Below are 975,175 nucleotides of genomic sequence, written 5' to 3' on the forward strand. Positions count from 1 at the left end.
GTCGCCGTCACTCAGCCAGCATAGCGCTATGTCATCTAGGAAGTTCCCGAAGTCCACATCACCCTCCTGCTGTGTGGAATACAATCGTTTGTAGTGCTGCAGGAAGGTGTCCTGGATTCTCTTAGTATCCTGATAGGACCTGCCTTCGCCATCAGTGATTTCTAATATGTGGGTGGCATGACGCTGGTGTCTCGTTAGCGCCGCGAGTACCTTTCCCGGCCGGTCACCCTCACAATAGCGCCTAGCCGTCCAGTACTTGCCTCGGAACTTCACCTCTCTGGCAGCTTCCTCTTCAAAGGACGAGAGTTTGGCCCTGAATTCCTCCGCCAGGTCAGGGCGAGGATTCCTGACCATCTCTGCCTCCAGCGCTTTGAGCTCTAATTCAAGTTTAGACAACGTGCGTACTATGTCCCTAAGTATACCACAGCTCTTAGAAATCATGACGCCCCTTACAGTCACTTTAAAGGCTTCCCAAATCGTTTCCACCTTATCGACCGACCCCTTATTTCTAGGGAAGAATGCTTCTATCTCCTCACCAAGTTCATGTTTAAAGATAGGGTCAAGCAGGGCAGAGGGGAAGAGCCGCCACGGCGGACGCACTCCGGCATATCCAGGCATCTCCAATACAGCCAGTACAGGGCAGTGGTCTGAATAAGTACGAGGTAGATATTTCACCTGAACGACACCCCCAGCCAGACCTCGCGGGATAAAGCAGTAGTCAATCCTCGCCCATGAGCGTGCGTGTGTCGTGAAATGCGTGCCTTCCCTAGACGCTGGGTGTGTGTGCCTCCAGCTATCTAATAGGCCTGCCTCCGTCAGTATACCTTGAAGAGTGTCCCTAGCTTTCGTGTTGTACTGGCCACTACCATCTGACCTATCTGCCCCAGGATTCAGTGATAGGTTGAAGTCCCCCCCCCAGATTATGTGTGTAGCTTCGATCTCCAACACATGACCTCACAACGTTAGGAAGAAACCGGGTGTGTCAACATTGGGTGCGTAACAATTAACAAGCATGATCACATCAGCGCCCAACCTGCCCCAAAGGATCACATACCTCCCCTCAGTGTCCACCCTCGCACCCAACTTCTGGAAAGGCAACGCTTTATTGACCAGAATTACCGTACCCCTCGAGTAAGTGGAATACGAGGAAAATTCCCTCACAGTTGCCCATCGGCTTGCAAACTTAGGGGCACTACGTGGGTTTAGGTGGGATTCCTGAAGCATCGCTATCTGCACATGATGCCTATCCAAATATGCAAGTACATTTCTGCATTTCCTGGGGTCATTAAGGCCTCGAACATTCCAGGACATTATTGAGACGTTACTCAAGGCGACAGCACCCATGCTCACCACAGTAGTCCTGAAAAAAGCCCTTGGCCGGTGCTCCAGCCCTCATTCGGAACGTACCAATTACAAGTCTCTCTGCTGTTCAGAACATTCGCAACACCCATCCACCGACGCTTACGCACACATTGACATTGATCTCTGCATACATGCCATGAACATCTCCCGCAAAACTGCCTCTAGGCTCAACAACACATACCCCAACAGTCAGACACCCCCCCACCCCCCACGTGCAGCATCCCAACCCCCACGCACCAAGTCCTCCCCCTCCCACTGAAGCAACCCAAACTTGCCAGTACCGTAATCCCCCCCCCAACCCGAACCCCGCACTCAAGAACAATAGAAGAACTGTGTGGGGAATCCCCTTCTGGGGGCAGCAGAGGTACGCACCAATACACCCCTACAATCCCCTCCCGCCCCGCAAAGGTCATACGGGAACAGTCAGAGAAGGGGGGGTGGTGCCTGGTATACATTACCCCTGCAGGTCAGAGCCTGTCCATCATATCAACGTCTCTCGCGGCAACCTCCCCAGTTGGAGAAGATGCCAGTCAAGTCAAGTGAGCCGTCCATGCAACTGCCGCTGCTCACACCTCCTCCAAAAGTGCCATTATCCTGGACATTCCAACACCAATCTCAATCCTGGCGTACAGTGTTCGACCTGTCCGCCATTTCACAGCCAGTCCACACAGTTATGATACTGCAATCCAGTTCCTCAACCCAGATCAGGAACAACCAAGGCTAAGGCAGGCCACAGGATTCAAACCGAATGCCAGTACAACAACGGAAGGTCATCCAACTAGCCACAAAGAGGCACTCTCAGTCTTCAGCTTGCTCCTCTGGGTCTCCGTCCGCATCTCCATTTTCCGCGTTTCGTCTGTCTATTCTAGCAGCTCGGAGTTTCTTGATGTAGTCCTCCACCTGCTGCGGATTGGTGAAAAAATGTTGTTTGCCCTGATGGGTTACCCTAAGTCGCGTCGGGTATAGGAGTGCGTAGTCCACCTGCATGTCTCTTAACTTTTTCTTTACATCCAAAAACTTCCTCCGCTGCTCCTGCACCAGAGGTGTAAAGTCCGGGTACACTGAAAAGGGCACACCATCGCAAGACAAGTTCCGATTCATCCAAGCTGCTCGTAGTGCCGCGTCACGGTCGCGGTTGTTAAGCAACCGGGCAATGATAGGCCGCGGATGCGCCCCTGGCTTGGGCACTGGACCCAGAGATCGGTGCGCTCTCTCGACGATAAATTGACCAGAGAAGGCCTCCCTGCCCACTGCAGCGATTAGGATTTTCTCTACATATTCCTCCATGCGACCAGTGTTGGTGGACTCCGGCACACCCGTGATGCGAATGTTATTGCGCCTACTCCTCGCCTCCAACTCCTCATTCTTTGCCGCTATCACACGCAGTATGTTGTCCATTCTGGAGAGGCGCGCGTCGTGGGATGCCGATGAATCTTCCGAGGCAGAAATACGCCTCTCTGCTTCCGTCAGGCGTTCTTCATGGACCTCCAGCTTCTGTACGACCCCATCCATCCTGGAGGACAGGCGGTCCACCTTGTCCACTATCGTGGCGAATCCCTGCCTCATCTCTTCCAGCATCACTCGCATCTCAGGGGCCATGGACGTGGAGGGGGGCTCAGCGCCCGATGGTTCATGGGCACCGCCAGCGCCAATCGTGCCACGCAGCTGTTTCTTGGGGGGGGCAGGCTCAAAAGAGAGCTTAGGTTGCTTATTGTCGTTCTTCCCCATTGTGCTCCGCCTGTAGGGGCCTGAGGCGCCCAGCGAGAGGCGATCAGTGTGGCGTTCACTGCCCCTCGCCAATCCTTTGTGCATTCGCACCCCCCTGTGAAGTGTTTGCGCCAATGGCAGCGCCTTCTGCGTGAGGAGCAGGTCAGCAGCGACAGAGCGACTCCCTCACCACGATGTGGCCCAGCTCCAGTGACCAGGGCCAGTCGATATTACTCACGAGGGGGACCGAGGCCCCAACTGGCCACGTTGTGTGGGTGGCGGGCAGCGACGTGCCGGAGAGGAGTGAGCAAGGTCTGCACTCGAGAAGCCCCGGGGGGCGGTGGGGGGGTTAGGGGGAGGGGAGGCCCAGCGCGCCACCACCAGGCAGCAACTCCCGTAGTTCGACCACAGCCTGTGGCCCTCAGTGGTCTTCTGATGCTCCCCGACCCCCAGTCCTTGGAAGCAGCGAGCCCACAGAAGGATCAGGGGGGCACCGCCGGCAGGCCGCAGTAAGAGGCCGGGGTCCTGGGCAAGCACCTCCACGGCCCAGGCGGCAGTGCTCGGCACCACCCGCACTCCCAGCAGGGCTCAGGTCCGCCGTCCAGCACCACCACACGTTGTTGCGGCCAGAGGAGGGGGAAGACTCACCGCCACCGCCGTCCTCCGATCTCCGGCAGGTCCCGCACTCCCCGGGCAGGTCACTCCGTCCCCGAGGCCTACCTGCCTCGTGGCAAGCCCCGACCTCGCGTGGCACGGCGCGCAGGCTCTCGCACCGCCCCTCCGCAGCAGTGCGTCCCGGTCAGAGTGCTTGGTCGGCTAAGTTCAGCACCGAGCGTCGGATCGTCCCCAAATTTGGACTGGAGCTGCAGGATAGGGAGGCTCACACTCGCTGGGATTTTCAGGCGGAAATCTGCAGGCAATCAGGATAAAATCAGGATAGAGCTGACCAGGCAGCCAGAGCCTCACTAAAGTGCGGCCATTAGCTTGTGCGCCCTCTAGCGCCCCCCCTAAACTCCTTTACAAATTGCCTCTAAGTTAAACCTGACTGCTTTTGTGCCAAGCTACCTGAGGGTTTAGTTTGGTTTATTCAGTGACTTTAGTGGTTTACCCTGACAAGGACTGAGTTCATTACTTAAGTGGGGCTCTCAGCTCTCTCAATTAATAACCCACACTTTTAGAAAAATGTATTTGCACCTTTCTGTTCTTTATTTTCACATGCATACTTCATAATTTAACACTCTGTATTTGTTAAATGAAGATGTAAGATTCTAAGGAAAACATTAAAAGCACAATAAACTTTTACCCTGATATTCCCCCTGTCCCTAACCAGATCTCTTGCTGGTGAGCAAAGGCTTTGTAACTGAAAAGTGTGGCAGTGGGTGATACTACCACTGGGTGGCACAGGGGAGACAATGAATGGGTAGCACCTAAGCAGTCTTGGAAACACTTTCGCCATAACAAATAATCTGTTTTACAAATTAAATACTGATTGACACAATACAACAATTACAATCTATAGAACAGGACATAATACATTTGATGTGGCCTTCAAAATAAGTTGTGGCCTTTTGCTGTAGACATAGACACTTTTCCAGATAAGCCCTTCATACCAAGACACAATGCTACAGAAAAAGATCTTTCCTCTCATGTATTCAAAGTGTAGTCCAACACAACCTGCCCATTTCTGCAGGTTTGCATGTCTCTTTCTCTCTGCATCTGAACATTCTTTACCCCCACTAAACACTAAAAATAAGCAGCTGTAAAATGTGGTATTACAGGTGGTGGATTCACTAAGTGGGAGCCTTTGGGAGGATCATGACACTATTTATCCTATTGTGAACATCTGGGGCACATAAAGGCATCAGCTGGCTTAAGGATGGATGCCCGAATCAGATTATGGTATTTTCTGCAATTAGGGAGGTGCCTGTGATCCATCTTGACATTCAGTTTCCTTGAACCGTTAAGATGAGGCACGTCAAGAAACTAATTGACCTATGGGGTGTTGTAGGAAATTGGATTTTTGATTGAGGGGGGTGAAGACCCTTCTCAAGCAACAACAACAATCCCTGTCAGGGTGAACCACAAAAGTCACTAAATTAGTGCGTTCTCCACCCTCTGGTAACCTGGCACAACAGCAGACAGGTTTACCTTTAAGGGAACGTGTGACGTATTTATGCAGCATTCAAACAATTTCAAAGTTTTAGGTAGGTATAGCGCCTTAAAGCACAAAAGTGCCACTCACGTTACTCTGGCTATACTAGACCGGGAGAAAGACATACGTTCAGGCTGACTGAGATACTGGGACCAGGTTAGTCCTTCTGTAAAAGTTACTGTATCAAAGGCTGGCGCGAAGAGTCCCGTTTATCTTGAAGGAGACCACGAGGAGCAGGAAGAGGGTCACAGTTTGTCATTGCTGTAGTTCAAAGAGCAGGCCTGGCTTAATAGACTATCATCAATGTAGCACCAAAATCAGAGATTGTCATTGTCAGAGCTTCTCAATGGCAACCCCTGTCGGCTTGTAGCACGAAGTGCAAATCTCTCTTTGTAGCGCAGAGTTGGGTTCAATGGAGCTTCCCGCTGACATTCTTTGCAGGCTGCAGAGCTCCAGCATCAGCAAGCATGTTTATGGCTGTGAAGAGCCAAAACTTCTAGATTCCTCCATTACTCCCAGAGGAGTGCGGTCTAATGGCAGCCATAGGACCATGACCTGAGGAAACACCTCTTGGGGATCAGAGACTCACTCTAGCAGAGGCCAGCTGGGCTTAGGCAGGTCCAGTTGTAGGTCCAGGGAGGTCTAGTTGCAGCAGGTCAGCTGGGCAGTTGCAGTAGGCCTTTGGACCTTGTTGTGTCCTTGTAGCTCATAACAGGAGGTCAGCCAACTGACCCTTGGAGTCACTCAGGTGAGCCTGGGATGAAAGGAGCAGGTCCAGTCTTCTTTCACTGAGGGTAGGGCAGTCATCAAGCAGCAGGGACATCTTCAGTAGAACAAGGCATGCCTCAATGAGCAGTACAGTTCTCTGGTAGCAACAGGGCAGTCCTCTGAGAAACAAGGCAAGCCTCAAGCAGCAGGGCAGTTGCCTGCAGAACAGGACAGTGTTTCTATAGCTCACTGTTCAAGGAGTGTAGATAAAAGTAGGTCTGAGGGTCCTATCATTATACAAGGGGCCATATTACAGAAGGGTGCCCTGGGGGTGCAACCGGCATTTGCGCCCACTTTGAGCACCGCCAGGGCACTTTGCATTACTGAAGGGGCTGTAGATGCTTGTGCGGCCCCTTCTGTAATACTGGAAATGCTGGCACATGTACAGTGGCAGCACTTTCTATAGAGGGCATTCCCTCGCGCCCCAATGCAAATAAGGGAATACCTTTGCTTCTGCACTGGCGCAGTATTATAGACTTGGGCGCAGAGGCAAAGAAGCTCTCAGGAGGTGCACTGACAGTGCACCACCTTAAAGGTGGCGCACTGTCAGTGCGCAGACATCCCCTTGCAGGTGGGTGTAGTCCCCTATGAAAGTGCAGGCGGGTTGCCGCCTGCACAGTGAAAGACGGAGCCGCTGCTTTAAAGCTGCTCTGTATTTAATTTGAATGCTCTTCCCCAGGGCAGGACAAGTTCACGGCTACCCTGCTCTGTTTGCGCCCGGCGCACTTGTATTAAGGTGCCCAGGGCACAAACAGGGAAAGTGCACGTTATACATCACAGATCCCTGGTGTCATACTTTAGAGTGAATGAAACCTCTCTGCTATTCCCAATCTGGTTCTGGAAAGTTTCCTCCTTCCCCTGCCAAGCCTCCAGTTAGTCTAAAGTGACACAGGGCGTGTGTCAAGTCCCTTCGTGTTTGTGCTGGAGGCAGCCCTTTGAAATGTAAGTGGGGTAGGGAACAGATCCGACCCACTTATCCTGGCAGCATGCTACATTCTGCCCATGCCTACTACTCCTTCTTCTCACTATCTAGAAGGAATACACAAATGCCAACTGCCAACTTTTCACAGTGAGGCAACTCAGGACACAGGCTGCAGGCACCAAATGGCTAGGGTGAAAAAATGGAAATCCTGATGTTTGGACATCAACTGGCTTGTTCATGCCAAAGTTCTGCTGCCCGAAACAAACGCCAAGGACCATTTACAGTGACACCTGCTCTTCATGCTGACAATAAAGTGCCTGGCAATGTGAAGATCTGAACTTCAAGCTACAGTGCAACTGTCCGTGGCACTAATTGCTGACTCCTCCACCACGAATGGGCTCTTCACACGGAATGCTTAAGGTAAATTTTAGAAGACTAGCCTGGTTCTTGTATCCGACCAGCTCTCCATCGAGGACGGCAAGAAAGTGTGACTTCCCTGGCCAAGTGCAACCAGATGACTGTGGGTGGCGCTTTTAGAGCTATTTTTGCACACAAAAAAACTAAAATGGCATATCTCTGGTTCCAGAATTCTTCTTGTATTGTGTTTTCACTTTACTGCTTCTTGTGTGCCCCCTTGTGTTTCTATTCTACTCTATTTTTGCAGCCCCTAACACAGAGCCATCACTGACCTGTACCCACTCCATTGATGTTTAAGGGATTCATTTCTTAATACCAAACAGGATGAATACGGAGTTGCCGGGTATCAGATACCACAAAATCTCCCTAACCTGGGCGAGAATCTCGATCCAAAATGGTCGGATGGTCACAATCCCATCAAATATGTTTAAAGTCACCTAACAGTCCACAATCTCTGCAACATAGACCTGACATTTGGAGAAAGATTTTCTCAAGTTTGGTTTGATACACATACCAGTCATATAAAAGTTTATAATGAGCTTTTCTCAGACCCATCAAGTGGTAAACCTTGGGATATCTTGCCATAGTTTTGACCAGTTGGATTCCAAGATGGGCTCTTCTAGGATCCACTTTCATCGTGTCATATGGTGTGGTCTAGATGTAAAAAGAGTGTCAAGTAAAAGTCAATATAGAAAAGAGATACACCCTTTTGTGCCACAACCCCTTTTTGCAAATTGCCCAATTGGACAAAGCTTTCTAGTGGACGCTTCTCTCATGTCTACAGTAAGTACCCATTGTTTTAATTGATCATAAGAAAAAGTGTTCCGTATCAGGGAGGTTGAAATCCTGCTTGCATTGTTCAAAAGTTCTAATATCCCAATTGTGGAACAAGTCAGACACCACCACAAAGCCTCCCAACCGCCACACTTCAAAGGGTCCTAGTTGTAGCGTTAGAGTGAATGCTGGATTAAGATGTATAAGAGTAAAAGGGGAGGGGAAAATAGTCACCTCAGCCTGCCTGTTCACTTCATCCCACACCTTCAGGGTGGTCCATGTGGGGGTCCTCAAATAAGCATTAGCTAGGCGATCACTCTTCGGTTTCTATAACAGATCTCAAATATATTTCCCAAGCACCGCTCTATCTATATGCAGCCAGTGCTTGTCTGACTATCTTGCAGACAATTCAGGGATCACCCTCAGCTGGGCTGGCTTTTAGTACTGATTAAAGTCTGGTAGCGCTACTCTGCCAGAATATTTAGGCAAAGATATCAGTTTAAATGAGAGACGTGACCTGTGCTTCTGCCAAATAAAGCGGATCACCAGGGAACACAAAGCGTGGAAAAACCCATGCTCCAGCTTGATCGGGAGGCCTTTAAAAAGATAAACGAGCTTGGTCAACACATTCATCGTAATGGCATGGATAAGCTCAATCCAAGAGAGGCACATGGGTGCCCATCTTTTGAAGTCCAATCTCAACTGTTGCCATAGTGGGGAATAGTTGGCATGATATAATTCGGAAAGGTTGGGAGTGACTTTCATATTTTTATTACCAGATATATAATGTCCTTCCTTGCCCATTGAAAGGGTGTGGATCTCCCCAGAGATTCCATATCTAATGGTGGTAGAGTCAGATTGAGCAGAAAGGATTTCATCAGGTGATTTTGAAACGCCGCCACATGTTCAAATTGGCCCAAATCATCCATTAGGGCTCCCAGAGAAGTTTACGGTGAGGGCAAGGACAACAAAATATCATCTGCAAAGAGTGAAATGTTATGCTCCAGGGAGCTGAAGTGGATACCCTGGATGTGCGGTGTTGAGCGGATTTTGGCTGCCAATGGGTCAATACTTAAGGCAAATAACAAGGGTGATAACGGACATCCTTGTCTCGTCGAGTGGCTCAACTAAAAGATATCAGAGCTTACTCCATTTACTAATTCTCAAGCTCTAGGTGTCGCATTGTTAGCTTTAATCATGGTAATAAATTGGTCACAGAAACCAAATCTCCGCATGGTATGAAATAAAAAGGGCCACACCACCCAGTTGGAAGCTTTCTCAGCATCAAGTGCTAATAAGACAGCTATAATGGACTTCTTTGATAATTTGTCGACCAGGTGTATGACCCTTCGTATATTATCGTGTGTCTGGCAAACTTTATTAAAACTGGATTGAACTGGGTGGATCAAATCCGGAAGCAAAGCATCTAGTCTGATAGCCAATGTTTTTTAGTATAATTTAACTCAAGGGTCAAAAGAGCTGTGAGATGGTATGAGCCACAGACTCTGGGATCTTTGCCCTACTTTGGTATACCTGAAATGATTGCTTCACTCATGGATGTAGTGATCGTTCCAGAGGTAGCAATATGATTAAAAAGGAACACCAAGTGTGGGGTCAGCACAGAGTTAAACGTCTTATAAAACGGGGCTGCCAACCACCTGGCCCAGGGGCTTTATGAAGCTTTAGATCCCCTATTGTCCTCTGAACCTCTCCCTCCGTAATGGGGCTCCCAGTATTTTGTTCTGAGTCTCCATAACCTAAGGAAGATTGTCTCTGTCTAGGTATTCAAGTTGGGCCTATTCATCTATCCCCTCTGTCATATATAGTATCTCTTAAAAGCATCCAAATGTTTGCACTTTCTCAATATGTGACATTGTGATGCCTCCCGTATTTCAATTAAGTACCCCTATATATTCCTTCTCCATCTTAACCCTTAATTCTCATGCCAGATGGGACAGAACTTGTTACCCTGATCATATGTCATTGGTTGGACCTTTAAGAGGTTAAGTTCAGCCCAGTTGGTGTGGATGGTATTGAGTTTCCCCCCAAAGGCAGTTACCTTCCTTTGTTGGCTCAGAGTGGGGTTTTCCTTCTGAGATTATTCTGCAGATATAAGCTTTGCCTCTCCGTGGCCCTTTGCTTATTCAGGGAGAAGTTTAACACTATACATTGTACCCTTATCACTGCCTTAATGACATCCCAAGTATTAGATGGAGAGGTGTCCCAGGGGTTATTTATCTGAAAGTTCCCTGATGATTTTTCATAGGTCAACTTGTAAGACCCGATCTCTAACCATTGACCTGGGAAAGAACCACCAGCAGTACTTAAGTGGGGTACCTCCCATTCTATGCTCATATCCACTGGAGCGTGGTCTGACAGTGCTATAGGGTCGAAGGATAATGATTGCAAAGCCGTTGACCTTAAAAGTTGGTTAAATATAATAATGTATATTTTTTTAAAATTAACTCTCTCATCCTGTCCTTTACATAGTTTTAGCTGTATGTCGTACCTTGAGTACATACTTGCACTCTTATGTCAGTTTGATGGGTATTGGGGTCCCTTGGTAAGTGGTATTTGTAATGTGACCTTTGTACATGTTGTTTAGTTCCTCTAAATCGTATGACAGGTTCACGGTATCGGCTAGTGTCCTGTAGACTGAATGATTGTGCACTAGCAGTGTGTGTTTTTGCGTGAGGTATATATATATTTTTTCTGTGGTCAGCAGGAACTTTCTTGCTCTGCTCTGATTGAGATATGTTGATCATGTTTTGTTATTTGGAGTACTCAATGTATGCCTCCAGACATGAAGTACATCAGCATTGCTTTAACTTGTGTGGGTCTGTGTTAGACCTGTCTGCCTCTGGGAGTTCCCTACCAATTAATCATTTATTTTGTCCCCTTTGGCCTCCTAGTGTTACCATTTTTTTTATTTTATGTTCGCCAGAATTTTTCTAGTGTTGTCAGGGGGCTAGGTGTTCCTTGACGTTGTCACCTTTTCTTACTTTTGAGGCCTAGTCACCCTCATGAGAGCTGAGGGAAACATAGATACCTAAAATGGTGGCCAGCAACTGTCATAACGGTTAACTTAGAGTGTGGCTGACCCATTAGATTACATGGAGAAGGTTCTTGAACCTTCTGGCAGGTTCCAGTAGTCCGAGGCCATCCTATATAAGGCCAAGTCCAGGGCGGCCATTGGAAGTAGAGAGTGACCAGAGGAAGTGTGAGGAAGTCCAGGACAGGAGGGAGGCGATTTAGAGAGGAGGACAGCGCAGACTCAGGGATAGATCGACCTGTGGGCTGGCTAATTACCTGTGCTGATGCAACCCCTCTTGGGTTGACCAAACCCTGACCTGTTAGATCCATAACTAATTTTCAAGCAGGTCCTCTTATCGGCCTCACAAAAGCTCTGGAGCGGTAAACTGACTTAAAGACTGACCGGGAGCGAGAGATTAGCTCTAGAGAGCGGTCGTCACCACAGAGGATCTAGATGTCCACACCGTTCTGCTGGTGGGGAGCGAACATCAGCTACGGTAGAGACGTTGTGTGTGGGGAGCAGCACTCACCGTGTGGGTGACTCATGGCATCAGCTGTCAGCCTGTCAACGAGTGGGTTGCCTCCACCATCGGGTCAGTTCCCGACCGCTGCGTTGGTGAAGGCGCGGCTCAGAGGAGGCCGTCTGAGAAGAGGAGGAATCCCGTGGTGACGTCGAGAGAGAGGCGGGGAGACGCGGATCGAGGCCAAGTAGAGGCGTGGACCTGACCCAGGGAGTCTCCGGTGTCATCGGAAGGGGAGGAGCCTGCCTCAGAGGGATCCCGGTATGAGGAGCCATCTCCGGCGCTGGAACGAGTGATCGGAGCACATCGGAAACTCGAGCCGAGTCAGACCACAAGTGCGAAGTAAGCTGGGAAACTTGTGGGGAAGCGGGAGGCGACACTGTGAACTCTGTATCGCCGGACTAAAACGTACTGCAATTAGACATTCCGGCTTTGGAGCAACATCCTTTAGAGATCTAATTCAATAAATTAAGAAACTATTGAGGCACTGAGGGTGTGAGAAGGGAGAAGGTGCCCTGAGAAAATGGGCCCTGGCACAAGTGTTGAGAACCGGTTTATAGGGCTAAATTAGAGGCCAGAGGTCAATGTTATAATAACTCCACAGTGCATTAAATGTCCTTTAAGAGCCGAATCATTCCCAATTGAAGTAGAGCAAAAGCATAGCCATAAGAATGTATGAGTAATTTGCCTGTCTTCTTTTAGTTGAATTGCATGCAGTGACACTTGCCAGGAACGCTGCTGGGGTAGAAGCTGTGCAGCTGTAAGCTCAAGCTAATTCGGACCCTGAATTCTCATGGGTAATGTACATGTCAGATTACAAATTGAAGAGCATTAATCTGTTAATGTGACCTATCCAATCTGCACTATCTATGCTGGCAAGTGACCCTATTGATAATGTTGCTGGTTGATCTCAAATGAAAATGAAACAAGAATTAATCTTCACTGAAATGAGAAAGTTAATGAATATTGCTTATTGAATGTGAAAATTCCTATTGAACTGAATGTATACATTAATTTGATTTAAAGGAAAAGGTACAAAGAGAACTTTTATAAAAGGTACTGGTATTTTTCTAAATTGGTGTGGCGTCCTTTATTTTTAGTGGTAGGACATTGGGTTACTGTGAGTGAGCTTGTACGCACTACACGAAAACCTCGGAGGTTAGCTGTGACCACTCTGCGCCGGGCTACCCTATGTAGTCTAGGATTCCTAGGTCTAACATAATTGGTGTTTCAGCGGTGGGATACGAGTTTGTGCTTACAGCCATTTAGTAGTAACGCAGTGTGTACCACAGGCCTACACCTGGAGTTTTCTCCAAGCGGACCCCCTGATTATATTTTTGTTTTTTCCAAATTTACTCCTGGTGGTGGGTGGAGGTAGCTTCTAAATACCCTCTTAATTAATTCCTTCCAAGTGGCTGTCCCCGACTCTCATTGGCAAAATGGAATTTGCCCTGGAAGAAATGGAGACCTATACTGTGGCCCAACTTAGAGACTTTTGCCAAAATATGGGAGTGTTCTTTAAGCGTGGTGCTAAAAAGGGGGAACTCCAGACCAGTTTGAGGGCGTGGGTGGCAGCACACCAAGAGGGGAAGGAGGAGGAAGAGGAGGAGCGGGACACGGTCATCGGGATAGATGAGTTGTACCAGCCTGAGAGGGAGAACCTACTGACAGGTCACAGAACACTCTCAAGGGAGGGCAGCGGACAGGAGGGAGAAAAGACAGTTGAAGTGGGAGTTAGCCCGGTTGGAAAAGGAGAAGGAGGAGCAGAGGATGGCTCACGAGTTGAAACTCAGAGAGTTAGATCTCAAGGCCCTACAGGCAGGGACTCCCAGTTCTCCAAATGGTGGCAGCGAATCTAAGGACTTGACCAGGGAACCCAGACCCTATTTACCCAAGGACGTAGTCGCCAGCTACAGCGCGGGGGATGACATCGCCAAGTTGCTGGCTGCCTATGAGGTCTCTTTGAGAGCCCATGGGATACTGGAGAAACACTGGGAGGGTGGCTTGTATAAATATATGCCTCCTGCTGGATGGGATACACTATTGGCCCTGGAGCAGGGAGAGCCGACCCACTACCCCACCATGAAAGTGGCGCTAATAAGAAAGTTTGGACTGACTCCAGAAAAATACCGACAGAAGTTTAGGGGTAGTCACAAACTAGGCACACAGAATTGGGTGGATTTCTTGGACTACGCGAAGAAGGCATTAGAGGGTTGGGTGCAGGCAGCAAGGTGGGGGACTATGAGGGGTTGTATGACCTTATTCTCAAGGAGCACCTACTCGAGAAATGATTTCCCGAGCTGCGTCAACACCTGGTGGATAGCAAGCTGACCAACCCCCGGAAGCCTGCTGAGGAGGCGGACATCTGGGCAAGTACCCGGGTGTCCTCAAAGGGGACTGGAGGGGATTCCCAAAGGACCGGACAGGGCGCCCCCCAGAAGAAAGAGGGGGGAGATAAAAAGAAGGAGTTCTCAAAAGGCCCCCAAAACAGTTTCCAGGGAAAGGGAACAGGATTCACCCCTAAGGCTAACCCGCCCAGAAACCCTCATCCTGGCCAAAGTCAGCAGCCAAGGGATGTCCACTGGTTTGAGTGTGGTGGTGTTGGACATTATAAGGGAGATGTCAAGTGGCCAAAGAGACCACCCCTCCCACTGGAGGAAAAGCCCCGAGCGTAGCTAGTGTAGTGCTCGGGGAGGAGTTACCCTTGGATAAGGGGGGAGTGGGCGGGTGTCACCTTAGTGTCCCTGGGAGATTGGGAGATGGTTCCTAAGATCCAGGTGCCCTCCAATACTACAAAGTATGGGCAGTGGGTCACTATCAATGGCCAAAGAGGGGAGGCTCTGAGAGACACAGGAGCCAGTATGACTATGGTAAGGAGTCAGCTGGTGTCTCCAGAGCAGGTGATTCCACATGTACTCCACCCGCCGCGATGGCTGACGGCAGATTGGGCCACTACCCTGTGGCCGAGGTTCCCTTTGAGTGGGAAGGGGTTGCAGGTTCACTTCGAGTTGCCGTAAGCCCTGCCGTGCCAGCCGATTGTCTGTTGGGAAATGACATGGAGCACAATGCTTTGAAGGAGGTGGAATACCGGACTCATTCGGAGATGCTGGGTACACCTGACTGGGCCTGTGCTAGCACAAGGTCCGCGACTACCCGGAGGGGGAGTTTGCTTGGGCTGGAGCCTGGAACAAGGGCCCAGCCAGCTGCCAAAAAGGGAAAGAACCGAAGACAGGAGAAGCCTGCCTTGGCTTCCATGCCCCATGAGACAGATAGGCCACCTGTGATGGTGGACCAGGAGTCCGTGGAGGGGGAAGTTGTCTCCCTGGAGAACCTACCTATCCCTGCTGAGTGGCATGTGGAAGGAGGGCCTACCAGGGAGGAGTTTTGTAAGTGCCAGAAGGAGTGCCCTACCCTTGAGGGACTGAGGCGACAGGCCGAAGCCCAGGCAGCAGGGAACGTTACTGGAAGTTACCATATTTACTGGGAGGATGGACTCCTCTACAGTGAACCTAAGGCACCCGTGCACGGTTCATCACGGGCCTTGGTTGTCCCTCAACGTTGCCGAGCCTTTCTTTTAGAACTGGCTCATGAAATTCCCTTGGCAGGACACTTAAGACAGGACAAGACCTTTGCCCGGCTTGTCCCCCACTTTTACTGGCCTCAGATGAAAGTGGCATACGACACATACTGTCGGACATGTGTATCCTGTCAAGCCAGTGGGAAAACAGGGGTGAAGCTGAAAGCTCCCCTGGAACCACTTCCTGTCATTAGCACCCCCTTTGAAAGGGTGGGCATCGACATTGTGGGGCCATTGGATTCGCCAACTACAGCTGGTCACAGGTTTATCCTGGTTCTGGTGGATCACGCCACACGGTACCCAGAGGCAATACCTCTGAGGACCATTACTGCACCTGCAGTGGCTAGGGCCCTGATGGGGATCTTTACCCGAGTGGGTTTCCCCAAGGAGGTTGTGTCCGACAGGGAGACCAACTTCATGTCAGCATATATGCGGGCTATGTGGAAGGAGTGTGGAGTTACCTACCGGTTTACCACTCCTTATCACGCACAGACCAATGGTCTAGTGGAAAGGTTCAACAAGACCTTGAAAGGCATGATAAGGAGTCTGCCTGAGAGCCTGCGGAGGAAATGGAACGTCCTCCTACCCTGTTTGTTGTTTTCCTACAGGGAAGTGCCACAGAAGGGAGTAGGATTCAGCCCCTTCGAGCTTCTGTATGGGCACCCTGTGCGTGGACCTCTCAGCCTGGTGAAGGACGGATGGGAAAAGCCTTCCAGGAGGCTTCCCCAGGATGTGGTGAGCTACATGCTGGCTTTCCGGAGCCAAATGGCTAAGTTGTGGAAGCAAGCTTCAGACAACTTGGAAGCCAGCCAAGCAGTGATGAAAGAGTGGTATGACCACAACGCTCATCCCGTGGAGTTGGAGCCTGGCCAGAAAGTGTGGGTGATGGAACCTGGAGCGCTAAGTGCCCTCCAGGATCGCTGGACAGGCCCCTTTGAGGTGATGGAGAAGAAGGGTAAGGCCACCTACCTGGTGGATCTTAAGACCCCTCGACAGCCCCTACGGGTGCTGCACGCCAATCGCCTCAAACCCCACCATGAGAGGCCCGAGGTCATCTTGATGATGGTGACTGATGGAGCAGAGGAGGCGGAAAGCGAGCCTCCCCCTGATCTCTTTTCGTCTCAGGAAAAGGATGGGTCGGTGGAGGGAGTGATTCTCTCCCCATCCCTAACTCCTGAGCAGCGAGAGGACTGCCGCCAGGTCTTGGAGCAGTACTCATCGTTGTTCTCCCTTGTCCCGGGAATGACCCACCTGTGTACCCATGATGTGGACACAGGAGACAGCCCACCAGTGAAGTCTAGAACCTACCGGCTGTCAGACAAGGTGAAGGCCAGCATCCACAGTGAAGTTACCAAGATGTTGGAGCTAGGAGTCATTGAACCTTCTAATAGCCCCTGGTCCAGTCCGGTGGTTCTGGTACCAAAAGCTGCCCCACCGGGCACCACCCCAGAACTGAGGTTCTGTGTGGATTACCGGGGACTGAATTCAGTGACCAAAACTGATGCACATCCGATCCCTAGGGCGGATGAACTTATTGACCGGAGCCTGCCTCAAAGGGATCCCGGTACGAGGAGCAACGCGAGTTGAGGAAAAGCGGCCCCCGTGAATCTCAGCGGAGTCTTCCCATCTCCGGCGCTGGAACGAGTGATCGGAGCACATCGAAAACTCGAGCCGAGTCAGACCACAAGTGCGAAGTAAGCTGGGAAACTTGTGGGGAAGCGGGAGGCGACACAGCGAGAGAACTGTGACCTCTGTATCGCCGGACTAAAAAGTACTGCAATTAGACATTCCGGCTTTGGAGCAACATTCTTTAGAGATCGAATTCAATAAATTAAGAAACTATTGAGGCACTGAGGGTGTGAGAAGGGAGAAGGTGCCCTGAGAAAATGGGCCACTGGCACAAGTGTTGAGAACCGGATTATAGGGCTAAATTAGAGGCCAGAGGTCAATGTTATAATAACTCCACAGTGCATTAAATGTCCTTTAAGATCCGAATCGTTCCCAATTTAAGTAGAGCAAAAGCATAGCCATAAGAATGTATGAGTAATTTGCCTGTCTTCTTTTAGTTGAATTGCTGGCTGTGACACTTGCCAGGAACGGTGCTGGGGGCAGAAGCTGTGCAGCTGTAAGCTCAAGCTAATTCGGACCCTGAATTCTCATGGGTAATGTACATGTCAGATTACAAATTGAAGAGCATTAATCTGTTAAAGTGACCTATCCAATCTGCACTATCTATGCTGGCAAGTGACCCTGTTGATAATGTTGCTGGTTGATCTCAAATGAAAATAAAACAAGAATTAATCTTCACTGAAATGAGAAAGTTAATGAATATTGCTTATTGAATGTGAAAATTCCTATTGAACTGAATGTATACATTAATTTGATTTAAAGAAAAAGAAAAAGGTACAAAGAGAACTTTTATAAAAGGTACTGGTATTTTTCTAAATTGGTGTGGCGTCCTTTATTTTTAGTGGTAGGACATTGGGTTACTGTGAGTGAGCTTATAAGCACTACACGAAAACCTCGTAGGTTAGCAGTGACCACTCTGCGCCGGGCTACCCTATGTAGTCTAGGATTCCTAGGTCTAACAGTCTGCATGTACATGTGCAAAATGGGCAGTGTGTGTTTTTAGGCTACTTACAATTGATGTCTGACAGATGCTGTGTTTTCTATTTGTTTGGCTGCTTTTCCCTTTTCATAATCCTACATGTGTTCAGCTTATTTCTGAATAAACTTTCTAAAAAACACATCTGTGATTTCTTAGGGCCAGTGCTTCTGTGATTGTCAATGCATGTGGTAGTTGTTTTGTTGTGCCACTGGCTTGGCTTGTTTTGTTAACCCTGATGGTGTCATTAGTATCCTGTGGTTTAAGTATAGATAGCGCGTTTAGGATATGTTTCCCACTACATGATGGCTATGGCATTGTATAACTTAGCTTTTGGTGTGAGCTATGTGTGTGAGTTTACTTGAATATTGTGACAGGGATTTTTTTTTTACTTTGATGAGTCATTACCTCTGATGTACAAATAAACTTACAAATGGAGCTTTGTGTGTGCATTTTAATGGGGTAATTTTAAGTGACGTCTCCTATGTAGAGTTAGATTAACAAGGCCTCATGGCAGTGGTAGCAATTTCCCAAAGACACATTAGATTCTTTGGGTTCTGTTACAGTGGGCGACTGGAGCAGAATGGTGGTATTGTGTCTGTGAAGATAGTTAGTTTCCCCATTGTGTATAATATAGTTTGGTGTATATTTTCAAAGGTGGGAGTATTGCGTATAACAGAAAAAGCCGACATTACTGTTTCTTTTTTGGTAATGACATCTGATCGTGTGTAGGCTGTGTGCGTGTGTACATATGATTGTGGCGTTGAGTGTACGTTACCGAATGTACTACACAATTTTGAATGTGTGCTATGTGAAATATGGACCTGTGACCTTGTTAAACACAGTTAAAAGAAAACTTTATTGTTTGTTTGCAGACAACGCATTTCTTTAGCATGGATCACAATGGATACATGAAGTGACGGCATTCAACGGTGACGTTGTCTTATATGGGCTCTTCTTTAGAGGTGATTGATGAGGTAGAGCAACGGAGTGACAGGTAGGATAGCCTGCATGTTAGCACAGGATGTGTGAAAGTTTGTAGAGGTTAGTTTCAGCCTCCTATCCCTCCCTTTCCGCCGCGTCTTGCCTAGAGGTGGGACCTCAGTACTTCCCCCAGCTCTGATGCAACGCGTAATGGGGTGGGAGGTTGGAGTGGCAGTCGGAGCCTCATAGGCTCTCACTGCTAGCTGTGCGGTCTTAGATAGCCGACGGTTTCAGCCAAGCGATGCCAGTCTGTAGCAAGCCTTTGGTTGTGGCTCGTAATAGGCAGTCAGGACTGCCGGCTAAACAGCTGTCGCCATGCCACTGTCGAATGGCCGTCCATAGACCGCCAATCACGTAATAGACCCCTAAGAGTTCCCAGAACTGGTTAAGACATAGCTCACTACTTTAGGTAAATGTTTTACTTTTATACGTTTCACTTGACCTACACGCACACATCTAGTTCTTCACTTGTTAGGGATTCAGCTAAAATGTCTGCACAGAATGAACAACATTACTCTTTTGAAGTGTTTACTTACTCGTTTGTAAAGGTTTGGATCTGCAGGAAGCCGGAGAGCAGTATATTGACCATAGTTGCCATCAGCAACAATGTTAAAAAACACAGCAACCACTGCTCGTGAGCCCTTTCTAAATCATGTCTTATGCAAACAGACACTATCACCTATGATGAGATGATAACTGCAAAATTGCAATCCAGTATTATTGTGCGGGTTACTTTTTGCTAGACTTTCAGCTCCCAAACTCTATGGCCCTAGCATGGGGGCATAATGGAACATTCTGCACTAATGGGGCAGAAAGGAGGTTCTGAACATGAGGTGGGGGCTTTGAAGCAGGAAAGGCGGAGATGCTTTGTTGAGGGAGACAGTTTAATAAAGCTATCTGGTGAATTTGTACACTTGGAAGCAGAATTATTAAAAGGTTGCTCAGCACAGCCACTACCAAAGTTTCTGCACTGCATTGAGCGAGGGGAAAATACAGTGCAGGGCCATATATCTAAAGATAAGCTGCTTCTGGTGTAATCCCTAGTACTGCCACTCAATCAGGCTGCCTAGTGCCATGCACACACCCTTTGCACCTTAATGCAATAGTGTATGCATGATTTCTAGCATAAGTTTTGTACTGGAAGAGTACTATTTGCTCTGACTAGCATCACGTTGTGTGAATTTGCACCAGGTCAAAGTGTTGGTAAATTGACCCCTTTATCCCTTTCCTCACATCTTCTGCTCTTCAGAAATGATAGCCACACACACAAGCCTCCACGCGGAATCTAGGGGCATAATTATGGTAAATGTGGCTCAGGGCAGCGCAGTAAGTTACCTTGTTGCACTGTCCTGCGCTACAGGGAAAGGACAGCAATGTACCGTATTTATCCAAAACGGTACATTCCTGTCCTTTCTTCATGTGTTGGTGCTGTTTCAGCAGCCTAGCGCCAACGCAGACACTTTACATTATGGTGCATGGGTGCCAGTCTAAGAGCAACTAGAGGGGGGGGGGGGGGGGGGAATCATGAGAACTCTGTGATTGTTTTTAATGGATCATAATGTTTTACTTAATTTACTGGGACCTTGTTGTTGCACTTACATCAGATTACATGTTAATTTGACTGTTTGTTTTTAAAAGAAATGTACTCAATGTATATTGAATGTTTATACTTTTATGGTGATTTTTAATCATCGAATAAAGAACCCAAATGAAAATGAAATGGGTAAAAGAAGGAATGGTTTTTAGGTGTCAATCTAACAGTGGGCGCACTGCCTGTATGGAAGCACTAATGAACAGTAGTTCGTGGTGCAACTGGGTGAGTGGAAAACCATGTAACCACCCAATGGTAATGTCAGCAAGCCGACAGGACCTCACAATTACTACATAGACGTACCCTATGCACACACTCAATATTTTAGTGACCGTAGGTTAATGTAAACACCATTTATGATATTAATAACAAGCAGAGAAACAATTGGTATGAGACAAATAGGAAATGAATAGTATGACAAGGGAAGATCCTTATGTCCTTTTTAATTTTCAAGGCTTAACAACAGCCAGCCGACACGTGTTTCATCGCATCTCGCGAATCTTCAGGGCTCTAGGTAGCTGTGTTTCAGCCAAAAGGTCGCTCTGCCGGTGATACTTCCGACCCGGTGGGGCCCAAGACCATCTTGTGTTCTATTGCCGATAAGAGAACGTGGACTTAAAGCGAAATGTGCTTATATTTGAGACCCGGGACTGAAATTCGTGTTTTGAAGTAAGCCAAAGGTGTTCCCGGGTCACCGTGTTCCTGGTAGTGTCCGCTACCAGGAACACGGTGACCCGGGAACAGCGTTTCGCCAATCTACACACTACAGACGTGTTGAGACCACATAGGCGCAGAGCCACCTCTATCGCCTTGAAGCTACATTACCACATCGGATCTACACACCTTTGGCTTACTTCAATACACGAATTTCAGTCCCGGGTCTCAAATATAAGCACATTTGCTTGTTATTAATATCATAAATGGTGTTTACATTAACCTACGGTCACTAAAATATTGAGTGTGTGCATAGGGTACGTCTATGTAGAAAATGAAATGGGTGCCTGTGTTGTAGGCAGGATTGCTTTTTCTGAATACAGCACACAGAAAAGTGAAAACACGAGGAGAAATAAAGATATTTGTCCCTGTTATGCATCTCCGGGGGAGACATATTTTTTGGCGCATTCCCAGGTTTACCAAGTTAGGTAAATCTGGGCGGTTTGGTAAATCTGAGCATACATCATAAACCATGGGATTTTGTGGGAATACCCATCGCAACACACATGGAAAGCCTCTCTGGTGCATATTTTGAAGCCATTCAAACCCAAGCAAAGTGTATTTACGTGGCTTCTTAAATATGGCTTGGAGCTTTGTGTCATGCATGTACCACATTGCGTGGTGCAAGCATGATGGAAAGTTCTCGTAAATTTGGTCTCTGATGTTTAGAGCAGGGCAGCGCTAAGGACATGCTTGCCGGACTACAGGGCCATTCTAGGCTCCAGCTATAACATTGCACATAGTAAAAGTCTGTTATTTACAGTACGGCAGAATTATGGTATGAAGGGCTACTTTAATGATTGTATTATGTAGCAACAAGAGTGGTTACATCAAGGCTGTTTTTGTGACTTGTTGTTATGGGTGTCAATCGTTTGTTGCATTCTTTGGTACCCCTGGTTCCACCCATAACCTTTGTGTCATGACTCATTGAGACAATTCAGTCAATGAAAGAATCAAGAGTTAAGCAACCGGATATACTTTCCTTTTTCGAATACCAGGGAGTTGCAAATTGCACACTGGCTGTTTTGAGAAGAGGGTTGTAATTTGCAACGCGAGCTTTAGGGAGCTGCACTGGCAATTGCCAATTCGCAGGGTTTGCAAATCAAGCAGGTTAATACATTTTAAATAGTCTGGTCACATGTTGTGACCATCTTAAAATGGGTGAGAATGAACAGATGGTTTCAGGGAACAGCAGATCACCGTCCCTGCATTTGCTTTCCCAAATATAAGATATTTATGTTTTATAAAGATGCAGATGCTTCTTCAAAAAACACTCTCCCATTTGTTAGTCGGCAGTATTCCCTGGAATTCTGCCACAAACGCAGGTTGATGTCTCTGAGAGTGACGTGAAGATCCACTGAGTGACCCAGTGTCACGTTCACTTACTGACCTGAAGCTACTTGCGGTCTCTGACTGCAAGCTGGGAGCAACTCTGCACTTGAAACATTTACTACTCATCTGTTCCAATACATTTGTCTCGGGTTTTGTCAGAAAGAAATGGCTTAAGGGAACAGAGATTAATTGATTGTCTGGCACTTCATGGTCGCGGTGATTAAGCAGCTGAGCCATTTTGTTCACATAACAATTATCTAGTGGATCATGGGTGTGTTTTGAACAAATCACGCAGTTAGCTTTCTATTGCAGTTATACGTTTTCATTGGCATTCATCTAGTGATATGAAATACGCAGGAAGTTTCTGAATTATGTAAGGTTGGCACTTCACTTAAATGTTTCATATTTGTATGAGTCTTATTTTTGTGGTGAATACTAAGGGGAAGTTTTAAAGAACTAACTCTTACTGCCACTTTTTGTGGTTTGTAGATGATTATAAAACAAACCTAAGTTGTATTTTTATATAGGGCATTTAGCAAGTGTTATTTTTTGCCTAGTTTTTGGCAACGTCCAGAGTTGCTGTTATTGCTAAGCTCAATGGAGCGCAATTGATCTCATTTCGTTTACGCCATCGAAATTGCTTCCACTACAGTAGAGATGCAAAGGTTAAATTGTTATTAGGCCTCATACTCGGTTAATTAAAGAGATAGTATTTTGCCTGCATTACTCGCATAGTGTCTGTATATCCAGCTCAGACGGTTCTAAACATTTTTTTCTATATGGCTGTTTCTGTACTAAATTGTCAGAAAGATGACACAGGTGGACCTGTGATTCCAGGGTTAGTTGAACGTTCTCTTATTCATTGTCTTCTTTATTCAAGCAGGATCACATCTTCTTCCTTTTACACATCTCACTCCTCACTCTATGAGGAAGAAAGTCTATCTCCCCAGGCTAGGCACCCCTAGCAAAGCTCCTAAAATGCTAACAAGAAAATATCCATGATATGTTATGTTATATCCACATAGTAAAGCGCAACGAATCACACCCGGAGTAGTTCTGCGCTTGGTCTACATATTTCGCCTCTAACAACTAAAATAACCAGGGGGCATATTATCAAGGGGGTTTATCTCCGCTTTTTTGGCTTTAAAAGCCAAGAAAGCGGAGATAAAATTATCTCCCTATTACCTAGCTGTCGCTAACACCAGTTAGCGACAGCTAGTAGGAGATAGCGACCTTCTTGGGCCCCACTTTGCATGTCAGTGATATTTATCACTAATGACATGCAAAGTGGGCTTGCCAAGATGTTAGCGACTGGAAACAGTTGCTAACATCGCTATCTCCAATTACCAACTTTTAGAGATATTCGCACTAAGCGCGAATATCTCCAAAAGCTAACACCTGCCCTGAGCAGTTCTTAGCCATGTTATCCAATGGGAGGTGGATAACATGGCTAAGAGCATTAGCTCGGTAATGCATGAATATCGCTGACTTTTCAGCGATATTCATGCATTGCGGCCGATTTTTATCGCATTTGCGATAAACCTTGGTAATACCAAGGTTTATCTGCGATAAAAATTGCCGCAGCCAAGCGGTAAATTTTTGTCTCTAACCAAGCAATAGCAATAATTATCGCTATTGCTTGGTAATATGCCCCCAGGTTTGTCTGAATATCCTGACACAAGGCAAACATCCATACGTGACTCTCTAAAGAGGGTCCGTCCGACTATGTTCCCTAACAAGCATCATACATGAGTGTAGGTAAATCACTTCCAAGTAGCAGGAAGACAACCTAAGCTTTAGGACGAGGAAAAGAGAATAGGATTAATGAAAATTGCTGATAAGTAGTCCAGTCATTACTGCCTACGGGAAGATGGCTCTTCACGGATTTAAGAATATTTAAGCATTTGCCATATTTGGGTAAATCAGGCAGAAATCATCAATACTCTTGACCCCACTATCTTTATACGTAATTTGCAAACTAGAGACCTGAAATGCTATGCCTTTTTGCCATCGGAATCCGATCATTTGGCACATTACTGGCTTTGTGAGGGCCCAAATGCAAATCACAATGAACAAAGGTCTCAATAGAGTAGGAAATTACTTTTCAATTTGCTAAATACCATTTGTCACTGATTGTGATGTGGTAGGAGGGTGTTAAGTATGCCCTCTCACCCCCAATAGAATCTCAGTTGCATGCTTTATCAACAATTGCTGTTCTAAACCGTTCACAAGTTACTGAAAAGCAGATAGTATCCAATTCACATCTTTTGTATGTCGTTTTTTCCTGTGACTGCTTAGCATACCAGTCACAGTGGAAAAAGCACTGTAAGCAGCAAAGCAGCCTTTCTGCAAAAAAGCACCAATTGCTTTGAAACCTCACCTACATACGCCAGGCCCTAGATTTATTTATGATCACCTCATATAGCTTATTTTATTTTGGAAAGGCGCTCTTTATCGAGCTTCCAAAGCAGGGTTAGTTCTGGGAGTGGATTGGTGTTTATCAATGCATGACTGAGAGCTTTAGAGTTGAGGCTGAGCGCAGTGTGAGTTTCTGACAGTGTTAGTTACTGTTCATAAAGGTGCTCTTACTATATGCTCATCCAGTTCTTAGCCTCTTTGCAGTTTTCACAGAGCGATGGATGGATTGAAATTACTTTTTTATGGAAAAGTGTGCGAAGAAATTTCTCAGCTTATGAAATACTAGCAGCCTGTCCCAACCTTGTCCGGGAGCAACAGGCTTCCCCGACCCCCGCCCACCCCGACATTGTCCAGCAGCCCGGACCCCCTGCTTGCCCTGACATGGGTCCCCTTACCTCAGCCACCGCTCCTCCCGCCTGTTCGCTGCTCGCACCGCCGCTGGCCTGTCCGCTGCTCCTCACGCCACCGCTCCTCCCCCGCGCCATGTCCGCCGCTCCCTTACCTCAGCCACCGCTCCTGCAGCCTGTGCGCTGCTCGCACCGCCGCTGGCCTGTCCGCTGCTCCTCACGTCACCGCTCCTCCCCCGCGCCATGTCCGCCGCTCCTCGTGGCGCTCCTGACGTGAGCACGCACGTCGCGGCCGGCGCTACTTCGGAGGGACTACTTTTTTTTTACTGTCAATTTTTTTAATAATGTTTTTATTTTTTATTCATATAGCCTATAACCATCTACACACCCCGGAGATTTCAACAGTGTATCGGGTGTGTGGATTGGCACTGTGGTTCCCGAGTTTACCCGCCTCAAAGCCTGAAAGTTCTTCCTTTATTATAGTAGTATAGATTGAAAGGACTAATGGAAAAGTTCCTAATGGGGAGAACTGCCCCCGCCCCAAACCACAACATTTAAGAAACTGTTAATCCCTCGTTACTTTTTCACTGCAGTGTAGCTATAACATTCTCTATGTAGCAGTGAGCAATAGCTTTTATGGAAATGGGTAATGCTACTGGGAAAGGTGGGCAGCAGCCTACTAAACAAAATGCGGTCACCTGCACTTATTTGTTTTTCTTTTACAAATTATGCACTTGTCAAGAACAATCCATCAGCACCATCTTAGATGTCACCATCAGTGGAATTGTCACCAGAAATGTCACTCCTTCTATCACATCAGCATCTTCTGCCTACACCATCTCCACTGCAGCTGTGGCACCTGTGGGTCCATTGGTAGCAGCAGGCCGCAGCACCTCTGTTGTTGTACCTGAGGATATACCTTCTGGGAAGACCACAGAGCATGAAGGAGATTGCCTTGTGGAAGAAGGGGATGAGAAGGGGACGAGGAAGATGATGAGATTATTCCCAATGCAAGATGATGAAACTGAAATAGACATAGAGGCTTGGAGTCATCTTTATATACTCTAGGCAGAAGCTTCTATTACAACTCCTACAAGAGTTGGAGTACAGAGGGAAGAGTACAGTGTCATCCTTGGTGAATATAGGCAATGGCTTGAATGTATAACGTTACAACGCATACATTTACAATGCATACCTTTACAACGCAGTTTTTACTTCACAACATCCTTTACAACGCACTCCATTACATCGCTTGACAGTACATCGCATTTTTAGAAACTACGTTTTCAACGCATTCCATTACATCGCATTATACCTAGGGTAAGTGTTGGATAGTGTAGGGGTAAAAATTACTATTCTAACACCAGGGGGTGCAACAGTAGGGTATGTTTTTGATAGTGTAGGGGTACTATGCGTTGTAATGGTATGCGTTGTAATGGTACGCGTTGTAATGGTATGCGTTGTAATGCCTGCGATGAAATGTCATGCGATGTAGTGTCATGCTTTGTAATGCCTGCATTGTAATGACATGCGTTGTAAAGGATGTTGTGATGTAATGACTGCGTTGTAAGAGTAGTGAGAAGTAATGGTTACGTTGTAAAGGATGTTTCCCCAATGAATTGTCACTATGGAGATAGGTCATGGCACCTACTTATAAAACGTACAGGAGTCCACAGCAGCAATGGTGGTGGTTGGACAGCGCATGATAGTGGTTTCAGAGATACTTGCTGAGATGATGTGAGTCCAGAAACAGGAGGTCCAGTCTGCTTATGACTCTGGATGTAGAAATACTGCGCATTGGGGAGGCTTAATACCACTTAACACTGCACTGAGAGGACGAGTGGCCCACTGTGCAATCTACACTTCTAGAAGGCATGTATGTGGCAGAGAAACAAGTGTCCATGGGCATAGGATGACTGGCCACCACACACCTGTCAACTATGGACCGTTGGAGAGCAGTGCCATTCCCTAATGTTGTAATGTACTTTGTATTCAATGCACTCTCCCAACAGAACTTCTCTGCCTTGCTGCTCAGTCTATGATGAGGTCAGATAGAATGTTGAGTGTGTTTGGATTGGAAGGGAGAATCAGTTGGTGTGGATGGGCTGAGCAGCGAGGAGGCTGCTCCTGGTAGGGCACTTTAAAGGATCTACCTAACATCTTGCACCATTGCCATCCCGGAAGGCTATAAGATCATTCGCAAGGACCGTACCGGCCACACAGGAGGAGGCATCGCTATCGTCCATAAGAATTCCATCCGCATCTCAACCAGCTCAGACGTCAATCTCGCCAACTCTGAACACCTTCACTTCCAGATCCACACCGACCCCAAGACCACACTCAGAGGCACCCTCCTTTACAGGCCACCAGGACCCCGCGCACAATTTAGTGAAGACATCACGGACTTCATCACTCCACACTCGCTCCCCTCCCAGGATTACATCCTTCTGGGAGACCTCAACTTTCACCTTGAAAAGAACAACGACCGCAACACCACCACCCTTTTGGACAACCTCACCAACCTCGGACTTAAACAACTTGTCACTACCCCCACCCACATCGCAGGTCACACACTCGACCCTATCTTCACCTCCAGCAAACATGTCTCCTTCAGCCACACCACAGCTCTCCTCTGGACTGACCACAGCTGCGTTCACTTTACCTACAACAAACCCACATCCAACAACCACCCCCAACCCACTCTGCAAAGAAACTGGAACAAAATCACCATCGACCAGATCTCCTCATCGCTTCTTCAAAACCCCCCAGCCCACTCCTCTAATCCAGACCAAGCAGCCACTAACCTCACCCAATGGTTATCCAACAGCGCCGACATCCTAGCACCATTGAAAAAACAACAAATCAAACTAGGCAGCAAGAAGGCCTCCTGGTTCAACGATGATCTTAAGAAATCCAAGAAACTCTGTCGCTCCCTTGAGAAGGCCTGGAAAAAAGACCCAACCACCATCACCAAGGACGCCTTCAAAAACGCCACCTGCATACACCACCAACTTATCCGGAATGCCAAGAAAGCCGCTTTCAAGGACCGACTAGATAACAACGCCCACAACAGCAAGGAATTATTCAACATCGTCAAGGAATTTTCCAACCCCTCAGCCAACTCCAATGACATCACCCCCTCTCAAGCCCTCTGCGACTCCCTAGCCTCTTTCTTCCACAACAAAATTGCAGACATCCACAACAGCTTCGACAACCGTCCCATAGACCAACCCACCCAACCCCCTGTAGGACCCCCTCCCCCCCCTGAACATCCTCAATGACTGGAAGCCAATCTCCACGGAAGACACCATCCGTCTGATGAACTCTATCCACTCAGGATCCCCCACAGACCCATGCCCTCACCACATCTTTAACAAAGCAGACTCCATTATAGCACCGCACCTCCGAGACGTCATCAACTGCTCCCTCAACTCCGCAACCTTCCCAGAAAGCTGGAAACATGCCGAACTCAGCGCCCTCCTGAAGAAACCCACAGCTGACCCCACCGAACTCAAAAACTACCGCCCTATCTCACTCCTTCCATTCCCGGCCAAAGTCATCGAGAAAGCGGTCAACAACCAGCTCGCCGCATTCCTCGAAACCAACAAATCCCTCGACTCCTCACAATCCGGCTTCCGAGCCAAGCACAGCACTGAAACCGCCCTCATCGCAGCAACAGACGACATTCGAACTCTACTGGACAATGGAGACACAGTCGCCCTCATCCTCCTCGACCTCTCCGCAGCCTTCGACACGGTCTGTCATAGCACCCTTTTACAACGCCTCAGAAACGTCGGAATCCATGGAAAAGCACTGGAATGGATCACCTCGTTCCTCACCGGAAGAACCCAGAGAGTCCGCCTTCCACCATTCAAGTCAGAGGCCACTGAAGTCATCTGCGGCGTACCACAAGGATCCTCTCTCAGCCCCACCCTCTTCAACGTATACATGAGCCCCCTCGCGGTCATCGCACGCCGACACAACCTCAACATCATCTCCTACGCCGACGACACTCAACTGATCCTATCACTCACCAGAGACCCTAACACTGCCAAAACCAACTTACACGAAGGAATGAAAGAAGTAGCCGAATGGATGAAGCACAGCCGTCTGAAACTGAACTCAGACAAAACAGAAGTCCTCATCCTAGGCACCTCCCCCTCCGCCTGGGATGACTCTTGGTGGCCAGAGGCCCTTGGAAAAGCACCCATCCCGACGGACCACGCACGGAACCTGGGCGTCATCCTGGATTCATCACTCTCGATGAACAGACAAGTCAACGCCGTTTCTTCATCTTGCTTCAACATTCTTCGCATGCTCAAAAAAACATTTCGCTGGATCCCCACCAAAACTAGAAAAACAGTCACCCACGCTCTGGTCACGAGCCGACTGGACTACGGAAACACCCTCTACGCCGGTACCACCGCCAAACTCCAGAAAAAACTCCAACGCATCCAGAACGCCTCAGCCAGGCTCATATTGGACATCCCGCGTAAAGAACACATCTCTGGTCACCTGAAAAACCTCCACTGGCTCCCCGTCAATAAGAGGATTACTTTCCGCCTCCTAACCCACGCACACAAAACACTCTACGAAATTGGACCCGAATGCCTCAACACACGACTGTCCTTCTACACCCCCTCCCGCCAGCTACGATCATCCAACCAAGCCCTTGCCACTGTACCTCGCATCAACAAAACCACCATGGGAGGTAGATCCTTCTCCTACCTGGCAGCTAAAACCTGGAACTCACTTCCCACTCACCTTCGCCTTACTCAGAACCACCTAGCATTCAGAAAGCAACTTAAAACGTGGATATTTGACAAGTAATTCCCCAACCTTATTCAAGCGCCTTGAGACCCTCTGGGTATGTAGCGCGCTATATAAATTTATTGACTTGACTTGACTTGACCCTTCCACATTCCAACTCTTACATTCATCCTAGAAGGTCTCCCGTTTCATGTTTTGCTGGAGTTCTGCTGAACTGTCCAGCACCAAGGCCATTCGAAAGCTCTGCAAAAAAGAGTGCACCACGTGAGAAAGTGTATTATTAATTGGAGTGGTTGGTAGTCTACCATTAGCAATAGTGTCACTATTCATGTTAGGTCCAATAAAAGTTTCAATAATTTAAAGCTGAGCTCAAACTCTAAGACAGAGCTGATAGACTTAATTTAAGAAAATGTGTAAAGCATTTAGAAGTATCAAAACAGCAAAAAAGTTGCAAATAAAACACAATAATAATCCCACTCCAATTTATATTGAACAAAATGACATCAGAACAACAAAAATGTAATAAGGGAAACCAGAGATATGAATTTGTGAAGTTTAAGTAAAAATAGCATAAAAAGCATTTATTGTCAAGCATGGTCATCTGGTTATGCTTGATTGGTACCTATGCATGATTTAAAGCCTACCCCGATGGAGCATGTCTCATATACAGAAATGAGGTTTGTCTCGTAAGAAGTTTTGCCTTCTGACTTAGTCTCTGAAATGGAAGTCAAAAATCCTCAGTGGGGCAAGAAGGGCTAAGCTGCGGCTAAGAAGGGCTTCACAAGGCCAAATAGCAATTGAAAGAGGTCCCTCCAAAGCCACTGACTATGGGTAGGAAAGCTCAGAGCAGGAGAAATTCAAAATGTGTGCCCCCAATTCGATGGCTGGATACTTTTGCTACCTTTGCCTGATGAAGATTTCTAGGTTCGGACTTAGTCACTTTTTTGGAGCTGGGCAACACTGCAAAGTGCAGGCAAACAAGTCTCTACAGGGCTGGAAACCTTTTCCGCGATATTCCTTGGAAACATTTTGCTGTTGTGGAAGAGCTCTGAATGGGAGTGTTGTATTAGACCCTATTCTGCAGGGTTACCCCAGATATTGGCCTTCCTTTTCTGAACCCCTTTTAATTGCTTTTAGGACTCTGCACACTTTACTCCTGATAACCAGTGGTAAAGTGATTGTGCTCTCCTTTCTAATCATGGTAAAATTGGTATGCGCCTGATTTGACTGTTTAATTTACTTATTAGTCCCTTGTATATAGTATAGCAATTACCCAGGGCCTGAAAATTACTCAGGCTGAAGCTCTCATTATGGCACCCAATATTGTGGCACCGTAAAGCATGTCTCCAGAGATGCAAATGCAGGCCTGTAGTGCAGTTTTAAACCCCCATTCCAATGTGGCAAAATAAACATTTTTCCATGCCTAGGCCTTGCTGTTTAATGTTTATCTGTCAACCACCCATAGGTAGTCCATAAAGGCTCTTAGAGCAGGGTGCACGGTATTTAAAATGTAGAGCATGGGTACTTATACATGCCTGACATTGACAAACTCTTAAAATTGTTTTTCAAGGCTACCTCTCGCATAGGCAAATGCTGGGTTACCTTATTACACTTATTAAGTGATGACTTTAGTTTGGGAGCAGACACACTTCTCCCACTTTTAAAAAGTTGGGATTTCCCTGCCTAAACAAAATGTGCCTTTCTGCCAGTGTCCAGGGACACATGACTGTAATGGCTGTCCTGTGGTGTGACGTGTCTTCATTCCAGAAAGAAACACCTTGGGTGTGGGAAGGGTGTTCCTCTCCTGAGCAAGAAGGCCTGGGGGGTTGTACTCAGTCCTTCCTGAGCTTCAAAGGGTAGCCAGAGGGTTGTGCCCACCCCTTCCTTGACTTTTGAATTTGCCTGCTGTGTCACTAGCAAATGCAGCTGACACCTTGGTCTGCCTTTCCTTTGTTACTCTACATAGTTTGAAGGTAAACCCAGGAAAAAAAATAGAACTAACCAGAACCAGTTTAGGGGTGAACAAGAAGAGGGACCTTCTCATATAGAGCAGCAATGGTCATAAAAGCAGCACATTCAGAACACCTAATCAAAATACTCCTGGACCTGTGGAGAATCAAAATAAGGACTGCTATGCTGTCTGGAAAAACTAAGACTGAATCTGCTGGCCTTGAACCCAGGTCCACACAAGTAACTCTAAACCTCCTGGTGAGCTACAGGGATACAACAAGATTCCAGAGGCCTTCCCTGTAGCTGCCCAGCTGACCAACACGTACTGGATCATCCTGAGTCATGCTGCTAAACTCTGCTGGACTGAATCTTGACCCCCAAGAGAAGCTCCGATGGTGCATCCAACCAACTGTTCATTGCGGTTGGGCAGAACTTGTGATTTTGATGAGGTCCAGCACAACAAGATAACCCCAGGTGGGGCTTTGTGCTTGTTGATGCTCTTTTCACCTGGAAAATTACAAATTCATAACTCCTGGTCTACTTATTGGATTATTGTCATTTTGTTTAAAAAAAACACTATTTTTCTAAATTGGTTAGGAATTTTTCTAATTTTATGCTGCATAAGTGTTGTGTAAATACTTTACACATTGTCTTTATGTTAAGCCTTATTTCTTTTGTGCCAAGCAACCAACAGGTTAAGGATAGGTCTCTTTAGTGACTTTGTGGTTCACCCTCATAAGGACTGTGTTTATTATTTGAGTGGGGTGTTCACCTTTCTCAACAGTCCAATTTCATACAGGGATCAACCTGCGTACTTGGCCAAATGGCAACGCAACTTCATCGGACGGACTTGGCAGGTTTGTCCCTATCCGCCAGAGGTCTTTGGAGACAAAAAATGCCCAAATCTCAGATTTTATAGGATGTTGGGAGGAGTACACTTTGACACAAACAAGAGTTCCAGGACCTTAAGAACAGCACTTGGGGGACAAGACTCACTCCAGAAGAAGAGCGCAGCAGAGCTCATGGCAGGACCCGTTTGAACTGGCCAGCTGGGTCATTCAGGAAAAGGGTGGTTTACAGCTTGTTGTATACCTGTAGCTTGATAGGAGGACAGCCAACAGACCCTGTAGTCCACTTCTCTGTTTTATGTACAAGCAGGGGGTATGTCCAGCATTTCAGGGCCCCTCACAGGTCTTAACACCAGGTGCAGTCCTTCTTTGTCTTCCACAGGTACATTAGTGTCCTCGAGCGGGTACCCAGGGGTGCCAAATTTATGCCTGCCACTAGCCTTTGGGTGTGGGGTACCCCTTCATAACAAGAGAGAAAATTTTCCCAGGGAAATCCCTACCAACTTTTGCAGCAGTACCTGTGTGCCCTATGGCAAAAATACATCTCACAGTGCCACTCTCTATCTAAACCCAAGGAGGTGCAGCCTTTCTCCTCAGGTACAGAGGGCATGTGCCCACCCCACAGCCCAGGCAGTCATCCTGACAGAGGGACAGAACACCTCCTGACACCTAAGGCCTTTGTCTCAGCTCTGAAAGAAAGCAAGTTCACACCTCATATATGGGGCTGTTCAGCAGCCAGGTGACAGTTGATGCTTATGCAATGGGTTTTTCAATAAGGTAATGATTTGTAGAGGGCTGCTTATCACCCGGGAGGGTGCCCAGGCGCTGAGGGGGGGGGGGGGTGCTGCTGAAGCAAATTGGCCATGTTAGATGGGCATTGCGGTTGGCTTTGATGACAAGGTTTTTGACCAGCAGGACTCTGGTGTGCTATACATGAATCGCGGGGGTAATGCCCAATTGGAGGTCTGCAGGACCTCCAAGGTTGATGCAGAGGCAAACACAGGTCTTGGAAAACCTAGAATAAGATGATGCTCCTACTGACCTGCACTGCAGCCACCTTCCCTGAACAATGCACATATAAACCACTGCCCATTTTGAAAGCATCACCGATCTACACACATCTATATGTATTTCCCTTTCCCCCATTGGTAAATATGATAACTTTACAACACTTGTTTTTCAATCAGCCCCTTTGGCTTGATGTTATGTGTAAACCAAAGTATGCACAAGTCTACAGGTAGGAGCATGACACAACTGGACTGGAATGCATGCAACAATCTTAGGTATGTTTGCAATACTATCTGGACATGAAATACATACAACTGATCCTTTCTCTCACCAAGGACCCCAGCACCGCCAAAACCAACTTACACGAAGGAATGAAAGAAGTCGCCGAATGGATGAAACAAAGCCGTCTGAAACTGAACTCAGACAAAACAGAAGTCCTCATCTTAGGTACATCCCCCTCTGCATGGGACGACTCCTGGTGGCCGGAAGCCCTCGGAAAAGCACCCATCCCGACAGACCACGCACGGAACCTTGGCGTCATCCTGGATTCTTCACTCTCAATGAACAGACAAGTCAGCGCCGTATCCTCTTCCTGCTTTAACATTCTTCGCATGCTCAGAAAAACATTTCGCTGGATCCCCTCCGAAACAAGGAAAACAGTCACCCACGCTCTAGTCACGAGCCGACTGGACTACGGAAACACCCTCTACGCAGGTACCACCGCTAAACTCCAGAAGAAACTACAACGAATCCAAAACGCCTCAGCCAGGCTTATATTAGACATCCCACGCAACGAACACATCTCTGGTCACCTCAAAGACCTCCACTGGCTACCCGTCAATAAGAGGATCACTTTCCGACTGCTCACCCACGCACACAAATCACTCTACGACATCGGACCAGATTGCCTCAACTCCCGACTGTCCTTCTACACCCCCTCCCGCCAACTTCGCTCTTCCAGCCAAGCCTTCGCCACTGTACCTCGCATCAACAAGACCACCATGGGAGGCAGATCCTTCTCATTCCTGGCTGCTAAAACATGGAACTCACTTCCCGCTTACCTTCGCCTCACCCAGAATCACCTAGCATTCAGAAAGCAGCTTAAAACGTGGATATTTGACAAATAATCCTCCTCCCCTTCCTAAGCGCCTTGAAACCCTCTGGGTATGTAGTGCGCTATACAAATCTCTTGACTTGACTTGACTTGACTACACGTATGCCGAGAATTAAAACATGTGCAAAGAGGATTATATAAGTGAAAGAATCTAAGGACAGGAAAATGGTTAAGAGAGTCCAGGAGAATGAGATCCAGAGATATATGTAGTATGTATACCTAACATAATTCCTGATTCCATGAAGGGTGACTACAATTGGATTGGGGTTAGAAAAGCAATAGAAATTTTTCAATGTCTGGGGAAAGTCTATTTAAAATGTTCAAAAGAGAAGAGATAATAAAACAAGGTAAAAGTCCAAATGCAATGTCTAAAACAACGTCCAAATATCCCAAATAAAAGTCCAAAGCAAACAAAACAATAATGAATCCAACACAAATGAGCAGTCAACCCATAAGCTCAGACATTGTCTCCTCCTGGCTGTCTAATAGAGGGGACAAGCTCCAGAGCTTCTTCCAGATTGGAGTTGAGTGTAACCTCAACTACTTACTGGGCCACAGGCAGGTTGGTTTGTTCTTCAGGACCTGACGCCACCTGAGTAACTGGACCCAGTGAGCGACATGAAGAGGCAGTGGTTTTGGAGGAAAATGGTTTGACTAAAACAGCAGGTATGAAGTAATGGATTGAATGGTAAAGACAGGGCTGAGTCAAGGAGACAATATCAGGTAAGATCCCAGTGCTGGGCAGCCTTTGCAGTTCCTTGAGCACATGTTCTATATTATAATCTATGGGGCCGATTACGATGCCTCTGAGACAGACACAGAGGTGCCGTTGGTGTCAGTCCCACCGACATCTATAACCGCAGTCAGACCTCTGCATTACAATGCAGTTGATCGAACCGCATTGCCCTAGGGACCGACCAACAGCTTCTGATGGGCTCAAAGATCCTGTTGGGCCGTTGGAATCGCTAAGCTAGAAGGAGATGAACCGTTCGGTCTGCGTCAATATCTTTAATAGGAATGCAAATATGATTAAAAAATGGATTAACAGGAACTGAAATATCATTTCAGGGCTATCACAGTTTCAGGAACCTCTGCCCCTCGCTTTCAAAGAGAACAAACATAATAGGATAATATGGTTCGGTCCAACACAATAAAAAAGACAAAGATTATGGATCTCAGAAAATCTTTAAATCTTCCACTTGTGCATGGGCATTATAGATGCGAAAAATGTTCCACATGTACTAGCACGATTGAGGGTATGGAATTCTGCTTTAACAATGAAGGATCAGACACACTGAGCTTACAAATTGTAATACAAAAAATTTGATATATTGTATAATTTGCCATTAAGGCAAATTATACGTGGGAAAGACCAATCAGGAAATCACTAAACACAAAATACAACATAAATACTGGATCCAATGTAAACAAGCATTGAAAATGCAATAGTTCTCGCCTTTGATTAAGTTGAAGCCATTTGCTTTGCTAATGGTATTGTATAGCAAAGCAAGTGGCTTTAACTTAATGAAAGGCGAGACCTATTGCATTTTTAATGCTTGTTTAGTTATGCTTTACATTATCATGGTTGAAAGCTAACATATTTATTAGGCATATTATAGATCCGCATTGACACCCTTGGTGTCACTCATACATACACACCTAAAACCACCAACACACAGAGTCACTGACAGAGAAGGCGGAGAGATACACAACACTAAAAGTGCCACCGACAAAGACATATGCCACTGATACAGAACACCGGTATACTCGCCACATGAGAAGCAGTAGGTTGGCCTAAGTATGTGTTGGGATTGTACAAAACAGGCCTTTCAACAAGATCCAGCTGAAGCGGTCTGCAGGCGGGACCTCAAACAAGAATGACAACAGTGAATGCCATGTAAAAGGGACTCGATGCTGCAGCCTACAGTGTTATCTTCTCAGAGTAAGGCATGAAGTGGATTTTCCATATGCTAAAGAAATCTCCCACTAGTCTGCCAACACCCAAGCCCTGGGGGTACAACGGGTGTTTGTGCCTGCTTTGTGCATCCAGGGCACTTTGGTATTGCTTGTGCATCCTCTTCTGTAATACTGATAGCACTGGCACACATAAAACACCACCTTCAGAGGGCATTTTCTCATTTGCATGGACCCCCCAGACAACCCCTTGCAGGCGGGTGCAGTCACTCACTGCATCTGGCTGCATAGGGATATCTAATGCCCCTTCAAAGAGCAGGCCGTCGCCATCTGCAATGTAAAACTTAGAGCTGCTTCAAAGCATCCACTCCGTTTTTCACATGAATGCACTGCCCAAATGGCAATTGGGTGCACTTTCCCTCTTTGCACCCAGGGCACCTGTTTTAAGGTGCACCAGGAGCAGACAGGGATGGTGCATCCTTTACGTAATAGTGCCCCAGGAGTTGCCTATACGTTTTCTGGTGAGTTTAAGGCTGATCATTGCTTTATCTACCTAGGAGATTGGTAAACCATGAAATCCATTTCGTTTTTTTTAAATGTATGCCATACAAACCCACTTTTAAGCTGTGTTAACTTTTTCTTGCTTTGCTGGAAAAGTCCACAATGGTATGAATATCAAGACTGATAAGGGATAACACCGCACAAAGGGCTGGTGTCTCTATCTCTTTCACTTTCCATTTTCCACTTGCATCCCTGCTAAGTGCTTAGGGGAATATTTATGAGCAAGTTAGGGGATTATTTATGAGCACCTTGCGCCACCGTTGCATCACTTTTTGGGACGCTCCGGAGGGGCAAACCACCAAATCATATTTATGAGGACACGCAAAGCCACTTTGAATGGTTTAATAGATATGGAGCAAGGTATTGGTATTGGTATTGGTATTGGTATTGGTATTGGTATTGGTATTGGTATTGGTATTGGTATTGGTATTTGTAGAGCGCGACTGTCGCTCCGGAAGGAGCATCCTGGTGCTAACTGGAAAGTATGCATGAGGTTGAAGGTAGGCGGGATTAGATGGCGTCCAGCACATACTCGTCTGATAGACTGAAGATCCAGGTTTTTAGTTGTTTCCTAAAATGGATTTCCTTGGTCAGGGACCTCAGGTGCTTGGGCATGGAATTCCAAGCTCTAGAAGATAGGTGGGTGAGGGTTTTACCTCCTTTGGTTTTTAGGTTGAAGTTGGATGGTTTTAGTAGGTTGTTATTGGAGGATCTCAGAGTCCTCTGGGGATTGTAGTGGGGGTAGCGTCTAATTAGATATTTTGGGGCCAATGTGGTTAAATGCCAGGAATGCAACGATTAGGATTTTGAAAAGAATCCTTTTGTGCAAAGGCAGCCAGTGGAGGGTTCTCAGAGCAGTGGATGCTGAAGACCTCCTGGGGAGTTTGAGCACCAGTCTGGCAGCAGAATGCTGGACGCTCTGCAGTTTTTTGAGTATGACTTTTTTCACACCTGCCATTAGACCATTGCAGTAATCCAGGCGCGAGAGGATTAGCGCCACGGCTACCGCTTTTCTAGCATCCGTTGGTAGGAAGTAAAACAGGTCAGTATCGAAGGTGACTCCAAGGTTTCTTGCTGTTGTGACGGTCTGGGGAGGGGCTGTGGAATCCTCTGGCCACCAGAGATGAGGACAGAAGTTGACATTTTTCCCCATGGGGAGGATTTCTGTCTTACTAGTGTTGCACTTGAGGTGATTTGTTTCCATCCACAGAAAGACGTCTTTCAGGCAGTTTTTTAGATTTTGTTCGGCTGTTGTAGAATTCTCCTCTAGCGGGACTATGAGTTGGGTATCGTCGGCGTATGATGTAACAGTTATGCCAAATGATTCGATCAGGGAGATGAGGGGAATAAGGTAGACGATAAAAAGCAGGGGGCTTAAGATGGAGCCTTGTGGGACTCCCGATCGAATCTTTTTCTCTGCAGAACTGAAAGGTCCTAGTGTGATGGATTGGGATCTTTCTGTTAGGAAAGATGTTATCCAGTCCAATGCCCGGTCAGAGATACCAATGTCCCTGAGTCTGTCCAGGAGTATGGGGTGGGAGATGGTGTCGAACGCTGCTGTGAGGTCCAACAAGATCAATACTGCGTTCTTTCTTTGTTCCTGTAATATTTTTATTGAGTCAGTCAATTCGATCAAGGCAGTTTCCGTCGAGTGCTGGGGGCGAAAGCCTGATTGTTGAGGGTGGAGGATATTGTTCATTTCTAGATGTTTTTTGAGTTCCCTGTAGACTAATTGTTCCGTGATTTTTCCCAGAACTGGGAGAAGTGAGATTGGACGGAGATTGGTCAGGTCAGAAGGGGATTTGTTCAGTTTTTTCATTAAGGGCTTAACAATGCCTTGTTTCCATGCCCTGGGGACGATGCCAGTGCTGAGGGAGGTATTTCCTATTTTGTTTATGATGGGATTAACAGTGTCAATCAGTTGGTGGAGGATTCTAGGAGTGCAGGAATCAGAGGGGGCTCCTGACTTGCATGCTAGTGTGACTTCCCTGGTTTGGGCTAGGGTGACCTGTGAGAACGTTTTTAGGTTTCCAGTTAGTTTACCTGCTTGTTCCAGAGGGATGGGGGACTGGGGGCTTTGGTAAGGGGGAAAGTCCTTCTGAATGAGATTGATTTTCTCTTCAAAGAAGTCTGCTATTTGATCGCAGAGGTCTTGAGAGGGAGGTATTTCGGGCTGTAGGGCTTTTGGATGGGTGAAAGATTCAACTATTGCAAACAGGGTTTTTTGTTTTTGCTTGGCCTCATTAATGGCTTTGATGTAGAACTCTTTTTTGGCGCTTTTTATAATGGAATGGTAACTTTTCCTTAGTTGGACATAGGAGTTTCTGTCCGAACTATCGTATGTTTTTTCTCCATTTGCGTTCGCCTTTTTTGCAGAGCATATGAGCCTTGGCTACTTCTGGCGTGAACCAGGGGGCGTTGGTTTTGCCTTTAATATCAGTTTTCCTAGTGCGTTTGGGTGGAGCACGTTCTCTAATTTCGTGTAGTATCCAATTGTGGAAGGATTGGGAGTCTTGTTCCACGTTGCCAGTCAGGCTGGGGTTTTGAGTCTCAAAGGTAGGCTTGAGTTTAAAGGTGTCTTCTACCTTTTTCCAGTTGACGTGGTTCTCTGGGGGTGAACAAGGTTTTGTTGAGTTTTTAGGCTGCGGGGTTCTAATGAGGAATGGGATCAGTTTATGGTCTGTCCAGATTTGTGGAACCGGGGTATGGGTTTCTAGAGGGGGAAAGTTGGTGCAGACCCCGTCTAGAGTGTGTCCAGCTAGGTGAGTGGGTTGCTTAACCCTTTGCTGAAGGTTGAAGATTTCCAGAGTTTGGTGAAAGTTTAGTGTCTGAGCGTCCTCTGTGGAGTCGAGGTGCAGATTGAAGTCGCCCATAAAGGTGACGTGTGGGTACCTGGTTAGGAGCTGCCCAAGGGTATCACTGAGAGTGTCTAGGAATTTGGTAGCAGTACCTGGGGGACGGTAGACAAGTCCTCCTGAAAAGGAGGCGGACTCATTGAGTTTAATGGAGAATCCGAGGGATTCGGCTCCTTTTAATGAGTCAAGGGTGAAGGTATGGCATTTGAAGGAGTTGCGCAGCAGCAGGGCTACTCCTCCACCTCTCCCCTTCAGTCTGTCTTGCCTGGAAATGGAGTAGCCTTGTGGAAGAGCAGTGGCTAGGTCAGGATTACTGTTGTCCGTGAGCCAGGTCTCCGTTATGAGAAGACAGTCAAGGTTTAATTCCTGGATGAGGTCTTTGATATCTTGGTTGTGGCAGCCCATGGAGCGTGCATTAATCAACCCTCCTTTAAAAAGTGGATTGTTGTCCCTAGAGTTTATTCGAGGGGCTGTAGTGTTGACAGGGGAGGAGGTCCATCTGCATAGCCTGCAGCTGAAAGGCCCCTTGATGGTATTAATGTCAACTTTGCAGGCACACTTTTTGCCGCTGTGTAGGTTTGATAGACAGTTGGACTGGTAACTCATAATGGGGAGGCCGGGTCCAGAGTTTCCTGCGCCTGTCGCGGTCTTGGCGCGGACGGGCACAGACGGGCTTGCCCCAGGCCCGCCCATATTGCTGCCCTGCCTTACTCTGCAGTAGGGAGGCGTTCCATGGGCATTGCGGTGGGTGTTCCCATGCGACATCCATGGATTTTGATGCTTCCCTAGATTTACAAGACCATGTAAACCTGGGGATGTGGCAAAACCTTACGCCACCCCAAGGGAGGTGCAGCGAGAAGTAATTGTGTTTTTTAACCCTACCAGGATTATTTTTATGAAGGAAGGCTCAACTTCTTGCATGAAAAACAATCCTGGATCCAAAAAGCCCCCTTACACCACAGTGCAAGGGCGCCTGTGTTTCCGCTATGCTGAAAAAATGGTGCCAGCTCGGGGGAATGACAGGAAAAGCACTGTATTTCATAGATACAGCGCATCCCAGGCCTTTTACTTTGATGCAGGATGCCCAGCAAGATGACTTGCTGCACTGCACTTCTCCAAACCCCCAAAATGTTTTTTCTTTCGGAACGTTTCATCAGATAGTGGGTGGAAGGACTGAGACTCTCAATTGGTCCATGAACAGAAACTGTCAGTGTAATCTGTATGTTGAATGGATAATATATTGTACATTGCATTGTTCCTAGTTGGGGATTTCCGATAGGTAGTGAGATTGTATGGATCAAAGAGGGTCGATTTCTTAATGTGGGTCAAGCAAAGGCGAGTGAATGCTCATGTTCAGACCTGTTCACTCCGAGAGCCTGTCAAGCCTTCTTTAAGAACTGGAAAAACAGAAGAAGAATAAATATGCTTGATTTGAATAATAAATGAGCATCATTGTTTATAAAGGAAAACTAGCGATTAAGTGTTTCCTTGACTAACTCCTGATGAGTTTAGGTGCTCTCACATGGGAGTTGTTTTGCCTTTTTGTTGTATTGTTGCATATGCTCCTTACATGGTTGAGCCCAGACCAAATACTGGTAAATTCATATAATCATATGAAGGAAAATTTTCTGTGAATAACCCTAGATGAGAAATATCTTTTTGAGTGGTCTGAGATTAGCAGGAGGACACCCTGTACTATCTGGATGAATACAGAGCAAGTCTCATCCCTTTTTTCCCTAATTGAGTCTTTTGATCTGTACCTTTCACTTCTGTTTTACTACTCTCAGTACTCTCAGAGGCCTTTTGTCTGAAGTTGTATCTCCTGAGATTCTTTCTTGCTCTGATTTGCAGTTAGGTCACTGCTCTTTTACTCGTAACACCAGTCTAAGTATCTGTTATCCCTAATGTTATTTGAAGAGCACAAACTAATGATATTAGTATATTATTCTAGCTGTTTAAAACTTTTATGATCCCTCAATGGATAGTCATACGAAACATTTGTAGATGTGATGAACCAGTATGGGGTTTCTGTTTGTCCTTATGCTTTTTTCTTAGCATCTTCCCCTTTATCCCTACTTCTGCCTTTTTGTTTAAGTTGGCATTTTTTCAGTATAATGTATAATGGTATCCAAGGTATCTTGGACCATGGAGGTATGTAATGAAGAAATTACTTTAGGCGCTTCTAACACTCTGTTTCTGTGACACTGGAGTATCTCAAAAATGTGCATCCATTTCTTTCTCACTTTGTGCCCCATGCCCGCACTAAAATTGTTTTAAAACATTTCAATGCAGTATCTCTATGATTGATAGTGTATATATTACCGAGCATACTTCCCCTTATTGTACATTGTTAGATGGTGTACTATTTCCATGGACAGTCACATGGACATTTCCTCGGTCTTAGTTTCAGGGTATACAAATTCTATTTATTTGTTTTGTATTATTTGTTAAGCTTTCTATATAGAAATGCCCCTATGACATAATATTGCAGACAAATCTATTACAGTAATAAATACCACCTAGAAACATCAAGGACACACTTTCTATGTAATATAAAAAATGTTGATTACAAAGATACAGTAGACAAAATATCATACTAACATTGGAAAGTATAATACATGTTTAATATTTAACATTATATTAGATTTAAAAATGATATTAACGATAAAAAATACTATATTCAAAAAATGTTTATATATAACAAAACAAGTATATAATTATATGTCATAAATGTATAATATATAATAAAAAAGATATACTTTAAAAGTAGTTTAAAGAATAATAAACATAATATGACTAGATATTAAATAAATGTGAATAAAATACATATTTGAATATTAATTAGGAACGTTTAAAAAAAACTATCCATTAGAAGTTATGATAAAATGAACACATACAATAACTTTATTAAAATTAGAAATATATATATATATATATATATATATATATATATATATATATATATTACAAAATATGACTCCAAAACTATTTAAAATATACACTGAAAGCTACAGTTATAACAAAAATAACTTGGAAACTTAAATCACAAAACATGTATATTAAACGAAATTAAAAATGAAAAAACAATAAAAATGTATTAAGAGGGTTCAAAGTCACCAAAACATACAACAAGAAGAGGACTGGACTTAGGAGGGGTTAGTTTTACTATTCCCACTGTTGCATTATCTGGATTTGTTTCCAAAACATGGCCTTGAAAAAGGTTTTCTAGACACCCTATAACCGAGGACTTTGTCAATGTGTCAACCCAAGACAGAAAAGGGAATTGATTGCATGCTAGATAGGCCTTCTGATAGACTTCAGCAAAGCAAGGTAATTAGAACTTTGTATGTCTCTGTTTTGAGTCTCTGGCCTGATGTTCCTCTCTGTTTCTTACATTTTATTTGTAGTTTATATATTGAATTTGAACATGGATTAACATGTTTCAGTACACAAATTGCAGCCTTTCAATTGCTTTCATTCTTTGTAACGTTGCCTGTGGATTAATAACAATAAAAAAAGAAGCAAAGTTTATCAGCTTCTATGAAACCTTATTCATTAATTAAAAATAATTACCAGAAAAGAAAACATGCCAAACAGAAGCCATTGATATATTGAAGCCTGCTTAATTATGACATTGTAATGATGAGGACCTGAGTAAATGTGCTTTTAATTTTAAAACATGTATTTAAACTAAACAGCATATATAATTTGAGAAGGTGGTTAACTAGGAGAGCAAATATATGATGAGTATGACAACAATAACTTTTCAAATGAAATCACAAAGAATGTATGTTAAAAAACAAAAAATATTTTTTTTTATTCTAACTCAAAATAAGCAACATTAGGGAAAATATTGGAATTTGGAGGGGTCAGATTTACTATTCCCACTCCAACATGACAAACAGAAGGCAAAGTATTGGACTTCAGAGGGTCAGATTTACTCTTTCCACTGCAATCTGAGCAACAGTAGGGAAATAATGGACTTTGGAAGGGACATGTTTGCTATTCCCATTCCAACCTGTGAAAGAGTAGGAATGTGATAGACATTGGAAGGGTCAGAATTAATATTTGCACTTCAACAAAGCTAAACGCAGGGAAAGTGTTGGAAAGGGTTGGACTTTGGAGGGGTCAGAATAAAAAGAGTTGTACTTTGTATGTGTTAGATCTGGGGGTCTATAGTTGGCAGAGGTAGGTACCAAGGTCAAAATAAGGACCCTTGCTTCTAGTCACGGTAAGGGGGATACACTCTTAAGATACCCCCTGCTCACCCCCTTGGTAGCTTGGCACGAGAAGACAGGCTTATCAAAGGCAATGTGTAAAGTATTTGTACCAACACTCACAGTAACAAGGTGAAAACACCACAAATGGTTTAGAAGAATAAAGTATCTTTATCTAAACTACACAAGACCAAAACAACAAAAATCCAACATACGCAGTTCAAGAATATGATTTTAAAAGAGTTCTAGGGTTTGCGTCAAAATAATCCACAGTTGAGTCACGTTTAGCCCAAAGTACCTGTAGATGCAACAAAAGTTCCAAATGGAAGCTGCAGCTTTGAAAAACAAGCAATGGGTCACTCTTGAGACCCTGGGGAGGTGATGCGACAGCCCCGCTGGACACAGCGGGCATGTTGCGATGAATCTGGTCTGTATGGGAAGGGATGCGATACCTTGTATGGATTCCGGTGCGCCGGTTCGGTAGGAAGCGTCTTGCACAGGCACGATGCGATGATCTTCGGGTTGGCGACGATCTCAGGTGCGGTGGCGATGCGCAGCGCAGCGTCGATCTCGTCTCGCGGCCCCTCGATTCAATGGCTTTGCGATGATGTTCGCAGCGAAGTGATGCGGTCCGCAAGCATGTGGTGCAGCGATCTCACCCGGCGACGACAGGCTCTGCAACGATACTCGCAGCAACAGGAATCTTACCGCACCGATGTGTTCCGCAAGCGATCGATGCGTTGGTTCTTGCAGCGGCAAGAGGCGCTGTGACGATCTCAATCTTCGCAGCGGTGGAAATTTCTCCGCACTGTCGGGGAAGCGCTCCACAAGCAAGCAATGTGTGAACATTGCAGATTTTCTTCTTTTCCCCTTGTCCAGCTCCCCAAACAGCAGGCACTACTTCCAGAGGCCCCACAATTGGATCAAGCACTCTAGGAAGGGCAGAACTCCTACAGCAGAGTTCAGGGGGAAGGTGGGGGGTTGAAGTCCTTTTGTTCCTGGGGCTTCTTAACAGGAGGCCAGCTCTCCTCAGGCCCTTGGAGATCTCTTCAAGCAAGGGGACAAAGCAACAGCAAAGTCCTTCCCCTCTCCTTGGCATCAAAGCAACTGCAGGTCAGCCCACAAACACACAGCAGGACAGTCCTTCCTCTTCAGTCTTCCAGCTTTCTCCTTGGCAGAGGTTCCTTCTTGATTCCAAGATGATCTTATTGTCTGTAGTCTGGGTAGCCCTTTTTATACCCGTCTTTCCCTTGTTCTCTGGAAGCAGACAGGCCTTGGCTTAGTCAGTACCATTTCTGGTCAGCCCTGGGGCACTTTGCTTTCCTGACTTCTTCTTTCCTTTCAGAGAGAGGGGCAGGGTTGTCAGCCGCCCAGTAGGAGGTGGAACCAGCATTGCGGAAGGCAGGCCCAGCCCTATTCAAGCCCAGGTGCTATGCCCTCCGACCACTCAAGATGCAGATGCAGCTTTTTAGCCTACGACTGACTCATCCAGCCTCCTGGGGGCTCCCCAGCCCCTGTCACTCACAAACCAGACAGTCAATTCACAAACAAGCAAAGGCACACAGAAAGGTCAGACAAGAGAACAGCAACTTTCTAAAAGTCCTGTTCTCAAACACAGGATTTAAAAAATGTCCTTCCTAAAAGATAGGGTATTGAATTCTGAGTTCAGGGATAACAGATTTTAATTTTCTATCTTGCTTCTATGGGAAGATATGCAGGTAAACATTATACACAGCATTCCCATTATAGCCTATGGGCATGATAGCCCTCTCAATAGTGAAAAACGAAAATGGCTGTAATTCACTACCAGAGCATGTCACACACACACTAGTACATGCTCTACTTTTATATACACTGCACCCCACCCAGGGGGGTACCTAGGGCCTTTTATAGGGGTGTCCAATGTGTACCGAAGGGGAAGGGTTAGGCCTGGACATTATGGACACTGGCCAGGGCAGCTTGGCAGTTAGCAACTGCGCCCAGGCACTGTAGTGGCAGGCCTGAGACACCATTTTAGAGCTACTCATGTGGGTGGCACAATCAGTGCTGCAGGCCCACTAGTAGCATTTGAATCACCAGCCCTGGCACACTCAGTGAAGTTTACTAGGGAATTCTTGGTGGTGCACAGACATTATATCGAGTCCAAAATATCGATTGGACATAATAACGAGTTTTTAATATAGACTGGACAAAATATCGACAGGACAGAATATAGATAACAAAAATATCGTTTTTAAGGTAAGTGAAGTAATATCGACTGTTAAAAATATAGATAGTTAAAATATCGAGGTATATAATATAGATAGTTAAAAATATCAATTGTTTAATAATATATAATATTTTATAGTGTATTTTTATGTTATAATATGTGTGAAAAGTGTGTATTTATGTTATAAATAATTTTATTTAATGAGTAAGTAAAATTTGCTTTATTCGATTTTTTGTTTAAAACCATAAAAGCATACAATTTAAAAATACAATCATAGTTTAACATACAACATACATTTTAAAAAGCAACAAATTCTCAGTAGGTTAAACCGAATTAGCTAACCCTGTGATTATAATTTATCTAAATAGATTACACGAAATGCACCAGCCTAATATTGACAGTTCTTATGTAACGTGAAAGGGTTAAATTGAGGAAAGTTGCTATACTTAAAACTGCTTTGCGGTCGATTAAAGGGAGGGATACTACGATCATTTGGTGAGCAAAATCTGTAACCCAGCTTAGTGTTGTTATCGACGGTTTGTTTCCGGAAGGGGGTATATGATTCACTTGGGTAAAAATCATGTAGGTCCCAAGTTGTTATAGGACCATCACCTTCTTGGGGCTGCCATGACTGGAGATAGGGAACAACTTGTCTGCTCCTAAATCTAATTAGAACCAGGTCGCCACAGATATCTTTTCGAAGGGGACCCAACCAACCCACTCTCCTCACGCTGACTATCCTGCCATCAAGGTTATGGGGTAAGGGTCTATTTTTCGATAGCCAAAACTTAACTTTGTTTAGCAGGTCGGTGGTTCTCTCAGGTTTTCCATGTTTCAGTGGAGGAACCCCGGAGAGGATGGACACAAATGGAGCGGCCTCTGGGGGAAGATTAATACGAGGAGTCTTAATACATTTTAATCTGGGCTCGACATTGCGATCTATGGTAGGTATGGGTGGTGCCTTAGGGACAAGTGGGCACACAGTAGTAGGGAATGTTACTTGTGTTGGAGGAACTGTGTTTTGCTTAGTTTGTTTGGGCGAATTGAGAAGACCAGCCTGAGGCGAACACTTCGATGTTACAGTGTGGGAAGATTGTGCTAGATTGAGTTTAACAATTTTCTCAATCCCCGTCAGTCTATCCCCCAGGGTGTTAATTTTTTCGATCAGGGGATGGATAATAGTTTTAAGCAGTTGTTCGATCATGGCCAGTAAAGCCAATTGGGACGAGGATGCTGAATCATCTAGTTTATTGCCCACCTCTGGAGTTAACGGAGCAGTGATAACAGGTGGGTTTATACCTGGGGACACATTCAGCAATTTTGATGTTTTAGTTTGGGACCCACTTTCTCCTACCCCGTCATGTTTCCTTTTAACAGATGTGACCTTAACGGGAGTTATACTTTGGGCATTTGCTTTTATGGGTGTAGGTGGAGGCCCCTGTATACTAACGCTGCGGGCTAGCGGGCTAGTGTTTGTTACCGGATGGGGTGATGTAACAAAGGTGTACCTGATATTGCACATACTATTTAATTCGTCTAGCCAGGGGAGATTGGGCGCTGTATTAGTTGTTTTAGAAGGGGGTTCCATGCTAGTAGGGGTATATTTAAGCTAAGCTGTAAAAATAAATAAATAAAAAATAAATAATTATCAATAGCCTGCCCGTCTTAAATCTTAAGGCATAGGTGCAACCAAGGGGATATATTATGTAACTACTCCCTTAGGGGTCTAGATAACTGTTTCTAGCCAGATGTAATAATCAGTGGGATAGTCAATCAGAGGCTTTACCTCCTCCTTGAAGGCCAAGCGGGGTGACCCGCCCCGACCTCCTCTGGCCTCTGGGGCCACAGAGGGCCCGCCCTTTGCCCGGGCTTAGCCCCGGGCGCTCCTGCGCGCTCCCGCGCAGATAGTAACTGTCGCACTTATAGTATCGTCTAAAGGCAAGCAGTGGGCGGGGCTGACAGGGTGCGCGCAGACCAGCTGTCAAAGGTCAGGCAGGGACTCCTGGGAGAGCGAGTCCCTGCGGCGCTACACACCTGTGCTGGATGACAAGCCTCTCCGCCCACAAGCTCAGCAGGTCCCACGGCAGTGGCTCCAGGCACCAACCCTGTCCTCGCAGCAGCACCCGCGAAGCGGGTGCGGCGAGTTGTGGCGGAATTCTGGCAAACAAATACGTCCCACGAAGGTCTCCTCCCAAGGGCTCCCACTTGCTGTAGGGTAAGAAGCCGATTTTAAGCAGTGTGCCGGGCAGTGGGCGGGGCTGACAGGGTGCGCGCAGACCAGCTGTCAAAGGTCAGGCAGGGACTCCTGGGAGAGCGAGTCCCTGCGGCGCTACACACCTGTGCTGGATGACAAGCCTCTCTGCCCACACGCTCAGCAGGTCCCACGGCAGTGGCTCCAGGCACCAACCCTGTCCTCGCAGCGGCACCCGCGAAGCGGGTGCGGCAAGTTGTGGCGGAATTCTGGCAAACAAATACGTCCCACGAAGGTCTCCTCCCAAGGGTTATAAATAATTTTATTTAATGAATTTTGTTTTTATAATTATTGCGTAATTTAATTCTGTAGCAGGTTGTGGGTTTATAGGGGAATAGGGTGGGAAGTAATTTAATTATAATTAATTAAATATGTAAATGTATTTATTGATAGCAATTTGTAATTAATTGTTAATTAATTTATTTGTGTTAATTAATTTAATTGTAATTGGAAAATTATTATTATTAATTGGTAATTATGTAAATTTTACTAATTTAATTCTGTAGCGGGTTGTGGGTTTTTAGGGGAATAGGGTGGGAAGTAATTTAATTATAATTAATTAAATATGTGAATTTATTTATTGATAGTAAGTAGTAATTAAATATGTGAATTTATTTATTGATAGTAATTAGTATTTAATTGTTAATTAATTTATATGTGTTAATTAATTTTATTATAATTGGTAATTAATTGTTATTAATTGGTAAATATGTAAATGCTACCAATTTAATTTCTGTAGCGGTTTGTGGGTTTATAGGGGAATAGGGTGGGAAGTAATTTATTAATAATTAATTAAATAATAAAATTAATTAAAATGTATTTATTTGGAAATAATTTTAAAATAATTTTAAATTATTAAAAAATGTATTGTTAATGTTTAATTAATTTGTATTAATAGGTGATAAATTGAAATAATTATTGTTAATTAGTAATTTTAAAATATTAATTAATATATTAGATAACATTTTTATTTATATTTAATTAATTATTAATAGATAATCATTTTTCGATTTTTGAATAATATATGAAATATTTACTTTCCCTAATGTTGTATTCTCTGGAGTGGGAATAGTAATTTTAACCCCTACACTATCCAACGCTTTCCCTACTGTTGCATCCACTGGAGAGGGAATAGTAATTTTTACCCCTACGCTATCCAACGCTGTCCCTACTGTTGCACTCTTTGGAGTGGGAATAGTAATTCCAACCCCTACGCTATCCAACGTTTTCCCAATTGTTGCACCCACTGGAGTGGGAATAGTAATTTAAAGCCCTACACTAGCCAACGCTTTCCCTACTGTTGCACTCTTTGGAGTGGGAATAGTAATTTTTACCTCTACGCTATCCAACGCTTTCTCTACTGTTGCACCCACTGGAGTGGGAATAGTAATTTTAACCCTACGCTATCCAATGCTTACCCTATGTTTGCACTCTTTGGAGTGGGGATAGTAATTTTTTAACTTTTGTTATTGTACGTTAATAATATTGGCTATTATTTAATTATATTTTGTTACTATATATATATGTTTTAAGAAATATGAATTTAAATTTTTTGTTTTACATTCATTAATTATTTAATTACTATAAGTTAATTTAATTATTTTTAAGTATATTTTAGTAATTAATTTTTAATATTAATTTAATTTAACATTGTTTTTAGTAAAGTCGATATTTTTTAAAACTATATTTTTGTAAACGATATTTTTAACTCCATATTTTTGTACTTACATGTTTGTACATAGAAACTCGATATTTTGTCAGTTGATATTTTGTCAACGATATTCTTGATGGTCGATATTCTGTCTCTCGATATTATTTCAGTGATCCATTCTTGGTAATACAAATATGCCAATCATGGATAAACAATCACAATTACAATTTTCTCAGGGAGCACTTGCACTTTGACACTGATCAGCAGTGGCAAAGTGCCCAAAGCATCTAAACCAGCAAAAACTAAATCCAGCACAGCGTCAAAACTACAGGAGGTAGAGTGCCAGGAGCCGCTCATCACACTCTTTGCGGGAGCTGCATCATTTTGTGAAATGCCACTGTTATTGCACCTGATTGTAATCTATGAGAAGTGTGGGCACACATTTCGATATTTGTGCTGGTTCTATTGGCAAGTGTTCAGATCTGTAACTAATGAGTTGATAAATCACCACTTTCCTAGGAGAGCTGGCTCATAAACTCATTGAGGAGCAGGATTTACTAGAAGCAAGGTGGTAGCTTGAATCACTTTAAAATATGGGCACCCCATATGTTTTGTGTAGGAAGTAACATGTTTTTTGTTTCTATTGTGTAGATAGCTGGATACATCTTTTCCAATCTGGTGTTAGCTAAGATCTACTGATTTCACAAAAAAATGTATGTATAACATATTTACTTATTACTTATAGAGGCTTACAGCCAGCCCTCTAGATGTATTGGTTTGTTACTATGCATTCATATTTTCCTTTCAACCTCTACAGCATAAAACAAGGAGCAATCCACGTTAGCCAAAGGCTAGCTTCACAGTGACGGCATTCTTCCCTTTCACCTGAAACACAATCCACACTTAAAGATGTTTTGTTAAAGATCTGGGCCTGTGTGGCAGGATTTGTGATTTTTAACCTGGAAAAAAAATATTTTTGCTTATAGCCAATTTTTTTTAATAGATTGATGAAGGCCCGGCATATTTCCAAATAATAAAGTTTTGAAGAATCCATAACAAGCACTAAAAGTCAGAAGACTGGAAATGACCTATCAGCTATTCCATTGCTTGTTTTTGTTTAGGGGCTAAAACTGTTAAGGTTCCACTGCCTGCCACACCAAGTTAGAAAAATATAGAAAAATAATAAAGAAAAATAAAGAATCTTTACCTGTGGAGAAGTGTGGCTCAATGGTTAGAGCGGCAGACCCTGATGCAGAGGTCTGGCCCAGACCAGGGTTCAATTCCCGCCTTAGGCGGGTCTTGGGCTAAATTTCCACGGACCTGACAATTCTCGCCTCGGTGCTTATTCTAATCATGGGTCCCACGCTGCAACTCTGGGCAATAGCTTGCTTAATCTCCACTATGGCCCCAACAGCACCAGGATGCCTGGCCTCACCTTGGGGGGCCCAGGAGTGGGCACTTCACATGGAAAGGCCAGGAGGGGTTCTAGAGTGGTATGTGTACAGCGCCGTGATACCCCTTGGGGCGATTGTGCGCTATATAAGCACTACAACATTTACATTTACAGGATAAAACTAAGATGACAGAAATCTAATCAGGGTATCATGAGTTATGTTTCTGTAATGGTAAGAGTCACAAGTAGGTACTTGGCACCAATGAGCCTCTCTTAGAGCCGTTACAGTAATTCTTTAAACGTGCATACAATAGAACAAATGTGCTTCGGTGCTCAACGTGTCCCTTTGTTTCAGTGCATTTGGAGAGGCCAGAAAGGTGGGAAGGCATGCTCAGGATGGTACAGGGAAGAGACGGGCACCAACCTCACTTCTATGACTTGCCTGTGGCACAAGGCAAGCTTAAAATGTTGCAGAGAGAAGATGCCGATTAGAACCCGGAAATAACTCTGTGAACGCTGCGCTCCACTTGCAGAATCACATAGAAAGATTCAGAGCGCGTTCAAAATAGAGATTCCCTGCCTGTCTTACTCCGACTCGATACTTGAACACTGCCCTGCCGCGTCCAGCCCGAACTCAGTCGGGCGCCGAACTGGAGATGCTGATTGGGGAGATTTCCCCGAAGGCTGCGATTTGAGCCACACACCAGCTTTCCAGCCCAAAGACCACTACCTACTGTTGAGCTAAGAAGTCTCATGCCACCTAAAGACAAGAATTGGTACTACAAGTCTTCCTCGCTAAATACCAACCCTGATGAAGACCTCTGGTACAAGAAGCGCCATACAGAAGATTGAAACGCTTTGGTTATATTCTTCTGAGAGGAGAGCCTGAAAAAAATCCAGGATAAATCTACTCCCAGAACTTTTGGACAGCTTAGAACCCATTTAGTTTGGCTCCAATCTGGGTTCTAACCTTGAGGCAGCCCCCCTCTGGCTTATAAAAAAGTAATGTATTGTGAAGACTTTAATGAGAGGAGTCCCCGTACCACGCTTTAAGAAAGGAGTAGGACTATTACCTGCCTGTAAAATTGCACAGTTCCATGTTCATAAATTGTACAGTCATCTGTTTTGTGTAAATTGTATAGTTACTGAGAAGTGTATAGATACAAGTTTAATGTAATTTTAGTTTATATTTTCTGAGTATTGATTTTCTCTTGTACATATTTTATATGCCATTTAGAGTAACAGGCTAGTTTTCTAGTACGTCCTGCACAGGGATAACATGTCTTGGTGAAAACAAAAAATACGTTTGATGTGCATTTAATTGCAAACCAGGGATACATTAAAAATCCAACTGGTGTAAAAGAAGATTGGTATCTATGGTGTCAGAGGTATTATGTTTTGAATATTGCAGAGAGAAGATGAAGCACTCAATGGCGGCTACTACCAGGAAGCAGCAGTGGGGTGGGGTGTGGTGGGGGGAGGAGGGGTAAAAAAAAAAAAATCGCCAGAAACTCAAGATTTGGACAGTGGACCACAGAGCAACATATGCAGCACCTGTTCAGTTAAATACCAATATCATTTAAATACTGTGTGCAGTGATCCAAATATGTCACATGTCCAGAAGCACCACCCCTCACAAGGGGATTTAGAACAGAGAAACTAGGTTGGAACTGCACCACTGCTAATCAGAAGAGTCCCGAAGTAAATTGTCTGTGGACATTGCGGAATCCAAGTTTAATGAAGTAAATGGCTGCAACTACACAATATATAATGTTTTCTTCTTTATTCAATTCACAAAACAAACCATCAGCCAACGCGTTTCATCCTTTTAAACATAGGACTTCTTCAGGGCTGGAAGTAAAAAATATGTATATAAAAAGACATTTACACAAAACACACCTTACTTAACAAACAAAGCTTATATATATATATATACAAGGTGTAGCCATGGGGGCTAGTTTCTCCCCGAGCTACTCATGCCTACATATGGGCAAATGGGAGGAACTAGTCCTGGGAGGAGTACATGCTGACACTGTAAGAACAAAAGTCAAAATGTGGCTAAGATTTATAGATGATTTATTTGTAATCTGGCATGGAACAAAGGGAGAGGCGGAAATCTTCTTGGATGAAATAAATAACAATCAATTAAATTTAAAATTCACGGCTGAGATCAGTGAAACAAGTGTGAGTTTCTTGGATACTGAGGTGTTTGTAATACATAACACCTTACAAACTAAACTCCATAGGAAGAAAACAGCAGGGAACTCCCTACTGCATGCCTCAAGTTCACATCCCCATCATTTAGTGAACAGCATTCCCTATGGCGAAATGCTAAGGATTAAGAGGATATGCAGTACCCAGGAAGAATTAGAGCTAGCCCAACAACAAAGTAAGGAGAGATTCCTAGTCAGGGGTTACTCTAACAAGATTATAAATCAAGCCATAGCAAAAACTAACCTAGCTGAGAGAGAGGTATTATTGGCTGGTAAAACAAAAAAGTCTGATCAATCAAATATAGACTCACAGGCGAGCCAAAAGGATCTAGAAGCTAATAATTTTCGTTTAGTTGTTGGATATAGTAAACAACATAAAACTATACAAAAAATTATTCAAGATGCATGGCCCACAGTCTTAAGCGACCCAGTATTAGGACCCCTGCTACCGCAGAGGGTCTCCATTACATACAGTAGAGGTCCCTCAATGAGAGATGCACTTGTGGTCTCAGATCCAGAAATAATAGGCAAACCGAATTGGTATCAAAACCTAAAGGGTTTCAAACGATGTCCTACTTGCAAAGCCTGCACACATGGTGTAAATACCAAAACTTACCTCAGCCCCTTTAGAACAAAACCCTATTTGATTAATAAGATGCTGAATTGTAAAACTGAATATACAGTATATGTTTTAACCTGCCCATGTGGGTTGAATTACGTAGGATCGAGCAAACTTCAGGCTCACGTACATATACTACAGCATCTACGAGCCATAACAAATATGGACAATACGTATCCGGTGGCTCGCCATTTTAAGAAACACCATGCATCAAATAATAAAGGGTTAAAATTCTATCTCATTGATGCAATATCACCTAATAGGAGAGGTGGGGACCGAGAAAACAAGTTGCGAAAACTAGAAACGCAGTACATTCTTTTGTTGGATTCAAAACATCCTAATGGATTGAATCTTACGGAGGATATGTATACGTGTCTATCTTAGTTAAACCATGTACATAAAAAATATGTGTATGTAACAAACGGGGAAGAAAAATGATGTGTTCACCTGCTCCAACAGAATAAATAATATGTATATTATCGCCGATACGACACCCCTGACCAATACTAATTTTAGTATGTAACATATTATAATGTGTTTTAAGGTGTAAATATTGTATATATATGAATTACAAAGGATGTTGTAAATATTTTATGAATTGTGTTTTAACAGAATGCACAAAAGTTAGAGGGTGACTATAAAAAATTATCTAGGTTGGACAAGGTGTACAAATAATAATATAAAAAACCAACACATATGACAGAAAAGCAGGTAAAGATGACATATGATGATGAATGTGTAGACTGATGACACAAAATGATTGATAGAGGATACATTTTCGATGGAACGTATAAACTGTGCAAATGGATGTAAACATATATGAAATGGTACAAAAATGATAACAGAAAAGTGAATGAAGATGTTGAAAGCAAAAACAAAGAATAAGATATAAAAACTTTTTTTAATTGGGTGAAAACACCATCACTTAAGAGCACTTTAGAATTTACTGTCAATGTTCATGGAATGAAAAAATATAGCTGATATGAAAACAGTAATGATGCAACAGGTTAATGGATTACTGTATTTTACAAAAATTTAACAAAATCCAACAAATTGTATTTAACATACTGATGAATCTTAACTTGTGATAATTTATCAAATATAAATGTATTTTACATATATCAAGTTTTTAAGGTTCTAACCTGCAGCACATGAAATGTATTTTAGGAGGATCACAGTAGAAATATATGTATTTCTTCCATGTCTATGACTATAGAAAATCACGTGGTCATTGATTCACAGTACTGTCACTTTAAAAAGCCTTTGCGCGCAAATGTAATTGTCGAGTGAACAAGCGGCGTTCGCGCTGCGAAACGCGTCTCAGACATCTGGCTACAATAAATATTTGAAGCACCAAGAAAACTGGGTCCGTGTCCTGTTCGGTTTCGGCGTGAGTAAAACGCGGTATCTAATCCAGGATTTGAAATATATATATACTCCTGTGTTTACGCGATCGTAAACAGGCGCTGACACCGTGGGGGCTCTTTCAGAAACAAGTTTTATTTATATCAAGTGCAAAGTTTGACGCTTTTCGAAGGATGGAACCGTCTTGCTCACATTGCTATATATATATACACATATGACAAATATATTACATAAACATAACATCAAAACAATAAAACTGTGTTAGTATTACACCACATATGTAAAAAGATAAGCAAAGAAAAGAAGAAGGAAAAATTGAAAAGATCAAAGTCTAAGACTAAAAACCAGCTGAAACTTTATAATAGGAGTTGAGTTGACAGAAAAGACGATGTATGATGAAGCGCCCGCAGGCCTCACGTACCCGTGATACTGCCCCTGTGTTGGACCTGCGATGGGCAAGCCCAGCACAAAGGGGGTAGCTTGGCTCAAGTGTCAAGGGAAGTGAAGGCTATCGTGTTAAGCAGGCTTTAACCCAATAATATCTCCTTGTACAACCACCAAAAAAAAGTACACCACACCACTGTTGTAGAAAAATACGATTCCTTTATATAAAAATTCTCTGTTGTGAATAGGGATCAATTAGGAAAGCACATATACATTTCTTTTGGCCACAAGTTGCTGGGTTTCGATTTTCGAATAAATACAATAAATAAGCTCAGGAATACATATCATCAATAAATAGAATAAATATCAGGAATAAATATCATCAATAAATAGAATAAATATCACTTTCTGATTAGCAGAATAAATACTGGTTCATTTAAATAAACAACCACATGTTCATTCTGGTATCGCTGCCACCAATTAAATACTTCAGGAACATTACATTGGCAAATACGTTTCAGGTTGGAAAGATAACTCTTACAGTTTATGACGATTTCACCAATAATGTACACAGGCTTCTCTGGGCACAAAAGGAGTGTTGGGACTCTTTAAGAACCACACGGGGGTCATGCGCGTGTATCTAAAAGGCAAGGGAAGACAGTGAACACTTCATTTACACTCGGCTGCCACCGGGTTGAGATCTCTGTTTGCCGGTGGGGTCTAAGCGCGCCTAGGGCTTTACCACTGCTAGCACTCAGGCGGCACCAGTTCAAAAAGTCTTTAGACTGACGAACGGGGCTGCCGAAGAGGTCACACAATCTTCGCGCTCAGTCAAATAAATGCCGGTTCACAGTTCCTTTATATCACTGCTTCCCACCTGAAGAAACGGGCCCACCTCACATCGGCTGCAATCGAAAAGCGATACAGTCGGGCTCAGCACTTCTCACGCCAGCGACGGGTTCTCAGGGGCTCCACGGACCTCCCTCCGACTTCCTCATACAGGGATGGTTCCCACCCACAGCTACAGCCGCCGATTCACTGGGGAGGGACAGAGACAGTAGTCCCGCCCAACAAAGGCCCGCCTTTCCCCGTCCCGGCGCACCACCTCACCTCAGTCTGCGCTGTAAGCACTCTATGCCGGTGGGGCTCGGAGACTTCCGAGCTCCTCGCTGAAGGCGCCTGTCACAAAGGGGCACAGAAGACGCTCGCGGTCGCGGCGAACTTGCTCTCGCCTCACGACCCGAGTCTGTCGTGATTCACCACCGTGGTGGGCGGGGAGGTACACGAAAACGGCCACAGTCTCTTGGGGATAACGAGGCACTCGCTGGGCAGGCGCTGTAGGCGCGAGGTCACCGCACACACAGCTGACTGGAACGCCAGTCAGGATCCACGCCAGTGACCCTTGCTGCTCTACTGCCGCGCTACCAGCCGCCTCAGGGGTCAACAGGGCAGGTGTCACTCTGGTGTCAAGTCTGGAATCTCCTTCTTCACCTAGATCTGGAACATCATTATCCTATCTAGTCTTCTGGTCATCTAAAATGGCCGCCAGGGACTGGACCTTATATAGCCAGTGCCCTGAGGTACTGGCTCATGCCAGTAAGTTCTAGAACCTTCTTTGGGCTAGGCCAATGACATGGCACTTCTGAGAGGTATTTGGGACCCTAACAGCCACCATACTGTGGTTCTAGAGCAGCCATTTTGTGTACCTGAGGGAAATAAAGAAATTCCTGTCAGGAATGCGCGCCAAGTAAAAGGGCGCCAAAACCTTGAAAGGTCAAGGTTCATGGAGGCTCCAAGGCGAGTCACTCACATGAGGAAAAAGGATGGCCACCATTTTGAGGCCATTCATACAAGTTGCCAATCCCAGTCTATAATGCCACAGGTTTCGCCAGGTGCCTTGTAAATAGGTGCCAAAAACCTTGTGAGCAACTGGGCGTCAAGGAACATCTAGCCCCATGAAACAGCACATAAAAAGTCCTGGCAGACAAAGAAAAGCGACAAATTTTGGGAGGTACAGGGGAACAAAAGAAATCATAGTGGTGAGGGGACTCTCAGAAGCAGACGGGTCTAACACCCTGCAATTGGGATTATTGAATTAACCCCAAAAAAACGTGAGAATGAATAGAATCTGTTGACCCAAAAACAACACATGTCAGTGATACTGCCCCTGCAATTGGGATTATTGAATTAACCCTAAAAACAGGAAAATGAATAACGTCTGTTGAACCAACGGTGGTCACAAAACTAAGTGCACCCCAACTTGAAACCATAAGTGAACCCGAGCGGCGTTGTGAAACAACCCATGTGAAAAAATGAAAGGACCTACGACTGTCAATAGAAGGCAACAACCAATTCAATATGTTGTAAACTGGTTGAGAGAATTATCTTGAACCAAAACTATAGCCAGGCATCTGTAAAAATCAAGCCAAGAGATCGGTTGCTAATACTCCTATTTTATATAGTATGGGAAACATGTGTGCTATGTAGTTAAAATGCCTACCTGTTCCTTTCTGCAAATTAATGTTCCAAGTCAAGCTGTAAAAATAAGTTGCCATAATTCAATGCCCAAATATAAGCGGATGGAAGGAGCACGTGTTATAATAACCATAGACAGATTATTGAGCGTGCACGTTCTATTGGGACTAGCACATAGTGATGGAGACTATCCACCCTAACTATTGCACCAATAGAAATTAAGCATTCCTTTAGCCAAAATGTAGGTCATTATACTCCTGAAGAAACAATCCAATTATACATTCATATTATGTTTAGAGAAGAAGCAATCAATCAGAATTTACTTATTGATTATGAATGCATCCTGGGCCTTGTTCTACTTATAGTGCACTGGTCATACAGGTTATTTCTGCATGTGACCCTGTAATTAAGACCTCCTTTTTTGTAATATGGTGCTTGCATTGCACATGTTATGCAGGTCATTCATCTTTGTGACCATGTGCCTATGACTTACTTACTTAGGTTTCTTTAAATTGATTGCTTCTTATGTAAACATAATATGAACGTATAAATGGATTGATTCTTCAGGAGTATAACGACCTACATACACCCAAAGTATGCATGGGAATCGAATCTCCCTGTAGAGGCTACCAAGAAAAGCCAACACCAACAATCAGTATGTACCTCATGGACTATGTGGAACAAGGGATAGAAGTCTACTTGGTTGGAGTTAAAAAAAATTGATATGATGGATTCCTGGTTACTAGATTACTTTTAGAATGAGTCCACCACTTTGTGGTATTTCCTAAAACTGATTCATGGCCTTGTAATTTACCTAGATGTCCTTGCAATGGAAAAGCAATACAATCAACTTTGTATTTTATAATTTTTTGTAAAAATAATTGTGATATTAGAAATCATTTACTCCACCCACCCCCTTTTTCTATCTCAGGCATAATTTATCATAAGGTGGCACCTACCTTCCTTAAACAACTGTCTAACATTCATATGTGTTGTACTATTGTTGCATTTAATAAAAGGGCCCTAAGTGGAAGAAAATCATTAACTTTTTTAGATAATTTATGATATGAGAAAAATTGAAAAGATATAGTGCCATGTTTTTGTAATTATGGTTCCCTTTGTACATCCATTCAAAACAGTACTTTTTTAGATTTTATGTATTTTATTTTCATTATGTGTGTTTTTATTTATTGTGAATATGTTATGAAATATACATTGCAAGGCCCTCTTAATTAGTGAATTTTTCGTTGAGTATTTTGTTATATATTTTAAAAATAACTGTTTATATTGTATGAATTTGTAAATAAATTTGAATAAAGATTTGTCTGACTCTCCCTGAATTTTTCTAAACTCTATCCATCTCGAATTCTAACCAGAGAAGAGGACCACTATAATCTCCTTTTTGAGAAAATTCTTTTCAGCCTACTGTATCTACACAATTTGATTCAGAGAGTCTTGTGATTAGTTCCCTTAGAGATATTTAAGTAAAACAAGTCATTTCACAAGGTCACTCTTTGAGAAAACCATCTTTGGACCACAGATTTTACAACTTTAGTCTACAAATACTGGTTTTGGTAGATATAAACTGTTAGACCTGGCATCTTTAGCGTGGATTCCTCTGTCTTTTTGCCTCTACCTCCTGTATTTTTGACGCTGTGCTGGATTTCGTTTTGCAGGTATTGATGTTTTGAGCACTTTGCCACTGCTGATCAGAGTCAAAGTGCTAGTGCTCCCTGTGTAAATTGTGATTGTAATTGGTTGCCCATGATTGGCATATTTGTCTCACCAAGAAGTCCCTAGTAAAGTGCACTAAATGTGCTAGGGCTGGTGATACAAATGCTACTAGTGGGCCTGCAGCACTGATTGTGCCACCCACATGAGTAGCCCTAAAATGGTGTCTCAGGCCTGCCACTGCAGTGCCTGTGTGCAGTCTGTGAAATGCCATGTCCTCCTGGTCCGTGTCCCCACTGACCGGGCCTAACCCTTCCCTTTCTGTACACATCGGTCACCCGTAAGGAAGTCCCAAGGTACCCCCTTGGGCAGGGTGCAGTGTTTGTGAAAGGTAGAGAATGTACTAGTGCAGGTGACATGCTCTGGTAGTGAATTACAGCCATTTTTGTTTTTCATTATTGTAAGGCTACCTTGCCCATAGGCTATCATGGGGAATGCTGGCTACAGTGGCTACCAGCATATCTTCCCAGAGGAGCAAGGTAGGACATAAACGTCTGGTATCCCTGAACTCAGAATTTAATAACACATCTTTTAGGAAAGGTTGTTTTTAAATCCTGTGTTTGAGAACAGCACTTTTCGAAAGTTGCTGTTCTCTTGTCTGACCTTTCTGTGTGCCTTGGCTTGTTTGTGAATTGACTGTCTGGTTTGAGAGTGACAGGGGCTGGGAAGCCCCCAGGAGACTGGCTGAGTCAGCCCTAGGCTGAATGACTGCATCTGCATCTTGAGTGGTGGGAGGGGATAGCACCTGGGCCTGAATAGGGCTGTGCCTGCCTTCCACAAAGCTGGCTCCACCTCCTGCTGGGCGGCTCATGGCCCTGCCCCTCACTCTGAAAGGAAAGAAGAAGCCAGGAAAACAAAGTGCTCAGGGAACACCCGGAACTGGTTCAGACCGGGCTCAGAGCCCTCCTGCACAAAGGGAACAAAGACTTTTAGGGGTATAAGTATAGGACTCCAGACTACAGGAAATTAGATCATCCTGGAATCAAGAAGGAACCTCTGCCAAGGAGAAAGCTGGAAGACTGAAGAAGGAAGACTGTCCTGCTGTTGCTTTGCTGGACTGACCTGCAGTTGCTTTGTTGCCAAGGAGAGGTGAAGGACTTTGCTTTGTGCTCTGTCCTCTTGCTTGAAGGAATCTCCAAGGGCCTGAAGAAGAGCTGGCTCCCTGTTAAGAAGTCCCAGGAACAAAAGGACTTCACCCCCAGCTTACCTGAACTCTGCTGAGAGGGTTCTGTCCTTCCTAAAGTGATTGGGCCAGTTGTGGTGCCTCTGGAAGTTGTACCTGTGTTGAGAAGTTGGAAACCAAGATTTTAAAGACTTTCTGCAAGTTTTCACGCATCACTCACTTGTGGAGCGCATCCCCATCAGTGCAAGGAAATTCCCGCCGCTACGAAGGCCGAGATCGTCACAGGGCCTGTTGCCGCTGCCAGAGTCATCGCATCCTTCGTTTGCGGGACGCACCAGTCCAGTGCGGGAAGATTACCATTGCTGTGAATATTGTTGCAGAGCCTGTCGTCACTGGGTAAGATCGTCGCACCGCTTGCTTGCGGACCGCATCACGTCGCTGCGAGAGTTGTCGCAGGGCCATCGCATCGAGGGGCCGCGAGAGTAGAAGATTGCCGCTGAGCCGCGCATCGGCACCGCACCGGAGATCGTCGCTTCCCCAAAGATAGTCGCATTGTCTTTTTTGTGAGTAGCTTCCACGAAAACCTATGCACCGGAATCCACGCAAGGTATTGCATCCCTCCCTGTACAGACCGGAGTCACCACAACACACCCGCTACATCGAGCGGGGTTGTCGCATCGCCTCCCCTGAGTCTGAGGAGTGACGCTTCGCTTGCTTTTCATCGCTACAGCTTTTCACTTGGAACTTTATCGCATTTAAAGGTACTGTTGGCTAAAACGTGGCGCAACTGTGGATTACTTTAATGCAACCTTAAGAACTCTTTTGAAACTATATTCTTGAACTGTGTATGTTGGATTTTTGCCGTTTTGGTCTTGTGTAGTTTTGAATAAAATACCTTTATTTTTCTAAACTGTTGTGAAGTCAGTTTGTGGTGTTTTCACTGTGTTACTGTAAGTGTTGGTAAAAATACTTTACACATTGCCTTTGATAAGCCTGACTGCTCGTGCCCAGCTACCTAGGAGGTGAGCAGGGAGTATCTAAAGAGTGTTTCCTCCTTACCCTGACTTGAAGCAAGGGTACCTATTTGGACAGTGGTACCTACCTCTGCCAACAAGAGACCCCCAGTTCTAACATAAACAGAACATTAAAATCATTTTCAGGGCTATGAAGAGCTTCTGACGAGTGTGAGTGTGCTCTCTAGAATGAATGACCAGGAACAGTATGATGTGACATTGTTGACGTCATGAAAATAGTATACCTTAAGCCTGAATATATTTCCTCTTCATTTGACATGGTACACCAGCAGGTGTCATTAAATAGGGCAGTGGAAGAATAATTCAAAGAGATAATGTTGAACTGGTTTAGATATTTCTTATATGAGTGTTTTCAATCTCTTACATTTGCAATCTTTAAATCTCCTAATGTCCCAAACATGAGTAGTGTTCCAGAGTGCTCCTCAATCTCTCCTATGTTATTTACTCTTTATGTGCATCCATTAATGAGCATAATCTGTTAATTTGGCTATTCTTATGCTGACAACACTCAGATTGTGGTACACTGAAGTCCATCAGCACTATTTCAGCACTTAATAATTCAAGACTGCTTAGGAGCAATTCAACCATAGACGGGCACATTTGTTTAAAGAACAATGTCAGTAAAACAGAGCTTCTGATTTCAGGGGAAAGGTAAATGCCAGTGGCCTGTATCAATAGGGAAGCCTCCTGTCTTATGACCAAGGTCAATTTCTTGGGAGTGAAGAATGGTAACAATATGATCTTTAACTACCAAATCTCTGCTATGGTGCACACTTGTTTTTTCTCTTCACGTCACCGATGAAATTCCTTCCCTTTTACCAACAACATTTTCATGCTGCTGTTGTTTTTGCTTGCATTTTGTCTGTACTGGACTACTCCAATTGTTTGGATTTAGGTTGAACAAGTACAAGATATCATTCTCCAGTGTATCCTGAGCTTGCAGTAAGATGAGTCTGCAAACATAAGAGTAATCAAGCTTCAGAAGCAAACAAGAAACTAAACGGACACTTTGCACACAGTTTCAAGTTAAGCATGACTTATAAAATGGTAATCAGGGATGGGCTATTAGTTTTTGACAGGGTAAAGCTGCAACTTTATTAACTCCACTTTGCTTAGACCAAATGTAGTTCTGATTGAAGATCTGCTCAACCACTAGAAGCGGTGGCACAAGCAGGAGTCAATCAACAGGGAAATGTGTGTTAAGTTTTAGCAGTAACAATAATTTGAAAGTAAAAAACACAAAACAATAACATTCCCAAGCTATAGAGAAAAATTAATGAGCAAGATAACACCAAGATTAATATTATAGATTAAGAGAAACCCTAGATATGAACTATAAAAGATTCATGGCACAAATTCCCCAGAAGAAGTGAAGTATCAATTAAAAGTCACTGTTTGCATTCAACTGGGACCGAGGGGCAATTTCAGGATGATTGCAATGAAAGGGAGGTCAGATATATCAGGCAGGCCATCACGATCAAAGAATTTACCTGTGGACTTAGGGGCAGGTTTACCAAAATGTCATGTAATGCAGCAAGATAACGCTGCATTGCACTGAACTGTGTGACAGGGAGAGAGTAGAAATGCTCTATATCTAATACAATGCATTTCTGATCTTTCCACGGGATTGCGCACTGAGTGCTGTCAAGTGCCAACACAGGTACCCTTGTGCCATAGTGCAAGGGTGCCTGCATTAACAATCCTTAGAGGCATCTTCTTCCTTCGGCATGTGCTGCATAATCCAGCACATGTAGAAAGAGGAAATAACAGGGATAAATTAACATTTTCCACTTGTTATTCTTCTGTTGGGAAGGTGTATCCTTTTGATGCAATCCCAGGTTTACTACCCGTTGCAAATTTTGAAGTGTGTCAAAATCCATGGGTGGATGTATGGGAATGCCAATGCTCCACCCGTAAAACACCTTCCAAACAAAGATTAATACAAGGCAGGAATTTGCTCCACTTTGCGTTACTGTGGATTTACAAATCCATGCACAGCCATACAAGGCGGGTTTTTGTGACTTAGTAAATCACACTTAACCCCTTGCTTTTCCTTGCGCCACCTTGCGTGACAGAAAGTCAATGCAATTGCTTAGTTAATTTGGTCCTCAGTTTCAGAAGTGGAAGTTAAAATCTTCCAACAGGACAAGGTCCTACGCTGTTGCTGGGCCTGGTGAAGGTCCCTTAAAGTTGGACACAACTTCAGCAAGCTGTTGCTTTTGGAGGAAAGTAATCAGAGTGGGACAACTCTGGATTTCGCAGCCCAAGGATCCCATCATGAGACAGACTAATTTGCAACTCAGCTCTGGTGCAAGGTTTTCTCACAGCAGAGTGGAACCTGCAAAAGAAAAGGAAGTGTGTTGAACTTGGTGCAGAACAATAATCACATGAGCAGACAGATAAATTCATTAAATAAGAACCCTGAAGAAGAAAGGCATCTAAAAAGTGCACCATGCTTAGGCTGAATCTAACTAACAGAAATATGTGATACTGACTGCACACCAAAGATAGATATGATTCTCTTCCATTATTTGTGCAGCTACTCATGTAAGCCTGGCCAGTTGGCTTGTCTGCTTCCCACCACACTTGTTTTTCAGACAGCTTAAAGAGCTCACTATTAGGCCATCGGAGGAGCTAAAAATGGAACCTGACTGGGACTTTATTACTAAAACTTGGTCTAAAAAATCCTCTGGCCTTGACTTGATAGATGCAATCCAGTCTGGTTTTTCATTCCTTAGGCAGGATAGGTGGGGAAGAGTGGGAGACGGACTGGCTATTATTTTTAAATCCTCCTACATCCGTCTTATTGAGCCATTGTATTGTTCTGCTTTTTATGAAACTTTACATTTCTTTATTAAGATCAATTCATCTGTTCATTTACTGGGATTCTGGTGTACAGGCCCCTGGAGCTAGGTCTTCCTTTACATCAGAGTTTTTACATCTGGTGGAACCTTATTTAGGTAAGCATAGCAGTACCCTTATGGGGGATTTCAATTTCCACCTGCCGGACGAGAAGTGTAAAGACTCATGGGAATTCAGGGAGGGTATGTCAAGTTATGGCTTTTTGTAATTGGCTAATGATCTCCTACGGATAAAGCGGGCCACACATTAGATGGTGTTTTTTCCAATGACACTTGTCTTAAGGTGTTGTCATTATTGCAATTAATCAAGTCTGACCAATATGCTATCCCTTTTTTGTTGATTGGACACCACTTTCAAGCAAATTCCAATCAGCATAGTGCTAAACTTTTAAATAGAATTGGAAGGGTCTTTTGGAAGAAACTCTTTCTCAAGCTTTGACTGAGTGTAACTGGGTAAGCCATGATGACACAAATTTAGCGCTGCTGTACCTCTCAATGGTTCTTGGAAAAGGTCAGAGTTTGAAGACAGGATTGTAGGTGCAAAGAAAGGGATTGGCATCAAAGCTATGGTCTACAGGTGAAACATCTTTACAGGACCCTTAATAAATATTACACAGCAGCTATCAAATATGAGGAAACACTCTTCTGCACTAGCAAATTGGAGTCTGCCAAATCCTCAAGAGAGGTCTGTAATCTGATCAATTTGCTCTCTATCCCCCTAGCCTCTGCCACCATTCCTTTGCATCCATGTCCTCCTAAAGTAATTGTAATTGTAATTGTGGTATACTTATAGAGCGCAACCTGTCACCACCAAGGGCATCCTGGCGCTTTGAACCCTGATCTAACAGCAGCTTCAGCAACTAGCCTATCCTCGGGAAGAGGTGGGTTTTCAACGCCTTTCTAAAGGCTGGGAGAGCCTCAAGGCTCCTAAGGGATAGTGGTAGAGAGTTCCAGAGTTTGGCCGCCGCTACTCTGAACGATCGGCCACCCATCCTCACTCTCTGGAAGCGCGGGACCACTAACAGCTTGGATGACGAGGAGCGTAGTGCTCGAGCTGGAAGATACCAAGCAAACATTCTCTGCAGTGGGATAGGTCCCAAGCCATGAATAGCTCTGAACACTATGCATGCAGCTTTGTAGCGAACACGAAGGTGGATCGGCAGCCAATGGAGTTCCTGTAGTGCTGCTGTAGCCGAGCTGTAATAGGGGCGGGACAGAGCGAGTTTAGCCGCCAGATTCTGTACCCTTTGGAGCTTGCCCAGTAGTGTTACAGGGGCATCCAATAGTAGTGCGTTGCAGTAGTCGAGTCGACTTAAAATTGTGCTCCGCACTACTTCGGACCTGGCTTGCTCAGGAAGGAGAGGTAGAACCTTGCGCAACATCCGGATAAGCATCATGCAGGTAGACGTGATCTTGTTTACGTGCAGATCCAGCTGTAAATTGGGCCCAAAAGTGACCCCCAGATTACGCGCCGAATGTGTGGCAGACACCGTCTCCGAGAAGGACGGGGGCCAGAAGTCGTCTGGAAGGTTCCTGGGAATTCGATCACCGGAACAATGCAAAACCTCAGTTTTGGTACCGTTGAACTGTAACGAGTTCAAACGGAGCCAATCCGCTGTGGCTTGCATACATCGGTGAAAAGTCTCCAGTGGGACCGCATCCTGTCCCTCCAGCGAGAAGACCAGCTGGGTATCATCTGCATAATTAAATGCAGAGATCCCAAAGGATTTAATAAGCTGGACTAGTGGGCGGAGGTAAATGTTAAAGAGTATAGGGCTGATGGCTGAGCCCTGCGGTACTCCTTGTCCTACTCTCCGCTCCTCTGAGCTGAAGGGAGGGAGCGACACACGTTGTTGACGGTTATCCAAGTAGGAAATTAGCCAGTCCCTAGCCTTGTCTTTAACTCCACACTCCTCCAGCCTCGCTATCAAGGTTGGATGGCTGACCGTGTCGAACGCGGCCGACATGTCGAGCAGCACAAGAAAGGCTGCCCGACCACAAAGTCCTGCAGTTAGTTGCCAAGATGGTTGTTTCTCGGTTGGCAATTACTATCAACAAATCTATCTGCTCTGGAATCAAGCCTGCATTGTGGAAAAAAAGCAGTTGCTAAGCCAAACCAAATTGGATCCTACTGTTCTAAAAAAATGTAGGCCCATCTCTCTTCTGCCTACACCACCTAAAATCTTGAAGATTATATAGAAAAGGAAAAAATGGCAAAAGGAGGAACAAATATGGACACAATTTCACAATAGATGACCGTAAATTCTCCTATTGGTCCTGTGACTAACGTCCACTGCAAAATTATTCAAATGTTTTCTAATATCATCACACCCACAGGAGGATAAGATTACACATTTTATTTCTTGTAATCTGTTCAAATTATACTTTTTTCATTTCTTTTATATATATCACAAAACACAAGCAAAAAATGTATACATATATACAACAAATAAGCCTACCTATTTACATACCTATATACAACGACTATACACAGTAGAACAACATGTACACTTTATACAGCAAAAACATATAACAAAAACAATATATGTCAAAATAAGGGGGGATATAAGGGGGGGAAGGGGTATAATTTATATATATATCTCTGTAAAGTACTTCCTATCTTTCACCCTATGGAACAGTACTACAGAAGTGTCCTCCTATTGAATCTAGGTGGTACACTGGGAGGTAGTCAGACACACCAGTTCCAAACAAAAAACTTTGTGGAACCCCACTCTTCACATGTGTCCAGTGAAGTATCTTTCACAAATAAATTGAAAACAACAGGACTCCTCCAATTGGAAAGTGTCGACGCGGTCGCGTTTCGGCCTTCCAAAGAATTAGGCCTCCTCAGGACAGGGCGACAAAAGTAGGGGGAAACAAACCTAGAAGACATACAATACGATACATTAACTTGCAGGTAGATGATCAACACTCCACTTGCCACCGCACCCTGATCCACAACCGTCACCATCCTACTTCAACTACGGTCACATGTCTCTACCATTCAGGATTACATCCAAACAACAAGCTCAAAAGAGGGAGAGGAGCAGAGAATAGCACCCAGGCCAACCTGTGATACCGTAACAACCCCTAACAGAATAATAAAGAGAGTAAGGGTCGGGGAAGTCTATGCTCCAGGTCCACATAGTGCAAAAAACCATCAAGGTGGTATGCCAGTGCTCAAAGTGAGAAAAAGGTGCGCACAATCAGTGATCACCACATGTAAATGTAAATGTAAATGTAAATGTAGGTGTATTTATATAGCGCAACCTGTCACCCAAAGGGCATCCTGGCGCTTGCCTAGGGAACCCGTCCTGGTATTCCCCTGTGAGAGGCCCCGGCGGGGTGTCCACAGGGTGAAAGCCAGGCATCCTGCCGCGAGGGGCCGTCGTGGAGATTAAGCAAGCTATTGCCCAGAGTTGCAGAGTGAGACCCCGTGAGTCGAGTAGGCACCGGAGCGAGAATTGTTGAGGCCGTGGAATTTTGAGCCCGAGACCCGCTAAGGCGGGGAATCGAACCCTGGTCCACGGTCGATCCCAGCTTCCGGGTCTGCCGCCTCTAACCACTGAGCCACACTTCTCCACACATGTCTACAACTATTACCAAAGGCTCCTGAAACCGCAAAACTGCACCAGACTACTTACTTGAACTTCACGGTGGCAAGCCACCCGCTATTTCGACAAACGCCAACTATTTCTAAAAGAGGGTCAAAAATGAGGCACACGTAAGTGGGGAACAACCCCAGGGATCTAAAACAGGCTGAGATGGCAAAACCACTTACAAGTACAAAGACACCCCATACCCCGGTGTCCTACCTTGCATTGTCCTATCTTTTGTTCAAGGGGTCAATCGCAGGGTTCTAGCATCATCTTGAGAGAACTGGAATGGACGAAGGGGAAAAGGAATCGCGTTACTGTGGAGACCAACCAGATCAAAAACCACACCCACGTTGTGTTTGAGGCCGAAATCCCTTGTTAAACGCGCTCCAAGACTCACCAAAAAATCCAGTGTCGGCAGTCCAAAGTACTGCAGCAACAAGTCGCCATGAAGGTCGGATCATGCACTGACTCAGCTTACACGGCATAAATCCACAGTCCTCGCCAGGGCCCCCCACATGACCGGGACGTACCAAGTGCACGCAATAAGCATAAAAAGGAGACTACACTCTGTCCCTACTCTGCTCCCTTCTCTCTCCTTACTCGAGAAAGCAACTGCATAGAAAGGGGACTACACTCTGTCCCTACTCTGCTCCCTTCTCTCTCCTTACTCGAGAAAGCAACTGCCCAAATCAACGTGCAGGGTACATGTAGCTAAATATAACACAATATATGAACTGCCCAATCAAACGTTCAAAGCTATACTACGGGCAGAACTAACGTGGGGTTCTAAGGAAGTGGGGTAAGCCTCCTGATGAAAAGTACAAAAAGCATCTACATTGTACACTACTTCCCCCTCAAGATTTGACCACAATAAATGCCAACTAATGGTGGTGACCCGCGGTGAAACGGGAGGGACAGGGCGCCGGGTGGTCATGGAGTGAATGGTCATCTCCAAGCAATTACATTGAAGTATATACATAGTGACAATATCGCACAGCATTTCAAGCGTTCAGACAATGGAAAAAATGACATTATCATTAACAGAACCAATACTAACATAATGATATTTTATATACAATATATACACAATAGCTTATACATACATTCGGAACAGCGGGGGTGCTCGAGTTTCCAAAGACAACTCATCAAGAGCCTAAGATCTTATCAGTGCCCAAATTTCATCACGGTCATTGAGCCCTCCTCTGGCAGTTTCATACTTCTCAATCATCCTCGCCTCCAATTTATTGAGGGTCATTTGTACCATTATTTTACTCTGCGCCTTCACTCCCATTAGTGCAGACCAATTGATATCGTTCTCATCGTGCCCAGCCTCAACATAGTGTTGTACAAGTTGTGCTCCAATGGTTCGACACCTAATTCTCGACTGATGTTGCACCACCCTCATCTTTACACTCTGAGTCGTTTGCCCTATATATGTTTTTCCACACGGGCACGTGATGCAATACACCACGTTTTTTGTGTTGCAGTTTGAGAAACCTAGTTGTACATGCCTCTTGTTGTTAATTGTAACTTGCTTGGTATTGGCAGTGTATGGGCATACTACACATCCGTTGCACTTGTAGTGTCCCACTACTGGGGGGAGACTCAACATACTCCTCAGATTACCTTTCTCAGGTGGAATTCTTGTTGCCTTGACTAGATGTTGCCTGATGTTTTCGGCCTTACGGAATGCAAAAAGTGGTTTGGGGATATCAAAATGTTCTATTAATCGCCAATTCCTCAGAATAATTTGCTTGATTTTATTAGCCTTCGGGTTGTAAGTGAGAACGCAGGTCATCTTATCAGTGTTTTGTTTTTCCTTAGGTGTAAGTAGAGACTCACGCAGCGTAAACCACGCCCGCTTCAACGCTGTCCTAACCAGTTTTTTGGGGTACCCTCTATTGACAAGCTTAGTTTGTAGCTGTTCGGCATTAGCAAAATAGTCACTCTTATTACTGCAATTACGCCGGATCCTTGGAAATTGCCCATAGGGCAAATTTTCTTTCAGGGTCCTGGGGTGTCTGCTGTTAAAATGGAGTAATGTATTACGATCTGTGGTTTACAGTAGAGGCTAACCTCTAGTTTCCCCTCGTTGTGTATCACATTCAGATCCAAGAAATTAATTTTGGAATTACTGTAAGTAATGGTAAATTTCAGGTCCGCTGATAAATTATTCAACCACTCATGAAAAGCCATTAGTTGTTCTGAGCTTCCTCCCCAGACCATATCAAATCTTGAAGAAGCATCTCAGGTCTCAACTGGTGGCATATCTGGAGAAGTACGAACTGCTTGGTTCCTCTCAATTTCATTTCAGAACCAATCACGGCGGGAAACATCTCTAGTCTCGGCTATTGATAACATCTGTGTGTTGATTGATGCAGGGCATGCTGCTACATTGATCTTGTTGGAACTCTTCATAGTTTTGATACTATTTCTCCTGCTTTGTTGGCATACCAGCTGTGGCACCTGGGGGTTTCCGGGTAGGCACACAGGGCCCGATGTAGGTAAATCCCATTTACCGATTTTGAAATACCGAATTTTACCGATTCGGTATTTCAAAATCGGTAAATGGGATGTAGGTCCTAACATCTGGATTCGTTACCGAATCCTTAACAATTCTTTAATTACCGATTCAGTAAATACTGAATCGGTAATGCCCATTCATTCCTATGGGCTTTCAAGCCCATAGGAATGATTAGGCATTACCGATTCGGTATTTACCGAATCGGTAATTAAAGAATTCACAAGGGTGCAGGGGGTGTCACTTTGACACCCTCTAGCACCCCCAAAACGGGCATGTGTGCAAAGTGGCACACAGACATGCCCTAAGGGCACGTCTGTCTGTCACACGGCACATGTGTACATGCACAGATGTGCATGTACACAGGAATCGGTATTTTACCATGGATTTGTAGTCCATGGTAAAATACCGATTCTGTAAGCAATGTGCGGATGGAACATTGGCTACCTACTTTGCATTTTCGGTAATTTTACCGAATCGGTATCATTACCGAATCGGTAAATATTACCGATTCGGTAAATTTACCGATTCTGTAATGATAACGATTCGGTAAAATTACCGAAAATGTGCCCCTACATCTCGATAGCCCTTTACCGATCGGAAACGGCTGAAAATCGGTATTTTCGGCCGATTCCGATCGGTAAAGGGCTACCTACATCGGGCCCACAATCTGTTAGCCTCTCTTTTGAAGGATAGCTTACAGACGGTTGTTATGAGCAAGTTCAGTTCTAATCCCATTGTTATGCCATGCGGGTACCTCAGAGTTCTTCCCTGAGCCTGACTTTGTTTAATCCTACATATCCCTACAGGCTTAGCTGATACACTGTTTTGGATTCAGGTCCATTTCCTATGCTTATGACACACAATATATTGTATCAATCACCAAGGACATGGAGGCCATGGAGGCCACAGAAGCCAACTTTAAGAATTGCATGCAAGCAGGATTGACTTGGATGGGGTCCAATTTACTCAGATTGAATGGCAACAAGACAGAGGTCTTGATTTGGCAACCAGCCCTCCATCTAAATTCTAAAACAATTCCTGGTGGTCAGAAAGACTGGAGGCAGCAGACTCAACCAAACATCTTAGACTACTAGTGGAAACCAAATTATCATTTCACCTCCAGGTTAACAATAGAGTATCCACTTGTTTCTGGACTATCAGGACCCTTTTTTCTCTTTGGCAGCCCGCAAGCAGGTAGATTTGGCCTTCATTTATTCTAGTCTAGACTACTGCAATGCACTTTAGTTTAGGATTAACAAATCGATATCTGCTAAACTTCATATAGTTCGAAATGCGGCCGTGAAACTGATACTTGTATTCCCAAATAGCAATCAGACTCAGCAGGGATATCCAAATTGCATTGGCTACCTGTTAACAAATGCAATACCTTTATGGCCTTATCGATGAACAAATGAATTCTTTATTGCTTGATTAACAAAAATCATTGCAATTAAAACATCTTAAAAATAAGACAGTATAAAAAAAATTATCAAATTCTTATAGATAGGAGGCACCAGTATAAAAAGACAAATGTGCAGTTACAAGCAATACTATAACTATAAAACCCTTTGTTAGCTTGTATTAAAAACAGCCACACAAGTATCCTTAACAATTTGTACTTACATTTATAGTTATACATTATTATCCAATTAACCTTACAAATCAATGTTTAAACATCTATAAAATCCATTAAGGCATGGGCTGGATCATAACATATGAAAGTGCAAACGTGTGGTAAACAATAATTCTATTGTGGATCAGTATCTTCCATTGTGCAGGCAGGCTGTGAAGGTGTATCAGCTTCTTTGTTTTTAATTTTCTAATAAATTACCATAGCAGCATAGACATTAAAGCTTTCAGAGGCCATACTGTGCAAATAAGCATTAAAACGCATCCATGTATTCAAAGTTTCTCTTAGAACAATTTGATTTTATTATAGTATACCTTAGGCAATCAACATCAAACATATTTCAACAGCAGCTAAAAACTTTATCAATTGACACAGCAGCGGAATTGACTCGCCAAATAGACATAGGATTAGAGCCTGATGCACCGATCTTACACCAAACTTCAGAAATAAATGTTTTAGAAACATGTGATGTAATTTAAGCAAATTGGGACACACACATTCTATATGCAATAGAGATTCGAATGGCTGCCACAAAGTCCACTGCTGATTCCAAGACTGCGTGCCCTCCTTGGTTGGGTTTATTTCCAATCTAATTTTTAAAAACGTTTTTTTAATTGAAGCCAAAAAGTGGGCATTGAGGTCTGGAGGATAAGCAAACCAGTCTTATCCGCATTACAAGAATTATTTTGATTTGTTTTTTAGGATTCATTTATAATTGGGCAAAATCAGTCTGTTAAACCTAATATGCAAGCCAATTTCATGAAAACAAGTTAAAATATAGGATCTCCAGGTAGCAATATAAACAGATTTATTTATTTCAAGCCAGCAGTTGTTCGCTAAAAAGACATGAAAACATCGAGTACATGCATTTCGAAAATGCCCCTTGCAACACCCACCATCCACTGTCTTTTGAGACCAAACTCCAATGTTATTGCAACTTGATTCACTGACCTGGGGATCCCAACATTTGCTTTATAAGCCTTGATTGCTAATAGATCCAATAGCTTTGCATCTTTCCCCCTGGTGATAGGTGAGCCATACGTAATAGTTGGCTGGAGCTTTGCTCTCATGACTTTGAAGAGATGTTCATATGATTGGCAATTCAGTGATTTATGTAGACATTTAAAAGCATGAATTAAGGTTACCGTTTTTGACCTCAGATATTTATAATGAGTCTTCAATGAAATTCTGTTATCAAATAAAATCCCTAAGTATTTACAGGTTTTTACAACTTCAATTGGCCCACCTCTGGTCCTCCATGAATTAGTCTTTCAATTTGCTGGACCAATTTTCATGATTTTGTCTTTTTACTATTCAGTTACTATTCAGTTCCAGGTCATTCATAGTATATAATCATCAAAAGCATGTATCAATCTTTGTAGACCTATAGGAGTTTGACTCAACATAATAGTACCATCTGCATATTGAAGATAACTAATTTGCACCTCACCTAATCTTGGATAATGAGCGTTTAAAGAATCCAAATGCTGCAGAAGAACTGATAAAAAGAAATTTAAAAAGCAAGGAGCGAGGACAAAACCTTGCTTTAAGACATTACAGGTTTTAATTTGTTGTGTTAAAGTGCCACATTCACCCAGCCTGACCTGAACCCTAGTATTGATTTACAGAAGAATTATGACCTCTATCAAGTTCTGTGGAATGTCCCAGCCAACCAGTTTTTTCCATAATAAATCTCGTGGAACAGAAACAAAGGCTGCATTTAAATCCATACAGGTGATATACATATATTTAGTTTTTTTTTAAACTGCCCACTCTGCTAATAGAGTGAGGGCCAACACGTCATGGTAGATTGACCCTTACGAAAACCTGTTTGATTGAGTGAAATTATACCTTGCTGTGTTGCCCTTTTTACCAGGTCTACCAATAGACGTGAAGCAAAAACCTTAACGTCAACATCACTTAAAGAAATTAACCTGTAATTACAGGGTTGTCAACCGGGTTACTTTTATAGATCGGCTGCAGGATATTACCTTGCCATGATACAGGCACAATTTCCGATACCAAGGCCTCGTTGAACAATGGGGTTAATTTTTTGCCCCATCATTATCGGTAAGGAACAAGGCGTAGGACCGGGGGCACTATTTGAACAAAGGCCATGTAGGAGAGTGACTATTTCATTATAACTTATACGATCCAGTTCATTCTTCAAGTCAGGTCTACTGTCATTAATTTAATTATTATGATATCCCGTAAGATATACAACTAGGTAATTTTATTTTTCCTTGCACCTAAGTATCCATTAAGTATTATCAAACTTAGAACGTTATACTGCCATACAGGGCATTGTAACCATTCAAATTAATAGTCAACTTCTTCTACTGTTAAATTTAGTTCAGCAGCTATATAACATGAGAGCCCGCACTTTGCACGGCCTCATTTATTAGTGCTTTGTGGCAGGAGATTGAACTCATTAAACCCAAGCAAAGGTTTTGCTTGTTCTCTCCACATTTCTTGGAATAGTAAAATTGCAAAGTAATTTAAAAATAGAATAGTATCTCGATCGGACAACAGATGTACCAGTCCATGCACATTCCATGAATATATCCTCAATTGCAAAACTGTAACTTTTGCAACAGGCAGAATTCAATTCTCATCTCCTCGATACACATCTGCAAGGGTGGCTGGAAGCCAAGACCAATCCTTCAGTTGCATGTTATTTTTAGGTAGCAATTCGCAGATACACACTCCTGTTAGAGTATTAGTAATCAGCAAGCCTGAATTGCAAGGTGATTTATCTGATGAGTCATTCACACCTCAAAGTAATGGATTTAACTTTTTACTTTCCACCTTTATTTTTGTTTCCACATTTGGGGCTAATGCCTCTAGAATCGAGGGGTATTTTAAAGGAATGCAATTCTCTACCTAAATGCCACATTCCATAAAATATGCAATGAAGTCTAGTATTTTGTTCACTATTTCATTAGTAGTCCAAGTTCTTATAGTGGACACATGGGATAAGTTAGGCTGTATTTGTTTGAACTACACAGAGAGGAGATAAGTGTTTTTAATAAAAGTTAAATCAGGAATAGTTGAAATTATTTTCAGGATTAGACTCTGATTGAGAATGTTGTGAATCCCCCTGGATTCATATAAAGGATGAAAAATTAATTTCACCCTGTTAGAAGTATTATTTTCCAATATACCTCTTGGAGATCCTATTGAGCCCGGTTTGCTTTCATTAGCTAAATAGTTAATTTTATGTTCTTTAAAAGGTGTTAGACTCTGAGTGGCACAGGGCTTTAACATATCTGCTTGGCTGATTCCACCCATGCTGTAAGTTACATCATCTTTGGGTAGAATTGTGTACTAATAATTTTGTCTTTGATTGCTGATGACAGACTGTTTCTCTACCTGTGTTCCAGACACCTGCTAACTCTAACTCCAGTCTGAGACTTACTGTCATACTTAGACACATCTCCACTATTAAGTCCAACTATATCAGAGGTCGCCATATTGGCAGCAGTCAGAAATTCTTCTTTACTACACTCCTCAAATCGAGTTTTTTATATTTTGGACTCATTAAGTCAGAGTGTGGGCAGTCCTGACCTTGAGATTTCTGATTAGCTGTTTTAAAAATAAGGTAACAGTCCTTAGTTTGACCACTAAGGACACTGAGACGGTGGACTTCTTAGTTTTATTCCGAGCCTTACGCAACCTTTTCCTGGCCCTTTTTTGATAATAGGGGAACACCACTGAAACTATCCCCTGAACCTGAACACTTGGAATTAGCAACCTGGTTTATCTCAGCTTTAACTTTTCCATGCATAACGTGACATTCATTTATTGAAGTGGCTAAACCCAAAAATACTTCCGACTTCTCAATAACCCCCACAAATGCAACAGTTTTGTAGGGAGTTAGGAAGAACAAGGGAACCCAAAGAAGGTTGGTCAGGGACCTTTGGTTAATTAATTATTTCTAAAGACAGTGGTCTCTAGACAAGGAATAATGAGAGCAACCAATCAACATGGACCCAATCAGAACAACATTTTAGAGCTCTCCAATAAAGTGGGACGAAAGCCTGTATCCAATTATTAGTGGGAAGGACGTACCACATAAAACAAAAATGCTCATGCAGAGTAACTTGTTTGTATGAGACACATTTTGGTAGGACAAACAAATTATAGTAGAGACACTATTACACATAATAAGTATTTAATAAAGAGGTGTATATGGCGTACAACAAGTCAACGGCGTTTCGTTCCATACAAAAATATAGGATCATCATCAGGACATTAACAATGGTATGCCTGCATTCAATTTGCCTGTAATAAATAAAACAGTAGGAGGGAAAAAAGGATGAAAAAAGAAAAAGAGACAAGAAGAAGTGAACGTATAAAATTGCTAAGCAAGAGTAAAGAAAGTACGCGATAATGAGCAATATTTGCTAAATGCCATAGTCATATGTGTGTGGTGATTAAACGCGCAATATGGTACAGAGCTTGGTGAGTGGTGAAAACCCCACAAAACTTGCAGAGTGCCAGTAAAGCTCCGATGTTGAAAGCAAAATGGGCGTAAGAGAAACAAGGAATAATTTTAAAAGTGGCAAACGCATGCACTGGTTAAGCACGTATAAAACACTGCCAGTGGGTAGAGTGCTTGAGGGCAGCGAGCAAAAGATAGTTGAAGTAATACCTAGATCCAGGTCAGAGTGACTTGGAGGAGGTTTGTTTCAGCAAAGACCGAGTAGAAGTCCAGGCCAAGTACAAGGTGAGTAAAGGATGCAGACAGTCGCAATCTGTGCAGTTGGATGCTGGGTCAGAGTCGACCTACATGAAAAATGACAAGTGATGTGGATCTTAGTGAAGAAGATCGTAGAGATTGGCAGGGCGCCGAAGGAGGAAAGGAGCTTACCTAATAAAGGCTGTAACAGCTGGAAGGAGGCATTTGTAATGTTCGCGCCGCGGAGCGGTCTCGAAATCAGAGTTGCCTAAATGGAGGAAAGTGGCCAATTAAGAATGGTGAGATCAAGGTAGGCTGTACAGTACCAATTGCAGGCGCAACAAGGCTTACCTAATGCAGTGGCTGCTGTATATCAGGGACGGCAAGCCAGTATCCTGTGAGTATCCTGTGAGCTGGTCCATAGTCTCTAGTGACAAGGAATGGGGTCGGGTCGGGTCAATCTAAACAAACGTTTGTGGAGATTTAGTATTTAGGTAGTAAGGAGGTGAGGCAAGGGGAATTTGGTGCAGGGCACGCTTACCTGTGAACAACCTCTCTTACAGCATGTCTTGCCTGTCGGGATCAAGGATATGAAGGAACAAGTTGCTGATGAGGAGGCAGTTTAAATGGGAAGGGAGATAATTGGATAATGAGGTCATGTGACAGAATCAAGAAAATATAGAAAATAAATATATAAATAAAGGACAAACAAGGTTACATAAAGGAGGCAGCCATTTTGTAGTGGTTAATGAGAGAAGGAACTACTATAACGTGAATGTTAAGGAAGTCATAATTAGATGTATGCGAGACACTACATAGAAGAGTCAGAAAGAGATGTAAGAAAGATAGAGGAAAAATAATTAACCAACAGGGGGTTTACAGAGCATTTACTGATATTGTACAGAGAGGTTAGAGTTATCAGAGAGAGGTGACAGAACAGTACAGTAAAACAGATTAAATTAACGTAGTCCATTCCTCAAGACGATTGAGGCCAGTGTGTATGTTGGCAGTTCGTAAAATCCTCCTTGTTGAGGAGCTATGAGAGATCTGAGCCTCTTGGTGGTGGCTTGATCACACTAATGATGATCCAACTGAAGTCGTCCTCTGTATGACTTCATGCCAGAAAATGTTCCACAAGGGAGGTATTTGGTGTTCTGCACGTAATCGGCTGCAATGTTGGCATTGACTGAAAGTTGCACTGGAGTTGAGCCATGGGGGAGCTATGGTTGTAGCTATGGGCTTTGTCTGGAAATGCTGGTGTTGACATGAGAATTACCGCCGCTTACCCACCCTGGCTGCAGGCTCCAGCCCATCTAGATGGGCACTGAAGAGCTGAGGAGCTGATGTATTTGCCCCTATTAAGTCAGAGCACCGAAACCAGCAAACGGATTCCTTCTCGTTGTAGCCTCTTGATTGCCTGGCAGGTTTCGGGACAAGGCAACGGCCATGATCCTCGAACGCCAGATGCCGAACCCGGCGGACGACGAGCCCGCACCACAACTTCCTATCCCCCACGACCTCTCTATGAACGCGCCCTCACAGCATCAGGGCATCAGAGTTCCAACGCAGAATCCTGGCCTGGTGCATTGTTCACAGGGTGTTGCAAACGATCAGTTCCAGAGGACTGAATAAGATGTTCCAGAGATGCACTTCTACCACACATCTTTGCTCGGCTAGTTACAATCTTTTAGTTGTGCCTAAATTTAGGAAGACCAGATGGGATGATAGGGCTTTATCCATGGCCGCAGCAAAAACCTTGGAATTTGCTCCCTCGTGACATCAATGATCTGCAGGAACATAGCAGTTATTGGAAAGTGTTAAATACATGGCTCTTCACTCTTTAACTCCTGGACAGTACTTTTTATAGGGATCTGTCCTTTTTGTTTTATCTCTCTTGAGCTCTTCCTGCTTTAGTGCCTTGCCGCCTCTTTTGGTATTTGTGTGCTTGATAAGTTTCCGTAATTTCATTTAATTTCATTTCAGATCCATAAATGGCAGGTATTACTTGCCCTTTTTGGCCACATTGTATTTAGTTTCTATACCTAAACAAAACAGAGTTCTGATAGAACATTGTGTTCCCTCGCCCAGGAATGCAAACATTCCAGCAAAAAACGACCTATGAGTTTGGCCTTTGAATTAATTAACGATAACGGTTATAGCATTAACAATGCTGAAAATTATGTTATGAGACCGGGTCTTTGGGGGTCTACAACAAAGACAATATTGAAAACATTAGTCAGAAGTGGAGCCCATATTGAGATATTGGACTTAAATAGGTCCGAAGGGATCCCATCTGTGCCAGGGACTTTTCCCACCAGGCAGCTGGTTACTGACCACAAGACCTCATTCAGTTCAATCTCTGGAGCAAAAGGAGCTGAAACAAGATGCCCAGAGGGCAAGAGAGAGCCTTACCAATGGGGGAAGGTATCCTCGGCATCAGGGACAGCAAAGAGATTTGAGAAATGGGAAATCAAAATCTCAGGAAGGATCCTTGGGGTTCTCAAAGTAGTTATGATTGACTGTAATCCAGAAGGCTCTCCTGTCTCTTAGCTCGCTGGCCTGTAGTAAAGAAGAGTAAGCTTCCTCTCCAATGGTATTTGTCCTGAATCTGAGAGTAGTCTTAAATGTATCTCTGCATGCTAGCACAAATTCCTGGTCTCTGGGATTTGCTTAAGGGCCTCCAATAGTTAGTTGTGGGCCTTGGTACAATCAGCATCAAAACACTTGACAAACTTTCAATCACCTGATTTAATTGGAACCAGAAACAGATCATAAGCCAAGCTACATATCCTAATAAAGCTATTAAGAAGCTCATATCCCCACCCCTATTTAAAGAAATCTACGAAGTGCCTCAAGTAATTGGGGAATGAGGAGGCCGACAGGTTGCTTAAGAAGGAATCTGCATCTAACTTGGACCAGCTCCTGATCGCTCCTCTATTCTTAGAAAATGATTGAGGGCAGGATTTGCTCACAATGGACATATTAGAGAAAAGAGAGGCATCAATTGAAAGAGCCAGCAGCCCGTGATCACTAAGGGATGAATCAACAAACTCATAATCCAGCACCCAATCCCCCAGTGTTAGTAAAAAGAGAATAAAATTAATATGACTAGGGGTACCCCTCCTGTCAAAAGTAGGCCTGCTGACTGGCACAGAGGTTAGGGAGTCATGTGCAAAAAGATTAGGTTGTATTTTGCCAGCAGAATGTTAAATTCATTCCGAAGTGGGCAGTGGGCAAAGTGAGAAATGGGGTCCCAGCGTCATCTATTAGCCCACATATATTAGCTGAAGAATGCTGGCAGAGTTGGGAGTTTAAGTCACCCAGGAGTACCACCACAAAATTCCCTTGAATTTTACTGACACATTTATCAATATTCCTGAGAGGCAAGGTGGCCAAGTCTACCTTGGAAGTGTCAAATACATTAATATAAACATTAATGAGTAACTTTAGGGTTTCTGCGTACTATAAAAGGATAAGCTAATAGTATGTGGAGGCACAGCTTTACCGTAAAACTTGGACAGGGAATGATAATGAAATAAAGGTGATAAGGCTGCCCTTGACCCTGCCCATTGAGCTTGGATTGGCTGGTGCGAAAGAGGTAGCATAACTGTACATAAAAGCAGAGTCAGTATGCATTCTCTTGCAAACAGATAACAGCATAGTATTTGACAAGCGTATGCCAGTCAAGGCTCCCCCATTTGCTTGCCAAGCCCGCCACGTTCCATGAGACTATTAATAATGACTGGACGCTGCAACTTTCCGGGTCAAGGCTGGGAGTAGGGCAGTCACTGGCAACTACTGTAGTCAATAAATTCAAATCAGAATTAAAAGGCCCTTCCCACCTTGCGGGGTGCCTATGAGAGTAGCGTTCATGATCTCAGGTAGTCAGTTCATTTGATCCAGCAGAGAAATGGGGGCGAATCTATTAGAGGTAGTAACAGAAAACCTGGGAGACAGTGGTTCAAATAGATGGGCCAGAAGTTGTTAAAAGTAACCAATTGGGAATGCCTCGATGGATGTTGAGAAAGGCCCGCAGATATCAACTTAGTCAAAGTAACCTTGGCCACACCCCTGTCTTTAGAGTTGATAACAATGCAATCAGTGTCAGCAGGCTTGGGGGTATGACCTACCCACGGGCCTGCTGGTCCAAGTCATCACATGAGTTACAGTCTAACAGGGGATGTTTTTCAAGATGACATCAAAGGGGGTTGCCTGAGGTGGGAGGTGTAACGAAGGGGCTTTGGAGGGTGGAAGGGGCTGCTATGTTGAGTATATGCCTTATCCCCATCAGTGTAAGAAGCCTGTAGGCTCATCCACGAAGTAGAGCATGAAACACCCTGGTCTGGGCTGGGTTCATTACTCAGGGGGATAGTTAACGGAAGCGCTAAGGCATTGCTGCAGGAGTGGAGCGGTGCTAGAGATTCCATCAGTGGTGCTAGTGAGTTACGACCTTCCGGGGCATAGTACTAGAGAGGCGTCCCTAAGTTCAATCAATGCATTTCTACCTTCCAAAGTCGACCCGGGATTGGTTCCAGTGTGCATATGAGTGAGGAAACGACTTCTTTGCATAGCACCCCGGACAAGTCAGGAGAGATTTGCCCTTCATTGCTGGCTAATTGGTGGCTGATGACATGGTTGGGAGCATGGGCTGGACTAGGGAGGGCTACTGAGGGGTCAGGGCATGGCCTTTTTGTTTTGGCCCCTCTTTCCAATCTTTTCCTTTTACCCCTTAAGCTTTTTGTCTTCCCTGTGTTGACTGGGCTAATGGGAAGGAGTCCTCACTGGATGGTCGTCAGGCGCAGAAGTCACAGCAGGATCCACAGTAATGGCACTAGTGGAAGTGTCAGGGACAGCATAACACCCAGGGGGAGCGGCATGTGGGACATGCAATTCAGGCACATGGGGGACGCAAGATGACTCAAGGTCAAAGTCCGCAAGGACTACAGTGACAGCCATCACTCAACAAGTTCAATTTCCCTGTTAATAACTATCACAGCTTCTTGTAGGAACCCACCAAGAGTTCTGCCCAATGTGGTCTTCAAGTGAGTAACCTGCCGCTTCCCCTTGATGGAAATTCACACAGGCACTGGGAACAAGAGATTTGAGCAATTGAAGAGAATATTGAAGAAAATTCCAGGCACAGTACCTTGTATGGCAGATAAAAATGGGTGGCTCAACCCAGGCTCCTCCAGGCAATGATTGGACCAAGATATCGCCTGGGTGTGATAAGCATGAAGCGCTTTTAAAGTGCAAAGTGCTGCCCTACTCCTCCTGGAAGGAACAGAGCCTGTTGGGGGACATATTCCCACGTCAGCAGGTTAGAGCATGGCCAGGGCAGGGCAAAACAGTCTCCAGAGGTGCGTAATTTCTTGCAATGGTCAATAACTAACTTTTGCACCATTGACTGCTTGAAACATTATCCTCAGAGGTCCTTTAGATCCTCTGGCCAACTTCTTCTCCAGTCTCTGAAAAATAAAGAAAACACTGTGCACACTCAGGGTATTACCGGACCATGTCTTCAATTAGGGAGCGTGTTGCAGCCTCTCTAGGTCATTGTCAGTCATTACTAGAGTGCTTTTTTCAAGCACCAATAGGCCACTAAGTGGCCTACATGTGTGGTATAAATAATTAAATCAAACAAAAAATTAAGTGCCCTCACTTTTCTAGTGAAAAGGTGTAAAGACTTGTCAGGACAGGTCAAGATTCCAGAATAGGCTTATGCAGTTTACCTCAAGAGACTGCACTATGCATACTAAGAGAGGACGCAGGTGGGCTCATTTCTATTTCTATTTCTATTTCTATGCGGAATTTGTTAAGCGCACGGACACCCAGGGGTTTCATGGCGCTAGAGAAAACATAAGAGAGATGGAAAATGCGGGGTCAGAAGATGTAGAGATCAGCCGTACGCTTGTTTGAATAGCCAGGTCTTCAGTGCACGTCTGAACTCCTTCAGCTTGGAGCAGCTCCGGATGGACAAGGGCAGAGAGTTCCAGGTCTTTGGGGCGAGGTATGCGAAACTGGATCCGCCAAGTCGTTTCTTTTTAAAAGTCGGCGCCTTGAGAAGGGAAAGGTGGGCAGACCGGAGCTCGCGAGGCGGGATATGTTTGATAATGAGTTGGTTGATGAACCTGGGACTTTTTCCGTGAAGAGCCTTGAAAATTATGCAGCCTGTCTTAAAGGTGATCCGATGGATGATAGGGAGCCAGTGGAGGGAGGCTAGCAGAGGTTTGGCTGACTTCCTACGATTGCTCTTGAAGATTAATCTGGCTGCTTGATTTTGCACAATCTGCAGGCGTTTCAAGATGGTGAGGGGAAGGCCGAGGTAGGTTGAGTTAGAGAAATCTAATCGCGAGAGGACTAGTGCGAGTACTGCCTGGATGAGAGCAGAGTGAGACAGCAGATGAGCGATTTTTTTTATTTTTCTTAGTTGAAAGAAACAGGAGGAGATCACTGTTCCGACCTGTGTTTTCAGAGAGAGATCGGCGCTAAGAGTGACCCCAAGGCTTTTAGCTGTCTGAGAAGGGGATGGGGGTGTGCCCATGGAAGGTGGCCAGAAGTGGGGCCCCCAGCTGAGTGCGCTGTCACAGGGGAGTACTAACTCAGTCTTTCCTGGGTTTAGCTTAAGGTGGTTTCGATCCATCCAGCTCTGGATGTGCAGCATGGTCTTTTGGAATTCCTCGACGGAATCCGGGGAGTTGAGGGGGAATATCAGCTGCAAATCGTCAGCATAGTTAAAAATGATTACTTTTCTGTTTTTCAAGGAGTGCAGGAGGGGTTTAAGATAGAGATTAAAAAGTAGGGGAGACAGTGAGGAGCCCTGTGGGACACCGCAAGTGGTTGGGAGAGTGGAGCCTGTGAAGTTCTCCAGCTTTACCGCCTGGGATCTATCCGTCAGGAAGGATTTAACCCAAGAGAGGGCCGTGCCACTGAGGCCGGCTTGTTCGACACGGTGTAATAGAATAGTGTGGTCTCATCTGCAGTGGCAGTATTATAAGAAATAGAACTAGAGCTTATCATTTTGGAAATTACACAAAGTACTTTTCATCAGCATTTGTAGTACTGATAGAGCAGGGCAGGTTAGCCTAACATTTGTCCTAATTTGAGCACTATATTAACATGAGAATGTTTAATGATTGAAAATGTAGCAAAACGTACCTTTTCTTAAACGCGCAAATGAAGGTGTTGCATGAATCTTTTTTTGTACTAAGCACTCATTTCTATCCTAATTACATTGTCAGGTCAGACCAGGCCTCATTTATTTCCTCTACCCTTTCTTTCCCTTTCCTTTAAATGTTTCTTCTTAAATAAATAAATGCTTTTAGCAGATGCTACACTCTGCTGTATTAAATATATATTTCACATTTGACTTCATTAGACCTCATGTTTGTAGAACGTGCTGCCTTTAAAAATATTTCCTTCCTTCCTAAGCTAAATGTTCTCAACATATTTAGTTAGATTTTAGCCACTACATATTCACAATAATGAATGTTAAGCAGTATATTAAAACAATGGTGATTACAGGAAAATGTGAATTTCATAACTTAATTCAATGATGTTACAACTAGAATGTTTTTGCATTAGAATAGTTCATTGTCGAGCAGTGGAGTTCTGAATGGCTAGTACCTTAGACTACAGGGTTTCTCATGGGTGCTCAGAGTGAATCTAACACACATGAACGTTAGCAACTAGGTAGACGACATGTGAAGATCACCTTGCCGAGTTTGTATGTTTACCATGGTAATTGAGAAAGAAGCAGCAGATCATCGAATGATCCTTTTGCTTTGGCTTCTGATGACCTAATACCAGTGTAGATTAATACATGTGTTTATTGTGTTTATAATAAATATGTTCCTAGTTAGACACACACTTCACACTTCACTCTTCACTCTTGAATTTTAAGAGAACTCACTGAGAGCTTTATGTTGTCCAGACTGGTCCAGGCTATTTGTATTGTGACCATTCTTTTCCTTAGCCCTTTTGCCCCATTCGATGTGAGCTGCCACTGACAGTGATTTCCTGTCACCTACTCCTTTGTGGGAGTCTGAATTCTCTTTAATAGTTATGGCTACTGCTGTGACCATCTTTCTAGAGACTCGGACAAGTTTCCAGAACCACTCTTGGTGAGAAGTTCAACTACAATCTGATTCTATTTCAATGCTCCTTTAAACCTTACTCTTTTCTGAAAGGACTCTTTATGAGTTCTGGTAGGTTAGGGTCTGCAAGAGTAGAAGGGTAACTTAGTCAATATTTTCCTTATAGAACATGCTGTCATTTTCTTGAATGACTCTAACCATGATTTTCTTGATATTTCTAATTTGAATAAAGAGATCAAAAATAAAATACTAAACTCTTAACAACGAATAACAGTTTTCGACCTAAATTGAAACTCTCATTATTGACTCATCCTAATTATTAGTGTTTATTGAGATGTTGTTGACTTCTGCTCCATTCTAAAACGGTGGCAAAGATCCAGGAGACCTGAAGTAGAATAAGGTGTGGAGTTGGAGACCACCTATGCAAGTCACAGGTTGAACTTATTTAATAAAAGGGATTTCCATGCCAGCAGTACCTTACTGGGAAGGTAATGCTACTTACATGCAGGAAATGTGGTTGTCTCAAAAAGGTTCGAGTTAGAGAGAAGGTTTTGCACTATTCATACTTGTGTGATGATTTAGTGGTGCTGCATATTTTGTGCAATATAGTGACTTCCCTTGAGCTGGCTGAAATTGGAAGCAATGGAAACACAGAAAAGTATGGAATATGGACCGTGAACAGAAGACATTGCATAGCTTCTGAAAGGTGATGTGTGCTTTGAAAATGTAAAAAGATTAGGAATAATCCTCTTTATATTATTGGAGTTAAGTTAAAGGAATTCATAATTTGAGGCAGGCTGTCCCAATCACATAGGTAGTTACCGCAATCATTATATTCCTTTTTAAATGTATATGTAAGCTTCCAAGGCAGTATATCAAGGGACCACGAGGATGAAGAAACTTTCCTATTGGTTGTCAAGGCTCCTGATAGGAATGTTTATTCTATTTTGTTCATATAACTGCGATGATAATGCCGATTAATTTCGTCAAAGGCCTGAGTCCACGGTGAACTTAAAACCTTTAAAAAATGAGTGTTGTCATGACAACTACTGAGGAGGCGGTAAAGGGCAGTTGACAGGCAGATGTCTGGTATTGTGTTGAACATTGAACAGGAACAGAGACCAGAGGCAGAGAGATCTTCGGTGACCATCAGGTCATTCTAAGCAGCCGAACTAAAAGCAGTTTATTTTACTTCAGTTGAATCAATCGGCAGGCAATTACATAGCAGTATGGAGTGAAAAATTATTCACTATTTCCAACGCAGAAAAAATAAATTAATGGTTTTCTGTGTGATATCCCTTGGATTTCAGCGGCATTCATTAAATCCAAATGATGTCTCTCTAATTGCTTTGAAATGCCAGCCTCTTTTATTCCTCACGCTGTGATGCAGAGTGCTGTTTGTTCAGCCCATTGGAATTGTTTCTTTGGGTAAAATCATCAGAACGAATGTAAATTGATGAATGGTGAACAGCCTTTTTAAATGGTCCTGTCAGAATATTGTCTCATTCCCGATGCATTCGTGACAGCGGAGAGAATGTTTTGAGTGGTACATACGGCAGAATGTCGAGAAAATGTGTTAATAGTCAAAACACATCCATTCTACGGCTGGTGTCTCGGCCGCACGGGCGGGCCAATATTGCGGCACAGTTGTTCGCGTGTAAATTAATTTTGGCTGAAAGCGGATTTATTCAATGTGGTTAATCAATGCCCGCTGTGCAGTCTTATTGGTTATTAGTGACAATGCTGCGTTTATTGGGAACTGTGGGATCAATAAAAGCAGAAAACATGTTAAGCCGAGGCTTTTTTATAATTATAGGCTAATATATGTAACTTACACAATGCCACATAAAGTGGTTAAAAAATGTTACAGTAATATTGGACTCAAATGGATAGGAGAGGTGGATAGATCTGCAAATGCAAAGTGAAGCCGCAGTCTGCCCTGAGAATCTGCCCATGCTTGTTTCCATGGGAGCAGGGCTTCTCAAAGCTCAATCAAATTGCCTGCTTTTTAGAAATACCGTCGGTCCATTTAAAGAAATATTGCATCTGTAGTGGAGAATCATGTTACAACCTAGATCGGTCATTCATCCTTTGTGAGATAATGTAAGATATCGCCACTACCATTTGTAAAAAAAGAAAATGCTCCCACCCCACTTTAAAGCCGATACAGAACAGTACTGAGTGAGTGAGTGATGCCCCGATTACTTACCGGTAATCTTCATTACTCCAAGTTAGTCTTCCTCACCACATGATTTACAAAGTGACTTTCAGCTCTACACCAGAACCCTCCAAAGCAAAAATTGAGTCAGCCTCCCATGCCTCCCATCCCTTCCCAATATGGCCGACCCACCACACCCATGACCTCTATAAGAGGCGGGCCGGCCCAACCCATCAGCCTGAAACTACCAAGCACAACATGAAGCCGATAGCCAGACAGGGAGGGAGGGATGGGGACTCATGTGGCGAGGAAGACTAACTTGGAGTAATGAAGATTACCGGTAAGTAATCGGGGCATTACCTCCTCGTTAGTCTTCCTCGCCACATGATTTACAAAGTGAGCATATACCAAAGCCAAGCGGCTTCATGGAACCTCACAAAAGACCAACGGGCCAGAAGGGGACGCCCAGAAACAAAGGGCAACCCCACAGAACAGACGAGTGGCAGGGCCACCCAAGAGAGAGGGAACCACGAGCAGTAAAACCAGCCCGGGACAGAAAAACACCGGGAAGCCCGATACAAAACGGACCCCCGAGAGACGAAGTGCCGGCCGAAAAAAGAGAACGCCCCGGCCAAAAGGCCGAAGGAGGACAGAGAAGGCACGGAACCAGACTGCACGGAGCCAACAGCAACAGCTAACAGGCCCCAGAGAGACAGTCGAAGGCCGGCCAAGGAAAACACACCAAGACAGCCCACAGACAGCCAAAAGCGAGAGGGGAGCAGTACAACACCGCCAGGGTGACCCACACGGAAGGACGCGACACCTACCACAAGAAACCAGGCAGGCACAGGGCAAAAAACAGCCCAGGGACGCCTACCCACCGAAGGGCGGAAGGGACCAGGCCCAAGGCCAAGACACCAGACGGAAGGAAAAAACGCACTGAAGGAAACCCCAAACAGGAGCAACCGAGAAGCGCAGGGACCCGAGACCGCCCACAGACCCAGGCCTGGGCGGCCAGCATCCCCGGGCACCCACAAGGGGAAGCAAGGGCTGAAAACAAAACCTGCACCCATAGAGGCAGAACAAGAGCCGATATGGCCGGAGCCAGGAGAAAGCAACTAAGGGAGCAAAAAAAAAAATTCTACCCCACAAAAGTGAAAAAAAAGGCACCACATCGGGACACCCTCGAAAGTTCAGTAAGGTGGCCGGCGGAGACTGGTATGTGTGAGGACACTGTTGAGAGCGTGAAAGCGATTCAGAATGAGGCCACTGAAACTGAAAAGACTCAGTGGAAAGAAAGCATGGGAAAGTTAGATGCGCATGGATGTTGGGTTGATTTGTCAGAATGTCAGAGGTGATTATCTTCATGATCTGACTGCTAAACTGAGGTTAATTCATTAACAGGTCTTTGAAGCTCTACCGGCACAGACAGAGGGTCCTGGACATCGGCTCCAACCGGGTGACTGGGTGGTCACCCGCAACTTTGGGAGAAAACGTAACCTGGAGTCGAGATTTGTGGGTCCCTTCCAAGTCCTGCTGGCGACAAGGACTGCAGTTCGGTTGGAAGGCAGAAAGAATTGGGTGCACGCCACCCACACCAATTAAGTCCCGATCCCTTTGCCAGCAGATTCTTGGGTTCGAACTGGAATTGCCGCAACGGAAACAGAGACCCCAATACGTTTTGTGCTGTTTAGTGATGCTCAACCTGTAGGAGACACTTCATTGCAGCCAGATACATTTGTTGAATCGTCAGCGTTGGAGAATTCGAGGCCTGAACTGTCATCTGATCGGTCGAACATTGTTTTGCAACCTGACCAATTATTTGAAGAGCAGACTCGTCCTGGAAGAAGTAGATATTTCCTTCGTTCTCGTGACAAAGACTAATAAAAGAAATCCCTTTTTGTTTTTCCTTTTTGAATTCACATTACCCCCTTACTGTTGCCACAAACATTATGAACAATTGCATCCTCTATTAATTTTTGAGTTTCTTTTCACGTGTGTTCCTCTTTTTCCACGGCTAGGAGATTTGCATTAAAATTGAATGTTTGATTAAAGAAAACCTTACATCCGGGTTGACCGTAGGGCCGTGCGGGTACTTCCTTCTGTTTAGCAGGTTTCTGACACTAGGTCGGTTACTTTTGTCGATTCCTGGGAACTCCTGGGAATTGATAACCGCTACTCAGAACGAAGTGCGTCAAGAACGTTACGGACGTTTTTTAGAGGATGGATTTCTCTAAGTTGTCGGAAGTAGAGAGGATGTCGGCTCAAAGATCGAAATTGCATAGGGTTGTACGAACAAAATGCTTTCTGTTTCAGGTATTCCTGCTGTTTCTGACTGTTTCTATGCTATTGGTGGGTGGAGTGTATTTTGGAATACAGTCGTTATTGCCTTCCGCTTCACCTACTTTTTCTTCTTCTGAACTAAATTCTATTCCCACTGTTTCTCCACATTCCTTTCATCCTCTGCCCCAACATGAACAGGTTAGACGTGCGGAATTCATGAACAACTCCTTTGTCCAGCTCCTACATCAGCATCAGTTAGTGATGAATACTACTAACTATTGGGTGTGTGGGTTAATGCCACATACCATGGATAGGGGTATTCCATATTTGGTTCTTCCTTATAGCTCCCAGGGGTCAGCTCGAGCATTCCAAACTATGTTCCGTAGTGCACTAGATTCCTACCCCCATCGAGAGCCACGCTCTGCAGATCCTGGTCCCGGCCCGTACCACAAGCCTTTGGCAAGAGCGATTGTTGACTTAGATAGAGATATTTTTGATGCATCGCTTATTCCAGAGGAAGAGATGCGAGCATACAAGGATCTGAGTGAGGCTGAGTATAGCATATCAGTGGGTGATAGACAGCTTAAAAGCTCGTCTCCGATCTGGATCGTACCCCATCTCGGTAATTTCTGCTTGCAAGGCCTTGGCCGAAATCCGCGAGCCCAGCTTGGGAAGAGTGCTTGCACTGAAACGTATGTTTTACCAATGCTCTCTTCCCCTGTTTTTCTGACTGCCAAGGGTACCTACTTCGTATGTTATGATCGCGCATATACGTGGTTGCCCCGTGACTTCTCGGGCACCTGTTATATTGCGAATATTTTGCCACCGACTTTTACAATTGCCTCGGACTATCACAAGACTAGAGTTGTGAGAGGCGTTATTAGCAAAGAGGACACTGCCGGTCAAGAAGCAGGAGACTTCTTTAAGGGTTTCCTGCCGTTTTGGGGACCTATGGTTAATAGTAGGAACCTGAGACAGTTGACTCGTGTGGTAGAATCGACTGCTAACATAACTGCAAGTGCTCTTGGTAATCTGACAGCAGAGCTTCAGGCGGATAGGCTTATGACGTTGCAGAACTGTATGGTTTTAGACGTTGTCCTTGCAGATAGAGGTGGTGTGTGCAAGGTGATCCATTCGAGTTGCTGCATTTTCATTCCTGATAACGCTCCAACTGTATATCAAGCCATCTCGAAGTTGCATAAGATCTCCGAGTCCATACACGTGGGCGTAGGTGATTGGACGCTACTAGGATGGTTTTGGGGCTTAATGTCGACGTGGGGTTGGAAGATTCTGATGATCATCGGGGTTGTTGTGATGTTTCTGTTCACGTGTTGTCTTTGTGTGCAGTGTGGTCCTGCCTTATGTGGCCTCTTTGCTACAACGTGTATAAGACGGCCATCTGTTACCAAAGAAGCATTGATGGATAGAATAATGCTGCAGCAACATCTGAACGATCTGATGAATATCGAGATTGATTCTGATATCGACTAGTGCTTGCCTACATGAGGGCAAAAGGAGCATCTGAGGTTCCGTGACAATCATAATGGTGTTTTTGACTCGGTCGAATATAGACGAGTTTGGTATCTATGAACCGCAAATGACGAGTTTAGTGGGTGTACGCGTTTTCGCTACGCTGCCTTGAACCGTTCGTCCTATTCGTGGGTTTCTCCATCTGAACCCACGGGTTCCATTTTAGATACGGCATCCATTTTGTCTCTTGCCCTCAGGTAGCCAGCGAACGGACACTGTCCGCTTCGTGACCCTGGGATTCCCAAGCTCTTGCGGAAGACACGTGTTCCTTTGAGGATGTCTTTATGGCGAGGGGGATGACACTGCAAAGGCAGATGGCTCCGCTCGAGGCTCATCTTGCCGTGCCGGTCTATTGTTTCAGCCGTGCATGCATTAGGCACGAATCCTTTGATCCTGCAATCGTGTTTCCGATATTGCCCCCTACACTCTTTTTCAATCTGTTGTCTATCTTTGTCTTCCTTGCACCTGTTTCAGTCTCTTTTCTTAACTCGTTTACAGTCAGAATAGAATGTACTTAATGATGGGATAACGTACTTTTACAGTTGGGAACCGGCGATGCTACTGTAATTATGTTCCGGGCTCCTGGATACATGAAAGCAAACCTTTTGAAGTTTACTATGGGAACTGAGTTGTAACCTTTTGTTCGCCATGTTGTGTTATGACTAAAATATGTATAAAAGGAGCGATCCACTGTTGCAATTCGAAGCAGTCTCCCAGAACCTACACGCCGTGTACTTCTTGCTATTTCTGTATTCCCTGCAGTAAATAAACCTTGATCTTTGACGCCGAAGGAAGTGTCCCGTGTCTCTGTGATTTGTACGCCGGAACAGGTAACCCACGAAGGTTTCAGGTGTTGTCCCCTGGCACCGCTGGGCCTTAGAATAGCCCAGTCCTTCACACCTCAGACTTACCAAGACACATAGACGGTAAAGCACGCACATAGCCGCGCCTCCAACCCGTATTGCAGGATTCCCTGAAGCGGGCGTGCGGACAAACATAAGCCCTGCTTAGAGTGCGGCACCTGCACATTAAAAGACATGTGAAACGTATGGCAGGCACTGGGGAGAAAAAGTAATATTACCCAGAAACTCAGGATGAGCCGTTATCAAAGACGGCAGCTCCGACCGCAAGGTCATTCTGTCTCCTACAGTATTCCAGCCATGCCAACAATGTAGGGACACAGGGATCCAAACCCGCAAACACGAGGCAAACATCCCCGCAGCGGATGAAAACAATCTACAGCATGACAGTGCAAGGCAAGGGGAGAAGGGCACAAGCAGAGCCCCAAACCCTCCCCGCATTGACCCCTGGCCCGCTAAAGCAGAGTCTAACCGGGCCCAAAAAGAGACCGGGGGAAGGAAGGGGTGGAAGTCCAAAAGCACCAGAGTGCGCTAGCGCAGAACCACCAGCCAAGGACCTATGCTCCCGCTACAGCAGGAACCACTTACCTGAAGAGGTATCTGGAGAGAACTAAAAAAACAGGCTGATGGGTTGGGCCGGCCCGCCTCTTATAGAGTTCATGGGTGTGGTGGGTCGGCCATATTGGGAAGGGATGGGAGGCATGGGAGGCTGACTCTTTTTTTGCTTTGGAGGGTTCTGGTGTGGAGCTGAAGCTCACTTTGTAAATCATGTGGCGCGGAAGACTAACGAGGAGGTAATGAGCCCTGCACTCTTTTATTGGCGGGAGGGATTTAACCTTTCTGTTTCCAGGCCGTCCATCTTTTGTTAATTTTTTCTGTTTCTTCTATCTGTCCATCCATCCATCCTTGTATCTGTATCCTTCCTCCTCTGGTTTTGTGTCTTTCTCTATGCATATGTCCATCACTCAATAGACCCTTTTTTTTCTATCCATTTGCCACCCTTCCTTCATTCCCTTCATCCATTCAACCAGCATCCATCTCTCTACCCGCCCTTCCCTCCATCCACCATACTTTCCATCTTTCTCCATAAACATTATTCTAATCAGCATCCATCTATCATTCTCTCTATCCTTTTTCCATGTATCCATCTATCTATACTTCTCTACTTCATCCATCATCGTCTTATCTTTGCATCCATTAACAAACCCTTCACTTCTTCCATCCATCCGTTCATCTTCCATCCTCCAATTGCCTGCCTGTCATCCATCTCTCCACCCATCTTTCTCTTCTGCAACTATCTCCCATACTTCTCTCCACTCAACCTTTCCTCATTTCGTCTTTTGATCATGTCATGCTTGCTAAATCTCTGAGGGCCTCATTTATGGTATTTTTGCCGTAGGGCAGTGCAATAGCACTTGCTTGTGGGCTGCCCTATGGCAAAAGAAAAGGGCAGGAATGCATTGTATCTATTAGATACGGAAAATTCCTGTCTGTTTCACCTGCACCGGCGCACAATGGGCTGCTTTTTGCCAATGCAGGCACCTTTACACCATGATGCAACGGTGCCTGCGTTGCAGGGATGGTTATTTTTGTGCAGGAAGGAAAACCTTCCTACACAAAAACAATCAGAAGAGTTTTTTTCATCTTTCTATGTATGCAGATCGCAGCACAAAGAGGGCCTCATTTATGATGTCCTACCGGCACGTTTGCCCCGCTGGAACGTCACTTTTTAAAAAATATCCCGGTGGCGCAATGTGCCACCGGTATATTTATAAGGCCACGTAAAGCCATGTTACATGTGCCTATTTCATGCAGAAAACGGCATGACAGGGGTATGCTGCTGGGGCAACACCTACGGACACCTCTTTCATGCAGTTTTCTGAGTGAAAGGGGCACATATTTAAAAGGCCATGAACAGCCACGTAATTTGGCTTTACGTGGCCTTATAAATATGCCAGTGGCATTGCACCACCGTAACTCAGTAAAAGTGACGTTTCAGCGGTGCAATAGTGCCTGTTGGGCCTCATAAATGATGCCCTGTGTTTCTACTCATACAGTGTCCCTGAAAACAACTTTGATTGCTCTTCCTCATTATCTTGAGGGTCAAGTGATAAAGTGATGTACTTAGTGCACAACTTGGGTCAAATAGTATGGTGGCCCAGATGTTCTGGTGATATTCTTCATTAGTGGCATTTCAATGAGTTTCAGTTGTGTTAGCTCACCAATGATGTATTCCCATTGCTCATAAAAGACAAACATATTGCAAGACCATGTTTCATCTGCAGTAGGAAGGGATTATACATGACGTCAGTCTTAAATACATTAGGTTGGGGTTTTCTATTGAGTGCTCTATGACAAATACAATAAAGTGAGAGTTTGTATTGTGGCACTCTGACAGATGCAACAGGAAGGGTTTTTATATTGGGGCCAACTAAAAAAAATAGGAAGGGGTGTTGCATTGTGAACTCTGTCACAATTATACACAATAAGAACAAGCCTTGGCGAGACCAATGGGTCATGACTATGCAAGCGCTACTGGCTATGGCAATGTGTTTTGCCATGCTGTACACCAGTGTGGCTGCTGATCAGCATGTGTAAAAGTTAGTGGCGGGAGTGTTCCAGGGTGGAGTGGGGAAGTAGAGTCTCTCTGTTGGGAGTATGCACCTATCACCAGTAACAAGGCCACCAACACGGTACTAGGTCCTAAAAAGGGTCTCTATAAATGAGTCCCTTGCTCAACCCTTGGTCGATGACATGGAGCTATAAGGCTTAACTTAGGAGACAGGCATGTAAAGCATTTACAAACACCAATACTGTAAAAAAGTAAGACACAACACACAATAAAAATCCCAAACCAATTTATGGAAATAGGAAATAATTTTATCTCTGAAATTATGCCAAAATGACCAAAATGCAATATAGAAAACCAGTGATATGAAATGTTAAAGAATAAACACTTTCTAGTGCTTACAAGTCAATAGCACCACTCTGGGACATCTGTTCCTGCTTAACTGGGACAAAGTCAAAGTTTCAAGTGACCGCCATTGTAGCCCTGCTTAAATACACTAAGCAGGAGGCCCGACAAAATTTTACTTTCACACTTGGGAACTTTTTAGAAGCTTTTTCTTCCTAGCACCCTCACTGCTCTTCATCAGGCCAGATTCAGTGAGAGTTCACCAGCTTGACTTTCAGAGAGCTCCTGATCAAATCCTTGAAGTCGGACCTCCGGAACTGTTCAGTAGGACAAATCTGGAATCTGCGCCAAGTCCGGGTTTAAGGTGGCCGGCTTGGACCTTGTGGTGGGGTTGGTTAACTTATGGAGGTTTTTCCGACAGTTCCCAAAACTTCCCAGACTTCTGGAGGTCCTTCCAGAAGGTCTCCTTGTAGGTGCCAAGGGTCCAAAACAGAAATCCAAGGTTTTGGAAACTTTTAGATGGGCCTCGTACGGACTGGACTACACTTCCCACAATGCACTTTGTCAACCCCTTAAAAGTTCCCTGGACGCACTCCAGGAGGACTCTGACTGGAGAAGGGTCAGTTGTAGTCTGTTAACCTGTTGCTGCAGGTAGTCTACTCCTTCTTGAAATAAGGCAAAGTTCTCAGAGATGTAGTATTAGATATTGCAGCAGAGCATTCTTCACCAGGCAGGCCCTTGAGTGCAGATCAGGATTCCAGCAGGACTGCCCTCCATCTTCTTGGAGTTTCAGGCAGCAGAACTGAGAGGATATGCACCTCTCACTTATGTATGTTTAGCTTCTAGGCATCAAGAGGTAAACACCACCGATCAATGAGTTTCAGTGTGCTACCCAGACACATGACCACTTCCTCCAAAGTGTGGCATCTTCTTGTCCCAGAAAGCACTATTCTTCCAAAATCCATAATGGGTGAAATTTCAGCAGAGCAGTAAGAGCTAACTGAACCAACTCTCAGTGTGGCTCATTTTCATACCTCTCCTCCCCCTATCATCTGCAAATTCCTTCCTTAAGACTACTATCTGGCTGGGTCACCGGGGAATTGGGATAGGTAGGCTTGGAATTACCTGCCTGTACTCCTTTGAAGCCTCATGCTTCACAATCCCTTTCCCCTGCCCTGGCATTCCTGTGTAGCTGCAGAGCTCTCTCTCTCCCCTGGATAGCCACTTATCACTTAAGCAAGACAGCCTTGCTAAGTCTGTTGCCACTTACCAATCAGGTAAAGCTTCAGGAAGGCTGAATTTTGGCTTACAGACAAGAAAGTGTTGACCTATTTTCTGTACAAGTTATGATAAATTCAACAAGAGCAATCTGCTGGATGTATCACAGCCATTTTGCTAAGCCTTTGAATGATCTATTCATACTTTCTGAGTAATAGTTATGAATCCATTACATATTGCCATGCTAGCCAATGAGGTCAAGGATCTAAAATGAGGAAAATGGAATGTGCAATTTCTCCTCACCAGGTTTACAAAACATCTTTTATAAGGACCCCACTCATAATTACTTAAGCCCCCATCCCTGTGACACCTAGGGGAGACCTAGGAGTGGCCTAATATGTAAACATGATGTAGATTAATACCTCACAGTAGCCACAGAACCAAAGTCAACTTTGCAGGGGATTTCTCGCACTGGGGAAAAATAAAGTGTGCAGTTTTTCCTCACCAGGGTTTATAAAACAACTTTTATGAGGGCTCTGCTTATAGTTACTTGCCCCCCACCCCTGAAAAACCTAGGAGAGACCTTGGAGGTAACCTGACATGTACAGTAATGTAGATTATCACTGTTATAGTGCCCCTACCACCTAAGTTGAGTTTTCAATAAATTTACTTTTTAAAAGCAGTGCTGCAACTCGGGGCTGCTTTTAAAAGGACCTCAGGATCTCAGCAGTGGACACAAGCAAGTGGAAAAAAAAGGTGCTGGCCTGGAAACTGTCAGGCCCTATTATATACTAGGGAAGTTTAGGAAGCTGTTATCCCTTTGTCCTATTGTTAAGTGTAAATGAAAGATATAAGTTTCTATAAAAATAAGATTTATTCCAAAATGAAGAAGCACTTCAGGTACAGGTCTGCAAGCCAAAAGGAACTTCAAGCAACTGTCTTCTTGCCTGCTCTCAACCAACGGCCCGATCCAAGGTAGAGTGTAGAACCCATGGATCGTGCCATGACTCAGAGCATTAAAAAAACAACACACATAGGGCCCGATGTAGGTCGGTCGGTAACGGCCGAAAATCATTATTTTCGGCCGTTACCGATCGGTTAACAGGTAAATGGCATGTAGGGGGCATTATTTTACCGAATCGGTAAAATTACCGATTCGGTAATTTTACCGATTCGGTAAAATAAAAAATCGGTAAATTTACCGATTCGGAGCCACCCTTATGTAGGTGGGACTCTTCAGAGTCCCAGGAGCCTTAAGGAATCGGTATTTTACCATCAAATCCAATTTGATGGTAAAATACAGATTCCGGTGTGCATGCACATGTGTGCATGCACACCTATGCCATGTGACAGGCAGACCTGCCCTTAGGGCAGGTCTGCCTGCCACATGGCACCCGTGCCTGTTTTGGGGGTGCCAGAGGGTGTCAAAGTGACACCCCCTGCACCCTTCTGAAATTCGGTATTTACCGATTCGGTAAATACCGAATCGGTAATGCCCATTCATTCCTATGGGCTTCAAAGCCCATAGGAATGAATGGGGATTACCGATTTGGTATTTACCAAATCGGTAAATACCGAATTCATCTGATTCGGTATTCCAGCACATCTGGAATACCTACATGTCGGACCCATTGATTTACCGATTTTAAATTACTGAATCGGTAAAATTCGGTAATTTAAAATCGGTAAATCGTTCCTACCTACATCTAGCCCATAACTACTAATGCAAAACACTCGTGCATGCAAGCACGTGAATAACATGATAGAAAAACAGCACGTGTAAACAGCATGCAAAAAGCACGTAAGATATAACACCTATTATCTACTAGGGACTTATAGGGTAGGTCATTCCAATTATAAGGGTACCTTAACCCCTTAAGTGCTGCTGACGGCCAATGGTTGTCAGCAGCGCTACCTCCACAGTGCTGCGCACGACCATTGGACGTCCATTCAGCACTGGTTCCAATGGACAGCGCAGCACTGGGGAGGAAAGTTTACACGCAGCTAAGGTGTTAATGCATGTGTGTTTGTATATCATGGGACTGGACATGGGCCTTACTAGCAGGGCTCAGAGCACAGTCAGAATCAGCTAGCATTAGTACCAGTCAGCCCACCAAAATGGAGAGTGAACAGGTCGAAAGTGTGACTTTCAAACAGTCGTAGACTGAATTTGTTGGAGTAGAGTGTAAAGTGGAGTAGGGAGAGTAGAGTGTCATAGAGTTGAGTAGAGCGAAGTAGAATTTAAGTGGTTCAGAGACAGAGAGTGTAGTAGAGTGCAGTGGGTGGATTGGAGAGCGGTGGATTAGATCGGTTTGGGGTGGGGTGGGTTGGAATGGATTAGATTGGATTGGGGTGGCTTGAATTTAGATGAATTAGAGTGGGGTGGTTTGGACAGGACTGGAGGAGGTGAATTGAACTGGAGTGGTGTGGATTGGACTGAGTAGGGTGGGCTGAAATGAAGTGGGGTGGATTGGAGTGTGGGGCCTGAATGGATTGGATGGTGTGGATTGGATTAAAGAAGGCTGGTTTGGAGTTGGGTGAATTAGGGTGGAGTGGAGGGGTGGATTGGACTTCACTGGAGGGGAGTGGATTGACCTGTAGTGAGGTGGATTGAAATGGAGTGGGGTGGATTGGACTGGAGTGGGATAGACTGGAATGTGGTGTGCTGGATGGAATGGGTTGAGTGGAGTAGATTGAACTTGGGTGGGGAGGATTGTATTGGATTGGGGTAGAGTGGGGTGGACTGGAGTGGAGTGGGGTGGATTGAAGTGTGGTGGGGTGGATAAGATTGGAGTGGGGTGCATTGAAATGGGATGGGGTGGGGTGGATTGGCGTGGGGTTGACTGGAGAGAGTGGGGTGGAATGGAGTAGGGTGAATTGGATTTGCATGAGTTGGGGTGGGGTATATTGGAGTGGAGTAGATTGGATGGCAGTGGGTGGACTGAATTGTAGTGAGGTGGATTAGATTGAGCGGAGTGGACTGGATAGGATTGGAGTGGGGGGAACTGAATTGGGGTGGGGTAGATTCGATTGAGGTGGCATGGACTGGGTGGGTAGATTGCAGTGAGGTGGGGTGGATTGGATTGAAGTGGGTGGATTGGATTTAAGTGAGGCGGATTGGATTGGAGTGGAGAAATTTGAGTGGGCGTATTGTTTTGGATTAGAATGGGGCAGACAGGAGTGGTGCAGCATGTTTTGGATTGGAGCTGATTAGAGTGGGGCAAAATATTATGGTTTGTAGTAGGGCTGATTGGAGTGGGATAGATTGTTTTGGTTTAAAGTGGGCCAGATTTGAGTGGTACAGATGGTTTTGGATTGCAGTGGGACAGATTGTTTTGCATTGGAGTGGGGCAGATTGTTTTGGATTGGAATGGGGCAGATTGTTTTGGATTGGAGTGGGGTGAATTGGTGTGGGCAGATTGGAGTGTGGCAGACTGGAGTGGGATGGGTTAAAAGGATTGGATTATGATGGCCTGGAGTGGTTTGGAACGGAATGGGGTGAGTGGTTTGGATAGGAGTGGGGTGGATTGGATAGGTCTGGGATGGATTGGAGTTGATTGGAGTGGGGTGGATTTCGGTGGATTGCACAGTTATGTGTTAAAGCATAATTACAGAAATTGCACATAAGAAAGACACAATTTCGCTTTGCAATAAGATAATTCTCATCTTTTGAGAACAGCCCCCCCCCCCCCCAGGCAGGAACAAAAGATAACATGAGTGCAAAGTGAGAACATTAAACTTAGCAAAATAAAAGAGACCTACCTATAGAAATTTAAATCTTTGAAATTTTAATTGTGCTGCTGGACACAATTTTGCCAGTCACACGTTTTCTATTTGCAGGGCACGAAAAGTTAAACAAAACAAAATGGTACCTCAATCATATCAGGAGCAGCGGAAGGGCACTGATTAAGTTGAATCAATCAGTGCTTCATCTCTGCTCCACAGATAGGAACAGAAATGATGTTACGCCGGTCTTGACGAATTACAAGGCTGTAAACAAGAGTGCCATGCAAACCATCATATGGCAAGCAACAGGCGGGCTCCAAGCCCTTTTATGCATACAACAGTGTCTTGCAGACACATGCGCTAGTTCATGCTCCTGCAGGCTCGACCCTAAAAAAGTACTATATGGACCCTTGTTCTTAGCAATTGTGGCTACACTTTGTTGTTACTACATCCAAAACTAGCTCACTTCATCTTGACAAATTGGCATTTCTCCAGTGAATGCAATTTTACATGACCCTCTTTCTGCTGCAAGCATCACAGCTGTTTATTATTAAAAACGAAGGTCTATTAAATTGTTTTCCTAATTCAATTATACATTTTTCAGTATTTGGAATATTTCTCCTATGTTGCATTAACTTTTGCTTTGCAGAGAATCATTGTTGTCTTGCTTCTCAAAGAATGTTTTATTTGTCTCATGCTAATTCTTTTAAGATCATTCTTGCGTCGTGCTCATTCTTAAACATCTACACGATGCAATATTAGTAGTCCATGTATAGCTGTAACAAAATCCAACACCTTCAGTGGATTGTCCACTCTACTCTGATCAGTGTTCAATGACAAAATGATGGCCTGACAGCACCACAGATCTGGGGGCTCACAAGGATTCTTCATCTCATGTCCATGACTCTACCTCATTGTGGAGAAAACCTACAATGGAAAGCATTAATTTAATGGCTCCAGGTTTGTCCATTTTGGAAAATTTCCAAAATGTCGAAAACACTTTTTCTTCAATGGTAGAAGACATGTTTAATAATTAAACATTAGAAAGAGCAGAGACAGTACAGTAGTATAGCAAGGATAGGTGTAATAGGTTATTAACCTTGGTAGAGATAATAGGCTAAAGACAGGCATAGTGGTACTATGCTTATCATTGAGTGTGCTCAATGGGCTAAGCAAAAATAAAGAACTGAGTATCGGAATGGGTAGAAGTATTAGGATATCTATTTATCAATATGTATGTATATAGTATTTCAATAGCACACCCCTATGCAAAAGACTGTGGAGCACTGTACTGGGTCAAAGACAAGTCAACATTCAATATGAGAGGTAGCTGGGCTGTGGACAGTTAATGTATTGTAATTTATTGTACTTTATAGAGGTAAGCCTTCAAGATATTTCTTAATTGCAGGAGCGGTTGGGTGGCCCTGATGGACATGGCGATGCTATTCCACATCCTGGTTGCAGGCCCGTCCAGTGCAGGGCGTTATACCGGGGCGGTGACGTCAGGCGGGGGAGGGGCTGGGTGGGGGGGGGGGGTTAAAATGCGGGATATGGACCATTACAGGTAAGTAACGAAAAAAAACGAATTTAGTTGCTCGCGCTGCATCGCCAAATGTGATGCAGCGTAGGCAACGAAATTCGTTTTATTTATTTTTTTCGTTACTTACCTGTAATGGTCCATATCCCGCATTTTAAAACCCCCCACCCTGCCTCTCCCCCGCCTGATGTCACCGCTCCGGTATAACGCCTTGCACAGGCCGGGCCTGCCTGGTTGCATACATTTAAAAGGCCTGCTACCTTCTTTTTTTCTTTTTGTACACATTTTAGTCTGAAGCCAGATCATTTCCTGGCTGCAGATGTGGTGAGAACCACTAGAGATGGTGAGCTTGTCTGCAAGATAGGCAAGGATTCTCGTTGGGTGGCTTTGTAAAAAATACCGCTGGTTTTGAAGATGGTGCAGACTGGCAAGGAAAAGAGGATCAAATGCAGTTCCATCAGGATGGGGGTGATTTGACGCTATAGGCGGGGTTAGAGTTATTATTGTGCAGGTAGGGGTTAATAAACAAGGTTATAACCTGGGATAGATGTACTAAGCTATAGGTGCCTGTGTGGATGCCATTAGCTAATCCAATTCGTAAAGACTTGGCTGTAAAAATGACAAAAGGCTTTGTCACTTTCTAGCTCAGTGTTTATGGCACTGTGCTAATCCTATGCCTTAACATTCTGCTAGAAAAACAGACATTCAAGGTGAGCAGATTCAGAGTATTGTTGGTGGTTTAAGGTGCTCTCCATCTAAACTTGAGAACTACCCTGAGTTCCCTGTTTAAAATGTTTGCATAATTTAAATGTGGCTCTCTGTACCTGAAAGGGTATTGTCTTGACTTATACTAGGTGCTTCCTTGTGTCTGGACAATGCTATGCCTCTCTGATGAGCTCTAATGAGCAAAACACATGCCTGGGGTTGCTTTTATTCATTCTAGGTTGGCTTGGATGGTATTTTACCAAACCATAGCTATAAAACTGTGCCTCTAGTCGTAAAAGGCTTTTGTTATTTTTCAGCTCGGTGTGGATAGCAGTAGCTAATCCCATGCTTAAACACTACTGTAAAAATGGCAAAAGCTTTGTCACTTTCAGCTCAACTTGAATGGTACTGTGCTGATCATATCTATATATATATATATATATATATATATATATATATATATATATATATATATATATATATATTCACTTAAAAAAACATAGCTTTCAGGCCTTATCTAGTTAGGAATTAGCATCTAAAAAACCATTGAAATTGCTCCTATATAGTTAGTTGTACTAACTATATTTCGCGCACCCGCAAATCCACTGCTGATGATGTCACATATTACATCATTCATGACATGGTCAGTGACATCACTGGTGACATCACTGATGACATCTCAAATGACATCACTGATGACATCACTGATGACATCTCATTTGACATCACTGATGATATCATTCATGTGATAATACGATGCACCTCCTTACACTCTAATATAACCTTTGATACACCCAGTGTTAAATACAGACTACCATTCTTGAAACCATTGACACACCGATACCAGTTACTACATACGCACTCACTGATTCCTATGGTTTTTTAAGTGAATTTGCAAGGTTTTTAAAATGCTAATTCTTAACTATATAAGGCCTGAAACCTATGGTTTTTTAAATGAATTTGCAAGGTTTTTTAAATGCTAATTCCTAACTATATGAGGCCTGAAACCTATGGTTTTATTATTGAATTTGCAAGGTTTTTTAAATGCTAATTTCTAACTATATAAGGCTTGAAACCTATGGTTTTTTCAGTGAATTTGCAAGGTTTTTTAAATGCTAATTCCTAACTATATCAGGCGTGAAACCTATATTTTTTTTCAATAAATTTCAAAGGATTTATAAATACTAATTCTATTAGCGGATAACGTTTATATATGTTATTATCCTTCTGGGACCACCTGAGCAGCCATCTTGTTTCTCAGGAGAAGTGAGGCACAAGAGAGCACAAAACAAGAGTGGAAAACGCGAAAAGGGGGCAGGGTTGAGACCCCCTGACCCCCTAGCCTTTAAATCACGGGGTACGCGCACGGTACGCGTACCGTAGGCGTACGGTGCGGGTACCCCGCAATTTTTTTGAATTTTTTTTATTATTTGCCCTTGGGGGTCCTTTTGGAACCCCCTGAGAAGGGCTAGAGGATTGGGGGGTCTCTACCCTGCCCCTTGTTTGTGTTTTACACTCTTGTTTTGGGCTCTCTTGTGCCTCAGTTCTCCTGAAAAACAAGATGGTGGCCAACACTTAGTGGTTTGGACAGTTTGGAATGTTGAGAGTCGACTGCCAGCCAATCAGAAACTCGCTCGCGCACGTAAGGGTATGGTAAGGTGCGCCTACGATGAGCGCATATAGATGTATAATTTGTTCAAATTCAGTTTTCTCAACAACTACTGGAGGGATTTTCACCTAATATAGAAAAGGCACTACTGCATACCTGTCCCTACCATTTTGCCAAGTTTGGTGTAATTCCGTTCAGCCGTTCGGGCTGTAGCCGTGTAAAGGCCCCATAGAAAATGCCTTTTGAAAAATTTCAAATTCAATTTTCTCAAGAACTACTGGAGGGATTTTCACCAAACATAGCAAAGGCACATCTACATACTAGGCCCTACCATTTTACCAAGTTCGGTGTAATTCCATTCAGCCATTCGGGCATTAGCCGTGTCTAAAGGTCCCTATGGAAATTAACATGGGGAAAACACGTTTTGGGACCCCCTTTTTTCTCGGCCCCCGCTTGACGAATCCCCCTGAAACTTTCAGGGAAGGAGCGGAGCGGAGCGAATCAATTTTAAGGAAATTACACGCAGATTCCTCAATTGGCGCCAAAGTTATTCCCAATAGAATGTTGGGGATTTCCTATGGTAACTAGGTCCTAACTATATATACCTACTGGCGACTGCCAGTAGGTAATATATATATGTATATATATATATATATATATATATATATATATATATATATATAGGACAATCCCTGCTTACTCTCGCCTGGAGCCCAATCCTGGATACCGCAGCGCAGAAGAAGAGAGGAGACCCAGGTGCAGGTGAGCAGTGTATTTTATTCCGTCGGGGAGACGGCACACCTCAGCATGACGTTTCGGCCTTCAAAGAGGCCTTGATCATATATATATGGAAGCGTGAGGAGTATATCAAGGAGGCAGAACTCCAATTGGGCGATATTGACTGCTACAAAAAGAGCAACTTGTCCATTGTAAAAGCTGCGTGGGCCGACCAGAACTCAAAGCTAATGGCATGGCGTAGCAGTGGTCTCATTTCATTTGATGAATTCAAATATTTGAAGAAGGATTATCCAGTCATCCCCAGCTTCTACCTCCTACCCAAGGTGCACAAGAATGCCCTTGTGCCCCCTGGCAGGCCAATAATATCGGCCATAGACAGCTCCACGGAATGTATTTCTCGCTATATAGACTACTTCCTACAGGAGTGGGTAAAGAACTTGGGTTCTTATGTTAAGGATACAACTGACTTTTTGTGTAAACTGGCCTCAATTACCTGGGATGATGAACTATTGCTTATTACCATGGATGTAACTTCTCTGTATACATCAATTCGACATCGTGATGGTATTAAGGCTGTTGAATACTACCTTGGTAAACGCCCCATTGAATGCATACAACATAACAAAATGATTGTTGGTATGTTAAAGATCTGTGTAGAACAAAATTTCTTTGTTTTTAATAACCAAATATACCAACAAATGAGGGGCGTGGCCATGGGGGCTTGCTTCTCCCCAAGCTTTGCTTGCCTCCATATGGGGCTATGGGAGGAGCAGGTCCTGATGGGTGAGCACACAGAAACAATGCGAAACAAGGTTATGCTCTACCTGAGGTATATTGATGACCTGTTTTTTATTTGGAGGGGAACACAGGATGAGGCTACTGAGTTTGTAAACCAACTGAATGTAAATAATTTGAATTTAGAATTCACATCACACATTGACAAGGAAAAGGTTACTTTCCTAGATGTGGAGGTATATGTCAGGGAAGGAACTCTGCAAACTAGGTTGCATAGAAAAATAACTGCTGGCAACACAGTCTTACACGCCAGCAGTCAGCATCCCCAACACCTGATCCGCAGCATCCCCTATGGGGAGATGTTAAGACTGCGGAGGATCTGCAGCTCCAATTTGGAGTGTGATCTGGCACAACAAGCCAGCAAAGCGAGATTCCTGCAAAGAGGGTACAGCAGTACTCTGATAGAAGGAGCTATTAGGCGTACCAGGAATATCTCGAGGGAGGATGCACTTATGCCCAAAACAAAATCCAGTGCGGAAGAAAACAGCAATGAGCGCATTACATCCAGAGCCATTGTGACCTATAGTAACCAACATTCCCAGATTAGAAAGATTCTAAACAGAAATTGGAATCTGGTCAAAGGTGACCCTATCATAGGTGACCTGGTACCAGACAAACCAAGTATAACGTTTCGCAAATCTCCTAGCCTTGCCAGTGCCCTGGTTAGTAACATGTTAGAACCCACCAAGTCCTGGATGGATCACATCACTGGTTTCAAAAAGTGTCTTACCTGTAAGGCCTGTCGCCACGGGATTAACAAAACTCAGGTCCAGCGTCCCTTCTCAGATAAACCCTTCATTATCAACAAAAGATTAACATGCAAGACAGAATACGTTGTCTATATCTTGCAATGCCCTTGTGGATTGCAATATGTCGGGAGCACGCGCCCACCTGCACACAAGCGCATCTTACAACATTTAAGGGCAATCTCTGGGAAGGATCAGGCCTACCCAGTGGCCAGACACTTTGAAACCATGCATGGAAGTGACCCCAGTAGCTTACAGTACTTCCTGGTCGACACAGTGCTGCCTCTGAAGAGAGGGGGTAACCGGGACGCAAAACTGCGCCTCCTGGAAACCAGATTCATTCTTGAATTCAACACTAAGAGCCCGGGAGGTCTCAACAATAGCGAGGACCTTTACACTTGCCTCTAGATGAACAACATATTTCCCCAAGAATTATTCTGGATGTAAATAGCAAATCCCCCCTATACTGATTCTCAATGTGTTTTTATCTGACTTTGCTACCTGCAGTTAACTGTAGTATGTTTTTAATCACTAGTATGAGTACTAAATTCACTTTACAAACACTTTTTTGCTCTGCAGTAACTATAAGAGGATGTTCTAAAAAGTGCATGTCTTTATTTTGATTATTTTGTGCAATTGCTTTATATATGCCCACTGGGGCACAATATCTTTTTATAAGTGAAGGCATGTGCCATCATTAATGATAAATGAGGGTTCCTAAGACTATATGTGTTATATATACTGAATGAACTTTGTGTATATATATGAAGTATAATCATTGCATTTATTAATTATGGTTTAACATTTTTTAACCATGTGTATATATATGAAATGCGACTTATTTATAGTTTAATCAAGATATATATTTTTGTAACCAGGTGTATATATATATAGAATGAGATCTATTTATATATTTATATAAAATGTTATAATAATAGTGATTATGCTCGACCATTGCGGCTTTGCACATTGGAACCCTTTGGGCACTATGCCCTTTATCCACACTTAAATGAATGAAGTATGTCTTCACTATCTATGGCTTTTGAAAAAACGCAATTTGCACAGGTGTAACTAATTATGTACTTGCACTTTAAAACCCTCGTTTGTTTTCATGACACTTTATGTGAGCAAGCCTCTCTCGAGGTGAAACGCGTCATGGCGGTGTTGCAGGCTTTAATTTTTGGCACGGAATAAATCACTCTAAGAAACTGCACCTTACCTTGTGGTCTCGCTTCCTTCGTTGTTCTGCAGAAGGCAGAGTATACTACGACCTTTGGACATATATATATATATATATATATATTCACTGAAAAAAACATAGGTTTCACACCAGTTATAGTTAGCTGGAAATTTTACTGACATAAAACCATTGAAATTCCCACGTTATAGTTAGTTGGACTCACTATAACTTGCGCGCCTGCAATGCACTGCTGATGACGTCACATATTACATCACTCATGACATGGTCAGTGACATCACTCATGACATCACTGATGACACCATCCAGTGAATGTGTGTCTTTCTGAAAAACATATATATGTTTTATATATGTATTTGTAAAGTACGATGGAAGAATAAATGGTTAAATAAGTGTGTAAATGGATGTTTGTTTTTAAAAGAATTGATTGGTTAACTGCCTTATTAAGTGTATCTTAGTGAATACATATATTAGCAAGTAACTTTTACATATTGAAATGTATGTATCAGTGTTTCACTTTGTGTATAAGTGGCTGCATGGGTTGGTGACTGACTCACTGTTTGTATGTGTTTTGAAGACAGCATATGTACAGGACTGTATGGATGGATGAGTGTGTATATGTGTATGTTAGTGAGTAAACGACTGTCTCACTATTGTCTTTTTCAGTAACGACATATGTTTTAATCTAGTATATGTGAGTATTGATTTATAAAAGTGAGTATATGTGAGAGTGAGAGATTATAAGAGTTCCTGTTTAAATAAGTATGTGTTTCTATAAGTGATTGTTTAAGAGAGTAAGTATGTGTAAGTATTTTTAGAAGTAAAGTGGTAGTGTGTGTATTGCTGAATATGCAAATAAATGGATGTTCAATAGTTTTTTTGCATGTGTGAATATGTGTGTGAGTAACTTTTGGATGACTGTCGAAGTGTAACAGGATGTATAGGTGTATCACTACATATAATGAGTGAGTATATGTATGAGTGACTATATAGAACTGTTGGTGAATGAGTGGATGTGTATATAGATGGTGGAATTACTGAATTGTTTGTTGTAACTGGTATGGGTATCTCCATTTTTTTGAAAATGTTAAATACTATTTTTGAATATGTATTTCAAGGCTTACATTACACTGAAAGGAGGTCTCTCACTCTGTCACAAGGATGGTGTCATCAGTGATGTCATGAGTGATGTCACTGACCATATCATGAGTGATGTAATATGTGACGTCATCAGCAGTGCATTGCAGGCGCGCAAGTTATAGTGAGTCCAACTAACTATAACGTGGGAATTTCAATGGTTTTATGTCAGTAAAATTTCCAGCTAACTATAACTGGTGTGAAACCTATGGTTTTTTCAGTGAATTTAATAGGTTTTTTAAATGCTAATTCCTAACTATAACTGGTGTGAAACCTATGGTTTTTTCAGTGAATTTCATAGGTTTTTTAAATGCTAATTCCTTTTTATATCGAGTTTCTAACCTATGGTTTTTTTTACAATTTGCTGTTTTGTGTAAGTATTAATTTTTAAGTCTTTTTTTTTAATCATTTTTTCTTGGGGCGCTCTGGGTGCGCGCTCCGGTAAGCTCTCCGGAAAGCTCTCCGGTAAGCTCTCAGGAAAGCGCACCCAGAGCGCTACTTTCGTTCGTGAAAAAAATATGAATGAAAAGTTAATAATAACGCAAAACATTTCGTACCATACAAATAAAAGCAGTTTTTTTTATAAGGAAATGAAAATGATTTTGCATTTCCGTAAAACTATGATGACGTCACTTCGGCGCGCAACGTAAGCGCCCCCGGAAGCGCCTACGTTCGTGCCGCGTATGCGCCCCGGAAGCGCCTATGTTCGCGCCGCGTATGCGCCCCCGGAAGCGCCTACGTTCGTGCCGCGTATGCGCCGCGGAAGCACCTACGTTTGCGCCGCGTATGTGCCCCCAGAAGCGCCTACATTCGCGCCGCGTATGCGCCCCGGAAGTGCTCCGGTGCGCGCAGCGTCAGCCGGTCAAGTCAGGTGACCTTAAAATAACACTTTTCATTGGTTGCTTACATTTTTTTTAACAAAGAATGAAATCCCCACCCATTTCCTTCACTTCTTCTTTCACTTTTGTGACTGAAAGACCTGTTTTTGGCTCCTGGATCTTTCTTGGTTTACCATGGCTGCCAGAGAATCCAGCAGTGATGAAGAACCTGAATTCATCAATGAAGAGCCTCCTCACTCCTCAACGAAAGGTGAAGGAACATTTTATTTGGAAATTTTTTAAAATACCACCTAACCAAAAAAAGGTGAATGCTCCAAAAGTGGAGTGCAGGATCTGCAAAGAAGTCCTGTCACGGGGTAACCCCTTAAAAAAATACTCATTTGGAAACTTCACGATGATCCGGCATGTGGAGAGGAAGCACCCCCAGAATTTTGACCGGGAAAGTGTCAGGGCTCTGGCACAAGAGGTTCCCAGTGATGGGGCCTCTACATCCACCGGAGGAGCAACTACTTCTGGGAGAGGGCAATCGCAGGAGCTCGTGCCAAATATTCAACCTGCTTTTAACCATGGTGTCCTCAGATGCAGATACTGCAATCAACTGCTTACCTTTGGGGAACAAAGTGGACAGCTCATGGTTCGAGCATTGGAAAACCATCGCTGCCCTTTCCACCCCTAATTTGTTTTGTTCTTTTTGTTCCTGTTGAGCAGTTTCCATTCCCTGTTTTTGTTCCTGTTTTGAAAAAAGAAGAAAACAAAAAGTTATTTTCAGAACTACCTCCAATTCTCATCAAAGAGCTGTATTCTTTAAAAAATGAAAAAGAGTAAGTGAAACGGAGTGCATTGATAATGGAAAGGAAAATGAGTAAGAAAGAACAGAAAGGTATGAGAGGAGAAAGGAAGTGAAGTAGGGGGACTGAAAGAAGGTGAATGTTGGGAAGAAAAGTAAGGAGAAGAAGAGTGAATATAGGGAATGTTGATATTCAAAGAAAATGTTGAAAAGGAACGGGGGTGTGGAAGGGTAAGAAAAGATACATTGCTGGAGTTGAAGGCTGACGGCCTCATTTATGAAGCCATGCGTCACCTTAACACCACCAGAGCGTCACTTTTTGTGACGCATCAGTCCAGTAAAAAATGCACCTTATTCAGTCATATTTACAAAGTGACACATCTAGGTAGTTGCATCACTTTGTAAGCCCCTGCGCCACATTATTCCTACGTCAGGTGTAATGTATGCAAAAGGGACGTATTGACGCAAGAAAGGGTTGTAGAGGTGACACAGTGAATAAACTGGAGGCCTCATTTCTGAAAAGTGACACATCGCTGCATGAAAACAGCAATGCGTCACTTTTCTGTGCGCACTCCTTACGACATTCCAGATGTGTCATATTTAATGTATGACAAATCATGTCGCAAGGAGTTACAGATACGTCAGTATTTCTGACGTATCTGTAAACACAAAAGTGACGCATTGCTGGAGTGCGTCACAAAAGTGACGCAATTCCAGTAATGCGTCCTTTCACATGGGGAAAGCCCCATGTGAAAGGTCTTGTGTCAGTCTTACGCCTGCTGTGAGGCAGGCGCAAGATTTTGACGCAACAGCATCCTAAAAGTGACGCAGTGAAATCTCATAGATTTCACTGCGTCACTATTACGAAGCTTTTTGCGGGGGAACGCCCCCTCTGCATACATTATACCTTACGCAGGTATAATGTGGCGCAGGGTTTTAAAAAGTGACCCATCTACCTAGATGTATCTCTTTTTAAATATAGCGCAGCGAGGCTTCATAAATAAGGCCCTGGATTTTCCCCGTGCTTCACTCCCCGGTGCGCTTCCCGGTGCGCTTCCCGGTGCGCGTACCGGGCGCCCTCCGCGCAAATCAAAAAAATATATATTTTTAAATGCCCCGTGGGACCCTATCTTAGCCCCCACATCAAACCTAGGGGGTCAGGAGGGGGTCTACCTTCCCCCTTATAGTCATTTCTCCCTTTTTTTATGTCACCTCTTGTGTCTCGATCCTACCGAGACACAAGATGGCGGCCGCTCCGGACTTTTTCGAATGTTTACAGACACCCGTGAGCCAATCAGCTTACACATACATACATACAAATATATATATATATATATTTATAACATATACTTACAATATGTGGTAAATGCATGAAAGGTAAAAGTACAACAACCAACCTGCTTGCTAAAGGCATGCATGGTGAAGGGTTTCTTTGGAAAGGCAATGTTATAAAGGAGTTTTCCCTTCTAAATGTGTAATGACTGGGCATGCCATGGATGTGTGATGCCAAACATATGGAGAGTGCGTTTGACAGAGAGATTACATGCAAAAAAGTTTATAATCACAAACAGGGGCTGACCTTGACAGCCGGACATACCTTGGCTTTTGTTAAGAATGTCTTCCTTTTGGGCTAATGTATGATTTGTGCATTTGAACTTAATATCACACCAGCAATTGCATGGTTTGTGTCTTGCAGAATGAGCAGGAGGAGGCTGTAGGTGTCAACATACCAAGGACAGTATCAATCTATGTCTTCATCGAAGGACTCTACTTGTTTGTAAGATGACCCATCAGCTTCTGTATGTCTTGAACTTTCACACTCTTTTAAAACAATTTTCCCTTGACACTGCAACCAAACCAAATTGTATTCTTCCTTCCATCTGTTTCTTCAAAGAAAATTTTCACTCCCGCTTACTCTAACTGCAGAGCATAGGTTGAGGACAATATAGCTCCTATGTAATGGTCACTATTTCTGTACAACACGTCCAGACTTCCCCATTGTCTTTTCCTTGTCCCTCACTGCTTTTCTGATCAAATGCAAGGGCAAATCAAATAATGTTGCTTCAATAATGTCTAGTTCGTAACACTTGATATAACAGTCACAGACTAAAAGGTAATCAGTGGTATCCGCCATAGCCTTTCCCTTTAAAAGACGAGTAACTTGCTATTTTATGTCTTCATGTAGTTTTTTTTTCCTTAAGCTGTCAGTATTTCTCAGATAGCTCCATTTTTGCAGGGAGCATGCTTTTTTTGCCAGTTATCCTAAATACTTTGGGCCTCATTTACAATATTTTGACACACCGTAGTGCAGCAAGCCTTCCTGCTGCAATGTCATGCATCAAAAGAAAAGGGCAGGATATGGAGCATTTTTCACCTTTTCGACTGCTTTGGCGCACAATGAGGTGCAATGCGCCAATGCAGGTACCCTTGCACCATAGAAGTCTGTTTTTGTGTAGAAAGGGACTCCTCCTGGCACAAAAACAAACATGAGAGGTGCTTTCCTCTTTCTATAGAAAAAAAAAACCGAGGAGAAATAAAGGTATGTCTGTTGGTTGCGCCTCCCTTACTCCTCCCCGGGGGAAGCACAGGGATCTGATGCAGTCCCAGGTTTACAAAACCTTGTAAATCTGTGAATGCGTCAGGTTCCATGGATGTTTCGTGGGAACACCCACAACAAGGGAATGCCCCCTTCATGCAGAGTAATGCATGAAAGGGGGCATATTTACAAGGCTGGAAAAGCCACGCAGGGTGGCTCTACGTGCCCTTGTAAATATGTGCTGGGGCAATGGGCTTGTAAATAAGCCCCTTTTTTCCTTGTGACCTTTAAACTGAAAACAATGGGGATCTTTTTTGCGAAATAACTTAAAAGGGGCATGCAAATCGTATATTAAGTAGAAAAACCCTTGTGTGAACCACAGTTGGTAACTGTAGTATTCCAGAGAATAATGGGAAGAGTGTGGGAAAATAAATATTCAAGTTTGTAAAGCCCTAATACTAATTCACCACATTAATGGTAACCTTGTGCCTGACATAGTAGAATGTTGAAAGACAGAGACAAAAAAGTTGCTTCCTTGAGAACATCAGCAAGATGTGACGTTTCAGGAATGAAAGAATAAGAAAAACTCGTTAATTTTACATGAATTTCATTAGGGTTCATTTCTTGTAGCACCACTGATATGCCGACATATGTGACTTAGATCAATATTTTCAGTAATGATCAAACTGACCTCCAGAGAGAGTAAGGAACTTGTGCATTTTTTAAAGCAGCCAATCGAAAATGTAATCTCTAGTTGGAGCCACGTCTGTCTGTAGTTTCCGAAAAGTGTGGGTAATTTGTCTCAATAATTTATCTCCTATGGTTGGAACAATGCTTCCCAGGTGATTAAACAACATTTGCAACTTGTCAGACACAGGGGAACTGTAGTCGGGTAACAGGAGCAGTATGAATCATCCAGACCCATAAGGACTTTCCATTCTTCCTTATTTGCAAATACAATTACCGAATCAGGGTGACAAAGTAGGGCTGCTGATGTGAACGACAGGTGTTGCAATACAAAACAATATCTGCCCAGTGCCACATTTTCATTAATTCTAAATCCGAAGCACAGCCTTATTCTGCCCGGTATTTATTCAAGCCCCATCATAATAAATCCTCCTGTCTTTAGCTCTTTAGTATTGTTCATTGCCACACCAGTGTAATAAGAACAGAGCAATTAGACCCATGATGACCAAATACAGATCCTAGTGTGCTTCAAATATTTAGAGTTCACATATTTTACACCACATGGCATCGCGTATTTAATTGAAAGGTTAGAGGTTTCATATTATATCATTTCTTTGGTGGTTCAATGAAGAGCAAACATGGCATAAATAAATATTCAGTTTGGGTCATTATTTGCAGACATCATGGCGAGAGGACATCATATTGCCCCCCTGTTCTGATCTACTTATGAAGTAAATATAGTTTGAATGTAGGTTTAAGATAAGTCACATAGAAACTGATCGCTACCACTGCCAATGAGTGTGGTGTCAATATTCTCACATTCCATTTAATATTTTGGTCTCAATCACGAGTACCCGGTGTTATACAACCCCTGTGAACATTGGTGTTGAATTTTCCGTAGTCTGCAATGATCAGGTTCATCCACATCCCTATGATACATTTCAGCAGGTCAAATCTAGCATTACTTACTGGGGAAGACAGCCAGGAAAGACAGAGGAGAATTTTGGTATGCAAAACACCAACATATACATGTAATTCCCCATTTTTTAGGGCTACAACTGTACTAGGAAACAATAACCACAATTGTTAAACAACAGACCTCTGGTTACCATATTTTAACAGGTGAGATAAATATCCGTCTTGGTCTAGAACCTGAAATACAAAACACAATATGAAACACACCTATTTCACAATGCGAAGAGACAATTAACGCAAAACAACACACCACATTCTTCTTGATCAATTGTATGTTTTCAAAATCATGTTTTTTTATTGGTAGGTATAGTTAACTTGATGTATGACTGTCACAAGTAAAAAACATGACATAAGTTTAGTGAAAAAAGCTGACATAAAGTGCAACATTGTTTTGTACACAGTACAATACAACAGATAGACAACATACAAATAACTGTCCATTTCCTCAAATGGTTCAACATCCGACCCCTAGCAACATTAATTCAATTTTAGGATGGTTTGACCTAGAGCATATCAAGATATCATTACTGGGAGTGAAAAATTTAGATATTGTTTTTTAAAATTACCAGTGGGACCCTGGAATAAATTGATCTTTGGGCACCTCCGTGGTATTTTTAACTCACTACCTCTCCTGCTCAACACACCTGCATTTACCATCACGGAGATCCGCATAAAAAGGAACAGCTACGCCCTTGTGTTCTATAGTTAATTATAGGCATCACTCTGATATAATAGCAGGGAACTTGGACAGGGAACTGGTTAGTACACAAACCACTGTTAATGTCTTGAGGAACTTACATAATGGTAGGATTTCATTATACAAATGTTTATTACATCACTCTGTCACCATACCAGTAGTCCTTATAAAATGCTTTTTGCAAGAGCTGAGCTTGTTACTGGGGGAGTTGCTTTGGGACCATAACCGACATAGGGTAGCCTTATCCAAACTATGGGGCCGATTATGATGGCGGGCGGACCTGAGTCCGTCCGCCACCATAGAGTAGGAGGGAACCTCCACATGGGCTGCGGAGTTCCCTCCTGTGCAATTAGGATGTGACCGCCACCCTGGCGGTCACATCCTCTATTTTTAACATTGCGGCGGGTGCAGCAATGTTAAAAATGCACGCATTGCATTTGTATGTAGAAAGTGGCAGGCACCGCGCGGTGCCTGCCGCTTTCTGCATACAAATGCAGGGGGGTACCATAGGTACCCCCCATGTGCACCCCCACCTCCCCTTCACCTAGGGGGCCCGCAACGGGCCCCTGCAGTGAAGTTACACATGCTTTTCCACGGCGGAAAAGCCGCTGCGGAAATGCATGTTTCACAGCCCATCCTAATCTGGCTGACTGCGTCTGAGAGACACCGTCACCATATTAGAGCTTTTCCGCCGCGGTTGTAAGCCAACCGCGGCGGAAAAGCTGTGGACGGAAACAAGGACCCACCAGCCATCCTAATGTGGCGGTGGGTCTTTGGTGGGTCCGCAGAGGATTTTCCGCATCCTCCGGGCCAGCGGTGGCTTCCGCCGGCCGGGAGGATGCGGAAAATCCTCCATCGTAATAGGCCCCTATATTTGCCCACTGAGGCAGGGGCCTCGGTGCCCCGGATTTCGAGGCCTATTACAGAGCTGTCCAGCTCTGAAGAGTGATCTCATGGTTGAATCCACCCTTTTCACATGAGTTGCAATTTCTTTCCACTCCACTGAAACCACCTCAGTGGCTCAACTACTATTTAATAAAATGTCAACTACCCAATGGTGCATATTGACTGCTAGCGGTAGCACAACACTCCTTACATCTCCAAAAATCTATACTACATCAACCTGATGCACTGAACCACCCCATATGGGTATTGCATGGAGGGCCCTCCACTCCTGGGAAATCAATCTTGTTGCATGGACCGAGGCAGACGTTACACAGATAGGTCAACTTGTTGAATCTGCCCATTTGATGCCCTTCGGAGAGCTGCAACTAGAGCCATTGATTCACCTTTGTCAATTTCTAACTCAGGTAGTTTTAGCCCCGGTTATTAGATGTACTTGATGACCCTCTGATGATGAGCCAGACCTAGTCCACACCCTGTAGATTCTTCTGACCTGGGGCATTGCACAACATCTGTCATTCCACCTTAATCGATTATTCTGTTCCTTTCACTTGGTGTCGCTCTCAAACCTGACTTTGAAATAACATTTACTGGTGGAGTATGGGCAAATGCACTTAAATATGTAGGGAATGTATCTAGAAATGCTCCCTTGAAATTGTTACAATGTATTTATTTTCACAAGACATATTTATTCCCAGCCAGACTGCATAAGATGTTTCCAGTGTTAGAAATAGGGGGTCTCTAATAGGCAGTGATATGCACCCTGTCCAAGTAGGGTCCCTTCCTTCTAGTCAGGAAAAGAAGATTATACATCCAAAATAGCCCCTGCTAAATCTTTGGTAGCTTGGCAAGAGCAGTCAATCCTATCTTAGAGTAAGGTGTAAAGTATTTGAACATAACATACACAGTAGCACAGTGAAAACACTTCAAGTGGAAACTACACCAGTTTAGGAAAATAAAGCATCTTTATCTAAACTACACAAGACCAAAACGACAAAAATCCAACATACAGCAATTCTGTCCATAGAACTCTATGGGTACAGTGACTTTACACAAAGTACGTCAAATGTGTGAAAATCCACAAGGCAAATCAGCCCGAGAGGAGGGAAGCATTAGAAAACACAGCAATGCCTTGGTTCCATAGTCCATGGGGAAGCAATGCGCCAGTTCTGCTGAACACAGAAGAGCTACGTCGAATTCAGACCATAGGGGCAAGCAGTGCGTCTACATCCCAAGATGGTCCTGGTCTGCTAGTGATGCATCAGGAAAAGTATTGCACAGGAGCTATGCATGGAAATTGAATGCAGCGGCAAACAGTTGATGTATCAATTTCTTCAGCCGCGTTCCCACAATGAGTCGATTCTTTCAGTGGCACAGCAGTGTCTGCATCAGAGTCAGTCTAGGCATTGCAGACTTTAGAGACACATTGCGCTGAACTCCGGCTGCTGCAGTTTCTTCGCCCACTGACAGGAACTGCATCGATTTCTTGGGCTGCATGTCAGCCATGCATGGAAAGTTCTCCTTCTCGGTGGTGCTGCATCAGAAAAGCAGATGTTGGAAGGGCAATGCATTGATTTTGATGCTTCTTGATGCCTTTTTCAGCAGGAACAACCTCCAAGGGCCCAGAACTAGATTTGGTGCCACAAGGCAGGTCAGAACTTCCAGCAGTAGAGTTCAAGTACGCTGCAAGTGAATCTTTGTGTCCCTGAGACTTCTGAACAGGAGGCAAGCTCTACTTCTAACCCTTAGAGTATCTTCTCAATCAAGTCCAGTCCTTTCCACTTCCCAGAGACGAAATCAGAAACTGCAGGCCAACCATGAAAAGTGAGACACAGCAAAGGGTCAGTACTCTTCTTCACAGTTCTTTAGCTCTTCTTCTTGGCAGGGTCCTCTTGAGCTAGAAGTGTTCTAGACGTCTGGGGTTTTAGGTCCAATAATTGCACCCCTTTTGGACTTTGGAGTAGGCCTTTTTCAAAGGATTATCTTTGTAGTACTCACGCATAAGTTGGCACAGAGGTGACTGTTCATTTCAAGTGGAATTTATTGAAAATGTTTCAAGATAAAACTTTGTCTATATACTAGTGGTGGGATGGCTGTATATAAAGTTTGGGATCTGTTGTATTAGGGTCAGCCAATGAATGGTGAGAAAATTGTGCAGGAGGGTGGTCTTCACACACAGGGGAGTGGGTGCTTATCTGCCTGTCCAGATGTGCAATGCTGGGCCCACATTAGTTTGAGGTTTTGTTTTTTGAGAGGAGCATATGAGTTTGGGAGGTTACAGGTGGGTTATTGGTAGGATTTGGAGAGTGCCTTGCAGGTTGGTGTTGTTCACCAGTTGACTGAGGCACTTAACTTGTTGAAGCTAGACGTAGGCATCTGTTTCATTTGGCTTGGATCACCTGTCTGACCTAAACATGGTGTCGCTAAGATTGTACTCTTATTCTAATGGGTGGGCACTAACCTTGTTCTCCAAGTGGAGTGATGCACTCTTCCACACCTCACTGCATAGTAATAATATATTGGATAATAGGGAAAATTGCAAAAGTTTAATAGGTGTAGACAAAACAGAGACACTGGATATCACCACTCTTGTTCTTGAAGTGTAACTAATATTTCTGAAATTGAAGCATAAAATGAATCAAGCATATTCTATATATAATCAACTCTATGTCTTTGGAATATTTATGATATTTGTAAAACGGAAAAATAACAAGACTCAATTAATCAACCAGGGTTCTTATAGAGTGTGGTTAATCACCATTAGGGTCTCAAGGTGCGGGGGGGGGGGATTTCTGCAGTTCAGTTGAAGAGCCAGGTCTCCAGGTCCTTCCTAAATTGAGGCAGTGAAGGTGATTTCCTGAGATGTAGAGGTAGAGAGTTCCATGTCTTTGCAGCGAAGTAGGAGAAGGATCTTCCTCTGGCCGAGGTCTTGCGGATCCGTGGGATAGTGGCCAGGGCCAGTTGGGCAGAGCAGAGATGTCTGTTGGGTGTGTAGACGAATTAGTACTTCATTAATGTTAAACAACCTGCTGCCTCTGTTGGCAAACTAACTAACGTCTATTTTATGAATGTGCACTCTCCAGAAATCATAACGATAATTTGTAACTGGCATGATTGTGCAGCCGTATAACATCCATCAGTGTTGTGTGATTCCTAGGTGTATTCCTTTGTCATAGGAATACACCTAAGATATCAAGAATATACAGAAGTTCTTTGTACTATTACACTATTACACCTCCAGTTCCTTCACAAGAGGTAACCCAAAGTAGCTGTAAAACAGTTTCTATTATTTCCATACTTGAATCAAATGATTACAAATAGTTCGAATTTCTTTTTCTTCCAACACAAATTGATTTCAGAAAGGCTTCACTAAATTCTAAACTGTACCACTATTTGATTACAAAAGCTGATACCTTCAAACGGCATTAGCAACATTATCACACAAGTGTCTGGCAAACACCCTGTAAAACATAAGTAAAGGCAAGCCCAATAGCCTCCATCATCCCCAAATACCATTTTCATTGATATTATGTATAAGGTCGACACAAGGGTCATTGCTTCACTGAAGCTGTTGAGAGAAGCAAATGCATAGTAAGGAAGTATCTCTACACAAGTAATACCAGCATTTAGTAAGGTATAACTAAATACCCCTACTCTCCTGGATTACAGCTACTGACATAAAGCTGTTATACGTACCCATGCACAGACATTAGAGAGTTTTATGTGCTCTAGCATAATCACTTTTCTCACTGATTGTGTAGTAGCGGGACCTGACTGGGTAGAGCAAGCGGCAAGAGACATATACATATACCTACCAATGGAGTGACACAATGGATTGATGTATTTATTGACATAAGGACAGAGACATTAGGCATATAAGTTCACACATTAAGAATTGTATTTTACACATGCCGATAATGCGAGCATCTGTATTATGTTATGAAATAAACGTTTAATATCTTCACACTGGAATATGTTTAAGGAGATAGTAATTGAGCTGATGGAAGAATTAACAGGTTCTACCATCCTTCTGTTGTCCGTGGGTGTGTCTGTACACTGGTTGGAGCCCTAGAAGAGGCGGTGGCAGGTAGCAGATGGCAGATAATGAAGAACCTTCAAAGTAAAAGATGACATTATAAGCATGAGCACAATTGAGGCCTATTGATTTACAATATAGGTATTATTTGAGTACATTTTGTTTAGACATGGATAATAAAAATACATTTATTGCGGTGTTAAGGTAAAATAAACAAAGACATACAATTTGTTTAATGTGGAAGTGACATTGATGGAACTGTGGCCTCCTGTGTATTTGATAGAGGTGCATTTTAACAAGGGGCTGTGTTATTGTCCTGCCACATTAGAGGCTACTCCTGCTTCATTTGTTGCAAGCAATGAATTTAAAATGGGTGCTGTATAAAAGATAGCTAGAGTGTGGAAGATTTGCATAATTAATTTACACTGTAAAGGGAGGGCAAAGCTGAGTGTGAGTGGTGTGTAAGATGTATGCCCTCTCTGTGATGGGGAGGGCAGTGTAACGTGAGTGGGAAGTTGTAATGTTGTGGAAAAATAGAGGCATTCTTGTTCCTACCTGACCTAACGGTGGTATTTCTGAATTCATCAGGCCATATAGAAGCTCAGTAGGCATGTTGACAATTTAGGGGCTGAGACATGATCAAGATCCACATCCAGAATAACGTTTGCCACCTGTACCATGAACAGTACACCCTTCACCTACCTCTTATATTCTTTCTATTGCTTTTAAAGGTCCCTCCAAGCCTCACCCCCAATGCATTAGAAGAGTCTGTCAGTTCCTGCAACATTGGTGGTGAGAGTGTATGGAAGCAGTCCATCTGGTGAGCTACAATATAGGAGGCTGCAAAGTCTGTTCCCTCAGTGGGATTGCTCTTCCTCTTTACTGGTGTGACCTACATCTCGGAGGCTCTGTAGGCCACTGAGTCTCTTGTATTCAATCAATCAATCAATCAATCAGGGGATTTTAAGCATGCTACTCACCCGTGAGGTTCTCAAGGTGTTAGTGGGGTGAGCAGTTTCAGTCAGTTGAGGAGCTAGGTCTTGAGGGTCTTCCTGAAGATGTGCAGGGTGAATGCGCGTCTGATGTCGATTGGGAGCTCGTTTCAGGTCTTGGCCGCCATGAAGGAAAAAGGTCTTCCCCCTGATCTTGCTCTGCGGATGTGTGTAGGTTCGGCAAGGGCGAGGTCGGCGAGTCAGAGGTTCCTTTTGGGTACGTGGAAAGAGATTCTATTGTTGAGATATTGGGGTCCGACGTTGTGGAGTCATTTGTAGGTGTGGGTTAGTATCTTGAAATTTACTCTCCTCTCTTCTCAATGGGGAGCCAGTGGAGATTACGCAGGTGTTAGGTAATGTGTTTGTGTCAAGGGATGCTGAGGACGAGTCTGGCTGTGGTGTCCTGTATCGCCTGGAGTTTGCGGAGCAGAGATTTGTTAGAGGGCATACAGGGTGCTTCCGTAGTTCATTCTGCTGGTTATGAGTGTGTGGGTGACGGTCTTCCTAGATTCGGAGAGATCCATTTGAAGGTCTTTCAAAGGATGCGGAGGGTGTTGAAGCAAGGGGAGGCGACGGTGTTGACCTGTAAGGCCTTGGAGAGGGAGGAGTTGAGTACGATGCCAATGTTTTGTGCAAGCTCTGCAGGTGCGGGGTGCCTAGGGTGGTGGGCCACCAGCTGCTGCCCCATGCAGAGGGGGAGGGTACAAGGACAAGGACCTCTGTATTCTCTGAGTTGAACTTCAGGCAACTGCTGCTCATCCACAATGCAACGTACTTCATTCCTTCCTGTAGGTTGAGTATGGTGGTGATAGGGTCCTCGATGAGGGAGAGGATGAGTTGGGTGTTGTTGGCGTAGGATACTATGCTGAGTCCATGCTGTCTGATGATGGCCACAAGGGGGGCAATATAGATAATGAAGAGCGTGGGCTGAGCGACGATCCTTGGGATACTACGCAGTTGATTTCCGTGGGTTCAGAGAGGAAGGGTGGTAGTCTGATTCTTTGGGTTCTACCGGTGAGGAAGGAGCGAAGCCAGTCAAATGCAGTACCATGTATGCCGGCGTCGTGGAGTCTGGTGGTGAGTGTGCGGTGGTATACAATGCCGAAGGCTGCACAGAGGTTGAATAGGGTCAGGGCTGCGGTGTGTCCTTGGTCGAGGAGGGTGCGGATGTCGTCTGTGGTGGCGAGGAGGGTGGTCTCGGTCTGTGGTTGCTGCCGAATCCTGATTGGGAGCGGTCGAGGTCGAAGTTTTCTTCGATGAATTTCATTAGTTGCACTTTGATGATCTTCTCGTTGACTTTGGCCATGAAGGGGAGGTGGGAGATAGGTCAGTAGTTCTTGAGGTCCATGAGATCTGCTGACGGCTTCTTGAGTAGGGGTCTGAATTCTGCGTGTTTCCAGTCTTTGACAAAGATGCCAGTTTCGAATGTGGCATTGATGGTGTGTCCTAGTTTCGGAGAGATGGTGGAGGTGGTGGCTCTGTTGAAGGTGTGCGGGGGGCAAGGGTCCATGGGGGCTCCTGAGTTGATGCCTTTCATGCTCAATGCGGTGTCTTTAGTGGTGAATGTAGTACAGGAGGAGATGGTGGCCTGGCTGGCGTTGCTGGAGGAGGGAGTGGTTTCGGAGTCAGGTGTCTGGTCATTGATGTTGTCATTGAAGCCCTTGATTTTCACATGGAAGTAGGAGCCGAGCTTGTTCCAGAGGTTCTGGGAGGGGGTGATATCCCTGGTTTCGCTGGAGGGTTTGGTAAATTCCTGGATGATGCTGAAGTGTTCCTTGGAGTTTGTGGAGTTAGCGGCGATCTTGTTCTGGTTTAAGGTCCTTTGGGTGGATTTGATGCGTTGATGGTGTTCTGTCATGGCGTTTTTGTAGATGGTGCGGCCTTCTGAGGATTTGCTGTTTCTCCAGTTCTTCTCGAGATGTCTGCAGGTGCTCCTGGATTATTGAAGGTCCGTGGTAAACCAGGTGGCCTTTATGGGGCACTGTCTGTCGGAATTCCCTAGGGGTGCAAGCTTGTCTGCTCAGTTGGTGATCCATTAGTAGAGTGGTGGGGGCATTGCGGTTGAGGGTGGTGTGGAGCAGCTTCTCAGTGACCTTGCTCCAGTTTCTTCATGGAGGTCGGGGTGCAGGTTTGTGTGCCATGGGTTTGTTGATGTGGAAGTGTATGCAGTGGTTGTTTGTCCAATGTATTGAGCAATGTAATGCAATTCAAGTGAAAGATGACTGCACCTAGGATGAGAGCTGTTTATTTTTTACTTCCAGAGGTGTATGCTTGTTGGGTGTGTGCAGCTTAGTTCAGGTAAAAGAGGGTTCCCTATGCGGAGTTTTCCATAGGAGAGGCAGAGATCTCCACTGTGAAGATCTCTTTTTCTAGTAGTAGCAACTTTACAGCTGTCATTTTGGTAGTATAAGCTCCTTGCTTAAAGAAGGTGAGACTCCACCATCCTACTACTGGCAGTCATTTCCACTGGACACGGAAATGTGAATACAATCTGGGTGTAGATTTCTGCTCAGGCGGAGTCTACATTAGATAGATCTCTGCACAAAGAGATGCGAATGGCCCCTACAGCGTACACTGCTCTTGTACGCATGCTTTCTCCACTGATCAGGTCCAGGCTAGGAGGTAGGTTGTACCCTTAATAGGTAAGTTCTCTTTCCCAGCACTATGTCACAGTACCCCGGGGCATATGCATAAGAAAATGTCGGACTGCTGAGCTGCACCAATTTTGTCAGCACTGGCCCAGACATTTTGAAAATGCAGCGATGTGCTGTATTCACAAGAATACTGTACCCCCTATGTTTCCCCTAGTCCTGGTGCAAAAAAGTTTGCCTACCGCCAGTGCAGGCACACTGCCCCCATGTTGTAAGGGTGCTTGCGGTGCATGTGTGATTGTTTATCCTGCACATAAACAACTACAATTGGTGATTTTCACCTTTTTATGTGTGCTGCAGAATGCATCACACATGGAATGAGCAAAAAACGAGGAGAATGTCGATTCTCCAATTAACATGAAGAGAGAATCTTGATTTCATTAAAGACATACGGAGGCTAACATTATGCAAATACTTTTATTTGCTGCCCAACATGCAGCCCTTTAAAGAATATTACTACATCACAATAAAATAGAACGTTAACACATGACAACCAGGATGAACAGGCTCCTATCTTCCTCGTGGGCTGCGATGACACAGGAGTACAATGAAGATTTCATCGAAACAATTATTCCTTAAGATTGTTATCTGAGAAGGAACAAAAAAATATCATATAGTGAAAGAGGTAAAAAATCATGTTTTCAGATATAACAAGAAAAACATTTGACATTAATCAACCCAAACCTCTCAGGGAGAGGAGGGTGGGATAATGTTAGCCTCCGTATGTCTTTAATGAAATCAAGATTCTCTCTTCATGTTAATTGGAGAATCGACATTTCATTACAAGACCGGAGGCTACCATTATGCATGTTTAAAGCCATGCAAAGCTGCACCGCTAACATGTTCAATTGGTCTCAAGTAGAACTTCGAGAAGGTACAACAATCTGCAGCTTTAAGTATTTCGGGCAGAGAACCTCCAGCCCAAAAGACTTTGCTAGCCATTGCACCTCTAGAAGAGTGAGCACCAAACCTAGATAGATCTACACCTGCTTCATGCATAATCAGGCGTATCCACCTTGCTAAGGTTGCTGATGACACTGGCCTAAAAGGTCTAACAAAAGATAAAAGAAGTTGATTACATCCAGGAGGTCTAGAAACTGAAATCTTATTTTCATAACACCTCATGCAATTAACAACACATAATTTTTCACATTCATGAAAAAAGGGATAGAAGATAGATTCTGACATCGTTTTGGTTCTTTTCCAAATATCGAAATGAACACCTTCAGAAGAATAAAATCTGTAGGAAAGATCAAGAGCTTTAATATCAGACACCCTCCTGAAGGATATTAACCACAATAGGGTTGCTAATTTCATTGAAATTCTCTTAAGAGAAAGTAACTGATTAACAGGCCAGGACATGAAAAGGTTAAAAATCAGATTAACATCCCAAAGAGATTCATAGCGAGCTCTAGGAGGTCTCCTAAGTCTAATGCCCTTCATGACCCTTTTGATTAGTGGATTACTACCGATAGCAAGGTTATTAATCAAACAATGACCTGAAGAGATAGCTGACCTGTAACAATTGATGGTTCTAAAAGAAAGACCTGACTCAAAAAGATGAGCGAGGTAATTAGCTACATATTGTAAAGGACATTGAACGGGATCCAGATCCCTTTCAAGGCACCAACCAGACCATTTGTTCCATATTCCTCTGTATCTCTTTCTGGTCCCAGGGGCCCATGATTCTTCCAGTAAGCTTTTAGCTTCTCCCGAAAGTTCAGAATATCTCCCTGAATCCCTGATATCCTCCAAACAAGAAGGTTCATTTTCCCCTCCAAGACTAAAGGATGTTCTTCTCCGTCTGGGCCTTGTAGAAGACCCGGACAACAAGGGATTAACCATGGGAAGTCTATCGCCAGTTCCATTACACTGGGGAACCATACTTGGGATTTCCAAAAAGGAGTCACCAGAATTATATTGCATGATTCGAGTCTCACTTTCCACAACAATCTCTGAATCATTGAGAAGGGAGGGAAGGCGTAACAGCCCTTCGTCCCTTCCCAAGGTTGGAGAAAGGCATCTACTCCTGACGCGTTCGGGTCTGGCCTCCAGCTGAAGTATTTCTGAACTTGGTTCGTCAACCGGCTGGCAAATAAATCTAACAGGATTGGGCCCCAAACTTCTTGAATTAGATGAAAGAATCTGGGATTCAGCATCCAATCGCTGGAATCGTGAAGGAAACGTGAATTCCAGTCTGCTCTCAGATTCAAGGAACCGGGAATGAAATCTGCTCTGAGGGTGATTTTGTGCTCCCAACAGAAATACCAAATTTTCTTTGCGATATCCGAGAGATTTTTGGATTTCGCGCCACCCAAACGATTTATGTAAGAGACGGCTGAGAAATTGTCTAGACGGATTAAAGTATTGGAGTTCTTCAGAAGTTCTTTGAAACTCATAAGGGCATTTAAAGCTGCCAACATTTCTAAAGAGTTTATGTGGAGGGATTGTTCTGAAAAAGACCATCTCCCACCGGTTTCTAAGTTGTTCAGACGAGCACCCCAACCACGGTTGCTCGCGTCTGATTCTAGGGTAAAATCTGGTACATTTCCAAATATAGCTTTCCCATTCCAAGCTTGGAGGTTGTTTAACCACCAACGCAGGTCTTCCCGAGCATCCTCCGAAAGGGGAAGGGAATCTTCGTACCAGAGACCCTTCCTCAAGCCCTGAGCTTTCAATCTCTGCAAGCCCCTGTAATGAAGTGGGCCCGGAGAAATTGCTTGTATAGAGGACGAAAGGAGACCCAAAACCCTCGCTAGGTCTTTCAGGCGGATAATATCTTTTGAAAGAACATAGGAGACGTGTTTCCTGATCTTGGTAACTTTCTGATGGGGAAGGATCAGGTTGGATAGAATAGTATTGACTTTGAAACCCAAGAATTCTATTTCTTGAGTTGGGGTTAAAATAGATTTGTCCAGATTTATGATAAAACCCAAGTCTCGAAGGAGGGTCATAGTGATATCTAAATGTTTTAAAATTTCTGTCTTGTCCTGAGACATGATGAGGATATCGTCTAAATAGATTATAAGACGAATCCCCCTTTCTCTTAGGTAACTGACCACCGGACGAAGAACCTTGGTGAAGCACCAAGGGGCAGAAGATAGACCGAAGGGGAGGCATTGGAACTGATAGAGAGTTCCTTTCCAAGTAAATCGGAGATATTTGCGACACTCCTCGTGCATGGGAATGGTGAAATAGGCATCTTTTAGATCCAATTTCACTAGCCAGTCTTTGGTCTGAAGAATGTCCCTCAAAAGATGGATACCTTCCATCTTGAAATGTCTGTAGATTAGAAAATTGTTTAAATTTTTTAAATTTATAACAGGTCGCCAACCCTTGTCTTTCTTTTTGACTAGAAAGATAGAACTTAGAAAGCTTTTCGTTAACTCTGAAAGTGGAATTTTTATAATAGCCCCTTTCTCTAACATTTGGGAGATCTCTGTCTCTATTAACTTCGAATTTTCCTCGTCTAAAACGAGTTCTCTGGGAGCTCTTTCCTGAAAGGGTCTTTCCCAAAATTCTATTTTGAATCCCACAACAGTTTCTAAAACCCATGAATCTTGAGTGACTCGAAGCCAATTCTTTTCGAAGTGTCTCAATCTTCCTGCCACCTTTAAGGGGATAGAAGGGGTTGTGCTTACCGTAGTTTCCTTGATTGGATGATCGAGGTCTGCCACCACGGGATCTTGAGCCCCTTCCTCTTTGCGGATAGAAATTTGAGTTTCCACGGGAGCTTCTATAGGGGCGATAGTCTCTGTTGTCTTGATAAAATTGGGACCGAAATGAGGACCGGCTGGCAGATTGTCCCCTTCTGTCAGCCCTTCCAAAAAGTGATCGAGTGCCGAAGACTCTGCGCATATTTGACTGTGCCCTACTAAAGGCATTGAAAGTGGAGACGTACTTCCCAAGTGTCTTAACGAAGTTATCTCCGAATAGGAGGCCTTTGGTGTTGGACATATCCTCACTAGCCGAGAGGTCAGCCAGTTTTGGATTCATTCTAAGGAGGACAGCCTTTCTACGTTCGGAGATTAGGTTTGCGTTAGCATTGCCAATGAGGCAAATAGCACGTTGTGACCATCCTCGAAGTACTTCAAGGTCTACAGGTGAGTCATTAGCTTTGGCTTCCTCAGTGATATTCAGAATTTTAGAGAGTGGACCCATTACATCAAGAAGCTTATCTTGTGCTTGTTTGAGACACCTTTCGATTCCTTTTCTGGGATCCCTTCCTGATTTAAACAGAAAGGTGATTAGGTCAGGATCAAGGTTAGGGGTATTACAAATCTTGTCCTCGGAAGAGGGGCGAGGGCATTCATTTCTCAAAAGATTCCGAGTATTGATATCAAGGGGTTTTCTAACCCACTGTGATAGATATTTGCCAACATGGTCCATGGGCCACCATTCAGTGCTACGGGGGTGACGGATTGTAGTGGGATTAAACATTTCCCTACCAAATGGGTCTTTGACTGAGGTGGAAGTAGAAGGTGTTTGTAGATCTTCGTCAATATCTTCAAATGAATCTTGAGGGTCAAATATAAATTCGTCAGAACCACCATAGTCTGCTTCAAAGTAATCATCAAAATCATTTGTCCCGTAGAGGGTACCGTCTTCTATTGTGCCGCTAGGGACACCTCTTCTCCCTGCCTCAAGTAATCGAGGTCTGTCTATTGTGCCGCAGGGGGCACCAATCAGTTTTGTGGCGCAAGGGCCACCAGTCTCGTGTGTATTGTTGGTTTCAATACAGTAATTTGTCTTTAGGAGTTTTTTTTCCCTTTTTCTGCCCTGCAGAAGTCGAAGGAGATTCCCCATCTGAGAGTGAGAAGTAATTCTCCTCCGTGGGCGAAACTCTCTTCCTTTTGGCAAGGGCAGCGTCAACAGCTTCCTTGATGGAAGCTCTAAATTCCTCTCTAAAGAGGTCTTTAATATTGTCAGATAAAGGAGCATTCGTACCATTGATGTTATTATCCATAATAATATTAGTAGAGGGAATTCACTTATCTCAAATAAGGTTTTTTGCCGATTTTGTTGGAGGCCAGTAGGTGGCGATCTTTGCTTGGTTTTGGCCTTCTAGCGATGTTAATATCAGCGTATTTTTTCTAAATCAATTGCCTTTGTGAGGTTCGTCTCTCCGTCTCCGTTACACTGTTAGCAGGGTAACTATGGAGTTTGGGAGAGTCACTAACGAGTTTCGTTCGCGCACAGAGGCGCGAGGCTGTGTGTATTAAAGGCGTCACCCGCGTCCCCGGCTATGTTGCTAGGGGACGCGTGAAGTCGGAGCGGAGCGTAGGAGTGTTCTCGTCATTCGTCATTGCGTCTCCGCGTCTCCCAGGTAGTTGCTAGGGGACGCGTGAGGCTCTGAAGAAAACGAGTGATATGCGTAGGCTTTCCTCGCGTCTCTATGTTGCTAAGAGACGCGGGAGGTCAAAAGAATATACATCGACATTAGTGTTTGTTTACTCAAATTCTCTACTTCCCCCTTTTTTTTTTTTTTTTTTAAAACAAAGAAGACGTATTAAAGGATCAGGGTGTTAAAATTAAAACAAACATATTATTGGCAGAAAAAATAACCCGATACTTACCAGAAACAAAGAAATAGTTACCAGATTAAACATTTAAACCGATCGAATAAGAAGAGGAAAGTAGAGGTGGAGAAGGCTAATCCCGACCATAAATTGGACTGGGAAATATAGCAAGAAGGAAAATGTTTAAAACAATATTAATACAGATTCCTTATACAATTGAAGAAATAAATAAGGTAGTTAATCAGTAGTAGTAGGTACCATATAATTCTTCATGTAAAATACATAAAAATACATTAAAGCATTTATAATCAAGTGAAAATGGTAAGCTAGAAGAAGTTGTACTTATCTGTGTCAGAGCAGCGAACAAAAGAGGAAGATAGGAGCCTGTTCATCCTGGTTGTCATGTGTTAACGTTCTATTTTATTGTGATGTAGTAATATTCTTTAAAGGGCTGCATGTTGGGCAGCAAATAAAAGTATTTGCATAATGGTAGCCTCCGGTCTTGTAATGAAATTAAAAATGTCACTTTGTTGCGCTATTCTAATGCCTGGTATTCCATGACGTTAGCTTTTGGAGCTGCCTCAGACTTGTACATCTGGGGCAGCATCAAAAGCAATAGGTTTTGTGGTGGAACGCTCACAGCAACACCCAATGCAGATCCCTTTGCCGCAGAGGACTGCAGCGCAAAGAAGCATATTAGCAAGGCGGCATTAAGCCATGGAAAGTGCCTTGTAAATATGTTAAATGGCGATGTGCCACTGAAGCGTTAAAAAAGTGCTGCTCCGGTCATGTTGAGGGCTTGTAAATATGCTGCCCTGTCTTTAGTGAGCAATGGAATGCAGTGATGAGTTTTTTTTTATTTTGTAGCATGGTGGTTGCATATATAATCCTTCATTTAGTTTTTCGCTTAAAACGTTTAGCTTTCCTATTTTATCATTAACATTCAAATCAATGCAGTAAAATGGAGAATACAATAAAATAATTCTGTAGAGTCCTCCAATAGTCATGTGTTTCTTTGGTCAGACTGTATGCGAACTACTGCACATGAGATATTTGATTAATGTGGCTTATTGTGTTTCGGGTAACGGAGTAACAATGCATGACTGAAAAATCCTTGTAAAACAATACATGTACAGAAACATTGCTCTGCTCTTCAGAGAGGTCATTGTGGCTCTGACCCCAAAAGCAATATTACATGCCAGTGAAGTACAATAGAGATATTGTATTGTTTCCTGTATTGACCCATTGGGAGGACACTAAACGATAATTTTAAATTAAAAAGTTAAATTATTGTCTATATTTCACCAGCTGAACCTTTTGGAAATGCCCGTTATAAACACATGCCCTTTAGCAATACTGCATGAAAGAAACCTATTTTTAGAGTAAGTGGCTATGTTCTCCCATTATATTGAGACATGTCATAGACAATATGCGAGGGTAGCAGCTGATGATGCATTTCTGCATTGGGATGCTGACTACAATATGACCTCTGTGCCTATATATTTCTAGAGTGCACTTAACCGTCTGTTGGATTTCTCCGTGAGCTTCTTGTGTTCTGCTGAAATCTGTAACAGATCTGCAGGCTAATAGGTCGCAGATACTCGGAGAAATTAAATTGATTTTTCATCAGTGAATGACTTAATAGCTGAGTAAAATGTTGTTGAGTAATAGTAACAGCATTTCAAGTGAACTATAAGGCAAAATGGGCCAAACAACATGTTTATTGTACTTTAATGTCAATCTATGTGTGACTTATAAAGAAAATAAGGTTATATTTGTACTTCGTATTGATTCGCTAAGGAAGTATTAGAACTCATTGAGAAATGGTAACGGTACCAATCCATATTACAGTTTCAGTAACCCTTTACCATGGTATATATTTGCTGGTAACAAACGGATTTAATAAACAGCATTATAATAAAGTTACCACTGACATCTTCAAGGGTTTAGAACTCCATTTAAGTCTGCGCTATTTCCATCAATGTTCTTTTATTGAAGAGTGGTAAAATGTTTTATTATCCAGTCACAACTAACACGATAGTTTAATCTCTCATCTAAGTGCTAAATCACTATGGCCAAATGTACAACAGTTTTTTGCTGTCGTAAAAAATGTGTGGCCCATGTTCCAACCCTATTTTGCGAGTCGCTAATCAATTAGCGACTCGCAAAATAGGGTTAGCGACTCGCTATTAGGAAGGGGCAGTCCAAGCGCTCGCAAAACACTTGCAGTTTACCACTCTTCTCATAAGGGTGGTAAGGCACTCGCAAACGGTAAGGGGTCCCCAGGGGACCCCTTCCCCTTTGGGAATGCATGCACGATTATTTTTTAGGGGCAGGCAGTTGCCCCATGGACCACTGCCTGCCCTAAAATATTCAAAGTGAATAGTTTCATTTTATATTTTAAATGCATCCCGTTTTCCTTTAAGGCCAACGGGCTGCATTAAAAAAAAAACTGCTTAATTTAAAAGCAGTCCCAGACATGGTGGTCTGCTGACTCCAGCAGGCCACCATCCCTGGAAGTGCTAGTCATTCCCAATGGGGTTGCAAATTACGACTGTCTCATTATTATTCATGAGGCATGCATTTTGTGTTCCCATTGGGAATCGCAAACAGTGTCTGAGACAAAGTTGTACATTTGATTCTGCGACTCGCAATCCAATGCAAAATCCAATAGTCATACATGTGGCCCTATTTGCATTAATTTTCATACTTTTCTTTGTGTTTATACATACACTACAGCTGTCATTTATCCATTTACAAAAGTATTTATAGAACACAGACCCGGCCAATATGTAGCTCGGCACTCTACATATAGCAGATACAGACAGCTTATTGCAAAGCATAACAAAACAAGCCAATAGGTATCACTTTCCCCGCTGTGGCAAAGCAAATGGGTATTATGTTTTATGGGGACAGGTTTGGTAAGTCGATCGCATGTTTTTCCCAGCTTTCCAAGAAAGAAAATAGCTCAATCAAGCAATCTATTGGGCTAAAACAATATGGGTGCAAGGAGCAAGCCCTTTTGCTGAACAGACTTAATTAGCAGAGTTAAGTCTCTACCTTTATGTAGCAGTGTTATTAAAAGGATCCACAAAATTAAGAGGGCATTTTAAATTATGTCACACTGCCTTAACAGCAACATGAATCATAATAGCTATGGGCAGGTATTTTTGGGGCAGCTGTAAAAACGCTTGTGTGCATGCATATCTTTATTTTGTGAGCAAACACTCTGTACAGCCAACAATATGTTATCAAGATAGCAAAGTAAAACAAATGAATTTGCAAGGTTGATTAATGAGTATATTTAGCCTTCCATAAAGACTTACAGAACATACTTTATGAATAAAAACCCAAGAACCAGCGACTAAAATGTCATATCAGTAAAGTAAATCAATTTAAGAAGACCAGCTGACTCTGAATTACAAGCTACAAGTCATGTTGCTTCTGAAATCAAACAAATAAACAACTAGAGCACCATCACCAATTGATCACAAATTGGACAATGTAACAATGCATTAGGGCTATGGGGTCAGCTTTTCAAACAATGCCTAACAATGAAAAATCCAAGAAAGCCAATGACTGAAATGGTCCGACTTAAATCCCACTCTCACTGTTCTACTTCTTACATGAGCATTTTAAAATATTGGTAAAATAAAGCTGACCAGACAATTAAAGCACTCTGTACTGAGAAAACTTAAAAGAGAGCCAATGAAGACTTTAGCAGGGCATTCAACATACACATTGATATTTTCTAGCAAAGTTTCTGTAACTGTAGGAAAATGCCCCTTATTGCTCAGTCCTCCCATTTTTTGCTAGATTGTGTTGCTGGGTATTTGACTATGCACACTAGGACACTACTGCCTAGTGCCTAGTGCATTAGCCCCTACAAACCTGTCAATCTGGTGTACTCCTGACTGGCATTTTTAACTTACATGTAAGTTCCGAGAAAATGGAATAAAATTGTACTCAGGGCCTGTAAGATAAATGTTGCGAGTGGACTGCAGCACATATGTTGCCGCCACTAATCTCACAATGCAATGGGGTGGGGAGTGTTTTAAAATATAGAAATTATTTTCTTTTATTTTAATTAAAAAAAAATGTAATAAAAAAAATTCAATAAAGGTATAAGAAAATGTATGAGCGGGATGTGGGTATTTAGGGGAATAGGGGGGGGGGGGATTGTTTGTAAAAATTGAAAATTGAATTTTTTTAAAATAAATGAATAAATAAATAATGTATAAAGAAATTTAGAAGTGGTATGTGTGTTTTTAGGGAAATGTGTGGGGAGTGCATTGCAAAGGTTTTTTTTTAATTTATTTAAAAAAAATAATTAGAAAAATATTTTTACATTTATAATAAAATTTAGGAGTGAGCTATGCGTTTTTAAGAGGAATAGGGTGGGGATTGTTATAAAATTTGAAATTTGTAATATTTATTTTAAAATGTTAAAAAAATTGAAAAATGTATACTTAAATTTTGGAATGTGATGTGGATTTTTAGGGGAATAGGGTGGGGATTGTTTTCAAATTATAAATTTGAAAAAAAAAATCTAAATTTATAATTTACAAAACATAAATTACAATTTAAAAAATTTATACTAAAATTTAGGAATGGGATGTGGGTTTTTAGGGGAATCGGGTTGGGATTGTTGTCAAATTATAAATTTGATTTTTTTTTCTAAATTTAATTTACAAAAAATAAATTAAAATTTAAAAAAATTATACTTACATTTAGGAATGGAATGTGGCTTTTTAGGGGAATAGGGTGGGGAGTTTGTTTAAAAACTTGAATTTGTAAATTTGATTTAAATTTTTTTTAAATTAAATTAAAAAAAGTTAAATAAATAGAAAATAATATTGCATTTGGGTATAGTACATTCCCTGACTTTGTACTTGGGGGAGTCGGATAAGTTATTGTTTAATTGTCTAGCAGCTTCCCTGAGTTAGTACTTGGTTGAGTGGGAATAGTAAATAATATGGGTTTTGTGTCCAGCACCTTCCCTGAATTTGTACTTGGTGGAGTGGGAATAGTAAATTATATGGGTTTTGTGTCCAGCACCTATCCTGAGTTAGTACTTGGTGGAGTGGGAATAGTAAAATATATGGGTTTAGTGCCAAGCACCTTCCATGAGTTTGTACTTGGTGGAGTTGGAATAGTAAATTATATGGGTTTTGTGTCCAGCACCTTCCCTGAATTTGTACTTGGTGGAGTGAGAATAGTAAATTAGATGGGTTTTGTGTCCTGCAACTTTCCTGAGTTAGTACTTGGTGAATTGGGAATAGTAAATTATATGGGTTGTGTGTCCAGCAACTTCCCTGACTTTTTACTTGGTGGAGTAGGAATAGTAAATTTTATGGGTTTATTGTCCAAAACCTTCCCTGAGTTAGTACTTTGTGGAGTTGGAATAGTAAATTATATGGGTTTAGTGTCAAGCACCTTCCCTGAGTTTGTACTTGGTGGAATAGGAATAGTAAATTATATTGGTTTTGTGTCCAGCACCTTCCATGAATTTGTACTTGGTGGAGTGGGAATAGTAAATTATATGGGTTTAATATCCAGCACCTTCACTGACTTTCTACTTGATGGAGTGAAAATAGTAAATTATATGGGTTTTGTGTCCAGCACCTTCTCTGAGTTAGTACTTGGTGGAGTGGGAATAGTAAATTATATTGTTTGAGTGTCCAGCACCTTCCATGAGTTTATACTTGGTGGAGTTGGAATAGTAAACTATATGGGATTTGTGTCCAGCACCTACCATGACTTTCTACTTGGTGGAGTGGGAATAGTAAATTATATGGGTTTAGTGTCCAGCACCTTCCCTGAGTTTGTACTTGGTGGAGTTGGAATAGTAAACTATATGGGTTTAGTGTCCAGCACCTTCCCTGAGTTTGTACTTGGTGGAGTAGGAATAGTAAACTATATGGGTTTAGTGTCCAGCAACTTCCCTGAGTTTGTACTTGGTGGAGTTGCAATAGTAAATTATATGGGTTTAGTGTCCAGCACCTTCCCTGAGTTTGTACTTGGTGGAGTAGGAATAGTACATTATATGGGTTTTGTGTCCAGCACCTTACCTGAATTTGTACTTGGTGGAGTTGTAATAGTAAATTATATGGGTTGAGTGTCCAGCACCTTCCCTGAGTTTGTACTTGGTGGAGTAGGAATAGTAAATTATATGGGTTTTGTGTCCAGCACCTTCCCTGAATTTGTACTTGGTGGAGTGGGAATAGTAAAGTATATGGGTTTTGTGTCCAGCACCTTCCCTGAGTTAGTACTTAGTGGAGTGGGAATAGTAAATTATTTTTTGTGTAAGTGTCCAGCACCTTCCATGACTTTCTACTTGGTGGAGTGGGAATAGTAAATTATATGGGTTTAGTGTCCAGCACCTTCCCTGAGTTTGTACTTGGTGGAGTTGGAATAGTAAATTATATGGGTTTAGTGTCCAGGACCTTCCCTGAGTTTGTACTTGGTGGAGTAGGAATAGTAAATTATATGGGTTTTGTGTCCAGCACCTTCCCTGAATTTGTAATTGGTGGAGTGGGAATAGTAAATTATATGGGTTTAGTGTCCAGCACCTTCCCTGAGTTTGTACTTGGTGGAGTTGGAATAGTAAATTATATTGGTTTAGTGTCTAGCACCTTCCCTGAGTTTGTACTTGGTGGAGTGGGAATAGTACTTTATTTGCGTTAAGGGTTTAGCACCTTCTCTGACTTTATACTTTGTGGAGTGGGAATGATAAATTATTTGAGTTGACTGTTAAGCATTTTGGTAGAATATATAGTTGATGGAGTGGGAATAGTAAATATATATATATGAATGTTTAGTTTTTTGTGAGAGTATATGTAATGATATTGAGTATGTTTAACTCATGTTGTATGGTGAAATTAATATCATAATATTAATTAATTACTGTAATTGTTAGTAATTAAAAATTAATTAATCAGAGTCACAGCATGTTTTAAATATTTTATTATTTTCAAAAAGTAGGTAAAGAAATAAGAAATCAGAAAATAATTTTATTGACATTTTTAAATGTTATCTGTACATTTTTATTTGCATGAAATATATTAAAAATATTGACATTTTCATCACAGTTGTACATTTGTTTCCAAAAATTATTATTGCAAACATAATTTAGTACAATTATTTTTAAGTAAAATAATATGCATTAAGTTTACATTTTTGTTGTTTATTTCATAGTTTTTTATATAAAAATAAAGATTAATTAGACAAGTCATATACAACAATTATTTTTATAATTTTTTTACACTGTGGAAGTATTTTTAAACATTTTTTGTAGTAAACATATTTATAAACATTAACACAAAAAGGTAGGTTTTGCTAACATTAATATAATATTTACATTTTTGATTTTTGAAATAAGTTATTATTAATATATAAAATATTAATAATAATAATTTTAACAGATACATTGGTAATGTTTTTAGGTAAAATATAGGTTTATACAAACAGTAAATAATAGTACTTTTAATAACAGTATTGTATATTCATACAGTTAGGTAAGTAATTTTTAATAAGGTAAATGTTTGTTTATTTAATGTACAGTCATTGAAAATAACATATAGTACATTGGAATAATTTTTATAACAATGTAACATTTTTGTACCATTAAAAAAATACAATAGTTACATATTGTATATTGTAACATGTGTAAAAAAAATTTAGAATGTTATTCAATGTTAATATCAATGGAACTATTTGTTTGTTTGGATCTATTTTGTAACCGCGCCTTGATATTTTGGGTCATTTCGACTTGGAAGAGCTCGCGGTTGGACGCTGCTTCGCGTGTGGAAGGGTAAGTTTAATTTTAAGTACTTTATTTAAGTTATATGTTTAGTTTGAGTGTTTGTGGAGTGTGTGTAGGTTATTTATTGTTTGGTAGTTGTATGATGCGTGTGATTTAGGCGGTAGTTACGGTTATTGTTTTGGGTCCGGTTTACTAGTTTTGGGTTAGTTTGTTGAAGATGTAGGAATAGGATTAGAAATGTAACTTAGGGGTCCATTAGGATGACGGACGGACTTTGCCCGTCTGTCATCCCATCATAAATCGGGACCGCCCGCCATAAGGGCGGGGGTCCCGGGGGTGCCACTAGGATGTGCCCGCCACAGTGGCAGGCACATCCTGTATTTTCAGCATTGTGGCGGGCGGCGCTCTCTGCACCGCCCGCCACGATGCTGAAAATGCACTTTAACATTGTCATTTGCAGAGCGGCAGGCACCGCGGTGCCTGCTGCTTTGCAAATGACAATGAAGGGGGGTACCACAGGTACCCCCCACGTGCACCCCCCACCTGTACTTCACTCTGGGGGCCCGCAGGGGGCCCCCAGAGGGAAGACCGCATGCGATGCCGCCACAGAAAGGCACTGCACACCACACATCCTAATATGTCTGGCGTGTCTATTAGACACCGCCACCATATTATTCCTTTTCCGCCCCGGCCGGGGCTGAAAAGTGGCAGGCGGTGTTTCCCTCCGTTGCGGTCCCCCCGCCATTATAATGTGGCGGGTGGGAAAAGGGTGGCGGGCGGGCATTTCTGTCGGGCGGATCGCCACCGCCACCATGGCGGTGGCAATCCGCCCGACATCGTAATGGAGCCCAATGTTTTGTATTATGTTTAAAAATGTTTTATATTGTATGTTGGGGTGCATTGTGTGCGGATGGGTATGTTTTTTTCTATTTTACAGGTACTTCATGTGGATGTCGTTTTTGGGAGAAGATAGCGTTTTTTTAAGAAGGGTCTCTATTATTTTTTAATATATTAGAGACACACTTTCCAACAATGTTTTTAATATGATAATGTTGTTTTCGATATTTTTTATTTGCGATATTGTTTAGTCGATATTTGTGTATTTTTATGTTTAAGTATTGGGAGTCGATATTTTTGTATTCGATATAATTACGTCGATAATTTTTGCACTCGATATTGTTTCAGTGATCCGGTTGCAAACTGCAGCAAGCATAGAAAGAGGAAGCAACGGGGATAAATAAAGTTTTCCCCCTTGATGTGCCTCCTCTGGGGAGTCATGAGGTTTTGGCACAGCCCCACGTTTACATGGTATTGTAAATCTTGAAATACGTCAAAATTCATGAGCGTTGGGTGGGAACACTAACTACAACGTCCATGGAACGCCTCCCTAGCGTAGAGTAAGGCAATGCAGCAATTTGTGCTGCCTTGCCTTACTCCTTATCTATGAGGCCATTAAAAGCCACACAAAGTGAAGATGAGTGGCCTCATAAATATAATTTGATAGTGTGAGCCACTGTTGTATTACAAAAGTGATGCAACGGCGGCGCAAGGGACTCATATATATATATGCCCCTAGGAGGGAAGTTTTAAAACTACTAATTCAACCTAGCAAAATAAACATTTTGTCAGGCTTGAACATTCCAGCTTAATACTAATTAGTTACTCCACAAGTAAGCCCTACAGGTCCGTAGGGCATGGTGCATGTTGTTTAAAAAGTAGGGCGTATGTGCTCAGTGAAAAAAAAAACTCTCCAAAGTCATTTTTTAAAGTGGTATGCATGACTTTCTCATAGGAAAACTCTGGGTTACATTATAACAGCTTACACTGCTTAACTTCAGCTTGGGAAAAACTAGAAACAAGATTCAAGGATTCATTGTAATCTTAACTTAAAAGCCAACTTAATGGTCAATTTAGATTTGTGAGTACTATTTTGAAAATGACACTTTTAGAAAGTTGTTATTTTCTTGCCTACGCACAATGTGACTTTCTACCAGTATTCAGTGTCACCTCACTGTTGATGGCTCCTCCATTGAAATGTGTTTTACTCCTACAGTGGGCTATGGGTTTGGGAGTGGGGAGATGTTTTTTTCTCCCTGACAGGATGGACCTCTGGGCTGTGATTAGACTCTTAATTAACTTCGAAAGGTGCATACCCTGTCACAGACAGATGTAGCACACTATTGGGCATGTCCTTTCTATTGCCCTGCTAGAAAGCCAGGTACCAGTCTAAGAGGAAGAGGGGCTGCCCCCAGAACCAATTTTGAATGACCGTAAAGGTAGGCTTGCCCATTTTCATAGCCACACCTCTGAGTGGGCACAGGGAGCTCTGCACAAGGTTCTGCTATTTTAGTTTTAGGTAGAGAAGCACACTGTGATAGTTCACAGTAAAAGACACAGGAAATGCTGCAGACATGGGTAGAGCCACCCCTGGGAACTTTTACCTCATTAGTTAGGGAGCAGCCTGGAGTATCTCTCACTCACTGAGTAGCACTAATCATACATGCGGCATCCCCAGTACTCTATTCACAACATCTCTGGACTTGTGGAAGACAGAAGAAGTACTGAACCTGCTGTTATAAGGCTGGGCCTGCTCCCAAATGCACCCAGAGCTGAGTAGTGGACTTTAAGGGTCAGTTAGTGGCCCTCCTGTTAAGCTACTGGGGCAGAAAAGCTCAAGAAACCCACTTTCCTGAAGAGCCCAGCTGACCAGTTTCAACTAATCTAGCTCTGGATCCTGGTAGTGAGATCTGATAGAGTACATTCTGGCTCCTAAGTGGTTTCTTTAAAGTATTGGGCCCCTACATAAGTGCCAGAGTGAACTCTTACTGCCCAATTGTAAAAGCTGGGACGTAAAAACTTTTTCAAGACTTTTTGTCTGGAGAACCTGCCATGTTAATCCGATGAAGGTGTATTCGCACTGAGCAAAATATTCAGATTGCTCTAGCTCAGAGCATTTCTGTAGTAGCAAATTCATTTCAATTTGACTACGGCTTGCAGCTTTACCCTACTGGAGGAATCCAAGCTCCAAAACAGTGACCAAGCCCAAAGGTAGAAATCTTCACCGGGCTAAAGTACCAAAAGTATTTGGCCAGCATGACCTTCCTTGGATGTGAATTCTGAATTTCTCCCACTCTGAGCTTCCTTTCCAAAAGACATTGGCTTCACCAAGACTTCTTCTGACAAGGTCTGCAATTGGTAACCCATCTCATTCACAGTTTGCTGCCATGCCCCACTGAGTATTTTTAACTTCTATTTCAGAGACTAATTCAGATGGTAAACCTTCCGACTGGAAGGAACCTGGTCTCTGTATATGGCTTGTGCTCCATCGCTGTCTGCCTTAAACCTTATTATATATCAAAAAAGAGATAGTGGAATAAAGGGCTAGTACTGATCCCCCAGAGGTAATATGTTTAATCAAAAGGAACTAGTCGATCTAGACATGATGGCAGTCATAAGGGTGTATGATTGATGATGTATATCTAAGGAAAAGTGTATTTCCTTTTTATAAACCACCTTACCCACCAACCTAGCTGGTGACATGCTTCATCATCGGGCCCACCCGATGACACCGAGTGTGTCCCGTGTGTGCTCCTACGCCTGTGTTACAGCGGAGCAGGTGTGTTACTGAGTGTGCAGTGTTGGTGATGTGAGAAGTGAAAGGTTTAAAAACTGTCCAGTAGTCCCATATACCCAAAGGATTTATTTTAATGTTTGGGCCTCTGGCAGTAGTAAAAGCAAGGCGTTGGAGGTAGGTAAAGTAGTATTTAGGGTACTCCTGCATCCAGTGAGTGGTCCACATGTTTCAGCCAGGCCTTATGTTGTAAACTGGCTTTCCTCAGGACCGATGTGGATTTAGAATAAGTGAACTATGATACAGATTATGTCATAGAAACTAACAATGTGTTGCACGCTCTAAGGTGCATTAAGCGCATTCCAGCAGTTCTGGACCTTAATATAACAGCCGAGGCAGGCATGCTCAAAACCAAAACGTTTTACAAACCTCAGCCAGGAACTCCCTTCTCCATTTTCAGAGCTTCCACCCTAGGCCACGGAGAGAAAAACTCCCATTCAGACAATTCCTGCGTATCTGCAGGAATTGCAGTGAGACCAAGGATTAAAACGAACAATCAACTACCCTGGCATCAAAACTACAGGATCGTGGTTACTTCAAGAAAATCATACAGAAAAAAAGAAAACTAGCACAAAACCAAAACCGTGAAGCACTCCAGGAGGACACCACACGGGAAATATCAAGCCCTTCAATGACCTGCGTTACAACCTACAACATAGCATTGAACAGAGTATCCAACATCATCCGGAAACACTGGTGTATCATCAACTCAGGAACCAGAAGTGGGGAACTTCCACTATTCGCCTACAAAAGAAACAGGAGCCTGAATGACCGCCTTGTGACCACACGACCAAGGACACAATCTAGACCCATGCCCAGCACAGCCCTTACTACATGGAACCTTCCTCCAATAAATGGAGACTACCCATATAACGATTGCATTGTTTGCCACCTAGCACGCACATTCAAGACCTATTCGTTGGAGCTAGAAAAAACCTGGAAACCACTCCATCATACAAACTGCAACTCCACCAACGTAGTGTACCTCATCGAATGCCCATGCCGCTTACAATATGTGTATTTACAACAAGGGGTGGTGAGGGACAGAGTCTCTGAATTAAACAGAAAGCTGTGGCAGGGTATACTCAGACATGAGTCCCTTTCTCACTGCTCCATCAGGATTCAAGCAAGCCGGGCCGAAGAAGGCTGAAATGCCTGAAACCGGTCCCCGGTAGCTTGTCTCCTTTCTGGTGAAGAATTGGCTTGGTAGTTTAGTCTGCCCTGTTCCCATGATGCACTGGGCCAGGGACAGACTGATTTGCATATAGCCAGGTTCTGAGCTGGGATGGGGCAGTGAGATAAATAACGGTGATGGATCAAGCCCTGATCTTTGGACTGGGTAAGAGTGGTCTGTTTAACTCAGACACTCTGTTCATCACCACCCCCTTTTTGTAAATCGCTTACAATATGTGGGCAAGACCACCCGCAAGGTGCGCCCCAGAATTTTCGAACACCGGAGCACAATACGATGGAAGAAAAACATCAGCCACCTGACTGACCATTACCTACAATTGGGACACACCCCAAACGATATGTACTGGACAGTGATCGAACATTTACACCAGACACCACAGAGCAATAAAAATTTCATGTTGACCAAAGAACGATGGATTTACCGTTTGCCTACCCATGTCCGTGGGCTCAATGACTCTCTCCCTTGGTATAGCTTAAATTGCTGAATCACAAGACTTGAGGTGCCCCTGACTCAACACACTGGGCAAACCACCCCCCATTTTCCATGTCCTCCGGCATGACCTCACGTCAGGGGAGCAGGTGGAGCCACTAGATTAGGCCCGTTGTCTATGTTTCCTCTTTTTCCCTGCAGACGCTACTCACTCAGGGCGCCAATTGACAACAACAGGCCAGCCTTTGGAAAGTACTTAAATGCAAACGTGAACCTGGCCACAGTACCGCGACTGACCGGCAAGACCTTTCCTTTTCAGATCATAACCATTGGCCAATGGCCAATTCCGTTTTTTCTCTTTCCTTTTCCTCAACAGCCAGTACCCCTGCCGGATACTCATTGGGTTCTAACAGCAAAAGGCTTGTGTGAGAATAAAGTCTTTCTTTCTCACTACTTTTGTCCTCGATAATATTGCCACTCACTTTACCGCATATATCGGGTTTTCACAGTAAATACCTTCACCTAGTTCCACAGCCACACGAACGTGACGGCTCAAATTTCTTGACGTGATTATGCATATCATGCTAACACGCATCTCTGTATGTTTGTTATGTCTTGTATGTTTGTTTGTACAGTATTGTCCTGAGAGGGAAACCCTCTTACAGATAATGCACCTTAGCGCGTGCAAAATATTGTTTGTTTCTATGACATAATCTGTAGCATAGTTTACTATTTCACAATCCACATAGGTCTTTAGAAAAGCCAGTTTACAAAATAAGGCCTAGCTGAAACATGTAGACCACTCACTGGATGCAGGAGTACCCTAAATACTACTCCACCTACATCCAACACCTTGCTTTTACTACTGCCAGAGGCCCAAACATTAAAATAAAACCTTTGGGTATATGGGACCACTGGACAGTTTTTAAACCTTTCACTTCTCACATCACCAACACTGCACACTTAGTAACACACCTGCTCAGCAGTAACACAGGCGTAGAAGCACACCCGGGACACACTTGGTGCCATCGGGTGGGCTCGATGATGAAGCATGCCACCAACTAGGTTGGTGGGTGAAGGCTTTATAAAAAGGAAATACACTTTTCCTTAGACATACATCATCAATCATACACCCTTATGACTCCCATCACGTCTAGATAGACTAGTGCCTTAAACGTTACTCTTGTCTATGTCTAGTGCAACCAGTTTCCTGAGGTGGACACTTCATGCTTTTGGTGCTGTTTTTAGCTAATCTTTTAAAAATTATTATATCTGGTTTTCCATATTGGATTTTAGTTATTTTGGTGTCATTTTGTTCGTTAAAATATTCACTACTTTTATAAGTTAGATTGAGATTGTTATTGTGCTTTGTTTTGGACCTTTTAACTGTTTTGGTACTTCTGAATACTTTTCCTTAAGATAAGCGTTTCTTCTCTGTGCTATAGCTGCTTTGGGATGGACTCAGGTTACTACCGAACCCTTTGCTGGACTTGACAATAATAGTAACACTATTACTTGTGGTGGACTACCGTTCACCCTACAATAGTCCACTTTCTCACAGTAACTGTACCCATTTTTGCAGCATTTTCTGTGCACTCTACAGGAATCTTGCAGTACCCCTTTCTACCTAAAACCAAGATAGCAAGAACTTTCCTCCCATACGCAAAGCTCTTGTGCCCTCACAAGAGACGTGGCCATGGAAATGAGCAGCCCCCCTTCTGTGGTCACTCATTACTGGATCTGGGGCATCTCCTCTCCCACCGGATTTAGTGCATGGCTGGCTTAAGGGCAGGTTAAGATTTTAGGTACATCTGACTGTGACAGGGTAGGCCTCTTTGAAGTCAATTAACATCCTGTGCTCACCCAAAATGGTCTTCCTGTGAGAGGAAGAAAAATCCTCCCCACACTCAAGGCCTTTGGCTCAGCTCTCGGAGCCAGTTCACACCTTTTCCAAAGGTCTTTTCTGCTCCAGTGTGGCAATTGTAGCTCATGCAAATGGACTTCTAGAGGCTTTAAGCAGGATAAAGTTTATTTTCCAAAAGTACCTTTACCAAAATATTTGGTCATCAATGAATTGGACTTGGAATATATATTTCAAAAAGTTTAAACATAAACTTTGTAGCTGAAAATAGTTTCTAGGGCTTTTTCACAGTAAGAACATGTTTAACACTAAACTTCTATATGTCCTACTTTTAAATGCTCTGCACCCTGCCTTATTGCAGTAAATGCTACCTAGGAGTATATTATTATTATTTTTTAAAGGGAAGGTTTAGGTTGGTCAAAAGGTATGATTTTTTTACAGGTTGAACTTGCAGTTTAAACCTAGACTGCCAGGCTACGGGTGGCAGGCCTCCATTAATGGTTAGATTACCACTGTAATCTAGACGGACGGAGGTCCTCATTCTTGGCTCCACCCCCTCTGCCTGGGACAACTCCTGGTGGCCAGCTTTGGTGGGAACGGCGCCAACACCCACCGACCACGCACACAACCTGGGGTTCATCCTGGGCTCCTCTTTGTCAATAACCCAACAAATCAACGCTTTCTGTTCCTCCTGCTTTAACACCCTCAGCATGCTTCGCAAGATCTACAGATGGAGCCCCACCAGAACCAGAACAACGGTCACTCAGGCCCTCCTCATCAGCAACGGCCACTATGCCGGAACAACGGCCAAACTCCAGAAGAGACTCCAACGCATACAGAATGCATCCGCGCGCTTCATCCTCGACATCCCCCGCCACAGCCACATCCCCGCCCACATGAGGAACCTGCACTGGCTACCCGTCAACAAGAGGATCACCTTTAAGCTCCTCACCCATGCTCACAAAGTACTCCACGATCCCGGACCAGCATACCTCAACAAGTGACTCACCTTCTACACCCCCAACTGCTGGCTCCCCTCTGCTGACCTGACCCTTGCCACCGTCCCGCACATCCACCGAACAACCACCGGTGGCTGATCCTTCGCCCACCTCGCTGCCAAGAAATGGCACACCTTAGCCATCCAGCTACGACAGACCCAAGACCTGCTGGCTTTCAAGAGACTCCTCAAGAGCTGGCTGTTCGATCAGTAGCTGCTTCCCTACCCCCTCAGCGCCTTGAAACCCTCACAGGTGAGTAGCGTACTTTAGAAATGTTTGATTGATTGATTGACTGTAGTGGATGGTACAATGGGTGTTGCAATTCACTTATGGTATTTAATTTATGGGCCCTGGTTACACATGTATACCATATATTAGGCACTTATAGGTACATTAAATAAGTCAGGGTTATACCAATTTCATCATGTTGAAAAGGGGAGCACGTACACTTTACCATGGGTTAGTAGGGATAAAATGCACAGAATTTTAAAGCCAGCAAACACAGTTCAGGCAAAATACTAGGGTGGCACCACACAACAAATTCTAATTTCCAACACACTACCTCCTAGGTGTAGTGAAAAAAGTAGTAACTCTATGTAAGAAATAGGGTTCCTTGTTGAGAAGTCTGAGAGCCCCACTCAAATACAAAATACAATCTTTGTTATGGTAAACCACTTAAGTCACAAAATAAATCTGTGCTTAACTCAGTAATAACTTGGAACAAAAGCAGTCAGAACTAACCTTGAGGCAATGTGCAAAGCAGTTATGCATGTATGCAGCAATCAAACAGTAATGAAGTGAAAATGCAACACAGGAAAAATTCCAAAACAATTTAGATAGTATTTTTGACAAATAAAGTGTGACCTAAGCAACAAAAATTCAATTGGTAGAGCTGGAGTAATGATTTTTAAAGTTTTAGGTAAAAATGGCGCCAAGAAGCACAAAGCACCAATCACAGTAATCTGGTCATGCTGGATTGGGTCAAAGCCAAGAGTTCAGGCCAGCTGCAATGGAGATCAGGTCGTACACAGGGACCAGGTTCATCCTGGTGGCACATTTGCCTTCTCGCGCTGTCCAGAGGCTTGCATTGGTGGGGGCTGCAGGCAGACCATTGCTGGTACAAAGAACTTGTTGCCGGTCAGAATTTGTCCACAAGAAGATTTTTTGGGGCAGAAACAGCAGGTCACTGGTAGGAGATTCTCATTTGCAGGAGGCTTGGGTGGTTATTTCTGAGGATAAGAGCAGGTCGTTGTTCGGAGCTTTTCTTTGGCGCGAGGGGCAGGCAATGTTTGTGGACACGAAGAGCCCAAAAACTCTGGATTTTCACCTGGAGTCCAGTTCTGGCAGTTCGCAGGCCAGACGACTACACTCTGACACCAGCCATTGGTCCAGGACTTGGGGAGGCACATCTTGGGGGTCAGGACTCATTCCAGCAGAAAACCTGCAGCAGGGTCCAGGCAGGTCAAGTTAGTGCTGGTCAGCTGGGCAGTTGCAGGGAAGGCATCTGGGTGCTTGCTGTGTCCCTTTAGCTTACACAGAAGGTCAGCAACTGACTCATGGAATCATTTCTGAGATCCTGGGTTTAAGGCAAGCAGGAGCAGTTTTCCGTCTTCAGACAGCAGGGCAGTCTTCTTCTGAATCTTCCGAGGACCAGGAGTGCTTTTATGAGAGGGTCTGAGGGTGCCACTTTTATACTCAGTGCCAGCCTGTTTGTGGTCTCTTCCTCTTTTACTAACTCTAAACTGGTTCTGGTCAGATTTTACCTTTCCGCAGGGTTTGGCTACAATCTGTCTAGTGTAAAAGAGGTCAAGTATAACTCAAGAACACAACCTGCTTTTTAAATACCATGTACCCTGCCCTATGAGTTTTAATGCTTACTTTAGGGGTGTCTTATTTGTATTAAAAAGGAAGGTTTAGGCCTTGCAAAAGATTTATATTGAAGGGTCGAAATGGCAATACAAAACTGTACTACAGGGTGCAGTGACAGGCCTCAGATAATGTTTATAGTCCTACGTTAGTGGGTGACAGAGTGAGTGCTGTAGCCCTCTTAAAGAATTTAATTTACAGGCCCTAGGATCAGGTAGTTTCATTTACTAGGGATTTATAGGTAATTTAAATTCCCAATTAGTCAAGTCAAGTCAAGTCAAAGGATTTATATAGCGCACTACATACCCGGAGGGTTTCAAGGCGCTTAGGAAGGGGAGGAGAATTATTTGTCAAATATCCACGTTTTAAGTTGCTTTCTGAATGCTAGGTGGTTCTGGGTAAGGCGAAGGTAAGCGGGGAGAGAGTTCCATGTTTTAGCAGCCAGGTATGAAAAGGATCTGCCTCCCATGGTGGTCTTGTTGATGCGAGGTACAGTGGCGAGGGCTTGGCTGGAAGAACGTAGTTGGCGGGAGGGGGTGTAGAAGGACAGTCGTGAGTTGAGGCATTCTGGACCGATGTCGTAAAGTGATTTGTGTGCGTGGGTAAGCAGTCGGAAAGTGATCCTCTTATTGACGGGTAGCCAGTGGAGGTCTTTAAGGTGACCAGAGATGTGATCGTTGCGTGGGATGTCTAATATGAGTCTGGATGAGGCGTTTTGGATTCGTTGGGAGTTTCTTCTGGAGTTTTGCGGTAGTACCTGCGTAGAGGGTGTTTCCGTAGTCCAGTCGGCTCGTGACCAGAGCGTGGGTGACTATTTTCCTTGTTTCGGAGGGGATCCAGCGAAATGTTTTTCTGAGCATGCGAAGAATGTTGAAGCAGGAGGAGGATACGGCGCTGACTTGTCTGTTCATTGAGAGTGAAGAATCCAGGATGACGCCTAGGTTCCGTGCGTGGTCAGTCGGGATGGGTGCTTTTCCGAGGGCTTCCGGCCACCAGGAGTCGTCCCATGCAGAGGGGGATGTACCTAAGATGAGGACTTCTGTTTTGTCTGAGTTCAGTTTCAGACGGCTTTGTTTCATCCATTCGGCAACTTCTTTCATTCCTTCGTGTAGGTTGGTTTTGGCGGTGCTGGGGTCATTGGTGAGGGAAAGGATCAGTTGGGTGTCATCCATCTTCCAATTTTACCATGTTTTGGAGGTAAAGCACAGCACGTTAACGCTGGCTCGCAGGTAAAAACCAATTGCCAACAAAAATGAGTTCAGCAAAGAAATAGTGTGGCGAAGGCAAAATTCTGGGGAAATACCAAGCAAAAGTTGGTCATTTCCAACATGATGGTATAGTGATCTGAGGGGTTTCATAACATACAATTATGCATAGCAATATTTAGCTAACAAAGAAACTTTAGGGTAAAGAAAGGGGTATTTTCATGTTGATTACTTCTATGCTTTACAGTAGTGAAAAGACTGCAGTTCTAACTCCAGAGCTAGGATATGTTCAGTTGTCCATTAGGAGCTAAATTGGATCTGTTTGCAAGTCTGAATAGGTTTCCAATTCCTAATTTCCCAGGGAAGATATATCTTAAATCTCCTGTCACCCTGGTCAAGTGAGTAAACACCTCCTATTTCCCCAGGATGAAATCTTCATTGGGGCTGGAGATTCCCAGATTCAAGAAATGAATAATCTTTCTGTATAACTCGACATGACTCCACATCCTGGAATTATCTCTCATGTGATCCTAAGGAATATGCTATTTTCTCTGCTGCTTGTGTGTTCTGATCCACTTGATTCTCTAGTCATTTATTTATTTATTTATTTTGGGTTGGTATAACGTGCCTATTTAATAGTCATTGCTCTGTCAGGGTTGGAAATATTAATTTGAAGTGTCAAATAAGAACATACGAATTATGCAAATTAAGTTGTACAGTGGGCAGGTGGTAAGAATTGCAAGCAGGAAGGTGGTATAGGTAGACAAATAAATCCTGGAAGACGTGTGCTCCCTGTCAGCAAGTTCATATCTTGGGCATTGCACAGTTGCTAGTTCAGCTGCAGTTGCCAGTTGCAACCACCTATAAATGTCAGTCCTAATTTCAGCATAGACCTTGTTGAGCCATCCAGTTTCCTCACAATTCCTCTTACTGTCTCTTCAGCTCTTTCAGTGTTACACTCAAAATAAACATTGGAGTGCCTAAAGTTTAGTGTCTAGCTTCACGCCAGGAGCTCCTTGTCATTTTGTTTAATTTCCCAGTTTATTCTCTATAGTACTATGTTAGAAACTGGACTTCTTTGCAGATGGCCCCCACTTTTTGTCCCATTTTACAATGCTAAATGCTTGGTTTTGACTTGGATAGTGCACCTTGACCTGCTAACCAGGCCCCAGTGCCCGTGCTTTATCCCCTAAAACTGATGTGAATTGGGACACCAATTAACAAGATACTTTGCCTTCTTATAAGTAAGTCCCTAGTAGATGGTACTAGAGGTACCCAGGGCAAGGCAATTAAAGGGGTCACCAGGGCATCAGCACTGTGTTGTTCTACCTTGTGTGACCGTAGTAAAAATGTGTCTGCAGGTCTGCCATAGTAGCCCTGCACTAGCCGTCTCTCTGCTCAAGAGTGACTCTGCATACACCATGTGCTGCAGAGCATCACGATTGCCTTAATATAAGCCAGTCACCATTAAGGTTGTCCTTCTAAGCCCAGGAGGTACAGTCCATTATATTAAAGGTGTGGATATATAGATTTACACATCTATATCCCTACAGTAACCATGTAAATCAAGGATTTACTGTAAGCGGCCAGTGGTCCATAGAGTAACATGGGCTGGCTACTGAGGAAACTCGAGATAGCCAGCTCCATTATGGAACAACCAAATTGTGTTGTGCTTGGTCAAACATTGTGCTGTTTCACCCTAGCACAATTCTTGTGTCGCGGGTGAGCTAGCATGCACGTAGGTGCCACCTTAAGTGGGTGCCCACCTAAGGTTTAGTGCTCTAGTGCCAGTGTGAGCTTCCTAGAGCAATTTGCTGTCAAGACAAGAACCTTCTCTCTTGGTGGGATGTGCTAGCACTTCCACAGGACAGTGCCAAAGGCCTAGGCAGGAAGCAGCTCACATCTCTGCCCTCGCAGGAAAGCTAGTGGTTACAGCTATCAAGGTGATAATCCTCATAGGCTTCACCAAGCTTGGTATACCTCCAAAATTCTAGCCACAACTTTAGGGTTGGCTAGTAGTTCTGTACAGCCAAGGAAGGGTGGCAGACCCTGAAATAAAGGACTATGGGTAGAAAGGTAACAGACAACCACAGGATCTTGTCACGTCAGGAGTGGGTTAGCTGCAGGGACAAGTAGTCCATTGGCCCTTACCCTCACGTCCTTTACACCCCCTAAACTAGGATTTAAGGGTCTCCCTTGGCACCAGAACCTCGGTTCTGACTTAAAATTCGAGATGAGGCACAAAGAAGATGCCGTCACTGATAAAAGGACTGTGGACTCTGCTGGCGTGTGAAAATGGGACATGGAAGGGCCCTGAAGAAACCATGTACATGTTCGGCGTGTGTCTGTGGAAAAAGCGTATTGCTCATAGCAAGACAGACTCCAGTGGATGCCAGAAACTGAAGCAGACTTCCTTGGATTAGAGAGACTGGCCCTCTCCAAGCTGTACAAAATCAATGTACTGTTGCGTGGTTTCTGTAAATACACAAAACTATGCCCAGGAAACCAGGACCTCGGTGTATAGGGGTTGTACCTTCCTACCACCTTAGTACCCCAAATCCCTTAACTGACTAACTATAGTGTCTCATTCATTTTCCTACATAATCACAAAGCTACAAATGATAAGACAACCCAGAACACAACACACACGACCCTTTCGCTCACTCACTCATACTTGTCCACAATAAGAATAGTCAAAGTCACGGTTGTAGTTCAAAATGTTTATTTTAACTATTGTGCTCTATAATTCAATATAGGAGCCACTACCAGCAGCAGACTGCATAAACCTAAAACAGTTAGCATTGGTACAACTCCAGAGAATATAAAGGGGGATGCCATCATATACAGACTGTGGAAAAAGGACTATTAGGCCTAGCCACCCTCCCCGTGGTAAGTTGAAGTTTATTATAAAAAGGAAGATCTCTGGGATTTATCAGAAGACCCCATACCTTAGTGCTTACATGGACGTTTCACATCATAGGAACAGCATTGCTCTTCTCCATGGAAATATCCCTCTCTATGTGTGTGTGTTTGAACAACATGCGTTCCCATATTATCAGAGCATAGGTTTCCAGCAGTGCAACTGTGTTAGCATGTTGTGTGTAGGTGCTAGGGACTGACCAGAACACAATAACAAGGGGCATTGTTTATCGACCTTGCACATCGTGTTCAGACTAAACTCCAGGAACAGGCAGAGAACGCAGAAAGCAGACAGTTCTCATATGAAAGGCACAAACAAAGTCTTGCAAAATAAAGTCATGTGGTAACATGCGCAAAAGCAGCATCATGGCAGCAGAGCTCATGCTAACTTAGCAATGGCGACAATGACCCTTTGATGGAGCAAGGACTCATAGAAGAGAGACTTGCTCGAGGGCAATCCACTGATTTAACTTCTAATATTATATTAAACGCATATTGTCTAAATTAATATGCACATGATATAGTAAAGAAAAAGAAGCTTGCCTATGTGTTTTACTAATAAGTAACTCAAGTGAAATTCTAAAATGGCCGCTTAACGGAGGAAACTGTATTGCGCATGAGTCAACTGCATCTACGCAGGTTGGCGAGCTATCGCTTGGAAGGAATTTCTTGCGCTGGCGCAAATACTATTAATATGGCTTCTTGACTGCACACATGCTCAGTATCTGCTTTGCCGAAACTAAAACAAGCTATTAACTAATACTAATGCGGGGAAAGCATTAATAAGTAAATGGGGTTAGGGTAGAGATAGGTGGTATACAGTGAAACCATGTATCCTTGAATATAACATCTGTCTTTCTGACTTTATTATTAGTGCAGATTAGGGTCTCTTGAGTATGACAGTAGGAAGCAGGATCATATTACAGAAATGTTCATCTGCGCATGCCTATTGAGAGTGAATCCGGAACGATGACTACAAACTTGAAAACAAGCCAAGGCCACTGATTGTCCTGGCCTGGGAACCAAGTGGTGAAGAGCTCACCAGGATGGCAGAAACTGTAGTAGCTATAATAATTGTTGCAAAAATAATGTGAATGCAGGTGGGAAATAAAGTTTGAGTAAAGAATTAAGGGGAAGGGTTTAATAACAAAGGGCTAACTGAAAAGAGTGATATGTAAGCATGGTGTGATGATCACCTCCCCTTGCCTGTCCAATCAGAGTAAGGAGTTTCATGATATTGAAATATTATTGGGAGGTACATGAATAGTGTAGGGTATAATTGAGGTAGTTCTTAGTTAGTTGGTTAGTCAGAGAATGGCTGAGAGAAGAGCTCAGGATGCTGTCGGAGTGACGAGAGAAGCGGAAGAAGAATTGAATGCAGAGCTACTTTATTTTAAAATATTTACTTAGAAGAAGATCGCGAAAGAATCTCGAGGAGGAAGCGAGTGTCAGAGAGGGGTGCTACGCAAGCGTCGGTGGTAGAGAGGTCATCTATCCTGTCCTGATTCCTGTCCTGAAGCCTTTGTCACCTGATCTTTCCCTGGGGACCCCTCCCAGCTCCTTGGCCAGGAGCTGGTTTTCAAACTATCCTAGGTAATATAATTTCTGCATATGTGCTAATGTTCTTTTCTCTCTATCCTCTCCTTTCTGAGTAAAGTCATTGCTTGATAAAGTATATGCATAGATAATTTAATAATTGAATCTTCCTTCCTGTGAGTAACGACGGCTGTACTGTACTTTTTTAAATGGTTCGCAAGAAATTAACCTAGATAAAGATTGAAAATATTTCCTGAGTCTGTGGTCATTTCATTAAATGCAAGTAATTTATATTTATTTCATTTCACCATCAACTAGTACTACTAATTTGGTCCATTGACCAGAAGAAAGAACTTTTTGATCAGTGAAGGATTGGTTGAGAATGATAGGAGACTAATCTAGAAGGATAAAAAGTACAAACAATTGACCCCAGCGGTTTATTACCAGGTAGAGTGAATGTGTGTTTTTGGGCCCAGGTGAGTATATGGTGTTAGAGCACCTGTTGCTCGTAGCCCACTGGATCCGTTTTCTGGTAGCAGAGCTATGGTTATTATTGACTAGTTTGGTGATGAGTATTGATTATTGATTTATGATTAACAAGATGTTTGTGTTGCGTTTTGTGTTGTCTTGAAACACAGGTACAGTGCTACCTGGAAATCCCGGGAAGGAATAGCGGGTGGTAAATAGAAGCCACACTGCAGTCAGGTTACTCGTCTGTTGGAAAAGCACTGAGAAGCTATGCAGGGCCGGCAGTGTTAAATTAGGGTCTATTTTCATGTAAAAGTGAGAGTGATTGACAGTAGAGAGTTCGCTGGTGAAACTTTGGTCTTATATCTCCTAGAAAGGGTAACAACAAAGAGTAGCGGGTTCTTCTGAGCTTAAATGAAGAGGAAGCAGAAAGTTTTACTCGCAGTATATGAAAAGTAAAACAGAAGGTCTTCCTCAAAGAAGAGTGAGCGGATGGTTTTACTTGCAGTAGAAAGAACTAATCTATCCTTTGGTTTAGTGGAACAGACAGAGTAGCAAATTTTTCTATGTTGTTACTAAAGACATTTTTTCATTGAAAAGTATTGAGTAATAAAGTTTCGGCATTACTTTTTGAAGGGAGGGCCAGTTGCTCGAGTTGCACTGATGTCACAGTGGGCTGCGCAGGGAATGGTGGAAGCAACGGGTGTGTGTTACAAGCGCAGATTGTAAAGGAGGGGTCAGTAGTGAGGCGTAATTCTGTGTCACAGTGTGCTGCACTGGGATTGTTGGAAACAGCTGGTGAGTGTGATGAATGCAGATTGTAAAGGATGGGTCAGTAGAGAGGCGTAATACTGACATCACAGAAGCCGCACTGGTATTGGTCACACGACGAGTGTGAGCCTGATTCTAATTGGTTAATAAAATTGAAGCCGAGTTACGATTGGACGGAGAAAGATTTGTACGTGGAATTCTGATTTGGCTATTGTAGTAGATCGCCCAGATAAAGGATTTCAAGTGTTTGCAGAATACAATTGTATACATTGACCCTTACCTTAGATGTAGGGGGAGAGCAGAAAAATTTCATTTATAAAGAAAATTGATTTTTTTTAAGAAAGATAAATCTGTTTTGACTAGAGAGGGAATTCCTATTCTGCCACCTAAAATGCCTGCTTCATTTATGATGATGGAGAGAGGCCATCATATATGTGTATGAATGGAGAATTAGATAGAATATACAAAGGATGATGGTGTCTTAGCTTTACCAGCGCATGGTACCTTTAATGGGAGAATTTTACAGAAATTGAGGATGCGGATGTATGAATTAGAACCAAGACCTAGATTAACTCAGTATAAAGCATTAGAAGAATGAGAAACTGTCGTTCGAGAGAGAGAAGGGTAGAAGAGGAAAACTTACAGGATTTTATACAAGATGTATGAATGGGTCACATGAACAGCAGATGAAACATTGGAGAAGAGCAACGATATCAGAAGGTTTATACCTAGTATTAGTGGCTGACGCACAGTCAGGGAGTAAGTGTCAAGTAAAATTGAAACACTTGAACCCACTAGGATATGGTGAATCAGAAGATGACTTATTAGAAGATATTTTAACTAAAAATCCTCCACCATACCAAGAAGGACCAAGTAGACACTCCCAAGCACCAGTATTAGGAACGCCCCTAATTCCACAAGTTGTACATGATTCAACAGTTAATAGGGTACTTGAAGACAGACAAAACGAAGCATTGAATAAAAATAGAGAGGAATTAATACAGAAAATAACACAACTAAATGAAAAATCCAGAAGCATTGACAATACCTGTAACTATGGGTCGAGTTGTTCCTGAAAAGGGTAACCGAAATTCAGCAGCAAGTACGTCAAAACTTTTAATATGATTGTCCTGTTCACTCTCTCTTAGTTTATGTACATTGTTTGTTTTATCACCACTGAAGAACTAACATCGTAGTGTTTATGTACATTGTGTTTATGTACATTGTTGGTAATATTGCCACTGAAGAACTAACATTGAGGGAAGCAACGCTTGTTGCAGAGTTTGTGGTAAAACTTGTGACATTTGGCAGTTTGTTGATTTCACCTGACAACTAATTATCACTTAACACATGGACAGGCACCGCACAGGTCACAAGCCTTCACGCGTCTGCTGAGCATCAGGAAAATCCATGTGAAAAGCATAATTAGCCAGCACGCGCACAGAGAACGTGAACCTACCTGGGTTACACGCTCGCCTATAAAAACTCCACCCATTTGCCTCCTGATGCTTCGCTTCAAAGTGTCACCGGTTACTCACCTGCATTCCGGACCCACTCCCAGAGGATAAATTCTTCCTTGACTTCGGCCAATTCAGCTCTCTTCCGGGAATTCTTCAACGTCCTTTTCCTATTCCGGCGGCACGTCCAGCAAATCCGAACTCCGGCTCCAATTGTCTTCCGGGCGACTCAGTCTTCCACTTCCTGCAAAATAACAAAGACTACATTACTGGGCAACAAGAAGAAGACTGGTAACAGTATCTTTTAACCACTTGTAGTAAAGATGACTTCTGTAAGACTTTCCGATCTTGAAACCCATCTCAGTGCCTGATGGACGCTTTTCATTCCACGCTAAAAAGAACATTTAAGATTTAGCATTTTTTGAGAAAAAGAATTAAGAACTGAACTTGAACTTGTTTAGACAATTTGAGATTGCATTTAACCAAATATTAGTGACTGGAAAACCTTTAGAGACAGACTGTTATCTGTCTAATATGAGTGTGCGGATGTACAAATACGAACAATTGCCTCATGTATTCTTTCTTTTCTTGTTTTATTTTCAGAATTATTTTGAGACAGCATTCTCAGTAATCAAAGATATGAAGACAGTATAAAATCCTACAAAACTAACAAAACTACCACAGTTTCAAGAGAATGGAATTTATGAATGATAATTTATATCTTTTGTGTTTACTAAGGTGATCAATGCCGTAATCGAGACAACTGAGATATTGTATTACACAAAGTGATTGCATGGGCTTTTCAGGATTGGGGTAGGTTTATTAAAAAAAAGAGTCAATGATTCTTAGTTTAGGAACTAATGAATGAGTCAGAAGGTTATCATTTTGTATTATTATCATTCTTTAGATGACTCAGTAAAACACCAAGTATAAGAAAATGGAAGGCCTAGAAACACTTCATACACTGAGAGACAACATCACGACTCCCATCAGACAAGACAGAGTTCTCTGTTTCTTTGATACTCATTCCAGCTCCACTTTCCCCCGGGGATAAACCAGGTTGGCAGGTGTTACCTTTTCTTGCGAATCTGGTGGGCCCTAGAGGGAACTGGGAAGAAGCAGCATTAAGGAGGAAACAACCGGAATACCGGTGAGTGACTTCGTAACAGTTCCCTTGTATGGAGACAAGGTAAAATGTCCAAAACCACAAGCTGCAACGATTCCTTTAAACAATCCAAGAAAAGAAATTATAATAACTGATGGCCAAGCCCGTGAATGTGAGTCAGTAATTTCATTAATCGATCTACCGATAAGAGACTCAGTGAGTGAAACCCCGAAGAGAATTGTGCCTAGTAGTTCAAGAGAAGGAAGTTCAGTGACATCCTCTGGAGTCAAAAGTGCTACAGCAATGACTCCAGAGGACTTTAGAAGATGGGCTCAAGGGATTGAAAAACAGAGTTCACCTCCTTAGATATTAGATATTTACAAAATGAAAGTGGAGTTAGAAGAAATGATAGCCGCAAATGTGGGAATAGACAGACTACACGTACGATGAGGAAGAATTTTTATTTGGATACAGGAGTATAACTAGAAATGCCAGATTGTTTCACGAGAAATAGACAGAACTTTCCTCTGGAATGGGAATAGACATAGGGAGATCGAAAAACTTCCAGAAGCCCTATCGAGTGGATTTTACTGACAAAGATTTAGAAAATATAAAGGTGTCCGAAAGCACGTTGCGAGTGAAGGAGTTGCTGAATACTTTACAAACATGGGGAGACATTGACAAATGGAGAGCAAGATGGATAAACAAAGAGGAGGAAGCACAGGCAAAGGAAGCATCTACTGCATATATGTTAAGAGAGCCAGGAAAAGTAGAAAGGTTGTGTTCTATGAGAGAGGTATCTGGTGGTGGATACGTTCATGTCCCATGGAGTTGACAAGATATTTTATAATTTACAAATGATTTTCCAAAGTGGGGAGAAAAGCCAGTTGAATGGTACAAATATGTTAAAAGATTTGTGAAAGTTTCAAAGGCTCTCTTGGAAGATTTAGATGGTCTGTTTGACATAGTGGTGCCTGCAGATTTACGGACAAAATGTAAAATGCCTGTTGATTGGCCTAGTGACGAATATCCAAGAGACTCGAAAACAGGAGCACCCTCAGATGATGTAATGAAGAAATATAACCAAGTAATTACTTTCTTGAAAGGGAAAATTCCTCCATAAGAAACAGACTGGGTAAAAATAGACAGTCAATCCAAGAATCAAATGAGTCTGTTCATGCATATTATGAACGACGGCTACAAGTGTTTAAACAGTACAGTGGGTTTGAGAACATTGGAGATAATGATAAGGGTCATTTTGTGTATCTATTTGTGTATGGTTTGAAACCAGAAATTAGTCAGATGACTCAACAGCTCATGTTCTGATGGCAGAACAATGCGATAGATGAAATTTTGAAGTATGCAAAGTATTGTGAGGATGATATTGAGGCAAGGCATAAAAGGTTAAAAGAGAAAATAATGTGGGCACAAGTGAAACTAGCAGAACAACTTAAATTAAATAGTCAGACTTATGATCAGATGAAAGAGCAAAATCAGAGTGATAAAGTGGTGAGTGGTTGCAAATCAAAAGGATGAATGAGTAGAGAGGAGGCAAAGAAGACATTTCCTTGTCATGGGTGCGGAAAGCTTGGACATTGGAGAAACAAGTGTGAACATTTTCAGACTAATAATGGCCCAAAACAAAATTTTAATACACAGAACAAAGTGCTTAGGAACGCTGAGTTTCAAGGAGTCAGCCGCAGCAGGTAGTTAATCAGCAGTGTCAGGTGCCACCTGCCCCTATGCCAAATTTTGTGAAACACCCAAAGTACAGTAGGAACGCTGAGTTTCAAGGAGGAAGTGGTAAGCAAAACTCTGTGATTTCACAATATTTCATTTTGAATAACAATAATAGCAAAAATTAGCAATGACACTGCCTGAGGGGTGAGGAAGAGGAATGAGCACTTGGTGCATCCTTGCTGGTAGATCAGTCGGGTTCATTTATTGATGGGAAAGTGGAAGGCAATGATGTCACATTTCTGTTGGATACTGGTGCTACCCATTCTACTGTGAGAACAGCAGACATCCCAAACCTACCCCTCTCGGGAGAAGATATCTAAGTAGTTGGAGTGTCCAATCAGCACATTAGAACCCCAATTACAGAAGCCATGGAGGTTCACATTGGAAACTTTAAAGATATGCACAGATTTGTAGTCTGTGATTCTAGTCCAGTGTATTTACTAGGAAGAGATCTATTGTGCAAAATAACCTGCACAATATATTTCACAATGCATGGTGTTGATCTCCAGACCCCTGATGAAGATATGATATAGAAAATAATGTTAGCAAAACAAGGCACAGGTGTAGATGAAATGTATTCTTTGGTGACAAAAGATGATTTCCCAGAAGAACTCAAAACAACTATGAATCCAGAAGTATGGGATTTCACAGGAAAAGAGATATGGCTAATAGCAAACATAGACCCAGTAAAAGTAACAGTGAAAGAAGGTGCAATTCACCCCAAAACCAGACAATTCAAAATGAGTACAGAAGAAAAAGCAGGAGTGGCTTCAGAAATTGATCGTATGATTTAACAAGGCATTTTGAAAGAAATGAGTAGTCCTTGTAATTCGCCTATCATAGGACTTAACCCCTTTAGTGCTAAGGAATTATTGCTGTTTTACTATCATTTCCATTGAAATGAATGGGCAGTGCATGACGAGTTACCCTTGTCATTAGCATCCAAGTGGTTAAAAAGCCTAGTGGAAAGTATAGAATAGTACAGGATTTACGGAAAATGCCTTGTTGTCCTGTGGTGCAAAATCCAGCAGTGATTCTTTATCAGATCCCTCAATTGTTAATCAAATATTAAAAAAGTGTTTAGAAAAATTAGTCATGCTCAGAGTTTTGGTTTTAGTGCAATATATCAATGATTTACTTGTAGCATCTAAACTCAGAGAAGACTGTGTTACCGATTCTATTGCATTACTAAATTAGCTGGCTGAGGGAGGACACAAGGAGTCCCCAGAAAAATTGCAATTTTGCTGAACAGGAGTTAAATATTTGGGTCACCAAATAGAAAAAGGAGTGAGAAAAGTGACCACTGAAAGAAAGAAAATAATCAAACAAATGCAATTACCACATGCACAAAGAGAGATTAGAATGTTTCTTGGAGTGGTGGGGTATTGTCGTAAATGGATTATAGGTTTTTCCTTACCAGCTAAACCATGAATTCAGATGACACGAAAAAGAGTAAAAGATCCAATAATTTGGAATTATGAAAGTGTGGAAGCATTTTTAAAGTTGCGAAATTGTCTATGTGAGGCCTCAGCATTAGGTATGCCTGATTATTCAAAACAATTTGCACTGTTCTGTTGTGAAAGAGGAGTTGTGCACTTTCAGTCCTGACCCAAAGACACAAATTAAGTAGACGTCCAGGTGCATATTTTTCTGCTACTTCAGATCCTGTGGCTTCAGCATTACCTGGCTGCTTAAAAGCAGTAGCTGCTACTTGTATGAGCTGAGAACAAAGTGAGTCAATAGTGCTGGGACATCCAGTGAAAGTTTATGTTACAAACTCATTCGAGATTCTATTAACAAGAACTCGAACACAGTATCTTACTCCTAGTCGGATGACTAAAAACGAAATAATAATTTTGGGAGCAGAAAATGTGACAGTGATCAGATGCACCATGGTAAATTCAGCTACTCTATTGCCATATTCACCTTGAGAGGAAGTGAAAGATGAGGTTGAACATGATTGTTTATACGTAACTGAGTTATGCACCAAGCCTCGTCCCGACATACAGGAAGAGCCTTTAAAAGAGCCAGACCATGAACTATTTATTGATGGTTCTTGCTTAAGACTTGAAAATGGAAGATTAAATGCTGCTTATGCAGTTTGAAAATTTTCTGGAATCATTGAAGCATCCTGTTTACCGGGAGCCAAGTCTGCACAAGTAGCCGAATTGATAGCTTTAATTAAAGCATGCAAAATTGGGAAAAATTGGAAAGTGACCATATTTACAGCGAGTCAATAAGGTTTTGGGGTTCTGCATGACTTTGGCCGGCTATGGATGCAGAGGGGATTTCTGACTTCCTCATGGTCCTCTATTAGAAATGGGAAATGTGTAAAAGAATTACTGGAAGTGATACAATTGCCAAAAGAAATACCCGTGGTCAAGTGTGCAGCTCACCAGTCAGGAGATGACTATGTGGTGGCTGGTAATCGATACGCTGATCAGGTGGCTCGATACTGTGCCAGAAATAACATGCCATTGAATAAGAAAATTAAAACATGTGGAATCAGCTGCCAACTTATGCTATTCTCAGTTTACGAAACATGTGATGAGGTGAGACAGTTTACAGGATGAGGTAGAGGAAAATGAAAGGGAAAAATGGATAAAGTCAGGTTGTGGCAGGAGGATAGAAGACGATGTGTGATTGTACCTTGATGGAAGACCAGTCATGGCAGATTGTTTGCAAGAATTTATCATGGAGACACACATGTAGGCAGAGACGCCTTGATCAGACTATGTAGACAAAATTGGTACAATCCAAGGTTTAGGGTAGTCGCAGAGAGTCTTTGCCAGATATGTTTAACATGTCAACAAATAAACCCAGCCAGGAAGACAGTGGTCAGTTGGGGAAAGATTGGAAAGGCAGAAGGACCATTTATCAGATTACAACTCCCTTTCATCGAGTTACCACCATGCATGGGAATGAAGTACAGCCTTGTCATAGAGTGTTTGTTTTCAACATGGGTGGAAGCATACCCCACTAAGAGAAATGATAGCATAAGAGTTGCCAAATTGTTGTTGAGAGAGTTAATTCCACGGTTTGGTTTTCCAGTAACTTTGGAATCAGATAGAGGACCTCATTTTAATAATGAAATAATTCAATTATTCTGTGAAGCATTTAAAAGTGATCAAAGATTTCACTGTGCATACCGCCCAGATGGTTCTGGAGTGGTAGAACAATTAAATGGCACAATCAAGTCAAGATTAGCGAAAGTGTGTGCATCCACCTCCATGGAATGGCCAGATTCATTGCCTCTTGTCTTGATGGGACTCAGAAGTATTCCTGACAAAAACACAGGACTGAGTCCCCATGAACTTATCATGGGAAGGGCAATGAGACAAGCATTTATACCAGGACATAAATTGCTGAATATATGTGATTATCTGATTTTGGATTATTGCATAGGTTTGGCTGACCTAGTGCGTTCTGTCTCTCACCACGTTGGAGAAGATGCATTTGCCAGGCAGCCAGATAAGGCACATGATTTAAATCCTGGAGACTGGTTGGTAGTGAAGAAGTGCACCAGAAAGTCATGCCTAGTACCTAAGTGGGATGATCCACGGAAAGTCATACTGGTCACTCTTACAGCAGTGAAGTGTGCAGGTTTTCCCAATTGTATCCATGCCAGCCACACCAAAAGGGTGCCGACTCCTACCGAAGAGAGAGGACAACTTACTAGAACAGTTGAGGATGCTGAAGGTTGTACAGTCGAATAATCTAGAGGAATAGATTCTGAAGTAACTAACAAAGAACAACCGAGCACAAGTCAGGAGGACTGGATACCAGTGGTTGATATACCTGAGGTAGTCATTAAAACAAGAAGTAGAACAAGATCAGAAAGACAAGAAACTAGTCAGGACCAGATAGGTGTAGAAGAACACGTCCAGGAAATAGAGAACAAAGTTACAGGAGATCGCTGAGCAGGATCAGATAGGGACAGACGAACATACTCAGGTAAATCAAGCAACAGAAAACACTAAGCAGGGACAAACAGGTGAAGAAGAACACGTTCAGCGACAGAAGAACCAAGTGTAGTAAGACCTGAACAGGACCAGTTAGGAGAAGAAGAACAAGTTTGGGCAGAAGAACAGTCTGAAAAGGGGCCCAAAGAGGAACAGTTAGAAGAAGGAGAACACATTCAGGTAGAAGAAACCACAATAACAAGGCCTGAACTAGGACAGATAGAGAGCAATACTAAGAAAAGAGAAAACCAGGTTGTACCACAACATAACGAGAATGAAAGAGCTCTTGAGAGAGACCAAGAAAGTGAAAGTTCAGAGCAAGTTAAAAGGGTCAGAAAAGGTGATAATTGCCCAAGAGGAGTCAAAAGGCTAAAATATTGATTGAGAAATGTGAATGAAATCCCAGAACAAGTGAATGAAGTCACTAGTCAATCTCAGTCAGAACAGTCGGCTACTAAAAATATTCGAAGAAGTCCGAGATTAAAGGTCTTGAACAATAAATTAAAGGAACCAGAATGAACTTACCTGATTCTTGAGGTATTCGAGAATCTAGATTTAAATGAAGAATCTGATGGAGAAATAAATGCTGAACAGTTTGATGAAGTGGAAGTGAGGCCTCCTTGAAGTACTAAAGATTTTGATTCATAACAGAGAGAAGAAGAGAAATCTTGTTAAATCAAAATGGCTGCAGGCAGGGTTGCCGAAAGATCGAAGCGAAACCGTATAAAGAAATGTTGTGGGGTTTGCATATGCAGTATTCTATTAGTGATCTTAGTATGGCTATTTCTAACAATAGCAGTACCTTATCCTATAATAACAGAAAAGAAGAATGACACAGACACTAAGGAAAAGACAGCTAATATGAAAGGAGATAGAGTAGAAATAGAAGCAACAGATGGGGTAGATTTGCATCATACAGTAACAGATAATGACACGTCATTGAATGTATTTACAACATTATTATTTCAGTATATAGATACAATGGAAATTAGTGATTGTTATGTTTGTATAATAATTACCAGCATCAGTAGCAGAGGGAGTCACATACCATCATTTGCCTTTAACATATGGTAGTTCATGTAGCATATTGTCAAGCTCATTTTATAAAACAGGGAAACTTCAATATTATTACACAAACATAGTTGCAGTATTTACTGGATTACCTTTATCAGGAATATAAATCCAGTGCTTAGTAGTCTGGATACACAGTTTATGAGCAAATTTTTCTTAACAATGAAGCCATTAGATATAGCAAAGGCACATAAGAATAACCCTACACTCTCATTACGTGAAGAAGAGAAAGTGTTTTTGAATTTAGTTGAAGTAGACAGAATTTCCAAAGAAAAGCTGCTGAACAGAAAACCCATATACCACCCTGGGCTGAGAAAGAGGGAACTTATACAACTGGCAAAGCTCATGCTGCAATGTCCTTATACTTTGTAAAGACAGGGAAAATCTGCCTCCATAGATTAAAGACAAACTATAAAAATGTATTGATTGGTTCGAATGTGAACATAACTTCCTAATTTTAGGAGGTTGGGAACTAAAAAGGGAAACAGATCCAGTATTTCCTGGAGTTTACTATGTGTGTGGGAATAAAGCTTACTATAAGCTGGCTGCGGTACGGGAGTTCCTACTTTGGAATAGTTATTTCTCAAGATATACCATGTAAAAAGAATCTCTGGAAGCAATGAAAACACCAATGAACTAATACGAAGAAAGAGAGCTATATTTTTTTAAATAATAGGTGACATATTTAGTGCATTGATACCTTCAGTGGGGGTCGCTCTAAATTCACATAGAGTCTGTCAATTATCAACAGTAGGTGATCGTCTTTTGACTGATACTGCTGGAGGTTTCTTGATGATTAATACAGAAATGGTTGCAATCGGATCTATGGTTTTGCAAAATTGTCTTGCGCTTGATATATTATTGGCAAAAGACTAAAGAGTCTGTAAAATTTAGAAAGTGCAACATTGTTGCACTTACATACCAGATAAAAGCAAAGAAATTAGAGGATATATTAAGAATATTAAGAAACTTCATGAAAAATTGAAACCACTGAAGGATAATGTATGGGAAAGACTATCAAAGAGTATTTTCTCAATAGGGACTTGGTTTACTAATTTCTGGAAGAGTTTCTTAGGCCAAGTAGTTCTTCCATTAGTTGGTATACTATAATAGTCTTAACAATAGTGATATTGTTTAAGGGTTTCACTAATAAACTGAGAAGAAGAAGATATGAAATAAATGGAAAAGGGACAAAGAGAAAGTATGAAGATATTCAGTTAGAAGAAGTGAAGAGAAACTATATGAAAAAAATTAAAGATTTAAAAGACATAGTTCAGAACAAGAACGAAAAAGGGAAAGTAAGTAAGATGTGCTAACGTTGGCATCTGGTTGGGATGGGTGTTTTTGTGATGGTTCAAAAATGCCTTCAGAGAGGGGATTGATGGAGCAAGAACTCGTAGAAGAGAGACTTGCTCGGAGATAATCCTCTCATTTAATTTCTAATATTATTTTAACCGTATATTGTGTAAATTAATATGCACAACGTGATATATTCAAGAAAGAGAAGCTTGCCTATATGTTTTACTAATTAGTAGCTCGAGCGAAATTCTAAAATGGACGCTTAATGGGGGGAAACTGTATTGCTTATGCGTCAACTGCATCTAGTGATTAACACGAAATAATCTAGATAATGATTGAAAATATTTCCTGAGTCGGTGGTCATTTCATTAAATGCAAATAATTTATATTTATGTAATCTCGCCATTAGCTAGTTCAACTAATTTGGTCCATTGACCAGAAGAAAGAGCTTTTTGATCAGTGACAGATTAGTTGAGAATGAGAAGAGACTAATCTAGAATGATAAAAAGTACAAACAATTGACCCCAGCGGTTTATTACCAGGTAGAGTGAATGTGTGTTTATGGTCCCAGGTGAGCATATGGTGTTAGAGTACATGTTGCTAGTAACCCGTTGGATCACCTTCACGGGCATAAGACAGTACTACATGACAAGAATTGTGACCCGCTGGTCCTGTCAAGAGTGAGCCCAAAGAGAAGTGGTGTCCTGCTAGTCCAGATTGGTAGCTAAGCGTTCCCCAAATTTCAAGCCACTGCTCCACTCCTTTTCACCTCCAGATGCCAAAATAACCATAGACTACATATGTCAAAGGTAAGGCTTGGTAATTGCCAGTCGGGTACTTGACCCCTTGAATGTTATCAACAAACACGCTGCTCTGTTCCTGTATCCTAAAGTTGGAGTCCTCTAGTTTGTGGCAAAGCATCTTTGGTGCAACCTGCCCCCGGTGATTGACAGCTGCCAGTGACCTCTGCATTTATAGCCTTCGAGGAAGGTAGAAGGAATCCAGCTGTTGGAAGCAGGTCTGAGGACCCCTAAGGCCTCTTCTCTCCGAGGATAGAGTGGAGCTCCATCCCTAAGTGTGGCTTTTTAAAGTGCAGCAAGTTTGACAGCTACCTCAGATCCAGTAAGCACCAAGGACAGCCAAATAACCTCTGCAACCGGACTCTTTGGGCAAGGTAACAAAGCAGTGATTGTCAAGTCTTGGTCTAGGTTCCCGCATGACCTTATATACAAGAGGGTTCATTTGAACTCACCCTGCAAGTGACCTGGTGTCACCTATGATGTTCCCACATTGATTCTAATGGATCTGTTTGAAAGATATACTGCATTTATTTTTGAACACTTAAAAAATCCACAACTCCGGATGTATGTATGATACAAAGGTTTTTTTGGTGCCTATATTTACATAAAAATATTGTCTATTTTTTTAAAAATTGGTGTCAAGGTTTCTTTTGAGTCTTGTCACTTATTTATGGTCAATGCAGTGATGGTGAATTGCTTTACACATGTTCCTCTAAGTGCGCCTGACTGCTCTGTGCCACACTACCAGGACCAAATCAAGGCTGCTAAGGGTAAATCCAAGGTCCATCTTTGTGTATTGTGTTAGTATTACATGATAAGGTCCACCAGCCATATCATATAATACTTCCACCTTGCAACATTATGTAAATAGGATATGTGCTATATTCAATAAAATTAGGCTTCTTTTTAGATAACAGTATAATAAAGTAGATTTATTGAAGATGCTATCTCTTAGTTACAGGTTTCAGGTAAAAAAAAAGCAAACGCTCCAGCAAGAGCAGCATCCTTGCTGCTCCGCCCACTCTATCTAATTGACATACATACCAACCAGGCAATCATCAACGTTCCATTCCATCACTCTCGCACGGGCTGAGTAGCAGGAACTGGGAACTATGGAGAGGATGCATAGAAACAACCACAGGTTACAACAATATGGCCAAGTTTGGATTAGGGATATGCCAAGCAAACAGGGCGGTTTCTAGGTTTTTTGCCGCCCTCTGCAAGAATTGAAAAATGCTGCCCCCTCCCTTTTACTACCATCATTCTCTCCCCCTGTCATCCAGGCTAGTCGAATTAGATATAAAAAGCCTTAGATATAAAATAACTTGTATTAGGAGCTAGTAGCACGAAGACTGGATAGCTGCATGTTGTACACTCCTAACTGACAGCTAAAGTATTCACAACTCCGTATCATGACCATTAACAATGAAGAACAACAGGGAGTTTAACCAGAATGCAGAGTTTTCTCACCACTAATTAGGAGGTCCACTCTACACTGGGGGTCGACAAAATTGTGATTTTTGTTCCAAAAATAGACGCCACTTTTACAAATATTTACCAAAAAATTACGCACATTTCATAAAATGCTCTTGGCCAGTATCTCAAATGAAATTTACACACAAGGGCTTACTCCAGGTAATAAAAATAGTCACAAAAGATACCAGCAGGAGATTGATTTGAGAACAAATGCATCTCAACCACAGTTCTAACGTTCTTGTGAGGACTTTTCTCCTTGAACTAGTGCCCTCTGGTTGAAAAGTAAGCAAAATTTCCCAATAGCAAAATGGCAAAAATTAATTTATAAAATTCATAAAATGCCAATATTCTCATTTCTTGCGATTTTGCAGCCGTAATGAAACTTTCACTCAGGCTTACTTATATCCTAGAATGGCAAATTGTCTCTCAAACAATAGCAGGGGTGTTTTTTCGAATTACAGATAACCCTTAATGTGCCCATTATGCTTCTATAACCTTAATTCTTTCACATACACACTTTCAGATGGGCCGACTCATGCATGAAGGCTTGGAAGGACATGGAGAAACAAGCGCCAGACTTTGACTGACGCTTGATCTGTTCTCTGCTCCGTCCTCTCCTTTCTTTCTCCCTCATCCACTTAAGCAATTCTCTCTTCACCCCTCCCCTCGTCCCTCCTCACACAGCCCCCTTTATCTTTCTCTGTCTCTGTACCCCCTCCCTCCCAATGCCCTCGACCTTATGCAGTTCCCCCCTCCAGTGGTGTCCTTGGAACTGCCAGGTCTCCTCACCTGCCTGTAGGTGCTTAAAGCTCAGATGGAAATTGCAGCACACAGGCCTGTCGTGTCATCTCTCCTTTCTCATCTCTCCTCACCCCCCACCCTGTGCTCAACCCTCCTCTCTCACTCAGCTGCCATTTGCACCTTGCCACTACACCCCCCACCAACCGCCTCAATGTGCATCTGCTCTCGTTCTTATCTCTATGTGTCCTCCTGTACCTCCGTGACTCTGCCAGGCCCTCCGTGTCCGTCCGCTCCACGGAATGTTGCAACTTTTTGTTCTTAACTTTTCTATCTCTCTGTTTGTCTTTGCCTTCCCTCATTTCATGTTCTGTCTTCACGAGGCCATGTGCCTTAATGCTTTACTCTCCTCAGCGCTGTCATGAGTAGATAGGTATTGTGTAGTCCTGTGTAGTCCTGCTCCTGCGTATATATTTATCGGGAGGAGGGAGGTCCCTGCAGTCCTCGTGGTCAAAGTTCTGAGAACAGTAACACCCACCCCCTGAGAGGGGGAGAGGAGGGGCAGAGCGAGGCCTGTCCAGAGACGAAGGCACCGAATCACGCACTCGCTTTTTACTGACGGAAAAGTTATTAATTGCCAGCTCTGCGTTGTTGCCCCACTTGTCACACCCGGCGCACCCCTGCCTTGGTGCATACCTACAGTACCTGACTGTTTCCCTGCCTCTCTGTCTGTTCTGTCTGTACTGTGACCCTGATTGTACCGCACAGATCGCGGCGCACACGCCAGTGGCGCCAGTGGCACCAAATGTGACATCACGTGACTTCGAATTGTAGAAGGCCTACACATTTTTCCCCCTTTTGCCGCCCGAGCCCGTTTGCTGCCCTAGGCGGCCGCCTAGTCCTGCCTAATGGTAGAAACGGCCCTGCAAGCAAACGAACAATTTCACACTACATATCACTCAGCAGGTGGAGCTACTTGTGTTTCAGGTATGGCGTTCAATTAAGTGCTGTTACTAATGTAGTGCGGGCTACGTAATGGAGCTTAAAGCGTGGTTTCCTAGTAACGAAAGTCTAAATATGGTAAAGCAGAAATGTCAATTAACTCATGCTTTGCTTTGTTGGTTGCGGACTTATTAGCATGTACCCTTCCTGATTTCCTACCTTCCCTCTCCTCATTACCCACACTAGGGAAGTTGTGCAACCTAGTGCACGATGATCTAAAATAAATTATGGAACATTTTCAAGAGCCCCAGCCTGTGGTTGGAGGCGGGGCCGGTAACCCGGACTAATATTTCACACACGCTGGAATGGTGGAGTAGCGTGCGACCTATGAACTTTGTACTTAATTTTTCACCAACATACAGACACATAATAAGAAAGAGGAAGTCCGAAAAGGGCGAAAGAAGGAGAAAGAGATACATGGGAAACTGACAAAGGGAGAAAGAAAGCTGTGTTAAAAAAGAATCTGCCGGAGTGAGAAAAGGAGGCAGGGAGTGCACAGGGGCCCTGGCAGTTTTTATTTTACAAATGAACCACTGAAAAAATGTGTGCCACGCCCAGCAAAGAGGAAAGAATGTCCAGTCGTTTAAAAAGGTGGCAAGGTATTAAAGTACCTAACATCAGGGCTTTAAGTGGGAAAAAAAAACTGGGGGTGCTCTAAAAGGGGCGTGGTTAATCTTGTAAAGGGGTGTGGCCTATCCGAATAGGGGCGTGGTCTTAATCAAGATAACTAGAATTGTGTGCTTAAGAAAATCATGAAGTCACATCCAGCAAAAGATAATAAATATACCTTTTAGCTTATTTTATAAAGTATAAGCCATAAACATACCAAAAACTTTCGTGTTCCAATGTAGACAAAACACAGGCATTAGTAACTGCATCTGTACAAGTACAAGCACGATCTTGGAAAGGTAATGTGCACCACAGCTCGCCACCTGACATGGCTCAGGGAGGACATCAAATTCGAAAAACTACAGGGCAATCCGACTGCCAGTGTAAACACAAATTTTCATTTACTTTCAACTTGTCAATATTTTGATATCAGTGTACATCCTTCACGCACAGTTGCAACTGTAATATGTGATCACTGCTCTATGCACTATCAGAGAGGCCAAGGATTGGATGACCATGTATTCTGAACATCTTTCTGACACACTGACAGGCTTTGTCAGAAATTGAGACAAACAGGCCTTCAGCCTCCACTTTAGGGCTCTCAATCAGTGACATCTAGGTAATTTTCGTAGCATGGGCAGCAAAGGAAGGCCTTGAAGTGCGCCTCAATATTGATTGTTTTTTTCTTATTTGTATATTTGATTTATGTTGTCAAAAAAATCTCAACAGAAAAAGAACATTACTAAAATGGTAGACAAATGGATAACTAATTTCCCCATCTCTCCAATTCAAAACAGGCGTCAATTCATTAAGTGAAGGTCGTGCTGGAGCAGGCTGCCTGGGGTCCTCTGCCTCTTCAGTTATTCATCATCCCAGGCTGGCCCCACGACGACGTTGCTCCTGCGCTGGAAAGAGAGAAGGGAAATCCTGAGAGAAAATGTCTCTCTTAAAGGATTTCCCTTCCTCCAACAAAGCTCACCTGGCATGACGTCATGACGTCGTGGTCATGCCGTGACCTCCACTACTCAGTGAGGAAACAACTCTCACTGCAGTAGCATAATTCCTTATCCTTAACGGAGAAAACATCGCAGCAGCAACCGCCAGGGCTGTGGGCCAGTTCTGAGCACCGGCAGTTTTATTTTGGGACCCTCGAAACGGGTCTAAAAAAAAAAAATGAAGAAAGGTCTACCTTTGCCAGCCGCGAAAACAGAGCCCGATAGAGACCCGTTTCGAGGGCCCCAAAAAAAAACTGCCGGTGCTCAGACCCGGACAGACCCGGCCCACTTAAAGCCCTGCCTAACATGTTGCCATGAATTGGCTTCCAAAGCTATCTACCAAGTCCCCAGAGGCAGATGTTGGGGTGATGTGAGGTGAACACCTAGCTATTCCCTGTCCTGCTATATTTTCTAAGTTCTTGAGGAGCAAATGTCCCTAAATTTCAGACGCACGATGCCGACGTATAAAACCTGACCACTTCATGTGTTTGATAGTTCTTTCTTTTTCAAAGGCGAAAAGAAAAAGTCAGCGGCAAAGTTAAATTACAGCAGATAGCAAAAGTGTAACGCTGTTGCCATCTAGTGTTGTAACAAAAAAGCACTATTATTCTACAAAACAAAGCGACACAGAAAGCCTCAAAAATATATTGAACGTGAAACATCGTACTCGGGATTAACAAATGACTATGTACATTTTTCTGAAGTGGATCAGTGCGATTTTTAGGCATCCTAAAAACCAAGCCGAAAATCATCGTTCACAAACAACCCAGTATAGAGGATTGGAATTTACTATAATACCACATAAATTATTTTCACAGGTGTAGCTTCTTTTAAAGTGGGCCAAATGATGGATACCCCATTTTAGGACAAGCACCGAATTAGAAAGTACGCGTTCAGTGCACATCCATTTTGCACTTGCTCAAATAATTACAAATATGATATGGTACTCACAGATGCTAAAAATACGTAAGAGCCACTTCCAAGCTTTATTACTCATTTTTAGGTCTTGTCTACAAACAGCTTCAGCTGAATTATTTAAATAATTAATTAATTAATTAATATTTCTAAAGTTCGCATCTACCATTACGGCCTCCCGGCTCTACAGCTTCTGCTTGAACACGAGAAAACAGACGAGAGAACTGCAAAGCTACAGATTCAGTTGTAAAGTCACGTTTGAATCTTTTCACTAAATAAGTTGTTAGAACGAAGTAATCCACTGAAGGGACGGGCATTCCAAAGTTTGTCAGCCAGATAAGAAAGACTCTGCCCTCAGATCTCAGCAGCAACATTGTAGGATATTTAGGAGTTAAAGAGACGATGAGCGAAGTTTGGTTGTAGGGTTCTAGAAAGAGAATTTCTGTCTCATGTAGTCAGGTCCCAATCAAGGTCCCAATCAAGGTCTTATATGTGAAACGCAGGGATTTTAACATGTTTATGCACAGGGAGCCAATTTACGTAGGCAAGAAAAGGGGTAACCGAGGTCTGCTTGGGAAAGTCTAGAAGTTTGGAAGCAGCATTCTGGACAACCTGAAGACGTTTCAGGATGCAAAGTGGAATACCTAAATGAAGGCATAAAGGGAGTTGGCATAGTGCATCCTCTATGACACAGCTTTTCAAACTTTTCATGTTGGTGACACACCCTTTTGTGAAAAAAAATTCAGGGACACAGTAACGCGAGGAAGTGCAGCGAGCGAGCCCGAACCACCTATGGTGGTTTCGAGCCACACACCCCACACAAACACCCCACCCCACACACACCACACCACAGACACACCACCCCACACACACCCTACACACAACCCCCCACACACAACCCCACACACCCAACACACACCCCACTGACATCCCCACACACCCCCCAAACACACACCCCACACACACACCCCCCCCACACACACACCCCACACACAGAGACTTGAGGGGCACTGTTAAAGGGTACTAGTGAGGGAATCAGTGGCAGAGGTGGCCTTTCTCTCCATCTGTTTCCCTCCATCTGTCTCCCTTCGACTGTCTCCCGCCCTCCCTCCCTCTCTATCTCAATCCCTCTCTGTCTCACTCCTTTTCTGTCTCCTTCCCTCTCTGTCTTCCTCCCTCTGTCTCACTCACTCTCCCTCTGACTGTCTCCCTCCCTCTGTCTCCCTTCCTCCCTCTCTGTCTCACTCCCTCTCTGTCTCACTCCCTCTCTGTCTCCCTCCCTCTGTCTCACTCCCTCTCCCTCCGACTGTCTCCCGCCCTCTGTCTCGCTCCCTCTCTGTCTCACTCCCTCTGTCTCACTCCCTCTCCTTCTGACTGTCTCCCTCTGTCTCCCTCCGTCTCACTCTCTCTCTCTCCCTCCGTCTCCCTCTGTCTCACTCTCTCTGTTTCACTCTCTGTCTCCCTCCCTGCCTGTCTCCCTCTGTCTCACTCACTCTCTCTCTCTGTCTTCCTCCCTCTCTGTCTCACTCCCTCCCTCTCTGTCTCACTCCCTCCCTCTCCCCCGACCAACATATTCTGTGGGGTCCATAAGGATCTGTGACAAAGAGGAAAACATGTTGCTTTCATTCTTAAATCGTTTTAATATTTTCCTGTATTGGTGGTGCCCAAGTGCGCAGCGCCCCTCCCCATTCCCTCACCCGCACTCCTCCATGACCATGGCTCACATGGGCATTCTCCATTGAACTGAATTGTTTATGTTTTTGTTTGCGTAAGGTTAGAAGCCGCAGCGTGCAGAATGATGTAAATGTGAAAGCTTCTATAGTGCTTCTTGGCAGCTTTTCTTTCCAATGCACCGCGATCCCGGGGCTGCCCCAAACCCCAGGCAAACCCCCTGGACCCAATAACCCACTGTATTCACCCATTGAAGGGCCCTTTGCCAAATGGACTATCCACAAGTAAATCCCTCAACGCACCCCGCCCCCCCACCACCACCCCCTCTGTCATGTGTGTCGGCCCGGGCTGATTTGGTTTACTTGTCAGACCCTAGTATAGTGCACTGAGTGTGCCATGGGCTTGTAAATCCAGATGCTGCTGGTGAGCTTGCAGCACTGATTGTGCCACCAACAGAAGCAGCCGGTAAAAGTGTGTCTAAGGTCTCCCATTGCAGAGCCTTTGAGCAGTCTGGTACTGCCATGTTGACTGAGCAAATGCACACACTTACTAGTCCCTAAACCTTTCCTTTTCTTCATGTCAGACACCCCTATGGTAGGCCCAAGGGCAGGGTGCATATAAGGTAGGATATGCACTAGTGTGTGTGTGGCATGTCCTAATAGTGAATTACAGCCATTTTCGTTTTTTACTATTGCAAGGCTACCTGTTCTCCATAGGCCAGAATGGGCAGTTAGATTATTACATTTTATAATCCTAACTGACTCAGGTAACACGTTAGAAATTCGAGTTTAGAATACCTGAACTCAGAATGATAACATACATATTTTAGTGAAGTTGATTTTAACATTCTGTGTTTGAAAATACCACTTTTAGAAAGTATGGTATTTTCTTGTCTAACTATCCAGGTCTGCCTCTGCTAGGTTCTGTATTCCTTGTCTGGCGTTTGAGTGACAGGGCTGGGGAATTCCAGGAGACAGGGTGAGTCTGCCCAGTGGTGAATAGAGAGATCTGCATCTAGATGGGAGGGAGGATTTGCGCCTGGAACCTAAAAAGGACTGTGCCTGCCCAACTCAGTGCTGGCTCCACCCCCGTGGTGCGTCTGATGTCTCTGCCCTGCACTGTGAAAGGAGAGAAGGAATCATGTCAACAGAGTGCACCAGGGCTGTGCCTTTCCTCCACAATGCTGGCTCCACCTCCTGTGGGGCGTCTGATGTTTCTGCTCTGCACTGTGAAAGGAAAGGAGTCATGTAAACAGAGAGCTCCAGAACTGGTTTGTACTGGGCAAAGGCCTCTCTGCCCTCAGAGGACAAAGGATTTTGGGGTATAAATATTGGGACCCTGATCCCAAGAAATTACATCACTTTTTGGACTACAAGAAGAAACCTTTGCTCAGGAGAGGAACCTGAAGAAACTGAGGACAGACTATCCCTAAGCTGAAGTGCTACTTGGGGGATTGGCCTGCAGTGGTTGCCTGACTGCCAAAGAAAGGAGAAAGGAATTGTGTGTACTTTATTTTCAACTTGTGAAGGATCTCCAGGGCTTGGAAAAGAGTTTGCCTCCTGTTTAAGTCTCAGGGACAACAGACTTCAAACCCCAGCTCCCCAAAATTCGAAGTGCCTGCTGCTGTTTTGGCCTTCTGAGGGACTGCGTGTCTCAAGGAGCTGGAAGTATGACTCAACGAGGAAGAAGCATGTCGCTGCTGCTGCCATCGCATCGTGAATGTCGGCGCTGTAGCTGTCGCTGTCGTATTGCACCGCATCGAGAGAAGCGTCTCGCAACGAAGAGGAAGCATGTCGCCGTCGCTGCTGCTGCAGTCGCAACTCCAAGGGAGGGTGTTGCCGCTGTAGCTGTCGTATTCCACCGCATCATGAGAAGTGTCTCGCAATGAGGAAGAATTGTGTCGCCGTCGCTGCTGCTGCCGCCGCATCATGAATGTCGGTGCTGTAGCTGTCGTATTGCACCGCATCAAGAAAAGTGCCTCGCATCCACAGAGAAGCGTGCCACCGTCTGAGCTGCTACCATCGCATCTTGGATGTCGCTGCTGTAGTTGACGCATCGTGCGAAAGCTTCTTGCAAAAGTCGGAGAAGATTGTCACAACCGAGGCTGTTGCCGTCGCATCGCTGAAACAGGGTGTCGCTGCTGCAGTTGACGCATCGAACAAAAAATTCTCGCATCATCAGAGAAGCCTGCCGTATCTGGAAGATCTTTACGTCTTTATTTCTTTGCACCATCGCTGCAACATTACTTGTTGTGGAAGTGCAACGCATCGTAAGGTACATTGACGCAAAATGTTGCATCTTAGGAACTGAACTGAACTGAGCTAAAACTACCTTTTTTAAGTATAGTAGTATGGATTTCTGTCATTTTATGGTCTTGTGTTAACTCTCTTTAAAGAATACTTATTTTTTATATAAACCTTGTGTCGTGTCCATTTGTATTGTTGTCACTGGATTACTGTATGTAGTCACAAATGCTTTACACACTGGCTCTGAGATAAGCCTGTCTGCTCATGCCAAGCTACTTAGGGGATGAGCAGGGGTTATTTTAGGAGTGTACCCCCTTACCCTGACTAAAGGCAAGGGTCCCTATTTGTCACAAGTACCTATCTGTGCCAACTAGAGACCCCCAAATCTAACACCCATGTTCTGGTGTGAACATGAGCTTCTATTGGAATTCTCCAGGGCATATTTTCAAGCCCATTATCGCCGCTTTAGCTGCAGTTTTCTGTCGCTAAACCGGCGATAATTTTAACGTCGTTCTTGATAATATGCCCCCTAGTTCCTTTCAAATGTTGATGTCTAATCTGTGTGAAACAGAGTGAGTGCTCTGAGCACTTCGCCCAACACCGATTACCAGCATGCACGAGACAAAAATGGCATTTAAAATAAGCACTAGTACCAGCACAATAAACAATAAATGCTGACAGACAATCTCCTTTGGTAGCAAATAAAACACAAGAGAAGACATCAATTAGCATCACATTAAAAATTCACTCCCAAAATTCCAGGAAACTTCTTGTTCACAGCATATAATCAATGCTGTTGAAAATAAACAGGAAGTTCCTCATGAAAAGAACTCCCCGTGAGAAATGAGCCGGGGAGAGCTGCAGTCACTGAATTGCAACTGACCAAAGTGCTAAAACAAATTACTAAGCAACTACTCTAAAGCTCAGAGCGGCAAAATGTAGAGACTTCAGGTCAGATGTACGACCATTGGCTTTTGCAACTCGCAAATTGCGAAAAATTGTGAGTCACAATTTGTGTGTCGCAAACCAATGTACAACAGTGTCAGAGACACTGTTAGCAATTCCCAATGGGGTCGCAAAAAGCGTGGCTCATGAATATTAATGAGCCACTCGCAATTTGCAACCCCATTGGGAATGTCTAGGACTGCTTTTCATTAAAGCAGTTTTTTTTAATACAGCCCATTTTCATTAAAGGAAAACTGGATGTATTTTTTTTTTAAATGAAACGTTTTTGTTTCATTTTTTAAGGGCAGGTAATGGTCCCTGGGACAGCTACCTGGCCTTAAAAAATATTTTTAGAGCCACTCACAAAGGGGAAGGGGTCCCTGAGGACGCCTTCTCATGTGCAACTCCATACCACCCTCTTGAAGAGAGCGGCAAATTGGGAGTGTATTGCAACCACAATTGCGGTCGCAAAACATTCATGCATGGCATGTGAATCGTTATTAGGTAGGGAACTCCCCTTCCTAATAGCGAGTCGCAAAACACTATTTTGCGAGTCGCAATTTTTTGCGAGTCACAAAATAGTGTTAGCACATTGGCCATGTAGGTTTTTGCATGCTTTTCAATGAAGCACGTTTTTAAAAAATGCAGCCCATTTTTTTTAACCCATTTGCTGCGGGGGTAATTCCCCCACGGTGCAGGGGGGGCTGTGGGGCCACCGTGCTCGTGATGTGCCCAGCTCATCATGAGGCACAGTGGAGCTGTGCTCGTGACCCACTGATTGATTCTCCCGCACAGGCAGGGAATCAATTAAGCTTGGGAGTGCTGTGGCCGTTATGACGAGCCCAGCTCATCATGATCACAGCTCCACTGTGCCTCATGACGAGCTGAGATCGTCATAAGCATGAAAGGGTTAAAGGAGAACAAGATGCATACAAAAAAAAATGAAAAGTTTTCTTTCCATTCTTTAAGGGCAGGTTATGGTCCCTGGAACCACTGCCTGGCCTTAAAAAATATTTTCAGAGCCAGTCACAAAGGTGAAGGGGTCCCCTGAGGACCCCTTTCCATTTGCAACTCCATTACCACTCTCTTGAAGAGAGCGGTAAATTGTGAGTGTTTTTTGCGGTCGCAAAACATTCATACATGGCTTGTGAGCCGTTATTAGGAAGGGAACTCCCCTTCCTAATAGCGAGTCACAGAACACTATCTTGCGAGTCGCAATTTTTGCGAGTCACAAAATAGTGTTAGTACATTGGCCATGTAGGTTTTTGCATGTGTAACTGGGTCGCAAACCTGTTTACGCATGCAAAAACTGGTCGCACATTCGGCCCTACATCCTGATACACCAAAGGTGAAGGGGTTACATGACGAGTCATGTGCAAGAAAACAAGAAAACCCCAGTGCGGCCAGATCCAATAAAACCGCACCGGATGTTTAGTATCCACCAACTCATAGTACTGCTGTTAGTGGTGATGGAGCAAGATGGTATCAAAAATGTTTGTATACCCCTTGTGAAGTTACTTCTCTATAACAGTAATATGTAATAATTGTTTGGTTTTGAAATTAACCAACATAGAATAGATTGCACCAACACAAATACACGTGGGCTACTAAATTGCATGTAATTGCATATTATAATCTACTAATTTGTAATGTATTGTTTCCTAAACAGTACGCATTTGTCATAATCTAATTGAAAATTGCATGAATGTCTTTTCTGTCTGTTTATTTGTGGCATAAATCATGAAGATTGGTAAGTAAACCACGCATATATGTTGCTTAAAGCTAGGTAACTACTAACTGGGATACTATTAGAAGGGGGGAGGTAAACAGAAGGGCTTTATTTCTCAAATTTACATTTATTTGTGTTTGTTTTTATAATAGTTCCTAAAATGTGGCCTATGTGGCCAATAGAAAATGGAGGCTGACTACGACTCCGAGTTTGCGAGAAAGTACGCATGTGCAAATTTGGAAAGGGAGAAGAGCGAGCAGCCTGTGCCTGTATAGAATGGGTCAAGGACAGTGCGGCCTGCATCTTGGAATGGATGCCAACTTTTTCGAATGTTAGCATCTTGAACATGGGAATAGGGCATCGAATAACAAATTAAAGGACACAAGCAGAAGAAGCATGACATGAACAATGGGCTTACTATTTTTTTCAATTATAACGATGACTCTGTGGAAATTGGACAATAATGTGATGAAATGATGCTCATCCACCCCTCTAGTAACCAATCACGGACAGTCTAAGACCCCAAAGTTACAAATTCTAGATAGAAAAGTTAGTGAAAAAGAGTATAAATAGGACATTTGGGACGATGAACGGAGCTTGATTTTCCAATTTTAATTTTATGTGCAGTTGGTCTGCGCCATTTTCCCATGGCGCAGGGACTTTGACATTTTCCTGGACTTTAACTTTTGAATGCGTGCGGAGTCCTATGAAAGGGAACATCGAGAGAGATAGAGAGGTGTTCTTTGGGAACTATTCTGTCCCTATGCTGATGTCTGCGTTTCCACATTTTGGTAATATGAAACTTTTCTTATTTTTCCAACTGTCATGCTAATAAATGAATGTTTTAAATCTTAAAACTTTTCTTTCCAGGCTATTGATGTTTAAAATAAATTTTCTTTGAAAATAAAAGATAGAGATCATGCTAGGAGATCTAGTCTCTAAATAAAAATTATATAAATGGCGAATTAAGCTGGTCTTGTTGTCCTTTAGTTAAGTTTGATTAGCTGATCCATTGACAAATAATGGTGGGGTGTTTTAAATGTTTTCCTTAAATCAAAACCATAGTACTAGAAGTTAAACTGCAGATGTAAATAATGTATAAAATGTAGTTTTAGCTACTCCGCTATAATCCAGCAGCTCTCCTTTGGTCTTCACCGAATCCTTGGAGCAGGGTACATGTGTGATTGAATGATTAGCAGTGTTATGGGCCCACTGATGTGTAATTTGTGATTAGCTCCTTGGGTTAAGGTGATGGTTTTACAGAGAATTTCTGGAGCTGCGCTGCATCAATTAATTACGTGGCAGCAGAGCATAGGTTGCTATAGGTTAACTTGGATATATGATGTGTAGAGTAGAGTATATAGAATTTTGATGTACAGAATTTATGACTAATATCTGTTGAGTCTGTATTGAGTTATATGTAGTCTGGAAAAGTCTTCTGGAAAGTGTGGGAAGCTGGTCACTCTGTCTGCAGGCAGAGGAAGTGTGGCAAGTGAAGTTGCACATCACATAGTCTGTTTCAAAGTGGTGACATCGTCGTATGTTACAAGTTTAGTGACCTTTACGTGTAAAAGTGGTGAATGTAAGCGAGGGTAGCCTGTGAAATCTTGGGTCTGAGTATAGGGATCATTGCGTATTCTGTCTTAAAACTCTACCCAGAGAGAGTAATACATTTTAACCTAAGCTTGAGAGAAGGGTAAGGTAGAGGGAAGTGGTACTTTATCGGCGAAAGTACAATTATGTGGTAGAGAAGAGGTAAGCGCTGTCTACTGGAAATACAGAATACTTGTGTAATTGAGAAAACTATCACTTTGGTTTTAGCAAACCAGATGAATGGAGTTGTATTATGTAGTTACTAACTGGTTTTGCTGTATAAAAGTGTAAATACAGAGTACCGAAATATTTTGTAAAGGAGGGGAAGTTGAAGCTTCAGAAGCAGGAACAGGGCTGACGTCAAAAGTGTTGCACCGTGATTAGGCCACGTGACCAAAACTGAGTAAGAGCTGATTGGTGCATCAGTGAAAGCAGCAAAATAATTGGTTGAGCACTAATGAAACGTATCTTGTTCTAATTGGTGCGTTAATGTGAACCGCGCTGTGATAGGCTGGTGTTACAAAACAATTTACGGAAGAGTGCGCAATCTTTTGAAAGACAGGAAATTAACAGAAAAATTTAATTTTACTATGGAGCGGAGAGAGAAAAATCTTCATGGTTTCAAAAATTGAAAAATGTATTTAAAAAGGATAAAGTAATTGAGACAAGAGAAGGAAAATTGCTTTCTCCGCCTAAAACGCCTGCATCATACATGATGACAAAATATGGCTACCATAAATGTATATGGTTAGAGAATTGGGAAAGATATACCAAAAATTTTGGTGCAGTAGCCTTTCAAGATGTAGGATCTTTCAGTCTTGCAGTAGTAAGAAATTTGAGAGAAAAGATGATGAAGTTTGAACCAAGACCTAGACCAACTCAGTTTGAAGCTTTAGCTGAATGGGATGGTGAAATTCATGATTTAGAGTGGGAAAGGTTTGAGGACTACATAGGACCAAAGAATAGATTTCGTGGATTTTGGAGAGAAACTCATTACAATAGAATGCGGAGATGGAGAAATGCAAACATGTGTGACAGGATGTATCCGGTTAGAATAGTTGATGAAGGAGTAGGACGAAAATGTACTGAAAAGAGAAATAATGTAGAGTCAGGAAGAAAATGTTATGAGGATTGTGAATCAGAGGATACAGTGCTGGAGGAGATCTTAAATAGGAGACTACCACTATACCAACCAAGTTCTATAGGTACAAACCCAGATGCTCCACCAATGGAGGACAGGTTTGCAGAGACTCCAAGGCAATTTTCAATTTTGGAGATCTTCCGGAAAGAGTAGAAATGAGATATGATTCTGATGTTCCATTAATGGAAACTAAACTTACTGGTACACCTAAACGAAGTGATGAAACAAGGAAAAATTAGAACAGAATGGAGAGGCAAATTGAAGAACAACAAGTACTTCTGAATATATACGTTCAACAAATGAGTTAACTGAAAGGATACAAGAACTTACTAAAAATATACAAGCTGTAACTGTTCCAGTAACAATAGGTCCTGTAATTCCCGTGTTCGAGAATCCGAAAATAAAAGAACCATCTTTAACTATTTCTTTGAATCAGTCTACAAAAAAGGGAAGGAAAAGGTTTACCCAAACTTGTCAGAAATTAAACGTACTAATCAAATGACACTGCCTGATTTAATTTTTAATCAAAGTCTTCCGTATAAATTCCCAACAGGTGCGGAGTCTGGTTCTATGACTCCTGAGAAAAGTGTAGAGAAAATCGATTTGACACAAACCCCAGTAGGACCATCAGAGCAGGAACTAAGTGATTGGATTAAAACTTTGAAATTGAAAGTAAATGAACCAAAACGTTAGGTGTGGCTAGACTAAAGATTGATATGGAGGAACTAATAATTGGAACGATTGGGACAGATAGATTGAAAAGTTTTCAAGATGATGAATTGATGTTTATGTGTAAAAGTATGACATGGAAAACCAAAAATATGCATGATCGATTTGAAGGGTTAGCGAGTGAAGTGAATGTAGATTTTACAAAATATAAAGCGCTGCAGAAACCTTATAGAGTGGATTTTACAGAAAAGGATATAGAAAATATGAATACGGCAGAAAGAATAATTCAAATAAAAGAATTGATTGTGTTGTTGAGAAAAGGGGGAGACATTGATCAGTGGAAAATAATATGGGCAAAGAAAAGAGAGGAAAACAGTGACAAATCAACATTAGCTTTCCCAGTAAGAGAAAAAGAAGAAGTGGTAAATAAATTTCCTATGAGAGAAATACCAGGAGGAGGATATGTACATGTACCCTGGAGTAGACAGGACATATTATCGTTTACAAATGACTTTCCTAGATTAAGAGATAAACCAGTAGAATGGTATAGACAAGTAGATCAATTTGTAAAAGTTTCAAAGGTTTTATGGGAAGATTTAGATGTACTGTTTGACATAGTGGTACCAGCAGATCTATGGTCAGAGTGTAGGATCACCGTAGATAGGCCTAAAACTGAATATCCACAAGATAAGGTAACAGGTGCTCCTGGACCCGAAGTAATGTGAAAATATGAGCAAGTAATAGCGTTTCTGAAAAATAAAATGCCACCAAAAGGGACAGATTGGGTAAAGATTGAAAGAACAATAGAAGAAGCAAAAGAATCAGTTCGTGCATTTTATGAGAGACTATTATTAGTGTTTAAACAATATAGTGCATATGAGGAGTTGAATGAAAAAGATATGAGTCATTTTGTATCTCTTTTGTGTTTGCATTAAAACCAGAAATAGGGGACATGATTAAGCATGATTTGATGGGGTGGCAGTCATGCTCACTTGATGAGGTTTTGAGACATGCAAAATACTGTAGTGATGACATCGAAGTAAAACAAAAAAAACTTAAAGAGAAAGCAATGTGGGCACAAGTTGCAGAACATCATGTAGCTCAATTAGAGAATAAAAATCCAGAAGGAAATCAGAATAGAATAAAGGGAAATTTCCATAAACCAAAATTAACAGGAAATATAGAAGAACTAATGAAGAAATATCCATGTCATAATTGTGGCAGGATAGGGCATTGGAGAAAAGAGTGTAAGTATCCACCGAAAGTTAACCCAGAAAATACATCATTGAATCCACAGGTGCAGAATGAGGTAATTCAACAGCCATCGCTACAGCAACAGGTAGTTTATCTGGTGCCACAACCTCCACTTCCTCACAGTGTTAACCACCGAGATACAGTGCAGAGACAGGATTCAGCGCAGGAGATCAGGTAATAAGAAACCCAAGAGTGAATGTGAGTACGCAGTATTGGCTGAAGGAAGACAGGAGTGAGTCGGATGACAGTTTCTGACGGTGCCTGAGAGAGGAAAAAGAGTGCGTACTTGGCGCTACACTAGAGGTAGATCAATTTGGTCCTTATGTGAATGGAAAGGTGAATGATGTAGTTGTGACTTTCCTAGTGGGCACAAGTGTACCCGTTCTACTGTTAGATCAGTAGAAGTTCAAAACCTTCCTCTCTCGGGAGAACATATACAAGTTGTAGGTGTAGCTAATAAACAGATTAAAACGTCTTTAACAAAACCAGTTGAAATAGAAATTGAAAACTTCAAAGACATGCATCGATTTGTGGTGTGTGACAGTAGTCCTGTTAACCTTCTTGGCAGGGACATACTGTGTAAAATGAACTGTGCCATTTACTGTTCACCAGATGGCATTGAGCTTCAAACCTAGGATGAGGATAGCTTGTATAAAATGACTATGTCACTGATAGAATCAGAGAAGAATAGTATGTTTCCTGTGTTTGATAGAGAGAAAATACCTGATGAATTGAAGAAGGTAGTTAAAGAACAAGTGTGGGACTTCACAGGAGAAGATATTGGCATGATGAAAAATGTAGATCCTGTGAAAGTTTCTGTGAAGGAAGGAATAAGTTACCCAAACATCCTTCAATACAAAATGAAGGCTGAAATAATTGAAGGAATATCCCCAGTGATAAATATAATGATTGAACAAGGAATCTTGGGAGAAATAGAAAGTAGTCCTTGTAATTCACCTATAATGGGATTGAAAAAGCCTAATGGAACATTTAGAATAGTACAGGATTTGAGAACGGTTAATAAAATTGTTGTTCCATGCCGTCCAATTGTGCCAAACCCAGCAGTAGTTCTATACCAAAGTCCACATGATGCAGAATGGTATACAGTCATTGATTTATGTAATGCGTTCTTCACTGTTCCATTACATCCTGAAAGCCAGCCAATATTTGCGTTCCGGTTCGGAGACCGTATTTTGGCATGGTGCCGAATTCCTCAGGGGTATACTGAAAGTCCATCCATGTTTAATCAATTGCTAAAGAAATCATTAGAAAGTTTAAGTAGGCCTGGAGAATCAGTTCACGTGCAATACATTGATGATTTGCTAGTGGCATCAAAAACAAGAGATGAATGTGTTTCAGGCACAGTTGCACTGCTAAATCATTTAGCAGAAGAGGGACATAAAGTGTCTCCATCAAAACTACAGTTTTGTCAGAAAGAAGCACAATATTTAGGCCATAAGATTGCTAAAGGAATAAGGCAGGTTACCATAGAGGATCAAAATGATACAAGGAATGAAACCTCCAAAAACACAGAGACAGGTGAGAATGTTTCTTGGAATGGTTGGATATTGTCGACAATGGATTAGTGGATTCTCACTAATAGCTAAACCTTTATAAAGATTGACAAAAGCATATGTAAAAGATCCAATAACGCTGAACAAAGCAGAAATAGAAGCTTTTTAGCAGCTAAAAACAAGTCTATGTGAAGCACCCACATTAGGAATGCCAGATTATGAAAAAGAATTTCAGGTGTATTTCAGTGAGAGAGAAGGATGTGTATTGTCAGTTTTAATACAAAGACATGGAAAACTGAGAAAGCCAATTGCATATTTTTCTGCTGTTTTGGATCCCGTTGTAAGGGCATTGCCAGGATGTTTAAAAGCAGTAACTGCTATATGGCTGAGATACCCGCCACCCCCTCTCAACACAATCCCCAAGAATGGGAATACGGAAACATTTCTGAACTTTTGGAAGGCGGGAGGGAGTTACCCTCCCGGCCGTATTTATTAAAATATGAAACAAAATTAAAACATTAAAATAACAGTTTCATATCATGTACAATTTCATTTCCATATTACGATGTTTGGCTGACCTTAACATATTTCTAATACAAAGGTTCTCCTAGCCGATACTAACATCCTACAAATACATTCTTAAATTGAAATTGTACATCCTAACGTTAAGGGCCAACGGCAAGGTCGTAACCGGTGTCAGATCCCTAAACCAGAACTACCCCCTCACTTGTGAGGGGCGGCCGCACAGAGGACTGTACCTCATGTGCACATACCAATTTCCCTTGTCTTGACGGGGGCCCCAATTAACTCGACGCCATTTTATGGTCGTCCGAGGACTCGTGTGAGGTGTCTAGAAGGTAGCGTAGACCCCCCTACCCACCCCACACAACTTACCACATCTGCCGTCGCAGATGTCCTGGCCCCGGGAAATTCCCAGGAGGGGCCCGTAGCCCCTCCTATCCAGGGAGGGGCCTTGACCGCCTTCCCTTTCCTTTCGGCGTCCCATCCTTAGAAGGGACCGCCTCCCCGTTGAGGGGCCAATGGCCACCTCCCCCCGGGCGCTCCCATCCGTAATGGGTGACGCCCCCCCCATAGGGATCTTCCAATTACTGCTCACCGATCATGACCTTACCGCCCGACCGAAAATAAATACGACATTAAACTAAAAAAGGACTAATCACTAGAAGACAAAAGATGCTTAATATATGAACTGTCGAAACATCACCGATCAACACTGGTGCAAATTCTTTATTTGATAAAACATACTGTAAGAAATTATCCACTTTATTGCATAATGAATCACAACTTTTAATCCAAGCGACCTGTAAGAAAATTGCGTTACCACTTTATTGCATAATGAATCACAATTTTTAATCCAAGCAACCTGTAAGAAAACTGAGTTACCACATCAAACTCTACTTCAGACCACTTGCTGTCCTCAGGGGCTGGTGGGTGGGTCAAAATTGGCTCTTCGTTCCGTCTCGAGCTCACGTGCAGCGGGGAGGTGCAGCTTCAGAGCACAGGAACAAGAGGATGCTACCTTGGCTTGTCGCTCCTTTTATCCCTCTTCGGGCGGGCGTAAACCCGCCTCCGCCCGCCTCCGGGGGCGTGGCTGGCGGCTTCGGTGTCTAGGACAACCCACTCTAGGGCGGGAAAAAGCGCGCCCCGGCTACGCCGCTTCGGGCATACCAGCCGGGACTCGCCTCCCGCCCAAGATGGCTTCCCGGGGAGATCGGGGTACTCCACCATACGTTCGGGGGGACCGATTGGTCGCCCCTTTCCATATGGCTGAGATACCCGCCACCCCCTCTCAACACAATCCCCAAGAATGGGAATACGGAAACATTTCTGAACTTTTGGAAGGCGGGAGGGAGTTACCCTCCCGGCCGTATTTATTAAAATATGAAACAAAATTAAAACATTAAAATAACAGTTTCATATCATGTACAATTTCATTTCCATATTACGATGTTTGGCTGACCTTAACATATTTCTAATACAAAGGTTCTCCTAGCCGATACTAACATCCTACAAATACATTCTTAAATTGAAATTGTACATCCTAACGTTAAGGGCCAACGGCAAGGTCGTAACCGGTGTCAGATCCCTAAACCAGAACTACCCCCTCACTTGTGAGGGGCGGCCGCACAGAGGACTGTACCTCATGTGCACATACCAATTTCCCTTGTCTTGACGGGGGCCCCAATTAACTCGACGCCATTTTATGGTCGTCCGAGGACTCGTTGGAGGTGTCTAGAAGGTAGCGTAGACCCCCCTCCCCACCCCACACAACTTACCACATCTGCCGTCGCAGATGTCCTGGCCCCGGGAAATTCCCAGGAGGGGCCCGTAGCCCCTCCTATCCAGGGAGGGGCCTTGACCGCCTTCCCTTTCCTTTCGGCGTCCCATCCTTAGAAGGGACCGCCTCCCCGTTGAGGGGCCAATGGCCACCTCCCCCCGGGCGCTCCCATCCGTAATGGGTGACGCCCCCCCATAGGGATCTTCCAATTACTGCTCACCGATCATGACCTTACCGCCACAGGCCGGATAGTTGACCGGCTATCCGGACCCCCCACAACACTCCTACCTAAAGGTCATGCTGTAAACTCTTTAGCCAGGCTACTGGGTCTCCTATGAATAAAGAATTCCCCACCCGGGACAAATGGACCCCATCCTCCAGATACATACTGTCCCCCCTGATACAACCATGAGGAATCGAATGCAATGCACTTGTACGAAACAGTCTAGCCAACTTGTTATTTACCTTCTTCACCGAATGATTTATAGCAGACACAGAATTCGCCCCCCGCCACACTTTTCGTGGAATCATATGGGACCATGCAATTGTGCACCCTGGAACCCTTCTCGCCAACCAACTTACTGTGGACAGTATCGCCTCGAGAAGTAGTCGTCTACCAGTGGTCACCAAATCATTGCCCCCAAGATGCACTATGATTATAGATGGCGGTGACCTTGTCCGCCCTAACAAACCCTCGACAAAAGGTTGAAACTGGTCAATACAGAGCCCGCCCCTTCCGTAGAAGGTCACCCTGTACCCGTATTCCCCAGCCATGTGAATCATGTCACCTGCTTTGAATACGTCCGCGGCACGCCTCACGTATGAGTGGCCCACGACCCACACCAATTTTTCCGCAGCCGGTGATCTTTGACCGCTGGTTCCCAGGTGTCGGGTCGACTGCACAGTCCGCCCCGCCTCGTAAGCTTGCGAAACTGTAAACCAAACAAAAACAAGAAGCGTGAGTACATGATTACAGCTTCACAACATGTGCAACCGCACATACCTTTTGTAACAATTCGAGGACCAACGCCCCAATTGTTTCACTTTTTCCACACTCAGACCCCTGGCTGTAGCCTCTGTAGCAGCCCCTATCCGGAAGGAATGGGTCCCAAAATCACCCGGGTTCAAGCCCGCGGCCGAAATTGCCATTGCTAGCACCCGCTGGAACTGAAACCTCGTCAGTGGGGTGGCATCAGTGTGTCTCAACAGGGTCCCCCCCCACGATGCCGCCCTCTGCGCCAAATATTCCTCAACGCATACGACGGGGCACATGGGAGATCCGGGACTCCGATGGACTACTATACTGTCCCCGATCGCACCCTGATCGGTCTTGGACCTGGGAAACGAGACAATCATCGTATCCCCCTTAACTAGAACGTGCTCTCGGCACAGTCCCCCCCCCGTATCCTGCTTGTTCCTTGCCACCAGTTCGCTTACCCGCATAGCCCCATGGAATGCTAATGCAAAAGCGGCCCGGAATAACACTGTTTCAGACTGGGATGAACAAGTCGCAGGGAGAACGGAAAATAACAGGGCCAACCTTTCCAGACCTATCGGGTGCCTTTCATCTACTCTGCGACCCTCAAGGCGTTGCCACCCACGCAGCGCTTTCTGTACTACGAAAGATGCAGTAGGGTCCTGGATCCCATGAGCCCGCGCCATGAAGGAAATGGCGGCCCGATGCCTCTGGGCCGTGGCTACCGATTTGCCTGCCTGATGTAACGACAGCAAAAACTTTACGACATACTCTTCCTGGCCCCAAAGCTCCCCCCTAGCCGAACCCAAAAAGGACCAATAGGAACGGAACGCCCCTTCATATGCCTTCCTTGTCCTGGGTGCTAAACTCTCTCCCACGAGGTTTTGTAGTTCGGGGCACCGAGAGACCAGAGAGCTTCGGGGAATGGTGCCGACACCGGGTCCGCTGTGGGCAGAAAACCCCAGAAGGCCTGCATACGGAAACGAGAAAGCGCATCAGCCGCCTGATTCCGTACTCCTGGCACATGTCTCGCCCTAAAGAGCACGTTCAATTGCATACATAGTAACACAATTTCCTCAGAATCCATTTGCATCGTGCTGCCTGACTATTGATACACTCAACCACGGTCATGTTATCCGACCAGAACACCACAGAGTGATCCCGAAACCCCTCAGGCCATGTTTGTAGGGCCACCAGAATAGGGAACAGTTCGAGAAAAGCAATGTTACTCGTCAGCCCACACTCGTGCCACCATGACGGCCACTTTTGAGCCGACCAGTGATTACCGAATATGGCGCCAAAGCCTATACTCCCCGCCGAATCTGTCCACAGCCCCAACTCCTCGGAGGACACCGCCGGCTTGCTCCAGACAACCCGACCATTGAAATCCGCCAGAAATGCCAACCAAATGCGCATGTCCTGGCGAATCTCTGCCGAGAGCCTCGTGCGGTGGTGCCCTTCTTTAAGACCGACCATGGCTTGAGCAATCGAGCGGGAGAAAGGGCGGGCCATTGGCATTACTCTAAGGGCAAAATTCAACTGACCCACAGTTTGCTGCAATTGATGCAAGTTCACCTTGGTTTCCCGAATACATGCTTCAAGGGAGGCCCTGAATTTCCCCACCTTTTCTATGGGCAACCGGAAGCAACCTTCCAGTGAATCGAGCTCTATTCCGAGAAACTCGAGCGAAGTTGATGGCCCCACCGTCTTACCTGGTGCCAATGGCACACCAAACTGATTCATCAGACCACAAAATTCTTTTAAATTCTTTTAAAGCTTGTGCACATTCTGGATCCCTAGCTGCCCCCAGGAACAGAAAATCGTCAAGATAATGCATAACATGTTGAAAACCCGTCATTCTTGTGAATACCCATTGCAGAAAACAACTGAATTTCTCAAAATAAGCACAAGATATGGAGCATCCCATTGGCATACATTTATCCATGTAATAGCGACCCTGAAACATAAAACCGAGTAGACGCTGATCGTCTGGGTGTACCGGGAGCAACCGGAACGCTGACTCGATGTCTGATTTGGCCATCAGCGCTCCGGGCCCCAGGCGATTCAACATGGCGACGGCCTCATCGAAAGATGCGTACCGCACCGAACACACCTCCGGGTCTATCGCATCATTCACCGAAAGACCTCTCGGGGCGGACAAGTTATGTATTAATCGAAACTCACCCGGGTCCTTCTTGGGGACCACTCCCAAGGGGGAACAAACAAAATTAGCAACTGGTGGCATGTCGAATGGTCCGGCAACCCGACCCCGGGTCAACTCTTTCACAATCTTCGCCTGTACCACCGCCGTATTCTGCAGGACCGACAGTTGGTTCCTACACTGTGCCTTACCCTGAAAATTCCCCACTGGGATGCGGAAACCATACGAAAACCCATCTCGCAACACCCCAGCGGAGACATGATCCGGGTATTCATTGAGCCAAGGAATCATTGCCATGGTATCAACCGGGGTAGGTAAAGGCGCCCCCCGGACTATTTCAGACCTGTTTGGCGCTTCCCCTACCTCCGTTATCACCCGTTTTGGCTCTGCACATGGTCTCAGGATGCGAGGATTGCCCACACCCCCCACAGTCGTGCCTAAACTTGCATGACCCCTGGGGCCTTGTACACTTTCCCCTGTTAAAATTCCAGCAGATGCCTTTCTTGCCTGTATTGCCACTCGATCTTGAGTGATGCTCATTACTTGAACCTGCCCGAAAGGGCGCCCCAGATGAATGGCGGGAAAACTCTCCCCCGTTTCCCCCCACCAATGGTGCCTTTAACATGCCTGATTTCTCCATCCTTTGCCATGAAATGGAGTCGTAACAATCCCACGTCAGAGATGTGTCGAACTCCTTGGCCTTCCGAAAAACATTATCATAACAAAACCACTGATTGCCCTCATATGACTGAGAAAACTCCATAATACGTGTCTGGTACACGGGTAACTCGGCCAACAGTTCAGGCCTTCGTTCCCCCATAATTGAAGTGAATATGCCAAACGCTCTGCCCCAATTACCTATGTTCTCATCAACCTTAAAAGCGGCCATCTTGGCGCGCCAAACACTCGGGTGCAAAAACTCTTTTTGACCCTTCACATGCTCGATCTCATAATGATCAGTTAGCAAAGAAAACATGTTTACATACTTCTCAGCCCATACCCTCTCCTTGATTTCAATCGGAATATGCTGAGCCACTTTCTCCCTTCTCGAGGGTACGGACCCCTCCCCCGCAATCGGCAGTCGCTGCTTACCTGAACTAGAAGCTGTAACCGTATTCGCTGCCGAACTCGTGCCTGCCGCGGTTTCACCAACTGGAGCCTGCGGGGGAACAAAAGGACATGGTGCCTTTGCAGCCTCTCTTGATTGCCGCAACTGCCTCATTACTGCCCTGGCGTCATCCGCCGTGGTGCCCTCGCTATCTTTCCCCAACCACGCTGCCAGCTGTGCAGCCAACTCGGGAGGCATATCCTCCCCGTTCACAGGGGTGACTACAACGGGAATTGGTTGCCCCTCCTTCGGGACCGGGATCGGGGCCTCAGTCGGTGTATCGGGGAGCGCCGGCGGCGCCTCGGGAACCGGGGTCTCTCCCCCAGTTGCCCCCCTCTTGGACCTTCTACCTCTCCCGCACAGGCAGGGAATCAATTAAGCTTGGGAGTGCTGTGGCCGTTATGACGAGCCCAGCTCATCATGATCACAGCTCCACTGTGCCTCATGACGAGCTGAGATCGTCATAAGCATGAAAGGGTTAAAGGAGAACAAGATGCATACAAAAAAAAATGAAAAGTTTTCTTTCCATTCTTTAAGGGCAGGTTATGGTCCCTGGAACCACTGCCTGGCCTTAAAAAATATTTTCAGAGCCAGTCACAAAGGTGAAGGGGTCCCCTGAGGACCCCTTTCCATTTGCAACTCCATTACCACTCTCTTGAAGAGAGCGGTAAATTGTGAGTGTTTTTTGCGGTCGCAAAACATTCATACATGGCTTGTGAGCCGTTATTAGGAAGGGAACTCCCCTTCCTAATAGCGAGTCACAGAACACTATCTTGCGAGTCGCAATTTTTGCGAGTCACAAAATAGTGTTAGTACATTGGCCATGTAGGTTTTTGCATGTGTAACTGGGTCGCAAACCTGTTTACGCATGCAAAAACTGGTCGCACATTCGGCCCTACATCCTGATACACCAAAGGTGAAGGGGTTACATGACGAGTCATGTGCAAGAAAACAAGAAAACCCCAGTGCGGCCAGATCCAATAAAACCGCACCGGATGTTTAGTATCCACCAACTCATAGTACTGCTGTTAGTGGTGATGGAGCAAGATGGTATCAAAAATGTTTGTATACCCCTTGTGAAGTTACTTCTCTATAACAGTAATATGTAATAATTGTTTGGTTTTGAAATTAACCAACATAGAATAGATTGCACCAACACAAATACACGTGGGCTACTAAATTGCATGTAATTGCATATTATAATCTACTAATTTGTAATGTATTGTTTCCTAAACAGTACGCATTTGTCATAATCTAATTGAAAATTGCATGAATGTCTTTTCTGTCTGTTTATTTGTGGCATAAATCATGAAGATTGGTAAGTAAACCACGCATATATGTTGCTTAAAGCTAGGTAACTACTAACTGGGATACTATTAGAAGGGGGGAGGTAAACAGAAGGGCTTTATTTCTCAAATTTACATTTATTTGTGTTTGTTTTTATAATAGTTCCTAAAATGTGGCCTATGTGGCCAATAGAAAATGGAGGCTGACTACGACTCCGAGTTTGCGAGAAAGTACGCATGTGCAAATTTGGAAAGGGAGAAGAGCGAGCAGCCTGTGCCTGTATAGAATGGGTCAAGGACAGTGCGGCCTGCATCTTGGAATGGATGCCAACTTTTTCGAATGTTAGCATCTTGAACATGGGAATAGGGCATCGAATAACAAATTAAAGGACACAAGCAGAAGAAGCATGACATGAACAATGGGCTTACTATTTTTTTCAATTATAACGATGACTCTGTGGAAATTGGACAATAATGTGATGAAATGATGCTCATCCACCCCTCTAGTAACCAATCACGGACAGTCTAAGACCCCAAAGTTACAAATTCTAGATAGAAAAGTTAGTGAAAAAGAGTATAAATAGGACATTTGGGACGATGAACGGAGCTTGATTTTCCAATTTTAATTTTATGTGCAGTTGGTCTGCGCCATTTTCCCATGGCGCAGGGACTTTGACATTTTCCTGGACTTTAACTTTTGAATGCGTGCGGAGTCCTATGAAAGGGAACATCGAGAGAGATAGAGAGGTGTTCTTTGGGAACTATTCTGTCCCTATGCTGATGTCTGCGTTTCCACATTTTGGTAATATGAAACTTTTCTTATTTTTCCAACTGTCATGCTAATAAATGAATGTTTTAAATCTTAAAACTTTTCTTTCCAGGCTATTGATGTTTAAAATAAATTTTCTTTGAAAATAAAAGATAGAGATCATGCTAGGAGATCTAGTCTCTAAATAAAAATTATATAAATGGCGAATTAAGCTGGTCTTGTTGTCCTTTAGTTAAGTTTGATTAGCTGATCCATTGACAAATAATGGTGGGGTGTTTTAAATGTTTTCCTTAAATCAAAACCATAGTACTAGAAGTTAAACTGCAGATGTAAATAATGTATAAAATGTAGTTTTAGCTACTCCGCTATAATCCAGCAGCTCTCCTTTGGTCTTCACCGAATCCTTGGAGCAGGGTACATGTGTGATTGAATGATTAGCAGTGTTATGGGCCCACTGATGTGTAATTTGTGATTAGCTCCTTGGGTTAAGGTGATGGTTTTACAGAGAATTTCTGGAGCTGCGCTGCATCAATTAATTACGTGGCAGCAGAGCATAGGTTGCTATAGGTTAACTTGGATATATGATGTGTAGAGTAGAGTATATAGAATTTTGATGTACAGAATTTATGACTAATATCTGTTGAGTCTGTATTGAGTTATATGTAGTCTGGAAAAGTCTTCTGGAAAGTGTGGGAAGCTGGTCACTCTGTCTGCAGGCAGAGGAAGTGTGGCAAGTGAAGTTGCACATCACATAGTCTGTTTCAAAGTGGTGACATCGTCGTATGTTACAAGTTTAGTGACCTTTACGTGTAAAAGTGGTGAATGTAAGCGAGGGTAGCCTGTGAAATCTTGGGTCTGAGTATAGGGATCATTGCGTATTCTGTCTTAAAACTCTACCCAGAGAGAGTAATACATTTTAACCTAAGCTTGAGAGAAGGGTAAGGTAGAGGGAAGTGGTACTTTATCGGCGAAAGTACAATTATGTGGTAGAGAAGAGGTAAGCGCTGTCTACTGGAAATACAGAATACTTGTGTAATTGAGAAAACTATCACTTTGGTTTTAGCAAACCAGATGAATGGAGTTGTATTATGTAGTTACTAACTGGTTTTGCTGTATAAAAGTGTAAATACAGAGTACCGAAATATTTTGTAAAGGAGGGGAAGTTGAAGCTTCAGAAGCAGGAACAGGGCTGACGTCAAAAGTGTTGCACCGTGATTAGGCCACGTGACCAAAACTGAGTAAGAGCTGATTGGTGCATCAGTGAAAGCAGCAAAATAATTGGTTGAGCACTAATGAAACGTATCTTGTTCTAATTGGTGCGTTAATGTGAACCGCGCTGTGATAGGCTGGTGTTACAAAACAATTTACGGAAGAGTGCGCAATCTTTTGAAAGACAGGAAATTAACAGAAAAATTTAATTTTACTATGGAGCGGAGAGAGAAAAATCTTCATGGTTTCAAAAATTGAAAAATGTATTTAAAAAGGATAAAGTAATTGAGACAAGAGAAGGAAAATTGCTTTCTCCGCCTAAAACGCCTGCATCATACATGATGACAAAATATGGCTACCATAAATGTATATGGTTAGAGAATTGGGAAAGATATACCAAAAATTTTGGTGCAGTAGCCTTTCAAGATGTAGGATCTTTCAGTCTTGCAGTAGTAAGAAATTTGAGAGAAAAGATGATGAAGTTTGAACCAAGACCTAGACCAACTCAGTTTGAAGCTTTAGCTGAATGGGATGGTGAAATTCATGATTTAGAGTGGGAAAGGTTTGAGGACTACATAGGACCAAAGAATAGATTTCGTGGATTTTGGAGAGAAACTCATTACAATAGAATGCGGAGATGGAGAAATGCAAACATGTGTGACAGGATGTATCCGGTTAGAATAGTTGATGAAGGAGTAGGACGAAAATGTACTGAAAAGAGAAATAATGTAGAGTCAGGAAGAAAATGTTATGAGGATTGTGAATCAGAGGATACAGTGCTGGAGGAGATCTTAAATAGGAGACTACCACTATACCAACCAAGTTCTATAGGTACAAACCCAGATGCTCCACCAATGGAGGACAGGTTTGCAGAGACTCCAAGGCAATTTTCAATTTTGGAGATCTTCCGGAAAGAGTAGAAATGAGATATGATTCTGATGTTCCATTAATGGAAACTAAACTTACTGGTACACCTAAACGAAGTGATGAAACAAGGAAAAATTAGAACAGAATGGAGAGGCAAATTGAAGAACAACAAGTACTTCTGAATATATACGTTCAACAAATGAGTTAACTGAAAGGATACAAGAACTTACTAAAAATATACAAGCTGTAACTGTTCCAGTAACAATAGGTCCTGTAATTCCCGTGTTCGAGAATCCGAAAATAAAAGAACCATCTTTAACTATTTCTTTGAATCAGTCTACAAAAAAGGGAAGGAAAAGGTTTACCCAAACTTGTCAGAAATTAAACGTACTAATCAAATGACACTGCCTGATTTAATTTTTAATCAAAGTCTTCCGTATAAATTCCCAACAGGTGCGGAGTCTGGTTCTATGACTCCTGAGAAAAGTGTAGAGAAAATCGATTTGACACAAACCCCAGTAGGACCATCAGAGCAGGAACTAAGTGATTGGATTAAAACTTTGAAATTGAAAGTAAATGAACCAAAACGTTAGGTGTGGCTAGACTAAAGATTGATATGGAGGAACTAATAATTGGAACGATTGGGACAGATAGATTGAAAAGTTTTCAAGATGATGAATTGATGTTTATGTGTAAAAGTATGACATGGAAAACCAAAAATATGCATGATCGATTTGAAGGGTTAGCGAGTGAAGTGAATGTAGATTTTACAAAATATAAAGCGCTGCAGAAACCTTATAGAGTGGATTTTACAGAAAAGGATATAGAAAATATGAATACGGCAGAAAGAATAATTCAAATAAAAGAATTGATTGTGTTGTTGAGAAAAGGGGGAGACATTGATCAGTGGAAAATAATATGGGCAAAGAAAAGAGAGGAAAACAGTGACAAATCAACATTAGCTTTCCCAGTAAGAGAAAAAGAAGAAGTGGTAAATAAATTTCCTATGAGAGAAATACCAGGAGGAGGATATGTACATGTACCCTGGAGTAGACAGGACATATTATCGTTTACAAATGACTTTCCTAGATTAAGAGATAAACCAGTAGAATGGTATAGACAAGTAGATCAATTTGTAAAAGTTTCAAAGGTTTTATGGGAAGATTTAGATGTACTGTTTGACATAGTGGTACCAGCAGATCTATGGTCAGAGTGTAGGATCACCGTAGATAGGCCTAAAACTGAATATCCACAAGATAAGGTAACAGGTGCTCCTGGACCCGAAGTAATGTGAAAATATGAGCAAGTAATAGCGTTTCTGAAAAATAAAATGCCACCAAAAGGGACAGATTGGGTAAAGATTGAAAGAACAATAGAAGAAGCAAAAGAATCAGTTCGTGCATTTTATGAGAGACTATTATTAGTGTTTAAACAATATAGTGCATATGAGGAGTTGAATGAAAAAGATATGAGTCATTTTGTATCTCTTTTGTGTTTGCATTAAAACCAGAAATAGGGGACATGATTAAGCATGATTTGATGGGGTGGCAGTCATGCTCACTTGATGAGGTTTTGAGACATGCAAAATACTGTAGTGATGACATCGAAGTAAAACAAAAAAAACTTAAAGAGAAAGCAATGTGGGCACAAGTTGCAGAACATCATGTAGCTCAATTAGAGAATAAAAATCCAGAAGGAAATCAGAATAGAATAAAGGGAAATTTCCATAAACCAAAATTAACAGGAAATATAGAAGAACTAATGAAGAAATATCCATGTCATAATTGTGGCAGGATAGGGCATTGGAGAAAAGAGTGTAAGTATCCACCGAAAGTTAACCCAGAAAATACATCATTGAATCCACAGGTGCAGAATGAGGTAATTCAACAGCCATCGCTACAGCAACAGGTAGTTTATCTGGTGCCACAACCTCCACTTCCTCACAGTGTTAACCACCGAGATACAGTGCAGAGACAGGATTCAGCGCAGGAGATCAGGTAATAAGAAACCCAAGAGTGAATGTGAGTACGCAGTATTGGCTGAAGGAAGACAGGAGTGAGTCGGATGACAGTTTCTGACGGTGCCTGAGAGAGGAAAAAGAGTGCGTACTTGGCGCTACACTAGAGGTAGATCAATTTGGTCCTTATGTGAATGGAAAGGTGAATGATGTAGTTGTGACTTTCCTAGTGGGCACAAGTGTACCCGTTCTACTGTTAGATCAGTAGAAGTTCAAAACCTTCCTCTCTCGGGAGAACATATACAAGTTGTAGGTGTAGCTAATAAACAGATTAAAACGTCTTTAACAAAACCAGTTGAAATAGAAATTGAAAACTTCAAAGACATGCATCGATTTGTGGTGTGTGACAGTAGTCCTGTTAACCTTCTTGGCAGGGACATACTGTGTAAAATGAACTGTGCCATTTACTGTTCACCAGATGGCATTGAGCTTCAAACCTAGGATGAGGATAGCTTGTATAAAATGACTATGTCACTGATAGAATCAGAGAAGAATAGTATGTTTCCTGTGTTTGATAGAGAGAAAATACCTGATGAATTGAAGAAGGTAGTTAAAGAACAAGTGTGGGACTTCACAGGAGAAGATATTGGCATGATGAAAAATGTAGATCCTGTGAAAGTTTCTGTGAAGGAAGGAATAAGTTACCCAAACATCCTTCAATACAAAATGAAGGCTGAAATAATTGAAGGAATATCCCCAGTGATAAATATAATGATTGAACAAGGAATCTTGGGAGAAATAGAAAGTAGTCCTTGTAATTCACCTATAATGGGATTGAAAAAGCCTAATGGAACATTTAGAATAGTACAGGATTTGAGAACGGTTAATAAAATTGTTGTTCCATGCCGTCCAATTGTGCCAAACCCAGCAGTAGTTCTATACCAAAGTCCACATGATGCAGAATGGTATACAGTCATTGATTTATGTAATGCGTTCTTCACTGTTCCATTACATCCTGAAAGCCAGCCAATATTTGCGTTCCGGTTCGGAGACCGTATTTTGGCATGGTGCCGAATTCCTCAGGGGTATACTGAAAGTCCATCCATGTTTAATCAATTGCTAAAGAAATCATTAGAAAGTTTAAGTAGGCCTGGAGAATCAGTTCACGTGCAATACATTGATGATTTGCTAGTGGCATCAAAAACAAGAGATGAATGTGTTTCAGGCACAGTTGCACTGCTAAATCATTTAGCAGAAGAGGGACATAAAGTGTCTCCATCAAAACTACAGTTTTGTCAGAAAGAAGCACAATATTTAGGCCATAAGATTGCTAAAGGAATAAGGCAGGTTACCATAGAGGATCAAAATGATACAAGGAATGAAACCTCCAAAAACACAGAGACAGGTGAGAATGTTTCTTGGAATGGTTGGATATTGTCGACAATGGATTAGTGGATTCTCACTAATAGCTAAACCTTTATAAAGATTGACAAAAGCATATGTAAAAGATCCAATAACGCTGAACAAAGCAGAAATAGAAGCTTTTTAGCAGCTAAAAACAAGTCTATGTGAAGCACCCACATTAGGAATGCCAGATTATGAAAAAGAATTTCAGGTGTATTTCAGTGAGAGAGAAGGATGTGTATTGTCAGTTTTAATACAAAGACATGGAAAACTGAGAAAGCCAATTGCATATTTTTCTGCTGTTTTGGATCCCGTTGTAAGGGCATTGCCAGGATGTTTAAAAGCAGTAACTGCTATATGGCTGAGATACCCGCCACCCCCTCTCAACACAATCCCCAAGAATGGGAATACGGAAACATTTCTGAACTTTTGGAAGGCGGGAGGGAGTTACCCTCCCGGCCGTATTTATTAAAATATGAAACAAAATTAAAACATTAAAATAACAGTTTCATATCATGTACAATTTCATTTCCATATTACGATGTTTGGCTGACCTTAACATATTTCTAATACAAAGGTTCTCCTAGCCGATACTAACATCCTACAAATACATTCTTAAATTGAAATTGTACATCCTAACGTTAAGGGCCAACGGCAAGGTCGTAACCGGTGTCAGATCCCTAAACCAGAACTACCCCCTCACTTGTGAGGGGCGGCCGCACAGAGGACTGTACCTCATGTGCACATACCAATTTCCCTTGTCTTGACGGGGGCCCCAATTAACTCGACGCCATTTTATGGTCGTCCGAGGACTCGTGTGAGGTGTCTAGAAGGTAGCGTAGACCCCCCTACCCACCCCACACAACTTACCACATCTGCCGTCGCAGATGTCCTGGCCCCGGGAAATTCCCAGGAGGGGCCCGTAGCCCCTCCTATCCAGGGAGGGGCCTTGACCGCCTTCCCTTTCCTTTCGGCGTCCCATCCTTAGAAGGGACCGCCTCCCCGTTGAGGGGCCAATGGCCACCTCCCCCCGGGCGCTCCCATCCGTAATGGGTGACGCCCCCCCCATAGGGATCTTCCAATTACTGCTCACCGATCATGACCTTACCGCCCGACCGAAAATAAATACGACATTAAACTAAAAAAGGACTAATCACTAGAAGACAAAAGATGCTTAATATATGAACTGTCGAAACATCACCGATCAACACTGGTGCAAATTCTTTATTTGATAAAACATACTGTAAGAAATTATCCACTTTATTGCATAATGAATCACAACTTTTAATCCAAGCGACCTGTAAGAAAATTGCGTTACCACTTTATTGCATAATGAATCACAATTTTTAATCCAAGCAACCTGTAAGAAAACTGAGTTACCACATCAAACTCTACTTCAGACCACTTGCTGTCCTCAGGGGCTGGTGGGTGGGTCAAAATTGGCTCTTCGTTCCGTCTCGAGCTCACGTGCAGCGGGGAGGTGCAGCTTCAGAGCACAGGAACAAGAGGATGCTACCTTGGCTTGTCGCTCCTTTTATCCCTCTTCGGGCGGGCGTAAACCCGCCTCCGCCCGCCTCCGGGGGCGTGGCTGGCGGCTTCGGTGTCTAGGACAACCCACTCTAGGGCGGGAAAAAGCGCGCCCCGGCTACGCCGCTTCGGGCATACCAGCCGGGACTCGCCTCCCGCCCAAGATGGCTTCCCGGGGAGATCGGGGTACTCCACCATACGTTCGGGGGGACCGATTGGTCGCCCCTTTCCATATGGCTGAGATACCCGCCACCCCCTCTCAACACAATCCCCAAGAATGGGAATACGGAAACATTTCTGAACTTTTGGAAGGCGGGAGGGAGTTACCCTCCCGGCCGTATTTATTAAAATATGAAACAAAATTAAAACATTAAAATAACAGTTTCATATCATGTACAATTTCATTTCCATATTACGATGTTTGGCTGACCTTAACATATTTCTAATACAAAGGTTCTCCTAGCCGATACTAACATCCTACAAATACATTCTTAAATTGAAATTGTACATCCTAACGTTAAGGGCCAACGGCAAGGTCGTAACCGGTGTCAGATCCCTAAACCAGAACTACCCCCTCACTTGTGAGGGGCGGCCGCACAGAGGACTGTACCTCATGTGCACATACCAATTTCCCTTGTCTTGACGGGGGCCCCAATTAACTCGACGCCATTTTATGGTCGTCCGAGGACTCGTTGGAGGTGTCTAGAAGGTAGCGTAGACCCCCCTCCCCACCCCACACAACTTACCACATCTGCCGTCGCAGATGTCCTGGCCCCGGGAAATTCCCAGGAGGGGCCCGTAGCCCCTCCTATCCAGGGAGGGGCCTTGACCGCCTTCCCTTTCCTTTCGGCGTCCCATCCTTAGAAGGGACCGCCTCCCCGTTGAGGGGCCAATGGCCACCTCCCCCCGGGCGCTCCCATCCGTAATGGGTGACGCCCCCCCATAGGGATCTTCCAATTACTGCTCACCGATCATGACCTTACCGCCACAGGCCGGATAGTTGACCGGCTATCCGGACCCCCCACAACACTCCTACCTAAAGGTCATGCTGTAAACTCTTTAGCCAGGCTACTGGGTCTCCTATGAATAAAGAATTCCCCACCCGGGACAAATGGACCCCATCCTCCAGATACATACTGTCCCCCCTGATACAACCATGAGGAATCGAATGCAATGCACTTGTACGAAACAGTCTAGCCAACTTGTTATTTACCTTCTTCACCGAATGATTTATAGCAGACACAGAATTCGCCCCCCGCCACACTTTTCGTGGAATCATATGGGACCATGCAATTGTGCACCCTGGAACCCTTCTCGCCAACCAACTTACTGTGGACAGTATCGCCTCGAGAAGTAGTCGTCTACCAGTGGTCACCAAATCATTGCCCCCAAGATGCACTATGATTATAGATGGCGGTGACCTTGTCCGCCCTAACAAACCCTCGACAAAAGGTTGAAACTGGTCAATACAGAGCCCGCCCCTTCCGTAGAAGGTCACCCTGTACCCGTATTCCCCAGCCATGTGAATCATGTCACCTGCTTTGAATACGTCCGCGGCACGCCTCACGTATGAGTGGCCCACGACCCACACCAATTTTTCCGCAGCCGGTGATCTTTGACCGCTGGTTCCCAGGTGTCGGGTCGACTGCACAGTCCGCCCCGCCTCGTAAGCTTGCGAAACTGTAAACCAAACAAAAACAAGAAGCGTGAGTACATGATTACAGCTTCACAACATGTGCAACCGCACATACCTTTTGTAACAATTCGAGGACCAACGCCCCAATTGTTTCACTTTTTCCACACTCAGACCCCTGGCTGTAGCCTCTGTAGCAGCCCCTATCCGGAAGGAATGGGTCCCAAAATCACCCGGGTTCAAGCCCGCGGCCGAAATTGCCATTGCTAGCACCCGCTGGAACTGAAACCTCGTCAGTGGGGTGGCATCAGTGTGTCTCAACAGGGTCCCCCCCCACGATGCCGCCCTCTGCGCCAAATATTCCTCAACGCATACGACGGGGCACATGGGAGATCCGGGACTCCGATGGACTACTATACTGTCCCCGATCGCACCCTGATCGGTCTTGGACCTGGGAAACGAGACAATCATCGTATCCCCCTTAACTAGAACGTGCTCTCGGCACAGTCCCCCCCCGTATCCTGCTTGTTCCTTGCCACCAGTTCGCTTACCCGCATAGCCCCATGGAATGCTAATGCAAAAGCGGCCCGGAATAACACTGTTTCAGACTGGGATGAACAAGTCGCAGGGAGAACGGAAAATAACAGGGCCAACCTTTCCAGACCTATCGGGTGCCTTTCATCTACTCTGCGACCCTCAAGGCGTTGCCACCCACGCAGCGCTTTCTGTACTACGAAAGATGCAGTAGGGTCCTGGATCCCATGAGCCCGCGCCATGAAGGAAATGGCGGCCCGATGCCTCTGGGCCGTGGCTACCGATTTGCCTGCCTGATGTAACGACAGCAAAAACTTTACGACATACTCTTCCTGGCCCCAAAGCTCCCCCCTAGCCGAACCCAAAAAGGACCAATAGGAACGGAACGCCCCTTCATATGCCTTCCTTGTCCTGGGTGCTAAACTCTCTCCCACGAGGTTTTGTAGTTCGGGGCACCGAGAGACCAGAGAGCTTCGGGGAATGGTGCCGACACCGGGTCCGCTGTGGGCAGAAAACCCCAGAAGGCCTGCATACGGAAACGAGAAAGCGCATCAGCCGCCTGATTCCGTACTCCTGGCACATGTCTCGCCCTAAAGAGCACGTTCAATTGCATACATAGTAACACAATTTCCTCAGAATCCATTTGCATCGTGCTGCCTGACTATTGATACACTCAACCACGGTCATGTTATCCGACCAGAACACCACAGAGTGATCCCGAAACCCCTCAGGCCATGTTTGTAGGGCCACCAGAATAGGGAACAGTTCGAGAAAAGCAATGTTACTCGTCAGCCCACACTCGTGCCACCATGACGGCCACTTTTGAGCCGACCAGTGATTACCGAATATGGCGCCAAAGCCTATACTCCCCGCCGAATCTGTCCACAGCCCCAACTCCTCGGAGGACACCGCCGGCTTGCTCCAGACAACCCGACCATTGAAATCCGCCAGAAATGCCAACCAAATGCGCATGTCCTGGCGAATCTCTGCCGAGAGCCTCGTGCGGTGGTGCCCTTCTTTAAGACCGACCATGGCTTGAGCAATCGAGCGGGAGAAAGGGCGGGCCATTGGCATTACTCTAAGGGCAAAATTCAACTGACCCACAGTTTGCTGCAATTGATGCAAGTTCACCTTGGTTTCCCGAATACATGCTTCAAGGGAGGCCCTGAATTTCCCCACCTTTTCTATGGGCAACCGGAAGCAACCTTCCAGTGAATCGAGCTCTATTCCGAGAAACTCGAGCGAAGTTGATGGCCCCACCGTCTTACCTGGTGCCAATGGCACACCAAACTGATTCATCAGACCACAAAATTCTTTTAAAGCTTGTGCACATTCTGGATCCCTAGCTGCCCCCAGGAACAGAAAATCGTCAAGATAATGCATAACATGTTGAAAACCCGTCATTCTTGTGAATACCCATTGCAGAAAACAACTGAATTTCTCAAAATAAGCACAAGATATGGAGCATCCCATTGGCATACATTTATCCATGTAATAGCGACCCTGAAACATAAAACCGAGTAGACGCTGATCGTCTGGGTGTACCGGGAGCAACCGGAACGCTGACTCGATGTCTGATTTGGCCATCAGCGCTCCGGGCCCCAGGCGATTCAACATGGCGACGGCCTCATCGAAAGATGCGTACCGCACCGAACACACCTCCGGGTCTATCGCATCATTCACCGAAAGACCTCTCGGGGCGGACAAGTTATGTATTAATCGAAACTCACCCGGGTCCTTCTTGGGGACCACTCCCAAGGGGGAACAAACAAAATTAGCAACTGGTGGCATGTCGAATGGTCCGGCAACCCGACCCCGGGTCAACTCTTTCACAATCTTCGCCTGTACCACCGCCGTATTCTGCAGGACCGACAGTTGGTTCCTACACTGTGCCTTACCCTGAAAATTCCCCACTGGGATGCGGAAACCATACGAAAACCCATCTCGCAACACCCCAGCGGAGACATGATCCGGGTATTCATTGAGCCAAGGAATCATTGCCATGGTATCAACCGGGGTAGGTAAAGGCGCCCCCCGGACTATTTCAGACCTGTTTGGCGCTTCCCCTACCTCCGTTATCACCCGTTTTGGCTCTGCACATGGTCTCAGGATGCGAGGATTGCCCACACCCCCCACAGTCGTGCCTAAACTTGCATGACCCCTGGGGCCTTGTACACTTTCCCCTGTTAAAATTCCAGCAGATGCCTTTCTTGCCTGTATTGCCACTCGATCTTGAGTGATGCTCATTACTTGAACCTGCCCGAAAGGGCGCCCCAGATGAATGGCGGGAAAACTCTCCCCCGTTTCCCCCCACCAATGGTGCCTTTAACATGCCTGATTTCTCCATCCTTTGCCATGAAATGGAGTCGTAACAATCCCACGTCAGAGATGTGTCGAACTCCTTGGCCTTCCGAAAAACATTATCATAACAAAACCACTGATTGCCCTCATATGACTGAGAAAACTCCATAATACGTGTCTGGTACACGGGTAACTCGGCCAACAGTTCAGGCCTTCGTTCCCCCATAATTGAAGTGAATATGCCAAACGCTCTGCCCCAATTACCTATGTTCTCATCAACCTTAAAAGCGGCCATCTTGGCGCGCCAAACACTCGGGTGCAAAAACTCTTTTTGACCCTTCACATGCTCGATCTCATAATGATCAGTTAGCAAAGAAAACATGTTTACATACTTCTCAGCCCATACCCTCTCCTTGATTTCAATCGGAATATGCTGAGCCACTTTCTCCCTTCTCGAGGGTACGGACCCCTCCCCCGCAATCGGCAGTCGCTGCTTACCTGAACTAGAAGCTGTAACCGTATTCGCTGCCGAACTCGTGCCTGCCGCGGTTTCACCAACTGGAGCCTGCGGGGGAACAAAAGGACATGGTGCCTTTGCAGCCTCTCTTGATTGCCGCAACTGCCTCATTACTGCCCTGGCGTCATCCGCCGTGGTGCCCTCGCTATCTTTCCCCAACCACGCTGCCAGCTGTGCAGCCAACTCGGGAGGCATATCCTCCCCGTTCACAGGGGTGACTACAACGGGAATTGGTTGCCCCTCCTTCGGGACCGGGATCGGGGCCTCAGTCGGTGTATCGGGGAGCGCCGGCGGCGCCTCGGGAACCGGGGTCTCTCCCCCAGTTGCCCCCCTCTTGGACCTTCTACCTCTCCCGCTAGGGACTACTCCCGGCAATGCTGGTCCGACGACTCGCTTTGGGCCTCCTACACCGTTCATTGCCGCCATCTGTTTCTTCATCTCGGCCATGTCTTTCACGAGCATGCGGAGCATCTGATCGGTACCGACCCGCTTTCCGACCTTCTTGCCCGGCATTCTCGAACGATGATTCTCTGAAAGAACAAAGACAAAATTACAACGCTCAAAATTGGCTCTTCGTTCCGTCTCGAGCTCACGTGCAGCGGGGAGGTGCAGCTTCAGAGCACAGGAACAAGAGGATGCTACCTTGGCTTGTCGCTCCTTTTATCCCTCTTCGGGCGGGCGTAAACCCGCCTCCGCCCGCCTCCGGGGGCGTGGCTGGCGGCTTCGGTGTCTAGGACAACCCACTCTAGGGCGGGAAAAAGCGTGCCCCGGCTACGCCGCTTCGGGCATACCAGCCGGGACTCGCCTCCCGCCCAAGATGGCTTCCCGGGGAGATCGGGGTACTCCACCATACGTTCGGGGGGACCGATTGGTCGCCCCTTTCCACAAGTATGAGTCTGGAACAAAGTGAAGGCATAGTGATGGGATTTCCTTTGAGAGTACATGTACCTCATTCAGTGGAGAATCTCCTCACTAGAACCAGACCGCAGTACCTTACCAATAACAGAATGACAAAAAATGAGTAAACAATTCTAGGTGCAGATAATGTGACAATTTCAAGATGTTTAAATGTAAATCCATCTACTCTGTTACCTGATGTGTGGATGTGGAAGTAAGAAATGAAGTTGATCATAAATGTTTGGATGTTCTTGAATACTGTCCAAACCAAGATCTGACATCAAAGATGAACCATTGCCTGAATCTGATTATGTGATGTTTGTTGATGGTTCATGCTTAAGAACAGATGAAAAGGCTCTGAGTGCTGCATATGCTGTATGTACAGTGGCAGATGTCCTAGAAGCATCTTGTCTGAAAGGAATTTGTTCTGCTCAAATTGCAGAATTGATTGCTTTGATTCAAGCATGTGAACTGGGAAAAGAGATAAGGGTCACCATAGTGACTGACAGTCAGTATGGTTTTGGGGTTGTCCATGATTATGGTCATCTGTGGTCCCAAAGAGGTTATATGACTTCGGCAGGATTCCCCATTAGAAATGCTGAATTTGTGAGAATGTTGATCGATGCCATTCAATTACCTGACGAGATTGCTGTCGTGAATTGTGCAGCTCACAAGAAAGGAGATTATTACATTACCAGAGGTAATAGATATGTTGATTTAATTGCAAAATACTGTGCTAAAAATCTTGCATCTATAAATCGGGGTATACAAACTGAACATGTTTCAAGTCCGTTGATGCTAACCACAGTAGTTGAGACATGGCAGGAAGTGAGACAAATGCAGGAAGAAGCCAGTGAAGAGGAAAAAGATAACTGGTTAAAAACAGGATGTAGACAGAGAGAAGAGGATGAAATTTGGGTTTAAAAAGATGAAAGACCAGTAATGCCTGATAACATGATTTTTAAATATGGCCCGAATGTATCATGGTCAAGCCCATATTAGGAGAGATGCTATGATCAGAATGTTTAGGCAGACATGGTACAACCCTAAGTTTAGGATGATTGCCGAATGCCTGTGCAAGAGATGTCTTGTATGTCAACAATTAAATCCAAGAAGAAAAACAGTTGTGAGTTTGGGCACCATAGGACGGGAGGGAGGTCCATTTACAAGAATACAATTGAATTTCATTGAGCTTCCACCCTGTAACAGACTTTGGTATGTACTTGTGATCATTTGTCTGTTTTTGCTGTGGGTTGAAGCCTTTCCAACCCGGAGAAACGATGGAGTGACTGTTGAAAAACTCCTGTTGCGTGAGATAATACCACGCTACGGTTTCCCAGTAACCATTGAAACAAACCGTGGAACACATTTTCATAATGAATTAATGCTAATGATTTGTGAAGCTCTGGACATTTGTCAGAAGTTACACTGTGCTTATAGACCAGAAGCTTCTGGGGTAGTTGAACAAGTAAATGGAACAATAAAAACAGAATTGCAAAAATGTGTTTGGCCACAGGACTAAAATGGCCCGATACACTGCAACTTGTTCTAATGACCTTGAGGAGCATACCTGATAAAAGGACACGATTAAGTCCTCATGAGATTTTGATGGGAAGAGTAATGAGACAAGCATTTGTGCCAGTTGATAAACTGTTGACTATAAATGATGATGTCATACTGGATTACTGCAAAAATCTGTCTGACATGGTAACCTCTGTGTTCCATCAGGTGGGAGCTGAGGCACAAACGAAAGAAAAACATCCAGCTCATGATCTAGTCCCTGGAGACTGGGTTCAGATAACGGTTCACAGGAGAAGAAACTGTCTAATACCTCGCTGGCAAAATCCCAGACAAGTCATTCTGGTTAGCACCACTGCAGTTAAATGTGCTGGAGTCAAGAGATGGGTGCACGCTAGTCATACCATCCGTGTGCTTGAGCCCGAACATCCACAGGAAGAGGGTGAAAGCACCACTGACTCGGACTCTGAGGGTGAACCAGAACGAGATCCAGATACTGAAGCTCGACCTGTTCATCGACATCTGGAGATATCAGATACTAGCTCTGCATCTGAAGGAGAAAGTGAAATTGTTGCAATACCAAATTTTGAAGATCGACCTGTAAGCCGAGATTTGGTAGAGACTGATACCAGTAAGGCCACTGAGCTAAGTGAAAATAAGACTGGTAATCAAGAAAATACTGAAGGACAGTAAGAAAGCTCTGTAAGCAGGAACCAAAATCTCGAAACTGGTGAAATGAAATAACACACGATGAGCTTCCAAGTACCAGCTATGGAGAAGTTCCTGACAGAGTGAAAAAACTGACCAAAGAGAAAATAAGCTCAGAAAAAGAATCAGATCCTATAAAGGTCATTATAAATAAAATTGTAGAAAGATCTGAAACAGAGACTGATGACAGTGATGATGACACTCAATTAAGGAGAAGTTCACGAAAAAGAGCTTGGAGAGTGGAACGAAACACTGTTGAACATGAAATAAAAAGAGTTTGAAAAGGTAATAATTGGCCTAAAGGATCTGATGGACTGAAATTTAAATTGGTTAATAAAGCAAAAGTACCAGAAGATCAAGTAAATGAAATAACAAGGCAAAAGGAGTTGTTGGGAAAGAAAATAGAGATTGTGCAAAGGCCAAACAGAGTAAGGAGACCAAATCAAAAATATAAATCACATGAGTGGACCTACATGTTGCTGCCTCCAATAAGTGAAGTAAATAGCAGCCAAGAGAATTTGCATTGTCAAGGTGATGAAAAGAAAGTGAGTAAACTGTGATTCAAAGAAAGAAAAAGAGATTTTAAAAAGTTTCTGGAAAATTGTATATATAAAACAAAAATCTGTAATCTTGACAGAAAATAACATTGTAAGTGAAAAACAAAGGTAAAGAGAGGCAATTTAAAGGTGAAAAGATTGTGAAAATTGCTGTGTAAAAAAAATAATAATAATGGCTACTAATGAAGTAAGCCAATCTAAGTGTTCTATTTTTAGAAAATGGTTTAGAATATGGTTAATATGTACTGGGTTATTAATGTTAATATGGTTGATACTTGCTATTATTTTTCCTTTTAGACCAGATTTTGAAAAATTGAGAGCAAATGAGAGTATGAAAGAAAAGAATAATAATTTGAAAAATGAAAAATTACATGTGTATAGGCCTGAAATTCATCAAGATAACTCTATTAGTGATTTCTCGCATAATACCTTTTCAAGATTATTATCTGAGTATGTGAGGACGATGGATGCCAGCGATTGCAATGTCGGTGTGAAATTGCCAGCATCTGTGTCCGAGGGTGTGACTTACCACCATTTACCGTTAACATATGGAGTTACATGTAGTGTATTAGCAAGTTTATTTTATAGGACAGGAAAATTGGAATATTATTATTCAGATTCTGATGATGTATTTGCCAAATTGAAAATTGTTGCTGAACTAAATCAAATTAAGCCTGCTAAAGTTTTTGGTGAATATTTATTAGATACATAAGAATTGACACATGATTATGCCTTCAAACATAATTTGACTTGTAAAATAAGAAATGAAGAAACAGTCTTTTTAAATAGGGTTGAGGAAAGAAGTCAACAATATAAAAGGAAAGAAAAGGTGAAACAAACTAAATCTACAATGAAGGCGTTTGCAGATGACAATATGGAGTGACATAATGTAAATCTGGCTACAAGCATAGATACACCATTATTGGGAACCATATGTGTTCGAAGAGATAACACTGTGTATGACAATTATTTTGTGGGAGCAAGTCAATGTGAAAATACCTATATCATAAAAGGGGGTTGAGGATTTAAAGGTGGTAATGACCCCGTTTTTCCAGGTATTTATTTTTTATGCTGGAACAAAGCTTATTACAAACTACCAGACCATTGGTACGGTTCATGTTATATTGACTTGGTCTTTCCTAAAATCTTTCATGTAGATGGAGGTACTAATGGAATTCATAAAATAGGTAAACCTTTAAGTCGTAGAAGAAGAGAAACTGTGATTGAAAAAATAGGTGATGTTTTTGGAGCATTGATACTAGCAGTGGGTATATCCTTTAATGCAAACAGAATTAGAAAATTGTCAACAATAGTATACCATTTGTCAACAGACACAGCTGGAGGATTTTTAATAGTAAACACTGAAATGTTTGCTATGAGAAGTATGGTGATGCAAAATCGACTTGCTTTAGATATCATTTTGGCAAAAGAAGGAGGAGTCTGTGGAATTTTGAAGGTGCAACACTGTTGTACCTGCATTCCTGATGAAAGTCAAAACATTAAGAGATATATTACAAATCTTAGAGAATTGCATAAGGAAGTTGAACCACTGGAGTGTTCTTGAGAAACTTGGTAGAAGTTTTTCAGCAGTCAAAAATTGGTTTTATGAAATAGGCAGATCTATTATAGGGAAAATACTAATTCCAGTTACTGTAATAATAATAGTGATCTTAGTTTTGAGATTAAGTTGCCAATGTAGAAAGAGAAGAAATGTCAAAAGATCTTTAAAGAAAGTAATTGAAGAAGAACAAGACAGGGAACGAGAAAAAGGTGATATTGAGATGGAAGAGTTTAAAGAGAAGCTTTATCAAGACAGAAAGAAAATGGAATAAACTAAAGTGTAACTCATACTAATTAAAATAATGTGAAACATGTTGAGATAAAAATGTACACATTTTTGGGAGATATTTGGTGATAAATTACCAAAGGAGAGAGTTGATGGAGCAAGGTGGAAACAAAAATGTGTGTATAACCCTTGTGAAGTTACTTCTCCATAACAGTAATATGTATTAATTGTGTGGTTATGAAATTAACCAACATAGAATAGAATGCACCTACACAAATACACATGGGATACTAAATTGCATGTAATTGCAAATTATAATCTACTAATTTGTAATGTAGTGTGTCCTAAAAAGTACCTATTTGTCATAATCTAATTGAATATTGCATGAATAGGCTTTCTGTCTGTTTATTTGTGGCATAAATCGTGAAGATTGGTAAGTAAACCACACATATATGTTGCTTAAAGCTAGGTAACTACTAACTGGGATACTATTAGTAGGGGGGTGGTAAACAGAAGGGCTTTATTTCACAAATGTACGTTTATTTGTGTTTGTTTCTATAATAGTTCCTAAAAGGTGGCCTATGTGGCCAATACAAAATGGAGGCTGACAGCGACTCTGAGTTTGCGAGAAAGTACGCATGCGCAAGTTTGGAAAGGGAGAAGAGCGAGTAGCCTGTGCCTGTACAGAATGGGTCAAGGACAGTGTGGCCTGCATCTTGGAATGGATGCCAACTTTTTCGAATGTCAGCATCTTGAACGTGGAAATAGGGCATTGAATAACAAATTCAAGGGCACAAGCGGAAGAAGCATGACCTAAACAATGGGCTTACTATTTTTTTCAATTATAACGATGACTCTGTGGAAATTGAATAATAATGTGACTAATCACAGACAGTCTAAGACCCCAAACTTACGAATTTTAGATAGATAAGTTAGTGAAAAGGGGTATAAAAGAGGACATTTGGGCCGATGAAAGGAGCTTGCTTTTCCGATTTTATCTTTGCACCCCGACATGCTGTCGGTCTGCACAATTTTCCTATGGTGCAGGGACTTTGAAATTTTCCTGGACTATAACTTTTGAATGGGTGCTGAGTCCTATGAAAGGGGAACATCGAGAGAGATAGAGAGGCGTTCTGTGGGAACTATTCTGTCCTTATGCTGATGTCTGAGTTTCCAAATTTTGGTAATATGAAACTTTTCTTATTTTTCCAACTGTCATGCTAATAAATAAATGTTTTGAATCTTAAAACATTTCATTCCAGGTTATTGATGTTTAAAATGGTTGTATGTTCTTACAACGCAGTCCGTTGCAACACATGCCTTTACCACGCATGCGTTACAACGGAATGGTTTTTCTACGCAAAACCTTTTCCTCGATTTCTTCCGTGATGACGTTGGACGTCGTTAAGAGGAAGCGGAAGTTCCTTTCCGTTTCCTCTTAAGCGATGCCGTTTTCCTGCACATCTCGACATTTCTTCTGGTAAGTTTTTTTTGGGGGGAGACCCCCCCAAGCCCCCCTTTTTTTTTACCCTTTACTACGTACCTCGTAGTAAAGGTATGCGTGGTAAAGGATTTTGTGGTATCCATGCATGCATTGTAATGCATGCGTGGTTAAGGTATTCGTGGAAACGGCCGTATTGTAGTGGCCGTTTCCCGTTTAATATACATTTTCTTTGAAAATAAAAGATAGAGGTCATGCTAGGAGATCTAGTCTCTAAATAAAAATTAAATAAATGGAGAATTAAGCTGGTCTTGTTGTCCTTTAGTTAACTTTTACAAGCTGATCCATTGACAAATAATGATGGGGTGTTTTAAATATTTTCCTTAAATCAAGACCATGGTACTAGAAGTTAAAATGCAGATGTAAATAATGTATAAAATTTAGTTTTAGACACTCCGCTATAATCCAGCAGCTCTCTTTTCGTCTTTACCGAATCCTCGGAGCAGGGTAAATGTGTGTATGAATGATATGCAGTGTTATGGGCCCACTGATGTGTAATTTATGATTAGCTCCTTGGGTAAGGTGATGGTTTTAGAGAGAATTTCTGGAGCCGCGCTGCATCAGTGGTGACCAAAGTTAACCTGTGCTTGGAGATTTTTTGAATGTGAACACACAGAGCACTCCATTTTCAAAAAACGCCAAGCACTGGTAAAGGCTACCACTTCCGGCAACTTGTCTTTTTTAAGTTGCCATGCAGTATAAAGTTCTCTTCGCGAAGTTGAAAGCAAAATTGCACGCTAACTTCAATTTAATGCACAAATGCTCTCTTCAGCAAGCACAACCTTTTAAAATCTTGTAAATACAGCAGTGCTAAAAACAGTGCTCGAGCTCAAGAGGTATGGGACTCAAATGAGAAGAAGGGCAAAACGGTGTGCTTGGGGACACAGTCAGTAGTAACTTCATTAACTCGAGATTCAGCTTGTGAGCACTGCAGACACTAGCTCACTCCTCTATGACCACCTCAACTCCATGGGCAGAGATGAATGAATGAAATGAAATGTAATGTAATGTAAGAGACATTTCTATCGCACTTCTATCACTCCAAGGAGTATCTTGGCGCTCACCCAACCCAGATGGAGGGGTTGGAGGGAAAAAGGATGACTTACATTCTACACCACAAATTACACCAAAGCCCTACATGTCGCATCGGGCAAGGAGAAGATCCAGGTTTTTAATGCCTTCCTGAAAGAAATTTCTTGGGAAAATGAACGTAAGAAGGGGGGAAGCTTATTCCAGGCCTTGGTGCCTAGTACAAAGAGGGATTTACCACCTTTTGTAGCCAGCTTGAATCGGGGGGGTGTAAGTAGATTCTGACTGGCAGACCTCAGGCAGCACGTCGGGTGATATCTTTTGAACCCATTGCATATGTATTTTGGGCCTTGCTGGTGAAATGCCCTAAAGGTAATTAACCCCTTCGATGCTGATGACGAGTTCAGCTCGTCATCAGCCACGGGTGGCATGTGCTGATGACGAGCTGAGCTCGTCATGTAACGTGGTATTTTTAAAAATGCCGCACAGCGGAAGATAACCGCAGCAGCGATGCGGTTAAAAGAATTTGAAACAAAATTCTTTTACCTATTGGCAGCCAATGAAGGATGTTAAGTGCTGCTGAGGCTGAAGATCTGCGAGGCCAACGCAGTACAAGGCGGGCCGCCGCATTTTGGACCATTTGTAACCTGTGGAGAACGGTTTTATTGGCTCCAGCATATAAACCGTTACAATAATCCAGCCTAGAACTTATTAAGGCCACTGCGACTGTTTTCCTCGCCGATAGCGGAAGTAGATCAAAAAACTTCCTCAGTGCTTTTATGATCTAAAAGCACGTCCCAGCTACTGCCACAGCTTGGGGTTTGAAAGATAGTTGATCATCAAATTTGATGCCCAAATTGCGGGCAGATGTAATAGTGTTGGGAGGGGCTTCTGCCAGCACATTTTTGGGGAAAACAAATTATGACTCCCGAAAGGCAGAATTTCTGTTTTTCCGGCGTTACATTTTAAATGATTGTTGGTCATCCATTTAAAAGTTGCTGCTAGACATTCCTTGAGCTCTTCCTCAGCACCTGGCCGTTCCCTGTCCAGCTCCAGAATGAGTTGGGTGTCGTCAGCGTATGAAATAGAACTGATCTGGAATGACGCGATCAGTTTCACTAGGGGTACCATGTACAGGTTAAAAAGTACAGGACTTAAACTTGAGCCCTGAGGGACCCCTGAGCTGACGTCTTTAGCCTCAGACTGATATTGGCCCAGCACTGTAACTTGGCGCCTATTGCTAAGGAAATTCCAAAGCCATGCCAAGACCTGTCCTCCTACCCCTGCGGCAGCCAACCGGTCCAGTAAGATGTTATGTGAGACTGTATCGAAGGCTGCAGACAGGTCAAGTAGGATAAGGACAGCCTTCTTTCCTTGATCCATAGCCGCCCGTAAGGTCTCTGCTGTAAAAAGCAGGGCCGTCTCGGTAGAATGTTCTGACCGGAATCCTGACTGATTAGGATGGAGAATGTTGTTCTTCTCCAAAAAGTTTGTCAGTTGACTGTTGACGAACTTTTCAGTCAGTTTGAACAGGAGAGGTAGCAAGGAAATAGGGCGCAGGTTGGAGAGGGTGGTGGGATCAGCAAGTGCCTTTTTTTGGAGAGGCTTGACAGCTGCAAGCTTCCAGTCATTGGGAATGTCTGCCGTAGTTAGAGAGGAATTAATAATCCTGTTGATTATAGGATTAACCATCTCTACTAAGGTATGTAACACAGGAGGAGGACAGGGGTCAAAGGGGGATCCCGATTTGCTAGCCAAAATAGCCTTGGAGGTTTCTTCAAGAGATACTGGGCAAATTCCTCGAGACGGGGAGAGGTCTTCATCTCCACTATCTGTTCAGCATGAAATGAAAGTGGATTTATAGAGCGCATGGCTGCCCGAGAGCGTCCCAGCGCTATAGAACAAGGAATGCCAGGGACAGTACCAGCGTCTCGGGGTCCTGGAGAAATAGAAAGGTTTTAAGGAGCTTTTGGAACTTTGAATGGCTCCGCTCCATCCAAATCCTGGGTGGGAGTGCATTCCACAAGGTCGCTGAGTTCACTGAGAAACGGCGACCCCCAGTCCGCGTCCGCCTCACTCTCTGAATAAATGCCTGATTGGCATGATCGGAACGGAGCGATCTAGTGGCCTTGTAGGGGCGAACAAGATGCCCTAAAATGGGTGGGTCCGTTCCCCTGCAGGGACTAGTGAACAATACATAGGGACTTAAATTTAACCCTTTCATGAACTGGTAGCCAATGGAGGGCTTTGAGTGCAGGTCTGGCTGATGATCTGCGCGGAGTACCAGTAAGGAGTCTCGCTGCCGAGTTCTGGACTCGTTGAAGAGTATTAATTGTAGTTTGAGGGGCTGCCAGGAGAAGGGCGTTACTATAATCTAGTCTTGATAGAATCAGACCCTGAATAAGTAGCCTCCTCGAGAGCTCTGGCAATAGGGGGAGAATTTTACGAGCAGAGCGAAGTAGCCCTATACAAATGCCCGTTGTCTTTTTTGCTTGGCTCTTAAATGTCAGATCCTGCTCCAACCATACTCCCAGACTTTTTAATTCATTCTTTGGGGTGGGTGCAGGTCCCAGACAGGCAGGCCAGATGGAGTTAGGTAAAGATGTTATATGGAGGCCTAGCAACATAAGCTCTGATTTAGCCCCATTCAGTTTAAGACGTGAGCCATTCATCCAGGAGTGGATTTCTGAGAGACAGGTGTGGAGATTTTCCGCGCAGTGTTTTTCTTGGGAGAGCGAGATGACAAGTTGGGTGTCGTCTGCGTAAGTGACTATTTTAATCCCAAATGGATTCACCACATCCTCGAGGGAGGCCATATAGACATTGAATAAAGTAGGGCTCAATGATGATCCCTGTGGGACCCCACACTCGAGGGGGGTTATCTTGGAGCATGCTGCACCCTCTCAGACCTGGAAGGTACGATTCTCCAAGAAAGATGTGAGCCATTGCCGCGCTGTGCCTGATACTCCCAAGTTGCTCAAACGGTGGATTAAGATCTTATGGTCTACCGTGTCGAAAGCTGCGCTTAGATCCAGGAGGATCACCATCGTTGATCCCCCTGAATCCAAGATGCACCTTGCCTCCTCCACGACTGCTAATAGGGCAGACTCTGTTCCCTGCCCTGGGCGAAAATCAGTCTGGGAGTTGCGAAGCAGCTTATTACTTTCTAGAAAAGATGAAAGCTGCTGATTGGCTATTTTTTCTGCCATCTTACTAATGCCCGGCAGCAGCGAGATTGGTCGGAAATTAGCCAACTCTGCGGGATCGACCTCTGGTTTTTTAAAAAGCGCTTTAACCATGGCCTGCTTCCAGCTGGGCGGGACAATTCCCTGAGTGAAGGAGGCATTGGGAAGGCCTGTGATTATTGGGGCGGTGGTGACGGCTACGTGATTCATAATGTGCATGGGGGCAGGGTCATTGGAAGAACCACTCTTTACGGTATGCAGAATTTTTAGGAGGTCATCCCTTAAAATCAGGGCAAACGAGTCAAAGCGAGGGCCGGAGGAGGGGCCAAAGAATGAGCCCAGTCAGAGGCTTGGTCGCTCTGTGGCAGAGTAACAAAGGGATCCCAAGTTGCAGGCTGCAAAGCCATAGAGAATGTAGAAACAACGTGCAGAATGTGCATTTTCATAATTGAGTAGACTGTGGGCTGTCCATCTGCTGTTTTGCTTGTTAGTAGCTGGATCTAATAGATTAAAAGAAGGTTGAACGCCCCAAACTTCAGGCTGTCAGCTGTTGTAGACATCGGTGGGGCCTTGAGAGTGTTTTAAAACCATCCGTAGAATTTTACCTGATCTTTTTATACTCTTACTCCTCTTGACTTTTCTATTAAATCTATCTCCCAGCGGGACCTTTTCCTACCCATGTCCTGATTCTAGACATCAAAGTTCCTGTCTTGCCCTCCTTATGCAATGTAAAGAACAAAAAAAGCTGTGGATGTTTAGCAGGCTCAAAGCTTCTCTGCATCTTTGGACATATCTCTTTGTTGCACCTTTCTCAAAAACCCTTGAAAAAGAAGTCAACCACTAAATCGTCTTCATTTATTGTAATTTACTGCATTTAGCTGCATCAAAGGTTTTGTGCCTGATTCTTGATTAAGGGGGTAGAGAAGTTTTACTATTACTATATTTAGTGCCACAATTGATGATGTTTCCCAGTTTCCCAGCTGGTGTCTATAAATAAACTGGTAGAACCTGGAGTGGAAGGTTTTCCCCTGGTGTGGCTTACCACTTTCCCATTTGCGAAATCTGAAACAGTCCATCCAACACCTTTTTCTGTTATGTGTTATATTCTTGCTGATATCTGATGCATATTGATACTCAGATCATCATCTCCCTCTGTGAAAATCTAGTCGCTGCCCAAAAAAATGGTTGGACTTGCACAGTAGCAGTTGATTTCTGAATGAAGTCAAATTGATTCAAACCTTGTAGAGATAAGTCAGGGCTTCTCAGCTCTAAGGAATCTGATACCATATGTTGTTTTCTTTGGTGGCCAGTGTAGCTGGGTCAATCTCCCACTGTGGCAATAGGCAAAAACAAATCTTGGATTTCCAGCATCTTCTCTCCTTTTCAGAAAAGATTCATCCACTTGTTTTTACTATATCCAAAAGTAACACAAAATCGCCCCTTCCCCCCCCCTCTCACTACCTTAAGACTGTTGTACAGTCAATTAACTTCTATTAACTGGATTATGCAAATGCTCCATATCTTGGGCTTCCTGCCTTCTTGCGTTTGTTACCCTTCAAATAATCCAGAAAAGTGCTAGGCTCCTCATCTGAGCCTGCTGCAGTGCTATGCCGTTTCTTCTCCCCTTTCTGCTGTTTCCAGTTACCAAACCCTCCAGCTGTAAAGCATTATCAGTTTGTCATTGTGCACTGCAGAAAATGGTTCTCTCTTTCTTCAGCACTCCTTGCATTCATTCTAGAATCTTATACACTGTGAGAACCAAGCTCCTGTGCCTTCCTAAAATTAAGAGGGAACACACTGGAGTCAGATTCTTCTCCTTTCTTGCTAAGCATGACTGGAATTCTTTCCCTCTTGAGCTATGGTGTAACTCCAGTCTACTGGAGAAACCCTTAAAACTGGCTTTTCTCCACATTAGTAAAGACTACACCTCTCTTTTGGAAATCCCTCAGCCCCAGCATGCTCAGTTAGCGAATACATTTCATTAACCCAATTCAATAAAAAATAACTAAAGATATGTGCTGCAATTTTACATAAAGTACTAGGGGTACTGCAAAGTAAGGACACCTAAATATCTTGTAAACTTATTTTTAAGGCCTAGTAAGTTGAGGCCAATGCATCTGCCCCTGTGTGCTTAACAGTGTTTAACAGTACAAAAGGGGGTGGTGATGGACGAAGCATTTGAACCAATCAAACACTCACACCCAGTCAACAGATCTGGGTTTAATCCATCACCATTCTTTAGCCCACTCTGCCACCCCAGTTCAGACATGACCATATGCAAATCAGTCTGACCCTGTGCCTCATGGAAACAGTCCAGCCCGAACTGTCAAGCCATGCCTTCCCTGGACCAGGCTTGCTTGAATCCAGTGGCAAAGTGAGCAAGGGACTCACGTCTGAGCATACCCTGCTAACTCATGGCGAACAAAGCGGTACAAAAGGGGGTGGTGATGGACGGAGCATCTGAACCAATCAAACACTCACACCCAGTCAAGAGATCTGGTTTTAATCCATCACCGTTCTTTAGCCCACTCGGCCACCCCAGTTCAGACATGGCCATATGCAACTCAGTCTTACCCTGTGCCTCAGTGTTTAACAGTGCATCATTTGTCAGTAACTGTCCCAGAACTAGAATCATACATGTTACTAGCTATGCTTACGAAACCATGCACTAATTTGGAAACAATTACTGAACACTGGAGTTATTATGCCAGTTTTGGGGAGGCATATGCCTGAATAGTCCACCTAGTTAATTCATGTAATGTATTTCCACTTAATGGAGATTTAAAATATATGTACTTATTTTATTAGGATCATTCCTTATATTTTTAACCGTTTTGCCAGACGATTAATGGCTAATTGATTTTGATACCTGTGATGTCACTTCTTGTGAGGTTACAACTTAAGGTAAATTATAGGGCCCGCATATTCTTATTCTTTTCAGGACCCCACAAATCCTAGAACCGGCCCAGTCTTAAGTGGTCTCTATTACGGGAGCTCCCCTTCGGTAGATAGCCCAAGTTTAAATCTACAAATATCTGAAAAGCTCACCAGGTGGCAGAGTAAACCTAATGTTAGCTTTTGAGATTGTATCCAGTCTAACATCGCTATTTGGTTATTACCCATGATTTACCAGTTTACGAAATTATTTTGGGTTCTCTTCAGATGAGGAGTCCGAAATTGTTCTTGTCAGGGCATGTTGGTGTCAAATATAGTTATTCCTGTAATGCCAACGACGCATTCGTTGCTGTTAATAGAACATTGATAATTGTGTGTTCTATTTATCAAGAGAATAGCCTTTTGATGTTCTGAAATGCCACCCGTTTCATGGATTCCACTGGCGTCAATAGTACAACTGCAGGCGCGGTTTTCACTAATAGCCGCGCATGCGTAGGCCTGACACTCCCTCGGTCAGTCCGTCTGCCTTAGGCAGATCATTATCCTCCAGGCCCGTGGGGTATTGAACATACTCGTGCTAGCCACAAGGAACAAACTTAATCTTACCGTTTCCAGGAAGAAATCCAAACCCTTTGTCTGTAAGCACCGCGTGAAAGCAAACCACTGACATCTGGATGGCGATCACTGATGTCAAATAACAAGAGCAGCCAGAGCGCTTTGATGCAACAGGATTCGTGAAAGATCGAGCACAGGAAAAAGTTGAAAGTACAATTGGGCTGTTTGAATTCGGTGCATACTACGTAAGCAGCGCCTGATTTAAGAGAGCCTCTCATGGCTGGATCCAACGGGAGGTGGCCTGATGTGAAAAGGAACGATGGGCCGGGATGCGGACTCTGGTAATTGCCAGTGGCACAGGTAACTGTGTTTGCAGAGCAGGAGAACCAGGGTTTGTGAACATACGCACCGGACTCGGGGTGCCAGTCGTGCATCCCGACAGGGCTAGTTTCGAGCCCCCCCTGACAGCTGTCCTGTCAGAGACTATGGTGCGATACTCCGTTCCTCCTGGTAGCGGGCGAGGGCAGATCGATGCCACAGGCAGAAGTCTGCATGGAGAGCCCACACCGAGGGCGGCTGGAGTCAGGCCACAGCCCCGGTTATGGAGTCTGACGGGAGTGTTATATATAGGAATTTGAAATGTATTTGGTGGAGTCATCCGCTAGGGCAGTGGTTCCCAAACTTTTTTGACCCGTGGCTCCCTTGACCTAATTGGCAGTTGGCCGTGGCTCTCCACCATTTTTTTAACCCGCGCACGGGGGTGCCGCGGCGCACCCTTTGGGAACCACTGGTCTACATGAAGAATCAAGCCTAAACGTGATGAAGGATTCAGAGAGTAGCCATCACTGTCATAAATCTTTATTTGCAATCACAAAGATCTTATAAAGTAAATCTCAATGCATACAACACCATCATAGAGTAGTATAAAGCACTCCCACTAAAAGTAACCAGGCTAGAGAAAGGCTCAAGGAGCTCTGTGGCATAACAAGAAGTTTACATGAGGTGGGCTCTGATTATGGGTATCCACATAAATGTTTTCGGTGGGGGGGTGGCAAATTTTTAACTTCATCACCATCCCCCTTGCACCCTTTCCCCCTCTGCCTTACACCCTTCTCCCCTTTGCCTTGCACCCTTCTCCCCTCACGCTCTCCAACAAGCAGCAGTCACAAGACCCCTCAACGAGGAGTGAGGCAAAGACAAAAGCTGGCAGAGTGCAGCTGCATCAGGGCATAAGGCACCCACCCAAACGCTCTCCACCAGGCCTCTCACCCTGCACGCACCCAATGCTCTCCACCAGGCCCCTGAACCTGCACCCACCCTACGCTCTCCACCAGGCCCCCCACCCTGCACCCACCCACCCAACGCTCTCCACCAGGCCCCTGACCCCGCACCCACCCACCCAACGCTCTCCACCAGGCCCCTGAGCCTGCACCCACCCAATGCTCTCCACCAGGCCCCCCACCCTGCACCCACCCACCCAACGCTCTCCACCAGGCCCCCCACCCTGTACCCACCCACCCAACGCTCTCCACCAGGCCCCTGACCCCGCACCCACCCAATGCTCTCCACCAGACCCCTGACCCTGCACCCACCCTACACTCTCCACCAGGCCCCTAACCCTGAACCCACCCACCCAACACTCTCCACCAGGACCCTGACCCTGCACCCACCCACCCAACGCTCCCCACCAGGCCCCTGACCCACCCACCCAATGCTCTCCACAAGGACCTGACCCTGCACCCACCCACCCAACGCTCTCCACCAGGGACCTGACCCTGCACCCACCCACCCAATGCTCTCCACCAGGACCCTGACCCTGCACCCACCCACCCAACGCTCCCCACTAGGCCTCTCACCCTGCACCCAACCACCCAACGCTCCCCACCAGGCCTCTCACCCTGCACCCACCCACCCAACGCTCCCCACCAGGCCCCTGACCCACCCACCCAATGCTCTCCACAAGGACCTGACCCTGCACCCACCCACCCAACGCTCTCCACCAGGGACCTGACCCTGCACCCACCCACCCAATGCTCTCCATCAGGACCCTGACCCTGCACCCACCCACCCAACGCTCCCCACCAGGCCTCTCACCCTGCACCCAACCACCCAACGCTCCCCACCAGGCCTCTCACCCTGCACCCACCCACCCAACGCTCCCCACCAGGCCCCTGACCCACCCACCCAATTCTCTCCACAAGGACCTGACCCTGCACCCACCCACCCAACACTCTCCACCAGGGACCTGACCCTGTACCCACCCACCCAATGCTCTCCACCAGGACCCTGACCCTGCACCCACCCACCCAACGCTCCCCACCAGGCCTCTCACCCTGCACCCAACCACCCAACGCTCCCCACCAGGCCTCTCACCCTGCACCCACCCACCCAACGCTCCCCACCAGGCCTCTCACCCTGCACCCAACCACCCAACTCTCCCCACCAGGCCTCTCACCCTGCACCCACCCACCCAACGCTCTCCACCAGGCCCCTGACCCTGCACCCATCCACCCAATGGAGGTTAAAGACAGTCATTTTATGCGTATCTGTGCTCCCAGAGAGAACACTGGGATACCTCCACAGGATTATTAAGCAGCACACAAACACCCTCTCTCTCTCCCAATCATTAAATTATTCCACCATTTAAAGAATCCAAAATATATGTCATCAATAATGTGATTTTTCTGCTTGATAATGGACTTGGTACAACGTTGCACATGAATTTGAAAAAGCTGTCATAATAGGAACGTTCGTGAATGTCATTTGACAGTTGAAAGGTTTTACCCTTTTTCTGTGGTTTGGTCGACTGGATTTTTTTTCTGCAGCTTGTCTCCGGACTCAGCGGTTGCTCCCACTCGCCTCCTGCAGCTTCTGGTATCGTAGCGCTGCTCTCCTCCTCAAGCGCCTCGCATTGCTGCTGTTTGATTGACTGATTGTGCCGAGGAATCGTAGCGCTGCTCTTCTCCTCAAGCACCTCGCACTGCTGCTGTTTGATTGACTGATTGTGCCGAGTAATCGTAGCGCTGCTCTCCTCCTCAAGCGCCTCGCGCTGCTGCAATTTTATTGACTGATTGTGCTGAGTGTCTAACTTTGCTAATTTAAACCCGGATTTGGTGCCTGTGTGATCAGCAGTGCCCACGGGAGTATTTAATTGAAACTTAACATCTCCAATACTATTATTGTCTTCCTTGTGCCCAATATCGGCGTGTTAGCCTGTGTGTTGTGTATTTTAACCGATCGCCATTTGGTTGTGCCTTCAGCCCGTCCCTCCCCCCACGCTCCCGCCTCCCAGCCGCCCCGCCCACGCTCCGCCCCCCTCCATCCTCCATTTATGACAGCTGGACAATCGCACAGCGTTCCTGCGCAGCGGTCGCGCCCCATTTGCGCCGAAGGTGCGCCAAAGGTAAGCCCGTCTACGCCCGTCTGCGCCAAGCCCGCGCCCAGCACCAGACCCCATGGCCTCCGTACCTCCCACCCCTCCCGCATTACATACGATGCCACCACCCTCTTAGCCCTTAACCCCGGCCGACTCCCCAACTGCGCCCAAGCCGCTCCTGGTCACACCCATGGACCCTTCACATGCTACTCCTGCAAATTCGACGGCACCAAGAAAACCTCCACGAACACAAAACAGATATCTGACTCCAACCACCTAAAATGCATCCTGCTCAACACCCGCTCAGTCCACAGACACGCCATCGACCTCTGGAACTTACTAGACACCATTTCTCCCGACGTCGCCTTCCTAACTGAAACATGGATGAACGCCTCCTCAGCCCCAGACATCACCATTGCCATCCCGGAAGGATACAAGATCATTCGTAAGGACCGCACTGACCAAACAGGAGGAGGCATCGCCATCGTCCATAAGAACTCCATCCGCATCTCTACCAGCTCAGACGTCAACCTTGCCAACGCCGAACACCTTCACTTCCAGATCCTCACCGACTCCAAGACCACTCTCAGAGGCACCCTCCTCTACAGGCCACCAGGACCCCGTGCACAATTCAGCGACGATATCACTGACTTTATCACCCCACACGCCCTCCCCTCCGAGGAATACATTCTACTGGGAGACCTCAACTTTCACCTGGAAAAGAGCAACGACAGCAACGCCACCTCCCTTCTTGACAATCTCACCAACCTCGGACTCAAACAACTTGTCACTACGCCCACCCACATCGCAGGTCACACACTCGACCCTATCTTCACCTCCAGCAAACATGTCTCCTTCAGTCACACCACAGCTCTCCATTGGACGGACCACAGCTGCGTACACTTTATCTACAATAAGACCACAACCCACAACCATCCTCAACCTAGTCTGCGAAGAAACTGGAACAAAATCACCACCGACCAGATCTCCTCATCGCTTCTTCAAAACCCCCCTGCCCACTCCTCAAACCCCGACCAAGCAGCCACTAACCTCACCCAATGGCTATCCAACAGCGCCGACATCCTAGCACCGCTGAAAAAACGTCAAATCAAACTAGGCAGCAAAAACGCCTCCTGGTTCAACGATGATCTTAAGAAATCGAAGAAACTCTGTCGCACCCTCGAGAAGGCCTGGAAAAAAGACCCAAACACCAGCACCAGAGACGCCTTCAAAAACGCCACCCGCATACACCACCAACTAATCCGGTCTGCCAAGAAAGCCGCATTCAAAGACCGACTAGATAACAACGCCCACAACAGCAAGGAATTATTCAACATCGTCAAAGAATTTACCAACCCCCTCAGCCAACTCCAACGACATCACCCCCTCTCAAGCCCTCTGCGACTCCCTAGCTTCGTTCTTCCACAACAAAATCGCAGACATCCACAACAGCTTCGACAACCGACCCGGAGACCAACCCACCCAATCTTCTGCAGGACCCTCACCCCCATTGAACATCCTTAATAGCTGGAACCCAATCTCCACTGAGGACACCATCCGCCTGATGAACTCCATCCACTCAGGATCCCCCACAGACCCTTGCCCTCACCACATCTTCAACAAAGCTGACTCCATCATAGCACCGCACCTCCAAGACGTCATCAACTGCTCCCTCAACTCCGCCACCTTCCCGGAAAGCTGGAAACACGCAGAACTTAGCGCCCTTCTGAAAAAACCCACAGCGGACCCCACCGAACTCAAAAACTACCGCCCCATCTCGCTCCTTCCATTCCCGGCCAAAGTCATCGAGAAAGCTGTCAACAGCCAGCTCGCCGCCTTCCTCGAAACCAACAAATCCCTCGACTCCTCACAGTCCGGCTTCCGAGCCAAACACAGCACGGAGACCGCCCTCATCGCAGCAACAGACGACATTCGAACTCTACTGGACAACGGAGACACTGTCGCCCTCATCCTCCTTGACCTCTCCGCAGCCTTCGACACAGTCTGCCATAGCACCCTTCTACAGCGCCTCAGAAACATCGGAATCCAAGGAAAAGCACTGGAATGGATCACCTCGTTCCTCACCGGAAGAACCCAGAGAGTCCGCCTCCCACCATTCAAGTCAGAGGCCACTGAAGTCATCTGCGGCGTGCCACAAGGATCTTCACTCAGCCCCACCCTCTTCAACGTATACATGAGCCCCCTCGCGGCCATCGCACGCCAACACAACCTCAACATCATCTCCTACGCCGACGACACTCAACTGATCCTCTCACTCACCAAAGACCCTAACACCGCCAAAACCAACCTACATGAAGGAATGAAAGAAGTGGCCGAGTGGATGAAGCACAGCCGTCTGAAACTAAACTCAGACAAAACAGAAGTCCTAATCTTAGGCACCTCCCCCTCCTCCTGGGATGACTCGTGGTGGCCAGAGGCCCTTGGAAAACCACCCATCCCGACGGACCACGCACGGAACCTGGGCGTCATCCTCGACTCCTCACTCTCTATGAACAGACAAGTCAACGCCGTTTCATCATCTTGCTTCAACATTCTTCGCATGCTCAAAAAAACATTTCGCTGGATCCCCACCGAAACCAGAAAAACGGTCACCCATGCACTGGTTACAAGCCGCCTGGACTACGGAAACACCCTCTACGCCGGTATCACCGCTAAACTCCAGAAAAAACTCCAACGCATCCAGAACGCATCAGCCAGACTCATACTAGACATCCCGCGTAAAGTCCACATCTCTAGTCACCTGAAAGACCTTCACTGGCTTCCCGTCAATAAGAGGATCACTTTCCGCCTCCTAGCCTACGCACACAAAGCACTTTACGAACTTGGACCTGAATGCCTCAACACACGACTTTCCTTCTGAACCCCCTCCCGCCAGCTACGATCCTCCAACCCAGCCCTTGATACCGTACCTCGCATCAACAAAACCACCATGGGAGGTAGATCCTTCTCCTACCTCGCAGCTAAAACCTGGAACTCACTCCCCACTCACCTTCGTCTCACTCAGAACCACCTAGCATTCAGAAAGCAACTTAAAACTTGGATATTCGACAAGTAATTCCTCACCCTCTTCAAGCGCCTTGAGACCCTCCGGGTATGTAGTGCGCTTTATAAATTTTTTGACTTGACTTGACTTGACATATAGCGCAAACTCAACCCGAAGAGCACCAGTCACGTTACACAAGGATACATTCATGTATTCTGTTTTTGTAGGTGCTGGGAGATTAAGTGATTTGCCCAGAATGACACAGGATTCTGAGCTGACGTCGAGGGTCGAACCCGGTTCCCCAGCTCCAAAATTGGCAGCTCGCAGTTTCACTACATTTTGAGGATAATTATATATTTTTTTCAGACCCACATCCTGCACAGCGGCGCAGCGCCCCTGGCTTTCCTTCACGGCACACCAGGGTGCCGCAGCGCACACTTTGGGAACCACATATGTATGACAGATATTAAGAGTGTACTCCCTGGACAGGTCCTGAGCATGGGTAGAGGAGGGGAGAAGATGGAGCTTGAGGTCAGAGCTACCACTTTGGAACTGAGGAATCAGGTTTGATTCTGGTTTTGGCTCAACATCCTGTGATCCTGGGCAAATAACTTAATCTCTCTGTATCTAAAAAGGGAACATGTCCTTATGAAATGTCATTGGTGCTCATATAAAGCACTCCAATATGTTTGGGTTGGGTTTGCTCTATATCAAAATTGAGGGGGAAAAATGAAAAAATTAGTTTAATTTACTCTTTCAATGCTATTTGCATCTAAATAACCGAAGGTGCTTGTGACTCCACAAGGAGCATGACCCCCTCCTGTGCTGCAACACCTTCCTTTCTGCCACTGACCAGCATTACTTTCACAGCTCATCAGCAGCTGAAAGAGTTGATTGCCTTTTTTAATGGTTAGAACTGCCAGGCGCCAAAATGCGGGATTATGGACATCATCTTTTGCCTTTGAGTAAGAAGTGCCTGGATCTGCAGCTGAGTCCTGTGTGCGCTGTTTGTGCACCCCCCGCTGCTGTGATGCTCTGCTTCAGAAAGGCAGAGACTAGGGGCAGAGCAACCTATTCATCACGGAGGCGGGGGGGGGGGGGCGAAAGTGACACATTCTTAGTGCGACTTAAACACTTCCTTTCCCACATCGTGCGCTGCGCCCCTGGCTTCCCTTCACGGCGCACCAGGGCGCCGCAGCGCACAGTTTGGGAACCACAGCGCTAGGGAGTAGTGCTACTATTTCGCTACAGCAGTATGTCCAGTCCAGGGGCGTAGCTGGTTACATTTGAAAGTGGTGCACGTAAATTGATTGTCATACTGGGCCCCCGAGAACATTTTCAAAAAAAGTGGACAAATGGTGCATTTTCAAGCAAATTTGATAAAGCAGGAAGGTTAATAAAGCAATTGTGAAAGTGCAGTTATTACATTAATAAAGAGGTGTCAAATAACATTGGTAGCTGCTTATACCGTATAACTACAGAGCTTCATAACAGACTTCGAGATACAGTTGCATGCATGCAAAAAATTGATATGTATATGCCAGCTTCATTTTTCGAAATGCTGTTACTGATAGTAATAACATTCCTACACATTATTTAGTTGTATTTTCTATACTGAAACATCATTAAAAAAATAGCAACGTCATTTATATCCTTTAATAAAGTACATGCACTTTTCTCAAATCAAACATCATATCAAATTCATTATTTTGCAACGGGGACGCTGTGGCTTGCACTTGACTCCCAGCATAGACTAGTAGGATAATACCATGGCACAGGCAATAGTCTGATTTATTACAAAGTGTGATTCAAAAAATTATTATATGGCAGTGTGGTGCATTTATTTTCACACAGTAGGAATACACTATCCCATGTAGCCTTTAGGTCCCCATTCCAGCAATTGCCCATAAAGACCTACACCTCGGATCACCCTCCTTTCTGCCCCAGCAGCCCCATACATGTTCCTTCTATCAACTGTCACACTCTCTAAGTCCAGCAACCCGATTCTGTCTACAGTACTCACACTTCTTCTCAAGCTCAAGACTTTCAAGCATCCCTAATCAAAATCCATGACTCTCCCGATACCCACTCCGAGAGGCCTTTTGGTTGCACTCCGCGCCCACATGTACAGCATGACAGCACCCATTGTGCATTCCTCATCATCTGTACAGTGTGACGGACTGACTTGACACCCGATGTGCACGTTATGACGACATTGCAGAAACACCGTATCCCTAGTTTGTAATTTGTTTGAGCAGTGGATTGCACACAGTCAGGCCCCTGAGCAAAACGAAAAGGTAATAGAATGTTCCACTGCAAACTCTCTATTAACTGAGTAAGTGTGGAAAAAGTGCATTTAAGTTAACAGTGACACTGTAATATCCAGTAACTGATGGCAGTCCAAGATGCAGTGCCCAAGGTGTGCAGAACAATCTTTGGCAAAAGGGACAGTGCTTGTGTCAGGTCGTAAATGTGACCTGTCCGACATGTATCAAACGTATTCGAAGCGAACAGTAAAGCCGTGGTTTGCATTGTTCGTGAAATTGGAAAATGGTACGCCTGTCATCTTTCCTATGAGGTGCATGCAAGCAGACATCTCAGAAAAGATGGGGGCTCCTTCACACGCGCCAGGCGCCCGGAGTACCCCCATTGTGTCTGTCTTTTGATGGGAAACCAAAATGCCGAGACGGCTTCACAGTGTCACTACTGCTCTAAAAGAAATACAACGTTTTGGAGTAACAGTGAACAGTATTGAATGTGCCAGCGATTCCAATTGGAAAAAAAGATAGGCTGCAGCGATCGACAATGGATTTTTGTGTTCACTCGAGTGATGTGAATTTCGGATGAACAACAATACCTTGACATCTTAGGACTTATATTATGCATCGATATTTTCCACCATATTTTCGAAGTGTTCCATTTTTTTTTTGCAAGTTGACATATCGAAAACTCGACCCGAAGCGAAGGTATTGGAGCACTTTACATGGGCACAGGTCATGTTACAGGACACCTTCATATTTTGTTCTGGTTTTTTTGGTAGGCATGCGGACCCAGCCTATGTGTGTGCCAGGTTGCGTCTCACTCGCCTTGCCCGGCAGCATACAGTCACCCAGTCATCACAGCGCTGCGAGAAGCAATCATTCATCGCGGTAGCTGTTACTAGGCCGCTCTGAAACAGTGGAGGGGGTCAAGGCTTACACAGGTTTCTAAGTGTGCGCGCCTGCCTTTGAAAAACCCAGGAGTTAACGTTAAGGAAGGAATGAATCATCAATAATTGAACACGCCAAGAAGTGATGAGCAGTTTAGGGACAGGCCCACGCCCACCCCAGACATCATTAAAACTTTGTGCCATGTCCAGACTCCAGGGAGACAGATACGCGCCTGCAGTCTTAGAGGCCAAATAATCGCTGTGCAATAACCTGCCTTTGTTTTTATCTTTGGCCCCGCGCAATATCATGCACGCTTCAATGGCCTATGATTTAAGATCATGGCTGGCTGATGTGATGGGCAGGGAAGAGTTAAGTAAACAGACAGTACACCGTCTGTCACCAAGGCAGAAGCCCGCCAGCGAGATGGCAGATCCCGACCACCAGGCCAGCCATGTGCGAAGGCCAGGGGCAAGGGCATGGACTTTTGGTGACACAGTCGACCAGTCGACTATCCAAAGCTATGAACTTTCTCTGCCTCTCCGCCGGTAATTACTCACTTTTTGTAAGGGGGCTCTCAGGGTCCCACGTGTAACCCCCTTGTAACTTCATGCGGCACGAGGTGTACAGTACCGTCTGTGAGGCACGATGACTCGTGAGTCGTTACTCTGACTCTTGTGGCACTAGCAGCACTTGTGCGGTGACGTGCTCACAGCGAAGGAAATGGCCAATCACTACTGCATGGCTTCACAAAAGCCAGAGTGTGATTGGCCACACAACTGGGCAGTTGCCACCACCCACGTTGGCACTATACTGCAGGCTCAGGCTGTGGTGTCTCAGCCAATCCCGGCGCTGCATTGGCAGCGCCATTGCGCCAGGATTGGCTAAGAGCAGGGTTGCTCCCTGCCCATCATGAGTCCCGGGGGCTGCGGTATGAAGAAGGACCCTCGGGTCCCTCGCCACAGGACTCGGGAAGGTAACTACAGTGAGTGCGTGTGCACATGTTCGGGCCAGTCATAAAAATGATTAGCCCAAAAATTGACATGCGCACACTGCTGCTGCCTGCAGTGCTATTTTGGGGCTCTGTCACTCACTGCCACAGCCCCACCCCCAACACCCTTCTGCACCTTCCAGATTGAGTCGGGCTTGTCCCGGTAGAGTGCGTTCAACAGAGCGCGAGTGCGCTCAGTGCGCTGCTGCGAGATTTGTTTTCCTAAAGTAATTAAGAATAATGTTAGCGTGACGGTGACGGTCGTCCATGTGCTTAGTGGGGCAACCCCCGGCTTTGGGAGTGCCGCTGAGCACTTTGCCAGGGCCGGTTGTCGGCCGATTTTGTTCCAGGGCCGATTTTGCAGCTACGCTGCAAAAACAGCCCTGGAACAAAAACGGCCCCCAGGTGCCCAAAACTGGCCCCCACCCGTGCGGCCTACCGGGGGATTGCCCTGATTGCCGCCCATGGCAGGTATGGGGGTGCAGGGGAAAAGGAAAAAAAAACAAAAAAAAAAACAGGGCTCGAGTCGGGGTACCACACGGGTGGACGGTGTCTCCCAACTTATTTTACCGGGTAGACGCCGTCCCCCCTGTCAAACAGCTGGACTTCACTCTTTGGCCTCTCTGGGACGAGATTGGAGCTCACAGCACGCAGCTCACGCGCTGGCTTCTTAGATGCAATTGCATCTAAGGGGTGAGCGAGGGGAGGCAATGAGCCTGATGGTGCAAGCCACCTTTCGTGACGTCACTTTCTGTCAAGACGTCACTTCCGGTGACAGCGTCCCCCCACTTCTTTTTTTTGGACTTGTGCCCTGACGGCAACACAATAAAAATATACATTGAAAAATGGAACGACGAATCGGTCAGTGCACACACACCCACACCCCTCTGTGCCATGAATCGTAACCTAGACAAGTTCCTACTGTATAGGTATCCTGGAGGGAGAGGTAAAAATGAAATGTCACTTACTTAGATTAGGGCAGGATACAGTCAGTAAACCGAACCATCCTGGTCCACTCGTGGCATCGTCCTGAAGTTGAAGGCGGCAGCTACTAACTCAAGGGCAGTCACAGGATTGGAGGCTGGGGCCAGGGCTTGTGGCAGCAGACTGTGCAGTAAGTGCACACAGAGTGGCACAGGCCAGCCAGCCCAGTGCACGTGTGCGTGAGATTAACCAACCAGTGCCAGATAGCAGCAGAGGCGCAACTAGAGCCAAATTTCAGGGGGGGGGTAAAGAAAAAATTCTAATTCTTCAAGCAATAGGCAGAGTGGAGATGCAGGGGGTCTAAGAAGGGGTAAAAAACCAACAAAGCCTCATTAACAAGCAATGGCTTTTAAAGACCTGTGAAGTACTCGGGAACAGCTGTGTGTGTGCCCGGGAAGCATCTCATCCCGGGCTGCGACACACGACGGGGGCTGAAGCACTTTGAGCCCAATGGAACTTGTGCGTCTGGGACAGTCAGCAGTAGACAGACACTCAGACTGCCTACCAGTAAAGCACAACAGACAACACTGCACACTAGTCACTCTCAAGTGTGAAGGGGTCTACTAGTCACCACTCTCCGACCCTGATAATGACCCTCACATCACCGTATGTGAGACTGGGGAGCACTCAGAGGGAGGGGCTGTGGCCTGGCTCAGGCCACGGGAAACACACTCACCAACTAAGCTCTAGTCTTTGGGCAGGCAGCAGCAAGCAGCGCTGACTGCTGAGCACGTGGTGCAACTCAAGAAGCCTTATGCACAGGAGGCAGCCAGGTTGCAGGCAAGGGCCAGGCCTGGCGTCGAGGACGAGGCGTGCAGTCTTGTCATGTACAGGTATGACGAAGGCTCTTTCAGACTAAAGAGAAGTTATTTCTTGAACTTGTGTCTGTCGCTTTAATACATTATTTTGCATCATGGGATTGGCATCGGTTCAAAGTGACAGAATTTAAATACTAAGCCCCCCACCCCACCACCCACCCAATGGCCAGGCTTGAATGTCATGAAAGACCCGGCTCAGACAGTTTGTAAAGTGAACTCTATAGATGTCCCCTATGAAGCATGTGCACCGCCATAATTGTCTGGTAAACCACAGTAAGAAGGGATGTTGAATAGCACACACCCAGAACTGAAGCCCTTCAAAGTGGTCTCAGATTTGATACTCACAAATGAGCGATAGCGTAGTAAAGTGATTTGTGTAGGATCAGTTTGGTCCAGTGGTAAAGCTGTGATTTGAATTGCACATTGTGCATTTAAGCCACTTGACAAATATCTACAACTCCCTCCCTTTTCCGCCAAAGGACAATGATTTGTTTTCAAATATATTAGGACCTAAATAAGTTGTAATAAATTTATAAGCCTATGATAAACTCTCCAGTCTAGTCACATCACTGTGTGAATGAGAGTGACTGGAGTGTGAGACTGGGCGGGCGGGGGCACTCAAAGGGAGCAGACTGCACCTGGAGTGACACTCACCGACAACACCAAGCTCTTCTACTCCACGGTGTCATTGGTCAGGGAGGCAGCTGCAAGCAACTTAGCAAGCCTTATTCCGCCTGATAGCACAGGGCCCCTGGACAGGCAGGGGCCAGGCCCGGAGCCAATGAACCGCAAATGACAGGATGTCCTACGGCCTAATTGTTACTTTAGCAGCTAGAGCTGCCTGTGAGCAGTTTCGCCCAACCCCCAAGCCTGCCGATACCAGCGTGCCTCTACTCTCCAGGAGACTCCAGGCCAGCCTGGAAACGTGTGTGCTGCAGCATTCACAAGCATTTGTGCTTGCACTTCAAACACATTTGCGGAGCTGCCGCCGAGCCGCCCCAAAATATTGCCGCCTAGGGCCAACCGCCTCCCCCCCTAGCTACGCCACTGGTCCAGTCCTTGTCCATTATAGTGTCATTGAGGTCTTCAACCCACTACGAGTACGCCCTCGAATTGGGAGTGGACACTACTGATTCCCTCTGCATCTCAGTGTAGAGTCTTGTTACATGACGCCTATGTGAATGAGCAGTGATAAGTGTAGTCAAGGTGTTGCAGACTGGTGGACTACAGGAAAGGTTGCATAATTGGTCTTGCATAATGCTCTCAACCGGATATATATCAAGGCGGTATTCAATTTAATTCAAATGTACTTCTATAACTCATGGCAACCCTTCTGGGCCTCTATGCGCTGTAAAGCACCAGGGCGTTGTTAGTTCTAAATCTACAAACAGCCACGTGTTTAATAGTTTCCTGAACAAATCCAGGGCCGGCTTTAGCACTGGTGGCGCCCAGTGCTACAATGTTTTTTGGCCCCCCCAATGACCACCTCCGCCATGGATTCCCTCCCTACCACCCTACCACCCTTTAACAATCTCCATAGCATCTCTCTCAGATGCATTTAATTAATTTTATAGCGTCACTCATAAAAGTGATGAGTTTTAAAGCACCTTACATAACACACACATTACATAGAGAAAATCAATCATAGGTCTGTAAATCGGTGTATAGGAAATGTTACATAAGATAGAGGACAACAAGGGGTGGATTCACGTCATCCATACAGGTAGGCAGTATAGTTGAAGAGTACTTGGTCTGGAGATGTGCAAACTCTGAATTTAACATGTAACAAAATGGATTTGGGCTCTCTTTCATAACAAGAACTGATTTGTACCCAAATGAACCCTTTTTGCAACATTAGAATAACGGAAGGCTGCGGAAAAAATCCATACACTCTAATGTACACCTTGAAGTCTGCAAGCAGTTCTTTAATGACAGTTAATAGCTCACTGTAAACTGCAACTAACAAAAGGAAGTCTCTGACAAAAGCAGTAACCCACTGACATGTTTACATTATATTCAATTTGTGATCTGCATGTACTTGGTTTTTGCAGCAGACATATTAACCCTCTACGCTACCTTACCATGAATCAAAACTTCCATGAGACAAAACACCAATCTTGCCTGGAAGAACATTAATCACCAGATTTTCTTGAAATTTTTATTGTTTCCTGAAAGTTGCCGGAGGCCAGGAACGCCGCAGCAGGTGCTTTTAAGCACAATATAAACAAGCAAACAGGCGCCCCCATGTGAATTCAGCACCCTGTGCAGTGGCACCGGTTGCACAGCCCTAGAGCCGGCCCTGAACAAATCTTCCTCCTCCGTCCTCCTCAACCTAGTAGATAAATCACTCCATAGTTTTGCCACGAGGAAGGACAAAGATCGACCTCTACCCCTAACTTGGGCAGCGCATGCTCTGCTCTACGAGCCATTCTGTATTGGAGTATGTACTTGAAGCCCCGCCCACTCTCCACCTATATTTGTCATTGGCTTGTCTCATTGTCCTTCATAAATGCTGGCTTTTCATTCGTGATCAGGCTTGTTAGTCCCTCCTTCATACCGTCTTCTCTTCATTTGTAACCTCCCATGAGGACTGGCACTTTTACTTTGGTTGTTACACTGAACATCTTCTTTAGTCTGTAAGCACTATTTTCTTTAATGAGTTTCTCTTACTGCAGGAGGGCTGGAGGGTCTCTCATGCACAGTTGTGACCACCGGCTTGTTTATTTAACTTGCTGCAAATGTGGCGCTCTTCAGGGGCCATGGGACACAGAAAGGGGCAACTCAGCAATGCCTTCAAGCATTTGGAATGCAATAGGTCTTGCATTTGCGAGAGTTTAAGCTATTGGCATTGTAAATTGTGACACCTTTATTTATGTTTTAACAACCACAACATAAATAAAAGGCATTGCCATTTATAATGAGAATAGCTCGAATTCGGGTAAATGCGAGACCTATTCATTGCAGAATAGATGCTTGTTATGATAAGCTCTATGGGCAATACATAATGATTTCAATTTAATTCTATGTTAAACTGCAAGTCGGTGCATGCCAGCAAGGGAGCCGTACACAAATTGATAACTCAGTGTCTTTAGTAACATCCGTGCCACTGTGTTCTGAATTACCTGAAGTCTTTTCAACACAAGAACCAAGCTTCCAAGGTAGAGGGGTTTTCCACATTCGAACTGGGAAATAATCATAGCCTGTACCATAGTCTTCCAAAATGGGTGGTGGGAGGGTATCTAAAAATTTCTAAGCATCCTTATGATACCAAAATGCATGGAGCCCAGTTTGTAACTTGGGTTTTAAAAGAGAGACTTTTAATTGTTGGTTTGGGCTGGGGTCAACTTCCTAGGGATCCTGGCCAACAAACTGATGCCCAGTGGTTCATGTTGTTAGCGACCACCACCACCTCCATTTTGTCACTGGTGAGTTTTAAACAGAAACGGCCCAGCCAGTCAGCAACCTCCTTTAAACAAGGCTGTAATTGATCCATGTTGCAATGATTATCCTGTGTAAGAGAGATGTTAGTCTGTGTGTCATCGGCATTCAAAATGATGGAGAGACTAAAGGATAAACTGATCACTGATTCGCTATTAAGGAATAGCAAAATGCAATGCATGAAGAAATCACTAAAAAAATATCGATTTCCTAAAATTCCTTAATTGCGACTCGCAAATTGCGAGTCTCAATTAAGGAATGCCTCCCCATTCATTCCTATGGGCCTAGAGGCCCATAGGAATGAATGGGAAGACATTCTCAATTTGTGAATTGCAATTAGCGAATCGCAAATTGAGAATGCAATTTCAAGGGTGCAGGGGTGTCCAAAGGACACCCTGTTTCACCCCTGAAATTGATCTGTGCACATATCTTGCACACACACATGCCCTTAAGGCATGTGTGTGCGTAACATGAAACTTTGAAAAATTCACTTTAGTGCATTTTTCAAAGTTTTTGCAAATTACCATGAAGTTCAACTTCATGGTAATTTGCGAGCCCTATTAGCGAAATTGCTATTTTTTAAACTTTAATGCATTGCATTTAAGGAATCTCAATTTGAGATTTCCTAAATGCAAGTAATCGCAATTTTGCGATTTCTTAATTTGCTATTCTTGCATTTGGGATGATGCATCCCAAATGCAAAAATACTGGTCGCAAAGGGGCAGATTCTGAGAATCTGCCCCTTTGCGAGCGGATTTTACCTTGATGCATCTATGCCTGAGCGAGGAACACTGCGGAACTTCACACTTAAGGGGTAAGGTATCAGAATAAAATAGCTTCTGGTACACCTGAAAGGTTCTTTAGTTAAGAAGTGAGGAAAGCCAGTAAAAAGCTGATTCTGATATTTCTACCAATGTTTTTCTGGGTCATAACTTATTATGGGAAACAGTGTCAAATGTGGCACTTAGATCCAGAAGGATTACTACAGCGGAGCCTACCTGGCCCAGATTCACTTTCAGTTTTTCTACCACAGTTAACACCGCCATTTCAGTACTATGCCCTGATCAAAAGCTTGCTTGCATATGATAGAGCAATCCATTATGTTGCAGAAAAGTAGAAAAATGCGATTTGACAGGTTTTCCCAGAACCTTTCCCATTATGGGAAGCAGGGATATTGGTCTATATATTTTTGACTTTTTTTAAAATGGGCTTTACTACATCGTGTTTCCTGGCGGGTGGCATTCTACCCAATTGTAGGGAGAGACAGAGTACCCTCAGTAAAGTTGGGAGGATTATGTTCTCCCCCTGCTTCAAGATATATGGTGGTGCAGGGTCCATTGGGGTTCCCGATTTTACCTTGTTCATGAGGTCAAGAACATCTTTTTTTCTCTATCTCTTGAAAGAAAAGGTTCTTTATGTTCTTCGTAATTGGTTTCATACACTCTGATATGTCCCCTTTAACTTCTGTGTCACTAAAGCATGCGCATGTTTCATAGATGTTATTGACAAAGACATTGGCTAGTTCATTAGTGTGGGCCACCGAAGGTATCAAGGCGGACCCGTCACTTTAAATGTTGGTTAAAGATTTGACTACTGCATATACAGCTCTGAAAGAATTTGCTGCAGATTCTTTTTTTAGCATGATATTCTACTGTGTCCTTCAGTATCATGATGGTATTTATAGGCAGTGATCTACAGTTAATTAAAAATCGCTTCCAATTGAGTGGGTCCGTATTATTTATATTATCAATATCAGGCTTCAAATCTTTTCAAGGGAGAAATCGCAATGCACGCATGCACTCCTTTCATCCCCTTCACCAAAAGAGTGGGTGCCAATATACTTCCAAATTACTTGTAGTGCGTGTAGCTGGTCAGGGGAATAAGACCATCTCTCTGGCCTTGGAGATCCAGGCTTCGTGGGCCCTTGTACTGGCCAAACGCCGACCGGTGTCAGCGGGCCTGCATTTGGCGTGCCAGCTTTGTGTCCATGCAGCGGCGTCTATTAAATACGTGGACCAGAAAACTGCTAAAGTGCTAACCAGGATTGCGACTTATACTGGCCCAATAATGGCTGACACTCACCAAAATGTAAATGGTGTCAGCACAGTAGAACGGCAAAAGTGCAATGTGTCCAAAAGAAGAAAAGTCCTCCTTTCAGTTTCCCCCTCAAATAACCTCCAATCGAGTCACCCCAGCAATAAGAATGATTCTCCTTCAAACAAACAAAAAATGCAGCAAAGACATTTAAAACCAATGGCACTGACTGTGGGGCATTCACGCACCGACTTCCAATAAATAAGGTGGACCAGAAAACAGGTAGAGCTCCAACCAAGATAGTAACTCGCACTGGTCCAATAATAGCTGACATCCAATAAATGTAACAGGTGTCAGCACAATACAATGGCAAAAGTACAATGTGCACAAAAGAAGAAAAGTTCTTCTTGGCTTTCCACCTCAAACATCCACCCATTGAGTTACCCCAACAATAAGAATGATTCTACTTCAAACAAAATTAAAAACGATTAAAAACGCAGCAAAGGCATTTAAAACCATTAGCACTGACTGTAGGACACCCTCACACCGGTATCCATTAAATAGGGTAAAGCAGAAAACAGCAAGAGCACCAGCCAAGATGGCAACTCCCGCTGGCCCAATAATGACTTACAACCACCAACATCTAACTGATGTCAACACAGTACAATGGTAAAAGGGCAATGTGCCCAAAAGAAGAAAAGCCCATCTTTCAGCTTCCCCCTCAATTATTCTCCCATCGAGTCCCACAAACAATCAGTCGCAAACGGGAGATTCACATGGATCATCATTCTGCTTAATACTTGTAACCAGGGCCAGAGAATGTTATCCATAGAAACAACACACATTGTTGCACCAAAGGCACACATGCAATGCACTAAATGTGCACTTCTGTAGTTATATGTGCACACGAGGGCCTGTTAAAAGCAGGTAGACTCATATTTGCGTTCCGAAGTCACACACTACTCGCTGTACAGCGTTTTACCTCCTCGTCAGGGGTAGTAAGCGCTATCTAAATCCAATTACAATTACAATATCTTTTTAGCAAGGGTGAGAGGGATATGAGGAGGTGCTTAGGAACTAATGTGTCTGTTGCTGTGTACTCCGGCATTGCTTCGTCTGTGCACAACATTTCTCCCAGGTATGTGTACGGTAAAGAGTGGGGTCTGAGGTTCTTTTACAGAGCATTTAAAGTGTTTTTTCCTCTTATTTTTCATTGCACTTCAAACCAAAACATTTGGTAAAAGAGCTTGTCATTTACAATGCCAATAGCTCTAACTATCCCAAATACAAGACCGATTGTATTGCAAATGCTTGTTTTAATGGGAATCTAGTGGAGTTTAGCCAAGACCTGAGATGCCAATTTGGTATTTGGGGAAACCAGTAGAAGATGTGCTGAAGCATTCTGCAGTATCTGCAGTTTGTGGACAAATGTTTGTTTAATATTCAAAAAAAGAGTATTGCAATAGTTCAATTTGGAAAAGGCAAGGTGGTTACTATGGTTTTCTGAAGGTCTAAATGAATAAAGGGGCATACCTTCGTGAAAATGTTCAAGGTAAAGAAAACTGAGGAGGCTAAAGCTTTGACCTGATCTCTGAAGTTCAATATTTGTTCAAATACGATCCCCAGATCCCTAACTTTCTTCCTGGTATTGGGCAGTACACTTAGTTCTTGAGGTCACCAACTAGCTGTCCATTAGGCGGTATTGTTAGAATTGGGGGTCTAAGGATGGCACAGGTATGCACTTGTGACAAACAGGGACCCTCTCCTCTAGTCAGGGCAAGGGAACTACCCCTTAAGAATAACCCCTGCTCACCCTTTAGGTTGCGTTGCGCGAGCAGTCAAGGCTAATCCTCAGGGCGCTAAGTTAGTTAAGCATTTATGACCACATACAGTAAACACAATGACCCACCACAAATGGACACCAGGCGTAAGGTTTGTATAAAAAATACGTAGACTTTATGTAAAAATACTTAGTTATGGAGATTTATCACAAGACCAATATAACATTATGCAATTTAGGCCACAAGATGTAATTAGGCAATAGTGTTCTTGTAAGGGAAAATAAATCTTTCAAGTTTTTGATTTAGTACTGATTTACCCAAGTTCGATGGTTGGAACTTGATCTCCCACCTACCCAAAGCGGGTCCTGACCTTGTGGCACAGTTCGTAGAAGGCGGGGCACTGCGAAGCGTGCTGGCGTACTCTGTGCAGGCCGAGGCAGGAAGGCCTATCGAAGCTCACGCGTCTTGCAGTGCGGAGGGTACAGCGCGATAGGCTTTAGGGCAGAGTACGAGTCGCAGGGCGGCCGTACGACTCGTCGAATTGCAAACAATGATGCGGGGAAAAGAGAAAGTTGCGGACCCCGAGTCCGCGGCAAACTCCTGCAGAAACTGGAGTTCAATAGTGCTGCACCTGTGGGTTCGCGGCTTCTGGGACACGACGTTCACTCCCACACGGCCCTCCTCGCGGTGGATGAGTCGTGCTCCTCCGTGACACGCCTTGGGGGCAGGCGACGATCTGGAGGCTGGTCCGGGGCGGAAAAGGCAGGTGTAGAGGAGGCACCTAGCTGTGGGTACGGGACGTACCGGCGGCTCAACGGGTGCGGCGTAGCCTCAGCAGGGGTGTACGGTGCGAAGCAGCGCACATCAGGGGTATGAGCCGTACCTTCTGGCTTACGTGGTGGAGGACAATGCAGGTGATCTCCCCCAAGGTCGGAGCAGGCGGGAGGCGGCCAGTGCGCTTTTCAGCGTGTGGGCGTTTCGCGCCTTCCAGAGACACCGGGCTAGGTTCTTGCGGCTGGGTGACCAAAGTGTGCGGCTCCAAAGGAGGAGGAGGGAGCAGGGTGCGGGAGGCCCGGCGGAGCGGGGCACGGCTCAGTGGTGAGCGGTGCGTCTCGAGGCAGGAGGGCGGCTAGGCACAGCTGCAAGGGGGGTGAGCAAGGCACACTTCAGCAGGGCTCCAGCGGCTCGGGACGATCAGACAAGTCCCCACGACTTGGCAGGGAAGACACAATAGAGTCCACTGGTTCTGGGACTCTGTTCAGGGGGCAAGCTCGAGATCAAGCCCTTGGAGATAGTTTTAAGTACAAATGAAGCAAAGTCCTTTCTGGTCTTTTCCTCTCCTTCCTCAGCAAGGTACCACTGCAGGCCAGTCCCCCAGGTCAGGGACAGTCTTTCCTCCTTCAGCTTCTTCTTGGTCCTTCTAGTCGGGCAGAGGTTCTTCATGGTAAAACAGGATCTAATTTCTTAGGAGCAGGGCTCCTAGATTTATACTGAGTTTCTTTTGTCTTTGCAGGCCAGGGGGCCTGAGCCCGGTTCAGCCCAGTTTTGGAGCACTCTGTTTACAGAAAGCTGCCTTCTTCTTTCAGGGTGCAGAGCCGGTACATCAGACGCTCCGTAGGAGGTGGAGCCAGCATTCTGGTGGAAGAGCACAGCCCTATTCAGAGTCAAGGGGCACTCCTCCCACCTAGCCTGGGAATAATCCCTCCATTCACCACCTGGCAGCCAAGACTGTCCCCTGGAATTCCCTAGCCCTGTCACTCACACAAACCAGACAGCAGATAGACATCCTGGCAGAGGCGGGCTGAAATAGTCAGGCAAGCAAATGCTAACTTTCTAAAAGTAGCATTTGCAAACACAGGATATTAAAATAAACTTTACTAAAAGAAGTACTTTATTATTCTGAGTTCAGGCATACTAAACTTGACTTTATACTGTGTTCCCTGAGCCTGCCGGGATTATAGAGTGTAATAATTCCAGCAGCCCATTCTGGCCTATGAGAACAGGTAGCCTTACAATAGTGAAAAACGAAAAATGGCTGTACTTCACTATTAGGACATGCCACACACATCAGGGCTTGTCCTACCTTATGCTTACAATGCACCCTGCTCTAAGGCCTACCATAGGGGTGACTCACATGATGTAAAGGGAAGGTTTAGAGGCTGGCCAATGTGTGCACTTGACCAGCCAGCATGACAGTACCAGACTGCACGCAGGTTCTGCAATGGCAGACCTTAGACATATTTTAAAAGGCTGCTTCTGTGGGTGGCGCAACCAGTGCTGCAGGCCCACTAGCAGTATTTGTATCTACAAGCCCTGGCACTCCTGGTGCACTTTACTGGGGACTGACAGTAAATCAAATGAGCCAATCATGGAAATCAATTACAGGTACACTTTACATTGGGAGCACTTGCACTGCGGCACGGATTGGCCATGGCGCAGTGCCCTGAGCAGCTAACACCAGCACAACATCTGAGGCACATCAGCAAAAAGTGGAAGAGAGACTCACGCCAAGATGCCAGGTCTAACAGGTATCATTGCTGTTAGAAATAGGGGTCTCTAGTTGACAATGGTTTACACCTTTGTCCAAGTAGGGACCCTTCTTCCTAGTCAGGGTAAGGGGGATACACTTCTAAAATAACCCCTGCTCACCCCCTTGGTAGCTTGGCATGAGCAGACAGGCTTATCTCAGAGGCAGTGTGTAAAGCATGTGTGCATGCATACAGTAACACAGTGAAAACACTACAAATGGACACAACACCAGTTTATAAAAATAAGTCAAAGTCAAAGAAAGCTTTATTTTGGCCGTAGGGCCATAAAAGCGCATATAATATTACAAATACATTTGATACAAAAGTTATGCTAAAATATCATCATAAGACCAAGAGTGCAGATACAGATTGTGCAAGGTGTTCTGGTTCAGCATTAACTGCACTTCCTCTTGACAATTCTCAAAAATAATGCAGGCGATATTCAACAATGGATATGTATTTCACATCATAATAAAGGCAACTGCAATATCCCTTGTTATTAGTGATTGCCATTGTATTAATACAATTAATATATTAATACAGTTGGTACATAATAACATTTCTTAACTTTGACTGGAGGCCCAAAGGCGTGGTTTTAAAAAAAAAGGTTACAAACAATTGAAATATAAAACATTTAAACAAGGAATGGATAAACAAAGCAACCCAAAAAAGGGACTTTACAAAAGAGTATTCAAAGTATGAGGATGTGCAAGCATAGCATAACAACATAATTAATGGGTAATCGAGATTAAGGTTTTTCTAAATTCTTTTTCTTTAAAATGCCCCTACAAATACACCACATTGCGAAAGAAATAGCGAACACGAGTAATGAATCCGTTTCATGTTTGAGGAGTCTATAGGCCTCGGTGTAGTGTCTGATCCCCAGATTTCTACAGAGCCGAAGGACCCACTTAGATTTTGGCCTTCTATAGGCTGGGCAAAAGAGAAGAACACAAAGTTCTGTTTCTTCAACTATGTCACACCCTGGACAATCTAGTTTGAGTGCTTCCTGCCATTTGTTGGTAAATGCTTGGAGCGGGAGCACCACATGTCTAGATTGAAGGAACAGTTTATTTTGCCAATAGTGGTTGTATACTATTGAGTACCAGCTCTAGCGTGTAATGCTGTTTGACATCCGGAAACCTGGAGGTCAAGCTACTGGAATTGGTCCTTTGACATAGCTGGGCTAATTTGTGTTCTCTATAGGAGACGAGTAAGGCCTTTTGGGGGATTTTGAGGCAGATCTCTTCAGGTGTTGACCACATGTTTGCCCTCGCCAATGCCTGGCAGAAATTCCTAATATGGACTAGCCATGGTAAGTTCCCTGCACCCAGAAGGGTCATTGCATCCTTGAATTTCTCTCTGTAGTTGACTAACTCTGGTGTTCTCCAGAGACGGTGCCAGGATAGAAGTGGTTGAGAGGCTATGGGGCCAAACCCCAGGTCCACCCAAAGTGGTATTAGTAGAGTACTCTTGGGGAGGCCCAACAATTGCCTGAGAAATAGATAGCTGAACTCACTGAACCATATCAAATGCGGATTTAAGATCTACAAATATGAAATAGAGGCTGCCACCCTCTAAAGCCACAGTTTTCCAATGGATCAGTTGCAAGCTAACGATCTGGTCAATTGTTGAGGTCTTAGCCCTGAATCCGGCTTGTAAATATCTTAGTATATTATTTTCTTCTATCCAGGATTGCAGACGGCCCAGAAGTACATGGGTAAACATTTTTTGGGTAACATCTATGAGGCTGATTGGGCAATAGTTTGCTGAGTTAAGTGGTGTTCCTTTTTTATAAGTAGGGATGATTTCTGCCCCTGCCGAGATCGGGGGCAGTGCCATGTCTTGTAGGATGCAATACCAAAGGGGATGATGGACGGAGTGTTTGAGCAAATCAAACACTCACCCCCAGTCGACTGATCTGGGTTTAATCCATCATCATTCTTTAGCCCACTCCACCACCCCAGTTAAGACATGGCCATATGCAAATCAGTCTGACCCTGTGCCTCATGGAAACAGTCCAGCCCGAACTGCCAAGCCATGTCTTCCCTGGACCGGGAACAAGCATCCTGGGACTGGTTTCGGATTCATAATCCTCATCAGCCAGGCTATCTTGAATCCAGTGGTAGAGTGAACAAGGGACCCACGTCTGGGCATACCCTACCCAACTCAGGGCGAACAAAGCAATACCAAAGGGGATGATGGACGGAGATGGATTGAATTCAAGACAGCCTGGCTGATGAGGATTATTAATCCAAAACCGGTCCCAGGATGCTTGTTTTCGGTCCAGGGAAGACATGGCTTGGCAGTTCGGGCTGGACTGTTCCCATGAGGCACAGGGTCAGACTGATTTGCATATGGCCATGTCTGTACTGGGGTGGCTGAGTGAGCTAAAGAATGGTGATAGATTAAACCCAGATCAGTTGACTGGGGGTGAGTGTTTGATTTGCTCAAATGCTCCGTCCATCACCCCTTTTTGTTTCGCTTTGTTGGCCCTAAGTTGGCAGGGTATGCTCAGACTTGAGTCCCTTGCTCACTTGGCCACTGGATTAAAGATAGCCTGGCTGATGAGGATTATGAATCCGAAACCGGTCCCAGGGTGCTTTTTTCCGGTCCAGGGAAGACATGACTTGGCAGTTCGGGCTGGCCTGTTCCCATGAGGCACAGGGTCAGACTGATTTGCATATGGTCATGTCTGAACTGGGGTGGTGGAGTGAGCCAAAATAATGGTGATGGATTAAACCCAGATCGGTTGACTGGGGGTGAGTGTTTGATTTGCTTAAACTCTCCGTCCATCATCCCCATTGGTATTGCTATGTCTTGTAGGATGGCATTGAATAGTGACCATAAATAAGGTACCCAAACTGCTTGTTCCTATTGAAATAGATCACCAGGGATCCTATCTAGCCCAGGTGCCTTGGCTGGAAGTAAGTTACCCAAAGCCACTGTGATCTCCTTCATTGTGCAGGGGAGAACGTTCAAGTTTGGGGGGTTTACTTCTGGGGGAGCTAATACTTCCCTGGCATCTTCAGCTCCTTCTACATACCTCGAATTTAAGGATTTAAAGTAGGATCTCCAAACTTTTTCCACAAAATTTTGTCCAATGGCTAATTGGCCTTCAGATGTCCCTTTCTTTACTAGGTTCCAAAAACCTCACATATCATGGTTATCTAGGGCTATTTTAGTTGCTTCCCATTTGTCTATTTACCAATTCGGTTTTGCTCCAGCTGTGATTTTTTTGTTTTGGGCCCTGGTTCTTATATTCGTGGTTTATCGTTCGTTTCAATATGAGTTAGTAGGGCCAGCTTGGCTTCCCTGCATGATTTGTTGTACCATGGGTGCTCGGATTTGAAGTCCGACCTGGTCTTATCACTATTGTAAAAGAAATGTGCCAATGTGGAAAACAAAGCCTTGTGTTTTTTTTTTCATCACCAACTGCGATTCCGAGCCACAACTATTTGCAGACAATCGAAAAGCAGCTTCTAAAAAGGGGGCAATCTGTTGGTACAAAGTAGCCACTTTTTTCATTGACTGTACAAAGACCCCCCTGCCTCCTTCGATCGATACTAGGTTTGGAGTAGGGTGTGGGGTTGTGCTTTGATGGTCCTTGGGCACGGGAAGGGCTATTTCTAGGGCCAGAGGATTGTGGTCACTTTCATGTCAGGAATTAACCTTAAAATCTCTAGTCTTGTGCCATAGTTTGACATCTACCAGGATATAATCTATTATGGATGCCTGTCCCGACTTGTTAAAAAGTAAAATACCCCGGGCTATCAGAGGGGAATCGGCTCTTGCAGGGCCTTAGTGAGTGACTAAGTGTAACTGAATTAATCTGTAAAACTAAAGGGGTCCATGCCCTTGTTTGCTGGATGTTAGTTTCTGGGATTGACCAAACTGAGTCTTCCTCACTTGCGATAGTTGTTGTGATGCCATTTAGGGGTTTGAATTGGCAGTTGAAATCTCCACCTATGATTACGTGAGAATTCTTTGATATAGTGTGGAGAAATATGGCGAGGCAATTGAGAGTCTGGGAGGTGTGCCCCTGACTCTCGAGAATAAACATTATTGAATTTGTGATATTCAGGAAATTATAGAATAATAGAAGAATGCACAGGATGTCAGGGGAAAAGGTCTCTAGCATTTTAACATTGCATCCCAAATGTACGTTGACCAGGTGCATAAACCCCCCGTGGGTCTCCCCCTAGCTCCCAGGATGGCTTGGATAGAATATGTAGCCCACTCTATGTAATTCTGTCATTGGCCATGTTTCCTGGAACAGGCATAACTCATATTTATCTATAAATTCTCCCCAATCTGGGAAGTCCAGTTTTCAGCTAAGGACTGCTATGTTCCAGCATAGAATCTGTGTATTCTATGGTTCATCTGTGGTAACTGGCAACATTTGGGGGGTACCACTTTCCTGCAGTGGAACTTGCTGAATCTCCTTATCATTATTCCCTAGCCCCGCCACTAGGCTACATTCATCAGCCCAATGTGTGTTACTCGGTGGACTGGGATTACGGGTTGTGGCAATAGCCTCACAGTTCTTCTCAGAGGCTTTATTTACCTCCTTCATCTCTCCATTCATTTGGGACTCAGCTTCCTGTATATTTCCCTGTTTATCCTCATTATTAATAATATAAACAGGCCTTTTGCTGTTGGGGTTTAGTCAGTCTACCAGGTCCAGAGAACGAAATCTCATCAGAGTTCTCCACTTATCATCATCAGTAGCCTCCACACCATATAAATTATATACCTGAAAAATTGTGCACAACTTAATTGAAAAGAATTTTGTGAAAAAACCTGACCCCCTCATGTATGAACTAAAATTTCTTTCCATCGCTCTTACATGAGGGGGGTCAGGTTTTTTCACAAAATTGTTTTCAATTTCGTTGTGCACAATTTTTTACATATATAATTTATATGGTGTGGAGGCTACCGATAATGGAAAAAAAGTGGAGCACTCTGATGAGAATCTATCAGAAGCTCCCTGGTGAGTGTTTCCGTTAGATGCCTCCTCACCGTCCACACATTTTTTCAGTGGCGGATTAGAGAAATTGTATGAAGTCAGAAGCACACATAGCAGAGTGGTTATGGAAGCTGGGTTAACAAAGAATCTTTAAAGAAGGATAAGAGCACCCCAAATATACAGCATTTGCTAGCTAGTATCTGAAGTATAAACACTAACAAAAGGTGTGGAGAATGCCCATGATTTCTATCCTGAGATATATAGCAACTTCTGTGATATGGCACTCACTGAATTCTTAAGGCTCCACCAGCTTTAGAGTTTGCTGATTTGGGACCATCCGACTTGTTATCTCATAGGCAGTTGTCTAGATAGAAACGGGTAAGCAAGTAAAATATATCAAAAGGGAAACCAAGAGGGGTGGCCCAGCCCAGCCTTGGTCGGTCTCGGACGGGTTCAGACAGGCCCACCCTTGGCCCGGGCTTCACCCGGCATAACCCGTGCAGTGGGGTGCGATGCAGTGCTTTGTAGCGCAATGTAAACGCCTCCGCCCTCAGCAGCTGTGGGTAGTTTCCGGAGTTGCACTCTGGGACACTGAGTCCCACCAGAGTGTCGCTGTCACAATACCGGCGGCAGCAGAGGGAGACCCTCTGAGGCTCAGGGGCTTTTGAGGTGAAAGCAGAGTGTTCCACGGCTCCCCGATGGTCCCACGAGCAGCAGACCCACAAGCAGGCACAAATGGGCAGACTCTGCACTGCGGGGTGCTAAGCAGTGCTTTGTAGCATTATGGAAATGCCTCCGCCCTCAGCAGCTCCGGGTAGTTACCGGCGTTGCACTCTGAGACACTGAGTTCCACCAGAGTGTGGCTGTCACAATACTGGCACCAGCGGCAGCAGTGGGAGACCCAGTGAGGCAAAGGGGCTTCTGAGGCGAAAGCAGAGTGTTCACCGGCTCCTGTATGGTCCCACGAGCAGCGGACCCACAAGCAGGCACAAATTAGCAGAAAAATAAGTAATCTTTATATAAACCAAACAAGAAAAAACAACAAAAAAACAACATATAATATGGAAAAAATAGTTACTTTGCAAGATGACTTCAATTAGCAAGAATAGCTGAAAAAACACAATTCTTCCGAGTCTGTAGCTTCATACGGGATTACCGCGATGCTGAAAACAACAGTCTAACAGTTTCAACCGACCGCGTCAGTGCGGGCCAGCTAAAGGGTCAACAGATTCATAGAGAGTACCTTTCTTGCTGCAGCCAATCCTGTTGGTACAAGTCGGTCGGGGCAACCGTCGCTGTTGCGATGTAAAGTGGGAGTGGAGCAGCGTGTGGTGCCCTCATGGGCTGGTGCAGGCTGTGGCTCGGTGACAGTCATCCAATGGCATTGGTGAGACCCAAGGTTTATGATGCTGAATGAGGCGGTGCTCGATGCAGTGCTGGCAGGTCATAGTGTGGAGACAAAGCAGGTTGATGTTCAGGTCGGGCAGCGACTGTGTCGGTGACATCCGGGGAGAGTAAAGCAAGGCGGTGGGGAGTGCTGTGCCCACAGGACGTGGTGCCAGCACTGGCTCAATGATGATGCCTTCTGCAGTGCATTCAGTACACGGAACCAGTTACGGACTCAGTGACAGAGTTGGCTGCTATTTTCCTCTGCGGTGACTGAAACCAGCAATTCCAGAGATGGTGCCCAGAAGGATGGTGAAGTCTTTGCTGTTCCTGATACTTCTTGAACAGGGGGCAAGCTCTACCTCAAGTCCTTGGAGATACATTGCCAAGCAGGATACACACACATTTCCTCTCCTTGGCAGAAACAGCTACTGCAGGCCAACCTCAGCCAGCACACCAAGTAGGGGTCAGTACTTCTCCTCCAGCTTCTCCCAGATCTTCTCCTTGGCACAGGTTCCTCTTGAATTCCAAAAGTGATCTAATGTTCAGGGGTCTGTGCCCAACATTTTATAGTAAACAATCCTTTGTTCTCTGGAGGCAGATAGTGTCTTTGCTCAGAAACACCAGTTTTATCCTCTTTGGCCCAGCTTCCTAGCAGGAGGTGGAGACAGTGTTGTCCATGGCAGACCAGGCCCGTTCAGGTGTGAAAGAAATCTCCTCCCTCTACTCTGAATGCAGCCCAGGTCTTATCAGCCCAGCCCTGACTCACCCTGGAAAGGCAGGACACACCTCACCCCCAAGTGGCTGTCTGAACAGAATGCATATCCTCATCCCCTGTCACTCCAAAACCAGACAGTCAATATACAAACCTAGCAGAGGCACACAGGGGGGCTAAGCAAGAAAATAGCTACTTTCTAAAAGTGATATTTTCAAACAGAATGTAAAACTCACCCTTACTAAAAATGCTTCTTTATATTCCGAGTACAGTCATACAAAGCTTTACTTTTCTATCTTGTCCCCATGGAAAAGTATATTTATAAGATGGTATAAATAAACTCACATTTTATCCTATGGGACAGACAGCCTTTCAACCGTGAAACACGAAATTGGCAGTATTTCACTATAAGGACATGCAGCACACATTAGAGCCTGTCCTACATTTCACATACACTGCACTCTCCCCCATGGGGTACCTTGGGTCTACCTTAGAAGTGGCTCACATATAAGAAAAGGAAAGGTGAGGGCCTGGCAAGTGGGTGCATTTTCCAGGTTGACATGGCCGTACAAACTGCACACAGGGACTGCAAAGGCAGGCCTATGACCCTTTTACAAGGCTGCTTGGGTGGGTGACACAATTTGTGCTGCAAGCCCCCTAGCAGCATTTGATTTACAGGCACTGGATACACATGTTGTACTGTGCTAGAGACTTAGCAGTAAATCAAATAAACCAATTATGGGCACACTATTCCATAACAACAATTTACAGTAGGAGCACTTGCACTTTGGCACTGAATAGGAGTGGCAAAGTGCCCAAAGCATCTAGACCAGCAAACACGAAGTCCAACACACAGTAAAACACAAGAGGCAAAGGCAAACAATGCAGGGCAAACCCATGGAAAGGATGCCAGGTCTAACAATTGCCTAAAAGAAGAACCTGTTTTCCCATAGTCCAGGTTAAGACAATTGATTTTCATCCAGTTTTCTATCTGACTAAATCAGTTATTAAATCTAGTCACTGTCTCCTCTTGATTACTGGAAACTGACACCACTATCTGAGCATCGTCATCAACAGAAAATCTAAAGGATTTGATGAGCTCCCCAGTGGGTTGACCAAAAGATTGAAAAGAGTGGGGCTCAGGGAGGAGCTCTGAGCACCCCATATCAGAAGTAAATTCACTCATGGCTACAAACTGTTCCCTCTCTGAGGAGGTGAAAGCAGTTCCTCTAATGCAAAGATTAAAAAAAGGTCAAGCACAAGAGTAGTCATGTGTGATCTGAGTGGTTAAAAGAAACGTCTGGTGAGTGGAATAGAAATGTTTTTAAAAAGATACAATTGCTTGGGCAGTATTGTCATTTTCATGAGTTTAATTCTACCATGTATTGAAAAGGGGAACCTTGATCCATAAGTGCCCTTGCTCTTCAATTTTGACCATGGCTGTACCATAGTGTTCAGTGATGACTGCATTCGTGGCTTCACTAACCTAGTTTCCGAGGTATTTTACATTAGATGGGTTCCAGGGGAGTGGATAAACTAGAGGTCAAACTTATATCACCGGCAAACCATTGATTTGTTCCAATTTATTTATATGCCGTGTAGGGCATTGGAAAGTGTACATTTTCACACTACGGACCCTAGATTAGTTTTAAGGGTCTCAAATATAGTGTAATGTCATCCGCATACTACGAAACAGTGATATTGCAGGAAGAAGGCTAGTCCTCGATATTTGTGCAATTGCGTTGCACAAGCCAGGGGTTGTGAGGACACAGTATAGGAAATAGGTGACAATAGGCATCCATGAACCTAAATGGGTCAGGGAACAATCCATTGAGGTGTACTCTAGCAGTAGGGCCAGTATACAGTAGCTTTCTCAGTTGAAGGAAGGTAGAGGGAAACTCGGTCCAGGCAAATATAACAAATATATATGCCCATTCTTAAGAGTTGAAGGTTTTGGTAGCGTCCAGGAACAAAGCCAATGTCTGATGTTCCTGTTCTTGCTGGTGAAATAAGGTGAATAATGTCTCAAGTTATGTGCTGTGGACCTGCCATATATGAAGCCAGGCCAGTCAGGAAGTACCAAAGTAGGGAGGAGCAGCATTAGTTGGTTAATATATTGGCATTAGGGTTTATGAGGGATATTGCTCTGTTGGAGACTGCAAGAGTGAGTGGTTTTCTCATTTTTAGGAAGGTAACTAGAGTGACTTACTTCAAGGAGGGGGGTAAGGTTGCCTGCTTTGCTGCTGCCTCAAAAACATTTTGGAGTTGAGAGATTACCAAGGGAGCATATGTCTTAATAATAATAATTCTGCAGGGAATCCATTTGTTCCAAGGAGTTTTAAAGGTTGGAAGACTGCAATTGTGGCTACGATTCCATCTGTGGAGAGGGGGTTTGCCAAGAACTGTTTTCATGGTCCTTCTAGCCATGCCAAGGATTTGTTTTCTAAGCAGTGTATGCAATCGTCCTATGTTCTGACAATGCGAGTTTTGCCTAGTTGAGAGTAGTGAGTGACATATTCTACCAGAATATCATCTGAACTGTGGAGCATGCCTCCATTCTCATTTTCTTTTTGTGTGACGGGAGATGCACATATCTGGGTGATGCATTAGCAGGGCCAGGATCCTGCCTTACCTATCCGACTTCCATATCACCTTGTCTTGATGAATTTATATTAATGCTTGACCTCTCACTCAGCCTTTTCATGGAATTCTGTTACCTTGGCCATCATTTCTGCCAGGGACTTGGAGGCAGGGTTAGTTTTATAGGTGCACTGCAATGTGCTTAGTTTATTATCCTATGTATCTATCTGGTTGTGAAGAGCCTTTCGAATACCATGTTGTTTAGCAATACAGACTCGTCAAATGTATGACATAAATGCATTTCCCAATATACTGAGAGACATAAAGTTCTTGTTAGCCCTGAAGAACTCTAATATTTCTATTTCCATGTTTGGGGGCTCGTCTATGAGCACCATGGGGGAGAGACGCCATGTGAATGCCCATTCTTTGGAGTCCATCAGTTCAATAGTCAGTTTAACTGGGGAGTGGTCTGAGTACGTGTGCGGAAGGTGCTTGGTGCACTTTGCCCAACCGCACATGTCTTTTGAACCTTTCCAGTAATCTAATTTTACCCACAACTCATAGGCTGTGGATGTGTGTGCACCTTTCTTCACATATGGGAATCTGTGCCTCCAGATGTTGGTGAAGTCATGCATGTCCACTATGTCACAAAGAGCCATTGCTGCCACATGGTGAGTGTGCCTACTGTGAGCAGTCCATATGTTTGTCCAATACTAGATTGAAATCCCTCCCCCCCCACCCAATAATATTGCTGGTTGATAGCATCATGCATTTCAGCAAAAAAAATCAATGAACTCGGAATCTTCAGTATTAGATACTTTGAAATGTAATGTTCCGGTCTGCCAGTTGTGCTTGTATCAGGTTGTACTTCTTTTGTGCGTCATTTTCTTCATGTGTAAGAATGAAGGGGAGGCCATGAAGAGCAAGTATAGCTGTGCCCCAGGCATATATTGAGTAGTTTGCTAGAGAACTGTGACAACAGCGTCTCATTGCCAAGGAAGTGGGCTGGAGGGTGCTGAGTTGTGTTTCCTGTATAAAGCGACATCAATCTTATGTCTATCAAGGTAGGTTAATATGTGCTGTGTTTTGCAGGGTTGTTTAAGCCTCGTACATTCCATGCCAGTAAGCTAATTTGTGAGGAAGTCTGTGAACAAGAGGAGATGTTGAATCAAGCCTTGGAAGCCACTGTCTGTATGTGTCTGTGAATCATAGCAAGTATGAAATTTGTGGACCTCAGTGGTGTTTGAACAACACTTTCCCTCCCATTTTGTAAACAAATAACCCTTAAACCCATCCCCAACCCACTCCAGCATCCCAACTAGATTGAGGAAACAATATCTACCCTCCCACCCATAGATGAAACAAAACTCCAATGATTACACAAAACTATCGCCAGCAGCTTACATTTGGGGAAATTAACAGGAGGTATCCCTGAGAAGGCGAGAGAGGCAGGTGAACAACCAATCTCAGGTGGCAGACAGGTGGCCAAGCTAGGTTGAGGTGAAAAGCTCTTTTTGTAGTTTACGCTATTCTTGCCCGGTGCAATGGAATTACAATCCGTAATAGATGTCCAGTACCCTGGGTGATGACAGTTTACCTGGGGCTGTGAAAGGCCTCTACAAGGTTGCAATATTAAGTATTATCTATTCCGGCCTCTGCCACTTTCTCCTGTAACCATTTGCAGTCAATCATAGTCACTTAGGCAATTCCTTTCCTCCCTTTCCTCATCCATGTAATCCACTGGGGATACGCAGGCATGTTTGCGATAGCCTTACAACTGGAGCGGTCGACATAAATCCTGGGGAACGGTGTCCGAGTCTTGGCAGGGACACTCAACAAACTGTGATTCCAGGCGAATCACTTAAACACCTAACAAACAGAGAATTTGTCCGTCTGTAAAGCAACTGGTGCACATGTAAAGCACTCTGATACCTTCGGGTCTAGTTTGCGCTATATAAAACTCCCCCCAAAAAATGTTGACCACCTCATGGGATCTCTGAAGATTTGAGGCCTACTCTGATGAAGAACTCTCAGCTTTGCGTGGTACACTAAAACATGTTTGATTCCTGCCTTGAGGAGCATATGTTTAGCAGGCAGAAATTCATTCTGTCCACAGCTCTGAAGTCCGGGTAGAATGAAAGCTGCTTTACTGAATAGTGCAGTACCCCACACTCAAGGGTCATTGCCAGTATAGTGTCCTGGTCCTTAACATTTTCAGGCAAGCAATTATTGGGCAGGCTGATGCTCCCCAGGGGGTAGTGGTGCCTAATGAGTGGTAGGCTCATTTCAAGGTGAACACTATCCTGAGAGACCCCCCATACAGTGTGGTTAGCAGTGTGTTTTGACATACTCTTCAAACCTGTTTATCTCTGTATTTTCTGGAATGCTTACAATCCTTATGTAATTCCATCTAGATCATGCTTTTAGGTCCTTGTTCCTTGCTTTGATCGCCTTAAGCATGTTGTCCATTTGTTTAAGCTGTTCTGTGCGAGCAGGGGTGCAGCCTCCAGTTTGAGTTTTTCAATTTTCTAAGTCTATTTGGTGGTTGTGCTTGTCAATCTTTTCTTCCATTTGGTCCAGCCTGGTAGTGTGTGTGCCTATTTTGGAGTCAATGGTATGGAGACTACATTTCATATCAGTGAAGATGGCACTTATATCCCCAGCTGGTGATCCACCACTGCATCAGTAGGCGGTGGGCCTCCCACATGCTGTGCAGTTTTGTTGGACCGCTTTGTGATAAATTGTAGTTTTGATTGGTATCGTTCCTGCTGTCCAATGTTTTGCGTCTACAGGTGGGTGCCTCCAGCCCAGACCACAATGAAATTACACTACACTTGAATCACAAGATGGCCCCTGCTGTCAACAGTTAACTGTCAGGGACACGAGCAGACCTGCAGTGTGCTGTGTCCATAGACACTTGAAGTGTTTCGAGCTGGTCATTGTAGGGGCCCTTGCGTCTACCCAACACAGCCCTCCCGCAGGTAGGGCATTGGGCAGCCTGCCCAGGGGTGTCTACACATAAATAGAGGGCCTCCTCCTCTCTCCCCTAACTTCTCTGAGCAGCAGTCTTCTAACAACATTTCACTGCTTCATGTACACCAGATCGACTGGCAGCTCTCACATCTAAGTTCAGCCCATGGTAGTCACTGTCCTTCTTCTCTCCAGGACTGTACAGGAAGATCCAATATCACATCCCCACCCACTCGTGTTCAGTTTCCAATCTCCAGGCACCAGGTCTGAGCTCTGGCCTGGTGTTGCTCAGTAGTAGTCCTCAACAGCCAGGGGAGATGGGGGTAGGATATGCAGAGATCTAGGCAGGTGCTGGAGGCCCTGAGAAGGCCATAAAACTGGGTACACTGAGGAGGCCCCTGGCTCAGCAGCAGGCCCAAATCTGCCAGTGCGAGCCACCACAAGACCTGCCCCAGCCACTGCTCTGGCTGCGGGAGGACCACATACACCTGGTTGTCTTTCCCAGAGCCCCAAAGGTAATCTGCCCACTTCGAGAACAGCGGCACAACGGATGAGAGAGGGTAAGGATGCCTCCCAATTACCAAAGGCTTTTCACAGCAGGACGGGCCAGTATTGGTATTGTTAATATCACTGATAGGCTGAAGGCAACTCTCAGAGCCCATACCTCATTGGCCAGTCAGAAATGTGGTTGTGATATTTCCTGGTCATTCTCTAGCCACGCTAAGTTACATCCTTTATCCTTTTGTGGTGCACTAGGCAGTGTCTGGCATGATTAATGCTGCATGCTGTACTCAGCTGGTGGAGCCTCAATATTGTGCCCCCACCTAGCTGCCCTAGTCTCTGGTGCCTCCTGGCCGAGATTAAATCAAGTTTCCCATCCACCATTTTTTTGTTTATTTTAGTGGATCTTCTTAAGTGGGAGAATATGCCGAGACGTGGGTCCTATGCATACTGTGTCACTAGAAGCAGCCTATACCTGGCTGACGAGCCTTAAATAGGGTAAAACCAGTCCTGCTTTGCTTGTGTTCTAGTTCAATGGGGATCTGGATTGGCAGTTTTTAGCTTGATTGTTCCCATTGGAGTATGACCTATACTGATTTGCAAATGCTTTAGATAGACTGGGGTGACATGGTGTGAAAAATAACAATGAACTGGGATGCGGTCTCAAGTAGTTAATAGTGGCTGAGAATTATGTAGGCATTCACCTGATCACTTTTTTGTAATTTTCTAAAAGTTGGTGGTTTCCTGCTCTAAACCTCTGAGGCCTTCTGGAGTTTCCAGTTGTCTGGGTCTCTTAATTGTTCCCTCATCAGGAATGCATGTTGGGTCCAGACAGTGAACGATAGGACCTAGGAATGGGAGGGCAAAGCTGTTCTCTACCTTACTTGAATTTCAAAGGGCTGTTTCCAGCACCCCCACAAAGGAATTTGACACCAGACGTTTGACAAACCTACACCACTTGGAGGCTGGGCAGGGGAAGAAAGGAAAAAGAAGTAACTTTCCAGAACCAGATGTGGGGGAGGACTAGAAGATTCCCCTATGTCAATGGGTGACAATAAGAGATCCATAAGGATGGCGGTCGGAAAACTACCCCGACCGCCATGGTAGCGGAAAACAACCACCCGTAGGGACCGTGGAAAACCCGGTGTTCAAATTAGGATGATCCGCCAAAAAACACCGACCGCCCCGATACCGGGCCAAGAAAAACAACCCGTAGGGGGCGGTGATGTCCAAAATATGTCTGCGGCGGTCGGATATGCTGTGGAAAAACACCAACCCGCCGCAAGCATAGCGGGGACACCGCACGGGAAATTAGGGAGAGCCGGCGGAAGAGCTGCAGCATACACTGTTGCGGACGAAGCAAAAAACCCACAATAAGGCCAAACAGTGCACAAAGCAAACAAGCCATGTCCCCCAAAGACACAAAACACATCCCAATAACACAAACACATGGCAAAAAGAAAAATACAATTCCCAGAACAACACACACACAACACAACTGACAGGAATACCCCATTTGGAGACACTCACCTAGCTGAGTATAAAACCAGCCCCTTCCCTGACCACAATACTTTGCAATTTTCCAAGACTGAAGGCAATCAACCCTCACACCAAAGGATAGGCAAACCAACATACCAGCAATACCCACTCCACACACAGCACCACCACAACGTCCACACCTACTCGACAAACCCCCGGCAAATCACACACCATACACATCACTACCACACCCACCACTCACACCCCTTCACCCCTAAACACTTTGTATACCACACACCATGTCAACACATACAATGCCCAAATTCAGAGAGAGTGAGTTGACAGTCATGGTAAATGAGAAAGTCAGAGTGGAACCACAACTGTTTGGTAGCCTGGTCCAACAGACACCATTAGCCACATGGACACAAATGTGGGTAAGGATAGTCCAAAGGCTCAATGCAGTAGGGACCACCCTGCGATCCAAAAAGGAGATCATGAAGCGGTGGCCTGATCTGAAGAGAGTTGTCAAAGAGAGGAGAAGCAAGAACCAGGAGCTGGCTGACAGGACTGGCGGTGGCCCTCCCATACCACCAAAACCATTCACTCCATGGGAGGAGAAGGTGCTTGCCATACTGCATTCAGAGAGTCTCTCTTAGGAGTAGCAGGGGAGTGGAGACTGGTAAGTACACACCATTGACTACCACCTCACTGCTATGTACGGTCTTACACAACTACAAAGCTACACCTCCTAGTACAAATTCCATTCATCTGCACCACACACTCCCAAAAACATGTCTCACAGATCCAACATTCACTCCCTCCCATTCACCCCAAGCGTAGCTAGCAACATTGCCATGGGGGCAAGTGTAGAGGCAGCCAGCACTACAACTCCCTCCAGGCCCCATTGTTTCACAGCATAGCAAGATGGAACCCTTCCCCCACCCCACCCAGAAGCATGTGTCAGCTATTACATTACCCTCCTGAAACTAACAGGTAGGAAGCCATCTTGCCATGAAGGGCTGTTTGGGGGTGGGAGGCCTGCACTACTACTCCAACCATACACCCTTGTCCCATACCCTCGCAAGATGGAGCCCTCCCCCACCCCACCCAGAAGAAAGTGTCAGCCATTACATTACCCACATCAAGCTCACAGGTAGGTAGCCATCTTGCCATGGAGGGCTGTGTGGGGGTGGAAGGCCTGTACTACTACTCCCGCCATGCCCCCAGTTCCACACCCCAGCAGGATGGAGCACGCCCCCACCCCACCCACCAGCATGTGTCATCCATTACATCACCCTCATCAAACTAACAGGGGGCAGGCATCTTCCCTGGGAGTGTGTGTGTGTGAGGCCTGCACTACTACTCTCACCATGCCCCCTGTTCCACACCCCAGCAGGATGGAGCATTCTTTCCACCTAGAAGCACTTGGAAGCCATTGTTCATCTTCATCTAACAGGTAGGTAGTCATCTTCCATGGCAGGGCTGTTTGGGGGTGAGAGGCCTGTACCACTACTCCCACCATGCCCCTTGTTCCACACCCTAGCAGGATAAAGCCCTCCCCCCCCAGAAGCACTTGGAAGCCGATGCATTGTTTACCTTCACCTAATAGGTAGGTAGCCATCTTCCCTGGGAGTGTGTGTGTGTGTGTGTGTGTGATGCCTGTACTACTACTCCCACCATGCCCCCTGTCTCACACCCCAGCAGGATGGAGCCCTCCACCCACCCCACTCAGTAATTGATGGAAGCCATTGCAAGACACCAAACAAACTAACAGGTAGGTAGACATAACATTCTGTCTCATTACACCGCTGAGCAGGATGTAAGCCTACACCACGCACACACAGATGTGTCACTTTACAAAGTCAAATGTTAGCACATAACAGGTAAGTAGCCAGTACGTGCACCCACACATTTGTCACAACCAATATGACAACACAAGCCCTCTCATTGCACCAATATGCACACCGACCCCATTGCCATGCACAGTGTGCCCACAGGTAAGTTAAGTAAATGGTCACAGCTACCAAAGTGCGACACACCAATGCACATGTAGTTTAAAGTCTGGTCGCAATCATGCACAGCAGTGATTGACATGTGCATCACCATGGGGCCAGAGCAACAAGGACCATCCCAAATTTAAGAAAGCATGAGTGGTGTTATGAATCAAGAAATGCACATGACAGGACACATGTATGCTGGAGATGACAACGGCCAGTCTATGGCCAGGTGTAAAGTCTGCGAGGTCAGAAAATTCTATAAACAGTCCTCAAGGAAAAACATGTTGTGCCAGACCCTAGATGGCAACAGGTTCTGCAATCATATATTATGCACGGTCGCATGGTATGCATTGACACCTCACACCATAGACAAGTAATGCATGTACTGATGCATCATGTCAGGAGGCACAGTAGTGCACATAGCAAACAATGTGATGATCAGTCAATTGTGTAGTGTACAAACAGTGGATGACACACAGCTAACATAAAGCTTGCGGAGTGCACTACAATGACCAGTTCCCATCTAATCCACAGGTGACCAAGAACTCACTGCAGAGGACAACACCAGAAATCTGCAGAGCCAGCCTCCCCCGGTACATGGACTCTCATATGTTGACTCCCGGGATTCTCTGGAAGATGAGCTCGAGGCTGGCTGATCTGGTGTGCCAGGGATGTACAGGTCCCATCCTCCCCCACCACAACAACAACAACTTCACTGCAGATCCCTTCTGTTACAGCCTGTGTGTCCACCACCACCACCAGTGCCGCCTGCAACACCCTCCCTGTCCCAGAGGATGACCACCCCACACTATTGAGTGAGGATGGCAGGGAGAGGATGTGGGTGCCCACAGTGGTGAGGCAAAAGGTCCCTGGCAGCAGGGTTGTTGGGAGAGCCAGGGTCACCCACAGACAGGCTGGGACCCAATCCCTGGAACACATCGCCAGAGTCCTTGGTGCATATGAATAGGCCCAGTGACAAAGTGGCCGGTCGGACAACCTGTTGCGTGAGCTCATCCTGCTGATGAGGTCCATCGACACCCGCTTTGGACAAATGGTGGGCCTCATGGGCCAGCAAGTGGCGAAACTGAGGGACAGGCCTTAGCCACAACCCACATCCCACCCCCTTTTGGTGGGCCTGCAGGATGACAGTGCACCATCCTCTCCTACGGCCACAGAGGGGGGTGAGTCCTCAGATGCCACTGGCTATACAGCAGGGTCTCCCCCTTCCAAGCTACCAAGGGGCCGTCCTAAGAAGAGCCTGGGAGTATCGGGAGGCAAAGCACCTGCAAAACACCAGTCATGGAGCCAGCCCTGATGGCAATCCTCTTCAGAGCACGACTATCAACAGAGAAATATTGTGGGACATTAATATCGCTGCAAAAATATTGTTTGGAAAAAATATCAACAACAAAAATATAGTTGACAAGAATATCGACTGACAGGTAAGTAATATCCATTACAAAAATATAGTTGTAATAAATTTCGTTTACAAAAATATAGTTGACCAAAATATCGATGTATTAATAATTTTATGCATTTTAGTGTTTTAATAAGAATTGTTTGTTATTTTATTATGTTTTTGAATTTTTCTAGTTATTAATTTATTTTAAGTTTAATTTTGCGTTATTAGTTCCGTAGCGGGTTGTGGGTTTATAGGGAAATAGGGTGGGAAGTAATTTAATTATATAAAATTCATTGATTAATTAATGTGTTAATTTATTAATTAATAATAGTTTAATAATTTTTTGTTAAATATTTTCAATTAGTCGAATAATAATTAATTATGTTAATTGTTTAATTAATTTTAGGTGTGTGTTGTGGTGTTTATATGTGTAAATGATGTGAAGGGTGGTAAGTAATTACTTTTTTATTGATTAATTATTAAATATTTTAAAATTAATTACTGTTAATTATTTAGTAATTATTAATTGTAATTGTGTAATTAATTTTAGGTGTGTGTTGTGGTGTTTATATGTGTAAATGGTGTGAAAGCTGATTAGTAATTCTTGCTTTATTGATTAATTAATAATAAATAATACATTAATTTTCATTAATTAATTAGTAAATATTAAATGTAATTGCGTAATTAATTTTAGGTGTGGGTGTTGGATATTATAGTGCTAAATAATGTGTAATTCATTATTTTTTATTATCTTTGTTAATAATAGTATATTTACATTTATATATTAGTTATGTTAAATTTTGAAATAAAAACATTTGTTTTTTATTGTTTTGGGATCCCGCCATTTCCCTTCTGTTGCACTCACTGGAGTGGGAATAGTAAGTTTTTACCCCTCCGCTATCCAGCGCTTTCCCTACTGTTCGCACTCACTGGAGTGGGAATTGTAATTTTTAACCCTCCGCTAACCAGAGCTCTCCCTACTGTTGCACTCATTGGAGTGTGAATAGTAATTTTTACCCCTACGCTATCCAACGCTTTCCCTACTGTTGTACTCTCTGGAGTGGGAATAGTAATTTTTACCCCTCCGCTATCCATCGCTTTCGCTACTGTTGCACTTACTGTAGTGGGAATAGTTATTTTTACCCCTACACTATCCAGTGCTTTACCTACTGTTTTACTCACTGGAGTGGTAATAGTAATTTTTACCGTCTTACTATCCAATGTTTTACCTACTAATGTTTTTATTTTGTTATTAAATGTATGTATTTGTTTATAGTTTAACGTGTTAATTAAATATAGAATATTTTATTTTATTTTAAATTATTTATATATGTGTTTATTTTATTTTTATATAATTAATAAAGTTTACAAATTAAATAAAGATAATAGTTAATAAAATATATTTAAGTAAATATATGTATATGTACAATTTGTTTGTGTTTCTATTTATGAAATTATGTTAATTTGTTATAATTAGTTAAAATATATATTTTATTTAATTTAATTTGTTGATAATAATATTATTATTTAATTAATTTAATTAAAGTTATGTTATTTTTTTAAGTCAATATTTTTTACATCTATATTTTTTACATCGATACTTTTGAGTCGATATTATTGTACTTACATGTTTAAGTATAGGGAGTCGATATATTTGTAATCGATATTTTTACATCAATATTTTTGCTGACTATATTTTTGTTTTCGATATTTAAACATGGAACCTTCTTCACCAATGCATTGACCATTTGGACAGTCCTTCCCGTTACTACCTTGTGAATGGCATCTGTCTGTTGGACTGGGTGACCACATCATTATGTCATTTAGCATGACTGTCAACTCACTGCTCCACCACCACCTCAATGGAAATGTACACCCCCACATGTCAACATTATAAATAAAAAACATTACACACATGTTGTCATGTCAGCTCCGTCTCTATTGCAGGATGTAGTCTTCAACATGTTCATAAGGTATCAGGAGTATGTACTATATGTTGGCAAGGATGAGTTTAAGGTACAAAGGGAAACACAACAGAACAACACTCACTGGTATGGGAGTGGCATCACAGACATCACACAACTCCTACCAACTACATAAGGCAACATGCAGACGTCATAATGGGCAACAAGTGTCAACATACACGTCCAGTATACGTTCCAAAATGACATGTCCCAGAAACATTGCCACCACTGCTGAATCTACAACTGGCAGTTGTTATAATTCTCACATACCCCTTCACGACATAAGCAATATGATCAGACAATGGGTATGTTGTACATTGTCACCCACCTTCAAGTAAAATGACGGGTGATGAGTGTTGACGCATGTCACCACCTTCCTCCTTTCCACTGTCCTGATCACTGGACTCAGGTTTGTGTGCAGGCGGGGGCCTTGGGTCCTCATCATCATCCAGAAGGAGGGGAATCTCCTTGTGAATGGCTAGGTTGTGGAGCTTGCAGCATGCCACTACGATCTGACACAGCTTCCTGAGCAAGTATGCCAGTGCACCTCCGGGCTTGTCCAAGCAGCAGAAACTTGAGTTAAGCAGATCAAAAGTACACTTCCATGGGCCTCATTGTAGCGGAGTTCAGCCGGGGTCCTGGTATTCCGCAGTGGGCTCAGCAACCAGGGACAGTTGGGATATGCAGAGTCACCTAGGTATGACAAATCAACATTGCAATGTCACAGAGGCAGAGGCCAGCAGCTCACAACCCCAGCAAGCCATATGACTAGGCATTCTCACCCACAATCCATGCATGCTCTAGAAGCAGATTAGCCATCAGCTGGGGCACAATGCTGCTCCGCAGGATGTAGGAGTCATGGGCTGCACCTGGGAATCTGGCACACACGTGGGAGGTGATCATATCTGCCAGGCACACCACTTGCACATTTATGTGCTCACTTGCCTGTGGTGGCACAAGACCGAACTGTGTGCAATCAATGGGACCAACAACATGGGGGATGTGCCCAAGGAGATAGAAGTCTCCCTTCCCAGCTGGCAATTCAGCACCCCTGGGGAAATGGATATATCTGTCCTTGTAGATCATCATGGTGGACAGTACATCACGCAGCACCATGCTGAACATCGGTTTTGGCATCCCACCAGCGCTGGCCACTGTCTTCTGGAACGATCCAGTTGCAAAAAAATGCAGGGCTACCATCACCTTATATGTTGGGGTGAAAGCTGTTGGATATGTCTGGCGAGGCTGTAGGTGGGGCTCCAACATATCACAAAGGGTTTTTAGGGTGGCTCTATCCAGATTAAATTTCCGGATGATCGCCACATCCTCCATGTTCTCCAGCACTGTCAAGTGACGAAATAGATTTGTCCTCCTAGTTGAGATGAAAGTGGACACATGTCAATGCAATCCATCATGAGATGGGCACAGCATATCACGTTCTGGATGACACCGCGACAACAATGACTTACTCAATAATTGAGGGAAACACCAGATTACATATAGGGACGCGTTAAGCTATACAAAGGGCACACCTTTCAAATTACAATACACAAGTACCTCAGACACCACATAGGTCAATGTGATTGCACATAGTAATATGGCCACATTTCACATGTGCACACCTGTGAGCATGTCATTCAGCAAATGGGTAACAAATCAACCCCACTGTCTCATACTTAGCTGCTGTACCTGTCACACCTTAATGCATCATTTCAACCTGGCACACATCCACAAGACAATGACCACAGTTGGCGCAGGAATGACAATTGTGTGTATGAGCAGACATAAGAGGCCATGCAAGAAACTACATCATACAGTGAGACAAGCCTTGATGTGATCATCACTGCACCTCAACACACTGACATGTGTACACATTGTGGAGTCCACTACAACACTGTCCTGCCTCATCGACCATCAAATTAATAAGTGACATGTGAGGGAGCACAGGCCAATCAACGACATACATACACAAACATGACATGTGTAGTCACCAGTAGAGTCAGTGGAACATTGGCATCCTGTGCACAATGATGTGACATTGACCATGTGACTAGTGTGCACTGTTGATGTGTGCCAGATGGCCATTGCCATGGTATGGCACTCAAATAGCGTTAGCTACCACCTGGCCCTAGTGGTGTGTCACCAGCACCCCCCCATTCACACAGGTGCAGTAGTCATTGGCATGGAGACATGCCCAAATGGAGGTTTGCATGCTCCGCCACCCGAATTGCGTTGCCTCATGCGATTGTATGGCACCCAAATCGCAGTAGCTACTGCCTGGCCTCAGCAGTGTGTCACCCGCATCCCCATTCACACAGGTGCGGTAGTCATTGGCATGAAGACTTGCCCAAATGGCAGTTGGTATGCTCCACCAACCAAATCGCGGTGTCTCATCTGATTGTATATTTACAACAAGGGGTGGTGAGGGACAGAGTCTCTGAATTAAACAGAATACTCTCACCCAGTCAAGAGATCAGGGCTAGATCCAACACCGTTTTTTAGCTCACTGCACCATCCCAGTTTCAGAACCTGGCTGTATGCAAATTAGTCTGTTCCTGTCCCAGTGCATGATGGGAACAGGGCAAACCAAACTACAAAAGCCAATTCTTACACTGGGAAGGAAACAAGCTACCGGGGACCGGTTTCTGGCATTTCAGCCGTCTTCGGCCCGGCTTGCTTGAATCCTGATGGTGCAATGAGCAAGGGACTCACATCTGAGTATACCCTTCCACGCTTAGGGTGGACAAAAATATTTACAACAAGGGGTGGTGAGGGACAGAGTCTCTGAATTAAACAGAATACTCTCACCCAGTCAAGAGATCAGGGCTAGATCCAACACCGTTTTTTAGCTCACTGCACCATCCCAGTTTCAGAACCTGGCTGTATGCAAATTAGTCTGTTTCTGTCCCAGTGCATGATGGGAACAGGGCAAACCAAACTACAAAAGCCAATTCTTACACTGGGAAGGAAACAAGCTACCGGGGACCGGTTTCTGGCATTTCAGCCGTCTTCGGCCCGGCTTGCTTGAATCCTGATGGTGCAATGAGCAAGGGACTCACATCTGAGTATACCCTTCCACGCTTAGGGTGGACAAAAATATTTACAACAAGGGGTGGTGAGGGACAGAGTCTCTGAATTAAACAGAATACTCTCACCCAGTCAAGAGATCAGGGCTAGATCCAACACCGTTTTTTAGCTCACTGCACCATCCCAGTTTCAGAACCTGGCTGTATGCAAATTAGTCTGTTTCTGTCCCAGTGCATGATGGGAACAGGGCAAACCAAACTACAAAAGCCAATTCTTACACTGGGAAGGAAACAAGCTACCGGGGACCGGTTTCTGGCATTTCAGCCGTCTTCGGCCCGGCTTGCTTGAATCCTGATGGTGCAATGAGCAAGGGACTCACATCTGAGTATACCCTTCCACGCTTAGGGTGGACAAAAATATTTACAACAAGGGGTGGTGAGGGACAGAGTCTCTGAATTAAACAGAATACTCTCACCCAGTCAAGAGATCAGGGCTAGATCCAACACCGTTTTTTAGCTCACTGCACCATCCCAGTTTCAGAACCTGGCTGTATGCAAATTAGTCTGTTCCTGTCCCAGTGCATGATGGGAACAGGGCAAACCAAACTACAAAAGCCAATTCTTACACTGGGAAGGAAACAAGCTACCGGGGACCGGTTTCTGGCATTTCAGCCGTCTTTGGCCCGGCTTGCTTGAATCCTGATGGTGCAATGAGCAAGGGACTCACATCTGAGTATACCCTTCCACGCTTAGGGTGGACAAAAATATTTACAACAAGGGGTGGTGAGGGACAGAGTCTCTGAATTAAACAGAATACTCTCACCCAGTCAAGAGATCAGGGCTAGATCCAATACCGTTTTTTAGCTCACTGCACCATCCCAGTTTCAGAACCTGGCTGTATGCAAATTAGTCTGTTCCTGTCCCAGTGCATGATGGGAACAGGGCAAACCAAACTACAAAAGCCAATTCTTACACTGGGAAGGAAACAAGCTACCGGGGACCGTTTTCTGGCATTTCAGCCGTCTTCGGCCCGGCTTGCTTGAATCCTGATGGTGCAATGAGCAAGGGACTCACATCTGAGTATACCCTTCCACGCTTAGGGTGGACAAAAATATTTACAACAAGGGGTGGTGAGGGACAGAGTGCATATAGCCAGGTTCTGAGCTGGGATGGGGCAGTGAGATAAATAACGGTGATGGATCAAGCCCTGATCTTTGGAGTGGGTAAGAGTGGTCTGTTTAACTCAGACACTCTGTTCATCACCACCCCCTTTTTGTAAATCGTTTTTGGCCACTATAGGTGTGGCAGGGTATACTCAGACATGAGTCCCTTTCTCACTGCTCCATCAGGATTCAAGCAAGCCGGGCCGAAGAAGGCTGAAATGCCAGAAACCGGTCCCCGGTAGCTTGTCTCCTTTCTGGTGAAGAATTGGCTTGGTAGTTTAGTCTGCCCTGTTCCCATGATGCACTGGGCCAGGGACAGACTGATTTGCATATAGCCAGGTTCTGAGCTGGGATGGGGCAGTGAGATAAATAACGGTGATGGATCAAGCCCTGATCTTTGGACTGGGTAAGAGTGGTCTGTTTAACTCAGACACTCTGTTCATCACCACCCCCTTTTTGTAAATCGTTTTTGGCCACTATAGGTGTGGCAGGGTATACTCAGACATGAGTCCCTTTCTCACTGCTCCATCAGAATTCAAGCAAGCCGGGCCGAAGAAGGCTGAAATGCCAGAAACCGGTCCCCGGTAGCTTGTCTCCTTTCTGGTGAAGAATTGGCTTGGTAGTTTAGTCTGCCCTGTTCCCATGATGCACTGGGCCAGGGACAGACTGATTTGCATATAGCCAGGTTCTGAGCTGGGATGGGGCAGTGAGATAAATAACGGTGATGGATCAAGCCCTGATCTTTGGACTGGGTAAGAGTGGTCTGTTTAACTCAGACACTCTGTTCATCACCACCCCCTTTTTGTAAATCGTTTTTGGCCACTATAGGTGTGGCAGGGTATACTCAGACATGAGTCCCTTTCTCACTGCTCCATCAGGATTCAAGCAAGCCGGGCCGAAGAAGGCTGAAATGCCAGAAACCGGTCCCCGGTAGCTTGTCTCCTTTCTGGTGAAGAATTGGCTTGGTAGTTTAGTCTGCCCTGTTCCCATGATGCACTGGGCCAGGGACAGACTGATTTGCATATAGCCAGGTTCTGAGCTGGGATGGGGCAGTGAGATAAATAACGGTGATGGATCAAGCCCTGATCTTTGGACTGGGTAAGAGTGGTCTGTTTAACTCAGACACTCTGTTCATCACCACCCCCTTTTTGTAAATCGTTTTTGGCCACTATAGGTGTGGCAGGGTATACTCAGACATGAGTCCCTTTCTCACTGCTCCATCAGGATTCAAGCAAGCCGGGCCGAAGAAGGCTGAAATGCCAGAAACCGGTCCCCGGTAGCTTGTCTCCTTTCTGGTAAAGAATTGGCTTGGTAGTTTAGTCTGCCCTGTTCCCATGATGCACTGGGCCAGGGACAGACTGATTTGCATATAGCCAGGTTCTGAGCTGGGATGGGGCAGTGAGATAAATAACGGTGATGGATCAAGCCCTGATCTTTGGACTGGGTAAGAGTGGTCTGTTTAACTCAGACACTCTGTTCATCACCACCCCCTTTTTGTAAATCGTTTTTGGCCACTATAGGTGTGGCAGGGTATACTCAGACATGAGTCCCTTTCTCACTGCTCCATCAGGATTCAAGCAAGCCGGGCCGAAGAAGGCTGAAATGCCAGAAACCGGTCCCCGGTAGCTTGTCTCCTTTCTGGTGAAGAATTGGCTTGGTAGTTTAGTCTGCCCTGTTCCCATGATGCACTGGGCCAGGGACAGACTGATTTGCATATAGCCAGGTTCTGAGCTGGGATGGGGCAGTGAGATAAATAACGGTGATGGATCAAGCCCTGATCTTTGGACTGGGTAAGAGTGGTCTGTTTAACTCAGACACTCTGTTCATCACCACCCCCTTTTTGTAAATCGTTTTTGGCCACTATAGGTGTGGCAGGGTATACTCAGACATGAGTCCCTTTCTCACTGCTCCATCAGGATTCAAGCAAGCCGGGCCGAAGAAGGCTGAAATGCCAGAAACCGGTCCCCGGTAGCTTGTCTCCTTTCTGGTGAAGAATTGGCTTGGTAGTTTAGTCTGCCCTGTTCCCATGATGCACTGGGCCAGGGACAGACTGATTTGCATATAGCCAGGTTCTGAGCTGGGATGGGGCAGTGAGATAAATAACGGTGATGGATCAAGCCCTGATCTTTGGACTGGGTAAGAGTGGTCTGTTTAACTCAGACACTCTGTTCATCACCACCCCCTTTTTGTAAATCGTTTTTGGCCACTATAGGTGTGGCAGGGTATACTCAGACATGAGTCCCTTTCTCACTGCTCCATCAGGATTCAAGCAAGCCGGGCCGAAGAAGGCTGAAATGCCAGAAACCGGTCCCCGGTAGCTTGTCTCCTTTCTGGTGAAGAATTGGCTTGGTAGTTTAGTCTGCCCTGTTCCCATGATGCACTGGGCCAGGGACAGACTGATTTGCATATAGCCAGGTTCTGAGCTGGGATGGGGCAGTGAGATAAATAACGGTGATGGATCAAGCCCTGATCTTTGGACTGGGTAAGAGTGGTCTGTTTAACTCAGACACTCTGTTCATCACCACCCCCTTTTTGTAAATCGTTTTTGGCCACTATAGGTGTGGCAGGGTATACTCAGACATGAGTCCCTTTCTCACTGCTCCATCAGGATTCAAGCAAGCCGGGCTGAAGAAGGCTGAAATGCCAGAAACCGGTCCCCGGTAGCTTGTCTCCTTTCTGGTGAAGAATTGGCTTGGTAGTTTAGTCTGCCCTGTTCCCATGATGCACTGGGCCAGGGACAGACTGATTTGCATATAGCCAGGTTCTGAGCTGGGATGGGGCAGTGAGATAAATAACGGTGATGGATCAAGCCCTGATCTTTGGACTGGGTAAGAGTGGTCTGTTTAACTCAGACACTCTGTTCATCACCACCCCCTTTTTGTAAATCGTTTTTGGCCACTATAGGTGTGGCAGGGTATACTCAGACATGAGTCCCTTTCTCACTGCTCCATCAGGATTCAAGCAAGCCGGGCCGAAGAAGGCTGAAATGCCAGAAACCGGTCCCCGGTAGCTTGTCTCCTTTCTGGTGAAGAATTGGCTTGGTAGTTTAGTCTGCCCTGTTCCCATGATGCACTGGGCCAGGGACAGACTGATTTGCATATAGCCAGGTTCTGAGCTGGGATGGGGCAGTGAGATAAATAACGGTGATGGATCAAGCCCTGATCTTTGGACTGGGTAAGAGTGGTCTGTTTAACTCAGACACTCTGTTCATCACCACCCCCTTTTTGTAAATCGTTTTTGGCCACTATAGGTGTGGCAGGGTATACTCAGACATGAGTCCCTTTCTCACTGCTCCATCAGGATTCAAGCAAGCCGGGCCGAAGAAGGCTGAAATGCCAGAAACCGGTCCCCGGTAGCTTGTCTCCTTTCTGGTGAAGAATTGGCTTGGTTGTTTAGTCTGCCCTGTTCCCATGATGCACTGGGCCAGGGACAGACTGATTTGCATATAGCCAGGTTCTGAGCTGGGATGGGGCAGTGAGATAAATAACGGTGATGGATCAAGCCCTGATCTTTGGACTGGGTAAGAGTGGTCTGTTTAACTCAGACACTCTGTTCATCACCACCCCCTTTTTGTAAATCGTTTTTGGCCACTATAGGTGTGGCAGGGTATACTCAGACATGAGTCCCATTCTCACTGCTCCATCAGGATTCAAGCAAGCCGGGCCGAAGAAGGCTGAAATGCCAGAAACCGGTCCCCGGTAGCTTGTCTCCTTTCTGGTGAAGAATTGGCTTGGTAGTTTAGTCTGCCCTGTTCCCATGATGCACTGGGCCAGGGACAGACTGATTTGCATATAGCCAGGTTCTGAGCTGGGATGGGGCAGTGAGATAAATAACGGTGATGGATCAAGCCCGGATCTTTGGACTGGGTAAGAGTGGTCTGTTTAACTCAGACACTCTGTTCATCACCACCCCCTTTTTGTAAATCGTTTTTGGCCACTATAGGTGTGGCAGGGTATACTCAGACATGAGTCCCTTTCTCACTGCTCCATCAGGATTCAAGCAAGCCGGGCCGAAGAAGGCTGAAATGTCAGAAACCGGTCCCCGGTAGCTTGTCTCCTTTCTGGTGAAGAATTGGCTTGGTAGTTTAGTCTGCCCTGTTCCCATGATGCACTGGGCCAGGGACAGACTTATTTGCATATAGCCAGGTTCTGAGCTGGGATGGGGCAGTGAGATAAATAACGGTGATGGATCAAGCCCTGATCTTTGGACTGGGTAAGAGTGGTCTGTTTAACTCAGACACTCTGTTCATCACCACCCCCTTTTTGTAAATCGTTTTTGGCCACTATAGGTGTGGCAGGGTATACTCAGACATGAGTCCCTTTCTCACTGCTCCATCAGGATTCAAGCAAGCCGGGCCGAAGAAGGCTGAAATGCCAGAAACCGGTCCCCGGTAGCTTGTCTCCTTTCTGGTGAAGAATTGGCTTGGTAGTTTAGTCTGCCCTGTTCCCATGATGCACTGGGCCAGGGACAGACTGATTTGCATATAGCCAGGTTCTGAGCTGGGATGGGGCAGTGAGATAAATAACGGTGATGGATCAAGCCCTGATCTTTGGACTGGGTAAGAGTGGTCTGTTTAACTCAGACACTCTGTTCATCACCACCCCCTTTTTGTAAATCATCTGATTGTATGGCAACCAAATCGGGGTAGCTACCGCCGGGCCCCAGTAGAGTGTCACCGCCATGGAGCATGCCCTAGAGCAAATGGGAAAGATGATTGCGGTGGCATGATTCAATTTTGAACATCACGGTAGGCGTGTACCACCACAGCAGAGGCAGTCATTGGATGCTTTTGAAAGATGCACCATTGCAGTAGAGCACACCGGACCCCTGCGGTGTGTCACCACCATGGAGCATGCCCTAGAGCCAATGGGAACGATGATTGCGGTGGCATGATGCAAGTTTGAAAATCGCGGTAGGGGTGCGTCACCACTGCAGAGGCGGCCATTGGATGCTTTTGAAAGAGGCATACCTGGAACACCAATTGCTGCAGCTTGACACCTTTCCCAGGGGGTTATATAATTGTGGGAGGGAGCCTCACATTTCCACTGCCCCAGAGCCTGCTGCCAGAGACCCTGACCTGCGGCTGCTGCCTCCAGGGACTGCTGCCTGAGAGCCCGCATCTGCTGCTGGCTACCGGGACTGCTGCCTGAGAGCCCTCACCAACCAATTCCACAGCAGTTGTTCAAAGTCCACAGTGATGGCAAGGACAGAGAAGATCTGTGCCAGTCCATTCACATGCGAGGAGCTTGAGGTCCTGGGGGACGAGCTACTCACACAGTACCCAAGGCTGTATGGTTCCCCAAATGTTGGGGTAAGTCCTCAAAAATGGAGGTGTAGGGCAGGGGGGGCACACATGTAGTTGGACTGATGCAGTGTGTGCCTGAGGGTGTGGGGTTTTGTCATGCACTGACAAATATGCTGCCTTCAGGGGGAAGGTGTGTGTCCCAATGTCACAGGTTACCCTGCCTGCGGTATGAGTGAACTGTGTTGCATTGTCAGCCATTCAGTGATGCAGTAGGTTGTTAATGCAGGAGTCAGGACAGTGACTGCTTGGCTGAATGGCTGTGTGTGCCCCTGTTGTTCATCTCAATGTGAGCACCAATGGTCAGCACAGTGCCCGACCACAAAGACAAGGATAAATCACTCCACTTACTAAGTATTTACTAAGTTTTTTCTTATTGCACTTCAGCTCTGTAGATTGCACACAATCAGCCTTGTGTTAATGAATTGCTGTTTGTGAGTCCATGTCTCTCAATGCGACAACTATAACATAGTCATCTATTCACAGGGCAGAGACATTGAGTGCTGTACAGTCTTGGACAGAGTGAGTCCACCCTAGACACAGGTTGATATGTAATGTATGTGCTGCTCTACCAAACAATGGACCGGGGAGGTGTGCAGGCCACATAGGGGTTTCAGTGCTGGCATCCTGCATGTGTATGAGATGTGCAGGGACTGTGTTCCCCTCACAAATTCATGCAATCACATCAGCTTATCCCATGCAGATGTCCCATGTGAGATGTACCCTAGTCTCTGATGGACATATCATTGAATTTGTAATGCGTTTGTATCTTGCTGCAATACTGATGAATGTTGGTAAATAACACTGTGTCACTGATCATTTCCCCCTCTTGTCTACCATGCCTGCAGCTCAAGGTACACCAGCGTAAGGCCGTGTGGAGGGCCATTGCAGCTAAGGTGCGAGCTCTGGGGGTCTCTAACCGATCGCGCACCCACTGCCACAAGAAGTGGGACGACATCAGCTGGCTTGCAAAGAACGTGGCAGAGATGACCTTGGGGCAGCTTCCTCGCACTGGGTGGTTGGCACGGCACAGCATGACACCACTAATGGGCCGCATCTTGGCGGTGACTCAGCTGGAGCTGGCTGCATGTTTAAGGGAGCATCAGCAGCAAGGCAGGGCTGAGTATTTGGGGATGGTGAGTTTGGCTGGTAGTGGCTGCATGTGTACAGAGGGAACAGCAGTATTCCCAATCTGAGTGTGACTATCAATGCGTCCACTGCATGCTTCCAGATTGTTGAGGAATAGGCATCTGACAACAATGTGCCCCAGTCTTTACGCCCCAAAGTACAACATGGTGATTGGCATGGGCTCTTCGCCATTGTGGACTGTCATGTTGTAGTCTGCGTCTGTGTTGTCCCCTCCTGTTCCATCAAGATCTATCTATTGCAACAAGTGTCCCTATGTGTGCGCATAGCTAGTTGTGTGTCTGGTTAACTAGAGCCACAAGCAGGGTGTTGTACTGTGTGGCCATCACATGGCGCAATCATGACTGAAAATCTGGTTTCCACGCACTGTTTGGGTCTATGTAGTGAGTTGCCGCAATGTGATTGCAGAAGGTAGTGTGCAACAAGTAGATTTGGTCATATTTTGTAATGCTTCTCTTGCATTGGTTGGTCTGTTGCTGCCACTGACCTGACCCTGCATCTCTCTCTCATGCAGGATCACCTGTGGTCACGGAGGGACAGGAGCCGGACACCAGTGGGGGTGAAACTAGCACAACAGCTGCACAGGAGCCCAGTGACACAGATGTCTTCAGCGACTCAGAGGGGGACCGGAGTCTGCAAGAGAAATCTCAGCCTGAGACGCAAAGTACCACATCATCTGATGCCAGCGGGGATGCATCCATGTTGGCGGGCACAGGGAATGGGGACTCTGCATCATCTTCAACAACACAGCGGGCAGTGCCCACCCTCCAAGCCACTTCCTCTGGTGCTGCCCGTGTCCAGGTCAGTAAAAGGGGACGAGTTTTCTTCACACCTGGCACCGCTGCCCCTGCCCCTGTCCCCCCTGCTGCCATCAGTGCTGAGTCTGTGGAGCTTTTGCACCAGCTGTGTGTATGCCTTTAATGACCATGACAAAAAATTGGCCCAGGTGGTTACTTTCATGGAGGGCATACATTCAGACATGGGTGGGCTGCACCGTACTGTCCAGGCTTTGTCTTCCACAGTGACGTCTGCCCTTCAACGGGCACATACTCCCAGTCCAGCACCGGGGCCTTTGTCCACGTCTGACGATGGTGACAATGGTCCACATACTTCAAAGTCCCGATACAGCACACGCAGCACACAGCAGCAACAACCCAAGCGGTCCCTCCCGCAGACACCATCCCCACAGAAGAGCAAGGCCACCCCAGAGCACAAGGACGAAAGCCAGTCAGGCAACAGCAAGGCCCAAAAAGCAAAGAAGCAGACCTCAGGCTCACATGCCTCAGAGGCATCCCCAGCTAAGGACCCTCCTGTCCCTAAAGCATCTCGCAAAGAGAGGCTTGCAGTCCCTGTGTCCACTGAGGGGTGGTGCATGGCAAAGGTACACATAAGAAGTGCTCCAAGGCAGATTCACCCACCACCTCGACTCCCATTTCATGCCCAGTGAAGCAGGGAAAGGAGGGCACTGTAGGGGTTACATCTGGCAAACAGGGGATGGAGGGTCAAAGGCAAAGCCAGTTGAAGTGTTCTGCTGGATCTAGCACATCCCCAGAGAGAGTGCCAGTGTCTGCACCTGATGCAGCTTTGTTTGTGAGTGTGTCTGTTGTGTCCACACCACTTTCCATTAATCTCAAAACAGGGGAGCCATTTGGAATCCCCAGAAGTGAAAGGCACTCCTCCACAATCTCCCAGCCACACTGTGTCTCACGGCAGCATGTCTACACCTCCATGTGCCACTACACCACCTGGTCCAAGCAGCCCTCTGGCTTGTCAAGCCACTGATAGCTCTACCTCAGCTGGGCCACTCTCTCCCCGGTCAAGTGCTCCTACTGTCCCCGACACACAGCCAGCTCCCAGTTCGCAAGACAGCCAAGTCTGAGTGGTAAACCCCCTCACACACCTGTCTCCCACACAGGTGAGACTGTACTGCACATTGTTACTCCCTGACTGTGTTGCTGATCATGTAAAAGTACAGTCGCACACATTCCCTGTGCATCCTCTCATGTACTCGGTTTGCACTTTTCCCTGGAAACTGGCCTTGTTGCTCTTTGCTGTGTTGGGCTCTACCCTTCGCATACTCTCATGTACTCGCTCTGCACTTTGCCCTGGACACTGGTCCTTTGCTCTTTGCTGTGTTGGACTATTCCCTGTGCATCCTCTCATGTACTCGCTCTGCACTTTGCCCTGGCCACTGGCCTTGTTGCTCTTTGCTGTTTTGGACTCGTCCCTGTGCAGCCTCCCATGTACTCACTCTGCACTTTGCCCCGGCCACAGACCTTGTTGCTCTTTGCTGCGTTGGACTGGTCACTGTGCAGCCTCTCATGTACTCGCTCTGCACTTTGCCCTGGACACTGGCCTTGCTGTTTTGCCCTTGCCCTTGCCTGTGCAGATTCCCATGGACATGCTCTGTACTTTGCCCTGGAGACTGGCCTTCCTGCTTTTCCCTTGCAGCTTCTCATGTACTCACTCTGCACTTTGCCCTGGACACTGGCTTTGTTGCTCTTTGCTGTGTTGGACTGGTCCCTGTGCAGCCTCTTATGTACTCGCTCTGCACTTTGCCCTGGGCACTGGCCTTCCTGGTTAGCCCTTGCCTGTGCAGCTTCTCTTGTACTCACTCTGCAGCCTGGACTGGCCACCGGCCTTGCTGCTTTGCCCTTGCCTGTGCAAATTCCCATGGATATGCTGTGCTCCCTCAAATGAACACTGGCCTTCCTGTTTTGACCTTGCCTGTGCAGCTTCTCATGTACTCACTCTGTACTCTGGACTGGCCACTGGCCTTGCTGTTTTGCCCTTGCCTGTGCAGATTCTCATGGACATGCTCTGCACTTTGCTCTGGACACTGGCCTTCTTGTTTTGCCCTTGCAGCTTCTCTTGTACTTGCTCTGCAGTTTGCCCTGGACACTGACCTTCCTGATTTGCCCTTGGCTCTGCTGCTTCTCATGTACTCGCTCTGCACTTTGCCCTGGACACTGGCATTCCTGTTTTGCCCTTGCCTGTGCAGCCTCTCGTGTACTCGCTCTGCACTTTGCCCTGGACACTGGCCTTTCTGTTTTGCTCTTGCCTGTGCAGATTCCCATGGACATGCTCTGTACTTTGCCCTGGAGACTGGCCTTCCTGCTTTTCCCTTGCAGCTTCCCATGTACTCACTCTGCACTTTGCCCTGGACACTGGCTTTGTTGCTCTTTGCTGTGTTGGACTGGTCCCTGTGCAGCCTCTTATGTACTCGCTCTGCACTTTGCCCTGGACACTGGCCTTCCTGGTTTGCCCTTGCCTGTGCAGCTTCTCATGTACTCACTCTGTAGCCTGGACTGGCCTTTGGCCTTGCTGCTTTGCCCTTGCCTGTGCAAATTCTCATGGATATGCTGTGCTCCCTCAAATGGCCACTGGCCTTCCTGTTTTGACCTTGCCTGTGCAGCTTCTCATGTACTTACTCTGTACTCTGGACTGGCCACTGGACTTGCTGTTTTGCCCTTGCCTGTGCAGATTCTCATGGACATGCTCTGCACTTTGCTCTGGACACTGGCCTTCCTGGTTTGCCCTTGCAGCTTCTCATGCACTTGCTCTGCAGTTTGCCCTGGACACTGGCCTTCCTGTTTTGCCCTTGGCTCTGCAGCTTCTCATGTACTCGCTCTGCACTTTGTCCTGGACACTGGCATTCCTGTTTTGCCCTTGCCTGTGCAGCCTCTCATGTACTCGCTCTGCACTTTGCCCTGCACACTGGCCTTGTTGCTCTTTGCTGTGTTGGACTGGTCCTTGTGCAGTCTCTCATGTACTTGCTCTGCACTTTGCCCTGGACACTGGCCTTTCTGTTTTGCCTTTGCCTGTGCAGCTTCTCATGTACTCACTCTGCACCCTGGACTGGCCATTTGCCTTGCTGTTTTGCCCTTGCTTGTGCAGATTCTCATGGATATGCTGTGCTCCCTCAACTAGCCACTGTCCTTCATGTTTTGACCTTGCCTGTGCAGCTTCTCATTGACATGCTCTGCATTTTGTGTCTTGCTCTTCCCTACTGTTGGTGCCTATCTGTGCAATATGTGATTAAAGACAGTTACTCCCATTGTCTGTTTTGTCAGTGCCCTTACTGAATAAAGTTATTTTGTTGTGTGTATATGGTTGACAGTGCCCCATGGTCTGTGTGCCACTTCAACATTGCCAATGTCTTTGCTCGCCTTCTGTTTTTTTACAGGGGTGACAGGGACCTACGTTCTTCATAACACTGATACTTCTGGTGTCTATATTATCAATTTTACATATAATGCAGTGGTCATTTTCATGGTTTGTAAATGTTGGCTGGATTCTTCATGTGACAGGTTGGGGGGCACTGTCAGCACAGAGTGTGATTCTGTCCACAGGTTTGCAGGCGGGCTGGCCAGTGTCATCATGTATGTGTGTTCTTCTTTTATGTGTGCCCAGCAGTGTATGTGTGCGGTCATCTTGTGATGGCCAGTCATCCTGGTCCCATGGCCTACCTTAGATATGTGCTCTTGAGTAGTCAAGAAGTGTGCAGAGTGAAGGGTGTGACTTTGTAGGGAGTGTTGATGTGTGTGTGCCCCTGCATTGTCAACTACACACATGTTTCACCCAAGAGTAGAGTGCCAGTTGTTTGGATTGTTCAGCCCTGTGGATGTGGTTGTATGCACATGTGTGAGTTGAATTTTGTGCACTATGTAGTGTGTTGGTGTGTCCATGCAGTACTGTCGGACTCCTACTTGTTGTGTTTTTCGCTGGTGAGTATGCACAGTGTGTGACAAGCACGTCAGTGTTGTGTTTTGTTGATCCTCCATGTGTCTTGATACTGTTTGTGTAGACTATGCAGACCTGCTGCTCCACACTGCCATTGTGGTTGTGCTTACTCATGCATTGCTGTCACATGGTGCATTTTGCCTCCAGTAGGGCATGTTGTGTGTGGTGTCATTCCATCCCCTATCTGTGCTTCATATGCCTACCCATTGTGGGTCTGTACTCTCTCTATTTGTGTATGGTGCGCTCCTGCGATGTCCACTACTGAAGTGCAGTACACTTCACTCAGATGTCAGCTGTCACCTTGGTTTCTATGTGTGTGTGCCTCCTCATCACTTCATTTTTGTTACTGTGCTTTGTGATGCAGTTCTTTGTCCAGGAGCAATGTGCCACTCAGTATATTTCCCCAATTGTTTATTTGTGATGTTCTTGTGCTGTTTGGCAGTCATGGTTGCTCACCTGCTGTTCAGCTGTGTGTGCTGCCCAGTACTCTGGTCAAGTTGATTCCACCTTTTGTATACCAGATTTGTGCATCTGTTGTTGTTGTGTTGGATGTATGTGTGTTGGCTGTGGTATTGCTTCACTTCCTGGGTGTGCCGTTGTCTTTGCGCTGTGCTGATTTGTGTTGTGTGGGTTGATGTTGTGTCGCTCATGTCTGTGTGTGACTGGTCTGCTTGGTGTGCACACACTGCTTGTAGTGAGTGCAGTGCTGTGTGTATGTTGCCTTGTCAGTGCCTGGTGTGCACCCCCTGATGTCCTGCAGTATTTGTTTAGATTTTTTTGCATGTGCATCTGTTGTTTGCTTGCTGTGGCTGTGTTATTCAGTGATGGTGCACTTCTTGTGTGTGTTCTGGTATGTTGTCTGTGCATTGTTCCTGAGTGTTTAGGTTGTGCATTCCTGTTGTGTCTGTGCTCCCATTGCCTTTCGACAGTTTGGCTGCACAGGGCATGTCTGTTTTTGTTGTGGTTCTGTGCCTGTTTCTGTTTGGTTATGTGTTTGCCTGTTGTTTTATGCAGACATTTTTTCTGGCATCCCTGTGTGTGTGTGATGTTTGTGGCTACACCCAGGGTGTGTGTTTGTTTGTGTGTGTATAGACTGGCAAGTATTGCCAGCCTTCAGTGTGTTTGGCATTGGTGTTGTGTGCTGCTGGTGTGAGGGTGGTTTGTGTGTACATTCCCCCTGGTGTTTGGCAGTCATGGTGTGGGTTAATGGGCCCTGTGTGTTGTGATGCTGGTGTACTCCTGTGAAGTGGTTGTATCCATGTGTGGCTGTTCACAGTTTGACTGCAGGGCCTTCCTTTCATCCTTGTGCCTATACATGGTTTGCCTTGCTGTCTCCCTGTGTTTTTTGCAGTGTGGTGTCTGAGGTTTGACTTCACTGGCTGTATCAGCCATGTGCGGTTTGATGGTCTGAGGGAGGGGGGTGTTCTGTGCTCCTTGTCTTGCATGTGATGTGCACATGCTTGTTGTGTGTCTCCACGGCCTTCCATTTGTGTGCATCCCACTTTGGCTTTCCTATTTGTTGTGATCCATGGGTGTTGGCATTTGGGGGGTGTATGTGTGTTTGTCTGTGGTATGTATGTGTGACTATGCAGGCTGTGTGTCCAATTGTATGTGTTTTCCTTGTATGTGTTCATTTGTTACTTGTACTCATTTTTGTTTCCCTGAGTGTGGTTGTGTTGTGGTGTGTGTGTTTCCCTGGTCATGTGCTACTGTGCTGTGTGTTCCTGTGCAGCCACTCCTGCAGTGGCTGTCTCCCTGGTTGTTCGTTGTGTGGTGCAGGGTGTGCCTTGACCGGGCTTGCTATTTTGCATGGGGGTGCACAGGATGGGCACATGGCATGTGCCTTCATGAGGTGTGCTAATGTGTGGTGGGAGGATGTGTGGCCCTGTGGCATTTGTAACTTGCCCAAGCCTTTGGCTGGCCCTGCCTTCTGCATTTTACGCATGTATTCCCTTGTGTTCCCTGCTGAGGTGACATGACTGGGACATTGCTGCAAGATCACGGTGTATGTGTATCCAGGATGCAGAGGGGTGACTTGGTGGCAGGTGGGTCATGTGTGGGTGCCCTTGTGGATGTGTTCCTGTCCCCAGCAGGGTGTCTGGTGTGGATTTGGACCCTGTGTCAGCCCATGTATTGTGTGTTGTGTTTGTGTAGTTGAGTACCTGCGGCGACGTCCGTGGCAGTCCATGAGTTGCTGGTGATGTAGCAGTTACAGCACCGGAAAAACATGTAGAGCTGGGTCCATGGCGGTCGTGACCGGGTGGTGTGGACCAGGACTCTGGTTTCGAGCTCTGCTGTTAAGCTTCCGCCGTCTCTGATTGTGCTGTGTCTCTGCTGCGGTGCGTCTGCTTGTTTGGGGCATCCTAATTTGTGGAGTAGGTCGGACGTCATTCCGCATGGCAGTGAGTCTCCATTGCTGGCAGTACTCGTCGCACCACAGAAGACGGGAAATGGCCTATGTTCGGCCATACTAATATGGCGGGTGTGAGTACCGCTACTTGCGGGTGAAAAAATGCATCTTTCTGCACTGCCGGAACCGACATCCTAATGGACCCCTAAGTATCCATTGTGAACCTGCTGAACTACTCATCAATACACTTCTTGACCGGTGAATAATATAGTAGAAGGACTGCCTTGCTTCCAAAGGGGGTCCCAAAATGCACTTGAAATCCAGTTCATTTTCATGGACATTTGTATTTCACTCAGCTGCAAAATGGCTAAACAGATTTTAATGACATTTCACATATACATTAGACTCTCTAGATGATTCCTTTAGCTATTGCACATAGCATGTACATTAGACTTTGTAGATGATTCTTTCAGCTATTGCAAATTATCTTATGAAGTGGTTATGAAGTTATAAGAGCCAACTTCTTAGTGATATCTTGTAATCAATACTACTAAAAGTAGCAAGGAAGACCAAAAAATAAACCAGATTGCATATGTAAAGTTTTAGATTTACTACATGAACAAATGAATGACTCATCTTAATCGACATAAATTTTCTTTGCATGCTCCCTGGCTCACAAAATAAAACTTGCCCAACAAGCCGTACGAAAACCATCTTTCTCATGCACCCCTGTACAACAAAATTAAAAATTACCGTAGCAATTAGCCACAAAACCTACTATTTGGAGGACATGAAAATTAACCACTAGGAACAAAATAAAAATCTAAATTTTTATAATAATAACAATGATTACCTTTCATTCACTTTGGCCTTCATATGTAGCACAATCCTTCTAAAAGTAACAACAAAGCTCGAAGAATAAATTAGCCTGCCTATGTAAAGTTTCATATTTACTACATGAACTACTGAAAGACCCATTAATGGTACTTTTCTAATAGAAGCCTATGAACAAATACATGGCAAACAGAAAACAACATCTCAGCGTTGATTGCCAGGAAAGAGGGTGGGAGAGGAAGCTACTGATCAATGAAAAAGCCAGGTCTTTACCCCCCTTCTAAAGGATAGAAGGTTGAGGGTGCTTCTGATGGAAAGATGTAGAGAATACCAGTGGTCGGTGCAAGCCCCCTATTACATTAAACGATAAACACTACACCACTCCACTGTACACCACTCCAGACTATGCAACTCCACTCTATGCTGTTTCACTTTATGCCACTCCACTGTGCGCTACTCCACTCAATGCCACTCCAGTGTACTCTTCTCCTCTCTACAAAATTTTACTACACTCTATGCCACTCTACTAGACTGTACTCCACACTATCCCCATACACTCCACTGTCCAAATTTGGACTCAACTCTATGCCCCTACACTCTATTGTAGAACACCCTACTCCACTCCAATTTGTAACAGTGTCCTTGACTCTATGCTACCCCAGTTCAATATATGCCCCACGCTCTAGGCTACTACACTGTACCTTACTCCACTCTTCTGCGCTCCACAGTACAGTATTCTACTGTACGTTATTCTAATGTATGCTACTCCAGTTTACGGTAATCCACTCTACACCACCTCAGTGTACGCTACTCCATTGTAAATGTAATTTGATACTTGTATAGCGCACTACTCACCCGCAAGGGTCTCAAGGCGCTTGTACGAATACCACTGTGGAACCCGTCCTGGCTTTCCCTGTGAGGCGTCCACTCCTGGGCACCCCCAAGGTGGAGGCCAGGCATCCTTAGCGTTGTGGGGGCCATTGTGGAGATTAAGTAAGCTATTGCCCAGAGTTGCAGTGTGGGACTCCATGATTGGAATAGGCACTGAGGCGAGAATTATCAGGTATGTGGAATTTTGATCCCAAGACCCGCCGAGGCGGGGAATTAAACCCTGGTCCCGGGCTAGACCTCTGCATCAGGGTCTGCTGCTCAAATCATTGAGCCACACTTCTTCACTCATTGAGCCACACTTCTCTAATGTACACCACTCCATTGTAGGATACTCTCCTCTCATCTGTATAACTTCACTGTATAAAAGTCTATCACACCTCATGGCACTCTACGTCATTCCGTTCCACTCTATCCCTGTACACTGTCTGCCCAACTCTATATTCCACTCTATTCCTAGACACTCCAGTGCACAACACTCCATTCGACTATACAGCACTTTTTAGGTCTCGCCTGTCGATGCGCATGCGCATCGAGCAAGCGAGACTATGGGGGCTTATCCACTCTTTATCCAACTTGCAAGGAATCGTGGCGATTCTTTGCAGTGCCCGTGACTTTTAAGTTCAATGCGCATGCGCATTGAGCTTAAAAGCGCGTGCACATCAGTTCCCTCATCCGCACGTCGCATTTCTCCTCCCCCCTCGCCCCCTCCCCTGCCCGCCGTGTCGCATTTCTCCTCCCCCCTCCCCTTATCTGTCTTCCCTTCGTCTGTTCCCTCTCCCCGCTCCGCCCCCTCCCCTGCCCGCCGTGTCGCATTTCTCCTCCCCCTCCCCTTATCTGGCCTTCCCTCCGTCTGTTCCCTCTCCCCGCTCCGCCCCCTCCCCTGCCCGCCGTGTCGCATTTTTTTTTAAATCACCACTTACCCCCTACCCCCCAGCAATGCCAACACTGACGCCGTGCTCGGTGTTTCTCTTGTTATTGCATTGGTTTGAGTTCGCTTATTGTTTTGTAAAGCTCTCTGGCGCCCTGTTCGCGCAATGGAAAATCAAAAAGATAAATGCATACCCTGCTCCCCCCTACCCCCCCTCCACCCTAGCAGGTTCTCTTCGTGCACTTACTCCTATTTATAGCCCTGAGACAGAATGATGATGTTGGAGCACTTCTGTGCAAAGCAGCCTGATGAGTGCACAGCTTTTATCTATATTTCCTTTGCACTTTAGTTTGAATGATTCAATGAGACATAGTTTTGGCAAACTTGTCTTCCCTTCGTCTGTTCCCTCTCCCCGCTCCGCCCCCTCCCCTGCCCGCCGTGTCGCATTTCTCCTCCCCCCTCCCCTTATCTGGCCTTCCCTCCGTCTGTTCCCTCTCCCCGCTCCGCCTCCTCCCCTGCCCGCCGTGTCGCATTTTTTTTTAAATCACCACTTACCCCCTACCCCCCAGCAATGCCAACACTAACGCCGTGCTCGGTGTTTCTCTTGTTATTGCATTGGTTTGAGTTCGCTGATTGTTTTGTAAAGCCCTCTGGCGCCCTGTTCGCGCAATGGAAAATCACAAAGATAAATGCATACCCTGCTCCCCCTACCCCCCCTCCACCTTAGCAGGTTCTCTTCGTGCACTTACTCCTATTTATAGCCCTGAGACAGAATGATGATGTTGGAGCACTTCTGTGCAAAGCAGCCTGATGAGTGCACAGCTTTTATCTATATTTCCTTTGCACTTTAGTTTGAATGATTCAATGAGACATAGTTTTGGCAAACTGAATTGGTAATATCTGCCAGTGCCAGGATGGCGAGTGCAGCTTGCACCTTTCTGACTGCACTTTCGCTTGAGCGCATCTTGGCTGCCCCCAGAAGCGTAGCCGAATATGGGGGACATGGTGGCTACTATGGTTTGCCGATTTGACCCAGTGATGTTTTGCAATGTGAATGACTGGGCTTGCTGTAATATTGCCCATGTGCACCGAACATTCTTGAAATGTGACTCTATATGATTTGCCGCAGAAATCTTCAATAAAGTTCGTTATAAAAAAAGCATGTTTTTCGTGGCACTGAGACTAATAGCGAGGTGACGCCCGGTCCACCACAACGCTGTTAATACCGTCATCATTGCGCACACAGCTTTATCTTTTTAATGCATCTCACACTGTATGGTCCTAATGCTTTAAATAATGATGACTTACGTTGGTGGCGCTAGGCAAGACGCTGCTGCTAAAAGCCGTTCTTTGGCACTTTAGCTTGAATGATTTTAGCGACTCGTAATGTAGCTAAACTGCACCTGTAAAACTTGCTAGCACCAGGACTGCAGATACAGCTCTGACTCCCATGAATGAACTGCAGCTCGAGCGCATCTTCTTATGGCCCCTCGACTAATACTGACATTAGTTCATGGACCATGAAGCTAAGATCTTTCACAGTATGGGGCAGATCAGAAGACGAGGGTTTGGAAAGTTTCTGTCCCCATTGTGCACAAACTATTTTTTTTTTTTTGTTTAAAGAGGATTTTATTGAAATCACAAAATGTATTACACATAGATTAAATTCAAAAGTGAGTAAGCAATACAATGCATGTAAATGTGTTGGGAAAAGAGAACAAGGAAAGGGTAGGAAAAAAGGGAAGAAGGGGGGGAGGAGAGAAAAATATTTCCCTCACTCACCCTCAACCCCTCACCCTCACTCACCCTCACCCTCACTCACCCTCACCCTCACTCACCCTCAACCCCTCACCCTCAATCCCTCACCCTCACTCACCCTCACCCTCACTCACCCTCAACCCCTCACCCTCACTCACCCTCAACCCCTCACCCTCACTCACCCTCACCCACCCTCACCCTCACTCACCCTCAACCCCTCACCCTCACTCACCCTCACTCACCCTCACTCACCCTCACTCACCCTCACTCACCCTTACTCCCCCTCACTCACACTCGCCTCGGTGCCTACTCGAATCATGGGTTCACACTCTGCAACTCTGGGCAATAGCTTGTTTGGTTTAGGACTAGACCCAGGAGAAATTTTAATAATGTCAGTTATCGGAGTAAATTCCCGTTATTTTTTTGGGACAGAATAACTAAAAAGTATTTGTTTATGGGTGTTTGCATAATTATAAGTAATTTGGCACAAACATCCTACCACAGGGGTACAGGCACAACGACTTATCAAGTGCAAGAGGCTGCTTGCCTTCTGTTGCATTTAGCGCTATTTTATGAGTGCACACAGTCCTCGAGGACCCCCTAAGCCCGATTTCTGGTACAGAATCACACTGGGGATAGTTTTACACTTAGGGGGCCCTAATGAAATGTATTGACGCGGGGGCTTAAAAAGTTTGAAGACTAGGGCTCTAGGGCCTATTGGCTTAGCCTGTGGCCAATGTTAAGCTCCAAACTCCTACGAAAGGTGATGTCACCCATCAAATACAGGTAGCCCCGCCCACACTCCACAAACACCCTCTGCCTAACAGCTGAACAAAGCCACACTTGCGTCGAAGTGGAAAGTCCCCGACGATCTCTGTTCGATCTTTAGTCTGCTTTGCTTTCACTTTCTTTTAAGACAGTAAAGTTAGCATTTCCAGGAAAGGAAGGACACCCACGCGCAGTACATGTGAATGCCCTCACCCTCACTCACCCTCATCCCCTCACCCTCACTCACCCTCAAACCCTCACCCTCACCCTCACTCACCCTCAACCCCTCACCCTCAAACCCTCACTCACCCTCACTCTCACTCATCCTCACTCACCCTCAACCCCTCACCCTCACTCACCCTCACCCTCACTCACCCTCAACCCCTCACCCTCACTCACCCCCGACCCCTCACCCTCACTCACCCTCACTCACCCTCACTCACCCTCAACCCCTCACCCTCACTCACCCTCACTCACCCTCACTCACCCTCACCCTCACTCACCCTCACCCTCATTCACCCTCACTCACCCTCAACCCCTCACCCTCACTCACCCTCACCCTCACTCACCCTCACCCTCACTCACCCTCAACCCCTCACCCTCACTCACCCTCAACCCCTCACCCTCACCCTCACTCACCCTCAACCCCTCACCCTCAACCCCTCACTCTCACTCATCCTCACTCACCCTCAACCCCTCACCCTCACTCACCCTCACCCACCCTCAACCCCTCACCCTCACTCACCCTCAACCCCTCACCCTCACTCACCCTCACCCTCACTCACCCTCAACCCCTCACCCTCACTCACCCTCAACACCTCACCCTCACTCACCCTCACTCACCCTCACTCACACTCACCCTCACTCACCCTCACCCTCACTCACCCTCACCCTCACTCACCCTCACCCACCCTCAACACCTCATCCTCACTCACCCTCACCCTCACTCACCCTCAACCCCTCACCCTCACTCACCCTCACCCTCACTCACCCTCACCCTCACTCACCCTCAACCCCTCACCCTCAATCCCTCACCCTCACTCACCCTCACCCTCACTCACCCTCAACCCCTCACCCTCACTCACCCTCACTCACCCTCACTCACCCTCACTCACCCTTACTCACCCTCACTCACCCTCACCCACCCTCACTCACCCTCAACCCCTCACCCACCCTCACTCACCCTCAACCCCTCACCCTCACTCACCCTCAACCCCTCACTCACCCTCACCCTTACTCACCCTCACCCTCACTCACCCTCACTCAGCGCAACCACAGCATCTTCACTAAATATATTTAATAAACTTTAAGCTATTGGCAATATAAAATAAAATCCATTTTATTTACGTATTAATTATTAATTGTTTTTTAAAGCCATTGATTTTTTTTATATCAATACATATAAGTCACATATAAGTCCCGTTAATACAAAACATGTTGCTTTACAAATGCTAGAGGTGTCACATTTACAAAAATTATAACTATTGGCTTTGTAAAGAAGAAAGCTATTAATTTAGCTATTTAGAAAAAACAACACATAAATAAAAAACAAAAAAATAAATAACACCTATAGCTCAAACTTTACTACTGCGAGACCTATTGCATTTCCAATGCTTGTTTTATATGACACAGCACTCCACTCTACTGTACGGGACCCCACTCCAATTTATAACAGTTTGCTACCTACGCTAAACCAGTACACCTTCATCTATCCACTCTACTCTATGGCACACCAATACACTCTATTGTACTTTACTCCAGACTATATTACACCGCACCACTCGACTCTACTCCACTGTATGACACTCTATGCAGCTCTACTGTCTCACACACTGTTGCGCACAATACTGTACTCTATGAACCTCCACTCTATAACACTCTACAACCCTGTATGCCATTCTCCTACATTTTACTCCTATCTATACATCTTCACTCCATTGTACAACACTGCTATACTTTATGTCAATGTACAACACTGTACTCCACTTTACTCTATGATACTATAGTATAATATTTAACACTGCATGCAACCTTTTGTATGCCACTGTATCCCACTATACTTCACTCTACTCTGACCCAGTACTCCACTCTATTCCACTACTACACTGTACGTCATCCAACTCTATACCGCTCAGTTCCATTCTGTTACATAACACTGTTTGGCAATCCCCTCTACCACACTCTACAACACTGTACCGTACTGAACACAACTCCAATACAAAAATCAACTAGACTGTATGCCACTTTACTCTACTGTAGTCTACATCACTTTCCAATACTGTACGACACCCCACTACATTTTACTCCATAACACAGTACTCCAATTTCTGACACTTCACTTGATTGTAAGTTATGTCACTCCATCCATTCTACTGCATTCCAGGCTGCTATAGTCTGCTACATGCCACTCCACTCTATGACACTTTACTCCACTCTACACTACCCCACTCCAGTGTACTCCACTCCACTATACTATACTCTACTACACTTTGGGCCCGATGTAGGTAAACTCCAATTTACCACTTCTTAAATACCGAATCATACCGATTCAGTATTTAAGAAGTGGTAAATTGGAGGGGGGGAGATGTGGGTATTTCAGAATCGGTAAATACCGAATCTGTAAGATTCTGTATTTACCGATTCTGTAAATACCAAATCGGTATCCCCCATTGATTCCTATGGGCCTTGAAGCCCATAGGAATCAATGTGCATTACCGAATCGGTATTTACCGATTGAGTAATTACCGATTTCTGCAAGGGTGCAGGGGGTGTCACTTTGACACCCTCTAGCACCCCCAATACTGGCTTGTGTGCCATGTGGCACACAGACATGCCCTGAGGGCATGTCTGTCTGTCACATGGCATAGGTGTGCATGCACACATGTGCATGCACACCTGGATTCGGTATTTTAACACCCAATTGGATTGGGTGTTAAAATACCGAATCTCAAGGGCCTGTGGGACTGAAAGTAGTCCCACCTACATCCCGAATTTTAAAATTCGGTAAACTTACCGATTCGGTATTTTTCAAATTCGGTAATTTTACCGAATTGGTAAAATACCGAATCGGACAAAAAAAGGTCCCCTACATCTCAAAAGGCCAAATACCGGTCGGAAACGGCCGAATTCGGCCGTTTCCGACCGGTATTGGCCACCTACATCGGCCCCTAATTAGGCCTAGGTGGAGCTCTCAGAATTTTACTCTGCAGAGTTACCAAAAAACTCAGCAAGATGCGGTTGTGTTCTGTGAGCAGGAGGAGTAAGTGAAAAGACTGCTGGCTTCCTTGTAAACTGCCTCAAATGGGTCAGTGTACACAAGAGTGCCAGGCTGCAGAGTGAGGAAGGCCGCCCTGGTTATTTAGCCAGAACAGTGCACACATTTGATGCCTCCTGCTCTCTGTTAGTGAAGAGTGTCTGAAGTTTGAACTGCAATGTTACAGAGACAAGGAAATTATTAATATTCCATTGATTTATTTTCAAGCTCTGCAGTGCTTCATGCTGCCCTTGATGCTGAGCCAAACAAGCAAGAAAAACACCAGTTGCTGGGTGAAAACTGTCTTCAAGCCTTCAACAAGAGCCCTGACACAAGTATACACAACATAAGAAACAGAAGCAAAAGCAGTCAACTTGATATCCTTTCAGATCTGGCTGCTTTTTCTTCTTGCTTTTTTTGTTGCAAACAGGGCAAATAAATATGCATACACATACAGGAAACATGATGGAAAGCCGCAGCCCTGCTTGACGTTGCCCCACAACTCAACAATACTGGTGACATGAATAAACACAGAAACACTTACAAATTCCCATACATCGCTCTGCTTAGCTTATTAGTTAGCTTCATTTCATCTGTAAATAACACGCTGCCGGCAGCCATTAACTCCCTTACTTGGCAGTCCCACAAACTGGAACTACAGGAGTCCTACAATCCCTGACAACTTGAGTGGTTGAGCTCAAAACAAAATTATACTCAAATGACTGCAAACTACATATATTACTAGACCCGCAATTAGATCAGCCGCACACAGCTGAAAGAGACTCAGCTCAGAAGTTAAGCTCCCCAATTTCAAATCATTCAGGAAACATGCATGAGGCCCAGAAAACAACAGATCCAAGTCTCGATTGCAGCTGCTCTCCTCTAGTGGACAAATTATGCTCTCACCATGACTTACTACAGCTCCTAATAAAGAATTTGAAAGCATTAAGGAGCCGTACCTAGTATCCTCCCTACCTAGGAGTACTTAACTCCACTATATAAAACACCATGCCACTACATTATATAACACTTTACTAAACTGTACAATGTGCTACTACACTCTACGCCACTAGATTTAAAACTCCAGTCTATGACAGTGGCCTTACAACACTCGCCTCCAATGTACTGTACAACACTCCACAAAACAACTCTCAACTTGCGACACTGGAATCTATGATTTTAAACATATGTTTATTAAAAATGTAAACAAAAATATTGAAATTCAATTTAAAAAACAATGGTTAAAGCTTAGTTATAGCTATGAAAACTTTATGTTCTCGGTACAAACCAAGTTTAAACAACACAAACTTGAAAAATTATAAAGTTTTAGTTAGAACTTTCATTTACAGTTTATCCACAATCTTCAAATTATTATAAGTGAGCCTTGTTACACACTCTTTTCAGCTCTTAACCAGACAAACCATAACTCACAGCTGTTGTCTGGAAAGCTATGGGTTGATTCATCAAGTGGGGGCCAAGAAAAAGATGGGGTCCCAAAACAAGTTTCCCCCATGCAATTTCCCATAGGGTTTTAGACACAACAACAGCCCGAACCGCTGAACAGAATTACACCAAATTTGGCAGAAAGTTAGATCTTGGTCCAGAAAGATCTCATTTTGTAATTTGCTGTAAATCTGTTCAGTAGTTTTTAAGTAATTAAAAAAAGATTTATGTACATCTAGGGATACAGGGCCGGATGTAGGTCGGTCGGTAACGGCCGAAAGTTACCGACCGAGATTCACAAAATGGTATGTAGGGCCACATATTTTACAGATTCGGTAAATTTACCGATCGGTAAATTTACCGAATCTGTAAAATACCGAATTGGTATTATTACCGATTCGGTAACAATGAGATGTAGGTGGGACTCTTCTGAGTCCCACAAGCCTTACAGAATCGGTATTTTACCATGAAATCCAACTTCATGGTAAAATACCGATTCCGGTGTGCATGCACATGTGTGCATGCACACCTGTGCCATATGACAGGCAGACCTGCCCTTAGGGCAGGTATGCCTGCCACATGGCCCCCGAATCTTTTTTGGGGGTGCTAGAGGGTGTCAAAGTGACACCCCCTGCACCCTTGTCAAAATCTGTATTTACCGATTCGGTAAATACCGACCGGTAATGCCCCATTCATTCCTATGGGCTTCAAAGCCCATGGGAATGAATGGGGCATTACCGGTCAGTATTTACCGAATCGGTAAATACAGATATTTACCGATTCGGTAAAAGGAACATCTGGATGTTCCTACATATCCACCCCTAAGATTTACCGATTTTTAATTACCGAATCGGTAGAATTCGGTAATTAAAATTCGGTAAATCTATTTTACCTACATCTGGGCCACAGATCCTACAGATCTCATACTGAGATTTGATTGGCTGCCACCACTTTAATAAGGAAGTTGTGTCAGCCATCTTGAGAATGGTCAAGTACAAAGAAGAATGCAAAAAAAACACAAGGGTGCAGGGAAGGACTCCCTAGGCCCCTATTTTTTTTTAATGTTGCCATGAATCTGCAGAGGACCTGTGGCATCTTTTCCTTTTTTTAAAGCATGGTTGTTTATTTTTATGTCCCCCGGTTGGGCCAGTTCCCAAGAGGGATATATATCTGTGAGGGGAGGATTATGTGCATGGCCCCCTTCCCCAGGCCGATGTTGGAGTCCCATAGGACAAAATCAGCTGGGGGAGGGAGGCTATGTGCCCTCTCTACATTAAATATAGTGCTGGGCCCTCGGGGATGGGGTCCCTGGGGCCAAAATCAGCCTGTGGCAGGGGCCGTGTACACCCTCCTGTGAAATATGTTGCCGGGAGATGTGTCAGTACCTGTGAGAGTAATGTATGGGTTTGTTAGTGGGTATATAAATGTCTGTGTGGGTATGTAAGTGGGTGTGTGAGTGGCTGCTTGGGTCTGTGAGCGGGTGTGATAGTGGCTCTTTGGGTGTTTGAGTGGATGACTGAGTGGCTATGTGAGTGTGTCAGTAGCTGTGGGAGTATTAATAAGGGTGTGTTAGTGGATGTGTGGGTGTGTAAGTGGATGTGTGAGTAGTGGTTTGGGTCTATGACTGGGTATGGGAGTGACTGTATGGGTGTGTGAGTGGGTGTCTGAATGTCTGGGTGGTTGTATGAGTTGGTTTGTGAGTGCCTGGATAGGTGTGTTAGAGGGTGTATGAGTGTGTGGGTGTATCACTAGCTGTGAGAGTGTCTGTATCAGTACACAAGTGGGTCTCTGAGTAAATGTTGGGTATGTGAGAAGTGAGTGTCTGTATAGGTATGTGGGTGGGTGCATGAGTGACTCAATGTAGGACTGTAAGTGGGTGCCTGACTGCGTAAGTGGGTGTTTTTTAATAGTAGTCCACAACACCTAACAAAGTAAGTCAATGCATCAACACTGGAAGAACTAATTTGTAAACCACATTACTCCAATAGATGGTGCTGATCAACTGTATAAAAAAATAGGACTTATTATTACAATTTATAAAATTGTTATTTAAATTAAACTTTTTTTAGCAATGAATACCTTTATATTAGCAATACAACAGTATGCATTCCCCATGCTCTAATGCTATGTTATAAGAAAAATTCACATTTCGTTTTCCTTTTATTGCTGTTCTCAGATTTTATACTTTTTTTTTTAAATTTGTTTTTATTGCAGAATTAGAAACCACAGAATACAAAGGCTCAACCAGTCCACTCGTAATGACCCCCCATTCAAGCATTAAAACGTATACCATACACAGCCATTCAGCCCGCATCCCGGAGGCCGGGCGGCGTAGTACCTTAAATAGTAGGAAGGCATCACGGTGAGTGTCCCTGTGGGACAAAGGTCGAAAGATCATTTTACGTATCTGCATTTTACCCCCCCACCCACAACAAATAACATCGTCAGCCATCCCACGTATACAGGTCAGTGCTACCAGCCGCTTCCCGACCCGCCCCGCGCACTGTAGGGCCCACCATACCTGGCCTGCGCCCCTGTTCCACCTCCCGCTCATCACCCACGCCCCATAGGCCCCTCTCAGCTCAGTGTCGCCTTCGCGGTCACCCAACCTCCTGGTTTCCGGCCCTCCCCTAACTCCCACTAAACAACCCCCCAGTGTCCCCTCCCCGGCAACTGCTGATGGTGTGTGTCCCGTCCTTAAGTGTAGTATGTATCCCGCTACAGTGTCAATGACAACTCTGAGTTAGTACGCCTCGCAGTGTCCACAGGTCCCATTCATTCAGTCCTCATCCTCTACTAAAGAGTCACGCAAGGCTTGCACCACCAATTCCCACGCACGCGCTGCATCCAAGGCTTTCTCATTACCAAGCTTGACAGCCTGTTTCATTCGGAGCACACTCTCACATTCAGACCACCGCAACAATTCATTCTTCCACCTCCTCACTGACGGCCCGCTCCTGGACTTCCAGTGCCATGAGATCTCTCTTTGTGCCAGTATCAGACCCAAGTCAATAAATTTACTCGTCACCTTAGTGTGTTTGGTGTGCGGGAACCAGAGCAACAGGCACGCCGCCATGTCGAAGTCCACCTCCCTGTCGGTCACCTCGTTTAGGAGATCCCCCACCTCTGCCCAGTAGGCCTCCAAATGCTGACAACCCCAAAACAAATGATCCATGTCCGCTTCCGGAGACGAACACCTCGGGCACCGTGCATCCTGCACCTGAAAGTACCGCCGTATTTTTTCCGGAGTCAGATAGGCCCTATGTAGCACAAAGAAATGTACTTGTTGGAAACGCGCATTCCTCGTGCCTTTCCATGTACGCCGTAGAATGTGGCTCCACACCGTGTCTGGAATGGGCCTGCCCACACTCTCCTCCCATTTAGCTTTGAGCCCCTGGAGCGGTTCCAGTCACTCGTGTAGCATCCTGTTATGGAGGCAGGTCACAGCCTTAAAGGTGCCCGCTGCCATCACCACATATTGACACGCCATAGTTGTGCCCGGTTCCATGAGCCCTACCTTCCAGTGCTTCTGTATAGCCGCTACCACCGCCGCATGCAAGAGGAACCCCCCGTCAGACAGCCCGAACTGCTCCTGAAGCACTCCGAAGGGCACCAAGGTCCCATCGACATACAGATCTCCCACCACCTGAAGTCCCGCTCCTCCCATTCCAGTAAAGGGGACCAATCGCTCCGTGTGGTAGGGCCGTCAGCATACCAATCGGGATTTCCGGCGCATAAGGCAGAGTCTCCCTCGCTCTCCTAAGACTCCTCTGCTAGCACAGCCTGAGCGTCCGTTCCTCCATAGTGAGGCCCCTCAGCTCCAGCTTCTGCTGCATCACGATATAAGACAGTACATGGCGTTATACCCCCAGCTCTCGGTCACCTTCCGGTCCCCTAAACACCCGGGCCACATGTTGCGTGAGAACCTGGAGCTGCGCCGCCAAGTAATACAGTTCAAAATCAGGAACAGCCATCCCCCCCTCAATCTTGGGGCGTAGCAACGTGTTCAGAGCCACTCTTCGGCGGCCATGTCCCCACAGGAAACCAATAATCATCGTCCTCAGATCCCTAAAGATCCTCTGAGGAATCCAAATGGGCAACGTCCTGAAGTAGTATAGGAGGCGGGGGAGCGCCACCATTTTCAAAAGAGCAATCCTACCCAGTACCGTCAGCGGAAGGGTCGACCAAAAGGACATGCTGCCCCTCAGCGCCCTTACGCATCGACCAATGTTGCCTTCCAATAGGTCCGCGGTCACATGGTAGATACGGACTCCCAGATAAGTGAAGCAAGATGGCTCCCAGACTACCCCTAGGTCACGAGCAGGGCCGGGCGTCTCCGCTCTCAGCGGAAACACACAGGTCTTCGCCCAGTTGACCTTAAGGCCCGACAACCGGCCAAATTCCAATAACAGGTCCATCGCTCCTTCCAGGGCCCGCTCCGTGTCTTCTAAGTACAGCAACAGTTCGTCCGCATACAGCGAGATGTGATGTAGCCGCCCGCCGCTATGTATCCCCGCGTATCTGTCACCCGACCTAGCGTGGACCGCCAAGGGTTCCATCGCCAGAGCGAACAAGAGGGGGGAAAGGGAGCACCCCTGTCTCGTGCCCCTACCCACCGGGTACGCCGCAGACACCAAACCACCCAAGCGTACCCGCGCCGTCGCTGAGGAGTACAAGACCTTCGTCCACCGGCGGAACCCATCACCTATGCCAAACCTCTCCAGCACTCCATCCAGAAAGACCCATTCCAAACTATCGAATGCCTTCTCTATGTCCACGGATAAGACCGCTTGGGTCCCATCCTCGTCCAAAATGGCGTCCATTATCCCCACCAGGCGACGGATATTTATCGCCGTGCTCCTCGTGGGGATAAACCCGGCCTGATCCCTGTGTACCAGGCCCGTCATGTGCGGGGCCAGCCTGGCGGCCAGAATCCGGCTCAGGATTTTGTAGTCCACCGTCAGCATGGACAACGGGCGATAGGACCTCACATCTGTTGCATCCCTGCCTGGCTTTAGGAGCGGCACAATCAAAGCCTCCCTCATGGACCCAGGCAAACCCCCTAACTCATAAGCCTCCGTGTACACCACCAGCAGTCTGGGCGCCAAACCGTCTACAAACTGTTGGTAGAATTCTACAGGCAACCCATCCACCCCGGGTGTTTTATTCCGAGCCATATTTTTAATGGCCAACCGTATTTCAGTAAGCGTGATCGGGCCGCCCAACTCGTTCGCGACCTCCTCATCAAGGGCCGGAAGCTGCCTCGCCTCTAGGTACTCCGCAATTTCCTGAGCCTCCACTCCCAACTGACTCTGGTATAATTCCTCATAATACACACGAAAGCACTCCAACACCGCTGCTTGAGAATATACCGTCTCCCCCAGAGCGTTGTTAATGCTATGGACCGGGCAGCCCCTAAGTTCAGGGTTAGCGAGTCTGGCCAAGAGCGTGCCCACCTTGTCCCGTTCAGCATGCGCTCTGATGGCGTATTGCCTGTAGTCGTAACACCTCAACCGTTCCGTTTCGGTGGCGACCACCTCCTTCGCCTCCAACAACCGGGCCTGTAAGTCTGGCCTGGCCGGCCTGCGCCGCTCCAAGTCTCTCAGATTCTCCTCCGCTTTCGCAAATGCATTCAACACAGCCGTACGAGCATTCGAAAACCTACCCAGACATACCCCTCTCACCACCACTTTCATCGCATCCCATTCAGTGGACCTACACGTGGCCGTACCCTCGTTCTCATCAAAGTAATTATCGACACCCTGTTGGACAGCGTCACTGAACACTGAGTCCTCCAGCGTGTCTGGCCGGAGCCGCCATGTTGGAATCGCTGAGAGCTCCCGCTGCCACTGGATATGTACCAATAGGGGATTATGATCCGAAATGGTTCTAGCCAAGTGTTCTGTGTGTGATATCAATGGGGCCAGGGATCCGCCACAGAGCATTGAATCTATCCTCACATGTAGTGCATGGAGAGATGAGTAAAAAGAATAGTCTCTGGTGTCCCTGTGCCGTTCCCGCCACACATCCAGCAACCCCCATCTGTCCTGCCAGTCCTTCCTGTGCATGGCCAACTTACGCACCGGGGAATCAACAAGGGGGGGGTGAGACCTATCCAACACCACATCCGTAATCGAGTTAAAATCCCCCCCTAGTACCACCGGGCCCGCTAGGAAAGAGGCCAAGGATCCGGAGAGGCCATCAAAGAATCGGGCCTGATCAGTATTTGGCGCATACACACAACAGAGCACCACATCTCTACCAAACAACCTCCCCTCCACCGCCACAAACCTGCCATCCGGGTCCACTACTTGGTTCAGCACCTGGAACGGTATCCCTGCTCTCACCCAAATCAATACCCCCCTGGCATATGCTGAGTAAGTGGTGCCGAACACCTGGCCCCTCCACCGTTTCTGCAACGCAGCACACTCCTTTTTTGTCAGATGGGTCTCTTGTAGTATTGCAATCTGGACCCCCCTTCGCACCAAATATGCGTGCACCTTGTGGCGCTTGACCATGGTTCGTAGCCCCCGGACATTCCACGTTAGGCATTTTAAGCTAGGTAACGTCCCCATACCAGCAGCAATCAGTCCAAGTCAAACAACGCCAGTTCACATCACCCCCAAAGCAGTTGCCCCCCCCATAACAAGCTCTGAAAAGAAAAACACCCCAAACCCCACTCCCCAGGACAGAGCCTACAAACCCAGTGTCAGCCCCGATCCAAACCTCAAACCAACCACACATTCTCCTAACCTGTGGTCTCCACCACAGAAGGCCTTAAGGGCCCTAGGGGGGTGAGTTATCGCCGATCCCAGCTAGCGGAGCCCATGCCCCGCGCTCCCATCCCGTCCTGCCTACGTGGCACCCATCCGGCAACCCACCCATCGCCAACAGGATACCGCCCTACCAGCAGTTCTTGTCCAAGTCCCAACACAGCCTCAACCGTGAAATATCCCATCAGAAGTCTGGGGGGTCACCACCGGCCCCTTCGAGCTTTCCGCTTCCGAAAGTTCCTCTCCTGTCCTGCTGCCTTCTCCGCCAGAGTCCGTCTCCACCAGTTCACTTTCCTGCTGCGACCCCGTGATGGCCGCCGTCGCTGCGAGCGCATCTCTCTTTTCCGCAGCCATTTGAGCCTCCCGTTTCTCCCACTGGCGCCTATTGCGGGACCGGATGCGTTGCGATTGTCTGATCTGAGGCTGTTTAGGCCGATCTCGCCTGCTTTTGTGCGACCGATCTGTCCCCGCTCTGTACGACTCCAGCCACTGCCATGCCTCGTCCGGAGTGTGAAAGAAGTGCGTGGTCTCATCCAGGATGACCCGCAGCTTGGCCGGGAAGAGCAAGGAGTATTGAATGCCCTCTTCTCGCAGCTCCTTCTTCACCGCCAGGAACGACGCTCTGTTTTTTTGGACCGTCTGGGTGTAGTCCGGGAAAATTGTAACCCTGCTGTTCTCCACCTCAAACGGGCCCGACATCCGAGCCCTCTGGATGAGGAGGTCCCGGTCCTTATAATGGAGGAGCCGCACCACCATCGGTCTGGGGGGGCGGCCAAGTCCTGGCGGGCGAGCAGGCACCCTGTGGGCTCGTTCCAGGGTAAAGAAAGGAGTAAGCCCCTCCGGCGCCACCACAGTTCGTAACCAATCCTCCATGTAGGCCACCGCATCCTCCCCCTCAATTCGTTCCGGCAGGCCTACGACCCGCACATTGTTCCTCCTATTGCGGCCTTCGGCATCCTCCGCACGTCGTTCCAGCGAGTCCAACTGGGCCAGGATGTCCGTGATCTTATGCTCTGCGGTCACTACCGAAGGCTTCAGGTCCAATAGCAGCTGATCATGGTCCTTGACCTTATCCGCCAGCTTCGCATGGTCCGCTCGCAATAGCCCCAGCTCCGTGGCTACTTGCGCTATGTCCTGCTGCAATGCCTCCTTGGTCGAGGTAATTGCATCCAGTATGGTCCAGGCGTCGATTCAGTCGCTGCTCCTGGTCCAACTCCCTTGGGGGGTCTCGCCCATCTGGGACGGCGCCGCCAGGTCCCCTTGTCCGCGCTCCATGGCCACCGGCCCTCCCATGGCCGCCATCTTAGGATACTGCGTCACAGGCCAGGGAACCCGTCCAGTCCCGGCACTCGTGGGTCGGTGCAAACCTCCCGATATTGAGCAGGATCAAGTGCCACCGTCAATGCCCGCAGTGCCAAGGGCCAAGTGGGCGAGCACTGCCCGAACTGCCCCCTCGTGAGCCCGGAGGAGGAAGGGAAAAGGGGGGATAGCGGCCAGCAAGTGTCCTCAAAGTCCGAGCGGGGTCGGGTCCCCTGTCCCCCGATCTTCAGGACTGTCGCCTCAGTCCCTACCGCTTCAGTCTCTCGGCTGCAGAGCCTTCCACCAGTCGGCGCCTAGTCAGCTCAATGTCGATGTCCGGAGCTGCCCGACCGCTCCGCCGCCATTTTCTGCTCACTCTCGGCGACACCTCAGCCGTCGCCCAACTGGGTCTCCTCGGGGCCAGCAGTCCCCCGACAACTTTCTATCAACGCCCAGTGGTCCCTCTACACTTCGTAGGTCAGGAGCGTCGACCACGGGTCTCCCAGGGTGCAGAAAACAGGAGAATTAGCGGGATTCCGCGCGGAGCTGCGAGCTCACGCCGCCATCCCGATCGGCGTCCAAGCCACGCCCCCCCTTCTCAGATTTTATACTTAAACAACATAAATAATGTACTATATAAAGAATCATCCTTAAACATTGGGGAAAAAATAATCCTATAGAGTGTATAAAAAAACATAGTTCAAGTTCAAGTTCAGAAATTTGTATAGCGTACCACTCACCCAGAGTGTCTCAAGGCGCTTGAGTGAGGGGGGGTGCATTACTTATCGAATATCCAAGTTTTTAGTTGCTTTCTGAAGGAGAGGTGGTTCTGTGTAAGGCAGAGGTGGGTGGGGAGAGAATTTCAGGTTTTTGCCGCTAAGTAGGAGAAGGATCTACCCCCCATGGTGGATTTATGGATGCGCGGAATATCAGCGAGGGCTTGATTGTACGATCGTAGATGGCGATGGGGGTGTAGAAGGACAGTCGTGTGTTGAGGCATTCGGATCCTAGGTTGTAAAGGGCTTTGTGTGCGTGGGTGAGGAGACAAAACGTTATTCTCTTGTTGACGGGAAGCAGTTGGAGGTCTTTCAGGTGATCGGAAATGTGAGCTTGGCGGGGGATGTCTAGGATGAGTCTGGCTGAGGCGTTTTGGACGCATTGGAGTTTTTTCTGTAGTTTGGCTGTGGTTCCGGCGTAAAGGGTATTTGCGTAATCCAGGCGGCTTGTGACCAGTGCGTGGGTGACCGTCTTTCTTGTTTCGGTGGGGATCCAGCAGAAGATTTTTTTGAGCATGGGTAGGATGTTGAAGCATGATGATGAGACGGCGTTGACTTGTCTGGTCATCGAGAGGGAGGAGTCCAGGATGAAGCCCAGGTTACGTGCGTGATCCGTGGGTATGGATGCGGTTCCCAGGCCGGTGACCACCATGAGTCGTCCCAGGCAGAGGGGGATGAACCAAGGATGAGGACTTCCGTCTTGTGTGAGGTTAGTTTTAAACGGATGTTCTTCATCCACTCGGCTACTTCTTTCATTCCGTCGTGTAAGTTGGTTTTGGCGGTGTTTGGGTCTTTGGTGAAAGGATCAGCTGAGTGTCGTCTGCGTAGGAGATGATGTTGAGGTTGTGTTGGCGCGCGAAGGATGCGAGGGGACTCATGTATACGTTGAAGAGGGTGGGACTGAGTGATGAACCTTGTAGTACGCCGCAGATGACTTCGGTGGCCTCTGATTTGAAAGGGGGGAGGTGGACTCTTTGTGTTCTTCCGGCGAGGAACGAGATGATCCAGTCTAATGCTTTTCCTTGTATTCCGACGTTGTTGAGGCGTTGTATGAGGGTGTTATGACAGACTGTGTCAAAGGCTGCGGAGAGGTCAAGTAGGATAAGGGCGGCTGTTTCTCCGTTGTCCAGTAGAAATCGAATGTCGTCGGTTGCTGCGATGAGGGCGGTCTCAGTGCTGTGTTTGGCTCGGAAGCCGGACTGAGATGGGTCGAGGGATTTGTTGGATTCAAGGAAGGCGGCGAGCTGATTATTGACGGCCTTCTCAATGACTTTGGCAGGAAAAGGGAGGAGCGAGATGGGGCGGTAGTTCTTAAGTTCAGTGGGGTCTGCTGTGGGTTTCTTCAGAAGGGCGCTGAGTTCGGCATGTTTCAAGCTTTCCAGGAAGGTGGCGGAGTTGAAGGAGCAGTTGATGACGTCGCGGAGATGGGGTGCGATAATGGAGTCTGCTTTGGTGAAAATGTGGTGGGGACATGGGTCGGTTGGCGATCCTGAATGGATGGAGTTCATCAGGCGGATGGAGTCTTCAGTGGTAATTGGGTTCCAGGCGCTAAGGTTGTTAGAGTGCGGTTTTGGTTCGGAGGTGGGTGGAGTGGATAGGTCTTCGGACTGGTTTTCGAAGCTGTTATGTATGTCGACGATTTTGTTGTGGAAGAATGATGATAGAGAGTCGCAAAGGTGTTGGGAGGGAGTGATGTCGTTGGTGCCGGCGGTGGGGTTGGTAAATTCTTTGACGATGTTGAATCGTTCCTTGCTGTTTTGGGCGTTGTTATCAAGTCTATCCTTGAATGCTGATTTCTTGGTGGATCGGATCAGCTGGTGGTGTTTGCGGGTGGCGTTCTTGAAGGTGGCCAGTTTGTCCGTGGTTGGGTTTTTCTCCAGGCTTTCTCGAGGGTACGACAGAACTTCTTGGATTTCTTAAGGTCATCGTTGAACCAGCGGGCTTTTTTGCTACTGTGTTTGATTTGATGGTTTTTCAAGGGTGCCTGTTCGTCGACGCTGTGGGTGATCGATTGTGTGAGGTTGGTGGCTGCTTGGTTTGGGTCCGATGATATAGCAGGAGGGTTTTGTTAAAGCAAAGTGAAGAGGTGGTCGGTGGTAATTTTGTTCCAGTTTCTTCGGGGAATAGGTAGTGGGGGGTTGAGGGTCGTGGTTTTTTTGTAGTTGAAGTGAACGCAGCTGTGGTCCGTCCAATGGAGAGCTGTGGTGTGATCAAAGGAGATGTGCTTGCTGGAGGTGAAGATTGGGTCGAGCGTGTGTCCGGCATAGTGGGTGGGGATATTGACAAGTTGTTCGAGTCCGAGGTTGGCCAGGTTGGCCAGGAGGGTGGTGGTGTTGCTGTCGTTTTTCTTTTCCAGGTGAAAGTTGAGGTCTCCCAGTAGAATGTAGTTCTCGGAGGGGAGGGCATGTGGGGTGATGAAGTCAACGATGTCTTCGCTTAATTGTGTGCGGGGTCCTGGTGGCCTGTAGAGGAGGGTGCCTCTGAGTGTGGTCTTGGGGTCGGTGTGGATCTGGAAGTGAAGGTGTTCGGCAGATGTGAGGTTATCGTTGGTACTGGTCGTGATGGGGATGGTGTTCTTATGGACAATGGCAATTCCTCCTCCTGTTTGGTTGGTGCGGTCCTTTCGGATGATTTTGTAGCCGTCCGGGATGGCTATGGCGATGTCGGGTGCTGATGAGGCGTTCATCCAGGTTTCTGTAAGGAAGGCGACGTCCGGCGATGTAGTGTCGAGTAGGTTCCAGAGTTTGATGGAGTGTCTGTGGACCTAGCGGGTGTTGAGCAGGATGCACTTTAGGTAGTTAGTGTCGGAGCTCTGTTTGGAGATTGTGGATTTGGTGTGGGTCTTGGTGCAGTCGAACTTGCAGAAGTGTCAGGCGAAGGGTCCATGGGTGTGTCCTGGGGCAGCTTGGTAGCAGTCTTTGAGACGGCCGGGGTTGAGTGCTGAGAGGGTTGCGGCGTCATATGTTATGCGGGTGGAGTGGGTTTTGCGAGGACCAAGGGGTCTGGCGCTGGGCGCGGTCCAGGCGCGGACGGGCGTAGACGGGCTTACCTTTGGCGCACCTTCGGCGCGCATGAGGCGCGACCGCTGCGCGTTTATGCTGCGCGCAAAGGCATCTGTCATATGTGTCATATATCGAGAAGACCGTCAACCGACAGCTTGCAGCCTGCCTCGAGACGAACGGATCCCTCGACCCCTCGCAGTCCGGCTTCCGAGCCAACCACAGCACCGAGACTGCCCTCATCGCAGCCACCGACGACATCAGAACCCTACTCGACAACGGAGAAACAGCGGCCCTCATCCTCCTGGACCTCTCTGCAGTGTTCGACACTGTCTGCCACCGCACTCTAGTTCAACGCCTCAGTAACATCGGCATCCAAGAGAAGGCTCTAGAGTGGATCACCTCGTTCTTCACCGGAAGAACACAGAGAGTCCGCCTCCCCCCCGTTTCGATCCGAGGCAACCGAAGTCATCTGCGGCGTTCCGCAAGGATCATCACTCAGCCACACCCTCTTCAACGTCTCCATGAGACCTCTTGCAGCCATCGCACGCCAGCACAACCTCAACATCATCTCCTACGCCGACGACACCCAACTGATCCTCTCCCTCACCAGAGACCCCGCCACCGCCAGAACGAGTCTACACGAAGGGATGAAAGACGTCGCTGAGTGGATGAAGAAGAGCCGCCTGAAACTGAACTCAGACAAGACGGAAGTCCTCGTCCTGGGACCATCGCCCTCCGCCTGGGACGACTCCTTGTGGCGCCCCACCCTGGGTGCCACTCCCAAGCCAACGGACCCCGAACGCAACCTGGGCTTCATCCTGGACTCCTCCCTCTCAATGACCAGACAAGTCAACGCCGTCTCCTCGTCATGCTTCAACACCCTACGCATGCTCCGCAAGATCTTCCGATGGATCCCGACCGAAACCAGGAAGACGGTCACCCAGGCACTCGTCACCAGCCGACTGGACTACGGAAACACCCTCTACGCCGGAATCACAGCCAAGCTACAGAAAAGACTCCAACGCATCCAGAACGCCTCCGCCCGACTCATCCTGGACATCCCCCGACGCAGCCACATCTCCGGCCACCTGAAGGACCTGCACTGGCTCCCCGTCAGCAAGAGGATCACGTTCAGGCTCCTCACCCACGCACACAAGTCTCTCCACAACCTGGGCCCCAAGTACCTCAACGACCACCTGACCTTCTACATGCCCAGCCACCAGCTACGTTCCACAAGCCTCGTCCTCGCCGCCGAACCACGCATCCGAAGAGCCACCGCCGGTGGTAGATCCTTCTCCTACCTGGCGGCCAAGACTTGGAACTCCCTCTTATTCATCTTCGGCTGACCCAGGACCATCTCGCCTTCAGGAGACAACTCAAGACCTGGCTATTCGAGCAATAGCGGACCCCTTCCCCCAAGCGCCTTGAGACCCTGCCGGGTGAGTAGTGCGCTATACAAATGTTATGATTGATTGATTGATTCAACGTGCATCAGCATAGACAAAACCTTACAAAGAACATCACCCTTGGAAGTCCCCATGATGTCATATACCCTCATAATACTTCTACAATAACTAGACTATTCCACTTTTACAACTATGACCGACATTAGAACTTTGGTTCAGAAAACAAACAATAAGAATTTGTTAAATTTTAAGGCAAACTTCGCCTAAATTTAAGTTTCCTGTCATTGCATTATGTCCACCCACTTCTACTTTTTAGATAGACAGTGTAATGAACAGATCTATTACTAACTCCTTCATGGAAAATGATAGTGATACTAGTGTATGGTTTAGAAGAAATAGATATTTGTCCCACTTAAAAGTTTGTAATCTCATTATTAAAAATACTGGTATCGTCGCTGCGTCATTGGAGCATTAAATTTATATCGTTGCCAGTTCTTGATATATGTAAAGTCGACAGAACATTATTTTGTGTGGATTTTCTCATTTATCTCTCAAAAGGCACAGGTTTGGATTCTGGTGACGTTCAATAAATAAAACCCTTCAATTCTTTTTGTGCAGTTGATGTGCATGAGCAATCTTCACATTCATAGTGCCACTAGTAACTAAATCCAAAAACTCATTAACAGGTATCTCCTCTTCTTCTAAAACACCAAGGGGTCCATTAGAATGGCGGGCAGACTTTGCGCGCCCGCCATCCCCTTGCAAAATGGGACCGCCAACCATTGGAGCCGCGGTCCCGCCTTGGCCATTAGGATGCATCCCGCCACACTGGCGGGTGCATCCTGTATTTTTACCATTGTGGCGGACGGTGCTGAAAGCGCCGCCTGCCGCAATTGTAAAAATGCACGTTGTGCATTTCAAAGCACAACATGACAGGCACCACGCGGTGCCTGCCATGTTGCACTTTGAAATGCGGGGGGGTACCATATCCCCCATGTGCACCCCCACCCCCCCGGAGTCCCAGGGGGCCCACAACGGGCCCCCGCAGGGAGTCTCTGCATGCCTTTCCATGGCGGCATTGCCGCCATGATATGGCATTCCCCAAAGCCCATCATATGGCTGGCGGTGTCTAATAGACACCGCCACCATATTAAACAAATTCCGCTCCGGCCGCAAGGCGACCAGGGCGGAAAAGAAGCGAACGGTCTTTCCGTCCGCCGCGGTCCCCCGCCATACTAATATGGTGGGGGGAAATGGGTGGCGGGGGGCAAAAGAGGTCAGGCGGATCGCCACCGCCCGCATGGCGGCGGCGTTCCGCCCGACATCCTAATGGGCCCCCAAGAATCAACATTAGAAACTCCTCTGCATCCTCTTGATTATTTTGAGTAAACTGTACAGATCCTCTACATATATCTACAATGTGTTGAATGCCTGACGCATAATGTGTTTTAGGTCTGTCATTACTGTCTCTTAAATTGCATCCACTTGAGTATTTTGAGTAAACTGTACAGATCTGCTACATATATCTATAATGTGTTGTATGCCTGATGCACAATGTGTTTTAGGTCAGTCACTACTGTCTCTTAAATAGCATCTACAACACAAGGTAATGTAAATAATATGTTTACCACAACATGAGCATAGCAGTTCACACCAGAGGGGTTTGATAATTGGCAATCAACAATATATCCTTCATTTTCAATGTTTTATTTCTTAACAACTTCCTTTTTCTCTTTCATTTCTTTCTTTGAAGCAGCATCACCATACCGCTTTGAAATTTTCCACTTTGGACAGATGAAACATTTCTCATAAACCCTATACTGTCCTAAATGCGGAGCATACAGACTTAATCATTTGTTTTCTGTAACACAACTTGAGTCGGTGTTTACTCTGTTGTCCAACTTTAATTTTATTATCTAGTTTTCCACTGCCAATCTCAGGTCAGAAATCTCTCAATTCTCTTCTGCTCTCAACACAAAAATACCAATAACGGCTCCGCTTCACACTGTGCTCTCACTCATACTCCCTAACTTAGCAAATCACCGAGTTCCTTTAATCTTTAATTTTTGTTATACACTCTTAAACGGTCACTGTTCTGTAACCCTTTCCATGTTTCCTGTAAGTAAGCACAGCAAGACTCAGTGTGGTCCTCATATGAATCCAAGGGGTTTCAACAGATCTACACAAAAGCCTTGGAAAGCATTCAACAAATCTGCTGTTAATGATTTTCATTAATATTTATTTTGAAAAATAATGTAAATTACAAGACACTCTCCACTAAGCAATGTATTTACACCAGGCTACTTTTCAATTTCACACTACATTCTCTTGTGTTACTTCCATCACACTCTTTTGTGTCTGTTTCCATAGTAGCCATATGTTTAATAGTCTCTGCTGTCCAGTAGGATAAAAGCTCACAAGAATTTCTCTCAACAACATACTAGCTTCACATTAACTGTAGCAGGTGTGGTTGACTGTTTGCAATTGCAAGCATATCCCAAGCATCATAACTTTTTTTATTTTCCAATTCCAATCACAAAGTTAGTTACTTTTTAGGCTGCGCCTAGCTTTGAAGCGCGTGTGCTGCTTGCTTTGCGAGGCATGCAGTATTCAGTATAGGGTGGAAGCTTGGTGGAAGTTCCGCTCAGTCTCAGCCCCTCTTTTTAATTGGTTTAGGTCCTTAATGCTGCCTCCCGATTGGTTTTTGGCCTGTTAGTCCCTCCTCATGACGGCCATGTCGTCATCCGTATCCTTCCATGGCTACTAGCCCCTTTACTTCAAATACTATTTTCTTCTCGTGACACCCCTCCCACAGTCCATGACTTCTCGCTCCCCCACCACACTCCTTTTCATGCCTTCTTACACTCTGCACTCCTGTTTCCAATGTATTAGGTCTCGAATAAATGCAAGTCCTATTGCAGTGCAAATGCTTGTTTTTTTTTTTGCATGGGTTTCAGACATTTCCAACAACTTCAGCTGTTTGATTTAGGATGTCTCGCCACAAGCAAGCTAAACCAAGATCACTGAAATGTAAGAATAACAACAGACTTTTTCAAAGCACCATTGTAAACCCTCTCCTTTTATGTCCCCGTACAGTTTGCCTAAAACCGCTTAGCAAGAATCAACGGTTGTTAGAATGCAATGACTAGTGTTCAAGGGGAAGATGCGAGTGGTGGAGGCTGTACCGGGGAAACTTTCTGGCTGGTGGAAAGCAGGCAAAGAAATATTGAGCCTAGCTCCCCCCTTCCGTGCTTGTCAGTTTTGGCAGGGTTGGTGGGAGCACTGTTGATAACTTCAGCGGTTCATGTTTTGTGTAGTAAAATGCACATGAGGTGCATTGGAGAGTGGAGTGAGGGAGTGTGTGTTAAAGCCAAGAAGTTGTTGGAAGGCTAAACTCGAATTGTGCTGTGTGAGACAGTCCCAAGCTGTCCAGATCAGGGTTTGCTGTGCTACATTCCCGTTGTAGGTACTTGACGGCCACCCAGACAGAATGCGGGTGAGCGCAGTATATGGTGCCACAAAGCACAATACTGCTGAGAGGTGCGAATGTTGTGGTGAAGTTAGTTGTGTGATCAGGTGCTGAATTGCACTTACTTTTCTTCATTTTGTTTTCACTGCTTTACGGTGGAATAACCTGCAACTTTACTTTTACTTTACTTACTTTGAGGTAAAGGTTTTGAGGAATGTTTTTATCTTTCACTTAACTTGTATTTCACAATATGACAGCAACGCATGTTTATGAAAGGAAGGCTAATAAAACTCACAATTTGAAGGCAAGGTGGGAGATAAGGAGGTAGCCGTGGTTTTGAGAGGTCATTGTGAGTGGGAGTCATTATTGGTGAGAGTTATTGTGTGTAGAGGCACATGGTCCAACCTAACACCTTCATACACAGGATTGCCTACTGTCTGATGGTGTTATGGTACTTCTCGGGGCTCATGAAAGAGGGGCTTGTGAGGGAACAGGGGTGTGGAGAGGGGCAAATTTCTCAGCTGCTGTCAGACGCTTTCCTTTGTTTAACAGTGGAGATTTCTAGTCAGGGTAGTAGCTGAACCCAGTTGTGTGGAAATGTGTGTATCATGAGGGACCGGCCCCCTGTCTGGAGCAAACTCTGGAAGGACTCACTGCCACCCATGCCTGCCACTGCACGGACGATGCACAGTGCCACCCACTTCCAGTGATGGCCGTAAATATTTACTTGGTCTCGTACATGTCATTTAGGTCACGAAGGCTTGGTGGAAGCATGCGGTCTGTTTTTCCTTTCTTGACCTGGAGTGCTCCTTTCGAAGCCGCAACAATATGCTCAGTTTGCATTTTGGAATATTTACACCTCTGAACTTTGTTTTGTTGTTAGTATGACAATAAAGCCTGCACTGTGACTTTAGGACTTTCTTGATGCTTTCTACCACTGCCAGGAGGTGTAAGGTTTGCTTGCATGTACCCTTGTATTCATCTTTTGCTTTTTTAAAACATAAATAAAAGGCTTTGTCATTTACAATGCCAATAGCTTAAACTTGGTAAATGTGAGACCTATTGCATTGCAAATGCTTGTTTCTTAAAGTCACTACTTAATTTTAGTGCCCTGCACACCTCCAACATCCCATCACATATGTTATTTTATGTTTTACTTCTTGTCCTCCATTGTAACTGCCTTTCATCTTCAAAACTGCCTCATTTTGCTGCAGTCTTTTCCTGCCTACTACTCCTGCTTGCCTCCAAAATGGTCACAGTCTGGATTATGGGTTATAGTTTTTTGTTTTGGGCCATAGAGAGTGCTAGAAAGAGTGACATTGCAAGGGAAATAGGTTTGACTAATGCAGACATGACTTGGGCTGGCGAGAGAGCGTTAAAATGGCATCACTTGCCGCCTTTGGTTGAAATCATTGCAGATTGCCAACATCCAGACCTCATGATGGTGCCCTATGGTGGTAATGACTTAGGCACAATTACCGGGGTAAGACCGAAAACCCTAATGAAGGATATATTTGGTAAAATAGTGTCACCACAACGTGGGCTCTATATACCATAACAACTTACGTTTTGACGTGGATAGAATATATTTAAAGATTGGAGCTTTATTCACATACACAGACAACAAGGAGTCCCGCAACAACATAAAAGACTGCATCATGTTCCTTATGTAGGTATCATTTACACACCATAAATACAAAGGTTATTTTCAGAGCCAGCCCTTTTTCCAAACACTGGTTCTTTTTGTTTTCAAATACCTTTTTCTAATTTCTCACTTGGATCCTTGGTTCTACAATGGACTATCAAACAAATAATGGGTCTACTGTCTATGCTGTAGGTGGATTTGCAGTAGATCAATTACCAACCAAAAGCACAAATTCAATAAAACAGCAACACATTTCCTATTTTGATTTATATAACTGTATCAATGCCTGTCTGTTAGCATGTGAGTAGCTGTGTAAGTAAATCTTTGTTTGCATGAGTGGGTGTCTAAATGGTTGTCTGGATGTATAACTGGGTGTGTGAGTATGTGGTGGAGGTGTGAGTAGGGGTGTTATTGCTTATGTTGGCCTGTGAATGTGTATGTGTGAGGGGTTCTCTTAGTCTATAAGTTGGTGTGTGAGTGGCTGTATTGGCATGTGAGTGTGTGTGTGTGTGTGTGTGTGTGTGTGTGTGTGTGTGTGTGTGTGTGTGTGTGTGTGTGTGTGTGTGTGTGTGAGTGTACAAGCATGTGGGTGATGGGTACGTGAGAGGGTGTATAAGTGACTGTGTGAGTCTGTGAGTAGGTATGTGACAGGCTGTATAATTGTGTATGTGAGTGACTGTATAGGTGTAGGAATGGTTATGTGAGTGCTTTTCTAGGTCTCTGAAAAGGTGTGTGGCAGTCTATATGTGTGTGTCAGTGGGTGTGTGCGTAAGTATGTGATGGGTGTGTCAGTGGGTATGTAAGTGGCTGTGTGGGTCTTTTCATAGGTGTGTCACTAGCTGTTTGAGTTTGTGTATCTCTGAGTAGGTGTGTGAGTGCCTGTGTAGGTCTGTGACTAGATGTATGAGTGGCACTCTATGTCTATAAGTGGGTGTGTGAGAGGCTGTATGAGTGCGTAAATGGGTATATGAGTGGTGTCTGGCTCTCTGCATGGGTATGGGAGGGGCTTTGGGGGTATCTGAGTGGGTGTGTGAGTAGTTGTCTGGGTCTCTGAGTAGGTGTGTGAGTTTCTCTATGGGTGTGTGAGTGGGTGTGTGATTGGTTCAGTGGGTATTTGAGTGGGTGAGTGAGTACCTGTGTGGGCCTGTGATTAGGTATCTGAGTGGTCCTCTTGGTTTCTGAGTGGATGTATTGGTGACTGTATGGTGTGTGAGTGGATGCAAGAGTGGCTGTATGGACTTGTGTCTGGGTGTGTGAGTGGCTGAATGCATGATTAAATGAGTGTGTAAATAGTTTCCTGGGTCTCTGAGTGGGTGTGTGGGTGCTTGTATGGATATGTGAGTGGTTCTCTGAGTATTTGAATAGATGCATCAGTGACTGTATGGGTGTGAATGGGTATGAGTGGCTGTATGGATGTGTGACTGGGTGTATGAGTGTCTGTATGAGTGTGTGAGTAGTTTTCTGGGTCTGTAAGTGATATATGAGTGGATGCATTGGTGTGTGAATGGGTGTACAACAGGATTGTCAGGTCTCTGAATGGGTGTGTGACTGGCTGTATATGTGTGAGAGTGGGTGTGAGATTGGGTCTATGAGCGTGTAAGTTTAAATGTGAGTGTGTGGGAGATACGTGAGTGGGTGTTTTAGTGGCTCTGTGGATCTGTGAGTATGTATGTGGCTGACTGTATAACTGTATATGTGGGTGTGTGAGTAATTGTTTGCATCTGTGAGTGGATGTGTGACTGGTTCTCTGGGCCTGTAAGTGGCTGTATAGGTTTGTAAATAGATGTGCAAATGGTTTTATGGGTCTCTGAATGGGTGTGTGACTAGCTGAATTGGTGTGTTAGTGGTTGTGTGAGTGTGTAAGTGTGTGTTTGAGTGTGTGGTGAGTGTGTGAGTGGTTGTATAAGCAGCTATCAGAGTCTGTGAGTGGGTATGTTGGTGTGTGAGTCTCTGAGTAGGTGCGTAAGTTCCTTTGTGGGTCTGTGAGTGTATTTTTTTATTGTGGTCTGGATCTGCAGATCTGTCATGGGTTCACAAAGGGGGCCACATTGAGTGCTGTGGTAGATCGGTGGATTTTCGTGCATGAAAATATTGTCTTACCCACAAGCGGTCCATCACAAATCCCTCCATTGTTCCCACAGTGTCATGTTACCTCTATTCCGACCCTTTATGTCTTATTTCTACTTTACTCCCCCCCAGAAACTTTGTCCCAATTCACAAAATGCCAGCCACATTTTTCCTCAGATTGCATCCAGTCATGGCATTGGTCGTGGTGCATGGATTTACTGGTCCACCTACACTAGGTCCTCTAGATATATATGAATTTTTTCTACTTTAATAGCTTCAAAACAACTGAACAGATGTATACCAAATAAAAAAAGGGATCTTTTTGGACCAATATCTAGCTTTCTGCCAAATATGGTGTAATCCCTACGGTTCAGGATGTAGTCATGTCTAAATTTCCTATGGAAAGTTGCATTGGGACCCCTCCTTTTTCTTGCCCCTGCTTGAATAATCACCGGACACTTTACAGACAACAGCTGGAGTGAGTGACAAACTAGTTAAAAAATGTGTGAAGATTTTTAAAATGGTGTCAAACAACGGTCAAGATGGGCTACAGCAAAAACTGCTGTACAAAATTACACCAAATTCAGCAAAAAACTAGGTTACATCTGTTGGAAATCCGTTCAGTAATTTTTGAGGTATTAAGGGTCAAAACAAAATAGCAATTTGGATAGTTGGGCTCGCAAGAGTCTCACGTGCGTCCCGCAAGAGCACAAATTAAAAAGCCCTGTGTTTTGGCGAGAGGCCCATTATTCCCATAAATCTCTCAGGGGAGCTTGATGGCTCCCACGAGTCTTAGGAGTACTCTGATTGGCTGATTGTCAGAGTTTTAGAAATTAAATGGCCGGCATTACTATTTACTCTGAAAAATTGCAGGTGTTGTGGAATTAAAGTAAAAATGTTGTATAAGGAGGTTGCAGAAAGACATCCTGTCCCCTTGGAAAGGGGGATCAAAGGCATACCTGCTCTGATGAAAATGAATGTATATTATTTTTTTAATAATTATGACCTTGTGGGACTCCCTCAGGATTAGGTATGTTCTTAATACATTCTACTAGTAGAAATGCATATTGTGGCCCTTGTTATTGAGGAAGAGGTGTGTAAGACATGAATATTGTGATGAGTAGAAGGTTAATTCTTTTTTTTCAAATGTTACGATCTCACAAGACTTGTGAGATTGTGAAAAATAGGAAGAGGTAGGTTTTATATTAATTCACTCTGGTATGCACAATTATTACTGCAGCAAGGAGTCTTAGTAGAGATGGTGTTTATCAGAGTCTACTATTTATACTCATTAGCTTGGGAGAGTTGTGAATAGAGTTAAGCCTCTTTCCACACCCTGCTATACACACCCATTATCCAAGAGGGGGTCTCAATGGAGAGGCCAGTCCCTCCACATACCTTATTATGCACACCTGTCATCCAAAAGAGAAATTGCAGCAGAGAGGTTAGTCCCTCCCCACACACTGCAATGCACCCCGGTCATCTGTGAGAGGAGTTGGAAAGGAGATGCCAGAACTTCGCTGCACCCTACTACATACACCAGCCATCCAAAATAGACATCTCCCACACACTACTATGCACAACCATCATCTGGGAGAGGGGTCTGAAAGGAGATCCGATTCTCATCCAACACCCTACTATGGACACCCACCATCTGACAGAGGGGTCTGAAAGGATAGGCGAGTGCCTGCCCACTCCATACTATGCACACCTGTAATCTGAGAAAGAGGTCTGAAAGGAGAGGCCTGTCCCTCCCCACACTCTACTGTGAGCACTTGTCATTTGAGAGAGAGGTTTCAAAGGAGAGGACAGTCCATGTACACACAGTACTATGCAGATCCATCATCCAAAAGAAAGATCTAAGCAGAGAGGTCAATCCCTCCCCACAACATACTATGCACTTCTGTCATGCAGAGATAGGTCTTTTAGCGGAGGGGTCAGTCCCTGCTCACACCCTACTATGTACTTCAAACATCCTAGAGAGAGGTGTCAGTATGTAGGGAGTTGCCTGCAGGGCCTGGCCACTGGCCAGGCCCTGCAACCAACCACCAGCTGTGCACGGCCAAAGGTCGTGTGTACGGGGTGATTCATTTATGTTTGGAAATGAAATATTACTTTACTTAAAAAAACCTACAAATTCACTGAAAAAGCCAAAGGTTAAGGTAACGTTATAGTTAGATGTAATAGAAAGATTTGTTTTTGTTTTAAAGAACCTTTTGAAATTCACTGAAAAAAACAAAAGTTAAAGTAAAGCTATAGTGGCTTTCTCCGTGACAACATTAATGTTTAGAACTAAAAAAAAAACACAGAAATTCAGTAGGCAGTTATAGTTAACAGAGTGCACCCTTCCCCTAAAAATGTTGCCGGACCCTTGGAGAATGGGGTCCCGGGTTCGAAATCAGCCTGGAGACGGGGCTGTGTGCCACTTTCCCCTAGGTATGTTGCCGGGCCCAGGTGAATGGGGTCCTTGGCCCAGGGAGGGCGTCTATCTGCCCCCTCCTCCTTCAAAATGTCACAAGACCACATGGGCTTGACCCCTCTGCCTAAAAATTATATTGAGCCCTGGGGCATGGGGTCCTTGGTGCTGAAATCAGCCCGGACGGGAAGTTACATGCACTGGGGATGGGGTCTCTGGTGCCAACAATGGCTCCGGAAGAGTGGCCTTGTGGCCCCTTCCCCATAAACAAATCTACAGCCCTGGTAGATGGTGTCACCAGGGCTTAAAGAGGCTTGGAGAGGGGGACTCTATTTTTTGAAATGGACATAGCTGATGCGGTCCCTAGGGGCCAAAGAAGGCTTGATGGCAGGGCTGCATGGCCCTCATCCTCTTTAATCAAAAAAAGAATGGTCCTGGGCTATGAGGTCCTCAGGGTCAGGCCCTCAATTATGTTATTTGAGATTTCATCAGTGATGTTATAAATGATTTCATCAGGAATGATGTCATATGTGAGGTCATAAGCAGTGCATGGCGGGGGGTGCAAGTTATAGTTTGTGCTGCTAACTATAACTAGGGAATACCTGTATTTTTTGTGGCAAATGTTAATGTTGTCATTGACAAATTCGTTGAACTATAATATTACTTTAACCTTTGTTTTTTTCAGTGAATATTTATATGAGCCTATCTAGTAACACAGGTTTTTAGATTAGTAATCCAGAGTTCCAATCGTGGAAGACTGCTCTATTGCTCCCAATATTTAAAAAAGGGGACAGGTTGTGGAAAAAGGTAGGGCTAGGACCTTTCTCAAGATTTGCCTGGCGCTAACCGCCCTTGTACCATTCAAGTTTACCAAGCAATGAGGCAGGCGCCGGAGACCAGAAGGCAGGAAACAGAAGTTTATTCCGACGGAGCAGAACACATCAGATCAGACAACAAGGTATCGTCTCGAGGTGCTCTAACAGCCTCTCGGAGGCCTGGCCTCTTATACACTGGTTTATGGCATGTGACCTTTCTTTATTACAATCAGAACATTGACATAAAGGAAAAGACATCCCCGTAATCCTCGTGTCCATCCCACCCCCATGTATCCCCACAATAGAGGTCCTCAACCTGCTGATAAGAGGAGGGGGTCATCACGCAGCTAAGTGTTCCGTCGAGTCTTAGGATGTGTGCGCCTGATCAAATCACAGGGGGTGGGGAGGCCTGGATCAATAGAGGGTCCTTTGAAGGAGAGCGCCCTCGTGCAATAAGGGGCAGAGAATGATATCTGCCGGCTTAGGCGATGGCCTCAGACCTGTGTGGACAGCTGGACACGGGGAAAGGGGTCATCAAAGGAGTGGTATTCATGCTGCGTGGACAATCGGGCTGAGGGAAGGTTTATCAACAGAGGGGCATTCATAGGAGGAGAGGAGGTGCTGGTCAGGCGCTGGTGTGACTCCCAAGGACGGGGTCATGCAGAAGGGTCACGCTCATGAGGGGGAGGGAGGGGGAGCCAGGGTGCGCGGAGGCTGCTTGCTGGGTCAGAGAGGCGTGCTGGTGATCGATCGTGGACAGGGAGACCATGATATCTAAAATGGCTGCCGTGCACGTAGTACATAGGTGACAAGCTGGCGCAGATGATGTTCAGATCGCAAACTAAAATTCCACAGTCCTCCCTTTTAACATGTCTCGCCAACTTGTCAGTTCAGATTTATCCCCATAAGGCCACGTATTTCTACTTCATAGAGGGGGCTCATGTGCTCATTTCGGAAGTCCAAAGTCTTTGGGCACATACAGTTAGAAACAAGGCCGCACAAAGGTGGCAGACACTGGATACCTAAGCAACACCCACATAATATCACAACAGGTATCAGCACGAAGGAAAACAACCTCCAACCCCAATTCTTCAAAGTGTCCCAAAACCAGCTCCCAAGCGACCATCCTTCCTGTTCTTGGTGAACCTCTGAGGACAGTCTGTGGAGGTGTTCAATGGCTTCGTAGACTGAAGGTGAGTTGTCTGGCACGTAGGTGCAGCAGCTGGATCCGATGATGCGGCATGCTCCTCCTCGGTCGGCTAGGACCACGTCTAGGACAAGACGATTTTGAAGGGTCACGAGGCGGACCGCCTGAAGCTCCGCAGTGTTGTTGGCGAGGATGCCAGCCGTGATGTTGATCGTTGTTTCTACTGCCTGGGTCAGGTGTCGGATAGCACGGCTGTTTGCCATTGGGCCCCACAGAGGAACAAGACCCTTTGCCGCATCCAGGAACTGTGCTCCGGTGGAGTCGGTTTGTCCAAGGTCGTCTGCACGCCTCTGCCGGTGATGGTTGGCAGGGGCTACATATGTGGGTGGAAGAACGAAGGCAATGTAACAGATACCTTTCCAGCCTCTCGGGAGCCAGGTGTAAGCTTTGGTGCCACACACAAAGTACATGTTTGGAGAAGCAACAAAGGAAGGGGGTCAGCTGAGTCCAATGTTCTGGTGATTCGGCAGGCGCTGTGACCCACCAGCTGCGTTCCATGGCCTTCGAGACACACGAGACCTGTGACATTGATAACAGACAGGGCCACAGTTAGAGTGGCAGTAGTTTGTTTTTGCAGATGAGTGAAGGTGGTTCTGGCTGGATTGTGGAGCACCTGTACTTCGACTCGTTCTTTGGCTGGAATGTCTTTGATGAAGGTGGCGCCTGCGAGCGCAGGACACAGGGCAGCAGGGGTCTTTCCTGTTTTGTTCAGCCAGAACCCAGAGTAGAAGTGTGACACTATCCGGCTGGAGGTGGCGTTGTCCTTGTGGCTCTCTTGCATGAGGATCAACCAGGCGAGGCAAGAGCCGTGAACTGAGAAGGGTGAAGGGATGAAGGGGATGGAGTGTCCAGTGGCATGCGGGAGCAACCCGCAGATCCAACAGTTCGTAGCATTCGCAGCAAGGTTGTGTTGGTGCAACAGTTGCACGAAGGAATTGTTCCAGAATTCCCTGCGCCTTTCTCGGAGCTGAGGCGACAGAGAGATTAGGTGATGCTCTTTCAGGGGTGTTGGCTGTGCAGTAGGTAGCAATGTCTCATGAGCCGGTGTGCTTTCCTCCAGAATCCAGAAGGAGGTCATGAGGAGGAGGCAGAAGAGGAAGACAATGAAGAGTGCGATTGTCTTTGATTTGTGCAAGTTGTCAGTCTTTGGATTTCTATACTGAGTATTTCCTGTTGCTTCCATCATCTTCTTATCTGGCGCTTCCGTCACCTTCAAGGGGCTCGGTAGTGGGCAGAACCACAGACTTCGTTTAGCTTCTCTTCCGGTAACCCTTGATTGTGTTTAGGTCACCGTTCTGAGATTTAACTTAGTCCGTGGCCTACTTAGCCGAAACTCCCTCCTTTCGACGCAGGAAATACCCTTCTCTGGATGGCACAGTGGGATCAGAGAATTTTGCAAGTTCGAGTGCCTCAGTATCGGGATAACAGTCCAATATCGGTCGGTCTTTGCTCAGGAGCTCTTCTTGGGTGTTGATGTTTTCTGTCGTGGCCAGGTTCGCAGAGACCTTCCGGCAATGATGGGCGTGCAGCCAGTGCTTCTTCCCCTCCACTCGGAGTGCCGTTCGGGTGGTGATCAGCACTTGCCAGGGGCCCGTCCACCGAGGTTCCAGACTCTTGGTTCGCTGGAAATTTCGTATCAATACGAAATCTCCCGGTTGGATGTCATGGCCGGGGCCCCTGGAAGCATCGGGGATGGCCTGCTGCACCTGTTGATGAATGGCAGACAACGTTTTAGTTAACTTGCACAAATAATCAGACAGTAGGACGTCTGGGACGTCATGAATGGAGGTCGGTTTGGGAGCAGTCCAGAGATTCATCGGTCGCCCAAACACGACCTCGTAGGGGGTCAAATGGTGCTTGGTGGGAGTGGAGCGCATCGATAACAATGCCAGTGGGAGGGCATCCGACCAGTTAAGTCCAGTGGTGGCCACTATTTTTGCCAGTTTCAGCTTCAGTGTGGCATTATGGCGTTCCACTAGACCGGCGGATTGGGGGTGGAAGACCGCATGAAATCGTTGCTTCACCCCCAACCCCTTTAGGATTAATTGGATAACCTCAGCTATGAAGTGGGGGCCATTGTCGCTCCATAAAATTCGGCAAAGGCCATAGCGAGGGAAGAATTCCTTCAGTAGTACTTTGGCAGTAGTCATGGCAGTGTTGTCACGGGTTGGATAGGCTTCTACCCATTTGCTGAAGGCACACACGATGACTAGTACATACTTCAGGCTTTGGCATCTCTCTAGTTGGATGTAGTCCATCTGAAGGACCTCGAAGGGGTGATTGGGGGTCCCAAACCCTCCCCGGGGTACTACAGTTCCTTTCCCGGGGTTGTGTTGCAGACAGATAAGGCACTGCTGAACTAGGCGTCTGGCTGAGTCAGGGATTTTGTCGTTATGCCAGACTTTGGAAATGAGTTCGATCATGGGTGCAGATCCTATGTGTGCGGGGGAGTGAGCCATTGTCAGTATGGGAATCAGATATGAGTCGGGCAGCAACCATTTGCTTGCATCCTTCGTTCGCCAGCAGCCCTCCTCATCCTTCAAACCCACCCTTGCCCACTTAGTCAGCTCGTGAGGGGTGCTGGCCGACTGTATGTCTCTGATCATTATCCTCGTGTCACTCCATGTTTCTGCTTGTGACCTGGTCATGTACATGCGTGTCACCGTCCTATTCTCAGCTGTGGTTCGTGCAGTGATGTCGGCCAATGCATTCCCTTGTCCGACCAAGTCTGTCACCCTTTTGTGTGCCTGACATTTTATCACCGCTAATCGTTTGGGGAGGAGAACTGCTTCAATCAGAGCGGAGACTAGATCTCCGTGGAGGATCGGGGTGCCGTGGGACGTCAGGAATCCCCTCTCCCTCCACAGGAGCCCAAAATGGTGGACCACTCCGAAGGCATACTGGCTGTCCGTATATACGTTCGTGGTGGTCCCTGCGGCTATGATGCATGCTCGGGTGAGGGCTATCAGCTCTGCTGCCTGGGCAGATCGTTGTGTGATGCAGGCTGTCTCAACTACTGTTCGGGCTGTCATTACTGCATAGGCAGCTGAAGTGGTGCCATCTGGGAGTTTGATGCATGAGCCGTCTACCCATAGCTCTCCATCGGGGTCAGGAAAAGCAGTGTCTCGGAGGTCAACCCTACTCCTAGTTTGTTCGTCCGTGAGGGTCACACAGTCGTGGATGGGAGGAATGTCGGGGTCATTTTCAGGCAGGGGTAACAATGTGGCAGGGTTCAAAGTCGTGCATCTCTTTAGTGTGATGTGGGGTGCAAGTAGAGTCAACTCGTACCCTGTCAGTCGTGCGCTAGTCAGGTGTTGGGTCTTGGTCTGGTTCAAGAGGGTGTCGACTGCATGGGGTACTAGCACTGTGAGGGAGTTGGAAAGTACAATTCCCTCGCTCTGACGGATAGAGACAGCAGCGGCGGCTACTGCTCGAAGGCAGGCAGGCAAAGCTCTGGCTACAGGATCAAGAGTGGCGGAGAAGTAGGCACAAGGGCGCTGCTTAGGACCAATTGATTGAGTTAGGACAGACAATGCGCATCCCTCCCTTTCGTGGGTGAAGAGGGAGAAGGGTTTGGAGTAATCTGGGGTTCCTAGGACAGGCGCTGAGCAGAGTGCATCCCGTAATTCCTTAAAGGAGGCTTGACACTCAGCGGTCCAAGGGAGCGGGGAGGGGACATCTTTGGTCAGCAGAGCAAGTAATGGTTTCACAATGAGGCTGTAATTAGGCAACCACTGTCTGCAAAAAGAGGTTAGGCCAACCAAAGAGCGGACCTGCTTTTGTGTTTTTGGGATGGGGGTGTCTAGGATGGTTTGGATTCGGTCGGGTGTAAGTTTCCTCCCTTCTTTGGACAGAAGATGGCCTAGGTAAGTCACCTGTGGCTGACAGAACTGTAACTTCTTTTTGGAGACTTTATGGCCATTTTCTGCAAGAAAGTGTAGGAGTTGGACGGTGGCTGTCGTTGCAAGCGGGGCGGTGTCGGCTGCCAAAAGGATATCGTCAACATATTGGATCAACACCACTCCATCTGGTAGCTGGAAGGCATCTAGCTGCCTTTTGAGGGCCTGGCTGTAAATGCTGGGACTTTCAGTGTACCCCTGGGGAGCTCTACAAAATCGGTACGAGCGGGATTTTAAAGTGAAGCCGAAGAGATAACGGCTGTCTGGATGAATGGGGATAGAGAAAAACGCGTTCTTAAGGTCGATAACGGTGAAAGTGGTGGCAGTGGACGGGATGAGGGTCAGAATGGTGGTGATATCGGAGACTACAGGATATTGGGGTACAACCACTTTGTTAATCTCTCGCAAGTCGATGATGAAGCGGTACGCTTTCTCATCTCCTTCACCTTGCTTCTTAACAATAGGTAGGATTGGGCTGTTGCAGACGTTGCTAACCACCTCTTCAACCACTCCTGCATCTACCAGAGACTGAATGATCGCTACCAGTGCCTTCTCACCCTCTGGCGATATCCGATATTGCGGGAGTTTCGGGAGCATAGCGTCCTGTCGTACAGTTATGTGAATAGGATCAATCATCATTCGCCCCACATCAGAGTCATTTTTGGCCCACAGGTACGGAGGTAGGGTGTCAAGCAGGGACAGGTCAGCGTCAGTTATGGAGCACATGTGCCGTGGGGGACGGGATCTGGGCATGTCTGGGTTGTCGTACAGGATGACTCGTATTCCATCTGGGGAACACCTAATGGTAGCTCGAAAATGTTTCAGTAAGTCAATGCCCATAATGGCGTCAGGGGAGTTGGAGGAGAGTAGAAATGTCGCGTCAGTGGTGTTGTTTTCTAGGTCAAAGGTAATAGGTACGGACAGGGGGTTAGTGGAGGGCGTTCCATCGAAACCTATCGACGTTATGTGTGAGCCAGACAAGGGTGCCCTTGGAATCAGTCGTTTTGATAACACACTACGTGTCGCCCCAGTGTCTACCAAGAATGGAGACTCTGTACCCAGGACCTTAGCGGTGACATAAGGACCTTGCTGGTCAACACAGAGCTCGACTGGATCCCTCCCTTGCCCCTGGCAGTCCTATGCAAAGTCGGGGGCATTTTCACCTTCGGACAGCTGATATTGGTTCTGTCGGGGACGGTCAAATGTGTTCAGTCTCCCTGATCTGTCATTGCTGGTGTCGTTGGTGCTCCCTCGTCCTTGTACTCTATTTCTCGGACCACCTGCCACATCCCTGGAGTCTCTATTTCTATTCACTTCTAGCAAAACCGGACACTGGGATTTCCAATGGCCGAACCCTTTGCAGAAGGCGCATTGGTCATTGCTAATGTCTCTACGTCCAGTGTGGGATGTTGGGGTGTGATCTTTAGGAGGTAGATCTCTGGGGGTGGTTGATTGGTAGTTCCCCCTTTGGTGTTCCCGTCCTACCGCTATACCCTGTATCTGGGCTATCATTACCCTTTCCTTTAAATCTTTCTTCTTTTTCTCGGACGCCCTATCATTCTCATTCTTTTGGTGCTCGTAATACTGAGCCATCTGAAGGATAGCTGCGGGTTTGGAGGCCCCCCAACTACTTTCACTCGTCTGCAGTTTTTGGGAGACTTCTTGTGTTAGTCCCTTTACATAATTTTGCACAAACAGGTGCTGTCCGGTTGCGGTGGTCATGTCTTGGCCACTGTAGTCGGAGAACACTGTCTCGAATCGGGAGAAGTATTCTGACACATCCTCCTGGGGTTTCTGTCGACAGGCCGTGACTATCGACCAGTCTACTTTTCTTTCCGGGACCAGTGTTTTTAACTTCTGGACTAGTTTGTCTGGGAGTTCCAGTATGTCCTTCACTGGTTTACTCCCCGGCTCTCGCTGTCTATCTAGTTTACCGAGTTGGTCCCAGGTATGTCCAAACAGATCCGTGTGGTCAGCCTTCCGGATTTGCTTCCACACATCAGCTGGCAGACATAACCCAAAGAACAAGTCAATGTCCGCTAAAGTCATTATTGTCGAACCCAAGGCTGTGCCTAATTCGGTATAAAATGCCGTCGGGTTCTTTCTTAAATCGGGCAGGGTTTGTTTGAAGGTTAGGATATCCTGTCGGTCCCATGGTTGGTAAACCCAATTGTACACAACCCTCCCCTTTGCATTTTCATTATTAATATCATCGTTCGTTCCCTGGCCCCGTGGCGGGATCCAGTAAGGAGCCGCTTCTCTGATAGGCATCATAGTATTGGCTACTTCTGCCGAAGTTGTTTCAGGGACCGTAACCTTGGCTTCTGGTTTCTGTTCCGCGAGGTGGCGGAAGACCTCAAGCATTTGCATGAAGAGTTCCGTCGCCTCACGTTCAGTCCCATCTCCAACATCAATCTTCCTATACAGTGTTGTTAGTTTAGCGGGACCCTTACTCTGATACCTATCTTCATACGCGTTCAGGGTGTGGTAGCTGAATCGCAAGATGAAATGCCGTCTGTGGCTGTCGGCATGTGAATTATATATGCTCATTGTGTATTCTTCGCTCTCCCTTCGTTCTACCAATGTCTTTGCTATTTTGTCGATCCCATCCCGCTCATCTTTGCTTAACCTACTTAGCCTGGCTGATGATTGTTTGCTAGCCTCGGGGTCGTCTGACGAAGTTGTTAATGTGGCTGGTGCGGAGGCCGTGAGGGCCGGTGCACTAGCACTAGGGTCACTTTCACTCACACTCGGGGCTTGCAGGTTTCGTTGGCTGGGAGCATATGGAGGGGGCATGTAGATGATTGGGGGACCTAGCAGTAACTCATCGTTTGCCCGTTGTTTGGAGGGCAATTCAGGGTAGAGTGCAGAGGGGGTCCTAACAGGGCATTGGCCTGTTGACCCTGATTCTTGGTTTTGTGTAGCTTCTTTTCTTTCTTTTATTTCCTCTTCTAGTTGCTTTGCGGCTAGATGGGCTGCCTTTCGTAATTCTTTCCCTATTTTGGCTTCTTCTCTTTTCTTTCGTTGTTCCGTTTCCTTGCGCCACATGCCGATACTGTCGAGCATGGTGGGCGTGGTCTTATTTTTCTGGAGCGCTATTTCTAATGTTCTTATTTTATTTTCATTAAAGGAACCTATCAGTGGCCACTGACTTTCAGGGTTCTTTTTCGTATATTTATGCCATAGTTTAGTGTAAGCTATAGCGACTAGTCCATACTTAGTGAACATGTCCTTATTAGGGGTGCCCTCCAGTGGAGCTGGATGGTTCATCTCTAATAAGCGGTCCGGGCTAAACAGGCTACCAACCAGTGGGGAGAAGATAGGCATGACGGATTACAACGGGGACAAAAGTCTGCACTACCTATCTTATCACGGCGGGCAAAGACTAGGCAGAATATTTCTATTCTCCGTTGTTTGCCGGCGGTGAATACCTCAAACGAACCAATACCGAATAATCGGTCAATCAAAACAATTCAGTGGGGAGAATAAGTGGGCACGAAAAGTTATCGTTACCTACTCTTTCTCTCCCTGCAAAGAGAGACCTTGTTCTTCCCTGTTTGCAGAAAAAGAATCTCCAGACAATAATCCACGAACGACAGTTCGGGAAACAGTGGGGGAGGAAGATAGGCACGACGGATTACAACGGGGACAAAAGTCTGCGTTACCTATCCTTCACTGTTTGCAAAGAGAGAGCCTGTTGTTTTTCTCCGTTTGCAGACAGCGAATCTCCAGAGGTTTCAACAAAGCGTAATACTAGTATTATCCAAACAAAACAATCTTTTCTCAATTCGTCGTATTTACACGACCTTACCCGGACCGCATGGACGGTTTCCTGTCCTCTGGATCCAGCGCCCGATCGTCCTCTCTCCTTCGTGATGCCCGTGGCACTCCTGATGGTTCCCAGTCAGGACCGTAGATCACTCGAGAGAGGTCTGTTCAGAACTAGTGAAGGTCGGGTGATCGGCTGTCAGACGAGGGTCTATCGGACACGAGCTCTTCCCGATCGTTGCAGTCGTTCACTCTGTCATCGGGACCTCTCCCACTGGATCCACGTGTCGCTGATGGGCCCCACGCTTTGGGACGCCAATTGTGGAAAAAGGTAGGGCTAGGACCTTTCTCAAGATTTGCCCGGCGCTAACCGCCCTTGTACCATTCAAGTTTACCAAGCAATGAGGCAGGCGCCGGAGACCAGAAGGCAGGAAACAGAAGTTTATTCCGACGGAGCAGAACACATCAGATCAGACAACAAGGTATCGTCTCGAGGTGCTCTAACAGCCTCTCGGAGGCCTGGCCTCTTATACACTGGTTTATGGCATGTGACCTTTCTTTATTACAATCAGAACATTGACATAAAGGAAAAGACATCCCCGTAATCCTCGTGTCCATCCCACCCCCATGTATCCCCACAATAGAGGTCCTCAACCTGCTGATAAGAGGAGGGGGTCATCACGCAGCTAAGTGTTCCGTCGAGTCTTAGGATGTGTGCGCCTGATCAAATCACAGGGGGTGGGGAGGCCTGGATCAATAGAGGGTCCTTTGAAGGAGAGCGCCCTCGTGCAATAAGGGGCAGAGAATGATATCTGCCGGCTTAGGCGATGGCCTCAGACCTGTGTGGACAGCTGGACACGGGGAAAGGGGTCATCAAAGGAGTGGTATTCATGCTGCGTGGACAATCGGGCTGAGGGAAGGTTTATCAACAGAGGGGCATTCATAGGAGGAGAGGAGGTGCTGGTCAGGCGCTGGTGTGACTCCCAAGGACGGGGTCATGCAGAAGGGTCACGCTCATGAGGGGGAGGGAGGGGGAGCCAGGGTGCGCGGAGGCTGCTTGCTGGGTCAGAGAGGCGTGCTGGTGATCGATCGTGGACAGGGAGACCATGATATCTAAAATGGCTGCCGTGCACGTAGTACATAGGTGACAAGCTGGCGCAGATGATGTTCAGATCGCAAACTAAAATTCCACAAGGTCTCTATGGTCATGCTATTGTCCAAACTCCCTTATCAATTCTAGTGGAAAAATCACAGGCCAAGTTTCACTGTCCCGTTTAGATGAATGGGCCTCTACAAATACACCCAATTTGAATTTTAGCCTGGTCCAGGGACAATTGACCAATGCCTAAACCTCTATTTATTCTTGGGGAAGTAAACAAAGTCAAACACTGAATCAGTCTGTCTGGTCTTCATTGGTGTAAGGAGGGCTTTTGACCTCATGAATCATGAAAAGCTGATGGGCCTTCAACCAGGAAGTGTTGGCAGTCATCTTGGGACTTGGCTTCATAGACCCCCCAAAAAAGTAAAAATAAAGTAAAGGGGCCAGGGTAGTAATACCTTGACTCTCAAGCCATGGTCTTGAGGTCCCCCTGTGACCCTGCCATGGCATAAAAGTATTTTCGTAAAAAAAACAATTGCCACAATTGTTTTTTAACAAGAGGAAGGGTGGGCTCACGCATTTGGTTTTAAATAACCCCCGGGTGGGTCAGGTCCCGGGGACATATTGTAAATATATGAGAGGCGCACGGGCCCTTACCTAGGACCTATCAAACCCTGGGAACAACCACCTCCCCAGGGCTCTTTGTATTTTGTATGTGGGCAGGTCCACTTGGTCCACCTGCAACTGCGGGGGACTGCCACCTCCCTGGGGCTAATTATGATGATATAGGGGGCCTCCTGGACCCCCTTCCCCGGGGACTGCACCCTTCCCGGGGCTAACTACAATCATATGGGAGGTCTTGCAGACCCCCTGTCCCGGGGATCACCACGTCTCCGGCAGATTTTAGGTCTACCTACGCAGCACGCTTGCGCTGCATAGGAGAGAGACCTTTAGCCATCGGCACAGCTTTGGGGGCAAAAACGTGCATGTGTTGCATTGCTTGCAATGGGAGCGCGTGCATGTCTGGAGATTCCCTTGCGGGAGCACGCAGCCCTATATGTTGGCACCATTTGGTCGCAATCATTGTGCCTTGCTGCAAGCTCCCGCAAGGGAATCGCGCAGGCCCCCTCCTCCTGCTGCCGCGTGAGGCGCTCACTTGTGCTGGATCTCTTTGCCCTGAATTCTGAGGTATGTCAGCGTTGGAGCCCTCACCTTACCCCATTAACAAATGAATATGAGACTCAAAACATCCTCCAGAACCAATTCCCCTCCGGGAATTCGATGAAACCTGAAATTACATCCTCCGCTTCCTCGATTCATTCATTATCATTTTGTTTTTTTTTGTTTTTTTGCTGACGCTGCATCTCATTGGCAAAAAACACTGACAATGAAAGCCGCTCAAGAAGGCGAGGTCTGTTGGCTTTGCTAATGCTTGTCCTTAGATCTCCTACGAGTTCAAAAGTCCCCCACCTCCCACCACTGTGCTGAAAATCCACCTCTCCCCAGCCCCACTGGAGGCTCGCATTCCTCAAAGGAGACCAGCCCGCTTAGGGCAGCCCAAAGTTAGCAGCACAAGTGGGCGCTCAGAGAGCGAGCAGCATGCATGAGAGAGGAAAATACAGTGAGTGTATGTGATTGTCACACTATGCTCCTTTTCGGGGCTAACATGTCTCTTGCTGTCGTTAATATGAAATGCACCCCACTCGCATGTTACGTGCAGCCAACACAAATCATATAAACAAACAACATTCATGGAGACACTCAAACACACACATCCTCATGAATGTACAAGAAACACACTCACAAACACACAAAAAAGCACAATCCACTTAGTGCATGAACACCAACGGCGCAAGCAAGATCCAATACACATACCATAGCACAGCGCATCCACACCACTTCAATGGCACACACAAACACCCTGAACTGATCAACACCCAGTGCTCATCACGTGATTAACCGCATTCCACACTCACACTTGCACACACTCAGAAGCTCAATGTACAAACACGGCATTCTTAAATGAAATTCACAAAAAGCACGCTTATTACAATAGGCACCTCGCATATACACACATAAAGCCCATACAATGCACAAACAAGACATTCACACAGTAGATGCACACAAATGCCAAAAACAGAACACTCCCAGATTGATTAATAGATCTTGCCTGTCACACAAGAGCCTCAGCACAGCATTTAGAAAATTCACACGATGCGCACACAAGATACAGCACACCAGATGCACACACACGTGTATCATGTACATCTGATAGTGCACACTTATTCAAAACATATGCACACACCCTCGTAAGTCGGGTGACCCGGTGCTATCGAAAACGGGTGTTGCCCAGGCTCTCTCTTTCAGTAAATGTTTCGCACGGAATTCCCCACCCCCTCCTGGAGATGAGCTGTTCTCATTTAGACGGGTGGCAGATGTGCTCTGCCCTGGAGATCTCCCTTTGATCAATGGGCTGGGGAGTGCAGGAGGGAGCCTGGGCGCCACAAATAGTCTGCCCACCAGCAGCCGGGCCTGGCACATCTTATCCCCTGAAGGCATCTGCGGCTCCTCTGTCATCTGTTCAAGTGCCGATAGGCAGTGGGGTAGCATGGGTGCCTTACCACCCTCATGAGAAAAAGGACTCCCTGCCCCCCCCCCCCCCCCCCACACACACACACACTCATACCACCACCTGGTGTGGTAGTGAAAAAGCCACAATTGCTTTGAGAATTGCCCATCACACCCCTGGGCCTTTGAGCCACTACACTATTGACAGCTACGCCCCTACCAACTCCCTAGTTCACCCCAAAAGCCATCCGGAGCAAGTGATACATGGTGTAGTGCTTGGGGACACTAGTTGCCTCACCTACAACAGCACTACAGCGACCACCTTGCGCTGAGGAAGGCTAGCACAAGGGGGCATGAGAGCTGCCAATACCTTTTTACCCGGCGGCAACTAGAACAGGCGGTGATAATTCTTTAATGTTTATATTTAAAAGTAAAAATAGTAAATTGAAGGGAAGTTTGTCCTCTTCTTATTCATGTAGCATTTTTAGTGTTGGTATTTTACGGGTTTTGAGTTGGTCCTAGCCTTAAGTTCATGTTTGCCATTTAAAAATATTTTTACTTCTGAGTAACTGCTTTTACAGACATTTGCGGGTATGAAATGTAGATATAGAATCTGCAAAATTAGACCGGCTGGCAGACAGACACAACCTCGTTGAAGCTGTAGTAGAACAAAAAGGGAATTGTCAAACTTATCAAACAAGTGTACTTGATAAGGATGAACGTTTGAAGGGCTTCGTATTGATAAGAATTGTCAGTACTGGTAAAGGAGTCACATGGAGTAAACATTAACTTCCGAATGATGCATAAACTGGCATTTTTACCCAAAATAGTATTATGGGCAATATGGTGTTTTAGCCCGAAGTTCGTAGGTGCACTTTTTGTATACATTTCAGCATAAAACTTGCTAAGCACCTGTGGACATGAGTGAACAAACACCAATTTGAAGTGAAATCTTTAAATCTAGAGCGAAAAACTTTGAATGCTGGGTACTTATTTTACATTGACAAGTCACTTTGCAATGTATTACTTAAAGAGTCCTCATATTCAGCAAAAATAATAACACCTCCCAAAGGCATGACCTATTGGCTATGCTAATGCTTGTTATATTTGGCTTGTGGTGGCCTCACAGACCCCTCCTAGCCCCGGGGACCAACACCTCCCCGGGGCTAAACTCTAAAAGGAGAGGGGCCATGTGGCCCCTCCTCCTGGGCCGTTCTCAGCCCAGGGGACTGCCACCTCAACAGGGCAGGCCCTATTAGAAGACAGTGGCCGCCCTCCTGGAGGCCTAAATATCCCTGTGGACCGCCACCCCCCAGGGCCGGCTCAAGTAATGGCCCAGGGTTTCCATCCCCAGGATATTGCAGTATGCTATGGCTCAGCAGGAGCACTTCTCCTCTCAAGCCATAGCAAATGGTGCTCCTCTTGCTTGCTGAAAGCGGAGCATGTGTCTGTTTCCCTACCCACTGTCAAGTGAGCAGGGAAACAGACATATTGCTTTGAGCCCCCGGGAGCTGCATGCTAGCAGCTACATGAGTTTCAAAGCAATGCCGGCTCCTGTAGGGGGTGGGCTCAGGGCTCCCAGTACTGTGGCCAGGACCTGGGAACGAGGTCCCTGGGGCCAAATCAGCCTCAGGAGGAGGGCTGTGCGCCCCCCTACCATGTAAAAAATAAAATAAAATAAAAGGAAGGCCCCAGGGGATGGGTACTGGGGGCCAAAATTGGCTCAGAGAAGGGGAGCCACTTGGTCCCCCATCCATTTTTAAAGAAAAAAAGAAAGGCTCGGCCCCGGGGGATAGGGTACCCGGGGGCCGAAATAGACCATGGGAAGAGGGGCTACGCATCCTTACTTTTCTTAGAAAAACAAGCCTAGCAACTCACCGGAGGCCTGCCCCCTTTCTACACCACTCTGCAAATGCACCTCCTGCCATGATGCAGGTTGAGGGATGAAGTCCCCTTGGCTGCTGACTGTCCTTAGGGTCCAGTAAGACCTCCTGTTACTTCCAGTAAGCCCCACACATTGGGATTGTTAAGAGGTCGTAAGAGGCCATTCCCCCTTTTTCCATCACTCTGGAAATGCACTGCTGGTGGGGGATGACATCCCCTTGTCTCCTGAAGGCCTCAGGACTAAAGCGGACTTCCTACCTCAAGCAGCAGTGCTTCAAGAGGCACATTTGCAGAGTGCTGGAGAAAGGGGTTCTGGCTTCTGACATCTCAGCAATCTAGCTGTGTGGGACTTACTGGAGGTAACAGGAGGTTACAGGGACATTATAGTTAGGCTCAGGTTTCACTCACACAAAAGCAGTGAAATTCAGCAGTTATAGTTAACTGAGCGAACTATAACTCACACACCTGCAATGCACTGCTCATGACCTCATATATTACATCACTCATAACATGGTCACTAACATCACTTATGACAACATCCAGTGACAGTGTTTTTATACAGTTTATGAGTGTTTAATATATATACCAATGTTTATTGATGAATCACTGGATGTAGGAGTGTATGTATGGATGATTTAGAAAGTGTGTGATTGTCTGTGATTAGGTGTCTCAGTGAATATTTGGGTGATAGACTGGTTGTGTGAATGTCTGTATCAGTTTGTCAATTGATGTCTAAGGGGTTGTATAGGTGTGTGAGTGTGTATGTGAGTGGATGCATGGGTGATTGATTGGTTGCCTGAGTACCTGTTTGGGTGTCTGAGTGTCTGTGTGTGTGGGTGAGGGGTATATGACTGACTGTATGGATGAATGAGTGGGTGAGTCTGTAGCTGTATGGGTTCATGAATGCATGTGTGAAGGGTTGCATGGATAAGTAAGTGTGTGTTTGGCTGTGTGGGTGAGTGAGTGAATGCATCAGTGGTATGTGGGTGAGTAACTGGGTATGTGAATGGCAGAATAGGTGAGTCATGGGGTATAAGAGTGACTGTATGGGTGAGTTAGTGAAAATTTTAAAATTACTTTTAATCAAGCCCACGGGTGGGCCAGGCACCCAGGCATGTGGAGTTTTTTTTTTTTCAAATAGGAGAGGGTGCATTGGTCCCCACTCCAAAGCTTTCATTATTCCCAAGAGAGCACCACCACCCTGGGTCAAATAATATTGTTGATTGGGAGGCCATGTGGACCTCCCTGGGTCACGGGGACCACCACCTCCCTGAAGCTAAAATGAATACATAATATAGGGAAGCCGCGCAAATCCCCATGCCCAGGAGAGCACCACCTCCCCATGGCAACAAAACATATCAGGCACCTTGGGGACCCACTTGGGCCCTAGGGACCACAACTTCCCTAGGCTGTATTGGAAAAAGGAGGGGCCCGCACTAACCCTCGCCTCAGGGACCACCACCTTCCTGAGGCCAATTGCTTTGCAAAAAAAAGAGAGGGGGCCATGCGGCCCCCCCTGGGACATATACGGCATCAGGGATTACCATCCCACAGCCAGCCCATGCAGAACAAAGGACGGGGGTCATGCGGCCCCCCTCCTGGAGCCTTATATGGCCCTGGAACCACCACCCCATCTCCTGCTATGTCCTGCAGGTGACCTGCAGAACATACCTGTTTGCTTTTGCTTTGAGGGGGCTGACAGCTCCCACCAAGCAAAGGCAAACAGTCCGCTTACAGCAACTGGGAGCTGTCAAAGTGCTCCTGCTTCCTGGAAGCAGGGTTTTTATCCTTTTCCTGCCCTCAGATATACGGGCAGGGAAAGAGATGAAAAAATTGCTCTTGCAAGCAGGGAGATGCATTTCTTACAGCTCCTTGCATGCAAGATCAATGCTGGCTCCCGCAAGCTGGGACCTTGGAGGCCTTAAGGCTCCCCCTGCGGTCCCTCAGCACAATGGTTGCCCTAGGTGGGCTCCAGGGCTCCCAGTGACACATGGCCGGGCCCCCAAGGATGAGGTTTCCGGGGCCTAAATCAGGCCGGTAAGGGGAGCCAAGTGGCCATCTTCCTCATTTGTTTGTGGCCATGTCCTGGAGAATTGGTTCCCAGAGGCTGAAACCAGCCTGGGGAAGGGGTCCATATGACCCCCGGGGATGGAGTACCAAGGGCCAAAAGCTTCCTGGGGAGGGGGTCTGTGCACTCTCCCTCTTCCATTAGGTTGATGCAGGGCTGTTTTGCCCCTAAAGCTCCTTTGACAGTAATTAAACCTCAAATATAAACATGGCAGATGCCCCGGTTGAAGCTCCACTTCTGTAAAGGGGAAATTATCCTAACTCCTGGGTTTGGCGAAGCAATTCCATATTGAAAAATGATCTAAGATCCTTCAAGGAGGTGACTGCATTGTTGATCTACTGGCGCACAATCTGTCTGTGATGGTGACAAGTTGGGGTTTTGTTGTCCTGTCCTGGTAAGAACAGAGTCCGTGGTTCTCCCTTTAAATTACTAGTATGCAAATGTGCTAATCACTTGGAAGCTGCACCCATTTGGCCCCACTCACCATAGTAATATGCAAAGGTCTTCCTGCCTTTTGCTATGATGATGCACAGCTTGACAAATGCCCATCTTGTTTGTTTCCCGCCAATTTTGTTAAGGAGTTCTTAAAATAGGTAGGAATATGAGGACATCTCCACCAAACAAAGAAGCACTTACTTCATATAGTTACGAGGAAAGACTCTTGCTTGGTGGAGAGTTACCTCTTTGTATCCACATTGTCTTCTCTCTAGGAGGATTCATGTTATTATATATTTCTGGATAAAGATGCACCAGAAACAATCATATTCCCTAAACATACACAAGGCCACTGGGGACATTTCCTCCTACTCCATTACGCAGCTGTAGTGTAGAATATGTACTGGACATATACCCAAGGAGGTAGCACTTAGTAATGAACAAGCAGAAAGTATTCCACTTGTGTAGACATTTTATGCAAACTGTGGACTCTTGCTGGATAAAAGGGAAGGTGTGGTTCCTTTGTAGGCGAGTCACTCACACTGTCAGTACCACAAACCTGTAACTCGGCTTCCACAAGAGCAGAAGATCATTTCCCCAAATCCCCAACTCCAGTGCAAGGTAATTAATACAAATCCACTCACTGTAAAGAGGGGAAAAGGGGATTGGGATGAAAAGAGAGAACGCCACTGATTTGTGCCTCTTCCTCACAGGTTCCTAACAGCTGTCTTCTAGGGCACCTGTAAACATAAAACACAATTTTACAACTCATTTCATGGATTCACTCTTATCAACTCTCTATAACTCACTCTCTATAATTTCCTTATTGCCTATCATTCACAGTTGACTAGATGCTCTCTTTTTGATATAGTGGAACTGGAATATTTACCGTTGACATTATTTTGAGAATAATATTCTTCTGTATTGCACTAACACTTTTCTTTTCTTCTCTTTTCTAGCTTTGCAGTACAAGCGATTCTTGGTGGTAAGTATAAATATATTAGCATTAGCTTCCTCCGCACTAACTTTGAACTGATGAGTGCATTTAGGGATATGGAGTCCTGGAGGTAAAAACCACAGCTGCAGAACATCAAGGCGGAGTTTGCAAATGCCGAAATGCATTATGCCCTAATGCGACAAATTAAAGGTTACCTGGAATCCCCGTTGTTGTCCTCTGGTTCTTTCTTTTGGAGGGCCTTTACTTGGATATATATATATATATATATATATATATATATATATATATATATATATATATATATATATATATATATATATATATATATATATATATATATACTACTTGGACCTGAGAGTACAAGTTGTTGGGGGCAAGATCGAGACCTCGCTATATCGGAAAGCCACTGCTGGTAATTCGATATTATTTACGACAAGCAGTCACCCCCCCAAACTAGTGCAAAGTATCCCCTATGAGCAATTACTTAGACTGAGGAGAAATTGCACACGCGATTGTGACTTTGACACGGCAGCTTCTGAGAGTGTAGCCAGATTAATTGTAAGAGGTTACAATCCTATTTCCCTGAACAAAATACTTTGCAAAGTAAGAGCCATGACCAGAGATAATTTATTGGAACAGAGTAGGGATAAGAAAACTGAAGGAGGTAAATTCCGACTAATCACCCCATACTCAGCGGAGGCTAATTATCTAAAACAAATGCTAAGAAAAAACTGGCATATCCTGAAAACGGATAATGTTATAGGTGAGGATCTCCCTAATTATCCATTGGTCACATTTAAAAAAGCTAGGTCCATCCGAGACCAATTCGTACGGAGCCACTTAAAAAAAGCACATCCTAAAACTAACAGCTTGAAGAGCATGAAAGGTTTTTTCCCCTGTCATAAATGTAATGCGTGTTGTAACAGCAAAAGAGCGCTTACATATACTATTCAAGACACTGGTATGGTCAAGAAAATCAGCAAGTTCATTACTTGCAGTACACCGTATGTGGTGTACTGTCTTGTCTGCCCATGCGGGCTGCGTTATATAGGCAGTACGGTGCATCCATTTAAAATCCGGATATTAGAGCACATGAGGGCAATAGACAAGGTGGACCAAGCATATCCGGTCGCAAGACACTTTGCGGAAAAAACATCAAAGTGATCGGAACCAGTTACTGTGTTATGGACTAGATTCAGTCCCTGACAATATCAGAGGAGGGGATAGACTTAAGAAACTTTGAAGGCTGGAATTGAGGTATATTATTGACCTCCATACCAAAACAACTTGGGGTATGAATAGTGGCGAAGACCTGATGGTTCACTTTGGTACATAAAGGATTGGTAACAACGTACGATGGAATTGCAAAGGATGTGTTTATGATACCTTTATTTGTATATATGTATATTTATGTATATATGTATATAAGGACAAGTGTTTCAGGGTCAATTTGGATGAATTAACGCTTTCTTTTGGGTTTATTATTAATTTGTGACTTTGAAATCTGATTAGAAGTTATGAGATATGCCTTGGTGAGCCCCGTGACCGCAAAACATGAATTTGATAAGATGAACTAAGAAACTAAAAATGAAGTATGAAATTTGATAAAAGATAAAATAGTAAAAAAATGTATATAGAAAAAGGAAATGTCAATGGTTGATTTGTTTTGAACAACAGACCTGAATAACATCTAAGGGAGGATAATGGCCGATACACGGCTCAATTTTGTTTGCAAACCAAGTAATTTAATTAGATTCAAATACCGAAAATTGTATGTGTGGAATGATGGTAAATTATGTACATTTCACAGTTCGAATTTACTTGGACAAATGAGTGGTTAAAATGTATGTTTAAATTATAACGTGCATAGAGTTGATTACATCCTTGGAATAACATACCACTCTAAGATGGCTCTGGTGAATGTCAGCAAGCCAGCAGTCCTTCCTTTATTGTGAAGATATTGTTTAAAAACATGCCGATGTCTAGTGGCTACTGACATCGAGAAAGGCTGTGTGCCGAAACGCGAGGGCGTCTGTCTTGTCTGTAAATAAAGCAACCTTGGGAAAATCAACCCAGTGAGTGTGGATTATTCTTTGGTAACTGAAGAATTGGAGCATATATATATATATTTTATATATATATATATATATATATATATATATATATATATATATACTCATATATATTTATATAGTTTCAATATCTCTTTCCCTTTACACCTTTTTCAGGAAGGATCCTTTGTCTCTTTCTTAGACACAGTTCTGAACCTTCCTCATGAATTATGAGAAAACTAAACTTTGGATTGATAGTCTTTATTTTGCAAGCAATTTCATTTATTGTACAGTTGAAAGTTTCCACTCTTTTTTTCTCAAAAAACAGAATTGTAGGAAGGAGTACTAGAATGCTCCATAAATGTGTCTTTCTGAATATATTATGAGTCTTTATTACCTGAAAACTCTTCACACTTCTACCTAAGAGGAAGGAGCATAAGCTGTTCTACTCACGAAAAATGTCTCTGCCATCTGTGTTCCACAATACCTCTTTCAGGTAAAAACTCAAGAATTTCTTGAGGACTGATAAGTCATAATATTGCTAGAATTGTCAGGCAGAGTATCACTGGAGAAAACATTACTCCCCTGAAAAGTTTCAGTCATGAACCATGCACACCAAGAAAACACTGCTTCTCCTCAAAAAGAACAGTTGAAGTGCGCTTAGCCCGTAGTACGCGATTGCAGCAACACTTCTCAAGATGGTAAAGCACTAGACAGGCAACTGTCTAGACAATATTTGTAGCTGCCATTTTGGAATTCTGGTGCTGCGAATAGTGGATCAGCTTGAACATTACTAACAAGAGTTTCTGCAAAATGGAGCGGTGGCACTTACCCAACAGGCAATTAGGCAATCTTTCAAATCTAAGCCTTGCAGGGAGATGACCTTGCGAAGATTGTGCCAATATTTGACCAGTCCTGACACACACAGCTATTGACACACCCACACATACACTTACACATCCACTCACTTACTCACACACTCACTCATAGACCCACTCAGATACTCTCTCAGACACACATGCATCTACTCACAGCCCCATATAGCCACTCACACAGCCCCTCACAGACCCATTCCGAAACTCATACACCCAATCACAGACCCAATCAGATATGTACAACAGCTCACAGACCCACTCATGCACCCACTCACAGACCCATATACCCACTCACAGACCGACTCAGAGACTCATGTACTTACTCAGAGGCCCACTGAGACAATCACTCAGACACTCATGTACCCTGTCAGACACCCATTCAGACACTCACATACCCACTCACACACCCAGTCAAACACTCATGCACTCACTCACACAACTAGTGAGACACTTATGTAGTCACTCCTAGACTCACACACCCAAATACACACCCATTGAGATACTCATACACTCACTCACATGCCCACTGAGATACTCATGCACTCACTCACACACTCACTCTCAATGGTTACAGAATACGGTTAGGAAATAAAATTCCAACTCGTATTGAGTTAATTGGTTGTTGGTAATAAATCAATCCAAGCACTGTAGCCAACACGTGTTTGTCCCCCCAGGACTTTTTCGTAGCTGCAAAAGCATATTACATTGGCATTACACATGTTGTTCAAAATTGAGAGGATACCCTGGTGGGTATCTAACAATAGCCCTCACCATGTGATAAAGCCAACGGTACGAGAATAATTTTGTGAAGGGTAGAAGAAGTTATTAGGTTCAAGGTTTAAAAAATATAAACTTAGCAGGTAAGAACTCCAATGCAGACCAATAGAAGGTTAAGTGTGCAAAGGAAGGAAGATACACACGTGGGAATGATGGCACCATATTTAGTATTTGTGAAAAGATTAGATCATCTGTATTACACCATGAATCACTAACCACCACCAGAAAGAGACAAAGGACGAGCGAGAGATTACAGGCGATCATATCTCAAGGGCAATGATAAACCCTATGAGAAGCAGGTTTGTCTCACAGATTCTGTAATGCAACATCAAGGTACGTGCAAGACTTTTCCAATATGTTCCTGTTGCAAACAGTGTAGACAACAATCTAAAACATAAGAACGGCCAGTGTCAACAATTATGTCAAGCACACAGTCCATCATCCAATAAAATACAATCACATACGTTGGGATGAGCGATCGAAAAAGTACTCCAGAAAGAGAGTGCTTACCCTCTACTCCTGTCTATTTCCCTTAATGACAGAAAACATGATGTCCAGATGGGACCTTGATAAGTCCACTATGAACAAAAAATGAAACAAAGGCATCATTAGAAAACCAGTTGCACAGTCAAAGGCAAAAGAGCGATATATCAACAACAGACAACAGAAATCACCTATCGCAAAAGCCTCAATCCATAATGGCGTATACAAACGACTACAATGTTACCCGCACTGGTTACTGCCTGTTTATTGCACATCCAGATTTGTTTTCACAAAAAAAATGTGCAGACCAGTAAGAATAGTATAAAAGAGGATATAGCATCCATAATTATTTGAAATGTTGCAGCGTCAATCCAAATGTATAGACTGTACTGAACCATGTGTAATGGCAACCTGTCATCCTGTCACACAGCCTTTCTTTTAAAAAGAAGCTCAGTTAGCAAAAGACGGGTACATTCAAAAGTAACTCACCCAAGGACTCTTGTGCATGCCGCTAAACTTCACAGTTATCAAATTCCTATCTCTACACCTAACATATCACATACCTTATAACTGGTCTCCTGGCACCTTCCTGACGTCGTGTAACCAGACATGGCAAAACGCTGGACTTTAAATAGACGGAAGAATGCCTAAAGGAAACACAAACAGCGGTTCGCATAAAAGCCACACTGTAGCCTCTGATTGAGCGCCATATTGAAATGGTAACTTTAAAGTAGAATATTAACTTTAAAGTAGAAAGAAGTTAAGGATAACTGAGTGGTCATTGTTAATGTGAAAATTACCAATTGTACCAAAAACGTGAAACCCATCTTGTTCAAACATACCGACGTGAACCCGAGCGTCGTATGGACATATACAACAGAACAGTGATTCAGCTTAATCAAGAAACTCCAAACAACTAATAATTGTTGACAGAGACAATAGTGTTTATCACCCACTTTCAAATCATTCAAAACGGGCGCCATGTTGACCTGGTTTTAGTGAAGTTATTATTATTAATAAAACAGCCTATGAGTATAATATACACACAGAGGCTCAAAGCCAGACGCTCATTGTGCCTCAGACAGGCGATATAACGTCTGCGCAATGCATAGTTAACGTGCTATATGCAAACAATAGTAAAAATGTGTGGGTTATCTACAGCTACCTCTGTGAAGCAAAGAGTAGCCCATGCAGTGGCAGAGAGAATGTATCCGATCATGGCCACAGATTATAAATGTCCACATGTCAAGCCTGGTAAAAGACGCACGCCGCTGATCTTGGAAAATAGAAAGTGTGACATCATCAGTGTTGAAAATAAGGTGATATTAGTTATTCCAGAGAAAGGTAGGTCACAAAGGATAAAGATTGGGGATCCTCATGTTTCTCACAAGCATTTGAATACATTAAACATATACCGACCTCGATACACAAATTGGTCAATCTTACTGTCACATATTATGAATGTTCCTATACAGGAGCTTAAAGAAATACTTGCAGTTCTTTATCCACATTTAACCCCTGTTCCACTACATGCAGTTTAACAATCCAATGGCTTTCACGCTGCCTTAATCTGAGTATTCTGTCCCCACCTCTAGGAAGAGGTTTAACTTGTTCAATGCCATAAAAGCTGATATTTAACATTTTATTACCCTGATGTTCTTCATGAAAATGCAAAGCAATAGGATAGTTCAGAGTATTTTTACGTATTGCTCTGACATGTTATTGGATTCTTTCTTTCAAGTGCCTGACTGTGTTTCCCACATATCTTCAATCACAGATATATTTCATCTAGTAAAAGACACATTTGGTATTGCAATTGATGAGAGAACAGATCTTAAATTCTTGACATGTATTGTACTTAGAAGTGGTGATCTTGCCAATTGTCAACAGCATACACAACATGATCCACATTTGTGAAAACCCATTGGAGGTGCAGGTAACCAAGATCCCCCTGGAGGCTGGTAAAAAGCTGGGACACAGATGCTGTCTTAATGTTCTTCCTCTGCCATATGTCAACATTGGCTTACTACCAATTACCTCTTTTAGTATGTCATCCTGATTAAGTAGATGCCAATGTCGCCTGAGAATCTTGTATACTGCTGTGCTCAAAACAGAGTAGGGGATGATTAGGGCAATCTTCCTCCTCTTTTTGGTCTTGTTCTTAATCTTTAATAGGGACACTCATTTGATTTTTTTGACTCTGTGCCATGCTGTGTCAGTAACGCCCTATTGCATCCTCTATCCTACAATCTGTTCTCAACCCTATCATGTTCCTGGTCCAAGGCCTCCCCTTCACTACAGTTTCTTTTGACGCTGAGCATTTCCACACATGGGATTGCCTTAATCTGCGACGGAGGATGGGCACTAGTAGTGTGCAGGAGTGAGTTGCAGGCTCTGGTCTTCCTGTAGGGCAATGTCACCAGCTTATTCTTATGACCCTCTATACTTATATCTAAGTAATCAATTTTGGGTGCATTCTGTTCCTTGGTGAAAGTAATGTTGTGTGTGTTGTTATTGGGGTGCTGGAAAAAGTTTCCAATGCCTCTGTAGTGTCAGACCAAAGCAAAATGACATTGTCAATATATCAACCCCAGAATAGGATATTTTCTAACCACTCTGAGGCATTCTCTTGCCAGATGTGCTGCAGTGCGAACCAACCCATGTAGAGATTGGGATATGAGGGCGAAAATGTCACCCCCATAGCCACACCCTGAGTTTGACGGAACCAGTTATCATTGTGTGTAAAAAGATTGTTCTGAAGAACTAGTAAGATCATCTCCAAAACCATGTTGATATGTTCAAACAGTTCCACAGGACATGAATCTAAGAAGTTTTGTACTGCCTTCATGCCCAAAGTAGTAAGGGTGCATGTGAAGAGAGAACACACATCTAGCGTCACAAGCAGATGGCCCGGTACCCATTCTACATCTGCTAGTTTGCTTAACAAGTCACAAGTGTCCTGTAAGTATGATGGTAGGTTCTTCACAGCGGTTGGAGAAAGAAATCAATGTACTCAGATATTCTCTCAGTGGGAAAACCAATTCCCGAAATAATTGGTCTTCCTGGAGGAAAATGCTCTTTTTATGGATTTTGGGCAAGATGTAAATGCATGGGCAAACCGGGGCATAATTAAACAGGTCTTTGAATTCATCATAAGACCCAGACCCCTCCAGTGTTTGAGTCTGTTCTCTACTTTCAGATTAATGCACGGCAAAGGACCTGATAGCTTGGTGTACCCATTTGAGTCTGATAGTTGTCGGACAATTTCACCAAGATAGGCAATGTGGTTCATAAGAGTCACATTGCCACCCTCGTCTGCTTCTTTGATTACCAGAGTTCTGTCGTTTTTTAACATATTCAAAGCTTTTTTTCTTGAGTTGATATGTTGTGTATCATGTGTTTGGTGTTCCTAGTGTAGCGATCTTCTAGCTTATACAAGTCATAGGTAACCAATGTGGAAAATTGATCTATGCAATTGTTTGCCGGAAGGTATGGAGTAAATTTCTGATTTGTTCCTGATGCCACTCTTACCTTCAGGAAAATTAGCAATGCCTAAATCCCCAAACAATTCTTGAGGAGAAACAGGTCCTCCTGATCATCGAGAGATAGCAAAAGTTGCACATTTCTGATGTCACCTACTGTGGTACTAGTAGCCCTACTCATATCAAATTGTGGAGCCTGTTCTTGTGCCTGTTGGTTCTTAAAAAGCTTATGCAATTCAGATTTTTTGGTGAACTTAAAACAGTTAACATGGAGTGTGGTGAAATCTGGAAAAGAAGTAGGATATAAACTCAGGCCTTTGCTCAGTATTTTTAATTATGGTATCCTTAACACCCAGACATGTGGAGTCAGACCTGGTGGAGACCCCCTCCCTGTTGCCTGATCTTGTGTCTATGTCTTCTTTTCCCCTCCTTGTATTTTTGGGTTGTTTTCTTTCCTGTACTGTTGTTTGTTGGCTTTGCGGAATCTTTGTAGCTCTAAAAAAAATCATCAGTAGATGTGGAAGTGGTGGGTCTTTCTGAGGACATTAAATTAATTGCTGAATGTGGTAATGGTGGTGAAGGTGAGGAGAGCCGAGGAACATCAGCTACAAGTCCAATCATAGTGGAAGGTGATGATGAGGAAGAAGAGGATTACAGACATACTAGTGCAAAGCAGTCCTGTCCCCTGAAGTATGCCAGCAGAATCACTCTTCTCAGTAACTTCACAATGTCCTAGGACTTAGAGTCAGATGCAGACACCACGGCATAGGGTGACTGATCCACAATGACGCGCACTGAGTCTACCACCACCTACTTCTCAAAAGGCGCCTGTTTTAAAAGAAGAAAAAAATACAGGCTACTATTACTGGCATGTTTAGGCAGGAGGAGCCCTATGACCGTTACCACCCAACAGCACATTTGGATAAAGGAAATCTGAAAAAAATAGCACTGGACGCCTCCCTTTTTCTTTTGTAGATCTGGCAGCAGACCTTCCTGAGGCGGAAGCCGGGAAGGCTGCGGCGCTGTATTTTAAAACTGTGACTCTGTTTTTAAACTGTGATTGCACATTGTGATTTTAGACATTGTGATTCTACATTGTGTACTGTACTGTGTTGTGGACTCTAGCACACCACTTTTGAGGTGCACCTACTTGCTGCTCTTGACAGGGCGTACCCCTTCCCTACAGACCGCGCAGCCGACTAATCCCTGCCGCGGAGGTTTCCTCGCATCCAGCCGCCATCTTGGGGGAACTGGAGGGTTGGCGGTACAGTTGCCTGCCCCCCCCCGCCCTCACCGGTATTTAGTCAGCGCTGTTCTCCCTCGCGCACTAGATCTGGCAGCAGACCTTCCTGAGGCGGATGCCGGGAAGCTTGCGGCGCTGTATTTTAAAACTGTGACTCTGTTTTTAAACTGTGATTGCACATTGTGATTTTAGACATTGTGATTCTACATTGTGTACTGTACAGTGTTGTGGACTCTAGCACACCACTTTTGAGGTGCACCTACTTGCTACCCCTTCCCTACAGACCGCGCAGCCGACTAATCGCTGCCGCAGAGGTTTCCTCGCATCCAGCGGCCATCTTGGGGGAACTGGAGGGTTGGCGGTACAGTTGCCTGGCCCCTCCCGCCCTCACCGGTATTTAGTCAGCGCTGTTCTCCCTCGCGCACTAGATCTGGCAGCAGACCTTCCTGAGGCGGAAGCCGGAAAGGCTGCGGCGCTGTATTTTAAAACTGTGACTCTGTTTTTAAACTGTGATTGCACATTGTGATTTTAGACATTGTGATTCTACATCGTGTATCCTCCCCTCCTAGATATAACCGCCTTTTCTCGGCCGCGCAGAGGCGCGCCAGCGGCGCGCCGAAAGCTCGCCAACGGCGAGCCCGTCTGCGCCCATCCGCGACCATGACGCGCCGGGGCCGGTCTCCCTCCAAGATTCACCAGCTATACCACCGCGATGTATACTCGTTCTGAGCTGATGGCCCTGAGACCTCCTCTATGTTCGTCCTGCCCTTGGCCTATTCCGGACGATTGGAGCCAGGAATATGTTTGTGGAGTCTGCCATTTCTGTCTCCCATCTCTCGACCTAACAAATAGTCCGGCCCACGCCCAGAGCCCCGCCTTTACTTATGGAGTCTGTCCTTCTATGACCCTTAGAGCAGCGCTGGTCAATTGCAGATCATTAGGCAAACATGCCATTGACATCTGGCAGTCCCTCCGGGACAACAACTGGGATCTGTTTTTCCTAACAGAAACGTGGTTGAATGATACCACGAATCCCATTATCACTCTTGCCCTTCCGGAGGGTTACAGTATCATTTGTGCCAATAGACCTAATGGTAAACAGGGGGGTGGCGTTGCCCTAATTTATAGATCTAAATGGACGGCTACCTTCCCTCTTTATGATCAAATTGACTGCATAGAAGGACTGCCTTTTAGTGTTCAAATGTCCCCGTCCACCTCTTGTTCGGGAATACTGATCTACCGCCCCCCCACTCCAACACCTCACACCTGCCGGTTTTGGCGGATTATATTATTCAGCTCAGCACACTTTATGCCAACTTCACTGCTCTAGGGGACTTTAATCTCCACGTAAATGAGGAATCTTGCCCCCACCGCAAAAACTTTGTTTCTACGCTGGCGGCCTGCTATCTAGCCCAAAAAATAGTACTACCTACGCACAAAGCGGGACACATACTAGATCTGATCTGCTCCAATTTGCCAAATAATCTGACAGCTTCCCCCATTCAGGTTATTTGGTCAGATCATTTCCTCATCCCTTTTGAGATTGATATTCCTTGTCCCAACAGGCCCACTCTCACTCCCAAGGCATCAGGGAGAAACTGGAGCCGCATTACCCTAGAGACGCTCCAGGAATACTTAAAAAATTCACAACCTATCCCGTCGACTGACCCCGATAGGGGCATTGACCATCTGGACGCCTGGATTGGTCAGGCCCTAGAGGCTTTGGCCCCTCTGAAACCCATTAACATCTACAGGGCAGCACCATCAGCACCTTGGTATTCCGATGAGCTCCGTCAGAAAAAAGCCTCATGTAAATCTCTCGAACGATCTTGGAGGCAGAACTACTCCCTGGATAGCAAAACTACCTATAAGACAGCCCTCAAGGAATACCGCAGTCTGATTGTGGAGCACAAAAGGGATTTTTTGGCCTCTAGAATTAAACAAGCTAGCAATAGTGCCAGGGAGATCTTTAGTATAGTCAGATCCTTTACAGACCCTAACGCGCTGATTCGGACTCAGCCTGCCTCCCAGTCCCTTTGTGACAAACTCTCGCAATTCTTTGAGGAAAAAATTGAGAATATTTACACCTCCTTCCCTATCTCCAATAGTGAAGGATTGGAGGAGGAACCCATTACTCATAATTTACAGACTTCTGCCCTGCTAGAATTTGCAGACATATCTGAAGCCGACTCTATGGTGGAACTACTCAAATGTAAATCTGGTTCACCAAATGACCCGTGGCCAGCTAAACAATATAAGAAACTGGCAGCCTTTCTCAATCCCTACCTAAACCATATTTGGAATGAATCCTTGAGAACGGGTAGATTCCCCGCCAAATGGAAGCATGCTTCCCTTGTCCCCATCCTGAAAAAGCCCAATTTAGACCCAGACAATCCCAGTAATTACAGGCCAATTTCTCTTCTGCCCGCTCCAGCTAAGATCCTGGAAAAATTGGCACACTCCCAGCTTGCGCACTACATTGAATCCAATGGTCTCCTGTATGACTCTCAGCATGGCTTTCAGTCGGGCCACAGCACGGAGTCAGCCCTTATCGAAATGGCTGACTCGGTGAGATGGACGCTGGACCAGGGGTCGAGGGCGGTGTTAGTGCTGCTGGATCTTTCAGCAGCATTTGACACCGTCTCTCATAAGATCTTGCTGAGAAGGCTGGGGGACCTGGGTGTAGGCGGTGCGGTGCTGAAATGGCTTTCTTCTTATCTATGCGACCGCACACAGCAGGTATATACTTTTCCTTATACCTCCTCCGCTAGACCACTCAAATGGGGAGTTCCTCAGGGCTCATCCTTGAGCCCGCTCCTCTTTAATGTTTACTTCACCTCCCTGGCTAAATTGATTGTGCAAACTGGGATTAAAACCACATCCTATGCTGACGACATTCAGCTACTTTTCACCTTTGATGAACCTTCTGCCTCTGCCTTTGATCCGTTGAAATCCTGTCTTAGGGATATCTCCAGATGGATGGGCTCCAACTCTCTCCGACCCAACGCAGGAAAGACGGAGATCCTGTTTTTTAATTCACCGTCCCCTCTGGATTCCAGTCTGTGGTGGCCTGAGGATTTGAGTCAAGCCCCCATGCCCAAAGACTCTGTGAGAAATTTGGGAGTTCGCTGGGATAACCATCTTAGTTTTAATGCCCAGGTCCAAACAGTAGCAGCATCCTGCTTTGCGAAGATCAAGACTATTAACAGGCTTATTAACTATCTGCCGGTGGACTGCCGTAAGACTGTGGTCCAAGCATTAATAACATCCCACCTTGACTACGCCAACGCGCTATACCTTGGTATCACAGCAGGTCTATGTCATCAACTCCAGACTGTCCAAAATGCTGCCGCTCGGCTGGTGGAGAGAATTCCTGCTAGACATCACATTTCCCCACATCTCCGGAAACTGCATTGGTTACCCATTGCTAAAATATACGTATTCAAGGCCATGACTATGGCTTTCAGAGCTTCTAAGGGTAATGGTTCGGCCCATTTGAAAAGCACTCTGCGGCCGTATGCCAATGCCAGGACATTGCGTTCTAACTCCCTACTTCTTCTCGCCACTCCCAGATTCAAACAAACTTGTTCTGGAGGGAAAACATTTGAGGTTTGCGCCACTCAGTGTTGGAACAATCTCCCGATTGCCATCCGTGCCTGCCAGACAGAATCGGCATTTCGAAAGTCTCTTAAGACCCACCTTTTCTCTATATAATGTTCCTTTCTTTCCTTTCTCTTTTTTTCTTTTTTTCTACGCCCCCTGTTCCCAGATCTATCAGCGCCGGGACGCCCCGTTGGGGCAGCTGTGCGCTTTATAAAATACACAAAATAAAATAAATAAATAAGGAGTGGGATTCTTAGAATTTGTGGCAGCTATCTGTCCAAAATGGCAGGTTCCAAGTCATATCTATTTTGCCAGAGTTGCTGATCCAGTACTGCATCAGGATGTGTGGCAATTGATTAGACACGCTCTGCAGCAAAGTCTTGTTCACACTGTCCAACTGACAACAGACATGTGGACCAGGCGACTGATTAGATGTGCATCACTGCACAATTGGTTCTCTTTTGTGGAGGTAAAGCAAAACATATCTACATGTATTATCCCTGAGAAATGTTTTAAGAGTGTGTGGTGGCATGCAACAGTGGCCATGTTCAGCATGGAGAAATCACATACAGCTGCAAACATCTTGGACAAATTTAACAGCAAGGTGTCTTAATGGCTGTGATCCAGGGGTTTCAGAAGTGGATTTGTTGCTAAGGTAATGGCAGACAGTGGCTATTTCAGGGTCCCATGTTTGGCCCATTCCATCATCTTGGTAGTGCAAGACTTTCTGAAAAAAAGAAGACATAGCCATCAACATACTGATCACCTATAGAAGAATCTGCACTCATTTCATCCATTCTTTTAAATCCCTAAGCATTTGTGGAATATTCAGCATGCTAAGAGAATTCCAGTTAAAGCCCTGATACAGGAGTTGCTAGCATGTTGGAACTCAACCTATTGCATGTCACAACCTCTCTTTGAGCAGTACAAACAGATCAATGGATATGTAATTCAAAGAGGAGGGGATACAATTAAGAAAGTTATAACCATAGATGTGGATAATTGGGGCCTAGTCAAATGTCTCACACAGATGCTATTCCCTTTTGAGGTTTTCACACAAGAAGTTGGTAAGGAAAGCAGTACAATGGGCAAGCTATCACTTAGTTGCATCTGCTACAGGACAAGCTACAGAAGGTGTCTTAAAAGTTCGCACTCGCAGGTGTGAACGAAAACACAGAAGCGGATGCCTTGGTTGAGAGCTTACTCTTTCACTTGGTTTGTAATGGAAGACTACAAAATGGCATAATCTCAGCCAAAGAGTCCAACTGTGCCACAGTAGTTGATCCATGGTAAACAAAACACAATTCTGCCCATTTACATTCCTTTTCCTGAAAAAAATGTTTCAAAATAAAAGAGGTGTATTGTTGAGCAAGCTAAGGACCCGGAAGAAGAAGGGCTGGAAGTTAAAGGGCCGCTCCACAGTTCTGGGCTGCCGCCATTAACTTCCAGAGAGGGCAGTCTTGTCTCACAGCAGCCAACACCATCAACCTTAACACCAGCAACAACAGCAACAGAAGGTTTGGACCCAGCCTCCGCATTGTTTTGGTATCAAATGACAGGGCTTAAGTCAGATGCAGAGGAGATGGCAAAAGAGGGCGAGCAACTGGCAGCACCAATGACCATCAGAGGATGTTCCAGAAGTATCTGGATGAGCCATGTGGATCAAAACCCATTGATGTATTGGTAAGGGAAGATGCACCAATGGCCAGAGCTCAGCAGGGTGGCAATAAAGTACCTGGTTTGTCCTGTAGACAGTGAGTCAGTTGAGCATGTGTTCTGTGCAGCTGGCGCAGTTGTTACAGTGAGAAGGAGCAGTCTCTTGCCTCAAAATGTGGAGAGATTGGCCATGATCGAATTGAACCAACATTTCATACCACACAACTAGACCATTCCTGAAACAGCACAGGAAGAGGAGACGGATTGGTCAGAATCAAGTGTATTAGCTGACTAATGTCTGGGTGAACCACCTGAGTTTAAGGCCAAACTCTACTTCCTGGACTGAGTATGCTTGTGCCACCATACAACTTTTTAATTATTTCTCGTTAAACTTCTTTGTTTGCAAAATAAGTATCTAGTAGAACATTATGTTTGTGTCAGATTAATGCTGTCCCACCATTTTTAAGTCACATATTGACCAGAATGCGGTTGGACTGGCGTGCAGTGAAGAAGCCTCCACAATTCCTTCATGATATTGGAGTCAATGCCTGCCTCCCTCTCATGCCTATCCTTTTTTGCATCACTGATTAGAGCTGGCCAGATGATCATTGATTTACAAGAGTGGAAATACTAAATTCCAATGTGTTGACTGTGTCAAAGATACAATTATGTGCCTACTACCTAAACTACCTGTGTTTGGATTGGAAGTGGTAACTACAAATATTGCAACAATGACTGAGGCATTGTGAATGATGATTGATGATTCATGTGGTAGCAGGCAGTGAAGGGGTGTGTTCAACTAATTTGTAAACTTGATTTAGATGATTTGCAATGTTTGGGACCTGAATGATGGGTCATCATTTTTCCTGAAGGTGATTGACATTTACAAACTTACTTAGGGAAAATTAGCCTATACAATCCACTCCTTTCCTTCCTTTTTTCATTACCTAGGAGGACTGCCCAAGAAGATCATTCAATTTACAAGACTGCCAAATTCAAATCTGTTCCTTGCTTCAAAGAAGAGATACAATTGTGTACCTACCACCGTTCTTGGATTGGAACAGGTAACTATTGCACCAATGAGTGATATATTATTGAGATTGTCAGTGATGATTCATGTGGTGGCAGACAGTGAGTGAATGTTTGGGACCTGAATGATGGGTAATCATTTTTTGGGAAGGTGATTAACCTTTTAAAACGTATTCAGCAAAAATAAACATGTACCGTGCTCTCGTATCCTTTTTATTATCACCTAGAAGGGTTTCCCCAGAAGATCATCTGACTTACAATACTGCTAAATTTCAATCTATTGATTGCATCAAAGAGGAAACACAAGTGTGTACCTACCACCGTGCTTTTATTGGAAAAGGTAACTATTGCACTGTTGTGTTCTATCTAGGACCCCGATCAATATTGTGACCTTATGCCCCTATACGCTATAATCAATAGATTTCCCTATAATGGCATAAACGATCAGAGCCATATTTCAGTAACTCGTCTCTGCAGCTCAATACAGTACATGACACAGCAGAAGCCACTTCCTTAGATTCCTAGATAACACACCGAGTTCTTTCGACAGCTCAAACCCCCCAGCAATCTGGGAAAGCCCTGCTTGCTTTGTTTTGATTAGTAATAGAACTCTTGCAAGCACTGTACGAACGACCAGTTCTTAGTGACATCTTTATTGGCGTCTTATGTCCAAAAACTTACGTCAAACTCGGCACCTTTCAGGTATAAATAATACCAACGTTGCCTTAAGCAAACACGGTGGTGGTGAATACTGGAGCAGAACAGCTGTCCCCTTGCAGAGAGCCCAGCAGATGCGAGAAGCCCAAGGACGCTGCCCCTCCTCCTTGATGCGCTGAGAAAGATGCTGTCTTTTCTCCTGCTGAGAAAATCCAGCTCCGGCGTTACCAGCCTACCCTTGCGGTTTACTGGAATATCGAGTCCTGAGAGGAGATACCAGACCTCCAACATTCTATTCCAGATGTATGTTGCAGACTAAGCTCTTAGAGAGAATTCTTGAAGCAAACCCTTGGCAAAACCAACTTAACTTAAATTGCTACTTACTTACTCTCTCCCACGTATTAGGCTTAGGTCAGGTACATTGGGGTAATTGTAGTTAGAAGCACCAGTTGAGTACGTTAGCCAAATGTATATATGAATGTATATATTTTATTCATTTTAACCATCTTATGGCTAAGAAACCATATCAATGCTTTTACAGTATTATTTCGTAATACTCCTTTTACTGTACGCACTTTTTATAATAACAAGTCTTGCAATTGTGGCAATTCATTTCTCTTGCATGAGAAGGAAGACTGCTCAATAACTAATATCTTTTATTGAAAACGCCTGTCTCCCTATTCTCTGCATACTGGTGAAAGTAATTCTGCACAAACTGACTGAGTGAAATAGCTGTCTATTGTTTCACACGACTCTAGAGATTGACTCTTATTCTGAGGAGCAAAGTTGTCATGTTAATGCGGTTGTTGGAAAACTGAATCCCTTCTTGTCTGAGCCAGGGAAGCTGATCACTTCCTATTCAGTCAAGAAAGTTTCCAGTGACCTCTGAGCTAGCTGGTACAAAACCAATTAAGTCTAACATAGTCAGTAGAGACCTAGAAGACCGCACTCCTACATCTACACTGCTGTTTATGTTATTCCAATGCGCAGGGCCTATAGGGAAAATAGGAACTACACTACATGGCGCCCAACGTTTGGTAAGGCGATAAAACTAAAGCAAGACATTAGAGTAACTCAGTTGTGCTTTTTCACACAGACCCTTTCTCCCGTAAATACTCCAATAGACGTCTGGAGTGGGTGAAAGGTTAAAATCCGCCCGAACTTAGTAGGAAGAGATTCCTATGTAAAGCTTCTGGTTTATTCAACGTTGAAGGATACAGTGTTCCAAAATATTGTGCACCTAATCTTTGTCTCCTTGGAGACCTACTCTGCAAAACTTTCATTTATACAATGTCAGTAGAAAACAACGGGACCGCTGATGCCACAGTAAATGCGACTCAGCGGGAATCCGATGAAACAGGAATTTATCCACCGGATGCAAATATCATCCCGGCAAACATAAGAAAAACTATAACGTTAAAACTTATAGAAAATGGACTGACCTCACGAGGTGGTACCGTCATTTTCGTGATAGAGGCACACGAATATCGGCAGACAGAGGTATTCTATTCATGGATAAACTTTCCAGCGGCCAACGCTACAACACACGAATTCCACTATTACAAAATAGAGGAACCATCGGATGAGTACGCTCCTTTCGAGGAGATTGAAATCCCATTAAAATACCAAGAGCACCTGCTCTGGTTTAAAGGCGCCCAAAAACACAATAATCACATTACCAGGCTCGGTTCACTAGGTAGACCAGGAGCAACGTGGCCGGTTCTAGCCAGCTACACACCACATCCGGACATTGAAAAAATGTCAAAAGATGAACTTTTAGCACAGCTAAAATTACTGATTAAAATACATAGACAGTTAGTCCAATATGTAATGCGGACTGCAACAGTCCAAACAGCTGCTAATATTCCACAGCTGACCCCTCATCAGGGGAACACAAATAAAATTACACCACAGAACATACAATCATGTCTTGGTAAAACACCCATAAAACAGGAACAAATCCCTTTCTGGTTAGCACAGAAAATTGCTCAAATAGAGGCAGTATTCCCAAATACTACCCCTGTTGAGAAACACAGAATTCTGACTATCTGCCTCCCAATGGGGGTCGCACCACATGTGGAGGACTGTGACACTTGGGGTACAGTCTTTGCTTCCATTTACACAAAAACACATGGTGTTCCGTCAATGGCAGTAATACCAGATGTGCTAAAACAAATTCAGAATGAATACAGTCCAGAACCTGCTTTAACTCTTGGTATGAAATTACTGAAAGACTTCAAGCAGGTCTCGGCTATATTACTAGCCAACATAAAAGGAGAAGCAGCATCTGTGGCGATCCGCCAGAAATTGAAAGAAACAGATATAACAGATCAACCAATTGAGCTTGCCAGAATCATAGAAAAATGCTATGAGGAACTAGGTAGAGATAGTTTACTGGAAAACCAGTAAAACCCCAACTACTCAAAAATCCTGAAAAATTATTTATTAAAAATAATCAAAATACTACAAAGAAAAATTGGGATGGAAATAAACAGTCCACTCCCAAGGAAAAAGGTTTCCAGCCCAGAGGAAGGTCGCCTCGACGGAGGGAAAGAACTCTGACTCGAGAACACCAGTCTCCCCAGAGGGAACACTCTGAAAAAAGATACAACCTTAGAAATAGGGATAACTTGAAAAAGCCTGATAAATATCAAAGTATTGATGCACGTCCCTCTCGATCTTTTTCGCAGAAATCGGAAAGAAGAGGACGGTCAGACCCAGGAGAGCACACCAAGTCCAAAGACAAGGAACCTGCTCAAAGTAAAAAATTACAATTTCCAAGAAAGAAGGTAGCCAGTATTAGAGTAATCGAACATGCAGAGAATACTGAGGACACAGCTGAAAAACGGAGAGTGGGCACAGACAATGCTAGATAGTGCAGCAGAAATCACCATAGCTCGCAAGATCCTGATGAGTCATCTGGAGACAGTGGACCCGAATGAATACATTCAGGTAGAAACTACAGACACCAGAGTTAGCGAACCTCATAAGATATACGAAATAACACAGCGTATAGAGGGAGATAAGACTAGAAAAATAAGGGGTCTATTTTGGGATAATCTCTCAAAAGGCTATGACATCCTGTTAGCGGAGAAAGATTGGCCCCCGGAGTTTGTCAGGGAGTGCCCTCATGGCGAAGAAATGATTATGCCTGCCTTCTCGAATCACATTCCGATTCACACCAAATATATATATGCAAGGAAATGGGCAGTAGCCCAGGCACCAGCATTATATAAAAATCATGTAGGATGGGATGAGGACTCTCCTCCTCACATAATCCAGTTAAAAAGTCAACCTACTGCACAAAGGCAGTACCCTATTAAGCAAGAAGCTAAAAAACAGGTCAGGGAGATTTTAGATCAACTTGAATACCAGGGGGTGATTTAAACATGCACCTCTCAAATGAACAATCCTCTCATTCCTGTCTCCAAACCAGACGATTCATATCGTCTAGTCCTGGATTACAGACACCTTAACTCGTGTTGCAAAACCTTTGCGGTACAGAACTCGCACAGTGCAGCACTGATGAATAACATAATTCGTAAAAAATACAAAACAACATTAGAAATATCTAATGGGTTCTTTTGTCAAAATATTGCACCAGAAAGCAGGTACTTAACCGCTTTCTCAATAATGGAACTCACAAAAAAATTCTGTAGGCTCCCACAGGGGTTCAAGAATAGCCCGGGATTGTTTTCAGTCAGAGTAACAGAGTTGCTACAAATATATGATGATGAGGCATTATCCTATGTCGATGACATCTATCTCACAGACGACAACTTGGATACTCACTTGAAAAGGGTGAACACCATAATACTTGGTTTCGCAGCAGAGGGTTACAAATTCAACTTTAAAAGGTCTCGAATTGCCCATCTAACAGTACTATTTTTAGGTTACGAATTATCAAGTGAAGGAAAAAGCCTAGCGGACAACTTCTTAGAGAAGTGCGCTGTACTCTAAGCACCAAAAACGCTGAAGAACTTACAATCGATTCTAGGCTTCCTGAATTTCGGAAGAACTTACATTCTAAACTACGCAGAAAGGATTAAACCTCTCTACGAATTAATAAAACCTGATTTTAAACCAATCAACTGGACTCAAAAACACACAGATATTTTGAGATCACTGCAAACAGACATGTTAGCAAAAACAAAATTAGAATTACGTGACAATACACGCAACCTTGTAATCCGGGTCATCCCAGGAAGATGCGGATTCACGTACCTGACCTCTAATGAGGGAGAAACGGTACCAATAGCTTACAAATCTCACTTGTACACACAAGCAGAAAAAACATTCAGTCTCACTGAAAATACTGTGAAGGCAGTGCAAACTGCTATAGCGAAAGAACGAGAATTAGCACAAGGCAAAAGGATCACTGTTCTCACAGTGGAATCCGCCTTCGAGGCACTATTCAGCCCAGTAAACCTGCCTACAGTATCACTAGATCAGAAATGGATACAGTGGGAAAATTATCTTGCTGCAGAAGACGTGAAATACTATTTCGCCCCGCACATGAAAAACTGAATGATTTAAATTATGAAAATGAATATCCTCTGCCAATCGAAATTCTCCCTCTAGAACAGTACTCCTGTATAATCTATACAGACAGATTTGTACAGCATTACAATGTAGAAAATAAATCCTACGATGCAGCCTGTGCGATTGTTAAAGGTCGCTGGCTCTACGGTAAATTCAGACCGAAAATAACAAAAACTGAATCACTGGGAAAATGTTCGGCTCAGTGAGCTGAAATCAGATCTTTAAAGATGGCTCTTGAAAATGCCGAACGTGAATTCCCGACACTAATCGTGTGCGATTCGCCTTTTTGTGTCAATTCTTACAATAATGATTTGCAGAACTGGGTTCAAAATGATTACAAAGATGACACAGGTGCCACAATAAAGCATAAGATGCTTTGGAAACAAGTAGTTCTTTTGCAGAAAGAACTACAAAAGACTCACGTGATACACACTCTGAGTCATCAACGTGATGGCGTTCATGTTGTAGGGAATTCATTGGCTAATACAGCCACAGCGGAAGCAAGTAAACCAGCTTTCGTAGCCACAAAAAAGCGGTCAGAAAAATACATAAACAGGGAAACCATGCTGGCAGTAAAAACGTCCTTAAAAGGCGACTGTGCAGCACTACCCGTGAACTATCCACTCAATTATACATACGTAATTTATGCAAACTCCGTTCCTTTTGCTCGAATCCCTAGAGTGGGGGATAGGGTAATTCCAAACACGAATCAGAGAATCTTTTTATTAGCAGACGCACACATGGGTGAAGGTCCTCGGCACAAACAGATGAAAGAATCTCTGACTGAATTACAAGCAGTATACTGGTGGCCGGGGATGAGTGTGCAACATCAAATATTTGCAAAAAACTGTCAAGACTGCAGCAGAGATCGCAGTAGTGAACCGGTCCAGCCTGTTGCCCAGATACCCTTTATAGACAGGGTAATGCTGTCTATATGCAATCCAGCGTGCTATTAATTGTTTAAGACTACATTCACTTTAAAATGTGGCCCCAGCGCTCGGCTGACGCCAAAACTGTTATAAAAGATCTGCGAGCTTATAAGGAGGCCATGACCAGCATGGGCATTGGATTGCGATTCTCTTGTCCATTTCACCCTGAGGGAAACAGTGTAGTGGAAAGAAAAAACCGAGACATAAGCAATCTATAACAGCAAAGGTATTAGGTTCGGGTGATGGGTGGGTCAAACATTTAACACGTGTCCAACGTAGTCTTAATAATTTGCCAAGAAATTCTCTAAAAGGTTTCAGCCCGTACGAACTATTGTTCAGAACTAGAATGTATATTCAGGATCTTGATAGTTAGGCTTCAGTGGTAAAAGATAAAAATAAAGACTTTGACATCAAAGATCGTTTGGCTGTTTTACAGGACTTGAATGAAACAAGAAAATCCTTAAGCAACATAAAGCTAAAGCAACCTTCCATGCCAGGAGCTTACCCGCACCTTCCCCGTATTCAAAATGGGCCAGTTTGCTAGCCTCCCATCTCTCCAGGACCCGTGCATTCAAGACTGAGGAAAGGTCTCCTTTTAAAACCGTTAGCTTATCCTGCGAATCCTCTAATGAGGCCCCTGATGCTGCTGGGTACCTATCAATTTCTGCTTGAGCTCCCACAATCTCCAGTTCAAGAGAGGCTACTGATTCCCTGTATATCTTATTTTTATATGCAATTTTGTTGGTTAAATAACCCCTTAATGTAGCTTTAAACGCATCCCAAGTAATGCCAGGTGGGGCAGAACCCTGATTAATGTCTCAAAAAAACTTAACTTCATGATTTAATGCCTCTATAATATCAGATGAGACGAGGATTGATCTGTCGAAGGACGAGTTTCTTAGAGAGGCCCTTGACATGACCTCGAGCTCAAGAAGGATGGCTGTATGGTCAGAAAGATGGAACGGTAGATGACACACTGATTTAACCTGTTTAACCAAGATATGACTAATCAAAATAAAATCAATACGAGACTGGTGATGAAATTTATAATTCCTGAATGTGACTCCCCTTTGAGACCCATGAAGTGTCCTCCATATGTCATTATAGTTTAGTGCTTTCATGTTATCCAACAAAAAAATCCTAGTCTTAGATAGAGTTATGGGCCTATTGGAAGGGGATTTATCCAACACAGGATCCAGTACTACATTATAGTCACCTGCCAAGATGACCGGCTCTGGGAATAGGTATAGTTGTGAGAAGAGAGTGGCTAGGACTGATGGATCGTCCTGATTCGGGCCATAGTATCCTACTATAGTGAATGGCGAACCTGAAATAATAACTGAGGCTATGGCCCATCGGCCATATGGGTCCACCTGCTTAGAAACCAACCTTGCCCTAATAGATTTTTTAAAAAGGATGGCCGCCCCCCTAATATGTGATGATTGTGATGTGACAACACTGAAATCTTACCACCTATTCTTACCCAACAGATTTAGTATTTCGGCTTCTGCCAAATGTGTCTCCTGGAGCACTATTATTTGCGCTGCCGAGTCTCGTAAATATTGCATTATATTATTTCTTCTTGGACAAGTTCGAAGACCATTAGTGTTCCAGGACAAAATGGGGAGTTTATTCATTGTAATGGAATTTCCACCCGAGCAATAGAATCACAAGGACCAAAAACCAATCTTGCCATATTCCCGTACATAAGTTATGTAGTAGCTTACACCTGTCTTTCACCTCTCGAGAATGTTTTAAAGGACGTTTTAGAGGACAATTTTTTAATTTTTCATCCCCCCCTAATCCCCCTCCCCCTCCAAACTTCCCTCCCTCGGGAAACCCCCACTCTATCTATCTGGAAGCACCCTGCTATGGACCCCCACTACAACCAACCAAGCACAAAGTTCGGGGACAATAAGCAAAGAAGGAGTCAACAAGACAAAAACTTAGAACCCTAAATCACATTACTCTATACTAAGTGAATTTACCCCCCTTAAATGAGACCCTTGAGTGCAAGTGGTGACTAAGCCTGTCACTGGGGAAATCAAAAAAAATGTGTTAACCAGTGGAAGGGCATAGCCCCCCCTTTTTTTTTTTTTTCTTTTTCTTTTATAACACATTTCTTTTTTCTTCTTTACCCACCACCATTTTATTTTGTTCTAACAATCTCCCAGTTTTTGTTTTCTGTTTCATTATATAAGCATCAATAGAGGGTCTATACTTTTTAACAGATCTTAGATTAAGTATTAGTATACCTGTCAAAGGAAAAGGAAAAGGAAGCAAAAGTTACTAGAGACCAGCAAAGTAGAATATGAAAAAGCCCAGACTACTTAGCTGGCCCCGACCCCCTACCCATGGTCAGCAGTAACTCATCTGCAGCCTGCAATGATCTTATGTTATACATGGTATTCTTGTACATAACTCTTAATGCTGCCGGAAATACCAGCTGAGCAACAGCCCCCTGGCTTCTAAAGGCCTCCAACCTCTTACCTAGCTCCCATTGTTTATCAAGTGTGGTTCTGGATAAGTCCGATCTGATCTGAAAGTTGAACCCCTTAGCGTTTACCACCTTCTGTTTCAGCGCGATATTCAAAATAGTTTCTTTAACAGAATAGGTGAGAAAATTAACCAAAACCTTTCTAGGTTTTACCCTCTGGGGATTCCTTCGGAAAGGCTCTCTATGAATGCGCTGGATGTCTAAGGCTATTTCCTGTTCAGTCAGGTCTAATGGCAGTGCTTCCTTTAGCAGAGAGACCACAAATAGCTTGATATCTGATCCCTCTTTCTCCTCTGGTATATTCAAAATACGCAAGTTGTTCCTCTGGGCGTTATTTTCTAAGATCTCCATCCTGTCAGACAGGCTCTGATTCTCTTGTCTAAGGTTCACTAGTTCCGCCTTTGTAGCACCCATGTTGATGTTCACTTCTGTAACAGTATCTTCCAGAACTTCTGTCCTAGTGGTGAAGGCGCCAAGCTTACTGTCCAGAGATTGACAAAAGCATCGGATATCGGCTTGGTTTGATGCAGAGGTCTCAAAGCCCTTTTTAATGTCTGCGGCCAAAGTTGAAAACATTGCCTGAAAGGAAGCCTGCAGTGTGGTGACCAAATCCGTATTCGAAACATGGGATGCGTCATACGCAATACCAGTATCTCCCTCGGACCTTAAATATGCCGTTGAACCTGCTTCTTGAATGACCGACTGCAAACTCAATCCAGATGCAACACTAGGAGGGGCAAGAGGTAGAGGGGGAGGGGGAGCCAGTGGAGAAGCCAGAACCAAGGAAGAAGGCACAGGCAAGACCAACTCACTCGTCTTATGACAATCCACTAGATCCACATGGCCCGTCTCTCCTGACATTGGGGTGATCCCTTGATCATTTTCGTTGTTATCGTTATTGCCCTTGTCATTTTTGTCATTATTTGCATTGTTGCTGACGTTATTACTCTTGACAGTGGTGCAGATGCTATTGTCATTGGGCCCACCCGCACCTTCTAGTGTAAGGTCAAATATGGGATCATCCAGGCTCACCGTGTCCTCCATGGGTAGCCTTTCAGCTTCGTTAGTGGCCATCCGTACTTCCGACATAAGATCACCAACCACCTGACCATGCGAAACGGGGGAAGTGTTATTGCCCAACAGTACCAATTGAGGCACCACCTTAAAATAAGAACGCAGTGAGGGAGTTATTTTTGATACAGGAGCAGAGTTCTTCCCTTTAGCTTTTTTTGCTAGCTTAGGGGTATACGCCCGCTTCGCTTTAACTTGACCTGTTAAATACATTGGCCTGGAAGGCGAAGACAGATAGGGTCCGAAATAATATTAGCTCCATTAGTAATGATGGAGAAATACACTCTACAGATGAGGGAATTAGTGGAGCTTTTAGGAGCTTTTTTAGCGAAATATATCGTGAGGATAAGAGTGTACAACCTAATCAAGCTATGGAATGGTTGTCTGGGATTTTCCTTCCTGCCTTATCACCAGAACAAAGAAATGCCCTGGAGGGCCCTTTCACATTGGAGGAAGTACGTTCCGCTATTTCTAATAGCAAAAAGGGCAGGGCTTCAGGACCCGACGGGTTACCATCCGAAATATATAAAGTAATCTGTTCAACAATTCTTCCCCACCTAACGGACCTGTTTAATATTATCCTACAGAAGGTGCTTTGCCCCCCACTTCTTGGGATAGGGCCTCCATAACTTTGATTTTCAAACCGGGCAAACCAGCAACGAACTGTGGGTCATATAGGCCGATTTCAATTCTCAACATAGATTATAAAATTTTTGCTTTGGTGCTAGCAAATAGATTGGGAGGGGTGGCAAATAACATCCTGCACTTGGACCAGAAGGGATTTGTAAAGGACCGGCAGCTTTATGAGCTGACCCATGACCTCATCGGCGCAATAGACATGGCCACGTTTGCATCCCTTCCTTTAGCAGTTCTCACACTCGATGCCACAAAGGCCTTCGATAGGGTAAATTGGGTATACCTATCGGAGGTCCTGAAAAAGTTTAATTTAGGTGACAATTTTAGCCGGGCTGTAAAACTATTATACAAAGACCCTTCCGCCTCATTATTGGTTAATAGGGAACTGACAGAGCCATTTAGTATTACGCGCGGAACCCACCAAGGGTGTCCCCTCTCCCCTCTTTTGTTTGATTTATATATAGAACCTTTTGCCCAACTAATTTGTGACAACCCTAATATTAAACCTTTTATTTTTGAAGGGTGGGAGCGGAAAGTCGCATTATACACGGAGGACGTTCTTATTTTTTCATCCGAGTTGAGCTCGGCGTTTCCTACAGTAATAGCCATTGCAGAAGAGTTTAGAGCAGTATCCGGCTATGAAGTTAATGCTTCTAAGACCGATATCATGGTTTGGAATCATCCTGTGCTGGTGGCAGGGGCACAGCCTAGCTCTATTCTGAGGTATTTGGGTTTGAATATCTATACGGATATTAATAAGATTGTCCCTTTAAATTTTGCTCTCGTGGCTAAGGAGTCTCGTAGCTTGATGAGAACATGGTCAGCTCTCCCTATTTCCCTGACAGGCAGGTCTAACCTGGTTAAAATGACTATTCTACCTAAGATTATGTTTTTGTTTAGCACTATCCCTCTCTTCTTCGATTCACCCATGATTGCAAAACTCCAAGCCGAAATAAACACATTTATATGGAATGGTCATACACCCAGATTGGCTTGGAAGAAGATAAGACGACGCAGAGAAAAAGGGGGCCTTGCAGCACCAGATTTGCAGTATTATGGTTGGGCCTTTCTATTCTCTCACGTCAGGATGCTTGTATAGACCCCTAATAGCACTGGGTGTGGGAAATTATTTTCGGCACTTCTTAAATGGGAAAAAGTTAGGCCCGCGAATTTCTTGTTAAAGTTTGGTGACCCTAAATATTTTAAGAAGGTCAAGCTAAAGGTATTGAGGGATTTAGCTAGAACATGGGGTAATTTTAGACGTGCACTCAAACTTGACTATTATCATAGTAGGGCTCCACTTTGGGACTCTCCGGGCTCTCCGTCTTGGCTCTTGGATAGTCTAGCTCTATCTGTTTGAGAGGCCGGACTTATATCATGGGGGGACCTGTTTGTTGAAGGTACTTTACTTTCATGGGAGGCTTTGAGTTCAATAATAGGAACGCGTTTCTCAAGATTTAACTACCTTCAAATTCAGAGCTGGTCTCAGGCTCAAAGCGGGGGTAGGGGCAGATTCAAAATAGGGGCTGAGAGTAATCTGGTATCCCATCTGATAGATAAATTACCTTTTAAGAAAGAGATCACATTTTGGTATAACCTTATGATAGACGAGACTGATGGTGAATTCTTGCTCCCCCATTCGCTCTGGGAAACATATATTACTAAGACTGATATGGAGAGTCTGTTGCTAGAATTGTTAAAAATTTGGGGGGACACTGTGAAACCTTCATGGTTCCGTCGCAACCATCTGTACACATTGCACAGGGCGTACTATTCCACATTACATTTATCAAAATTTCCTAATAAAGCCCTGGTTGCTTGTCCTAGATGTGGTTTGGTAGCCACATCAGATGTTCATATGTTTTTGAGTGTCCATCCTTAACATCATTTTGGAATGAGATCTGCGTGTCCCTTTCTTTGGCGGTAGGGTCTCAAGTCAGTCCTTGCCCCGTGTTAGTCTTTTTTGGCATCTTACCAGAGCTTTGTGGTATGGGTAAAAAATTGGTCTTCTATGGCTGTTTGCTGGCTAGAAGAGAAATATGTAAACGATGGAAAGATAAGGCATCTCCACTTTTTACTGATTGGCGTGCGTCTATGCTACAGACGTCAAAATTAGATATGATTAGAGCTTGGAATCAAAATAAGAGAAGATTTTGGCTGCTTTTGAACTGGTATTCATGGAATATAATATCATGGTGTTTCCCCCCCCATGTCCTATGATTACGCTGCTTGGAAGGGTCTTCTTAATTGGCCCCCTTTGGCTATACATACCTTACAAGGGTGATTTCGGCTACGAAGAGGGTATTATACAGCAGCATGCTAGCCTAGATGGTACCATGTGATGATTAAGTGGTTGATGCCTTGCACTGCGGGGTACTCCGGTTGGAATCATTAATATCCCCCCCCCCAGTATATCTGGGTCAGTGTTTCTGTCAACTCCTCTATCTTTTTGTTACTAAATGGTCACCAAGGGCGACTATGAGGACAAAAAATAAATAAATAAATAAAAAAAGCTAAAGCAACAGCCATCTACCACTGAAGACACACCACCTGTCCCAGCAAGATATGTCTGGATTCCAAAGATTGGGGATCTGGTCAGGGAAAAAATAGCGGTGAAGAAGGAATTTGAGCCTTCTTACAGAAAAGCAGTACCTGTCTTAAGTATCAACGGAACAAGATCAGTAGTACTACCGCCCCTTGCTGGTAAAAAGGAGAACCGAGTTGTATCAATCGACCTGGTAAAACCGCAATCATGTGGCCTATAATAAATAGCAGGCCCAGTGGACTCCCAAGAAGTAACAGAATACCCAAATTTGCAACAATCCTAGAGGTTCAAACTGAAAGACTAATCACATTTGATAAACCTGCAGTACACAAAGAAGGACTATGCAACAATCCATGGAACTAGTGCCTCTTGGAGCTCAAAATTGAATCAGTTCATCGTGAAACACCAGTCTACAATGATGTGGCATCAGAATGTGCTAATGAAAGCCAATTGGGAAAAACAATTCCAACAATCGACAGAACTGCATCTGGCTACTTCATCAATTTCGACAATTTTTCTGAAGATCAAAGCGACCCTGAAGTAACGCCAGAAACAAAGACTTTTAAAGAAAAAGTAACAGAACTCTTTCATCAACTCAAGGAAACTTATCTTATTTCTCCATGATTAGAGTTTTGATTTGGGCTAGGTGTATTTTTTCTCCTGCTTTGGCTCATCATGGTACTTTGTTTGGGAAAATTCATTGAGGGAAAATACAGTTCAATGGACACAGCAAGTCAGAACATCAACTTAGTTCTGAAACCACACAGATCATCCCACGTCAAGAAAAGAGAACTATCATAAGTGAATGTCACAGCCATTCCAATACCGGGCGGGGTAGTTTGGGACAAGACTGACTATGAAATATATGGCCCGGTCATGATCTTGAAATATCCTCACCAGTTCAAGGTTTCATTAAGTGACTTTGTAAAACCAAGTACATTCTCTGATGATTGGGATTTTAAAAGTATAAATAATATGATGTCGGATTTAGTGTTGTCAGCAAAATTCACAGAACATGATTATTTACAAGGTTCATCTAATTATGAACAGATGTACTGTTTTTCACATTACGCAGACCACTTTTTACATAAATCTGCTCAACCTAGAAATGTTTTTAAATATAACCAATGGGAACATTGTGCTACACCACCCAAAAGCAGTTCAAAAACGTTTTATGAGAAACTCCAATACTTCTCAGGGTTTAATACAAGTAATGCTGAAACATTTTATTATAAACTGTTGGTAAGACAGGGACAAAAACCATGCTGACAAATACTAAATTGATATATTCAAAAGCATTTTATGAAAAAATGATTACATTTGGTTTTGATTTCTGGAAAAACAACATTGAAACAAAAACAATCTGGGGTACAAAAGATTGGCAGGTACAAGGCCTAGAAGCATTATTTCGAACCTGTATGATCCCAGAACAAATAATGTTCTTAAATGACACAATTCATCAAACAACCTGACTTGGCCTAGCTAAGATTAAGGACCTGAACAAACCGTCTATTCCAAAACCAATACCTGATAATGCTACCACAGATATTGAAATAGACGTATCCCAAATTTTACATCAAAACAGAACACATCCTGATTGGAAAAAGTGGTTAATCTGGCAAGAAGACGCTAATAACTGTCAAGATAGATTCCTCAACAAACACAGGGGTTAGCAATGACCAGACCAGACCCTAGATACTCCCAGAGACAACATCCAGGGATTGTAACAACATACAGTGTAGGGAAACTGTGCCTTGAATGGCTAGAAACATCCACACTGGCAGAAATTAAGCAACACTTATCTTTACTTAAAGATGGTGCTGACTTGCGTGATTTCATTATGGGCCCACGCAAACAGCGTCAAAAACGTTTCATAGCGGCCAGCATATATGCGTCATACAACAAGGCTTGGAAAGAAACTCAAATTGAAACAGCCGAGAAAATGCGAGAAATTGATTGTATTAATTTGGAAAAATCACTTTCTGTTGTGGACAATGGGTTAATGACTCTGTCCTCCAGAATATATTCACTGGACAGTATTGTATCATCTGCCATCGATATAATAGATAAAGACTTGCTAATGTTACAACATGGCCAGTCCCAATTACGTTCTATTGTACAACTAGGCTGGACGTTGCAAAATCTTCGTTCGGGCTATGTGCCATGGCGTCTAATCAACACAACGTCATTGTTTTCCATCTTTAACCTTACTGATAAACAAATCAGTTTGGCACAGAAAGGAGCAGACTATACAAACCTGAGCATCGAAAAACTTGAGAGATTACCATTGACAATGTCAGAAAGGCCTGTCATTGAATGGATAATACACGGGATTATCACAATTCCGATAACAACTTTCCAATTTAAAAATTGCCTTGAGTATATACCGACAGGCCAGTATGAAAAGTTGGGTAAAGGGTACATTAAGTCATCATGGAAATTACCATATACACACACATGCTACAGTGACAACAACAAAAATGTATTTCTTAGTGGTGAAAATTGCAAACATTCACTAAGTGGTATACTTTTGTGCCAGGGTATTAATTTACATGGGGCCTGTGAAGGGACTTCAAACAACCTTTCATGCCACCAGCACGTCACACCTGCAACGCAGATAGAGCCTTTCTTTAAGCAACTTTCTAATGGGAGTTACATTCTAATAACGGATCACAGCTCTTGTGTCTTGGTGCCAGGGAAAGCATATCTCGTAAGCGTAACTTCCATGGTCACTTGCTGTATGCAAGCATTGTATCCAAACGGCCCTGGAGATTCCGAGACGCCGATTTGGCCTCCTTTGAAAATCTCTTCTATACGAATTGATACTTTAAGCAGAATGAAGTCTGTGCTTTTGCAGACAACATTGCCCATCACGTCATCAAAAGAGACGTATGATCTCCAAGTTGCAAGGACAACATCGGAGATACATGAACTTTTATCAACAAATTGCCTCGTGCATTTCACAGAAATGCTCAGCCAAATCCTAAATATGTCAGATGCCATAGGTATCTCGAATGTATTTAAGATGATTTTTTCGGGACTGCTAACACCATTCAAAGCAGTTCTAGGCATTATTCCAAACTTTGTCCATTATTCCAAACTTTGTCACATACCACTACTTTTGGGACTCGTAGCAGGCATTATATTTTTGACCCTTCTGCTCCGATATGGCAAGCCAAAACACAGACATGACTCCGGCAAGGATGGAAGAAACAATCTTAGCAATCCGCTACCGGGACCGCATAACTAAAGTCCTTGGATTGGCCCGGCTGAAAGATCTGAACATGACCTGGTTTCTTTCATTCAGACCTATATGGCAGACCTGCATCTTACCTGTGCTTCGATGAATGCTATGTGGAGAAGAATGCATGTTAGACACCTGTCTTGCACTACCATCAGCAGTACCAATGGATATTGATACTTTGCTAAGTCCTGTAACGGCTCACGCATCGTGTTGTCCCCAGCGGCTACCAATCCTGATGACGGCATTCGTTGAGACTCCTGTGCTACGACTAGGTGGCGGCAGTGAAGCGAGAAATGAAAGCAGCATCACCCAGGTACGACCTTCTGTGAGCATTGCTGATCCAGACATCGATGATAGCAATCATTCTCACAACTGCAAGGTTACTGCACTATCGAACCTGGTAGAACTGTCACCTGAATATGTAGACCTATTATTTGCGAGCCTGTCTGATATGATGTTCTCCCCTGAACAAAAACAATAACCTTTGGGAAAAGAATCCGGCTCACAGCGTTCCCATGAACTCTGAATTCGGCCTTCAGTTTTGATCAACAAAAACTACTGAAAAGCGTTTGGAACTCTATTTTCCCACTCCCCATGAAAAATTTTTTGGGGGGGGATCAGACAATTTTTCAAAATATTTACCTTTTTTCTGGCACAAAAACTTTTTGCTTAAAGTAGAACTATTCATAAAGAACAGAGCTTCTATTTTTAGTAAATCTAGGGACAATATATTACCACGGCCTTTATATGTGATGAAATAGTCTCGCCCTTCTTTTCTGTATTAAGAGACATTTCATGTGTAATTTTCGCAAAATCGTTCAAACTGATTACATATGCAATCATTTTTGAATGATTACTATGCTTGAAAACGTACAGTACTTATATTCTCATGTATTTCATATACACCATTTCAAATGCAATATGTATTTTGGGGTGGGTAGGAATACACGTGCATCCTATTGCTTTAGTTTTTAGTAATTTGATGGACATAAATTCGTGGAGTGGGTGTTGTGTTCTATCTAGGACCCCGATCAATATTGTGACCTTATGCCCCTATACGGCTATAATCAATAGATATCCCTATAATGGCATAAACGATCAGAGCCATATTTCAGTAACTCGTCTCTGCAGCTCATTACAGTACATGACACAGCAGAAGCCACTTCCTTAGATTCCTAGATAACACACCGAGTTTTTTCGACAGCTCAAACCCCCCAGCAACCTGGGAAAGCCCCGCTTGCTTTGTTTTGATTAGTAATAGAACTCTTTCAAGCACTGTAAGAACGACCAGTTCTTAGTGACATCTTTATTGATGTCTTATGTCCAAAAACGTACGTCAAACTCGGCACCTATCAGGTATAAATAATACCAACGTTGCCTTAAGCAAACACGGTGGTGGTGAATACTGGAGCAGAACAGCTGTCCCCTTGCAGAGAGCCCAGCAGATGCGAGAAGCCCAAGGACGCTGCCCCTCCTCCTTGACGGCCTGAGAAAGACGCTGTCTTTTCTCCTGCCGAGAAAATCCAGCTCCGGCGTTTCCAGCCTAAACTTGCGGGTAACTGGAATATCGAGTCCTGAGAGGAGATACCAGACCTCCAACATTCTATTCCAGAGGTACGGTGCTGACTAAACCCTTAGAGAGAATTCTTGAAGCAAACCCTTGGCAAAACCAACTTAACATAAATTGCTACCTACTTACTCCCTCCCACGTATTAGGCTTTGGTCAGGTACATTGGGGTAGGCGTAGTTAGAAGCACCAGTTGAGTACGTTAGCCAAATGTATATATGAATGTATATATTTTATTCATTTTAACCATCTTATGGCTAAGAAACCATATCAATGCTTTTACAGTATTATTTCGTATTACTCCTTTTACTGTACGCACTTTTTATAATAACAAGTCTTGCAATTGTGGCAATTCATTTCTCTTGCATGAGAAGGAAGACTGCTCAATAAATAATATCTTTTATTGAAAACGCCCGTCTCTCTATTCTCTGCATACTGGTGAAAGTAATTCTGCACAAACTGACTGAGTGAAATAGCTGTCTATTGTTTCACACGACTCTAGAGATGGACTCTTATTCTGAGGAGCAAAGTTGTCATGTTAATGCGGTTGTTGAAAAACTGAATCCCTTCTTGTCTGAGCCAGGGAAGCTGATCACTTCCTATTTAGTCAAGAAAGTTTCCAGTGACCTCTGAGCTAGTTGGTACAAAACCAATTAAGTCTAACATAGTCAGAAGAGACCTAGAAGATCGCACTCCTACGTCTACACTGCTGTTTATGTTATTCCAATGCGCAGGGCCTATAGGGAAAATAGGAGCTACACTACAGCACCAATGAGTGGTATATTATTGAGTGACTGTCAGTGATGATTGATGTTAGCAGGGTATGCTCGGACGTGAGTGCCTTGCTCACTTTGCCACTGGATTCAAGCTAGCCTGGCTGATGAGGGCTGTTAGCCCAAAACCGGTCCCAGAATGCTTGTTTCCAGTCCAGGGAAGACATGGCTAGGAAGTCCAGGCTGGACTCTCCCCTCGTGGCACAGAGTAAAGACTGATTTGCATATAGCTGTGTCTGAACTGAGGTGGCAAAGTGAGCTAATGAACGATTATGAATTCAATCCAGATCTGTGACTGGGGTGAATGTTTGAAATGTTTCAGTGCTACGTCCATCATCTACTTGTGTTTGCTTTGTTTGCCCTAGGTTGGAAGGGTATGCACAAACGTGGATCTCTTGCTCACTTTGCCACTGGATTCAAGCTAGCCTGGCTAATGAGGGCTATTAGCCCAAAACCAGTCACAGGATTCTTGTTTCCGGTCCAGGGTATAGATGGCTTGGCAGTTTAGGCTGGACTCTTCCCATGAGGCACAGCGTCGAGACTGGTTTGTAAATAGCTGTGTCTGAACTTGGGTGGCAAAGTGAGTGAGCTAAAGAACGATGATGGATTCAACCCAGGACTATGACTGGGGGTGAGTGTCTAAAAAGTTTCAGCGCTCCGTCCATCATCTCCTTCTGTTTTCTTTGTTCACCGAAAGTTGGCAGGGTATGCCCAGACATGGGCCTCTTGCTCACTTTGCCACTGGATTCAAGCTAGCCTGGCTGATTAGGGCTGTTAGCCTGAAACCGGTCCCAGGATGCTTGTTTCCGGTCCAGGGAAGACATGGCTTGGAAGTTAAGGCTGGACTCTTCCCATGAGGCACAGGGTCAAGACTGATTTGCATATATCTGTGTCTGAACTGGGGTGGGGAAGTGAGCTAAAGAAGGATGATGGATTCAACCCAGATATGTGACTGCGGATGAGTGTCTGAAAAGTTTCCGTGCTCTGTCCATCATCTCCTTTGTTTGCTTTGTGCACCGTAAGTTTTCAGGGTATGCCCAGACTTGGGTCCCTTACTCACTTTGCCTCTGGATTCAAGCTAGCCTGGCAGGTGAGGGCTGTTAACCCGAACCGGTCCCAGGATGCTTGTTTCCAGTCCAGGGAAGACATGGCTTGGCAGTTTGGGCTGGACTGTTCCCATGAGGCACAGGGTCAATACTGATTTGCATATAGCTGTTTCTGAACTGGGGTGGCGAAGTGAGCTAAATGATGATGATGGATTCAACCCAGATCTGTGAATGGGGGTGTGTGTTTGAAAAGTTTCAGCACTCGATCCATCATGTCCTTGGGTTTGCTTTGTTCGCCCTAGTTACTATAAAAGCCTTTAAAAGAAAAAGTACTCACCTCACTGTTTTTTTCAATCTTTTGGTATTCTGTCTTAATACTTTTCTGCCAGGCAGGCAGTGCTTTTTTTGTGAGGCACTTGTGAATAAAATATAAAATTGGCCTTGCAACTCTCCCTATCATAATCACATCAAATTCCAATGTCCCTGGGGGACCAGCAATGTACTGCTACCTTATCTTTTTTATTTTTGTTTTTCTTGATATAGCTACTCCTGCTGGTCTGATCATATCTCTTACCAGGCAGTAGATAGTGCACCAGATGTGCCAGCAGAGGTTGGATACTATCTAACAGAAATGACTGAGTACTGTTTTAGGCCCAGAGCATGGTGACACCAGCAGAGACATGGTGTCACAGAACAGAAATGTTACAGTGCAGTCCTAATACCAGCAAAGAAACAAGCATTTGCAATGCAATGCAATAGGTCTCACATTTATGGGAGTTTAAGCTATTGGTACTGTAAATGACAATGCCTTTTATTTATATGTTGTTTTTAAAACAAACAAATAAAAGGCATTGTCATTTACAATGCCAACAGCTTAAACTCTCGCAAATTTGAGCCCTATTGAATTGCAAATGTGTGCTATAAAAAAGTTTAAACGCTTTAGGAGACAGTGAGACAACCCAGTGAAAAATGTGAGAGGATAGTGGGCGTAGCTTCATGTCCCTCCAAAGTGGATGCCACCATGAAAGTTCTTGGAGTGCAGGACACTGAGGCTGGGGACAGTCAGTGTCACAGTTAGGAGCTCCAAAACAGACCAGGCAAGGAGGGGCACCACTATCACTTTATTTGCCTTAGATGGGAACAATAACTGTCCAGTCACATGAGTGCAACATTAGATGCTAATAAGCCCATAACCTGCAGGCTTCTTGTTCATACACAGGGTTACAACACCATTCACCATATTCCAGTTTTTTTCAGAATTGGGGTGGCAACAATGGCATTCAAGGAGAGCGTTCCAACGACAGAATCAAACGCATTGGCCACTGGGCGCCTGATAAGTTAAAGCTGTAACAGATCCTAAGACCAGAGTGGGAGTTCACAATCACACCCAACCACCACAAACAAGGTGAAACTAGGATGCAAGTGGGAGAAAGATAGCATACAACAGAATATCAAGGTCTCTGGAGCAGGAGAGTTTTCATTTGTAAATAGTTCGCTGGAGCATGGTTGTGCCATTGCATCCCTGAGCTGAAGCTGCTAGGGTGAGAGATACCTAAGGTCTCTTGAAAAACTTCAATTTTTAATAAGGAATGTGGCAGGTTTCAGTGCACAATCTGTGCATGAGAATGCGGCACAGTATGAGAGTGTCACATATGTGGGGCCAAAAATTATAGGAGTTCAGTATATAAATATCCCTTCCTCCTTGCTCGTAGGTATGAGAATCCAGGATATCTGTCATTATTTCTTTGCCAGGGCATCAAGATTGGCAAAGTTAATCAATTGAAACCACAGAGTGAGTGCACAAATTATATAGAATAGCGGGGCAATGCTGAAACCCAAATTGAGAAATGATTCAAGTGCAGACAAGAATGTGTATACTGGGGATAAACCTAGGGGAATGAACTTACTCAACTCGGCAGAGGCCCCGTGCTGTGGAGCTTGTAGTATGTGATACATTTTGGTCAGAGATAATTCCCAGGGTTAAATGGTGGTGTGCTCGGTCACACTCATGTTTGAAGTTTCCAGGAGATGAGTGTATGCAATGATGCAGAAGTTCACAAAGAACACTGGAATCGGCTCATAAGGCATGGTCGTTTGCAGCTTAACCTTACCTGTGTATTGCATAAAGAATTAATGGAGAAGTTCGCAAAAGATTTTTCCAGCAATTAGTATGTGTTCGGTTTTGTGGGATGTAAACTGCGTCTGTCGTAAGAGCAAGAACAACAAAGGACAAAGGGGCTAGGATTGGAAATACTAGGTGGATGGCCACGTTACCCACAAGGGCACATTACATGTTACAACTCCTTAGTGTTTCCACACTGCCTGGGGAATAGTATTCCTACAATGGCCACTTGGCTAAGCAAACTAGCTGTGGGCAGGTGTGATCAAAGCTCCTGAAGCTTGGGCAAATATCGTCACGTCTGGCCCAGTTTGGGGGTGTTTTTGTATGCTTGCACTCCTTCTCCTCCACTTTTTGTTGGCAGCAGTAGATGAAAATTACACCCTTGCAGCATGTACTGGAGGAAGGCCGGCATTATTGCTGGTGGTGCCAAGTGCAACAATCTTTTTTTGGCCACCCCCCTACATGATCTCTTCCTCATATTATCCCACTACCACCGGGGGAAGTGCCCCTTATTTCTCCATAGTCCCTCTCTTGCATAAATTTCATTTGTTTTAAAGTGCTGGTAAAGGCTGGTGTTATTAATCCATTCAGCTATCAACATAATATACAGATCTGTTCTATGCACCAGGCTTATTTACCCTCTGTGCTACTTTATGGTGAGTCAGAACTGCCTCTAGAAAAAACTCCAATCTCTCTCTCTAGCAGAAACATTAATCACAAGAGTTATCAGGACAATTTTATTGGTGGCTGAAAACTGTACAAACAAGGAATTCTGCTGCAGGTGTTTTCACATCGAATGGTATTGCTAAACACAGCTCACCCTGAGAGGACACTGCCTTAAAGCCAGCCCTGCACTGGAGTGTGAAATGCAAACCTGTTGATTTACGCATTAGAAGTTAAGTTAATGGGAGATCCTAATGCAAGACGCAGAAAGTGCTCCAGAAGATGTAGATGGGGTCACAAACTTCAATATTCTCAGGTCTGAGAGACAATCGGAAGGATGTGATGGCGACTCCGCTGGCCTGTAAGGGACAGATTTGGCATCCTCACAACTGGGGGTTGGCCTTAGTATTCTCCATGTTGACAGGGTTGCAACAGCTCAAGAATTGCATAGGCCACAGCCCTAATACGAAATGACATAGCAATGGATGAAAAAAACCTAATCACTGTTTTTCCCGGCGGCTCTATATTGTTTTCACGATGGATGCCATCAGATAGTCATAAACAGCGCTGAACAACTGGATCGTCCGTTAGATAAACCTACCGATATATTTCATAAAGAAATTCTGAATAAGCTTGCAACTGTCTTTCCCAATGAATAGAGTATTGTCAGTTTTGACAGATGTAAACTGTGAGTCTGCTGCGGCAGCAAGAACAACATATGACAAAGGGGTTGGAGTTGAAACTGTAGGATTTTTTTTATTTATTCAATTTTACATAGTGCGGATATGGTCTAAAGGCTTTTGAGTGAGTCATAGGCATCCCCAAGACACAGAATGTTCTCGTTACCTTACACTCAAAGCACTCCGCTCTGTGTTACCTGTGGGGTTATGTGCACCATCACCATTTCCCGTGAACCGTGTCGTATTGTGCACGCAGACACTATTTCAGTGAATTGTGTGGTGTTGTGCGTGCTGTCACGTTTACCGGTGAACCGCGCTGCGCTGTGTGCGCTATCACTGCATTACTGTAATTTTAAAATATATAAACACTTTTTTGTCACATGAAGCTGCTCTCAAAAAGCATACAAATAAGTGAAATGAGCATAAAGTATATCTGCCTTAATGACAGACTAAACAGAATGGAGTGATGTAGGAAACTTAACGTGCCATGCATTTCCGCTTCTGTTGGCAATATAATATCACAACTTACAAACAACTACATAAAATATATTTGCAATGCAATAGGTCTTGCATTTAAATGTGAGACCTATGGCATTGGAAACAAACGGTCGCCATTGTCCCAGCTGCTTTGCCTGATATAGGAACTCAATAAAGAGAATAGAACATGTACAGTGTAACAGCCAAGTAAAGGGGCCAGTATCCATGGGAGGTTACAAATGACGGCATGGCTGTACTAAGGAGGGACTAACAAGCCTATTAAGGAATCAGACAAATGCAGTTACCAAGGACAAAGACACAAGCCAATAACAAATATGGGCGGGTAGTGGGTGCGGCTTCTCCTCCATACTCTACTTACAGCAGATCATTGCCAGAGCAGCGCTTGCATGCTGGCTCAGGTTCAACCTGAAAAGGTTCCAGAAAAAGGTGGAAGAAAAACATGGCGACCATGCGGATTAGTGGTGGTTCTTAGTAAAATGTCTGAAATAGATTTTAACTGAGAGGAGGCATTGTTTGCAAGTATATTCTTAGAGAACCATATACATAAGAGATAACATATCAGAGAACATATTTTTAGCTGGATCAGGTGAACTTATTCTGATGCGAGTAATTTGAAACATTTTCTGAATTTATCAAATATTTCAATGGCAGAAAATCAGGTAGGTTGTTGTACAAGTTAAAGTAATAAGGAAGAACCAGAATATCAGCCATCGGGAGCACAACTTTACCAGTATTCCTCTATAAGCTCTTCATGCAATATTTAAGGAGTGAGATCTCGTTTTCTTTTCTCTCTTTCTTGATAGAAATCAAAGTGGAGGAACTGTATCATAAGCAGGGGTCACTTTTTAATATGGGAATGCATGTAGTGTGCTGCAGAACATTTCCCAGGAGTTCTTTTTCGTGTCAGAATTTCTGACTTAATCACGTTGCTGATGCTCACAGTTGTGAGAAAGTGAGACACTCTCTGTTCTCTACCATCACAGTACCATCCACCTTTGTAACAGGGCACCGATAAGTCAGATCAAAGTAGACAGCAGAGCTTTAGAGGTGACAAAAAATGAAGGCGCTGCTGGGATCAATCACATTTTTAAAGTGATTTGAAATTGCCTTGGGTAATATCATGCTGACTGCAATGACCTGTGTTAGGCGCTGATGTAAAGCAGCGGAATGTAAGTCCCTGCCGGCCTGCTGCCAATGAGACGATACAATGTGACGGTGTATTGTGCATTCTAGGGGCAAATAAATAATACATTTCAAATTAGTGGTGAGATTGCAGAAAAATGAACATTTTCATGCTGTGTTAGGGAAGTAGGTAGCTCATGGGAGGCAGGGGCAGGTGCAGGGTGTCACAGGCCCTAATTCATGAATTTTAAGTCTTACCCAGTTCTTACCCCGTTCCTCCAAATTGGGTTGAGGCAGTGCTTGTGTACATGAAGTCGCAGCCCTCACTTCAGAGATGCCTGCCCCTGGACAATGGAATAGTTCCCGCAAGCAACTAGCCAGTAAAAACAAATAGTCTGATTAATTGACACTGCTACCTGACGACTCTGTAAACAGCCAATACCTAGTAAGATTTTACATTTTAAACTATGCTTTTAAACTGCACTTTGCAAAATTATTTTCGCTTGTTTATTTTTTGTTTAGCTACTTGAATCTAGGCTTGTGTGCGTACAGGACCCAGTTCATAAACGTATTTTCTGCCATAAACACACATTTGGGTCATAAAATACCTCCGTTTATACATGCCAGGGCGTCATCAAAGGACTCTTAGCAGGCGTACATAGTTTTACAACTGCGAATTTCTCCCAATTCAAGTTTGGAGAACTCCACAATAGTAAATACTGGACAAAGGATGGGAAGCGGGCATTCCTATGTATGGTTAGTCTTATACGTTTGGGAACTCCCATAAACTTTTAACTTTTCATTTGTGGGCATTACCAAACTCATCTAACCATTTCCAGCACTTGAACGGGTCAGAAATGTACTGCTTTCAAGAATTGGAGTGACCCTGCTCCAAGGAGGAAAAGAGAAAGTATTACTCATGGATTTGGTGGGGAGGTATTTAAAGGGCTTTCTCGATGGGGCAAACTATATGTTTTCAAACTGTGCATTTGCACAGCGATAGCCATTCCCCCTGGGCGTAATTCTATGGTACATGCAATTCTGCACATGTAGAATAGGAGCCATGGAGAAATGCCACATGGTATACCCAGTAATTATACCTTCACCTGATGCAGCTTTTCAGGTATACTATTGGAAATGTATGTTTGTCGCAAAGAGAAGTAAACCTACACCAATAGGTAGGATTACTTTTATAGGGCAGATCTTACACGTTCTTTGTGCCGGAGCCAAACATGTCTACTATACTTTAGGCTATGGGAAGAGGTGAATTTACATTAACAGCACTGTTTATTTTTTAAATACTCTTTTCTCTGGGAACTTTGAACATAATTTGAAAAGAATGAGGAAGTGTGAAGGAAAATGCTTGTCAAGGCCTAATTTACTTTCCACAGGAATACACCCAGAATGGAAACATGCACCAGGCACTTAGGGCTAGACGTATGCAATTTGCAGCCAGTAGTTTGTGACCAGTGTGGTAACTGGTGTGGGGCCACTGCCTACTCTAAAAAAAAGGTTTTTCAACATTCACAAAGGGGAAGGGGTCCCTTTGTAACCCATTCCCGTTTGTGAATGGCTACCACCTCTTAGAAGGAGGTGGTAAAAGAATAAAGTTTTGCAATTAGAATTGGGTCACAAAATATTCAAATGTCAATCGGCATTTTGAAGGGGCGCCCTAAACATATCCCTTTCAAATACTCATGTGGACTTTGGTCGCAAACTTAAATTCCAATTTGGTTACATGTTACCCAATCGTAAATTATGATTTGTACATATAGAAAAGTCTTTTTGCATTATCAACCAGCCCGATTCTGTGAATCTGATCTTTTGAGAATGAAAAAAAAGTAAAGTGCATCTGCCCATGGTCCTTTGCAGTAGTCTAGTGTTGAAAATCAGGACCTGTTTACTGTGTCCTTCCACTTTTTGCTCCATTTGAGACCCCTAGATGCTGGCTTTCTCTTTCTGAAAGTGCCCTCGGCTCTGCTGGGAATGCCCAGGACAAGTGATATGTTGAACACACAGTGAAAACACTTATATGAGGATTGTTGGAATGTGGATTATTAGTGGTGATAAACATATATCTTCCCAGGGCAATAAGGCCACTGACACAGTCTAGGGCTCAGAATTGGTCTCAAAAAATTATTCCCATGCTTAACTCTTCGTAGCATAGTTGCAAGCAGGCGGGCTTACCTTCAGAGACAGGCATGTAAAGCATTTAAAAATAGCAATTCAGTAAATAATTAAGACACAACACACAATACAAACCCAACACTAATTTATAACAATTGGAGATATTTTTATCTTTAAAATTACACCAAAATGAAAAATATCCAATAACCGGTGATATGTGTTTTGAAAAATTTAGCACTATATAGCACACAGAAACCAATAGCGCCCAATAGCCCTATATGGGCATGCTAGACTGTGACAAATTCAAAGTTTCAGGCTGACCGCGATGGAGCCCTGTGCGACTACCCCTCGCGGTAGGTCTCAGCCAATGTTTTTACCTTCTGGTTTAGAAACTTTTCTGGAGCTTTTCTTCCCGGGGTCCCTCGAAGCTCTTAGCCAGTCTGGATTCGATGAGGGTTCGCCAGCATGCCGTGCGACAAGCTCCCGGTCGAACCTATGAATCCTGGCTGGCTCATGGTTGAAGGTGGGCAGTTTGATTCTCACAGTTGCTCCCTGTCACCTTTTCTACGTTCGGACTTAGAAACTTTTACAGAGCTTTTTCTCCTGGGGGCCCCCGATGCTCTTCATCAGGCTGGATTCGGATTGAACTAGCTTACAGTCAAACTCTCAAAGTCAAACCTTCAGTTGTAGTATTCCAGGCTGAGGATTCTTATTGGGGATGGTCCAGGTGAACTCTGTTAACTTATAACTATAACACGCCTTAGTCCTTTTGAAGCAGGTTTGATCCACTGTGCTGTAGTTCCAGATTGAACAGAAGGATTAGTCAGTCGGAAAGCAGGGCTGGTGGGTGCAAATCAAAATTACAACATGGACCCTTCTTCTTCATTTAGTTTCAAGCAGTAGATCTGAGAGTCACTGCCCCTCTCAGATACTTATTCAGTGTTCTCTGGGGTCACATAGGAGGGACCTCCTGTCGGACGAAGTGCAGGGCAACACCCCAGAGCATGACCATTTCCTCCAAAGTGTGGCACAATGGTCTCACAGAAAGCACTATTTCTCCAAAATTCAATATGACTGAAGTGTCAGTAGAGAGAGAAGAGCAGGCTAAACCAACCTCTTGGATTGCTCATCTTCATATTCTCCCTCCCCTGGTATCTGCACATTCCTTCCTTAAGCCTGCCATCGTGCTGGGTTCAAAGAGTAGGAGTGGAATGAAACTGGCTTATTCTGCCCATCCCCTCTTTCTTTTGATGATCATGGTTCACGTCCCCCCCCCTTTAGCATTCTTATGCAGCAGAACCCTCTCCTCCCAGAATGGCTCTTCACCCAAGGAGCTACTTATCCTCTCATCAGACCATCCTGGCTAAACCACTGAAGACAGACCAATCAGGACAGATCATTAGAAGGCTGAATTTTGCCTTACATACGTTACTACTATGTGGGAAATGACATTTGCAATTTACTGAACCCAAGGCATATAAAACCTATTTTATGTGGGTCCTCTTTATACGTACCTGTCGCACACAATAGGGCAAAGGGATTAGAACTACCTGTAAGTCCCTGGTATATAATAGGGCATGGCAGTTTAATGGCCAGACGCCCTTTATGAACTTACATGTGTGCACTACTGAGTCCTGAGGTCAGTTTAAAAGCAGCCCTATTTGCAGGACTACTTTCAAATGTAAATTGTGCCTAAAATCGACTTTGGTGGTAGGGGCATTTAACAAATGACAAACTACAATGTATTGGCATATTAGGTACCCCCAGGGACTCCTCTAGGTGTCCGGGGTGGGGGTCATGTACTTAAAAAGAGGGCCATTATAAAAGATGTTATATATGCCCTAGGGAAAGAGAAATTGAACATTTCACTTCCCCATTGTAGTAAGGTGCTTCCCAAAATCAACGTTTGTACTAGGTGCCCTGTGGAGTGAGGATCTACAATATTTTTGCATATTCAGGACCCCTTACGTCTCCCCTAGGTGTCCCAGGGGTAGGGGTCAGGGTCCTTATAAAATATGTTTTATAAGCCCAGGTGTAGAGGAAATTTCATATTTCATTTTTCGATCCTCAGCCACATAGGATAACATTGCAATAGTTTATAAATGCATAACCATTGGTAGGAATCAAAGCAAATATCATTCAAAGACTTGAGAATGGTATTGCTAAATCTAGCAATACACACAACAGTGATGGATATCCAGACTGCCAAAACATAAACCCCATAGGATATAATGGGATTTATATTTTTGCACACCGGATAGCCGTCACCGTTGTGATGGAGTAACCCGTCCGGCAAGATGTAAATCAGGCCCCATGTTCTTCTCAAAAGAGTACGGCCACCTTGTCTCCCCTTTCTCTGTCCTGGTGCAGCTGAGAACCTTGAAAGCAAGGGACATTGCTATGTTGATGGCAAGTTGGATGAATGATTTAGCCAAGTTTCAGTAACACAAAGAATATTTACATTTCTATCAAAGAATACTTGAAATATACCTCCACTGGGTATCCAGCAGAAGTTGGTCAGTCCCAGCTTGAGCCCATCACAGATGTGGTATGCTGGAAACTGTGTTCACCTGAGACTGGTGGGTAGACGTCTGTGGCATCACCGATACAAAGTGCCATGATGCAGTTTCCGATTTAGATGGGGCTTGCCTGGCACAATTGGCAAGAACAGCAAGGTCCTCCAGGAAGTAACTAACTGCCTGGGAAGGCCTTTTCTCCTACCATGACTACATTTGCAACTTTTTCTATGCCTGTAAATGGTCAGAGAGAAATTTAATAATACCCAGATATCCTATATCTTGTGGGTATTCAGAAACTTTCCAGCGAAACCCCACTTTCGAACACTCTCTATTCCACCCAGCAATGGGGATTAACTCATAAACGGTTCCGAAATATTGAGCAAGAGAAAAGGGATTTGCAACTGGAGCATCAGCTTTTCTGGCTGTCTTACAACGATAATTCCAGCCAATTGTACATGTGTGTCAGGCAAATTTTTTGTTTTACTTGATCCCTTTACTTTATTCTAGGCTCATTGGAATTTGTATATCTGCTGGTCTTTGTGTTTAGGCGACTCCTTGTCATTTGGTCTGTCTATATCGATACATTATTGGTTGTTGTCTGTGTGTAATGGTGCTTGTAGTGTTGTGTGTGCCCAGGGCCTGTAAAACAAATGCTACTAGTGGGCCTGCAGTACTGATTGTGCCACCCACATGAGTAGCTCTGCAAATATGTCTCAGAGCTGCCAGTGCAGTGTCTTTGAGGTCTGTTTTAAGCTAACATGTCGACCTGACAAGTGTACTCACTTGCCAGGCCCAAACCTTCACTTTTATTTCAAGTAAAGCGCCACTAAGGTACACCCAAGGTAGCCCCATGGGCAGGGTGTAGTATCTATTAAGTAGGACAAGTACTAGTGTATTTTACTTGTTCTGCTAGTGGAATACTACATATTTCATTTTTCACTTCTGCAAGGACTGTCTCTCCCATAGGTTAGTATCAGAGCTGCCTTATAACATCTTACAAGTGTAGCTTCAATTGGGAAGAGACCGAGATTTGGAGTTTGGGCTCCCTTAGCTCTGGATTAAAAAATATATCTTTTAGTGAAGATGGTTTTTAAATTGTGTGTTTGAAAATGCCACTTTTAGACTGTGAGTTAAGGAGGATAGGCCCAAATATAGGCAGCTAGAAAGGGCCTAATTAAAGTAGCACAAAAAAGTACCTGTCTGCAGCTGTCTCTGCTGCTATCTACTTAAACAGACTAGAATCAATACCTGATTTCCTTGGTCATGGTTATTTATTCAACCAGTATTCCTTATTTTTTCATTTTTTTCTATTATCATATATGTCAGAGAAAAAGAAAACACTTTTTGTTTCAAATGGTACACAGAACAAATTATACATATAAAGCGTGACAAAAACAAATCAGTGAACAATCCATCAAAATGGTACACCAGTCAATCATTTGATGAATGAGGCATTCCCACTATTAATATATATGAACAATTTAAATAGTCCATTTTAATGGGATGCTGCCCATTGGAAACAAGCTTGGAAGTAACTAAGGTTTAGAAATTACAATCTATTCCCTTAGCACTGCTCATACTCCTATATAAATGTTCCTCAATGGTTGAAGATGCTGACGCATTTCAAGTCCCAATAAATTTTATGGGGCTCTCTTCAGGTTTTTGACTTGGTGCGATCTATAAAGTGAACAAATAATAATCTTTTGTAAGCAATTTCTAACCCCTTCTCGATGTCACCTAAGTAAATTCTCATAAATGCTGCACGATACCTGTTTTTTCTTGCTTCTATTCTTTTACTTACAGATCACGCGCTCTTCTTCGTGATCATTTTGAGATAAAATTGTGTCCATTGATCATCCGGTCAGAAGTCTGAAAGCCAAGGAATACCTTTAATTATCTCATTACAAAGCTTTATGTTAGAAATTATTTACCAAAGATTATTATTTGTTCACTTTCTAGGAACTTCTACACAAAACAAAAGTCCAAAATGGAACGGCTTGTTTGTGTGACTACATTTTGTCTTCAGACTAATCAATTTAAAAAAGTGATCAATCAAAATTGGCATTTGATTCAGTATTGGTAACCAGGTGATTCAAACAGCACTACCTAAAACATCAATCAAAAACAAATTATGTGAACAACTGCGTTTATCCCCTATTGTTGATCATCATAGGTACGGTACATGTGTATGTTGTAACCTAACCATTGAAGGATCTTTGTTTACACACAACAACACCAATTGGAAATTCTTTTACCAATTGTAAAACAAAAAAGGTAGTCTATGGAATAATGTGTCCTTGCCCAAAACATTATATTGCAAAAACAAACCAAGAAGTGAGACATCGGATAACACAACATAAATCTAGAATTCGCAAGAATATTCTCACTGCCCCATTAGTCAACCACTGGATTGGCCACAATCATACTTAGAATGAGCTCAAGTGGACTGTCATATCAAAAGTGGAAACAGCCCCCTGCGGTGGGGTTTTGGACAGAAGACTAACTCAGAGAGAGGCTATGTTAATCGTTAAATTTAATACAGCAGTCAACGGACTAAATGAAATGTCGGAAATATACAATTTGTTGATATTCTGCATGCCCAACTACCATTTAAAAAAATATATTTTCAACATTTCTAATGTCGTGACTCCATCTCCCAAAAGTCTTTTTTAAGGGAGTCATCTAAACCGTGTTGGAATAATTTCCACACACAGTCACTTCAACAAATTGGTGCTACATCCATTCTCATTGCAAACATGAGAGAGGCTTGTTGATAACATTCAAACATAATTCAACATATTTTGCCAACCCTGCACTCTCTTATTTGACGATCCTTGCAAAAAAAACTACAGCTCCCAGAAGCCTCGAAAGATTGAGTCATTTGATACGTATGACATTAAGACTTCGGAAATCCATACAAACAAGTCAATTGGTGGGTTCCAGCTTTCCACAGAGATAAGGAGCTACTGTCTCAGGCGCTGCGCATGATGTGGATTAAAATACAAGGTATATTTAGGAGATTGCACAACGGAGTGCTTCATTGTTGAAAAGCAGATGGCATTTAAGGTCCACTGACTAGGCAGCTCTGTGTCTCCCCCACTAGACAGAAGACTGTTCATTAGATGAAAGCTTGCACTCACGTACTGGCATTGAGAATCCAGGTACACTGAGATTGATTCCCTGCTCTGCCCTTGGCCCTGCAAAAGCATTTTTTTCTCTTTTGTTTGAATAATCCACATTTCCCCTCTTTTTCAGAATATAAAGAAAACAGTGGACCCTAACACACGCCCACAATATCAAGGACTGTACCGGGAAGCGTTACGTTTTCAAATGCAAAATGGATGTTTCTCTCCAATGCTGGTCTCTTTGGTTTTCACACTCGGCTGATCTAGCTGTCTGATTTGGTACATGTACGCATATGCGTTTTCTTAAACAAAGTGAGTGTCTCTCTCCCATACTTGTCCCGCGATTGAAGCTTGAACTCTTTGGTTTCGCTCTTGGGCTGCTCTAGTTGTCCGATTTGGTATATACTGAAAACTTGGTTTGCTTCTTCTCTCTATCTTTCTTGTAGTGTTGGAATACCTTCATTATCATAGCTGAACTAGGCTGAGGAGAAATTTAACGGAGGATGACTGTTGATCTCTAAAAGAGTTAATTTTAAGGTTTGGATGGAGCAGAATGAATGTGACAGTGTAAATGTATAGACATGAGTAGAAATATGAGTGTGTTTTCCATTATTTTTACAGCTCTCATGGAGATCTGAGTCCTGAGGAGAACCCTGTTTACTCACATCATTAAGTTAGAAACACTTCAACTATTAATTATCCACACAAGTGTTCTTTAAAATAGACTACGTTGGCTCTTTTTGTATAACTTTGTCAAAAAATGATCCAAAGCAAAATTAAATATTAGTCTGAGCCTGAAGAGTTCACTGTCTGGTTTTTGCCCTGATTAAGGTTACTCTTGTGTTTGTTAAAAAAGTATCACATTTCAACCTACAGAGCTGTGCTTATTTTTCTCTTGTTTTTACCAAAGAGAAACTTGCGTACGAAACACAGAACTCAAGCTCATTTAATCTGTTTTTTGTAATGTTAAATTTGTTGTCTATTTTGTGTCTATGTCATGTCAAACAATTTAGTTTGTGGCATTGAATATTTTGTAATTTGCTTCACTCCAATGTTGTGCTCTTCTTTACATTTTTTAATGTTCATTTTTTGAATTGGAAGACCGATGGGTATTTGAAAAAACCTATGAAAACATATTTTCACAAACAAATGAAAAATAAAAAAATTGATAGAAAAAATTAATAAAATTATGACCTATGGTCACACCAAGTGTCATGTGTGATCATGTGAAGTGAAGAATAACTGATATCAATATTGGAATGTGTGTTGTTGTGTGCTTGTTAAATTGGCCTAGCCTTACTGATTAAGGGCCAAACCCTCTGTAGTTAAATAGTTTATAGCGGGTGTCCACTCGCAAGGTTTTTCCTTTGAAAAATACGTTAAGGTTGTACTTGGTTGATTTAGTTCTGTGTAATATACTTAACCAATAAACAAGAAAAGAGTGTCCAATGGTAGTATTCAACCACCGTCAGGAGCAGGTAAACGGCTTCACTTAAGGCGTTAAGGAAAGCCCTCATTCACCACCTAGTGATGACATGCTTCATCATCGGGCCCCACAAAAGAGACCGAGTGTCTCTTTTGTGTGCTATAACGCCAGATTTTACTGCAGAGCGGGTTGGTGAGTTCAGGCAGTGTTGTGTAAAGAAAATTAGTGATTGGTGGATGGTTAAAAATAGTCCGTAGTGTATCAAAATTAACTTTATTCTAGTGATCACTAAGGACAGGTTAATTAAAAATTATGTGTTGGAAATTCGTCCACAATTAGTTAAGTGGTAGTTTCCTAGTTATCAGTCGACATGTTTCAGCCACGAAACTGTATGAATTTACCTGGCATTCATCAGGACTCAACGTGTACTAAACCCTGGTGGAATGGACTCTCTAAGGTCCACCCTTACCTAGGGACGTGAAAGTGAAAATTAACAAAAAAGTGTAAAGTGCAAAAAAATTAGGAGGAAATATTGTGTTCCTAATTACTCCTGGTTTAGAGGATTCCGGCTTTTCGGTTTCTGCACCTGTAGATAAAAAGACAAGGACAGACATGTAGGACAAAACATACATAGAATCATGATGCTGATCACTTATGTCAATCCACAGTGCTCCATGGTTTACGAGACATTTTGTGGTAAAATAACAATATAGTTATCACCACCATGGTCCCCAAACTTTGACTGCTAAAAGTGGGTAGTGCTGTGTATAATACGTGGTATGAAAAGGTAGTTAAAAAGGAAGGGTATTTCCTTGATCGCTATCAAAGTAAAATGCAGGCGCGATCGCGCTAACAGATTAAAATTTCTCACTTTTGTGGTGTTCAGGATTCACACCATAGGTCACAGGAGGGGGGTGGGAACGTAATTGGCACACCCTGCGATTTGTCGAAACAGAGGGAGTAAACGCACAATCAGTCATATAACATTGGATGGGTACTTAGCTCAGTGGAGTAATCAGTAGACAGTTTCTGCTTCTACTCACGCCCTCGACGCTCGGCACCCGCTGTGTACCTGCATCTACCCTCGACCGGACCTCGAAGATATGGACGCGAGGCCACGAGAGCAGTAAATGAGTGGTTTGCGATGATCGGCTTCCGGGTGGGCGCGGTAGGACTACGTTGAACACACGTGTAGGCCAATCAGGGAGTTTTGCCGTCATCTGACGATTATTGTCACGTGATCACGTAGTTAGGCAGGCCAATCAAGATCGTAGTTGACTGTTGTCAAGGAGACAGCAGACTCAAAGATCAAAGCGTTCATTCTTTCTTAGTGAAATAGAGGCTTGGTCAAGTCCTCCAATCGAGAGCACGTTGTTATGGGGCCCGGGAGTTTGTTGACATTAACGATCAATTGGAGATGTCAGAATATCTGCATGGTGCGCTGAAGAATACTGGACTATCCCGCAGTTAGGAGGACGCCTGAATCACAGAGGGCTCCTAGTATTCCTTTGATCACAGAGTTCCATGGGATATCGTCATTTAATCCAAGGATGTGGGTTCCAAGCCTGTAGACCCACCGCTGTTCTTTTTCGAAGAGGCAGTGGTTGATGTTGTTACCACTACTGATATGTTCAATGACTGTCCATTGCATATCGTTTGTTGTATGGTTGAGTTCTAGAAAGTGTCTGCTCATTTTGGTTGTTGATTTCTTACATCTGATATTTGATCGATGTTCACAGATTCTCTGTTTGACCCTCCTGCTGGTCATGCCTACGTAGCGCAGTTCACATTAACACGTAATGAGATATATTACGTTCTGCGTGTTGCAATTGGTGGTGGCAAACGCTGCAGTTAGAGCATGGGAAGTGGCCGACCACTTTTGGAAGGCCCCAGGTGTCAGTCACCGATCTTACTGTCTCTGTAGTTTTTGGTTTCGGTCGGTGTGGACCAGTGCATCCTTTAGGCTGCGACCTTTCTTAAAGGAGAAGAGAGGTTTCTCCTAAGTTTTGTGAGTACTGGACAATATTCTCCAGTTCTTGTTGATTGATTTCTTCATCAAGTTTGACAATGTGCTATGTGTCGTTACACATGTCAAAGGGATGTCTTTTGTGTTGTTGTTAACCCTGTCCTCAAGGAGCGCCTCCCTTGGCTGGTTACGCGCTCTTTTGTAGCCCTTGTTCAAGATTGTTTTAGGGTAGCCTCTGGCCTTGACCTTCGTTGAGAGATCCGCAGACTGAGTTTTAAAATCCTGTAATTCAGAACAGTTCCTCCTTAGCCGTAGGTTCTGGCCGTAGGGCAGATTTTCTTTTAATGGTCGAGGATGAAAACTAGTGTACTCTAGGAGGTTGTTTTTAGCAGTTGGCTTGTGATACGTCTTGGTGGTGAACCTTGTTCCGGAGACTTGGATTGTTACATCCAAGAAGGTAGCCTCAGTTTTGCTGGTGGCATATGTAAATTTCAGATTGGGATCGAGAGTATTGACCCAAGTAAAGAAAGCCTGTAGTTGTTCATTGTCACCAGTCCATACGACCAGGACATCGTCTATGTAGCGCCGCCAGATTTTGATGGACACAGAGAAAGGGCTATCTGGTTGCAAGATGTATTTTGCCTCAAAATCAGCTACATAAAGGCCTGCCACACTGGGGCAAATGTGCTGCCCATAGAAGTTCCAGTACATTGGAGGAAGAGGTTGGCTTCATAGGAAAAGAAGTTCTCTTTAAGTGCCAAAGTAGCACACTCCAAGATAAAGTACTTAGAAGCTTGGTAGTTCCAAGTGACAGAATCTAGAGCCGCCCCCAGGACCCTGATGGTATCGTCCTGGGGGATGCTCGTGTATAGGCTCTCAATGTCAAGCGTGACTAGTGTCACAGTGTATTCATTGAAACTCAAATCCTGGAGTAACTGGAGGAGGCTCTTAGTATCCTTGAGATAAGTTGGAGTACTCTGGACTATCGGCTTCAGGTAATGAACGCAGAAGCGCGATAATGGCTCCAGCATGGAGCCAATCCCTGACATGATCGGACATCCGGGTGGCGGCATCCGGTTTTTGTTCGTTTATGGAAGCATGTAGAAATAAGGGGTTATATTCTCATTAGTACTGAGAAAATCCGCCTCATTCTTTGAGATTTGTCCGTCTTCTTCTGCTCTTCTCACTAGTGCCAAGATAAGTGTTCTCAAATCCTCTGTGGGATCTGTCATCAAAGGTTTGTAGTTTTTCTTTTCATCAAGAAGTAGTCGACATGCCTTGTCATAGTCAACAGTGTTCTGTATGACAAGGCCTCCGCCCTTATCTGCTGGCTTAATTGTGATGCTCTGGTCGTTTTGCAAATCTTGTTGTGCACGGTATTCTGCAGTGGTGAAATTATTGAAAGTAGTTGGGTCTTGGCAAGTTTCAAGGTCTAGAAAAACTGCCTGTTCAAATGCAGTTATAGCTGCCGGCACTGTGTTTGGCGGGGGTTTGAAAGTAGAACTCAATCTGAGTCCAGTGTCACCATTCCAAAGGGCTTCATTAGGGTCTTCCTTACCCTCGAAGAAAGCCTTGAGTTTCAGCTTCCTAAAGAAAGCAGCAAGCTCGCAGTGGAGTCTGAACTTGTCCGGTCGGGAGGTGGGATGAAGCCTAGTCCTCTTTCTAAAACCTTGGTTTCAGCTGGTGATAGGATTTTATCAGAGAGGTTGGTTATCAGGCTCAGATGCCGCTCGTTCCCGGCTGTTGGTCCTTGTTGCGGGTGTGGTTGCTCACCGTGTCCTTGTCTTCCCAGGACACTTGATTCGTCCCTCTTCTCTTCCCTCTTCCTCTCCTGCCCAAGTCTAAAAAAGGCTGGCGATACTAGGGAGCGAAATTGGTTGGTGGCATGAAGCCCGGGTTCCATCTCATCATTGGATAGGGTGGTTGGTTCAAGGGGAATTGTTGTCCCATACCCACAATTTGTGGAGGTACAGGCCATCTCTGTGATTGGTTGTGATATGCAGGCCGCCCTCTGTTGTTGTGGTTTCCTCTGTTACCTCTCCTTTTCCCTTGTTTACAGGAACCGGTACTGGAACCACTGCTATTTGATGAATCATCATCCGATTGGTCAGTATTGCTTGGGTTCCTAGTGGGCGGTGTAAAAGAAGCTGCTGAATAAGGGTAGACCTTCTCAAATTCGAATTTTGCTAAGTCTTTTTGAAACTTGGTGACTTTGGCTTGCATTAAGTTCTCTTTGTACTCATTTAGATCTTTATTAATTTTGTCCAGCTTTTTTTCTACACCTGTTATTGTAGTTTTGAAACGGGCCTCAGTCTCAGAGCTGTTTTAATTATAAGGACGAGCCAGTCGCGGGTACAGTGCCACACGATCATAGCCCATTCTTTCCTAATGGTGGCATCATTAAGGAAAATCCTAGGGGCGTTGGTGACTAGTAGCCCTCTGGGAGCCGTGTTCTTAAGGAGGTACTGTTTCAATATGGTACCATGGAGAATGGTACGTATTTTGTTGCGTTTGACTTCAGTGAGCTTTTCCCATTCAGAGTTATGGGCTATTGCCTGCGAGATTGCAGGGTCAGCAAATAGGTTCGAGTCAGACAGGATGTCAGCTATCTCTGACTCAGAGTACATTAGTCCCAGGTTCGACATGGTGACCACACGGTAGTGAGAAAATAGGTAAGAAAGTCAACCAAGGAAGGCTTAGGTAAGAACAGCTCTCCCAGCTCTGCGTACGTCCAAACAAAAAGAGAGGCAGGGAGAGTAGTGTGACACTCTTATTCCCCGGTACTAGTCAATAAAAAAGAAAAGAGTGTCCAATGGTAGTATTCAACCACCGTCAGGAGCAGGTAAACGTCTTCACTTAAGGCGTGAAGGAAAGCCCTCACTCACCACCTAGTGATGACATGCATCATCATCGGGCCCCACAAAAGAGACCGAGTGTCTCTTTTGTGTGCTACAACGCCAGATCCCGGTAGGCCGCTAGGGTGGGGGCCGGTTTTGGGCCGTTTTTGTTACCGGAGGTCGGCAATATCGGCCCCCTGTAACAAAATCGGCCAAAAAATGCCCTCGCAAACTGCTCAGCTGCACTCCCCCCAGTCCCCCCCTCACCCGGGTTCTGGCTGAGCAGTTTGCCAGGGCCGGTTTCTGTTCCCAGTCCAGCCCTGGCTTGCACCCACGTACTAGCGTCGAAAATCCAGTTACCCCGAGACCGATTCCTTGCTCTGCACTTGGCCCTGCAAAAGCATTTTTTCTCTTTTGTGTAAATATTCCTCGTTTCCTTTCTTTTTCAGAATATAAGAACAGTGTGGCCCCTTACACAAGCCCACAATATAAGGAACTGTACAGGGATGCATGTGCGTTTTCAAATACAAAGTTAGTGTTTCTCTCCAAAGGTTGTCTCTCGACTGAAACAAAACCTTTTTTCTGACCCGCCAAGTGGTGCCAATTCCAGTCTGGGTCACTTGGAGGTGGCTTCTGGTACAAGAAGAGCTGAAAGTACACGCATTGCCCTTTAGTGCTGTTTTTCCCACCACAAGCTTGCCGTGCATTTGAAAAAACAAGGCATCACCGATGTGTGGCAGAAAATGTTGACGCAAGACCTCTTCACAGCCAGAAGAACCACTGCATTCCGAGTCTAGAGCACCTTGTCTCCAACATCTGAGTCCCGTGCTCCGACTCCAACACAGGCCCTTCTCTGTGGCTGAAAGAAGTGACGCATCACCTGTTCTCAGCTGGAAGAATCTAAGCAGTGCTTGTTTCCCCACCGACTCATTGACTCCAATGCATCTGGATTTTCCACTCATTGCACCTGGGTGACAAGTCTACATCGACGCTAGGCTTCAGTAAGGAACTGAGGCTGTGTATGTGGAGGAACAAGCCATCTCCTCCCCCACATAGTGAGAAACCGGCGCATCACACCTCCTTTCACAGTAAGGATCCAATGCATCACCTTCTCTGCGTAGCAGTAAGGAACCGATGAATCACCTCCCCTGGAAATAAGGAACTGATGCATCACCTTCTCTGATTGGAAGGAACCAATGTATCGTTTTGCCTTCTGGCGCTCACCTGCCCTGCGCCTGTTTTCATCTTGTGCGTTTGGCACATCCCAGGTACTTTGTACAGAAAGTGACACATCCATAGTTTTATATGGACTGAACTGTTTTAAACCTTTTTAAAGTCATATCTTGATCTATGTCTGTTGGATTTTGTGTCGATTTGATCTTGTTTGGTTTAAGATAAAGATTGGTTATTTTTCTAAACTGGTGTGGTGTCCATTTGTAGAGTTTTCACTATGTTTACAATGTACCTTGGTGTGCAAATGCTTTACACATTGCCTCTGAGATTGTCCTGACTGCTCATGCCAAGCTACCAAGGGGTGAGCAGGGGTAAGTTTGGCTGTGTAATACCCTTACCCAGACAAGAAGAACGGGTCCATACTTGCACAGGGCACAAACCACTGCCAACTAGAGACCCCCATTTCTAACATATTTCATGAGCAGACACGATCCTAACTATAATACCCAGTAGCAACCACCACTAGGTAATAAAATTGGTGTTTGAACTAGTTGAAGGATGCGCTGGAGTGCATTTGCCACTGTTTTTTTACACCTTTGGGGTTATAACAAGTTTATAAGTATATTTCGTGAATTGCCATTGTCTTACTCTTTGTGAGTTTGTGTTCTGTATTAGCTCTTCCCTGTCAAACTCCTAGATTCCCCCAAACACAACCCCCATTTAGTAGCAAGTTGATTTTAAATTATATGTATATCTTTTATGATCTAAGTAGATCCAAATAAAGATTGAAAATGAAGTAGTAATTATTTTCCTGCCACTCTAAATACAAAGTTAGTGTTTCTCTCCAAAGGTTGTCTCTCGACTGAAACAAAACCTTTTTGGTTTTCATACTTGGGCTGATCTAGCTGTCCTATTTGGTACAGGTACAGGTATGTGTTTTCTAAAAACAAACTGAGTGTTTCTCTCCCATGCTTGTCTCACGATTGAAGCTTGAACTCTTTGGTCTCATGCTTGGGCTGCTCTAGTTGCCCGATTTGGTATATACTCAGAACTTGGTTTGCTTCTTCTTTCTTGTAGTGTTGGAAAACCTTTATTATTATGGCTGAACTAAGCCAAGGAGAAATTTAACTGAGGAGATCTGTTGCTCTCAAAAAGAGTTTATTTTAATGTGTGGATGGGGCAGAAGGAATGTGACTGTCTAAAAGTATATTAATGAGTGGTAATATGAATTTGTTTTTCTCTTATTTTTTCAGCTCTCAGTTATAAGTCCTGTAGTTTCGAAACACATCACCTATTATTTAAGCACACAAGTGTGCTTTTAAATAGACTATGTTGGCATATTTTGCATAACTTTGTCAAAAAGTATCCAAAGCTAAATGAACTATTAGTTGCCCTGATTAAGGTTGCTCTTGTGTTTGTTAAAAAGTATCACATTTCAGCCTACAGGGCTATGCTTATTTTTCTCTTGTTTTTACAAAAGAGAAACTTGCTTTAGAAACACAGAACTCGAGCTCATTTCATCTGTTTTCTGTAATGTTGAATTTGTTGTCTATGTTGTGTCTATGTTATATCCAACAATTTAGTTGCTGGTGTTAAGTATTTTATAATTTGATTCACTCCAATGTTGTGTTCTTCTGGGAATTTTTGCATGTTCATTTTTTGAATTGGAAAACCGATGGGTATTTGGAAAAACCTATGAAAACATATTTCACAAACAAATACAAATTTAAAAAGTTAAAGAAATAACAAATAAAATGATGCCTTATGGTCACATGAAGTGTAATGTGTGATTATGTAAAGTGAAGAATAACTGACATCAGTGTTGTCAGTATTGGCCTGTGTGTTGTTGTGTACTTTTAGAAGGTGGGCATCTTCTAACTATACCATCCTGTGCCTGTTCCTGCCTGCGGAATCAAGGTCTGGTTTAGACAGGCATTTGGGCTGTTTGTACATTGACTCTAGACTATGGGTTCTCACAAACTTTCTGTCGGGGGACAAAATTACAGTGTAGTTTGTGGCCGAGTGCAGCACCGGTAGGGTTGGGGTCAGTAGGGGGTGGGGTCAGTGGGGGGGAGGGGGCGAGACTAGAGTAAAAAAAATCAAACCTTTTTCAAAAATAAGACAATGCCACAATGCTGTATTTCAAAAGCAGATGGAACTACAAAGAGCACATTTTGATAATACATTTCTATTAGCACACAATAGCAATCTTAACAGCTTCATACACACTTTGACCCCAATTCCATCACAGGGTTACTTTTGGCCCACACTTAACCCCGCAATAGCCTGCAATGTCTTGCAAACGCAATGGCGGAAAGGCAAGGACCAAAAACTGAAGAAAGTCAAGAGGACTCCCAATGGTTTAATTTTTATTCCTGGAGCTAACTCCGTGACTGCAGAGGCCAGTCTCTCTCTCTGTCTCTCTCAGTCAGTCAGTATCTGTCTCTCCCAGTCAGTCAGTCTCTCTCTCGCAGCCAGTCAGTCGGTCTCTCTCTCTTAGTCAGTCAGTCAGTCAGTCGCTCTCAGTCAGTCAGTAAGTCTCTCTCTCTGTCAGTCAGCCTCTCTCTGTCAGTCAGTCGCACTCTCTGTCAGTCAGTCACTCTCAGTCAGTCTTTCTAAGTCAGTCATTCAGTCTCTCTCAGTCAGTTAGTCTTTCTTAGTCTCTCAGTCAGTCTCTCTGTCAATCTCAGTCAGTCAGTCTCTCGGTCAGTCAGCCTCTCTCTGTCAGTCTCTCTCTGTCAGTCAGTCACTCCCTCTGTCAGTCAGTCACTCTCAATCAGACTCTCTCCAAGTCAGCCTCTCTCAGTCAGTCTCTCTGAGTGAGTCATTCTGTCTCTCTCAGTCAGACAGTCTCTTAGTCTCTCATTCAGTGAGTCTCTAAGTAAGTCAGTCTCTCTCAGTCGGTCAGACAGTCTCTAAATCAGTCAGTCAGTCTCTTAGTCAGTTTCTCTCTGTCAGTCAGTCAGTCTCTGTGAGTCAGCCAGTCTCTCTCTTAGTCAGTCAGTCTCTCAGTCAGTCACTCACTCTCTCTCCTAGTCAGTTTGTCACTCTTTCTCTCAGTCAGTCAGTCTCTCTCTCTCAGTCAGTCAGTCTCTCTCACTAAGTCAGTCAGTCTCTCTCAGTCAGTCAGTCTCTCTCTCTATCAGTCAGTCTCTCTCTCTCTATCAGTCAGTCTCTCTCTCTTAGTCAGTCACTCTCAGTCAGTCAGTCTCTCTCTCTTAGTCAGTCAGTCTCTCTCTCAGTCAGTCAGTCTCTCTTAGTCAGTCAGCCTATCTGTCAGTCAGTCACTCTCTCTGTCAGTCAGTCTCTCTCTCTCTTAGTCAGTCATTCTCTCTCTCTCAGTCAGTCAGTCTCCACTCTCTCTCCACTCTCTCTCACCAATCTCTCACTCACTCTGTCTACACTCTCTCTCTACTCCCTCTCTCTCTCCTTTCTCTCTGCATGTGAAAACGATGCTGTCAAACTCGTAATTTGGCTCAATTTTTTTTTTTTTTAAAAGATACTTTGCACGTACGATTAGCATATCACACAAATTGAAACGTTGTGTACTAATTGAAAATACTTAGTAGGGCTGTGTGTGATCTTACCAAGTGTTCAGCAAAATTAATTTCTAGGTTGAGACCCTTCCGTGACGGAGCAGTAACACAAAGCAGCCTCAAGTGAAGTTGCACGAGATTCCTGATTTAGCCACGCAGATATGCACGAGCGTGCCTGTCTTCTTCTCATGATGAATTGTATTGCGACCACCTAAAATGTGTTGTGCTTTGAGTTTGGTACGCCTCATTATTCAAACCATAAAAATTTACAACTTTGAATGTGAATCTACACATGCTTGCTCTGTGTGGTGAGCTATTTTAATGACATGTTCGTGGCATGCTAATTTACTCAGCCGGGGTCATGATTTGAGGAATCATTTTTGGCATTCCTGCACTTGCAAGTGTCCAGTTTACACCCATGCCAGCCAACACCCTGGCGCGTAACGTCCATTGGGCTAAAAGGGTGTCAGCAACCCCCCTGCGTGTGCGGCAGCCTGGGCTGAGACAGCTTCCCAGGCACACACACAGCCGCACCCGAGTACTTCACAGGTCTTTAAAAGACCATTTAATTGTAAATGAGGCTTTGTTGTTTTTCGCCTTTTCTTAGCGCCCCTGCATCTCCACTCTGACTATCGCTGGAACATCAGGTACGATGTCTGCAAGGTCCGCGGGCCGCCAAGGAAGGCTTGCCGGGCCGTACTATGAGCACCCTTGCTCTAGACAGTTACACATAGGGAGCTGAGGTGTGACCTGCATAGCCTGATTGCCCATCACCAGGCTGATGGGTCTTCCTAAGCTAGAATGGGGGGAGTAGGTGTCACTGACACCTGAAAAGGGCTGTGCCAGGCAACTCACAATGCTGTCGCCACCCTATGTAGTGTGTCTGGAGCCAAGACAGGGTAAGACAGGATCTGTGCACCACAAAGACTATGCCTACTTCAAAGGCCAAAAAGGTTATAAGTATTGGACCTAGAACCCCAGACTATTAGAACACTTCTGGATCAAGAGGAAACGCCAAGAGGAAGAGCTGGAGAGTTGTTAGGAGGAGTACTACTCCTTTGCTATGTTTGCTTTGCTGGGTTGGCCTGCAGTTGCTCCTTCAGTCTTGGAGAGACTAAGGACTGGACTTTTGCATTGTTGTACTGCTTGATAAGATTCTCCAAGGGATTGTGTGTGCTTGCCTTTTGTTAAGAAGTCTCAGGGCCATCACAGATTTCACCTGCAGCCCTGTAGCTCCTCGGCTGGGAGTTCTGACCCGCCAAGTGGTGCCAATTCCAGTCTGGGTCACTTGGAGGTGGCTTCTGGTACAAGAAGAGCTGAAAGTACACGCATTGCCCTTTAGTGCTGTTTTTCCCACCACAAGCTTGCCGTGCATTTGAAAAAACAAGGCATCACCGATGTGTGGCAGAAAATGTTGACGCAAGACCTCTTCACAGCCAGAAGAACCACTGCATTCCGAGTCTAGAGCACCTTGTCTCCAACATCTGAGTCCCGTGCTCCGACTCCAACACAGGCCCTTCTCTGTGGCTGAAAGAAGTGACGCATCACCTGTTCTCAGCTGGAAGAATCTAAGCAGTGCTTGTTTCCCCACCGACTCATTGACTCCAATGCATCTGGATTTTCCACTCATTGCACCTGGGTGACAAGTCTACATCGACGCTAGGCTTCAGTAAGGAACTGAGGCTGTGTATGTGGAGGAACAAGCCATCTCCTCCCCCACATAGTGAGAAACCGGCGCATCACACCTCCTTTCACAGTAAGGATCCAATGCATCACCTTCTCTGCGTAGCAGTAAGGAACCGATGAATCACCTCCCCTCGAAATAAGGAACTGATGCATCACCTTCTCTGATTGGAAGGAACCAATGTATCGTTTTGCTTTCTGGCGCTCACCTGCCCTGCGCCTGTTTTCATCTTGTGCGTTTGGCACATCCCAGGTACTTTGTACAGAAAGTGACACATCCATAGTTTTATATGGACTGAACTGTTTTAAACCTTTTTAAAGTCATATCTTGATCTATGTCTGTTGGATTTTGTCGATTTGATCTTGTTTGGTTTAAGATAAAGATTGGTTATTTTTCTAAACTGGTGTGGTGTCCATTTGTAGAGTTTTCACTATGTTTACAATGTACCTTGGTGTGCAAATGCTTTACACATTGCCTCTGAGATTGTCCTGACTGCTCATGCCAAGCTACCAAGGGGTGAGCAGGGGTAAGTTTGGCTGTGTAATACCCTTACCCAGACAAGAAGAACGGGTCCATACTTGCACAGGGTACAAACCACTGCCAACTAGAGACCCCCATTTCTAACATATTTCATGAGCAGACACGATCCTAACTATAATACCCAGTAGCAACCACCACTAGGTAATAAAATTGGTGTTTGAACTAGTTGAAGGATGCGCTGGAGTGCATTTGCCACTGTTTTTTTACACCTTTGGGGTTATAACAAGTTTATAAGTATATTTCGTGAATTGCCATTTTCTTACTCTTTGTGAGTTTGTGTTCTGTATTAGCTCTTCCCTGTCAAACTCCTAGATTTCCCCAAACACAACCCCCATTTAGTAGCAAGTTGATTTTAAATTATATGTATATCTTTTATGATCTGAGTAGATCCAAATAAAGATTGAAAATGAAGTAGTAATTATTTTCCTGCCACTCTATCTTGTCCCTCACACATTTTTACAAAAACATGGGTGTATGTGTGCGGGAATCGCAGCCACTGTGCCAGAGAACTCCATACACAAAATTGCTTTTACTACAGTAGTACTACTTACATACTACAACGTGCAGTTAATGAATAAGACTAGTGTGTTTTTAGTTTTATTTCCAAACTTGTATTTGCTATGAAAGTTGTATGCCTTTCAGTACTCAGTACGGATTTAAGACACGTCGCAGGATACTTCATTTGGGTTTGGACCATTGATACATTAATTCTTGGGAAGCCCTGTGGAGATAGAAAAATGGGTGACTAGGATGTGCTTTCTGAATGTGCATACTTTGTATCAGGCAGAAGAAGAGCAAGAAGTAAGTATCGTGCGTCCACAATGGAACTTACGTGCTGCACCGCGCTAACGTGGTGCTGCAGGTTACAGTATATGCACTTGCCTTCCCCGCGTGTTGTACTCTGCTTTTTGTGCGAAATGCATAATTGACTGACTCAAAGTCGTGTGTTTCTGTATTTTCTGTTCCCGATGTAAATGTTTCCACATCAGGGCCGTGTTTTGTGTCACAAAGAAGCCATTAATCTTACACTGGATGTTATTTGGTTATGTGTCACATGGCAATCATTTGTTGCACTTTTTCAGCGATTCATTCTCAGAAGAAACCTCCTTCTTGCTGTTAAGAACACATTGTTATTCAGAATGTGGCAAACCTAAAAAGCAGAGACTGCTTTATTTGCAAAACTGTAGCTATATGTCAGCTTTGAAAACTTTCGAAATCTCATAGAAGCAGAAAACTTAAATAAATCAGACACAAATTCAGAAAACAACACTTTTTTGCTTTATACGTTTACAGTTTTGCCGTTGGCCAAAACCTCAGGCTTTGTCATACATGACATGAAACTACTTAGTTGCCTGTGCATGCTTGCATGCCTGTAAGGTGTATGCGTGCGACCTGCATGCGTGGGTACCTCTGTGCATTGGTAGACTATATGTGTGTCAACAGAGCACGTATGTGTCTGTGTGCCTTTTGGCCGTTGTGTGCATGGCAACCTCTAGTTGTGTTGCTCTTTTTGCACACTTGTGTTACACAAGTACCGTTTGTGTAATGTGTCCCCGCATATTGTGGAGTTATGTGTGCATGTACCTACAAAACAAAAAGCTGTTGCTTGGTCATTGGTTGATGGCAGAGTGCTGTAGTTTTCTGAAATGTTTTCTAGAGCTCATTTGACGAATTCAGCTGAATCTGTGTGTCAGTGATTAATTTAGGGCGATCCTGGGTTCAGGCATCGCCTCGCTGCATGGTATTTATTACAAGTAATCTTACAGTCTTTTTAATCAACGTCTCAAACCCAAAGTGTTAAGAAAATTCTGGGACCTTAGCACCAACCTAGAAATTCTTCCAATCTGTGACCCACAGATGTCTCTGTCATCGTGCTTAGACCATTCTCAAACTGCGACTGTATTTCGAATCAGAAACTTGAGGACTGAGAATATTGTCAACGCAATAAGAAAATATAGTTCCCATACCAACTTTTTTAACTGGATGAATATATACCCCATTAAAATACAGAGCATTTGGTTAAGTTAAGGTAAGCACAATGTAATAAATGGGGCAATACATCGATGTGTAACTGAGAAAAACAACTTTGTGCCCATTTGTGCAAAGGGTGCAGGGCCTCAGTTAGTGTTTTGAGGGAAATTAAAAGCCTCCAATTGCTGAATCCACAGACTGATATATGAGGATAAGAGTGTTGAGGAAATTCAGTAGGTACTCCATGTGTAGACTTTCCTCCAGAAAAATGGACGATTTCTAGTTGACACATACTCCGGGTATGTATTGGCATAGCATAATGACCGTAGAGGGAATAATCAAAGAAAGAGACAACCCAAATCTTAGATCCTGTTAGATCATTAATAGAAGCTAACAGGTAGTGGTGGTGCAATCTATGTCCAGAGAAAGTTAACAAGTGTAAAAATGTAAAAATAATTAATTATATAACTTTCACAAAATAAGCTGCATTGTGCCACGTAATTTGGCTCTTTTTTACCGCATAATTTAGGTAATCCGGCCGCATAATTTGCCATAATTATATTAACAAGTGGGTTATTAATTGCTTTCTAAAGATGAGAGGGTTATCCTCGGCCCTAACATTGTTGGTCACTACATCATTAACATCTACATTGCTAAAGGTACTTTTCTAATTTATAATGGTGTCTCAATTCATAATAAAACGTCATCAATTTAAATGTGATAAATCATTGTATGGAGTGACGAGCATTAATAAACAATTATTTAAATTAATTTTCATATACTAGGTTAAAGTAAAAATAAAGGATGAGAGTTATTTTGGGGGTAAGAGGTTAGGCTTTCCCTGAGGTGTATTATTTATAATATTTCACATAGTATTTAAAAATAATGTACGATTTAAATTTGATTAAATCATTTTAGCAGTAGACGTATTATTCAAAATAAAATGAAATTGAGGTACCTTTAGTTAACTTTTTGAAGAAGTAAAAAAAAAGGGTAACTCGTCAGGAGGTATATTATTAGTAAACATCTATTGTTTTTTTAAAATATTTTGAGACATATTTGTAGGATAGTATAATTTTAACATGTATTAATTAATTAATCAATCACCTGATTGCAAGTAACATAAATAGATTACAAGGTCCGTGATATAGTATGGACATAAAATTATAGAAATGTATGAAAAAAATCTGAAAGGTGAGGTATAGAGTATTAAAGGAAATATTAACAAAGAAAAAAAAATAGGAAATATTTAGGTCAATACAAAATATTTTTCAATTAAATAAACAAACACACTAAAAGGATTGTGTACGGATTATAATTGAATTTAATTATAACCTTATAACATAAAAAGTGTGGTTTAGGTAATTAAATTACACAATTTGAAAATTAATTACAAATGTTTAAATGTTTGGAGGTTACTTAAATAAGTACCATGGACTTAGTGGATTTAGTTAGGTATTACCCATCTGCTTCTATTGTGGGTACAATGCTTAATAAGGGGTAATAACATCTCGGATTCTGGATGGGCCCCCTAGGCCCCTTACTACTCTGGGCTTTGGTGTTTCAAATGGAAGATTCATCTCTACTTCTTGAAGGACGCTAGAAGCTCCTTTTTAGAGTTACACCTCTGCTCCAAGATGAACCCCATAGACTGTTTCACTTTTGTCCCTACATGATCTCAATAGTCTGATCACTCCATAGACTGCCGGTTAGGCGGTAGCACCAGCAATGTTGAGTGGATCCCACAAATCCCTACTAATGTGGGGTAAGTGGATTCTGAAGGACATTGACTCCTCTGTTCATGGTGGACCCTTTGGCCCCCTAAAAATTGCAGCCTCATGAGATCTCAGGCCTAGTTACACCTTCACTCCTATATCTTCTCTATACATTTACCACTGCTATGTGCTCAGTTTGTTCTCTAAGGCAGAGTCAGTGGTTTCCATATAATGGGGAAACTGTTGCAGTCTAAAAAGTACTATGTGATTCAGTCAAACAAGAATGCTCCCAACTACAATACCTTAGCAGTGCCAGGAATAGATTCTTTATGAGACATCCTTCACCTATTACTTCTTTTTGCTTCTCTACCTATTTCTTCCTCGTCTATGCAGCACAAATCTTCTGTCCTCACAGCCTTTCCTTATACCCATTGACACCTCCACATTACACTCTCCTCCACCCCACACTTTAAGAAAACATTATTTTCAGCTGTGGGCGATAACCCATTTTGCCCTATCCTGCTCCTTTCATTCCTTCAGCTCTCAACACATCCCTTTTTATATGTACCTCTCCTCTGACCTAGCTTTTATTTCCCATCAAAATTGCCAAATGTATTTTGCTGCTGTTTAGCTTCCACTCTCTTTTGCTCATGTCCCTAATTTAAATAACAATCATAAAATACACAGAGCTGATCAACCAACAGTTTTGTTTATGCAGCCACAGCTTACCCTTAGAAGGACGCCCAATTCCACACTTATCTTCATAACTTCCTTTCACCAACCACCCTGCATACTCTTTGAACATCTGCATGTCTATATTTTACTCCTTTTCCTAATCATCCACCTAACAGCCCCTTCTCAGCACTCCTAATGCACATGCCTCCTACTTCCAAGCATATCCAATAAAGTCAATGTTCTTACTTTTAGACCAACTGGACACACCTGACAATAGAACCTGCTCTCCACCTCTGCTGCCACATCGACCAGAGCTGCAACATAATCACTATCCAGTTAACACTGAGATCCGCCTCTTAAGGTAAAAAACATTAAACATCTCCTCCCTCACCTATGACTTACCTACCCTCTACCTTGCCTAACCAACAACAATATTAATAGGAGAATTCCTCAGTTTTCACTTGAACTAACCTGAATATAAGTGATACCCTTCAACCTGACAGGAAGGATCCAATAATTACTGCCCTCCCATCACATCAGCTAGAAATGCGGTATAAAGCCACCTGTTGACCAAAGAGTAACAAAGACTACAATATCCTGTCTGTAACCCCTACCCTGAATACACACCTGTCTGCAAGACCAATTTTTAGCAGAATACAACAACCCTAATACTTTACATATTTCCAGAGATTACATCAACCGTGCTTCATAATAAATTATTGCTCAGTAAGCAACGACAGAGAGATCTCAGACCTTACAACCTCTTCATCACCTACACTTGGTATGGTGACGAAGCATCTCCTGTATTACTTGAAGCAATACTCGAAAGATACTTTATCCTCTTCAGAAATTCACCAAATAAGAATGACAGGAGAATAGCAGAGGTCCACAAATGCACTATCCTTGCCCTACATCAAATAATCCACTATTTTCGGATCAGACTCATTCTTTCCAACCACACCCTCTCAACCTCCAGCCTCCTCATCTATCACCCACCACACACACCTTTTCTGTAGCAGAAGCCTTACTGGTGTCAATAGAGGGCATTTCATAAGGCCCTCTATGTATCATGGAATTGCAACACCTGATTTGAAACACCAGCACATCATCAGCACTTATGCTTATAAAGGCATATTTAATGTTCAAAACACAAATAGGTTGCATTTAAGAATTACAATTAGGAGCAATTAAATAAGTATTAAAAAGGTGATCTAAAAAAGTAAGTTAATATTGGGTTACTGGAGCAGCATTGAATGTAAAGATTAAAAAAACATGTAAAACATCCCTGGATAATTTAGTGGAGAATATAGTCAAAGGTGGACTTAATGGTGGGGAGTGCAACACACAACCAATTTATGTGAGTGTAAACAACGACACTATATAATACAAACAAGTTTCTTTTGAGGTGAGTGATTCTGTGCTGTCTGTAACATGATGTCTGTGACTTCATAAAATGAGGTATGTTGGGTGTCAAAAGCACAGCGATCTCGGTGCATGCCCATATTATTCGCCAAGTTAAATAAATCACACCGTACTTGGTTCACTAGGTTGCTTTTACTTCTGAAGTACATGTTCACTCTGGAAGCTAAAGTAGACAGCTCTTGTAACCATGAAAAAGACATAAATGTTGTTCTTGCTGTTCCAAATCGAGTAATAACACTTTTTTTTCCACCATTACTGTTCTTATAATAAAACTTCCTTCATCTGACGTGCAAACCGTCTTGGGTTAACTCATTAAATATAATAAAACACTCCAGGTGTGATGAAGAATAGATTGGGAAGAGCTGCAGGATCACTCCCCACTGGTAGCAACGATACTGATACCAAACGTGGACAGGGAAGCAGTATCCCACATATATCGAATGATAGTCAACAACCTGCCAGATGCCCTTGTAGTCCTTCGAGGGAGATATGAGAAGGATGTGGGTGATTTTGATGAGATTGACTGGGACAAACCCCTGGTGTGTGCAAGAGAGGTAGTGATTCATTCCTCTTTCTGATTGATTCACCTTAAAATCCAACATTGGATTTACGTAGCAGAGGCTTGGTGATCGACACCACATGAGTGAAATATCAGGTGGTGCCATCGACCTTCTTGCGCACCATTTGGGAGTGCACAGGTATATGGCACTTATGGGCAAATTTAGATACAGAACTACAGAGGGTTCTGAGAGAGAAGTGTTCATCTATTTTTGAAAATGTTCCTCGTGGGTGTGAAGGGGTAATGACAAAGAAGATCACCCTTCTTGCCTCTCACTACTATCACCCATGAGAGAAACGCACCTGTGCAAAGCCTCAACACAAGTTTGAGGGAAGAGCTCAGAAGCAAGTGATGCAAGGTGCATCTGTGGAGGAACCTGCTGCACTTTTACTCCAGTGAAAATAGCCCCCCTTTGTCTCCATGACCTCAAGGACCGTGGGCCTTCCTGCACTTTGCCACTGCTTCCTGCTAAACTAATTTGAAAATGCTTCATTGCGCAATCCCCATGTGAGGACTGAACGCTACATTTGTTGCCGCCTGTTGGAATGGCCTCCATTTTATAGATTTTGCTCCCTGTTCCCTCAGGGCTAATATACCCTTCCACTCTCAAAGCGCTCTCCCAATTGCACTGGTCAGCTCCAACACCCTGCCCTGTTTCTTTCGTTGGCCTTTTCTTTCGTCCACACAGGTACACCGAGATTTAAAATGACATAAAGTGGACTATCTTCCTGGATCGCAGGATAAAAATATATGTAGAATTAGTTCCAGTATCTGCCATGCTAGCTACCCACAGATATCATGCAGCACTCGAGAATTTGCTATGAACCCACCCAAAACAGGAGCATTTTGCCATCTCATAAAGCCAACAGTGTCTCTGCAGTCCCCGTGATGATGACAGCTATCCTGTAACGCTACTAGAAAATGTTTAGCATCTCAAATTAAACCTTCGGCAGCCAGGTGATGGTTTATGCGTGTCTACAAAGTCGAGAATGGGTATCTACCACATCCCGTTGTTCAGATGAAATTGAGAACATTGACTTTGCCCTTGGCCATCTCCTTTGAGGAGGTGGTGCATTTTTAGACTGAAGGACGACATATGTAAACTGTCTGGGTGCAGTGGGGATGCATATCCCGCCCTTCTCCATTGTGCGGGGCTCTGAGACAGATACACAATAAACATTGATTTATCGGCCTGCAGGAAGGGAGGCGGATTGAACATAACATAGACATGGAGGGGACAAAGGGGAAGACAGCGTCCAGCAAGGTGGTGAATGTTAAGTTGGTGAACAACAAGTATCTGCTCTTGCACAGACATCACATTATGTCTTAGACACTGGAACACTAGTCACCCGTGCTAAAAGGGGTCGGATTCCTGCCTTCAGCGGAATGGAGTATTTTGCCATGGAGAAACTTGACCAAAATCATAAATGACACCCACCGGTAAGAGGGTGCCAAGCTGGTTCGTTCACAACTGGTGAAATAATGTGCCAGGTCACAGGATTGCTGCTTCAGAGATTATCAGCTCTACACTTCGGTGTCTTTTTAAAATTTTATTATTTGTATACATGATGTGATATTTTTATATCTACATCCTAAATATTACTTCTCTTGATTTCAAAACATCACAGGTTTTCTTTATGTTATTGTTTCTTCCTTTTTCTTTAGTCTGTGTTAGGACCTGTGCCGTGCCAGGGTTCACAGTGTCGTTCTCAAATATTTGGCTTTGTTGTTAGTATACAGCACTCCTCTGGCTACGCACCAGGACGTTGTGCTCTTCGTGTAATTAATAAGTAAACACAGAGCAGTGCCATCGGAGCCAATGATAGTGTGATGTCACTTCCTACGAAGTGATTGGTGGTAAATGATAACGCACGCTTTGTGATGTCATGACATGGGTGAAAGGGAAAGGGTGCGTCATACTACTTACAATGTGATTCTGGCGAAATTACATTTCCCTCCCGAGTCAAGAAGACGGGTGTCGGATTTGTGATTGGCATTCCCTGCTGCACGTTTATCATATCCTGTAACGTTCCAGAGTGACGTCTCTTTGCTTTAGTGCTCGGCGGGCGGGATCGCGAAGTAGTTTCGCCTCCTCGTCCTCCTGGTAGTTACTAAAGCCGAATCGCTGCCAGTCTTCGGCCATCGTAGGCAGCCAGGTGTTTGTTTTCCACGCTGCGGACAGCTCTGCCGCCTCCCTCTCGCAGGTGATCATTATTTACACAACAGGACCTCTGTTTGCCAGGTGCCCGTTCACTGCTGTACCCGCTGCCGTTTCCTGGTCTCCCCAGCCTCTGCCCGCCTCTTATTCCGGCCCCTCCCTCTGCGCCCAGTGCGTGCACACCCAGGCTCTGAGCGCTGGGTAAAGTTCAGGGCATATAAAGTCACCGGGACGACACTGTTGCTGACATCTTGTCTCTGGGTGGATTTGTTATTTCTTTCATAAATCTGGATTCACTCAGCCATGGCTTTTGGGAAGACTTCAAAGGATCCTTTCAGCACGCACGTAGGACACCTGATAGGTAAGATTAACAGATCTCTGCAAAGTTAGGCACTGGCGCGCCCGACCAGAGTTGTACGGGAAACTCCATCGTTAATGTGCAACGTACATACATTCTTGTTATTTAAAGCGAAGCAAAGCAAGGAGTTAATGAAATAGTAAAGTGATGGGATGTGATAATATCTGATGCGAGCACGTTCTAGGACACAGGTGGGAAGAGGGAGGAGCCACGCCTGGAAAGAACGCGTTTTCGTTCGCCTGTCTCTTTACGATAAAGTGCTGCTTGGCGAATCCCTGTTACTGTAGTCATCATGGCATTACAGATCATACTTATTTCCGTAACAGTGACTTTTCGCATACGCCATCATAATATCACCATGCGGCTGCTTTTCTGGGTTATTTATGATTCTGGTTTGATTTAAGAGCTAATTGAGATTTATTTCAAAATGTTACGTAATCAGACTTTAATAGCTTCTATTCAGTAGACAGGTTTAACAAAAATAACGTTTAACATAGCCAACGCCTCTGGTTTTTATTAAGGGAGAGTGAAGAAAATAATATTTTTTTCCAGTTATAAAGAACACTTGTATCCAAGTTATTCCAGGGATGTTGCTCAATCAAAATTCTAAGGGTAGGAGAAGGGATTATTGCTAATTGACATCTTTGCATCCTTCTTCCTTTTCCTCTTTCCAGTCCCCACATTTGATTGGTTCACAGATTCAGAGCAGTATCTGTCAGACTCTCAAGGGCCACCCACCAAATTCCGGATACTTACAGCAGCCATTGCCCCACAATACTGTTGGTTTATCATCTCTCCCCATTGAGGCCAAATGGTTGGTAGCAACTTCGATGGGACAAAATCTGCAAAGTTCTCCCTTGTACTTTTCTGCAGAATTGCATGCCAGGGTTGATTCAAGTAGAAAGGAGTATTGTGCAAGATAATATCCCTAGGACAACTTGGGGAGGGGATCTCAGGTTGAGTGTAGACAAGGGTGAAAAAGAGGGATTGATGGGACGGTTTAAAAACACCTGACATGGGGGCGTGGCGTGGTGGGCCAGCATGGCGGACGTGAGTTGAGCGTGCTCCGGCCAGCCTCACATTAATCTTATGCTTATCCTACCTCCCCGGCCTTCTATTTGGTGCCTGGGATGTCCCACCACTATCGCTTGCTGAGGACTAACCCCAGAACCGGTTTCGGAGCCGCGGACGACTCGGGGGCGGAGTTGCGGTGATCAACGGCAGCTGCAGCCTACCTGCGACGTGGCCCCATCCTGAGCGGCAGTGTCACCTAGGTTTCCTGCCGCATTGCCTGGGTGCCGCTGCAGCAACTGAGGAGGGAGCGTGCCCTGCGCGGATGGTCGTGTGGGCCTCGGTGGAGACATCTTGAGCAGGGCTTGTCCCGATATATTGGAGGCGCCCCGGTCCCCTGCGGGGTGGCAGCTATTGTCGGCGGCCTGATCGGGTCGCAGGTGGAGTGGTGGAGGTAGCTGGAGTGCGGGGCGCGGCCAGTGGCCATCTTGGCCCAGTAGCGGCCGTGTGGTTCCTGGCAGAGAGGAGGACCGGGACTGCCGGATGGGGGTGGACATTTCCTTTTGCGCTGCTGCCCGATGACTGTGTAGAGAGGCCCTGGTTCGAGCGGAAGCTACTATTCTCGAGTTGGAGGCGCGCCACGGGGAAGAGGGAGGGCGGCTGAATCAACATCAGTTACTGCTAGCACAGCAGGAATATTCTTATACCCTCTTAGATGAGCTTGACTGGCTACTCATAGTAGGATCTACCAGTGGGGCGACAAATCTGACAAAATGTTGCATCAAATGTGTCAGGGTTCGCTTCACCCCCAGGCCCTCCCAGGTGTATCTGGGGTCGGACGGGCTAATTTTGTCTGGCGCGTTGTCTATTGCACATAGTTTTGCAGAGTATTATGCTCAGCTATATGCCCCCATGGAATGCCTCCCAGCGGAAGTCATTGATCGTTTCTTGGATGATCTCCCGCCGAAGGCTCTTTCAGGTGAAGTTAGGGAAGAACTGGAAGGCTCACTTACTGATGAAGAACTGGGGGTGGCCCTGGCAAATCTAAACTCAGGCAGGGCTCCAGTCCCTAGTAGCTTTCCATGCTAATTTTTAAAGAAATATTTTCTGCAGCTGGGGCCCCACTATTGCAGGGTGGTGGAGGACGACATGGACCAAGGGTGTCTGCCCAGTGACTGGAGGCATGCAGAGATAGTGGTATTCCACAAGCCCTGTAGACTGCGGAACACCACGCCTCGTATCACCCTATTTCCCTCCTGAACATGGAGGCTAAGATATTAGCGAAGGCATTAGCAAACCACCTCCGCCTCATATTGCCCTACTTGTACATCCAGACCAGGCTGGGTTCATGCCCCAGCGTGCAACCCACCATAATATTAGGCGGGCATATGTGACAGTCACGTCCGTCCAGGAACTGAGAGAAATGGGCAGCGCTTCTGCTGGCAGATATGGACAGGGTGTTCGATTACTTGAGTTGGGTCTATCTGTTTGCGCTCCTGCGGCAGCTGAACTTTGGACCACGTTTCCTGTCCCACCTAACCCTGTTGTACACTGACTTTACGGCATCGGTGCGATTTGCCGGGTCTATTTCTTCTGCATTTTCTATTGGGCGGGGCACCGGGTAGGGGTGCCTACTTTCCCCATATCTTTTTGCCCTAGCAATGGAACCCCTGGTTGCTTGGGTGCGGATGGATGCTCAGGTGTCCGGTTTTGAATGGGCGCACGGACTCTCCGATCGCATTGCCCTTTATGCAGACTGTTGGACAGGCCACATGAAGGGCTCGCTCCCTCCCCGCATGACAGAGCACGGACACCGGCTCTCCAGGTGCTACCCACAGAAGCAACCCACACTCCGTCCCCTACGGGACTCCTACCCCCGGACATCTCTATATCACGGGCCCGGGCCACCGTCAGCACCATTGCCCAGCCCGGCCGCCATCTTGGACACTGCACCACGAGGCCGCATGGCCTCAGCTCGACCCCAACCCTGGGCCTGGCCAGGCCCGACATCCCGGCACCACCATCCACCCAGGAGGTGAACGGACCACTTGGCAGGTCAATGGGAGAAAGAAGTGTCGATGGCTCTCCCCCGCCAGGTGCCGATCGCCCTGTAGTGTAGTTCCTAGTTTCCCACTAGGCCCTGCGCATTGGAATAACATAAACAGTAGTATCGACGTGGAACTGCGGATATTCCAGGCCTCCACTGACTATGCTAAACTTAATTGGGTGTGTTACCAACTAGCTCAGAGGTCACTGGAAACTTTCTTCTCTGTATGGGAAGTGATCAGCTTCCCTGGCACAGACAAGAAGGGATTCAGTGACCTCTGAGCTAGTTGATAACACACCCAATTAAGTTTAGCATAGTCAGTGGAGGCCTGGAATATCCGCAGTTCCACGTCGATACTACTGTTTATGTTATTCCAATGCGCAGGGCCTAGTGGGAAACTAGGAACTACACTACATGGCGCCCCACGTTGGGCGCCATGTAGTGTAGTTCCTAGTTTCCCACTAGGCCCTGCGCATTGGAATAACATAAACAGTAGTATCGACGTGGAACTGCGGATATTCCAGGCCTCCACTGACTATGCCAAACTTAATTGGGTGTGTTACCAACTAGCTCAGAGGTCACTGGAAACTTTCTTCTCTGTATGGGAAGTGATCAGCTTCCCTGGCACAGACAAGAAGGGATTCAGTTTTCCAACAACCGTGCAACATGACAACTTTGCTCCTCAGATCAAGAGTCGATCTCTAGGGTTGTGTGAAACAATAGACAGGTATTTCACTCAGTTAGTTTAGTGCAGTTTACTTTCACGATATGTAGAGAATAGAGAGACGGGCGTTTGTCAATAAAGGGTTAACATTTATTGAACAGTCTTTCTTCTCGTACAAGAGAAATGTATTGCCACAATTGCAAGACTTGTTATGATAAAAAGTACGTACAGTAAGATAAGTATTGCGAAATAGAACTGTAAAAGCATTGATATGGTTTCTTAGCCATACAATGGTTTAAAAGTAATAAAACATATATACAGTAATATATACATTAGGCTAACATACTCAACTGGTGCTTCTAACTAAGCCTACCCCAGTGTGCCTGACCTAAGCCTAACACGTGGAAGGGGAGTAAGTAAGTAGCTTTAAGTTAAGTTGGTTTTGCCAAGGTTTGCTTCAAGAATTCTCATCTAAGGGTTTAGTCAACACCATACCTCTGAATAGAATGATGGAGGTTTGGTATCTCCTTCAGGGGAAGCTCGATATCCCTGTCACCCGCAAGGGTAGACCGGAAACGCCGGAGCTGGATTTCTCTGCACGAGAAAGGCAGCGGCTCTTCTTCAGCGCGTCGAGAGGAGGAGGCGGGGGACAGCGTCCGTGGGCAGCTGGAATCTGCTGGCCTCTCCGGAGAGGGACGGCTGTTCAGCTCCTAAGCATACCACACCATCGTTCGCGCTTTAGCAGCGATAATGGTATCAGTAGCTTCACCACCACAGGGACAGCAGGCTGCAGCAACAGAGTGCTACAGTGCTCAGCAACAGCAATGGGATGCACAACAGGGTGCACGACAGCAATTGCTTAAGGCAACGTTGGTAGTATTTATACCTGACAGGTGCCGGGTTTGACGCAAGTTTGCTGGACATAAGACGTCAATTAAAGATGTCACTAGGAAGTGATAGCTATCAGTTGCTCATTAGAGTTCTATTACTAATCAAAACAAAGCAAGGGGGATTTCCTAGTTTGCTGAGTTTTTATCTTGTTGAAGAACTCGGAGTGTTAATCTAGGAATATCAGATAGTGACTTCTGCTCTGTCATTGCACTAATTGGTTGCAAAGGAAGTGGCAGAGAGATATATCCTTGAACATGGCTCTGTTCGTGTGAGGTCAGAGATGACTTTCTGAATATCGCACTTGAACGGTTATGCCAATATAGGGAATAAATGGATTTATAGCCGAATAGGGGCATAAGGTCACAGTATCGATCAGGAACCTAGATAAACACGCAACAGCCCCCAGCCTCCCCGGGCGCTGGCTCCACCCCCCTGCTGGGTGTCTGGACTCCCTCATCCCGGACCTCCCGACCTCCAAGTGCGAGGGTCCGGACATCAAAGGCCGCCAGACCTATAACTGGGGCAGCTCCAGAGCAGGAAGGCAGTTGTATCCTGGAGTCGAGAGGCACCGAGAAGAACTCATCCTTGACGGACTGCTGGCGCTGCCGCAGCCCTGCCTTGTGAACTGTCGTCCTGCCGCTGGCGCTGCCGCGGCCCTCTGCAACCTTCATCCTCGTCGGGACCTGCTGGCGCTGCCGCGGCCCGTTGTAACTACCATCTTCGTCGGGACCTGCTGGCGCTGCCGCGGACCGTTGCCACCTTCGATCTCCCCGGGACCTGCTGGCGCTGCCGCGGCCCGTCCTTCAAGAACGCCGAGCTCGAGGATTGTGAGCTACCCATCATCTCATCGCAACTACCAGATTGGTAATAAGACTGTCCCGCTACCCCCTTTCCCATCCAAAAGACTAGAATCGAGGGGACCCCTGAGTCCAGACCTCCTTGTACCATTCTACCGTACCTCAAGATTGCTTATAAAGAACGTTAAATCTTATCTTTGTGTGGTGTCCATCTGTGGGGGGGAAGTTACTTGTCTGTACGATCGCTGGAGACGGCTCTCCCCGGAGACCTCTCCCCTTGTCCTCGGCCGACCCTCCAGGTCCCGTCTAACATTGGTGGCAGTGGTGGGATCCGAACCAACGCGTAATCGTACAGAAAGCAACTCACCCCACGACTAAACCACAATGCCGGCCCAAGAGAGCGGGTCTACGGAGAAATTCCAAATGGACAAGCTGGAGGAGTACAACCATCGAGAATTAAAACAATTTTGTATGGAACTGGGCATTGCTACCACCGGTCTGAGCACAAAAGATGACTTTAAACACGCCCAAGAATCATGGGCAGAGGCAAACACCACTGGTCCCCGGGACCAACGCATCGAAGCACCAGAGACTAGCCCCGCTCCTTCCGAAGAAAGGAGAACGGGTCTCTCCCGGGAAGAGATCCAAGAGCGAGAAAAAAACAGACTGCATGAATTAGAGTTGGCACGGCTCAAAATGGATGGAGAACTAAAACTAGCGGAACAAAAATTGAACCTAGAACACTTACGGCTCCGAGAAGAGCGGGAGGAAAAACAAAGACAAAGAGAGCTTGAAGAAAAAAGACTGGCATATGAACACAAGCGCAAACTAGCAGAAATAGAACTACATAAGCAAGGCAAGGACCTGGGGGTGCCCGAGCAACCACGCACCCCAGGAACTTCAGAACCAAAGGTCCACATTCCCAAAGATGTCGTCCGAGAGTACTACCGAAACGACGACATACAGCAGTGGTTCAAGGCCTATGAGATCGCCATGTCCTCTCACCGGATCGATCGAAGTGACTGGGAAGCCGGTCTATGGGGGAGGTTCGTCAATTAAGGCCGTGATGCCCTGTTACAGCTCCCGGATCATCAAATGACGTCCTATGATCACATGAAGGCCGCCCTCCTCACTCGATATGGGCTGACACCCGAAATGTACCGCCAGAGGTTCCGCGACTGCACCCGAATCCCGGGTACAACTTGGGTGGAATATGTGAACTATTTCAGCCGAGCCCTTGAGGGATGGATCAAGGGGAGCAACGTAACGACCTACGAGCAGCTTTTTAACCTCGTTGTGTGGGAGCACCTCTCCAACAACTGCTTTGTCGAGCTCAGGCAGCACCTCCTCGACAGTAAATTGACTGATCCACGGCAGCTCGCCGCCGAGGCTGACCGATGGGAAAGCACCCGAGTGGGCCGGGGTGGCCCGAACGAGCAGAACAGGAACAACCAAGGCCATCACCGTCCCCGAGGAGGAGGCCAGGGCCGGGGGAAAGACACCGTCCCGGCTGCTCCCGCTACCAGCACCCCACCCCCGGTAGGCCGGGGCAACCCCCCGATGCGCCCGGGGTTCAGAGCCAATGTCACGTGTCATCGGTGCCAGCGAGTCGGTCACTACGCCAATGACCCGAACTGCCCACAGAACCAGACTCCGAGGCCCCGCCAGGTAGCTGCCGCCGCCCTAGGAGAAGAGCAAGTCTCCGAAGAGCAGGAAGAATACGAACAAGAGCAACAAGAGTGGGAACCGGCCGCCATGGTCCTGGCGTGCCTGGGGGGAAGAGACATGATCCAGCGGGCTCTCCTACCCGCCAACACCAGAAAATACAGTCAGTGGGTGAACATAAATGGGCGCAAGGCCGAAGCCCTACGTGACACGGGGGCCAGTGTGACGGCCGTCCGCTGTCACCTGGTGACCCCAGAACAAATATTACCGAACGTTCTCTGCCCCGTCCGTTCAGCCGACAATTCGGAGAGCATGTGTCGGATGGCCTGCGTCCCCTTCGAGTGGGGAGGAGTATCCGGCATGCTAAAGGTGACGGTCCGCTATGATGCCCCCGTGGACTGTCTCCTGGGGAACGATCTCGAGAGTTCCCCGTGGGCCGCCGTAGAAAGAAGAGAGCACCTGGGGATGTTGGGCCTCCCGGACTGGGCGTGCGTAACCACCCGGTCCATGGCGGCCCGCGCCATCCCCCGACCAGAAGAACCCGAATGGCCAGCACCTCCTCCCCCGATCGCTCCAGTGGGGGATGCCGACCCCGCCGACCCCCCGGAACAAACCCAAGAAGAACTCGCTCAGCCCCAGGATCTCCCAGACCTGGCTCAGTGGCGTCAAGAAGGGGGACCCACCCAGGAACAATTCCGTCAAGAGCAAAAGACATGTCCCTCCCTCGAGGGACTACGACAACAAGCACTTGCCCAGAGTGCGGGAGATACCGCCGGGGCCCACTGGATCTATTGGGACAATGATCTATTGTACAGCGAACAAAGAATCGCCGAGTTGGGGGCCAGTCGAGTGTTGGTGGTGCCCCTCCGTTTTAGAGACTTCCTGTTGAACTTAGCCCACGACGTCCCCCTGGCCGGACACTTGGGTCAGGACAAAACCTACAACCGCCTGGTGACCCACTTTTACTGGCCCAAAATGAGAAATGACGTGCTCCACCACTGCCGGTCCTGTCCCAATTGTCAGGCCAGCGGGAAGAGCGGCCGCAAACTCAAGGCACCCCTGCAGCCCTTCCCGGTGGTTACCACCCCGTTCGAAAAGGTGGGAATAGACATTGTGGGGCCCCTGGACCCCCGAACAGCACAAGGGCATCGATTCATCCTGGTACTGGTGGACCACGCCACCCGCTATCCCGAGGCCATCCCCCTTCGAACTGTAACAGCACCGGTGGTCGGCCGAGCCTTAATGGGGATCTTCTCCCGGGTGGGCTTCCCCCGAGAAGTCGTCAGCGACAGAGGCACAAACTTTATTTCAAAATACATGAAATCCCTCTGGCAGCAGTGCGGGGTCACCTACCGATTCACAACCCCCTATCACCCGCAAGGAAACGGACTGGTTGAGCGGTTCAACCGCACACTCAAGGGAATGATTATGGGGTTGGAAGAGCCCCTCCGCTGCCAGTGGGATGTGCTCCTCCCGTGCCTCCTCTTCGCCTACCGAGAAGTCCCTCAGAAGTCCCTCGGCTTCAGCCCCTTCGAACTCCTGCACGGACACCCTGTTCGAGGGCCCCTCAGCCTAGTCAAGGAAGGTTGGGAGATGGCCCCCCTGAAAACCCCTCCAGACGTCTACAAGTACCTCCTGACCCTCCGCAATCAGACCAGGCGGTTCCGAGAAATCGCCAAAGCCAATCTGGAAGCCAGTCAGGAGGACATGAAGAAATGGTACGATCAGAACGCCTCCTCCATAGAGTTCGTACCTGGCCAGCAAGTATGGGTGATGTCCCCCACCGAACCTTGTGCCCTACAGGATAAGTGGACGGGGCCCTTCAAAGTGATCGAGCGCAAGAGCCCCGTCACCTATCTCATCGACATGGAATCTCCCCGGAACCCCCTCCGGGTCCTCCACGCCAACAGACTCAAACCCCACTTTGTGCGCTCGGAGCTCAGCCTACTGATGGCTACAGACAGTGGAGCGGAAGAAGACTCCGAGCCCCTCCCTGACCTACTGAGGACCCGTGAGAAAGATGGTTCAGTAGACGGGGTCCGACTGTCAGATGCCCTGACCTCGGAGCAGCGCCAAGACTGTCGGGCTCTCCTGCTGCAGTTCGCAGCCCTATTTTCCCTCACCCCAGGGGTCACCCCCTGGTGCTTGCACGACGTGGACACTGGGGACAGTCCCCCCATCAGACATCGGGCGTACCGCGTGCCAGATCGGGTACGTGCCTGCATCCAAGAAGAAGTGTCAAAAATGCTCACACTCGGAGTCATCGAACCCTCGGACAGCCCCTGGGCCAGCCCAGTCGTGCTGGTCCCCAAAGCTGCTGCCCCCGGCACCACCCCTGAGCTCCGATTCTGCATTGACTATCGGGGTCTGAACGCTGTCACCCGGACCGACGCTCACCCCATTCCCCGAGCCGATGAACTGATCGACCGCATGGGGGCTGCCCGCTACCTCAGCATCTTCGACCTGACAGCGGGCTACTGGCAGATCGGCCTCACCCCCAGGGCGCAAGAACGGTCCGCTTTCTCCACCCCGGATGGTCACTACCATTTCAAAGTGATGCCATTCGGCATGAAAAACGCTCCAGCAACCTTTCAACGCCTGGTGAACCAGGTATTGGCGGGCCTCGAAGAGTTCAGCGCCGCCTACCTGGACGATATCGCGGTTTACAGCCGCCACTGGTCAGACCACCTCCGCCACCTCCGAGAGGTCCTGCAGGCCCTCCAACAGGCCGGCCTCACAATCAAGGCCAGCAAATGCCAGATTGGCCAGGGGTCCGTGACCTACCTCGGACACCAAGTGGGGAGCGGTCTGGTGGCCCCCCTCCAACTCAAGATCGCTGCCATCCAGTCCTGGCAGCCACCCGTAACGCAAACCGAGGTCCGGGCCTTCTTGGGGCTCACCGGATACTACCGGCGGTTTGTGAAGGACTATGGCAGCATTGTGGGGCCCCTCACGGCACTTACATCTAAGAACCAGCCAAAAAGAGTCGACTGGACTCCCGACTGTCAAGCGGCCTTCGAGAAGTTGAAGGTCGCCATGTGCACCGCCCCGGTACTCCAGGCTCCCGACTACAGCCGGGAGTTCATCGTCCAGACTGATGCCTCCGACCATGGCATTGGGGCCGTCCTCTCCCAGCTGAACACCGAGGGAGTCGACCAGCCAGTGGCCTTCATCAGCAGACGTCTGTTGGCCCGAAAACAGCGCTGGAGCACCATCGAGAGGGAGGCCTTTGCAGTGGTATGGGCCCTCAAGAAGCTCCGGCCCTACCTCTTCGGTACCCACTTTCGGGTGCAAACAGATCATCGCCCCCTGCAATGGCTAATGCAGATGCGGGGGGAAAATCCCAAACTCTTGCGATGGTCCATCTCCCTGCAGGGGATGGACTTCACTGTGGAGCACCGCCCTGGCCAGGATCACGCCAACGCGGATGGCCTGTCCCGCTTTTTCCGCCTCGACGAGGAGAGTCCCCAAGAAGATGGGTGACTCTCCCCGCCTTCAGCTGGGGGGGACGCATGTTGGACAGGCCACATGAAGGGCTCGCTCCCTCCCCGCATGACAGAGCCCGGACACCGGCTCTCCAGGTGCTACCCACAGAAGCAACCCACACTCCGTCCCCTACTCCTACCCCCGGACATCTCTATATCACGGGCCCGGGCCACCGTCAGCACCATTGCCCAGCCCGGCCGCCATCTTGGACACTGCACCACAAGGCTGCATGGCCTCAGCTCGACCCCAACCCTGGGCATGGCCAGGCCCCGACATCCCGGCACCACCATCCACCCAGGAGGTGAACGGACCACTTGGCAGGTCAAAGGGAGAAAGAAGTGTCGATGGATCTCCCCCGCCAGGTGCCGATCGCCCCCAGCCTCCCCGGGCGCTGGCTCCACCCCCCTGCTGGGTGTCTGGACTCCCTCATCCCGGACCTCCCGACCTCCAAGTGCGAGGGTCCGGACATCAAAGGCCGCCAGACCTATAACTGGGGCAGCTCCAGAGCAGGAAGGCAGTTGTATCGTGGAGTCGAGAGACACCGAGAAGAACTCATCCTTGACGGACTGCTGGCGCTGCCGCAGCCCTGCCTTGTGAACTGTCGTCCTGCCGCTGGCGCTGCCGCGGCCCTCTGCAACCTTCATCCTCGTCGGGACCTGCTGGCGCTGCCGCGGCCCATTGTAACTACCATCTTCGTCGGGACCTGCTGGCGCTGCCGCGGACCGTTGCCACCTTCGATCTCCCCGGGACCTGCTGGCGCTGCCGCGGCCCGTCCTTCAAGAATGCCGAGCTCGAGGATTGTGAGCTACCCATCATCTCATCGCAACTACCAGATTGGTAATAAGACTGTCCCGCTACCCCCTTTCCCATCCAAGAGACTAGAATCGAGGGGACCCCTGAGTCCAGACCTCCTTGTACCATTCTACCGTACCTCAAGATTGCTTATAAAGAACGTTAAATCTTATCTTTGTGTGGTGTCCATCTGTGGGGGGGGAGTTACTTGTCTGTACGATCGCTGGAGACGGCTCTCCCCGGAGACCTCTCCCCTTGTCCTCGGCCGACCCTCCAGGTCCCGTCTAACACAGACGATGTATTGTTTTTTCTTACCAACCTGGAACACACGGGCCCCAGGCTGATGCGTAACATGCAGACCTTTGGGGAAACATCTGGTCTATATATGAACCCTCGGAAGTCTACCTTGTGGGGATTGGGAGGTCGGGGTGAGCTCGGTGCTTGGGCATCACCGGTACAGGCTGTGTATGGGGGCATGAAGTTTTTGTCCGATTCTCCCACCACGCCCTGGGAGCAAAATCTTGCACCTGTTTGGGAATGTGTGTGTGAGGATATTAAGACCTGGTCCCACAAGCCCCTTTCCATCTATGGCCGGTCAGCCATTTTTAAGATGGTATCGCTCCCGCGACTATATTATCAATTACAAAATCATCCCTACCCGATTCCCCCACAGTGGTTCTGGCATGTGAACTCTGTCCTGAGTCAGTTCCTTTGGGATGGTAAAGCGGTGAGGATGGCAGTCCGGACGTGCTTTCTATCTACGTTTTGCGGGGGGGCTGGCAACCTCTGACATCTGGTCTTATTATGTTGCGTCTCGGTCCTGGAGGTGTAGAAAACACTAAGAGAAGAAAGCCTCCAGTACTCTCTTATGTTACCTGCCCGGCTTCGAATTGCTCTAGACAGCAAGAGCTGCTTCTGTGATGACCCCAAGGAAGCCTAGGAATGGATAGAGTCATATCGTACTGAACCCCCCCCCCCCCTTCCCGGGTGACGGAGAAGACCCAGTCAACAACAGAAGTCTGTAGGCTCAGGAAGTGACCTAAACAAAGACCCGGGCACACGGTGACAAAGAAACCGAGCACCTCACAGACAGAGTGGGAAGAGTGGCGGCGCTGCCGGCAGTGGCCGAAATTGTCCAGGAGAGTGGCTCTCCCTCGGGGGCAGAGTCGTGCTCTATGAAGGGGATGGAGGGATCGGACACAGTCTTGAACTACCAGCGGTGACCCTGAGGTCAGCAGATGACATTATATGATAGACCGTTCCCATCACGAATGACATAGCATTCGAAACCCCTGAGGGGACCAGCCCCCATTTTGAAGCTATAATAGGCCCTTCATGGCTGGATAAACACTGTGGCTGGTGCACGAGGCACCGCTTCGCACCAAGACATTCCTTATAGCGACGCACTGCATATCACAGTGCCTCAATTGGAACTGCCATGAACCCCCTGTTATGTAAGAAAAGGGTTAACCCAATAAAGTCGCTGGGACCTGGGTAGCTATCGTTAAGAGTAAGGGGGTCCCAGTGAAGGAAAGAACATGTTATTTAAGAATCATTAGAATAATTCTAGTCAACAAAAAGGTACCTCTATAATGTTTTAATCACATTATAGGAAAAGAGCAGTATTAAGCATTCACAAAGCATACACAATTGTAATGGTACAGGTGCCCCTGGGGATGGAAGGGACGTGATATAGTGAAGGTAAGGTGGGGGGGTTTTGTGACAGTAAAAACACGATATTGATCAAATAATAATATGATTCCAATGTTCAATAGTAAGCAAAATAAACGGTTAATCAATGCCAAAGTTTTAAAAAACATGCCCCAATGTCCATCTTATACAAGAATGGTGGGTTGGACGGGGCTGTTGAAGGGCAGGGACGTATGTCGACGTTTCGACCCTAAGAAAGCAGGATTGGTAGGATTCCTTGCACGTGGGTCTTCTTCAGGACGGGCGGAATAATAGGGGCAGCCAACCTGAGTACATCAGTTTGGGGAGGAAATTATTCCAGAGAAGGGTCCATGACATTTGTTCGAAACTAATAAAGTAAAGTCCGGATTTCCCGGGGTGGATCCAACTGCTGGATGGGGAGAGCCACTCGAACAATCAAGTGGGTTGAAAGTCCGCTGGTATACTCTGTGATTGAAGAGGAACCCGAGTTAGACGCCGAGCTGTTTGCCGACCGAAACCGCGCCTGATTTAATCAGCCATTCTCTTCAATCACAGAGTATACCAGCGGACTTTCAACCCACTTGATTGTTCGAGTGGCTCTCCCCGTCCAGCAGTTGGATCTACCCCGGGAAATCCGGACTTTACTTTATTAGTTTCGAACAAATGTCATGGACCCTTCTCTGGAATAATTTCCTCCCCAAACTGATGTACTCAGGTTGGCTGCCCCTATTATTCCGCCCGTCCTGAAGAAGACCCACGTGCAAGGAATCCTACCAATCCTGCTTTCTTAGGGTCCAAACGTCGACATACGTCCCTGCCCTTCAACAGCCCCGTCCAACCCACCATTCTTGTATAAGATGGACATTGGGGCATGTTTTTTGAAACTTTGGCATTGATTAACCGTTTATTTTGCTTACTATTGAACATTGGAATCATATTATTATTTGATCAATATCGTGTTTTTACTGTCACAAAACCCCCCCACCTTACCTTCACTATATCACGTCCCTTCCATCCCCAGGGGCACCTGTACCATTACAATTGTGTATGCTTTGTGAATGCTTAATATTGCTCTTTTCCTATAATGTGATTAAAACATTATAGAGGTACCTTTTTGTTGACTAGAATTATTCTAATGATTCTTAAATAACATGTTCTTTCCTTCACTGGGACCCCCTTACTCTTAATGAACCCCCTGTAAGCACTTACTGTGGCAGCTTTAGGCATCTATCTGTTTCATGAAGATACATTTCGAGTTTGGGCAGATGGCCATTGAGTTTGTGCTCTGGGATGGGGAGTTGTTGACTGTTGTGACCTGTTGTTTTTGACTTATTTGTTCAATACGCAGATGGGGGTATTTCCTTTTCTTTTATTAATGACTTAGGCTGGGTGGGGGATGCTGGGGGGGGGGGGGGGGCGGGGGAATTCATGAGATGCCGATCATCACCAAGACCTGAAGTTTCTCACTTGGAAATATTAGGGGGATGGGGTCAATTTCTAAACGTCACAACATAGACAATTATTTGAAGCACAGTGGTATACAGATAGCGTTCTTACAGTATACCCACCTCATTCAGGGGGAGGTGGAGAGGTTGCACTAGAGATGAAGAGGGTAAATTTTCACTACAACATTCTCGGCTTATGCCCAGGGTGCACTGATATGGATCCACCCAGAAGTCCCTTTCGAGGCAACACACACTTTAATTGATAGAGAATGTAGGTATTTTCTCCTTACAGGGAGACTACTGGGCCAGGAGATCACTATTGGCTGCCTTTATGCACCTAATCAGGACCAAATTACATAACTGACCTCTCTCTTTGAGCATTTAACTGACATCACATTGGGAAATGTGGTTCTAGGGGAAGACCTCAACTTCTTTGTATGCACCCCCTTTCTGGGGGCGCATGCACATAAGACAGCGGCGGGGTTGCAGGAGTGGATGGCTCACAGGGACTTACAAAACATTTGGAGACTCCAGCACACAGGGGACAGGGAGTTCTCTTTTTATTTCAACTTTCACTAGCTTCACACAAGGTTGGATGCGTTTTGGTGCTGCACAGGAGTCAGTGGTTCCATCAGAATCCGACACACTGAGCATTTAGGTCGGACATTTTCAGATCATAGTCTTATACTACTTTTGTACCTACTGTATGGGCAAAGACTTCCTATCCGAATGTGGAGACTCAGACCCCTGTCATTAGAAGACGCGCCGTTTATGGAAGCATTGCAATCCATAGTGGATACGTATTTTGTTGACAGTACATGCTCGGCACCCTCGGTACTAGTGGAGTGGGAAGCGTTCAACGTGGTGGTGAGGGAACACTGTATGGGATAAACAACTGGGATACAGAGGGAACTACATCGGGAGCTGCTGGCCGTGGAGGATGACCTGCATGCGTTAGACAATATACAGGACACAGGATCACAGGCACTTATAAGACTACTCGCCACACGTAAAAGCTATGACAAGGCCCTTGAGAGACTCCAATCGCACAACAACAGGGCATACATGGACAGAGTACAGAGCAAAGAGGGGAAGGCCGGTCGCCTTCTGGCTTGGCTAATTAGGCCAGAGACCCATGGTTCCCCAATTACTCATGTCCAATCCACAACAGCCATGTCTGAATTTGACCCAGGCAGGATTAATGGCCTTTTTCAAAGATACCGAGAGCAGTTATATACCGCCCTGGGTGGCCACACTGGAAGAGCTTTGTGCTTTCCTGGCCCCGCTTTGCCTTCACACAGTGGATGACCAAACAGACGAGGACCTGGGTGGCCGCGTTACGACACAAGAAGTCAGAGCTGCCATTTTTCAGATGTCTGGTGGTAAAACACCAGGTCCTAATGGCCTCCCGTTAGAATTTTATACGAAGAATGTAGATGCACTAGCCCCCCACCTGGTGAATATGTACACTGAGGTTCTACAGCTGGGACACCTGCCAGCTTCCACACAGAGCGTTTTAATGATCCTGCTTCCCAAAAGTCTGGTCATGAAGTTGGGGTACTGACTTCAGACTAACCCTGGGCCTTGTAGAGTTTTTGGCACTCCGCGCTCTACTTGGAACGCGAAGTTTGGCAAAACTCCACCAATCGCCGGCGGAGCAGGGTTTACCAGTGCGCTTGAGTAAGCCATGCTGCATATTCCTAATTATTTATGTACCAGTGGGGCTAGTTTGTAGATTAGTTCCATTTTAAACCATGAGATGGCAGCGCTACAAAAAGAAAACTAAAATGAAGCTTGCAAATATGTAACAAATCAGGGGAACATGTGCATCATTTTTTTTTTAATATTTGCCTATCTTCCCAGCTCTTTTCTGTGCTGTTGAGTGCCCTGGGTAATATCATGCCGCAGACCGCCATGCTTGCATCCCAGTGCTCACAGAGATAACAGAGCTTTGGGACTTCTTTCTACCCAGTCTGGTAGCACTAACTTTGCGGCACAAACGTCATGCTATCTCACAGAGAGTAGTGACTCCTCGAACTGGGTGTAAAATGTTTTTGTGGTAGTTCCATTTCGCTTTACTACAGTCAATCATCTGCCTTCCGACTAGTGACTACATCGTTCATTTCCATCACAGGAATTTCACTTTTAGGTTGGAACAATGTTTTTCTTTAATAATATACCTCACCAGAGTAGGATGCAATCTTTCTCCACTGCAGGTATTATAAAAAAATGTTGGATTTTGACAAGAGAATTTCACGCACTGTTACCAAGATGGCATAATTCTTCAGTCTTAAAAAAGATAAAATGGTGGGCAATCTCATCATGTAACGACGAGCGCAGGCCAGAGATGTATGCTCAAATCTCACTCGGAGGAGTAGTGCCTGGAGGAGGGGAAGTCGGGTTAATGTTAATGTCTGAATTACTGGAAATAATTATGGATCTGGACAATGTTTATCATAAACATATGCATGCAACCTCTGTTCAATAGTATCAAAAATATTTTTTATTATTGTTATTTTTATAAATAAGTTAGACTAGATACACAAACAAGGAATACAACATACAGTCCTCTATATGTATGTTCACACTGGGTTCAAACAGTCAAATTACAGAGAAAAAGTTCTTGTCTTGACTAAATACCAGATACAATATACACAGTATCAATCATTGATATATGAAGAACTGTTTAACATGATACAGTTGATAACAAGAACATACAGACAAAATAATCAAATCAAAGTATACAGAGGACAATCATTTCTGGCATGGCTCTTGGAAATCTGTGTCCCATGCGGGTTTCGGCTGTGTGCCTTCATCAGGAAACCTTGTACAAAATAACTGAAACCTCGTACAAACCCATAGAGTATGTAGCTGAGCCTTGGACTGGATAGATGATTCTATCATAAATGGAAGTCCAGCACTTAGATGGAGCCTAAATAGTCCTCTAGTCCAGGTAGAGTGACCAGAATATAGGTGATACTATTCTCACATCGAATATGGCTGTGATCCACAATAGATAAATAGGATATCAGCTGCGCAGTATTTATGGCAACTTGGATAGGGCCCTCTGCTCACTCTGCTCTAGTGTGGACATCTGGAGCTCCCTGTTGCCTCCACTGATGGCCAGAGTCTCCTTGACCAAAATGCTCATGCTGCCTCGCCATTTGTATTTTTTTGCCAACTTGCCAGTGTTGATGCCTGCGGGTTGGTTTCGCCCGCTGGGAGCGCTGGTGCGAGATCTGGTCTGGGGAGATGGGAGGCGAAGAGTGTCATTGCAAATCCTCCGGCGCACCATGAGGGAGGGGGACTAGGAGTGCTGGAATTTGAATTTTATCAGCTAGCTGCACAGTTGCAATGTGTATGCCAATAGTTGGATGAAGTAAACCAAAAGGGGACGTACTTGATGGAGCCAGGACAGTGTCCATGCCTTTTGATGGCAAAGTTACTGAATCAGTCTATTAGGGTCCCATACACCTCAACACTGTAGACTTCAGCCCTGCAGTGCTGGAAACGCTGCATGGCACAATTACTGGACACCCTAAGATACTCCCCAGTACTACAGTTGGTGGGACTCCCTTACAGTGAACCACATTCGATTTTTGGGATGGAGCAGTTGTCACCTTGGACAGAGGTTGGGATTGAGAAGGTGGAGGACTGTTATCAGGATAAACTCTTACTCCCTTTTGCAGAACTGGTGGATGGGTGTGGACTATCGCTGGGTCAGTTTCTAACATACGAGGAGCTAGTATGGATGTTTGGGCGACTGCGGGGTGCGAACAAGGACGAACCAGAAACACATGCATTGAACCACTCTTTGGTCACACAGGGTACAGCGGGGTCATCAAATTAAATGGTTTTATGCCTCTCTTATTGAGGTGTAATTGACCCCACTGCTGAAACTACAGGGTAAATGAGAGAGACTCCACTGCTGAAACTAAAGGGTAAATGGGAGAGACTCCTAGATAGAGAGCTCAATGGTGCAGAATGGATACAGAGTGTTGGAATCTTCTAAAAAAATATCAAGCAACGTCCAACTAAAATACATTCAATTTAATGATATCCACATGTCCTATATGACACCTTATTGTCTTTCTGTTGCCTTTGGGGGAGAACTAAGGAGCTGCCCACAGTGCAATCATTTAGACCCAGATTTTGGATACATAACTTGGGGCTGTGGAACGCTACAGGCGCGCACTTACCCTAACTGTAGAAGTTTGTCTGCTTGGCCTATTCCCCAGACCCCCTAAGCGCAAAGTGGGGAATAGATTTATAGAATTGGCCCTGGCATTGGCCAAGAGATGCATTGCGGTGATATGGAAGTCACATGTTGGGCTGCAGATTCACACCTGGACACAAGAGGTGGGCCTGAGCTGAGGGAAGAGCTCTCAGCAGGGAAGAATTAAAGGGCTTATGCCAACATCCAATTGCTGACCTCTGGAGGGAGGATTCGTTTGCCTGGGAACACCTGAGCCAACCCAAAAGCTCAGGAGAGGACAGTGAGTCTTCCACGGATGGAGAAATTGGGAACACTAGAGTTGGGATAGGTTAGATTATGGCAGATGTGCAAGACAAGTATGATTGTCCCCTCACCCCCTCTCTCTTCTTCTTCTTTTTTCTTTCCCCCACTTATTTCTTCACCCCTCCCCCAGGTGGTGTAGGGAAGATCGCGTACATGCACCGGACAAGGCAGCAAGCCAGACAAACTCCAACCGGGTACCGGCCCACAAGTCCTCCTGCCCCCTTATAATTGATTACTGCACAGACTCCATGCCTCCTAACCTGCGCTGGTTGTGTTAAATGTGTTTATAACTTTATAACTATTTAGGGGTATTTATGTTGTGTTCATGTAAACAAGAATATTAGATGGCAATACAACAACACTTCAACCCTGACTGGATGAAATCTCAGAGTTAACGTGACACCTCATAGTTAGCAGACATTAAGCATTAGGATCACACAGACAGCTAAAATCAGATGATCTGTTGAACGATGTGGAGAATACACATTGGTCACTAAGAGGCCCACATATATCAGTACATCGATAAACACTCATGACTGCTAATTCTGCCATATAGCACTGCCATATATCATGTTTTATGTGTCTACTGGATATGGAACAAGAAATGTCATCTGTTTTGTACATAATGTAATACGATAACATAAATGCCAATAAAGATATATTTTAAAACAAAATGAAGAAAGAACTGGCTTCACTCTTTAAGCAACTTTTTTTTAAAACCTGGCACTGACTTTACAGAGAACGAAGATCATATAGGCACTCAAGCCCACCTATGTGCCTTCTCTGTACCTCCTACTGAAACGCTGATAAAAATCTGCAAAAGTATCAAATCTGGTTCGCCACGCGATCCCGCACCTCCTAAAATTCTAACTGCTAGCCTCCCGGTCCTGGAGCCGCACTTTAGACACATGTTGCAAATATCATTCTCCACAGCTACTCTCCCCGCGGACTGGAAAAAAGCCATAGTGTTCCCCATCAAGAAAAAACCCAACCTGAGCCAGGATATATTGGAGAATTTACGTCCAATTTCTCTACTCCCTTACCTCGCTAAATTAGCTGAGAAAGTGGCTAATGCCCAACTCATGATCCATCTTGAAACCCAAAAAACCTTTCACTCCTCACAATCGGGCTTCAGATCGGGCTTCTCCACGGAGACAGCACTCCTCAGAGCAACTGAAACTCTGCGAGAGGGAGCCGACAAGGTCAAAACCATGGCCTTGATCATGCTGGACCTCAGTGCCGCGTTTGACACTGTAGCTCACTCCATACTGCTACAGTGTCTAAACAGAGCGGGAGTCACAAAAGAGGCTCTAGGTTGGTTGAAAGCTTTTCTTACCAACAGAAGTTTTCAGGTCCAAAGAGGGACCTATCTCTCGGACAGCTTGACCTTAGAACAGGGGGTACCCCAGGGCTCTGCCCTGAGCCCCACCCTGTTCAACCTATATATGACACCTTTGGCAGAGGTGGTCCAATCGTTCGGCGTAGAGCTTGTCTCCTACGCTGATGATACCCAACTCCTGATCTCCCTGTCTCAAGCCCCCTCCTCTGAGGCCGATAATTTTAAATCCTGCATGTGCAAGCTGGCTGTATGGATGAATGAGCACTGTCTCAAACTAAATGGAACAAAAACAGAGGTGCTCATAATAGGGGGGAACAACACCAAATGGACCCAAGATTGGTGGCCCACATGTCTGGGACCAGTACCTACCCCTAGTCAGGAGGCCAAGAATTTGGGTGTCTGGATAGACAACAAACTCTCCTATGACAGTCATGTCAAAAAAACAGTTGGAAAGTGCTTCGGAGTTATGAAGACGCGTAGCCGCACCATGGATCTGCTTCCATTGAGTTCCAGGCGTACCCTAACGCTGGCTCTTATCACTTCCCGTATAGACTATGGGAATGTGCTGCTGCTGGGCACTTCCGTAAAAAATATTAGAAAACTGCAAGTCCTGCAAAATTCAGCGGCACGTCTCGTGCTAAGACTCCCGCGCAGAGCTCCCTCGAAACCTTCTTTGGATACTCTGCATTGGCTGCCCATCAGCAAGAGGATAGTATTCAAGGCACTCTTATGGTGCCACAGGATCATTCATCAAAGAGCCCCCTCCTACTTGTCTGACTTAGCCTCACTCTATGAACCCCACAGATCCCTACGTTCTAAGGGAACAGGTCTGCTTGAAACAACGCGCTCAAAAAAGGCCAGACTTGGAGGCAGGTCCTTTCGTACTCTCGCAGCCAAAAACTGGAACACCCTCCCCATGAATATCAGACAGGAAAAAAACGAAACATCCTTTAGGAAACAACTAAAAACCTATCTTTTCACTATCTAGTCACTACCCGCTGCCCCTCCACCCAAGCAACACTCTCTCCTTAGCGCGGGGACACGCCGGGAGGCGTCACCAGGCGCTTTATAAACTCCTATAATAATAATAATAAATAATAATAATAATAATTTACCAGTCTTTGTGCCAAATACATTTTTGGGACTTGTCTCGATATCATTTCTCACTGTCAGGGTGTTTCCACCACTTTGTTTGGATAAAGGAGAAGGCTGAGAAGCATATTTTGAAAGGGATTTAAGAACCTCTTGAGCACTTCAATGCCTCGTCAGGGGTAGTGAGCGCTATATAAATACAATTAAAATTACAAACGGAGTGTTCAGATGTGAGGGCTATCTGGCTGGTTTGGGATGGGGTGGGAGTGATGGAGGAGAGGCTACAGGAGGGAGTGCGAGTAAAGAGCTATATATTTTTAACATTGGCAACAGCATACACTGAGGTTTTACAGACCTATGAATCAGTTTAACATAACGACCAGGGAAGCATTAACGGCATTGAGCACAAGGAAAACAAGCTCAATATGCAGTCCAAACATACAAACTATATTTGTTAAACTTAATGAACACAAAAAAAGGCGTTGAAATTGAAATCTCAAAACAAATGCATGACTCCCCAGTGTTTGCAGATTTCTACTTATAGCTGTGATTGATTAAAAATCTGGAGCACGTGCCAAAGGTGCAACCAGCTAGATGATTTAGGACAGCAATACACCTTAAGTGTAAGTTGTGAACATCAGGCCCAGGGGCTTTTTTGCTCTGAAAGACAAGAATACTACTTGTGCACAGCCCTCTCTCTCCATTCCCCTGGCTCCACTGTTCTGCTGTGAGGCAGGCTAGGATGGAGCCCTGTGACTGATTGAAAGTGAGTGGTGGGGGACATCAGAGAGAGTGGGCTGGAGGAGCAGAGGCAGAGACAGGAGAATAAAAGCAAAACCAGTGTGGGCCTGTGAAACAAGAACAGCGCTGAGAAAGTATGTCCACAATTATTTAAAAAAATAGCAATAGAGCTGGAGACGGCAGTAACACAACTGTTGCATTAAGAGGAGGTGGGAGGGAGGAATGCTATATTTAAATATAAGCAGCAAGGGCACTGAATCTCAACACAGGCAAACAGTAACATAGCAGGAAACCAAGAAATAAATAGTCTCCCAAAGAACAGATAAATAACAATATCAGAATGAGACAGTACTAAGTCCCTGCTCTGTGGGAGTAACATAAGAGAGAAAGAAGGGACAAAGAGGCAAGACTGATCACTAGCAAGCAGGGATTTTTAAAGAACACTGACATAGACACATGTAAAGCAATGCCAAGAAAGGGGATGTTCTTGAGGCCCACAGACTGATTACAGCAGGTCACGAGGAGACAGCCCATGCACTGTCTAGTTCGGCCTAAAAAGAAATTACCTTTGTAGCTTCATTAGAAGTAATGGGTGGTTTGTTCCATGACCCATTAATCGAACAACCAGCTGTACCCCAGAATTGTAATAGAGGGTCAGCACTACCATTTTTCAGTCATCCCACTCAAGTTCAATTTCTCTTCAGAGGCCTTAACGAGCAGTATGCGGCTTTTGTTGCTGTCCATCCCTAGGCAGATATCTTGATACCCTTATACGATAATTACTTTATTTAACAAACACTGTCATTTCAGGACATTGAGCAACAGATACAGGTAATATATGACAGAATGAGTTTGCAAGGTGTTCATATCAACTGATCAAAATCCTACTGTCTCAGGATATAGTTTATTTTATTTTATTTGAAATAATTGCTAAGATACTTAAACCCATTGCAATAAAAGTTAAACATGATATAAATACAAAAATATATGACATGCATAAAATTTGTAATTCAATACTTTATTTCGGTCTACTTTGGACCATAAAAGTGCATAAGATAAAAATACAACACATTAGGTTTAAAAATCATCATTACAGCAATTTACAAAAATTTGAGCAATCCTAGTAATTATACCAAATGACAGGGATGAGGGAATTATTTCCACATTTCAAAAATAATTTACATATAAAATCAGTTATGTTTAAAAAATACAATAATTATTTATATAAGTCTAAAAATAAACAGGGGTATTAAAGTTAAAAACTTACATTCCATTAAACATTTAAATATTAATATACAGTCAATCAATCACTGCTGAGATACTCCGGTGTAATGTTATAAAAAAAATGGACAAGCAACATTTTAAGATAAAAATTAAGTGGACTTTTTCCTCCTTGTAACAGTTTAGATAAAGTGCTGCTGCAATTACAATTTTAAATCACTTTTGGGTCTAAGGAGCACTAGGTTCATAAGGAACCTAGACACACAAAATACTATCAATTGAGTTGTATCAGATCGTAAAATCTGCTCTGCCTGTCTACAGTGTCTTAAATTAAGGATGTTGCATAAAGGTTTAATCCATCTTTCTCTCGAATATTTATAAACCGGGCAAAAAAATAAGATTTGCATATTATTTTTTATGACAGATGTGACATTTTTGCAAAAACCACATTTGTCGGAATCTTTATCTTTGTTTATTGTTGCCCCATTTGGATTTCTTATCATTGGTCTGCAGGACCCCGTATCTAAATTTAAGATATAAAGATTTTGGTACCAGGGGGGTTAAACTCATCCAAGAGAATTTCAAATTTAGGAATGTCTTTGAATTGGAGAAACCTTATAGTCAACAAACCTAAATTGGTATCCTGTAGCAGTTTGTTACTAAAGTATTTCCAAAATGAACGTTTTGCTATTTTGTTGCAGGATTTTGTTAACTCTTGAGGGTTTTCCCAGTAGTTTAATAGTCCTATTCTTTTAAACCAAGAGGCATAGGCCCACATGCATCATTGTTACATTTTGCACTTCCTAATTTGAGAAAAATAAGGAATCGCAAATTAAGAAGTGCAAAATGCTATGCATCATTGTTTTCGGTATTCATTTGGGATTCGGTAAAAATCGCAATTTTTACCGAATCCCAAATGAATACCGAATTCTTAAGTGCATTTTCGCAATTCCTATTGATTCCTATGGGCCAAAAGGCCCATAGGAGTCAATGGGAACGCATCAGCAAATTGCGAGTGGCACTTTGAAAATTTCATGGGTGCAGGGGGGGGTCCAAAGGACCCCCCATGCATCCCTGAAATGTATTTTTCGCATCATGTTTCACACACACATGTCCTAAGGACATGTGTGTGTGAAACATGAATGTAGAAAAAAAAACATTTGCAGCATTTTAAACACTTTTTCCAAATTTACCGAGTGGTTCAACCACTCGGTAAATTTGGCACCCTAATTGCGACTTTGCACTTGTGAAAGTAATGATGCATTGCTTTTAAGAAATCGCACATCTGCGACTTCTTAAAAGCACCCGCAATTTTAGAACTCGCAACAATGTTACGAATTCTAAAATTGCTTCATGCATCCCAAAAAGCACTTTTGCATTCGCAAACGGCCGATTTTAAGTAATCGCACCGTTTGCGACTACAAAAATGCTTGATGCATGTGGGCCAATATGTTTAAACCATAAAATATCTTTTAGAATACCAAAGGGCATTATCTCTTGTGGTCCTGTTCTGTAATGGATAAGCTTGTCTGTTGTCCAAATTCTTATCCAATACATAAGGGGGCGTAATTCTATAATTAAATCTTTGCATTAGAATAAAAAAATGTTGAATGGTAAAAAGAAGGTGGAAATCAGTGTTTTAGTAGACAGGACGAGCTATTTTAGCAGATTAGATGTTATCACGTAGGTCAATGTCACATAAAAGGGAGAACTGTTTATACATTTTTATAGTTTAGTTTCAAGCATATTTACTGCTCTTGTAATTTCATGAGGAGATTTGGTTCAAGAATGAAACAGGTCAGAATGAGCGTTGCCTTGGTGGAGGGACATAATGTTTCTTAAAAGTGACGTAACTATTTAGGCAGCAGCTTATATCGGCAGCACTGAACAAATTACATTTTGCTGTGAACTTTGCTCCACCTTTAACAAAAATGTAACAAAGCAGCGTTTATCTGGGTGTACCTTGGATCAAAACAGGCTCGAATTGATGCCTTCTTGTTCGAAATCCCCTTTGATTAAATGCCCGGGTTAATAGTTGTTTCCTTTCTATCTGAACAATGTTGCAGGAATACGCTTAGTCGGCAGGTAACAGGTAAATTTCCACACAGGCATGGTACCATATGATCTTTAACTGGTAATAACCCTAGCCGGTATTTTAAAAAACTGCATCTTGATAAAAGCTGGGTAACCAGTGGCAAAGTATTCTTGAAGGGCAATAGATTTATAGTGATTTATTGTCATCCACCCGTGTGCTCTTTTTGCTAGTATGGCTTTTTCCTCTATAACAGATTGAGTTTTAATTGACTTCTTGATCAAACGCTTGAAAGTCTGTAAATTGGCTGGTGTTTCCCAAAGTTGTGTGAGGCCTGCAAGGACGAGAGACTCTTGCAGGCATACACTTGCCAGTGACATATTGCAGTGCTGTAGCTCATCCCATAACGTGATTCAATGTGTTGGGTTTGGCATTCCAAATCTTGTTACAGCATATTATGTATGCATCGTGTCTGGCTGGTGACTTTTAGCAAACCCGAATTCTAAACTTATCTGCGCTGGTGTGGTATAACTTGGTAAGGAGAATATACGCCTGTAAGCACGAGTGAATGCAGAGTCTAGGGTGTTGGCGTCCTGCCATCTTAATGCTTCAATTCCATAGGAGATTGTTGGGAGAAGCTTTGCTCTTACGACTTCCAGGAGTAACTTCGGAGAGGGACCAGCACGTTTTTAAATGCTTGGCCAGAACCAGTATTCCAGCTGTCTGTGGTAAAAAGCTAGTAACCAACAGGAGGAAAAAGTTCCTATCCTAGGGTGCAATAAGTCACCCATGTATCAGGGTCCAAAAAGTCACCCGTGCGATAAAACATAAAAATGTAAATAAAATAAAAAAGTAGGAGAAAAAGTAATCCTAGGTATAAAGAACCCAAATATGAGAGGGAAAGTCATTCTACATCCTCTGCTTCCCTCACACACCCCAAGAGGTGTCATGCTTCATCATCGGGCGTATTGCTCCTCGTAGGGCCGGCGCTGCAATTCCCAACGGGTCCCCCAAAAAGCTGCTTCTGTTATCAATAGTTACCCCAAGATAATTGTAGTCGTCCATGATTTCCAGCCGTGTTTTGCCCAAAATCCAGGCATGCGTTTGGGCGCTCTTGATGTTATAACTCATGGTTTTAATTTTGGCCAAGTTGATCGACAGGCCATTGGCTAGTGACTACACCATCATTGTGTCGAGCAGTTGTTGAAGCCCCATTGAGTGCGGCTAGCCACTACCACATCATTGCGTGTAAAACACTTTATATTGTTTTTTCGCCTAGTTTAGGAATATGAGGCTTACATGATTGTAGCGGTCCCATCAAATCTGCCAGAAAGAGTTTGAATAAGGTTGGTGCTAGAACGCATCCTTGTTTTAGGCTTCAAGTTGTTTGAATTTTTCGAGGCAGAAGTGAGCCTGGTCCTGTTTTGACTTGAATCCACGTATCGCTGTGCAACATTATCAACATATTTAAAAAGTTTTGCAGTATATTCCAGTTTGCTAACTTCCACCATAACTTCACAGTCTAATTCTGCTTTAAAATCAATCAATATAACTGAAGTATAATGGTGTTTTGGAGGCAGAGATAGTATCCAAAGGTAAAGAGATTGCTAAGATGTTCATAATCGTACCAGGTGACTTTAAAAATCCTGTCTGATTATATGGTATGAAAGTGTTGCTAGAGGCCCCTGATGTTAGCTCATCAAACACAATTCTGGTAAAGTATTTAGCGTCAACATCCATCAGAGTTATAAAACGATGGTTTGCTGGAAGAGATCTGCCCCCAACTTTAAAAATGGGAGATATATTCGAACCATTCCAAGATGTGGGGACAGTTTTTGTGCTTATGACCTCAGAAAATACTGGAGCTAAGATTCTTACTCAGAAATCTGGGTCATATTTAAATACCACTGGAGGTATGCTGTTTGGGCCCCGGGATCCTTCTTTTCACCCTTTTGGTATAAAAACAGGACAGTTAGGTGGGCAATTCGGGACTTTTTAAAGTTGAATTTGTAACCCTCTGCTGCGAACCCAAGTATTATGGTGTTCACTCTTTTCAAGTGAGTATCCAGGTCATCATCTGTGAGATAGATGTCATCGACATAAGATAATGCCTCATCATCAAATATTTGTAGTAACTCTGTTACCCTTGCTGAGAATAATCCTGGGCTACTCTTGAATCCCTGTGGGAGTCGACAGAAATTTTTCTGTGACCCCATTATTGAGAAAGCGGTTAAATACCTGCTTTCAGGTGCAATGTTTTGACAAAAGAATCCATTAGAGATGTCTAATGTTGTTTTGTATTTTTTGCGAACGATGTTATTCATTAGTGCTGCACTGTGTGAGTTTTGTACTGCAAATGTCTTGCAACATGAGGGTCTGACAGCCTTGGAACCTCATATTAGACACGTCCTTCAAACCTCCTTTTCCACTCAACAAGTCCCCAGAGAGTGGAAGAAGGCTATAGTACTCCCAATAAGGAAAAAACCCAATGTCAGCATGGAGGTACTAGAAAACCTCAGACCGATCTCCTTATTGCCGTACGTGGCGAAGGTAGCCGAGAAGGTGGTTAATGCTCAGCTTACGGAGCACTTGGAAAAATGTAATCTACTCCACCCCTCGCAATCAGGATTTAGGGCAGGCTACTCTACGGAGACGGCCCTCCTAAGAGCCACTGAGACTCTAAGAGCAGGGGCAGATGCTGGTCATACAATGGCCCTGATCATGCTGGACCTAAGCGCGGCTTTTGACACCGTAGCGCATTCCATCTTGCTACGGTGTCTGAACGAAGCTGGGGTCGCTGGTCCTGCGCTGGGCTGGCTACAATCTTTCCTTACAGAGAGATGTTTCCAGGTTCAGCAGGGGACATGCCGCTCAGGGGAGATGTCACTAGACCAGGGAGTACCTCAGGGCTCGGCCCTGAGCCCCACTCTTTTTAATTTATACATGGCCTCCCTGGCGAAAGTTGTACACTCTTTTGGGGTGGAACTAGTGTCGTATGCTGACGACACTCAGCTGCTGATCTCCCTATCTCAGAGCACCTCCAACACCCCAAAAAATTTTAAATCTTGTATGCAGGCACTAGCAGAGTGGATGGATGCCCATTGTCTAAAACTCAATGGCTCCAAAACAGAGGTGTTGGTGGTAGGGGGAAAAAGCGAAAAATGGTCGGATGAGTGGTGGCCGTCATGCCTGGGCCCTACCCCCATACCATGTCAGGAGGCTAAGAATCTGGGAATCTGGATGAACCCTTCGCTCTCATATGAAGGCCACATAAGGCGCCTGGTGGGCAAATGTTTTGGAGTCCTAAAGACCCTAAATAAAACCTTAGACCTCCTGCCTCTATCAGCCAGAAGAACTCTAACGCAGGCACTGGTGACCTCGCGGTTGGATTATGGCAATATTCTGTTCCTTGGGGCAACCGAGGGCAGCATAGGTCGCCTACAAGTCATCCAGAACTTCTCCGCCAGACTGGTGTTAAGAAGACCCAGGAGAGCTAGCTCGAAATTGGCGCTGGATGCGCTTCATTGGCTGCCGGTAAAGAAGCGTGTGCTATTTAAGTGCCTCCTTTTTTGCCACCGTATTGTCTGGGACAAGTCACCAACATATCTGAAGGAGCTAGTCAGCCGTTATGAGCCTACCAGGACCCTCCGTTCAGAGGGTACCGGTCTGCTGACAGTCCCCAGGATTAGGAAGGCGAGATTAGGTGGACGTTCCTTTGCGTTACTAGCAGCTCAAAATTGGAATAAATTACCTCCTGTGCTGCGACTGGAGGACAATGAACTACGTTTCAGGGCTCTGCTCAAAACTCACCTATATATTGCATAGAGGCTGGGTGTTCTAGGCAGGTTCACTGGTAGCTTAGCGCGGGGACACGCCATGATGGCGTTACTGAGCGCTCTATAAGCTCTTTTATTATTATTATTATTAAGGTGTCTGTAGTCCAAGACTAGACGCTATGAATCGTCTGGCTTGGATACAGGAAACAAAGGATTGTTCATTTGAGAGGTGCATGTTTCGATCACCCCTTGGTATTCAAGTTGATCTAAGATCTCCCTGACTTGTTTTTTAGCTTCTTGCTTAATTGGGTACTGCCTTTGTGCCTTTGTGCAGTGGGTTGACATTTTAACTGGATTTTGTGAGGAGGGGAGTCCTCATCCCATCCTACATGATATTTATATAATGCAGGAGCTTGAGCTACTGCCCATTTTCTTGCATATGTGTATTTTCTATGAATTGGAATATGATTTGAGAAGGCAGGCATAATCATTTCTTCGCCATGAGGGCACTCCCTGACAAACTCTGGTGGCCAGTCTTTCTCAGCTAATAGGATGTTATAGCCTTTTTATCCCAAAACAGACACCTTACTTTCCTAGTCTTATCTCCCTCTATACGCAATGTTATTTAGTATATTTTATGAGGTTTGCTAACTCTGGTATCTGCAGTTTCCACCTGAATGTATTCATTCGTGTCCACTGTCTTCAGATGATTCATCAGGATCTTGCGAGCTATTGTCACTTCTGCTGCGCTGTCTAGCATTGTCTGGGCCCACTCTCCATTTTTCAGCTGTGTCCTCAGTATCCTCGGCATGTTTGATTAATTTAATACTGGCTACCTTCTTTCTTGGAAATTGTAATTTTTTACTTTGAGCAGGTTCCTTGGCTTTGGACTTGACGTGCTCTTCCCTGTGTTCTGACCGTCCTTTTCTTTCCGATTTCTGCGAGGAAGTCTGCAAAGATCGAGAGGGACGTGTATCAATATCTTGATATTTATCAGGCTTTTTCAAATTATCCCTATTTCTAAGGTTGTATCTTCTCTCAGAGGGCTCCCTCTGGGGAGACTTATGTCCTTGGTCCGGAGATCTTTCTCTCCGCCGAGGAGACCTTCCTCTGGACTGGAATCTTTTTTCTTCGGGAGTGGATTGTTTATTTCCATCCCAGCTCTTTTTTGGAGTGTTTAGATTATTTTTAATAAATATCTTTTCAGGATTTTCAGTTAGTTGGGGTTTTACCGGTTTCCCACCGAAACTATCTCTACCTAGTTCTTCATAGGATTTTTCTATGATTCTGGCAAGTTCAATTGGTTGGTCTGCTATATCTGTTTCTTTCAATTTCTGGCGGATCGCCACAGATGCTGCTTCTCCTTTTATGTTGGCTAATAATATAGCCGAGACCTGCTTGAAGTCTTTCAGTAATTTCATACCCGGAGTTAAAGCAGGTTCTGGACCGTATTCATTTTGAATCTGTCTTAGTACATCTGGTATTACCGCCATGGACAGAACACCATGTGTTTTTGTGTAAATGGAAGCAAAGACTGTGCCCCAAGTGTCACAATCCTCTACATGTGGTGCGATCCCCATTGGAAGGCAGATAGTCAGAATTCTGTGTTTCTCACTAGGGGTAGTATCCGGAAATACTGCCTCTATTTGAGTTATCTTTTGTGCTAGCAAGAATGGAATTTGTTCCCATTTTGCGGGTGTTTTACCAAGACATGATTGTATGTTCTGTGGTGTAATTTTGTTTGTGTTTCCCTGATGAGGGGTCAGCTGTGGAATGTGAATAGCTGGTTAGACTGTTGAAGTCCGCATTACATATTGGACTAATTGTCTATGTATTTTAATTAGTACTTTTAGCTGGGCTAAAAGTTCCCGGTCTGACATTTTTTTGATGTCTGGATGTGGTGTGTAACTGGCTAGAACCGGCCATGTTGCTCCTGGTCTACCTAGTGGACTGAGCCTGGTGATGTGATTATTATGTTTTAGGGCGCCTTTAAACCAGAGCAGGTGCTCTTGGTATTTTAATGGGATTTCAACTTCCTCGAAACAAGTGTATTCATCCGGAGATTCCTCTATTTTGTAATAGTGGAATTTGTGTGTTACAGCGTTTGCTGCTGGAAAGTTTATCCATGAATAGAATACCTCTGTCTGCCGATATTCATGGGCCTCTACCACAAATATGACTGTACCACCTCGTGATGTCAGTCGGTTTTCTATGAGTTTAAGAGTTATAGTTTTTCTTATGTTGACCGGAATGAGTATAGCATTCGGGTCATTCTGTAGGAGACTTGTGTCCTCCTCTAGGAGTCGAGCTGCTATTCTAGCTGCCTCCCTCTCGTCTTCACTTTCCCCCATTTTACTGGCAGAAAGGTTTTTGTTGCTGATCAAGTTTCAAGGAAACAAAGATTAGGTGCACAATATTTTGGAACACTGTATCCTTCAACGTTGACTAAACCAAAAACTATACATAGGAATCTCTTCCTACTAAGTTCCGGCGGATTTTAACCTCTTACCCACTCCAGACGACTTTTGGAGTATTTACGGGAAAAAGGGTCAGTGTGAAAAAGCACGACTGAGTCACTCTAACGTCTTGCGTTAGATTTATCGCCTTACCAAACGTTGGGCGCCATGTAGTGTAGTTCCTATATTCCCAATAGGCTCTGCGCATTGGAATAATATATTCAGCAGTGTAGACGTAGGACTGAGGTCGACTAGGTCTCTACTGACTATATTAGACTTAAGGTTTGCCAGCTAGCTCAGAGGTCACTAGAAACTTTCTCGAATAAATGAGGAGGAATTTAACCTCCCTGGATAGACAAGAAGGGATTAGCTTCTGACAACCATATAACATGACAACTTTGCTCCCTCAGAATAAGAGTGTATCTCTAGAGTCGTGTGAAAACAATAGACAGCTATTTCACTCAGTCAATCGTGCGTACTTAGTTTCACCAGAGTGCAGAGAAAAGAGAGACAGGCGTTTTCAATAAAAGGTGTAATTTATTGAGCAATCTTCTTTCTCATGCAAGAAAAATGAATTGCCATAATTGCAATACTTAATGTAAAGTAAAGTGTGTACAGTAAAAGGAGTATTATGAAATAATACTGTAAAAGCATTGATATGGTTTCTTAGCCATAAGATACTTTAAAATGGATAAAATATATACATACATATATACATTGACTAACGTACTCAACTGGTGCTTCCAAATACGCCTACCCCAGTGTACCTGACCTAAGCCTAATACGTGGGAAGGAGTAAGTAAGTAGCAGTTTAAGTTAAGTTGGTTTTGCCAAGAATCTGACTCAAGAATTCTCTTTAAGGGTTTAGTCAGATCCGTACCTAGGTATTAGAATGCAGGAGGTCTGGTATCTCTCTTTCAGGACTAGATATCCCAGCAGCCCGCGAAGGCGGCTGAGAACACCGGAGCTGGATTTCTCGGCAGGAGAAAAGACAGCGTCTCTCTCAGTGCGTCAAAGGGGAGGGGCAGCGTCCGTGGGCTCTCGCATCAGCTGGGCTCTCGGGCAAGTAGATAGCTGCTCGGCTCCAAAACCACCACTGTGTGTTTGCTTAAGGCAACGTTGGTATATTTATACCTAAAAGGTGCCGGGTTTGACGTAAGGTTGGACATAAGACGTCAATAAAGATGTCACTAAGAACTGGCCCTTCTTACAGTGCTTCACAGGAGTTCTAGGACGAAATCAAAACAAAAGCAAATGGGGATTTCCCAGGTTGCTGGAGGTTTGGTTTGTTTAGAGAACTCGTTGTGCTTTCTAGGAGTCCAGGGAAGTAGCCTTGCTTAATGTGACTGCATGGGCTACAACTAAATATGGATATGATTCCTGTGCCATTATAGGGATATTATTGATTATAACCGTACAAGGGCATAAAATAGAAATATCGATTTAGGTTCCTAGATAAAAACACAATACTTCCTGTATGTCGGCGGGAGGTTTAGTACTGAATTCAGTTAAGTCGATACAATCATGTTCGACTTCCTCTCTCACTTCCTCAAAGTGAGAATCTGGCAATAAGGTCGCTGGTTTTAAAATAGTGCATCTCACTATTGTCATGTTTTCTGAACCAAGGATAAGTCTTTCGTATTTAGTCATCTGACTAGGTGTTAGGTGCTGAGTACGTGTTCTAGTTAACAGAAACTAAGCATGGGCGAATTTTGCGAATTCGCGATCTACGAATTTGCGGATTTGCAAATTCGCGATCCGCAAAATTTGCGAATTTGTGCGAATTTGCGGATTTTTGTTTTTTTGCGTGTTCGCGGGGTTTTTTGCGTGTTCACGGGGTTTGTTGCGTGTTCGCGGGGCTTTTTGCGTCTTCGCGAGCCGCTTGCAGAGCGAAGTTACCCATGCAGTCGTTTATGGGAGAGGGAGAGAGAGATAGATAGATAGATAGATAGATAGATAGATAGATAGATAGATAGATAGATAGATAGATAGATAGATAGATAGATAGATAGAAAGAGAGGGAAAGAGAGAGACAACGAGAGAAAGAAATAGAGGCCGGATCTCTGAAGGGCCAGATTCCTGAGTTGCCCCTACAGAACATACAGCTTTTTATTTTTAGCAAAATGCATATGAAAATTGTGCTGTAAAGGTCTCTTTTAGTTTAAAACCTCCTGACAACTCAAAATGGGTGTATTTGCCATCCTCTCCCTTCTTCCTGTTTTTTATATCTGTAAGTGCTTCCTGATGAGGTTTAATTCCTTGGACAGGTGCCTCGTTGCCTACTTGTAACTATTCTCTGACCCTGCTTCAAGGGTCAGAGCAGGGTCAGAGAATAGTTGCAAGTAGGCAACGAGGCGCCAGGAAGCAATTAGCAGCAGGTGTCCAAGTTGAAGATAATTTGTTTATAACCCTTTTGTAAAAGGTTACAAAGAAATTAGGTTCAACTTTTGCACCTGCTGCTGTAACCCTTGCTTGGCTATAAATTCGTCCCCGCTTATTCGAGGATTTAACCACAATTTTGCGAGATTCGCAGATCGCGAAATCACGGAAAATCCGCAAATTCGCCCGCAAAACGGATTTTACGTCCACCCTTAAAAGAAACACAACTGAATTTGGAACATACACTGTTACAGGATGTCCCATGACAATGGATTCACTTTGCTCAGGACTCATGCATGTTGCAGCTACTGCTTTCAGACAACTTGGCAGTGCAGATGCCACTGGGTCCAACGTTGCAGAAAAATCTGCCACAGGTCGTCGCATTAATCCATGGGTCTGGATTAGAACTGAAAGAGCGCAATTGTCTCTTGTGTCACAGAATAGGGCGAACTCTTTTGAATAATCTTGCATCCCCAAGGCTGGAGCTTCACATAGACTGTTACGCAGTTCAAAGAAAGCAGTCATGCTTTCATCGTACCACTCGCCTGGGTCCTTTGCTCGTTTCTTTGTCGTTTCAATCAATGGCTTTGCAAGTACTGCAAAGCCCACAATCCACTGCCTGCAGTAACCTACAACTCCGAGAAAATTCTGATTTCTTTCTGAGTTTGGGCATGTTTTGAATTATTCTGATTCTTTCAGATGTCACTCCCCCAACCCCTCTTTCTATCTGATGTCCCAGATACTTTACTGAGATTGTACAGTATTGCAATTTCTCAGGGGATACTTTATGCCCACCTTTTGCTAAATGATTCAGCATCGCAGTGGAATTGATCACACAGTCATTTCTTGTTCTTGATGCTAACAAAGGGTCATCGATATACTGCACCTGGACAGATTTCCCGGGCAGCACCAGGGATTTAAGGCATTTTTTCAATATCTGATTAAAGATGGATGGACTTTCCATGTACCCCCTGAGGAACATGATTCCAAACGTAAACATGCTTGTCAAATTTGAACGAAAACAAAAACTTGCTATCTGGATGCAGCAGGATGGAAAAAAAGGCATGGCATAAATCAATTAGAGTGAACCATCCTGCTCCCCATGGTATTCGATACAGAATCACGGCTGGATTTGATACTACTGGGCAACATGGGATGACAATTTTATTAGTTTTACGGAGGTCTTGGACCACCCTATACTTTCTATTTGGTTTCTGTATGCCAATTATAGGTGAAATACCAGGACTGCTCAATACCTCTTCTAGAATACCTTGTTCAACCAAACGCCCTATTTCTTGTGCAACACCTGCCTGCCTTTATTTCGGGGCTCATTTTGTACTGTTGAATATTTGGGTAGACTGCACCTTCTTTTACTGTCACTTTAATGGGATCGACATCTGCCATTAGGCCTACTTCCTTACCTGTACAATCCCATACATCAGGATTCACAAAAGTTTTTAGTTCTCCGGGTAAATGTTCTAGGCACATCTTTTTAACTTCTGTTTCTTGTCTGGCTAGCATAATTTCGTACCCTCCGTCCTCATCTGGAGTCTGAATTTCAACACCATACAGAAAATTGTGCAGTTCATTTTGCACATTATATCCCATCCTAGCAGGTTTGCAAGGCTAGAATCACACACTATGAATTTGTGCATTTCTCGGAAGTTGCCAATACAAACTTCCATTGGTTTTGTGACAGGGGTCCTAATTTGTTTATTAGAAATGCCTTCTACTTGGATCGCTTCTCCCGAGAGGGGTAGGTTTGGGATGTCTGCTGTTCTCACAATAGAACGGGTAGCACCAGTGTCTAACAAAAAGGTAACATCATTTCCCTCCACTTTCCCTTCAGTGTAAGGGCCTGAAGTACTCTTCTGATTCAAAAAATGTGTCCTGCAAAAGAAATTGTGGTGTTACCGTATTTTTCTTACCACTTCCCTCCTAAAATCCGGTGGCCACACTTTATTTGGGTTTACTCACAAAATCTGGCATAGGGGCTTGAGGTAACTGATTTTGTATTACCTGTTGCAGCTGTCTCATTGACACCTCATTCTGCGTCTGTGGATTTAAATTTTAATTTTGGGCATTATTATTCTGTATTAATTTACACTTATTTCTCAAATGTCCCAATTTTCCGCACCCATGACAAGGAAACTTTTTCTTTGCCTCTTCTTTACTCATTTTTCCTCTGGGTTTGCCCCCACTTCCTTCACCTTGGCCTTCACCTCTTTTCTGATTATTTGCTTGCTGATTTAATTGAAATTTCTGTTGTTCTGCCATTTTAACTTAAGCTCACATTACCCTTTTTTTCTAATTTCTTTAGTTTATTATCAATTTCATCCTCACAGTACTTTGCATACTTGAGAATTTCGTCGACAGGTGATGCTTGCCAACACAGTTTATGCTCTTTAATTGTTTGAGAAATTTCAGGTTTTAATCCAAGCACAAAACTATCAATAAAATGTGTCATTTCTTTATTATCAATGCTTTCTAAACCATTGTACTGTTTAAATATCTGCAAGAGGCGTTCATTATAGGCATGTACAGATTCATCTTTATTTTGGGTGGTTCTGTCTATTTTAGTCCAATCGGTTTCTTTTGGAGGAATCTTTCCCTTTAAGTTATCACCTAATTGTACTTCTTCATCACATCGTCTGATGGTGCTCCTGTCTTAGGTTCTGTAATTTTACACTCGGTCCATAAATCAGCTGAAACAACAATGTCAAATAAACCATCTAAATCTTTTAACAGCACTTTCGACACCTTCATAAACCTTTCAACTTGTTGGTACCATTCTATAGATTTTTCTTTGAGCTTTGGGAAATCATTAGTAAATGATAGAATATCCTGTCGGGACCAAGGAACATGTACATAACCTCCTCCTGGAACTTCTCTCATCGGACACAACCTTTCAACTTTTTCTGCCTCTTTTAGTAAATACTCAGAAGACGTTTTATTTGCCTTTGCCTCTTCCTTTTTCTTTGTCCATCTAACTTTCAATTTGTCTAAATCTCCCCATTTCTGCAATAATGACAACAATTCCTTTATCTGCAATTTACGACCTGACCCATTCATGTTTTCTAAATCTTTGCTATATGGTTTCTGTAATACCTTTGATTTGCCAAATTCATTAACTTTTCATGATGTATTTTTGTATTTCGAGTAATACTTCTGCATATAAACAATAATTCAACTTCATCAAATGAGTTTAGTCTATCCAATCCCACATTTCCAGTTACCATATTTTCTAATTCCACCCTCAATTTGAATATGTCCTATACCTTAGACTATGATTTAGGCTTTTCTATGTTTCGAGTCCATCTATCTAATTCTTCTCAACTTACTACAGTTGCATGCCTCGTTCCTTAGGATGTCTCAATCTGTACCTCTTTTGACCATCGGGGAGTAATTTTTCTGATCGAGTCATTTACTGTCTCTCGTATGTGTAAATCCATTAGGGAAATTACCAACTCAAATTCACTTGCTTAATCATCAACTATTAGGATTTCTTTTCTTGGCTGTACTATAGGTGTAGTCAGCATAGGAGCTTTAGGATTAACTTGCTTATCTCCATATAAAGGAACTACAGGACCTATTGTTACAGGTATTGTCAAAGCTTCAGAACTTGTATTTAATTGGGACATTTTCTGAATTCGTTCGCAACGCTGTTTATTTAAATCTTCCTTTTCTCTTTCTTGTAGTACCTTTTCTAATGAGGTTTCATGTATAACCTGCAGAACTAAAGGTGGTTGTTAAAATGGAGCACTAGGAGTAACTCTCTGGGTTTCTTCTTGGTAAGGTGGAGGATTTTTCATTAATAAGTCATCTAGATAATCATCATCCGAATCACCATTAGTCATTAAATGTCTCATTTTCTCTGTACTTTTACTTCCTGACGGTTCTTCTGTGGTAAAAACCGGATATAATCCTTCTACTAGCATAGATTGTCTCCATCTTTTCATCTGCTTACCTCTTGTTTCTGTTGGAAATCTAGGATAAAATGTACTCCAATTTCTGTCACTTCTGGACCTATCTTGCTCAAATGCCTCTGTCTCTCACTCTTCCGAAGCTTCATATTGTGTTAATCTTGGTCTGGGATCTATATTCATACGATTTCTTAAGTTATATAAAATTCTACCATTAAAGGTGCCATGTTCTGGAAATGCCAAGATACCATCTTCTTTAGTGTACTATATACAGTTTTCCAACCACACACATGTGTGATAACGCCTTTCTACCATCATGTATGATGCGGGCATATTGGGTGGTGGAATATTAATCCCTCTCTGGTTTTAATAACTTTGTCTTTTTTGAAATAATTCTTTATTATTCTTAAAAGTGTCATCTTTCTTTTTTCTCCGTACATGATTTAAGGTCTTCCTCTAAGTTGTTGGTCTCTCGCAAATCCTAACTATTTTCTATCAGAACGATGCCCTATAAATGCTGGATCTAAATGCCACATATACCGCTATTTAAAAAGTCAATTATTTCAATTGATTCGGTTTGTTTACTTTGCAGAAATATTTCTCCAATACCAGCGCGTTTCTCAATTTAAATAACCAATACGGTTTAAACTTACAAGCAGCGTTAACTAATGATTGCTAAGCATGGGCGGAAAATCCGTTCCGCTCGCTGATTTTGCGGATTTTCGGTAAATTTGCAATCCTCGAGATTCGCGAATTTCCCTCAAAATCCGCGAACGGAACGGATTGGGTCAAAAGTTCAAGCTGACTTTTGTAACTCTTTTAGAATGGTGCCTGCAAGCTGCCAGAGCCATTCTAAAATAGTTACAAAATTCAGCTTCAACAGGAAGCTCTAATAGATAAAGTAAAGCAGGTGCTGCTCAAATTCAGTTACACAATCATTAATCACCCCAAACCTGGGGTGATTAATGATTGTGTCACTTAATTTGACCTTCAACTCGAGCACCTGCTTTACTTTATCTATTAGAGCTTCCTGTTGAAGCTCTTTGTAGCTATTTTAGAATGGCGCTGGCAGCTTGCCGGCGCCATTCTAAGTGGGGCTGAGGGCAGAAGGGCACAAAAGTGGGACAGAGGGCAGAAGGGGATAAAAAATGAGTGGGGCAGAAATCAGAAGGACACAGAAACGAGTGGTACAGAGGGCAGAAGGGCATAAAAAACGAGAGGGTTACAGTGATTAACCAGGCAAAAAAACAACCCCCAAACACGCAAAGCACCCTGGGAACACACAAAGTGCCCCGTGAACACCCGCGAACACGCAAAAATAAAAAAATTCACAAAATTCGCCCATGCTTAATGATTGCGCTGCTTTTCTGTGACGTGAATCTCACTCTCTGCACTCAACCCTCCTTTACAATTTTCTCACGGCTACACGCCCGCTGTTTCTATCAATCCCAGCGCGACCCTCTGTGACGTCAGTGCAGCACCAGTGACTGACCCCCTCCTTTGCAAGGTAATACAATAATTCAAAAAAAAAAATCCAAATTTTAATTACTAATTTCATTAATTTAAGAAAAGACAATTTCTCTCACAACGAGTAAACTCAATTCCGTCTACTCTTCGAACACTGCGAGTAAAGCAACCTTCCGTTTACTCTTCATTTAAGTAAAAAAGAACCTGCTTCTCCTTCAGAATTACCCTTCTAGGTGATATAAGACCAAAGTTTCACCAGCGAACTTCTTTGCTACCAATCACTCTCACATTTATACTAGAAAAAAAAACCCTAACTAGTGCTTCAAGTTTTACTTAACTTTACGCACCTATTCCTCAAGGCAAGTAACCTCACAGCAGTGTGGCTTTTTTTGTACCAACCGCTTTCTTTATCCCGGAATATTCCAGACAACATTTAACAACACAAGCGGATATTGGTTAGTACAAAAAATTCATTAAAGCCAATCAATAATCAATATTCAATACACAACTAACTACTTAATTTTAACTAATCCCTAACCATCCTCTGCTATGAGAAAAGTATAATGATAGAGCGCGCAGGGGCCACTAGGAAAGCCAATTAGTACCATGTTTGGGTAATCGATTCTTCTGACAGAGTGCTCCACAAGCACCTCTGCTCTCGATCGCCTATTGAGTGCGTTGGGTCGGTGACAGGTCAGCTATTCGGACAAGTCGGACAATCTAACTAGCTAAGCCTACCTTAGTTATACCATTTTCCAGGGCAATGTACCACCCCTAAATGTTGCAAATCTATGTGTTCCCCTTCAGTGATTGGTCAGTAAGACGAGGAGAGGTCATCACACCATACCAAGATGAGATCATCTCAATCGACTGTTATTGATTAAGTCTCCACCCACAATTTAATTTCCCATGACTTTATTCCGCCCAACATTATTGGCATACAAATTATATACATTGTATTTATTTGAGTCTTCTTGCTTCCTCTTTTGAGATCAGTAGAGCAGGTTCCCAGGAACATCGTGGGTAGGAAGGGTGTGGGCATCCATTCAATGCCAATGCTTCAGCAATTTCGGAGTCTGAGTGCGCATGTGCGGTTTTGTCCAAAATGGAGAATAAGGCAGTATTCAGGCCCAAGTACGAGCTAACAGTAGAATCAAAAAAGAAACATATTAGAATACAAAAATAAATGGTTGCACTGTATACCACTTATCTCTACTCTAACCCGATTACTTTATTTTAACTTTTGCATTATTGGTTAAGCAAGACAAACAAGTTTAGTACAAGCTGCAGCATAAGCATGAGCATGTGAGGTTTGAAGGGGCCATTTCTGGCACTAGTCCCAGAAGCGAGAAAATCCCTCCAAAGCAGTAATACGTCGCACCACATAGATGTGGCGGACGCATGCACAGTACACCGTGTTTTCGGTGGCCCTTTTAGGACATTCAAGTTAATGTTGGTAAAAGCACATAGGTGAGCTTCCCCTAGATACTAGAAATATTGTGAAATGCGAATATTAATAAACAAAGCATGTTGGTTAGTATGTTATAAGTTATTTCGAGAGGGTTGAGTACAAGCAAATTTCCATATGTATGAAATCTTGCTCCATCAGTAGAATGAAACTGTACTGGCACTCATGAAAAATAGTCAACAGGGTTTTGATATTTCCCAGGTTGGTGCACAATAGTGTAGAAATATTCATGTAGTCACAAATGCCAAAGTACATGTGAGTTGGTATCTTTACTATTGCCAAATATGGTTAGCAATGCTTGATGATCTCTTACAAGAGTGAAATGCTTTCCATATAAAGATACTTGGAAATGCTCACAAGCCCACACCACTGCTAAACGTTCTTTTTCAGGCACGTTCAGTTTGTGACAAACTTCTGCTAGCATATGTCACACTATGCCTTTGAGCATTTGGATGTCCATTGCGTTGGGCAAGGATCGTGCCCCACAGACAAGGATTGCGTTAACAACAACCTGTGTATGAAGCTTTGTTCACATTCATTTGACCAGTGAAATCAAGCAGTTAATTTCATTACGTTTTTTTAGGCAGAAATTACTGTGGCAAAGTCATGTATGTGCCTACAACAGTAACTGGCCATGCCAAGAAAAGAATATAACATGGTAACATCTTGTGGGGGACAGCTGGCTGACAATGCCGGTACTTCAGCTGGATCTGAAGTCATTTCCTCATCAGTGAAAATATGGCAACAAATGTTAGTTTTGCTTTGCAGCACTCTTACTTCTCTGCATTGAAGGTTAGACCTGCATCAGCAAGCAATCAATAAACTTGTGTAAGAGCTTTATTGTCTTCTTGTTTGTGTGGCCCCAAAGACAAATATGTCATCACTGTAATTTAAAGCATTCATGACAGGCTGCATTATACGTTCAATGATGTCTTGAAAAAGTTCTGCCGCTCATAACAGACAAAAACGTGATCTTTTATATTTAAATAAACCAATATCGCTAGCAACTAGATGTTGTTCTCTTCATTTGCCGCATTAGCTTGACACTTATCAACACAGATTCGTACAGCTCCTTCTCTGTCCTTTTTGGGCACTACCACTGTAGGTGAAGCCAATGGTGCTCAATTATATAATTCTTTAGTAATGTCTCAAGTACCTATTCAACAGCTTCTTGTAAATGAAATGCTATTTGACAATGTCTTTGAGCAACAGACAAAGCCTTCATGTTGTAGTTTATAGAATGGGTGCTTGTACTTTTGTCTTTTTTTGTTTCATGGTTGCTACAAATGAACCTTGACTTTTTAATGCCATTGATACCACCCACGTATACACTTTAATCTTTGATGGGGCCCTGGAGACAGTTTATTAAACTTCTCCTCAGGCATAATGTTTATTGACACACCACTGTTCATAATAAAATGTAGAATCAACCGTTCACTACAATACTGAGTCTAAGCTTAGTTACAAGGCAACCATAAAGGATACAGTCATAACATGACAAATGTATTCAAAGCTAAAGTTGGCAAAGCAAACACTTTTTTTGCTAAGAGTTCTCAGAGTACAAATATTCAATCCCCATGGTTTGGCAGAGGGGTGACCAAGACAATAAACCTAGATCCTACAATGGTAATGGTAGAGATGCCATAGAACAAAATACCTCTACAGGCTTAATACGGAGTAATAACAATCCACCCCTAAATGCCTATTGAATTTGAAATATGCTTTTCAAAAGAAACAGATCAGTCCTACTGCTTTTACTTTTCATAATAAATAGGCCTTTCCTACCGTCCTGATCCTTGGCTTGTCACCATAAGCAAGACAGTCCTGCAATACTGAGCATACGTTTTATCATAAGTCAAAAACTGCAGTGCAAGCACTCTCCTTCTGTAAAAGCATACAACCTCTGCCCTGTTGAATGCTGTAATCGAGGTAACCTACTTGTGGCCGAGCCAAAGCCCTTCTCTCAGTAGCACATCTAAAAGCTCCTTTTCCGATAACATGAGGTCAGTTGATAGATGTGATGTCAAGCCAGTCCTAAAAAGCAGCTGGAGTCACACAAATTGGTGAAATGCATAAGCCAATGCTGATACCTAAGTTTGTTGTTTCAAAATAGTTTAATTAGCAGTTAGATCACAAATGAAGCCGACTCATGGGCTTCAACAGTCAAAGAAGTATGAATGTCTGTTTTTTTAAGTTTTAAAAATAATTTTATTTGATAACAAAGGAAGCTGTAATACAATGATGAATACATATTTCATAAAGATAAATAATGAATGTCTGACATAATATCGACAGACAAAATATCTACATACAAAAATATCGGGACAAAAATATCGAAATCAAAAATATCGAAGTCATATCTTCATAAAGGTAAGTACAAAAATATCGTAAAATTAATATCGTAGTAGAAAAATATCGAAATTAAAAATATTGTTTTTTAAATGTATTATTAATAATGTAAAAATAATTTTAAAATACATATAAGTTTACAAATATTAAATTAAAATATTAAAACATAATAAAAAAATTAAAACTAATACATATACATTTAAAATAAATTAAAAACTTAATAATTTAATGTAATTTTTTTTTTCAATTTCATTTGATTTAATTTAAATTTATTTTATTTTTACCCTCTACGCCTGTACCCCAAAAACCCCAAACTGACCCTGAACCCTAAAAATATCCCTGTACCCCAAAAACCCAAAACTGACCCTGAACCCAAAAAATACCCCTTTACCCAAAAACCCAAAACTGACCCTGAACCCTAAAAATACCCCTTTACCCAAAAACTGAAAACTGACCCTGAACCCAAAAAATACCCCTTTACCCAAGAACTGAAAACTGACCCTGAACCCAAAAAATACCCCTTTACCCAAGAACTGAAAACTGACCCTGAACCCTAAAAATACCCCTTTACCCAAAAACTGAAAACTGACCCTGAACACTAAAAATACTCCTTTACCCAAAAGTAATTATTATTATTTAATTACCAATTAATTATTAATTAACAATAACAATAAAGTAAATATATTAGCACATTAGCTGTAATTAATTAAATTTAATAATTAATAATATTTTTTCCCAATTAATTAATTAAGAATAACAAAAATTTGTATATATAAAAAAAGTACTCTCATTAATGTAATTAACTAATTAATATTAATTACCAACTAATTAATAATTACAAATATGTACAAAATTATATGAATTAATTAACTAATTAATATTAATTAATTACCAATTAATTATTAATTAAACATATTTACAAACATATATTAATTAATTAATTATTATTAAATTACTTCCCACCCTATTCCCCTATAAACCCATAACCCGCTAAAGAACATATTTATCAATTAATCAATTAATTAAAATTAATTAAAAATTAATTCTCAATTAATTAATTAATAATTCCTACTAATTAATAATTAATTTAACATAATTAAATTACTTCCCACCCTATTCCCCTATAAACCCACAACCCGCTCCAGTACTAAAATACAATATTTAATTAAATTGCATTAAAAATAAATAATAAAACATAATAAATACAATATAATATACACAAAATTTATTTAAAAATTGATATTAGTAACATCGAAATTATTTATTTCGATATTATTGACATCGATATTTAAAACTTCGATATTACTAATATCATACTAATATCGATATTAAGACTGTCGATATTACTTACCTTCTATATTATGTCCCATCGATATTTAAACTTCGATATAATTGTATATCGAAATTTAAAACTCGATATTTTGTCTGTGAACCATAAATAATATCACTTAAGTTTATGGGGGGAAGGAAAAGAGAAAACATAGGGGGGAGAAGGTAGGGTATGGTCCAATTAGGATATCGTAAGCAAAAGACAATATATATGCATAAAATATCCTACTACATTAGAAAATCTATAACTTTAGGATAAAAAGATTTAGAGCAACAATAGATATAAATTCATGGGGGTTTGGATACCTCCTCAGAGTAGGGATCATGCACAGATGCTAACATAGCTGATGCATCTAAGAACTCAGTAAAGGGTAACCAAAGCACATCTCGTTTAATAGCAGCATGGTTGGGTACACATAAGCTCTATCTAATCTATGGTTGTAGCAAACTTCATACCACCATGCGTGAAAAGATACAGCAGAAGCGTCTTTTCATGACTTAGTGATTCGCTGAAACGCAACAGCTAAATGTAAATCAATATTATGATTGTCAGTGCTATGGGAGGACCACACTTCAGAGATGCTACCTAGAAAATATGGGAGAGTGAGAAAGGAATTTGAGTGTGAAAAATAGAATTAATTTGATGCCAGACTCTGGTCCAAAAAGTCTGAATGGTTGGGCATTCCAAATAACATATGTTTTAGGTCTGCAAAGAGGGCAATATAGGACCAACACTTAGAGGGGATGTCTGGGTCAATAGTATGCAATTTAGCTGGAGTGATGAGAAGTCTATTATACATAAAAAATAAACAAAGTTTGAGTAGTATTGGCTGATCTAGAGGACTTCGTTTTTTTAGACCAAATCATATTCCATTCTGAAATTGGAAAATATTCCCCCAAATCAGATTCCCAATTACATTTCACCTGTGATTTATCACGGGTAATAGGGATGTCCATTAAATTCTTATAAATTAAATATGCGGAGGGATAGTTACATAGAAACGATTTTGTGATAGGAGGTGGAGAGGTGAGTACGTGATCAGATAATAAGGTGTTATAAGAGGTTTGAGCAACTGCAGAGACATATATTTGGATTTGTATGAAGCGGGAAACAAAAAGCGGGATTGCATTGTTGAAAAAGGAAGACAAGCACCTTCCTGAAAAAGTTGATGAATCCATTTAAGGCCATGAGATAACCAATCTTTTCAGAAATTAAATGTGTTATTAATTTTGATATTTTTATTATATCAAATCAGTGAATTTAAGCATTGTGTTTGAGCATCTTGGACAGAAGAAAAGAGTGGATGAAAGATAGGGCGAGCATTTTTGATAATAAGAAAGGATAGTGAGATAGGAGTATTGGAAAAGGAAACATATTCTTCAAAAGAAAAAGGGTGATAAGAGCCTTTTTTAATTTCTACCCACAGAGGGTAAAGCTTAGAGTCAGTAGCGTTATCAGGTAGTAGAAAAGACGACTGTTTAAGAAAAAATGCAGTATGATCGGAGTGAAAATCAGGAAAGTTAACTCCATCCATGTGTTTAGGTTTTTTAAGTTTACAAAGAGACATTCTAGCTGTTTTGTTTTGCCATACAACTTTCAAAAGAATACTATATATGTTCTTATAGAATACTTTAGGAAAAATAATTGGAAAATTGGATAAATAAAACAGTATTAACGGCACAAGCATAATTTTTATAGAGTCAAGTCTACCCCACCAGGATAAAAATAATGGGTGCCAGCGTGACGTGGAAGAAGTTAAAAGTGATAGTAATTCTTTAAAGTTTGAAACAACTGTATCTTTAATAGAATGATTAAATCATAGTCCAATATATTTAATTTAAACTGGATTCTAGTAAAAGGAAGAAGATGAAAAGTCAGCATGAAAGCAGAATTTGTTTAGCGGGAGAATTTCACACTTGTCAGCACTGAGTTTGTAACCTGAGACAAGAGTGAAATTGTTTACCTCGGAGAGAAATGCTGGCAAGGACGTTTGTAGATTGAAAATAAATAATAGGATGTCTTCTGCATTGACTGAGAGTTTCAACTGATTGATATAGGGGAAACCTGTAATGTTTGTATTTAATCGGATTTTTGTTAAAAAAGTTTCCAGGGCAAGAATAAATAAAAGTGGAGAAAGTGGGCATCCTTGTTGAACTCTTCTATGAAGAGGAAAATAAGGAGACAGAAGTCCATTAGTAGCTAGAATGAAAGTCTTAGGAGAGGAATAAAGCAGAGAAACATAATTGATGAATTTTGGGCCAAAACCGAACCAAGCCGAGAAACATAATCGATGAATTTTGGGCCAAAACCGAACCAAGCAATTGTTGAAAAGATAAAGGACCAACTGACTCTATCAAAGGCTTTCTCAGCGTCTAATGAAATTGCTGCTAACAATTTTTTATATGATTTGGATTTACTCAAAATGTTAAAAAATAATCAGGTATTTACGGATAAATGCCTTCCCTTAATGAAAGCACATTGTTCTATTCCAATCAAGTGGGGCAATAAATAGTCTCATCAAAGGGCAAGAATTTTAGCAAATATTTTATAATATAAATTTATTAAACAAATGGGTCTATATTTTTTACATACTGTGCAATTTTTGTTGCCTTTTGGGAGAAGACAAATTAAAGCCTCCTGAAAGGATCCTCCCGATTGCTGAGTGGAGGTAAAGGATCAAAATAATTGGTGTAGTTTGGGAATAAGAAGTTGGGAAAGTGCGTGTCAAATTCAACAGTGAAACCATCCAGTCCTGGGGCTTTTCCATTTTTAATAGACTGAATAGCGGTAAGAATGTCAGAAGGGTGAATATCAGCTTCCAAAGAAGAGAAATCTACATCAGGAGAAGAAGGTGGGGAAATATAGGATAAATATTGTGTAATGTCAGATTGTAGAGAAGGAGATAAAGGAGTATAAATGTTTTGGTAGAAATGAGTAAATTCTAAAAGAATGTCCTCATTCGAACCGTGGCATTGGTTGAAGTTAAAATTGATTCAATTTTAGTGTGTTATTTTTTGATCTTAAGATAGTTGGCAAAAAGATTGCCAGCCTTGTTTTGAGCACTATAATACTTAGCACTAGACTAAAGTAAATATAGATTAGCAGATTCAGTTTATTAAAAGCAAGTTTAGCCTTAATAAGTTCAGTCAAATCAAAAGGAGCCCGTGACCCAAGCGATGAGCTCTCTAAATATTGAATTTTGGAGTGTCAGGAAAACCCAGAAGACGTGGGAGGAAGGATTAAAAAAAGGAGAGAGGCTCTGAGCCTTCAAGACCTTCCAAAAGACCATAAATGCATAAATCATTACGTCGGTTACGATTTTCCAAATTTTCCACTTGCTACTTGAGGTGAGTAATCTCTAGCTGCATAGACGGCATTTGATTGGTAATAGCCTGAACACAGGTGACTCGTCTCTCTAACTGATGAATATTTTGTTCAATATGAGACCATTTGTCTTCGAGACCTTGGAGATGGATGTTAGTCTTCTCCATTTAAGGCTTAAGAGCCAGTAATTCTTCCAGAATTAGTTCCATAGAGGTTAGTGTTTGAAGACGTGGAAAGAGAAGGTGGCAGTTTTTTGACATGCTTGTCTGACACAGTTGATGAGGTAGGCGCCTTTTTTGTAGATGATTTAGAGGTATTATAAAGCATAGTAGATGACGCGCCACCAGAGGCAGAATAACCAGAGTCCATATTTTCCTGTAGAATATTAAAAGGATTATAGTCCTCCAAAGCGGAACAGTCAAGAGGAGTACTAGTACTTTGTGTAGAGCGAGCAGTTGCCATGATGAATGGAGCAACAGGAAAGCCCTTATAAAGTAAAAGATGCGGTCAGTGATTACTGCTTAGTAGAATCAAAAGATACCTCAAGAAACAACTACTGTGAAAGACGATGGGGTTTCAACATAAGTCATCATCAGAGAGCATAAATGGTGAAAAATAGGCAAAACATGGCCAAAATGGAGAATGCAACAAAAGGAAAAGAGGCAGGTGGCGAAAAAATAGGAAACAAAATGGCGGCCACAGTTAATGAGGCACAGCTGAACCGAGAAAAAGAATATATTAAAAATGCTCACCACCGACATAAGTAATCATTTCAATGAGCACAGCAGCAGTCCACAGCAGTCACCAGTGATTATAAATGGTAGTAATAAGGCAAAAAAATATCTAATTATAAATTGTAGCATGAGGGAAGTGTCCGGGAGGTGAAAGCATGAAGAAACAAAATGGTGGCCTCAGCTAAAGAGGCACGGCCAAGCGGAACGAAAGAAGCAAAAAACGCTCACCCCGGACACATGTAGGCACATCAAAGGGTGCAGCAGCGGTTCCCCAGTGCCAGCATATGGATTATGGGGCCAGGTAACAAGGAAAACTTCCAGGAGGAGATCCATCCCCCGGCGCCGTCACGGAGCTCTACGCCCCCCAAGTATGAATGTTTTTAAATAAAGGCATAGACCTATACACAAAACTGTGAACCTGCAATTCTTTTTTAGTATTGAGTGTCTCAGTTAATACTCAAGTTGTTGTGATATGACATTTTCAAAGATTAGGAAATGTTTACTCTCTAACAGGGTTGGACTGGCCTTATGGGCTTAGGCATTTCCTAGGAAGACTGGTGGGTGGGGGGCGGTTTTGGAGCGGTGTGGGCCAGTTTTGAAATGGTGCTGACATTTTTGGACTCCAGTAACAAAAGCAGCAGTGCTGAACACTTACACCTGTCCGACAGAATTGCCAGGGCAGTTTTGAATTCGCAGTCCAGCCCTGCTTTCAAACCATCTATTTTTGTTTTCTACTGCATTCTCAGAAATGCAAGTATTGCACATCTATGTAATTTCCTGTATTTTTCAAGAGTGACAATCTGGAAAAGAAAGTTGAAACATCACTAAATTGCATTTTTGTTAACTTTTTAAGTTATTGAGATGTATTCTAAAGCGCTGAATGTCAGCTTACAATAACTTTGTAGCACTAGCAGTTCTGAAGATCGAGTAAAACATATGCACCATAAAGGGGTACATTCTCGATCATGGCATGTGCTACAACCTTAAGCAAGGCCTTTTCTTTTAAACTTCAGTTTTGAGAAATTAAACTGAATTTCTATATTTTTAAACACATTTCCAAATGCATACAAACATCACCAAAATAAACGACACATTCTCCTTTGTAATAACTACTTTTGTGCATGTTGGTGTATTAAAAGTTGTTACATTAAACTACCCTGGATTGGTTGTATCTTTATCGTATGTTGATGGGTTGTTTTTTAATCGTGTTAAATCCCTATATGTAGTTCTTATTAATCAAACAAACCCAGGGCGCTGCAGGCCTCCAAATAAAAATGCCATATCTCGTAACAGCCAGCATGATACAAGGCGTTTCGCTCAACACAAGAGTGAAGCATGCCGGTCACCATGAACATCTTTTAGGGGTTGCATGGGATTGCACTAATGACCCCTTTTTTGCCCCTTTTGACCCCTAGCACTGCCTCTGCAAACACCCTGCTTCAGAAGTGTCAATAATCCAGTAAGCGGCTGGCATGGCTCCAGGTGGCGGGGGTCCTGCGTCTCTGCTCCTGCTCTCCTGCCTCCGACTCCAGGAACAGAAAGGAGGCACCCAGGCTCCTCCCCTAAGCAAGGAGGGCATGTTCTCCATGCAGGCTGTAATGCAGCCTGCATAGAGAGTGGGGAAAGTGTGCATAACTGGTTTGGGCTGCCTGAGAGGACCGACAAACAGTCATTGCGCATTTAGGAGTGGTCAAACTACTCCTCCCCTGCTCCAAGAGCAGAGCAGCACTGTACCTACGAGCAAAGCAGAAGGACACAAATTATAATATGATAATATCACTAAATTATTATAATTTTACGTTTCTACTTGGCACTGCTTAAAAGCTGTTGGGCGATGCTCCTCCACCGTAGCGGAGGAGCCACCACTGCAAAAAATCAGATATAGGAACATAGAGGCAGCTCCAGTAATTAAGGAAACTGTATGTCTTGTAAAATGTATTTGAAATATACCAATGTCCTGCAGAAAGGAAATTGTGTTATTGTTGAACAAATGTGATTCTCAAAAATAGTTTGGAGAACTAAACTAGTATAGACACTTAAAACAATTACACAAAGGAAACTGTGCAAAACGTTTTCAGTTGTAGCAACAAGGAGCCTCTACACTTAGGGTGAACTTGGCTTCCAGTCTCAATGAAACAATAGGCTTGGATAGCAAAGTATTTGGACCAAAATCTTGAGATCCAGTTCACAGGGCCAGCTGGCCAAAGTGGCTCGTGCCACAGTCAAAGGCTGCAGATCAATGTGGGTCCACTTGCAGTCCAAACTGGTATCTTCAATTATAGTTTATACTGCAGGGGATTTATGGTACTGGATTTGGGCAAGCATCTGAAGTAAATTCTCTAGGAGGCCTTCATGAGTAAATATGTCAGTCATAATGGCTTGAAACAAGGATATTCATTGTCTGGATGCTTTCTCTCACCTAATACAATAACAAAAAAATGCTTTCAAATGTATGTTGTGTGCATGCCTCCCGATGAAAGAGTGTTTATCTGAAAGACAGTGTGTGTATGTTTGAATATGTATAAGCATGTGCGTGTAAGTGGAAATGAGTGATAGTCAGTGACTAATAGTGAATGATAATGTGTTAGATTGAGTGTCAGTAAGTGAGTGTGCATGAGTCGGAGTGAGTGAGACTGAGTGTGAGTGAGGTAATGTAAGTCAGCATGAGTGAGAATGTGGTATTATGCTTGTGAGTCTGTTGTTTGCTCAAACATAGTGATTGTAATTCTTGTGTGATGGAAAATACTGCTACCAACAATCCTTATCATGACAGGGACCTGTGACAAAATACTGGCAGACTGCAGCTAACCTATATGGTATAATTGTAATTGTAATTGTAATTGCATTTAAATAGCGCTTACTACCCCTGACAAGTGCTCTTTGGTGAGAAGCACACTACTCCAGAACCCAAAAAGCATTAGTGGGGAGTTTTTTTAGGAAAATATGACTTTTATTCGAGAGGTGGACATGTAAGAGTTATTTGGGTGAAAAGGATAGTGGGAAGAGAAGAGGGAGGTGTTTGTAATTATAAAGTGCTTAGTGCCCCTGATGAGGCATCAAAGCGCCTTGAGCAGTGGCACGCTACTCCAAAATCCAAACAGGATTAGTGGTGGAATTAGTATAGGGAAATAGGAAATCGATTTGAGCGTTGGACATGTGAGTTTGTTAGATGGATTGAAAAAGGATAGTGGAGGGATAGAAGAGGAAAAGGTCTAGAAAGTGTTTGAAGATCATAGCAGCAGGAGCAGATTTGGGATGAGTAGTGAGGAGTGTCAGAGGAAAGGGTTTAGAAAGGCTTGCTTGGGAGAACTGAAAATTGAAATAGGTTTGTGATGATGTAAGGGAGGGGTAGAGGAGGGAAGATTCTAGAAAGCATTATTTTGGGATCATAGAAAGGGCAGAGTAGGGACGAGTCTTAAAGAAGGTTATTTTCAGAGATCATAGTAGTCGGAGAGTGGAGGTAGAAGAAATGAGAGAGGTATGGGGGAAATAGGATAGTGCATTGGTGAGATTAGTAGATTGATGTTTGGGATGAGTTAGAGAGTTGAGGTAGAGGATACATTGAGAGAGGTGTGAGGTGAGATATAGGATAATACATAGTGTATGCATTGGAGATGCAGATAGTAAAATACCGGTACTGGCTTCCTGGAGGTATTAGGTACTAGAGGTAGTTCTTGGCAAAATGGTAAAATACTGGTTCTGGTGCTCTTGAGGTAATTCTTGGCATATAGGGCACACATGGAAAGTGCTTAAGTTGGCATACTTGAGGAAATTGTTGCCATGGGGGCACTCTTGGCAGTATGCCAGCACTAGCACATTGGAATTAATTATTGTCTTGAGAGAGGACAACCGTCGCATATGAAGGGGGCAACATGACAAAATGCTGGCCCTGAAATAGTGAGGTAATATTTGAAATAGGGGTCAATAATGGTGTATGGATAGCATTAATGATAACATTCTGGCTCTGGCATATTATGAAAGGCACCCATGACAAAATGCTTACTCTGGTACAATAGGACATATAGAGGCACCTGTAGCACATCTTTTAAAAAAGGGATCAACTTCTGGACAATGTCAGGTTTCAATTGCTTGGCACACCATGAAATGGCTTGAATATGTACGGCTTGTCCCTTTGGAGCTTGTGACTTTTTCATAAATGTATGTGAACATTGTGTTTCAGAATACAGTATTTGGCTCCAATATTTTGAAATTGTCTCTTGTACATGAACCCCTTCCCCCACTTAGATGAGCTCTGGTTCACTTGCTCCACTCACTTGCTTCAAATCAGTGCTAGTATTACACCCTAGAACCTTCAAAGATCATGTCAGCAGGCTAATATAGGCGGTATCTAAAATAGACATGTGTTGTGTTGTGATAAAAGAAACACAATAAATTAGGGCACAGGGAGATGTAAAGAACAGCATGTGTTGACTCCCCAAGTTACCCTTTACCAAACAAATAAACACCTGTACCTACCGCACCTCTGAAAACATCAGTTTAACTCCTCTTTCTCAGTGAAAGAGTTGTGGCCTGCACAGTGACAAGCTCTCACGGTGTGAGGAGGGTCCCGATGATGAATCATGACACCTATGGTGGGTAAGAGAAATCTTACTTAAAAAAGAATATCCCATCCCAGTTAAATTACCCTTGTTTCCTGTATTTGTTTCTTTTCTTCTTACTTAGACATAGGTGTTTGTTTGTGTGGTATAGTGTTGTTATATTAGTCATGCAGTTATTGTGGAACTTTAGTGACGTTGCTTATTGTGATGACATCAGGACTAAGGTCATGTGACATGACCTCCTTGTAAAACGTCACTGCCTGTGATGTCATTAAGATTAAAAGGTGTGTGTTGTTACTCCTGCTGCACCTGGCATTTTGATAAATCGATGTCCATGCCCTTGGCCCCTGTAGAAAACAAATTACCAAGGTCAGTAATTGCTTACTATTTACAGCTAAACACATGGTTCACTTGCTGACACTTGTTAATCAGTATCATAATCTCATTTATACTGTGCGTCATACCAGCAGGTCAATAGGCATGGTTGTGTTGCTTAGATATGTAATAAGATAAAAATGATTTTTAGTCTTTTCCTGAAAGACAATAAATCATCATGGAGACAAAGGTCAATCTGCAATGTATTAGCTGTTGAGTTAAGAGCATTCTATTCATGGATCGCACATCTCTTTCTTATTGGTAGATGTGTAATATGCTCTTCAGTTAGTCCAGTCCAAATCCATATATTGATTTGTGTGCCAGTGTGAGAGATGTAAACTTAGTTCTTTCACTGACAGGAAGCTAATGCAGTTATCTCCTTATGGTGAAAATGTGATGTAGTAGGATGTCCTTTGCTGATCTAACTGCAGTGCTCTGTAAGACATGTATCCTTTGGACATATACCGTAGATGTACCTAAATATAGGGTATTACATTAAGCTATCTTCGAGCCCACTGGTATTTGTGGCTTTATGGTTCGCGTGAAGCAGTTTGCAGAATCTGAGCAGTTGATGTGGTTGATGTTAGAGTTGAGTACTGGAATAATTTGAAAATCTGTCAGACTTAAATCACTAATAACCTGTAGATCAGAATGTTATTGTTGGAATAATGTGAAACACATCCAAGTCTGTGCTCAGCACTGAAGATATAGAGGGGGGATTTGGATAAGGATATAAGAGTAGGCACAAAAGAAACATCAATCGTGTGTAATCAGCAAAGTAGTCTTGTCAGATGGAGCTTTTCTCAGATTTTCTGTAGCCTCTAGTAAGTGATGGCTTTTTTTATACAAAATAAAACACAAGACTATTGTTACTCTCTGTTCCTATACATGGATTATGCATACATGTTAACATTCTATAGGAAATGAGACGTACACAAGATATTCTGTAATAACTGATGCACTATGATAAACATTCAACATATTAACAGCAAAGTAGCTGTATTATGTTAGAGCCAAAAAAATGTAATGAGACTAGCCTTTTTCAGATGTTCTTTAGCAGGTTTTATAGCTCCAAAACTTGAGACTCCAATCAGAAGCAAAGGCTCACACATGATCTTCATATAACACTGTGGTGGTCCTGGAGGCAGTTGTTAAACTGCAAGTTTGACACCATAACAAAATCTCAGTATAGAGTAAATGCAGAAGCCAGTGCAGGGGCCCAACAGGAGTTCCACAATTCAATCTAATAATATCTAATGCTCTCTAGCTATCACTAATCTCTAAAGGCCTTCCAAAGCCTCTGAAGACAGCTCTGGAGGAGGATTAAGAATTTTAAAAATGGAAAGTTTCTGAGGTTACACTGCAGAAGGAACTTCAAGAAGCATCACTAAAAGAAAACTTCTGGGAACACGTTCCAGATGTCTGCTGACTGGAGTGTCAGGAACACAGGTGAAGCTGAGCCCAAGCACATGTACACATTTGAAGGGTATAGCCCAACAGAGGAACAGGTAACAGGGAAGATGTCTACCACCTGGTCATGCCCTGGGTGTGGTTTTTATAGCTTGCAGGAGCCACAAATTCTGCAGTAGATCCATCCTCAAATCCCAGGATTCTTGAATCCCATGGTAAATCCTCAAATCCTAGGACCCTTCAATTCTGCAGCAGATTCTTGAATCCCACTATATCCTGATACTCAAATGTGGCATACATTCAGGCTAGGATTTACTTGGATTTTGGGTTGGAGTTGCATCACTTATTTGATGCAGCCCGAATGCAAAATATATTTTGGGATTTATAAAGCCACACAAGTCCAGATGCATGTCATTGTTTAAAAAAGTACCCTACTAAAGCAACAGCTAATAGCCCTGTTAAGGTGAGCCACAAAAAGTCACTAAACTATCTGGTGCTTAACCCTCTGGTAGCTTGCCACAAAAGAAGTCAGGCGTAACTTAGAGGCAATGTTTAAAGTATTTATGCAGCACTTAAACAAATAAAGTGAAAACACAACACAAGGAAAATCCCACACCAATTTAGAAATATAGAGTAACATGTAATAAAATATTTGATAACAAAACAGCACATATCCAATCAGTAGAACCGAAGATATGCAATTTTAAAGATATAACATAAGAATAGTGCCTAAAAGCACTATGCCCCACTTCGGTTTACTAGACATGCAAGACCGTATAAAAGTCACAAGTTTAGGCCGACCACGATGGAGCACATGCTGGAAACAGGTGTTAGGTTAGTACTGCTAAGAAATGTACCTTCTAAAGTCCAGGGCAAAGAATCCAGTTCTAACTGGAGGAAGCTGCAAGGAGCAGGGAAAGCAACGCAGATGGTTGTAGCTGTACCGAAAAGAGCAGGCCAGGCATTCCGGATGGTCATAACTGTGTACCAAAGATCCTGTTGGGCATTGTGAGTGGTAATTTGCGAAGTGCAGATCTCATTTTGCGGAACATCACTGGCGGTCACTGTAGCGTGAACAGTCAGGTTCACTGGAGCTTTACATTGACGGTCTGTGCGAACGGTAAGATATTGACATGAAAAGGGCCTGTTTGTGATCGCAGTGAGCCAAGAACTTTAAGAATTCTCCTTTTCTTCTAGAAGGAGCTCAAGATAAAGACAATAAAAGAAGTTAGAGTAAAAAGAAAGATGAAAGTAATATTACAAACATAGGTCTATTTGAATAACGGAATAGTCATCTATTGTATCACAATATTGGGCACATTCAGCACAAAAAAGTACAGTTTTTTCTGCTGAATCTGCCCAACATTATGATACAGTTGATGACTATTCCTTTGAAACATCATGCATCTTCTTCAATGAGTATAGCCGACTAGTGTTATTTAAATAGACATATGTTTGCTGCCTTACTTTCTTCTGCCTTTTTACTCTCAGTTGTACTTATTTTCTTTATCTAATTTTTTTTTGCACCATATTGTCATAGTGTGGGGGTGGGTTCATGCACTATTACTTGAAGCCTTGTAACATCAAGTGTTTTACAATTTTTTATACACTATGATTAGGCATTTGTTTGCATACACTATATGTGAATTACGTGTGAATTGGTACTGTGTCTGTGAACACAGCATTAAAGCTTTGTGCATTTCTTACACTTATGTGGTACTAATGTTGATTCTATGAATTGAGGCATTATATATGCTGATTGATGTTTGATCCAATACTTGTGGCCGAGATCTTGCAGTGTGGTGAACTGGCTTCCTAAGTGAAGACTATATTTTACTGTCTAATGTGGATCTCCTTTCCCTTGGATTGTGGGGTTCCTCTCTCTTGCCTTGTTTGCAAAATTGTGACTCAAAATCCAACGTTTCTATTACAGAGGGTTTAATTTACAATTCCTTAGACACCAAACATGATGCTCCCATCTGCTCCCAAATAAAAGTTATCACTTATTAAACATAATAAGGTATCCCAATGTTAACCAATAGTAGGAGTGGACCTCACAGTAATAAAGAATTATTTCAAGAAAAACTTAAAAATACATGTCCAACTATTTAATTCACCCTGTCCAATGGGCTATTATGTCCTACCCTAGGAGTGCTTTAGATGTATTAAAATCTTTTTTTTGCCAGTTCCAAGTGGCAGTTTAAAACTGCTTACAAAGGCTGCACACAAAGGTAGAAATTAGGCATTTAAAAATGGACACTTAAGTGGTTAGCACAATAAGTTCTGCAGGGCCACTCACAGTATTTAATTTATGGGCTCTGGGTATATGTTATAGTACTTTACTAGGGACTTACAAGTAAATAAAATGTGCCAATTTAGTGTAATCCAATCTTAACATATTTATAGGAGTGAGCACAAGTAATTTAGCACTGGTTAGCAGTACTAAAGTGTGCAGAGTCCTTAAGTCAACAAAAACTAATTTAGCAGGAGGAGTGGAGACAGAAGGTTTGGGGGAAAGTGTCAGTTCTAAAAATCTATATCAGGTAATTGCTGTTTGGAAATTAAAATTGTTATCTTAAATAAAGAAATGTTGAATTATTCAGTTAGCTGTGCCGAATTAGCAAACCATTGTTTTTTGTAAGGCTTCATGCAATGCAATGTATTATTTTTGCAACTACTATGCAACTTGTTACCAATTCACAAATTCATGAGGGCATATTTATCAAATATTCACTCCGTGCAACATAGCAAGCCACCTTACTGCTCTATGTGAAAGGGCAGGAATATGCTGTATTCAACATTAAATGGAGCATTCCTACTTTCTGCCTGCTCTGGTGCACAAACTGCTGTCTATTGCCAATGTAGGCACCCTTGTTTGTTTTATGCAACAAGGAACCCTTTCACACACAAAAACAATCCTCCAAGGCTTTTTTTTCTCTTTCTACATGCACTGCACATTGCAGCACACATACAAACAAGGAAAAAACAAAGAGAAATAATCAACATGTTTCTCCTCATTATGCCTCTTCGGGTAGTGTTTAACATTTTAAAGCACTACCACTAATGCTAAATTTTGGGAGGTTCCACAATCCATGGGTAGATGTGTGGGAACAAACATCCATGCTCCACCCATGGAACACCTCCATGGGGCAGAGTAAGACAAAGCAGCAACTTGTGCTGCCTTGCTTTGCTCCACAAGCAGGGCCATGCAAGGTTCTAGGTTTTTTGTCACCCTTGCACCCCCTTGCTTGTCGCAAGAGTGATGGAAAACCATGATATATATGTGGCCCTTAGTACATTGGGCCCTACCTGTACTGATCAAATGTTTTGAACTGTTGCCATTGAGTAGTTTGGATATGTAAATAAAGTATTTTCACTGTAAACTGTCTCCTTTTTTTCCAGAAATTAGTACAGTTGGGACAGTACATACTGAAGATTGGGGTCAGTTTATGAACATCTGTGATTTCATCAACACAACAGAGGAAGGGTGAATAAAATATTCAGTTATTTATTTTGTTTTGCATTGAGGCTGGAGATGTCTGCAGAAAAGTTGAAATGTTAATTATTATCATATGGAAAGTTTTTTGATGTGCTAAGGCTGACATAATGGGGTATATTTACCTATCTTTCACACAGGGAAAACAACAAGTCACTTTGCTGTACTGTGCTGCATGAAAGGGAAATGGCAGGAATGTGTCATATTCCACATTATACAGTGCATTCCTGTCCTTTCCTAGTGCTCACACACTTTTGGCTGCCATCACATACACCCTTGTGTCATGTTGCAAGGAACATTTTCATACACAAAATCAATCCTAATAGGCTTTTCATATTTCTACGTATGCTGCAGAATACAGCAAACATAGAAATAGGAATAAAACAAGGGGAAATAAAGCTATGTTTTCTCATTACGCCTCACCTGGGGAGGCGTAGGATTTTGATGCCTTCCCTGGTCTACCACGAATGGTAAATCTGGGAATGCACTAAAATCTATGGGCCCAATTCACAGAATGAACTTAAGACTCAATCCTAAACTTACTACTGTTTTGGTATTCACAGATTGCACTTACTACTTTTGGTATTCACAGAATGAACTTACTACTGTTGGCATTCACAGAATGCACTTACTACTTTTGGTATTCACAGAATGAACTTACTCATTTCGGTATTCACAGAAGTTAGGACTCCTAACTTTAGGACTCCTAAATGCCTTCTGTGAATACCAAAAGTCTTAAAATTAGTATTTTTCACAATTTAGTAGTAGTAAAGTTAGGAGTCCTAACTTTACTACTACTAAATTGAGAAAATTCCTAATTTTAAGACTATCGGTATTCACAGAAGGCATTTAGGAGTCCTAAAGTTAGTAGTCCTAACTTTACTACTACTAAATTGAGAAAAATCGTAATTTTAGGACTTTCGGTATTCACAGAAGGCATTTAGGAGTCCTAAAGTTAGGAGTCCTAACTTTACTACTACTAAATTGAGAAAAATCCTAATTTTAAGACTTTCGGTATTCACAGAAGGCATTTAGGAGTTCTAAAGTTAGGAGTCCTAACTTCTGTGAATACTGAAATGAGTAAGTTCATTCTGTGAATACCAAAAGTAGTAAGTGCATTCTGTGAATGCCAAAAGTAGTAAGTTCATTCTGTGAATACCAAAAGTAGTAAGTGCAATCTGTGAATACCAAAACAGTAGTAAGTTTAGGATTGAGTTTTAAGTTCATTCTGTGAATCAGGCCCTATGAGTGGATGCACGGGAACAGCCACGCTCTACCCATGGAACTCCTCCCTGGGGCAGAGTAATGCAAGGCAGTGATTTGCACTACCTTGCGTTACTCCACATTTATCAAGCCTTGCAGGGCCTCGCAAGGTGGCCTTGAATAGCTTGATGAATCTCAAACCTTGCGGGGCACCTTGATAAAACTGGCCCAAACTTTTCATGTGTGTATAATATATTGTATAATCAGTACCCTTGTTGTGCTAATTTTCCTTTACAATATTTCCATCGATACGTCTCTACTGGTTATAACAGTTTTTTTGCTAACATAGCTGAGGCTCAAAAAGAATATTGGAATCCCCTAACTCACCTGTTCTTAACCTGTAGTCTTGGCCGCCTGGGTGTCTGTAACACGTAGTCAGAGTGTCCACCACTACTTAGTAAATAAAATAATTAACAGATTAATAAAGTGTGCATAAATACAGATTCAAGATATAAAACTGAAAATTTGAAAACATTCCAGAAATGGGGGGGGGCTAACAATTAAGCTAGTGTACTCAGAATGATTTGTGGGGGTAGAACAAATGTATCAAACTGAATATAGAATGGATGATGGGTGGCCTCACTTGAATTTAGAAACGCTCCAACCTTGCCATTAAGATAAAAAATATAATTTTTTATATTTGGGAATTAAATATGATACTTAATCATTTTTGGGTTTGTTTGATGTATACTCGTTTCTTCATTTTTGTTTATTGTGTTGAGGTGCAAATATTAGAAATTGCTTAAGCCAGCTTCCAGTAATGGCTGAATGGGGATCCCCAGATATGAGTAATGATTAAGTGGGTGTTGACAGAAATCAAAAAGTTGAGAACCCTTTCTGTAACTTGGTTTCTCAGGGTGGAGGGCATATGCTTTCTTTTGTTGTATTTATTCATGGTACACTAGTATTGGGTACAAAACATCAACCCAGTGCAAGCTGCAAATTCCCCAGTGCTCTAATGCAAGAGCACACATATTACTTAGTCGCATCTGTTGTTGGGGGGCATTGTACTTCTCTAACTACACTTCCCCGGTGCCACTGCATCTACATGGTGTACTGGCACTTGTGAAACCTACACCACTGAGACGCCTAAAGCTCCTGCCTATAGTGAATGCTCTCTTGAGAACCATAATTGTTCCAAAGAACAATAGCCCCGTTTTCTTTACAGAAAAAATAACATTATTGCTAATGCCTATGAGAATTTAATATGCAAATAGAAGCCAACATTTTGTTAAATATTACCAAGCTCACAGTGGGACACGTTGTAAAACATAAACTGGACCAGCATTGGATACACAACATAAATTATCCAGCTGCACAAAAAAATTGAGAAATCACTCATGTATTCCAAAATCTATCCGCAGTAAAGTCGCAAATATGAATGGAAAAACTAAAATCACAGTGATTATAAATATATGTGGAGAAGTGTGGCTCACTGGTTAGAGCAGGCAGACCCTGAAGCAGAGGTCAGACCCGGGACCAGGGTTCGATTCCCGACGCGGCAGGGTGTTGAGCTCAAATGTCCACGGCAGCGACGGCCCGTGGAGGGAGTTACGGTGGGGCAGGAGGGCGGGGAGGGGGAAGGGCAGGGTGGAGGTTGCTAAAAACCGGCATATGGATAATTGCAGGTAAGTAAACAATTTAATTAATAAAACGAATTTCGTAGCTCGCACTGCATTGCATTTTGCGATGCAAGGCGCGCTACGAAATTCGTTTTATTAATTAAATTGTTTACTTACCTGCAATTATCCATATGCCGGTTTTTAGCAACCTCCACCCTGCCCCTCCCCCTCCCCGCCCTCCTGCCCCACCGTAACTCCCTCCACGGGCCGTCGCTGGTCCACGGACTTGATAATTCTCGCTTTGGTGCCTGACCTAATCATGGGTTCACACTCTGCAACTCTGAGCATTAAGCTTGCTTAATCTCCACAACGGCCCCCCTGTGGCGGGATGCCTGGCTTTCACCTTGGGGATGCCCTGTAGGGGCTATCTCACAGGGAAAAACCAGGACGGGTTCCCAAGGCAAGCGCGGAGATACCCCTTCGGGGGTCGATTCTGGCGCTATATAAGAAATACAATAATAATAATAATAATAATAATATAATAAAATATATATATATATATATATATATATATATACCTCTGTTTCTTCTTTTGACACTTCTCTTGCCTCGTTCTGCACCTCTGAGCTAGAGGTAGTTTTAATCCCCCTGCCCTATTATGTACTAGGGCTTTACAGTGGAGGTCATGCCAATGACAGGAGAACCCCAACCCGTAGTGTGCCCTAGTGTATATAGGTGTTTTCACTGTATTATAAGTGTCTTTCAGCATAGCACTGTCTCCTGGCCTGGCTAGTCAGAGTCAATTACTACCAGTACCAGTCAGCAAAAAGCTGGGGGCACAGGATAACTTTGCAACAAGGCCTCTTTCTGCACCTCTGTTGTTTCTTTCTGCATATCTCTTGCTTTTTTCTGAACTTTTCTTCATATTTCTGGGCTTCTGTTGCCTCTTTCTACATTTCTCTTGCTTCTTTCTGAGCCTCTCTTCCTGCACATGTCCTACCTCTGTAGGAATAGTTAGAAATTAGCATTTAAAAAACCTTTGAAATTCACTGAAAAGCCATAGGTTTTAGGGGCGATATAGTTAGAAATGATCATTTAAAAAACCTTCGAAATTCACGTGAAAAACCACAGGTTTCAGCGATGTTTTAGTTAGAAATTAGCATTTAAAATACTTTACAAACATACTGAAAAAAACATGTTTCAGGTACGTTATAGTTAGAACTTAGCATTTAAAAACCTCAGAAATTCACTAAAAAAACTACAGGTTTATAGTTAGTTGGACATTTCACTCGTACAAAACCATAGAAATGCTGCTGTTATAGTTAGTTCAGCTAAATATAACTCGCTCCCCCGCAATGCACTGCTGATGACGTCACATATTACATCATTCATGACATGGTCAGTGACATCACCGATGACATCACTGATGACATCTCAAAGGACATCACTGATGACATACATATATATATATATATATGACCTACTGGCGTTCACCAGTAGGTAGTTATAGTTAGGACCTATTTGCCATAGGAACTTCACAACATTCTAGTTCCAATAACTTTGGCGCCGTTGATGAATCTTCATGGAATTTTCGAAACTCATGGGGCGCACCGGTCTGCTCCTATCCTAATAGTTTCAGGATGATTCAGCAAGCGGGGGCTGAGAAAAAAGGGGGGTCCCAAAACATGTTTTCCCCATGCAATTTTTCATTCGGAAACTTTAGACCCGGCTACAGCCCGAACTGCTGATCGAAATTACACCAAATTTGGCAAAGAGGTAGTTCTTGGTTCAGAAAGAACCTTATTGGTTAAATGGGGTAAATCCCTTCAGTATTTGCTGAGAAAATCAAAAGTAAAATCATATATATATCTATGGCCTGAGCTTTGTTAATAATTAGTCCCTTGGTGGGCCAGGTCCCGGGGGCATGCTCAAAAGAAAGTGTGGGGGGGTCCAATTCCCCCCCCCCACTGCCCTGGGGACCGCCACCCCAGGCTTCTTAGTTGAATGTTGGGGGCCTCTAAGGCCCCCATGCCCTGGGGACTGCCACCCCTGGGGCTCTACTTAATTGTGATTCCAGGGGGTAGACTCTACCCCCGCAGCCCTGGGTACTGCCAGCCCCGGTGCTTCTTAGTTTAATGTTGGGGGCCTCTAAGGCCCCTCCAAGCCCTGGGGACCACCACCCCCGGGGCTTTTAAAAAAAATAAAATAACCTGGAGGGGTGCTCAAGCTCCCCCACATGCCATGGGGACCACCACCTCCCAGGGGCTCTAAATATTAAAATTGGGGGTCCATGATGGCCCCCCAGCCCCGGGGACCACCACCGCCCAGGGCTTTGTAAATTGTAGTAGGGGGCAGCCTGGCCCCCCTCCTGGAGCCTTGTCATGGCCCTGGAGACTAGCGGGGCCAGCTCCTGCAGTGTCCGGGGGTTCCCACCCCGGGACACTGTATTTTGATATGGCAGGGAGGGAGCCATGCGGCTCCCGCCTTGCCATAATAAACTTGGTTTGCATTTTGAAAGAGAGAGCAGGGAAACCTGCTCGCTCTTTCAAAATGCAAACCAAATTGCTTTTCCACACGGGGAGCTGCATCTTAGCACCTCCCCATGTGGAAAAGCAATGCCGGCTCCTGAGGGAGGCGGGGAGGCAGCGGGACCTTGGGGGGATTGAGGACCCCCACGGTCCCCTTCGGATGGGGTCCCCAGGGCTACAAGTGGCCCAGGAGGGGGGCCTCACGGCCGCTCTCCCCAAAATTATATCACAAAAAAAAATAATAAAAAAAGAAAATGTCGGCCCGACATGGTCACATGGGTCATAAGTGGCATGAGGAGGCCGATTAAGGCCTCGGGAGGGGGGCCACGTGGCCCCCTTCCAATTTTTATATTTAAAACAAAAACAATTAGGGGGCAGGCCCTGGTGGATTGGGCCCCAGGGCCAATAAATTAGAAAAAGAAGGGGGGCCACACAGCCCCCCTTCTTAAAAAAAAAATTGTGCCGGAGGCCAAGCCACTTTCTTGCAGCACTCTGCAAACGCACCCCCTGGCGTGTTTGCAGATGGGGAGCGAATTCCACCTTGATTACTGGGGGTCCCTGGGGGCCAACTAGCCCACCCGGAACCTCCAGTATGCACCAAGGGGCAGCATTGAAAAGAGAGGTATTCTAAGGCCGCGTCGCTTTTTACACCTCTCTGCAATGCAGCTCTGTAGTCCTTAATGGAGGTATCTTTGGGCTAGTTGCACCCCAGGGACCCTCAGGATTCAAGGGGAGTTAATCCCCTAACTTAAAACACGCCACAGGGCGCGTTTGCAGAGTGGTGAAGGGAGGGGGTGGGCCTGAGGTGACATGTGTGCAAACACACCCTGTGGCTCGCTTTAAGTTGAGGAATTAATTCCTCTTCAATCCTGGATCGCCAGATCAACTCCATCGCATCCTCCTGCTTCCAACCCCTCAACTCCTACGCAAGACCTTCAAATGGATCCCCCTAGAGCACAGAAATACCGTCACTCACACCCTCATCCCCATGCCAGAAAGCCCAGATCAGGAGGCCGCTTCTTCTCCTTTCTCATGGCCAGAGCCTGGAACACCCTACCACTCCATCTCAGACAGGCAACATCTCTCCCCATCTTCACGAGAAACCTCAAAACTTGGCTCTTCGACAGACCCCTTCCTTGATGCACTGGAACCTGCACCTCCCCTCTTCCCTAGCACCTTGAGACCCTTACGGGTGAGTAGTCGAGCTTAACAAACATGCGATTGATTGATTGATTGATTGATTGATTGATTGATTGATTGATTGATTGATTCGATGAGTATGTGTTTGTATCAGTGATTGTATAAGAGAGTATGTGTTAGTATCTGTATAGGTCAGGTGGTGTGTGCATAACTGTATAGGTGAGAAAATCAGAGTGTGATTGATTCTTTGCATGACTGACTAGGTGTGTGAGTAACTCTATGGATGATTGGCGGTGTGTCTGTATAGGTGTATGAGTGCAAATGATAGTGCTGTATTGGTGAGTGACTGCATGTATGAGTGACTTCATGGGTGAATGAGTGGATGTGTGTGTTGACCTAGGAATCAGTGAGTGGGTATGTAGTAACTGGTATTGGTGTGTCTACGGTTTCAGAAACGGTAGTCTGTATTTTAGAGTGGGTGTATCAAATGTTATATTAGGGTGTGAGGAGGTGCATCATATTATCACGTGGATGATGTCATCAGTGATGTCATCAGTGATGTCACTGACCATGTCATGAATGATGTAATATGTGAAGTCATCAGCATTGCAATAAAGGGACGTGAGTTATAGTTAGTTTAACTAACTGTAACGTCAGAATTTCTCTGGTTTTGTATGAGTGAAATGTCCAACTAACTATGCTAATTTCTAACTATAACGTCCCTGAAACCTGTGTTTTTTTAGGAAATTTCTAAGGTTTTTCAAATGCTAATTTCTAACTATAACGTCCCTCAAACCTGTGGATTTTTAAATGTGAATTTCGAAGGTTTTTTAAATGATAATTTCTAACTATAACGTCCCTGAAGCCTATGTTTTTTTCAGTGAATTTCAAAGCTTTTTAACTGCTAATTTCTAACTACAACTTCCTTGAAGCCTATGATCTTATCAGTGAATTTCAAAGGCTTTTTAAATGCTAATTTCTAACTATGCCTACAGAGGTAGGACATGTGCAGAAAGAGGAAGAAAGGCGCAGAAAGAAGGAAGAGAAATGAAGAAAGAGGCAACAGAAGTCCAGAAAGACGAAGAAAAGTACAGAAAGGAGCAAGAGATATGCCAAAAGAACCAACAGAGGTGCAGAAAGAGGCCTTGTTGCAAAGTCATCCTGTGCCCCCAAATGTTTGCTGACTGGTACTGGTGGTAACTGACTCTGACTAACCAGGCTCAGAGCCAGTGCTATGCTGAAAGAAACTTATAATACATTGAAAACACCTACATACACTAGGGTACACTGTGGGTTGAGGTACCCCTGTGATTGGCATGACCTCCGCTGTAAGGCCCTTCTACATAATAGGGCAGGGGGATTAAAACTATCTCTAGCTCAGAGGTACAGAAAGAGGCAATAGAAGTACAGAAACAAGCAACGGAGGTGTCGAAATAGAGGTGCAGAAAGAAGCAAGTGCAGTGCAGAAAGAGGCAAGAGAGGTACAGAAAGAGGCAGGAGAGGTATGGAAAGAGGCAACAGAGGTGCCTAAAGATGCAGGAGAAGTGCAGGAACGAGCACGAGAAGTACAGAGAGAGGCAAGAGATTTGCCAAAAGAAGCAACAGAGGTGTAGAAAGCAGCAAGAGAAGAGCAGAAAGAGGCAAGTGAGGTGTAAAAAGAAGCAAGAGCAGTGCAGAAAGAACCAACAGAGGTGCAAAAAGAGGCAAGAGGGGTGCAGAAAGAGGTAGGAGAGGTGCACAAAGAGGTAAAGAGGTACAGAAAGAGGCAGGAGGGATGCATAAAGAACGAAGAGAAGTGCAGAAAGAGGCAAGAGAATTGCTGAAAGAAGCAACAGAGTTTCTAACTATAACTTCCTTGAAACCTATGGTTTTTATCAGTGAATTTCAAAGGTTTTTAAATGCTAGTTTCTAACTATGCCTACAGAGGTAGGACATGTGCAGAAAGAGGAAGAAAGGCGCAGAAATAAGGAAGAGAAATGAAGAAAGAGGCAAGAGATATGCAGAAAGAACCAACAAAGTTGCAGAAAGTGGCCTTGTTGCAAAGTCATCCTGTGCCCCCAAATTATTGCTGACTGATACTGGTGGTAACTGACTCTGACTTACCAGGCCCGGAGTAAGTGCTATGCTGAAAGAAACTTAGAATACAGTGAGAACACCTAAATACACTAGGGTACACTATTGGTTGGGTTACCCCTGTGGTTGGCATGACCTCCCCTGTAAGGCCCTAGTACATAATGGGACAGGGGGATCAAAACTATCTCTAGCTCAGAGGTGCAGAAAGAGGCAAGAGGAGTGCAGAAAGAAGCAACAGAGGTGCCGAAAGAGGCAAGATAGGTGCAGAAAGAAGCAAGTAAAGTTCAAAAAGTGCCAACAGAGGTGCATACAAATGCAAGAGAAGTGCAGAAACGAACAAGAGAAGTACAAAAAGAGGCAAGAGAATTGCTGAAAGAAGCAACAGAGGTGTAGAGAGAAGCAAGAGAGGTGCAGAAAGAGGCAAGTGAGGTGCAAAAAGAAGCAAGAGCAGTGCAGAAAGATCCAACGGAGGTGCAAAAAGAGGCAAGAGGGGTACAGAAAGAGGTAGGAGAGGTGCACAAAGAGGCAAAGAGGTACAGAAAGAGGCAGGGGGGGTGCATAAAAAAGGAAGAGAAGTACAGAAAGAGGCAACAGAATTGCTGAAAGAAGCAACAGAGGTGTAGAAGAAGCAAGAAAAGTACAGAAAGAAGCAAGTATGGTGCAGAAAAAAGCAAGAGCAATGCGGAAAGGACCAACAGAGGTGCAAAAAGAGGCAAGAGGGGTGCAGAAAAAGGTAGGAGAGGTGCACAAAGAGGAAAGAGAGGTACAGAAAGAGGCAGGAGCAGTAGTGAAAGAACGAAGAGAAGTGCAGAAAGAAGTAACATAGGTGCTGAAAGAGGTGCAAAGGGTGCAGAAAGAGCAATATAAGTGCAGAAAGAGGTGCCAGAGGTACAGAAAGAGGCAAGAGAGGTACAGAAACAGGCAGGAAAGGTACAGAAAGAGGGAACAGGCATGCAGATAGAGGCAAGACAAGTGCAGAATGAGAAAAGAGGGGTGCAGAAAGAGGAAAGAGATCTGCAGAAAGAAGCAACAGAGGTGCTGAAAGAGGCAATTGAGGTGCAGAAAGAAGCAAGAGAGGTGCAGAAAGAGGCAATAGAAATGCAGAAAGAAGCATCAGAAGTGCAGACAGAGGCATGGAAAGTGCAGAAAGAAGCAATAGAGGTACAGAAAGAGGCAAGAGAGGTGCAGAAACAGATAGGAAAGGTTCAGAAAGAGGGATCAGGGGTGCAGAAAGAGGCATGAGAGGTACAAAAAGAGAAATGATTGGTGCAGAAAGAGGCAGGAGATCTGCAGAAAAAAGCAAAATAGGTGCTGAACGAGGCAAATGAGGTGCAGAAAGAGGCAAGAGATCTTTTAAAAACCAACAGAGGTGCTGAAAGGGGCAAGTGAGGTGCAGAAAGTAGCAAGCGAGGTGCAGAAAAAGGAAAAGAAGTTCAGAAAGAAGTAACAGAGGTGCTGAAAAAGTCAAGAGAGGTGAGGAAAAAGGAAAGAGGTACACAGAAAGAGGCAAGAGATCTGCAGAAAAAAGCAACAGAGGTGCTGAAACAGGCAAGTTAGGTGCAGAAAGAGGCATGAGATCTGCAGAAAAAAAGGCAACAGAGATGCTGAAAGAGGGAGGTCAGCTGCACAAGGAAACAAGAGAGGTGCAGAAAGAGATAATAGAAGGCCAGAAAGAAACATCAGAGGTGCACAAAGAGGTAGGAGGGGTGCAGAAAGAAGAGAGGGAAGTGCAGAAAGAAACAAAAGAGGCAAGAGGGATGCAGATAGAGGTATGAACAGTGCAGAAAGAAGCAAGAGAAGTGCAGAAAAAAGTAACAGAGGTACAGAAAGAGGCACGAGGAGTGAAGAAAGAAGGAAGAGAAATGCAGAAAGAGGCAGCAGAGGTGCTGAACGAGGCACGAAGGGTGCACAAAGAGTCAAGAGAAGCACAGAAAGAAGCAACAGAGGTACAAAAAGAGGCAAGAGTGATGTAAAAAGAGGTAAGAGAGGTATAGAAAGAGGTTAGAGAGTTGCACAAAGAGGGATGACGGGTACATAAAGAGGCAAGAGGGATGCAGAAACAGGCAAGAGAACTGCAATAGAATGGCTGGAAGAAGCAACTGAGGGGGGAATGAAGCAAGAAAAGTGCGTAAAGAGGTAATTGATAAGGAGAAACAGGCAAGAAAGGTACAGAAAGAGGGAAGATGGGTGCAAAAAGAGACAACAGGGTGGAAGAAAGAAGCAAGACAGATGCAGAAAGAAGCATGGAAAGTACAGAATGAAGCGACAGGGGTGCAGAAAGAGGCAAGAGAAGTGCAGAAAGAAGAAACGGTGGTGCAGAAAGAGGCAAGAGAACTGCAGAAAAAGGCAGTAAAAGTACAGAAAGAGGCAAACGAGGTACATAAATAGACATCAGTGGTGCAGAAAGAACCAAGACAGGTGTAGAAAGAAGCATGGAAAGTACAGAATTAAGCAACAGGGGTACAGAAAGAGGCAAGAGAAGTGCATAAAGAAGCAAGTGAGGTACAGAAAGAGCCAAGAGAGGTGCAGAAACAGGCAAGAGAACTGCAGAAAGTGGCAAGAGAATGGCTGAAAGAAGCAACAGAGGTGTAGAAAGAAGCAAGAAAAGTGCAGAAAGAGGCAAGTGTGATGCAGAAACAGAGAAGAGGCAATAGAAGTGTGTAAAGAAGCAAGTGAGGTGCAGAAAGAGCCAAGAGAGGTGCAGTAAGAGGCAAGATAGGTCAGAAACAGGCAAGAGAAGTGCAGAACGAGGTAAGAGAATTCCTGAAAGAAGCAACAGAGGTGTAGAAACAAATAAGAAAGGTGCAGAAGGAGACTAGTGAGATGCCGAAACAGGCAAGAAAGGTACAGAAAGAGGGAAGACAAGTGCAGAACGAGACAACAGGGGTGCAGAGAGAAGCAGGACAGGTGCAGAAAGAAGCATGGAAAGTGCAGAATGAAGCGACAGGGGTGCAGAAAGATGCAGGATAAGTCCAGAAAGAGCAACAGAGGTGCAGAAAGAGGCAAGAGAACTGCAGAAAAAGGCAGTAAAAGTACAGAAAGAGGCAAAAGAGGTACATAAATAGACATCAGGGGTGCAGAAAGAATCAAGACATGTGTAGAAAGAAGCATGGAAAGTGCAGAATGAAGCGACAGGGGTGCAGAAAGATGCAGGAGAAGTGCAGAAAGAAGCAACAGAGGTGCAGAAAGAGGCAGGAGAACTGCAGAAAAGGGCAGTAAAAGTGCAGAAAGAGGCAAAAGAGGTATATAAAAAGACATCAGGGGTGCAGAAAGAATCAATACAGGTATAGAAAGAAGCATGGAAAGTACAGAATTAAGCAACAGGGGTGCAGAAAGAGGCAAGGGAAGTGCATAAAGAAGCAAGTGAGGTGCAGAAAGAGCCAAGAGAGGTCCAAGAGAGGTGCAGAAACAGGCAAGAGAACTGCAGAAAGTGGCAAGAGAATGGCTGAAAGAAGCAACAGAGGTGTAGAAAGAAGCAAGAAAAGTGCAGAAAGAGGCAAGTGTGATGCAGAAACAGGTAAGAAAGGTACAGAAAGGGGGAAGACAAGTGTAGAAAGACACAACGGGTGTAGAAAGAAGGAAGGCAGATGCATAAAGAAGCATGAAAAGTACAGAATGAAGCGACAGGGGTGCAGAAAGATACAGGAGAAGTGCAGAAAGAAGCAACAGAGGTGCAGAAAGAGGCAAGAGAATGCAGAAAAAGGCAAGCAAAGTGCAGAAAGAGACAACATGGGTACATAAATAGACAACAGGGATGCAAAAAGAAGCAAGGCAGATGTAGAAAAAAGCATGGAAAGTGCAGAATGAAGCAATATGGATGCAGAAAGAGGCAAGAGGAGTGCAGAAAGAAGCAAGTGAGGTGCAGAAAGAGCCAAGAGAGGTACAGAAAGAGGCAAGAGAGGTGCAGAGACAGGCAAGAGAAGTGCAGAAAGAAGTAGGAGAATTGCTGAAAGAAGCAACAGAGGTGTAGAAAGAAGCAAGAAATGTGCAGAAAGAGGCAAGTGATATGCAGAAACAGGCAAGAAATGTACAGAAAGAGGGAAGACGAGTACAGAAAGAGACAACAGGGTTGCAGAAAGAAGCAAGACAGTAGCAGAACGAAGCATGGAAAGTGCAGACTGAAGCAACAGGGGTGCTGAAAGAGGTAAGAGAGTTGTAGAAACAAGCAAAAGAGGTACAGAAAGAGGGAGCAGAGGTGAAGACAGAGGCAAGAGAGGTACAAAAACAGGTAAAAGGGGTGCAGAAAGAGGTAAGAGGGGTGCAGACATTTGCAAGAGAGGTGCAGAAAGAAGCAAGAACAGTTCAAAAGAACCAACAGTGGTACAAAAAGAGGCAAGTGGGGGTACAGAAGGAGGCAAGAGAACAGCAGAAAGAGGCAAGAGGTTTGCAGAAACAGGCAAAAGAGGTAGAGACAGAGGGAACAGGTGGGTAGACTGTGGCAAGAGAGGTGCAGAAAGAGGGAAGAGGGTGCAGAAAAAGGCAAGAGAGTTGCAGAAATTTGGAACAGAGGTGCAGGAATAAGCCAGAGCAGTGCAGGGAGAACCTTCAGAGGTGCAGAAAGGCAAGAGGGGTACAGAAAGAGGCAAGTGAAATGTAGAACGAAGCAAATGAGGTGCAGAAAGAACCATCAGAGGTGGAAAAAGAAGCAAGAGGGTTGCAAGAAGGGGTAGAAGAGGTGCACAAATAGGCAAGAGGGGTACAGAAAGAGGCAGAAGGGGTGCACAAGGAGGGAGAGAAGTGCTGAAGGAAGCAACAGAGGTGCTGAAAGAGGCACAAAGGGTGCAGAAAGAGACAAGACAGGTGAAGAAAAAAGGAACAGAGGTACAAAAAGAGGCAAGAGTGGTGCACAAAGAAGGAAGAGGGGTGCAGAAACACGCAAAAGGAAGAAGCAAGTGAAGTGCAGACGGAGGCAAGAGAACTGCAGAAAGAGGCAATAGCGGTATAGAAAGAAGCAAGATAAGTGCAGAAAGAAGCAACAGAAGTACAGAAAGAGGGAATAGGGTTGGAGAGAGGGGCAAGAGGGGTACAGAAAGAAGCAAGACAGGTGCAGAAAGAAACAAAAGAAGTGCAGAAAGAAGGAACAGAGTTGCAGAAAGAGGCAAAAAGGGTGCAGAAAGACGTACAAGGGGTGCAGAAAGAAACAAATAAGGTGCAGAAAGAGATAACAGACGTGCAGAAAGAGGGAGGAGAGGTGCAGAAAGTACTAGAAATTTGCAGAAAGAGGCAAGAGAAGTGCAGAAAAAGAAATAAACATGCAGAAAGAAGCAACAGAAATGAAGAAAGAGCCAAGCAAGAGTGACTTGCACACCATTAGTACCAATTTAACACCCACATTTAGCAATAAGTTACAGGTGACCATTCTAGGTTTGCAAAGAGCCTTCTACCACGCTATAACACTTGTCGCTGCATTTTTCGTAACGTTTGAGCCATTTGAGCTAGAAACAAGGATTTTTTGGTACAAATCTGCAGATTAGGGAGCAGATGATGAATTATGTGGCTAATGCAGAAAATGTATAATTGTGCAAAAGTCGGTGCAGCCAAATAGTCACATAATTCCAGGGGCCCTGCTCATAACTCTGACTAGGTCCACAAGTGCTCCTCAGTGATTCCTTCTTTTTTTCTCTCACTGAGTCCATAGTTGAGCTTCTATGGAAACGAGGAAGACTAAACCTGAAGTTACCACTCCACAACACACACTACCACACCACATAATTACTCTCCAGAACACATAATCCCACTCTACATAATTCCTATACACTAAATATCACATACTTTCTATCCACATAATTTCACTGCACAACATACCACATAATTCCACTACACACAACATATATCCACTCCACTCCAAAAAACATTAGTAAAAACCTTTGCATTTACAGCGCCAATAGCTCTAATTCTCGCAAATGTGACACCTATTATATTGCAAACACTTATTTAACTAGTAGTCACGTTTGCAGAGTGGTAGAGAAAAGGGGCTGGGCCTCCGACCAGCGCTCAGGAATTCCGCTGCGTAGGACTTACAGGAGGTACCAGAAGGTATTCTTGGCCCCCAAAGTCCCTCAGGAGTAAATTGGACTTCATCCCCCATACCGTAGTCTGCCAGGAGGTGCGTTTGTAGAGTGGTAGAGAAAGGGAGGCACGGCCTCCGAAGTCTTCTTAGCAATCCCACTGTGTGGGACTTACTGGAGGTAACAAGAGTGGTAGTTGGCCCCAAGGACATCCTTGGGGGCCAACTACCCCTTCTATTACCTCCAGTAAGTCTCACGCAGCAGGATTGCTAAGTTCTCATACCAGACCACGCCCCCTTTGCCCACCAGTCCGCAAACGCGCTCCCTGGCGGGCTCTTGGATGAGGATTGAAGTCCCCTTTGCTTCTGGGGGTCCTTTAGGGGCAAACTAGCCTACCTCTTACCTCTGTTAAGCCCCGCACAGTGGGATTGCTGAGAGGTGGACAAAGGCCATGCCCCCTTTCCTCACCACTCTGCAAAGCACCTCCTGGTGTGTTCTAAGTTGGGGTATGAATTCCCTTTCATTCTTGAGGGTCCCTGGGGGCCAACTAACCCACCAGGTTCCTACAGTAAGCGCCACACACCTAGATTGCTGAGAGTGGTCCGAGGCCACGCCCCTATTTACACCAAAAAACATTAGTAAAAACTTTTGCATTTACAGCGCCAATAGCTCTAATTCTCGCAAATGTGACACCTATTATATTGCAAACACTTATTTAACTAGTAGTCACGTTTGCAGAGTGGTAGAGAAAAGGTGCTGGGCCTCCGACCAGCGCTCAGGAATTCCGCTGCGTAGGACTTACAGGAGGTACCAGAAGGTATTCTTGGCCCCCAAAGTCCCTCAGGAGTAAATTGGACTTCATCCCCCATACCGTAGTCTGCCAGGAGGTGCGTTTGTAGAGTGGTAGAGAAAGGGAGGCATGGCCTCCGAAGTCTTCTTAGCAATCCCACTGTGTGGGACTTACTGGAGGTAACAAGAGTGGTAGTTGGCCCCAAGGACATCCTTGGGGGCAAACTACCCCTTCTATTACCTCCAGTAAGTCTCACACAGCAGGTTTGCTAAGTTCTCATAGCAGGCCACGCCCCCTTTGCCCACCAGTCTGCAAATGCGCTCCCTGGCACGCTCTTGGATGAGGATTGAAGTCCCCTTTGCTTCTGGGGGTCCTTTAGGGGCAAACTAGCCTACCTCTTACCTCTGTTAAGCCCCACACAGTGGGATTGCTGAGAGGTGGACAAAAGCCATGCCCCCTTTCCTCACCACTCTGCAAAGCACCTCCTGGTGTGTTCTAAGTTGGGGTATGAATTCCCTTTCATTCTTGAGGGTCCCTGGGGGCCAACTAACCCACCTGGTTCCTACAGTAAGCGCCACACACCTAGATTGCTGAGAGTGGTCCGAGGCCACGCCCCTATTTACACCACTCTGCAAATGCAGCTCTTGGCGCACTGCTGCTTAAGGGAAGAAGTCAACTTCTGTCCGGAGGTACTCCAGCAGTGCTCCAAGAGATAATGAAGCTGGACGTTTATGCGCCTAATGTGGACCAGCTTGCCTTCCTCTCCAGGTTATCGGGTTCGTTGGCCCACTTCCTCTCTGGAACCCTCCTCCTCGGTGGCGATTTCAACTCGGTAGTGGGCGTGGAGGCCGACCGCTCGCACCCCCCCTCCCGGACTCCCCGGTCTGCCGGGTGGCGAAGGGGCGGAAGGACTGGCAGTCGCACTGGGGGCTCACGGATGTTTGGAGGGCACAGCACCCGGACGCCAGGGACTACTCCTTTTTCTCTAGCTTGCATGAGTTACACGTGCGGCTGGATGGGTTTCTGGGCTCGGCGGAGGTGGTTTCTGCTGCCGTCCTTTCTGAATATTTAGCCAGGACCATATCAGACCACAACCCCCTCCTGGTGGACCTTCGTTGGTTTCCCGGGGTCCCGGCTGTGCCCACCTGGAAAATGCGCCCGGAGATCCTAGAGGACATAGTTTTTAAGGCGGAGTTGGGGGACAGGATCTTGGAGTACTTCGCGTCCAACGGGGGTACTGCGGGATCGAGAGCGTTGGAGTGGGACGCCTTTAAGGTCGTGGTCAGAGGCTACTGCATTGCTAAAAAAGTGGGCATGCGGCGAGTCATCCTTGACGAACTAGCTACGGCCGATAGGAAGCTCCGCGAGATGGAACTCCGCCGCCCCGGTCATCCGGAGCTCCAGGAGCGCACGGCGGCAGCGAGGGAGTCGGTGGCGGCGGCGGTCGAGCGGCTGCGCTGCTTTGACTACAAGGCCTACACTACCAGATCGCTCGCGGAGGGGGATAGGTCGAGCGCATTGTTAGCCTGGCTGGCCAACCCTACGCGCCAGACATCTGTGACGACGTCCATGCGCACGGCGGAGGGTGCAGAAGTACACACTCAACCGGAGATTCTGGGCTGTTACCTACGCTACTACGAACAATTGTACCGCAGTGGCTCTGCCCGGGACCCCGACCTGACTGAGGAATACCTGCGGCCCCTAGAGCTGCCAGCGCTGGAGCTGGAAATGGCGAAGGCTCTGGGCTCCGATATTGAACTGGGTGAAATTCGCAGAGCCATTAAAGGGATGGCGAGGAACAAGACCCAGGGCCTAGACGGCCTCCCGATTGAATTTTACTCCGCTTATGTTGACCTCCTGGCGCCTCGGCTACTAGTAGTATACCGAGAGGCGAAGCGGTTGGGTCGCCTCCCCAGCTCGATGTGTGAGGCTTTAGTGGTTCCCCTCCTTAAGCCTGGGAAGGAACCGGCTGACCCGGCGTCCTACCGTCCTCTATCGATGTTGACGGTCGATTATAAGATCCTGAGCAGCATATTGGCTACGAGGCTGTTGGGGCACATGCGCTCCTTGATACACGAGGACCAGTCTGGCTTCATTCCCAGACGGAACACAACCATGAACATTCGTAGGCTGTTTCGTCTATTAGGGGATTTGCATGCAGATGCCCCGTGCCCGGTGGTTCTTTCAGTAGACCTGGAAAAGGCCTTTGACAGCCTGGAATGGGACTACCTGCGCAGTGTCTTGCTGCGATTCGGCTTGGGTGAAGACTTTGTCAGGTGGACCACCGTATTGTATGCCTCGGCGTCGGCCAGGGTGAGGGCGGGTCCACTGATCTCCGCGCAATATCCAGTGGAGAGAGGCACGAGACAGGGGTGCTCACTGTCCCCGCTGCTCTTCGCACTCGCGGTGGAGCCTCTGGCGGTGCTGCTCCGGTCCGGGGTTTACTACAACGGCCTGCGGGCGCCTTCTGGCTCGCACCATGTCTCGCTATATGCCGATGACCTGTTGCTCTTCCTGGAGGACCCGGTTGATGCCTTGAGGGGGGCCGCGTCAGCGCTGACAGCTTTCAGAGGAGTCTCGGGCCTTCGGGTCAACTGGGCCAAAACTTGTCTGTTCCCGGTTCGCAGGGGGACGCCCTGTCCGGATATCAGTGGGGGATTAGATGGGAACCTGACTGTTTTAAGTACCTAGGGGTTTATATATACCACGACCCGATTGACCTCCTAGATGGGAACATAGCCCGTTGCACTCGCGCGTTGCGCGGCAGCATGGACTTCTGGGCCACCTTGCCGCTCTCGGTGGCAGGGCGGATCGCACTGTTGAAAATGGTGGCACTCCCCCGGCTGCTCTATTACTTTCGGGCATTACCGATTTGGATCCCGCCGGCCACCTTTCGCTTCTTACGATCCATGGTAGTGGGGTTTCTCTGGGGCTCGGGCCGCCGGAGAGTGGCCCTTAAGACCCTGATGAGGCCCAAGACCGAGGGTGGCCCGGCGGTGCCGGATTTTGAGAAATACTATTTGGCGGCGCAACTCCAGACCTTCACCCAGGAGGTCGCGCGAGAATTTCGCGGCCCGGAGACTGGGAGAGGTACGGGGATGCCTAGGCACGTTATCTCCTTCATCACACTCCGGCAACGTCTGCCCTTGCAGGACCTGACGCTCGAGGAAAAGACCATTCGTTTGTGTTGGAACCGAGCTCACGCCCGGGGTCAGCTGAGGCTGCCCTACGCACCTGAGATTCCACTGGGTATGTTGACGGCCCTCCCCCACGGGGGAGACTGGTCGCGCCTGGGGCTCTGGGAGGACGCGGGACTGCAGCTGGTAGGGGACCTTTATGAGGACGGGGCGTTATTGCCCTTCCAAGAGATCATAGACCGCTTTGACGTTCCTCGAGGTGATTTCCTCTTGCACGCGGCCCTGGTCCGTGCGATACAAACACACTGGAAAAGCGGGCTGGAGGAACCCCCTACATGCCCGGTGTGCCAATACGTCATGATGTCCGCGGGGACGGTCAAGACAGTCACATGCCTATATAGCAGATTGATTGGAGAGGGGTTACCCCCCCTCACCACTTTACGGACCCGATGGGAGGCTGACATAGGAAAGGAGATACCGGAAACGACCTGGTCACAACTCATGAGGCGGGCCTGGAAGGGCACGCGCCATGCCCGCTTCCAACTGGTCCACTTCTATGTGCTCCATAGGGCCTACCTGACCCCGGCGAAGATCCAACAGTACTTTGCCGCGGATTCAGCAGAGTGCCCCAGATGCCGGGCATCTGAGGCGGATGTCCTCCATATGCTGTAGTCTTGCCCGGCACTGCCCTCCTATTGGCTTGGAGTTGGAGACACCCTGAATAGGGTGACAGGGAGGTCCTTGTCGGTCGACGCGGCGGTGGGGCTCCTACACTGGTTCCCGCATACCCCCAAGAACAGAATCTCAAGCAAATTTATTGATCTGGGGCTTCTCCTTGCTAAACGTGAGGTAACCAGGAATTGGAAGGCACGGTCTGGTCCAACAGAGGTTAGGTGGCGCGGCGAACTGTTGAAATGGGCGGCGGGTGAGAGTACGCTGCGATACCAATTGGCTAGGCGACAGCAAAATGAGAAAGCGCTAGAATCGGCTTTGGAATGGGAGACGATAGTGCAGGCCCTCAGAGATGATTGTGCTTCCAGCGATTCCGAGAGTGAGGATGCGACACGTCCCGAGTCCCGATAGTTAAGTTCACTTCATTTCAGATGCCCATTGACGATTCCGGGGTACTTCACATAGGCTTCACTACATACACTACCACACACACTGATGGCAGGGGTTGGGGGGGCACCAGTAGTATCACTAGTTTGTTGGGGTGGGTTTCTTTTCATTTTGTAGGATGATTTAGAAAAGCAGATGAAGATCTTTATATCATCCGGACCGGCTTCGACCTTATACCAGATCCCCCTTGGAGTTCGCCGCCCGGCCCTTGGGTTGTGGGCTGAATGGCTGTGTATTTCGGTTGTTAACCAGGGGTTTATGGACAATTCCCATGTGTTTCTGATTGCGATTATCTAGCTGGTCTGATTTGTAATTTTCACTAATTCCTGCAATAAAAATATTTAAAAAAAAAATAAAAAAAAATGAAGCTGGACGTTTAAAAAATAAATAAATGCTTTTTTGGGCCTGGGGGTCCTTGAGCAGGCCTCGGTGGTCAGAGTGTTTCTACCCTGCCCCCTTTTCTTGTTTTTCATCTTTTTTTCACCCTTTTTCTTGTGACTCGGTTACTGAGTCACAAGATGGCTGCCATCACTTCCTGGTTTGGAGTGTTGACAGCTAATCAGAGTGAAGCTTGTACCCGGACGGTTCGCATATCCTCCTCGGTGCTCAGATATTGCTATTTAAATTTTTGTAATTTCTCGGCAACTACTGAACAAATTTACACCATTTAAAAAAGCATGCTTTCTGGACCTACCTTTTTGCCAAATTTGATGTATTTCCGTTCAGCAGTTCGGGCTGTAGCCTGTTTCAAAATCCCTATGGAAATTAACATGGGGAAAATGCATTTTGGGCCACCCCTTTTTTTTCTCAGCCCCGCTTGACGAACCACCCCAAAACTTTCAAGACAGGAGCTGACCTGAGCGAACAATTAGTTTAGAAAAATTCACAAAGATTTGTCAACGGCGGCAAAAAATATATATATATATATAATATATATATATATATATATATATATATATATATATATATATATATATATATATATATATATATATATATATATATATATATATATATATATATATATATATATATATATTCAATGAAAAAACCATTGGTTTTAGGCCATATATAGTTAGGGATTTGCATTTACAAAACCTTTTTTTACTCGCATAAAACCATTGAAATTCCATATATAGTTATAAGCGCTAACTATATATCGCGCACCCGCAATCCACTGCTGATGATGTCACATATGACATCATTCATGACATGGTTAGTGACATCACTGATGACATCACTGATGACATCTCAAATGACATCACTGATGACATCACTGATGACAACATCCAGTGACTGTATGTTTCTGTAAAGTAAAAATATGTCTTACATATTGAAAAATGAGTGGATGTATAAGTGTCTGGATGAAGGATTTAGTAGGTGCATGTCTGACTGTATGAGTGAGTGATTAAATGTGTCTCACTGAGTGCATGGGTTAGTGACTAAACTGTCTTAATTTGTGCATCATTATGTCTGTTGTTCTGTAAACTGCTGCATGTGTTGATCAGTAGCTATATGAGTAACTATATGGGTTATTGATTGGTTGCCCAAGTATTTGTATGGGAGACTGAGTGTGTGTGTGGGTGGCTGGGAGGTGTATGACTCTGTGCATAGATGTGTGAGCAGTTGATTCACTAGATGTATGGGTTCAAAAGTGCATGTGGAAACAGCTGTATGGGCGGTTGACTGTGTGCATGAGTGTATTGGTGAATGAATGGATATCTCAGTGCTACATGTCAAAGTAAGTACATATGTAAAACACAGTACATGTGAGAGTTGACATATATAAATAACTGTGCATAAGAGCCAGTGAATGTGTGAGTGGCTGTATGGATCATTGTGAACTTGTATCAGGGATTGTATAAGAGAGTAAAGTAAATATGTGTTAGTATATGTTTGAATAAGTAAGGTGTGTATAACTGTATAGTTGAGAAAATGGAGGTGTGATTGATTTTTGGCATAACTGACTAGGTGTGTGAGTAACTCCATGGATGAGTGACAGTCTGTGACTGTCTGTTTACACTGATTGTATCTAAGGTTATATTAGAGTCTGAAGAGGTTCATGGTATTATCACATGAATGATATCATCAGTGATGTTATCAGTCATGTCAAATGAGATGTTTTCAGTGATGTCATCAGTGATGTCATTTGAGATGTCATCAGTGATGTCATCAGTGATGTCACTAACCATGTCATGAATGATGAAATTTGTGACATCATCAGCAGTGGATTGCGGGTGCGCGATATATAGTTAGCGCTTATAACTATATATGGAATTTCAATGGTTTTATGCGAGTAAAAAAAGGTTTTGTAAATGCGAATCCCTAACTATATATGGCCTAAAACCAATGGTTTTTTCATTGAATTTTCAAGGTTTTGTAAATGCAAATTCCTAACTATATATCCACTATAACCTATGGTTTTTTCTGTGAATTTCATTGGTTTTTTAATAGCAAATATGAAAAGCTTTAAAATGTCAAGTACGTGATAGATAAAAACATTTTCGTATTTATGCACGCTGATGTGCTTTGAACGCTGCCCCCCCCCTCCCCTCTTTTCTCTTAGTAGTACTCTCTCTTTGCAGATAGTGAACGGTAGTTAACGCAGGCCTTTGCCCCCGTTGTAATCCGTCGTGCCTGCTTGTCTCTCCATTTGATTGATTGTTATCCAAGCATTTACTGTTTTAGAATTGGTTCTCTTTGGATCATTCTCTATTTACAAACAAGCACAAAGTCGCAATACTCTGTTTAGTCTTTGCAGATAGTGAAAAATCGTGTAAAAAAATAAAAGTAATCGAGCAAAATCAGTAGGCCACTAATTGGATCTCTTTTTGACCTCGCTAAAATAGAAATATTAGGAACAACCCTTCATGAGAAATACGAAAATAGTGAGATGAACTGAGCTCCACACCATGAGGGCTGCAAGACAGCTCGACTCCGTCACCCACCCCGCCCAAAATAACGACAAACCCTATGCAAATATTAAAAATATAGACAACACACCAGCAAAGAAACAGGGTAAAACATTTTATTAAATAACTATTTACATAACTATTTTATACTTTTTATTGCCCGATCCGGCTAGCTCAATCGATCGAGCATGAAACTCATGCACTCTGATAGCAAGCGTTGCTACTGATGCTATGCAGACCAAAACTGGTTTTCAGTTTGTACATTTTTCTAGATTTTTCAATCCAAGGTTGGTTGACTTTGTAGAACGATGGCTTCAGATTTTCAACATACGGTGTGGTGGCGCGGACTGGGAGGGGGCGCTTCGCTCCTGCCCCCTCCCCAAGTAAGTTTTTCATACGTGAAAGTACGTTAATGGTTTTGGTCCCTGAGTTGCTTCAATGTCACTGCCATTCTCAAATGGCATAAGTTCTGGATGTTGGGTGCCATAGTTAAGAGTTCTGAGCAGGGCTTGTAACACTGTCTGAAGCTTATTTCCACCTACTGCAGCTTCACTATTCTCAAAGTAAGTGAGTGTCGTTTGTGGACCTGACTGCATTAGAAAACAATGTGATATGTTACCTTCCTAAACAGCTTGACGGAGGCCCCTGAGGGGCGGTGTGATGGCCATGGACTCGGAGAAGACGCTTGGCTCCGACACCCTCCCCAAGTCTTATAGCACTGGTGTAGCCTGAGATCGCCCCCGACATAAGCGGCCGGCTCCCGGGGTCCGGCGGAACTTTTTGCCTTTTGATGACTCTTCAATTCTGGACCTTGTCCCACAATCCGTTTGACCTGAAGACACGCTGTAGTGGGGCGCCCCTTTACCGTTTCAGTTGCCATTCCGCCCGCTTTTGCTACACTGTGCCTCTTCCGCCATTCTGCTGTTTACCACCCGCTCTTGCGACTACAGCGTCTCGCTCATCATGTAGTTGAGTTGCTCCCGCTCTTGCGGTGCAGCGATAGGCGGCTGCCACAGGACTCTCAAAATGGCGGCCGGCTCTTCGGTTTTGGACCTGGTCCACTAAAATGGCCCTGGGACACCTTTGAACTCGGACGCTTCCCTGATAGGGCTTGGGTCCCATTCTCGAAAGCGTCCCCTCAGCCGTGAAGATTCTACAAAAGTCTTGGGGGCCTCCGACTCCAGCAGGCTTCTGGTGGGGAGCGGCTGCCATGATTGCTCGTGGAATGGCCACGACGGAGCTACGAGATGGTAGTGCTCTCATGCTGACGCCAGCTTTAGTCTGAAACATCCAGAAACACTTTAGACTACCAATTCGATCAGTTCCGGTAGCGCCCCAACATGACCCGGAAGAGAAGAACTTGCCCTCCCCTCTTTGACTGATGGTTCTTCTTGCCTGTCCCCTCTGTTGTCATTTAACAGAACTTTTTGGACTGCTGAAAGGGGTTGTGTTCCGAACGCTGGTTGGTGGAGACATTTTGACTATATTCTTGACCTACGTTGTCGCGTAATGCGTTATATGACACGCCGCGTTAGCGCACCCGGAAGTGATCCGAGGCGCGGCGCGCAGCGCGTAATGTAAGCATAACAGGTCATGTGACTTGTTAATAAAACTTTTCATTGGTTAATTTTGCTTTTGTTATTTTAATGATGAAAAGCTTGGTCATATGACCTAAAAATTACGCTTTTTATTGTTTTCGAACATTATTTCTTTTAAAACATATATGTTATAATATTCCAGGCTAATGTACTTTCCCGGAAAATTTACAACTGTCCTGCAAGTAAAATATATTCCTTTTTCGAGAAAAAGGGCGTTTCTTCGTTCCATGACGGAGCCGTTGAGTAAAAGAGACTCGGCCTGCTGTCTTAGTCGCCGATACGCCTGATTATCAGATTCTTATCGATCACTTTATGTTGCAGAAATGAAAAACACAACTGCCCTTGACCATTTATCTTTACTGCGTTCCTACATATTATACCTTTTATCCGTCATGTAATTGGACTGCTTTATTTCACTTGCCTTTTACTGATTCGAAAACAGTGACTAAAAGTAAAAACTTTACCAATGTAAATACTACTACCGTGTTTTGTTTTAAAAACCTTTATTGTGAAAATATCAGTATACAAATACGGGCCTATAACCACGTGGGCCGGCCACGGAGCAAACTGAAATCGTATATGATGAGGAGACATTTACACTGTAGAGGAACGTAACGAGCGGGCCATTAAGTTGCAAGAACAAAGGTGTCTAACAGTTGCAGAATCGGTGGACGTACATTTTGTAATTAAAATACGACAGGGCCACTTACAATAACATTTTCTAGATATACATTTGCGAGCAAGGAGTTACGAGTCCCATTTATACCGGCGCCATTTTGTGCGAGGCCGGGCAGGTCCAAGATATAGTCAAAATGTCTCCACCAACCATCGGCCAGACCAGAACCCCTTTCGGCCCTTTATGCTACAAGATGGTGTCTTCCATTCAGAAAATATTGTTGGCAGCATTTTGAAAGGAAACAGAAACAGCCGTTCTCCTAGTGAGTTTCACATTGTTACATTTAGGAAGAATGTTGAAGAGTAGTATGTGGAAAATCTGAAGCCATTTTTCTACAAACTGTCAATCAGACTTGGATAGAAAAAAAAATCCTGAAGAATGTACAAACTGAAAACCAATTTTTGTCTGTATAGCATCAACAGCAACGCTTGAGTCAGCTTTGTGTCAAGCCGCCATTTTCATTCAATCAATAGCGTCCCCCTGCACACATTCAGGGACCTGGTTGTGTCTTCAGATGAAACGGATTGTAGGAAAAGAAGCAGAAAGGAAAAGGAAAAAAGTTCCGCCGGACCTCGGGAGCCGGCCGCCTATGTCATGTGCGACCTTTGGCCACACCAGGGCAATAGTGAAGCTGCAGCAGGTGCACATAAGCTTCAGACAGTCTTACAAACACTGCTCAGAAATCTCAACTGAGGCACTCAACATCCAGGACTTGCCATTCGGATCTTGGCGCCTTGTGCTGGTTCCGACCTATTCACACATCGGTCCACTACTGACATCACCTCATAAGCCAACGGGGCACCCCACGCCGACTTTCGGCGCAGCATTGTAGGATGGCCACACCAGTGCGGCAACTTGCTGGACACCACCTCGGTGCCATCCGGATCTCGGCGCGTTCGAGTCACTGTGCCGGAAGAGTGACCGGAACTCAGCTGAACACGCCGTCTTTCGGCGCAGCATTGTAGGATGGCCACACCAGTGCGGCAATTTGCTGGACACCACCTCGGTGCCATCCGGATCTCGGCACGTTCGACTCACTGTACCGCAAGAGTGACCGGAACTCAGCTGGACACGCCGTCTTTCGGCGCAGCATTGTAGGATGGCCACACCAGTGCGGCAATTTGCTTGACACCACCTCGGTGCCATCCGGATCTCAGCGCGTTGTGCTGCCTTCGGCCTATTCGCACATCGGTCCGCTACTGACGCCGCCTCACGTGCCAACGGATTTTCTACGCTTTTTGTAGCCCTATGCCGCATAACAGGTCATGTGACTTGTTTATAAAACTTTTCATTGGATCATTTTACTTTTGGTTTCCTAAAGATGGAAGGCTTGGTCATATGACCTAAAAATAACACTTTTCATTGGTTTAGAACATTTTTTTTCCCAAACGATGAAAGTCCCACCTTGTTTCTGGATCATTCAGACTGAAGCTGGCGTCAGCATGAGAGCACCACCATCTCGTGGCTCCGTCGTGGTCATTCCGCGAGCAATCATGGCAGCCGCTCCCCACCGGAAGCCTGCGGGAGTCGGGGGCCCCCAAGACTTTTGTAGAATCTTCACGGCTGAGGGGACGCTTTTCAAGAATGGAGCCCAAGCCCTAGCAGGCAAGCGTCCGAGTTCCAAGGTGTCCCAGGGCCATTTCAGTGGACCAGGCCCAAAACCGAAGAGCCGTCCGCCATTTTAAGAGTCATGTGGCAGGCGCCTATCGCTGCACTGCAAGAGTGGGAGCAACTCAACAACATGGTGAGCGAGACGCTGTAGCCGCAAGAGCGGGCGCAACTCAGCTGGATGGCCGCCACCTGGGGAGGCCCGTTCACGCCGCCTCCCCCACGCGCCCCCCCCCACCCCCCGGGCCGCCGCACGCAAATTTTCGGAGCAGCATTGTAGGATACCAAAACCAGTGCGGCAGTTTACTGGACATCACCTGGGTGCCATCAACATCTCAGCGCGTTCTGCTGCCTTGGGACTATTCGCACAACAGACCGCTACTGACGAGGCCTCCCCCCGCACCACCCGGGACGCCCCACGCCAATTTTCGGAGCAGCATTGTAGGATACCAAAACCAGTGCGGCACCCAGGCGACATCACCTGGGTGCCGTCCAGAACTCTGCACGTTGTGCTGCCTTGGGACTATTCGCACAAAAGACAGCTTCTGACCATTGTTGCTTTTTTGGGTGAAAAATGTTTAAATGTTTTTACAGTTTTTGTTCCGTTCATTATAGTTAAATGTTAATAAAGTTTTAAAATCTAACTTTGTTGGAGTGCTATATATGTTTAAAAAATCGGGTGAATGGGGCCTTGAATCGGATTATTGTCATGTGTGGGCTTTGCAAGTGTACTGCTACAAGATCGGACATTTCAAACTCAAATGCACGTTCTTTTTCTTACCTTTCCGAAGCATGGAGCGCAATAGCAGGCAGAGAAAGGGTGATGCACGTGTTGAACACTGCCTGGCCTGGCAAGTTGCTGGCAGTGCCTCCCCCGCCCGCTCCTGAAAGAGGGCACACACACACCGCCGCCCCGAGTACTTCATAAATCTTTAAAAGACCATGCGCTTGTTCATGAGGCTTAAATGGTTTATCACCCCTTCTAGAACCCCTGCATCAACCCTTTGACGTTTCCTGGAAGAATTAGCACGTAACACAATACCAAGCCCTGTCAGCTGAAACCCCCGAGAAATCATGGGGCATATTATCAAGGGGGGTTATTTCCGCTTTTTTGGCTTTAAAAGCCAAAAAAAAATGAGATAAAATGATCTCCCTATTACCAAGCTGTCGCTAACACCAGTTAGTGACAGCTAAAAGGAGATAGCGACCATCTTGGGCCCCGCTTTGCATATCAGTGATATTTATCACTAATGACATGCAAAGTGGGCGTGCCAAGATTTTAGCGACTGGAAACAGTCCCTAACCATCGCTATCTCCTATTACCAACTTTTGGAGATATTCGCGCTAAGCGCGAATATCTCCAAAACCTAACACCTGCCCTGAGCAGTTTTAGCCATGTTATCCAATGGGAAGTGGATAACATGGCTAAGAGCATTTGCTGGATAATGCATGAATATCGCTGACTTTTCAACGATATTCATGCATTGCGGCCGTTTTTTATCGCATTTGCGATAAACCTTGCTAATAGCGAGGTTTATGTGCGATAAAATTCGCCGATGTGCGGCGATAATTTTTGTCTCTAAACAAGTTAGAGACAAAAATTATCGCTAGTTGTTGGTAATATGCCCCCGGGTTTTTGCTTGCAGGAATCGGGAGGCGGGAGACTAGCACTGAAATCAGTAGTCTCACGCCTGAATCGGGAAGGTTGGCATGTCTGGATACTCTACAGCTGGGGCCATAAACTACATCCGCAGGGCTAGGTGATAGCCTAGGTCCGGCCTGGACAATCGGACACAGAGGAAGAGGAGTGTCAGAGGGTGCGGTAGTGAATAGGGTGAAAGGGAGGTGTCGGGCGGGCACAGGGTGTGATTCTCAGAGAAGAGCAGCGCAGATGGGGGGAAGTATATGGCCCATGCATGAGAGAAAGAGCGGGGGTGACCAGTGCGTGGGGGAGATGCTTGCGAGAGTGGGGAGCCATGCTGAGGATCGGTGGCGTGCAGAGAGTGGCCCTGGTCTAGGCATCTAAAATGGCTGCCGTGCACGACAAAATTGTGGCATTGGACAAAAACGCAAGATGGCGCAGACAATGTTTATCAATAAGGATTCATTTATAACAAAATATTTACTCGCAGTGACAAAATGGGGGTCAACACTTCCTGATTTCCATCGAATCGAACGTTATCAAACGTCACGCAGCAAAAAAAAAAAAAAAAAGCTCACGCACAGAGCAGTTTTTAGCCATGTTATCCAATGGAAGGTGGATAACATGGCTAAGAGCATTTGCTGGATAATGCATGAATATCCCTGACTTTTCAGCGATATTCATGCATTGTGGCCGATGTGCAGCGATAATTTTTGTCTCTAAACAATTAAAACGAAGCACAAAATGGCGAATTCCCGTTTCGCCACCAGTTTGCGGCCCAGTTCGCGGCCCGTGAAGCGCTTCTACTGTGAAAAATCATTTTTTTTTTATTTTCCCCACGGGACCCTTTAATAACCCCAACAACATTCCTAGGGGGTCAAGAGGGGTATACCTTGCCCCCTTTCAATAAATTCCCCCTTCGTTTTTCACCTCTTCTTCTCTCTCGATCCTACCGAGAGATAAGATGGCGGCCGCTCCGGACTGTTTAGAATGTTGACAGACACCGGAGAGCCAATCAGCTTTCTGTTATCCAATGGAAGGTGGATAACATGGCTAAGAGCATTTGCTGGATAATGCATGAATATCGCTGACTTTTCAGCGATATTCATGCATTGTGGCCAATGTGCGGCGATAATTTTTGTCTCTAAACAATTAAAACGAAGCACAAAATGGCGAATTCCCGTTTCGCTATCATTAAATTCCCCCTTCGTTTTTCACCTCTTCTTCTCTCTCGATCCTACCGAGAGATAAGATGGCGGCCGCTCCAGACTGTTTAGAATGTTGACAGACACCGGAGAGCCAATCAGCTTTCTGCGCACAAAGTTCCGTTTCGCGAAAAGTAAGCGGACCGGATCGCTGCCCGGAGCGCTGTTACAGATATATATCTTGTTTTGAACGTTAATTTCTCAAAAACTACTGGAGCACATATATTGAGACCTAGCAAAGGCACATCAGGCTAACAGTCCCTACAATTTTGCCAAGTTTCGTGAAAATCCATTCAGCCGTTCGGGCTAAAAGTGAGTCCAACCGCCCTATGGAAATTAACATGGGAAAAACGTGTTTTGGGACCCCCCTTTTTTCTCGGCCCCCCCTTGACGACCCCCCCCCAAATTTCCAGGAGCTGCTCAGAAACAAAATGTGCCATTTTCCTGAAAATTTCAGCCGATTCCGTCCACAAACGCCAAAGTTATTAGACATAGAATTTTCAAAAATGCCATAGGGAAAAAATCCTAACTATATATACCTACTGGCGACCGCCAGTAGGTAATATATATATATATATATATATATATATATATATATATATATATATATATATATATATATATATATATATATATATATATATATATATATATATATATATATATATTCACAGAAAAAACCATAGGTTATAGTGGATATATAGTTAGGAATTTGCATTTACAAAACCTTGAAAATTCAATGAAAAAACCATAGGTTATAGGCCATATATAGTTAGGAATTAGCATTTACAAAACCTTATTTTACTCGCATAAAACCATTGAAATTCCATATATAGTTAGCTAACTATAAGCGCTAACTATATATCGCGCACCCGCAATCCACTGCTGATGATGTCACATATTACATCATTCATGACATGGTCAGTGACATCACTGATGACATCACTGATCAAAACAACCAGTGATTGTATGTGTCTGTAAAGTTTAAATATGTTTCACATATTGAAGAATGAGTGGATGTATAAGTGTCTGGATGAAGAATTTAGTAGGTGCATGACTGACTGTATGAGTGAGTGAATAAATGTGTCTCACTGAGTACATGGGTTAGTGACTAAACTGTCTTAATTCGTGCATCAGTATGTTTGTTGTTGTGTAAGCTGCTGCATGTGTTGATCAGTAGCTATAAGAGTGGCCATATAGGTTATTGATTGGTTGCCCAAATATTTGAATGGGAGGCTGAGTGTGTGTGTGGGTGGCTGGGAGGTGCGTGACTCTGTGCATAGATGTGTAAGCAGTTGATTCACTAGGAGTATGAGTTCAAGAGTGCATGTGGAAACAGCTATATGGGCGGTTGACTGTGCATGGGTGTGTTGGTGAGTGAATGGATTTCTCATTGCTACATGTGCAAGTAAGTACGTATGTAAAACACAATACATGTGAGAGTTGAGATATATAAATAACTGAACATAAGAGCCAGTGAATGTGTGAGTGGCTGTATCGATCACTGTGAGCTTGTATCAGGGATTATATAAGAGAGTAAATATGTGTTATTATATGTTTGAATAAGTAAGATGTGTATAACTGTATAGTTGAGGAAATGGAGGTGTGATTGATTCTTTGCATGACTGACTAGGTGTGTGAGTAACTCCATGGATGAGTGACAGTCTGTGAGTGTCTGTTTATACTGAGTGTATGTAAGGTTATATTAGAGTCTGAAGAGGTTCATTGTATTATCACATGAGTGATGTGATCAGTGATGACAAATGAGATGTCATCAGTGATGTCATTTGAATTGTCATCAGTGATGTCATCAGTGATGTCATTTGAGATGTCATCATTGATATCATTTGAGTTGTCATCAGTGATGTCATTTGAGATGTCATCAGTGATGTCATCAGTGATGTCACTGACCATGTCATGAATGATGTAATATGTGACATCATCAGCAGTGGATTGCGGGTGCGCGATATATAGTTAGCGCTTATAGTTAGCTAACTATATATGGAATTTCAATGGTTTTATGCGAGTAAAATAAGGTTTTGTAAATGCTAATTCCTAACTATATATGGCCTATAACCTATGGTTTTTTCATTGAATTTTCAAGGTTTTGTAAATGCAAATTCCTAACTATATATCCACTATAACCTATGGTTTTTTCTGTGAATTTCATTGGTTTTTTAATAGCAAATATGAAAAGCTTTAAAATGTCAAGTACGTGATAGATAAAAACATTTTCGTATTTATGCACGCTGATGTGCTTTGAACGCTGCCCCCCCCCTCCCCTCTTTTGCCTTAGTAGTACTCTCTCTTTGCAGATACAGAAGGGTAGTTAACGCAGGCCTTTACCCCCGTTGTAATCCGTCGTACCTCCTTGTCTCTCCATTTGATTGATTGTTGTCCAAGCATTTACTGTTTTAGAATTGGTTCTCTTTGGATCATTCTCTATTTACAAACAAGCACAAAGTCGCAATACTCTGTTTAGTCTTTGCAGATAGTGAAAAATCGTGTAAAAAAATAAAAGTAATCGAGCAAAATCAGTAGGCCACTAATTGGATCTCTTTTTGACCTCGCTAAAATAGAAATATTAGGAACAACCCTTCTTGAGAAATACGAAAATAGTGAGATGAACTGAGCTCCATACCATGAGGGCTGCAAGACAGCTCGGCTCCATCACCCATCCCGCACAAAATAATGACAAACCCTATGCAAATATTAAAAATATAGACAACACACCAGCAAAGAAACAGGGTAAAACATTTTATTAAAAAACTATTTACATAACGTTGGTTTATAAGATGATGTCAGTAGTGGACCGATGTGTGAATAGATCGAAAACAGCACAAGGCTCCAAGATCCGGATAGCAAGCTCCTGGATGTTGGGTGCCATAGTTTAGAGTTCTGAATTTCAGCCTTTTTCAATGCCTGTGCTTTGTTGAATCAAAATGGCGGCTTGACACAAAGCTGACTCAAGCGTTGTTACTGATGCTATGCAGACCAAAACTGGTTTTCAGTTTGTACATTTTTCTAGATTTTTCAATCCAAGTTTGGTTGACTTTGTAGAACGATGGCTTCAGATTTTCAACATACGGTGTGGTGGCGCTGACTGGGAGGGGGCGCTTCGCTCCTGCCCCCTCCCCAAGTAAGATTTTCATACGTGAAAGTACGTTAATGGTTTTGGTCCCTGAGATGCTTCGATGTCACTACCATTCTCAAATAGCATAAGTTCTGGATGTTGGGTGCCATAGTTAAGAGTTCTGAGCAGCGCTTGTAACACTGTCTGAAGCTTATTTCCACCTACTGCAGCTTCACTATTCTCAAAGTAAGTGAGTGTCGTTTGTGGACCTGACTGCATTAGAAAACAATGTGATATGTTACCTTCCTAAACAGCTTGACGGAGGCCCCTGAGGGGCGCTGTGATGGCCATGGACTCGGAGAAGACGCTTGGCTCCGACACCCTCCCCAAGTCTTATAGCACTGGTGTAGCCTGAGATCGCCCCCCAACATAGGCGGCCGGCTCCCGGGGTCCGGCGGTACTTTTTGCCTTTTGATGACTCTTCAATTCTGGACCTTGTCCCACAATCCGTTTGACCTGAAGACAAGCTGTAGTGAGGCGCCCCTTTATCGTTTTAGTTGCCATTCCGCCCGCTTTTGCTACACTGTGCCTCTTCCGCCATTCAGCTGTTTTCCGCCCGCTCTTGCGACTACAGCGTCTCGCTCACCATGTAGTTGAGATGCGCCCGCTCTTGCGGTGCAGCGATAGGCGGCTGCCACAGGACTCTCAAAATGGCGGCCGGCTCTTCGGTTTTGGGCCTGGTCCACTAAAATGGCCCTGGGACACCTTGGAACTCGGACGCTTGTCTGCTAGGGCTTGGGTCCCATTCTCGAAAAGCGTCCCCTCAGCCGTGAAGATTCTACAAAAGTCTTGGGGGCCTCCGACTCCCGCAGGCTTCTGGTGGGGAGCGGCTGCCATGATTGCTCGTGGAATGGCCACGACGGAGCTACGAGATGGTAGTGGTCTCATGCTGACGCCAGCTTTAGTCTGAAACATCCAGAAACACTGTAGACTACCAATTCGATCAGTTCCGGTAGCGCCCCAACATGACCCGGAAGAGAAGAACTTGCCCTCCCCTCTTTGACTGATGGTTCTTGTTGCCTGTCCCCTCTGTTGTCATTTAACAGAACTTTTTGGACTGCTGAAAGGGGTTGTGTTCTGAACGCTGGTTGGTGGAGACATTTAGACTATATTCTTGACCTACGTTGTCGCGTAATGCGTTTTATGACACGCCGCGTTAGCGCACCCGGAAGTGATCCGAGGCGCGGCGCGCAGCGCGTAACGTAAGCATAACAGGTCATGTGACTTGTTAATAAAACTTTTCATTGGTTCATTTTACTTTTGTTAATTTAATGATGAAAAGCTTGGTCATATGACCTAAAAATTACGCTTTTTATTATTTTCGAACAATATTTTTTTTTCAAACATATGTTATAATATTCCAGGCTAATGTACTTTCCCGGAAAATTTACAACTGTCTTGCAAGTAAAATATATTCCTTTTTCGAGAAAAAGGGCGTTTCTTCCTTCCATGACGGAGCCGTTGAGTAAAAGAGATTCGGCCTGCTGTCTTAGTCGCCGATACGCCTGATTATCAGATTCTTATCGATCACTTTATGTTGCAGACATGAAAAACACAACTGCCCTTGACCATTTATCTTTACTGCGTTCCTACATATTATACCTTTTATCCGTCATGTAATTGGACTGCTTTATTTCACTTGCCTTTTACTGATTCGAAAACAGTCACTAAAAGTAAAAACTTTACAAATGAAAATACTACTACCGTGTTTTGTTTTAAAAACCTTTATTGTGAAAATGTCAGTATACAAATACGGGCCTATAACCACGTGGGCCGGCCACGGAGCAAACTCAAATCGTATATGATGAGGAGACATTTACACTGTAGAAGAACGTAACGAGCGGGCCATTAGGTGACAAGAACAAAGGTGTCTAACAGTTGCGGAATCGGTGGACGTACATTTTGTAATTAAAATACGACAGGGCCACTTACAATAACATTTTCTAGATATACATTTGCGGGCAAAGAGTTACGAGTCCCATTTATACCGGCGCCATTTTGGGCGAGGCCGGGCTGGTCCAAGATATAGTCAAAATGTCTCCACCAACCATCGGCCAGACCAGAACCCCTTTCGGCCCTTTATGTTACAAGATGGTGTCTTCCATTCAGAAAATATTGGTGGCAGCATTTTGAAAGGAAACAGAAACAGCCGTTCTCCTAGTGAGTTTCACATTGTTACATTTAGGAAGAATGTTGAAGAGTAGTATGTGGAAAATCTGAAGCCATTTTTCTACAAACTCTCAATCAGACTTGGATGGAAAAAAAAACCTGAAGAATGTACAAACTGAAAACCAATTTTTGTCTGTATAGCACCAACAGTAACGCTTGAGTCAGCTTTGTGTCAAACCGCCATTTTCATTCAATCAATAGCGTCCCCCTGCACACATTCAGGGACCTGGTCGTGTCTTCAAATGAAACGCATTGTAGGAAAAGAAGCAGAAAGGAAAAGGAAAAAAGTTCCGCCGGACCTAGTGAAGCTGCAGCAGGTGCAAATAAGCTTCAGACAGTCTTACAAGCACTGCTCAGAACTCTCAACTGAGGCACTCAACATCCAGGACTTGCCATTCGGATCTTGGCGCCTTGTATTTTTGTTTTGTTTTTGATGGAGGGGAAAGAACAAAAAACAGACATTGAAAAAGGCTCAACAGTGCAGGGCGCCTTGTGCTGGTTCCGACCTATTCACACATCGGTCCGCTACTGACATCACCTCATAAACCAACGGGGCACCCCACGCCGACTTTCGGCGCAGCATTGTAGGATGGCCACACCAGTGCGGCAATTTGCTGGACACCACCTCGGTGCCATCCAGATCTCGGCGCGTTCATTCATTCAATAGCGTCCCCCTGCACACATTCAGGGACCTGGTCGTGTCTTCAGAAGAAACGCATTGTAGGAAAAGAAGCAGAAAGGAAAAGGCAACAAGTTCCGCCGGACCTAGTGAAGCTGCAGCAGGTGCAAATAAGCTTCAGACAGTTCTACAAGCACTGCTCAGAAATCTCAACTGAGGCACTCAACATCCAGGACTTGCCATTCGGATCTTGGCGCCTTGTGCTGGTTCCGACCTATTCACACATCAGTCCACTACTGACATCACCTCATAAGCCAACGGGGCACCCCACGCCGACTTCCGGCGCAGCATTGTAGGATGGCCACACCAGTGCAGCCACTTGCTGGACACCACCTCGGTGCCATCCGGATCTCAGCGCGTTCGAGTCACTGTGCCGGAAGAGTGACCGGAACTCAGCTGAACACGCCGTCTTTCGGCGCAGCATTGTAGGATGGCCACACCAGTACGGCAATTTGCTGGACACCACCTCGGCGCCATCCGGATCTCGGCGCGTTCGAGTCACTGTACCGCAACAGTGACCGCAATTCAGCTGGACACGCCGTCTTTCGGCGCAGCATTGTAGGATGGCCACACCAGTGCGGCAATTTGCTGGACACCACCTCGGTGCCATCCGGATCTCGGCGCGTTGTGCTGCCTTCGGCCTATTCGCACATCGGTCCGCTACTGACGCCGCCTCACGTGCCAACGGATTTTCTACGCTTTTTGTAGCCCTATGTCGCATAACAGGTCATGTGACTTGTTTATAAAACTTTTCATTGGTTCATTTTACTTTTGGTTTCCTAAAGATGGAAGGCTTGGTCATATGACCTAAAAATAACACTTTTCATTGGTTTAGAACATTTTTTTTTCCTAAACGATGAAAGCCCCACCTTGTTTCTGGATCATTCAGACTGAAGCTGGCGTCAGCATGAGAGCACCACCATCTCGTGGCTCCGTCGTGGTCATTCCGCGAGCAATCATGGCAGCCGCTCCCCACCGGAAGCCTGCGGGAGTCGGGGGCCCCCAAGACTTTTATACAATCTTCACGGCTGAGGGGACGCTTTTCGAGAATGGAGCCCAAGCCCTAGCAGGCAAGCGTCCGACTTCCAAGGTGTCCCAGGGCCATTTCAGTGGACCAGGCCCAAAACCGAAGAGCCGTCCGCCATTTTGACAGCCATGTGGCAGCCGCCTATCGCTGCACTGCAAGAGTGGGAGCAACTCCACAACATGGTGAGCGAGACGCTGTGGCCGCAAGAGCGAGCGCAACTCAGCTAGATGGCCGCCACCTGGGGAGGCCCGTTCACGCCGCCTCCCCCCCCCCCCCCCCCGGGCCGCCGCACGCCAATTTTCGGAGCAGCATTGTAGGATACCAAAACCAGTGCGGCAGTTTACTGGACATCACCTGGGTGCCTGTCGTACATGTTGTGTCAGCCATGTGACACTGGACACAGACCGCTACTGACGAGGCCTCCCCCCGCACCACCCGGGACGCCCCACGCTGTTTTTCTGTGCTGCATTGTAGGATCCCTAAACCAGTGCGGCACCCAGGCGACATCACCTGGGTGCCGTCCAGAACTCTGCACGTTGTGCTGCCTTGAGACTATTCGCACAACAGACCGCTACTGACGAGGCCTCCCCCCGCCCCACCCGGGACGCCCCACGCCAATTTTCGGAGCAGCATTGTAGGATCCCTAAACCAGTGCGGCACCCAGGCGACATCACCTGGGTGCCGTCCAGAACTCTGCACGTTGTGCTGCCTTGGGACTATTCGCACAAAAGACAGCTTCTAACCATTGTTGCTTTTTGTGTTAATAAATGTTTAAATGTTTTTAGTTTTTGTTCTGTTCATTATCGTTAAAAGTTAATAAAGTTTTATAACCTTAATTTGTTGGAGTGTTATCTATTTTTTGAAAAACGGGTGAATGGGGCCTTGAATCGGGTTATTGTCATGTGTGGGCTTTGGAAGTATGCTGCTGCAGGATCGGACATTTCAAACTCAAATGCACGTTCTTTTTCTTACCTTTCCGAAGCATGGAGCGCAATAGCAGGCAGAGAAAGGGTGATGCACGTGTTGAACACTACCTGACCTGGCAAGTTGCTGGCAGTTCCCCCCCGCCCGCTCCTGAAAGAGGGCACACACACACCGCCGCCCCGAGTACTTCACAAATCTTTAAAAGACCATGCGCTTGTTCATGAGGCTTAAATGGTTTATCACCTCTTCTAGAACCCCTACATCGACCCTCTGACGTTTCATGGAAAAATTACCATGTAACACAATACCAAGCCATGTCAGCTGAAACCCCCAAGGAATCGTGGGGCATATTATCAAGGGGGTTTATCTCCGCTTTTTTGGCTTTAAAAACCATGAAAGCGGAGATAAAATTATTTCCCTATTATCAAGCTGTCGCTAACACCAGTTAGTGACACCTAAAAGGAGATAGCGACCATCTTGGGCCCGGCTTTGCATGTCAGTGATACTTATCACTAATGACATGCAAAGTGGCGTGCCAAGATGTTAGCGACTGGAAACAGTCCCTAACATCGCTACCTTCTATTACCAACTTTTGGAGATATTCGCGCTAAGCGCGAATATCTCCAAAATCTAACACCTGCCCTGAGCAGTTCTTAGCCATGTTATCCAATGGGAGGTGGATAACATGGCTAAGAGCATTAGGTCGATAATACATGAATATCGCTGACTTTTCTGCGATAATAGCAAGGTTTATCTGCGATAAAAATCGCCGATGTGCGGCGATAATTTTTGTCTCTAAACAAGTTATAGACAAAAATTATCGCTAGTTGTTCGTAATATGCCCCCGGGTTTTTGCTTGCAGAAATCGGGAGGCGGGAGACTAGCACTGAAATCAGTACTCACACGCCTGAATCAGGAGGATTGGCATGTCTGAATTCTCTACAGCTGGGGCCATAAACTACATCCGCAGGGGTAGGTGATAGCCTGGGACCAGCCTGGCATCTAAAATGGCTGCCGTGCACGACAAAATTGTGGCATTCGAAAAAAGGCAAGATGGCGCAGCCGCTGGAAGAGATATATCAACATATATCAGCCTCCTCAGCCACCCTCAGGAAACATAGGGGATTAGGATATGTCTCCCGCACCCCCTTATACCTAGTACTTTAATTAACGAAGCACAAAATGGCGAATTCCCGTTTCGCTACCAGTTTGCGGCCCAGTTCGCGGCCCGTGAAGCGCTTCTACCGTGAAAAATCATTTTTTTTTATTTTCCCCACGGGACCCTTTAATAACCCCAACAACATTCCTAGGGGGTCAAGAGGGGGATACCTTGCCCCCTTTCATTAAATTCCCCCTTAGTTTTTCACCTTTTCTTCTCTCTCGATCCTACCGAGAGACAAGATGGCGGCCGCTCCGGACTGTCACGCAGCAAAAAAAAAAAAAAAGCTCACGCACAGCCGCTGGAAGAGATGTATCAACATATATCAGCCTCCTCACCCACCCTCAGGAAACATAGGGGATTAGGATACGTCTCCCGCACCCACTTATAACTAGTAATTTAATTTACGAAGCACAAAATGGCGAATTCCCGTTTCGCTACCAGTTCGCGGCCGCGCTTCTACCGTGAAAAATCATTTTTTTTTTATTTTCCCCACGGGACCCTTTAATAACCCCAACAACATTCCTAGGGGGTCAAGAGGGGGATACCTTGCCCCCTTTCATTAAATTCCCCCTTCGTTTTCCACCTCTTCTTCTCTCTCGATCCTACCGAGAGACAAGATGGCGTCCGCTCCGGACTGTTTAGAATGTTGACAGACACCGGAGAGCCAATCAGCTTTCTGCGCGCAAAGTTCCGATAAGCGAAAAGTAAGCGGACCGGATCGCTGCCCAGAGCGCTGTTACAGATATATATCTTGGTTTGAACGTTAATTTCTCAAAAACTACTGGAGCACATATATTGAGACCTAGCAAAGGCACATCGGGCTAACAGTCCCTACAATTTTGCCAAGTTTCGTGCAAATCCATTCAGCCGTTCGAGCTAAAAGTGAGTCCAACCGCCCTATGGAAAACTCAATGCAAAAAACGCGTTTTGGGACCCCCCTTTTTTCTCAGCCCCCCCTTGACGAAACCCCACCAAATTTTCAGGGGCTGCTCAGAAACAAAATGTGCCATTTTCCTGAAAATTTCAGCCGATTCCGTCCACAAACGCCAAAGTTATTAGACATAGAATTTTCAAAAGTCCCATAGGGAAAAAATTCTAACTATATATACCTACTGGCGATAGCCAGTAGGTAATATATATATATATATATATATATATATATATCCGCCAGTTCAATAGAACTATTACTTCTTTATAAATCTAACTAGACGAGAGAAAAGATAGGAGACAATGTGCTATTCTATGATTGCCAAATACTGGTTACTATAGTTAGGATTTATTTATTATGATGCAAAATTGAATTTCTAGTTCAGCACATATTACTTTAACATTTGTGTCACTTAGGGTCAGATGTATGAATCGTAGTGTTTCTGATTCCCAAATGGAGTATTTTTTTTGATTCGCTATTTAGCAATCGCAAACACTAATGTACGGAAATGTCTTCCATTCTCAGTGGGTCACAAATTGACCTACCTCATGAATAATAATGAGTTAGGTCTCAGTTTGTGACCCATTGTTCAATTACAAAAATGTTGCCTGCAGGGGTTAGCACACCACAATGTCTGTTATTGTTTTTAAATAAAGCAATGTATATTTTTTAAATGCAGCCCGCTTGCCTTAAAGAAAAACGGGATGCATTTAAAAAAAGAAAAGTTCTGCAGGACCACTGCCACCTGCTCTTAAATTGTTTTTTTCATTCTCAAACTGGAAGGGAAACCCTCAGTTTTTCACCTCTTCTTCTCTCTCGATCCTACCGAGAGATAAGATGGCGGCCGCTCCAGACTGTTTAGAATGTTGACAGACACCGGAGAGCCAATCAGCTTTCTGCGCACAAAGTTCCGTTTCGCGAAAAGTAAGCGGACCGGATCGCTGCCCGGAGCGCTGTTACAGATATATATCTTGTTTTGAACGTTAATTTCTCAAAAACTACTGGAGCACATATATTGAGACCTAGCAAAGGCACATCGGGCTAACAGTCCCTACAATTTTGCCAAGTTTCGTGAAAATCCATTCAGCCGTTCGGGCTAAAAGTGAGTCCAACCGCCCTATGGAAATTAACATGGGAAAAACGTGTTTTGGGACCCCCCTTTTTTCTCGGCCCCCCCTTGACGACCCCCCCCAAATTTCCAGGAGCTGCTCAGAAACAAAATGTGCCATTTTCCTGAAAATTTCAGCCGATTCCGTCCACAAACGCCAAAGTTATTAGACATAGAATTTTCAAAAATGCCATAGGGAAAAAATCCTAACTATATATACCTACTGGCGACCGCCAGTAGGTAATATATATATATATATATATATATATATATATATATATATATATATATATATATATATATATATATATATATATATATATATATATATATATATATATCCGCCAGTTCAATAGAACTATTACTTCTTTATAAATCTAACTAGACGAGAGAAAAGATAGGAGACAATGTGCTATTCTATGATTGCCAAATACTGGTTACTATAGTTAGGATTTATTTATTACGATGCAAAATTGAATTTCTAGTTCAGCACATATTACTTTAACATTTGTGTCACTTAGGGTCAGATGTATGAATCGTAGTGTTTCTGATTCCCAAATGGAGTATTTTTTTTGATTCGCTATTTAGCAATCGCAAACACTAATGTACGGAAATGTCTTCCATTCTCAGTGGGTCACAAATTGACCTACCTCATGAATAATAATGAGTTAGGTCTCAGTTTGTGACCCATTGTTCAATTACAAAAATGTTGCCTGCAGGGGTTAGCACACCACAATGTCTGTTATTGTTTTTAAATAAAGCAATGTATATTTTTTAAATGCAGCCCGCTTGCCTTAAAGAAAAACGGGATGCATTTAAAAAAAGAAAAGTTCTGCAGGACCACTGCCACCTGCTCTTAAATTGTTTTTTCATTCTCAAACTGGAAGGGAAACCCTCAGTGACCCCTTCCCTGTTCCCTGTTACGAATGGCTTATCACCAACTTTTTTGTTGGTGATAAAATACAAATGTTTTGTGACCACATTTCTGTAACAAAACATTTGTATATACTAATGTGAATTGGCATTGGGGAAAAAAGCTTTGCAAATATGGCCCATAGTTCTTTATACATTCTAGTAATATTTAGCGTTAACTTAACGAACCGTTGAACTTGCATTGTATCTCAGAATTGTGTTATTTCCCTTATTCATGCATTTTAATGGATTTTTCTGCTCACTATTATTTTTATTTGAACCACTATAATAGTTCAAATGTATTTACCATCTATATCACGATGAGGTTGGATAAAAAAAAAAATGAGAACATAAAGGGATTGGTTGAAGATGTCAAGCAAAACTTTTCTCCTAACAACCAGAAGAAATCTGAGAGAATCTGCATGTGGAAAAGAATGGTCCATTCCTAAAAGAAAATTAGCGATAAGTGGAGAGCTTCTTTATATTAAACGTTTTGCATTGTTCAAAACTACTACATATACATGAGATTACTTAATACAAAAGCTTGCAGTGGCATTAAGGTGCAAGGAAGGGTTTTCTCTGGGAAAAATATGAATGACAGCAAGGATTGGCAATTTAGGGCATGCCTTGATGACATACATAATATTAATTAACTGGCACAGTTGTGTTTCTAAATATTAAGTGTCTCGTTGCACGCCTAGCATGCAAGACTGGCTTCAGGTAAGGTTCTCCATTTTCTTCGGAGATTAATATAGGGTGGCCCCCTAAGTCCGTGTCATCGTAGATATAGTTTTTAGTTCTGCGCTTCAATGTGACTCTCAAACACATTATGGATGTTGCAGTCTAAGTATTCTATATTTAAGTTAATTAGTCTAACACACCTGATAAGACTAACCAACTCATTGCAGGTTTAAAACCGATGACTGGAGGCAATGTCAGCTATGAAATGGTCTGAGATGGTCATGGGTGAGATGTGCTCAGGCCTTCTTGTTCCCACAGCCAGCCTGGCTGTAGCATGTAGGTTTACTTTGAGAGAAGGTAGGTGTACTTTAGCAATACCTGTGAGTACAGAGTTAAATGGGTAACTAACAAATTTAGGTTAAAGTATAATTAGTTTAATCCCATATAGCAGTTTGGTTGGGACTCCTTTTGCCTTTGCATTAATGTGTGCTTGTATGTTAACATTCTTGTCCAGATTGAGGCCAAGCGATTTAGCAGACTCTACAATTGAAGAGTTGCATTTAACATCAAGATTGAGTTTCAGGTGTGTTCACATACTCAAGCTTTAGAGGCCTGGCAAAATATTCTTTGGAGGAGGAGACTTTCAAATAGATCTGACTGTTATCAGTATAGAAATGGTGAAAAATATTGTGTAGCGGAGAGTAGAAGCAGTGATTCAATGTTAAGAATGAGGAGGGTGGGGAAGAGGTTAGGCCATTGAGGCAATCCTTGTTACTCTGTAATAGGGTCAGAGAGGTTCCACCCTCTGTGGAACCCTCATCTACCGACCCCCTGGACCCCGCAGACTTTTCATCAACTCCATCACAGACATCATCCACCAGCATACTATTGCGTCCACCAACTACACCCTACTGGGAGACATCAACTTCCACCTCGACAGCCAACTGAACCCCAGCACCACATCCCTCCAGGACACTCTCCACAACATTGAACTCTGCCAGATCGTGACCGAACCCACGCGCTCAGCAGGACACACCCTCGACTCCCTCTTCACAACAGGAAACTCCATCACCTTCAGCCACACCACCGAACTCCCATGGACTGACCATCGATGCGTCCACTTCACCATCTGAAAACACCCACCATCCACAGACACCAGCACCTGCTCCCAAAAAGAAACTGGACCAGAATCACCGACGACCAACTAACCTCATCACTCAGTAACTCCACCCCAACCATTGCGGAAAACGCCAACGCCAACACTGCAGCCCGAACCCTGCACAGATGGATTTCCAAAAGTGCCAACACCATAGCCCCCCTCAAGAAAAACAACAACACCCACGCCAAGAAAGCTAGATGGTTCACCACCAAACTTCCAGAGTCCAGACGCACTCGTCGCCACCTCAAAAAGGCCTGGAGGAACACCAAATCCACAGAAGCCCACAACAACTTCAGAGCCGCCTCCAGAGCCCACCACCAACTCATCAGAAAAACAAGGAAAAAAGCGATAGAAGACAGAAGGTCCACTCATGCACAAAACAGCAAAGAACTCTTCAACATCACCAAGGAGTTCGTCCAACCCACCAGCGAGTCCACCAACATCCCTCCCTCACAAGACCTTTGCGACAAACTCAGCACCTTTTTCACCACAAAATCAAGAGCATCTACGACAACTTCGACAAAGACAACCAACACGCTGAACCCTCACCAACCACCCTGACACCCTGAAGCCAGCCATCGACAACTGGACAGCCACCACCACTGAAGACACACTGAAGAAGATGAAGTAAATCCACTACGGGCCCCCACGGACCCCTGCCCTCACCACATTTTCAGCAGAGCCGCCAACACCATCGCACCCATGCTCTGCCACACTATCAACCGTTCCCTGGCAACTGCCTCGTTCCCTGACGACTGGAAACACGCTGTGATCAACCTCCTCCTGAAGAAACCCTCAGCGGACCCCACCAACCTCAAAAACTACAGACCAATCTCCCTGCTCCCGTTCCCAGCAAAAGTAATCGAGAAAGCCATCAACAGCCAACTCACCACATTCATCAAAGAGCACAACATCCTCGACTCCTCCCACTCCGGCTTCAGAAAAAAACACAGTATGGAAACCGCCCTCCTTGCCACAACAGACAACATCTGTACCTTACTGGACAAAGGAGAAACAGCAGCCCTCATCCTCCTCTACCTCTCAATGGCATTCGACACAGTCTCTCACTTCACCCTAATACACAGACTCCCCCCTTTCCTCTCAGACCATACACCCACCTCCTGCAAAGTCCCCTCAGGGGTCCTCCCTCAGCCCTACGTTCTTCAACATCTATAAGGCTCCGCTCGCCCCCATCGTCAGAACCTACGGACTCAACATTGTGTCATACATTGTAAATGCGGCGCACCATGGGTGGCGGAGCTGTGGCACACTGTGGCGCACATTAACTTGCGCATCCCTGGGGATGCGCCAGTTAACATAAATCTGCCCCATGGTGTTCCATCTATGACGTCCTGAAACAGATTCAAAATGAATACGGGGCAGAACCTGCTTTAAATCTAGGTATGAAATTTCTGAAGGATTTCAAACCGGTCTTAACAATAATATTAGCTAATAGTAAAGGTGAAGCAACATCTTAGGCGATCCGCCAAAAGTTAAGAGAATTTGATGTAACTGAGCAAGCTCAGGAACTAGCCAGAATAATAGAGAAATCCTATGAAGAACTAGATAGAGACAGTGTAGTTGGTAAACCAGTGAAACCCCAACTGACTGAAAGTCCTGAAAAGGTCTTTATTAAAAACACTCTCACTCTTCCTAAATAGAAGTGGGAGAACACTAAACACACTTCTAAAGAGAAGCGTTCTCAATCCCGAGGTAGGTCTCCTCAAAAGGAGCCCTCTGAAAGGAGTTATAACCTCAGGAACAGGGCTAATTTGAGAAAACCTGATAGATATCAAGATACTGATACACGTTCCTCTTGTACCTTTCAGACTTCATCACAGAAATCCGAAAGAATCGGATGATAGGAACACAAGGAAGAACGCGTGAAGTCCAAAGATGATCAGCACGTTCAAAAAAATGAGAAAACTCAGTTCATCAAAAAGAAGGTAGCAGGTCTAAAAATCAGACATGCTGAGGATCTTGAGGACACACCTCAAGAACGGGGAGTGGGCTCAGACGATGTTGGACAGCGCAGCAGAAGTAACCGTAGCTCGCAAGATCTTGAAGGATCATCTGGAGACAGCGGACCTGAATGAGTACATCCAGGTTAAAACTGCTGATACCAGTGTTAGTATCCCACACAAGTTATATGAAGTAACTCTCCGGATGGAGGGGATATAACTAGAAAAATAAGACCACTCTTGTGGGAGAAGCTCTCTAAGGGTTAGGACATTCTTCTATCTGAACAAGACTGGCCACCTGAATTTGTCAGGGAGTGCTCACATGGCAAAGACATCATTATGCCAGCCTTCTCCAATCATATTCCAATTCATAAAAAATATACTTATGCCAGGAAATGGGCAGTATCCCAGGCTCCTGCATTATATAAAAATCATGTAGAATGGGATGAGGATTCTTCGCAACATAAAATCCAGTTAAAAACTCAACCAACTGCACTGAGGCAGTACCCAGTTAAGTAAGAAGCTAAAAAACAGGTCAGGGAGATCTTAGATCAACTTGAATACTAAGGGGTGATTGAAACATGCCCCTCGTCCATGAACAATACTTTGTTTCCTGTCTCCAAACCAGACAATACATATCGTCTTGTTTTGGATTACAGACATTTAAACTCCTGTTACAAAACTTTTGCAGTACAAAATGCACACAGTGCAGCATTAATGAATAACATTGTGCGTAAAAAATATAAAACTACATTAGATATTTCTAACGGTTCCTTCTATCAAAACATTACACCGGTAGGAAGGTATTTGACTGCTTTCTCAATTATGGGGACACAGAGTCAATTCTGTCGTCTCCCCCAGGGATTCAAGAATAGTCCAGGGTTATTTTCAGCCAGAGTAACAGAATTACTACAAACCTATGATGATGAGGCATTATCATATGTCGATGACATCTATCTAACAGACAATGACTTGGATAGGCACTTGAACAGGTTGAACACCATAATACTTGGCTTCGCCTCTGAGGGGTGTAAATTCAATTTCAAGAAATCAAGAATTGCCCATTTAAACGTCCTTTTTCTAGGATATGAGTTATCAAGTGAAGGCAAATGCCTCGCAGGCCAACTTTCTTGAGAAATGTGCGCTGCTCCAACCTCCAAAAACGATAAAAAACTTACAGTCAATTCTAGGTTTCCTAAATTTTGGAAGAACTTATATTCTAAATTACGCAGAAAGGGTTAAACCTCTCTACGAATTAATCAAACCTGATTTTAAAACAGTTAATTGGACTCAAAAACACACAGAAATGTTACATTTGGTACAAACAGACATGTTAGCAACAACACATTTACAGATACACGTAATCGTAAGCAACTTAGTAATCCGAATCATTCCAGGAAATGCGGTTTCACGTACTTAACCTTTAATGAAGGAGAAAAAGTACCTATTGCTTATAAATCACACTTGTACACACAAGCAGAAATGAAATTCACTTCTACAGAAAAAATTCTGACAGCGGTTCAAACTGCCGTAGCAAAAGAGAGAGCCCTTGCACAGGGTAAGCGCATAATGGTTGTTACTCCTGTACCTGCCTTAGAGGCAGTGACAAAAGCGAGCATTCCAAATGCAAAGGCTTTACATCTGAGATGGATACAATGGATTAATTCTCTTGCTGCAACAGACGTTGAATACGTTTTTGACCCCTATTTAAAAACACAAGAATTTCTACAACACGAAAAAGAATTTCCTCTGCATAATGAGATTCTGCCTCTAGAACAGTACGGATGTATAATTTATATAGATGGACCAGCACAACCCGCAATTGGGAGTAAACAAGCTTATAGTGCTGCGTGCGCGATTGTTAAAGGTTGCAGGAGTGAAGGCAAATTCTGACCTATGGCCAACAAAAAGGCAATCTCTAGAAGATTGTACAGCTCAGCGAGCTCAACTACAAGCATTCAAGATGGCTCTTGAAAATACTGATCGCGAATTCCCTACACTAATAGTGTGCGATTCGTATAATTGCGTTCAATCTTACAATGAATACTTGCAGAACTGGATTGAAAACGGTTACAAAGATGCAAAAGGCGGCACAATCAAGCAAAAGTTGCTTTGGGAACAAGTAGTTCAGTTACAAAAAGAACTACGAAAAGCTCACGTGATCCATGCACTGAGTCATCAACGTGATGGCGTTCACGTTGCAGGGAATTCATTGGCTGATGAAGCCGCAACGGCAGCTGTGCAAATGGAAAGGGGCGACCATTCGGTCCCCCCGAACGTATGGCGGAGTACCACGATCCCCCTGGGAAGCCATCTTGGGCGGGAGGCGAGTCTCGGCTGGTATGCCCGAAGCGGCGTAGCCGGGGCGCGCTTTTTCCCGCCCTGGAGTGGGCTGGCCTAGACACTGACGCGGCCGGCCACGCCCTTTGAGGCAGGCAGGGGCGGGTTGACGCCCGCCCTGAAGACGGATAAAAGGAGCAACAAGCCAAGAAAGCATCCTCTTGTTCCTGTGCTCTGAAGCTGCACCTCCTCGCTACACGTGAGCTCGAGACGGAACGAAGAGCCAATTTTGAGCGTGGTAATCTTTCTTTTTTGTCTTACAGATACTCTGTCTAAGAATGCCTAAGAAAGTCGGAAAGCGAGTTACTACCGACCAGATGCTCCGTATGCTCATGAAAGAGGTAACCGATCTAAAGAAGCAGATGGTGGCTAGAGACGGGGAAGGGGGACCGAAACGACCTTTGGCAGGAGCCGCTCCAGGAGGGAAGGGCAAGAGGCCCAGACGGGGGGCAGCTGGGGGAGACATCCCGGTTCCCGATACCCCACTCGAAGGGCCAACTCCGGTGCCGACAGAGGGGAATCCGATTCCCGTGGTGGTCACCCCCGTGTCCGGGGAGGATATGCCGCCCGAGTTGGCAGCACAATTGGCAGCGTGGTTGGGAAAAAATGGCGAGGGCGCCACGGCTGACGAAGCACGGGTGTTGATGAAGCAACTGCGTGAAAATAGGGAGGTGGCGAAGGCACCATCGCCAGTTATCACGCCGTCTCCGGCGGGTGAAAAATCGACAGGAGCAGGTCCAGCGGCAGACGCAGCTTCCGGTTCAGGTAAGCGGCCATTGCCGATTGCGAGGGATGAGTCTGCACCCTCACGAAGGGAAAAGTTGGGTCAGCATGTCCCTCTGGCTATTAAGGAAAAGATGTGGGCTGATGAGTATGTAAACATTTTCTCGTTGCTTACAGATCATTATGAGATGGAGCATGTTAAGAGCCAAAAGGAGCTCATGCATCCGAGTGTTTGGCGCGCAAAGATGGCCGCCTTTAAGGTTGACGAAAACATTGGCACTTGGGGCAGGGCATGGGGAATTTTTACCTCCATCATGGGTGAACGTAGGCCCGAGTTGCTGTCCGAATTGCCTATTTACCAGTCACGGATCATGGAATATTCTGTATCATATGGGGGCAATCAGTGGTTCTGTTACGATAATATTTTTAGAAAAGCGAAAGAACACAACAAGAACTTGACTTGGGATTGTTACGATTCTGTTTCGTGGTCGAAAATGGAGAGTACTGGTATGTTGAAGTTACCATTGGTAGGGAGTAGCGGGGGTGAGTCCTCACGCCAATATGTTGGGACACCCTTTCGATCAGGTACAGGTAACGACCACCACTCGAGGCCGAACGGCAACACAGGTAAAAAGGGGATTTGTTGGAACTTTAACAGGGGTAAATGTACGAGGCCCCAGGGGTCGTGCAAATTTAGACACGAATGTGGAGGGTGTGGGCAGTCATCCCATCCTGAGTCCATGTGCAGAGCCAAAACGGGTGATAACGGTGGTAGAGGAGGCACCAAACAGGTCTGAAATAGTCCGAGGGGTGCCTTTACCTACTCCGATTGATACCATGGCAATGATTCCTTGGCTCAGCGAATACCCGGATCATGCTTCCGCTGGGGTGTTGCGGAACGGGTTTTCATATGGTTTCCGCATCCCAGTGGGGGAGTTTCAGGGTTTAGCAAAATGTAAAAACCAAATGTCGGTCCTGCAACATACGACCGTGGTACAGGAAAAGATTGGGAAGGAGGTTACTCGAGGTCGAGTCGCCGGTCCATTTGATGAGCCACCGTGTGCTAACTTTGTTTGTTCTCCTTTGGGGGTGGTCCCGAAGAAGGACCTGGGTGAGTTCCGACTGATACATAATTTATCAGCCCCACGTGGTCTTTCCGTGAATGATGCGATAGACCCGGAAGTGTGTTCGGTGCGGTACGCATCTTTCGATGAGGCCGTCGCCATGTTGAATCGCCTAGGGCCCGGGGCGCTGATGGCGAAGTCAGATATTGAGTCAGCGTTCCGGTTGCTCCCGGTACACCCAGATGATCAGCGTCTCCTTGGTTTCATGTTTCAGGGTCACTATTACATGGATAGATGTATGCCGATGGGATGCTCTATATCTTGTGCCTATTTTGAAAAGTTCAGTTGTTTTCTGCAATGGGTCTTCACAAAGAGGACGGGTTTTCAACATGTCATGCATTATCTCGATGACTTTTTGTTTCTGGGGGCGGCCGGGGATCCGGAATGTGGACAGGCTTTGAATGAATTTTGTGTCTTAATGAAGCATTTTGGTGTGCCACTGGCACCAGGTAAGACTGTGGGTCCCTCGACCTGCCTCGAGTTCCTGGGGATCGAGCTCGATTCAGGGGAAGGTTGTTTTCGATTACCAAGGGAAAAGGTGTTAAGATTCAGGGCTTCCCTGAAAATGTGTATTAGTGAGTCTAAAGTCAGACTGCATCAATTACAACAATTGGTGGGCCAGCTGAATTTTGCCCTGAGAGTAATGCCGATGGCCCGCCCCTTTTCCCGCTCGATCGCTCAAGCCATGGTCGGACTGAAGGAGGGTCATCATCGCACGAGGCTATCGGCAGAGGTTCGCCAGGACATGCGCATTTGGTTGGCATTTCTGGCGGAGTTCAATGGTCGAATTGTCTGGAATAAACCGGCGGTGTCCTCCGAAGAGCTGGGGCTGTGGACAGATTCGGCTGGGAGCATTGGTTTTGGTGCCATATTCGGCACACAATGGTCGGCTCAAAAATGGCCGTTATGGTGGCATGAGTGTGGGCTGACAAGTAACATTGCCTTTCTTGAACTTTTTCCCATTCTGGTGGCCCTAAAAACTTGGCCTGAGGGATTCAGAGATCACTCTGTGGTGTTTTGGTCTGATAACATGACCGTGGTTGAGTGTATCAATAGCCAGGCAGCACGATGCAGATGGATTCTGAGATTGCTCAAAGAAATTGTGTTATTGTGTATGCAATTGAACGTGCTATTTAGGGCAAGACATGTGCCGGGGGTAATGAATCAAGCGGCTGATGCGCTTTCTCGTTTTCGTATGCAGGCCTTCTGGGGTTTTCTGCCCACAGCGGACCCGGTGGCGGCACCCTTTCCCGAAGCTCTCTGGTCTCTCGGTGCCCCGAACTACAGAACCTCGTGGGAGAGAGTTTAGCACCCAGGACAAGGAAGGCATATGAAGGGGCGTTCCGAGCCTATTGGGCCTTTTTGGGGACTGCTAGGGGAGAGCTTTGGGGCCAGGAAGAGCTAGTAGTAAAATTTCTGCTGTCTTTACATCAGGCAGGCAAATCAGTGGCTACGGCCCAGAGGCATCGGGCCGCCACTTCCTTCATGGCATGGGCTCATGGGATCCAGGACCCGACTGCGTCTTTTGTTGTGCAAAAAGCGCTACGTGGGTGGCAACGCCTTGAGGGTCGCAGAGTAGATGAGAGGCGCCCGATAGGTTTAGATAGGTTGGCTCTTTTGTTATCTGTACTTCCCGCAACATGTTCATCCCAGTACGAAACGGGGTTATTCCGAGCCGCTTTTGTGCTAGCATTCCATGGGGCTATGCGGGTAAGCGAACTAGTGGCAAAGAACAAGCAGGATACCATGGGGGGACTGTGCCGAGAGCACGTTCAGGTCAGGGGGGAGACAATGATTGTCTCGTTTGTCAGGTCCAAGACCGATCAGGGTGCGATTGGGGACTGCATAATCATACGAAGGATTCCCGGGTCTCCCATGTGCCCTGTGGTGTGCGTGGAGGAATATTTAGCACAAAGGGTGGCATCATGGGGGGGGACCTTGTTGAGACACGCTGACGCCACCCCACTGACGAGGTTTCAGTTTCAGCGGGTGCTTGCGATGTCAATTTCGGCCGCGGGCTTGAACCCCAGCGAGTTTGGGACCCATTCCTTTCGGATAGGGGCTGCTACAGAGGCTACAGCCAGGGGTCTGAATGTTGAACAAGTAAAACGTGTGGGGCGTTGGTCCTCGAACTGTTATAAGAGGTATGTGCGGTTGCACATGTTGTGAAGCTGTAATGATGTACTCACGCTTCTTGTTTTTTGTTTGGTTTTCAGTTGCGCAAGCCTACGAGGCGGGGCGGACTGTGCAGTCGACCCGACACCGGGGGGCCAGCGGTCAGACATCACCGGCTGTGAAAAAGGAGGTGTGGGTCGTGGGCCACTCATACGTGAGGCGTGCCGCGGACGTATTCAAAGCAGGTGACATGATTCACGTGGCTGGGGAATACGGGTACAGTGTGTCCTTCTACGGAAAGGGCGGGCTCTGTATTGACCAGTTTCGATCATTTTTTGAGGGTTTGTTAGGGCGGACGAGGTCACCGCCGTCTGTAGTCATAGTACATCTTGGGGGCAATGATTTGGTGACCACTGGTAGACGACTTCTTCTTGAGGCAATGCTTTCCACGGTAAGTTGGTTGGCAAGAAGAGTTCCAGGGTGCACAATTGCATGGTCCCATATGATCCCACGGAAAGTGTGGCGGGGGGCTATTTCGGTTTCTGCTCTGAATCATTCAGTAAGGAAAATTAATAATAAAATGAGTAGATTGTTCCGTTCAAGTACACTGCATTCTATTTCGCATGGTTGTATTACAGGGGACAGTATGTATTTGGGGGATGGTGTTCATTTGTCCCGGATGGGGAACGAATTACTCATAGGAGACCTGATAGCTTGGCTAAAGACTTTATGACATGACCTTTAGGCAGGAGTGTTGTGGGGGGTCCGGATAGCCGGTCAACTATCCGGCCTGTGGCGGTAAGGTCATGATCGGTGAGCAGTAATTGGAAGATCCCTATGGGTGGGCGTCACCCATTACGGATGGGAGCGCTCGAGGGAGGTGGCCATTGGCCCCTCAACGGGGAGGCGGTCCCTTCTAAGGATGGGCCGCCGAAAGGAAAGGAAAGGCGGTCAAGGCCCCTTCCTGGGTAGGAGGGGCTACAGCCCCCTCCTGGGGAGTTTCCCGGGGCCTGGACATCTGCGACGGCAGATGTGGTAAGTTGTGTGGGGTTTGGGAGGGGGTCTACGCTACCTTCTAGATACCTCACACGAGTCCTCGGACGACCTTTAAATGGCGTCGAGTTTATTGGGGCCCCCGTCAAGTCAAGGGAAATTGGTAAATGCACTTGAGGTACACCTCTGTGCGGTCGCCCCTCACAAGTGAGGGGGATATGTCTGGTTTAGGGATCTTGACACCGGTTACGACCTTGCCGTTGGCCCTTAAACGTTAGGATGTACAATTTCAAGTTAAACGTTTTGTAGGATGTTAGTTCGGCTAGGAGAACCTTTGTATTAGAGAATATGTTAAGGTTAGCCAAACATCGCAATGTGGAAATGAAATTGTACATTAATATGAAACTGTTATTTTAATGTTTTAATTTTGTTTCATATTTTAATAAATACGGCCGGGAGGGTCACTCCCTCCCGTCTTCCAAAAGTTCAGAACGGTTTCCCATTCTTGGGGATTGTGTTGAGAGGGGGTGGCGGGTATCTCAGCCATATGGAAAGGGGCGACCATTCGGTCCCCCCGAACGTATGGCGGAGTACCACGATCCCCCCGGGAAGCCATCTTGGGCGGGAGGCGAGTCTCGGCTGGTATGCCCGAAGCGGCGTAGCCGGGGCGCGCTTTTTCCCGCCCTGGAGTGGGCTGGCCTAGACACTGACGCGGCCGGCCACGCCCTTTGAGGCAGGCAGGGGCGGGTTGACGCCCGCCCTGAAGACGGATAAAAGGAGCAACAAGCCAAGAAAGCATCCTCTTGTTCCTGTGCTCTGAAGCTGCACCTCCTCGCTACCCGTGAGCTCGAGACGGAACGAAGAGCCAATTTTGACCCACCCACCAGCCCCTGAGGACAGCAAGTGGTTTTGAATAAAGTTTGATGTGGTAACACTAATTTTTTGCAGGTTGTGATGACTATCGTGATAACTTTGAATCTGCAAAAAAGAATGGTCGAATTATAATATGTTTTGCAAATAAAGTAATTATGCACTAGTGTTGATCAGTAATCATGCCTTTTAATAAAGTTGTAAATTGTTACTGTCTTTTAGTAATTTAGTCATTTAGTAATTTAGTTAGAATTGTCGTATTTATTTTGGTCGGGCGGTAAGGTCATGATCGGTGAGCAGTAATTGGAAGATCCCTATGGGTGGGCGTCACCCATTACGGATGGGAGCGCTCGAGGGAGGTGGCCATTGGCCCCTCAACGGGGAGGCGGTCCCTTCTAAGGATGGGCCGCCGAAAGGAAAGGAAAGGCGGTCAAGGCCCCTTCCTGGGTAGGAGGGGCTACAGCCCCCTCCTGGGGAATTTCCCGGGGCCTGGACATCTGCGACGGCAGATGTGGTAAGTTGTGTGGGGTTTGGGAGGGGGTCTACGCTACCTTCTAGATACCTCACACGAGTCCTCGGACGACCTTTAAATGGCGTCGAGTTTATTGGGGCCCCCGTCAAGTCAAGGGAAATTGGTAAATGCACTTGAGTTACACCTCTGTGCGGTCGCCCCTCACAAGTGAGGGGGATATGTCTGGTTTAGGGATCTTGACACCGGTTACGACCTTGCCGTTGGCCCTTAAACGTTAGGATGTACAATTTCAAGTTAAACGTTTTGTAGGATGTTAGTTCGGCTAGGAGAACCTTTGTATTAGAGAATATGTTAAGGTTAGCCAAACATCGCAATGTGGAAATGAAATTGTACATTAATATGAAACTGTTATTTTAATGTTTTAATTTTGTTTCATATTTTAATAAATACGGCCGGGAGGGTCACTCCCTCCCGTCTTCCAAAAGTTCAGAACCGTTTCCGGTTTCCCATTCTTGGGGATTGTGTTGAGAGGGGGTGGCGGGTATCTCAGCCATATGGCTTCCGTAGCTGCAATCACTTGTTCAAAAATGAAAATAGACGGCGAAATAATGCAGCCTATCAATGTTTCAAGCAAAGACAGTGGTAAAACATTACCAAAAGGCTTTCCACTCAAATACCCATATATAACTGATGCAAATAATGTTCAGTTTGCTCGAATTCCTGGAGTGGGGGATAGAGTAATTCCAAACATGGAACATAGATTAGGACTAATTTTAGCAGCACATGAAGGGCTTGCTTCTGCACACGCAGGTGTTTCTGCTAAAGAATCATTATTAAAGCAGCAATACTGGTGGCCGCGCATGAGGAAACAAACCAGAAACTATGTTTTGGAATGTGAAATCTGCCAAAAAATGAAAGTCTCTACAGTGAAACGTCCTGCGCAGACGCCCCTGTTAATTTCTGCTAAACCATTAGCATGTGTTTATCTGGACCACTGCGGTCCCTTGCAGAGGGATGGTAACTATAAATATATAATGGTCGCAGTGAACTCCTGTTCAAGATTCATTTGGATGTGGCCTCAGCGCTCGGCTGACTCCCGAACTATTGTAAAAGACTTGTGAGTCTTTATCGGCACATAAGCAGTCGGCACGCTAAATTCTGACCAGGGTCCTGCATTTAGCTCAAAAGCTTACAAGAAGGCCATGGCCAATCTGGCCATTGCATTGCGGTATTCTAGTCTATTCCATCCTGAGGGGAATTCAGTTGTGGAGAGAAAAAAACGGGACATAAAGCAATCTATAACAGCTAGGGTACTGGACTCGGGTGACGGGAGGATCAAACATCTAATAAGTGTCTAACGTAGTCTTAACAACCTGCCAAGAAGTTCTCTAGGGGGAACCACTCCATATGAAATCCTTTTTGGAACTAGAATGATTGTCCAGGACCTTGATTGTCACACTTCAGTGGTAGAACAAAAACCTTTTGATATCAAAGACCGTTTGGCTGTTTTGCAGGGCTTGAATGAAACAAGAAAAATTCAAAGCAACACGTTGCAGAAGCCAACGACCAATGAAGAAAAGCCACCAATCCCAGCAAGGCCTGCCTCGATTCCAAAGATTGGGGGATCTAGTCAGAGAAAAGATCACGGACAAGAAGGAATTTGGGCCATCTTAATGACAACCAGTACCTGTGTTAGCAATCCACGGATCGAGAACAGTGTTACTGCAGCCCCTTGCTAGAAGAAAGGAGAACAGGTTTGTATCCATCGACCTGGTCAAACCACATCATGTGGCCGATCATAATTAGTAGGCCAAGTGGACTCCAAAGATGTAGCAGATGCCCGAATCTGGCTACAGTTCAAGAGGTTCAAACTGAGAGACTCATCACCTTCGAAGACTCTGCAGTACAGAATAAAGGACTATGCAACAAAGCCATGGAACTTGTGCCTCTTGAGACCCATATAACAGTTCGCCAAGAAACACCTGTCTACAATGAAATAGCTAGCATCTGACTATACTAATATGACAAGTGATCAAGTGGTTCCAGCTATTTCAACGAATCCTGAAGCAATACCTACAACTGACAGAACTGCCTCTGGCTATTTCATTAACTTTGATATTTTTTCCGAGGATCCCAGAGAACCTGAAATGACGCCAGCTAAAAAAACTTTTAAAGAGCTAGCAGCAGAACCCTTTCATTAACTAGAAAAGACTTATCTGGTTTCACTATGGATTGAAGTATGGATTGTGTTGGGTATACTTTTTCTTCTACTTTGGTTGACTCTGGTAGTTACATTGGGAATGCTGATCAATGGGAGATATAGTACCAAGGACACAGCAAGTATGAAACTTACTACTCAAGCCACACAAATCATCTCATTGTGAACAAAGAGACGTGTCATCAGTGAACATCACAGCCGTTCCTATACCAGGTGGTATAGCTTGGGACAGAACTGAGTATGACATTCTTGGTCCTGCAGAGCTGTTAAAGATTCCACACCAATTCAAGGTTTCCTTGAGTGACTTTGTTTCACCTAGCACCTTTTCTGATGATTGGGACGTTGAGACTGTTAATAATATGATGTCAGACTTAGAAATGTCTGCAAAATTTACAAATCATGAATACTTAGAAGGTTCATCAGATTATCAACAAATGTATTGATATAATCACTATGGTCATCATTTCTTGCATAAATCTGCAAATCCTAGAAATATATTAACTTATAACCAATGGGAACATTGTCCGACGCCACCAAATGGTAGCTCTAAAACATTTTATGACAAATTTCCATACTTTTCAGGTTTTAATGTTTCAAATCCAGAAACATTCTACTTGAAAAATGTTAATAGAACAGGAATGAAAAGTATGTTAACAAATACAAAACAGATTTATTTTGCGTTTTTTTATGCTCAGCTGTCTACTTTAGGCTTTGACTTTTGGAAAGACAATATTGAGACAAAAACTGTCTGGGGCACAAAAGAATTGCAGGTGCAGTGCTTAGAAGCTTTATTTAGAGCCTGCATTATACAAGAACAAATAATGTTTTTCAATGACACTGTTCAACAGACATCTTGTCTTGGATTAGCTAAGTTAAAAGATTTAAACAAAACGCCAATACCTACTCCTACACCTGAAAGAAGTACCACTTCAGAGGGGGTGGTTGACGTAAAAACTATTTTACTTAACAACAGAACAGATCCTGATTGGAAAGAATGGTTAATCTGGACCACAAACACAAACAACTGTCAAGATAGATTCCTGAATGAGACACAAGGTTTACATTCACTAGGTCAGATCCAAGATATGTCCAGAGACAACATCCAGGAATAGTAACATCATATAGTGTGGGAAAACCGTGCCTTGAGTGGCTACAAAAATCTACACTAAAGGAAGTAAAACAACACTTATCTTTACTTAAAGATGGCGTTGATTTAAGGGACTTCTTTCAAGGACCTGCAAAACCGCGTCTTAAACGTTTTATATACATCGGTATCTATGCTCTTTTTAATGAAGCGTGGAAAACAATGCAAGCAGTGACTGCAGAACAAATACGAGAAATTGATTGTATTAATTTAGAGAAATCTCTCTCTGTAGTTAACAATGGGTTAACGACTCTGTCATCCAGAATATATTCTTTGGGCAGCATAGTATCCTCTGCCGTTGACATAATAGAACAGTCACAATTACGTTCTATAATGCTTTGGGGCTGGACGTTGCAAAACCTTCATTCTTGGTATTTACCATGGCGTCTAATCAACACCACGTCATTGTTTTCTGAATTTAACCTCACAGATAAACAAATGACTTTGGCACAAAGGGGAGCAGACAATACAGTGCTGAGCACTGAAAAACTGGAAAGATTACCATAAACTGTTTCTGAGAAACCAGCAACCAAATGGATAATACCCAGCACAATCACTCTGCCTGATACGATTTTCCATTTTCAGTATTGTTTGAAACATATAATAGCAGGTGTATATGAAAGGTTGGGTAAAGAATACATCAAGACATACTGGGATTTACCTTATACACACAAATGTTGACGTGAGGGAAAAGAAGTGTTTCTTGGTGGTACACATTGCGAAAATACACTAAGCGTTTCACTCTTATATCAAGGTATCAATTTACACGGGGCCTGCGATGGTTCTTCGAACAACTTATCCTGCTACCTGCAAGGTTCTCCGGCTGCAGTGATAGATCCAATTTTTAGGCAGCTTTCTAATGGAAGTTACATTATGTTGAATGACCACAGCTGTTGTGGCATGTTGCCAGGAACCCCCTATCTCGTAACTGTGTCAGCCAGGATCACTTGCTGTATGCAAGTATTGTTTCCTAAAACCAAAACAGACGGGGAGTCGCCATTATGGCCTTCACTGAAAATCTCTTCTATACAAATTGATACTTTAATCAGAATGAAAGCCATTCTTTTACAAAAAACTGTGCCACCTCGGCCAAAGAGACGTATGATCTGCAGGTTGCAAGGACTTCTACAGAGATACATGCCCTTTTATCGGCAAACTGCCCTATACATTTCTCAGAAATGTTAGTTTGTATCTTAAACATGTCTGATACGAGTGGTATTGTACATGTATTTAAGATGATTTTTTCGGGACTGTTAGTACCCTTTGAAGCAGTTCTAGGCATATTTCCAAACTTTGTGCACTCTGTGTTTGTCGGCCTGCCTCTCATTTTGGAACTCATAGAAGGTATACTATTTTTGCTCCTTCTGCTCCGATATGGCAAGCTAAGTCACCATCGACACCCAGATCACCTTGGAGAACATCCTTCTGGCAATGAAGTGTCGAGAGCGCATGATACAAATACTGGCCTTGACTCATTTAAGAGATTTGGATACCACATGGTTTCTATCATTCCGACCAATCTGGCAAGATTGCATCTTACCTGTTCTACGAAGCCAGCTATGTGGAGAAGAGTGCGTGCTAGACATATGTCTGACACTCCCATCAGTCCTGTCAATGGAAGTTGATGCTTTGCCTGAACCGGTAACGGCTCATGCACTGTGTTGTCCCCAGCGGCTACCAATCCTGATGACGGCATTCGTTGAGATCTCACAGATGCAAACTGCAGACGGTGAGATACGTGGAGCAACAGGCACACAGGTTCCATCTACTTCGAACATTGCTAATGCGGCTGACGCTGATGGCGATGCTAACTTTTCTTTTTGGCACAAAGTAATCTGCTTAAAGTAGAACTATTCCTAGAGAACAAGAAACACTTCCTTTCCCTCACTCCAACATTTGTGTGTATAAGGTAAATCCCAGGATGTCTTGATGTATTCTTTACCCAACCTTTCATATACGCCTGCTGGTATATGTTTCAAACAATACTGAAAATGGAAAATCTTGTGAATTTGAGAAAGTTTCTAGTGACCTCTGAGCTACCTGGCACTCAGTATTAAGTTTAATATATTCAATAGAGAAATAGTCGACCCCAGTCCTACGTCTAATATATAGGATATATTATTCCAATGCACAGAGCCTATTGGGAATATAGGAACTACACTACACAACAAACCCAACACCGCCAGACACAACTTTTGAGAAAGCATGGAAGCTGTCGCCAAATGGATGAAAAACAGCTGCCCTCAACTAAACACAAACAAAACGGAAGTACTCATCATGGGCCCAAACCCAGATGCCTGGAATGACACCTGGTCGCCCCCCGCCCTCGGAAGCCCGCCCACCCCCATGGACCACGCACGCAACCTGGGAATCATCCTGGACTCAGAGCTCCAAATGGACCACCAGATCAACTTTGGCTCGTCATCCTGCTTCCACACCCCCTGCCTCCTACGTAAGACTATCAAATGGATCCCCCTCAAACACAGAAAGACCGTCACTCACACCCTGGTCACCAGCAGGTTCAACTACGGCAACGCACTTTATGCCGGAATAAACAAAAACCTCACCCGCAAGCTACAGAACATCCAAAACAAGACTGGTCCTCAACCTGCCAAGCCACTGCCACATCTCCCAGCACCTGCGCACACTCCACTGGCTTACCATCGAAGCTAGAGTCACCTTCAAGATGCTAAGCCACGCTAACAAGGCCCTCCACGACACCGGACCAGCATACCTGAACAGCCGACGCACCCCAAAGGATCCTACAATCAGCCCAGTGCTGCTGCACCAGAAAGACCAGATCGGGAGGCCACTCCTTCTCCTTCTGCATGGCCAGTGCCTGGAACGACCTTCCGCTCCACCTTAGACAGATAACATTGCTCCCCATCTTCGCAAGAAAGCTCAAAAACTGGCTCTTCGACAGACCCCCTTCTTGATGGACCAGAATCTGTGAACCTCCCCCTACACCTTCAGTGTCTTGAGACCTTACGGGTGAGTAGTCACGCTTAACAAACACCTAAGAGAGGCAGTTGATTATTTCTGGAATTGTCCCTGGTTGTCAGTATGAGGTGAACTGATTTTTAGAAACACTGTGAATGAACTGCTAGCCCTTGAAAAGAATATTTCCTTGCCTTAGTTAAGACATATTAGAAAATGGTCCCTAAATTGGGTCTTGGTTGCTTCTACACTAATCCAGAAACGTTAACAGCTTCCTCAAAAATCCATCTACTGGGATTACACCCAAACCAGTCTTTCCTTTAACTGTGTTTTGGGGTACTATCAAAGGCGTTTTTGGCATGTAATGACTAACCTTTTCTGGATGTGCTGCAACCTCAATTGGCAAAATCTCTGTATCTTAATGTTTGCTATGATACTCTGGAAGAGGATTATTGGAAGGCCAAAAGACCACTCTGAGTAATATTCTGTGTGCTGCCTACCCCTTAAAGGGAAGCACTACTAGTATTTTAACACTTGGAATCCTGTTTCCAGAGTTGTGGTGAACTTAAACCCTAGAGATGCTATCCCCTCACTATGGAAAATGTGTTATTGATTACATAGGTTGTGAGGTAAAGGTAGATATTAAGCAGTTGATTATGTATTCAATTGTTTAAAAAACTGGTCTCTGTGAGTACAGGTTGTACATGTCGCCCACAATGGATTTTTTGAAGGGTAGCACATGTACTTTTATTCTGAACCCTATTGCTTATGAAACTGTATGTTCTTTGGCCCCCTGAATTACCTCTTGCCCTCATTGAGTTCAAACCTCATATTATTACTAATTCCCGTTTTCAATATTTCCTTTCTCTTAATTGTATTCATCCATTTATGTTAGCTAGTACATTACTGCTTTTAATGTTGCTATATGCATACAATTTTCTAGAGCCTTACTTCCACATCAGGCGTTGGGTGATCTGTATTGGAACCGTAAGAACTATGGTATGGTCTACATATCTACTATTGGTCCTACGAGACCGGCTGTACACATTTACTTGTTTTGCGCAAAAAAAAATATTGTATTGCATTGTTGTTTTATAGAATTACATTTTCAAGATAAACACTTTAAATGACACACGATTTAGCTATTGAGGCAATCCTGGTTACTCTGTAATAGGGTCAAAGAGGTAGTTAGCTAGTTCCTGAATTGTCCCTGGCTTTCTTGGTATGAGGTGAACTGATTTAGTGATATGTACCTAATACCCATTCTCTCTTTAAGGATTTCTAGGAATGTTACATGGCTATCTGTGTCAATAGCAGCTGATAAATCAAGGAGTAGAGAGAAACGTGATTCACCCATATCTAGCATACGGAGTGCATACATCATGTATATTCTTTAAGATTGTTGTGTTCAATGCTCCAGTTTGACCAGACACCTGATTTCAGATCATATAGTAGATTTCTTTCCTAGATAAAGTTTTAATTGGGTTTCCACACATCTCTCTAATATTTTTAACAGGAAAAGTAGATTTGAGACATAGTGATTTTAATTAACGTCGGTTCAATATGCACCACCAATCTTTAGTGAACGTCCTATTTTTAAACAATGTGGCAAACTTCCCTGGGAAAATGAGGTGCCAATCAGGTACCTTCCATGTGGAATGGTAGCTAATATCCCTGATAATAGTAGAGGGACTGGTTTCATTAAAATAAGACAATTGTTTACTTTTGGCTATTAGTTTGTGCAATTCCAGCAGAGTGATTTACTCGAAGGTAGGATCAGGTGACCTTTGTCATCTGTGCTTTGTCTTTGCAGAGTTGCGGTTTTACAGGGCGAGGTAATCAGAATTCTGTCTTTCTTAGCTAGTAATCAAGAAGGTGGAGAACCTTTCACATTCTGGTTTTAATATATTAGAGGTCACAACTTGATTTGGGAGGGAGTGTAATTTATCACTAGGCTGAAGTGTTTTTCTGGTGGTATTTAGGACGATCGTCTCCAGCTATGTGTGTGGTTTTTGTTCTGAAGATATTTTTTATATGCATTTTTTTTCTGTGAAATTGTGCTAAGTTCTCTGCACTAGGTTTTTTGCTGCGTATTCATTCTGGTGTTCTAAGAGTTTTCCTGAGTGATTTGATGAAAACACTTCTATTACTCTTGCTATGGTTTTTGATGTACCGAGCTGTTAGCTCATTGACTTTCTGCTCTAGGACAATCGATTGTGATGCATGTGTAGGTTCCATAGATAGCCCGGCAATTTTTATTTTTCTATCAGTTTGAACCCATTGCTTGAGTCTCCTCAGGTGGCCATTGGCTATAACTGTTGGTTTATAATTCTTGAGAAGTGGAGGGGATGGGTATGAGGAAATGTTTGCCACAGACTGTTGGAACTGGCACCAGTCTCACAATTTCCTCTTGTTTTGTTATGAGGAGCTCCAGGCTGAAGCCTTTTCTGTGTATGTACCAGAAGTTGAGAATTGTTGTCAGGGTAGGAGTGAGGCTAGCATTGATGCTGAATAATCCCAATAGTCATCCCTTTGAGGTGATCATCTCCAAGGAAAATTGTACTTGAGTTACATGGAGTCAGTCATGAGTCCTAAAATTTATTTAACAAAACTTTTCTCTTTCTTCCAGAAAAACATTTTACCTCCCAACTGCTGTCTTTAATCTCAAACAGCCTTATTTCCACCTGTCAATTGATTTCTCACAACTATCTGCTGCTACACTCTTATGAAATGTTCTACATTTTTCATCAACGTCATCTAGCAACTTTGTGTGGCCCCCTTATCTTTACATCCCAAAGCCCTTCTTTCTGGGTGGGTATTATGTATTGGTAAATCCTTCCCAGTGTTATTGGTTACTACGGAGGGACTCCATTTTGAATGGTTCCTGCTTTATTTTAACTTCATATGAGTGTGAAAAAACGTCCTACTAAAAGAGAAGAACAATTTACATAATATGTCATTCAAATCCAAATGGGTTGTACGTGTTGAAAAGCAAATGATAGGTACTAATAATTTTCCGAGAAATTTAAGAGCTATGCAACATAGAACAGCTTTTTAAAGTGCATACATTTGTAAGATGTATACTATAATCTACATTCAGTAAGCTATATTATTCACGATGCAATGCAAAAATCAACAACTTCTGAACGTGGAATGCCTACCTACCCTAGAAAGGAATTAAACATTAAAATATGGCACCTTGCCTAATACATTTTAAGGTGGTATCATGTAATTTATTGGGTTTATTAGTAAGTTATGAGTTTTTGACTGCAAGTGTTCATGTTTTGTATATTTTCATGTTTTATTGTTGTAATGTCCCCCTTTTGTACTTGTGCTGCAGGCCAAAGGAAGCGGTAAAAGCGATAAAGAGGAGGATTTCCAAAAATTATAACCATAAAGAAGTTAGACTTTCTCTATCAGTGAGTACTGAGATTTTATATTGTCAATTTAAAAAGCAAAAACATGTGTAGCATAAACCCAGGGATTATAATCAAATTTAAACACAATAGACTCAATTCACAAATCTGTTTTCTGGGGTTCACAAAGTGCTGCCTAGAAATGCAAAGTAAAACTGCATAATTGTATGTCATACCTGCAAATGACTACAGAGTAGTAAACTTCATGGTAGTCGCAAATAGTGGGCAAATCAAAATCTTGGAAGGCTAGAGTAAATCCCTTCAAGGTAAGGGTGGGCGTAGTTCATGAAGTAGCGCTACGCTTAGCTACGCAAAGTGCCCTTCGCACTATGCGAGCTACATGTAGCACTATGCAAACTGTGTAGTAGCATGTTCGCACTGTGCAAGATGTGATTTTCAATGATTGCACAGTGCGGACAAGCATCCGGCACTGTGCAATCATTGAAAACGGCATCTTGCACAGTGCGAGCTGTACTTTTCTGCCGCTCGAGTAGATTTTTACTCAAGCTGCAGATTTCTCAACGGGGACTGGTAGTTTCTAATCGCGAGCGGTCGTGAGCATGCGCGACCACTCACAATGAGAAACCTGACCTCCCCGCATTGAGAATCTCGCTGGGAGGTTTATTTTCCATGCTCGCAATCGGCAACTTGATGTTGCTGATCGTGAACAATGAAAAAGTCTCGCGAGGATGTCATTTTGTTTGCTCACGGTCGCCAACTTGACGCTGAGGACCGCGAGCAAGCTAAAAATCACCGCTGCACTACGCTACACATGTTTCACTGTGCTATGTGCAGTTCGCGTAGTGCGAAGTTGCGCAAACTACGCAAGCGTAGCGTAGTGCTTTGCCCAGGTTAACTTCAAAGATGGGAAGGTTAACAGGGCACAGAGAAACTTAGTTGGGGTTCAGGCGAATGGTTTTCTCCGTAGGAAAAAATATCCCATATGGAAAAAAAAAGAAGAGAGAAAAAATTTTACTCTTGTGCAGCAGAACTGCCTTTACCCAATGTGAAATTGTACTGCATCTACGATTCTGTATTGTTAGTTATAGAATCCAAACGCACTGGTTTGGTTTCTAATTAGTTATATTTACTGTTTTCAACTAAACTGGCATATGTGAAGATATTTTACTTCTAGATGCACACACTCCATCCAAAGCTCACTGGTTGTTCTTTAAAAGGAAACAAGATTGATTTGGTGGTCTATTCTCGGTCTCGGGTTAATATTATGGCAGCTGTTCATGAAGCTGAACTGGTACATTTGGAAAATGTTTATTGCAATATAATACATGGGATTCTGCAATACTTGCATAAACAGCACTCTCTAATTTCTTTATAGTCAACGACTTGTGGGGCACCAAGTTGGCCATTATAAGGGAAAGACGTTAGAACTCGACTATTATAAGGTTATTACAGTCAAGGTCTAATATAACAATGCCTGCTGACAGTAGACGAGGTGAGAGGCAGGTCAGGTGACAGAGCATAGTTAAAGCAGCTGTTTAAAGCAACAAACGGAACATTGCTTTCCTGTCTTCTGCTCTATTTTAACAGCTTACAATGACAAGCAATCTGGTTGCTCTGGCCACTTCTACCACTACACAAAAATATATTGTGCTTCTTCAACTGGGGACATTGTTATAACAGACCATATTTGCACAGGTGTAAACCATCCCCTTTGAAAATAATATTGCTCTAAATGCTGAGAACAATTTTACCTATGTTATTAAATAAATGTATATGGATTTCAGATTTATAATACCTGGACATTCTACAGATCATTTTCCAGCATATGAGTATATGTTCATTGCAGTCTCACAGTGCTACTGTTGAGTGGTAAAAAGAAGATGAAAATGCTGTCACGCAATCATCCACAGGATAGAAGTGAAATAAGGAGCTGGTTGTTGGAAAATGGCTCTCTCTGAAGGGTCATCCCAAAGTTTTGCCTTCCTCCTCCTCTTTTTCTGAGCTTTTTGTTGGCTTTAGGACTCTGGGCCCTTTACCACTGCTGACAAGTGTGAAAGTGCATGTGCTCCCTCCTCTAAACATGGTATAATTGGTTTGCACCTGTTTGGCATATTTGATTTGCTTGTAAGTCCCTTGTAAAGTGATACACCATGTACCCAGGTACCGTAAATTACATGCTACTAGTGGCCCTGCAGCACTGATTGTCCCACTCACAGAAGTAGCCTTTCAAATTTGTCTCAGGCCTTCCATTGCAGCACATGTGTGTGCCTTTTGCTGCCACTTAGACTCAGCATTTAAAATTACTTGCCAAGCTTTAAACTCCCCTTTTATTACACATAGGTCAGTCCTAGGGTAGGCCCTAGGTAGCCCTAAGGGTAGGGTGCTGTGTAAATGAAAGGTAAGACATGCACTGGTATGCTTTGCATGTCCTGGAAGTGCAAACAGCCTATTCCAATTTTTACTACTGTGAGGCCTACTTCTTTCATTGGTTAACATTGGGAATTCCTTAACACACTTTTACGTCCAATTCCTGATTAGAGAAGAGTTTCTTTTTTATGATTCATATGTTTGGAAAGGTAATGACAAATCCTGCTTACTGGCGAAGTTGGATTTAATATTAATGTTTCATAAATGCCACTTTCAGCAAGTGTATATTTTTCTGTACTTATAACTCTGTCTGCTCTGTTGCCTGTCTCCAATGAATATCTGGACTGTGCATTCCCTATACACAGCCACAACACAGGAAGGATAGGGATGTCTGAGTACCTATCTACATGCATCTGCATTATGATGGCCTTGCCTGGGCAAGATGGAATGGAGGGTCTAACACTTCACTTGAATTAGCTGTGTTCTGTCCCCACACACAGGATTAATTATCCCCCACAGATAGCCTGGCAGACAGGGCTATGTTTAAAGGATTGCGTGTGCACTTCAGAGAGCAGCTTTAAATTCACCCCCACATTAAAGACACTTTTGGATATAAGTGCTGGGTCTCTGGCCCTTTAACATCAGACATTACTGGACTTGTAACTGAAGCTCTGCCAGAACTGCTGTGCTGCTTAAGGACTAATTTTTGGACTGCAGACTTGGAAGGTCTGTTTTTTGTGTTGCCTTCCTGCCTTCTGCTATCTAACTTTGCTGAAGCAGAGCCGGACTCTGCCTTGCCTTCAAGTGATCTGCAAGAGCTTTTGGCTTTCCTCCTGTTGCTTGAGACTAAGGGAAATCAAAGTCTCCACCCCTGCTCCTGTGCCTGGCTCACTGGATGTGGCGCAGATACTTGCAATACAGACTTCGATGCATCTCCTGTTGCTGTATAGAAGAACCAGCGCAGCAACACGGTTTCCAAAGTAAAATCAGCATATTGCATCAGAACAAACACTTCGCCTCCAGAGATTGACACATTAGACCATGTATTACCACCGCTGCAGCTTGGTGGGATCAACACATCTCCTAGACTGTGAGGCAGAAAGCAGCACATCGCTTGATACCTCTCAACTCCGGCACCCATCTTCGGAACTGAATCATAGTCTTCACTGCATGGAGAAGATTGCTGCATCCTGCACACCTCAACAACAAGCATCTTGCTGCTTGTGACCAGGAAAGGTATTTTTTTCACTAGGACCTGCATGGGTCCTGTAGCCAGCCAGCGCTCCATCACGGTCGGCCCAAACTTTGACTGCGCCTTGGTCCAGTGTGACCTAAAGCAACCATTTTAGTGCTACTTGCTTTTAAGTGCTTAACTGCATTTATTTTTTTAGAATTCAATATCTCAACCTTTATACATTCGATGTGTTGTTTTGGTCTTGTTTTGTTCAGAATAATAGTCTACTTTTCTAACACAGTGTGGAGTCTTTTTCAGTGAATTCATTGTGTTACTGTGTGAATGTGTCCGTTGGGCACATACTTTATACATTGCCTCTTTAGATAAGCCAGACTGCTCTGTGCCAAACTACCAGAGGTAGAGCACAGGTTATCTTTTAGTGAGTATCTAGCTTACCCTAACTAGTATTGTGGCTTCTGTTTGGTCAGGGTGCATACCTCTGCCACCCAGACACCCAATTTCTAACACTGGTAATGAACGGGAGCTCTTCCTTTGGCTGAAACCTCAACATGTCTTCAATAGTGGAAAAGACTTAGAGGTGAACATCTACACATTCTTGTAGGATATAGAAGAAATATTTGTGATAAAACCTCGTGTATGACTTTTTGAAATCCTACTTTTGAGATCAATGTGTAAATGGTGATTGGTGTAAAAATCTTAACCAAATTTCTCTTAATGAATAGAATTTAAGAAATTGTCAGAATATTTTTAAACGAAAGAGAGTGATTTCTTCGCTGAAATATTTTTTGCTTAAGCCCCCACATTATATATACCTTCTTGAGTATTGATACAAGAAAAAGGCTACCTACATCACCAACATGCATTTTTCTTCATTTCAGAAGTGGAAACAACACGCTTGCTTACATAATAAGCCCAATATACAAATACAATAGGTTCCATAGGTAATACCCACCATATAGCAAAATTAGAACAGGCACAATATCTGAACTCTATACTAACACTTTCATTTTTTTCTTTTACTTTAGTTACTTGACATGTGCATGCAGAACTGCTGTGTAACCTTCAAAGCTCTTGTTGTGAAGAAGGACTTCTGCAAAGTGCTAGTTAAACAGTTGAAGCCAAAATACAACCTACCAATTGTTATGCAAAATAAAGTTTTACATTTCATCATGGTAAGTAGTGTACTTAAATATGTGAAATATTGTAACTTGAGAATAAAAAGGACAGAGAGACAGGAACACGTATGGGACCATTTAAAGATGAAAAGATTTGGATCTATACTGTAAATTAGTGGATGTCCTTTTCTTCCCACCTTGCTTTTTTCTCTATTATTTGCAATCAGGTAATTGCTGAGTTTCTGATGGTAGAGACTCACCCTGACTACAACTCTGGCACCCCTTAGTCAATGGTCTTTCTGCTACAAAGCTGCTGGCTAAAACACATTTGGTACACTGACCTTTTCAGAGCATATCTTTGAATATTGTTTTTTTCTGTTCATATGCACTGAAAAAGCCACATTGTTGTTAACGAAAAGCATCAAAATGTTCCCACATACCCAGAACTATGGTACTTGTAATATGGCGGGTGGGATATCAGCCACATTTGTGATTATCCTGTTTGCCAAACTCTATATAAGGCCCTAAATTGATAGAAAAATTAGTTAGATAATGATCTAATATGCTATAAAAGTAGCTCCTTTATCATTAACATCCACAAGGGGCAACAAGTCGTCAGATTGTTTGTCGAAGACAAAATAGTCCACCAACCAGATCTTCAGACAGAGGGGCTGGCTGGTGCAGTGTTGGTTATCCTGATTCGATGCATACTTCTGCTAAGATGGGGATGCTTTAGAAAAGCGCCAAAGAGTTTTAACATTTTCAGCAGCCATGTAAGTGTGTGTGGGCTAGTATCTTGATACAAAGACGGATGCAGAGACATAGTTACAACACTATATTTGAAGCACTCAATCCATCATCGTCCTTTAGCTCACTTCACAACATCCAGTTCAGACACAGTTATATGCAAATCAGTCTTGACCCTCATCAACCAGGCTAGCTTGAATCCAGTGTCAAAGTGAGCAAGGGACCCAAGTCTGGGCAGACCTGGGTCCCTGGCTCACTGTTCCACTGGATTCCAGCTATCCTGGCTGATGAGGGGCGAAACCCCGAAACCGGTCCTAGGATGCTTGTTTCCGGTCCAGGGAGGACCTGGATTGGCAGTTTGGGCTGAACTGTTCCCATGAGGTACAGGGTCAAGACTGATTTGCATGTGGCCAGGTCTAAACTGGGGTGGCATGGTGAGCAAAAGAATGATAGATTTAACTTAGATCTCATGACTGGTGGTGAATGTTTTGATTGGTGTAAATAGAGATAAACGCAGTGTTCCACGTTCGAATCCAAATGCCATTCTGTTTATCCGTGTAAACACAAATAAATGGAATAGCATTTGGATTCGAACGTGTAACACAGCAGATCTGATAAGAAGACATTAATGCTTTTAATATATGAAAACTTGGACACTATGGGGAATCCTAGCGCATAAGAGTTTTGCAGGAGAGGAAGAACACGCCAGTTCCCTTGAAAGATTTCCCAACCCTAAAGAAGTCCATGTTGGACAAAATGCACTATTAAATATAATGGGGTGGCCCAGTGACCCTCAGAACCTGGGTTCCAAGTTTATATAAAGACAATGGTTCTGTTGGGAAGACAATCTCTTTCATAGACCTCATATGTAGGTGAATCTCTTAACTTTTTCTACACTATTATTAGACAAGGTATTTCATCTAATAATAACAATACATTAGAACAGGGGAACACCCTGTAGGAAGGGACCACACACACCTCTTTAAGAGGATTATATTAAATTTTATCTTATTTTTGGGAATTTTAACATCAATATATCATAAATACACATTTTAAATGGCTGTCCTAAACATAATTGACATAAAAATATATCCGTGACAGGTTTGTGTTCAAGTGAAAAGTGACAAGTGCTTTAGTTTGTGAATTGGGAAATATATACAAAAAGGTAACAATGTGACAGTCCCAAACTCAAAACAATAGTTTCAACAGATAAACTTTTCTTCTTTGTATTGAAACTTAGATAAGGACTGATCCGTATTTTAACGTCGACGTTTCGACCCTAAACAATGGTGCTGATTCTATCGCAACCGGGGCGGGTCTTCATCAGGACTATAGTGCAGTTGGACAACCTGTTGCTTTTGAAGATGTCCTGCGTATATCTCATTAAAGGCAGGGCAGAAAAGATATGTCAGCCGAATCAATCCTGATATCTTAATAGGTAACCGTTCTTAATTTCTCCACCAGCCGGCGGAGAAATATGGATGTATTAAGGGTAAGTGCCGCAAATGCGATCACTTTTTATCTCACCACGAAGCGTGTATTTCTTTAGCTTTCCGGCGGTCAATGCACTGGCTGGACTCATGTACGCATGTCATTTATGACTACAAATAAGGAGAAATTGGGAAAAAACACTACAAGACTCCCTGCTTAATATTTTGGGATCTTATGGATTTGAGTTACTGATTGTAATTCACAAAAGAATTGTATATAATTGTATGCTCCTTTTCACTGCTTAGTTTTGGAATCATGTAGAGTTTATTTAGTGGAGTAGTGTATGGTACAGTGTTGTACAGTGGAATAGGGTTAATTGTAGAAGCATACAGTGTAGGGCTGGATAATGGAGTGGTGTTTAGTGGATTGGCATAGAAATTATGGTGGTAAATTAAAGTGTAATCGTATACAATGGATTAGAGTACAGTGGAGTGTGGTATACTGCATTTTAGTACAACGGAGGGCCGTAGAGTGGACTGGCATACAGTGGAATAGTACACACTGCAGTAGTGAACCATGAAGTGTGGCAGAGTGGAATAAAATAAAGTAGAATAGCGTTGAGTGGAGTTGCGTACAGTAGAATAGCATACAGTTGCAAGCCATACAATGTAGGGGCAGTAATAAAGGGGAATACACTGGAGTGTAATAGAATAGAATGGTAAATAGTGTTAAATCATAGAGTACAGTGGTGTAGACTGGAGTGTTGTACAGTGAAGTGGATTATAGTGGAGTGACATATAGTGGATTAGCTTGCAGTTTAGTGTTGTATACTGGGGTGTCATAAACTTGAGTGGTGTAGACAGTACAGAGTAGTGTGGAGTGGCGTAAGGTAACTAATATGAGTGGAGTGGCAGTTGTAGTAGTTCAGACTTTATTCAATTTTATATGCAATATCACACAAGTGTACAAGCAAAAGACATTTCATCACAAGAAAAAAAGTACGACAACAAAATAAAATAAAACAGAATAGTAAAAGATTTCCATTTAAAATAGCATTGATACAGACAGAAATCCAACATTTGAATAATCTATGGGTACAGCTCTAAGCAGAAGTCAGGGCCTGATATTTTGAGCTAGAAACCCCAGACAAGAACCAAGAGGCATTAAAGCAGATTGTAGGCATGGCCAGGAGCTGTAAATATAAAAAGGCAGGTCTGACCTGTCTTATATCCGTGGTTAAAAAAAAGTGGTCTTAAAAACTTATGATGAATGGTGTTGTATTCAGGGCAGATAAGTACAATGTTGAACCTTGGTCACGGTGTAAGATGGTAAATCTGTGATTCTATACCAGGTACCGTTTGTGAAAAGCAGCTGATGTAATATTCCCAGCCTAAAATAGGTCAATAAATGCTGTTGATAGTTGAGCATTTCTAGGGAAAGATATGGTTCTACCCCATGAACTGTTTTTATCATAGTATAATTATAAAATTTCTGTTTGGATAAAGCATAAGATTCCCAATCAACAGCCACTCTGAGACAAAAGACCTGCTTTAGCAACGCAAAGGGTTTTGATCCAGTAAGGCCTGATCTGCGAGGATAGATCAATATAAACACAAGCATTCTCATAGTCAAGTCAAGTCAAAAAGTTTTATTTGTACTGGTACTCAACAGAGGACCACAAAATATATTATACAAGTTACATATATAAAAGAGGTTCAATTTTATCAATACAGGGATAAAAACGATTTCAGAAATTTATACAGATTATAACAAACGAATTCGTTCGGAGGTTGTTTGCAAAGAGCTATAAGTTCTCTCACCATCGTGATTCTACATGAGCAATATATTGGTTCTAGGAATCTAGTGCGGGCTGAAATTACGATCTGGTTCGGACATACAAATAAGACATGCTCCAGAGTCTGATCGCCCCCTGCGCACAATGTACATAAAGGAGATCCTCCCGGGGACCATCTTGAGGTAAATGAGAGTACGGGAAGGATGCCCAAACGAAGCATAGCAATTGTTCTCCTTGCGCCATGTGTTAAGGTTAGCCCGATATAAGACCGGCTTTGTTTAAATTCTAATGAATCAACAAAGGGTTTGTAGGTAGGTAATTTAGTGCAGTGTCGAGAGTCCACTTCGTAGCTTAGTTTTGGGGTGAAGCATTTTAAAAACAGTTTTAGTTGTGCTGGTGACCAAATTAGCAACATTTCAATGTTAATATTTGCTACGCGAAATGCTTCAGTCATGTTCTCTCTGAAGACTTGCTTTTTAGCGTCAGGCCCAAAGGTTTCTTTTTTCAGCAGTGACCTTAATGTGTTCTCTTTTGCATGCAATAAATTGTAGGCCCACCTTATTACATTTGCAATTGCTACAGCATAGGAACTTGTGACTAATAGTTCCAGTCTCAGTGCTTGAACAGGTACTGCATCTGACAGTTTCATAATTTTTCTTAAAATCTTTCCCTCTTTGCGATCCATGAAAACCCATTGTTTTATGGGAATGTGCTCCGTCGCGTAAGAAAGTACAGGAGGTATTTTTACTCTATAGATGTTTATCAAAGAGGAGAAATGTCTATTCCCTGTTGCGCTATAGAGTCTCTGGAGGGCCGCGGCATGTATATCTGATTTCCTTAGCAGATTGTTCAATTGAGTGGTGTTAGTTAAGTTTTTTGAAAGGATCCTGCCGAGGTAGGGATAGTCCTTAACTTCTTCTATCGTTTCTCCTCCTAATCTCCAGGTATATTTGGCGCTTTGTTTCCTCCCCGAGAAGGCTAGCACTTTTGTTTTCTTAATGTTTGGGACTAAATAGTTTTCTTTGGAGTAGTTGTGCAGAATATCAAGTGACATTTGTAGTCCGAAAGGGGTAAGATCCAACAACACTATGTCGTCAGCATAAAGCAGAGCAATTATTTTGTGATCAGCAATTTTTGGAGGTAGGTTGGAGCCCGATTGCAGGTAGTGACACAAGTCGCTTAAGTAGAGGGAGAATAGGATTGGGGCTAGAAGGCACCCTTGCTTTAGTCCGTTTTCAGTTTTGATTCTTTTCGTGTAACCTTTTTCTCCCCCCATTTGGACTTGACACCAGGTGTTGGTGTTGGTGTGTAAGCTTATTATAGACTGTAGTAATTGTTCATGTATACCAAGCTTCCTCAATTTTTTCCACAATGTTGGTCGGTCTACCCGGTCGAATGCTGTAGAATAATCTATGAAAGCAGCGTAAACAACCTGGTTTTTTTGTGTTACGTATTTGTCGAGGATGACTTGGATAACTGCGATATTGTCAGTTACCGAATGTTTAGGTCTGAAGCCTGCTTGAAATGTCGGTATCTGACCTGTCGTGAAGGCCCATTCTTTTAGACGATGTAAAATTTCTGCTGCAAATACTTTGCCCACGGCATCTACAAGTGCTATTTGGCGGTAATTGCTTGCCTGGGTTTTGCTTCCCTTTTTGTGAATCGGGATGATTATACTTCCCTGCCAAGATTTTGGAACTTGACCAGTATCTAAAATATAATTGAAAAGGTGATATAGCAACTGACTCCATTCCTTTGGGGCAATTTGTAATGCTTTGATCGGAATCTGATCAGGGCCAGAAGCACCTGTTGATCTTGCATTACGTATGTTTAGTTCGACAGATGTTGCAGTAATTTTATTTAATGGATGTTTGACTTTTCCTTTGTTGTAAACCCCACTGCTTTCCGATGGGACTCTTGAGTTTGATCTGTAAAGGTCTGTCAGAAAAGTTTCCCAGGCGTTCGGAGGGACCGGTATTGATTGTAATTTCTTTTTGGATCCAGTAAGTTTTCCTATTAGATACCAATATTTGCGCTGGTCATTCTTATTTGCCGCTATCTGGATGTCGACCCAATTACGATCTTGTAAAGTTTTTTTATGTCTTTGATTCTCGCGTCTTAGTTGATTTTTTGTTTTATTTATTTCCTTTTTTATTTCTGGAGTGGGATTCCTATATTGGGCGCGTATGTATTTGTTTAATTTTTTCTTTACTTCAGAGTTCTTAAAGGTGCGCTTATTTTTGTCTTTATTCTTACTGGTGCCTGCTGCGTCCTTTGCTGTCATATTAAGGATGAGAAATCTGAACTCTTTTATAATGGATTCAAAATTTTCAATAGCATTCTCATAGAAACCCCACGCGGCCATCAATCAACATTAATTAAAGGAACACTACATACACATCAATCTCATGTGTATGAGTATTTATCTCATTTCTCAGATATATCTTTTTTCTTCATCTTTGTCATTTTTCGTTCATCATATCCATTTGGTACAATCAAAACAATATTGAAGACAAACAACATCAAACACTACTCAAATCAAATCACAACATAATATTTAAGTTCAAGAAAGTTTTATTGATAAATGCAAGGGTGTCAATAAAGAATACATAGTAATAGCCTCATATCAAAACATCCAGAATAAACATACAGAATAAACATATTTACAAATAAATGAATCAGACTTATAATTGATATTGTGTAAAATAAAAAATAATACACACGTAATCAGTATCAGTAAATTATAAAAGAAAGTAGGAACAATTAGGAGATCAGTGGGGGTTAGGAACTTCTTGTTGTAATGGTTGTGGTTGGGAGACCATAAATTCAAACGCTTTGTTGCCAGATTAATAGGGTAAACAAAAGCAGTATCTAACACATGGTTGTGACAAATGGCATACCACCAGGCTTTGAAAGAAATTTTCGTAAAATCTTTCCATTTGTAGTAATTTGTTGAAATGCAACAGCTAATAACAGGTCAAGAATTTTAACATTAAACATAATGTTTTCCCAAACAGGTGAAAGACTCCCCAAAAAGACATTGGTGAAAGAAAAGGGAAAATTAGTGTCAAAGATTAAGTTGGTTTGAGTCCATACTTGTTTCCAAAATTTACATACAAAATAACAAGAGCATATGGTATATATCGGCGTTTGAAGATGAGCATGTCCAACAAGCATCCGAGATAGTTGAAAAACTTCTGTTTAAAACGTGTGGTGATAATAAAAGACAGTTATAGACAAAAAACAGTGTTTGTGTTGTATTTGCTGCTCTCGAAGATTTGCGCAGTTTGATCCACAATTTCTTCCATAAAGAAACTGGCCAGATGATCTGGAAATCATGTTCCCATGCAGTTTCAACTTTAGATTTCTGTCTAGCGGCATCAGTACCTCGTAGAAAATTATAGATGGTAGAAGCTCTAGGTGGATCTTTTTAAGAGGCACTTATTTGCCTTATCCCCAAGGAGTGCAAAGACTCTAGATTCTGCAAGAATTATAGACCCGTATCTATGGTTAACATTGACTATAAAATCTACTCGAATGCATTAGCTATTAGATTGGATTCCTATATACCAAAATTATTGGGAAAGGAACAATCTGGCTTTGGTAAAGGATGTTTTATCATAGAAAACACTCAACTTTTTTTTAACATCCTGTCCAAATCGTCCCGTTTGAAATATTCCCTGGCAGCAATTGCATTAGATGTGGAAAAACCATTTGATAGAGTTGAATGGGATTATTTGTTTTATACTCTTAAATGGTTTGGTTTCGGCCCTCAATTTATTTCTCTGGTATCTCTTCTTTATTCTAATCCTCGTGCTGCAGTTTGCGCTAATGGTTTGGTTTCTCCATTCTTTGATTTAGGCAGAGGTGTGGGTCAAGGCTGCCCCTTATCTCCCTTCTTGTTTAATTTAGCTTTGGAACCTTTCCTTTCCAAATTACGCCAAAATCCAAGCATACATGGTTTCCATTTGACCGATTATCATATTAAACTTGCAGCTTTTGCTGATGACATTTTGCTCTTTATCTCTAACCCAAGCGAATCAATCCCTGCTTTTCTAGCTGAAGTCCAAACATTATCCCTAATTTCAGGATATAAGCTAAACAACAACAAGTGCGAAATTTTGCCCTTAACCAAATATACTTTCAAACAGGACTTTATGGCTTTCAATTTTACATGGAGTCCTCAACATATTAAATATCTAGGACTATATATCACACCTAGCATCTCAGACACAGTAACATTATGCATGAACAAGTGTACCCAAAAACTCTCTGACTTAAACGCCAGATGGCATCCTCTTTCTTTATCCTGGTGGGGACGTCTAGACACCATTGAAATGATGCTATCACCCATAGTCTTATATACTATATCTAACATACCACTTTCAATTCCTATCAAATCATTCAATAAGGTTAATTCAATTTTTTCTTCCTTTTTATGGAACAACAAAAAATCCAGAATGTCTTTGCAGAGATTAATTTGCTCTAAGGATGAAGGAGGAGTTAACTTTCCAGATTTTCGGACGTACCAGAAAGCATTCCTTTTGCGTCAGGTGTTCTTTTGTTTGCCAGAGCCCACGGATGAACCCCTTTTGTGGACCTTAATTGAACGTCTGTTTATATCCCCCTTTTCTTTTCAGGAGTATCTTTCTTTTTCACGCAAACCAGAGGCACTTTCCACCCCATAATTAAACTGACCTCTAAGCTCCTCCACCCACTAATTCCTCTTGATTTGCACTCTGTAGACTCCTTCCTCAACTCCACCATTTGGCACAATAAAAGCTTGCTAATTCATAATAAACCCTTTTACTGGAAATCCTGGAGACGGAAAGGATTCATTTGGGTTCATCAGTTGTTCTCCCAGTCACTCTTCCTATCCTTTTCCTCACTCAGCCAACTGTTCAGTCTACCCACTTCCTTCACTGCCAAATACAATTTATTAAAGGAAGCAGTTCTAATTACTTACTCCCATATATCCAGGATATCTATCACTTCTACCAACTCTGACTCCACCGTACCTTTGCACACTATAGTAAAAACTATCATGCATAATATAATCACAAAAAAATTTTAAAGTTCAAAAATACATTATCTGCTGAACAAATTGGGAGTTGTTGCCAATAAGTCAGCAATGTAGTTCATGCTAACCTCTTCTAGTATAACCTCAGAGGAAGTGCATTTACCTATGCCCAAAAGACTCCTCGAAAAAGTATTTTCTGCCCCTAAAAGCGGGGCTATAATGGCATAGCCCCATATCTCAGAACCAAAGGTGGATATTAGGATACACTTAGCTTTATAAATATATAAGTGGAGTGGTGTAAAGTAGAGTGTGTAAATTTAAGCAGCGGTACCATGAAATTGTGTGAAAATATGTCAATATTTTGTTGCCAAAACATATATTATAATGTGTAAATGTGAATTTGTATATGTATAAAACATAGTTATATATTGTGTTTTGTGCCGTTTGGTCAAGGGGGGATTAAGAGAGCATACAAACAATGAACTGATACAAACAATGAGCAAAAAAACGATAACGCACAGACAACCAGGTGTTACAAACTGACAATAAAAGATATATAAACATATACAGGCAAGCAAACTGTGACCAACATTAATATAACACATTTTGGTTACTTATTATTAAAAGCAAAACACTAATGCACCCAAAACAAAAATACTACAAAGCATATTGTACCGGGTCAGAGTGTATGTTGACGATGTTTCGATCCCTTAAATATATGGGATCATCATCAGGACTGAGGATCAGTTGTCTGGCATAGTATAAATTGATATATTACATGAAGCACCTAATTTTTCAACAATCTGTAATTAAAGAAACAGCAGGCTTTTTCAACACAATTGGTGCCTGTTCATGAGTATCATACGAAGATGATGCACCTTCACGGTAGTTCACTGTTGTATCCAAAAATTGCAGTGGATTTGGGTGGAATTCAAATATATGCCCATAGAACAATTCAATCAGTTTTAGTGCTGCTTCTATCGACACGCGTTTTCAATATGATGCGAGAGTAAATCACAAGTCGCAATAAATTCCTTAATAGAGAAGTGGTTCCAATTGAAAAAGTATTTGTGTCATGCTGACCTGATAGCAATGTGCAAAACAGTGTTTTGCTTTTAATATGAAGTGACCAGAAGGTGTTTGCTTGCCTGTATATGTTTATATGTATTTTATTGTCAGTTTGTAACACCTGGTTTTCTGTGCCTATTGTTTTTTTGCTCATTGCTTGTTTGTTTGCTTTCTTGATCTTTGGTTTTTCTAATTGTGGTAATAAAATTGAAAACGCTGATCATTGAATCTGTTTATGGAACAGATTTTTGTATCCAGAACAACCGTATTTAATCTTTTGGTGAGGGGCCGTTGTCTCTAGATATTAGTTAAGTACCCTTGGTCCCTTACAATCTTTGGGTTTCCCTTGTAAACATATACTAGTTTGGTCAAAGGAGTGCAAAGAAAAAAGTGGGAACCCAAAACAGGCTTGAAATCCAATGCATTTTAGATAGGCTTGTGTATTTCGGATTTGGATGAAATTTGTCCAGATTACACATTATGGTGCACAGATTAATTTTGTGGGTAGTGTAGGTGAGTAGGGTACGTATTTTATATGTTTTAAGGTAGTGTAAGTTAGGGATATTTATTGCAGCAGTATTTTAGCAAATGTTTTCTGTATTTTATGGCAGTATCGCGGCACATGGCAATTGATTAGGTGATTGGCTAATGACTGTTTTTACACAAGTTCAAGGCAGCCATGTTGTTTTTAGAGACAGCTGGCTTGTGTTATCACTGACCATTCTATGAGGAATTTAATATGTGAGGTCAGAAGCAGTGCATTGTGTGGGCGTATAGTTAGCTCAGCTAACTATAACTTCTGGATTCCACTGGTTTTGTACAAGTCAAATCTGAGCCTAACTATAACGTCCTTGTAACCCTTGGTTTTTTTCCAGTGCATTTCTATGTTTTTTTAAATTCTATTTCATATCTATAATATCACTGTAACCTTTGATTTTTTTCAGTGAATATATAAATATATATATACATATACACAAACACAAGTGCGCACACACGCTCTATTGACATTGGCATTTCCAAGGGCCTCACCCACTCTTCCTGCAGCCCAGTGCATTTTCCCCAAAAATACACTTCTAGAGAAGGACAATGCATGTTATTGCACTTGGAGCGGGTTGTAACGGTCTAATAACCATCCTGTAGTGGTCTTAGAGTGCCATTGGGAGAATTGCTCGAACATTTTGCCTTGCTAGCAGTCTTTGTTTCTTGTACCCAGGAACATATAAATAAATTTTAGACGTGGGCTAGGAGCTATTAGCAAGCTATGAGACTCAACAGCAGCTGTGTTAGCATCTGCACATTAGTAGCTTGAGTTCAACCCTCGCCACTTCTGATTGCTGGTCTATGGTGAACACCATGTCTGGTGCTGTTCTTGTTTCATGTGGGGGTATCATGTGGGCGTGATGCTGATTGAGTCAAATGCATTGTGCATTTAACAAAGAGACTATAGGGACAATGCTGTTGATTGGAGCTTTGCCAGGGCTCTATGGGAGCATTCCCTGTTAGATGGAGCATGTGATTGGATGCTGTTAATCCTCTACCAAGGAACAGACCAAAGCTGCTGGTACAGAGCTCAAGTGGTACCGAACTTGGACAGGGCTGCCCGTGCATTGTGTGGACCTGCGGTGTAAGGGAGGTTCTCCGTGCAGATTGACACATGCGGCTAATTTGCATCAACTCCCGCCACACCTCTCCTGTGCCTTGGATAGACCCACAGGAAGTTAGAAGTGTTTGCTGTAGGACCTGCCATAAGGGATTAGTGGGAACATTTTTACCCGGACTGATTTTGGTTCCCCCTCCAGCCACGAGGACTTCTTGCTGCTTTGGAAGAAGTGGAACCCAAGTGTGTGCATGAAGGGCATCCGGAAGCTCCTACCAGTAGCAGATACCTGCAGATGAAGCTTTTTTCCATGTGCGAGGGGTGTGTGGTTGCTGGAGGGAGGGACATCATGTGTGGCAAAGCAGCACTGACTGCTGTGTACTGGTGACACTGATTAATGCGTGACAGCTTTTGACAGCGCCTGCCTGCCTGCCGCGCAGTCACCAGTGCCTCTGACCCCAGCACTGGTGAGGGAACCCCATCAGTAGCCTAGCCTGGTGCTCACCAGTCTGCTGTGAGGGTGTGCCACAAGTGACATGGAGAATAACAAAACCTGCTGCTACTGTGCTGCTCATCTTGTCACTGGAAATGCAGCTCCCCGCATGCGAGAGTAATAGTTTCATCTCTTTCCCTGTCCACATGACAGCAGGCAGGTGAAGAGATGACATTTCCACTTCCAGCAAGCGGGCATACTCTGACAGCTCCCGCTTGCTGGAAGCAGAGTGTTTGTTTCTGCTTGGCGGGAGCTGACAGTGCTCACGGCAATCAAACAGCTATGTCCCGTGGGTGGGCACACTGGGACATAGCAGTAGCCAGCCCTAGGTGGTGGCTCCCCTCCTTTCTTGTGCTCGGGCCGGCCCTGGGGAGATTCTTTTAGGTATTTGTACTCGGGGAGGTGGTTGTCCCTGAGAGGTTCCAAGTGCCTCCTTATCTATTTTAAAATTAAAGCCCATGGGAGGTGGTGGTCCCCCGGGGGTCTGCACGCTCCCCCTATCTATTTTTAAATTTAATGCCTGGGGAGGTGGTGCTCCTGAGAGGTCCGCGCAGCCCCCTCACTATACTGTAAACAAAAGTCCTAGGTAGGTGGTGGTCCCCGGGACATAAATAAACCCTTGGAGTGGGGCCCGTGCGCCACCCTCCTTATTAATTAAAGTACACATGGCCCTGGGATCAGTCCTAACTATGGGCAATACTCAAAGCAAGCATGGGAGAACACACGTGTATTTTTTGTTTTGTAAAATTCACAGAAATATTTGTGGCAATTCATGAATCACGCCATGATTTTTTTTTTAATGCTTTTTTGCCCTGGTGTAGATGTAATTTGCGAAAGTCGGTGTTTGTGGGTGTTGGCTGTGTGTGTGCAAGTGGGTGAGAGAGGGGGTGATTGTGTGTATCCGAGTGTGTTGTGTTCATGTGACTTTTTTGTGTGTGGAGGGCTATGGGTGTGTACAGGTCTGTGTATATAGTTATGCTTCTAAGTCTGTTCGGAGTGCCTGAGGGAACTCATGCGGCCATGCAGAGTGTTGCAGCTCTACCGCATCACTGCAAATTAAAAGTATTTTTTAAAGGAACCCCAGGGGTCAAGGTACCCCACCTGTGTCCCTGTGTGCATTATTTGTATTGTTTTTTGGTGGCTGCAACATTTGTCTTCATGTTGCGGTCAGCCAATCAGGCCTTAAGATGTATTTGGACCTTACAGTGAAGCTGTAGTACAGAGACGGTACTGCAGCCTAAAATATGTAGAAATGTTTAACGTTAACTTTGTAAAAACGACTGAATCACAAATCACATAAAAACATGCTTTCTGGGTAAAGATATAGCCTCTCTAAAATGTGGTGTTATTCTGTTCAGTCGTACGTGGTCAAAACTCCTATGAGATATTGCATGGGAAAATGTGTTTTTGAACCCATCCTTTTTCTCAACATTTGCTTGACAGATCACACCAAAAAACTTGCCAGAAAGGAACTTAAATAGATTTTTTTTTGGGGGGGGAGTTTCACTAAGTTTTGTCAAACAGCGCCAAAGTTATTAGAAAACAAATGTGGCGACCGGGCTTTTGTAGGAAATGGAAAATGTTAAAATTAAGTTATCCCTAGCTTTAGTTATAGTGCCTTAACATGTGTTTAAAAAACCTTTAGAAATTCACCTAAAAAACACAGTTAAGGTGGAGTTAGGTTTGCGAATCAGAAATGAAACCCCACCGAAATTCTCAAGTTATGGTTATGACAACAATCCACAAATCATACCACAGAAAAGCAAACAATAACTTATACTTGACCTTACCCTTGATATAAGAGATCACATTACAAATGCCGTACATCTTTTTAGAGACAAGATTGCATATCAATGTACAATCAAAACTATGAAAGAGACAACTATGATTTTAGTATTATTTTTGGTTTGAGTATATCGTTATGTAATAACATTGTAATTGTAGGTGTTGTTACTTATTGCGATAAATAATGGAAGGTCTTAATAATTCTTTTCACAACTTCGTCCAGGATTCATGCCTCCTGTGACCAATATGCTAATCCTGAAGCTCATGAGGTCCCCAGTGTCGCGTCGTAGTGGCAATAACGACCGGCACTTCTTTATGGGTTAAGAGAGCTTTATTTTCTACATCCTTTCCTGACCTTGTCCCTACCCTAACTACTCGGTTCCTGTCCCCTGGCTCCTCCCGTTCCTGCTCCTCCCTCCTAGCTCCACCCCAACCACTAGACTGCCCCATACAATCCTACATCTCCCCCTTCTTAACAAAATGAACTTAGTTTCCACATTGTTTGCAAGTCTTCAATCCACCACACGGGTTGACGAACAGCTTGTTCTTCAAGCATCAGTAGTGTCGAATCCTTGGTGGTCCTGGCTTTGATCAGTCTTTCCGGTGTCTTAGCCACGATGTCCTTAACCGCAGAAATGCGCTTTTGAGAATGCAACCCATTGCATGTGGGCTGCTTATTATTCGGTCCCGCAATTATTGTGGTTCTTTCCTGTTGTGTAACTGCTACTGGCTCAGCTCGGCAGTGACAGTCTGCCTTCCTTGGTGACTTTTGGTCTATTGCCGATTGATCTCCTTCGGGAGCGGACGATGGGCTGATCTTCTTCTGAGCTCCCGCCTGTGAGGTTGTTTCTCTTTGTCTTGTCAGGTTGGGAACCGCACTGTTCTTCTGTTCACCGTCAGGCATGCCAGACATCAGTGTATTATCTGACATGGGTGTCCTGTCTTGATTCCTGGACTCATTTGTTGCCTCTGTTTGTTTCTTCCCTTCCCGCTCGTGTTTGAGGCTGGCGAGACCCTTGACCACCTGGTCATGTGTCTGTTTGTCTCTCATTCGGTGGCAGTTCGTCTCTGTCACCACGTTCGGTCCTCCCCGCGGGGTGACGGGATAATCCTTTACCACTTGGTAGATATTGTCCCATTTCTTTGTTCTCCTTCCGTCCGTTCTTTGAGTCAACCTCTCTGACCCCATCAGGGGTGACGGTATATTGTTCATGTCTTGATGTGGCGATGACTGACGTGACTTGTTGTCCTTTGGTTCTGTTGTGCATCCGGGTGATTGATGCCATGGCCGTGGTCGGGACCATGATTTTGTTGACCCGGATGATCGGACAGACATGTCTTCCGACTCGGAGGAGTCGGTTGCCGATTCCCTTTGAGAACGTTCTTTTGAGGGCGTCGTGACTGATACGTTTATTGAGTTGGTATTCTGGGATGACATGCTCCTGGAGTCGGAGCTGTTTACGGAGCATTTCTGTGGGTATGTTTCTTTTTGTGTCTTCTGCGTTGTTGCTGTGGGGGGATCATTTACTTCATTAGTTTGGTCTCGGAGCATTTGGTCTTCACCCTTTCCACGAGACATCAATTGTCCCTTCTCCGCTTTCTCGTTGACACAACTGTCTGTAGTGCACATGCCTCTCCCTTTCCGGTGTCTGAGTGGCTTGCCACTCCTCATGTGATTGGTTTCTTCTTCTCGCTTGTTGTTTGTGTTAACGTCCGTGCCATTGGGGTGATTTGTCTCACTGCTTGATGCTTCCTCGGACTCATCTGTAGACTTTGGTGCATAGCGGGAGGATGGCCGGGTTTGTCCGCGTGCTGGTTTCTGGCATTGACGGGATAGGTCCCTTCTTCCGTAGTTCATCCTTCTTGCCTTCTTGTTAAGCAATCTGCCATCTTGTCCATGGGTGTGATTTGTCCCGCTTGACACTTCATCTGTTTCATAATCGTTCTCATCATCGGTTGACTGGCTCCTTGAGGTTGAATAACTTTGTGAGGTTGTATCAGTGTCATCATCTGTTGACTGACTCCTTGAGGTTGAATAGCTCCATGAGGTTGCATCCGTACCGCTTTCGCGATCCTGATTCATCCTGGTCTTTTGTGATGGTGACTTGGAGTGTTCCATGACGCTCTGTCTCTGGTTTCTTGACTCTGATTCACCCTCCCTCTTCTCAGCTTTGTTTGTTTGTGATGGTGACTTGGAGTGTTCCATGACGCTCTGTCTCTGGTTTCTTGACTCTGATTCACCCTCCCTCTTCTCAGCTTTGTTTGTTTCCTGGGCCTCTCCCTTAGGCATGAGGGGCGCCTCTTTCCAGACATCCATGTGTCTTGCATTTGAGTGCACGTCTTTCGAGAAGTCTTTTGCTTTTATTCGCACTCCAACCTCGGCCCCTCTGATGATTCTCTTTAGCGACCATTGCTCCTGAAGAATCTTGCGCTTCGTGTCTGCGCTTGAACAGCCTTCGATTATTCGGAGCCGAACTGCTTCTTCATTAGTAAATGTGTTGAAGTGACAGCAGGGTACCAGACTTAGTAACCGGGTGATGAATCTCGGCAGTGGTTCTCCTGGTTCCTGCTGCGCTGTATTGAAAGCGATGCGAGCATGATCCACTTCCACCAGTGCATGGAAATGGGCACGTAGCTTCACTTGGAGTCTTCCATAGCTCTCTGTGTCCCTTTTGGGAAATGATCTGATTAGGCGACGGCCCTCGTGACCGACTAGCTGGAGGAGTAGTGTCAGACACTTTCCATCCCTTTGTTCATCGATTGCATCAAGAAAATCGTCTAGTGAATCCAGCCACCGGTTTCATTCGGGACCCAATTTCTGACCGTCAGTCTGTGACACTGGGGGTGGTACTTCAATGCAAGGACTGGGCCGGTGGGTTGCTTTTACCGCCGCCATGAGGGAGATGTGTTTTGTCGGCTATCGTCGTAGAATTGTTCGCTTTGTTTCCCGTCTTGTCTGCTGACTTTCTTCGGCCAGGATCCCGTGTCTAGCCGTCTCCTTTGATTTCGGGCAGGTTCGCCACTCCTGGGTGACTACGGTATTCTGTCCGCCTTTAGCACGACTGTTTCAGGAGGCTTCACTGAGTTAGGCTTGGATTTCCCGATTTCGGAAATGGCCACCACTCAGCTGGTCCACACGTGACACTTGGCTCAGCACCTTCCCACTTGTATTGGGGTGGCCTGCTACCTGCAGGTGATTTGGGGTTCTCTTTGCTGTTGATCATTTGTCTTTGCATGACGCGGGAAGGTTGCTTCGGTGCTTGCTTTTGTTTATTACGTTCCAGGCCTGTAGTTGCTTGGTGCATTTAGGATGTGCACTCGCCTGTGCTCGCTGACTTCGGGACTTGTATTTATCCGTGCTTGGTATGTCCAGGTCTGTATTGGCTCGTGCTCGTGGCGTTCTGGGTTTGCATTTGCTTGTTTTAGTGCCATTCAATGCTTGTGCCAGCTTATGCTTGTTTGCAGCAAGGCTTGCTTTTGCTCATGTCTGTTTATACTTGGAGCATGTGCTTGCTTGTGCTTGCTCTCAGTGTGTCTCTTGCACTTGCCAGTGCTTGTTGTGTTTACGGTTGTCTTTATTTGTATCTTGCGTTAATTGATACTCGTTTTTTTTTGTTATTGGTCTCGCATTCACCGTTGCGTGTCCTGATGCAACTCTTGCATTTACTTGTGCTTGTTTGTCTTTGTTATGGCTTTTGCCAATGCTTGCTTACTTGTATCTGTCAATGCGCGTTCATTGATATAGTCCGTCGCTGTTATTGGTCTCGCATTCACCTTTGCGTGTCCTGATGCAGCTCTTGCATTTACTTGTGTTTGTTTGTCTTGCGGTGGCTTTCCTGTCGCCTCTGTCGGTCTCTGGCATTTGCGAATGCTTGTTGCAGCTTTTGTACTGGTCATATGCTTGTGCTTGTTGAGCGCGCCAATGCTTGTTTCCTTTTGGTTTGCCAGTTTACTTCCAACCTGGCCTGCCTGACTTGAATTACAAACTGTTGGTTGTTTGTGTAACAAAACCTTTCTTTCAGACGGGGACCCCCCTTTATATGTACTGGCCTGCCTGACTCAGCAATGGCCGCTCGCAGTCCTCACATAGGGGATGTCTGTGGCTGCCTGACCCAAAGATGGCCACCCATCTACTTCATGGGGATGTCCTTTTCAATCGCCTGACGTTAAGATGGCCGCCACCAGTCATTCATGAGGTTCGAGCCCCTCTTCAGTCTCAGTCACACTCGGTCTCTTCCTGCACTCACCGGGGATCCTTCCTTCCAGCAACCAGGACTTGGCAGTTCTCCTTTCACCTTCTGGCCACTTTCCACCCTTCAGGTAGGCCAATGCAGATTTCCGCGTCTTGTTTACTGCGGCATGCCGTTTCTCACGCATCGGGGGTGAGACCCGATGACGGCGGCATCAGCGCTCTTGTTCTGGCGCCTCCGCGAGTTTCGCTCGCTTCTCGCTGCACTCCTCACTCGTGCAGGACACTTCGGGGAGGCTGGGGTGGGCTCCCAGTCCCTTCCTTCTTGATTCCAGGCTTCAGGGCACACTCCCGAATTTGGCGCGAACGGAGCGCCGGACACCAGAGGGGGTAGCGTCTTACTTTTCACTGCTCTCACGTGGCCGCACACGATCTCCTGGTCGTGGGTAACTTCTCCACAGCTGACCTTAGGCTGTAGGCGGCGGCAGCCACGGGGCACAGGTGTCGCGAACAGCGATCGCGTCTGGCTGGTGTCCTGGACAGGTCAGCTTCTTTTTCTTGCTCTTCGGGATTGCTGGTGGGTCACCTCATCCCACCCTCGTCGCCAGCTGTCGCGTCGTAGTGGCAATAACGACCGACACTTCTTTATGGGTTAAGAGAGCTTTATTTTCTACATCCTTTCCTGACCTTGTCCCTACCCTAACTATTCGGTTCCTGTCCCCTGGCTCCTCCCGTTCCTGCTCCTCCCTCCTAGCTCCACCCCAACCACTAGACTGCCCCATACAATCCTACACCCAGGACCAGGGAGGTTTCTGTTTATTTTATTGCTGGGAGTCCATTTGGCAGCCACACATTTTCCTGGTGTCAGGGTAGGTTCAACCCTTCACCTTTTTCCATTTCTTTTTTCTCTTTCTCAACATGGTGCTCCATGCAGTGTTGGGTAACAACAGAAAGATTTCCATTACAACCAGCCAATCAGAATGGATTTGTGAATTATGGTCAGATTTGCAAATCCTCATGTGTGACGGAAAAACAATGATCTCTTACCCAATGAAGTGCCTCTGTTTTTTATTTGTATTTGCAAATCCACTGTGGATTCACAAATCTGACGAGGGCCTGCATATTAACAGTCCATTATGCTAAAATGTAACCTCTTCATTCCAACAGCGGATCATGTCCTGATTTCTTGAAAACTACTACACAAATTTATACCAAACCAAGCACCTCTTTGAGTAACGAATGTTACATGCCAAGTCTAGTGCAATTCCATTCAGCTGTTTTTCTGTATTGAGGAGCAAAGAAACTTCTGTGACTTAAAATTGGTGTTCTACCCTCTTTTTCGGTCCCCTGCGTGATAGAGCAGTCTTGACATGAAGAACCCGAAGTGTATGAACTTTGTTTTGGAAAGTTTTGTGGAGAGTCATAGAACTGCACCAAAGTTAATAAAAACAAAAAAATGTTTAGCGGAAACTCTGGCCTATCCAGTACTACGGAGGAGCTATAGCTATCGATCTATCTATCTATCTATCTATCTATCTATCTATCTATCTATCTATCTATCTATCTATCTATCTATCTATCTATCTATCTATCTATCTATCTATCTATCTATCTTTCTATCTATCTTTCTATCTATCTATAAAAATGTAATCCTCCTCAGCTCCTTCCTATATATTTTCACTCTGATCCATCGAACGCAGGCCAAGAAAAAGGGAAGTGGGGTCCTAAAACAGTCTCAATGGAATGACACCACATTTGACAAAAATATAGATCTTTATTCAGTAAGTGTACTTTTTGTAATTGGTATAAATCCATTTAGCTATTTTTGAGAAATGTGTGTTTAAAGAGGTTCGGGTTGGGACTGAAGGGATTAAAAAGTCAGGTATAGCTCTACATTCTGAGAATTATTCAAAAAGAAGGTAAGGGGGCAAGATAAACACACCCTGACCCCCAGGGTCATGGGTGAGTTTTTTTTTCATGGGAACCTACCTTGTTTGGCTGGCAACACAATATCGAAATCACACTGTGTCAGTCATTACAAGACTTGGGATAATAGTGCAGTTTTGAAATGCATTGTAGTGGAGGAATGTTTTAGAATGGTGATAACAGATAGCAATATAAATAATTCTAATGAGTTCTTGGGTGATTTAACGCTGTGAAAATGACTGGTTCTCAACTAGGATTTGATGTCCCACGTATAGGAGCAAACGGTTTTATCTAATGCTTTACTCAAAGAGGTTATGGAATGTGCACCAAAAGCTAAACACTGAACACATTTCTTCTAAGGGCACACTATGTTCCTCATCCATGTGAGAACAAAGTCTGGTATTCTGAGTAAAGCGTACTTCCATTAGCAACAGCAGCCTGTTAGTTAATACTCCATTGTTCTTTTGCAGCTTCCCATAGTGTTCTAATGAACAACTGGAATGCTAACAGTCTGGATGTATGACAAAATTGGTAACACTTGAACACCACCTTGATGGCATGAAAGGTGTAAAACTTAAAGCATTTCCTTTATAAATGAACAAAATGAAGGGGGATAATTTTTTTCATAGAGATTATGGTTAGTGCTCTATAAAGCTAATTGAGGAGTATCAATTCTCAAATATCTTCCTCATCCATGTTAGCAATCATTCTGAAATGCTGAGGGAAACATTTACTTCCAACACCAGCAGCAGACTGTGAGCTAACGCCCTAATAATCATTTGAAGAATCACTACAATGAACAACCATGGCACTAACATTTTGAGTTCAAAAATAAAACAAAAATTGAGGCACTCCTGAACACCATTTTTTTGGAATAGGAGCTGTTGAATTTAAAGCCTTTCCTGAGGAGCAGGCTGAAGTAAATGAGTGAGTGAGTGAGTGAGTGAGTGAGTGAGTGAGTGAGTGAGTGAGTGAGTGAGTGAGTGAGTGAGTGAGTGAGTGAGTAAGTTGGGATTTATAAAGCGCGTAGCTACCCTCGGGCATCCCAGCGCTAACAAGACCTTGTATTCCAGAGAGGGAGAGGGACAGTAAGAAAGAAGGAATTAAGGGAAGAGCCAGGTTTTTAATTGTTTCCGAAAGGTGAGGAGGTTGTGTTCTCTCCTCATGGCCAGTGGGAGGGTGTTCCATAGTTTTGGTGCGTTGTAGGAAAACAGGCGGCCGCCGGATCTAGACTTTCTTATTCTTGGGATGCTGGCAAGGGCGAGAAAGTCCGATCTTAGATTTTTGATGGACTGATGGGGTTTCATCAGGGATCTGAGAATTGGGGGGGCTTTGTCGAGCATTATCTTGTGGGAGATGCACAGGGTTTTGAAGGTAATTCGCTCCTTCACTGGGAGCCAGTGAAGGCTTTTGAGAGCTGGTTTCGCCGAGCATCTTGCTTTGGTTCCCGTTAGGATTCTGGCTGCCGCGTTCTGAGCCACCTGTAGTCTCTGAACGACTGATGCTGGGGCTCCCAGATACAAGACGTTACCATAGTCCAATCTGGAGTTCACCAGCCCCTGCATCAGTAGCTTCCTAGACTGGAAGGGGATCAGGTGGAGAATCCTTCGGGACATACGGATGAGGCCAAAACAGGTACCTGAGGTTTTTCTGGCCTGGGTTTTAAAATTAAGGTCCTGGTCCAGCCATATGCCGAGACTTTTGACCTCGGTTTTGGTGGTTGGGTGAGTTCCCATGCAAGGTGGCCAGGAAAGGTTTGTGGGGAGCTTGTTCGGATTACCCAGAAGAAGAAACTCCGATTTATCTCCATTTAGTTTTAGTCGAGATTCACACATCCATTGGGAGACCCTTTCTAGACACATGGCCAGGTTGTCTAGGCTAGTACTTGATTGGTTGATGGAGACCACCAGCTGTGTGTCGTCGGCGTACATTACTGTTTTGATGCCGAAGGGAGTGACAATGTCCTCAAGAGGGGACATATAGACGTTAAAAAGTGTGGGGCTCAGGGAGGAGCCCTGAGGGACCCCACACTGCAGGGGCAGGGCCTTGGACGTGGTGGTGCCATCTGACACTTGGAAGGATCTTTCCTCCAGGAAGGATTTAATCCAGGCAAGGGCAGAGTCGGCGATTCCAACCAGACTTAGCCGGTGGACAAGGATAGCGTGGTCCACCGTGTCGAAGGCGGTGCTCAGATCGAGGAGGATCACTGCCACTGATCCTCCTGCGTCTATGATGCTTCTCGCCCCTTCGACCACGGCCAGCAGGGCGGTATCGGTACCTTGCCCCGGTCTGAAACCGGTCTGAGAGTGACGTAGTAGATGATTCGCCTCCAAAAAATTGAAAAGTTGCTGGTTTGCGATACGTTCGGCCACTTTGCTGATCCCAGGGAGAAGCGAGATGGGTCTGAAGTTGGAAGGATCCGTGGGATCTAGGTGGGGGTTTTTCAGGAGAGCTTTGACAGTAGCTTTCTTCCAGTTGGCCGGAACAGTGCCCTTTTTAAAGGAGGCATTAATGAGGTTAGTGATGGGTGGGGCTACCGTGGGGGCTACCAGTTTTAACTTACTGATGGGAGCTGGGTCTGACGGGGAACCACTTTTTACAGATTGTAAGGTAGCTAAAAAAGTCTCCGTGGTAATGTGAGTAAAGGCTCGTAAGCATGGAGCCTCTGGAAGGGGGGGTGGAGAAGTAGCAGATTGTGGGGAAGTGGGGACCGGGAGTGAGGTCAGAATTTTCTCAATTTTTGAGGAGAAAAGTTCGGCCATCTGATTGCATCTGGCGCCCTCTGGGTCCGGAGGGGGTAGGGGGTCTTGAATTTTTGTGAGGAGACGTACAATGCGGTAAGTTTCCTTCGCAGAGTTTGCTGCTGCTGCTATCTTTCCTTCAAAGAAGGTAGCCTGTGTATTTTTTATAGAATTTTTGTAGAGCTTGATGGCGGCTCTGTACTCTTTTTTGCATTCCAGTTTTTTCTCCATATGCGCTCAAGTTTTTTGCATCTCTTTTTTTTGGTTTCGTAGTTCCTGGGTGAACCATGGTGATTTAGCCGTTTTCTTGATGCTGGGGAGGTGTTTGAGTGGCAGGGTGGTGTCTAGGGATTGGTTTATCCACTCCTGTAGTTGGACATCAGCTCTAGAGGGATCTGGGTCAAGTATAGGTATAGTGGAGGATAAGGCTTGGGCCCAGGAGTTTATGTCCAGATTTTTCCATGGGCGAGAGGGGGGTTGGGGCGGATGTCTATCGGGAGCCTTAATCGAGAGATGTAATTTGAAAGGGACTAAGAAGTGGTCTGACCAGGGAAGAGGGATGGGGGATTGAGTTGTAAGTCACGAGAGGTTGGAGAATACGGGGTCCAACAGATGTCCTTTGAGCATTTAGATTAGGCCTGGGAGTCATTTTAATTATGCCGGAGTTATTGGAGGCATTTTGGGTAATTCCTCAATACTCTTTGATGCAGAATTGCCACAAAATATGTGATTACGCGCTTGCGTGATTCAAAGTATTTTGGGAGAAAGTAATTTCCTTTTATGAGGATGGGCGTGTGTACTACTTCTTCAAACCATGTCATACCCTTTGGGACCACATCCACCCGGGTCAATGCCTTTTGTTAACTGGGGGGAGGCCTCCCCTTCCAGAGTCATCCAATGCCCTGGGTAACCCATCCAGCTGGGCCGAAGCAATTTTTTATTAGGGAGGCACGTGGGGCCCGTCTCTCCAAGCCTCCTATAGCCCCCGGGTACCACATGCCCTAGGGTCCAATGACATGGAGTGTCTATGGGACACTTTCCCAGGGGACACTGTGCTGTCCTCTACCCGTGAGAGTGCAAGAAAGTAATATAAATCTAATTCCCTGCCCACCCTTTCCTAGGCAGGGAACACAGCTTTGCTCCCTACCGGCTGGAGCAGAGAAAAAAGCTTATCCTGTTTGGCGGGAGCAAAGCAGCATAGCCAGCTCATGCTGCACCCAGGATGAGTGCTAGCTGGGGCAGCAGGGTTTCATCAGGCTCCCACCGGTAGCCTCCAACATTAAAAAATGTGCGGGTGCCCCAAGTGGGGCAAGTAACTATTGCACCATTGGTCTTGTTTTTTTCAATGTTTTTTTTTTAATGTTTATGTCAAAGAAAAGGTTGTAGTTTAGTGTGAAAGGAAGAATGTATGTTTTGCTGCTAGAGTGGATGAGGTATGGGTGTAAAATTGAGTCCTAATGTAATGTTGAAGGTATAATTGTGAGCTTTGTATGAGTCTGTCAAATGTTAGTATGCAGGATTTATTTGTGATGTTAAATATGGTAAAAATTGTTGATTAATCCATTTAAATGATATTTTGGATCAATAAATTTTGAAAAGTAAAAAACTGAAAAACAAATAGGCCTAGCGGTCACTTTTGTTTGGGTCAATGTGACGCGTTCAAAATAAGGTAAAAGATTTTGTCAGTATTGGCTTTCTATTGTTTATGGAACTAGTAAAGTAAGGCTTGATTTTCCAGATTCTATTGGTGGGGAAAGCACTCATTCTGTTGAATTTGAAGTGTATGCAGGACCCTGATATTTCATTGTGGTTGCAATATAGTTAACTGAATTAGATAAAATGTATATTTCAGATGCATTAAAGCCTTAAAGGTGTTCATGAATTATGATTTATATTTTCTTTTCGTATGCCATGTAGTTAATTTAACATTGGTTTATGTATTCTCTTGTGGAACATTGAAATTTGATCACTACTCCTGCTTCCATGTCTGTGTTATTGAGCCTTTATCACTTTCAATTTGTTCCTAAACTTGATGGTTGCTTTTAGTGATCAATATATTATTCCTAATATTATAAACTAATCAATGTAATTCACCATGGGCATATTCACAAGGACTTATCTCCGATTCATCTCCACCTTAATGCATCAAAAGTGGAGATAGATTTAACACCCCATTCACAAGCTGGTGCAAACTGCAGACATCACCAGTATTCCCACGATAACTGCCCCAAAATGTATCTCCTTGGTGGACACCACCAACTAACCCTAATGAGATGCAGAGTAGGCGTTCCCATGCAAAAACACACAAAAAAACACAACGCCACTTTCTCAACGAACTGCCAGATCCCGAGTCAAAACCACGCGATAAGCCGCAGTAGCAGCAGGTATTTAACACCTGCCTCCTGCAGGTGTAAAGCCGGACGACTACCTGCAGTAGGCAATGGAGCCCGCACACAGCCACACCCGAAGTACAAGCAATGCTTGTTATTGCCATTCACATCAGTCCAGAGCCTCTTGTGCTCTTCCATTGTCCTCCTCTGCCATGTGACGGCATTCACATGGTCTGAGGTGGTGTGCCATCTTTGCCTCTTTGTTGCCAATGACACGTTGGAGGTGATGTACAGTTGGTGGTGGTGTTCTGGCTCGTCCGTGGCGATAATCTGGTTTTCCTGGCAACTGTATTCCTGGGTGCTCCTCCGTGGGGATTGTGGGTTCATGTTGTCCTCTGCATTCGGTCAGGGAGCATCCCTGGTACTCCGCAGCTGATGTTGTTTTTTTGTGGCATTTTCCGTATGCTGTTCTTGTGCTTTTTCCTGCATTACGTGTGAGTATTTGCTGGCCTCTCACTGCTTATCGCTGATTTCCTCATCGTGCTTTGTCCCATCGTATGTTTTTTCCTGTTGAGGTTTGTGTTATTATCTCCGTTGAGGTAATTGTATCGCAGACATTGGCCACTGTTTCGGCAGACTATCGCATGGTACCGCCTTGTTGTGAATTCCACGTTGACACAGTGTTCTTGTCTCGCAATAGGCTGTGATGTGTAAAGTTGTGTTAGCATTTATTGGTGATGTTTAGCACACATTCTTGTTAATATACCACTTAGAGTCCCTGTCCAAGTACACACTAGGTACTCAACTCAAGCAAGCACTCAGTGAGACATTTGAGGTTACATTAGAAAAGGAGGAACAAGGAAACTGTAGGTGCCTGTGTGTCAGCACATATGCCATCTGCATAGAAATGAAAGTGTAACTTTAAACACAGTCACTGAATACATTTTCATATTTTACCTAAACGAGATCAGGGTGCAAAGAACAGATCCTGCAATAACTTCATAGAGAAGAAACATTGGAGCAGAAGCATCAACTCGGTAAGAGACAGATAAAGAATGTGAACAAAGATAGATGAGAGCAATTTCATAACAGTCCCAAAAATATCTAAAGAAGAAAGTGAATGACAAAGACCACTGTACTTGAGCAACCTGACAAGGGTTGATTAGAATGAGCAAGCACAGCAGATCCCTAGGGAGTCCTGGTGGAAGTTATTGAGGCTGCAGATACAATTATGAGAGTGAAGAAAAGATGGCAAGTGACAGGAGGTCCACACCCTTATACTCGACGAAAACCCTGACATCCTGTTTATATGCGAAACCTGGCTTCATGACGACCAGACTAGCATTTTAAACCTCACGTTGCCCAACGGGTTTTCCATTAAACTGGTTAACAGAGACTCTAGGGGCGGGGGTATAGCCGTTATATATCGAACTATATATAACTGCTCCTTCACGAAGGAAGACATATGGGGCTGTGAATGTGCTCGATTTAAGATCTCCATTTGCCCCCAATTCTCCCTCTCTGGTCTGTACATCTACCGACCACCTGGCCCATCTGCCAGATTCATTGACGAACTTCTTGAAACATCCCACACGTTGGCAGTCTCCTCCCCCAATTTCACCATATTGGGAGATCTCAATCTCCACTTTGACTCCGTGACTGAAACGACCATTAAAAATCTGTTGGCCGACCTCACGGCCCTGCAACTAAACTCCCTGGTCCATTCCCCCACTCACACTGCTGGGCACATACTAGATCCCATTTTTTCCAACATTTTGGAAGCTAGTGCTGAGTCCCCTGAACCCATGGGTTGGACCGACCACTTTCTCGTCAAACTTATCATTATGGCAAAAAAAACGCCCACCAAAGTTGCAGCTAATCCCTGCCACAAACAACCATGGCACAAACTTTCTTCTGTAGACCTCATTAAAAAGCTAGGAGATTTCCATCCCCCCGACGACAACAGAGACATTAATACAGCTTACGCTGCTTTTCAGGACTGGATTGTTACAGGGCTTGATGCCTTAATCCCGGCCAAGTGGACTAAAACTCGCAGCTCCCCCACCAATCCGTGGTACAATGAAACGCTCAAAACCTTACGGAAGGACTGCAAGAAAGCTGAGCGCGAATGGAGAAAAAACTACCTAGACAGTGACAAAGCCCTTTACTTGTCTAAACTTCGCACATATCACAGGGCAATACGTACCACCCGTGCCTCCTTTTACGCAAAGGAAATTAAACTAAGCACCAACCCCACCAAAACTATCTTTAAATTAGTTCAAAACCTACAAAAGGCCTCCAACCCGGACTCCTGTATTACCTCCTCGAAACAGTGCGAAGACCTTGCCACCTTTTTCACTGAGAAAGTGAGGAATATCTATACGTCCTTCCCCCAAGATGAGCCTGTGCCCATCAACACTTCCAACTCTGTTACGTACACGTCGAAACTGTCAAAAATACCTGACATACCCCTCGACGACCTTGCTAAACTTTGCAGGCAGGTTAAGTCTGGTTCCCCCATTGACCCCATGAGACCAGCTAAATTCTTGGATGCACTGGACTTTTTCCTTCCCTCGCTTTCTAACCTACTCAATCTCTCTTTTTCCACAGCTGTGGTCCCCACCTGCTGGAAATCAGCTTGGGTTTCCCCCATTATTAAAAAACCCACACTAGATCCCACTAAACCAGAAAATTACAGATCCATCTCGCTGCTCCCCTGGACGTCCAAATTGGCTGAAGCCCACGTTAACAAAGTGCTATCCCACCACATGCTGCTAAATCACGTCCTGGACCCCTCTCAAAATGGCTTCAGGCCAGGACACAGCACTGAGTCAGCCCTATTGACCACCACGGAACACCTTCGAGGCATCCTGGACGCTGGTCAAAGTGCCGCGCTGATCCTGCTGGATCTCAGCGCGGCCTTTGACACGGTCTCACACAACATCTTGCTGAATCGACTTGAGGCCATAGGGATTAACGAACTCGCCCTTGACTGGTTCCGGTCCTTTCTTAAGGACAGATCCTTTCAAGTTTCAGCCCCTCCCTACATCTCCCAACCCCATCCCATCGACCAAGAAGTTCCTCAGGGATCGGCGCTTAGCCCATCTCTTTTTAATCTGTACGTCCAGCCTCTTGCTGCAGTGGCTAGAGAGTGGGACCTTACGCTTGTGTCGTACGCCGACGACACACAGCTAGTCATCTCACTCTCTGAAGGCCCTTCTACCTCGGCCACCAAATTCAGGAATGGGCTAGCGGCAGTTGCACAGTGGATGGCACGCAACTGCCTGCAGCTGAACGCCGGGAAAACGGAGGTGCTTTTCCTCGGCAAGAATCCCAGCTACTGGAGCGATCACTGGTGGCCCTCCTCGCTTGGCCCTACCCCTGTGCCAAAAGAGGTCGTGAAGAACCTAGGTGTCTGGCTTGACTCTTCTCTCAACTATCAGTCCCACACAAAGAAATTGGCAGCAACATGTGTGGGTCTAATGAGGAGTCTTAACCCGATACTCGGGTTCTTCGACCCCAGTACCCGCCAACTCATTATCCAAGCCATGATACTTGCCCGGCTGGACTATGCCAATGTGCTATTCCTGGGGGCAAATAAAGCAGAATTAGCGCGGCTGCAACGCATTCAGAACTCGGCCGCCAGAGCGGTGGTTGGCCTCCCACGCAGGTGCTCTGCCAGAGCTACCATCCGTAACCTGCATTGGCTGCCAATTGAATCTCGTATTCACTTCAAAACTCTTACCACCGCATTTAAAATTCTGAATTCTGACTGCCCTGAACTCCTACGCCCGCTCCTTGTACCCTACACCCCTCAGCGTAACTTACGCTCACTGGGACAACACCTTGTGTCGATCCCACGATTCAGGCTCTGCAGAATGGGTGGACGCTCCTTTAAAGTCTTGGGGGCTAGACTCTGGAACTCATTACCCCTACATATCCGCACTTTAACCAACTTGACTGCCTTTCGGAAATCACTAAAAACTCATCTCTTTTCCCTCATCTAGTTCTCTGTGGCCATCCCCCTCTCCCCTCAGGTACTGGTTAGGTCAGCGCCGGGACGCTCCGTTGCTGGGGCAGCTGTTTGCGCTTTAACAATCATATAACATAACATAACATATAACATAACAGGGAGCAGTCCTTTAGATTACTTTGGACAGGTAACAAAGAAATGAATTAGGATAGTAGTCCAAAGGAAGCTACAAGTCAGCTGAAGAATTGGCCTAATAAGAATGCCTTGGTGTGGGTTTGAAAGAACTGGGTAGACTGGAGAATGAAAATATTGGTTGCAATGAGACAAAGATTTTAAAGTGATAGTAGCAGGATTATCTTGATTATATAGTTTTGGTGCACTTCGAAACAGGGTGAAAGTTTGTCAACATCTTAACTGTGCTAGGGAGAGACTGATGGGCTGGTTTTGAGAAAAAAACAGGATTGAGAAAGAAAGACAATCACCACTTCAAATTTTGACATGAGACTTGAGAATGATTTTTTTGTAAGCCAGAGCTAATGATAGAGGTGGATCCGGCAGAGGATTAACATGAACCAGAAACAAATCCAAACATTTCAGTGCCTGTCTTTTCATGATGAGAATTTGAATAAGTTTATTTCACTGTCTGTGTTGTGAAGAGACTCATAGTTGTCCGTTTAGATCCTCGTTACCATATGTAAAACTGACTTCTTTGTCAAAACAGGTCTGGTCGAAAGGGCTTGAAGGTGGATCCGTTGATGTGAGTGATGTGAAGGAGGTTTACCTGGATTTACTGAAAAAAGGAATAGTATTTCCAAGTCAAGAGACAAACGGAGACATGTCATGTGAAGAGCATGTGGTAAGTAGTTACGTTATAGGTACTTTTGCAAATACAAACTAGCCATTGTTGATTGACAATCTATATATGAGAGACTGTGAAAGATGGTGTGATATTATATTACTGGAAATAAAGGGGTTCATTTCAACTGTTAAGTGTATGTTCGAGAAAATGCACACAGTGAGTGATTTGTAACATTAATATACACATTTACGATTTATTCAAAATATTCCAGATTTTTTTTTACAGGATAACTAATAAAAGATGCACTTTGTCCTGTAAAGTTCTCCAAAAACATTATACTAATTGAGAGAGGACCACAAATTAATTTTCAATATTAATTTCTTGATACCTTGAACCCACGCCTAGGCTGGGAGCCATTAGTAGCTCTGTAGTTTATGTTCATACTATCCCCTCACTGCACCGAGAGGGCAAGCATGTCCAATGGTTCCATTCGAAGTTCTGGATCTCCCAATAAAATATTGTAACAAATGAGGGCCACATGGCTCGTGCTACAGCTGTTTTATTAAACAAATCACTCAAGAAACTAGATATGCCAAAGTATAAACGAATGGATCATTAACATTTCAAGATTGTGTCATAGTATACGGAGGCACTGATTCTCTACAGCAGAAGGAGTTGGATGAACACATGTCATACCAGAAAGACCCTATTCATTTTAAAAATATATAAAACTTTAAATATAAACATTAGTTTCTTGACTTAATAAATAATATGTATTTAAATATTACTACAATAACACAATTTATGTAATTGATAAACAGTACATAATAAATTAACTATTGATAGTTAATTGTTAATTAAGTATTACTTACTGAACTTCCCACCCTATAACCCCCAGCAGCCCTCACCTAAATAATAACAAGAATATATAATTATTACACAATTTACATAATTATTAATCAATCAGAAATGTAAATATGCAATAATCATTATTATATTTTATGTATTATTTATCTAACTTCCCACTATATACTCCTACAAACCTAGCTACTCAAAACTAAAATCTAACTAAAATAAATCAATATTACATAATGTGAATAAATAATAATCAATTCATAAATAATAATACATTCATTAATTGTTAATTATTACTCAATTAACCTCCCACCCTACACCCCTACAAGCCCATCAGTCTACACCTAAAATATATCTAAAATATATTATTATTATACAATTTACAATATTAATAATCAAATTAAATAATTCATAATACATTATAAAATAATTGTTAATTAATGATTACCTTCCCACCCTATAGCCTTACAAAGACAGAAACCAGCATGTAAAATCTAAGTATAATAAATAAATATTTCATAATATACATAATGAATAACAATCACATACTTGTTTCAAAATTAATTATTTAATAATTAATTAGTACTTAGCTTCCTACCCTATCCCCTACAAACCCAACAACCAACTATGACACTATAAATTACTATTTGCAATTACATTTAAAATTCTAAAAGACTTACAATTACATACTATATTTAAAAAAATGAATAATTTGACAAACAATACTCCCTGAGCCCTGATTCGGCACACTGTCATCATCCATGCTTGCCCTTGACTGTTACTATCTTTTCTGTATATATGTCAGCTTGGACCTTGGGATAGCAGCTCCTCACATCTTGGGAGCTGCTACATTCTATCCCGTTTTCGAATATGTGTTGTTTGCTTTATCATTTTGCATGACCATTTGTAAAGCACTCTGATACCCCATGGGTCATGTTCGTGCTAAATAAAGCTTTGTACATTTTTTTTTAATGCAACATATAAAATAGAGAAATAAACTAAAATACATTAATTCAATTAAAAAATTATATTATTTACATCTGTATTATTGAATACGATATTTACAACAATATTCTTAACGATGTTACCTGAAAAAACTATATTTTTGACAACAATATTTCTGAATCACAATATTTTTCCATCACAATATTGAGTTTTTGATAATTCTATCTCCCAATATTTACAACTCAATATTTTGTCCAAATATCACTTCTATAAGGCGTGTGGGAAAATTAGAATGTTTTTGCTGATTCTGTTTCCCCTGTTCCCCCTTCTCTATTTGCATGGGATCTGAGGTCTGAGCAAGCTATTTGTATGAGGGTTTGCCCAAGGCTTTGTCTAGGAATTTGATGGAAACAAGTAATTTTCCCATCTCTTCTCCCCTTTGCAGTCTGCCAACCAATAAGGAAACTCACGCTCTAGGTCTGTCAAATCACAGTTATGTGAATGGTGTGATACCTGAGCCAAAACGTACTTCATTTCTTTACTAAGAGTCCTATTTTCTCCAATTCACCTCTAACACTTGGTTTAGGTGTGTAATCAAATAGCTTTACCAATTCAGTATCTAACAAATGAGTTTTTGAACCCTGTCAAACAAATATATGACATATCTCTTACCTAAAAGTCAACATTATGCAGGAAAAGGGCTATTCTGTGCAACCAAGATCAATGACCATGCCACAGCATCACCTGGCAAAAATATGAATGCTAAAATGGATTCAGCTGTGGGAAAGGGTATTGGTCTACATACAAAAATGCAAATCCCACTAGGTCAAATAGATTTTAAACATTTATAATACTCTAGTTTAACATTATATGACTGGTACTGGGATGTCCAAATAAAGGTCCTACTTGTGTGGTGGTAGCAGAAGCTGGCATCTGAACCATAGGTCTCCATATAGCAGGTAAAATCTGATTTGTGGTTGTCAGCAAGAGTGCTTGTGATGCTGGGAGTCTATGCAATATGTATGAGATTCCTGAAACTTCCTGCTTCAACCATCTGTTCTCCTTTCCAGCTTCAATCACCTCTGCCAATTGTGGTCACAGCATTCTTCACAAATTGAGAAGAGTAACCCATGACAAGACTCATGGCACCCCAGCAAAGAGACTCAGTGGGCACCTCAAACTGTTAACGTTATATCTGCAATTTAGTTTAGGGGTGCCATGGATAAGTGTTCCACTGGAATTGAAGACTTTATATGAAGAGCAAAGGGAATGAGAAGAGCTATCTGACTTCTTTCTGCTCACTAACTAATTAGGTTGTGTTCTTGATTCTGTTCAGCTGTGGTGTGTCTGGGTTTGTTTGGGCAATGTCCATTGTCTCATTCATCTAAAATGGAGATATAAAGAGCACTTTATACACAAGAATTTTGTGTTAAGATATAACATCTAATTTCTGTTATTCCTGTGTATCTACCTGCTTCAGGTCTGTGCCTAGCTCAGTCTACTCCTTCTCTGTTGATGGACCTATAAAAAAACTTCCAACCTGCCAAGCAAACATAATAGGTTGGCTAATACTTATGACTAATCTCCCTGGTTTGCACCCACCCCTTCAATCTATGCCAACATTGGTCTTAAGAGTAGCTGGAAGTCACATTTAGTAGTGTTGTCTCAAACAAACATTAGCACCTTGATTTCTCCAAAGTCATCAGTCCTTTGTAAAAATAGGTGCCACTCCAGACATGCCTTAGTATGAGTCTGTGTGGTCCCTAACATTATCAAGGACTGCTGTAACATAGTCTTTTGAGCCAGAGCCTCCATCGCTGTCTTCTGATTGGCCCAATTTGCTTTTACTGCCATAGGAGACGTTTGCCTGACAGTCTTAGCAATGATGTCTGATATGTGCTAGGCTGGATGCTCTTGTGACTCCTGGGAGGAGCTATAGTCAAGGCTGTGACTGCAGTGATAAAAGTAGCATCCACAAACCGCAGTCTTCTGGGATAATTCCCTGGGTGACAAAACTGGTCAATCCAAGGAGTTTGCTAAATTTAGGTAATTTCCTTTTGCGTAATTGTTTGAAATTTCCGAAAAATTATGTTCAATAACGCAAAATGCAAATCTGGCACTTGATAGTAGTGTAAGTAAGAAGCACAAGTGCAGAGAACAGATTGTTTGTTCGCCTTGTTTGGCTGCTCTGCAATAGGATTTTTACCATTGCCTCCTCAATTGTGCCATTTGGTGTAGTAGAAGAATTTAATGGTATTTCATGCAAAAAGTGAAACATGAAGTCATGGAAATTATGCAAAATATGCTGGTGTTATTGAATTCTCTCCTAGGCCTATTCAATAAAACAATGATAGGATAAGGGAGAAACCTAATATGTATTAGATTAATTAATGTATTGTGTGATAGGTGAAACGTGCATAAAGCCCTATAAGTGGGCTGCAGAATGAAAACCCTCCGTAGATTTTATAGAATTTTATTTAAAAGTGATCCAGGATAACAAAAGAGTCTGCACCTCTTTAAATTTGTTTCTAGTGGGCATCTAGAGTTAAATAAAGCACACACAAGTTGATGAGAGAAAAGCTTGTACATAGTCCAAACTGGTGGCTATTGCTCTCCGTAGCATTATAACCCGCTGTTGTTCACGCACTGTGCCACTTTAGTCAGAGGCCTGACTTATGTGAATCAGTAGAGATCCTGCTCCTTATGGGAACAATCCATTCTCAATGGCCAGGCTCGGTACCCTCCAGAAGGGAATACAAGCAACCATAGATTGTTTCTGCCTTTTTGGGCCTCATTAGTAAGGTGTCCTTGGATATGGCATAGCAAGCAAGGGATCCCACTTTGAGCATATATTTGGCCATTTAGGTGTTCAGCAAATATAAAAAATGTAATGGGTGGATTTCACGCAAATAGTCATTTGACAATCACTTGCAGTAGCATTGCCTACTGGGGCTTGCCTTATAGGCATCATTATTGACTTGGTTTCAAGTTGCAAAGGAATACAGTATTACGTGAGAAGGATCTATGGAGATACATGCCTTGCACTCCTGATTTAGTAAATGCTTTCAGTTTTTTATGTCAATGTTGCTTTTGGTACGAGAGTAAAAGCAGCAATATAGTTCTTTTTTCTGCAGTTAAGGTGCCTGGCAGTATTCCTAAATGTTTCAGCTCCCTTCTACCAGTTAGTTCTTCATGAACTTTAGTCCTGCACTTTTGTTGCGTTTTCCAATTTTGTTTCAGTTAGAAATTGGGTTTCTGGTTGGTAGAGGTATGCACCCTGTCCAAGCAGGAACCACAATCCTAGTCATGGTAATCTAGATACACACTAAAAGATAACCTGGTAGCTTGGTACAGAGCAGTGAGGCTTATCTAAAGAGTCAATGGTAAAGTATTTCTGCAACACAGACACACACAGTAAAACAACAAATGCACCATAAATTGAAAAACATCCAATAAGTAGAAACAGAGTTATGAATTTCTAAAGATTAAATCAAATTATAGTACTTCAAGTCATAAAGCACCAACCGAGGACTTCTGGGTGCTCTAGACCAGGGTAAATCCTAAGATCAGGCCAACCATGATGGAGAGCAGGAGTCCCACAGGTCCCCTTGAAAAAGTACCTTGGATGGAGGAAGCGTAGATGTCAATGACTTGATGTGAGGAGCAGAGAAGGCAATGCATTGCCGTCGATCCTGTGGGAGGACCCATTACGTCACTTCTGATCCGCACAGTCGGCAAAGGCTTTGTCGATGAACCCCTTAAAAATGCAGGTGATGCATCATAATCCAGCTGCGCAGTCCGCTTTCATCGAGCCGTGTAGTCCGTTAAAGCAATGTTTTCGAGCAGCAGCTGCATCTGCACCAAAAGAAATGTGACAGTTCTGATCGGGGCAAAGTCGTCGTAGAGTGGGTCATGTTGGGTCAGCACAGAAAAGGGACTTCCAAGGGCCCAACACTGGATAGGCAGCACTTGGCAAGGCAGGACTCACAGTTGGCAGAATCCAATGTGTTGTTGCAGGGTTGGAAGTAGCCTTTGATGGCCCTGAGACTTCAGAACAGGGATCAAACCAGCAAGCCGTTGGAGTCACTCTGAGTTCAAGGGAGATGGGCCCTGTCCTCTTCCTCAGCAGGGCAGAAGGCAGCACAGCAGAGCAGAAAAGCAGTTCCTCCTGAGCAGCAGTCTAGCAGAGCAGCATGACTGAAATACATATTTTTTAGTATGATGCATCTGGGAAAAGGTCATTGGTAAATGTGCGCATACCTGTAAAGTCACATTGTTTACCACATATGCACTGGCACCCCATAACACCTCATGGGGTGTAGTACAAATGTTTTCTGATTTCTTTCATAAAGGGGGAGAAGGAAAAGTCTGTGACCCTTTCAACTTCCTTAGTTTCAATATCAAAAAATCAATCGGGGAAGGGATCACTTGTCCTGAGTAACCAGGGTTTTGTAATGTAATTGTTTCCGGTTCCGATAAAAAAACCCTCATTCACGTACCAAGGCTCGAATGGCGATGTCTCTTGATTCTCTGCCTTTATGTTAGCCACGTGACAGCATCATCATTGGGTTTATTTGTATACATGTCGACCTTTTTATGGACATCAGTAAGTGCCAAATCCCCCTAACTCCAGCTTCCTACGCACGCCTAATTTTTTAACCAGGCTTTTCTCCAGCATTAATTAAAATTCACTTTAACTGGTCACAGAAGCCTTTTTATTGAACACCCCAATTGTTCTAATCACTAATCACTACTGCACTAACCAGTGGTCTACCTCCGGGTGGAGGAAGCATACAATTAAACCTGATAATGATGCTGTCACGTGGCTAACATAAAGGCGGAGAATCAAGATACACCGCCATTCGAGCCTTAGTAGGTGAATGAGGTTTTTTTTTATCGGAACCGTAAATGATTACATTACAAAACACTGGTTACTCAGGACAAGTGATCCCTTCCCCCATTGATTTTTTGGTACAAATGTTTTCTTCATTTCAGAAAATATTTTTTATGTGGGACGAAAATGAGGAACATTTGAATATGCACATCCACTCTAAATCATGTCCCAATACATGATCTACAGTTTTAGGGATGAGAGGTATACACACACGAAAAAGTATGAAAATCATAGTTTTCTCTGAGTCGACCCGGTACTCGGTGAATTGTGATGCATGCAGAAATCCACTGAAATCTGAAGCACATGTATTATTCTGCCTACATGTCTTCATTTCTTGAGAACAGGCCTCTTGGGGTGTGAATATTACTGAGGAGGAAGGACTTTTGTTATTTCTAAAATATTCATTGGTTTAAACATTACAAAATTGTCAATGAAAGTTAACTCTAAAAGTTTATTATAAAGTTAACTAACTTTAACATTATGTCCATAGAGTTCACCGCAGAACGCCAAGCAACCTCTGTCCTGTACTCAGTCGAAAACATGTCCAGTAGACCGTCCTCCTGCATCATCAACAGTATTGCTGGCTCCCGAACAGGTACATAAAAAACATTGTCTAAATGTATATTAATATCTTCATAACATTTATTTCTCTCAGTAGGAGCAAATATTGAGTGCAAAATAACTTAACCTCTCTTCAGCATCATTTGGGAAACAAGTAGGATACATGCAAAGAACTCTGATATTTCGAAGGCTAAACCTACTTTTAGGGGCCTATTTAGGAGCCGGTTTGTATCGCTCTTGCACCACGCAACGTGGTGCAAGAACGACGCACACCTTATGTGTGATTTATGTAGCGATGCAAGGTCACTCTTCGAAGTAAGGCAACCCAGCACCAATCTGTGCCCTGGGAAGGCCTGCACCGAAAAGATACGCCTTCTAAGGAGAGGCGTAACAAGGAGAAATGTCTATACATAAACATTATGCATATAGAAAGATGAATATGCCTCTCAGGATTGTTTTTGTGCAAGAAGATGTCCCTATACGCACAAAAACAATCCTGCATACAACATAGGTGCACTTGCTTCATAGTTCAAGAGTGCATGCGTTGGCGCTAGGCTGCCTAAAGGGCAGCTGCACAAGGGAAAAGGCAGGAATGCGTTGCAGTCCCTGGAATACAGTGACTTGCTGTGCTTCACTGTGTGACAAGTCTGTAAATAGACCCCTTGATGTTTCAAATGCTGGCAGATAAGGTATACAAATAGGGCATAAAGACATAAACTAGATTGCTCAATATCATGAAAGTTTGATTAGGTGAGAAAACTGGGATTTGAAGCTTTACCTCCTTGCTTTATTTTTTATACATTTGTCTACAAAGTTAATCTTCTCGTTAGAAGTATGTAGATTCATTGGAAGAAATACAAAACACAAAATCAAAGCAATTGATATGTCTACCGTGGGAAACAATACTATATTTATGAAACACAGCTGTCATTACTATCTACGTTTATTGCTTGTTGATTTAATTGCAACAATGTTTTCATCGAATTCATTAGTAGCACTTTTTGGGACACAACATTGCAGCAAATGTAAAAAGCATTGGCAAAGCCAATATTACTTGCCTATGAGAGCTATTAGCTTTGGCAATGTTTTCTACAGAATCATGGATGCTTTGCAGTGTTTCTAGAACTCAATTAAAAAAATCATTATGACCCAGCCAGTGCTAATGCACTTTTTTTTAAGGTGCAGTAGCACTAGATGCATCATGGTACCTTTTTATTATTATGTTTAGCTGTGCTGCACAGTATCCATGCTGCTATCCTCTTGGCTACAAATTATTGGCAAAGTCCACAATGCTCATATTGCACCGCATGAGCAAAAGGCAATGGAAGATCCAATCATTGACTGTCATGTTTACACTGTATTATTAGGCAGAAAATGTGTGATTCCTCAGAAGGAGTGCTTGTTTATGCCAGGTGGAGGTTTTAAACAGCAGGCGAAACAGAGGAATGCAGCAGGATCAGAGGAGATGGTTGGACTGTATTTAGATCTGAAAGCGGGAGGCTTGAAATGCAGAGTCCAGACCCATAACTTTGTCGGGTCTGGATGTCGCAAGAACTGGGCGGTATGAAAGATAAAGGCATATAGAGGACCTCTGATTGTCATCCACAACAAGCGGAGGTAGTCTTGGGCCGGCGCCCAGCATTGAATGCTTGCTGTGAGGCAAAAGTTCCAATATTAACTGTACCCAACACAAGAACTAGGTGGTGTTCCGCAGTGGAGGGAATAGTAGTAGTGGTAGGCGGTGAACTCCACTCAGCTGGGCAGAGCTTGAAAAGTCTATTTTTATTACGTGCTCCGCTTGGAACGTGGAAAAAAACTCTGCCTCCCATGTAGTGTAGTGGAGTTTACTGGTGCTGGCCCACTGATTGGTAACTGAAACTTGGTGGGGTCATGTCCTGAAGAGATTATTAATGATTGGAGCTGTATTTTGTTTTACAATGACATATACATGACTGAACACGGAGGCTCTACTAGGAAGGCCGTCCTTCATGCAGTCTCCCTCAGCAGTAAGTCTGACATAGCCTTTGTCCTGTAAACTCCCATCATGCACCGCCATCTGAGAAGGGATGCAGGAGACGTATAGACGTGCACTTCACCACCTTTCGTGAAAGAATGCATAACAGCGTAGGATGCAAACAGGACTCCTCCCCGCCCCCTCAATATTCTTCCACACCTGCTTACCACACAACTTATTTATTCCTAGTTGATAATAGGACCCCCAGTATTTTTTCAGCAACATATATATATTAGGGCACCACGTCCCGATCTCTCTGCAGTCTGGACGTGACCCACACCCCCAGCCGCTGCTGTAAAGTATGTGGGTACAGCTGGTACTTCTTACTCCTCCTTGCCCCCTCCCCTGCTTGATTTATTTAACCACAGCCCCCTTGTTCTCCTGCACTGCCTCTGAGGGTCCTTGTAGTGCTTTGTAGTGATGCCACGCTCTAGCACCTATTCAAGCAGAAACAATATTCACAAGGAACTCATTTAATCTAACTGATAGATTTTCATTCAAGGGGTTAGAGTTCTTGCATGATTTAAACAGAAACAGCATATAATAAAAGGTCAAACCATATAACACTTAGGTAGTATCACTTTGAAGCACCTAAACACAAAGAAAGGCTGGAACCTGAGACCACGGCGAGTGAGTCGAAAACAACCATTTAGACAAGGCTGGACTGTAGATTCAGCAGAGCGTGGCCATCTTAGTCCGCATTTAACCATGCCTCCACTGAATTTTTCAATGCTCAATGGCAAAAGCACTTCATATTATATTTGTTTGTACATATTCCCATTAGGTACATTTATTCAGTCATGTGGCAGTCTCTTTATTAGACTGGTAACTGTTCTATTTGCCTTCATTGTGACGCATCAGAAATTGATTTTATGTCCTGTATATGATAGGCGCAAGAAAACATAGCTGTGACAATGGCTGAATTTTAGTGAGAGAAATCATGCAAACATGCACAGAATGTATACATACGATAGTCTTGGGCCTAAGTTAGTCTGTCTTCTATAGGCATAAATGGTCTGCAGATCAGTGTCCAGTGTAGGTGTCTGTGCGTGTGTGGTTGCTGCTCCCCCTTGAGGTGCTCCGTGGAAGCCAGCCTTGTCTGCGGGTGGGACCATGGGAGCTCACTATGGGACAAGACGGCACTTTTTGTTTCTACCAAGTTTTCGGGGCTATGACCCCTAACCAGGAGGCTGTGTACCTGGCATGCATGCAACCACTGGTGCAGTCTTTCTTACAGGGCTACACAGCGCTACCATGATCGCTTGCAAGCGAACGGGTTCCGACAAGACCTACACATATGGTCTGGGACTACTGACTACCCCCTCCCTGTTCTGTGCACCACCACATCAACCCTTAAAGCAATTAGCCATGCGAGGAGTTTTCTTTGGAAGGCAGGGGGTCTCGCGACCCCCCAGACGTATTTATTAAAATATGAAAACAAATTGAAAATTGTTGAAATAAAACATTAATTACACAAGCATTAATATGCAAAATTCTGACATTAGATTTACAGCAATGTAGACAGGTATGAAAGGGCTAACCTTAACAAATGTCTAATACAGCATGTTTCCTAACCAAATCTAACATCCTACATCTCCATTTTGCATCCTATCATTTATGGGCCTACGGGAAGGTCGCTAACTGGTGTCAGATCCTTATTATCCAGCTACGCTCTCACGTATGAGTGCGCATGCGCTACAGGGCCCGATTACCGGGAGAGTACGTCCCTCTCCTGGTTACCCCATACGCTCTGTGAACTCCATTAAACCGAAAGGAGGGCCCTTTCACTCTGCGCCGTTAGATGACATCATAGTGTACATGGGGGGTGGCTAACAGCCCAAAAAAAGCGTGACTCCCTCCCCTGCATCCTTCCGACCAATCGGATATCTTGCCCCTGAAGTTCTAGGAGAGACCATTGGCCCCTCCCCCTGGGCGACCCCATTCGAGAATGGTGACACCCCCTAATGACCTTAAATTGCTGCTCACCGATCATGACCTTACCGCCTGACCAAGTATTACAATAAGTACGACAAATATGGCACCTGTGAAGGGGAAAAAGGCCTAAAAAGAAAAACAAGCACACGCACTTTAATGCACACAAAATTGTTTGAATTCCAATACTACCGCCTGTAAATGGGAAAAAAGGCCTAAGGAACCAATGCAAACCAAACAATTTACAATGAAATAGTATCATTAAAGGTAAGACCGACCTATGTACAAATTAAAATTATGATTCAAGGGCTGGTGGGTGGGAAAATTATTCAGCCCCTAGCTGGGAGCACGGAGTGGGCCTGGAGAGTGTGGGGGCAAGAGGGCGCCTCCCGCGCTCTCCCAGCCTTTTATCTGATTATTAGGTTGGGGGCTGACCAGCTCTCACTGGCCTGCCTCCCCCTGGCCCCTCCCCTTGACCCGGAAGCAATCCTATTGCTTCCGGGTCAACGGTGAGGCGGCAACAATCGGTGGTGGGGCGCCCCCCGCCGCGTCATAAAGACGCAGTGAAAAAAAGGGGGTCACGCCCCACCACCGAAGATACGGGGGAAGGGGAAGCCGGTGCCTCGCAATACGTGCGTGGGGGCCGAGCGGTGCCCCCTTTCCTTATGGTCTGGGACTACCGACTACCCCCTCCCTGTTTTGTGAACCACCACATCAACCCTTAAATCAATTAGCCATGCATGGAGTTTTCTTTGGAAGGCAGGGGGTCTCGAGACCCCCCGGCCGTATTTATTAAAATATGAAAACAAATTAAAAATTGTTGAAATAAAACATTATTTACACAAGCATTAATATGCAAAATTCTTACATTAGATTTACAGCAATGTAGACAGGTATGAAAGGGCTAAACTTAAAAAATGGCTAATACAGCGTGTTTCCTAACCAAATATAACATCCTACATCTGAATTTTGCATCCTATCATTTATGGGCCTACGGCAAGGTCGCTAACCGGTGTCAGATCCTTATTATCCAGCTACGTCCTCACGTATGAGTGCGCATGCGCTACAGGGCCCATTTACTGGGAGAGTACGTCCCTCTCCTGGTTACCCCGTACGCTCCGTGAACTCCACTAAACCGAAAGGAGGGCGCATTCACGCTGTGCCATTTGATGACGTCATAGTGTACGTGCGGGGTGGCTAACAGCCCAAAGAAAGGGTGACTCCCTCCCCCGCATCCTTCCGACCAAGCGGATATCCGGCCCCTGAAGTTCTAGGAGAGACCATTGGCCCCTCCCCCTGGGCGACCCCATTCAAGAATGGTGACGCCCCCTAAGGACCTTAAATTGCTGCTCACCGATCATGACCTTACCGCCACAGGGCCAGCATAGTTGACCGACAATCTGGCCCCCCCAAACCTCCTACTCTGAAAGATCATACCTACCTCGCAAAACACTCCAACCATGCCAAAATATTCTTTGTCATTAACCCATTACCTGTCTCAGTCAAGTGGACCCCATCCTGCAAGTAGAAATTGTGCCCCCCCCCAGCTGCACCCCTGTGGAATATTCTGCAAGTGAGGTGTTCAAAATATTTTCGCTATCTTATTGTTGATCCTCTTTACCGAGTGATTCAACGCCCTAACAGAGCCCCCCCCCCCCCACCACTGCAGCATAGGTATCAACTGGGACCACACTATGGTGCAGCCTGGGCGTATTTTCGCTAACCAGTTTACTGCTGAGACTATCTCTTCCATCAGAACCCTCCTGCCCAGTTTAACCACATCGTCGCCACCCACGTGTCAGATAACGACTGAGGGCGGTGAGGTGTGCCTATCAAGTAATTCTCACTCCCTACTCTGGACGGACATACACCCTCCTTGGAATCCCAGTAGTCACTGTGACAGGGCGTATCTTGGCCCTAGACGTGTAAACCCAACCTACTTCCGTATCCTGCTCCAGTTGCAGGGTCTAAAGCTGGGGCTGGCCTACTCATAGGCACCTGACACCCCTTCTTGGAGCCACTACCTGGCCTCCGTCATCAGCATCATGGTGCACCGGATATTTACACCTCCCACGTCCATGCTAATCGCTGCTGGTGAAACCCTACCATTGTAGGGCCAAGCCCTGTGCCAGCCTCCCTTCCTACTATGGAGCCTCCTAACACCATGCAGTGTTATTTAAGAAAAGGCGCCCGCGAGCACAGTGCCGCCATAGCAGTAACCGTTTCACAACAAGGGTGTTGTTGTGACACCTCCTCCGTAATACTTGTGCTCCTGGTCAAACTGTGACGGTATACACCTGAAATGCAGTGTCCTGCCCTTTTTCCCCAACTGGCAACACAAATGGGTGACAATTACACGCTTCAACTATAATGCATGGGTAGCACCTTCTCCTGCTAGCCCCGCATGAGCCGTTGAATTGGCCGCCCATCACACTTGATGACTTTGCTTGACACTCCTGATCCAGGTGTACCGGTCCCCTTGGCTGTCCACTTCTTGCTGTTGTTGTGGTGTGGAGCACTTCCCAGGTATCAACCATGGGTCCAGTCAAACATAAATAAAAAAACAAACACAAACGATTAGTGTTTCTGGCTTCCTGGCAAAAGATCCAGTACACATGCCCGTATTACGTTGCTGTCACATGCTAAGCCATAGCTAAGATTAGCACCAGATGCATTTCCATCAAACCTGTAACTGCAAGTGTCTAGCATAGCATCAGTTTGTGTCACTTGCGGAGCTTTTGCATTAGCGTTCAATGAGGGTGCCTGGTAGCATGACCTCCATTAAAGAATACGCCTGGAGTCTACTGTGAATGCAATAGCACCTTCCTGATTACTCAAGACAGTACAAAGTGTGATGTGAAGTGAAAAGTACATTCATGGTTCCTAAAAGGTATGCTGCTGCCATGCACCTTTTTGCCGGCCCAATGCTATTGGCCCTCCCGAAGTCCGTCCACACCTACGTGTATGAGCCCCCCCAAGAGCGTACGTGTACCCGCACATGGTGCCTAGGGCTTTAGACACAAGCCCCAAATTCCTATATATCGCCACAACTGCACGCAGGGATACCCTTGAAGGTATGACGACAGGGCCTGAGGTGTACTGTCTTGACATAACCAGTAGGCCTGACCTCCCCACCATGTACAGAAAAGCGCTGTAATATGCAACACAAACCTCCCTCACGGGCCCTTGTTGAAACCTGGAGCCCGGCCCAGAGGTAACCTATATGTAAAGCAAGGAAGACTTGGGCCCTTTTTTGGTACTTCACTAACTTCGTGAGCTGACCCTCCATTGATAAGTCTGAAAACGCATTTTTCAGGAATACCCCGGCAGGGGCCCTACCTGTGGTGCAAGCGCCCTACCAGCATTTGGCTTAAAGGCCATGGCACCCCCCCTTATAGCTCCCAGAAAACCTTAAACCTTGTGATTGTTACAATTTACACGAAGGCATATGCCGTCTCTTACAACGACCAATAGCGCCTTCTTGGTTTCATAAGGAGGGTACAGAGAATAATTGGAGCTCTTCCTGTGCCCTTGTTAAAGACTCCCCCCGCTAAGCCCTGTACCATTGTTCTTACATGAGTAAAGTCGACGTCGTACTTTCAAACGAGAGCACTTGCAATGGTGTAATCGGGCCTCTGCTCTCTTCGGGGCTGGTTGACCTGAAGCTAAGTGACTCTTAGCGGTGTGAATCCAGCATAGCTGAAATAAGACATGGGGCCATATGTATCATACTTCCGTTTTGCGAATTTTAAATAGCGAATCTTAAGGAATCGCTATTTAGAATTCGCAAAACGGTATGTATGTAGGTAATCTAGGAATTTTAGCGATTCCTTACTATTCCTTATTTGCGAATTCGCAAATTGCGAATTCGCAAATAAGGAATACTTCCCATTCATTTCTATGGGCCAGGATCCAGGGTCGAGGGATCCGTTCGTCTCGAGGAAGGCGGCCAGCTGCTTGTTGACGGTCTTCTCAATGACTTTGGCCGGAAACGGGAGGAGCGAGATGGGGCGGTAGTTTTTGAGTTCGGTGGGGTCCGCTGATGGTTTCTTCAGTAGAGCGCTGAGTTCGGCGTGCTTCCAGCTCTCCGGGAAGGTAGCGGTGTCGAAGGAGGCGTTGATGATGTCCCGTAGGTGGGGTGCTATGACAGCGTCGGCCTTGTTGAAGACGTGGTGGGGGCAGGGGTCGGTTGGAGATCCGGAGTGGATGGAGTTCATCGTGCGTCGGGTTTCTTCGGTGTTGATCGGGTTCAGGCACAGAGGGTGATGGGGGGTGCAGGTGCGGTCGTGGGGTGCGTTGGCTGTGTGATGAAGCTGTTGTGTATGTTTGCGATCTTGTTGTGGAAGTAGGAGGCGAGGGAGTTGCAGAGGTCTTGTGATGGGGTGATGTCGTTGTTTCCGGCGTTGGGGTTGGAGAGCTCTTTGACGATGTCGAAGAGTTCCTTGCTGTTGTGTGCGTTGTTGTCCAGTCGTTCCTTGAATGCGGTTTTCTTGGTGGTGTGGATCAGTTGGTGGTGTTTTCGGGTGGCGCGCTTGAGGGTGGTCATGTTGTCTGGTGTTGGGTCTCTGCGCCAGGCTCTCTCGAGGCCTCGGCAGTTCTTCTTGGAGCTCTTTAGTTCGTCGGTGAACCATGGTGCTTTCTTACTGCCGGGTCTGCTAGGCGGGTTCCTCAGAGGGGCGAGGTTGTCTGCGCAGTTGCTGATCCACTTCGTGAGGTTGTTGGCGGCCTGGCTGGGGTTCGCTGAGCTGGCGGGGGGGTCCTGGCTCAGGGATGCGGCAAGCTGGTCGGCTGTGATCATGTTCCAGCTTCTGCGTGCAACCTGTTGCTGGTGGTGGTGGATCGTGTTCTTTCTGAAGCTGAAGTGGACGCAGCTGTGGTCCGTCCAGTGGAGACCGGTGGCGTGGCTGAAGGCGATGTCCTTGCTGGATGAGAAGACGGGGTTGAGTGTATGTCCGGCGTAGTGGGTGGGGGTGGTCACCAGCTGCTTGAGACCGAGGTTGGCGAGGTTGTCCAGCAGGGTGGTGGTGTTGTGGTCGTTGAAGTTCTCCAGGTGGAAGTTGAGGTCCCCGAGGAGGATGTAGTCAGCGGAGGGGAGGGCGTGCGGGCTGATGAAGTCGGCGATGTCTTCACTGAATTGTGTGCGTGGTCCCGGGGGTCTGTAGATGAGGGTGCTTCTGAGGGTGGTCTTGGGGTTGGTGTGGATCTGGAAGTGCAGGTGTTCGGCGGATGTGAGGGTGTCGTCGGTGTTGGTCGTGATGCGGATGGTGTTCCTGTGGATGATGGCGATGCCTCCTCCGTTCTGATTGCCGCGGTCCCTCCAGGTGATCTTGTATCCGTCCGGGATGGCGATGGCGATGTCGGGTGCTGAGGAGGCGTTCATCCAGTTTCCGTGAGGAAGGCGACGTCTGGAGATGTGGTGTCGAGCAGGTTCCAGAGCTCTACGGCGTGTCTGTGGACGGAACGGGTGTTGAGCAGGATGCACTTCAGGTGGTTGCTGCTGGGGGTCGGCACGGTGGGTGCGGGCGCATTGCAGGTCTGGATGCAGGTGAACTTGCAGGAGTGGCAGCTGAAGGGTCCGTGGGTGCTTCTCGGGGTGGCTCGGTAGCATCCAGGGATCCGGCCTGTGTTGAGTGCGTTGATTTCGGTGGCGTTGTAGGTCCGGCGGGTGGGCTGGTGTCTGCGGGGGCCAGTGGTCCGGGCGCTGGGCGCGGGCCAGGCCCAGACGGGCGCAGACGGGCTTACCTTTGCGCGTTTGCCACTCTGCCATATGTGGAGAGTGGGGGGGGCGGAGCGAGGGAGGAGCAGCTGGGAGGCGGGAGCGGGGTGGCGAATGGGAAGTGCGGCCGAGGGAAGGGGGCGGGGCCGCAGGGGGGCAGCGGCGGGGAGCGGGAAGGTGGCGGGAAACGCGGCAGGGGCTGAGCACAACAAGGGGCAACAGGGGACAAAGGCAACGAACTAAGTAGAACTAAATACCACAGGGAGGGAATACAATCACAGAAATACAGAGCAGAAACAGCACACTAAAGCGAAACGAGAAAACAGGAAAAATTACAATACAATACAAGGCAATGCAATACAAGGCAGCGCAAGCAGCAGCGGTCGGGGGCCAGGAGCACAGCTGCAGGCAGCGGCGGTACTCGGGGACAGCCTGGGCTCACACACGGAGGAGTGAGCGCGGTGCGTGGGGTGACCGGCCCAGAGGACAATCATATCATTTGTAAAACACGCAAAGTGATTAAAACAGAGGCGCCATCTTAGGGACAGGCTCAGCGCCCATGAGAAAAAGTGGTGCTAGCGAGAATTGGCCCAACAACAGTTCAATCCCTAATAATCAAGAGGCACAGCATTAGAAACACTTTTTCAGACTACAAGACTCCATTGTGCAGCCCAATGGGGGAAGGTGCTCCTCGTACCTCACAAATGGTCGCCATCTTAGGGTCAGGCCACCCAAACAATGCTCGCTGGCAACAACAAGACCACCATTGCATAGCTGCGGTGGAACATCAACCGCTCACCTCCGTTCCCAGCTGTAAGCATTCCTGAGCTCCGGACCAGGACCGGCAGCTCTGCCGCGGCCGCGTCTTTTGTTTTGCATACAGCGACCGGGCTTGCGTTAGCGGCAGCAATAGTGCTCTCGCCCAGTGCTTCCATTAGTCAAGCACCGACAGCTCCCAGTACCGGCAGAGGGGGTCGCGGTCCGACCTTGCCTCCGAACAGGGACAGGTCCTTGCCCTGACAGGTCCTTAGTAGCAAAAAAACAAATTTGAAAAGGGTCAAGGGGATATATTTAATGACCTGTCATTTCATTTCCCCATACCTAGACATTTTACACAAAAAGAGAAATGACCGGTCTCGTATATGTTGCTGTACTAGAACCTGAGAAACAGAGGAGTCATGCAAAATAGTGGAGAGTTACAGCTGGCTGAGATATTCCCATCAGACCACCAATTGGTGGAGTCTCATCCTATGGGATGTTTGTATTGTATCCAATCAGCCGCCCAAACCATCAGATGACGGTGCGGAGATGGATATAGAATAGAACCTGTAGCCAAACTGTTACTCAAAGGGTAGTGCTCAAGGTGTGCAGTGCTGTGCTGTGGTGAAAACTTAAAATTAACGACTCAGACATGAAAATAATTTTTAATAGGATTTGTCTGAGTGTCAAGGTTAAAATCACGCCAGGCAGTCTGAATATATAACTACACTGTGGCGCTGTGCAGGACGGTCAACATGTTTCAGCAATATTAGAGATATTTATCCGGCTTTCGTCAGGACCTGGTAACTAAGCTACTGCAGCAAGATAGTAGTGAAGGTGCTTAAGTGAAAAGAAATTAAGTGCCAAAATATATCAGGGAATACTTATATCTACCCGGAACTTGGAGCCCCAATGTTCACAAGGAAAAAGTGCATTCTACTTTAATCCGCGCTCTGCGTGGGAAAAGACCTCACCTCACCCGGCATCCGCTCGGGAATATGAGTCCCCGCTCTGTCCGTCGGTACCTCTCTCTGCATGACAGAGAGAGGTACCGACGGACAGAGCGGGGCCTCATGTTCCCGAGCGGATGCTGGGTGAGGTGAGGTCTTTTCCCACGCAGAGCATGACAGAGAGAGGTACCGGACAGAGCGGGGCCTCATGTTCCCGAGCGGATGCCGGGTGAGGTGAGGTCTTTTCCCACGCAGAGCGCGGATTAAAGTAGAATGCACTTCTTCCTTGTGAACATTGGGGCTCCAAGTTCCGGGTAGATAGAAGTATTCCCTGATATATTTTGGCACTTAATTTCTTTTCACATAAGCACCTTCACTACTATCTTGCTGCAGTAGCTTAGTTACCAGGTCCTGACGAAAGCCAGGTAAATATCTCCAATATGGCTGAAACATGTTGACCGTCCTGCACAGCGCCACAGTGTAGTTATATATTCAGACTGCCTGGCGGGATTTTAACCTTGACACTCAGACAAATCCTTTTAAAAATTATTTTCATGTCTGAGTCGTTAATTTTAAGTTTTCACCACAGCACAGCATTGCACACCTTGAGCACTACCCTTTGAGTAACAGTTTGGCTACAGTTTCTATTCTATATCCATATCCGCACCGTCATCTGATGGTTTGGGCGGCTGATTGGATAAAATACAAGCATCCCATATGATGAGACTCCGCCAATTGGTGGTCTGATGGGAATAACTCAGCCAGCTGTAACTCTCCACTATTTTGCATGACTCCTCTGTTTCTCAGGTTCTAGTACAGCAACATATACGAGACCGGTCGTTTCTCTTTTTGTGTAAAAGGTCCTTAGTAGCTCCAGCCCCACACCTTGAGTACACCAGCCACCATCTTGCAGTCGCGATGCTCTTTCCAGCGTCCCACGTGGTTTACTGGCTCAGCAGGGCTGCCTGAACTCCGCTCCTGGGCCCAGGATGAAAACAGTAGTCTTCTAGGACCCCATGTAGCAGCCTCAATTCTACTAGAGGTGTCACCCATCTAAGACTTAGTTGACAACCAGATCCTAAATGAGCACATCTGTGAATGCGCTGGAATTAATGGGCAACGCTGGAACCAGTACAATCCTTTCCAATAAGCCAAAGAACCCACTCCGATTCTAACACCTTAGGCTGAGCTAGTAATACGCTCAATTCAGTTATCCTTCCTGTCCTTAGTGCTTTTTTACATGTATCCACGTACCCATTAGCTAGACTACATGGGCCTATTTCAGAAAGATATGTGCACATGTAAGTTCAAGTGCAAGTGCAAACCTATCTTTGTAGTTCACAAAATCACATTATGCCCTCCTGAAAGGACTTGCTCACATTGACGTTTATGTCTTAGTAAACCTTTTCCTGTAGTTTAGGAGTCGACCTTCTGGGATGGATATCCCTTGATACTTTGTGTATGCCACAAACTTACTTGGTTGTGGGTTGTCAGAAAGCTTTTCCTGACCCTTTCTTGCTTTGGAAATGTTCATACTTCACTGCTTTCAAGGGCAAAATTAATTCCCTTTCGAGAGCGGGTCTGGAAGGGAACTCTCCAGAAATTCCGGGGTTGTTAGGGAAGAGATTTCTCCAAGAGGCAAAATACTTACTTAGGGGAGGAAAAAATTACTTGCTTGTTTTTTATATGTCAAAATATCTGCATGTATATTCTCACATAAAAAATAATTTTACAAACGTTTTCCAGAGGCATGCCTGAAAACCAGTGGCAGTTGAATCTATGTGAATGCCTACCAGCTGTAAAACTACACACATGCTTGCTAGGTGAGCTGTGGTGTAGATTTATAAGTTTGTTTAAAAGAAGCAGGACCTTTGAGCCCCACCATACACAGTTCCAAAATATGCAGGAGATAACTATATCCACCTTTAATTGGGAGATGGAACAGAAACTCAAAGGAGCTGCTCGAAATGACTGAAACACATCCATTACTCAGTCCCTGAAAGCAGAATATGTTTGAGCAATTCAATTCTGGAGCTGTTCGACATGCTTAAAGCAAGAGTCAAAGCACTGTGCTTCACTTGGGTCATTGATTCTCACCAAAGCCACTCTTCAAGTGACCAAGGTCAGCTCCTTGGATATCCTGTTTGGTTCAGAACTTAACTTCACACCACCGGGCACCAATGTAGATAAGAGTCTGATGCACCAACGTTGACTCTCTCGAGATAGTTTTCCCACTGAATTCCTACCACTAAATAGAATTCATGCAGTCTCAATGGTAAACCCAGAAACCACCTTTTTACAAAACAAACCATAAAGTGCTGTCTGAACATCAAAAGGCATCAACTCAAGACACTAGTCTAAAAAACACACTACATAGGCTTCCAGGGACTCAATAATAAGTTTCAAGACCTGCTCACAGTTCGCAAGGCTGTGCACTGCAGGCACCAAACTACATGCAAACTGTTGCAAAATACAATCTCACTCCCCATCCCCAAGGAAGGTAAGTTTGTATCCTTGGGCCCAATTTAACAGTGGGAGCACAAAGGAAATAACTATTTTCTAAAGTCTCATGAGCACAAAAGTTAAGAAAATATGTTAGAATCAACTTTTGTAAGCAAACATTTAACTACTTTAAGTTAGATAACAGAAAGCCAGAACCAAACCCTGCTGTATTATTATATGAAAGTTCTGAACACTTTAATAAACAGTACTCTCGGACAGTACATGACACCTCGGAAAGCTTCACTAAGGGAACTACAGCTCCTGTTTTCCAAATCGGTACAAAAGGGGGTGGTGATGGACGGAGCATCTGAACCAATCAAACACTCACACCCGTCAACAGATCTGGGTTTAATCCATCACCGTTCTTTAGCCCACTCTGCCACCCCAGTTCAGACATGGCCATATGCAAATCAGTCTGACTTTGTGCCTCATGGGAACAGTCCAGCCCGAACTGCCAAGCCATGCCTTCCCTGGACCGGATTCAAGCTTCCTAGGACCGGTTTCTGGCAATACAGCCGTCTTCAGCTAGGCGTGCTTGAATCCAGTTGAAAAGTGAGCAAGGGAATCACGTCTGAGCATACCCTGACAACTTATGGCGAACAAAGCACTACAAAAGGGGGTGGTGATGGACGGAGCATCTGAACCAATCAAACACTCACACCCAGTCAACAGATCTGGGTTTAATCCATCACCGTTCTTTAGCCCACTCTGCCACCCCAGTTCAGACATGGCCATATGCAAGTCAGTCTGACCCTGTGCCTCATGGGAACAGTCCAGCCCGAAGTACCAAGCCATGCCTTCCCTGGACCAGATTCAAGCTTCCTTGGACCAGTTTTCCAAATAACTGGTGCAGTGAATGGACTGAAACAAGTGTGTCATTCATGCTGCATTACAAAGAAGTACATTCATGTCACGATTACTGTAACCTTGCCTTTTCTGCATTTGAAGGGCTTGGACATATAACTTTCTGAGACATTCATTTTCAGGAACATTAATACATAGATATATCAAACACATTTTTCATTGCTATGGCCTAACTGATACATGTGTGGACAGATGAAACTACAGAATATGTACATACTTTCATACTAGATCTGTAGTAATATTTGTCCTTGCGCTTGGTTAGCATATACCCATCACTCGTACAAATGAAAGTCAGTTTCAAAAGTCTGCCGCTATCTTCTCAAACACATTATTGAAGCTGCTCAAACACATTAAATGAGTGCATAAAGATAGATTAAAGGAAGAATGTAAGATGCCTACACTTGCAGGAGTGGTGACCATTGGCAACACCAGCAACAAGCAAAATCTTAATGATTGTCCTGTATTGGCTAAACCTTGGGTTTCATATATCCTACACTACTTTTGTTGTGGCTCAAGGAAAAATATGGGGAACAGTGAAGTTACGAATGTGTATGAGAAGTTATTAAAAATGATGACTTGGTGTAATAGGTTGCTAATCACATGCAATCGGACTTGAGGGTTCCAAGTGATGAATGTCTGCCTCACTAATGGTTAGACCTGCCCACCTTCTGAAGAATTGCCACATTTAATTTACATATAGGTTCCTAGTAAAATTGTACCACAAGTACGGAGGGCCTGTAAATTAAATTAAATGCTACTAGGGGGCCTGCAGCACTTAATGTGGCACCAACTTGAGTAGCACTTTAAACATCTTAGGCCTGCTATTGCAGCCTGTGTGTGCAGTTTTAAACTGCCAATTCAAACTAGCCAAATAAATCTTTTGCCAGAAAAAAACTTCCTTTTTAATACATACATGTCACCCCTATGATAGGCCCTAAACAGTAAATATGGCAGGCTGCATTGTATTTAAAGGAAGGCCGTGTTTTTTAGGGGTTTACATGTCCTGATACTGAAAAACGTCCAAATTAGTTTTTTACTATTGTGATGCCAACCTCTCATAGGATAACATTGGGTTGCCTTATTACATTTAATAAGTGCTAACTTTTGTTTGGAAACAGGATAAAATGTTGTGTTTGTTCTCAAAAGAATTGTCATTTAAATTCCTCTTTAATGGTAAAGTCGGACTTTAAATCACAATTCTGGAAATGCTACTTTTTGAAAGATGTAATTTTCTTGTCCTAACCATTTGGTGCCCGCAGCTTGTATCCTGGGTCACATGACTTTGAATATCTTGCCTTTGTTTATTCCTCCCAGATAGTGAGACAAAGGGGGACTGTCCCATAGGTTAGGCCATTTTGGCTGAGGATGGGTGGGGCAGAGCTAATTCCTGCTCCACTCAGATTTCAAATACCTTCCTCTAGCACACCCACAAAATAAGTTCGCACCAGCCTTTTAGCACCCTTGATCACTTGGAGCCTGGCCATGGGTAGGAATTATTTTCTGGAACCATATTAGGGATAGCTTAGAAGTTTTTTCCACTTGAAGGGATGGCATAGGTATAAATATTGGACCTCCAGACTAACACTTCAGTACATTCCCAGACCTGCGTAGGACCCCTAGATGAACTGCTTTGTGGTTCACAGGACTGTCATGCTGCTTGAGGCCTAGTTTGTACCTCAGTGGACTTCCATGCTGCTCAAGGCCTGCCTTGTTGCTTGATCCCAGGGCTAGTAACACAGTGACTCCAAGGGCTAGGTGGCTGGCTTCTTGTGTGAGCTACGGCACATAACAAGCCCAAGAATCCTTGAATCCTGCACCTGGCCTCTGCCTGGAGTGAGTCCTAACCCTGCTCCTTGTGCCCAACCAGGCCCAGAACCATGGAAGTTATGCTAAAGATGTTCCTCCTTCAAAAATTTGAAACTTAGGACATTGAAAAAATTTCAACCAAAAAGTGGGTTGAGAACTGTGAGGAAACTGGGACCTACCTGCTCACCGACCCTCCCGAGGTGTGAAGGACTGGGTTCTTTGGACCCAGCGGTGCCAGGGCACAACACCTGAAACCTTCGTGGGTAACCTGCTCCGGCGTACAAGTCACAGAGACACGGGACACTTCCTTCGGCGTCAAAGAGTCAAGGTTTATTTACTGCAGGGAACACAGAAGTCACAGGAAGTACATCGAGTGTAGTTCGGGGAGACTGCTTCAAATTGTATTTGTGGATCGCTCCTTTTATACAGTTTTTACCCATAGGATAACATGATACACAATAGTTTACAACCTGGTTCCCACAAGTCGCTCTCAGAGGGGTCGCTTAGATCACTTTGAAACACACAAGATCCGGAACATAAGTGCGGAAACATTTGGCGGTTCCCAACTGTAAAAACCCATCTTCCCACCATTAGCAAATTCCAATCAGCAGTAAAGTAGATCGAAATAGGAACGAAGACAGGTGCAGAGGAAGACGGAGACAGTAGGGAGATCGGAAAGGGTGTAAAAGGGGAGTGTCGAGAAGCACGAGATACAGGCATCAAAGGGACGTGCCTAATGAGATGCACGACTGAGACAATAAGCCCGTGCGGCAAGATGAGCCTCGAGCGGCGCCATCTGCCTTACAGTAGCATCCCCCTCGTCATAAAGACACTTACAAAGAACATGCGTCTTCCGCCATATCTTGGGAGTCCCAGGGTCGCGAAGCGGACAGCGTCCGTTCGCTGGCTACTTGAGGGCAAGAGACAAAATGGATGCCGTATCTAAGATGGAACCCGTGGGTACAGATGACAAACCCACATAACAAACGAACGGTTTAAGTTAGCACAGCGAAACTGCGCACACTTACAAAACTCGTCATTTGCGGTTCATAGATACTAGACTCGACCATATTCGTGCGAGTTAAAAACACCACTTACAATTGTCACGGAACCTCAGACGCTCCTTTTGCCCTCATGTAGGCAAGCACTAGTCGGAATCATACTCGATATTCATCAGACCATCAAGATGTCGTTGTAGCATAGCTCTGTCCAACCGAGTCCCCTTGGTAACAGATGGTTGTCTCATACACGTTGTAGCACAGAGGCCACATAAGGCAGGACCACACTGCACACAAAGGCAACACGTGAACAGGAACACTACCACAACCCCGATGATCGTCAGAATCTTCCAACCCCAAGTCGACACCAGGCCCCAAAACCAACCAAGTAGCGTCCAATCCCCTACATCCACGTGTATGGATTCGGAGATCTTGTGCAACTTCGAGATGGCTTGATAGACAGTAGGAGCATTATCTGGAATGAAAATGCAACAGCTCGAATGGATCACTTTACATACCCCACCGCGATCTGCTAAGACAACATCTAAAACCATACGGTTTTGTAATGTCATAAGTCTCTCCGCCTGAAGTTCTGTGGTGATATTACCAAGGGCACTGGCAGTAATGTTAGCTGTCGATTCTACCACTCGAGTCAAATGTCTCAGGTTCCTACTATTAACCATAGGTCCCCAAAACGGGAGGAAACCCTTGAAAAAGTCTCCTGCCTCTTGACCGGCAGTATCCTCTTCGCTAATTACGCCTCGTACAACTCTAGTCTTATGATAATCGGCATCTACAGTAAACGTCGGAGGCAACAGATTTGCAACAAAACATGAGCCCATGAAGTCTGCGGGCAACCATGTGTATGCACGATCATGACAGATAAAGTATGTACCCTTGGCAGCCAGAAACACAGGGGACGGGGACATTGGCAAAACGTAACTTTCAGTGCAAGCACTTACTCCAAGTGAGGCTTGCGAGCCACGACCCACAAGACAAAGATTACCAGTGTGGGGTACGACCCATATTGGAGACGAGCTTTTAAGCTGCTTTTCATTAATGAACATACTATATTCCCCTCTACTTAGGACCCTATAGGCTTGTACCTCTTCTTTAGGGATAAGAAAAGGATCATGGATCTCATCTTCCATCTCCTCTATTGCCATCGATAGCACCCACTGATACGAGGTAGGACCAGCGTTGGGGGAACGTTGTTCTGGAGTGGGGTGGAAACCCAGTGCGCTTCGAAGCATTGTTTGGAATGCTCGAGCTGACCCTTGGGAACTATACGGTAACACCAGATATGGAATTCCCTTACCCGTAGTATGTGGCATCAACCCACACACCCAACAATTAGTAGTGTTAACCACTAACTGATGCTGATGGAGGAGCTGGATAAAGGAATTGTTGCGGAATTCTACACGTCTAGCCTGTTCGTGTTCTGGTAACATATGAAAGGAATGAGGAGAAGCAGTAGAAGTAATGTTAGGGTAAGGAGTAGGAGTAGGGGTAGGAAGTAAGAAGTAAGACATAGTGTAATACACCCCACCCGCCAAAAATGCAGAAGCAGTTAAAAACAAAACAAACAACTGGGATACAAAACATTTCGTACGACTAAGTTTCTGCAGCTTGACTCTATATGCCTGAGCTCCTTCCAAATCATTCAGCTTCGAAAATGCCATTTCCCTACGACCGTCCGCAACGTTTCTTGACGCACTTCGTTCTGTGCAGCAATAGTCAATCCCCAGGAGTTCCTAGGAACCGACGGTCTTTAACCTAGTGTCAAGACCTACTGTCCAGAAGGAAGTACGCGCGCGGCCCTACGGCCCTCAATACACAATATGTATATATTAGCACAATATTTCTCAGCTGTGGAAGAAAAAGATACAAGGAAGAAGCTTGATATATATATATATACAAAACAATTTTCAATGATACGAATGTTCAAAGTTGATCATGGGAAACGAAGATATTGCAGTTATCAATTTCAGCAAAGCAAGCAAATTTTTATTTGTCCTTAGTGTGAGATCGCAAAGAATATCGATGTTTCCCGGGACGTGTCTGCACGTCGAACAAAGGATCTGTCGAAGAGACAGCGTCCTGCTGATCAGTTCGTTGGTCTGGTCTTGAGTCTCTTGCTGACAAATGTTCAACAGTGGCTTTCTGCTGCGCTGAGGGTTCTCCAACAAGCTGTGCGTCGCTAAAAGGTACAAACGCCGGCAATGTTTCTGTTTCTGTTGACGCAATGCCTTTCCTTACCCACGGGTCTGCCGACAAAGGAATAGGGACTCGCTTACAATGGGTAGCATGTACCCAATTTTTCCGCCCCTCAAGACGAACGGCAGTCCTCGTGGCCAGGAGCACCTGGTAAGGTCCGGTGAAGCGAGGGTCCAGATTGTTTTTTCGTGAAAAATTTCGGGTAACCACCCAATCTCCGGGCTGGAGCTGGTGGCCTGGACCCTCCGTCTGCGTCGGCAAGGCGTCGTAAACCTGTTGATGAATTAACCTCAGTTTAGCAGTCAAGTCATGTAAGTAATCAATCAACATCGGAAACTCAAGATCAGAGAATATTCCTGGCCTAGGAACCCCCCACACATTCGCAGGACGGCCGAACACTATTTCATAGGGACTGAGCCCTATTCGGGAGTGTACAGTCGCCCTAGTTGACAGTAATGCTAGAGGCAAAGCATCAGGCCACGAAAGTCCAGTCGTAGCTTGAATCTTCGCTAATTTTAGTTTAAGGGTGCCATTGTACCCTTCAACCAATCCAGCTGACTGGGGATGATTGGCGCTATGGAATTTCTGATTTATTCCAAGGCCCTTACACACACTCTTCATCACACTTCCAACAAACTCACTTCCGTTATCTGACCACACGACTCTAGGCATTCCATACCGAGGAAAGTATTCCTTCAGTAGGATTTTCGCAGTAGACAAAGCAGTATTGTCTTTGAGGGGATAGGCCTCGATCCATCGGGAGAATGCGCAAACCACAACCAAAACGTATTTCAGGTTATTGCATCGCTCCATATGGATGAAGTCCAATTGGATCACCTCAAAGGGATACAAAGGAGGAGCAAAACTGCCAGGGGGAGTTGGGGTTCCTTTGCCAGGATTGTACATTATACACACCATACAATTCTTCACCAAACGTTCAGCACACTTAGTAATTCCATCATTCTTCCACACATCAGCCAACAACTTGCAAATACCTTTCGCGCTAATATGTGCTAACCCATGTGCCATTTGCACAACGGCCAGTACATACGCATCAGGCAACATCCATCTTTTCTGATCTGACAAATCAATCCAGCAACCATTCACATCCAACCTTCCCGTACTTTCTTTCCACTTCATCTTTTCAGTGTCGGTGGCCTCATTCTGAATTGCTTTCACACTCTCTATAGTATTCTCACACATACTTGATTCTGTAGGCCACCTAACCGAATTCGTCACATACATTCGAGTGCTAAGGTTCCGGGCAGTCTCCTTAGCAATCTCATCTGCAAACGCATTACCACGACCAACATCATCCGTCACTTTACGATGCGCACTACATTTAACAATTGCAACTTGAGCAGGCAAAGTCAATGCATCCAAAAGATCGTTCACAAGCTGGCCATGCTGTATTTTCGTGCCATGTGACGTCAAGAAACCACGTTCTCGCCACAATCGTCCGAAACTATGCGCTACACCGAAAGCATACTGACTATCGGTGTACACATTCACACGTTTACCTTTTGCTAATACACATGCTCTAGTAAGAGCGATCAGCTCTGCAGCTTGGGCAGAATTCTGATTCAATCTCGCAGTCTCAACAACAGTATTCAATGTCACCACAGCATAAGCAGTAGTCACATCACCATTCGGCAATTTAAAACATGACCCATCCACATACAGGATGCCATCCGGGTCTTCCAATGGGGTGTTTTTAAGGTCCACACGACCTTTTGTTTCCTCCTCTGTCCGCAAGTAACAGTCATGTTCTGTTACTGCATCTGACTCTGCACTAATTGGTAACAAAGTTGCCGGATTTAGGACATTACAACGTTTTATCTGAATGTGGCTTGCCAAGAGCGTCAATTCGTACCCAGATAACCTCGCACTCGTCAAGTGCTGAGTTTTCGTACGGTTCAAAAGAGTATCGACTGCATGCGGAACCATCACCGTAAGCATATTATCCATGACCAATCCTGCTGATTGTCGGATGGAGACCGCAGCTGCCGCAGTTGCTCTCAAACAACTCGGCAATGCTCTAGCTACTGGGTCTAAGGTCGAGGAAAAATATGCACATGGACGTTGCTTACCACCAAAAGGTTGCGTTAAGACGCTTAAAGCACAACCTTCCCTCTCGTGAACATATAACGTGAACGGTTTACTGTAATCAGGGGTACCTAACACAGGAGCCGAACACAATGAATCACGTAATTCAGAAAAACTTTTCTGACATTCTTCCGTCCATGGTAAAGGAGTCGAAACATCCTTGCACGTAAGAGCCACCAATGGTTTCGCTAGCAATGAAAAATTAGGAATCCACTGCCTGCAGTACGATGTGATACCTAGAAAGGCACGCACATCTCTTTGGGTTTGTGGCACAGCCATGCGCGCAATCGCTGCAATTCTCTCTGGGGTCAATCTCCTTCCCTCCTTTGACAATAAGTGACCTAGGTAGGTTACTTCTTGACAACAATATTGGAGTTTAGAAGGTGACACCTTGTGATTTAACTCACAGAGATGTTGCAGCAACGACACTGTAGCAATTTTGCAAATGTCCTGAGTATCAGCAGCCACCAATAAGTCGTCGACGTATTGGATTAAAGCCGCACCAACCGGCAACCTAAACGCATCTAGTTGACCCTTCAAAGCTTGACTGTAAATCGATGGACTTTCACAGTAGCCCTGAGGAGCGCGTTTGAACCGGAAGCTACGTCCACCAAGAGAGAAACCGAAAAGGTCCCTGCTCTCTTCGGCAATCGGGATGCTGAAAAACGCATTTTTCAAATCAATCACCGAAAACCATGAAGCTGTAGCTGGAATCAGAGTCAGTAGCGCCGTAATGTCAGGCACAACAGGGAATTGAGGAACCACAATTTTATTCACCTCCCGTAAATCGATAACAAAACGATAAACAGGCGGTTTGGTAGGATCAGTACGTTTAAGAATGGGCAGTACAGGACTATTGCACACGTTTCCCCGAGTTTCTTCAATGACATCTTTCTCGATCAAATCATAGATGATCGCTAACAAAGCTCGTTCACCATCAAGGGAGATACGATATTGGGGAATACGTGGCAATCGCACATTCGATTTCAACTGAACAACATAAGGGGAGATATCAAGTAGGCCCACGTCATTTGGACCCGTCGCCCACAAAGATGCAGGAAGAGAACTCAATTCCGGTGGAAGCTTATCGAGGGACAAGTACATGGGAGAGACTACCCTCTCTCCGAACGTAAGCTTTACACCCGCAGGAGAACAATACAAAGTCGCATACAAGCGTTTAAGCAAATCCAGACCCAAAAGATTTTCGCCACAACCAGTAGACAAAATCAATGGAGCTTCGAGCTCACGTGGCCCAATTTTAAGGGGCAAAGGGCGCGAAACTGGATTGCTAACGGGGGCGCCAGAGAATCCAACGGAAACATTTGTTAAGCCAGACAAAGGTGCGCCAGGGAGTTTCGAATGCATGATAGAACTTTTCGCTGCACCAGTGTCCAACAGAAAAGGCTCAACGACGCCCGATGTAGCAACTGCGACGTAAGGCCCTCTCTGATCAACCGGAACTGATACCACTCCCTCTCCTTGTCTTTGGCTGTCCTAGTAATTACTATCGTCAGGTCCCTGATCGACGTAATAATCGTCTACATTGTACTGCGCAGATCGTCCTTGCGATGATCCACGTTGATCGAAACAGTTATTAGAATTTGATGAATGGTCAGAGCGATCATTCTGAGCACCACGACCTCTACCACGTGATGCGTGCTGTGCACCACCACGACCTCCTCTAGACGAATTACCACCACTACGGTCATTTAAAGCAGGACAATTGAATTTAATGTGTCCCTCCTGTCTACAATAAGCACATTGATTGTACCCTAATGAAGATCTCTGAAAAGATGAATCATTACGCGGCTGCGATCGATTCGATTGCGACTGCGATCTATTCTGCTGAGGCGCATTCTGATTAGAACGCGGCGGATATGCTTGTTGTAACAACACTTTAGTTTTCAGCTCTTTCGTCTTTTTATCGGCACGGTCATTTTCCTCTTTTTCTCTATTTTCGTAATATTGTGCCGTAGCCAATATCTGAGCTGAGGTAGAAACGGCCCATGAACTTTCTGAATTTTTCAATTTATGGCTCAAGTCGGGCAATAAGTTCGATACGAATTTATCCACAAACAACCTCTGTCCACCCTCAGTACCCATATCCTGCCCACTATGATCGACGAATGTTTCCTCGAACCTCGTAAAGAAGTCTGAAACACTCTCATCTTTCTTCTGCTTACAGGCTGACAACTTGTCCCAATTTACCCTCATAGCTGGCATAAGCGTTTTCATTAATGTAATGATTCGCTGGGGAAGAAGTTCAATCAACTGATCGGGTTTAGTAGCAGCCACTTGTCCAGCGTCTGCCGCTGTAATGGCAGCCCAATCACCACCTAATTCATTCGCGTGATCTTGGTGACGAATCTTGGCCCATACCGGTTGCGGTACGACATTGCCAAACAACATGTCGATATCGGCCAGATTCATTATCGTAGCGTCTACGAGCTGCGATAATTCTTTGTAATACCCCGCAGGATTTTTGCGAGGATCAGGCAAAGTTTGTTTCACCTGAAGCACTTCCGATCGTTTCCAAGGGAGGTGTATCCACACTCTCTGGAAATGTGCTGGTATTGGAGCATTAGCATTAGTATTATCAGCGGGTACCCAAACTGGCGGAACTTCACGCATAGGATATTGGCCAGACCCATCTCGTTGTTCAATGTCCTCAACGAACAATGCATGAGGAATAGGAGCGGGACGAAGAGATAGCAACCGCTCAATAGCACGTCGGACATTAGTGTCGACTATCAGTCCAGTTGCGAACTGAAGCCGGAGTTCAGACAGGGCGGTCAGCACCTCGTCAGGCGCATTGGCCGCTATCTGATCATGTAAGAACTTGCACATTTCATCAAACACATATCTCTGAGTAGGTATGTTGAATTGATCAAACGTTTCGAGGACAACACGAGGTGGATTTCTAACAGGGTTTATCATCCAACCCATCGCCATATTGTATAGCGCAACACGTTCTCTATTACCAGGAAGCTGGCTACGTCTCTGTGGACCATCAGAACCTGCAGACCCAAAAACAGGTCCGAGCGACTGAAAGAAGTTTGTCGCAAGGGGAGAATCACGATTACGAGTAGAGGGAGAAGAGTAAGACACAGGACTAACAAGAGAAGGAGTAGAGACGTTAGCAGCAACAGGGGTTAACAACACAGGAGCAGTAGCGTGAGCAGTAGCGGGAACAGGAGTATGTGGAAGCGGAGGAGCAGTAGGAATAGAAATAGGCAAAGGAGCAGGAACAGTCGGAAGAGCAGGTGCAGGTTGAGGAACTGGTGGAGGAATAACAGGTGGAAGAACAGGTACGGCAGGGACCACAGGAGCTGCGGTACCCTGTACGTACGGAGGTGGCGACTTCATAAGATAGGACATTAAAGAATCCTCAACTGCCTCTTCCTTCTTATCCGACTCCGTAGGCAAAACAGGATAGCATTTGTCTATGGACATACGCTGTAATCTCTCAAACACTTCCTTATCCTTATCCTCCTTATCACGCTGAAACTGCTCAGCTTTCTTCACTATAGTAGCAACAGTATCTCGCTGACTACGTTTATTTTGTCTGATCTCTTTCTGTCGGGCTTCTTTGCGCCAGAACCGAAAGGCATCAAACATGGCCGGCCTTGATTTACGTTCGAACAACTTTATTTCCAAATTATCTAAGATCGACGCTTCGAAGCTACCGTGAGGTGGCCAACGAAGATCGCCGTCTTTCTTTGTATATTTGATCCAATAATCGTTAAAAGCAATCGGGCCTAGCCCATGTTTGCTATATAAGTCATATGTAGGAGTTCCAACCGGAGGTATCGGACACGAGTCCTCCAGCAGGGAATCCGCACCACAAGGTCTAAAGCAACTGAACAAAGTACTGCGACCAGGCATCTTGCACACTAGCCGAGTTTCACAAACTTCAAGGGTTACGGGATTTCGGGATTTACCAAGTCCCAGCAAAGAACTAAACCCTCGGTCTTTGGCGGCTGCAGTCGTCAAACAAATACAACAACAACAAAGTACGCTAGCAAAGTGTCACCGACAAAAACACTCACACAGCGTGTACAACAAAGACACCCGCTAAAGTGTCTACAACAAAAACACTCGCTAAAGTGTTTACAACAAAGACACTCGCTAAAGTGTCTACAACCAAGAACTCTGGGAGCGACCCACAAATACTTAACTCAAAGATCAATGGCGTCCTCAGGAAGGCCCGTCAATCGTCTCGCTATACCAAGGTCTACGCCAGGCGCCAAAACAGGTCTACAGTCAGGGCAGCAGTCCGTCGCAGCCGTTAGGAGGCGGGAATCTTCGCGGGAAAAGTCTTCGGGCCACTTATTTCGACAACAGGATCGATGAAGCGGGGTGCACCTTCCCTCGGAGATTTCACACGAAGTTCCTCACGATCGTCGGGCTTGGACCGGTACCACTGATGCAGCCCCACGTTGGGCGCCAACTGAAGGACTGGGTTCTTTGGACCCAGCGGTGCCAGGGCACAACACCTGAAACCTTCGTGGGTAACCTGCTCCGGCGTACAAGTCACAGAGACACGGGACACTTCCTTCGGCGTCAAAGAGTCAAGGTTTATTTACTGCAGGGAACACAGAAGTCACAGGAAGTACATCGAGTGTAGTTCGGGGAGACTGCTTCAAATTGTATTTGTGGATCGCTCCTTTTATACAGTTTTTACCCATAGGATAACATGATACACAATAGTTTACAACCTGGTTCCCACAAGTCGCTCTCAGAGGGGTCGCTTAGATCACTTTGAAACACACAAGATCCGGAACATAAGTGCGGAAACATTTGGCGGTTCCCAACTGTAAAAACCCATCTTCCCACCATTAGCAAATTCCAATCAGCAGTAAAGTAGATCGAAATAGGAACGAAGACAGGTGCAGAGGAAGACGGAGACAGTAGGGAGATCGGAAAGGGTGTAAAAGGGGAGTGTCGAGAAGCACGAGATACAGGCATCAAAGGGACGTGCCTAATGAGATGCACGACTGAGACAATAAGCCCGTGCGGCAAGATGAGCCTCGAGCGGCGCCATCTGCCTTACAGTAGCATCCCCCTCGTCATAAAGACACTTACAAAGAACATGCGTCTTCCGCCATATCTTGGGAGTCCCAGGGTCGCGAAGCGGACAGCGTCCGTTCGCTGGCTACTTGAGGGCAAGAGACAAAATGGATGCCGTATCTAAGATGGAACCCGTGGGTACAGATGACAAACCCACATAACAAACGAACGGTTTAAGTTAGCACAGCGAAACTGCGCACACTTACAAAACTCGTCATTTGCGGTTCATAGATACTAGACTCGACCATATTCGTGCGAGTTAAAAACACCACTTACAATTGTCACGGAACCTCAGGTGCATCGCCGACTGCCTAGATTCGTGCAGCTTCCACTACATTCTTTTCTGCAGCAACAAATCTTGAACCCCACAGAAAGTGTATCCGGCCTTGTGGAGCACTCATCAGCTACAGCCTGCAGCTGGAGATTTCCTATTCAATTCCGAATGTAGAATTCTACACAGTGACTTTGTCCAGCAACTCCCCGGTGATGATGCCTCATCCTTGGATTCCCGTCAGCTACCTTGTCTCGCTGAACTCTACCTTCTCAGGAACTTTTCTTCCAAAAAATATCTAAGTCTGAAAGTAAGCCGAGACCAGGTGCAATCCACCTCGTGGTCAGCCTTAACTTTTGTCCTGGTCTTGCGTGACTAGATACCGGTGGTTGGCGTTTTAATCTTTTAGATGCTGTTTTTAACTTAAATCTATGAAAATTCATAACTATGATTCTATTGATTGAATTTAATTAGTTTTGGGGTCATTTGATTTATTCAAATGTTCTTTATTTCCCTAAATTGGTGTAGGAGTTTTTCCTGTTTTATGTTTTCACTTTAGTACTGTTTGGGTGGTGCTTAAATACTTAACACAGTTCTTCTAAGTTAAGCTGACTGATTTTGTGCCAAACTACCAGAGGGTTAAGCCCCGGTTAGTTTAATGACTTTTGTGGTTCACCCTGACAGGGATTGTGGCTGTTGCTTGAAAAGCGTGGTCCCCCCTACAAAAACCCAATATTCTATACTAACATTATATAAATCTGTTCTTTAAGTGGGTATTTATCTATAAGAGTTGATAGTGAACTATAGCCATGGTTTCTAATGTAAGTAGCAGTAGCCACATGTTTAAAATACATTTCTTCAATATGAGAAAACATAAAGTAAACTCATAAACTACTTTAAAGTGGATGATTCAAATTTTTGTAAATGCTTCCTCGAATGGGAATTCTCTGACAGTGTTTCTTTTTTCCAATACATAGATTGGCAAACTCTACAGTGAACTGGATATGGTGAAAACAAATGTGACTGCTATGTCAGCAATTCTACTAGAAAATGCTCCAGACACGACGAATCTTCAAGACATAGATCTTTTACAGGTACAAAGCAACACTTTCCTGGGCCATTTCCCACTATTTAATCTAACCTGTAGTTTATGGTATGCACTTATAAAGCACACTTTCACAAAGATATTATGACACTTAAAACCAGAAGTCGCTGTTCGATGAAGAGTACATTAAAAATACATACATTTTCAAGACTGCCTTGAATTTAGGTAAATTATTTTGAGAACAAATGACTTGAGGGAGAGAGATCCATGGCTTGGCCGAACAATCAAAAAGGATATGCCTCTGAACTTACAAGTGCAAGGTCTTGGAACAACAAGCTGAAAAGTTTGGGCAGAACATAATTCTCTCATGTGGACACAAATGCAGAATTTCTTAGCTAAACAATGTGAAGAATGTTGATATATTGCCCTATGACCAATTTTCATGACTAATGAAGATCCTGTTCTTCACCGGTTGCCAGTGAAGCTGATGTGGAATGGGAGAATTGTGAGATTTTCTAGAAGCATTAATAACCAGCAAAAAACTGCATTTTGTACTAACTGAGGTTGGTGAAGAAGGGCATCTTGGACATCTAAATGGATGTCAGTGCCATATTCTAGCTTTGGCTGATTCCATGCATTTATATTAGTTATGTGGTAAGCAGGATCAGTAACTGGCAACAAAAGATCTTAACGTTTTAAGTTGCCTCAAACAAGTTTTAAAAACAATATTCACCTGGGTTTTTATCATTTCATCAGACAGCAAAATGTACCGCGTGCTCACTCCTATCCCCAGATTCTATCCCATAAGTAGAAATGTGACTCCTTATATGTGATATATTCGCTTCTTGGTTTAGACTTTAATTGACATGATTGGGGGTGGGCAACAGATTATTTCAAGTTACATTTTCTCTTACTCTGTCTTCCCCACAAGTCATTACAAGCAACGGGTGAGTCTACAGATCACTAGAAACGTGCCCATAAAATCTGATTGCACAATTATAAAGGCATTTCAGCTCTCTCACTCATAGGAATTTTGGAAAAAGTAGAAGTTTTCTTCTGTTTTACAGAATAATGAAATAGCATGGCCCACATTTTGATCCATGCACGTTATGGTCCGTGTAACGTAAGAGAAGCTGTTTTAGACCTTAGCCAATTAAACCTGATGGTTACCACTTTCACAGGTAACTGTGTTTTCCGTATTCACATACATGGAAAAGAATGAATGGTGCGTTCTCAAGAGACAAGGGCTATGCATTTTTCCTGGACAAAGACTTGCTCTTTTGTATGCAATGAAATCCTCCATGTTAGACACAGGGATGCTTATTCTATGAAAGTGATGGCTGTCAAAAGGTTCGTTGTTAGGATTTGAAGTATGACCTGTCTAATGTAATGCTGCAGTGGACATGTTACTTAATATAAATGTCACCATTTCTATCCTGAAAAAGGCAGTCCGTAGTTCTGCGCGTGCTGAAACATGAGCACTGACTCTCAAGCGATTCTATGAATGATCCATGACATCTCGATCCTGTTACCCATCTCTTTTGTTGCTGATTTGTATTAATCTGCTCTCAACATGATTGAATTATTGTGGTTGGAGATATGTCGTGTGTATATTTGAAAGTAAATATTTAATGTTTTTTTGTATTTATGATATACATATAATGATTATATTTTGAATAAGACATGCATGTCAACATCCCTCACAATATGACTTGCAGACTGCACTACATGGTGATTACCACTATTACTACACTTACATTTATTATAGGGGAATAGGACCACTTGAATGTAGCCCCTAAAAAGATTTAAACAAGTTCTGCTGAAGGCCATCTACTGCAGTGGCATAGAGATAACCAATAACAATTATATGGATGTGCTTATCAATGACTGCAGCTGAACTCTTGAAAACAAAATTATGGGGATGTATTGCTTGAGTGAAAGCTCAACTCTCTTGTGGTCATTATGTTCACATTATAAAATAAATGGTGCATTACTTCCAGAAACCTCCCTCTGTCTCACTCTCACTCCTTTTTTCCCTTTTTCCCACTCTTTTTCCCTGTAATATGTGAAGGTGTAGTATGATGTATTTCATGCATCACCGTTTTGATGTTCTTTACATTTGCAAGATTTGGCGACATCACCTTTGGATTTTTAGCAATTCATAACAGTGGAGGCTGTAGTTACAACGACCACCCCACTCCAGGTCGTTAAGGACACAGCCTTCAGTCCTGAGCTGTGCACCTACAAATCATAGTTTTCGGGTGTTAGTTTATTTAGTTTAGTGGAAGTAAAACAGGCTTACAACAACCAGGATGCATTAGGCTATCACACAAAAGTCCAGAACAAGAAACCATGTCCATAATGACTTGGGCTATGGTAGTCCCCCATCTGTAATTGCTCAATGTCCAACCCTGCTCATACTGGAAGGAACCTCTAAATAGTGAAGGGATGCCCCAGGCGGAAGTGAATGCAACTACCCTTGCCTTGTGACAGAAATTCGAGAAAGTAAGTGCTTATTAAGGTACAGGCCAATATATGATTATTAGTCAGGTGGTAAATAAATACCTGCACACCAGAGACATCTTAAGGATTTGTGGGGCCCAGGGCAATATGTCATGGAGCCCCTGTTTGAGACAACTTTACATCTTTTACCCCTTTTCAACTCATTCACGCCCCCATGATACCAAACAATATGGAATTATAGGCTAAACCTTCAGAAACAGATGCACTAGAATAGACTAATACTCAAGCTGCCTAGTGTCAACCATCCAAATAGCACCCAAAGAAAGCTTGAACAAGCATTGATAAAGTCATTTATTTTTTAATTTGGATCTACATTTATTTTACTTGCAACATCAATATTTAACATGGAATTTAGTGTATAAGCAGGTTGTTACTCCCATTCAGCAGTGACTCCTCCACTAAGGCGGAGGAGTGCCGTCCCCCTGCTCTTTGAGAAGTGAAAAAAGGAAAAATAAAATGAAAATAACGCAACATTATTATCAATTTATTTTTCTATACTAAGGGAGATTTAAGGGGCGGGATCGGCTGTCATCACAGCCAGGAAGGGAGGAGTGGTTGGGGCACTTAAGTGCGCATGACGGTTTTGCAAGCTGTCTTCGGACGACCAAAGCATGATGTTCACTTTGCAAGTCCTCCAGGGGCTGTACTGTACAGCCTTGGTGGAGTACATGAACAGGCTCATGGTCCACATCTGAGTGCCGCACCACAGTGCTCAGACCAATCACAACGCCGCTGTCATGGTGGCAGCAGCATTGTGATTTGCTTAGGGGAGTCTGTGTGTGCTTCTTGTTTCCAGCAGCAGGAAGAGAAGAGGAGGGAGGCGAGTCGACGGCCAGCTGCCAGTTAAGTCATTTTATTGATTTTCCTACCCCTCCTTGGCCCCCGCCACACCAGTACCTTTCGGTGGCAGCCACTACTGCTCTCATTGTAAGAAAAACAAGCCTAAAGTTGACTTGTGGGATATTTAGTGGACTACTGCATAATATTAAATTAGGATCAATGCACATAGCACTTAAAATTGTAGATTTAGTTGCCAAATACATGTAATCACCCCCTTCATTACTGGCATTATTGCTGTAACATTGAAAAGGAAAATGCTGCTCTGAGGATTTCTAACATTCCACTGGTTAAAGCTTAATAGCAGTCTCCTAATTTTTCCGCCCCTGTCTTGTCCATCTTCTCCTTTTATAGATGTACCCATCTCTGGCTAGACATGCACCAGTGACCTTGCTAAGTAAGAGAAAGGGGATGGGGCATTTTATAAGGGATGGACAGAGACATTAAACAAACCATATAGCAACATGCACTATGTAAAGAGAGAAGGAGGTAGAGAAACAGATCAATAAATCAAACAGGATTTGTAAAGTGCTGCTGTTCAGCCGCAAGTGTATCCAGGCTCTGAGGGCAATTTGCTTGGGTGGAATCAGTTGAAGAACCACGTCTTGAGACCCTTTCTGAGTTCCTGAAGAGAGGGTGGTGTCCAGAGGTGGAAGAAGAGGCTGCTCCAGGACTTCACGGCAAGATCGGAAAAGGAACATCCTCCATAGTTGCTTTTACAGATGTGGGGTGTGTGAGCGAGGCAGAGAGAAGCCGAGTGCAGGTGTCTAGAGGGTTTGTGGTAGATCAAACGGTGGTTGAAGAATGCCAGTCCTTGCTTGTGCAGGGCTTTGTTGGCAGGGGTCATCATCTTGAAGTGACATTTGTGGATAATAATATTAATAATAATAATAATAATAATAATAATAATAATAATAATAATAATAATAAAGCACCTTTATAAAGCGCACAGCTACATCTGCTGAGGTGTCCCGGCGCTAGGGGGGAAGCCAACAGAGCTGACCAAACGTGGTGCTAATCCCTATGCTTGAAATGCTAGGTCTTCAATGCCTTCCGAACTCCAGCTCCGAATTCAGCAGGAGTAGGTGAAAAGGCAAATCAATCCACCGTTTGGTGGTTCCCACCTCAAAAGATCTACCCCTAGCCTGGCTTTGGCAACCCAAGGGACAGTGAGGTAACGTTTTTGGTTGGATCTCAAAAATCTCTCCTGCTGGTAAGGGAGAAGTCTCTTCCTCAGGTAACTAGGGCCCCTGCCTTGGTACGCCACAAACACAAATGTAAGGGTCTTGAATTTAATTCTCTTGGTGACTGGGATCCAATGGAGTTGTCTGAGATGAGGTGAGATATGGTAGCGGAGAGGAACCTTACGTACCATCATCATTCTGCACTATCTTCCGCCTTCTGATCAGACAGCTGAGTAGGCCCAGATACAGGCCTTTGACATAGTCAAGGTGCGAGGTCACCAAGGTATGCACAACGTTTCTTCAGCATTCCTCCGGCAGAAAGTCAATACATTTTCTGATAGCTCTCATCTTTCCATACAGGCTGCCGAAACTTGCTGGACATGGGTCGAAAGGGGCAGGTCTTTGTCTCATCGGACACCAAGGTTTTTAACCAAATCCTTAGGCACTGGTGGAGCACCGAGTTCTACTGGCCACCAGAGGATTGCGAGGGGGAGAAGCTTGGTTAAAAAATAGAACCTCCGTTTTATCGGTGTTGAGCTTTAAAAAGTTACTGTTCATCCAGATGGCAATGTTTTTAAGACAGTCTCTGAAAGAGCCAAAGTCTGACGATGAAACATCTCTGAAAGAAAACATCAGCTGGGTGTCATACGCGTAGGCTATCACCTTGACCCCATTCTTAGCGATGAGATCTGCCAATGGCGACAGATAGATGTTGAAGAGTTGTGGGTCTAAAGCTGAGGCACTGCACATCTGAGTTGTTACGCCATAGACGTATAGGGGTGGAGAAAGACTTGGTGGTCTCGGGTGTGGATGTAGGAGGCAATCCATTCTAATGCTGCCCCTCGGATGCCTATTTACTTAAGTCTGTCATGCTGAATAGGGTGAGACACCATGTCAAACTCTGCCGACAGATCGAGGAGTACCAGCATGGCCGCAGAGCCTCAGTCAACCGCCCATCGGATGGAATCTGCAAATTCAATCAGGGCTGATTCTATACTGGAACCAGTGCGGAAGCCAGATTGAGAATCATGCAGTAGCTCATTGGTTTCTACACGGAGGCCAGTTGCTGATGGGTCAGTTTCTCCAATATTTTTGCAGGAGCTGATAGTAAGGACATAGGCCTAAAGTTACTGCCTTCTTCAGGATAGGTAATAGGAAAGGATGGGGAGCCAGTGGAGCCTCTTGTGGTGTGGGGTGATGCGGGTCTATTTGGGAAGGTGGAGGATGAGTGTGGCCTCTGAGTTCTGTTTGGTTTGAAGTCTCTTTAGGAGGTTGGTGGTGATTCCTGCGTAGAGTGCATTACTGTAGTCCAGGCAGCTAGTGACGAGAGCTTGAGTGATGGTATGTCCGGTGCTGATTGGGATCCATCTGAAGATCTTTCAGAGCATTTGAACGTATATGATGCAGGCAGAGGAGACTCCATTTATCTGATTTACATGGTGAATTTGCTGTCCAGGATGATGTTGAGGTTCCAGGCATGGTCTCTAGGAGTGGGTGAAGGTCCAAGTTCAGAAGGCCACTAGGGTTGTTCCATGGGGAGGTGTTGTTCCCAAAGATAAGTACTTCTGTTTTGTCTATTGAGTTTTATGCAGTTGTTTTGCATTCAGTCGGCTATGCTGTTCATGCACACATGGAAGTTGAACCTCGTGATGAATGGTTCTTCTGATAGAGAGAGAGGATGATCTGGGTGTTATCTGTGTAGGATATTATTTTCAGTCCATATGTTCTGAGGACGTTGACCAGGGCGGTCATGTAGGGCTGAGGGATGAGCCTTGGGGGACGTTGCAAATGAAGTCTTTGGGTTCCCATGTGAACGGTGGTAGGTGGATTCTCTGTGTTCTTCCGGTGAGGAAGGTTGTGACCCATTTGATAGAGTCTTCTTGGATACCGATCTGATGAAGCCTCTCGATCAAGGTGTGGTGGGACACAGTGTCGAGGGCTATGAGAGGTCATGGAGGATCAGGGTGGCCGTTCCTCCTTGGTCTAGGAAGGTTCTAAAGTTGTTGGTTGGTATGATCAGGGCAGTTTCGCTACTGTTGGTCATGTGGAATCCGTATAGTGATGGGTCCAAAAGATCATTGATTTCCAGGTATTCAGTCAGTTGGCGGGAAAGGTGGGTCAGAGAGATGAGCCAGTAGTTCTTGAGCTCGCTGGGGTCAGTAGGCGGTTAATGTGGAGGGGCTTGACTGTGGTGTGTTCGTTCTTCCAGGACGGTGACCGATTTGATGGATGTGTTCACGATTGCAGTGAGCAATTTTTTCTGATGATCCTGTTTTTGAGGTTGAATACATTGTAGGACAGTGCATGATAGCTCTGTTGCTCTGTGTTGTGAGCTGCTCCCAGGCGGTGATCTAGTGGTTGAGTTTGTATCTGTGGGAGAGAGGAGACTGAGGATGTTGGGGTTCGAAGTGTTTGTAGATGGTGAGGATTTTGTCGAAGAAGAAGTCAGTCAGGGTGTTGCAGAGTTCCCGGGAAGGAGTGTTGATGTTTTCCGGTGCTGATGGGCTGGAGAACTCCTTGATGAAACTGAAAAGTCCTTTGCTGTGGTTGGGATTTGCTTCGATGCAGTAGGCTAGGGCACTCTGAATCATCTCTTTCAGGAGTTGGTGAGAGATGTCTTGAAGGTGGCGCAGTCTGTGGGGTTCTTGCTGGTGCGCCATTTCCTTCCTGGTTATTTGCAGCTGCATTTTGAGGTTCTCAGTTCTGGGGTGTATCAGCTGGTAGTATGGGTCGATCTCTTGCGTTTGGTGGGTTTGATTGGGTCGACTTTATTGGTGCAGTAGGTAACCCAGGTAGTGAAGTTCTTGACATCCTGTTCAAGGTTGGCTTAGGGGTCTGGGTGGGAGATGCTGCTGTAGAAAGATTTGTGAGGTAGGAAGAGAAGTAAAGCAAATAGAGAAAGCTGAGAAGTCAGATGGAAAGATAAAGAGAGTTTGAAAGAGGACAGTTTTAAGAGTGTGGTAGAAACATAGAGATAGAGAAATATACAGAGTTGGAAATGCAGACAGAGGAGTACAGTACTCCAAGGAGTGAGATAGAGAGAGGTAAGGCAGAAAAAGGGGTGAATTAGAGAGGGGTTAGGGCAGCGACAGGCGTAGGTAGATAATGACACTTGAGGAAAAAACGAAATATTCAATATTCTATTATATTTTTGGATGTAAGGTAGAGAGTGAAAAATGGTATTAAAAAATGGGCCAGGTAAGAATAGTGTGGCAAAGAAAGGAAGGTAGACAGTGCAGTCAAGGGTAGAAAGAGAAACGTGGCATAGAGTGAAAAGAGGAAGTTGATGGACACACATGAACTAAAGAAACAGAGGTTGGGTTTACACAGAGGTAGAGAGTTGTGAGAGGAAAATATGATGATGAAGAGAAATGTATTAAAAAAAATCCAGTTAGACAGTTGATCTAGAGGGGTGGTTTTAAATGGAGTAGGAAGCCAACAGATATTTATGTGTCTGTGTGAGAGAAGAATGTAGAGAGAGAAGTTGATGCTGGAGTAAAAGGGGTAGAGTTAGAGAAATAGAGGTAGCCAGAAAGGAGTAAGGTATTTAGAGAGGCAAAGGAAAGGGAACAGAGGTAGAACGAGAGAAAAGGTAAATTGAGAGGTTCAGTGGCGGCTCCTTCGCTAAGACAGAGGCACGTCACCCCTCCGCTTTTTTTGCAGTGAAACAAAGGGAAAATAAAATCATAAGAGAGGGTGAGGGCAGTAGGGGAGTGGTAGCACTCTCCTAAGGGTGCAATGACTGCTTGGCCGGCCCTCTTGGGCTGCCCAAAACAGTCTGGTGCATTTCACATGTTCTCCATGACGGCTGCATTACAGTCTGCATGGAGAACATGCCCAGGCTCCCAATCAGCGTCTGAGTGCCAAAACACAGCGCTCAGACCAATCACAACACTGCTAACGCAGCATTGTGTTTTGCTGACTGGGAGCCGGGATGTGCTTCTTGTTGAGGCATAGTCAGAGAGGACTTCGGAGGAGACACGCAGCGAGGAAGCAGCGAGAAGGTACGTTTCTGTTTTTGTATTATTTTGTTATATCCGCTTCCACCCTACAGCACCCGTCCCCTACCTCTGATCTGTTCCGGTCGCCACTGGAGAGGTTAGGTAGTGACAGAGAGAGAGTGGTAGAGAAAAAAGATGTGAGGTAATGAGCGAGGTGTGAAGTAAAGAGAAAAATGGGATAGAGAGGGTAGAGGGGAGAGTAAGTAGTGAGTTTCAAGAGAGTGAGGTAAAGAGAGGTAAGGTGGTAGAGTCATGGAGAGAGAGGCTCAGTAAAGATAGAGGTTATGGGCCCGATGTAGGTAAACGCGATTTTCCGAATTCAAAATACCGAGGCGGGCCGAATCGGTATTCTGAAATCGGAAAACGAGATGTAGGGAAAAAAAAGCGAATGAATACCGAATCGGTCGGCATCGGTAATGAGAATCGGTACGTTCCGAATCGGCTCGGTCCGAATCGGAAAGTACCGAATCGGCTAACAACGATTCGGAAATTACCGAATCGGCTACCACCGAATCGGATAGTCCCGAATCGGCGAATACCGATTCGGTAAAAGCCGATTCGGTAAAATCCGATTCGGCAATCATAGATTCGTAGCCATGAAAACACACCCATGGCGAAAAAGCCCATAGGAATGCATTGAAGGAACCGATTCGGCTTTTACCGAATCGGATAATACCGAATCGGATTTTACCGAATCGGATATTACCGATTCGGTAAAAGCCGATTCGGCAAAAGCCAATTCAGCCAATGAGGTGGCTCCCCCTCCCCCACCCAAACAGGGAGTGGCAACACTGGCAGGTGCAGCTAATTAAGAAGTTTCTGGAGAGCCAGCCTGAGCTCAACACTCACAGTTAGCAGCAGTGGGAGTAGGAGGTTGCCAACTGAACTGGAGAACATGGCAGAGCAGTCAGAAAGCCAGAAGTCCTCCCAGAAGAGGAAGCCGAAGTTCACCACCACCGAACTTCAGGTGCTGGTCGAGGAGGTGGTGAGGGTGCACCGCCAGCTGTTTGGCAAGCTGTCCCTCAACGTGCCAGACAGCACCAAGAGGAGAATCTGGGCCGACATCGCCCAGAAGGTGAATGCTGCGGGTGTCACCCCCAGGTCTGTAGAAGAACTGAAAAAGAGATTCTATGACATCCGCAGCCTCACTAAGAGGAAGATGGCTGAGATACAGAGGCAGGCCGGACTCACTGGAGGAGGCACGCACCCGGCGCCACCCCTCTCCGAGCTGGAGGACCTGGTCTCCAGCACCATTGAGAGGGAGAGTGTCAGTGGAATCGGGACCCTGGACAGCTCTGCGAGAGCTAAAGCTACAGGTAAGAAGCATGCGCATCATGACACACCCTACCAGACACCTCCCCATTAGACACAATGCATAGGCAAACCCCAGCACAGTACTGTCACCAACATACAAGAGACAAGCATCATGGTACATGTAGTCAGCAGAAGTTAGCTAAATATGGCAGTGCAGAATCACAAGACAGGAAACAGTGTGACACAGTGTAAGGAGATGCAAGGACATGTGGAATGCTATAATTGTACTGACTGTAATACATCGGCACTCAGTTTACAAATGCTTCTTTGTACCTAGGGGCCCCATCAGGCGGAACAACAGTGGCATCAGAGGGAGCAGCACCGTCCGACACTGCAGTCGCAGGGCCGAGCACCAGCCAGGCTGGCCAGGAGGAGGAGGAAGGAGACACCCCAGGGCTAGGTATGGAGGGAGTCCTGGTCATTGACTTCGATGCACTGCACTCCCCAGTAATGGCCAGCACACCCCCCTTGCAGTTCTCCCCAGAGAACTCCCCTACAAGGGACACCATTCCGCCTACACCAGCTCCTGCCACAACCGTGGCCTTGCCACCTGTTCAACCTGTCCTGGGAGCAGGGGCTCAGGGACCGGCCAGCTTCACACCCCCACCAGTGGCAACCCAGCCCACTCAGCAGGCCGGAAGCAGCAGTGCCCGGCGCGGTACCATCACCACCACTGCTGCACCAGCACGGGAGGGCAGTGTATTCCTGGGCCTGGAGGGACAGATGGTGAAAATTCAGAGGCAACAGGCAAGATCCACTATGGCCTGCCAACGCCAGCTCCTGCAGCACAACATGCAGATGGGAGAGTTGGTCAAGGGATTCCAGGCCGTCGTGGAATCGAACAAGGAGGTGGCAGCAGGGTTAGGCAGGCTAACCACTGCCATCACCCACTCATCTAGCAGACAGGAGGAGCATGAGCTGGTGCGCAGGCGGGATGCCCGGGTGCTGAACCGCGCCATGGGCCGCCTTGCAGCGGCGACGGCACAACTGTGCCATCGCAGCGCCAACCAGGAATCTGTCCTTAGTCAGCATACGGCTGAGCTTACTAGGGGGATGGCCCGGATCACCACGGCTATGGAGGCCATGATTATTTCAAACACCGCCTCCAATCCTGCCCTGGACCTGGGTGATGCTGGGGACAGCAGCAGCCGCAGCAGCCCGGCCAGCGCTGCGTCTGAGCCACGGAGGAGCACCAGGCGCTCCGCTGATGCTGCTGGGCATTCAGAGGGGGCTGAGGGACACCCCAGTGGGTCTGGCAAGCGGGCAAAAAAATAGCCTTGCAAGGGCGGGTGAGGCAACCAGAACCTTGGACTTTATTTTATTTACCATACACCATTTTTTGTTGCACATCAGTGCTGTAACTGTGTTGCAACACTATTAAAATTTGTTTTTTCCAATCAACATTTAGCTGTCTTTGCATCTGTACTCAGTCAGAAATAGTTCTCAGTGATCTCCTCACGTCTGTATCTGCCATCACTTGGCGTACACACCCCAGCTGGCTGTGTCAGTGGCACAGCTTCGTCGTCGTCATGGTCCTCGTAGTCAGACAACTCCACCTCAGTGCCCTTCTTCACCGCAAGGTTGTGTAACATTGCACATACAGCTATGATCTTGCAGCAGGTGATGGGGGTATACTGCCTTGCACCTCCACTCTTGTGCAGGCATCTGAATCTACTTTTCCAGATGCCAAAGGTCCGTTCGACAACATTCCTTGTGCGTATGTGGGCCCGGTTATACCTCCTTTGGCTGGGTGTGGAGGGGTTGAGGTAGGGGGTGAGTATGAATGAGCGGAGGGCATATGCACTGTCGCCTGGAAGAGAAAGGGGTCACATTAGACACATGCATACATGTATTCCACCTACCTACTATGTGTTATGGGGGTCTGATGATGTGTCTCACCTAGGAGGTATCCTTCTCCAAATTCGCCAGCCATCAGCCGTGCATATATGCCGCTCTGTTGGAAAATATAGGAGTCATGGGTACTCCCTGGAAATTTTGCTACCAGGTCTGTGATGGTGCACTTTGCATTGCAGATCACCTGCACGTTGATGGTGTGTGTAGACTTGCGATTGCGGTATATGTATTCGGTGTCCGCTGGTGGGCAAATCGGAATGTGCGTGCCATCTATGCAACCGATGATTTGGGGAAATTGTGCCATCTGGTAGAAGTCAGCTTTGGTTTGTAGCAGTTCTGCGTGGGTTGCAGGGAAAGAGATGTATTGGTCCATCCTGTGTATCATGGCGTCAAGGAATGTGTGGAAGAACCTTGACAGGCTGCTCTGGCTCACCCCTCCTGCTGCTGCTACACCACTTTGATAGCTGCCAGACGCTAGCAGGTGTAGGCTGCATAGCACCTGGATGTGCGCAGGGATGGCGTGTGCCCTTGGGGTGTGGTGGTCCAAGAATGGCTTGAGATCCCTGATGAGCTCAAGTATGGTGTCAGAGTCCAGCCTGTATCTCTGTAGTATCTCTGCCTCTGTGAGCATGAACAGGGTTATCCTCTGTCTGTAGACCTGTTCATTTCTTAGCCATTCCCTCTGTCCTTCCTGCTGTAGCCGTAGCCGCCTCGCAATGACATAGAAAGCTGCCATCCTGCAAGTTGCAATGCATTTTGGGACTGTTTATATGGGTTGGAGTTGGTTACCACCTGATTGCAATCCATGGTAAATACCGAGTGAATTCTACCGATTTTGAGCCGATTTCGGTGTTTCTGTGCCTCCCTACATCTCCCCAACTGTCGGAATCGGGGAATTTCCCGATCGGCGATTCATACGAATCGGCATGTTTTCCGATTCGGCTCATGTCCGAATCGGTCTTTCTACCGATTCGGTACATGGACCGAATCGGTGATTTTCCGATTCGGTGTCACTAACGATTCGGTACATGGACCGAATCGGTGATTTTCCGATTCGGTGTCACTAACGATTCGGTACATGGACCGAATCGGTGATTTTCCGATTCGGTGTCACTAACGATTCGGTACATGGACCGAATCGGTGATTTTCCGATTCGGTGTCACTAACGAATCGGTACATGGACCGAATCGGTCTTTGCATCCGAATCGGTGTTTTTCCGATTCGTTACATATCCGATTTTCGGTATGTACGTATCGGATTCTTTCCCATTCGGTACTCATTCCGATTCGGTTTTCACTCCGATTCTTTATGTTTTTCGTTCCCTACATCTCGATGGCTGTTTACCGATCGGTAAGGGCCAAAAATCGGTATTTTCGGCCGTTACCGATCGGTAACGCCCTACCTACATCGGGCCCTATGTGAGCAGTGAAGGGAAGAGGGGTGAGATATAGAAGGTTGAGATATAGAGATGGGATCGGGAGTGAGAAATATATATGTAGGAACAGAAAGTGACAGCGAGAAGGCATGGTCAAATGAAGTTGAGTGAGATATATTGGGGATATTGAGAAAGAGGTGTGGTAGAAATAGCTGAGATAACGAGACAGTGTGAAGGTAATTAGAAAAGTAAAGAGTGAGTGTTAAGGTAGAAGAGGCAAGGTAAAGCAGGGAGAGAGAAATAACAAATCAAAATTATGTTTCAATTTAATTGCCACCAACTTCCTGAGAATGCGTTGGTTAAGACTGGGCAGGCCAGGTACGCACATTAAGGGGCAGGGTTGATGTGCACAACCTTTGCACCATGGTGTAGATGTGTGTACTTGCTGTCTAGCACAGGATTTGCACCATAACCATACTCCTTACGGTACTAAATTCTGTGACTACACAGCATTCCACACTTTCATGTGTGCTGAGTAGCTCATATGTATTATGTGGAAAATTTGTAGAAATGTAAACATTTCTTCTTGTTGTCACAAGCTTTAAGGAGGTGTTCTTTTTTATGCCAATCTGGCTATCTTAGTAGATCGAGCTTTGTGTCAAAAACTATGGGTGCTTGCACTAATCTGCCCAAGTTACAACAAAGTATCCACCCTTGTGACAAAGTGGCGCAAAGAAGTGCAATATTTTGTGCTGTAAAGTAAATGCCATTGTAAGAGATTGTGCAGCTTTGAGCCATTTTGCATGACTTTGCCCTGACACAAACCCTTAGTAAATCTGGCCCTAAATTTCTGATAAGATGCTCAGTGGTCAAATTTAAAAAGAAGGTGACTTTTAGGTGGGGGAAGATGGGGCATTGACGGAATCCATTCATATTAATAAAGGGGTAAGGCAGGGGTGTGTACTGGTGCCAACGTTGTTCACTCTATATATTAATGGTGTCATTGAGTATTTGAACAAAGATGGGTGCGACGCTCCGAAAATAACAGAGTGGAGGGCCCCTGCACTCCTTTTCACAGATGGCACGTTGCTGATTTTAAAGTCGCCCCAGGGGCTGCAGCTGCTATTGGACAATTTCCAGGTATTCCGTCTAGAGCAGGGCTTGGAGCTTAAGAGCTCCAAGACCAAATGGATAATCTTGTCCTCCAGATCAACGACAGTGCAGGAGACAGATGTTTGTGGATCACACCCTTTAGAAGTATTGGCTGAGTTCGACTATTTGGGTATAAAGTTCACAAGAAACATATGTTGGTCTCCACATGTGGAAAGGGCACAGTTGTCCCGGTGCAACAGACAGCAAATTCACAGAAAACCATATCCAGAAGGGTGCCCACGCATTAGAGATTTATAATGTTAAGGGTGCATGTGCAGTCTTATATGGTTTGGAGCTATGGGGCTGCACCACATTTATTAGTTTGATAGTGACAGAATAAAAATGTTTTTGATCTTAATTAAACCTTTCAATGAGTACCACACTGACTCCCTTTAGTTTGACTTCGCGCAAAAAACAAATACCCATAAGATTAAATATAGGCTGCTTATGTTTTAGTACCGATTATGGTCCACAACAGACCTAATATCACCAAAATGTGTAATTAAGATGTTATGGCTCCTCACTATAAAGGCTCATTTACAGGGGCTAACCCTTGACAGATGTTGGGACTTCCCAGAGACGTTAGGTCTAATCCTAAAGCCCAGTCTCAAAGCTGCTTACTAGGGTAGTGTTGCAGTGGACAATATTGAAAATTGCAAAGGTTCACTGTCTGCTGCTTTTATTGATTTTAAACCGGCCTCATTGTACGAGGGCAACATTGACAAAATTGCCAAATTGTCCCCCCAGGAGCAAGGAAACTATTCCTCCAGTTTAGTTATTGATGTCTACCTGTAAATACCTTTAAAAGGAAGTGGCATAAAGAAATGGATATTGTGGATGAGGATTGTATCTGTTGCCAAGAAGGAGTCACTCAATTCAATTCATGAAGCTTTATTTGGTGCATATAGATGACCATAAAAGCACAAACAAAATATAACAGTACATATTAAAATGTTCAATCTAAGGTTTACAATTAGTGATGATAATCATAATTCGTAAGAGAACGCATATAAAAGTTACATATGGTATAAAACATCTAGTGTTAATAGTCAAAGTTCATTAAAGCACATACTTTTCCTAGAATTGATGCACTGATTTAAAAATGTTGCAATATAAAAACAGATATCTTCCGATTGCAAGTTAAAAATTAGAATCATAGCTTGTTTAACTGTACGTATGCCATATTTAACAAACATGGGTTTCAAAAAGGCAATACGAAAATTAGTGTACAGTTTGCAAAACATTAGAAAGTGCACAGTTCTCTGGGTGGATACCTCATGACACCTACATGGCCCAGTCGGATGTTTCTTAATATTTGGGCGGGCTACTAAATAATGTGCCATCCCTAATCTAAGTCTGGTTAGCACAAATTTATGTGAGTGCCTAGTCACCATAGTTAAGTAAGAAGGAAAACCTTCCGTTATGTTATACTTATTATAAAAAATGACAGTGGACATTGATACAGTTGCAATTGCCCGCTTCCTCCCCGCATATGTCAGGAATATACTTTTCATTTCCGACTTAGGAATCATTGCTGCTGCGCTGGGGTCATTTAAAATGTTCAAGTTAAAAATGTCTGAAAAACAAGTAACAACATATTTAACCCAGGGTATCTCTCGATATTTATCCAACCGTAAAAAGTCCTCAATAATAGATCTATTAAAGGACTTCTCATCCTTAAGCCAAATAGACCGCCAGATCATCATTGGCCTAAGGCATAACAGGTCAGTTAAATAATCAATGGCTAGTTCACGGTGACTTAATTCGGTTGAAGCTGAGGTAGGCAAAAACAGGAGTTTCTTTACAAATAAGTTTTCCTCCAACTGTAACTTATGAACACAGCTGTGGCCCCATACTCCAGCTCCATACAGTGCTATAGTAACACATTTAGCCTGGTAAATCTTGAGTATATCCCTGGTGCGACTGTCCCCTACCTTTGCAGCAAACCTGTAAATACCATGGGCATTCTTTGCCATTATATTCCGGATATTGTTAAATTCATTGGTCCATTTCCTGTCATTAGAGAAGGTAATACCTAGATAACAAAATTTGTCCACCTGTTGCACCTTTTCTCTATCTATAAAAAAGTGTTTAAAATTTTAGCTTTAGCCCCACAGGTCATGTGGTCACAGGTATGTGTTTTCCCTTTATTAATCACTAATTTTCTATCTTTAATAAAGGAAGAAAAACTATCCATTAACCGCTATAGACCCACAGGGGTTCTAGAGAGTAAAACAGCGTCATCGGCGTATAATAGCACCGGTACCAGAACACCTTTGATCTGGGGGCATCTGCATTAACTTTTTTTAGAATGGCATCAACTCCATCAATAAATAAAATAAATAGGAGGGGGGGCCAAAACACAGCCCTGCCTAATGCCTCTTTTAACACTAAATTTTAGAGTACATTCTCCTCCAGTCCCAAAGCGCACACTAGTTTTCAATTTCTCGAACAACCTTGCGAGGAAAAAGATTACGCCTTCTGGTGTTCCTAACTTCAACAAGGTTGGCCACAAAAGAGAATGATCTACCGTATCGAATGCACTGCTCAGGTCTGCAAAACAGAGGTACAAGGAGCCAGGTTTCGCTTCAGTGTATTTCCCGATCAGTAGATCAAGATTGATGCACTGATCGAGCGTACAACGACCCTTCCTAAATCCAAACTGGCTATCAGCCAGTATGCCATCCTGCTCCACCCATTCCTCTAATCTCACAAGCATAACCCTACTCATGACCTTGACTGATGAGACAAGGAGAGAAATCGGGCGATAATTTTTTGCATCAGACCTGCTTCCCTTTTTATAAATTGGTACTATAATCGATTCGCCCCAAGTTGAAGGGGTCTCAGTACACACAGCTGCATTAAAAACGGTAGTCAAAAGAGGTCCCCAGACCTCTGGTGCAGCTTTGTAAACATCTATAGGGACCCCATCCGTGCCCTGGGCTTTCCCTCCTTTACTAGCGTGTATGCCGCACTCAACATCACTAACAGAAATATCCAGCGGCAGAACAGGCCACCTCTTAGAGCAGGCATCTATAATTTTATTAGAGTCAAAAATATTAGAAAAATGGGCTATCCAACCCTCACTCGGGACATTTGAGGTTAGCTCGGGTATTTTTTCATCCTTAAGAAAGCGAGAGTTAACCATGGCCCAAAATGAGGTACAATTTGATAACTCCGCTGCTTGGTTAAGGGAATCCCAAGCCTGTTGCTGCAGTTCGCGCTTCCTCAGTTTGAGCACACATTTGTATTCCGTTCTCAAATTAATTATTAGATTTTTGTCCCGAGGCTTTAATGCTAATGCCTGCTTAAGGTCAGTTAATGCAGCAGTACAATAATGGTCGAACCTGCCCGGTCCATTACTACGTTGCCCGCTGTTACGTCCGGTGAACTTTGCATCAATAGCAATATTAATTTCTTTAAAAAGTAATAAAACATTTACAAGGTCAAATCTATTTTCTAAAATAAAAACAATGTCCAACAGACTCTCCTTAATTATAGAACGAATTAATTTGTGGGCCTTTTCTCCTGCCCATCTTAGCCTTGCACCGTTGGTCCTATGTGGTTCCACATTGGAGATTGTGATTCCTACATCACTTGAACTTCCGGCCCAAAAAATAGTCTCCAGAATAATACAATTATGGTCGCTTAATGTAGTTACCTCAATTCCAGGGGGAGCACAGCAAGAAATAATATTTGAGGTCACAATCACATGATCAATTGTAGAACTAGTGTGCCAGTTTTTAAAAGTGGGAATCGTTAAATCATTAGCATCTTTACAACACTCCACTATTTTCAAATCATGGCAACCCATGAGCATATGCAATGCTTCCCCATAGCTGTTGTGCCTGAAATGCAAAACATCCCACCCAGCATTATTAGTGACCCCAAAAACCCTCTGTGATTGCAAATCGCACAGAGTGGTATTAAAATCCCCTACCCATATAAAATCAAATACAACATTCACTTCCAAACATACATTTTCAATGGCACCAGCCAAATCTGTTACTACTTTAGCCCTGGTGCCATCAAAAAAATTGTTGTAATAGTTAATCAATAGGATATTACGGTCTTTGTCCTCAATAAGCCACAGGATCTGCACAAGGTCGCCCACAGGTATATACTTTTTAACCACAATTGGGCGAAAGATGTTGAGGGTGTTTAAAATGTACAATAACACAATCTCCCCTAGAACTTTTCCTAGAGCTCCCTATCCAATTAACCCTTCTGGTGGTCAAAACTCCGGAATGCAATTGGAAAACCACAGTGTCTATGCAACCACGACACCGTTTTATTTTTTGAAGAATCGTGTGTTTCCTGGTAATTCTCGTTCTCGTACGGGGGAACATTAGTTAAGACTACCACGTATGGTGCGCAATCGGGAGGGAGGTTAGTGGTGCGTCTTCGTCTCACCTCAGTCCAGCCCTCCTTCACTTCGTCTGTTATTACAGCCTGGCTATCGTTGCAGGCTGGGGGTTGGGTGGGCGAGGGGTTCCGTACAACATTCTCACTGCCACCTACCCCTCTCCCAGGGAGAACATCCTGGGTATCACAGTTACTTGTTCTAGGGCTGATAAGCTGCCCACTTCCTCCACTGACTTATTAAGGAGTCCTCCTAGTCTATTAACCTCTGTGGTAAGCTGATCAATTTTAACCACAAGAGGTTTAATAATGCCCTTAATCTTCAAGTCAATCATACTTACTAAGTTTTTAATTTGTTCGGCCTCCTATTTAACAGTATCACCTTTCACCGTGATGTCATCATCCTTATCTGGGTTTTTGAGTGGGGAAACTACTCTTTTTCTAACAGAACGGGACCCCCCACGTTTGGTCTGAACTTTCCTACACGCTCTGACCGCTCTAGGCACAGGTGTCGGTGGGTGCTGTACCGTAGTGTCTAAGGACTCTTCTAGGTCAACTATGAGTAGAATGTTTTTCTCAGGCATATCACTAACAGAGATGTCAAAATTATTTATACCACTACTATCATCCTGCGCCAGTAGAACTGCTAAAGGTTGCGCAGTAGGTGGTGTAGAGGAACAACTTATCCCTAGCGAATGCCGCCTCTCACTGTTAATTTTACTCACAACCTTCACTAGATAGTTATCCAAAGTGTTAGGCACCAGGGGAGTCTTTTGTTTAGACATACTTAACAATAATATTTAAAAGAACCGAACTAAAGCCTTTCAGAATTGCAGAGAATAAAACGAACCGCCTATAATTGGCACTAGGTTTTTAAAATAAACACAATATGTGTATACAAGATTAAATTATTTCTGGTCTCACTGTATAAGGGTCACAGAAGCACAACAGCATATGTAAATCAGGGTCCCTGGCCCAGCCCAGTCACGTCCTGTCCCAGACTGTCACAGACTGTCCGCCCTTTGTCCGGGCTTCGTCCCGCGCTGCGTCCCGCGCTGTGTGGCCCGGTTGCAATTATAAAAGCCGGTGTGTTTGGGGTGGAGCTCTGCGCAGGTGAACAGCCTCACGGACTCCTGGTCCTCCGAGTCCCGTGCGATACTGCCAAAGTGCCCCCGCAGGTGTTGGCAGCCTCTTGCTGCCCTCAGCGTCACTCCCCACAAGAAAAAAAGGCTGCTCTGCTGGCGTTGGCTTCTAACAGCGAAGCGGGACCCGCGCCAGTGTGTCCGGCGAGGGGTTATGAGGGCCGGTGTGTTTGGGGCGGAGCTCTGCGCAGGTGAACAGCCGCACGGACTCCTGGTCCTCGGAGTCCTGTGCGATACTGCCAAAGTGCCCCTGCAGGTGTTGGCGGCCTCTTGCTGCCCTCAGCGTCACTCCCCACAAGAAAAAAGGCTGCTCTGCTGGCGTTGGCTCCTAACAGCGAAGCGGGACCCGCGCCAGTGTGTCCGTCGAGGGGTTATGAGGGCCGGTGTGTTTGGGGCGGAGCTCTGCGCAGGTGAACAGCCGCACGGACTCCTGGTCCTCGGAGTCCTGTGCGATACTGCCAAAGTGCCCCTGCAGGTGTTGGCGGCCTCTTGCTGCCCTCAGCGTCACTCCCCACAAGAAAAAAGGCTGCTCTGCTGGCGTTGGCTCCTAACAGTGAAGCGGGACCCCACTCAAGTATGTTGTATATTTGTGTCCCCTTTATAGACAGTCCTGAGGTAGATGGATAGCCCCTCTGTGCAGGACCTGGGACTTAGGAAGCACCAGGAGTCGTTCAGAATACTTCAAACACATTCAAACCGTATTGTGGTATTCTGTATGGCCAAATTCCTAGTGGCAATGTGGATTAGACGTGCCGAGTGTCTACCTGGTAGTTTTTAAAAGCTACCCCTCCCAGGGTACCTTTTTACTGTATCTTGCTACTTGGATACCTTGCAGTTGACTAATGTCTTTTAGTATTTATAGAAGATTTTTATCTTACCTTTTTACTTTGCTATTATAACAAAATTGTTTTAATGGTGAACTTTTATGGTCATTTTAAATGAAAACCTCTCTATTCTGCTGCTATTGAAATGGACCGATAAAAGAGTTTTTGAAGTTTTATGTGTACTATTTTGTGTTTATAAATGTACTGTTTCGTGTAGTACTCTTTTTTATCTAAAGTGATCAACATAAAGCTTTCCTGAACTGATAAGTGCATTAGGCATTATGTATGTGTGTAACTTATCATATAAAGCGAATTTCATTGTGTTTTGGTATCGGATCATACCTATAATACCCCTTCATCTGAAGCCTTTCCAGGAAGTTTTTTTATAACATTAATTAATATTTGATCTTAGAAGGCAACCATTATTGAGATTTGTTTTAGGAAATCTATAATGTATACTCTCTAACTTTTTATATGTAATCAATAGTCTGACAATAGAAAAGAGTAATGTGGGGCATCGGTGGTTGCTGCACAATCGTGATTGCGAATCCACTCATGAAGAAAGCAGCTTTCACTCAGTGATTAGCTGCTGCTGCTCACGTACAGAGTTGAAGATTATAGCAGCAGGTCAGACATTCCTTGCAGGATACAAAATAGTACTTGGGTGTTAAGAACAAATACACTTCTGCCTCCTCACAGCAACACAGTTAGACTGAAGAGCCGGTAAGAGCCATAAATGAGGCACCAGTTCCAAGTGGTGTTTTAGGGTTCGCCCTCTGTTGTACACTTATGAGGGCTAAATCGAGGTGCTAAAGCTGGAGTCAGAATTATCCAGACAAAATAGGTAGCGGTCTAGAGACACAGGGAGTAGGGGAAAGAAAGGAAAGACTGATCACCTCAGCCCCTTTGAAGTGGGGCCTGTGGGGGTATTCAGACTCATATCCTCACATGGTTTGTGCACCAGGACTTGAGGGAAAACTTGAAGACATAGAGGCAGATAAATAACTGTGGAATAAAAGGATAATTCCCCACTGGGATGGTTATGCCAATAGCCCTAATTGATATGATCTGGGTGGCTGCCTAGTTGGAATACAAAATCTGCTCATCAACCCCCTGGTATATGTGACACTTAGTTCGCAAACCTATGAGATTATCTGCTCTTCTTATTTATAAAGTGTATTTCGCTGCTGGATGTATTAAAGTTGTAAAGTAACTGCCTGAGATAAGGAGCTGCATAACTCATTACATATGTTGGTTATTGAATTGCAAACCAAAGGAATGTGATGCTTTAATGTTGAATTAATCATACATGGAAATGCTTGTGATGTACATTTTGCACTGCTAAGAACTGAAGTTAAACTATTAACAAGAGATAAAGCTTTTCCATATTTTAAGTGGGGAATACGTTGGGTTACTGTTTGAGTGTGAAGCAAACACAACATATTGCTTTGGAGTTAGGCTTTACCACCTTGAGCCAGGCTACCCTAAGTGGACCGGTAACCCTGGGTCCAACAACCACAAAACCACCATCTGTGACAAAGCCGTGGAGTGGATCCGCTCCTTCCTCACTGGCCAAACACAGAGAGTCATACTGCCACCGCTCCATTTTGAACCTGAAGGGGTCAGCTGTGGAGTGCCTCACTCTCTTGAACATCCACATGGTCCCGCTGGCAACCATCATCAGGAACCATGGACTCAACATCGTCTTGTACACCGACGACAGCCAGTTGATCCTCTCCCTCACCAACAAACCCTCAGTTGTCAAGAACAAATTCACAATAGGATTAAGGCTGTCATCACCAGGATGAAGGAAAGCTACCTCAAGCTAAACTCAGAGAAGACTAAAGTCCTCATCCTGGGCTCCACCCCCTTCACATGGGACAACTCCTGGTGGCCCACAGATCTTGGACCCCCCCACCACACCCACAGACCATGCACATAACCTTGGCATCATCCTGGACTTCTGACTCACCATGAACTGCCAGATCAATGCTATCTCATCATCCTGCTTCCAAACACTATGCCTTCTCTGAAAGATCTTCAAGTGGATCCCAACCGAGTCCAGAAAGGTGGTCACTCATGCACTCATCAGCAGCAAATTCGACTACGGCAATGCACTCCATGCTGGCATCACCCAGAAAGTCCTCATGAAACTGCAAAACGTTTAGAATGCCTTTGCTAGGCTCATCCTCAATATGCCCCACCGCAGCCACCTGAGAGACCTCCACTGGCTCCTCAACAAAAGAATCTACTTCAAGCTCCTCACACACGCCTCTAAATCCCTACACGACGCATGACCTGTGTACCTCAACCACTGCCTTGTATTCCACGCACCCACCAAAGACCTCTGCTCTGCCCAACTGGCCCTGGCTACCGTCCCATGTATCTGCTACACCACGACCGGAGATAGATCCTTCTAGCTTGAAGCAGAGACCTGGAACACCTTGCCTCTTCACCTCAGGCAATCACTGTCACTGCCTCAATTCAGGAAGGACCTCGGGTCCTGACTTTTCAACTGAACCACTGTGCCTTTGACGAATCAGCAGTCCCCCCATGATTGATTCTAAATGAGCTCTTGGGGGTCAAACCATTGTATAGGGGAAAGGAAGGGAACCCAAAACGAGTGAGAGGGAACAGACCACGATGGGTGCAGTAATTACAACTCCTCTCCCTGCAATCAAAAAGAGAGGGGAAAAATAGGGAACTCTAAAAGCAGATAAAGGACAAAATATAAACAAGACTACAATGTAAGCATTAAGGATAAAGTATAAGAGCTCAATACATATCAAGTCTTCAAGCCAACTTTGCTTCTAGTTGGTGCGAGAGTTTCAGTTCGCTCTGTTAGTTTTATTCATTGTGTTTGTTCTGTCTAGAGAGATGTTGTTTACAGTAGGTATGGTGGGCCAGTTTACCAACCTCTCCACACTCCATGTATGACCATCCTCTAGAAAGGCTACATTTCTTTCAATTTCATTAATTTTTAGTGGTTTGGAAACCACAGAACATTTTCCCTTTAGGACTTCAGGCTTTTTGATTACCATTAAGTCACCAACCTGCCATTCTTGCTCTTTTACACCATGCTTTACAACATATCTGTAAAACTATTTACTTTGGTGTTCGCAGGATGCACACTGGATCATCACCATTCAACCACTTTGAAGTCAATATAGTACCAGATTCTCTTCCTCTTAAGTAAACAAATGGCAAGACATCTGTCACTAAAATAGGTGTGATATGGTAAGACCATAACATGTCACATAAATATTTTTCTACAGGACTGTGATATACAGTAGCTAGCTTCATTCCTTCATCGTCATATTTAATATTTCCACCAACCCATTAGCCCTAGGGCAATACAAAGCATTTCTCTCATGACAATTGACATGTTTGCAAGAAATTCTTTGATGGAGTCAGACGTGAATTGTACACCAGTGTCAGACAAGAACCTTGGATATAATGCTGTTCACCATTTTGTACGTGGCCCAATGTGAGTGATAATCCACCATGACAAATATAAAATTTCTTAGCACATTACATCAGTTAATAGGTCCTATTTATCCCATGGCTTAGATGGTACAATCACCAGGGATAAAGGAGGCTTAAAAAAGGATTTGGTTTTGTTACACAATTCAAAAGTATAACAGTCTCTCACCTTATGCTCAATCATAACATCCATGTTGGTGAACAACTGTTAGACCTGTCATTCTTGGGGTGGTCTTCCCCAAATTGTTTGCCTGCTTACCTCTACTTTTTGATATATGTTTTTTGGTGGCCTTATGACTCTGAGCAATTTACCACTGCTGACCAGTGCTCAAGTGTGTGTGCTCCTCCCCTAAAACATGGTGACATTGGTAAATAACTGATTGGCATATTTAGTTACCTGTAAGTCCCTTGTGAATTGGTATAGCCTATACCTGGGCCTATAATCTAAATGCTACCAGTGAGCCTGCAGCACTGGTTGTGCAACCCACAAAAGTAGCCTTTCAAACCTGTCTCAGGTCTGCCGTTGGAAGGCCTGTGTGTGCACGTTACTGCCACTTCGACTTGGCATTCAAAACTACTTGCCAAGCCTTAAACTTCGGGGCGTGGCCAAGATGGCAACGGGAGCGGATGCAGCTTAGTGGAGCTTCGCGCCCGCCCGCATCAAAATCCTTCAAAATCCTGTGCATCTGGCCCCCACGACTGGCATGAATATCACCTTGCTGCAGGGGAAGTACCGGTCACCTGCAGTGTGCTTTTTGAGGGACCGGGACCAGTCCAGGAAGCAAATCGGCTGGTGGCCTGTGCGACGCAGCACAAGGAGCGGCAGGGTCGCTGTGAACTGCCGCGCCAAGAAGGCTGACCCGGACGGTGTTCGCCTACTGTGGTCTAGATGGATGAGACAATCCTTGGAAGCGACAGCGAAGTCCCCCCATCCTCCTCCGCACTCGATTTAATCCCAGGCACTCGGTCGGCGGGTCCGTCGCAAGCTCAGACATTGGCGGTGAGGTGGAGGTGAGGGGTGCGGCTGTGGGCTGATTGCAGCACCAGGAGTCTCCTGCGGACTGGACGGCCTGGGCTTGCATTGCGGTTGTGGACCTGCCAGCCTGGTGATGCTCGGGCGGCTGCCTTTTTCTGGCCCAGTGGAGGCCTTCACATGTAACAGAAGCAGGCTGTCCAAAGTGCCGGTGGCTGAGGAGGCCAGGCAGACTTTCTGCTGGGGGAGCAGCATTGATGGCTACAACGGACGGACGACACCACGGGCGGAGCTGCCTGCTATTATTAGAGTTGTGCTCTGGAGGTTGGGCAGATCGGTGCGGATCCCTTGAGATGCCAATACGGGAAACACAGGGTTGCCTGGCTTTGAGCTCCCTGCCCCCCCCCCCCTCTTCCCCTTGGGATTGATGAGAGTTGCGCAGTGGCATGTGTTGGGTGAACCAAAACCGGATTTATGCTCCTGTGCTGAGGTGAGGAGTCTTCTTTGAGAGGGCGACAGCGGCGCCTCATGTATTGGTCATATCTGTACTGGAGCACAATAAGCGACCCCCATGCTGGACCTTTCCTAGGGGGTTATGAACAGTTGAGGGAGCACGGCAGGAGCCCAGGGAATACCCCTTCCTGGCAGATTGGCAGAAGGTGCCTGATTACCGACACTCAGGGGGGTTGCAAGTAATATCTGGCAGGCCTGGGAGAGGTCTCACAGAAGTCTCACACAAAACGTTGACCCTGGAATGTCGTGAGGAGGATGCGGAGGGAAGGTCCAGCAGATGTAACCTGCTTTTTTCGGTTTCCCAGAGAAAATAGAAGGGAAAGATCCAGAATTCTTCCATGAAAAATGGATAAGGGAGGCGCTACCAACTGTGGAACTTTCTTATGTCTTTATATTAGAGCGGGTGCCTCGGGCGCTTGCCGCTCCACCACCATCGGGGCCCCACCCAGGAATCTCATCGCTGGGATTCTTAATTATAGGGACCAGGACAGTATCCTCAGGAACGCAAGGTGAGGTCCAACAACAGAGGGCACCCTTCCTTGGAGTCAAGCAAAAAATGCAAGTCATGAGATTGAAATACATGCTTCCCTATACAGCTAAGCTGACAGTCCTTCATGCGGACCGTGCAAATTTTTTCACAACGCCAGAGGAGGCGTGGGACTGGTTGGAGGTACATGGGAAGGTAAAGTGTTGCGGGGGTGAGCGAATGGTGGCATGGTCCGGGCCACATGTGCCGAGTGCACCTGGCGATGGCCACTCAAGACGATGCAGAAAGAGCTCCAAGTCAACCCAGAGAGTGGTGGTGCTCCAAGATGGTTCCTTGGAACTGGAGAGTGCCGATGAAGGGAACAGTCGGACCCAGCGTGACCAGCCCACTCGAGGATGCAGTGATTTGTAGACAAAACCAGTTGAGAGGACCACTGGGACATACATATCTGCCTTATCCTTAAGGGGGTGTGTGAGTGGGAATTTTTGTGAGGATGTCTGTTTTCCTTTTACTCCACCCTTCCTCCCCCCTCCTCGCTTAACGATCGTATCCTGATCAAGTGGGGTAACTGGATGACTTTAGCACACTATGCGGGTGGGTACCGTCTTTGGACCTTCCCCCCTCACCTCCTCCTTTATATACTTTCTTTTGCTTTTCCATTTATCTTTTTCCTACTTGTCTTCTCTATCGTCCTCTGGACATCTTATACCCCCTTTCTCTCTCTCCCCCCCCTCTGAGGTAGTTTTTGTTTGTCTGAGGGAATGATTGTTCAGATGTGAGGCTATGTATGGTGGTGGTATATGTGGGAGTGATTGTCGATTGGGCTGGGGTCGGTTTTAGCTGACAGCCACATTGGCGGGGCATAACCTTGGCCCAGCGCGTGGAAAAATTGGTATGTTCGTGGGCAGTGAGTGTGTTTTTGTGCGTGGTGAGGAGTTTGAGTGGGAGGGGCAAAAGGTTTTGTTATTGTTGATATTGAGTCTTATACAGAATATGATTATGTCAGGGCTACAATGATGCACAGTTGGGGGGACGGTGTTTGGATGGGGTTATGTGGGGATGCACGCCAGTTTAATGCAGTGTCTACCCGGGGGTTTGAGTTTCAGTTGTTTTAAGGGGGAGGATGTTTTGTATGGACAGCAGGCAGGCTAGATGCATAGGACGAAGAGACTTTGGGGATAGCTGTTGTCATGGGACACTATAGGACTATAACATGGAAAGTGAGAGAGCTAAACTCAATTACAAAATGCTACAGGGTGCAGACATATCTGAGACGCATGGGTGTGCATGTGGCTATGCTCCAAGAGACTAACCTACTGGATGTGGAAATACAGAAACAGCATAAAAAAGGGAAAGGGTAACTGTTTGCATGTACTTTCTTCTCTTATGGAAGGGGGGTGACCATCTGGAAAGTGCCACAGGTTTCTGTTTAAGCTGCTTAGCTACGAAGCAGACTTAGTGGGTAGATATGTAATAGTACATGGAGACATGGATAATATGGAGGTGTGTTTAGTGAACGTTTATGCTCCAAACCTGGATAGTACAAAAGAATTTGGGGAACTGGAGCACAGGTTGCTGCCATTCATAGGAATTCCTGTGATATGGACTTCAACTGTGTCTTATATGGGGCACTGGATAGGCATCCCCCCAGGCACCACACAAAACCTCATATGACGGAAGCTCTGAGTAAGGCGATGGATAGGCTGCAGTGTGTAGATGTATAGCGTGATACACACCCTGGAGCTTGTCAGTTTACATGTCACACCCCGGCCTGCGTGGTATATAGCAGATTAGATAGGTTTCTGATATTACGCGTGCTGTGTGATGGTATGGATGACATTAAATTATTGAGCCGTTTCCTATCGGATCACGACCCAATATTGCTGGAGTGGGGACCCAAGAGGGTTAGACCAAGAGTCCTGATATGTACGTTGCAAGCACAGACACTGAAAGATCTCATTTCTAGAATGAGGAACTCTGGAGAACTGTGACTGATTACTTTAGTGAGAATTGGTCTACTACCAATTCCAGGAGTACTGAATGAGACACCTTTAAAGTGGTCACTAGGGGGGACTGCCTGGCTACAGTGAGAGGCAAAAGGAAACGGTTAGAGGTGGAACTAGGTAAGGCGGAAGACACGCTGGCCCGGTTACAACGTAGAGCACATGCGACAGACCACTCCTCTGATGCTCTCTCACAGGCACAGCGCATGGTGGGGGAGACTTGGGACAGGCTTAACTGTATGACCGCAGACAGTTATTGCAAAGGGAAGGTGATAGATCAGGTAGACTACTTGCGCAGTTGTTAAAACGTGAACTCCGCCCGCTGATTCTTACGATGCGTCACCCTGAGGGAGGTTCAGCGAACACACAGGCCAGGGTTAACACAAATCTATTCGATCACTTAGTGACCACGTACAGTGAAAATGCAGGAGACGATGACTCAGACGGATGTGCCTTTCTACAGGAGGTCCCGCTCCCAAGGCTCTCAGATGACCAGCAGAAGCCTTTAGAAGCAGGGTTATGGTTGGATGACCTTCAGGAGAACCTGAGAGTGATGGCCAGGTGCAAAGCATGAGGCCCGGATGGGCTCCCTGTTGAATTTGATCAGGCATATGCTGATATTATCCTTCCACGACTTCTGGACACCCTGCAGGAAGCTAAACAGGAGTGAATTCTTCCCCAATCCTTGCTTGAGGCACAAATCGTCATGCTCCCCAAGCCCGACAGGGACCCTGAGGACCCTGCTGCATATAGACCCTTGTTCATGTTGGGTGTGGGCGCAAAGTTATCAGCTAAAGTCTTGGCCCTTTGGCTACGGAAGGTGGTGAACTCCCTGGTCCATGAAGACCAATGTGGGTTTAGGCCCGGGAGGGGTACGCACATGAATCTACGAAGACTGTCACATATCCTCCATTCGGTTGCAGACATAGACCTCAGGGCGGCCTTTGATACTCTTAGATGGGCCTACCTCTGTGAAGTATTGTGGAGAATCGAGTTTGGAGATGAGTATCTAGCCTGGGTTAAGCTCTTGTACCAGGTACCGATGGCCAGCGTGCGATCTGGGAGACATGTGTCGGAGGCCATTAAGATCAAGAGGGGCACACGGCAGGGATGTCCATTGTCTCCATTGCTGGTTGCCCTGGTGATGGGGCCTTTGGGGATACGCTTGCACAGAGACATGGAGCCATGGGGTGTGAACGTGGATTGGTGCACCATGTGGGTCCTCTATATGCAGACGATGCTCTCCTCTATATATGTGAGCCAGAAAGAGCAATTTCCACAGTTCAGGAAATATTACACCTATTTGGAACTTCCTTGAGCCTCTGTATCAATAGTCAGAAAACCATCCTGTTCCCGCTCGCGGCTCTGGCACGGGGGGAAGCTCAGGATCTCCCAGCAATTGGTATGGCTTGGAAGTGCGATCGCTTCCAGTACCTTGGACTGCAGATTGTACATAGTCCAGAGGCCCAATATGACCTGAATATGGGATGGGTCTTGGATGGCCTAAAGGCATCAATAGCGTTCTGGAATAGGTTACCTCTGTCGGTTATGGGGAGAGTAGCGTTAGCAAAAGTGGTGTTACCACCCCGTTGTCTCTATGTGCTCCAGAAATCCTTTGGTAAAATTCCAAATTTGACATTTGATACGCTGAACAGCCTCCTGATATCCTTGGTCTGGGCTGGAAAGCAGAGCAAAGCCAAATTGGATATACTAATACTTGACATGGATGGGGGTGACCTAGGGTTGCCGGACCTATGACTATACTATATGACGGGCTTGCTGCAATTTGCTACTCAGTGGTGTGTGGGAGATTGGCACAGTTGCGACAGAATTACTGGAGAGCTGGAATGAGGGGATGCAACTCCAGAAATACCTAATGATGGGCTTGAGGATTCCAAGAACATGCCCGCATATAGTCTGCCAGGTTACTGAGGTCTGGGAGCAGGCAGTGACTTGGGTCGTTAGAAAGGCCTGCATGCTAGCTTACTACCGCTGCAATGGTTACAGTGTTTTCGGAGGGTACAAGTTGTCATGGATCTCTCAAAATGGTACGAGGGAGGTTGTGCAACGGCCGTAGATTTATACCAGAATGGTATAAATCAGGCAGACCTGGTTTCAGGTGCCACCAGGACATTTTTTTCAGTACGGTAAGATATTGCGTACTGTCCGGGAGATGTGGACAACATTTCCTGACGAACTGGAAGAGACCAGTACACTGGTGACTCTGCTGGACCCAGGATCCACTCGAGGGCTTATCTCTCGCATATATAAGGCGTTGAAGGTCGAACTAAGACGGGCTAGGGCACGTTTGGAAGCGGACCTCCCAACCCCTTTGACAGATAGCGAGAGGAGGAGAGCGTTAGCACAGATAGCCGAAGCTACCAGTAATGCTCAATTTAAGCTAGTTACATTTTAGTACCTTCATCGCACATACTTGACCCCACAGCGCCGGACTCGATTCACACCTGGGGTATCTTCTGCATGTCCGTGATGATACACAAATCCAGCTACATTTCTACATATGGTCTGAAGCTGCCCCTGTCTGCAGCAGTGCTGGCACCAAGTGGTGCAGTCTCTTGTCATAGTGACTGCGGTGCACATAGATGTCTCCATAAAGCACTGCCTACTGGGGTTACTTACGATATCTGAGAAAGGGAAGAAGATGCACTATAGGTTTGCTCTCTTGGGACTGGTCCTGGCAAAACGACGAGTAGCTATTCACTGGTTACAACCAGGTCCACATGAATGGAAAAAATGGAAGGCAGACTTACGGGAATGGGGGTAGCCGAGGAGTGTCGTCTTAAGATAGTGCTGATAGGTGACAATGCAGAGAGTGATCTCCTAGAATGGGGCAAATGTTAACCGCAATGTCCACAACAACAAATGAGAGTGAGACGGACAGCTCACATGGCACACAGAGCACCATACCCTGAAGAGTCACTGTTCCCTACACCGTCTCACAACATGAACACATGATTCACATGCTAGTTATGAGTGCACCACCAGCTTCCTACTAAGGATAACCAGATAGGGCCACCTGTCTGCCATTGTGCCAAAGGTGGGAGGGGTAGGAGTTGGATTGGCGAGGGAACTTAATTCCCTAGTTGGGATGATCATTAGTGTTGTTTATTTGTTATGTAGAGTATAGGTCCTATGAACATAAAAATATAAACTGCATTTGCACTGTTATAATAGACAAATAGTACGCTCACATATAGTGAGACTGTCTCTGAACAGGATAAGATATGTGGACACCACAGACTGTATAATGCTTATAATATCCTAAATTGTATATGCATGTCCTTTGTACCTGATACAGTGGAAGCGGTTTTTAATAAAAACAAGTTTAAAAAAGTGTCATTTGGATCAAAGAAAATGTAGAAAGAGATGACTAAAGTGGCTGATTGATGGATCTCCTTCTACGCACGTTTCAGCATACACTACGCCTTCATCATAAACTTCCAAGCGCTTATTCAGAACGAGATCTTCAGGGAAAATATGGTTTAGACCCAGCTGAAGAAACAAAAATGGAGAATTTGTGAGCAAGGGTACAGATGGCCTGGGCCCGGTACTATTCACTATGATGATATAATATGACTGGAGACCTGATGACTGTCTGAATATTAGTATATGAAGAGAGAGGGGTATGAATATATAGGAATAAGGGCTCTGACACGGTCAAGGAGAACTCAACTGTCGGGAGGAGGCCTTCAGCCCGACATGGTACTTGGCCCCTATGTGCCTTGTTTTTTCTGGGCAACGGATGTCTGTCTACCCATATGCTCACATTGAAGTCTCTCAAATCAACACACAAGTGAATGCTTTTACCATCTCCTTGTTATCTATAACAATGGGAGCTAACCTCTCAGAACATTATTTTTTTTTAATTATACCTTGTTCAACTACTTTTTCTGATTCATTAGAAAGAGATTCTAGCATTAGAAGAGGTATGATGTGAGCCTTGTTTGCTACTGGCCTGGCCCCTTGTTTAAGTTTCATTTCATGAAGGAAATACTTTAGTAGTCCTATGCTATCTGAATGAACTTCTGGAAAGTTCTCTCATACTTTCGTACCTTTAGTCGATCTATCCACCTAGCATGATTTTTTCAACATTGTTGGGATCTAGTTCTATTCCCAAATCCTTTTGATGTTTCCATCCCAAAATTCTAGAACGATGTTTCATTAAATATATTTTACATGTGGGCGATCTGCCTTTGAATGATATGTGCATCTTTATCGTTCCCTCTAACGGGATGAGATCTTTGTTATACCCTTCTGGTCTTCTTTCTGATGGTTTAACGTCATAGGGCCTCATTTATGAGAAATGACGCATCGCTGCGTGAAAGTAGCGATGCGTCACTTCTCAGTGCGCACTCCTTGCGACATTCCTGATGCGTCATATTAAATGTATGACGCATCATGTCGCAAGGAGTTACAGATATGTCAGTATTTCTGACGTATCTGTAAGCGCAAAAGTGACGCATTGCTGGAGTGTGTCACAAAAGTGACGCAACTCCAGCAATGCGTCCTTTCACATGGTGCAATCCCTATGTGAAAGGGCCTGCGTCAGTCTTACGCCTGCTGTGAGGCAGGCGAAAGATTTTCACGCAACGGTGTCCTAAAAGTGACGCAGTGAAATCTCATAGATTTCACTGCGTCACTTTTACGACTCTTACTTGCATCAATACGCCCCCCTTGCATACAGGGGTTTACAAAGTGACGCATCTACCTAGATGCGTCACTTTGTAAATATGGCGCAACAAGGCGCATTTTTTACGCCACTGGTGCCTCACAAAAAGTGACGCACCGGCGGCGTAAAAGTGACGCACAGCCTCATAAATGAGGCCCAAAGTTTATACTTCCCATTTTTTTAAAGGTATTAATCTCAATAAGGGTGTATAGAGAGAATGAATCAGCATATACTTCAAGAGTGATAGTGCAAATAGGATATGCCACATTTTTACAGTTAGACTTGGTGGTAGTTTTTACTTCAAATTTGATTTCATTGTTATCTCCACCTTCATTGTGTACTTTCTTTGTTGTCACACTCTCCATAGACCATGGCACAATGCCCTATTGTGTACATTACTTGCAGGGAATCCCCCTCATACGAATTCGGGTTATTTGCCAAGTGTTTTCTGTTACCATAGAGAAAACATTGGAGTTTCTGGGTATGTACTTTTATTTCTGAGAGTCAGAATTATTCTTTATAATATGGGTATTCTTTATTTTGCACACTTGATCCACTTCATTATTCTTTCATTTCTATATATGATTCTCGATGTATTCCCTTACTACTTTTATTTCTTGTATGCATAATGCTGTGTGTTCAATACTTTTGGCCACTTTTATGGCTTCTTTGATGCCAGGATTGAGCAATAAAACATTTTCTTGTACTTTAGGGTAATTAGTGCATCTAACTAGTTGTTCCTTTATTAATGAACCTGTCATAGGACCAAAATCAGAGGTAAATGATAATCCTCTCAGGATTACTATGTAACTGGTAACTCTTTAATTTTTACCAGGACTTCAGTTAAGGAGCCTATGGCTTTCTAGGACTATATTAATGCTTTCTCCAAAGTGTTCTTCTAATTTCCTGAATGTAGTTGGATATACATCTAAATCATTCTCCTTTTCATCATCATGCTCGTTCATGTCCACGCCCACCAGATTTTCAAATACCTTCCCCCCTTGTATGCCTAAATCGTGCGGCAATATGTGCTGTTTACATAAAGAGGAACATTTCTCTCCCCTCTGGCTATTAGGTAGGATTCAAAGAGTTTTACCCAATCCTTCCATGGAAGAATAAGTTCACCTCAGTCAATAAAATATAGTAATAGCTTGAAATATTCACAAATTGTAGTCCTTTTAAGCAAAATAGAAATACGTTTACCATTACCACAGTGGAAATACAATAATCCACAGAGAGTTCTGTTTCTATGTTGATTAACTTGCACATGTCATGTGCCTAATCATGTGTAAGTGGTGGTCCTTTGACTCCAGCACAGAGGCAGCAGTAACCAAGGAAAATCTAGAAGATTCAGACAGAGAGAGGGAGCATACAACTTAACAACAGGCAATGCTATAATTATTATGATACAAATTACGATATGTGTAAATGGAGGTGAGAAGTCGAATTGTAAATCTGCATCTCAAAGAAAGAAAATAAAATGCTTTTGGAGTTGCTCTGTCAAGAAACTGACGCTCACTTAACTGTGTACACATTTAAAATGAGAAAACGACAGAGAAAACCACACCAGCACTCAATTTAGCGCCTGAGAATTTTAGAAAGATAGAATTATTTCACACTTTAAATATAAAGCTGAAACTGTTCCTTTAGGCGATGTTCAATGGCTATATATGCAGGGGAGTGTGCCAGGAGTGTGTACTAGCATCTACTTTATTCTCTCCATTCATTAACAGGGTCACTGACAATTTTGATGTCGAGAGCGCAAATCCCCGAAGTTGAGCGGAATTAAGATTCCGGTTCTCCTCTTCGCAGAAGATACCCGTCTCCTCTCTCAAACTCCGTCTGGTCTCCAACTTCTTTTAACAAAGTTTGTGGACTTTTTGCGAGACAAGAGGTCTGCAGATTAACACGCCGAAGACCAAACTCATGGCTTTTATACCCTTAGTAACTGTAGGTAACAGCTCAAACTCGGCTTGACCCCCTTGCAGTCGGTTTCAGCCTTTGACTATCTTGGGGTAAGGATCTCTAGCTCCCTCTCTTGGTCACCTAGATTCTCAAAAGCAGCCTGATTATTCCCCAAACTTCTGCTGGAATCATAAAAATGCGGGGAACATCACTTACAACGCATTTTTTACAACGCACTACCATTACATCGCAACCATTACAACGCAAACCATTACAATGCATTGCGCTGGGGGGCGCTCTAGGATAGGGAATATATTTAATTTACTATCCAACACCTTCCCTGCTATCCACGGGGACTGGAGTTGGAATAGTAAATTAAATATTTCACTATCCAGCGCCTAAAAGCATTATGCGTTGTAATGGACTGCGTGGTAAAAAACGCGTTGTAAAGGCATGCGATGTAAAAGCATGCGTTGTAGTGACACCAATCCTAAAAATGCACACATTTTCCTAACTCCAGGCGACCTCCCCTGCACTGAAGGTCTACAGAGCCAAAATACAAGCGCTAGCACTTTACAGCGCCAAGCTATCGGGACACTCAAATTCTAACTTGCTAAAATCAAAAGAGCTTAGGTTCCTCAGGGCGCTGCTTAAACTCCCTCATTCTGCTCCTAACTTTCCGATTGACAATATTGACACCACACATAAAAGTATAGACCATCTTGCAGCCTTAAGACCCTTTCTTCATTGGATCTGACTTTGGTCCAACCAGGAACTTGATCTTAATATAAGGAATGTCCTTGAAATCAGGAACCTAGATGTAGGCAATAAGATCAAGTGGTTCGCTCATCTCAAGAACTGGTTTGCAAAAGTGGGTTTGCCGTACTTTTATAGCACTACTGAATGCATCACTGCTAATTCAAAGACCATTTTATAGACTGCATATTGGAACGTTTTAGTGGCCAAGTGGCACCACTCAATCAACGTATGTCTTTTATCATTCTAATTCTTGACTTGCAAACCTACACCCAAATGTCAAGAGTTATCTTGACTTAATCACCCCACCCATGGCGAAAAGTTTGTACATTAAATTTAGTTTTGACATACTGCCTCTGGGGGCCTTTGCCAGCAATAGAACACAAGACCTTGCTTTGATGAGCGATTGTAAACTATAAGGGCATAAACGTGAGGATATTAATCAATTCCTGTTTTTCTGCCCATTTTCCTGCATGCCTGAAGCAAATGGACCCCCTCCCCCACCTTCACCCCCTTTGTGGCTCACTTTGGTTATCAATATATCCCTGGAGGCTCGTAGGATCTTTACAACTGATCCTGCAATAATTATTACATTCGCCACCAGCAGATATCTCCATGCAGCTTGGTTCATACGATCCAGCTGTCTCTCTAGATATCCTAAGCACTCATCCTAAATTCCTAGGTAACATTTGCCTTCTGTATCTCCAACTGTACACAAGATATGACAGATAATAAGATGATTCTGTACATTACACCTACGAACTTCATTGACCCAAAAAGAATACGTCAGTGTATGTAAGTCCTTATCTTTTCTTTCCCCTCACCATGACTTGTTCGCACCAACCCCTTAACACTCTGTAGACACCCTAGACCCACAGCTTATAGCGGCTTTGTTGTGTGTTTGGTCCTTTCCCAAGCCTTGTTCAAGTATTTAGACCCAACAGCACATTGTAGGAGCACATAGTGGGCCCTAAATGGAGGTTTTTGTCTCCTCTTTCGCTTTTTCTACTTGAGCACATAATCTATCTAGCTACTATACATTGGTTTCTGGATTTATTTATTTATTTATTGTTATTTGTAAAGTGCATCGTGTACCCGTAGGCGTCTTGGCGCTAGGTGTTTGCAATGTTCTAGATGGGAATCAGTTCTCTACGATTAATCCTTATTAGATTATTGAGTAAACAGCCATGTTTTGAGTCTCCTACGAAATTGAAGCAGCGTTGGACAGGTTCTGATGTCCAGCGGAAGGGTGTTCCACAATTTTGGTGCGGCAACTGTAAAGCGACGGTCGCCCCAGGAGACTGTTTTTACGCGAGGAATCACCAATAGATTGCTATTAGAGGACCTCAGTTGACGAGAAGGCTGGTATGGTCTCAGTTGCTCTATCAATGAATGTGGGCATTGACCATTAAGTGTCTTATAGACAATGCATAATGATTTAAATTTGATCCGATTCTGGATCGTCAGCCAGTGAAGTCGCGTGATAGCATCTGAAGTGGAAACATATTTGGGAATTCCAAAAACCAGGCGGGCTGCGGCATTTTGCAGTGATTGTAATTTTCTTAGGACTCTGACTTGTGTGTTCAGAAATAGACCGTTGCAGTAATCCAGTGACGATAAGACCAGGGAGCTAACTAAGGTCTTAATAGCCGCCACTGGAAGGTAAGGACTGATTTTTTTAATCATGCGGAGTTTATAGTGGGCTGTAGACGCCACTTTATTTGCATGGTCCATGAAATTGAGGCCATCGTCAAAGATGACACCCAAATTTCTCACCTTGGAGACAGGTTTGGGAATGGCTCCAAAACTGGCTGGCCACCATTCGGCTGACCAGCTCGGGGAAAGAGGGCCAAATATTACTACTTCAGTCTTTTCTGAATTAAGTTTTAAACAATTGGTATTCATCCAATCTCCTATCTCCGTCATTCCTCTCTGTAGACGTTTGGCCGCTTCTGGTCCATCTCCCCTTATGGCCATGACCAATTGCGTGTCATCCGTATATGAGGTGAGGCCCATCCCATGTGCCTTGATGATATTGGCAAGGTCCGACACATAGATGTTAAATAGTGTCGGACTGAGGGATGAGCCTTGAGGTACCCCACATGGCAGCGACAGCTTGGCAGATTGGTAAGGCCCTAGAGTGACTGCTTGAGTTCTCTCAGAGAGGAAAGTGGCCAGAAGTTCCTTGGCTGTTTGGCAAATGCCCATCTTCTCGACACGGTCGACCAGAATCTTATGGTCGACCGTGTCGAACGCTGCTGAGAGATCGAGCAGTATCAAAACTGCAGTTCCGCCCAGATCTCTGATGCGGCGCACATCATCAGCAGCTTTGATTAGGGCCGTTTCAGTCCCATGATATTTACGAAACCCGAATTGGGTGTCGTCCAGTAGACTGTGCCTCTCAATGTAATCTGACAGTTGAGAATTCATGGCCTTCTCTACCACTTTGGCCAGAAAAGGCAAACTGGCAATTGGCCGATAGTTTTTTAATTCGGTCTTGTCTGCTCCTGGTTTCTTTAAGAGAGGTTTGAGTAACGTAGTTTTTAAGAACTGGGGATATTTTCCTGAACACAGTATGGAATTACATACCTGTGTCAAGACAGGTATTATTGAATCCATCACTGGGGGGAGAACCGAAAATGGGCAGGGATCCAGTGTGGATCCTGACTTAATAGTTGAGACAATGCTCAATGTTTGATCATCAGTTATAGGTTTGAAATTGGGGAAGATTGGAGTTTGGTGTTCTGTCAGGATAGAAGGGTTTGTTTGGATAAGTGAAGTTTCCGTTGATTTGCAGGAAAATGCCTGGTAGATATCATCTACTTTGGTAAAGAAGAAGTTTGCCAGCGCATCACACATGTTTTGGGATGGAGGTGGTGTTAAATCTTGGATATGGCCTGAGAGGGATTTAGTTATTTCATAAAGCTTTCGGCTAGAATTTTTAGCTTGTTCTATTTGATCTGAATAGAAATTTTTTTTTGCTGCTATAATCATACTTTTGTAGACGGCAAGAGATTCTTTGTAGCGTGTCTTACAAGTCTGATCATAATTTTTCCTCCATTGCCTTTCCAGTTGTCTATTCCGTAGTTTTTGTGTTTTTAATTCTTCTGTATACCATGGGGCCGTAAGAGCCGATCTATTCTTGGAGACGGTCTTGGTGGGAACAAGAAGATTTATAGCCTGGCTAAGCCAGTCATAAAACCGCTGTGTTGCCACGGCCGAGTTAGATGGTATACTCGGTCTAGTGGTATCGAGCTGCCTTAATAAATCAGGCTGTTTGATGTTATGCCAGGCTTTAATGGGGCCCTGATGAATCATTGCAGTTGTCTTATTTACAGGATTGGTTATAGTCAAGGTAGAGAATACTACGTAATGATCTGTCCACGTCATAGGTAGGATATTCGAGATCTGTAGGCCTTGTGCGTTGGTAAAGATCCCATCTAAAGTATGTCCAGCCTGGTGCGTAGATGCTGTAATTAATTGTGTGAGTCCCATGGTCTGCATATCTGAGATAAGAGTAATGGTATCTCTGTCATTTTCTGCATCCAAGTGAAAGTTCAGATCACCCAGCACTGTTATTGGATTTTCTAATGCTAGGGTCTCTAATATCGAGCTTAAGTTGGTCAGAAAGGTAGTCCTGGCTCCTGGGGGTCTATACAGAAGTAACCCTTTAAAATTATACAGGGGAGTAAGTTTTATTGAATATCGTAGCATTTCACACGAGGTGTCTGGGATGTTTGAGGTCATGACTTCATATTTGTCTCTGGCTATAATGGCGAGTCCGCCTCCTCTCTTTATGGGTCTATCCTGTCTGTAGGATTTATTTATTTATTTAATGATATTTATAGAGCGCGTGCAAATACCCGTAGGCGTCTCGGCGCTGGTATGCAATGCTGTGTATCCCTGATCAGCAGATTGGTATCTGGGTTTACTGGTTGAATAACCACGTCTTCAGTTTCTTTCTGAACTGGAGGAGCGTGGAACTTATTTTAATGTGGTTCGGTAAGGAGTTCCAGATTTTAGGGGCTGCGATAGAAAAGTGGCGATCACCCCATGAGACTGTTCTACTTCGTTGAACCACAAGTTGGTTCAGTGAGGAGGACCGAAGTGTTCTAGACGGGTTATAAGGAATTAGTAGTTTTTTGAGGAAGCGCGGTCCTTGATCTTGCAGGGTCTTATAAACTATGCATAATGCTTTGAATTTAGCCCTATTTTGAATGGTTAGCCAGTGGTAATCTTTCAGGGTGTCCGAGATGGGAGTAAACTTGGGTTTTTTGGATAGCACGCGTGCCGCTGCGTTCTGCACAGTCTGAAGCTTTTTCGTGACTCTGCTTTGTGCATTAAGCAGAAGACCGTTGCAGTAGTCCAACGATGTCAGGACCAAGGAGGTGACTAACGTCTTGGCTGCTGAATCTGGTAAGTAAGGAATGATCTTTTTTATTACTTTGAGCTTAAAATGGGCGTTAGCTGCCACCTTGTTTGCATGGGCCATGAAACATAGCTTGTCATCAAATGTCACTCCTAGGTTTCTAACCTTAGCGGTGGGGGTAGGAGGGACACCAAGAACCGATGGCCACCAAGCTGCCGACCAGGCTGGCTGAAGGTTACCAAAGATGACCACTTCCGTTTTATCGGAATTGAGCTTCAGGCAATTTCTTGCCATCCACTCACCGATAGCAATCATCCCCCTTTGGAATCTTTCTGCTACCTCCTGTCCATCGCCCTTTATGGCCAAGACCAGCTGGGTGTCGTCAGCGTATGAGGTGAGGCTCATCCCGTGTGCTTTGATGACACTAGCAAGGTCCGACACATAGATATTAAATAGTGTCGGACTGAGGGATGAGCCTTGAGGGACCCCACACGGCAACGACAGTTCCGCTGATTGGAAAAGGCCCATGGTGACTGCCTGGGTTCTGTTGGCCAGAAAAGAGGCAAGAAGATCCTTGGCAGTTAGCTGAATACCCATCCTTTCGACACGGTCGACCAAGATCTTATGGTCGACCGTGTCGAAGGCAGCTGAAAGATCCAGAAGGACAAGCAATGCTGTACCTCCCTGATCACGGATGGTTCTTATGTCGTCAGCTGCCTTGATGAGAGCGGTTTCCGTTCCGTGGTGTTTGCGGAAACCGAACTGTGTATCATCCAGCAGATTGTGACTCTCAATGAATTCCGAGAGTTGCTGGTTCATGGCCTTTTCGGTGACTTTTGCTAGAAAAGGGAGGCTTGCGATAGGGCGATAGTTTTTTAATTCACCTTTATCTAGACCAGGCTTTTTTAGCAGTGGTTTTATCAGTGTGTTTTTTAATGAAGCAGGATAGATTCCAGATGTCAGTATAGTATTACAGACATGTGTGATAATGGGAATGACTGTGTCTGGTACGGTTGCAATTACCGAGGTTGGGCAGGGATCCAGAGCTGACCCAGCTTTGATCGATTTTACTATACCCTTAATTTGGTCGGTGGTGAGGGGTTTAAAATTGGTCATGGTGTTTTTCGGTGTGATCATTGAGGACGTGGCAGGACTGCTGGCGGGGTCTGAATTAAAAGCTTGGTAAATGTCATTGACCTTCGTGAAAAAGAACTTAGATAAGGCATCACATAGTACTTGTGATGGGGGGGGGTTGAGATCTGGGGTATTTCCAGAAAGGGTTTTAGCAATATTATATAGCTGTCTGCTGGAATTTTTCGCAGTCTCTATATTGGTGGTGAAATAGTGTTTTTTTGCAGCTACTATCATAGCTTTATAGGAAGCAAGAGCTTGTTTATATTTTTCCTTATTTTCGCTATCATAAGTTCTTCGCCAATGCCGTTCTCTATTCCTAGTTAATTGTTTTTGAATTTTCAGTTCTTTAGTATACCACTGAGCTTTAGGCAAATTTCTGTTTTTTGACAGAGATTTGGTAGGTGCCAGCTGAGTGGTGGCTTCAGCCAACCATGTCTGAAATTGGTTGGTGGCAGTATTGGGATCAGTGGATAGATCCGGGATGGTGTTGTTTAACAGCATCGTAAGGTCATTGGAGTTGATGTCCTTCCATGCTTTAAAAGTGCCACTATTCATGTGAGCAGCCTTTTTTCTCGACGAGGCTTTAATAGTAAGGTGGCTAAGAATGACTGAGTGATCAGTCCATGTCATGGGGAGAACTGAGGCTATGCACAAACCTTCCACGTTAGAAAAAATTCCATCTAGCGTATGGCCTGCTTGATGGGTGGGGGTCGTGACCAATTGGCTGAGGCCCATTATTTCTAGGTCGGATATAAGGGAGATAGTGTCCTTATCGCTGCTTTGCTCCAGATAGAAGTTGAAGTCCCCTAAGATTGTGGTAGACTCTTCTGTCACTATAGACTCAGTGAAATTACTAAGATTATCAAGGAACGCAGTTCTGTTCCCAGGGGGCCTATAGAGGAGCACTCCCTTCAAGTTGTAAGTCGGGGACAGCTTTATATTAAAATGCATGGCTTCGCATGAGGTAGTGGGTATAGGCGCGAAGCGAACTTCCAAATGGTCTCGCGCAATGATGGCTAGCCCACCACCTTTCCCTTTGGGCCTGTCCTGGCGATAGGCACTAAAGCCTGAGGGAACCGCCGTAACATAGTCTGGGGCAGATGCCTCATCTGACCAGGTCTCTGTGATGTAAAGAACATCTAAATTGAGATCATTGATGAGATCGGCTATTTCCTGGCAGTGCTTGCTCAGGGAACGCGCATTAATAAGCGCCATGGTCACTTGAGTGTCTTTATCAGATCCTAGGTTTTGAACTGGGCTGGTTGGATTCGTAAACGCGAGTGTAGTATTACAATGTTGGCATTGTATTTGCATCTCTGGTGACATTATGGAGAGATCGTATTTAGTACAGAGAGGAGCGTAGGAGGGACCAATCTCCAGCAGAGTGCTCCGGTTGTATGAAAGAGGAGGGCCAGGGGTTGTGGCCCTAGGCCAGGCGCGGACGGGCGCAGACGGGCTTGCCTCTGGCGCGCCTCCGGCGCGCCGCCGGCGCGCCCGCTGCGCCCGCCCGCTGCGCGGACGGGCAGTACTGTTGTTTTTATACATACTTTGGGCGGGGCGGGAGGAGGGTGGAAGGGGCGCCGAGCTCTCCGGCGAGCCTGCCCAATCAGAGATGGCTGCCAAAGTGGTGTTCGAAGCTTTCCTGCACCTCACTAGAGTGATGCTGTGGAAAGGGGGTGCCTCAGCGAAGTGGGCTCGCTGTAGGGGGTATCAGGGGTATTAAAACGCTCCCAATAAAATATAGAACAATTTTTAAAAAATTTTGTGAACAATTAGCAAGTCGATCGTTTTTTTTAAAACGGGGGTGCAAGAGAGCACAATAGACCTCCGGCTTCCGCCTCAGAGGGAATCAACAGTCATTAAACACAGAAAACCGATTTAGATCCAGTTAAATACCCAGGGAGGGTGGGAGGGGCGCCGAGCTCTCCGGCGAGCCTGCCCAATCAAAGATGGCTGCCAAAGTGGTGTTCGAAGCTTTCCTGCACCTCACTAGAGTGATGCTGTGGAAAGGGGGTGCCTCAGCGAAGTGGGCTCGCTGTAGGGGGTATCAGGGGTATTAAAAACGCTCCCAATAAAATATAGAACAATTTAAAAAAAAATTGTGAACAATTAGCAAGTCGATCGTTTTTTTTAAAACGGGGGTGCAAGAGAGCACAATAGACCTCCGGCTTCCGCCTCAGAGGGAATCAACAGTCATTAAACACAGAAAACCGATTTAGATCCAGTTAAATACCCAGGGAGGGTGGGAGGGGCGCCGAGCTCTCTGGCGAGCCTGCCCAATCAAAGATGGCTGCCAAAGTGGTGTTCGAAGCTTTCCTGCACCTCACTAGAGTGATGCTGTGGAAAGGGGGTGCCTCAGCGAAGTGGGCTCGCTGTAAGGGGTATCAGGGGTATTAAAAACGCTCCCAATAGAATATAGAACAATTTTTAAAAAATTTGTGAACAATTAGCAAGTCGATCGTTTTTTTTTTTTTGGATTTGTAACCAACCGGAGTTGCTATGACCAGATCCGGTTCAGAAGAATCATCAGTCCAAGTCTCTGTTATGAAGAGAATATCCAATTTAAAATCATTTATAAGATCCGCTATTTCGTGGCTATGTTTGACTAGAGACCTTGAGTTAATAAGTGCCATGTTTACCCTTGTATGAGTATTAGGTTCATGACAAGGTCTTTCCCAATTTTTCAATGTAGTGAACTGACAGTGCGAGCAGCTACGACCAGATCTCTTCATATTATTGATGAGGTCCAATCATATGCAAGCTGGATCTGTTGGTGGTCTAAGGCTCATCAAGGAGGCTTTTGTGTAGGTTAGCTGGACATTTGTGGGGATTGGACCAGGGGTCTGGGCCCTCAGCCCGGATCCGGCGCGGACGGGCGCAGACGGGCTTGCCTTTGGCGCGCCTTCGGCGCGCCGCCGGCGCGCCCGCTGCGCCCGCCCGCTGCGCGGACGGGGTGTGCCAGTTCCTATATTCATGGTTGGGCGGGAAAAAGGGGAGGGTTCGACCAGCTCGACCGCTAACCCTACCTCCGCAATATGGCAGCCAAGGAGAGTCGGGTGAGGTCCCAGCGTCTGTGTACAGTCGCAGTGCGATCGGTCAGCTAATTGGGGCAGCCTCGGTGCGAATCAACACTCGCGCCGAGTATAGTGAATTTAAAAGCTTCCAAATTAAAATATATACAACTTTTAAAATACGTGACAAATTGTCTATCACGCGTGGTATTTAAACTTGGCAGTTACACAGCAAAGCAGAGTAAAGTAGAGATGCCCCCGGCTTCCGCCTCAGGGGTGAAACATTCAAACAGTGGGTTATGCTAGCGGTGAACCTTTAAGTACTATGAGAAGGGGGAGGGCTCGACCAGCTCGACCGCTAACCCTACCTCCGCAATATGGCAGCCAAGGAGAGTCGGGTGAGGTCCCAGCGTCTGTGTACAGTCGCAGTGCGATCGGTCAGCTAATTGGGGCAGCCTCGGTGCGAAGCAACACTCGCGCCGAGTATAGTGAATTTAAAAGCTTCCAAATTAAAATATATACAACTTTTAAAATACGTGACAAATTGTCTATCACGCGTGGTATTTAAACTTGGCAGTTACACAGCAAAGCAGAGTAAAGTAGAGATGCCCCCGGCTTCCGCCTCAGGGGTGAAACATTCAAACAGTGGGTTATGCTAGCGGTGAACCTTTAAGTACTATGAGAAGGGGGAGGGCTCGACCAGCTCGACCGCTAACCCTACCTCCGCAATATGGCAGCCAAGGAGAGTCGGGTGAGGTCCCAGCGTCTGTGTACAGTCGCAGTGCGATCGGTCAGCTAATTGGGGCAGCCTCGGTGCGAAGCAACACTCGCGCCGAGTATAGTGAATTTAAAAGCTTCCAAATTAAAATATATACAACTTTTAAAATACGTGACAAATTGTCTATCACGCGTGGTATTTAAACTTGGCAGTTACACAGCAAAGCAGAGTAAAGTAGAGATGCCCCCGGCTTCCGCCTCAGGGGTGAAACATTCATGGGATGGGTAAATTTTTTTTTAATCGTCTTTTGTTTTAAAAAAAAACTTTGAATGATGCTGTCATCCGTTTTACCTTGCTCATGCAATGTATTGTATAACGAGGAACTTCAAATGCACATTTTTTTTTAACCCTTGCTCATCATCGTCGGAGTGTTCTACCTAACTGTGCACGTACCGATCTATGTTGATATGCCACTGTGCACTTTATTCGAATGGCTTTCCTCATCCGTACGGCAACTTTTTGTAACATGGGATTTCCAATGACAGTGGCACTTATTGATCTGTGATATGTTCCAGAAGCGGTACAAAAGGGGGTGGTAATGGACGGAGCATCTGAACCAATCAAACACTCACACCCAGTCAAAAGATCTGGGTTTAATCCATCACCGTTCTTTAGCCCACTCTGCCACCCGAGTTCAGACATGGCTATATGCAAATCAGTCTGACCCTGTGCCTCATGGGAACAGTCCAGCCCGAACTGCCAAGACATGCCTTCCCTGGACCAGAAACAAGCTTCCGAGGACCGGTTTCTGGCATTCCAGCCGTCTTCAGCCAGGCTTGCTTGAATCCAGTGGCAAAGTGAGCAAGGGACTCACGTCTGAGCATACCCTGCCACACTTATGGAGGCTTGCAGGGCCTCTCACCCGTTGCACACATACCTTTAAACTCTACGATTAGTTGGGTTTATTTTGAATGACTTTGCTTATAACTGTTTCTTGAGTGCATTAAGGCTGCTATACTTTGACTACTTATTGATCTGCGGCAGCTGCCAACTTGTGCCTAGTTTTTATTCTGTACTTTTATGGTCCTGCGGCTGAAATTAAGATTTTACTACTACTACTACTACTAGTAACATCTACCATTTAACGCACTTAAAAAAGGCAGATGTGTTGTATGAAGCACTACATAAAAACAAGTAATTATTTTAATCTTCACAATGATTAATTGTTCCATGGTCCTGCGATTATTCGAATATCAGAGCAGATGCCTGCAGCCGATGCAATATCCCACTGAGATACCACGCCCAAGAATCCTCTAGAAGGAGGGGGGATGCTGTCTGCTGCAACCTGTCGGATGAACGCTAAGGCCTTGCCTAGATGCTTCTCGTTTATTGCAAGCTGATATTGCGTGACAGCTCATGTTGCTATGAAGACGTTGTTGCTCTTGATACATCGCCATGCTATTTGAACTAGAGGGCGCTTTCTCACAGTTATTGTGGATATTTCTTGAATCATGTGAAGCTATTTGACGGGGTAGTCTGCGAGCTGCATAGAACCTTAATGTCAGTATGTGAGACTGATGTCTGCATGCTGAGGAGGCAAGATCGTGTGAGCTACGGGGTGTCTCTTCTGTCTGAACCTGCAGTATTCATGTTGCCTTAGGAACAGCTCTGCTATCTGCGGATTTCAACAATGTCTAACTTAAGGGATAGCTCCCTTGTCTAATGCCTGAGACTACAACGTTTGCACAGAGTTTCATTTCCGCCTCTGTTCCCTTTCAAACAGGTTCAGAATTCTATTGTTTTGAATTTTAACCACAACATTTAGGGGATTGAGAATTTGTCTTAATTTCCTTGATGCTATTTATTCACAGGAATCATGCACAAGCCCCTGGCCCTGGGACGGACAGGGCTTGTTTGTTTTTCCTGTTCATTTCTGAGGTGGGTGTTCATGCCCTTCCCGCTCGCCTATGTTATCGTCAGCACTTATTTTTCACGTCTTGAGTCACTACAAAGAGTAGTACTTATTCAAAGTATTAACCGAACGAAGACGCTGTCTTCGATGTGTTCGTTTTGGTAACATCAATCATGTGGTAAAAGATTTTCCCACACTTTGTTGGGGTTCTGGCTTCATTTTAAGCAGCCACAATGAGCTGTTTGAGGCTTGCGAAGGATCTCATGCTTACCACTCCTAAGACTTTACTGCAGTGAAAACAATATTTAACTTAGATCAGACGTCACTATCGGAAGCCTCGTGTGTACATAATGGCACAGGGAAGGGCTGAGCAGGAACAATAGCTCAGTGCATAGTTCAGTGAAGTAATGGCTGACTCATGGGCCTGTGCGTAATCTAAAGTCACTCGTTCAAACCTAGCAGGGCTGACTCAACCACCTGATTGGCGAAGCAAATACCACCTAGTTGGGTAATGCGCAAACAATGCGCTGCTACTGACAGACTTTGTGCTAATCTTTCTAACCATAGAGCTGGGCTGTCAACATCATTACGTTTCTCAGCTTTTCAACACATAGTTGTAAGAAAAGACCTCTTTTTGCACGATTACCACCATGTTATGTGGACTGATGCTGTTGGTTTTTCTACTCTAAACTCTGGGATCCTGCTAACAAGGCTAAAAAGCATGTGCTCTGACCCTTAAAATGTGAGGAAATTGTTAAAAATCTTAATTGGCACAATGAACTTACAGGTAAGTTCCTAGTATATGGTGCCCGGTGTAGTTTAATGTCACTGGTAGACTGCAGCAGTTATTGTGCCGCCACTAGAGACAAATCATGCCCCCAGGTTCTCCCTTGAAACCTTAGTGTGCAGTTTTTAAACTGCAAATTTGACTACGTAAAATAAATCATTTGCCAGACTTTCATATTAATACTTATAAGTCGCCCGTAGGTGTGACCCACATACCAATAGGGCAGGGTGAATAGTACCCCCTTTTACCTGCGCCTGTCGCAGGGCAGCAAACACAAGGACCACCACAGCCGGCAAAAGATCTAGCCACACCACTGATAAAGCAGGAGCTCTACCCTGAAGCTCCCGAGTCAGGGATTTCCAAATCGGTAAATATCTCTCTGTTTACCCAGCCATCCCCTAGACACAAACATTCTCACCTATCTAGCAACGGACCTCTATTACATTGTGTGTCCTACTGGCAAAGACGAACTCTGGGGACCCGACACTCCTTCACCTCGCCGGCCTCACCACTCCTCTACAGAGTTGGGCCCACCAGGCCAGGAGGGAAGCGACTCCTCCACCCCCGAATGCACTGCGGCAAGGCTGCACCGCCAACGGATGCACTTCGCCTCGGCTGGACAGATTTCCCTTGGGGTGGACTTGCCTCTTCTCGTCACCGTTCTCGCATCATCGTGGTCGCTGAGGGGCCGCATTGTCGTGACCTACTGGGCTGCCAGTGCAGGCATTTACGCTGGTTCACCACGTTGCACTGCACTCCAGTCACGAGTTCGCTTCATTGTGTGGGTCCATGCAGGAGCTCTAGGTGTCGATCTGGTCCCTGCCACCCCACAGCCACCGGCAACACTGTGGGACTGCAGTGCCAACGTTGGTCTTCGTGCCACCATTGAGGAGCTCTTCAATCATGTGTCGCCTCAATTGGGGTTGCTATTGCCGAAATCGCTTTGCTTCCGCTGTCGGAAGTCTCCCGGTCCTGAGCTGCCAACGCTGTAGGAAGCCTCCCGGTTCCTGAGCAGCCTCCGGAGCTCTGAATACAGAGCCATGCCCATCCCCGCATACTCTGGCTGACTTGTGGATGTGCCTCCCTAGTCTCTGCGACGTGTCAGCCGCTGGAGCACTGGGAATTGTTCTGGGCCCTGCCTCATCACTAATCCCGAGTCCCTCCACCTTTTTGACCTCTGTCCCGTCCTCTCTGGAGATTTGGCCGCCGCTTCTTTGCTTTTATAGCGAGCTGCCTCCTAATCCTGCTGTGCTGACGCCCGATCACCGTGCCCTAAGGATGTCTCTCGATCCGACAACTTCCCACCAGTAGTCGGATCCCTAAAATGGCGACGATCGGCCAGTCTTCTATCTTCAAGATGGCGTATGATGCGATCCCACATCGAGACCTGGGTGAGTGGCTTAATCTCTCTGCGGCCTTCTGACCTTTCCGTGTATGTTCCCCATTCCTCCCGCGAAACACCACAATTAGCTAGTGAGGAATTTGAACCCCCAGGATGGCCTCATATTACGTTTTCTAGTGCCCGTAACTTTTTGGTCCCTTCAGAGTTCCCCTATTGATGAAGAGAAAGGCCATTTATTCTTGCCCATTGCATCTATACCAGCAGATCTAGGGGTGGTTTAACCCCTCTGGAAGCCGACTTTCATTGCAGAAAAGGCTGTATGGAGCACCCTAGCCTGCCTGACCATAAGATGGCTCCTGGCGCAGTATTAACTCACGCCCAACAAATTGATGAGGCTGTACCCCAAAAGGTGAGTCTCCATTTGCAGGTTAGCAGGTGGGATGAGAAGTGGTGGGAGGACCATGCCATACAGTGGATATGAATACAATACCACCTGGAGTGGACATTTACCAGACACTGCGCATTTCCCCCACCCTCCACCCCTATCCGGCTCACCCATCATGACACTGAATCTGTGACTCCACCTACAGTGGAGAACTAGCATTCTGACCGATATCCAGTGGAGGTACATTGTTGCTATTGAGGAGATCGGCTGTGGCTTTCCCCCTCGGCGCTCACCTACCCAGCCGGACATTGGAAAGACTTTTCTTTGCCTCTACGCCATATCTCCCCCTTCGTTACCCTTTTTCATTGCCCCCTTCCATTCTACATGCCATTAACCAACAGATGTAACTTGTAACGGATGTAACGTTTGTAACAATGTGTAACTTGTAACCGATGTAACTTTTTTAAAATGTGTAACGTCATCTGAAGCACTCTGATACCTCCGGGTCTAGCCAGCGCTATATAAAACTCAATAAATAAATAAATTTGGAAGATGTGAACACACACACCCTGTCCCACAAAAATAGTGGCATAATGGGTCTGTGCCTGTCGAATGCAAAGCTTACCTTGTTGTTCCCAATCTAGAGACAAGGACCATAGCTTCCCTTAGCCTTGTGAGCTAACTCCTTCTTGGTCCATTCAAAGTTTCCCTCCCTATTGTTAAGTTTAACAGTTAAACCTCTAATGTATATCCTCTACTTGATCTGCAAATTAAAGTATATCAATGCGCATAAGCAGTGCCTAGTGTTACTGTGGGTACAAAATACTTTCTCATTCTCTCTTCCTGCTTGTTCAGGTGTTTATAGACTGGTATCTTTGAGAGTACTAAATCATAATTTGTGAAATAGTACTCGTAATGACCCTCTCCATAGAACATACTAAAGAGCAAACTACATGTAATGCCATCTGTCAGAGGTAGGTGATGATACCGGATCCCCTCCTCAACTGAAGCAGGCAAATGCATACACACATATCAATCTCTCACATCCATATTATTCTCTTATCCATACAACAGTTTAGCATTCAGTGTTCAATCATCTTTAGACAAATCTACATGCAGAAAGCGACTATTTTCCTCTATTAAGCCCTTATCAGATCCTAATGGACTCTCCTTTGAGGCAGCAGTGGTAGGGGCAAATTTTTCATGTACCACCACTCCCTGTTCCTCAACGTTGTGTGCACTTAAAATGGACTCAGTAATGACTTCAGTTATTACTATGATTACCCCTACAATAAGTGTACCTAAAATACATTTGTGCCTCCGATTTGAAATTCCAGACTCCATTTTTAAAGTGGCTTGGAATTTAGCTGTAAGAGGATAAACACACAGATTCTCTTTTCTCCGTCTCTTATTTTTTTGCAGCAACAGTCTTTGAGCAGCTTTCTTTTGGGTCTTAAAAAATTCTGTAGCAGTCTTTGGCACAGCATTTACACAACTTGGAAGACTTTGCCCTCTTTATTCTTCTAATGGAAAGTCCCTATTTTGCTTCTTCTTTCACTCGGTCTGGGTTATCTTCTTTAAAGCAATTTTTATTACCAGTTAAATAGTTCAATGTACATCTCTTATGAGATCATAGCCAATCTCCGCAATGACTCGCTGTAACAGTTCTGCTCTGAATACTACAATCTCCTGAGGAGACAGTTAAGTTCTGAAGCTCAGAAATTTGATGTCTTCCTGAATCAGAGTCCATAAACCACTCAACCTTGGTGGTTAAGGCACAGTCAATGCCAGGATTGAATTAGCCTATATTCCAGGAACTCTCAGCAAGATCTCGACGATCAGTATTGAGAACTTGAATCTCGCTCTCCCCGGCTTTGGTAACCAGATAAGTCCACTAGGGAGAGGAATATCTCTGACACAGTACTCCTGCTCTCCTTGATCTCCTTACACTTCCTGGGGCTTGCTCAGACTCACTCAGATCAGATTCAGATGATTAACTTATTGGTACAAATTCTCTTTCAGATAGCAAGTTTCAAATTCCTTCTTTTCTGTCTCACAGGCCACATTTCATCTGCAGCATCTTTCTTCCTTAACAACACACACCTGATGTCCATGCCAGTCTCTTCAACCGAGTCAAGTCAAAAAAGGCTTTATTCGATTGATTGGACAAACAATCATAAAAGCACAAGATTACAATATACATACAAACAATTCTTACATTAAAAAAAGAAATTCACATGAGTGATACCATAAAAATTTCATTGATTATGTTAAAAAGGATACTAAACTTACGAAAAGCCCTCATCTTATTAAAAACAATTAAATGCACATGTGTTTCCTTAGGCTCTGAGCTTTTTGCAAGAGAATTGATATTCTAAAAACACTATGCTCATTATCTAAATATTGTAAAGCCAAAAGGGCAGGACGACATTGGCGTAGACTAAACTGTTTCAAGATAGGTACTAAGAGCAAGCGTGAAATCTACAAAAAAGAATTACATGAATCGTGGATTCATGTGTATTATCACAGGGGCATCGCTGGAGGTCTTGAGACCAGTCATTCATTATGGGCAAAGTAACTAATCTATGGAAGACCCCAGCCTAAAAATGAGTAATAAAAATCTATCATAGGCTCCAGGTACAAAAGTTAAATAGGGTTGAATATTAAAAGTAATAAAGATCAACTGATTGTGCAGGACTGTGGGTTTTAAAATCTCAGATGACATTCTAATGGTACCTGGAGCAGGATACCCTCTTGTCTTAATTATTTCCTTGTTATTGACCTAATAGTAGTAGGATTGGTAAAATACTCTAAATGGCCAAGACCTTTTAACAAATATGAACATATCTTAGCCATGTACCCTCATAACACCTTCCAGTTTCAATTGCTGTTTCCCATCATGACAAAGTCATCTCCCTTCCCCTGGAAAGCACATTTAACAACCTCGACTTCGTTTGGAAACTGCAATGGCTCCCAACAATCGTCTCACATGTTACCCTTCCCTAATAGGCGAGCCTGATGACGTTAGGAACCATCTCTGTGACTATAGCTGTCCGAATTCTTGGACTACACCAAAACTGTATCGGTAACAGTATCGGTATAGATGCTGGCTTGGATCTACTCAGAGTCAAGACATATACGGGTCAAAGCAATGATTTCGGCTACTTGCGCGGAGTGTCCTCCCTGTAAACAATCAGCTTCCACAACGATAGAACATACACCAAACGCTGCTCTCAAAATACCCTCATTGTCTCTAAGACATGAACCATCAACAAAAAGGACTTGATCAGGATCAGACAATGGTTAATCGACAATGCCAGGTCTCGGCTTGGTGCTAAGCTCAATAACATCCAAATAGTCATGGTCTTCACAATCTTCCCCATCAGTATTTGGAACATGAAAAAAGGTATCAGGATTTAACATAGAACAGCGCTTCAGAGTGACATTCTCTATGGCAAGCAACAACTGCTCATATCTTTTCAGCCTGTTATTAGTCAAATGAGGTGTTTAGGTTCTCGTTAACAGGAGTTCAACTGATTGCTGTACATATACAGTAAGTGGATGAACAATCACATTGTTTTCACATCGTTCGGTACTGACACCTGTTGCAGCAACGGACTTGAGACATCCGGGCAATGCTGATGGTACAGGATCTATTGTAGCTGAGAAATAGGCCACAGGTCTATGGACACCTCCATGTGTCTGGGTGAGTACAGAAAAAGCACAACCCTCCTTTTTGTGGCAGAACAGCTAAAACGCATTTTTGTAACCCGGCACTACCAAAGCAGGAGCGCAACAAAGGCGCTCTCTCAGCTCCAAGAAGGCAAGGTACAGGGTCACTCACATCCTTGTGAGTCAGCAACTGCATCTGCAAAGGTTTTGCCATCAAGGAGAGATTCGAAATCCATTATTGGCAGTAGCCAACCTTTCTAATGGATAGTTTTCATGATCGCCTCCACTCGTTCTAGTGGCACCTTCCTCTTACCTCTCTCAATTCGATGACCCAAATACTGAACTTCAGTCAGACAGTACTGATGTTTGCTCAGAGACACCTTATGCCCATTGTCTGCCATATGGTTCAGTAAAGCAATAGTATCATCCCTACAAGCCTCCCGTGTTTCAGATGCAATGAGGAGGTCATCGATGTACTGAACAAGCACTGAGTTTCAGGGAGGAATAAAGCTCTCAGGTCCTTCTTCAAGAACTGATATTAAAGATGGATGTACTTTTAGTATACCCTTGAGGGATATGAAACCATGTTAGGACACGATTCTCCAGACTTAAGGCAAATAAAAACTGGCTTTCCTCGTGCAATGGAAGAGAGAGAAATGCCTTACAGAGTTCAATCACTGTGAGCAAGACAGGTACGCAAGCAATCTGGAATAGAATCACAGATGGATTCGCTACCACAGGACAACATGGAATCACAATTTATTCACCTTTCTAAGGTCCCATAGTAGGCGAATTACACGGACTTCCTATGATCTCCTTCCGTATGCCCTGCGCAATCATGGACTAAATCACAGGTGGAATTCCTGCCACCGTTTCGGGGGTCAGCTTGTACTGAGGTGATCTCTGAAATTCTGCTTGATCTGTATGCGGACTGACTCAACTCCTCAAATTAGTCCGATTTCCTCTCCTGTGAAGTCCCATACCAGGGAGAGATGGTGTCTCTCAAATTCAGTGGCATGTCTTCCACTATCAATAAAGGAAACATAGCTCTTCAATGATTCTGATTTGCCAATTTGAAGGCAATGTCCTAATCATTAGTCTGCAATTCAATTCCCTTTGGCATGTAATAGATGGTACAATTCAATATAGACAAGAGATCACACCCTAATAAACAGACTGGGCTCAAGTCACATACTACAAAGTGGTGATGATCCTGAAAGATTCTGATTTTCACCGGCAACTTTACTGTCAGAGGGTTGGTCATTATTTTGTTAGCTACTCCTACATCTTGGAACGATTTTCCCAAGAGGGGAAGGTTTGGGACTACTACAGATCTCACAGTAGAAAGGGTAGCACCAGTATCAATCAGGAATGTAATGCAATAACCACCTATGTCAGCTTCTACATAGGGTCCACTCTGGTCTACCTCCAAGACTGTGACAAGTGTACAGTTTTCCTCCCCCCTCAGGCACCGTCATCAGGACGAGTCCTGATCAAATCCATCCAGTGCTTCCATTAAGGGCATCTGATTGTATGTTTGATTCTCTGAGGTCTTTGCCTCGCCACTGTTGATAACTGATTTACCACATCTGTCTCTTATTCCCAGATTGAAGATGTACACGACCTTTTGACAAACATGACAGGCAGTGGTCTTTTTCAGCATAGCAACATCTATACCTGTTTTAGGATCTAAGGGACACCTCTTCTTCTTCCCTGTCACTCCGGACCGGCAACTGATATAATCTGAACAACTCCTGGGACATCCCGGATTGTGAACTACCATTCCTATGGTTAACTGTACCTGCTCTCCCTTCTGTGTATTTCACATTGAAACAACATTTACTTTCTCTTTTTTATTCCTATGTTTAGAATCCACCTCAACAATGCAATACCTGGCATACCATAGAATTTCGTCCACTGACTTATTTTGCCAGCAGATCTAATGTTGCTGGATCATGAGGCTGATTTCCGGTCTCAGTCCTGTCACAAATTTTGAGACGAATTTGCCCACGTCTTTAGGGTCGAGTGTGTCCAACCCACTGTACTGCTTAAAGGCTTGCAAGAGTCTTTCATAGTAGCATGTACTGGCTCTTTAGGCTCCTGGGTCATTCAATCTATCTTAGCCCAATCAATGTCTTGAGGGGCTATTTTGGAATGCAACCATGTGATCACCTGATCGTGCTTTTCTTAACCAGCAGCAGAGAACCATGAGTCACTGAATCCCTCTCTGGCTCCGCAGCAGGCCCTCAATTGCTATTGTACATGCAGACCACAGATCACTAGGAACCACAATTTCAAACAAGGTGTTCAAATCAATTCACAACACTTTTGAGATTTTAACCAAGGGATCGGTTTGCTTGTACCATTCAGCAGGTTTTTCCCTCAACCTGGGGGAGACATTCATAAATGCAGCAAAGTCAGTGAAGTACTTATGCATTGAAGCATACTAAATACTGTTAGGAAAGTACCCTAGAAGTGGACATATTTTGACTGTATTGTTTATGTGCTAAAGAAATCAACCACCAACAGGCCTTATTTGAATACGTTACTAAAAAAGGATCACAAGGGCCACCCAGGGTGTATCAGGGCATACTGTTCTGTTATTCTCTAGGTGCAGCATCTCTGATTAACTCATAGAATGAAGAGAGCCCTTAAAACTTGATCGGGAACTCCGTCCATTAGTATCCTATGACCCTGCACTTTGGACTTTTTGTAGAAAGAAAATATATAAGCTTGAAATAAGAATATATAACTGTTGGTGTAGTCAATGGGTGTCCAACACCGAACCAGAAGGACCAATTCCATTCTAGATTTTTAGGATATCCATGGGAGTTAAGCATACATATAGTGGTTTTAAATTGAAAACATTTACACAGTGGTTACTCTGAACTGATAGTATGGATCTGACCATCCTGAATCTAGGTTTGGCATGCCTTTTTTAGTCTTCCAGGAGCTTACAATGGAGCCAAAATTCTTAGTCTGTGGCCTCAAAAAGAGGTTATCAAGAATAACATACCTAAATTCTTAAATGTTTATGCTAGAGTCGCAGTTACACCAAAGAAGAAAGAAACAGAGTTAAGACATTCATTTTGGAAAGAGAGTCTGTGGTTCTACGCACAATTGACGCTTTTTTCAGAATACAATTACTTGCAGTTCTCTTTCATCTGACTCTCAATTTCTCATGAACACTTGTAGAGATCATAAAACAACCAAGATTACAAAGAATTTGCTAACATAAATAGGTTTGCCTACGAATCTGATGACTTGTACTACAAAACCGTTCCACTGGTTCCAAGAGTTGGCTATTTAATGGTGTCTGAAATATACAGAGGTCCTGGTAAGAGCACAGTGAGAACATATTACAATTGTTTTATTTAAGTGCATTTGTTCATACCTATCACAGTATCTGCCTCTTATTTATTTCTTTAATTTGATTTCTCTAAGTTTATTTATCAGTTTGATGAAAACCATTTAAATGTACATACCAAAACATAACCAACAACCTTTTAACTATCTTTATCCTCCATCTGAATATCAGATGTATCAGATTTAAAGTTAAACATTCTAATCATTTTATTAAAGAAAATAATATTTTTGAATAACATCATATAGTATAAATTAACCCTTAATAAATGTAATCACCTAAAGCATGAGACTTAGCTCTGTTTACAAATGTTCCTATCAATGCAGTGGCTCAATTGGAGCTTATACCTATTTGCCCTCATCCTTTCTAATGTCATCTTCTTCCGCAATAGCCCTCTAATAAATATATTGGTTTACCCATCCAAGGAAGCCACAATGGGGCATCATAGGTCAAAGGAGAGCATACTTTAGAGTACTATGCAACCAATAGTGGATGTAAAGAATAGCCACTATATATGATGTTAAAACATAAACATGCAAATATATTTGCATCTGCAATGGCCCCATCCCAGGATACTATTGGAGGAAATGCTCAAATAATCATAATGATTTACTTGCTCCAAAGTACTTTCTTTAGCAAGTCAATTCCCACAATAGGTTCTCCTACTTAATCTGACATTGAGCATTGTTTTTGCATACTGAGATAGCATATTTAATGTTAATTGCAACCCAAGTGCAGTCTGGTCATAAAGTAACTGATCCTTGTCGCAACATAATGCTATGACTTTAAGTCTGCACCATCAGGTGGATAGTTCCACATATGCATGAAAGACACACTGGTGCTGGGGAGCAATACTAATTGCATCAAACACACACACTTACAGTTCAAGAATGGTACAGCTACCTCAACAAAGGAGCAATGGTGCCAGTAACACACAAGGCTTTACTGTGCCCTGCCACACCACCAAAGCAGATGAATGCTTGCTTGCCTGTCAAAGTTTATTAGAATGAGAACAGTGGCAGCTCCACCACTAAGGTGGAGGAGGATCACCCCACTGATTTTTACATAAGGGAAATTAAAATGATAATAACTCGAGGTGATTATTATTTTAGTTTTCCCTGTTGCAGCATCTTTGTGGGGCGGGCTGCTCCCAGAGCAGGGTAAGGAGCGGTTTGCAATACCTATCCGGCCGCCCAAAACATTCATGCGCACATAACGTGTTCTCCTTGCCGGCTGCATTAAAACCTGCATGGAGAACATGCCCATCCCTCCAACCCCTGGCTGAGCGCCGTGTCACAGTGCTCAGACCAATCACAACGCTGCATTGCGGCATTGTGATTGGCTGCAGAGAGCTTGGAAGCCCTGGTGCTTCCTGCTTTCTGTCTCCCCCAGAAGTCAGGAAGAGGACGTAGGAGAGGTGGTGGCCAACCTGAAGGTAAGTGATTTTATTTACCCATCCCCCAAAACCATACACCTGCCCTTTCCCCCACCCCGCCCCACCCCACTGCTGCTTCCAGGTATCAGCTGCCACAAATCCATACTGTTCTTTCAGTGCATCTCCCACTGAACCACTGACTCATTCAGCTAAGTAAAACTGGTTGTTAGGAAAATAACCTTGCCAGTCATTGTTTTTATCATTGCATTCTAGATCTTATAGTTTGGTTTTCATTACAAATGCAAAAGAAAAACCAAGTTGAATAAACTATTCACATAAGACATGCAACAACTAAGAATAAATCCATCAATCCATAATTGCTGAACGTTGCTTACATGAGGTAAATAGCAACGCCAGTGTACACATTGAAATTATATCACTGTGCACATCTATTTGGTGATCCTTGGAGCACTGTGCATGGCAATAGGGATGAAATAGGACAGAAGGACAGAATGATAGCTGCAGCACCCGTGCAGTGGTATGCAGCCCCAATAATGGGTAAATGACTGGAGTAACCTCCCAAGAAACTCTTTGACTGTTGAACTTGAAGTACTGCACTCTCTAAATTGATTATGATTTAAAAATCATGTAACTCTTTTTGTATCTTTTTATATCTCTTAGAAATTGAACACAGCATGTCGCAGTATGCAGGAGAGGATTATGGAGCTGCTGTTGGCTGTACAGAACGATGAAGTGACAGCTGAGCTCATACAAGTCAATGATGATCTAAACAATGTTTTCCTGAGATACGAAAGGTAGCTAAATCAAAAAATTGCTTTAATGGCTACACTTGGTAATCATGGCTAAGTTTGATCTGCAGAAATTCAACGTTATGAAATGCAGACAACTTATTTAGGTTGTATCTAACAAAAATAGGAGAGACTAATGCGAAAGAAACATATTGGAAAGTTATGGACTATAAAAAGGTAATAACAGTGACATGATGCTTAAAATTATATTTTAAATCCTTCAAAATACAGACAATTCCTCAAGACAATTGCGCCTCATATCAATGTGTTGCAAGAAACAAATGGTGCCCTCTAAGGCTTGGTTAGTTGAGCCATTTTAAATATCCCCTATGCCAATAAAATGCCTGTATAATAATTTTAGACTTCATCACCCTTTACAGTTGAAACATTGTATCGATATTTTATTACTTGACTAACCACACACATAACTATGGGGGATATGTATCAAGCTAAATTGTGATTGCAGAATTTCAGCGTTTGCAATCGCAAATTTAGCTGTGTGGAATGAGTGAAAGAAAAAAACACTCGCAAAATAAGGAAGGGCAAAATGTGCGATTCCCTATTTTGTGAATGCATTTAAGGAATTGCAAATTGCGATTCGGCCTTAAGGAATTGCATATTACCACCAACTTCAAGTTGGTGGTACTTTACGATTTCTTTGAAAAATGCACTTTTGTGCATTTTTCAAAGTGCCATGTGGCGCACATACATGCCCTTAGGCATATATGTGCTCCACATGTGCACACATTCATATTCCAGGGGTGCAACAGGCTGTCCTTTTGGCACCCTTGCAACCTTGAAATTGCATTATCAATTTGCGATTCTCTAATAGCTAATCGCAAATTGAAAATGTCATCCCATTTATTCCTATGGGCCTCCTAGCCTATAGGAATGAATGGAAAGGTATTCCTTATCTGCGAATCTCAATTTGCGATTCGCAAATAAGGAATATGTAGGATTTGCAAACATTTTTGCAAATCCTACATACATTGCATTTTGCGAGTCTCTAATTGTGATTCTCGAAAAATCTAAACATTGAGAATCGCAAAACTCTTTTTTGATACAATTGCCCCTCTGTTCTCTACAGCCTCGTGCTAGTGGGCTTTTTGATCTTTCGGCAAGACAAATGGGAAGCAAAAAGAATAGTAATCGATTTGATCTGTATATCTTACGTTTCCGGCTTCCCCAAATGAGATCCAGTTTCAGATTTGTAAACAATGATATTCACATTGGTATTGTCTAAAATATTAAAGTGATATGATACTGACAGATTGTCCACCAAGAAACAGCCGAGATATGAGCCTTTCATGATTCCACAGCTCCAGAGCACAAACAATTAGGGCCCGATTCCCAGAACTAACTTAAGACAAAATCCTAAACTTACTACCATTTTGGTATTCACAGAAGGCACTTACTCATTTTGGTATTCACAGAAGGCACTTACTCATTTCGGTATTCACACAGTAGTCATTTAGGAGTCCTAAAGTTAGGAGTCCTAACTTTACTACTCCTAAACTGAAAAAAATCCTAACTTTAAGACTTTCAGTAATCACAAAAAGGCATTTAGAAGTTTTGATAAAACATTCCTTATCCATAACTGTCAAATAAGAATCAATGTGTACTCCATGCAAGATCCCACATAGATATTCCATTCCTCCATAAACATTCCATTCCTGCATACTTCACCACCTTAAGCCGTCTTCTAATAACAGAATATTAGTCTACAACACATCCAGAAGATTGAAGAGACTATTGCATCTGCTTACTTTATATAGAATGTCATCCAACTGTGGCTAGGAGGAACCCATCAGCTCTATACTAAAGAAGTAAAATAATTGTATGTTTGTCCCTCATCCAAAATGTATTTTCGTGCCCATGTTCCTGTCACTAGCAAGGGTCAGCAGATCATTTCACAGCTGGTGGAAAGAGAGTAAATTACATTTAAAGTTAGAATTTGCTATTTTTTTAAAGTTTTTTTCTTACACCCATTATTAACATTCAATCATCATTAAATTCCCTATCTTTAGTTTCTTTCCTGGGAGCCTCACTGGCATTTAAATGTTTACACTCTTTCAGTGGCTGTGGTGAACATCATATAGCATTATTGTAGCTTAAAACAATGTTACTACCGTTAAAGATGCCCTTGAACGCCATCTTGAGGGGTGACTCTCTAGACACCAAGGCATACCATTATAATGTGTTTTCATTGATGCTTGCAAACTTTGTAGTACAGTTGAAATGCCTAGGCTGTGGGCTTCTACCACTGCCAATGGGCAATGTTCACCAGCATCAATCTATGCTTGTTAAGAGGACATAACTTCACTTATGAGATGTACCAGTATATGGTGAGTGTTCTAGTGAGACACACCAAGGTACAGGTCTTGCCCACACAGACCTTGTTGATTTGTTATGTTTCATTTTTGTCAAGCTTACTGTTTCCTTTTTTGAGTCAACATAACTTTGGGCCTGCATGTGTCTATGATAGGTGTGGCACTTGGGCACTCTAGAGAATGGACCTCACACACGCCGTCACTCAGACTCTGTTGGTTACTGTGCTTTGTTCGTGAATATTAGCTTATGCTACACCTTGTTAACAACATAACCTGTAGCTTACATGTAAATGCAGTATTACCCATGTTAACCTTTTTTCATAGTTGTATTTATGTTTTTGACTTGCGATGTATGTTAATGTTAGACCTGGCATCCTTGGTTTGCTTTTCCCTGACATTTTGCCTTCTGATCACCTGGTCTTGACTTCGTTTTTGCTGCCCTTAGGAATCTGAACACTTTACTGCTGCTAACTAGTGTTAAAGTGCATGTGCTCTTTACTTTAAATATGGTAACATTGTTTTTATTCACAATTGCCACATTTTATTTAATTATTAGCCCCTTGTAAAGTGCACAATTTGTGCCCAATGCCTGTAAATCAAAATACTTCTAGTGGACCTACAGCACTTATTGTGCCAACCACTTACGTAGCCCTTTAAACATGCCTCAGGCACGCCATGGCAGAGCCTGCATGTGCAGTTTTAAACTGCCATTTCGACCTGGAACGTTAACCTACTTGCCAGGTCTAGACCTTCCTTTTTTTTGCATATAGGGCACCCTTAAGGTAGGCCCTGGACATCCCATGGGCAAGGTGCAGTATATTTAAAAAGTAGGACGTGTACTTTTAAGTTTGACATGTCCTGATAGTGAAATACACTAAAATTCATTTTTCACTACCGCAGAACCTATATCTCACATAGATTATCATTGGGATTGCCTTATTACATTTTAGAAGTGTCATTTCTCACTGGGAAGAGATGGGAAAGCCAAGTTTGGTATCCTTGGACTCCAAATCTAAGAACACTTCTGGAAATGAGGACATTCTAGCTGGAAAAAGGACTACTGTGCTGCCAAGAGGGAATCCCACTTTGTTGAACTGCTTTGCTGTGTTGGCCTGCTGCCTGCTGCTTCCTGCTTGGGAGTGAGAAGGAAGGGAGCTGCATCTGTACATCCCAGAACCTAAGTACTCTTCAAGGGCTTATTGGCTTACCTCCTGTTTCGGAAGTCTCCGGAATATCAAAGACTTCACTGCAGTAGTGGCTGGTGGTGGTAGTGCTGCGGGGCAGTGGGGCAGGGCGGGAAGGAGCAGGGTGAGGGGTAGTAAACTACAGAATACGGCCCAACGGAGGTAAGTAAACAAATAAATAGATAAAACAAATGTTGTTGCGCACTCTGCATCGCATTTGTCAAGGCAGCATGCAAGGAATTTTGTTTTATTTATTTATGTTTTTACGTACCTCTGTTCGGCCATATGCCATAGTTTACTACCCCCTACCCTGCTCCTCCCCTGCCCGGCCCCACCACCCTGCATCACTCCCTACGCCAGCCACTACTGCTTCACTGTCATCTTCAACTCAGCACCTGAACATCACTTGCTATAAGTCTTGCTCTGCCAAGTGGTGCCAATCCAGTCCAGGACCCTTGGAAGTGACTTTAAAGTGCTGCATCAGCAAGAACTTGTGCATCTTAGCCAATGTGCCAATCAGAACCAACGCATCTTCTGCTGCAAGATCAACGCATCATCATTGTTGCTGGGACCGTACCAGCGCATTGCTCTTAGAACCACTGCATTGCCTTCAGAGCCATCGCTTTGGAACCAATGCATCACCACCGCTGCATGGAGAAAATGGACACATCGGCCTTTCAGTGTGGATAAACCTGGCATGCCACGGTCGGAAATGCTGCACTCAGAACCAGCGCTTTGCACAATGTAACTGAAGCATCAGTGCAGTTATGGAGAAATCTGGCGCAACCCCCCAAATAATTGGGGATCATCGACGCATCTCATGCTGCGACAAGGATAAGGGTGTTTTTTCAACGCCCCTGCATGGGTCCTCTAGACAGCCTTAGCTCCATCACAGACGGCTTGAACTCATGACTTTGTCCTGGTGCAGTGCAACCTGTTTACTCTTTGTGTCCTATTTCCTTCTAAGGGCTATATTTGCATTACATCTTGACCGATTGCATTTTACTCATTTTGGTCTTGTTTTTAATTATGATCTAATTTACTAAATTAGTGTGGACTCCTTTGTGGTGTTTTCACTGTGTTACTGTGTGTGGTGTGCACAAATACTTACACATTGCCTCATAGTTAAAGCTGACTGCTCCATGCCAAGCTACCAGAGGGTGAGCACAGGTTCACTGAGTGTGTTACTGACTTACCCTGACTAAAATTGTTACTCCTGTTTGAATAGGGTGCATACCTCTTCCAACCAGAAACCCAATTTCAAATATTTAACACTGATGGTAAATGTAAATGTGCGCATTCTCAAAGTCACAATGCACAACATCCTGAACGTCCATTGGTCTTCGAGGAATATATGGCATTCACTTGCATTTACAGTCATGTGCAGCATTACCTCATGCACACTAGACACCTTTTGCTTTATAGCTAAAAAAAGCTGAACTAAAATTCACCCATCCAAAATGTAGTGTTTGTTCGTTCGCCAGATTTTCCAGTTATCTGCGCAGGAAGATGCCTTTAGTGGTTTCCATGTTATTTATGAAAGCGACTGGATTTGAGACCCCCCACCACACAATTTATGACCTCTTTGACTGAACAGCATTAATTTGAAAGTTCAGAAGGCTATGTTTTTAGAAATGGTTAATATTAGGTGGACTTAATGCTTTCAAGGGTGCAGAAATGGGATATCTTATTGAGTGATGCCTCAAACTTAAGTAGAAAGGTATGTCTGTGTCCCTGTTCGACATTTATGTGTGTTTGTATACTAAGAATTAGCTAAATGTGATGTAGTGCTGTACATGGAGGAAGAGCAGATGTTGGCTGGATGGGTTAAGCTTAGTTGGGTAGTGCGGATAGATCACAATGAGGAAGAAAAAGTTAAGGTACCTATAGTGGGGATGGGAGTGGAAAAAGAGGGGAGTATAGATTTGTGAAAGCATGGGGACATGGAGTACGCAAGTTTGCAATGAAACACTGACATGGTGTTGCTTGGAGGACAGATTCTTCATCTCCTTTCTAAAGTGAAGGATGGATAGACACGGGTGGATTTCTAGTGGGATCTCATTTCATACTTGGTGGATAACTTTGCATCATGTTTACATCTTGCATCTCCCAATACCTAGTCTGCTAATACTACTGCTGCATACTTCTTGGAGACATCCTGATATATTTTGGATGCCAGGTACTGCTGGGTAGCACTGTAGACTGCATTATAAATGATGTGGCTTGTTTTCAAGAGTATGAGTACTGGCAGGTGGGTCATGTATAGATTCAGTAAAATGTTTGAAGTCCATTGATAAAATAGACCACCACATGAAATGCTTTTCAGAGTGGAAAGGCGAACTTCCTGACACATAAAGAAATAAGGTCTTCCAAGTTTATCTTGTCCACCTATCTTAGGACCTGGAGTTTGCTATTACCGACTGTGAGAATAAATTCATTCTTGGTTGTATTCAGTTTTGTTAGAGCTTGGACAACCAGACTTGAATATTTTCAAAACAGATGTTGAGTGGGATGTTAGTTGGGTTCTTTGGGTTGCGGCAAGAGGTGTGCTGGTGCAAGGTTTGTCATGCAATCATGTGAAAGTGATTGTAGTGATGTGGTTTCCTCCCACTTTCCATATGCACATGATCAAGGGAAGTGATGACTGGTGTTATGAACCCCAAAGCACCCTACCCCAATATAGGCCTAGTTAGTTGCACGACTTTTTACCTACATTTGTCCTACGATCCTACCATAATGGTTCTGGCTCTGACATTTTACACAATTAGGTGCTGAATAAATGTTGTGTGGTTTTCTCCGAAATCTAGCCTTATTTATTATGCATGGGGATTCTTAGTAGCACAGCAGGATTACCATCTTCTGCATATTAACTCTGTACAAGGGTCACCCATATTGTCTTCCTTGGCTGACATGCCCACAGTACCATGACACATCTAAGTAGAATCCCTGAGGGTACCTTTCGGGTATATAAGTACCACATGTTTTCTGGGCAAACCAGAGGAGAAACCTGCGTGCTGACCCAAAACACTGAAGTCTTTGCATGCAGACACTCCAGCAAATAGTAGTCAGGGTTGTCATGTTCGATAGTTGTCAGAAACTATTCGCTCCTTGGTAAGAATGTGGAGCTTATAGTGGCACTGTGAGCTAGCAGGTGTAAAGGCTAACATCCTGTGTGGGTGTCTGGTATCAATCAATCAATCAGTGACACTTATAAAGCGCGCTACATACCCATAGGGTCTCAAGGCGCTGGGGGGGGGGGGGGGGGGGGTGCCGCTACTGCTCGAACAGCCAGGTCTTCAGCTTCTTCCTGAAGGAGAGGTGGTCTTGGGTCAGGCGCAGGTCGGACGGGAGGCAGTTCCAGGTCTTGGCGGCCAGGTAGGAGAAGGACCTTCCTCCTGTAGTCGCTCTTCGGATGCGGGGGACGGCGGCGAGGGCGTGGTTGGCTGATCGGAGGTGGCGTTTGGGAGCGTAGAAGTTGACTCGGCTGTTGAGGTAGCTCGGGCCTTGGTCGTGTAGGGCTTTGTGTGCGTGGGTGAGGAGGCGGAAGGTGATTCTCTTGTTGATGGGGAGCCAGTGAAGGTCTCTCAGATGTCCGGAGATGTGGCTGGATCGTGGGATGTCGAGGATGAGTCTGGCTGAGGCGTTTTGGATCCGCTGGAGTCTCTTCTGGAGCTTGGCGGTGGTCCCGGCGTAGAGGGCGTTGCCGTAGTCCAGTCGGCTGGTGACGAGGGCCTGGGTGACGGTCTTCCTGGTCTCTGTGGGGATCCACCAGAAGATCTTCCGTAGCATGCGTAGGATGTTGAAGCACGCCGAGGAGACGCTGCTGACTTGCCTGGTCATGGAGAGGGAGGAGTCCAGGATGAAGCCCAGGTTTCGTGCATGGTCTGTCGGTTTGGGTGCGGTGCCCAGGGCGGGAGGCCACCAGGAGTCGTCCCAGGCGGAGGGAGAGGAGCCCAGGATGAGGACCTCCGTCTTGTCCGAGTTCAGTTTCAGGCGGCTGGTCGTCATCCACTCGGCTACCTCTTTCATCCCTTCGTGTAGGTTGGCTCTGGCGGCGGCGGGGTTGTTGGTCAGGGAGAGGATCAGCTGGGTGTCGTCGGCGTAGGAGATGATGCTGAGGTGGTGTTTGCGTACGATGGCCGCGAGGGGGCTCATGTAGACGTTGAAGAGGGTGGGGCTCAGGGATGATCCTTGGGGGACGCCGCAGATGACTTCGGAGGCCTCTGACTTGTACGGTGGTAGGCGGACTCGCTGTGTTCTTCCGTCGAGGAAGGAGATGATCCATTCCAGCGCCTTGTCCTGGATTCCGATGTTGCTGAGGCGCCGTACCAGGGTGCGGTGGCAGACCGTGTCGAATGCCGCGGAGAGGTCTAGGAGGATGAGGGCCGCTGTTTCTCCATTGTCCATCAGGGCTCGGATGTCATCGGTGGCGGCGATGAGGGCGGTCTCGGTGCTGTGTTTGGCTCGGAAGCTGGACTGTGAGGGGTCGAGGGATCCGTTCGTCTCGAGGAAGGCGGCCATCTGCTTGTTGACGGTCTTCTCGATGACTTTGGCTGGAAACGGGAGAAGCGAGATGGGGCGGTAATTCTTGAGGTCGGTGGGGTCCGCTGTTGGTTTCTTGAGTAGAGCGCTGAGTTCGGCGTGTTTCCAGCTCTCGGGGAAGATGGCGGTGTCGAAGGAAGTGTTGATGATGTCTCGCAGGTGGGGTGCGATGACAGCGTCGGCCTTGTTGAAGATGTGGTGAGGGCAGGGGTCGGTTGGTGATCCGGAGTGGATTGAGTTCATCGTGCGGATGGTGTCTTCGGTGCTGATCGGGGTCCAGGCGTGGAGGGTGGTGGTGGGGGGGGGTGGCTGGTCGGTCGTGGTGTGCGTTGGTTGGTTGTTGAAGCTGCTGTGTATGTCTGTGATCTTGTTGTGGAAGTAGGAGGCGAGGGAGTTGCAGAGGTCTTGCGATGGGGTGATGTCGTTGTTTCCTGCGTTGGGGTTGGAAAGCTCTTTCACGATGTTGAAGAGTTCCTTGCTGTTGTGTGCGTTGTTGTCCAACCGGTCCTTGAATGCTGTTCTCTTGGCGGCGCGGATCAGCTGGTGGTGTTTCCGGGTGGCAAGTTTGTAGGAGGTCCTGTTGTCCGGTGTCGGATTCCTTTTCCAGACTTTCTCGAGGGCTCGGCAGTTCTTCTTGGAGCTCTTGAGTTCGTCGGTGAACCATGGGGCCTTCTTGCTGCCGGGTCTGCTAGGCGGGGTCCTCAGCGGGGCGAGTTCGTCCGCGCAGTTGCTGATCCACTTCGTGATGTTATCGGCGGCCTGGCTGGGGTTCGCTGAGCTGGCAGGAGGGTGTTGGCTCAGGGAGGTGGCGAGCTGGTCTGCTGTGATCTTGTTCCAGCTTCTGCGGGCGGTGTGTTGCTGGTGTTGGTGGGTCGTCGTTCTCTTGAAGGTGAAGTGGACGCAGCTGTGGTCCGTCCATTGAAGCTCTGTGGCGTGGCTGAAGTCGATGTCTGTGCTGGATGAGAAGACGGCGTCGAGTGTGTGTCCGGCGAGGTGGGTGGGGGTGGACACCAGTTGCTTGAGTCCCAGGTTGGCGAGGTTGTCGAGCAGGGTGCTGGTGTTGTGGTCGTTGTTGGTATCAGTCTCGACATCAATCCCTTAGTTTATGTTGTCTAAACATGCAGATCCTACATAGTTTTGTAGAAACTACACCACACTAGGATGCAGGGTTTCTAGCTCTGAAGTTGCTAATTCGTCTTGAGAGCCAACATCTCAGTCTACATTTGCACTTTACATTGGTCACCTGGCGTGGTTACGTTTATATTTAGAACAACGAAGGAAAGACAGATAACAAGAGGTCAGTAGGTCATGGGAGTCAATGTTCTGCTTTCATTAATTGTGGCATGGAACTAATACTATTGTTATCACCTTTGAAAGAGGCATCAGTTGATGATTGGCATCGCCATTTAGCCACTTGGTATTGTTTCTGGACGGCTTGGAAAAAAGAAAAGTATGAGATAGCAAAAGAAACAGATGTGGGTGGCCAGAGGGTGGTATGTGATTGTCTTGGTTACTTGAATATGGGTCATTAGATCATGGGACATTTGTGTTCTACTGCTGATAGTGGCTTGTTAGTCTTTTAGTTTGGTCCTCCTTCAAACAGGCATCTGTTATTAGTGGTTGCTGCAGCCAGCAGTCTGTGCATCAGATGGTGTCTACTTCAATGTGTAATGCTTTAAGTGGCAGAAAGGGAAAGGGCAGTCAAACTGGACAAGGAAAGTGAATGAAAGGATCAGAATGAATAAAGTAGCATGAAGAACATGGAAGGGAAGGCACGGGGTAGTTTGCACTGGCTGCAGACAAGCAAGTCAGGGTCAAGACACCAATTGAAATCATGGTTCCAGTATAATGGATAGTGTTATGCAATATTGTACTGGTGTCAGAATATTCAGATGCTTAATAAATAGGTAAAGTGGTGTTTGACTTGCTAAATACTCTCCAAATCTGTATCAAATATGTCAGCCATATTGATCATTTGACACAGGTTATATGTCAATTTTCAACTTTCGTGGATCAGTATGAATAGGTCAATACATGTTTTAATTGGATGAACAAGTTCAGTTTCTCATTTTCACTCCAATAGAATCTTTTTTTCTCTCTTAGACAAAAAACTGTAGAACAGATGTACACTAATCTTGGTATAAAGATTGAACTTAGTTTGGGTCACAAATGATCTTGAACTGTAATTCTAAACTACCTAAGTTTGATTGGCCAAGAATTATATTTTTTGCCACCATGCATTGTAGAGTTGTAAGAAATTAGGCCATTGGTTTTAGGTAAGCTGTGACCTCTTTTATGCAACAACCACAATCCTTGCCAGGGTGAATCACAAAAGTAATGAAAATAAACTATTCTTAACCCTCTGGTAGCTTGGCTTGCAGATGAGATTGCCATTTTGGAGAAGGATCTTGGATTTGTTCTAACCACCTATCTTGATAAATTCCAACTACGATGCAATTTGGGTGAATTCTTCGGAAAGATTAGGCTGAAGACATGTTTTCCAACAAAGAAAGACCCCCCAAATATTAACAGCTACACTGACTTGAGACTTAAGTCAACCTTCTTTCCTCCATCATCCATGATGCCCCCAGAGGTACTCACTTTTGAGGAAGCAGTAGTCAAAGAAGTTGAATAACTCCAACCAAAGAGGAACACATTTAACAACTTGAGTAACAAGGCGCGAACCGCTCTAGAGAAATTGAGAAACAGGACAGAGATAATTATAAAACCTGCTGACAAAGGTGGAGCAACAGTGGTCCAAAGTACAAATGCTAATAGGACTGCATGTCGCACCCTCTTGGCTGACAACAAATTTTACAGAATGATCAACCAAGACCCAACACAATTACTCAGGAAAACTATCTCCAAACTAACAGCAGATGCCCTTGAGAAGGAATGGATCACCAAAAAAGAACATGGTTTCTCAACCAAGAGGATCCACAGATACCTCTGTTTTATACAATCCCCAAAATTCATCAAGGGAAAATACCACCTCCGGGTAGACCCATTGTCGTGGGTATAGGGTTGATTCTGGAACCCCTGTCTAAATATACAGACTGTTTTTACGCCCTCTGGTCACACGTATAACATCATACGAACAGGACACGAAACACCTGCTTAACCTCTTGACCAACACTGAATATGACCCACAGGAAAACATCTTGGTGTGTCTAGATGTTGAGGCATTGTATACCAGTATACCCCAAACTGAAAGCATTAAAGTTATAGAAGATCTGCACAAAAAGAAAACTGGCAATGGACAGCACCAGTTGAATGGATAATTACCTTGATACGTCTGGCACTCACAGAGAACTTCTTCAAGTTCAAAAACCAGCTGTACCTACAAGTCCATGGTACGTCGAAGGGCAGTACATTTGCTCCTAACATCGCTTGTCTATACATGAGTTACTTTGAGGACCGATATATATGGACAACGAACCCATACACCAGTAACATCTGCAAATGGTACCGATATATCGATGATGTCCTGTTAGTTTGGAATGGTGATGATCAAAGTTTAAAACAATTCACAGACTGGATCAATGGGTTAAACCCACATTTACGCTTCACCATGAACATGAACAGAGAAAAAATCTTCTTTTTAGACATCAATGTAACTGCCAGTGAAGGTACACTGACTATTTCTCTGTACACCAAACCCACTGACAGAAACAGCTTGTTAAGATTCAACAGTGCACACCCACGTGCCCTCAGGGAGAATCTTCCAGTGGGACCATTTTTACGAATTCTGAGAAATTGTTCAGACCTCCAAGATTACAAAAAAGAAGCACAGATCCTAACAGAGAAAGTGAAACAGAAAGAGTACCCTGCAAAAATTATCGAAAAAGCTAAGAAGAGAGCAGGAAATACCCTGAGAGAGGCCTTACTTGAAACTCATGAGAGGACGCAACCAGAACAAATGATTTGTGTCACAACATTCAATTAATCTTCTAATGATGTGAAAAAAATAATTAACAAGAAGCGTCCTATACTGACATCCAACAAACTCACGTATGAGAAGCCAATGTTCTCATTCAGAAGAAACAAAAGCCTAAAGGACACACTTGTCCACAAAGGCACATATAAACCAAAAGGCGACAATCAATTGACATTGTGGAACAATCCCTCAGCCACAGGTCATGTGGGTCATGTGTGGTATGCCAGTTCACTGAGCACACCAAAAGCCTTGATCTAAGCCTACATTTACCTTGGAAACGAAGATCACACATGAATTGCAACTCAGATTCGGTGGTTTACCTCATGAAATGCCGCTGCAACTTGACCTATCTGGGCATGACAAGTCGTAAGGTTAGGATTCGTATTAGCGAACATAGGAGCACAATCAGGCATGGCATCACAGCAACAAAGCTAACAGCACATTATAAGGAGCAACAACATAAAGACACAGACATAAGGTGGACAGTGATAGAAAAAGTAAAGGGCATTGGCAACCTGCAAAAAATACTCCTGGACAGAGAACAACGATGGGTGTACCGGTTGAAAACCCATGAGAGCGGCCTAAATGACTGCATTCCTTGGATTCAACTCAACAAAAAAGCGACATTGAAAACATTAACGGCATACCTCAAATCTCCTTATAAACCCACTTCATTCCAAATTGACCCTTTGAGGCCTGTTTCCAGACAACACTTATACAATCTTGAAGGTTGCCCCAAATTTTAATCTAGACGACCGCCCTATCTGTTTGAGGTACTACAAATACCCTGTACTTGGACTACATGTCCCTAACAACTTTACAACCCCAAATGTTAATCATGTGATTACGCCACCGTGATAGGCCCCTGATATACTAATATTATCTCCTGTATGTCCTTTTCCTCTAATTGTGCGCTAGACTCAGACGCACGTCGTTTACTCCGAATTGCCATAAATAAGGGCCTTAGTATACATAGAGATATCCAAATTAAAAAATGGTGTGCACCAAACTACTGTAATCAATAATATTGGCAATTATAATTATATATTTAATTATAATTAACAATATTATTATTTAAAATAATAATAACATTAATAAAAAAAAAACATTTTATAACAAACCAAGTATACAAATATATCACATATAAATATTAGTTTATTAACTTTAGAAATATTTTATTAAAATATGTCTAGTTTTAAACAAGTATCAATGATCAAAAGAGATGTTAATATTGAATTATAACTTATAATAAATATATGATACTAATAAAAATAATTCCTACATACAAATATATAACATTAGTGAATATAACACAGAATATGAATAGAATTATTATCAATTTGTAAACAATATAAGAGCATATTTCAAAATTATTATAGAATAGTAAATTGTATCTGGAAATACAACATTTAAAATACAAAAATGAAACAAATAATCAATATTTAAAAAAATTGAAAACATTTGAAATTATTTACTGTTCTAAGCCCAGTGTAACAAGCATTGGATAAAGTGCATGCTATATTCTATTGTCTCACTCTTATGTTCTGTCCCGCTCTCGGTTTCACCATTGGAATTCCATTCCATTAAGTAATTCCATGACGCTTGGAGCAAGGACAGTTACAGAGCAGAGCCTCTCCCAGCCAGATAGTTGATTCCTGCATCTTGAATAAATTAACATAGCTACTCAACTGAGTGTGAAGGTGACTTTATTTCAGTGTACACATTGGGAGTACACATATTTCCTTCATCAATGCATTATTGGTGCTTGTAGGACTTCGCACTTTTTTGGCTAAAGTTCCCTAAACGTTTTGCTTTCCCCTAGACATTTTTTCTGACATGGTGTTGCCAACTCAGATGCTTTGGCTACGTTTCCACTGCTGATCAGTGTGGTTCTGTAATTCTCAAACCTGACTCCATTTTAGTCTTGCCCTCACGTAGGCCTGTGAAGTAGGCCCAACGAGCAAGTGGCCTGGCCTTCTGAGTTCGTGCATATATTAACTTGGGTTTTTCTGACTCTGAATGAACTGCAGAGAGAGTGACCCTTTTCACCTGAAACTGACCTTTTGCAAAACCAGTTTCACTAGCTGATCGTTGTCTGAGTTCTTCAATCACTGTTCAGGACCTTGTTAACCTTTAGTTTCCTTGCACATATCTTATCCTAAATAATATCTAAATTGTTTCTTTCCTTACGACTTTCTTTTCTAAACATGGGTTTTTGCCATGCGTCGTGACTGCCATCTGGTGTTGCCTTTTACGTAGGCCTCAGAAGTTAGTCTGCGAGCAAAGCAGTCTGACCTTTTGTGGGTCATGTATTCATTAACTAAGGTTTTCTTCGTGCGCTGGAGTTAATTTCAGAAGCTGGCCTTTCACCTGGAATTGCCCCTGCCAATTTCCCTGCAAGATCGTTATCCACTTTCCCAATCACCATTCAAGACATTTGTTAACTTTTAAGTTTCTTTACGTTTCTGTTATCTTGCACATTATCTGAAACTACTTTTCTTTACTGTTTCTTCATTTCATGGGTTACGCTTTCAATTAAGGGTTTGTCCGGGCCTTCCAGATTATTATTTAGATATGCCTAAATATTAACTTGGGGTTGGGACACTGTAAAATGATCTTTACTGTATGATGCTGTGTGATGTCATGTATTTTCTATTGGTTGAATTTTGGTGCAGGGGCGTGCATTTTAAATGTACCTTTTTGTGTATAAATAGGGATTTCTCGCCTTAGTAAAATTGAGCAGTTTCTTGAGTTGTACACCGTGTTGTATTGCTGGGATTTCTGCTACTAGCTGCAGCTAATAAATTTGATCTCTGACGCCACCTAGAAGTATTCCATGTCTCTGTATACCAAGGCAAGGGAACCCAGAGGACTTTGGGCGTGTCCCTGGCGCCGCTGAGTATTTGAGAACCCAGTTCTTCAGTTGGCGCGGCCAACGTGGGGCAACTTCAGTGGTACCGGTCCAAGCACGAAGATTGCGAGGAGCCACGTGAGGAAATTCTGGAGGAGGGCCCCCACTTCATCGACCCCTGCATGTCGACGTGGACCAAAGGTCTTTTCTGCGGGGCTTCCCGCTTTCCAACGGCTACGAAGGACTGCTGCCCTGACTGTCGCCTTGTCTTGGACCCTCCGATTGATGTTTGTAAAGCGAGACAATAGACGGTCTTCTGGTGGCGTGACAGATATTTGGTTAAGTATAAGTGGGTCGCTCCCACGACTTTGTTTGGTTCCTTGGTTTTGATTTGGTTGCTGCAGTACCCAAAGCCGAAGGGCTTGTATATTTTTGAGTGTATCATTTTTTGATTCCCTTTGAAGTTTGAAACCAGACTAGTGAGCAAGATGCCTGGTCTTGGTAAATTTGGTAATTGGTTTGTTTGTGGTAGTAACAGGGATTCCCGATTGGAGGATTCATGTCCGATACCTCCGGTTGGAACTCCGACTTATGAGATCTATTCTAAACACGGAGTGGGCCCCATTACTTACAATGAAGTATGGGTTCGCTACACGAAAAAAGATGGTGTTTTGCAATGGCCCCCACATGGTAGTTTTGAAACAGAGATTTTAGACAATCTAGAAGTTAGGCTATTTAAGAAGAAAGCCCGGCCGGCAATGCTTGACTCTTTCCGCCTTTGGCGTAAGGAAGCCAAACAGCGAGAAATTAAGCCAGCAAAGAGAGATAGGAAAGATAAGAATATGTCAGTACTACAAGCTGCTAGACAGTTTAAGGAAGATGGAGAAGTGCGTGCGAGTGAAGTCTTAGATAGACAGCGTTGCATAGCCATAGATAAATGTTATCCGGCCTTGCCATCTTCTCCTCCGAAAGTGATGGAAGACCTTGAAAAAGATCCTTTGATCTCTCATTTACTGAGATTGCCTCCTCCCTATGTGCAGGGTGCTACTGCGCCTCTATTACCCCCGGTTGTCCCACCCTTTGTTGTTCAACCTCCTGCTGTTGTTCAGCCACCCATTGCTCCACAGATGGTTTTGCCTCCTCCTGCGCAACCCATTCTAGGGTCGCCAGCCTTGCTACCAGCTTTGCCTTCTGCTTCTGCATCTTCGACTTCTACTATTCTTGTCCCTACACCTTCTTTGCCTCAAAATACTTATTCTCCTGTTCTTATGGCTACTTCTTCCCCTTCTGCTCGAAAACGAATGACTGAGACTGTTGTTAATCTGTTGTCACCATTGTTTGGGTCACTGAATATGACCCCTGTTTCGGAACGCAAACAGAGTCGTAGTCAGCTTCCTAGTTCTGAAGAACGGACAGTGTTGGATTTGTTGGCTCGTAGGTGGATTTTAAATGCTCCGAGGTATGATTTGCCAGCAGTTATGGATTTTTTCTTTCAGTGGGAACCGCCTAAGCAAAGGTATGTTTTTAATGTCGGACTTCATCAGCCCACACGCCCTCCTCTCCGCCGACTACATCCTCCTAGGGGACCTCTACTTCCACCTGGAGAACAACAAGGACCGCAACACCGTCACCCTGCTGGACAACCTCGCAAACCTCGGACTCACGCAACTGGTCAACACCCCCACCCACTACGCCAGCCACACGCTTGACCCCGTCTTGTCATCCAGCAAGCACATCGCCTTCAGCCACTCCACCGGACTTCACTGGACCGACCACAGCTTCGTCCACTTCAGCTTCAGAAAAACCACTACCCACCACCACCCGCAACAGGTTCCTCACAGAAGCTGGAGCAAGATCTCCGCCGACCAGCTCACTGCCTCCCTCAGCCAGAACCCACCTGCCAGCACACCGGACCCCAATGAAGCAGCCCGCAACTTCACGCAGTGGCTGACCGCCTGCGCCGACGACCTCGCACCACTGAAGAACCCTCCCAGCAAACCCAGAAGCAAGAAGGCCCCCTGGTTCACCGACAAACTCAAGGACTCCAGGAAGACCTGCCGCACCCTCGAGAAAGCCTGGCTCCTCGATCGGACAACTGACAACATGACCGCCCTCAAACACGCGACCCGCAAGCACCACCAACTCATCGGCACCACCAAGAAGAAGTCTCTGAAGGATCGACTGGACAACAACGCCCACAACAGCAAGGAACTCTTCAGCATCGTCAAGGAGTTCTCCAACCCCAGCACCGGCAACAACGACATCACCCCTTCACAAGATCTCTGCGACTCCCTCGCCTTGTTCTTCCACCGCAAGATTGCCGACATCCACAACAGCTTCGGCACACCATCCTCGCACCCAACCGTCGGATCAACGCACCCCACCGCCACCCTCCGCACCTGGACCGCAGTGACCACCGAAGACACAGCCCGCACGATGAACACCATCCACTCCTGATCTCCGACTGACCCCTGCCCCCACTACGTCTTCAACAAGGCCGACTCCACCATCGCACCCCAACTCCGAGACGTCATCAACACCTCCTTCGACACCGCCACCTTCCCGGAGAGCTGGAAGCACGCTGAGCTCAGCGCCCTACTGACGAAACCAACAGCGGACCCCACCGACCTCAAAAACTTCCGCCCCATCTCGCTCCTCCCTTTTCCTGCCAAAGTCATCGAGCAGATCGCCAACAGACAGCTTGCCGCCTTCCTCGAGACAAATGGATCCCTCGACCCCTCGCAGTCAGGTTTCAGAGCCAACCACAGCACCGAGACCGCCCTCATTGCAGCCACCGATGACATCCGAGCCCTTCTCGACAATGGGGAAACAGCGGCACTCATCCTCCTGGACCTCTCCGCCGTGTTCGACACTGTCTACCACCGCACCCTAGTCCAACGCCTCAGCAACACCGGCATCCTAGAGAAGGCATTGAAGTGGAGCATCTCGTTCCTCGCTGGAAGAACACAGAGAGTCCGCCTCCCCCCGTTTCGCTCCGAGGCCACCGAAGTCATCTGCGGCGTCTCGCAAGGATCATCACTCAGCCCCACCCTCTTCAACGTCTACATGAGACCTCTCGCAGCCATCGCTCGCCAACACAACCTTAACATCATCTCCTACGCCGACGACACCCAGCTGATCCTCTCCCTCACCAGAGACCCCGGCACCGCCAGAACCAGCCTTCACGAAGGGATGAAAGACGTCGCCGAGTGGATGAAGAACAGCGATTGAAACTGAACTCAGACAAGACGGAAGTCCTCATCCTTGGACCATCACCCTCCGCCTGGGACGACTCCTGGTGGCCCCCAGCCCTGGGCACCGCCCCCAAGCCGACAGACCACGCACGCAACCTGGGCTTCATCCTGGACTCCTCCCACTCGATGACCAGACAAGTCAACGCCGTCTCCTCTTCATGCTTTCACACCGTCCGCATGCTCTGCAAGATCTTCCGATGGATCCCGATCGAGACCAGGAAGACGGTCACCCAGGCCCTCGTCACAAGCCGACTGGACTACGGAAACACCCTCTACGCCGGAACCACAGCCAAGCTACAGAAAAGACTACAACGCATCCAGAACGCCTCCGCCCGACTCATCCTGGACATCCCTCGACGCAGTCACATCTCCGGCCACCTGAGGAACCTGCACTGGCTCCCCGTCAACAAGAGGATCACGTTCAGGCTCCTCACCCAAGGACACAAGTCTCTCCACAACCTGGGCCCCAAGTACCTCAACGACCGCCTGACCTTCCACACGCCCACACGCCAGCTACGATCCGCTAGCCTCGCCCTCGCCGCCGTACCACGCATCCGAAGAGCCACCGCCGGAGGCAGATCCTTCTCCTACCTGGCGGCCAAGACATGGAACTCCCTCCCCATCCACCTTCGGCTGACCCAGGACCACCTCGCCTTCAGGAGACAACTCAAGACCTGGCTGTTCGAGCAGTAGCGACCACTTCCCCCAAGCGCCTTGAGACCCTTCCGGGTGAGTAGCGCGCTATACAAGTGTTATGATTGATTGACTGATTGAATGTAATGTGTACTTTTCTGTGTCAGGAATGGGAAGATAATGAGTTGGGTCTGATTCCGCAGGATGTGCTCAATGTTCAGTCAGATTTTGCTAAAGGAATGATAGTGGAATCTGATGTTACAGATGCCTTAGAGACAATACTTGCTTTCAGATCTAGACTTTCGCCTCAGACATTGTATGAACCTGATTCCTCTGTTAGGAGGAAAGTAAAACAGTACCCTATGAGAGAAGTTCCTCCTGTATGGAAAGAAGCAGCTCATGCTAATGTAAATTTGGGTATTTAGGCCGCTCCAGCTCATTTTCAGAGAGTATGGGTACATGTCCCTTGGAAGAGAGCAGAGGTCTTGGCTCTTCAGCAGACCTTACCTGACCCTCGTAAGAATCCTGCTGGTTATTACAAGGAGTTGTCCCAGACCGTTGAAGAGTGTATTATGAATTTAGCTGACATCAATATGTTGATGGGTAATGTAGTCCCTCAACCTTTGTGGGCGAAGATTCGTCATGAGAATCATGCTGCTGAATTAGGTGATACCTGGGCAAATATTGTTGCTGCAGATGGTAGACAGGAAGGAGGTGCTAAACCTGAACCTCTAGTTTCAGAATTACCAGGTAGAATTATTAATCTGATGAAAACAATGATGCCCGCTTTACGAGTGAATTGGGATAAGTTAGCAGCATGTAAGCAAAAGAAAGACGAGAGTGTGTCTGATTTCTTCACGAGGTTTGAAGAAACGTTTATTGATCATAGTGGTCAGGATATGAGTACGGAAGGTGGTCAAAGGTTGTTTGTGGATACATTTGTTTTTAATTTGCTTCCCGAACTTTCTAATAAGTTAAAGGACTCTGAGAGTTCATGGGCTGTCTCTTCGTCGGCCCAGATATTGGCTACTGCACAATATTATGATAATAGGGATAAAGATGAGAAGGATAAAGTGGAGAAGAAAACTAAAGAGTTAAAGACGAAAGTTCTTTTGCAGCAAGCTTATCCGCCTAGTCAGAATCAGCCTCAGTTTCAGCAACCTCCACAATTTCGGGGATTGTTACAGAAGCCTGAGCCTTATGTTCAGCGATTCTTTCCTGGCCCTAATCAGTGTGCTTATTGCAGAGAGGAAGGTCATTACAAGAATAGTTGCCCGGCTTTGTTACAGCGTGCGAATGGTGTATCTGGTCAGAGAGGTCGTGGTAGTTTTCAGCAAGCTCCTAGGGTTAGGGGACGTGGTGTGATCTCTCAGAATGAGCGTTCCTCTTCCCTACAGAATTCTGCGAATTATTTTGACAGACAGAATGTTCCGAGTGGTCAGTCTGCCCAGTACTATGTTGAGGATTACTATGTCGAAGGTGAGAGTTCTGGTTATAATGATAACTAGGACAGCCAAGGACAAAGTGAGGGAGTTGTGTCAGTTCCAGTACATCAGAGTGGACCTTATGTTGAAGTGATTACATCAGGTGTGGCAGAACCTTTTCTTTTGGATACTGGTGCGATGAAGAGTTCTATTATGCACTCTAAACTTCCTGGCACACCTTTGTCTGGCTTGACCAATGTTTCAGTAGGATTTTCAGGCGCCCCAGTTCGTAATCCGGTTTCTAGTCCTTTGTCCCTTTCCATTGGCCCTTGTGAATTGGAAGCTCCACTTATTCTAACGACTGGTTGTGGTGAGAATCTGCTGAGTTTGGACCTGCTGAAAAGATTGTATGCAACATTACATTGTTCTCCTTCAGGAGTACAACTTACCCTCGGTAAGAAAGGGATTTCCCCAATATATGTGTCTAAGGATTGTTTGCCACTGGAATTGCGTTCGCTTCCTGATACACTTTGGGCTACAGGTCCAAATGACGTTGGTCTTTTGCAGATTCCACCTTATGTTGTCACCCTTAAGTCAAATGCTAGGCTACCTCGTATTCCCCAATACAAGATCTTGAGTGATGGTGAGAGACCTCTTTTAGCGATTGTCTATGATCTGGTTGAGAAGGGTGTAGTTGAGGAAACGAGAGGTAATGTTTGTAACAGTCCTGTTTTGCCTGTCCTTAAACGTACTGATGCTTCTCAGCCACCTGTGTACCGGTTTGTGATCGACCTTCGAGAGGTAAACAAGATTGTCGTGCCACAGTTTCCTGTGGTACCGATATTACTGCTTTGTTGACTTTGATTCCTGCTTCAGCAGCTTGGTATTCTGTCATCGATTTGAAGAATGCTTTCTTCAGTATTCCTATTGCTGAGGAGAGCAGGGATATTTTTGGATTCTCATTAGGAGGCTGAAGCTTCCGGTTTAAGAGAGCCCCCCAAGGTTATTGTGAAAGTCCCTCCATCTATAGTCAGGCGTTGAAAACTCAGCTTGATGGTTTAGTGTTACCTGTTGGTGCTACTCTTATTCAGTACGTCGATGATTTGTTGATTACTGCTGATGATGAAAAGATTTGTAAAGAGGCTACTCTTTCTTTGTTGCGGTATTTGTCTGACCTTCATCATAAAGTGTCACCTTCAAAGTTGCAATATTGTCGCCAGGAAGTGACCTACTTAGGTCATCTCTTGTCGAAGGAGGGAAGGAGATTGACCCCAGAACGAATTCAAGCAATTGCGCAAATGAATGTACCATCCACACAGAGAGAAGTGCGTGCCTTTTTAGGTATTACATCGTATTGTAGACAGTGGATCCCCAATTTTTCACTGTTGGCGAAACCTCTGTTAGCATTGACTCTGAAAGATACTCCGCATCCTCTTCCTTGGTCTGACAAATGTCAGAAAAAAAATTCTGAACTACGCGATGCATTGTGTTCGGTTCCTGTGTTTGGTACTCCAGACTATAGTAAGCCTTTCACGTTGTACGTGCACGAGAGAGAAGGTTGTGCGTTGTCAGTGTTGACACAACCATTTGGGGACAAGCAGCGTCCATGTGCGTATTTTTCAGCAAAGTTAGACCCAGTTGCTAAGGCGTTGCCAAGTTGTCTGAGAGCTACAGCTGCAGCTGCTGTTTCTATCCGACAGTCTGCTGGTTTGGTATTGGATAATACCTACGTTGATTGTGATGGTCCCACATGCAGTGGATACCTTATTAAACAGGACTAAGATACAGCACCTTACTAGTGCACGTCTGTCAGGTTACGGTTTGACATTGTTGGCTAGTCATGTGCACATTAAAAGATGTAATTTGTTGAATCCAGATATGTTGTTACCGATCTCTACAGAGACGGATCCTCAGGAACAGCATGATTGTTTTATTCGTACAGAGGAAGAAACGAAGGCTAGAGTTGACCTAAGGGATACTCCCCTTATGGATGTTGATGGTACCCTATGGGTAGATGGTTCGTGTTTTAAGCTTCCGAATGGTGAAACGACTGCAGCGTATGCTATTACAACTTTACATACATTTGTTGAGACAGCACGCATACCACATCAGTGTCAAAGTGCAAGTGCTCCCTGTATGAAGTATAATGGTAATTATACATGTCAATGAATGGTATGTTTTCCTTACTAGTAAAGTCCCTGGTAAAGTGCACTTTGTGTGCCAGGAATGGTAATGCAAATGCTACTAGTCCTGTAGCACTACTTGTGCGACCACACCAGTAGCCTTAAAGAGGAAACTCAGGCCTGCCATTGCAAGGCCTGCGCACAGTTTGTTAAACTGTGATGTTGTTCTGACAAGCGCACCTACTTGAAAGACCTTACCCTTCCCTTGCTATGCATATCAGACAGCCCTATGGTAGGCCCAAGGTACCCCCTGGGCAGGGTGCAGTGCATGTGAAAGGTAGGACATGTACTAAGGTGTGTACCATGTCCTGACAGTGAAATAATCTCCATTTAATTTTTCACTGTGGAAAGGCCATCTTGCCCATAGGACAGAATGGGGAGGCTGTGTAATATGTTTTCCAGCATATCCTCCCAAAGGCTTGAGATGGAGAGGTGAAGTTTAGTATGCCTGAACTCACAATGTAATAACACATCTTTTTATGAAGGTGGTTTTTGCATTATGAGTTTATAAGCCACTCTTTTAGAAGTGGCTGATTTTTTGTGCTCTAACTTTTTTGTGTGTCTCTGCCTGGTTGTGGATTGACTGTCTGGGGGGCATTTGCAGAGCCTGACGCTGCCGTGAGGAAAACGGCACCAGGCGAACTCACCGCATTTCTACCGACAAGCACCAGCGGACTACCAGCGGACTACCGCTCCCAGCAGCCCCGGAGAGGGCGTGACACATCATCCCGCGCCCGGAGGCACCATAAGAGCACCGAGAGCCGACCGCTCTTGGGGGGCATTTGCAGAGCATGACGCCAACGTGAGGGAAACGGCACCAGGCGAACTCACCGCATTTCTACCAACAAGCGCCAGCGGACTACCAGCGGACTACCGCTCCCAGCAGCCCCATAGAGGGCGTGACACATCATCCCGCACCCAGAGGCGCCATAAGAGCACCGAGAGCCTCCCGCCCTGGGACGCGCGCAGGCTGAGCCGGGGCAGAGGGCGGGCCATCTGTGGCCGTCTGGGGATGACCAGGGACGGGGCGGGCTGCCCCCCTTGATTGCTGAATTACTTGCCTCCGGGTAAGCCATTCTGAACACATACGATTTTAAACGCTTAAGTCACCTAGGGTGATGTATGCCTTGTGCTGAGACTAAGCAATAAGCCTGAGTTAGTTGTTTGTACATTCGCCCACTGTTACCACCTGGAGAACTTGGACAATGTCCAAAAAGAAATCCATTATGGACAATTACCTCGTCAAAGTTGTAAGTAAAATCAACAATGATCGAAGGAAGTCACTGGGCTTGGATAGCCCTCCTCTACCACTACCTGCGCAGCTTGTTGACTGTCCAGTAACGTCTCTGGACTCCCCCTGCGTAACTGATGTTCTAGTGGAGGATTTAACGGTTGTATTGGCCCCACCCCAGGATGTACTAATAATGGATTTGGTTGATGTCCCTTCTGATACTTTAATACGGAGTTCCCCAGTCAAGAGAGCCGTAAGGAACTGTAGAAAGGCTCAGATTAAGCGGGGGGGGGACTTCCCATAAGAAAAGATCTGAAACTGCATCTAAGAGCCTGGCACCACATAAGGAAACTACGACTATGTCTAGTAACACCGGAGCTAATATAGACTTAGAACACTATTATTTATTAGCTAATATGATAGACGATAAGTTTAACATGGTTGTTAAGCCTTTAGTAGACAAGATAGAATTATTGACTGCCGAAGTGTCTAGATTAGGTGGCCTATTAGGTACTCTTACCTGCAGTAATGAGAGCATTAGGGTAATAGAGAGGGGTGTACCATCTAGCAGCATTGTACAGAAGCAGTCTGAGGGAAGGTCTGATTTCTGCGATTTAGGTGCATCGCACTTACTGGCTGGACAGCAAGTTAAAGATAAAGCAGTCCCTGCAGCTAGGGCAGTGGGAGAGCCAGCTTTACCCCCACCCCTAGCCTCAGCCCATGGTCGAGCCCCATCATCTAAAAGAACACGTTCCACTAATCTCCCACCAGACTGTGTACCTTATGTTGTTGTCCTCTCTAGTGTCCCGCCTCTGGAACCTAATTCCATGTATTACCCCCAGGAGTCACATGAGTCCCTTAAAAACAAAATTGTCTCTTGGTTAAACAGGTACTGTGGGTTCCCTACAAACTATTCCGATCAAATACTTTCAACTAGAAGAGTATCCTGGATAGGAAACGCAAGGAAAACTTGTACGGGAGATTGCTTCATTGTTAATTTTAGGTACCCCCAACATGTCGCAACTGTGCTACTTAGAGCAGCCTCCTTGAAACGAGGGGAGAATGATGTTTGTGTGCACCCCTTGGGTTATTTTTACAACCATCTGAGTAAGGGGCCTCACGCTATCTATCGTAGTGGGGTCCCCAAAACCTATAACTATACACTCCCCGAAACCTTAGGTCAAAATAGATATCAGGCTCTGGGTACTTCAAGTATCCCAACTTTTGAAATCCCGACCCAGAACAGATATCAGGTTTTGGGCACACCAAGTGTACTGGATCTAAACGATTGACTGCCTAAGGATGGTAGGCCTTGCCCGTGTTCTACGGTAATCAACCAGGATGACAGTTATAATGGAATAAGGTTATGTGAGGAGGAACGAAGAGTTAATGGTGACATGCACTTTTGTAATGAGGTTGAATCTACATTTGTTGTAAAGAGTATGGCGAACGTCCAGTCACCTAAATGTATTGAGGTTATTAATGCCGGACCTGATGTGACTGCACCCCGTTTACCTGTTGATAATCTTGGTAATGTCTTGGATTTACCGATCAGCTGTTCTACAGGGGGTACATCTATCATTAGTAGGAATATAGCCGGCTGGGCCTCTAAAAATGAAAAGTTGGGTTGGTAGGACTTGATTAGGAAATACGACATATTATGTTTCCAAGAAACTTGGTGTACCACCAGACCCAACCTAGACGGATATGTGTGTTATAGCTTAGAGGCTCTAGAGTCACGGCATGGTCGGGCAAAGGACGGCCTGCTCTTATTACTATCTGTGGACTTATTGCTGACTGTTGTCAAACATATAACCGTAGGAAATCATTCCCAAATTCTATGGATACATCAAAAAGAAGGTTTAGATTTGCTTTTGATTAATTTTTATAACAACATTTTTGATAACTCACGGCACAAGGTTATTGAGGAATTGGGTAACACACTCATGAAGCTTGTAAATGAAGCCAAATGCATTTTTACTTTCATCTGGTTAGGTGATTTTAATTCCCCTACCTGTCCATTATCGTCCACTAGGGCATGCGGGATGTTAAATAATAACGGCGAAAATACTTATCACTTCCCACATAATACCTACGGGGCGACTATTAATAATATTATGGCGACCTTTGATTTGGAGCTAATACAGCCAGTGTTGAATAATAGTGGCCATATTATACCTACGTATACCGGAAGGAACACTAATTCAAACATAGACCATGTAATGGTCTCCTCAAATATCTTACCGCACTGTAGTACTCTGGTAATTGAGGATTCTAGTTTAAGCAACCATAATTGTATTGTATTAAGAATTGAATCCTTTCAATGCAGAAGTCAGGATGTGCTAAGAACTTTAGTTAACATTGAGCCGCATAGACCTAACGGGATAAGGCTGAGATGGAGAGGCGAAAAATACAGTGTAGTCTTACCTGTAATTATCTCTAGATCTTTGACTGATATTGAGGATATTTTGGCAGCAGGTAGTGTGCCTGTTGCCATTATAAATAATTTTGTTAATATCAGTAAAATTATTAATACTATATTTTCAGGATGTAGAACATGAAACATCATACGCAATAAGGGCTGGTTTGATCACGTATGTACGGCACTCCATGTACAACTCAAACGTGCCTTATCACAAAGACCGAGGGATCAAAATGAAGTTAAACTCCTGAGAAAGGACTATAAAATGGCTCTTTCTAAAAGGAAGAGGGAGCTGCAACAGGAAGCATGGGATAACTTATCCCGTGCTGCAGAAACCTCTAATTGTTGCCTGTTTTGGTCAACGGTCAACTCACCCTTTTTAAAGGAGGACAAAGCCCCACATCTTGCATCCAATGTTAGCAGTGAGGCCTGGGTGTCTCACTTCTCGGCTATATTTAATGTCATTGGTCCCACCGTAGAAGAACAAAATTGTTGGCCTATACTCCCATTGGATATCTTATTGGGCGAAGTTGAAGGTTGTATCAGGACCAGCAAGGGTACAAGGCACAAGGTACTGACGGAGTCCCCATTGATGTGTACCGGGCCGTTCCACTAATGTGGGGACCTATCCTCACCCTGGTCCTTAATGCCGCTGTAGTAACTATGATTCCACCCACCTGGGCTGACTCTATTATCGTCCCAATCTATAAAAAGGGAGATAGGTCAGTAGCTAGCAACTATCGCCCGATCAGTCTGTTAGACTCGTCGGTGAAGGTTATGAGCAGAGTATTATTGTCCAGGTTGGAAGTTTGGGCCGAGGATGAAGGGATCCTCGCAAGCTCACAGCATGGCTTTAGGAAGGGCCAAGGGACACTAGATCAGTGCATGAATTTAGAACTTTTAATTGGCAAGTACACCTCGGCAAAGCAGGGTACTTTGTACCTCTGCTTTGCCGATTTGAGTAGCGCTTTTGATCTAGTTGATCATTCAATCCTGTGGCCAGTCCTATTAGAAATGGGTGCACCGGAACCCATTATCTTTTTCTTAGCAAGACTTTATGAAAAGATGCAAACGTGTGTACGCTATGGGATAAACGGAGAGTGCACCCCAAATTTTAACGTAAAACGTGGTATTCGACAGGGTTGCGTGCTTGCCCCCCTGTTGTTTACCCTTTTCATTAATGCTATGGAGGCTGTTTTGAACAAAGTCCAAGCTGATGCCCCACGGGTCAATGGATTAAGCGTGTCAGTACTGCTTTATGCAGATGACGCTGTGCTTCTCTCAAGGACCCCTATTGGTCTACAACGTTTGATGGACAAGTTCTCTGATTTTATCAGTGAGAGAAAGCTGTTGATTAATACGAGTAAAACTCTTGTCATGACTTGTGGGACCAAATGTAATAAAAGGAATGCCTTTTTTATTGAAGGGGTGAAAGTGCAGCAGGTGGAAACTTTCTGTTACCTGGGTGTCACTTTTACGCACAAAAATAGCTGGTCAGAAGAACTTTCAAATGTCAGGTCCAAAATGGTAAAGTGTGCCTATGGTATCTTCAAGTTCGCATCTAAGATCGGTGATAGACGGATTAGAGATATGTTGTCAATTTATAAGGCCAGGAGTGTCTCAATTGCATTATATGGAGCTGGGATATGGGGTTATACTAATGTAGATTTAGTACAAAGAGAAGAAAATAACTTCCTTAAAAGACTTCTTTGTCTACCTACTTCAGCTCCAAATGAACTGATTCATAGAGAATTGGATGTCGCCTATTTAGGCGACCTCATCTCGTTGAGACCCCTGATGATATGGCGTGCGATCTGGGGGAAAGATGAAACGGCTTTTAACCAAAGCTTCATTAAGGATTGCCTCGACCTAGACAATTATACCAAAATACCGTGGCTTAAGTATGTTCTAGACAGCTTCAGGAATATTTTTGGGCTCAATGTACTAGCAGAACCATGTTCGGCAGGGAATATCACTAAAGTAGACATGAAAAACATATTTTTGCAGTACAGAGCACAGAAAGGCCTGGAAGCTAATAGCCGCCTCACCACAGTCCGTCTCTATAATAAATACATTGAAGGTGCTTTACCACAGCTATACTAGAGTATGGTAACTAGACCTGCCCACAGGTTTGTCCAAACCAGACTAAGATTTGGTACGGCTCATGTTTTGGTTGCTTTTCCCCAACCAAAGAAGCAACCTGTTGGGCCGTGCCCATCCGATGGGCATTCCAAGCAAAGCACTTTGCACTTTATGTAAATTTGTACTCTTTTCTTGACTGTTAGGGTGGCCTACCTGAAACCGATTTTTGTAAAATATGGTGTTGGAAATGTGGAGGATGCGATGAAGTTAGTTTATAATATGAATTCTCCGGATAAATGTTTTTATATTGCCACTTTTATCTCCAAATCAAACCAGATGAGAAATAGCATGTTTTAAATATTTATTTCTTTTAACCTGTATTGTTTTTATTATGTACCTTTTAAATTGTATTGTCCCACGCATTTTGCTTAGGTGCTTTTATGGTCATTGTATTTTATGAACCGAATAAAGCTTCATGAATTGAATTGACTGTCTGGATTTGAAAGCAATAGGATCTGGTGAACTCTTTGACCGAGGGCGGAGGTGAGACAGCAACAGGCTGACCTGCATCTGGAGTGTAGGGGGAGGAGTAGCCCCTAGAGGTGAAGAGGCCTAGGTTGTTGCCATAAAACAATTGTCCCACCTCCTGCTGAGTGATTGAGGATCCAGACCCCCAATAATCGAAGGAAGAAGGTGTCACTGGCAGGGAAGCACCCAGAACTGGTTTGAACAGGGGTCAGTGCCCCCTGAACACAAGGACTTCACAGCCATTGAGGAGTATAACTATGAGAGCTGAAGCCCCTGCACTTTAGAGAATGGCTTGATCAAGATTGAACAAGCCTGGAGCTACTTCATGGTCAAGAGGATCCTTTGCCAAGAGGAACAACTGAAGAGACTGAAGGAAAGGACTGACCCTTGCTAGTGTGTTCTGGGCTGGGCTGCAGTTTGCTGTTTTAAACCTAGGAAAGGCTAAAGCGAATTTGCTGTGTGCTGTGTCCCCCTGCTTGAAAGGACTTTGAAAGTAACTTATCTCCAAGGGCCCGAGGTGAGCTGGCTCCCTGTTGCGGGAACACAGGAACACAAAAGTGTCCAGGAGAGTCTCAGCAATGCTATGTGTGTGTGTGCTTTTTGCAGCCTGAGACCCTGCTGGGCTCCTGGAGTCCAAGCAAGGCGCAGCGATGCTGTGTGCATGTGCTTGGTGCAGCCTGAGTCCTTCGTGAGAAGTGCCCAGTGACCGTGCACCCGAAGCTCAAGTGAGTCTCATCGACACTGTGTGCGTTTACCCTGTGGCAGCCTGAGATCTTCGTTGCAGTAGCGGCCCGGACCGGCAGCCCCAGAGGAGCTGAGCTGCCGGCCCGAGCCTGCCGTTGCTAATTCACAAAGATTACATAGGCAGCCCAAGTCGCTGGAAGAGGAGAGGAGAGTGAGGTCCCACCCACCAGGTAATGTGTGTCGATGCCTGGGACGGGGTGCGAGCTCGGAGAGAGAAGGTCTCGGCCTCACTCTTATTCAGGCAGCGCGTGCCTCTGCTTCAGCTCGTATCGCGGCCCGTACTGGCAAAGAGAGTGGCAGTACCAGGGCCGGAGAGCGGAACTGCACTTTATGTTGTACCATACCCATGTTATGGGCAACTGTTGACAGAGGCTAACTGCGAGTCAGCACGAGTGGCGGAGAGACCGCCTAAGGCACTGTGATCAGTACTGGAGTGTATTACGCATTACTTTATTTCTGCATAACAGAGTACCCGATTGTCATATTACACATTGCATTATTTCGGCATAATGAACTACCTGATGGTCGTATGACGCATTGCATTGTTTCTGCATAATGAACTACCTGATTAGCGTATTACGCATCGCACTCTTCGTGCATAACGAAGTACCTGATTAGTGTATTACGCATTGCATTATTTCTGCATAACGAAGTACCTGGTTGTTGCATAATGCATTGCATTATTTCTACATTGCAAAGTGCCTGATTGTTCAATTTAATTTAATTTATAAAGTTTTATATAGCGTGATCTTGACCCAAGAGGGTATCAGAGCGCTTTAGATTTATGAGCGTTGCATTACAAGTTACATCAGTTACAAAAGCATTGTAAGGAGCAGTACACAAACAATGTTGCAGTAATTCGAAGGAGGGACGGGAGGAAGGAGTAATAGCGGGGAGACAAGGAGGAACAATGCCAAATGTCCGGCTGGGCAGGTGATGGTCATGGGGGAAAACCAGGGCCAGACTCCTCATTAGCTGTCAGGCAGCTCCACTGGTGATCAGCCATGTTGCTCAGGTCTCAGCGTTCAGGAAAAGCATATATATAGTTTATTTGATATGCAAAGGTTATATAGCGCTATCTAGACCCGGAGGTATCAGAGCACATAACCAGGGGAACGTTGCATTATAAGGTACATCAAAAGAACTATGAAGCGCTGGCTAGACCCGTAGGTATCAGAGCGCTATAGCAGAGGAAGATTGCGTTACAAATTACATCAGTTACAGTAGCGTAGTAGGTACAGTAAACAAACAACGGGAGGAAGGAGTAATAGCGGGGAGACAAGGAGGAACAATGCTCAATGTCCGGCTGGGTAGGTGACGGTCAAGGGGGAAAACCATGGCTAGACTCCTCATTAGCTGTCAGGCAGCTCCACTGGTCATCAGCCATGTTGCTCAGGTCTCAGCGTACAGGAAAAAACAATTTTTAGTTTAATTGATTTGCGACGGTTATATAGCGCTATCTAGATCCGGAGGTATCAGAGCGCATAACCAGGGGAATGTTGCATTATAAGATAGATCAAAAGGATTATAAAGCGCTGGCTAGACCCGTAGGTATCAGAGCGCTATAGCAGAGGAAGATTGTGTTACAAATTACATTAGTTACAATGGCGTAGAAAGGTACAGTAAACAAACAACGAGGTTGAGAGAATTTATAGGAAAAGGAGGGGAGGAAGGAGCCATAGTAGGGAGATGAGGAAGAAAAGTGTCCAAAGTCCGGAGAGGCAAATAGAGAGGGAAAGGGGAGAGGTGGAGTGAGAGGGGAGAGGATGAGGGGGAAGACAGAAAGGAGATAAAGGGAAGGTCAGCCCAAAGGTAGCCTTTTCTGGATGCTGCGGTCCCCTCTTCAGCCAAGCATCTTCCAAGCTCTCCTCTGTCCATCCGTCCACGCATCTGTCTTGGTCATGGTGGCTGATTGGTCGTACAGGCAGTGTCCTAGAAACCCCCTTCTGGCAAGGGGGGGAGGGGGCACAAGCTATTCTTCCCTCAGTGGATTAAACCCCAGCCAGGGACCAGGTCCTGTGTGCTGCTAATGATCGTGTACGGGCCCCATAAGGAATGTCGCATGAGACCCAAGACTCACCACTCCGATGATGCCCGTCAGCAGACTACTGGGTAACAATACATTAAGTTCCTCTTCCACCTGCGATCATCTTGCATCTTAATTAGCCTTTTCGGAATAGCAATTCTTTGCTTCAGCTTGTAGTGGACCCTAAGGCTGTCCTGTGCTGTCTGAGGTGGAGCAGTGCGCGTGTGGAAGTAGGTCTACTCTTTCGACTTGAATCATGTACACTAACCAGCTAGACTGCCGTTTCCCACATTCCGTGTTTGACCGCTGTTGTCCCCACGTCCACTAAAGCAGGGGCGGCAGTCGTCGCTCTCGCAACCCACGCTTTCACTCTCTCCTCAGCTGCTCAATGTTGCCTCCAGACTGAGCGTGGTAGGAGCCGTCGCCTCTGCTCCCGTCTCTTATGTGCTCACTCTCCACAAGCGCATCCGTAGCGGGCGTTGCCTCTCCTGCAGCTGGCAGTTCACGGTGCATTATTTTTACATTGCACAGTGCTTGATTGTTGCTTTACGCATTGCTTTACTTTTCCATTGCAAAGTGCCTGATTCTAGCATTACGAACTGCATACCATTGTATTAGGACTCCAGTGGAATGTTTAGAAGTGCTCATTAATATCACTAGAACTTACAAGGGCTGGCTGGCCTGACAATCAACCAGGAGGAATGTTACACATACTCATATGTTGAATTTATATTGTGTGGTCTTACCAACCCAGGAGATCGTTCCGCTAGCATGAGCTTGGCCGTAGTACCGAAAATTTCGGAGAACTCGGAGCGGGGGCAGTTCCTTCTCCTACAGCATAGCCAAGCTGGGGGATCACCCTACCCTTACAGATACACTCAGAGTCTCATCTACTTACTTTCCAGGAGCATATGAAAACATGTCTATTCTCAAAATGTTAGGCTGTAGACCCTCCTACCATTCTTCTTCTATTTCCACCAGCGCTGGGATGCCTCTGGGTAGCTATGCGCTTTAAAAATGTTGAGTAATAATAATAATAATAATTGTATATCTTTTTATATAAAATGTATACTTGTTTTTATAAAAATCATGTGGAGTTCATTTGTGGTGTCATCATTGGGTTGCTGTCAGCGTGGTTGCAAATACTTTACACATTTGCCTTGAAGATAAGCCTGGCTGCCCATGCCAAGCTACCAAGGAGGTGAGCGGGGGCTATCTCAGAAGGTGTCCTTCCTTTCCCTGGCGTGGAAACGAGGGTCCCTATTTGCCCTAAGGTACCTACCTCAGCCAACCAGGGATCCCGGGTCTAACATTTGGTGGAGGCGGTGTGGGTTTCTAACAGTGCTTCATCTCTCCACATCTAAAATGCTCAGACAAATAGCATTAAAGAACTACTGAAAGAAAAGTCTTGCTATGCCAGTAGTGGGAATCCTGATATTTTCTCACATAAGACACCAATTTTCACACAACATCTTATAGAGAGTAATAAGGAAAATGATCAATGGCGGAGGGTGTCCTCCCTTTGAAAAGCTCACCTTCAAAACTTAAAAGAAGTTCAACAGAAAGACATTGTTCATGAATTCATGAAACCAGAAAATAAGTCATTCAACAGAATTCTGCTAAAAGAGCGTCCATGAAGCTTCCATAGTAGAAGTGAACAACTAGTAGGTTTGAGGCAAACCATATATCCGATTTTCAGATCATATATATAAGATACATTTGCCGACATTGAAATTAAGTGAATCTAAATCACAGGGTTAGATCGGAAATACATTGAACACTCCTTCTCTATAGTGAATTGCGCTAGGCCTAAAGACTCCACCCTAGCAAGGAAGAGCAAATCCTTAACAAGTCAACCCCCTCATCTTACCTATTTCCAAAGTACGTTTTTGAGGTATAAGCTGTTTGGACCTTCAAGCAGGCCTAAGACTGTAAGCTAATTGTTTTCGCCCACATTTTCAGCAGATGTTACAATTTCTGTAGTTCCTTCCTTTCTCAAAAATGGATTTCCAACTTCACCAAGTATAAAATCAAAAGAGGTATTGGAACTCATTTATTTGTTTCAGGTTAAGTATTGTTAACACTGTGCAAATCAAGTTAGTGGCCTACTGCACCTAAATGTTATTAGCCTAGAGTTTAATTTATTTACTGGCATATGGAAGTGAACTTTTGTGTTGTCCGTTTGCTTTCTGAATATTTCAGTGAATATTAGAAATTAGTAAAATGATACTACTATCTTTATCATACATGTAAACGTTTGATTGTACAGGCAGTCTGGAGCTTCTCTTCTAGTATGAGAGCAGGTGCTGCGTTGGAAGTGAAGACTGTTTCATTTTAAACAGAACACACAGTGAATGTGGCCTCTTTGGCATACAATAGACCAATTTATAGATTATAACACAAGAGTCCAAAAAGAGAACAAATACGATTGTATTGACAGATATAAATTACTAGCCAAGCCTACCATATTGAGAAATCTACAAATGCTAAGAAAATATGTTATTTTAAAATAAAATTATTGCCTTCTGTGTGGATGAAAGACAATTTCTTTTTTCCAGAATCTACTTCTTCAAAGGGAATGAATATTTGGTATTTCAGTACATTAAAACATGTTGTGCTTCATCACAGGTTCTCTCGAAACAGAATCCGTTTGACAGAGGACCACATAAGACAAGCTGATTGTACCGAGGTATGATAATAAATGTAAAAAACAAACCATTATTAAACATTGCTTACAGTTGTTGAGGTGGGAAATTACAAATGTTCCTGTAAATATAGAATTAGTGATATCGTAAATACTGCGGGAGATAATTCTAAGATCAGAGAAATGAACTGTATATTGCCTTCAGTATTCATCTGATATCGCATTCATAATCCTGATCTTAGATCAGTTGTCATCTCTTCCCTTTCCTTTAGTGTTCTTCTACTTTGTTTATATAGGCAATAAGAAAGGAATTAAAAAAAAATCTGGGCTAATTCATACTGATAGCCCAATACAAAAATCCCTATTCCTTCTAAGATTCCCCAAAAATATGTTGTTACATGGTGCAATGAAGACCATCACATTCTCTGTCTGTAAATTCGATTCTGCATTTAAGCCCAGCAAAGGCATTGACCCCTGTGTCTATGACCATCTGCGAATCTTGATAGATGACACAAAGCAGCCTACCTTTGACAGATCTTTTCAGTAAGAGGCTTTTTATAATGTTCACTCAATTAAACTCACCAAGCTCTCTACAATGCCTGAGTTAGATATGGTTCACTATGTTAATATCATTCTTTCTTGTATGGCTATACCTAATGCATCAGTCTTCTCTACCATTACCCCTGTCTCCTGTGGTATCCCACATGACTGCACCATCACCACTTCGGTTTAACAGCTGTCTGAGACCCCAGGCAGATTTGAGCAGAAGTTATTACCTTCAATTTCAAATATTTTTATTACAAAAAACATATTTTGCCCATCTGCACAGAAATATCAGTAGCAGCGGCCTCCACCTGACCAATGATTACCTCAAATCCATCCCAAAATTAGGAATCCACTTAGTATGCTCAGAGAGAGTAACCAGAGACAGATACAACATAGCAACTTGTCTTCACCAAACAAAGTGGCATTTGTTCATTATTAGCCAGAAATAAAAGAACAAGTAATTATTGGAAAAGCGATAAAATAGATCTGCGAGGAAAAACCATCTTATAACACAGTAATTATAAATGGGTCAAATAAAATACAATTATATCTAAAACCAACAGCAAAAAAGTGTCTCTCTGGTAACATTTGAGAAAACTATTTGCTAAAGAGTTTCAGATGGGAAGAAAAGCAAATTCTCCAAAAGGAGATTCCCCAAAATTATTGAAGTGAAGTCATTACCTGCATTGCTGTTGTGGATGCATGCTGGTGCTGGTTATCTGCATTTATGTTGGAAATTTTACAAAAATGCGTGTGTACACTTCAACCTCAGGTAAAGGGAATGAAGTCTATAGCTATCGAAAAGAAAATGCTGTTATTGGTTTTAAAGATACATCTGTGCCCAAGTTGACATGGTGAATGAAGACTGCACAAGTGCCTTTTGGTGTTCTAAGTCGGGATATCCAGTGACGGGGCTGGAGAAACACCACAGGCATTGCAGGCATTGCAGGCACCAGACCAGTCGCTAGCACATCATGCCCATATCAATGGCACAGAAAAGGCAAGAGTGCAGCCAGTCAGCGTCCCTACGTGTCCAGCTACAGACGGTTCTGAGCATCACAGCTGTCTACTTTAGAAACTCATGGCATTTGAGCCGCTGCACCAGTGATCCAGGCAAAGTAGTAGGAAAGAATACCCTCCGCCATGTCTTAAATTGTTAAGCTGGCTCGTCCTACACTCATTGTCATAGTTCAGTTAAGTTCATGTAGCTTGTGTCGGTAGGACACAGAAAGCATGTAAACCTGTCGGGCAATACCTGTTCCACATAGGGTGAGTCATGGAGGCACCACAAGAGTGATGTAAATAATGATTGAATTAATCTGTGTCACTGGCAATCACTACAAGCACATTCCATTTTTATTAACTCATGGTGGGCGGTCTCAGATAGAAACCTTGCAAGATCCATGGTGGACTTTGGCTGCTTCTATTCACTCTTAACTTTCTCTCCATATAGCTATAATGCGGTATTAACGTATTTACTGTGACGATTAGTCTATTGTCTAGATATGTTTGTATCATTTATAGAGTATGATATAGTGTTTAAATCCTGTATTGGTAAAGCGCGAACAGCTACCCGAAGGCATTCCGGCACTGGGGGCCGTCGGGAAGATTGAGGAAGCTATTGCCCAGAGTCACATGTTAATATTGGTTGTAAGTTATTAGTTTGCTGCTATATTTTACAACATTTATTTTAGGTAATTAGAAATTAATACCTAGCATTTGTGTCCGTAGATTTCTGTTGATCACTCTTATATTGAGTATATTCATATGGTATGAATGTTTTTTCTGGTTACCGTTTCCTTTTTTCTTCGACCCCGCACCCATGCACCCCCGGAGTTAGGTTCATCATTTCAAGTTTGAAAAAGTAACACTAAGATGTGTGAAAATGAGTATCCATATTCTGTCAATAGCACTAAAAAGGGGCAACATCAGCTGAACCTTGCATTAACTGTGCTACCCTGGTCTGAGGAGTAATAAAGAAAATGGCAGGAAAAGGAAAACAGATCTGTTTACTGTAATGTCCACTATCTGCTCTTCTTCAGGCCCTCAGCAGCTCATACAGGACAATTGAGGGGTTAAGAGTGGTACACGGAATCGAGCATGTGATTTTGCTGGGACCAATTGATGCATGATATCACTGCTGCCATACATTTTAATGAAATGATGTGCATGCAAGCAATATGTTTGGCATAACTACTTCAGAGCTATGTACTCCACAACACTCCAACAGAAGTGGTATATCTGTATGACAGATCTTTGCTGGTGGAATTGCAGAAGGATTGCCAATTTTAACCTCATGTTCTTTCAGTGGCTTGCACTGAGGGAATTCAGTTGAGTTGTTTCTAAAAAGATTGACTTCACTCTGTTGACTACTACAGGCAGATTGGCATTGTAATTGCTTCTGAAAATTGAAATGACCCTTTTAACTTTGGTGTAGAAAATTGGCCCGGCATTGCCCTTGCATCATCATGCCTTGAAGACACATTTTTACTGAAGATTTGGAGCTGAAAGACCCTAACTATGAGATCAGTTCTGAAATGCTGACAATATAAATATCTCTGGGGTTCTGTGGTTGGTGTTGGAGGTGGTGTACATGTAACAGATAGAACAGAGAGGCATGATAACAGGCATTGCACAGTTCAGGTAAGGTAGAGGGTACATATATGTATTAGAGGAACGTTAAGTGACCATCCCCCAGTATCCTCAGATGCCTGACTGATGTTACCACAACAGAAATCTAAAAGTATCACTCTCCTCACATTAGCAGTAGATTAAGCTCCAAATGTCAGGAGGGCTCTTCCAAGAAGTCCACCAGGCAGAGTAAAGATTTAAAGACAGAAGAACCATATTTGTGGACACAGTCAACAGAACCGCAACATTGACACTCTGTTTCAAAAGACCCACATTCAAGATACTGATATTCAATTACAGCTTCCAATGCGGCTGCACATCAGAATAGCATCTGGTGCGATGAGGGTTCAATTGTGAAGCTGGAGCCCATGTTGGAAAGTGTTGATGTATAGCCCAATGATGGTGGCTGCTATGTTGAAATTGTTTAAACTTCGGCTGACTAGAGTAGCATGAGGAATTTGCCATGTTAGGAAGAAATTCTCTTACACAATAAGCAGGCACAGAGGGTGCAGCGGCAAGCACCCTATTACACCAGATAGATGTGCAAAGCCTACAATTCTGTAATTTACTTGTCCAAGGTCTCTTTCATTATACAGTTAATTAAAACCGTAACATACAAACATCATATTGGTACTTAATGAAATGAAGGCTAAAAAGTTGAATACACATTATAAAATCTAGCAATACGAGGTAAATGTCAATTCCAAAAACATCATTTCAGGTTGATGACAATATATCAAAATTAGCCGTTTAGTTCAAAAGGGAAGTGTGTAGTGCCGAAGGCAAAATCAAAAATGTCCCAATGCGTGTTACAGATACCAATAGCTAACTTTCATCAAAGTTCATTTGTACAATAACAATATAAAATAGAACTTGTCTATTTCTTAGTGCTGGGATGTGTGTAGTGCAGTTAAAATAATATTAACAAACTTCCCGGCCCTTGCTAGAACTTGAGCTGAATTATTACCGAAGCACAAATCAGATGCTTCCCTACAATGCCTCAGTAACTTTTCCCGAAAGACTGAGACCAATAGTCGTCGACGGTCGTTAGAAAGATGAGGGCAACAATATAGCAGATGTAACCGGGACTCCTGTGGATAATTAAGGAGCCTACATGTTAGCTGTCCATTCCTACGAGCCCACAACGGGTTGAAATCGTGAATGGGAAGGGCTAACAGCCTCATATAAATAATTTTATTGCGAGTCTGTGGTTGGAGGGAGTAATTAAAGTATGGATGAGGTTTCCCCTTGATATACGAAGCATCCAGAGCTGTATGGAGTGTCTTTTTGGGAAGCCAAGCGATGTCTCTCTCAAATGACACTAGGGTAATTTGGCTTTTTATTGTTTTTTTTCTTTCCACGTTGACAGGGGAATGATTGGGTTAGAATGGTTTATGGTTTCAATCTTCACTTTGGAAATGGCCAAGTGCAGTTGTCTGTACCAAGGAGAGAGTTTGTTCATGAACAATGATTGTAATTGTTCTTTCATGGATTGAGCTAAAGCACTCTTAGTGTAGATGTAAAATGTAATTAAATCTCCTAGGAAGTGAAGATCTGCACTTGCCAGGCCCAGCTCGAGTCTCAACCTGGCCCTCCTTGCATGCTGGGGAGCCGAAAATATTTTCTTATGGGCCATTGTTTGATAATTCACTAGGAATGAGTCCATTTTGCCAGGGAATGCCAAGTGACCATAAGACAATGCCGGTAGCAGATTGGCACATAAAACCCTTTAAATTGGCTCAGCAGTGGGGCTGTTCAAGCGTCTCAAACTATGTATAACCCCAGCTCCCTTTGGCTGAAGATGTTGGAGATGGGCCACTTGGTTTGCTCTTTCATTGAACCAGACTCCTAGATAATTTTAGCTGGTGCAGGTCGCTATTTGTAGACCACCTACTCGCCAAGACAGGATTTTATTTCTTTGATGTTTCCCAAAAATCATAAGTTTCGTTTTTGACGGATTCATCAGATTATTATTTTTTATGTATTAAGGGCAGTGAGCGCTCTTTGTAGTCCTGTTTTTAATGGTCCATAATGATAATGTCATCAGCGTATTACATGATCTGTAGTCGTACGTCGCTCAGCGCTGGCTTTAATCCTCTCCCAAGTTTTCTGATGTAGTGACATCAGTGCAAAGACAAGTGGAGGGTATCCCCCAGGAATTTAACTTGCTCCATAACATCCCTCGATCAACTCTATCGAACGCTGCACTAAAGTTCACAAAACAGCAGAACAGAGGGAGATGATTGGCCAGAGTGGCTCTCCAGGACAAGTAAGACAGCGCTATTATGTTATCTGTTGAAGAGCAGCCTGATCTAAAGCCTGACTGAGTACGGGGGAGGATGCTGTTTTCTGTGACATCGTTTTTGAGCTCTGCCAGCAGGACACAGGGGTAGGCCTTAGCTTCGATGTCCAGTAATGCTATTAGCCTATAATTGGCCGGATTTGAGCGGTTGCCCTTTTTATAGATTGGATGTAATATTGAGCCCTGCCAGATGGATGGAATTGTGGCTGTAAGAAAGGCTTGTTTAAAGAGCGGAGTGAGGAGCTCTGCTCAAAAGGATCTATTTGATTTAAAGACTAGAGCGGGTATTCCATTTGGCCCTGGCGCGCCATTGTTCCTCATGCGACTAATGATCTTGATTACTTCAGCTTTAAAGATGTCCGGACCCTGAATGTTTTCATAATTTGGTGCTTGGGGCGAATAGAGGACTGGTGTCTCCCCTGTCCCGCTGCTGTAAAGCTGTTTGATGTGATTCATTCAGACATTCTTGATACCCCATTCTCCTTAGACTGGCCACAATTGCTGACTTGATTAATATATTTCCAGAATGAAGCAGGATTTTTTTCCTTGAGAGAGAGAAAAGTTTAAGCCAGGCGTCCTCTATTGGTTTAATGTGTTGCTCCCATGCGCGTTTGTTATAGACAGCTCGAAGCGATCCAATAGCAGCACCCTGCAACACTTTTTCCCCTCTTTGTTTTATTTTTGTGGAATTTTGACACTTCCATGTGCTTTCAGCGTTTTCTTATTTGGGTGCCAGTTTAGATCATTTGGTCCCTGCTTTTGTTGAGCGTCCAATATTCCGCCTAGCTCCCGATGTAGGTCCATCAGGAGGGTGGGCCAGTAATCTAGCAGGGCTTGTGAGGCAAAAGAGGTTTTTAATTGTTCTTTTTTAATTGTCCATATGGATAATTTCGGGCCGAGATTAGTGGTATTTTATCCTGCACTGAACTTTATCACATTCTTTTCCCGTAGATTCACCTACAGGTATGAATTTACAAGATACAGCAGTGGAAAGACTAAAGGATGCTCTAAGGGGCATGTGGTTGCTCTCTACTCGATTGTCAATATAAAAGTAATTCAGATGTAAGGCTAGTGTACTACCAATGAATAAATAATCGATTGTAGCGATGTTCCTGTAAGTTGGGAGCGGGGTCCAAGTCTGATCCTTTGCTTTCTTAAGATTGTAGACAGATGATATAGAGCAGGCATCAAATGAGGCTTGTAGTACAGCAACTTCTTTAGATTGTTTATTTTACTTTCCTGTCTTGTCAAGCCATCTAATATTAAAGTCCCCAACTATAAGTTGTCCAAGGTGCTCGCATTGTAAAGACGAGGCTCTAAATGGTAAGTAAAAACAAAAGGTTTATTCGTAGAGAGGCACAGTACAACCAAACCATGCAAGGCTGAGGCAATAATTGATCACTAGAGCACTCTGGTACATGGAACATAAATTGTACAATGCAGGTACAGAGTTCCATGTTCCAGGCAAAGGAGAGGGGCGGGGAGGGAGGGGAAAGGAGAAGAAAGGAGGATGTTGACAATAAGGAGGTGTGAGAACTGCTGCAGCTCATGACCAATAGCCTGGATGTGAGGGATGACGTTTTCTTCCCCTTGCAGGAAGACCAGTTAGGGTACAGCCAGAAACTATTAACTTGTAATGGGGCCTGCCATTTCATATGTAAATGTTAAATGATACATAGAAAAGGCAACCTTTTGTTACTGCAGCTAGCTTGTCACCAAACCCAGTTAGAAGGGATATCCCTCCCAGAACCAGTTTTGAATGACAAGACTGCTCATTTCCCTGGCCTCACCCCTTATTGGTTGGGTGACAAGGAAGGTAATTTCATGAGGATTCAGCAGCTTTGTAAATAGCGGACACAGAATTGACTCTTGGTATAGAATACTATATCCTTCCTAAAGGACACCAAGGAGACACTCTGTCTATTCAATGACCTGTTGAATTCTCTGGAGATTACCTTCCTTGTGACCCTCGATGTGGAGGCCTTTACACTAATATTCCGCAAGATGCCATCATCAGGGTCATTGACACCATCCTTAGGACCGCCATGACCTCTTCATCTATCCCAGTGGACTTCATCATAGAGTGTGTGAGCATTGCCCTGAAAGACCATTTTTTTCAATATAAAAACCAATTGTATCACCAAATATATAGGACCCCTATGGGCAGCACATTTGAGCCCAGTCTGGCATGCCTCTATATGGCCCACTTCAAATCCACACATGTGTTCTCCAATATCAACCCCTGCCAAACTGACATCATCAAATGGAAATGCTGCATCAATGACATCCTGGTTTTTTTGGGAGGTACAGAAAAAAGATGAGAAGAATTCCACCTATGGATTCATTAGATGGATCCATACCTGAACTTCATCCTTTCATAATCCAAGGAGGAAATCCCTTTTCTTGACCTCCTCATTTGCTTGGAGTGTGGGGTACGCAAAGCCAGAACCTTCAAGAAAAAGACCAACAGCAATAGCCACCTCCCCTTCAATAGCCATCACCCACAAGCATTAGGTGAAAATTCACCCTACGGACCCTACCCCACCAAAGTGATCAGAAATGCGAATAAGAGAGCACTCAGCAACCACTTAAGAACATCATCTTAAAACTTGTCAACACACGGGAGCTGAACTTGGATCACCCTAGATTCATCTTCAAAAGAACACAAAACCGCAGGGACCTCCTAGTACATACAAGACCACACCCCAGACCGCAAAACAGCAAACTACACAATGGAACTTGCCAGCAGTGAAAGGTCACTACCCATGCGGTAGCAGCATTGCCTCATCATGTCACACAAAAACCTTAGAGATGGGCAATTTCAGATGGACACAGAAACAACACACAGCCTGTAATACGAAAAACTGAGTTTATCTCATGTTGTGTCCGTGCAACCTACACTATGTAGGCATGATCACCAGACCAATCAAAACCAGGATCAGTGAGTACAAAAGCAATATTCACTGCAGGCCAATGTGCAATCACTACATTCCAGCATACCATTGAATTCCACGCTTGACATTGGCTATTGCGGAGGCTAATCCAACCTGGAGTACCACTACTCTGTTTAATATAGAACAGTGTTGGGTATTCCGCCTTCGCTCAGATTTCCATGGCCAAAACGATGATATACCCTGGAATGAAATACAGTAGCACTTTTCATTCAGGTACATCGTCTCAACACACTGTTTCTCTTGACACACTTTTGGCATATGTCTCCCCACTCTGAGTCTTACTCTCCATTTTACACAGAGCCATTCACATTTCGATGCTAGAAGCATAGATCTTAAATCTATTGGCTGTAAGCTCATCTCTTATGTGGAGTATGATCCCATACCATTGCGATATTTAGGCCCCCTTTAAAACCTTGTACCCTGACAGGTCTGGGCCTGTTGTGTAGCTCATATAAAAAATATATAGGATCTATGCGTTTAGACAACATACACTGTAGGACTGTTGTCAGACTGATTCCAGACACCCCCACTGGATATGTTGGGTTCTTGTACCAACTAGTTCACAGTGCCACTAGAATCTATGTTTATCGAGGAGAGAATAGTTCTTGGCAACCATCGAACATGACAACCCTGATCCCTCAGGACCGTGGATTCAATATACTACTTTTTGCTCAGTCACTCGTGCTTACTTAGTCTGTCTCAGAGAGATACACAGAATAAACAGACTGGGCGTTTTCAATAAGCATTTATTGAGCAGTTGTTAATCTGGTGTATACTAGATGAGCTGCAACAACCATTAGACAGTATAAGATATAAATGTTTAATTGCACTATAAAGGTAAATGGATGGTATGGTATTACCATCTTATTATAATCATGAATACATTTGAGTATATAAAACAGATGATAAAAAGATGCGTACCGCTTCGATGCAAACATCTGTTATTTCAGCGCCAAGAGGCCCGTAGTGGTGAACGTGCGCTTTACAAATACTCATGTTATGTTATGTTGTGTGTTATGTTATGCCTCCCTAACTAGCCTGTGTATAGGTGTTAAGCCAGGAATCCCTCTAGGATTTAGTCAACTCCATTACCTGAAGTGAGAGACTGTGGGACTCCGTCCTGGTCTCGAGTGTCTGCAAGCAGGAACCTCAGCGTCTCTGGTCAGTGTGTCGGCCGGAAAGTATCGGTCACCTCTAACTATTTTTTGTTTTTGTAGAGTTTTATATAGCGCGAACTTGACCCGAACCGAACCAGGTATCAGAGTGCTTTACATAGCACCAGTTACGTTACATGAGGACACACATTCATTTTTTTGTTAGGCACGAGGAGATTAAGTGATTTGCCCAGAATCACAAGAGGTTTTAGCAACATTACAGAGACTCGAACCCAGTTCCCCTGGTCCGAAGGCGAGCGCCGTAGCCGTTATATACCCATATATACCCATAGGTCTCCTCAGGGGTCCTACCTTGCTGTATTTCTGTGTCGGTCTAAGGATGACGTTGGGCATGAACTGTATACATAGATATCATACTGGAGATGATAGTCCTGCTGTGCTTCCAAGAATCCTCATGCAAAATGTATATGATTTCGAACTAGGGAAACCCTCCTTCTGAATGCAGTGTCGTATCTAGGTAAAAGGTCAGTCCCTGTAAACTGACAAGTGTAATGTAGGGAAGAATATAGGTGAAGAGTAATGAAATTACAGAGGCCTATATTATGGTACCTATATGGAATATATGGAATTTAACAGGCCATATATCCTATTTATTTGTCCCCAAGTAATCTGCTACCAACTTGATGCCATATATCAGCCCCTCCGACATATGCTGAATACTAAGTATACAAACACACATAGACTTACTAAAATCGACAGCTATCCACCATTTGTCCTGATCAACTTCATTTATAAACCCCTTTAGCTGTGTACATCTTTATTTGCAAACCCTCATAGGCTTTGTATTGAGCATACCTACACACACATGCTTGCATGTCTCTGCAGCCAATCACTGTTTCAAGATAGCGGCCGACGACAACACACACAGGCTTGCCATTATCGACAGCCGTTCACTGTTCCAAGATGGCGGGCGCACAAAGCACGGCCGCAGCCCCGCTTCTGGTGACTCCGGAAAACATTTCTTGAAGCTGAGCACTACAATACCTCAGGGAATTCCGCCCGCTTACATCTACGAGCACACAAGAGGTCTGGTAGGTGCGGCAACTTGTGACTTCCCCCACAACCATGGGTACCTTTTTGGCTTTCACAATGTGAACTCTTTATGCTTCAAGTTGGGCAGACTGGTAACTGTGCTAGTTTCTAATAAAGATCATTATGGAATGCACCCTCTTGTATGACTCCTGGAGACTATTCTCATGTCCCATAGGTAAGAGGTATCTCAATTTCCTTCTCTCTTACCCCTTCCCTCATGGCACAAATCACCTTTTAACTAAGGGTTTGCAATTATTGGGAATATACCGATAAAGCTTGACTTTAAATCTTTCAGAGCCTGCTTTAATTTTTAATACTGTATGCTACTTTGGATACTTTTCTTGATATTTCTCTATAAATACACTGGTATTAAACACAGTTGATGTATACTAATCACCCCAATATACTTATCCAACAACTAATTGTGGTAATGTGTTGGGGTGGTCTCTCTCACCCCATACCTGTTTTATGAATTTTGAATGCCTCACACTGTTTTAAACTATGGCTTCACTTGCTCAGCCATCTCCGAGACTGTGTCTGGTCTACAAGCTTGAGGCCAGAGATATAAATATGGTGCACCCATCCGAGGCCATCTGGTGTATTAAGATTTATACACCATAGACATGACTAATTATATTTTGTGTACTGTCTGTATGTACCCTCTTCCCCTCTTGTCGTTTTAGATTGGACCACCGCCAGAGTCCCACTGGTGGCACTACTTCATTTGAGGAGGCCATCTCCAATAAATAAACACTTTGTCTAAACTTTTTTTTGTCCTGAAGAAGTGCTATGGATCTCCTCCTGAGACCATTAAAAGCGCAAAACATGTTTACCTAGTCTATCTCACTTACAGATTTGTATAGCATTTCATAGATACTTAGGGCCTTTACAACCCTCTAGAAGCCACAGCCTTTTTTGTTTTTTAACTGTGAATGAGGGATTTCTGTAATTAAATCTGAGTAACATAGAAACCCTGTAGCCATTTTTTAATTCACTCATAATTCCAGGAGCACTACCTCGCACTCATCATATGGCATGAAAACAAAAAGATCTCTGCTAAAGCGTCCCCTCGAGGTACCCATAGGGCATCACAGCGCTGGATCAAGGAGGAGCACTGCACTATGATGAAGGATGACATCCCTTGCAATGTGAAAGGGCACCAAGTAAAATTCACTCTGACTTCCACTCTTGTCTCTCTAAAACTGCCCCCTCTGTCTTTTCTTAGGAACAGTGACCCTTCATTTTGATGTATTCATTATTTGGGTGCACAGGCACATCGAGTTGTTTGTCCCCTACTTCCTTGTTTTTAGAGTGTCATTTTGAGGCTCAATATTGTTAAATCTGTGTGTATTCTAAATAGATAAGCAACCAACCCATTTCTAGGTCACCCACCACCCAGATTGATTGTGAGCACTTCGGCGCTACACTCTCTGGTCCTGCTCATGAATTGGCCCATTGGGACAAAGATGTTTGTAGAAAAAGGATTTATTGTAAAATCGTATGTCTCAGCATACTGTAAATGTTTAGAGTGTTCATATGAATCCAATTCTGTGTTATTGTTCTCCAAAAGTTAGATTGTGAGCATGTTCCTGAGTTAGGGACCAAGGAAACATAGTCGAGAGTCTGTGATCAATATTCCAAGATAACTGTGGTGCCATAAGGAATGACTTCTTTGCTGAATTGAGTTATAAGCTGGAACGGGTCCATTTGAGGACCTACTCTTGCCCGAACCAGAAGCCCCTGCAGGGATTTTCCCGGATTTCAGACTTTGTCTCAACTACAGAAAGTAGTCTTATTCTTCTGTGTTATTATTCAGCCTTCCCAGTTTATTCTAATAGTGTAAAACTAGTCTTTCTGACACTTCACGTGCAAGAGTTGTCCACATTTTTAGCATGGGACTCGTACAAACATTTAAAAAAAGATCCTAACTTCAAGGTGGTTTCATTATTTTAGAAAATTTGCCAAAGAAATCACAGAGGGGCAGAAGCAAGCTATATTCCAGAAGATTAGTGCATCATGTTTGAACACAGAGTCCAAGCAGCAATATGTGCTCTGTAAATACAAAATCCAATACTAAAACCCTTAGTGCTTACTCCATACTGTTTGTAGGAAAGTAGGATCTGCTTCTTATGGTTACCCCCACTTTTTGCTTGATGTCATGCTGTTTTTAATTAGTCTGCCTGGGATCCTCGTACTCAGGACCCCAGTCTGTCTGCTTTCTCCCTAAACGGTTGTGTTTAGTACCTAGGTACATCCCAGTTTGGATACTGGGGTACCGTAGTCAGTCCCTAGTATATGGTACCCATGTACCTAGGGCATAGGTAACCCAGAGGTCTCCCATCGGCTGAAGTATGCATTGTGCTACCCATGAGACCATTGAAAATGGAACCTCAGGTCTGCCATTGTAGCCTGTGTAAGTTGGTGCATGTATCACTTAATAAAGCTATGGTTTACTATATCTAAGTGCAAAAAATCACAGAAACCTGTGATATGGGGAGCACTATCCACTCATTCACAATTACGTGATTTGTTTTTTCTTATTCTTTATGCATGTCTTTAATCCATTTAAGACACGGTAAATGTATCACCCTTGTAGTTCATCAAAAAAGTTAAACTAGAATGTTCACAAACTGTATCCACAGTCATATAGATCAGACTAAGAACATAAATACACAAAATAAATTCTCATCAAACAGTGCTTTGTGTTTCCTTTCTTCAAAGTAGTTTTATTCTTCTTTTTTCATCAATGATAGTTTGAATTCCTCAAACATCTCTTCATCATTCAACATATAAAGCCATGTCCCAATGCATTTCGGTATGCACCTTCGTCAGGGGAATGCGCTACCAGTAACATAAAAATCTATCACATGTGTGTCAAAAGGAATGTAATATTTACAATTTCATACACTACATTATATTAAGAAACAGTCTTGAACAGAAACCAGAAGATCTCATAGAGTGTTAGATACATCACATGTGTGATAAAAATCATGCTCAAAAAAGTTCACCTGCCACCTTATAGACCAAAACATGGTGTACAGCCAAATTCCACCACCACCTCCTACTCTCTACATGCAAGTGTTCACAACGTAAAAAACCATGTGTGCAGCCAAGTAATCCAAAATTCAAAAAGTGCCACTGTTATGGACTCTTACCTTCACTCACAACAATAGAGCCAACAGAAATCAAATTCCGTGCTATCCTTTTCTAAAAAACAACGGCGAAAATCTTAATATACTGGCTCCCTTCCTTAATGCCTGATTAGTACTTTACAAACAAACCGATACTTACTCGGTCTTCTAGACCCCATGTTTAATCCTTACAACGCTGTTCAAATAGGCTCGTATCTTTACTCTGTAATATAGTAACAGGAAGGCTCCTTAGTATTTAAATCGATTATAAATGTAGCGTTCTTCTTACTCTATGTGGGTTATGTCTCACCTCTAACTTCAAATGCACCGCGTAGCTCTCGGGTTCTCTTGTGTGGCTCTCACTGTTAGATCGGGACCGTGCTCAAGACGTCGATAAATGGCGTCTGACGTCATAGTGCTCAAAACATAGAAAACGGACTAACGGCTTACTCATCCTCTTCCAAAATGGCGGTTATTTTTACTTTACTCGGCAAAATATGAACAGAAACTTCTCTTCCTTAAATCTAAAAACTGAAACTATATTCACTCTAGATTCAAAAATAAAAAGTGGCTATTGTGTGTGTAGTCTAGTATTTTGGTGAGATTTATTGAGCATAAATGTAAATGACACATGATTGTAATGTAAACAAATAACATTAAAAGTGCAAATGGCCAGCATATATATTACAGCACAAATTTACAGAAAACAAATCATTTCAATCTTATCATTAAGTCCATAGGGGGTTAGCGTCCTAAGGGACTTTATCCAGTACGTCTCTCTTTGTGCTAACAGTTTAATTGTGTCAACATGTGGTTTTTCCACCAGTCTCTCTAACACAGTAAATTTTAATTGAGGTATCGTGTGACCCCTCTCATGCCAATGTACAGCCAAACATGATTTCATATTTTTTGTTCGTATCATACTCTTATGTTCGGTCATCCGAACCTTCACCTTCCTTGTGGTGCGTCCGACATAAACAAGTCCACATGGACACTTTATTGCATATATTAGAACACTCGAATTGCAGTCTGATGTATGTCTCAAGGTTATCTTTTTACCTGTTTGGGGGTGAGCAAATGTATTGCCTATCAGAACGTTGCCACAATGGCCACAGTTTTGGCACTTCATCATGCCTTTCTGACCTAGATCTACACTTTCCTGCCTGCCACCTTTCAGGATTTCCTTAATGTTCCTTGACCTGGAGTGTGCAAACATTGTTTGAATTTTTACTTTATCTAAGTGCCACTGAACTTACAACCTATAAGTCACCCCTATATCAGGCCTTTACAATCCTTAGGGCAGGGTTCTTGGTTCTAAATGAGAGGGTGCCCCTGCATGAGCAGGAGACCCGTGCAGCCTTCGCAGTCCATTCTCCTGGGTTGTCAGTGAAGCAGCAATATACTATATGGAGGAGCATCACTTAATCATGCGATGACCATCTCGAAAACGGTTGCAACAAATTGGATCATGTTTGATATCAGACATGTTGGAATCATACCCCCACACCGTAATCAGTGTGGGGGATATGATTCCAAGCACCGGGACAGCCCTCTGTTAGGCCCTCCAGCTGCTGAGCCAAGCTTGAACAGGGGAAGACAGAACAATAGGAATTCTGTCACAGGGAGGTGTGACCACCTCCCAGACAGAATTTAGTGTATTAGGGCTGGGCGAGTGTGCTTGCAAGTGCATGAAAGTTTACACGAGGGGCACATTTGGTGTCCCTGTGCATAGTCCAGCTCAAACCAGTACAGGGAGCCGTTGGCTCCACCTCTGGTGCAAAACTGGACAAAGGACATAGGAGTAACCTCCTCGCTGTCCAGACCCTCCCCTGGGAGGGTCCTCTGAATAGTCATCTTGGGAAAAGATTCAGAACTGAAACCTCTGCACTTCTACCGTCTGGGCACTCTGGGTTTCGCTGGACTTCATTTGGGCCTGACTTCGTCTTCCTTGCAGTCTGGTGCATCGTCTGTGCCTGTGTATCATTCAGTAACCATCCAAGGCCTGTGAAGCATCATGAACAACCAAAGTAATCTCCCTTGGATTGAAAAAGTCACTCCCCTGCATCTTCAGGCACCACAATGAAGATGACCAGTCTACAGATCCCAAGCTCCTCTGGACACCTTGGGCTCTGCAACACAGATGGTGCTTTTCCTCAGCCATTGGGATCTGTTCTACCCTCTTATCAAAGTTTGAAGCCAGTAGACCTTGTGGGGGTTGTAATAACTGAACCCCTGGGTACCTTGTCCCTTTACAGTTGTAAAGGCTTGATGACATCTTTGCAGGAATTCTTCGGGCTCCAGATAGCCCCAACCTCGTACCCCTCCACTGACCAGAATCTTTGGCTACACCGCATTGTGTGCATCGTGGCCTGCATCTTTCGGGTGTGCTGCTTGAGGTCCTCTTGCGACTCCAGGGCCTCTGGCCTGTGGGTCCATTTGAGGGTCACCTTTGTTTTCCTTTGGCTCCCCTGATTGCTCGGGCCTGCTCTGACTCCCCTGCTTGTGGTGAGTCCCCTGGATCTTGCTGGTCCCAACCATGCACCTTCTTGATTTCCTGTGTGGGTTGCATTTGCCAGGGCTTGTTGGTGCTCCCACCAGACACCGACCGATCAGCACTCAACATCCTTTGTGGGACAGCTCGTTTCTGGGTCCTGGTCATCCTCAGCATCACTTGGTCCACGCAGCTACAGAGTCAAGGTCACTGTCATCCTTCCTGAAGCACCCAACATCGGAGGGGATCTGACTTCCAAGTCTCCTGGTCACTCCTCAGTGACATAGACACTGTCCCCTCTGCTTTTAGGTACTCCTCTTCAAGAACATACTTTTGGATTCCTCCGGACACTTTCTCCTCTTCCAGCAGCAGCACTTTCCTGAAGTCCTCCATTGGGTTCGACAGCGGTTTCTGACACCAGTTTACACCTATGCACCGGGCTCCCCTGGGAAAGCTAACTTGGGTACCATGGTATCCACAGGTTGGGTGGCTCTCTAACCTTCCACAGGGTTTCATCCGGGTCCACTGGGAAAGGTACCTAATCTTTAAATTTCCAACCGCCACTTGCACATAGACTTGTACGGAGCACGTGGTCGTGTTCACACACTACACACGCTCTCCATGTGGTCCCTATCTACTTACCTTGGGTGGTTCTGTGGGCCCCCAGCAATTCTACGCCCTCTCAACATTGTCCTGACTTGAGTCGTGGTTCTTGTACCACTTTTTTAGTATAGGGTTTGATCTTCCCCCAGGGCCCACTGCATATTAGTGCTATTTACCGTGATTTCTTTGCTAAAGTATTGTGTGTTTTGTGTCTATCTCAGTGTGTAGGAGATACTGTAACATACTAGAAAGTGTTATATAATAAATACATATTTTTATACAAACTTTGTGTGGTTCCTTTTAATTTAATCTATACTATAAGATTACATTCTAGTAAAACAAGCAGCTTTACACTCAAGACTAAGCCTGAAGGATGCTCTCCACAGCTACCACTTGGATAGCTTTCTAAGGTTGTCTGAGACCTCCTAAATCACCATAAGGGTTGTCTGGACTGGTGCAAGGTGCCCACTTACATTAGTGGACATCATATACCAGGCCAGCTTCTCACACTGTCACAATCCATTTTGTCTTTGTGGTTTTAAGTTAGCACTACACTACAATGTAAAATGGGATTTTTAAGACAATGAAACACAATATCAGTTAAGCAGGGTAAAACTAATTTCTGTGCCTAGCAATGCAGTAAACAGGGAGATGTGCAAATTGAAATGTTTTGTGGCGTTCTATCACCTGATCCAGGTTTGCATCAACATGCTCATGGACACAGACTATTTTCACCACATTTCTGCTTGTTCAGTGCTATTAGTGTTTACAAGGTATGATTGAGGTGTTGTTAAGGCTCCTGTGTTGTCTATATTTCAGATAGAAACAAACAAACCATCAGCCCCAAAGAGTGACTTAATTGATCTGAATTCTAGATCACAAGCTCCTGATATTCAGACTCAAGAAATCAAAACCTCTCTTCCAGCCACTAACATGGACATTCTTTCAATGGGTTTTGAACCTTCTACGGACCCATTCCAATCTCATCATTATTCCAGTGAGTATTCCAAGCAGTATATGCTGTTTTGTGAAATGTTGTGGAATATTTAACAATACTAAAATAATAATAACAATTTTAACATCATAGTTTATATACAGTGCTCACTATCACAATTCTGTCACTTCATACATATCTAGGTATGCATGAAGCATTTGTGAACATAGATCAGTTTTATTGCCTATGAGTTGTTAAATGTCTGCTGCTCTATATCATGGATTGAGAAATGATACTTAACGATATCAATCCGTAAAGAAATCCTTGGTGCTTTTGCATTTGGATATGGCTACTTTAGTTAAAATACAGCTGCAGTTAAGTCTTACGAATGGGATGTAATCGATGTGGTGAAAAACAGCAAAGCACGTCGGATGTAAATAGACTTCAAACCAAACATGTAGACTTTTTAAAAGTGTGGACCCAGGCAGCAGTTAAGTGTGACCTGCCTTTGATTACCGTCTTCCTCAACCCCATCGATAAGTGTGCTTGTGACCCCGATGAACTGTACAGCAGAGTAAAAGCTTGCGGGAGGACTCTTTATATCGTCAATTTTACAAGATATTTTACTAACGTGTGTGCTGAAGGGGGTGGGGGAAAGTTCTGGAAGTAACGGCTAGGCAGGTGAGTTCTTCACCACCGGCTGCTGCAACACACCGGGTCGACTGCCCCTCAATCGGGATCAGGCACCGCTCAATAACACTGTTTTTACGGGCACTATTTATAAAATATGGAATAAGGTCACAAGCTGAAGCCATTGCATTACTGATAGAAATGGAAAATCTGGATATCGCAATTGCACTAGGAAATTATATGAGAGGTGTAAATCGTTTTGCTGGGTAAAAACTTAAGCAAGAACTGTAATTCATTTAGTAGATAAAGGCTTAAGAACGATATAATTTTAGTCTAAATGGTTTTAATTTATTGCTGTTAAGGAATAATGATGTATGTAAAGAACTTTTTAATCTTAGGAGATTTGTAATTCTTGTTTTATTAAGTTTCATGAGAGTTTTAACTTTTTAACCGATTTTATAAAATTGGAAATATTGAGGTTGTAAGGGGTGATGGTAGTTACAGATTTACTACAGACGTATTTAAGCAGAGCTGTCCGGAAAGTAACTGCGATTTTAAATGTTATTGTGTATTTTATTGTTATTGACTGGTATTGTACAGTTTCTATATTTTATAAGATCTTGGAGTTTAAAGACTATGGTCTAAATAAACGGAGTTCTCTCTCGCTCTCTCTCTCTCTGGTCTTACTGCTGGGGTGAGACTTCGTCCCCCAGCAGTCCTGTGGCAAAAGAAGGGGCCAGCACATGCTAATAAGTACTCAAGCATCCTACAGCACAGTTCAGACCAACAATCCTTTTCCCTGCCCGTACTGATTATCCTTCATTTCTGGCATTACTGCTGGGGTGGGTCTTTTTCCTCCAGCAGCCCCATGGCAAGAGGAGGGGTCAGCATGTACTGATCCGCACATAAGCATCCACAGCGTGGGATGTGCACAGGTGCATGCCTTGGCTCAGACTGATCTCAGAGTTGGCCATCTTTGCCCCTCATTGCCAGTAAGAGACCAGGCCCCCCTTATTTATTTGGAGAAATGTAATATCCCTGGCTTTTATCTGTCCAGCACCCTATAACTTGAAGACCAAGACTGCAACAGAGGGCAGACCACAAGCCCAAGATACCTCTACAGCAGGAAGCCTCCAATGTCCACGATCAAGTCGGCCTGGGCTCCCGCAGCGCGGGGAAGAGACTGAAACCGGGGACAGACCACAAGCCCCAGTTACCTCTGTGGCAGGAACCTGCCAAAATCCATGGAGGCGCATGATTATTTGAGCCTGGTCACCAGCAGCCAATACCGGGCTAAGAGTGGGACAGTATGCATCCGTCAGCACAGGAGGAGGTGGGGTGGGAACACCCCCTTTGGTCCTATTGTTCGGTACTGTGGAGCAGTGGACAATTATATAGCCATATTTCCATGTCCAGGACAATGTACCGTTTCTCTTTCTTGCTCTTCTTGACTGGCTCATTAAACTTAGCCAATTGGCCACCTTCTTGGTGACTTTGACCCGGAAATTCTGAGTGGGGGTTAACCTGGCAAAAGGGCTAATGGTGTTAAAAGGTGTGGTAAATCTGGGGAGAAAAAAGGTCTTTCTATTAAAACTCCGTCCCCATCAGCAGCCCCTTGTGTCAATGCCATAGAAGGCTTTCTCCACCAGGCAGTGGGGGCGGTAGCCATGGAAATAGAGCTGGTCAAAAGGAGACTCTCTTTGGACAGGGACAGGCATACTCCCCAATGGGTCATTGGCAAGTTCTGGTTTGGAGGGGCCTCCTTTTGATTTAGATCATCTGGGTGGGCTGGAGGGAGCTCTGGGGGGGGTCACCCATGGGAATCGTGAAAGTAACACCATAACTCTTCCCACACTGGTTGTCAGCCCAAAGCACAAGAGGAATAGGAAAACTGCCCAGCTTCTTGCTGAGCCCAAGGTGGGTGGTTGTTCTACTACTATTTTAACAGACGATGAAGGGGGTTTGTCCATTGGAAATGTATTGCTTAAAGATTTGTAATTAATGTTAAATAACAAATTGGATCCAATTTTGGTGAGACTTTCTCATACTGAAGAGAAGTTCGCAGAGATATTTGCCATGATGAAAAGGGGAGGGTGCGGTGTTGGGCTAGTTGGGAGCAGGGCCCACTTGAGCCTTCTTGCCATGGGAGGGACTCTGTGTTAAATCATGTTGTCCCAGCCACAGATCCTGTCCTGGCTGCTTTTAAGCCAGGTAAGGGGGTGGAGTGTCTGTGTGCCACTTCTTACCCCCAGCTTCTGGTTACTGATGGGGTGGTCAGCCTCTGGGCATTCCATTACGTGAAGGGTAGTTCTTAATCTGCCCCCAGAAGCAACCCCCTATGTAGTTGTTTCAGGGAATTCCTCCCCCTGCTCCACCCCCAGGGGTGAATTATATCAAGAACTCAAGAATAGGGTGGTGCACTGGTTTAGCGTACATCTGCCCGGCAGTAGGGGGTAGCAGACTCCATCACAATGGCATATAGAGTAAGCTAGGTAGGTAAGGAGAGGAAACCGTGGGGGAAGATTGTGTGGTGATTAACTTCCACAATCCTTGGCAAACGGGTAAACTTCTTGAGGCTGCCCCCCGGCCGATAGTGGGAATATTTCTGGATAGTCGCCCTTATACTGGAATATTTCTATACAGCAAGCCGGACTATTGGTTCATCAGATTTTTGGCATATTCACAGGGGGCCCCGCCTAACTAGTGAACACCTTGAATCAAGGTCATTACCTCCTGTGTCTGTCTCTAATAGATTTCTATCATTGACTGGGTTGGAGTTATGTGACTGACTGGAGGTATGAGATCCTATTCATCGCCCCAAGGTATCCTTGCCCCGGTTCCCTGTAGCAGTCCCCTCTCAGTCTTTAAAAGGTTATACACTGTTGTCCTGGAATATAGCGGGTCTCTCCATCAAGTTTTCTGATCTAGGTGGGTACAGTTTTTTACATCTTTCCATATCATTTGTCTCCAAGAAACCTGAGATCTGGTAAATAGTTTCTATGTTGAGGAATATGCGACTTATTTTGAACCAGCTATATCCTCAAGGGCCTGTAGGCCAAAGGGAGGATGTTTTTCATATGTTGAAGTGGAATTGAGTGGTTGCACTTTGGATCTTCAGTGGCATGTACATGCAATGCAGGGACTCCATGTAAATACTGTCTCCCTATCAGTGGTTTTAGTCAATTTCTATAATAGTAAATGTGGTAGTTCTGAGACGGGGGGTTGAAAGTGTTCACAATTGGACCACCTTTTGTGGTCCATTTCAGCCAAGGTTGATGGGAAAGTTCCAACAGTGATTTCAGGTGTCACCTGTGTAACACCCCTCAGCATGGTGAGGAATCAAATTGTACTTGTCTGCTGAGAGAAGGGCTACATTTTGAAAATTCACGGAAAGGCCAGGAGCTCAATGAGTTCCCGGATTGTCAGAATCTGGTCTTTACTATGGAGAAATTTGTGAATTTCCAGGATCCTAAAATTTCTCTAACTTTTAAAGGAAGGGGCTGTAGGTCGTTTATTGTTTTTATTTTTGTTTCTGCATCACTATATTGGTTCATTACCCATTTTAACATCACTTTTAGTCCTTTTAGTGATCACAACCCCTTATCTATAACTTTGGATGTAGCCAAGCTCCCCCGGTTATAGCATATGGGAGCTTCGAGGAGGCTCTCCACTGTTGTGAGGGGAGATGGCTGAAATGGTCTCAGATATACCCCCAACACCTGCAAGCGGCACTGTTTGCACTTTGTCTTAGTGAAATTAATATCGGTCTTGATAGTTTTGCTGGAATGGGGAGGGTCTGGAGGCTTTTAAAGCTATTGCTGGGGTTCTTAACGTGATTCACCGAAACCTGGATGAACGCCTCCTCAGCGCCCAAAATCGCAGTAGCCATCCCGGACAGATACAAGATCACCCGGAAGGACCGCGTCAACCAGACGGGAGGAAGCATCGCCATCGTACACAAGAACACCATCCGCATCCCGACTAACTCTGACGAAACCTTCACCGCCGCCGAACACCTGCACTTCCAGATACACACTGACCCCAAGACCACCCTCCGCGGCACCCTCATCTACAGACCACCTGGACCACGCACACAATTCAGCAAATACATCACAGACTTCATCAGCCCGCACGCCCTGCCCTCCGCCGACTACATCATCCTAAGGGACCTCAACTTTCACCTGGAGAACAACAACGACAGAAATACCACCGCCCTGCTGGACAACCTCGCCAACCTCGGACTCAAGCAACTGGTGAACACCCCCACCCACTACGCCCGCCACACGCTTGACCCCGTCTTCTCATCCAGCAAGCACATCTCCTTCAGCCACGCCACCGGACTCCACTGGACCGACCACAGCTGCGTCCACTTCAGCTTCAGAAGAACTAAGACCCACCACCACCCGCAACAGGTTCCCCGCCAAAGCTGGAGCAAGATCACCTCTGAGCAGCTCACCGCCTCCCTCAGCCAGAACACGCCGACCAGCACAACGGACCCCAACGAAGCAGCCAGCAACCTCACCAAGTGGCTGACCGCCTGCGCCGATGACCTTGCACCACTAAAGAACCCTCCCAGCAAACCCGGCAGCAAGAAAACCCCCTGGTTCACTGACGAACTCAAGGAATCCAAGAAGAACTGCTGCACTCTCGAGAAAGCCTGGCGACTCGACCACACCACAGATAACCCACAGACAACAGGGCCCTCTCAAGCACGCCATCTGCAAACACCATCAGCTGATCCGCGCCACCAAGAAGACAGCACTCAAAGAACGACTGGACAACAACACCCACGACAGCAAGGAACTCTTCAGCATCGTCAAAGAGTTATCTAACCCCAGCGCCGGAAACAACAACATCACCCCCTCGCAAGACCTCTGCAACTCACTCGCCTCATTCTTCCACCGCAAGATTGCCAACATACACAACAGCTTTGACGCACAGACCATGCACCCCACCACCGAACCAGCGCCCGCCACCACCACCCTCTACAACTGGACCCCGATCAGCACCGAAGACACCACCCGCACGATGAACTCCATCCACTACGGATCACCAACCGACCCGTGCCCACACCACGTCTTCAACAAAGCCGACGCCACCATTGCACCCCATCTCCGAGACACCATCAACTCCTCCTTCCACACCGCCACCTTCCCGGAGAGCTGGAAGCACGCCGAGCTGACCGCCCTCCTGAAGAAACCGACGGCGGACCCCACCGACCTCAAGAACTACCATCCCATCTCACTCCTTCCTTTTCCGGCCAAAGTCATCGAGAAGACCGTCAACAAACAGCTTGCCGCCTTCCTCGAGACGAACGGATCCCTCGACCCCTCGCAGTCCGGGTTTCAGGCCAACCACAGCACCAAGACCGCCCTAATCGCATCCACCGACGACATCAGAACCCTGATCGACAACGGGGAAACAGTGGCCCTCATCCTCCTGGACCTCTCTGCAGCATTTGACACTGTCTGCCACCGCACCCTAGTGAAGCGCCTCAGCAACGTCGGAATCCGAGAGAAAGCGCTGGAGTGGATCATCTCGTTCCTCACCGGAAGATCCCAGAGACTCCGCCTCCCTCCGTTCAGATCCGAGGCCACCGAAGTCATCTGCGGCATACCACAAGGATCATCACTCAGCCCTACCCTCTTCAACGTCTACATGAGCCCCCTTGCTGCCATCGCACGTCAGCACAACCTCAACATCATCTCCTACGCCGACGTCACCCAGCTCATCCTCTCCCTCACCAACGACCCCACCACCGCCAGAGCCAACCTACACGAAGGTATGAAAGACGTCGCCGACTGGATGAGAAACAGCCGCCTTAAACTGAACTCAGACAAGACGGAAGTCCTCATCCTGGGATCATCACCCTCCGCCTGGGACAACTCTTGGTGGCCCCCGGCCCTGGGCACCGCTCCCAAACCAACGGACCATACACGAAACCTGGGCTTCATCCTGGACTCCTCCCTGTCAATGACCAGACAAGTCAACGCCGTCTCAGCCTCGTGCTTCAACACCATGCTCCACAAGATCTTCAGATGGATCCCCACGGAAACCAGGAAGACCGTCACCCCGGCACTCGTCACCAGCCGACTAGACTACGGGAACACCCTCTACGCCGGAACCACAGCCAAACTTCAAAAAAGACTCCAACGCATCCAAAACGCCTCAGCACGACTCATCCTCGACATCCCCTGACACAGCCACATCTCTGGACACCTGAGAGACCTGCACTGGCTCCCCGTCAGCAAGAGAATCACGTTCAGACTCCTCACCCATGCACACAAGGCTCTCCACAACCTGGGCCCCAAGTACCTCAACGACCGCATGACCTTCTACACGCCCACCCGCCAGCTACGATCGACCAGCCACGCACTCGCCACCGTTCCACGCATCCGCAGAGCCACCACCAGAGGAAGATCCTTCTCCTACCTGGCAGCCAAGACTTGGAACTCCCTCCCCACCCACCTTCGGCGAACCCAAGACCATCTCTCCTTCAGGAAGCAGCTCAAGACCTGGCTGTTCGAGCAGTAACTTACCCCTCCCCCAGCGCCTTGAGTAGAGTGCTTTACAAATGCCGTGACCTTGTGTTTTTCATGCCATTAGAACGTCAACTAATAAATGAGTTTTTTGTGAAATATACAAATAGGCGTGAATTATGATCTATGGCAGTATATATGAAACAGTGGATTTTGAAGAATTGTAAATATTAATGGTGTAATGTAGAGTGTGTGTGAGTGTTTGACTGTGATTCACAAGTGAGTGTATGTGTGAGTGTTGGAAGGGGAATGCTTCAATGTATTAGAAGGTTTTACATATATTGTATGTCATATGTTTTTTTGAACTGAAACATTTGTGTAAAAATGATCAAAAAATCTAAATGAAAGGAAAAAGTAAATAAAACTAAAGATTTATTCAAGAGATTCAGATCCCCTCACTTTATGTTTCAGTCAACTGTGAGATGTTAAATATGTGGTGAATAGTTAATGGCAGCATTGGCGTCTTTCTATTTTTGTATTACATAAGGCTGTGGCTTGGCCTTGCTGCTTGGGAGCCCATACCCAGTGGTGTTTATTTGCATTTATAAAGTGATTGGTCAACATACCTTTTTATATTGAGAAAATAAACTTCTAAAGTGGGAGTTTGGACGGGCAGGAGCACTGCTATTTTACTACAGTGCTTCCGCTCCATCGAACTCTAAATGAGGCCCTTTGTTTCGTTATAGGTTTTGTAATTTCCACCCATAGTTAACTTAATTTCTGAACTCCAAACTAAAAGTTATTTTCACAATTCATTTTTATGTGAAAAATAGTAAGAATGTTTTGGCAGAGGATAAGAAACTATAGTCTCATCTGATTGTGTATCTTTTACACATTTGTTTAGTGGTGCACAGACAGATGCATGTTCTATGGTGTCCTTTTTCCAAACAAACGTTACTCCTCTTTATATCTGTTTCCATACTACTTGTTATTTGACTGCTGTGAATTTGACGTTGGGTGGATACCTTGTGAATATACATTTTAGCCTCTCAATTTACAGTAAAAGGACTGTATTTACTTTTCATGATCTATATGTATGATTCCTTTTGTATTCCTTGCTACAGATGTGCATTCGTCAGGACCACCATACATGTATTTGTCCAAATGTATATTGTTTTGAGCTTATTTCGAAGTCTTTCTCAAATTGAATGATGTGGACATTGTACTGCCTTCAATAACTAATACATGAGTCTGCGGGGAATGAGATTTTAATATCTTTTCTGATCACTTAGATACCTATCTCATTCATCTATTTGGATCGATTATTTTCTGTCATTGAGTAAAAGACAAACCCCGCATAGGTTAAATCAACCCCATAAACTGTTGCAACTCTGAAGAACCACTTACGACTGATGAAGTTTTAAAAGTTTAATATAAAATCAGAATTAAGTGCATATACAATCCTCTCAGGATAAGATTCAACAAGTATACAGGAACTAAAAGGAACATAAATTCCCTAAAGCACCTCAGTCTACAAAAGAATACGATTAAAGTCAATTCCAATATCAGCAGATTAAAAAGCATAGACACAAAGTGGTTCCGTTGCGTCATCTACAAAAAGAATAAACAAGTTAATTCTGTCCCTACTCTATACTAGATGACATCCCTACTTCGCAAGTTCCTTACCTAAAAAGGTGTCAGCAGTTTGACTTCCAAAAAGTTCAAACTCTCTTAGCCTCTAATGGTAACTTATGTCGAGAAGCAGTACCCTCTCTGCCTACCCATCCGCTCTCTAAGGGTCCTCGGCCTACTGCTCCCTTGCGCTCTGTTCTTCTGCGCTCTGAGCTCTTCGCTAGCTCTTCCTTAACTTCTCCTCCCCAGGGTGCTGTCCCTAAATACACAATCACAGTATGGGTGGAACGCCCCTCGACGCCCACCACGTACACATTCACATGAGGTCATTTCTAGCTCTTTCCATAGCTTCATCTCTTCGCGTCGTCCGTTAAGTTGACCTTGCTTCGTAGGCACCATCTTCGTCTTCTTGCTGGTGACTTCATTGACATTCCAATTGACACTTTCAGAGCAAAGTCTATCACCTCAACAGACCTTTATTCTTTACGACTATGTTCTTAACCTCATTTGGTCCTGTGAACGGTCATTTCTAAACAAGACTCAAATTCCAAGCGTCTCTTATCTCACTTAGGCCATAAACTTCGTTCAACATTGTCACCTTAAATCTAGCAAGACCTTTGACTCTTGTCTCGCACATTCAGATCAAGGCTATCCACGGTTCCTGTGAGCCCACTAAATTACATACAGCGGACTACACTCCTGCGAACTCTTGGTCAGTTAGGTTAAAATCACACATGACCAAACCTTTCTAACATTCCTACAAAAAACCCTTCTACACAGTATAACCTTTAACACACATTTATATATAATCGAATTTAGCAAAGCAGTAATTATAAGTGAATACATTCTACATAGAATACAACATTTATATTCTCGTGCTTACATAGTGTTATACATACTCTGCACATTTCTTCGCTTTACGTTTCGCCTTCTTCCTCCGTCTAATAATTACACGCGTATATTCAGTTTTGCACGTTCTACTGTTCGTAAGCATTTCTATACATTTCTATATTAGCCCACTATGTATACGGGCCTTTCTAATTCTAATACACTTTATAGAGTAAATACAGATACATTTCCTATTACATTGGTTACATCGGCTAATTTTACGCTACAAGTGTTAACTTCACGTTATAGATTCCACGTTTATGCGATATGCTTGTGAATATGGTACAGATATATTTTTTATTCAAATTGCGCTCTCTCAGTTCCCCCCTTTGATGACCTCTAGGAGTCATCACTAAATGTAATTTGAATAACACCCTACACAGAACTAGTTACAAGATTCCCTCTTTTTATCGTTTCGAGAGCTCTCAAACTTTTATACTGTTGGTCTTGTAAAGCAGCTAATCTCCTTTCTTGCTCTCTCATGGATCTTTGTAACCGGTTCGACCTATACCATTTATACAATTTCACTAAACCTAACAATGTGATTATGCAAATCAATACTATTAAAACAGGCTTTAATATGTACCACACAATGCTTTTACCAAGGTTGGCAAACCAACTTCCAACCTTTCCTACTCCATGACCTACTTTCTCCCAAACATTTACTTTTGTTAAATCTTCGATTTCTTGGTGTATCTGTGTAATGTTCTGTATGACTTTCTCAAGTGGTTTTGAATTGTCTGGAATGTAAGTACAACATTCTTGGACCTTCAAAGCCTTGCAGACTCCGCCCTCTTTTGCTAGCAGTACATCTAAAGCAAGACGGTTCTGAAGAACCATTGCTCTAATCGACTGCATCTCTCCTTCTACTAGCATCAATGACCTTGCAGTACTTGCAGACAATCTATCTACAACTGTAGCTAGTCTCCTGATCTTAACATCGTTAAGTATTAAACCTAACATAGGAAACATTGCTCCAAAAATGTCTCCAACTACTTCAGCATCTCCTATTTCCCTTTTCGTTCTTGTCGAAGCCTTTCCCTCTATGATCGCTAAATCCTTTGCATGATATATTTTGGGGAAGACAATTGCCAAGTAACACGAACCATACCAATTGTCAGGCAGTTTTACATAGGCATTTCTTCCACATACAAAATATACATTAGGAATCGCTTGCATCCCTTTCATAAAATCTTTCGTATAGTACTCTAATCTAAAAGCATGTTCGCAATTTACTTCACCTACAAATACACTCTCATAATATGTCTTGCTTCGAGTTAAACATAACTTTCCTTTCTGCGTTCTATCCAAAGCTATTGGACCATTGCTACCCTTCTTCTTGTGTTCTTTTTCTTCTTCGGTCCAATCTGTTTTCCACTGTCCTGACATTTTTAGAATCTTCTGCCTTCTGTATCGGTCATCTACTTGTCCTATGAACTTTTTCTCAACTTCTGACACTTTGCAAGTCAGATTATTTCTGCGTGCATATGAAGTATCTAGTGTATCCCAAGGAAGAAAGAACTTTGTTAATCTGTCTTCCTTTTTATAATAGTCCCACTTATTCATTTGTTTATAATTCGGGACTTCAGGCAGTACCGAATCATAATTTGAAAAGTAGTACTCAAACCCTTCTCTACCATAAAATATACTGAGCAATAAACTACATGTTATCCCATAAGTCAGTGGGAGATGATGATATCTGATGCCTTCGTCTACGGAAGCCGGCAATTGCATGCATACATAACAATCCTTGGCCTCCATGGCATCAATATACTCATACAATAGCTTGGCATATGCATTTGATCTAAAATTTCCCTGTGACTCGTCTACATGTAACCTACGAGCTTCATTTGCCAGTAACGCCTTTTCACGAATTACATTGCTCTCCTTCTTCTTCCCAACAAGAGCAGGTTTCAAAGTCGTTACAGGCTTTACATCTGTTGTCTCTTTTTCACTTGCATGTCCTACCATGTATGATGTGGTAACTACTGTAATAATAAGAAAAATTACTACTGCTATTAGTGTACCTATTATGCATTTGGCTTTTCGGTTTGGGTTGCCATTCTCCATGTTATCAAAACAGCGTAGCTCTTTTCCTTTTCGAAGAAAAGTTCTTTTCGAGTCCTTGGTTTGCTTTATTTGCTTTCTCAGTCTGTGAAGCGCTCTTAATCAACAAAAGTCTCTTTTCATAACAATGTCTTTTTATCTTCAACAATAGACAACCCTAACCCTTCTCCGTCCTCTAAATGTAATCCCTAATTTTATTCTTCTTTCCACTCGGCGCTAGGTTATCTTCTTCTTTATAGCTTAAACACAAAAGTCTTTATGCATCTACAATGATTCTCGTACCTGCAGCTCTAATAACGTGTTCCAATAATTCTAAACGAATAACTTTTTCTTCTTGTGCTGGTATTTGATGATCAAAAGTCGGAAACTCTAATCGGTTTAGCACTAGATCTTTGATCCGACTCAGGTAAGGGGGTATGGGAAGTGTGAAAGTCAGTAACCCCTCAGTCTCGATTCCAGGCGTCAACATCCATATCTCCACTGCCACAAATGGATCGAGATTGATCACTTTCACTTCTTTCACTCTCCCAGATTTCTGTCCCCAAGACATCTGCTAGATAAGTCCACTCTGGGGTGGCGTACCTTCTGCAGGGCACACGTACCCTTCTTGATCTTCTCGGACTCTCAGATCCTGAATCTGTAGTTTCTTCTTCTTGATCCGACTTTTCAGAGATCGGGACAAGGGTTCTTTCTTGATTTGCTTTTAAGCTTGGCCTTCTCCTTCTCTCCGGCCAACTAGCTTCGTCACTCCTTGTCCTCCTGCTCCTTGTCCTTGGACTTGTTTCTTGATCACTCACAGCTTGTTCGTTATCTGATTCGAACTCCCAACTACTTTCCTCTTCTGAGACGACTTCGGTCTCACTGGTGTCCTGACCGTCGTCGGCCTGTTCCGACACAGGCTCAGCCTCTTCGATCACCTCTACAGCTTGGCTTTCCCCCTCTGTGGCTTCTCCGCTTTCTGCTGATTCTCATCCGAGAGAGGAGCTGTTTCTTCCAGAGGTGTTGGCACTTTTCGGGTGTGTGAGGCGTGTATCCAGTTGGGCAAGCCTCCACACTTTACTGCAGTGTTCGTAACTAGTATGACTTGGAACGGTCCTCGCCAGCGCACGTCTAGACAGTTCTTCCTGACGTGCTTCTTCACCAGGACCCAGTCCCCCGGACACAGGTCATGGCACAAGTCTTGTGCTGATGGAACCTCTGCAGCCTGGACCTGGGGGACACAGAATGAATGGCATCAGATAGTCCCTTGCAGTAGTCCAAGATCAAATCGTCTGTGATGTTCAACAACGCTGCAGTCGGAACCGATGGCAATCTCATAGCTCTTCCCATTAGCACCTCGTGTGGAGAAAGACCTGTTCTCCTATCTGGTGTGCTACGTATGCTCATAAGAACCAATGGAAGTGCATCAGGCCAACTCAGGGATGTCGATGAACAAACTTTGGCAAGTCTGGACTTTATCGTACTGTTAATTTGCTCTACGATCCCTGAAGCTTCTGGTCGATAACTGCAATGGAGCTTCTGATCGATACTCAAAGCTGAACATAGCATCTTCACTACTTCGCTGTTGAAATGAGTTCCTCTGTCCGATTCCAAAGAGGATGGCACCCCGAACCTCGGTATCAACTCTCTAAGCAACAATTTTGCTACTGTAAGTGTATCGCACCTACGTGTCGGGTAAGCTTCAACCCATCTAGAAAATATACAGACAATCACTAAGACATATCTGAGTCGATTGCACTTGGGCATTTCAATAAAATCCAGCTGCATTCTATTGAAAGGCCCCCCAGACCTCCCTATGTGACTCAACGTGACTGGTGTTCTCTTTCCTACGTTTAGTTGCTGACAGATCGCACAACGCTGACATACTGCTTCTGCTGCTACTCTAAACTTCGGATTAAACCACGTTTGTCTGAATACTCTCACCATAGCATCTCTACCTATGTGTGCTGATCCATGCAATTTCCTTGCCATTGGACTAACAAGTTCGTTTGGTAAAACTGCTCTCCCATCTGCAGAAATCCAAAAATTCATTTCACTTTTAGTACATCCAGCTGTTTCCCAGCTCTTTTTCTCATCATCTGGAGCATTTTCCTGAACACATTTCAACTCGTCCCACGTATCTACAGTGTCTAACAACATAGTCAATTCAGTTCTTTCCTGTATTCCCCCCACTTCTACTTGGTGTGAGAATATCCCTGTTCTGCACAGTAACGTGCTACCTCATCGGCATAACGGTTGCCTTGCGACACAAAGTCTACATTCTTCGTGTGCGCGGCGCATTTGACAACCGCTATGGCTGTCGGACCTTGTAATGCCTCTAACAATAATCTCACGAATTCTCCATTCCTAATAGGAGAACCCGAGGAGGTCATGTAACCTCTTTGAGACCATAACTGCCCATAGTCGTGAACTACCCCGAAACCATACTGGCTATCGGTGTATATGGTGACTCGAATTTTGTTACCTGCTAGACAGGCACGGGTCAAAGCAATAATTTCAGCTACCTGAGCGGAATGTACTCCTTCCAGGCAGGCGGCTTCCACAACTCTGGTAATTGTACAAACTGCATATGCTGCTCTCAGCTGACCGATATCGTCTCTTACGCATGAACCATCAACAAAGAATATTTCATCGGGGTCAGTCAATGGCTCATCTACGATATCTGGTCTCGGTTTGGTGCATAGTTCAGTCACATCAAGGCAGTCATGATCTGTACAAATTTCATCATCAATCTCATTTGGAAGTGGCATCAAAGTAGCAGGATTCAAGACGGAACATCTTTTTAGGGTCACATTCTCGGCAGCCAATATGACTTGCTCGTAGCGTGTGAGCCTGCTATTCGTCAGATGCTGAGTCTTAGTCCTGGTCATTAACAATTCCACCGAATGCGGTTTGTACACCACTAACTGGTGTCCCATAACCACACTTTCACATCGTTCAATGCTGACACCCGTTGCAGCTACGGATTTGAGACATCCGGGCAACGCTGCGGCTACTGGGTCTAATGTAGCCGAAAAATAAGCAACTGGCCTACGCGCATTGCCGTGTATCTGGGCCAAAACTGCTAAAGCGCAACCTTCTCTTTCGCAGCAGTAAAGCAAAAATGGTTTTTCGTAATCAGGCATTCCCAAAGCCGGGGCACGACACAAGTCCTCCCTCAGCTGCAAAAATGCCATCAAACAATCTTTGTCCCATGGTACCGGATCACTTACTCCTTTGTGCGTCAGTTGTAGTAAAGGTTTTGCCTTCAGTGAAAAGTTGGCTATCCACTGCCGACAATAACCGACCATGCCTAGAAACATCCTGACTTCTCTTTGTGTTTTAGGCGCGTTCATTTTCATGATCGCCTCTATTCTGTCTGGAGACACCTTCCGTTTTCCCTTTTCAATCCTATGGCCCAAGTATTGCACTTCAGTCAGACAATACTGCAATTTACTTGGAGACACCTTGTGTCCGTTCTCGGCCAAGTGATTTAACAAGGTGATGGTGTCTACCTTGCAAGCTTCCTCAGTTTCTGACGCCACTAGGAGGTCGTCTATGTACTGGACTAGAACCGAGTTCTTGGGCAGTACTAGACTTTCAAGATTTTTCTTCAGCAGCTGGTTAAAAATCGATGGGCTTTCTGTATACCCCTGGGGAATACGACACCATGTTAAAACGCGATTTTCCAGCTTAAAAGCGAAAAGATACTGGCTCTCCTCATCTAAAGGAATCGAAAAGAAAGCCTGGCATAAGTCTATCACGGTGAACCATTCAGCTTGGAACGGTATCTGAAACAATATCACTGATGGATTCGGTACCACTGGACAACATGAAACAACGATATTATTAATCTTTCGAAGATCCTGCACTATTCTGTATTTCCCACTAGGCTTCTGCAAACCCATAATCGGGGAGTTACATGGACTTCCCGCGATCTCCTTCAGTATTCCCTGTTTAATCATGGATTCGATCGCAGGCTTTATTCCTGCAATTGTCTCCGGTGTCAACTTATATTGTGGTGTTCTTGGATACTCAGCATTGGGTTTTACCATGATCTTTACTGGTTCTACCCCTTTGATCAATCCTATTTCTTCTCCAGTAAAATCCCACACCTCAGCTGACACTGTCTCCTTCAAGTCCTGTGGAAGCTCCTCCACCGTTAGGGTAGGATATAGTTCCACGCATTCCTGCGAGTTTACAACCTTAAAGTCAGCATCATCATCGTTCGTCTGCACTTCTACTCCTTCAGGTGTGCAATATATTGTGCAATTTAGTTTACACAACAGATCTCTTCCTAACAGACACACAGGGCTAGAATCACAGATCACAAACTGATGTTCATCACTGTAATTCCCTATCTTCACTGATACTGGTTCTGTCAGAGGATTCGTCATTCTCCTGTTTGCGACTCCTACCACCTGAATCGTCTCTCCCGACATTGGCAAACCTGGGACTACCGCCGATCTCAAAGTGGATCGAGTTGCCCCCGTGTCTACCAAAAAGGTCGTAGGACATCCAGCCACCTCAGCTTCTACGTATGGTCCTCTCTGGTCTACCTCCAGGGCTGCTCCTAGAGTACAGTCTTCTTCCCTATTCACTCGTTGCCCTGTAAGAGGATCAACGTAGTAGCATTCTTCTCCTCCTACGAACAATGGCATTTGTCTATAGGTTTTCCCTCCATTTGTAATGCGAGGCGGTTGAGGGAACGGGGCTCGAGGAGTCTGAGTCCCCCCTTTGATAAACTTTCCCTTCGGGACTGCTGTTCCCTTTACCATGCTGGTTTGAACCTCATCCTCCTCCTGTTCTAATTCCCCCGTCTCGACATTATAAGGACACTCGCGTCTCCAATGTCCCACCTCGTTACACTGATGGCACCTCGTTGTCTTTTTCAGTGTCGCGATATCTACCCTCGGTCTCGGTCTTTCTTCCTCATCTCTGCTTTGATTATTCTGTTTCTTTCCTGGGGTTCCTGTTCCCTGTTGCCGCTGTCCACCCTTTCCAGCTGACTGCATCTGCACCAACATCAGCTTTTCCTTAAGTTTCTTTGCTTTTGAATCTATTTCATCGCTACAGTACCTCGCATACCTCAGAATCTCATCTAAAGGTTTGTTCTGCCAACAAATCAAATGCTGTTGTATCATTAAGCTTATGTCTGGTCGCAATCCTAGGACAAATTTCGACACAAACTGTCCTATGTCTTTGGGGTCCATTACATCCAACCCACTGTACTGTTTGAATGCTTTCAGCAATCTCTCATAGAACTCGTGAACGGTCTCTTTAGGCTCCTGAGTTGTTCGATCTATCTTAACCCAGTCTATGTCTTGCACCGGTACTTTCTCCTTTAACCATGCAATTACTCTTTCGTACTTTTCCATGACTCTCTCTGATGGACCGTTTGTCTGGGCATCCCTCGGGGGTTCACAAGCGGGCCATTCAATACTAAGTTTGCATGCCGTCCACAAATCTCCGGGTACTACGATATCAAACAGAGTGTTCAAATCGATCCACAGTACCTTAGAGATCTTCACAAACCTCTCTACCTGCTTGTACCACTCAACGGGGTTCTCTCTGAGCTTTGGAAAGGAATTGGTGAATGCCGCTAAATCCCCCCTACTCCAGGGCACATGGACGTAGTTTCCGTTCGCGATTTCTCGCAAAGGGAAAGCTTCCATTCGCATTAGCTCTCCATCCGGGGACCTCGTAAGTGTACTCCTTCTGACGGATCCCTTCTTAGACCATCTTTCCTCCCATTTATCCAAATTCCTCCACAATCTAATACTCTGAATCAGTTCCCTTATGTGTACTTTCAGCGCGATCGTTCTACGATCATCCAGATCCTGATCCGTGCAAGTTAGCCTATGGTTACCCTGTAAAGCTTTAGTTCGTGATAGGTCTATCATATACCTATTTGCCAAATTAGATACATTTTCATGAGCTGACCTCGCTCTCCGAGTAACATCCTTAGACATAAACAGTATTTCATTTGGTTCATACAGCTCTATCCTTTCCATTGCCACTGTGCCGTCTATTATTTCATCCAAGTCTGACTTCAAACTCATTACATCGAGCCATTTTGCTTTTATCTCGGCTCTCAGTACCTCAGTCCTAGGTGGTTCGCTTACATCCCTCTCACCCCCACTACGAGCCCTACGTCTCGGTGCAGGTGAGTTATGAGGTGTCCTTCTTGCTTCTCTTTGTTCCCACCTCTCTAGATCCCAAGCTTTTCCATCCTCCCTTGGGGTATGGTGGAACATTGATCTATTCCCCATTACTACATTCTGTCTTTTCGGCTCGGTCTCTCTAGATGCGAGATAGGATCTTCCGTTCTGTTCTACATCACTGCAACTTCCTTGCTGTCTGGTGTCACTTAATAAATGGAAAGGTCCTTCACGGTCCTCCATGTTCCCGCGATCCCGTCCGTGATCACTGGATGTATGGCGAGACCTTTCGCGACTCTCTATATTCTCGTGACTCCAATGTCGCACATTCTCATCTGGGGCATGGTGAGTGCACCTGAAACTATTTCGGTACTCCTGTGTCTTTCGCTCTCCCTCACTAAGGATGAGGCGAGGCGCTCCCCCACACCCTGCACTCCTGTCGTCGCACATTTGTCTACTGCCACTAGTGGTATGGCAAGTATCTCCCTTGCTTCCTTGACTCCCTCTCTCCCACTCTGGGCTGCTTTCGCCAGCTCCGCAGTGAGAGAGGATCCTGTTATCCTGATCTCTCCATTCTGCTTCTGTTTCTAACTTTTTATTCTGAGTCTCTTCGGCAGCATCCCATTCTTTCAAATACTCCCTTAATTCCTTAAAGGTTTTCGGTTTCGGTCCCCTCAAATCCATATGTCCTCTCTCCCTCTGTTCTATCCAGGGACCCGTTGCGGAATCTAATGGGGTACTCCGACTCCTTGGTCCTAACAACTGCCTTTGGGAATTGATCGTATTATTCCTACTCTCCATCTCTGCCCTTTCCCTGTCCCATCGTGCCTGTTCCTCCTGCTGGACTCCCTCTGGGTTGTAGATTGACACTATAGGACCTATGGTAACAGGTACTTGTAGAGCATCTGGCAATTGATACGACCTTGCATGCTGCGTTTCTGGTACCTTCTGGACCACGAATCTTCCTACTACTCTCTGTACGGGACTAGATTGAGGTACTTCCTCACCTTTCTTGGGATCCCACTCTGTTACTGGGAGCGGTTTATATTCCCCCCATCTAGCTCCGTCCCCTTGCTGTAGTTCGGGACTTTCGGCTTCTCTGTTGTACGGAGGTGGTCTATCTGTTAATAGTCTCTCTATCAGATCCTCATCCGGCTCGCTATCCTCATCTTCTTCTAGAGTTTTCTTTTCTCCCGTAGTCTCTAGCATTGTGAACAGTTTGTCTGCTTCTATCTTCTGCACCCTCCACTTTTTAGCTTCATCGTCCCATTTAGCATCCTGCAATGCTTTTACTGATCGTCTCACTCTTTCTTGGCGCCTATTCAAGCTCTTTTCGTGTGCTGCTCTAAACCATGCACTAAGGGCTTCGAACTGTGTTGGCCTCGGTAGAGGTCTCGTTGCAAGCATTACCGCTTTCAGTTGGTTTAATACTTCTAGCTTAAACGTCCCGTATCTCGGAAACGTCAGTTCCTTATTCCCTTCTGTTAGCTTATTCCACTCAGAGATCCATAGTATTGAGTGTAAGCCTACATTCACTGCCATATGGTAAGCTGGTGTGCCTTCTGGTGGAGCTTCTTCTCCTGCATACAAATTTCCTCTATCTCTCTTAAAGATTGCCCTTAAACGTTTAAAACACTTCATTTTCGATAATCTACAATTTTCCTTTTTCTCTTCCTTGTTTACGTCCCGATGACAAACCACCAATCCCACATGGCTCTCGCTAATCGGCCTATCCCAGCGCGGTTCTACACTGACCGACCAATCTCAGCGCGGCTCTACGCTGACGTCACTCGTCCCCTCTGCAGCAGTTCCCCCCCTTTCTCAACTCGTCTCACGGTCTTGCATGCGTTTTCATTCATACGCCGAAAAATGACTACTTCCGTCCAAGCGATCACTTTTCTTGACTGTACGTCCACAGTCTAACTGTAATTGTCACCTCAACTGACGAGACGTCTTTCCTCTCACGGTCAGACGCTCGCCTTAACTGATAGGTTACTTACACACAGTAAACGTCCGACCAGCGTCCGTTACTCATACACTCACTCTGTCACTCCCCCTATCATCGGTCCTGCGGGCGATCAATGGTACCTCATGACCCCCTTTCAATGGTAGACAATTACTCTGGGTGTTCGATACACCCGAACCACTTAAGCCCTTCTCTGGATCTTAAGATTTTATCCGGTTGCGCGCGCTCACAACCTTCCCTCAATCACACTACAGGCATTCAACTCCGCTTGACATTACAACACAAGTACAACATAAAACACCGCAATCTGGCAACGCATGACCCTTATACTCACTCTCGACAGACTCTGCTGCTTTTCTCTCGCACCGTCAGCACCGTCTTCGGCAGGGATTCTTCTTCTGGTCGTCGATGACTAGGGACCTTGGGGTAATCTAGACCTGACCTAGGTTGTCTTCCTCAAGAAGAAAACCATCTTTCTCTGCTACCAACTGCGGGGAATGAGATTTTAATATCTTTTCTGATCACTTAGATACCTATCTCATTCATCTATTTGGATCGATTATTTTCTGTCATTGAGTAAAAGACAAACCCCGCATAGGTTAAATCAACCCCATAAACTGATGCAACTCTGAAGAACCACTTACGACTGATGAAGTTTTAAAAGTTTAATATAAAATCAGAATTAAGTGCATATACAATCCTCTCAGGATAAGATTCAACAAGTATACAGGAACTAAAAGGAACATAAATTCCCTAAAGCACCTCAGTCTACAATTACACGCGTATATTCAGTTTTGCACGTTCTACTGTTCGTAAGCATTTCTATACATTTCTATATTAGCCCACTATGTATACGGGCCTTTCTAATTCTAATACACTTTATAGAGTAAATACAGATACATTTCCTATTACATTGGTTACATCGGCTAATTTTACGCTACAAGTGTTAACTTCACGTTATAGATTCCACGTTTATGTGATATGCTTGTGAATATGGTACAGATATATTTTTTATTCAAATTGCGCTCTCTCAAGTCTATATTGCCAAAAAATTAGTTGTGGAATACAGCGCATTTTAATTACATCTTTACATGTGCTGTTTTGCATAGAACTTTGGGCCCGATTCACAGAACTAACTTAAGACTCCTAAATTGAGAAAAATGCTAATTTTATGACTTTTGGTATTCACAGAAGGCATTTAGGAGTCCTAAAGTTAGGAATCCTAACTTCTGTGAATACCGAAATGAGTAAGTGCCTTCTGTGAATACCAAAATGGTAGTAAGTTTAGGATTTTGTCTGAAGTTAGTTCTGTGAATCGGGCCCATAGTTCTGTTTCAATTGATTCATACATAAATCCAACCCCAGTGAAATTAGTTTTCTCTCTTAAATCACTGGATCAGGGTGTCATCAATTTTAAAGTGCATTTGTGTTGTAAGTGGGTTATATACCTTTATGCTAAATTTGGTAAAAATGTTAACAGATATTTAACTTTTTATATTCTATGTAGGAGTCCATGTTCAAAAAGTGATCAAAACTTACTTGAAAATGCCTTTCACGCTAGATCATCCATGGACTAAAGTCACCAGACTTCGTTAATAAAAGCACCCTTGACGTCCAGTAGCTTTTTGGGAAATTCTGTTATTTTAGTCAAACAGGTCCAAAGTAATAGGCAAAAACATTTTATGTTGAGTTCCATATGGAAAGTTAAATGTCTTTTTAATAGAAAGTGACAATAGTAGATTGATGGATGAACAGACGGACAAATGGATAGGTGGGGTAAGCTATGTATGTATCATTCTTATATCACATGTCAACCAAATGATTTTAAAGACAATTTAAAGAGGTCAGCCAGTGAATGATTTCACAGTGTATTAATTGCCTAACAGATGTCATAAAAAAACAACATCCTTTAATGCTTATTGCTAGTTATTGCTAGTGATGCAGGAACAGGAAAAAAGAAAGACATTTTCCTTTGAATGTAAGTAACTGTAAGTAACTGTGAGTTTACAAAGTGTACAGCTTCCTAAAGGCATCCCAGCACTAGGATTACTGTTACTGTAAAGGAAGCACATAGCAGTGATTGAGGAGAGAAAAGCAAAGTTGTAAAAGGTTTAGGGACGAGAGTATATAATCATGTTGAAATCTCAAGGATAAAAAAAGCGAGTCCCATAATTTGGTTGCAATGTAGGAGAAAGATTTACCGCCCCATTGGCAGAACTTGATGGTAGGAATGTTAATCAGATAGTTAGACTCTGATCTTAGATTGTGAAGAGGTATATAAAAGTAGAATTTAGTGAAAAGATATGTATGTCTGGTATTCTGAAGAGCTTTGTGTACACAACTAGAAGACTTAAAGGAAATTCTTTCATGGATTGGGAGCCAGTGTAAAGAGGAAAGGTAGGATTCCACCGATGTGCACTTAGGTATATCGAGAATAAGCCTGGGGGACACATTTGTAATTGTCTTCAGGTGCTTCAGGGTTGTAATGGGAGTTCCTAGAAACAAGGAATTGCCCTAATCAGTTCTGAGCTGAAAAGATCTTCAACGGTTGTCTTTCTAGAATTGTAAGGGAGTAGAGGAAAAATTTCGCTGAAGGTTCAAGTGGAAGTCATTTTGGAAATATGAAGCTAAATGGTCAGAGAGGTGTCGAACTAGACACCAAGATTTTGGCTGAGTTGACTGGGGGAGAGGAGATTTGTTCGCTCGTTCACCAGTTGGGTGTCCACATTTGCCAAAAACTAAAATTTACATCTTATCTCTATTAAGCATGAGTCAATTGTTGTGCATCCAGGTAGAAACTGCCTTAACATAATTTTGAAAATTAGTTTTGGCCTCACAAAAAGTGTGTAAAATAATGATGACAAATTTGGACATGATCTGAGTATAGTATTAACTTGAGATCAAAAGATATCACTAAGGCTGCGAGGGAGAATGCCAGTAATCATGACAATCCCTTAGGGACACAACATCCTAAAGAAAATGGATCAGACTGAAACAGTTCAAGAAAAGGTGTCTGAGCTCTATTTCTTGGGAAGGGGAGTATCCATTTCAGGGGTGTACCCCCAAAGCCATTTAATCTAATTTTGAGTATTTCATTGGACACGTGTCCAAATAATGCCAAAAGATCTGGTAATACAAGGGTGGCTGAGCCTACTTGATGAAGAATAAGCTCAATATCATTAGCTTAGTAAGGAGGGCTGATTTGTTTCTGTGTCCCTGCCTGAATCCAGACAGTGAGGGATCTAAGATATTGTAAGCTTCAATGTAATGAGAGATTTGAATGTTGGACGCTTTCTTGATTAGTATGCAGGGTAGTGGCAGTATGGAGATGGGCCTATTGTCCTAGATGGAAAGATCTTATGCGGGCTTTTCAAGTTATTTAGTGACACGTTTCCAGACTGCTGGTATTAATGCTGATTGCAGGGACAGATCTCTGATTCCAGAATCAGATTTTGGATTTCAGAGATAGACTGCTGATTCATCACGGGATGAACATTTTAAAAGAGAGAAGGAGCACTGGGAATTAGTGAGTGGAAAAGAACAGTGAGCCAAAATATTGGCAAATGGCAATGGTGGCTGGACAATTAATTATATTTTCTTAATTTAACAAAAACATTCACAATATGCATTCATTACATAAAATATAATTTTTGTAAAGCTAAAAATAACAAACAATTCTCATCAACGTTTTAATGTATCGGGTTTGTTATACATGGCAGCTTTTACACATTCAGTTGGCGCAATGGAGATAGATAACTTTTTTTTACAAATGAATGTGAAAATGTGCTGGAGAGCAAATCAGTATGTACCAATGCGATTTCAGATTATCGCCATTCCATTTATTTTAAGAATTACTTCATATCTGCCATTCTTGAATTCTGCGGCTCGTCATGCCTTCATTTCCTACGAGATTATCTCCTGTTTATACCATGGTTTCTATTCACACGAATAATGTGCACTGCAATCTGTTTTTCAGGTTCGCCAATATTTCATTGCATCACACCACTAATTTTCCGCTTACTAGATTAGTACCAATTAACTTAATCTATATCTGGTGCCCAGGGACAACATGTTGGTAGTACCTTAGCAACTGCTTCCCTGAGTTACACTGATCAGTGTTTGCAGAAACTTCTGCTTACTCTGTTTCTACTTGTGACTGCGAGTAGAAAGAGAGACAACAGGCTTGCAAATTTTTAACAGTTGCTTACAGTTATTTCTGTGACGGGGATAGCAGGCCACCATATTTGTGCTTGCAGTCATTAAAAAAAAATGCAGCCTGTTTTTTCTAAAGGAAAACTGTATTCATTTAAAAATTAAAATTCAATGTTCAATTGAATTTTCAGACCGGCCTCGACATCCCCTGCCGCAGCCATCTTAAAAAAATTGTTTTGTAAGTATTCTTAAAGGGGAAGGGTCCCAAGGTAATCCCTTCCAATTTGCGAATGGGTCAACACCAGCTTTCAGTTGATAGTAAAGTACCAATGATTTGCAGCTACATTGCAGTACCAAAACATTACTACATACTATTCAGATTCTCTATTTGAATGGGGCACCCTGAACACACCGCTTCAAAATAGCAATTCAGTTTGTTTTCACAAATCCAAACTGCGATTTAGTAACAAGTTACCAAATTGCAATTCACCTAATCAAGCTGTATGCTACAGCAAAAATGCTTAGTATATCTTGCCCTGAATTATTTTCTTCAAAGATGCACTATATATAGTAAGCAAAAGTTTGGTGTTCAATTTCCTGACTACATCACACTTGTTAATGCTTTTTCGGGGTTCAGAATACCTACTGGCTTTGTCAATGCTTGTTAAATATGCAATCGGAGAAAGCTGCGGTGTGCTCTAAACATGTCTACAGCACAACCCTATTGATCAGAACCCTTTTCTTTATGTCTCCTAGTTATCCTTCAGGCAGTTTAAACAGAGATTGACAGTTTAATCATTTGGGAGCTGTTCGAAACAGGGTTTCCGGGTAGGCTAGGGCAAGCGCCAAAGCCAAGCAGAAACCCTCGTTGTTGTCAGGGCGACAGAGCTAAACCCTGAGGATAACCCCTGCTCACCCCCTTGGTAGCTTGGCAAGAGCAGTCAGGCTTATCCCAGAGGCAATGTGTAAAGCGTTTGCGCAACACACACACATAGCGGCACACAACAAAAGAGACTCCACACAAGGTTATCTAAAAATAGCCTTTGTATTCTAAAAACACATTAGAATCACAGACATATACACTGTGCCTACAGGCACCACGAACTTCTTTACAGAGGATTATGGAACAGGCAGCGCCAATCGGGTCGCTGCCAGAACCATCACACAAGTACATGTAATAAGTATAAAACAACCAGTAATAACTGCCAGTAGTGAACTGAGCATTATCATGTTAGTCATAAATCAAATTAGCATGAATCCATTAGCTCAGGCATAGAATGAAAGCATCATAGCATGACATTAGATCAGGCCTAAACCCATTATGCATACATCATGGCATTACTGAGAGAGGCATATCCTGCACAAAATCATCAGTGTAAATGCATCATCCCAATAGGCATAAATCATGAACATGGGGCATACAACATAATCAGTAGAGCCCACAGATTACTACCCTCCCATTGTAGGGCCCACCTTGTTATGCAAAATGAACATGCCCCTCGATGCAGCTGCCCACGCTCTTGTGGGGCAGCTTTTAAAGTACATCAGCACTGGCACTACCCGTACCTCCTGAGCCCCCACTGGGACTCTAAAAACAATCTTCTGCCCAATGTTACAACTGCCCACTGTCCGGCGGGACAGTTGCAAAAGATCAAGTCAGCACTGGTCCTTTGGAGCCCCCTCTGGGACTCTGAAGTTAAAGATATGCCCAACCGTTGCAGCTGCCAGCTTCTGCGGGGCAGCTGTGATGAAAAACAAATATGGGCGCTCCTGGTACCACTCACCAGCACAAAGACCAAGCACAAGGATAGCCCCACTCATCGGGCTGTAAAGTAAAATTATCCCCAAAACGGTGCAGCGGCCCGCAACTGCGACGCCGCTGTGCAGTTTCAAAAGCCCTGGCACCGCAGCACGTGGAAGGCGGCCCCACCTCACAACAGCAAGAGCCCAGCCCCACTCACCACTCCTTGGGGCTGGGCAGATGAGGTCACAGCCGGACTCGCTCTCCGCTGGCCTGATTCCTGCCTCTCTCCTGAAGCACGGCAGCCCCCGCACACACAGAGGGGCTAACTCTGCTGAGACAGGGATCTCTGAGAAGTCTTCCGACTTCACCCGACTCCCCTCCTGGGACCCAGGACTTCTGCTGGGACTCTGTGGTGGGTGTGACAACACGTGCGTCTCACCCTCTCCACACAGGGAGGTCCCATTCACCACGCCGCACTCTTCACTCCTCTCCTAGGACTTCTTCCGGACGGCTGGCCCCACTCACAACCAGGCTTAGGCTTCCGGGTCACCGCGAGCAGCGCAGCGGCTCTCTTCTTGTTCTTGGCTGCGGCAGTGATTCTGAGGGATTTAAAAGTGCAGAGTAGTTTAAGGCATCTGTTATGGCTGGATTTTCTGATTAGATGGGATCAGCCCCTAGGGGCCCCTCCAACCCAGCCAGAACGTAATCACATCCCTCCTCAGGACCAACTATCCAGGCACCTGGGTACCTACCTGAGGATGGGGAACTCGCAATATACAAGCTCATATTATTAAAAACACCACTAAATCTATAGGGATACTAAGAATACTCACTGATTACTAAGGATAACTTATAGTCTCGCGGCCACTCAGACCCAGACTAATCTACCCTGGGGCAGATATGACACACAATCCGGTGCGTCTACACACGTGGGTCTGCAGCCCCAGTGCTCTCCCTTATTTCCAAACGGTTCGCAATCCTGCAAACCTCCACGCCAGTCTCCCACCTGACGCTCTCACTTATTCAAGCCACAATCTTGTGGGTATCCGCGCTGGTCTCCTACCCAACGTTCTCACTAACGCCGCATATCAACGACGACCACATTCCTATGAACACCTATATATATATATATATTGGGAAGTCTCTTCACTAAGGGTCTGCTACTACAATATTAGGAGTTAGCCAATTAATATAATGTACCTCTTATTCTTGGCATCATAGGTCCACTCACTCCCTATTTATGTGATCACCACTTACCTGATTGGGATTACTCATCCATTCATGTACCTAGTAAACACCTAGAAGATATATTTACCTAGATTGAACAAAAGTATGAAACACATTCCAGTTTGCTACAAACTGGGGGTTATTTTATTACGACAATATAAACATTTACACAGATCTGTAACTGACAAAGACTATAGGTAGAACACACCGCTGAAAGAGAAAAGATTAAACATAACAGGAACACTCCGCTGAAAGAGAAAAGATTTAAACATACAATAGCTTAGGGAATAAGGGCAAGATTATGGTTAGAATTCACCTGATTAGTGTGTAGTCTTGTTCTAGCTGTCATCTGGGTTCCTCTCTCGTCTGTGCCTTGGCTCATCTCAGACTCTCTCTCTCTCCTGCACTCTTGGGTACACCTCTGCGCTGATCACTTTGCACTGGACTCCTCTCCCCCACGAACTGTCTCCACCTTCCAGCTTCAATCTTAATGGTTCCTGCCGCTCTGATCACCGTTCACTCCACTAGCTTATTCACTCTGTCTCTGCGCCAATGTCCAATTAACTCCATCTGCTCCCATAGGTTAGTCCACGATCTCTCCTCCGTCTCTTCTAAAAGGCATTACTTCAGACTCCAGCTATTCACACCTCCTCCTGATAAGTAACTGCTTCTGACTGCTTCCTTCAGTTCCAGCTCACTATTCAACTCAGCTCTCTCTCCAGCTTGAACCCTCTCTCTCTGCCAACTCCACTCCACTGCTTTCCACTCCTCCACCTCAACACGACTGACTGGCTTCGCCACCTCCACTCGACTCTCACTCTACTCGACTCCCTGACTCCGCCTCTGCACTTCACTGATATAGAATGCTGTTTCCTCATGGAAAGTTCCAGCCAGCAGCTTCCTCCCACCAATCCCATGCACCAGGCTCCTTGCGCTAGACGCTCCCACAGTGACCAGTCTGCTTGTTTTGTCTAGAGACCTGAGCCCGGGAACAATTCCTGATTAGATTCAGCTCTGGCCGGTTCTCTCCGGTCCGCTTAGGGCGAACAACAGTTAACTTTGCCTTTACCCTGAAAAGCCTCTCAGCTTCATCAAGATGGAGTCCCTCTAGCTCTAGGCCTGTAGGCCTGAAAGGGATGAAATGCCCCTTAGCTCTGCCAGAATACCTACATAAACCATACCAATGTGTCTAATATGTCAAAGCCAATAGGCAATAGACAGGTTAAAGTCAAGAATAAAGGATCTATTATCATATTAAGCAGCTATCCTCTTCTAGGTCTGGAAAAAAGGGCTTAAAAGGGCCAACACAGGCTAAGAATACCTATACTAGATGTGAGCAAGACTAAGGTCTATATCACTGCTAAATAGAGCCCAAAAACTCTGCCATTACACTCCACCCTTAGATCCTTATCTTGCGAACATCAATAAACAACAACATCCATATAAACAAACATCAACACATTCTATCCAACACAGGCTAAGAATACCTATCCTAGATGTGAGCAAGACTAAGATCTATATCACTGCTAAATAGAGCCCAAAAACTCTGCCATCCACCCTTAGATCCTTATCTTGCGAACATCTTATAAACAATAACATCCATATAGACAAACATCAACACAATCTATCAACGAATCAAAAACTAAAAAACTCCCTAAAAAGAATGACAACTTAAGGAAATTCCACCTGAAACTCAATTGTAGGGAATACAAGCCTAACAACCAACTGAAAACAAATCAAAGCACCCTTGACTTGAATGCTGAAACATATCTGAGATTGGATCTGATAACAACAGAAACTAACCAAAGCATCCTCAAACTAAATGTGCCTCAACTTCTAGTGATAACTGGTGAAATCTAGTGATGTAGGGACTTATGTGTTGAATGAAAACCGCAAGGGGCCTACCTACTTCGGACAACTTAAGCCTAAATGAGGACTACCTACTATAGTCAACTTAAGCTAATGATGACTCATGAAATCTATTGGTGTAGGGGCTTGTTTGTGGGATGAAAATAACAATGGGCCTAAATGAGGCCTACCTACTATAGTTAACTTAAGCTAATGATGACTCATGAAATCTATTGGTGTAGGGGCTTGTTTGTGGAATAAAAATAACAATGGGCCTAAATGAGGCCTACTGACATTTGTCAATTTAAAAAAAAAAAAAACATTTTGGTGAAATCTGAGAAGTAGACATGACAAACCGTTTCAAGGTTTGGGCAAACATTAATACATAATCATACTAAAAGACACACCTCCCAGGACAATCTAAAGTCTAGGGTAACCACCCTTTGATCAATCAAGGTGAAAATGTAAGAACAGTAAAAAACAACCCCATTTCTACAAGATAGCTGGTGTATATATATATATCACTTAGTTTCTTCACACTGTGGAACACATGTGTGCACCACCATTCAAAAAAAAAAGTCCTTCATTGGCAATAACTGTTTTGAAGAAAACAGAAAAACTATAATAGGTGACATGTTTGTGTTTTTTCTTAAAAGTGGGGCCTGCTCGTAGTGATTGCAAAGAAAAATGCAGGCCAAGGAATTATGTAACCAAATCCATTTGAAAAAAAAAGAGTCCAATGTCAATTTTGTTGCTTCAGTGTAGGCCACCACCCTGCATCTTCGGTATCCGGACACTTCCTCCGATGCGGCCATTCACCACCCTTCCGGTCTGGTCTGGTCTGGTTCCATCTTCCAAAAATAATAAACTAACATAAAAACATGAAAGTAAAAAACTAAAACAATAAAGGAAGTGGGAGGGGGAGGGGCCCACGCACAACCACAACCCAGCAATCCTAGGGACAAGAAAACAAGTATCATTATTCTTGCAAAATAAAATTTTCCATTTAAAAAGCACCCCGGGTGCCTTTCATTATTGAAAAGAAAATATCCTAATTAATTAAAAACATTCAAAATTTAACATTTAATGAAATTTTAGTAGGGCCTAACATACCCTAATCCTTACTAAGACAGCCCCTCCCTTCAGAGCAGGAGCCAGGCTACAGTATGAAGTAATTTGAATCACTGCCAAATGATGATCTCACAGCAGGAGCAGGGCACTGCAAGCCTCCCATTTCCCTGATCAGAGAAGCCCGCCCAGGCCCACTGCCAAGGGCCAAGAGTGTACAAGAATCCCTTATCAGCAGGCAATGAAGCTGCCTGCGTCAACAGCCAGGAAGAGCCAGTTCCCCCGCCCTTACATAAACAAGCCGTCCGCGGAATAAAATTGGATTATAGCCAATCATAACGAGACAGGGCCGTGTTCGGAGCCTGCAGAGGAAGAAAAAAAAAAACTCGTCTTCACAAGCCAGCTGGTCTGCCAAGGTCGACAAACAAATTCTTTGCAAGCTTGTTCCCAGGCCTGATTGCACTAACTAACGAAAGCCAGCATTTAAAAAAAACAATTCTATTCTATTACAATGTACTGCTACTTAAAAGCTCCAGTTTCTAAAAAGACTTTTGTCTAACTAATTCAGCTAAAGGCAAGATAATTAAAATAAGGGCACTTATTTAGAAAGGGGCACCTCAGTTTTGCACACAAAATTATACATTCTGCATTTGAAAAAACGAATTATCATGGACCATTGTCAGCTTTTGAAAGAGAAATAATTTTAAAACAACATAAAATGCAGACACATTTCAACATTGTGTGTAGTTCAACCAGGGGCATCATGCAACTATGCATTACAGTGTAATTTATAGCGCAAACTTTTCATATAGACACATTTATAAAAAAAGTTTCATTATGCATTTGGGAAAATAATAATAAGAATACATATTTGTTTTCCTTTTTATCAAAAGCACACGGTTGCCTTTCACTAATTAAAAGCACATGTTACCATGCACTATCGGGCAAGATTGATTATTCTCAACCTGTGATCATTGCAACCAGCACATTCCTTTCTAGATGGAAAACCCTCAAAGAAATAATTAATGAAAACAGCCCGTAGCATGCATTCTAACGGGCCACCTCCTTAACATTTCACTCATTTTAAATCATGCATTCAAAAATAATACTCCACACGTCTATGGATGCATATTAAGAAGCGTATTTAAAAGAACACAGCTCTCTCCGTGCAAACCCTTATCTCAATCCGACTGGTTGATTTATAACTTACAGTTCCAAGGCAAACCCACACAAATTCGTAGACGCAGTTCAAAAAGAATGTGAAATGAACAGAACCCTTCGCAAAGCACAAGATTTTACCTTTCCGTCAAGAAGCTGACAAAGCACGTAGGCAGACCAAGGAATCAAAAAAAAAAAAGTCAAAATCAAACCATCAAATAATCCACTGACTTTTATAGTCAGGTCAGATAACCATGCGTGTTGACAGCATGTTAAAAATAAAGACTGCCATCTCAATTCAAGATATTAACCCTTTGGCAGCACAAGCACAATCATTCCCCAATGTCCATGGATACATGGGAAAGTCATGAGCACATCTCTTCACGTTTACAGATAACACGTACACATATTTTCAAAACGTTATCCCCAAGCACCCGAGAGAGATCCAGCTCTCTCCTGCCAAACGCAATGATAACATGCCCTGTCCAAGCCATGACCACATGGCGCTATTCACAAGCCATATTTAGAAGACAAGCTTTTCACAAACCATATATCCAAGGCGCAATGCACAAGGAACACAGCAGATCAACATAAGAACATGCACCTCACAAGCCACATTAATATGGCGCTATTCACAAGTCATATTTACAAGGAGCTATATGCAAAGAACTCCACAGATCATATTACAATGAACACATTTCACATTGCACAGCATAAGCAGATGCAGCAAGCAATTTAATGGGCAATTTAAAAGCATTTTTTACACACATTTATACAATTGGACCATCACAAAGATGTAACTGGCTTCCTCATGTAATGCCATCCTTCAACCCTGACAGTTTAAACACCAAGATGAAAACCATTCCTTCCACCCTGAATAAACCAAATGCCATGATGTAATGCAATCTCCTCACGCTGCAACTGTTCAAGCCCATAGGTCACACAGGCTACATAAACTGCAAAATTACGCCAGATGGAACCGGCGTTCAGGGCACTCCCTCAGAACACATGGGAAACTCTCTAAGCACATGGCCAGGACACACAGGTTTCGTAAACTGTTCGTAGACGCCAGATGTTATGGCTGGATTTTCTGATTAGATGGGATCAGCCCCTAGGGGCCCCTCCAACCCAGCCAGAACGTAATCACATCCCTCCTCAGGACCAACTATCCAGGCACCTGGGTACCTACCTGAGGATGGGGAACTCGCAATATACAAGCTCATATTATTAAAAACACCACTAAATCTATAGGGATACTAAGAATACTCACTGATTACTAAGGATAACTTATAGTCTCGCGGCCACTCAGACCCAGACTAATCTACCCTGGGGCAGATATGACACACAATCCGGTGCGTCTACACACGTGGGTCTGCAGCCCCAGTGCTCTCCCTTATTTCCAAACGGTTCGCAATCCTGCAAACCTCCACGCCAGTCTCCCACCTGACGCTCTCACTTATTCAAGCCACAATCTTGTGGGTATCCGCGCTGGTCTCCTACCCAACGTTCTCACTAACGCCGCATATCAACGACGACCACATTCCTATGAACACCTATATATATATATATATTGGGAAGTCTCTTCACTAAGGGTCTGCTACTACAATATTAGGAGTTAGCCAATTAATATAATGTACCTCTTATTCTTGGCATCATAGGTCCACTCACTCCCTATTTATGTGATCACCACTTACCTGATTGGGATTACTCATCCATTCATGTACCTAGTAAACACCTAGAAGATATATTTACCTAGATTGAACAAAAGTATGAGACACATTCCAGTTTGCTACAAACTGGGGGTTATTTTATTACGACAATATAAACATTTACACAGATCTGTAACTGACAAAGACTATAGGTAGAACACACCGCTGAAAGAGAAAAGATTAAACATAACAGGAACACTCCGCTGAAAGAGAAAAGATTTAAACATACAATAGCTTAGGGAATAAGGGCAAGATTATGGTTAGAATTCACCTGATTAGTGTGTAGTCTTGTTCTAGCTGTCATCTGGGTTCCTCTCTCGTCTGTGCCTTGGCTCATCTCAGACTCTCTCTCTCTCCTGCACTCTTGGGTACACCTCTGCGCTGATCACTTTGCACTGGACTCCTCTCCCCCACGAACTGTCTCCACCTTCCAGCTTCAATCTTAATGGTTCCTGCCGCTCTGATCACCGTTCACTCCACTAGCTTATTCACTCTGTCTCTGCGCCAATGTCCAATTAACTCCATCTGCTCCCATAGGTTAGTCCACGATCTCTCCTCCGTCTCTTCTAAAAGGCATTACTTCAGACTCCAGCTATTCACACCTCCTCCTGATAAGTAACTGCTTCTGACTGCTTCCTTCAGTTCCAGCTCACTATTCAACTCAGCTCTCTCTCCAGCTTGAACCCTCTCTCTCTGCCAACTCCACTCCACTGCTTTCCACTCCTCCACCTCAACACGACTGACTGGCTTCGCCACCTCCACTCGACTCTCACTCTACTCGACTCCCTGACTCCGCCTCTGCACTTCACTGATATAGAATGCTGTTTCCTCATGGAAAGTTCCAGCCAGCAGCTTCCTCCCACCAATCCCATGCACCAGGCTCCTTGCGCTAGACGCTCCCACAGTGACCAGTCTGCTTGTTTCGTCTAGAGACCTGAGCCCGGGAACAATTCCTGATTAGATTCAGCTCTGGCCGGTTCTCTCCGGTCCGCTTAGGGCGAACAACAGTTAACTTTGCCTTTACCCTGAAAAGCCTCTCAGCTTCATCAAGATGGAGTCCCTCTAGCTCTAGGCCTGTAGGCCTGAAAGGGATGAAATGCCCCTTAGCTCTGCCAGAATACCTACATAAACCATACCAATGTGTCTAATATGTCAAAGCCAATAGGCAATAGACAGGTTAAAGTCAAGAATAAAGGATCTATTATCATATTAAGCAGCTATCCTCTTCTAGGTCTGGAAAAAAGGGCTTAAAAGGGCCAACACAGGCTAAGAATACCTATACTAGATGTGAGCAAGACTAAGGTCTATATCACTGCTAAATAGAGCCCAAAAACTCTGCCATTACAGCATCCCAAAGTGGCACAAACATGGGGTGGGCTCCCACTTTAGTTTAAGAGCGTCTATATGCGGGGTGGGCACCCACTGTATTTAAAGGCATAAATGCAGCGCGGGGAAGCCGCAAAATAGCTGCATAATGCGGGGTGGTCTCCCGCTGATCTCGGGAGCGCAGGGGGGAATCCCACACGCCCGTATTCCCTCACAGCACGTCGGCAGCACACCGTTGCCGGAGCCACGCTCCTTCCTTTTTGGAGAGAATAAAATATAGCGCTCGCTGTGCGCTAGAAAGCAGGCAGAGTTGGGCAACAATCCCAGAGTGTAGAATCGAGTTGCAGCGCTCACAAAGGGCTAGGTCCAAGAGGTAGAGGCAAGGCTGGACAAGGTCAGCAGCCCGGGGGACAGAACACTAGGCAGGACAGCAGTTCCTAGGAACAGGCAAGCACAGCAAAGAGGCAATCCTTCCAGTACAGCAGCCTTTACTCCTGCAGAGGCCCTGTAGAAGGCAGAGGGGCAAAGTTGGGCACAGGGGCCAGCACAGAGGCCCCACGGCGGTTCCTCTTGGCAGAGTGTCCCCTCCAAGTCAGCACAAGCACAACAATCACATGCATTCATAGCCCCTGTATTTATACACCTCTCTGCCCTGCATCTAGAAGGGGGCAGAAGCTTCTGGAAGGGTCTTGGAAGTTCCAGTCCCAACTGGCACTGTGAGGGCTGTTAGTCGGGGCGGAGCTAGCATTGCACAGGGCAGGCATAGACCTATTCAGGGACATGGAATTTCTTCACCCACTACTGCAGTTGCAGACCTCCCACTCAGCCTGACCCTGCCTCCCTAGAGCCATCCACTCCTCACCAGCCCCGGTCACTTCTAGAAACAGACATGCAGGCAGGCACAGAGAAATGCCAACTTCTAAAAATGGCATTCCCAAAATAGTAAAAATAAATCTGCGCACACCATTGCACAGCATTTATCATTTCCATTCCACACATACCAAACATGCCATACTTATTTTATTTTATTTAGGCGTTATCCCATAAGGGGGGGAGTTCCCAATGTTAGCCTATGGAGGGCAGAGAGCACATGCACTCTGCACTGCTAGCCAGTGCTAAAGTGCCCAGAGACCTAAAACCACCAACACCATGTTAGAAAAAACTAGGAGGGAGGCAAAAAGTTTAGGGATGACCCTGCAAAAAGGGCCAAGTCCAACAGGAGCATTAAGAGCGTCACCCCGGATCATGAGCTAATGCAAAATGATATAAATAAAATAGAAACCAGAAACCTTGAGCAAGCACTTATTCTGGAACTATAAAATAACCAAAAAGTAAAGCGAGGGAAAGTTTATTGAAAAAAAAACACTTAAGAATGATCGAATAGCAAGAATGCTCTCTTGTGTATTTTTGCACAATAAGGCCTGAGGCTGGAGCCACGTTATAAACGTTTAGTGTTAAAGCGCGGGTACCACCTTCTTTTTTGCTGTAAAAAAGACATAAGCCTAGAGGCACACTATTAGAGCATCCAGAGTCAGTCAACTGGAAAAGAAGCCACAGTGTTGGTGCGAGCTTTGGCTGAATTTCCACACTGGCCAGTCAGTCGATTCCACGAAAATATATATAGCTTTCAATAAGGCAAGCAGTCCTGTCTCACCTTGACCCTGAGCAATAGGACAATTTTCTGAGAAAGTGATTGTGGCTTTGTGTGCAACGTGTGAAACAAAAAAAGAGTTTAGAAAGAATTATAGGTTCATGTGGTTTCTGTAAAAAAAAGGGAAAATACTCAAAGTAAAAAATAAAGCACAAAGAATACCGCAGTAGGGTTTAAGAGCTATTTAATATGAGTCTTACTAAGTAGAGCAGACAAAAAGTACTATTAACTTTCAAATGCTGTAACCCGAAAGAGTAGTTTAAACACACCAATACGATTTAAAAAACAAGAAGAAGGAATGGTAAGCATTGGCTAAATAAAGTATTTATTCACCTATCCTAGCACTAAAGGATACTTATTTTTAGAAGACATGTTCACATATGATCAAGAACAAATTTATCTAGCATAAGCCATGCGAATTTAGATGCACCATCCAGGTTCTTGTTCTTATTACCCCAAGAACGCTTCAGTGGGGTTTGTTATTCTTTGTTGAATATTTTTCTTTTTGAGGAGGGTTATGTAAGAAACTCCATCTGCAAAATGAGTTTCTCAGGGTTTTCTTTATGTTGGGCTTCTGTGTTTTTGGTCTCTGTTCTGGATTGGGGAACTGATAGATCATCATCACATGTTGTTACATATGTCACCTTAGGGTGGTCTTTCCCCAAACATTTTGCCTTACTCCTCCATATTTTTCTGATTTCATTTTTGTGGGCCTAGTACTCTGTGCCCTTTACCTCTGCTAACCAGTACTAAAGTGTGTGCGCTCACTCCTTAAAACATGGTAATATTGGCTTCATCCCAATTGGCATATTTAGTTTACTCATAAATCCCTAGCAAAGTGGGACTACATGTACCCAGGGCCTGCAAATTAAATGTTACTAGTGGGCCTTCAACACTTATTCTGTAAACACACTTAAGTAGCTGTTTAAACATGCCTAAGGCCTGCCATTGCAGCCTGTGTGTGCAATTTTAAATTGCCATTTCGACTTGGTCAAATAAAACATTTACTAGGCTCAAACCTGTCTTTTTAATACTTATTAAGTCACCTTTAGGGTACCCCATGAACAGCCAACTGGGCAGCATGCAATGTATTTAAAAAGTAGGACATATAATTATAAGTTTTGCTTGTCCTTGCCAAAAAAACCTTACATTCTTTTTTCACTACTTCAAGGCCTTCTGCTCCAATAGGATAACATTGGGGTTACCTTATTACTTTCAATAAGCTGTAACTTCCAGATGAGAAAAGGAAAACAGCTTGAGTTTATTGTCTTTGGAATTGTAATGAAAAAAACGCTTTTATAGTGATGACAGATTTCTAATTACAATTTTGAAAATGCCACCTTTAGAAAGTTGCCATGTTCCTGCCCTGACTGTCTCTGATTCACACAACTGGGTGTATTTGGCAGTTGTTCTTTGTGAATCCCTACTAGACAGCCAAACACAATAGACAGCGTAGGTGTGCCTGGATGGGCGATATCTGGCAGAATGGGAGGGTGGAGTTAGACACCTCCCCACTTACACCGAGTAGGCTGTGTCCTGCTTCACACAAACGTTTACATGTCCCCTGTAGTTAGCCTAGAGCCGTAGCAGGGGAAGCAGGCAGCTGTCCACTTCAAAGGCACCAGGTATACATTTTGGACCTAAGACTCCAACCTTTCAGTACACATCTGGACTTGTAGAAGATTCTGCCAGGAAGAATCAATCAATCAATCAATCAATGTACTTGTAGAGCGAGCTACATACCCGTGAGGGTCTCAAGGCGCTGAGGGGAGGGGGCGGGGGGGATGCTGCTACTGCTCGAAGAGCCTGGTCTTGAGGAGTCATCTGAAGGCGAGTAGGTCTTGGGTCTGCCGTATGTGGGTAGGGAGGGTGTTCCAGGACTTGGCTGCGAGGTAGGAGAAGGATCTGCCAACAGAGGGCGTTCGTTGGATGCAGGGGACAGCAGCAAGGCTGGTGGAGCGGACCTGGCGGGTGGGGGTGTAGAAGCTGAGACTGCTGTTAAGGTAGGCTGGTCCGGTGTTGCGGAGTGCTTTGTGTGCGTGGGTGAGGAGCTTGAAGGTGATCCTCTTGTCGACGGGGAGTCAGTGTAGGTCTCTTAGGTGGGGGTGATGTGGCTGTGGCATGGGATGTTGATGATCAGTCGGGCAGAGGCGTTTTGGATGCGTTGTAGTTGTCGTAGATGTTTGGCTGGGATTCCTGCTTAGAGTGCGTTGCCGTAGTCAAGTCTGCTGCTGACGAGGGCCTGTGTCACCTTTCTTCTTGTTTCGATCGGGATCCACTTGTAGATCCTACGGAGCATGCGGAGGGTGTTGTAGCAGGAGGAGGAGACGGCGTTGACCTGCTTGGCCATGGAGAGGGAGGAGTTGAGGATGAATGCTAGGTTGCGTGCATGGCCGGTGGTTGTTAGTTCTGTTCCCTAGTGTGGTCGGCCACCAGGAGTCGTCCCAGGCTCAGCCTCGGGTGGGTCCAAGGATGAGTACCTCCGTCTTGTCCGAGTTCAGCTTCAGACGGTAGCTCCTCATCCAGTCGGCGATGGCTTTAATTCCCTCGTGGAGGTTGGTTTTGGCAGTGTGTGGGTCCTTGGTGAGGGAGAGGATGAGCTGGGTGTCGTTGATGTAGGAGATGATGTTGAGGTTGTGCTGGCAAGCCACTTGTGCAAGGGGAGCCATGTAGATGTTGAACAGCGTCGGGCTGAGCCCTGGGGGACGCTGCAGATGATGTCAGTGGCTTCGGATCGGTAGGGTGGGAGGCGGACGCTCTGGGTTCTGCCGGAGAGGAAGGACGTGGTCCAGTCAACGGCCTTCTCTTGGATTCTGGCTTCTAGGAGGCTTGTTTTTAGAGTGCAATGGCAGACCGTGTCGAAGGCAGCCTACAAGTCCAGGAGGATGAGGGCCGATGTTTCACTGTTGTCTAGTTGGCGCCTGATGTCGTCTGTGCCGGCAATGAGGGCCTTCTCGGTTCTGTGGTTTCGTCTGAATCCGGATTGGGGACGGGTCTAGGATGTTATGACCTTTGCCGGAAACGGGAGCAGGGAGATGGGCCGGAAGTTCTTAAGGTCCTTGGGGTCCGCCTTGGGCTTCTTGAGGAGGGCGTTGATTTCAGCGTGCTTCCAGCTTTCCGGGAATGTTGCTGTTTCGAAGGAGATGTTGATGACCTTCCGTAGTTGGGGTGCGATGGCTGCGTCTGCTTTGTTGAATACGTGGTGTGGGCACGGGTCTGATGGAGATCCTGGGTGGATGGAGTTCATGACCTTGCGTGTCTCGTCATCGTAGACGTTGGACCAGGAGATGAGGCGGATGGCGCTGTTGGTATTCACAGGGGAGGAGGAGTCTGGCGTAGTCAGGGAGGTTGTGGTGTTGAAGCTGTCGTGGATGTCAGCTATCTTGCAGTGGAAGAAGATGGCTAGTGAGTCACACAGTTCTGGTGAGGGTGGGATGTCGTTGGCGCTGGGGTTGGAGAGTTATTTTACGATGCTGAAGAGCTCTTTGCTGTCGTGTGCGTTATTGTCCAAGCGGTCTTTGAAGGAGGATCTCTTGGCTGATCTGATGAGGTGGTGTTGTCTGCGGGTGGCGTCCATGTGGGCTGCGTAGCTGTCCAGTATGAGTTCGTGGAGCCATGTTTTCTCCAGTTTCCAGCATCCGCGTTTGGAGGTCTGGAGTTCGCTGGTGAACCAGGAGGCTCTCTTGCTGGCATGGCTGTTGGAAGGTTTCTTGAGTGGGGCGAGGGTGTTGGTGCAGTCATCTATCCACTGTCTGAGGTTGCGGGCTGCGGCGTCTGGGTTGATGGGGTTGGTAGGTGGGTTCTGGGCAAGGGTGGTGATCAGCCAGTCTTTTGTGACTTTGCTCCAGCAGCAGCAAGGCAGCTGTTGAGTGCGGTGGTGCGTAGTTGGTTTCTTGAAGGTGGAATGAATGCAGCGGTGGTCAGTCCAGTGGAGTTCGGTGGTGTGGTCGAAGGCGTCGTGGGTGCCTCTGAAGAAGATGGGGTCCAGCGTGTGGCTGGCGGCGTGGGTGGGCGCGGTGACGAGTTGTTTGAGGCCGAGGTTGGTGAGGATGTCGAATAGGGTGGGGGAGTTGGCGTTGTTGGCCTCGAGGTGGAAGTTCAGGTCCCCGAGGAGGATGTAGTCCGTGGAGGCGAGTGCGTGGGTGCTGGCAAGGTCAGCGATGGAGTCGCTGAACTGAGCCCGGGGTCCGGGGGGACTGTAGATGAGTGTTCCTCTGAGGGTGGTGTTGGGGTCGGTGTGGATCCGGAAGTGCAGGTGTTCGGTGGAGTTGAGGGTGTCGTCTGCGTGGGTGGCGACCTTGAGGGCGGACTTGTGGACGATGGCTCTTCCTTCTCCGGTTCCGTTGGCGCGATCCCTACGGGTGATCTTGTAGCCGTCCGGGATGGCTGTGGCAATGTCGGGCGCCGAGGAGTAGTTCCACCAGGTCTCAGTCAGGAAGGCCACTTCTGGGGCGGAGGTGTCAAGCAGGTCCCAGAGCTTGATGGTGTGTTTGCGTGCGGAGCGGGTGTTGAGGAGTATGCAGCGGAGGTGGTTGGGTCCAGTCCTTGGAGGTTTGATGGTTCTGTCGCAGGTGAAGCTGCAGGTGCAACAGGAGAAGGGTCCGTTTTAGGTTGACCTGGAAGCAGGTGTGGTTTTGGCCAGCGTTGAGTGCGTGGTGGCTGCTGGCGTCGTAGTTGAATGTCTGGTGTTGTGGCATTCGCAGGGTCCAAGGATTCTGTCGCTGGGCGCAGACGGGCTTGCCTTCGGCGCGCCAGCGGAACGGCCGCGCAGCTGCCACCATTTTAAGGGTAGCTGGGAGGGAGGAGCAGCTGGGAGGCGGGAAGCAGGGGAAGCGAATGGGCGCAGGGGCGGGTTGCAGGGACAGCAGCGTGGGAAATGAGCAGTGGGCACGCGGGCGAGAAAAAGCAGCACCCAGGGATGGGCAGCTAAAAACAAGTTGCAGGGCACAGGCGCTGGTGGACCTGCAGCGGGGGGAGCGACCTACCCAGCAAGGTCAGAGCAGGCAGGAGGACTCCTGTGCTGTTGAAAGAGCTGCCACTCTGCTGCACTGCAGTGCTGAATGACTGCTGCCTGTTGTGCTAACTTAATATCCTCTTGATTATTGCAATCTGTACCCAGGACTACCAGAGCGACCATGAAGGCCAGTCTCTTGTAACAAGCACCTGGGCTCTGCAACTGTGAGTCCTACGTAGCTCTGCACATTATACTCAGAGGGGGATATTCTCAAGAATGTGTTAGTTATCGTAAAATTAGCTTAATGCAACTTTCAACATTGCAGTCCATCGCGGTAAAATAACGCTGTGTTAACGTGGCATTCATAACACAGCGGTATCATGCAATAGTCTCACGATAACGCGTCAAATGACTGTTAAAATTAACGCATGCCTAAAAAATGCGAAACACGAACGCGAAAAAAGGGGCGATGTCCCAAACCGCGATACAAAAATCAGCAATAACCAGCGACAGGCCTGCAATTCCCACATGTCCTGTGGGAAAATGCACCATAAATGCAGAGAAAAAAACGGTGAGATGACGAAGTATGAGTACAACCTCACATCTGTGATGTAGAACAAAGTCCATTGTCCCGCATCAAGTAGGCATCTCCTCACAAACAGTCACAATGTACGATCGACATGCAGTCTGTATGTAAATTGTGCCAATGAGTAAACATACATGGAACACACAGTGAAACTGCATCTCCCCTTCACATTTCAGAGGGACATCCAACACCTCCTGCTCACAGACGTGACATGTCTATGATCAATCAAGTATGAAAGCATGGACGAATGTAAGGGCATTGACTCCCCCTTACATACTTATTGCTCATGTGGTGGGACTTGAGTCAAAGGGTGCATCTCTGCATCATGGTGCGACAAATTTGACCCCAAAAGAAGCCCTGTTGTCACTTGTAGGTCAGAAATGAAAGCCTACATGTAATGATGTGGGACACATGTGAAACGCCGAAGAGTGGGATTCCGTACTATCTGTGACACACAGAACTGGCATTTCAAATACATGGCGCCTTAAACAGCCTCTCTGTACAGAGTTGGCACACGCACCATCCTTTATAAAATCATGAAATTGGTAGCACTACATGTTGCACTTACACCTGTCTGAGTGGTGTGCTTGTACAGATGAGTGACATGCACGCAGGGAATGTGACTTGGAATGCATGTATGTGCACATGCTGTGCCTGTGGTCATTTTGTACTGTCCCATGATTGCTAAGGACTCTCACAATGTGAATGAAATTGTCAATGATGGTGTTCCTACAGGATATTCCTGCTGCAGCTGCAGTGGTGTGTGGTCCACCTGCCTCATCTTCCTCATCATCGTCCGGTGCATCTGGCACTTGTATCCATGGGGCATTGGTGCGTACACATATGTTGTGCAACACACAACATACAACGATCATCTTGCACACGATGTCTGGGCTGTACAGGAGCCTTCCACCTGTGATGTCCAGGCACCTGAAACGTGACTTCAACACACAAAATGTGCGTTCCACGATGCACCTGTTGCGTTTGTGGGCCGCATTGTACTGTCTCTGGGCCTGTGTGTTTGGGCTCAGAGGGTTGTCATCATCCAAGTGCAGAGTGCATATCCTTGATCACCTATGACAGTGCAGAGAGACATGAGTCAATAGTTGGTTATGCATGACGTGTTGGCAGGCGCAATGTTTCACTGGTGTGTGATATGTGTGACTTAGTGATTCCTGTTTGACCTGTAATGCTTGTAGCAAATGAGCGGCATCAATGTGTATTACTTAGCCTCATTGCTGCTCCTCCATCCTTTCGGGCCTATTTACTAGTGTGCGTAGCGCAGTTGCATCACTTGCACCTCTACAGCACACCATTGTCATGCCTGTCTGCGCATGTCCAAAAGACTGATGACACAGTGATGTTGTGCGCTGAAGGTGGACTGCCACGTATGTGTAGGCCTATGGTAAGGATAGGGCGGACACAGATGTGAAGTTCATGGCTGGCTGCACTCGTCATGTAGTTAAGGGTAGACCTTTGGCTTATGCTGCGGTAATAGCGACACACACAACAATTGGCATGTATGATCCCGGACACCGAGTGGGCTTGCGCTCCCTCATTCACCCCTTTGGCCGAGCCTGCACTCTGGGGGCATGCTACATTGCACCACTGTCCATTGCTGGACAGGTGGCGCCGACACTACAACAGAGACACACGCATTAGTTACCTCCTTGGCAGGGCCAACACTTAACTACACCCAGAGCCCCGGGATGATTAACCGCACCCCTGCGCAGGACTGTCATATGCAAGTCCACTCCGCTTATGCTCACAGGTTCAGCTTCATGGCCCAGGTCTACCCCACTGCCTGAGATGACATGGTTGAGTCCACTGTACACAGCAAAATGTAATGTGGTAGGGACCGGGACCCTCATGCATACATACTGACCACACGGACACCCTTAGATAGTTTGTGGGACTGGCTAAGTTCACGTGCGCCCGCCCCTTTTATTACCAGGTTCAATGTCCAGTGACGCCTGTGCTGAATGGGTTTGGGGTGAGTGTAAATGTAAATGTACATGTATTTATGTAGCTCAAATCACTGACCGAGGTCGGTATCTAAGCGCTTGCTTAGGGAACCCGTCCTGGTATTCCCCTGTGAGATAACCTCGGCAGGGTATCCACAAGGTGAAAGCCAGGTATCCTGCCGCGAGGGGCCGTTGTGGAGATTAAGCAAGCTATTGCCCAGAGTCGCAGAGTGTGAGCCCGTGAGTCGAGAAGGCACCGGAGCGAGAATTATCGAGTCCGTGGAATTCTTTAGCCCAAGACCTGCCGAGGCGGGGAATTGAACCCTGGTCCAGGGCAGATCTCAGCTTCCGGGTCTGCCGCCTCTAACCCCTGAGCCACACTTCTCCACACCCTTAGGGGCTGCTTGGTGCTGGCAACAACTACAACAGTGATCAGATAATAAGAAGTTCAAAGTTCAAACAGCAAGGGTCTATTACTTGAGATGCACAAAGTAAGTGGCCCTGGATGCACTGCGGCTGGCACAGGCACACCACCACGGGACTGTGACCTTGCGATGAACTGAGGAAGGGCCATGAGAGCTGAGCGTGATGTAAGCAAGCCTCAGTTAGGCCTACCAGTGCAAGGGGTTTGTCCTCAGACCATAGGAAGAAGTTGGCACAGAAACTGGAAAATACAAAAGCATAGTTTATTAAACCTTTAAAGGTGGTTCTACAGTCCACACAACACCCTTCAGTATTGCATAGAGTAGCACACCGGACTAAAGCACATGGCCCCTTTTATACACAATGAGGGGGCTCAAAAGAAGGCGGTACAAAATACAAGAGCAAGTTTTATGTACATGTAAGGGCATATTGCAAGGCGCAATCGAAGAGTGGGCGGAGTTAACAGTTTTCAGAAACTAGTAAACACATTCCTATCTGGAACTAATTAGTAACAGCTGCAGACCCTACTGGGCATGGCTGGACATGCAGAAAGTGGGGGATGCTAAATATAGCCTGTTGCTGGGCAGATTTCAGGCACAGTTAACAAGGAGGTAGAACAAAGCACATGATGAGCACATGGCAACATGTGGCAGACAAAATGGCTGCCACAAAAACAAAATGGAGTCGGGTCAATTGCTACGACAATGGTCAAATACAGCATGTCTTCTGCTAATGCTTAACCTAATCGCCGTTGATTTACAACAAGCAGGTCCTCGTCAATGTCCAAGGTGAATGTCGCAGTGTTGCGGGGAACAGTGGAAGGTGTTCTTCCAGGGCATGATGTAGAGGGCAGAACCAAGCAGAAACAGGCAATATGGAGGAGATGAGTGCTACAGACTCAATTTTACGACCAAGTCAGTATCAGCTACATGAGGATGAAGACAACCCCCAGGCCATATACTCAGACACCACCAAGTTCAACAAGTGAGTGTCCATGAATGTCGGGGAACAGACTTAATGCCACCGAAGCTGACAGTTTATGCAGTCTGCGATGAGGCCTGTACAATGATATAAACTCTGCCATAAATATATCAGGACTCCGTTCCAAATGTGTGACCTACTCGACCTGGGTGTAGGCCGGAAGCAACGGTCAGCAGGGGGCCACAGCCATGTGTCATTGACTTGCGATGCACAGAGTTAGTGACAGCAGAGCAGTTGTTGGTAGTGTTCGATCGCCTCCGTGACGATGATCCATTTTTCCTCCGGACTGAAACACGTCTTCCTCTTACACCTCTCCTTGCGTGCAATGATATGAACTCTGCCATTGAGAAATTAAGACTCAGTTCCAAATGTGTGACCTACTGGACCGGATTGTGGGCCGAAGGCAGTAGTCAACAAGGGACCACAGACACGTATGGTTCGGATGCTATGCACAGAGTTGGTGGCACCACATTGAAAGTGGATATAGTGATATCAAGCGTCCCATTAACGTATGAACTTGGCCATCAGGATATCAAGACTCAGTTCCAAATGTGTGACTTACTTGACCGTAGTGTAGGCCGAAGGCAGCGGTGGAGTATGTCAACGAGTAAGTAGTGCTGGGGGCCTGTGTTGCGGAGGCCAGCGATGGTCTGAGGAGGCTGCCAAGGTCATGGGCCCCTGGCTTGGAGCTTGCACTGGCACGTGGTGGACCCTCTTTCACGCACACTGGTGTTGACAGATGAGCAGTGAGGCCTGGTTGCACAGGGGGGGGTAAAATGGGTTCAAGGCCCACCGGCTGCAGGCACCACACATATGCTGTCGACCTCGTGGCGAGGTGAGAGGCGCTGCCCTGGCAGACACGTTGGCCATTCCGGAAGAGAAACACTCCCAGAGCTACATGCTTTTTATTCACACCCCTACACTGGCCTGGGGTACGCCGGGCCAGCCCACTCCGCTCACACTTACAGGGCGGACATAACAGGCGACATTCCCACGATCTTCCCCACTGGCTGAGGTAACATGGTTGCGTCCACTGTCCACTACACTCCAAACACCAGCAGTGTATGTCGACATGGACATGTCTGTGTTCTGCATACTGCAGTCAGTCCAGCACATCCACGCCACACTTAGCATTGTGTACATTGTCATTCATGGGTCACTTGCCTCCTTCACACATGCCTGGTCTCCACCTCTTCCCACAGTCTGCTATTGTGTGGCTGAGGTGCCATGCCGTTGATGGCTCATGTACATGTCCAGGTTACCACAGTAAGTTGTGCTGTCCTGTATGGTGGCTCGACATGTTGTTTGGTTCATTGTATTTGAGTTTGTAACATGTGCATTACCAGAGTTGTGGGTTGCATGATTGTGTAGTTGGGATGCGTGGTGTGTTCATTTGGTAATTACCAACGAGCAGACCATTTCCGTGGGTGCCATCCTGGAAGTGCCGGTTGATGATGGACTGTTGGAAGATGTAGGAATCATGCAAACTGCTTGGGTAGTTGGCGACGACATTGGTGAAGAGTCCCCGGTGGTCCACTATTGCCTGCACATTGATGGAATGCGTGTGCTTTCTGTTGCGGTAATTGTGTGCAGTGCTGGCAGGGGGCACAAGTAGGACATGAGTGCTGTCAATTGCCCCCAACATGTGCAGTAAGCCAGCTATGGCGTAGAAGCCTTGCCTGGTCTCCAGCTGTGCTTAAGTAAGTAAGTAAGTAAATGCTTTATTGTACAGTTAATAAAAACCATTACAAATAGCTATTAGTAGTAAAAGAAAATGATCAGTTAAAAGAAAACGATTAAAAAGGTTGGTCTAATACCATTAAAAGTGGGACAATGGTCATCCAGCATTAAGTACAGGTAAATTTCTGTTTTAGATAAAAAATTGTGTATATGTCCGAGCGCTTGCTTTCGACAAGTGGGTTATTCTATATCCTCCGCTCCCCTTCTGACCGGCTTCTCCCAGAGTGTTCGTGCTTCTTGGGGAAAGTACTTTAATGTTCTTCGTCAGTATGGGTCTCTTGCCTGATCTGAGGGCTGGAGGCGGATGATGTTGTATAGGTGATATCAGTGTCCGCTTGTGCTCTTGTTGTTTTGAGCCTGGTTTCTGCCAATCCTAGATATTTGTACCAGTCGGCAGGCCATTTGCACATCGTCTCCTCTAAAGCAGCTCAAAACTGCTTCTCTGCAGGATCTGATTCCTTTGTTTAGAAATAAGCGTCTCAGTAGGTTCTTCCGGTCTTGCTGCAGCTCTTTGCAGATGGTTATGAGGTGTGTGATATTTTCCTCATGCATTCCGCACAGGCGGCATTTTGCTGGTTTTGATGGTCGCAGCCACGGGGCCATGTGGCCCGCTGCTGGTAGCACTCCTAGTCGTAGTTTTAAAAAAGATTATTTTGTTGTTTTGGAGAAACTGTTCACCAGGTACGCCTGAGGAGTAAGTTTGTTGCATGTTTGCACAGTCATCCAGCCATGTGCTCTCTCGGCTAATGAGGCTTTGTCTTGCAGGAGGGATTCTTTCTTGACGATTTTGTTGATAGTTTTTTTGCACCCTGACGGGCTCCCTTGGAGATCCCATAACTGCCTTGCCCCAAGATGATTGATGGCATCCTCCAGGAAATGTCTTGCTGGACAGTCATTTTTGCTTTGTAGATCTTTCCAGAGGAGTGCGTTAAGGGTATTTTCTTCTCCTCTGCTTATCTTGTGCCAGGTCTTAAGGTAAGTTCCCTTTCGTGCAAGTTCTTCTTTGGCCAACCCAAATTCTAGGCGGATCTGCGCCGGTGAGGTGTATTTCGGAAGACCGAACATGATCCGCATTGCTTATGAGACTACTCTATTTAGGGTTACCGTATCCCTCCCTCTCATTGCTTCACTTCCATATGTGATAGATGGAATCAGCTTGGCTTGGATCACTTGTAGGAGCGGAGCAAGGTTTGGGCCAACAATTTTGTTTTTGAGGTTCCTGAGTGATACTGCTATCATTAGGCCTCTCCTATTGATCTCCTCCAGTTGTGGTTTGAAGCTACCCCTTTCGTCTATTATCACTCCCAGGTAACAATATTTGTTTGTGGTTTCCAATTTGTTCGAGTCCAAGTACCATCTGAATGGTAATTTTTGCTTGCGGTAATTAAGGGGCATGATTTTTGTTTTACTGTAGTTGATACCGAGTTTATTAGCTTAGGAGTGCTCCGCAGTGATGTTGAGGAGCCGTTGTAGCCCAATCTGGGTCCGACTGATCAGCACCAGGTCATCGGCGTAGAATAGGCAGGAAAGCTGTTTGCCCCCTAGTTTTGGAGCATGCCAGTTGTTGGCGTTAAGTTTTGTAGAAAGGTCGGCCATAAAGAGGTTGAATAAGGTTGGCGCTAACACACAGCGTAGGTTTGAATTTTCTTAGTTAGGTACTCTCCAGGGCCTAGTTTGACCTGGACCCAAGTCTCGCCGTGCAGGAGAATTAGTTGATTCAGTAGATTTTCTGGGATGTTCATTCTTTTCAGTTTTTTCCACAACAGGTTTCTGTCTACCCGGTCGAATGCAGCACTATAGTCTATGGAACACAGGTACAAGGGATAGTTTCCCTCTTGGGCTGAGTCGATTAGTAGTGACAGGGCTAAGATGTTGGTAGATGTCCCCATGTTTTTCCTGAAGCCGGTTTGGTGTAACGGGATTGTTGAAGTTTCTTCTACCCATAGAGTTAGTTCCTGAAGTAGGCGGCCTGCATAGTACTTTGCCTCGTTGTCTAGAAGGGCTATTAGCCGATAACTTTTAGGATCTTTTCTATCTCCTTTTTTGTAGATTGGGGATATTATTGCCCCCCTCCATGATTGTAGGATTGTAGATGATTGCCAGATTTTTTCGAACATTGGTTTGAAGTTAGTTGCCCAGTATTTTGGGTCCTGCTTAAACAATATTGGTGGTATTCCATTTGGACCAGGGGCTCCGTCTCTTCTACCTTTTGTGATCCTTTTAATTATTTGTTCCGTCGTGATTATTACAGCTTCATTCGTTCTCAAGTATTCTTGGTGTAGAGACGGATGTTCGTCCATCCTTCCATTATCGGTGCCTGTTTCTTTCCCCCGTTCTTTAGTCTCACTGAAATGATTGCTGAAGTGGATTATCCAGTCGTCTTCTGTCACCTGGGAATCAATCCCTTGGTTTTTCCCATTGGTCTGAGCGTTGATCTTTTGCCAGAACTGGGCACTGCGATTTGTTTTGGCATCATGTAGGAGTTTTCCCCAAAATGCCTCTTCTTCTTCCCTTTTTTGCTGCCATATTAATTTCTTGCGCTCTCCTTTTAGCTGTCTAAGCTCTTGGAGGAGGGACGGATCTGTTTTTACTCTCCGTAGAGTCCGGTTAATCGGTGTTTTCAGTGTTTTTAGCCTGCTGGTGTTTCCGAAGTAATTGCATCTTTTCTGTTTCGTGTTGCAACTATTTCTTGTTCGTGTTACTAGCTCTTTTCTCTGCGCGTTGTCTCTCATCTGTTTTACAAACACTTCCCAGCTTGTTATCGGGTTATACTTGGTGCGTTGAGCTTCCTTGAGTGCGCGTATCGCTTGCTCTAGTAGTTCTTCTGGGTTGGAGACTTTGCATTGTACCCGTCTTTGATTTGATGTGAAGTCTGTGCCTACGTTATTCGAGCTGGGAGGCTTTAGTATCGCTGGTGTGTTCATTACTGTTTCCTAAGGCAGGTGATCGCTGCAGTCAGTGAGACCGATTCTAAAGTCTACAACTCTTTGGTATAGACTGCGAGATACAAAGGTAAAGTCAATGATGGAACTTGCCTGGGTACTGTGAAATGTTGCTGACTGAGGTTGATCCCCTGGAAATCTTCCATTAAGTGCCCTAAGTCCTAGCTCCTCTAATGTAGCCAGTAGGGTCCTTGTGGTTTTTGTGCTTCTGCCCCCCGAGGTGCGGTCTTGGTGATTGGGTTCCCAGGCGAATGGGTCCTCGTCATATTTGGTGCCCGTGACTGCTTCGCTCAGTAAATTTAGATTGAAATCGCCTGAAATAATGATGTTATTCGTGTGCTCGGCCTTCACCAGTTTCACAAGTTCTTCCTTCAATTGTCGAACTCCCTTCTTTTTCTCCCTGGGGTGCAGGTAGAGGTTTATGAACATTATATCCTCATTTGGATTTTGCACACGGGGTGACAGTCGTAGAGCTAGCATTGCGTTTCGGGCAGGTAAGTTGTAGTCTAGCTGTTCTACCTTTGGTATCGCTATTAATGCGCTATAAGTGGCAAGGCCTCCTTTCTTGTGGCCGAAAAGCGAGCTCTGGGTAGGCGGTAGGAAGTTCAGTGTATACCCTGACAGAATTGGAGGTGATTCAGTCCAGGTTTCTTGTAAGGCGATGATGTCGAATTTTGTCAGGTGATTGCCTAGGTCAGTGTTTGAAAACTTGTCGCCGGTGCCATTGATGTTCCATGAACATATACTTAGGGTGTTAAGTTTGTTGACTATTTTTGTTTTTGTTGGTCATTGGCTTGTCTCTTTAGCATTTAGGGACTTTGCGAGCCAGCTCCAGTTGAGTGAAGCCCTCTTGTCATTAGTCAGTGACTTTGTTTCTTCCAGACTCAAGTGCGATTGTCTCTCTGGCGTTTTACTTCGGGTTCCTCTTAAGACAGTTCTTTTGAGAGTCGTCTCCTTGGGCTTCTTTTGTACCTGCACAGTGTGGGATAAGTGAAGGTGCTGGGGTACCAGGCTGATGATGGTATCCAAGACAGTTGTGAGGAAGTTTGATAGGGCTGGATGTGAGACTCCTCCGACTCTAGCGATTGTTGGTTGGAAGGTACCAGAGGCCAATAGGTGCAGCACAGCCAGCTGCAATGTCTGCGGAGGGCTGTTGGTTTTACGCTGTGTTGATACCGTCAGCCGTGGGCTATGATGTTCAGGATGCGGAGGATGGTTGTCCTTTTGAGCCTGTGATAGGCAATTACATCCTCTGGTGTTAGGTCTGTGAGGCTGGCGCGTTTTTGGAAGGTCCGCTATCTTTGTCTGCGCTTCCTCTGTGGTAGTCCGGGAGGGGAGTGCGGGGGAGGTTCGGGGTGTGGCCGGCATGGGTGTGGTGGTGGTGGATGTTGTGGCCCTCTTGGGGCTCCGAGCTACATGATCAGTAGCTCCATGTCATCTGTTGTTCTTCTGGTGTGGCTCTGGGCTGGGCTCCCTTTTATGGAGCAGGTTGTCATCCGACTTTACACCAGGTAAGATCAGGTGTTATATCCCTGCTGCTAACGCGCCTTATTGCCTGTTTTGGGATCTTTTCGCCGATCTGGCTGGTCGTTGAGAATGTTGTGGAGAGGTGTTGTTGCAGCTTTTTACACGGGAACGCCTACTCTGCATAACATTAGTGTTAGTTGCCAGGGTAATTTGTGGCGATGTTTTTGGTGGCTGCTATCGCAGGTAAACTGGTGATATGGGCTGGTAGCACCAGCTTGTAAATGGGGCTATACATTTATTGCCACTTTGGCTGTGATAAAGTGCCAATACCTCGGTGATAAGTCCTTGAGAATATTCCCCATTATTGGGTGTATAGCATTTGTCTTCTCTTTATTGAAAATAATGTGACCACATGATACATTTATTTTGTACAAAAAACGCTCCTTGCAATTAATATACACAATTTATTTCTGACATCAGCTAGTTTATTATTTTAATAAAATGTACAGAACTGTTCTGTAATGTTTCTTTTAGTGCAAAGGGATTATACATATGTTCCATCTGACAATTAGAAGGATTTACCAACAGGGCCGAGTCTGAGTATTTTGTACCGAAAACCTCTGGCATCGACATCCTGCACAGCCTATCACTGCTGTCAGAATGTCTGCCACCAACTATGGGAACGGAGAGTGTAGCGTAAGTTGCGAGATCCATTGCTAGTGCCCACATATCCGTTTTTCTACATATGTTAATGGGTGTCTCCAGAGCTTAGAAATATTATAGTTACCCTTCATGAAAGTCCCCCACCATATCTTTTGAAGTCCAGTTGCCACCCAGTGAGTCATGGTGGCAGCTAATCGACCCATCACATCTGGACCTTAGCAGAGCCAGAGAATTCTGTACCAGAATAGCGCTCTTCAGCTGAGGTGGAACTTGTAGGGTACATACATGACCGTATCGGCCACCTGCCAATCACTGTCAGATCTTCTGTCTGTCTATAAATACGGCCCTTCTCTAAATCAGGGCCCCAAGATATTGTCACTAATTGCGTGCAGTGCATCTGCTTCTAAATACATTTCTTTGAGTTCTCCATAAAATCGGAATATATCCCACTACCAGAGTTTATTCATATTTTTAGTGCAAGGGAACTCTGTACGCTCAATTAGAGTGAGTGTTTCCATCCACAGTTCCATTGAAGACCATAGTTATATAAGAGAAGAATAACAGGTTGACAATCCTGGCATGATAATGTCACTGAAATTGGGTATATTCAAACAAATGGGAACCTCACCGCAAATTACGTCTTTCTCTGTCACTCTGCTATGATTTTCACAGTAATCACGAGCAAAGCCATTCCCCTTCCTTTCAAGGGAGCTTTGAAACTCCCTTTGTTAATTCCGTTCTCATATTTGTTTCTATTCTATTGGTTAGCATTTCTTTGCTAACAATGTAATAATTTTTTTCACTTCTGCTCATAGATTATTGTCTCTAAGGGATAAGGAAAGTCCTGCTTATTTAAAAAAAATAATTGTTCACTATACACTTTGTTTTATATATCAAGCCACATTCTTGCTGTGCATGAAGATTAAATATAAACATAATTATTCAGGGTTCGAGTTTTCCGTTTTGGGTCTTATTAGGTCAAAGATATAATTGATGACTAGCGCAACTGTTTAAATAAATGATTCCAAACAGCACTTGCTTCACATCTATCTTTTATATTTCTATTATATATTCGGGTCCTCAAATACGCTCATGCTTTCTCATCAAAGGGCCGTACCGTGTCAAAAATAATTTCTAATTATCTATTGCATAATTTTTTCACTCTGTCGATATTTTCTACTGATTGCCTTGTGAAGACGAATATACCTGAAACACTGTGCAGCCTTATGATTTATTTCATATTTCCATTGTCCATGGGAGTACCCTTGGCTTTTTAGGTCTGGCCTTAGCCAGGATTTTGCCAATATTATATCAGTAACATACTTAAAGGGGGATTCTTCCAATTCTCTTCATCCATTAGTCTGCTTTGGTGTCATTCAAGTTTTACTTCCGCCCACTACAGCATACACCATGGGGTAGTGGGTTAGCCTCCATCAGCCCCTCGCTAACTACACTTTAGTGACTGCATTTTGGTCTTTCACAAGGAAAACATCCATAGTTCCTTTAAGTTCCACTGTTTCTGTTTTTAGGTCGAGCCTGAGCCAGCGCGCAAGTGCTGCTCTGGTGATCTGTTATAGGTAGAGTACGGAAGAGAAGCCCCGCCCACATTTTTCAGCTTGTGTCTTTTGCTTCATAAATGCTGGTATCTGATTCCTTAATAGGCTTGTTAGTCCCTCCTTAGTAAGGCCATGTCTTCATTCTACCCTCCCATGGCTACTGGCCCCTTTACTTGGTTGTTACGTGTCCTCTTTTTTTAGTTTCCTGTTGTGCTTTACTTTGTTCCTGCCCCCTCCCGTTGTCTGTGTTCTCCATTCTACCGCCCCCCTCCCGTTGTCTGCGTTCCCTGTTTTCCCACCCCATCCCATTGTCTATGTTCTCCATCCTCACGCCCCCTCCCTTTGTCCATGTTCTCCAAATAGATATGCAAACTGCAACGCACACAATCCCGTTCTCCATATTAATTTTCTTCCCACACCCTCCCGTTGTTTGTGTTAACTATTTTCTCTTTTTGATTTTATGGACATGCCCTACATTCAGAAGGTTGTATTTCTCACCTTTTGTTTAAAATCCTTTTACCACGTATTTACATTTTTCGTGGTTGATGTATTATTACTCCTTAAAAAAACTTGTGGTAGGTAATTTGATGGTGGCACCCTTTTGTAATCTGAAGGTAACAAGCAATGTCCACACAGGGTTTTATTACAAAGTTACACACCTAATTTTGAACTTTCACAATTTATAAGAAATTACTTTGTGAATGTGGTCTCTTTGTGGTTATCTCGTTAAGTAACCCCTATTAACCACGCATTTTCTGTGTAAGATTTATCGTGCAGTCGAAGATTATAAATGATAAACAACCAGGTTACTCCTTCTATTTATATTGGTTTCATGTCTCCTAATCTATAACCAAAGGGAGATCACATTTATTTCTTTATTCAAATGTAGGATCTAAATTTACTGAGCACATTTGCCCCTCGTTATGGAACAAACAAGGTCTCCCTATTTTAAGTATACATATTGTTTTAACAAGAAGAAACTCCCAACAATAGACACGGAGCCAGTCTCTATATGGTCTCAGTATAAATGTACCCGTGATCTTTGGGTTAATTGCAGCTTAAAAATAAATAAAACCGCTAAAGGAAAGCGGTTCCAGGCACTCAACATCACACTTATTGCGGGCGCTGTTGTTTCCGTCCAACTGACCAGTGTCTGCTGTTCAATCGAGTAAAACAGAATTATACTTTTCTACTCGTGAAAGCCTTGGTTACACGCTATCACGTGTTACATGTTTCAATAAAAAAACAAATGTATTTATCCTTCTTGTTTTTACAATCGGTTTACAAATATATGTATAGTCCCTTATATTTGTTGCAAGCGTGCTTTTTTTCATTTTTCTATCTTTATTCCTACACGTTGTAATAACGGATATGGTTTAACTTTACTAATGGCATCTATTTCTCATTATTGCAATACATCACTGTGTACGCTAAAACTATAATTTATATGTAGCCCTTACTTGTTACTGCCAACGTGTAGTTTCCAAACCATATTCCTATATGATATTAACTTTATTAATGGCCTCTACCTGTCATTAAACGGATGATTTCCTAATTTTACGGGAAGTAGATGTACTTTACTTCTGCTCTTGAAACATAATGAATAACTGACCTATCATCCTTTTTATTATTATTTCTACAACTATTATATTATTTGAAAATGTAAGAGAACTTGGCAACAGAATACATGGGCTCTACTCGTATCTAGAGGGCTGGTCACCCAAATTGCCTATTTACGTTCATTTTTGTGCATGTGAAATAGGACGGGTGTCACTGGATGGGTGGGCACTAGACCGCAACCGTGCAGATGCAGCACTGAATGTAATTTCTTGTCGATTGAGCCTCTTTGCTAATACATAATGTATCTTTCAAGTATGGTAACTAAGAACTAAAATAAACTTGATCCCAATTAAGGATCAGTATACATTTTATGGCTCACCCGATTTGGGCTGTCAGCTTGTGAGTGTCTTTTACACATGCGTTGACATCAGTATTGTTCACTTGTACTTTTGGGACCCAGGAACACACGATCATCTGCTCTTGGATTAGGGCCCTAATTCTACCACTAGTAGTGGTACATTGGTAGGGCAAGAATATGCCAGTGGACAAATGAGAACAACATGCTGCACAGCACCCATTCTGCCCTACAATATTCCTCAAAAACATTAGCAAAGCCAATATCTATGGTTAAATACTTATAGGGCCCCAATAGCGAGACCTATTGGCTAAGCAATGCTTGTTTTTTAGGTCTAGCCAGCAGAGGTCACTAAAATATCCAGAAGCACTTTAGCATTCTCTAGATTCCAGGCCATAGACACTTGTATTCAACAAACACCCGTAGACAATATTAGTTTTTTCAACTCTTGTACTTTCAGTGATATGACCACTGATGAGACTGATTTTATAGTAAAGAGTTTTGGACAATACAATTTGCCGCTGATAGGCAGCATTTCTCTCCATGTGTTCCCATACCTGGCACGTTCTACAGTTTGGTGCTTATTTTCCCTCCATGTTAATGAACAGTAGATGTTTCAGCACCCAGGCTAATGTGCTGCACAGCTAAATACATATAAGGTCCCAAAGGAGAGACTGATTACATTGCAAATGCTTGTTTTACTTCATTATTACTTGTTTGCAGGCTTTGTGAGCAGAGGCTTCTGTGATAGCAGGGCACTTTCTCCCAGCTTTTCAGGCACTGAGCATATGCCAGCTTTTCCAGTTCCAAACTCCTGCTAATGCTTTTGTAAATTTCTTTTTGAATAGCCTGCATTTATCTAATTGCTGCTACGACTGGATACAATATTGTATCCATTTAAAACTGTTCTTCATAAAGTAATGTTTTAGCATGCATACGAGGAAGTGCATTTATAACTGCACTCCTGTATGCAGGTAAGAGCTGTGGGGTAGTGTAGGGGCTCGACAGGCGACAATGAGGGAAAATGAATTATTTTTAAACATTTTCGTCTTCGTCGTCTATCAAGTCCCCCCTCTAGAATGCCCCACAACTCCACAGCTCTTACCTGCATGTGCTGCTCCTGCCTGTATTAAATGCCAGTATGTATTTAAAATGAGGACTACTGTTCTACTTCTAAACCAATGTATTCTGTATACCCTGCTTCTATGTCTTTCTAGTTTGGTTTGCTTTCAGTGCTCTTGTATACCATGCCTATATAGAAAGTCAACTATTATATTACTTACGTCTATCTGGCTGGCTGTCTATCTCTGTCTGTCTATCTACCTCTGTGTACCTGTTTATCTACCTCCATCTGCCTGTCTATCTGTCTGCCAGTCTATCCGCCCACATGTCAATCTATCTATCTATCTATCTATCTATCTATCTATCTATCTATCTATCTATCTATCTATCTATCTATCTATCTATCTATCTATCTATCTATCGATCTATTCATCACTGCAACTCTACCTACCTATGTAACCCTATTGCCCTCTGCCATTCTATCTGTTTAATTCTAGCTATATATATATACATATATATATGCTTAAAAACAATGCTAGAAAAACAGACATTTGAGATGAAACGTGTTGCTTGTGTTGCAAGGTGCTCTATATAGGAGCTGCTCTCCACCAAAATTTGGAAACTACACAGAGTTCTCTGCCTCCTATCTATACTACTATTATAAAGGAAGAACTTTGAGGCTTTGAGGCGGGTAAACTCTGGAACCACAGCGCCAATCCACACACCCGATACATCGTTGGAATCCTCAGGGTGTGCAGATGGACATAGGCTATATAAATTTAAAAAATACGTTATATTTCAAAAATTTACATTTAAAAAAAAGTAGTCCCCTTGAAGTAGCGCCAGCCGCGACCTGCGTGCTGATGTTGTCCAGGAGCGCGAGGAACGCGAGGAGGAGCGGCGGACATGGCGCGGGGGAGGAGCACTGACGAGTGGCACACAGGCGGTGAGCAGCTGCAGACCGGCAGAGCGGCGAGGAGCACTGAACTGAGGAGCGGCGGCTGAGTGGCGGACATGGTGTGGGGGAGGAGCACTAACGAGCGGCACACAGGCGGTGAGCAGCAGCGGACCAGCGGACCGGCGGACCGGCGAGGAGCACTGAACTGAGGAGCGGCGGCTGAGGTAAGGCTCCGGGGACAATGTCGGGGTAGGCGGGGGTCGGGGCACGCGGGGGACGGGGAGTTACAACAAAAAGGCTATGGGGGACAATGTCAGGGCAGGTGGGGGTCGGGACAGGCGGGGGACCCTCTGGCATAATTGTGCTCAAGCTCTCGACTCCCGCCGGCCGCTCCATACTCTGTGAATTCCTACTCTTATCCCTGTAACCTCTGCTCATCCTCGCCTTCCTGAGCGCCAGAGCCCCACTTACCCAGAAAGCTCCCCAGTGCCTCAGGCGCTGCTGCTGGCCACCACTGCAACACTGGGCCTCTGGCATAATTGTGTGAGGTACGCCTCCGGAGGACAATATCAGGGCAGGCGGGGTCGGGGCAGCCGGGGGACGGGGCAGACGGGGGCCCGGGCTGATGGCGGGGGTCGGGGAAGCCTGATTGCTCCCGGACAAGGTCGGGACGGGCTGCTAGTTTTGCATAATTTATTTGTGACTCTAGGCCTGAAAGGGAGTTATTTTGACTTATACTGAGTGCTCTCTTGAGTCTGGACAAAGCTATACCTCTCTGAAGAGCTCTAATGAGAGTGAAACACATGTCAGAAGTTGCTTCTGTGCATTTCAAGTTGGCTTGTATGGTATTTTACCAATCCAAAGCTGTAATACTGCCTTTGGAGTGTTAAAAGGCTTTTGTCATTTTACGGCTTGGCACGGATACCACTTACTAATCCTATGCTTAAAGAATTTGCTGTATAAATGGCAAAAGGCTTTGCCTCTTTCTAGCTCGGCATGGAAGGCACTGTTCTAATTCTATGCTTAAAAACTTTCTCTAAAAAAAACATTTGAGGTGAGCAGATTAAGAATGTCGCTGATGTTGCAGGGTGCTCTATACAGGAGCTTCTCTCCACCTAAATTTGAGAACTACCCAGAGATCTCTGCTTCCTATTTGCATACTTTATTCGACATTCTAGGCCTGAAAGGGTATTGTTTTGACTTATACTGGGTGTTCACTGGTGTCTGCACAAAGCTAACCTCTTTGAAGAGCTCTAATGATAGTGAAACATGTGTTAGGGGTTGCTTTTGTGCATTCCAAGTTGGCTTGGATTTTTTTTACCAATTCAAAGCTGCAATACTGTGCCAGGAGTGGTAAAAGGTTTTTGTCATTTGTTTCTATCTACCTCTTTACATCTCTATTAAATGTATATCCATAGTTGTAAATCTATCCATTTATCTATCTAGTCTAACCTCTCTGTCTAATGCATGCTATCTATCTATCTATCTATCTATCTATCTATCTATCTATCTATCTATCTATCTATCTATCTATCTATCTATCTATCTATCTATCTATCTATCCATCCATCCATCCATCCATCCATCCACCCATTCACCCCTCCATCCCTCCATCCATCCATCCATCCATCCATCTATGTCTATGTGGGAGTATTTATAGAGCGCACTGTTACTCCAAGGAGTGTCCTGGCGCTAAAGGCTGAAAGAGGAGCGCTGTGGAGGAGAAAGATTATTGGTAGGAATAGAGCCAAGTTTTCAGTTTCCTACGGAACAGAGGTGTTGATTCAATGACTCTTAAATGGAAAGGCATTTTATTCTAGAGGGCAGGCCCAGGGTAGGAGAGTGCCTTGCCCCCTGTCCTTGACTACCTCTATGTACCTAACCAAAAAGAACAGGACAACCTGAACAGGGTTCAGCACAACCAAAACATTAGTCCAAGTCAAAAGTAGTATTGGTGCAGCACACTTCCCGTGCCCGTTGTCCCCAGGCACAAATCCGGTCAGCAAATTATAAACAAAAGGGGGACGGCGCACCCATTAAGAAATTACACAGATGCTTTTAGTCCGAGGTTGTTTTCTTCTTTATTTAGGTAATTTCACCCAATGCACATATACAGCCAACGCGTTTCGTTACTTGTTGTAACTTCGTCAGGGCTGAAAACAGACATAACAAGATACAAATTACATTTAAAACTTTACAAACAAAAATTGTATGCAAAAAAACCCTAAAAGACAAAGCAAGACGGAAGACATGACAGGCGTATATTTAAAAAACATATTACAATCACAAAACATATAAAATCACAAATAGAGCTCACAGACACCAAATTTAGAACCAACATTAAATGAATACAGCCACGGACATTGTGCCTATTCATTCAATTCAAAATACATATAGTTAATTTCTTATATATACAATTCTACATTACAAGCCATGCACAGCACGAGCATCTGAGGGTATGAAAATATAAATATTGATGACACAAGAGGAAAAAGAAAAAGAAAAAGAGATAGAAAATGAGAAAGAGAAAGAGCATATAAAATCGCAGGTCCAAAGATAACAGCAGATAATGCCTTACTACCAAATTTTAATAACCCTAACCAGAGAGGTGTGAGTATCCACTACATTCACACATCTGATGTACGCCCAATCATAAGGTGGTGAAAGGGGGGTAGGGTAGGAAAGAAGTGGAAAGACGGTGTTGTCATGACCACATTCTGAGAATATGAATGACCACTCACCATGTGCTCTACTGTTTTAGTCCAAATTAGCTGCCGCTTATAGTTGAAGATTGGACGTGATATAAGAAATCGCAATTCCACAAATCTGAGAAATGCTGTAAACAGAAAAATAAAAAAAGGAGGGAATAAACATATTGCGACAAAAAGTTTGGAGATTAGATCCCACCATCAGGCCTATTGAATACAGAGAGAGATAACAATTTGCATTCAGGTCATGGTAACAGATTATCTCAGCATGAAAACAGTGAGTTGGCCAAACACTGTCACAAACAATCAAAACATAGAAAACCAGAATACAGGCCACTCACCCTGTGCTATTTTACAGAATTTGGACCGGAGAACTGATCATCTGAGCGATACAGTAACGTGGGAAAACTTCACCGGTCCACAAATTATAAGAGACACTACAATAAAGATGGCAAAAATTAATGGCGCATATATGCATCCACGACCTAAGCATATGTGCTAGGCTAATCTAAGAGCTGCAAGTAAAATAACAATATAACACAGGATCAACAACTCATTATCTTAATCGATCCTGACACAAATATAATAGTTTGTGGAAAACCACTTACCAAATGCTCTACTTGATAAGAATAAATCAGAGAGCTGACAATGATGGGCTTGATCTTGGGAGGAGAAAACCCAGTCCACTACCAATGAAGGAAGCACTGAAATACTAAAAATCCAAAGAGCAAAAAGAAATACATTAAGAACATTACAGAACATAGCAGGCTGAGCTCTTGGCTGTGACCGCAATGCGAAACACGCAATATTATATAAATAGTGAAATTACTATGCGGGCCGTATTATAATATTCTAGTTGCACCTATTATCTAAATCACAACGGAGGCCAGCTTGATCGGCGAATCATCTCAACAAGTTGTATCAACGTGCAGAATTCCAAAACACAAGTTACTAGATGTATAGAGTTTAACGGATCATAACGATAGCAATAGCGTGATGCTTTACCCGAGACGGAAGAACTCTCCTGAGTCAAACGATGAAAAGTGACTTCTGAGAGATATATATCACCTCCTATATTGAAAAGAAAAACTTAATGCCAGACGACAAAAAAACGCCAAAAACAGAGTATATCAATAAAAGATAAAAAGCCCCCAATGTCTTACCTGGCCCTTCCGATATACGCCAAGATAATAGATTGCGAAGTGAAGTTTTTGATTAATATGTATTGCCTCCTATCTATACAAGAGGATGCTGCAGGGGAAAGAGAAGCCCCATAAATATGGCATCTGAAATACATATGCCATCATAATAACATTACTACCCAAAATTGATCTATATTTATATAATAGAAGCAGGCAACATGTGTTGCTAATACCAAATATTACGCGATTGAAGGAAAAGACAGCTGCAAGTTAAAAGTGCAATGAAAGTTATTAGATAATCACTTCTACCCAAGCTCATTTTAGTATTAGTGAGCCCCCGATAGTGACAAGACAGATATCCTATCCCCCACATTAGTCTAGCACTGACCTTGGCCTGCGTCTAAATCCAAACAGCAGCCACGCGGACCTTTAAAGTTCTGTTAGAGAAATGAAAATACATATAGGTGTGTTATATCCTATGTTTCCTTCTTTGTTAATGCTTTTCCTATGTTTGCATCCTAGCATCTAGTTGCTAGGTGATAGTAGAATGTTCTGCTCCTGATCTTCAGTTGAAGACTGGAGCTTGTTGGATGTGCACTCTGATGGATCTAATGCTGTACTTGAAACTCTTAATTAAACTTAATCCTTAAGTTTACCTTCTTCTCCTGTGGTTCCTTGGATACAACATAAATTGGCGACAAGGTGTCACAAAGGCAATCCGATATGTCGGTAAGTTAATATGCCAGGAAAACGAGCAGCTGTAAATTTACAAGTCACACACTGGATTGAAGTGTGCATAATATCCGTGCGCAACATACAAAGGCAAGTTGTCGTAAACGCTTCTTAAAACTAATGCAATGGCCCCAGTCTGAGGTAATTGCATGTTGTGCGCCACTCACAGGGGAGATCATATGAGCCTGTAAAATATAAGGCATAAAAACACGGGAGGCGTAAAAGAAATAATTGCAGCAATATATAGTACAAGCATCCTTATCTGATATGCTAGGGCAAATGACCGTGGTTCCCAAAGCTATCCTTACGGCGGAAATTAAATTTCAACACGCTGAAAGTTACAGAAAGTTACAAACAGGATGACCCCACACTCTAAAATAGACGTTACTCGAGCGTAAGTAGCGGTGTGCATATAAAACTTACCCCGGTCAATGATAACGACCTCCCGGCATGGTAACACGGTTTGGTGGATCCAAACAAAGAACCTGAATGCAAACCCGTTTTTAAAGGCCATTTTTCTCCCGCGTCGACGTCCATCTGCGTAAGCGGAAGTGACAAGCCAGAATGTGACGGTGAACACAAATGAAGGACGAAATTTCAACAGAAGAGCTCCTCTTACTATCGAGGACCCGGCGGCCATATTAACCTGGCTAAAACGAATTGTCAATCAAAGGATCGATCATAAGAAAAAAACGGAGAAAGCAGAATTTAAAAAAGAAACTGTGAAAAAAAGACTGTGAAAAAAAGGGGGGAGGGGAACAAATGTCATATTAAAGATTCCCCATACATTATGCCCTCGAAATCCCATTTAACAGGGGGTAGCGTGTGAACTGTCCTTTCCCAAAGGTCCAATGCGTATGTGGGGAACGTCCTAAAAACATCCAATATACATAAAGAAGCGCATATTAGAAAGGCGCATTCTGAGCGGTAGCAACAATTGTGCCAGACAATCATCTGCGAACTCCTGCTGCTGCACTAAAGTGTGACAATAGAGTGCGAAGAGAAAGCACTCATTTAGATATATTAATATAAACCTGCTTGACGCAGAGACTTCCACTCCCATTGAGAGATTGAGTCATGGCACGATCATAGCTACTTAGCACCCAGACTGAATAAGACAAAAGAAAAAAGAAGAAAGAAAAAAGGGATAAAAAAGTAATTCGAAAAACACAGCATCAGTTTGGTTAGACACAACCATTATAACAAACTTCTTCATAGTATTGAGTCTGAAGCAGACACAGATGTATTAATACAAATAACAATTGTTGATATTTGACAGAAATCTGTACATTAAGAAATGTGTTAACTTAACAGTCCAAACATATATAACAAAACTAGGGCACTGTTAATGCAACCCTCTTCATAGTGTTGAGTCTGAAGCAGACACAGGTATACCAACACTAATACCAATTGTTGATATTTAACAGAAATCTGTACATAAAGGGATATGTTAGTCAGACAATTACACATATATATCAGCACTGCAGTACCCCAATCCATGTACTCTCATAGGAAGTAATGAAGCTCCTTGTCAGTATTGTGTCCTTTTGAAGTGGCCTGTAAGCGGCAAATCCATTTTGCCTCTTTCTGGCGCACAAGTAGTTCCCGATTTCCACCCCGTTCCCCACATGGGATATGTTCAATGCCATGGAACCATAGTTCCCTATTATTGGAATGGACTTCATTGTAGTGGGAACAGAGGGGATGGCGACTGTCATTGTTCATGATGGCCCTACGATGTTCCTGAAGGCGCACTTTCAAAGGGCATATTGTGCTGCCAACATAAATAATACCACATTGGCATCCAATAATATAAACTACATGTGTAGTATTGCAATTTATAAACTGCTGGATGTCATATCTCCTTTGGGTGTTATAACAGAAATCGGTGGTTTTATTGAGGCCAAAAGGGCACATATTGCACGAGCCACAGACAAAAAAACCTTTCGGTTTATCTGGTAGCCACATGGGTACGTTTGATCTGTCATGTATCTAGCTAGGACACATTGTTTCACGTAGGGTCCTACCTCTACGAAATGTCATAGTAGGGGTAGTATTGATACTGCTTTTTAAACCTGGTACCTCCAATAAGAGACACCAGTTCTTTTTCACAATGCCTCTTACTTTATCACTATTGGTGTTATACTGAGAAACCAGGGTCAAAGGTCTACGTGAAGGGTCACTAGAATCTTTATGTGGTTTCTCTCTAAGTGTCTCATTCCTAGTCAGGCATCTAGCTCTTGTAACAGCCTTAGACAGAATTTTTGGAGAATATCCTCTCTTCAGAAACCTCTGTTCGCAGTCCATAAGGTTTTGATGGTATGACTCATCTTGGCTACAGTTTCTGCGGATCCTGGTCATTTCCCCATAGGGGATATTATTGATCACTGATCGAGAATGGGCACTGCTGGCATGGAGTACACTATTGCACGCCGTTTCTTTTCTGAACAGTGTGCTTTCAATGACATCATTATGGAAATAAAACTGAATATCTAAGAAATTAATCCTATCTCTATTGTGTTCCATCGTAAACCTCACATTGTACTCATTAGAGTTTAAATATGTGAAGTATTGTTCGAGTTGTTCACTGGTTCCTGACCATAAACATTTTATGTCATCGATATATCTCCCCCAGTACACGATATAATCGGTCCAAGGGGAGGCGCGACGACTCCAGGCATTCTCCCTCTCAAACCAGCCCATGTATAGGCAGGCGTAAGAGGGAGCAAACCTGGAACCCATCGCTGTGCCAAGGGTCTGTTGGTACCAGCACTTATTGTGCAGAAAAAAGTTGTTATCCAAGATTTATGAGATCATTTCGATGATCATTTCATTTGCGTCAAACAAACTGATACTCTCCTTATCCAAAAAAGAGCGTACTGCTCTTATTCCAAAATCTTTAACAATACAGGTATATAACCCTACAACATCAAAGGTTACGAACATGAGTTCTTCACACCACTGAAAGTCTTTTAGCTTAACCAAGATGTCTTTGCTGTATATGTGCATTGGGTGAAATTACCTAAATAAAGAAGAAAAAACCCTCGGACTAAAAGCATCTGTGTAATTTCTTAATGGGTGCGCCTTCCACCTCTATGTACCTATCTATCTATCTATCTTTCTATCTATCTATCTATCTATCTATCTATCTATCTATCTATCTATCTATCTATCTATCTATCTATCTATCTATCTATCTATCTATCTATTCTAGGTATGCCCCTGCACACCTATCAACCTATCTTGCTAGTGATCTTTCTGTGCAACACTATCAATCTATACTCGCACATGAGTTATCTGGCTTTGTAAGCCTTTCTTTTCATCTATCTCTTCAACCTTCTCTATCTACTTTGACTAAATATTTAGAAAAATATTGCAAAATAAATATTAGCAAAGGTAAGAAGCATGCTGCCAAGGCCAGACCAACTGGCTTTTTTTAGGTCAGGTGTATGCCAAGACCTTCTGATGTTACCAATTGTGTGTATATAAAATAGCTATGGGAGTTTTCGCCAAATCTAGTCATTACCTTATCTAGATACAACTTGACAGAAGCAGAGTGCAGCCTCCTGAATAGAGGGCTGACATTTTACCCAGAAAAGCATCAAGATCCTGTGGATACTAACATTGATGTATATAAATACATCAGAAAATTTAAATTGAAGAAATTCTTTGCCAAGCTGCCACAGAGAATCGGAGATCAACAAAGAACTTTGACTATAACAGAAGAGCAGAGCACTTACTCAATTGCGGAAGCCCCAAGCCTCAGAACTGCTTACGAGCTAGCAAATGAAATGAGCTAGCAAATGAAGTAAATACGACACAGTTAACAGACACACAAATTCTTGAAGAAATGGGTGTTCAAGCAGACAAACGGGTTCCAACGCAATCCAAGAAACAATCTAAATTTTTCCAGCACTTTCTGTGATCTAGTGGTGGCAGAACTAGACGTTATGAAGAATTTTAGAAATCATGAAAAACTGGAAAACGTATCCAAGAAAGATCGTGAAGCTTTAAACACACTGAAAAGCAGTTATGGACAAGCAAAACTATATAGACGAAGCATGCGTCAACTGTGTGAAGATAAGAACTATAAGGTACTTAATAAAAATTGCATCAATGAATTGACAAATGATTTGAGAAACCAATTGGAATTCTGGTTTGAGAAAGGCCTCTTAACTGAAGAAGAAAAAAGTTTCTTAATTGTGGAGAGTCCGGTGATACTCCCCATATATTTTCTGCTCAAAGTTCTCAAGACTCATAACAAACCACCATGACGCCCAATTATATCTAGTTGTGGCAGTTTGTATGAAAATACAGCGGCATATGTGGACTTTTTTCTGGCACCAATAGTCCCTATATTGAGTTCCTACATCAAGGATACTGGGGAATTCCTCAGACTATTAATGGGCACCCGATGGCAACCTGACTTTCTGCTTGTAACAATTGACGTGGTGTCACTATACACCTCAATCAATCATGATATGGGAATAAATGCCATCATGTAGTTCCTAAAACAAAGACCTATACGGGAACTGCAACATACAAACATGTTGATGGATATGATGATTCTATGCTTGAAGAACAGCATCTTTCTCTTTAAAAAGAAGATCCATTTCCAAAGCTGTGGAAACGCGATGGGAGTTTCCTTTTCTCTGAGCTATGCCAATCTCGTGATGGGGTGGTGGGAGAGAAGCTTAGCTTAGAGAGAGGAGAACGACCAATACATGATGAACGTAGCCCTTTGGCTGCGATTCATTGATGACCTCTTCCTCCTGTGGAGGGGGACTGAGGGGGAATTTCTGGCATATGTAGCGGTCCTGAATGAAAATCAAGTTGGATTAAGATTTACTAATAACATCAACTCAAAAGAAATAGACTTCTTGGACACTAAGATCTATATTAAGTCAAACCAAATACACACGATGCTACACAGAAAAAAAACTGTGACCAATAGCCTGCTTCATGGGTCAAGTTTCCATCCCCAATCGTTAAAAAGAAGTATACCATATGGAGAGTTCTTGAGAATGAAAAGTAACTGTTCGGAACAAAAAGAAATGGGTAGGAGATTTGATGAAACCAAATCACGCCTTGTAGAAAGAGGATACAGAAATACTGATATCAAGGGAGGTGAAAAGAAAGCAAGGCTGAAAACAAGAGCACATAACCTGGGGGACAAGAGGAAAATAACTAAAGAGAAGGAGGAAGCGAGGTCAAATGAGGGGCCACCGCACCTAATACTGACCTACAGCAAAGAGAGTTTTAAGATTCAGCAAACACTAGGTAAATATTGGAATGTTCTACAAAAAGATCCGGATATAGGCAACAAAATCGGAGATCGGCCTTTGGTGTCCTACAGGAGAGCACCTACACCATTGGGTTCCCTAGTAAAAAGCCATTTTGAAGAGAAAAAATCTGAATCATGGATACAATTGAGAGGAAAAGGCTTTACTAAATGTACAACATGGAAGGCCTGCAAGATTGGAAAAAATCTGAAATCCTTGAAGGACCACAGAGAAAAAACCTTTGAAATTGAAGAAACCATTACTTGTGAGTCGGGGGACGGAGCTAGCCACGCTGGGAAATGGCCGCGCTGTAGGCGAGCTCTCCCGATCAAGCCACTATCCTTAACATAACCTGGGTGTCAAGCTGTCTGATGCCGGCGAAAAACGAAGCGACTACTTAGCAGGTAGTGCATCCAGCATAATGTGAGGGTTCATAGTGCACTTAAGCGTCGACAAAAGCATTGAAATCATCCACGGCGGATGCCAAGTGGAGAACCATCCCGACGTGCGTCACCACATAAACGCTGCGCAGGTCCGGGGCTTCAGGAGTACGAGGTGGGCCTGGTGGAAGTGCTGCGGTGGTGGCGATCGCGATGCGCCCGGAGACCCGTGGCAGGGAGCACGAGTGGGACTGCTGCCTTCCCTCTGGCTCTTAACCTACGTGCTGCCACTGTGGGGCCACTGACCGACACTAGCTGGGGTGACGGCCTTTGCGGCATGTCGCAGTGTAAAGATCTGGCGGCAGTGGGCCTGCCTGCAGACGTGGCCCACGGGGTGCCCAGGAGGTGAGAGAGGGGCAGGGTGCCCTTAGCGGAGATCTTATCTGGCATCACCTGCTGCCCCAGAACTGAATAGGACGGCGGGAGGGGCAAAGACGTTAGCGAAGCGGCGATCACTGGAACCATTGTCCATGAGGCCCCATCTTGCGATATCTGCCCGCGCTACGCCACCTCCCCGTCTACTGTCAGGCCGCTTGAGGAGATAGCCCTGCTCCTAGGCCTGGGGCTTAACTCAACTGCGACAGGCACTATTGTCCACTGCACCAACATTTGTGTGCCCCTCAAAGTGTGGTTGACGTACAGACAGCGGATTGTGGAGGGTCACTGGACGGGTCAGGCGGCTGGTCTCATTCCCACACAGACCCGATCGGCGTATTGCACATTGCTCAGCTACGGCTAACCCTGCGATGCCCGCCATCCTATGAGCTTAGATCTGCATTAATGCTCAATCTGTGATCCACTTCTCAACAGCGTGGCCTGCAGTGGCTTATAACAGAGGCTGCTGGACTGCGAAAGGGCGGATTAGACCTGGACTGTAGCGCCCCACTACCGATTCCCTCTGGTGACAGACATGGGAAAGCCGGACAAAACTCAGTCCAAGCTGCAATTCGATCATCAACGGAAAACCCCAGAGATGTCCGCTGACTAGCCCAATCAGGGCCAGACAAATGCGCCTGCCTCTGCCCTACAACCAGCAACGGATGTACAAGCAATGTTCACGACAATACAATCCACCCTCTTCAACATTGATGGGAATATAGACTCGATTGCATACTGTGTTGACCACATGTCAGAGCGGCTGGATAAACATACGGAACGTATAAATATGGCACAATGCCGGATCTCTGACGCCGAAGATGCTGCACAACAACTCGAGCTGAAACACAAAAAGGTTGACAAGGCCCTGCAAAGCCTTCTGGCTAAAACAGAGGATTTGGAGGCAAGGTTGCGACGCTGCAACCTGCGCATTATGGGTATTGCAGAAGCAATGCAGACCGGGAACCTGGAGAAATATATTGAAACTCTGCTATCCACAATACTTGGTAAGGATACCTTTTCTTCCGTCTTTATTGTGGAACGTGCGCACCACTTTCTTGCACCATTACCTGCACCTGGGGAAAGGCCCCAACCTATAATTGCCAAAATTCTAAATTAAAGAGATGCGGAGCTCCGAAAGGCACAGGAATTGGGAGCAATTAATCATGACGGAATGAATATCTCTATTTATCCTGACTTTACATCCCATGTCCAAGAGGCAAGGAAACGGTTCATGGAAGTGAAAAAGAAACTGAAAGACAACAACATTCCCTACGCTATGCTCTACCCAGTTGAAATCAGACCTACAGGCGGTGGCGGTCCTCTTAGATGCCGCCAAGGGCTTCGATTCCGTTTAATGGGCCTATATGTTCACGATTTTGCGACGTATCGGATTGCCACAAATGCCTATTAATTGGATTACCCTTTTATACACCAAACCTACCGCACATATTAAAGTAAACAGGTACATATCGGATAGCATACCTATACAACGTGGCACCAGGCAGGGCTGCCCACTGTCCCCCCTCCTGTTCTCGAGTGCGTTAGAACCTCTTGCCTGTACAATACGGCAGAACTATGCACACACTGCACTGAGATTTCGTCTATGGCCTATTAGTATATCACTGTATGCCGATGATATGGTTTTATATCTCCGGGACCCCGAGGATAACTTGTCACTGCTGTTGCGTGAGTATGTAAAGTGTGGGCGAAAGTCGGGACTGCAAATAAACTGGAGTAAATCCGCTGTGATACCTCTGACTGGGAGCACAAAAGCCCCACATATGGACTTCCCTTTAGTCTGGCAGGAAGAACCCATTAACTACCTTGGGATCTGGGTGCATAGGAATTCTGACCTGGTACTTAGACATAATTATGGGGTTGTAATTGACTGCATAGAAAAGCAGATAAATAGATGGATCACACTCCCTCTCTCATTGGCTGATCGTATAGCCCTAATTAAAATGGTACTCTTTTGTAATATACAGATAACAACTCCGTCCGCAATATTTACCAGAATATGCACAAATCTCATTAACTTGATATGGGCCGGTAAACAAGCCAAAGTGAGCCTCCAAACGCTATCCCTCCTTTACAGCGTGGGCGGCTTTGCGGTGCCTGATGTTTATCTATATTATTTATGTGCCCAGGCACACTACGCATTTTACTGGTACCACCCAGTAAAATATCTGCCACATCTTGCGATGGAAGATGGTGACGCATACCCCATACCACTACCTAGCATACTCACGCATAGGCGTCCCCATCTGTCTCAGCAGGAGATAAATACGATAAGAACCACCTCTCAAGCATACCAACGAATAAGTCAATTAGCTAACAAAACACCAATATTCTCCCCCAATTTTCCACTAACTAATCTTCCCGAGTTATCTGTAACGCTGGAGAAAAACAACATGTCACTGCTAGAACAAGTAGGCATCACTCAAATGGGCGACCTATACCATAATGGCACTTTCATAACTCCGGATGATCTGTCATACGTCAGTAATCAATCGCTGCTCTTTCAGTTCTTGTATCATAGATTGAGAGCTGCCGTCCGGGTATTATATCCCTCCTTCCCTATCGAACCTCCTACCCTACAACCACCACAAACCCTGATAACTACAACCACTCACCTGCATATAATCTCACAACTGTACAGGTTGGTGCAAATAGAAATCGGAGCTAACGCACAGAAAGCCTTTGACAAATGAAATAAATTGTTAGATACCCCTCTCACAGACGAAGACTCAACTGCTTTGTTGTATCCAAGGAACCACAGGAGAAGAAGGTAAACTTAAGGATTAAGTTTAATTAAGAGTTTCAAGTACAGCATTAGATCCATCAGAGTGCACATCCAACAAGCTCCAGTCTTCAACTGAAGATCAGGAGCAGAACATTCTACTATCACCTAGCAACTAGATGCTAGGATGCAAACATAGGAAAAGCATTAACAAAGAAGGAAACATAGGATATAACACACCTCCTTTCCCACAATAAAACAAAAGAAATAAAATAAAGAGATAAAACAAAAGATGAAACAACAATTACAATTGGACAACATTTCAGGTGATGTAATCATTTAAATATTTCGGTGTAAACTTAACTCTGGAAGATTTTGAACATGAAGCAGAGACCTCAGAAGGGCCTGAAGCAACTTCACTTTTATCTAAAGAAGTCGAGTTATTATCATCAGAACTGGTCAAAGCAGTGGATTGAAGGGAATCTCCCTCATGAATATTAAGATTGTCAAGGAATGATAGAGCCCCATCAGACACATTGGAACTACATGAAGGAAGTTTACATGGAGACAAAGTGTTAGGGTCAACAACATTGGGAATACGATTTGAATCAGAAACGTCAACAGAAGCAACATCTGAGCCCTTCACTTTTGAAACAGCCCTTTTACTCCACCACTTACCACCAGTAACTTTAACAGCATGTTTGCCGATTTGAACAATAGATGTCTCTGGATAAAACTTTGAGCCTTTGGCCTTACACGGTCTTCGGATTCTAACCTTGTCACCAACGCTTAAAGAAACTTCTTTAACATGTTTATCCAGATCATATCTGACTTTGGACTTGAGCTGAGCAGAGGCAACCTTATCTTTGACAAGATCCAGATCAACAACATCTTTACCTTGAGATGTTTTGCTAACAACCCAACCAGGGGATAACTCATTAAAGGATTGTCTCCCTCTTAATAAGAGGAAAGGTGTCACCCCAGTGGTTGAGTGTGGTGTGTTGTTGTACGACCAAACTCTGTCAAAGACAACATCCTGAACACAAAGGCTAGAAGAAATAGCTAGTTGGACTGCGTCCTTCAGGACACGATTCGCTCTCTCCACTAGGCCGTTGCCTTGTGGGGAGTACAAAGCAGTGGTAAGGTGTTTAATGGCAAAATTACTCAAAAAACTATTCATTGCATAAGATACAAATTGTACCCCATTGTCCGATACTAAGAACTTGGGAATTCCTTCGGACTGGAAAAGTCTCCTAAGACATTTTATGACATTATGAGTATTGGGCTCTTTTAAAAACTCACAGGTAACCCATTTGGAGTGATAATCTACAATGGTGAGTATAAATCTGAAACCCTGATTTAAACCACCAATGGGCCCTAGAAAATCCATACCTAATTTCTCCCATGGACTGTCAGGGAAAGTGACGGGACACAAGGGTTTGTTAACAGTCCGCAAAGATTTCTCTGCATGAGAACACTCACTACAGCCATTCAAGAAGGTATCCACACAGATGTCCATCCCTGGCCACCAATAGTGAAGTCTCAATCTTTTTTTTGTACTTGTGATCCCCCCATGACCTTTATGAGCAATCTCAATAATCTTGTCTCGAATGGAAACAGGAGGAATGAGGGAGACACCTCTCAAAAGGAAATCACCCTCCAAACTTAATTCATCCCTAACCTTGGAAAAAGGAAGAAGGTCCTTATCAATAAGATTTTCTCTAGGCCAACCTTCAGCAATATATTTTTTAAGTGTAAGAAAAGAAGAATCCTGCAAGGATTCTTTAATCCAATCGGATTCAGAAACCACATCCTTTGCTAAAACTAGTCCATCCAAAAGGTTAACTACTACTTCTTTGTCATCAAGGATAGGAGAAAACTTCAATTCACCTGAAGGACACCTGGACAAAAAATCTGCCGTGAAGTTCTTTCCACCAGGGATATGTCTCATGACAAAATTGAAATCATAAAGTTTTGAAAGAAGACGACTCAATAGAACTTGGGAATTCCTTCGGACTGGAAAGGTGTTTAATGGCAAAATTACTCAAAAAACTATTCATTTCATATAACATGCTTGTTGCACGCTGATTACATTGCTCACACCTAATGGCAATCTTCGTCTAATTCTTTATAAATATATACACCAAACATACCATACCCCGGCCAAACTATGTAAATATGGTTTGAGGGACAATGCTTACTGTAAAAGATGCGGGACATATCAGGCAGATTTTGCACATCTCGCATGGTGTTGTGGGAAGGTGAAGAAATATTGGGAAAATGTGATTGCTTGATATCCGCACAACGCATAGCCAGAGTTAATGATCGAGTATCCAGAGACAGTAACAGATACATCCGGAAACTAGTGATTCAAAGCGGTATCTACCGGGAAGAATCAATAAAGAAACACAACTGGATGATTGTTACTACCTGTCAGGATTCCAGAATGTTTTAGTGTTTAAAGTCTGGCAGGGTTTAGATGAAGTCCGAATTTTAAATGCACCTTTCTTTGATAATGTTTGGATTCCAGAATTGCCTCATCGTTTGTTGGGCTTGGGAGTCCAGGATGTTGCTTTGTAAGATGAGTTGGCTGTGTGTAGGGTGCTCTGTAAGGTCATCGTTTATCATGCTTTAAAAGCTAAGACAAATGAATATATGATGAAAAGTGAGTTCTGGAATGCACCATTACTGAGATATTTTCCCTCGCTTGCTTCCATCAAACTGTACGACGGCTCCTCTGACAAAATCTGCCAGCTTTGAGTTCCCAGTCCTGCCCCCTGCATGAGAGGTCCTGCTTGAGTTCATGGGGTTGGGGGGCTCATGTATTTTGCAGGGGGCGTCCTCAAGTTTTGTTACTTTACTGCTCTAGATCAACTCTGAAAATTACAATTAAGCTATAGGTTTCTGTGCTAGTAACACTACATAGGTGCATACATGACAAATTAAAAGGCATATTTACAATGAAGTGGCGGAGTGAGGCGGTAGTCGACATTGCATAACGCCTCATTCCGCCACTTCAGAAATGCAAGACTACACCATATGTACAAGGATATGGCGCAGCCTTGCATTTCCCCCTGCGCTTTTGCCACCCTTAGCAGTGTAACGCCAACGCAGGCACCCTTGCACCATAGGGCAAGGGTGTCTGCGTGCAGGGTAGGATTGTTTATGTGTAGGGAGGTGTTCCTTCCTTCACATAAAAAATCCTGAAATGCCCTTTTGTCACTTCTATATGTGCTGCTTCATGCAGCACACATGGAAGTTACAAAATGGCCTTTTTTTTAAAGGATTGTTTAAGTGCAGAAGGGTCACCTTCCTACATATTAACAATCCAAGGCGTTTTGCTTTATCAGAAATAAAGCATTTCTTCTTGTTTCACCAACTTAAGACCAGGGTTTTCCTGGTTTAAATTTTGGCGCTGCCACCTATTTATGCTGCCTTGTAAATAGGTGTAAATAGGTGGCAGAATAAAAAGCAATGGGTGTTGCGGAGGAATGCCCACCGCAACCCAATGCCCACCGCATTCACGATAAGCATAGCATGAAAGCGGGCCTTATTTACAAGGCAGCGTTAAACCACGTTAAGTGGCTTAACGTTGCCTTGTAAATAAGGCGAGGCCCCTATCGCCATCACAACGTCACTGAAAGTGATGTTGTGTGGGCTATATGGGCTTGTAAATATGCCCCTAAGTGCCTTAGGCAGGCCAGGCGTTTATCATAAGCCATGTCTTTTAGAATAAGTCTAACAACCCTGGCCCTTAAGAGAACGTCATGCCCCAGAGAACTGAGTCCCAGGAACAAGTGAAATCCTCGCTCACGTTGATTTCATGACTGAAACACATTTAGTTCTGAAGTATTGTGGACCGATGTGTTAAACTCTGGTGTTTGGTGCACCTCACACAAATTTAGCACGAATGAGCTTTTTCAATTAGCACAGCTGGGGAGGTAGTAAACTCAGAGACTGACACAAATCTGTCATTAGTGCTTAAACATTCAATACCCACTGCACAGTCCCCAGAGTGTATTCGTCTGTGTGACACCAACTGTGCACTGCTCACTTTTCTGTACCTTTTATCCTGTATTCGGCGTATATACATTGCGCCCATTTTCAGAATGTGCCATGCATGCTAGTATTTATCTTCTATCTTAGATCTGTCTGCTCGCAGTCGGCCTCCTTCAGCCACAGGCTTAGAGAAGGAGAGCTAATAAAAAAGTTATCATCATTCTAACACTGTATTCATTGCCTGATAGGCTGGAAGTGTCTAACAATCGGTACTTTTATCTTGACGTTCACGTTTTACGAACCACTGCATGTTTACTGCTTGTATGATTTATATGTAGTGTTTTATGGGTTTGCTAGTAGTCTAAGATAAACATCAGTACAACAACACCCCCTACTATTACTACAACTACTATATCTACTACCGCCTCTTTTTATCGCTAGCTATAGAGGGCAAGATGTGGGCGTTCAGGGACTGCATCCTGCATTGGCATTGTTCTGTCTCTTCATCAATGCTACCAGATTGTGCCAGGAAAGGACAACTTTCAACATTAGCATCCCCATTCAAATGCCAATTGAGAAATTGTCATTGAGTTTGAAGAGGATTCTGCAAAAACCAAACATTCGTCTCTATAGGTAGATTGGAAGGAAACTTTAAACATTTAAAGGGTATTTTTCTGAGGCAGGAAATCATATATGAGCCTGTAACAAGCAGAGTGCCTCTCCCTCAGGGCTCCTTCCGGGTTCATCATTCAACCCAGCCATTAAGGAAGCCTGCTGATTTCCCTCCTATCAGGCGAAGGGATTCTCTCTGTTTGTGTGACCAGCCCAGCCAGGCACTGGTCTTCTCTCTGTTGTGAACCCCATAGGGAGCAAACAGGAGAGGTCTCCATGAAATGTAAACAAGCAATAATCAGACTACTGAAAAAGAAACCGGCAGTAGACCACACCGTGTTGGAAAAGGTACGCCCTATTTCTTTGCTACCGTTTGTGGCTAAAATTGCAGAGAAGTTAGTGAATAAACAACTAGTAGATCATATCAATAAAAATGATCTATTCCACCCCTCCCAATCGGGTTTCAGTGCCGCTCACTCGACTAAGACAGCATCGCTAATGGCAACTGAAACCATGAGAAAGCTTGCCGATGAGGGACAAACGGTTGTGCTGATCCTGTTGGATCGAAGCGCAGCGTTCGATACCGTTTCCCACAGGATACTCCACCAAAGATTGGAGGAGTGTGGTATTAGGGGAAACGCACTGCGATGAATGTCATCTTTTCTGTCCTCCCAGAGTTTTCAAGTGGAACAGCAATCTTTTAGATCTAAGTATATGCCCCTGCTTCAGGGGGTTCCACAGGGATCAAACCTGAGCCCCACCTTATTTAACCTATATGGAGGACCGCCAGCAGAGCGAGTTGAGAAGCACAAGGTGTCAATCGTGTCATATGCCGATGACACACAATTAATTGTGATGCTATCTCAAGATGGAGAACAGGCAGCGATTCAGTGCTCCAAATGCTTAGAAGTAGTAGCAACATGGATGTTCAACCACTGCCTGAGGATCAATGGTAATAAAACGGAGGTGATGATCGTGGGCAAGACCCCGACCATCTGGTCACCATAGTGGCCTGAAATGTTGGGCAATTTTGCCTCCCCAAAATCTGAAGCAAAGAACCTTATAGTATGGTTCGACTCTGATCTAACGTTCGATAAGCAAATCCAGAAAGTGGCAGGTAAATGCTATGGCACCATGAAAACTCTAAGAAAGATCCTGGACCTGCTGCCTGCCAAGATGAGGAAAACCATATTACACGCTGTGGTTACCTCGTAAATGGATTATGGGAATGCTCTGTACCTAGGTGCCACTAAGAAGGGGTTATTAAAACTCCAACAGGTACAAAATGCGGCGGCGCATTTGGTTCTAGTGGCGTGGTCTGTGCTCGCCTGTCCTGTTTTCTTGCATTGTACCCCTGTTTTTTCTGTACTTACTGTTTTGTATAGTATTTTGTTATCCTTTAGTTCCTGTTTGCCTGCTTCTGTTACCCCCGTCTCATCCCTCCCCGCTCCCCGCTTCCCGCCACCGCCGCTAACCCCACCCCTTTTTTCCTTCTGTACCCTCCCCGCTCCCGCCTCCCAGCTGCTCCGCCCTCCCTCGCACTTCGCCATATATGGGGACCGTGCGAACGCGCAGCGGTCACGCGCAGCGGGCGCGGTGATTGTGCGCCGAAGGCGCGCCAAAGCTAAGCCCGTCTACGCCCGTCCGCGCCTGGACCGCGCCCAGGGCCAGGACCCCTGGCCCCCGCAGACGCCAGCCCACCCGCAGGACCTACGACGCTGCCACCCTCAACGCACTCAACACCGGCCGAACCCCGGGATGCTACCGAGCAATCCCGAGACGCACCCACGGACCCTTCAGCTGCCACGCCTGCAAGTTCACCTGCCTCGCATCAGCACCCGCCAAGCCGAACACCAGCAGCAACCACCTCAAGTGCATCCTGCTCAACACCCGCTCCGTCCACAGACACGCCATCGAACTCTGGAACCTCCTCGACACCACAGCCCCTGACGTTGCCTTCCTCACGGAAACCTGGATGAACGACTCTTCAGCGCCCGACATCGCCATCGCCATCCCAGAGGGCTACAAGATCACCCGGAGGGACCGCAACGCCAACCAGATGGGAGGAGGCATCGCCATCATCCACCGGGACACCATCCGCATCACGACCAACACCGACGACACCCTGACCACCGCCGAACACCTGCACTTCCAGATCCACACCGACCCGAAGACTACCCTCAGAGGCACCCTGATCTACCGACCCCCGGGACCACGCACACAATTCAGGGAGGACATCGCCGACTTTGTCAGCCCGCATGCCCTCCCCTCCGCTGACTACATCCTCCTGGGGGATCTCAACTTCCACCTGGAGAACAACAGCGACCGCAACACCATCAACCTGCTCGACAACCTCGCCAACCTCGGACTCAGGCAGCTGGTGTCCACCCCCACACACCTCGCCGGACATACACTCGACGCCGTCTTCTCATCCAGCAAAGACATCGCCTTCAGCCACGCCACAGGACTCTACTGGACGGACCACAGCTGCGTCCACTTCACCTTCAGAAGAACGACGATCCACCACCACCAGCAACAGGTTGCCCGTAGAAGCTGGAACAAGATCACAGTCGACCAGCTTGCCGCTTCCCTGAGCCAGCACCCTCCTGCCAGCTCAGCGAACCCCAGCCAGGCCGCCGACAACCTCACGAAGTGGATCAGCAACTGCGCGGACGAACTCGCCCCTCTGAGGACCCCGCCCAGCAGACCCGGCAGCAAGAAAGCCCCATGGTTCACCGACGAACTCAAGAGCTCCAAGAAGAACTGCCGAGTCCTCGAGAAAGTCTGGAGAAGGGAACCAACACCGGACAACATGACCACCCTCAAGCTTGCCACCCAGAAGCACCACCAACTGATCCGCGCCACCAAGAAAACTGCATTCAAGGGTCGGCTGGACAATTTCTAATTTCTAATTTCTAGGTTTGGTAAAGCGCAACAGCTACCCCAGCAATGGGGTGTCCCGGCGCTAGCAGACAAGAAAACTCCTACTGAACGGGGAGGGGAGGCTAAGAACCCTAGGGAGCGGGAAAGAGGTGGGTCTTGATAGCTTTGCGAAAGGCCGGGAGACAGTCTATGGAGCGGATGCTGAGGGGGAGATCGTTCCATAGTTTGGGCCCTAGGACGCTAAAGGAGCGGCCACCAGTGCGACTAAGTCTGATTCTGGGGACTGTCAGGAGAAGTTGATTAGAGGAGTGACAACTGCAAGGAACTCTTCAACATCGTGAAAGAGCTCTCCAACCCCAACGCCGGAAACAACGACATCACTCCATCGCAAGACCTCTGCAACTCCCTCGCCTCCTACTTCCACAACAAGATCGCGGACATACACAACAGCTTCAGCATTCAACCAACGCACGCCACAACCGCAGCATCGCCGCCCACCACCACCCTCCGCAGCTGGACTCCGATCAGCACCGAAGACACCGTGCGCATGATGAACTCCATCCACTCCGGATCTCCGACCGACCCCTGCCCCCACCACGTCTTCAACAAGGCCGACGCTGTCATCGCACCCCACCTGCGGGCCATCATCAACACCTCCTTCGACACCGCCACCTTCCCGGAGAGCTGGAAAACGCATAGCCAGAGTTAATGATCGAGTATCCAGAGACAGTAACAGATACATCCGGAAACTAGTGATTCAAAGCGGTATCTACCGGGAAGAATCAATAAAGAAACACAACTGGATGATTGTTACTACCTGTCAGGATTCCAGAATGTTTTAGTGTTTAAAGTCTGGCAGGGTTTAGATGAAGTCCGAATTTTAAATGCACCTTTCTTTGATAATGTTTGGATTCCAGAATTGCCTCATCGTTTGTTGGGCTTGGGAGTCCAGGATGTTGCTTTGTAAGATGAGTTGGCTGTGTGTAGGGTGCTCTGTAAGGTCATCGTTTATCATGCTTTAAAAGCTAAGACAAATGAATATATGATGAAAAGTGAGTTCTGGAATGCACCATTACTGAGATATTTTCCCTCGCTTGTTTCCATCAAACTGTACGACGGCTCCTCTGACAAAATCTGCCAGCTTTGAGTTCCCAGTTCTGCCCCCTGCATGAGAGGTCCTGCTTGAGTTCATGGGGGTGGGGGCTCATGCATTTTGCAGGGGGCGTCCTCAAGTTTTGTTACTTTACTGCTCTAGATCAACTCTGAAAATTACAATTAACCTATAGGTTTCTGTGCTAGTAACACTACATAGGTGCATACATGACAAATTAAAAGGCATATTTACAATGAAGTGGCGGAGTGAGGCGGTAGTCGACATTGCATAACGCCTCATTCCGCCACTTCAGAAATGCAAGACTACACCATATGTACAAGGATATGGCGCAGCCTTGCATTTCCCCCTGCGCTTTTGCCACCCTTAGCAGTGTAACGCCAACGCAGGCACCCTTGCACCATAGGGCAAGGGTGTCTGCGTGCAGGGTAGGATTGTTTATGTGTAGGGAGGTGTTCCTTCCTTCACATAAAAAATCCTGAAATGCCCTTTTGTCACTTCTATATGTGCTGCTTCATGCAGCACACATGGAAGTTACAAAATGGCCTTTTTTTAAAAGGATTGTTTAAGTGCAGAAGGGTCACCTTCCTACATATTAACAATCCAAGGCGTTTTGCTTTATCAGAAATAAAGCATTTCTTCTTGTTTCACCAACTTAAGACCAGGGTTTTCCTGGTTTAAATTTTGGCGCTGCCACCTATTTATGCTGTCCTTGTAAATAGGTGTAAATAGGTGGCAGAATAAAAAGCAATGGGTGTTGCGGAGGAATGCCCACCGCAACCCAATGCCCACCGCATTCACGATAAGCATAGCATGAAAGCGGGCCTTATTTACAAGGCAGCGTTAAACCACGTTAAGTGGCTTAACGTTGCCTTGTAAATAAGGCGAGGCCCCTATCGCCATCACAACGTCACTGAAAGTGATGTTGTGTGGGCTATATGGGCTTGTAAATATGCCCCTAAGTGCCTTAGGCAGGCCAGGCGTTTATCATAAGCCATGTCTTTTAGAATAAGTCTAACAACCCTGGCCCTTAAGAGAACGTCATGCCCCAGAGAACTGAGTCCCAGGAACAAGTGAAATCCTCGCTCACGTTGATTTCATGACTGAAACACATTTAGTTCTGAAGTATTGTGGACCGATGTGTTAAACTCTGGTGTTTGGTGCACCTCACACAAATTTAGCACGAATGAGCTTTTTCAATTAGCACAGCTGGGGAGGTAGTAAACTCAGAGACTGACACAAATCTGTCATTAGTGCTTAAACATTCAATACCCACTGCACAGTCCCCAGAGTGTATTCGTCTGTGTGACACCAACTGTGCACTGCTCACTTTTCTGTACCTTTTATCCTGTATTCGGCGTATATACATTGCGCCCATTTTCAGAATGTGCCATGCATGCTAGTATTTATCTTCTATCTTAGATCTGTCTGCTCGCAGTCGGCCTCCTTCAGCCACAGGCTTAGAGAAGGAGAGCTAATAAAAAAGTTATCATCATTCTAACACTGTATTCATTGCCTGATAGGCTGGAAGTGTCTAACAATCGGTACTTTTATCTTGACGTTCACGTTTTACGAACCACTGCATGTTTACTGCTTGTATGATTTATATGTAGTGTTTTATGGGTTTGCTAGTAGTCTAAGATAAACATCAGTACAACAACACCCCCTACTATTACTACAACTACTATATCTACTACCGCCTCTTTTTATCGCTAGCTATAGAGGGCAAGATGTGGGCGTTCAGGGACTGCATCCTGCATTGGCATTGTTCTGTCTCTTCATCAATGCTACCAGATTGTGCCAGGAAAGGACAACTTTCAACATTAGCATCCCCATTCAAATGCCAATTGAGAAATTGTCATTGAGTTTGAAGAGGATTCTGCAAAAACCAAACATTCGTCTCTATAGGTAGATTGGAAGGAAACTTTAAACATTTAAAGGGTATTTTTCTGAGGCAGGAAATCATATATGAGCCTGTAACAAGCAGAGTGCCTCTCCCTCAGGGCTCCTTCCGGGTTCATCATTCAACCCAGCCATTAAGGAAGCCTGCTGATTTCCCTCCTATCAGGCGAAGGGATTCTCTCTGTTTGTGTGACCAGCCCAGCCAGGCACTGGTCTTCTCTCTGTTGTGAACCCCATAGGGAGCAAACAGGAGAGGTCTCCATGAAATGTAAACAAGCAATAATCAGACTACTGAAAAAGAAACCGGCAGTAGACCACACCGTGTTGGAAAAGGTACGCCCTATTTCTTTGCTACCGTTTGTGGCTAAAATTGCAGAGAAGTTAGTGAATAAACAACTAGTAGATCATATCAATAAAAATGATCTATTCCACCCCTCCCAATCGGGTTTCAGTGCCGCTCACTCGACTAAGACAGCATCGCTAATGGCAACTGAAACCATGAGAAAGCTTGCCGATGAGGGACAAACGGTTGTGCTGATCCTGTTGGATCGAAGCGCAGCGTTCGATACCGTTTCCCACAGGATACTCCACCAAAGATTGGAGGAGTGTGGTATTAGGGGAAACGCACTGCGATGAATGTCATCTTTTCTGTCCTCCCAGAGTTTTCAAGTGGAACAGCAATCTTTTAGATCTAAGTATATGCCCCTGCTTCAGGGGGTTCCACAGGGATCAAACCTGAGCCCCACCTTATTTAACCTATATGGAGGACCGCCAGCAGAGCGAGTTGAGAAGCACAAGGTGTCAATCGTGTCATATGCCGATGACACACAATTAATTGTGATGCTATCTCAAGATGGAGAACAGGCAGCGATTCAGTGCTCCAAATGCTTAGAAGTAGTAGCAACATGGATGTTCAACCACTGCCTGAGGATCAATGGTAATAAAACGGAGGTGATGATCGTGGGCAAGACCCCGACCATCTGGTCACCATAGTGGCCTGAAATGTTGGGCAATTTTGCCTCCCCAAAATCTGAAGCAAAGAACCTTATAGTATGGTTCGACTCTGATCTAACGTTCGATAAGCAAATCCAGAAAGTGGCAGGTAAATGCTATGGCACCATGAAAACTCTAAGAAAGATCCTGGACCTGCTGCCTGCCAAGATGAGGAAAACCATATTACACGCTGTGGTTACCTCGTAAATGGATTATGGGAATGCTCTGTACCTAGGTGCCACTAAGAAGGGGTTATTAAAACTCCAACAGGTACAAAATGCGGCGGCGCATTTGGTTCTAGTGGCGTGGTCTGTGCTCGCCTGTCCTGTTTTCTTGCATTGTACCCCTGTTTTTTCTGTACTTACTGTTTTGTATAGTATTTTGTTATCCTTTAGTTCCTGTTTGCCTGCTTCTGTTACCCCCGTCTCATCCCTCCCCGCTCCCCGCTTCCCGCCACCGCCGCTAACCCCACCCCTTTTTTCCTTCTGTACCCTCCCCGCTCCCGCCTCCCAGCTGCTCCGCCCTCCCTCGCACTTCGCCATATATGGGGACCGTGCGAACGCGCAGCGGTCACGCGCAGCGGGCGCGGTGATTGTGCGCCGAAGGCGCGCCAAAGCTAAGCCCGTCTACGCCCGTCCGCGCCTGGACCGCGCCCAGGGCCAGGACCCCTGGCCCCCGCAGACGCCAGCCCACCCGCAGGACCTACGACGCTGCCACCCTCAACGCACTCAACACCGGCCGAACCCCGGGATGCTACCGAGCAATCCCGAGACGCACCCACGGACCCTTCAGCTGCCACGCCTGCAAGTTCACCTGCATCCGGACCTGCCTCGCATCAGCACCCGCCAAGCCGAACACCAGCAGCAACCACCTCAAGTGCATCCTGCTCAACACCCGCTCCGTCCACAGACACGCCATCGAACTCTGGAACCTCCTCGACACCACAGCCCCTGACGTTGCCTTCCTCACGGAAACCTGGATGAACGACTCTTCAGCGCCCGACATCGCCATCGCCATCCCAGAGGGCTACAAGATCACCCGGAGGGACCGCAACGCCAACCAGATGGGAGGAGGCATCGCCATCATCCACCGGGACACCATCCGCATCACGACCAACACCGACGACACCCTGACCACCGCCGAACACCTGCACTTCCAGATCCACACCGACCCGAAGACTACCCTCAGAGGCACCCTGATCTACCGACCCCCGGGACCACGCACACAATTCAGGGAGGACATCGCCGACTTTGTCAGCCCGCATGCCCTCCCCTCCGCTGACTACATCCTCCTGGGGGATCTCAACTTCCACCTGGAGAACAACAGCGACCGCAACACCATCAACCTGCTCGACAACCTCGCCAACCTCGGACTCAGGCAGCTGGTGTCCACCCCCACACACCTCGCCGGACATACACTCGACGCCGTCTTCTCATCCAGCAAAGACATCGCCTTCAGCCACGCCACAGGACTCTACTGGACGGACCACAGCTGCGTCCACTTCACCTTCAGAAGAACGACGATCCACCACCACCAGCAACAGGTTGCCCGTAGAAGCTGGAACAAGATCACAGTCGACCAGCTTGCCGCTTCCCTGAGCCAGCACCCTCCTGCCAGCTCAGCGAACCCCAGCCAGGCCGCCGACAACCTCACGAAGTGGATCAGCAACTGCGCGGACGAACTCGCCCCTCTGAGGACCCCGCCCAGCAGACCCGGCAGCAAGAAAGCCCCATGGTTCACCGACGAACTCAAGAGCTCCAAGAAGAACTGCCGAGTCCTCGAGAAAGTCTGGAGAAGGGAACCAACACCGGACAACATGACCACCCTCAAGCTTGCCACCCAGAAGCACCACCAACTGATCCGCGCCACCAAGAAAACTGCATTCAAGGGTCGGCTGGACAATTTCTAATTTCTAATTTCTAGGTTTGGTAAAGCGCAACAGCTACCCCAGCAATGGGGTGTCCCGGCGCTAGCAGACAAGAAAACTCCTACTGAACGGGGAGGGGAGGCTAAGAACCCTAGGGAGCGGGAAAGAGGTGGGTCTTGATAGCTTTGCGAAAGGCCGGGAGACAGTCTATGGAGCGGATGCTGAGGGGGAGATCGTTCCATAGTTTGGGCCCTAGGACGCTAAAGGAGCGGCCACCAGTGCGACTAAGTCTGATTCTGGGGACTGTCAGGAGAAGTTGATTAGAGGAGTGACAACTGCAAGGAACTCTTCAACATCGTGAAAGAGCTCTCCAACCCCAACGCCGGAAACAACGACATCACTCCATCGCAAGACCTCTGCAACTCCCTCGCCTCCTACTTCCACAACAAGATCGCGGACATACACAACAGCTTCAGCATTCAACCAACGCACGCCACAACCGCAGCATCGCCGCCCACCACCACCCTCCGCAGCTGGACTCCGATCAGCACCGAAGACACCGTGCGCATGATGAACTCCATCCACTCCGGATCTCCGACCGACCCCTGCCCCCACCACGTCTTCAACAAGGCCGACGCTGTCATCGCACCCCACCTGCGGGCCATCATCAACACCTCCTTCGACACCGCCACCTTCCCGGAGAGCTGGAAAACGCATAGCCAGAGTTAATGATCGAGTATCCAGAGACAGTAACAGATACATCCGGAAACTAGTGATTCAAAGCGGTATCTACCGGGAAGAATCAATAAAGAAACACAACTGGATGATTGTTACTACCTGTCAGGATTCCAGAATGTTTTAGTGTTTAAAGTCTGGCAGGGTTTAGATGAAGTCCGAATTTTAAATGCACCTTTCTTTGATAATGTTTGGATTCCAGAATTGCCTCATCGTTTGTTGGGCTTGGGAGTCCAGGATGTTGCTTTGTAAGATGAGTTGGCTGTGTGTAGGGTGCTCTGTAAGGTCATCGTTTATCATGCTTTAAAAGCTAAGACAAATGAATATATGATGAAAAATGAGTTCTGGAATGCACCATTACTGAGATATTTTCCCTCGCTTGTTTCCATCAAACTGTACGACGGCTCCTCTGACAAAATCTGCCAGCTTTGAGTTCCCAGTTCTGCCCCCTGCATGAGAGGTCCTGCTTGAGTTCATGGGGGTGGGGGCTCATGCATTTTGCAGGGGGCGTCCTCAAGTTTTGTTACTTTACTGCTCTAGATCAACTCTGAAAATTACAATTAACCTATAGGTTTCTGTGCTAGTAACACTACATAGGTGCATACATGACAAATTAAAAGGCATATTTACAATGAAGTGGCGGAGTGAGGCGGTAGTCGACATTGCATAACGCCTCATTCCGCCACTTCAGAAATGCAAGACTACACCATATGTACAAGGATATGGCGCAGCCTTGCATTTCCCCCTGCGCTTTTGCCACCCTTAGCAGTGTAACGCCAACGCAGGCACCCTTGCACCATAGGGCAAGGGTGTCTGCGTGCAGGGTAGGATTGTTTATGTGTAGGGAGGTGTTCCTTCCTTCACATAAAAAATCCTGAAATGCCCTTTTGTCACTTCTATATGTGCTGCTTCATGCAGCACACATGGAAGTTACAAAATGGCCTTTTTTTAAAAGGATTGTTTAAGTGCAGAAGGGTCACCTTCCTACATATTAACAATCCAAGGCGTTTTGCTTTATCAGAAATAAAGCATTTCTTCTTGTTTCACCAACTTAAGACCAGGGTTTTCCTGGTTTAAATTTTGGCGCTGCCACCTATTTATGCTGCCCTTGTAAATAGGTGTAAATAGGTGGCAGAATAAAAAGCAATGGGTGTTGCGGAGGAATGCCCACCGCAACCCAATGCCCACCGCATTCACGATAAGCATAGCATGAAAGCGGGCCTTATTTACAAGGCAGCGTTAAACCACGTTAAGTGGCTTAACGTTGCCTTGTAAATAAGGCGAGGCCCCTATCGCCATCACAACGTCACTGAAAGTGATGTTGTGTGGGCTATATGGGCTTGTAAATATGCCCCTAAGTGCCTTAGGCAGGCCAGGCGTTTATCATAAGCCATGTCTTTTAGAATAAGTCTAACAACCCTGGCCCTTAAGAGAACGTCATGCCCCAGAGAACTGAGTCCCAGGAACAAGTGAAATCCTCGCTCACGTTGATTTCATGACTGAAACACATTTAGTTCTGAAGTATTGTGGACCGATGTGTTAAACTCTGGTGTTTGGTGCACCTCACACAAATTTAGCACGAATGAGCTTTTTCAATTAGCACAGCTGGGGAGGTAGTAAACTCAGAGACTGACACAAATCTGTCATTAGTGCTTAAACATTCAATACCCACTGCACAGTCCCCAGAGTGTATTCGTCTGTGTGACACCAACTGTGCACTGCTCACTTTTCTGTACCTTTTATCCTGTATTCGGCGTATATACATTGCGCCCATTTTCAGAATGTGCCATGCATGCTAGTATTTATCTTCTATCTTAGATCTGTCTGCTCGCAGTCGGCCTCCTTCAGCCACAGGCTTAGAGAAGGAGAGCTAATAAAAAAGTTATCATCATTCTAACACTGTATTCATTGCCTGATAGGCTGGAAGTGTCTAACAATCGGTACTTTTATCTTGACGTTCACGTTTTACGAACCACTGCATGTTTACTGCTTGTATGATTTATATGTAGTGTTTCATGGGTTTGCTAGTAGTCTAAGATAAACATCAGTACAACAACACCCCCTACTATTACTACAACTACTATATCTACTACCGCCTCTTTTTATCGCTAGCTATAGAGGGCAAGATGTGGGCGTTCAGGGACTGCATCCTGCATTGGCATTGTTCTGTCTCTTCATCAATGCTACCAGATTGTGCCAGGAAAGGACAACTTTCAACATTAGCATCCCCATTCAAATGCCAATTGAGAAATTGTCATTGAGTTTGAAGAGGATTCTGCAAAAACCAAACATTCGTCTCTATAGGTAGATTGGAAGGAAACTTTAAACATTTAAAGGGTATTTTTCTGAGGCAGGAAATCATATATGAGCCTGTAACAAGCAGAGTGCCTCTCCCTCAGGGCTCCTTCCGGGTTCATCATTCAACCCAGCCATTAAGGAAGCCTGCTGATTTCCCTCCTATCAGGCGAAGGGATTCTCTCTGTTTGTGTGACCAGCCCAGCCAGGCACTGGTCTTCTCTCTGTTGTGAACCCCATAGGGAGCAAACAGGAGAGGTCTCCATGAAATGTAAACAAGCAATAATCAGACTACTGAAAAAGAAACCGGCAGTAGACCACACCGTGTTGGAAAAGGTACGCCCTATTTCTTTGCTACCGTTTGTGGCTAAAATTGCAGAGAAGTTAGTGAATAAACAACTAGTAGATCATATCAATAAAAATGATCTATTCCACCCCTCCCAATCGGGTTTCAGTGCCGCTCACTCGACTAAGACAGCATCGCTAATGGCAACTGAAACCATGAGAAAGCTTGCCGATGAGGGACAAACGGTTGTGCTGATCCTGTTGGATCGAAGCGCAGCGTTCGATACCGTTTCCCACAGGATACTCCACCAAAGATTGGAGGAGTGTGGTATTAGGGGAAACGCACTGCGATGAATGTCATCTTTTCTGTCCTCCCAGAGTTTTCAAGTGGAACAGCAATCTTTTAGATCTAAGTATATGCCCCTGCTTCAGGGGGTTCCACAGGGATCAAACCTGAGCCCCACCTTATTTAACCTATATGGAGGACCGCCAGCAGAGCGAGTTGAGAAGCACAAGGTGTCAATCGTGTCATATGCCGATGACACACAATTAATTGTGATGCTATCTCAAGATGGAGAACAGGCAGCGATTCAGTGCTCCAAATGCTTAGAAGTAGTAGCAACATGGATGTTCAACCACTGCCTGAGGATCAATGGTAATAAAACGGAGGTGATGATCGTGGGCAAGACCCCGACCATCTGGTCACCATAGTGGCCTGAAATGTTGGGCAATTTTGCCTCCCCACAACATCTGAAGCAAAGAACCTTATAGTATGGTTCGACTCTGATCTAACGTTCGATAAGCAAATCCAGAAAGTGGCAGGTAAATGCTATGGCACCATGAAAACTCTAAGAAAGATCCTGGACCTGCTGCCTGCCAAGATGAGGAAAACCATATTACACGCTGTGGTTACCTCGTAAATGGATTATGGGAATGCTCTGTACCTAGGTGCCACTAAGAAGGGGTTATTAAAACTCCAACAGGTACAAAATGCGGCGGCGCATTTGGTTCTAGTGGCGTGGTCTGTGCTCGCCTGTCCTGTTTTCTTGCATTGTACCCCTGTTTTTTCTGTACTTACTGTTTTGTATAGTATTTTGTTATCCTTTAGTTCCTGTTTGCCTGCTTCTGTTACCCCCGTCTCATCCCTCCCCGCTCCCCGCTTCCCGCCACCGCCGCTAACCCCACCCCTTTTTTCCTTCTGTACCCTCCCCGCTCCCGCCTCCCAGCTGCTCCGCCCTCCCTCGCACTTCGCCATATATGGGGACCGTGCGAACGCGCAGCGGTCACGCGCAGCGGGCGCTGTGATTGTGCGCCGAAGGCGCGCCAAAGGTAAGCCCGTCTACGCCCGTCCGCGCCTGGACCGCGCCCAGGGCCAGGACCCCTGGCCCCCGCAGACGCCAGCCCACCCGCAGGACCTACGACGCTGCCACCCTCAACGCACTCAACACCGGCCGAACCCCGGGATGCTACCGAGCAACCCCGAGACGCACCCACGGACCCTTCAGCTGCCACGCCTGCAAGTTCACCTGCATCCGGACCTGCCTCGCATCAGCACCCGCCAAGCCGAACACCAGCAGCAACCACCTCAAGTGCATCCTGCTCAACACCCGCTCCGTCCACAGACACGCCATCGAACTCTGGAACCTCCTCGACACCACAGCCCCTGACGTTGCCTTCCTCACGGAAACCTGGATGAACGACTCTTCAGCGCCCGACATCGCCATCGCCATCCCAGAGGGCTACAAGATCACCCGGAGGGACCGCAACGCCAACCAGATGGGAGGAGGCATCGCCATCATCCACCGGGACACCATCCGCATCACGACCAACACCGACGACACCCTGACCACCGCCGAACACCTGCACTTCCAGATCCACACCGACCCGAAGACTACCCTCAGAGGCACCCTGATCTACCGACCCCCGGGACCACGCACACAATTCAGGGAGGACATCGCCGACTTCGTCAGCCCGCATGCCCTCCCCTCCGCTGACTACATCCTCCTGGGGGATCTCAACTTCCACCTGGAGAACAACAGCGACCGCAACACCATCAACCTGCTCGACAACCTCGCCAACCTCGGACTCAGGCAGCTGGTGTCCACCCCCACACACCTCGCCGGACATACACTCGACGCCGTCTTCTCATCCAGCAAAGACATCGCCTTCAGCCACGCCACAGGACTCTACTGGACGGACCACAGCTGCGTCCACTTCACCTTCAGAAGAACGACGATCCACCACCACCAGCAACAGGTTGCCCGTAGAAGCTGGAACAAGATCACAGTCGACCAGCTTGCCGCTTCCCTGAGCCAGCACCCTCCTGCCAGCTCAGCGAACCCCAGCCAGGCCGCCGACAACCTCACGAAGTGGATCAGCAACTGCGCGGACGAACTCGCCCCTCTGAGGACCCCGCCCAGCAGACCCGGCAGCAAGAAAGCCCCATGGTTCACCGACGAACTCAAGAGCTCCAAGAAGAACTGCCGAGCCCTCGAGAAAGTCTGGAGAAGGGAACCAACACCGGACAACATGATCACCCTCAAGCTTGCCACCCAGAAGCACCACCAACTGATCCGCGCCACCAAGAAAACTGCATTCAAGGGTCGGCTGGACAATTTCTAATTTCTAATTTCTAGGTTTGGTAAAGCGCAACAGCTACCCCAGCAATGGGGTGTCCCGGCGCTAGCAGACAAGAAAACTCCTACTGAATGGGGAGGGGAGGCTAAGAACCCTAGGGAGCGGGAAAGAGGTGGGTCTTGATAGCTTTGCGAAAGGCCGGGAGACAGTCTATGGAGCGGATGCTGAGGGGGAGATCGTTCCATAGTTTGGGCCCTAGGACGCTAAAGGAGCGGCCACCAGTGCGACTAAGTCTGATTCTGGGGACTGTCAGGAGAAGTTGATTAGAGGAGTGACAACTGCAAGGAACTCTTCAACATCGTGAAAGAGCTCTCCAACCCCAACGCCGGAAACAACGACATCACTCCATCGCAAGACCTCTGCAACTCCCTCGCCTCCTACTTCCACAACAAGATCGCAGACATACACAACAGCTTCAGCATTCAACCAACGCACGCCACAACCGCAGCATCGCCGCCCACCACCACCCTCCGCAGCTGGACTCCGATCAGCACCGAAGACACCGTGCGCATGATGAACTCCATCCACTCCGGATCTCCGACCGACCCCTGCCCCCACCACGTCTTCAACAAGGCCACTGCTGTCATCGCACCCCACCTGCGGGACATTATCAACACCTCCTTCGACACCGCCACCTTCCCGGAGAGCTGGAAACACGCTGAACTCAGCGCTCTACTCAAGAAACCAACAGCGGACCCCACCGAACTCAAGAATTACCGCCCCATCTCGCTCCTCCCGTTCCCAGCCAAAGTCATCGAGAAGACCGTCAACCAACAGCTGGCCGCCTTCCTCGAGACGAATGGATCCCTCGACCCCTCACAGTCTGGCTTCCGAGTCAACCACAGCACCGAGACCGCCCTCATCGCTGCCACCGATGACATCCGAGCCCTGATGGACAACGGAGAAACAGCGGCCCTCATCCTCCTAGACCTCTCCGCGGCATTCGACACTGTCTGCCACCGCACCCTAGTGCAGCGCCTCAGCAACGTCGGAATCCAGGAGAAGGCACTGGAATGGATCATCTCCTTCCTCGACGGAAGAACACATAGAGTCCGCCTACAACCGTACAAGTCAGAGGCCACCGAAGTCATCTGCGGCGTCCCTCAAGGATCCTCGCTGAGCCCCACCCTCTTCAACGTCTACATGAGCCCCCTCGTGGCCATCGCACGCCAACACAACCTCAACATCATCTTCTACGCTGACGATACCCAGCTGATCCTCTCTTTGACCAACGACCCCGCCGCCGCCAGAGCCAACCTTCACGAAGGGATGAAAGATGTAGCCGAGTGGATGACGACCAGCCGCCTGAAACTGAACTCAGACAAGACGGAGGTCCTCATCCTAGGCCCCTCGCCCTCCGCCTGGGACGACTCCTGGTGGCCCCCCGCCCTGGGCACCGCACCCAAACCGACGGACCACGCACGCAACCTGGGCTTCATCCTGGACTCCTCCCTCTCCATGACCAGACAAGTCAACGCCGTCTCCTCGTCGTGCTTCAACATCCTGCGCATGCTACGGAAGATCTTCCGGTGGATCCCCACCGAGACCAGGAAGACTGTCACCCAGGCCCTCGTCACCAGCCGACTAGACTACGGCAACGCCCTCTACGCCGGAACCACCGCCAAGCTCCAGAAGAGACTCCAGCGGATCCAGAACGCCTCAGCCAGACTCATCCTCGACATCCCACGAAACAGCCACATCTCCGGACATCTGAGAGACCTGCATTGGCTCCCCGTCAACAAAAGAATCACCTTCCGTCTCCTCACCCACGCACACAAAGCCCTACACGATCAAGGCCCGAGCTACCTCAACAACCGCATCAACTTCTACGCTCCCAAACGCCACCTCCGATCAGCCAGCCACGCCCTCGCCGCCGTCCCCCGCATCCGAAGAGCAACAACAGGAGAAAGGTCCTTCTCCTACCTGGCTGCCAAGACCTGGAACTCCCTCCTGACCGACCTGCGCCTGACCCAAGACCACCTCTCCTTCAGGAAGAAGCTCAAGACCTGGCTGTTCGAGCAGTAACGGCACCCCCCTCCCCCCCCCAAAGCGCCTTGAGACCATACGGGTAAGTAGTGCGCTCTATAAATGTATTTGATTGATTGATTGATTAGTTTGCCAAGAAGAGCCTCCACAAAGAAAGCCCTAGCAGAATTACACTGGCTGCCAGTGGAGAAACAAATAGTGTTCAAAGCAATGTACTATGGTCACCGCATACTGTTAAAAAAAGGCCCAAGATACCTGCATACTCTGTTAATCCAGTACTGCCCTGGACGGAATTTAAGATTCAGGGATAGGGTATTGGTTATAATACCCAGAATTTTCAAAGCCAGAATGGGGTCTCGCTCCTTTAGATATCAAGCAGGAAAAATGTTGAATTTCCTTCCAATGGATTTAAGAGTCGAACAATGCAAAACGAAATTTCGCAAACAACTGAAGACCTGGCTCTTTTCGACAGCGCAGTAAATTAGTGAGATAGGGTGTACATATGCCACATCCTCCCATATATGTTTAGAATGCAGTCTATAGCGCGGGGACACACAGGTGGTGTAACCAGGTGCTCTACAAATGGCTAAACTAAACTAAACTAAACTAAACTAAATCTCTTTAGTTGCAAGTGAGGATGGCGGGAAGAATTCAGTGGAGCCAAGCTGACTCACCAGGAATTGCTTGTTGCTCTACACTCAAGGGACCCATGAAGTGGTTGTATTCCCGAACATCTGCCTACATAGTGCCCTGTCAAAAGCAGCTCGCCCTCTGCATGCTGCCCTGAGCAGCTGATATCAATTTGTGTAGCTGCATATATAACATGGCACTTAAAAACGTACTCTCTACCTGTGTGCCCGTCATTGTGTTACCCACTCAATATAGGCTGTCCTCCTTTGTGTATCTCTGTATGGTGCCTCCAGAGGAGGTGTTATTCCTCTGCTCGGTGGCTTAAGAAGGAATGTTGTCTTCTTGTTTTATTCCCTCTTAATATCTTCAATTTCTTATGAGTATATGGTAAACTTTAAATGAATAATATACACTAGAGCAAGTACTGTTTCAATTCCTCCTGCATAGCTGCTGTCGTCTCTTGCTGTTGCCTGTATGATTCTATCCCTGTGTTTGAAGCCACACAAAGAATTGTAATCCTCTTATATGGTGCCAATGAACAGATGCTGTCCCTATGAAGCGTCTCATGCACTGCCCACTGAACAGCACGGTACTCACTGTTGCTATCTTGTATAAAGCAAAGTCTCAGGCACAACCATCATATCCATGCCTACCCTCACATACCCAGCAATCATATGGCTATGCGTGGCAAATCTCAAATACCTCATTAACCCCTCAAATCCACAGAGATGATCCCATATGCAAAGGCACAGGGTCATATACCAAACTATGCATTCAAATGCCGAAGCGCAGCCCAGATGCTCAAGTCTAACCTCATATGCCTAATTCATGCTTTCAGATGTTCATGTACAAGCTCAAATGTTCAGATATGGCCTTAAATACAAATGTGCAACTTCAAGGGCCCATGTACAGTATCATCTGCTATAACGAGGTCTTATATGCCTTTCCCACCACACTCATCCTTAAGGTGAAGGTAGGAGATGGAGAGTAGGAATTCACCCCATTATGTTTGCTATTGCAATGGCTCTTTGAGCCAGGAGAGAGAGACTGTGAATTTGTCACTAGCAACTCAACCCGTGTGTGCAAGAGCAGGAGAGGCAAAGGGAAACCATTCAGCACTTCAGGGGAACTTCAAGTTTAGCTGGGCAGAACAGCCAATTAGGGTGCTCCTTCTACAGCACCATACTGGTGATGACTCCCTTTTTTCTGTCACATCTCAGTGGTGGTAAGGCAATACAAGCTGGTATCCCAAGACCTTCCTGAAAGCCATCTTCGACACTGCAGCCTGCCTTATCAAAGATGCTGAAAGTTCAGATGGTATCAATGTTATCATGAGAGACCACCAATGTTTTCTACTCAAAGCCAGATGTAGCTTCAAAATAGCTTATTTTACTCACAATCCTTTGGTATCAAAAGAGCGAATAGTGCTAATATAGCCGAATCCTGTTGGGCGTCTTTTATTTCCAACCTTTATGGGGCATCCCCAGATGTATTGGTTAATAGTAATGCCTTTCATCAAACGTCAAGCACGATGATCAGCGAAGACGGGGAAACACCCAGGAATGATCAGTATTGCATTCAAGCCGAGCCACAAGTCAATAAGATATGGCAACCGGAACAAATAAAAATGGGAATAAGCAGGATTAGATCGAATGGTGCACCAGGCCCTAACGCAATGCCAAATTCAATTTGGCAAGCTAAGCTTGATCTTTGGTCAGAGATCTTAACAACTTTGTTTAATGATGGTATTAAAACTAAAATAGTCCCCACAAGACAACCAAGCAAATTACAGGCTAATCGCCGTAACAGATGTGGAGGCAAACATTTTCTCAAACTGTTTGTTGAATGATCTGGAAGAATGGGCCTCTAAAGAAAATCTAATTCCAACATTCCAAACTGGGTTACGAAGGGGCAAGACAACGATCACAAACTTGACTTTACCGACTTTATTGGCTGAAAGAGTAAAGTATAGAAAGCAAAAGCTATTTATATTTATTTGTCGACCATAAGGCCGCTTTTGATTCTGTCCCCTGTAATTTACTATGGGTTAAGCTATCTGAATGAAGTATTCCAAATCAATTGCTTGACATGATTAAGTTGCTATATACTAATACGTGGGTCAGAGACGGTAGATGTACAACTCGCCGATTTGAAACAGGGTTGCGTTTTGGCACCATGTCTTTTTATTTATTTTATGCCAGACCTACCATTATATCTTAAAAATGTCAATGCCCACTCACTTACAGGACAAGATATCAAATATTTACAATATGCAGATGATACCATATTGTTAAGCCACACTGCTACAGGTCTAAGAAGACTAGTTGATTCATTCAATAATTATATATCCGTTAATGGCCTACAAATGAATACCAAGAAAACAAAAATATTGACAATTAGTGGTACAAAATTAGAAAAGAGAGTAGGAAATATTAATGGGTTATATATTGAAACTGTGAAATTTTATAAATACTTGGGTATTACATCAAATGACAAAATTGTCTTTTAAACAGCATTTTATTAACCAAAAAAAAAACTAAAGCTACAGCCTTGTCTTTTGCTTTTAGAACGTTGAGAGATACTTTGGCATGTCCAAACCGTGAGCATTTACTTAAGGTCATAAAAATCAAAGTTGATTCCCTCTTTGGCTTATGGCTAAACGATTTTTCAAGGTAAAGACGCAAAAATCCTTGATAACCTACAAATACAAGTTTTTAAATCTGTTTTAGGGTACCAAGGTATATTGGGCATGCCAATGTCAGATTGGAATTTGGTCTGAAAAGACAAACTCTGATAAGACAATCTGTCTTTTTAAAATCGTTACATTCTTTTTTTTGTTCAGATCAGGGGACCCTTGCGGACCAATGCTGGCAGGAGATAATGAGGTATGAGCATGCTAAGAGCTGGAGAGTATATCTAATGGAGAGTTGAACCCCTTCGATGCTTGTGACGGAACCATTCCGTCATCAGTCACGGTTGGGCTGTGCTGATGACGGAATGGTTTCGTCACGGCCACACCCATTAACATAGGGGCCCAGCACAGCAGGATAATCTCTTTAGCAGCCAAGGTGTTAAATAGCATTAAGTCACCGCCCCTTGAAGACATAACCAGGAGCAAAGTGGCGTTTAAACAGACACTGTATCAAACAGCTAACTTTCAATCGATTCTCTTAGACAAGGTTGAGTAATCCAAGAAGAGTCACTCCTGGTCAGTTACTAATTCATTCAATACATTAGAACCACAATCATATCTCACAACCCATTTGAAATCATTTGTAAGGAACAGATTCATGTTGTTATGATTTGAGAGATATCCCACAAAGGATGGAATCCCTAAAAGGGAACAAATTTGGCCCTCAAACAGCTGTAGGTGATGTGGTTTTTATAAAGACTCATTTGTGGATATTGTTACCACTTGCCCTCAGCTGTTAGAGGAGAGGAAAGTCATATTAAAATCCATATTTAACAAATTAGGGGTGAGAACATATCAATAAGCTGTAATAACTTGTCTCTCTGGGAATACACCTTGACTGACCTCACAGTTTCTAAAGTTTGTCCTCACTGCAGAAAAAAAGCTACTTTCTGAGTGTGAGACCAGACATCAGTTACATGCCTAGAATATTAATGTCTGGTTTTTCAGGACATTGTTGTCAATCTTAAAAATGTTAAAGAAAATTTGCAGACCGATAAAATAGTTCCTGAAGTTATGTGAATGGTCCTCAAACCAAAGTTTTAAAAGATTTTAATTGTTTGTAGTAATCGGGTATAATCCCAGTACTAAATCAATTATTTGCTTGTGTGGGCCTGTTCTGACAAGGAGAAATTATCCATTCTAATTAATTGTTTAGAATTTTGTTAGATGTTAGATGCTGCACAATTGCACTTTACCTATTGCTGCTAAATGTAAGTCTTACACAAGTGCTCCTTAACTACTGCTGCTAGTTGTAAGAATCTGCACAGGTTCACTTTATCTGTTGCACCTTAATTTTTGTACTTTTATGTATGTATTTTAAATTTGGGGGTAGGGTAGGTAGCTCCATTGAGAACGTATTTACTATCCATTTGGAGTAATGTTTTTTGTGATTGGTGAGAAATATAAATCCATTTTGAAATGCTCCTTGCTATTATTCACAACAAAATATATTATATGGGTTATTGATTTATTAAAGTTGTGATATTAGCCTGATCGAATGGGTATATTTAAGTGCTCTTTCATTATTGCTGCTAGATGTAAGACATTGCACTAGAGCACTTTACAATGTACCTTGATATTATTTAAAAACAATGTAGTATATGTGCTTTTTCGGATAAAGATGTGATTCCAGTCAGATCAAATTGGTATTTTCAAGTTCCTGTGAGAATCCAAAGTGTTTTTAATCTTGTTTGTAATGATTTTAATTAACCAACTAATAAACATTTATCTCTCTCATTTGTTTCTTTGGATTTTGGTCTACCTAACTATTTGAAAGATAAGCTCCTCATCACATGGTGCACCAGGCATTCACTAATGTTACTCCATGGATGCCCAAATACAAAAAATGTAAAATATTAAACCAGGCCGCATGTCAAGACTCTAAAAAAACACTGAGGTTTAATCCCTAGCTACTCTCTATGAAAAACGTGAAACATCTATTTAATCTCTAACGCAAACATTGACTTTTCTCTTGGGTAACTCTAGAACCCTAGTTCTATCACTTTATTATTGCATTTCTTGCTTTATTGTCATGTCAATGGTACAAGCAGTGAAACTATCTCATTAAATAAATAGAATACTACCAAGAACATGGAGAGTGACATGGAGCAGGAACAGAAGGAGGTACTTAGGGTTTTTAGACACCACAAACTCTGCTGGTCTTGAAAGAAAGTCCAGTTTCACTTAGTAGAAGGGCAAGCAATGAGGTGACTTGAGCCTTGAATTTCTGACATAAACACTCAAAATCAAAATAAACATATGTGCTATTGTATTACATCTGTTCAGCATATAACCACACTTTAATATTGCATCAGTAGATGTGGTTGAGTGGTGTATTGCAAAACTAGAAAGCCTGCTTTCATATGATGAAGTCTGCATATTGACAAATTGTGTGATTCATTAAATCAATCTTATCAGGATTTCTGAATTTATTCACCTTGATTTATGCTTGTGTCAAGCATTGCTTCCTCCCAGACTATAAATTCTCTTACAACCCTGTCATTTGTGCGCCATCACAGTGAGTGGAAATTTCCTTTGGTTACGGATAAGTTCTGTCATGGATGTATAATTATGGGTAATGGACATCAGTTAATGGCACTAGTAAAAGCTGGAGAAAACTAAAATAAATTCAGTCCTCACCATTAGTGTTGATTAAGGACAGGCATTAAATTAGGTGGTGGTGTGTTGTTTTCACTCTACGGTAGGAACTGCATGTTTGTGAACAGCATAACCACAGGGATGGTGCCAAACTGATTCCATGCACCCCATCAGGATATGTCATCCTAAAAGCCAGCTATCTCACAGTGCCACCATAAGCCCCCCCTAACCCTAGGCAGGCAGTAAATGGTTCTGGCAACACTGAACATGACAACCCTGTTCCCCCAGGAATCACGGTAACAGATCTAGAACCCTTTTTCTTTTTCTCAGTCACTCGTTCTCACTTTCTCTCATAGAAATATACAAGGAATACACAGTGGGACATGTTCGGTATTTATTGAACCAACATGATTCTTGAATAAAATATATGTGCTGCAACGATCAAGTGACAAAAACATATGAAAGTTATTAGAAGTATTAGGTCAGTGAATAGAATGAAAAGTTCTACCATTGTGGTTAAACAATGTATATATGCAAGCATTTAAAACAATATAGTAATCTGGCGTACTCCTACTACCTTTCCCCTAACCCAAGTGTCTAGGGTGTGTGTTTTGCCAAGAATCCCCATACTGGATGAAACAATCCCTGTTACCTGAAGGGAAAGAATGCAGATCCCCATCATGGTAATTAGCTGGACACCCCTCATAGAGATATGAGCAGGCTGCTGGGGCAAAACATCAGCATGTAAAGACCTCGCCAATGACAGCAAAGCGCTCCTCTTACAGTACTCAGAAACTGATGTTTATTTATAACAAAAGGCATCCTTGCATTGGGTCGAGGTCTTGGTGAGGCCATCATTGTTTATGTGTTATAGATAGCTCTGTTGCCATATGTACTAAACAAATAATCAAAATTTGCAGAATGTATTTATTAACCTTGTACATGATGTGTCAAGGTATCATGATAGTATTCTTGCAAAGTTGGTTTGTAAGCAAGTATAGTTTCTTAGAAACTAATCCTCACTGTCATGGCTGCAAATGTGTGGCAAAAGTCATTGTGTGAGAGAGAAGGCAACTGTAGGAAGAAACCTGTCTACATGTAAAAACGGCAGCATTTCCCTCTAGACCTAGCTGGGACACATGACAGTGGTGTTCACCCTAAAAGAGGTAGAACATTTTAGCTACCAGCTGATACCGTTTGAAATAATTTAATGTTCGCTCCCTCCTCTATATCGCTGTTAGTTATACTGGATGTCAAATGCATTGTGCAATTAAAGGGATCGGTCAATGGATCATAATATTCACTCCTTTTATTTACGCACTCCACCCTTTGTTACGAAAATGGAATGCAGTTAATGTCCAAAAAGGACCAAGGGTGTTCCCACCTATCTATCATCTACAGCATTTAGCCCCTATTTTCCAGACAGAGCAATACAACACAAATTATTGTTAGACCGTTTGTTCTCATTTTAACTTGGAAATCCACCCAAATTCTTGATCCTGTACTAATTTTAGTTTAACTGCTTTTTTTAATAATCTTGGGTAGTTTGCAGTAATCTAGTTCGCAGTCAAAAATGCATGTAGTAAGATATGTCCTTTTAGTTTGAAAAGAAAGCAGTAAACTCATTAGATTTTTTCTTCAGAAATCTTGTTCTTGCTTACTTTCACTAGAAAATGGAAGGCCATGATAATACACACCTTCTAAGTTATTGATCATTGTTACTAAAATGATAGGATTGCAAAAATATCTTGACTAGATCGGAGAGAAGGTGTGCAAAAGTTGGAATAGAGGAATGCAGGTACTGACATATTTAGGGTGAGTAATTTGGATGTAGAGGACTGTCAAGAATTCATGAATTGGGAGGCAGCCCTTGTTTATCTTGATTTGTACAGTAGTTGAGTGTCCTACATATACTTATGATATAACTGAGCATTGGGAGGCAACTTTGGTACATTCAGACATTTCACATTTCAAAGTACCAACTTTCAAACAGTAGGTGTAATCAGTAAAAAAGAAAATAGAAAATAGTGAATAATGTATGTATGGTGTTGATGCTGTAAAATGGAATGGGGTAGCTTTAATACAGAAAACGGCAATAGGGTCTATTAGGACAAGGCTGTCTTGCAACTGAAGTCCTCTGCCATGAGTAGTTTTTCTTCTAGTGTAGATTAAAGTCCATTTAGTTCCCCAGAGAAAATCAGTTTTCTGCAGTGAAAAAGTTGGTATTGTTCGTGATTTATCAAAGCTGGAAGGCTGCAAGAATTTCTAAAACATTCAGGCCCTAATTACGATGTTGGGCAGACTTGAGTCTGAAAGACACTGTTTCAGTATGGGAATCGACTAACTTTAACTCGGCGGTTCCAAACACTCTATTACAATGCGACTGCACATGGTGAGGGCGCAAACTTCCATTCCCAATGGGAGCTTGTGCAGCTTTAAGAAACCTGTCACAGCACAAGCTCCTTTAGAGAAATAGGAGTTCCTGTAAATCCTTGCACCATGTCGTAGTCACAGTAGGAATTTACAGGGGGGCACTATAGGTGCCCCCAGACCCCCATCTGGAGGCCGGAGAGACTAGGGGGCCCTGCTAGGACACCCAAGTTGCTTTGCGACAAGTTTTTCATGTCAGAAAGCACGACATGAAAAGCCTGTCACACATCATAATCCCGATGGCAGAAACGCCATCCATAGGGGATTATGTAACTTTAAATTCCAATTGCCTACATTGTAATTAGGTGGTTGGTCTTTAAACCAAGGATGTCCCTTGGAAACCTGCAGTCGAAGGCTTTCAGACCGACATCCTAATGAGCCCCTATGTAGTGTAGATCAAAAGTGGTGCAATAATTCTAGAGTTCTAGATGTTTGAGTCTAGAGTCTTGGGATTTATTCTGGAATTGGGGGGTCTGGACTTATTTAACAGAAGACTGGATTAATTGTTTGAAGTTTTGTCTTTCCAAAGGTGTGAGAAGTACGCATAGTGGTTTTCTGCAAGGCAGTGCTTACTCAAACCTCTGGGAAGCTACTGGTAGTGAACCTGAGAAGAATTCTAAACTATGTATGAATCTAAAATTATTGACTGCGCCTTCATGGAGTTTATTTATTGTGCTCCCACAGAAATGTATGATTGCTTTGGAAGACTCCAGGTAGGAGATCAATCTGTAGTCAGTACAAAATGAGCAAATCAGGTTGCGCTGGCTTGTGGGCATTCATGTGTGGCCTTGCACATAGGTTGGAGTGCCCCAGAGGAGGATCCTGATCATTAAAGGGGCCTTTCTTCAAAGTTAAACAACCCCCTCAAGGACCCAAGGGACTGTGTATGCTAGCCATAGGTGGGGTACAACCATCCACTGAGCAAATTGCTCCAGCCATCTTGACCCCAGCCTGTCTTCTTAAGATACACAAGATGCAGAGAAGCCTCAGCATTCTGTTGCCTTTCATTTCTTTGTAAAATCTAAGTGGGCGATTTACTGAGGGTCATTGTTGATAGGACTGCGTACCTTGAGGAAAACATTAGGTAGGTTGGGTCTCCGCATTCCGTATTTGAAGGTTGAACCTCTTCAAGACTTGTGCTAGTTTCCTGGAAAGCACAGCCCAACACCTGACGGGCCCTTTTGGCATTCAGGTACTTATGCATTCTGTGGCGTCTCCCAGCTGAATGTTTAAGTTACATCTTCCACCTATGAAATCATTTGAGACAGTGGAGCAAAAATGGCACGGAGGGTGTATGCTTTAAGCAGTCTCCAGGTGAGTTTGTGATGTACCAATATGTAACCCAAATTTTTTAGATAAATGTGGTACTCTCTATAGTTCAAACTAGTTACAACTATTGGTTATGTATGGCTCTCACTGCTAATTATGTGTTCTTATTGGGACTGTGTAGGACACATGAATGTAGGGTCTAGGATCCAGACAGGCAATTGGAGGCACTAAGTAACATGTAATGATGATGCTGAGAATGGTGTGTAGGCCCCGCATTCACCTTTTTTGATGTATCATGATTTGAGCTCACTCCTGTGTAAGTTAGCAAAATCACAGACATTTTGCCTGAGAGGATGCCTGTCACGGTTTAGGGAACCAGATCTGTAAGACACCGGGTAATTGCTTGAGGGGGTGAAAGCCCTACTTAGGCAACAACCACAATTCTTGTCAGGGTGAGCTACAAAAGCCACTAAATTAACCAGTGCTAACCTGTATGGTAGCATGGCACAAAAGCAGTCAACCTTAACTCAATGGAATATGTAAAGTATTTATTTTATTTTTTATTTTGACAGTTTTATATAGCGCGAACAAGAACTTTACGGGTATCAAAGCGCTTTACAAGGGGAGACATTTGAAATGGAGATAGACTTGAGAAATGTAGATATGCACTACACAAGACAAGTCATATTAGGAGTTATGTACATAGAGCATGTGAATTTGTACATGAGAAGAGATTTCACTTCTTTTTTTGAAGATGCAGTAGAGGGATTCAGTCTGGTTACTGGGGGCATTGTATTCCAAATCCTAGGAGCAATCCCGGAGAAGGCACGGTTGTATGTTTTTTCCTTGGAAAATTGTTGTGGTTTCAGTAGAAGGTTACTGGAGCTCCTGGAGGATGTGTTACCACAGGAGAGTACCAAATTCTGAGCCAGGTAGCTCGGAGTTTTGTGATGTATGGCCTGGTGAGTCATGCATGCAATTGTTAGATGAATTCTGTCTTCGAAAGGTAGTCCGTTGAGAGCTCTAAGGTCAGGGGAGAGGTGACAGTTTCTTTTAGAGCCTGTGATGAGTCTGGCTGCTGCGTTGATTGTTGCTCTTAGAGGAGCCGTCGTCGATCTGGGAAGATCGCAGAGAGAGAGAGAGACTTCAATATTCCACTCTTGGGATTACTAGTGCTTGAACTGCCAATTTGAAGTAATTTGCAGGAAGGACTGGTTTTAATTTTCTCAAGGTGTTCATCTGAAAAAGGTGCTCCTTTTGTTGCGGCTCTAATGTGTTTCTGCATGTTTAGATTTTGGTCTAGAGTTAATCCCAGCGATTTCGCAGAGTAGATAATAAGAGGTTGGCAGTTGAGTGCTGTTATATATTTCATCCATTCTTGAATAATGGTAGATTGGTTGGGATGTGCGATTAGGAGTAATTCAGTTTTGAGGGTGTTTAGTTTCAGATGGTTTTCAACCAGGTTTGAGTTTTCTGCAGTGTTGAGTTGAGAGATTTGACGTCCTCTAGAGAGCGAATCTTTAAATATAGTTGTGTATCATCTGCGTTCATTTGATAATGGATGTTTAAAAAGCTGAGAATTTTGGTGAGGGGCTCCATGAATAGGTTGATAAGCGTATGAGAGAGGGATGATCCTTGCGTGACTGGGACGAACTTGAACAAGGATTGATTAGCCTTGAATATTTGCGATCTATTTTGAAGGAAGAAGGTGAACCAATTGAGAACTGATCCAGATAATCCCATTCTGTGTTTCAGGAGATCTAGCAAGTTGTCGTGTTTGAGGGTATCAAAGGCCGAAGATAGGTTGAGTAAGATTAGCAAACAGGCTTCATTTTGGTCCAGGATTTCTAGTGTGTCATCTGCAATATGAGTGATGGCTGATTCAGTACTGTGTCCTGCACGGACGCCAGATTGATATTGGTTGAGCAGGTTGAAACGGTCTATGTGGTTGCTAAGTTTTTTATGTGAACACATTTTACTAAGAGTTTGGCCAGAGTTGAGATGTTGGATATTGGGTGGTAGTAATTTAAGTACGAGAAGTCTGCCATTGGGATGGGGGATACCTGTCCAGATTTAAAGATTTCTGGGATGATTCCTTGAAGTAGAGAAGTATTTATAATCTTGAACCATAGTGGTAGGAACATGATATGAAGTCTTTTAGGTAGTTTGCGGGAAGAGGGTCTTTGAAGTGATTGGAGGGGTTCAAACCCATGAGCGCCTTTAATATGGCGTCCTCACTGTAAGTATTGAAGGAGGACCAAGAGGTGTTATATTTGAGGTTGTACTTTGGTGAACAATCAATTGGATGTTCCTGTACGGGGAGATGAGATGCTCCTGTGAGTGTCAGTATGAGTTATTAAGTCATTAAGCAGGTCAGTCTTTATGTTTTCAGTCTTCATAGTGAAGGAGGAAAATTCTTTGCAGTTGAGTAGTGTGCCAGGGTTAGTTTGGGGAGGGGGATGAGGTAAGCCTTTAGATTGTGTTTTGATTAGTTCAACTAGTTTTTTGGGTCGCTTCTTGGCTTGGTTTCATTGATTGCTAAAAAAAGTCTGCTTTTGATCGTCTGATCTTTCTGTAGTAGGAGTTTCTCATGGTTCTTAGCAGTTTGAGGTGATCAGAAGATGGTGCTGATCTCCAACGTCGCTCAATTAATCCTCAGAATCATCTGTCCTCATTGAGTCTACCATCGCAGACTCAATGAGGACAGTATTTTTGAGTATTTGAATATTTTGTGGATACTCTCTTCAATTTTAGATGAGCGGCTGTGTCTAATATCATGGTCATGGAATGAAAGTAGTGGTTAGTCAACTCTTGAACATCGCCTATGCCTTCAGGGGGAAGCAGGAGGTTGGCACTGGAGGTTGTGATTAAGTTGGCACCAGCATTTTTTAGAGTCCTCCTCCATTTGTTAATTTTTTTCAGTTGTGCAGAGTATACTTTTACTGCTTCATTGATGTGGTGGTCAGACCAATCACATGGGAGAATTGTTTCAAGCTGAATGGTATCAGCCTTGGAAATGACCAGATCTAGTATTGAGCCTTTGTGGTTTGTGGGGCTATTACAGATGTGGGTGAGGTCAAGGTCAAGGTCAGAGAGGAAGGTTTTGAGGCTGTTTACCGCCAAATCATTAATGTAATTCCAATGGAGATTGAAATCTCCTAGGAATATTTGAGTATTTTGTTGTACAAAATTTGTAGTCACGATATCCATGAAATGATCGATCAATCAATCAATCAAAGACATTTATAGAGCGCACTACCTACCCACAGGGTCTCAAGGCGCTTGGGGGGGGGTGCCGTTACTGCTCGAACAGCCAGGTCTTGAGCTTCTTCCTGAAGGAGAGGTGGTCTTGGGTGAGGCGCAGGTCGGCCGGGAGGGAGTTCCAGGTCTTGGCGGCCAGGTAGGAGAAGGACCTTCCTCCTGTTGTCGCTCTCCGGATGCGTGGGACGGCGGCGAGGGCGTGGCTGGCTGATCGGAGGTGGCGTTTGGGAGCGTAGAAGTTGATACGGTTGTTGAGGTAGCTCGGGCCTTGATCATGTAGGGCTTTGTGTGCGTGGGTGAGGAGCCGGAAGGTGATTCTTTTGTTGACGGGGAGCCAGTGCAGGTCTCTCAGGTGTCCGGAGATGTGGCTGTTACGTGGGATGTCGAGGATGAGTCTGGCTGAGGTGTTCTGGATCCGCTGGAGTCTTTTCTGGAGCTTGGCGGTGGTTCCGGCGTAGAGGGCGTTGCCGATGAAGGTGAGGTTATCACCTGGCTGGTGGTAGAGTGTGTGCAGTGAACATAGTAGTTTTGTATTACTAGTGATGTTGAAACAGAGGTATTCACATAAGGATAATTCCAGTGAGTGTGAGTGGATCACTGAGAGACTGTTCCAATGTATGCAAGCAATACTGCCACCTGGCCTATCATTTCTATCTAATCTTATGATATTCTGATTTGGGGGTACCACTATGTCGAGAATGGGGTAAACAATTAATTTAGCCATGTTTTGGTCAACATTAGGAGGCCAGGATCATGAGTGAGTATGAGGTCGGCTATATCAGCCGCATGTCTTGAAGCAGATCTACAGTTTAGAAGTATACATTGAGACGTGTTTTTGACTATACCTTTATGCAGCACACATTTAATTATTAAGTGAAAACACAACACACGAAAAACCCCAAACCAATTCAGACAAATAGACAAATAGAGCAAATTGTAATACATAAAAAGCTACTGGGAACAACAAAAATCCAATCAGTAGAAATAGAAATGTGCAATGTTAAGGTTTTTGTTGAAAATTACTCCTTAAAGCACTTGCGGTCATCCTGTCATGCTAGACCAGAGGAAAGTCACAGGTGCATGCCGACCATATTAAAGTGCCAGTCATCTACAGGGACCAGGTAAAATCCCACTGAAATGTCCGGCACAAAAAGTTCTGCTTTCATTGAAGGGATACAAGTGTAGGGGGCTGAGCATCACAGATGGTTGTCATTTAGCTCAAGAGCAAACCATGCATTACAGACAGTTGTCATTGTAGCATGAAGAGCTGGTCAGGCATCGCAAATGCTGTAGTTTTGTGGTTGAGGTCGTCACAGGCTATTTTTGTTACATCATGAAGTGCAGGTCTTGCATTTCATGTTGTCGCTGTCGGCATAAAGAACAGGTCTCACAGGAGCTTTGTGGTTGCTTTTGTCATGGACGGTAGAGTCTCTCAAAAAAGGGCCCATTCTAGGTCACAAAGAACCCAAGCTTTAGGACTTCACATGTTCTTGAGGAGGAGTACACTCTGATGCAAACCAAGGGCCCAGGACCTGGGGAGGCACCTTTTGGGGATCATGGACTCACTCCAACCGAGGCCAGCAGGGTTCTGTTGGGATGTGTTGCAGGTTCCATTGAAGCAGGTCAGCTGTGTAGTTGCAGGGAGGCCTCTGAAGCTTGTTGTGTCCCTGTAGCTCACACAGGTCAGCCATCTGGCCGTTAGAGTCACTCTAGTTCACCTGGGAGGAAGGCAGATCCAATCTTCCTTGTTAGACAGTGAGGCAGTCCTCCAAGCATCAGGGCAGTCCTCTGGCAGCAGGACACTACTTCTATAACTTCCACAGGTACAGGAGTGTTTTGAAGAGGGGCTCAGGAAGTCCAATATTTATACCTGTACTAGCCCTTGTGTGGGGGGGACACCCAACATCCGGGTTCTGGTGCTGCAAAGTGTTTCCTCTGTCAAGGCACCAAACTGTCTGGGGGTGATAAGCCAAGGCAGGCCTAGTTTCAGGTTCCTTTGTGTGTGTAGGAGGCAAAGCCCTTTGGAGTGTATGTGGGACTGGATACAGCCCCTCCCAATCATCCTACCAGGAAGGTAGATCTTGTCCAGATCTAAGCCTTCTTTGTGTTACTGTCTGGAGTTAATGCACAACCCCGAACAGCAGAGCGATTTACAGTCATATTACCCAGAACACTGCCAAACGGCACATATGGTTGGGACAAGAAAATGGCAACTCCCTAAAAGTGGCATTTTCAAAATTGTAACTTAAAATTAAAGCCCAACTTCACTTCATTTGAGTAAAAACAGCCTAGCTCCATCTGCTCCCAATTGAAAGCTAGCACTTATTAAATGTAAGGTAACCCAGTGTTAGTCAATGGGAGGGATAGGCCTTGCAACAGTGAAAAACAACTCTCAGAGTTTTTTCAATGCCAGGACATATAAAATTTGATCACACCTTTCCTACTTTTTTAATGCAATTCACCCTGGCCCATGAGCTTTAAGGGCCTTCTCTAGGGGTGACTTATAAGTAATTAAAAAGAAAGGTTTAGGCCTGACAAAAGGTTTATTAGGTCAAAATGGCAGCTAAAAGCTGCACTGCATGCTGCAATGGTAGGCCTGAGATGTTTTAAATGACCACATTACTGGCTGGCTCAATGAGCACAGCAGGTCCATTAGTATCATTTAATGTACAGACCATGGGTACACATAGCATCATTTACTAGGAACGTACAGGTAAATTAAATGTGCCAATTTGGTGTAGGCCACTTTTAACATGTTTTAGGGAGACAGCAAGGGTAATGTGAATTCAGCAAGAAGGCCCGGTCCAACAAGGGCTATGGGATGTATGACGTTAGCACGCATACTATTACCACGCATACCTTTACAACGCGGTATTTACAACGAATACCGTTACAACGCATAGCGCTTTGAGGTGCTGGATAGTGGTAAGTATAATTTTATATTCCAACTCCAGTCCCCGTGGACACTAGGGAAGGTGTTGGATATAAAATTAAACGTATTCCCTATCCTAGAGCGCCCCCCGTTGTAATGGTATGCGTGGTGTGGCCTGCGTTGTAATGGTAGTGCGTGGTAAAAAGTGCGTGCTAAACGTTGTATACCAGGGCTATGTTGAGGTGATATATGTTTGGTAATTTTTTTTAAAGTCCTATGGTATTATTCTGGTCTTTGGTGAAACGTTTTGTGATGCACTGTTTTTGTTTTGTTTTAGCAATACTTTAAACAGTGTGATTTATCTTTTTAGGCCTTTTGTATACTGCTTTGAACGTTTCAGTTCTTGAAAATATCATTCCTCTGATTTAGTGTGTGGGTGGATGGAGGGGAATACATTAAACGAGTGCCAGCTAGTTGATAATTGTGACATAAATAATCAGGGGTATTCATCTACAACATTCTGGTCCAGAAAGTTGCCTGCTTTTCCACCTATCCAGATTGGCTGCCCAGGAGCAAATAAAATTGTCTAAATATAGATACCACTTTGTCAATTGGCAGCTAATCAGAATGTCTGATATAAACCTAGTATTTCAGTCAATTCCATTTTACTACTATTCAGTTAATAAGAATGGCTTCCTGGGTGTAATGCTTTTCTAGTTGGCTGTTAGGAGGGCCAAAGGGATAGCTTGGACAGTCTGACCCCTGTTGACCCTGGGAAACAGCCTTTACAACAAGGTTTTTACCACTTTGTACCTTTACCATGCATTGTTTACCACACATGTTTTAAGAATGGATATGCTTTTATAAGGTATGCCTTTAACATGCATTTAAGGTAAGTTCAAGGGTGTAGGGGGTTATATATATATAAATAAATATACAAACAATGTGTGGTAAAGGCATATGTTGTAAAAAGATATGCGATCCAAAAAAGTGTGGGGTAAAAAATGTGTGGTAAAGGCATGCAAAGTATTTTCCTGCATTGTTTTGTCATACAAACGTTGACCCTACTTTGTCAATGTCTATGTAAGTGTATTTATAGAGCGCAAGGTTAATCCAGGGAGTGTCCTGGTGCTAAAAGCTGAAGGGTAGCAGCGGGGGAAGGAGGGGTTATGGACATTAGTAGAGCCAAGTTTTCAGTTTTTCTAGAACAGAGGTGTAGATTCAATGTTTCTCAGATGGAGGGGCATTTTGTTCCAGAGGGAAGGTCCAAGGCAGGAGATAGCCTTGCCCCCTGTCCTAGACTTTTTAATATGGGGATGTTAGCTAGCAGCAGGTTAGATGAACGGAGATTTCTTCGTGGGGCTTCAAAAGAAATCTTGCGTTTGAGATACCCTGGCCCTGTCCCATAGAGGGCTTTCTGGGTAACTAGCAGAGTCTTATAGATTACTCTTTTTCTTACTAGGAGCCAGTGGAGACTCCTCAGGAGGGGGGCACATGGGCATTCTGAGGGAGCTCAAAGATTATATGGGCTGCTGCATTCTGGACAAGCTGAAGCCTGTCCAGCAAATAACTAGGCATGCCCAGATAGAGGCCATTCCCGTAGTCCAGCCGGGATATAATCAGGGCTGGAATGGTGGTGAAGCAAATATGCGTACATTCTTATATGGTCCAAACGCAAGACAATCCAAATGAAATCGTATTGTTGGAATGTTTATAGTCACGTTGATGCTGTCAGCATCAACGTGACTACAACATCCCAACAATACGAAAGACTCTTTAGACATTTCATATATGGACAATATTTCATTTGGATTGTCTTGCGTTTGGCCCATATAAGACTGTACACATAGTTGCTTCTCTCCACTTGTTTGTTCGTAATTAAAATTGACTGACAACAGAGGCAGTCTCGTAAACAACTTTACTGTGCTCTATATTGTATGTTTTCAATTGCTGTATTGAGGGGAATCTTGGTTTTCCTCATACGGGGTAACACTGAGTAAGTGGCACAGTGTTTTTGATATTGAGTAAGCATATATACGTAGTTTTTTCATACTGTGCACAACATCACGGTGGTGCTGATTGTTCTGTTTATAACCACAGCCATTTGTTCTCAGTGCAATACCACCACAAATACAACCACCACCACTATCGACACCACCAATACCACTACCACCACCAATACCACCACCACCACCAATACCACCACCATCAATTCATCACCAATACCACCACTACCAATACCACCACCAATACCAGCACCATCAATACCACCACCAATACCCCCACCGGCAACAACCATAGCACCGCCAATACCACACCACCACCATCAATACATCACCAATACCACCACTACCAATACCACCACCATCAATACCATCACCACCAATACCAATACCTCCACCAATACCACCACCACCAACACCAATACCACCACCACCAATACCACTACTAATACCACCCTAATACCACCACCAATCCAAAATCACCACCAATACTAATACCACCACCAATACCAATACCACCACCAATACCACTACAACCAATGCCAATACCATCACCACCACCAATACCAACACCAATAGCACCTCCACCAATACCACCACCAATACCACAACCAATAGCACCACAAATACCACCACCAATACAACCAATAATACCACCAATACCACCCCCACCATCAATACCACCACCACCAATACCAACACCACAACCAATAGCACCACACATATCACCACCACCAATACCACCAATAACACCACCAATACCACCCCCACCATCAGTACCTCCACCACCAATACCACCACAATACCACCAATACCACCACCAATACCACCAACACCACCACCACCAACAATACCACCACCAATACCAATACAACCACCACCAGTAGCAATACCAATACCACCACCAATACCACCACCACCAATACCGCACCACCAATACCACCACCACCAATACAACCACCACCAATACCACCACCACCACCACCAACACCACCACCACAAATACCACCAATACCAATAGCACCAATACCGCCACCACCATTACCAATACCACCACCAATATCACCACCAATACCACCACCACCAATCCCACCAATACCACTACCACCACCAATACCACCACCACCACCACCAATACCTCAAACACCACCACCATCACTAATACCACCACCACCAATACCAACACAACAAGCAATAGCACCACAAATATCACCACCACCAATACCACCAATAATACCACCAATACCACCCCCACCATCAATACCTCCACCACCAATACCACCACAATACCACCAATACCACCACCAATACCACCACCAATACCACCAACACCACCACCACCAATACCAATACAACCACCACCAGTAGCAATACCAATACCACCACCAATACCACCACCACCACCAATACCCCACCACCAATACCACCACCACCAATACAATCACCACCTTTACCACCACCACCAACACCACCACCACAAATACCACCAATACCAATAGCACCAATACCACCACCATTACCAATACCACCACCAATATCACCACCAATCCCACCACCACCAATACCACCAATACCACTACCACCACCAATACCTCAAATACCACCACCATCACCAATACCACCAACACCACTAGGGCAACCACCAATACCACCACCATCAATACCAGTAACACCACCACCAATACCAATACCACCACTACCAATACCAATGTCACCACCACCAATACAATACCACCAGCACCAATACCAGTACCACCACCACCAATACCAATACCACCACCAGTACCACCACCGATAGCACCACCACCAATACCACCAATGCCATCACCAATACCACAAGTACCAGCACCACCAATACCACCACCAATAGCACCACCGCCACCAATACCAATACAACCACCACCAATACCAATATTACCACCACCAATACCACCCTCTCAGTGCCTCTCACTCACTAGTAATAGCAGGGGCACTGTACGAGGCCGGAACTGCAGCCAAGACCATCCCTCCCTCCCTCTGTACATGCCTGCCATAAAGCACAACCCACCCTGCACCAGGAGGTGAAGTCAGGGCCCTACTACAAATGGAGTGTTTTTTATAAGGCCAAAAATAGCACTAATATTATGCAATGCCACACTGCACCTTCAAATCACGACGGCGAGGGCAGGAAATAGCCCCCCCACTCTTCCTCCTGAGCAGCAGCGGTGTAATCGCAAAGCGAAAGGTGTTGGAGCACTTTGTTAGGGGTTATAGCTCAGATCATTTGTAACTCTCACTTAACACTTTGTGTCTGTGTAATTTACAACACTTGCACATCTTCTTCACTACACTGTTTATCACTACTTTGAAGACACCACAGGCCGCTCTCTTCCTCTGATAAAGCGGTTGAGAAGGCCTTTTATTGCAATGCAATAGGTCTCGCATTTGCGAGAGTTTAAGCTATTAGTATTGTAAATGACAAAGCCTTTTATTTATATTTTAAAACTCAAAACATAAATAAAAGGCATTGTCATTTACAATGCAATAGCTCAAACTCGTGTGAATGTGAGACCTATTGCATTGCAAATGCTTGTTAGTATTTGTTGTGTCCGTAATATTGTCTACACGTCTCTGGTATGTACAAACAAAACCTATATTCTTACAAATGATCTAAGTGCAGATAATCCTATGCTAACATAAATAGCATTTAATTAAAATACAATATTTTTGTAGATGCTATTTTGCATATTATTAAAATGTATCCGAAATTATGTCATACAACCTAGTTGTCACAAAATGTAGTAGGTAAACTCAAAGAGTTGATACACGAACATAATACATGGGATTCTAGAATCCCTGTTTAAAAATCTGTCTCAGTTTCTTCGCATACTAGAAGAATTATGAAGTTCTCACTCGCCTATTACAAAGAAAAATCAATGGTAAGAACTTATAAGAGTTGAGTCCTGAAGTTACAGTTTAGATCTGACCTCACAATGCCTGCTCCCAGAGCCAGCAGCCATGGGGAAAGCAGTTCAGGTTACAGAGCATAATGAAAGCAGCTGCTGGAAAGAAAACAAACGTTTCTTGTCTTTTTTGTGCTCTGTTTTCTAGCTTACAGTGACAAGCAGAAAGGAGATATTTATAGCAACATGTACATTTTTTGCAAACCTTAGGTAATTACAGAAATGTTAGAATCTTTCTGCATGTTTCTACACATTCTGAGCTACTGCTGTTTAAAAAAATGCATATGTATTAAACTGATTCTAATATCATGTTGCAATAAATATCTAAATTTTCACTAGAGATTATATTTGTATTGTTCATATTCATATTTGTAACCATGCTCTCTATTTCATATGAAAGAGCTACACACCAAGGATTTAAGTGGTTTGAGGATTCTCCTGCTCCATCGCTGATACATCTCTGCCGATTGGCAACAGGGAAGGCCCTAGCCCAGTCAAACTCAGGACGATTGTCCTAACAAGTTCCACCTCCAAAACTATTTACACCCACCAAATTATAGTCCAGAACCTCTGCCCTTAAATACCTTCACTTCAACGCAAGGTCAATCCCCAAGCATACAGTAGAAATGTAAGACTTTCTTGCATACTTACCACCAGATCCATGCTTTATTACAGAAACCTGACTACACCTTTTAGTGCTGCTGTGCATCCCTATTACATTCCCCAACAGCTATAAGCTGGTCAGACCGGACATGGGATCAAAACCAGGGGTGGAGTAGCCATCACTTTCCGGGACTCCTTTCGAGTTCAAGGTCAAAAGTCGATGGCTATTGGCAAGCCCGAAAGAGCTCTATAGGGTCTCTCAGGCAAAAATATATATAAGTAATTAATATATATATACACCCAGTCATGGAAATACAGCAGATTATGAGGAGCAGTTGGTACTGTTAGAAGAAGATCTGGAGTCAATCTGTATGGCAGCAAAGGCACTCAGCAATACATAACAAAGAGAGGTTGTGACAAGAGTGACAGAGTCTAAGAAATAAGACTTTACCTTTTTCTTGACTTCAGTCATGCTACACAGAGAAGGAGGTAGGAACTACACAGGACCAAAAAAACAAATGTGGTGGGTCTGAGGGTCTCACTTTGTTTACCAATTGTGCTTTGAGTGATGTGCATGGGCAAAACATGTGTTCTCCCAACCACAATCAAACAAAGACTACATAGATAGAAAGCATTTGGGTGAGCAGGTTCAGGAAGGGCCTGAAGACATGAATGAACTTTGTGAGTTATCTGATACAATAATGTCCTGAGGATGGCTTGAGTGCCATGGGGACAAACATTTTGAGGGTTCCTAAACTCATAGTTTTTTTCTCCAGAATATCCAATCCCTCCTTCCCCCACCCTTCCGCTACTCACTTTTCAGCACCCCTTCTGGAATAAGAAACCAGAACTATACAACAACCTAAAGTTTGTATTCTTTCATTGTGTGGTTAATTAAAACGAGTGCAATAACAAGTGTTCTTTCTGTAACATTTGGTCTATAATGTGTAGTGGATGCTCCATAAAATGTCTTTTATGAAACAAAGAGTTTTCATTGGATGAAACTGGTATTTAAAAAATGCAGTTGGCAGTACTAAGCAGCAGAAAGGGCACCAACATCAAAGGGACACAAAAGTGGTCCTAAAAGCAACAAATATTGTCCAGTTTAAAAAAAAAGAGAGATGCAGAATTTAGTAAAGTGTTACTTCGCATAACGTAATATTCATTGCACTGGCCCTGAATTCAACATACTAATGTGATTACAATTAGACATAGCAGTCTAAATTATTGTGTACAAGTATGTTTGTACGCTTTTCTTTAGTTATTTATCCAAGCACTGAAGATGAAATAATTTGCCAACAATAGATTTCTTCCCTGTTGCAGATCAGGAGTCCAATACGACTGACACTGTCACAGCTATGCCTTTTCTATATCCCCAGCTGAGCTCGCTAATGCTAGAAGACAACAGAACAGCTCTGTGAGTACATTTTGTCTAGAAGTACTGATTTAAATGTAGGAGTATCATTAATTATTCAATTGACCTGTTTTTGACTGTTTTTAGGCTACCAGAAATGACTAGTTACAGGTTATTGAACCACTGATGAAATGCTAAATATTATGGAGCTTATTATGATGTCGGAGGGACATCCACTGCAGATTGGGAACGGTTGGACCTTAGGTTGGAGGTTCCCACCACAGTATTTGGACACAAACACTCACAGGCCTGTTTGAAACATCCATTTTTCGATGGAAGCTTGTGCAGTGGGTGGGAAAGGCCTGCAGCACAAGCTTCTGTTGAAATATTTATGTTTTCAAACATCCCTGCACCGTGTGGCAGGCACTTCACGGTGCCTGCTGTTTAGTGCAAGGATGTTTAGGCCCCAGAGTGGGGGTTCAGAAACCAAATTCACTGTTATGTTATTTCACCTTCTACTCACTTGAAACTTGATTTTAAATAGTTCTTGGCAGGGCAGACTTACATGCTCTCTGCTTTACTTGGGCATTACTGCAGTTTCTTTCACCAGCGCTAATAGTGAGCGCCATCTTGGTGGAAAGACGGGTTAGCGGGCTATTTAGTGGCGATGTACACCACCTCACCTCCGGTATAAAAGACTGGGCAGAAGGTTCGCGCGCACCCTAGTTCGATTCCTGAGGCGGAATGCCTGGAATCTGGACCCTCGTTTTTTAAATTCACTGTTATGTTATTTCACCTTCTACTCACTTGAAACTTGATTTTAAAAAGTTCCTGGCAGGGCAGACTTACATGCTCTCTGCTTTACTTGGGCATTACTGCAGTTTCTTTCACCAGTGCTAATAGTGGGCGCCATCTTGGTGGAAAGATGGGTTAGCGGGCTATTGAGTGAAGATCTACACCACCTTACTTCCAGTATAATAGGATGCCCCATCCCCGCACGCGCAGCGGGCGCGCCGATGGAAGGCAAGCCCGTCTGTGCCCGTCCGCGCCGGAGTGCGATGGAGGACGGGCAATGCTGGCCAAATGGGCACTGACTCCCAGATCACGGGCGTACTGACATATACGAGCAAGGCGCTGCATGATATTGGTAAGAGTGACCCGATATATCAAGAGAAAGCTCTTAGTTGTTCCACTACATTACCAACGATCCTGGAAGGGCCGGTGGGCTGCAATTCATGCAGGAACCAATGTGTAATAGGGGAGGTCCTCCCCGATATTCAGCAGAAGGCACCTCATGAAGGACCGAGTTATATTATATGTAATATCCGCTCACTGACAGAACATACTATCCAAATCTGGGACATACTATCAACAATCTCCCCAGATATATGCTTCTTGACAGAAACCTGGTTAACCCCCCATAGTGCCCCGGTAATCAACATCGCGATTCCGGTTGGGTATAAATTTATCCACGTGGACAGAGTGGGGAAAGTGGGGGGGGTGGGGGGGATGGATTGCCATAGCATTCAAAGAGAACTTAAAGGTCCAATGGTTAGACACGCTTAGGAATGGGGAGCTAGAGATAGGCCTTTTTAGGGTTTCCACCTCACCCTCTAAAACCTGGGATGGCGCACTTCTGTACCGCCCACCTGGTCCAAAATTGAGCTTTGTCAATTCTTTGACGGAGTTCATAGCCACACAGGTTATGGCCTCTAGTAGTTTTATACTGTTGGGGGATTTCAACTATCATGGAGAAGCTCTTCATGGCCCAGAAGTGGCTCAATTGTTCTCTGGATTATTATATATGGGTCTGGCACAGTATGTCCTTGGCCCAAAGCACACGGCCGGACACACATTAGATATGCTATTCTCGAATATTAAAAGCCTACAATTCCTAGATGCCCAGCTCTTGACCTGGACAGACCACCTCCTTCATCTGCCCTGAGGCAAGTAAATGTGGACATGAACAACGGCCTACATTAAAGAAACCTCAGAGAGTTAGATCATGGCAGAAGCTCACTGCGGAAGCATTTGAGGGAAAGTGTCAGATCTTGGAGCATCAGGCCAGGGAATTAGGGGATCAGGACACGGAGGTACTATTTGCCAATTTCAATCGGGCCCTGCTTCAGACCTTGGATAGGGTTATCCCAGAAAAAAACACGAAGCCAGGACTTCGCCGGGACTCAGCACCTTGGTACTCAAGGGCTCAAAAAATTGAAAAATCCTTGTGTAAAACACTGGAGAGACAATGGAGATTATTCAAAAAAGAGGGGGACAAAAGGACCTACAAAAAGGCCTTAGCAGGCTACCATCAAAATATCAAGACTGTCAGATGTGTCTACATCCAGGTGCAAATAGAGCAGGCAGGGAACTCCTCAAAAACACTGTTTGATATAGTGAAGGGTTTCTCTTCCCCGCAGGCCTGCAAACAATCACCGGTGGAAACGCAGGAGCTCTGCGAAGCATTGGCCTCCCATTTCCAGGATAAGATCTCCCTGATCTATGAGAACTTTTCTAAAGATAAAAGTACCAGCCTAGCTGAGCCCAGCGCTAATAAAATGGCGTCTGGGAATCGTCTCAATCGGTTCGATCCTATTATGCGGCAGGATGTTATCCGTCATCTTCAAGCAGCTAAATCAGGATCCCCGAGTGACATCTGTCCGCCCTATGCCATGGCCTTGATTGCAACGAGCTGTGCACCGGCCATTCAGGAGATTTTTAACTCCTCAATTGCCAGTGGCCACATTCCCATGGCATGGAAGAAAGCCCATGTGCGTTCTATTCAAAAACAACCATCAGCAGACCCCGCAGTCGTAAGTAATTATAGGCCAATATCGTTACTTCCTCTGTTAGCAAAGATATTGGAGACTCATATTAACACACAATTGAGCCAATATCTGGAGTCCAATAACATTCTGGACATATCACAGTCTGGTTTTCGGCTGGGATTTAGCAGTCACTGACTCCATCAGGCGGACGCTGGATGGAGGGGGATCAGTGATGCTTATTCTTCTGGGCCTCTCCGCAGCTTTCGATACTGTTTCACATTGACTGCTTTCGGAGAGGCTACAGGACTGTGGGATCGGCGACCTGGCCTTGAAGTGGCTGATCCATTTTCTGGCCGACAGGAAACACCAGGTCATGATGGGCCCTTTCAGGTCACATACCTTTTTGTTGGATAGAGGGGTTCCACACGGCTCATGTCTGAGCCCTACCCTCTTTAATGTTTATATGGCCCCGCTAGCTGGAGTAGTACGGCAGTATGGGTTTAAGGTTGTCTCATATGCAGACGACACTCAACTGATCTTCCCTATTGGGCGAAATCTGGCCGAGGAAAAAGTACGCTTCTCACAAGGAATGCTGGCCATTGCAAATTGGATGGCAGAGTCCAACCTCTAATTAAACCCAGGAAAGACAGAACTAATGTTTCTGGGAAAAAGAAAGGATCTGATCCTGGACGACTGGTGGCCGGCTGAGCTGGGCACTGCACCAGCGCCTGCGGATTCAGTAAAAAGCCTAGGAATACAGTTGGATGAAAGCCTGTCGATGAAGAACAATGTCAGCAAGATAATGAGCTCCTGTTATTATAGCCTCTGGCTGTTGCGGAAAATTATTCCATACCTTCCCCTGACCCACCGTAGGACGGTGGTCCAGGCCCTAGTAATCAGCCGGATGGACTATGGTAACGCTTTGCTGGCAGAAGTAGGGGACACGCAGTTAGCAAAGCTCCAAGTTATTCAAAATACGGCCGCCCGGATGGTCTTAAATCGTCCCCCTGGCACACCATCTCTTCCTTTATTGAGGGAACTACATTGGCTGACAGTCAAAAAGAGATGCTTCTTCAAGACATTTTGTCTGGTTTATAAAGCTATGAGGGAAATCAGCCCAAAGTACCTACAAAATAAACTCTGTAAACTGACATCATGCTGTAACCTAAGATCTAACGGAAAGGCTCCCCTAAGATCCCACGCATTCAACGGACACGCCTGGGAGGTAGAGCTTTCTCATATGTAGGCCCCAAATACTTGAACTCCCTACCAGAAGCTCTGCGTAAGTCACCATCTTACCTGATCTTTAGGTAACACCTGAAAGCCTTCCTATACTGATGTCACTCTTTGGCTCTTTGATGTTCTCGGCAATTGGACTAGGTAGCGGGGAGGTGCCCCCGGGTGATTCATGCGCTTTACAAAACACCAATAACATAACATAACAAGGGGGCCCTGCTAGGGGCCGCCAGTGCCACTTTCAGGAACCCTTTCCATGTCGGAAAGGATGACATGGAATAGCTGTCGGAAACCGTCATCATAATCCTGCTAGCAGAGCCGCCATCATAAAGGGATTATGAAGGGTTTCAGATGCACCAATGGGCTCCTTGAGCCCATCTGAAGTGCCACGGCTACTGGTGCCTACGCCTGCTGCCTCCGACCGCAAGCGTTGTAAGGCATCGATAGGACCACAGCAGAAGATGGCAGTCGAACCGCAACCAACGAGCTGTCGGTTGTGGTCCGACCATCATCGTAATTCACGACCTGGTGTTGATCTTCTTTTGGAATCCCTCCACTAATCCTTGTAAATGCCCCTCTAGTTCCTATGCAATTTTGATGATCCTTCTAAGCATACGATTACAAATTCAAGGCTGAATTCGTGATTCATGTGTGTTGGAAAATGGCCCTCTCTGAAAGGTCCCCCAAAACATTTTTCCTTTCTCCTCCTGTTTTTCTTACCAGGTTTTTGTTGAATTTAGGACTCTGATCACTTTTCCAATGCTGCCAGTGCTAAAGTGCATGTGCTCTCTTCTCTTAACTAGGTATACTTGGTTTACACCTGTTTGGCATATTCAATTAACCCTGTAAGTCCCTTGTAAAATGGTATATCATATACACAGGGCCTGTAAATGTGGATCACTGAAATAATATCGAGGGACAAAATATCGACTTGCAAAAATATCGCGGACAAAATATCGACAGTCAAAATATCGAGTTTGTATCTACAAACAGGTAAGTTCAAAAATATCGAGTACAAAATATCGTTTACAATAATATAGTTGTAAAAAATATCGACTTTATTAAAAACAGTGTTAAATTAAATTAATATTCAAATTTAATTACTAAAATATACTTAAAAATACTTAAATTATCTTATAATAATTAAATAATAAATGAAAATAATAAAAAAAATGTTTAAAATCTTATTTGTTAAAACATATATATATAGTAACATATTATAATTAAATAAGATACTATTATATTACCGTACGATACCAGAAGTGTAAAAAATACTATTCCCACTCCAAAGAGTGTAGGCGTAGGGAAAGTGTTGGATAGCGTAGGGGTTAAAATTACTATTCCCACTCCAGTGGGTGCAACAGTAGGGAAAACCGACCCTGAACCCAAAGAATACCCCTTTACCCAAGAACTGAAAACTGACCCTTAACCCTAAAAATACCACTTTACCCAAAAACCCAAAACTGACCCTGAACCCTAAAAATACCCCTTTACCCAAGAACTGAAAACTGACCCTGAACCCTAAAAATACCCCTTTACCCAAAAACTGAAAACTGACCCTGAACCCTAAAAATACCCCTTTACCCAAAAACTGAAAACTGACCTGAACCCTAAAATTACCCCTTTACCCAAAAACTGAAAACTGACCCTGAACCCTAAAAATACCCCTTTACCCAAAAACTGAAAACTGACCCTGAACCCTAAAAATACCCCTATACCCAAAAACTGAAAACTGACCCTGTACCCTAAAAATACCCCTTTACCCAAAAACTGAAAACTGACCCTGAACCCTAAAAATACCCCTTTACCCAAAAACTGAAAACTGACCCAGAACCCTAAAAATACCCCTTTACCAAAAAAACAAAAACTGACCCTGAACCCTAAAAATACCCCTTTACCCAAAAAACCAAAACCTACCCTGAACCCTAAAAATACTCATTTACCCAAAATTAAATAATATTATTTAATTACCAATTAATTAACAATAACAATAAAGTAAATATATTAGCACATTAGCTGTAATTAATTTAATTTAATAATTAATATTATTTTTTCCCAATTAATTAATTAACAATAACTAAAAAGTATATATATAAATAAATTACTCTAATTAATGTAATTAACTAATTAATATTATTTAATTACCAATTAATTACTAATTAAAATATGTACAAAATTATATTAATTAATTAACTAATTAATATTAATTAATTACCAATTAATTATTAATTAAAAATATTTACAAACATATATTAATTAATTAATTATTATTAAATTACTCCCCACCCTTATCCCCTATTAACCCAACATCCCGCTCCTAAACATTAACTACAATTTATATTACTATTAATAAAAAATAAAAAAAATTAACCTTTTTTCTACATATTATCTATATTTTTTACTTTGACTATTTATCAATATTTTGTCTTGTCAATTTTTTTGAGTCGATATTTTTGTACTCGATATTTTTTTATCATTATTTTATTCGATATTTTGACCAACGATATTTTTGTTATCGATATTTTATTGTTGTCGATATTTTTAACTCGATATTTTGTCCATTCGATATTTTGGAGTCGATATTTTGTCTGTGCACCTGTAAATGTAATGCTACTAGTGGGACTGCACCACTGATTGCGCCACCCGTAGACGAAGCCTTTCAAAGCTGTCTCAGGCCTGCCACTGCATTGTCTGTGTGCGCAGTTTACTGCCACTTTGACTTGGCATTAAAACTACTTTGTAGGCCTAAAACTCCCCTTTTATTACATTTAAGTCGCCTAGGTAGCCTTAAGGGCAGGATGTTATGGAAGTAAAAAGTAGTACTTTTATGTTTTGCATGTCCTAGTACTAACAAACATTCTATATGCAAGGGTGCCGATTTGCATGCAGGAATCCTCTGACTCTTTTTCCTCTTTCTATATGTAGAATGCAGCACATGTAAAAAGAGTAAAGAACGAGTAGAAATAAACATATTTCTCCTCATTATGCCTCCCCTGGGGAGATGTAATATTCTGATGCATTCCCAGGTCTATCACTAAAGGTAAATCTCGGAATGTGCCACAATCCTTGGGTAGAAGTGTGGGGACATCTATGCTCAAATCATGGAACACCTCCCTGGGGCAGAGCTACTCAAGGCAGCAACTTGTGCTGCCTTGCGTTCCTTCACATTGACCAAGCCAAGGAGGGCCATGTAAGGTTCTAAGTTTTTGTCAACCTTCAAAACCATGATAAATATGGCCCTAGTACATTGGGCCCTACCTGTACCGATCAAATGTTTTGGTTAGGCGACAGCTGCACTTTGTGCATTCCCTCTAGACAGCCACAAACACAGGAAAGTGAGATTAATTTGCATTCTGAGACTCATCTGCCTTCATCTGCATTCTGATAGGTCTTCATGGGCAAGAAGGAATGGGAGGGGCTGATATTTACACTTCAATAGGTAGTGTCCTGTCCACACACAAAGCACTGATTTTACCCCCAGGGTTAGCCTGACAGGCAGGACTGGGTTGAAAGGGATCGTTGTGCACTTCAGAGATTTCCTATGAAGTTACCCCCTACATCAAAGGCAGTTTTGGGTATATGTACTGGGTCTCTGGCCCCCTAAAATAAGATACTTCTGGATCTTGATCTGAACCTCTATCAGAAGGACTGTTGTGCTGCTTGAAGGACTCAACTGGACTACTTTTCTGCTTGTTACCCTGGTGCCTGCTGTTCCATGACTATGCTGGATGGACTCTGCTTTCCCTCCAAGTGAACTCCAAAGGCTCGGTAGCTTGCCTCTTGTTCTTCTGAAGTCTCAGGGATATAAAAGACAATTCTTTCGGTGCTGCTGGACACTACATTCTGTGAGTCCTACCCTTGCCTGAGGTGCCCCTCCAGGCTCTGTGCCTCAGATGTAGGTTCTACAGCTGTTTCATTAATACCCGATGCACTGCATCGACTGTGTGAGAAATTACGCTGCATTGCCCTTCAACTCTGATGCAGAGGCTGCCCGGTGAAAGCAGTTTCACAGCCTGCACAGCTCGACAACAATGCTCTGCATAGCTCAACAACAATGCATTGACTTCACTTCACTGAAGCTCGACGACGGTGCAGACACCAGACTGCATGGTAAAGATTAACACTTTACTGCATCAAGGCACCTCCTCAGTGGGCCCTGCGTGGGTCCTGTAGCCGGCCTGTCCTCCATTACATTTGGCCTGAAATGTGGATTTGAAGCAGTCCCTTGCAACCTCAAGTAACATTTTGATCCCTAGTGACTTCTAAACACTCTTTTAATCTTTATAATTTCATAACTATGGTTCTACCCATTAGATTAGGTTGTTATGGCCTTGAGTTATTCATGAAAATATAATCTATATGTTTAACCTACTTGTGGTGTATTCATTGCGTTATTGTGTGTGTGTGTGTGTGTTGCACAAATACTTTACATATTGCCTCTTTAGGTAAGCCTGACAGCTCAGTGTTAAGCTACCATATGGTGAGCACAGGTTATCTTTTAGTGTTTATCTAGCTTGCCCTGTCTAAAGTGGTGGTTCCTTCCAGGCCGGGTGCCAGGAATTCCACTTCTAACAATGTGCATTCCTTGCTTGTTTTTGCTAGTACCAAATAGTGTCTAGGCAGCGAAATTCTTTTAGGTTTCACTTCTGAAATCGAAATCTGATACAGGTACTTGATGTTTCTCTCACCTGGTTACTAAGTTTGTCTTGAGCTCTGTGGTGAGTGAAAATGGTTGTAAACTATGCATGCTTGTGATGTCAGTAAGGGCCATGGGTTCTGGTGTCCCACTTGAAACACCTGTTCCTGTACACTACATTCCCTTTATTTCTTGCTCCCAATCCAGTCACTAGAGAGTGATGGAGCTTCTGTCCATGGACAAAGGAAAGGAGAGGGAATCGAATTTCTGTGGGACAGTTGCCTTGTTAGATAGCAGGTAATATTCATGATAATCCATAAGGAAGACTTCAATTGGGACACATCTCCTGTATCTTCACAGGCATGATTGTTAGAACAAACAACGCTTTAGTGATTGCCACAATACTAGTGGGCTAATCAAAGTGGGGGGAGAGAGAGGTACGTAGTGGACCTAGACTCCTGTTTCATACAAACAACCAAAAGAAGTCCACTAGAAAATGCACTGACTATATCATTCCAGGCGTCTTGGTGATCCCTAAGGGAAACAAAGAGTTTTCTTAAAGTAACCATCACCCACCAAAAGGTCCCTTGGCGGCTTAATCATCGGATTCTCAATCAACAAGAGAGGGTCCCTGAATTCAAAGGATACCAGGAGAGGGAGGCAGGGAATAAATCAGAACAAGAAAAAACCTCTCCTAGGTAACATAATAATACAAAGGTAGTAGTATATCCTTCATTAAATATACATCAACACTGTCCCACAACACAAAATTATTTGAAAAACATTATGCTTTTTTATTTTTGGACATAAAAGATGTAATCATAACAAAATAGTGTCATCCAAATTCACATTCAATATATACAATTTCTTCATTTACATATTTTTACAATGTCCCCCAAGAACAAACTATCATAAATTCAATCATCTAATAACACCACACATCCTCACATTCATCAATCATACCATACCTCACTAAACCACAGTGCATCAAATTAGGCAAAACATCACAGTGATAATAGTACCAAAAATATATATATACACACACAACTTTACAACAAAAGGAGGCGTCGACGCGTGTTTCGGAATAGGATCAGTGTCCACAGTTCCTACGTCAGGGCACAGAAAACTATAATTTCTTGTAGGCAGAACTTTCCTTGATATTTAGAATTAAATCAACCAAATAAAATGACAAAAGGGGCTCAATCTTCAATTTCAATAAACATGGTTATATCATTGCGTACTTTGCTAAATTTCAAAGATGCAAGGGCCGTTAAGTAACATAATTCTGGCATGTTGTGATTGGCACAGGAATCTTAGAAGTCAAAAGATGACCTGATCCTAGAATTATTTTTTTTCATCATCGGGTTCTTCTCGCCCTGTTGCGGGACAGGGTGTGCTACGACCAACGGAGACGTGGGAGCACTTTTTGGAAGGTGTGGGCTATGTTGCTAATGTAGGAGTGGAAGGGTCAGAGGCAATTGTGAAAAATTAAAAAATACCTAGCCACTTAGAACCTACATTTTAATTAATGCTGTGGCTGGTATTGTTAAAAAAGGAGGGTTCAGGGAGGTGCACAAAGTAATGGATGTGTAACTTCCAGTCTACATGTTTCAAGCCTTACCCCTATGGCTTTTCGTCAGGACAATGTTACTTTATGCAAACACAAGGAGATAATGGACAGAGCACTTAAACTTTTGAGACACTCACCCCCAGTCACAGATCTGGGTTGAATCCATCATCGTTCTTTAGCTCACTTCACCACCCCACTTCAGACACAGCTATATGCAAATCAGTCATGACCCTTTGCCTCATGGAAACAGTCCAGCCTGAACTGTCAAGCCATGTCTTCCCTGGACCGGAAACAAGCATCCTGGGAACGGTTTCGGGCTAACAGCCCTCATCAGCCAGGCTAGCTTGAATCCAGTGGATAAGTGAGCAAGGGACCCACATCTGGGCATACCCTGCCAACTTAGGGCGAACAAGGAAAACACAAGGAGATTATGGACGGAGCGCTGCAACTTTTCAGACATTCACCCCCAGTCACAGATCTGGGTTGAATCCATCATCGTTCTATCGCTCACTTCGCCACCCCAATTCAGACATAGCTATATGCTATAATCAAATACGTCTTGACCCTGTGCGTCATGGGAACAATCCAACCCGAACTCCTTGTGTTTGCAATGTTAATTGATACCTAGTACCACTCCTGAATAATTCCAGGTGGACTCCTTAGTGCATATCAAGGGACTAAAAACTGTGCCTAATACAGTACATACTTGGTATAATGCTTCAATATAGTCTGGAAAGATAAGAATTTACAAGAAGGATGAACTTAACAATGAAGTTATGTAGTGTAAAACACATCACCAATATGTGGAAAACAATGTAATAGATTTTTCTATAACTTAGCATTTGTCATGGTGCCATTCTAGAGTATTACATAAAAGACAATACAAAACATAAAACATAAATCACACACTCTATGGAGTCCTCATTGTAGAGTCACTCCTTATATAATTATGTCCAGCAGTATACTTAGTTTGTAGGTATTTGATTATGTTATCAAACCGTATACCTTCATGGTCGAGGCGATTACATAGACAAAAAATTGAGAAAATACTGAATTATTTCCTTAATTTTGCCCCATGAACTCTATTCAGGAGGGGATGGGCGCTTGTAGTCACACACTGAAAACAAGCAGAGTTATATCAATATAATTGTATACAACAATGTGTTCAGTTGAAAGTGACGCTCGTTAGCAAAGGGGGAGCGGCTATGCCGTACTCACTTTGTCAAAGCTGCACCCTCGCCCAGTGCATTATGCCAGCCCGTGGCTCTGAAAGTAAATGCAAGTGGCGAGACCGCCCTGTTAAATGTCGGGTCGGCTCGCGTTCACGTGTTAGGTGGTAAAGGTAACTAGACCGTTAAAAATCCAAGATGCCCGCTGGTTTGTGGCCGCTTCTGGTGTGTTCTGGGAAGGTGGCTTAGCGCTCTTGTTTGAGCTTAATTGATGACAAAAAAGGTCCTGCTAAGATAACTTTGGTGTTCACACAATTGGGGGTCTGATATCATTAATGGGGAGAAGTGCAACTTATTGTTTGTTCCTAAATGCTACCCTCTTTGCTAAATTCGAGGGCCACCGTAACGTGTACTTAAGCCGGTGGTTAACAAGGAAAAATAGAAAAGGTAGTGTGTTCTGGGGGAATCACTATGTGCTCCAGTCTGTGCCTTAACGGTGGCAAGAAAACGTGCAAAATTAGCGTTTTCTTTGAGAGGGTATGAGATCATTAGTAAAAAAGGAGTTAATACAAACTTATGGTGTGTTCAGCAAAGGCGACTAAGCGTTCCTGTCTGAGCTTTATTGATGATAAAGGGTACTGCTTGAATTCTGTTGGTACTCTCAGACAGGAGTATCATTAAATAGAGAGAAAACGACTTGTAGTTTGTTCGAAACTTCTACATCTTGTTAAAATTAGAGGACCACAAACACCAGTTCTTTAACAGGTGGCTAACGGGGAAGATAAAAAGGTGGTGTGTTACTGGAAGATCACTTCACGATCCTGGCTGAGCCTCATTGATGGTTAGAAAATTAGCTGAAATATTGGATATTTCCATGACAAGCAGGATCTGAGGTGGCCATATGGAATACCTCGCAAATATGCTTTTGTGCCTTTGGAGGAAGTCCTAAATGAATGAGAGAACTTAGGAAAATCAGGTCAGTCTGGAAAATGTATCTTACTAGGTTACAAAAAAGTACAGTATCTTCTCGGGCTGGCACCTGAGGTGTGTATAAGGTGTAGGTACATGGTGGTCAGTCAAGAAAGGTTTTTAACAACCTTACCTACCTAAACATTATTCTGCCTCTTTCTATATTAAACATACATTTTCTTTAGACATAGGCAGAATGGAAAATAGAGACCAGTGACATTTATCTTCAGCAGCAACCTTTATTTGGCATTAACATGCCAATAGGATTGTGGCAGCTCTGCTAACTGAGCACATCTCTACTGTCAGTCCTTGATATTGTATTTGAGATAGCTAGATGTACTGTGGAAAGGGCCAGAGCTGCGATTAGGGTGTGTTAGACATTTGCATTGGGGATCTGACATTTTCTAAGATTTGTCCTGGCAGAAACATACTTTGTGGAATTTTTCGCATGCTATTTGTGTTTTAAAAAAAACAAAGCTACCATTGTGGCGTTCATCAAGAAAGTGAAGTTTCTTTAAAAATCTTCACACGCATTCAGAGGACACCCTATTGCAAATTTGCACATCCTACACTGCCCAGCGGAGGAACGATAAGTGGAAGAATTTGCCTTTTTCCTGACCCTATATAAGAAGTTAAGGTATTTCACTCAACCAATTCCTAACCCAGATGAAAGCTATGTAAGCCACTCTACATGACGCAGAAGAGAGTGATCAGACACCACCCACAACTGCATGCCATGGAAGGAGCCATCAAATGTACAACAGAGACCTGAAAGGACCAAATGAGGCGAAGTTAATGAGAAAGTTCAAGGGTAGAAAGCTTAAGATTGACGATGGGAGAAGGGGTTTATGGAAAAGTGTAATTTAAATGTTAAAATATGCCATTCATATTTTTCGTCACTAGAAAGCTAAAAAGAGGGATATTTAGGTCAAAAGGGAAAGTCGATTTCAAAGGCCAGCTAAGAAAATTGCATGAATATTTCCAGTTGAAGGAGCAAGACCCTAAAGTACACATTTCCCAACCTTAAGAGCGGTATGTTAGATGTTTGCAACAAAGTAATTATGAAATATTTTCCCCAAAAAATATTATGCTTCACTGGATGAATAAAAGGGTCTGAATGTAGATGGCCTTTCTCCACTGCTCACTACTCACCCCTCCACAATGACTAAGTAAGATCTATTGTGATTAATATGCTCATATCTCCAAATACATAATATTCTGCCATGATACATCGAGGTCAGGAAGGTGATTGTGCAGAATAGAGTAAGCTCCTATTTTTGGCTACGAAATTAATATTCCTAGATGTTTTATGATGATGCAGTGAAGCTGTTGTAAAAATAAGACGAGGCAACGTTGTGTAGTTATTTCAGCTACGGGGTTTATTCAAGATGAAGGGTAGAAAAACCCGACCAGCAAGACCGGGACCAAACGGGCAATAACGGCCGTTGGGACCGAACACTGGCCACGTAGTGGAAGCAGGCAGCTCGAGCTCAGCGCGAGACGCACGCTGAGAATATAACACATCTCCTTTCCTTAAACAATGGAAGAGGAGGAATGCACTAAGGTAAATCAAAAAAAGAAGCACAGCAGAACACAAAAGGAACACAGCTTAGAACATGCAGCTTCCCCTTTTAAAACAAGACACCAAGTAACAAGAAACTTGGCAAGTGGCATTGCTTAAAACATAAACTTTTCACAAAGCTTTGAAGTATATTGAAACCATGTAACCCCACACCCTTCCTTAGGCAGGCGAAGAAAAAAAAAACACAATCAAGAAAATTATACAAAATCTTTCAAATAAGCAGGAACAACCCTTTTGCGAGCGGGTCTGCACACTTCTTCAACAAAAGCCTTTTTGGTAACAGGCACATGAGTGGTAGGCTTGGCCTTGTGAGTGGTAGGCTTGGCCTTTTTCTGGTAAAGTGCAACCCTGCGGAGGTTCCAAGTTTGCCCATTCTGCAGCCTAATGTAGTTACCAAGTGCGGACTTTACCTGGTAAGGTCCTCTGAACTTGTTGAACATATTTTGATTCCCACCCGGTTTCACCTTAACCAAATCCCCTTCAGCTATTTTGGTGGAAACACTACTTCCCAATTTACTGTGACCGCTCCTCTCTACTTTCTCATGGAGCCAAGTGGGGATCAACTTCGTACCCGGAAGTCTCCCCCGCATGAGTTCGAAGGGTGTGACAGACATGTTACTGTGAACAGTTGTGCGGTATGCCCACAACATTTCTTTAATCTCCTTCTGCACTGACCGACCGGAGGCTAAGGCAAGTTGCATAGTGCCCTTTACCAGTCTGTTCACTCTCTCGCACAATCCGTTCCCTTGAGGATTGTATAGTGACGTGCGGAGGTGCTTTAAACCCAAAAACACAAAGTAATTCTCCATAGTCGCTGAGGTGAGCTGTGTACCGTTATCTGTCAGGACCGTAGAAGGAACCCCCTCACGCCTAAAAATCTCATCCAGAACCTTGACTGTGGACTCAGCAGTGATGCTTTTCATAAAAGCAACCTCTACCCACCTAGAAGCTGAATCCACTAGCACCAAAGCAAACTTTTCTGAATCTAGCAGGTCATGAAAAGGGCCTATAAAGTCAAGGCAGACCTTCTGCCAAGCACCATCATCGGAAACGATTTGTCCCCTGGTGTCCTTACTAGCGCGAACCTGCAGCCTCTTTTCTGACTCTTTACACGGCTGGCACTGCTCAACCCAACTCTTCACCTGCGCATCTACCCCCGGCCACCAAAAGTCAGCCTTGACGCGTTTACCAGTGAGAGTTTGTCCTAGGTGGCCCTCATGCGCTAAAGCAATGATACGAGGTCTAAGGGACACAGGTGGTATGTATTTCTCACCTCGCACGAGAATGGACTCAGTCAACAAAGAAATTTCATCCTGCAGCTGGACGTAAGGCCTGAGGGCAGGTGAAACCGTACTTTGCCTAGACACCCCTTCTTTGCACATCTTAACCAACCCTTCCATTACAAGATCCTTCTTCATTTCTTCCACCCATTCTTCCTTGGATATAGACGAGGGTAAATCACTCCCCAGGTCGTCTAAAAAGGCGACAACGCTCTCAGTTACTAACTCCTTGGGTAGTACCTTAGTGTCTGGCAACCTCGACAAACAGTCAGCAACGCTGTTGCACCAACCGGGTAGGTATTCCACGTTGCACGTAAACTCTTGGAGGCTAACAGCTAGCCTCGCCAGCCGCCCAGAGCAATTCCTAATACCCCCTGGAGCTAGAACCTTCAATAGTGGCTTGTGGTCAGTTCTGAGTGTGAATGTGATCCCCCACAAATACACACGAAAATACCGAGTGGCCCACGCAGCCGCCAACGCTTCACGCTCTATGACCGAGTAATTCCTTTCAGTCTCGGTCAAGGAACGTGACGCAAAGGCAACAGTGTTCTGTTTGCCACTACCTTTTTGTGTGAGGACTGCCCCGATCCCAACGGAGCTAGCATCAACGGTGAGGATAGTGTGAAAAGATTGTACAAAGCTTGAGAGGATATTGGCATCTAAAATATTTTGTTTGATCACTGAAAATGCATTTCTCTGGTCATCTCCCCATGTAAAACCTTTCCCTTTTCTCATGATGGCACGTAAGGGTTCTACTTTTTCCGCAAAATTTTTAACGAACTTGGCATAGTACTCTACCATACCCATAAAAGACCTTAGTTTGTCTTTGTCATCAGGTTCAGGCACATTGCATATTGCACTTACCAAATCCTTTTTTGGCTGAATCCCAAGACCAGACACATGATACCCCAAATAGTCAACTTCCCCAACAGCAAAAACACATTTTTCTTTACGCAGGGTCAAACCAGCCTTTGAAAGAGCAGTGAGAACTTTGTTAAGGATAGCATTGTGATCATCAACATTTAAACCATAGATTAGGATATCGTCTTGAAAAAACACCACTCTTTCTATGCCCTTCAAGACGTCAGTGATGATCCTTTGGAATGCACTTGCTGCAGAGCAAAGGCCAAAAGGGAGTCTCTTGAATTGATATGTTCCCTCCGGAGTGATGAACGAAGTGAATTGTCTTGAGTCCGGGTGAAGTTTTACCTGGTGGTAAGCGCTGCGAAGATCCAACTTCGAGAAAATTTTACCTCCGCCCAAGCTCAGAACAATTTCGTTTATGTTGGGGAGTGGGAAGTTGTCCATTATCACAGCCTTGTTCAAGCTTCTCATGTCCACACAGAAGCGTAAAGAGTTGTCTGGTTTCTGTGTGATAACTACAGGACTTAACCATTGTGTGGCCTCTACAGGTTCAATTATGTTATCATCCAACAACTGTTTGATAATCTTCCTAACTTCATCTCTTGCCGACAAAGGTATTTTCCTTGCAGTATGTTTCACGGGTGCAATACATTTCTTAATTTTAATAACGTGTTGGTAGCCAACAGCTTCCCCCAATTTCTCACAAAATATACTCTCATGCTTTTTTAGAATGCTCTCCAAGTCACCATGAAAACTATTGCACTCGTTCTCATTGTCTATACACAACACAGGTGGATCTGCTCTCGGGTTCACTCTTATGTTTAGTTCGTACTGGTGTAGCCATCCCAAAATGGCAGGGCCATGAGGTGACACATAGACCTTTCCTCGAGTAACCCTTCCTTTAAACATAATGTTGGCCTCAAAGTACCCAAGCACACCAATGCTCACACCTTGATAACCTCTCAGGGTGATATCAGATTTGATAAGGGTTGACTCTTTGTATGAGGAATTGAACAAACTTTTTGGGATTATAGTGTATAATGACCCAGTATCTACCATCAAGTTTATTACACACCCATTCAGTTCGAAATCTGCCTTTGGGCGAGACAAAACAACATCTTCTGTCCATTCTTGGCTACCAGCAGATGTAATCATCATTACCTCCGCCTCATCATCAGTGGTTTCACTTTCAACCAATGCAACCGTTTTAGAGCCAGTACTAGTTCTACACATACGTGCATAATGTCCCTTCTTCCCACACTTTAAGCAATCCCTTGACAAAGCAGTACAATTCTTTGAATCAGCTAAGTGAAAAGGACTACCACACCTGTTGCAGGAACGTGTGGTTTGTCTAAATCTGTTTGGTTGTACACCTAATCTGTTTGGTTGCACCCCTTTACTAAATGAGGTTGAGGCTTTCCCTCCTCTGTTCACCTGTCTCCCTTGTATTGGGTTGACACCCTCTGAACTATCTGTTTGTAACACTGCAACTTCTTGCCCACTAGCGTGCCCATGTTGTATCCTCTTAAGTTCCTTCATGCATCTATCACTTTCTTCAGCCACTTTAGCAATGGTGATTGCCTCAGTGAGAGTGGGATTTTTAGCTGCCCACAGCTTTTCTTGTGTTTTTTTGCTAAGACATTGCACAATTAACTGATCACGGATCATTTCATCCTGAATATTGCCAAATTGACACTTCATAGAAAGTTCCCTTAGCCTAGACACAAACTCATCAATTGTCTCATTCTCTCTCTGGGGAGCAGTGTAAAATTTGTGTCTGCGCATTACCACATTTTCCTGTTTCGCAAATCTAGTATACAACCTAAACAAAGCATCTTTATACACATCATCAATATCTAAGGGGGGGCTCGGTAAATACTTAAAGACTCTCTGTCCCTCTTTCCCCAGTGCACCTAATAACAAAGCCTTTTTCCTGACAGCAGAAAACTTTGTGCCATCTAATGCTACGATGTAGTTCTCGAACGCCTCACACCAGTCATCCCATTCCATGGAGGGTTCACCCGGGGCACTCAAGAAAGGGACAGGGGCTAGGATGGTGTTGTTTACATTCATGGTGTGAACAGTAAATTAAAACCACAGTAAGATAAACGACTAGTGTGTGTGTCACTGCAGTTTTGAGTTGCAATTGTATGACACACTGGGTTTAAAGTGAGTGTGTCACTGTTGTCTGTAAATCGTATGGCTTCTCATATAAGTGTGCGTGTCACAGTTGTTTTATTCTCCTTTGCTTTATAATGACACACAGTATTTAAGTGAGTGTGTCACTGTTGTTTTATTCTCCTTTGCTTTATAATGACACACAGTATTTAAGTGAGTGTGTCACTATTCGCTGTATTCTAATGTAGAAAGCTCTACGTTTTAAATGTATGCCTGTGCCGCTTCCAGACGTATTCAGTATCTCGTTTAACCAGTTTGTCAATTAATCTTGAGCACGTTGCTCTTTTAACTAGACTTCCCCGTTTTAATTTCCTGCTTGTGTCACTTCCAAGCGTGACTCATATTAAGTTCAAAACACTTGCATCAGGTTCTTTAGCGCGTTGCCCTTTTAAATAGTCTTTGCCAGCGGTGGGGCTCACCAATGCTGCCTTTCGGTGCAGAGGGAGATTTCCCTTTTAATCGCGATGCAGAGGGAGATTTCCCTTTCGAGTGCGATGGCACCGAGGCGCTGCTGTTTGCGTTGATGGGTTGGGAATTTATAGCCACCGCTTCATCAAGCTTCACACAAAGTTAAATTCTCCCGGTGAGTTGTTTTTAAACGTACCTTATGAACAGGCTTACGGTACAGTCTTTCCTTTTATGCAACGCCTTTCGCCGAGTCGCAGGAGCTCTCCTTCGGTCGGGTCTTTCACTTTCACGCCTTCGACGCGTTTGTCGTCAGTTTCGGCTTTTTCCTTCACCCACGTCTTCTGCCTTCGTCTACAGCCAAAGTCGCCAAAAATGTTGTAAAAATAAGACGAGGCAACGTTGTGTAGTTATTTCAGCTACGGGGTTTATTCAAGATGAAGGGTAGAAAAACCCGACCAGCAAGACCGGGACCAAACGGGCAATAACGGCCGTTGGGACCGAACACTGGCCACGTAGTGGAAGCAGGCAGCTCGAGCTCAGCGCGAGACGCACGCTGAGAATATAACAGAAGCCAATTAGGATTTATGGGATATTTCAAGCTAATACGTCTGTGGCTGTTTAGTACATTTACTGAATATGATGTTCTGGTAAAAATTGTGCAGCTTTCCAAAACCTACTCATTTTGAGGGATGTTAGAAATGGGGTTTCTGGTTGGCTAGGGTATGCACCTAAGCCAGGCAGAACCCACCACTCTAGTCAGGGCAAGGGAGTTACACACCGAAGATAACCTCTGCTCACCCACCTGGGTTGCTTGGTAGAGCAGTCAAGCTTATCCAAGAGGCAATGCGTAAAGCGTTTGTGCAACACACTCACACAGCAGTGGCACACTAGGCATACCACAAAAGAGACTCCAGACCTGGGTATATAAAAATATCCTTTGTATTATTCATAAAAAACACATTAGATCACAATCACATAGATTACTGTGCCACTATGCACTTGTCATGGTGTCACATGGATTACATAACCCTCTTGGCCAATTGGGCCACTGTCTTAACATTACAGTTAGGAATACCCAGTAAGTACTGGTAGGACTGTACTGAGCATAAAACACTATGCATAAATCGCATTAATATATAAGTGCACCCTTGTAATATCCATACCTTATACTAATATCCTTACTGGCAACCTTACATCAGGCCACACCCCATGGACAATACCCGTTATGCAGTAATTCTCCACACAGAGTGGCACAAAGTGGGAAATGCAGAAATGTCGTGGAGGTTCTCTGTCAAGGTCTCACCCCGTCCTAACACCAAGATCCAGTGCTCCCAACAGCCTCAGCTGGACCGGGACCTCCATAGAGGCTTCCTTTCCGTCCGGTCCACTGAGTAGGATCTGCTCCCCTGGGTAGAGTCACCCGTGGAGGGGAAGAGTGCCCACACTCTCACAAAAATAATTGCAAGAAATACCTTGGTCTCCTCCGGGTGGACCCACAACTGAAGAGTTGCGCGATCCTGCAGTGCTGCTGCCTGGTAAATGCTGTGAAGGGCATGGAGTCCACACCGTTCTCCTCTGTGTGGCGGCGGCGGGACACAGAGTGAAGTCTCCATAGACTTTGCTTCTCCACCGCTTGGCCTTCCTCTCCAGTGGGCCCGCTCACAATTACATTGGCATCGCTCGGCAACACTGGAACCCCAGCCCGGGGTTTCCTCTTCTGCTGGAGCTGCTTGCCCCAACTGGGATCTGCGAGGCCCCGCCTTTGCAGCAGTCACGGTGCTGGTGCTGTGGGTGAGGCGGGTGGGCCAAATGCACGAGCCGTCACTGCTTCCAGCTCCTGTTATGGTAAGATGCACAAGGAGGTTTCTTTCAGCAACAGCTGCAGCGTTTCAGCAACACCCACCTGGTCTCCGCTCGAGCAACGCGTACCTGCAGCCCGGGGCCAGTTAGCAGAGCACCGATTGCTGATAAGCCAATTGATGCCGTGGGAGACCGCTTCCATCCTCTCTGCTCCTCCTTCTGTAGTACCACAAGAGACTGTAGCGCTCATCTAGGGAGTGATATAAGAACTAAAGCACCAGGGCTCTTGCCAGTAAGAATGCACCAACTAACTTCACAGCGCTCACCATGCACTGCTAACGAAAACAACTCACAGGGTGGCAATCACAGTGCTCACCCAGTGATGCTACCAATTACCCAGGGCCAGAAAACAGTGCACAGGCAGGCCTGCACACAGTGACCCTTAGCAGAGTGGCATTTCCTTCATCTGCCCAGCAGGCAGCAGGTTCAGTCCTACTAGTAGGTAGTCCTCAATGGGGGTTTCTCCTGGCACACAGCAGTCCTCTCATACCACGCAATGACTTATCATGGGGTCACAGCCTCTTTACTTATGGTCCTAGTGTCTTTGTTCTGGGGGCACATTAAAATTCAATTTCAAGTGCACACCCCCCATTCACAGTGTAAGCCTTGGCCCCAGACACACCACAGGGGGGCAGAGCAAGCATTGTGGAGGCAGGCACACTCCTATTCAGGTGAAGGTGTTAGTCCTCCCACCACTCCAAATGCAGACCAGGCCTATAAGGTGCAAGGGAAAAGTCCTCCTGCTACTCTAAATTCATCCAAGGTCTATTCAGCCTAGCGCTGAGTCACCCAGGAAGGGCTGGCACACCTCAACCCCGCCAGGGGGCTGGCTGGAGTGAATGCACATCCCCTCTCCCCTGTCAGTTGGAACCAGACCATCAATACAAATCTTGGCAGAGCACAAAGACCCATAGCACAAAGAAATGCCCACTTATAAAAGTACACCAACCAGAAAACAATTGCCAAAACTGCTACAGATTACTATACTGAATCAACCACTCTGCAACTCTGGGCAATAGCTTGCTTAATCTCCACAACGGCCCCCACAACGCTAAGGATGCCTGGCCTCCACCTTGGGGGTGCCCAGGAGTGGACGCCTCACAGGGAAAGCCAGGATTGGTTCCACAGCGGTATTCGTACAAGCGCCTTGAGACCCTTGCGGGTGAGTAGTGTGCTATACAAGTATCAATTTACATTTTACATTTACATCAAGCATTCTTCTTCAAACATACAGCATTCATAACCATACCCTATAATACATCATGTACAATAAACCAAACAAATATTTTGATGTAACAAACCCTAACTTGTGCTAATAGCGGGCTATTCCCCAATTAATTCCATACTAAGGTAAGCTGCTGCTGCCTTTTATCCTGGTCGAGCCTTGGCATTGGCAACTAAAAGGTCATTCTCTGATTAGTTTTCTTTCTTCTTGCTTTTCTAGTGAAGTTTTGGTACTGATGAGAACCCCCAGAACCCGAGGGGTTTGAAACGCATAGACCTTATGATAAACCAAACCTTCTTTTTATGCACTAAGGGTTCTTTTTTATAGCAATAGGATTTGTGCAAATTTGATAAAGTTCATTGGAATGCTGTAAATGTATATAAATGTATATATTTGTTCTTTGTAGAAAAACCTTTTCGTTACATCAAATTATTTGTTTGGTTTATTGTACATGATGTATTATAGGGTATGGTTATGAATGCTGTATGTTTGAAGAATAATGCTTGATGTGATGGTGTTGGATTATATGGTATTGTGTACAGGGAAATTGTGGGCTTGTTTTTGTAATGTAATATATGTATGCAAAAATTGACAAAGGTTTCTCTAAAAAAATGAAATAAGAGTAAAAATTAAAAGCAATTCATTAACTTTATGATACTGTGATGGTCAGCTCTTATATCATTGTTGATTCAGTATAGTAATCTGTAGCAGTATTGGCAATTGTTTTCTGGTTGGTGTTCAATTGTGTTCAGCCTTGCTGCTTAAGAGCCAGACCTTTTTTTGGTATTTACACTTATAAAAGTGGCATTTCTAAAATATTAATAACAAATTTCACCAATAAGCAGGATTTATCACTACTATTCCAAACATACCAAACACAGTCAAGCTGCCCCTCTCATGTCAGGAATTACCACTGAAGCGCATATCAAGGAATCCCCAATGCAACCCTATGAGAGGGCAGCCTCACAGCAGTGAGAAACCAAATAGGCTGTTTGTCACTACCAGGACATGCCGCACAGTTAAGGCACATGTCCTACCGTATACCTACACTCCACCCTGCCCATAGTGCTAGCTAGGGCCTACCTTAAGGGTGACTGATATGTAGTAAAAGAGAAGTTGCAAAAATAGCTACCACTTTATATGTCAAGCCACAGCAGCCAGGGCAAGACTGGTAACCAAAATGAGCCCTGGCAAACAGCTTGGCGGCCCCCGAGAGGAGGAGAGGGGTGGCCAAGCTGTTTGGATGATCCTGCAAAAGGGCCAAGTTCAACAAGGGGGCAATGAGATTACACTAAAGGATTTTGCAGTTGCGCATACTGTGATTCACAAATTCACGTGTCTGCTAACGAATCCTCGCTAAATAGACTGCAGGTGGCTCAGAATACAGCAGCTCGCCTGGCTCTTAATGTGCCCCAAAGAACCTTCGCGGCCACTGTTGTGGCAGCTTCACTGGCATCCCATCTGTCAGAGAATCAAGTTTAACATCTGCAGTCTAGTTCACAGAGCATTACAAGGCAGAGGCCCAAGCTACCTCGCGGAAAAACTTAAGCACTATCTGCCTGCAAGATCCCTCGCTCAGGGGAAAAAGCTCTGCTTGTTATCCACAGCTACAGAAAACTTTGGGCGGTGGGAAAATCTTTTGCATATCTTGCTCCAAAGTACTGTAACGCATTACCTGTTCTACTACGGAAGTGCACTAATCTCCTCCACTTTAGTAAACTTCTAAAGAAAGAACTTTTCAGTAACTGACCACTCAGGCTCTGCATACTCTGCTTCTCTGGCGCAGAGATACGCCTCCCGGGGAGAATCCGGCGCTTTACAAATTCCATCATCGTCAGTCAAAGCAATGTGCTTATTGCAAGCTGCGAAAAAAACAAAGGGAATTTAGGGTCAAAAGGATATTTTACCGACCAGCCACAGTTCCAATCCCAAATTTATACAATAGCAACAACAAACTGAACTGAGGGTCCAATAGATATCAAGCCACCAAGTGCTTTATAGGTTACTAGCGACAGAATTAGAAGAGTGAAAAATATAACAGGAATATTAAAAGAACCAAGAAGCATTGAGCTGAACTTGGGGTCCCATCAATAATCAGAGTGATCAATCTTATCATTTGTTTATCCACCCAAATGGATCGTGTGTCTCCTGATCATGGAGACAAACTTCCAACAAAGGGATTCACTCAATGGCATCAGAATAAGCAACACAGAGAAAAGTGAGACAGACTGTACATTTTTTTCAGTCTGTGACCACTTGGGAATCGGAAAGCAGAGCAAAACTAAAACAAAAGTGTGTGAAGTTAAAATAGAGTCATGAGGAGAAAATATAAAGTTTATTAAAGTTATCACCTCACCCTCTAATCTAAAAACAGAACAGTGCGAGGAGCAGTATTAACAAATAACTGGTAGGTATTCACAGCCAACATGTTTCAGCCAATAGGGTAAAAGTGCCCATGGCTTTCGTCAGGACCGCTATTCTTAACAATGCTACTGCTTAAATAACTCTGTAAGGAAGCGCAATGCTTCTTGGTTCCCTTAATATTCCTGTTATATTTTTCACTCTTCTAATTATGTTGCTAGTAACCTATAAAGCACTTGGGGCCATATGTATCAAGCAATTTCGCATTTGCAAAGGCCGAAATTCACAGAATTTCGGCCTTTGCGAATGCGTGCGAATTTGCTAAATGGTATGTATTAAGCAAAATCTGGTGCAAAACAAGGAATTACAAAATTTGTGATTCCTTATTTTGCAATTGCATTTAAGGAATCACAAATTTTGCGATTCCTTAAATGCAATGTATGAAGCAAAAAATTTTTGCAAAATGTCCATAAGGAATCGCAAATTACCACCAACTTCTAGTTGGTGGTAAGTTGCGAATTCCTTGAAAAATTCAAATGTTTGCATTTTTCAAAGTGCCATGTGACGTACATACATGCCCTTAGGGCATGTATGTGCGCCACATGTGGACCCATGCATATTTCAGGGGTGCAACAGGGTGTCCTTTGGACACCCCTGCACCCTTGAAATTATTCTCAGTTTGCGATTAGCAAATTGCGAATCGCAAATTGAGAATAACTTCCCATTCATTCCTATGGGCCTCCTGGCCCATAGAAATTAATGGGAAAGTATTCCTTAATTGCAATTCGCAATTTGCTAATTGCAATTAAGGAATTTTAAGAAATCACAAAAAAAATTGCGATTTTGTACATACAAACCTATTTGCGAATCTCAAATAGCGATTTCTTAAAAATCGCTATTTGGGAATCGCAAATCAGGTTGATGGTACATATGGCCCTTGGTGGCTTGATATCTATTGGACCCCCAGTTCAGTTGGTTGTTGCTTATTGCAAGCTGTCCATGACAGGCCACTTCCATTTAGGAATGCAGCTGTGGACAGTGGGGGTCTCTCATTACAAGAGGCCTGTTATTAGGGGAGGTAATACTCCATCCAATAAATACCAGCCTTTGAGGGTGTAGTATTACCTCCATATTCGAAGTCCTGCACTTCCAAACAGGGCATAATGTGGTAACCCCGCATATTTTCCTCGGTTTTGAGGTGCAACGTATTTGGGTTTCACACTTCACTTATTCTGCCAGGTGGTCGCTGGCAAAATTTGTGGAAGAAAAACAGTGTTACATTTGTTTAATACTTAGAATCCCGACTCAGGCACAAACTCCTGTTGTACCTAAAACGAGTTTACGTGCACTCTTATAGGACTAAAGAAGCTATACTGATTGAAAAATCTCATTCTATCGCATATTCCTGACATTGTGATGTCCATATGTTTTATTTACAATCTTATGGGATTTTCTATCTGTCACAATAGCTTTTTCTTAAAATAGGGACTTTTAACCTGACGTTAGCTTTAAAGGTTTAATGTTGTTTGTTGGATAGTTGCCCTTACTACAGGGTAACCTGAGATGTTTTGCGTTTTACTTGAACACTATTTTTGTTGGCTGTAGAACTCTGTGCTCTTCAGACTTTCTAACCAGATATAAAACACTTCTATTTTCCTCTCTAAACATGTGAGAATTGACATACCCCTAATTGGCACTGTAAATTTATTTGTAAATCCCTAGTAAATGGAACCACGAGTACCCAGAGACTGTAAATCAAATGCTGCTAGTGGGCTGCAGCCCTTATTGTGCCACCCACTGAAGTATCATTGTAGAGCATGTTGCCCGGCCTGCTCTTGCAGCCTGATTGTGCAGTTTTAAATTGTCTTTTCGACCTACTAAAACAAACCCTTTGGCAAGCCTACACATACTTTCTGGTTTTGCCTGCACAGCGCTTGTGCTATGCTTGTGAAATCCCTTATATTTCATATTTCTTAAAAGGGGGCTGTTATCAGTTCCCATCGCCAAATCACTGCGTTTATTTGCTTTTGTACTGAACTTCATTTCTTTTACTTCCACCTGCTGCACACCTTTACAATACTTATACTAAAGCTGTTCAGACTGTTTAAGCCCCATTCACTGTCAAGATAAGATTTCTTTCGACAGAAAAGGCAGACAGCTTCTAACAATATGCTGAATGCTTGCTTTTTATTACTTCATTGTGTAAAGCACATGCTTTAGCATTGGAACATTTGTGGCATTTCCTATTCATACCTCTGTAACTTTCTTTGCACTTTGTAGGCATTATCAGATTGATTTTTCCCACTTAATCTATTTAGTCATTATAATCAGATTCTGACTGTGGTAATAATCATTGTGTGTTAAAATAAAGTTAATATACAAGAGCTATGCTATATGTTACTGATAAACAGGCAGCCACAAGTGCAGTTACCTCAAAGACAACAGGGTAATAATTTGAATGATGCAGCATGTGCAGGAGCACCAGGCCCAAACGTTGTCAGAAGTACTCTGCACACATAATATTGCTATATTGGACTAGTAAACAGGCAGCCACAATTGCAGTTACTTTGCAGTTAAAAGAGACTTGATTTGAATGGTGCAGCAAGTTCAGGGACCCTATTAAACACAGATTATTGCTAAAAATTACAACTAAGCCTGCAGTCACAAGTGCAATTGCCTTACACGCAAGAGGGTCATGATATGAATGGTACAGCAGGTGCAGTGGCACTGGGACCTACAGTTGCCATAACTCCACTGAACACCAAATATTTCTATATTTTACTACTAAAAGGCAGTCAGAAGTGCAGGCCTTGCAGGCAACCGGGTCAATATTTGAATGGTGCAGCAGGAGCAGTGTCACTGGGTCCAGAATTGTCATAACTCCTCTAAACACCTTATTTTGCTATTTACAACTATAATGCAGTTATCTATCAAGCACAAGGGTCACGATTTCAATAATGCAGCAGGTACAGTGGCACCAGGACCAAAAGCTCCAGGCACCCCACTAAACACCTAATATTGCTATAGTTTATGTCTAAACAGGCAACCACAAGTGTAATTACCTTGCGGACAACAGGGTCATGATTTCAATGGTGTAGGAGGTGCAGTAGCACCGGGCCCAAAAGTTGTCAAAAGCCTCTAAACACATAATATTGCTATATTCAACTGTTAAACTGGAAGTCACAACTGCAGTTACCATGCCATTAAAGGGAACTTGATTTAAATGGTATAGGAGGTGCAGTGGCTCTGGGGTCAAAAGCTCTAGGGACCCCACTAAACCCAGACTATTGCTAAATTCTACTACTAAACAAGACAGTGCAGTTGTCTAGCAGGAACTAAAGTCATGATTTGAATGGTGTAGCAGGTGCAGTAGCACCAGGCCCAAAAGTTGTCAGAACTCCTGTAAACACCAAATATTGCTATGTTTTACTACTGAACAGGCAGTCACAAATGCAGTCATCTTGCAGGCACTAGGGGCATGATTTGAATGGTGTAGCAGGTGCATTGTTTGTGTGCCCAAAAGTTGTCAGAACTCCTCTAAACACCTAATATTTCTATTACGTCAATTAATTCTATATTTTCCCACTTTCATTTCTTTTTCAAAATGTTGCTATTACTTATCCACACTATACCACTAGTAATAGCACAATAGATTGCCTTTTTGTACATAGACAAGTCATAACAGTTTAACAGAATTCTGTAACTTATATTGTACAACTACTCAGCAAGCTACACGTTAAAAACAAGCATTTACAATGCAACGGTTTTGCCTCTGGAAAAGTTAGAGCTATTGGCAATGTAAATGACAATGACATTTATTTATCTGTTTTCAAAACCAACACATAAATACAAATGTTGTCATTTACAATGCCAATAGCTCAAACTTTTCCAAAGGCGAAACCGTTGCATTGTAAATGCTTGCTTAAAACGCCTTCTGTGCACAAACATTTTAACCGTAATTTATACCTTATAAAATGATAGCTATTCGCACACACGTTTGCAAACATTAACATCATCCATCTCTAATTACTTTTACCAATGCAGTTGCAGGAAAACATTTCTGTTTCTCAAACACTTTCACAATTTTACTGTCATTTATTTAACTTTCGCAGACCGCATGCATTTGTTTGTGTGCTTGCAAAAATATTTGTTTTATACCATTTATTGCTGACTTGTAAGCTTGTCCAGCAGGCATGGCTAGAGTCCTAGTTTCTCACATACTTGCAGTATTTCACTGGGCCTTCGTTTAACTTTCCCTGCCTGCACACATTTCTACACCTACTTTCAAAGAGCTTCGTTGTTTGTCAAAGTTTTGTCGTACATGTAAGCGTGTCCTATCATCACACGTGTACTGTGCAGCCAACATCAAAAGTGCAAATTTCTAGCAATCTTTAAACACACAAAAGAAAAATGAAACTACTTCATGTTTGCAAAACTGCACACATTGCAGGCCGATCTTCATTAACATCCTTCACGTAACTACTTTACAAACACTTTAACACACACTTCTACTATTGGGGATCAACAATAGTTCGTTTTTCATCCCATAGCTCCTTCAATTACAACTTTCAACCAGTCATTTAATGTGGCCATCACTTTAACATATTTTAACCAACAGTACTTCACACTGGTTACAGGACAGTGAAGCCTCACCGATATTAATTCAGAAATATCATACATTCCCTTTTCCTTCTGGCGACAGCGTATGCCCCTGCAGTCCAAAAGTGCCTTTACACACCAGAGGCCATGCTCAGGCCAATGTAACCGGACTCCCTCATGAGCAATGCGGCCAAGACAAGATGTAAACAAATCAGACTCGAGAATAAAAGAAAAGACACGAGAAAAAAAGCTAAACCTAGCATCTTCTTTCAGCCAGTGGGGCTCTCCTGCAACTCCGGCAGCCGAGGCAGCGGTAGGGGGGCGGGAACGGGGTCAGAGACACAGAGAGCGAGGCAGCGGTAGGGGGGCAGGAACGGGAGCCGAGGCAGCGGTAGGGGGGGCGGGAACGGGGCCGGGGAGACACGGAGAGCGAGGCAGCGGTAGGGGGCGGGAACGGGAGCCGAGGCAGCGGTAGGGGGGCGGGAACGGGGCCGGGAAGACACGGAGAGCGAGGCAGCGGTAGGGGGGCGGGAACGGGAGCCGAGGCAGCGGTAGGGGGGTGGGAACGGGGCCGGGGAGACACGGAGAGCAAGGCAGCGGTAGGGGGGCGGGAACTGGAGCTGAGGCAGCGGTAGGGGGGCGGGAACGGGGCCGGGGAGACACGGAGAGCGAGGCAGCGGTAGGGGGGCGGGAACGGGAGCCGAGGCAGCGGTAGGGGGGCGGGAACGGGGCCGGGGAGACACGTAGAGCGAGGCAGCGGTAGGGGGGCGGGAACGGGAGCCGAGGCAGCGGTAGGGGGGTGGGAACGGGGCCGGGGAGACACGGAGAGCGAGGCAGCGGTAGGGGGGCGGGAACAGGGTCCGGAGACACGGAGAGCGGGAGAGGGGGTGGGAACGGGCAAAAAAAAAAAGCAACCACTCACCTGGACTTCTTCCGGGTGCCTTCAATGCCGGACCAGATTCGGGGGCGTTCCCGAGAACAGGCTTTCGGCTGACGTAGCCAAAAGCCAAAAATTCTCAGGAACGCCCCCGAATCTGGTCCGAGATTGACGGACAGAGCCTTCTCCCAATGGCTAGCCTCCATTTATGGAGCTAGCCAATGGGAGGAGGGGGCGTATACCCGGCCCCACACACACATCATAAGGTTTTTTGGCGCATGCGCTCTACGTGCGCATCGCCAGTCAAAACCTAAAAAACAGCTTGTTATTATTCACATAGGCAAAACCTAATACATTTCCTAATGCCTAATAAAAACACATAGTCAATCAATCAATCATGGGTTTGTTGAGCACGACTACTCACCCATAGGACCTTAAGGAGCTGGGGGGGGGGGGGGGTGGGAGGGGAGGCGTAAGGTCTATCGAAGATTTATGTATTGAGGTCCCTCATGATGTTGGAGAGTGATGTCGCCTGTCTGAGGTGGAGCGGGAGGGCGTTCCAGGCTCTGGCCACGAGAAAGGAGAAAGAGCGGCCTCCCAATCTGGACTTCCTGGTGTGAGGGACCATGGTGTTGGAGAGCTGGGCTGATTGTAGGATCCTTTGGGGTGCGTGGAATGTGAGTTGGCTATTCAGGTATGCTGGTCCGGTGTTGTGGAGGACTTTGTGCGTGGGTGAGAATCTTGAAGGTGATTCTTGCCTCTATGGGGATTCAGTGTAGTGTGCACAGGAGCTGGGTGATGTGGCAGTGTCGTGGCAGGTTGATTATTAGTCTGGCGGTGTCGTTCTGGAAGTTTTGAAGTTTGCGGGTGAGGTTTTTGTTGATTCCGACGTAGAGTGTGTTGTCGTAGTCAAGTCTGCTAGTGGCGAAGGCATATGTGACGGTCTTTCTGTGTTTGAGGGGGATCCATTTGAAGGTTTTGCCTAGGAGGCAGAGGGTGTGGAAGCAGGAGGATGCAAAGGAGTTGATCTGGCGGGCGTTTTGAGTTCGGATCCTGGGATGTTTTCGAAGTTGCGTGCACGGTTCATGGGGTGGGCGAGCTTCCTAGGGTAGGGAGCCACCAGGTGTCGTTCCAGGCGTCGGGGTGAGGGCCCATGATGAGTTCTTCTGTTTTGTCCCTTTTGAGTTGTGGACAGCTGCTCTTCATCCTTTTGGTGACTGCATCCATGCATTCTTGAAAGTTGTGTTTGGCTGCGTTGGGTTAGTTGGATAGGGAGTGAATGAATTGGATGTTGTCTGCGTGTGAAACAATGTTGAGTCCGTGGGTTCTGATGATGTAGGCTAGAGGAGCCATGTAGATGTTGAACAACATGGGGCTGAGGGAGGATCCTTGGGGGACTCCGCAGGTGGTCAGTGTGGAGTCTGAGAGGAAGGGAGGTAGTCTGACCCACTGCGTTTTGCTGGAGAGGAATGAGTCGAGGGCCTTATCCAGGATCCCTCCATTGTGAAATCTGTGTGTTAGGGTGCAGTATGAGACTGTGTTGAAGGACTCTGAAAGGTCATGGAAGATGAGGGCTGTTGCGGCGAGGAGGGCTGTTTCCTTGCTATGGTTCTTTCTGAAGCCGGATTGGGAGGAATTTAGGATTTTGTGCTCTTTGATGAAGGTGGCAAGTTAGTTATTGATGACTTTCGAAATGACTTTAGCTGGGATTGAGAGCAGGCAGATGGGTCTGTAGTTCTTGAGGTCAGTGGGGTCTGCTGAAGGTTTCCTCATGAGGGGGTTGATCTCAGCGTGATTCCAATCTGATTTTGTGGCAGAAGAAGGTGCTGAGTTTGTCGCAGAGGTCTTGTAAGTGAGGGATGTCTGTAGACTCGCTGATGGTTTGGGCAAACCCCTGGATGATGCTGAAGTGTTCTTTGCTGTTGTGCGCGTGTATGGAAATTCTGTCTTGGCTGTCTTGGATCGCTTCCTTTCTTGTATTTCTGATGAGTTGGTGGTGGGCGTTGGTGGTGGCTCTGAAGTTGTAGTGAGCTTCTGTAGATTTGGAGTTCCTCCAGGCCTTTTGGAGGTGGCGGCATGTGCGTTTGGACTCTCAGAGTTTGGTGGTGAACTAGCTGGCTTTCCTGGCATGTGTGTTGTTGTTCTTCTTGAGGGGGGCTATGGTGTTGGCGCTGTCGAAGATCCATCAGTGTAAGGTTCGGGCTGCGGTTTTGGTGTTGTCGTTGTCTGCGATGGTTGGGTTCGAGTTGCCGAGTGAGGTGGTGAGCTGGTTGTTGGTGATTTTGGTCCAACTTCTGCGTGGGAGCAGGAGCTGGGTTCTGTGGATGGTGGGTGTTCTGAAGGTAAAATGGATGCAGCGATGGTCTGTTCACGGGATTTCGTGGTGAGGCTTGAAAGTTATGGAGTTTCCTGTGGTGAAGATGGGGTTGAAGGTGTGTCCTGCTGAGTGCATGGGTCATGATCAGGCAGAGTCCTATGTTGAGGAAGTTGTCCAGGAGGGATATGGTGTTGGGTTCTTGTTGGTTGTCGAGGTGGAAGTTGAGGTCTCCCAGCAAGGTGTAGTTGGTGGACACGATGGCCTGTGGGGTAATGCTGTCCGTGATGGAGTTGGTGAATGGTCCGCGGGGTCGGTAGATGAGGGTTCCCCGGAGGGTGGTGGTAGTGCCGGCCTGTATCTTGAAGTGTAGGTGTTCCATCAGGTCTGTGGGCTTGTCAGAAAGTGTGCTCAGTCGGATGGTGGATTGGTGGACGATGGCGATTCCCACCCCCTGGGCGGGTTGGGCGTTCCTTGTGGGAGATCTTGTATCTTTGGGGAATGGCGATGGCAATGTCAGGTCCCGAGGTGGTTTTAGTCAAGGTTTCAGTGAAGAATGCGACGTCCGGGGTGGTGCTGTCGAAGAGGTCCCAGATTTTTCTCGGTGTTTGTGGAGGGATCGGACATTGAGGAGGATGCATTGCAGGGTCTTTGGTGCGATTGCGTTGTTGCAGGCGGGTTGTGCTGGATCTGTGGTCTTGGTGCTGCTGCAGGAATGGCGGCAGCGGTGACAGCTGATAGGTCTGTGGGTGTCAGCCGGTGGTGCTAGCTTGCAGTTGTTGTTGCAACCTGGATTGAGTGCATAGAGTGCCGCAGGGTTCTAGCATTGGTGGTTCGGAGGTCCATGGTTCCTGGCGCTGGTTACGTTCGGGTCGCGGACGGGTGCTGACAGGCTTACATTTGGTGTTCCTTCGGCGCGGCTGCCATTAAGTAGGAATGGGGAGGGCTGGACAGCTGGGAGGCGTGAGTGGGGAGGGGAAACAGGCTTGGGCTTGTCGCGCTGGGGGGGAGGGGCCGCGGGGCAGCAGCAGCGGGGAAAAGCGGGAAAAATTAAGGTGAAAGGATAGTGTTGTAAGGAAACGGCAAGCAGAAAAACGGAGTGAGAGAAAGAGTGGAGGAGGGCCTCAAACACCAACACTTGAGAGTGCAGGGGCTCAGGAGCGCCTCACTTGATGGTGGAGCTGCGAGGGTAGGAGAGCAATTTCACTGAAAATAAGTCAGTGGTCTTGTCACCTGTCCCAGCAGCAGCCGCCATTAAGTAGGGGTTGGGGAGGGCTGGTCACGCTGGGGGGAGGGGCCGCTGGGCAGCAGCGGCGGGGAAAAGCAGGAGAGAGGTGCACAGAATAAAGAGTAGAGTGAAAACAGAGTAAATATGATATGGAGGATGGAAAGTGATAGAAAGAGATTGACGTTAAAGGGGGAAAAAGGAAGGTGAAAGAAAAGCAGAAAAACAGAGGGAGAAAAAGAGTGGAGGATGGCCTCGAACACCAACACTCAAGAGTGCAGGGTAATCAGGAGGGCCTCAGTTGATGGTGGAGCTGCGAGAGTGGGAGAGCAATTTTACTGACATAGTCACCCCTAAAGTAGACCAAAAATGCACTTAGGGCAGGATTTATGGTATATAAAAAGTAGAATATGTTGTAGGGAGTGTCTCCTTACATAAAACGCTCATGTGGGCCCTGCCTTGGAGCTTGTCTTCATCCACAGCTACCATGCATCGGATATCCTGACAGGTTCAAGATGTGCTGACTCCTCCTGCAGCAATGACAGAACAGTGTCCTCATTGGTGGATATGTTGAGGTCAGGCATCTGCTGAAATAGGTAGGATAAGCAGAATTTATTTTACCTTACCTAATTTCATGAAGGCATATAAAAGAAAAAGTCATATGTTACAATTTCTTACTCCTTCCCAATACAAGATTGCCAAATATTTTCTTTTAGAGTGATGTTGTGGCATGTTATCTGCTATATAAGGGCTTTATTTTCAGGACCGCTTGCGTTGCTCTTCGTTCTGTACAATTGCTCTCATGGTTCCTCCATTCTATTTAGTTCCTGTGTTTTACACTCTGGGTTGCCTCTCTTTTTGGCCTGGTCAGTTTGAATGGTTTTTCTGGCTTCTAGTTTTTCCCTGCCTAGCTAAATGGTTTTTTTGAGCATTACTAGGCTTCCTGTTCCAATCTGACATCTGTTACTGCCTCTGAGGATAAGAGGCCTTTCTTTTAACCAAGAAGACACTACAAGCGTCACCCAGAAGACCCATGCTTGAGGTATACATGTAATGTTATATAATATTTTACATGTCAAGGCAGTGAAAAAGCACCAAAGTTGTTTTTCATAGTGGCAGGATTGGCCTTCCCATAGGTCCCATTTTAAAAGGAATTTAAAATGTAACCTAATTGTCAAATCTGATTTTAAATTACTATCTTAGAAATTACGTTTTTAGAAAGTTGTCATTTTCCTGCGTAAAACCAAAAGGCTTTCCTGCCAGTAGCCAGCTGGATCCTTACTCCTAATGGCTCCCTTATGGTGAGATGTGCATTGCTTCCAGACAGTAGACATAGGAACCTGCGAATAGGAGGGCGACACCTACCTTGACAGAATAGCCTGGTGCGGTATCCAGCCTCTTCCTGAGCTTTAAAGGATGCCTACATGAGCGCTGACAGATGCAGCTCACACCTAGGCTTGCCTCTCATTTGTCTCTCTTATCAGGCTTTCACCAAGCCCATTGGGGGTTACAGGAATTGAACAGAACCGGTTAAGGGGGTGGATGGTGGCTTGCCCTCCACCCGCAGGCTGGCATGGGCCATACATATGGACCCCACAGCCCTCTCCGCATAACACTTATAGGCCTGTGAAGAATCAGAAGAAGGAATGTCCTGCTGTCTCAAGAACCTGAAGGAATACTGGACCTGCTTGTCTTGAGCCAATGCCCCGAGAAGTGTTTCCACAGGTCAGTTGGCTGACCTCTTATTTGAGCTAGAAAGACACAATCTTCCAGAGGACACTCTCCCTGAATAACTCAGCCGACCAGTCCCAAGTGAACAATCCATGGCCCCTTCTACTGATCACTGTTGGAGTGGGTGTTATCTCCCAAGTGGTGTCCCCTATGTCATGAACCCTTGGCTGGTCTTAGAGTGCACTCCTCTTGTCCACATTGCAAAAGGTGGGATCTAGAATCTTTTTGCCAACTTTCTTCCAGAAAAACTGCCTGGGACTCGGATCTCCATAGGAGCTGCAGTCATCTAATTTGAATCACTGATCAGTCTCAGCTTGCTAGTTTGAACCACTGAAGGAGAGCTGACTTCTAGAAAAGTTTCCAAGTCTGAACGTAGAATGATTCATCAAGACAATTACGAAACCAAAGCCGATCTATTTTGAGGCCTACCTGGGCACAGACTCTGGACTACATCCACTCAGAGCTTTGACACTTCAACACCGTTTGCACCTGGCTTGACCCTAAGCTTCAGCAACCAGCTGTTGTCGTGCCCTGTTTCGGATCCAGCTTGCAGCTTGCCCCACAGACAAACACTTTTTCACCATAAAGTTTTATAATTCAGACAGTAAAAATTTCACCAGGATGAACCTGGTTCCTGTATGTAACCCGCACTCCAACAGAGTCAGCATTAACTTTTAACTTTGATCCAGCCCAGGATGATCAGATAACCACAGTTGGTGCATTGTGCTTTTTTGGCACAGTTTTACATTTTATTTTAAAGTTCAAATCTCCAGTTCTAAGTATTGGAGTTTTGTCATTTTGGTGTCATTTTATTTATCAAAATGTACTCTATTTTTGTAAGTTAGTTTGAAATGTGTCTTGTGTTGTATTTTCACTTTATTACTGTTTGAGCACTAGAGAAATACTTGACACATTGCCTCTCTCCAAGTTAGGCCTGACAGGTGTGTGCCAAGCTGACTGAGGGTTCAACACAGCTTTATTTATTAACTACGATGGTTCACCCTAACATGGTTTCTGATTATTATTTGAGATGAGTTCTCAGCCTCCTCAACTAATACTACAAGTTTTCAATTTCTTTAATGTGATGCCAATAAACCCAACATCAAAATGCAAATGCACACATGTGCATTGTTTCTAATATTCAATTATATAATCATGCTTTTTTAGGTTTACAAAAGGAACGGAATGTGAAGGTCAACATGTGCTACCACCTCGCCTCTATGACAACGTGAGTAAGAATAAAAAGACTACATTTTTTATTTCGTGTTTTTAATGTATATGAAGCTGTACGTTTTTTGAGGGTTTAACCAGTAAACTATGTAGAGTTCAGTGAAAAATATGGAAGGGGAGCACTCGGTTCATCATTGTAGTGTTCTTGGTCAAATAAAAAACCCACAATCAAGTATCTTGCATTAAAAGAAGTACATCAATCTAAAGCTTCCATACTAAAACACTATAATTTTATAACATTTCCATCCTAAATCACACTAATTACATGATTTGTATTCAGTGATTCTCTCTCTAACTCAATTTATATGCAAAGTACTAACAATCCTTTAGAAACTAATACTAATCTCAAGTACAAAAAGATAAAAGTCTTACCCTACCTTTCTAAGACTATAAAGTATAGCCATTTCACACACACATATTCATGAAGAATGCAACGCATATTTGTACATTTAAACGTAGGTAAAATATGCCTAAACAGCAATCCTCAAAGAAACCACTTATTAAGTTCTCAACTCATGTTTTATTTATTTAGCCTCTTCCGTGCATGCACATAAAACAAAAGTATTAAAGATTGAGTTAAGTGCATTTCTAACTGTGTGCAGGTTTAGAATGTGCTGTCCCTAAACATTTCGTGCTGGTGAATTGATTACATCCAAATTAACTTTCTAGTGAGGTCGTGGCACAATGGTGCTGGAAATGAACCACTGATGTGTAAGTTAAATGTCATATGTGGGCTGCGGTGTGCATTTACATCACCCACATGTATACCTAAAGTGTCCGGTTCCATAAAACAGAACACCATTGTGTAGTGGCTGGGCTGCAGGTTAAAACCACTGCAGTGACACAAAGGAAGAAAAGGCCTTTGCCCTGTAGAAAATCTAATTTTATACAATAGCCAATTCACTGGTAAGTTTGCCTCAAAAAGACACTGGGTTGGGGACCTAATGTTAAAGGTGTGATGTTCTACATATTAGATGAAATTATGTCATCACAGTGAAATGTTTCCAAAAGCTGCTTGTCACTGTACAGGTCAAGTTACGTTTTCCATGAATAGGTGTGGTACTGAATGAAAATCGATTTTCTCAACTCTACTAGGGAAAATATTAGAATTTCTTCAAATGCTACTTTCCACATGTTGCCAACAATGTAGTTCAATGGAAAACGTAAATATTTGTAGGTGTACTGGAAAAGTAACTTTTAAAAAGTATTCTTTGTACTACCTCGAATTAAAATTAGTTTGGCTGGATACCGCCACTCCAATGACAATATTTAGCTTTGAAAGTAACAAAAAGAGAGCAAGGAAGGACAATGGGGACGTCCTTTTCTCCTGATTAATAGTCTAGAACAATGTGGACGAACCCACTAATGAATATTTGTGCCAGGATGACTCTATTTCGAGTGTTGGAATGCAGAAAAACCCATTGGTTTTTCAGAAGAACCCTCACCCACCAACCTAGTTGGTGGCATGCTTCATCATTGGGTTCCCAGCTGGGCTGCCGAATGCAACCGAGCAGTGCTTGGACGCCTGTGTTACAGTGGAGTGTTTTTTTTAATGTTTTTATATGTGAAGTGTGTTTAGAGTGGTGATATTAAAAATGTCTCTGGGATCCCCTGCTGAAAAGGTTTTATTCCTGGGGTCCTGGTACACAATAAAACAGTGCAGGATAATATGAAGGTAAAAAATGGTCTTCGTTATCTCTTTAGGTGTTGGTCGACATGTTTTAGCCTTCTTAAAAACTTATTATGAGGCTTTCTTCAGGACTAGGTGAAGTGAATTTTGATGTGGCAAAAAGGAAGCCACGTAATTTGTTTACAGCACACGCTCTAAGGTGTGCTGTGCATTCTGTGGTGTAGCCGTACTTACGAACCCACTGGCCGGTAAAACCTGAAAGACAAAACACAACGTAAAGGAAGTACACAACATGTAGAGCAGCTTGAATGTGACTCACGTCTAACTTCGTTATCCTTTCGTCTGTGCTGACTTTCGTGTTCAAGTGCCATCCGTGAGTCAGTTTAAAGGATTTATTATATACATTCATTCACTCCTAGGCTTGCGACATACACCTAGTGTATGCAAATTCGTGCATTTTGTGGATGGTGCCAGCATGCATGTCTTGTAGTGAACATTTGTAATTGTGTATTCACATATCTATGTGATCACGGTTTTGAGCAAAATATTTTTGTTGAGGCTTCCATTTGTGGAGTAAATGGTATTCTAGGTAACTATTAACTTTAAAAAATAGCCAGTGTACTAGGTCATAAACAAATTACGTTTTCATAAGAATGCATGTGTGCTGTAAAAAGACATGCAAATTACAAAAAAGTTTATTTTGTCATAGAAGAAGCAGTAGAAAGTGGGTGAGAACTGCCCGCAGTATCTTACATTAGCTACGTAGTTTGCATAGCTTTAATAGGTCCGGGAAGGGGGCAGACTCCTGTAGTCAAACACTGGTGAAACAAATATGGCATTTTAAATATGGCATATGAAAGAGGATGCCCTATCAGCAGTTGCCTTAGCCATTCCACCTGGCTTCTAAATTTGCTGTGCAAACAGGGAGGGAGAAAAAAGAGGAGGAATAGTAGCCATTATTTTAAGGGAATCCTGGGATATAGCATTGTAATTATTGCCTAATATGGATGCAATAGAAGGGCTACATTTTTGCATTAAGATTGGCCCTACCACCTCTTTTTCAGGACGTTTCATTTATAGACCCCCAGACTGCGCACCAAGTATGAATGCGGACATTTGTAATTATATTGCCCAGAAACCTTCATTGTGCTCCAATTTTACTGCATTAGGGGATTTTAACCTACAAGTGAATGACCCAAGCTGTGTTCAAGCAGTACAATTTGCATTGGCTCTTTCCGGAGCATATTTGATTCAGCATGTGAAACTCCCCATCCACAAGGCAGAGCATACCCTAGACTTCCTGTTTTCCAACATTCCGTCCTTGATAACTGAGACCCCAAGCCAATTGGTTTGGTCTGATCATTGTTTAATTCCATTCTCATTTAGTTTGGAAAAGTCAGTCAGATCGGGGGTTCTCGTTACTTCCTAAAAAGAAATTGGAAGAAGCTGGCCACTGAGTCCTTAGATCCAATTTTGTTGTCTAGTCAACTATCATTATCTAATGTTCCAAATGTGTATACACTTGCTTTAAATAAGTAGATTTCCACCGCTGTGGAGGCCATTGCCCCAGCCAGAGTCATTAAAATGTTGAGGTAATCTCCCTCGGCCCCCCGGGTTTTCTGAAACTCTTAGGTTAGATAAAAGTAAGTGCAAACGCCTAGAACGCCAGTGGAGGATGGATTACTGTGCTACGGACAAAGTGGCATATAAGAAAGCACTGAAAGAGCTTCATAAATGGATGTGAGAGGCCAGGAGGGACTATGTAACGAGGTGTATTAATAATGCAGATTAGTATTTGTATCGGTGGAGGGTTTAGATTAAGGACAGGAAGAAATGGCGCTCTCCACTCCCCTGGATAGGACAACACGAATCTTACACACAAGATTCTGGAGCGCTGATTGCCTCCAAAACTAGGACATATCCGTCTTCCCACTCGTGTCCCGATTACCTGGGGACGCATGGAAGGATTATTTTCTACCCTTCCGGTTTTTATTTTTTACTTAACCTGTGTTGCTACTGGGTCGGAATTATCACCGGCAATGCGATTACAATGGCCCTTTGCCAAACATGCAGCCCTGAAGAATCACAATTGTACCACGTTGTGACGAAACACGTGTCGGCTGGTTTGTTTTTTCTGTATTGATCTGGATTGACATATAAATCCTTATTTATGATACACCTGATGTCGACCTTCATAATTTTGGCAAGAAGAAGGATTGAAATGTAATTGGTACACTTGAACCACTATCCCTATACGTGTGCACAGGACTTGGTTCTATAATAATGCAGATAATTCAAGCAAAGAAATATTTAGGGTCGTTAACGCCTTTCTCAAGCCGCGAGATTTAGAGATTGAAGTGCAACCTTCCCGTTCACTGTGCGAAAGTATTTCTGATTTTTTGATAGTAAAATCCGAAAAGTCTATAATTTCTTTTCAATGATAATGGAGACTGATAAATCAGATGCGAAGGGAAGTAGTAAACCTGCACTATCCTTTTCAGGATTAATCTCCATCACTCAGCAGGAGGCATTGTCAGAAATTCTGAGATGTAAGTCAGGCTCACCAGAGGACCCTTGTCCCCCTAAACCATGGAAAGAGCTGGCTTACCCCTTTATCCATGTGCTAATACACATTTGGAATTCATCTCTTGTTTCTGGCATTTTTCCCGATACTTGGAAACATGTTTCTCCTTCCCCTTACGAAATAGCCCAATGTAGATCCAGGGGATTTGAACAATTATCGACCGATTTCTCTGTTACCTGCTCCAGCAAAAATGCTGGAAAAAATGGGGCAGCGTCAAATGGCCAATGTTATTGAGAATCATGGTATTTTGCATGATACTCAGTCTGGATTCAGGCCCGGCTTTAGTACTGAGACAGCTCTATTAGAGGTGGCTGTCGGTGAGCATGTTGGTGGACTCAGGGGCATGCTGGAGCTCCTGGATTTGTCCGCGGCGCTCGACACTGTAGACCATTTTATGCTGGTTTAGAGACTCCAGGACATAAGTATTGGAGGGGCCGCGTTGGCTTGGCTGAAGTATTTTCTTAACAATCGCGCACAAAAGGTGGCCCTGCAACCCCATTGTCGGGACCCAAATGTCTCTGGTGTGGAGTACCTCAGGAGTCGGCGCTGAGCCCGCTTCTTTTCAATATATATATATGGGCGCGTTGTTCTCACTGATAGCAAACTAGGGCGTGAAGGCAATATCGTATGCCGACGATACACAGGTGGTGATTTTTTTAAAGAGCAGTCGGGGGACTCCTTTAAGAGTTTTAAGGGCTGTCTAAAAGACATTGTCCTTTGGATGAATAACAATAAACTCAAACTCAATGCTGAGAAAACGGAAGTGTTGTTCTTCAGCAAGAGCCCGCCGCAGGTATCGGACTTGTGGTGGCTGGTGGAAATGGGATCTCCCCCCACCCCAGCAGCCACAACAAAAAATCTGGGAGTGAAGTGGGAGGCCAACCTTTTTTTGCTGCCTAAACTCGGCAGGTGACAGCCTCCTGCTTTAGCAAATGGAGACATCTGTGGAAATGTTTACATCTGTTGCCGGAGGACTGCCACCGAGTCATAGTCCATTCCACTGTGACATCTAGGCTGGACTATGCTAATGGCCTTTATTTGGGCCTGCCGGGGTACCTAGTCAGAAGGCTGCAGATGGTACAGAATGCAGCTGCGAGATTGATTAGGTGTGTACCATTTTGTCACCATGTCTCTCCGCATATTAAAGAACTCCATTGGCTGCCGGTGACAAGAAGAGTTGAGTTTAAGGCTTTGATGCTGGCATTCCGGTCAATGCATGGGAACTGTCCTAGCTACCTGAAACAACAGCTATGTAGCTTTAAGCAGAACCGTTTATTATGATCTAACTCTGAAAATCTGCTCTGCACCCCACGATTTAGGAGCACCCAGCTTGCTGGCAGATTTTTTACGGTCGGGACCTCCAAACTTTGGAACTCTTTGCCAAACTAAATCTGGCACATCGAATCAGAGCCGCTATTTAGGAAAGCTGTGAAAACGTGTCTCTTTGGCCTAGGCTAGTGTTCTCTGGGCTTTAAGTTCAGGCCATCTCCGCATGCCGCCTTTCGCTAGAGTGCCGGGACACCTCTGTTTGAGGTAGCTGTTTGTACTCTATAAATGTCAGTAATATTATTATTATTATTATATTATATGCCAATTCCCATGGAAGACAATGACATAGGCTAATCACCTCAAAATGTGGTGAACATGAATAGAAACATCTCCGCACAAGCTTTTATGCATGGCAACCTATGTGGCTGGAGCTCACTGACAAACTCAAAACTCTGTTGGGTTGGTACAGCACCGTGACAGATATGGATAACATACACAGCGAAGGACAAGCTGGATAGGATCCAGTGGGTCTTTGAATTCATAGAGTAGGCCCTAATCCATCCTGGAAAGTAAATCCATCTTTTTGTTTTGCTCCCTACCATTTTATTTTTTTCTGGAAATCTGATGCCTTGAATTATCCAGAGGCTGTGACCTGGTAAGAAGACTTAGTCGTACCTGCTGTGTTTAACAATGATAGGTATATTTATTTCAATATTGCCAGTACTGTCCCTATGGTAAAAGAACAGGAGCTTGAGTTATCGCTCACTGCTATGATCATTTCTTATCTGCGGGTCACAGGTTCAAATCCCAGCAAGGCAAGTTCATCCTCTTATCCTTCACAGGTTGGTAAGCCAAATACCATTAAATTGTGTAATGGTAAAAGGAATGTTTATAAATGCAAAAGTGTTGTATGAAGCACTATACAAAACAAGTTTTTATTGATTGCAATTTGTAATATACAATATATACTGTGTAAGTGCAGCAGATTTCAAAGGGCATGCACATTTCTTTCTCAGATTGCTACAATTCACACCTTTTGTTGGTTCTGTTCACAAGCTGTCACTTCAAAGGACCAAACACAGACTGGCAAGGTTGGGATTGAGGTTAACCTCAGGGGCTTCAAAGAAGGACATCTCCGTTTGAATATATTGATATGACATGTTTGCATTTACAGAAGTGGCTTAGGAGACTCACTGGAGCATGGCTTGCAGTATGCTTGCTACAGGTTTGGAACCAGAGTAGGAAATAAGCTTTGGAGTGCAGTGGGTTGAACTTGTAGGTTGAACTAGGTGTAAGGAGAAAGCTATGTAAAGCTGAGTCAGGGATTTATCATTTGGGGGCATGAAACTCTGGGAGAGCGTCACAAACAGATACTTCTTACATGAACTGCATTACTTTCTTGCAAAACTATGATCGAGAAGGCTGGGATTCGTATTAGAATTGGCTAGATCTAACGAAAAACGGACTGGATTGCCCTTTCAGGTACCGTGCATGGCACACTCCACATACAGAACCTGTCTATAGCTGAAGATTAGCTATAACTTCCCTGACTGCTGCACTTAAGAATTACAGTCTACCTGTCCGGGCATTAGTAAAAGTGGGCACTAGGCTCAGATGCATGCAGGTCCAGTCTCAGGCTTGCACATAGGACTAAGTGGTTCTGCCAGTCAATCCTGCTTGCACCTGTGGAACGTCTCTCTTTCCTTCCCATTGCTGAAGGCTGCAGAATGTCTTGGAACAGAGAAATGGGTTGTTGGCCTGGAAGAATTCCATTGGCACATTTGGAAATGGACCTTCCATATGGACCTGAATGCAGAGATGTATGAACCCTCTCTTAAACAGAAACACTGGACTACAAGTTGAGGAGCAAGTCTTGAAGACTTCAAGACTTTTCGTCAAGGTAGCAGTTCTACAGTAATTATGAAGAAACATTGTAATTCCTGCCTTCCCGAAGGGCTAGATCACCCTGCAAAGCCCCCATAATAATGGCAAAATCTTCTGCGTCTTTCCCCATTCCACATATTCAAACTCTAGGTAAAGATACCAGAAGTTTGAAGTTTAAACCTCTCTGTGGGAATGACCAACTTTTATGTGACAGTACCTAATCTCAGGCCTGCCGCAGAGGATGGTTAGATTGCTATTAATCAATTGACGTTTATTTATTTTCTCAGTTTCTTTGCTTTTCCCCGTATGATAACATTAAACAACACTTTAAATGCTTTTCTCTGGGGTGATTCCTATAGCAATTTTCATCATAATTGAAATAATTGTATAATGACATTTCTTTCTTTTCACTTAGCTTGGTGTAAACCCCCTAAGTCTGTTTTTAATTTATTGTTGTGTTGTCTGTTTTTTGCACATTCGCCGCATCCATTTTCTGTGAGGAAAGCCATCCTGTATTTTATGTGTATATGTATAATATTAAAAAGCATTTGCTTATCTGGCTGACTCTGTCTTGGTTTTGATTAGTAGAGACATTAACCAAGTGCTCTAATTACTCTATGACCGTCTGCCTGCTAGACTGATTGTAAACAATGTCATACAGGAGTTCGCTCTCTTGCCTATGGGGGCTAGACAAGGATGTCCAATCTTCTCATCCTTGTACAACCTTCAGCTCCGCAATTTGTAACAGTTTGCATATTGCAGCATTCCACATCTCTTCATAGGCAAATTGTGAGATTTTGGATAAATTTGGAAGGAGGGACCACGCTTACGTCATAACACAATATCAGAGTAGGTCAAAATACAGCTTCAATGAGAAAACTGGCCTTACCTCCTGGTAGCAAAGGTCTAACACTACACGATTTCCCCCAGAGAAATGTGTGGTAAGTAATAAAGCATCCAGCACTAAAAAAATAATATTACATTCAGAAAAACAAATAATAACATTCCTAAACTAATTAAGCACACAGGAGAGTAATATAACAAGCCTGGTGACTAAAAATAATCAAAATGTAAGTAAGTCAACAGGAGATATTCGTGTTTGAAGCAGATGTATATAAATCTCCATAGGAACAATTGGTGTGTAAAGTCACGGATAGGTTATGTGCAACACCAAATGCAGCCACTTGAGTCCATTCTTGCACCAACATGAAAACCAAGAACATTTTACACCCATGTTAGTATCCTACAATGATTACAAACGTTTCAGGTGACTGGATAATACTCATCAAGGTTCCCAAGTATGTGGGGAGGCTTCGCGGAGTATGTAATATCATAGATTACAGCTATGCAGTGATATGCAGACTCAACTACTCACTTATACGTGAGATACAGCATATTTCAGCAGTGAAAAGCAGGCTCAACCACTCATGCCAGCTAGGGGCTCCTTCATGGTTCAACATTGGGAGATACCCAACTATAAGAACAGACATGACTGTGAGAAATCCCAGCTCAAACCTTTTCTTCGCAGGAGGGTCCTATTAGGAATCAACTCATAACGCAAGATGACAAAATGTCACTTTGTGATAACCAGTGAGATAACTTAATTTGTGTTGGGAGGCCTCACCGGCAATTTTTTTGGGGGGTCCAGGACTTTTCTAACCTTTCAATTCTTTGAATCTGATAATCTTCCGTAGCAGCCTGCTCTCTCTCTCTCTCTCTCTCTCTCTCTCTCTCTCTCAGAAGCCCACAAATGTCCAGGTATTGACGATGTAGCATCAGCATGCCTAAGGCTGCTTCTTTAATGGTGTGGGTTGGTGCAGTAAGGTGCCACATGCAATGGGTTTTCACTCAGTTCTTTCACTGCGCTGTCCTGACCATGCTGACTGGGACAGCACAGTAGTCCCCCATCCTGTGGTGCCTAAGGCGTGCACTGCATGTCTTGCTTTTGTAGTCTCCCTTTCCATGCCTTCTGAATCTCTCACCAATGATCTGGCCTTCAACACTGTAACTGTGAGCCTGGGCCAATCACTATCCTCAAGTCTGCAGTTTGTGTGGAGCGTCACTGGACTCGGCTGGCGGACAACACTACTAGATTCTCTTCACTTCAGAGTTGGGAACATGCCCTAGACAGACCACAGCAGAAAGCATTGGTTATGTCACTAAGTGACCACCTCGGTCCCCAACATACACGCACATGCAACATGATTAACAACTAGGTGTCATCTAGTAAGACAGTGTATACTGAACTTGTTCCATTGTTTAAAAACAGACTGGTGTGGGTCGCTCGTGCCTCAATTTTTGCTGCCATTATCAGATCAGACCAGACGTAGAAAGTAACACTTGTAAGGTCTGATGTTGATAATTACAGATCGGTTCTTCTGTCCCTCAGTGTGTTGCAGGATACCTGAGTATAGTAATGTTTGTAGGCCACATAAAATTACATTCCAGAGCAGCCTAAATTATTCAGCACTGAAACTGTTTTTACTGAACCAAGGCAAAGGCATAGAGGGAAGGGGCTACAGCTCTGAGAGAACTTTTTTGCCAATATATCAAGTGATTGAACCATGGGGGAAGTCTTGCTTTGTTCAGGCATTACGAGGTGCCATGGTTACCACCTTTGTAAAATAGCATTTTGGCCAAAGCTTGTTGCTGTGTTTCAACCACTGAGCAGTGTGACTGCTTATAAGAAACAGGAAGCTTCGTGAGGAATTATGTGCATTCTGTGTTGTCACACATTCATGTTTATATAAATAATAGATACTTACAATTTTAGTTATTTCTGGGTTGTTCAAAGAATTCAGAGTGATTTTGAGACACTGTTAAACATGGCATGCACTTAAAAGATAAACACATCAAAAAAGCAACAAATGTAAAAACTACAAGTTCTGGAAGACACTTATGGCCTGAGTCAGGAGACAGGGCTAAAATAAAGATGACAGGTGACAGAGAGCAGGATTGGAAGCGGGGGTGATGAGACAGAAAAACAATTGTTATGAGGGATAAAAGAGAACATTGTGGAAGCAAGAGAAAAGAGCAAATTAGATAAAGGGAGAAAAGTCAGACTAGGTATCAAGGAGAGGGAAGAGAAATGGAGAATGTACTTGTAGGTAGGGGTAGGCGGTTAACTCCACTAAGCGGATAAAGTTAGCAGAATTTTGTGACCCAGCGCTCTGCTGGGAGTGCGGAGTACAGCAAAAAGAAATCTGGATTCAGCCGCATAGTGGAGTTTGTCCCCACCATTATGTTGTGAGGTCACCTGGGTACTCTTTCACAAGTGCAAGACTACTCTCATGCATTGTCGCACATGTGCACTACACCGGAGAATCAGGAGAGATGGATGACAGCGGTATCCGGCACAGTGGAGCTTGACCTTAAATGTCGTTGCAGGTGAGGGAGTGGAAATTTACAAAAACATAAAGGGGTGGTGGAGAGTTCTGTGCTGTCAGTGTGAGCAGCAGGAGGCGGTTGACCGAGAATTGTGGCGCGCACGAGCGTGCTCCTCCGTCCTGTTCGTCTCATGGGCTGTGAGGTATGCTTGCGTAATGAAACATTGCACTACTTCCTGGTGTGATTGTAGCCGGATTTTGTGCAGGTGCTGACAGCTCGAGGGCAGGTGACGTGAGCCGTTAGACGTTAGCCGTGTTACTCAATATGTTCTCTTTGAACGGTTTTGATTGCTGATGTAGGTGAAGCCCATGTGTTGTGCACACAGCCTTTTGTGCCTAGGCACATTCAATATGTGCAAATGGTTCTCAATGATATGCAAGCCCATCTGCTGTTTCATCATTGGAAATGATGTGCATTTTGCTCAGGTTTAAGTACACGTTTTCTTTTTTGTGAACTGGTCCCTCTGTTAGCAAGTGCTAGCTACAAGGAAAACGTAGTACTATGTGTTTGGCTTCTCTGCGTGTCACTCATCCTGTTACTTTGTTTATTTTACACCTGCATTTAAGCTGCCGTGCTGTATTATTTGGCCATGTAGGATGACTATAAGTCCTTCAGGGCAAATTAAACTGGTGAAATCAAACCCTCCCTGCGCTCCATAAAGGTCTAATTACTTGGATTAATTGGCAGCGTGCTATAATATTATTATTTCAAATGTATGGGCGTGTTCAACCTGAGCAACGGGTAATGAGTAGGGCGGAGCAGAAATTCATGGAATTCCAGTGAGTTTTTATGCAACACAGTGAAATACCAACCTGGCTTGGTATATGGTGCACACAGCTAAAGGAATGATGGCCCTTCTACAATAATCCAGGCAACTCTTCTGGTGATTTTAGTTGGCTTTGATAACCTTAAAAGTTCTCAAAGGGGTAGATGTGGAGAGCAGCCTTCAGGCTTATCTTGAAGGAGTGCAAAGTAGATTGTTTCACCACATTTAATCAAGAGTGTAGGTTAGATGAGAAAAATTCACACAGTGTTTATGAAACATAAGTCTATATATTAACACAGCACAATCACTATCACTTTGTATATCTCCTATGTGGAGATATCAACAATACACATAAGAATACCTCAACCCAGCTATGTGTTCATTAGAAGTCAATGGAGAAGTAGAGGTTGCATTTGAAAGAAAAAGGACTCTTCCCAGAGTACCCCAAAGAAACCCTTTGGAGAAAGTGAGGTTGGAGAGCCACCCCACCAGTGGATGCCCCAGGAACCAGGTTACCTGCACCAGGAAAGCCAGGTACATAGGGTTAAAGTGATGTCAGAACCTCTTGTAGACGACAATGAGCGACTTGGGAAGAAAGGCCTATGGACAAGTCTATGAAGAAGTCCGGTGGAATCCAAGGATGGATTCTGGAAGAGGAGAACCTGCAAGCAGATGGAACAGAGTCTATGCCACTTGGAGGTGACCAGGAAGCATGGAAGCACAATGCCCAACATTGGCAGGAAGCTCAGGAGTTCACGAGGACCTTGTCGCTGCAGCTGTGGGGACCAGCCAATGCTGTGAAAGACCAGTATCCGTACACAAGCTGTTCTGCGTTAGATGTCGATGTACAGTTGGTTGGTGTCCAGCAGGAGCCCCAACAAGTCTTAGTAGCCACAACTGGTGTGGAAGATGAGCAGATGCAATTGTTGGGACCAGCAAGGTCCAAGGGACTCACCAAGTGCAGGGAAGTCAGAGTAGGCCATGAACGAGCAGGGGAGCCAACCAAAGCAGAAGGAGACGCTTGAGAGGACTCACAGGCTGAAGGCACAGGAGTCACAAGAGGACCTCAGGCAGCTCACCAAAGATGGAGGCCCACGATTAGAGAGGAGAGGATGCAGAGAAAACACTAGTCTTCGAGGGATGAGATGTTGGACATTCTTGTAGTCTGAAGATCTCTGGAGTGCAGCACCAAGAAGCCTTTGCAAAGGCAGGTCGACACGGTGCACAGAGGTTTGCATCCATCGGCTCCAACAAGGTATACTGTTCTCCAAATTGCAGGGCAGACAGGTCAGGCCTCTGGGGAGCCACAGATCCACCACCTGTGCCGCTGGACCTCGGGAAAGATGACAGGAGCAGCAGACTGGTCAGCTTCGATGCGGTGCCTGCAGATGCAGGGGAGTGACTCCTTCACTCCAAGGGAAATTACTTCAGATGGCCTTGATGCCCACAGGCCCCTGGAGAGCCTTGGAGACGCATAGATACAGAGGAGGAAGAATACTTGCAGAACAGTTAGACCAGAAGCAGCAGGAGTCTTCCTTGATGAAGACTCAGTTCCAGGTGAAGTCCAGCAAAGTCCAAGCGTCCAGACGGTCAAAGAGTGTCTTGGTTTCAGAGGTCATATCTAGAGGGTGGCCGCATTTCCCTGTGGCAGAAAACCTATTGTTACACCTTCCCTTGCTCAAGCTCTCCTCAGCAGCAGGATAGTAGAACAGTGTCTGTGGTCGGCGGCAGAATTAGCTTGCTGACAGACCCTGAAAGGCTGTAACTGGGAGTACAGGGTGCTCCTCCAAGGAGCTCCCGAGTATGTGGGATCCTACCACCAACACCCGAATCAGCTTTGGATATTACTCCAACATGTTTGAAACCAAACATGACCAGGTTCAGCACAGCCATTATATAGTTAGACATCTCGTAATGATTGATGTCCACTATATGTCTTAAAATGGATAACAGCTCTCACAAAGCCTGGAGAATCAACTCCAAGGTTTGTGTGGGTGTCCTGCTCATGCAGGGGCATACTCAGGCTTATAACCAAGCACCTGTCCTCAGGACCTAAGGGCCTACCATAGGTGACTTGTAAGTTTTAATTGCAGTGACCTCAGATATAAGAAAAACAATATCTGTCGTGAGAGGTGCAAGCATCATCTCACCCAGGATGCAATGGTATGCTTTTAGTCAGAGTTTAACTGGACTCCCATGAGTGGCACAATACATGCTGCTGCCCATGGGAGGCCCCTGGTGTACCTATGCCATGGGTACCTTAGTATCATATACTGGGGACTTATAAGGGTACACCAGTAGCCAATTGTGGAGGTACCAAAGTACTTACCAAAGCCATTGTTTTAGAGAGAGAGCACAAATGCTGGGGTCCTGGTTAGCAGGATCCCAGCAAACTACAGTCAAAACAAACTGACACCAGGCAAAATGTGGGGGGAAGCATAAAAGAAAGATCTTACTTTCCTACAGTAGTGCATTAAACATAAAGGAAAGGAAGGAGATAAGTATTACACCGAAAAGAGCTGGGAAGAGATAAGTTGCAGAGAGAGATGATGAGGAGTGGAGGGGAGGGGAGACGCTAGAAAAGAGACAGGGTATAGGTAAGGAAGGGATGGTGCAGGGTGAGTTAGTGGAAAAATAGAGAGAAAAGGCATATTAGAAATTAGAGGGTATGTGGTGATAGATCATGGGTAATAAAGAAAATAACAAAGAGGAAGAGGTTACAGATAGTAGAACAACATAGAAATGTAGGCAATGGCAAAGGTGAAAGTGGGCTACACCCATCGTAGGGGTTGGCCATATCAGTTTTATTTTGAATCATGCCTGGTCTCAGACTCAATAAAGCACAATTGGATTAAATGAAAGAGCATAACTCATCATGAATCCCTACTGAATATGGCCAGAGACTTAGTGTAGAGTTGGAGACAAGACAGTATTGAACGGAAGGATCAGATTCAGTAGCACTAATGCTGCACTGCGTCCACTGTCCAGCTGCATACAGATTTGACAGCCAGCATAGCCTACTATAGAGGGGACGGAAACCAGCCTAAGTTGAATCCAAGACATTGTTATTTTTTTTTATAAAAGTAGAAAGTTGGGTGTTAATACCCCTTTTCAGTATCTTAGAATTCTTTAACTCATTAGACAAATACAAATGAGTACATTCTTTCCTTCCAAATCAATCACACTTATAGCCATCCCTATAATGCACTGTTTAAATGTGCATATAAAACTAAAAATCAATTTGGAAATTAACCAGACAGCTCCATAAAACTCACTTTAAGTTTCCATTGATCATAATTCTGCCCAGATTTTGCCTCTAATGTTTGTTCTTCTCGTCTTCTACCATTAAGAATGATAAACAGAACAGGATAAGTCCCTGATATTATTTTAACTTTCAAAATCCCTCTAAGCACTGTTGGCACCATGCATGAAATGAAATGAAATGAAAAATTCCATTTATATAGCGCTGACTACCCGGAGGCCTCGTAGCGCTAGTGACTGATTACTGTGAGCGGCTGCAGGGAGAACTAGTACGCTTTTGAGAACAGATAGGTTTTTAGGTCTCTCCTGAATGACATCAGGTTGTCGTTTTGTCTAAGGTGTAAAGGCAGGGAATTCCATGCCTTCGCCGCTGAGCAAGTGAATGAGCGGCCGCCCCAGCGTGCTTTCTTGATTTTTGCCGTGGTTGCCAGATGCAAAGAAGCCGAACGAAGAGTTCTAGGCGGCACATAAGGCAGTACTAGGGGTTGCAGCACAGCCGGGCCAGTATGATGAAAAGATTTGTGCAAAATGCACATGGCCTTGAACAGAGTTCTGGCAGCCACTGGGAGCCAATGAAGCTCTTTTAGGGCGGTTCTCGCTGACTGCCATCGAGGGATATTAAACAGTAAGCGCGCGGCACAGTTTTGGGTGACTTGAAGTTTTTTTGTCACTGTTGCCGGAGCCCCTAGATATAGAACGTTTCCATAATCCAGCCGAGAGAGTATCAGGGCCTGTACCATGACCCTTCTCGCCTGGAATGGAAGTAAGGGGAGCACTTTCCTGAGCATTTTCATTAGCCCCATGCATACAGAGGCTGTTTTAATGGCTTGAACCGAGAAATCCAGTGCACTATCCAACCAGATTCCTAAGCTCTTTATCTGGTCCTTTGGGGGAGGAGGAGCACCGAGACGCGAAGGCCAGTTCAAAGACAGAGAGGTAGGAGGGGGGTTACCTAGTAACATAATCTCGGTCTTCTCCCCGTTGAGTTTAAGGTGGGAGAGTTGCATCCACTCAGCAACAGCCTCCAGACACGGGCCCAGGGTGTTAGACGAACCCTCCTTGTGGTCCAGAGAGACCACAAGTTGGGTATCGTCCGCGTAGGTGACAATCCGCACACCGAAAGGGAGGACTATTTTCTCTAGGGGCTGCATGTAAACATTAAATAAAGTGGGGCTCAGGGAGGAGCCCTGAGGAACCCCACAGCTGAGCGGATGTTTAGATGATACCACCTCGCCTTCAAATACCTGGAAAAAGCGTTCCTCTAAAAAAGAGGTCAGCCACTTCAGGGCCGCGCCCGACACCCCCATGCCCTTCAAACGATGTAGTAGTGTGGCATGGTTAACAGTGTCGAACGCGGCACTGAGGTCCAGCAGTATGATGGCAGTTTTTCCACCTTGGTCCATTATTGCTCTGGCAGCCTCTGTGACCGCCAGAAGGGCGGTCTCAGTGCCATGCTGCGGACGAAACCCTGTTTGGGAGACCTGTAGAAGTTTATTAGACTCCAGGTAGTCCCCTAATGTTTTGTTGATGCTCACACCCAAATGTGAATCCAATGGTGTACATTTTGTGTAACTTAATCTACAAAAACATTTCTTTCCAGGCAAATGTTATACATGATTTTATCAAGTAAAACTGCTATGGCTATTGTGTTTGGTGTATATTAGTAGCCTAATCCATAACAAAACTCAATTGTTAATCAATATTTTTCCAATTTAATTATTTAGCCATATTAGTGCTTTGGAAGGGTCAAGGTGCCTTGAGCCTGCTTCAGTTTGTCTGGCCCTACACCACATCAAGCTATTATAGAGTTTCAAACAGAAAATTGCATTGTCATTGTCCATGTAAAACAATTGTTTAAACTATGTACAAATAAAATGTAATTTGCTAGAGAAAAGCATTACCTGCCCATTTATTGGCTGAATGCATTTTGACACAAGCAAGGCCAGGCCTCTCTACAAAAATACAGAGTCCTTGCACTATCTAAACTCTTTGTATTTGATCTCTAAAACCCAGCCTTACCTATCAGTTGCTATCAACCTCAGAACATGGAGAGAGTTCATGTGTATGCATTTGCTGGGCCTACCGATACTTGATTTCAATCCGGCACAGGCCAACCAGGACAATGGAAGTGCCTGTAGGTTATGTAGCTACAAACACAAATCATGGCTGCACCTTCTGTACTGTTGTCCTGCTATGATAAAAAAGGAGAGTTTTACTCAGGCAGATATTTTGAGACTAGGGCTCCGTACATGCATAAAGGCATCAGCAGTATTTTTTTTAACAATCTGCTGTCTCCACCCTCGCACGTTCCCGGAAGATTTGCAAAAAGGCTTAGTGATGCTATAGCCCCTCGTCCCGAATTCCTGCAACGACGGCACTTAATCCTGAAAATTATAACTGACTTCTATACAAGAAAAACAGAAGTCAAATAACCCAGCCTATTGGGCTCGCTTCTTCAGGAAAAGACTCAAGAGCCTGAGATGCCCTTGCGGAAATTTGCTATTAGCTCCCCCTTTTATCCCTATGGCAGGCCCTCCCTAGGCAACCAGATGCACCTTTTAGGGCTGTAATCATCATCAAGTTAAGAACTCATAAAATTAGCAAGCCCTAATGCACTTTAATTCTTCTCCTGAAATTAGCGACTATAGCAGGCACTAGCACTTTTTATTGCTGCTCGAAAATTTGATAGTGTTTTAAGTGGTACTTATAATTACAGAACTCATTTCTCCCAAATGGAAGAGAGTACACATTCGTTGAAGTGATTGAGGCGGAAAATAATGTGGTGATAAATTGTATAGATACACTTGTGTAAATTGATTTGCTGCCTTTAAACTTTATATCTTTTTGTAATGGTTTTAATTAACTGATACAAATAAAGAATTAAAGCAGTTTGACTCACATTAACAACTCTTTTTTTCCTCGATAGGCCTTCACTCCTTTATCATCCAGCCATCAACTACAACCAGCGCTTGAAACACTCGAACCTGTTATTGTTACAGTAAATACTGAGGCAAGATTTGAAGGGTTGCCAGCAGCAAGGGACACAGGTAATCTCTGATAGCCATGCTTCCTCTGCCTTATTCTAGTGTAGCTCTACTAGAGAACGCATGATGGGCCTGATTCACAAAAAAACACAAATCTACTACGGTAGTCTTCCTCCGTCGTTTTCAGCAGATTTATGATTTTATGGTGGTTAACAAAGGTTTCCAGAAGTACTCATAGGAAATTAAAACGGTTGCTGTTTTACCTGGATTACCCCTGAAATACTTTGTGATTTCCATTCCAAGAGCAAATAGCCACCTGTAAATATTTCATGATAAAATCCCAGACTATGCACAATACCACTGGCCATTGTCTTTGTACCTTTTACTCTCCACAGAAAAGGTTGACACCCCTAAGAATATCACTTCCACTCCCACACCACCAATTTTGGGTGTTCCCTGCCCTTTCCCATCCTGAAAAGGGATTGACTCTTCTTTTACAAGGTGGGAATGAGTCAGGAGAACGACTTCTGTACTGAGTGAGGCTGTGGTCCACCCCACCTCTCCACTATCATAGGCTAGCAGTAGAGGATAGACTGCGTCACAGAAAAGTCCATCTCCTCCCCTGGTTTAAGTTTGTTAAATCTCACTTTATTGACTTAGGTTTGAGTGAATATTAGAGTAATCCTTCTAAAATTTGGGTCGGCACCAAGGGTAGAGTCAAAGCTGTGTTCTGGGACTAGAAGAGCAATGAACGCCATCAAAAAGCAAAAGGGGGATTGATCGAAGCATTCGTAGCCTGTAAAGTTCACCCAGCTAAAGAAGCATATGTAAATCAGATCCAACCATCTATGGCATGCACGATATATACATACAATTTAGACAGGGAACACTTTTAGTAAATAAATGTACACACAGATGGAAGCTTCACCAATCTATCCCATTAGCCTGTCAATGTTGCAGATATGCCAGTGAGGACGTTGAACACATCTTATTTTGTGTCCAATATATGCCAGGTCCTGGTGGAGATGGATTAAACCATTGTGCAATCTGGGGGGGGGGGGGGGTCCTATCGGTTGGCTTATCAAATTATGAGATCAGATACAGTCCAGGTTCGGAATTAGCCAATACCTCTATACTTTCTGGTTATACAGGGAAACGGTGGGAGACCACCTGTTTGAAATGTATACGGACTTTTGTCTGTATTTGGTCAACTCACATAAATGGATTTTAGGGTTATTATGGTTTATAAGGTCTGAGAACTGTATTATTGCTTTCTCCTGTTTCAAATGGAACTATGTTTGTTGCTATATTCATTTTTTAGCGTTCTTTTTAATCTTGTGTTATTCCCTCTAACTTCGTGACTGAGGCTCTTCTTTTCATCTGCTCCAACTGACTCTCTATGGAAATTGTCCTAACATGCTCTCTGAACTCAGTTTAATCGATTTAGTTTAGAATTAACTAAGATATGAATTTGTTTTCTAAGTTGATATTTGTATATATTTTATGTAACATGTGTTTATGGTTTAAAGAACAGAAATACAGTTGAATTGATTGATTAAGTCAGGGAAAAGGGCTTGCCAGTACGCACAAACAAGAACTTTGGGAATGCTGCACAAACCATTAAAGCGTTCCTGTGCCCTTTTCTGCCCCTCGCCACTCACACAAATGACCACATATATGGAAATACAATGGCTTACTGTAGAGGCAGGAAAAGGGGAATGAAGGAAGAAAACATAGACATAGCACTACATCACTTTTGCCTCGTCGCTTGGCTGGTCCATTATGTCTGCAGAATGTACTTAGCAAGGTTATAAAATCCGCTACCCTTAGCACTCGAGGTTCAAATGAGATTTCATACTTTTGACAACAAAAATGTTACATATGGATATGGATTATTAATTCTTAATTCTTAACACTGTACTGGGTTTATTTATCTTCACTTTACGTTTCCTACAAATAAATACCATCGTAGTATAACATACATAACATGGTTACACATATTTGTATTACATACTCACATATTTGTAGATTGCCAGAGTTAGATGGATTGTTTTGGGGAGCTATACCTGGAACAGCTGAGAAACATTGTCAGCCAGGATTCCCTCTGTGGAACTAGGTTGCTCACGGGCATAACAGAGGCCCAGCAGCCCCTGCGGTGCGGGAGGAGGCCCACACCGTACAACTCAAAGGAGATCCCATCGGGCTGGCTAGCTGCAAACAAATAAAACACTCAGAAGAATAGGTAAAAGGGCCACCCTTACCTTAGATTGCCGGGGACCGGGTCCCCCTGAAGTTTTGTTACGCCACTGGTGTTGTTTGTGTGTGCTTTTTTTAAGAGCAGGGAAAGACCAAACACACCTACTGTTCACAGCAACTGCTACTGAATTTGTATGGCATGTGGTTTACCTCACACAGTTAATAAAGCTTTTGCAATGTGGAATTGCAATCTACTGACTAGATCATGCACGCACTCTTTTTCATAGCAATATATGTATCAAAATCGAGTTTGCAATTCTCAAATTGCGAGTTTCAGCGAATCGCAATTTGAGAATCGCAAAATGCAATGTATGTGGGATTTGCTAATAATTTTGCGAATCCCACATATTCCTTATTTGCGAATCGCAAATTGAGATTCGCAAATAAGGAATACCTTCCTATTCATTACTATGGGCTAGGAGGCCCATTGGAATGAATTGTAAGGCATTCTCAATTTGTGATTACCAATTAGAGAATCGCAAATTGAGAATGCAATTTCAAGGGTGTCAAAAGGACACACTGTTGCATCCTGAAATGTGCATGTGTGCACTAGTGGCACACATACATGAGCACCATATGGCACTTTAAAAAATGCAAAATAGTGCATTTTTATGTGAAATCGCAATTTACCACCAACTTGAAGTTGGTGGTAATTTGCGATTCCTTAAGGCCAAATCGCACTTTCTTTTGTGCTACTTACATTGCATTTAAGGAATCGCAATTTGCAATTCCTTAAATGCAATCGCAAAATAGGGAATCACAAAATTTGCGATTCCTTACTTTGCAAGGGGCTACATTGCACACTGCTAATTTGCGATTGCAAATTGGCTTCATACATATGGCCCTTGGAGATGATATGCTGGGTAGTGCATGTCTCATTGCATCGTATGCCATGGAAAACATGGGTTGCGTGCCGAGCTCTATGTAGATTCCTCAAATTGTACACAAAATGTACCTGCTAAATCACATGTTCACCACTTGTTTCATTTGGTAACATTTCATTGCATCTTAGACAGGACAGGAAGTGCGGCTGTCATTGGTGTGATCACTTGCCATATAGTTTATCTCACACTGGTGAAAAGGCCTATGCAATGTGAAATTGGGAATCAACTATCCCCAAAAGGAAATTGGGAATCAGATATTATCCAGCTCAGGCAATCGTTCATACTGTAGCAGTCTCACGACCTCCCACAAGAATAAAGGTATCCAATGGCGTATTTCAAACTGGAGGCATGTAGTTCATGATAATATCAAGATTTGCCACCATCTCGAGAGGCCTCATTTGGTCATTCTTCACAACATCTTAGGTAGAATATTGATAATTTCGCGCTGAGAAAATGAGAATCAGAAATTATCCTGTTAAAGCGATCTTGAATAATGTAAAATTCTCATCACCTCCCACAAGAGCCAGGATATCTGATGATGTTTTTCGAAGGGGAGACCTTTAGTTATGAACTATGAACAGTAATTTGGAAGTCACAAGAAATACATTTCTTACTTTTTGAAACTAACTTATTTGATTGGACCTCCTAAATAGTTTTATTTTGTAATAATGCAAGAAAGCGTTCCCCAGAGGTTAACTGGTACATTCACATTTCAATACTTTATTCGGTTTAAAAGAACCATAAAAGCATACAATAAAGCAAAATAAAACTTCTAATCATCGCACTGGAATATATTCAATAAATTCCTCTTAAAACACAAATCCGAATAAAGTGCTTCCATACAAATTTAAAACAATAGACTTATTAATAAAAACATTTAATTCCATAAGATCCTAATAAAATTAATCGTATCCCCACCAGTTTCCTGCATTTCATAACATGAACAAGGAATCTATATACAGTTATGCAGACTTGATTCATCTGGAGCATTTGTAAATGCTCTAAAGCCTCTTAACACTATCTGATATTTCACATTTTCAAGAGTGGCTTTAAAAAATATTTTCTCTGTTCTTTATAAAGCTCACAAAAAAGAGCATGTGCAATTTGGATTGAAGTGTAACTGTATGGGCATCGATCCAGATCCTTCTCAGAGAAAACATTAGAAGGGTAAGACATTAGAAAATGGGTCACACCTAGTCTAAACTTCAACAAAAGAAATCTCTGATGATGAGGCACCATGAATAATGGCTCAATTCCAGGTGTAGTACAGAATGGGGAGGTACATCATCACCCTACCCTTTTTCCACTCAGCTCCGCACCTCTTTGCAACTATGCAGTCCAATAATCCATTTTTAACCAGTAATCTGGCCTGACCGTTGATAGACGTGAGGTTGCTGAACAGGGCAGTGACAATATCCTATGGAAAAATGTGTTTTGACTATTTTGTAACTGGTACATATAAATAGGGTGAGCGCCAGGTCTTGATCCTATTTACCTACTAACCAAATTAATTTTATGTGTCCATGTTACTCAGCATAAGACATGGAAAGGCTTTGCCAGCCCCAGGCACAATGAAGCTGGCATCACTAAAGTCTATTTAAGATTCTGCACTGTCAGGATGATTTAATGGCAGATCAGTAGCTGTGGCATGTTCTCTGTTAGACCTGACATCCTTGGCGTAGTTTTTCCACAAACATTTTGCCTTCCTTTCTCCAGTTTTGCTGAATTTATTTTTGTTGGCATTAGGACTCTGCGCTCTTTACCACTGCTAATGAGGGCAAAAGTGCTTGTTTTCACTCCTCTAATCATGGTAAACTTGGCTTACACCCAATTCGCACTGTTAATGTACTTGTATGTAACTATGGCTTGTAAATTGATTGCTACTAGTGGGCCGGCAGCACTCATTGTGCCACCCACTGGAGTAGCCCTTCAAAACATGTCTCAGGCCTACCAATGCAGCCTTTGTGGGGTTTTGAACTGCCATTTCAGGCTGACATAATAAGCCTCTTGCCAGGCCTACATCTTCCTTTTTAATACATATAGGTCACCCATAAGGTATGCCCTAAACTGCCTTTAGGGCAGGGCACAGTGTATTTTAAAAGTTGGACATGTCCTGGTAGTGAAAAACACTCATGTTAGTTTTTCATTACTGCAAGGCCTACCTCTTCCATAGGATAACATTGGGTTACCTTATTACATTTAATAAGCAATAACTTTTGTTTGGAAATAGGTAGAATTGTCAAGCTCTAAAGAGTTGTAAGTTAAAATCATCTTTAATGGCTGTGCCGAATTTTACATCCCAGATTTGAAAATGCCACATATGGAAATTTGGCATTTGTTTGTCCTAAACCATTTGGTGCCTACATCCTGTATCCTGGGTCACATGACTAGTTGTAGTTGGTAGTTGGCCTGTGTGTATTTCTCCTAGACAGTGATACAAAAGGGGACTAGGTGTTGTCAGGATGGGCTATCTTGTCAGGATAGGAGGGGTGGAGCTGTCACCAATCACACTTGCACTTCAAAGGGGCTATCTCAGCACACTCACAAAGGACTTCACACTAGTTTATTGGAGCCAAAGCTGGGGAAGGAAGAAAATTCCAGAAGCAAAAGTGGGGGTAAGTCTATAAGTTTTTCCCATTTCAAAGCTGACACCAGGTATTTATATTGGACCCTGGGCCCACTCTTCAGATCACTTCTCGACGTGTGGAACACTCAGGAGAATGGAGGCCCTGCTGCTGGAAGCCTGCCCTGCTGCCTGAGAGGGACGTCTGGACCTACACCATTCATCCCAGGCTCCCAGAGGGACTCCAGGGGTCAGTTGGCTCACTTCCTGTCTGAGCTACAGGGACACAACAAGCTCCAGAGGCCTCCCTGCAACTGATCAGCTGACCTGCTGAAACTGGGCCTGCCTGGACATGCAACTAGACCTGCCTGAGCCTTGCTGGTCTCTGCAAGAATGAGTTACTAGTCCCGAAGAGGCGCCTTCCCTGATCCTGGGCCCTTGGTTGGTATCAGAGTGCACTCTTCTGAAGACAAAGGAGAAGTTCTGAAGGTGTGGGCTCTTTGTAAATGGACCCGGTTGCACTGAGATCTTGCCACCTGTGATGACTACCAATGCAAAACTCCAGTGTACATAATTCTGTGAGCTACAGCGACCGATAGAGGCAACCGTCAATGCAAGATCTGCACTTCATGCTACAACAGCGACAGCCAGCAGTGACTGCCAATATGAAGCACTAGCAATGACCATCTGAGACATATGACAGGATCTTTGCATTACAGCAATGACCATCCGTGACGCTGTCTTCCATCCTCGCTGGCTCATTCACTGTAAACTGGACTGTTCGCACCAGGCCTTAAGAAGGTAACTTTTTCAGCAGGACTAACCTGGTCCCTGTATCCAGCCTATGCTCCATCTTGGTTGGCATGAGTTTTCCCCAGGTCTAGCACAACCAGATTACCATGAGTGGCGCTTTGTGCTTTGGGGGGCTATACTTACCTAAATCTTTCAAAACTCATAACTCTGGTTCTACTGATTAGATTTTTGTTGTTGGTTTGCAAATAATTTAGTAAAATGTACTCCGTTTTTCAAATTTTTTGTGGAATTTTGTTTTGTGTTGTGTTTTCACTGTATAACAGTTGGAGTGCCGCATAAATACTTCGCACATTGCCTCTAAGTGAAGCCTGAATGCTTTTGTTCCAAGCTACTAGAGGATTATGCAAAGACTAATTTTGTGACTTTTTGTGGTTCACCCTGACAAGGGTTGTGGCTGTTGCTTGAGTAGGGTTTCACCCTCCACAACCAAAAACCCAATTTCTCAAATCCTCCTTCAGTTCTTCCAATAACTCCTCTTCCCATAACCTCTACTAAGCAGTCTTACATATGTAATTTGGTCTGACTGTGCCACTTTTCCAGCTGCAATTTTAAATGTTGAGACTTTGAAAGTGAAGCCGGTATCAAGGAATGATACCAAGAGAAATTTAGTATTGCTTTTCATATGTACTTTGTGTACATCCTCACAAAAATCCTGAAGTCATCCTTTAACCAGCTCCACTAACTCTGACTTTCCAGAATACTCCTGTTCAGCACCTCAGTGCCACTCTGAATGCTAATTGCAAAAACAACAGTTGATGGACAGAATGCAGAACAATGTCATACATTCACCCCAGTACAGAGATCTGGGCCTAAATTCATCTTTTTTTTGCTCACCATGCCATTCCAGTTTGAACCTACCCATATGCAAATCAGTCTTGATACTGTGCCCCATGGGAACAGTCCAGCCCGAACTGCCAGGCCAGGCCCTCCCTGGACTGGAAACAAGCATCCTAGGACCGGTTTCGGGCTTTCAGCCCTCATCAGCCAGAATAGCTTGATTCCAGTGGCATGGAGAGCACGGGACTCACGTCTGAGCATACCCGTCCCACTCGGGGTGACAAATGCAAAGACAACAGTTGACGGACAGAATGCAAAACAATGTCATACATTCACCCCAGTACAGAGATCTGGACCTAAATCCATCTTTTTTTGCTCACCATGCCATTCCAGTTTGAACCTAGTCATATGCAAATCAGTCTTGACCCTGTGCCCCATGGGAACAGTCCAGCCCGAACTGCCAGGCCAGGTCCTCCCGGGACTGGAAACAAGCATCCTAGGACCGGTTTTGGGCTTTCAGCCCTCATCAGCCAGGATAGCTTGATTCCAGTGGCATGGAGAGCACGGGACTCACGTCTGAACATACCCGTCCCACTCGGGGTGACAAATGCAAAAACAACAGTTGACGGACAGAATGCAGAACAATGTCATATATTCACCACAGTACAGAGATCTGGGCCTAAATCCATCGTTTTTTTTGCTCACCATGCCATTCCAGTTTGATTCTAGCCATATGCAAATCAGTCTTGACCCTGTGCCCCATGGGAACAGTCCAACCCGAACTGCCAGGCCAGGTCCTCCCTGGACTGGAAACAAGCATCCTAGGACCGGTTTTGGGCTTTCAGCCCTCATCAGCCGGGATAGCTTGATTCCAGTGGCATGGAGAGCACGGGACTCACGTCTGAACATACCCGTCCCACTCGGGGTGACAAATGCAAAAACAACAGTAGACGGACAGAATGCAGAACAATGCCATACATTCACCACAGTACAGAGATCTGGGCCTAAATCCATCGTTTTTTTTGCTCACCATGCCATTCCAGTTTGATCCTAGCCATATGCAAATCAGTCTTGACCCTGTGCACCATGGGAACAGTCTAGCCTGAACTGCCAGGCCAGGTCCTCCCTGGACTGGAAACAAGCATCCTAGGACCGGTTTCGGGCTTTCAGCCCTCATCAGCCAGGATAGCTTGGTTCCAGTGGCATGGAGAGCACAGGACTCAACGTCTGAACATACTGATAGCCAGAAACCGGTCCTAGGATGCTTGATTCCAGTCCAGAGAAGACATGGTTTGGCAGTTCGGGCTAGACTGTTCCCATGAGGCACAGGGTCAAGACTGATTTGCATATGGCCATGCCTGAACTGGGGTGGCGTGGTGAGCAAAATAACGATGGATTAAACCCAGATCTGTGACTGGGGTGATTGTTTTGCCAATGTGCAACATTCCGTCCATCATCTTCTGTGTTTTGCTGTTGGCCCTACGTGGGAAGTGTATGCCCAGACGTGGGTCCCAGGCTCACTATGCCACTGGAGTCAAGCTATCCTGGCTGATGACGGCTGATAGTCAAAAACTGGTCCTAGGATGCTTGATTCCGGTCCAGGGAAGACATGGCTTGGCAGTTCGGGCTGGACTGTTCCCATGAGGCACAGGGTCAAGACTGATTTGCATATGGCCATGTCTGAACTGGGGTGGCGTGGTGAGCAAAATAACGATGGATTAAACCCAGATCCGTGACTGGGGGTGAATGTTTTGCCAATGTGCAACATTCCGTCCATCATCTTGTGTGTTTTGCTGTTCGCCCTATGTGGGAAGGGATGCCCAGGCGTGGGTCCCATGCTCACTATGCCACTGGAGTCAAGCTATCCTGGCTGATGACAAGTGATAGCCAGAAACCAGTCCTAGGGAGCTTGATTCCGGTCCAGGGAAGACCTGGCTTGGCAGTTCGGGCTGAACTGTTCCCATGAGGCACAGGGTTAAGACTGATTTGCATATGGCCATGTCAGAACAGGGGTGGCGTGGTGAGCAAAATAACGATGGAGTAAACCCATCTCTGTGATTGGGGGTGAATGTTTTGCCAATATACAACATTCTGTCCATCATCTTGTGTATTTTGCTGTTCGCCCTATGTGGGAAGGGTATGCCCAGACATGGGTCCCGTGTTCACTACACTACTGGAGACTAACGTACCTGCCGCCACCGCCGAGAGTCACTTGTTGGCACTTACCTGAACCTACCTGTGCAGACATTCCAGCCGCCACCGCCGAGAGTCATTCCAGGGCATATACAACTTACCTGTGCTGACGCCTTAGCCGCCACCGCCGAGAGTCATTCCTGGGCATTGGAATCCGCGCCGCCGCTCCGGGGGACTACAACTCCCGGCAGGCCTCGCGGCGGCGCGTGGAGGTGACGCAACACGCGCCAGCGAGCGCTTCCAGGCAGCATAAAGGGAGAAGGAGCCCAGCGGAGCGGGGGAGACTAACGTACCTGCCGCCACCGCCGAGAGTCACTTGTTGGCACTTACCTGAACCTACCTGTGCAGACATTCCAGCCGCCACCGCCGAGAGTCATTCCAGGGCATATACAACTTACATGTGCTGACGCCTTAGCCGCCACCGCCGAGAGTCATTCCTGGGCATTGGAATCCGCGCCGCCGCTCCGGGGGACTACAACTCCCGGCAGGCCTCGCGGCGGCGCGTGGAGGTGACGCAACACGCGCCAGCGAGCGCTTCCAGGCAGCATAAAGGGAGAAGGAGCCCAGCGGAGCGGGGGAGACTAACGTACCTGCCGCCACCGCCAAGAGTCACTTGTTGGCACTTACCTAAACCTACCTGTGCAGACATTCCAGCCGCCACCGCCGAGAGTCATTCCAGGGCATATACAACTTACCTGTGCTGACGCCTTAGCCGCCACCGCCGAGAGTCATTCCTGGGCATTGGAATCCGCGCCGCCGCTCCGGGGGACTACAACTCCCGGCAGGCCTCGCGGCGGCGCGTGGAGGTGACGCAACACGCGCCAGCGAGCGCTTCCAGGCAGCATAAAGGGAGAAGAAGCCCCGCGTCGCGGGACGCCCGGGGCGAAGCCCGCGCAAAGGGCGGGCCCTCTACGGCCCTCATCGGCAGGAGGAGGCAGGGGCAGGGCCAGTAATGCTGCAGGATTCATTTCTGTGATCAACCTTCAAGTAAGTCTTGCTTGTACAAGACCCTACTTACAGTTTTAATTGTGTACCACTTCAATACTTTTTATATTCTAAGCTATGTCTAAAAAACTTGTTGGAGTTCAGCAAAACAAGATTAACAATTACCTTGTTCAGACTGTTCAGAAGATCAATATGCAAAGGAGGGAGTCATTGGGGCTGAGCCAATCTCCTGATTTGCTTTGTCCGTCCCCATCTACATCTGTTTCTACTTTGACTGATGAAATTATCATGCAAGATGTTCATAGTGCAGCCATCATTGTTGACATTACTTCCCAAGTTATACCTGGCACACCGGATAATGCAACCCCGGCTTCTGAGGGTTTGCCCGCTGAGGGCAATACAGATAACGACAATGATAATGATTTTGACCAAGATACACAGTCTCAGGTCTCTGTCCTTGACCAATCTCCTATAGGGCACGCAGCCAGACCTAAACGTCAATGCACAAAGAATCCTCCAAAGCGGGGTGGGTTACGCTCAGGGACAAAACGGAAGAGGGCTACTACCCCAAAATGCAAACAAGTGACTCATGTTGAGGATCATCCTATCTGCTCTTTTGAGGAAGCTCTTTTTGATAAAATTGCAGATCTCATTGAGATTAAAATCAACACTATTGTCAAACCTCTCATATCTAAGATTGACAAACTGCAAGCAGAGGTTAAGAAGCTGGGTGGCCTCCAAAACACAGTTGCAAGTGGCATTGAAAATATAACCACGTTAGTTACTCATCTGGGCAATAACTCTAGGGGAGTTGTCGCTGGAGGCGATATGGGTGTTGGAGATGGAATAGAACTGCTTGGGGAGAATCCACCGCCACCAATTTTGACTGCTATTAATGAGGGTCCCATACTAGCATGTTCTTCAACAGACCCAACTCCTTCGGCTAACATACCCCCAGCGCAAATACAAGTACAAGCTCAAACTTTTTCTACGGACCCTCTGCAATTCATTGTTGAAGCCACACCTGTGGTCTTAGTCCTCGCAAATGTCCCCCCGCTGGAAGGGGGCATAGCGGAAAGTTCTAATTCACTTTGTAGCAAAGCCCTACATTGGCTAACTAGCAATATGCGGCTAGCCCCAGGGGGAAAGCATCACCTAGCAAGTGTAATTAAATCAGCAACTAGGGTTCCCTGGCTGGGAAATCGGCCAAAAAAATTAAAAGGGGACTGTGTGGCGGTGAGCTTTTCAAATCAAGACGTTCTTCCCAATATCCTTGCAAATATCTTTCCTCCCCAACGAAGACGAGGCACTGTGGTCCCCCTCACTTTGAAATTCTTTTACGGGGACCAACAGAACGTATCTTTCCCAAGGACCCCTGCCCCAGGGTGGGGCACCAACTGGGATTCTCACTTCAGATGGGGACAAGACTTAAGGAACAACGCACCAGTTCATCGTCATCAACCTCTAATGCTTAACCCTGTTACACAACCATTAGAACTGTTTAACCGCTTTGCGCCACTATCTTTTATGGACCAAAATGACTGACTTTTGCCAAGACGAGACAATGATGTGGAGGGACCACGGCCCGCTCTTGGTCCGTCAGCTCAGTCTTCTGGAGGCGCCAGGGTCTGCAGAATTATGAGCTGGAACATTGCCGGGCTTAGAGCCAAATTCAAAGACAAGAACTGGTTGGACATAATCAGGAATTATGATATTCTTGCCTTTCAGGAAACTTGGGAAACGTCAGATTGTTTGGCCTTAGATGGCTATTCTCATTTTTATGTATCTGCAGACCCCAGCAAAGCAGGAAGAGCAAGGGGAGGGTTGGCTGTATATATTTCACTTGATGTCCAAGGAAAACCTAGACACATTAAGTCTAAATCTAAAAATTGTTTAGTGGTTGAACTGACTTCATCAAACTCCCATCCTATTTTACTTGTTAACTTTTATAATTCCCCGGCCAGTCAATTTCCTAACGAGCATTTGGTATCCTTAGAGGATCTCTTATCCACTTACACTGAGAACAGTTCCTATGGGTATGAGGTGATCCTTATGGGAGATTTTAACATTCATCCATGCCAGGTAGGTTGTCAAAGGGAACCAGAGGATTTTTTTTCTTATTCTTCCTCGCCGCATTTTGAACACACACCAAGCGGTGAGGCTCTGGAATTGCTCTTGACTACCTTCAACCTTCATGAATCATGTACCTGTTCTAATGATCCGAGATTACCGACATACGTGGGCAATGATTCAGGCACAATTATAGATTATATTTTTGTATCTTTTAGAGTTCTGCCTGAAGTATTCGTTTATAAGGTAGAAACTTCTGTTTTTAGCGATCACAATCCTGTGATTTTAGAGGTTTTAGCTCAGGGAGTCTTGGGAAATAGGAAGATAGACACATTGTGTGCGACAGATCTTGTGCTAAGAGATCAAAATCGGAGGCTCAAATGGGATCAAGTTACTCCAATAACCTTTTTACAGGAAACTTTGGCCAAAGTCGCAGGTGAAGTCGCCATCTGTTTAGATAATAAAAACCCTAGCGCTACTATGGTTGAGGCCTTTAGTGTTATTTGTCACCAAGTCAACTTAGATTTGACTGTAAAGGCAAAGTCCAATAAGCCAAAGGGCCCCAAATGGTTTGATACAAACTGTTCCAAGGCCCATTCAACTCTCCTTAAGGCCCTAAAGAACAAACCTAGAGACAGAGTGCTGATAGCGTCATTAAGGAAACAATACAACCTAGCTATCAGGAAGAGGAAATCTGAGATAAAAGACGAGGCTTGGAATGATTTGTTACTGCCTGAGACACAGAAAGACAGTGCCAAATTTTGGGCAGTTATAAATCACCCATATTTTGTGGGATTAGATAATCAGAGAGCTGACTGCATTATCCCAGATGAACAGTGGGTGACACATTTTAGCAATATTTATAGTCGCACTCATACCACTACAGAATGCGAAATACCTCTTTCACAATCGTCAACTCACATCTCTCCCTTCACTCAGGAGGAGGTGAAACAAGCAATTAACGACACACTCTGTAAAAAGGCACCGGGGCCAGATGGGGTCCCCGCAGACTTTTTTAAGAGCGCTCCTGAACTAAGCTCAAAGATTCTAACTAACATTTTTAATGCTACAAGGGAATTTATTTTCCATTCTAGCTGGGCAAATTCGCCCATTGTGCCAATCTTTAAGAAAGGACAGAGGACAGACCCGGCCTGTTATAGGCCAATTTCCCTTATCGACTCGAGTGTTAAAATCCTGGGGAGAGTCCTTTTAGGTAGACTGACCCTGATTTTAGAAAGTAAGGGCATTTTATCTAACACACAATATGGCTTTAGAGCCAAAAGAGGAACCTTAGATCAGTGCCTAAACCTAGAATTAATTTTAAATAAATATGTAATCGCCAAGGAGGGCTCATTGTACATGGCCTTCATGGACTTCTCATCAGCTTTTGACCTGGTTAGCAGGGCAAAGCTGTGGAGGATCCTCTTGGCCATGGGCCTTGACCCCCCTTTGGTCGAATACTTAGCTGAGCTACACAAGGATCTCATGACTTCAGTTAGAGTCACTAGGGAAGGAAGATGCACTTGTCACTTTAAGTCAGAGAGGGGGGTTAGGCAAGGGTGTATACTTGCCCCCCTCCTCTTTACCCTATACATTAATGACCTTGAGGCAGTAATGACAACATCCCATAGTGACATCCCGCGTGCAGGTGAGACAAAGATACCTGTCCTCCTGTACGCGGATGATGCCGTCCTTCTGGCACGCTCTGGAGTTGCGTTAAACAAACTTCTTTTATCTTTTGGAGTTTTTATGTCATCACTGGACATGAAAATTAACACAGAAAAATCACATGTAATGATTGCTGGAGCCGCAGGCAGGAAAAGAAAGTCGTTAACATTTTACTGTGCGGGGAAGGAGGTCAAGAGAGTCCCTTCTTTTCCATACTTAGGAGTGACTTTTGACGAAAAGGGCACTTGGGGCCCCCAGCTTTTGGTCAAAAGCAGCGCTGTTGCTACAGCGGCTGCAGGGCTGCTAGGTTTTGCTAAAAAACTGGGCGCCCGTCCCATGGAAAGCATCATCAAAGTTTATAAAGCAAAATGTTTGTCAGTCACCCAGTATGGTTCTGTTATCTGGGGACATACTAGTTCCGCCAAAATACAGAATGTAGAAAACAAATTTTTGAGATCTCTGCTTTCTGTTCCCCAATCAACCTCGACCTTTGCATTGCATACAGAGTTAGGCTTGGGCTATATATCTGACACTTTAAAACTAGCCCCAGTGATTGGTTGGATAAAAACCTGGCTTAACCAGGAGCTTACTTTAAATCATATTATCTTAAAAGACTGTTTAGCCCTGGATAGAGCCCTTAACATCCCATGGGTAAGATATGTGAAAACGCAGCTTACTTTAGCAGGCCGCCCGGAGCTCTTCTCATCTCCAGATGGAATAACTTATGAAGATCTAAAATTAGTCAAAAATACTCTGACAAATTTATTTGCCCTGGAGAGGGAAGTTACAGAGCTAAAAAAAACCATGGTAAGGAAACACTGTATGCTCTCCTCTGTTCCAGCAATGGAACCATATCTCCTTCTGGTAACAAATTCTTATCATTGTTTTCTCTTAACGAGATTTCGTTTTGATTTAATTCATTTTATACTGGGCAACTTTAGAACCTGGACTAGACCTGATGATGCTGAACCATGTGACTGTGATCATTTTTCAACACAGGATACGATGCACTTTATCATGTTTTGCGGACATTATATTGAGATCAGAAAAAGATATTTGCTCCCTATTTTACGTAACCAGGGCTTTATTCAGGTAAAACCAGCCCTGTTGTTTTTGCAACTTCTCCCTAATGTTAAAGTAGCTTTTTCTGTCGCTAGTTTTCTAGTTGCAGGAGCACGTTTAAATAAGCATCGCACAAGGCACAGGCACTTTATCTCTGAAAAATGAATTTCCTCTTTTCTCATTTATCTGAATGAGTTGTGTTTTAATAAGCCCTTCTTTTTATCTTTTTTAAATATTCATGTATGTTTCATTGTAAATCTAGTGTTTTTAATATAATGAATTTCTGTTTTAAATTTGTAAAAATGTGTGCTCTGATGAAATGGTGATATGTAATTTTGCTCGTTCTTTTATGATTTTCAATAATCGAATAAAGATAATTGACTGACTGACTACTGGAGTCAAGCTATCCTGGCTGATAACGGCTGATAGCCAGAAACCGGTCCTAGGATGCTTGATTCCGGTCCAGGGAAGACATGGCTTGGCAGCTCGGGTTGGACTTTTCCCATGAGGCACAGGATCAAGACTGATTTGCATATGGCTATGTCTGAATTGGTGTGGCGTGGTGAGCAAAATAACGATGGATTAAACCCAGATCTGTGACTGTGGGTGAATGGTTTGAAAATGTGCAACATTCCGTCCACCATCTTGTGTGTTTTGCTGTTCGCCCTATGTGGGAAGGGTATGCCCTGACGTGGGTCCCAGGCTCACTAAGCCACTGGAGTCAAGCTTTCCTGGCTGATGACGGCTGATAGCCAAAAACCGGTCCTAGGATGCTTGATTCCAGTCCAGGGAAGGCATGGCTTGGCAGTTCGGGCTGGACTGTTCCCATAAGGCACAGGGGCAAGACTGATTTGCATATGGCTATGTCTGAACTGGGGTGGCGGGGTGAGCAAAATAATGACGGATTACACCCAGATCTGTGACTGGGGGTGAATGTTTTGCCAATGTGCAACATTCCGTCCATCATCTTGTGTGTTTTGCTGTTCGCCCTTTGTGGGAAAGGTATGCCCAGATGTGGGTCCAGTGCTCACTACGCCCCTGGAGTCAAGCTATCCTGGCTGATGACGGCTGATAGCCAGAAACCGATCCTAGGATGCTTGATTCCTGTCCAGGGAAGACATGGCTTGGCAGTTCGGGCTGGACTGTTCCCATGAGGCACAGGGTCAAGACTGATTTGCATATGGCCATGTCTGAACTAGGGTGGTGTGGTGAGCAAAATAACGATGGATTAAACCCAGATCTGTGTCTTGGGGAGAATGTTTTGCCAATGTGCAACAATCCGTCCATCCTCTTATGTATTTTGCTGTTCGCCCTATGTGGGAAGGGTATGCCCAGACGTGGGTCCCGTGCTCACTACACTACTGGAGTCAAGCTATCCTGGCTGATAACGGCTGATAGCCAAAAACCGGTCCTAGGATGCTTGATTCCGGTCTAGGAAAGGCATGGCTTGGCAGTTCGGGCTGGACTGTTCCCATGAGGCACAGGGGCAAGACTGATTTGCATATGTCCATGTCCGAACTAGGGTGGTGTGGTGAGCAAAATAACGATGGATTAAACCCAGATCTGTTACTGGGGGAGAATGTTTTGCCAATGTGCAACATTCTGTCCATCATCTTGTGTGTGTTGCTACTCTGAATGCTAAAGCATTTTAGTTAACTTCATTGGAAGCCTTCTAAAAATATCAGGCCATACGACAGGCATTGCTATTGAACTGTCACTGAGTTGTGAGGTGTACTCATCTAGTGCTCAGGTATGTGTGCAGGAGTAGTCACTTACTACAGGGCTGTGATTGTTCTGGTGGTATAGCATCTGCAATACTAACTGAATGTTGGAGAGCATAGGATATGTTTGTCTGATGGCATGAACATTCATGACACCTCTTAAAAGGCACAACACATTTCTGAGTGTATGACTAATTGAAACCAAAAGAAATCTAGTGAACTACATAATGCATCACTCTGATAGATGTGCAGTGGTTGTCAAATTGTGTCAGCACAAAATTAGAGGAAATAGGCAAAAGAAGGTAAATTATCTGACTTGAGCAACCTGAAAGCAACAATCTCATTGGAGCCGCAGACTCCACAAAACCCAAATGTAATTGAGAAGTAGAAAGTAACTGTGATGCTACTTCTACCAGTGTCTCACGAATGTCAGCTCCCTTGCAGATGAATAACCGGAGATTAACCACGATTCACGGTCTATTTGCTAGTATTGGACTCCAGATGTCTGCCAATCAAAGTGAACGTGTCCCGGTATGTGGTAGTCAGTGCATCGACTACTAGTCCACATTTCCATACTCGGTTGGACTGTACTGACCTGGGATTTGGGTAATGTTTTCCCACTTTCATATTCACCTGCTGGTATAACTAACCTATTACCAAGAATACAATGTTACGCCTACTTGCATTTTTTCTGCAGTGGTTTGCCACTGCTCTCAACTATTTGATACTATGTATTTCGACAAAGTAGGAACTCTGCTGCGGGCTTTATAGCAAGTTCGGCACTCAGCATGTGTCATGAATCATAGTTTTTAGGTCACTTTCCCCCTCTGTGACACTGGGCTGGTGTTTTAGCGTCACATAATCAGTATGTCAGCCCGCCACATAATGAGTATGTCAGTGCTAGCAAGCATTGTATATTTCCTTATGGCACTGTGGTGATGGTAGCTTTTGGTTTATGGAGAGGGTCTAAAACACAATGTATTATTGTTTATCGGCCTTCTTTGAGCCATATCTCCCAGCATTGTGACAACTGGGTTGAACTCTTTGTCACTCGTGATGTTCTGAAATAAGACTTTCCTCCAAGCCAAAGGAGCAGGACCATAGTCAAAATCTTGATCATCATCGAGATCAGGGTCAAACTCTTCAATTTCTGGTTGGGATTGAAGACTGCATGTCAAGCCCCAATACACTCATTCCCCGAACTTCTGGCATTTGCAGGGCTACTCTCCTGCCCCAGAACCAGTATACTTATGGCCGTCCCCTGGCATGCCCGGCATAATCTGACTCCAACAGTTACTATGTAGCTATGGACAAGGGAAAGATGGTAGTTGTGATAATCTTTCCACAGGCCATTTTTGGTCTGACTAGGGTGTGTTGTTTGAGACAGCTGCTGTGCCTGCATTGCATTTAATGACTTGGCGTCAGTAGCCTCTGCACACGCTAATCTAGTGTGATGGACCTGCAGAGTATATGATTAGTTGGCAGCACAGCACCACAGTCTAATTGATAGTCACCTGTATTGAATTGATGCAACTACCACACACCAACTTCGAATCTTCCCCTGCCCAGGACATACTAGTGGAGAATTAGGGCATGTTTACAGAAGTCAACCTCTCCAGCAATGGAGTGTCCTGCTGTCAAAAATAATGTGCTGTTGGCACAAAATGTCATTCTCAGTGGCTCTCAGGTGGTAATGCTTAGAGGTTTCTCTCACATCGCGCCATAAGTGAAACGCCGCCTGACATCTCAGTCTCTCTAGGAGGGCAGAGTGCGCCGTCAAGTGTAAACTGACTCTGGGGAACAAATGTTGTTAACTGTCTCCCAGGAGGTACCACTTCCGATGTTACTCATGTGACTCTGCAAGTAAATGGACAGAGCCTGTCTTAGGCTCTCAAAAAGTGTAGTGTTGATCTGTTAAAAATACATTTACTTTTCGGAATGGATGTTTTATTCTCTAAGGAGGTAAATTGGTTCCTCGCACTGTTACAATTCAACAGACCCTGCCTGCCTCCATCTTTATCAGTGCAGAACGCACTCAAACTAACAGCATGGCTATCTCAGTGCCAAATAACGATTGCATACTCTGCCTGCTTATCTCACTCACTAGCAGTGCAGTCATCTCTCAAACTGTTTCTTCTCTCGATCCAGGGGAGCTCAAATAGCTAATTAAACAACAAGTGATTAATCAAGTAATAATCAAATGGTAAATCATATACCTTTCTCAGTACCTTAATTCTAGCAATGTTCATTAAGTAGCAGTGCAAACTATGTTTTCAATCTAGCTCAAACGTTCAATATTCCTCTCTGATGATTTCTTTAGGAAGGAAAAACAAAGAGCTGTTGCCTGGGCTGATTCGCCATTTTGTCTGAGCATTTTATTTATTGTTATTGCCATGAAACAACTAAAGTAACTAAATTAACAACTGGCCCAATTCCTGCATTTACTTGTGGAGTGTCATAATTTAAGCTCACTCCTTCTACTTTTGGCTAGGCCACATACATATATATTTACACTTGGCCTTATGTACTTGTGTAACGCAATAACACTAAAGAGATATTGTTAGAAGGTGGTTCTGACACTATGGGCCGCCAGGATTTTTCGCTTTTTGATCACCAATTGTTGAGCTTTTACTGTGGGGAGCCTCATACGTTGGGACTCACCCACAGTGAACTCGGGATGAAAGAGACTGCATGGGGATTTTACTGGTGTCCCCCTAGCTTGACCAGGCCACTGCACAGCAGCTGGAGTTAGGGACACCGGGCTGGTTACATGCAGACATTGTGTACATGCGTGTGCACTCATGTAGGGGCTGCACAGGGGAGATTCCTAGCGTGCGCAGCCAAAGAGCAGGTGCAGATAGACTTGGTGTGGCCAGATTTATGCAGAATGGGGTGGTAACATAGAAAAGGCTTTATACACTGGGAAGAAACATGCCAGGGAAATTCAGTGTGTTTTACTGTTTTTCACTTCATTATTCCTCTATGGGTATATGGAGCCCAGGGTGGGCTCCCTGGGCTGACCTCCACCGAAAAGGCATGCAGGGGTCCCAGGTGGGACCGGGCCCCAAAAGAACGGAGTGTGCGGTCAGGGGCCCGGGTGGTACCAGGTCCCTGAAAATGGGCATAGGCGGCAGGGGGTGGGCTCCCCGAGCCGTTTCTCTCACCTGGGGCTCCGGGTGGGACTGGACCCTCCAACGGCCAGCCGACGGAGCCAGAGGGCCACATCGCGGCTCTCCCCGGAGCAGCGGGAGAGCCACTATTCTAACATGCACAAAGTCCCAGGACCGGCCTGCCAGGGCAATCAGCATATTTCACTGCTTGTGGTGGCCCTTGGTGAATGGGGTCACCACCACACAGGCGCAAAGGTGCAGGGGGAGCTACTGGAGAAGATCAGTCTCCCCCAGCACGAAACTGGAAGTCCCTCCCTAAGTCTCATGGGGACTTGAAAAGAATAACCCCTCAAGGGCTCAGCCAGCATTTTAGCACGCTTGGCTTGGAACTTTTGTTCAACAGCTGAGGGTGTCTTCAGAAGTGCATCAAGGAGTTAAGGGCTGAATTGGGGATGTCTGGAGAAGGGCCTCCCCTGGAGGTGAAGAGGTGTAATTGCACCTGTAGTGCATTTAATAATGTTAATTCTTTCAGAGGAACTGAAGGTCACATGTGTAATGTGAAGTACCTGTGTACAGGTGATGTCATAAGCAAAGTGGGGTTATGTTGCCAGACATTTCTGATAGGGTGTGTGGCTGTATATGCGTAATCCTGTGATTTCATCTGCGATGCCTTTAGGGGCTGTAATTGCAATGCATTCTACTGATCCACAAATGTGATGAGTACTGTCAATCTAAAGTGATGCGTAAACATGTATTGTTGCTGCTGCACTTAGGTGAAGAACCCAGACTGCTAGCCTTTAAGATTTAGAGGTGTATACTTCATGGTGAGTAGAAAATGCTCAGTCAGGGTTATGTGTCACCAAGGCAGGGTCGCCTATTTTAAATGCTTGTTTAGATAATGGGGTGGGTCGCCACAGGGATGGTGCTAGTGTGCAGGGCCCTCGCTCCAGGTTATGGCTAACTACCTGCATTGGGGCCAAGATGATGTGCATACATGGGAGTGGTTGTACTAGACCACACCCACCTGCGGGAGGGGTGGAGATGTTGCGCAATGTCACAAAGTAATTCCAAAAGCTTATGTATATTTGTAAATTGGTGCATAGTACTGAGTAGTGTGTGTGTTTAATAAATGTACTCTTACTTTTATAAAGCAAAGTATAGACTGGACAATCAATTATTAAGTGTTATTCCTGCGCACCTGCAAATGGTGATTACTAGCCCACACCACCTACCTTGAGTAAGCCTCAGACTGCTTTGCAATGCTACCCTCTGAGACACAGGTGCTACAGTTGGGTGTTTAGTTCCCAGTGAAGGACAACTGTAGTCATGTTATTTGTGCAGGCCTCACAGATGCTGCCTCATTTTCCAACAGATATAGAGCACGAAGGTATAGAAGTACATCTATTGTGGGTTTGACATAGATGTGTATATATTGTTAAAATTGTTCCTTTTCCGAAACATCTGGGCTTGTCGTCCTATTATGCCTTAGAACTTGCTCATCATGTCCCCTGTCGAACCCCGCTGCCTGGAGCGGTCCCCCGTCCAGTGTTGGAGAAACCTTTGACCTATAAGGACAGAGAACATATTCTGTCTCAGGCCAGACTTAGTGGAGGCATTATGCTTCAGAATTCCAGAAGAATGTCCTGCCCTGATTACACACTTGAGATACAGAAGAAAAGGGCCTCCTTTGTGGATGGCAAGAAATGTCTACTGGGCCTCACGTAGGCTTTGCTATTCCCAGCTAGATTGAGGGTGACCTTAGGAGATGAGATACCTATTTTTACGTCTCCAGAATCCCTGAGCAAAAGGATAGATCAACTTATTCAATGGAAAGAAGATCTTGCCCTGAAAAAAGGGCATTGAGGCTGCCGACTGCCCCTCAGGAAAGCAAAGGGCACATGAACAACTTCTCTGTCACAGTTGCAGATGTGTGTTATGAGCACCGGCATGTGGTGGAGGTTGTGGCTGCCTTAAGTAAAGGGAGATCTGCTCCGTTGTCTGTCAATGAGGATGGAGAACTGCATGATTCAGACTCTGACCAGTCTTGTCTTTGGGATCAACTGAATCCTTGCCAAAGATTACTCCAGGGACTTTGGACGAGATGATCTAAAAGCTCTCCTATCTGCTATGCATGAATATTAGTTCTATATTAGCAAAGAATGTTGTAGTGCTGCTTCATTTGTCTAACAGGGTTAAAATATTAGGTGACTATATCATGCGTGGCCTAATTTTGTGGGGATTATATTGTATGTTTCTTGCAGAGATGGTGTGTTGTGGTAGGCGCCCATACCCAAATTGTTGCTGTGCTTATCATGCATGCACGTAAGTTGGGCGGTTTCCAACTAGTTTGCATGGGGAGTCCCTTGCTTGTGGTCCTGGGGATGGGGAGCCTGTGCTTCTAACGGTACATGATGTAGGATATTTATGCCTTTCTATGTCATATCATAACCCAGTGTTACTTGATCTGAATTGGGAGTGTGAGCATGCATGCATCCCTTATTGGTGACGACAGTTAGAGTCATTGGATGACCCAGTTTTTCAAAAAAACATTGGTGAGGCCGTTGGGGACTATTTTGCAGTTAATGCTGGGTCTGATCTTCACCTTTAATTGATTGAGATAAGTTTAAAACTGTGATCAGACAATCAGGAATATATCCCCTTAGAAGACCGACTTTTACTGGATCCAATCCCAGAAAATGCACTATCCAACACATATATAAAGATCGTTAACAACTCACCTGATCCTCTAGGGGCGGTCCGGGAGGCCTGGGAGACTGATATGGGCCTATTGGAAGCTGATGATTGGATATAGGCCATACAAAGTCCAAGAGAAGTTGCTGTCAGAGCGCGATTCAGATTAGTACAGTTAAGAATTCTACATAGATCTTACTCCATGAGTGCACATATGCATAAACTTGTACGGATAGCTGCATGAGGGGCTGTGACCGCAAGGGTACCTTCTTCCACATTATTTGGGAGTGCCTAATTAAACAACAATATTGGGGGAAGGTAATACGTGTGATGTCTCTGGTCGTGGGACAAGAAATCCCTGTAGACGCCATGTGGCACATACTGTGTGGAACGGGGAACAGATATGGCCGAAATACCAGAAAATGTGGTTAATGGCAGCAATGGTGGCTAGGAGAAGCATTGCCGGGGCGCGGGGAGCCACCCTGACACCAAAGGAGGATCAGTGGAAGACCAACCTTGGCTGGCGTTGTGCCGCTGAGAAGGTTGTATATGAGAGCCGGGATCGTCCCAAACAATTGGAGAAAATATGTCACCAACGGGAGACATATAGGGGTCTGTAAAGGTGGGAGGGGTAGGGAGGGAAGACAGCTGGCATGATACCAGATTGTGAATGTGATGTTACAATATCAGATGTCAGAATTGCTAGGTACGATAAGTCTGACGCTCTAATGGACCAAGATACAGAAAATGTATGCTTTGGTGTTTGTATCATCAACTGCCTGAAATATTATACTGTATACTGCAAGCGTTACATGTTCAATAAAAAAGATTTGTTAAAAAAACTGTGATCAAAGGTCGCTGTATTGTGAAAGTGGTTGGGTTTCAACGTATGCCAGTAGATGAGGCTGAATCCCAGGAAAGGGCATTGCAGGACCTAGAGGGCAGAGGATGGGAAATCCCACCCTTAAGCACCAATTGATTGAGGCAAAGGAATTACTGGCATCTCAAGTTGAGAGTCTCCACTGTTTTGATTACAGGGAGTATCTGATTCATGCACATGTGGAGCATAACAAAGCAGGCATCTTATTAGTGAAGTTTGTCAAACTGAAAAATAGGGGATCCATGATTTTAGAGCTTGAATCAGACGTCTTCCTGTATCCTCATATGAAACTTTGGTTAACCCATTATTGTAACCAGTTGGATGTCGGAGCTTGTCTGCCTTTGTCCATGATTAATGTGGATTAAAAAATACTAGTAGAATTCTGGTATCTCATCTCTTGCCACATCTGTCTACTTTAATTCACATGGATCAAACTGAATCTATTTCTGGGTGCAGTACTTTGCTTAATATCTGTAGACTCCTTTCACTTAGGAATGAAGGATTTGTAGACAAAGGTACAGCAGCTTTTTTGGCATTAGATATAGAGAAGACCTTTGACAGTCTGAGTTGGGAATTCCCATGAGGCACAGGGTCAAGACTGATTTGTATATGGCTGGGTCCAAACTGGGGTGGCATAGTGGGCAAAAGAACGATGGATTTAACCCAGATCTTTTGACTGGGGGAGATTGTTTGCATTGTCAGCATTCCGTCCATCATTTGTTTGCTGTAAAATATAAAAGTACAGCATGATATAGCTTGTTTCATTATTAAAGATTTGATTTATCAGATTATATATAGGCTGTAGAACTAATGTGCTTTAAAGAGAAATGTTAAGCTAGCGTGATTGTGAGCTTTAAGCTTACAATCGAAACAGGTAATACTAACCTGAAAGTTGTTTATCTGTATGTTTGTCTTCTTTGCAGGATCAGACCAAAGACATTTGTCAGTTAGTGAAAAGCACATTGTATTTCAGAGATAGTGAGACGAGAAAGAGCTGGCAAGTTCAAATGATTTTAATGAAGAACACATTTTTTATGTTAATAAGGTCATGTTTTCTCGAATCTTTTTTGTGCATTTAATTAGTGAACCAACCTTGGGTTTAGTTAGATTCCCTTTAGACTTGGAGAGGTACAGACCTCTCTTGACATCTCTTATTGTGTGGTTTCATGCTATACATGATTCTTTCAATATATAACTTATACAGAGGATCTGAGGCTGACACCTTTCTTGCCACCTTGATTCAATAGGGTCTTCCATACTCTTAGTAGGGTTTAGTAGATGGTGCAAATCTTTTCCATGTATGGGAAGAAGGATTGAAACCATCTGCCAAATCATCAAATCCTTTTTCTTATTTTTTGTAATGCCACTATGGAAATCCTTATATGCTTATTTGCTGTTGAGGACTAATAGTGTAAGACACTTTGGGCTCCCTATGGTTATTTTATACTTTTATATTATGTTTTTGAGATTGATATATATTATTCTGGCTTTTGATTTGTAATAAACCTTTTTGATTACAAGTTATTGACTCAGACTTGTATTGTGTAATCCTAATGATCACACTGTACTTTGAGATTAAGGGGCAGATGTATCAAGATTCCATTTTCCGATTCCTAAATAGCGATTTTTAAGGAATCGCTATTTAGAATTCGCAAAATGGAATGTATGAAAAAAATCGCTATTTTTTTGGAATTTCCTTAATCTTCCTTATTTGCGAATTCGCATTTTGCGAATTCGCAAATAAGGAATAATTTGCCAGGAGGCCCATAGGAATGATTGTGAAATAATTCTCAAATTGCGAATTTGCAATTTGCTAATCGCAATTTGAGAATTATTTCAAGGGTGCAGGGGTGTCTCAAAGACATCCTGCTGCACCCCTGAAATGTACATGTGTGTGAATATGGCGCACATACATGCCCTATGGGCATGTGTGTGCATCACATGCCACCATCAAAAATGCTAAATTGTGCATTTTTTAAAGACTTCACAAATTACCATCAACTACAACTTGGTGGTAATTTGCGAATTCTTAAACATAAATCGCAATTCAAAAATGCTTCATACATAGCATTTAAGGAATTGCAAAATTGTGATTCCTAAAATGCCATGGCAAAATAAGGAATAGCACATTTTTGCTATTTCTTATTTTACGAATTTTTGATGCATGCCAAAACATGCAAAAAGAGCCGCAAAAGGCTTGATACATCTGCCCCTTAAATTGTTAACCCCTCTTCCTCTCAGGCTACTACAAAGTTATATAGACCGGAATTGAATGGGAAGAAGCGGCCCATAGCCTTCTCACTTGCCTCACAATGAACCCAGCTAGTATGCATCTAGTTCTACTTTGAAAATCTGCATATCACACTGACCTCCTCCATAAATACTCTGATTACAAGCTGTAGCAGATTGACCTTTTATAGTCTATTTCAAATCACTGAAAAAATCAAGCCTTGGTTAAATCTCGAATTGCTAAAAATTAAAAAGTGGGCGATTTACGTCTGATCAGTTTCACTAAGTCCATGGCTATCTACTAAAGGCATTGGGTTACTGGCAAATGTCAGGTAGTGACTACTTCACATCTTAACCTAAAGGTCGCAACACACTGCTGATATCTTTTATCATCGAAACTCAAATATTTTAAATGTATGAAACTTAATGCAGTATGTCCTGTCACAGTCAGGGCATGAATATTGTGGCTGCAGATGATATAAACAGGGTGAGATTCTAAAATAATAAATGGTAGTAGGACCAGGTATGGGCTCTGACAAATTTAGTAAACTACTTCCACAATCACTGATAAAATCTGATCTAAATTCTTGGTAGGAATGAAACAAAGCAGCAGGCTTTCCCTAGAGAAATGAAACTGCATATTTAGCAGCACAAAGCTAATATTGAAGTCAGAAAACGAAACTTAAATTCCAGAACCAATATAGTGAAAGGAGATTAAATCTAATGATTAAACCAGGAAAAACTGTGAACGGAGTTTTAAAAGTCAATGTCAGTCTATGCAAATTATTAAAACTGGTCACTGAGAGACATTCTCACACCCAAATGAAAACAGCAATTAATTACCAGCTTGTTCTTCTGCTTTAAAGAGGCTGTGAAAGAAGGGGCTGAGCATGTTATCTTCCAGGCTGCTACACGTAAACGATTCCAATCGACCTGGTGCACTTCTGAGGAACTCCAGCCTACAGTTTCAATTTCTCGAGGGTGAAACACCGCTAGGAGGCCATTAGTACTTGGCCCCCACAAATACCCTGTGGACCATGCCAAGAACCATGGAATCATCCTGGACACCTGCCTCTCCATGAGAAAACAGATCAACGCTGTCTCCTCATCATGCTTCCACATCCTGTGAATGCTACAAAAGATTGTCAAGTGGATCCCACTGAACACTAGACAAATGGTCACCCCGGCTCTTATCACAAGTAGATTGATTGCAGAAATTCCCTTATTGTCGGAATCCCAGCCCATATCCTATGTCGACTCTAAACCACCTAGAACGCCGCCGCTAGACTCATCCTGAACATCCCATGAAAAACCCACATCTCCCCACACCCCAACAATCTCCACTGGCTCTCAGTCCAGGAAAGATGTAAGTTTAAGTTACTCACCCACGCCTACAAAGCTCTCCACAAAACCGGTCCAGCTTGCCTCAACCACTGCCTCAACTTCTACCAACCCACCAGACACCTTCGATCTGCATCCCAGGCAAGAGCTCACCTCCCTCATATGAAAAAGACCAAAAACAGAGGATGCTCATTCTCATACCTCACAGCCAAGACCTGGAATTGTCTCCTGATACTCATCAAAGCCTCCCCCACCCTCATGGACCTCTGAAGGAAACTCAAGACATGGATCTTCCAGATGAAACAGGCATGATCCCTCTTCCCTCATCAGGCCTGCCCTACTTAGCTCTTGGATACCCTCAGGGGTGATTAGCCATGCTCTACAAATTCACACAACATCCTCCAGATCACTCACAAACCCCCAGAGTGGCTCTAGTGTGCAAGCCATAATTCAGCAATGGGAGGAACCCTCAACTACTCACTCCAACCAGGACTTCATTATGAGTACCAGCGCCCACAGGTCTACTAGCCCTTCAGAGCACTTTCAAATATGTGATACATGGGTGAACTAGTATTCTGTCCTCAGTCTTTCCATAGCAGATAGAATAGGTCTTCCACTTGTGTTCTTCTTCCTGTTCAGTTGTGTTTGGATTAGCTAGTCAAGGAAAGACTGATATATAGGGCGTACTTACCTGTTATTGGTAACAACTTTTAATCAAATCATAAGAAAACTCCCAGTCAAAAATCAGCCTAGTTTTGCAGTGCTTCTTGACACTTTTTGGTAAACAATCCCAGGAATCCTTCTTCTGGTTGTCTTTCAAAAAGTAAAAAACCCATGGCAAGTATGTGGACCATAGAATGACCACCCAGCAGCTGTCTGACTCAGATGAGGGAACTCTCGTTGAAAACCAAATGTCAAGTTCCTTCCTACACTTAGCAGAAACAGGTTGGCTGGGAACAGCCCACTAGCAAGGCCCACCTCTCGCAAGGCCATTCTTAATTCTCTACATGCTAAATATCCAGGCCTGCTATCAGCTGCTTCCTGCTTTCCTGCCACTAAGGCAAATCAGATTGTCTTCTCCCTCCCAAGAAGGGCTTTTCACACCTCTGAATAATTAATCACTACCACTGGAGAAGGACATTGCAGGTCAGAACTGGTTTAACTACCTGACAGGTTTTATAGACAGAAACAACCATGTTTTATGAAATTAAACTTTGCAGTCTATTATAAAAAAAAGTGTTATTAATAATACGTTATGATTCTGTTATATAACAGTACAGGGATAAAGTATGTAACGTTCTACTGGCCTGGCATGTGGGAAACTTGACTTTCTATTAAAGGTAGGCTTCTACTACGTTGAAAAGCTATTCTAGCCTGTAGAGTGAAAAGAGCATTTATATCCTGACACTGCAGAGACTCACCCATTGCAACAAGAGGTATTTCTCACTTTCGCACATTATGCACCCAACATTGAGGGATTCAAGGCACTACCTCTGGTTGAATAAGCTAATGTAAAAAAAATGTTTAAGCATGTCTAAAATAGTTCGCTTTGAAATGAAGCTGCTGCAACATTGCATACACCAGTGTAGGGCTCCCGTGGCCTGCCTGAATTAATGATGTTAGGAAGTTAGGTGGTGGTGTACATGATCACTGCATCTTACAGCTAATACTTAAATTGTATGCCACTGGTCCTCCTCCAGCATCATAATACGTACTGGCTTTACTGAAGAATCAAATGTTTCAATTAGGGTTAGCCAACACTTCACCATGCTTAGAGGTCATAGAAACTGTAGTGAGAACTGTTAAGCAGTTTCCCAGCGCCCACTGTCATAATACTTACAATAGTCCAGTACATCCAGTTTCATTAAAGCAAAACAAAAACGGTGCAAACCAATGGAAAAGCTGACTTCATGCAGACAGGATTTCCTTCACCTCTTTACTCCCTGGAATAATGCCTTTTACCAAATGTTCTGCTCCAAGAATTCGTTTACAAGGGTTCAGATTGATTTAGGCCACTTTTCAACAGCCTTTCCCATCTGATGGCTCAATATATGGATGCTATTGCTCTCCGCTGTCTTATTGGGGTCCCATTTACTCACTTTCCCTTTTTCCCCCCAGTGGTGGTGAAAATTAAGAGAGGGGGGGGTGTTGTGATAGTTGTAGTCCTGTGTTTGAGCAATATGTCCTGGTTTCTGTGAAGATGGATTTGGATTTTCATTTCATCTGTATACTTGTCAGTCAGAGCAAACATTCCTCCTTGGCTGGACAGACAAATAATAGTAGGAAGGTAACGTTGATGGCAGAACCTCAGACGGTTACTTAGCAAGTGCTTTAGGGTAGCTATTTTGGTTTATGTACATATATAATTTTCAATTTGTAGCTCTTAGCAACAGCATGAGGGACAAAGGCTTGACAGTCTTTTTGATTCTGCATGTATCTGTTTATTAATAATGCAGAAGTGATACATCAATGATGTTGTTCTTATGGATTTATCAGTGAGTCAATTAAGAGTGTACTCCGTCCATCAAATTGAGAGATGGTCATCTCTGTACATTGAAAGGAACCGCTGTCACATTGGTTACCTTCAAGGGACAAAAAGTCAGATTTAATAGCTGTTCACAACACTTTTTTTTTCATTTTTCAAAAACCAACTCCCAAAGCAGGAGTTTGTTTCTGAAAAACAAAAAATTGATGACTACAAAACCCGAGGGGTTTTCTCCCAGGGTGAGGGCGTCACTATAGTTTTTTTTCAGTCCCTCACTACCAGTCTCTTCCTGGCGGTGAGATACGGACAGAAAAAACAATCTCAAGAGAAACAAGCATTGGCATAGCCAATAGGTCTCACCTTTGGGACCTTATAAGTGTTTAGCCATGCAACACTTGATGTTGCTGCACCAAGGATATTGTGCTGGATACCTAAACACTTGTAAGGTCCCAAAGGCGAGACCTATTGGCTATGCCAGTGCTTGTTTGGACAGCAGTGCCAGCGGGCACATCGATGTGCGTGTGCTCACAGTGCTCACTTCTCAGTAGTGGAGAAGTTACAGCATGACGTCATGCCAGGTGAGAGTTATAGGGGAAGGATATCCTTTAAAGAGAGTCATTTTCTCTCTGAATTTCCCTTCTCTTTTTGAAACTCATGAGCAGCGACACTGTTGGGGTGTCACCAGGACTTTAAGTGGAAGCTTTTTCAATATTATAGACAAGCCATATTTGCTGCTTATTTATCTTATGCAACCAACAACCATTGACAAAGCCATAAGTCCTGACTTATTGAAGGTAAGATGTTGCTTGTTGTATCATATATCTGGATGCAATGACCGAAACAGCCAGAATCGGGAGATTACCCTTGAAAATGTAGTATCCCACAGGAATCAAGATTGTTGCCATACATACTTATTGTGTGTGGAACTGACTCATTTCTATGACGCGTACGTACTTGCCTATTTTCGCTACAACATCGCCATGAATGTTAGTAGTCGTGAAACTATGTATCTCGCACAACTCATAATAATAACACGTTGGCCGAAAGCTATTTAATGGTAGGAAAGTGTAGGGGCCTTGGATTGGTTACAAAAACTCTTACGTGGATTGGCTAGGGAGCTTTGCTTGTTGTTTATTAGCTGTGGGCTGCCCAAGACTGTATTGTTCCTTAGGATTGGCAGAAAAAAAACAAGCAATCGCTATTGGTCATGTCTGCTACGTCAATTTCTAGGATCCCCAACCTTCCCTTCTACCAATTGTTACGGAGTGCTGCGGTGCCCACTTTGGGCTTAGCCCCCTCCTCATATGTCGTAGTACCAGAGTACTCCTTAGCGTCCAATTACGTGGTCTTTGAGGCCATACAGTGTTGGCTCCTGCAGCTCCCCTCCTCGGTCGTCTGTCGCTGTTACAAACGAGGTGAGTGTGGTGCGACTGTCAAGTGCTCAGTGGGAGAGTGCTCACTGCGCTCTGTGGTTCCCCTGGTAGGTTAGCTGGACTGTTGCTGTCCCCATGCTCTGCACATATCCGTAGCTGGACTAGCAAGGGAGGTTAAATTCTTAACTTGTGCTGTCTCTGCCTCCCGATGTGAATTGTGAATAGCCACTGTTTTGTCATGCATGCGTACGATGTAAGGCATTGCGTGCAAGCGAGACAAAAGAGTGCGAATTAACCCACCAATCACACGCCAAACAAGCATTTCTTAATCCAATAGGACACGTTTTTACGCAAAACCTATTGCATTGGAAATGGGAGGGTGGGGGTCCAGGAAGGCACGAATGGGAGTGGGGGGGCTGAAGGGAGGGGCGAAAAGTCACGGACTGCGGGCGGGCGGGTGAGGGGGGGACACAGGGGCAAAAATAGTTTTGGAGTAAAGGGGCCAATTGCCAGTGAAGGATATAAATGACAACATGGCCGTCAGGAGGAGGGACTAACAACCTAAAAACGCAGCATTTAAGATTGAAGCCAAAATACTGGATACAGCATCTTTCGACGAGACAGCGCATGTGCTGCCTATCCGAGACCTAAAAAGCAACTGTTACAAGGCTACGTACACTATCTTGCAAAACTAGAAAACAAAGCATTATGAGCTCAACTTTGCCATATGTCAGCCCTGTCAATCAGGTTCTAGATCTTACTGCAAAGTAGTGGAGGGGAATTTCATCGAACACTGCTGGCTTAACCTTTTAGAAACTGCTAACTCTACTCTGACCTCAGTGTGCTGGTATGAACAGAAAAGCTCTGATAAGTCTTTCTTGGAAGAATTTGTATTTTCCTGATAAAAGACTTAAGAGTGTGACTCTTGCTTTAATTTGAATGACTTACTCTGAAACGTTACTCTCAATGTCAGTCAATGTGAATTCTCGTTGACACACGCCACAGCTTCCCACCTTGGCTCAATTGGCAGATGTTGAAATAAAAAAGTGACTAAGTGTGAAGGTAAAACTGTGGACAATTGTTAAAGACGTGGTCTTGCCTGATTTTGCTCCATGGATGGTCAGCCAGGGAGGATGCCTAACAATTTGGTGTTCTGCGTTAAGAATCCAGCCAGAACAGTAGAGTACCAAGCTTTGTGCTTTCGGAACCTTATGACTCTTTTATCATTGTTGACCATTAATAATTCTTAGTGGAAAAGTAACAGGTGATTAGGGTTGCTAACCTGTTCTGTACATTCCTATCCTCTTGGAGTCAGTCGATTGACATAGGTCAGCACTGTCAGATCTCATCGGCTGGGACATCTTCGAGAGGAAGGTATCCACAGTCATATTTTACATGAGAAGGGATTGTAAGGTTACCTGCAAAAGGCCCAGCAGCCTTGGCCTGCACCTGGTCCATTTGTATGCAGAAACAGTTGGCATGGCCTTAACTCTGTACTCAAGCTAAAGATATGACAACTAGCAGTGGGTGCCCCCAACAACAAAAAAGCCTGTCATTTGGTAAGTTGTAAAAATACATTAAACCAAATAAGGGCTGCTGAACAACACCATGGAAGATGGGATAGTTCATGAATATCTAAACATAATGCTTCCAAGAAACAATCACTAGAAAATATGACTATTAATATATAAAGAAAGAGAAAAGATAAATTAGAGGAGCATGTCTGTGAGTGAACTTGAAAAATATTAGGTATTTAATAATGTATGCAAAACTAAAATTATAAAAATATTGTTATACAAACATCTGAGTATGTGAATACGAAATCCACCTATACACATATACAAAGACAATAATTTTTACCGAAGATAACATGACATTTATTTTAAAGAATGGCCTGCTATCTCAATATTCGAATCCTACTCCAGCTGATCAGAAAAATATAATATGGTATCAAATCCTTCAGTAAGAGCAAGGACCAGTGTTGGAGTTTTAGTAAAGGACAAAGAAGTGTTCTGGACATCTTCTGAGGCTCCATCAAATCATCATCAATGGATGGCGAGCCACTATTAACAATAAGTCATGATCAAAAAAGGTCATAAACAAATCACATTCAAAAGAGTAAATCAATCCAAAGTAGACATTATTTGAAGTAGTGACAGAGAGTCTGCTCTTGATTAATAGAAAAATGCTGCCTGCGAGTTAGGACATCATAGTTACAGAGCACAGTGCAGATGTCCTTCCTTGACACACAGAATGGGAAGTATGGGCAAGAATAGAACAAGCTTCTTTGCACACAGAACGGATAAATACACTGTGGAAGCAGTGCAAGCTTCCCTCAAACATGCATGGAACAAGTGCAGCACAGTGGGCAACAGTGCAGGGATGTCTCACAGACCAATATTGCACAAACAGCAGTGGTACATGCTTGCCTCATGCAACCAATAGGTGCAACAAAGCTAGCAGCTATTAATCCTCATACACAAACAATACAGATATTTATTAATCCCACTCCCCTGGCAAAGTTCACAGAGTTTTGTCCACTCCACGTTATAAAGCATAATGCAGATTTACGGCCAAACTCTGCCACTCTTTTCTCACACACGGCTCGCCAATGGTAAGTTGATGAGCACGAGCAAGAATTGGCATCCCACCGCACGATTTTCTCTATGCAGGCGGGCGCTGGCGGTTGCAACCGTTCCCTAGTGAAAAAGCTGCAGCGTGAATAGAAAATCTATTCGAGCAGCAGCAAAACCTACTTGAGAAACACTGCCCTCCGGCATGCTTCGTGGTGCCGTTCGCACTGATTTTTCAGCACAGAAGATCTTACATCACTAAAAATCAGTGCGAGGAGTGCAACGTCCTAATTCCCAAACATTCGCAGACCTACGCAAAATCTTGCGAGTTTTCATGAAACTCCACGGAATTCCGCATAGTGAAACTCCACAAGGTACGTCCAAACTTAGGGGGTCGATTATAAGGGTGGGCGGATCGCAACCGCCCGCATGCCGGTGGCAATCCACCTGCCATAATCTACCGTCCACCACCCAATTCCCCCCGCCATATTTCCATGGCGGGGGGACCCCGGCGGACGGAAAGACCGTCTGCCAGTTTTTCTGCCTGGTCGATGAGTCGACCGAGCGGAAAAGGTTTTAATATGGTGGCGGTGTCTGGTAGACACCGCCATCCATATTAGGATACATGCGGGGATTTGCCTTTCCGTGGCGGCAACGCATGCGGTCCTTGACATTGGGGGCCATAGCTGGCCCCCAGGTATTTTGGGGGGTGGAGGGTGCACATGGGGGGTACCTATGGTACCCCTCTGCATATACAACGTGGCAGGCAACGCGCGATGCCTGTCGCGTTGTGCATTCAAATGCACAACTTGCATTTTTAACCTTGCAGTGGGTGCTGCTGGCAGCACCGCCCGCCGCATGCAGCAGTCCTGCATTTGCAATTTGGATGCGCCCGCCACACTGACGGGCGCATCTAAATTGCAAATGCAAGACTTCTGCATGCATTGCAGTCGGTCCCATTTCCCAGGGCTATGGCGGGCGGAAAAAGTCCGCCCACCATGCTAATCAGCCCCCTAGTATTTATCAAGCAGCAGTATAAGCTTTCATCACACACTAGAGGTGGGATAGTCAGCAGCATGGCAGGCATTCCTCAGCCAAATAGGTAGAGTGTTCAGGAGAAGTGCATACTTCCCTCACTCTTAGAACATGTACAGCGATGCTTAAACTGTAAAATAATAAGTGTTGGGTCCAATGTTTTGTTCAGAAGGCTGCAGCCTGCACTATCAACGGTCAGGGTACTGAATACCAAAGTTGTGTAATCTTGATTCCACTTGATGCCTCTTTAATCCACCACCAGGCACTCCCTTTGTCACCGTATTTCCATGTTTCTCTTCCTCCCTCTTTAAACCCTCTTGTGTTTTTCTCTCTCTTGCCCTGGAACGATGTCGGCTTGGGAAAAATAGGTGCTGGCCCCCAAAATGAGTGCCGGTGGGCCCCACCTGCAACCGCCAGCTCAAATTAAGTACTGAGCACAGGAATTGGTAGTACAGGCTTCCCTCACACACTACAGGTGATCTAGCCAGCAGCATTGCACGTGCCCCTCAGCCAAAGGATAGGTAGGGGCGTCCAGCGGCAGGCAGTGCATGCTTCCTTCATTCACAGAACGTGCATAGAACTGGTATCGTAGTGCAAGCTTCTTTCGGCACAGAACTGAAAAATTAAGCTGAAATAAGCACCCAGGCGGTGATTGCTCATTTATTACACGTTTGGAACGTTATCAAGAAACAACTTTTAATTGCTATTTTAGCACACATTTGCAAAGTTCTCAAGAATCAACTCTTTAATAATGCTGTTATGAGAGTATACCGCTGTTAGCACTGCTTGAAAATGCAAAAGGCTACGTGTTTTGGGGTAATCCACGATTGCAAGCCGGTAGATGTCTGTGGCAATGCTAGGCCATGTGTGAACGCTTCACGACTCACCTTCCGCATTTTGCTCTGTTTGTCGGCAGCTCGAGACCAGGAGCCATGTCTCTGTCTTAAGAATTTTACAGACAGACCCTAACACTGTATTGGCCTGTGGGGTAGCTAAATTCCTCGGTTGGGTATGGGTGATCAGATATAAAGCCTTATGATTAATTTTATTAGGCGATTCTTTATTTTTAAAATCATGTTCAAAGCTGTAAATGGTTTAATGCTTTTTTGTTCTTGTTTTTAATTGTTTATCAAGTCTATTTTTTAACCAAAAATGTATTGTATTTTAATCGCTATGTGCTTTTAAGATATTTTTATATATCGAAATAAAGCTTTGACTACTAAATATCTTTCAGACACCATCAAAGAGAGTTCGCTGCCACCGAGCTACTACGAGCTAATAGAGTTCGATCCATTGGCGGACACCAGCCATTCAGAGTAAGTAGGCGCTGCAAAATGACAGATTGAAGCTTTGTCAGCCCTCGCTTTGCGCATGCGTGGATGATATTCACATCCCCTATTGGATGGATGCCAGTTTATGCTATCTCGCGTATTGACCATTAAAAGAGGTCACTACCACAACCAAACACAACTTTAAATGAAAATCTCGAACATTAATTATTTTTTGTAAAAAGAGAATACTGATTTCACGGCTGATGCATTTACTTATACAAAATCCGTGTATGAAAGGATACTTTTTATTTGTAGTCATTAACCATAGATTTAAGGCTTTGTACTTTTACGTCCTTTCTCGCCTCGCTTTTGAATACACTGTTTTCATTTTAGGAGAGGGCAAAGGGGTCTTGTCCCATTTTACAGAAACCAGAGCGGACAAATATGTAGCATTTATGGAGCCCGCATCCAGCCCACGCCACCGAATACTCAAAGCTTTGCCCGCAGCCTCGGCAATTGCTGTTCAGTCTCAGACGTTAAGGGTCAGAAGCAATTTTCTTGGGGTCATCCGCATTTCCTCCACAACAGTCATAAATGTGAATCTAGGATTCCTATTATGTGCAGCTTGGCAAACAACCCGTCCTCTAGAGAGTGCTGAGCAGGACAAAATGTGTTATTTGATTTTAAGCCTGTCCCCATTGAATAGTCTATCAAACAGCCCTAACAAACCGGCAAAGAATGTACATTAGCTTTAGGAGGGCGTGCAAGCTTTACTGCATGCGCACAATGGTAAGTGTAATCAGAAGTCACGGCTAATATACCATTGCGCCATATGTATGGGTGAAATACAGAGCGACTGATCAGTCGATTCCTAATCCTAATAGGCACTTATTAATAGCGTGGGTCTAATCAGTTCGTATGTATTCATTAGCTTTCTCTTTGGGGTTTCATCACCATCAGGTCACCAAGGGGCCAAAGAAAACAGATATTATACGCAGAAGACTAAAACCTGAAGAACTATTAACACGATTTGACGAGAACCCCAAAACACTCCGAAATTGTGATATGTATTGCTGCACTCAGAGTCGTTGAACGTCACGGGTGCCCAACTCCCTGGGTTGCCCGTTCCAAGACCCATAATATATAGGACAATTTACACAAAGGTGAGAGAATCATTCAGTTAGTCCACGGGGCGTAACACATGCCCCTGCAGGCCCCGCGTTGCGGGGGGGGGGGGGGGGGGGGGGCAAAGCTCCAGGAGTCCCCCTCGGCACTGCACTCTGCCCGGGGAGCTCCTGATTGAGCCCGAAGGGGGGCCCCTCTACCTACCGTGCAGGGAGGCCCCCTCAGTTTGCGTTACGCCAGTGTAGTCCAGATAAAGGTGTATTGACAAAGTTATTTTACTTTTGTCTAAAATAATTTGCAATTGCAGTTGAAATATGAGAAGACAAATTGTAGAGGAGATAATAGCATTTATTTCATTCTTGTGCTCGTAAGAATTATCACCTTGATCTGGACTCATTGAGCGTCAATTTCTCTTTGAGGTGTGCCTCCCTCAACTTTGTACGAATCACAAGATTTGGGGCTTTTTTTTTCGAATAATTAAAAGAATTTAACAAATCACGTGTTGTGTTGCAGCATACAGTAACCACGATTGTCCCACAAAATAACTTTTACACGTGGAATAATGCAGTGAAATGGTACTTCAAGAAGTTTTCCCCCATTTAAAGGTGTGGAGTAAGCACCAGCCTATTGAGGTCTTACTGGTAAGGCCTTCCCATCCTGTAATGTGGTAATGTGGTGCGCTGATCACATATTTGAATGCTCTCTAAATGAAGGCCAGTGTTTCATAAACAAAATAAGCAGCTGTACCCCGCCAGGCATTAGTTCATCTGGCCTAAAGGTGACTGTTGATCCTTGCCTAGAAAGTCCAAATACAATAACTACCAAGAACGAGTTAACCAAAACATAAAAAGTGTAAATACGATACATACCAAGAACGAGTTAATCAAAAAATAAAAAGTGTAAATACGATACATACCAAGAACAAGTTAATCAAACAATAAAAAGTGTAAATACAATACCTACAAAGAACGAGTTAGTCAAAAAATAAACGTTTCTGACTAAAACAGAACCTACGTCCGGAAGCATCAACGAGACGCAGCAATGCTTGCTCTCACTGTGTCCAGATAGATGAGGTTGTGTCGCTTTTTGTTGCATTGTCTTCGGCTATGAAAGGGTTTCTTGACTTTGTAGTATTTTTGGAAATTGACATCAATAGTTTTGAAAAGAGGATAACACAGATCGAAGTAAGCTTCTTAAGTAGATGATGTTTTTCTATTCTACATCTCTAACTACCACACACCTTCCAATCTTAACAAAACATAACAATAATGTCTTCCCTTCAAAACCACGTTCAAAATTCATATATGTACATCATTTTATAAAATCCTTATGACGGTTTGATGATGGTTCTTGCTCTTCTGCTCAGATCCTCATAATTTCCTCCAACCTTGCTGCACTCCGAACTCACTTCCTTATCTCCTTTCAACTCCACCATACTGGATTTTGCAATTCATTTCAATTAAATTCATGAAGCTTTATTCGGCACATTAAAAATGACCATAAAAGCACAAAACATGTAATAATGACAATTTTACAAAATACAAAACATGTTAAAAAAGGAATCATAAAATACAGACAGCATTCCTAAAAGAGCATGCTTTTACGTGCATTGATAGAACAATTTAAAAAAGTAGCAGTAAAAAAGCAAATATCAGCGGACTGCGTATTAAATAGTAGATTCATTGCCTGGTTAACAGTATGTACACCATATTTGATAAACATGGGTTTCAATTAGGGTAGTCTGAAATTCATATACAATTTACAGATCAATAAAAAGTGCAAAGTGCTTTGTTTGGTAACGTCATCACATAGACAGGGCCCAGTTGGGTGTTTCTTGAGGTTTGGTAAGGCCACTAGGTGATGTGCCACGCCAAACCTCAATCTGGTTGACACATACTTATGGGATGGCCTAGTTAACATAGCAAGGTATCCTGGAAAACCTTCACTCATGTTGTATTTACAATAGAACATGACCGTGGACATAGATCCATATGTTGAGGCCCGTTTCCTTGCTTTATGGGCCAAGAATGTAGATTTCAGCTCTGCTTTGGGTATCTTGGATGCGGCACTATGATCAGTCAGTACATTGATATTAAATATTTCTAAATAACAGTCAGCGACATATTTTAACCATGGGATATTGCAAAATTTATCCAGGGAAATACAATCCTCAATAATAGATCTACTGAAAGCCTTTTCTTCCTGGAGCCATACAGACCTCCATAACAGCAATGGCCTCATTGATAGTAGATCATCTAAAAAATTAATATCCAATTCTCGATGGATCAGCTCAGTCGGAGCAGAGGAGGGTAGACATAAAAGTCTTTTAAAAAGGAATTCTCCTCCAGTTGCAAATCATGGGAACAAGTGTGTCCCCACACCCCCGCACCGTACATAGCAATAGAGACACATCTAGCTTGATAAATATGGAGCATGTCCCTTGAGCGTCGGTCACCAACCTTTGTCGCAAATCTGAAAACACTGTGTGCGTTTTTTGCCATTTTATTGCTAATAATGTTGAATTCATTACTCCATTTTTTGTTTTTAGAGAAGGTTATCCCGAGATAGCAGAATTTATCTACTTCTAGCACCCTTTCACCCTCAATAAAAAAGGCATTGGATGTTTTCCTTTTAGGCCCATACGTCATAGTATAGGTTTTCCCTTTATTGATAGATAGTTTTCTATCTTTAATAAAGTTAGAAAATCTATCAATCAGACGTTGTAGTCCGTGTGGTATTCTTGAGAGCAGGACAGCGTCATCAGCATGCAATAACACTGGTACCGAGACGCCTTTAATTTTAGGGGCATCTGCATTTACAGCTTTTAAAATTGAGTCAATTTAATTGATAAACAATATAAAAAGTAGGGGGGCTAATACGCAGCCCTGCCTGATCCCTCGATTAACCCTGAATTTCGGGGTGCATTCACCTTTGGGGCCATAGCGTACGCAGGTTTCTAGCTTCTCGTACAATCTGGCGAGAAAGAAAATTATTCCCTCTGGGGCTCTTAGCTTTAACAGGGTCGGCCATAGTATAGTGTGGTCGACCATATCGAAGGCGCTGCTAAGGTCTGCAAAGCAGAGATATATGGAGCCCTCTTTCGCTTCGGTGTATTTGCCTATCAATAAATCAAGGTTGATACACTGGTTGAGTGTCCCCGACCCTTTCTAAATCGAAACTGGCTATCAGCCAGGATACCCTCTTGCTCCACCCACTCTTCTAGTCTAGCTAACATAACTCTACTCATGATCTTAACTGAGGAGTCTAGAAGAGAGATGGGCCGGTAATTTCTAGCATCAGATCGACTACCCTTTTTATGGATCGGGATTATGATGGATTCCCCCCAAGTTTTTGGTGCTGCAGTACATACAGCAGCATTAAAAACAATAGCCAAAAGGGGGCTCCACAACTCTGGGGCTGCCTTATAAACTTCTATAGGAACCCCATCGGGTCCCTGCGCTTTGCCCTCCTTACTCGCACTGATCCCAAGCTCAACCTCTTTAACACTAATGTCCAAGGCAATTATGGGCCATCTACTAGAATAGTTATCAGCAGTGTAAGACAGACCAAAAATTTGGGAGAAATGCAAGACCCAGTCATCGCTAGATACGTTGGAGGTTAACTCAGGGATATTTTCCTCCCTAAGGAAAGTAGAGTTAGCAGTAGCCCAAAACAGTGTGTTATTTGATAACTCTGCAGCTTTGTTAAGGGAATCCCATGCCTGCTGCTGCATCTCACCCTTCCTCCTCTTAAGTGCTTGCTTATACTCCAGTCTTAAATTAACGATTTTCCCTGGGTCCCTAGGCTTTTTTGCAAGGGCCCGTTTGCGCTTAGTTGATAGACTAGTACACATATGATTAAACCAACCCGGTCCATTCCTACATTGTATTTTTTTTGGTCTAGTGAACCTTGCATCAATGGATTTATTAATCTCAGAGAAAGCAGTTAGAATCCTCCCGTGGTCGGTGTCATTATCCAGAATAAGGGTGATGTCAGTCAAACTTTCTTTAACTATTGAGTTAAGCAAATCTTTAGCTTTCTCCCCAACCCATCTCATTCTTACGCCACTAGGACTGTGTGGCTCCACATTAGTAAAAGTGGTACCTACTTCCACAATGCTTTTCCCCCATAGGGTACATTCCAAAATTATACAATATTGATCACTTAAGGTTGAGACCTCAATCCTGGGGGGGGGGGGCACAGTGTGGGGTAATATTCGATGAGACAATAACATGGTCAATTACTGAGCTGCTATGCTTATTTTTAAAGGTATGTATAGTCAAGCCCAATTCATCTTTGACAAAATCTAAAATTTCCAAGTCATTACAGCCCATGAACCTATGTAATGAATCACCATAGCTATTATGTTTAAAATACAGGTCTTCTGAACCACCATTATTGATAATTCCACAGACCTTTTGGGTTGAGAGTTCACACAGCGGTAAATTAACATCTCCCACCCAAATAAGGTCAAATAAAACATTTGTTTCCCTGCTGAAATTATAAATTTCATTCGCTAGATCTTTAACTACTGCAGTCCTAGAGTTATCGAACACATTATTGTAGCAGTTAATAAGTAGTATGTTACTCCCTTGGCTCGCTTTAAGCCACAAAAGCTGTATGTGTTTGCCCACGGTCAAATACCTTTTTGTTACAATATGACGTTTAACAGAGACCAAGATCAAAAGAATACCTTTAGCTCTCCCTGAGGTAGAACCTTGTGCCGCCAAACTATAAGAAACAAACCCCTCATAATTTACGTCTTCTCTACACCATCTTTCCTGGAAACGTAAGATATCATGGCTATTGATAACATCCTTCCAGCCCAGAACATTCCCCTTAGATTTTAATCCTGCGATATTCCAGCTGACAATTGTAAAACCTTTAGCAGCTGATGTAACACTAGTGTGTAAAACATTCCCCGCCTCAAAAGGGACCGTTGATGCATCTCCACAATCGTTATTCACCACTAGATCATCTGTCAGGGATTCCTCTGGGTCTATAGGCAGGGTAATTGGTTCAGTTGCCTGGTTTTTTAAAGTAGCACTTGCTAGTGATCCCCAACCCTGTGGATGTCAGTCATTGGTGTCCAAGGAACTTAGGGCTTGGAACCTATTTTGCATAGTTAATTCAAAGACAGGGCGGGCTATAGGTAAAAAGAGTCTGCTTCTGTTGATATCGGGAGATGCCGCAGTAAGGTGACTATAAAAATAGCCAATCTAGCGCACATACACGCTGTTCACATCAAATACTAAGGAGACTGTTCTTGACAAAGCTGTGGCAGCGTGTTGGGGATGCTTAAATTAATGATGACACAGTCACCTCTACAGGTCTTTCTAGACGGGCCAATCCAGTTTACCCTCCTGGTAGATAGTATTTGGTCAGAATATGCAATTGGGAATCCACAATGTTTATTTAGCCATGAGACTGTTTTGTTTTTAAGCGACTCATGGGATTCCTGGTGAGATACTGTAGTGTGGGATTCATGAGGCGGGACATTGGTCAAAATGACCACATAGGGCGCACAATCAGGGGGGAGATTAGTAAAGCGGCTTTTCTTTACTTCTTTAAAACCCAAATTGTTCTCCGGGGATGCAGTAGCCTGTTTATTCTGGCATTCGGTAGTTGTTGGACCAGGCGCAGCAACTTGGGTAGTGCTAATTCTCCCTCTGGGTGGATTAGGTATATTTTTACGTATTACATTACTCTCTACGTCTGGACCCAGAGTAGCAGCCTTAGTTCTTTCAGCCGCAGCCATACGTGTTTCCAGGAGGCCCTCTAATCTTTTAACTTCTAGTGAGATAATATCCAGTTTAAGCACTAGAGGTTTGATGATCTCTTCTATCTTGGTTTCTATGACTCTAAGTAGAAGGTCAAGTTGCTCAGGGTTAATATTTACTGCACCTATTCTTTCAGACAGTACAGGAACAACGTGAGGGCTTTTTGGGGGTATTTCTACTCTTTTTTTGCTACGGTTTCCACCACACTTAATTTGCGATTTCCTGCATGCCCTCACCGCTCTAGGGACCGGTGGACAGTGCTCATTAGCCTCAATCGATACATCAAGGTTATCTGGATGAGGGTCAGAGTGGACCAGTGCTTCAGTCGTAACAGCTAACCTATCAGCTCGTTCTGTACTGTCATCACTTACTAGTACAGCCGACGGGGAAGGGAGGGGGGAGGCTAGGTGTGTATCAGGTGGACTCCCCCTTCCTATCGAAGCTCTCCGATCATTATTAACTTTATTAACCACTTTCACAAGATAATTATCTAAAGTAGCTAAAACAGGAGTCGTTTTGTCGGGTTTATGTTTAGACATGATCAAATCTATTAGCAAACCCTTAGATACTTAAAAATAGGTTTAAAAGAACAAAGACTATCATGAAAATCTAAATATAATAATACACAGACTTAAGGCTAAGTGTAATAAATAAAAACTTGACAGTGTCCTTAATAGAATAACAAATAAGTCTCACTATAAATAGCTTGAAGGGAGCAGTTATATGCAATATCAGGACCAAAATCTGTGACCCAGCCCAGCCACGGACTGCCCCGGACTGCCACAGACTGTCCCGCCCTTCTCCCGGGCTTCTCTCGGCGTCGCCCGCGCACGTCCCGCGTTGCGTGGGGCGGGAGCGCTAATGAAGGGAAATCCCGGGCAGACGCTGGCGTCACCTCTCGGCGCTGCGCGGGGATGCTGGGTAATGTAGTCCTTGCCTGGGCGATGGCCGTTCCCCTCATGGCGGCAAAGACACAGAGACGCTGCGAGGCTGCACAAAACTCACGCCGTTTCCCTCACGGCTGGTAAGAGCTTGTTCCCCCGATCCAGCGCGTCCCCCTCTGTTCCAATTCCATATGACTCTTGCAGTCTGATCCCTCCCAGTCTCCAATCCTAATACATCTATTAGCTTCACTTTCTTTTGATTGTCAAACTCTTCCTTCATTTTTTCCCATTATTTCTTCCACTGTTTACCTCCACTTTGCCTCATAAACATTGTGTAGGTAGCTGGCTTTGTATATACTATACCAAAATGAGGTATAGGGTGCACAGAGTCCAGTGGAACTCCAAAGGTAGGCAGAGGTAAAAGTAGATAGCACCTTACACTCTATTTGTGGTAGTGTGGGCTAGCAGTAAGGCTTTATCAGACGGTAGTGTTAAGCATTTGTTGTACACACTCAGGCAAGAAAGGATCTCACTCACTCAAAGACTGAACTTAGATGAATTTGTTTGTATAAGAAATGTTATTTAGTTATTTTATTTCTAGAAGCAAGCCAAGCCTGGTGCAGGTAAGCAAAATAATACGTTTTGATTTACAGTTGAATGCAATTTCCAATGCGGTAATTCAACAGTTCGAAATTACTTTTTAGTTTCTTTACAGACTACTGTGCACGTTACTTTTTAAGTTACTTTTGCTAATCAGTGTGATATGCCTAGATATCACACTGAGACATTTCTTAGACAAAAGGTAAGTAATTCACTTTTAGTACAATTGCAGATTTTCAATGTTTCATACAAACCAACTCCACTTTTCAAGGAAAAGCAGTCAATGCAATCCTATGGAAGGGAATGAAGTTAACGGTTTGCAGGTAAGTACTTAATTGTGGGAGTTGGTATTCTGGGATTAGAACCAGGGCTCCCCCAGGGTGAAACATGTACTCTCAGAACACCCTCAGCGGCACTAGGGTGGCCGGGTGCAGAATGTTGAGGCATAATGTTATCCAACGGGGGACAAGGGGCCGCCAGTTGATAGCTGCTCACAGGCTGGCCACAAGGTTGTGGGAGCAAAGCTCCTGGTGTTAGGCTCAGGGCAAAGGGGAGCCGAGGTAGCACCCAAAATGCAGGGTGCTGTTTTGGTGTTGGGTGCCCTGTTGTTTTCATTGGGGATTCTCCGGTTGCAACAAAGACTGCAGGCTCAGGGACGAAGATCTTCTGGAGGTGACCACGGGTTGCAGAGGTAAATGGGGATGCCTGGGAATGCTGGTAGACCTTTAGTTGGGCAGGGGTGTCTTTAGGTATCAGGGTTTCTTACCAGCTCCGGTTGCAGTCTGGGGGATCATCCAGAAAGGGGGTACGGGCATCGACTGGAGATTCAAGGCAGGTCAGAGATCACCAGATCTCAGGTCAGCATCACCGGAAGACCTCCTCATGGGGTTGGGCCACTTGAACTCTGGCTGTGGGGGTCGGGTACAGAATAGTGAAGACGCACGGATTTGGCAGGAGACAGAGTCTGTGGGTGAGCAAATCTGGTGCTCAAGGGAGACAAAGTCTTGTTTTGGAAGACGGAGAAGGTCCTTTGGGTTCTTGAGGGCTGCTGGCTGCAGGACACACCGGGATTTCACTGGAGCATGTTCGAGATGTGGGAAGGCCGGTAGGGCTGGGGCCAAGTCAGTGGGCGTCCTCCTCTTTTTAGTTCAGCATGGCTTCTTCGGTCCTTTTTCGCTTCTTCTGTGTCGGTTCCTGTCTGAGGAGGCAAGGTTCAGGGTTGCCCCTAAATGCTTGATTTAGGGGCGTTACAGATAAGTAAAGGTCTCAACCAATGCGTCCCTTCCCTTCGTCAGGGGTTGATGTATTCTCAAAATTAATGTATTTAGTAGGTTTCTATGAAATTAATCAGATGTTATGATTAGAGAAACCTGATAATTGAATGTGGTTTAATACTCCATGTATAATCTCCTTGTTAAAATTGAGTTAACCTTTTTAAATTGTCATTGTTGATGCGTGTTAGAGTCCTAGTTGCCCACATGTAGCTTTGTTCTATACCACAACACACAGCCTGCAATGGTAGTGTGTGTGTGTAAAGGTACAGGGCCTCTAAGGGTGGCACAATACGTGCTGCAGCTCTTCGAGTCCTTCCCTGGCCACACTGTCCTTAGTACCTATGTAGCCATTTACAAGGGACTGACATGTGGCCAAAGAGTGCCAATTGTGTTTTCTCAATGCAGTTTTAGGGAAAGAACGTAGGCACTGGGTACCTGGTTGGCAGGAACCCAGGGCACACGCATTCAAAGTACATGAACAGTTTGGCAAAAAGTGGGGGCAACCATGCAAACAGGAGGCACCTTCTTACACAATCCCCCCCCAAACAAAATAGGATGAAACTAACCTTTCCCTAGAGAATCTTCATTGTCTAAGTGGAAGAACCTGGTAAGTCCCAGGTCTACATTCTAGTGTAAAGTCCATTCCCTGTACGAAGATGGACCACCTCAAAAGTTTAGGATTTTCACCTTTTATTTGCATTAGCCATTTGAGAGGCCTGTGGTTTGTTAGAACAGTGAAGTGAGTACCAAACAAGTATGGTCTCAGCTCCTTCAGGGACAGAACCACAGCAAAGGCCTCCCAGTCTATGGCACTATAACACTGCTCCCTGGGGAGTAGCCTCCTGCTTATAAAAGCAACAGGTTGGTCTTGGCCTTCATCATTAATCTGGGATAGAACCGCTCATATCCCTAGCTCAGAGGCATCAGTCTGCACAATGAATTGCTTGGTATAGTCTGGAGCCTTGAGAATTGGTGCTGAGCACATTGTCTCTTTCAGTGTGTCAAAAGTATTTTGACAGCTATCTGTCCAGTTGATCTTTTGGGGCATTTTCTTGGAGGTGTCTTCAGTGAGGGGAGTCACAATGGACCCAAATCCCTTCACAAATCTCCTGTAGTACCCAGTCAACCCAAGGAATGCCCTGACCTGCGTCTGGGTTGTTGGAGCTTCCCAGTTCAGCATGGCCTGGATCTTGGGCCGTAAGGGTTGCACTTGGCCTACACCAACAAGGTGGCCCAAGTATACCACTGTTCACTGCCCTTTGCAGGGCTTTAAAAACCTTCCCCCGGTATATCAGTTCATCCTGCCAGGCGGAGCTAAAGACAGCAATATCATCTAGATATGCTGCACTAAAGGTCTCCAATACAGCAAGGACTTGATTCACAAACCTTTTAAAGGTGGCAGTGGCATTCTTTAAACCAAAAGTCATAACAGTAAACTGATAGTGCCATCAGGTGTGGAGAATGGTGTCTTTTCTTTTATTTCTGGTGCCATGCCAATCTGCCAGTACCCTGCAATTAAGTCAAAGGTACTTAGACATTTGTATGCACCCAATGTGTCTGTCAATTCATCAGCTCTTGAGATAGGGTGGGCATATGTCGTAGTGACAGAGTCGAGCTCTCTATAGTCCACACAAAACCTAATTTCTCTCTTTCCACCCTGTGGATGAGGTTTGGGGACTAGAACCACCGGGCTGGCCCAGGGGCTCTCAGAGGGTTCAATAACCCCTAGCTCCAGCATCTTGCTGTCTTCAGCTCGGATGTTCTTCTTCATTTAATCAGACTGTCAATAGATCTTATTTTTGACAGGTACACTGTTCCCAGTGTCCACATCATGGGTACACAAGTTTGTCTGACCAGGAGCTAAGGAAAAGAGCTTAGCATACGTCTGCAAGACTTGCTTGCAGTCAGCCTGCTGTTGGGCAGAGAGGGTATCTGAATAGACAACTCCATTTACTGACCCATCCTTGGGGCTGTAAGATAGGAGGTCAGGGAAAGGTTCACTCTCTGTCTCCTGATCTTCATCAGTCACCATCAGCATGGTGATGTCAGCCCTGTCATAGAAAAGCTTAAGGAGGTTCACATGGATCACCCTTTTTGGGATCCTGCTTGTGCCCAGGTCCACCAAGTAGGGGACCTCAATTTACTTCTCTACAAGACAGAGTGTTCCACTAACAGGATGGCCAAACAGAAGTCCAAAGGGGGTAAACCCTAATCCTTTCTCAGGCTCCTCTCTGTAGGCAAAAAGCAAGCATGGTAAGAGGACATCCCATCTCCTTTCGAGCTTTTCAGAGAGCCCCATAATCATGCTCTTCAATGTCTTGTTAAACCTTTCAACAAGACCATTGGTTTGTGGGTGCTAGGGTGCAGTAAACTTGCACTGCACTCCACACTCTTTCCAAATGTGTTTTAGGAACGCAGACATGAAGTTTGACCCTCTGTCTGAAACCACCTCCTTAGGAAACCATACCACCAATTAGGGCCTTGGCTACTGTAGGAGCTTCAGTAGTCATAAGGGGAATTTCCTCAGGATACCTGATGGCATGATCCACTACCACCAGTATGAATTTGTTTCCTGATACTGTGAAAGGTTCAAGTGGACCCACTATATCCACACCTATCCTTTCAAAGGGAAGCCTAACAACTGGTAGTGGAATTAAAGGGGCCTTTGGGAGTCCACCTGTTTTGCTAATGGCTTGAGAGGTGAGACAGGATATGACAATCTCCTTTAACTTCTGAGGCATCTGGTGCCAGTAAGTGGCGAACTAGCCTTTCCCAAGTTTTTTTTTGGCCCAGATGCCCAGTTAGGGGGATGTCATGAGCCAAAGTGATTATGAACTCCCTGTACGTCTGAGGCACTACCACTCTCCTAGTGGCTCCAAGGTTGGGGTCTCTGGCCTCAGTGCACAGTAGTCCCTCCTCCCAGTAGGCTCTATATGTACCACTGTCATCTTCCTTTTCTTGTGCAGCAGCTTGCAGCCTTGGGCTTTCAAGAGATGGACAGGTCTGCTGTCTAAGGCACAGCTGTTCCCTAGTGGGTTCCCCTGGGCCTAAGAGCTCAAACTGGTACGGGTCAAGTTCCATGGGCTCAGTTCCCTCTGGGGCTTCTAAGTCATCTCCCTGAGGAGAGGGGTCCTGAGTTTTTGGATGTTCAGAAGTTGGTTTCCCAGTCTTCTTACCTTTCCTCTTGGAAGGTTGGGCCATTCTTTAAGGTTCTAACAGTTCTTTTTTACCCTGTATTCGGCTCTGTGCTCTAGTCTTGACACAGACAATCTCAGGGATGCATGGGTTTTCAATTCTACCTCAGCCCATGCTGAGGTCTCCAGGTCATTTCCAAGCAGACAGGTATCTGGAAGCTTTGGAGAGACCACTACCTGTTTCAGTCCAGTAACCCCTCCCCAGTCTAATGTCACCATTGCCATGGCATGGTTAGTAGTAACACTGTCAGCGTTGGTTCTGGGGTAAGATTTCCCAATCAGGTATTGCTCCGGTGGAAAACCAGGGGGTCTATCCCAATAGTGACACTGGCACCTGTATCCCTCAGGGCTTCTATTCTAGTCCCATTGATCCAGGGGATTTGCAAATCCTTTTTTTTATTTTTATAAAAATTTTATGGAAAGAAAGCACAGAATCATACTTGCATTATTACAATGGGACATGACATTCATGTAATAGAGTGTGCCGACAAGTGTTTTTACAGCTATTAGGAAGTGAGGGGTTCTCTATGCCTGGTTCTTCTCATCGCCAAATCGTCCATGGACGAGGTACAAATTTCCCCCCTAAAAGCATTCCAGCCTCCCCATTTTTTGTCCCACTTTTTAGGGCAACCTCTTTGTTTATAGACAGTTTTCTCTGCAATCATACATTTATCCATTTTTGCCACCCAACCAATTATCATTGGCACTCCGTTGGAACCCCAGAGCATTGCTACAGCTCATTTCAATAATAAATATCCCAGGGCCACCCATTGCTGCTCTATGTCTGTCAAATCTGTGGGCTCCCATATATTTAAAATTCCCATTTTTGGTGGTAGTTGGATGTGTTTTCCTGGTGTGTTTGTCATCTTCTTGGTCGCTCTAGTCCAAAAAGGGCACATGTGGGGACAATCCCACAGGACATGATAAAAAGTACTGTCTTGGCCGCAGCCTCTAAGGCACAGACATCCCCTCGGCCACGTATTTTTGCCAGGAGGACGCCTGAGAGGTAGGACCTATGGAGTATCTTTAATTGTATAAGATGGAAACGGTAGTTTATGGCTGTTTCCTTGGGGGACATTAATGCAGTCGGCCAATCATCACCATCTAGAATTCCCATCGGAGAACCTTAAAGGCATCGGGTAAGTTATTGTAGAGTTTACGGTAGGGGCAGGATATGGCTTCAGTCAAAAGTGGTCCCGCAAGCAATCAATCCTCTAAGGGGGAGGCGTCCGGTATGGCTGGGAGGTCAGGGACATTGGTAAGAATGGCACATCGGATTTTTAAGTATCTAAAGATCTCTCCCTGTGTGAGATCATATTTGGACTGTAGTTCTTTAAATGTGAGAATGTTCCCCTTAGTGACCAAGTCTCCTAGGTTATTTAATCCCTTATGGAACCAAAGGTATCCCAGCCTTTCCGATGACCATAGTGGCGTAGCTTTCGTGAAGGTGTCTTCCCACCCCAGACGCTTATTTGCCTTGTGCCAGACGGCCACAGTGTGTACCAAAGGCCCCAGGTATCAGCCTTTGAGGGTTTTACTGTATAAGGCACCCAAGTACCCCTCCCGGCCTGTTTGGTATTTTTCTAGGTGGAAGTCTGGATTTGTTGGGGATCTTTGGATCCAGTGATTAACTGCTACCAGTTGAGAGGCCCAGTAATAACGGCGTAAATCTGGAAAAGCGATCCACCCGTCATACCACCCCTTGGTGAGCTTCTGGAGGGCAATACCTGGTGTTTTCCCATCCCACAATAAGGTACGAAGTTCCCCTTCAATGGTGGTGAAATAATTGTCAGCTATAAGGAATGTGCAGTTTTGGAGTGCATATAAAAATCTGGGCAGTGCTAACATTTTAAATAGCGCTGCTCTTCCCAGGGGGGGTAGGGGCAGCGATCTCCAGTGTCTCACATCTTCTTCTAGCCTCTTGAGGGGGCATAGAAGATTATAGTTGTAAAACAGTTTAGGGTCAGGTGTAATAAATATGCCCAAGTATCTCCGGGGTAAACGAGGCAGGGGCCGTGCAGAACATATATCACTGATTTGGACCAGCTGATAGTATTATCGGCATATTTGCCAAAATTAGTGATGACATTAAGTAAGCTGTTGAGAGAGGCTCGGGAGGAAGCCAGGTATATGAGGATATCATCCTCATAAAGTGATATTTTGTCCTCTGTATCCTCGCTCCACTTTAGTCCCTGTATGGAAACGTCCAAGCTTATCCAGTGGGCTAATGGCTCAAGGGTTAGTGCAAATAGCAAGGGGGTTAGAGGACAACCTTGCCTGGTGCCTCCTCGCAGGGCAAATGTGCGAGAAGTGTGATTATTCACCCTGATTTGACCCAGCATATCTTTGTATAGCAGTGCTACCCATTGTCTGAAACGGGGGCCGAAATCCAACCGCGCCAAGACCTCAAAGTCAAGTCGAATGCCATGGTAGCGTCTAGGGACAGAATAACCACGTCTTCGTAGAGATAGGGCTGTCTACCTAGGACATTATGAACACGTCTAATGTATATATATATATATATATATATATATTTATCACAGCTCCCTTACGAAGGAAACAATTGGGTCGCACTCCACGGGTTGTATTTTGCAATTTTTTTTATTTTCTCATTACATTCCACAGGCAGTTGTTACGATCTACGCGTTTCGGTATTTCAAATACCTTGCTCACGATCAACCGTTCACTTGACTCCCCCTCCATGATATACTTGCATTACATTGTATACATTACATCACTTCCTGTTAGGGGTTTGCCAGTGCCTCTAAGCTTTATGGGACATGTAGTTTTCTACCGAGATGTTAACCTTACTCCATATTTGCCCAATATTATGCATAATTCACATCATATTGATTATGATTTTAGATATTCTGACACACTAGTGATGAGAGGATCCCTCTAGTGGGACTGGTTAAATAGATTTTTCATTTCATGTTTGATTTGATAACTAGTTTACCTCCGTTAGTTCATAAGCAGTTACAATATTTACTACTGATATTTTCCCTCCAGTGGGATGACATTACGTATTTAATTTGATAATCTTAATTCAAAAACAGTGACTTAGGTATCTTAGATTGCTAAAAATTAGGCTCTTATTGCTCCTTAATGGGACTACATTCTTGTCACAGATGTATCATCATTTTGCTTTTTTCTGATTCATAACATAGCATTAGAGTCCCGCTTATGAAAATCAGACATTAGTGACATTTCCATTCTCATCATTATACATTTTGTGTGTCATACCCAGTCATGATACTATGAGTATATATTGGGCAACCAACAATTTATCAAAGCGAAACTCTCACAAATGTGTGTATAACTCTTCAGACTGGTTCAACCCATAGGGCGTTAAGGTTCGTAGGTTTAGGATATGACGGGATTCCTTTTGTCTCAAGAGCCTCTCTCTGTCTCCCCCTCTTTCTTTCTTAGGGACACTTTCCAGACCAAAGAATTTTAATTGGCTCCAGTCACTTCGATGGTACAGTTCCATGTGTTTAGCTATTGCATTAGCCTTGTCTTTATGAATAGTCGCACGAACGTGCTCAAGGATGCGTTTTTTCAGTTCGCACACTGTGCTGCCCACATACCTCATGGGGCATGGACACTCGACGACATAAACAACATGTGTTGTTTTGCAAGTGATCAGTTCCTTTATCTCCCAGTTTTTTTTGTTTGACATCTGTACTTGTTTGGTCGGTTTGGCAATCTGACACACCTTGCAAGCATAGCATTTCACAAACCCCGTTGTTTTTAGCCACTCATCCTTTTTTGTTTTCTTAAAATGGCTATGAATAAGATGATCTTTGAGGTTCTTTGCTCTTCTGTAGGTGATCGTTGGATGTGTTCCCACAATGTCTTTCACTGTTTCATTCAATTGAAGAATTTTCCAATTGCGTTTGAGAATGTTTGCGATTCTTTTGCTTTCATTTGAATAGTTCATTATCATGTGTATTGGTTCTGATTCCTCTGTTGGTTTTTGGGATTTTCTTTGAAGACATTCCTCTCTGCTTTTTTGGTCTGTTCTTTCCCAGCATTTTTTCACTATGCCATTGTTGTATTTGCGTTTTTTGAATCTCTCCGAGGTTGCAGTGCTGTGTTTTTCCCACTCATCCTTTTCGCTGCAGATCCTTCGGATTCTCAAAAATTCCCCGTACGGGATACTGCTGATCAGGGATTGCTGGTGGAAGCTGGTTGCTTCTAATGTCGAATTGGTGGCAGTACATTTACGATGCAATGTTGTATGTATTTGGTGTTCTCGTATGTAGATCTCTGTGTCCAGAAATACAATCCTCTCATTGCTTATTTCAAAACTGAACTTGAGGTTTGGTATGCTGTTGTTCATGATGTCGAAATATTTCTGGAATTCTTCTTTGCTGCCATCCCAAATGATGAGTAAATCATCTATATATCGAGTCCAGCTTATTACTTTGTTCAGTGATATTTTGTTGCTGTTACTCCAAGCGATTTCCTTCTCCCACCATCCCATCGCTAAACAGGCATAGCTGGGACTGAAGGAAAATCCCATCGCCGTCCCGCTGTTTTGGGAATATAGTTCATCCCCGAACATGAAGATGTTTCTCGTCAAGCAGATCTGGATCATGTCCAAGATCATTTGGTTGTGGTTTGCAAATTCCATTTTCCTTTCTTTTAGGAAGTAGTTGCAGGCTGTCAGACCCATGTCATTCCCTATGTTGGTATAAAGGGAAATGACGTCCATGGATACCAGGTAGTATGTGTCTTGCCATGGGGTATTCTCAAGTTTCCTGAGTAGATCACTTGTATCTTGTATATATGAATCCAGGCATAATACAAACGGGTTTAAGAAATGGTCTATGTAGTTGGCAATAGGTTCCAGGAGTGAGCCTTTAGCAGACAGGATTGGGCGACCCGGGGGCATTTTTGGATGTTTGTGCAGTTTCGGGAGGAAATATATAGTTGCTGTTACTGGATGCGCAACTGTTAGGTATTTCCTTTCCTCTTCATCAATTAAGCCCTTTTCTGTCCATTCTGACAATCTCGCATCCACCATTTCTTTTATTTCCATGGTGTTTTTTTTTTCAATTTGTCATAGTACTTTGTGTTTCTTAATTGACGATGCGCTTCCGTGATATATGCCGTTTTCTCCAGTATCACAACGTTTCCGCCTTTATCGGCCATTTTTATTTCAATTTGATTGTCTGTAGAGAGCTCCACGAGTGCCTTCCTCTCCAATTCAGTTAGGTTGTCTTTATATTTTGTATTTTTCAGTTTGTATAAGTCTTGAGTTACTGCCTCCTGGAAAAGATCAATTTTGTTTCCAGGGGCTAATTGAGGATAAAACTTTGATTTAGGTTTCATCCCGCTCAGTCCCGCACCTGTTTGTTTACAAGCTTCTTCCAGGGGGATATCATGATTCACATCATCATTCAGGTTTATCAGGGTCAGCAGGGCCTCCGAATCTTTTACTGACAAGGCTGTGCCCCTTTCCTGTGTGGGGATTTTGTTTGTCTTTCCAGTTTTCTGTTTTTCAGCGAAATATTTGGCTAGCTTTATCTTCCTGATGTAGAGGTAAAAATCTATCCGGACTTGGGCTAAGTCCATTTTTCTCATTGGGCAGAAGTTAATTCCCTTTTTCAGAAGTTGTTCTTCTGTCGTTGATATTTCCCTTTTGGATAGATTGACCACCTGTAGTTCGTCCTCTATAGGTTCATCTTCCTGCGCATGCTGCGCGTTTCTGTCCCCACTTTTGTTCCTTCGTTGCTTTTTGCTCCTTTTTCCTCTCGTTTTTGGTCTTTTGGGGGCCATCTGCGTCCTCTCCCTCTCCCTCTTTGCTGTTGGCGAGGGGGTAGATTCTGCTCCCACTGTTTTTGGTGCAGTACCAATCGCACGTCCCCTAAAAAAGGCTGCTGTCCCATAGCGGCCGATGTTCCAGGCTCTCCTTCGTTGTTTTCCGATACCAAGGAGGATGCACTGCTTGATAGACTTATGGAGCTGGTGCCCAATACTTGCTGTCTCATTTGGTCAAACTTTTTTGAAAACGAAAAGATTCGTCCTTCTGCGTAGTCTGTTGCATCCCTGATAAATTTTTGATGCTTGCGTTCTCTCACAGTATCCTCATGTTTTTCAATTTGTAGTTCTAGTTCTTCCTTGAACTTAGTCATATCGGCATTTAGCTTGAGTGTTGCAAGCTCTTTCTCCATTTCGTGTAGTTGTTCTTTCACTTTTTGTAGGCTAATTTCGATATGATTGACTAGAATTGCTACTAGCCCTAGGGATGACTGTAAGATGAACTCTCCCCATTCCTGTAATAGTTCATTAGAACTGTCTTGGTGGCTGGGCATGAGCATGATCCTCAATCCTCTAGGTACCCGTTTTACATCTAGGTATTACTTTAAGGTGATCAATTCCCAAGACTTGTTTATTTCTTTTCTGCTCAATTTCTCCCAGTTTTTCAATTTCGATTTAGTATCCGTTTTAGCTTGCACATTAGCCCCGCCAATTTCCTTTTCCACTGAGCCTTTTTCAAACATTTGTCGCAATAAGTCATTGCGCTTCGCTTCTCTTTTCTCCATATTACTGCCTGTGTAGTTTGACAATTATGTATCGTGTCCTGATTGTTTTTATTGCTAACCCGTATCCCGTACGGGGAATTTTTGAGAATCCGAAGGATCTGCAGCGAAAAGGATGAGTGGGAAAAACACAGCACTGCAACCTTGGAGAGATTCAAAAAACGCAAATACAACAATGGCATAGTGAAAAAATGCTGGGAAAGAACAGACCAAAAAAGCAGAGAGGAATGTCTTCAAAGAAAATCCAAAAAACCAACAGAGGAATCAGAACCAATACGCATGATAATGAACTATTCAAATGAAAGCAAAAGAGTCGCAAACATTCTCAAACGCAATTGGAAAATTCTTCAATTGGATGAAACAGTGAAAGACATTGTGGGAACACATCCAACGATCACCTACAGAAGAGCAAAGAACCTCAAAGATCATCTTATTCATAGCCATTTTAAGAAAACAAAAAAGGATGAGTGGCTAAAAACAACGGGGTTTGTGAAATGCTATGCTTGCAAGGTGTGTCAGATTGCCAAACCGACCAAACAAGTACAGATGTCAAACAAAAAAAACTGGGAGATAAAGGAACTGATCACTTGCAAAACAACACATGTTGTTTATGTCGTCGATTGTCCATGCCCCATGAGGTATGTGGGCAGCACAGTGTGCGAACTGAAAAAACGCATCCTTGAGCACGTTTGTGCGACTATTCATAAAGACAAGGCTAATGCAATAGCTAAACACATGGAACTGTACCATCGAAGTGACTGGAGCCAATTAAAATTCTTTGGTCTGGAAAGTGTCCCTAAGAAAGAGAGAGGGGGAGACAGAGAGAGGCTCTTGAGACAAAAGGAATCCCGCCATATCCTAAACCTACGAACCTTAACGCCCTTTGGGTTGAACCAGTCTGAAGAGTTATACACACATTTGTGAGAGTTTCGCTTTGATAAATTGTTGGTTGCCCAATATATACTCATAGTATCATGACTGGGTATGACACGCAAAATGTATAATGATGAGAATGGAAATGTCACTAATGTCTGATTTTCCTAAGCGGGACTCTAATGCTATGTTATGAATCAGAAAAAAGCAAAATGATGATACATCTGTGACAAGAATGTAGTCCCATTAAGGAGCAATAAGAGCCTAATTTTTAGCAATCTAAGATACCTAAGTCACTGTTTTTGAATTAAGATTATCAAATTAAATACGTAATGTCATCCCACTGGAGGGAAAATATCAGTAGTAAATATTGTAACTGCTTATGAACTAACGGAGGTAAACTAGTTATCAAATCAAACATGAAATGAAAAATCTATTTAACCAGTCCCACTAGAGGGATCCTCTCATCACTAGTGTGTCAGAATATCTAAAATCATAATCAATATGATGTGAATTATGCATAATATTGGGCAAATATGGAGTAAGGTTAACATCTCGGTAAAAAACTACATGTCCCATAAAGCTTAGAGGCACTGGCAAACCCCTAACAGGAAGTGATGTAATGTATACAATGTAATGCAAGTATATCATGGAGGGGGAGTCAAGTGAACGGTTGATCGTGAGCAAGGTATTTGAAATACCGAAACGCGTAGATCGTAACAACTGCCTGTGGAATGTAATGAGAAAATAAAACAAATTGCAAAATACAACCCGTGGAGTGCGACCCAATTGTTTCCTTCGTAAGGGAGCTGTGATAAATGGATTAGCAGCGTGGTTCAGCTGCAGGGCGCCGCACCCGTTTTGAGCGCTGTGTGAGTGGCAAAAGGAACCGGCAATGGAAAATATATATATATATATATATATATATATATATATATATATATATATATATATATATATATATATATATATATAGATATAGATATTTTTTTTAACTCTTTTTATTTATCACAACAAATTAACAGAGGAAGTCAGCACGTTTAGGAAATACATCACCCACATTTGTACCATAAAGAATGCAGTTTACCCACATCCATTTCAATACAAAACATTACATAGCAGAACAGTTACAGCCTAAGTTCACAGTGTAGCCAACTTGTCAATGGGTACGATTTGGGGGGCTCACATATATTACCTCGATAATCGTTCCAGTTGGACCACACCGCCACCCACTTCCGGGGACAGCCCCTTGCCACATATACAATCTTTTCCTGCAGCATGCACCAGTCAATGTCTTTTTTCCAGGTGCGTAGTGTCAGAGGCGCCATTGCCCCCCACAGCCTTACCACATTCTGTTTTGCAATACCAATCCTAACGTAACCCAGAGCCTCCCCTTCGGTGACAGGTCAGTGGGCTCCCAGATATTCAGGATACATCTCTTTGCCTCCTGTCGCAACTCCAATCCCCAGACCCCATGCATGCAATCGAGCACTCTTTTCCAATAGGACTGAAGCACCGGGCATTCCCACAAAATATGAAAAAACTTTCCTACCTCCCCACTTCCCCTCCTACAGAGACCATCCGCACTACGGCCCATCCGCATCAGCCTGGTGCCTGAAACGTAAACCCGGTGAAGGATTTTCAACTGAATCAATCTCAGTCTGGCCGATATGGCTACTTCCCTGGGGGATGCCAGGGCCTCCCTCCACTCCTCATCATCTATCTCGAGCCCATCTGCCTCCCATCTCTCTTTGAGAGTCGCCAGTGGATCCAGGAACATGTCTAATATTAAGGGCGGTATTACGGCCTGGTCTAAATCCTGATTGGTCATCATGGACCAAGGATGGGAGTATAGATGTAAGTTGGGATGCAAGTAATTTGGCCTGCACCTTGGCCTCTGAGCTAATCAGAGAGATGGGCCTATAGGAGCCACAGTTCTCTGCCTGTTTACCCGGTTTGCGAATGACGACTATAGAAGCCAGTCGCTGGTCTAAGGGAAGAATGCCATTTTCGCAACTTTCCTCATAGGTGTGGAGCGATCTTGAGGGCCATCCCCTTAAGGAACTCAATGGGAACCCAGTTGTACCCCATTGCTTTACTAGAGTTAACAGCGAAGATAGCTTTGCAGATTTCTTCTGCAGTAATATCAGCGTCTGGCTTCCCTATCTGAGTCTGATACCGTTGGTAATGTCATTTCCTCCAGAAGTTGACGAGAATCTTCAGAGGAGGACACGGTCCTGGAGGTATACACAGCCTCCAGATAAGCAGCAAATGTCTCCGCTACCTCCTGAGGGTCCGTCATCGAGTCTCTTGATCACGTTTTTCTACCCATGCCAGCATTTTGCCTGCCCATTCCCAGAGTTCCTAGTCTCTGTGGCCCATTTGAAGTAGTCTGGCTTGGGCTTTTTCCCTTGCTAACGCTTTATATTCTAGTTGATTTTTTCGGAGTTTGTGGGCAGTGGCTTCAGTGGGAGATGTGCTATTCTCCGTTTCAAGTAAGAGCAGATTGCTCTCCAGCCGGGTCAGTTGTTTGTTCTGGTTATGAAGATATCCACTTTTTAAAGCCAAGGCTTGCCTTTGATAACCGCCTTATATGCTTCCCAGATGGTGCTAGCCAAGTCTACGGAGCCTACATTTTCAGTGAAATAATGATCTGTATGTTCGGCAAGGTCTTCTTTGATATCTGGCATGGTGAGTAACCATGGATTGATAATTATAGGGCCTTGGACGATACGTCAGTGAAAGGTGAGTTTGGTCCTAAGTTGAGCGTGATCAGAGATACCCCTAGGGGGCCCTTGGGGACACTGGAAGAACCCTATGTTGGGGAGGAAAGTAAAAAGTAGTCAATGCAGGATATACTCATGTGTGCTTTGGAGTAGTGTGTAAAGAATGTTTGTCTGGGTTTAACGTGCACCATATGTCTGTGAGTCCCAGTGCTCGGGCAAAATCTGCTAGGGAGGTGTTGCTCCTGGAAGAAGGTCTTTGGGGGTGACTGTTCAACATGTCATTAATAGTCATGTTAAAGTCGCCGCCCAGAATGAGCGTACCCGGGGGGAGATCAACAAGTATGTTGCCTAGGTCTTGTAGTGCTGTTTTGCCTAGGGCTGGTGGGAGATAGCCGAAATTATATTCAGTTGTTTCCCTTCTCATATTGCCTCTAGGACAGCGAATCGTCCTTGAGTGTCGGCCCAGACGCGAGTAGGTGTGAGGGCTAGGCTTTTCCGTATAAGGATGCCCGTACCTCTGGAGCCTGACATGAAACTAGCATGTGCCACAAGTTTGTACCCCCATCTGTGGAGGGCCTTACAGCTGTTTCCCACCAAGTGGGTTTCTTGCAATAGTATCAGGTCTGGTGAGTGGTGTTTGAGGTATTGTAGGAGTATCCCCCTTTTTATTTTGCTGCCTAGCCCGTTAACATTTCATGTCAATACGAATAGATTAATATCTTTAGAGTCTGCCACATCTATTAGTTACAGCGAACAAATGTGGAGCCCTGTGCAAGTTGCGGCGGCTCTGGCTGCGGACCGGGTGATAGAGATTGGTTTGTGGCCACAGTGTCGACCGGAGCCCCGTAATACTAATGTTGCTGTTTGCCGACAATTCGTGTGTGTAGTTTCAAGAGTTAGCAATCCCCCATTTTCTGGTGTGTTCTGTACATGGTAAAGAAAACAAACTAAACCCCAACAGCCCTTCCCACCCCCATCTTGACCCCCCCCCTGCCAGTGGAATTTAAACTATCCACTCCCCAACACGGCAGAGTACCTGTGGCTCACCCTCCCATTTGTGAGGTGCCTGACTAACCACCTCCAACCCTCGCCATTAAACATAGTAATATTCGTATGTAAGTAGACAATCTTCGGTGCAGTATGGCAGGTTCCGCAAGTCCCGCATCAAGGATGTGGTGCTCTCTTATACACGATCCAGAAGACATTGATATTAAAGTCGTGGATCTAGTTCACATACATGAAATGAAGCAGCTGGGCTGCACAGCACAAGTCAATGTGGTTCAGGTGTGTCCTCCTCTGATTGCTTCTCTCCTATTTGTGAGGGAGCCCGCTGGCTGTTGTTGGGGGCTCTATTGTTGCAACCATCTGTATGTCTTCCCGCTCTGTGCCACCCTTCGATCCAGTCCCACGCCTCCTTCGGGGACAGGAAGAACCAGGTATTACCTTCGGATTCCACCTGTAGTTTAGCAAGGGAACAGCATGGAGTATTTGACGTTCTTGTCTCGGAGGGCTTTCTTTACCTCTGTAAAGCTGCGTTGTTGAGCTTGGACTTTGACAGTAAAGTCCGGGAAGAATGTGATGATGGAGTTGTCAACTTTCAATGGAGGTCCTGCTCTTGCTGTCTGTAAAATGACGTCCCTATCTCGAAAATTGGAAACTCTTGTGATCAGGGGCCTCGGCGGAACGTGTTCTATGGAGAAGTAGCTAGAGAGACGTTTAGGTTGAAGTTTGTTAAGGATTAGGTCCTCCACAAAGAGGTTAGCTGCCGGCCCTTCTGTCCGTTTGGGCACTCCAAGGATGCGTATGTTGTTTCTCCGAGCCCTCCCTTCGTAATTGTCAAGGAGCTCCTCCATTCTTTTCTGTTGAGTCTGCAAATTGGCGACTTGATCCTGGAGGCCAGAGGTGTCGGTTAGGAGGGCGGCTGTAGTGGTCTCGACTTCTCTGACCCTGGAGTCCATTTTCTTGAAGTCTGCTCGGAGGAGGGTGACTTCAATGTTTACAGAGTCGATGCGTGTTTCAAGGGACATCTGTACCCCACCGATGGCCTCCATAACGTCTTCAAGGGTGAGGTTTTAGTCGGTGGGTGAGTCTGTGAGGTTTTGGGATCCCTGCCTGATGCCATCTCGGTGTCTTCTCCCTGCTTTGTCCAAGCAAACTTTGCCAGCTGTTTTTGGGCCTGGGATTTGAGACCTTTGTTATTCACCATGAGCAACGTGTCTCAGCTGTAGGTTTCTTTGGAGATATCGCCTGTACTCTCTGCCGCCTGCTCAGAGGAAAGGCTGCCCTCTGCTGGCCTGTTGGTTTTCCAGGTGGATCTATAGGGCCGGGTGATAATGGAGGTCAGGACGGAGTCAGGCCAGACCGAACAGTTCCCAATAGTGTTTTGGGCAGGATCTCAATCTGCACCAACGATAGGTCCACAGATGGCGATCTAGGCCCCGAGTCAGTCTTATGATGAGTATCAGGGGAAGAAGTCAAGTAGGCTGTGCCTCTGTTGTGGCCGTGGATCCGGTGTATGGCCTAGTCATCGCGGCGGAGTATGGTAGAGGTCGTACCGATATGTGCACAGGCCCGATGTGGTGTGTTTCGTGAGCGCCGTGCCGCCCCCACCTCTCCAGGGTCCGGCGCCCCTCACCACTACCTGGGACAAAGCGGGTCTGGAGTGAGCTGCAGGCTTAGGCAAGGACACAACCTGAATGGCCTCCCCGGGGGGATCGATACTGAATGCGCTTTGCTCAGATTGTCTGTTTGAGAATAGGCCGCATGACCGGGGCCCTGATTTCCCCTCTTCACGTCCGTGTGTGCACTTCACTCACTGTGGGCAGCGGAGACCATGCCTTGCGTCTTCTGTATTGTCACTGCCCCCAACCAGTTACTCCTCACCTCGGATTTTTAGAGGGCACAGCAGCCGTTCCTTCCCTGTGGCAGTCGCTGGGAGAGGCCCCAGAGCCGGGGCCATCGAGTAGTCCAGCTCCGCAACTCAGGAGCTGCAATCAGCCAGATGCGCCCTCAGTCGTTCCCCAGGGTACTTTACATCTGATAGGTCCTCCCGGTATATCGCCACCCGTAGCAAACCAAGGAAGGCACTCCGGGGAGGTAGCGGTCACCTCCGGCACCCTCTCCGGTCTTCAGGGCGACACAGCTGAGTTCAATGATCAGTGTTCCGATGCTATGTGTGCGACTGGTGTTGAGCCGCCATTTTGATCCGTCCCAGATGCTCTGAGTCGGATGAGTACTCCGGTGCTGAACGAGGCAGTTATCAGTCTGCCGTATTGCCTCCAAGGTAAATTGGCCTCGGGAGCTTTCCCCGGTGGTTCCAGGGAAATCTCATTATCATTGGATGGATTAATTGTCAGATTATTTGGCGAGGGCTGCGGAGCCGCTTTAGCAAGCATCCATTTCCTTCAGCCGCTAGCCACACCCCCTGCAAATGCTTCTTTAATTTGGGTGGCCACACAGTTAAAGTGGCAAACTCAACTTTACCCTCAGTGACTAGCCCTGCTTCAGTGTGAACCCTGATTTGCTCTGGGTATACTGTTGATTTCATCTGAAGTAGTAGCTGTAGGAAGACTAGGGGGTTTCTTGTTAGGACAAGTAGCATCTCCAGTTAAGTGTCCCAACATCTTACAGTTGAAACACCAGGCCTTTATGGGATCAAAGTTCTTCCATTTGTATCTACCACTGGTCTGTGAAGAGATTTAGGACCCACACTCTTGGGCAGGTTTCTGGAGCCCTTTTGAAGACTCTGTTTTTTTAATCTTTGGGGTTCTCACCTCTTCCCCTGTGGAGGTGTTGTAATCCCTTTCTTTTGGTCACCCACTGTGGCTGTTTTTGTTACCCTAGTCTTGACCTAGTAGTCTGCCTTCTTTCCCATTTCTTGGGGAGAAATTAGACCTAGGTCTACCAAATGTTGATGTAACTTTTCATTAGAGCAATTACTCAAAATATGTTCCTTCATAAACAAATTGTAAAGTCCATTGAAATCATGCACATTATTGCCAGTTAACCATCCATCTAGTCTCTTAACTGAGAGGTGAACAAAGTCAATCCAGGAATGATTTTGGGTTTTGTGATCCTGCCTTAATCTAATTCTATATTCCTCCATTGTGAGTCCAAAGTCCTCAATCAGAGTATTCTTCATGAGGTCATAAGACGCAGCATCTGCCCCTGTAAGGGTCAGGAGTCTGTCGCTGCAGATACCAGTGAACAGTTCCCAAAGGAGTACCCACCAATGTGACTTCTTCACTTTTCTCATTTCACAAGCTCTATCAAAAGCTGTGACCCATTCAGTGATGTCATAACCTTCCTCATATTTGCGGCCAATCCCTTTGAGGTTTTGGGATCATACGATTTCTCTCTGTCCTTATTTGGTATATTTCTGCCACCATTGATGGGAGCTAAGCCCATCTCTGCTCTCTCTTTTTCTAAAGCCAGTGGTCTGGTCTGGTTAGATCCATCTTTTTCGTCAACCTTACTAAATGGTTGATCTCCTCATTGAGGCTGTCCTAAAGGTCCTCAGAAGCACCTGATTCACCTGTGTGGGCTCTAGGTGCTGAGAGGTGTATTCTTGGAGTCAGGGTCACTGGGGCCCTTTTCTCCCTTAGAGGTAGGGGGTTAGGAAGGTATCCTCATCACCACCATCTTCTTCCCCATGTGAGAAGCCTTCACCATTCTCAGAGGGATGATACTTAGCATACCCTGCCCCTGGAGCGTTTCTTTGCAGGGATGGGACCCAATGTTAATATTTTTAAGTTATAGAGACCTTAACTCCCTAAATTCTAAGTGGAGATAAGGGATGAGGTTGAGCTCTTCATCCCGGTTCTCTATGTCATTGTTGTTATCTTCACTGACAGCTGGGTTCTTGTTAAGAGACATTGTAAAAGAAAACTTCAAATCCCTCATACCTCTAACTAAAGTGAGTTTTATTTTTCTAAAATTCGAAAGGGACTTAACCAAGGCCTTAACAAGAATTTTAGTAATTTAGAAATATTTGTCAATTCAAAAATTCAGAATTTCTAAAGACAATTTAGGAGTTCAGTTGTGTGATCAGGTGTTGATCGAGTCAGTCCAACAAAAACAAAGTTGTATATCCCACCGCTGATCCACCAATGTTGGAAGGTTGCTCGGTATATACAATACCAAAATGAGGTGCAGTGTGCACAGAGTCCACTGGAACCCCAAAGGTAGGCAGAGGTAAAAGTAGCTAGCACCTTATTCTCTATTTGTGTAGTGTGGGTGAACAGTAAGGCTTTATCAGAGGGTAGTGTTAAGCATTTGTTGTACACACTCAGGCAAGAAATGATGGCACACACTCAAAGACTGAACTCAGACCAATTGGTTTGTATCAAAAATATTATTTCTTTATTTTAATTCTAGAACCAAGCCAAGCCTGGTGCAGGTAAATGAAATAATACTTTGAAAAATCTTATGCAGTGCATTACAGCTGAATGCAGGTTCAAATGCAGTTGGTTGCATTACAGGTAAGTCAACAGTTTGAAATTACTTTTAAGGTACATCCTCATGGCATAGGGGCTTGTACATATGCCCCCTTGTTTGAAACTGGAAATGGCGCTTTTAGTGATTAAGTTCCCTGTGCAGGGAGTTAAAGAATCTGCGAGCATTTTACATGAATAGTTTTATGTGAACAGTATTTGTATTTGTCTGTAACAAAAAGTGACTGTATTTTTCAATTAATTAGCTGTATGTTTATTCATCCCCACATCAAGGCGGATCCATTTGTACAATTTAATCTGATTCAGAGTCCCTGATTGACTCCCTCTATTTTAAAATAACTCATAAACTGTAATCAGGAATATTCCCTCCAGCAAGTATTAAAATTGTAAACTGAAAGGAAAGGGAAATTGTTAAGGACTCATGAGTAGCACGCCAGAAGTCTTCTGTTACCTCTGTTGTTTAAAATCTATCTGTTCTTGCCTACTCTAAATGTATTAGCATCAGGTCCTCATCATCTTCTCCATACTTGGTACCAATCTCAATGGAAAAAGTGGTGGGAGTCCAGGCAAATAACAACAAGTACCTGTGCTATCAACAGATGGAAGAAATTATATTTGACTGAATGGAGTCAAAGCTGTTATTGGGTGGACATTGAAATTGTCTTAATCATTTGTTCTTTGGACATCACAATTCCCTAGGCAGAAAGACGGCAATGAGGATCGATATTACAAGCAGACATTGTATTTGGAAACTCAATTCTATGAGCCATTGAAGGGAAACAAATGTCAGTGCTGCGGAAGACCCATCTTAATAAATCAAATCAATCATTGAGTGGAATTGACCTACATCAATCGCCTCTTAAGCTCATTGAGAGCCTACATAGACCTCCAACCTAGGAGCACAGACTGTGCCTTAATGTGAAAGAGTGCAGTCACATGAAAACATCCCTATAAGCACTCTACATAGTAACTCCAACACCAGATTTAAAGTATGCAACACGAAAAAGACCAAATGAAGCAATTGTGCCCAAGAACTATGCACCACATGAATATCAGCATGGCATCTCTCATAGACAAGCACACACCAACCATTTACCAATCATTCAAGTAAATTTACTGCTATGTTCCCAACCCAACACACTTTAACCTCATGCGCACTATTGGAATTATGCTCGTATGCTGAGATTTTAAAAAACCCATGTTACATGACGAGCTGGGCTCGTCATCAGCGTGCGAGGAGGCTACACCATGACGAGCCCAGCTCGTCATCAGCGTGGAAGGGGTTAATACCACAATAACATGCCTGAAAGCAACCTCACTTGAGAAAATCTGCTTCTTATTATATTTCTATCTTTTAACTTAAACATGTAATTTGAAGATTATTCATTACTGTATTTTTGTATTGGTTGGATTTCTATACAACCTACATAACCTTTCCTTGGGCACATGTCACTGTAGGCTACCAAAGGTGATGCATGGTTATTCTTATTTCTACTTCAGTGAACCAAACATCTAGGCATGTCATAATAATGCATTTTGTACCATTTGTCACTTCAGATGTAATTACATCTCTCCTATTCTCAAGACGTGTTCCTTTGCCAATCTATCTACGCTTTTGGATGTCTTACTTTCCCTTTCTCTCTCGAGATCTCTCTCTCACTCTCTCCTCCTTATTTTTGGGTCTAAGGGCAATTGGATTTCATGTGGAATATAGTGGTATGTGCATTATGACTACAGGGAAGTTAGGTGGGTTTCTGGGATATTTTCAGCAATTTGCCAGTATTGCACATATACCTTTACCCTCTTCAGCACTAGAGGAGGGACAGTTTCCTTGATTTGCTGGCTTTGGAGCTAGGAGAACCATCATTAGACTCTTTCAGAGTAATGGAGATATTGGAGAAATGCTGACTACCATCCTGCAAAGAAGTGCAACCTGGTTTCCTCAGGAAAAAAAGTTGAGTGTGTAACCACGAAGGAGGAAAAGAAAGCAGGGGCGTGTGAGCTCTGGGTGACAATGCATAGCCTCTCGGACGTGTGTTTACAATTTTCTGCTTTTTAGAGTCTTTAGACTCCAACTGCCTCAAGTTTAACAGACACGAGTGAGGAGGTAGTCTTTAGAAAAGAAATCCTTGCCTTAGGACTTCACCTGGTGGCCCTCAGACCTTGGACGCACCCGGATGCTCTGCTTGAAAGCAAAACACCTCAGAATTATCTGAGACAACAAACTGGACATGATTGCCCAAGTCAATGCTGTGGTCCCAGCTTGCTTCAACACACTAAGGATGTTGAAGAAAAACTTGAAGTGGCTACCTGACAACACCAGGAAAATGACCACCCAAGCCCTCATCACCAGCAGACTAGGCTATGGAAACACTGTGTATGAGGGATTACCAACCAGCTCACAGGAAGACTGCCCACCATCTAAAACTCAGCAGCTAGACTTGTCCTCAACCTTCCACACCTTAGGCAACTCCACTGTGTTCTGATATGTGTGCATGCACACTTTAAACTTCTCACCCGCACCTACAAGCACTCCATTACACTGGTCCTGCCTACCTGAACATCTGCATTCACTTCAACCTACCTTCCAGACACCTCCACTCTTCAGATCTCTTACTAGCCCACACCTAACACACACAAAGGCAAAGCAGGGGGGTGTGCCTTCTTGCACCTGACCGCTAAAGCCTGGAACAGGCATCCACAACACATCAGAGCCTTCTCCTCTCTTATTGAATTTAGCAAGAAGCTAAATACTTGGTTTTTGGGAAAGCCCCTAGGGCTGACCTGACAAACCAGCTACAGAGCACATTGACGCTCTCACATGTGATTAGTATGTTATGAAAACACTGATGAATAACAAACAGAGCCAAAAAGTGTGGCAACAAAGAGTAGCAAATAAAGAGTCATAATACATTTCAATCTACAGATGATTTATCTAACATCATTAATATAGCTATAAAAAGTCATATGCACCACAAGTGTTACAAATAGACTTGAACAGTTCAAGATTTGATTGACTGGCTGGTTGATTTGTTGATTGATAGAGTGTTTGACAGTTCATCTCACTATATCAGCACTGGTCTAGAACCATAATGTTCAAATCTGTTGGCATGAAACATGATCAAGTTAAAAATAATCCCCATGCATTTCTGGATACACTGATAGAAACACTATTAATACCATCCAACAATTTTATAGTGATAATCTACCTGTTAAATTTTGCACACTTTTTATTTACAGCGACAAGATACAGATAACATTTGCTAGTATATGTGCCTAATTTTTATACTCTCAAAGAGTCGGAATGGTTCTGTGATTCATCAGATTACGGACAAAGCAAAGTAAAGTATTGTAATGTTTAATATCTAATTCTGTTTTCTGTTTTAGAGCAATTTATGAAGAGATTGACAAGTACCTCTTTAAGACAGAAGTCAAACAAAACACGGAATGCTAAAAGAACAGGTAAAGTATTTTTGCTGCAGATCAGAATACAAAAATCTCCTCTGTTTCACCAATATGCTTTCTTTAAAGATTGGTGGTTGTCCCTGCTGAACCTCCTTAAATGTAAATGCATGTCCTTCTGCATCATGGTACTGGAAAGGTTTGATAGCGCTGAAACAAACAGGAATGAAGTTGATAATTGTTAGAGCTGTCAGCCTTAGGGTGGTCTCCCCCCCCCCCAACTTTTAGCCTTCCTTCTCCATTTTTCTGACCTAGTTTTTGCTGGCCTTAAGGCTTTGAGCACTTTACCACTGCTAACCAGTGCTAAAGTGCATGTGATCTCTCCTCCAAAACATAGTAATATTGGCTCATACCGAACTGGCATATTAATTTGGCCTATACGTTCCTAGTATAGTGCAGTACACGTCCCCAGGGCCTGTAAATTAAATGCTACTAGTGGGCCTGCCCACTAAAGTATTACGAAAAGACCAGACTTGGGTCTCCTGCTCACTGTGTCACAGGAAGGTTCCCCTTCCTGTACATAAACAATCTTTAAAAACAATGCCATTTTGTAACTTCCTTGTGTGTTTATGTACAGGAAGGGGTAACTTCCTGTACATAAACAATCGTTCCCTTGCACACAGACACCCTTGCACTATGGTGCAATGGTGCCTGCATTGGCGCTACGCTGCGAAGTGTAACGCCAGAACTGGGGGAAACGCAAGGCTGCACCATATTGTTGTATATATTGTGCAGCCTTGCCTGAAGTGCCGAAGTGAGGCATTAAGCCATGACGGCTAACGCCTCACGCCGTAACTTCCTTGAACATATGCCCCTTGTTTGCTATATAATCCCCATAGACTAAGACCTTACTCGCAACTCCTACATTCAGATGCTGCATGGCTGTCTTAGTCCCTAGTTCTGTTGTTGCTAGCGTGGTCCCAATAACATGGTTTCCTTTATTCACACTTTATTCATGCAACCGTATTTGCATGTTTTATTTAAAGTCCTTGAACCAGTATAAATGTGATAGTACGCACACATTTTTCTTTCACCCCAACCTAGTCCTTCCTCTACTCTTTATTCTTCTTGCCCAAGCCCTTCCACCTTCTCCAATCAACACTTCTCATTCCTTTCCCTCCCCTCATACCTTCTTAATTTACAATACTAGCAGCCCGCCCCAGCGTTGCCTGGGGTAGAAGGGGGCTGGGGGCTGCATTTCAGGTTTGCGTGCTCTCCCGTACAGGCCCCCGCCCACCACAACATTGTCTGTGTCCCGGACAATGTTGTGGCGGGCGGGGGCCGGGGCGGGAGAGCATGCAAGCCTGAAATGCTGGCTTCCCCTACCCCCGCCTGCCCTGACATTCCCCAGCAGCCCGTGCCCCCGGCCGCCCCGACCCTGGCTGCCCCGAATTCTTACCTTGCCTCTGCTGCTCACACCGCCAGTCCATATTTCTCCGATCCACCGCTCTGCCACTCACCACCTGTCCGCCGCCGCTCCTCCCCGCGCCATGTCCGCCTCTCCGCTCCGCCGCTGGCCTCACTTCACCGCTCCTCCCCTGCGCGCCATGTCCGCCGCTCCTGGGACGCTGCTCCTCCCCTGCTCCTGACGTGACGACGCATGTCGCGGCCGGCGCTACTTTGGGGGAACTACTTTTTGTAAAAATTTTACTTTTTATATAACGTTTATTTTTTAAAATTTTAAAGCCTATGACAATCTACACACCCTGCCGATTTCAACGGTGTATCGGGTGTGTAGATTAGCGCTGTGGTTCCCGAGTTTACCTGGCTCAAAGGTGCAAGTTCTCTCTTTATAATAGTAGTATATATATATATATATATATATATATATATATATATATATATATATATATATATATATATATATATATATATATATATTACCTACTGGCTATCGCCAGTAGGTATATATAGTTAGGATTAATTCCCTATGGGATTTTTGAAAATTCTATGTCTAATAACTTTGGCGTTTGTGGACGGAATCGGCTGAAATTTTCAGGAAAATGGCACATTTTGTTTCTGAGCAGCCCCTGAAAATTTGGTGGGGTTTCGTCAAGGGGGGGCTGAGAAAAAAGGGGGTCCCAAAACGCGTTTTTTACATTGAGTTTTCCATAGGGCGGTTGGACTCACTTTTAGCTCGAACGGCTGAATGGATTTGCACGAAACTTGGCAAAATTGTAGGGACTGTTAGCCCGATGTGCCTTTGCTAGGTCTCAATATATGTGCTTCAGTGGATTTTGAGAAATTAACATTTAAATCAAGATATATATCTGTAACAGCGCTCCAGGCAGCGATCCGGTCCGCTTACTTTTCGCGTTTCGGAACTTTGCGCGCAGAAAGCTGATTGGCTCTCCGGTGTCTGTCAACATTCTAAACAGTCCGGAGCAGCCGCCATCTTGTCTCTCGGTAGGATCGAGAGAGAAGAAGAGGTGAAAAACGAAGGGGGAATTTAATGAAAGGGGGCAAGGTATCCCCCTCTTGACCCCCTAGGAATGTTGTTGGGGTTATTAAAGGGTCCCGTGGGGAAAAGAAAAAAAAAATGATTTTTCACGGTAGAAGCGCTTCACGGGCCGCGAACTGGGCCGCAAACTGGTAGCGAAAAGGGAATTCGCCATTTTGTGCTTCGTTAATTAAATTACTAGGTATAAGGGGGTGCGGGAGACGTATCCTAATCCCCTATGTTTCCTGAGGGTGGCTGAGGAGGTTGATATATGTTGATACATCTCTTCCAGCGGCTGTGCGTGAGTTTTTTTTTTTTTTGCTGCGTGACAGTCCGGAGCGGCCGCCATCTTGTCTCTCGGTAGGATCGAGAGAGAAGAAGAGGTGAAAAACGAAGGGGGAATTTAATGAAAGGGGGCAAGGTATCCCCCTCTTGACCCCCTAGGAATGTTGTTGGGGTTATTAAAGGGTCCCGTGGGGAAAAGAAAAAAAAATGATTTTTCACGGTAGAAGCGCTTCACGGGCCGCGAACTGGGCCGCAAACTGGTAGCGAAACGGGAATTCGCCATTTTGTGCTTCGTTAATTAAATTACTAGGTATAAGGGGGTGCGGGAGACGTATCCTAATCCCCTATGTTTCCTGAGGGTGGCTGAGGAGGCTGATATATGTTGATACATCTCTTCCAGCGGCTGCGCCATCTTGCCTTTTTTCCAATGCCACAATTTTGTCGTGCACGGCAGCCATTTTAGATGCCAGGCTGGTCCCAGGCTATCACCTACCCCTGGGGATGTAGTTTATGGCCCCAGCTGTAGAGAATTCAGACATGCCAACCCTCCCGATTCAGGCGTGAGACTACTGATTTCAGTGCTAGTCTCCCGCCTCCCGATTTCTGCAAGCAAAAACCCGGGGGCATATTACGAACAACTAGCGATAATTTTTGTCTCTAACTTGTTTAGAGACAAAAATTATCGCCGCACATCGGCGATTTTTATCGCAGATAAACCTTGCTATTATCGCAGAAAAGTCAGCGATATTCATGTATTATCGAGCAAATGCTCTTAGCCATGTTATCCACCTCCCATTGGATAACATGGCTAAGAACTGCTCAGGGCAGGTGTTAGATTTTGGAGATATTCGCGCTTAGCGCTAATATCTCCAAAAGTTGGTAATAGGAGAAAGCGATGTTAGGGACTGTTTCCAGTCGCTAACATCTTGGCACGCCACTTTGCATGTTATTAGTGATAAGTATCACTGACATGCAAAGCGGGGCCCAAGATGGTCGCTATCTCCTTTTAGCTGTCACTAACTGGTGTTAGCGACAGCTTGGTAATAGGGAGATAATTTTATCTCCGCTTTCATGGCTTTTAAAGCCAAAAAAGTGGAGATAAACCCCCTTGATAATATGCCCCACGATTCCTTGGGGGTTTCAGCTGACAGGGCTTGGTATTGTGTTACATGGTAATTTTTCCAGGAAACGTCAGAGGGTCGATGCAGGGGTTCTAGAAGAGGTGATAAACCATTTAAGCCTCATGAACAAGCGCATGGTCTTTTAAAGATTTGTGAAGTACTCGGGGCGGCGGTGTGTGTGTGTCCTCTTTCAGGAGCGGGCGGGGGGGCACTGCCAGCAACTTGCCAGGTCAGGTAGTGTTCAACACGTGCATCACCCTTTCTCTGCCTGCTATTGCGCTCCATGCTTCGGAAAGGTAAGAAAAAGAACGTGCATTTGAGTTTGAAATGTCCGATCCTGCAGCAGCACACTTCCAAAGCCCACACATGACAATAACCCGATTCAAGGCCCTATTCACCCGTTTTTAAAAAAATAGATAACACTCCAACAAAGTAAGATTATAAAACTTTATTAACTTTTAACTATAATGAACGGAACAAAAACTAAAAACATTTAAACATTTTTCAACTCAAAAAGCAACAATGGTTAGAAGCTGTCTTTTGTGCGAATAGTCCCAAGGCAGCACAACGTGCAGAGTTCTGGACGGCACCCAGGTGATGTCGCCTGGGTGCCGCACTGGTTTTGGGATCCTACAATGCAGCACAGAAAAACAGCGTGGGGCGTCCCGGGTGGTGCGGGGGGAGGCCTCGTCAGTAGCGGTCTGTTGTGCGAATAGTCCCAAGGCAGCAGAACGCGTTGAGATGTTGATGGGACTGTGTCCAGTGTCCCATGGCTGACACAACATGTACGACAGGCACCCAGGTGATGTCCAGTAAACTGCCGCACTGGTTTTGGTATCCTACAATGCTGCTCCGAAAATTGGCGTGCGGCGGCCCGGTGGGGGGGGGGCCGTGGGGGAGGCGGCGTGAACGGGCCTCCCCAGGTGGCGGCCATCTAGCTGAGTTGCGCCCGCTCTTGCGGCTACAGCGTCTCGCTCGCCATGTTGTTGAGTTGCTCCCACTCTTGCAGTGCAGCGATAGGCGGCTGCCACATGGCTCTTAAAATGGCGGACGGCTCCTCGGTTTTGGGCCTGGTCCACTGAAATGGCCCTGGGACACCTTGGAACTCGGACGCTTGCCTGCTAGGGCTTGGGCTCCATTCTCGAAAAGCGTCCCCTCAGCCGTGAAGATTCTACAAAAGTCTTGGGGGCCCCCGACTCCCGCAGGCTTCCGGTGGGGAGCGGCTGCCATGATTGCTTGCGGAATGACCAAGACGGAGCCACGAGATGGTGGTGCTCTCATGCTGACGCCAGCTTCAGTCTGAATGATCCAGAAACAAGGTGGGGCTTTCATCGTTTGGGAAAAAAAAATGTTCTAAACCAATGAAAAGTGTTATTTTTAGGTCATATGACCAAGACTTCCATCTTTAGGAAACCAAAAGTAAAATGAACCAATGAAAAGTTTTATAAACAAGTCACATGACCTGTTATGCGGCATAGGGCTACAAAAAGCGTAGAAAATCCGTTGGCACGTGAGGCGGCGTCAGTAGCGGACCGATGTGCGAATAGGCCGAAGGCAGCACAACGCGCCGAGATCCGGATGGCACCGAGGTGGTGTCCAGCAAATTGCCGCACTGGTGTGGCCATCCTACAATGCTGCGCCGAAAGACGGCGTGTCCAGCTGAGTTGCGGTCACTCTTGCGGTACAGTGACTCGAACGCGCAGAGATCCGGATGGCACCGAGGTGGTGTCCAGCAAATTGCCGCACTGGTGTGGCCATCCTACAATGCTGCGCCGAAAGACGGCGTGTCCAGCTGAGTTTCTCCCGCTCTTGCGGTACAGTGACTCGAACGCGCCGAGATCCGGATGGCACTGAGGTGGTGTCCAGTAAGTTGCCGCACTGGTGTGGCCATCCTACAATGCTGCGCCGAAAGTCGGCGTGGGGTGCCCCGTTGGCTTATGAGGTGATGTCAGTAGTGGACCGATGTGTGAATAGGTCGGAACCAGCACAAGGCGCCAAGATCCGAATGGCAAGTCCTGGATGTTGAGTGCCTCAGTTGAGAGTTCTGAGCAGTGCTTGTAAGACTGTCTGAAGCTTATTTGCACCTGCTGCAGCTTCACTATTGCCCTGGTGTGGCCAAAGGTCGCACATGACATAGGCGGCCGGCTCCCGAGGTCCGGCGGAACTTTTTTCCTTTTCCTTTCTGCTTCTTTTCCTACAATCCGTTTCATCTGAAGACACGACCAGGTCCCTGAATGTGTGCAGGGGGACGCTATTGATTGAATGAAAATGGCGGCTTGACACAAAGCTGACTCAAGCGTTACTGTTGATGCTATACAGACAAAAATTGGTTTTCAGTTTGTACATTCTTCAGGTTTTTTTTTCCATCCAAGTCTGATTGAGAGTTTGTAGAAAAATGGCTTCAGATTTTCCACATACTACTCTTCAACATTCTTCCTAAATGTAACAATGTGAAACTCACTAGGAGAACGGCTGTTTCTGTTTCCTTTCAAAATGCTGCCAACAATATTTTCTTAATGGAAGACACCATCTTGTAGCATAAAGGGCCGAAAGGGGTTCTGGTCTGGCCGATGGTTGGTGGAGACATTTTGACTATATCTTGGACCTGCCCGGCCTCGCCCAAAATGGCGCCGGTATAAATGGGACTCGTAACTCCTTGCCCGCAAATGTATATCTAGAAAATGTTATTGTAAGTGGCCCTGTCGTATTTTAATTACAAAATGTACGTCCACCGATTCTGCAACTGTTAGACACCTTTGTTCTTGCAACCTAATGGCCCGCTCGTTACGTTCTTCTACAGTGTAAATGTCTCCTCATCATATACGATTTCAGTTTGCTCCGTGGCCGGCCCACGTGGTTATAGGCCCGTATTTGTATACTGACATTTTCACAATAAAGGTTTTTAAAACAAAACACGGTAGTAGTATTTACATTGGTAAAGTTTTTACTTTTAGTCACTGCTTTCGAATCAGTAAAAGGCAAGTGAAATAAAGCAGTCCAATTACATGACGGATAAAAGGTATAATATGTAGGAACGCAGTAAAGATAAATGGTCAAGGGCAGTTGTGTTTTTCATGTCTGCAACATAAAGTGATCGATAAGAATCTGATAATCAGGCGTATCGGCGACTAAGACAGCAGGCCGAATCTCTTTTACTCAACGGCTCCGTCATGGAAGGAAGAAACGCCCTTTTTCTCGAAAAAGGAATATATTTTACTTGCAAGACAGTTGTAAATTTTCCGGGAAAGTACATTAGCCTGGAATATTATAACATATGTTTGAAAAAAAAATATTGTTCGAAAACAATAAAAAGCGTAATTTTTAGGTCATATGATCAAGCTTTTCATCATTAAATTAACAAAAGTAAAATGAACCAATGAAAAGTTTTATTAACAAGTCACATGACCTGTTATGCTTACGTTACGCGCTGCGCGCCGCGCCTCGGATCACTTCCGGGTGCGCTAACGCGGCGTGTCATATAACGCATTACGCGACAACGTAGGTCAAGAATATAGTCAAAATGTCTCCACCAACCAGCGTTCGGAACACAACCCCTTTCAGCAGTCCAAAAAGTTCTGTTAAATGACAACAGAGGGGACAGGCAACAAGAACCATCAGTCAAAGAGGGGAGGGCAGGTTCTTCTCTTCCGGGTCATGTTGGGGCGCTACCGGAACTGATCGAATTGGTAGTCTACAGTGTTTCTGGATGTTTCAGACTAAAGCTGGCGTCAGCATGAGACCACTACCATCTCGTAGCTCCGTCGTGGCCATTCCACGAGCAATCATGGCAGCCGCTCCCCACCAGAAGCCTGCGGGAGTCGGAGGCCCCCAAGACTTTTGTAGAATCTTCACGGCTGAGGGGACGCTTTTCGAGAATGGGACCCAAGCCCTATCAGGGAAGCGTCCGAGTTCAAAGGTGTCCCAGGGCCATTTTAGTGGACCAGGCCCAAAACCGAAGAGCCGGCCGCCATTTTGAGAGTCCTGTGGCAGCCGCCTATCGCTGCACCGCAAGAGCGGGAGCAACTCAACTACATGATGAGCGAGACGCTGTAGTCGCAAGAGCGGGCGGTAAACAGTTGAATGGCGGAAGAGGCACAGTGTAGCAAAAGCGGGCGGAATGGCAACTGAAACGGTAAAGGGGCGCCCCACTACAGCGTGTCTTCAGGTCAAACGGATTGTGGGACAAGGTTCAGAATTGAAGAGTCATCAAAAGGCAAAAAGTTCTGCCGGACCCCGGGAGCCGGCCGCCTATGTCGGGGGCGATCTCAGGCTACACTAGTGCTATAAGACTTGGGGAGGGTGTCGGAGCCAAGCGTCTTCTCCGAGTCCATGGCCATCACACCGCCCCTCAGGGGCCTCCGTCAAGCTGTTTAGGAAGGTAACATATCACATTGTTTTCTAATGCAGTCAGGTCCACAAACGACACTCACTTACTTTGAGAATAGTGAAGCTGCAGTAGGTGGAAATAAGCTTCAGACAGTGTTACAAGCACTGCTCAGAACTCTTAACTATGGCACCCAACATCCAGAACTTATGCCATTTGAGAATGGCAGTGACATCGAAGCAACTCAGGGACCAAAACCATTAACGTACTTTCACGTATGAAAATCTTACTTGGGGAGGGGGCAGGAGCGAAGCGCCCCCTCCCAGTCAGCGCCACCACACCGTATGTTGAAAATTTGAAGCCATCGTTCTACAAAGTCAACCAAACTTGGATTGAAAAATCTAGAAAAATGTACAAACTGAAAACGAGTTTTGGTCTGCATAGCATCAGTAGCAACGCTTGAGTCAGCTTTGTGTCAAGCCGCCCTTTTGATTCAACAAAGCACAGGCATTGAAAAAGGCTCAAACTCAGAACTCTGAACTATGGCACCCAACATCCAGGAGGTTGCCATCCGGATCTTGGAGCCTTGTGCTGCTTTCGACCTATTCACACATCGGTCCACTACTGACATCATCTTATAAACCAACGTTATGTAAATAGTTTTTTAATAAAATGTTTTACCCTGTTTCTTTGCTGGTGTGTTGTCTATATTTTTAATATTTGCATAGGGTTTGTCGTTATTTTGTGCGGGATGGGTGATGGAGCCGAGCTGTCTTGCAGCCCTCATGGTGTGGAGCTCAGTTCATCTCACTATTTTTGTATTTCTCATGAAGGGTTGTTCCTAATATTTCTATTTTAGCGAGGTCAAAAAGAGATCCAATTAGTGGCCTACTGATTTTGCTCGATTACTTTTATTTTTTTACACGATTTTTCACTATCTGCAAAGACTAAACAGAGTATTGCGACTTTGTGCTTGTTTGTAAATAGAGAATGATCCAAAGAGAACCAATTCTAAAACAGTAAATGCTTGGACAACAATCAATCAAATGGAGAGACAAGCAGGCACGACGGATTACAACGGGGGTAAAGGCCTGCGTTAACTACCCTTCAGTATCTGCAAAGAGACAGTACTACTAAGACAAAAGAGGGGAGGGGGGGGTGCAGCGTTCAAAGCACATCAGCGTGCATAAATACGAAAAAATTTTTATCTATCACGTACTTGACATTTTAAAGCTTTTCATATTTGCTATTAAAAAACCAATGAAATTCACAGAAAAAACCATAGGTTATAGTGGATATATAGTTAGGAATTTGCATTTACAAAACCTTGAAAATTCAATGAAAAAACCATTTGTTTTAGGCCATATATAGTTAGGGATTTGCATTTACAAAACCTTATTTTACTCGCATAAAACCATTGAAATTCCATATATAGTTATAAGCGCTAACTATATATCGCGCACCCGCAATCCACTGCTGATGATGTCACATATTACATCATTCATGACATGGTTAGTGACATCACTGATGACATCACTGATGACATCTCAAATGACATCACTGATGACATCACTGAAAACATCTCATTTGACATGACTGATAACATCACTGATGATATCATTCATGTGATAATACGATGAACCTCTTCAGACTCTAATATAACCTTAGATACAATCAGTGTAAACAGACACTCACAGACTGTCACTCATCCATGGAGTTACTCACACACCTAGTCAGTCATGCAAAGAATCAATCACACCTCCATTTTCTCAACTATACAGTTATACACACCTTACTTATTCAAACATATACTAACACATATTTACTTTACTCTCTTATACAATCCCTGATACATGTTCATAATGATCCATACAGCCACTCACACATTCACTGGCTCTTATGCACAGTTATTTATAGATGTCAACTCTCACATGTACTGTGTTTTACATATGTACTTACTTTAACATGTAGCACTGAGATATCCATTCACTCACTAATACACTCATGCACAGTCAACCGCCCATACAGCTGTTTCCACATACACTTTTGAACCCATACATATAGTGAATCAACTACTCACACATCTATGTACAGAGTCACACACCTCCCAGCCACCCATACACACACACTCAGTTTCCCATACAAATACTTGGACATCCAATGAATAACCCATACAGTTACTCATATAGCTACTGATCAACATATGCAGCAGTTTGTAGAACAACAGATAAAATGATGCACAAATTAAAACAGTTTAGTCACTAACCCATGCACTCAGTGAGACACATTTAATCACTCACTCATACAGTCAGTCATGCACCTACTAAATCCTTCATCCAGACACTTATACATCCACTCATTCTTCAATATATAAGACATATTTTAACTTTACAGAAACATACAGTCACTGGATGTTGTCATCAGTGATGTCATCAGTGATGTCATTTGAGATGTCATCAGTGATGTCATCAGTGATGTCACTAACCATGTCATGAATGATGTAATATGTGACATCATCAGCAGTGGATTGCGGGTGCGCGATATATAGTTAGCGCTTATAACTATATATGGAATTTCAATGGTTTTATGCGAGTAAAATAAGGTTTTGTAAATGAAAATCCCTAACTATATATGGCCTAAAACCAATGTTTTTTTCATTGAATTTTCAAGGTTTTGTAAATGCAAATTCCTAACTATATATCCACTATAACCTATGGTTTTTTCTGTGAATATATATATATATATATGTATATATATATATATATATATATATATATATATATATATATATATATATATATATATATATATATATATATATATATACATATATATATATGATCCCAACTGCTTCTGGTAGCAGTTCAAATGGGCGCAGACCTCAACTCCACAGGCTGAATATCAGATGTTAAATCACCAAGCCATCACGCCGAGTAAGGTGCCAGCAGTGCAAATTTATTTAGCAAAGTGAAAGAGCAAGTGCCCTCCCTGACGCGTTTCGCTCCGCGGACGGAGCTTGGTCATATATATATATTGTTTCAGCTGAAACCAGTACAATTGGTGAGCTTCCTTAATAAATATCCATTATAAAGACACAATTTTAATACATTTAAGAAAGCTATGAAAATCATATAAATCACACAGAAATTTCTAGGCAGGAAGAATTGTTGGGAACATTAGTGTTTTCGTTTAGGCAAAGGCTGCTCCTACTTCTTTTTTAGTTCAATTCATTGGAGCTAATTTATCATCGCATTATGCCCTGCATACCTGGCATATCTGCTACATAACACAACGCAGTTCTTCCCTTCTGGACTTAGTCACAAATTTCTCATCAGGGGTCTCGTATACAGTGCAGATGTGTACAAAGTACCCTAATGCCTCTAGGCTTCTTATTTTGCTGGTGCATATACCACCGCTACCTTCCTGGCCTACCATTTTGAAGTAGGTGCTCGTAGTGGCAGTGTTCTAAGCATGCATTTTAAATACTCACAACCTTGGCCTCGGGCATTAATATATACGATAGTGTTCTGGCCATTTTCAGTTTTAATGGCAAGTACTCATTCAACAAAGATCCTTCTATTGTGGCACCGGCAATCATGTTTGCTTTCATCTGGCAGTAGTTCACCTTGATGACTTCTATGCTTATTATATTACATTTACCACACAGAATAATTTTAAGATTGTCTGTGTTTTACTCAGCAGTTATTCCTAGACACTAACTGACAGACTGCCTATTGAGTTTGTGCATCCTTTGTGGAAGAGTTGGCACGCAAACTCACAACAATGTTTTATGAAGCTTGCCGTCTTTGCAGCTTGTTACCTCACACCAGAGAGGCACTGATTGTCTCTCTTCCCAAAATAGGGAAGGCCCCTACATTGGTCTCTTCCTAAAAGCCCTTGTCGATGCTCAATGTCGACTATAAGATATTGAGCAAGATCTTAGAGAATCAGCTGCCACCGAAGATAAGTGGTCTGAATCACCAGGATCAAACTGGGTTCATCCCTAATGCAGCACAATGCCCAACATTCAGAGGTTGATCCTAGTGCTACATCAGGACCTTCCAGGTTGCCCCTTGGCTCTGATGCACAATGTTGACAGGCACAGGGTCAGACTGATTTTCATATGGCCATGTCTTTACTGGGGTGGTGGAGTAAGCTAAAGAATGATGATGGATTAAACCCAGATCAGTTGACGGGGTGTGAGTGTTTCATTTGCTCAAACGCTCCGTCCATCATCCCCTTTGGTATCGCTTTGTTCGCCCTAAGTTGGCAGGGTATGCCCAGACATGGGTCCCTTGCTCACTTTGCCACTGGATTCAAGATAGCCTGGCTGATGAGGGTTGTGAACACAAAACCAGTCACAGGATGCTTGTTTCCGGTCCAGGGAAGACATGGCTTGCACGTTAGAGCTGGACTGTTCCCATGAGGCACAGGGTCAGACTGATTTACATATGGCCATGTCTTAACTGGGGTGGTGGAGTGAGCTAAAGAATGATGATGGATTAAACCCAGATCAGTTGACTGGGTGTCAGTGTTTGATTTGCTCAAACGCTCCGTCCATCATCCCCTTTGGTATCGCTTTGTTCGCCCTAAGTTGGCAGGGTATGCCAAGACATGGGTCCCTTGCTCACTTTGTCACTGGATTCAAGATAGCCTGGCTGATGAGGGTTGTGAACACAAAACCAGTCACAGGATGCTTGTTTCCGGTCCAGGGAAGACATGGCTTGCAAGTTCGAGCTGGACTGTTCCCATGAGGCACAGGGTCAGACTGATTTACATATGGCGATGTCTTAACTGGGGTGGTGGAGTGAGCTAAATAATGATGATGGAATAAACCCAGATCAGTTGACTCGGGGTGAGTGTTTGATTTGCTCAAACGCTCCGTCCATCATCCCCATTGGTACCATTTAAAGCTTTGTCAGTGATTTAGTCTTTGTTAAGGTCTAACCTTTTCCCTTCATTTGGAGCACCAAACGTATGGGTAACAGTTCTTTCATTTTGCACTTAACTTTTACTCTGCAATTTTAAATATGATATCTTAAAGGTCTTAGCTTTACCTCTCTGTTCAGAGTTGTAACTCCCCATCAAATGTATCTGTGATTTTGTAAAGCAGAAGGTGACTGATGGCATACTACTGCTCTCTGCTTTGGTTTGATCCTCTTCTGCAGAGATAGGGGTTTTATTTTGGACATACATTACAGTCACACAGCATATCACAAGAATAGTTAGGGTGGGTCTAAGAGTTTAGCCTCTTTGTGCCTTTCAGACAAGGAATTGAGCAGAATACCATCTAATGTTTCTGTTCCAGGGTGTTATATTCAAGGGATAGACATTGTGGTAGCAGACCAACTAAGCAGAATCTTACTATGACTTTTGTCTAGCTTGCAACATCTTCCTAAAGATAAGAAATTAGTTAGGTCCCATCCAATTGATTTATTTGCCACCTCCAAGTATGTTCTTTTTCTTTGTTTTGTTTCTGGGCGCAGAAGCTTGGGAGGTGGGATGGGGTCCTCTACTCTTTCCTTTTCCATCATTTTAATGTGCCTTTGAAGGAAAAAGGTGGTATATATTCTAATGGTTAGCTGTCCTAGACTCAAGTACAAAACTCTTATCTGCTGTTTACTCAATAATCTTACCATTACCACTAAGCATTGTTTTCTTCATGACATTTAAGCATAGCCTTAGACCATTCACATTGAACCGAAGTTGTGTGTCCAGCTTTACAAGGTGGATTTAATTCATCCACCCTTCGTGCCCAATGGTCAGCAATGAAGGCACTCAGATTTTCCTGAGTGGGGTCTTTCTGAGAAGGAAAGTCTAGGCAGGAGATTACATAGGTTTTTTTCTCTTCAGTGACCTACTTTTAGACTAACCATTGCTTCATTCGATTACCCCTAGTTCTTACTGCTCTTCAATTTCCTCCCTTTCTACCCCTTGTGGAAATTAACCTTAATTTTTACCACTATTTCTCCCTGGCCCCTAGATTTGGAGAACTGGGGTCTTTATCTATTAAGATTGCATATTTACGAATATACTGTGACAGATTACTTTTACATCCGGGACCAGGTTTTTAGGCCAAATTGATTTCTTTCTTTCATCATGATCAGGATATCTCTATTACTTCTTTTTTTCATTTTGCCATCTTCACCTGCAGAGCAGGTTTGGTATATGCTGAATGATATCTGAGCTGCTTGTCTTGTAAGAGCACTTGATTACAGCGCCTTGTGACCCTTATGGGTGAGTAGTTGTGCTATATAAATTCCTGATTGATTGATTGAAGGTGAGAATCTCTTGGTAAAAATGTTGGGATCTTCTGACAAGGATATAAAGCTTCTTTAGAGAAGTGTGCCTAAATGGTTAGAGGCGGCAGACCCGGAAGCTGAGATCGGCCCGGGACATGGGTTCGATTCCCAATGCGGCAGGGTCTTGGGTCAAAATGTCCGCGGGCCTGATAATTCTCGCCTCAGTGCCTACTCTAACCTTGGGTTCCACTCTGCAACTCTGGGCAATAGCTTGCTTAATCTTCACAACGGCCCCTTCAACGCCGGGGATGCCTGGTCTCACCTTGGGGGTGCCCAGAAGGGACCATCTCACAGGGAAAGCCAGGACGGGTTCCCCAGCGGTATACAGCGCTGGGACGCCCGCGCTGCGAGCAGCTGTGCGCTTTACAAGTATACAACATTTACATTTACATTCTTCAACCTAGTACAGTTGAATGGACAATGGTATATACCTTTCAGTGATTTTCTTTCCAGGTTCTGATTCAGTAATATCTACTCAAGGAATGGCTGCATCATGGACCAAGGCCTGTCGTGCTTTCTATTCAGGACATTTGTAAGGCTGTAATTTCAGTGGTTCCTTCAATGTTAATTTTATTCAATTGATTGGGGGTAAACGATCAACAGTCTCTACACTTAAGTTCTAGGGTTATGAAGTCCACTTTGTCCTCTATTGCATAGAAGTTCATACTACAGCTTTAAACATATTACATTATTGAAGAGTTGTCTTGTTTCCATTTTAGAAATCGATTTGCTATTTCTGCTTTGCAAAATACTCATATAGTGAGGACTGTGTTGAGAATGTAATACACCAATTGCATCCTGGTAATTCGCGCTAACCCCAAAAATGTTGTCTTCCGAGGATTTACAACCTTCTCTCATGTTCTTGTGATCTATATTCTCTGAGGTTACTTATGGCAGTATATGTTCCAACCTAACTTCCTTCATGCCCCCAGTTAGTAGGCAGAGTCAAGAGGGAGGGAAAGACATGTGAACGGGAGTAAGGTAGTCTTTTTCTTTAAGAGTTAGGTCAGCAGGTGCCTAAATGGTGATGTGACCCCAACATATAAGTATAGGAAAAGGAAAAGTAATTGGAGTAAGATTACTGGTAAATAATCAATGCATTCTGAGTGAGAGAAAACATTCAGCAACTATTTTCCATCATATTCCACATATGTAAAGTAAACTAAATTGCATATTTAGGGGAAGGAGGTGAGCTTGGATCATATTGACATTTTAATTAAGTCTATATCAGGCCATGCACTACATACAACTACTTCCTTGATTGCCATTTTTTGTTCCTCCATGGGCACCTCTACATGAGATTGATATGAAGAGATATCTTTGCAAAAAAAGATATAACTCTTCATTAGAGATACACTTTGTTTAAAAAAAAAACTGCTGGTGGATTGTGCGCTATTTATAGAATCCTGCCAGAATAAGGACCATTAGCTGGACCACCAGAGGCAGTGCTCAGTTTTAGCAGCCTCTCTCCAGAGTCCTATTATCATGACTAAATGCAACAAGCTGTCCCCGTATTCAGGAAAGCAGGCCCTGTTTTGCAAATCCTTTAGCCTCTTCTGCTCCAAACTGTTCACGATTTTCCGCCGCTGTCACATCCAAGTATTTAACTCCGGAAAAAAGCTTTTCCAAATCTGGAGACTCTACACTGCCCCTGATGACTCGATTGAACTATTTTTGGCATGGATTACATCCAAGCTACGGTGTGGAAATTTGGGGAAAGTCACTATTGATTATTTCAGTCCCTATAAATACATATGCCTCATCAATGTCCTGAGGATGGTCCTTGGACATTAAATGAATGGGCCTGAAACGTCATCAGATTAGAAACTCCACAGGGCATTTGAGAGCTATTATCAAAAGTAGAGTAGGGTGTTTTTCCCTTCTGTTTTGGACCCTTAGTCTCTCAAGCTTACTTCTCTTGTTTGTTTTTAAATTGTGTCAGGTGTATTGTATGTATGCCTTTTAGAAGGCATGTGTGATGTGGTTAGTGTGACTCTCTTTGTGGGGGGACATATAGGGTTTCCTTTCTGGTATATTTCTAGTATTTAGTTAGTCTTTTCTGTAAATAAAATAAAAAAGGGTTTTCTTGTCTCTAATTGCTCTATTCTGTTTTTTGATTTTGCCATGTAAAAAGATAAATGGGACATTTAATCAATTAATAGAACCAGATGCACTGGGCATTTTGTCAGAATGTCAGATGAGTGCATCCCCAAACAGCTGTTCTACGGATAACTCACTCAGGGAAAGCACTCCCACAGAAGACAAAAGAAGCAGTTGAAGGACACACAGGAGACCTCCCTGAAGTCCCTCGAGATCAACACTTCCACCTGGGAAACCCTCACACTAAACCGTCCAGCATGGCGCAGCCTCATACACAAAGGCTGCCAAACCTCTGAGGCAAGACGTACTGCTGAGGCTCAATGAAAGCGTGATATGTGCAAGCCCAGAGCTGCCCGCACATCACCAACAGTGTCATCACATATCTCCCTAACTTGTGACAGGACATTCCACGCCCAAATCAGACTACTTATCATCTTCTGACGCACAGAGCCCAATCAACCAATCAATGAGATGTTGAACTCTTCATGCACAAGGATGGATGAACATTAATGATTTTATGTAATGTCCAAGGGGCATTTTCCTTATGTGTTGATTGTACTGCTACCCCATCCCCTTACAACAATATTTAGCAGGGTACAGCATATTTTGTTTTGTAGATTAAGAACCAAGTCACTGGTATGAAGACTTTGGCAAGAATCATAGCATCTTCTAAGGATGGTGTGGTGGTGATATCCAGATAAGCAACGAACCAACATTGAAGGCCCCTGGAACAGGAGGCATTGGATCATGAAGGTTTTTTTTTTTGACAAACACAAGGATCACCATAACAAGTGGCAAGAGGATGAAGGGTGGAGCCTCCCATAAAGAGGCTGGGCATGGCTTGCACTAACTACTACAAACTCAAATAGGAAAAATTGAAGAAGGAAAAGGGGAGGCCATCAACAGGAGTATTTGGGAACCAAACCATAGGAGGTGAAATATCTGCAACCATTTGTGCTCTCCATTTTTATATATCCTAAAGGGTCTTATGTATTCCATAAACCAACCTATAGGATAAGACAAGTAGGGTTGGAAAAGAGAGACAGGATCCCATCCAGAACAAAGGAATGCCTGTCCTAGATCCCAATCCAGTGAGGGAGGAAAAATTAAAAGCTGCATGTATTACCTACAAATGCTCTGAAGCAGATGTAGCAGCAGTCAGTTGGTGCTGATTAAAGTTTACAAGGCCAAGGGGAATCAGTGTGGTTTTGGATTTAGAGCTTGGGTAATGAATCTGTTGCATTTATACCACAGACCAAATAAGAATTCCCACAGGACACCCTAATGACATGGGTTGCATGTATTATGTGTGATAGTGGTTAGGCATTGCGCGGGAAGGAAGCATACTTTGACGTTGGTCCTATCATGCTGTGCGTTGCATTGAGTCAGTCTGACCCTACAAAAAGACGGATCCTAGGAGAGAGGTATTTAGCAGAACTGCACAATCTAATTCCTCCTCCATGCAGTTATGAGACTGGCGCAAATAAAGAGATCAAAAACATATGTGGATCATTGGGTTTTCATGGGTTTGCCACGCCACAAGGTAGGAAGAAGGGAACTATTAGGTGTGGGTCTAGAAAATTGTAGTGCGGGGGCTGAACAGTAGTGAAGGAAAGTCTTGCTGAGGGTGTGATCCCAAGGCGGAGTTACCTCAGAGTCTTTGCCTCATACGTCTTCAAATCTTGCATTTCTGATACCTTAACCTAAAGGAAAAATTTTGGTTACATTAATACAGCCCCAAAACAGACTATTCAAACCTTAAATGGTGCGTAAGGCTGGTTAACATGCCTGGCACCTGCCATATGGCATGATAACTATATGACTTGACCAGCAGGAGGCTCAATAACAGCCATCTCAATTCTCAAACCTGCGTGTAGTGGTAGATCAGAAGGCATCAAGCAGAGTGCTATTGTCCTATCTGGAATCTAGCCATGGTGTTGGTTTGAATATTGGTCCCACATGCAGACTAGGGAAAGGGCACACTTGTGTACTGTTGAACCAGGAGAGGGCTACAAACTGTCACAAAAGATCTGCAGAGAATGACAGTTCAACTGATTCACAGCAGCTCTGCCATTGGAAGAATTGGGTAAACAGTAAACACCAAGGGGCTTATTTACTTGTTTTTGATGCAGGGCAGCGGAATGTCACTTTGCTGCACTGCCCTGCATTAAAAGAAAAGAGTAGGAATGTGTTGTATCTATGAGATACAGCGCATTCATGTTCCCTCCCACTGCAGTGGCGCACAATTGGCTACCTTGCGCCAATGCAGGCACCTTTGCACCAAGGTGCAGGGTTGTCTGCATTGTAGGGAATTGAGGTGTTTTCATCCTTCTACATGTGCTGCAGAATGTAGCACGCAAAGAAAGAGGAGGAAGTGAGGAGAAATACAATTATATCTCCTCGTTACGCCTCCCCTGGGGAGGCATACGCTTTTGACGTATTTCCAGGTTTACAAGTCCATATAAATCTGGGTAGGCGTCAAAATCCTTGAGTGTTGCATGGGAACACCCACTGCAACGCCCATGGAATGCATCTTTGATGCAGACTAAGGCAATGCAGCAACCTGGCTGCTTTGTCTTACTCCATATCTATGACGCCATGAAAAGCCATGCAAAGTGGCTCTGCGTAGCCTCGTTGATATAGGTCTGCACTCTGCGCTGCCTGTGTGCCAAAAAAAGTGACCCATTGGCGGTGCAATGGACTTGTAAATAAGTCCCCTAGTTCTCTTCTATGATAATATCTCCTCAAAGCTTCCATTTCTCTGTGCATACTAATCAAGGTCCTTTAATGGAGGAATTTCTCATTTCTTCAACACCTCCAGGGCAAGAGAAGAGGCTTGGTAATCTGGTCCCAGGTCAGTTTGCCATTTGCCTATGTTCTGGCCCTGATTTTTACAAGATTGACAGCCTCATGGATGAAGACCCATGCGTTAATGACATTCTCCAGCAGCATAAAGGAACAGGTTTCACCCCACCTATCCAGAAGCAGCAAGACTATGGGGTGAATTACACAGTGAACCCTGACAACAGTCATAAGCGAGAGATTGGTTGCTTGCATGCACTGACACTGGAAGTAGGTTGAATGCAAATTCAAGATCACTCTTCAAATTCCTACTCATCTGTGCAAGTTCCATTCACCTGAGATTACCAAAGCATTTGACAAACCAACTGGACATGCTTCAGAATGTGCTCCCACTGCACTATCTGTTCATGGGAGTCTGAAAATACACGCCTGGGATTTTTCATCTTAGTGATTGGTTGTGTAGCCTGTCAGGCAAAATCTAATCTGAACTGCCTTTAGTGTGAACAAAGTGTTTTTTCATAATATGTATTTTGTTAGTGCCTATGCATGATTAGAGCAGGACTTTGTCTTTCAAAGTCTAAATTAAACTGCCTTTAGGTTGGCCAAAGTACCCAGCCCAGCTGCAGTTGGTCCAGAATGCAGGTGAGAGTTGGTAAAGGCAATCTTGCGCTCTTTTATCTCAAGGCTCTGCACTACTTAGCATTAAGCAGCATATATCCTTCAAGATTCTTTGCATTTTACTTTGTGCCATTTTTAGATACGTCTAGACAGCGCCTTTGAGACATGTTGTATATACTTTGTGGGCTTACAGCCCGTTCATAGTCTTCCTATTTTCTGGCCCCATAGTCGCACTCCTGTTTTCCCGGTTTGCCCATGCCATGCATTTGTCATGACTATTGCTGTGTTTAGCCCTCCCAGAGAGCAGGGACCAAGTACTATATAAATACACTGTTCACGATTTTAACATCTGTTCAGGAACTCCTTTTTTCTTTCTTGAAAAACAATTGACAAAATCAGTCCGGATTTCACTTGTTCGGAGCTGCTGCTTTTCTGTAAATAGGCTTCTAAATCTTACTCTTATATTCTGTCACTGGTCTCCAGTAAGCAGGAACTGCTGCTGATTGTGTGGCTGGCGTCAGCCAGCAGCTGCGAGTCTAGTGAGCCACCAACCAGGTCTCTTTGTTCTGGTCCCTTCTGCAAAAGCATTCTTTCCTCAAAAGTTTGTCTGTTTATTACCAGGACTGCTTCAGTTTTCTCTCCACGTATGTCTAAAGAGTTAAGAAGCCCCTGTACTTTGTTTGAAGGGGGTGCTTATTCTTTCCTACTGTTGCTTGACAGCAGCTTTCATTAAATGCATCACGCATTGCTAGGAATGTTTGCCAGAGAAGCATTTTGTTTTCTCAGAAAACATTTCTTTTTTGTTTTAACCAGAGGTGAATTCGAACCCTCTGCATTCCCACAGAGGTCACGCTTCCAACAGAAAAAAACAAAAGTTCTTTAAATTTGATTGTTTTATGAATGTATTTACTTATTATTTATTTGAAAACAAGATGCTATCTATGGCAAGGAAGAAGAAAACTTAACATGATTTTATTCAGGTTTTATGGGCAGGTGGCCTACAAATTGGATCTGAGTCAAACCTGGTTCAACTGCCCCCTATGCCCCCCCAGATTTTAAGTCTTACATATTGTGTATGCAGGACTACAGTATATGTGACTATTAAATACTTACTTGTGGTGCATGTACATACATCAGTTCCAGCCAATCCGAAGATGACAGGGTCAGGCTTATATACTGGAACGTCGCATTTTGTTTTCTCTGTGGTTTAATTTATTTCCGTGTATTTCATTGGCTTCTGCATTGCATCCCAGTGTTGGGCTGCATGATGATCAGTATAACAACATAGCTTGTTCTTACTCACCCGTGCCCCTAGGCTAGTTCTTTTTCTCATCTTTTCAAAAAGCATACATTGCGAATTTGCAAAGATAATACTTTAATTAGGGTCACTTGTTTTTGGTTGCCAGCTTTTGGTAGGGTAGATATTGGGTAGAAAGGGAGATATGTGGTCTTGATTGTCCTTACACTAAAGCAGGAGTTACGTATGAACCTTCTATTCAAAACCTTTTTATTTTTGCCCAAGGTAATACTGTATCGTTTTTCCTCTAGGCTCAGTTTAACGGGCAAAAACAAAAAAGTGACAGGAGAAGTTTTTGAATTAATCTGAGCCACTGGGCTGTCGTTACATGGAACAGCTTCTTGGTCAGTCCTGTTCAGTGTGAGGCGAAGCTATTAAATTAGGACCCCCCCCCCCCCGCACACAAACACTCTGTGATGCAAAATCTTGGCGTATACCTCCATATTTGGCAAATGGTGTGTGGTTTAACTTTACTTTCTAAATTGAAAGTGTACTTTGGCCACACCCATTAGCAGAACAGTATTCTTGATTCTGTTACTCATATTATGAAATGAGGGGGTCGAAAGGCTGGGGCTACCGGGCATCAGCTGTTCTTGTTAACCTTCCCTCAAAACTAAAAATTTTAAAAACAGACCATAATATGAGTAAAGATAGAGACTTAAGGCATCAGCTCTTGACATCACAGCTCACAATATGTAATCAAGCACATGGTTTGTTATGTTGCAGAATTACTGGTTAAAAGCAAATGATCAGTACAATCCAGCCCGTCGGAAAGCTCAGTGGGTTGAGTGCCTGGAACAGGCATGTATGTATTGCACTAAGGCAGACGGTAACGTGTGTTCTTGAGAGGTGAACAAAACAAGTATCATGATTTCACTAGGAAATTTTACCAGCACTCGTTAAAGGGAATTTACACATTTCATATTATGTGTAGCTCTATATCAAATGGTAAATTTATTTTAGGATGTCTTGTTCATGTTTGCCCATGTTTCCACAAAGGAAAAGGAGTACCGGTGCATCAGCTGCGGGCGCTTTGGTGCTGCTTCTGCCTGGTTGCAATTTTTGTCAAATTTACTCAAGGAGTATTTTGGCAAATGTCTGTGCTTTGTGACCTGCTCACTTGAGATTGCTGATAGTATCTCATGTCGGTATGGAAAGGTTGAAGGATTATTCGGAGAAAGGAGATCTACAGAATCACACCCTTTCTCACCGCATTGACTTGGGGGACAAATGTGAGTTTGGAACTGAAAAGTATCCCTAGGTACCTGACCTTCGTGAAGGTTCTGAGGTCAGAAGCCCAAAGGAAGAGTAATGAACTGGGCTCCCACTCGCTCAGAACTAGAACCGTAGACGTGGCTTCATTCAAGTACAGGTAGCTCCTTTCATCCAGAAGAAAGCATTGCCTATGGCAGCTTGGATAAAACCGCATGTGTTTCTAGAATGATGTTTTATCCTTTTCTTATGTTTTGATTACCCTTGAATGGCTTTAGCATCTCATGTTATGTTTGGACAGTGCACACTCACCCCAGCCGTTTTCCTTTTTATTCACAAATGCATCTATATGACGTTAAAGAATTATTTTGAAAGCCCAAAAACTACAATAAAGAAGCAAAACTATGTGAAGGAAAATGCAGTTCCTTTAACTTATTCATGAACCTTTTATGTTTTTCTTTTTTTCAGAACTATTCCAACTGATGGACATTGAAGTGCATGGTACAACTTTAGCAACAACTAAGTTAAATCTAAAGAAAATGGAACTATTTTAAAAAAATATTGCAGTCTAACCTTGTAACTCGTTTTTTAAAGGCCTTTTAGTTTTAAGTAATGGGCACTATTCCTCCCATGTTGATGTTCAAGGTAATATATTGCACTGCCGAGACAAGATGTTCCTTTTTAGATGGTTTATAAACTAGAGTGATGTGCTACCGGACTGCATTTTCATGGGTGAATTGCATTTCATGCTTTGTGAAATGCCAAGCAGATGACAGAGATCGAATACTATATTTGTTTGGTATGCACTATAAGGCAAAATTTGTGTTCAATTTATGTTTGTCTTCTAGCAGACGAAAATTCTTAATTGTATACGTTATATAAATTTATGTAATAAAGTTGCTGTAAACTGCTGGTGACAATTTTCAGAGTGCACTGTAACATATTCCAAATACTTTCTTGAAGTTTTTTTTTTGAAATGTACATTTTTGAACATTGGGATAGGAAAATGATTTATGTTAAAAAATAATTTGCTTGTGACAAAAATGAGTTGTCGACTGTCTTTTAGAACACGTTTGTTGATTGTCACATTGAATCTAAATTAACCATGAAAGATAGTGACGTGAGGTTTATTGGTTCTGAAACACACATTTTGACATAAATGCAATGACAAAAAATACCACAAAACTACATCATTAAAACCAACAATAGAGCAATATAAAATAGACAAACTACTAAAAAGATAGGATAGTATTGCAATTTAACCAGATTATCATAATTCTAAGACCCATGGATCACATTTAACAAACACCCATGGACATCGGAAATGGCACTTGGGTAATAAACATAGCAGACAAGATTCCCATTTCGGGTATTCTGATGACTAGTTTCTGTGATGGCCTTTGGCGATGGAATATTAGGGACATAAATACAAAAGGATGCAAGCTGACACAAACGTGGGTTGAATGTTGGACGGTCCTTTGCCAATATGTTTTGTTAACTAAGAACAAACTGTTTTTGCTTTCAAAGCAGCTCTTCCATGTAGACAGTCAGCCATGCAGCATACCAAGTTATCTATATGGTGTTTTCCAACAAGCCACTTCCAGTATACTCTAGGGAACATTGGTGCTTTAAATTCTGCAAAGTCGGCTTTATTGCCTCACCTCAGAAGATTAGTATGTAGCCTACAGAGACTCCATGACAGGCCACGAGCAATAAAAGCATGGGTGCCCATTGCTATCAGACATATTGCAATCGCAAAGTAGAGGTGCATTTAGGAAAAGGTTTAAAAAGCCCACGTTTTGTATATGAAATTAAATTTATTACTTTGAGTTAGGGAGCTCGTCATTCCCACAGAGGTCAACGCTGTACAACACATGGGGCAGAGGACTCCGTATTGTGCACTGTTATAGTTGCCTTTATATGAGCTCCACCAAATCAATGGATGAAAATAGCAAGAACAAAGAACATGGCTAGGCAGCAGAAAAGAAATATGTGAGGGCGTGGAGCTCAGCTGTGTATCCCCCTTCATACTGATATTATCCTGTATGCTGCCAAAGCAAGAATTGGACTCCTTGTTGCACCTTGTAGCGAACCACTGTTTCTTCAATGTAGGACAACAACTGCTCATCTGAATACCCACTGTCTCTACCTTGCAACCTTGTGGATAGAATCTAAGCTCATACATAGCACTGCGGGATGCATGGCTGGAACACACCCTTCGTCTCAGTGTGAGATGGCATCTATTGACCAGAGCCACTTCATTTGACCACTGTGTACCTAGCCACAGTGAAGAAACAACCCAACGATAAAGCCAACAAGTGCCCCTCGATAGCCTCCACACTTATGCTAAACTATGTACCAAGGATGCTCTTACTGATAGTGTGTTGGTGCTGGTCCCACAGTTGGTGCTGAAGATGGAGCGCTAAGGTGGAAACACAAATTTAGGAGATGGTCAGTTACCTTTATGCACTGTGAAATTCTACCTGTGTCTGGGAATTTTGCTGCTGCCGCTAATGAGCTCTGTGTTCCAATCCGACGACAGGAGGCAGGTAAGTTATGAAAAGTTTATTCTCTGCTGGACCATCAAGCAGAGCAGCAACAGTGCAGCTCACAGCTTAACTGGCACAAACGCCCGGTGCAGAACCTTCACACATCAATGTTCTGCACCGATGAAGGTTCTACAACAATAATGTTGAAGCGGGGACAGCGAGCCACTACACGCTATATGGAGACACATCAAGATCCAGAAGAGAATCAGACCACCAAGTGACTCACTTTGTATAGCTAAAGCTACTGGGATGGACTCCGGGCTGCCATGCACTTGGATGCTCACCCCAGTAATTATGACATTATAGCAAGGTCTGATAAAAATTAAAAAAAACATTGAAAAAGCAGCATAGCAACAAACTAACCTGAAGAACTAGTGAATTAGGCAGAGAGAGAAACTCCCATGTTCTAATAACAGGTGATGGTTGTCAGAGGTGCAACTAGACTCAACCTTCGAAGGGGGGGCTAACTCTTCTAATCAATTGGGCGGGACAACAATTTCAATCAATGTAAGTGGAGATATCTTTACAGCCAATATGAGGGAAAGAAGTGCCAAGCTGCAGTTTAAAAGTATTGGACAAATATAATCCTATTATGATTGACAGACTGGAGTCCGTATTTAGCCCTAGATAACTCCATTGGGCTCAGTTGTTTGGTGGTGGGTCTACTTGCTGACACCATATTGTTGATGGGTGGTGTTTGATCCATTTGCTGCATATGGATACTTCGATTTGTGACCATTTCTTTTTTGCTGTGGTTAGATGTAATTCATTATTTGACTGAGACATTGTCCGATTGTGTATGAGTCAAAGTCAGACGGGTTATCATATGTATGATTTGTTTATTATATGCTTAACAGTAACACTTGAGATTAAAGGAGGAGATTGGGTGCAATAGAGAGCTAGATATAATGTTAAAGACGGGGTAGGATATTTGGTACATTAGTTGTGATTTGAATGGGCCTGAGAGGTGTGAAATGATGATCTGTCTAATAGAAAAGGTGCTTCAGTTAAGCACCCTGCACTCTAATGTTGCAAAGTCTCTGTAGAAGAGACTGGCTTTCTTCTGTTATGTTTTGCAGTCCCAAACCGGTTACAGTTCTTTTTTCCACTTAATCTTGTGTGCTTCACACAGATCTTTTTACGTTTAGTAGTTGGGAACTGTATTAAAGGCAAGGCAGAGTTAAAGTAATAGGTGTGACAGGACTCCATTTTAAGCCACTGTTTTTGTAGTCTGAAAGTGGGTTATTTTCTATGAATGTTAGTATATGTTTTGAGGTACATCTTTCAATTGTTCTGTCTTTTTGACTAAAAACTGTCTGTTATTAGCCAGCGATTAGAGAGCTCTCTTGGCTCAAAGCCTGTTTGGTCTAGGCAGGGTTTTATGTAAGGCTTTTAGAGTTCCTTTTTCAACAAGGTGTTGACTGTTCTGGTTGGATTAACTGCAGAGCTAGTCATGAGAACATGGTTCTGCAGGTGATTCTGCTGGCCCACAGGCATTGAGGAAGGTCTGATGAAGCCTTGATGAGATTAAAGGTGAGTCAATGTAGATCTTTTGTGTTTTGTTATATGGTGAACTGTATTGAGCTTCTGGGATTGTGGTTAGGCACTCGGAAGGGAAGAACGAAGAGTGAAATTGGTGGGTGGGAAGTAATACGGGTTTGCCCTTCAAACAGCAAGAGCCAGTGGTGAGGAGGCCTTCAGCTGTACTGCCAAGGAATCGAAATCTCCTAAGGAACTACCAGTTCAGACATTATGGATGACGGACCCTTCTTCCTCTGAAATCTTCTAGCAAGGCTGTTTTTGTGACCTTGAGGCATCTCACCAGGTCTGCAGGCCCTCACTAGCTCACTCTATTCACATATTCTGCCCCATGTTAAGGGCTTTTGGCCACTCTCCACTCTTCAGGGAGTAGGTAAGCTCTCCAGGACATAGGGCAGGTCTCCCTTGAGAAAGGCAGACACCAAGTTGCAAGGATTTTTTGCTTTCTTGGCTCCTTTCAGCTTTCCATTGATTATACATTGAGATACAAATATGCACTTAAGTGGTATCCACAAAATGCATGTTTTCTGGAGTCAACTTAGCATATATGTAGTTGAAAGACATAAGATAAGTCATTTAATTAGGAAAAACATAATACTGCCTGAATATACTGTTGCACTGGTAATAGTCCCTGTGGGGTGTGCCATCATTGCGCCATTTTCTGAATGCCCAATTGCGATTATTTTGTGTCCCAGTTTTTGCTTTTGCTCTAGGCTCACGCTAATATAGCAGGTGCAGAGGCTTACACCTGTGCCTGATTTAAAAAAAAGTTATGGAACTGTCCTGTGACCTGGATGAGTGCACCAAGTGTGCCCTCATTTTGCTGACAGTGGACTTCCAGCCTGTCATGAATTCACAGTAATGACCAGACCTTCTATCTGTCTTGCAGACCTCCCTTGTGTAAAGTTTTGCAGCAGTATGTTACCTAGATCCTAGTACTAACATCCCAAGTGGATTCTGTGAGTTTGAGGCTTGTGTAGAGCATGCAGTGTGTGCATGAGTGAGCCAGAGTAATGCAGGCCTGTTGGTCCCATTTTGGAAGCCCTTAGCCTGCTCTTGTGCACAAACTATAGGTAAGATTGTGTTCACAACCAGTGGAAGAGTATTTCTGTCAGTCCTGAAAATAGAGGGAGGAGATAAGGCTCCTTTACAAATTCACTTGATGAGCCCCTGCTGAGTGGAGTTGCTGATTAATTTTCCTATGGTACTGCCAATTGGTAGGTGGTCTGGTGGGACTCTTGTCTCTGTTGTTCAGTTTGAGAAAGATATTTCAGGTGAGGCTAGTCTTTTGTCTTCATCCTGATCACTAATCAGCATGGCTGGTGAACAAAACAGTTGCAGAAACCTCACGCCTCTTTGGGCCTCTGTTGTAGGTACTCTAGGCAGGAGATTACCCTGCTGTGAAGAGCATCACTCTACAGAAAGACTGCGTCTGGAGAACATCCTAGTGAGGACACTTGACGGAAGAACAGCTGCAAACCTATTTTGAGATTGAATACAGAGAATCCACGTTCCTTATCTGCATTGATGGCATAAAAGTGGGAGCTACCTACATAACTGTTGCTCCAGTTCCAAATCCTTTCACCATGTAGGGAGGATTCCGTAGCATACTCTGAGAACTACTATACCACCATAGCTGGTGTCTGTGTGACAGCCAGCTAGCTTCCCAGAGGAGAGGGTTCATCGCCTAGTGTCTTTACTTGCTGGCAGAGCTAAACCCTTGACCTAAAGCACCTAGAAGACAGCCGGCCTGCTTAGAGAGTGAAAGAGCTTGTCAAGCCGAAGGAGGTGTGACTGTCCAGGGAATGCCACAAACTACCAGGCTCTAGTTTGGAGGATCTACTAGGAGAAAGAAGGCAGCAGAGCCCAATCTGCAAGTCTGAAGATGGTGGGTGCAGTCTCTCCAGAAGTGCAGATCCAAAAGGGAATCACAGGCGGATGGCCAACCTTGACATTATGAAATAGCAACAATCACAGTTGACCTTGCTGCTTAAATCAAGAACTGTGCACATGATGAATGTAGCCCCCAAAACCCAGAGCTGTGCCTGTGGCTGACTTCTCCACAGAAGTCAAGAATTGTGTCCATGGTGGACACCGCCCTCAATGCCAAGAATTGTGCATATAGAGGGCACCACTGAAGTATCTATAAAAGTGCATCCGGAGACTGCTAGAATGCTGCTGTGAAACCCATGTAAGTGGTGGTCCATCTGCTGTCCAGTGACCCAGAAATTGGTCGTATGCCTGCCAGGAGACCTCACTAACTCCCATTACCTTCATTCACTAATGGTCTCATGGCTGCTGCACTGGCAGCCCCATCCTGCTTCAGCCTACCCAGTTTGATGGCCGCTTCTCAAACTATGCTGCCTTATCCTAGAAGCGAGCAAGATCGGAGACACATCATGCTGAAACACACAAAGACCTGCATTGTGGACCATATCTAGAGGACTGTACTGAACTGAGTAGAACCATAATTTGTAGGAAAGTGCCTCTTTTTGCATGGTTTGCCCTGAATTTTTGCCTGATGCCTGAAGTGATTTCGAAATGTAAATGCACTGGGTCCCACCTAACCAGATCCCCAGTGCCATATCTCTTTCCCAAAATACTGTACAATGATTGCCACAACTTCAGCTACCCATGTAAGTCCCTAGTAAATGATACCCCTGGTACCTAGGTCAAGGGTACTGAAGAGATTCGTCTGGGGCTGCAGCACTTGTTGTGCCACCCGAGGGCCCCCTCACCAAGGCTATGAACTCTGTCATTGCAGCCTGCGTGTCTTCGTGCAGGAAAATCTGAAGAGACGACATGGCACACAGCCCTGTGTGCCATGCCACCCGTACACTGCATAAGATATAGGTAAGTGACCCCCTACTGTAGGACTTCGGCCAGAAGGCAGGGTGCACTATATCCTATGTGTGGTCATATCAGTATGACCAAATATGCCCCTACAATGTCCAGTCCATTCTGTGATGTTGTGAGTGAACAGGGAAGTCATAAAGTGTACATGGGCTAGATACTTGTCAACAGGAGTTTCCTAGCTCAATGATGGCTTTATTGATTTTTAAGGTGATTGGTACCAAACCGCTTGTCTGATGCCAGTGTTGTATTTAATAAAATATTTCACACAGGAGATCCTTTTAGAGGGTCCCCTGATACCTAACCAAACATTAATGGGGTCTCTGGCTGGTTTTCACCAGCCTGCCACCACCAGACATGTTTCTGACCTCATGGGGTGAGAGCCAAAGCTCTCAGAGAATAAAACAATACCTGCTGTGGACGGAGGTGTTTCACACTTCTTCCAGGACAGGATGGCTTTCCTGGGTGGGAAGCTTCAAAGGCAATACTGTCTTTGAAATCTAACCCAGAACCCACCAGATAGCATGGGAGGCCAAGCCCCTTTCCATCTCCTCTTTTGGCTGGAGGAAAGGTGGGAATATTAGTTAGATGAGAAGGAGGACCACCTTCAGCCTGCACCACCCCTAGGACAGGGTAGGAGAGGTGAACCCCTCTCCCGAAATTCCATCATCTTAAAATGGTGAAAAAACGACCAATCAGGGCTAGGGTAGTGCCTCTGCCCACAGGAAGTAGTCACTAGATGGTGTAGACACCCTAATGTTAGTTGCCCATTGGCTAATGTCTGTCGCCCCTTGTAACACCCCTGAATTAAGTATTTCGGTGGCTTGCCAAGACCTGAAGATCATATACATCAGACCAAAAAAGACCAGGACAAAAGAAGACCTGCTTTGTGAGAACAGAAGCCCTGCTGCAGAAAGAAAAGGTGCCAAACTCTGCCAGATGCAAGAAGGACTCGACAATCTCTACTGCTGTGTCGTCATGAAACCTGAAAGGACTCCAAGAACCCTGGAGCACCTCCAGCCTTGGAGAAATTGAAGAGATGCTCCCTTTGAGTGAAGTTATCACTCCCCTGCACACCGCAGGCACCAATCCCATAAAGTTCGGTAGGTCGACTTGCTGCTCCCTGATGACCTCGCTGCAGCACCAACGCAAGAAGAGGTAAAACAGCTCTGAAGGGTCAGATCTGCCTCTCCACCAGGTTTGGGGGTACTAGGACCTACTGGAACTGCAGTGTACCAATACCTGGGGTACCAGACCCCCAATTGTAAAAACCAAAAAGAAGAGTCCATCCCGGACAGCAGAAGCAAGCACATGTCGAGGGATTTTGAGACACCTGAGACCCTCTTCCTAAGTGAACCACCTATTCTGAGACCGCCTCTCCAATTTTTCTGCTCCTGACCACAAGGCGCATGACGCCCGGCTCACTTGTTTTCTCTGTACCCAAACCCACTGACCCCTGCAACGACTAACCAGTCTGTGGTCTACTGGCCCTAGCAACCTCTCCCCTCCAAGGAGACCCCGAGACTTACTTGTAAGTCCACCTCTGTGCAGTGTATTTGCAAGTGGCCCCCTTTGCTCTCCAGTTTCCAAGACTCACAGCACTCTACTCCAGCCAGATCTGGGGTGCTCCCGAACTTCTTCTGCTGGAACTTTGGACCAGGTCCCGACATCGACCCAAAACAAGAAGGTGAGCTTCGTGAAATCATTGCCTGATTTTAAATGCATTTTTCCCCTTCGATTCCTATGGTGCGTAATTGTGCACAAAAGTTATACATTTTCTGACATTTGAAAAATTGTAAACCTGAAAGTACTTACCTTAGACCTGTGTTCTTAGTCTTAAAAATACATACAAATTTACTTTATTTTTGCAAATTGTTCTCGGATTTATTCTTGAGTGTGTGTCCCATTTATTGCCTCTGTGAGTATAAAAAATGCTTAGCGCTACCCTCTGATAAGCCTAATTGCTCACCCACACTACCACAAAAAGAGCATTAGAATCATCTGTTTTACCTCTGTGTACCATTTGGGGATTTTCTGGACTCTCTGCACAATTTACTTCTTTTTAGTATACTATATAGAAAGCCAGCTTCCTACATAATTGAACGTAGGTACTTGCCTGCGTCTGAGCCTCGTTTAATGTCTCACAAAACTAACCTAATGAGGACAAGCCTAGACTCACAAGAGGAGGGACTCATGTAAAAGAAAGAAGAGGAATAGTAAACAGTATGTATTAGACCAGTATGCTGCAGTAAACCATTGTGAGCGTGTCTATTTAAGTATGTTTCTTATCCAAATAAAGCACTGGTTTGGACAAAATGATCTTGCTCTGCTGGGTGATCTGAGTTTCCATACCTTTACACTACCTCTCTGAGAAGTGCGTGACTGCCCCAAAGTGCTACCACTGAGAGTCAACTGTGATGGGGTTGTACGTAGCCCATTTTGTTAAGCCATAGTAGGCCATTTTGTGAAGCCATAGTAGGACAGACCGTAGGTCATCACAGGCAAACCACCCCTGCCCCCACGGCTGAGGTCTGGTATCTACTGCTTTCCTCATGCCCCTTGAACTGGATCTGACGCGTTCCCTCTGCCAGAAAGGCTTTGTATTCATAGTGTCTAACTATATAGGGGAGAGGATGTGGCCTCGTGGCTAGAGCTGCTGACTTTGGAGCCGGGGAACCAGGTTCAACCCTTGACGTCGGCTCAGCATCCTGTGATTCTGGGCAAATCACGTAATCTCCCTGTGCCTAGCAAAAAAAAAAAATTCTTTGAATATGTCCTTGTTCAAACATAACTGGTGCTCATGTAAAGCACTCCAATACCTTCGGGTCGATTTGCGCTATATAAATCTGCAAAAAAAAGAAAAAATACACTAAGTCTATATAGTAACTGTAATTCACTTAATATAAAGTTTTCAATGGGAGTCAAGGGCACAAAGGCTGCAGGTAGAAATGGTGCAAGAGTCTGGGCACTAAATGCATTAAAGGAACAGAATAAAAACGTTGGGGTAGATTTACAAGCCCCTTGCGTCACTTTTCTGCTGCTGTTGCGTCACTTTTATAACACAGTGACGGCGTAAAAAATGTGGCCAATTTACAACGTGATGCATCTAGGGAGATTCTTCACGTTGTAAAGCCCTGCGTCACATTATACCTGCGCCAGGTATAACGAATGCATGCTGGGCTTTCCCATGCAAAAAGCCATATAGAACTGACGCAGTGAAATCTACAAGATTTCATTGTATCATTCTATGTCTTCACTGCGTCAAAATCCCTATGCATGCTCAGACCAGGAGTAAGGAATGATGCAGGGCTTTTCGACTAGGACTCACCCATGTGTTGTGGCGCATTGATGGAGTTGCGCCATTTTCATGAGCAACTCCAGCATGTGTCACTTTTGCGCCAACAGATGCGTCAGAATTTCTGACGCATCTGTTAATCCTTTCGCCATGGAGCATAGTATTGTAAATACAACGCATCCATAGTGGTGCAAGGACATTCGGCGCTGAAGCAAGGAAACTGACGCATCTATGCAGATGTGTCAGTTTCTTTTCTTGTAAATCTGACCCGGGGTATTTTGAATAAAACTAATAAAAACCACTTCACTACTTTTGGATATTCACCAGTACTGCACAACACATGACATAAATCCATTTGTTATTCTTGAAGCGTTAATGTACTTAGGTTAATGTATAGTTTTACGATGTGTGTTCTTAAGCACCTTACGGGATGTGTTTCAATACTTCTGAAATTTACTTTTTAGGTCTGGCTTGGCAGCACAGCTGTCCCCATACCTTATGTGATCAACAGAAAAAAGCTTTCAGATGCACAACTGCCAGAGAGACTTTGGCTCTGCGCCCACATGTTTAACGTGATTACAGCATTTGATTGGGCAGAACTTGTGTGGAGCTGCTGAGAAATAGTGCAGTACTTCTTGCACTCCTATTGACGCTTGAGTGGTATTCATCTCCTTACATGGCTCTGCCATCCATATACAATTACATGGCAGTGGGAAGAAAAAGACCCTCCAGAATGTGATAGTACTGGCTAAGAATATTGCTTTGTGCGCAAGCAACAGTATAACTGGTAGAAGAATTATTGAAAAGAGCTTTCCATTAAGGGATTTCCCCCATTCAAAATTGTTGCTATGTCCACCATGATGACACAGTGGCATCTGAGTTGATTTGTTTGTTTCTTCCCCATTTGCATTAGTGCCATTCAGATCAAAAATGGTTGTTTGCCCCAACCTTCCTGGCGCTCCAGAAGCACTGCTCACTGAAGCCTTACCCTGTGGGACTGTGCCACAACAGTCTCATGCCAGTACCTCCTCCTACACCAACCTACATCCTTAGTTCACTCTCCTCAACTTCACCTGCTCCCCAACGGCCTGCTCTCATCTCAAACAGCAGCTGCAGCCTAAATACGCTCTCCCCTCCAATACCAGCCCCTGCAGAGCGCTACTGCTATGCGGGCCAACAAGGCCGAGATGTTGGTCTACATCATGCCTTCAGAAGCAGCAAAAACAGCATGTCTTGCCAAAGGTGACTCCCCACCTTTCTGCGCACCAGCTGTTATGAAGGCCAATGGAGATCAGTGCACGGCCAACAAGTGCCTCTTGAACTGTAATTCCCCCCGTATCACACCATTAGCTGCAGTCCCAGTCAACTGCCACAACTTCTCAGAGCCTTAGTTGCAGTGCTTCATTTTTAGCCTGTTGTGCTGCTCCCCCTCCTGCTGCCTTTGGATGCTTTCGAAATTCGTTTTATTTATTTATTTATATGTTTACTTACCTCTAATCGGCCTTAACCCATAGTTTTGCTATCCCCCACCCTGCCCCTCCCCGCCCCATGTTATTGCACAGCAGCACTCCCACCACGGGCCGCTTTTGTTAGTTTCTTTTACCATCCCACAGTGTTAGTACATTTTCCCCTCTTGAACTGGATCTGTACTTACGGATGGAACTGAATAGGCATCTCACGCTACAGGAATAGCAAGTATCATATGCCTGCATTTATGGGCATGGGTGCCTGCTCACGAGTGTTGGGTAGTTTAATGTGTGCTGTGTTAGAGGAGTGGTGTGTAAGTGCTGAGTGATGGTGAGTGGTGTAAGAGCAGGGTGAGCGGTGTGAGTGCATGGTGAAAGGAATGCTCGTTTAAGTGCAGGGTGAGAGTTATAAGTGGTGAGCCCATGTGACAAGTTGTTGACCAGGGTACTCTAGTAAGTGCATCAGGAGAGTAAACGGTGAGCCCATTCGAGGGAAGGATGACTAGTAAACCTGGGTGAGTGCAGTGTGAGCTGTGTGAATGCAGGATTATGTATCCCTAGACACTCTAAGTAATTCACCATGTTCTTGTCAGTTAGCAAGTGGGGATTCAGGTGTAATTTGCACTATGGTTATCGAAGCTGATCCTGGAACAAAATGTCATACATTTAGACATGCGGAAAGTTACTTTTCTAGATGTGGAAGAGCTATTGCAGGCCAGAGCCAGATGCTGAGCTCTGGAAAAAATCTTGTGGAACCTCGAGTCAAGACTTCATGTGGCTTCGGCTACCCATGTCCTTATGTCAGTCACCAAGTTCCCTCCCATCTAGTGACTAAATTGTGCACTGCAAAACCAAGAAACCTGGTTTACCTACTAGACATTTTTTTTTACGGAAGGCAATTACCTTTTTTCATTGTGCCTTCATATGTTTTATTGTTACTTTTTTAGAGTACCATTAAAAAAACTCACTTGTTTGTTTTAATAGACCATTTTGTTGCTCATATGTTATAATAGACCTTTATGTTGCTCATATGTGATAAAAATCTAAGTGGGGTTCTCATGGCAACTGACTTGCCTCTTGGATGACTAATAGCCAGAGCCATTGGAATTATGCGGCAGAGGCGGACCAAATTATACAGCAGTTTTGATTAAATTATGTGGCAAGAGAAGGTAAATTATGCGGCTTAATGTGGTTTATTTTGTGATAGTATTACTACATTATATTGTCATTTTTACAACACTTTCTCTGAAAAGATTTCAACTTATTAGTAACAATTTAACATCTAGCTACAGCAATCAGCAACTGAAATATAACCACACAATCTTTGCAAAGGGCCTTTCGGAGCGCAGTAACAGGCACAGCAATGTTTTAGTAGCTTTTGAGCTGTTTGAGCTAGAAACTATTTTCTTTTTGTTGAAATCTACAGATTATGCAGCAGACAAAGGATTATACGGCAACTGTGGCAAATCCATTATTATTCAAAAAACGCTGCCGCCCAGAATCAATCAGTGCCAGTGGCCCTGCTAATAGCATCGTCATCGCAGGCATAAACGTTCCAAAGTTTACATTTAGAAATTGTGACTGCTGACACATGTCACAGTCAATGCAGACATTCCTACTAGTGTACTGCAGTGAAATGCTTTCAAGTTAAAGAAATGTACTTTAAAGAAATTGTTAAATGATGAATTGTTTACCACGCAGAGGGCTCAGTTCCTGTTCGGAGCCTTGAGCTACACACCAGAACATTTGCATGGCGCTGGCTCAGCATTCCCTATTCACCTGCTGCTTGCCCACCGTTGTATAGTTAACAACATTCCTTCTCCCAACTCTGGCAGAAACAGCCCATAACAAGAGTGGGGACAGCAGGGAGGCCTAAAGACATTAAACACAACTCGACTGAAATATGGTCTTTTGCAGACCTGTGAAATACTTTGGAGGAGGCTGATACGTCTGCCCCGGCACAGTCAGCCACAGCCCCGAAGCAGTTAAAGAACTGCCTGAGTACCCCACAACTCGTGCTACAGCAGAATACGAGGGGGCTAACGCACTTTCAGCACAATGGGCATTGTACTCCTGGTGGTTCTATCAGTAGGCACCATTGAGTCTGGCTGGTCTGCACATGAGCTCCCAACTGTACAGAGCAACTGATAACTGTATGCTCATTTCGTAGAATACCTGTGAGCCAAACAGATGATAGAGTGGGAACGTCTTCACCTCTGTTGTAGTTAGTGCCACTGCCCTTAGCTCATCAGATAATTCCCCCACAACCATACTTTTCAGAGAATCCCTTTGTATACCGCATAGCGTACAAATTAGTGGTCTAAAGTTTCTGACAACCATGACGTGCAAGACTAATGCTTTAAGGCATCCTTTTCACAACACTGTCTTGCAATGGCATGGCCAATACGTCTGCCTGATGACTTTGCCGATATATTTTAGTTTTGTTGTATATTAT

At 44.5% G+C, this 975,175-nt stretch overlaps 1 protein-coding gene across 4 annotated transcripts; it reads left to right on the forward strand.

The window, feature by feature from the left end:
* Positions 1 to 400,378: 400,378 nt before the first annotated feature.
* Positions 400,379 to 961,938, forward strand: TOM1L1 (target of myb1 like 1 membrane trafficking protein). Of its 4 annotated transcripts, XM_086930855.1 has the most exons (17): positions 400,379 to 400,574; positions 458,937 to 459,021; positions 522,411 to 522,489; positions 527,035 to 527,181; positions 556,941 to 557,075; positions 564,203 to 564,307; positions 592,456 to 592,572; positions 650,653 to 650,786; positions 684,780 to 684,840; positions 702,480 to 702,657; positions 816,781 to 816,874; positions 852,831 to 852,891; positions 859,168 to 859,218; positions 870,601 to 870,721; positions 906,562 to 906,643; positions 938,443 to 938,517; positions 961,487 to 961,938. In XM_086930855.1, the coding sequence occupies exons 1-16, from the start codon at positions 400,517 to 400,519 to the stop codon at positions 938,507 to 938,509; spliced, it is 1,575 nt and encodes a 524-aa protein (XP_086786981.1). In that variant the 5' UTR covers positions 400,379 to 400,516; the 3' UTR covers positions 938,510 to 938,517; positions 961,487 to 961,938. The 4 variants fall into 4 exon arrangements, with proteins under 4 accessions (XP_086786981.1, XP_086786982.1, XP_086786984.1 ...); XM_086930856.1 differs by lacking the exon at positions 859,168 to 859,218 and having other exon boundaries at positions 400,380 to 400,574; XM_086930857.1 differs by lacking the exon at positions 458,937 to 459,021 and having other exon boundaries at positions 400,447 to 400,574.
* The last annotated feature ends 13,237 nt before the right edge of the window (positions 961,939 to 975,175 follow it).

This window comes from Lissotriton vulgaris, chromosome 7 (assembly GCF_964263255.1).
Source record: "Lissotriton vulgaris chromosome 7, aLisVul1.2, whole genome shotgun sequence".
Classification (NCBI taxonomy): domain Eukaryota; kingdom Metazoa; phylum Chordata; class Amphibia; order Caudata; family Salamandridae; genus Lissotriton; species Lissotriton vulgaris.

Excerpts from the sequence above, each read along its gene's own strand:
- TOM1L1 (XM_086930855.1), top strand. The coding sequence starts at position 400,517 with ATGGCTTTTGGGAAGACTTCAAAGGATCCTTTCAGCACGCACGTAGGA. Across the intron at positions 400,575-458,936 it reads GCACGTAGGACACCTGATAG|AAATTAGTACAGTTGGGACA; the intron begins GTAAGATTAACA and ends CTTTTTTTCCAG. Across the intron at positions 906,644-938,442 it reads GCGGACACCAGCCATTCAGA|AGCAATTTATGAAGAGATTG; the intron begins GTAAGTAGGCGC and ends TTTCTGTTTTAG.